The sequence below is a fragment of the Schistocerca americana genome, chromosome 5, assembly GCF_021461395.2.
Source record: "Schistocerca americana isolate TAMUIC-IGC-003095 chromosome 5, iqSchAmer2.1, whole genome shotgun sequence".
Taxonomy (NCBI): Eukaryota; Metazoa; Arthropoda; class Insecta; order Orthoptera; family Acrididae; genus Schistocerca; species Schistocerca americana.
In genome coordinates this window covers 404,382,717-405,536,149 of record NC_060123.1, presented here as the reverse complement: position 1 = coordinate 405,536,149, position 1,153,433 = coordinate 404,382,717, and the positions used below count along the sequence as shown (strand labels likewise).

The following is a 1,153,433-nucleotide window of genomic DNA, read 5'->3' as shown; positions in this document are numbered from 1 at the left end:
GTAGTTCTAAGTTCTAGGGGACGGATGACCTCTGTCCCATAGTGCTCAGAGCCATTTGAACCATTTTGAACCGTTGCAGCATATACACCACTTATCGACATGGTACCTTCACATCCCGACACCACGCTCACCATCATGATGGAGGCCAAACGACTCACAGCTGACGCAGTCCAACAATATGCCGCGCTTACAACCGATCAGGCATTATATCGAGTTGCAGTTGGATTACATGGGGCCTTACTTGATACATGCGACACGTTTCTTCTCCGGCTAGGAGGGATGCACACAACCATGAGTTTCGACGGTTGTGTTGGAACTCTTATGGCCAACCGTAGTCTTCAGGACTGTTCATTTGATGGCGTAGTTCATATGCGGGCAGGAAAGAAATTTCCTTAAAATATCTGTGCATTACTAATTGTAACCGAACAGCTGCTGAGGAATTTTTGAAGGATGAAACAATTAGTCGCCAGAGTGGCCGTGCGGTTCTAAGCGCTACAGTCTGGAGCCGAGCGACCGCTCCGGTCGCAGGTTCGAACCCTGCCTCGGGCATGGATGTGTGTGATGTCCTTAGGTTAGTTAGGTTTAATTAGTTCTAATTTCTATTACTGATGACCTCAGAAGTTAAGTCGCATAGTGCTCAGAGCCATTTGAACCATTTGATGAAACAATTAGCAGCTGGGCAGAACTATCATCGACGATGGGAAGAAAATGGCAGTCAGCAAAGCAACGAAGTAGTGGGTGGACTATCTTATCAAGCCCGTGTTCACAATTATGGACTTCACTAGAGCCGATTAGCACACTGGACTCGCATTCGGTAGGACGATGGTTCAACCCGCGTCAGACCATCTAGATTTAGGTTTTCCCTGATTTCCCTAATTGACTCCAGGCAAATCCCTGGATGGTTCCTTTGAAATGGCGTGGCCTATTTCCTTCCCCGTCCTTGATGCAATCCGAGCTTGTACTCAGTCTGTAATGACCTCGATGCCGACGGGACCAATCTTCTTTCCTTTCTTCCATCCTTCATTAGAGCCGAATAAGAAGGAGATCTTTCGCTAAGTGTCTAGAAAGCAGAGGAAGTGTTTCCCTACTTCTTTGCAGCTAACCACTTCAGCTATAAGAGGTATTGCTTATACTATTTCAAATCTGTGGAAAAACTGCCTGATAATTTCTTGCAGAAATTTCTGAAGATGGAGCATATGATGCGACACAAACCTGGATAATGGAATTCTATTTGGAGTCACAAGTTCTTTGAAGCTACATTTACGCGACACGGGAAGCGTCAAGGAGGCATTCAGGACAAAACTCTTAATCCTCAGAGGGTGAAGATATGGGCCACAGTTTCTGCATCTGCAATCAAAATCGTACTCGATAAGCGCGGTAATGATAACGCAAACAGGTACGTCAGACATCACCGGGAAGAGACTGCAGCTAAGAAGAAATCTGACCGTTCTGACTGGAAAAAGAGGTGTCAGGCATTATCTTGGTGCATCAATTCCCTAGGTCCTCATCAACGTCCTATTGGAATAATAAACAATATGAGCGGCAGTGTTGCATATTCTACAGTCAAAGTGGACCAAGCAGTTTTCATCGGAAGGCAGTAGATGCAGAGATTCGAAGAAAAATGCCGCAACTCCATCCTGAAAAAGGTTGTAACGATGTCTGTCATAAAAGAAAGTGATGGTTAGTACTGAGTTCGTATTCGTTACACTATTGATTTACTCAAGGGTGACTGGCTTGATATCTTCTAGACCAATTGATATTGCGGGCTTGTTGGCGCACGAAGTGACACCCTTCCCTACCTCCCTCCTCAGAGATTGTCAGATGAGATTCACTGTCAAATCAAAGTTGAACGAACTGCTAGACACTGAAGCATTCGGGAGACTTCATTCATCTCCGAAATCGGTCATCATTTATGGGTGCGCTGCATTCTGGACAGTCGCTTGGCCTACAAATGGGGCAGTCTTCGACTTTTTTCAAAAGCTTACTCATTTTGTGGAAAGCAAACTCTACGACTCAGATGTGTATATGATATTTCATCAATACAACCCTTACAGTATCAAAAGCCTAACTAGATTCGAGCACGGGTTCGCATGTGGCGAGGAAACATCAATTCACTCCTCATACAATTCTCCCACCACAGCAAGTAGTACTGAACTTAAGTGAAAACAAATTGCCAGTGACTGACATCCCTTTGCGAACATCTGATTTAGTGGCGCCTTTGTATCAAAGACGCCCACAAGCTTGTTCTCATTAGTAAACTAAACTAACGAACGAATAATCAAATCCAGGAACGGACTTGTACATGGAACAAGAGGAAGCAGATCATATAATCGTTCAGCAGGCATTACGGATGGTAAGGGAAAATGTCAGTGATAACATTAAGGTGATATGAGATGACACTGATGTGCTAGTTCCTCTGCTTCACTACTGAGCTGAGAGTGGAATATCAAGCAAGATAATCCTTGAACCAACCAGCCCGAGGACGACGTCTATTGATGTTGGAGCGACTGCATCGAGTTTGCTGATATTTGCACTAACTTCCTTGCAGCACACACTATCAGGGTGTCACACGGTTGCGAACTTTCATGGTATGGGGAAAGCGAAATAGTTTAGAAGTTGAAGCAGGGTTATATCATTTCATCTTTGGGCAATCTAAACCGGACCTATCGTACATTGTCGAAGAGACGATTGCTATAATTGCAGGATGTTACAGTCCCAAAGTAAAAGAGTCTTAAATGGCAAAACTGAGAATTTCATCCGCTCCCGAATTAAAATCGTTGTCCCCGACGAATGAATTCCTCCATGAGCACGAAAAACGAGCACACCTACCGTACCCAATTTAGAAGTCTGCAATGGATAAACGACCACTGCTACTGGACCCTCTGATATGTGGATGGAGTTGTGACGAAGCATCAGAAGTTCTATATCCAGTAGCACTAGCGGACAATGTACCTGTAGCTCCGGCAGATATTCTTCTGATGATTCGTTGCGGATACTCCAAGGAGTCTCTAAGCAGTTGTGCTGCGGAAAAGCGTACCTGTTCAAACTTTTGTGATTATGCTGGTGATAGAAACTGTGTAAATATGTTCACAAAAAAATGGTTCAAATGGCTCTAAGCACTAAGGGACTTAACATCTGAGGTCATCAGTCCCCTATACTTAGAACTACTTAAACCCAACTAACCTAAGGACAGCACACACATCCATGCCCGAGGCAGGATTCGAACCTGCAACCGTAGCGGTCGCGCGGTTGCGGACTGAAGCGCCTAGAACCGCTCGGCCACAACGGCCGGCTTAATATGTTCACAAAAATAAGCAACTCGACTGATACATCAAACGATAAAAGCGTTTACGATGAAGATGAAAGTGGTTAAACATTCACCAAACCACCATGAAATAACTACTGGACCAAAATACATTATGGAAATAGTTACCAGTAACACATTCTAAAAATAAATATACTATCAAATTCCTGACATTACGTTAATTTCATTACTTTCTTGTTTTGGTCCTGTTTTCAGCATTTTGCGGCTATAAAAAATTTTGCCCAGTAGAGCCAGAGTACCAACCGTCGAATATCGTTTTAAAATATTTGTTTTTTTTACCAAGTCGCCATGGTGTAGGTCATTTCCGTCACAAGAGCAAATTCTTAACTCAGCAACCGGACTATCTCCAATAATCCTACATGTCAAGTGTCCAGTTTTGACATCTAAAAGACGCTCAAGAAAGAGTGTTGTTAGCTACGTAGTCCGTGGGTAAACTACGTTTTCTTATTATGGTTCCACTGATTCTCAATGGGATACCTGTTCATAATACAAGTTTTTGTTAAGGGAGTCGAGAGTAAGTGGAGGCGGACACTTCCTCATCGCCAGACTATGAGCCACTTCTCTAGGAAAACTTCCCAAAGCGTGGTCTATAAAGTGATGGCGTGGTGACCCTTCGCATAGACGAGATAACCTCAGCGCTCTCCCTTGGCTTTTGTTGAGTGGAAAGAGCCACGCACCGGTTCCGGGTTTTACACCTGCCCAAGTACACGCTACGGAACTCCCGAAACATCATCCACAGTGATCCACACGACACAAGTACACGCCTATTACTCGTAAAGGATAATTGGGGCTCAACCAGAGTGGCAGTGCCGCTGTATTTACGCCTTTATTAGACAGCTGCGGCATTCGCGTAGTTAGAGAGCGGTTACATGATTCACAAGTAGGCGATCACTGCGATGAACGCTAATTTGCTGCAGGCCAGATTTCTTTTCTCGGCTCTTGACATTTAGCTGGCAGTAGACGCGCAGATATTTATAATGATGATTTAAGTCATCTACGACAGTAAACGAGTGTTCTACGCCGGAGGGGTAGGTCATAATGCCACTTCATGTCTTATAACATACATTTTACAATAAACATTTCACATATGTTTCAATATAATCTATTGATGTTCTCGTCAGCTAACATAACATGACAAAGAAAATCACTCGCTACTTTATTTTGCCGCTTCACTGATGGGCGTAACTTACCTCTTTGTCGGCTATAAACTGAATACTCTTAAAAGTAGACAGTGCAGCTGCTAGTGAAAAGATGTTCTACGACCGCCATCTTTGTTTGCACTCCGAAATTGTGAGAACCGCAACTTCGAACGTGAACACAGCTGTACTCTGTCACGCGATGAGACTCCTGCAGACTTAGTTCACCAATACACTCTAAGCCCAGGGAATGTGACGTACCCTGCGAAAGAATATTTGAATGTCCCACAAATAACAGAGAAATGGGTCATAAAGTGTGACGTCGGTCGTATGATTAGCCAGGTTGACAGGTATCAGAGCAAAGAGACTGAGTCTCCCTGGCCCAAGTACACACTTCCCTTTCTACATTGTCTCAGAGGGAAGAGAAGGAAGGAGAGGGGGAAGAGGGAGGGGAGGGGACTGCGAAAGAGCCGCATGCGACATGCGGCTTTGTTTCATATTTCATATTTCTCAACAACGTAGATCACAACAAAAAAACATTTTCAGTAATATTTAATTATGTTTGGCTCACTGAAGACAATAAAATTTTTATCTTGCACAAACTGTATGCGTACGGATAGACTCAAAGTTTTGCAGATTTTCGTCACTCAAGCTGCAACTTATTTAGTTTGAAATGGAAAAAACCGTTCACGTGCGTATGAAGATATGGAAACTCTTCCCAAAGAAAATAACGTAGACGCCCCGGACAGTTTTAACGTAAATGCGGAGGCATTGTCTGCAGGTGAACAGCGACAGCTATCAATTAAAATTCCAGAACAGCCACAAGTAGTGTGTAACATTACTTTATTTTGATGTGTTTCATTTGATCAACGCGACCATCTTCAGAAATTACGCAGCCTAGCGCCACACGTTACAGATACAGTGAGTAAGTAAAATAATCTGTCTTTCAAACGGGAATTACACTGCAGATCGACCAGTTCCATCTGCAGATGCAAGGGGGCGCTTTGAACTGAAATGGCAAATGGTCTCGGAAATAACTAAAAATCGGGTGAAAGATAGGCAGTGTTCTCAAACGTTTGGAAAGCTATTTGGGAATTCTTTCAACGCCACAAGTGATCGTTAAAAATCCTCGATTTCTTTGACGTCAGTCAGCTTAAGGAAAGGGACGGTGTTCCTTCTCAGAAGTAATTCCTTCCACAAGGCGATTTTCTCTTTAAATGCATGCACGTTCTCCATGATATCGGAAATAGATTGCTTAAGGTGAGGGCAGTGTGCAGCCAACTCTTATTAAAATGCAATGTCTACAATGCATTCCGGATCTTCTAATTTTCTTTCCTTCTTCCTTCAGTAATTTTACAATAGCAGGTATTAACTCTAAAACTCGTACCAGGCACGTCCTTTAACTTAACTAAAGCACTTGGCAGTAATGTCCAATTTCTCCATACTACATGTTCATTTCCATCAAACTGACGATGTAATATTGCGTTAGACTTCAGGAAGTTTAGTATTTCCATTACCAATTCCGTCAAGTGTTCCATGCGCGTATTTTTAACACAAAGCGCTTCTTTATATACAGAAAAATGAATTACATAAAAAATGTCTGTCGATCGTTATAATTGTTAGGTCTCTCATGGTCAACTAAATCTTTAAATTCTTTCTATATGGTGTTGTAATGTCTTTACAGAGCAAATTTGCAGTACTCATCGATGTGCCTAAATAACAGATATTGATACTTTTCATCCTTATCCTCTGTGATTCGTATTCATGTTTAAAAGATTGTGCCCACTGATCACTATACAGCCTATCACTATAAAGCCTCTTTTTGCGAAAAAAGCCACTGGACCTGTGTACTTCCTTTATGCCACGAAGAAACAGCGAAGGGTAAACAGTGCTTACACCAAGATCCCCCCGAACTGAAGAAATTCATGCCGATCAATATAAGCAGTAACAAATGCAGGATAAAAGCATCGCATCATATTGCTAAATGAAATGTCGCGCTATACCAAGAAGGTCCGAGCAAAGCCGAAAGGTGCCGAATAGTGCCGAGACAGGCTGATCCTCGGCCCACAAGCGGACAGCATATTGTGCACGCATAAAGTTTTGCATGCCGTGGACGATCCTGATTTATACCAACGGTATCCAGCGCTTAGACAGTTTCTCTGTTGTGAAGAATTGAGCAGGCTTCATGAAAAGAGAGTGGAGATCGTGATGTCTATGTCCTCATCTGTGAGTGAAATACAGTAGTATAAAAATTTAATTGTACATAGAAATCTTCTGAAATCAAGTCAAATAAAAAGTTTTTTAGCATAATATTTGGGTGGGGTGGGGTTCGGGATGGGGACTGCAGGTTTGTGTTCAGCTTAACAACTAAGTTAATTAACACAAAACTTCTTGACAGCAGAATAACAACAATTAATCGAAACTTAACTCACAGCCCCAACAAAAGCAGGGCTTGGACAAGAGAATGACAGCTATACTGCTGCCGATACAGTGAAACAGAATTAAAATCAAATGTTTGTTTGCAGTAAGCTTCAGGCGGAGAAACCAATAATAACTGGGAATTAAAATCAGCGCAAAGGATCAGGCAACAACAATAATAGTTACAAATACGGCACTTGGCCACAAAAAGGAAAGGACAGTAAATATAGCTTCTACAACTAAGCATAGGACAACTGCCAAACTCAATTAAGTCACCTACACAGTATACAGCTAAACATTGGTCTACAGCTACTCTCTTCACTATCAAATCACTAAAACAAGCTACTATCTACTTTCTACCGAGCTACCTGTTCTTATAACTCAGTGCAATCTTGTACAATAAAACATAAAATGAAACTCTCTCACAGAGGAAATATTAAGGTGACTTAGTTGGTACAAATGGAATAAACCAAATCAGTTGCGCTCACAGGGTAACAAAAATAGGATATTCTTTACGACAGAACATACACATCAATCACGTTCACTGCATGCAATTAAAAATAAATATAGTTGTCGCTTTTAGGTTCAAATGGATCTAGGCACTATGGGACTTAACATCTGAGGTTATCAGTCCCCTAGACTCAGTACTATTTAAAGCTAACTAACCTAAGGACATCACACACATCCATGCCCGAGGCAGGATTCGAACCTGCGACCGTAGCAGCCGCGTGGTTCCGGACTGTAGCGCCTAGAACCGCTCGACCACAGGGGCAGTCGCTGTCACTTTTGGAGGAAACATTCGCACACGCAGCTTTCTACCACTCAATAAAAATAACACGTCGCACTGTAACCACGGACTTTCCGTGAACAGTATTACTCAATGCAACGCTTGTACTTTGCGCACGACACTATACTGGATCACTTAACCACCAAGATACAGCCGCCCGCTACGAAAGCACGTAGTAGTGCTCCTCTTGAAATGTGGAAGCCCCTTTCTGCACCGTCGTTGGAACCACCGTCCTCTGGCCTGAGAAACGACAGCAACTGCACCACCCAGTTGTTGTGTCTACACAGAGGCCATACGCCAGGCTGAACATCAGTAATATCTTACAGACAGCTCCTTGGCGCTCTTAGAGAACGCCTCTCGTTTTTTGCCATGCACCAACTGAATTCCCCTCCATCTACCTCTTAAAGCTGCAGCTGCAATTGTATCCACAGCAACAGCTTCGGCCTGGTACGTTGATTTAGTGTCGGGCCAAAGCCTCAGTATTGGCCTGGCGTCTCGACAGGTCAGCCACAGGCACTACGGCTCTCGGCGGAAGTCCGTTTAGTTGTCGCGGCATCTGCTGCTCCATTGTTCACAACTCCAAGCGTGCCCAACCTCGGTCACGCCCCACGCAGACTCCCACCAACACTGCAGGCTTCCCGACCGCTGCTCCGCGGTTACGGGAATCGTTTCCGAAAGATGTGCCCACGCTGATAGCAGAACTAAATGTGGCTTCTATTGGCCGGGATATTCCCTTAGGGGTTCGGCCGCCGTATTGCAAGTCTTTTTAGTTGACGCCACTTCGGCGACTTGCGTGTCAATGATGATGAAAATGTTGCTGAAGGACACACTACACTCTGTCCCCTGCCGTGAATCGAACTCGGGCCCCCTTGCGTGGTAGGCGGTAACGCTACCGCTGCGCTACGGAGGCGGACGCTGGTAGTAAAGCAGACGACAGACACTCCACTGTCTCGTGCCGCCCGATCAAAGCTCCGAATACGACATTCCAGTGCCTGTGCTATTTCGAAGTAGGCAGTGCAGTATCCTATTTTTATCGGCCGACACTAGGAAAGTAACTTTCATTTCAAATGTCTCCCCTGTTCGGGAGTACACTCTGACGTAAAAATACCGTGACAGCAAAAAATAATTAATGTAGAGTAAGGAAATTTCGGATATAAATTGGTATAAGTAACGTATTAACACTGCAAGATCACAGGTTAGTGTAAGCAGGAGATAAGCCATTACAATTGTGTAACGCTGCTATTTTAATAACCTGTTTAACCGCCGGAATGTTCAATACAAGCATGCAAACGTGCATGCATTGTTTTGTACGGGTTCCGGATGTCAGTTTGTGGGATGGAGTTCCATGTCTGTTGCATTTGGTCGGTCAATACAGGGACGGTTAATGCTGCTTGTGGATGATGCTGAAGCCGTCGCCCGGTGATGTCCGGTATGTGGTCGATTGGAGACAGATCTGGTGAACGAGCAGGCCAAGACGCCATGTCGGCACTGTAGAGACTGTTGGGTTACAACAGCGGCGTGTGGGCAAGCGTTATACTGTTGGAAAACACTCCCTGGAATGCTGTTCATAAATGGCAGCACAACAGGTCGAATCACCAGACTAACGGAGAGATTTGCAGTCAGGTTGCGCGGGATAGCCACGAAAATGCTCCTGCTGTCATACAAAATCGCACCCCAGATCATAATTCCACGTGTAGGTCCAGTGTGTCTCGCACGCAGACAGGTTCATTGCAGGCCCTCAACTGGCCTCCTCCTAACCAACACACGACCATCACTGTCACCGAGGCAGAACCAGCTTTCATCATAAAAACACAACAGACCTCCACTCTTCCCTTCAATGATCTCTCACTCGACACTATTGAAGTCGCAGATGGCGGTGGTTTGGTGTCAGTCGAAGGATGCGCGCTACAGGGCGACAAATTGTGAAAGAAGTTACTATTCCCATGGCTGAGAATGCTGGACGCTGTGTGCGATCTTCAGGCAGTGCACGACAGATGAACGTTCCGTAGTCCACCGTTCGATAAGTGTTTCGAACAGTTGGTTCAAAATGGTTCAAAATGGTTCAAATGGGTCTGAGCACTATGAGGCTTAACATCTGAGGTCATCAGTCCCCTAGACTTAGAACTACTTAAACCGAACTAACCTAAGGACATCACACACATCCATGCCGAGGCAGGATTCGAACCTGCGATCGCAGCAGCAGTGCGGTTCCGGACTGAAGAGCCTCGAACCGCTCGGTCACAGCGGCAATTGTGAAATGGTGTCTCTAGTGTGGTTCCAGGCTCCCGTGGAGGCAGATGGTCGTCACAGAGACCTGGAAATTAACATGGTACACTGTTAACAAAATAATGTTACCCTCTCATGTGGAAATTAAAATTGTTTTTTTTTTTTATTCAATGATTATTTGTTACTTCGCTACCACATGTCGTTACAAGCTTTTCTACAAAATTTCATTATCCTAAGATCGCTCACTTTTCAGGAGGCCCCTCTCAAGTAGCCAAGGTTTAATATGACCACCATTTATTTCCTCCGCACCAGGAGCTATGTGAAAAATCCTGCACTACCATACATTATTTTGTCTTAAGCATTGGAGGCTGATCAACACTAGGTGTGTGTTCAAAAAATTAAGGGCATTTTTGTTTTTTGGAAAGAATTTTATTTGTTCGTCTGCATCAATGTTATTCCCTTGAAAACAATCCCCATTAGACATTCTAGGCGTATGCCAACGCTCTTTTACGAAATGCCGTAACAGGGTGGCGATGGGAACGGCTTCAGCCATACCTTAAATTAACCATGTCATATACGTTAATAACAATGCTGACTTTCCGGCAACTTACGAAATAGAACAAGTTGATAATTTATTTCACCACCAGGATTCGAAGTAACTCCATCCATACCGGCTTCACTACACTACGAGAGTGATTTGATAAGTCTGGTAAAAAAGAAAGCGAAAATGTGTTTCGTAAACAACTCACCTTACTTCTCGACATAATCTCCTTCGAGGGATGTAAATTTGGTTCAGCGATCCTCCAGTTTTTTCATTCCATCGGAAAAATGGGTTCCGTCAAGTTCTGGAAAATCCTCGTTAACTGCTACTATCACATTCTCACTTGATGAAAATTCCTTCACAGCAAGCAAAATTTTCAAGTTAGGGTACAAGGTGACGACATTGGGGCTAAGTCTGGTGAATAGGATGGATGAGGAACCAGTCCAGACCCCAAATCACTCAATTTCACCTTTGTTATCGCTGATGTGTGGTATGATGCATTATCCTGGTAAAAGAGGGTTTTAAGTGGCTGTCTTAGGGTTTTTTTTTTTTTTTTTTTAATGGACGTTGATATCTTCGGTGCTCTTTCACGTGCCTTTGTCCGTTGTCTTGATTGCTGTTTTCGGTGTGTAATGATGGATCCAGGTTTCTTTAACTGTCAAAAATCGGCGCTAAAAGTCTGCCGGTTTGCAGTCAAACATCGTGAGACGTTGTGTTGAAATGATGGGCCGGATACGCTTTTGGTCGACGGCACACACCTCGCGCACAGCTTCTTCATAGGCAATTCTTCGTGCAGGATATTACGCACTCGCTCAGTTGAGATGTCTACGATCTCAGCAATATCACGAATTTTTATTCGGCGATCTTGTATTATGATATGATGGCTTTTGTCAGTGGTCTCCCTGGTGGTGGTCTCTACTGGACGGTCGGAGCGCGCTTCGCCTTCGGTGCTTGTCCGACCACGTTTAAATTCAATAACCCAAAAGAGAATAGTCTTCAGTGATGGTTCAAAGTCCGCTTGAACTTCGTCAACTAAGATTTCGAATTTGGCTGCAGTCCAACAGTTCAAATGAAAATGTTTAATAACAGCACGAAACTCAGTTTTCAAATGGTTCAAATGGCTCTCAGCACTATGGGACTTAACTTCTAAGGTCATCAGTCCCCTAGAACTTAGAACTACTTAAACCTAACTAACCTAAGGACATCACACACATCCATGCCCGAGGCAGGATTCGAACCTGCAACCGTAGCGGTCGCGCGGTTCCAGACTGTAGCGCCTAGAACCGCTCGGCCACTTCGGCCGGCAAACTCAGTTTTCTTCATTTCATTATGTAGTGCTGGCAGAAGAGCCAACGCCGTGTTGCTAGAGGAGGCCGAAATGCACGCTTTTAAGCTCACGCAGATTGGCGTGAGGTCTGGAATAGTTAAAGGATTTGAGTCTAGCAAATAAAGTACGTAGCTGTTGGAATACTTAACTTTAATCCACAATTGGTGTACATCTCTCGTTACTGCACAAGCTTCACAATATTAATTATCAAATGCTATGGCGCCTTGCTAGGTCGTAGCAAATGACGTAGCTGAAGGCTATGCTAACTATCGTCTCGGCAAATGAGAGCGTAATTGTCAGTGAACCTTTCCTAGCAAAGTCGGCTGTACAACTGGGGCGAGTGCTAGTAAGTCTCTCTAGACCTGCCGTGTGGCGGCGCTCGGTCTGCAATCACTGACAGTGGAGACACGTGGGTCCGGCGTATACTAATGGACCGCGGCCGATTTAAAGGCTACCACCTAGCAAGTGTGGTGTCTGGCGGTGACACCACTCATTAAGTCGCAGCCGACACACTGACCAATTCAGACGGCTGTCAACAATGAGCTGTACGCTGTGCATTGACATTCTTTATAAAATCCTTGGAATAATCAAGCTTACCAAACATGAAGGCGCAACAAAAATGCTCCATCTTTTCATGGAAATTTAGCAGACTTATCAAACCACCCTCATATATAAGCGTGTACAGAACTATCTTTGTCCTCAAGAAATAATACAGTATATGGCGAAGAGTTCCACTATCATTTTCCATCCTCTGTGTTCCATTCACAACAGGTGCGTGGGAAAAAAAGTCCGTAAACTTCCACATGAGCTCTGCTTTCTGTGATTTTGTATTCGTGACCATTTCGCGAAGCACATGTGAGTAATACTAATATGTTGCGCAGCTCGTTCTAGAGTGTAAACTCTTGGAGTTTCAGATGTAACACTCTTCGTGATAAAGCTCTGCCGCGCGGGGTTAGCCGAGCCGTCTGAGGCGCTGCAGCCATGGACTGTGTGGCTGGTCCCGGCGGGGGTTCGAATCCTCCCTTGGGCATGGGTGTTTGTGTTTGTCCTTACGATAATTTAGGCTAAGTAGTATGTAAGCTTAGGGACTGATGACCTTAGCAGTTAAGTCTCATTAGATTTCACACACATTTGAACATTTTTTTTATAAATCTTTCTCTTTTATCTATTTCCACTGGAATTTTTTCAGCAACTCCGTAAGGCTCTCGGGCCAACTAAACGATTTCGATGACGAAACACGCTACTATTCCTCAGTTAATCGTACATGGTTCGGGTTCCAGACTGATGGACAAATGATTTGTAAGCCACTTATTTCGTGGATGAAGGTGCGTTTACACCTGTGCGGCCTGCGCCTAGTTGCCGTGCGTCTTCGCTTGCCCCATATGGAAATAGAGCCAAGTTTGTAGGTACTTGCTTCTTTCGCGAAGTGTACGCCGGAGTATCTCCATTCGCACCTAGACGGAAGAACGCACGTTACTCCAGCGATCAAGCTGCAGCTACAGGTTAACTCTACATCTATATCTACTTGACTACTCTGCGGTTCACACTTCGGCCCACCTTGAGACTACTCGTACTCCTCTACAGTTCCACTCTATAACAGCGCGTGGGAAAAATGAACCCTTCAATCTTTGTATACGAGTAGTTTCTCTTACGTTATTATGATGATCACTTCTCCCTACGAACGTTGGCGATACTAAAATATTTTCAGTCGGCCGGTGTGGCCGAGCGGTTCTAGGCGCTACAGTCTAGAACCGCGCGACCGCTACGGTCGCAGGTTCGAATCCTGCCTCGGGCATGGATGTGTGTGACGTCCTTAGGTTAGTTAGGTTTAAGTACCCACGCCCGGGTTCCCGGGTTCGATTCCCGGCGGGGTCAGGGATTTTCTCTGCCTCGTGATGGCTGGGTGTTGTGTGCTGTCCTTAGGTTAGTTAGGTTTAAGTAGTTCTAAGTTCTAGGGGACTGATGACCATAGATGTTAAGTCCCATAGTGCTCAGAGCCATTTGAAGGTTTAAGTAGTTCTGAGTTCTAGGGGACTGATGACTTCAGAAGTTAAGTCCCATAGTGCTCAGAGCCAGCCAAAATATTTTCACAGTCAAGGGAGACAGTTGATTAAGTGAAAAGTTCTCGCTGCAACCAAAGATACCTTTGTTTCAATGATTGCTTTCCCAATTCGCTTATCGTATCCGTGACACTCTCTCCCCTATTTCGCGATAATACAAATCGATTTGCCCTTCCTTAAACTTTGATTTCTTCCGTAAATCGTATTTGCTAAGTATCGCAAACAGTACACCAATACTCTAGCAGAGGGCGAACTGTTGTAGCGGAGGCAGTCTGTTTTGTAGATCTTCTAAGTGTTCAGCCGATAAAACGTAATTTTTGGTTTGCCTTCCCCACAATATTATCTGTGTGATCATTCTAACTTAAGCCGTTCGTAATTGTAGTCCCTAGGTATTTAGTCGAATTAAAGCCTTTAAATTTGTGTGGCTTATCGTGTAATCGAAATTTAATGGATTTATTTTTGTACTCATATAGATGTCCTCACATTTTTCCTTATTGAGAGACAATCGTCACTTTTCACAACATTGAGACATCATGTCTAAGTCATTTTTCAATTGATTTTGGTCTTCTGATGACTGTATTAGACGGTAAAGGGCAGCATCGTCTGCGAACAATCTAAGAGGGCTGCTCATATTGTCCCCTAAATCGTTTACCTCGATTACAAACAGCAGGGAGCTTATTACACTTCCTCGGGGAACGCCGGCTATCGTTTCTGTTTTACTCGATGACTTTCCTTCAGTTACTGTGAACTTCAGTAACTGTGGCCTTCCTCAGAGGAAATCTCGGATCCAGTCGTAGAGCAGTTCCATTAGAAGTCAAAAGCTTTCCGGAAATCGAGAAATATGAACTCAATCGGAGATTCCCTGTCGACAGACTCACTACTTCGTGAGGATAAATGAGCTAGTTGTGTTTCACAAGAACGATATTTTCTGAATGCGTGCTGACTCTGTGTCAATAAACCGTTACCTTCGAGATAATTCATAATGTCTGAATATAGCAAATGTTCCTGAATCCGCGTTAGTGATATGGGTCTGTAATTCAGCGGATTACTCCTACCTCCTTTCTTGAATTTCGGTATGACCTGTGCAACTTTCAAGTCTTTTGGTACGGATCTTTCGTCAAGTGAGCGGTTGCAAATGATTGCTAGGTATGGGGCATTGCATCAGAATACTCTGAAATGAACCTTAATGGTATTTTATCTGGACTGGAAGGCTTGTCTTTATTAAGTGCTTTAACCTGGTTCGTTACACCGAGGAAATACACTTCTAAGTTGCTCATGATGGCAGTGGTTCTCGAGTCGAATTCAGGAATATTTACTTCGTCTTCTTTGGTGAAGGAAATGCGGAAACCCTTGTCAGAGCCGCCAGCTATGCTCGAGACGTGCAACCAGCGATACTGTTGCATAAACGTGCTTTATTTACTGCAAGGAACAAAACTCAGTCGATAGATCCTTAACATTTATAATGAACATGTCAATAATATGCAAGAATGTGTATTTTATTTACCTAGCAAAACTGGTGATCCAAATGATGAATTATAAACACGACCGAACTGTATATTAAGAAAAAAAGTAGCATTACCAAATCAGCATGCTTGTAAATTCCTTCAGTTTACATCAGGAATATAAACTTTTATTTCACTTGATGAGCTAGTAGACTGATGCGTCGCAAACTGTCTGAAACGCTTGGACTTTTTGTTGTTTCTTTGATGAATTCAAGCCACTGTCTAAACCGGATGTGAAGGGGGTTAAGACTTGTGAAGCATAGACGGGACCAGTTTCGTCAGTGTATGAATCTGCAACGTACAGGGAGATAATGAAGACATTGCAGGCATTAGATGTCGCATATCCGATTTCATTTGCAAATCAAAAAGTACTTTATAGATGGCATTTCTGCTACAGACTTCTGTGTTTTTCTTCTTTTCTCTCGTCGACGCAAACTATTTATGAATGAAAGAAGGTAGCAGAGGAACCAGGACGACATAGGTCGATGAAGTGCCCCAGCATTACTCATCTCCTTCAACCCGTATTAATCGGAAGTTTTTTCCAGGCTGTACTTATTTGTGAGGAACTATAAACAGTATTTTACTTTCACTCTGTCTACACACTTGAGGTGACAGAAGTCATGGGATAGCGATATGCACATATACAGATGTGGGTAGTATCGCGAACACAAGGTATAAAAGGGCAGGACATTGGCGGAACCGTCATTTGTACTCAGGTGGCTCATGTGAAAAAGTTTCCGGCTTGATTAAGACCGCATGACGGCTATTAATAGACTTTGAAAGCAGAATGGTAGTTGGACCTAGACGCATGAGAAATTCCATTTCGTAAATTGTTAGTGAATTCAATATACCGAGATCCGCCGTGTGAAGAGTGTGCCGAGAATAGAAAATTTCACGCATTACCTTTCACTAAGTACAACGCAGTGGCCAATGCCCTCCACTTAACGACCGAAAGCAGCGGCGATTGCGTAGAGTTCTCAGCGCTAAGTGTGAAACAACAATGCGTGGAATAACCGCAGAAATCAGTGTGAACGTACGACGAATGTATCCGTTAGGACAGCTAGGCGAAGTTTGGCGTTAATGGTCTATGGCAGCAAAACATCACCTGCAGTGCCTCTTGACCGTATCGGTTGGACTCTAGAAGACTGGGAAACCGTGACCTGGTCAGACGAGTCCCGATATCAGTTGATAAGAGCTGAGGGTAGGGTTCGAGAGGGGCACAGACACCACGTAGCCATGGATCCAAGTTGTCAACAAGGCACTGTGCGAGCTGGTGGTGGCTCCACGATGGTGTGGGTTGCGTTTCCATGGAATGGCTGGGTCCTCTGGGCCAACAAAACCGATGATTGAGTGGAAATGATTGTATTCGGCTACTAGGAGACCATTTGCAACTATTCATAGACTCCATGGTCCCAAGTAAAGATGCGCCTCCCCCTTGGGCTGCAATCGTTCGTATTCAGTTTGAACAACTTTCTGGACGATTTGGGACAATGATTTGGCCACCCACACCCTCGGACATGAGTCTCATCGAACATTTAGGGGGGAATAATCGAGATATCAGTTCGTGCACAAAATCCTGCAGTGGTAACACTTTCGTAGCTATGGACGGCTATAGAGGCAGAATTGGTCAATATTTCTGCAGGGGACTTCCAGCGACTTGTCGAGTCTGTGGTGTCACCGCCAGACACCACACTTGCTAGGTGGTAGCCTTTAAATCGGCCGCGGTCCGTTAGTATACGTCGGACCCGCGTGTCGCCACTGTCAGTGATTGCAGACCGAGCGCCACCACACGGCAGGTCTAGAGAGACTTCCTAGCACTCGCCCCAGTTGTACAGCCGACTTTGCTAGCGATGCTACACTGACAATTACGCTCTCATTTGCCGAGACGATAGTTAGCATAGCCTTCAGCTACGTCATTTGCTACGACCTAGCAAGGCGCCATTACCAGTTAATATTGAAATTATAAAACATGTACCGTCAAGAGCGATGTTCTCCAATTATGGATTAAAGTTAAGTATTATATCAACTACGTACTTTATTTGCTACTATTAATTCCCGTAACTGTTCCAGACCTCGCGCCAGCCTGCGTGAGCTTAAGCGCGTGCCTTTCGGCTTCCTCTCATAGCGACTTGGCTGTCTTGCCAAGTCACAACAGAGTCCATACCACGTCGAGTTGCCTGGATAAAAGATTTGTTCGATTCGATATTAGGAGATACCCCAGACTTTTGTCACTTCAGTGCATAATCTACGGAATTAACCAGCCCGAAAAAAAGGAAACACCTGATAATACTGTTCAAACTCTGTGAGTTTCTCGTTGGACCACTCACCCAAAGTCTTAACGCAAAGAAAAATTTGAATGCATACAAAAAACTGAATCTTTGACAGTAAGACGGCCGGTCGGAGTGGCCGAACGGTTCTAGGCGCTACAGTCTGGAACTGCGCGACCGATACGGTTGCAGGTTCGAATCCTGCCTCGGGCATGGATGTGTGTGATGTCCTTAGGTTACTTAGGTTTAAGTAGTTCTAAATTCTAGGGGACTGATGACCTCAGAAGTTAAGTACCATAGTGCTCAGAGCCATTTGAACCATTTTTGAAAACGTTTCTAATAAATCTACTGCTGGCGGAAATCGTGCTAAACAGCAAATCGCACTTGCACTGCCATCATCCAGCATTGCAGCCACACTTACGGAAGGAGGGCCAACTGCTCATTCCTCCCTACAGCTACCACGGACAGGTGCACGGCTGTTGCACCTCTCTCTGCATCTCGGATGGGAAGACGCCTGCATCTGTGCACGGGGGCCCCTGTAACCAATATCAGAGCCATGAGTGACTTTGCAACGGTATATGCTCCCCCTTGCCTCTTTGTGCAACGGCCGCATGTGTCTATTGCGCACGAAATGTGGCACAGGTGTAAACGCATCTTAAGAATCTTCCTATCACTATCGGCCCGCTATTTGCTTTCCCGACAGTTAGGTTCACACAGTCGTTCTGTTTTATAGAGACCAATGTTTTGGAGAGTAGATAGTTTTGCCTTTTGTGACTGGCTCGTGTAATGCGTAATTTAATGCACCGTGGGATGCAGCTGTACTCGGAACTCGCTCTACCTGCGGCAATCAATGAAATGCATTGTGTGTGTGCCGGAGCGCACAATGGCTCCGAGGAGTCCCTCCGGGCGGCTATTGAGGACGTCGGCCACCTGATGCGGAGGAGGCGGCGACCCGGGGTCCTTGAGGACAGCCCACAGGCCGCGCAGCGTGGGCCGCCTCACCTTGCAGAGTGAGCGAGTCTGTGCCTCTAGCCTACCTGCTGCACGGACGGCCGACACCCGACACCCAGCGCCGCGCTGCTCCGCTCTTCGCCTGCTGCCTCGCATTTCGCGCGCCGGCCGCTCCATCACCGCCGTGAGAGCCTCCGGGCTCCCACGCGCGGCCGACACAGTCGCCAGCTCAGCTGAGCGCGACGCGCGTCCACTGCCCGCTGCTGCTCCCGGCAAATCCACTCCCCACCTGGCGCTAAGGCTTGGCTACTGCTTTACTTGCAACTTTACATTGTTGTTGTTGTGGTGCTCAGTCCGAAGACTGGTTTAATGTAGCTCTCTATTCTGCTCCAACCTGTAGAACCCGCTTCATCTCTGAGTAACTGCTGCAACCTACATCCTTTCGTCCCTGCTTACTCAAATGGTTCAAATGGCTCTGAGCACTATGGGACTTAACTTCTGAGGTCATTAGTTCCCTAAACCTAACTAACCTTAGGACATCACACACATCCATGTCCGAGGCGGTTTTCGAACCTGCGACCGTAGCAGCAGCGCGGTTCCAGACTGAAGCACCTAGAACCGCTCGGTCACCCCGGCCGGCTCCCTGCTTACTGTATTCATATGGTCTCTCTATACAATTTTCATCACCCGTTAACACTAAACCGGTGATTCTTCGATATCTCAGAACGTGTCCTATAAACCGATCTCTTCTTTCAGTCAAATTGTGCCACATACTCCTTTTCTCCCCAATTCCATTCATTACCTTCTTCTTAGTTACATAATCTACACATCTAATCTTCAGCATGCTTTTATGGCTCCACATTTCAAAATTGTCTGCTCTTATCTTCTCTGAGTTGTATATCGTCCACGTTTCATAGTACTTAACTCTACATCCGATGTTAGCAAATTCCGTCTCTGTTGGTCCTCATGGACAAGGGCCATCAGCTGGTTAAGTAATTGTCAATGTCAATCAAAATACACCAACAGCCTTGTAACTTAAGACGCTATTTTATTTATTTTGAAGGCAACCAGTTTCAGCATTTCTTTAGGTCCATGCATCTCTCCAAATAAACGAAAATGTCATATAGAGCCATGAACTTCTGGATATTGTGAATTCAATCGTTACATTAGTGCTTGATTCGGAGACCTGATAGTAACTCGTTGTTTTCAAGTCTTCGAATGAAGCATTAGTTTAACGATTGAATTAACGACATCTAGAAGTTCATGGCTCTATATGACATTTTCGTTTGTTTGGAGAGATCCACATGGGGCCTCAAGATGTCATAGTGAAATGCTGAAACTGGTACCCTTCAAAATAAAATAAAGTAACATCTTAAGTTAAACAGCTGTTTGTGTATTTTCATTGACATTGACAATTAACAAATTCCTGTTCTTCGGAAACGCTTGTGTTGTCGTTGCCTGTCTACACTTTACATCCTTTCAACTTCGGCCATCATCCGCTATTTTATCATCCAAATATGAAAACTCATCTGCTACTTTTGGTACCTAGTTTCCTAACCTAATTCCGTCATTATCGCCTGATTTTATTCCGCTACCTTCCATCCCCATTCTTTCATTTTTGTTGACGTTCAACTTATATCCTCCTTTCAAGATAGTCCTTTGTTGCCTTTGACTGAACTACACGGCAGGAAACATTTGATGCTATTGGAAGGACAACGTCGCTGCTGATCCGATGACGGCATAGCCACCTGGCCGATAACAGATGTACTGATAGTGGTTTCAACGTCGACCATCGACAGATAGCGTAGTCATAGCTACCAGAGAGACATTTAATACGAAACGATCACAACCAAGAGTATTAGTGCGGTGCAGACGTGTGAAGCAAGTAGGCAACCATGCCACGGAGACACACTCGCGCTTCGTACTGCCAGCTGAGCTAGTCTGAAAGGGGTCAAGTGGTTGTCTTGCGAGTGGCGGGGTTGTCCTGTCTCAGAACTGCCACACAAGTTGTACATGCTAACCCAGTTGTGCAATGATGCTGGTATCAGTGGTCACGTGGACATTCTCACACCTGTAGGCGAGATTCTGGACGTCTACGCAGCACAGAAGCGCACCAGGACCGTCGTATTGTGAGGACAGCACTACCACAGGACAGACGTGTCAACACGAACTGTTCCGAACCAGTCATTAGCGGTGGAACTACGGGGACGCACACCTCTGGCCCGTCTTCCACTCACGCCACGGCATTTTCCCGCACAGGTCGACTGGTGCCATCAGAGGATCATTTGGAATGTGGAATGACGTACTGTGGTCTTCGGCGAAGAAACCATATTCTCCCTGCATACAAGTGGTGGTCGTTTTATTATACGGCGTAGACCTGGTGAGCGCTGTCTCGTAGAGTGCTTTTGTCCTAGATACACTGCCCCCCCCCCTCCCCCTCCCACGCCGCTGCCGGCCTTATTGTCTGGGGTGCGAGAAGCTAAAACTCTCGTTCGTATTTGATGTTTCTAAAGGGGACGTTAACCAGCGCTCGGTACGTTCGGAATGTTGTTACACCCGTTCTTTTATCGTTCTTGCCAGAGGAAGGTGATCTATTATTTCCAACAGGATAATGCTCGCCCACAATTGCCCATTAAACTCAACGTGCTCTGCAAGACGTGCGGCAACTTCCTCGCCAGCACCATCTCCGGACTTATCTCGAATCGAGCACGTGATATGAGGAGACGAGAACTCTTACAGGACTAGATGAATAGTTCTAATTGGCGTGAATAGGGTATCCTAGGACAGTACTCGCCATCAGCACGATCGACTGGATGCCAGAGTGAGCGCCTGCATTGCCGCCCTTGGAGGCTACACCACGTACTAATACGGGTGTTTCAGCATGGGTCGATACCTGGTACTTCTGAACCGCTTGTGCTGTTGATCCGTAAGTGTAATCATTCCATGAACTGTTGGAAATCTCTAAAACGTGTACTATTTTTTCCAGCAGTGTACAATGTCATCGGCAAACCACAAAATTGTTGTACCTTCTCCCTCAACTTTAATTGCTTCTCCAATTTTTTCTTATTTTCCTTTACTGTTTGCTCATTGTACAGGTTGAAAACGTCGGGGATAGAATAGAACACTGTCTCACTCCATTCTCAACAACTGCTTCCCTTTCACGCCTCTCAACTCTTTTAACTGCCGTTCGGCTTCTCTAAAACTTATAAATAACCTTTCGCTTCTTGTATTTTACCCCTGCTACCTTCGGACTTTAAAAGAGTGTATTCGAGTCAACATTGTTAGAAGGTTTCTCTAAACTTATAAATGCAGTCAACGTGGGTCTGACTGTCCTTAATCTGTCTTCTAATAGAAGTTGTAGGGTCAGTACTGCTTTACGTGCAGGGTGTTACAAAAAAGGGTATATTGTTTTGAGAGGTGCTGAACTGGACATTGCTGATCGAATGACGCTATTATTACATATGTGCTAGCTCTGTTGGCGGCTGTTGTTATTTACTAACGTTGTTGGCAATTGGCAGTCGAGTCCCTCATTTACTTGCAAACATAGGAGTTTCATTTGAGAATATCAGCGTTTCTGGAATAGCACGGCAGAAAGTAAGGGATAATGGTTTCAACTAACTAATGTAATAGGCATCCAGAAATGTGAAGAACAGCACTGTTCTCTTATTCAATAAACGATGATATTTATATAGAAAAATGGAAATTTGTGGTAAGGTCTTATGGGACCAAACTGCTGAGGTCATCGGTCCCTAAGCTTCTTACGCTAAGGACAACACACACACCCATGCCTGAGGGAGGACTCGAACTTCCGACGGGGGGGGGGGGGGGGGGGGAAGGAGGGGGATGTTTATATAGAAAGGAGATCACAGACAAATAATATTCACTGCCTCAACACTGTAAAAAACTGGTCCTGCCTCTTCATGATTAATGGAATTCGTTAACAGGAATTTTGCTCAAAACAGTTTAAACTCAGGTGCAATGAAAAGAACATAGTTACAGACGGAAATATTATTAGTGAAATTCTTCGAAATTTCTTGCAAGATGTGTATACTGCTACTGTTGGCAGCTCACGCGAGGAAGAGCACGGGGCCCTCAGTTACACCCAGGAAGAGGCACTGCTGAAGTTCAGACTGCACTTAAACAACTAAAATAAAAATGTCCCTGGGGAGGAAATTATAACAAATGAAATGCTGAAACTATGTGGAAGCAATCTGCTGGTAGCTGAGAGGATCCTAATCAATAAATGCATCTACTCTGGAAGAATACCAGAAAAATGGAAAAATGTTGAAGTGGTACTACTCTTCAAAATGGGTGACAGGAAAAATTTGGAGAACTGTCGTCCGGTTTATTTGTTATCACGTCTTTAGAAACTCCTGACTAAAACTGTATCAAACCGCCTCACAAGGAAACTGAATTTTTATCAACCTGCTGAGCAAGCGAGATTTCGGAAAGGTTTTTCGGCTATTGAGCGCACTCAAACTATTTGCCTTCTTCTTGAGAAAATAAATGAGTATTACATCAGGATTCATCCGACTTTAACAGATTATCGAAAAGCTTGTAACTACGGGGAGACATGAACAATCACGAATGCCGTTGGAAATCTCAGAATAAATTCAAGGTGTATAAAAATTCCGAAACTTTTCAATGTGGCGTTGGAAGATGTATTCAGATCATAGACTGGAATAAAAGAGGAACTGAAAATCATTTTCTCATATCTGAACGATCTGCGCTTTGCGGATGATTTTGTGTTCTTAAGTAAAGATTTGGAAGAACTAAAGACTATCATTCAAGAACTAAATCTTGCCTCTACGAAGATTGGCTTGGAAATGAAGACCAACAAAGAACTAAACTCAGACAGACAACCAATTGAAATCGGAAACCAGTCCATATAAGCTGTTGATGAATACGTCTACCGTGGCCACTAAATTAAATTAGGGAAAAACCATCAAAATGCCGAAATTCCTCCTGAGATAGGCAGTATTCCAGAATCGAAGATTTATTCTAAGTCACAAGGATGTCCAAAATAACGTGAAGGCATAATACCAGTTACGGTCTGGCGACTATGACTACGGGAAGTGTTCGTAAGCTACAGCGCACGCAACGAGCAACGGAGCGACAGATGCTAGGAGTCGCCTCAGGGATATGATTCGATTGGAGAACAGTACAAAGAGAACAAAGGTAACAGACGTCCGAGAGAGAATTGCAAGAATGAATGTTTTCTAAAGGACATCACATTCGCCTTTGATGTCCTTTAAAATAATTCTACGTTGTTAACCCCAATCAAGAATGAATTGCCAATGGTTCCGACGTATCGCTCGACAAGACCACCGCAGGTGAACCCATACAACTGTTCACTTGAGACCATGGGACCACACGAGAGGCACTGGAAGACTCCAAAGGAGATGGCTTATGACGTGAAGCTGGTAGCTGAAACTTGATCGCCCCAACTGTCTCAAAATCGAAGACAATGTCGAAAATGCCTATATCGAGCACCTGACTGAGATAAGCTGAAGAAGAAGAATTTAAAATATGATTTTTCCATATCGCAAGCAACATAATGAGCACAATAATTAATGATTTTGACCCTAGCTTGCTACTGACTTGATGAACATATTGTGGGAGATACCTATCGCCGAAGCACTGATAAACGGTTGCAAAGAACAAGGAAGCGTGGTAAGGATGAGAACACTAGAGAAGTACAGGAATCGTGTGGAGAACTAAAATTCTGACATTGGCAGTGATGTCTGGAAAGCAAGCGGCGGAATTTGACGTTGCACAACTACAGTGGCTATGGAAATGCACAACAACTGCCGCCTTGCCACTGCTCTGTGAAGGGAATCCACAACAATTGTCGCCTTGCCACTGAGGTGCCCCAGACGTCGTCGTAGCCTTCATGTGCACACTTGTCTTGCTGCAAACAACTCCGTTTCCTGATTCAAGTTATGTGACGTGGTTGTATGATAACGCACATGTGACTGAACAAAATATCCCCCCTCTCAGGCTCTAGTTGCGTGAGGCCACTGAGACCCTGAATGCCGTGGCCCGACAGTCGTGGCATTCTAAACAACAGGAGCGTAATGTCGCGGATCGGTTAACCGTAGTTCCACTAGATCACAACCGTGCCGCTTTTCAATTCCGACAGGTGCTGATGGAAGTTTCTCTTCCTTGTACAGTTGACAACACAATCTTCTCACAAATAGCACAACACTCATATGCTATTTCTGAACGAGGAAACCACTGCGTAATTATTCCTTATAAACACACTTCGTAAGGCTGCACTGAAGTGATAATCATTTGCAGATCCAAGCATACTCGTATTATACTTCATTCCACTGTAACGTTTGTTGATTGCCGCCTTAACGATTGTGCAGTGCGTAGTCTAAATGGTTCAAATGGCTCTGAGCACTATGGAACTTAACATCTGAGGTCATCAGTCCCCTAGAACTTAGAATTACTTAAACCGTGGCCGAGCGGTTCTAGGCGCTACAGTCCGGAACCGCGCGACCGCTGCGGTCGCAGGTTCGAATCCTGCCTCGGGCATTGATGTGTGTGATGTCCTTAGGTTAGTTAGGTTTAAGCAGTTCTAAGTTCTAGGGGACTGAAGACCTCAGATGTTAAGTCCCATAGTTCTCAGAGCCATTTGAACCATTTTGACCTTAAACCGTACCAACATAAGGAAATCACACACATCCATGCCCGAGGCAGGATTCGAACCTGCGACCGTAGCCGACGCGCGATTCCAGACAAAAGCACCTAGAACCGCTCGCCCACACCGGCCGGCAGTGCATAGTCTCTCAGGTTTTCTGCCATGTTGTTGACCTGCATGCAGATGTGACTGTTTAGGTTTTAACTTCTTTTTTATCTTTTATTTAATGTTATATATTTTAATGTTTTATGAAAGTTTACACCTTTTTTGTAAGACTACTACAATTCAGAGGATTGCGGCAGTCACTTTACTTCTTGTGTCGTCAAATGTGAAAATATTCTAATGAGAAAATAGTACTTCTGCTAGGCAAGGATAAACACCCAAAGACGATTATACGTGGTTAACTACTTCACAGAAAATGACTGCTTAAAAATCTTTGCTGTTACTGCTTCTTTTGCTTACTCCTAACTTCCCCCAAATTATTTACCGCTCAGAAAATATCTTATCATCGTTACTAAGTAAGGTCCCAAAATATCTTTTGCTTAGGTGACTGTGTTCAGATGCCTCGAACCACACGGAACTGAGTGTCCATTTAAAGAACGAGATTAGTTCTCTCACTGAAATTTTGCCATTTTTTCAGAAAGAACTAGAGCTGGTTCCAGGTTTTTTTTACGTGATAAAGCTCTTTCTCTTGCTCTCCGATTTGACGTTCTTATGTTTCGTTACAGGACTCTGCAGGCCATCACCTTGTTCTGCCCGTAGTGGGTAAGTACTTTTTCTCTATAATGTTTTTTTTCTGTTACAATATTGCCGAATCATTTGGGCTCATCCAATCTGGACGTTTATCTAATACGGAGCTTTGACCGAAAGTGTTACTTTGTTAAGCATTTCTTGCCCTATATGACATACTGATGAAGCATTGTCACCGTATATTTCTTAGGGGATATCATATTAGTACGTCAGTGTTTTTGAGTAGCAGACGGACAATCAGTTAGTCATGGCAAAGCATTCGTAACAAAGTGCCAGAGCTTAAAGCGCTCATGAAAAGCAGTGAAGCTGACATAATACTATGTACATAAAATTCGTTGACACCTGAAACTAAAAGCAGCGAATTTTTTGTGGGGAAATTTAAATGTCCATCGAAAGGATAGGCAAATGGGAAATTGAGGTGGTGTATTAGTCGTAATAGACAAGAAGAAACTGAAGCTGCATATGAGATTGTTTGGGCAAGACTCAGTATCAGAGATGGGCAAAAATGATAACTGGACCCTTCTGTCGCCCGCCAGACTCATCTCCTGATGTAACCGAAAATTTTAGAGAAAACTTCATTTCGCTTGTACACAACTTCCCCAGTCATACTGTAATCATCGGTGGAGACTTCAATCATCCAGCAAATATTTGAGAAAATTACGGTTTTGTCAGTGCGGGAGCGATAAGACAGGCTGTGAAACTTTAGAACATGCCTCTCTGAAAACTACCTAGAATAGATAGTTTGAAACCACACTCATGTTGAAAATATATTGAATCTAATGACAACAAACAGACCTGAGGTTTGGGTCATAAGGACACACCGAAATCACAATAGTAATCCGTTGCAGTTGTCACACACTTTATTCCGCCATAAAACATTATCAAATCAAAATCACAATAATAAAGGCGATTGCCTTATAAAGCCAGATCACTTCGATAAATGACGAACAAATTTCTTTAACTAGAGCAAGACCTATAAAAACTTGAAAACTGAATATAACTAGCTAAACTAACTCAGATAAACTTCATTACTGAGATGGAAATAATATCGACATGATTCGTATCAGAATTCTAATTACTTCCAATGAGCTAGAGAATACATCATGTGACAGAACACAGATCTTGTAAGATTTGGCTAGCCAACTTTCCTAAATAAAATACTATTCCTAAAAGCTTTATTACAACAAAATCACTTCCACGATAAGAAGGTGCTTTAATTTGACCAAACAAATTTTCAACTTTACTTAATTCGGTAGATTAATCAACAATGTTGTTAAAATCATTAATACTAGAACATGACCATATGGCAACAGCCCTTAAAATGAGGCCGCTTCAATACTTCGTGTGAATTAGTGATAGACGCGAGCACACCAAAGGATTTTAATCAATTCAAGAGATCCACGGGGCAGAAATGAAATAGAAATGTACTCAACTTTGCCCTCCAATTGAACTTCCGACACCATAACTCTTCATGGGAAGGATGTAATCACAAGACAGTACAACATGACCCGAGATGTAAAAGGGGGCAGGGCCGTAAATATCACTCTGCCACCGTGGTACTCTGCTCCCAGTTTGCTCGCATCGACCACTGCCAATTATCTGCAACACAAAACACATCAGTGGCGGACAATATTCTGAGGCATGAGATACACAATCTTGTCTAGAGAACAGATGATCAATACTTTCAATGAAATCAATCTCCGTGAGTTACTTCGTCAGTCACGGCCCTTAAAATGTGATTGACCAATTCTCTAAAGGACCACTAAAATAATGTCCCAAATTTAAAATGACAAGAAATATCTCGGCACACATTTAAACGCCAAACAACAATAATGAACTAAAAGGTAGAATGGAAGGAATATCTCGGCATGGCTTGGAACGCCAGACACCGACTTATGCACTGCTCGTTGCACTTCTAGCTACGCATTTAGCCATGCCTTATGTCGGTTTGTTGGACGTAGCCACACTTCCTTAACTTCCGTCAAGTATCAAGTCACGACACCGAGTTGCGTGATAAACAACTGGAACAATTCCAAATAGTTTTTAGTACATTTGCATGTTCAGTTAAGATGCACGCAACCCACCGAAGCAACTCGACGACTCCAGTTCATTCGGCCTGTGTAGTTTGTAACAGAGTCGAAGGAACTTGTCCTTCCAACCTCTAGGAAAACCAGATCACCATGGGCAATGGATCGGCGTTGCACTATTCAACACGCCGCAGCGGTTGGCCACGCTCCTTCGTTGTGCGGACTCGGCCTCTCCGCGTGCTGCCTACGTACACAGTCCACGTCACTACACCTCACACCGCCGATACCCACACAAGAGGTGAGCAGAACGTACGAGCTGGCGTTAAATACCCGCCGCCAAAGATATGAAAAAGACCAATCAACATCGAAGTCGACTCAAAGATGAAAATGAGAATCGATGGCAACTGGCGCCAGAAACGCACCAGCTCAAGACCTCACCTCTTTGAGGATGTCAACATCGAAACTTGTATCACTGACCATGACGCAGCTGTGGCAACAATGATTACCAAAGTAGAAAGGACAGTTAAAACAAGCAGATAGGTAAAAAATCTGTAATGTCATACCTCAATGAGAAACTTGGAACTTTCAGCACAGGGCAGGAGCACGTACAGGAATTGGGGCTCAGTGCGCTGCGTAGATAGTAGAACTGTTCGTAATGGGAGGGAGCCTCTGTGGTATACAGTCACTGTAAGGAAACTTCTAAAGAAACAGAGATCACTGCATAATAAGGGTAAAACAAAGCGTAGGACTGTAGATAGAGAGATACTGAATGAAACACCTTTGGCTGTCAAGAGAGCAATGCGTGAGGCCTTCAATGACTACCGTAGCAGAATATTATCAAATGACATTTCACAAAATCCAAAGAAATTCTGGTCGTATGTAAAGGCTGTTAGTGACACCAAAGTTAATGTCCAGTCCCTTGCGAATAAGACAGGAATTGAAGCCTAGTATAATTCAGGGATGCATTAGTTATTATGTTTTTGACTATCGATTTCGGTGTGTTTCTGACCATCCGCGGATCGCAAAACATATTCCACCATGTATTCCACAACCGTAATTATTACTCATTCTGAAATGTCCTACTGTGTACTTCACAACTACAATGGCCAATCATAATGAAAATTCTGCCACGTGGAGTGACGCGCGGTTTGAGGCGCCATGTCACGGATTGCGCGGCCTCTCCCGCCGGAGGATCGAGTCCTCTCTCAGGCATGGATGTTTGTGTTGTTCTTAGCATAAGTTAGTTTAAGTAATGTGTAATCCTAGGGACCGATGACCTCAGCAGTTTGGTCCCTTAGGAATTCACACTCATTTGAACATTTTATGAAAATTCTGTTTTAGAGTAATTGCAATTGTGAAATACACAAATGCGTAGGTTTCATGATCCGTGGATGAACAAAATCGATAGCCAAATATAAAGTAACTGGTACAGCTGTGTATGGCATAAAGCAATGTAACATAAAGTTTTAAATTAGACACGAGCAGTTCAAATTGGGACGGTATCGGGCATTTCATTAAATTCTAATTGCGTCTGTTACGTGCCAAGCTCTACAGTAAATAGGCTAATGCAGAATGGAGGGTGATGGTTCCTAAGCTGCACGGAGAACGTCTTCACGTCTGAAAGTGTCTCTCCCCTGTTCTACCCCCAAGTCCTAACACTCTGCCCCTACCGACTCCAAAAGATAACATCTCGTTACTCGTTCACATCGCTTCCTGCGTCCCCTTCGGTTCAGACTTTTGGACAGGGGAGAATTCACCAATTGCAGTTTACTTGTCTTCAAAATTCTGTTTCTAGCTGGGGCTTGGCGAGCATCATTTCCGCTTACTGATTTGATTTTTGCAATACTTTTTTCTGCTCCTCGCATTAATAGAAATCTGTCCACACACGGAACTACACAAAGAGAAAGGAATCGGCAGGTGATCTAAATCCTTATCTGACAGTTTGTTGGGTAGCTGGAAACGTAGCTGTGTATACGGAGCTTCTCTGAAGGCAGGGAAACTTTAGTTGATGAGTGTGAGCTTGAAGGGCAGGAGGAACTATATTATACAAAGGGCGTTCAGTTAGTAATGCAACACCTTTTTCATGAAGGCAGGTTGATTTTATTCAAGATTCCAGTAAACATATTATTCCCACTCTTTTGCTACAAAAACCTGTTTTTAACATGAGCTCCGTTCAGTGCGATAACCTTACGTCACCTTACAGGTATTGCCTGTTTGCCGCATTGTACTACTCTACTGGTCGACATCCGAGCTGTCCCGCTGCATCAGTAACCTCCTTATCACCCACGTACTGTTTCCCGCGGAGTGCATCCTTCATTGGACAAACAGATGGAACTCGGAGGGAGCGAGATTCGGGCTGTAGGGCGGACGAGAAAGAACAGTCCAGTTAAGTTTTTGGAGCTCCTCTCGGATGGGCAGACTTGTGTGAGGCCTTCCGTTGCCGTCGAGAGGGAGAAGTTCCTTTGCCTTTTTGTGGCGACGCTGAAGTCGTTTCGTCAGCCTCCTGAGGGTAGCATATTACACTTCGGAGTTGATAATAAGGAGAACATGAAACAGAATAACGCTTGCAGAGTACCAGGATCGGTGGTGTGGCGCCGCTCCATTGACTGCCCTTTTGTTTCCGGTTCGAAGTGATGGACCTGTGTTTCATCGCCTCTGACGATGTTCGACAGAAATTTGTCGCGATCAGTCTCGTGGCGGGCAAGGAATTCTGCACAGATGGCCCTGCTTTGCTCTTTATGGTCTACTCAGCAGTCACACAACTTTGAGTACCCCAACTGGTGGACGGGCGTATCTGCACTACCAACAGAGACGTCCAGTTGTGCAGCGATGTCTCTGACTGTGATCCGTCGGTCACCTTGAATGAGAGTGTTCGCACGTTCCCACAATAATGCAGCTGTCACAGCTGGGTGCGACCTACCGGCACGCGGGAGTCTGGATAGGTTTGCACGACCTTGTTGCGATGATGGCAGACACCTCACGAACAACGCCCAGTGCTTTCGTTCACTGCCAGATCCCCGTAGACATTCTGCAAGCACCTATGAATATCTACATTGCTCTTTTCCACCAAAAGAAACTCAATGACAGTTATCTGCTTGAACGCAGCTCCGTTATTAAAGGCTATACAGGGTGTTACAAAAAGGTACGGCCAAACTTTCAGGAAACATTCCTCACACACAATTAAAGAAAAGATGTTATGTGGACATGTGTCCGGAAACGCTTAATTTTCATGTTAGAGCTCATTTTAGTTTCGTCCACCTACGCTCAATGGAGCACGTTATCATGATTTCATATGGGATACTCTACCTGTGCTGCTAGAACATGTGCCTTTACAAGTACGACACAACATGTGGTTCATGCACGATGGAGCTCCTGCACATTTCAGTCGAAGTGTTCGTACGCTTCTCAACAACAGATTCGGTGTTCGGGGGATTGGTAGAGACGGACCAATTCCATGGCCTCCACGCTCTCCTGACCTCAACCCTCTTGACTTTCATTTATGGGGGCATTTGAAAGCTCTTGTCTACGCAACCCCGGTACGAAATGTAGAGACTCTTCGTGCTCGTATTGTGGACGGCTGTGATACAATACGCCATTCTCCAGGGCTGCATCAGCGCATCAGGGATTCCGTGCGACGGAGGGTGGATGCATATATTCTCGCTAACGGAGGACATTTTGAACATTTCCTGTAACAAAGTGTTTGAAGTCACGCTGGTACGTTCTGTTGCTGTGTGTTTCCATTCCATGATTAATGTGATTTGAAGAGAAGTAATATAATGAGCTCCAACATGAAAAGTAAGCGTTTCCAGACACATGTCCACATAACATATTTTCTTTCCTTGTGTGTCAGGAATGTTTCCTGAAAGTTTGCCCATACCTTTTTGTAACACCCCGCATATAGCGCTGCCACCTATCGGAATTCATGAAATTATAGGGCCTGAAGCGAGAATATTGCACGATGTCCCACAACAACTCCATATTTTTTCTACCGATATTGACCGAGGAAAAAGAACTGTGTTATATTATTTATTGAACGCCTCTCCTACACTCACGCATGTTTTTGTTGCTCTCATTGTGTCGACTAGAGATTCTGGCTCAGTGGAAGACGTCGTATTTTGCTATTATTGTAGACGAACGAAATAAACGTAGAAGGTTTTATATTCGTTCGAATATCCCGAAGGACATAAACGGCGTCGTAGCAATCTTTGGACTGGTACCAACAGCAACATGACTGCACAACCATCTGTTTTTGGCAGGGATGTACTCCCGCTGCGGTGGATTATCCGGCTGCGTAGTACAACACCACGCGCCTGCAGCCTCCCAGAGGGGGTGATCCCCAGCGAATGCCGCACGGCACGCAGCCGGCCTAAAGCGTAGCGGGATGGGGCGGGGGTGGCGCAGCCACTGTGCACGCATCGATTCGCCATCGGCTGCCGCGCGTCGACCGGTCCGCTCATTTCGCTTAGTGCCCACCCAGCCGTCCAAGACGAGATTGCTGTTTTATGTGCGGCGCGAGAGCTCGCCAACTTACAGCTGGCTTGCTGAGTAGGGAGTAGGGAGAGGGGCAGGGGGGGGGGGGGAGAGAGATAAGACGCAGGCCACCAGTGACAGCAAGCGGGCGCCGTGGGCCGACATATTTTTGCTGAATTTCATTCCCTCCCTAACGCCTTGCCTTCAGAATTGGATTTGGTGGAAGTGCACCCCTGGGGATTAGCGCGAGGGGGACGAGAGGGGGACGGCGCCGGCTTGGAGGGTGGTTGTAGTGGGCGGGCAGCGTTGCTGGTCCTGGGGAGAAAGCTGAGATCGTCAGCCCGGAGGCGCGAATTGAATAGCGATGTGGCCGAGCACAAAACTCGCGCCGCGAAAGTGTAAACAACGTGGACTGACTGCCAAGAGCGAAGGCGTGGCGTTCGTCTGGGGCGTGAAACTCCATCGATGTAGTAAGCCACTGACATCTGAAAATGGTACATGGCCGCAATAAAGAAACGTTGCTGCCGTATGCGGTTGCCTGAAAACTCTATGGTTCCATAACAATCACTTGCCAGTTCCGATGCTTTCTTGTTTTGTTCATTTTCCTTCACTATTCACTCATCAATGCGCCTCGTTTTCCATTCTTCAGGCAGATTTGTATCGGTCTCTCACTCCTTCTTCTTGGAATCCTTTTATTTTAATACTTTTTGTGAATAACTCTGTTTCTGTTAACTTCCATCTTTTCCACTGTAAATTGCTAAAAAGGGAAGATCACATTTAACATAGCTTCGTCGACAAGTCCATTAGAGATGGAGCACAAGTTCCTATTGGAGAAGGATGCCAGCCTTATCCTTTTCAGAGGAACAGTCCCTATATTTCAACTTGAACAGTTTAGGGATATCATGGTCAACTTAAAATCTGACGAGGATTTGAAACACTACCATCTCGAATATTGGACCAGTACCTTATCACAGTTTGTTTCTTTTTAATGGTGCATCAGTTTTAATGAGCTTGTCACATGTGTGCCAGAGAAACCATAGTACTCTCTCCTGTGTGTTTCCAAAAAATACCATTTTTCCTTTTACTATTGACTGAACTTGTTTCTACATATTTCCAAAATATTTCATCATTTCATTTTACAGTGGTTGTCAGGAGAGCTAATTATTTTCTAACCATTGTTTTTTCGAAACCTCCAGCTGTTCCACTTTAGAAAATCTTAAGCTGCACGAGTTTATGAGTGTATTTCCTTGCGACCTAGTTTCAGTAAGCTACCTAGTTGCAATTCATTTCTTCCCTATTTTGTATACTCAGATTTTGGTTGTATATATTTACTTGCATCCGAAGGGGCAACTAGAAGTATGTGTCGAGGTCAGAAGTTGACCTCGGATTTCCTATTTTTCGGGACCTGTCACCTTTCCATTCGATTATACAAGGGTCACTCCAAAAGAAATACGCACTATTTTTGTAAAAATACAGTTTTAATTCTGCATGTGTGAATTTTTTACAGTGTGTAGATACATTCTTCCCGCTTGTTTTCAAACTTAGTTCAACCTGTTCCCGTGAGACGCGCCGTCACAGCATGTCTTCAAGATGACTGCTACGCTTGACGTTCGTCAGAAGCAACATGCTGTCATACAATTCCTGTGCTGTGAAAACGAGACAGTGGGAAACATCCAGAAGAGGTTGTAAAAGGTGTATGGAGATGCTGCTGTCGATCACAGGTTTGAAGATGATGACTGTCTTGTGCACGCTGCCAAACAGCGGCTCCAACAGGTTGGTCCAGAATTTTACCGTGCGAGTATACAGGCGCTGGTTCCAAGATGGCGTAAGGCAGTTGAGAGGGATGGAAATTATGTGGAGAAACGAAAATATTGTTCCTAAAGGATGTATCTACGCACTGTAAAACTTTCAAACGTGTAGAATAAAAGATGGGTTTAAAGAAAATAGTGTGCATTTCTTTTGGAGTGACCCTCGTACAACTGCACATTCTAGCCTAATCCAAATTTACAGTGTTACGTGATGTTATCTTCTATACACGTTTACCACTTGCTAATCAGCCGTCTCTGTATAAGATGACACATATTCGTAGAACTTACTGTCATAGGTCTTGCAAAACAGCCCCTAAGGTTTCAAGAAAAGATGACTGTGAGTCACTATAGACATCGCAAAAGTATGTCAGATTTAAGGTATCAGATTAATATAGAGAGGCAGAGCTGTTACCAGCTACACGTAATGCTTTGCTCTAGACAATATTAGTCCGTAAGAAGAGACCTGTACAGCGGACCGCCGTTACCAAACAAGGAGTCGCGATGGTTAAGGCACTGGACTCGCTTGCGGGAAGCGTAGTTTCAACTTTCCGTGCAGGAGTTCATACTTCCACAATTACTTAAGGCTATATCCGTTGATTTCGAAACGATTCTGTGTCTTTAATGCCCTCGTCGATAGAATATCTCAGTCTTTCTTCTTATAGAATGAAGTGGTTATTTATTGAACAAGTATGTAATTTCTACAGACTTACGCCGTCTCATGTTCACGAAGCAGAACATGAAGATCTCCGACCCCACCTACAATTCTGTCTCCCGACATACGGGCACTGTTTAGCAAGAGCGGCAGGTGGTATCCAAACGTTCGGTACCCTTGCTTACGTAAGGCTTCCTCGACAACATCACCCTTCCGGTGGATGCAGATATCACAGTAGTTGAGACGAGACCGTTGTATCATTCCTTCAGGTTCGCAACAGCAAATAGTGTTTATAGACGAATTTCGTTGCTCATTGTGGTCTTTGGTAGAACGTAATGGAAGCAGCTCCTGTGGGGCCCAGCGGTATGCTTTCACTCTCTGTAAACGAAATTATCTGCTATGTAGTTTTTGCAGCTGGTTCACATGCTGCTATGTTAATACCAGTCCTCGTAGCCGAAATCGCTAACGCTCGCATGCGCAACGGTGCTCGATTCAGAGGCAGCCGGTTCCAGAGCCGATGGTAAACTTTCATCGTTAGGTTTTGGCCAGGAAATGGCGAAGAGCTGATGACTCGCAGTCCTCATGGTGCTATTCGAGACGAGCAGGGTATGTGCCGGCACTGGGTTTAACCCTTGGAACCGCGAGACCGTTACGGTCGCAGGTTCGAATCCTGCCTCGGGCATGGATGTGTGTGATGTCCTTAGGTTAGTTAGGTTTAACTAGTTCTAAGTTCTAGGGGACTAATGACCTCAGAAGTTGAGTCCCATAGTGCTCAGAGCCATTTGAACCATTTGTTTAACCCTCCTCCTTCCACACATACGGAAGAACACGAACAGAACATTCAACTGTACAAGCAACCATCACAGTTACCCAAACGACACATACATTTGACACTTCGTAACAGGTTGAAAGAAGATAACTATATACCATATTCACAAGAAAAGAACGGTAGCGCATGATTCCTGCATTTTCTCCCTGTACTCAGTTTCTGAGTATGCGACTGGCTTCGCTTGTGGGTGCTTACAGGCTTCTTAGACAAGTGTTTCACATTTTGCGGATCTAGTGCAATTCTTGCAGATTTTTTCTCAGTTATGGAAACGAGTGCCACTCACAACTTACAGTGCAGCTATCATTACATCAGCACATCCCACCAGTTAAAAGAAAACATAAAGAGTGGGGTGAGATAAGAAAAGACTGCGCTCAATAACGTAAACTCATATACATCCATCTTAAACTTCGTTACAGTGAGCCGCTTCTTAGAAATACTGTGTATAACAATGCACTTAATCTGACAATCTCATTAAATACTTGTTGTTGTTGTTGTTGTGGTCTTCAGTCCTGAGACTGGTTTGATGGAGCTCTCCATGCTACTCTATCCTGTGCAAGCTTTTTCATCTCCCAGTACCTACTGCAACCTACATCCTTCTGAATCTGCTTAGTGTATTCATCTCTTGGCCTCCGTCTACGATTATTACCCTCCACGCTGCCCTCCAATACTAAATTGGTGATCCCTTGATGCCTCAGAACATGTCCTACCAACCGATCCCTTCTTCTGGTCAAGTTGTGCCACAAACTTCTCCTCTCCCCAATCCTATTCAATACTTCCTCATTAGTTATGTGATCTACCCATCTAATCTTCAGCATTCTTCTGTAGCACCACATTTCGAAAGCTTCTATTCTCTTCTTGTCCAAACTATTAATCATCCATGTTTCACTTCCATACATGGCTACACTCCATACGAATACTTTCAGAAATGACACTTAAATCAATACTGGATGTTAACAAATTTCTCTTCTTCAGAAACACTTTCCTTGCCATTGCCAGCCTACATTTTATATCCTCTCTACTTCGACCATCATCAGTTATTTTGCTCCCCAAATAGCAAAACTCCTTTACTACTTTAAGTGCCTCATTTCCTAATCTAATTCCCTCAGCATCACCCGACTTAATTAGACTACATTCCATTATCCTTGTTTTGCTTTTGTTGATGTTCATCTTATATCCTCCTCTCAAGACACAGTCCAATCCATTCAACTGCTCTTCCAAGTCCTTTGCTGTCTCTGACAGAATTACAATGTCATCGGCGAACCTCAAAGTTTTTATTTCTTCTCCATGTATTTTAATACCTACTCCGAATTTTTCTTTTGTTTCCTTTACTGCTTGCTCAATATACAGATTGAACAACATCGGGGAGAGGCTACAACCCTGTCTTACTCCCTTCCCAACCACTGGTTCCCTTTCATGTCCCTCGACTCTTATAACTGCCATCTGGTTTCTGTAAAAATTGTAAATAGCCTTTCGCTCCCTGTATTTTACCCCTGCCACCTTTAGAATTTGAAAGAGAGTATTCCAGTCAACATTGTCGAAAGCTTTCTCTAAGTCTACAAATGCTAGAAACGTAGGTTTGCCTTTCCTTAATCTTTCTTCAAAGATAAGTCGTAAGGTCAGTATTGCCTCACGTGTTCCAGTGTTTCTACGGAATCCAAACTGATCTTCCCCGAGGTTGGCTTCTACTAGTTTTTCCATTCGTCTGTAAAGAATTCGTATTAGTATTTTGCAGCTGTGACTTATTAAACTGACAGTTCGGTAATTTTCACATCTGTCAACACCTGCTTTCTTTGGGATTGGAATTATTATATTCTTCTTGAAGTCTGAGGGTATTTCGCCTGTTTGATACATCTTGCTCACCAGATGGTAGAGTTTTGTCACGACTGGCTCTCCCAAGGCCGTCAGTAGTTCCAATGGAATGTTGTCTACTCCGGGGGCCTTGTTTCGACTCAGGTCTTTCAGTGCTCTGTCAAACTCTTCACGCAGTGTCATATCTCCCATTTCATCTTCATCTACATCCTCTTCCATTTCCATAATATTGTCCTCAAGTACATCGCCCTTGTATAGACCCTCTATATACTCCTTCCACCTTTCTGCTTTCCCTTCTTTGCTTAGAACTGGGTTTCCATCTGAGCTCTTGGTATTCATACAAGTCGTTCTCTTATCTCCAAAGGTCTCTTTAATTTTCCTGTAGGCAGTATCTATCTTACCCCTAGTGAGATAGGCCTCTACATCCTTACATTTGTCCTCTAGCCATCCCTGCTTAGCCATTTTGCACTTCCTGTCGATGTCATTTTTGAGACGTTTGTATTCCTTTTTGCCTGCTTCATTTACTGCATTTTTATATTTTCTCCTTTCATCAATTAAATTCAATATTTCTTCTGTAACCAAAGGATTTCTACTAGCCCTCGTCTTTTTACCTACTTGATCCTCTGCTGCATTCGCTACTTCATCCCTCAAACCTACCCATTCTTCTTCTACTGTATTTCCTTCCCTCATTCCTGTCAATTGTTCCCTTATGCTCTCCCTGAAACTCTGTACAACCTCTGGTTCTTTCAGTTTATCCAGGTCCCATCCCCTTAAATTCCCACCTTTTTGCAGTTTCTTCAGTCTTAATCTACAGGTCATAACCAATAGATTGTGGTCAGAATCCACATCTGCCCCTGGAAATGTCTTACAATTTAAAACCTGGTTGCTAAATCTCTGTCTTACCATTATATAATCTATCTGATACCTTTTAGTATCTCCAGGGTTCTTCCATGTATACAACCTTCTTTCATGATTCTTAAACCAAGTGTTGGTTATGATTATGTTGTGCTCTGTGCAAAATTCTACCAGGCGGCTTCCTCTTTCATTTCTTAGCCCCACTCCATATTCACCTACTATGTTTCCTTCTCTCCCTTTTCCTACACTCGAATTCCAGTCACCCATGACTATTAAATTTTAGTCTCCCTTCACAACCTGAATAATTTCTTTTATTTCATCATACATTTCTTCAATTTCTTCGTCATCTGCAGAGCCAGTTGGCATATAAACTTGTACTACTGTAGTAGGTGTGGGCTTCGTATCTATCTTGGCCACAATAATGCGTTCACTATGCTGTTTGTAGTAGCTTACCCGCATTCCTATTTTCCTATTCATTATTAAACCTACTCCTGCTTTACCCCTATTTGATTTTGTGTTTATAACCCTGTAGTCACCTGACCAGAAGTCTTGTTCCTCCTGCCACCGAACTTCACTAATTCCCACTATATCTAACTTCAACCTATCCATTTCCCTTTTTAAATTTTCTAACCTACCTGCCCGATTAAGGGATCTGACATTCCACACTCCGATCCGTAGAACGCCAGTTTTCTTTCTCCTGATAACGACATTCTCTTGAGTAGTCCCCGCCCGGAGATCCGAATGGGGGACTATTTTACCTCCGGAATATTTTACCCAAGAGGACGTCATCATCATTTAATCATACAGTAAAGCTGCATGCCCTCGGGAAAAATTACGGCTGTAGTTTCCCCTTGCTTTCAGCCGTTCGCAGTACCAGCACAGCAAGGCCGTTTTGGTTATTGTTACAAGGCCAGATCAGTCAATCATCCAGACTGTTGCCCTTGCAACTACTGAAAAGGCTGCTGCCCCTCTTCAAGAACCACACGTTTGTCTGGCCTCTCAACAGATACCCCTCCGTTGTGGTTGCACCTACGGTACGGCTATCTGTATCGCTGAGGCACGCAAGCCTCCCCACCAACGGCAAGGTCCATGGTTCATGGGGATTTGTGAATCACTACTGCTACTAATCACACCTTGCAAGCCCCCTGTAGTACGACCACATCCCATTTCAGACATTAAGATCCATCGCTTGAGGTGCAGAAGAAGTAGCGGACAGTGAGATGTAGCAGCTCGTCCGTGAAGAATATTGAGTGCACTGAAATGAGCACTGAATAAGACAGAGTGGAAGAGAAACGTCCCGTCCACTACAAGGTCATTAGAGGTGGAGCCTAAGCTCGTATTTGGTATGGGTGAAGAAGAAAATCGGTCGTGTCGTTCTCAGGAAACTACAGGTATAGTATCGTTTGCCTTAGGTGAAAAGTGTAAACGTACATAATGAATTAATATGGAGGAGGAAGGTTTCTAGTTGTAATGAGAAGGGGAGCTGTGGCTGTCATTAGTGTGATTAGCAATCGCACATATATCACTGGTGCAGAGGGGAGATGGTATGGCCTCACTAATCTCAACATGCATAGGTATGTAGGAAATCTATCTCTCCAGTCTATGTTTATCAATGGAACACGAGTATTACGGAAAAATTTTCAGATAATAAGAATCCGCAGCCAGTCACTTTTCACTGAGTGTTCCTTTACATACGCCTATACATACAACGTCAGCTGCTAAGGTAAGGAATTAGGAGGTTCTTCGCAGAATGATAACCTCTTACGTGATTTAATGAGTTCGAGAGGCAGATGAAATAAGCACACATTTTAATGACAGAAATCTGAATAAAAAATTTGTTTATATCGTCCTGTCAGTTCGAATTGGTTTATCGGTGTGAGAAAACCTTAGGATCGCATTACACGTAAAGCAGTTTAAAGAATAGGACCACTCAAATGGAATAAAATAGCTGAGAAAGAGAGGGCGAGAACTTCTAATAAATAAGAAAGTAGGAACCTGACAGAATATGGTGAATCAAACAAAACCATCCTGAAACGTCTTAGAGACGATGTTGGAAGACAGAATGAAAAATTGTTGAGTAAAACATTTGATATCATTAATGGCATAAAGAAAAAAAAAGATAGATGCCACACTGGATTACTTAAGAAGGCAATCACAAGTAACAGTCAGAAACATTGGAAAATTATACAAAGGTTCCAAGATTTCTTTCTGTGTTTATATAGTTCCACAGATGAATCGGAAACTCAGATAATATTGAAAATAATGAGAGTCCTATAATAATTACAAATGAGGTGTATAAATAAAAGAATTAGATGTGTGGAGAATGGGAATGTCTCAGGAGGTGACGATGTTTCAGTAGAAATGGTTAAAGCTGGAGGAAAAGTTACACAAAAGAAAATTGCAAAATTACGTACAGAATGTTTGTGAAAGAAGTCAATTCCTCAAAACTATAACAGTGCCATAACAATTCTCTTTCACAAGAAGGTGGACAGACATGATGTGAAAGAATATAGACCTATCAGCCTCCTCTCCGTAATGTATAAGATATCCATCAAAAATATCTCCCGTCGTACAGAAAAAACACTAGGTTTTAATCAAGTTATGGAACAGTCTGGTTTTAGCTGCATATATCGCACAATGGACCATTTGTCAAATTGTGAACGTAATTGCAAACATGAACAGAGATTACGAATGACATCTTTCTATAGGATTCATAGGTTTCGAGAAAGGTTTTGACTCACGCTTAACAAAATCGGTGTTAACAGCTTCCGAGAAGCACGACGTAAATTCAACCTACACGACCAAACTGAAGAAAATATGGCAATCCAGTGGCTGCCACCAGATTTCATGATATAAACTGATAATTGACAGAGTAGCCACGCAAGGGGATTCCACGTCACCAAAACTATTCTCAACAGTCTTAGCAGAGAATTTCAGGTCCTTCAACTCGAAAAACGAACAAGGAGTACATTTTAATTGAACGTAGGTTAGCCGCCTTCGTTTTGTTGACAACATCTTCCTGTTTGTGTGTAATACAAATAAACTGTAACAGCGGATGGAAGAACATATTAGAGCAAGTTTGGAAGATGGTCTGACACTCAGCTACAGCGATATTGCAATCATGTGCAACAATATATCGAAAAGACATCAGTAAACTTCTGGATCTCTTAGTTGTCTCACCGTGGAAGAGCGTTAAGTCCCCAGCAACGCGATGGGCTGTCCTTTCATTAGAAAAGATATACTCTTCCTGTGGATAAATTTCTGATGTTAGTACGCTACGAGGAACATGCAATAATCACGCTAAATGCATTCTAGATGTAATTTAAAGTAGTTGATCACACAACCTAATACCTATATTTGACGCCATCTGACATTTTTGGTTCCCTAATCTCAAAAAGTTGTTTGGTGGGAAATAGATTCGTCGTACGTAGCCTTTGATATATTGGAGAGGAAGACCAAGGCATAAAGACATTAAGCAGGTCCAAATGGATGCAGGTTGCGTTAGTTACACTAAAGTGAAGAGGCTTCCACAGGAGAGTTGTAACAAAACAGACTTCGGACGGAATACCACAACAACAACAGCAACAACAACAACAACAACGACAACGTAGACGACGACGTAGCGTACATTTCTGATGTTCGCCGTTCAAGTCTGGAAACAAGACCTGTGGCACCCCATCTGCGGTCAGCCTAGATGACTTCGATCTACAATGCAGCAGCCAGCCCACCCTGAAGCACTTAACTGCCATGGGCTGTTGCCGTCTCGCCTTCGCCTTTGTTCAGGAGGAGACTTGGGTGTCTCCTACCATCAAGCCTAGTTGATGGTACCTGGTGAGCTGCCAAACTACCGCCATCCCGAAATAGGACAGTAGTTGCCATCTACAAGCAGATAACGGCGTGGCTGCTCGTTCTCTCGCTGAGAGGCTGTGACGTAACTCTTCACGAGTACGGCCACCTCGTGCAGGGATGTTAGGTGCCTTTCCGGGGCGCAACAGTAATGCTGCTCTTCGCGAATATCAGCGCATTAAATACGAAGAGGTCCTCTTGTTGCACCGGAGTTAAAGAACATGATTCATAAGTTCGAATTAACTGGTGATTGGGAATTTGCTCCTGGGAGAGGCCGACGGCCAATTTCGCCTCAACTTGCTGAAGTTACTGTTGTCTTGGCTGAGAATGCTGGACACTATGAGCGATTTTCAAACAGCACACGAGCTGTGTCACGGCAGTTGTACATTCCATGGTCCATTGTTGGAAAAGTGCTGCGAACAATTTTGAGATGGTACACGTACACAATTCCAGGCTGTTGTGGATGCAGATGATCTTCACACTGAGCCACGTTTGTAACGAAGAAAGGAAACAGGGCACGCAGTTAATAAATGATACCATGTTACGCTCAAATTAAAACGTGTTTCCTTCAGTGGTGTATTTCTCTTCCGCATGTCCTTACATGAGTTTCCAGAAAATTTCATTGCCCTAGGATAATTCGTTATTAAACTTCCGCTTCTTGAGAGGAGTTTTATAACTTCCGCTGTTTGAGAGAGCCGCGATGAATGTTTGTTCCAAAATGTTTAGGTGGGAGTTAATAAACTAAGAAAATCTGAAATGTGGTTGACACTTTCAGTATCGTCGTCCAGCATAAAGGGCTACTCCCCATGGAGAGTGGAGTTTCCTTTCATTAATAAACGTGGAGCACAATTCTAGTAGGTAATTTACTGACGTTAGTACGCTACAGGGACCACACACTGTTGACTGATAAATTGAACTGTGAAGCAACGGGCCACTACATTTGGACCCTTCTATCATTTTCCGTTCTCTAGCCTCAGAAAATTGCTTGATGGGTAATATTTGCATCTCTATGAAGCAGTTATTTCTGCTGGAAATGTGTACGAAGGCTTATATACTGGAGAGCCAAGGAAACTGGTACACCTGCCTAATATCGTGTAGGACCCTCCGAGCACGCAGAAGAGCCGCAGCACGACGAGGCATGGACTCGACTAAATGTCTGAAGTAGCGCTGGAGGGAATTGACACCATGAATTATGCACTGTCCATAAATAAACCCGTAGGAGTACGACGGGGTGGAGATCTCTTCTGAACAGCACGTTGCGAGACATCCCAGATATGCTTAATAGTGTTCATTTCTGGGGAGTTTAATGGCCGGCGTTTAAACTCAGATGAGTGTCCCTGGAGCCACTATGTAGCAATACTGGTCGTGGGGGGGGGGGGGGGGGAGGTCGCATTGTCCCGCAGGAGTTGCTGGAATGCACAGTGGACATGAATGGATGCAGCTGATCAGACAGGATGCTTACGCACATGTCACGTGTCAGAGTCGTATCTAGACTGCACACGCCCCACACCATTACAGAGCCTCCACCAGCTTGAACAGTCCCCTGCTGTCATGCAGGGTCCATGGATTCATGAGGTTATCACCATACTCGTACATGTCCGTCCGCTCGATAGAATTTGAAACGAGAATTGCCCGACCAGGCAACACGTTTTCAGTCGTCAACAGTCTTATGTCGGTGTTGACGGGCACAGGCGACGCGTAAAGCTTTGTGTCGTGCAGTCATCAAGGGTGTACGAGTGGGCCTTCAGCACCGAAAGCACATATCGATGATGTTTCGTTGAACTGTTGGCACTCTGACACTTGTTGATGGCCCAGCACTGAAATCTGCAGCAATTTGCGCAAGGGTTGCACTTCTGTCACCTTGACCGATTCCTTCAGTCGTCGTTGGTTCCGTTCTTGCAGGAGCTTTTTCCGGCCGCAGCCATGTCGGCGATTTGATGTTTTAGCAGATGTCTGATATTCACGATGCATTCGTGAAATGGTCGTACGGGAAAATTCCCTCTTCATCGCTACCTCGGACATGCTGGGTCCCATCACTCGCGCACCCATTATAACACCACGTGCAAACTCAATTAAACCTTGATAATCTGACATTGTAGTAGCAGTAACCAGCCTAATAACTGCGCCAGGCACTTGTTCTCTTATACAGGGTTGTCCATTGATCGTGACCTGGCCAAATATCTCACGAAATAAGCGTCAAACGAAAAAAACTACTATGAACGAAACTTGTCTACCTTGAAGGGGGAAACCAGATGGCGCTATGGTTGGCCAGCTAGATGGCGCTGCCATATGTGAAACGGATATCAACTGCGTTTTTTTTTAAATAGGAGACCCATTTTTATTACATATTCGTGTAATGCGAAAGAATGTTTTAGTTGGACCGCTTTTTTCGCTTTGTGATAGATGACGCTGTAATAATCACAAACATATGGCTCAAAATTTTAGACGAACAGTTGGTAACAGGTAGGATTTTTAAATTAAAATACAGAACGTAGGTGCGTTTGAACATTTTATTTCGGTTGTTCCAATGTGACACATGTACCTTTGTGAACTTATCATTTCTGAGAACGCATGCTATTACAGCGTGATTACCCGTAAATACCACATTAATGCAAGATGCTCAAAATGATATCCGTCAACCTCAATGCATTTGGCAATACGTGTAACGACATTCCTCTCAACAGCGAGTAGTTCGCCTTCCGTAATGTTTGCACATGCATTGACAATGCGCTGACGCATGTTGTCAGGCGTTGTCGGTTGATCACGATAGGAAATATCCTTCAACTTCCCTCACAGAAAGAAATCCGGGGACGTCAGATCTGGTGAACGTGCGGGCCTTGGTATGGTGCTTCGACGACCACTCCACCTGTCATGAAATATGCTATTCAATACCACTTCAACCGCACGCGAGCCATGTGCCGGACATCCATCATGTTGGAAGTACATCGCCATTCTGTCATGCAGTGAAAAGTCTACTAGTAACATCGGTAGACCATTACGTAGGAAATCAGTATACATTGCACCATTTAGATTGCCATCGATAAAAGGGGGGCCAATTATCCTTCCTCCCATAATGCCGCACCATACATTAACCCGCCAAGGTCGCTGATGTTCCACTTGTCGCAGCCATCGTGGATTTTCCGTTGCCCAATAGTGCATATTATGCCGGTTTAAGTTACCGCTGTTGGTGAATGACGCTTAGTCGCTAAATAGAACTCGTGCAAAAAATCTGTCATCGTCCCGTAATTTCTCTTGTGCCCAGTGGCAGAACTTTACACGACGTTCAAAGTCGTCGCCATGCAATTCGTGGTGCATAGAAATATGGTACGTGTGCAATCGATGTTGATGTAGCATTCTCAACACTGATATTTTTTAGATTCCCAATTCTTGCTCAATTTGTCTGCTACTGATGTGCGGATTAGCCACCACAGCAGCTAAAACACCCACTTGGGCATCATCATTTGTTGCAGGTCGTGGTTAATGTTTCACATGTGAGTGAACACTCCCTGTTTCCTTAAATAACGTAACTCTCCGGCGAACGGTCCAGAGACTTGGATGATATCGTCCAAGATACCGAGCAGCATACATAGCACACGCCCGTTGGACATTTTGATCACAATAGCCATACATCAACACGATATCGACCTTTTCCGCAATTGGTAAACGGTCCATTTCAACACGGGTAATGTATCACGAAGCGCTGGCGGAATGTTACGTGATACCATGTACATATACGTTTGTGACTATTACAGCGCCGTCTATCACAAAGCGAAAAAAGTGGTCCAACTAAAACATTCATATTTCTTTACGTACTACACGAAAATGTAATAAAAATGGGAGTTCCTATTTTAAAAAACGCAGTTGATATCCATTTGACCTACGGCAGCGCCATCTAGCGGGCCAACCATAGCGCCATCTGGTTTCCGCCTTCAAGCTAGACGAGTTTCATAGTTTGTAGTTTCTTCGTTTGATGCTTATGTCGTGAGATATTTGGCCCGGTCACTATCAATGGACCACCCTGTATATGCGTTGCCGGAGGCAGCGTCGTATTATGCTTGTTTACATATCTCTGTATTTGCATAAGCATGCCTATACCAGTTTCTTTGGCACCTCATTGTAGGAACACTTCTGACATAGTGTTAAAACTCAATTTTACTCTGTCGAAGATACGATGTTTAACGGAGGGTCTGCAGGCAAATAAGATATGTCTTATCTATCTAGTTCGCAGTCATGGAAAGATCCAGCTTCACAGTTACTTTTGAGCTCGATGCAACCATCCTCCTTGAAAGAAATTTCGCAGACTTTTCGGTCTGCCCATGACTAGAGCTGATGTATACGAAACTCAGGATCTGCGAGCCTGATTTATTAGGCAGCCGCAGCCGGACTTGGCGCCTGCCGCAGGGCTTAGCTGGACACGATCAGAGGTCGGCCCTGGCTGCAGTAGAGACATCATCCGGAGATTTATCGAGTCGCGCCCAGAAGCCGTTCGGGTAACGTAATTGGAGCACATTCGCTATCTGATGGCACGGTGTTTCACTGCCGATATAACGCGCAAGATACGCAAATATGAACGGCAGTTAAGGGAATCAGTGCCAGTTTAGCAGCAAAGTGCATAAAATACAGCGTGCCCCTCGGTGAATTTCAGCAGTAAACATGACTCCAGACTCGTGCCCACAAGCAAAATGCTAATTTATTTGCAGCATCGGACATTATTCATAACGCCGCGCAGCGCAGCAACTAATGTGATAAACATTTCTCTGCAGCGCACTGTCTCAAAGAATCTCGTTGCTTAATGTGTACTTAATCTTGTTCCTAGTCATAACTTACTCACTGGGCAGTGGTAAAACCGGGGTAAAATAAAAATTCGGCATTTAAAGAACAGAGCAAATTAACATTGTGAAAACAAGGGAAGCTGCCTTGTCTACATATCCAAGGCAACTTAGGCAAGACAACGTCTGTCTCGGATAAGTGAAATTAAAATCCTTATTGAGTATGTTAGAGCTAGTTGTTATTCATACTTACCTTAGATCTAAAATTCTGAGTTACTATTAATTATATTTGGTTCGTTGTAAAGCGCTGTTCAGTGCAGGACAGTATTGTGGGAAATTTGAAATATTATCATAACGAAATTCTTAAGTTAGATTCCCGTGCTTGGAAAAAATATTAATGATTTAAAGTGTGGCCGATGTCTGTTGGCAACAACAGAGCACACATAATGTGAAAAAGAGAAACTAAATATGTAGTCCAAAATACATGTGAACTTTATTATGCAGTAACATATAGCCGAGAAACAAGCACCAAATGCAATCGAATCTTTTGTCACCACAGAGATACACAAATCTTCCATTTTTGGGGATATCGTCGTATTAGTTAGCTAAGTTATTCAAAACGCTAGATGTGCGTGTACCTTTTTTCATCGCAAAATAAAATCCAGAACTCTTAAGTGTATAAGGAGCAGCCTACTAAAGATAGGTATGCTTCCTCTTGGGTCTGAAAATTAGAATGCAATGTCTGCCACAAATTCTATGTTGGTCAAACCGGAAGGCCGTTTACAATGAAATTTAGGGAGCGTTTATTAATCAAAAAAGGTCAATAACTGAAGACTACCAGGCAATAGCCACCCACGCTCGATGATCTTTGCATCTTACGTTGTGCGCGGTCGACGAACAATTGCCGAACAATCAGCTTACTTGTAGGAACCCAAGGTATTAGGATTCAACGATGCCAATTTTTAAAATTTTTGCATAATTTGGTTAAGCCCTTCTAATGGGTTTCCACTTAGGTTGTTAATTTCCTTCCCCTCTTCCCCTCCCCCTCCTCAATGATTCATTCTCAGACATTATACTTTTCAAGTGAATCTGTTTTATTGGATATCGGGATGACGCCATCTTCCGTAGTTATCTTAGGTTTTATTTAGTTACGGCTGGGAACACTAGTTTATGTTTGGAATAATGTAAACCTTCCCTTTATATGCGTCTGTATTTTGATTAATTGCAACCACTTAATTTCGTTACAGTGATTCAACAATTTTATTTTTTATTATTATTATTATTATTATTTATTTTTTTGTGTGTAAAATTTGCAGACTGTCATAACTGCTTTTTGTTCACCTATGTGCCCGCTTGACCCACTTGCCGTGAAGTTGCGGCAACATCTATGTGCATTCTGTTCAAATCTGTATAGTTCTTTGTAAGTGTGGTCCTACCAGTGCACAATTCTGGTCTGCTGGTACGACTTTATTAAAGTATGTTTAGTTCAGTTTAATTATTCATTTAACGGTCTATCCTGCCGTTACACTATATCATATTACTTATTTTTTGATTAGCCATCTGCGGGTTAATCTAGTTTGATGCGTGCTTCAGTCTACCAGCGAGCCACTTAGTATTTTTTTTAAATGTTGTAAAAGGAAAATTTTAAGGTTAGTAACAATTCCTTACTCACAATTAGAATCGTCATGCTAGAACCATACCCTAACTTTTGTTTATTTTGTTATCACTACAAATAATCTGAAGAAGTCCCATGAAGACGAAACGTGATGTTAATAAATAAAATGATTTGCAACCAAGATTGTTTTTAATAATAAATAATAATTCTAATAATAATACAAACAATAACCAATTGATCCTGCAGCCCAGGGGGGAGGTGCATTAGGTATTACAGGACCCCACAGCGACAGCAATCTATTAGTACGATTTCATTGCTAGCGCTGTCTCATGTTTTAGTCCTATTTTCTTCAGCTGTATAATCAGACTAAACTGTGACGATTAAACCACAAGCTATTTTTACTGTTTATTTGCGAGCGACTCACCCGCCTAGTATCGACGATAAAACATATAAAAATATAGATTTACTGGCTGAGTACCCAGCTTTGCTTGGGTACTCAGCTATATTCCAGTTCCTTAAGTCCATATCCTACTTCCCGTCTCCTTGTCTATCTCCTCCTTCCCCTATCTTTGTTTCCTCCTCTTTCTCCTCTCTGTCCATCTTATCCCCCCCCCCTCTATCTGCTCCTCCCCCTCTGTCCATCTTCTTCTTCTCCCTCTCTTTCTCAGTCTCCCCTGTTTCCCTGCTCTCTTCATCTCCTCCTCTCCCTCACTCTGCTCTATCCAGCCATCTCCTCTTCCCTTTCTCTGTCCATTTCGTGCTCCCCATCTCTCTGTCCATCTCCTCCTCCCCTGTATCTGCGCCCAACTGCTCCTTTCCCATTTGTCATTCTCTTCCTCCCAGGCCTTTAGAAGGAGATTTTGACCCACGTCTTTGCCAGCAGGTGCATATATTTCATATATTTTATTCCACGCATATGTACGCATGTATTTCACCTATATCTCTAGCTAATTTCGCCCTTCAGTTTCGATATCACAGGCCTCAATATTTACGGCGCCATATGTCCTGAAGTATGTGTCGCACAATGATATGCATTTTTGCAGGTACATTTAGTAGTAGATGCGAATATTGTGTCGTGAACAGAGTTATTAGTAAGGAAGTAATAAATTAAAAGGTAACGCCTGATGCGGCAGTTTTACTGCAAGAACAGCGAAAATGTAATGAACAAAAATGTGTCTGAATTTCTAAAGGACCAAACTGCTGAGGTCAACGCTCCCTAGACTTACACACTACTTAAACTAACTTATGCTAAGAACAACACATACACCCGTGCCCGAGAGAGAACTCGAACTTTTAAACCTGTTACTCCTATAGTTTCCTTTGGGGGTCTGATCAGCAGGGTGTTTCATATTGTTTCATTCCATATCCGGCCCTTCTCATCTAACCCAGGATGTCTCGTAGTAAGCACATATGTGTTGCTTGTATTCTGCTCAGATCTTTCTTCGCTGAAGTCCAACGTTCCGCTCCATAGGTCAAAACTGGTAAATAATGACTTGTGAATCAAGATTTTTGCGTTAGCTGGTATTTTCCAATCTCTAATTATGTCCAGTACACAATAATAACTTTTTGAACAATTATCTGTTCAATCCAATATTTCATCCTTGATTTTCCTTTCTTGGTTAATTTACTTCCGGGATATATTTACTTTAATAATTTTTCCATTGTATGTTATATTTTTCATTTTTTCACATTTGCTACTGATTCTCATTACCTCATTTTTGTTAAGCTTATTTACATGCCGGCTTCTTCAGTTAATCTCTGCCAGGCCTTTTTTTTTTAAATTTCTGCTCGATTTCTTCTCAAATCATCACATCATCTATTAATTAGATATCAGCTGCTTTTAAGCACAGGCGATCTTTCCTTATGACGTTGTCAACGCCTATATTAAAAAGCACTGATGCCAGCACACTTCCTTGCCAAAGTTCTCTGTCCGTTATATGCCTTCTGATTTTGTTCTGTCTATTGTAACACAATTTGGGCATTTTTGGTACATGTTTCTGATTCTCAGTTGCATTCCTTTTGACAGTTCCAGTCTATTCAGACCTTGCCACATCTGTTCCCTACTAACAGCGTCATCTATGATTGGAGCTATGATGTCTTTCCCAGATTCCCATTTCTTTTCTACAACTTCTATGGCTGTAAATATGGCGTATAGTTGACCTTCCAGGTCGAAATTCTTACCTTTCTTCTCTAAATTGCAGTTCTATGTTATTCTTGATTTTCAGTAAAATTACTTGTTCATGAATGTTCATGCAGTGGCACAGTAGCACTATTCCTTTGTAATTCTGATAGAGGGCCTTGTAACCCTTCTTAGATGTAGGTACAATAAATGCTTTTTCTTCGTATATCCATAACTGCAACGGACGACTTGAGACGTCAGCTAGAATAATATACGTCAAAAATAACGAAATTCTTCCAGCTGTATTAAGGTGTTGGTTTTATTGGCAACTAGTTTCGATGTTGTTACAACATCATCTTCAGGCCCTAAATACAACAGACCATACATAAACAACCAATGCAACAACAGTAATTTATGAGTTATTATGTAAAACAAATCTATTATAACCCTATTACATAATGGATAATTTTAATGAAACTAATTATATTTTTCGTCATTTCCGTTAAAATGCTATCACTCTGGACATTAGCCATTATCGTGGTATCACTAAATACAAATGAAGCTGTATATGCTCAATAGTTTTATTGTAGGTTAATATCAGGTATTAAAAAATGAGAGTATATAAAAGCTTAAGCGACAGGCAGTTATTTTAATGGATAATAATATGGGCGTGGAACATTGTAAATTTTTTTAAATAATGAACTATAAAAAGGAGAACATACGCATTGCCAATCAGACATACGTTAGGTAAACTTCATTGTTTACTAGTAGTGAACGGCGGGCGAGGTAGACTAGAGTTACGTTTGTAAAATTCTGTATTGTCGTCATACTAACGTAACAGTGGCGTAATTTACCTAGACAACTTCGTTCCTAACACCACGAAAGAAACGGTAAGGGACCGAAAAAATGGTGTGAAAATCCAGTTGGTAAAAGGTAGTCAATAGCATAAAATACACACTAATCAATTTTATGAACCATTCATTCCAATAAAAGTATAAGTTAATACGTTGCTGAAATAATTTCTATATCGGTGTCTCATCGAAGGCGATGATCAGTGTCTAAAACAGTCAATTCCAGTACGTTTACATGGTCAAAAGCACGATAAGGTACATGGCAATGCTCTAAAGAAAAGCGATCTAGGTAATGTCAGTTGAAATAAACGATCACATATGTAACCCATTTGTTGTTCCTCAAACAAATACACACAAACACAGCCACTCAGTAAAATACACGATGTGTAACTCTTGTATTAAGATCTCGTCGAGTGTCAATTCGAGTTAATTACGATCAATGATGCACTTAACCTCTATTTACTACGGGCAAATAGTCTACTGGACCAATCACTACTACAACAAGGGAACTCATTCATTTTACTTATCTTTATAATGCAGTTGTTGTATAGAATTGATAGTTAAAACATATCGGCTACCCACAAATGTACAAGAAACGAGCATGAAAATTGGAAGCACAATTATTTTGACTATAAGACCAATTTACTGATTACGATAAACTGACTCTAATAACAGAAGTTGATAATTTACCAAGTAAAAAATCTGTCTTGAGGAGGGCAATTTACTCATCGAAGTGACAACATATTGAACTCTATAGTAGGTATAAGCGGATATAAACACCTGAACTTCTATCTCATAATCAGTGTTAAACAGAAAAATCTCTACACGTGGGGGAAACAGTTCAAGTATCGTCAAGCGAGCTGACATTAAATCTACAGGGAAGCTAAGTCATTCTAAAAGTGATGTAACAGTAACACGCGGTAAGCGGACGGAGAAACGATCGTGCTTCGTTATTACGACGTGTAGGACGTCAAAGTAGATAACATTTTATAAGTAACTCACCATACTTGTTGACAATAACCGTGTGTGTCTAACACCAGTAGTCAGTGGTGAGCTAGGTGTGTTCCATGCGGAAGGCAGGTAGCAACTGATATGAAGTTAAAACTAGTGGTTCAAAGATCGTAACTAAGACAACTTCAGCACCAAAGATACAATATCGTGGAAGTAGTCCACTTATAGTATCGAAAATCAGAATATTCGAGGCATGCATACGAAATTGTTATAGATACGACGCAAACTACTCCGAATCAACTTCTAACATTTATCGTACATATATTCTGAAAGTAGCCTTGTCATTGGCTGACAAACGTAGGAAAACGTTTCATACGCATGAACTTGCAGTAAAAAGGGCATATATTACATATCGAAAGTGATGAAGGACGGGATAGAAGAGTTTTTTTTTCTACTTATTAAAATGTTGTCGTATAAAATACTTCGTCATATGTCTGATTGCAGAGAGCATAGGTTATGTATCGAAGTAGTCATAAATCTACATACAAGAAATATAATGGTCTTACATGTTTATATTTGAAAGATGTACCAACAGCTCACAACTTTCTTTTTCCATACATACAGACAAGTAACTCTACATGTAACAAAATTACAGCAATAGGTGTCAGACTTCCTGGTTGAAAGATGTAAAATAATAAGTCATAAAAGTAACATAAACCTAAAATGTGGGTTATGTAGGTTCTTAGTTACATAATTGATTACGAAAATTATCGAAAAATGCCTTATTCTTCGATTTATCCTGATCATTTATAAGGGTCAATGGTTCTTTCTGTGACGCAATATAAATTTCAAGGTCTTCCAACAGGTCCATAGTCCCTCCTTTGTCTACAAAATGCAGTATTTTAAAATTCTTGTCAATACTTGTGACATGGTGGTTCTCGGTTAGTAGATGTTGTTTAAATCTCTCAGTTTTATGATACTTATAATCCAGGTTCTCTCCTCCTTTTCAGAAATATTAGTTTGCCTCTGTTAAGTTACGCTCATTACCAGATGACCTCTGTGCCCTAGTTATGCAAGTCTTCCTTTCAAATTTTGTGTCGTATAATGAACTGATGTTCTTCATTACGTTTGTTTTTTTTTTTTTTTTTTTACTTTATTGTTATTTTAAAACCTGTAGAACAGGCAGGCTGTCAGCAGCACACTACGCTGCTCTTCAGCCATAGAAGACACAAGCAGCAAAAACAGGGAGAAGACACATAAGTCACAGAGCGGTGGGCAATAAAACAGGAGACACATAGAGACAATCACGGAGCCGTTCACACTCGTCGATAATCCACACTGCTAGCTGATGAGACGACGCACAACCACTGAAGATGATGATGGCACTGGTGAACGATGGAGGGGACGGTGAACACTAAACACTAAACACTAAACACACAAAACACTGATGGCGGCGACCTCCGGCGCGCGAATGTCCACGTAACGTGTGCGAGTCCGGGGACCTGCCAAGAGGGGTAGAAGGGGGAGGTGGGGGAGAGGGGAGAAAAAGGATGCCAATGGCGGAGGAGTCGGGGGCAGGAGGAGAGGAACAGGGGAGGGGAGGCCTGGGGGAGGAGGGGGGGAGAAAATGAGGAGGGAGGGAAAAGGGAGAGAAGGGAGGGAGGGTGCCCGGAGGAATAAGTACAGGAGGAGGGCGGGAGGATCAAAGTTGGTAGGAGGGGTAGATGGAAGGGAGGAGGGCATCATCAGGGAGGGGGAGCTGGCGGAAGCCACCTTGGGAGAGGGTAAGGAGGGTGGAGAGATGGAGACCGGGTGGGACGTGCGAATACAGGCGCGGCAGCGGGCGGGGGTGGGAGAGGATCGGGGAGACGAGCGGGTGAGGAGGATCGAGTTTGCGGGAGGTGTACAGGATCCGTATCCTTTCAAGGAAAAGGAGGAGGTGGGGGAAGGGGCATTACGTTTGTAATTCCAGTCGTATTTAACTCTGGTTCTACGTGTGCTACGTAAAACGTAGCGAACTTTGTACTATTTTATCCCGTTTGAAGCTCATTTATAAATGTTACTCAATAATTTGTAAAATTAATTTTTGTTAAAAGCTATATTGACTATACGTATGATTTACTTCAGAAAATTTGCAATATACAAAATTGTTTTGCTCACGTTACCCGCAGCCCGCTTGTGGCGCGCCCTACAATACGTTTACTTGGCAGCGTGACTAGTTGCCACGCAGTCAGTCTCCTCACACCACACCGGTGTTACTTATGCTTTAATGTTTGACCTTTTGAAGAACATTATGTTTTATATTTTAATGTATGACTTGAGCAACTTAGGTCTTAAATCACTGTACATCTTTGACGATATGTTCTTCATGTAAGTACTATTAGTTTTACACTCGTTTACATTAATGTCCCTTTTATTAGATAAGAATTTAATCTGACATATCCATTTTAGATAATTACCTTACCTTCTGATGAAGTCACCTTAGAGATGACGAAACCTGGTCGAAGTATATAGAAAACATATGCAAGCGGTTGGCTGATTTTTACATATTTTCAAATTAGACCATTCCATGAAAGTACGCCCCACACCACTAAACTGCCACGACTATGTCGGAAAGCTCGTTTATGAAAATTGTCATACATGACTCCGTCGGGCCTACAACAAATCCGTCCCTATTGCGTATCTACACCCCAAAATTTCAGCAATAAATATATTTAGGAGTTCTTAGTGCAGAAAAAATGGCTCTGAGCACTATGGGACTCAACTGCTGAGGTCATTAGTCCCCTAGAACTTAGGACTAGTTAAACCTAACTAACCTAAGGACATCACAAACATCCATGCACGAGGCAGGATTCGAACCTGCGACCGTAGCGGTCTTGCGGTTCCAGACTGCAGCGCCTTTAACCGCACGGCCACTTCGGCCGGCTCTTAGTGCAGAAATACGTTGTGTATGTGACAGGTACAGATGAAGATTCGCGCTTGAGGACCCAAGTACACTATTTTAACCGCTTAGTACTGTTGAGATACGCGTAGTTTAGTGGCTGGTTCTTCTAATACAAATCTGGTGAAAAATTTCAGTCCGTTGTTATCATTATTCAGCATATCGACTGTATTCCTTTTCCATGTGTGTAACCAGTCATAATGTACTAGAGGGTGCTACAGACGGTAGAAATGGTTGGTTGGTTGATGTGGGGGATGGGAGCAAACAGCGAGGTCATCGGTCCCACCATATTAGGGAAGGATCGTGAAGGAAGTCGACCATGCTCTTTCCAAGGAAGCATCCTGGAATTTGCCTGAAGCGATTTAGAGAAATCATGGGAAACGTAAATCAGGATGTCCGGACATGGGCTTGAACCATCGTCCTCCTGAATGTGAGTTCAGTGTATTAACCACTGCACCACCTCACTCACTACGTAATGTTTGTTTTATTATGAGTCTTGCATAACTCGCTATGAATTTCGTGTCACTGTTACTCATCGTCAGACATCAAAGATATATAAAAATAAATACTATTTATATTAACAGAAAATTATCAGCTATATTAATTCCAAGTTATTGCCTAATTATGAAGTACACTGGTTTTGGCTGGTACAGCTACCTGCATTGAAACTGAAATCATATGTAGCGCCTTATTTGTCAAGGTCATGTAGTAATGCATGAATATTTCACTGCAGTATTTCACATGCGACCAGTGGTGGCTGGTCAGGGGAGGCAAGGAAGGCCTCGCCTCCTTAGTTTTCTGTGGTAGAAGAAGTAATAGTGGTAGTAATAATTATTCATACAATAAATCCTTTGTGAACAAGCGAAAAACCATTAGCTTGTGTTTTAAACCACCACCATTAGAGAGAAAGTCAAACTGCAAAAGTTCGCAGAAGGCAGACAGAGGTGAGAAGCATATAGGTGAGGAGGCCAGACACATGCCAGGCCGCCTGTAAATGCTCGGTTGCCATGGTAACCATGACGCCACTACTAGGAACAGAAGAGGGGGTACACAGGCTGTTATAGCCGTGTTGTGCAGTTCCGCAGCATGGGAGGCCAGTACCTGTGGTGCCGCCTAAGTTTCCCTTACGTTAGCTGTCCCTTACACGGATGAAGCCCAGCCTTGAACGAATACTGCTGTACCGCTTTCGAGTAAGAATATCGTTACTTCCTTTCAGTGGCATCCGTATTGAAGGAGAAGTGAAACTGAAAAACCTTAAATTTTGAAGAAATGACGTACTGACGTTGCATTCAGAAAGGTAAGTTCAAAACATACGCATTTCAAAGTTCGTGGTATGAGTAGCAGCTACCCCCACGAAAGGAAAATTATTGTGCTGGCTATGTTAGCTGTTAGGCACAAGAGAAACTATATGGTCCACTGAGGGTTTCAACGATCTGAACAATCTGTTTAGAGGTTTAGCACAGCATGTTTTTTTTAAGATCATCTGAGTAGCTTTATTTCGCATAAAGAACTATCCAAACAAGTGTTTTCTATTTCGTTGCTACTTAATGAACATCAGAAACTGATGAAAATCACGGAAGCGGGAGCTATCTTTCAGAGAGAAAGAAGATTCCCTGAAACCTGGAAGTTTCATAGCAGTTTTTAAACCAGTGCTAAACACAAACAAAGATCTGGAAGCAGAAAATGGGATATTTCTGAGGATTTCCAAAAGCAATACAGAAAGAATTGATTGAATGAATAAATGAGTCTATTTTCATATACATTCGAGTTTGGATGGAATCTCATTTTATGCCTGCATTGTGGATGAAGTAACAAGTCAAAATACTTTATTATTGTGAAGCTTGTGAACTCCATCGGCGACATTCAAGAACATTTTTTGGTTTTCACGATGTTAGCCACGTTAGAACTGCTGCTGCTTTATTCACTATGCTGAGTGGCGTGTGTCAGAATTGTGATGTGAAGAACAAACCGGTGGCCCAGACCCATGTTCGTGCTTTCATTCTGGCAACAGGATTAAATGGCCTGCAAGCTAAGATCAGTGAAGGCTTACGAACTGAGACTCCAATGAAGACCCTCATATCTGAGAAACAACCTAGAGATTAATTCAAGTGACGGTTTTTTTTATCACAAATAGTATTAATGAGTATAGTGCACGACGATGAGAACCAGTGACTTGAAACGCATCGCAAATAAACTGACAAAGATAATAACACATTAGGATTGTGAATAGCTAAGCTAAATGTAAGTAGCTTCATATCGTAGATGATTTCTCTTTGGCACTAATATTGCCACTGATGAGGACCAAATTTCATTCTTCTACTACAAAGAAGTGACATATTTGATGAAAATGTCAAAACTTGAACCTTCCCGGCACCATGACGAGTCTTCGTATTGGACACGTACCTAGAAACGGGTAAAATTGTCCCCGCAGTTAGTTTATGTGGTGCACTAACACATCAACCATACTCTCTCGTTGATATGCAGTACAGGAGATAGTATTCGTTAATACAGTAGCACTGCTAAAATATTGACTGTTAAGGGTGTGGGTTCGGTTGTAGGAACTAAGATTTGATACTTGTCCACTAACGCACATGACAGGGTGAAACTTGGTTCAATAGCATACGGACGATGGAATCCTTCTACCTGAAGGGTATAAGAGAGAGTGATCTTGGTGGTGTTTTCGTTTAACATATACCTCGCGTCACGTGTTCACCAGCATTAGAAGTACAAACAGTATGGTGCTTATCCAGCATCTAACAATAAAAATGTCAAGAATGTGTGACCCCTAGCACTATGTATAGCACCACTTCCTCATTCGGTAAATATGGCGCGCTTATTTGGGATAGTCATACGGACTGTCTACGTTCAGTAATGTAAAATATTGACAAAAATAAACGTTTTTTTAAGAAACCTAATTAAATTCAGTGCCACGGGACGTTTACGGCGGAAGGACATTGTGTTTGCTGTATCAAGAAAGGGTGTTGAAGCTGTAGACCGACTCAGGGAGTCATTCCGTGAGTCACCTCGGATCCGTGACTCACTGGAGATCGGTTATCGACAGCGGGGCCGAGCACAGAATTTAGAGAAAGTTGACGCCCATTGCGTCCTACGCAAAGCTGCAGCGTGTGAAGCAACGTGCCACCCAACGTATAATTTTAAGAACACGAAGAGAGTTGATTCTCGTAGTTAGGCAGGAATGCGTTCCCCGTTACACTCATCAAGGAGTTTTTATAGTTTAAGTAGGTGAATACTGTTTGTAAGCAAATACTAGAGCAATATTGCGGCATTAGTCTCTGTTAATCCGTAGTAATATTATAAATGCGAAAGTAACTCTGTGTGTTACGTTTTCACGACTAAACCTCAGAACTGGTTTAGAAGAAATTTGGTACGGAGATAGCTCGAGCCATGAGGAAGAGCATAGGCTACTTTAGAAACAGAGTAACACAAGATATTGATCCATCTGAAGAATACCACGCGAATTAGGGGAAAGTATTTACTTTTTGAAAATACAGTTTGCTCTTTGACTGTTGAACTTAATCATATTTGGAAAAATGCTTTTATTGGTTGAGATATTCTCTCGGGAAACTGGAACAGAAGAGAATCGAATGTTTGACGTGCTGTGCTACAGAAGAACGTTGAAATTGTGATGGGCTGATAAGGTAAGAAATGAGGAGTTTCTCTGCAGAATCTTCGGAGAAAGGAAAATATTGGAACTACGACGAGAAGAAAGAGCAAGATAATACGACGTAATTGAAGACATCAGGGAATAACTTCCTTGGTACTAGAGGGAGGTGTAGAGGGTAAAAAGTGTAGTGGCTGGAATACGTACAACAAAAAATTGAGAACGTAGGTTATAAGAGGATGGGACAGGAGAGAAATTCGTGGCAGGCTGCATCAGATCAGTCAGAAGACTATTGACTATAAAAATAAATAAATGTTCTACGTAACACTACTCAACTTCATGAATACAATGCTTACACAATCCTCAGTTTTAGTAAGAGAAGGCATTGCTGTGGGGGTGGGGTGGGGGAGGGGGAACGACTGCTAAAACCATGTTTTCAAAAACATCCGCAAGTCGCCCTTAGATTGCACTTAATATTTCATATTTTCCGGTTTCGCTCTTCAAATGGACAAGAGCATCATCAGAACATACAGTGTAAATGATACAAATTGACGTCATCCGGGAAACCTACGCTGACGTTACGTAAATTGCATATTCTATTTCCAGTGTGTTGACTTACGTTTAAAGTTGACTGAAGACATTAAAGACTTCGTTTAAAGTTGACTGACAGCCGTTTAAAGAACAGTAGTGAATGATGACACTGACAGAGCCTAAGGTAAAATTAGCTGTACAACAGTACTAACAGCGTCTATGGCATAGTGTAGCCAAAGATAATTTACAAGTACAGAAAACGAAATTTACATTTTGATCCCATCTTTTATAGGTGTGTGTACAGACATCTCATATCTGTGCATATCTGCTAATTTTTGAAAAAATACGAGTATACCTGTAAAATTTTTCAAAATACATTATAAAATATTGATATTTAAAAATGTCTTTACAAATATGTATTCAAAACTATCATTTTTTGAAAACATTCCTTTTAGGATAATAGATAGGTTTTACATTTTAGTTGATTATCTACACCACTTAATCAGATGACTGGAAGAACCCATGTAAATTAAATTCGTGTTGTTCGTTTAATATTTTTTGCGGGTTTTTCTTCTTTTCTACGAAAATTTCCTATTCGATCGTTGGTACCGAGAAAGATGGCGCAGTGGTTACTACGCTGAAGTCGCATTCGGGAGGACGACGGTTCAACCCGCATCCGGCTATCCTGATTTAGGTTTTTCGTGATTTCCCTAAATCACTTTGCGTAAATGCTGGGATGGTTCCTTTGACAAAAGGCAAAGCCGATTTCCTTCTCCATACCTTCCTAATCCGAGCTTATGCTCCGTTTTTAATGACATCGTTGTCGACGGGACGTTAAACACTAATCTCCTTCCTCCTCAGTCTTTGGCGCTGTCAATGTCATTATTTACTACTGTACTTCAAACGTCATTTTAAGTACTATAGTACAGCCAGTTTAATCTTTGTGCTGTCAGCCAACTTCAAACTACGCCACCGTTACTGGAAATAGAATATGTGCTTCACGCAACGTAACGTAAGTTTCCCGTATGATCTCAAATTGTGTCTTTTACAGTGTATATACTGATGATGCTCTTGTTCATTTGAAGAGCGAAACTGCTAAATAAAATGTTAAGGGCGGCTTCTTACTGTTTTCAAAAACTTAATCTTCAAATTGTTTAATCCATGCTTCCACACTGACTAACTTCGATGCAGATGTTCTCAACTGTGAAGGAAGAACATAAGCCACTTCAGAAAGTAAGAATGTCGATCCCTAGGAGGGTGAAACAGGGAATGGAACATTTTTGTTTTACGTCAGTGAACGTAAGGCACGTTAAAAAATTATTAAATTTACTGCATAATATACATATTGTATAATGTATAGCTACCTTAGTAGCACGATGCATAGATGGGTCTCCCTGCAAATGCTCTTGTGTATTCCGGCAGTTCAGTTGGGTGAGGGGGTGGGGGGGGGGGAGCAGGGAGGAGCCACACATCGTGAGCTATCCTTAGTAGAACGAGGAGAGACCTGAGGGCAGCTGACGTTATTGCACATACAGTAGCTTACTCAGTCACCATTACCCATTCTACTGAGCCTACTGATACGTGAGGGCCGCAACAGGTAACAGCCAGTGATTCATTCGTTGCTATGGAAGCGTAAAGAACATTTTAAAAAATCTTAATGCTAATGTCGGCGATTGCTATCAGCTGGTGCCTTAACAGTCTTCTGCTTCTAATTCTTTATTTTCATGACTGACAGGCACTTTCGAAGATACGATCGGGTTTTACCAGAAGGAAACGATTTCTGATTATAGAAAACTCTTGTAATTTTGTAATTAAACTAATATTGCTATCAGGGAAGCCGTGATTTTACACTTTTTTCTCACACGATATACTCGTACGTTGAAAGTGAGTGAATTTTAATTTTGTCACTTTTCGTGTTATTAAGTTCCAGAACACAGGAACAAAAAACGTATCTGACATTAGCACAACCGCAGAATTAATCATGTTAATAGTCGGAGACGTTCCCTTATACAGAGTAAACACATAATATCTACAGAAAAGAGCTGGTTTGAATCAAATTATGCTGTGAAGGCTACAATAAACTGCTGTTCCTGTCAGCTAGTTAGTAAAATGATGAAAAACAATCATGAATTCACTTCAGAAAGCCTCGCAACGCTACTACATGTGCAGATTAGGAACAACAGATTCCCCATTTCGTCTTGAAGTGGCGGACGCGATCCCCGTTTGCTGCCGTAAGTGATTTATTGAGTCAAGACTCCAACCGATGCGGAGGTGCGTGGGAGAGCGTACTCTGAGACGGATGGCCCGTCACGCTGTCACATTACAATAACAAAGTGCCCGCTCGTCTCCCGCCTGGCGAACCATACCTGCCAGAGAGGAATTCAGTCAGGGAGCGGGCAACCTGGTAAGAGGAATGGGGCTTCAAGGGATGACTTAAAACTCAACTGCACCAACTGTCTGATCACTTTATTCACTTTTTTGTATCGTTGTACGGCTATTCTATTATTCATATGATACTGCAGATTATCATTTATTGCGAATAGTTGTTAAAACTGTTGATATTCCTAAGTCGCTAATTATGCATAAGTTCGTTCATTTGTTGTTCGGTTTTGTTAACTGTATGATGTATTACTCATAAAGTACGCACTTTATTAAAATTGGTTGTCTGTCTATAAAGAGGAAGAAAAGAATTCCTTAGTTTGCGTATCAGTGAGGATCATTTTAATGCGTACACACGGAGAGTAGTTGTTTACTTGCGATTCAATGATGGAAGCAGAGAGCGGGACAGAGAGCGGGACGTATTAAATATGATTTCTAATTCTTTTCTTCTTCCGTGTCCGGATGCACCAATTATATCTTCCCTTCCCAGTAATTATCAACGTAGATTGCTTTGTCATTGACTTTCAAAATATCATCTTTAGTGCATGTTATAGACATATCTGGGCAGATCAGTAGGTGGTCCAAGTCCTGTATTGCTCCACATTCACACCTATCGCTATCACTGTAACCCCATTTAAATAGGTTTGATTTGCACCCAGTTACTCCAGTGCGCAGCCAGTTTAATGACCTCCAAGTTGTAAAAGGTAGTTGAAATCCTGCAGATCCCTCCTCAAGTAGTTCCATTGTGGAGTGTGGCACCATTTCTTCCCAGAGAGATAGCCGCCTTGCGACGGGCTTGGTGGCGAGCTCTTCAGTAGTTTCCATGAAATTCCTGCGGGATTTCAGCCGGACACGTTGTTTTCGGTGCATATACATCGGGTGTCGAGGATCATTCTTTTGTTTTGATCTTTCGATCTCGGCGGCTACTTGTCTGCGGATAGTGGGTGGTGCTATGCCTATGATGGGGTAAATGATGTCTGTGGGAGTTGGTTTGAGGCATCCTGTGGCAATACGTACAGTTTCGTTTACGGCGACGTCAACTTGCTTAGCGTGGACAGAGTTCCTCCAAACTGGCGCCGCATATTCCGCAGCTGAGATACTCAGCACCAGACCTGTGGTGCGCAAAACATGTGGTTGAGCTCCCCACGATGAACGTGTTAGCTTCTGCAGTATGTTGTTCCTGGCACAGACCTTATTCTTAGTGTTGTGACAGTGCTGCTTAAAAGTAAGTGCTCTGTCCAATGTTACTCCCAGGTATTTTGGGCTGTTTGTATGTTTCAGCTCTTCCCCTTGCCGCATGACTCGGAGTTTCCGTTTGGCTTGTTTGCTCCTAAGATGGAAGGCGGATACTTGAGATTTACTGGGGTTTGGTTTGAGATTATTGCCGTCGTAATAGGTAGCAAGTTCTGTTAAGGCTCCTGTGAGATTCTCCTCCACTTGTTCAAAGGTTTTATCCTGTGTGGCCACTGCTGCATCATCAGCATATATGAACATTCGTGTCTGGTGGCTGATGGGAATCTCATTGGTATAGATGTTAAATAATATTGGAGCCAAGACACTGCCCTGTGCAAGTCCATTTTTCTGTGTCCTCCATCGGCTGTTTTTAGATTGTAAGGTTACATAGTAGCGTCTGTTCTGATACATTGCACGAACATAGAAAGGGTATAGTCCTTAGTGACATTATACACTTTCTGGGTAAGCAACTTATGGTTAACTGTGTCATATGCAGCACTGAGATCCAGGAATGCGACCCCAGTTACTTCTCCTCTCTGATAGCCGTCTTCGATGTACTGTGTGAGATTAAGGATTTGGCCACAGCATGATTTTCCTGGTCGGAATCCAGCTTGTTCGTTAATGAGGGCTTTGTCCACATAATAAGCTATGCGTTTGAGGATCATTCGCTCCAGCACTTTAAATAAATGACAAAGCAGTGAGACAGGCCGGAAATTTTTAGCTTCAGCTGGGTCTTTCCCTGGTTTTAGTAACGCAATAACCCGAGCTTTCCTCTACAGTTTAGGAATTTGCATTGTTGTAATACAGTTATTCATTAGCTCTAGGATCCATGCTTGTACTCCCGGTCCAAAATGTTTAATTTGCTCAGATCTCAGATCGTCGAGGCCAGCGGCCTTATTGTTTTTCAAATCTTTGATGGCATCTTGTAGTTCCCGAATGGAGAACGGGTGAGCTAGGAAGCTAATCTCCTCGTTCAATTTTCTATTAATTTTGCCATTCCTGATCTTCCTTTTAGTTTTTCCGTTCATGAGTAGTTGGTGAGCTATCTGATCAGGTGTAACTTCACTGTAATTTGGTTGTGGTTCTGTTGGGTCGTTGTTGAGACTTTTGACCAGTTTCCATGCCTTCCTACTGCTGTGCTTCATGTCCGTCTCTTGTAGGAGGTTACACCACTTTTCCTTTCTCGCTTCGGACATACCAGACATCAGTACCTCACCTGCCTGGATCGTTTCCTCTGAGGAGGGGTCCTTATTGTACAGTTCTTCATACTTTTTCAGAGCTTCCTTGCTGCTACCATTGAGTCCAGCGATATACTGGGTGCGGCACCCTCTAGGTATGCGCCGACGAGAGATTTTCTTGACAAGGTCTATAAAAGTTTCATATGTTTGTATCTCTGGTTTAATTTCCAGGATCTCCTTATCAAGGTCCACTGTGAAAAGTTCCCAATGAGCTTTTTTGAAATTGAAGCGTCTCTTGAAGGGCATTACATCTGATTTGATTACTGCAGTAATGCAGCAAGTTATTGCTCTGTGTTGCGATCTTGGAATTGGGTCCTCGATTTGCTTTACAGTTTGCAGGGATACCTTTTCGGAGACAAAGATGTTATCTGGATTATATCCTCGTTTCCATCTTCCGCTGTTAAATGATGCAGGCAACTTTGGGTCATGTATCAATTTCAGTTTAGTCTGGTCTGCCCAGGTCTCCAGCATTTCGCCATCGTCATTTGTCTCTTTATAACCCCATGCGAGACCGTGACAGTTAAAATCTCCTAGTACAACTTTCATGTTTTTTGAATGGAAATTTCCAGGCTCCGTAAATTTGAACCTCGCACCGGGTGGTTTGTACACGGATGTTACAGTACACGAATGTAGCTCAATAGTTAAAATTTCTATATTTTCTTCGCAGGTCAGAGCACAGGAGCGTACGTCTAATTGAAATGTCGTGACCTATTTCCGATGCCAAACTGAAGCACTGAGATGCGATCCCTCTTAGTTATTCGGCAGAGAGTGTTATCTGTAATCTGAATGTCGGTTAACAGACCGTGAATTCTTTAGTTGGTTTGTGTTCACGAAGTGAAAGGCGAATTCTATCGACGATTGATGATCTCATTCCTTAATAATTACGTCTCTGCCTCATGCATAATGGGTCAGGAATTGTATGTAGCCATGTTTCATATACTTTCTGCTCAAATATTGTTGACGGCGATTTTTCACCATTAGGATTCGAAGGGGCTACCTCTGAAATATCTAAAGAACGTCATTATTTATCTAGATTACTAACGAGTACGTCCACGGATACCCACCCATTTATTCGTCAGTACGAAAATGCCACGTTCTTTTTTTCCGCAGTATTATTCACTGTTGTGATAGGTTTTTAGAGGTAAGGAAAATTATATTTCATTCCCTTACCCAGAAGTTCCCTTTTTAAGTTTTACGGTGTCTTCGTACTACAAATGGAGAGGATCAGTTAAAACCAAGGAAACGGTAGGCAATTGAGGTAATTAAACTATACTGCTCCTTGCAGCACTTCTAAAAGAGTGGTTATTTCCTTTGACTATTTTACGTTACCCAACCGATGTGACACTAATGGAACGAATTCAGTCTACATCTGTTACAAATATGGGTTTCCGTCAGTCTATTCTCATTTTCGTGGCCGTCCTCAATAGGCAGATATCAGTTGTGATAATCTGTGCTCATTCTCTCATGCGCATCTTAATGATCCTTTCTTTTGAGAATATTTGCCAGATTTCTCACTGTTGCGTGAACGAAGATTTTAAAGCAATATCACAAAAAAGTGACTACGATTTCTAGCTATAAAAATCTATGTGATAGCTACAGATCTTCTGCCAGGAATAGTTATATTTTTGTTTCAGACAGTTTTAGAGTGAAATAGAAACAGACTGTGTAATGTGGGAACGAATGACGCACATTGAGGTGACAAAAGTCACGGGATAACGATACGCACATATATAGATGGCGACAGTATCGCGTACACAAAGTGTACAAAAGTGAACTGGAGGAGCTATCTTTTGTACTCCCGGCGTGATTATAGCCACACGATAATAATTAACATACTTTGAAGACAGAATGGTACTTGGAGCTAGACTCATGGAACATTCCATTTCTGAAATCGTTAGGGAATTCAGTATTCCGAGATCCACAACGTCAAGAGTCAGCTGAGAACACCAAAACTAGAGTCTCTCGCGTCAGATAACGCAGTGGCCGTCGGCCTTCACTTAACGAGCGAGCGCAGCGGCCTTAATTGTCAGTACTAAGATGAGAAGCAAAAAATGCGCGAAATAACCACAGAAATCAGTGTGGGACGTATGCCGAACGTATCTGGTAGAGTGGTGGGGCGAAATATGGCTTTAATGGGCTATGGCAGCAGACGATCGACGCGAGTGCCTTTGCTAACAGCACGATATCGCCTGAAGTGCCATTCCTGGGCTCGTGACCATATCGGTGTATCCGTGATGACTGGAAAATCGTGGTCTGATAAGATAAGTCCCGATTTCAGTTGGTAAGATCTGATGGCTGGGTTGGAGATGACGCAGGCATCACGAAGCCACGGACACAAGTTGCCAACGGGCAATATGCAAGCTGATGGTGGCTCCATAATGGTGTGCGCTGTGTTTACAAGAAATGGAATTGATCCTCTGGTCAAAGTGAACCATCATTGACTGGAAACGGTTATGCTCGGCTACTTGGAGGCCATTTGCAGTCATTCATCGACTTCGACTTCATGTTCCCAAACAGCGATGGACCTTTTATGTTAGTGATCGGTTTGAAGAACGTTCTGGACAGTTCGAACGGATGATTTGGCCATCCATCCAGATTGTCCCATCGAATATGGGGCGTAATCGAGCGGTCTCTTCTTGCACTAAATCCTTCATCGGCAACAGTTTGGCAATTATGGACGCCCACAGAGGCAGCATGGCTCAATATATCTGCAGGGGACTTCCAGCGATTTGTTGAGTCCACGTCACGTCGATATGGTGTACTGCACTGGGCAAAAGGAAGTTCGACACGATGTTAGGAAGTATCCAATGACTTTTGTCACCTCAATGTACATGATACAGTAGAAATTTCGAATTTAGGAGCAGTCGGGCATTCCTGCTTTACGCAGGCAGCCTTGTTAAGCGTTTAAGCTATCCGAGCACACTTCACGTCCAATCCAAATCCCCAACATGTGGCACACTACAGACGAAGCGTCACTGTGCATGACCCTTATTGACTTGTAAATAATAGATTTCAACTATCAGTCGTCCTTTTTAAATTTTATTGGCGGATCTAGATTTGAGCTAGAAACTAGCCGTTCTCAATGCACTATCATTTTTGATCAATACATGTAATGCCTGTTGGTTAGGCTTTATCCGCAGTTCATTGAGAACGGCTAGTTTCTAGCTGCATTCTCAATGCACTATCATTTTTCATCAATGCATGTAACGCCTGTTGCTCAGGCTTCATCCACAGTTCATTGAGAACGGCTAGTTTCTAGCTGAAATCTAGATCTGCCAATAAAATTTAAAAAGAACGACTGATAGCTGAAATCTATTATTTACGAGTCAATATAACAGTCGCTGAGTGCAACAGCCTTCTGAAAGGAAGGTAACCTGATAACGCTAATTGCTTGCAGCATCACGCTGGTACCGGCAAGTGGTCGGACGAAGAGACAATCTTCCTTGAGTTATTGCCGCCAAGCTGTATATACGAGGGTTATTCGGAAAGTAAGGAACGATCGGTCGCGAAGTGGAAAATACAGTGAAAAATGTGATGAAGCTTTGCACAGATGCGTTGGGCACTGTGTCTCGTACGCCCGCCGATCGCATCATATCGCTCTTATAGAGTTCTGAGCTCACAGTGAGAACGTAAAGATGGTTAGAAATTAGCGTCTCCCGCCAAGTATGAGGGCCTGGCGAAAGATTTCGCCTCAAGCTATGCAATCCACATAACAAACTGTCATGCGGTTCGTTCTACACGACAGTTCTCTGCCGCACTGTGCAGGGGCAATGAAGATGCTCCTGCAGCGTTTCCGATGAGAAGCGTTTGATCACCCACAATATAGCCCGTATTTGGCTACACCTGAGGTTCATCTCTGATCAAATGAACCGCTGCCTATGAAGACAATATTTTGACACAGACAACGAGCTGCAGAGCACAGTAGAAAATTGTCGAAAAGCACTGGCGGCTGTCTTCTATGACGAGGGAATGAAAAGTTGGTAGAACGCTACGACAGATGTCTAAGTCTGAGCGGCGACTGTGTAGAGAAGTAGCTGGAAGATGTAGCTAACGTTCCAAATAAAACACTTTTGATTTTCGTTGAGGTTTCCATTTTGCGACCTATCGTTTCTTACTTTCCGAATAGCCCTCGTATTTTTATTTGTGGGTCCGAAACAACAGACACCATTATTATGATCCAGCAGCCGTATATATATATATATATATATATATATATATATATATATATATATATATATATATATACTACTGGCCATTAAAATTGCTACACCAAGAAGAAATGCAGATGATAAGCGGGTGTTCATTGGACAAATATATTGTACTAGAACTGACAAGTGATTACATTTTCACGCAATTTGGGTGCATAGATCATGAAAAATCAGTACCCAGAACAACCACCTCTGGCCGTAATAACGGCCTTGATACGCCTGGGCATTGAGTCAAACACAGCTTGAGTGGCATGTACAAGTACAGCTGCCCATGCAGCTTCACGCGATACCGCAGTTCATCAAGAGTAGTGACTGGCGTATTGTGACGAGCCAGTTGCTCGGCCACCATTGACCAGACGTTTCCAGTTGGTGAGAGATCTGGAGAATGTGCTGGCCAGGGCAGCAGTCGAACATTTTCTGTATCCAGAAAGGCTCGTACAGGACCTGCAACATGCGGTCGTGCATTATTCTGCTGAAATGTAGGGTTTCGCAGGGATCGAATGAAGGGTAGAGCCACGGGTCGTAACATATCTGAAATATAACGACAACTGTTCAAAGTGCCGTCAATGCGAACGAGAGGTGACCGACACGTGTAAACAATGGCACCCCATACCATCGCGCCGGGTGATACGCCAGTATGGCGATGACGAATACACGCTTCCAATGTGCGTTCACCGCGATGTCGCCAAACACAGATGCGACCATCATGATGCTGTAAACAGAACCTGGATTCATCCGGAAAAATGATTTTTTGCCATTCGTGCACCCAGGTTCGTCGTTGAGTACACCATCGCAGGCGCTCCTGTCTGTGATGCAGCGTCAAGGGTAACCGCAGCCATGGTCTCCGAGCTGCTAGTCCATGCTGCTGCAAACGTCGTCGAGCTGTTCGTGCAGATGGTTGTTGTGTTGCAAAAGTCCCCATCTGTTGACTCAGGGGTCGAGACGTGGCTGCACGATCCGTTACAGCCATGCGGATAACATGCCTGTCATCTCGACTGCTAGTGATACGAGGCCGTTGGGATCCAGCGCGTCGTTCCGTATTACCGTCCTGAACCCACCAATTCCATATTCTGCTAACAGTCATTGCATCTCGACCAACGCGAGCAGCAATGTCGCGATACGATAAACCACAGTCGTAATAGGCTTCAATCCGACCTTTATCAAAGTCGGAAACGTGACAGTACGCATTTCTCCTCCTTACACGAGGCATCACAACAACGTTTCACCAGGCAACGCCAGTCGACTGCTGTTTGTGTATGAGAAATCGGTTGGAAACTTTCCTCATATCAGCACGTTGTAGGTGTCGCCACCGGCGCCAACCTTGTGTGAATGCTCTGAAAAGCTAATCATTTGCATATTACAGCATCTTCTTCCTGTCGGTTAAATTTCGCGTCTGTAGCACGTCAACTTCGTGGTGTAGCAATTTTAATGGCCTATATGTGTACATGAAGAGGTTGTAATTCCGACCTAAGGCACTCTATATGTGACGATGTTTCTGATTTTGATTTACCGCCTAGTCCGAGCGTCGATAGGGAGAACAAATCTCGGTCTCCGGACGACAGCCGCGGCGTGCGCCCGCTCGAGGCGCAGCAGCAGCGGCAAGCGCGTCAGGTGGTGAGCCCTGTAACCATTGTTTACCGCCAAGTACCGCAGCAGCAGCCCGGCGATTGTTAGCTCGTTTCTCACTAGACTCTAAAGCAGATGTGGGCAACCTTTGATGACCCGTAAGCCTGAATCAGATACTTAAGCATGCGGGCACCTTTGTGACGTGATGCGACAGCAGTGCTCCTAGAGCATAAAAGTCAAAACTATAGAAGATAGCGTCTTTCACGTTAATGTTTACGTGGTGACACACCGATATGACTGACACTCGTTTTCCGACACGACATGTCAAGAAATTATGCCTCAAAATATGCCTTTTTGAGAGTATATTCATTTTATGTACACCCAGAAAATAGTAAAATTGATACCAGTTAGAAGAAAGAGAAGAACTCTGAAATATGGTGACACTGTGTAAGTGTAATATGGTGGGCGCTATAAACTCGGCGAAGAGCCAACAGGAATATTCAGAACTTTACGCGTGAGCGGACAACATCCCGCTAGTTCCGTACGAGAACTTCTGTGAAGTTTGAAATGTAGGAAATGGGATACTGGCAGAGGTAAAGCTGTGGGAAAGTATCGTGAGTTGTTCTCGGGAAGCTCAGATGGTAGAGCACTTCCTATCAACGGCAAAGGTCCTCGGTTAGAGTCGCGATCCACTAAATACTTTTAATCTACCAGGATGTTTCAACAGATAACTAGTTTGTTCGTCAAGGTTTGGCCCCTGCTGCCGTTGCTCAAATCGGCTTATTTCGCCAGTAATCGGTTATTTTCGTGCCATTGTCGTCTACTACCAAAGCTTGTGATCCATCAATGTATAGGACAAACGTAAGCAGTAAACAGTAAATAATGTGGTTATGCTGTAGGCACTGATCCAGAGGCAAAAATACCTGTTACCGCAGCTCTTCAAGGTAGTGAGCTGTTTCCTCCACTCTCCGCACGAACGTGAGCACATGGGCCGTAACTTTGCGCTCAGACAGGAAACGTGTTTCTCTTTGATATTTAAATCTAGCGACGACGAAATGGCATTGTGCTTGTGCAGAGTAAGCAAAACTTTCACTGCTCTGCGTCATGAGCTGCAAACTCGAGACGAGCTGAGCGTAGGCGTAAATATCAGAACATGCGTCTCAGGCAGAGTACAATGTAAGCGCCTTACTCTCCCTATAACTAATTTCTTCCGAAGCCCGGACTGAAACCAGTCTTGTCCGCCCGTGCACTTAAGCCTTTAGTTACGTAACATTGGATAGTAGAGTTCCGACCTTCTCTGATTTACATTTGTGATTTTGATTGCTCTCTGGCTTGCCGTATATGCTTAAGACTACCTCGCTTCGCTCTGGACTAGCATTGATTATTCGTTCACTTGGTGGATTCTGTTGTCATTCACCTGCAGTCTCTGCGTTACCACCAGTTCGGCTTACCATAAACTGTGTTCCACCTACGTGTGGTATCACATATCGATACCACCCAATGACGGCCAGTGTGGCCGAGCGGTTCTAGGCGCTTCAGTCTGAAACCGCGCGACCGCTACGGTCGCAGGTTCGAATCCTGCCTCGGGCATGGATGTGTGTGATGTCCTTAGGTTAGTTAGGTTTAAGTAGTTCTAAGTTCTAGGGGACTGATGACCTCAGATGTTAAGTCCCATAGTGCTCAGAGCCATTTGAACCATTTGATACCACTCCATGACGTGCCAAGTAGTGAAACAGTAAGCTTCTGTTAGACGCCAGTAGCGATCGTGCGGGATGCGACGGACCCAATGGACCACACCTTCCAAACCGTGCCTCCAGCGGATCTGTCCAATGAGCGCCTTCTGCCGCCACAATATAGGACGGCCAGCAACAGCTGCTCGCCCCATTTGCGCTTGGAGCCTCTACGCTATGGCACCTTTATCCTGGTTTACACTGAGATAGCTGGACTCTGCTTACTGCTGCGTCATTTCTAATGAGTCTTCGTTTGCTTGGAGAAATACAAGTTAAGCAAGTCATCTATTGGTTCTGTTGCCTTGTTTGCTAATTATTTCTAAACCTTTCCAGCTTTCCTAAGACGACGGTTGCTGCACCACACTGTAGCCTACCTCTCCTTACTGTGGTGTACAAAGTCGTACACAACACTACGTAGAGTTCGACAGAAACATAAACAGGTCCACAGACAGTCTGGTGTTTTTCACAAAACGAAGGAAGTTATCACTGCCAGTATCGTGCACCGTAGAGAAACGTATCGCGGAAGTCTGAGAATGATATACTCAGACCACGCGAAGTTCGGAGCGAGGTGAGGGGAAGACGACGCCAAGCGCCGCAGACTCGCACAATGGGTAGCGGCGGCGCGGGGCCATTGTGGCGTCGAGTCCACGCTTGCGGCGCGTAATTTCCCACGGGGAGCCCGGAAGGTGGGGTCGCACCCCTCGACGTAAACACACGCGCGCGTAGCCAGGTGGCGCCCCTGTTGTCTGCTGGCGGTGTCTGCGACCGCTGATTCACTACCAACGCTCGGAGGCTGCCGACAGAGCCTCGACCCAGGCGACTAATCAGTGTGGGCTGTGCAGGTGGGGTACCTTCACGCCGCGGCCGCACTGTAATGAAATAGTCGGTCAGTAAATTAAGCAGCCAGCAGCGCTTGTGGTCAGGGATGTGGCCTTTCGCGGAAGAAAGCTACAACTGCTGTTCAGGATGACCAAGCATCAGTTTCCCATTTAACAGTGCAGCCTTTGGAGAAGATTCTGTTTCTGTACATGTCTGGCGTTACTTATACCAGTTACTAATTTTTTTATTTCGGTAATGTTAACGCATTAGGTGCGAACTATAGACTCCTCGGACGTGTCTGCTCACTGCGTTGCCACTGATGCAAACTGCGCGCTGCGTAGGGCAGGTATAAGGTTGTCGAAGACGTAATTGTGACGTAGCTCCTTAGGGAGAGTGAGAACCCACGTGCCTGCTCACTCTCCGGCTTGCAAACAGGCTACTAGAAAGTTATTCCTTTAAGACGGCGAGAGAGGTAGCATAGCTGAAGCGGTTTATTAATACCAAGATTTTCGTCTGACTTCCGCTTACATCTGTGTCATCATATGTCCATATTTTCCCCGCTTCTCTCCGTTTGACACTTTGACTTGCAAAGTCACTTTGACTTGTATAAAACACAACAAAGTATTGCACCACTAATGTTTAGCCGGGCGGGGTGGCCGAGCGGTTCTAGGCGCTTCAGTCTGGAACCGTGCGACCTCTACGGTCGCAGGTTCGAATCCTGCCTCGGGCATGGGTTTGTGTGATGTTCTTAGGTTGGTTAGGTTTAAGTAGTTCTATGGGACTGATGACCTCAGAAGTAAAGTCCCATAGTGCTCAGAGCCATTTTTGAACTAATGTTTCAAACGCCCGTCCGGTTGGCCGTGCGGTCTAACGCACAGCTTTCCGGGCGGGAAGGAGCACCTGGTCCCAGGCACGAATCCGCCCGGCGGATTAGTGTTGAGGTCCGATGAGCCGGCCAGTCTGTGGATGGGTTTTAGGCGGTTTTCCACCTGCCACGGCGAATGCAGCCTGGTTCCACTTATTCAGCGATTGCTGCGCAAACAAGTTCTCCACGTACGCGTACACCACCATTGCTCTACCACGCAAACATAGGGGTTACACTCGTCTGGTGTGAGACGTTCCCTGGGGGGGTTCACCGGGGGCCGAACCGCACAATAACTCTGGGTTCGGTGTGGGGCGGCGGAGGAGCGAAGTGGACTGCGGTAGTCGTCGTGGGGTTGTGGACCACTGCGGCTGCGGCGGGGACGGGGCCTCTCCGTCGTTTCTAGGCCCCCAGTTAACACACAATACAATACAATACAATGTTTAAAACACGAGCAAGTATTTCACTAATAATTGCAAACCTGAGCGACTCTGTCGTCCTGCTCTTACATAGAAAGTGTGTTTAATTACTCGGTTAATGATAATTCCAGTCACAGACTCATGCAGGAGGTAAACTTACAAATCTAATGATCACAATCACGGGTCAACTGCTTGAATATTTAAGAAGTCTGTAAAGTTAATACGCAAATTTGTGATGAAAAATCAGTTTTCCTCGTTATTCTGGACCTTCTGATGTGTTGCTGAGATACAGGATGATTATATGGCAAAGTGAAAGTAATTCTGTTATCCACCAATCATACTATTTAAAAAAGCCACAAAGTGCGTATGTTGTTGTTGTTGTGGTCTTCAGTCCTGAGACTGGTTTGATGCAGCTCTCCATGCAAGCTTTTTCATCTCCCCGTACCTACTGCAACCTACATCCTTCTGAATCTGCTTAGTGTATTCATCTCTTGGTCTCCCTCTACGATTTTTATCCTCCACGCTGCCCTCCATTACTAAATTGGTGAACCCTCGATGCCTCAGAACATGTCCTTCCAACCGATCCCTTCTTCTGGTCAAGTTGTGCCGCAAACTTCTCTCCTCCCCAATCCTATTCATTACTTCCTCATTAGTTATGTGATCTACCCATCTAATCTTCAGCATTCTTCTGTAGCACCACATTTCGGAAGCTTCTATTCTCTTCTTGCCCAAACTATTTATCGTCCATGTTTCATTTCCATACATGGCTACACTCCATACAAATACTTTCAGAAATGACTTCCTGACACTTCCATCTATACTCGATGTTAACAAATTTCTCTTCTTCAGAAACGCTTTACTTGCCATTGCCAGTCTACATTTTATATCCTCTCTACTTCGACCATCATCAGTTGCGTATATTGTTAAAGAAAGGAGCCGTTTCGTTTTATCTGGCGTTGCAGACTCACTACCACGGAGGACGAACTTTTTTTTGTGGGAGTAACAGACTGGTGCCACCGCAGATCAGCCAACCCAAAGGCCAGAAGCTTTCCCCAACAGTCTACCTAAAAAGCAGGAGGTCTGATTTGCTCTCCGGCCCCATTCTCATCAAAATTGTGACGGTGCTGTTTGGTCGTCAAATCGCAAGAAAGAATTGGCACGGAAGTTGTTGCCATCTTTGCTTAACACGAACTGGCCACTACTGCTTTGTAGTCACTCGTATGTAGAATGACACCGGCAAGAATGCGGTCGCGACTTCAGTATGCGCAGTCCTCCCACGATCGCCGTAATTACGTGCGCTCGCGGTTTTCTCTGCGAGCTCGCTGCACACTACTCACCGATGCTGCCTGCGTAAGAGATGCCGTACTCGACACACTTCGCTTTCGCGTCTCGTGTCTCTCTTGGTCGACAATATCTTCCACGTTCCCTTTAAGGTGGTGTACCACATATTATTAGTTAGGATTCTCTAGGATAGTGGTTCCCAACCTTTCTTAGATCGTTACCCCTGAGCACAATCAGACATTAGCTGGTACCTCCGCCCTCCCCTCCTCCCCACCCCTGCCTTCCCTTACCCCCCCCCCCCCCTCAAAAAAATGGTTCAAATGGCTCTGAGCACTATGGGATTTAACAGCTATGGTCATCAGTCCCCTAGAACTTAGAACTACTTAAACCTAACTAACCTAAGGACAGCACACAACACCCAGCCATCACGAGGCAGAGAAAATCCCTGACCCCGCCGGGAATCGAACCCGGGAACCCGGGCGTGGGAAGCGAGAACGCTACCGCACGACCACGAGATGCGCCCCCCCCCCCCCCTCCCCCGACGCCCAACATTACCACAACATTTGCACCTATGTAAGCTGTAGAATGAAAGCCTTTCGTTAAGCGCTTTTATTTTTGAAGTAATGAAAGATCAATGATGTTTACTTTGTGTGTGTGTGTGTGTGTGTGCATATATGTGTGTGTCTGATTTAGAATGAAAGACGAAGGAATCTGTAGTGCATCGCAAGTACTACTCACAACTGCTTCTCAGAAAAGAAAGCTAACTATCCACAGCGGGAGTACACACTTACTACAAAACATACTTCTCCTGCATTACTCCTCTCTATTGCAGCATTTACTTGACCTGCACATTTGCAACCTCATTTAAAATCAACCAAGTTCACATGTGTGCACTGTACTTACTGTTCGCAAATCACATCATTGCTGCACTCTTTACTTCTGATCTCGCAGAAACTGGACGACTTCGGGCTGTTAATGCTTTGTGTCTAACGTCTCTAATAACAGTAATAATAATAATAATAAAACTGTGATGTAGCTGCTTTGTAGTCACTGCCGTGTCGTGCTGTCAATTAATTCACGTATCCAGCTATCTGTTTCGAAGCGAGTTACGAACCAATTTCTGGACTACTGGAGGTACTATGTGCAACTTGGAGAAGACTGTTTTTTTGAGATATTCATCATTTGTTAAGTATAGGTCTCACTTTAATAATCAGCAATGTACGGAACGAAACACAACATGTGTCTGTGCTGGATGGACAATATGAGGAACCTGTAACTTCCTCCGCATTAACGCAACTAACTGAGAAAGAGTAATTATTGATTACATATAATGTATATTGGAGTCTTACAAAATTGTAATAATGGTGATGATCTTTAGAAAATAATTTAGTTTCTTGCCTGAAAAAGATTCGAGATGTTTAGTTTAAGCCTCTCAGAAAATTTCGTTTCACCCTTCAGGGGATAATTACCCGCAGGTTGGAAACAGTTGCTCTAGGGGTGGACGAATACTTATTTCACGCTTGAGAATTTCTCTACTGTATCTTGAAATTCCCGTGAAGGACTATGACTACAACGAGTAATCCAGAACCGTGGACTGATGTTACCTATTTGTGGCGTTCCCCTGTACCTTATTCTATAACTTCCTACGACTGAAACACCCGCTGTAGGTTCGATCTTCGCTAATACCACCGTTCAGATGACAGAAACACTTCGGGTAAGCTAGCTTTCATCTAGAGATAGAGAAGCAGTAACAGACAGGGCAGCCGGTTCAATTAATTCTTTATTGAACATTGTTATCTCTTTGAAAGCATACGGTGGAGTCTCACCACGCATCATTTAATATTCATTTACGTGTATGCAACACCACCACTGTACTGTCTTTACCTAAGGCATGGCAGAGTCTCAAATGTTTATGGCTGGTAGGCAGGCGCTCATGCTGCAGATATAGAGCAAAGAGTCGTCTGGGCAGAGCACGATTTTCGATACCTGGCATCTTTGGGAAGTCGATCGTAACCTTTGTATGTAGAAGTGGTCCAAGGACGCTGCCGTAGATCGTATACGGTCTTGCACAAGCAGAAGGACGTGCGCCTGCCGATGTTTAAGACTGGAGACCGCGCACGTGCGACACCGATACTCACTGCATGAGAAGTTTCTACGGCAGACAGTTGCGCCACACTGCGACGATCACCCGTGAGACGCCGAGGAAAACTATCCCAAAGTGTTTGCACGGTTTGATGGCGCCATCCGCAGACCCGCAGTCGTTTACGTAAGCCAACTCTCTTCCCACTACAACACCAAACGGACAGTTTAGTTTAAAACAAACCTTGCAGATGTGTGGACTCGTTATATCGGTGGGTAAATGACAGCTTCAACAGAATTTCAACGTGGTGCCTACAGATAGATCTTCTACCACATTACAGCAGAGTGCTCTTTAGGATCGCACTCTAGTTAGCGATCCGAGGCTCTCGCTGTGACCCAAGATGCAAGTGAACAAACAAAAATCAGTGTCTTCCTTTGTAATATACTTCCTTTTGTTTTTTTATATGTACTTTTATAGCTTGTGCTTGCACATTTGCATCTGGTGGCTACAACTTGAACTAATTTTTTTCCCAGCGTAAATCAGTTCCGCATTAACGCATCGGCATATCTACCACGTCTCCCTTCAGTACGATAATTACAGGCCATACTAAACCCTCGTGAATAGCTGAATTTCGTTATAACCGCCCAGTCAGTGGTAGTTACATACAATGTCGGGGGTAAATACAAAAGACCATGTCAGTCAAAGACCACGTTCAAAACCGAGATTAGCAAGAAACTTAAAAAGAAAAAATTGTCATTCGTGTAGGAGGAGACTACCTGAACACCATTTAGGGCATCGTGAGGGACCCTGTCCAGATGAACCCCTGAAGCCAACCACCGAAGAAAACCGAGCGGTCACTTCTACACGGGAAGTATGAGACAGGAGACTCATCGTGCGGCCGTCTCGCTGGAAGATGAGTCCCTGTTTCCGATGCAAGACCCGTCCGTTACTGAAGTCACTGTACCCTCACCGAACCACGTTGCGAAATGCGAGAAAACTCTATGTGCGTAGAAAAATCCTGTAAAAATTACTTCTCCGGATTCTCCCACGCTCAACGGAATTCGGAGGGTTCTTCTCATCATAGCTTGTACACTGTATGTCATTAGGAGTATATGCAGTTTTTACCATAATTTCCTGTATTGATAAGTTCTGTTCCATGACCAACGCACTATATAGATTGTTTGTTGCCACTGTAAGCCATTTTGCAGCTCTGGCATCAATCTATAGTCACAGTACTGCTGTTAAATTGTGCCACTAGCATCGATCCGATCCCCTTTGTCCAGAACATTTGTGTCAACACCATTTCGATTAATCGTTCAGTAATATTAATATGATGTATTTCATTTAGATACAGTTGGTCGTGGTACGTAATGAGCCACGAACAGTTTATCACATGTGGATATCAACAAGGCAAAATGCCATAAAACTATCTCTCTCTCTCGCTCTCTCACACATTTTTGGAGAGTGTCATCAGTCTTCTGATTGGTTTAATGCAGCCCGCTCAAATTCCTCTCCTGTGATAAACTTTTTATCTTAGAGTAGCACTTACAACCTACGTCCTCAGTTATTTCCTGGATGTATTCCAACATCTGTCTTTCTCCACAGTTTTTACCCTCTACAGCTCCCTCTAGTACCATGGAAGTCATTCCCAGACGTCTTAACAGATGTCCAATCATCCTGTCCCTTCTTTTTGTCAGTGTTTTCCATATATTCCTTTTCTCGCCGATTCTGCGGAGAACTTCCTCATCCCTTACCTTCAGAATGAGATTTTCACTCTTCAGCGGGGTGTGCGCTAATATGAAACTTCCTGGCAGATTGAAACTGTGTGCCGGGCCGAGACTCGAACTCGGGACCTTTGCCTTTCGCGGGCAAGTGCTCTACCGACTGAGCTACCCAAGCACGACTCACTCCCCGTCCTCACAGCTTTGCTTCTGCCAGTACCTCTTCTCCTACCTTCCAAACTTTACAGAAGCTCTCCTGCGAAACTAGCAGAACTAGCACTCCTGAAAGAAAGGATATTGCGCAGACGTGGCTTAGCCACAGCCTGGAGAATGTTTCCAGAATGAGATTATCACTCTGCAGCGGAGTGTGCGCTGAAATGAAACTTCCTGGCAGATTGAAACTGTGTGCCGGGCCGAGACTCGAACTCGGGACCTTTGCCTTTCGCGGGCAAGTGCTCTACCGACTGAGCTACCCAAGCACGACTCACGCCCCGTCCTCACAGCTTTACTTCTGCCAGTACCTCTTCTTCTACCTTCCAAACTTTACAGAAGCTCTCCTGCAAACCTTGCAGAACTCCGCTGTAGAGTGACAATTTCATTCTAGAAACATCCCCCAGGCTGTGGCTAAGCCATGTCACCGCAATATCCTTTCTTTCAGGAGTGCCAGTTCTGCAAGGTTTGCAGGAGAGCTTCTTTAAAGTTTGGAAGGTAGGGGACGAGGTACTGGCAGAAGTAAAGCTGTGAGGACGGAGCATGAGTCGTGCTTGGGTAGCTCAGTTGGTAGAGCACTTGCCCACGAAATGCAAAGGTCCCGAGTTTGAGTCTCGGCACGGCACACAGTTTTAATCTGCCAGGAAGTTTCATTCCTTACCTTATCAGTCTACCTGATTTTAAAAGTTGTTCTGTAGCACCGCGTCTCAAATGCTTCCATTATCTTCTCTTCTGGTATTGTCCATGTCTCACTGCCATACAATGCTGTGCTCCAGATATACGTTTTTTTGAAATTTCGTCCTCAAATTATGACGTATATGTAGAATTAGTACCGCCCGTGTGGCCGAGCGGGTCTAGGCGCTTCAGTCTGGAACCGCGCTGCTGCTACGGTCACAGGTTCGAATCCTGCCTCGGGCATGGATGTGTGTGATGTCCTTAGGTTAGTTAGGTTTAAGTAGTTCTAAATCCAGGGGACTGATGACCTCAGATGTTAAGTCCCATAGTGCTTAGAGCCATTTGAACCATTTTTTGTAGTATTAGTAGAGTTCCATTAGCCATTAATGCCCTTTTTACCTGTGCAAGTCTGCTTTTTATAGCCTCCTTTCTCCGTCCGCCATTGCTTATTTTGTGCCTAGATACTAGAATTCCTTAACTTCATGTAATTCGTAACCGTCAGTTCTGATGGTAAGTTTCTGCTGCTTCTCATTGCCTCCGTGTTCCTTACTGTCTTACTGAAGCGCCAAAGAAACTGATATAGACATACGTATTGAAAAACAACAAGCATCCGGCTCAGTTGTTATATCGGTCACTGCTGCTGTAATGGCAGGTTATCAAGATTTAAGTGAGTTTGAAGGTGGTGTTATAGTCGGCGCTCGAGCGATGGGACACAGCATCTCCGAGGTAGATATGAAGTGGGAATTTTCCCGTACGACCATTTCACGAGTGTACCGTGAATATCAGAAAGCCGGTAAAACATCAAATATCCGACATCGCTGTGGCAGGAAAAGGATCCTACAAGTACGGGACCAACAACGACTGAAGAGAATCGTTCAACGTGACAGAAGAGCAGCCCTTCCGCAAATTGCTGGAGACTTCAATGCTGGGCCATCAAGAAGTGCCAGCGTGCGAACCATTCACGCGAAACATCATCGATATGGACTTTCGGAGCCGAAGCTCCACTCGTGTACCCTTGATGACTGCACTACACAAAGCTTTACGCCTCACCTGGGTCCTTCAACACCGACATTTGGTTGTTGATGATTGGAGACATGTTGCCTGGTCAGACGAGTCTCGTTTAAAATTGTATCGATTGGATGGACGTGTACAACCTCACGAATCCATGGACTCTGCATGTCAGCAGGGGACTGTTAAAGCTAGTGGAGGCCCTGTAATGGTGTCGGGCGTGTGCAGTTGGAGTGATATGGGACCCCTAACAGTCTAGATGCGACTTTGACATGTGATACGTACATACGTATCCTGTCTGATCGCCTGCATCCTCTCTTGTCCATTTTGCATTCCGACGGACTTGGCCAATTCCAGCAGGACAACAGGACAATGGGACACCGCACACATCCATAGTTGCTACAGAGTGGCTCCAGGAACATTCTTCCGAGTTTAAACACTTCGAGTGGCCACCAAACTCTCCAGACATGAACATTATTGCCCATATCTGGGATGCCTTGCAACGTGCTGACGCTAGTACTCCTACGGATTTATGGACAGCCCTGCAGGATTTATGGTGTCAATTCCCTCCAGAACTACTTCAGACATTAGTCGAGTCCATGCCACGTCGCCTTGCTAACAGACACTGAAGGTGGCAATTAACAGTAATCTTGTTTATAATTTGTCGTATACTTTTCAGTCCCTGCTTGAACTCTTTCTGAAACAGAGATAATTTGGAGGTGGAGCCTTTAGTTATTTCAACTGCTAAACACTGCATTTGTGAGGAGCAAACTGTTTAAATTATGAGTGAAATAAAGAGGTTCTGTACACGATATAGTACGAGTACCTCACCTCCATAGCGTCATTTTTGTCTTCAGTGCTTCCTTCCCTTAAGAATCTGAGGACAGTAAAGACGTCTGCTTTCATTTTCGTCGTAGGAAACTTAATTACATTCTGCGTAAAAAGAATGCTTCGTAAAAGAACAAAGCCTTTAATTTCTTAACGGATCGACACACTCCGGAGACTTGTTTGGTTTCCACGAACGACTGCCGGAGGGGAGAGAGAAACACCGCGCTACCAGTCCCCAACTTGTTCGCGACATGTTTAAATTAATTAAGGCGTTGATTAACGTTTAACGAGCAGCGAGGCGCCACTAGGCTCGACAACTTCCGCAACAGTCGTACGTTCATCGGTTCGCGTCGCTAAGGAAAGTTTTTCTCTTGGCGAGGGCGACACAGACGGAAATGTGCGTAGCCAGTTTTTCTCAGGGGACCTCCCAGAACGACTTCGCTTCGCACTCTGTTTCTTCTTTCTCGGATCTTCTTGCACTAAACTCCTTGCACTTGAGAAACTTTTCTGCTATCGCTACAACACAAAATTAAAGAATCTATTGTAGCAGCCAGTTCCGCATCTTCTACAGTGTTCTTTGTAAAACAAAAATGTCTTAGTACAATTTTGTTAGAAAGACAGTGAGATACGCAGTGTAATATGATGACAGAAAAAAATAAACTTTTACATCTTCTAAACTATGAGAAATCAAAATTGTTCGTTATTATATACATACTATAAAAAAGTATACATATTCGTGTTTGTGTGTCTGTGTGTGTGTGTGTGTGTTCGACATCTCCTAAACCACTGAACCGATTCACTTGTACCTTACTGTCAGGCGACAATCGCTGTGGGGTATCAACGAACTATCTATCAAAATGGTGGAGCTGAAAAAGAAAAGCAGCGTGCGACGCGTGAATTCCTAGACTTTATTCATCCAGTATTTCGGAATAAGAGCACTTAGGGAGTTTCAAAGAACTTTAAAGATAATTCCAATCATTTACGTAGTTTTTATCTTGCTGACAATCCCTACAAAATGATGAAAGGAAAAATGTCGCTTCCTACTTTTCCGCCCTTCATACAATAAAAATACCGCATGAAGCATGACGCTCTAGTTTATTATTCCCTTACTATTCTATGTAATCGTGACACATTTTCAGACAGCATGCGTATGTGTCACTAAATGTAAGTGCAAAATTATATCATTGTATTACGCATGGTAAAGGAGATATGGCGTCAAAACCAGTAAGAAACGTGAAAAATATCGCATCATGCATGACGTTTAAATGTATTACTTCGTTGTTACCGAGTCCATTCGCAACAGATTTTGCAGACAGTATCCACATACTCCTCTGAATGAACTTACAACATTATACCACTGTAAGAAACATACATCAGAAGATAGGACGTCATAAACATTAAGCACAAGGCCAAACGTGGCGTGGTACGGGCATGAACACATAGCTGTAAATAAATACCGGGGAACACCAGGTTTCTCCGCTGTATATGTATACACTGATGGAAAAAAATCGTAATACTAAGAAGGAGTCGTGGTAGACGTGTTTCTACAGCTGAAATAATGATATCTATTGAAATTACACGTCAGTCGCATCAGAGTGGTGCTAATAGTGATAAGATTACGAGAAGTAAGATTTCCTTCCTTCGATATTGCAGAAAGACTTGGCAGGCAGCAGTTGACACCACAGTGACACAACGAATGATACAAAACCGTTGCTTCAAGGACAGCTCCGAGACACACGCCCTGAAGCGTGCATTCCATCGTCCCCAATTACCGTCATCTGATACTTCGCTGGTGTCGAGAGAGTTTATGTGAGGGAGGGTGAAGGTCTGTTGAGTTTTCTGATGACAGCTGGTTCGCCCGTGTGACGGCTAGAAAGAGGTCAGTTGAGGATCTGCACCCTCCCTGTCTGTGTGCTAGATGCTCTAGACCTACTTCAGGAGTTATGATCTGGGGTGCGATTTCGCATGACAGCAGGACCACTCTCGTGTGTATCCCATACACCCCGATTGCATATCTGTACTACAATATGATGTTTCGACCTGTTGTGCTGCTGTTTATGAATAAGGCGGCGTTTTCCAATAGGATAACGCTCGCCTACATACCGCTGTTGTAACCCAACATGCACTACAGAGTGACAAGTTGCCTTGGCCTGCTCCATCACCGGATCTGTCTCCAATCGAGCACATACGGAACGTCATCGGACAACAACTCCAGCGTCATTCACAAACAGTATTAACCATCCCTGTATTGACCGACCAAGTGCAAACTGATAACAGTCACCTGTACAACAGAATGCATGCTTGTATTCGACATTCTGACGGTTACGCAGGTTATTAATGTACCAGCATTTCACACTGCAATCGCGTATCTCGCACTTACATTAATCTGTGATCTTGCTATGTTAATCACTTAAATATGTTGCCTAGACTACTGAACTCCCAAAATTTCATCACTCTTCTTTGATTAATTTTTGGTAATGCGATTTTTTTCCGTCAGTGTACATACAGCATTTGGCATTTGGCGAAGAAAAATTATTGAGATTATCTCATTATTGCCTCATTACGTTTCGTATGCACCCGTTGTCGGAGGAAGAAATCTGTTATAGGAAGTAGTTTCACTGTGACTGCATCTACAATCACCTTCGTTCAATAATAATGTCATCTTTCTTGACAGCCGCTGTAGTGGAAATATCATCAGTTATTTAACAGTGTGACTGTCTTAGCTTCAAATAGAAAACTGCAATACCTGTCAAATTAAAAGTGAAACAATATCAAGTCCCGAGAGATTTTATCTCTACCCTCGAGTTTACCTCGTCTTGTCAGGTTAACCAGTTTTCATAGTTCGGCAAATTTTTCTTTTAACATTGTGACCAGATTGCCTTCCAGTCGCCAGAGTCTTCAGTTTACCTGAGGGAGGAAAGTTGTGTGCATCATTTGGCTGATTTGGCTGTGACGGTACGAACTATGTTCTCTCTATTATTATGTTTTAAGTGTTTGGGTATCGTATTTTCTGAGACGGAGGTGGGGTATCCGTGCAGCATTTACCTCAATGAAAGTGGAAAACTGCCCAAAAGCTGCACTCAGCCTAGCCTGTATAACATTAATCCCCAACGCGATTAGATCATGCTCTCGCCACCTCCCCACCTTGCCAAACTACTGTGATGCGCCGCAAGCTATAGGACCAGGTCATATTGTTCCATGGGATTACCTTTTTTTCTAATTTTATTACTTCCCATCAAAATACTACCATATCATCCTTCAGGAAAACGAAAGCCGCAACGTAAACGTCAAGCCACAACGTCCAGAAGATGCATACAACATGATGAGATATTAACTGTCAAATCGCCAGTAGTGGGGCAAATTGTGTTCTAGCACGTTTTGTAAGTGCAGGTTGAATACATTCAGGGTAGCAAACTCGATTGTTTGATGACCCCTCCCCCTCCCATTAACCTACTATTCTGTAAACTGATTTATGACCCCCTGGGGGTTGATTTATGACCCACTGTGGATAGTCTGCCCTTCTAAAAAATCAATCCTCCCTTCCCCTTCTCCTCTCCTACTCCTCTGAGAAAACTCCTCACCAATACAATCTCACCTTTGATATCAAATTAATTGACTAATTGATTAAATCAATAAAATAATTAACCTTTAAAAAATGTTCAAATGTGTGTGAAATCTTATGGGACTTAACTGCTAAGGTCATTAGTCCCTAAGCTTACACACTACTTAACCTAAATTACCTTAAGGACAAACACACACACCCATGCCCGAGGGAGGACTCGAACCTCCGCCGGTACCAGCCGCACAGTCTATGCAGCGCCCGAGACCGCTCGGCTAATCCCGCGCGGCACTTAACCTTTCCCTCATCACAAATCCCCCAGTTCCAATCCCCCCACCCACCTGGTATTGGTGAGAAAAAGACTTGGTCTGTGCTGGAGAGGAATGATTCCACCACAGGAAACTCAATTACTCTTACATAGCAAAGGATATACTGTTTATTTATAATGTTCAATTCACATGGATTAGATTTCTCTTTTCTTTGGTGTGAAAGGCTCCTCATTCTCTGCTGCATTGGAAGATACAGGTCTGGTAAAATACATCGAAAAGAAGTAATTAAATGTATCACCTTTTTCCGATCACGCCAGGAATATCATCACAAAATCGATGTCAACAAAACTCATCGCATGTGCGAAGGTCGTTCAATAAGTAATGCCCCACATTAAAAAAAAAAGCCATTAATATTAATAGACAAACGTCCTTGTTGGTGTGCTTCATATTTGTTCTGTGCGCTGGTGAAGTTTCGAACGGTTCTGGCAGATGGCAGAGCTATAGCACAGCGTCAAAATGGCGTCAACATACGACTCACCTTACAAGCAGGCTGCTGTTATTGAATTCTTGTGTGAAGAAAAAGAAACCGTGGTGAACATCAATAAACGTTTGTGTGCAGTGTATGGCGATGCTGCAGTTGGTAGGAGTACAGTTGGGCGATGGGTTAAGAAAGTTACAGGCTCAGGAAATGCGGAAACAGAGCTCCATGATCAGCCACGCTCAGGACGACCTATCACAGCCACTGCTCCAGACATGCTGAATTGTGCGGATGCCATTATTCGTGCCAACTGGCGCATCACAACTCTTCAGTTGGCTCTACAGTTGTCAGTCAGCATTGTAAGTGCATCTGCAATGAATAATACTCTCGGATATTCAAAGAGGTGCTCATGATGGGTTCCATGAATGCTCAAAGCGGATCACAATATTCAAAGAAAGGCCATTCATCTGAATTGTTGGAGCATTTTGAGACCAATGGAGAGGACTTTCTGTCATGGATCGTCACGGGGGACGAAAGCTGGGTGCACAACTTCGCGCCAGAAACAAAAAGACAGTCCATGGAGTGGCATCATCCTCATCCACCACAAAATAAGAAATTTTAAACAACTCCCCCTGCCAGAAACGTTATGGTGACGGTCTTCTGGAATTGTGATGGCGTCATTCTCGTGGATGTAATGCCAAGAGGGTCAACCATCAATACAGAGGCGTACATGAAGACTCTGAGTAAACTCAACATGTTCAATTGGACAAGAATCCAGCAGAAATCTTGCTCTAACACGATGATGCACGCCTACACGCAAGTCTGAGAACCCGGGAACACATCGCCAAATTGGGCTGGACATCGTTGCCTCATCCACCCTCATCTACCCCCAGACTTCCATTTCTTTGGGCAGCTTAAAGATTCTCTGTGGTGAAAACAGTTTGAAGATGATGAGAGTGTCAGTCAAGCAGTGAAAGCATGACTACGTCTACTGGACAAGAGTTTTTACCAACAGGGTATACATGCTCTTCCACAATGTTAGCGTACAGCCATAGAATGTGATAGACACTACATAAAAAGTAGGACGTAGAAAGACATGTTGATGTATATTATCATCAAATTCTGACTCTTAACAATAAATATGTTCTGAGAAAAAATGTGGGGCATTACTTATTGAACGGCCCTCATAATTACACTACTGGCATTAAAAGTGCTACACCAAGAAGAAATGCAGATGATAAACGGGTATTCATTGGACAAATGTATTATACTAGAACTGACATGTGATTACATTTTCACACAATTTGGGTGCATAGATCCAGAGAAATCAGTACCTAGAACAAATACCTCTGCCCGTGATTACATTTTCACGCAATTTGGGTGAATAGATCCAGAGAAATCAGTACCTAGAACAAATATCTCTGCCCGTAATAACGGCCTTGATACGCCTGGGCATTGAGTCAAACACAGCTTGAGTGGCATGTACAGGTACAGCTGCCCATGCAGCTTCAACGCGATACCGCAGTTCATCAAGAGTAGTGACTGGCGTATTGTGACGAGCCAGTTGCTCGGCCACCATTGACCAGACGTTTTCAATTGGGGAGAGATCTGGAGAATGTGATTCCCAGGGCAGCAGTCGAACATTTTCTGTATCCAAAAATGCCCGTACAGGACCTGCAACATGCAGTCATGCATTATTCTGCTGAAATGTAGGGTTTCGCAGGGATCGAATGAAGGATAGAGCCACGGGTGGTAACACATCTGAATTTTAACGTCCACTGTTGAAAGTGCCGTCAATGCGAACAAGAGGTAACCGAGACGTGTAACCAATGGCACCCCATACCATCGCGCCGGGTGATACGCCAGTATGGCGATGACGAATACACGCTTCCAATGTGCGTTCACCGCGATGTCGCCAAACACGAATGCGACCATCATGATGCTGTAAACAGAACCTGGATTCATCCGAAAAAATGACGTTTTGCCATTCGTGCACCGAGGTTCGTCTTTGAGTACATCATCGCAGGCGCTCCTGCCTGTGATGCAGCGCCAAGGGTAATCGCAGCCATGGTCTCCGAGCTGCTAGTCCATGCTGCTGCAAACGTCGTCGAGCTGTTGATGCAGATGGTTGTTGTTTTGCAAACGTCCCCATCTGTTGACTCAGGGGTCGAGACGTGGCTGCACGATCCGTTACAGCCATGCGGATAAGATGCCTATCATCTCGACTGCTAGTGATACGAGGCCGTTTGGATCCAGCACGGCGTTCCGTATTACCGTCCTGAACACACCGATTCCATATTCTGCTAACAGTCATTGGATCTCGACCAACGCGAGCAGCAATGTCGCGATACGATAAACTGCAATCACGATAGGCTACAATCCGACCTTTATCAAAGTCGGAAACGTGATGGTACGCATTTCTCCTACTAACACGGGGCATCACAACAACGTTTCACCAGGCAACGCCGGTCAACTGCTGTTTGTGTATGGGAAATCGGTTGGAAACTTTCCTCATGTCAGCACGTTGTAGGCGCCAACCTTGTGTGAATGCTCTGAAAAGCAAATAATTTGTGGTGTAGCAATTTTAATGGCCAGTAGTGTATGAAATTAAAAATCTTCTGATCACATCTTTGCACTGACAGCAGGACAGACGTGCCAGCAGGGACATTGTGTGACCATGCCCTGACCACTTCACTGAGATGTGTCGTGCACTGGCGTTTGAGAGGCTGCATTATGACTGCTGTCAGCTGCTGCACTTGGGGTATGTTCATACTGCCAACTGTCTCACAACTTCCAAAAGCGTGTCACTGCTTGGGAAAATTCTGACCAACCTGTCCTAAACCAGCACACCATAGTGTCTCAGAACACTGCACTCTTTTTTGTGATCATCCAGCAGCCAGGTCACCCCCACAACCGCGGTCCCCTTTGTTCACGGCGATGTCCTTTGCCACCTCAAGTGGCTAATTCTGGTTCAGCACCTGCAACAATCTGCTCCAAAATGCACATCGTCCATACCAGAACAGTGGAAGCAGCTGCTCTATGTGCTTTCTTGGATGTGCACATACTGAGTTAGTTCACTGTACCACCAGAAGAAGATGTTGAGAGAAGCAACCCATACCTCTCCTTCGATTAAACCCCTCCTATTGTCTCCCTCACCCCTCTGATTACTTCCAGTCAAACAAAGCATCAGCTGGCAGCAACTCTTTGATGTCTATACCTAGGAAATCCCTCTCAAAACATATGCACTTATCTTCTCTCTCTCTCTCTCTCTCTCTCTCTCTCTCTCTCTCTCTCTCTCTCTCTCTCTCTCTCTCATGTGGCTACTTCCTGCCCAGCAACTGCTCCTTTGTCCTGAACAAAGCAGTGGATACCTGATAAATTCCCAGCTGTTTATGTCTTGGAAATATTCCCTTACTCTATCAGACTGATTGACTAATTAATTAATTAAATTGGTACCCTTTGTGTGTGGGCAGTTAATTTTTCCTTGCATGCTGTTGGTGGATACTATGACTGGTATATGTGGTGGGATTCGATCCCACAACTGCCCAGTTTTCAAACCTGATTCGATCCCACAACTGCCCAGTTTTCAAACCTGATTCGATCCCACAACTGCCCAGTTTTCAAATCTTTCTGAAATTTCCCCCCCTTGCCTCCTGTTGATGGATAAGGGCACAGTTAGATCATTTAGCAGGAGGTCCATTACGTTGGCTGTAGCTGAGAATTTCAAATTTCATCTCAACTGCGTGCTATGTCCTTAAAAAACCTGTGGAGGGCTTGGATTGATGTGTGTGCTCTCAGTACCACTATTACTGAACAAGGGGGCACAGTGGTTAGCACTCTGGACACGCATTCCGGTGGATGATGGTTCAAACCCACGTCTGGCCATCCTGATTTAGGTTTCCGTTATTTCCCTAAATCGCTTCAGGCAAATGCCAGGATGGCTCCTTTGCAAGGGCACAGCCTACTTCCTTCCCCATTCTTTCCTAATCCAATGGGACCGATGACCTTGTCATTTGGTCCCATTCCCAAAATCAACAAATTAACCAACCACTATTGGAAACAATAAATTGACCAATCGGGGATTTGACGTCTCAAAAGCTGTATAAAACTATATTTGGAATTTTAAATTTCCTTGTGAATTTATACCGCCACAGTTGTGGAATTCCCAACTACTACAGGTCTGCTAAACTCATATACGCACGCACACATACAGAAAAATAGTGCAAAAGATGGTTCAAATGGCTCTGAGCACTATGGACGTAACATCTGTGGTCATCAGTCCCCTAGAACTTAGAACTACTTAAACCTAACTAACCTAAGAACATTACACACATCCATGCCCGAGGCAGGTTTCGAACCTGCGACCGTAGCGGTCACGCGGTTCCAGACTGAAGCGCCTAGAACCGCACGGCCACACCGGCTGGCAAAAATAGTGCATGTAGGCTACTTGTTTACAACTGTATTATATTTACAAGCAGTTTTTGAATACATGGCGAGAAGTGATATCATGATTGCATAGGCAGAAGTGACATAAGGTCGATAAAACTACGAAAATTGACGAAAAAGACCTGTAAATTGAGGGAAAATACCCCAAAATGTGGGGAATTGGGGGGAATAAGGGTGTACTTGCATATCTTCTCCTTGGTGGAGGAATATTCTGGTACATGGGAACGAGTATGTGACAGCAAGAGGCATACGAGAAAAAGCTGGCATTGAAGCACCAGTAACCAGGCAGACACTCATTTTTCGTCGGCGACGATAAGACAGCTGTAATAGAATGTTTAACGTGGATGATCACCAGATGCAGAGTAGTTGTGACGCCGAAGTTATAGGCAACCACCTTATGGATTTTGTATAAAGTTTCCTATGCTAAACAGCGTTGTACTACCAGCTGGGGGATTGCAGTATAAGACTACAGAATGTATGGCGTGTTTGAGCCTGTGCAAGTCTGTTTAGGCGTTTTAAATCCTGACAAACAGTATTTACAATGTGCTTTTCTGTACTCTCCACCAACCACAACCACATGGTGTCAGCTAACAAATATCTTGAAAATTTCTCGGGTATTCAGCCAAGTAGCGTCGTCCAAAAGGCGCGATATTTCGGCAAGCCGACTTCTTGCCATCTTCAAGTGTTCTTGGTGTCTGATTGATCTCTGATGGATGCAGACTTTATATAACCTCCACCCCTCGCCCGCAGCCTCCGTCTGTGCGCTTCCTAGCGGTCCGCGGCCGGTGGTGGGGGAAGGGCGGCGAGCTGCGACGTATCACGAGCCGCAGTCCTTCCCCGGCTACGGCTGCTTGCTGAACTCTGCCAGCGTGGTGACAATGTTTCTTCTTCTTCTTCTTCAGGTGTCCTGACAGGAGCGGATTTCCGTGTGGACTGTCATTGTGTTTTAATCATACTCAAAGCTGGATCCCAGGCTTTGCTTAACTGGAAACCGCTGTCTTTATTTATTAGTTCGTCATGCAGTCGAATCTCCACTGCCTCTTTGAGGAGACAATCCCAGAAGGTGTTCGATTGTTGTAACACCTTTGTGCCATCGTAGTTCATGTCATGTTCATGTGAGATGCGGTGTTTTGCCGCGGTGGACTTGGTGGGTCGTGCGTTGTCCGTGTGGCGTTTATGTTCACTACATCTCTCCTGTACCGTCCGGATGGTCTGGCCTATATACATTTTCCAGCACTGGCAAGGGATGCTGTAAACTTCTGGTTTCCGTAGTCCTAAGTCGTCCTTGACTGATCCTAATAATGTTTTCGTTTTGGATGGAGGGCGAAACACGCACTTGACATTATATTTTCTGAGTATTATGCCGATCTTTGCCGATGTGTTCCCGAAATATGGTATGATCGCTGTCGCAACAGGTTTTCCTTCGTCCTCGGAAGGCTGCGGTCTCGGCCTCTTCAGTCTTAAGGCGCGTTCTATCTGTCAGTTGTTGTAACCGTTCGTGCGGAACACGGCCTGCAAGTGCTGCAATTCAGCTGCTAGGCTAACACAGTCCGAGATTTCGTGTGCTCTCTGTACCAGTGTGCTAAGTATACCCTCTCGCTGTGAAGGAGCATGACTCCTGTATGTGTCGACTTGTGGTAGACGCTGTGTCCTAGTGTGCCATCTGGTCTTCGCTTGACGAGCACATGCAGAAATGGAAGCTGGCTGTTTTCTTCTACCTCCATCGTGAACTTGATATTCTGGTGCAGCGAGTTCAGATGCTGCAAAAAGTCTTGGAGGCGTTGTCGTCTGTGTGGTCAGATTACGAATGTGTCGTCCACATATCGAAAAAATCAAGAGGGCTTGTAGGCTGCCGACTCGAGAGTTTCTTCTTCAAAAGCCTACACAAACATATTGGCCACTACTGGTGATAGCGGACAGCCCATCGCTGCTCCATCTGTTTGTTCGTAGTAGTTCCCATGGAACAGAAAGTATGTTGATGTAAGTACGAATTCGAAAACTTTCGTTACTGTTGGACCGAATTTTTCTCCTATGAGGTTTAGGGAGTCTCTTAGAGGTACCCCGGTGAAGAGGGATACCACGTCAAAGCTCACAATGACGTCTTCTCGGCCCAGTCGGAAGTTCTGGAGCTGCTGGACGAAATGCGCGTAGTTTTTGATGTGGTGCTGACATTTGCCCACAAAGGGACTGAGCATCGACGTCAGATGTTCTGTTAATTCATACGCTGGTGCTCCAAAGTTGCTTACAATCGGGCGGAGAGGCAATCCATCCTTACGGACTTCAGGTAGTCCGTAAAGCTGCACCTCCTAGACTTTAGGGACTACCTAAAGTCGTGACCGGGCCAAATATCTCACGAATAAGCGTCAAACGAGAAAACTACAAAGAACGAAACTTATCTAGAATAAATGGGGAAACCAGATGGCGCTATGGTTGGCCCGCTAGATGGCGCTGCCATAGGTCAAAAGGATATCAACTGCCTTTTTTAAAACAGCAACCACCATTTTTATTACATATTCGTGTAATACGTAAAGAAATACGAATGTTTTAGTTGGACCACTTTTTTCGCTTTGTGATAGATGGCGCTGTAGTAGTCACAAACAAGTGGCTCACAATTTTAGACGAACAGTTCGTAACAGGTAGGTTTTTTTAAAATTAAAATATAGAACGTTGAACATTTTATTTCGGTTGTTCCAATGTGATACATGTACCTATGTGAACGTATCATTTCTGAGAATGCATGCTGTTACAGCGTGATTACCTGTAAATACCACATTAATGCAATAAATGCTCAAACTGATGTGCGCCAACCTCAATGCATTTGGCAATATGTGTAACGACATTCCTCTCAACAGCGAGTAGTTCCCTTCCGTAATGTTCGCACATGCACTGACAATGCGCTGTCGCATGTTGTCAGGCGTTGTCGGTGGAACACGATAGTAATGTTCCACTTGTCGCAGCCATCGTGGATTTTCCGTTGCCCAATAGCGCATATTATGCATGTTCACATTACAGCTGTTAGTGAATGACGCTTCGTCGCTAAATAGAACGCGTGCAAAATATCTGTCATTGTCCCGTAATTTGTCTTGTGCCCAGTGGCATAACTGTACACGATGTTCAAAGTCGTAATCATGCATAGAAATATCGTACGGGTGCAATCGATGTTGATGTATCATTCTCAACACCGACGTTTTTGAGATTCCCGATTCTCGCGCAATTTGTCTGCTAATGATGTGCGGATTAGCCGCGACAACAGCTAAAACACCTGCATCATAATTTGTTGCAGGTCGTGGTTGACGTTTCACATGTGGCTGAACACTTCCTGTTTCCTTAAATAGCGTAACTATCCAGCGAACGGTACGGACACTTGGATGATGTCGTCCAGGATACCGAGCAGCATACATAGCACACGCCCGTTGGGCATTTTGATCACAATAGTCATACATCAACACGGTATCGACCTTTCCGCAATTGGTAAACGGTCCATTTTAACACGGTTAATGTATCACGAAGCAAATACCGTCCGCACTGGCGGAATGTTACGTGATACCATGTACTTATACGTTTGTGACTATTACAGCGCCATTTACCAAAAAACGAAAAAAGTGGTCCAACTAAAACATTCATATTTATTTACGTGCTACACGAATATGTAATGAAAAATGGGGGTTACTATTTTTAAAAAAAACGCAGTTGATATCCGTTTGACCTATGGCAGCGCCATCTAGCGGGCCAACCATAGCGCCATCTGGTTTCCCCCTTAAAGCTAGACGAGTTTCGTTCTTTGTAGTTTTTTCGTTTGATGCTTATTTCGTGAGATATTTGGCCCGGTCACCATCAATGTACCACCCTGTATAACTGAGGTAATGAGTGCAGGTGACTCAAGAATGAGAACATTGTCTCTCAAGTGCTCATCGTAACGTCTTTTTCTTTTTGTGCAGATGTCTATATTGGTTGACGGTTACTGTTCACCAACGATAATGTTAATTGTTTTCTTGTAAGTTCTGTGACCAGGTACTGTGTCTGTTACCACCAATACCATCCCGATGTCGATCACCGAGCGAAGTGGAGCTATGGTTAGCTTCTGGACTCTCATTCGGGAGGACGATGGTTCAAACCCGCGTGCGGCTATCCAGATTTCGATTTTCCGTGCTCCAGGCAAATGCCGAGATGGTTCCTTTTAAAGGGCACGGCTTATTTCCTTCTCCTTCTTTGACACAGTCCGAGCTTGTGGTCAGGTTCTAACGACTTTGATGTCGAACGGGTGTTAAACCCAATCTTCCTTCCTTTCGACACCGATGCGTGTGCAAAACTTGTTCCGTGTGAATTCGTCTTTCAACTGTTGTGATGTCGTGTTTCTTAGGTGAAGATGGATCACAGTTCAGTATCTCTCCAGACTAGTGTATCAAACTGTTGTCGCGGTATTAAGCCCCAAGCACTCCATCCTAGTCTCTTCTGAGCGTGCCTATTAACTCTACATGACGATCGCAATCTACGAAACCGATGATTACTAGTTCCCTTAGGATACGTCATATTAACCGATACGTTCTTTTAGTCAAGTTATGCCACAAATTTATTTAATCCCCAGTTCGATTCAGTACCTCCTCATTAGTTACTCGATCTACTCATTTAATCTTCAGCATTCTTCTGTAGCGCCACATTTCCAAATCCCGTTTTCTCCGTGTATGAACTGCTTACCATCCACGTTTCACTACTGTGCAAGGCTACACTTCAGACAAATGTCTTCGTAAAAGACTTCCTACATTTAAATTTATACTTGATGTTTAAAGATTTCTCATTCTCAGAAACGATTTTCTCGCTATTCACAGAATGCAGTAATATGATCTTACTTCAGCCACCATCAATTATTTTGATGCCCAAACAGCGAAAGTCTGCTCCTTTTGCGTCTCATTTCCTAATCTGATTCCCTCATGAGCATGGCCGATTGAATTCGACTACATTCCATTTCTCTTGTTGCACTTTTGTTGATGTTCATCATGTAACCTCTTTACTAGATACTACGCATTCCTTTCAACTGCTCATCCAACTCCCTAGCTGTCTCTAACACAGCTGCAATGTCATAGGAAAACTTCAAAGATATTAATTATCCGCTATGAACTTTCCCTTTTGAAATTTCTCCATATACAGATTCAATAACATCGTTGATAGACCGCACTCCTGTCTCACTCACTTCTCAATCACTGCTTCTCTTTCAGTTCTTTCGACTCTTAACACTGCAGTCGGTTTCTATACGAGTTATAAATAAGCTTTTCACTCCCTGTATTTAATTGTTCCTACTTTCAGAATTTCAGAGAGTGTATTTCTGAGGCAGATTAACTACCCTTACACAGTGGTAACGAAAGTCATTGGATAGCGATATGCACATTTGGATGACGGTAGTATCACGTACAGAAGGTGTAAGAGGATGCATTGGCGGAGCTGTCATTTGTACTTCCGTGACTCATGTGAAAAGGTCTCCGCCGTGTACTGTGACCGCCCGACGGGAATTAACACATTCTCAATGCAGAATGGTGGTTAGGGCTGGATGCAGGGGACATTCCATTTCGGAAATCGTTAGGGAATTCAGTATTCCGACATCCACAGTATCAAGAGTGTGCCGAGATATCACATTTCAGGCCTTACGTATCAACATACAGTGGCCGACAGCCTGCAATTAACGACTGAGAACAGCGTCGTGAGCGTAGAGTTGTCATTGATAACAGACAAGCAACACTGCGTAAAATAACACCAGAAGTCAATGCGGGACTTCCGATGAACGCACCCCTTAGGACAATGCGGTGAAATTTGGCATTAATGGGCTATGCACTCCGTCTTCAGGCCACAAACGGCCCATCGGGACCATCCGACCGCCGTGTCATCCTCAGTGAGGATGCGGATAGGAGGGGCGTGTTGTCAGCACACCGCTCTCCCGGTCGTTTGATGGTTTTCATTGACCGGAGCCGCTACTATTCGGTCGAGTAGCTCCTCAGTTGGCATCATGAGGCTGAGTGCACCCCGAAAAATGGCAACAGCGCATGCCGATCTGGATGGCCACCCATCCAAGTGCCGGCCACGCCCGACAGCACTTAACTTCCGTGATCTCACGGGAACCGGTGTATCCACTGCAGCAAGGCCGTTGCCATTAATGGGCTATGGTAGCAGACAAATGATGCGAGTGCCTTTGCTAAGAGCACTACATCGCCTGCAGTGCTTCTCCTGGATCCGTGACCCTACACGATTGGAAAACCGTGGCCTGGTCAGATGAGTCCAGATTTCAGTTGGCAAGAGCTGATGGCAGCGATCGAGTGTGGCGCAGACCCCACGAAGCCATGGACCCAAGCTGTCAACAAGGCACCGTGCAAGCTGATGGTGGCTCCATAATGGTTTCGGCTGTGTTTACGTGGAATGGACTGGGTCCTCTGGTCCAACTGACTAGAAATGGTTACGTTCGGCGTCTAGGAGATCATTTACAGACATTCTTGGACTTCCCAAACAAGGATGGAATTTTTGAGAATCACAATGCGGCGTGTCACAACTGTTCAGGCGGCCGGGGTGGCCGAGCGGCTCTAGGCGCTACAGTCTGGAACCGCGCGACCGCTACGGTCGCAGGCTCGAATCCTGCCTTGGGCATGGATGTGTGTGATGTCCTTATGTTAGTTAGGTTTAAGTAGTTCTAAGTTCTAGGGGACTGATGACCTGAAAAGTTGAGTCCCATAGTGCTCAGAGCCATTTTTTGAACAACTGTTCACGATTGGGTTGAGGAACATTCCGAAGAATCAGAGGAAATGTTTCACCACCCAAATCACCCAACATGAATCCCATCGAAAATTTGTGGGATACAATCAACAGGCCAGTTCGTGCACAAAATATTGCAACGGCAAAACTCATTCAATTGTGGATGGCCTTAGAGGTAGCATGGGTCAATATTTCTGCAGGAGACTACAACCAACTCGTTGACTCCATGCCACTCAAGCTGCTGCACAAGGTAAGGAAAAAGCAGACCCGACATGATATTAGGAGGTATCCGATTACCTTCGTCACCTTGGTGTATTTGATACACGAATTAGATTCGAACTTGCTCCTTTCCGAGTCGCTCAAATCAGGGCTACTCTCCGAATTGTGCAAACTAGGGCTCTGTCCATTAAGCGAAGAATGTCAAAGAGCTAATGATGCAAATATATAACTGAGTCGTCTGTTATGTACATGGCAGTGGTGTGGTTAATACCCAGTGAAACACTTGTTGCGTTCCTCGCCTGTCGAGTCACAGGACACTGATTTGCTATGTGGGTAACGATGCGAGGCGCGTCTCTCGTTGAGACAGATAGCAGAGTCGGGCTGCACGCGGCGCCACTCAAGACCGAGAGAGCCTGTGTGTAGGAGGGCAGAGCAGAGTCCGGGCGGCGATATTAGCGTCACTCGAGGCCGGGGCACAAAGCGGTGCGGGAGAGGGCCTTTGTCCGCGACACGGGCGCAATCTGCTGCCGGCAGCCGCCTGCCGACCGCTCACCGGTGGTGCGTCCGCTCTCGACGCTCCAGCCTTATCCACTAGGATGTGGATGGCTACTCATACTACAAAAATACTTCTGGTTGGCTTGTGTTTGTCAAAGAGAACAAGGCGAAACTCATTACGGACTGTTGCTCGCCCCCCCCCCCCCCCTTTCATACGACGTTAACGTTACGACCAGTAGTACACACGAGTGTCGATTATCCGAACTAATTGGATGGGGCGGCGGGGAGGGAGGGCGGACGTGGGGCTTCGGAAAACTGGTTTATTCGGATAATCGAATTGTATACGTTTAGTTAGCAGTTCACCAAGAAAAAATTGGCCTCAAGCACTGAGGAACTTAACATCTGAGGCCATCATTTCCCTAGACTCAGAACTATTTAAACCTAACTATCCTAAGGACATTACACACATCCCTGCCCGACGCAGGATTCGAACCTCTGACCGTAGCAGCAGCGCGGTGCCGGACAGAAGCAACTAGAACCGCTCGGCCACAGTGGTCGGCTCACCAAGGAAAACTACAAAACTACGTGTGTCTACACTGAAGTGCCAAAGGAACTGACATAACCATCAACATTCAAATACCGAGATAGCTAAACAGGCAGAATATGGCGCTGCGGTCGGCAACGCCTATATAAGGCAACAAGTGTCTGGCGCAGTTGTTAGATACTGCTGCTACAATGACAGGTTATCAAGATTTAAGTGGTGCTATAGTCGGTGCACAGAGATGGGACACAGCATCTCCGAGGCAGCGATGAAGTGGGGATTTTCCCGTACGAACATTTCAGTGTGTACCATGAATATCATAAATCCGGTAATACATCAAAAGTCTGACATCACTGTAGCCGGAAAAAGATTCTGCGAGAACAGCACCAACGACGAATGAAGAGAATCGTTCAATGTGATGGAAATGCAACCCTTCTGCAAATTTCTGCAGATTTCAGTGCTAGCCCATCAACAAGTGTCAGCATGCGAGCCATTCAACGAAACGTCATCGACGTAGGCTTTGGAAGCCGAAGGCCCACTCATGTACCCTTGGTGACTACATCACACAAAGCTTTACGTCTCGCCTGGAACCTTCAACACCGACAATGGAGTATTGATGACTGGAATCATGTTGTCTCGTCGGACAAGTCTCGTTTCAGATTGTACCGAGAAGATGGTCGTCTACGGGTGTGGAGACAACCTGATGAATCCATGGACTCTGCACGTTAGCAGGGAACTGTTCAAGCTGGTGGAGGCTCTTTAATGGTGTGGGGCGTGTGCAGTTGGAGTGATTTAGGACCCCTGATACGTCTAAATACGAGTCTGACAGGTGATACGTACGTAAACATCCTGTCTGATCACCTGGATCAATTCAAATCCATTGTGAATTCTGACGGACTTGGGCAATTCCAGCAGGAAAATGCGACACCCACACGTCCAGAATTGCTACAGAGTGGCTCCAGGAATACTCTGCTGAGTTTAAACACTTCTGCTGGCCACCAAACTCCGCAGACATGAACAATTTTGGGCATATCTAGGATGCCTTGCAACGTGCTGTTCAGAAGAGATCTCCAACCCTCTCGTATTCTTACGGATTCATGGTGTCAACTCCCTCTAGCACTACTTCAGAGATTAGCCGAGTCCATGCCACATCGAGTTGTGGCACTTCCGCGTGCTCGCGGGGGCCTTACACACTATTCGGCAGATACACCAGTTTCTTTGGCTCTTCAGTGCATAATAAAATGAATCTCTTTTATTATTGCAAAGCCAAGAGTAGGGCGGTTCTTTCAAATCAAGATTTGTATGAGTTCTTAACAGACTTTCTTCTCCCTCATCTTGTCATAATAAAAATAACTTATGAAACAATTCCTTTCTGTTACATTACCTTGTTACGTAAGTTATTGTTAATCAACTTTCTAATAATAACTTACGCACGAATTCTTTACTCTTACGTTGCATTGTTACGTAAGTTATTGTTAGGAAAAGAAGAGGAGGGAGAAAGAAGCCGGTTACGAACTCGTGAAAATATTGCTTTGAAACATGCGTGCTACAACTTGCCTTTCCAATAATAAAAGTGATTCCTGTTGTTATAAATATATTTACTTTTTTCGGTTATTTGGTAAATTCTTTGAATAAACCGGTTTTCCGAACACTCAAGTCCCCCAAAAAATTCGAATAACCAATCCGCTAGTGCGCTACTGGACCTAACACTTACGAAAACATACGTTTAAAAAAAAACACATTTGTGAAATTTTTTTCAGTATTTCTCCCATATTCCTCATTCAACCCTGCATATGAAAATAATTTGAAAATAATTATTAGCGATAATTTATGAAAGTGCTGAATTAAGGGTTAAGACTAACTGACTGCACGCCACGTATTACAATATCTCTGTACAGGGAGGGAGGACTCAGAAGATAAGCAGGGCGCACTATAATAGCCCCGTTGTACTTAAGGCTAGACTGAAGTTTAAGAGAATAGTCTCAAAGAGTCAGTGTGGAAGAAAGTGGGATATTGAAGTATTAAGAAATGATGATAAGCGTTTGAAGTTCGATAAGTTAGTGGGTACTGCAATATGGAATACCAGAATAGGCAGTTCGGTTGAAGAAGAGTGGACATCACTAAAAAGGACAACCACAGATGTTGGACAAACATAGTAACAAGAAAGGTACTTCAAAGAAACCTTGAATAACAGAATGAATATTTCATTTGATCCACAAAGGAGGGAGTACAAAATGTTCAGGGAAAGACAGGACTACAGTAATATAACATCCTCAGAAATGAATTAAATAGGAAGTGCCGGACAGGCAAGATGAAAATGGCTTGATAATTTTAAGAGTAGCATGGGGACTTGATTATTACACACAGAAGACAGAGCAGCTAGGCGGAAACAGGACATTGAACTCGCGGGGGGGGGGGGGGGGGGGGGGGAGGACTTGTCTCATGACCTAATAGAAGAAGAAATTGGAGTCGATATGAAAGACATGGATCTAGTATTAGAGTTAGAATGTAAAAGAACTTGAGGTCAAATGTAGCAGAAGGGATAGATAATATACGCTAGAATTTCTAAAATCACTGGGATACTATTCAAGTTGGTGTGTCGAATCTATGAGTCTGGTGACGTGACATCAGACTTTCCACACAATTCTGAAGGTAGCAAGAGCGACAAGTGCGAATTATCGCACGATCAGCTCAACAGCTCATGCATCCAAGTTGCTAACAAGAATAATCTAGAGAAGAAAGGAAGAGAAAATGAAGGATCTGTTGAATGACGAACAGTCCAGGCACCAGAGAGGCAGTTCTACGGTGCAATTGATAACAAAAGCAAGATTGAGGAAAAATCAAAATACGTTTAAAGGATTTTTTGGTATTGAGAAGGCGTTAGACGGTGTAAAACGGAGCAAGGTATTTGACATTGTGAGAAAAACTGGAGTAAGCGACAAGGAAAGATGGGTATGTACAAGAATCAAGAGAGAACAATAAGACTCGAGGATCAAGAACGAAATGCTCGGATTAAGAAGGATGCAAGACGGGGATGAAGTATTTTATCTCTGTTGTTCGATCTATACTTCGAAGAAGCAATGACGAAATTAAAAGTAAGGTTCAATAACAGTATTGAAATTCAGGGTGTATGAATATCAGTGATAGGATTCGCTGATAACATTGAATCCTCAGTGAAAATGAAAAGGAATTACGGGATCTATTGATTAGAATGAACAGTATAATGGGTAAAGAAAATGGATTGAGAACAAGCAGGAAAAACACAACAGTAATAAGTAATAGCATAAGTGAGAGTAGCGAGAAACTTAAAGTCGAAATTGGTGATCACGGAGTAAATGAAGTTCTGTTACCCTGGAAACAAAATAACCCATGATGGACGAAGTAAGGAGGACATAAAAAGAAACTATCACAGGCAAAGAAGATGTTCCTGGCCAAGAGAAATATACTAGTGTCAAACATAGGTCTTAATTTGAGGAAGAAACGTCTGAGAACGTCCGTTTAGAGCACGGCATTGTATAGTAATCAATCACTGGGAGTGGAAAAACCGGAACATGAGAGAACTGAAGCGTTTGAGATATGCTGCTAACGAAGAATATTGAAAATTAAGTGGACTGATATGCTAAGGATGAAGTGGATCTCCGCAGAAGCGGCCAAGAATGGAACATATGGAGAACACTGACAAGAAGGGACAGAATGGTAGGACATATGTTAAGGAAACGAACATATGAGGACTGTGGTAGGGAAGGCGAATGGTCGACCTCGGTTTATTGGGAGACTTTTAGGAAAGAGTGGTTCACCTGCAAAGGAGAACGCATATAGGATGCTGGTGCGACCTATCCTGAGTACTGCTTACGTGTTTGGGATCCATACCAGATCGAATTGAAGAAGGACACAGAAGCAATTGAAATTTGGGCTGCTAGGTTTGTTACCGGTATGTCTGAACAACACTTAAGTGTTACGGAGATGCTTTGGGCATTCAAATGGGAATCGCTGGAGGGAAGGCGACTTTCTTTTTAAGAAATAGCATTCAGAAAATTTAGAGAAGCGCCATTTGAAGCAGACTGCCAAACGATTCTCCTGCCGCAAACATACTTTGCGCATAAGGAAAACGAAGATAAGATACGAGAAATTACGGCTCATATGGAGCCATATAGACAGTCGTTTTTCCCTCGCTCTACCTGCGAGTGAAACAGGAAAGGAAACGACCATTAGTGGTACAGGGCACCCTCCTGCAAGCACAGTACAGTGGCTTGATGAGTATTTATCTATGTAGATGTAGAAGATGTCAGGCAATAAACTCCATGGTACTACAGGCAGCCGTAGAGTGTAAGAACTGTAGGGGATAACAGACATTGGACTACATCCAGCAAATACAAGGTTATTATCAGAGACCGGATAATATGCATCACAAAAACCTTAAAATATGCATCCAAATATCCATGAAAAATGCTTAAAAAGTGCATGAAAAGCCTCGAAATATGCAAGATCAGATAGTAAAACAACATGGTGGTTACTGCGTGCATTATACCTCAAAGTCGAACCTGTGCATATCTCTTACGAGGAAGAGCGCCGGCCACGTGAAAAATCGGTACATTTAGAACGCTGATATCATTTTCTGAATACTTTCTGGTAGAGGTTACGAAGGGGACCTTTTTGGGATTATTTTCTAAAAATTTGCAAAATGGGGACGCATGCCGTGTTTCAGGAATTGTTCCTTCTTTGCTATTGTTGTCGGTAGCAAGCGGATGCGATGCGAGTGAGTCGCAGCGAAACAATCGATATGTACAGGATCAACTTCAAGATATATCGCACGCAGAGGGGCACACTCAAAAACTCTGTAATATTTTATTTAAAAAAACATACAGTCATGAAATTTTTTGAACAGTGTTACTATTGTAAAAATTTACTATTGTAAAAATAAACGACCAAGTACTGTTCCAAATGTTCGGTAGTAAGATTGTGTTTTCGATCACTCAAAACATTTTTATAAGGAGAAAAGTACCGCTCTACATCAACTGAGGTAACTGGGCAGTATTTGAATTTGGGTGCTATGTTGGCTCTTATTGTTTCTGGTAAAAGTTCATCCGTTCCATTTACAAAACTAGCAGTTTGGCACAAGGATTCAAAGCCTAGGTTATTTTTTAAAAAATGTTTTCAATCTGTTCTTTAATTTTTCTTGGGAATACCTCTTGGAATGAGAAGTTCACTAGAATAATTTGTTTCATTGACAGAATATTCAGTCAGTGCCAATTCTTGAGTTTCAAACTTTTTGATACTTGTAGGTGTATGGGACAAATGAGTGCTAATAACAGCAATGTCTTTGTTAACACCGGAATCATTAGAAGCTTCCTTGCTCTGACAAACTGCCAAAGCCTCTGTACTATCGAAGTCGTTTACTACCCCTCTAATGGCCCTGAAGTGTTCATTGTAAAACAACACAGCTTCGATGCACGTACCCCAACGAGATACCACTGGTGCGGGAAGTAAAGGCACATTGGTAGTTCTTCTTTTTAGGTCTTGATGCGAGCAGAAGCCTTTAGTTTCTTTGTGAATAAAATCAGTTTATTCACATTCACAAACGCGGGACGTACTTCTTCAGCAAGGCGATGTACTCCATGATCAAAGCACATCACATGAATCAAATTAGGATAAAATGCTTCGAGGGCTTTTCCTTCTTCGATCACATAGGGAGCAGCATCTGAAATAAACACAAGCACCTTTCATCCGCAGAAGATTCTGGAAGTATTTTTCTAATACCAAAATGGCCTTGCTGTTCTGGTACTGCGAACGGCTGAAAGCAAGGGGAAACTACAGCCGTAATTTTTCCCGAGGGCATGCAGCTTTACTGTATGATTAAATGATGATGACGTCCTCTTGGGTAAAATATTCCGGAGGTAAAATAGTCCCCCATTCGGGTCTCCGAGCGGGGACTACTCAAGAGGACGTCGTTATCAGGAGAAAGAAAACTGGTGTTCTACGGATCGGAGCGTGGAATGTCAGATCCCTTAATCGGGCAGGTAGGTTAGAAAATTTAAAAAGGGAAATGGATAGGTTAAAGTTAGATATAGTGGGAATTAGTGAAGTTCGGAGGCAGGAGGAACAAGACTTTTGGTCAGGTGAATACAGGGTTATAAATACAAAATCAAATAGGGGTAATGCAGGAGTATGTTTAATAATGAGTAAAAAAATTGTAGTACGGGTAAGCTACTACAAACAGCATAGTGAACGCATTATTGTGGCCAAGGTAGACACGAATCCCACGCCTACTACAGTAGTACAAGTTTATATGCCAACTAGCTCTGCAGATGATGAAGAAATTGATGAAATGTATGATGAGATAAAAGAAATTATTCAGGTAGTAAAGGGAAACGAAAATTTAATAGTCATGGGTGACTGGAATCCGAGAGTAGGAAAAGGGAGAGAAAGATACATAGTAGGAGAATATGGATTGGGGGAGAGAAATGAAAGAGGAAGCCGCCTGGTAGAAATTTGCGCAGAGCATAACTTAATCATAGCTAACACTTGGTTCAAGAATCATGAAAGAAGGTTGTATACATGGAAGAATCCTGGAGGTACTAAAAGGTATCAGATTGATTATATAATAGTAAGACAGAGATTTAGGAACCAGGTTTTAAATTGTAAGACATTTCCAGGGGCAGATGTGGACTCTGACCACAATCTATTGGTTATGAACTGTAGATTAAAACTGAAGAAACTGCAAAAACGTGGGAATTTAAGGAGATGGGACCTGGATAAACTGAAAGAGCCAGAGTTGTACAGAGTTTCAGGGAGAGCATAAGGGAACAATTGACAGGAATGGGGGGTAAGAAATACCGTAGAAGAGGAATGGGTAGCTTTGAGGGATGAAATAGTGAAGGCACCGGAGGATCAAATACGTAAAAAGCCAAGGGCTGGTAGAAACCCTTGGGTAACAGAAGAAATATTGAATTTAATTGATGAAAGGAGAAAATATAAAAATGCAGTAAATGAAGCAGGCAAAAAGGAATACAAACGTCTCAAAAATAATATCGACAGGAAGTGCAAAATGGCTAAGCAGACATGGCTAGAGGACAAATGTAAGGATGTAGAGGCACATATCACTAGAGGTAAGATAGATACTGCCTACAGGAAAATTAAAGAGACCTTTGGAGAAAGGAGAACCACTTGCATGAATATCAAGAGCTTTGATGGAAATCCAGTTCTAAGCAAAGAAGGGAAAGCAGAAAGGTGGAAGGAGTATATAGAGGGTCTATACAAGGGCGATGTACTTGAGGACAATATTATGGAAATGGAAGAGGATGTAGATGAAGATGAAATGGGAGATATGATACTGAATGAAGAGTTTGACAGAGCACTGAAGGACCTAAGTCGAAACAAGGCCCCGGGAGCAGACAACATTCCATTAGAACTACTGACAGCCTTGGGAGAGCCAGGCTTAACAAAACTCTACCATCCAGTGAGCAAGATGTATGAGACAGAGGAAATATCCTCAGACTTCAAGAAGAATATAATAATTTCAATCCCAAAGAAAGCAGGAGTTGACATGCGAAAATTACCGAACTATCTGTTTAATAAGTCACAGCTGCAAAACACTAACGCGAATTCGTTACAGACGAATGGAAAAACTGCTAGAAGCCGACCTCGGGGAAGATCAGTTTGGATTCCGTAGAAATGTTGGAACACGTGAGGCAATACTGACTCTACGACTTATCTTAGAAGAAAGATTAAGGAAAGACAAACCTACGTTTCTAGCATTTGTCGACTTAGAAAAAGCTTTTGACAATGTTGAATGGAATACTCTCTTTCAAATTCTGAGGGTGGCAGGGAAAAAATACAGGGAGCGAAAGGCTATTTACAATTTGTACAGAAAGCAGATGGCAGTTGTAAGAGTCGAGGGGTATGAAAGGGAAGCAGTCGTTGGGAAGGGAGTGAGACAGGGTTGCAGCCTATCCCCGATGTTATTCAATCTGTATATTCAGCAAGCAATAAAGGAAACAAAAGAAAAGTTCGGAGCAGGTATTAAAATTCATGGAGAAGAAATAGGTTCGCCGATGACATTGTGATTCTGTCAGAGACAGCAAAGGACTTGGAAGAGCAGTTGAACGGAATGGACAGTGTCTTGAAAGGAGGATATAAGATGAACATCAACAAAAGCAAAACGAGGACAATGGAAAGTAGTCGAATTAAGTCGGGTGATGCTGAGGGAATTAGATTAGGAAATGAGACACTTAAAGTAGTAAAGGAGTTTTGCTACTTGGGGAGCAAAATAACTGATTATGGTCGAAGTAGAGGGGATATAAAATGTAGACTGGCAATGGGAAGGAAAGCGTTTCTGAAGAAGAAAAATTTGTTAACTTCGAGTATAGATTTAAATGTCAGGAAGTAGTTTCTGAAGGTATTTGTATGGAGTGTTGCCATGTATGGAAGTGAAACGTGGACGATGAATAGTATAGACAAGAAGAGAATAGAAGCTTTCGAAATGTGGTGCTACAGAAGAATGCTGAAGATTAGATGGGTAGTTCACATAACTAATGAGGAGGTATTGAATAGAATTGGGGAGAAGAGGAATTTGTGGCACAACTTGACTAGAAGAAGGGATCGGTTGGTAGGACATGTTCTGAGACATCGAGGGATCACCAATTTAGTATTGGAGGGCAGCGTGGAGGGTAAAAATCGTAGAGGAAGACCAAGACATGAATACACTAAGCAGATTCAGAAGGATGTAGGCTGCAGTAGGTACTGGGAGATGAAGAAGCTTGCACAGGATAGAGTAGCATGGAGAGCCGCATCAAACCAGTCTCAGGACTGAAGACCACAACAACAACAACCCTCATTAACAAATCTGGCGATCGTAGAATGATTTACTGTTTCAAGTTCTTTGCAGAGTACTGAATAGGAAGAAGAAGACTCTTCTTTCAAAGCACCAGCAATTAAATTTGCAGTGTAACGACCACAAGTGTCTGTAGTTCCGTCAACTGAATTCCAGATAATGATGTGCTTGAGTTCACTGCAGATTTCTTCCAGAACATTTACGTAAATTGTCGGTACGTAACTTTTACGCAATGTTGACTCATCTGGTAAGTTTTTATTTATGCAATATTTGCGCAGGAAGCATTTGAGGATAGGGTTTGTAAGTTTGTGAAGAGGAATATTGCTTGCAATGAATGCTTCAGACAGATTCATGTTAAACCGTCTTTTTTGGTTACCTTTGGACAAATCGCTGCTACTACAACTTGCTGTTGTTGTCGTGGTCCTTTCTTGTCCATTCCTGCGGTATGAAGACTTGTCTTGATACGCTGGTCTATTTGAAACTTTGTTTTGCACGAAATGTTTTTCTCGCAAACTCGACAATAAAAAACAATTCCGTCACATGTAAATGTTCCATGGTGGTCAGCTACCCACGAGACGACGTTTCTTTTTCCGGGCGGCATGGCACACAACACGTTACACACTACACGTCGTAAACACGTTCAACTGTGTACAAGTAAACAGAATGCTAAACTGAAACAATTTACATGCGACTAAAAGCTTGCGTAGTTTAATTTAATTGTTGCCGACGCGTATGGTGTGACAGCGGACGGGATTAACTGGGGGCGCGGGTGCAGGAGCGTTGAGTCTGTCTGCCTGTAATGATTTCGCTTGGCAGTGTTCTCTCGATTAGCGATTGCACGCAGTTGTAAGTCGCGGGCAGTCTATGTGACATCAAAATTAGATCAAGCTGGAGACCGCCCGCCTAAACTTTTAAAATATTTTAAAGATCGAGCGAAAAGTACCTCTTCACTAGTTTTCTGTTAAAATACTCAATAACCGGTAAAAAGGAGCCAAATATGCAAATGCATATGCAACATGCAAATGCGTATAATCCGGTCTCTAGATATTATAAATTATTGAAGGGATTTCACATATTTGCTTTACTTACATTATTTGACATATTCTCACGGGGCTTCGCACAAACCCACTAAAACTCAAAAAGTTTTTTGACATATTACAAGTGCACCATATGTGCCACTACTGATTCTATAGATACCAAGTCGATAATCGAGTTCTTTCCATGCTCAACGATTGCATGCGGTAAGGCTTCAGCTTCAGTGGTTTCCCTAACATCTTCCAAATGGTGGGCTGTGGTAGGTTCAGCTCTGTGCCTGCTCTGTTCGTCGACCCCTGTGGCTACCTGCGAAACTCGTTTGCACGTGACCAACTGTTTCTTCCTTCTCTGCTGGTCGACCCATTGATGCTCCTGTCAGAGACATCCCGAACCCTCAAACTGCGCAAACCATCGCCGAATGGGTTTGGCAGTTGATCGATCTTCGATGAACTTCGTTGTGAAGTGTCGCTGCAATGTTACACCAAACTGATGTAAACTCATTTCAAGCATAACACAACGCTTTCTCGGCGCCTGTCGCCATCTCCCCTGCCGTGCTCTCGTGGCAGAAATCTGAAGTGTGGCAGCACCGATACAAAACTTTTTGAATTTTTGTATATGAGTGTTGAGTTTTGTGACAATATATCAACTAACGTAGCCGTATTGAATTTACAAAATAATCTGAATCAACTGCATTTATAATCACCTTGTAAGTGAGGATGTAGCCTGCAAGTGTTATTCTGAGAAGAAGAGGTTAGTGCAGTGGTGAAATTTGTGGCAGTCCATATCAGATCAGTCAGAAGACTGATGATAAAAACTTGAGGGAGAGGTCTCAGCAGCTGTCACTTAAGGAGGCAGGAAACCGAGCGCGATTGCCACTCCAAACTAGTTGTTCAATAGACCATATGCCTTCAATATATTCTTTATGACACCAAGCTTAAACCCATGCCGAAATCGGTTGACATTGACTTAATATAATGTTGCTGTAAGACATGTTTAGAAGGGAATGTTTTGCATAAAAACTATGTAATAGAAAGAAGGAACAGAAGGAAAAATGGAGTTTAACGTTCCATTTATGGTGAAGCAGTTAGAAACAGAGCATAACATGAACTTGGATAGGAAAAGAATAATGAAGGCATCTGTTCGTTACTATTTCAAAATGACCATTCCCAGTTTAGAGAATCCAAGGGGAAACTATTTCGGGGTGTGTGAATAAGAATTTGAATCCTCCTCCTGTCGAATGATAGTCAAATGAGCACTGCATCACGTACCTCGGTAGACGACGTCTAACTCGGTGGCGGTTTGTAATAAGTAATTCGATTCGTGGTACTGAAAACATAAACTGGCCCGTCGGATGCATTACACACACTGTGGGATCCAGAATGAGATTTTCACTCTGCAACGGAATGTGCGCTGATATGAAACATGCTGGCAGATTAAAACTGTGTGCTGGACCGCGACTCGAACTCGGGACCTATGCCTTTCGCGGGCAAGTGCTCTACCAACTGAGCTACCCAAGCACGACTCACGGCATGTCCTCACAGCTTTACTTCGGCCAGTACAGGTCCAGAGTTCGAGTCTCGGTCCGGCACACAGTTTTAATCCACCAGAACGTTTCACGCTGTTGGGTGTATGCTGGACCTACGAGAGTAGAAAGAAACACACTTCTGCATTAGACTTCACAGAACCCTCGTGTTCGAGATTAAATGAAACATCGCCTACTTGCTTGTGATGAACATTTGAAAGAAAGATTGGAATGCAAAAGAAGTTACAGATGAGAAGCTTCATGACAATTCACTGGAGACGGTGTACTGGAAGCATTACAATAGTTCTCTGCATACTTGAAGCTACTACAGACCGTGTTGCACAGTTATCATTCAATCCACAATATTTTAAGGATCTTTTTTTCTTATATTATTAATAATTTATTGTGCAGCTTGTAAGTAGGCTGTTTAGGTTTTTATGTTGGTAACGTCACCTAGCGCTCTGTATGAAAATCACTGGCTGTGCTGTGTGCAGTGTGTGGCTGGTTAGCATTGTTGGAATATTCGCCATTGTAGTGTTGGGCAGTTGGATGTGAACAGCGCGTAGCGTTGCACAGTTGGAGGTGAGCCGCCAGCGGTGGTGGATGTGGGGAGAGAAATGGCAGAATTTTGAGAGCGGACGATCTGGACGTGTGTCCATCAGAAACAGTAAATTTGTAATATTGGATATATATATATATATATATATATATATATATATATATATATATATATATATATATGATGACTTTCGAACATTATTAAGGTAAATACATTGTTTGTTCTCTATCAAAATCTTTCATTTGCTAACTATGCCTATCAGTAGTTAGTGCCTTCAGTAGTTAGAATCTGTTATTTAGATGGCAGTAGTGGCGCTCGCTGTATTGCAGTAATTCGAGTAACGAAGATTTTTTTGAGGTAAGTGATTCATGAAAGGTATAGGTTATTGTTAGTCAGGGCCATTCTTTTGTAGGGATTAGTGAAAGTCAGATTGCGTTGCGCTAAAAATATTGTGTGTTAGTTTAGTGTTGATCAGAATAAGTAAAGAGAGTAATGTCTGAGTACGTTCAGTTCTGCTCAGCTGTTTGAAAATCAAATAATGTAAGGGGTTTATCAGTACAATTATTCATAAATTTTTCTAAGGGGACATTTCAAGCTCAGAAATATACCACATTACAGTATTTAACTATTACAAAGGTAAAGCTGTCCTCAACCTGAAAGTTAGTTTGAACACCATAGTGCTTTTCACAACGCATGGTTCTCATGGAGGAATTATGCCCTTGCCTTCATTCGACCTTTGAATTGTCTACCCAGGAGGTCTATGGTTTAACGTGGACTGTGAACCACGGTGTAACTTGGCGTTTTTCATACACGAAAGTTGCTACCAGACGTGAAAGAAGTGATGACAAGAAAATCCTAAGACCGAATTAAGAGTGAAGCTTGGACCTTTTTTCATGTAGTGGTACTGTCCCAGATGCTTTGCAATTCGTCTGTCATCCAGCTTTTTAGCCCTTATATAGCAACACGTTCCGGTGTCCACCGACATGCCACCCTGCGGTAAAGAGCTCACACATCGGCGCACACAGTAAACTAATCTCGCCGAGGAGCCGAAAGTAAGACATCTGCTTTCTGTCGCGTCCGAAAATTGCCTGTTTATGGAAGTTGTCCGCAGTGCTGAGCTGTTATTATCTCATTTCAAGACTTCATTCCTGCTGCTGACTCCCACTCCATCTAGATGATGTGGCTTCCATTCTAAAATTTTCTTGATGTTATACTTGAAGGTTACGTCCATGAGCAGAGCCTGCAGAAAATATGGACCTAATAATGAATAGAGAAAAATTGCAGAAACAACCAAAAATTTTCCATGTAGAATATTTGAGCTGCAAATTCGCATGTCTTCTCACAAAATGATATAGCATTACAGACGATATGTACTAGTAAGCACACTGGACAATTAATTAGTTACTTCAACGAGACATCAAATTAATATCGTGTAACACTGACTCTACCCTTGATAACGGTCATAACTCGGCTCTTAAGAGTTTCCAAAACTTTCATCATGTATGACGTCAAGCTGAAGCTGCTCGTTGATGATTAGATGTAGAACAACCAGACTGGGAAATTTCGAATGCTACGTGTCAGCTCCTGTTCCCAAACAGTTCTAGAAATGTTCTGTAGGACTAAAGGACTAAGACCGAGCAGCTTAGCGGACCAGTTGAGATGTGATAGTGTGCCTGACTGCTTGTTGAGAGATGATGGTTGAACGGTTTAGCAAATGGTTCAAATGGCTCAAAGCACTATGGGACTTAACTTCTGAGGTCATCAGTCCCCTAGAACTTAGAACTACTTAAACCTAACTAACCTAAGGACAGCACACACATCCATGCCCGAGGCAGGATTCGAACCTGCGATCGTAGCGGCCGCGCAGTTCGAGACTGAAGCGCCTAGAACCGCTCGGTCACAGAGGCCGGCGAACTGCTTAGCATATCCTTAAGATGCTGTAAGTCTGATCCCTGGCGACCTACATAGAAGGAAGCTTCTCGTCCAACTGTTTGGGGTGGTTAAACAAGCATGAAAACACGGTACCACGCCACACGCTGACAGATTAATGAAGCTGTTCATCCTTCTACAACAGAAACAAGCAACCCGTCTCCGTGGCTGATGTCGCCAGCGCACGCTGGTGCTGCGGCGCTCGACCCGGAGTAAGATGCTCGAATCCTTGCGCTGGGAAAACTTTCCACTGCTATCATTTGGTCGGCAAGGGTAGGGAAGCTGGTAGCGTTAAGTTCCTGATCGTCAGACTTTGCGCCGATGTCCTGATTTAAATACCAAACCTCTCCACAGTGTCTCGTGAAGTGGGGGTATGTGGCTGTTGATGGCTATCCGGTTGTCAGATGTGAATGTTAACCTTGGTGGCTCCTTCGGCGCTGTTCGCGAGGAGTAGGCTATGTGCTGGCACCGTGTTTTACCCTCTTCCTTCTCCCATCGTCATCATCATCATCATCATCGTCATCGTCATCACACAACACAAACATTACACTCCACTCCACATACATACAATAAATACTTGTAGTATTACAAATACTGTAATGGAGCAAAAAAAAGAAAAAGAAAAAACAGATACAAACAGTCTCAATAACAATTTGGTTCATTAGCATAAGACATCAACATATGAGATGAGATGTGAACCTTTAACAGTTGAACAAGGGAGTGTATCTATGAAATCTAACCTCGACAGTGGTGGGTAGACACATTAAAAACATATTCGTGAAACTAAATCGCAGATATGGCCAATGACTGCAAGAACGGATACTGCTTTAATGAAATAACATGGGAAAACAACAGCAGAATTGATGTGATTCTTGAGTTTCTCCCAGCAGAATTGCCAACGAGTATGATGGAAGCAACTATCTGGTTGCACATTTGAAAATATGCCGGCCGGGGTGGCCAAGCGGTTCTAGGCGCTACAGTCTGGAACCGCGCGACCGCTACGGTCGCAGGTTCGAATCCTGCCTCGGGCATGGATGTGTGTGATGTCCTTAGGTTAGTTAGGTTAAGTAGTTCTAAGTTCTAGGGGACTGATGACCTCAGAAGTTAAGTCCCAAAGTGCTCAGAGCCATTTGAACCATTTTTTAAACTATGCAATTAAGCCCTGAAGAAAGTTAAATAGCCTTGCGTCCTTCGATTTGGTGATACCATTACTGGCTCATTCTCACCATGCTTATATGGTGTGAATGTGGAAGACAGTGGCGGTAATGGTTGGAAATTCTGAGTCCAGCTCGACCTCTGCACTAAATTCTAATATGGAGATATCCTTCTGTGCAGCCCCTTGGCAGTAAGCGTGTTTCTCAGTAATGTCTCGTCTCATCGATAGTCTAACTACAAGTCTGCTCTCTTCTGTTGCCTGGCAGCAAGTGTAATCTGACTTAAATTTCTGAAATTCGACTGTTTCTGCCAGTTTATGAATCTTGCCACCCAATCACAGCTGACCTTCGGAGTTCTGACCAATAATAATTTTGTAAATAGTTAAACTCTTACTCTCGCAGCCTCTTGAATGGCTTACATGTAGGCACACACGGGAAAGTACGCACTCTACAGAAATAATCAGTGTGCACGTTGCAAGGATTTGAACTGAACATTCTTTCACAGCTTGACCACAGAGAAACGTCAGGTCTCACGCTTCCCCCGTGCTGCCGGACACACCATGGTTTAAATGTTATCCTTTCAAAAGAATGTCTTCAGGAAACTCAGCCCTTGAGCTGCCCAATTGGCTGATTTGGGATGAAGTGAACTCTGTGTCACCTACCTGCTGTGGAGGGCAGATTTCAGCTCCTAACACGTTTCTGACTCTGTGGTCCTTTTAAGTAAGCTTCCATGTTGTATGAGCCAGCTAGAAAGAGCTTTCCAAGGATGAAGAAAATAACAGATCAATCACCATAACAAAAGGAAAGGAAGAGAAGAGGCCATTAGCTGAGCAATCACTGGTAGTACTGAAGACATGCGTGGAAAACCTCGCTAACCCACAGAATTTAGAAATGGAGAAAAAGGTGCTGTGTAAATGAGACCTGAAAAAATAAATCAAACTATTTTATTCTTACTTTTTAACGGAAAGCCACACAGTATGGACCAGTTATTCTTTCTGATCTGTCATATCGTTTATATTGGAACGTAACATGAAAAGTAATAATTAATAAAGAAGAACAACAGTATGTGAAGATGTCCTTTGCACATTATCAGACATTCACTGACCCAAATCACCATTATCTGTAGTAAAAAGTCCTGCAAAAGGGAAAACTGGACATGACACATCACGTATGGCTCAAGTAGCTCGAGCCAAAGGCCACTACCATAGTCTGATGCTGCAAAAAAAGACTTCCACTGATGAAAGCAATGACAGTAACAGAATTATAAGTTTTTAATATTGTCAGCACTTTTTCAGATTTTCATAGGCAGTACTAGTCGTTTAACATGGAAGTTCAGTCTTTCTTCTATTCTTTTTTTTCTGACCGTTTTTCTCAAATGAAATTTGCATCTTAACGTAATAATATACTTGACAGGCGCCACTATGTGGTTTTGCAAAGTCAGTATTGTAAAACTGGTAAAATAATTTGCAATACATGCCAACGCTAAGAGGTACCTTGTTGCTGTCTTGGGACTTATCTTTCTAAAGACTGTAATATAGCTAATGTTTCGATCTGCACACAGATACATCATGTCGGAATTCTTTTTCCTTGAGTAGTGACATAATTGCGTAGGAAAACTATTTACTCGTATAGGAAGCAGCCCATGCAAATTCCTGTCCTCTCGCTGCATTTATATTTGATCGATTGTTACATTTCACCAGCTTATCCTCCTTAAATAAAATATTTAGCTTTTAATGTCATGTTACACATAAATCTATAATTGTGAATGTACGTCGAGTGTTTTGTTGCCTAATGAAACACAGAAACTAACTTCAGGAGTTTCAGACGTTTTCTTTTGTTGAAACACATGAGATAAGAGACCATTGCTTACACCGAAGATTACTGGACAAGCTTTCTTACAGATCTCAACGTCTGCTTCACATACAGTAACCTTATAGATCTTTGTTGTCTGCCACCTAATCCTCTCTGGATCATCAGTATACCTATGCTTGAAAGGATTCATATTCACACATCCAAATATGTAAGAATTTTGAAGATCATTGTTACTTACATATCGGAAATAACGAAACTACTTCAGGTATAATGTCGAAGCATTTTATCGAGTAGGCTCAATCTGAACGGCGTGATATTGCCTTTTTCTCTACATCCGTATAATTACTGTACTCTTTACCATTGTTCGCTTCTTCTTATCAACTTCTTTGGGTCAGTTCTGCGGATCACGCTTCCTCTTTCGATAATTTCCTCTGATTTTTCACTCTTCCGGCAACATTTCCTATTTCTACATCTGCTTTTTCACTACCGGTATTTGTATTCTCTACTTAATGAGTCAACTGAACTCTTCAAACACTAGAAACTAGGTTTACAAAGTGATTAATATTACATATTACACAAGGATTGTATTTCGTGTTTACACTTTTATTAATTACAATATAGTCTACCTCAGCCCCCAAACATTTTCAAATTATACTTAACTTTCTGTTGTCTGTTTATCATAAGGCACAGTATTGGCTATCCTGCTAACCACCTATTCAGCTTCTTTCCGAAGGAGGGAAGTCGGAGTGTAGCGGAATGTTATCCCGTTTTTGACATTACATAGATCATATCTAGCGAAACACAAGAAATTATCTGCATTGTATTACACCCTAAAGTTTTATTTAGGGGTGACATCAATGTCAATTTTGATAGTTCCTGTACCCAGCAACAAATGGCAGCACGTATCTCTAAGTTTCTACATTTGAGGGTTAGCTCGTTTTTCCGCGCATGTCTTCTATTGAATATTATCTGCAGTTGTGATGGAGTGTTAAAAGATTGACTCCATTGACCTAGGCGATGTGCATAACATTATAAAAAATATTGTGTGACAGTTAGGGGATAAGCTGCCACGTGACATTGTCAGATACACAAACGTACGTGTGCAGCCCTGTTAACATGGTTCTTGTGATTTTGGAAGATGGTAATGACCACAGCATATTCGTAATGAAGAAGTAGAAAGGATGGTAAAACTTGGTAGCAGTGAATCCTGAAATAAACTTCCTGGTTCATGTCCACCATAGCGTGAATAAATGGTCCCAAATGATCGTACGAAAATCACTCCTAAAACATCAACCACGTTTAGCTTAAAGTACATACGCCACACACTACAGATCAAACGCCTCACTGGGCCATCAGTATCCTTGATGTATTACGTGATTTGATGTAGATGCAAAATTGCAACTTGTCAGGCTACATGACATGCTTCCAATCAGATACTGACCGGGTTCTGAGTTGTTTCCTCTACTGAAGACATGTAACTTCAGGAGCTATTGTAAACAATGGCCTTCTACGAAGCACCCAACTTCAAATGACCACTGTGTACTGTCCCCTTCGCAATGTTCAGTCAGAAAGAGGCTGAGATGGACTTACATTCCCTGCCATCATCAATGAAACCAATTCTCACTAACAATGTGTGACACTTGTCTCTATCTCCTATCAGTTGGCATCTTTTAACAGCCCTGTTCTTACTCTGTGTTACATGGCTGTGAGTGGTACACCATTCTTTGCAGAGATGTCGGATAGTCCATGGCGATAAAATGGCGCATCTTCATTCACACAACTAGGAGACTAGCAGTAGTAGTGTGTAACGGAACTGAAATGATGGTGGGCTGACAGTAATTTGGAGCCCGCGCGTCGGAAACGGGCGCGCTGGTGTGAGACTGCCAGGGAGTGCACCCTGATGCCATCTATTGGCGAAACTGGGAATTAGCGCTGCCTGTCAGACAATGCACTAAGCTCTCGGAGTCAAATGTATTCTTTTTCTTGGTAATTATAAGCTATTACTGTATGATTTAATGTTATAAGGCGCTAGTAGTAAATTATTATGACTGGTATGAACTCCAGGGTAATAAATATAAATATTCTTAAACACTAAATGATTTCGGTGAAAAGGTGGTAGGGGAACGCCCCCACTCTTGGTGATACGAGCGTAGCTAGAGGTAGCTGGAGATACAGGGATTGAACAATGGAATGGCCTGGGGAGTGTTGACGTGATCGGACGTGCGTAACTGTGCTCACGCAAAGCGATTCTGCAACAGCGAAGAGGCGAATATCGTCGCCGTTTGTGGAGTAGAACGCGAAGAATGGTAGTCGAAGCCGTCTCTATGCCACTGGGGCTGATTGTAAGAGTTCCTGCGCCCAGATTTTATGGCGGACGTGCAGTAGCTTATACGAGTGCTACAGCTCGTAGTTCCAGCCGCCATTAAGGGCATGAGGCGTGAAGAGCAGCGTTAGCCACATGCATCTCACCACCAGCACCGACACGTCTACCCAAGGCAAGACTGCTTGCAATTGTTAAGTCGAACTTTGTATACATGTAAAAGGAGAATACCAGTTTTCTTTTATGCAAGTGCAGAGGACAGAATATAGTAATGAGTAAAATTACGACGCATGTTGTTCATTGTAAAGTGTAGTAACCTCAAATATAGTGTAGTGAAATCAGACTGAGGCCACCATCGCCTCTTTCATTTACAATTCTTTTGGTTGTAGAATACTTTAGCGTATAAGAATGTTGAAAAGAGCAATGGTCACACCAGAATGAGTCGCCTATTTATAGTTACTTAAATTTTTCTGAGTAACCTTTCAAGTAAAGTCACTTAACTAATTCTATATCAATTCTCCAAAGAGTAATATCCAAAATCATTTAATAAGTTGAAGGATAGGATTTTGTTAACCTAAGTTGCATAAATTGCCTTGGTAGTAATTATCAAGCCAACTCAAAGAAATTGAGAGAGTATTTGCTTTGTAGAATCACCTAGAATGATCAGAAATAGTAATATTCAGAATTAAGTTTAAATTCAACTCAAGCCGTTTCACTTTGAAACGAGTCAAAAAATTGATTTATTCTTTTGCTCCTTCAGAGCTGGCGACCGTAGTTATAAGTATTTTCAGGAGGATTCGATGGTAAGTCTGCTGCTCTCGTCGTGCTGATAGGATTATCCACTGCTGCTAGCAGTGGTGATTGGATACATAAGCTCACTACCAAGTTAAGTGGGTCAGGTAGGCAGTGTTACCGTGTGAACTGTAGGGCACTGTAGGCCGTGGATCGAACCCGTTCAATCATCACAGCTCTTTCGGAAATAGTCCGGTTAGGAGTGTACTAATCATTAGGTAAATACTGGCGAGTAACGGTCAAAAATGTATACGCAAGTGAATTTAGCAAGGTCCACGTAGCAGTAAGCGCAAAGGCGTGACAGCTACAAGTCCATATTGGCTTTATACATACGGAAGTAGGAAGCGGGTCATTCCGTCAGTGGAGGGGGTTAAAACAACCGAGTCAGTTGAGAATGAACCCCATTTACTGATGGAAAGAGTCGGCGGTTCGGTCGCATGTGGCGACCGTGACAGGACTTACCAATTTTGTAGAATAATGGCTGCAATAAAAGTGTTTTATATAAACTTGTAGTTTCAAGAAAATTTTAAATTTAAAATTATGTTGTAGACAAATATACCACAATTGGTAAGTTCAAGACGACAACCTGCAAAGCAGCAAAGGAAAGTCCAATAGTAGGAGTTAAACAAGTAATACTTGGTTTAATAAACATTTCTATTAGGCACGAAATACAGCAGCATAAGATGGAGTCGAATAGTAACAAGCAAGACGAAAACATTACAAGGTCAGACCCAGAATTAGGGACCATAGATACTGTTGTAGGGTTGGAAAATCTTATAGATGAATCCACACCCACAAGACAGGAGGAACAGGAAGTGAAACCAAAGGTAGTGAAAAGTGAACCCAATGTATCTGTGGATGCAAGTCACAAGGGAAAGGATATGGAATTAACAAGTTTGTTAAATAGGATGATGGCGCAAATTCGAGAAGGGAATGCTAGTTTGAAAGCAGAAATGGCTAGTCATATATCCCAATTGAATGAAAACCTATCTGGTAAAATAAAAGCCAGTTTAGATATTTTGAATACGCAAAGCCAGCGTATCACAGAGGTAAACAAATCAGTAAATAGCATTAGGGCTGAAATAACAAATGTTCAGAGAAAAGTCACAGAAATAGAGAAAAGATTTGATACCGAAATTCAGAGAATAGAGAAATCAGTGGAACCTTTGGTTAGTGAAAAATTAGAACCGATAATTGAAAGTAAATTACAGGTGATAGTACCAGTTGTAAAAAAAAAGAGATTGTTAAAGAAACGGCAGCTGATATTGAAACACTGCGCAATACCATGTTGAGTTTTGATGCATGTGTGCAGGAGCAGGAAAATACACTGCGTAATGAGATAAAATTGTTAAGTCAGCAAGTTCAGAATCAGACGTTTCTTAACTGTAGTGGTATCCCATTGGTAATGCAAAAATCGGAAATACTGAGTAGGGAGGAAAAATACGATCCTCAAAAGAAACAAGGTGAATGGCATCCAATGGATTTTATAAAAAATTGTGAACGTGTCTTACCAACAGACATGTCGGATAAAGAAAAAATTAATTTAGTAATAGACGCTTTAGCAGGTCATGCTAAACGTTGGGGATTGAATTTGGATATCGACAATTTGAAGTTTACAGACTTCAAAGAAAGGTTCCTTGAGGAATTCTGGAGCACACAACAGAGAGATAGGTTGTGGAGAGAATTCGTTGTCGCCAGAATGCCAGAACATGGGCGTGGGCTCATGAAAGAATACTGTGAAGGATGGTTCAAGCGTTTGGAGTATCTTAAAGATCGTAGATCAGAATCGGAGATAGTGTGGGAGTTGTGGAAAAAGCTACCTGACGATTCAAAGCGTTATGTAGGAGGCACTCATCGAACATTCGATGAATTTTTAGAAAAAATCGAGAATGAAGATAGGTGGCGTGAAACTAGAGAGTTTCGAGGTTTCAGAAATCAGAATGGAATAGGAAAAAGTGGTAGGAATGAACCGCAAATTAACATGATGAGAGGAAGAGGTCGAGGAGGTAACTCTCAGCGAGGGAGAGGACACTATCAGGGAAACGGGATGCATTATCAAAATCAGGAAAACTAAATACCGCGCAGGTCAAGGGCCTAACGCGCGCGGAAAGAAAGAAATGGCTCAAATATAGGGAAGATCGGAGTAGTCGGTACTATAGTAGGATAGTGCGTCGTTCACCTGAAGAGCAGTTACATAAACGAAACTTTGCGAAGTATAATGCAGGGATACAAACAGAGGAGAGAGAGCAGGGAGGAATTATTAAGGAAAATGAAGTAGGAAAAGAATATCGGTCGGATGTGAAGGCTCACGTGAATGAAATAAGTACAATTCGAGGTCAGAGTGACGAATTGATGAAGGAAGAGTCAGAGAAGGCGTTGTTTGTCGGTACGGAGGGCAACTGTGCAGAGAGGCAGGGGCAAGGTAGAAGTGATGTGACTTATGGTAAAAGGTTCGTACGAATAGTCGACGAATCGCATCGAGAAGTAATTAAAGAGGGAAGGGTGGATAAGAAAAAGGGGCATAGTGCAGAGACGCATGCCGATTCAGAAATTACCTCGTATGCAGAATATGTACATCAGCTCAAAAGCCAGCCAGCACAATTAGAAAGATCTTCCACTCAAGTGATTAGTTTGGACCCGAATATGACAGTGTTAGAGAGCCATACCGATTATGATGTGTACCTAGTGACAGCAACAGTACATGACTGTGATGAAGATTCTTTTAAAGAAATTAGAGAAAGTGTATCTAACCAAGAGAAAGAGTGTTGCGATCCCTGTAGTACTGAAGCAAATGAGTTGAGTGAGACTGGAATTCCATTAGTAGGGGAAAATAATGAAAGTAAGAGTGGCGAATGCACTATCCAACAAAGGGAAAGTAGAAAAATGGATTATAATTTGCGAGAATTATTTGAATCCGAAGGAGGTCATATTTCTAAGAAGGAGGAATTATCGTCAGAATCATCAGAAAGCATCCAGGGAGGAAAAGAGGTAGAGGAAGTTTCCGATCCCGCAACCGAGAGTTCAGGCATGACAGATTCGAATGAGAACGAGATGGCATTAAAGAGCCTAGACGAAGGACTATTGGAAAAGGTGGTGAAAGAATTTAGGATGAAAAGGAGAAAGAAACCTCCAGATGGAATGGTCAGTATAAAAACCGGAAAAATAATATGGCAAGACTTGGCGGTGGAAAAGGATTTATTATGGGAAGATAAAGAAAGTATGAAAGAGGACAATAGGATGCAAACAATCCTGCCCATTAATGTATGTGGGTACGATTTATATGTATTGTTGGATACGGGTGCTCAAATAAGTGCTATATTGCACGCATTTTTTGAGATGATCAAAGAGCAACGAGGAGTAGTCATGATGCCAGTAACAGGTGTTAAAGTGATAGGGGCGACAGGGAAATGTAGTAAACCTGTTAAACATCAAGTGATGATGGAATTTAAGATAAAAAACAAGCAATTTTCGAATGCATTTTTAGTAGTTCCAGAGCTCAGTGCCGAGATCATTTTAGGCATTGACTGGTTAATAAAACAGAAAGTAATTATAGATTGTGACAAAGGGATAATAGTTTGTAAAGTTGATAGTGCGGTATTAGAAATACCATTTGAATCATCTAGAGTAATGGAAGAGAACCAGCTGAGATGGGTAGAATTTAGAGATGATCATGATTCAGGAATAGGTCAAAATTCGATTGGTTTCTGGTGAGGCAGATAATTGAAGATGGAAATAAGGAGACACTCCTTCGAAATGTTGTGGAAAAAACGGAAGGACTATCTGATGCCCAAAGGGAGGATCTATGGCAAATTCTGAAAGAAAATCAGGAGGTATTTTCGGACAAACCGGGACGAGTGATAAATTATGAGTACTGCATGGAGGTAGAGGAGCATGAACCTTTCTTTAAACCACCATATAATGTACCCTTGTCTAAGAAAGAAGCAGTTCAAAAAGAAATAGATAAAATGGTTTCATGTGGGGTCATTGAACGGAGTTCTAGCCCATATAATAACCCACTGGTGATAGTAGGTAAGAAGGATGGAAGTGTACGAATAGTGGTAGATGCTCGTACTCTGAATAAAGTAGTGAAGAGGGAGTTGGATCGTCCAGAGAACATAGATAATTTATTGCAGAAGTTTAATGGTGTAAAGTACATAACTAGTTTAGACCTAACTGCAGGATACTGGCAAATCCCATTAAGTGAGGAGTCTAGGAAGTACACGGCATTTTTATTCAATGGCAAATGCTACCATTTCACAGTGGTACCATTTGGCCTAAATACTGAAACGTCCCCTTTCAACAATTATACACGACTGTGCTTAACCTGACACACAATATTTTTAGCGCAACGCAATCTGACTTTCAAAATTTCCTACTAAAGAATGGCCCTGACAAACATTAAACTATACCTTTCACAAATCACTTACCTCACAAAAATCTTCGCTGCTCAAGCTACTGCAATACAGCGAGCGCCACTACTGCCAGCTAAATAAAAGATTCAAACTACTGAAGGCACTAACTACTGATAGGGATAGTTAGCAAATGAAAGATATTAATAGAGAACAAACAATGTATTTACCTTGATATCATCATATATAAATATATCAGTTCATGAAAAATTACAAAACTCCGCCATCTCTCTCCCCACATCCACCACTGCTGGCGGCTCACCTCCAACTGCCCAACGCTACGCGCTGTTCACAGCCAGCTGCCTAACACTACAATGGCGAGTATTACAACAATGCAAAGCAGCCACAGACTGCACACAGCACAGCCAGTGATTTTCATATTGAGCGCTACGTAACGTTGCCAATAAGAAAACATAAACAGCCTACTTACATAGAGAAAACATAAACAGCCTACTTACATAGCCCCCATGCTCCCCACAAAAATTTTTACAAATGGTGTTGGGCACTGGCCAATACAGATTTGACAAAAATTTTTCACAATTACAGTAACAAAGATATAAAATGCACACACTTATTAATATTATGTTGGTCAAAAGATCAAAATTTCTCACAGTCCATAAAGACAGTCCACATTGTTCATCACAGTAAAAATGCAGAGTTTTTCTCAAAGTCCAAGCAGTAAAAGAAAATGCACATAGAAGTAGTGGATTTCCATGCAGTCTTGAAGAAGTAGTGTTGACCTTCCAACGGAAAGACAGTGCTGACTCTCGACATGCAGACAGGTAATGGGCCACAACAGAGCAAACCCACAGCAGAGTCATTCGAAGTTTGGAAGAATATTGGTAGGTAGGTCATCACAGAGCAGACCCACTGGAGTCCTGGTAGAGATTGTGGTATTGGTGGGCCACCAGAGGTGCAGACCCACTGCAGTCCTTGTAGAAATAATGGCGTTGGTAGGTCATCATAGATGCAGACCCACTGTAGTCCTTGTAGAGATAATGGTATTGGTGGGCCACCAGAGGTGCAGACCCACTGTAGTCCTGGTAGAGACGGCCAGCAGCCATCCGTTGCGACTGTGCAGGTGCACAATCACCATCGAGGATTCTTGCAGAGAATATAGCAAGTCCATAAACCACCACTTGTGCACTCAGAAAGTTTTTCTTTTAATTGTCCTTAGAACCAGCAATGCTGTTATCCAGTCCCTTGCTGAATTACCAACACACGTGCAAACACTATCAGTCCCTACTTCTCACATATTGTCCACATACTATGACCAACAGAAACGTGTGCAGTGAAATGTAACTTAATTGGAAGAACTGGTAACAATTACAATTTGATAACATAAAAATACAATAACAAAGGTACAAAATACATCATTAAAAACATAATAATACAGATAACATTTGTAGTACAGGCTTTACAAAAGAATAGAAATAAACATATACATCAGTGTTACAAAAATAGTGACATAAGTACATACATAAAATAATGAGAATAGTTTTCGAAACATTAATTTCACACATGAACATTGAAACAGAACAGAATTGTAAACAACTTTACAAAGAAAATAACATATTATTAATGCCAATTATATTTGAGGATAACAGTATTCCTCATCATAGTGAATGTAGCTTAATATTAAAAGAAGAAAAAATTCTATGAAACTACACAGAGACAGGAAGAAAACAAATACACAAGGGTACACAAACACATAGTGGGATAACACAAAAGGGAAAGGACAGGGTTCATTTTCAGTGTAACATGTGGTACTGCAGTCCAACCCAAAACTTCATATATCTTTCCTCTTATTTCATCCTTTGTTTCCACCCAAAAAAATTCTATCTAAGCATGCTTTCTGTATTTATATGTTCATACATTTCTTACCTCAACATTTATTTCCAAGAAAATCCTACCTAAACCTGTTTTCTCAATGCATTTCTTTACCTATTCTCCATAGTCAGTTTCTTATATAGTCTACCCCCTCTTAAGCTAACTTAAATCTACTGAGCTCAGATGCTAAACTAAGGGACGAGGCAATGCAGCAGCACATAAAACAATTAATATAAGCAGCAATGACAAGAAATACAGATTGGCAAAGCTAGCAGCAGCAAATGTAATAACTTATATCAAAACATGACATAGCTCAAGCAAAAAAAATAGTACACTAAAGATAACAATGCAGATAAGGCAAATGTATAATCACATCTTAATGTCTAAGTAATTAAAGTGGTGCACCACAAGAAGTTATTCTACCAAAAAGTTACCAATTACTTGAAAAGAAAATTATGAATGCAGTTACTAGTTCCTTCTTATTGTTCTTTCCTTTCCAAGTGCTCCTTTTTTAAAGAATGTGGATCATAAAATAATTATTTAATAGATCTGTTGACAGAAAGTGTTCACATTAGCAAATGCATTTCATTTTATAAAAGCAATGCTGCAACACAGCTGGAAACCAGATATCAAATGAAATAAGCAACTATGAAAAGCAAAGCATAAAAATATCATTCAGTAGTCATGTGACATTTCATAAGTTAGTAGAAATTCTCTCAACTCTCATAGAAAGACGCTTGTCATAATCAGGTGTGCAGATGTACGAATATTTCCCATCAATTCATAAGCATTTCAGTAATTAGCACAAAGTGCGAGTAATCATATGTTTTCAAGTAACGAGGGTGTCGTATTAGCTATGAAAGGCACACCCTAATGGCTTGTTCTCCAGGTGTTTGACACGTCCCACGTCCCCTTTTTTTTTTCTACCTGTGCCGCTGAAAAGGGCTCGCAATAATGGCTTTTTCTCCAGGCGTCTGACACAGCTGGGTGCCCGCGACGCATTACGTGCAGGTGGTCACTTAACTTTCGTACGGAAATATTTACGACAGGAGATTCTGCTACCGTTGCAGTCTCATTTAAAAATATTTCACAGGTCAAGAATTAGCGTTGCAAATCTGTAGAAACAAAATCCTATAAATATAAGTGTCCAAAAAAAAAATATTCGTCAGCATTGTGATACAGTCACACATTTCATAACTCTTAAAGTACGTTTCTTGGTTTCCAACATCCTTTTCATAAATCAGAGTCCCTAAACACTACTCATTATTCCTTACCTCATTATACATATACATATTCGTCGACACTTCTTCAATATTTCATCGTGAGAAATACGTAGCATAATAAACATTCCTCAACAACATAATACACATCGTCGTCGTAATAATAACATCATAACACCTCAGTCAAATCTCAAAATCGTCGTAACTTCCTCCAATAATTTCTGAGCCTAAAAAAATTCTCTGCTCATTTCAATAGTGTCATCTACCTCAAACGTACTTTAAAATCATGCTCCCTTACGAAATACGTCATTCAAAGCTCTCATAGTATCACAATGATTCCGAAAAATATGAGCGTTTCTCAAAGTACAGACAAAATACAGTTTCATAAGTGTGAAGTTACCCAACTGTGTATTGCGTAAACATGTGTCACTGATGTAGTAAAAAAATGTTTATCTCTCAGTTACATGATCAGATAGCTGTGTAATTTGTGTGTTAGAGAAATATGGTACCGATGTGTAAAGTTGTATAAGCAAATACCATATTAGCTAGGGTTCCTTGTGGTTGCCACACACATGGTACACAAAGTAAGCGTGTACCCCCCTGAGGATTAATGTAATTATACTCCCAGGTGTTACAAATTACCACAATGGAATGAAATGTATCACGGAAAACTTTCTTTGTAATTAAAAAAAAATCTTTAAAAATAAGTGTTTTAAGTATAAGATTAATCACTCAAATGCGTGTACTGTAGCGCTAAACTGTGCATCTTGTCGCAACATAATCTCTGTGGAAGTGTCGTAGTTATCGTCCTCCGAAAGCTAAGTTCTGCAGAAGTCAATGTACTTACCTCATAATACACAAAAGTGAAATGCTTTGCGTATAGATGTCGTAGTTATTATGCTTATTGGCGTGATGAAGAAAGTACTGTACAGTAACGTAATGTTGTGCCACGAAAAAGGCTGTCTCATTGTTGCTATACCATAAAAGTTACTACTAAAACATGTTTTACTTTCCAGAATAATACAGAAAAACTGTGCAGATATAAAACAGAAACACCGCAAAATCAACATTGTACATTGTCACTCATTAGTAGCGTCGTGATAAAATCGTGTAGCTGTCACATAAACTAATTATTGTCTCATCTGGTATCTCACAGAAAGTACTTTAAATCCGGAATGTATTTTCAAGTACACCAAAATGTTGCATTAAAATCTCATTAGCAGTACTGGTAAATGTTCTAAGTATGTAAGCCTTATAGTCGTTCCATAATCGTGCAACAAACAAGCAAGAATGTACACACAATAACACTGTGACGTCTGTTCACTATAACAATGCATTCGTCATTTCTGTTTAAATAAGTTCTCTTGGTTCTTGACTGGATATTTCACTTCAAACATTGTTACATGTTAACAGATTCTAAATCTGACAAAGCATATTAGTAATGTGAAGCGAAAAATTTTATGACAAAGACAAAGTTAAAAGGCAGATTATCTGTCAATAAACGGTTTTACATGTGAAATGTGGTGTAAACCTTTACTCTTTCTAGTACGCAGAGTTTCAACTGAAAAGCAATTGTCATGTTTTATATGTCGGTAAGGAATGTTAAATCTTTTTTCAAGGTTAGCGTCTGTGTTATTTTTCTCTGAGCCAGCCGGCGCAGGTGGCTGCCTGCGGTGCGAGTCATTGTCTGTTCCTTTGTTGGCGCGCGTCGTTATTGGGATTTGGAGACCTAACTTCTACAAATTCACCGTGACGAGAGGGCCCTGCTCTGTTTGAATCCCGCCAGTTCTGATGCAATTCAGGTCTGTCGTTACGATCATATCGTCTGTCGTCATGTCGGTAGATTCCATAGTTTCTTTCTTGTCGGTCACATGGTGGAGAATTTCTCCCTGAATCGTAACTGCGCGCTGGTCCGTTGCGTCTAAAGTTATTCTGTCTCCCTTGATAGTATTTATTTTGGTTCCCGTATTGTCTGTTTATCTTATTGTCTCTGTGATAGTCATTACCACGGAGAGGTGATCTTTCCCTGTAGTTATTACTACTCTGCCAACGGTTGTCATACGGGTGGTGTCTGTTTTGGTCACGATTTGTGTTGTGAGAATAGCCTTGTCGTGTAAAGTTATTACTTCTTTCATCGCGGAATTGCGACGGATGTGACCTGTAATTGTTGTGTTCCTGGTTTCGCGTTCCGCGATTGTCAGTGTCAATTTCTAGTTCTTGTAACAGTCCCTGAAATGCTTCAATGTCGTCTTTGCAACGTCCTGCCAAAATAATATGTCGTAAATGTTCAGGCAATTTGAGTAAGCAAATGCGGATGAGTTCTGAGGGGCTGTATGGGTTTGAAAGATATTGATTCTTATGCAACATGTCTTCAAAATATTTGACAAGACTGGAGAATTCAGATTGTTCAAAGTGTTTCATCATCATGATGCTATGTTTTACACGGTCTTGTGTAGCTTGAGACCAATATGCTGAGAGGAAGGCATGGTAAAACTCTCCTTCACTGTGGCAATCGTGAATTACCGATCGCATTCTTACAGCTGGTTCATTCTCTAAGTAGCCACACATAAATTCTAATCTGTGTTGCAACGACCAGTTGGGAGGAAAACAATGAGAGAATTGATGGAGCCATGCTTGTGGATGAATGTCGTTCCCAGAATTCTTAAATGTTTTGAATTTACGTGTAGTAATGAACAGCTTATAGTCAAAGTCATCATGTCGGCGAGTCGCATATCGGTCATTGTTATGTCGTTTCGGCGGTTCCATTTCAAAATTCGGTGCACCTTGCCAATTTCTTTCATAACTTCCGAAGTATCCTGTGTTATTATTTTGTGGTTGTTCCGTATTTCTAAGTCCCTCTTCCCGTATTGGGGCGCGAGTATCCTCTGAAATACGTAATTCTTGTATTAACTGTGTCAGCTGATCGTGTACTTCCCGGATTTCTCTTTGGTGTTGCGTATTAATCTGATTCTGATTTTGTTTGAATTTCCTAATTTGTTCGCACTCTTCAGTTTCAGTGAAGGCTACAGGTCTTGTGTCATTCAGATCATCATCTACCTTTGTAGATACGTTAGTGACCTGATCCGAAAGTTCGGCTACTTTCTCCGATAGTGAACACATTTCCTCAGTGTGTTTTTCTGAACCAAGTTTCAGAGTGTCCATTTGTGTTGAAATCGTATCTACTGTGTCCTTTAAGTTTTCCTGAGTTATTGCAAGTTGCGTAACCGAATCGGTAGATGCAACTGAGTCAATTTTAGCCCACAAGGTCTCATGATTTTCATGAACAATGGCTTGCAGTTCTTTTATGGCTGCTTCGTGATTCTGTAATGCATTTTCATGCCGCGAAAAAATAGGTTGAAAATGCTCACAAATTTGTGTTTTTACGTCATTACAGACTTTTTGACATTTCGATTCAATGTTATGTAACTCAGTAGTTAAATTTTCACGTGTTTGTTCAAGCGTGGTGTGAAGATTTTGTTCCATTGCGTCTAACTGTTGCTGTGTTTGTCTCTGGTGTTGTTCCATTGTGTCTAACTTTTGAAGATTTTGTTCCACTGTGTCTAACTTTTGCTGTGTTTGTCCCATTTGTTGTATTAATTGTAATAACAATGCATTGGTGTCTGAAACATGTTCCTCAGTGCTTTTCGGCAGTGAATTTACACCGGAAACATTCACATTTTGACAAGCAGAAAATGTGTCTTGACTTATTTGAGAAAACGGTGAGGATCCAAAACCTGAATCTACAGTATTTGCGAGATCGTGTCGTGTCATTTCGGCTTCCTGAGGCGAGCTATTGCCGACCGATCGATCGATAATGCTTCCCTCTTCACTAATTGTTTCACTGTCCACGCCATTGTTTGACGCCCGCTCCATTTCCCTGTGCACAGTTACCAAATTACTACTTTGAACATTAGTAAATTCATTACTCGGCGGCGCTGATAAGCTACGCTCGTCATCACTATTATTTCTCAGTTTAGTTTGGAGCCTAGTGTTACGTTTTTCACACGCCATTATTGTCACAGTATTTCACACGATAACAAAGAAAAGCACAATTTGAAGATCAAAAATAAGAGAACACATTAAAATAGCACTGAAAATAATATCTAGTTAATTGCAGCTGCGAAATACTTGGTGCAAATCTACATGCATGCCAAAACTGTTTTACTGTACAACAATGAAAGACTGCAACTACAAAGGAGATTTTCTCTACAATTACGCGCTAGCAATAAACAATAGCTACACTAATTACACAAACTACAAGAAAAAAATCAGAAGATTCCAGTGAGGTATCCTAGGCTAAGGGTCGACATATGAAACGTCCCCTTTCAACAATTATACACGACTGTGCTTAACCTGACACACAATATTTTTAGCGCAACGCAATCTGACTTTCAAAATTTCCTACTAAAGAATGGCCCTGACAAACATTAAACTATACCTTTCACAAATCACTTACCTCACAAAAATCTTCGCTGCTCAAGCTACTGCAATACAGCGAGCGCCACTACTGCCAGCTAAATAAAAGATTCAAACTACTGAAGGCACTAACTACTGATAGGGATAGTTAGCAAATGAAAGATATTAATAGAGAACAAACAATGTATTTACCTTGATATCATCATATATAAATATATCAGTTCATGAAAAATTACAAAACTCCGCCATCTCTCTCCCCACATCCACCACTGCTGGCGGCTCACCTCCAACTGCCCAACGCTACGCGCTGTTCACAGCCAGCTGCCTAACACTACAATGGCGAGTATTACAACAATGCAAAGCAGCCACAGACTGCACACAGCACAGCCAGTGATTTTCATATTGAGCGCTACGTAACGTTGCCAATAAGAAAACATAAACAGCCTACTTACATAGAGAAAACATAAACAGCCTACTTACAATACTTCCGTTTCAGTGTTCATTCGGGCTTTAGACAAAATTTTAGGGAGTGAACTTAGTTCGCTAATTACGGTTTATGTAGATGATCTGTTAATTGCTACAAGGACATGGGAAGAGCACATGGAGTTATGTGACAGGGTGTTCAAAGCTTTAATTAAAGGAGGAATGACCCTGAACCTGAAAAAATGCGAGTTTGTGAAGAAAGAAATTAAGTTTTTAGGTCACAGAGTAACACCAGAGGGAATTGAAAAGGATCCCGATAAAGTCAAAGCAATAAGAAATTGTCCGGCTCCCAAGAATAAAAAACAACTAAAGTCGTTTATAGGACTTTGTTCCTTTTATCGTAAGTATGTGGATGATCAGGTGTTCAATAGCCCACATCTGAACAACCTACTTAAGAAGAACAGTGTGTATATATGGTCTGAGGAATGTGAAATAGCATTCAACCGGCTAAAAGACAATTTGGCTAAAAACATAAAGTTATGGCACACTGACCTGTGTGAACCATTCCACATGGCAACAGATAGTTCAGATTATGTATTGGGAGTATCCATATTTCAGGAGGTAATGATAGATGGGGAAAAAACTCATAGACAAATAGCATTCGCGAGTAGAACCATGTCTAAGTACGAAAGAAACTATACGGTTTCAGAGAAGGAGGCTTTAGCTATAGTGTGGGGTTTTAGGAAATTTCAACTTTTCTTATGGGGACATAAGACTGTGGTCCATACAGACCACAAAGCTTTAATATTTTTGAAGGACTGCAGATTGTTACATAACAGGTTGACCAGATGGGCGCCGTTTTTACAACAATTTGATATAGAGATCAAGTATGTTAAAGGGAAAGAACATGCAGTACCGGATGCTTTGTCGAGATTACTGGAAGGATGTGAGACACTAGAAAGTGTAAAGAATTGGGAAGATGTTTTTGAGGTGAATTACTTCAAAAAAGCGGAGGGAAGAGAAAAAATTAGGGAAATATGTCGGAATATGCGAAGATATCAAAGTGATGATGATGCACTCAAGTCGGTAAAGGTCAAGTTTGACAATCCGGACGCAACTAACATAAGGGCTTCATATAAAATACATAAAGGTGTACTGTATCTTCAAAGATTAAATAATCCAGGGAAGTGGAGAGTATGTTGGCCGGAACAATACACTGAAGTGCTGATAGATTATGTTCACTTGGCATATGGCCATTGTGGTGCACGGAAGTGTACCAATAAGTTAGATGAATGCATTACCTTTAACAACATGGCACGAAGGGTAGCACAGAGGATAAGATCTTGTGATCTATGCCAAAAGGCGAAAGTAACAAATGCAACTAATCAAGGGCCCATGCAATCAATAAAACCTGATGAAGTATTAGAAATAGTAGCAGTAGATATCTTTGGACCATTACCGAAAACCATGGGGGGTTTTGTGTACATATTTGTAGCAGTTGAACTTTTCTCAAAGTATATAAAGCTATATCCCTTAAGAAAAGCTACTGCCAGAGCTGTGTATGATAAAATGGTGTGTGATTATTTTGTGAAAGTAGAGAAGCCAAAGAGAATACTATCAGATATTGCTCAAAAATGTGGAAGGATGGGATAACTGAGAAACAGGTAGAAGTGGTACATATCTCAGCTTATCACCCATCAAGCAATCCGGCAGAAAGATATATGCGTGAGATAGGTCGGTTATTTAGGACGTACTGCCATAGTAACCACAAGAAGTGGGGCATGTATGTGAGTGAATTCGAAGAAATCATGAATTCATTAACAAACGAGAGCACTGGATTTACTCCAGAAGAAATCCTGAAAAAGACGAGAAGTAAAAGTCTAGTAGAAGACCTACTAGAAATTCCACATAGAGTTGAATTAGATTATGATAGTAAAAAGAACTTAGTAAAAGACAAGATGAGAAAACAAGCAGATGCGAGAATTCGTCGTCATGACGAAAAAGTAAGGAATCCTAAATTCTAAATAGGTGATCTCGTTCTTGTAAAAACACATGAAAAGTCATGTGAAATTAATAACGAGATCAGCAAATTTAAATATATATATAATGGACCATTTAAAATAGTGTCCATACCCAAAGTGAATGCTTATTATTTAGAGTACCCATTAACAGGCAAACGCCTGGGAGTAAGAAACATAGTGGATCTCAAAAGGTATGAACCACGAATTCTACCAGACTGAAAATAAATATATAAATAAATATTAAAGTAAACCAATATGTAAATAGTTTTGTTTCTTTTGTTCTATGTGAAAGGTAAATGTTCACTAAAATATGTTGCAGTATTCTAATGAAACTTCTACTTTAAGTAGAGACTAATCAGACTGGGAAAGACTGAGCTTCTAAGAAAGCCTTAATAGATGTGTAAATAAGTGTTGTGGAAGAGGTAGAAAAGTGAGGAGGTAAAGTGAAAAGGACGGGCTATAAAATAATAGGCGCATAACGTGTGTTTAACTTGCCTGAGATAAAAGAAGTGTATTTAAAATTTTTGTAAAAAGGATGTTTAAAGTGTACTGTTTTTAGAAGTAAGAAAATTGTAAAGAATATATGTAAATCATTTATGTAATGTTTAGCAGGAAAGATAGAAAGAATTGGTGTTTAATTTTAAATAAGTAATGTAAGTACCAAGGTGTATCAGTAAGAAAGGGAAAACCCTTGGTAAAAAGCTTAACGAAAATTTCATATTCATTATAGGAGAGACTTCTTATTGAATTATCACCGTTAGATACTTCAATAAGAAGTGGGGCATGTGTAACGGAACTGAAATGATGGTGGGCTGACAGTAATTTGGAGCCCGCGCGTCGGAAACGGGCGCGCTGGTGTGAGACTGCCAGGAAGTGCACCCTGATGCCATCTATTGGCGAAACTGGGAATTAGCGCTGCCTGTCAGACAATGCACTAAGCTCTCGGAGTCAAATGTATTCTTTTTCTTGGTAATTATAAGCTATTACTGTATGATTTAATGTTATAAGGCGCTAGTAGTAAATTATTATGACTGGTATGAACTCCAGGGTAATAAATATAAATATTCTTAAACACTAAATGATTTCGGTGAAAAGGTGGTAGGGGAACGCCCCCACTCTTGGTGATACGAGCGTAGCTAGAGGTAGCTGGAGATACAGGGATTGAACAATGGAATGGCCTGGGGAGTGTTGACGTGATCGGACGTGCGTAACTGTGCTCACGCAAAAGTGATTCTGCAACAGCGAAGAGGCGAATATCGTCGCCGTTTGTGGAGTAGAACGCGAAGAATGGTAGTCGAAGCCATCTCTATGCCACTGGGGCTGATTGTAAGAGTTCCTGCGCCCAGATTTTATGGCGGACGTGCAGTAGCTTATACGAGTGCTACAGCTCGTAGTTCCAGCCGCCATTAAGGGCATGAGGCGTGAAGAGCAGCGTTAGCCACATGCATCTCACCACCAGCACCGACACGTCTACCCAAGGCAAGACTGCTTGCAATTTTTAAGTCGAACTTTGTATACATGTAAAAGGAGAATACCAGTTTTCTTTTATGCAAGTGCAGAGGACAGAATATAGTAATGAGTAAAATTACGACGCATGTTGTTCATTGTAAAGTGTAGTAACCTCAAATATAGTGTAGTGAAATCAGACTGAGGCCACCATCGCCTCTTTCATTTACAATTCTTTTGGTTGTAGAATACTTTAGCGTATAAGAATGTTGAAAAGAGCAATGGTCACACCAGAATGAGTCGCCTATTTATAGTTACTTAAATTTTTCTGAGTAACCTTTCAAGTAAAGTCACTTAACTAATTCTATATCAATTCTCCAAAGAGTAATATCCAAAATCATTTAATAAGTTGAAGGATAGGATTTTGTTAACCTAAGTTGCATAAATTGCCTTGGTAGTAATTATCAAGCCAACTCAAAGAAATTGAGAGAGTATTTGCTTTGTAGAATCACCTAGAATGATCAGAAATAGTAATATTCAGAATTAAGTTTAAATTCAACTCAAGCCGTTTCACTTTGAAACGAGCCAAAAAATTGATTTATTCTTTTGCTCCTTCAGAGCTGGCGACCGTAGTTATAAGTATTTTCAGGAGGATTCGACGGTAAGTCTGCTGCTCTCGTCGTGCTGATAGGATTATCCACTGCTGCTAGCAGTGGTGATTGGATACATAAGCTCACTACCAAGTTAAGTGGGTCAGGTAGGCAGTGTTACCGTGTGAACTGTAGGGCACTGTAGGCCGTGGATCGAACCCGTTCAATCATCACAGCTCTTTCGGAAATAGTCCGGTTAGGAGTGTACTAATCATTAGGTAAATACTGGCGAGTAACGGTCAAAAATGTATACGCAAGTGAATTTAGCAAGGTCCACGTAGCAGTAAGCGCAAAGGCGTGACAGCTACAAGTCCATATTGGCTTTATACATACGGAAGTAGGAAGCGGGTCATTCCGTCAGTGGAGGGGGTTAAAACAACCGAGTCAGTTGAGAACATACCCCATTTCCTGATGGAAAGACTCGGCGGTTCGGTCGCAAGTGCATGGGCAATTTTCTGTACCTCAGAAGCAGAACTTACAGGGATAGTATGATTAGACAGAAGATTACCAAGAAAATGAAAAAGGTTCAGAATTTCAGCAAGAGAAAATCCTTGTATGGGACGTCATAATTCCAGATGAAGCAAAATAAGTGATGTTCAACAGCCACTTTGTACCAATACTAAGCTGTGGTATCGAAGTATGCACCCTCACGAAGAGGGTATCATTAGTGATCAGATCCGCTAAGCGTGTACCCTCCCAGATAGGGACTCATCAATGATCAGATCCGCTACAGTTGTAAATTATTTTAATTCCTAGAAGGAAAGCCCAGCCCTTTTTTGGGACCTATTCCGTAAAAGCCGAATGACAGAGGTTAAAGTAGACCATAGATCCAAAAACGAGGTTATGGTTTCCTGTTAGGAAATAAATAATTTTGCATCTGTAGCGTTTCTTATCATTGATGATGAATGTCAGTAGTTGTGGATGTCCCCTCAGAGAGGGTATCATCGAGATTCGAGGCATAATAAACGAAATTCCTTAGATCCACCATCTAGAAGACCAAGATGGAGATGTTACGGAGTGAGGTGAGGAAGAAAGCCGAAATCAAGATATTAGGACGTCCATATGCATCGGTACAGGCTTGTAATAAGAATAAAGCCTGCGAGTACAGTCAAACAAATATGGAAAGAGAGGTGGAAGGGAATCGTCCTGCAGAAAGACCCAAAACCCATTGGATGGAGATGATCAAGGACGACCTAGCTGCTAGAATGAGGACAATGTATGATGTTCTCCGCGAGAGATTATACCAGAACAGAAGGAAGAGGTGGAGGCTCATAAACAGTACCTGGGAAACTGTAGCTGATGGTGATGATGGAAAACACTGCTTTACCGCCATGAATTATATCAGCAGAAGAGGGCCACAAGACCGTCTGGTACCGGTCCTGCTCCATCAACAGCGCTACAAAGCGGCAAGTGTTCTCTCTTTAAAATCAGTACTGTGTTGTCACGTGTGCATATCTGCGTTAAGAGGTGAGAAAGTTGGACGTGGGTACTTCTCATCGAGTGTTCGTTCACCAGCCAGGGGCACAACAACTAGTTTTGGCTCGGCAGCACGAGGCGAGAACGGGAGCTAATGTAGACGAGCCGCAGGGAGCGGCGCTGAATCTATATTAGCCGGAAACCCCTGCCGACTGCCGACTGCCGGCTGCAGGCCCGCCACCCTCCCGCGCATTTACTGCGTAGGGGAGAGCTTCGCTGGCGAGCCCGCCACTGGCGCGCGGGCCCTCAGCGCGAACAATGCGTGACCCGCAGAACAAAACGCGCCCTGCCCGGAACGCGGCCGAGCCGCGCACTGCGCCCGCCCGCGCTAAGCGCTTTTATATTGTGCCACCCGAGTACGGCCCGGCTGCAGTTTCATTTTTAGCGCGAGAAATGGAGCCTCTGCTGCGTATCGGGAACGAGTCCGAGTCGTTGAAAGCCGCCCTGCGAATACCCGCCATAGCGGGGCTTTCCCTGTAATTGCTTGCACGTTTCACAAGTTTAGACTCAGATATACGTCTCCCGGCGAACGTTTTTATTCTGAAAAAGGAGAAATATGTCCTCAGAAACTATCTGATGCACTCTTCAGTTCCTATATACATGACTAGAATGACTATTTACGAGTGAAGTAATTAACAGAATCATTTTCTGAGTTTGCAGAAAGACTAAAAGTTAAGATTTTTTACATACAGCATGATTCAGCAACCCCTACGAATGCGTCTGATGCAACCCGCAACACCTTCAAATATCACGCGCGAGAATTTCATATTCTCTTGCTCAATACGCCAAAACTATTAGACCTACAGAAAAAATTAACGGAACAATCTGTAGGAAATGTATCGTCGTTAAATTTTGTACTGAGATACATTTTCGCCAAAGGTCGTAGCTATCAAGTTACTCAAGATAAACTTAGATTTGTAGTATGTCGTTCATGGCACTCTCTTCTACCATTGTACTGATTTTTGTGAGTGCGCGAATTATTTTTACTTGTTGACAACACTCTGGAGAGCAGTTATTGTTGTGGTGCGAGTCAGCTTGGATAACGCATTCGTCAGCACTGCTCGCTAGCCGTCTTAATGCTTTTACAGCGTGTCCGTGCCACGATAGGTTGTTGCTCAAGTTTCAGTGTATAAACGATCGGTAGCAAACTGTGGCATGTAGACTGAAGTGCTGAATCTTATCAAAAGTATTAATGTTTACTGAGTATTTGAATAAATCATAATTCGTGACCCCTTAAGAATCGATGTTCTCACTTGAAACAGTCGTCATAGTATCCTTGGAGCAACTATTTAATGAGATTAGCTGAACGGAAAAATTGTTGGACAAGTAAGGAGAGACTGCGACCTAATATAGCGGGTGTGGAGGAATACCGGCAGTGTCATTATAGCTGGTTGAAACACCGAAGTCACCCAGCAGACAGTTGTTGCAGACGTGGTATGCTCTTGCCTTCTTCCGACTACACAACAGACTTACCCACTTTAACGTGGTCTCTGTATGGTCTCTGTACGATTTTGAAATTTGGGCTTTTCTCTTACTGATCAATCACTGCTAAAGGTGAAACAAGCGGTAAACGAAAGAAAAAAAGGTATTTGTTCCAACTGGGGATCGAAATCAGATTTTTTGGTTTGATGTCTAGCTCTTTCACACCGAGCAACTGTACTTCTCCCTATACAAACACAATGCGGAGGATGTTTCACAGTTCTTCTGGAAGTTCTAGAGGGGGGCTAAGTTTTGATGGCTAACTCATGTACGGAAATGTAACTTTTGGTTGTAGTACATCTTTGAACACGGTATCGCATTCAAATATCCTGCTCCACGTTTCGCATACAACGGAGGCAATGAGTTCTGGACCTGTGTGCCCCACAGGAGGTGCCCTACGTGGCGACTCTGCTCTTCGTTGCACAAAGCATACCTGCGACGCATGCTTTCATACACACGGTCCACAAACCACAGTGCACCTCCCTCGAGCATCACAGTCAACCTTTCTATTTGCGAACTTGCCAGTCCCTCGCAGGCGTTCTTGTAGTCGGACGAATATGGTATGTGATGGACTGAAGGGATCTGGAAAATGTTCTCGATACATGAGCTGTGCAGCCCTACAAAAAGTATCGCACAATGGCGCGGATGATTTGAAAGCTGTCCGATCTTCAAACTTTCTTTATATCGAGACGGTATATTTCCAGACATGGGTTCCTTTGTCTACCCAAGTGCCCTCTACAGCTCCTAGAAGCCGGTCATAGAAACTGTAAAACACCCTCTACACCGAGATTACAAGCGCAGTTGTATTCTCAGAGAAGATGCTGCTCTACATTGAATCAAAAGTTAGCACAACACGCAGGTTCTTTCGCTAATTTTCGTCAAACGAGCGTGACAAATATTACTTTTATTCACGGATGTTCATTCAGAGTGCACAAATAGCTGACTCCGCATCCCAGTCCGTCTCTGAGTCTGCCAAATGACCGATATGTTGGTTGGTTGGTTGTTTTGGGGAAGGAGACCAGACAGCGTGGTCATCGGTCTCATCGGATTAGGGAAGGAAGTCGGCCGTGCCCTTTCAGAGGAACCATCCCGGCATTTGCCTGGAATGATTTAGGGAAATCACGGAAAACCTAAATCAGGATGGCCGGACGCGGGATTGAACCGTCGTCCTCCCGAATGCGAGTCCAGTGTCTAACCACTGCGCCACCTCGCTCGGTGACCGATATGTCTGCTACGGTCGGTCGCCGAGTTGCTCGCCACTTCCAATGCCCCGGCAGAACTGGAGATAACCAGAGGTAGCCAACTATTCGGAGGCTCTGACTTACCTGTTAAGCGGAACAGCCTGTCTGCGCTACACCCGAAACCCAATACAAAGACAATGAGCGAGGTTAGTACACTGGTTTCATATTGGGGAGGACGACGGTTCAAATCCGTCTCCTGCCATCCAGATTTAAGTTTTCTGTAATTTCCCTAAATCATTCCAGGCAAATGCAGGGAGGGTTCCTTTGAAAGGGCACGGCGGATTTCCTTCACCATCCTTGACACAATCCGAGCTTGTACTCCGTCTCTAGCGATCTCGATGTCGACGGGATGTTAAACTCAATCTTTCTTCCTTCTAGTATAAACAAAAAATAAAAAGTATAAGATTACTTTTGTACCAACTGATATTGGAACATACATCTCATTGTTAACAAAAGATTATGACAAGCACATATAGAGGCAGAAATCCAACTTATGCTGACTGCACATCATGGCGTGACATATCTCAGTCATCGCTCACGAGAAAGACAGGCCGTGGAGCGTACGTCTGAGCACGTGACACTGCAGGTCTTACGGGTGCCAGCGCTTTCTTCGGCGGGGAGCGAGTATCTGTTTCAGACGAGTATAGTAAGTCTTGACAGCGCGTTCAAATACAAGGAAACTCTCCACAGCAGACGACGATGTTACCACCTTTAGTGCGTATCTTTCCAATTGCATATTGATTTCCCGTAGGCCCTGCACGGAGCTGAGCGTTCGCGAAGTGTGGCGGACAAGCCAACTAGTGTGACGTCACAAGTTCAATGCGGCGCCAGTATTTCTCGCGGACCCGATCATCTCTGCAGAACGCTTTCTAATGTTCTTATTATTGTTTTCGTCTTCAGTCCCAAGACTAGCTTGATGTAAGTCCACGCTAGTCTGTACTGTTCAAGCCTGTCCATCGAATAACTACCGCAACCTACACCCATTTGAACCTGCATACTGTATTAATCTTTTATTCTCCCTATTAAGTTTTTATCCTCGACACCCCCCCCCCCCCCCCCCCCGTCGCACACACACACACACATTACTCTCCGGTACCAAACTGACAATTCCGTGATGCCACAGAATGCGCCCTATCAACCAATCCCTTCTTTTAGTCAAGTTGTGTCATAAACTTCTTTTCTCCACAATCTGAAACAGCACTTATTCGAAACAGCACTTCCTAGTTACGTGATCTGCCCATATAATTTTCAGCATTCTTCCACAGTACCAGTATTAAAAGCTTCTATCCACTTCTTGTCTCAACTGCCTATCGTCCACGTTTCCGTGCATTCCAGATAGATACCTTTAGAAAAGACTTCCTAATACGTCTACATTCAATGTTAACAAATCCCTTTTTTTCTAAAATTCTGTCCTGGTTTTAGCCAGTCTGTATTTTATATCCTCTCCACTTCGACCTTCGTCAATTATTTTGCTGCCCACGTAGCAAAACTAATCTACTGCCATTACTGTCTCATTCTGTAATCTAATTTGCTCAACATCACCTAATTTAATTAGACTACATACCATTACCCATTTACTGTTGTTGTTCATTTTATGACCTCTTTCCTAGAAATGATACTTTCCGTTCAACTGCTTTAAGTCCTTTGCTGTCTCTGACGGAATTACAGTGTCATCGGCAATTCATAAGCTTTTATTTTTTATTGCTGAAGTTTAATGCCCTTTCCATTCTTAATTTTATTTACTGCTTGCTCAGTGTACGGACTGAATAATATTGGGGATATCTTACAACCCAATCTCCCATCCTTCTCAACCCCTGCTTCCCTATTATGTCCTCCCGCTCCTGCAAGTGCAGTATGGTTTACGTGAATGCCGCATACAACTTTTCGTTCCCTGTGTTTTATCTGTCCTGTCTTCAGAATTTCAAAAAGTGTATTCCATTCAACATTGTTAGTAGCTTTCGCTAAGGAGAGAAGTGCTAACCAGTATTTTACAGTAAATGTTACGAGTGTATTACTTTTTCCAGTGTTGCAGGCCTTGAAATAATATTTGTTAAATGATTCGTCAGCACAAGGACTTAGAGAAGAAAAGTATTGACATACCAGTTGCATAGCTTTAGAGTAGACTTTAAAAGTATTTTGAGCATCGAGCCGCACACACACACACACACACACACACACAAACACACACACACACACACACACACACACACACACACACACACGCGCGCGCGCGCGCGCGCGCGCGGAAATATTACGATAAGATGACTGAGTGCCCGAGCTTTGAACTAAAATAAATATTTAAATGAATTGTAACTCGTTGCTAAATCAGGAGGAATAATAGTAGTTGGTAAGAGTTGCTCGGCTACCACAATTAAGCTTTCGTCTTTTGGCAAGGAATACTTCTTCAAGTCGAGAATGAACCTACAATGTTCTTTTTCTTGCATACCACGAGGAAAGGCATCCGTGCCAGAAGATACTTCACACAAGCGAGGAACTTCACGCTAAAGGTCAAGATAAGAGGTCAGAGATAGCGAAGTCTTTGAGTGGGACTGATTTTCTTGTATTAGGAGAAAAACAATGAAGTCATTCTAATTCCCTCGTAAAGAGAAAATCACAACTCGAAAACAAAGAGGTTATTGCCGCCAGGAAAGCACGACAATGGACGTTTAATATCTTTTCCTTCAAAATTGATTGATCTACTTAGTATAGGCTTTATTAATAATGTACAACGGATCTTCGGAAAGTAAGTTCAAATCGGTCGCAAAATGGAAACAAGGCCCGGATCTAGTAAGGGGGTGGGGGGTGGGGGGTGGGGTGGGGGGTGGGGGGTGGTGAGCAAATCGGGGTATGGGGGAAACCGGGTTATCTGCACCGGGAGGAAATTTCAGGGGGCGCTAAGTTCATATTCTTGAAGAAAAATGCGTTGTTTTAGAAAGCGCCTAGCATCGAGCGCACGTTGGTTTATCGATTATTCGTATGATTTTGAAACGCATACCTGTTGTTTTTGAACATTTTCGAACAAATTCTAAATTGATATCTGAACTAATCATAAGTTGATTTTTGAATGCGTGCATAGTGTACGTGATGTCTCTGACAGAGGAATCCTCATCGCATCAAGAAATAAAAAACTTTGCCGCAGACAAAAGGCGGCGGCGCTATACGAGCTGAGCCGAATAATCCTGAACGGGTGATGGTGTTTACCAACTGCTGCATGTTTATGTGGTTGATTGGCTATGTGAATGATAAGGGTTGTTATAATTATTACTGAATTCCAAAGATTCAGACTACCAGAGTAGAAATAAACGACTAAATGGAATAACAGGTAAGAAAGATTATATATTTTTTTTCGCAGTGTATCCAAGAAAATGAAATTTTGGTTGAATATTTTTGCCAGGACCAGTTGTACAGTCTCCGGTTAGCAGCTGCTTAAGTTTTATTCACGGAGTAGCGCGAAAAACGCATTGTAGGAAAACGTAATAACGCCTAACCGGAGAATGAACACGGGATAACTGAACTGGTGATTCTGGCAGGGCTAGTGAAGTTAACCGGAGAATAAGTTTTGACAATGGCAAGAATAGTTACATAATTAGTAATGACCAAAATTCTTCGTTACAACATGAAGAAGAACAGACGGGGACATCACACAAATTATATGGAAGAATATGACGATGCCAAATTTATATAAAAATTTCGTACTGATATTACTTTTAGACCTCATACTTGAGAAACTGAAGCATACGAATGAAATGTGAAACTATTCCCTAAAATAAAATTTTTTGCCTGTAATAAGCCTAATGGGTATTTGATATTGGTACTTCGTGTATTACTTATGTAAATCAGGTAGATAAAAATGATCATTTGTACCAAAACGGTCTCGCTTATGTGGCGTGTGTTACAATTGCTGCAATATTAGAAATACCTATTTCCTTTTATCTAGTAGACAGTGACAAACCAGACGCAATCAAATCGAGAAATCACAACAGTCTTCGTATGAACAGCTTTTTCAGTACTAGACAACGATATTTTGATTTTTTATGTAACAAAAGGCTTGATGAACTTCGATGATGTAACAGATTCTTTCGCACAGAGGAAAGCACGCCTGTAAATCTGTAGCAATATTAGAGAGAAAATAATACTGGGACCTAGGGATTGAAGAAATGCGTACTGTCTCACATGTCTCTTGTCTTTATTGGTTTTATATTTCCTATATTTAATTTTATATCACACAAAAGAGAAGGTTATTAACTAATAGGCAATAAAGAGTGCAAATTTTCTGAAGAGTACTTATTCTTCCGGCCACAAATAATCCCACCCAGTATTAATTGTGAGGTTTTTTAGGAGGGTAGGATGTTAAGCCGACCGACCGCGAATAGGAGGGCACCACAGGACCACAGGATATTTTAATTTCCACTATACTCAGTATAGCGTTGATGGCTTCCATTACAAAATTACGTGTTTTAATTCCACAGAGCAAACTAGAATGACGTGCTATAGAAGAATGGTGTGTGAAGAGGTGTGGCACTGCACTTTGGCACACATGCCTTATATTTCCTGAGCTAGATAAAAGGCAGACTGAAACTGTCCGTGGTCTGGCAAGGATTCGATCCCACAACCCCTCGATTTCCATCCACGCGCTTTATCGCTAGACCACCAAACTCAACGTTAATGCATCTCTCTCTCTCTCTCTCTCTCTCTCTCTCTCTTAGAATATGTCTGATTATTTTATTTTTTTACTATCAGGGACCTATCACGGAGCACTTGTAGCACCTTGTTCTACAAGGTGATCGGAATGTTAGGCATCTACACATCCCTGCCTAAAAAAAGTTAGTTCTCTAACGCATTAACGGCTTACCATTGCTAAAAAAGTCATCCACTGACTCGAGGCTGAGCATCGATGTTACAGACACGTCGTTTGTTAGTAATGTTTGCATAATTCAACTACATTCTGGGAAATATGTAGTGTACCAACATCCCAGTCTGTGCTCTGTCATCGTTCCCATGATTTATATCAAGTATCATCGTAGCCCTGTAACTAAAACTCTGTCTGTAGATGTCTCTCTTTTTTTCTTTTCTTAAGGGATGACTAAAGCTGTACTTCAGGCTTAGATTTAAGTTACAGATGTATGCTGCAGTGTTATAAAACTTCTATTGCGTATTTCTCGTAACGGTCATGACAAGAGAAGAGTCAGTCTCCGTGTAAAGACGTGTAGTCACTTTCCCTCATCGCAAACATGACAACGACAAATTCTAGCCAACATTGTTATGAAGTACCAGGTAAATCATTCGCAAAGGCCTCACGATCATATTTTTTCCTTTGTACTTCTAACAGAGTCTACCTGACATCTTCGCAGTTCTTTATCTTTCTTCATTTACCCACGATCATTTCGACAACACGTTTGAAAGGTACTTAAAGAAATCCATTAGTCCTTTGCCACTCACTTTAATTCCAGATGGCTTTGAAATTAAGACATCTCTCTTTCGGTGAGTTGTATGATTAGGTTTCTTGAGATCGTACTTATATCGACGATCAGCAGAATCTTCGGAAGTTGCCTTCTCAATCCACAGCCACTCTGTTTCAAGAATAATTTTCGTTATTATACCACTAGCTTTTGAGAAATATTACTTCAGCAATACATGCGAATTATCTGTTGAACTATTAAATAATGTATTAACTTCTCTCATTACTAGCCAATGTGTTTACAAATTAAATAGTCTTGTGTTTAACGAGAGGAATAAAGGCATAACGAATTTAAGTACAATCAGTAATTTTACCATTTAGGTGCTGCTACCATTAAATATAAAGGTCCTCTGACGATGAAGAGAATTATTTCATTGCTGATATTGGTGGTGAAGACTGAATGCCAGAAACAAACTGTGCATTTTGTGAATCAAACGAACCTTCGCTTCTCTACTCAGCTCTATAGATAGAATGAGTTATATCTTTGTCCCGAGATATGAGTTGTTTGTTTATGAAAGTAATCAGTCGGCTCGTCGTGTCGATTGTAACAGCCCGTTACTAATGAGAGTTGGCGAGATATTTTCCAGAGGTGATGGTTCGGTGTTATAGGTCACGATAAAGGAAAGCTCAAGGCACCGTTACTCAACTTGATCTCCCGATCAAAATCCGTCAGGGCGCCTAATGCCAAGGTTGTTTCACCCAAAGGCTCTTCCTACTTTCATTTCTCTAGTCCGCCATCACAAAAAACATAAATATTGAAATTGTAATTAAGTAATTCTTATTTATGGATTCTTCCGTCTCTTCTTCGTAGAACTACTCTATAATTAAGCTTGATAATAAGTATATCGTTTTTTACCGATTTTTGTTTATTTATAACCAGTTTTCGGCTAACTGGGCCATATTCAGGAAACAGTTGACTAGCTTCCGAAAGGAACTCTAGTTCATAGGTAACCAACATTATAAGCAAAGATACTATCCATTTGCACAGAAAGTTGTGCACCAAACTTGTTTTTTTAACGTAAATCACACTTTAAGCAATGAACAATATCAAATGCAATAAATAATTAAACTACACAACATACAGTATTACAAGTTATATGGTTCTAACGCTAAGATTCATGAAGTCGTGACGTTGGTTTAGAAAACGTCTCACTGAGCACTCTTCATTTATGTTGTACAGTATACATGCTTTTCGACACCTTCTGTGCAAGTGGATTTTATCTTTGCTTATAATGTTTTACTACCTAAGCAGTAGTGTTCCTTGAGAACGCTAATCAGTAGTTTCCTGAAGACGGTGCAATAAGCCGAAAACCTGTTACAAATACACAAAAATTCAGTAGAACAAAAACAGTTTACTCGTTATTCAACCTTAAATAATTCAGTTATGTTTCTCCGAACACTTGTGGACAGGCTTTGTGTTGATCGAATAACTGTGACTTAAGTTTTTCATTTACGGATGGAAGGATGAGCATAATTACAAGTCATCAACCATAATCTGCTGTTATCGAACTGCAAACAGTAATCTTTGGAGCACTTAATTTGCCACTCATTTATTCAGCTCTAAATTATTGTGACCATTTTGTTAATTCCTATGTTACTGATTTTGAAAGCCTGTCAAGGTGCAAGAAGCTCTCTTTACTCAGAACCCAGAGACATGAATAGCTGGATGAATGGAGGAGTAGTGGCAGACGGTTCTAGTAATTTACTTTCTCATTTTAATCTGGCGCAGGAATCTCAGAGAATGGCGCTGAGCTCGGTCTCATACAGGAATGTTGACGGCAGGATAAAACAGAAATCTTACACGATAGTACCTCGAATCCTCGAGACTGTGAAACTTTCGTCCGCTTTGAGCTAGTTATCCAGCTAACATTGTTCAAGAATGAAACTTAACACCAGGCGTAAAGCTTCTACAATAGGTTCCTATTCTAAGTATTTACACAGACAGCGATACGTTAGCTGAGTAATTGAGTAAAACGGACCTGTTGATAGACATATAATTTTCATTCCTTAGTACAAATGAACTAAGAACTTCAGACGCCAAATATCACCTAGAAATGTTGCCTGTACAAATGTGACGCCTTGCCCCATTTGTATGGGAGATTTCGACTACGAGGTGTTCTATCACCAGAAGAACATCTACCTCGTTTCCTTGACAAACCTTCTTTTAGCTGGAACCCTCAGGAAAGTCTACTTCTACGAACAGAGCAAATTACCCCTTCTAATGCAGATGTGTGAGGTCCATGTACGCCAATGCGTCACTAAGTAACGAAGCATGTGGAGTCACTTCCCAGAAATATGATGCCAAAAATAAAGGAATATATTTTATGCTTCCATCGAACGCCACTATTCCAGCTGCAAAGACGACAAGCGTCACACAGGGATATGGTTAGCTACGTGTGGAAGGAACAATTATCATGATGTCCATTTCCAGAACAGTACTTAAGTCCTCAGGCACTTATACAGGAAAAGAAATAATCAGCCATTGCGTACGACACGCACGAAATTCTAATAATATTTCACATCAGTCAATAAAAGTTCAAGTTTCTCTAGATACAGACGCATTCCCGCATGAAGACAGAACGTATACGTTTTAGACAAAGACACCATTGATGATGCAGAAAGTATTTTTGTGGAACCCCAGTTACTTATTTCGTGCGAAAACTTAGAGTAGCACTCAGAGAACAGTGGAACAAAGGATTTCGGGGGTTGTCAACGTACAGTGGAAAAGCGTTCGAATAAATACATATTTTGCTACTAATGCGTTGCTGGTAAGGCAGCTAACGATAATCATGGAATTTCAGAAGCTCTATTGCTTCATAAAGAAACATTTCCGGCGCATCGGTTTTACACCATCTGCGTTTTTAGTACGCGAAGAAAAGGACAACACAAACAATATCTTCTTAGGTTGCAGTAATCTGCATGAGTCCACAAACACTCTATAGTAAAATCTGGTCGACTGCACTATCATCATTATCGAAGAACTACGACATATGCGGACGGCTCATATTTGTGATCAAACATGGAATTCATCTTTTGTAATGACTCACATACGACACCAGAACTGATAAAAAGTTATAAATTTGTTATCTGATATCTGATTAGTATTATTTATAAGTATTACAGAGTCTAATGTAAAAAGAGTTTACTAACTGCCTGTGACAAAGCTGCTTTAAGGCTATCGTCCTATACATTGTGATGCATAATGTATCTAAGAATGACAGTTTTTGAGCAGAATATCCTCTGTAGACTGCTTTACGTGGTGGTTAATAGCAGCTTTTGAAACTCGAGCAGATACTTCTCTCACAAACAACTCACTACGTCGCCTCAGGAATATGATTGGATACCATTTCGGTCTTCCTACCCAAATAAATCCCTTGTTGGTAAAAGAGGTACAATTGTGTGGTAAGCAACTGGACACACTACTGATTTATGAACACATTTTTTGTAATGAGCTGCTATTAATTAAACTCATTCGTTTACCCAATAGCTTGCTCGATGCGCATGACAAATTTCTGTGAAATATGTAATGACTCTTCTTAATGTTAACAAAAGGCAGTAAAGAAACCTTAATTAATCAGCTCTCAAGAGTATGTGGCTAACAGGAAAGCAAAAATCCAATTACGAAATCAGCAGATATCAAATGCCAAATCACCTCCAGGATTGTCGAGAGATATTTAACTGCGCTATCGATAACATACTCCACGCCGATCTGTACGCGCCAGAGAGCTGATTCCAGCACAAACATCAGTACAATAAGGTGCATAACATTAACCATATTTGACAGCAACGTTATCCTGACAGGGTCCCGTCACTTCTGAACCCGCACAGTATCACAGGAAACAATTTTGACAACATTAGCCACCTTATAAGAGCTATTTTATTCTATTAATTTTCAACTATCCAAGGTTTGTTTGCAATAAAATCGTCCAGTACACTATGATTTCCTGTCAATGTTGTATACCAAAACTCGCTCTTGTCAGTTGTTGCAAAAATGGCGTGTCTAAGTGCAAATGACCTGTAAGGTGGGCAAGTCATTCTGATTTTTGTAAGTGAACGTTAGGGAGAGAGCAAGTCGTGTCACAGTGAAACGACCTTTGGTCTAGTTGTGTCACAGCTTTTGCCTCTGCACAGTCTGATGCATTCTTAGTTAAAAGTGTGGCAGGTGATGAACGTATTCGGTAGTGCCGTGTTGACTTGTAGTTGTATCTGTTACGTGAAGAAAGATTTATTTTAAAGAAGAGCAAAGGTGAATATGATGCCTATATTGAAAGGCGAAAGAAATAGAAATTTTTAATTATATTACTTCTTTCGAAGAGAAGAAGTTTGAGGTAAAACTGCAACACTATGCAGCTAGTTAACTTCGTGCACTTGCTCAGAGCTGAGAGGAAGACCATTCCAATTCCCTGAGCCATACATTAACATATCACCCGATTAAGTTGTTTGGTTTTTATAGAAATTCTGTTAACGTTGTACTCTTTTTAAATCATTGATCATATTGTTAGGCATAGTACTGTTCGCACCAATGTTATGTTTGAAGATCGCCTGAAGTTTTACTCCGTCTTTTTAAAGTCTGCTTCATTCTAAAATCGGCCTTGGAATATCATTTCATAGTTACTCTCCCATTCTATGTTTAAATAAGTTTTATCATTACACATTACCAAAATTCATGTGATATGCAACAGTTCGAATACTGTTTGAAACTTTTGTTTAAAAATAGAAAGCTATGTTATCTGTTGCCAGTTTGCTGTTGTGCTTTCGAGAATCTGCAACAATGTAAATGGAAATTTTGATTATGCCCTGAGAACTGTTTCATTTCAGTTGCGCATTTAATATACAGACAACAGTTTTGGTAATACGTAGACTTTTTATGGAGTGGGAGGTAAATTTTGGCTAAATTTCATAGAAACATTGGGGAACTTACGTATGTCGACCTTCTCTATCAGGATAGTTCATTGGTTCTTTTTGTAGTACGCAGTCAGATAGTGTTGGATTTCTGGAAAGCAAAAAATTATAGCTGCCGTAATTTTACTAACGTTCTACATCTAATTACTTTCTCCGCTCAGGGACTGGGTGTTGTCCTCATCATCATCATTTCATCCCCATCGACACGCAAGTGCCGAAGTGGCGTCAACTCGAAAGAGTTGCACCGGTCGAACGGTCTACCTGACGAGAGGCCCTAGTCACACGGCATTTCCATCTAATTACTAATGTTCTACATCTCGCCTCCTACCTTCAAAACTTCACAGAAGCTCTTCCGCGAACCTTGCAGATCTAGCACTCCTGGAAGAAAGGATATTGCGGAGACATGGCTTATCCACAGCATGGGGGATGTTTCCAGAATGAGATTTTCGCTCTGCAGCGGAGTGTGCGCTTATATGAAACTTCCTGGAGGCGAAGTACTGGCAGAACTGAAGCTGTGAGGACGGGTCATGAGTCGTGCTTGGATAACTCAGTTAGCGCAGCACTTGACCGCGGAAGGCAAAGGTCCCGAGTTCGAGTCTCGGTCCGACACACAGTTTTGGTTCAAATGGTTCAAATGATTCTTAGCACTGTGGGACTGAACATCTGATCTCATGAGTCCCCCAGAACTTAGAACTACTTAAACCTTACTAACCTAAGGACATCACACACATCCATGCCCGAGACAGGATTCGAACCTGCGGCCGTAGCGGTCGCGCATTTCCAGACTGAAGTGGCTAGAACCGCTCGGCGACACACAGTTTTAATCTACCAGGAACTTTCATATCAGCTCAAACTCCGTTACAGAGCGAAAATCTCATTCTGGAAACATCCTCCAGGCTCTGGCTAAGCCATATTCCCGCAATATCCTTTCTTCCAGGAGTGCTAGTTCTGCATGTTCGCAGAAGAGCTTCTGGGAAGTTTGTATGGTAGGAGACGACGTACTGGCGAAATTAAACCAGTGAGGAAGGATCGTGGGTTGTTGTTGGGTAGCTCAGTTGGTAGAGCACTTGCCCGCGAAAGGCAAAGTTCCCGAGTTCGAGTCTCGGTCTGTCACACAGTTTTAATCTGCCAGGAAGTTTCATATCAGCGCACACTCCACTGCAGAGCGAAATTCTCATTCTGGAAGAACAAATAATTTCTAATGAAACGAACAGTGAAAGTATTTTTAAACCAGTTCTGAGAGTATGCAAAGGTTAACAGTAAAGTGCTGCTCGCTGGAAGTACGAATTAAAAAACGCCTTCAGCCACAAATTTCCAATATCAGTTTTCAAGTTTGTAGATATGATTATTGTCAGCTAGTTAGCTTGCTCAGAGCTGAGAGAAAGACCGTCCCAATTCTCTCAGTCAGCATTAACATAGCAACTGATTAAACTGTTTGGTTTTTATAGAAATTCTCCATTAACTTTGTACTCTGTTTAAATCATTGTTCACTTTGCTAAGCGTAGTACTGCTCAGACCAATGTTATGGATAAAGATCAAGCGAAGTTTACTATGTCTTTTTGAATACATAAATCATTCCAAAATCGTTGTCTCGGAATAACATTTCATAGGAATAGTTACTCTCGCCATCTCACTGTTTAAAGAACGTTTATTATTACCCAGCACCATATTGCACCTTATGCTCTGAAACAATTCGAATAATGTTTGCAAATTTTACTTAAGTAGAGAAAACTAGGTTAGCTGTTTCTGCTTGGTGTTTGCTGTTGTGCTTTCTGTAAATCTGTAACAGTGTTGGCAGGAAGCGAGGTAAATGGAAATTTTGACTATGTGAAGATAATTGTTTTACTTCAGTTCCGCATTTAATACAAAGGCAAGTTGTATTCAGACCAGTTACAGTTCAGTTCAAATAGGTTTGTTTAGTCAAAGTTTACCATACGAGTTTAAGTTAGATAACAGTTTGTGGGTAGTAGTACGAAGACTTTTTATGTTGTTGTTATTGTGGTCTTCAGTCCTGAGACTGGTTTGATGCAGCTCTCCATGCTACTCTATCCTATGCTAGCTTCTTCATCTCCCAGTACTTACTGCAACCTACATCCTTCTGAATCTGTTTAGTGTATTCATCTGTTGGTCGCCCTCTACGATTTTTACCCTCCACGCTGCCCTCCAATGCTAAATTTGTGATCACTTGATGCCTCAGAACATGTCCTACCAACCGGTCCCTTCTTCTTGTCAAGCTGCGCCACAAACTCCTTTTCTCCCCAATTCTATTCAATACCTCCTCATTAGTTATGTGATCTACCTATCTAATCTTCAGCATTCTTCTGTAGCACCACATTTCGAAAGCTTCTCTTCTTGTCCAAACTATTTATCGTCCATGTTTCACTTCCATACTTGGCTACACTCCATACAAATACTTTCAGAAACGACTTCCTGACACTTAAATCTATAATCGATGTTAACAAATTTCTCTACTTCAGAAACGCTTTCCTTGCCATTGCCAGTCTACATTTTATATCCTCCCTATTTCGACCGTCATCAGTTATTTTGCTCCCCAAATAGCAAAACTCCTTTACTAATTTAAGTGTCTCATTTCCTAATCTAATTCCCTCAGTATCACTCGACTTAATTTGACCACATTCCATTAGCCTTGTTTTGCTTTTGTTGATGTTTATCTTATATCCTCCTTTCAAGACACTGTCATCGGCGAACCTCAAAGTTTTTTTTATGTGGTGGGAGGTAAATTTGGGCTACATTTCGTACAGAAACACATAGTGGGGAAGACGTAGCTCGGTTTTAGTGCGCAGCGCTCTAGCCTGCTGACTGCCCGCAGGAAGTGCGCCGGTACTCGCAGTTAGCTGCCGGTCGCTACTCAACTGAGCCACGCCTCGCCTCGCCGACCTACTTATGCAGCCGATCGAAAGGTCTCTAGTTCGACGCCCGCCTCACGTCCCGGATGTATGCGCCAGGGCGGCGATCTTCCCGCGATCGAATAACGGGGATGTGACTCAATTGGGGCCGTGCATATAAATGAAAGGGGGTGGGCGTCTCCTATCTAAACAACTGCGACATGCACTCGTCGCTGTCACTGACTCGCGTCACGTCAGCTTTGTCTGTAGCTAACACGTGTGTTCTTGTTATCGAGCGGCTGACGTACATCGTAGCACTTGCCTTGAAACGGCTCCAATGGGCGGTTGGTTGATCTTCCATTTCTTCCTGGTCTTACTCCGTCTCTTCCGGGGTCGGTATGTTAATCTGGACCTGTCAATGTTAGTGGCTGAGAGTGTCCGATGCCCATCCTGTCGCCCACCACTTCCCCCGGGGGCTGAATTTGTGTACCCTGTCAGATTGCGTCTAGTATTATCGCACGTCAAAGTATGAGAACGTTTCCCAGAGGCTTGCAACTCGTGTAACTAAGGGGAGGACATGTTTACCAGACCGGTAATCACCTAGCCGGATGTGGCAAACCGCCTACAAACCACATCCAGGCTGCCTGGCACACCGAACCTTGTCGTTTATCCGCCGGCCAGATTCGAGCCGGTCGCGGTGGTCTCGCGGTTCTAGGCGCGCAGTCCGGAACCGTGCGACTGCTACGGTCGCAGGTTCGAATCCTGCCTCGGGCATGGATGTGTGTGATGTCCTTAGGTTAGTTAGGTTGAAGTAGTTCTAAGTTCTAGGGGACTGATGACTACAGCTGTTAAGTCCCATAGTGCTCAGAGCCATTTGAACCAGGTTCGAACAGGGACCGGCACGCCTCCCCGAAGTCCGGAAAGAACATGCTAACGTGACCTGCTGCACTGAAGAGCCAAAGAAACTGGTACACATGCTTAATATCGTGTAGGGCCCCCGGCCGGCCGGTGTGGCCGTGCGGTTCTAGGCGCTTCAGTCTGGAACCGCGTGACCGCTACGGTCGCAGGTTCGAATCCTGCCTCGGGGATGGATGTGTGTGATGTCCTTAGGTTAGTTAGGTTTAAGTAGTTCTAAGTTCTAGGGGACTGATGACCTCAGATGTTAAGACCCATAGTGCTCAGAGCCATTTGAACCATTTGTGTAGGGCCCCCGCGAGCGTACAGAAGTGCCGCAACATGACGTGCCGTGGACTCGGCTAACGTTTGACGTTGTGCTGGATGGTATTGACACCATAAAACCTGCAGGGCTGTCCATAAATTCGTGACAGTAGGAGGTGGTGGAGATCTCTTCTCAACAGCAAGTTGCATGGCATCCCAGATATGCTCAAATATGTTCATGTCTCTGGAGTTTGGTGGCCATCGCAAATGTTTAAACTCAGAAGAGTGTTCCTGGAGTCACTCCGCAGCAATTCTGGACATGTGGGGTGGCGCACTGTCCTGTTGGAATTGCCCACGTCCGTCGAAATGCACAATGGACATGAATGAATGCAGGTGATCAGACAGGATGCTTGCTTAATGTCATCTGTCAGAGTCGTATCTAGACGTATCAGGGGTCCCATATCAACCTGACGCGCTCCACACCGTTACAGAGCTGTCATCAGCTTGAACAGTCCCCTGCTGACATGCAGAGTCCATGCGTTCATGAGGTTTTCTCCATAACCGTACACGTCCATCCTCTCGATACAATTTGATAAGCGCCTCGCCCGACCAGGCTAGTGGGCCTTCGGCACCGAAAGCCCATGTCGATGGTGTTTCGTTGAATGGTTCGCATACTGACACTTGTTGATGGCCCAGCATTGAAATCTGCTGCAGTTTGCGGAAGGGTTGCGCTTGCATCACGTGTAACGATTATCTTAAGTCCTCGTTGGTCCCATTGTTACAGGACCTTTCTCCGGCCGCAGCGATATCGGAGATTCGATGTTTTCCGCACTCTTGATATACATGGTACGCTTGTGAGATGGTCGCACGGGAAAACCCCCACTTCATCGCTACCTCGAAGATGCTGCGTCCCATCGTTCGCGCGCCGACTATAACACCACGTTTAAAATCACTTAAATCTAGATAACCTGCCATTGTAGCAGCAGTAACCTATCTCACAAGTGAGCCAGACACTAGTTGTCTTATATAGGCGTTGTCGACCGCAGCACCGTATTCTGCCTGTTTATATATCTCTGTATTTGAATATGCATGCCTTTACTAGTTTCTTTGGCGCTTCATTGTATCTAGACGACTCGGATGGGTGTTGTAGTTTAGGTTTCCAGTCTCTGCTTCATGCAAATCTCGTAATGATTCCTGCTATAAAGCCGCAGCCGACTACCAGTCCCATTGTAGGCAGTCAAACTAAATCCGTAAGGATGTAAATGTCTGTAAACACGTGTGAATTACCCAAAACAAGCGTCCCTTTTAAATGATGAAGAGTTCAAGAAATCGAAACAAAGCTTTCGGCAAGTAACAACAGATGCACGTTATTTTCTTGCATCAACCGAAGTATTGCAGCAAGTATGGATTTCTTAATAAAACGTATACCCTTTAGGGGGATTCGAAAGCTCTGGCGAAGACTAGTACAGTGATATAGCGCTCCTTAATGTTGACGTTAAAACATTACGCCAAAGTGTCCGAGAAACGCACTAAATATAAAATTTACTTACCGTGAACCCACGTTTAGAAAATGGTAACAGCTCTCAGTTCCTTAAATTGTAATCTTCAGACATAAAGCAGAGAGAAAAAATATTGTGTGTAGAAAATTGTATCTACTTGCTATATATAATACGTAAAAAGAAAAACAAATGGCAGAGAACATACCACTAAGCTTCGTTACAGTGAGTAGCTCGTCTCACGTAGTAGACACACATACTGTTCCATTAAGGCTAGTGTGTGTTCTATGATGCTACTGTTTAAAACAGACACAAACACACATCCGCTATAGGGCACAACGGTGCGCTCAGTTACATGATTAGATATATCGCGTAAAAACAAGCAAAACTGAACGAGAAATACACAGAAAAAGACTGATTTTAAATTAATAGTGCGATTTTAGTCTGATCGAGTAATTTAGTATTTCTCAGAAGCTGTTTAGCCGTCTAATACTCTCGCGTCGTGTGTAAAAATGAGGTAAATTAACAAACAGAAACATCAGTGATTCTGACGCCTACCACCTCGTGTTAAACCAAGGAGACAGCGAGACCTTTTGTGCATGGGCTTTCTGCTCTCTTTCAAAGCAATTCAGAGACTGAATACGAAAAGAAGTTATAGGGTACTTGAAGAAATCGACCTCTGCTGCTCGCAATAAACGCAAAAAAAGGTTCAAATGGCTCTGAGCACTATAGGACTTAACAGCTATAGTCATCAGTCCTCTAGAACTTAGAGCTACTTAAACCTAACTAACCTATGGACATCACACAACACCCAGTCATCACGAGGCAGAGAAAATCCCTGACCCCGCCGGGAATCGAACCCGGGAACCCCGGCGCGGGAAGCGAGCACGCTACCGCACGACCACGAGCTGCGGACGCAATAAACGCATCGGTGACGCAAAGTTTCCTCTCAGTCCTTGCATATCTTATGTTTCTATTTTTAAATTACCTCATATATTGTGATTGGAAGCTGTGGGATTATTTTAGCGCTGTCAGTTATATATGCAGCATTCTTCTTTTTTGCGTATTTTTTGTTGAATTTTGTTTGTCTTGACGCTGTAAATTTAATCATGAAACGTGCGCATTAATGCACTCCGTAGCAGATGTGCGTTTGTCTTTACGTTAAACAGTAGCACCATAAAACACACAGCATCTTTAATGTCTTTATAATACATGAAGCAAGTTGCTCTCTGTAGCCGGCCGGAGTGGCCGTGCGGTTCTAGGCGCTACAGTCTGGAGCCGAGCGACCGCTACGTTCGCAGGTTCGAATCCTGCCTTGGGCCTGGATGTGTGTGATGTCCTTAGGTTAGTTAGGTTTAATTAGTTCTAAGTTCTAGGCGACTGATGACCTCAGAAGTTAAGTCGCATAGTGCTCAGAGCCATTTGAACCATTTTGCTCACTGTAGCTGAATTTTTGTGGTATGTTATCCGACACTTCGTTTCCCTTTTATACAATACATACACTGGCGACCGCAGAAATTTGCCCAAGAAGGGGCAAGGTTCCAAAGGTGCCATTTTTGTTACAGCTTAGTAGTTGAATTTGAGAACGTTATGCCCAAAGAAACAGACCTGCCAGGAGGTACGTAAAGTTTACGGTATCTTTAAGTTTTGATATTCATCTAGCCAATATTTTTAAAGGCATATTACTTCTATACGCAAAAAGTAAGCATATTTAATTATTATAACCAAGGTATATCTTTTTATAGGTTGTATTAATATGTCTCGGTTGAGCAACTCATATAGTCTAGGACTGAACCAAAGTGGTGTTCGTCTCCTTGGTCTGGCACATTATTGTGTAGCCATGGCAACTGGATTATGGAACTTACTACTCTATGGCTGGATGACGTGTTAGGCTGCATCCCACAAAGTTCAAGAATACAGTTCAAGAACTTTATATAAGATCCAACATCTCACTGACTTTGATATTTCACAGGTGAAGTGTAGGTGAATACCGTATAGCATGATAGTGTTCCTCAGTGACTCTACCTTAGAAAACTAACAGAGGCTTCAGTAAGCCTTGACGGGTCAGGTGCAAACCTACCGTTAAAATTGAGGTGCGCAGCAACCGAAGGGGCTAGTCTTGTGAGATTTGGGGCGGGTGTCGCCCAGATGCGCTGCAGCTATGTTTCTCTTATGCTACGCGAGGTAACTGTTCCTTTCCGGAACTTGTTAATGATTGCAGAAGTAAGCACAGAGTAAAGATGGAGTACTGTATTTCGGCAGTCTTTTGTTAAATTTCACATCCGCCAAGAGTGAAACGCAACGCTGAACCCTTTACCGTCCCCCTTCGTCCACATACACGCACCGTTTAGAAAACGCCTATGGGTACCTTACGTATTGTAAATAGGTAGAACTTTTTACGAACAATACTTTTTCTTTCTATTTTAGATTTGAAGATAGTTGCTTTAGCAATAGAAACCAGTCATCATTTTATAAACGTGTGATCAAGATAAATAAATTTTAATTGAGAGTTAAAATCGTGTACTCCAAAAATTTATAAAATGGGCTTAAGTTGAAAGGTAACGCGGCCAGATCAGTGACGGCCGCGTAAACTCAGGCGGTTCCCATGAAGCACTCCGTTGTTTTATGCAGCATAAAGATAGCCCTGTACAACAAGATAAAGGGCATTTCCTCTTGGCCATACTTCATACGAAATAGATACAGAGTCGGCCATGAGTAATGTAAATGGAGGTATATGCTGTCATCTAGTGCATCGGAAGAAGCTTAGGAAAGTGAAGCCTCCGAATTTTTTATTCTATTCTCAATATCGGTTGAGATGTTACATGTCATTCATATTATTCAGTCGACTTTCCCGATTCTCTGGCGCAAGTTGCAACCTTCTGCCGTTAGATGGCTCAGAATTGTAGCGTGTAACGTGGCGGAGTGTAAGGTAACGATGTCGCTGTGTGAGAAACAGCTTGCTACAGTCGAGTAAGCACGAATTCGAAGAGTTCGTCCACAGATGAAGCATCCTCTTCTTCAGCGTGACAATGCCAGACATACACGAGCGCCATGACATATGCAACAATCCTACACCTTGGCTTCACCGTCATCGATCATTCTTCGTACAGTCCCTTCGTGACCCCATCCGATATTCATCTGTTTCCGGAACTTTAAGATCACCTTTGAGGACTTCAGTTTGATAGTGATGAAGCGGTGCAAGCAGAGGTGACACTATGTCTCCGTCAACAAAGTCAGTTTATGCTACAGTGACGGTATCAACAAAGTTGTCTCTCGTAGGGAGATATGTGTTCATCGCCAGGTTGACTATGTTGAGAAACAAATCTGTAGACATGAAAAATAAAACAACTGAAAGTTAATAACGTTTGTTTTATTTAAAAAGGTTTAAGAGTTTCCACATTAGAAATTCAGAGGCATTATTTTGAAGCATGCCCTAGTATTTCAGATGTACGAGTATGTATACATTCACGTATAAGTTGTACAAGTGAACAACTATTACGTAAACTAGTATAAAATCGAAACAACAGAGTCTGGCTCAAGGTTCCCGGCTGGCGGTGTTCACAAAGCAGTACCCGACCCTAGCCGCTTTACCTTTCTGTGTTATTTTTGCGAAAAGTTTCCACGGCAACATTAATGAGCGTAATATCAATGCACTCGGGTTTTCAATAGCTTTCGAATGCCGCTCAAAATTATATTGTTCCATTTACAAAGATACTGTCTTAAGTACCTCGGACTGCTATAAGAAAAAAACTAAACTCCGCCCGGACAAGCCATGAAGGCGCAACTGTACCGACCGGCCGCCGTGTCACTCTCAGCCCACCGGCGTCACTGGATGCGTATATGGAGGGGGATGTGGTCAGCAGACCGTTCTCCCGGTCGTATGTTAGTTTACGAGACCGGAGCCGCTACTTCTTAATCAAGTGATTGCTATAAGAATTAAGACTATTACCCCTCTGCCTACAACCATTTGCTGAAAACCACGTTTCGAAGTCCTGAACTATTCACGAAATTAAAGAGGACTAAGATTTGGGTGTTTCGCCTTGTATATGCAATACTTTTTTTTTCTTAAGCTGCTGGTATTCAAAGGACCTGAAATATACCGGACATCTCCATCGCTGCTTCGACTTTCAAGGTTTTACAATAAATCGCTTCTGTTGATTACTAACCTAGGGCCACCAAGCCCACAGCCTTTTACCTTTTTATCAATGTCCAATACAACTGCATGGCTGATTCATATCTGGTAACGATTGGCCAGTACTGTTTCCACGATATCGGCAATTGTCGTCAGGATACACATTTGTGTAACTCAGCATTTGTACAAGGAGACTTGCAGTTTATTGATAATGTGGCTTCTTACATAGAATGGTCTTTCTAGAAAGTGCGCCACTTCACGTTCTTCATACGAGTACAAACTTCCTGCTACGTCAGCAGTGATGAAGTAAAGTTACTCAGAAAACGTAAGGAATCACTTTCCTACCGTCGCTGTTGCCGTCTCATGGCAGCTGCTTCCAATGCGGTCGAACAATTTGCTACTGAAACCTTAGCAGAATTATACGCGGATATGACTCTTCAATTTACCCCGGTGCAGATGCCGAAAAAAAGTTCATGGATATTCCACCGGATCTTAGTGTTCAACGGACATGGGGAATGTTTATGTGTGTTAAGTTATCATTTACTTCATGAGTTCGCTAACTTAAAAGCCTTACTGATATCATTTGTTGAACCCTGTACATACTCTCTAAACACTATCAGATCAAAAGCATATTCATGACGCTATACTGATGTAAAGTTTACTTCTGATCGTGATAACGTACACTAATGTATAAGCTATATTGCAACGGCCTGTCGTCCGCGGCTCGTGGTCGTGCGGTAGCGTTCTCGCTTCCCGCGCCCGGGTTCCCGGGTTCGATTCCCGGCGGAGTCAGGGATTTTCTCTGCCTCGTGATGACTGATTGTTGTGTGATGTCCTTAGGTTAGGTAGGTTTAAGTAGTTCTAAGTTCTAGGGGACTGATGACCATAGATGTTAAGTCCTATAGTGCTCAGAGCAAAGGCCTATCAAGCTACATTCGCCGCGCTGGATTAGCCGAGCGGTCTAGGACGCTGCAGTCATGGACTGTGCGGCTGGTCCCGGCGGAGGTTCGAGTCCTCCCTCGGGCATGGTTGTGTGTGTCTGTCCTTAGGATAATTTAGGTTAAGTAGTATGTAAGCTTAGGGACTGATGACCTTAGCAGTTAAGTCCCATAAGATTTCACACACATTTGAACATTTTTGAAGATACATTCAAGTCAGCTGCATATTTGTGCACAATCATCGTCTGAACGGTTGCGTGGAACTGCATCAAAAGTCTTCAGAAGTACAGAATCCACTGGACGTGAAACGACTGTGACCTTTGACTTCTTGGATCTCATGACTGATGAAAGAAAGAATGATTCCACACAACTGCTGTCTTAAATTCACTTTCTTTTCGAAAAATAAAAAGCAAGGAATCGCTAGACTCAAGAGAACTGATCACGGTCAAACTCTAAATACATTCGATAGCAGACCGTCTCGCTGAAATTGTCAAGCAAAAATAATGTCATTATGGATGGAGTACCAGCGCAGTTAATGACGAGTGAAAGAAAAATTTATGAACGTTTAAGAAAGATCGTCCAGACCTTCTCCCGAATAGAATCAGGAAAGACAAACAACCCCGTTTGTCAGGGCTACACAGTGGTTTATTCCACCACATTTTAGGCACACATAAGACATAAAGACAGTTGCTTGCCGCCCCTGACGGCAGGTACTGATCGTTATTATGAACGCCAGAATCGGTTTTCCGGTTTTCGAGGTACGGGGACGTTACAGCAGCGTTAGCAAGAGCTAACCAGTTGAAGCGTTTAATTCTGCTCTGGAGGCTGATTGGAAGAAAGCCCATCAAGACCATCCGACCGCCGTATCCTGCTCAGCTAAGGATGCGGATAGGAGGGGCGTGCGGTCCGCACACCGCTCTCCTGGTCGTTATGATGGTTTTCTTTGACCGGAACCGCTACTAGTCGGTCGAGTAGCTCCTCAGTTGGTATCACGAGGCTTAGTTCACCCCTAAAAATTGCATCAGCACATGGCGGCAAGGATCGTCACCCATCCAAGTGCTGGCCACGGCAGAATGCCCTTTACTTCGGCTATCTGACGGGAACTGGTGCATCCAACCCGGCAAGGCCGTTGCTTGGAGCAGTTATGGAACTCGCGACATCAGGAATCAGCTGGCAGCTCTGGCGGAGATAGGGTGGGATTCGCGAACCCCGTTGAAAGGAGCTGAGGCTCGAAGAGTGTTGCGTATTCGAAATCGGGAGTGAATGATCCTCAGCGATCAATAAAGTTGTTTACCTGTTTTTGTGAAAAAAGAAGAGATTTAATGAGCGAGCATTTGCGAGATGTACGGACGTTTCATATCAGAACGTGGAGACACCACCTAGCTGAAGGTAGTGTTTGATAACAACGAAGCGGACCCCACGAATAATAAATCCCGCTTCTTCCAGTGGAAAGTTGTGGTGTTGTCCTTCTACCTTTCAATTTTGGACTGTTTTCCTGTTTTGTGTATGGAGGACATTGCTTTAGCCAGTTGGAGGCTGAGTAGTCACTGTTTTCAGTGCTATTATCCAACCCAGAGGTCGGACTTGAGAGTATTTCGAAAGTTGTTGCATTGATACAGGGTACTGATTAGCGGTTTAAACCAATCATGACACCGTCTGCTGAGTGAAGATACGCATTCTACAGCAAGGAGACTATGACAGAAGACCAAAAAAAGTGAGATAACCACGTTCGGTACTCGTAAGACATGCTGCAAGAAACTATATCTCTTCCACAAGAGCACTTGTAGAGGAACTGGCACAGCAGTTAACAGCCTGTTAATCTATATAACAGAATAAAGAGGACACATGCACTCATTACGAACCGAGCCTCGCATCATTTTTTTAGTCATCAGTCTTTAGACTGGTTGGACGCGGCTTGCCGCGAATTCCTCTCTTGTGCCAACCTCTTCATCCTGGAGTAGCTGTTGCAACCTACATCCTCAATTATTTGCCGGCCGAAGTGGCCGTGCGGTTAAAGGCGCTGCAGTCTGGAACCGCAAGACCGCTACGGTCGCAGGCTCGAATCCTGCCTCGGGCATGGATGTTTGTGATGTCCTTAGCTTAGTTCGGTTTAACTAGTTCTAAGTTCTAGAGGACTAATGACCTCAGAAGTTGAGTCCCATAGTGCTCAGAGCCATTTGAACCATTTGAACCTCAATTATTTGCTGGATGTATTCCAACCTCTGTCTTCCTCTAGTTTTTACCATCTACAGCTCCCTCTGGTACCATAAAGTCATTCCCTGATGTCTTAACAGATGTCGTATCATCCTGTCCCTTCTCCTTGTGTCGGCCGCGGTGGCCGTGCGGTTCTAGGCGCTCCAGTCCGGAGCCGCGCTGCTGCTACGGTCGCAGGTTCGAATCCTGCCTCGGGCATGGGTGTGTGTGATATCCTTAGGTTAGTTAGGTTTAAGTAGTTCTAAGTTCTAGGGGACTAATGACCACAGCAGTTGAGTCCCATAGCACTCAGGGCCATTTGAACCTTCTCCTTGCAGTGTTTCCAGGTATTCCTTTACTCTCCGATTCTGTGCAGAACCTCCTCATTCCTTACTTGTCAGTCCATCTAATTTTAAACATTCGTCTGTAGCACCACATCTCAAATGCTTCGATTCTCTTCTGCTCCCGTTCTCCCACAGTCCATATTTTACTACCATAAAACGCTGTGCCCCAAACGTACATTCTCAGAAATTTCTTCCGCAAATTAAGGCCAATGTTTGGTACTAATAGACTTCCCTTCGCCAGGAATGCCCTTTTTGTCATTGCTAGTCTGCTTATAATGTCCTCCTTACTCTGTCCTTTATTGGTTATTTTGACTTTTCGAGATGTACGAATCCTATGAGTGTGTCTTGATTTTTCTTTTGCATTGCTTTCATTATCAACCGCAACGTCAGAATTGCCGCTATGGTGCCTTTACCTTTCCTAAAGGCAACTGACTGTCATCTAACACATCCTCAATTTTCTTTTCAATTCTTCTGTGCATTATTCTTGTCAACAACTTGGATGCATGAGCTGTCAGGATGATTGTGCAATAATTCTAGCACTTGTCAGCTCTTGTAGTCTTCGGAATTGTGTGGATTATATTTTTGCGAAAGTCAGATGGTATGTGGCCAGACTCATACATTGTACACACTACTGTGAATAGTAGTTTCGTTGCCACTTCCCTCAATGATTTTATAATATCTGTCCCCTTTAAATATGCCAGCTCTCATCATGAATTGATCATTGGGATTTACGATATTCACACTCGATTCCGTAATTACGATACTGTAGTGAATCTATGTCCTAGATGCTCCAGCACAGTCTATGAACTAGCTGAAGACGTACTCGAGATAATAGCCTTTACCTGATGAACTTCAAGCTTTTCGCATATGGGTCATAAAGGTCATTGTACAAGGTGTCTGAAAAGTCTTCCCCTGATTACATAAATTGATAACTCAGGCTATAAGTAAGATACAAATATGAAACTGGTGTCTAATTGTTCACAAACTATCAAAGTTTTTTTCACACATTAGTAAACTTCCACATGAGCACCCTTGGTAGCACGTAGCACATCTAGGCGATATTCAATTTCCGACCACACATTAGTCAACATCACTGGAGGGATCGATTCAACGACTGTGGTTGTACGTTGCCGCAGGGTTTCAAGATCTGGTACACGTGTTCGGTAGACCTCGTCCTTGACATAACCCCATAAAATGATGTCTAATGGGGTTATGTCAGGAGAGCGTGGAGGACAAACCGTTGGCCCATCACGACCAATCCATCGCCCAGGAAAGGTCATATCGAGATAGGCACGGACGTCCAAATCCCAATGAGGCGGTGCACCATCTTGCTGAAACAAGACATCGGGGTGATACTGAAGCAGCTGAGGAGCAGCACACAGTTGCAACATGTCCAGATCACTGCAGATGTGATGGTAGCCTAAGCGAAGAAGAATGGCCCGATAATTCGATCGTGCAATAGCGCGCACCAAACATTCACCTTTGGACTGCCTCTGGTGCACTCCATGACCTCGCCAGGAGGTTGTGAACCTCAAATGCGCACATTATAGCGATTCACTACTCCACTGACAAAAAAGGTCACTTCGTCGGAAAAGGCAATTCGTCTGAGATAACCATCATCGTCCTCAATACGTGATAGCATTTCGACCGCAAAGTCATAGCGACGTGTACTGTCATTGGGCAACAAGGCCTGAACGATTTGCACTTTGTATGCACGAAACAATAAACGTTTGTATAAAATGTCATGGGCAGAGCTTTTTGGCTTCTGTAATTCACGTGAGGCCCTGCGCTCCTATTTCTTTGGACTTGGCAGAAAAGACTGCCTTACAGCTTCCACCCTGTCTGCTGAGGTTCTTGGTCGACCAGACCTCGGAAGGTCAGCAACCGATCCTGTGTTCTGAACTTCTCATACCAGGCTTTAATGCTCTTGACATCAGGTGGATTCCTTCCAAATGTTGTCTGAAAGTGTCTCTGCACTGTGGTTGGTAATCGTGTCTCATGGTACCAAAGGACACACTGTGCCTTCTTCTGGCTGGTTAACATGGCTTCTTGGGCACTGCACCTCATCCACTACTTACGTACTGCGAACCTAAAACAGAAAAAACTTTGATAGTTGTAAGCAATTCGACACACGTCTCATATTTTTATCTTACTTCGAGCCTGAGTCATCAATTTATGTAATCAGGGAAAGTCTTTTCGGACACCCTGTAGAATTCGGAGTGGGACCGAGGACATTCCAGCAGCCAGCCCGAGACCACTTCGTGGGTTGCAACAGCCATGACTGCTCACCAGCAACCCGCCACGGCTCCAGGTTCCTAAATCTCGCCTGGGCGTGCAGCCGCGGAGCTGAGTGGGCAAACATCAGCTAGAATCCAAAACGCAGCTGAACCAGCGATTGCCGAGGCTGGTGCGGAAGAAGGAGAACCCGTAAACACTGAGAATAAGTTATTGAACTCCAATAATGTTTTAATAGCGTCGTTGACGCTTCACAGTTCGCCTACACCTACTTTACACGGTGGATTCTCCGCTCGGCCCCCTGTAGTATCGTAATTTGTCACGCGCTCTGCTAGGCGCCAGGAGTGCGTGGATTCTGTCTGCGATCGCGAGTGGGTCTTTTTCGTCCGGCGCAATGAAAGCTCCGTGACGACAGAGGAATAGGAACGTTACAGCACTCTCAATGCAACAGACGACGTTGTAAGGAAAGTATCAACAGCTATGAAGGAAAGCCATAAACAAGTTCAGGGAGTACATTCGCAGCAAGGATAAATCTAATATACAACTACGTTTGTACTCTGTCCGGCAACTGACAATGTGTGGTGGAGGACACTTATGATACCACTATCTGATCCCCCTTCGTTGTTCCACTGGTTGGGAAGAATGATCGTTTGCAAATCTCCGTATGGTCATTTCGCGAGACGCATGTGGGAGTAAGTATACGTTGTCCGACTGCTCCAGCAGCGAAATCTTTCAGAATTTCAGAAACAAACCTCTATGTGATGCACAACACCTCTCTTGTAGCGTCTGCCACTGGAGTTTGTTGAGTATCTCTGTAAAGTTCTCGCGCTGGCTAAACTACCCTGTGACGAAACATGCAGCTCTTCATTGTATCTTGTCCATTTCTTCTATTAGTCCTCCATGGCAATAGTCAAGAATCGGTCGAAGCAGTGTTTTCCAAGCCACTATCTTCGTTGATGAATTATAATGTCTTAAGTTTCTTCCTATGAATCTCAGTTTGAAATCTGCTTTTTCTACTGTTTGTTTTATGTAGTCCACTAAGTGTCGCTCTGGATGATCACGCGTAGATATTTTACGATAGTTACTGTTTCCAGCAATTTGTTATCAGTAGTATAATTCTTCTACTATGTATGCACAATATATTATATTTTTTTACGTTCAGGGTCAACTGCCATACCCTGCACCATTCATCAACCCTCTGCAGGTCTTTTTGCAAAAGCGCAACGGTCTTATGACGTTGCTACCTTCTTGGAGACAACTGCAACATCTGCCAACAGCCTTCTGGAGCTTCCTACGTTATCTGTTCAATCACTTATATGTGTTGTAACGGTCCTATCAGACTTCCTTGGCACGTTCCTGAAATTATCTTTATATCTGTCGATTTTGTTCCGTTAAGAGCAACTTGCTGAGTTCTATCTGCAAGGAAGTCTTGAATCCAGACACAGATATGCTTCGATTTTGGTTATGTTTTTCACTAATAGAATGCGCCGAATGCTGTTTAAGACTGCTCGCAGATGATGTGGTTGTCTATAACTAAGCAGCAACACCAGAAGACAGTATGGATTCAGAGAATGGCCTGCAAAGGAATGGTGAATGATGCAAGCACTGGCTTGTTGACCCTGAACGTAAATGAATGTAACACGTTGTGCATACATAGGAAAAAAGAGTGACTGGTGTACACTTCACTATTGAGGACAAACTGATGGAAGAGTATCTAGCGTAAAATATCTAGGAGTTGTAACTGGACATCATCCTCAGCAGTAGTTGTCGATACCAGTATTATTTTTCGAATTTTGGATAGGTCAGTACTATCTCAGCTGTTTTTCTGAAAACTTTCATATAATTTTATACACAATATGTTATATTTCAAGCTAAAATTTATGAAAAGGAATTACTTTATTTACGATGCTACAATTGATAAGTACAAGCTCTGAATGTAAAGTTAAAAATACTTTTTTGAAACAATTGAAATTACGAATTATTATATTATTGACGGAATATAGTACTATTTTCGGATTAATTTATGAAATAATAATCGTAATTAATAGAAATTCATTTTTCAAAAAAATTGCACAATTTAGGAATATGGTTATTACCGCAGAGTGAAGCAGTAGTAATCAGGCCTTTGATGTGATCGGACATATTTTTGTATTTCAGCCGAAGAATGTAATTTAGGCTTTGGTAATGTGAAAATTCAAAAGACCGTATGATATACTAAAATGTGACAAAATATATTAACGTAACAACAAAAATTCTGCAACAACAATCTTCAAATTTATTTAGATGAATTCAACCATGAGGACCTAAAATGTCAGAATTTCAGCTTCAAGAATCAGACCCCCAGACAAGAAGAACTGGAGCCAAGTCTACACGAAAACTAAGTAAACTAGAAGGTTTATTGTAATCTACTCGCCTTCCAAATTTTACATTAAGTACTTTGCCTATTGGGGACAAGAGTTGGAATTAGGAATGGGGGGGTGGGAGGGGGGGAGATTACAGAGTAACCATCTAGAGCAACCTTAGGTGGAGTGACCACATAAAACAAAACAGTAGGAAATAGCAGATGTCAGACTGAGAGTCATAGTAAGAATCTTAAGGAAATGTAACTCATCCGCGAAGGAAGTGGCTTTTAAGGCGTTTGTTCGAGCGACCCTTGAGAACTCTTCATCAATATGGGATGCTTACAAGGTAGGACCGAGAGTAGAGATACAGAGGATCCAACGAAGAACGGCGCGTTTCGTCATGGAATTCTTTAGTCGGGGCGAGAATGTTACCGAGATGCTCAGGGAACTTCAGTGGCAGATGTTACAAGAGAAGAGCTTTGTGTCACGGAGAGGTCAGATCGGACAGCGTATCACTCCCTTCCACATACGTCTCGCGTAATGACCAAGACGAGAAAACGGAGAGAAATTGGAAGAGCTAATAGAGAGGCTTACCTGTTCCGGTGTAACGACAAGTGCCAGCACGAAGATTAAGAACGATATAGCAGAGAAGGCTGTGAGACGACGTCAGCCAATAGAACGAGAATAGGACGACAATAGATGTGGTTCATCTGTAAAGGAGACCGCTTATAAAACACTAATACGACCTATTCTTGAGTACTGGTCGAGCGTTTGGGATCCCTATCAGGTCGGATTGAGGGAGGACATAGAAGCAATTCAGAGGCGGGCTGCTAGATTTGTTACTGGTAGGTTTGATCATCACTCGAGTGTTACGGAAATGCTTCAGGAACTCGGGTGGGAGTCTCTAGAGGAAAGGAGGCGTTCTTTTCGTGAATCGCTACTGAGGAAATTTATAGAACCAGCATTTGAGTCTGACTGCAGTACAATTTTACTGCCGCCAACTTACATTTCGCGGAAAGACCACAAAGATAAGAGAGATTAGGGCTCGTACAGAGGCATATAGGCAGTCATTTTTCCCTCGTTCTGTTTGGGAGTGGAACAGGGAGAGAAGATGCTAGTTGTGGTACGAGGTACCCTCCGCCACGCACCGTATGGTGGATTGCAGAGTATGTATGTAGATGTAGATGTATACGAAGAGAATAAAAGCGCCGCTCCAGTTAGCCTCGGCCGCACTAGAAGTCTCGCACTAGAAGACGCACTAGAAGAGCCGCACTAGAAGACGAGCTGTGACATAAACTCTATAGCAGTGACTTATGAACTTGTGTGAATTGCTTGCATGGAAATTCTATGTATCGAAGGACATTGATATTTGCATGTCGCCAATTGCTTGCGACACCACATTGTAAAAAGGCGAAGTTATGTACTGTCAATTTACTTTACCGAAATAAAACCCAATAACATGATTGTTTCAACTGTTGCCTAGCTAGCCGAGAAACCAGCTTCCTGGGCAGGACACCACATTACCGACAATCACCCTTTCCACGTGCCATTAGCGACTGGTACAAGGAAGGGGGGGGGGGAGATCAGTTTTTGATACCAGAAATATTCTCCGCCACACACTATTAGGTGGCTTGCTGAGTATGATGTAGAAGTGCGGGGTCAAATGCCTGCTTAAAGTCAAATAATTAAATCGTAGCAGACACGAAGAACAACGTCCTTTCATTGACCCCATATCACTTTGGAGACAACTAGTAGAAGCCAACGAGCAGCAGGATGTGGCTGGGGCGACGAGGCAGTCCAGCACTGAGGCCCTGTCCTGGATCAGGAAATGGCTCACATGGCTGGGTGTCTGCTACCACCTGCACGGCGTTAATGTCAAGTTACACTTTCCGGCGTGCTATGCAGGCATGCTATCCGGATCACTATCAGGCGGGAATAAAAGAATAATCAAGGTGACCAAACTGGAACTTGAACTCTAGCCCTAGAGGGCAAGTTTCCGGTGCCGTAACCTCTGCGCCCTCCCGACACAGTTCTCTGGAATCGGCGACGTCGGTGGGTTTACAGTCGTATATTGGCGTCACGACAGGACTAGCGCGGCTGGACGCCCACACCAGGCAGGAAGTGAGTCGCAGGAGGTGACTGCCATGGTGCGTCTGGTCCCTCGCACTTCTCAGACAGAACTCGCTGACGGCGCGCGAACTCAGCGACCGACGACCGCAGCTTCCGCCGGAGGCGCGGCGCCACGGCGCCAAAGTCTCTCTCTCTCTCTCTCTCTCCCTCTCTCTCTCTCTCTCTCTCTCTCTCTCTCTCTCACACACACACACACAGACACACACACACACACACACACACACACACACACACACACACACACACACACACAGCCTCACGCACGCACCCACACTGTTGTTCTGTGTTGTTCAGCTACAATATAGTGTGTCCACAAATTACCTGAAGTGTTGGCAGAAGAACCAACACCGTGTTGCTAAAGGAGGCCGAAATGCACGCTTTTAAGCTCACGCAGATTGGCGTGAGGTCTGGAACAAGGTAAAGGAATTAATAGTAGCAAATAAAGTACGAAGATCTTGGAATACTTAACTTTAATCCATAATTGGAGAACATCTCTCTTGACTGTACATAATTTCCATTTCAATATACACTGGTAATGGCGCCTTGCTAGGTCGTAGCAAATGACGTAGCTGAAGGCTATGCTAACTATTGTCTCGGCAAATGAGAGCGTATTTGTCAGTGAACATTGCTATGAACGTCGGCTGTACAACTGGGGCGAGTGCTAGTAAGTCTCTCTAGACCTGCCGTGTGGTGGCGCTCGGTCTGCAATCACTGACAGTAGCGACACGCGGGTCCGACGTATACTACCGGACCGCGGCCGATTTAAAGGCTACCAACTAGCAAGTGTGGTGTCTGGCCGTGACACCACATTACCTTTACAGCTTAAGACTTAAGACTAACTTTAAGATTGATGATGATCAGTTTGGCTTTAGGAAAGCTAAAGGCACCAGACAGGCAATTCTGACGTTGCTGTTGATAATGGCAGCAAGACTAAAGAAAATTCAAGGCACGTTCATAGTATTTTTTGACCTGGAAAAAGCGTTCGACAATGCAAAATGGGGCAAGATGTTGGAAATTCTGAGAAAAATAGGGATACGCTACAGAGTGAGACGGGTAATACATAATTTGTACAAGAGCCAAGAGAGAATAATGAGAATGGACGACCAACAACGAAATCCTGGGATTACAAAGGGTGGAAGACAGGGATGTCGTCTTTCGCCCCTACTGTTCAATCTGTACATCGAAGATGCAATGTTGGAATTAAAAGAAAGGTTCAGGAAGGGAATTAAAATTCAAGGTGAAAGGATATCACTAATATGACTGGCTGATGACATTGCTATCCTGAGTGAAAGTGAAAAGAATTACACGATCTGCTGAATGGGATGATCGTTCTAACGAGTACAGAATATGGAATAAGAGTAAATCGAAGAAAGGCGAAAGTAATCAGAGGTAGCAGAAATGAGAACAGCGAGAAACTTAAGATCAGGTTTGATGGTTACGACGTAGATGAATAACCAGTGGCGGATGGAGCAAGGAGATCATCAAAAGCCATTAGCAGTGGCAAAAAGAGTATTCACTGCCAAGAGAAGTCTACTAGTATAAAACACAGGCCTTATTTTGAGGAAGACATTTCTGGGAAGGAACGTTTGGAGCACAGCATTTTATGGCAGTGAAATATGGACTGTGGGAAAACCGGAACAAAAGATAATTGACGCATTTGAGATGTGGTGCTATAGATGAATGTTGAAAATTACATGGTCTGATAAGATAAGGAATGAGGAGGTTCTGCGCAGAATCGTTGGGGAAAGGAATATGTGAAGGACATTGACGAGAAGGGACAGGGTGATAGAACATCTGTTAAGACATGAGAGAATGACTTCAAAGATGCTGAAAGGAGCTGTAGCGGGTAAAAACTGTAGAGAAAGACAGAGGTTGGAATACATGCAGCAAATAATTGAGGACGTAGGCTGTAAGTGCTACTCTGAGATGAAGAGGTTGGCACAGGAGAGGAATTCGGGGGCGGGTTGCATCAAACCAGTCAGAAGACTGATGACTCAAAAAAAAGTTAAGGGTGTAATAGATAATAATAACAAATTGTTTTCAACATGTGTTACCACAACTCATTAAGTTTTTCAGCCTTCCAGATGACGCGACTTTTATACATAATTGAACCTGAAAACCTGATAAAATGTGGACGTCTCAGGAGAAAGCACAGTGTGTGGCCTGGTTCATACACACGACGTCCGGTACGTAAATGCAACGAAAATTTCGAACACCCTATTCAGTCTGGCATATGCCATTTATGGAGAAAGGTAATTTTCTCCATAAGATGTGGGCGGATCGTTCATCTATTTCAAACGCTAACGTGAACAAGGTACGGCAGGCGTTTGCAAGGAGTCCGACAAAATCGGTGTGCACGGGGGCCAATGACGTGGAAATGAGACAGTCAACAGTGCATAATTTCTTGCATAAGCGATTACCGCTGAATCTATATAGTATTACAATTTTCAACTCTACCGTCAGCTGCAATTGCGTTATCAATTTATCGGCTGCAGCTGACGGTAGTGTTAAGAACTGTAATATTCCTATCGGCTGTAATCCTCTCGTATTACTTATCAAGGATGGATATGCCAAAACATCTCTGCAAGGTGCAGCTGCTTCAGGCCCTAAAGCCCAAGGACAAACATCAGATCGAACAGTTTGCAGTGGATATGCTAGGCAAGACTGATACAAGAAATGACTTTTTGGAAAGGATTTGCTTCTCCGAGGAGGCAATGTTTCATGTATCTTAATCGTCATAACGTTCGTGTATGTGGTTCACAGCATCTTCGTGTTACACACGAAATGGAAAGATACAGTGCTAAGGTCAATGTTTGGTGCAGACAGACGCACAGTTGCATCATTGCGCCTACCGTTTGCGGTACCGAGCGAAGTGGCGCAGTTGTTAGCACATTGGACTCGCATTCGGGAGCACGGCGGTTCAAACACGCGTCCGGCGAGACAGATTTAGGATTTCCGCGATTTCCCCAAATCGCTCCAGGCAAATGGACACGGTCGATTTCATTCCCAGTCCTTGACACAATAGGAGATCGTGCTCCGTCTCAAATGGCATCGATGTCAACGGGACGTTAAAACCAATCGCCCTTCCTTCCTTCCGTCAACGGCGATGTTTACTTGGACATGTTTCAAGAGTTGCTGTGCCAGAACTGGAACACGTGCAACATGATGTCATATTCTAGTAGAAAAAGGTACCACTACACTGCCCCCTGAACGTCCGTAAATTTCCAGATGAAAATATTCCGGGATACATGGATAGGATGAGACGGTCCAATTCGATGGCCGCCACGATGCCGTGACCTCCAACCACTAGACTACTTCCTGTGGGATTTTGAAAAGGATCTTGTATACTGAACTAATGTTAGAGACCTACAGGCCTTGAAGGCACGCATTCGCAATGCATTTGGACGTCACAGTGGAGATCTTGAGCCGGACATGGAGTGGAATGGAATTCCCACAAGACATTATCCGTGACACTAAGGGTCCACACATTGATGTGTACGAACGAGGAAACAAATCTTTGAGTTATCACATGTTGAAAACCATTGGTTAATATCTGGAATAGTTTTAAAGATATTACAGTCTTATGATATAGAGATAATTTATAGACACCTGTTGTTTTCTGCGCGGTTACTCGCGGCTCCAGGTGCTACGCCTCACATGCTGCCTCGTACGCAGGGACTTCAGAAAGTTAGTTACACCTGTCATCCCACGCTACAACCATTTTTGCAACAAGGTGGCGCATTGTCAGAAGAGAGTATATGTTCCGGGCTTCCTGCGGACTCAGTTCTGTTGCGATACCGGTAACACGTACATCGCAGTGTAGGAGTGAAGTGGCGCGCCAGTTTGAACTGTCACCGAAGTTGGAGTACTGGGGACTGTACGATTCTTGTGAGCTAAATCTCTAAATTGCAAACAGATTGATCGTGAAATCCTGACGGTATACCAGAAACTCAACGTCGAGTCCAGTCGTAGTGAATTGGTGCCAATAATTTGACGTAGGCCAAATAGATGTGGCCAATGCTGATCGAGAAGTCCAGGTCTTGTGCCATGCGATTTCTGTCTTTTCCGCAAGCTGATAGAATATCTGGTGCAAAGACATTTTCCAAGGATGAGGATGCTCAGCCGGCGGATCTCGAATGGCTCCCTGGCCGAGGAACGGATTTCTGGCGTCGAGGAACTGAATGTCTCTGACCGTTGTTTACAGAGACTAGGTGTCATGTAACAGTGTCACTTTGAAGTATAGTGCAGCACTAAGTAACAGTTAGCTTTCCAGTCATTATAATCTGCCCCTTCGTAGATCCGTCCTCTGTTTTGGCCCCTCTAACGCAACACACTGAATCAAACGCAAGTTCCTCAAAAACAGAACACAATTGTAGTTTACTCATCTAAGCTCGAAGGGGCGATCATCAGTAATTACTTAGGAGAAGAACTACTTAACCGAAATCGCTATAAAAACTTTATCGTAGATACCCGGTTTCGGTAAAACTGAGTTACTACCTTCAGATCTTCATAAAGGTTGTTGCAAACATCTTGTGCCAGCTACAAAAAAATCTTTCCATCGAATTTCCACGTACGTAAAGTACGAGAAGAGCAATGTGTTGGCACGCAAAATTAAATTTACTACGTACATCACAATTCGTCAAAACATTGTTCCCGTGACATAACAAGTCATGCATACCAAGACGCCACAACACTTGATCTAATGTTTGTATAGCGATCTCGACTTAGAAGTTCATCTTCTCCTCAGCAAACACACTATCACTTGGAGACTCTAAAGAATTACTACCAGATTCTGTCTCGACATAAAATCAACAAAACAGACAGTGCTCATCAGAGTAGTACATGGTAAATGTATGATTTTAATTACGAGTTTTTCTGTCTGCCTGAAAGGTCGACTTACATCACTGAAGCATACGACACACTGGACTGTAAAACAAGCGTGATTAGCCTAAGTCTACAGTGAATTAATACAGTCATTATTAATGAATTAATGAGGGTCAGACGTCTTACAAGAGCACAATTTTTATTTTGTTTAATCCCCAAACATGTTTCAACCCAATTGTGGCATCCTCCGTGGATGTTTTCTTTTATTCTTCTTTTGAAACACATACATACAAATTTGCTTCAATTTTTTCTCTAATCTGTGTCGTTTCTTACTTTCAGACAAGTCAAAACATTTGACCTTTTTCCAACTTTTTTATTTTTATGTTTTGTTCAGAAAGCATTAAATATATTTATTTAAGTATAGAATAGTATTCTATAATTATTAAGGTTATATAAATCAATAGAAAGGAAAGAAGTTTGAATTTATTCTGTAATTTGATATTTATATTTTTATTTCAACATGAGACAAAGAATTCAACAAATTCTACACTAATGTAACTTTTTATGTGCAAAATAGCAGGTGTTTCTGAGATATTTCTATTTTCCCTCACATCACTAATTAATATATTCTTATTTAACCTGATCACTTTCAAGCAATGAAACACTATTTTTTTTAAAAACTAGATATCACGTTGGTCAATTTGATACCCCATTTGTCCAACTCCTACTCTTCGTTTGTCTGTAAAAAATCGGACAAAAATCGATTGTGTAATTTCTAGGGAGTATTGTTTTCGATTCGCTTACCCATTGAACCAAAAATGCGAGGACAGCTATTTACATCACCTCAAGAGGCTGCTGATAGTTCCCAGAGCCACGCTTTTCAGGTACCAACATCAGAGTGGAAAAAATGTTTCCAGAACTGGTTCGAACAAATTGAAACATGTGTAAATTTTAAGGCGATTATTTTGAGAACCAATTACACTACTGGTACAAAAAATGTTTCTCTGTTCGAAAAATGGTTCAAATGGCTCTGAGCACTATGGGACTTAACATCTAAGTCATCAGTCCTCTAGAACTTAGAACTACTTAAACTTAACTAACCTAAGGAAAACACAGACATCCATGCCCGAGACAGGATTCGAACCTGCGACCGTAGCAATCGCGCGGTTCCGGACTGAAGCACCTAGAACCGCTCAGCCACAGCGGCCGGCTGTTTCTCTGTCACTGTTTAAAGACGGCAGGACTCAGCAGGACCAGCCATACCTCTGAAGATGTCCAACGTAGTATTGGACCAAAGGTTAGGAATAGAAGAATTCCATGGACCACGGCCAATTATCAACAACAGTACCATCCGGTCGTGAAAGCCTTCATTGTATGACTGTTTAAAAAACTTAAAAGGTGTCCCTCTTACCAAACACTAGCACCTCGCCTGGAAGCAGGTGGCTGACGTCATAGTTCACAAGGAAAGAGTGAGACAGCCAGACCTGTATTCGCGCTGCCATCACACGATGGAGTATGCTGGGCCAATTCTCAGAGTAAGCAGCAGTGGTGTGTGGCGTGTGCGTTTGCAGAAATTTATCAGTGGGAACGGGGGGGGGAGGGGGGAAGGACAATTGCAATTTTTAATTCAAATGAGTTCGTCAATTTCGACACGTGTCACGGGAAATCGTTTCTAGAAGCATATAAGAATTGTTTATGAATAAAAACTCTGGTATTCTAGATTCTGGAGGGGGGGGGGGGGGGGGGAGGGGCGGCAAAGTACGCCTCTGGAGCTAAGGAACATATAAGACTCCTGCAGTCCCTATAGAACAGAGCGCTTCCTCTTCAGCTGCGTATGGCACTGATAACCTTGCCACCTAGTGCCCAGATCCCCTAATGATCATCATCATCATGTTGAGCCGCGTCTTCCCCGAGACTTTCTCTCAGCCGGCCTCCAGCATGACTGTTGAAATGTGTGAGACGGTCCGACAAGTGGCGTGATTCGTCTACGGACAGCTGCACTGTGCAATAACCGCCATAACCCCATGCGGGGTCTCATTATAGCGCGATGGCCACAAATGAAAGGCGTTGTTCGTCTAAGGATGCGTGCGTTGTCTAATAACCACCACAATCCCATGCAGGGTCTCAGTACAACGCGATGGCCACAGATGAAGGGCGGCCAGCAACGTAGAGACTAAATATACACTCCTGGAAATGGAAAAAAGAACACATTGACACCGGTGTGTCAGACCCACCATACTTGCTCCGGACACTGCGAGAGGGCTGTACAAGCAATGATCACACGCACGGCACAGCGGACACACCAGGAACCGCGGTGTTGGCCGTCGAATGGCGCTAGCTGCGCAGCATTTGTGCACCGCCGCCGTCAGTGTCAGCCAGTTTGCCGTGGCATACGGAGCTCCATCGCAGTCTTTAACACTGGTAGCATGCCGCGACAGCGTGGACGTGAACCGTATGTGCAGTTGACGGACTTTGAGCGAGGGCGTATAGTGGGCATGCGGGAGGCCGGGTGGACGTACCGCCGAATTGCTCAACACGTGGGGCGTGAGGTCTCCACAGTACATCGATGTTGTCGCCAGTGGTCGGCGGAAGGTGCACGTGCCCGTCGACCTGGGACCGGACCGCAGCGACGCACGGATGCACGCCAAGACCGTAGGATCCTACGCAGTGCCGTAGGGGACCGCACCGCCACTTCCCAGCAAATTAGGGACACTGTTGCTCCTGGGGTATCGGCGAGGACCATTCGCAACCGTCTCCATGAAGCTGGGCTACGGTCCCGCACACCGTTAGGCCGTCTTCCGCTCACGCCCCAACATCGTGCAGCCCGCCTCCAGTGGTGTCGCGACAGGCGTGAATGGAGGGACGAATGGAGACGTGTCGTCTTCAGCGATGAGAGTCGCTTCTGCCTTGGTGCCAATGATGGTCCTATGCGTGTTTGGCGCCGTGCAGGTGAGCGCCACAATCAGGACTGCATACGACCGAGGCACACAGGGCCAACACCCGGCATCATGGTGTGGGGAGCGATCTCCTACACTGGCCGTACACCACTGGTGATCGTCGAGGGGACACTGAACAGTGCACGGTACATCCAAACCGTCATCGAACCCATCGTTCTACCATTCCTAGACCGGCAAGGGAACTTGCTGTTCCAACAGGACAATGCACGTCCGCATGTATCCCGTGCCACCCAACGTGCTCTAGAAGGTGTAAGTCAACTACCCTGGCCAGCAAGATCTCCGGATCTGTCCCCCATTGAGCATGTTTGGGACTGGATGAAACGTCGTCTCACGCGGTCTGCACGTCCAGCACGAACGCTGGTCCAACTGAGGCGCCAGGTGGAAATGGCATGGCAAGCCATTCCACAGGACTACATCCAGCATCTCTACGATCGTCTCCATGGGAGAATAGCAGCCTGCATTGCTGCGAAAGGTGGATATACACTGTACTAGTGCCGACATTGTGCATGCTCTGTTGCCTGTGTCTATGTGCCTGTGGTTCTGTCAGTGTGATCATGTGATGTATCTGACCCCAGGAATGTGTCAATAAAGTTTCCCCTTCCTGGGACAATGAATTCACGGTGTTCTTATTTCAATTTCCAGGAGTGTATGTGACAATGGAACTGAGTGGATCGGGAAGTATACTAAAGGTTCACTAGACGAGCGCAGTCATATGATGTATGGGTGGCGTTGTTATGACGACATGCACGGGACGCTTGTTGAATCCTCCCTTGACGTCAAATATCTGGGGTCTAGGAAGCCTGCCTTCTCGGATCGCTAGACAACATTCAAAAAATCGTATTAATGAGTTTTATTGCGAAATGAACAATGACAATACTTAACTTTGACAATAACACAGAAGTGTCGCAAGCAAGGGGAGACATGCAAATCATAAATCTCTTCAGCATCTACAATTCCTAATATAAGTGAAGTAACACAGCTGACTCTTCTATACAGGTCGCTAGCCGTGAAGCTTCTGTAAAACTAGGGCCGCGGCCAGCCGAGCGTGTGGCTTATGTTCTCTTCGCATAGAGGCCGCTGCTGTCGCGTTGTCGTCCTGGAGAGGGTCGGTCAGCGTGCGATTGGCTGACGCCTTCTTCACAGCCCTCTCTGGTCTCTCGTTCCCGTCTGGCGTGCCGACGCTTGACTTTACCCCGTAATAAAGCTTATAGCAGTAAAACTGTGAGTTTACAAGGCTTGGACCCTACAGTGTAATATTAACCACATTTTGTGGAATATCGCGCTACTGTACGTGCAAATACAACCGAACACTTCTCTCATAAGTAAAATATTGTTCTTTAATAAAAACGCAAAAAAGAATTAGAATTAATTTTGTTATTTCTCAGCCAATAGGAATAACTAACTGTTTTGTAATTTCTTATGTGTAACTGCTACTTTTGCATTTATTGTACTGAAATTCGGAATATATCTGAACCATCATAAACACGAAGTTAGTCAAAACATAAACAAAAGTTTATTTTGTAGAACAAAAAAAAAAAACCTGAAAATTAGTTGTTGTAGATTAAGAGAGCGATCAGAATAAAACTCTGTAAATTATAAAAACCAATACTATATTAAGTCATTATTTTGTATTAATTTCCCTTGTTTTTGTCCCCACCAGTGTCTGGATGTGTGTTTATGGCGTAATAGTTACATGTGAGAGCTGACGGCAAGGTGATCCAAAGTGGAGTTCGTTGTAAAAATTCTTGTGGACAGCAAATGGAGAGATGACAGAAAAATTCGTTTTAACCGAAAATGTAAAACCCTTCGAGTCGCAGACGTTGTAACGGTAAGCGATTGACGGAAAAGTGAAACTTTGACAAATCGAAGATTTACGCAGCTTGATGTTTTGTTTCCAACGCTATAATGAAAACACGAATTCTTGCAGTTTTTCAAGTTTCACATAAGTTTCTCTGATCGTGAAGATGACATTTCAACATGAACCACAAGGTTGCAGCTAAAATTATCACGTAAGTACTCAACTTAAAATTTATCGTGTTGTCCTATTTCCTACTTTACGAATAAATCTACAGACGCGTATGTAAGTGGAAATTAGTGGTTAGTTACGATGTGCAGGATAAAACGTCATTACACTCAAAAGAAAGAAATATAAATTCAGAAAACAATTTGGACGCAAACCTGTTCTCAGCTTCAACTCCGCCATATGCAGAAAAAAAAAAAACAGATACGTCTCCATTTAGATGCTATAGCACTGTCTGCAGTAGTATCAGCACCCAAAGATTACGAGTTAATCGCTCATAAAATTTTTGCACCTTCTACAAAAACATCTTATGTACTTTCGTGGACTGGTTAAGTGATCTTTAGTCATACGTAACTTATACTTTGTCCAACAAATTCCATTCTAACGGTCTTCATTTCACGATTTTTTTTATAGCAACACTACAAGGTAGCTGCCATCTACAGCACAAAACTTGTCCACAGGTAAAAGATTTCTGAGAGAATGAGTGAAACACCACGGGCAGATGGCATTAGAAATTTGGTAACACCAAGAACTTTTTCCCTCGAGTGAATAAGATGGGATTTAGCCGTTTAAAATCATTTTCATTTACTTAACACTCTAATTCGAGCATCAATGGAAATTCCACAAAGTGAGTCGAATAAAAGTGAAGTAACACTTTTTCCTCGGTGCCACGTGACGACGTCCCTCCACGCGGTCTGTTTGACGCAAGAGCTGCCCTAGAAACGACACCAGACTTGATAATCGCGGCTCTGGATACAACCGTCAATTAGGGATGTTGATAATTAAGTGGCCGAGAGGAAGCATTACACAACCGCAAAACTTGTTACGACCATGGTACTGCGGTCCAGACCAAATTAGGAGAAATTCAACGGAGCGAGCATCTGCTAATTGCAAGACCTGAAATGCGTCTACTGACAGAAGAATGTCGAGTCCTTGGGTAACGGCATCTATTTACGTCAGGGACAGCTTCGCCATTGTCTCCTCCTTTTCAATCCCCTGTGACATGCAGTTCGAAATTAAATCTAAAAAGGGAAGTGCCTCAGCTTGAATGGCTAAAACCAAATAAAAATTATTTTAAAATACGGAGATGTGTCTCTGCTACCACCCATCAAACACATTTACTCAGAATCTGTGTAAAATAGCTGTTTCATCGATGTTTCAAGTTTAACTAATATAAAGACCACAGAAGTAGAATCTGTTGAAGAAACGGTATCGTGTAAAAGACAGTTACAACCTGAAGATTCACGAAATTCGTAAATGAGATATTAATTGGCAACAGACTAACCATTCACTCCAAACTATACGTGTTAACACAACTCATAAGTTTTAATTACGGAGTCGTACTTCACAAAATGGAATGGAATAATACCTCATTAATGACTTCTGAATCTGTTGGCTGTAATTGTCAGTTACACGATATTATATTTTCTCTGACTTGTACTTCTGTAGTTTATATGGAAGAGATTTACACAAAACTTATGTTAACGGGTGTCAGAGCAGACACAGTAGATTAATTTGGTTTTAGCCATTCGACCTGGGATATTTTGCTTATCAGTTCCGAAAATGCCAGTCGATAAGATTTTAGCGCCATCCATCACTGCGTAGCGCGGAGATACAATCATGTTTCTCGCTTCTGAGATTCTCTCTTCAGTTTTACCTCAGTGTCTTGCCCCGTGGAAACAAGCAATTACGGAAAGATCACTGGTTAAATCTGAACAGCTATCGGATATCCAGTGAGTCTTTGTCACATCTGAAGTACCATCTGAACAATTTAGGGAAACAATAAAATACATAATTAGTGATAAATGGCCTGATTTTTGGCGCAGCGTGACATTCGTTTCTCAGTCATTTTCACCGAATACATTTACAGCACGTATCTTATGCAGGGTTGGATGAGCGTTTCAGATGTACCAATAATCGCACTGATATTTATTTTATTTTATTTATCGTTACTTCTTGGCACTGTAAGTGTCGACTGTATTTTTACCAAGATTTTCTGTGCCATAAAACCTGCGTAGTTACTAGGTACGATGATGTGCTTGCTTACAGTGTGCCTGTGTGTTACTCGAGTGCATTGCAACCTGCTAGTCAGTGTGTCACAGTCCAAGCATTAGGTAGTGAGTGGGTGATGGGATTTACCAAAGTAGAAAAAGTCGATATGATTATGGTATATGGAGAGTGTAGGAAGACTGCAATTCGCCCATTAAGTTTTGTCAGTTGCTCTATCCTGCACCATGATGTCTTTTGCGCATCTTACACGGTGTTTGTGCACTATAAACTAAGTGTACCGTTACATGGAGCAAGGTCTACAATTTTCTACAAAACTGTAAAAATAATTATATGAAAGAAATAAATCACTGGAAATTAAATAAAATACAAAACTCCTAATTCAGTTCCCTTCCCAGTTTCATGTGGAGATAATGAGCCCAAAGACAACCACACTTAATGCAGTACAGGGTAAATCACTTTGCAGTTGTATCGCAAACATTACGGAAATGAAAGGTGCTACTGATGTGCGGTTTTCACAGAACGAATTGGTATTCAGAGGCTCGTATTGTCAGCCAATCAACACACCGTAATAATACTTATAAAGCGCATTTTGGTGCTAAAATACACTTTTTTAAATTGAACAATGCCTGTTGACACTAACTAGCTAAACTTAGAATGTCAGTAATGTTTGTTGCAGGATTCTAGGGCGAGTCGTTTACGAGATATTTTATTTTAACAAGTTACCAGTTTTTGTGCCATGAAACCTTCGTAGTTAGTAGGTACGAAGTTGTAATGCTTGCTTACGGTGTGCTTGTGTTTTCCATGAGTGCATTGCAACTTGCTAGTCGGTGTGCCACAGTCCAAGCAGTAGGTCGTGGGTGGACGATGGGATTAACCAAAGCAGAAAGAGCCGATATGCTCATGGTATATGAAGAGTGTAGGAAGAATGCAATTCGTTCTTGTACGTTGTAAGCGGAAATATATCCCAATAGACGTCAACCATCTCGGCAATTATTTATCAGCCTCTTCAACCAGTTACGTGGAAGTGATGGTGTAACACCTAGACAACGTAACGGAAGGAAACAAGTATTGACAGAAGAGGATGAAATTCATGTTCTTGCTGCTGTTTCAAATGATCCGCGCGTTAGCTCCCGCGCAATCGCACGAAGAAGTGGCATGTGTCAGGCAGGTGTTCGACACATTCTCCATCGACATACGTTCCTTCCCCGTCTCATGTCTCCCATCAAGATCTACGTGGAAAAGATTTTGAGAATCGTGTTAACTTCTGTACATGGGTATTAAGACGGAATACTCCAAATGTATCATGTATCTTGTTTAGTGATGAAACCATATTTACCAGCTAGGGCCAGGTTTGGTTGACACTCTCCCTTGGTTTTGTCAGGTGTAATGTCAGTATCCATGGAGTGTAAACGTGTGTTGTGGGATATCTCATAAGCCTGTTTTTCGTAGACGGAACACTGAACACGTACTAGTGTCCCTGCCTCCTAACAGAGCATCTTCCTCAGTTGCTAGACGACGTTCCTCTGCAGACTAGGAGGAACCTTTGGTACCAACATGATGGCTGTCCAGCCCATAGTGCACGAAGTACTACAGCATGTTGAAGGAGTCTATTGGGGTGCACTTATCTGTGGCATCTGAATATTGTAATGATACTAATGTAAACTAAAATGAAACTATTGTATTATAAATTATGTATGTCCCTGATGGGCTCTATAAAGCGGATCGCTGACTGTGCACGACCCCAGACTCAAAGATACTGCTTCTGGTCTGAGGTAGTAGAGTGGGAGTAAGAGAGCGCCTGCCGCACAGCAGTGGGTAGCGGCCTGCGAGCGAAAGAGGATGCAGTAGGCAGTTTTTGTGGTGTGCTCTGTAAAGCCACCAAGTGTTAGATTATATGTAGGAATTACAAGAAAATGTATTATTGAAAAAATAAATATGGAAGCAGAAGTCTTCTCGTAGGTAAGGTAAAGAAGTTCAAATTTTTATGACTCCCATTCTGCCAGTGCGTTAGTGTAAATGAGTTTGCTGATAATTGCTAACTATTGAGTAAACTCAGAATGTATTTAAACAGATTTGACGTAAAGACTAGTTAGATATTTCCCCTTTTGTAAATGTTTCTCAAATTTGTTAACACACATATACATAACTTGATGAACTGTCTTAATGTTTTTCTAGTGAGGTTAGGTAATCCTTGATGTATAAATCTCATTGTTTGTGTCTCAGTTAGTAAAAAGGATGTAATTTTTCTGGGTAACGTAATTTCAGTTGTTAGATTAATAAAAAGGATGTAATTTTTCTGAGTAATGAAATTTCAACTGTCAGATATTTTGGAAAGCCCAAACTAACCTTCGAATGCAAATTTACTATTGAAAAAGTCAGTGTTCGTAATTCACCCAGATGAGTACCGCCTCCCTGTCCAGGTCATGTGTTTTTCAAAGACATTGAATTTGCTTAAATATTTTCATTTACCAGCCAAAAGAATTTCATGTACGTTTCAATGTATTACGGCCAGCACTGGGCACCGCCGAGCCTGTAGCTGGTATATTTTATTCTTCTTCATCAGAGACCAGAATATATCGCGAATCTCTGTTGCTGCTTTAGAGGTAAGACAATTTATTTATTACGTCTACAGGAACCAGAGTTATCAGTTTCGAACAGGGACAGAGGATTCAGTACCTAAAGGGCTGAATGTATTTTGCAGTGACTGTATTTCTTTATTGGTACTGGGAGAGTTGCACTGTCCAATCCGTTCGTATAAAGTTTTTGCTAGCAATAACATAGAGTAAGCACATCACTTGCATTTACAATACGATACTCGATAACTCCGGTTTTGTATGCATTCCCAGTTCAGGCATTCATCCAAGTATTCCAATGTAAATTGATTAAAGAACGTTACATTCATTCAGTGTATTAGAAAAGAAATTTTTAGTGAAAGTTTCAATGTCTTTACGAATTGTTTCCAAATAGTTGGACTGGACGCAGAGGACCTGTATCTTGGCCCGCCCATTCCCTGGATTTGACGCCTCTAGAGTTTCCTCTGTGGGGAAAGTTGAAACACGCTGCGTGCAAAGACATACCAACTGATGCTAAGCAACAAGATATTAGTGCAGCCTGCTCGGACATCGCTGAAATGCTAGCACATGTGCACCAGCCGTTCCGTATCAGATGAAGCGCGTATTGTCGGTGCCGGTTGTCATTTTGAACACAACCTGTGATGCTCAGTTATCTCGTTAATAGTCAGCATTCACATAACTAGTGTACGCACTTACATTGTTCTTCAGTGTGTGCTATCACAGGAACTGTAAAAGTGTCGGTCTTGAAGCTTTTCAAAACACGATATCTCGTAAACTACTCGCACTAGAATCCTGCAACAACAACCACTGACAGTATAATTTACCTTACTTCTAGTTTGTTAATGTCAATAGGCATTGTTCCATTTAAAAAAATATATGTTTCCATGAAGAATACACTTTCTAAGTATTATTACACTCTGTTGATTGGCTAACAATTCGAACCTCTGACTACAAACCCATTCTATGAAAACCGGACATCAATACCACTTTCCATTTCCGCAATATTTCTGGCGAAAACTTTAGGTGGTTCACCCTGTATATGTTCCGGTTCCATTCTTGATTCTGGAGGACGATGGTACAGGGAGTACAGTTTCCCGAAAGCGCCGCTTGTAACTTAGTCTATACTCACTTCTGTCTGCTATATGCGTCATTGTTAACAAAGCGTTATGTTCCGTTGCCAGGCGACGGCTCCGTATTGTTAACAGTTTATATTCTTTTTAGCCGACTCGACTGTAATTAGTGAACAATACGACGGAGTGCTAGACGCATGGCGAGGTTGTGGACGGCCATTCACTCCAGTCAAGAAATGACTCGCTAATTTCCGGAAAGTATTGTTTCCGCTCTGTGGTGCACAGTTGTGTAAGTAATTGTACCCTATGCTTTAGCGCTTCCGTCTCACCTACAACTATTAGAGTTTATAATTTTAATTATTAAGCGGCCGGGAAATACCATTCGATCTGCAACAGTTTAGCCCTTTAACAACAAGCCTGTCATTCTGGCCTCCATCTTATGTGTGTCGAAAAGAGTTTTACCAGGAACAGCGAAGAACCATATTCTCGTATATACCTACACGTATACACACATATAGCTTGACGCCCGTAAGCAGTGTCATAGCTGTGTCGAACTAACCATCCGCCCTGCGGTCGTGTATGAAAGTGTGTTGCTGAATATTTGTTGGCTTTAGAGCAGGGTATCTAAGAGAATGAAGTCTGATCGACAATGCAGGATATTTCACGTGGCATTTTTAGCTAACAATCATGAGATGCCGATACAAACTTTTTAATATATTTTTGCTTGTGTGGATTGTAACCGTTACTGTTTACGTGTTAACGTACCTAATGTTCAATCTGATAAACGTAAACGGTTCAATGTGATCAACGTAGTCGATGGTGGTGAGTCCATGCAGAATGGTGTATTGCGTTTGTGTTACTGATAATGGTGGTGAGAGAAGGAAGAGAGTAGAAGCAATTCCAAGTTTGAGTCGACTCCATCGAGTTGTCATCAAACTGATTTTACCTTGAAATCTCATGCCTCCTTACACGCTCGTTACGTAGATACCCTGAGGTGACAAATGTCATGGAATAGCGATATGCACATGAACAGATGGCTGCAGTATCGCGTACACTAGGCATAAAAGTGAAATACATTGACGGAGCTGGCATTTGTTCTCAGATAATTCTTGTGAAAAGGTTTCACGCGAGATTATGGCCGCACGACGGGAATTAACAGACTTTGAATGCGTGAGTGGTGGTTGGAGCTAGAAGCACGGGACATTCCATTCCGGAAATCGTTAGGGAATTCAATACTACGAGATCCACAGTGTCAAGAGTGTGCCGAGATTACCACATTCCACGCACTGCCTCTCAGCAAGAACAACACAGTGCCTGACAGCCTTCTCTTAACGACCTAGAGCAGCGGCGTTTTGCACAGAGTTGTCATTGCTAACAGACAAGCAACACTGCGTGAAATAATCGCAGAAATCAATTTGGTACGTACGACGAACGTTTCCGTCAGAACTGTGCGGCGAAATTTGCGTTAATGAGCTATGGCACCATACGACCGACGCGAGTGCCTTTGCTAACAGCACGGCATCACCCACAGCGCCTCTCCTCGGCTCCTCACCATATTGGCTGGACCCTAGACTACTATCAAACCGTGGCCTATGCAGATGAGACCCGATTTCAGTTCGTAAAAGTTGATGGTAGGGTTCGAATGTGCCGCAAACCCCACGAAGCTATGAACCCATGGTACTGTACGAGCTAGTGGCGGCTCCATAATAGTGGGGGCTGTGTTTATATGGAATAGACTGGGTCCTCCGGTTGCAACTGAACCCATCATTGGCTGTAAATAGCTATATTCCGCTACTTGGAGAAATGTCTCATGGACTTCATCTTCCAAAACAACGATGGAATTTTTGTGGATGACGATGCGCCATGTCTCTGAACCACAGTTGTTCGCTATTGGTTTGAAGAACGTTCTGGACATTTCAAGCGAATTATTTGGCCCCCCAGATCATCCGACATGAATTCCATCAAACATTTATGAGACATAAACGAGAGATCGGATCGTGCACACAAACCTGTTCCGGCAACACTATGGCAATTACGGACGGCTATAGAGGCAGCATGGGTCAGTATTTCTGCAGAGGACCTCTAACGACTTGTTAAGTCCATGGCACATCGAACTGCTGCACTACGCCGGGCAAAATGAGGTCCGACACGATATTTGGAGGTATTCCATGACTTTCTCACCTCAATGTATTCTGATGAAGCGAAACATTATGACCATATGCCTAATACAAAGCTATTCCACCTTTGCAACGCAATGCAGAAATGATTCTGCGTGGCATGGATTCAAATTTTCAGTGGTATATAGCACCAGATGTCTACCCAAAGGTCATACACTTCCTGTAGGTTACGATTTCGGTTTTCTGGCATGGACAGTTATCGTGCTGGAAGATTCCACCACCGTCGGAGATGACATCGAGGATGAAAAGAGACGCATTGTCTGCAATAACGTTCACGTAGTCCGCAGGTGACACGATGTCTTCGTTTACTTGCACAGTTCCCATTCAAGGCCATGTGAACGTCTCCTATAGCACAACACTACCACCAACGGCCTATGTCCATGGCGCTGTGCATCTGTCCTGCAGCTACTCTCCTCGGTGACAGCATACCCGGACATGGTCATCCACCTGCTGTAACAAAAGAAGTGATTCATACGACCAAGCGACACGTTTCCATTAATCCATAGTCCAATTTCGGTGACCCTGTGGCCACTGCAATCGAAACTGACGATGCCGTTGTGTCAGTAGGGAAACACGTAGAGGGCGTTTTTTGTAGATCCCTATATTCACGTGCGCTGTACAGCGTGCTCCGAAACACTTGCGCCCGCACTGGCATTGTGCTCTGTCGTCAGATCTGCCACAGATCGCTGCCTACCCTGCTTCACAGGGCGAGCAAGCCGCCGACCGCCGCGTACTGTGTCTTTCAATCACTTTCCAAAGATGCTCACCACAGTAACACGCGAACAGCCGACCCGCTTCGCCGTTTCCGAGATGCTCCTTCCTAGGCGCGTACTCATAATAATTTGCCCTTGTTCAAAGTCATTTTGTTGCTTACTTCATTGTTGGTCCATATCTTTTCTAGAATGATTACCCAATCGTCTCTGCTTCGATTGTATAAACAGACTGAAGAAAAATTCGCGCCTCGGTCTTCACAAAGCGTTTCCTCACATACTGGCAATACAAAAATGCCTGTCGCAAAATTTCATCCTGCCCTTATTTCCGGCAGTAAATGGATGTTAAAGACTGTCAATCTGGCAACAATGTAATCCCATGTATGGTAACTACCTCTATCACCACCACACACCCGCCCTGTGCAGTTGGTGCAGTGGATAGTGTTTTGGGTAAGCATGCAGAAGGCCGAAGGCTCTATTCTATATCGAGGCATATTTGTTTGTATTTTCCAGTTTAATACTGCCGTGCGATACGGTAGCATACGCCATTTCTTAATTAACACATATCCATCATTTACATAGTACAGTGTTGCGTAACGATGGACATAACAAAAATGATGAAATTAAAAGGAAATCCATACCATTAGCTGCTGACAGGCGTTGATAAATATCAACGGTGGCAGTTGAAAATGTGTGCCCCGCTCAGGAGTCGAGAGCGGGATCTTCTGCTTATATGGCAGACGCTCTATCCGACTGAGCCGTCGAGGACACAGACAACAGCGCGACTACAGGGTCTTATCTCTGGCACGCTCCCCGTGAGACCCACATTTCCAACTTACTGTCCACACACTACGTTTGCAAGGCCCCTGCCCACTATACTCATTACTCGCGGCAGTAAATCTACCGATTTCCTTAAGAGATTGACCAATGTGAGTGCGTCCGCACTGAAGAAGATCATTGACGGGTAAGCCTTATCTATATGATGATGGTAGCTGTTCGGACACGTCCCTGCAGTCGCACTATATCTGAGTTATCGATGGCTCACTCGGATAGACCGTCTGCCATGTAAGCAGAAGATCCCAGGTTCGAGTCCCGGTAGGGGCACGCATTTTCAACTGTCCCCGTTGATATTTATCAACGCCTGTAGGCAGCTAATGGTCTGGACTTCATTGTAATTTCATTCTTCAAGTACCATGTTCATATATTCGTGTAACAAAAATGGGGTCAGACAAGTTAGGCAATTGAAACAAATGAGTGTAATATGACAATAACTACAAAAAATATGATTTGCTGATGCTAAAAATGATTGCACAGTTAAATAACATCTACTAGTCATTTGTACTACTTGCAGTACTTCCGCGCAGATGTAACACATAGCAACCAGTGACACTAATAATTTCCATATTAATGACAGCATGACGTATACAAACGAATATGTTGTCCTCAGAGCAAATGCTCAAAGCGACACCCCGGCACGCCTGAACATTGCGCGGCCCAGTGGATCATACAGCTATGGACTCTTCACAACGTGGCTGCGTGCACAGATACAAGAGCAGCATGAACGGGCGCTATCATTCTTCCACATGTGTCGATGGAGTAGAAGACACGCGCTTCTTCAAGTGTCCCCGCAGGAAGAAATCCAGAAGGTTTAGGTCAGGTGAACACAGGAGCCATACAACTGGACCTCTCCATCAGCATCATTTCCCTGGATATGTTCTGTCTAAATACCGTCGCACATTAATTCCAAAATGTGGAAGTGAACCATCATGTTTGAACCATAACCTCTGCCGAGCACGAGGCGGAATGTCTTCCAGTGCATCAGGTAAATAGTTTGCGAGGAATACATAATGCCGGCGGTGTGGCCGAGCGGTTCTAAAGCGTTACAATCTGGAACCGAGCGACCGCTACGGTCGCAGGTTCGAATTCTGCCTCGGGCATGGATGTGTATGACGTTCTTAGGTTAGTTAGGTTTAAGTAGTTCTAAGTTCAAGGGGACTGATGACCACAGAAGTTAAGTCCCATAGTGCTCAGAGCCATTTGAACCATTTGAGGAATGCATGATACCGTGGTGCAATCAACTGGTCGGGCAACAGGTAGGGACCCAAACTCTTGTCTCCAAATATTCTGGCCCAGACATTAATGCCAAAGTGATCTTGATATTCACGGTCGCACGTGACGTGCAGTTTCGCGTCACACCAACCGTAGGTATTGTGCGTATTGAAGACACCCTCAAGAGTTAACGCTGCTTCATCCGAACACACTACAGTGTTTATGAAGTCGTCGTTGGCTTCCTGTTGTTGTTTGAACCATTCACAGAATTGCAACTGCAGGCGGTGTACTTCGCTGGGATTCCAAAATAGCTTCCTCACTAGCTGGAACACGGTGAATCCGTGGACGACCTCTGCCAATTAATGGTGGAAGGAGAGAACCTGTCTCCCAAAGACGAAGCTCCAGACGACGAAACACACTTTTATCTGGTTGATGTCGACCAGGATATCTAGCAGCATATCTTCGAGCGGCAGCACCAGCCTGGTTATCAAGGACCAGAAGCATGTCCGCACATTCATTGTTCCTGTATGCCATAAGTCTGCCACACTGTTTTAGAATAATGCATGAAGAAAATACGATATGTATACGCAATACGTAGGGCCCTAACGAAATGTAATGGGCCCGAACCTGGTATTAACCGATGGGACCATCGGGAGGGGGTACACAGAAAACAGGATTGGAATCTAGCATATGCAGTGGTGTGAAACAGTTCGCGTCCACGAGGTGCAAAAGGCCTCTTTAAAAGCTGACCATTGAAAACGATTTTACTTCCATTTCTGTGTTCGTAGTCCGTAAGTGCAAATGATTTTAGAAGATTTACAGTAATCACTGTACGACAATTAAGACGACAGACACCATACCACGCGGACTACATTTAGCAAATAAAAACAAATAAGCCGCGAGCCCGAATCGAACCCTCGACCTCCTGCATGCTAACACAAAATGCTATCCACCACACGAACTGCGCACCTCTGTTAGTCTGTGCTGACAGAGGGAGTCACCAAACATGTGATTACAGTGTTTTCAGACTTCCAAACTTTAACATCCTTTTATTGCCGGAAGTATGTGCGGGACGAAATTTTGTAAGAGACATTTTTGTATGTGAGGAATCGCGCTGCGAGGTCCGAGTGCGTGAATTTTTCTTCACCTTGTGTATTCCGCGCCGCGTCACGCGTCCACAACGACACCACGCGGTATTCAATCTCGCGGTTGGAAATGGTGGATAATATTTTGCCCCATCAATATAAATCGTGTCTTCATCCTGCTATGAAAAAAAAAAGCAAGTAAAAAATTTTGTAGCATGGAACCACACATTGAAAAAACATTTGTTATGAAGTGATGTTTGCCTACGTGTGAAGGCAATACAGTATAGGTTTCGAATATTATACTTTTTCTCTTTTGCAGCACACTCGGCATGTAACAAAGTTTCCGAGAACGAGTCAGTCGAGGCTAAAAATACAAAAGCTAAAGTTCTTGCGTACGTATGTCAGACTACGCTGACATAACAAAACACAACGAATAAATATTCGCGTACGGAAAATCGAGATGAGTAGCATGCGGGTTCTAAATATTCCCTCCTGTCAAAATAGACCCTCTAATGGAACTTGTGGAATAGTGTATCTCGCAGATTTACCATACTCAAGTGCATTTATGTAGTTCAAACGATAACACGGGATGCGAACGAGACCTCAAAACTAGACACACTACGTATTCTGCTACTATTTCCTGTGCTTGCCACTCACGATGGATGAAGCAACGACTTCCTTAAAGCGTACAACGAGTACGGCACCGAAAATAAGAAATATTCATTGTACTATGCCACAACGCTTACCAACTGAGCTACAAAAAGAATTATGGTAAGTATGCAGCAGAATCTGAGTAAACTGTTCTTACGACAGTAATAGTCCTCGCAAGCGATAATCAATGAGTATGTGCTTAATCCAGGAAAGGTACTGATCAGCATAAGTTCAAACAGACCTACAGGATCATCATCATGTATCGGCAAAATTATGGAAACCACGATTAAATATTATGTAAAAGTGACTGCAATTTCATGACATCCTCACGGCTTATCAATAGGTATTTCGTAGAGGTGAAAGTGCACTTGATAATCTGACTCTTCAGCATGTCAGACAGTTATTCAGTAGTTTGTGAAAAAAAATTTCTTTCTTTTAATTGCTTTCAGTTATATTCTGATTTACAAGTACTAACATATATTGAGGGAGTGTTATGTAAATTAATGTTGCTATTCTGAATTGTGATATTATTCGCTATGTACCTGTGCATATTGTCTATGTGTTTCTGGAAGTCTAGGCCCTACTGAAAAAGAAATTATGCCTGCGCATACATTTTACGGACGAAGAGGAGATAGTTGATGAGCGAGATGGTTGAAGGCGAGGCTGCGTTGAAGAAAACTGTTAGGTTGTAAAAAGAATAGTTACTATAGTAGCGTGGAAATAAGGAACAGTTTGGAGAATACAGTTTCATCGTGATTTGCACTGAGCAGCCAGCCAAGCTTCGTTTTCGTAATATAAAAAGGTGGCTAGAGACTCTGATCTTTGTTGTTTCGCTTTGATGACAAGCGGAAATTTTACTGATCTCGCTCTGAAAACCGGATTGTCACTTGCGTCGTAAAAAACTGTGTTTAGAAGTGTGATGGCCAAGCTTCCGCCCTTTGGTTTTGAGTGGAATAGTAATCCGATAGCTAGATGTATTAATATGCAATTAAGCTGCTGTTATTGTTAAAGTGGAATGTCTGTATATCAGTTCCTAACTCGATACGATCCAGTTCCATATAAAGTCAGGAAAACAGTTCAAGTTTATTTGTTTTTTGAGTTGTGCAGCTAATCAATGCGACGAGACAGTAGTAATTTTGCATTTCACGTGTGGTCATTTTTTCAGTAATTCTCAAGATTGCTGTCGCCGTCTTGCAGCAAGTCAGTGCTTTTCGAGCACAGCAGAGCGTCGGATTCATAGCATATCGAACACAGAGCGGAGACACGGGTTACACATATCAATATATTTCTGATTTCAAACCCAACTCCCATCTTTCAATAAGTTATGTAATAACAGAATCATTAGCCTAATGACAGATAAACCGAGACGAACTGTATAGACAGTGAAAGTGGTTATTTTAATAAATAAGTAGCAGTGTTAATCCGAATGTCAGTTACGTCACTAGCATATAATTTTCCCTCGCAGTGAGAACATACAGTCAGATGAAACAATCATTGTTTACCTCGGATTTAATACGTTGAGTAATAACTCCTTCGTTTTTTTCCAAACCTTGACATTGAGAGAATTATTTATTTAAATATATTTTCGAAGAGCTACATATAAGATGAAATACTATAGCAATTTATGCAGATAAAAAAACTGAAACTAGATCTTATTATGAAGCGTAACAGACGATTTCGTTCGGTTGACAGCTAGTTTGAGTTGAGACTACATTCCGAGGTGTCATTAACTTTCACTGCACTCAAGTACTAACCGAAATTACGATTAATCTAACTCCAGAAAACGTGTTCGAGAAACCCTCCCATACATCTACAGTAGAGTCCCCTTAATCCGAACTAATTGGCACCGAACCTTGTTCGGATTACCGATTTGTTCGGATTAGCCGGAATTACGGTGGTGAGTTTCTAGAATGAAGTATACCAAGAAGATAAGTGGGTACACCATGGGAGCAATGGCTCACTGACACTCCCTGCCCTTGTTGTTGGCCGGCCGGAGTGGCCGTGCGGTTCTAGCGCTTCAGTTTGGAACCGCGTGACCGCTACGGTCGCAGGTTCGAATCCTGCCTCGGGCATGGATGTGTGTGATGTCCTTAGGTTAGTTAGGTTTACGTAGTTCAAGTTCTAGGGGACTGATGACCTCAGAAGTTAAGTCCTATAGTGCTCAGAGCCATTTGAACCTTGTTGTTGTGCGTTGTTGAGACCTTTGTAGTGTCTGGGGTCAGTGCACTGCCAGTTGGCTCGCAAAGCGCTTGGTTATGTTAGTTATCGATCGCTGGCACGCGTAACTGTTGTATTGTATTCGTTCAGGTGTAGTGGTGTACGTATTTTCGTCATGAGAAAATGGAAACATATGGCTCTGAGCACTATGGGACTTAATATCTGAGGTCATCAGTCCCCTAGAACTTAGAACTACTTAAACCTAGCTAAGGGCATCACACACATCCATGCCAGAGGCAGGATTCGAACCTGCGACCGTAGCGGTCGCACGGTTCCAGAATGAAAGGCCCTAACCCGCTTGGCCACACCGGCCGGCAAACGGAAATAATACGACGTTAACTCTTAAATAAGCGGGTAGACAATGGTGATAATGTAACTAAACTGGCAACGGAACTGGGTGTTGGTAAAGCAACCATTTGTGATTGTAAGAAGAACCGAATGAAGCTTGAACAGTCCTGTGCAACGTCTTCGGGAGAATCACTTGAAATTCGGCAGGCCGGCCGCGGTGGTCTAGCGGTTCTGGCGCTGCAGTCCCGAAGCGCGGGACTGCTGCGGTCGCAGGTTCGAATCCTGCCTCGGGAATGGGTGTGTGTGATGTCCTTAGGTTAGTTAGGTTTAAGTAGTTCTAAGTTCTAGGGGACTTATGACCTAAGATGTTGAGTCCCATTGTGCTCAGAGCCATTTGAACCATTTTTGAAATTCGGCAGACTTTGGAACAGTCTCAGTATGATAAAGTGGATGAAGCTCTTTTCCTTTGGTTTACGCAGGAAAGAGAAAGGGAAACTCCTTTGAGTGGAGCACTGGTTCAGGAGAAGGCTGTTTACCTGAACAAGTTAATGCATGGTGATGAGTCTTTTAGTGCGAGTACGGGTTAGTTAGGCAGATTGAAGAAACGTCATGGAATCCGTCAATCCGTCAGCTAACAATTATTAGAGAGAAGCTTTCTTCTATTCGTGATGCAGCGAAGGAATACGTGGGTGAGTTTGAATGAATGATAAGAGAGGGAAAGTATTCTCCTCAACAAATTTATAACGCTGACGAGACTGACATTAATTTTAGGGAATTGCCAACAAAAAGCCTGGCATCAAAAGCAGAAGACCATGCTACTGGTTTTAAAATGTGCAAGGATCGTGTGACTTTATTAGTGTGAGGCAACGCTGCTGATAATCACAAGCTGCCTGTAATGTTGATCGGCAAATCTGCTGGGCCCAGAGCTTTTAAAAACTGCAACATAAAGTCCCTGCCCGTATATTATCGCAACCAGAAAAAAGCATGGATGGATGGTAAGCTGTTCAAAGAATGGTTTCACGGCCAGTTTGTTCTCTCTGTTCGACGGTTTTCTAAGGAAAATCATTTGTCTCCCTGTGCGATCCTTTTGATTAATAACGCGCCATCTCACCCCAGCACTGAGGAATTATGTGATGGAGAATTTGTGGCGAAGTTTTTGCCTCCGAATGTTACAACACTTCTACAGCCAATGGGCCAGGGCGTACTGTAAACATTAAAACTAATTTACAGAAAATAATTTTTAAGAAGGCTGATCCAAGATGATAGCATTCCTTTAGTGCACAAAATAAAAAAGACCAATGTGAAGGATGTTTTTTGGGCCGCTGAGGCATGGCAGAAATTTCAGAAAATACTCTGAGAAAATCGTGGAGAAAACTGTGGACACCTCTTGAATTTCAGGACAACCTAGTTCCAAATGAACTGGAAAATCTACTACAAATGATACAGACAATCCCTGGGTGTGAAGAAGCTAGTGAAGGAGACGAAGATGACTGGATGGCAGCGGATGGGGCATACGTGAAGAACCTTACTGACGCTGATGTAGTTGCTGCTGTGATTCAAGACCAGGAAGGAAGTGGACTGCTGTGACGGAAGTGACGATGGAGAGCTGGTGCCACACAGTGACGCAGCAGAAGCCCCTGACCTCGCGCTACGTTATTTGGTGGAACAGCCCACTGCTACACCGGCTGATTTGATGTTTATGAGACGATGGCGCAACTATGCGTCATATAACTGACTGTCTTCATTAAGCCAAAAAACAAGACTGAGTTTTTGTCATCTAAACAGTAGGGATAAAATGTCCCCTGTATTTTAATAAGTTTGGCAGCTTTTCTTTCATTGTTATGCATTGTTTAAACCTAATGTTTTCTTGCCAATTTTTCAAATACACGTTTACTGTACTGTGTAAACTAAAATAGTGTGTATATAGAGCGGTTTACAGCACAGTTTTCCATACTTAGACGAACATTTTTCATGTTCGGATTAACCGAACGTTCGGACTACCGGGGTTCGGATTAGCGGGACTCTGCTGTACTTTCGCATCTTATTGTTAACTGACTACCATTATTCCTACTGTAGCAACTACAATTCTTTGTGTATTGTATCTATTACCTGTTTTATTGTATTTTCTTGTTGTATATTTTGGGTATAACTGTGTACATGTGGACTATATCAGCCAATTGTAAAGAAATGAGCTAGCTGCCAGATATCTGAATGAATACATCTGCTCAGGTTGGAAGTTTTTCGAATTCAGTGGAATTTAACATGAGGGACGTGACAGCCCGAGCTATTTTCATTCAACGGGGTGTTGTGAAGCATGCATTCTGTGTTGAACTGTTACATTTAAGTGACAGTATATTGTATTCAGAGATTCTACTTTATGTCTAATGTGGGAAGAGCAAAGGCTACATACACATTTGTTGATTAGAGTGAGAACATATTATAAAGCACTCAAATTATCTGCAAGCTCTACAAAATTTCGTGAGTTAGTCATAACTTGAGTCGTGGTAGCGCACAAAGAAGACAGAAAGCAGTTATAGGGTCATTATAAGTCGTAAGTTCAAAAGTTTTACGTTCTATTCTTTTTAGTGTCTTTACGTCTGACTTATAACTGTCCATTTCTTAGTTCTGTGTAATCGGTATTTTATGGTATTTGTTTGGCCTTGCTGACAATAGATGTGTTTGTTATTTTGTATTGGCTCAAATGGTTCAAATGGCTCTGAGCACTATGGGACTTAACAGCTATGGTCATCAGTCCCCTAGAACTTAGAACTACTTAAACCTAACTAACCTAAGGACAGCACACAACACCCAGCCATCACGAGGCAGAGAAAATCCCTGACCCCGCCGGGAATCGAACCCGGGAACCCTTATTTTGTATTTGTACTAACAAGCACTAGTGCCAAAATTTTTCGTTTTTAAATAAACCTTCCTTAAAAAGGAGTAATCGTTATTCGTAAAATTTTTATTGGTTTGAAATATTGCGTTATTACACAAAATGGAAAAAGCGATCAGTGCTATTTTAGTAACAATGCTGACAGAAACGAGCAACAAACACATGGCATAAAAATTGGTACAGTATCACTGAGACAAGATTGTCCCTGTCGCCGCTGTGGCTTAGGGTACGCGAGTACGGGCAGAGTGCATGACTCTCTCTCGTCGCAAGACAGCCGTTGTGTTTCAAAATGGCAGCAGCCCTAGACTGCAGATATTCTTATGAAGTGACATAACAGCGTAGTCCTATGCACCATTTGCTTTACAAGATTAAAGAGTTGTTTGCCACGCCTGCGAAATAATAAAAGAGAAGGGAAATTATGGTAAAACTAATAAATTTAAAAAAATTAACTTTTCATTTATAGTATACAGCAAAAATAGAAAGTAGCTGATCAGTTGCCTGTGTCTGCATAGTATGTCTTTACCTGCTTGCAGCACTTGAAAACGGAAAAATTAACACGAAAAACAGTTATTTAATCTCAGTTTTCACCCTTTAGCACTGACCATTCGTAATGTCCGATTACAACACGATTTTTGAGCAGAGTTTCAATACATTGGAATCAGCAGGAGAATACTAATGATTTCTTTTTAGTACTGAACCACTTACCACATCTCAAGAGAAGAAGCGAATAGTAGACGTATGAAGTTTTATTTCCCTATTTAATTTAATATTTTGATTCTATGTATCTCGAAACAGAGAGAGTCAAAAATTTTTCAGTGTTTTTTCTATTTGTACGTTCATTATAGGAAGTAATGTGAATAAGTAACTGGGAATCAGTCATTTCTGAAACTAGTTATTTTGAGTGGTTTTAAAAGTCAGGTGAAACTGGCGTAAAAAAACGATATAACCGAAAATCAGTTGTTTCAGAAGTATTCGCCAACCCTAATGAAAGTTAATCTGACACATAAGTAACGTTAGTCGCTTTGGAACGCTGTAAATGGTGTAGGAGTGGAATCAAGCTATCATGTGATTCTTCACCGATGACGTGAGTCATGGCAGTGAAATAAACGTCAGTCGGTTGCACGAATCAGCGGGGAAACATCCGTCGACGTGAAGACGTGACAGAACGACAGAGAAGGGCGATCGTGTTTGGAGTTGACAATACTACACGATCACATCGCGAATCATCTAAAACAACTTGCTGGTGTATCACCGTGGTCTGTCCAACGTGTCTACAAGGAATGGTGTACCACTCGCATCCGAGCAAGAAGGTGTAAGAACAGTGGTTACACAAAAATAGTAAGCGGCAGGGACTGCAGACGAGTGTCTCGTCTTGTCAGTGACAATCGGTTTCAAACCCGATATTAATTGCTGCTGTTAGTGAATGAAGGCCCGTTTCGATCCAGTTTTCAAGAGAACACCGCATACGGAACTGCATGCTGTGAACATTTGAAGTTGGGTACCTCGCAAAAGATCATTACCCACAGTGCCACACAAAACTACATATCTTCAGAGCAAAACAGACACTGCACGGTGGGTGGCTGGTAGCGTGTAGTGCAGTCAGACGATTCGTTGTGTTTCCCTTTTTTCAAATTATGCGAAGCACTGACCGCCCAACTAGGCGTTGAATCCCAGTAGTGGAGGCTGTAGTTCAGTCAAAAGGCGCTTCTGTTTTGTTTCCATTGTTTTTCGTACCGTGTCTCGAATATATTCATCATGTTGCCATGGACATCAACCAGAACTCTTATTCCAACATTCTCGGTGACAATGTGCTGCACTTTCTATCTACTCTTTATGATGAGTATGTTGTGCATAATCCTGTGTTCCAAGATAACGACTATGTTCAGAGGGCTACACGCACACGTACCTGGTTTGATGAAACTCAGGCACACATTGGAACCTCAAGTGGACCGCTAAATCACCCAATGTTCGCCTTATAGAAAAGAATTTGGGACTATTCGTAACAACTAGTGAGATGCAGCAATCAACATCCCCGACATTTGGTAGCTCTGTGTCATCTAATGACCAATGAGAGGCTACAGCTGGCCGTGGCATACTTGAAGAAATTTTTCAACGCTCTTCCTCACCGAATTGCGGTTATTATGAAGGCAAGGGTGGTGTTATACGGTATTTGCTTATGTCTCCGTGAGGTGACATATTTTTTCTCCAGCCTGTTGATAAAGCAGTAAACGGTTCCCATTGATTGTGTTTAATTAACGGAATTCCAATAACCAGCAAAAAGAAACTGGAATGATATTTATTCATCGAGTCCTGGTGTGTGTGAATTCTAGATATTGCTCTAGCAACAAGCTAATGCCGCTTTCAAATGAAATCAGGAGTAAAGTTGAATACATACGTACGATACTGCAGTGCCTGTGCTGTTAAGAAGAACGATGCAACGCTCCTTCGGACCTATGGAAGTCTGGGACTGCCCACGAGTCGTGCACGGATAGCCAAAGCGGTTAAGGTGACCGCTCTCGTAAAGCGGAGAAAACCGGGTTCGACTCCCAGTCCGGCACAGATTTTCACTGTCGTCGTTCACTGCCGTTGATGATCGTCCATTTTCGCAGCTGCAAAACATTTCCTGTATTTATGCATATGGCCATAGATTCCAGTTTAAATTGGAGAGAAGTGAGATTAGAACTTAACGTCCCGTCGGCAGCTAGGATGTTAAGGGCGGGTCAATTGGACACTGATGGCGAAGGAAATCAAGTGTGTTCTTTTCAAAGGAAATATCCCAGAATTTGCCTCAATTGATTTAGTGAAACCATTGAAAACTAAAGCTGGATGTCCGAACAGGGAATTTAACCTCAATCATCTGGAACGCGAATACAGTGCCTTGTTCTTTGCGCCACACCGCTCAAACATTTGACACTGGATTCTCCATATTACCATACATATGAACAATTCGAAAAAGTTACTGATGTGTTACAGTTTTAAATATCCCTAGGAAGTATTCAAATGGACACAGAAGTCAGTCCGGTTGCGAGGGCGCTACGAACTCACAGCGCACGGTGGAGCTGCGATGGCCAACGACGTCCACCTTGTGGTCAAAAGTGCAGGCCACCAGGTGGCTTTAGACCACCGGACATCATGCAGAGTACACCGAAGCCCATTGTCAGCAAGACAACGATTTAAGATACAAGCCTTCACTTTTTTTCTGAGATATAGAAGGCATTTCAAAGTTTTCGCATCAAACATCCTGGGTTGATAGATCACATCATGGGTTATAACTTTTCGTAAAGACAAATTGTTCGCTGACACTTCCCGGCCACGCTACGCGTCTGTCCCCATTGAATTCGCCGGTCCTAGAACGATAAGCTGTCACCGAACTAACGAATTCTACTAACCAGGCGTGCTGCATTTGTATACTACCAACCTCTGTAAAGTGATGAACGATTTTCAACAATAAAATTTTACGAATGACTGTCTGTAAGCGGATAAAGATGTTTCAGTAGCGAATCAGGAGCTTCAGGAGGTAGAGCTGCGTGACGCTCGATTTTGGAACCAATATTCATGATTTCTTTTGTAATAAAATACCAAACAAATTATAATACTAACTTGAGACCTTTATCGTATACGATTAAAGTTGTAGTGCATATTTTTAAGTAGGAAAACTACAGGGCTATTCAATAAAGAATGATCATAATTTTTTTTGACAGCACACCTTTTCTCACCCTCATATTTTTGATGGCGCTTCTCAGAGTCGTCCCCCATGAATACGATGCACTTGTCCCAGCGTTTCTGCTAGTCTTCAGATACATGCTGGAAACCATCTTTTAAGAGGTCCTGCTAAATCGCCTCCGCAGCCTTCACCACTGCTTGTGATGGTTGATAATGCCTCCCACGAAGGCGTTTCTTCGTGTTAGGGGACAGAAAAAAGGCTAATGGGGCTAAATCCGGGATTTGTGATTTCCTGTAACAGATGTCACAGTTAGTAGTAACATACGGAAAATCATCGAGTAAAACAGAAGCGATTTCTGGCGTTCCCCAAGGTAGTGTTATAGACCCTTTGCTGTTCCTTATCTATATAAACGATTTGGGAGACAAACTGAGCAGCCGTCTTCGGTTGTTTGCAGATGACGCTGTTGTTTATCGACTAAAAAGTCATCAGAAGATCAAAACAAACGGAAAAACCATTTAGGTAAGATATCTGAATGGAGCGAAAAGTGGCAGTTGACCCTAAATAACGAAAAGTGTGAGGTCATCCACATGAGTGCTAAAAGGAATCCGTTAAACTTCGGTTACACAATAAATCAGTCTAATCTAAAAGCCGTAAATTCAACAAAATACCTAGGTATTACAATTACGAGCAACTTAAAGTGGAAGGAATACGTAGATAATGTTGTGGGGAAGGCTAACCAAAGACAGCGTTTTACTGGCAAGACACTTAGAAAATGCAACAGACCTACTAAGGAGGCTGCCTACACTACGCTTGTGCGTCCTCTTTTAGAATACTGCCGCGCGGTGTGAGATCCTTACCAGAAAGGACTGACGGAGCACATCGAAAAAGTTCAAAGAGGGCAGCACGTTTTGTATTATCGCGAAATATGGGAGAGAATGTCACAGAAATGATACAGGATTTGGGCTGGACATCATTAAAAGAAAGGCGTTTTTCGTTGCGACGAAATCTTCTCTCGAAATTCCAATCACCAACTTTCCCCTCCGAATGCGAAAATATTTTGTTGACACTGACCTACATAGGGAGGAACGATCACCACGATAAAAAAAAGGGAAATCAGAGTGTAATCTCCCCACGGAAAATTACCCTCTACCATGCAATAATTAATAATGGTCAATCAAATCATCCACATTTATTTACGTTTGAAAAGTATCTGATCAGATTTTCTAGTAATATATGCGCCGACAGCTCGTCGACGCCAAGGTATTTTTCTAATACGTTTATTCTTTGGAACAACAGAGGTACAGATATGTATGCTCCATGGTTATTATAGTGGGAGAAAGGAACAGCTTCGGAAGTATCGGTTGGAAGATTTTCGGATTGCTAAAAGAGATTTATTTACTCTTCTTCGCGCCAAAGCGAGCTAGGAAAGTTTGTGCCGCTAGCGTGATAGATAAAGAGAAAGAAAAACCTGTAAAAGAAAATTACATGAGACTTGGAACCAACAGAAAACGGAACATGTACGAAAATGGATTCAATATACAATTTTCCTCAGAAATAAGGTTTGTGACCATTTTATTCTAGAGTGAATGATGAATGAGTTCTCTGTCTGAATCACTGATGATTGTCTGGGCCCTGTAATTAATTGGGAAGTTTCAGCTGTGACGAAGAGAGCCTGCAATCTCTGAGTTTTTATAAATCGTCCAAAAAGGCTTCGTCCACATCTGAAATTTTAGATCTGTAGTAAACTGAACGAATTGTTCAAACGATCGATTTTCCCAACTGAATGCAGCGCTTAATAATAATAACAAATGTAAAGATCTTTTCCAGCAAGCCAGCCGCTGAACATTAAGACGAAGGGCTCCACCAGAGATTCTACTAGGCTGATTTCACGTAAATAATATAGTTAAACTGTACACAGATGAAGGACAGAGAGAGAGAGAGAGAGAGAGAGAGAGAGAGAGAGAGAGCGAATGAAATTCGAGAAATTACTCAGAATCCTCCATTAGCATAATTGTTTGTCTGTCTTTTCACGGATCAGCCTAATAAGAAAACACGAAGCCCTGACTTTATTGTACCGATTTATGTGTGAGGGTGAAAGAGCGATAAAGGCGACAGATACACTTCTGTACAGACAAAACATTACACCAAGTTAGCGGCAAGCTGCATTCATATAGACTTTCATCATTTACAGAGTAGAATTCATTATAAGAGCTCGTACGGAAAGATATAGGTGTTCATTCTTTCCGCGTGCTATACGAGATTGAAATAATAGAGAATAGTGAAGGTGGTTCGATTAACCCTCTTCCATGCACTTAAATGTGATTTGCAGAGTATCCATGTAAATGCAGATATAGATGTAGATGTATACGTGGAGGAAGTCGCCTTTCCCAGGAGAATGGTACAGCTGCAGTACAGCTTGACTAAGAATCAGTTTCCTCTCTAGCACTGTAGAAGAGTGTGCGGATATTTACACATTATCTGTCAACATGCCTTTCAGGTGTTTTTATAATTATCGACTCGTATCTGCACTGAATATTGTGTCAACACACATTGTGTTAACGTAAATATCACTCCCTCCTCCCCAGACGTGTCTGTGCACTGTGGCGCCAGCAGTTCATTAGGAGAGCTGAGGTAAGCCAGGTGTGACTTCGTGAAATACCCTTAGTTGCTTTTTGTGACTTAGTGTGACAGAGCGAATGGGTAATTTCCGCTCACTCTTTATTCTACAGATCAATGAAGGAGGGAAGTGCATGATTACAATCCGGCAACCTACCTTCCCTCGTGCCTATAATCTCTACCTCCGTGTTTCCATCTTGTTAGACTCCCAAAACACAGTTTACCCTTTAATACGATTGTACTGCGCTTACATGTGGTACAGACATTTAATATTTGTTTTTAACCCAGTTCATTTAACAATGATCACCAATTTTGTTACCATTAACCCCAGAGAAAAAATGAATTAGACAGTTCTTGTAGGAAATTAATTGGAATTTGATTTTGTACTGGAAAACACTTTCGCTAGAATCCGAGGCTCTCGTGATGTTTAAGACAACCCTAAAAAATATTTACCTTCGAACGCTGTCCTACCCTCACACTCACACCGCACCGGTAAGGATTTTTAGTATGTTATTTATGACACTCTGCCCTACCATTAGACAAAAATTGTCCGCAGTTCGTGGTCGCGCGGTAGCGTCCTCGCTTCTCGCGCCCGGGTTCCCGGGTTCGATTCCCGGAGGGGTCGGGGATTTTCTCTGCCTCGTGATGACTGGGTGTTGTGTGATGTCCTTAGGTTAGTTCGGTTTAAGTAGTTCTAAGTTCTAGAGGACTGATGACCACAGATGTGAAGTCCCATAGTGCTCAGAGCCATTTGAACCATTAGACAAAAATTTGTGACTACCCAAACTTTCCCGCAGTCGATATGTTTTGATCCTTCGTTGATTGGGCTAAGTATGACACACAACCTTACACACTTACTTTTGCTCCCAATCAATAAGAGGCAAAAGTAATGTAAATGGCCTAATTTATGCTCTAAAGTACATCAAAGAAATAAACTCTTGTGCGTTTACAGTATTTACTGCTAAACGGACAATACTATATCTCAGATTGTCCAGGAACTGTATCCAGGAAAAACTGAAGTTTGCAAGAAAATGAGCGAAACAGGGAAAAAGACACCCTAAATTTCAAAAGTTCAGCTTCTATAACAGGATGCAATCAGTCTCATTTGGGCAACCTCAGAGTTTTCCATACAACATGGGCCACGGAAGCACAGGTATACCAGGCGGTATCCTTGAGCTGGCTGCACGAAGCGAACTGACTTGCGCGTGCTCTGTGGCACTTTATACGGCCATTTTCGAGGTTCCCCATGGACGTGATTTGCGTGGCTCACAATAAACTATGGCGGAGCTAATACACCTACGATGCCTATGATTGCCACTATTGATACCTTCGTCCATGATTGACAAAGATTTAAGAGAGCTACTCCAGAGGAACACTCAAATAGCATGTAGACTGGCTGGCAAAAGATCAATACAGTCACCTTGAAACAGGTATATGTAATGAAAATTGTAAATTTTACCGTGTTATCCAAGAGCATAAGCGATATATCGATTACAAAGTTGTACGTGCGAAAGAACGCTGCGAGGCAGCTATCGCTATGTGTAACAAAGAGCGTATCTTAAGGTCGCGCAGTGGTGGTCAGTTGCTCAGGAGGAGCAGAAGTAGCGTGCCAGAGGCTGGCAGTGTCTTCCGGAGTCTTACGTGTAACAATTTCAGTGTTATGTATTAATGATTTATGGTTGAAATAAGATTTGAGATAAAATTAATTAAGCAAATGTTACAAATATTATTATGAAATCTTGATGAAGAGTCTACATAGCGTTCCATCGATCTACAGTAAGGTAATCAATATTCATGTATTTATGCGGTTTTGATATAGAGCGAATTTGAAAGAGACTAGCTTTGTATGAAACACCAAGTTTTTTATTGTATTTTTTGTAAAGACAATTTGTTTTCGTAAATGTTATTTTTATGATATGGTTTAATAATTGCAAGTCAGTTTCACAATATACAGACATCAAAAAAGTTTTGCATCACCCCAGCTCCCAGACCTCCTGAAGATAGACCGACGTTGACTGTGGATATTGTATCACGGACACAGTCCCTTTGATTGTTCATAGATGTCACTAAACCCGCCCAAAGATGTAAACAACCATACATGAGCAGCGCCTATTAGACGGAGGGTGTCCGATAGCCGAGCAGCTCCAGTCATTCCACCAGGAAGGAGGTACACGGCTCGTGTTGTCTGTAGTTCAACAATGCCTAGACGGTCAATACTGCAATTCGTTCGCGTCCGCATTGTTACTTTGTGCCAGGAACGGCTCTCAAAAAGGATGTGTCCAGGCGTCTCCGAGTGAACCAAAGCGATGTTGTTCGTACATCGAGGAGATACAGAGAGGCAGGAATTGTCGATGACATGCCTCGCTCAGGCAGTCCATGGGCTACTACTGCAGTGAACAACCCCTACCTACGGATTAAGGCTCGGAGGAACTATGTCAGCAACGCCACCATGTTGAATAATGCTTTTCGTGCAGCCACAGGACGTCGTCTTACAACTCAAACTGTGCGCAATATACTGCATGATGCGCAACTTCACTCCCGACGTCCATAGCGAGGTCCATTTATGCAACAACGACACCATGCAGAACGGTACAGATAGGTCCAACAACATGCCGAATGGACCTCTCAGGATTGGCATTACGTTCTCTTCACCGATGAGTGTCGCATATGCCTTCAACCAGACAATCGTCGGAGAGTGTTTGGAGGCAACCCGGTCTGGCTTAACGCTTTAGACACACTGTTCAGCGAGTGCAGCAAAGTGGAGGTTTCCTGCTGCTTTAGGATGGCATTGCGTGGGACCGACGTACGCCGCTGGTGGACATGGAAGAAGCCGTAACTGCTGTACGATACGTGAATTCCATCCTCCAACCGATAGTGCAACCATGTCGGCAGCATACTGGCGAGGCATTCGTCTTCATGGATGACAATTCGCGCCCCGATCGTGCACATCTTGTGAATGACTTCCTTCACGATAACGACATCGCTCGACTAGACTGGCTAGCATGTTCTCCAGACATGAACCCTATCTAACATACCTGGGATAGCATGAAGAGGGCTATTTATAGACGACGTGACCCACCAGCCACTCTGAGGGATCTACGCCGAACCGCCGTTGAGGAGTGGGACAATCTGGACCAACAGTGCCTTGTTGAACTTGTGGATAGAATGCCACGACGAATACAGGCATGCATCAATGCAAGAGGACGTGCTACTGTGTATTAGAGGTACCAGTGTGCACAGCAGTCTGGACCACCACATCTGAAGGTCTCGCTGTATGGTGGTACAACATGCAATGTGTGGATTTCATGAGCAATGAGAAGGGTGGATATCATGTTTATGTTGATCTCTGTTCAACTTTTCTGTACAGGTTCCGGAACTCTCGGAACCGAGGTGATGCAAAACTATTTTAGATGTGTTTAGTAAGATTTCCAAGTAAGATATTACAGTCATTCTCCTCAGCATGTTCTGCCTCGCAACATCAAGTCGTTTTTATTTAAAGAATTCTAAATTTCTCTCAGTCAAATATCTTGCATTTTGACTTTTGCAACTGTCGTTAGTTTAGTAGTGCCGAGAGCAGAACAACGCGTTATCCAAGGCGACACAAATACGATGTAAAAAGTTTATTTCGCACAGTTTTGGATTTTCGCACAGGGACGACTTTTGTACTTATTCAGATTTACAGGACCGTAGTAACATCGTGTAGATCTGAATGTACTTACCTCTCATTTGTCTTTATCGCGCACATGTTTTAATTACTCTGGGTTTAGTGGTATTGCTTTCTTGCTAATAGACAGATTGTTTGAAACACTATCACGTAAATATACAGGTACACGTAATCAGATACGCAGTCAGCACACCACTTGATATAACTGTTAGACATAAACATCACACCTCACTTAAGATTTATACGATACCACCTAAAAGGCCTGAAAAGTGCGAATAGAACTCGCCCTGTGAGGGTTCTGTACAAAATTTATTATGTATGCAGACAATTCACCTCTAGGTTTGCGAGTATCAAAGTAATTGGCATACGAGAGGCGTTCAGTAAGTAACGCAGCGCATTTTTTTTCTGTCTTATTTCGGTTGAATAAGTTCGGAATTTGTTTTTGGGCATCGTAGAATGCCCCTATAGAGCAAGAAGTTCCGATACGTGACGGCGTTATTCGTAGCGTCTAAATTAGCATCTGTAATTAAGGCGCGTTCCAAGCAGAGAATTGTTACTGAGTTTATTTTGGCGGAAAACCAGTACATCGCAGATATTCATAGGCGCTTGCAGAACGTCTACGGAGACACAGCAGTGAACAATATGGCGATGAGTCATTGCGCGAGCCGTCTGTCATCACCGCAAGGTCTCGCAAACCCGTCCGATCTCCCGCGTGCTGGCCGGCCGCAGACAGCTGTGATTGCTGCCATGTTGGAACGTGCGGACACACTCATTCGAGGTGACAACTAATCACAATCAAGCCCTTCGCTGCACAGCTGGACGTCTCTGATGGTAGTGCTGACACACTCATTCACCGGTTGGGTACTCAAAGGTGTGTGTGCCCACTGGTTTCCCTGCCCCCTAACAGTAGACCATAAAGAGCAACGAAGGACCACCTGTGCGGAATTGCTCACGTGCTACGAGCTGATGGTGGCAACGTTTTGTGGAGTATCGCCACCAGTCATTAATGGAGCAAGACGCTGACGCCGACGTCAGCCAGTAGAGCATGTGGGTATACAGGGCCTCCTAGTAAGGTGGCGTCAGGCCGTGGTACTGAATGGAGGTTTTGTTGAAATGTATGGGTTTGTAGCCAAAAGAGTGGGGAGTAATATGGTTCCGGCCGCGGTCGCCTAGCGGTTCTAGGCGCTTCAGTACGGAACCGCTCGACTGCTACGGTCGCAGGTTCGAATCCTCCCTCGGGCATGGATGTGTGTGATGTCCTTAGGTTAGTTAGGTTTAAGGAGTTCAAAGCTCTAGGGGACTGATGACCTCAGATGTTAAGTCCCATAGTCCCCAGAGCCAAGTAATATGGTGTATTGGAATCCAGAATAAAACCAAACTGAGCGAGGTGGTGCAGTGTTTAGCACACTGGCCTCGCATTCGGGAGGACGACGGTTCAGACCCGCGTCCGGCCATCCTGATTCAGGTTTTCCGCCATGTCCCTAAATCGCTTCAGGAAAATGCCGGGATGGTTCCTTTGGAAGGGCATGCCCGACTTTCTTCCCCATCCTTCCCTAATCCGATGGCACCGATGACCTCGCTGTTTCGTCCCTTCCCCCAAATCGATCAACCAACCAATAAAATCAATTTGATTAAAAAAATGTGTTGCATTACCTATTGAACGGCCTTCTTATATGGCTATATATTTTGATTCCATTGACTTAGAAGTTTACATTATTTACACTGCTAAGGGCTTGTAGACCTCAGTATTTACATAGATTTCAACTTAATACCTCTACCTGTTCGTGAAAAAAAGTGGTTTTAAACAGTTGGACAGAGAGACAGACAGACAGAAAGATGGGCAACAAAGTGATCCTGTAAAAATTCCGTTTTCACAGATAAAAACGAGCCGTTCATGAGGGAGGAAGCAGGTGAAATTAATTTAAAATTGTAAGAAGTAGAACTTTCGCAACAGTGCAGCTAACTATTCCCCAAAATTTTTGTTTACTTTATTCAAAGGAATCAGAAATAGTACAAAATTGTTAGCAAGATTTCCATTCATTCATTACTGTTCTTTTCGTAGACATCTGCATCGAATCAAGATTACTGGCTTCCTGTTTAGTAAGTGAGAGGAGACAATATAAGGTTTTTTTCTTCTTTAGATGTACAGAAACAACTACAGAATAGGTACTGACAGAAGTAAAGCTGTGAGGACGGGGCCTGAGTCATGCTTGGGTAGCTCAGATGGTAGAGCACTTGCCCGCGAAAGGCAAAGGTCCCGAGTTCGAGTCTCGGTCCGTTACACAGTTTTAATCTGCCAGGAAGTTTCATATCAGCGCACACTCCGCTGTAGAGTGAAAATTTCATTCTAGAAACATCCCCCAGGCTGTGGCTAAGCCATGTCTCTGCAATATCCTCTCTTTCAGGAATGCTAGTTCTGCAAGTTTCGCAGGAGAGCTTCTGTGAAGTTTGGAAGGTAGGTGACGAGGTACTAGCGGAATTAAAGCTGTGAGGACGGGACGTGAGTCGTGCTTGGATAGCTCAGTTGGTAGAGCACTTGTCCGCGAAAGGCAAAGGTCCCGAGTTCGAGTCTCGGCCCGGCACACAGTTTTAATCTGCCAGGAAGTTTCATATCAGCCCACACTCCGCTGTAGAGTGAAAATTTCATTCTAGATTGTTGTTGTTGTGGTCTTCAGTCCTGAGACTGGTTTGATGCAGCTCTCCATGCTACTCTATCATGTGCAAGCTGCTTCATCTCCCAGTACGTACTGCAGCCTACATCCTTCTGAATCTGCTTAGTGTATTCATCTCTTGGTCTCCCTCTACGATATTTACCCTCCACGGTGCCCTCCAATACTAAATTGTTGGGCCGGCCGCGGTGGCCGAACGGTTCTGGGCGCTTCAGCCTGGAACGGCGCGACCGCTACGGTCGCAGGTTCGAATCCTGCCTCGGGCACGGATGTAGGTGATGTCCTTAGGTTAGTTAGGTTTAAGAAGTTCTAAGTTCTAGGGGACTGATGACCTCAGATGTTAAGTCCCATAGTGCTCAGAGCCATTTGAACCATCTGCACTAAATTGTTGATCCCTTGATGCCTCAGAACATGTCCTAAACATATTCGCATTTTTTTGTGCCCCGATAGGAGCATTTTTCTGATGGTTCCCTTCTTTTCCCTGCTGCAGCATATCACGTAATTCATATGAAACGAAACGTATTGGTCAGTAAAATTCAATTAGTATACTTACTTAAAACTGAAATAACGCAAAACTAATTTTACTTCTCCAACCGGATTTTAAGTGCAAAAAAAAAAAAATTTCCATGTCTCCAGTACTACAACATGTGGTTCGCAGACGATAACGAACAAACGTTAAGGCATATTTCTCCGTGCTATGTCACGTTTCACCTCACCCTGTTTTTTATTTGCGTATTTTATGCGCACAAGTAGGGTAACTTTGAACCTCTCTTTCTCGATAACGGATAAAGATTTTTGAAAGCAGAGAGACGGCTCTTTTAGATAAATGCCTGGAGTATATACCGTTAAAATTTGAGCAATTTTCTGCGGTTATTGATTACTTAGATTTCGCCTCATATCGTATTTTTACGTGAAACGGGGTAACGATCTTCCTCTGTATGTAGGAAACCAATAAATATATCAAGAAAAATAAGAAGGTTGTTGGAGAACAAGATCGTAAAACATTAACGTAAAAATGTCAATCATTTGCTGTGCAGAGTTTTCTTGGAATCTTCAGCTGGGTTTTAGTCCGCTAGTGACGGCGAAAATATAATGAACCGCCCATGGTGCTTCTACATCGAAGAGCCAAAGAAACTGGTACACCTGCCTAATATCACCGAGCGAGGTGGCGCGGTGGTTAGACACTGGACTCGCATTCGGAAGGACGACGGTTCAATCCCGCGTCCGGCCATCCTGATTTAGGTTTTCCGTGATTTCCCTAAATCGCTCCAGGCAAATGCTGGGATGGTTCCTTTGAAAGGTCACGGCCGACTTCCTTCCCCATCCTTCCCTAATCCGATGAGACCGATGACCTCGCTGTCTGGTCTCCTTCCCCAAACAACCCAACCTGCCTAATATCGTGTAGGGCCCGCGAGCACGCAGAAGTGCCGCAATACGACGTGGCATGGACTCGACTAACTTCTGCACTACTGCTGGAGGGAAATGACACCATGATTACTGCAGGGTTATCCATAAATCCATAAGAGTACGAGGGGGTGGAGATCTCTTCTGAACAGTAAGTTGAAAGGCATCCCAGATATGCTCAATAATGCTCACGTCTGGGGAGTTTGGTGGCGACCAGCGGAAGTGTTTAAACTCATAAGAGTGTTCCCGGAGCCACTCTGTAGGAATTCTGGACGTGTGGGGTGTCGCATTGTCTGCTGGAATTGCTCAAGTCCGTCGGAATTCACAATCGACATGAATGGATGCAGATGATCAGACAGGATGCTTACGTACGTGTCACTTGTCAGTGTCGTATCTAGAGGTATCAGGGGTCCCATATCACTCAAAGTGCACGCGCCCCACACCATTACAGAGCCTTCACCAGCTTGAACAGTGTCCTGTTGACATGCAGGGTCCATTGATTCATGAGGTTGTGTCCATACCCGTTCACGACCATCCGTTCGATACAATTTGAAACGAGACTCGTCCGACCAGGCAACACGTTTCCAGTCATCAACAGGCCAATGTCGATGTCGACGGGCCCAGGCGAGGCGTAAAGCTTTGTGTCGTGCAGTCATCAAGGGTGCACGAATGGGCCTTCGGCTCCGAAAGCCCATATCGATGATGTCTTGTTGAATGATTTGCCCCTGACACTGGTTCTCTTCGGCCGTCTTTGGTCTCGTTCTCGCAGGATATTTTCGGGCCGACTTCGGCGATTTGATGTTTTACCAGATTCCTGATATTCACGGTACATTCGTGAAATGATCGTACTGGAAAATACCCACATCATCGCTACCTCGGAGATGTCCCATCGCTAGTGCGCCAACTATAACACCACGTTCAAACTCACTGCCATTGTAGCAACGGTAACAACTGCGCTAGACACTTGTTGCCTTATATAGGCGTTGCCGACCGCAGCGCCGTATTCTGTCTGTTTATACATTTCTGCATTTCAATACGCATGCCTATACCAGTTGACTTCGCGTTTCAGTGTATGAGTCCCATCAATCCCACCGTAGATTGTCCAATTCAAAAAGAAACAACTTATTTGCTCCATTTACCTAAGAAGGAGCAAGTGTGTAGTATTTATTCTTTGGCGCTGTACTGTGCGATAGTGACGCTAAGACGACCCGTTTGTGGCTACACAAATGATCCCTAGCCCAAGGGCCGTCCAGACACTTGACTTTGTCTTTTTATCATCAGTAGAACCGGAGGTACGAGCACTGGAGAAACCCTTTTTTATTATGCGCGGCGTTTTGGAACATAACGATAAGCATGCTGTCGCATGCATAACGTTACTGGTGGGATTTACTTATTTAAACAAAACTTGATGCACAACTTTGCGAAGTAGATCTATTAATACAGTTACGTAAAGAAACTGCTATGCGTAGATGGTTGCTTGGTCAGTACACGTGCAACCCATAAGAACAAGCAGAAAATGAGAAAATAACCAGATTCTTCTAGCGGTTCAGCGCGGCGAGTTGCCCGCGAAGTGGTGCTCAAGGGAAGACAACGGAGCAGTACCTAGCCGTAGGAAGCGCGGTCAAGGTCGACACCGTAACCCGGCGACCCGAATCCGTGGCGCACTGCACCGCTCAGCGTGTCGCACGGCTTTCCATTTTACTGTCCCGTTCCCTTCCGTTCCGTCCCGGGAAGCTCGCCGGCGTCCTACACGTTCGCTTGAGAGAGTCCTTTTCTCCTACTTTACGTCTTTTCAGGTCAGTGTGGAGCCGGGGTTACAGGGCTACGAGTTCTCTAGCAGGCGACAGACATGTTTGGTATTCGTTGACAGTGATGTGAGTTCCGTATTTTTCGGTGAGACTCAGTGGTGGCTAGTGAGTATACATTCCGGGTGTTCACAGATTTTCAGACGTGGATAAATCTGAGAATGTGAAATTAATAGCATCTGCTGCATAACAGTTATACTTATCACAAAATTTATGCAACTACAACTACTGCCAATAATAATAACAGTAATAATAATAATAATAATAATAATAATAAACCCCGTGGAGGCCCGGGAAACGAATAGGCCTCCGGTATGTTCTGCCAGTCGTAAAAGGCGACGAAAAGAACAAACCACTAATAGGGCTAACCCCCCTTTCAGTGTGATTGGTTGGTTCAGGACAGAACTAATGAAGCCTCGCACAAGCGCTGTCATGGTCGGGGACGACGCTTGAACCCTATGCCCATCCACAATGGTAACGACACTGCTAGCCACACAGAAAATGATTTAAATCCAAATAGCGGTGTTTTGCAACCACTCTAGAAGGAAAACAAAGACAGAGGATGAGATGATCAGATGAAGATAACCCACACCTCATGTTCTGTTATTACCAAGCAACAAACTTAGGAACCAACACAACTGGATACAGATCATAAGTATACACAACATTTATTACCAGATACCCAGAATTAAAATTTTTAACAGATCAGCGACTAGCTGATCATATCCGTGTAATAATCAAAAATAACAGGATACCCCAGTCACAATTAGAAAACATCAAACAACAATACAACAAATACTGGACCAAAATAATGTACAATCATAAGAAAAAGGAGAAAATACAGTAATGGACTCAAACATCCCAGAGCAAACAAAGAACAACATGCATCAATTAAACAATCAGAGGAAAACGAAATCTTAAGACAGCCACCAGAATAAGCACAAATGGAACACGGAGTGACACACATGTTAGATATAGAAGAAAAATTTCAGCTTACATACATAGAATACAAAGACACAAATACAGACATTAGACCATTCTTGCATAGACCACCAAATAACCCACACGACGAAACAACGATAACAACTATCAACACAATCATACACAACAAAATAAATGAAAATACAACTATGGAAGAGTTACAACTACTGGTTTATATAGGAGCACTCACTACACAAAATATACACACTAGGCAGAGATCAGACCCAACCAACACACAGAAGAAACCCACAAAACCAGCATAGCAACACAGGCTGCATATCAGAATAGAAAAAATGAGAAAAGGCATTGGACAGCTAACACAATTTATAAGAAATGAAATATCAGGCAAAAAACGGAGAAGGTTAGGTAAAATCTCACAACAAGAAGCGATAGAGCAATTAGATGAAAAGAATCAGAAATTACAAGCACTGGCCAAACGACTTAGAAGATACAAAAAAAGTGAAAATAGAAGGAAACATGGAACACTTCTGGAGCAACATATGGTCAAACCCAGTACAACATAACAGATATGCGCGGTGGATACAAGCAGAAACAGACACATGCAAGCTGATACCCCAAAAATGCCTGAAGTGATAATTTTGCAACATGAAGTCACCCGAGCAATTAATTCTATGCACAATTGGAAAGCCCCTGTAAAAGATAAAATAGCCAATTTCTGGCTAAAGAAGTTCATCTCCACACATTCACATCTAACTAAATTATTTAACGGTTACATTGCAGACCCATACACAGTCCCTGATACACTTACACAAGGAATAACTTATCTAAAACCTAAAGATCAAGCAGACACAGCAAACCCAGCAAAATATCGCCCCATAACATGCCTACCAACAATATACAAGATATTAACTTCAGTCATTACACAGAAATTAACGACACATACAACACAGAACAAAATTATAAATGAAGAACAAAACGGCTGCTGCAAAGGAGCATGAGGATGTAAAGAGCAACTGATAATAGATGCAGAGGTGACATATCAAGCTAAAACTAAACAAAGGTGGCTACACTATGCATACATTGATTACCAAAATGCTTTTGATAGTGTACCCCACTCATGGTTATTACAAATATTGGAAATATACAAAGTAGATCCTAAATTGATACAGTTCCTAAACATAGTAATGCAAAATTGGAAAACCACACTTAAATCCAAACAAATTCAAATAATATCACATCACAGCCAATACATATTAAGCGTGAAATATACCAAGGAGACTCATTAAGTCCTTTCTGGTTCTGCCTTGCTCTGAAACCAGTATCCAACATGCTAAATTATACATATTATGGATATAATATTACTGGAACATACCAACACAAAATCACACATTTGCTATACGTCGATGATCTAAAACTACTGGCAGCAACAAATCAACAACTCAACCTATTACTAAAGATAACATAAGTATTCAGCAATGATATAAATATGGCTTTTGGAAGAGACAAATGTAAAAAAATAGCATAGTCAGGGGAAAACACACTAAACAAGAAGATTACATATTGGATAACCACAGCAACTGCATAGAAGCGATGGAAAAAACAGATGCCTATAAATACCTAGGATACAGACAAAAAATAGGAATAGATAATACAAATATTAAAAAAGAACTAAAAGAAAAATATAGACAAAGACGAACAAAAATACTGAAAACAGAATTATGCTATACCAATATTGACCTACTCATTTGGAGTAGTGAAATAGAGCAACACAGACTTACAAGTACGCAATACACTTACATGATCACAATGCCACAAATATAAAATACATCACATACATTCAGCTACAGAAAGATTCACACTAAGCAGAAAGGAAGGAGGAAGGGGATTTATCGACATAAAAAACCTATATTATGGACAGGTAGACAATTTAAGAAAATTCTTTATAGAACGAGCAGAAACTAGCAAAATACACAAAGAAATCACTCATATAAATACATTGGATACACCATTGCAATTTCATAACCACTTCTACAACCCTTTAGATCACATAACATCAACAGACACAAAGAAAGTAAATTGGAAAAAGAAAACACTACATGGCAAGCACCTGTATCATCTAACATAGCCACAGATCGATCAAGACGCATTCAACACATGGCTAAGAAAAGGCAATATATACAGTGAGACGGAAGGTTTCATGATTGCAAATTATTCATTATTCATGATTGCATATTATTAAAGATCCCAATACCACAACAGATAAATCCAGACTTTTCAAACAACAAATAGAAACAGTACATCACATCACAAGCGGATGTACAATACTAGCAAATACAGAATACATCAGAAGACAAGACAATGTAGCAAAAATAATACATCAACAACTTGCCATACAACATAAACTAATAAAACAACATGTTCCCACATACAAGTATGCACCACAAAATGTACTGGACAATGATGAATAAAAATTGTACTGGAACAGAACCATTATAACAGATAAAACACCACCACATAACAAACCTGACACAACTAATCGAAATATCCATACCCAATACAACAAATATACAGAAGATAACAGGAGAAAAAATTGAAAAATACATCCAACTGGCCGAGGAAGTCAAGGATATTTGGCATGAGGATAAATTTGACATTATACCAATTATACTATCAACTAAAGGAGTCATACCACACAATATTAACCAGTACATCAACGCAATACAGCTACATCCAAACGTATATATACTACTATAGAAATCTGTAATTATTGATACATGTTCAATTACCCGAAAGTTCCTAAATGCAATGTGACATATACTGTACAGTTAAAAGGAAGTCACGCTTGATCAAGGTCCGCGTCACTTTCCATTTTTAACCAGACATAACGTCTGAGAAAGGAAAGAAATAATAATAATAATAATAATATGCATAACTTATCTGGCAAAAGAAAGAAATGTTTTTGTGGAATTTTTTTGTTTTGTACATAATTAGGTACACTTTAAGGTAATAACGAAATAATGTGTAAGCTTTCGCGACTCTCCATTTCGCGTTTCTGTGCTATTCCACTTTTTTTTTCTTCAAATGTACAAGAGCCTAACAGATCTATTAGTTCACGAATTTACTCCTGGTTGAAAATCATATATTCTTACGCTGCATCCACACAACAGCTTGTGCTAACTGTACACTCTCTTGTTAAATCCCTTGTTCCTTTGCAGCTAATTGTTCCTAGTAATTTACTTTTCTGTTCCCAGAATGAGATTTTCACTCTGCAGCGTAGTGTGAGCTGATATAAAACTTCATCGCAGATTAAAGCTGTGTGCCGACCGAGGCTCGAACTCTGGACCTTTACCTACTGCAGGTAAGTGCTCTGCCGACTTAGCTACCCAAGCACGATTCACGACCAGTCCTCACAGCTTTACTTTTCTGTTAGCATTTAAAATACGTTCAACATAGTTCTTATTCACGCTGAATACGAATGCCGATTCCGTACAGTTAACAACCAACTCAAAATACAAAGCGCAGATTGCCGAAATTATTAAATTCAGGTAGTAATGCCTATCAACATGGTCACTTGACTAGCATAGCATACAAATTAGCGCTCAGATCCATAAGAGCCTAAAGCATACCGCTGTCGATAACACATTTAAGTGAATTTCAGAGAAACCAGTGATACAGCTTTTCATGAATTTTTATTTATACGGTGTGGGTCGTCAGCACAGATAAAACTGACTCACCATGAGATAAACAGATTTCAGAAGCATGAATAAATGCTACAATATCACAATCGATGGTTTTGTGCTTTAGGCCCTTGTGATTCTCTGTTGTGCTTTAGGCCCTTGTGATTCTCAGGGGAACAAATGGATTACTACTGTATGATAAAATCCATAACTAATAACTCATTCAGAAATCCACAAAATCACTTTACTGTCAGTAAAACTTTAACACATACTGACGTCCGATCTAATTCTACTAGACAGTGAGTAATTTAACATATCTGAGGAGTGTGCTATCATCTACCAGGATTTATGCATGTCATACTTGTACACTGGACATTTTTCAAACATAAGTCTTTAGCAGTCGACATGTTACACCATAGAGGTTCTGAGTACGAGTAATGTGATCTTTGGTTGTCTACAGTATTGTCGTTGCCAGTCCAGCATTCAGGAATTTAAGTGAGAGAGTCTGGTCTCAGCCACACTGCTGTATGGTTTGGGGATTCTATCAGGACAGGAAGATGTAAACGCAGAGGATGTTGATATCTGGAAAAATGGTTTTGTAAAGATTGGTTTTAGAAATATGAAGATATTCAGATAACTTTGCTCGCCATTGCTTGCTTGCTTATAGTTTTTGTTGAGTTTGAGAAAAGCAAATTTTTGATATGACTTTTCGTTATTGATTCGGGTCGATTAGTTTGATTGTCAAGACGAGATTAAGCAAAATTATCTGCTCACACGGCTTGGACTCAGAGTCATAGATTCACCACTCCTTTCATTAACGAATTACATCGCAGAAACATATATTTTTCTTATAAGAAGTGAATTTTGTAAGGGTTTTCATAATCGTTAAAATTCAGTTTCATAATGCAGTTTTAAAAACATGTCGCTTTTATATAATTCCGTAGCTTCAGTTTCTTTCATCAACCCCTTAAAAATGTTTCATTTTATAATTGAATGCCACCTCACTGCACTTATCGGAACACAATTATTCACAGCTAAAACTATGATATGCTTAGCATAGTTGCTTTTCCTTGCATTGTACTTGGGCAAAGAATTCTTCATCTGATTTGCTGCTGCGCTGAATTCTGACGTTCATCACTTGCGAGCAGTACCGAGTTTTCGTTGCCACAACGAAAATTCGCTAGAGTCAGCTTAACATCGCTGTTGTTGTTGTAGTTGTTGTTGTGGTCTTCAGTCCAGAGACTGGTTTGATGCAGCTCTCCATACTACCCTATCCTGCGCAAACTTTTACATCTCCCAGTAACTACTGCAGCCTACATCCTTCTGAATTTGCTTAGTATATTCATCTCTTGGTCTCCCTCTACGATTTTTTACCCTCCACGCTGCCCTCAAATACCAAATTGGTGATCCCTTGATGCCTCAGAACATGTCCTACCAACCGATCTCTTCTTTAGTCAAGTTGAGCCACAAATTCCTCTTCTTCCCAATTCTATGCAGAACCTCCGCATTAGTTACGTGATATACCCATTCAATCTTCAGCAATCGTCTGCAGCACCACAATCCGAAAGCTTCTATTCACTTCGTGGCTAAACTACTTATCGTCCATGTTTCACTTCTATACATGGCTACACTCCATATAAATACTTTCAGAAAAGACTTCCTGACAAATCTATACTCGAAGTTAACAAATTTCTTTTCTTCAGAAACGCTTTCCTTGCCATAGCCAGTCTACATTTTATATCCTCCCTATATCGAACACCATCAGTTATTTTGCTTCCCAAATAGCAAAACTTATTTACTACTTTAAGTCTCTCATTTCCTAATCTAATTCTGTAAGCATCGCCTGATTTAATTCTACTACATTCCATTATCTTCGTTTTGCTTTTGTTGATGTTCATTATATATCCTCCTTTCAAGACACTGTCCACTCCGTTCAACTGCTCTTCCAGGTCCTTTGCTGTCTCTGACAGAATTACAATGTCATCGGCAAACCTCAAAATTTTCATTTCTTTTCCATGGATGTTAATTCCTACTCCGAATTTTTCTTTCGTTCCCTTTACTGCTTGCTCAGTATACTGGTTGAATAACATCGGGGATAGGCTACAACCCTGTTTCACTACTTTCTCAGTCACTGCTTCCCTTTCATACCCCTCGACTATTATGACTGCCATCTAGTTTCTGTACAAACTGGAAATAGCCTTTCGCTCCCTGTATTTTACCCCTGCCACCTTCAAAATTTGAAAGAGAGTATTCCAGTCAACATTGTCAAAAGCGTCCTCTAAGTCTACAAATGTTACAAACGTAGGTCTGCCTTTCCTTAATCTATCTTCTAAGATAATTCGTAGTGTTAGTATTGCCTCAGGTATTCCAACATTTCTACGGAATCCAAACTGATATTCCCCGAGTTCGGCTTCTACCAGTTTTTCCATTCGACTGTAAGGAATTCGTGTTAGAATTTTGCAGCCGTAACTTATTAAACTGATAGTTCGGTAATTTTCACATCTGCCGACACCTGGATTCTTTGGGGTTGGAATTATTATATTCTTCATGAAGTCTGAGGGTATTTCGCCTGTCTCACACATCTTGCTCACCAAATGCTAGAGTTTTGTCAGGGCTGCCTCTCCCAAGGCTATCAGTAGTTCTAATGGAATGTTGTCTACTCAAGGGGCCTTGTTGTGACTTAGGTCTTTCAGTAACCTGTCAAATTCTTCACGCAGTATCATATCTCCCATTTCATCATCATCTACTTCCTCTTCCATTTCCGTAATATTGCCCTCAAGTACATAGCCCTTGTAGAGACCCTGTATAGATTCCTTCCACCTTTCCGCTTTTCCTTCTTTGCTTAAAACTGGGTTTCCTTTAGCTCTTGATGTTCATACAGATGGTTCTCTTTTCTCCAAATGTCTCTTTAATTTTCCTGTAAGCAGTATCTCTCTTACCCCTAGTGATACATGCCTCTACATCCATACATTTGCCCTTTAGCGATCCATTCTTAGCCATTTTGCACTTGCTATCGATCTCATTTTGAGACGTTTGTATTCCTTTTTGCCTGCTCCATTTACTGCATTTTTATATTTTCTCCTTTCTTCAATTAAATTCAATATATCTTCTGTTACCCAAGGATTTCTACTAGCCCTCGTCTTTTTGCCTACTTGATCCTCTGCTGTCTACAATATTTCGTGTCTCAAAGCTACCCATTTTTCTTCTACTGTATTTCTTTCGACCGTTCTTGTCAATTGTTCCCTGATGCTCTCTCTGAAACTATCTACAACCTCTGGTTCTTTCAGATTATCCAAGTCCCATCTCCTCAAATTCCCACCTTTTTGCAGTTTCTTCGGTTTTAATCTACAGTTCATAACCAATAGATTGTGGTCAGAGGCCACATCTGCACCTGGAAATGTCTTACAGTTTAAAACCTGGTTCCTAAATCTCTGTATTACCATTAGGGCCTATATAACCTGTCTGAAATCTTCCAGTGTCTCCAGGCCTCTTCCATGTATACAAACTTCTTTCATGATTCTTGAACCATGTGTTAGCTATGATTAAGTTACGCTCTGTGCAAAATTCTACCAGGCGGCTTCCTCTTTCATTCCTCATCCCAATCCCATATTCGCCTACAACTTTTTGTTCATTCGCCTACAACTTTTCCTTCTCTTCCTTTTCCTACTATCGAATTCCGGTCCCCCATGACTATTAAATTTTCGCCTCCCTTCACTATCTCAATAATTTCTTTTGTCTCATCATACATTTCTTCAATCCCTTCTTCCTCTGCAGAGCTAGCTGGCATATAAACTTGTTCTACTGTGCTAGGCGTGGTCTGCGTGTCTATCTTTTCTACAATAATGCGTTCACTATGCTGTTCGTAGCACCTTACCCGCGCTCCTACTATTTTATTCTTTATTAAAGCCACTCCTGCGTTACCTCTATTTGATATTGTATTCATAACCCTGTATTCACCTGACAAGAAGTCTGGTTCCTCCTGCCATCGAACTTCAATCATTCCCACTATATCTAACTTTAACCTATCAATTTCCGTTTTTAAATTTTCTAACCTACCTCCCCAATTAAGGGATCTGACATGCCACTCTCCGATCCGTAGAATGCCATCTTCTTTCTCCTGATAACGACGCACTGTTAGGTTGCAATAAGATTATTTACAGTGTAGCATTCCGTTACAAATTATCATAAGGGTCAGTTCAGATAAAGTCTGGTTCAGTTCACATTTCTTTTGTCAGTCATTCTTACTGTTACACTGTTGTGTTACATATCCATGTTTCTGCCATTCAGTGTTCGGAAGTTTACTTAGTCAGTCTGGGTATGTGAATTTGCACGATATTTTAACAAAAGCACTTTGTGCATTTCTTCTTTCAAAGTTCAATTTATAACTCTATGCAGAATTTTTACTCCGTTAGTTTCGCGTGTTATAATTGCAAGATACGTACAGAAACGTCAGGCATTGTAGCATTGTCCACTGCAGTGCATAAAACAGAGTTTCGCATGATAGCTTCTTTAGTATATAGTTTTAGGTTTGCTAATTATTTTTAATAAAATTGAATTGCAATACAGTTACATAATTTCAGATGGATTTGGCGATTTCTTTCATTAAATAAGTTTTACGTAAGGATGCCATTTGCATAGTTCAACTGAAAGATCGTTCATAATACAATACATTCACACCAAAAAAAAATTAAGAATACGAAACATTTCTACAAAACAAACAAACAAAACAGTGATAAAACCACAAGCCACTGCAGCAATCAATGTGAGTGAATGAGTATAAAGAATGTTCCAGGAAGAATGCTCAGTATTCAGCGATAAGGCAGGGACTATCATATGAAACAAAGAACTTCATAAGGACATATGATCTATTCCGAGTGCTCTCCGAGATAGAATACATTTAACGTATGTTGTTCATTATTTTCTGTATTATTCAATACAAGTTTACACATGAGCAAGTATAGAACATTACAGCATGCATTTTACAAAGTATCAGTCGAAAAATTCATATTTTATCATACTCATCTACAATATATAGGGTAGACTGGTGCAATGTGGTCACCTTAAGGAAGAAAGCATTACAGTTGACACACCGTTCAGACTTATTGTCTCTAACTTCAACATTTAAGCTATTGTTCTATATGCATTCAAATAATTGTTTACCAGTTACATAAACATAAAACACATTTATGTTAATAACAATAATCTGAATGTCTGCACAGTGACCACTTCGCTGCAGGACCCTTGGTAATGTGGTTCCTTGCTGAAAAAATGTAAATAATATTAAATAAATGCTTCTACTCTTAAAGGAAACCATAACTGAGTGTAGTAATTAACTTTTATACAAATATAGGCTATATATGTCTATAAAACTTACTAAATGAAATGAAAACATGATCAAAAACAAATTTGAAATAACTCTTTGAAATTAAATTTCACATTTTCACCCAACAGTTACTTAGGGGAATGCAGTAATCGTTGCGAGAGTTTTCTTTCCACATTTGTTTGTGTAAAAATTGTAAGTCATCATCAACTTCAGCAAGCTCTTCATGAGACCATTGAAAACAAGATGAACAACACATCCATCCGTCTGCGCTTGTTGACCGTTTATCCTTGCCGATCATGCATTCAGCATCAATTACTTTAATTTAGTCCTCGCTGCTTGTATCCTCCAGCACAGAAGCTTTCCTCCTCTTTGTGTTGTTGCTCTCCCTTTGCTTTTCTGAAGCAGCACGTCTCTTCCGCGCTCTGTTTGTCGTGCTGTGCACATTCTTCTTCAATCCGTTTCCTTTTTATTTTCAAACTTTTTTCTTCAGTGAGCTATTGCTTATCTGGACTGCTTGTTAGCGTGGTAGCCGACTCCCTTTTCGTCTTCTGCGAACGAATTTTAACGTATTTGGGTAACGGGCTAATATCTCCGGGAGTAAAAACAAAAGAAGAACTAGGTTGTGGTTGAGATTGGAGGATGTAGATAGAAGTGGTTCAATTTGCAGGGTTTCTGAATTGGTAAACATAGGCCTACCTTCAGGATTGAGAGGTCTGTCAGTAGGTAAAGAGGCAGAAAAATCTGCTTCTTCAAAAACATAGTGGTTAAAAGGACAAATGACACATTTTTAAAATCCATTAATGGCTGTTATAGATGTTGTCGCCCTCAGGTATGCTTCTCACTTGTATTGGGTCACGGTTCGTCCAGGATTGTTGCGGATAAACTTGTCGATAGCAGACGCATAAAATGTGCTAGGTTGACACATGAATGATACAGCCCACGAATGCAACTTATAGCTCTACTGAGGCGGAATTGTAACTATTGTAATATTGTTTCCCCTTCCATGCATAATGACGTCCAGATTCTTTTTGCCTGTCACGTCACCATCTAATATTTAAAGTGCAGGTTCTTGTCTGATGGCTTAGTATTGCTCGGAAAATGGTCACACCATTAAGAAAAAGTTTCCAATTGCATCCAGCCTGAAGAAGTGCAAAAGAATAATACTGCTGGTGGATCACCATCAGCCAACTCGGCTTGCAACTGGCTGGGAGGGATATGATAATTGGGGAGATGAAATGTCCCCCAGTGGGCATGTAGATGGCTGCTGTGCACAGAACTCCACGTTCCTCAGATGTAATTACTCCTACTTGTTTCTTTTTTCGCAAGGCGACGACCTTACTCGATTTTTTTCGACAGTAGTTACATTTGTCTCATCGACGTTAAATATTCGATGGGGTGGAAACTGTTTTCATCCAAGAAGTGTTTTAGTGTGGAGAAAAGGTATCTGCATTAGGCTTGTTCAAGGCGTGAGCTCTAGCGGTTGATATCACTTCATGCGATTGCCGTGCCAATTCTGGGTGACGACTCTTGAATCCGTAAAACAAGTCTTCTCCAGCAAGATCTGATTGTTTGTTGAAAGGATGTTTAATTTTGTTTTTCTCAGCCAGCTGAAAAGCAATAACTGTGATATCTGTAACTGTAAAGCCATTTTCAAAATAGTCTTTTAGTTCCTTCTCTTGTTCAGGGCTGAAAACAGGTCGGTTTGAACCAAAGACTTTTTTGTCTTCAGGTGAATCTTGATTTAAGTTGTTTACTCGTCTCTTGAAAGTCATTCTGGGAATACTCAATATTTTACATGCTTTCTTGCAGCCTGTTTCGCCACTTCTCTCTACTTTAATCACATTTTTGTTGGACTCCAGCAGTGTTGTGAAGTCCTGCGAGGTATATTTATAACCATTTAAGAGTTATCAGCAAGAGAAAACTCGAGTCTTACGTTTGAATATTTTTGAGACAAAACGATCTCCTTGCAGAGAAGCGGGATCATCTTGCGGCAGACGCTCTCAGGCTAGAAAATGATGGATACAAGATGTCTAACGCATTTTAAAATCTTTACACATAGAGTTGATTTAAATTACAGCTGCAGATAACCAAAATACTAATTATAAATAACATTTCTCCCAAGTAAATCGCATTTAATGACGCAATAAAACTGATCTTACCTTGATTCAGTTCTCCACAAAATCGATTTTTTCTTTTATCTTCCAACAACAGAACATATCACTTCACCAGACATTCAACTGACGCTTAGAACATAAGCAGGACATAGTATAAAATTCCACCGAGAGATAGTACCTTTGGTTGGCAAGATATTACAGGTGTACCACACTACCCCAGGGGATCACTATACACGGACCTCCCCTACATTTTTGGTGGGACACTGACACATGCAGAAAGTTGCCATGTGCTGGTAGCTGGATTACAATGTTCTTGCGCAGGTTGTTGAAGTACATGTTCAACTGAAAAATGGAAACTTGGAGAAGTACCTGTTTCACGGAATGTCTCAAACTCTGGTAGGCACTCTGCAACCAGGGATTCGACGTAACGGAAAGCGCCGATGGTATTCTTCGACAGCAGCAGGAGCACTACCATGGCAGAAGCTGTAAACATACACCGTATCTGCACTTTCTTCATTAATACAGATGCGCGGCTGTTTAACCAGCGTGTGTACAGACACAGTTGACAACTCTGATGCATCCTCAATTCCTCACACTGCTTCATTCACAACTGCCTGTCGGGCGGGCTAATTTAATGGCAGAAATACACCCCTAGAAAAGAGGTTAAAAGCAATGGGGTAGATCGGGTTAAAATAAAATAAATAGATGGAGCCCTCAGGTGGTATCGTCCCTGTGCCTGCCGTGTTTTTTGGGAATCCCTGGGCCTTCTGAAGAATTTTACTATTTAACGCAATATTTATGGCGGCTCTGAAACGGACTATGTTCGGACACCAAAGCATTTCTCTTAGTTTAGCTGAGGCCGATGGTCGGACATGCTGTAACGTTCGTCCTGTCAGGATAATGGTCTCTGTGATAAGTATGTTCAGTTTAAGACGAAACTAAAACTCTCAAAACACGCTGCCTGAAGTGGCCGTTGGAAACACAATTCGGGAGCGTAACGTCTCTTCCTCTCTTCACAGAAATTTGCAAGTCAGGGATTGGCTGCTTCTCTAGCAGGTAAAAGAATACTATTCACTTTGGCTACAATTGCTCTGGAGGTTAAGTGGATGAGCTAGAATGGAGATGTGACGCTTGTGGAGCTCTGTGATTGGCACGAAACCGTGTGGGAGCAGTTGTGTTGGATCACTTTTCGAGTTTACCAAGCGAGATGGCGCAGTGGACTCACATTCGGGAGGACGATGGTTCAAACCCGCGTCCAGCCATCCTGATTTAGTTTTACGGTGATTTCCCTAAATCGCTTCGGACAGATTCCGAGATGGTTTCTTTGAAATGGTACGGCCAACTTCCTTACCCATCCTTCCCATATCCGACGGAACCGATGACCTCTCTGATTGGTCCCCTTCCCCAAAATCAACCAACCGAGTTTTGATGGTAAAGTGAGGACTGGAAAAAAATTTCTTCTGACTGAGACTCCGGTCTGGAGATAAAAATTCTGGTCTTGACTCTTGTTATGAGTGGGCTGCACTTGGAACGCTCGTCCTAAGTGTGACTTCGCACTGGCACTGGTCTTGACCTAGGAGTTTGTGGTGAAGTCTTAGCTGCACCAGCAGTTTGGATCTCAGTCATCTCGGACAACTCGCTGTGCCGAAGACAGTCTTGTTCATGCCTGGTCTGCCACCTTGACGTTTGATATCCTTGCATGTGCTGCCATATCAGAGAGTCAAACTGGAACGGGAGTGTTACATGCTGTAATCTGCCGAGATTTCAGGGTTCCGTTAGAGGGTAATTGCGATCAATCTGACAGATCGCCTGCCCGCGACTTTGCGTATTTCGTGCCCGCGGTAATGAACTGCAGGCGCCAGACATTGCCATTCTGCCGACGGTTACGTCACGACCATCACCTGAGACAGCGCTACGCATCGAGAAAGGGGTATAGTACTGCTGCTCCGGCTTCTCAGGGCGAACAGAATCATAGTCTAGCCATTCATTCACAGCTGCACCAACGTAGTGTAGTTTCTATGTAGAATAAATCCATCAAAGTCTATCCAGCATTACATAATTTCAAACCGCGTTATCCATGTTTTGAGCCAGGGCCAGTAAATTACTCAGATAAACCTTTGTCTTTGATAGCTGGCCGGGGTGGCCGAGCGGTTCTAGACGCTACAGTCTGGAACCGCGCGACTGCTACGCTCGCAGGTTCGAATCCTGCCTCGGGCATGGATGTGTGTGATGTCCTTACGTTAGTTAGGTTTAAGTAGTTCTAAAGGACTGATGACCTCAGAAGTTAAGTCCCATTGTGCTCAGAGCCATTTTTATGTCTTTGATAGCAAAACGTCATCCAGTGGACTGTTAAATTACTTTTTGCTTATATTTGTGTTGCCAACAGTTCGTGATTTATTTGTCCTCTCGCTTAACTTGTGTTGTTTGTCCTATTTTATGATTTATAAACTCTTGGTATTGTTATAAAAGATTGAACTCGTGTTGGTATACACTAATCACCCATCACTAAATGAGTACAATAATTACAGGGCCACCTTTTTATTAATTTTTCTTGGCATTCAATATTTTTTAATATTTTGATAAAAGTGATAACCTCCAAAGCAGGCTAGCAGTAGCGACCACTGTTAGAGGGCAGATTTGATTTAGCAGATGCATGGGCAGATAACCAAGTGGAATGTTTACAAGTAAGTCAGAACCGTTAGGGTGCAGACTTGCAGTCTTCTGTAGTCTTTCAAATCAGTCCACAAGACCAATGTAGTCTCGCAACGTTTCCCGATACCACTGTCATTCGTTTATCCCTTTTATTCGCCAATAAATTTAATGCCGTTAACAGCAAACAGTCGTTGCTTCCGGAGGAGCCATTTGCTGCGATCACTTTCCAAGTTTGCATGCCAGGTAACGACGCATGCTACTTTGATCTGAAACCTGGCTGTACCTAGTCATGAGACGAAGTTAGTTTCCTCTATAGTAAGATCTGTTGGTCGCTTTGTCCAGTAATATGGTTCAAATGGCTCTGAGCACTATGGGACTCGACTGCTGAGGTCATTAGTCCCCTAGAACTTAGAACTAGTTAAACGTAACTAACCTAAGGACATCACAAACATCCATGCCCGAGGCAGGATTCGAACCTGCGACCGTAGCGGTCTTGCGGTTCCAGACTGCAGCGCCTTTAACCGCACGGCCACTTCGGCCGGCAAGTCCAGTAATACACAACGTGCATGATATCCATAATATTTTTTTAACTGATGAGTACAAATGTAATTATTGTGTCCGTCACTATCTCCTTTCTAATTTTCGGGATGATTCGGTTGCTTTCGCGAGTACGTTCCCAAAATTAGGTGGCTGTGTAAATTATTTTTTATCTGTTGTGCCCAAATGAAAGGCGCAATTGTATTTATTGATCTCCGTGTTTTCTGCACGCCCAAATTCTGTTCGTCCTTACTCTGCATTTGTTCTTCCTTTCTTCAGTTCTACCCCAATTTTCTTCGGAGGCTTCTCAGCTATTTATTCTAGGTTTCCACTAATTTTGTCAGGCAACTGTTCCAACTTTTCGTTGCTAGGAAAAACTTTCTTATATGAGTCAGAACAAGGGAATTAGGATATTGCAGTGTCTGTGTTGGTACAAAGCACTCTGCAATGTCCTTCAGTCATGCACGCATGCATGCTGTAACCTCCACACAAAAATATTAATTATAAATGTATCAAGTGTAACCTCCCACGGGAATAACATTTAAATGAATTTTAAATATTGTAACCTCTGAACAAAATTGGTTCCCATTTATAATCTCTGTGCAGAAATGCATTCACATTTGATGTACCCACAAAATTCATTTCTCATTTTTGTTAAGCTCTAAACAGAAAAATTCCTAAACCAAAAAAAAATAAAAAATATTCAATAACCTGGTAGATTTTATGACGACAGCAGCGCTGCGCCTCGGCCCTGTATTCTGAATAAAAAAGCAAAAATTCTTACCTCAATAAAAACTGTGAATATATCTGCTCTTACCTAAAAAATTTTCGGCACAGCTCCGTGCAATACTGGCCTATGCTTTGTGATTCATGAAAGGAAAGATAATCCATTGAATAAAATCTTTAAAATGAAATGAATGCTTTTTTTTAAAAAAAAAAATTACTTTATATTATAAAAATTATTATTGGGGCATTTTTTGAAAGAAATTGAATAACAGTTAACATACATTACTAGATATGTGCAAGGCTGCTTCTTTACCTTCTACAATGATACTCATCGTCCAGAGTCCCGACCAGAGCAGACTGCCGACACGCGCAGACACGCGCCAACTACTCAAGACTACAGAAGACTAATGCCGACTAGCGACAAGCAACAACTAACTACATACTGCTCTCTGGTCAGAGACTCTCCTAAGTCTTGCCTGTTGGAGGCAGCGCATATAGCGCATACCTCTTACATAACCCTCCACTGGGGGGGCAAAAATTTGGCAGCGATGGTGAGTCGATTGGACTTGCCATGAGCAACAAATTTTTCTTACTTAACTAAGTTTACAATCACAGAATATATACATATATATAAGTGCAGAACATGAAATATAGTGCACATGCACTGAGTACAGAACATATCAAGCAATGACAAAATGTATACGCAATGAGTACAGATCATATTAACAAATGACATAAAGTGCACACGCACTGTAGTACAGAACATATCAGGACATCACAAAATGTATACACAATGAGTACAAATCATATTAACAAATGACATAAAGTGCACACGCACTGTAATAATTTTTTTTACTATTTTACAAGAACTAGGATAGGAAAGGGAAGGATTGCATCATGGTTGTAGCACATTAGGTTGCACGTAGCTGCACTGAAAGTCCATATCTTTCTACAGAAGCACAACACCAAGTGAGACAATCTGAAGTTCTTTTCCCTGAAGTATTAATCAGTGTAGCCAAGACACTGAAATGTCGTATTAATATTCCATGTTATCATTTTGGTAGTACATTAGGTACACCAAACAGTGGGACCATAATAACATCTCCATCGCTCAAGGTGGTGGACAGCATGTCGTGTCAACACCACGTTTTTGTAAGGTACACCAACGTAGAATTAGTACTAAAACCAAATATAGTGCTCCATGAGCATGAGGATAGACAGGACAAACGGATATTGCAGTAATTTCTGGTAATTGGGTCAGAAGGTGAAGGACATTAAGTCACATGCTAGTCTTCATTGAGAATTACACTAGTCTAACAACTGATTTGAGGAATTCGTGGCACTCATCGCCCAGTTACTGAACATTTCTGTACCATGTATGAAGTATTACAGAATAATGTTCATAAGTTATTTGTTTACAGATAACATTGGCACTCATTGACAAGTTACAAACCATCAGAAGTCATCATTCAAAACAGGAGCTAATGAGTGTAGCATCAAGCTACTAGTATTCATATATATAGCAAAAAAGTGACATAATACAAATTTAAAATATGAGAAACAGTGGCATTCGTTGGCCAGCAAGTATTGAGTATTACAAAACATTTTTCATCATTCAAGTGACATATGACATATTTAAAAATAATTATTGGCACTCAGTGGCCAGTTACAAACCATCAAAATCATCATTCAAAACAGGAGTTAAAGAGTGTAGCATCAAGCTACTGGTATTCATATATATGGCATGAAAGTGACATAATATAAATTTAAGATATAAGAAACAGTGGCATTCGTTGGTCAGCAAGTATTGAATATTACAAAACATTTTTCATCATTCAAGTGACATACGGCATATTTAAAAATAATTATTGGCATCAGTTACAAATCATCAAAAGTCATCAGTCAAAACAGGAGCTAATGAGTGTAGAGCATGCATGCATTATTACAAAATATCATTCACTATTACTCAGAACTCATCATTCAAGTGACATATGACATATTTACAAATGTAACACTCTGTAACTATTGCTCAAGTCTGTGGTTGGAAAAAATCATTCAGTATTATTCAGAACTGGTAGCATTATTTGGGACTGGTAATACATTTTTTTTGTGCTAGCAATGCATTGCGTTGGGATCGATAATTAATTGCTGGGGAATAAAAATATTTGCATTTGACTTGTTGCTGCAATTCAAGATGTGTAATGTCATTCGTCATGAGTCAGCTGTAGCAAGGTTATGAAACAAATAGAGTATATGTGATCACATTCATGAATGACACACACAAATGGGTACAAAATGGACTATTAAGCTGAAAGAAGAAACGCATAGTATGCTGAAAAGTAGTGAACTTCGAATTAACAGGCAATGAAATGTGTATTAAATATACATGTTCTCTAGCTGTCCTTTCCAAAACCTTCAGTCATCATACCATGCGACATAAGACATACTGTCAAAACGAACTGCAACAAATACTTAAATAACTACATATCATTTCTTAACTAACAGTAAATATATAAACTTCATCTGCAAAGAAAAACTTCATTATCATTTCTATCACCTGCAAAGAAAAACTTCCATAACTCCATTATTATCATCACCTGTAAAGAAAAACTTCATTATCCATATCACCATAATTCCATTATTATCATCACCTGTAAAGAAAAACTTCATTATCCATATTAGCATATTCTGTATCACTATTCATCATCATTCATTATCATCTGCAAAAAGACACTTCATCATACAATTATTCATAGTATAAAGTTCCTTATTTCTAGCATATTTCATCACCAAAACTAAGATGTGTAGTTCTGTCTGACAGCCTGCATCAATCGCCTCGTATTCTGAGAGAAAAAATTAGTTAAGACTGCTATCATACGATGTGTCTAGTATATTCTTGTTAATGCTTGTTAATTCTGATCCATTTACTCTTCGTGACGAGGTATTGCATCTTCTTTCGTTCATTCCTAAGGTGAAATTCTCATTTCACAGTAATCCACTGTGGTTTGTTTAATTTATTTCTTTGACACGTTATTTCTTTCTGAAAATGATGAACAATGATTAATGTCTTGCATTTAAATCATATACCCCTTAAATAAAAACTGGTTTATAGTGATATAATTGAACATACAGCATAGCATGACAGAAAACGTAATATGTCAAAAACATAGACAGTGTGCAGGTGCAAAAATGTACACAGAGTATCACAATGTAGCAGCAAAAAAATGTAAAATAGTCGCGATGTTGAGATATCATAACGCAAAATGTCAAAGTCAATTGGTGTTTGTTACATCTTAAATATTTCATAGTGGATACAAACAAAACAGTAAAACAATCATACACACATGAAGAATGGAAAATGTGCACGGTCTGATGTGTAACGACAAGAAAAGCGACCTGTTAACCTTACCTTGCCGGGCACTTGCCAAGAAAAAATACGATAATCATCAGTAAGTGTTCATGTGAATATAATTGCATAAGTGGTCATAAAAAAAATCAGGAAATGTCATTACAGTGTGATAAATCATCAAGTATGTTCATTCAATAAAGGGTTTGATGTTGGAGACGTGGTGATTCCCTTTGGTTTTTCTGGTTCTCAGAGTTTCGACGTGTACTACATTGGGGTGAGGAATGCTGCGAATTCGATATGGACCTGCATATAGAAGCTCAAATTTACTACATCTACTTTTTCCTCTATTAGATAAATAATGTGTACGTACTAATATCTTCTGTCCAATGTGAAAGTCACGGCGTGTACAAACCTGTTTTTGCTGTCTTCTCCGGCGCTCTGCGGCACGTTTGATGTTGTTCAGCGCAATGTCAATTATTTCATGGTGTCGTAGTCCACGAGATGTAGGAAAGGTTACTAATTCTTTAATTTTGTTAGGTGGTTCAACATTTTTCAGTATAACAGTCGGAGATAGCATAGTAGATTCATTTGGTATGGAATTAATTACATCCTGGAATGAGACTATGTGTGTGTCCCAATCAATATGTCTTTTATGGCAGTATATTCTACACAGTTTACCAATTTCTTTCATTAATCGTTCACAAGGGTTCGAAGAAGCATGGTACCTGGATATATAGCTCGGAGAAATGTTTCTAGCTCGTAACATACGTGCCCATATAGCAGATCGAAACTGTGATCCATTGTCGGAAATTACTTTCAATACATGCCCTACATGAAATAGAAAATGTTTTACAAATGCTTTCGAAACAGTTTTAGCAGTAGCTTTGCGTAACGGAGTGAACGTAACAAATTTCGAAGTGAGTTCACAGCGACAAAGATGTAGCAAAAACCTCTATTAGTTCTGGGAATCGGACCAAAAATGTCTACAGCGGCCATGTGTCTCAATTTAACAGGTACAATGGGATGTAATGGAGGAATATGTGAAGTCGTATCTGACTTAGCTTTCTGGCAGATTTTACATGACGCTAAAACTCGTCGAATACGTTTCTCCATGTTGGTAAAATAACAGTTCTGTCGCAGTATAAGAAAACTTTTTCTGGCTCCGTAATGTCAATAACTGAAATGAGTATACCAGATTAATTTGTTAACAAGTTCGTCAGGAATGCATAATAACCAATTGTTGCTGTCAGGGTGAGAGCGGCGAAACAGAATGTTATTGCGTACAGTGTAATGGTTTCTAATGGTAACATTATTCCTATCTTGCAAAAGGTGTTTAATTTTTTTCCACACGTGATCTTTACTCTGCTCTTGTGCTATGTCTTGGAATGACAACGAAATGAAATTTTCAAATGCAACTTGTTGAATGTACATGACGCTGAAATTTGCTTTGCAGAAGTTGGTTGCGATGTCTTGCTGATTGTTGCGGAGAGAACGGGATGGTGCATCTGCTACAATATTTTGTGTACCGGGAATGTGAACAATTGTAAAATTAAATTCCTGCAAATAAAGTTTCCATCTACTTAATCTGTCGTGTGTAAACTTAGCGGAAAGTAAAAACTGTATAGCTCTATGATCTGTGTAAAAGGTCGTATGTCTTCCATAAAGAAAATGCCGAAATCTCGTAAATGCCCATACAACACATAATGTTTCAAGTTTTGTAACAGAATAATTGCGTTCAGCAGTTGACAGAATGCGACTCGCAAAGGCTATGTTTTTAATTACTGTAGTGCCATCTTCTTCAATGTCCTGAAAAATGTGTACGCCTAAAGCGGTGTTAGAACTGTCGGTGGCAATGGAAAAATTTCTAGTAAGATCTGGATGTGATAAAAGTGGTGCATTCAACAAAGCTTATTTCAGGTTCACAAATTCAGAATGTCCTTGGCTGTCCCAGGACCAAATAGTGCTTTTACCTGTCAATTGACATAATCTACGGGTGTCTAAAGCAGAGTAATGAATAAATTTACGAAAAAAGTTAATTAAGCCAAAAAAATTGCGTAGTTGTTTCTTCGTCGTAGGAACAGTAATGTCACGTAAAGCTTGAAGTTTTTCCGGGTCAGGCGCAATGCCTTAGGCAGAAATTACAAGTCCAAGAAATTTTATAGAAGTTTTGCCAAAGTGCGATTTACTGAGATTAACTGTAAGTCCTTGTGCACGAAAAGTTCGTAACAGTTGTTCAAGAATCAGATTGTGTTCAGACCAGTTAGCTTCTGCAATAACGATGTCGTCTACATACGTTGTGATTCTGCCTTTAAGTTCTGTCGGAAGTATTGTATTCAAACCGCGAATAAATGCTGCTGAAGAAATAGTTAAACCGAACGGTAATTTACAAAATTGATAACAGTCACCAAAACAGAGAAAAGCCGTGTACTTTCTGCAGTCCGGATGGAGTTGAATTTGCCAAAATCCCGATTTCAAATCTAATGTGAAATAAATAGCAGTACCATGAAATTTCTGTAGAAGTTCTTCTAGTGTATGTGGGCGATCTGTTTCATTAATAATAATGTCATTGATGTGACGCGAATCAAGTACGAGGCGAAGTGAACCAACCTTTTTCTTAACACTATGGAGCTGGTTTATGTACGGACTAACTGCTGGTTCAATAATTCCTTGGTCAAGCATAGCTTGCAATTCTTTCTTAACTTGTTCTCTGTGAATATACGGAATGGGATAATGTTTGGCTTTAAATGTGTCGTGTTGTTTAACTTGAAATTCATACATAAAACCGGACATAGTACCAGGCACGTTGTCAAAAACTGGAGCTTGCTGTAAAAGAATTTTGCGTAGTTGCGTGCGTTCGTCGTCTGTATTTGCACTGCTCTGTTTAACTTTATCAGAAATCATCTGCATAACGTAATAGTCGGCTTCGTCTGGAGTATTATAGTTGTGTACGTACGTATCTGTTAACAATGTGGAATGACAGTCTATGTTACGTGATGCGGAAAAGACCTCTGCACGATTAATTGTTTGTTCTTCTGCAGATAAAGAGTGCTGAAATTCTAAAGCCAGTTGTACATTTTCATCCTTTATCATTAAATAGGAGATTTGAAAGTCAATAATTGCGTCGTGTTGTACCAGAAAATTCGTACCTAAAATAACGTCTGTCGTCAATAAGGGAACAATCCAAAAATTTGAGTGAAATGTATGACCTGCAATACAAAATGATAAACGTGTCTGTAATTTTACATCTACTCCTTTACTAGATACTGCTCCTTTTACTTTAGTTTTGCCTAATGGTAACGTAGGATAGGTATTCTCTTTATTACATGCGTTTAAAGTTTCCTCATTTATGACTGACATAGGAGATCCAGAATCGATTACTGCTGAAAATTTGGATGATCCAATTTCTACTTCGATGACAGGGTGTGAAATGGTTTTTTAAATGACTGGTCTTTCCTGCAAAAGAGTGTCTCGGATGTCGTCAAAAGCAATAACATTTTCGTGAACAAGATTCTCTGTGTCAAAAGTATTGCTTGCGTTACTGGAAGATGCAACCTGTACTGTATCTAGTCAAATTCTATCTGACGTGCTATTATTTTCGGTAGAATGCTGTGGCATTTCAACTATTTGTACTGTTCTGTTATTTCTTCCTGACGTATTAGGTTCGGGATGATATCTACTGTCTGGTTCATTCATGATAATATGCTGTTGCGGATGATTTTACTGCTGATAAGACCGTCTGTTATTAAATGTACGCTGAAAATTGTGCTCATTATTTTTACATCTGTCATGATAGTCATTTCTATACGGCGCATTGCGATAGGAAGTGAAATAGTGTGTTTTCTGTACGTACTGATTCCCTTGTTGCTGTGCATTACTATTTGTTGGGGCCGACGCTATACGCGTAGGCGGCGAAACATTAAAGCTTCGTTGACCTTACAGACTGCATTGTTGGTTAGGTATGCTAACCGGATGGCTTTCATGCTGTTGCGGTGAAAAACGTCTATTGTTACCAAAATGTGGTTCCTGTTGCTGATAATTTTCACAATACTGATAATTAAAATTTTGTCTGTTATTAAAGTTCTGGTGGTTGTCGTTCCTGAAGCATCTATTAGCTTTGCTATTGAAATTGCGTGGCTGATCGTAATTGCTGTATGTTTGTTGACCTTGGTTATTATATGAAAAATGTTTTTGTTTATAAAGGAATAATCCGATTGCTGCACTTCCAAAAGCTGTAACAGATCTCTGAATGCCGAAATATTTTCTTTCTGCTGACCCGTTAAAAGTGACACTCTTAATGATCGTGGTAGTTTAGAAATGCATAATTGAAAAAGTGCAGATTCACTGTATGGTTCACTTAAGTACTGGTTTTGTTGGACCATGTGTTCAAAAAATTGCGTGACAGTGGAAAAATTTGAGTTCCCATAATTCGGTAAACTAATTAATTGATCCTTGATTCCGCGCTGTGTCGTCTTCGACCAATACGCTGACAGAGAAGCATTCTGAAATTCTTTTACCGAGTAGCATTGTCTCGCGATCGGTCTCATACGAGTTGCCAGTTCGCCTTCCAAAAAACTGCAAATAAATTCAAGTTTGTGTGTTACGGGCCAAGTCGGTGGAAAAGCAAAGCTAAATTGTTGTATCCAATCCAAGGGGTGAATCTGTGTTCTGTCATTTTTAAATACTTTAAATTTTCTCATCGATAGAAAATGCTTGTAATCAAAATTATCGTCTCTGTAGGTCTGAACGGGTTCAGGATTGTATGAGAATCTATCTGTCTGTGATTGTTCGGAATCTAAGTCACGCACTCTCTGTAAATTACCTAAATTATACTGGCTGTGTGAGTGTGACAAATGTTCGGAATGTGCCGTATGCTGTGACGTGTTATTGACTGAAACATTTTTCATCTCTGTCACTTCTTGCTGTAAAGTTGACAATTTTCTACGTAATGTATTATTGGACGAATCTATCTCACTGATCGTCTGCTGTAAATTTTGGAATTCAGGTGTTTGATTAAACGAAATCGGTGAAGTATCGTCTGATTTGGTGTCATTATTACTTTCAATAACATCAATACGACTGGCCAATTCATCATATTTTTCAGTCAGTATGTTTACCTGATCATCGTTTTTAGTGTCACAAGCATTAATTTGTTTTTGTATTTTACGTGTGGTTTCGTTCAATTTTTTAACGTCTGCTTTGATGACATCGGAATCCTGTATAGTTTTAATTGTTCAAGTCTGTCGGTCACTGTCTGAAAGTCTACTGTGTGTGTATCTGTTTTTGATTTAAGATCGGAAATTTCATCACGCAATTCGGTGGTCAACTGTTTGATAGTAATAATTTCGTCTGATACTGTAGCAATATTGTTGTCGACGTATGTTTTTGCTTTCGTAAACATTTTACGTTTATCTTCCTGTCTCTGTGCGGTAATTGTTTCCATCACTTGTCGCTTTACTTTATTCTGTTCCTGTATAAATTCACGGTAATGCGTTTCACTGTTTTGTAGGTGGTGATTAAAACGTTCGTCAATTTGACTGTTCTGTTGGTCAAATTTCGCGTCTACTTTTGCATCCAGTGTGCGCGAAAGTTCTGCTGACATTAATTTAAACTCGTCGCTTAACTGTGCTGCGTTTTCAGAACATTGTTTAGCGACTGCACTAATTTCGTCTCTAAGTGATTCTGTTGTAGCTGCTTGCGTATTCCTTAATTATTGAGCAACAGATCTAATTTCTTCACTACTTTTCCTAGCACAAGCCTTAATTTCCTCACGTAATTGTTCTTTAGTGTCATGACATTGCGCGGCAACGGCTGTAATATGTTCGCTAAGCTGTCTGGAATTGTTATCTAGTTTTTCATTAATTTCATTAATTTGTTGTTTGAGATTTTCACTAAGTTGTTTGTGATTGTTGTCTTGTGTATCATTAGACTGTTTAAGACTTTCATGAATTTGTTTGTTCGATTCATTGAGTCGTTTGTAATTGTCGTCTTGTTTTTTATTAAGTTGTTTGTGATTTTCATCAAGTCGTAGCAATACTGCCATAATTTGATCCAAGCCAATATTACCTACTCTATTCTCTGTGCTGTTTGATGGCATACCTGCAATTATCACGTTTTGTGTAACCATTTGGTCATTCTGTGATTCTCGAAAAGGTTTCCCAATCGGAAGTGCACTGTTAGTCACTACCTCGGAATCAAATAAATCTGTAGTACTTTGAGTACACTGTTCATTTTCGTTAGAAAAATTTATCTGTTCACTATGCAAATTTTGCAAACCGGGTGTGTCGAACTGGGCAGTGTTCATTGTAATGGAACGTGCCGCGTCATCAATTCTCGTTAAATTGACAGACGACACAATTGAATTTGTTTGTTCATCATTAGGATCAAAATCATTACTAGTGGTCGGTACGCGCTGATTGTCTACAATTAGGGGATTATCATCATTACACTGAGTGTTGCAAGCTATTTGAGTCGGCTATTTCACTCATTGTACATCGCGATGTACTGTTAACAGTTTTTCGCGGCATTTTTCACTAATCAAAATTAAGCGCAAATGAAACAAGGACAATGCAAAAATGCAACAAACACAATTACAACAAAGAGCAACAAATTGCCGATGGTCTGTGAAAGAAAAAGTGACAAATTAGTAAATGCGTTGCGCCAGATGCAAACTACATTTAAGTAAATAAGAGCAGATATACGACTACTTATCAGAAGATTCACAAAGAAATACGATCCTGGCCGGATGTCGCCAAGTGTAACCTCCACACAAAAATAATAATTAAATGTGAACCAAGTGTAACCTCCCAACAAAATTATTAATTATATGAATTTGAAATATTGTAACCTCTGAACAAAATTGGTTCCCATTTATAATCTCTGTGCAGAAATGCATTCACATTTGATGTACCCACAAAATTCTTTTCTCATTTAATGTTAAGCTCGAAACAGAAAAATTCCTAAACCAAAAAAAATTAAAAAAAATTCAATAACCTGGTAGATTTTATGACGACAGCAGCGCTGCGCCTCGGCCCTGTATTCTGAATAAAAAAGCAAAAATTCTTACCTCAATAAAAACTGCGAATATATCTGCTCTTACCTAAAAAATTTTCGGCACAGCTCCGTGCAATGCTGGCCTATGCTTTGTGATTCATCAAAGGAAAGATAATCCATTGAATAAAATCTTTAAAATGAAATGTTTTTTTTTTAATTACTTTATATTATAAAATTATTATTGGGGCATTTTTTGAAAGAAATTGAATGACAGTTAACATACATTACTAGATATGCGCAAGGCTGCTTCTTTACCTTCTACAATAATACTCATCGTCCAGAGTCCCGACCAGAGCAGACTGCCGACACGCGCAGACACGCGCCGACTACTCAAGACTACAGAAGACTAATGCCGACTAGCGACAAGCAACAACTAACTACATACTGCTCTCTGGTCAGAGACTCTCCTAAGTCTTGCCTGTTGCAGGCAGCGCATATAGCGCATACCTCTTACAATGCATGTCTGGAAGAACACGCACTGTTGCGAATGCCACATGTATGAAATACGAGACTCATATTCACATTTACAAACGTGGTGAAGCTCCAGCTGCGTAATGAATTGGTGACCATGAAAATTTGTGCCGGATCGGGGCTCGAATCCGGATTTCCCACTTACGAGCGGTCGCCTTAACTGCTTCGGCTATCCGGGCGCGCTCCCCGAAAAGTTCCAAACTTTACAAACTCCCATATATGCAGTTTTTTTGTCTACATTCTACACTCGCACAGATACTGTGATTCTTGTAAAGGGAGAGACGTACCATTAAAGCTGCCACCTTGTTTTCATACATGAAACACAGTATTGGAGTGTCTGCTTTCTTTCGATGTATTCTGCATGAAATTTAATTATATACTCGTATATGACATTTGGGATGCGTAGCAGAATATTTATGGGTGTGAAGCTGGTTATCAGGCCGTACTCGCAAGGGATACTGAGCGTGTGCAGTATTGGCTGCACCGTTGCAATCACATTATTTCTTCGCTTAGCATCAGTCTGCAACGGAGATGTTGACAAAGTCCAGTCTTCGGCAAAGGCTGGCGAGTATCGTACGGAAAACCTACTCAAGAAATTCTAAGAAACTATTTTCACGGTAGACGGTGCGAATCACTCCGGAAGAGCCCGAGAATGTGAAATTAGCATGATAACAGCACACTCGGAGGATTATAAGCTATTCTTCCCACACTTCGCTTGTGAATGGAACGGGAAGAAAGTCTAATACACGAGGCAATAAAATTACAGGCTACCAAGCACCATATTGTGATTAGCTGAGAACAGATATATATCTATAACTCTTACTGTAGTTACTTAGTACATTTCTGATTTATCATCCACAACAGAGAAAGCAATATTAAATTTCGTTCCTTAAGAGGTCACAAAAAGCTCAACAAAAAGCTCCCAAAGATTGTTTGTGGCAAAAGGCTATTTCATTTCTTCGTTAAAATAGGTATATGTAAGCCGAAATAATCAGCAACCATTTGAATAAAAGAAATTTAATTTCTTAACCGGTTTCAAGCAATTACTGCCCTTCTTCAAAAGATTATAACTATCGCATTATTAGCGGTAGTTATAACCTTGTGAAGAAGGGCACTAAATGTCTGAAACAGGTTAAGAAGTTAAATTTCTCCTATGCAACTAGTTGCTGATTATTTCGATATATACAACTACAGTTGCTGAATTAGATGGATAAAATATTGTATGTAAACTTACATATGAATATTAATTCTTTCAAATATCGTTTTCTTACAGGAACTAATCTCCATAGCAACTTGTCTCAACGCTCGTATTGATCGACTCCGTAACTCTTCTCCAGGTAAGTGTCCAGCAATGAAGCCTTTAAATTACTCTTTGTCATTTCGTTGACACCACAACAGTAAGCAAAGTCAGAGGAAGGTGAGCCCTATGGCATTACCTTTTTACAAGGAAATTCGCATTGATTACGAATTTCAGCAAATTGTAATACTGCGATATTTAGTAGTACCGCATCTCCGCATCATTCGAAAAAGAGAGGTAGAGCAAGGTTTACAGTCCCGTTGATGGCAACGAAACAGATGTTTCCTCACCGTACACTACGCATCATCAACCGACCACAAGATCAATATGGATAAAGTGGCGCAATTGTCTCGCAGCGGCAATACTACGTTCGGTCTATTCATTATTTTAGCAATGTGGACTCAGGCTACAGTAGCATGTCGAGAACAGAGCATTATGGGACGATAAAGTAATTAATTTATCGTATGACGAAAACTGTTTAGCGTTTCTATTCTCTTTGTCTGTTTCTTTGAGAAAACAGTTTGTTGAGTCAATGAATACACACAAAATACTCAATTTAATTTAACAACTGTCAACCTGACTTCAGCTTAGATGGATAGTTATAGCACCGTACAGTGTTTGCTGTAGAGCAACATAACATGTCAGTTACAACTGATGTCTCGGAGTGGTGATGTTGCCTTGAGGAGCAAGATCATAAGTTGGAACACCATCTGGGACGTCAGTGTGGGTGTTAAGCGTGCAGTTATGATGTGTATATTTCAAATATATTTGAACAGAATTCACAGAGTACACTGGACCCGTATTTCATTAGCAGTATCCTTCGTATCTATTAAAATGCAATTTCTAAATGACACTGAATTCGAAGCTCAGATTTTGAAGACTATTTGAGTGGAAGATGTCCGGAAGGTTAAATTATTGTAGATGATTCTTCGTTGTATATCTTTATCGGTATCAACAGCGATCCACAAAGGTTCCATTGGATTCACATCAGGTGAGTTTGGTGGGCAAGACAACAACTTGATTTCACTATCGTGCTCTTCCAACCACTGCAGCACGATTCTGTCTTCGAGACACGAACAACTATACTACTGAAAATATAACATCGACATCAGCGAAGACATCAAGCACGAAGGGATACAAGTTATCCGCAGCTGAAATTATGCGTTCGATTACTACCACAGGTCCCATGCAAGCGCAGTAGAATGTTTTCCACAGCGTAATACAGCTCCCACCAACCTGCGTCCGAGGAGCGGTGCGTGTTTGGAGCCGTCGTTCGCCTCGATGACGGCGTTTGTGGAGACGACCGTTGACCTGGTTTAGTAAGAAATATGATTCATCCAAAAAGCCGATACATTTCCAATGATCCGCAGCCGAATCCCGATGGTCCCGTGCCCACGGCAGTCCTAACTGTCGATGTCGTTCGGTCAACATTGGAACACCTAGGTTCTCTGCTGCGGAGATCCATGTTCAACAGCGTACGATGAACAGGTACACCAAAACACTTGTGCTTGCACCAGCATTGTGCTCTTTCGGAAAAGATACCATAGATCACCATCGATCCCTCTTTATAGAGCAGACAAGCCTCCAAACCCGTAGAATCCTGGACGTCTAACGACTTAGTGCCGAGTGGTAATTCCGCTGTTCTTCTGCCGTTTTCTGTAGATGTTCACGACAATAGCATGTGAACATTCGACTAGCATTCTCTATTAAAAGGTAGACACAGGAGGCGCTCTGGTAGCTACGCCACTACTCTGTCTGTTGGCGGACGATGTTGGAACCATCTACTATCGCCCAGGTGGCGTATGCCCTCATCGGATTAAAATCTACATCGTCTTTCCAGGTGTACTAATTATTTTCTTTTTTCTCGCAGTGTACTTGGATGCGGTGACGTTTCTATTGTGCAGTCTGCAGGGATCATCGTGTATTTTATAAATTAATTGTTGGAACTATGGTTCTATTTCTACTCTTTTCCCTAATCAGTCGCTGCTAATATGACTGGTCTCTGCAACGCTTCAGTACTATGTTGTCTATTGGCGCACCACAGTTAGCTTGCCCCTCTCTAGTGACTGGTGAAGCGAAGGCGCAGCAGTGGCCGTCATGCTGACAGTCTGTGGTGTTGCAGACATCGTCGCAGTTGGCATGTCGATACTTTTCTTACGGCAAACTTGCCCATTTCCTGCCTCGATGTACGTGAGGTGACTGTACGATTCTGCACAGCCGAGCAAACAATAGGTCTGTCCTCTCATTCGCTAGTCACGTAGTGCTGTGTACAACTCCGTACAAAAAGGTAAGGTGATGTGTGCGACTGAGTGGTGCAGCAACTGTCGTCGTAGGAAAGTTGGACAGCAACGGAAATCATCAGAAAACAAGTTAACACAGTTCCCGTCTGTCTCGGTCTGGGTCTCGCTCGGCCGGTCTCGTCCTTCTTCGCGTATCCACTCGTCGCAGTTCCACTGCCGACTGCTCATAGTTAGTTCAGTATCGAGTTGTTGTTCGTTTCGTTCGCTTCGCACGCCCATTCTATATCTGTTTCAAACCTTTTTTGAACGCTGAACTTCTGGTTCTTTTCGTTTCCTATTCAGCGTCCACGACCGGTAGTTAAAATGTATTTTATAATTAAGTAAACTACATAAAAATTACGTGGCATGTAATACGTATATCTTTTCAGGTAACAAAACGGCGTATCAGCTTACTTCACTGTTTCGATAAACAGCATAAGAAATACTTGTAAAAAGTCAAAATTTTTTGTTATTACACAAACAAAGTAAGTCGGCACGGCACACACTAGTGGCCATTTTCCGTCTTTTTTTGATCCAATGTAAAAGAACATGTTCATTGTTATGGAAGGCAGACTGACTTACAACCGAATGAAGCCCACCCCTCGTAATCGAGTGTAGGGTGTCACATTTTGTAAAGAGAATATGATAACTCCTACAATATTATTTCAGTGGCACAGGGTGGCGCACGAAAAATCGGCCTCGAGTACTAGACTGTTCAGTGTCGCTTACCAATCGTCCTCTATTGTTTCGAAGTTGTTGTTTACATTAGCTTATTTGTTATTTCTTCACTGCCTATTTATTACATGTTTATCTATTCTGCTCGTAGAGGATATAACAAATCGCGCGTAATTGGCGAGCAATCTGTGCTCGGGGCCGGTTTTTCGTACACCACCTTATATTATTTCGCTGCGATCAGCCACATAACGCTACAGTTGACTAAATGAGACGTTTTGCAGAATCACGAAAATTACAAGTGTGTGAGGATCCTGTTATGAATAAACACTCTGTACTCCATCGTGGAGACAAGTCCCCATCTTCGTGCCTTCCATCTTCAGTCACCTATGCTACTAATTCCCAACTTTTCATAAGAACCATATACCAAGCACAATTAACGGTGAACGAGTAAAAATGAACGGTTCCCAAAAAAGAGCGATCACCAGTGAACCAGTTCCCAAGGAGCAACGACTTTGCCCATCTTTACTTTGTGCAGTTGCGCTGGAATGCTATTAATTTGCGTATCGTTACACGTCATTCACTTGATGTTAATCTGACGTTTGTTGCTTGGTGCCTTCATTGTACTGAAAATTTAATGGCCAGCAGTGTACTTGGAGAGTTTCACAGTTATCGCGTGCCTAATGCCTGTAAGACATATCGTTATTGAAAGCGATCCGAAAGGCAGAAGTATCTCAATAGCGCCGGTATTAATGGGGCGATGGGGCGTGGGGGGGGGGGGGGGGGGGGGGCACCGAGAGCCTTATACCTACTGCTACGTGCAAAGACCCAGAGGTGAATTCGCTTCCAGGAGGAATCTGCGTCGCAATCGATCCCTATAAGCAGAGATCGAGGAGCAGCAGCAGAGGAGCGCGACCGGGGTGCGATAATTGCGTGCGGCCCGTGGGGAAGGTCCGCGCCGCAATATCCACCCCCAACCCCGCGTGGCATCCGGACGTGAGGTGGGTGCCCGCACGCCCAGGAAATCGCCTTCCCTGAAATATTTCGCAGCATTAGTCCCCCGCGGTTTCGAGGTAATAAACTGAGTCACGCGCCGCAGCACCCCCATTTCATTTCTTGTTGTCAGGAGAATAGCACACAGGGATGTTCCCGGGGAAGACTAACGTGTGCCTCGTCCCCAAACAGATTTACTGTCGCGTGTGTCAATCACACCAGGTGTCGTCACAGGAGGGAGTGGGAAATACATATAAGTACGAGGGGCGTTCGATAACTAATGAAACATACTTTTTTTCTCTGGCAGTTTGGACTGAAGAAATGCGGAACTTGTTGTGGGACGTGAAAAGGAACTAAAAAAATGTTGTAATTTAATCTCAAAGATACAAGAAGAAAATTTGTTCGACTGTCATACCAGAGGAATACTCTAAAAAACTTTTTTTTATCATTGAGAGACAAAGGACTAATTTCGAGATTCTTTTATTACTTCTAGTATTAACTACCTTTTTGTTCTGATGTGCTGGCGTAAAGATGTACTGCATAGTTTCATGTCTATGATGAAAACTGTGTTTTATAATTTCGGTCAAGACCAAGCCTAAATCCCATACCAATGGAGTATAATTCTGTTAATTCGAGAAGGCGAATTTTAGATGGAGGCGACGATCTTAACGACGCCGCTGCTCAACAATAGAGGTACGTGATTGTGCTCACTACTTTCCTTTGGTGGCCGCTAAGATTAATTTCGGTGTGTTTTTGCCGAGACATTCAGAGCCTGCAATCTTCCTTTTCGTATAGAAATAGGAGTCCGATTGAAAAAGAAATATTTTTAAATTTAAATAATTGCAATTATTTTACACAGGCCACGGGGAATGATAGAAAGTACGTCCCTCTACCCTGATTGTACGTTCGCAATCTCCGAGTGTGTTACGACGTAATTATTTTACACAAAAAAATTTAAGATAGATCTTTCTCATCAGATCGCAACCACTCGTACGCGAATGTACGTACCCTCTGAATGTGTCTAGTCAGTCGTGCGCATTGTTCTAAAGCTTTTCTGTTAATATTCTGTGGATTGCATCTCCGCAATTAATTTTTGTTTATGCCGCAAATCGCACTTCACGCGAAGTATTTATTGCGCAAGTTTCAGGCTCCATTTAATGTCAAAAAATTCCGAAGTACGGCTGACTAAGCAAACCGCTACAATAATTTCATATCTCTACAATTACAATAACAAAAAAATAACAAAAAAACAAAAAACAATAACAGAGAGAGGGTACGTTATAGGCGTCATGTGATATCCCTGCTCCAGGAATAGGTGCCGGCTCCATATGTAGCCTTCAAAATGGCATCTGTAACGAGATGCGTTCCAAGCAGAGAGCTTTCGCTGAGTTTCTTCCAGCGGAAAACCAGGCGCTTGCAGAATTCCTACGGACACCTGGCAGTGACCAAAAGCACGATGAGTTTTGAGCGAGACGTCTGCCATCATCGCAAAAACGTCGCGCAAACCCGTCCGGCTTCCCGCGTGCCGGCCGCCCGCACACAGCTGTGACACCCGTCATCCTGGAACGTGCGGACACTCTCAATCGTGGTGATCGACGGATCACAATCAGACGCCTCGCTGCTCAACTGGACGTCTCTGTTGGTACTGCTGACACCCTCGTCCATCATTTGGGGTACTCAAAGGTGTGTGCCCGCTGTGTTCGTCGCCGCCTAACAGAAAACCATAAAGAGCAACGAAGAACCATCTGTGCGCAGTTACTTGCGCGTTACAGGACTCATCGTGACAATTTGTCGTCGAACATCGTCAGAGGCGTCGAAACGGATTTATAGGTTCGAACCGGAAACAAAACGGTAATCCATGCAGTGGTGCCACATCACCTCTCGTCCAAAGTTGAAGTTCAAAGCCGTACCGTCAGACCGAAAAGTCATGACGACTGTCTTCTGAGACCCTGAAGGGATTATTCTACTTCATATCCTCTCTCATAGTGCGAAGGTCAAATCGGAAGAGTGTCGTCCTACAATCAGGCAACTGAAGAAAAGACTTCAGCGTATTCGTCGCCACAAAAAATCAACCTAACTTCGCCTTCTCCATACGAATGCAAGGCCTCTTACAAGTCTGCGCACCCAAGAGGATCTAAGAAAACTTTATTAGACTGCTCTTCTTCATCTATCCTACAGTCTGTCATGTACTGTGGTCGTCATCCTCAGGCGAAAGAGAAAGAAAGCGTAATATGAAGGGTTATTCACTTCGTTCGTTGGTCTACTGTTCACATAACGAATTTTAAACAATCATATACATCTACATCCATACTGCGCAAGCCACCTGACGGTGTGTGGCGGAGGGTACTTTGAGTACCTCTATCGGTTCTCCCTTCTGTTCCAGTCTCGTATTGTTCGTGGAAAGAAAGATTGTCGGGCTCTAGTCTCTCTGATTTTATCCTCATGGCCTCTTCGCGAGATTACGTAGGAGGGGGCAATATACTGCTTGACTCCTCGGTGAAGGTATGTTCTCGAAACTTCAACAAAAGCCCGTACCGAGCTACTGCGCTTCTCCCCTGCAGAGTCTTCCACTGCAGTTTATCTATCATCTCCGTTAACGCTTTCGCGATTACTAAATGATCCTGTAACGAAGCGCGCTGCTCTCCGTTGGATCTTCTCTATCTCTTCTATCAGCCCTATCTGGTACGGATCCCACACTACTGAGCAGTATTCAAGCAGTGGGCGAGCAAGCGTACTGTAACCTGCTTCCTTTGTTTTCGGATTGCATTTCCTTAGGATTCTTCCAATGAATCTCAGTCTGGCATCTGCTTTACCGGCGATCAACTTTATAAGATCATTCCATTTTAAATCACTCCTAATGCCTACTCCCAGAAATTTATGGAATTAACTGATTCCAGTTGCTGACCTGCTATATTGTAGCTAATTGATAAAGGATCTTTCTTTCTGTGTATTCGCAGCACATTACTCTTGTCTACATGGAGATTCAGTTGCCATTCCCTGCACCATGCGTCAATTCGTTGCAGATCCTCCTGCATTTCAGTGCAATTTTCCATTGTTACAACCGCTCGATATACTACAGCATCATCCGCAAAAAGCCTCAGTGAACTTCCGATGTTATCCACAAGGTCATTTATGTATATTGTGGATCATTTCATTGTTCATATGAGATGGCTGTCTTCTTGTAACGTGTTCGGCTGCCTCGCACCTCCTGGGCCTAAAGAAGGACGCACTCCGCGGGATCAAGTACGTGGGTGATGGGGAAGTTACTGATGCGGCAAGTCTTTGCCTCCGGCGTCGACCAGCAGAGTGGCACCATGCGGATATACAGGCCTTCAGAGTAAGGTGGCTTAGGGACGCCGTGTTGAACGGAGACTATGTTAAAAAATTGGGTTTTGTAGCCAAAAAATGGGAAATAATATGGTGTATTGGAATAACGAATAAAACCAAAGTGATATGCTAAAAATCCGCCTCAGTTGCGAAATGTTACTGGTCTTTAGCAAGGTTTCAACTAGAGTAATCTAGCCTTCTTCAGAAGAATAAAATAAACCACGGTACTTTAGCTTTTTATGTTTGACCGTGCCTTATTCTGGCATGTATTAGTTTATTTTATACTTCTGTAGAAGACAAGATTACTCATATGAAACCTGGCTAAAGACCAGTAACATTTCGCAACTTAGGCGGATTTTTCTCATATTAATTTATTGCAGTTGCTGACAGGGCTGCAACATGTTAAAAATTCTAAAACTAAAGTACTTTCAGAAAAAGGTGAGTTGCTGTGCTTACTGAACGCGGGGAATAATTTTATGGAAAGGTTTTTCATAGACCGCTACCAGTCACGGACTCTGTTGACTTACTTAAATTATTTAATGAAGTAACATGTTACAAGGGATAACACTAGTACTCACGCTACAATGGCATTACAGTATTTAAGAAAAATGTACATAGATATTACAATTGCTCTGTACAGTCTGCCATGCGCTGTGCTCATCCTGCGCAAAAAGAGGAGGAAAGCGTAATATGAAGGGTTATTCACTTCGTTCGGTGGTCTGCCGTCCACAAATGGAATTTTAGAAATCCGTCTCTTTGTTCATATAAAATGGCTGTCTTCTTGTAATGTACTCCATAGCTATGTCTCTTCGACCTTTCAAGGCACTGTTCACAAACGTGCAACGATATTTAAAACGTAACATAACAGTCGACTCTACTGTGCAGTAGAAGCAAACTGCCGGTCCAAGCAAACCTTGTTTCGATTTAACCATCCATGTGGCGAAACTGATGCTATCTGTCACTTGCAATGTCTTCGACACATCTTGCTGTCTCACCTCCGATGTTGGTCGACGAAATATTGCAATAAGAGAGAGTGTGACAATTTAATGTTAACAATGATACTTTAAAAATTACTTTAAAAAAAGGATATTGCTGTTGCAACGCCGATATTAGCAGTATTGAATTGAAGCTAGTGAAGAAATGTGAGTTATTGAGATCTGTATATTCGTTTAACATCTCGAATTTCCACTTTTAGCCGTGGGTGAATATTTCGAGTCCCTCCAGCTCTTCTCTAAACCATACAGTACTTGTTGCAATACTGGGTCCTGTTTTGTCCATTTGCTTCGTTACAGCTGCCTTGTTAGCTACATGAAGTCTGAAACAGTCAATATAGCCTTCAATTATCGGGATTTGTGAATTATATAGGGATTTGTGAGTTATATAAAACTGGCTGCTGTCTGCAGATGTGCTCGCATATCAGTAAAGTGAAATGAATTGTGTGTGTGGCTCTGTTGGTCAAGAGACCCAAGTCAGGACGCTCGGGCAGTTGGTGCAAGTCTTTATTTGACGCCACTTCGGTAACTTGCTCATCGGTCGTGATAAAATGATAACAACACATACACCCAATTGCGAGCGAAAAAATTCGAGCTGGACAGGAATCGAACCCACGACCCGATGATCGATAGCCAGCAATACTAAACAAACGACCACGAGCGGTGCTGCAAATCTTAGGCCTCTGAAAAGGTATGAGGGACATGTGATGCTAAGTGGCTAAAATGCGATGGGCTTGTAACTGATATTTGTATGGAAGTACAGACTGAACACGTAGGGGACTGTATAAGAATTGTATTCACTATGTTCAATCGATTGTGTATAAGATACCAAAAGATGAAAGCGTTTCCACAGATCTGTTAAAGTTCAGAAGTGAAAGAGAAAGTAGCTCTCTCAAATAATTATTGATCCATATTTGGCGTTATATTCTTGAAATCAATAAATATGTTGTACTGCATACGTTACGCTCTTCTTCAGCGTTCAAAATATCTCCATACCAAATTTCATCAAAATCGGTTCAGCGGCTTTGTCGCGAAAGCATAACAAACAGAGCTACTTTCGTATTTATAAGACTCGTATTAGTCTGGATGATAGAAGCCTAGAATTATGATGAGAATAGGGATCCGTAGAGGGATACTAGAGGGACCTCAGATGACTACATTAACAGGAATACAAGATACCAACGACGGGGGAAAGTACAGTGGAAGAAGTTCAGGTTTCTAGGGAGCAGGACACCCAAAAGAGTGAGGGGAGGAAAGAAGGCGTTAAAAGCAGATTTCCAAAGACTATTAAAATGTTCTTCTAAAGAACACCTTGGTATCAGTCATAGAACTAGAATTGAAAATATTTCTGAAACCGTACGTCTGAGCAAAAAGAGAAGTTTTGAAAACAGAAAAAGCATAATTTTGAAAGAAATGTCGCAGAAGAATGTCAGAAATTAAATAAATATATATATTACGAATGGAATATGTGCTTGACAGAAAATTAGTGAAAGGAAAATTATTTTTCGTAACACCTGTCAGAAGCAGGCTTACGGAAGAACCAGGACCCTCGCGACAAGTTAAAACTACACTCCTGGAAATGGAAAAAAGAACACATTGACACCGGTGTGTCAGACCCACCATACTTGCTCCGGACACTGCGAGAGGGCTGTACAAGCAATGATCACACGCACGGCACAGCGGACACACCAGGAACCGCGGTGTTGGCCGTCGAATGGCGCTAGCTGCGCAGCATTTGTGCACCGCCGCCGTCAGTGTCAGCCAGTTTGCCGTGGCATACGGAGCTCCATCGCAGTCTTTAACACTGGTAGCATGCCGCGACAGCGTGGACGTGAACCGTATGTGCAGTTGACACACTTTGAGCGAGGGCGTATAGTGGGCATGCGGGAGGCCGGGTGGACGTACCGCCGAATTGCTCAACACGTGGGGCGTGAGGTCTCCACAGTACATCGATGTTGTCGCCAGTGGTCGGCGGAAGGTGCACGTGCCCGTCGACCTGGGACCGGACCGCAGCGACGCACGGATGCACGCCAAGACCGTAGGATCCTACGCAGTGCCGTAGGGGACCGCACCGCCACTTCCCAGCAAATTAGGGACACTGTTGCTCCTGGGGTATCGGCGAGGACCATTCGCAACCGTCTCCATGAAGCTGGGCTACGGTCCCGCACACCGTTAGGCCGTCTTCCGCTCACGCCCCAACATCGTGCAGCCCGCCTCCATTGGTGTTGCGACAGGCGTGAATGAAGGGACGAATGGAGACGTGTCGTCTTCAGCGATGAGAGTCGCTTCTGCCTTGGTGCCAATGATGGTCGTATGCATGCTTGGCGCCGGGCAGGTGAGCGCCACAATCAGGTCTGCGTACGACCGAGGCACACAGGGCCAACACCCGGCATCATGGTGTGGGGAGCGATCTCCTACACTGGCCGTACACCACTGGTGATCGTCGAGGGGACACTGAATAGTGCACGGTACATCCAAACCGTCATCGAACCCATCGTTCTACCATTCCTAGACCGGCAAGGGAACTTGCTGTTCCAACAGGACAATGCACGTCCGCATGTATCCCGTGCCACCCAACGTGCTCTAGAAGGTGTAAGTCAACTACCCTGGCCAGCATGATCTCCGGATCTGTCCCCCATTGAGCATGTTTGGGACTGGATGAAGCGTCGTCTCACGCGGTCTGCACGTCCAGCACGAACGCTGGTCCAACTGAGGCGCCAGGTGGAAATGGCATGGCAAGCCGTTCCACAGGACTACATCCAGCATCTCTACGATCGTCTCCATGGGAGAATAGCAGCCTGCATTGCTGCGAAAGGTGGATATACACTGTACTAGTGCCGACATTGTGCATGCTCTGTTGCCTGTGTCTATGTGCCTGTGGTTCTGTCAGTGTGATCATGTGATGTATCTGACCCCAGGAATGTGTCAATAAAGTTTCCCCTTCCTGGGACAATGAATTCACGGTGTTCTTATTTCAATTTCCAGGAGTGTATGTTCTATAAAACATGACATGGTCAAGTTTGTGGAGTATGCCATATTAATTATCGAGACACGGTTAGGCGCAGAGGATTAAATAAAAATTTGTTTGCAATGATCACTCATTTATAAAATGATATTCGGCTTCGATTTCTCAAACTATCGTCGTCAGATCTTTAAAAACTCCCTTACAGTGAGTAACTCGTGAGATGCAGTACCCATACACGTATAGTTACAATGGCTCAAAAATGGTTCAAATGGCTCTAAGCACTATGGGACTCAACATCTGAGGTCATCAGTCCCCTAGAACTTAAAACTACTGAAACCTAACTGGCCTCAGGACATCACACACATCCATGCCCGAGGCAGGATTTGAACCTGCGACCGTAGCGATCGCGCGGTTCCAGACTGAAGCGCCTAGAACCGCTCGGTCACACCGGCCGGCTGTTACAAAGGCACAATAAATGTTAATTCACGAAATCGCAATTAATTGAAAGTACAATAAGACCCGGCATGGACATATTACTTCTTACTGAGCTACAGAATTAGCATTTGTACCATACTGAATACCGTTGTCATTTAAAAATCTATCCAGCACGGATGAGTAAACGGGATCGCATCTGAGCAACGAGTCGATGCTTATATTCACCTTGTTCCTACTTCAGACTATGAATAATAGTTCGCACGTCAAGGTGTACGTTTGAGGGTGACTCATTTTACAGATTTCAGTTGCTTTCAATAGCAGTGATACGCCAATATTCTCATATTATTGTGAAATATCTGACAATCAAATGAGGTTCCCCTGGGAGCTTTGTGTGTGTAGCAGTTATTGTTTTTTGTCAATAATTAACATTAAGTATTGGTGGCGCGTACATATTTAGCCTGTTCCTGTTTTAGTGTAGTGAACGGTCATCCTCACCCACAAGGAACCCCTTCAGTGCGAGGTCGCAAAAGGCCAATGATGTTTACGGTATTCGACGACCCACATTTTGTCTAACACGCAACCGCGATATTGACCGCTAATGGTAACAGGGGGCAGGATTGGAGGTGTCCAGTGGTAAGCACAGCATGAGGCCAGGAGTGTAGTCGAACAGCTTAGTTGAGAGTGATTCACAACAGTGCTACAGTGCTAGTGGTGTTGATACAAAGCAGAGCAATGGCAGCGATAAACAAAGCAATCGTTGCATTGTACCTACGACAGCTGCCGATGTTGACATTTCGTCAGAAAGGCCCCAAGGAATTTCGCAGAGTGAGAAAGAAATGGCAGATGAAATATTAGTGTAACTGCGAGACGAATGAGTGGAATGTGTGGTGTCGTATACGCTCGACCTTATGGACAATGAACATGAGTAGTACAATGATTACGACACGTGCTTAACAAGTGAAAGTACTATTGAAACAGGTGCCGAACCATGTAGTTCATCATCATTGTCGGATATGGGGCCACAGACCCCTTCTCCAGTGGAATGTAGTGAAAGACAGTCGTTGTCCGAGGAGCGGGTACTAAACAAAATTACGTACATGTAAGATCATCCACAGCGTAGTAAAAACAAAAAAGAAAAGAACAGATTTCGAATATGTCCGCAGCGATATGACCGTGTAGTGCATAAGAAAAGCTACGGATATTCAAGGGAGAACAGAACTGAAAGATGTAACATAGCGAAATTTCAAACAAAGCGTCAACTTGATGATGCACAGCAAACTGCGGGATGGCCCGAAAATTTGCAGATGAGATAAACAAATTTATCCCATCGTTCAGTAAGGAATTTGTTTTCAACTGCGACCAACCGAAATTTAAAGAGTCAGTACATATGAAAGGAACCTCTGAAATTAGAGGTAGCAAGAGAATTGTATCAAGATCAACTTACATCAATGCGTTAACGCGTTCGTATACAATTATGCCGACTGTTAATCTAGATGTTGAAGCAGCTGGAAAGTTATTTTTTGTGTTACAAGAAGTTGAAAGTGCTCCCTACGATTCTTACTCGAGTGCGTGATCTTGCAAGGACAATAGGAAATATTTACGTAACAGCAAACAAGAGTGGGAAAATGGATGTAAGAGAACCACATATATGGTATGAGCACTGGCTTTGACCAATAGTTGGTCAAATACCTTGTTTTTGCTTTGTTCCTGGTCTGTGTATAAAAATCATACTCCTTTAGAGCAACTTATCCCTCCAGAAAAGTGTATTGCATTGTAGTTCGTACCACCTGGAACCACAGGACAAATTCAGCCTCTGGATATTTGTTTCCTCCGTGCCTACAAAGCATATTATCGCACTATCTGCAGCTACGCCGTAAAAGACAGCCAGTTTCACGGTAAGTTCCATGACAGACTGTTGCATGCCATCACAATCCATCAGTTCTCATCAACTCGTTACACCAATATGATTCTCTATGCATTCTTTAAGAGTGCATACCTAACTGAACGTCCTGCACGGTTTGAAACTCTCAAGGAGTTTGCCTTCGATTTTGTTGGTGCGTAACTTCGTGATCACCGAGGCACGCCATATTTCGTCCGGTGTTCCTGGTACAAGTTAATGGTTTGTTTTGAACACTTCTTGAATGTAGACGATGTCCATTTCTTGAAGTGTAATACACCGAAGAGCCAAAGAAATTGATACACCTACCTAACATCGTGTAGGGCCTCCGCGAGCATGCGGCAACACGACGTGGCATGGACTCGACTATTGTCTGAAGTACTGCTGGGGAGAATTAACACCATGAATCCTCCATGGCTCTACATAAATATTTCAGAGTACGAGGGGGTGGAGATCTCTACTGAACAGCAGACTGCAAAGCAACCGAGATACGCTCAATAATGTTGATGTCTGTGGAGTTTGGTGGCCAGCGGAAGTGTTTGAACTCAGAAGAGCCACTCTGTAGCAATTCTGGACGTTTCGGTTGTCGCATTGTCCTATTTGAATTGCCTAAGTCTGTTGGAATGGGCAATGGACACGAATGCATGCAGGTGATCAGACGATGCTTACATACGTGTCACCTGTCAGAGTCTTATCTAGACGAATCAGGAGTCCCATATCACTCAAACTGCACACGCCCCACACCATTACAGAGCCTCCACCAGCTTGAACAGTCCCCTGTTGACATGCAGGGTCCATTGATTCATGAGGTTGTCTCCATACTGTACACGTCTATCCGCCCGAAACAATTTGAAACGAGACTCTTCCGACCAGGCAACATGTTTCCAGTCACCAAGAGTCCAATGTCGATGTCGACGGGCCCAGGCGAGGCGCAAAGCTTTGTGTCGTGCAGTCATCAAGAGTACACGAGTGGAGCTTCGACTCCGAATGCCCATATCGATAATGTTTCGTAGAATGGTTCGCATGTTGACGCTTGTTGATGGCCCAGCATTGCAATCTGCAGCAATATGCAGAAAAGATGCATTTCTGTCACGTTGAACAATTCTCTTCAGTCGTCTTTGGACCCGTTCTTGCAAAAAAAAAATTCCGGCTGCAGTGGTACGGAGATTTGATGTTTTTCCGGATTCCTGATATTCACGGTACACTTGTGAAATAGTCGTATGGCAAAATCCCCACTTCATCGCTACCTTGTAGATGCTGTGTCCCATCGCTGTGCGCCGACTATAACTCCACGTTCAAACTCACTTAAGTCTTGATAACCTACCATTGTAGCAGCAGTAACCGATCCAATAACTGCGCCAGAACCTTGTTGTCTTATACAGGTGTATACTGCAGAGTGTATTCTGCCTGTTTACATATCTCTGTACTCGAATAAGCATGCCTATACCAGTTTCTTTGGCGCTTCAGTGTAGATGCATTCTTTAAGCGTATGATACCTAGCTGAACTCCAGCACGGTTTTCAACTCCAAAGGATCTTGTTGGTGCGGAACTCCGTGATCACTATGACACACCGTTTTTCGTCCGGTGTTCATGGTCAGGTTAACGGTTTCTCTGAACATTCCTTGAATGCCGACGATGTGAAGTGTAACATATACATTCCTAACACTGTCGTCCTCCTGAGACATATCGGAAGTCGTTGGCAGCTAACAGTTTACCTTTCATAATTGTTAACACAACACTTTTAAATGAGCCTTACTAAGGATTGAACTTGCGATCTCGCACTCAGGGAGTTCGTTGTCAGGCGTGTGAACACAGAGCGTCGTGCTGCTAACCAGGCATCTTTCTCGCTTTTTTTAAAAATAAAACTACGTCTGCTGTTCTTATGGCACCTCTTTATGACTTCTGATAGAATGTAATGAACGTAATAAATTTAAGTAAAGATTTTATTTGTATTATGGAGATGTCACAATGGTATCCCCGAAATTCAGAGCTCTTACGATCATGCTTCATTCGAAATTAATCATTTCTCTCCAGCGATATTTTGCTGACTGGGAACACATCTCTAATTTTAACGTCGGGTTGCCGCTGTTGCATAGCCTTGTGTGGGTAACTTCATGTCGCATAGGGAGTACAGTAATATGTCCAAGGTCGTCTTGGCTTTTGGTACCGAAACGCACAGCAGGCCAGGCGGCTAGCCTCGCATCGCTTAATGTCACCTCGCCTTACGCTTGTGTGCTAACAAATGGAAACATCATCATTATTACAAATAGACTATTGGAGAAGATCAATACACAAGATACCAGCTGACAAACCCAGCATTACCCGAGTGTTCGTTTTGCCAGTTTACTTTTAGAAACGAAAAGAAAAAATGAACTGTATTTATAGTGAGTATCGAAAAAATTTCATTTCCACGTAATCGTGAGAAAACCTTTGAAATTATAAAACAATCGTACAAAGAAATATGCTTCATGTAAAAATGCAGATGTGCAGCATCCAAATTAAGAAACATAACGCCGGACAGATAATGTACGCTGGGCGCAGCTGCTTCCCGTGTCATCAATGCTATTTTATAAACGTCTCTCTGGCAAATTCTCTTCGTAGCTCTACAGACGGTTACTGGTTTCTCTTACAACTGTTCACGCTTCGCAGTTGTAAGCTGCACTGCTAGATGTCAGGGATTTCGTTAATTTGACTCAACTGTACGAATGCCTTAGCAGTAAAGAAGAAATGCATTAAAATTTCATGCGTGATGTGGCAATTTTTCAAGCATCTAATTGTTTATGATGTCGTATCTCCTGAATTATATTAGGTAGGTGGTTCTTACCCCCACAGCAATTGCTCCCCGACAGTAAAGAATATGTCTTCCACGTCTGATTGAACTCGCTCCTTTGGCTTAGGAGGAAATGTGGAACATACACACACGTGCATACATTCGTTTCTTATAATATGTACAGATATCGAACGCTATAACGGGTCGCACTATAGAAAATTATTTTACATCCAACAAAGGATATTACTGATTGTGTGATGGACTGCCAACGGAATCAACAAATAGGGACTCTTAACCAGTTTATTGGAACGCGGCGCCTATAAGACGATGATATGTTGTCCGGTCAGCTAGTGAAGTTCCTATAAAGCCTAACCAACCAGAAGTTTCAGTAAAATAAGAACCCCTATATAATGTGTAAGTAGGCTGTTTAGGTTTTTATGTTGGTAACGCCATGTAGCGCTCTATATGAAAATCGCTGACTGTGCTATGTGCAGTCTGTGGCTGCTTCGCATTGTTGGAATTTGCTATTGTAGTGTTGGGCAGTTGGCTGTTAACAGCGCGTAGCCTTGCGCAGTTGGAGGTGAGCCGCCAGCAGTGGTGGATGTGGGGAGAGAGATGGCGGAGTTTTGAGAGCGGATGATCTGGACGTGTGTACATCAGAGACAATAAATTTGTAAGACTGGATGTCATGAACTGATATATATATTATGACTTTTGAACACTATTAAGGTAAATACATTGTTTGTTCTCCATCAAAATCTTTCATTTGCTAACTATGCCTGTCAGTAGCTAGTGCCTTCAGTAGTTTGAATCTTTTATTGAGCTGGCAGTAGTGGCGCTCGCTGTATTGCAATAGTTCGAGTAACGAAGATTTTTGTGAGGTAAGTGATTCACGAAAAGTATAGGTTATTGTTAGTCAGGGCCATTCTTTTGTAGGGATTTTTGAAAGTCAGATTGCGTTGCGCTAAAAATATTGTGTATCAGTTTAGTGTTGATCAGAATAGGTAAACAGCGAAATGTCTAAGTACGTCCAGTTCTGCTCGGCTGTTTGAAAATCGAATAATGTAAGAGGTTTATCAGCATAGTCATTCATTAATTTTTCTACGGGGACGTTTCATATGGTGCGCAACGCTACGCGCTGTTAACAGCCAACTGTCCAACACTACAATAGCAAATTCCAACAATGCAAACCAGCCAGACTGCACACAGCACAGTCAGGGATTTTCATATAGAGCGCTACATGGCGTTACCCACATAAAAACCTAAACAGCCCACTTACAAATGGTTCACATGTACTGAAACAATGTTAAGCAATTTTCGATGCGATAGGGTGCCCAGCTGCGATGAATTTTTTGAATGATTTCTCGAAGCTGAAGGCAAGTAAGAAAAATTATCATTTTACATAAACAGGTAGAATCCAGTTCTTTAACTTGTTCCGCGAGCACGACTGCTGTTAGGACACAAAAAAAAAAATACTTTAATACGTAGATAAAAAATTATGGGTGTTAGAAAATGGTGCTTTTTGTGTACTGCCCTTTGTCGAAACCTTGTTTCGATCTCCTCAACTTCCAGTGAAGCATTACATATGTGCACCTTTCCTGGAACTTCGGTCATACCCCGACAAGGCTGAAATGAACCTGGAGGCTACATCAATGTTCCTGAAAATAGTGAACGCAGGAAACGCTGTTGAGTCGTTGGCATTGCCTGTGATGGCGCAAGTGCAAGTGGTGTCACGGCCAGCTGCAGCTAAGGTCAGGAAACAAACACCAGAGACCTTGCTGCGAGGCTGTCCGTAAGCTAATGGATTCCTAATCTCAAGGAGTAAATTTCGTATCCCCGACTGAGTGTTTACATACATGTTTATATTTGTTTTCCTGTATGTCACGTCATTAAAGTGGCAATATGATACATCTGGCAATGGTATTTGCTTGCACCTCATCCTCTTTATTCATTGTCCCAGCCTCCCCACCCCCCCACCCCCACCCCCGTCCTCGACGGATCGACGATGAACTTAACTCCTCTTTTTCTATTTTTTCTTCTTCTTCTTCTTCTCCTTGTCGTCCTCCTCATCTTTCCTCCTCTCCTCCTCCCCATTATTCCCATTTAGACTTGCCAGTATCCAACAGGACAGCGATGGGCTTCATCGTTTATTGAATCGGACAGAGAGCCATAGTGCAAAGCTTCGTAACTAATTCTACATTTAGCATCTGTTAGTGAGGTTAACTTCCATTTATAGCCAATAAGAAAATCTTTTCAAACATATTATCATTTTATGTCGACACAATTAAACACTTTTTCCAAATAAAGTAAATGGTACACAAGAAACAAATCTGCCCTTACGTACACTAATTAATGGGAGGCTCAAGAGGACAGCTGATACGTTTTTAGCTGTTCTGGATGGAGGAAATTTTTAGCCATACAAAGTGGATGAATACTTTTTCCTATGTTTCGCAATAACTTATTTGTTTTCACACAAACCTTTTTCTCAGCTTCTCGCGCCATCATCAGTTAACCTAAGATAACCAAGAACATTGAGACTGTTTTCTGCTTTTGGCGGAATATGAATAAAACTGTTATTTTTCCATTTTCCGAAGTTTCTGTGCTTTTCCAAGGACAATTACCGAATTTAATTACTGTAAAATGAAATAAGATACTAGGAGCCCTAACGACAATAGAATGAAATAGATTATCACACAAATAAATCGACTATCTAGCAAGAAACATGTAAAACTGCGAATCTGTTTGTCATTGGAGTGACTGGACACTGTAATGGGACACCCTCCTCTAACACTGCCTTCTTTTTGTAGAATTAACCGATACCATGTATACTGTCGATTCTTGTGTAGGTGAACATTCTCGGCTGTTTCACAGAAAGAATTTCATTTGATTTTGTATACGATGTATTATATTTCAGGCTAAAATGTGTAAAAAGAAATTAATTTGTTAGTACTCTTTAAGTACAGTTAAAATTACTCTTCTTTTAGAAATGCTTCAAATTACGAAATTTCTGTAATTCTTAAAATTCATATTATTAATTGCACACTCTAAAGCTAATTATTAAATTTATTTTTGGATTCATTTAAAAATTAATGATATATTTTAGCGAAGATGCTTATTTTGTCAAGAAAGTGTGTAAACTCTTTAGCTTTGTAAACTCTTTGCAATATTGTGAGTACTGCAGAATGTAAGTAGTAGTGGTCATGCCTCCGATGGAGACAGACATAATTATATGATCGACACTAACAATGTAATTTGGAATATTAAGTGGAAATTGTAAGGACGGTGTGATATTTAATAATGTGACTAAGACTAAAATTCAAGAAGTAGACAGGCAAATCTTCATCAGTTATTTAGTCATCAGGAACCCAAAACGTTCAATCAAAATTTCAGCCGCAAGAACGTACTCCTAGATGCAAGACTTGGAGCCAACAACAACAAGAAGAGTAAATGAAGATAAGTAAAAAGTTTTTCTTTTGTATATCTTGCATCTTCGAAGCTTTTGAAACTAAGTAATACACTAAGAAAAATTAGTCTATGAATATCATTACCCTTCTAGCGGAAAGTAAACTAGCGATGGACCGTTTATAGAAGGATAAGACAGGATGAAGCCTTAAGTCAAAGGATGATGCGGTGTTTAGCTAAAGCAGCCGATAAGTCTGTTGCTCACTAAAATCCACGATACACCGTTGCTTCCACACACAGTGTCACTCTATCAGGAAATTACAGCTATTTGGCATTGAAAAGATTTATGTACTATTTTTGTATTGTAAATTTAAAATAACGAATGGTAGTATCAACACTCATGGTAAGGTGTAAAGAGTGAAATTACAAAAAAGACGAAAATAAAGAGATCTTCTAAAAGAAACCAAAAATACACGTGAATGAAGTAAGAACAAGTAAAAATGAATAACACTTTACCGTGGACGAAAAAATCTTCTTGGATCAATATAAATCTGCTAATCTCAAATATAATCGGACTTACCCAGAATGAATTTAATCAAACTGTACACAGTAGTTTGAACATAAATTGAGGAAAAGAAAAATAAAAAAATAAAAGAAAAGAAACTGTGAAATCTAGGGTAGTCATCGTCTTTACAAAGGAGAACGTTGAAAATTACTCGAACCATTTTAAGTGTGAAGCAGAATGTCGAGGGATGTAGTACGTTACAAATGCACTATTCCAGATGACTTCACATATTGTTGCGACATGGCCTGAAACCTACAAATAGGTAACCTGGCAACGCAAAGAGCAATAGAAACTCAAATACGACAGAAAGGATGGAGTCAGAAATATCTGTTACAATCACTGAATACCTTCTGTATAAGACGCATATAGAAATGTCGATGTTGACACAGAATAGGAAGACTCGATTGCAACAGCAAAACGACCTCAGAGCTGAAATCGAACAGACGAACAATTCATCTTAGGTGATTGAAGCAATGTTTGAGGAGATTACTTCCTCTTAAAGAGAAAAGGACTGCATCCGCTACTAAAGTTAATGAGACCTTGCAGGCTATGCAAGTAAATACTGTCCAACCGATGTAACAGTAACTACTGTTAGTGAAAAACTACTTAGTGTCTTTGTGAAGCGTTTTAGGGTAAATTTCAAGTGGAACACCAACGCTCACGTACACAGCAGCGTCAGTTAACTGTAACTATTCTTTCTGCTTTGTCCTAATTTCTCCTCAGTTGCCAAATTCACAGTTTTTGTGTGTAGAATTCACTATTTCTCACCAAAACATTCCTGATGATTTTAAATATGTAGAGGATGAATCACCTAAAACTTGCACCGCAAATATTGCGAAAATGGGAAGTGCTAATAACGTCCCGTGTTCATGGAATGCATTAATAGTCAGGGTCTCGTGCTGTTAGCCAATAAAAAGATTGTAATAATACTTAGAAAGGGAAATTTTTGTGTAAACGTGGCACTTGGTAATTGACATTAACAAACTGAAACAGGGTAAATTAGAATATCAGAGGTGTTTCTTGCAGGTTTCTAGTGCGAGTCGTTTACGAGATTTGCATTGTGAAAAGTTTCCATACCGACACTTGTTTGTGCCATTCAACCTACGCAGTTGCTAGGTACGACGTTGTTATGTTTGTTTGGAGTGTGCTACTGAGTTCCTTGAGTGCATTGCGATTTCCTAGTCAGTTAGTGTGCGATAGTCCAAGCGGCAGGTCGTGAGTGGAGGGTGGGATTTACCAATGCAGAAAAAGCCGACATGATCATGGTGTATGGGTAATGTAGGAAGCAAACAGTTCATTCTTGTACGATGTACGCGGCGAGATATCCCATAGACGTCAACCATATAGGCGATTATCTATCTACCTCTTCAATCAGTTACGTCAAAGTGATAATGTAACACCTAGACAACGTAACAGAAGGCAACAAATGACGACAGAAGAGGGAGAAATTAATGTTCTTGCTGCTCTTGCAGTCGAACCGCACGTTAGCTCCCGTGCAATCGCACGAGAAAGTGGCATTAGTCAGGCTGGTATCCTACGCGTTCTCCATCGACGTAGGTTCGATATCTGTGTAATATCCACGACACTATGTTCTAGCCACAAGATGTTAAAATCAACTATGTGTACAAACTTCAACAAATATTATCGATACTACGTATAAAAAAGACTGTATCGTGTAAAAATGACGATAATTATTTCATTATTTCTGTAATAATTTAGTTTCTTTGTGAATTAAAACTATTATCAGAGAACTGTATTCATACACGACGACAATTATACTCTTTTTTTGTTATCTGTGATAACTGTGGTTCAGTTGTTCTTCCTGTGCTAACCGATGAACTGTTCGGACGTGAGACGTGTGAGGTCTGTAAAGAGAAAACCTGTAACTATATATTGTTAATTATTATTTGAAAAATAGAGTCGCTATTGTGTAGACTTGGATTTGTATTTATTTCAATTGTAAACCAATCTAATTAATGTTTTTAAGTGTTAATTTTCAGCTCCGCGATTAGGAGCGCAGCCATTAGCGCTAGTATGTTGCAGCGGAGTTTACTAGTAGCTGGTATAAAAAATTTGAAACATCATTCATTGAGAATAATTTTAAATGCTAAAGAATACAGAAGAAAATGCTTAAAGACTTTTATCTGAATGTATTAACTTGATATAAAAGCAATCGACAGTAACTATAGACAAACTGACTATCGTCTGTCTGCCGCCATCTTAGCAAAAAGATCTCCGCGGCAGTTTTGAATCGAGAATTTTAGCAAACATAAATGTTGTTAGATATAAATGAATGGAACTAAATGTGCACCGGTGGTCCCGAATCTACTTTAAAAGACAGAATTCAGCACAGATTGAATCTTTAAAAATAGTGCTCACAGCACGTTACGTAATATCAATTTCTTATTTGCTGATGTATGAAGCTCAATTATTTCGGACGATTTACATGAAATATTTTAATAGGAGACATACGTCAGTGTTGTGCGTGGGTAGTATTTTGTGACTAAATGTTCCTTTTTCTAGAGAAAAGTGCTTTCATCTTAAGTAACAGTTGTGTAAAATCTGATAAATGATATGCAATTTAGTGCCACTCACACGACTTTACAGACAACATTTCTGCATAACGTCAAGTGGAGATTTCTTTACTAGAGTGACAAGTATTAGCCGGGATAATCATTTTTGAGATCAAACGAATTGTTACGCTGACAATAGGTAACTGGTTGAAATATCATTTATAACTAATTAAAGTCACGAATTACTATAAACCGGTTCCGCCACATCTGTCACATCTCTCTCCATCAAGTGCTGCATGGAAACGATTAATACAATCGTGTCAACTTCTGCACATGGGCATTAAGACAGGACGCTACATATGTGTCATTGATCTTGTTTAGTGTCGCAATTACCTATTATAGCCAGGTAAACTATTTTTCTGTTGACAAATACCGTTGGCTTCTCAGATGGAACATCAGCGTCAGTGGGGTGTAAACTTGTGGTGTGTCATAGTGAACAATCACCTCACAGGTCCGTTGTTCATACTCGTAGATGGAACGCTGAACGCGCAGAAGTAACGCAGCCTCGTAACAGACCATCCTCCACTGATGCTAGAAGACGTTCCTCTGCATTGTAGGAGGAACCTTTTGTACCAATATGATGGCTGTCCAGTCCATAATGCACGAAGTACTACAGAATGTGTGCACGAAGTATTTCAAAACCGTTGGGTTGGACAAAGAGGTTCTGTACTCGGCCAGCCCGGTCCCTCGATTTGACGCCTGTGCGCTTTTTTCTGTGGGGGAAAGCTGGAAGACGCTGTCTACAATGATATACCAGCTACACACGATGATATGCAACAACATACTACTGCAGGCTGCTCAGACATCTCCACTGAAATGCCAGCAGTTTTGCAGCAATCGATCCTTACCAGACTGGAAGCGTGTATTGCTGCTGCCAGTGGTTATTTTCGACACAACCTGTCACTGTTTGTTGTCTCGTTACTCTTCAGGATCCACGTAAATAGTGTATGAACTTGTGTTGTTCTTTAGTGTGTGCTACCACAGGTAGTGTGGTGTACAAGAGTCGGAGCGGGAACTTTTCAAAATACGATATCACGATGTGTCGTAAACGACTCGCACTAGAATCCTGCAACAAACATCACTGAGGTTCTAATTTATCTCACATTTAGTTTTTTTAATATTAATAGGTGTATTTCCATTTTAAAAAAGTACATGTTTGTAGAAAAAATACACTTTCTAAGTATTATAACAATCTTTTGGTCACCTAACAATACGAGCCCTTGACTACCAATCCATTCTGTGACAACAGCACATAAATAACGCTTTCCCTTTCCGCAATATTTGTTTTGCTATTTTAGGTGATTCACCCTGCATATCTGCTCTACATTAATATACATAGCCTGGCAATAAAAGCGAAACACCCAGAAGACACGGTCGGATGTTAGTGTAACTTCGACCACGTTTTCACCATTGGCGGATATGTAAATGATTAGAGTTGCAATTCTCTGCCACAGGTAGGACGTCCTCCATAGTGCGTTAGTGTTACTGGTGTTTAGTGTTGTTACCAGGCGTTGTAGGTTATATGAGGTGCGCCAACAGCGTCAGATAGTTGATAACTCTGAAGTTCACGGATATAACAAGAACTCGTATGAGCCCGATTTATCAGAACCTGACAAGAGTTGGAAGGGGCCTTATTGTGGGCCTTCATTCGGCCGACGGACAAAGCGTGAAATACGCAAAATAGTGGAGTGTTCAGATGTAACAGTGTCCCATTGTTGGACTGCATGGGGACGTGGGGGCAGGCATATTCATCATCAAGGCTCTGATAGAACACTGCAAGGGAGGCTCGCCGTATTGTTCATCAAGCATATTATGACCGCTTCACGGCTGCGCATGACTTTCGACAGCAAGTAATGCACTCCCTGCGACTTTCTGTGTAATCGCACACCATTGGCCGGAGGCCAGCGACACCTGGACTAGGAATTACCGCCCCCTGTCCTTAACACCTCAACACCAAGGGCTGTCTTTGGAGTGACGCTGCGACCGGGAAACATGCACTGCTGACTAATGGTGTTCCATTGTGTTCAACGATGATTCGCGGTTCAACACAGCCCCAGGTGACTCTCATGGGCGAGTATGACAGCGACCTGCGGACGGATCGCGATCTTCCACTGTTTTGAAGAGACACGGCCATTTTACTCCTGATTCATTAGGGACACGGCTAAAAGTCATTGAGAGAACTCTGACAGCACAGCGGTACGTCACGGACATCTTGCGTATGTTCCAAGGTATTCGCGGCACAGTTTCCATTCATCTTCGAGTCTGCCAATTCAGGCTTTTCAGAATTTCCTTGACGCTCTCCAGCAAGTGAAGCAAACCTGTGATGAGAACGAATTTTCACTTTGCAGAGGAGTGTGCGCTGCTTTGAAACATCCTGGCAGAATGAAGCTTTGTGTCCGGTCGGTAATCGAACATGGGACACTTGCCTCCCGCGGATGGGTGCTCTGCCGTCTGAGCCATCCAAGTATGACTCACGAGCCACACTCACAACCTTCGGGTGGCGAGTCGTACGTGGAGAGCTCAGTCGACAAAGCACTTACACGCGATAAGGCAGCGGTCTGGTACACAGTCTTAAGTTGAAAGGAAGTTTCAAACCTGTGGCCTCTCGTACCACCCTCTTTGTATACGTCCAACCTCCGCAGCTTGTCTTATCTGATATGGGTCCAATACATCTGAGCGATACTCTGAGATGGGACTCACATGAGACAAATAATTTGTAAGTCGTCTCCTTTATAGACTGAAAGTCTTCTACCTGTCTTACCTGAGATTGGGCCTATGTGATCGTTAAATTTGATAGCCTTACAAATAATTACACTCAGATATTTGTATGAGACGACTGATTATAACTGTGAATAACCGATTTTGGTCTGCAGCAAGTTATCAATATGAGCACCACTTTGAAGTCTTATATAGATCTGCAACTTTTTTCAGACTGTACTTAATTGCAAATAATTGCATCATCTCCGACAATTCTGGGGTTTCTAGTAGAACAGCCTGTTGAAAGTCTTTCACTTTTGAGGTGCCAATTATCGTTATTTCCTACCCTGTGTTTTATTTTTTTTTTAATATTCCTTTCCTACTGCATACTGTGTAATCTGTTGTGCATTAATCTTTGCGCAGTCCTACTTTTTCCTCTTTACTGCACCATCTTTAGCCTTCTTAATTATTCCCGGACGGTTTCACAAATATTCCACTACCCTATCGCAGCAGTTCTTCTATTCGCATACAAGCGATTTTAAACTTTTAATTGCTCTCTGGTAAGTTTAGAGGCATTCAAGGTGCGTAATAACGAGCTTTTCGTGCCATAACATACAAATCAGTCACTAAAGATGGAATGGTCACAAATGACATGGGCTCTCAGACCCCAGCCGAGAAGAGATTACGAAGCTGTAGAACAATGTCTTGTATAAGAAAACCATGTGGTTGTTAGTGACACAGACTGAATGTGCAAACTGTATAATATATACCTGCCAGAAGAACATGTAAAAATTTGAAGTTAAAATCTTCTGGGTTATTAGGCCGCGTCAGTCTTCTAGCAGTAGTGGTCACCAGAAGATCCTGAGGAAGATCCCAGTAGAGGGATCGAAACGTCGATCATTTTAGAAGAAACATGAGGCGACCTAATAACCCAGAAGATTTTAACTTCAGTGACAACGGCCAGGAAAGCCTCCAGACTTACATGTGAAAATTGAATTTTCTTGATCTTGAATAAATGTATAGGATATATTGTTTTTACAACGTAAACGACTGTGTCTGCCTTTCTCCTAAACTTCCTTCACAGAAATTATCCGTTAGACTCCTAATTTCTAGTTATTCTACGAGGGGCGTTTGAAAAAGTCAGTGCAAAGTCCGAGAGATGGCACCACCGGCGAGTATCGAGGTCATCTTTACTTAGTACCATCTTTGGAAAGAAGAAGTTTCGGCCATATTAGTCTATTTCTTTGTGTTTGGTATTCGTGTGAATCAAGAAAGTCGAGTGATTGTCAAAAAATGGACGAAAAAGAATTTCGTGTGTGATTAAACATTACTCTATGAAAGGCAAAACGCTTCAAGAGAATAAAGAGAAGCTTGATAGACATTACGGTGACTCTGCACCTTCCATTAGAACAGTTTATAAGTGGTTTCAAAATTTTCGGAGTGGCCATATGGGCACAAGTGATGCTGAACGTTCTGGACACCCTATGGAGGTTAAGACTCCAGAAATCATTGATAAAATTCATAATATGGTGATGGATGACAGAAGAGTTAAGGTGCGTGAGATTGTTAGTGCTGCAGGCATCTCGAATGAATGGGTACATAATATTTTGCATAAACATTAGGATATGAGAAAGCTATCCGCAAGATGGGTTCCGCGATTGCTCACGCTTGATTAAAAAAGGAATCGTGTGAAGTGTTGCAAGGATGGTTTGCAGCTGTTCAGGAAGAATCTGCAGGACTTTAAGCGTCGTTTCGTCACTGTGAATGAAACATGGATACATTACTATACTGCTGAGACCAAACAACAATCTAAATAATGGGTTACCAAGGGGGAATCTGCACCAAAAAAGGCGAAGGCCATTCCTTCGGCCGGAAAGTTTATGGCGACTGTCTTTTGAGATTCGCAAGGAGTAATCAAATGGTTCAAATGCTCTGAGCACTATGGGACTTAACTGATGTGGTCATCAGTCCCCTAGAACTTAGAGCTACTTAAGCCTAACTAACCTAAGGACATCACACACATCCATGTCCGAGGCAGCATTCGAACCTTCGACCGTAGCGGTCGCGCGGTTCCACACTATAGCGCCTAGAACCGATCGGCCACTCCGGCCAGCAAGGAGTAATCCTCATCGACTAACTGAAAAAGGGTAAAACTATTACAGGTGCATATTATTCATCGTTATTGGACCGTTTGAAAACCGAGCTGAAAGAAAAGCGCCGGCGATTGGACCGCAAAGTCCTTTTCCATCACGACAATGCACCAGCACACACCTCAACAGTTGTGGTCGCAAAATTAATGGAAACAGTATTCCAACTCGTTTCACATCCCCCCTAGTCTCCAGACTTGGCTTCCTCGGAATACTGTTTGTTCCCAAACTGAAGAAATGGCTGGTGGGACAAATATTTCATTCAAACGTGGGGATGATTGCAACAACTAATAGCTACTTTGCAGACTTGGACAATTCCTATTATGCGGAAGGGATCAACAAATTAGAACAGCGTTGGACTAAGTGTATAAGTCTAAAAGGAGACTATGTCCAAAAATAAAAAACGTTTACCCCAAACATGTAAGTAATTTTTATTTTTGCACGGACTTTTCAAACGCCCCTCGCCGTTGTCTACGAATATTTGTATTCGCATCTAAATTTAATAATGTGTGGGGAGGGATAGGGAACGTAAGGACTTTGTTTTCTAAGTCTTCATAAATGCCCAGGTAAGTAGTTCGAAAAATTCTTGATGTTATTATTTAGCCTCTCGAACACATATAAATTAGTAAAATATAAATTTATATCAGTAAAGCGTTTCGCAGTCTACATAATATCGGCGTAGTGTAAGCAGCGTCATTGTCAAGGCCATTGTGGATCATGCTTAGTTACTCCATTTTGTAGCCCTCCATTTTGTAGACCTCGTAAATGACCACATGCACCACTATTCATAATCTAACTATCGACTCAACCTGTACAAAAATGGTTCAAATGGCTCTGAGCACTATGGGACTCAACATCTGAGGTCATTAGTCCCCTAGAACTTAGAACTACTTCAACCTAACCAACCTAAGGACATCACACACATCCATGCCCGAGGCAGGATTCGAACCTCCGACCGTAGCGGTCACGTGGTTCCAAACTGAAGCGCCTAGAACCGCACGGCCACACCGGCCGACTACTCAACCTGTACCTTATATTTTTAAAAGACGGGTCTTTTTCTCGTTGCAATTAATTAGTTATTTAATCAATACATATGGTATGTGCAAAACTTTATAGAGGCCTAATTAATTAAGTTTACTTCTGTTTTCCTTTTTTCTTTTTAGAGAAATAATACTAAAATCTCCTGTGAGCAGAGTACCAAGCAAAGAAAATCCTCACCGTCAGCGTTTTACACACAGGAGAATTTCTGCATTGCTTGTTTGTGTGTGTGTGTGTGTGTGTGTGTGTGTGTGTGTGTGTGTGTGTGTGTGCGTGCGGGCGTGCGTGCTTGTTATGCGTGTCGTGTGTCAGTGTTGTACAGAGGTAACTTAAGGCTGGCTGTGAGGTGAGGCCGGCCAGCAGTTAGGAACGAGACAGTACGCTTTCTCACGGCGTCCCACGACCCCAACACGGGCGCAGGCAGGTATCACTTTCAGCTGCGTGCGCCGGAGCGGCCCGGTCCTGTCACGGTCGCCAACAACGGCCCGTGGCAGAGGACACGCGCGTAACGCTACACCCGCCGCGCTGTAGCACTGCGAGCGACCCGTCCACTCAACACGCTGCCTTCGCAACCTGCACACCGGAAGGGAGCTCCGCTTTCTCTGTCTTCCAACGGCTTCCACTTTACAGGCCGATACTCTTAACGCAATGTGTAACTTCAGTGGCGCACTGCACCAGTTAATTCAACTGGAGCACTTATTTTATTTTTATTAATTTTATATGTCATGTTCCGTAGTATAACGTTTCCTGGTAAAACATACTTTATAACTATGCAATTACAATTTTATTTATATATGTACGCACTGATTACGTCTGTGGACTCTCGATAATAACACAATGGAAACAAATGGTTGGTTCAAAAATGGTTCAAACGGCTCTGAGCACTATGGGACTTAACAGCGGAGGTCATCAGTCCCCTAGAACTTAGAACTACTTAAATCTAACTAACCTAAGGACATCACACACATCCATGCCCGAAGCAGGATTCGAACCTGCGACCGTAGCGGTCGCGCTGTTCCAGACTGAAGCGCCTAGAACCGCTCGGCCACTCCGGCCGGCCGACAAATGGTTCAAATGGCTCTCAGCACTATGGGACTTAACTTCTGAGGTCATCAGTCCCCTAGAACTTAGAACTACTTAAACCTAACTAACCTAAGGACATCACACACATCCATGCCTGAAGCAGGAATATACCTGCGACCGTAGCGGTCGCGCGGTTCCGGACTGTAGCGCCTAGAACCGCTCGGCCAGATTAGAGACAATTATGCTATATTTTGTATTTGTAAAGGATTAAGTACTGGATTTGTGAAATAATATCTGTGTCGGTCAGTTCTGAAACCGCCAGAAAAAAGAATTAGTAAAGAAAAACTCAGAGATTTCATGACAGTCAGCCACTGTATAAGTAGTAGCGTAAGAATAATAATGTCGTTGTCGTCTTCTTGTAGTCACGAAGAGAAGAGGAACCTGTGACGCTATGTTTAACGCACAGGTAGCTTTCATTTGTCAAGATTGTGAGCAGGACGCCATTAGTCGCTGATTATAAAGAAAGGTGTGTGAACTTGTTATTATTCTAGTTTTAAATATAGTTATTTAATGAGGACTCGCATGGTATTACTAGAAAGCTTGCCTGGTATTTCACCCATTTTCAGCTTTTTAAGTAATGTTCGTGGTGCAGAGCTACGACATAGCGGAACGAGCCGCCGCCGCGGCAGATTCAAATCTGATAACAAGGGCAATCACACCGCAATAAGCGGTTAGGTAAAAAGTGAATTCAAAATAGCTTCTTGCAGCAGTTCGAGATCGGAGTACAAAGCAGCAGATTTTACGTTATGTTTCACAGGCGGACGCGGACTAATAATATTGTAAGCTTTAACAGCGTCAAAGTTAAAATACTTTCATGTTTCAGAAGGAAATCTTGATAAGCAAAAATTATGGACTGGTAAATGTTATAGAAAAATCATTTTCTGGTTAATAATGATAGTCTCATGCTCTATTGTTAGCCGTGGCACTGATTATAATTAATGTTGACGAAAAATCCACTGCAAAGTTTGAGGTTCTTTAAGCATTGCGTACGGTAACTTCATTATTTTTTATAACATAAATAATTTCAGAACATTTTTACTATAGTTGTAGCAGAGATGGATATGTTGTGCATTCTACTGAGTTCCAGTAACAAAACTATTCATTTAATAAGAAGTCAGTTCCAGTATAATAACAATTAATCTCACTTGTTCGCAGCATACAATTAACCAAAGTAAACCAGTGTACAGAAAAAATTGTGGACTAAGTTGAGAAGCAAGTCTCCATGGTCATGGAACGAGTCAGTACATGAAATTATAACAGAAGATTAATAACAGATAAAGTGAAATGCAAATGAATCCTATGCAGACGACAAGCCATAGGTTTAAATAAACATAATCAACAACGTAAAGTGGGAATTAGCTTAATTTTTTAATTTTTCCAGGAGTTCCGTGACAAAATAGGAGGAGGGAGCCACGAAGAAACTCTTCAGTAGAGACCTAAAAGTGCATGGATTACTGCTAAGATTTTTGAATTCTTGTGGCAGCTTACTGAAAATGGCTGCAGCAGAATACTGCTCGCCTTTCTGCACAAGAGTCAAAAGGTGTGTTGGAAATGCAGATTGGATCTTACCTGGAATTAACTAAGCGAAAGCTGCTAACTCTTCGGAATCAACTGATGATGTAAACAACAAACGACATCAAAAAATATGTATTGGGAGGCCAGTGTCAGAATTCCCACACTACTGAACGGGGGTCGACAAGTGTCTCGCGAAATTACGCCAAATATTGCTCGAAAAGGCCTCTTTTGAGCCAAAAATACCCTTCTTGAATCAGAAGAGTTAGCTCAAAAAAAAAATAATACCATACGTCATATGCAAATGAAAATAAGCAAAGTTAATTATTTTTCGAGTTGAGCTATCACTTATTTCAGACATTGTTCTAATGGTAAATAAAGCAGCTTGTAGTTTTTGAACCTGAACATGAGCTTTCCAGGACAGCTTATTATGTATCTGAACGCCTAGGAATTTGAACCGTTCGGTCTCGCTAATCATACACCCATTATGTGTAATCAAAATGTTCGTTTTTGTTGAATCGCGTGCTAGAAACTGTAAAAACAGAGTCTTACTGTGATTTAGCTTTAATTTATTTTCTGCAAGCCATAACTTACGTCTTGCACTGCATTATTTGATACTGAGTCAGTGACGCACAAAGCTTCCTTCACTACCAAGCGGTGTCACTAGCAAATTGACACATTTTAGAATCATTTGTAACACTAGAAAGCATATCATTAATATAAATAAGAAACAGTAGCGGCCCCAACATTGATGCCTGGGGCACCTCCCACTTAACTGCGCCCCATTGGGACTGTACATCATAGCAGTTCTGAGAACTGTGGAGAATGACCTTCTGCTGTCTGTTCTTAAAGTAAGAGGTGAACCAATTGTGAGCTATTCCCCATACTCCATAATTGGCCAAATTCTGCAGCAATATTTTGTGATCAACACAATCAAGCGCCGTAGTTAAATCAAAGAAGACGCCAAATTATTAAACCACACTGGAATATTACAGGTTCTACGCAAAAACTTCATAAGATGCCGTCGTAACGTAACATTGAAAAATCAAATATGAAAAGCCATAAGAATGAGTAGCTTACGGGTACAAAAGAAGGACACGTGGTTTCGGGGTCCTGTCGCCGACGGAGTCATTAGAGGTGGAATGTGTGCTTTGAGTGGACAAGACTGAGGAAGCAAATCGACCGTGGCCTTTTCCTTTTCAAGAAAATTAAAAATTCACTCACTTTTCATAAATATAAGGAAAACGCGGAAAATCGAAATCTAGAAGGCTAGACACGGACCTGAACCCTGCTATTTCCAAATCTGAATCCCAGTGCCTCACCTCCAGTGCTTTAACTCATTCTGCGTGCAGGGTATGCGGAACTTGAAATGTGGTCTAAGCATGAGTCGTATTTCAGAAGTCGAAAGAATCAGGAGTTGTAATTGCTTTTATTATCTGCCCAGTTATTTGGAATTTTCGATTGCTTCGTTGACTTTCCTCAGTATAAGAGCTGACATGTAATGTATTACAGAAAATGAAGACAAATCAAGAACCTCACATACAAAAAGTACGCTGTTCTACGGGGTGTCTCTCCAAGAGTCTTCAGGTGCATTTTCTCTTGCAATTTCGTTTTTGCAGCGTGTAGCTGGCGCCAACTCAAACATTTACTGCTTATCATCTCTTGTAAGCGACGCCCAGTGTATAAAAAAAGCGTCACTTTGTTTCCCGTTAGAAACCAAGTTTTTTAAAGCGTAATTTTACGTGCCCAGTCGATAAATGGTCTAAGACTAGTCGAGTGGGATATGCGTTTTGTCGATATGTATTAAGAGGGACAGTAAAACTAGAAGAATAGCCGATACTCCAGCAGCAACAACATCTCCCTGACCAGCGCTGACTGCTAACGCCAAGCTTACAGAGTCACTGCTGGGCTACCAATCAATATGTAAACCGTTGCACTTGTCAAGGTTCACTACCGAAATAACCACGTTTGCGATACCTTTCACGCGAAAACAGGTGGGACGGTAGTTGTAACGTCCATGGCCGCTGCTGACAGTAGTAGGCAAGCACAAAGATATTCAAATGGTGGCAACTTATGTGCTTCTGAACTCCACAGGCTCGCTGCAACTAAGCACTGCAAGCAACTGAGGACGACAGAGACTCTCCCGTCGGTTTTGTTACCGAGAGTATCGCAAATCAGGAAGCAAGCGTCCTTAGGAGTCCGTAGTCAACCCACCCAGAGTGACGGCTCTGAGCACTATGGGACTTAACATCTATGGTCATCAGTCCCCTAGAACTTAGAACTACTTAAACCTAACTAACCTAAGGACATCACACAACACCCAGCCATCACGAGGCAGAGAAAATCCCTGACCCCGCCGGGAATCGAACCCGGGAACCCGGGCGTGGGAAGCGAGAACGCTACCGCACGACCACGAGCTGCGGGCCCAGAGTGACGGTTCAGTTTTGTTCCAAGCCGCAAAGTCTGGTCTCACGATTCCGATGTTGGGTTCCCTGGATTGTCGAAAGGGGATGGACAGACTGGTGTCCCTATGACACGAAGAATCCGTGGTCTTCAATTCAAAATAAAGGCTAGAACAGCCTTTGTGGCTGTTATAAAATGATAATTAAATCAAGACCCTATGCTGTCCACAGGCGTTGATATACATCAACGGGGACAGTTGAAAATGTGTGCCAAGACCAGGGGTCGAACCCAGGATCTGCTGCTTGCATGCTCTATCCACCTGAGCGACCGACGGCACAGAGGATAGTGCGACTGCAGCTACACACTGCAAAAACACTCCCCGTGAGAACCACACTCCCAACTTAATGGAAATGGAAATGCCGTGTGGCTAGGGCCTCCCGTCGGGTACACCGTTCGCCTGGTGCAAGTCTTTCGAGTTGACGCCACTTCGGCGGATTGCGTGGCGATGGGGATGAAATGATGATGATAAGGACAACACAAAACCCTGTCCCTGAGAGGAGAAAATCTCCGACCTAGCCGGGAATCGAACCCGATCCGTTAGGTATGACATTCCGCCGCGCTGACCACTCAGCTACCAGGGGCCGACCCCAACTTAATGTCCACACACTACATTCATAGTGCCCCTGCCCATTACACTCATTACTAGCGGCAGAGAATCTTACCGAGTCCCGTAAGAGTTCGGGCAATACGAGTGAATCCGCAGAAAAGAAGGAGGTCAATGGCTGGTTAGCCTTAACTATATCAAGATGGTATCTGTTTTTTCGGACATGTCCCAAAGAACAGACACCATCTTCATATTTGAAGCTGTTAGTCACATTGCAAATTATTAAGAATGTATAAATCAAGGCTCGGAAAATTACTGCGCTCCCACGAGACAACAGTCCTCTGGTTAGGCAAGTTCATGGTGACATCAGACTGCTAGGTAAAGTTAGTTTGATGAGGTTTAATTGATGATTAATTTCATCGACTTTCTGGATATTAATCGGATCGGTCTTTCTGATATGCCAAATGATTAGTAAATGTATGTATGGAACTGGGGACCTAGAAACGACGGAAAGGCGTCGTCCCCGCCGTAGCCCTCAATGGTACACAACCCAAAAACAGGCAACAGCAGTCCACTCACCCCACCGCCGCCACACACCAAACGTAGGGTTACTGTGCGGTTCGGCCCCAGTGCACCCCCCGGGAACGTCTCACACCAGACGAGTGTAGCCCCAGTGTTTGCGTGGTAGAGTAATTATGGCGTACGCGTACGTGAAGAAAGTATTTGCGCAGCAATCGTCGACATAGTGTAACTGAGGCGGAATAAGGGGAACCAGCCCGCATTCGCCGAGGCAGATGGAAAACCGCCTTAAAAACCATCTACAGATGGCCGGCGCAATGGACCTCGACACTAATCCGCCGGGCGGATTCGTGCCGGGGACCGGTACGCTTTCCCGCCCGGAAAGCAGTGCGATAGACCGCAAGGCAAATGTGCCTATAGTTTGAATCAACTGTCAAAAAAGTAAAACATTTTTTGTTATGAGACTCTCTCTTTGTCAGAAAGGCTGGACAGAATGGTAGTCATTCCTACTGCAAAACATGTGGTATCCTGGAGGAAAGTCTCTGCTCTGCATCATTACATATAGAAACATTTCTTTACGTCTTTCTCGCATTCACAGCGCCAGATTTGCACCTGGTGGCCAAAATTGGAAGTAATTTTTTTTCAGCGTAAATCGGTTCCACATTAACGCAGTAAAATGTCTACCGAGGCTGCCTGCCATACGATAATTACAGGCCACACTGGACCTCTGTAAGTAGCTGCTCTTTAGTTATAACCACACGGTATTTTCTGTTTTTGAATGAGTAATATCTGTGTACACCGCACGTCATTTTATCTATTCTTGCAACATTCAGTTTTCACCTGCCCATGTATTAACAATCCGAAAGTCGGTTTATAACCAAATAAGCGCCGGCGGGAAATTCAGTTAATGTACGAGCGGGAGTTGGAAAATAAGTTTCCCCTGTCGACTGTGGGCAGAGTTGTGTGGTATGGACCAAAGACGACACGCGCACGTGCAAGAAACCGATACGCCACTGGGTACAGGCCGAACGCGATCAAGCAGATGGCGCTGTCGCAGTACCTGCGCAAAGCGGAGGCCAGGCGCACAGTCTTTTCCCGGAGCTTTGGAGAGAAGGTGCGTTTTGGAGTCGTGGTCAAAGGCGGAAGTCAGAGGTGTTATCCGCTATGAATGGGCACGTGGAGTTTCAGGCACAGAAATTCATAAAAAATGACTCTGAGCACTATGGGACTTAACATCTATGGTCATTAGTCCCCTAGAACTTAGAATTACCTAAACCTAACTAACCTAAGGACAGAACACAACACCCAGTCATCACGAGGCAGAGACCCGGGCGCGGGAAGCGACAGAAATTCATAACCGCCATGTTGAGGTGTATGGGTCAGGTGTGAAGTCAAGGCGAATGGTGCGGAGATGGCGCCAGCGATTCAGTGATGGACGTTAGCAAGTGCAGGACTTACTGAGACCTGGACGGACGGGCACGGCCTCTACTGATGAAGCAGTCAGGAAGGTGGATGACATGATTAAAGCGAACCGGCGTATCACCATCGGTGGAGTAGTGGCAGAACTTGGACATGAGAGAGCTCACAAGATCATTCACGACATCCTTCGATACAGGAAGGTGTCAGCACAATGGGTGCCCCACCAACTGACCCCTACACACATGAAACAACGCATGGCGATCAGCCTGGAACAGCTCGTGCGTTACCGTGAATCTGACAGCGACCTTCTGTTTCGGATTGTGACGGGGGATGAAACGTGGGTCCACCATTAAACTCCCGAATCGAAGGCCGCATCCATGGAGTGCAAACATCTGTCCGAAAGAAGTTCAAAAGCACTCCGTCTGCAGGTAAAGTGCTACTCATCGTTTTCTGGGACGCCAAAGCAGTTTTGCTGCTGGACTTTCTGGAGGATTCAACCATCAATGCTGCGCGTTACTGTGCCACTCTGTCGAAATTGAAAGAGGTGATTCGGAAAAAGCGGCCTGTCCTTCTCAGATCTGGATTTCTATTGTTGGATGACAATGCGAGACCACATATGACGACGGCAACGCAAAACCATTTTGCAACTCTTTGTTGGGAGCGCCTACAGCCCTACACCATCCGCCTTACAGTCCGGATCTCGCACCAAGTGACTTGCATCTGTTTCCTTCTTTGAAGAAGACTTTCAGCGAAAGGCGCTTTGGCAGCAAACAAGCCGTTCAACGTTTGTTCCGTATTCAACGCCCTGATTTTTTGCTGGAAGGCTTTTTGGAGCCTATAAAGCGAAATGACAAATGTCTCAATGTGATTGGAAATTATGTAGAAATATAAAGATATGTCTTATCTTTAATGTCTCATTCTCTTTTTTTTTTTTTTTCCTTTCACACACAACTCTGACCACAGTCGATAGGGGTAACTTACATTACTGGCCATTAAAATTGCTACACCAAGAAGACATGCAGGTGATAAACAGGTATTCATTGGACAACTATAGTACACTAGAAATTATATGTGATTATATTTTCACGCAATTTGAGTGTATAGATCCTGAGAAATCAGTACCCAGAACAACCACCTCTGGCCGTAATAACGGCCTTGATACGCCTGGGCACTGAGCCAAACAGAGCCTCGATGGCGTGTACAGGTACAGCTGCCCATGCAGCTTCAACAGGATACCACAGTTCATCAAGAGTAGTGACTGGCGTATTGTGACGAGCCAGTTGCTCGGCCACCATTGACCAGACGTTTTCAATTGGTGAGAGATCTGGAGAATGTGCTGGCCAGGGCAGCAACCGAACATTTTCTATATCCAGAAAGGCGCGTACAGGACCTGAAACATGCGTTCGTGCATTATCCTGCTGAAATGTAGGGTTTCGCAGGGATCGAGTGAATGGTAAAGCCACGGTTCGTACACATCTGAAATGTAACGTCCACTGTTCAAAGTGCCGTCAATGCGAACAAGAGGTGACCGAGACGCGTAACCAATGGCATCCCATACCATCACGCCGGGTGATATGCCAGTATGGCGGTGACGAATACACGCTTCCCATGTGCGTTCACCGCGATGTCGCCAAACACGGATGCGACCATCACGATGCTGTAAACGGAACCTCGATTCATCCGAAAAAAATGACGTTTTGCCATTCGTGCACCCAGGTTCGTCGCTGAGTACACCATCGCAGGCGCTCCTGTCTGTGACGCAGCGTCAAGGGTAACTGCAGGCACGGTACCCGAGCTGATAGTCCATGCTGCTGCAAACGTCGTCGAACTGTTCGTGCAGATGGTTGTTGTCTTGCAAACGTCCCCATCTGTTGACTCAGGGATAGAGACGTGGTTGCACAATCCGTTACAGCCATGCGGATAAGATGCCTGTCATCTCGACTGCTGGTGATACGAGGCCGTTGGGATTCGGCACGGCGTTCCGTATTACCCTCCTGAACCCACCGATCCCATATTCTGCTAACAGTCATTGGATCTCAACCAACGCGAGCAGCAATGTCGCCATATGATAAACCGCAATTGCGACAGGCTACAATCCGAGCTTTATCAAAGTTGGAAACGTGATGGTACGCATTTCTCCTCCTCACACGAGGCATCACAACAACGTTTCAACAGCCAACACCGGTCAACTGCTGCTTGTGTATGAGAAATCGGTTGGAAACTTTCCTTATGTCAGCACGTTGTGGGTGTCGCCAACGGCGCCAACCTTCTGTGAATGCTCTGAAAAGCTAATCATTTGCCCCCTCGTTTTTGTGTACGACCTCGCATTTGAGAATGTCGATGGCAGAAGGGTTAAAGTACGGCTGCTGGGTGGCACGCCTGTGTACCTCTGAGGCAAACGTGTCGGCGACAAAAGGCGGCGGCAGCCTCTCCCTCTGTCGCCAGCCGCCGCCGTCACGGTGTGGCCGCTGCGACATTCCGGGAAGCACGGTGGAGCCGCGCTACAGCCAGCTCCGCTGCACGGTCCGCTTCCGCCCGCCACGCAGCCGCGCGGACCGGGCCGGCTCTATTCGTGGAGCCAAACAGATAACGCCGCAGGCCGGCCGGCAGCTCATTTCCCTGGAAACAAGAAGAAAAACACAGCCGTGCGACACCAGGCCACACAGCGTCCGCCGACGGACACAAATTTAGAACGACCCACCCAAGTGGGCCGGCCTCTCGAGCTGCCCCGCCGACGTCCTGCGTGTCTGTCTCTCCCACAGTAAAGCACAAAAGCTACAAGGTGGAGAAGAAGGGAACGCCTAAGATTCTGACTCTCCCACGTCCTGAAACGAAAGCATCACTCGCCGACAAGAATCCACCATAGATCCAAAAACACTGCTCGTGGGAAACTTAACGGCAACGCCCGCAGTCCAGAAGGTTATAGACCAGTGGTTCCCAACATGGGTGTGAATACCCCCTGAGGGGTAAAATGAAATTTTCTGAATGGTAAAAACTAAAAGATTCTATTCTGTTTCAGTCACGGAACTAAATTATTTCCAAAATATGATTATTATTATCATAATTTTGTAAGGATTTAATATTGATTAGGCAACGGCCTTGCCGCAGTGGATACACCGGTTTCCCTGAGATCACCGAAGTTAAGCGCTGTCGGGTGTGGTCGGCACTTGGATGGGTGACCATCCAGGCCGCCATGCGCTGTTGCCATTTTTCGGGGTGCACTCAGCCTCATGATGCCAATTGAGGAGCTACTCGACCGAATAGTAGCGGCTCCGGCCAAAGAAAACCATCATAACGACCGGGAGAGTGGTGTGTTGACCACACACCCTCCAAATGCGCATCCTCAACTGAGGATGACACGACGGTCGGATGGTCCCGATGGGCCACTTGTGGCCTGAAGACGGATTGCTTCCTTGCTTTAATATTGATTATATGCTAGCTCTACAACTTTGCTTCCGCCGTTTCTTCTCGAAGTTCGGTGATTTATTGTGAAAAACGTACAAAAAATTATGATTCACAGTATTACCCAACGCTGGCCACTACATTCTCCCATCTTTCGGATAGCATACGAACCCCGTGGCGGAAGAACTGGGCGTATTTTGTGGGGATCCATGAATCGATTCAATTTTGCACTTGTTCATGTGATCGGAAGTGCTGGTCAGCCAGACTGCATGCCCCTGATCGAAAAGGGTGGTAGTCAGAGAGAGCAACGTTTGGAGAATACGGCGGGAGGGATAGAACTTCTCAAGTCAGCGTTTTCATGCATATTTTGTCGGATTTTGCGACATGGAATCTAGCACTGATCTGCTGCAAAATTACCTTTACATGTCTGTCGCTGTATTGTGGCCTTCTGTGTTTCAGTGCTGGGCTCTTACGCATCAATTGCTTTCGATAATGATGTCCTGTGACTGTCTTCGCCTGTTTCAGTAGCTACGAAAACGTTCTGTCTTCCCCCGCCATGCCGGTCTTCGACATCAAAATCACCCTTCTGAAGGCGTTAAAAGCATTCTCTGCACGTTCTTCCACTAATAGTTCCCTCACCATTGCTCTTACCCAGCATTTTAACACCCACAGCCGCAGATTTCTTCAGGTTAAAGCAGAAAATTAAAACTTCCCGCAAATGGCGAGAAATGGGTACGTAAGTTGACGTACTTTATCGAGAATAACCTTACGATGCAATCACAAATCGACTAATACTTTTATGGCATTATCTTTACAGATGCCTAAGCTTATTGTATTACACTTACGACCAACCACCTGAACCCCACTTGCCGCTACTGTCGTCTATTGCAAAACGGCAGAAGCAAAGTTGTAGACCTTATAAGCTATCAATAATAATTACTTTTTCTCAGTTAGTAACATTAATACGGCGCAGGTTACAGGTTCCTCACATAATCGACCTACTACACACATATGTTGCGCTTTGTCCAATACATCACTAATGAAAATGTGAAACATACACGTAACAAATACTAAATACCTCAAAAGAAAGTCTTCTCCAAGTTGTAACTAGTATCTGCAGTAGTCCAGAAATTGTTTCATTAAGCTCTTCGAAAAACATAAATGAATTAAGTAACAGCACGACACAGCAGTAGATACATAAGGGTTACTACAGTACTATACACATTATTATTATTACTACTACTATTAGTATTAGATGCTGTGGTCAGATACAAAGCATTAGCACCCTGAAGTCTTCCAATTTCTGCTAGTTCAGAAGTAAGGAGTGCAGCCATCAAGTAATTTGCGAAGAGTAAGTATAGTGCACACATTCTAACCTGCTTCACTTTAAGTGGGGTTACAGTGAGTAGGTCAAGCAAGTGGCACAATAGAGAGGAGTAATGCAGGGGAAGTATGTTTTACAACAAGCATCTACCCCTTATCTGAGGAATTGTGGACAGCACTTGCGATGCACCACGAATTCCTTCGTCATTCATTCTAACTCCACGCCCCCTCGTCCCCTGTCCTCCACAAACACAAACTAAACATCATTCACTTTTCACCATTTTAAAAATAAAAGGGTTCCAAGGAAAGTCTTTCATTCCACAGTTTAGTTAGGTGCTAAAGTTGTTTAGTTAAGTGCTAAATATGGTGACAAAGTGGGGGTGGGGGGGGGGCAACAGATGGCAGGAGAGAGGGGGGGAGTTTAGTTTAGTTTAGTTTAGTTATGTCATGCTCCGTAGATCATTTTCAGTATTATTTTATCTATATGATGTGCAACAAGTCAGATACAAGATATATATGAATAGTGCTAATATTAATATTACTGAAATTTTTAGTTCTACACATGCAACTACATTCAGAGGTATATATATATATATATATATATATATATATATATATATATATATATACTATTTCCAGTATTCGTCAGTGGTGTAGCCACACAATCCCCTTCTTCTTCTCTTCGGCCTTTACTCAGTATCTATGCAGGATCGGCCTGTTAATCTGGATTGGGCATGTTAATGGTATAGTATGGCCGGATGCCCTTCCTATGGCCACCATTTTCCCCACTCCACAGATGGAAACTGCGTATCCCATCTGTTTGCGTCTAAAGTTAGCCGTGTGAAAGTTTTCGAAATGTTTGTGAATCGTGTGACTGAGGTGGGACTTGGGTACCAGTCCAGTGCTCACCTGTTTAAATGTGAGAAACCGCCTACAAAACCACATCGTGAGCACACCGGCTCTCGTCTTTAATCCGCCAAGCGGATTTGCTCTATGTCAGGTGCACTTCCACGTTCAAAAAGTGGTGTGCTGACGCAAGTAGTTTATTCGGGTGGATGTTCAATGACAAATTCCGAAATCTAGACGAAGAAGAGGAAGAAGAAAGCAAAGAATAGCTGATAATGTGACTTTCAACTTTTAACCATCAAAGGAGAACAAAAATACACAATGGCATTCCCAAGGGCAGGCGAAATACCACGACTCTGCACACTATTGATTGGCGACTCCATGGAGTGTTCTGTGCATCACGACCAGATAATGGATATAATCGGAAGGATGTATTTCAAAGAATTATTAAGTGATTCTCAGAAAATGGACACTCCCTTAATTTTGAAAAAACTCACTATACCCAGTTTTGTACACCAAATAGAGTCATACCGAAAATTGATGTAGCATATGAACAGGGCTCAGTTAACAGGGTAGATGTCTTCAAATTTTTTGGGTGCTCACATTGATGACAACTTGAACTGGAAGAAGCATATTACTGAGCTTCTCAAACAATTAAGTTCAGCTTCTTTCGCTCTTCGTATAATCGCTAGTCTTGGTAATAAACAGATCAGCCCCTAACGTACTTTGCATATTTCCACTCAGTAATATCTTATGGAATAGTTTTCTGGGGTAACACACCACTTATACATAAAGTATTGATTGCACGAAACAGAGCAGTGAGAATAATTAGTGGTGTTCCCCCAAGGACGTTGTGTAGGCATCTATTCAAGGAGTTAGGTATTTTAACTGCACCATCAGAGTACATATATTCGCTAATGAAATTCGTTACAAATAATTCATCTCAATTCGCGAAGAACAGTGATGTTCATACGCACAACACTAGAGGAAAAAAAGACCTTTCCTATTCGTTATTGAATTTATCAGTTGCTCAAAAAGGAGTACATTATTCAGCAACAAAAATCTTTGAACATTTTCCCAACAACGTAAAGTGTCTGGCAGGTAGCAGATCAAGTTTTAAATCTAGCCTAAAATCATTTCATTTGGACAACTCCTTCTATTCCATGGACGAGTTTCTGTTTCAGAACACGTGTATATATATATATATATATATATATATATATATATATATATATATATATATACTATTTCCAGTATTCGTCAGTGGTGTAGCCATACAATCCCCTAACTCTTTGAATAGATGCCTACATAACGTCCTTGGGTGAACACCACTAATTATTCTCACTGCTCTGTTTCGTGCAATCAATACTTCATGTCTAAGTGGTGTGTTACCCCAGAAAACTATTCCATAAGACATTACTGAGTGGAAATATGCAAAGTACGTTAGGGGCTGATCTGTTTATTACCAAGACTAGCGATTATACGAAAAGCGAAAGAAGCTGAACTTAATTGTTTGAGAAGCTCAGTAATATGCTTCTTCCAGTTCAAGTTGTCATCAATGTGAGCACCCAAAAAATTTGAAGATATCTACCCTGTTAACTGAGCCCTGTTCATATGCTACATCAATTTTCGGTATGACTCTATTTGGTGTACAAAACTGGATATAGTGAGTTTTTTCAAAATTAAGGGAGTGTCCATTTTCTGAGAATCACTTAATAATTCTTTGAAATACATCCTTCCGATTATATCCATTATCTGGTCGTGGTGCACAGAGCACTCCATGGAGTCGCCAATCAATAGTGTGCAGAGTCGTGGTATTTCGCCTGCCCTTGGGAATGCCATTGTGTATTTTTGTTCGCCTTTGATGGTTAAAAGTTGAAAGTCACATTATCAGCTATTCTTTGCTTTCTTCTTCCTCTTCTTCGTCTAGATTTCGGAATTTGTCATTGAACATCCACCCGAATAACCTACTTGCGTCAGCACACCACTTTTTGAACGTGGAAGTGCACCTGACATAGAGCAAATCCGCTTGGCGGATTAAAGACGAGAGCCGGTGTGCTCACGATGTGGTTTTGTAGGCGGTTTCTCACATTTAAACAGGTGAGCACTGGACTGGTACCCAAGTCCCACCTCAGTCACACGATTCACAAACATTTCGAAAACTTTCACACGGCTAACTTTAGACGCAAACAGATGGGATACGCAGTTTCCATCTGTGGAGTGGGGAAAATGGTGGCCATAGGAAGGGCATCCGGCCATCCTATACCATTAACATGCCCAATCCAGATTAACAGGCCGATCCTGCATAGATACTGGGTAAAGGCCGAAGAGAAGAAGAAGGGGATTGTATGGCTACACCACTGACGAATACTGGAAATAGTCAAATACATTAAGTGCCTTGTCAGTATGAATACAGAACGATTTAAAATGGAATGGCCACATAAAACTGATAGTACGAAAGGCAGATGTTAGACCGAGATTCATTCGAAGAATCCATAAGAAGTGTATGATGTGTATGTAGTCTATGGACTAAGGAGTTAGTTTACAAAACCGTCGTTTGACGGATACTTGAATACTGCTCGGCAGCTCTGGGACCGCTGCCAAAAAGATTGATAAAGTACACAGAAAAGATCCAAAGAAGAGCACCACGGTTCGCCACAGGATCGTCTATAACGCGGAAAAGCGTCACGAAGAACCTTATCTTAAACTTCCTGGGAGGCGCTACAAAACATGTGTTTTGTATCCTGGTTTGGTTTACTATTAAAATCCCGAGAGCGTCCGTTTCTGCAGGAGTCAGCCATTATATTGCTTCATTCTACGGATGTATCGCGGAAAGACCGCGAAGCTAAAACTATAGAGATTCCAGCTTACACGGAGACCTGCTAACAGTCGCGACTGGAACAGGAAGGAGAGGAGGGGGCGTGGGAGCTGGTGGAGTAAAGCCACTATTAGGTGGCTTGCTTAGCGAAGATGTAGGTGTAGATCACTTCCGTAGGTTTACACGTGTGTGTACAAAACGCTGATCGCTGCGGTGGATGCCTGATCGCACGTAGTTCCCAAGCAATCTGAGGATTTTCTGGTGTCGAATCACCAACCTGTGGAAATTTGTCTTACTGTTCGCAAATGTTTGTTTAACTATTAAGTGTGGTTATGTTACATTCATTTCGCTGTAACCACGTAGAGTAAGTATTTACATTAGAATTTACATTGCATAGTTATGCAGAGCGTGCAAACAACTCTAGAAAAGGATGTTGAAGGGGAAATAGCCACTTATTTGAAGAAAAGATAGACTTATAAAAGCAATGACAATCGTAAATTTTGATGTGATTAGCATTTTGAAGCTTGTGTTGAGGAAGTTGAAATCATGGGAAGTTCGTGGTTATTGTCACAATGCGCTGGACCTCAGCTGGTTATTCTAAGTTGCCCATCCAATAAGTTGACTCGTCACTAGATCATCTAAAAAGATGGTGAAAAGAATAGATAACATTAAGTACTGGTTTCAGTTCTTTTTAGATCATACCTACTCTAAACGTATACTTAAGTCTTCAGTGCATTTAGATAAACAGTTTACAACAAGAATGGGCGGAACCATCATAACTCTGCATGATAATATCCCTATAAATAGACTGAGACTGCAAACCCATTAAGTAAATAATTGTAGTTAAACTAGCAGACTATCAACTGTAAATGGAATTTAGCACTTAATGATGTACGTAATATTAACTGAACCACCAATGATGATGGTTTGTCAGTAAAAACTAAACGCATCTTGTCCAATACTCTCTTAAATTACAGAGTACTTAAGGCAGGAAAAATCCAGATAACAATGATGGTATCCTAAAACTCATATAAGTTCTAGAACACTATAATTAAGTCGCGGAAATGTGAGCCCTAGCAAGTATCGAGACAGAAAGATTCCCTTTATTTCGAAGTTGAATTGAAGGATGCATCAAAATAATGAAAGAGAAAATAAGCTGAAGTGTTAGTACGTCTGTTTCTAAAGGTGTTTGTCTGCACCATCGTCTTGTACGCAAGTGAAACGGCAGATAAGAAGAGAATAGAAGATACTGAAATGTGATGCTACAGATGAAATGGTGAAAACTGTGTGGGTAAATCAGGTAACTGGAGAGAAATGAAATTATGTCACAACTTGACTAAAGAAGGTATCGGATGATAGGGCACACTTTGAGGTATCGAGGAATAATCAGTTTGGTGGTGGAGGAGAGAAGTGTGTGTGTAGAGAGCGGGGAGGGGGGAGCTATAAATTGATGAATTGATGATACCAGGACATGAAACAGGCGCATCAAGCAGGCTAGATTACAGACATAGTGTGTTTTTCGGAAGGAAGATTTGAAGTTAGTGTGTAAGATCATTAGAGTACAGGAGCTCGGATAAGACACGGAAACATAAAGAATTTGGCCGCATCCATCGTCCTTAGAGACTTAACGGCAACTACGGATAATGTAAGCCTGAAAGGCTTGACACGGATTTGAAACCCACTCCTCCTGAATGCGAGTCGACTCCCCGCTGATTAATTTCGTGCCTGACACAATATCTATGGTAGAATGCAAGTGGGTTAAGAGCGGTGCAGTTATTTATAGTGCACACGACAATCAGAACCGGCGAGAGAAACGCTTTACGTAATCAGAGCTTTCAGGCCGTAGCAGGTCACAGTGAAGTGATACACAGCGGATATGAAGCTTCCTGTAACAGCCCACAGAAGCATAACGAGTACAAAGCAATTCAAGCCCTATTCTTCGACGTTTCATTGTAAGTGTCCCTGAGCTGTTTCTCATATGACTTTATTGCTTTCGTGCTGAATCACCGTCACTTCAACTTTGGTGCTATTCTTCCTGTTCGGTGGAATACTCCTTTGGAAAGAATATCTGTTAAGAAAATTAACTATCTGTCACGTTGTGAAACTAACACGCTCGACTGTTGTAAGTTCAGAGCCATTGGAAACGACCACACTTGACACTTGCTTCCAAGAAAGTGACATAAAGTCCAACTTTAGCTGTGGCTGTCATGTATCTCTAAGTGCTGCAACTCAACACATATACAGAGCAGTGCAGCCTAAACTCTTCGACTACAGGCTAGCGCTGGAAGAATTCTCTGATTTTACTTCTTACTGAGCTCAGCTATTGGATTGTTAAATAGCGTTTTTTATATAATCACATTCAATACATACTGGAAAAGACAGACAGAAAATCCTCATGTTCCACACTAATGCCACTCTTTAGAAACAACGACTGTCCGTAAATACTATTACATAGATTTACATAGGTCTTTCTCAATTAAATATCTTTTGTTACGTTAAAAGTACTAGTGAACTTTTTCACCCGGACGATTAGGCACATGCTACTCTTGAAACAGTTGTCAAGGTGACCTCATGACCTTACTGATCAGCACGATGAAGATATCACATTTTCTTATTTCTCTTCTGATTTTTTCCTCAAATATACCTATGTCACCGTTTCGGAATAACGCAATATTTAAACAGTTTTCCTGCGGAACAAGCATTATAAGCACTTCGGAATACGATTAAAACTGCATATCAACACGTTTCTATCTCTGCTATGCAGTATAAGAAAAGAAATCAGAGGTCTTGTCATTAGACTGGTTATCAACATGACTTTCCTGCATGATTCACTGATCATATCACTCATCCCATTTCACCTTTTTGTATTATTTTTGTTATTATATTCTATAACTTCTGAAGCCATCGTATATCGAAGCATTTGCCATGCAAATTTTTGAAAAATGATCATTTAACAGATTTGTTGTTTTTCTAAGTAAAAAGAAATAATATTCTATACCTAGTAGAATACTATTTCATGATAGCGGAAAAACCACCAAAAACATTATAGCGTAGTTGCTGCGGATATTTTGCCAGCAGATGCTGTGTAACGAAGCTTCAACTGTACTACACGTCTCAGACACGGCATAGACATATTTCGTTACTACCAAACAGAATTTTCCGATGATTAAGAAGATACCTACACTTGTCAGCTATTTGTTTCACTGGCGCAGCTTTCTTCTGAAACTGTCCCTGACATTCCTTTTGACTCTTAATGATGAACAATAAACCACAGTATTTTCTTCTCCTTGTGTCGACTCTGGCCATCCGTAAACCATGTAAAACTATTTAGAGGAAATATTCTCTCCAATAAGGTTCATCTTCCGATCTTCCCAGCACTTTTTTTTCATTATCTCCCCCGCGGTTGTTTTTGTTCCTGGGTGAAGATTCTTCCACATTTGTTCTCTTTTTCTTGATAACCTTTGAAATTTCTTCTTAATTTGGTTCTGAATTTTTGTCTGTTTTCAATGTGTTCTTAAGTTATGTTCATATTTCCCATGTCTTTTCTGAGTATCGTTGATCCATTTACCTTTGTTCTCTTAGTTATTGAAACGTTGGAACATTCTTTTAGTTAACCAATTTCTCTCCATTCTTTACACATGCCTAAAGAAAATTGTTTGCCTTCGCCAGATTGTGTCAGGGAATTTGGCAATTTTTGTGTAGAGTTCTTCGTTGCTTCTTAATTTAAAGTTGCCACTTTTGTCTATGGTGAGTCCAAGAATTTTTCGAAAGATTCCCCTATTTTTTCTCTCCACGTTTTCTATTTATGTTACTTTAAGTGTGGCAACATACTGTCCTTCCACGCTCGCAGTTTTGTAGCTGTTTCATTGCATTTTCATTCATCCATAAATATATAAAAAATCGGAACTTGAGGTGCTGTTTGCTTTACATTAAAATGCGCTACCCATCGGTTTAGAGGAAGACAGGAGGCAGTCAGACGGCGTTGTAATCGGGCCGTCTGCCCGTAGAGGAGTCCCTGCTGCAAGCTAGAAGCTCTGGAGGGTCGCACAGCAGGGTGGCGTTTGAAAGACTGTTAGATGCAACAAGAGGCAGCCGAAACTCGGTGGCACCTCCGTCACGGTACAGAGGGCAAGCAGCCACCACAAGATCACATATTAGTTCTGTAAGGTGTCAGGCCAATCCAACACCTTCCATGAAAACCCTGACATGATAAGCAAATCCGGCAGTATGGCACATAGCTCCGAATAAATCCTGACATTAAATTAACTAAAGTAATACGATCAACGAGTGAGCAAATGGAATACCACAGACTAACACAAGAACGTCTAAATGCATGTCATACCTTCCCACCGTGAAACAGATGCAGTTCCGAGGGAAGAAACGAGAACAGAAGCCGAGAGCAGAACCGTGTTAAGTTAGAAGGCCCTACGATAAGGGACGGACACCCACGTTGCCAGCCAACCATCAGGACCACCCCCCCAGCCCATGTTAAAAGATACAACCCTCCAGAAGAACAGTATAGATCTTACGATAACACTAAAAGGGTCACACCAGCTGCAAGTTTTAGCGTGAGACTTTATCGCGTCTCTGTTACGTTGCAAACGTTAAAAACATTGCCCCACCACGAAAAGTAACCGCCAGGACCACCCCCCAGCCCATGTTAAAAGATACAGCCCTCCAGAAGAACAGTATAGATCTTACGATAACACTAAAAGGGCCACACCAGCTGCAAGTTTTAGAATGAGACTTTTTCGCGTCTCTGTTACGTTGAAAACATTAAAAACATTGCCCCACCACGAAAAGTATAACGTTTCTCATTTGATAGACAGAACTTTTGTAGGCAGAGCTTAAGGTTAACATTGAGACCCACATTGGTCAGATGAAAACACAGCCAGATAGGTTTTTTTTTAACCAACTTCGGTAAATTGTAGTAAGGAGAAGTTAGGGGAGAGTTGCTTCCGAGACGGTGAGGTGCGTGGAGCTGTGCCGCCCCCGCCCCCTGACGAACACCGACAAGGTAATGAACGCACGGGATGCTGCGTTTTTGAGCGCATAAGGCTTCACTCAGAACTGCAGAAGTCTCATCTGTTACATCCCCTCTTTACGTAATACTAGTGTCGATCGTCAATTGAAGCTCATGGTATTCACATTTGCTACGTAAGTTAAAATCTGAAACGCGATGATTTTTCTGTTATATAATTATTGAGAAGCTACATCAGCCACTGTAATTTACGACAAGTTAGATAAGTAATTAAAGATAATTGAAGGTCACTGTAGACCATTTTGATAGTTTTCTCTTTTGTGAAACTTAATTTAAACGTAGATTATAGATGTGATATGGCATAGGTCATCCTTCGATCCATTGTAGAACTTGGAAACCCATTCAGGGAATATTCGTTCACATTTTTGTTGAACGCAGTTGGTTTTTATCATCCTGTATTAAATATTTCCTTTTATCGATAGTGCAATTTATAAACAATGTTTTGTGAGTAGAATAAAATTTCCAATGGTAAACTTAACTGCTTTTTCGACGTTATTTTACCAGCTAACTGAAAATAGGAAAGCTTTGAACCCCTTCCACTAAGTTTAGTTAGTATTAAGATTCTTTTACAGGGAGTGCAGTGGAGTTGACGTTGAAATCATTAAGTATTTGGTTATATCAGCGCTAGTCTCACTGAACTCTTCTAAACTCTACATGTCATGTGTGGTCTGGCGTCTCCTTACCAGCAACAGGTCCCAGATTCAAACTAGTCAATTCCCTAAAAAACACGCTCAGAGCGTCGTTGCGCGAAAGTGGTAGGGAGACACGACTTAGAACAAACAGGCACCACGCAGAATGTTAGAGTTCTGGCAATGAACTCGTATTCCGTCTGTCTGTCCGGATCGAGACAGATTTTTTTTTCATTATTTCCGGTAATTTCAACATGTTTCTCTAAGGTGCTCAGAACCGCATCCTCCGATACCAAGTCTATTTTCAAGTAAAGTCGTATCGCTTTGTTGGCTGGGAGACCCCAAAGGTAGGGTTCATCCACCTAACTGGAAAGATTTTCGTTTCCTCCTCGCATAATGGCACATTTCCTTCCCGAAGTGTGAGAGTTGTGTGTTTAAGTGGGTCTGAGATGCACAGATGACTGTAATGCTTATGTGTTGCTGTAATGTCATGTTTGCGGTGATGATGACGACAGAAGGGAGAGGGTGAAATCGAGTTCTAGCACATTGACAAAGCCTCTCGCAAAACACCATGAGGTCCGTCAGTCAACAGTTCCACCTGTGCTCATGTTACGAGACTTTGTGGAGAGGTTTGGAATTGAATCTACGACATTGGCACAAAGTTAGGTGATGACGAACTCTACGCCACCACCCATCCTCCTCTTTGCCGTAAAAGCAAAGGGAAAGCTGCCAACAGCGCGTGGTGTAGCCAGGTGTTTAACCATCCAAATACCGCTCACACGCTACGTTGCTTCACTTGGGTGATGTTCAAATCTATTTACATCAGTTCAACCATGAGGACCTAAAAAGTGAGAATTTCAGCTTCAAGAATCAGACCCCTAGACAAGAAAAACTGGGGCTAACTCTACACGAAAAGCTAAGTAAACTAGAAAGTTTATTGTTATCTTCACTCCTCTCAATTTTTTTCATTAAAGACTTTGCTTATTGTGGACAAGAACTGGAATTATGAAGGAGAGAGACAGATTACACGCTCTCCAGACTGTTGTCAGTTTTCATAACCTTGAACTGGTGTATCCACCGCGGCAACGCTATTGACCATCGTTCCGAATACCAAATAGTGGCAGACATTTTCAATGGGATTAAGTTCAGATGATGTAAGGGGTCTGTCGAGGTGTGACAGGGTACCTGAATGTTGTTCAAACCAGGAACGTATCCAGGTAGCCCTGCGAATATGGCTATTGTGACTTTGGAAGACTTAAGTGTCCCCATCATACGCACCATGAGATGAGGAATAACACTTGGTCACCGAGAATATAAAAGTAAACATTCAGGCTTATGTTCACAATTGACATGTGAAGCTGGGTACCTCACAAAAGACTGTTTCTTCATAGAAGCAGTTCTTCGATGGGCCAAACAACACAGAAACTGGCCAGTAGCTGGCTGGAGGAGTGTAGTGTGGTTTAACGAGTCGTGACTTCACCTCTTATCAAATGATACGAGGCGTCGATCCCACCAACTGCCTTGTGAGGCATTCAATCCGCAGTGTACGTGAAAGGTGCAGTTCAGAGGTGGTTCCTTGATGTTTTCTGTACTGTGATCTGGACATTCTCACTCAGGTTCTCCATTATGAGTATGCTGTGGCTACTCCCAAGATGATGGCACAGGTTTTCGCAGGGCTGGATTGACAAACACTCAGGCAGCATATATAGGGTGTCCCCAAGAAATCAAGAAACACCGACAACGCTTAGTATATTGTGCGAGAAGCCAAACTGATGGGTTTTCAACATGCAACCCATGTCTGGAAACGTACGGCTTGGGCTCTGGAGAGCGTCGAAGTCTGAGAACGAATGATAGTGGCTGTTTGTTCCGATTCGTTTTAGTATCAGAATACGAAGATATGCAACCCTTTAGCCACCTGTGTACTGTGGATGGACGACCTCAGCCTAATAATAGTTCTGTGCATGCGCTACATTCCTCCACACAGCCTTCGTACGCATCCTACTGCAGACCTTGTGTGCTCTGCCAGTGCAGTAACGTTGTTGCCATCAGTGCGGCATGTACCAGCACAAAACTGAAACGACCGACATGGTGCTTGCATACGTCAAAGAGGATTGCAGTGGTAGGGATGCTGCAAGATTGTGTGCGGAACTTTTTCCAAAATAACGGATTCCGCATCAATCCACCTTGGCGGCCATCTAGGAACACCTCAGAGAAGCCGGAAGTAGCACGTAGATGTTTTTGCCTGAGGAGTAGCCACTGAACAGTAAATTACTAGCACCCTTTGCTTGGTACCTGCGGATATTATCCCCAGTCTACTGTCTGTCCTGCGGTATGTGCCGAAACGTGATGGGGGTCGTCCACACTGGACTCGAATACTAGAGTTGGAGGGGGACGTGCAGACAACGAAGAGCACCCATCCATCAGCACCCGGCAGGTGACGCACGCACTGCTCGTGGTTAAAGGGCCGTGTGGCGTAATGTCCATGAACTCCGGCTCCATCTATACCATTTGCAGAAAGTCCAGACATTACGAGAGGACGGCTAACCACGAATGGTACAGTTAGTGCAGTGGTGTTTACAGGGTGTTCCACTCGAAAGAGGTCCCACAAACAAACATTTGCCTAAATTACATTTAAAGGCTTTTCATAAGCATCAGGAAATAAAATGAAATGAGCATGCCACATCTTGTTCATGGGGAAACAAAGGTGAATCACAAAAGGTGCTGGATGTGACCACCCTCGACATTTGAACACGACGCTGCACGTTCTCGAACGTTGCTGCCAGAACCTCTGGTGTCATTGCCTGGATTTCACGGAAGATGTTCTCTCGTAAATCTTCCAAGCTGTGTGGTGTGTTCCTGTAGACCTTGCTTTCTAGGCCACTCCTGAGAAAAAAGTCAGGTGGTGTTAAATCAGTTGACCTTGTGGGACACAATCCTTTCGAAATCAGTCATTCCAGACATGTGGCACGTGGCGCCAGCCGACGGTAAGTTCTTCATCGTCCAACTTGTTTACAAATTTCCGAAACATTTCGCTGCAGACTGCGCTTGTCACAATGGACTCGACCTGGTCCGATGAGGTGACGCAGTGATAATGCACAGAATACGCCAATCTTTTGTGAATGCAAGGGTTGTTCGACCAGTGTATGTGGATTTTCCTTACACCACAAACGTATATTCTGAGAGTTTAGGTAGCCAGAGAATCATATGTACTGCAATATTCCTGGCCTCTGAATAATAAATTTCTGAAACCAACGGCAAAATATAATGCGTTTGTCTTTGTCATTGACATTCAGTTCCTGAACAACCGTAAACCTATATGGATAGATGCCAGCTTTAATCGCAGCTCTGTGACATGTGCTCCGCGACATTCCACATTCCTGAGACAAACGTCGAACAGACTTTGCAGGAGAGGCCAACAACAGTTGTTTCACGTCAGTCACTTTCTCTTCCGATAATGACGGCCTTCCCCCGCCGTGAAGATCCAACACCGTTCCACTGCTCTCCAACTTGTTGACTACCTTTTGTAAGCAGCATTTAGACGGTATATGCTGGTCACCAAACCGTTCAACAAGCATTCGCTGATATGTCTCAATGGAAACAGTAATCCAATATTGTTTCGCCTGTAGCACGTCCTCTTCTACAGAATATCGATACATTGTCACTGAACACTGAACACTTGTCTCCAGCCATAGCGACTCGCGGAAACATACCAGGTGTAGAAGTATGGATCCGGAATATCCCTATACGTGGTGCTAGCCGTCAGTGCAGGTCCCGTGAGACCGCGTCTGCAGCGCCATCTGCTTCCTGTAACGGCTGACGACGAATGTCAATGCACAGTAACCCAAGTTGCATACATCGGTCTCTCTTTCAAACCCGTAAACATGTCGAGTTTTGTGCCTACGAACTACGATTTGCGGACAGCATTGGTTTTCTGTTATCATTTGAAAAAAACTGCTGCAGAATCGCATCGAATGCTTGTCGAAGCTTTCGGCGAAGATGCTGTCTGGAAACAGTGTTTCGAGTGGTTCAAAAAGTATAAAAATGGCGATTATGACGCGAGAAAAGACGAGCGCGGGAAACCACCGAAAAAGTTCGAAGACAAGGGATTGCAGGCCTTATTGCATGACGATGACGCTCAAACTCAACAGGAACACGCGGAACAATTGAATGTGACGCAGAAAGCCGTTTCTCTTCGGTTGAAAGCTTTGGGAAAGGTGCAGAAAGTGGGAAAATGGGTTCCGCACGAACTGAGTGAAATACAGCAAGCAAATCGGAAGACCGCTTGTGAAATGCTGCTCGCCAGATAAAAAAAAAAGTCGTCTCTTCATCGTATAGTGACAGTCGATGAAAAATGGATATATTTTGAGATTCCTATGCGTCTTCAGTCATGGGTGAATCCAGGCAAACCATCGACATCAACTGCAAGACCAAATCGCTTTGGAAAGAAGACAATGCTCTGTGCCTGGTGGGATCAGAAGGGTGTCATCTATTATGAGCCGCTAAAACCAAAGTCATATTGCTCCATGATAACGCCCCATCACACACACAGCAAAACGGGTCAGGGAAACGAACGAAGCGTTGGCTCTGAGCACTATGGGACTTAACTTCTGACGTCATCAGTCCCCTAGAACTTAGAACTACTTAAACCCAACTAACCTAAGGACATCACACACATCCATGCCCGAGGCAGGATTCGAACCTGCGACAGTAGCGGTCGCGCGATTCCAGACTGTAGCGCCTAGAACCGCACGGCCACATCGGCTGGCGATTGAAGCATTGTTCTGTTTGGAATTACTAGGGCACGCGGCTTATTCTCCAGACTTGTCTCCGTCCGATTATCATGTATTTTGCAACCTCGCTGACTGGTTCACTTCAAAAGAAGAGCTGGTTTTTTTTTTCGTGGCGTTCATAGCCTGCCGGAGAGGTGGAAGAAATGTGTAAACATCAACGGAGATTATTTTGAATGAAATATTGTTCATCATTTTCAGACAACAGACATGTAGTTATTGCAACCAAATTCCGGTTTCATATTTCCACATCTGGTAGTGCTGCGTCAAACGACGTTGCAGAGTGCAGTGTTGCCACGTCAAACGTCACAAATTACACGGTTCAATGTCAGCGGAATTGCTACACGTGTTTGTGGGCACTCTTTCGAGTGGAATACCCTGTACAACATTGCATACTCCAGCCACAGTCCCCGAGATTGATGCTATTCACGGATGAATGCATATTAAACTTGCATAACATCGCATGTCTGGGCAAGCAGGATCGGTATTAACATCTGAGCCGGGATAATTAGTGATCACATCATTGCGCCATATCTGTGGCCACACTTACTAGATATATTTTACCTACCCTGTTGGATTTAGTGCCACTAAATGTACGGATGGTCCATGGCGAAGCTCCAGCACACTTTCATGTCGATGTGTGGAATCAGCTCAACGTCGTATATCCCAATCGATGGACTGGTAGAGGTGGACCAGTTCCATGGCCAGCACTGTTTCCAGATCTAAAACCTCTCGACTGTTATCTGCGGGGTACTGTGAAGAGTACGGTATGTGGCACATCTGTCAGCAGAGGGCATTATTGCGCGAGTCCACGGAGCGATTGAAATACTTCAAAGGCAACCGCATGTATTGGCTCATGTGCGTGAGGCTCAGCACCGTCGATGCAGGCTCTGCATTGTCTTAGGAGATACAGAGTTCGAAGGATGTTTGTAACGTAAATAGCGCGTTGTTCTACTCGTGCTGGGTTTATTGACATAATGTGAAAGTACATCCATCTCAGACTTGTCGCTAGCCACAGACCAAGCCATGTATTTCGGGATACGAGTTCCTTGTCGTAACCCGATCAGTGTGCCTTCTCGCACAACATACTAAGAGCTGTCAGTTCTTTTTTTGGGACACCCCGTATATCACAACGACTGCCCTATCAAATCAGCCGACCTCAAAACCACAGGAAATGTCTTGGATTATGCGAAACAGCGAGTGAAACGTAACAATCACCATAGTCGAAATTTGAAAGCTCTGCGAGATCAAATCAACAAAGACTGCCTCCTGCTAGATGTGGAATACCTGAAGAAACTTGGACTCTCTTCCTCTCGGAAATAAGGTGAATGATGATTCTGTTCCTTGCCACACTTGACAATAATGAGAGGAATAAAGGGGTTCGTCTAACTACTGAAATCAAAAATAGTTCCACGTCGACCTACATTTACTGTTACAAAAAAAGGATGAAGGAAAAACAAAAGTATAATTTATGAATGAAACAGCCACTTCTCCAAACCAGTAGATAAGAGGAAATTGGATTACAAAATCTGTACAATATTCAATTAAAATGGGAACAATACAGTGTGATGAAGTCTGTGGGAAACGGAAGGGGAGAGCATCTGGAACTAAACTCCCATTTCACCGGTAAGGATTAAACATACGATTCTGACTCGGGCAAGTGATTGCATCGTTCATTGTGGGGTAAAGGAAAAAACACATGCCTGAACCAAACTACTCTAGTCATAAGCAAGACATCACGTACCGAAACAAGATCCCCTCAACTTTAGAACAACATACCTAACATTGGCTTGACAATACCAGCCCACAATCGCATTGGCCGCATGAACTTTATCGTCCTGCTGTAGTACAAGAAGATGGACTGCAACCCATGTAACTGTAGAGGCCTATGTTAAAGTCATCTGCAACTGAAGTGCTTCAGCAGAAATATCCTCAGAAGAGTCAGCCAAAAACTCTTGGGGAAGAGTTTGTCCTAAAGTCCGCCGAAGAGTCCCCTTGCAGAGTGACGTAGAAAGACGCTCCCAGAGCCGTTTGTGGAGAAACCGCCCAAAACTGTCTATTTGCCGTTCCGAACGGTTGTTATACGGGCTCCCAGTGGGATGTTGTGGAACGACCCATGCCCTCTCTCCTCCAAATCTCTGAATTTTGCAAGTTTCTATAAAATGTTAACAGTTCGGTATGGACACCCAAGCCCGGAAAATGTTGCAGCTCAGATCAATGCGACCAAACCCATGTATCGTTTTCTTGTAAAGTGGGTGCTCTGACACTAATCATTGTGTCTCCCAGTAGTACGACTGAGGCGATTCAACAACCTCAGAGTCCTGACAACGAGAACACTCGGCAGCACTTCGAACATTCCTCAAGTTCAACACTCTCACGGAGCTGGCGATGTTACCTCACGAGTCTGTTCTTTTATGACTAGCGTCCGAACTGTGGCCAGTAAACGCTACAGGGGGTCATTTGGAAGAATAGAATAGACCGTAAAGCAACGCACAGATTCCATGTAGTTCCAACGATTTCTTTATTCCATAATGCCGTGGTTTATTTTGTGTTCACCATCTGCCAGACACCTGCTCAGTTTTTCCAGAAAAATCTGCTTGCATCGCCAAATCGGCGTCCTGCACACGAAGCTCTGCAGACTGGTGACCGACTGCTGCTCCTAGACCACTGGCTGGGGGATCTTCCCTCCGCAACGACAGAACTAGTGCAATTTGGTCCCAAAGGGGGCGCTGTACCATCCAAAGAACGGGTCATCATACGCTGCGGACGCTCGCTGCGACCCGGCCGATTTACCAACCTAGTACAACGTGCAAACCCAATACAAAATTAATCGTAATGACGTAATTAGAGTTATTTATGACCTCTGCAATCATCTGTGTCCCATTCTGAATATAAAATCTTGCATCAGTTAATCAGGAAAAAGAAAAACGAATCTAATCACGGTATGACTGAGAAGGGAATAACAGCGTTAAAAATGAAAAGACGGAATGTGGCCCTAGACTGTCGCGCTTCAGGATACACCTAAACAAAGAGATGAATCGTATTTAGAAGGCAGTAGCTTTCGTCCTATCTTTCTGTCTTGTTTTCTTTCAAATCGTCAAATAAAGTCAAAATAAGAACTCTTATTTCTTCCCCAGTTTTGGAGACGGTTCCATTACTGAAGCACACTGTATTAAAAACGTTTTGCAAGGCGTTAATTTACGTTCTCGCATAGAACTCGAAATTTATGACCAGAACGAAGCAAGTAACAGAATAAAAGTTCATAAGACACTAAAACACAAAGTACACTATTGTAGTAAGAGTAAAAGCGGTGGAAGTAGATGAGCTTCCGTTGTTACCAGACGAAATTGCTATCGCCTCAACATCAACGTCTAATGACTGTTTGACACTGACATTCTTAGCCGTTTCCTTCCGTCAACGGTTGACATGAACCTCGCTGTTCGAAATACGCTGGGAGAAGTTGTGATGCAACGTCCTTTGATATAATCCTCTGATACCAAAAACAGTAAAGTCCGTTAACGTTAACCGGCCGCTGTGGCCGAGCGGTTCTAGGCGCGTCAGTCCGGAACCGCGCGACCACTACGGTCGCAGGTTCGAATCCTGCCTCGGGCATGGATGTGTGTGATGTCCTAAGGTTAGTTAGGTTTAAGTAGTTCTAAGTTCTAGGGGACTGATGACCTCAGATGTTAAGTCCCATAGTGCTCAGTGCCATTTGAACCATTTGCTAACGTTATCTATGCAGCCCAGCGGCAGTGACATGCAGCACTTTGGTAGTGAACTCTGTTGTTAAAACCGTTTCGGTAGAAAAACTCATGGAGAGCCAAGACTAAAGACCAAATCACTTTGCCGCATAAATGTAAGGGAAAAAAGGGTCGGTGTAGTGTTAATCTTACGACGCGTAGCGATGAGCGTCGTAGATTACCAGCAGCTGGCTTCTTACTGTATGTCCACCTTTATGGAGGAGGTGGCTTTATAGAGCGCTGTGAGAAACTATCGTGCCCGCGTACACGATAGCGGAAATGTTGACGGGCCGCCAAGGTATTACAACTGAGGTAACCTACAGTTCACATGACTTCGTACTCACGTTATGTCATTTTGACGTCACCCGTAGTTACTGAAGACCGTAGGAACTTCTATAGACTTTGATGATCGTACTATGCGAGCCTCTTTCGCACCTGGAATTCACTCTTGCTGTACTTTTCTATCGCTTATTTCCTGTCGCTTCGCTGTACCTTCATTTCGTTATGATTCAGTTTGAGAATATAATGAAAATGCGTGTTAGGAAAAAAGGCTACTTTTAAGCCATATTTTCAACTGTGAAAGAAATCGAGGCTCTTTTTCACCAGCTGCAGTTTGTCTGGGAGATGGAGTTTCTCTTTCTGACCATCTTGATTTAGATTTTCCGGGGCCTCTCTAAATAACTTCATGTAAATGATGCCATGATTCCTTCAAAAAAGTACAAAACAACCTGAAGTTAGCCGGCATTGAATCCAACAACATATATATTAAATAGTATTAATTAAGATGTCTCAACAAAGTAAGTTTACTTTTAGAAACTCTGAAAAATAGTTTCAGGAGTTGGTCTGCAATTAGCAAGGATGATTAGCAATTCCAGCAGACGATTTAACCCAGGAGCTCATGTAACTCATGACATATGAGTAAATGCTGTTCCAAAACACCATTACTTTGTGAAACTCCCGAAAACCAGTCGGTATTGCTACAAATTGTTGTAATGAAATGACGAAAAATGTTATATTGGCGGTTAAAAATGCATTCAAGTAAAGACGTTCTAGTTTAGAAAAGAAGTGCCTATTGTGGGTGGCTGAGACTAAGGTACCTGATACTAAGGTACATGATCGACGTATTATGAATATTTATTCATATTTGCATGTCTCATGCTTGATTTATAAATTATTCACAATGACAGCTCACACCTGAGAAATATACAGGGCGCATTCGGAAAGTGAGGTCCGATTATGCACGAAATGAAAACCACAGTGAAAATCCGATGGAACTTTGCTCAGATGTGTTAGTCAGTGTCTTTAGTGTGCCTGTCAATCGCTTCTCGTCGATCTTTCCAGTTCAGAGCGCAAAGTGATCACGCATAAATGCCTAAAACAACAGTCTCCCACCAAGAATGTGGATCCGGTGACAGTTTTCGCCTGAAACTAGGCAGCCCACATAACATTAATGTCATACTTTTCTTTCTTCAAGACAATTTTCAGCCGCGTTCTCCAGGGCCAATGAAGAAGCTCCTGCTGCGTTTGCCATGGGAAGTGTTTGACCACCCACAACACAGCCCTTAATTGGCTTCCTCCGTTCATCTTTTCTCACATGAACGGCTTGCTACAAAGACAATATTTTGGCACAAACAACGAAAGGCAGACTAGTGCAGAGAACTGGCGGAAAGCGCAGGCGGCTGCTTTCTGTGATGAGAGTACTGGAAAGTTTGTACAACCCCACGACAACTAAGTCGGAGCGGCGACTGTTTAGAAAGGTAGCTGGAAGGTGTGGCTAACTGTTGCGTATAAAAAGTTTTGTGATATTCACTGTACTTTTCATTTCGCGGTCGGTCGGACCTTACTTTCCGAACACCCCTCGTACATAATATCAAACATTACAGAACATACTTCTATTAAATTAAAAAGAAACGCAAACGCGTAGAAAATCGGAAATGGCAAGAATCGAACCATCTACATTATACTTCTTAACTCCACGCTTCCAACCACTACACCACGATGAACTTGAGAATTCTCTGACTTTTTGTTGTAACTTAAACCTCCAAAAATCGATATGTCACTATGTGACGTCTAATGATAACAAATCGTACTAAAAACGGTTTGTTTTTATAAATCTTCAGTGTCCCATTGCGTTGAAACATCTGACTTTTATAATACACGATTTACGATGAGAAACTACGAACTACAGAATTCAACATTCATCGAACGAAAGTCAATAGCAGTTTCTGCGGTATTCGATAACTGCGTGTACGTCAAAATGATGTCATGTCTGCAAGAAGTCTTGTAGCTTACCCCTACATCTGTTCCATAACAGGTTTGTCTTTTGCTTCGATATACTGCGATAGTACGAGGATGAGTCAAATGAAAACCTTAAATTTGTAAAAGCAAATCGAAATTTCGCGCCGTTATTCTGTAAGTTGGTAAGTGTGCTACAAACAGCGTGCAGATTGGTCTGTAGATGGCAGCATAGTGCAGATGCACTTGTACCGTCACAGTATCAGTATAAAGGTGACCGCCCCACTTGCTACTTGCACCAGGGAAGAACAGCGTTCTGTTATTCGGTTTTTGCGTAGTGAAGGTGTGAAACCTATTGAAATTCATCGACGAACTAAGGTTCAGCACGGTGATGCATGTTTGTCACAGTAGCAAGTCTACGAATGGAGTAGGAAGTTCGCAAATGGTGTGACTTCAGTGGAAGATGCTCCTCGTCCAGGTCAGGCACAACGAGTTGTGGCTCCACAGAACATTGCAGCAGTTGAAGCCATAGTGAAGGAAAACCGCCGAGTGACACTGGATGACATTGCAGCGTGTTTACAGATTAGTCAATGGTCAGCACACCACATTGTGCACGATGTGCTCCAGTTTCACAAAGTGTCTGCAAGATGGGTGCCACGGCAGCTGACTCCTGAGATGAGAGAACGACGTGTTGATGCTTGTGAAGAACTTCTTCGGCGTTTTGAACGAGAAGGTGATGGCTTCCTTGCAAGAATCGTTACTGGGGACGAAACCTGGGTTCACTTCCACCAACCGGAAACGAACGTAGCGAGCAAGGAATGGCGCCATTCCTCATCACCAATAGCGAAGAAGTTTCGAACAGAACCATTAGCAGGGAAGGTTATGCTGACTCTCTTTTGGGACGAAAAAGGCGTCCTTTTGGAGCATTACATGGCTGGAGGGACCACTGTCACCAGTGCATCATACACAGATATCCTAAAAAAATCATCTGCGGCTCTGCAATCAAATCAAAGTGACGTAGATTCCTGTCAGCAAGTGTCCTTTTGCAACATGATAATGCAAGGCCCCACACTGCCCGTACAACAGTTCAAATGTCTCTGAGCACTATGAGACTTAACATCTATGGTCATCAGTCCCCTAGAGCTTAGAACTACTTAAACCTAACTAACCTAAGGACAGCACACAACACCCAGTCATCACGAGGCAGAGAAAATCCCTGATCCTGCCGGGAATCGAACCCGGAAACCCGGGCGTGGGAAGCGAGAACGCTACCGCACAACCACGAGCTGCGGACGGTACAACAGTTGCAACAATCACAGACCTGCATTTTGAGTGTCTTCCTCATCCACCATACTCACCAGACCTTGACCCAAGTGATTTCCAAATGTCTGGACGACTCGAAGACGCAATGGCAGGAAAAGTTCCGTTCTGATGAACAGGTACGCCACGTGGTGCATGAGTGGTTGCGTGGACTACAAAAAGAATTTTTTTAAATGAATTTATGCACTTTGTAAGCGCTGGAGGACTTGCATTGAGCGTAGGGGAGATTATGATACAGCTTTGTACCACTTCTGCACAATAAATAATATTTTTAAAAATATTTAAGGTTTTCATTTGACTCATCCTCGTAATTGTTCCGTCACGTGACGTCCACTGTGCATCAAATCTTAAACTCATTAGTCCTTCCAAGGTCGTCTTTCTCACAAATGCCCGTCTTGTTAGTACCAGTACGCTTGATACGGTACTTCTACATGAGCAAAGCTACATCTTAAGGACGACACCGAGATGAAAACTTTCTGCGAAGGGGAAGTGAGCGGCGCAAGTGCGGTTCGAAGTTGATACGAGCGGTTGTTACAAACTCGTCGCTTTGAAGGGCGCTCGTAAAACGAGCAGCGATGCCCTGCTCGGCGCGTAATGAGAGGCGCGACGAACGAGGAGGCAAGCGGCCGCCGTTAGCCGGTGCGTACTTAGACACAGCGTAGAAATCTCCGGAATCTCTTTGTTACCGCCGCCGCTGCGGGAGTGACGGAAGGCCCAGCAATTTAACCTCCCCCTGCGCCGTATCTGAGCCTCCCCCGCCGGCTGCGTGATTGCAGTTGTTCCAGAGGCGAGGCGCCGGAGTCGGAGCCCCTTTACTGCAGCAGGGACCCAGGCAGGCAGGCAGGGTATCTGCTGCCCGCCATTACCTGCTCCCCCCAAAGCCAGCCGGGGGATTCCCCCACCGGCACCGTGCACACAGCCGGCAGGCGTCTCTCGACCTGGCCACACGTGCACGCGGACCTGCTTCTGCTGTGTTTGGCGCTGCCCCTATTAATCTCCGTGAATTCGGAGACAGCTATTCTGGAAGCAAAAGGATACACAGCTACACGGGAAGAGTGGTGATTCCCCTACCGTATCTCTCGTCGGCCATAAATAATCTTACGAGCGGTAGTCATAAAACCTTTAACTATCATCTCGAAAAATGAAGCTGCGAGCGTGAAACTTTGATGGCGATGGATCAGTCCTTTTCTACGTGTTCTCTCTTTCATGCGATACATTTTTCACAACAGTTTCATTACCCCCACTTTGCCTGTTCAGGAAACGTGCTACTTCCAAAATCATCTCGTCACCATTCTGGAAGTGCCTGCCACGAAATGGTTTCTTCATCCAAGGAAAGAGAATTGAAATACTTCCCTATTCTTGGCAGCATATTGTGGTAGTGTGCTCATGCGACGGTTCCCTCCTTACGAGCATAATCTGTTGGCACATCATGGCATCCAAAAAACACTCAGATTCACCTTGTCCGAATATGTTTGGGGCTTTGCCTTTTTAAACAAGGTGAATCCTGGTATATATAGTGCTTGCTTTTAAAGAAGGAAGATTAGGGATTAACGTCTCGTCGACATCGAGATCATTAGAGACGGGGCACAAGCTCGCAATGTTGCAAGGAACCATCCCAGCATTTGCCTGGAGCGATTTAGGCAAATCACGGGATTTGAACCGTCCTCCCGAACGGCAGTCCAGTGTGTTAACCTCAGCGGTACCTCACTTCTTCTGCGTGCTTTGCTTCTTTGTCTAGGGGTCATAGCACTGCCCACGGTGACTAGGAGGCTATAGAAGTGATCTGGCATATTAGTTGGCATGACACAGCCGGCCGCTGTGGCCGAGCGGTTCTAGGCGCTTCAGTCCGGAACCGCACTGCTGCTACGGTCGCAGGTTCGAATCCTGCCTCGGGCATGGATGTGTGCTATGCCCTTGGGCTAGTTAGGTTTAAGTAGTTCTGAGTCTAGGGGACTGATGACCTCAGATGTTACGTCCCATAGTGCTCAGAGCCATTTGAACCGTTTGGTATGACACAGTTTCAACATTTTCGCTGCTGCTTCGAATCAGTTCGCTCCTTAAATGGAACTGAGCGGGCACGAAGCCCAGATCACGGCAACGTGTCCCATGTCCAAAATTACTTAAATGTGTTGAAAAGTGATTCATTACTCATTTTCACTTTTTCCTCTGTGATGTGTATTTGTCTTCGAGCACCTGGGTCTGTATTTCTCTTAAGATTCCTGGTTCTTTAAAGAGGGAGGGTCTGCCACTGCGTGCTTCGTCCTTCAGACTTACTGAACCACGCTACCTGAGAACTGTCATATCGTGGTCGGCTGTTGGCACAGACTTCCATCAACTCTGCGTGGGTTGTTGCAACGCTGTTCGCTTCAAATGCGGAAAACAGATTACCGCACAGTACACCACTTTATCGGTGGGCTGCACCACTTTCATTTGGCTTCTCTAGCGGCGCAGGCATTTCAATGTGTGTACTAGGATTACATATGTGTACCTACAAACAAGCAGGAAATAATTATTCGACTATTTCTTTTGAGGTAAAGAAGAAAATTTTATGACTATCGTTCAAATGAGGTGCCTCCGTCATTAACACTTTCGCTGCTACAACCCTGATTTGCGGATTTTGTGCTGAGGGCGGCTTTTGTTACGGCTGAGGGACAGTGTTCTGGTCGATATGAAAAACTTAACATCCGTTTCTTCGAAACCTACTGCACATTTTAGTTTGTTATCTCCACTCGATAAAGAACTGGATTTCTTTTCGTTATCCATCATACTTACTGCGCTGCATCAAATTAAGTAAAACACTGAACGAAATTTTAAGGAGTTTTCAAACGTAAAAATTTATTGCATAAACTCTGGGTATGGTTGTTTCGACCTCATACATTGCAGAGAAAGAAACGTAGATTTAAAATTTCGAGCAGGACGATATCTCATTTCGTTAACGAGTTACTGGTTTTTACGTCCGATGGACGGTCGCAAACGACGCGCCCATTCACGTCCTTGCGCATCGTGTATCACAACAATTGTCATATCTCTTCAATAAACAATTCAGGATATCGAAATGACGTTTCCTGCAGATGATAACACACAATGAGGCGCATATGTTGTGTGATCAATACTAAAACGTTTTTAATCACCGAAATATGAAAGTCATTAGTCCGCAGCAGTGAAAGGTAGACGGCTTATTTCGTATACAGACGTCCATAGCACTGTAGAAAAATCAAAGCGACGTGCATATACAGATCCACAGCACTTGGGAAATGGCGTAGCTGGACGTGTATACACGTCCACAGCCTTGGATGGATGTCTTTGTGGGGAGTAGATAGGGGCTGGTGTTCCTTCCAACATCTACTGATGCCACATGCACCGTTTTTCAGTTTCACCGTTCCTGGTTGATTCCTATAGCCACCGCAGGCGGCCTCAGTCTGCACCTGCCAATGGTCTGTGTTAACGGCTGTCGGAAAATACTCCCTTAACACTTCATTGTCAGAATTATTGTACTCCGTTGTTCGCCATTTATGATCTTCCATTTTGTTCTCTTTTTACTTTCAGCAGCAGGACAAAAGTGGGAACTCTCGTGAAATGTGCACCCAGACATCACACCCCACTGTACGCTAGAAACAGACCAGTAAGTCCCACAACTGGAGATGTTTCAACTGAATAAAACTAAACGTGTTTCCTCACGAAAAATGTACTTCGGCAGTTGTGTGATAAATATTCTAAATGTTTGTATTCACCAAGATATGAAAGTAACTCGTCCGCAGCAGTGAAATCTCGTCGACTCAGGACACGTTCAAACGGCCATAGCACGGTGCGAAAATCAAAGCGACGTTCGTACACAGGTCCACAGCACTTGGGAAACGGCGTAGTACGACGTGTATGCACGATCAGATCCACTGAAGCGTGTCTTTGTGGGAGTAGAGGGGAGCGGTGTCCCTCTCTACGTCTACACTATTGATATAATACCTACAAATGAAAAATCTGTGGGATGTTATTCCACAGGCACCAGTCCACTGAAGATGCGAGGCGATGTAGCATATTTACGTCGCTCAGCCTCATGAAGGCAACCGCATTTGATTAGATTATGAAAACCTTTTGTCGGCCGGAGTGGCCGTGCGGTTCTAGGCGCTACAGTCTGGAACCGCGTGACCGCAGGCACGGATGTGTGTGATGTCCTTAGGTTGGTTAGGTTTAAGTAGTTTTAAGTTCTAGGGGACTGATGACCACAGAAGTTAAGTCCCATAGTGCTCAGAGCCATTTGAACCATTTTTGAAAATCTTTTAAGTACAAGGTGCATTCAAGTTCTAAGGCCTCCGATTTTTTTTCTCCGGACTGGAAAGAGATAGAAACATGCGTATTGTTTTAAAATGAGGCCGCGTTCATTGTCAATACGTCCCAGAGATGGCAGCACCGTACGACAGATGGAATTTTACCGACAGCGGCGAGAACGAGAACTGTTTTAAATACTTAAAATGGCGACGTTTTCCTTACTTGAACAGCATGCAATCATTCGTTTTCTGAATTTGCGTGGTGTGAAACCAATTGAAATTCATCGACAGTTGAAGGAGACATGTGGTGATGGAGTTATGGATGTGTCGAAAGTGCGGTCGTGAGTGCGACAGTTTAATGAAGGTAGAACATCGTGTGACAACAAACCAAAACAACCTCGGGCTCGCACAAGCCGGTCTGACGACATGATCGAGAAAGTGGAGAGAATTGTTTTGGGGGATCGCCGAATGACTGTTGAACAGATCGCCTCCAGAGTTGGCTTTTCTGTGGGTTCTGTGCACACAATCCTGCGTAACGACCTGAAAATGCGAAATGTGTCATCCAGGTGGGTGCCACGAATGCTGACGCACGACCACATGGCTGCCCGTGTGGCATGTTGCCAAGCAATGTTGATGCGCAACGACAGCACGAATGGGACTTCCTTTTCGTCGGTTGTGACAATGGATGAGACGTGGATGCCATTTTTCAATCCAGAAACAAAGCGCCAGTCAGCTTAATGGAAGCACACTGATTCACCGCCACCAAAAAAATTTCGGGTAACCGCCAGTGCTGAAAAAATGATGGTGTCCATGTTCTGGGACAGCGAGGGCGTAATCCTTACCCATTCCGTTCCAAAGGGCACTACGGTAACAGGTGCATCCTACGAAAATGTTTTGAAGAACAAATTCCTTCCTGCACTGCAACAAAAACGTCCGGGAAGGGCTGCGCGTGTGCTGTTTCACCAAGACAACGCACCCGCACATCGAGCTAACGTTACGCAACAGTTTCTTCGTGATAACAACTTTGAAGTGATTCCTCATGCTCCCTACTCACCTGACCTGGCTCCTAGTGACTTTTGGCTTTTTCCAACAATGAAAGACACTCTCCGTGGCCGCACATTCACCAGCCGTGCTGCTATTGCCTCAGCGATTTTCCAGTGTTCAAAACAGACTCCTAAAGAAGCCTTCACCGCTGCCATGGAATCATGGCGTCAGCGTTGTGATAAATGTGTACGTCTGCAGGGCGATTACGTCGAGAAGTAACGCCAGTTTCATCTATTTCGGGTGAGTAGTTAATTAGAAAAAAAATCGGAGGCCTTAGAACTTGAATGCACCTCGTACATACAACTCCGCTTTAACACTTATCGCAATGCACTCCCACCTCACTGCCACACCTCTGCTGTGCGCATTCATATCAGCAAAGGATAGTAGTCACATAGTAGTCCATATTTTACCTTCAACCAGCATCATTTTGCTATAACACTGATGTGAAGGAGGACTGGAGAACACTGTTAATTTCAGCTCATAAATGACACACATTTATTTTACTGGTGATAATTTCCTGGCAGATTAAAACTGACTTCTCTACTGCAACTCATAGGCAGAACCTCTGTGGCAAATTGTTGTAAATAAATAAATGAATGAATCACCTGTCTCCAAACTGAACACGACTGGAACTGTACTCGCCCGCTCCCTAGATAATGTCCGCTAGATAACCCAAGAGACTACACCAGAAATAAATACAATCGCAGTTCACAAGGGAAATGTAACCTCCTAACTACACCCTTATTAATACAACGATTAAACCGTACGCAAATGATTTATGTCACGAATTATGCTCAATTACATCATTTGGGATTTCTAGTCATATTACAAGTGATTCACACGTTCATAACTTATATGAAAAAACTGTTACCAGCCAACTGACTCACGTATCTGATAAGAACTCTGAATAAACTGGGATGACACAACAAGCTTCATAAAAGGTAGTTACACATGCTACATTTATGTTTTCCCATGTATTTGTCAACTTAGGACATCACCACAACTCATTCAACTGCTGTTCATTCGCACATGTCTGAAAGAACGGAGCTGCGCATATAATAATAATATCTATGCCTTAATGGCATGTTATGATATCTTCAGCATGGATGCACCATAGGTCCGATCTCTTGAGGCAATCATGTGAGATGCTGCAAGCAATGAGGAAAATGGACAGTGGGATGCTACGCAAGTAGTGTGCGAAAAGTTGGGAATTTCAGTTGGACACGAAGTATGCTCGGATAGCCGTACAGTTAAGGCGACCGCTCGCGTAAAGCGGGAAATCCAAGTTCGAGTTCCCGTCCGTTATAAATTTTCACTTGTGCCCACTGAATTTTTTCAATGCCCTCATGCGCCTGCCGTCAACATTTCTCGTTCATCACGTACATGCATGGCGGCGGAATCGTGACTGTTGTGATGTCCGTTCTTTCGGACAAGTCCGAAAGAACGGACACCACATGTATAATAGCAAGACTGTATTGCAATACATTACTGGCTGTGGCAAACGTTTCACAATTCCAGGAAGCTGGGGTAAAAGCTCAACAGCTGAGACAACTCTAGCGACTAACTCTATCCCAGTGTCGATAGGAATCTTGTAAACTGGACTCTTTAAACAAACAGTTCTGTACAGTAACAAAACAGACTTCATCCCATTCCATGTTTTACTGCAGTACCCATGTAATTTGTTGTTGTATGTTCCTCTACCTTTGCATGAGTAATCTTTTTTTTTTTTTTTTTAATATGAAGATAGTAACTGTTCCGAAAGAACAGATACCATTGATGACCATGCAGCTTCTTTAGAAAAAATGATAATTAATCGAAACCCTCAGCTGCCAACAGGTGTTGTTGATATACCTCAATAGGGACAGCTGAAAATGTGTGCCCCGACCGGGACTCGAAACCAGGATCTTCTGATTACATGGCAGACGCTCTATTCATCTGAGCCACCGAGGGCACAGATGAATAACGTGACTGCAGGGATTTATTCCCGTGAGACTCATATTCCCAACTGTCCACAAGCTACATTCGTAATGTTCCTAAAGAATATTTTCCCTTCACTCATTACTCGCGCCTATTAAGGTGACGATTCTCGTAAGAGTTCGGGCAAAGTGTGCGCATCCGCGCAGAAGAAGGTCAGTGACTGGGTAGCGTTTAACTATATGAAGAAAGTAACGGTTCCGAAAGAACAGATACCAATTATGACTATGCAACTTCTCTAGAAAGAAATGATAATTAATCGAAACCTTCAGCTGCCAACAGGTGTTGTTGATATACCTCAATGGGGACAGCTGAAAATGTGTGCCCCGACCGGGACTCGAAACCAGGATCCCCTGATTACATGGCAGACGCTCTATCCATCTGAGCCACCGAGGGCACAGAGAACAGCGCGAACATTACGCATGTAGGTTGTGGACAGTTGAGAATGTGGGTCCAACGGGTAGCGTGCAAGGGATAAGTCCCTGCAGTCGCGTTATCCTCTGTGCCCTCGGCGGCCTAGATGGGACGCCGGCACGGTAGCTCAGCGTGTTCGGTTAGAGTGTTAGTTACCCTCTGTAATAAAAAAAAAACTGAGTGAACAAATCAACGGAGAACCTAAATGGGTGTCTTTGGACGCCGCCTCGAACAAATTCAACGAACAATATAGGATCAACAATAACAAAAAAAGATGGATAGAGCGTCTGCGATGTAAGCAGGAGATCCTGGGTCGAGTCCCGGTCGGGGCACACATTTTCAGCTATCCGCATTGCGGTATATCAACAGCACCTGTTGGCAGCTAAGGATTTCGATTAATCATTATTTTTTTAATATTTAAATCTGTACATTCTGGCCTCAGACGCCTCAACACCAAATAGCTTACTAATAAATGGTGTTGGACAATCAGAAAACTGAGAGGTCCTTAATTCCAACGTATTCTCAGTGTTCTCGAGACCTGGCAATGATTATCTGAACACCACATCAGAGAACAATACAGCTCACTTCACGTCGTCTCGTAAAACTTCTTGATTCTCAGGTGTGTATTCGTTTCCATTTCTTTCCAGCTGCCTCTTACTACGGGAATTCGGCCAACGGCCTATAGTTGTTCACTAAAACGAACATTACATCTGAGAGGCCCAGCCTCTGTTCTTCCATCTGGTCATCCAGATTCGGGCTTTCAGTGATTTCCCTAGATCGCTTACGGTGAATCCGGGGATGACAACTTTGAAAGGAACACGGCCGATTCTTTCCTCAGTCCAAGCATTATCTACGCCTGTAGTGACAAGTGACATCGCCGTCAATGAAACGTTAAACCATAATCTCACTTCTGCACGTGAGACATGTGTTTGGAATTATGCTCAGCTTAGAAAGTCCTCTAAGTCTCGCCTAATTTGCAGGCATCATTCTTGCTGATGTAGTTTCCATGGAACGTGCGGTAGGCTATGACGTCACGGTCGACGAAGCTTTCCAGTCCCGATACATTGGGTACGCCTGTTCCACCTCGTACAATTGCGACGGTTAGCCAACCATTACCATGGGAGAATGTATCGTTCAGATCAATACTGAAGTTAAGTCTACATCCACAAAAGACAGCAAGTCCATCTAGTAAAGAGTGTGCAGCGACAGATTTTATGGTATTTTTCTTCTTGTCAGAGGCTGATGTTGTCATTTCGACGTCTTCAATTGTTTTATATATTGTCTGTCTTGCACGGCGACGATATCTTCTGTATGGCATCTTGGCAGCGTTCAATGCAGTTGCCTGTGCATTGAACGCTGCCAAGATGCCATACAGAAGATATCGTCGCCGTGCAAGACAGACAATATATAAAACAATTGAAGACGTCGAAATGACAACATCAGCCGCTGACAAGAAGAAAAATACCATAAAATCTGTCGCTGCACACTCTTTACTAGATGGACCTGCAGTCTTTTGTGGATGTAGACTTAACTTCAGTATTGATCTGAACGATACATTCTCCCATGGTAATGGTTGGCTAACCGTCGCAATTGTACGAGGTGGAACAGGCGTACCCAATGTATCGGGACTGGAAAGCTTCGTCGACCGTGACGTCATAGCCTACCGCGCATTCCATATATGTGAAAATGCAACTTACGTTGCAACTCAAAGTGTAACAGTGGCGATGGGACAGTGTTAATGCTACTTCTTCCGTATATGTGGGGCAAGCCACAACTCGTGCAAGCGTCACGACAGTATTATCTGTATTTGTTTCTTTTTTTTTTTTTTTAAGAATTTTATGAGCCATCGACGGCGGGGTCATTACCCTTGGAGCGCTCTCGCCGTTCCGATACGGACGTGGAAGATAGCGGCAGTGGCAGTGGCGTTACTCTGAGAAGCAGCGGTGGTTCACTTTGTCTGTTAGGATTTTGTGTTTAACACTGTGACCCAGTGGTCTCCTTCCCGCAGCTGACGCCTTTTAATTGAAGGGGGGAAAGTCATGTGCGTCACTCCTCTGTGAATCGTGTACACTTCGCGCATTGTGTTACCGTATTTTAACTGTACATCTTTCTATCACTTCTAAGGCCGACAGCGAGCATTAACGTGGCCTTTCCCTAAGGGAGTGATGTAAACCGCCTATAAAACCCAACTAACTTCCCGGTGTCCAAATCAACGGTTGCGCATCCAGTGCGCTGAGTCGATCCCAGTCTGGCTCACCATATTTATGAAGCTATACGATCAGGTCAGTTTACAATAAGTACAGAAAAAGAAGCTGTGCGCTTGTAACTCTGCCCTAAGGCAATTGTGTCAAACACTTTTAGCAGTGTATCCTTGTGTTCCTCTTGTCGGTATAAAATGTAACAGTTCATTATCCTACCTGTCAACCATACACTGATGAACCATTACAGTATAACCACATACTTAATAGTATGTTGGTCCATCTTTAGAACACAATACTACAGTGGTTGTGCGTGGCATGGAAACGGCAAGTCCTTACAGATTCCTGGATATATGTGTCACCAGACGCCTACGCGCAGGTTACGAAATCCCCGTAAATTACTAACCGATCCTTTGCGAGCAAGGAGCTAGCACCCGATAACGTCCATCAGCTTCAAATCAGACGAATTTTATGGTCAATGCATCAACGTGAATTCACTATCATGCTCTTCAAACCAGTATCGCCCTGCTGGAAGATGGCATCGCCGCCGGGGCAGACACTGAGCATTGAAGGAATTCCAGTGGTCCGTAATAATGTCCACAGCTGTCATGTCACCTACGGTTACTACCACGTGTCCTATGGAAGCCAAGGTGATTGTCCCCTGCATTATATACTGGCCTGTATCCACTGTGCGGTGCACTTTTTGAGCGGCTATTCGCCTTGATAACGGGGTATCCGGATGCGATCAGCGACCTGGTGTAACAAGGAACGTGATTCATCAGAACAGGCTACAAGTTTCCTTTGATCCACGGCGCAATCTCTATGATCACATGCCCACTGCAACCGTAATTTACGATAGCTTCGGATCTACGTTGGAACGCGTACTAGACGTCTGCTTCTGAGCTCCATATTCAACAATTAGCGCTGAACAGAGTGATCCGAAACACTTTTACCTGCACCAGCATCGTTCCTCTGTCTTCATATCTACCACAGATCGCCGTCTATAGTGCTTTACAGAGCAGCCGTGCGACTGACCTCCACGTTCTGGGACGAGACGTGAACGTTCAACACTTTATCGCCTACTGGCGATTGCACAGTCCTTCAACCACCTTCAGTACATGCTCACGAGAGTAATACGCAAACAGCTGATCAGCTTTGCCGTTTCCGAGCTAGTCGCTCCGAGGCGCCGAGCCATGACTGCCCTTTGCGTAAGTTCCTTATGACAGTGGATGCCTCCATCTGCGGACCCGTATCTTCGATGGAGTGATTCTTCACTCATCTCTGCTCTATTTACGTACAATCCTTAGAACTCCACGTGCCTACAGTCACACCAGGTGGCACTGGAATTCGCAGTGGGCAGTGGCCATAATGTTTTGGCTCATCATTACTAACAGTTATTCGTTGTTTCAGCTTTTTATATCTTCTTTATCCCTGTAGCTAGGTTACGAATATTGTAATCACAGTTTCAAAATTAACATTCTTTGTTACGTTATACCCCACTTTCTCCTACTTCTAACGTAAACAACACTAAAAATTACCATTAACTAAGCGTGCGAAACAGCAAATAAGCTAAATTAGCGTTACACAACTTTATATCCTCTCGAAGTTACTATCTCCCTCGTAAAGGCTAGTCCATTTGCTGTTAGGGAGTATTATGCTAGAGGAATGCAGTGGTATCACATCATTGAGTCATAAATAACCTCATAGTTCGCACCATGAAACTAATCGGTGTAAAAACATACGCTTTCACGTTGAGCAGCAAGCATTAAGAGAAAGCCAATGGGTACGTATAGTTTCTGAGTGGGCAGGTTCTCTCTCTCTTTCACGATCACCACGCTGGCGAGTGTTCTGCATTAGCATTCCCATTATTCCACGTCGCTAATTACCTACAACTGGGATTAATCGCTTCTCGTCGTTGCCACCAGTTCCTCGTCATTTATATATAACCTGTGACGTATACGGTGCCTCGGATAATAAAATGTGAGTTACGTACTGAAGAAGGCTCTTCAGGCAATTTGGTACCTCCGGTGGCATCTAATGGTCCCATTAAAAGCGGCTCTGATGACACAATTAGCCGCTGTAATGTACATTAAAAGACCGGTACCTAACGCATACAATTATAAGAAGAGACCGCCTTTCTCAACGAGGTGCTGGAGAGAAGGAAAGTGAAAAGTTCCCACAGCCTACATTACCTTCTTGTTCGGTGATAGCAAGAGAGTCTTAATTATTTAGTTAAAACTGGGACGTTCCTTTCGTCTCTCACACGAAGAGGGCGTAGCGTTGTGCGAAGACTCACTTGCAGCCGCGGATCGATGGCGCCAAATTTATTGTCAGCACTATTGCGCGGTAACCATCTTTTTGTACGTACTTACCTGTGCTGCTTGCTTGTTTGGTGCTCATTCACTAGTATGGCACTGTATTATTACCTATATTTCTCCCCTACTGGATGCTGTGGTTGAGTGTGCATGAAAATTTAGTCGTGTGATTACTAACAACGACCCTGATTTTTAATTATTGACAGAACATTAGTGCACGCAACGGATAAGGTGACACGTTCACAAAACCAAAGATCTCAGTAACGGGGGCGGTAATCGCTAACATTTTTTCAGGCCTAAGCCCATATTCCTACTGGCTTATCAAGAGGGGGGGAAGGCTTGCTGATTTGACATTATTTAGCAAAGTAATCAGAGGGTTCTTACTCTTTTATAATTGTGAATTTGAGCTTGATAATAACAACTGGGATAGAGAAGTCATTATCTGAAAACTCCAACACTGATTTCACGTGACTGAAATTTTATTCCAAAGTAAGGTGGCATAGTTGAACGTAATCTGGAGTCATTGGCCAACACTATTGTCGATGCTGAAAGTACTGAAATATATAATTGGTTTCGTACCGTTAACCTAATAATTGTCACACTGCAGTGAGGCTGATAACAAAACTAGTGGACATGATGAAATACCAGCAGAATTGTTTAAAGTCACTGGAAAGGATGCAGTGAAAGTGCTGCACTCAATATCTCAAAAAATATGGATCACGCAGCAGTGGCCAGAAGACTGGAAAAGATCAGTATTCATCCCCATTCCAAAGAAGAAAAGTTCTAAAGAATGCTCAGATTACCGAACAATCGCACTTATTTCACATGCTAGCAAAGTTATGTTGAAAATCTTACAAAATAGACTTCGCCAATATCTAGATAGAGAGCTGCCAGAAGAACAAGCTGGATTTAGGAAAGGAAGAGGAACTAGAGATCAAATTGCTAACATTCGGTGGATTATGGAAAAAGCGAGAGAATTCCAGAAAGATGTGTACCTCTGCTTTATTGACTACGCCAAAGCCTTTGACTGTGTCGATCACAACAAATTATGGAACGTACTGAAAAACATGGGTGTCCCAGATCACCTCATTCATCTGATACGGAGTTTATACCTTGACCAAGAAGCCACGGTGAGAACTATGTATGGAGCAACGAAATGGATAAAGATTCAGAAAGGGATCCGACAAGGCTGCATACTGTCACCGTACTTATTCAACCTGTATGCAGAACATGTCATGAGGAATGCGAGGCTAGATGAAGGAGAAACAGGAATTAAAATAGCTGGAATAATTGTAAACAACCTCAGGTACGCGGATGATACGATCCTGTTGGCAGAAAGTGAAGAAGAATTGAGAACACTCTTACTGAAGGTGAAAGACAAAAGTGAAAAGGCTGGTCTTATAATGAATGTGAAGAAAACGAAAATTATGGCAACTACACCTACCAATTCGTGGGATATAGCAGAAGAAACCATGGAGGTAGTGACCACATTCAGTTATCTCGGTTCCCAGATCCCTGCTGACGGTGACTGCAGCCATGAAATCCGGAGACGCCTGTTGCTCGGTAGACAGGCGATGTCAAACCTTGACAAGGTTATAAGGTCCAGAGATATAACACTAGCAACAAAGATCCGTATTGTGAGGGCTATGGTCTTTCCAGTTGTGATGTATGGATGTGAGACCTGGACCATTAGAAAGGCTGAACGGAGAAGAATTGACTCCTTCGAATTGTGGTGTTGGAGGAAACTTCTTAGAGTTCCATGGACTGCAAAGAGAACCAACAGATCAATGTTGGAGCAAATTAAACCAGATTTCTCCCTGGAAGGTCTAATCTTAAAACAAAAGCTGACCTACTTTGGACACACAATGCGAAGGCATGCCTCGCTGGAAAAAACATTAATGCTGGGGAAGATTGAAGGAACTAGAAGAAGAGGACGTCAGAGGATGAGATAGATCGATGGCATCACAGAAGCAATGTGTTCCAACCTGGAAGGTCTACGGGAGAAAGTGCAAAAGACAGGAAAAAGTGGCGTGATTTGGTTCATGGGGTCACGAAGAGTCGGAACCGACTAAACGAATAGAGAGAGAGAAAGAGAGAGTGAGGCTGAAGGGAATTCATTATAACACACTAGGGTAAACCATTCCATGCGTCAACACGCTGAAGTACACCGCGAACCACTACGCAAAATGTCGCTACTATATGAATTAATGCAAAAGCGCGATCGCACAGAGCTGGGAAGCACCCATAGAGATGCCTGAGCAAATAATTTTCAACTGCGCTTGTGAAACGAGCCAAAGCGGGGAAGTTGGTTCGCGAACAGTATATACAATGACACACTGCATTCCACATCCTACCACCTGCCAGACGAAGTATCTCCGCGCTGCGTCCTCTCCTCAGCACGTCCCGGCTACCGTCTACCTGCCACACCGGCCGTTGTTCGAATTTCCACATCCCTATTGGCTGAAGGCCAACCTCCACCCTTTACACTCCTCAGAATCGATCTTTCTGAAGTCCCTTAAGCAATCCCTGTGTTTAGCTTCCCGCCGGCCGAAGTGGCCGTGCGGTTAAAGGCGCTGCAGTCTGGAACCGCAAGACCGCTACGGTCGCAGGTTCGAATCCTGCCTCGGGCGTGGATGTTTATGATGTCCTTAGGTTAGTTAGGTTTAACTAGTTCTAAGTTCTAGGGGACTAATGACCTCAACAGTTGAGTCCCATAGTGCTCAGAGCCATTTGAACCATTTTTGTTTAGCTTCCCCAGTTCCTCTTTTGAGAAGCCTACTGCATCTACTGACAATTTTTTAAACAGCTCTTCACTTTCCTAGCCCCATCACATTCGTACAACATGCCATCACACATACTGGAAAGATACAGAAAAGATGAGGAAGTGTGACACATTGGAAAAAGTAATCTGAATAAAGCACTTACTGACTTAACAGATGAGGACCATAAGCTAAGGCTACAATCAGCTGATCAACTTATGATGTCCCTCAACTGGGATTTATTCAACTGAGGCACGATTCATGAAGCGTATTCACAGTACCGCTTCACTATTACTCCCCAGAAACCTGTCTGAATAAAGATGGTCAGCTTTGCTTTGCACGCGAGAGTGGTTTAAACTCGTTACAGCTCGCAAGCAAGTGGTTAGTGCCCGTAGCTAATTAACTGCATTCAGAAAGATGACAAGATCGGAACACTGTACTGGAAAACGTTGACCGCTAACAGTTCACACACCACATCCAGGTGACTCCTACCAATTTCTTCCGATAATACCACGCAGAGGAAAAGGGAATACATTTCAAAGTCGTTTCGCCAAAAAGCGTTAAAAAGCATTACGCTTCAAGTTTCCACGGAGGTGGATTTAATTTGTTTTCTTCAATTAGACATTGTTAAATCTCTTACGTTCATTAAACACAGCCTCTAGTTAGCAAATGGCTCTGCGATCTGATGGGAGACTTCCTTGCAGATTAAGAGTTAGTTGAACATTCCAGGCTGTAAGATAGTGGTCCATGAAACTTTTTCATTGCAAACTTTTCATCCACAGATGCGCTGGACCTCGTCAGAGGTACTTCTTGTTCACATGACTTTCGACGATTAATGCGTAGGACGTCGGACAGCTACATAAATACTGTGGAAATTGGCGTGGTCAAAGTTTACACATGATTGTCAGAGGTAATCCTTGTCAGAGATAAGTATTATTAATTGTCACCTGTCAAAGATAAAATCTTGTCGATTCTGTACACCTACTGTCCATATTTCACTAACGTAAATTTCTTACCTACTTCTTTGTCTGTTAAAGTTAAAATTGTCTGTTAAAATGTTTATTATTTCGGTGGCTTCTCTGTATAGCCGCCGATAATAGTTCGTCATTTAAGATAAAATTTTGGTTTTAGAAAATTTCCCTTCATTATTTCCCAACAGAAGGGATTTTCCCTGGTTATCAGTGTAATCACGCTTCTCTTGGTAGTTCCCGTGTAAACCTTACCACACATACACAGATTTTTATACAATCTGTATGCCGACAGAGGAATGCGTTTATTCTTTACAGATTAGAGTTTTTGAGGTATTCTCTTCGTTGGTCTGGAGTTACATTTCTGTAAAATCGGCCTAATATTATTTGGTCGTAAATCTCTACTTACTTGTTTCCTGAATAGCCATTTTTCTCGAAAGCCTGCTTCAGATGTTATAATTCAGCGTCCATGTCTCCCGTTGTAGGGACTAACTTTGTCCACAACACTTTTAATGACAATGTTATGTAAATAACTGTTCTACAAGACTCTGTTGCGAACTTCCACCTATCTGCCTTATAACCAAAACCTCCCAGAAGCTTAAAATTTTAAACATGGCTGTGGGACAGCATCCGTTACGAGAACATGGTTTTTATTACACAGCCAACCGGTTGCAACAAGATTTGTTACAACCGGTTCGGTGTATGACACAAATCACATCCAAGAAAGAAATTCCGTTGTCATACAACTCGTAAGATTCGCCAGGAGTTAAGACATCTGGTCGTGAAAGCGTTCATTGTACGAGTACCGGACAGGGAAAGGCGGAGGTCCCAATTCGAGTCCCAGTCTACCACACTGTTTCAATCTTGCAGGTAGTTTCTAGTCGGTGCACGGTCCTTTGCACTGTGAAAAATCATTCTGGCATGAGGCCCCATTTTGGTGTGTACGTACACTTTCAATAAACGGCAACACCGCCTATTTAATTTTTGGTAACATTTTTGGAAAACACAGCGATCTAAATCTAATTTCACTAAAAACGGTAACGAGTTTCAGTCTTCAAATACCATCCCCAGACAACAGTGAATCTCAATGGGTGACCCATGTAGACGCTGAGCGGAGCTGTAGTGGATCCCGAAGAGACACAGGAGCAGCTGACGACTTCGCCTTCCGGCGCACACTACAGCTCCGCTCAGCTCTATGCAGGTCACCCATGGTGATTTCCTACGCTCTGAGGATGGACTTTCACGACTGAAACCACTCACCATAAATAAAACATCTTTTTTGCAATCAAGACTAGGTACAAGCGTCTTTCAAAATGAATATGCGGGTTTTAAGGCTTTGTAGCACATATTACATTCACCTTACAGTTATAAATAATACACCAAATGAAAGAGAAACACAAACAGTTTTTCTTACAATTATTCAGTGTGAACACCGATCACACATCGAGTCGATAGGTGAGTTCTTCCGAAACATTGATCGATGTGTCAGAAGTAACTGTTGCAATAACACTGTTTCTAAAGTCGGATATATCAGCTGGTATCGGAGGCATATAACCATGATCGCGTCAGACCGTGTGTGAGCGTGGAGGACATGCATAAAATGCTGTGTCAATCGGTCCCTTGCGCCCACTCCACCGATCGGATGCAGCGTCGTTTAACCAGTCGCGTGTTGAGTTATGCCAGTGAGCCGGCGCACCATCTTTCTCCCAAATAAAGATGTGTAGTTCAGCTTCTTTCCATTGACGCACGGGCCATAGCTGTGGCACATCAAGATAAGAAACATCAGTTACAGTTGATTCATCGAAAAAGAAAGGCCGATAAACTTTCCGCGGGAAAATTTATTGGGGCTAAGCGCACTCGTTCAACACGTTTTTCAGTCTCTCTTTGTCATTCCATACTCTTCCCGTTGCGCACAGGTATACAAACAAAACTGTTTGAGTTGATCCCTCATTTTGTGTATTATTTACAATTGTAAGCTGAACGTAATAAATCTACAGTGCCTTAAAACCGCTATGTTCATTTTGAAACACACTGTATTTTACTGAAACTCGCCTATATACCTAGAAAAGAGTTAATTAGTATTCTGCGCCCGCGTGCTGAAACACGCTTTCTAATTTTTGGTAGTCTTTCCGTGGGAAAAGTAACTTCTTTGATGGCGAAGGATCATTAAGCGCCGGCCGGAGTGGCCGTGCGGTTCTAGGTGCTGCAGTCTGGAGCCGAGCGACCGCTACGGTCGCAGGTTCTAATCCTGCATCGGGCATGGATGTGTGTGATGTCCTTAGGTTAGTTAGGTTTAATTAGCTCTAAGTTCTAGGCGACTGATGACCTCAGAAGTTAAGTCGCGTAGTGCTCAGAGCCATTTGAACCATTTTTTTTTTTTTTTATCATTAAGCCCCGAGTTCAGCAACATGACTTTAAAACACCATTTCTCACGCAGAGCGCACACGAATTTCCTCCTACACACACGGACACCGTTGTCCGACTGCTCTATTTTGTAGGCTCCAAGCAGCTCCAGAGAAATGTTTTAACACTCAGACCTTACAGCGAATCAGTCTCTAGAATCGAATATAAGCGTTCTCACTTGTTATTTCCTGCAATCCCTGATAGCAATAAACCGTACAGTCAGAATAATATGTACTGAGATAACGCAAAATACACTCTCTCATCAAAGGTACCCGACACCCTTGTGTAATGCGGAACTGACCGCTTAAATATCGCGAGAGGCGGACCCGTTAGCACAACAGAAGGAGGCGGGGAGTACCGTGTTGTCAGTAGGAGAAGGAGGAACAGCAGAATGGGTCGATCATGAGAGTTCACTGACTTCGAAAGTGGGCTGATCATTGGATGTGACCTGAGAAAGAAACCACTCAGGAACATTTCTGCCCTTGTAAAGCTTTTCAAGTAGACTGTTGGTGATGTGATTGTGAAGTGGAAAGGCAAATGAACAACCTAAAGCAGTCCAAACACGGGCCATGCTTTTTAACGTCGACGTTGAACGTGCAGAATTCAACCTGCTGCTGAATGCTCAGTCGTACATACGTGGGCCCCAACGTGGTACGAGCGATCGCAACGCGCTCCAGCGGCAGTTGCAGGGTGTATCTGGCTCGTAAATCACACTATTTACAAAAGAGACGGGCGTAAAATCCCATATTAGCTCTATTAAAACGTGCATTTCCCCCCTTGTCCACATGCCAGACAAACTGTTCTGTCTATAGTACACGTATATGAAAACTTCAATTCCCGTGAAAACGTTGTAAAACAAAAAGTAAAGTACCATGTCCAGCCAATAAGGACATCTGCTTATACAAGTTCCATTACTAATAGTGCGATGCAGCTCCACAATAGTTCTCCTACGAGGTAAAAATTGTTTCATCATCCTCACTTTTTGGAACGTTTCTTTTCGTGTGTAAATAAATAAAGGCCTCAAAACTAAAATAATTTATGTAAACCTACGTAAGAAACGCTGTATTTTTGTATTAATTCCATGTATTGTCTTTAAATTGGCGTTTATCTGCTAATAAATATACAACCAGTCGCTTATTTACGATTTATTCACCTCTAGCTGTTTACCTTTTGTATGTAGCTAGCAACATTTACTGAAATGTAAAATCTGTTCTTGTAATATTTGTGTCATAATAGAATGAATCTCTTGCCAAAGACTACTATGTAGTAAAAAAAGCTTCAAATGACTCTGAGCACTATGGGACTTAACATCTGAGGTCATCAGTCCCCTAGACTTAGAACTACTTAAACCTAACTATCCTAAGGACATCACAGACATTCATGCCCGAGGCAGGATTCGAACCTGCGACCGTAGCAGCAGCGCGGTTCCGGACTGAAGAGCCTAGAACCGCTCGGCCACAACGTCCGGCTACGTAGTAAAGTGCATAATCTGTCATATCCATATTCTTTGTAAAAACACCGAATGTTTACATTCTGTGAGCCAGTGTGAAACCAAGTGTAGCTACATAATGTGTTTGCGTACATAGCTTAATAACGCCCGTAATAAGAAGCAGTCATATGAATACCATAAGGCAGTGCACTGTAAGTACCTAAAAGATAAAAAAAATACATTCGTATTCATAAATGTTTCGTCACCGATTACTAAATTCCCGTCATTTCCGCCGGCAGCACCAGCACTGCATCTAGCTACACTTGGACCACTACATAATGTTTCTGTAACACCTCCATCTGAAGGTGAGCCTACAGTGACTCAAAAACATGTTTATGGTTGAATAAATCGTAAGAACGCCTCTGGTTGCATATTTATTACCAGATAAATGGCAATTTAAATCGCAGTCGCAGTTCGTCATCCACAATAGATATACTAAAAATGTCTTTAAATTGTCTTAAATGTAAAACTGTAATTAATTCTTAAATGTGAGAGAGTAATTGTATATGTTATTGGCATCAAATGGTTCAAATGGCTCTAAGCCTTACGGGACGTAACATCTGAAGTCATCAGTTCCCTAGACTTAGGATACTTAAACCTAACTAACCTAAGGACATCACACACATCCAAGCCCCAGGCGGGATTTGAACCTACGACTATAACAGTAGCGTGGTTTCTGACTGAAGCGCCTAGAACCGCTCGGCCACAAAGACCAGCTAATGCATCAGACGCAGCGCTAACGGCGTCAGCAGTTAAACTTATGCGATCGTCCGCACCGAAAAGGAACGCAGTGAAGTCTCTCAAACATTTTTCCACTGAAGAGGCTTCCATAACATGAATGGACTGAGGAAAAATGACAGTAAAGTTGCCTGTAGTTGTCTAGGTTATATAAACACGAGCGGCGTCTGGCTCCTCTCTCTCTTAATAGTCGCTCTCTCGAATGATTTTGTAACAGGGAGTTGTACTTAAAAGAAATTTTCAAGGTGTGCAAAGTATTTATGTATGTAAAAGTATCGTCAGTATATGAATGTTATTGTTAACCAATGTTTCATTTCAACAACATTAACCTTGCCTTTTCTCTTTCAGCTAGAAGAACTGCAAGTCTGCCGACATATCGTTTGCTGGCCGTTGTCGAAGATCACTGATGTTCGAATTTGTAGCAGCTACTGGTGCGTCCCTGAGATCTGTTACGCCGATCTGTAAACGCAGTTTCCCGGCAGCACTTCCGTGCATAACGCGTAATATTAATGATCGACATACGACCAACAAACGATGCGCGCGGTCGGTCCATTTCACGGTATCAGAGCAGGTTGGACAAAATGTTGAATTATTAATTTTCCCGCTGTTAGTGGTAAATTTATCTGTGCCGTGTGATAATTTAAACCTATCATTTTTTACTTGGGTACTTCTTTTAATTAAAGCCACTCCAGTTAATTTCCTCTCATCAAAATTTATTTTTAAATTACCGCTAAAGGGCGACAGGCAAAATAAAGAAAACTTTCCTGTTTTGAAAATAATAAGTCAATGTCCAGTCATTAAGGATATGGGATTATAAAAGTTCCATTACTAACAATGCGATGCAGCTTCACAATAGTTCTCCAATGAGGTAAAAATTACTTCATCATTCTCTCTTTTTAGTAAAGCCCTAAGACCATTCTTAGTTGACCATTGCTCCTATCCAGTAGTAGAGCCTTAACAACATATGAAATACAAAACTTAAAAGAAAAAAAATGGCAAAATATCTTACTGCAAGTAGTGCAAGTTGTCCTGTAGATTAAACCAACTGAACGAACTCACTCCTCAAAAAAAAGCGCACTCATATTTACATAACATCGAATATTATAGTATAGTTAGTAAAAAAATTGTCTGCATGGAGTGGGACGCATACTACCAACAAATCACACTATCTCCACAAAACCTATGACGCTACTCACGGCGCAACGCCGACCACAGGTGGTTTCTCACTATCCTAGCATATTACACATCCTGAAAGCTTTATCGCAGCTATGTTCCTAACTAAAATGTAAACAAATTATACCAAGAAATATACTTTTTTCTGGATAATCAATGTCACGTTGCCTTCAAATAGCATTTTCTGATAATACGCAAGGAACAATCATTCGCCCGCATCTCGTGGTCGTGCGGTAGCGTTTTCGCTTCCCACGCCCGGGTTCCCGGGTTCGATTCCCGGCGGGGTCAGGGATTTTCTCTGCCTCATGATGGCTGGGTGTTGTGTGCTGTCCTTAGGTTAGTTAGGTTTAAGTAGTTCTAAGTTCTAGGGGACTGATGACCATAGATGTTAAGTCCCATAGTGCTCAGAGCCAACAATCATTCGTCAACCATGAATATGACGTTTCTCATCATTTTACGACGACGAATCGTAGAATTAAGAATGGGTGTTCAAGAGATCCTCAATTTGCTGGTGCTCAGAAACGGCGTGTATACATATGGGTTTCAGGTGAGAGCCAATATGGCGCCTCGCGACTGTATACTGAAGAGAGATGGCGTGCATGTGACGTAGGTGACGTTCTGTCGTCTCATTAGTCAACGCTTAAATGCTCGTTCAGAATATGTGACATGCTAGATATTGCTTTGCACGTTTAGAAAGACTCCCCAGCGTGATATTCTACGCTATGACCTCAGAAACTCGGCACGCTAAACTCTCAACGTTGGAATGCACGGTCGTCTACCGACAGCTTAAGCTAAGCCACATTCAGGCGGACCAAATGTACTGACGGACAAAGACTGTCGAGCATTGCGAAAGGAGGTTGTAAAAATCGCGACATCAGCAGAAGAAACCAGTGGTCAGCTCCAAAGCAATCCGCCAACAAACGTTGGGGAGGAAGTCTGTGAAGCAATACGTCGCGTGACTTATCTTGCGCACAGTTCGGCGCTAAAGAGTTCGTTGACTTTGGCTGAGGCCGCGTCAGGACTTAACCAGACGCTACAGAAGCTCCGAGATGACGGACGAGGAGGACCGTTTCAAGTGGATGACTGGAAACTAGTGGTCTGGAGCAATGGATCATTCTAAAGCCTGTGGAAATGTTTGGGTTTGGGAAATGTCGTCTGGAGAACTTCACCGGCCATCATGTGTAGCGCCAAGAGTGAAATGCATGGAAGGTACTATTACGCTATGGGGTTGTTCCTCGTGTTATGGTGTGGTCCCCTTATTCCACTCAAGAAAACGCTAAATGCGGACGGATATGAACACATTTTACAATATCGTGTACTGTAGGCCTATATAACAGACGAACAAATCGTAGACGATGATTGTCTCAACATGACAATGCGCTGTATCATAAACCAACATCTGTGAGATAATGGTCTGTGGATATAACATTACTGAAATGGACTTCCCCGCCCAGTGTCCCAACCTGAACCGAATCTAACACCTTTGGGATGAAATAGGTACAGAACGTCGTCTTCGTTTCAGAACTCAGCGTCCAACACCACTTCTTTGGTTTCTGTTTTTGAGGAAGAATGGGCACAGACGTTCAGAAACATCATTGAAAGTGTCATAAAGGCGAAAGGTGGACACACCTTATTTAATGTCCAGTAGTGGGTGTCCGGGTACTTTTGACCATATAGTGTAATACAAACACTTAGACATAAAAGCACAATGTTTTGAGCTTCTCTCCTGTATTAGCTATGATACACTGACTCCATGATGTAGTGCACTATCTCTGAAGGCGGTGAAACGTGTAGGACGGTGATTGGTAAACTTTCGGAGTCCAGTACGAATAGCATTTACATATTTTTGAAACAAATGTAACTCATATGATTCTGATGAGTTTTGACTTAACCCCAAATAATCAGTCAATTAACTACTTCCTTATGCTTATTTCTAGCCTTTTTTCAAAATATGCTTGTTTTGTTGTCATTCAATGCTCGTCGTACCTGATGCTCAAAGTTCATTCGGTACCTCGCCGTTGTATTTCTTGGTATCACAGTCTTGTATTTCTTGCTATCACAGTCCAACATCTACTTTTACATCTTCGAATAGTATTGGTATTCTTAAGCCTGTTTTCGATAACAGTAGATACATACCAAAATGTTGCCACATCTTTTTTCTGAAAATCTGTTTTCAGTGCGTTTGCATCGTGTAGTCTACAACAATGGCCTTCCAAAAGATATTTTCTTGTCGATTTTCCAAACTACGATCATAGTTACTAATAAAATTTATCAACGATAGCAAGTTTACACTACAAAGACGTCATGGAGTACAAACGAGGAACTCATAAGACTAAAATTGGCCTGAAGCACTTTTGATAAGTAAATCAAATTATAAAAAATTGTAAAACTGCAAGTTTAAATTTGGTGTGTACCTCCAGTTTTCGCTTACGGTGCGGATACATGAACTCTTAATGCGGAATCCTTTCAAAAACTGAGGGTTACATATCGAATAATGCAAAATTATGCAAATATACATGATGAGAATACTTAGGAGAGACAGAGAGTGTGGTGGAAGGTACACAGAAGAGCGAAAGAAACCCGCAAACACGCAGAAGTGCCGCAACACGACATGGCATGGGCTTAACTAATGAGTGAAGTAGGGCTGGAGGGAGTTGAATTGACATCATGAATCCCGCAGGAGTGCCCATTAATCCGTAAGAGTACGAGGGGGGGGGGGGGGGGGGGGGGAATAGAGATGTGAACAGCACACTGCAGATATGCTTAATAATGTTCATGTCTGGGGAAGTGTTTAAACTCCGAAGAGTGTTCCTCAATCCACTCTGTAGCACTTCTGGACGTGTGGGGTGTCGCAGTGTCCAGCTGGAATTGCCCAAGTCCGCCAGAATGCACAATGAACATGAATGGATGCAGGTGATGAGACAGGATGCCTACGTACGTGTCACCTGTCATAGGCGTATCTTGACGTATCAGGGGCCCCATAACACTCCAACTGCACACGCCCCGCACCATGACAGAGCCTCCACTAGCCTGAACAGTGTCCTGCTGACATGCAAGGTCCTTTGATACATGAGGTTGTCTCCATACTCGTTCATGACCATCCGCTCGATACAATTTGAAACAGAATTGTCCGACCAGGCAACACGTTTCCAGTCATCAACAGCCCAAAATCGGTGTTGACGAGCCCAGGCGAGGCGTAAAGCTTTGTGTCGTGCAGTCATAAAAGGTACACGAGCGGGCCTTCAGCTCCGAAAGCCCATATCGATGATATTTCGTTGGATGGTTCACACGCTGACACCTGTTGATGGCCCAGCATTGAAATCTGCAGCAATTTGCGGAAGTGTTACACTTCTGTCTCGTTGATGATTGTCTTCAGTCGTCGTTGGTCCCGTTGCTGCAGGTTCTTTTTCCGGTCTCAGCAATGTAGTATATTTTATGTTTTACCGGGTTCCTGATATTCACGGTACACTCGTGAAATGGCTGTACGGGAAAATCCCCACTTAATCGCTACCTCAGAGATGCTGTGTCCCATCACTCGTGCGCCGACTATAATACCACGTTCAAACTCACTTAAATCTTGTTAAACTGCCATTGCAGTAGCAGTAACCGATCTATCAACTGCGCCAGACATTTGTTGTGTTACATAGGCATCGCCGACCGCACGCTGTATTCTGGCTGTTTAGGTATCTATGTATTTGAATATGCATGCCTATACCAGTTTCTTTGGCACTTCAGTTGCCTACAACTAACTGTGTATCACTTACGTTAGGACTGATTAATAAATTGCTTTACAAAAGTAATAACAACAGAAAGGAGGAACTCAATGAAAATGGTCTCTATACCGTGTTATGGAAGAAGCTCGCGAAAGATGGCGAACATTCTTACACCTAGTGATATGTAAAAACGCACACGGTGCCGATCGACCGCAGTGTCATACTCCGCCAGTACCGTATGGAGAGGCGGAGATCATTGCACCGCTCTGCCGATCGTTTTCAGTTTTCGTGACTTGAGCGGCTACTAGGCCAAGTAGCTCTTCAGTTGACATCACGAGGGTGAGTTTAGCCCGTTCCGGTCCTCTCAACAAGAAAAAAATCCATGGAAATATCAGGAATCGAACGCGGGTCCTCTGCATGGCAGTCTCCACGCTGACATCAAAAAACGTAATGCTCGTCTTGTGGTGCAAAATAAATTGGAGAGACAGAAAGAAACATTCGATCAGATACAAGGAAAGGAAAGATGCTTTCGGATTAAGTAACTACGACAGTTCAACCGTTGCGAACCATGTGTGTGAAACAGGTCATCCCCTTAATGAAATAGAAGAAAACTTAGAAATTCTGCACATATAAAAGAAGGGACGAAAACTCGACTTGCGTAAGAACTGGATATTTATATTCATGAAGAGAAATATTACAATGCTCTCAACTCAAAAGTGAAAGACACCGGAGAGAAATTTCGTAACGGCCTTTTAGAATTACTGTATTTTGAAGCACATGCATAGTTACACATGTGCATTAATTCCTTGACGAAATATCTAGAGTCTGACGATCGTAGACGACAGTACGCAAGTAGCACCTGTGAATTGAGGAAAAGTGGGTAACCAATAGAATAGCAATATTGCCTAACAAACAGCTGCCTCTACACAGTAATACGTCTGACGCGTCAGCTCACAACTACGGACGCTTGGAGAAGCGTCAACTTGACGCTCCTGGAGACCACATCTGAGTTGAGTTGAGTTGAGTTGTTTGGGGGAGGAGACCAAACAGCGAGGTCATCGGTCTCATCGGATTAGGGAAGGGCAGGGAAGGAAACCGGCCGTGCCTTTTCAAAGGAACCATCCCGGCATTTGCCTGGAGCGATTTAGAGAAATCACGGAAAACCTAAATCAGGATGGCCGGACGCGGGATTGAACCGTCGTCCTCCCGAATGCGAGTCCAGTGTGCTGACCACTGCGCCATCTCGCTCGGAGAGCTCACAGCTGGACAGGAGGACGAGGCCAGGTGTGTGATGCAGTGTGAGATGGGACGACTGACAACTGAAGTCGGTGATTTTAATGTAAGACGAAGACACGCAGTGCAACGCATTCATTATTGTATTCCATTATGAACGCCGCAAATTTTTTGGTAGACTTTTTAGTGTTTTAATCTCGTGAGCTGAGTTTGAAAAACTAATGATGAGAGCATTCTCTCTGCGACATAGTTGTTGGGTTGTGTGAAGGACATTGCCCGCATCTCGTGGTCGTGCGGTAGCGTTCTCGCTTCTCACGCCCGGGTTCCCGGGTTCGATTCCCGGCGGGGTCAGGGATTTTCTCTGCCTCGTGATGGCTGGGTGTTGTGTGCTGTCCTTAGGTTAGTTAGGTTTACGTAGTTCTAAGTTCTAGGGGACTGATGACCATAGCTGTTAAGTCCCATAGTGCTCAGAGCCATTTGAACCATTTTTTTTGTGAAGGACATTAAACGGATGGATGCTACTAGTTGTTGTTGTTGTTGTTGTTGTGGTCTTCAGTCCTGAGACTGGTGTGATGCAGCCCTCCCTGCTACTCTATCCTGTGCAAGCTGCTTCATCTCCCAGTACCTACTTCAGCCTACATCCTTCTGAATCTGCTTAGTGTATTCATCTCTTGGTCTCCCTCTACGATTTTTACCCTCCGCACTGCCCTCCAATACTGAATTGGTGATCCCTTGATGCCTCAGAATATGTCCTACCAACCGATCTCTTCCTCTAGTTAAGTTTTGCCACAAACTCCTCTTCTCCCCTATTCTGTTCAGTACCTCCTCATTAGCTATGTGATCTACCCATCTAATCTTCAGCGTTCTTCTGTAGTACCACATTTCGAAAGCTTCTAATCTCTTCTTATCCGAACTATTTATCGTCAATGTTTCACTTCCATACATGGCTACACTCCATACAAATACTTTCAGAAACGACTTCCTGACACTTAAATCTATATTCGATGTTAACAAATTTCTCTTCTTCAGAAAGGCTTTCCTTGGCATTGCCAGCCTACATTATATATCCTCTCTACTTCAACCATCATCAGTTATTTTGTTCCCCAAATAGCAAAACTCCTTTACTACTTTAAGTGTCTCATTTCCTAATGTAATTCCTTCAGTATCACCCGAGTTAACCCGACTACATTCGATTATCCTCGTTTTGCTGTTGTTGATGTTCATCTTATATCCTCCTTTCAAGACATTGTCCAGCCCGTTCAACTGCTCTTCCAAGTCCTTTGCTGTCTCTGACAGAATTACAATGTCATCGGCGCACCTTAAAGTTTTTATTTCTTCTCCATGGATTTTAATACCTACTCCGAATGTTTCTTTTGTTTCCTTTACTGCTTGCTCAATATATACACTCCTGGAAATTGAAATAAGAACACCGTGAATTCATTGTCCCAGGAAGGGGAAACTTTATTGACACATTCCTGGGGTCAGATACATCACATGATCACACTGACAGAACCACAGGCACATAGACACAGGCAACAGAGCATGCACAATGTCGGCACTAGTACAGTGTATATCCACCTTTCGCAGCAATGCAGGCTGCTATTCTCCCATGGAGACGATCGTAGAGATGCTGGATGTAGTCCCGTGGAACGGCTTGCCATGCCATTTCCACCTGGCGCCTCAGTTGGACCAGCGTTCGTGCTGGACGTGCAGACCGCGTGAGACGACGCTTCATCCAGTCCCAAACATGCTCAATGGGGGACAGATCCGGAGATCTTGCTGGCCAGGGTAGTTGACTTATACCTTCTAGAGCACGTTGGGTGGCACGGGATACATGCGGACGTGCATTGTCCTGTTGGAACAGCAAGTTCCCTTGCCGGTCTAGGAATGGTAGAACGATGGGTTCGATGACGGTTTGGATGTACCGTGCACTATTCAGTGTCCCCTCGACGATCACCAGTGGTGTACGGCCAGTGTAGGAGATCGCTCCCCACACCATGATGCCGGGTGTTGGCCCTGTGTGCCTCGGTCGTATGCAGTCCTGATTGTGGCGCTCACCTGCACGGCGCCAAACACGCATACGACCATCATTGGCACCAAGGCAGAAGCGACTCTCATCGCTGAAGACGACACGTCTCAAATTCGTCCCTCCATTCACGCCTGTCGCGACACCACTGGAGGCGGGCTGCACGATGTTGGGGCGTGAGCGGAAGACGGCCTAACGGTGTGCGGGACCGTAGCCCAGCTTCATGGAGACGGTTGCGAATGGTCCTCGCCGATACCCCAGGAGCAACAGTGTCCCTAATTTGCTGGGAAGTGGCGGTGTGGTCCCCTACGGCACTGCGTAGGATCCTACGGTCTTGGCGTGCATCCGTGCGACGCTGCGGTCCGGTCCCAGGTCGACGGGCACGTGCACCTTCCGCCGACCACTGGCGACAACATCGATGTACTGTGGAGACCTCACGCCCCACGTGTTGAGCAATTCGGCGGTACGTCCACCCGGCCTGCCGCATGCCCACTATACGCCCTCGCTCAAAGTCCGTCAACTGCACATACGGTTCACGTCCACGCTGTCGCGGCATGCTACCAGTGTTAAAGACTGCGATGGAGCTCCGTATGCCACGGCAAACTGGCTGACACTGACGGCGGCGGTGCACAAATGCTGCGCAGCTAGCGCCATTCGACGGCCAACACCGCGGTTCCTGGTGTGTCCGCTGTGCCGTGCGTGTGATCATTGCTTGTACAGCCCTCTCGCAGTGTCCGGAGCAAGTATGGTGGGTCTGACACACCGGTGTCAATGTGTTCTTTTTTCCATTTCCAGGAGTGTAGATTGAATAACATCGGGGATAGGCTACAACCCTGTCTCACTCCCTTCCCAACCACTGCTTCTCTTTCATGCCCCTCGACTCTTATAACTGCCATCTGGTTTCTGTACAAATTGTAAATAGCCTTTCGCTCCCTGTATTTTACCCCTGCCACCTTCAGAATTTGAAAGAGAGTATTCCAGTCAACATTGTCAAAAGCTTTCTCTAAGTCTACAAATGCTAGAAACGTAAGTTTGTCTTTCCTTAATCTATTTTCTAAGATAAGTCGTAGGGTCAGTATTGCATCACGTGTTCCAACATTTCTACGGAATCCAACCTGATCTTCCCCGAGGTCGGCTTCTACCAGTTTTTCCATTCGTCTGTAAAGAATTCGCGTTAGTATTTTGCAGCCGTGACATATTAAATTGATAGTTCGCTAATTTTCACACCTACCATCTGCTTTCTTTGGGATTGAAATTATTATATTCTTCTTGAAATCTGAGGGTATTTCACCTGTCTCATACATTTTGCTCACCAGATGGTAGAGTTTTGTCAGGACTGGCTCTCCCAAGGCTCTCAGTAGCTCTAATGGAATGTTGTCTACTCACGGGGCCTTGTTTCGACTTGGGTCTTTCAGTACTCTGTCAAACTCTTCACTACTAGTTATTACTGCTAAAACGGGTCGTTGTAATTAAACTTTCGCTACTTGAGTCAGTGTACAGGGAAGACTATTTACCGCAAGGGGACCCAACTTTGTAGAAATGATGTTTCCTGAGTGTGCGCTGCAGGATTTCAGTTGTTAGTAGTGTTAGTGTCATGACTTTCCGGTAGTGGTAGGCGACGGATGGCTGAAACATTTGCATTACAGTGCACTACATTTGCAGACAGTCAACGTGGGTCTGGGCAACGTGGGCAAGGCATCACTCGTGAAACATTTGCAGTAATGCTGTTGCTCTTCGCGAGTATCGATACGTTAAAGGAATACGGAGAGATCCTGTTCCGCACGGGGGTTGAAGAACATGATTCAGAAGTTCGAATAAATTGGTGATTTGCGGATTGCTCCAAAGAGAGGCCGACGGTCACAAATTGTTGAAGAAGTTATTGTTGCCATGGCTGAGAACGCGGGACGCTATATGCGATCCTCAAGTAGCACACGAGCTGTGTGACGACAGCTGAACATTCCACGGTCCACTGTCCAAAAAATGCCGCGAACAGTCGCGAAATGGTATCTCTAATGCGGTTCCAGGCTGTCGTGGATGCAGATGGCCGTCACAATGTGAAACGTCCCCTTAGAAAAATTATTGAATTACTGTGCTGATAAACCTCTTACATTATTTGATTTTCAAACAGCTGAGCAGAACTGAACGCACTCAGACATTTCGCTCTTTACCTATTCTGATCAACACTAAACTGACACACAATATTTTTAGCGCAACGAAATCTGACTTTCAATAATCCCTACAAAAGAATGGCCCTGACTAACATGAACATATACCTTTCACAAATCACTTACCTCACAAAAATCTTCGTTACTCAAGCTACTGCAATACAGCGAGCGCCACTACTGCCAGCTAAATAAAAGATTCAAACTAGTGATAGGCATAGTTATCAAATGAAAGATTTTGATAGAGAACAAACAATGTATTTACCTTAATAGTGTTCAAAAGTCATTATATATATATATATATATATATATATATATATATATATATATATATATCAGTTCATGACATCCAGTCTTACAAATTTACTGTCTCTGTCCATATCATCCGCTCTCAAAACTCCGCCATCTCACTCCCCACATCCACCACTGCTGGCGGCTCACCTCCAACTGCGCAACGCTACGCGCTGTTAACAGCCAACTGCCCAACACTACAATAGCCAACAACAATGCAAACCAGTCACAGACTGCACACAGCACAGCCAGTGATTTTCATACAGAGCGCTACGTGGCGTTACCAATATAAAAACCTAAACAGCCTACTTACAAATGACCAATGTTTGTAACCTGGAACGTAAAAATGGTTCACATTTAACAAATGCTACCCTCTTATGTTGAAAATAAAAAGTGTTTCTTTCTGTGGTTTGTTCGTTATTTTTCTTCCGCACGTCCTTACAAATGTTTCCAAAAAGCTAGATTTTCTTACGATTACTCGATTTTCAAGGAGGCTCCCTCAAGTAGCGAAAGTTTAATTATAAGCGCCCTATATATCAGCAAGCACCTCATATCCTTAAACCGCATAAAATTAATATAAGACAAACTGCAGCGGGCGCTGAGGTGCTCAAGTAATCATTCTTCCCACGTATATACTTGACCTGGAAGAAGTTCTAATAACTATGGGTACAAAGGGCGCTCAGTAAGCGATGCAACTCTTCTTTTTTCTGAAAGAAGTTTGGTTTTAGTCAGGATTCCAAAACACCATATTATTCCCCACTCTTTTGGGTACAAATCCCTATTTTTCGTCATGATCTCCATTCAATGCGACTCCTTAGGTCACCTCACTTGGAGGGCCAGTATGCCCGCGTGGTACCAGTCTGCTAATCGGCGTTCGAGCCAACGTCTTGCTGTATCAGTAACTTCCGCATCATCCACATACTGCTCCCCGTGGAGTGCGTGCTTTATTGGACCGTACAGTTGGAAAATGGTTGAACTGGCTCTGAGCGCTATGGGACTTAATATCTGAGGTCATCAGTCCCCTAGAACTTAGAACTACCTCAACTTAACTGACCTCCATGCCCGAGGCAGAATTCGAACCTGCGACCGCAGCAGCAGCGCGGTTCCACGCTGAAGCGCGTAGAACTGCTCGGTCACAGCGGCCGGCAACAATTGGAAGTCGGAAGGTGCGAGATACGGGCTGTACGATGGGTGAGAAAGGACAGTCCAGTGAAGTCTTGTGAGCTCCTCTTGGTCGCGCAGACATGTGCAAAGAATTACGCTGTCGAACAGAAAGAGACGTTCGTTTGCATTTCTGCGACGACAGACACGCTGAAGGTGTTCCTTCAATTTCCTGAGGGTAGTACAATAGAGTTCAGAGTCGATCGTTGCACCATAAATTAAGAGATCAAACAGAATAACCCCTTCAAAGTCCCAGAAGACCGTCGTCATGCCTTTACTGGGTGAGAGAGCAACTTTGAACTTTTTCTTCGGAGGAGATGTGGTGTGGCGCCACTCCATGGCCTGCAGTTTTGTTTGGGATTCGAAGAGATGAACCCATGTTTCATTGCCTGTGTCGATGTTGGACAAAAAAATTCTCACGGTTAGCCTCGCAACACAAAGCAATTAGGGACAGACGGTCCTTCGTTGCTCTTTATGGGCTTCTGTTAGGCGGCGAGGAACACGGCGGATACACACCTTTGGGTACCCCAACTGGCGCACTAGCGTGTCAGCACTATCAACACAGATGTCCAGTTGTGCAGCGAGGTGTTTGACTGTGATCCGTCCATCACCTCGAATGAGAGTGTCCGTACGTTCCAACGTTGCTGGTAGCACATAGATCGGCGAGATCTGCGCATCTTTGTTGTGATCATGCCTGCCCCAACGACTCCTTTTGTTCACTGCCTGGTCTTCATAGACATTCTGTAAGCACCTACGAATATCTGTGATACTCCGGTTTTCCGCGAAAAGAAACTCAGTGACAGCCCTCTGCTTGGAACACACCTCTCTTACCGACCCCATTTTGAAGGCTACATATAGCTCCGCCACCTATTGCAACGCCATGAAACTATAGGCGCTGGAGCTGGAATATTTCACGATGTCCCACTATAATTTTAATTAATATTGTGTTTATACTGGTTGATGGTGAGGAGGAAAGTTAGTTATTAGTATTTTATTAATGATCTCATTCATAAGCAGCCATATCACAGTCATCACAGTCGCTCAAGAAAGTTATAATTAAGCTTTACTTGTTTAATCAGAATCGGACGATGACTCTCCTTGTTCGCAGTCTCGATGATTCGAAGCGATCTGCAATCCTGTGTGAATAAAATGTCTTGGTTTTCTTGCGTTGCGTGGTCAGTCGGGAAACCTCAGACCAAGCGCCACGTTTGCTTTGATAGAGTTTAATTGACTGATGAAATAATGGAGCTCTTGGATCTAATAATTGCAGGTTCGTTTTCAATTCATCGGAAGATCCCTTCTGATTAACAACAAAACGACACCTTCGTGCAAATTTCCAATTAGTGGATACATATATAATGAAATTCCTTACACACCTTTGACGTAAATGCTCAGTATATATTTTCTTGAGTAGCGTGCAATATATTTTCAATCTCTTTCTTCCAGTAAAATCGATAGCAAAATTACAATTATTCAATGTTGCTATTCGGCACGGAGAAGATCCTAGAAGTCCCTTCAACACATTCAGAAGTTCGAATAAATTGGTGATTTGCGGATTGCTCCAAAGAGAGGCCGACGGCCACAAATTGTTGAAGAAGTTATTGTTGCCATGGCTGAGAACGCGGGACGCTATATGCGATCTTCAAGTAGCACACGAGCTGTGTGACGACAGCTGAACATTCCACGGTCCACTGTCCAAAAAATGCCGCGAACAGTCGCGAAATGGTATCTCTAATGCGGTTCCAGGCTGTCGTGGATGCAGATGGCCGTCACAATGTGAAACGTCCCCTTAGAAAAATTACAAAGAGTAATTATGCGCTCATGGAATAGTTAATAGTACTGTACTACGTTGCGCATCGATTCTGCGAGTATATAGACGGTCAGTAGGAAACGTAATTCACTCATAGAATTGTCAGGGATAATTAGTAGAATATAAAGAGATATGACACTACAACAAATTCCGAATTTTTCCAGCCGGAAGTGGCCCAGAACAAATATATTGCTTTATTTGTTGAACGCCCCTCGTATTGCCATGGGAAGTACCATTTGCCATGCATTTCACTATATTTCACAGAGTACAGATAAAGATGTAGATTTCAGAGGAAATTAGTTCGGTTCCAAATCAATGCTCCGCCCCAGCAATTGAACATTAGCTGCTGCAGTGCGACAACCTCCGCCGGGTTAGGTTTACTCGACCTCAGGGATGTTTGTGATGGGCGCGAAGCGATAGCAGCAGACCGGCCGGCTTCCCAAACAGAGCGGCCGTTATCAGCGCCGAGCGCTCGCCTGCAGCAACACCACACTAGCTGGCTGTGCTGCTAACCCCGCCTGTGCCGCTGCTGCTGCTGCCGCTGGCGGCTCATTACGCGCGATTCGTCAGGCCGCGCCGCGGCGGCAGCGCCGCTAATTGCGAGCTGCGGCCGGCAAAAACGAGTAGCAAGTGCCGCCGAGCTGCGCCAAAGGAGGCGGAACCGCGGGCCTAAACTGCCCGCTGCAGCGTAACGCGGCACTTCCCGTACCGGGAACTCTCACTCACGTCGTTCGAGCCCATTGCGATACTTCATCGTAAGCGGTATAATGGCCGCTGCAAACAATCACACCGGCCGATCGAAAGGACTGCAGCCCGCGTCGCTGAACAACTGACGAATTCGCCTCAGTCTTTCAAAACTCCTACAAAACATTCAGAAACTCTAGGTGTGTCCTGAAAGAGGAATGTTTCTGACATCTTGGGTTGTCGGGTGCTCTGCCGGGTATCAGCGTCGTACTTGCACGATATTTCGGTAGCGTAACTCGTTACCTTCATCAGGTGCGACCTAAGAGTCTCAGATCGCACCTGATGAAGGTAACGGGTCACGCTACCGAAATATAGTGCAAGTACGACGCTGATATTCGGCAGAATACACGACAACCCAAGATGTCATTAGATCGCCGGGAAAGCCTGAAGAATAACAGGAATGTTTTTAATAAACAGATATGGCCGAATAAGTGAAAAGAGTTGCGATCATGTGTTCGAAGAAATTCTGTTGTACTCTCCGCTCCTTTTGCTTATCTAAGATCGGTTTCAATAAAATATCTAAAATAAGACTCCAGCAATATTTTCTGGCGTTAAAGCTCTTCTCCGGTATTACAGATTTCATTCGGAACAGAGTCCATGTGATATTCCTGACTGTGGCCAGTATTTTATTTTGCTAGAAGCCTGCCTTGATGCAGCTGGATACACTTGAAGTAACGTATGATACAAAAGCGAAGTGAGGTACAAGTGACAGATGGTAGAGTTTGTACTAGTCTCGTGGGAGAGTCTGTCAATTGTGCTGAACTTGCTTCTGATTGATCGGCATGTTTGGGTGCTAGGAGCCAAAACGCCTAACTTCTCTTATTAATTATTTATATACGTTTCATTGTATTTAAACCAGTTGGTAATATGACTCTCATGGTTACCCTGCGAGTCTATCGTTTTTGTTTATTAAATTTCACTAGTTTTGAGAAATATAAGAGTAACGATACTTCAGAAGACGACAGGTTGGTGAAAAGAACGGTCAGAGACCCTTCTTCAATCTCTCCATGTCTCTCCAGCTTCCAGATCTGACTTCGAAAGGGGCACATAATTTATACCCGTCTCGTGCAAGTTTGTCTCTAAGTTTCGCATTGCAGACTTTGCTGGCGTTTTTGTCAAGACACATCCATTCTTAAACAGTTACGATTAGATTTCCATGAACTGTGCTTCGCATAACACTCGCCAATAAACAAGCCCTGTTTTATCGTGACCACAATTTTTGTACATTCAACTAGTCACCGAATGTTTCTTGCTCCTCTTGTCTGCTCCTTTCAATCATTCAGAAACAGTGACACTGCGAAATAAGTTTTTCGGGACATAACAAGAGCACACATTTGACAGCAACCGATTGGAGCATCAAACACACATATTCCAGCATTTTCTGTGATGAACAGTCCTCCTTTTCATTAAGAAATATCAGTTCCACGACAGTCTTACAAATATCTTCCAGACTAGTTTTATTGTACCCACCCTGTACTTCTAATCGACTGCTCCACACAAAACGTTCTTAGTTTACCATATCGTAAATTTACACGCAGTGAAAGTTGGTTCTGATGTAAAACAACAGACACTTACACTATTGAGCGAAAAAACCATTACCCACAGCAAGACTGAATTCTACGTGATGGCGTTGCTGGCTCTTAATTTGGCAAGGACAGCATATAAGTGGAGCAAAGGCGAATCGAGATTCAGTATATTAATGATATGGGCTGCAAATGGGGAAATCCACCGACATAAGACACTCTGACAAAGAGCAGACTTTCTAGCACGGCGCGTGGAAATGAGCGTCTCGGAAACGGTAGAGCTGATCCACTGTTGGCGAGCTGCTGTAGTGAGCATGTATGGGAAGTGGTTAAGGACGGTGAAACCACTATGAGGCGACACGCTGTTGGACCTCCACGCATCGACACAGAAGTGGAAGTCAGCTTGCCCGCACTCTACAACAAGGTGATCGGCAATCTGTGGCAGATCAGATGACAGTAAAACGCTGGTGCAGACACTAGTGTTTCGGAAGACATCGTTCAGCGCACGTTACTGAGCATCGCAACAGACAACCCCTACAAATCCTCACGTTGACCCAACGATATCGACAGTTACAATCACAGCGGGCACGGGGTCATCGAAATATGACCGTGCATCAGTGGGAACATCTCGCGTGGTTAGATGAAACATGTTTCTTGTTACACCAGGTCGATGGCCCTGTCAGAATACCCCGTCTGGCGAAAGGTTGCTGTAAACATGGAGAAAAAAATGGTTCAAATGGCTCTGAGCACTATGGGACTTAACATCTATGCTCATCAGTCCCCTAGAACTTAGAACTACTTAAACCTAACTAACCTAAGGACAGCACACAACACCCAGCCATCACGAGGCAGAGAAAATCCCTGACCCCGCCGGGAATCGAACCCGGGATCCCGTGCGTGGGAAGCGAGAACGCTACCGCAGGACCACGAGATGCGGGCAAACATGGAGAGAGTCATGGATTCAGGATTGTGGCGACATCCACTAGTGTTTCCATGGCACCTGGAAGCAATGACTATATAACATCTGTATTGTTACGGAACAAAAGCGGCGAATCCACTCACTTCACCACGCCAAGTATACATGTGACGTTAGTGGAACTTCGCTGTTCTCTTGGAGGTATCTCGGTCATCGTCTGGTAACTGGCAGACGCTTGAAGAAAAGACATCAGCTATCTTGCGTTGTGTGTTTACGAAGTTACGCAAACCCGTATTAAGTGAAGGATACAGATATACACTATAACCCCCTAGGTAGCACCCCCGTACGGACTGTGAAGACAAGATAACACTAATTAAAGGACCCCAGAGGCATTTACATAGCCATTTTTCCGCCCACCACGCGCAGGTAAAACAGAGAGAAACCTTAAAATGTGATACAATGGAGCACCCCCTGCTGCGACCTTCACACAGGTTTGCAGAGTATGGATGCAGATGTTATAGCTTTCAAGCTATTACAGTCACAGACAATGTAGAGTGACTTTCGAGTTCTGAGGCATAGAGAGCCTCTCTCAGAACAAAACTAGCTAATCACAATGCCAGATACCTAGCTGAGTACCCAAAATGTAATTTTCCGACTGTGGCCTGACAAGTGAGTTACAAACAGAAGAATTCGTTCAAGATAAAATAGTCCACGATTAGCTTGAAGGAAACATAATCATTGCCTCCTACTTAGAAATCCGTCGGAAAACAGAAAAAATGTTATCAATCTTGCCTGAAATGTCAAAAAAATAAAATAAAATAAAAAGCTCGCAGAGGACTGCTCTAAACTAAGTGCTTTGGTATTTGCTATTGATCTGTTCGTCGGAAGATGTGCTCTTTTAACAACTTGGCACCGTAAATGTGTGGAGATATTGAGCACAGGAATATTATTAAAGCTAGAACATCCAATAAATCTGTGTTTTATTCTGTGACGACTCGCAATTTAGTGTTGGGAGTGAGTACTGACACGGTCCGTGCCAGTACTCACTTTTGCACTGTTTTGGCCTGTACAGTCTCACACTTCTGAGTGTAACGTATTACAAGGTTTATTTACTTATAGCTTCTTTATGTATTTCATTGTGCTTGTGTTTTTCGTGTAGATATATCGTCGTAATAGGACACATATCTCCGTAAAAACAATCTTTGTACAACTACGAACTGTTGCTAAAGTCGTATGGACTATCTGTTTAATTAAGTTGTTTGGGGGATGGCTTTAAAGACCGAAAGCCGGTTCACAACGAAGAATAAATTAATTATTGTTGTGGAACATCAGTGATGTGTGTTTCAGTTTTAATAAGTCTATGTTCCTCAAATTACCGACGCAATATTTTATAGATTATAAAATTATACTCTGTACAAAGTTCTATCGCGTGGCTTCCCGTTTCATTCATTTGCCACTGACCCGTCCCCACTCCCCCCTCCCTACAGTCTGTCTTCTCCAATTACTTTTGCTTGCCTTCCTTTTCCTAATATCGAACCTGAGTTCCCCAGCAAAATTAAATTTTGGTCTCCCTAAATTATCCGAACAGTTTCTTTTATCTCATCATACGTTTTTTCAGTCTCTCGATCATCTGCAGACCTAATCGGAATATAAACATGCGTTAGTGTATAAGAACGCAGTGTATAAGAACGCAGAGTCTTGCAGAGGTAACACTGAATAAAACGTTCTCTGTTTTGCACCCGCGTCAAGTGATTAAAATTACACGAGCTTTTGGTCAAGCACTCCGTGGCCATTGTCACGTGGTATGACTGCCAGTGGGCTACTGGTACAACCTCTATTTACACTAGTTGCCCGCTGTGACGTCACTGATGCTCGCGGCATCGCCAAATATGGCCATACATTGACTCGGCCTTTGATGTGTCCGATTCACCGATAACACCCTAAATACAGACGTTGGCCTGCAGCTCAGCACAGTGTGGGATCCAGCGATAACGCAAATGAAACGAGTACATCGAGTGCCGAGTCAAGGTATGCTCATATATGGCGATGTGCGAGCACCAGTGACCCCCAAGCCGGTAGTTACATATAAGGGCGTCGCAGCAGCCCACTGGCAGTCATATCACTTGACAATGTCCAAGGAGTGCTTGCCTGAAAGCTCATTTAATATTAATCACTTGATGCGGCTAGAAACCTGAGAACGTTTTGTATCTACAGTATACTGGTTGTGATAATACATTCTTATTGCTGTTAATAGCAGATAACACAAATTCTTGTTTTGATATTCATTATTAGACCTACACCAGCATTACCTTTATTTAACTTTGTGTTAATAACCCAGCACTCACTCAACGAAAGTCCTATTCATCTTGCCAGTTCAAAATGGTTCAAATGGCTCTGAGCACTATGGGACTCAACTGCTGAGGTCATTAGTCCCCTAGAACTTAGAACTAGTTAAACCTAACTAACCTAAGGACATCACAAACATCCATGCCCGAGGCAGGATTCGAACCTGCGACCGTAGCGGTCTTGCGGTTCCAGACTGCAGCGCCTTTAACCGCACGGCCACTTTGGCCGGCTTTGCCAGTTCCCTTCACTATTTCCCTCTGTATCGAACTTCAACCTATTCATCTCCCTTTTTATATTCTGTAACGTACCTACTGGATTAGCAGATCCAGTATCCCACGTTCCGATCTGTAAAACGGTAGTTTTGTTTCTTGCCATGGTGCTGTTGTTCCGCACCCTCTAGCTGAGCAGTCCCCGCCCAGAGACCCGAAAGGGAGACTATCTCACTTCCAGAATATTGTCTTGTATGCAGTTAATATGGACGATAAATAGTTTGGACAAGAAGAGAATAGAAGCTTTCGAAATGTGGTGCTACAGAAGAATGCTGAAAATTAGATGGGTAGATCACATAACTAATGAGGAAGTATTGAATAGGATTGGGGAGAAGAGAAGTTTGTGGCACAACTTGACCAGAAGAAGGGATCGGTTGGTAGGACATGTTCTGAGGCATCAAGGGATCACCAATTTAGTATTGGAGGGCAGCGTGGAGGGTAAAAATCGTAGAGGGAGACCAAGAGATGAATACACTAAGCAGATTCAGAAGGATGTAGGTTGCAGTAGGTACTGGGAGATGAAAAAGCTTGCACAGGATAGAGTGGCATGGAGAGCTGCATCAAACCAGTCTCAGGACTGAAGACCACAACAACAACAACAATGCAGTTAAGTCCAATGTCTGCCTTGACATTTGACGTGGCGGTATGAATAATATGTGTGTTCTCTCGTGCGCTAGTACAGGGGCCACTAATCTCTTGCATGGTGTTGAGTTTGGCCCTTTTGAACTCACTGATTCCACATTTGCACGTCAGTCGTGAGATCCTGACCAACGCTGGCAGCAATGTCGCGGTAGTCTTGATAAACCACGATCCTATCGCTGTCAAATGATAACACGTGCTGGTAGATGTTTCTCCTTCTTCACCAGGCATAACACGATTTCCTCACGAACAACCATCAATCAAATGCGATTTCTGGATGGAAGACATTAGCGTCATCTTCCCTTATACTCAGACCACAGATGACGTTACTCTTACTAAAAATGTTCAAATGTGTATAAGTTCTTAAGAGACCAAACTGCTGAGGTCATCGGTCCTTACACTTACACATTACTTAAACTAACTTAGCCTAACGTATCTTAAGCACAACACACTCACACCCATGGCCGAGGGAGGAATCGAACCTCGGGCGGGAGGTATTTCTACACATTCTCAGCGGTGCGCTGAAATGCTAATCATCCGCATATCCAATCACGCGGAACACTGCAGTGACTGACGTTTGTTCCATTGCCGTCTTCATCGTGCTGCAGTGTTAACGGTAAGCAGTGTACGGACTGGGACGTAGATACGTGTAATTCTGATGTAGGAAGTGTAATACAGTGGTTAAAGGCACTGGACTCAAATTAGAGAGTGCGTCTGCCGTCTAGATAATGACGAAGCCTTGGCGTTGAAATTTACGGTGGCATGGTAAAAACGCTGTCGAATAGATAATACAACGTTTATTATTAAGTTTTCAATATATACAGGGCGAAGAAAAATTCACACACTCGGATTTCGCAGCATGGTTCCTCACATAGTGGCAATACAAAAATATCTCTCACAAAATTTCGTCCTGTGCATATTTCTGACAATAAATGGACGTTAAAGATTGGCAATCTGGCAACACTGTAATCACACGTACGGTAACTACCTCTGTCTGCAGATAGTAGCAGCGGTGTGCAGTTGGTGCGGCAGATAGCGTTTAGGTTAGCAGCATGCAGGAGGGCGAGGGTTGTTTGTTTTTGTTTGCTAAAAGTGGTCTGTGTGATACGGTATCTGGCTTCTTAATCGTCACACAGTCTTTACAGTGGGTCTTCTGCAAAGCATTTCCAGTTACGTACTACTAACATAGAACTAGAAGAACAATCGTTTTCATCGCTCAGCTTTTAAAGAAGCCTTTTGCACTTCGTGGACGCGAATTGTTTCGCGCCATTGCACTTACTAGATCTGTGTGTACCCTCCCCCAATATTATTTACAAAGTACGTTGCTAGACTTACTGGTGGCGTAAGGTCGCAACCAATTGTAATGGGCCTAAACGCGGTAAGAACAATAGTTGGTATTAATCCATGGGACCACTGGGGGAGGGTGCACACAAAACGAGTTTGGAATCTAGTAGATGCAGTCGTGCGCAACAAATCGCTTCCACAAGATGCAAAAGGTTTCTTTAAAAGCTGACCAATGAAAACGTTTGTTTTTCCATTTCAGTGTTCGTAGTACGTAACTGCATATCTTTTGCAGAACACCCATTGAAATCGCTGTATGACGACTAAGATGACAAATAACGTATTACGCAGACTATTTTTAGCAAATAAAAACAAATAAGCCTCGATCCAGAATCAAATCCTCGACTTCCTGCGCACATACCCAAAAAACGGTAACCATTGCACTAATTGCACAGCACTACTGTTATATCCAAACAGAGGTAGTTACTGTACAGGTGATTACAGTGTTGCCACATTGAAAATTTTTAACGTCCATTTACTGCACGAAATATACCCAGGACGAAATTTTGTGAGCGACATTTTTGTATTGCTAGTATGTGAGGAATCGCGCTACGGAGTCTGAGTGCTTTATTTTTCTTCACCCTACTTACATTGAACCGCCATAGGCGTGCGTATTCGAGTACAGAGATATGTAAACAGACAGAATACGGCGTGCGGTCGGCAACGCCTATATAAGACAACAAATGCCTGGCGCAGCTGTTACATCAGTTACTGTTGCCACAATGGCAGGTCATCAAGATTTAAGTGAGTTTGAACGTCGTCTTAAAGTCGGTGCAGAGCGATGGGACGCAGCATCTCCGAGATAGCGACGAACTAGGGATTTTCCCGAACGACCATTTTACGAGTGTACCATGAATATGAGGAATCCGGTAAAACATAAAATGTCCGACATCGCTGTGGCCGGAAAAATATCCTGCAATAACGGGATCAACGACGACTGAAGAGAATTGGTCAACGTGACAGAAACGCAACTCTTGCGCAAATTGCTGCAGCTTTCAATGCTGGGCTATGAACAAGTGTCAGCGTGCGAACCATTGAACGAAACAAAATTTGATAATGGCTTTCAGAGCCGAAGGCTTACTCATGTACCCTTGAAGACTGCACGGTCCAAAACTTTACGCCGCGCCTGGGCCCATCAACACCGACATTGGACTGATGATGACTGTAAACATGTTGCCTGGCCGGACGAGTCTCGCTTCAAATTGTGTGAGCCAATGAACTTGTACAGGTATGGAGATGACCTCATGAATCCATGGACCCTGCACGTCAGCAGGGGACTGTTGAAGCTGGTGGAGGCTCTGTAATGGCGTGGGGCGTCTGCAGTTGGAGTGATATGAGACCCCTGATACGTCTAGATGCGACTCTGACAGGTGATACATACAGTGTGTTAACTGTAAGACGGCAGAGTTGTGAGGGGAGTGCGGGGAGAGGAGGAAGCAAGCATTGGCTGGCGAAGGGTGAGGAACCGTTTGGGGGGGGGGGGGGGGGAGGCAAGGCACGCCTACCAGTTGCAGTGCTGGCACTACAAATTGAGCGTCGTGCTTACACGAAAGCAGACGAAAGGCTTGGAAGTAAAACTCGCTTTAAATGTTGTTCGTAAACAAAGCTGAAATCGTCATGTACATTAAAATCTATATATATAAAAATGAATGTGTGTATGTTTGTCTCCTATGCGCTCACAAATCATTCATCCGATTGCAATGAAACTTTGGTGAGTTGTTCTCTGAACGCCCGAAAAGAGTAATGGACAATGTTTCAACGGTTAGGTTACTGTAGCATCCGTAGCGCAATAGATTAGGTAAAGGCTTGTCATGCAGCGGCCCCGGATTTGATTCCCACTGCTCGATTTTTTTCATTTTATTTCATTCCCCGCAATGTTAAACTATTAATTATAAAATTTAAATATACTTAAACAGGTCATATAGCATAACGTAACTGTCAATCTCTATATATAAAAATGAACGTATGTATGTCTGCCCTCTGTGCGTTCCCAAACCATTCATTCAATTGCGATGAAATTTTGGTGATTTGTTCTCCGTACGCCCACGAAGGTTCCTAGCCGAAAGAAAAGAAAAAAGACACATTCTTGAGGAGATATGACGTCATAAGCAATGAGATGCCACCGCAGGAAAATACCCAGATTTATTTATCCGCTATTTGAGAATGAGAGCACTTAGCGACTAGCAACGAACGTTACATACAATTTCAAACCTTTACGAAAATTTTTCTCGCTGACATCCCCCACAAAATAATGAAAGGAAAAAAGGTTGTCGCGTACTACATTTTCTCAGTACATACCGTAAATCTGTCGCAGTAGGCATGACGTTTTAATGTATTATTTCGTTACTATTAACTGTAATCACAACATATTTCGCATACAGTATCCACATATATCAGTAAATGCACCGGCAAATTTATGTCTCTTTACGACATATAATTTAGGAGATATGACAAAAGTAAACATCGAGATGCGTGAAAAAGTGCCGCGTCAGGCATGACGTTTTGTTCTATTATTTCTTCACTACTAACACTATTCGCAAAAGGTTTCGCTAACGTGTTAAAAAAAGCAACTGCCGCTTCACTCATTTTGATAATGTTTAGAACAACTGCACAATAAAAACACGCACAACAGTACAGCGCAAAACAATAACGAAGCAGACGAAAATGGCTACTATGTACAACACAGTCAGCTACGCAATGTTGGCAGCAGTCGAAACTGCGTGCCTACCGAAGCCTCCCGACGTTTACCGACTTCTACCGATTGAGGACTAGGGAGAGGTCTGCCATCTAAAAGTTTACACACTGTACGTAAGCATCCTGTCTGATCACTTGCATCCATTCATGTCTATTGTGCATTCCGACGGACTTGGACAATGCGACACCCGACACGTCCAGAATTGCTACAGAGTGACGCCAGAAACACTCTTCTGAGTTAAACACTTCTGCTGTCCACCAAACGCACCAGACATGAACGTCATAGAGAATATATGAGATGCCTTTCAGCGTGCTGTTCAGAAGACAACCCAACTTCCTCGTTACTCTTACGGTTTTATGAACAGCCCTGCAGGATTCATGATGTCAGTTCCCTCCAGCACTACACTACTTCAGACATTAGTCGAGTCCATGACACGTCGTGTTGCGGCACTTCTGCTTGCTCGCGGGGGCCCTACTCGATATTAGGCAAGTGTACTAGTTTCTTCTGTTCTTTAGTGTAGATGTAGTTGTATGAGTATTGTCAAACGATATTAGAAGCTTATCTTTACTAGACTGATAGTGTTTGTATTTCTGTATTTTCCCAGGACTAATAACTTGACATGTTCCTTATGGCTACTCGCAGTATAGCCTTTCAGACGTATTCTCGGTTCGTTTCACCTCGACTGTGGTCGATATTGTAAGTGTATCTGTATTCGTTATGCAAAATTCCTTTGATACACCTGCGCCAGTTCTATGTAATCTCGTGGCATTTGGCACGGTGAAAGGGCTCTGCTGTGCTTGCGGGGTCATGACACGCTTCACGCGAGCCGAGCTGACCCACAGAGGCTGTGGCCAGCCGGCCTGCAGATTACGGTCTAACACGGAATGCGGACGGCGGCGTGTTTCTCACGTGGCCGCCACGCCGGAGGAACTGCCGGCTTTCCTACCGCAGAGGTCGTGCCAGGCTCTTATTCTAGCAGCATACCTACTACTTTCTAGTCATTCAATGGAGCTACAACCGTGTGCTGCATACTACCTTCATTTTACGTTTCATGTAACAGGAAGACCGTTCCTGCCTCGCCCTTCTGAATAAGCAGAACTGTCGGCTTCGTACAGTTTCTCAGACTTCGTTTTACTCCCATTACAAATGCCTCCTTCAAACAGTTTATTTGAACCGTTTCCTTCGTCAATTCATTAATATATAAGCACACCAGATCAAAAATTATTCACCCGCCAGTAGGCATCTCGCGAATACCGTGCATCGATTAATTCAGCGAGGAAGAGAGTCCGCAAGCTTTTTTCCAGCTGACACCACTTATTAATAAATATAACTCGTAGACCTAGGAAACTTCGGGAATGTTGACTGCTACGTTTCACGCATTGTTCTAGACAGTCCCAGACATTTTGTCTGGAGTTAAGGTCGGGTGACTCAGGGTGCCAGTCAAGGTGAAACAGGGTCTCAGTATTCATCAAACAAGTAACAACGCATGTGTGTAGTGCTGTGTCGTCCGAACAAGACACAACCAAGACACACCAAAGATGTCAGATGGTGCCAGTGCCATAAAGACGCGCCACTTGCGCGAGTTCCACCAGCGCCACGGGCGGCGTTGAGGATGAAGATAACTACTTCGCCTCGGCCAATCGCCGGTCGAGTACAATCCGCCAGTGACTGGATGACAACGGACAGAAGTCTACTCGGAAGACAGAAGAGCAGCTCCCGCCCACTTGGTTGTAGATTATCGTCCAGGGCAGACTTAGACAGGGAACGTCGTTTAGTGATCTCTTAGAAGTGAACATACGGTTGTTGTAAATTGCGTTTACTATGTACTGTGAAGTTTACATACGATTATTTGCACTTAACCATTGACGGCCTTTTTTGTGTTATATTACAAGAAGTGTTACAGACTTAATCAGTCAATAAGTCACAAAGATAAATAAACCATTTTAACTCCGTTATTAATTTACGAGGTGCATTCAAGTTCTAAGGCCTCCGATTTTTTTTTCTAGTTAACTACTCACCCGAAATCGATGAAACTGGCGTTACTTCTCGACGTAATCGCCCTGCAGACGTACACATTTTTCACAACGCTGACGCCATGATTCCATGGCAGCGGCGAAGGCTTCTTTAGGAGTCTGTTTTGAACACTGGAAAATCGCTGAGGCAATAGCAGCACGGCTGGTGAATGTGCAGCCACGGAGAGTGTCTTTCATTGTTGGAAAAAGCCAAAAGTCACAAGGAGCCAGGTCAGGTGAGTAGGGAGCATGAGGAATCACTTCAAAGTTGTTATCACGAAAAAACTGTTGCGTAACGTTGGCTCGATGTGTGGGTGCGTTGTCTTGGTGAAACAGCACACGCGCAGCCCTTCCCGGACGTTTTTGTTGCAGTGCAGGAAGGAATTTGTTCTTCAAAACATTTTCGTAGGATGCACCTGTTACCGTAGTGCCCTTTGGAACGCAATGGGTAAGGATTACGCCCTCGCTGTCCCAGAACATGGACACCATCATTTTTTCAGCACTGGCGGTTACCGAAATTTTTTTGGTGGCAGTGAATCTGTGTGCTTCCATTGAGCTGACTGGCGCTTTGTTTCTGGATTGATAAATGGCATCCACGTCTCATCCATTGTCACAACCGACGAAAAGAAAGTCCCACTCATGCTGTCATTGTGCGTCAACATTGCTTGGCAAAATGGCACACGGGCAGCCATGTGGTCGTCCGTCAGCATTCGTGGCACCCACCTGGATGACACTTTTCGCATTTTCAGGTCGTCATGCAGGATTGTGTGCACAGAACTCACAGAAATGCCAACTCTGGAGGCGATCTGTTCAACAGTCATTCGGCGATCCCCCAAAACAATTCTCTCCACTTTCTCGATCATGTCGTCAGACCGGCTTGTGCGAGCCCGAGGTTGTTTCGGTTTGTTGTCACACGATATTCTGCCTTCATTAAACTGTCGCACCCACGAACGCACTTTCGACGCATCCATAACCCCATCACCACATGTCTCATTCAACTGTCGATGAATTTCAATTGGTTTCACACCACGCAAATTCAGAAAACAAATGATTGCACGCTGTTCAAGTAAGGAAAACGTCGCCATTTTAAGTATTTAAAACAGTTCTCATTCTCGCCGCTGGCGGTAAAATTGCTTCTGCCGTATGGTGCTGCCATCTCTGGGACGTATTGACAATGAACGCGGCCTCATTTTAAAATAATGCGCATGTTTCTATCTCTTTCCAGTCCAGAGAAAAAAAATCTGAAGCCTTAGAACTTGAATGCACCTCGTATTGGAAGGTTTTAGAACCTTCGTTCTCCGATCCTGTTACCTGACCCAGGGGCATAGCTGTGTAATAGAGGCAGGAAGAAATTGTCTTAGCGGTGTGCTGCACCAGAAGCCGTTTCAGGAACTCATAAACTCGGCCTACCGTAACAACAGTGACAACGCGATCTCCACAGCAGTAGCGACGAGGGCTTTACAAAACTGGCGACGAGGGTCTACAAAACGTAGCGTTGTGAATAAGGCTGTTGTCATTTGCGAAGGCAGGAATGGTCACAGCACTTACATTATGAAGAAGAAGATTTTGAAGAAAAGACAAGACTTAATCACTGAGAATGTGGCTGGGCCAAATTCGCGGTACGAATAAAGCCCTCAAAGCAACACAGAACCCCCTCCGGTCTCAACTATACAGTTCACACACTGCGTTCCCAATATTTCATTAGGTTGCCTGCATAGAATACCTTGCATAATGTGAAAAGGGGCAAAATCGAGACTTGGCGGACCACACTACGACTCTACGTTAGCTACTGCCCAGTTTCAGTGTAGTTTCGGCCGCAGAAGACGTTCGGCCTCATTTGCCTCTATGAACACTGGGCTCCTGCGAGATGCCCGACTACATTTCTCTTTCTAATATTCGTTGGAAAACTGGTTGAGAAGAAACTGCGAGCATTGACAGCAAAAATTCCTGTCGAGTTTGAAACAGATCGCTGTCAACAGGAGATGACACTGTTCTCCATTGCCTGCCGGTTACGATCTTTGTATGAGCACTGTTGTTATGCCGGGTTATATGGTTGCGAATGGTACACCATTGCTTTCAGATACGTTGGACAGTCTAAGCTGAGACAACTTCATCCATTCTCTTTTCTGTAATTTCGTCACGCCTCCGTGTCGACTCAAGTTAATGGGCTGCTTGTAAGCAGCCGACTACCACCCACCATTACTTCGTGCCACGGAATGCGGACGGCGGCCATGACTTCCGTCAGCTGTGGTGAGGCACATGACCTGCTGCTCCTACAGCAGCTACGGCGCTCCAAAGCATGCATTGTGCTCTGTTAAGGAAGTGACTAACGTATTGTCCGCTGAACCTATGTTGTGGTCGGCGTTACTTCTACATCTACATTTACTATCTCATCAAAAGTATCCGAATACTTATTAGTGGATGTTAATAGGGATGTATCCTCCCTTCGTCTTCATGACGGCTTGAACACTTCTGGAGACACTTTTCACAAGGTGTCTGAATGTCTGTGGAAGAATGGTAGCTTATCGGCCGCCGCCGCGACCGAACCCAGTTCCCTCTGAGCAGCCATAGCGTACGGATCTCCGTGCCGGCACGTTCACAGGAGCTCAGTCCGTCAGTTCACCTGATGATGGCGACATGTATGATCGCCGAAATATTGTGCCCGTTGGACAATATAGACAGGCAGCATACCCGTCTATATTTTGATCATCATAAAGATGTTCCATTGGTGCAGGGCAAAACTGGGTAGGTTAGCCCTCTTCAGGAATGCTAGTCAGACGTGGTAGGTACTTACTGGAATTAAGGAAAACGGGGAAGGGAGGACTCACCAATATAACTTACTTTTCACACAACTTGTTTATTTAACAATATACAAACATAACTTTTTTTTACAAAATGAACAACTTGGCAAAATTTACGAGACGGCCGGACCTGCAGCCTGTCCGACATCGGGTCTAACAAATGGTACAAATGGCTGCAAGCACTGTGGGACTTAACATCTGAGCCGACCGTTGTGGCCGAGCGGTTCTAGGCGCTTCAGTCAGGAACCGCGCTACCGCTACGGTCGTAGGTTCGAATCCTGCCTCGGGCATGGATGTGTGTGATGTCCTTAGGTTAGTTAGGTTTAAGTAGTTCTAAGTTCTAGGGGACTCATGACCTCAGATGTTACGTCCCATAGTGCTCAGAGCCATTTGAACCATTTTTTAACATCTGAGGTCATCAGTCCCCTAGACTTAGAACTACTTAAACCTAAATAACCTAAGGACATCACACACATCCATGCCCGAGGCAGGATTCGATTCGAACCTGCGACCGTAGCAGCAGCGCGGTTTCAGACTGAAGCGCCTAGAACCGCTCGACCACAGCGGCTGGCTCGGGTCTAACAGCGGTGTTTACTATCGCGCTGGACACAGTCTCTCTTATTAAATGCCCTTCTGCAAATGCATGAAAACGATATAACCACCTCTGATGAACGGAGTGACATACAGCTTTCAAATTAAAAGTTGTGTCATCTGTTTTGAGTAACTGAAACAGATGACACAACTTTTAATTTGAAAGGTGTATGTCGAAAGGAGGGCATTCAGGCCACGAGCGGTCGTCCGACACGAATGTCGCCAAGCAACCGACGAGATGTGGCCTGCTGCTTGTAGTCGACCTGTGCTTAAAGATTAAACAGTTTAGGAAACAATATGACAATGAGAAGGCTTACTTCAGAGAAACCAACTTCTTGATTTCAATCGACAACCAAGGTGCGACTGGATCCCAACCCGTCCGTCTTCGCTATCTTATTTTGACTGATGCCCTGGTGACAGTTGGCTGTTAATATTTTCAAAGTTAAACTGATTGTCAGTTATTAAAAAAGCTTTGAAGAAACGTCTTAAAACGTTACTTGTGAACACTTACTACAAGAGAATTCACTCGGTGGAACCACAAGATCCAGCAAAAATATACCAATAATAACCCGGTATTTCAAACACAGCAACGCACAGATTGGTACAACAGGTTGTTCAGATTATAACTAATGACTGAAAAATGTACTAATTACAATCGAAGAATTGAACCGGTTAACATCTAAATCCAACCAAAAGGCCCTGTTTTGTTTAATAGCAACCTGTGCCTTAGTACAATGGTTCCTGTTGTATTTACGACCAGGAGCTGATTTATTAGAATATTAATGGTCGGATACCAACCAGAAAGAAAAGGCAATATAATAGCGGGACAAATTTTCAAACGACAACTAGTGTCTTCGTACAATAGTACGGCCTATATTTACGATCAAAGACCGACCGAGTAAAAACTCTGAGGGTCTGTAAAAAAACTCAAAATAATTAGGAGGGCAGGTAGACAATGACACAAATGACCACGAGGATTACAGAATGTTACTCTCCTTTATCAGCAAGCAGTTCTAAGGATCCACGGTGCGTCATAGCGGTTCCTGACTGGTGCGGATAAAAGCCAGGTAGAGGAGGGCAGTCAGGCCACGAGCGGTCGTCCGACACGAATGTCGCCAAGCAACCGACGGGATGTCGGCCTGCTGCTTGTAGTCGACGCTGACCCCGGTGAAGTACTCCGGTATCTTCGCTACGCGCAGGCCCTCCTTACGCAGCTCGTGGCTTCGGCTGCTCGTACCTCGTGACTACCTCTTGTCGCGACGCTACCGTCAATCCCCAGACTTCGTGCCTCCCTCTCGGGCCAGCGAACCCCATATATATATCGGCAAGCAAAGACCTTCTAATGACACAGCACGCAGATACCAACTCTTTCTCATAGATATTGGCAGTGGGCCCGCAAGAGGGATAGTCGATACTACACCTGAGCGCCAGACAGAACAGTCTACTAATTCAATGGCGCCACGGCTCAGCTATTGTCCATTACCTCACAAATGCCGCTCTATGGCAGGGTACATTGTCATGCTGATGCACTCATAATCTCCGAAATGTTCCTCCACTGCACAGCACACAATTCTGCAAAATATATTCATAACCTACAGCATTTAATGTTTCCAGTGCAATAAGCAGGGCCGGCCGGAGTGGCCGAGCGGTTTAAGGCGCTACAGTCTCGAACCGCGCGACCGCTACGGTCGCAGGATCGAATTCTGCCTCGGGCATGAGGGTGTGTGATGTCCTTAGGTTAGTTAGGTTTAAGTAGTTCTAAGTTATAGGGGACTCATGACCTCAGCAGTTGAGTCCCATAGTGCTCAGAGTCATTTGAACCATTTTTTGCAATAAGGAGACCACATTATAACATGCATGTGCTAATATGCTGCAGTACATTATAAATATCGCACTACAATTACGCCAGTTTGCTTCGAATGCGAGCCAGTAATCGCACCAAAATCACGCCATTTCTCTTCGAATTCCTGCTGATATGCAAAGAAAATGGACGAAAACATGTTTTGCAGCGTTCTTGCCGGGATGTCTAGAAACCAGTGCCGAGTGCTGAAATGACTGTCAGCCACGGCATGATCAGTTCATAGGAACGACACAGTTATCTGTCCTCTACAGCGGATGCTCTCTCGTGACGTAATCTCTTCCAGCACTAAAAAGTGCTACCCCCATGAACCATGGACCTGGCCGTTGGTGGGGATGCTTGCGTGCCTTAGCGATACAGATGGCCGTACCGTAGGTGCAACCACAAGGGAGGGCTATCTGTTGAGAGGCCACACAAACGTGTGGTTCCTGAAGAGGGGCAGCAGCCTTTTCAGTAGTTGCAGGGGCAACAGTCTGGAAGATTGACTGATCTGGCCTTGCAACACTAACCAAAACGGCCTCGCTGTGCTGGTACTGCGAACGGCTGAAAGCAAGGGGAAACTACAGCCGTACTTTTCCCGAGGGCATGCAGCTTTACTGTGTGGTTAAATGATGATGGCGTCCTCTTGGGTAAAATATTCCGGAGGTAAAATAGTCCCCCATTCGGATCTCTACAGCAGTAATTTTTCCCGAGGGCATGCAGCTCTACTGTATGGTTAAATGATGATGGCGTCCTCTTGGGTAAAATATTCCGGAGGTAAAATAGACTCCCATTCGGATCTCCGGGCGGGGACTACTCAAAAGGACGTCGTTATCAGGAGAAAGAAAACTGGCATTCTACGGATCGGAGCGTGGAACGTCAGATCCCTTAATTGGGCAGGTAGGTTAGAAAATTTAGAAAGGGAAATGCACAGGTTGAAGTTAGATATAGTGGGAATTAGTGAAGTTCGGTGACAGGAGGAACAAGACTTTTGGTCAGGTGAATACAGGGTTATAAATACAAAATCAAATAGGCGTAATGCAGGAGAAGGTTTAATAATGAATAAAAAAATAGGAGTGCGGGTAAATTACTACCAACAGCATAGTGAACGCATTATTGTGGCCAAGATAGACACGAAGCCCATGCCCACTACAGGAGTACAAGTTTATATGCCAACTAGCTCTGCAGATGATGAAGAAATTGATGAAATGTACGATGAGATAAAAGAAATTATTCAGGTAGTGAAGGGAGATGAAAATTTAATAGCCATGGGTGACTGGAATTTGAGAGTAGGAAAAGGGAGAGAAGGAAACATAGTGGGTGAATATGGATTGGGGGAGAGAAATGAAAGAGGAAGCCGCCTGGTAGAATTTTGCACAGAGCATAACTTAATCATAGCTAACACTTGGTTCAAGAACCATAAAAGAAGGTTGTATACATGGAAGAATCCTGGAGATACTAGAAGGTATCAGAAAGATTATATAATGGTAACACAGAGGTTTAGAAACCAGGTTTTAAATTGTAGGACATTTCCAGGGGCAGATGTGGACTCTGACCACAATCTATTGGTTATGAACTGTAGATTAAAACTGAAGAAACTGCAAAAAGGTGGGAATTTAAGGAGATGGGACCTGGATAAACTGACTAAACCAGAGGTTGTACAGAGTTTCAGGGAGAGCATAAGGGAACAATTGACAGGAATGGGGTAAAGAAATACAGTAGAAAAAGAATGGGTAGCTCTGAGGGATGAAGTAGTGAAGGCAGCGGAGGATCAAGTAGGTAAAAAGACGAGGGCTAGTAGATATCCTTGGGTAACGGAAGAAATATTGAATTTAATTGATGGAAGGAGAAAATATAAACATGCAGTAAATGAAACAGGCAAAAAGGAATACAAACGTCTCAAAAATGAGATCGACAGGAGGTGTAAAATGGCTAAGCAGGGATGGCTAGAGGACAAATGTAAGGATGTAGAGGCTTATCTCACTAGGGGTAAGATAGATACTGCCTACAGGAAAATTAAAGAGACTTTTGGAGAAAAGAGAGCCACTTGTATGAATATCAAGAGCTCAGATGGAAACCCAGTTCTAAGCAAAGAAGGGAAAGCAGAAAAGTGGAAGGAGTATTAGAGGGTCTATACAAGGGCGATGTACTTGAGGACAATATTATGGAAATGGAAGAGGATGTAGATGAAGATGAAATGGGAGATACGATACTGCGTGAAGAGTTTGACAGAGCACGGAAAGACCTGAGTCGAAACAAGGCCCCGGGAATAGACAACATTCCATTAGAACTACAGACGGCCTTGGGAGAGCCAGTCCTGACAAAACTAGACCATCTGGTGAGCAAGATGTATGAGACTGGCGAAATACCCTCAGACTACAAGAAGAATATAATAATTCCAATCCCAAAGAAAGCAGGTGTTGACAGACGTGAAAATTATCGAACTATCAGTTTAATAAGTCACAGTTGCAAAATGCTAACGCGAATTCTTTACAGACGAATGGAAAAACTGGTAGAAGACGACCTCGGCGAAGATCAGTTTGGATTCCGCAGAAATGTTGGAACACGTGAGGCAATACTGACCCTACGACTTATCTTAGAAGCTAGATTAAGGAAAGGCAAACCTACATTTCTGGCATTTGTAGACTTAGAGAAAGCTTTTGACAATGTTGACTGGAATACTCTCTTTCAAATTCTGAAAGTGGCAGGGGTCAAATACAGGGAGCGAGAAGCTATTTACAATTTGTACAGAAACCAAATGGCAGTTATAAGAGTTGAGGGGCATGAAAGGGAAGCAGCGGTTGGGAAGGGAGTGAGACAGGGTTGTAGGCTGTCCCAGATGTTATTTAATCTTTATATTGAGCAAGAAGTAAAGGAAACAACAGAGAAATTTGGAGTAGGTATTAAAGTCCATGGAGAAGAAATAAAAACTTTGAGGTTCGCCGATGACATTGCAAAGGACTTGGAAGAGTTGTTGAACGGAATGAACAGTGTCTTGAAAGGAGGACATAAGATGAACATCAACAAAAGCAAAACAAGGATAATGGAATGTAGTCGAATTAAGTCGGGTGATACTGAGGGAATTAGATTAGGAAATGAGACACTTAAAGTAGTAAAGGAGTTTTGCTATTTGGGGAGCAAAATAACTGATGATGGTCGAAGTAGAGAGGATATAAAATGTAGACTGGCAATGGCAAGGAAAGCGTTTCTGAAGAAGAGAAATTTGTTAACATCGATATAGATTTAAGTGTGAGGAAGTCGTTTCTGAAAGTATTTGTATGGCGTGTAGCCATGTATGGTTCAAATGGTTCAAATGGCTCTGAGCACTATGGGACTTAACATCTGTGGTCATCAGTCCCCTAGAACTTAGAACTACTTAAACCTAACTAACCTAAGGACATCACACACATCCATGCCCGAGGCAGGATTCGAATCTGCGACCGTAGCAGTCGCGCGGTTCCGCACTGCGCGCCTGGAACCGCTAGACCACCGCGGCCGGCTCAGGATAAGGAAATCAGACACAAGTACATAACAATGATCTCAGAAAGGTACCAGTTAGTTGAATGTAGTCAATGGCAGTCATTGGAAATGGAATGGACAAGGTACAGGGACACAGTACTGGAAGTGGCCAAAGAATGTCTTGGAACAGTAGTGTGTAAAGGTAGGATGAAGCCACTGATCAGTTCACGTTCGAACTTACTGATCTCCCCTGGTGTTACTGCTTCTCTTCTAACAATACAATACTCCCCGCCATTTTCTGTTCTGTTCTAATAGTGCACTGTAAGATGGAAAATGACTGTCTTTGTAAAGACGTAAGTTATGTAATCTCCCGCATCTTCTCCTCATGATCCCGATGCGAAATTTATTCAAGAGCCAAAGAAGCTGTTACACCTACCTAATGTCGTGTAGGACCCACGCGAGCTCGCAGAAGTGCCGCAACACGACGTGGCTTGGACCCTGTAGGGCTGTCCATAAATCGTAAGAGTACGAGGCGGTGGAGATCTCTTCTGAACAGCACGTTGCAAGGATTCCTAGATATGCTCAATAATTTTCATGTCTGGCGGGTTTGGAGGCCAGCGTTTAAACTCAGAAGAGTGTTCCTGGATCCATTTATATCAATTCTGGGCCTGTGGGGTGTGGCACTGTCCTGCTGGAATTGGCCAAGCACGTCGGAATGCACAATGGATATGAATGGATGCAGGTGATCAGACACGATGCTTATGTACCTGTCATCTGTCAGAGTCGTATCTAGACGTATTAAGGGTCCCATATCAATCCAACTGCACACGCCCTACACCATCACAGAGCCTCCACCGGCTTGAACAGTTCCCTGATCACATGCAGGGTCCATGGCTTCTTGAGGTTCTCTCCATACTCATACAGGTCCATCCGCTCGATACAATTTGAAACGAGACTCGTCCGACCACGCAACATGTTTCCAGTGATCAACAGTCCAATGTCGGTGTTGACAGGACAGGGCAAGGCATAAGGCTTTGTGTCGTACAGTCATCAAGGGTACACGAGTGGGCCTTCGACTCCGAAGGACCTTATCGATGATGTTTCGTTGAATGGTTCACACGCTGACACTTGTTGATGGCCCAGCATCGAAATCTGCAGCAATCTGCGGGAGGGTTGCACTTCTGTCGCATTGAACGATTCTCTTCAGTCATCGTCCGTTCAGGTTCTTTTTCCGGCCGCAGGGATGTCGTAGATTTGGTATTTTACCTGATTCCTGATATTCGTGGTATACTCGTGAAATGGTCGTAAGGGAAAATTCCACTTCATCGGTACCTCTGAGATACTGTGTCGGCGGCCGGAGTGGCCGAGCGGTTCTAGGCGCTACAGTCTGGAACCGTGCGACCGCTAAGGTCGCAGTTTCGAATCCTGCCTCGGGCATGGATGTGTGTGATGTCCTTAGGATAGCTACGTTTAAGTAGTTCTAAGTTCTAGGGCACTGACGAACTCAGATGTTAAGTCCCATAGTGCTCAGAGCCATTTGAGCCTTCAGTGTATATGGTAATAGGATTGTTACGCTCTCTTCGTCGTATGGGGATTCACAGTTATTTTTCCCGTTCTTCTCTGTTACACTGCCATGTGGACTACATCGACTTTTTACTCTGTTAGGAGCGAGTCTGACTTGTTTCCATGTCTGCTGTGATACCTGGTTGGTGAGGGCTCCAAACGCCAGCGCAATACGCTTACAACTGGTCACCCTATTGTCTCTTCCGCGGTTTCCCTCACAGATTAACAACTGCTTCCCATTACCCTTACAATAAATCTAATTCTTTCATTCACCTTCTTCATTTCTGCCGCGCGGGATTAGCCGAGCACAGTCTGGAACCGAGCGACCGCTACGGTCGCAGGTTCGAATCCTGCCTCGGGCATGTATGTGTGTGATGTCCTTAGGTTAGTTAGGTTTAAGTAGTTCTAGGCGACTGATGACCTCAGAAGTTAAGTCGCATAGTGCTCAGAGCCATTTGAACTTTTTTTTTTTTTTTATCTAGCCGTGCGGTCTAAGGCGCTGCAGTCATGGACTGTGCGGCTGATCCCAGCGGAGGTTCGAGTCCTCCCTCAGGCATGGTTGTGTGTGTTTGTCCTTAGGATAATTTATGTTAATTTGTGTGTAAGCTTAAACTCTGAGCACTGTGGGACTTAACTTCTGAGGTCATCAGTCCCCTAGAACTTAGAACTACTTAAACGTAACTAACCTAAGGACATCACACACATCCACGCGCGAGGTAGGATTCGAACCTGCGGCCGTAGCGGTCGCGCGGTTCCAGACTGTAGTGCCTAGAACCGCTCGGCCACTCCGGCTGGTGTAACCTTAGGAACTGATGACCTTAACAGTTATGTCCCATAAAATTTCACACACATTTGAACAAGTTTTCTTCAATTCTAGTTTTATAGCTCCGGCCCAATTTCATATTGCGACTTAGTATTTCTTATCCACTTCAACCAAAGCCTTTCGAATACTACGAACATTACACGCTGTAACCTGTTGAAAATATCTTGGCCACCAGCGTGTGATAATACAGAGAATAACACTTTATTAATCTGCGGTTCCTGTCGCAGCACTGCAATTTCATACTGAAGTTGACGGCAGATGAAAATTACAGGGGGCCGAAACGCTTAGAAAGTGTTCCTTTGCGAAGGAAGTTACTAATAGCACGCACGACGCGAAACGACAAGGGGCGCTGCTTCTCAAGGACCAAAATTACAAGTATTACGCACACGAGCAGAGTGACCGGTAACTGTTAATTCAGTCAAGGACTTATACTGTTCGCAGTACCTCATTACAACACCTGTCCTTGGTAAATCAGCCGTGCTGTTCTTAGACTTCGTGGTGGCCACCTGTTTCGCCCTTTCGTCAAGTGTTTTGGAGTTTCTAATGTTAAATTGTGCTATAAGTGCGGTTATGAGCACGTGCGGTAGTGCTACCCAGTTGCGTGTATTTAAGGATGTATAATTGCACAGGAAAATTTGGATGTCACAAAGTCGTGCTGCTAAACTCAAGATCCGTAATGTTCTAGCGTTTCACCAAGAGGCAGCCGGTTCGATTCCTAATGGTGGAAACAGGTGACTGATAAAATACAAGAAAATTATTGGCTTCAAGATTCTGATCATCAGATTGTGGTACAATATCTTGGTTTAACTCCGAAACTTCTCTTCAATGTGTCAGCGATTGCGTCATGTGTTGCTGCTGATGGTGATGCGTCGTTGACGATGCCGTTAAGCCTGACGGTCCGTTTAGTACCATTAACGATATGGAATGTATCGATACGGAATTTTACCCTTTTCCTTCTCTCTCTCTCACCTCCAGCAAAACCATAAATGCGACATTACATTAAACCTGCACCCCATCACAGCTGTCATCACTAGACACGTACTTCAATACAACCTTCACATTTAAACGCAACTCTAATATTTTGCAAAGCACATCTATCACTGCGCGCGGAGAAAGAGTAATAATTTCAATTACGCAGTTCAAATGGCTCTGAGCACTATGGGACTTAACATCTGAGGTCATCAGTCCACTAGAACTTAGAACTAATTAAACCTAACCAACCTAAGGACATCACACACATCCATGCCCGTGGCAGGATTCGAACCTGCGACCGTAGCGGTCACACGGTTCCAGACTGAAGCGCCTAGAACCGCACGGCCACACCGGACGGCAATTACGCAGTTAATAATGACATTCTACTTTATTTATCATAACTGGTTACGACTCAGTCGTTACTGAACTCTAAGTTTCCAGTGCTTTCCAGTATTAGAAACATATATACCAGAGGGAGGAGAGGCCAGGTACATAGCAGGAAACAGAGACATAGAGGTCACCGCCAAAGGAGGAAGCATCTTCACAAATACAATACTAACAAAAACATTACGTTTATTAGTCAAGTTCATTTTCATTGTCGGAAAAATAAATCATAGAAAGAACGTAACTGGTGTGAGAGTAACAAGTACGAAACTCTACAAGCGCTGATCCCACTCTGACGCTATGTGTCCCAATTCTAATACAGCTCTGAAGCTATCTAAAGCAAAAAATACAAAGCCAAAAATACATTTTATGCTAGGAATACAGCTTCTGGTACCTTTTAGAACAGCAAATATTACAAATTAATATCAACATGACTATCTTAATTGAAATTGTTATTCAAATTAAATTTGTGTATTGTTTTCTGCAATAATTATTTGAGTGAAAATTCATAGCCGTAATGATGAATAACAAAGGTGGCAAATTTCGAAAATATGAAAAATGTAAGCTTCCTGCTATTTTATAAAATCGATTTATATTATCGACAGTAAAATCAGAAAACTTATAAATGAAGATAGAAAATTTGTTTACATGAAAACTGAAGCATAACAATATTATGTTTATGGAAAATTTACTTTTAGATCATATAGGATGACATTTCTAATTACAAATTTTCATCGAATAACATCGACATTTTAAAATATGTTGATATAAATAAAAAAAATATATTGACAGAAAAGTGGGTTTTTTTTTGCCTTTAGATTTGTGCAGAAATAGCTACAGATGAGAATAAAATAGTTTAACTAAGAAAATTAATCCAAGTCTTGCCAAAATTTGACGGCATCGAACATTTTGGTTGACATGTGGGTGAGGAGACTAGGTTCATTACAATGTGATCGGGCATTCTAATGGCAGGTGGTTTCAAATACGCTGTATAAGTTTCACTGGGAAGCCCTTACACATCTTTCAAGTAGTCCTATTCTCTCCCCATGCGATTTCCATATTTTTGGTGTCAAAGAAGCATATTCGTGGCCCTCGATTTGTTTCGGACGAAGAGGTGCACGCCTCAGAACAATGAGGGTTCCGTTGGCAGCCAGAAACATTTTTCCCTGAAGGCTGACCGTCTTGTCCCCCAGTGGGACAAATATATTAACAGTACGGCGACTACGTTTGAAATAATAAAAAGTTTACTTTTTCCATGTGATATGTTTTTATTTGACTGTCCCTTATACAAGGTCAAAGAGAATGTAAGAGAGGCACGTTTGTGACTGTAGGTTAGTTTTATTCAGGATTCCAGTACACCCAATTATTTCCCCTTTCTTTTGGCTACAAAACCCTATTTTTCAACATAATCTCCATTCAATGCGACGGCCTTACGCCACCTTCTGGGAGAGCCTGCATGACCGCGTGGTACCACTCTACTTCCCGACATCGCAGCCAGTGTCTTGCTGCATCGCTAACGTTCCCATTATTCACGTAGTGCTTCTCGCAGAGTGCGTCCTTCACTGAGCTAAACAGATGGTAGTCGGAAGGTACCAGATCCAAGCTGTAGGGAGGTTCGAGGTGATGTACCCATGTTTCATCGCTTGTGACGATGTTCGACAAAAACTGTTAATATCAGCCTCGCAACTCTTAAAAAGCTCTGCACAGATGGTCCTTCGTTACTCTTTACTGTCTTCTGATAGGAGGCGAGGAACCAGTGGGCACACACTTTTGAGTACCTCAACTGGTGGACGAGTGTGTCAGCACTACCAACAGAGACGTCCTGTTGAACAACGAGGTATCGACTACCTCGAATGAGAGTGTCCGCACGTTCCAACATTGCTGGACTCACAGCTGTGTGCGGCCGACCTGCACAGTACAGGTTTGCGGGACCTCGTTGGGATGATGACAGACGCCTCACCCAACGAGTTTCACTGCAATGTCTCCGTAGACATTCTGCAGGTGAATCTGAATATCTGCGACGCTCAGGTTTCCCACCAAAAGAAAGTCAATGACAGCTCCCTGCTACTTATAGCGCCACGTGTCGGATCCTCATGAGACTATAGCATCTGAAGTGGGATATCCGCGGTATCCCACAGCAAATTCTGCATTTTTTCAACCGAAATAGTCGAGAAAAAAATTTGTTTCAGTACTTACTGAACGGCCCTCGTAGTTGGAATCACCACATCCATTGACGGCAGCTACTTCCTGACATGCGTGTACTGTCCACCATGTTCTTCTTAACAAGAAGCACATTTCCTCTGGTTTCGCTATATCACGTCAGACAAATGGACTTTTCAGGGAGGCCACAGTCTGTTCCCTGTAACATTTTTAGCAACTGTTTCATCTGTAAAGATCTACGAATGGTTAACAGTCCCCTGAAAAAAGTCAAGCTGCCGGCAAGAAACTTGGTGATTCCCAACGATCATTGTAAAAGTTTGCATCTTTCCTGTTTACGTAACATTTCACCTAAATGATCAACTCTTCGTCACTCTGGAAACGCCTGCCGCGTAATGGTTTCTTCATCTGACCGGGCGCGTTTGGGCCACCCTCTCCCCAAGGGGAGTGGCGGGTTCAACGGCGTTCGCGTCGCATGAGGCGGAGGGTCAATGTGGAGGCTGGCCATGTGGTATCGCCCACTCTGCCTGTGAGTGGACATGTGGCAAGATCCGAGCAGGCACATGGGGAGAGGAGTTTATTAGTGATTGCGAGCTCCAATGTTAGGCGAGTGATGGAGCCCCTTAGGGAAATAGCGGAAAGGTCGGGGAAGAAGGCCAGTGTTCACTCTGTCTGCTTGCCGGGGGGTCTCATCCGAGATGTGGAGGAGGCCCTGCTGGCGGCGATAGAGAGCACTGGGTGCACCCGACTGCAAATTGTTGCTCATGTCGGCACCAATGACTCCTGCCGTCTGAGTTCAGTGGTCATCCTCAGTTCATATAGGCGGTTGGCGGAGTTGGTGAAGGCGGAAAGCCTCGCTCGCGGGCTGTAATCTGAGCTAACTATTTGTAATGTCGTTCCCAGAACCGATCGCGGTCCTCTGGTTTGGAGCCGAGTGGAAGGCTTAAACCAGAGGCTCAGACGATTATGCGGAGATCTCCGCTATCGACCTCCACTATCGACCTCCACTATCGGGTGGAGAAATGTAGGGTCCCCCTGAATAGATCAGGCAGGAAGCGGCTGCAACGGTAGCGGAGGACGTGTGGAGTGCACATGTTGGTTTTTTAGGTTAGAGAATTCCCTCCCTAGGCCCGACAAGACGCCTCCTGAGACGTGACAAGGTAGCAGTAGACAAAACGAAACAGAGAATGACAATATTAATGTGGTAATAGTAAACTGCAGGAGCGTCTATAGAAAGGTCTCAGAACTGCTCTCATTAATAAACGATCACAATGCCCACATAGTACTAGGGACGGAAAGTTGGTTGAAACCAGATGTAATGATATTCTAAACTCAGATTGGAATGTATACTGCAGAGACAGGCTGGGCAGTGAAGGGGGAAGAGTGTTTTATAGAGATAAAAAGTGCAATAGTATCGAAAGAAATTGACGGAGATCCGAAATGTGAAATAATTTGGGTGAAGGTCACAGTTAAAGCAGGCTCAAACTTGGTGATTGGATGTTTCTATAGGCCCCCTGGCCCAGCAGCTGTTGTGGCAGAACACCTGAAGGAAAATTTGGAAAATATTTCGAGTAGATTTCCCGACCATTTTATAGTTTTGGGAGGAGATTTTAATTTACCAGGTATAGACCGGGAGACTCAAACGTTTATAACGGGTATCAGGGACAGAGAATCCAGTGAAATTTTTTTAAGTGCATTATCTGAAAACTACCTTGAGCAGTTAAACAGCGAACCGACTCGTGGCGATAACATATTAGACTTTCTGGAGACAAACAGACCCGAACTATTTGAAACAGTTAACGCAGAACAGGGAATCAGCGATCATAAAGCGGTTACAGCATCGGTGATTTCAGCCGTAAATAGAAATATTAAAAAAGGTAGGAAGATTTTTCTATTTAGCAAAAGTGACAAAAAGCAGATTTCAGAGTACTTGACGACCCAACACAGAAGTTTTATCTCTATACGGATAGTGTTGAGGATCAGTGAACAAAGTTCAAAACCAACGTACAATATGCATTAGATAAGTATATGCCAAGCAAGATCGTAAGAGATGGAAAAGAGCCACCGTGGTACAACAACCGAGTTAGAAAACTGCTACGGAAGCAAAGAGAACTTCACAGCAAACATAAACATAGCCAAAGCCTTGCAGACAAACAAAAATTACACGAAGCGAAATGTAGTGTGAGGAGGGCTATGCAAGAGGCGTTAAACGAATTCGAAAGTAAAGTTCCATCTACTGACTTGGCAGAAGATCCTAAGAAATTTTGGTCTTACGTCAAAGCGGTAGGTGGATCAAAACAAAATGTCCAGACACTCTGTGACCAAAATGGTACTGAAACAGAGGGCGACAGACTAAAGGCCGAAATACTAAATGTCTTTTTCCAAAGCTGTTTCACAGAGGTAGACTGCACTGAAGTTCCTTCTCTAGATTGTCGCACAGATGACAAAATGGTAGAAATATAAATAGATGACAGAGGGATAGAAAAAAAATTAAAATCGCTCAAAGGAGCGCTGGACCTGATAGGATACCAGTTCGGTTTTACACAGAGTACACGAAGGAACTTACACCCCTTCTTGCTGCGGTGTACCGTAGGTCTCTAGAAGAGCGTAGCATTCCAAACGATTGGAAAAGGGCACAGGTCATCCCCGTTTTCAAGAAGGGACGTCGAACAGATTTGCAGATCTATAGACCTATATCTCTAACGTCGATCGGTTGTAGAATTTTGGAACACATATTATGTTCGAGAATAATGACTTTTCTGGAGACTAGAAATCTGCTCTGTAGGAATCAGCATGAGTTTCGGAAAAGATGATCGTGTGAAACCCAGATTGCGCTATTCGTCCAGGAGACTCAGAGGTCCATAGAAATGGGTTCCCAGGTAGATGCCGTGTTTCTTGACTTCCGCAAGGCGTTTGATACAGTTCCCCACAGTCGTTTAATGAACAAAGTAAGAGCATATGGACTATCAGACCAATTGTGTGATTGGATTGAAAAGCTCCTAGATAACAGAACGCAGCATGTCATTCTCAATGGAGAGAAGTCTTCCGAAGTAAGAGTGATTTCAGGTGTGCCGCAGGGAAGTGTCATAGGACCGTTGCTATTCACAATATACATAAATGACCTTGTGCATAACATCGGAAGTTCACTGAGGCTTTTTGTGGATTATGCTGTAGTATATCGAGAGTTTGTAACAATGGAAAATTGTACTGAAATGCCGGAGGATCTGCAATGAATTGACGCATGGTGCAGGGAATCGCAATTGAATCTCAATGTAGACAAGTGTAATGTGCTGAGAATACATAGAAAGAAAGATCTTTTATCATTTAGCAACAATATAGCAGGTCAGCAACTGGAAGCAGTTAATTCCATAAACTATCTGGGAGTAGGCATTAGAAGTGATTTAAAATGGAATGACCATATAAAATTAATCGTCGGTAAGGCAGATGTCAGACTGAGATTCATTGGAAGAATGCTAAGGAAATGCAGTCCGAAAACAAAGGAAATAGGTTACAGTACACTTGTTGACCCACTGCTTGAATACTGCTCACCGGTGTGGGATCCGTACCGGATAGAGTTGCTAGAAGAGATAGAGAAGAACCAACGGAGAGGAGCGCACTTCGTTACAGAATCATTTAGTAATCGCGAAAGCGTTACGGAGGTGATAGATAAACTCCAGTGGGAGACTCTTCAGGAGAGACGCTCAGCAGCTCGGTACGGGCTTTTGTTGAAGTTTCGAGAACATACCTTCACCGAGGAGTCAAGCAGTTTATTGCTCCCTCCTACGTATACCTCGCGAAGAGACCATGAGGATAAAATCAGAGAGATTAGAGCCCACACAGAGGCATACCGAAAATCTTTCCAGCAACAATACGAGACTGGAGTAGAAGGGAGAACCGATAGAGGTACTAAAGGTACTGTCCACCACACACCATGAGGTGGCATTCGGAGTATGAATGTAAATGTAGATGTAGAAACGAAGGACCAGTTACTTGGTGTCATGTAGGAGTATACGAGAGGTAAGATAATACTTGGTAGCCCAAAGAAGCAGAGTGTGTGATTGTGTCCTGCGCAGAACAAGCTGTATGGAGCGAAGATAGCAACCCAAAGAACGTTGGATCTCGTGGATCAAAAACAATCCCTTGGACTTTGCTCCTTTTTTCGGATAAACCCAGCACTCGTTCATGGTGAGCAGGCAGCTACGGAAGTCATTTGGACTGGCTCACACAGGTGCAGTATTTTCGCTGCTGTGTTGATTTTCTTGAATGGGTATGAGCCACCATGTAATCCAGCGGCCGGCGAATTTTCTCGTGTTAAAAATGTATTGTAAGTTGCTGAAAACTGGTCATGATTGACTTTCCCTCTTTCCACCATCACCTCGGTCTTCGAGCACCAGCGCCTCCAGTTCTTAGGCGCTTCCCGTTTGTTCACAGGGAGATGCTCCGCCTCTTCGTTCTTGGTCATTCAGATTTGTTTGACCAAACTGGAACCATACGTGCTACCTAATCACCGTGTCATGTGATGGTGCATTGTTGACAACTTGACGTGCGCATTCCCGAACTCTGCAAGGTTTTTTGCAATGTTCTTCCCTTTCAAATGCAGAAAACGCTCAATATATGTTATGGATGGTCTGCGCCATTAGTTTCGGTTTCTATGGCACGTGCTATGATACTATGATACGGCGATGTGTATCAGAACTGCAGACACGTAGTTGCAAACATACAAAAGAATAATTATACAATTTTATCTTTTCGAGGGCTGAATTAAAACTTAATGACTGCCGCTAGAATGTGTCGAAGGGACAGTGCATCTGACCTCTCTTCTTCTAACTCTCTTTACTAAATTTGGTAGGTTATAGGGGAAAGTGCCCGATTATCGGGTACCGTTTTTAAATCTAAGATTACCTCTAAACTAGCAGTCTTTAAACTGTGGAATGTGCTGTAATATTACTAACGAATATTTAAATACTACCCTTTCAAAAAATCTTCCGCATTTTTCTCATTCAGTAATAGCAGGAGAAAGAATTAAAACGTGTAATTTTTATCTCCGAAAAATATGATTTCCAAATTCCTGTTTCTGTGTTTCCTAATTACGGTTTGCAAATAAGGTAACATAGCCTTTATTCGTACCAAATGTTTGTTTCGAAAGTAAACAGTGCTGCATAATTGTTTGTTACTCTGCAGACGTTTCAGCCATAACTAGATAAATGTGCAGCCTTTGTGTTCTTAGATACAGAAGTCACATTTAAAATCTTTCCAAGTATGGTGGTCAACATCTGCACAAATCTCATGACACTAACGAAAGCAACCGATGCACTTAACCCAGGTCGCGCAGGTAGTTGCAGTAAACGCGCTCCTCATGCTCAGGAGATAAGTCTTCCAACATGATTTCATTAAGGCTTGGATCGGTGTCTTCTTCACCACGATCTTCCCGTTTCATCCCTGGCTCTTTCTTACGGCACTTTCGGTAGCCGAGATGTTGAAGGTCTTTCAGCTTTCAAACACCCCATTTCCTTCTTCTGGATAGTTTCCACCGCTTTCCACACAGCCTCCGGTTCCCAGAAACGCTGCTTCCTCAGAAGCATCTGGAATAAAATTCATTTGTACAAACTAACATCAAACTTCAGTCACCTGAAATAGAACAATCTATTACTACCCGCTGTTAGAGACCAACTTTTGCTTTTATTTAGGTACAGCGTAACCATCAAATGAACGGCGAACGACGCGTTTTACCATTCACGTAAGAAAGAGAACGCTCCAGACTACTTTCTCACATGAAATGCTTTGAAAGTACGTTTATCTAGTTTGACTTCCAGCTGAATTATGCAGAAAATGTTTATCTTGATCACAATGCGAAAATAGCCACGGAGTACAAAACAATGGAGCATCAGAATGACTTTCGCTGCTGGTTATCGGAGCGAGGGAGATATTCAGCTTCCCGGCATTCTGTTTTGTGTGGCAGCATTTCATTCAGCGATGACTATATGGCAGGGTCCCTGAGAGACGAAGTAATATGTTTCACGAAAAGTCCGCTCGCTCAGAAAAACTATGGTTGACGCACAATATATTTCTCGTAGTGTTACACGCTGGTGATTGTCGATCATCAGTGTGAGGTTCTCCGGTCGAATAATCAAACCGATGATGTTTCATGTTGCACATCTTTGAATTTTCTCTGCGTCTTAGGTTAATTCATTTCGGCAACGGTTCCAGGCTGCGAAACCATGCTGAATTATCGTTGGGACGTGTGTGTTTTAAGCGATCGCCTTCCTGGATGAACTGCACTTCGTCAGTATTCCATCACTGAACCTATTTCACGTTTTCCTTTACGACAATTCAGTTTACATGGTCGTTGCACTTGAAGTCACTTCTGTTGGATACTCCTAGGTACGACAAGTATCGAGTAATTGCAGTGATTTCTTAGTGATGGAAAATTAAAATAATATACAATTGCATTTATATTACATTTTTGATATAAAGGTTCAGGCTCCAATCTTTACATTAGTCATACACAAGTCCTCCAGCGTTTCATAACTACTTACAAATGGTGAGACCTCCCTTCAATAACTTCGCTGTTCGCCAACAGCATCAGAGACCATCTGAGTTATTTGTCATATTATTTGCAAATATTGTGAATTTGACGACCCTACGTCACTTCCATACGGTATTTTCTACACTTCTACGTCTCTCTATTCATTATGTACTGAGTTCCCTATAATATGAACTCTACCCTTGCTGTCCCAGAGGCTTTCATAAAGACAAGAAATGAGGATCCATTTAGGCTCTATCGTTAACAACGCCGTAGTTCTCGTGAACGAAATGAGTGTGAAGGGTTTCACACGATCGATGCTTAAGAATCTATATTGCTTATTAAAAACCACTCGTTTGCTTTCCAAATAAGCTATCTCACACAGTCATATTGCCCAGTGATAGGAAGGAAGACGAGGTTACTAACGTCTACAAGAAGAGCAACAGAAATTTTTTTTTTCTTTTTAAAGAAAACTCAGAGATATTTAACTGTTAATTGTTTATTTATTTCGCAAGTAATAATATCAGCTTTGTAGCCACTCTCAAGTGCATGTGAAAATGTTATAATATGTCTGACCTGTCTGTGAAATGTCATCGTCCAAAAAAACTTGGTAGTTTCTTTTAGATGTTTAGAAATGTAATAACGTCTACTTTACTAGTCGCAGTAGAGTCCTATGAGTCCTATGACTACAACATCAATGATTTACAACTGCAATCAGCCAACTAATGCTAATGTCTGGGTGAGGCAATTGTAGGGATATTATATGAATTACCACACAGGCTCAGTCATAGATAAGACAGGGTGCAAAATTCGGGTTATTGACTGGATATTGGCAAAAATGAGTCGGTCTGCAAAAAAGACTGCTTACAAATCACTAGTGTGTCCCATCTTAGAATATTGCTCAAGTATGTGAGACCCGTACCAGAGAGGACTAACAGCGGGTATTGTACGTATACGGAGAAGAGCGCAAAAATTGTAACAGTGTTGTGATAAGTGATAAATGTGTTTCTCCCGGCGTATACAGTGTTTAAATATCATCCAGGAATGCAAATGGGTGACGTCGGCAACCGCTGGTATTTACACAGGAGCACATCCTACCATTTTCAGTTTTGTCTTGGAAATGGCAGGGTGTTCTCCTGTCGAAATGTCGGATGACGACGACGTCACCCAGTTGCATTCTCGTAAGTTATTTGAACACTGTAACAGATTTGTTTGACTATCTGGAGAGCGTCAGGGAGATGTTCAAAAACTGCAATTGGTAGAGGCCTGAAGACAGACGCCAATTATCCCTCGAAAACCTACTTACAAAGTTACAAGAACCAGGACTAACTGGAGAGTCCAGGAATGTGCATTTCACAGTGGTTTGCAGAGTATGTGTAGGGACGTAAAACAAACTCCACAACTATACAGAGTGATAAGTCTGCACTCCTGCACATCTGGCTAGCGACCCTGTTTAAAGGACAGACAGAACTGTGTCAGTTTTTCAAATACATGGGACGCTCCATCATTCCAAAAACTACGATCCATTGTTGTTACAAGATTGGTCTGTTGTTAAATCCACTCACGACAGCGGACTTGCAGGAATGGTTGAAGTCGAGGGCTAATACGCATTTGTGTCGATAAAATAACTATTCGGCTAATTTCTTCACTCCCTGTAATAAGGAGACGCACATCAGATTTTGCGAGGCGCTATGGATTAATTGTTCAGTTTCCCCGGGATGAACCACACGTATCAGAGTTTCGCGTCTTTATTAGGGATAGGACCCATAGAAACCCGGCATGGCTTTTTGACAGATTTCGTTTGGCGTCGCGTGGTGGTCAAACCTCTGAAATGACTGTAAAAACGAATTTGCAACGAAGGTTAAAAACGTATGCTTTACTACAAAAAAAAACACAATTTAGGAATTAAACCACTAACACTATCTACATCTACATGGTTACTCTGCAATTCACACTTAAGTGCCTGGCAGAGGCTTCATCGAACCATTTTCATGCTACTTCTCTACCATTCCACTCTCGAATGGCGAGTGGGGCAAAGGAACACCTAAACCTTTGCGTTCAAGCTCTCATTTCTCTTATTTTATTAAGATGATCATTTCTCACTACGTACTTGGGTGTCAACAAAAATCTTCGCATTTCGTAAATAGATCTCGCCGCAAAGAAAACCGCCTTTGTTTCAGTGACTGCCACTCCAACTAGTGTATCATATCAGTGACAAAAGAAAACCGCCTTTGTTTCAGTAACTGCCACCCCAACTAGCGTATCATATCAGTGACACTCTCACCCCTATTGTGCGATAACACGAAACGAGCTGCCCTTCTTTGCACTTTTTCTGTGTCCTTCGTCAAAACTACCTGGTAAGAATCCCACACCGTGCAGCAATATTCCAGCAGAGAAAGGACAAGTGTAATGTAGGCTGTCTCTTTAGTGGGTTTGTAGCATCTTCTAAGTATTCTACCAACAAAGCGCAGTCTTTATTTCGCCTTCCCCACAATATTACCTATGTGGTCTTTCTAATTTAAGTTGCTCGTATTTGTAATTCCTAGGTATTTAGTCGAATTGACAGCCCTTAGATTTGTGCGATTTATCGCATACCTAAAACTTATCGGATTTCTTTTAGCACCCATCTGGATGACCTTGCACTTTTCTTTGTTTAGTGACAATTGCCACTTTTCGCACCATAGAGAAATTTTCTCTAGATCATTTTGTAATTTAAATTGATTGTCTGATGATTTTACTAGACGGTAAATTGCAGCGTGATCTGCAAAAAATCTAAGGGGGTTGCTCAGATTATCACCTAGATCATTTATGTAAATCAGGAACAGCAAAGGGCCTATGACACTACCTTGCGGAACGCCAGATATTACTTCTATTCTACTCGATGATTTACCGTGTATCACAACGAACTGTGACCTCTCTGAGGGGAAATCACGAATCCAGTCACATAACTGAGACGATACTCCATATGCACGCAATCTGATTAATAGTAGCTTGTGAGGAACGGTATCAAAAGCCCTCTGGAAATCTAGGAATACGGAATCGATCTGAGATCCCTTGTCGACAGCACTCATTACATCATGGGAATAAAAAAAATGGTTCAAATGGCTCTGAGCACTATGGGACTCAACTGCTGAGGTCATTAGTCCCCTAGAACGTAGAACTAGTTAAACCTAACTAACCTAAGGACGTCACAAACATCCATGCCCGAGGCAGGATTCGAACCTGCGACCGTAGCGGTCTTGCGGTTCCAAACTGCAGCGCCTTTAACCGCACGGCCACTTCGGCCGGCTCATGGAATAAAGAGCTATTATGTCAAGAAGTATAGTATTGGTTATCATAATTGTTTTACCAGATATAGATCTCTGTGTGCAAATTAGTGGTAAATTAGCGGCAAAAACTGAAAATTCATACCTTTTAGGGAGAAAATCTATTCGACGTTTCTAGCGTCGAAAGTTTAACGTCAGTCCTTTCGCTGGTCATATCTGCAGTACTCGCCCGTCACTGAGGTTCAGTTTCTGTGAGGGTCTTTTGTTTGCCCAGGTTTATTGCCCATCGTACTTGGACCGTATCATCGGCTTCTTTCTTTTTAACAGAAGAATTTATGCAATTTCAACATTTTGTTGGTGTGAGACCAGCGACTCACAAATAGTTTATTACAAATCTGTCACAAATGGAGGATGTATGCCGGTGGTTGTGGCCGAGCGGTTCTAGGCGCTTCAGTCCGGAACTGCGCTGCTGCTGCTGCGGTCGCAGATTCGAATGCTGGCTCGGGCATGGATGTGTGTGATGTCCTTAGGTTACTTAGGTTTAAGTAGCACTAAGTCTATGGGACTGATGACCTCAGATGTTAAGTCCCATAGTGCTTAGAGCCATTTGAACCATTTTTTGCAGTATGTATACTCTGAGGGAAAAGAATCGCAACACCAACAAGGAATTGTGAGACGTAAACGGAATTTGGTGGGCTGTTCCTGCATCTGAAAGATTATGTCTGTACCAGTTTCGCGCCAGTTGCATAAGGGTGCCGCTGGTAGCGTCAATATGAGGATACAAATCAGGTTTCCTTTAAATACACACTGTAACGGTTATGTGCGCTAGTTACCTTTGAGATTGGACATGGTGAGCTGGTGTTAGCCAAGAATGCCTTTATGCCGACAAAGACGCCATTATCAACACTTCACCGAGTTTGAACGAGGTCGTGCAATACGTCTAGAGAAGCTGGATGTTCCTTCTGCGATATTCCAGAAAGTCTCGCCAGGAATGTAGCCACTATACATGATTGCTTGTAGCGCTGGCGACGAGAATTTACGGTCACAACAAGACCGAGCTGGGTACAGAAAAGTGGCACTGTCGAGAGGGAAGATCATTGTGATCGATGTGTGGTTCTGTCGCATCGTATTGCATATGCAGCAGCAATTTGAGCAGCAGTTGGCACCTCAGTGACACAAAGAACTATTACAAATCGGCTACTTTAAGGTCAGCTCCGAGCAAGAAACACTGTAACATGCATTCAACTGACCGCAGACCACTGCCATTTGCGACTTCAGTGGTATCAAGCGAAAGCTCTTTCGAGGGCAGCGCGTCTAATCTTTTCCGATGAAACCTGGTTCTGCCTCGATGCCAGTGATGGCCGTGTGTTGGTTACAAGGAGGCTAGCTGAGGGCCTGCAAACATCCTGGAAACTACATCTAGAGTCAGGTCTGGAGTGCGATTTCGTACGACAGCAGGAGCACTCACTTGGTTATCACATGAATTCTGAGTGCAAATTTGTACATCAGTCTGTGATTGGCCCTGTTCAGCTGCCACTCACTAACAGCACTCTAGGGGGTATTTTCCAACAGGATAACGCTTGCCCACATAGCGTTGTTGTAACCCAACATGCTCTACAGAGTGTCAACATGTTGCCTTGACCTGCTCGATCACCAGATCTGTCTCCACTCAAGCTCATATGGGACATCTTCGGACGACAACTCCAGCGTAGTCCACGAACAGCCTTAACCATCCCTGTATTGACCGACCCAGTACAACGGGCATGGAACGGCATCCCACAAATTGATATCCGGCACCCATACAGCAAAATGCATTTAACTTTCTGGCGGTAATACCGGTTATTGATACACCAGCATTTCACATTTGCAGAGGCTTATCTCGCGCTTACATTAACCTGTGCTCTTGCAATGTTCACCAGTTAAACATGTTACCTAGAAACATGTTTTCTGAAACTCTCATTACTCTACATCAATAAATTTTTTGGTGTTGCGATTTTTTTCCGTCAGTGTATGATGGCGACTAGTTTCGAAGCGACTGGCTCATTCTGAGGCTAGACCTACCGAGGCTGCGCTGAGATTGCCTGATTTTAATCTCGCCTGATTTTAATTGCAACCATCTAAAGTTGGCAATACATCCATCTAGATACTATAAATACGTTCACTATACAAGCCAAAATCAAACTAAACGGCTTAGTTTGATTCTGACTTACAGAGTCTCCATATGTATAGTGCGAACTTATCTTCAGCCACTTTAGATGCACGTATTACCTACTTTAGATGATTGTCATTAAAATCGGGCACTTTCAGCGCAGAGTCAGTAAGTCTGGCTCGAGAATGAACCAGTCGGTTCTCAACTAGTCACAAAATACGTGCATTGCAACTGTGACAGATTTCTAATGATCTGTTCATGGAAACAATTTATACATTATCGTCTGATTGCGACGAAACATCATCAAACTGCCTGCTGCCTAAAAATTCATAGACTCACGAGTGAATGGAATAACAAGCGAGTGCATTTCATTTGGTCAGACACGTTGTAAGAAAGACAATCTCTTAATTTAAGATTCGTCCTTCACAAACTATAGCACCTCGGCTCTGTAATAGAAGTGCATTGCTGAAAGCGGTAAAAATATTGTTGGATAATGTGCTACCTTAAGATTAGTAATCCCTAATCACAGAGGACAGCGTTTCTACGTGTATAATCATCATAGCATTAACGTGTTTATTGCGGAACGCTAACAACCTCATTCGTGGGTAGTGGAACCTTGACGGTGAAACATTACAGAGTCTGACAAATAGAATATCAAGCTTTTACTGCCTGATTCTCAATTGCTACAGCTATTAATAATGTAATACGTGTTAATGTTTACTACAGAACTAATATTATGTTGTACTGAAGCTATGCAGTACTGCTTTAGAAAATTAATGAAATACAGTAACTCCATTTGTGGCAAGTAACGGGAAGTCTGAGAAATATGCTGGACCCGATCCTAATGTGTGATTAGGTCTCACTACCATCCTTTTCACATTGACTGATGTTTTCCTGGTCGTTTCCCAATCAGCTTACAATAAAACTGAAATCATATTCCTAATTTCCTACGGTCAACCTGATTTACTGTTTGCTATAGTTCCTCATATTGTTTCAGAATTGACTCTTCAACAAAGCTACACACAATTTCTCTTCCGTACCTTTCTCCATGTGAGTTGTTGTTCCGTCTCCAATAATGACCCTATAGACGGGACATAACCATACACCCAGAACAAAAACTACACATTGCGTATATGGTCTTACAAATGTGACGTAATTTCGATATGGAAGAGAAAGGACGCAAAAACCACATTTGTTCCAAAGCGCACAGTTTCGAGAATGAGTTTCAGTCGATCCACAATGATGTTGGAGAATGTTGGATTTCTCAAAAGCAAAACTTTCAACAAGTGCTTATTCATAAGTGTTACGTCGCTGATTAAGTATCCTACGTTATCTTTTCCAGTTAACCTCGCAAAAAGTTTTTTTAACGCCAAGATGGCATAAATATTTCTTTATTTACAAACAGCCAATTTCGACAGACTTCGTTGTCATCTTCAGGTCTGTAACATAGTGCATCAACATGGAATATATGTACATAATGAGTTATGACGTAATGTTTGAAATAAAAGGCGTAGTTAGTCATTACAAGAAAGGGAAATGGAATTGTACATTTACATACCTTCAAAAATTCGTGTTATGAAACGTGTTCATTTTGAGTTGAACTGCACGCCAAGTTGTCCTGTAAATAAAATGTTGTAAATAATATAAAGGTGTGTCACAAATAAAACATTTAAAATCAAGAAGCATCTTGTGCTCGTGGGCATGTCCATAAACGTAGTGCTCACAGATGATGGTTACGTCATAAAGAACACAGTGTTACACATCTCACCGCTCTTGACTAAGCAATTATTGTTTTTTTTTTTATAACAGGATAACAGTCCATCTTCATTAAATGTCAGTTTTATTGATTATTAATTTCTGCTCTCGCAGAGTGTCATCTTCCGATCTACAGAAAAACTGAAGCACCCGAAAGACATGGTCGGATATCAATGTAACTTTGAACACGTATTCACCATCGGCGGTTATGTAAATCACTCTAGTCGACGCAATCGTCTTGAGATATTCACCAACTGTATTCGAGCAGATACTTAAGGTAATTCTCATTTATTGTTCCATCTCAGTTGCAACTTTTCTAATTCGATTACATGTTTCGATCACCCTCGATCATCTGCAGATCCAAGTAACCCGTCTTTTTTTACTCAGAACAACATATCCGAGTACTCTTACATAAATTTCCTTTACCTTACGTATATGGTCACAAACATTTTGTCAACATATTACCGGTTTTGGTCTATAATGACCATCTTAAGATCTGTTATATGTAGTTTGTTGATAATTTCACCTAGTATAGAGTGCCTTACATATTTACTTCGTTTTCGTACGTTGTACGCATAACTCTAGTATTTTCTTGTTCCTTCTTTGTTTATTCATTATGTGATCAAAAGTATTCGGACACCCCCAAAAACACGTTTTTCATATTAGGTGCATTATGCTGCCACCTACCGCCAGGTACTCCATATCAGTCTCTTCAGTAGTCATTAGACATCGTGAGAGAGCAGAATGGGGCGCTCCGCAGAACTCACGGACTTCGAACGTGATCAGGTGATTGGGTGTCACTTGTGTCATACGTCTGTATGCGAGACTTCCACACTCCTAAACATCCCTAGGTCCACTGTTTCCAATGTGATAGTGAAGTGGAAACGTGAAGGGACACGGACAGCACAAAAGCGTACAGGCCGACTTCGTCTGTTGACTAATAGAGACCGCCGGCAGTTGAAGAGGTTCGTAATGTGTAATAGGCAGACAGCTAACCAGACAATGACACAGGAATTCCAAACTGCATCAGGATCCACTGCAAGCACTATGATAGTTAGGCGGGAGGAGAGAAAACTTGGATTTTATGGTCAAGCGGCTGCTCATAAGCCATACATCACGCCGGTAAATGCCAAACGACGCCTCGCTTGACGTAAGAGTGTAACTGGACGATTGAACAGTGGAAAAACGTTGTGTGGAGTGACGAATCACGGTACACAATTTGGAGATCCGATGGCATGGCGTGGGTATGGCGAATGCCCGCTGAACGTCATCTGCCAGCGTGTGTAGTGCCAACAGTAAAATTCGGAGGCGGTAGTGTTATGGTGTTGGCATGTTTTTCATGAAGGGGACTTTGCACCCCTTGTTTTTTTGCGTGGCACTATCTCAGCACTGGCCTATATTGATGTTTTAAGCACCTTCTTGCTTCCCACTGTTAGCAATTCGGGGCTGGAGATTGCATCTTTCAACAAGTTCGAACACCTGTTCATAATGCACGGCTTGTGGCGGAGTGGTTACATGGTAGTAACAGCCCTCTAATGGACTGGCCTGCACAGAGTCCTGACCTGAATCCATAGGACATATTTGGGATGTTTTGCAACGCCGACTTCGTGCCAGGCCTAACCGACCGACATCGATACCTCTCCTCAATGCAGCACTCCGTGAAGAATGGGCTGCCATTCCCCACGAAACCTTCCAGCACCACGTTGAACGTACGTCTGCGAGAGTGGAAGCTGTTATGAAGGCTAAGAGTGGGCGAACACCATGTTGAATTCCAGCAATACCGATGGAGGATGTCATGAAGTTTAAAGTCACTTTTCATCACAAAGTGTATAATATACTGCATTAACTAGATACTGTTCATGCAATGGTACGGAATTTTATCATTCTTTTCTTGCAGCGGCGCGGCATTGGGTACGAAGGGTCCTCTGGCGGTCACGTTCCTCTAACCACTTCTCACCTATGTGTAATTCTGGCGTTAGCGCTAACAGAGGGCGCTGATTATGTGCAGCAGTATGTTTTCTTTCATTGTGGTTTCTTTAGTGATTTGTTTTATAGTTTTTATACTGTTCTGTGCACTGTGATAGATGTTTGTTATTTATGTCATTATCTATGATATTGGCACTTGAGCATATGCCAATTACTGTCTATTAACTCTTCCTCTTTTTAACAATCTAACTTTTGTCGTGTTTTATTTCATCGTTTTTTATTACTGTAATGCCTCTTATACCTTATAAGCCCCTTACAGACTTCATCGATTGTACCCCCCTTTATTTTACGTTGTCCAATCAATCATTGAAGACTTGTGTATACCTTCAGTAACGACATCTGATGAACTTACAACACAAACATCTTGTGGCTACTGTACGGCAGTTTGTTTTGAACAATAGTGCTGCTGACAAGATGACTGTTTCATATGCTGTTAATTATAAATATTTGGCGATGCCACTATGGCTGCAGTACATTGGACATTGTTTTTATAAAACAGGTATGCCTCTTCATGTTTACAGCGTACCAATGTACATGTATGTCGGTAGTACTTTTCAGTATGGTCTATTTTATTGTTTTAAGCTTTAGACAATTTGCTGGTGTATTTATGTTTTCCCATACTTTGCTGCAGATCTGAAGATGGTCATTATAGACCGAAACCGGTAATCTGTTGACAAAACGTTTGTGACCGTAGACGTAAAGTAAAGTAAATTTATTCTATATTCGGGTCACTGTTTTATTCGCGACAATGTCGCAGCTTGTCGTGCACTTGTATGTTGTGCTGAGTAGACAAGACGGGTTGCTGATGTAATTACTTAGATCTAAAGATGATCCAGAGTGATACAAACATGTTTTCGAATTAAAAACGTCTGCAACTGAGACGGAAAATAAATGAGAATTATCTTCGATACGTAAATGATTAGATACAACTTCGATTCATCAGGGACCTTTCTGCAGAGCGGCAGTAGACTATAAGGAAGGAGAGGCACACAGCTGTCAGTCGCAAACGCGTTACTTTTTATTATTCTTACAAATCGGAATTTCGGCTGTAAATAGCCATCTTCAGTGCATTCAGTGCAGTGCAGAATTCAACGGACTTGTGGCAGTTCATGTCACCATATGTTCTTACAGGTGTATGGGCAGAAGGACACATATACCTGTAAGAACATATGGGGATATTAATTGCAGCAAGTCTTTAGAATTGTAATGCAAATACACTGAAGATGCCTATTTATAGCCCAAATCTAGATTTGCAAGAATAATAAAAAGTAATGGGGTTGTGACTGACAGCTGTATGCTTCTCCATCCTTAAATGGTTTGGAGTTGCGATTCTCTGTTATAGGTAGAAAGGCCAGCAGAGTGCATTAGTGTTGCTGGTGTTTAGTGTAGTTACCAAACGTGGTAGGGTATATAATGTCCGTCAACAGCGTCAGATGCTGAGTGACAACTGTGAAGTACATGGAGATGCCACGTAATCGTATGAGACAGTATTATCAGCACCTGACAGAGTCTGAAAGAGGCCTCATTGCGAGTTCCATTTGGCCGGCTGGTGCAGCCGTGCAACATCCAGATGTTTTGGGAATTCAGATGTGGCAGAGGCCCTATGTTGGACTGTATGGCACGCGAAGGCAGGCAGACACATCGCCAAGGAGTGATCGCCATGCTGTGCATCAAGCACGTCGTGGCTTCATCACATCTGCAGCCGCCGACCGAGACAAGTAGCTGACTCCCTGAAATATTCTGTGTCATTCCTCACCAGATAAGTATCCCTAATTTCAGCTTGCTGCAAAATCCTTGAATGTATTTTCAGTTCAAAAATAATAAACTGAGAAGCTTATGTGCACGAATCAGCATAGTTTTAGAAAGCATCATTCGTGCGAAACCCAGCTTGCCCTTTTCTCACATGACATACTGCGAACAATGGATGAAGGACATCAAACAGATTCCATATTTCTAGGTTTCCGGGAGGCATTTGACACGGTGCCCCGTTGCAGGTTGTTAACGAAAGTACGAGCATACGGAATAAGTTCACAGATATGTGAGTGGCTCGAAGACTTCTTAAGCAATAGAACCAGTATGTTGCCCTCCACTGCGAGTGTTCACAAGGGAATCGTCAGGATTGCTCCGTGGAAGTGTCATAGGACTTTTCTTTATGTACATAAATGATTTGGCGGCCAGGTTGGGCAGCAATCTGCGATTGTTTGCTGATTGTGCTGTGGTGTACGGTAAGGTGTCGAAGTGGAGTGACTGTAGGAAGATACAAGACGACTTAGACAAAATTTCTATTAGATGTTATCAATGAAACTTCCTGGTAGATTAAAACTGTGTGCGGGACCGAGACTCGAACTCGGGACCTTTGCCTTTCGCTGGCAAGTGCTGTATCAGCTGAGCTACCCAAGCACTAATCACGACCCGTCCTCACAGCTTCAGTTCTGCCAGTACCTCGTCTCCTACCTTCCAAACTTCACAGAAGCTCTCCTGTGAACCTTGCAGAACTAGCACTCCTGGAAAAAAGGATATTGCGGAGACATGATTTAGGCACAGCCTGGGGGATGTTTCCAGAATGAGATTTTCACTCTGCAGCGGAGTATACTCTAATATGAAACTCCTTGGCAGATTAAAACTGTGTGCGGGACCAAGACTCGAACTCGGGACCTTTGCCTTTCGCTGGCAAGCGCTCTACCAGCTGAGCTACCCAAGCAGGACTCACGACGCGTCCTCACAGTTTCAATTCTGGCAGTACCTCGTCTCCTACCTTCCAAACTTCACAGAAGGTCTCCTGCGAACCTTGCAGAACTAACACTCCTGGAAGAAAGGTGTGATCAATGGCAGCTAGCTCTAAATGTGGAAAAATGTAAGTTAATGCGGACGAGTAGGGCGAACAAACCCGTAATGTTCGGTTAGAGTATTACTAGTGACCTGCTTGACACAGTGAAGTTGTTTAAATATCCGGGCGTAACGTTGCAAAGCGATATGAAATGAAACGAGCGTGTGAAGATTGTGGTAGGGAAGGCGAATGGTTGACTCCGGTTTATTCGGAGTAAAGGAGACCGCATATAGGACGCTGTTGCAACCTCTTCTTGAATACTGCCTGAGTGTTTGGGATCCGTACCAGGTCGGATTGAAGGAATACATCGAAGCAATTCAGAGACGGACTGCTAGATTTGTTGCCAGTAGGCTGGAACAACACGTATGTGTTACGGAGATGCTTCGGGAACTCATATGGGAAGGCGACGTTCTTTTCGAGGAACACTGTTTAGAAAATTTATAGATCCGGCATTTGAAGCTGACTCTCAAACGATTCTCCCGCTGCAACATACAGGGGCACGAGGATAAGATACGACAAATTAGGGCACATACGGAGGCATATAAACAGTTCTTTTTCGCTCGACCTATTTGCGAGTGGAACAGGAAAGGACATGACTATAGTGGTACAGAGTACCCTCCGCCACTTGCGGAGTATCTATGCAGATGTAGATGTAGATTGGTTCGAGACTAGCGGAAGCCGGACTAGGGAACTACCGTCCCACGCGTATGCTGCCATTTGCACCACAAAACAAAAGGCTGTATTTGCAGTGCTGCCGTGACCGGAAAGCACTGCATGCTGATTAACGGTGTCACGCTGTGTTTAGCGATGAATCGCAGTTTTGCAGTACTCGATTTACCATTCTTGGCGAATACGGTAACGAGTTGGGAAGAGGATCCATTCTAACAGTATTTTGGGGAGGCACAACTGTGTGACCCCTGCAGCCACGGTGTGGAGAGCCATCGGGTATGACTTCAGGTCATGGTTGGTAGTGATTGAGGGAACTGTGACGGCACAACGGTAGGTCACGGACATCCTCCATTGTTACCGCTCGTGCAACAGTATGAGTGTCTGCGGCTCTGAGCACTATGGGACTTAACATCTATGGTCATCAGTACCCTAGAACTTAGAACTACTTAAACCTAACTAACCTAAGGACAGCACACAACACCCAGTCATCACAGGGCAGAGAAAATCCCTGACCCCGCAGTGAGTGTCTGTATGAACGGTCTGTGTGATGTCGAGGTACCCCGTGGCCAGCAGGACACCCACATCTGGCCGTTATAGAACATGTGTGTACTGTCAACTCCGTTCCAGAGCAAGTAGCCAGGGTATCAGGGAATGGTTGCAACAGATGAGGGCCAACTTGGCTCAGGAGTGGCTACAGTGGCTTTAAGAAAGTCTTCCCAGACAAATCAGAGCAGACATACAGGCCAGAGTGGGTGCAACATCAACTGATAAGTGGACTCATACTGCCAAACTATTTGTAAATCCGACACGATTTTGTAATCAGTGCGATAACATCACGTCCCCTCTCAATTCGTGAAGTTTAATTTCGTTTCTCCTTCCATTGTGTGTGCTTCAGATATTTTTTTTTATTTTTATTTTTTTGTCAAGTAGCATATCAACAAAAAAGCACAACCCTTTCTGACGTTATACGACATACCAGTATTTGGAAGTATAGAAATCGACTCGGTATATAGTTATTACATCCATCTTTGTCTATCATTTACGTGTATACTTATATATGAAGCAGTAGTATCTGTACCGTTGTATCACAAGTTAAATCACATGACCGAATTGTTGGTTATGTTACTTGTCTAGTTACAGCACTGGTACTTATGTCACATAGCAAAATTCTTCGAAACCATTTATTTTTGCATATCCACCAGCAGCAAACACCAGCTTGTATGTGCCGTTACGTATTTTTTTGTGTTTTATCCTTTGCATTATGTGACTGTGAAAGTCGAAACCGGTAATTACTAAAATTATTCTGTGAACAAGACACGGACTGGTACCCTGTAGTAGAACCCTGTTCGATCACTATTTGCCAGTCCCATCATGTCATACTTTTTAAACAATGTTCTTTTTATTACGATAGCTCGCCACTTGAGTTCCCGAGAATGACGCGAACATCTTCATATCGTTCCTCGAGAAAGTGCGAGATGACACTAGGAAATGAATCTAGGCCCTTATAATTATGAAAATCTATTGAAACTCACACATTATTCTCCTTCAAATTCAGATAATAAATTTATCGTGCCGAGAATTCTTACAGCCGCAGCGACGCTCACCTACTTTTGCACATATACCGAACAGGCCGTCTAATTAACATTATCATTTGCCTTCTTTCTGGGCCAGGACAAATTCTTTCCCAAGATGTGCTATACAGGGACGTGTGTAGGTAGTAAGATTACAGTTATTTCCCTAAGAAAGATTATAATGCAACTCTTCCTCTCAAAGATCGTACAGACACCAAAATGACAAACATACAAATAAATGACAGCAGAGTAGACAATTCACCAAAATCAGTGACTTGCTGGGATACTATACAACTCTAGAAGAGGTGGAGAAAAAATTTGAAAAGCCACAAAAACAACACATTACCATGCCTGATAAGGTGTAGAAAAACATGTGGTGTTTGAAACAGCTTCCAGTCGTCTCGAAATGGGTCACCACGGGTCCTGTATGGTTTTCAGGGGAATCTCGTACCATTCTTGCTGTCAGAATGTCTGTCAGGTTTTGTGCCATAGACACCACGTTTTCCCTTACGGGAATTTGCATCACTGTTCAGTGATTTTTGGATTCCAGCTCCCCTGCAGCTCCTTGCTTTTGGAGCTCCCTTCGTGTTGTTTCGGTGCTGACGAGTTTCGCGAGTGCGGCACTCAATTCGGCAGTGACTTTTCCAGCTCTCTTTCTCTTATTTTCAGTCACAAACTTCTTCAAATTACAGTCCATCATGACCACTCAACACACACCTTCATTCGCGTTTTGATTTAGCGGATGGTATTTTTCCGCTTTCCCTCCGCCGCACACCGTCAGGTGGCTTGCGGAGTATGGATGTAGATGTAGATGTATGCGGTATAAATCTTCGATATGGAGTCTCTTGAAACACCAAATATATCGTCTACCTTTGTTACGGAAGCATCCAACATTCGAGCACCAATTATGTGTCCAAGTTTTAATTCACTTAGCTCCGACGTCATGCACTCAAAACTACACAGAACTCTGTTCTGACCACAACTGACGCTTGCAGCGTATTGAGGATAGGTGCAGTACGTGGTCAAATGCAACAATCCATCCTTGGCTAGCATCTGAATTTATGTTCAAGCATACATTTCTCGCTGAGGTTCCATATTTTTCTCAAACCCCTGTACATGTAGTATGCAAAAGCAGTTTTTCCTTTCCTGTCAGCAGTATACAGGAACGATGGGTTCCTAATGATTGGAAAACTGCCCTCGTCATTCCCGTTTACAAGAAAAATCATCGAAAACATCCACACAGCCATAGGCCTATATCGTCGATTTCAGTATGTTGTAGAATTCCGAAACACGTTTTCTGCTCGCTTATTACGATCTTTCCGGAGACCAAAATATTTTCCGTAGGAATCGACAACGATTCTGCAAACAACGGTGCGTAAAATCGAGCTCGCTCTGTTTTTGCAGTATGTATACAAGGCTGTAGATACCGATACTCAGGTTGATGCCGTGTTCCTTGACTTTCAAAAGGCGTTCGATACAGTTCCACACTGTCGTCTAGTCAACAAAATGCGATCTGTCGGAATACCAGTTTTGTGATTGGACTGAAGAGTTCCTTGTAAACAGAACCCAGGATATGGTACTTACGGACAAAAATCTTGAGACGTAAAACTCGTTCAAATCCCCGTTCGGCCATAGATTCGGTTTGTTTAAATCGCTTGATGAAAACGACAGGACAGTTCCTGCAAAAAGAACTCGGCCAATTTCCTTCCCAAAATTTTTCAATCCGAGTTTGTGCTCTATCTCTAATAATATCGTCGTCGGCAGAACCCTAATCTTTCTACCGAAACAAAACTACAGTCCGCTACTTGATGCTACACAAGGACGACCAAATAAATTTGCATTTCTTGGAAGAAAGTAGTCCCCTGTTTCATCACGAAAATTAGGCAGCTGACTGCCACGGCATAAATCGTGATGATTTAGTACATCACCCTAGCTTTCTTCAGTTCTTTGCGTTTTGGACACTGCAGCGTCCAAAGGTAAAGAGAGTTCATTTCCCTCATTTCTGTATCGCCCCGAGTGGCCGAGCGGTTCTAGGCGCTACAGTCTGGAACCACGCGACCGCTACGGTCGCAGGTTCGAATCCTGCCTCGGGCATGGATGTGTGTGATCTCCTTAGGTTAGTTAGGTTTAAGTAGTTCTAAGTTCTAGAGGACTGATGAACTCAGAAGTTAAGTCCCATAGAGCTCAGAGCCATTTGAACCACTTTTGAACTCATTTCTGTACTGATACAGCGCATCGTTTCACTCATTAGTAAGATGTGTGTACGTATCTTTGGGGGAAGGAAAGGTCTGATGTCCGTGTTACGTCGCCGAACCTATTCTCCATTGACTTGTTCACCAAATGCAGTCAGGAGATTCGACGGAAGTGCTACTCCTCGGATATATTATCTGTACAAATCTAGTGTGCTGAACGGCATACTCCAAACTTGTAGGTTGCTACAAAGATCGAAGGAAATTGCGTACGAGAGGCTGACAGAAAGTTTTAATTAAAACCTCGAAAAAAATAAAGTGACTCTGTTAATTTTCTGTTTGTTTACAATTGCATGACTGCAGTCCTGGAACACAATGAAATACCCGTGCCACTGTAATACACGACGCTCCTGTAAGAACCAAAACAAAATGACGACCCCTAGTGATACAAGTAGAATGGGTTGTAGATCGTTTTCGCCCACAGTCGAAATGTTACAGCTGTTTCAGGCCAAACCAGATGACTCCGTTAGTCTCATCGATAGCTCTAATACAGCTGCAACATTTCGGCCGTTGACGAAAATGACCTACTGTACGAATTTCCACTGTGCCACTAAAATGTCAATGCCGTGTGACCAGGGCCGGGCCTCCCGTCGGGTAGACGGTTCGCCGGGTGCAAGTCTTTTGATTTGACGCCACTTCGGCGACTTGCGTGGCGATGGGTATGAAATGATGATGATTAGGAAAACACAACACCCAGTCCCGGAGCGGAGAAAATCTCCGACTCAACCGGGAATCGAACCCGGGCCCTTAGGATTGACATTCTGTCGCGCTGACCACTTTTTTTTTTTTTTTTCGTTGGGTTTGGTCGTTGCGGACGTCACATGGCATCCGTTAAAGTTCGTTTGTTGATTCTTCCACTCAGCTCTCTGACCGAACACGCTCATCTACCACGCCGGCACCACTCAGCTAGCGGGGGCGGACACTGTAGCACTGGGGCTCGTCGTTACGGGTTGGGTTGGGTTGTTTGGGGGAGGAGACCAGACAGCTAGGTCATAGGTCTCATCGGATTAGGGAAGGAAGTCAGCCATGCCCTTTCAAAGGAACCATTTGCCTGGAGCGATTTAGGGAAATCACGGAAAACCTAAATCAGGATGGCCGGACGCGGGATTGAACCGTCGTCCTCCCGAATGCGAGTCCAGTGTGCTAACCACTGCGCCACCTCGCTCTGTCGTCGTTACGTTTTGGCTCTTCTTTATATGTTACAGTGAAGCGGGAATTTCAATGCCTGCCGGAGCTGAAGACATTTACATACAAACAAACTACAAAATTAAGTACTTATCTTTACGTTTTAACCAAATAATTAAAACTTTATGACTACGTCTTATACATGTTGATGCGGATGACGGAGTAAAGCTTAAGGACCAGTTGGTGAATAAAACTCATTACATTTTATTCAGGAGATAACTTGGTGAATGGAGTACCTAGTTAACCACACGCCGGCTGGGCTATATACTCCACATTTAGAAAGAAACAGCTCCAACCCTTGCTTTCATCGACTCGAAATATTCGCTAGTGATTTGCTGATGGTGAAAAAGCTACCAAAAAGTCAGCGAGGGGCCGTCAAACGAAAACCGAACACCCGCCACAACGGGACCAAGGAATGGTTCCATTCAAGAGTAATAACCACACGTGATAAGACATTTATCCTACTGGGAGACGAGACAATGAATTTCTGTTCCTTAGACCGCTGTCGACCGCTAACGGATCCACAGTTGCACCCACTCTTGCACTTCCTCGTCAGACCGAAACCGACGTCCACGCATGTCTTTCGTCAGATCGCCAAAGATGTGAAAATCATAGGGTGAAAGATACGGGCTGTATCGAGGTTACTGCTGTGTTTCCCAACGAAATCGCTGAAGCGTAGCCTTCGTCCGGTTGTCAGTGCGGAGGAGTGCGTTATCGTGCAAACGGGATGATCCCGTCCGGCAGCACTTCAACAGCCCGAAAACAAACGGCAAAGCCAACAGTGGAAACATCCTACATCTCTCCTGCCAAAAAAATCCAAACCTAAATGAAATGTATTCGAAACTGCGAATATGGACAACCATAAGTCGCATAATGGAGCCACGACAGCGAAAATTTGTGCCGGACCAGGACTCGAACCCCGATTTCCCGCTTATCGCGAGCGGTCGCCTGACCATTAGGCTGTCCGAACACGACTCACGGCCAGACCCAAAGTTATATACGTCGTCTACAACCCGCACTCGTACATCCATTATGTACACTCCCGTCGGAAGGAACTTTGCATTGTGCTTCTGAACAACACAGGCACTGCAACATCGTATTTATCCACCGAAACCGCGCAAGCGACTTTCAAGTGAAACGTCTTCCCTGTACGGGAATATATATTATGGATGTACGAGAACAGGTTGAAGACACGTGGTTGATGACAAATGGAATTTTGGGTCTGGTCGTGAGTCGTGCTCAGATAGGCTAATGGCAGTCGGCTTTCAGCCGCGATACCGTGCGGACGGGCTCGGTGCGCCGAACAGAGCTCCGCAGTCGTTGTTATTTACTCGCTAGCGCGCGGTCGTGGGTCGTACCGACCCACCATGGCGTTATCATATCGACAAGCCACAGCCAAACTACCGTTCAAAGCATCGTACACGAGACCGAAGGCCCATGAAATAGAACGCTTTCTTCCAGACATGCACATAAAAACGTAAGAACTGACAGGCACCCATTCGTCTATTGTATACAGCCCAGTGTACCTCAAACTGATTGACGAAGCAGCCTGCGACAGACTACTCCAACGATCTAGAAGCGGCTTTCGCTTCTGCCACACTGGCGGTAATGTGAGTGTGGTAGCAGTTGACCATGCTGGACTTTGGGTGCGTACCGTGCGCATCTTTGAACTACCGTTCGAAGTTCCCGCAAACCTTGTCGTTGACGCGCTGCGGCCATATGGCACAGTTCTGAGCCACACAGAGGAGAAATGGAATACATTCGAAAGGTATCCTGTCCTTAACGGGGTACGCCAAGTGCGAATAGAACTTAAGAAGAGGGTTCCACCATATGTTTTCATTGGAGACTGCCGCGCAATTGTTATATGTGATGGCCAACTGAGGACCTACTCGGACTACGGCCTGGAAGGCCATGTTAGAAATGAGTGTCTGCAGCGCCGCCTCTTTCAGCTGCCCCGCAATGAACTATTCCAACGATCCACGATGATCTCCCTCCCGCTAAGATATGTGGAGGCGAAACAACATGATGTGATGGATGATCAAAACCTGATACCACCTTAAGCCGCGGCAAGCTGCGTTGGAGAGTCGGCCCGGAGGACGACGACGACGACGCCACTGCAGCAAAACGTGCAGAGGTTCCTGCAGCCTCTGCCCATAGCGACGTCGGGGACACCCAGCCACCGTCACTGTCGGGATCGAACACAGGGATTCCCAATTACCGAGACCGTGTCGAGCCCCGACCTCCAGTGCATGTCGAATCTCGAATCCGCAAGCAAAAACCACCCAAGCGACGCAAGAAGAGACGATTGTCAGCTGAAGAACTGGACAGGGATGTGAGACTGATGGAAGACATCGATTCCGTTGCCGTCTGCAGTTGCAACCGATTCCAGAGGCCTCGTTCAACAGAAGGTGCCTGACGTTAAGGAACACTCTCCTACACCTGGTGGCCCGGAAAACGAGGCGCATCGGGTCGACTCCCAAAATCTGGGCTCCTGTGTGAGGGGCCAGCCACCCCAGACCTTCCAATCCTCTATTCGTGATTGGGTAGATGACATGGAGGCAAATGATGCACCACAGCACACATCGTTAACTCCTCCGGAGCCCATGGCTGACACTGCGGCCAGAGGCCCCTGCCAGTCGGCGGCACAGTAATACACGTCATGTGGCCGGATGGCTGTGTGGTGTACGAGGTCACCATGGACTTGCACCCGTACATTGCCTCCATTACTTGATATGTCTCAGTCATACCCCGTGGGACCAGTCAATGTCAATGGTGTTCACTCCACTGTCAAGACCTGCATGTTACACGACATGATCAGAGCGGTAGACTTGAACATTGCCTTTCTCCAGAAGATCCGTCCCGAGCTGCACTTAGACCTATATGGCTACACCACCTAGAGCCTACCATCTCTGGATGGCGCAGGAGAAATGGCCATCCTTCTCCGAGATGGCGTGGAAACGACGGACGCGACGTGCCGAACGCGCGAGGCAGCGCTCTCAAGCTTGGCACAGTCCGCCTCATTAACATCAAAGCTCCCTCCGGTACTTCACACCGCAGTGACAGGCTCGTCTTCTATTCGAATGATGTGGCCCTACTTTTGCAATGAAATATGGACCATTACATAGTGGGCGGCGATTTTAACAGTGTTCCGTGGCCCGAGGACCAGATACCGCATTATGTCCCATGCCCGGCTCTACAAGCACTGGTGCGTGACCTCTCGCTCCACGACGCTTGGCACTTATATCGTGGCAACCAGCGCGGATATACACATTTTACCGGCCACCCTGCCAGTCGTCTGGATGGGATATACATCTCGCATGACCTCCTCACAGCGACCTGTGTTGCAGAACTCTGGCCGACCGCCTTCACGAATGATATCGCGGATATCTGTACTATCACCTTACCCCGACAACTCACCAGACGCAGGAGAGGCTCATGGACGCTCAACGCCACCCCCCTTCGCGAGGAGGCGCGTCGGCAAGCAGTTACTGTAACGTGGCGTCGTTGTTTCAGGCACCTGCCCATGTACGCTTCCACGTTGCTGTGGGGGCTAGGATGTGTCAAACCTGTACTTCGAAAGACCCTGATGGCATTCGGGCGTGATAGATCGTATTGGCAAAGGACGACATCGAAATTTTACTAAACAGCGTTACGTGAGTTGGCGACGCAGCCGCCGTCTCCCGAACGTCAGACGTCCGTACAATGCATCAAATCTCATCCACTTCACATCAGGGCAGATCAGCTGGAAGGTGTCCGCATCCGTGCGCGAGTGCAAGGGTGCATCCCCAACGAAATGGCATCAGTCTATCACAATGTACGCGGGAGGCACCAACGCGACGTCAGCTCATTACGGCGATAAACACGGAGGCAGGCGGCCGCGCAGTGACGCAGATATAGCGCACACGTTCGACCAACGCTATAGGACCTTGTACGTGGAAGATCCGCGAAACGTACGTAATTATGACGAGCTGCTGCACGATTTTCCCACGCCTAGGGACATGGCACCCGATGACACTCTGCTGTTGCCCATCACATCCGACGGGCTGACATCGGCCTTGGCACGTGGACCAGGGCCGAACGGTTTACCCCTGGAATTCTACCACACTTTTTTGACCTTATTGGCGATAAGTGGCTGCAAATGTTCCAAGAACTGGTCCACCCTGATTTCATTGACCCCACGGAATTCACAGACGGCGTCTTGATCCCAATACCGAAACCGAATGGTGGTTGTAGGTGACAGGATTTTCGCTTATTCATACTCCTCAACACCAACTACAATGTCTTCGTCCGCATCCCCCACGCGCGTCTCCTCACTGTTATCGGGAAAGCCATCCACACAGATCAGACATGTTTAGGTGGTGTCAGGAACATTCATACGGCATTGGGTGCATACCGCGACGTAACTGCTTTGATGGCGGCCTTCAAAATACGAGGCGCCCTTGTCGTCGTCGATTTTGACCACGCATTCGACCGCGTCGACCACGACGTCTTACGCGCAGTTTTGGAATGCATGAGGCTCTCTCCAGAGTCTGCGCAGGTGGTCCTTCGCCTGATCCACGGAGCGAGTTCGCGAATGATGGTAAGCGGTTACCAATCTGCTCACATTGTTGTTGGACGGTCAGTGCGAAAAGGATCCCCCTTGTCGGGTATACTATTTGCAGCAGCACTTGGACCAGCTTTTCATGGTCTACGGAGGCGATTAGCAGGAATTTGCATGTGGGACGTGACCTTTATGGACCGATGACCGTAGCAGTCTGGTCCCTTTAAACCAACCAACCAACGAACGTGACCTTTCGTTGTGGTGCTTTCGCCGATGATGTGGTGTTTCCGGCCAGATCAGAAAATGAAATGCACATAGCGCTCCAATGGCAACCCCAGTATGGGGTGGTCACTGGGAGCATCATCAAAGTGACGAAGAAAAAATACGTGGATGTCGTAGAGGGGCTTTCCCAAGCCACGGCGGTGCGCTTTGACAAGGTGCCCGTACTCAAACGTTTAGGCGTGCAGACCTACAGCAATGTTCGCAGCACCGTAGCGGCTACATACCGCCGGCTATTACACCAGACACGTGCTCTGATACAGGACAACAAATTGCGTCGAATGGGCATGCTCCTACGAACACGTTATGTTCAAATGGTTGAAATGGCTCTAAGCACTATGGGACTTAACATCTGAGATCATCAGTCCCATAGACTTAGAACTACTTAAACCCATCTAACCTAAGGACATCACACACATCCGTGCTCGAGGCAGGATCCGAACCTGCGACCGTAGCAGCAGCGCGGTTCCGGACTGAAGTGCCTAGAACCCCACGGCCTCATCGCCGGCACACGTTATGTCAACATCTATCTTGTCTCCAAACTGAACTATTCTGCGCTTGTCGGTTACGGTGGCCGACAGATTTCAGGCACCATATGGACATTTCGTGAGCGCAGGTCTTGTTCATAAGGTCAGATACGCCAACCTGACACTGCAGCAGCGGGCGGGCGTTATCGGTTCAGCTCATGTCTATAGACGTGCGTGATCGCTTTATCTCAGCTCTATGCGTCGCACGTGGACCTCCGCCCACGCCAGTCTGACGGGCACCCTGATAGCTAAAGTGGCACCACACCCTCTGCATCCCCCGGTTTCTGTAGAACACATTTCACCGGCACTCGCCCCCATCAGAGAATTCTTTATTGACCTCAGCTACTTAAGATCAGACCTTCCGATGACACAGATGACCAGCACGAAAGACTATTATTGCCTTTATCAACAACAGCAGCCTCTCAATACGGTCGCACACAGACGTCCAGAAGTTTGCTGGAACACGGTGTGGCGACAGTACACTTGCCTTTTCTAACAACAAAGTTGCATTCATTGTGGTACGTGGTTGTGAACGGGAAGTTCTCCACTCGTCAGACGCTACATTCCATTCATCTGACGGGCGACCCCTTGTGTGCGACATGCTCAGTCGTTGACTCGGATGCACACCGCCTGATCTGTGCCGCGACCAACGACCGCTGGCTACTGACGCAGCACATGCTGGCGTTACTCTTGTGGCGATCGCCGGGGTCTATCTCCCCTGATGTATATTGCGCCCCAACGGCGTATACTTTCCGTCGACCAGGAAGAACGCCGTTAACTAGCTAAAAGGCATGGCCCTTTACCACATATTTCGTGATGCTTACAAAGGCACACACTAGTTTTCGTCCCTACTGGTGTCGACACATGCAGGCTTCAGCCGCTGCCCGAAGTATAGGACCGGCTTCGCTAATTATTTAGGTTCATTATTTGCGGATCCTCCTGCTCACTGGGGCGTTCCGGGTATGAGATGCGGAAACTGAAGAATAATTCTGGAGCATATTGATCCACTAAGGACGGAATAGGGGGAAACCCTACCAACAGACGAGAAGACGACTCGGACGCTCGGCTACTGAAGTTGTAGGATTTCTTTTAATTAAACAACATTAGATTCATAAATACAAAATTAAAATAGAATTTAAAAATTAAAAAAATAAAATAACAGAAAATAAAAAGAAAAATAAATAAATAAATAAAACAACATAGACAAACCCGCTAAATCGTCTCCCTGATCCTTCGATCCTAGAACACGTTGCGTGGGTATGGCGGCGGGATGGCCAGGCCTCGAGTTTCGACTCCTGCCATACCCGTCGTCCTGCTCCTGTGGAGGTTTCTTAAAGATATGTGGTTGTCGTTGTAAAAACAAAAAGAAAAAATGGTATTGCACCGCTCGCGATAAGCGGGAAATCCGGGAGTGAATCCTGGTCCGGCATAAATTTTCATTTTCATCATTCCGTCATGCAACTTATGGTTGTCTATATTTCATGTATTTCATAACAACTGTAGTCGTCGCAGTGCCTGTTCCCTCAGATATGCATGCATGTCCGAAGGAACTTTGCATCGTACATCTGAACAACACAGCCAGTGCAACATCGTAAATCCAAAGCATTTCACACAAGTTCGATGAAGTCAGTATGACCTTCTTTTTCGACTGCGGGATCCACTTCTCGTCGAGTTGCTCGAGCCTGGAACTACAATCAATGCACTGCGCTATGAAGAAGCTTCGCACAAAGTGCGACGCTCCGTAAATTCAAATCGCCCAGGAACGCGTTCTCGTCTCCGTATGGGACAAATGTCTTAACGCGCGTAGTGACTGCTTTTGAATGTAACCATTCCGTGATCCCGTTGTGGCACTTGTTCGATTTTCATTTGACTGACCCTTATGCCTTCAAGTGCCTTGGCTCAAAAATTGTTGGCAATGTCTCACTCGCTCCCGGAATCACAAATCACGTTAACCTTACATGGTTTAAATGGTCGATTATGACTGGTATGCTTCTTAATTGGTAGGCCCCGCACTGATTCAGGTCGACAATATTCCACTCTGCAGTCCGTTCAGTTGCCTCGTACGGTGCAGAAAGTTGGTGCACAGCTAAAGAAGCAGAGCAACGACTTGCTGCATTGGAGACGAGAGTGTTTCGGTGGACATCTGGCCTGTTATTTCATCACCATGTGACCAATGACGAAATTTTCCAGCGGTGCGGAGTGACAATTGTTGTTGTTGTTGTGGTCTTCAGTCCAGAGACTGGTTTGATGCAGCTCTCCATGCTACTCTATCCTGTGCAAGTTTCTTCATCTCCCAGTACCTACTGCAACCTACATCCTTCTGAATCTGTTTAGTGTATTCATCTCCTGGTCTCCCTCTACGATTTTTACCCTCCACGCTGCTCCCCCCCCCCCCCCCCCAATACTATATTGGTGATCCCTTGATGCTTCAGAATATGCCCTACCAACTGATCCCTTCTTCTTGTCAAGTTGTGCCATAAATTTCTCTTCTCTCCAATTCTATTCAATACTTCCTCATTAGTTATGTGATCTACCCATCTAATCTTCGCCGGCCGCGGTGGTCTCGCCATTAAGGCGCTCAGTCCGGACCCGCGCGACTGCTACGGTCGCAGGTTCGAATCCTGCCTCGGGCATGGATGTGTGTGATGTCCTTAGGTTAGTTAGGTTTAAGTAGTTCTAAGTTCTAGGGGACTAATGACCACAGAAGTTAAGTCCCATAGTGCTCAGAGCCATTTGAACCATCTAATCTTCAGCATTCTTCTGTAGCACCACAGTTCGAAAGCTATTCCCTTCTCGTCTAAACTATTTCTCATCCATATTTCACTTCCATACATGGCTGCACTCCATACCAATACTTTCAGAAACGAGTTCCTGACACTTAAATCTATACTCGATGTTAACAAATTTCTCTTCTTCAGAAATGCTTTTCTTGCCATTGTCAGTCTACTATTTATATCTTCCCTACTTCGACCATCATCAGTTATTTTGCTCTCCAAATAGCAAAACTCATTTACTACTTTAAGCGTCTCATTTCCAAATCTAATTCCCGCAGCATCACCCGATTTAATTCGACTACATTCCATTATCCTAGTTTTGCTTTTGCTGATGTTCATCTTATATCCTATATATATAGTGACAATTATCGTTGAAAAATTCTGGGAAAGTCGCCAACGATGTTATGGATGAGTAAACAAAGAAACAACAGTGAAACGCGGGTTATCGTTGAAAAACATTGGTGCTCGACTTCCTGGGAGACCGAGGGAATACTGGCTAGATAACCCCCATATTCACTTCAAGAAAGCAGATCTGTATCCTAATCAAGCTCAAGATAGCGCCAACTGCAGACAGAAAGCCAGAAGAACACACCCCGCTACATCGCGCGACAGACGCTGAGAAAGATGATTTGTAGCGGGCGAAGGAAGCACTACCATTAGTTACTGCCTGACCGTTGATAGAGTAATGACTCGAAACGCATGTAGCGGAAAGAATAGGGAGGATCTTGACGAAGCGGAATATTACCGTAATTTACAAGCCCACCAGGAAGATACAGGAATACCTTAAGCCTGCCTAGGACGCTCGCAAACCATTGGAAAAAGCTGGAGTGTATAGGATCCCATGCAGCTGTGGAGATGTTTATGTGAGTACCACTAAAAGAACTGTTTCTAAACGTTTGGAAGAGCACAAGGGAAATTGTAGAAGAGGAGAAACGGAACGATCAGCTGTTGCGGAGCATGCTTTCCAGCCAGGGAACCACAATATTCGATTCGAGGAGACGCAAGTACTAGCGGCCACAAGCGGATGTTACGAAAGACTCTACAGGGAGGCAATCGAAATCGCTAAACACCCAAATAATTCCAACCGAAAGGAGGAGGGCGTGAAATTAAACGGTATATGGATGCCGGTGTTAAAGAAGATGTGTACCACCCGTCCACTACTGAGTGATGGCAACGGCGATCGACAGCGACGGACAGCGGCCAATTGCACTGACGTTTTCAAAACACGTGACGTCACGCCGCGGCGTGGGAGTGCGCGGACACGGAATTTAGCGGCAGTCAGTAGCGAGCCAGTGGGTGTGTTGGACCTTCCATCGAGCTACGGACCCCCTTGAAGATGTCTCCCGCAGTCGGAGACGAAACGTTGGGAATTGACACAGAATTCATCAATCGACCACGGCATAACAGCCCGGATAATTATAATGGACATGACTCGAAACGCAGTTATTTACGCAACCATCGCGTGATCTTGCGGAAAGGAATGCTGTAGTCGACATAGCTCGACTGTGGCATAATAAGCTAATGGAGGTGATGATTCGAGTCAGCGCCTTCACAGAAAGTAAAGCAGATGATTTCACGAGAACGCATTGCAAGAAATCTGATCGCCAGCGGCGTTCCTCGACAGCCCGTGTGAGTCAATTGTCCTTGAAAGCGTGCGGTCTGTCCTTGAGCCGACAGGTTGCGGTGAGTATGGTCACACGAGGTTCCGGTCCGCCGACCGAGCCAGCAATTCACAACCCGCGACAGCGCGCGCGTAGTCAGTGAGCGGGCGTCTTCGCTGAACTGAGAATCGCCGGGCAGGTGACTAACTGGGCGGAAATCCGCCCACGGCTGGGCGAGTAATCCTCCAGCTGTCACGTCTCATTGCCTGGCGGTTGATTCCGCTTCATCGAATTCGATGTAATGACTAGTGACTGTGCGCGAAGCTTTTTATCAACGGCCCATGGATTCGCCAGGAAACACGGTTATGTTTCCACGTTAAGCTGTAGGGCGCTCTTTGCGCGTTAGGATTTCTCGAGTGGGTTAGGGCTACGCAAGTCGCCGAAGTGACGTCCAATTGAAGGAATTGCACAGGTTTCTCACTGTTTTGTTGATGTATGTATAAGCAGTAAGTTAAGCGAGCTTTCTCGGCAAAACTCACCTCTTCGCTTGTGACAGACAGGAATGGCTATTATGGTGGGTATTGCTTAAATAACCAGTTTTCGGCTATGTCTCATTTTTCCATGTCAGTTTAAACTGATTGTTAAAACCGCTGAAAACAACCATTTTCTGAAATAACCGATTTTCGGTTTGTTATTCTTATCATTTTCTGTAATAAACGTAGAAGTCGAACAACGACTGAAAAATTTTGGCTCTCTCGGTTTCAAGATACAGAGAATCAAAATAATAAATTAAATAGGCAAATAAAAAAATACCTTAGACTGTCCACTATTCGCTGCTTCTGTCGAAAAGTGTTAAGTGGTTGAATACTGCAAAAACTCACCAGTATTCTCATAGCGATTTAAATTTTTTGAGACTCTGGCCAAAAATCATACCATTACTTGGGCATTACGAAAAGTCACTGGAAAAGGGTGAAAACTGAGGTCCAAGAAGTCTGTTTTTGGTGTTAATCAGTTCGTTTTCAAGCGCTACAAGCAGACGAAGGCACATTACGTAGACATAGGCAGCAGATCAGAGACTTCCTATTTTTATTCTACGCTGTTAATGAAGCGTTGCTAAGTTTTTAATTTATTACTGTTACCATAATTTCCTTGCACTTTTATCATTTTATAGAAATGACAGACAAATTTTTAATCCTTTAAAACAAATTAAGCCTTGTACTTGATCGCTACGTCACTTCGTAAAAATATTTCCAGACTAGGGTTGGTGCCATTCTGCAGTACAACGGATGTCCCGCGAATACAGCAAGAAACTTCCGTCTAGACCAGGTGTACTGTAGGTACGCGCGTACCATAAGCCACGACACACGATGACAGTGACGTTATTGTCTCAGCAATACTGTAACAATTCATGTGCCAAGTGTTTGTTGGTCTTTTCTGTCGGAATTTTTATTAAAATAGCACTGGTCGATTTTCCCATTTTCTATTATACCGCAATGTTTCAAACCAATGCAGATTTTTCGAATAAAAATTACTGCACCTTTTTTAAGAAAAAGGATTGTTTAAAAACGAAAAATTTAACACTGCCGCTATGGCTATTTAATATTTCGGATTTTTTTAAATTCCGTTATTAGTAAAATTATAAAACACCTGTTATAACCGAAACCAAACAAATACCGAAAAATATCCGTTATTCATAACATAACCGATTTTAAACGGTCGGTTTCTTCCATACCCAGTGACAGGTAGTGTCGTATTGCTAGCGTCTGTTCATTCCCACCTCTGCTTGATCACGCCACCGTTGACGCTTAAGGTAAAACCTTATGAAAAAGTGACAAGGGGAGCCATTGCACTCGCCGCAGGGTTTGGAGGCCACGCGAAATTCTGTGCCCGGGGCAAACGAACTCTCTCCGCGACTATGGCTGCGTGCCTCTGCCAACTTGTTCCGTAAGTTATTACCCGTCCGACCCGTCTCGAGCGCTTCAAACTCGCACAGTCGCGTGCCGGCGCTGCGGCCTCACTAAAATTCGAGCCATGAAAATTAAATGTGCGCGCTGCATTATTCAGCCCGTAGGCGGCTGCGGTGAGCCGTGGTGGGGGGCGGGACCCCGGGGCACCGTCGCGCTGAGAGTGCTTCATTAATCCGTAATCACAGGACAAGGCGGCCCGCCGGCGAGCCGGCAATTGAATCAGTGGCTACCATCAACCCGCAGCGCAGTGGCCGGACGCTCACATAGCAAATACTGACGGAGCACTTGTTGTTCCGTGTCCCTGGTAACGTCGTTAGGTCTCTATGAAACAGTGGTTACTCTGCGAAACACCTTTTTCAGGTGGTATGTTTAACGCGAGAGTATCCATCCTGATATTATGTGTGCCGGCAATGACTGTGTTTGTGTAAACATTTAATAATAAGCAATGCACCTCCAATACTTCCGTGGTTGAAGGGATACATTCAGAGGATAGGCAAAATAATGTGAACAGTGGTAGTAATGGCATGGTTGTGTTTGGTAGTAATGGCAAGGTTGTGTTTGACGGCCAACAATGCAGGTAAAACAGTGTCGCGCTGAACTCTGCCTGTTCAATATGGACTAGGCATCAGTGCAGGTTGTTTACGAGTAGTGCACACTCCGTATTTGCATTCAGAGGCCGAGGTCGACGTGCAATGAAAGACCTAACAGAGGTGTATGGAGGGCAGATTGTGGGGAAACAATTAGCTGGAGGGTCAGTAACCAAGACGGCCAACTTATTGAACGTTTTAAGAGCAACTGTTTCAACAGTCATGACGGCCTGTACAAAACATGGGAAGTCATCATCTTGTCAACGCAATAGTGGGCGCAAATCAAAACTAAATGACAGAGATCGTCGTAGGCTAACACGAATTGTGTCAAGACAACACAAAACTACGACGGCTAATGTGACTGAAGAGCTCAATAGCCATCTTTGAGACCCCGTATCTACCGATACTGTCCGCCGAAAACTCCATACAGCGAATATTCATGGACGAGCTGCTATACCGAAACCATTAACGAGGACAACCAAATCAAAGAAGAGTAAGACATGATTCCAGGAGCATAAATCCAGGATGGCTGATCAGTGGAAATACGTCATATGGTCCGACGAGTCAACGTTTTCGTTATTTCCATCATCAGGCCGGGTTTTCATCTGGAGAACGCCAAAAGAAGCCTACAATCCTGATCGCTTGATTCCAACGGCCAAGAATGGAGGTGGAAGTGTGGTTGTATGGGTAGCCGTATCATGGTATTCTGCTGGTTCCATCATTACTCTCAAAGACCATGTTACAGTCAATGATTATGTAAACATTTTAGGTGATCATGTGCACCCCAGATTCAAATGCTGTTCCCAACAATGATGCCATATTTCAGGACGATAATGCACCCATTCACACAGCCAGGAAAGTACAATCGTGGTATGAGGAGTACGCTACTGAACTGCAGCGTCTTCCCTGGGCAGCACAGACCCCAGTCTAGAACATTATCGGACCCTTGTAGGCGTTATTGGAACGCAGACCCCGGAGCAGATTTCCGCCTCCCTGGTCAGTACAGGAGTTAGAAAAGGTTCTGGTCGAAGAGTGACATAACATTCCACTAGAGACTATACAATCATTATATGCCAGTATTCCAAGAAGAATCGCAACTGTGTTACGTGCAAATGGTGGACAGCCCCTTATTAATAAACCATCCCCAAGTAAGTATAGGATTTCACATTATTTTGCGTATCCCCTGTATGTCCCATTAAAGTAATACACTGTTTTGAGAGTTGAGATGTCTGTCTAGTGTCAGCAAGCAGCGAGATTCTTTCGGAACTTGGAGAAAAATACTAAGGACCATACAGTGAATGTATACTGGGTGTTCGATAATTCTAGGACTTGTAGACGGGAGTACGTAGAAAATATTTGTATAGAAACCCGTGTCAGGGAACATACCGTTTCCGTTCTACGACGGTTTCAATTCCGTTGTGTAATGCGTCCACGTCTGCTGAGGGAAAGAGAAAAGCCTCAGAGTCGCTTGTCTTTGGTATGCAACAGGGTAGACAGGATGACGTGTACTACGTCAGACGGTCGCCTGATGTCAGTTGACGCCTGGCTTGTTGCGAGATTCCTGTAGACACAGAGGAAGATCTGCTGATGAACTGGAAATTGAAGAGACACCAAGTGAGAGGGAGTAAGTGTACCAGAACATGCTTCATAGATACAATGTCTGTAACAACGCTGGTGGTCGCCACATTGAGCCACTGTTGTAATGCACCAATACTGTTCTGTACGAACAGTACGATTGGTTATTTTTTGTTTTGGAATATTCAGACACGTAATGTTTAAGTTTAATACAAGCAAATGTCCTTAAGTGATATATGGATCTTTCATGCTTCCTTTCGACCTTTAACTAATAATTACACTGCGTCATGCCTAATTCTCTTCCTCAAGCGTAAGTGGATGACTTAAACATCCGAATCAAAACCGTCGTAGAACGGAATCGGTAAGTTTCTGGACATGGGTTCCTATTAATTTACGCCCAATAGTCAAAACATTACGACCAATGCCCACCGTGACTTTGAATGCCACCTGGTGGCGTTGCGGGTATTTGACACGATAACAAATGTAAGCGGAGCAGACACGGACGGGAGATGACCCTAGCGAAGAAATGTGTTGCAGATGGGAAAATCCACTGAGATAAGTAGCTTTGACAAAGGCTCACATACGGCTCTGAGCACTATGGGACTTAACTTCTGAGGTCATCAGTCCCCTAGAACTTAGAACTACTTAAACCTAAATAACCTAAGGACATCACACACATCCATGCCCGAGGCAGGATTCGAACCTGAGACCGTAGCAGTCGCGCAGTTCTAGACTGTAGCGTCCAGAACCGCTCGGCCACCTCGGCCGGATAACTTTGACAAAGGGCAGATAATTATTACGATTCGCCTCACTGCCCTTGACAAGTCCTACAGGTTTGTAACGGGAATTTCCCAACACCCTGTACAAGGCGGTGAGCGATCAAACGTGGCCGAGTGCGTTCATAGCCGCTCTTCTCCACGAAAATCGGTACAGATCATCATCTTCTCCATTCCAACAACTTTGCTGCCACTAACTATTTTGTTATACATCATAGACACTGTTTTGAAACATTAGCAAATCAGTAAATCGGCTGCTTTGTACGTAATTTGTCTCGTATTTCATGTTGTTGTTGTTGTGGTCTTCAGTCCTGAGACTGGTTTGATGCACCTCTCCATGCTACTCTATCCTGTGCAAGCTTCTTCTTCTCCCAGTACCTACTGCAACCTACATCCTTCTGAATCTGTTTAGCGTATTCATCTCCTGGTCTCCCTCTACGATTTTTACCCTCCACGCTGCTCCCCAATACTATATTGGTGATCCCTTGATGCTTCAGAATATGCCCTACCAACTGATCCCTTCTTCTTGTCAAGTTGTGCCATAAATTTCTCTTCTCTCCAATTCTGTTCAATACATCCTCATTAGTTATGTGATCTACTCATTTAATCTTCACCATTCTTCTGTAGCACCACATTTCAAAAGCTTCTATTCTCTTCTTGTCCAAATTATTTATCGTCCATGTTTCACTTCCATACACGGCAACACTCCATACAAATACTTTCAGAAACGAGTTCCTGACACTTAAATCTATACTCGATGTTAACAAATTTCTCTTCTTCAGAAACGCTTTCCTTGACATTGCCAGTCTACATTTTATATCCTCTCTACGTCGACCATCATCAGTTATTTTGCTCCCCAAATAGCAAAACTCCTTTACTACTTTAAGTGTCTCATTTCCTAATCTAATTCCCTCAGCATCACCCGACTTAATTCGACTACATTCCATTATCCTCGTTTTGCTTTTTTTGATGTTCATCTTATATCCTCCCTTCAAGACACTTCGTATTTCATAGAACGTAAGAAATATTGTTGTGCAGTATGCGAAAGCTTCGAATGTTATGTCGACAACTTGTGTCCGATAGTTCATGTTTTTCATTGTCAGGAGATTAAACGTGTTTTACTACGGATTTGTTATACTTCTTTTCGCAATTGATATCCCGATAAAATCATTATAAAACTAAAAATTTGTCTCTAGAAATGCTAGTTTCACATGAAAACATGGTTCTAGTTAGGTTCAAGGGACACATGTATCCCACTGTTTTCAAAATAAGTTAGCTTAAAAATTTTTTGGTAGTTTTAACCTTTTATTTTCAAATATACGCTAAATAAATTTTAACCATGAAAGGGTTAAGTTTCAGTAAGTTCTGCGTAAATGAAGTGAGCATCAGATCCAACTATGGAATAAACAATAAAATTGGTGTTCCCAGAATCCCATGATTACTATTCTCACTTAAATTGGAATTATTATTAGCATTCACAAAGAAAAGAAAAATAAGTTCTCACAATGGTTCTGCAATGACGAGTTTTGGGATGTAAACAAACTCTAGTCAGCTTGTACCTCCCTGATTTAAAGTTTCCACGCGTCACCAATGAAATTCCACCTATTCTTTCCTGATTGGCCAAAGCCAGCTGGCTTAACGGCAGACCATAAGCGACGCACGTATTAATTTACCTACGCTATTATAGATCCACCAAGTAATTCGACATAAAATTTGCACAAACAAAGGAGCAACACTCATATCATTGCTCTGTTATGAAAACTGCACTGATGTTAACTTGGCATTGTTGTAACTGCTGCTGGCTGTTTGGCGTTCGTCTTTTGCCGTTTTTATTTTACTTTAAGAATTTAGTTTGTACATCGAACTCTTTTTATTGTTCTACTGAGGTAATTATATGTATGTTAATATGGCAATTTTGTAACTGCTGTTGACTGTGTAATCTTTGCTGCTTAAAGCCAAAAACAAATAAATAAATAAACATGCATATGTCCAAAATGGAAAGAAAACTTAAAACGAAACATTTTGTATTGCTATAAAAGGTTTAAAAATCGTCAGCATGTAGACTTTATTTTACCATAAAAAACTATTTAAAGACAAAATTAATATCAGTTTCATGTTCTGAAATTATTTAAATGTCATTTAAAATATCTGCGAACTACACTACGGAGCAAAATTTTTTTCAAACAGATTTAAGAAATGTAGGCTTTCTAATCGTCAGAATTTTCGACACGGTCCGTAATAACATGATGGCAAATGTTGATAGACTTGCATCAACCATATTTTGTGAATGCACATGCTCTTTGTAGTAATGACGGCGGGAAATACGCCTCGTTAACATTCAACGTTCAAAACTAATTTTCGACGCACATCATGAATGTCTCAACGAATATACGAACAGCTGAGATGTCAACTGATGCAATACCAGAGAGTGAAGAGCAATTGCAGTCGTTACGAAATGATATTTTATCTGTCCTTGCTACAATGTAAAACAGTTGTATAATCGCTTTAGGGAAATCTTGTCCCTTTGCACTAAGCCTACTGTTCGACGACTGGTGCTCTCGTATGGTATTCAATGAGTTCATAAAAGTTAGTACTTCAGTTGCTGGAAAAGGTGGGGGAACGCTTTTTTCTAAATCAGCTTTTATTCGGTCTAAATACGTTCTACAATCGTTCGAAAGATGAGCAAACTTCGTGAGCCTGGGCCCTGTTGGCTGTAACCCGACAGTCCAAAAAGTCTCGAGACTGGATTTGTAAAAAATAGAGATACGTAAAGATGGTGGTTTTAACGCTTCAGATTTGTATATAGTCTCCTCCCACATGAGTACAACTATGTGTAAAAATCATAAAAGTCCTTCTTTGAGATGTTAACTGTCAGAGATTAATTCTGCGATAGGTTCGTACTGATGACACCAAGCCTTGTCGTCCGTGTCGAGCTTGTGAAGAAAAGAACTTTCCGCCTTCTGCATTTCAACCAAGTCGCGACAGGCGACGATATTTATTTATTTATTTATTGTGTGTGTGTATGGCACAAACTTTCCACAGACTTTTCTCGTCATCAAAACATTCTAGACATTGTCTAGAATATTTGATTTAAAGATGTTGACAATAACGGTGAAACTGTTGAAACCGTAAGGTCGCACGTCCACTTCTTAACACTGACCGCTCACAACACACTGATCGAATGCACGTTTGTCGTTTACACCTGTCAGTTCAAGATGCCACTGTAATTACTGTACTGGCTGGCTCTGAGCACTATGCGACTTAACTTCTGACGTCATTAGTCGCCTAGAACTTAGAACTAATTAAACCTAACTAACCTAAGGACATCACACACATCCATGACCGAGGCAGGATTCGAACCTGCGACCGTAGCGGTCACGCGGTTCCAGACTGAAGCGCCTAGAACCGCACGGCCACACCGGCCGCCCTGTACTGACGTAGCTTGTACGCCAGGAACAGACCTACTCTCGAAACTTTTTGGACGGTCGGTGTAAGATGTCTTCACGTTGAAGTTCTATTTATGAGAGAGCATTAGGTTATTTGCTTAAATTCTACACCCTAAACGAGGCAGCACAATTCTGCTGCTGGCAGAAGACGAGGACACGCTGCGAACAGTCTGGCTCACAGCAGGTATCACTTTGCTCACGGTCTTTCATTAAGCACCGCCCACCAGTGGGAGCAGAAGTAATGGCGGCGGCAGAACTTAGTCCCACGTTAATTAGCCATTTGCGACACTCGAGGGGACTCAAAACGCCACGAGGGCGGCGCGGTATATACTCAGCCGGCGCACGCGTAAAATTAATTTATCGCCCGCGGCAAAGTGTAAAATACCGCCTGGATTGTCTCGCAGACAGGCTTCCGTGCGTCTGCTTTTGTAATTACTGCTGATGTGTGTTGGTGCTGCGCTGTAGGGTTGCTTCCCCTCGGATTTCAGGGGTGTTCGTGGAGATGGCAGCATGGACAGAAACGTTAAGGCAGGATTGATGTGAACGGGGATGAAACTATCTCTCCGCTTTTTCTCACTCTTCATCCCACATGTCTTCGATGAGCATCTTCTGCGGTCAAGACTAGCACGACTCCTCTGTCCTGTCAGACGAGTCGATATGTTTAGTGAACCCGTTCATCACGTATGTTAGCGAACGCAGACCAAGTACTCTTGTAAATTGCTGACGAAAAAAATAATAATTAATGTAGAGTAATGAACTTTCGAGAATACATTTATCTAGGTAACAAATTTAAGTGACTGACATTGCAGGATCACAGGTTAACGTAAGCACGAGATAAGCCATTGCAAATGTGAAATCCTGGTCCATTAATAGTAGCTGAAACCGCCAGAATGTTGAGTGCAAGTATGTAAACGTGAATGTATTTTGTTGTACAGGTGCCAGGTGTCATTTTTTGGGATGAAGTTCCAGGCCTGTTGCTCTTGGTCGGCCAATACAGGGACGGTTAATGCTGTTTGTGGGTGACGCTAGAGTTGTCGTTCGATGCTGTCCCACATGTGGTCGATTGGAGCAGATCTGGTCATCCAGCAAGTCAAAGAAACATGTCGACACTCCGTAGAGCATGTTGGGTTACCATAGCGGTAGGTGCGTGAGCGTTATCCTGCTCGAAAATACCCCCCGGAATGTGTTCATTAAAACCGTCCGCTGTGGCCGAGCGGTTCTAGGCGCTTCAGTCAGAACCCGCGCTTCTGCTACGGTCGCAGGCTCGAATCCTGCCTCGGGCATGGATGTGTGTGATGTCCTTAGGTTAGTTAGGGGGACTGATGACCTCAGATGTTAAGTCCCATAGTGCTCAGAGCCATTTGAACCATTTGTGTTCATGAATGGCAGCGCAGCAGGTCGAATCACTAGACTGACGTACAGTTTTGGAGTCAGGATAGGTGCGATAACCACCAGAGTGATATTTATTGAGAGTCGTATGAAATACACCTCATACCGTAGCTCCAGGTGTAGGTTCAGTTGGTTCAAATGGCTCTAAGCACTATGGGGCTTAACATCTGAGGTCATCAGTCCCCTAGACTTAGAACTAGTTAAACCTAACTAACCTAAGGACATCACACACATCCATGCCTGAGGCAGGATTCGAACCTGCGACCATAGCAGCAACACGGTTCCGAACTGAAGCGCCTAGAACCGCTCAGCCACAGCGGCCGGCTCAGGTGTAGGTCCAGTGTGTCTAGAACGCAGGTAAGTTGGTTGCAGGTCTTGACCTAACCTCGTTCCAACCAACAGACGGCCATCACTGGCACCGTGGCAGAACCAGCTTTCATCAGAAAAAGACAACGGACCTCCACTCTACAAGAGGCAATGAGTTCCAGTTTGACATAACTGCAATCGCAAATGGCGGTGGTCTAGGCTCAAAGGAATGCTCGCTGCAAGGTATCTGGCTACGAGCTATCTATCCTTGAAGTAACCGATTTGTAACAGTTCGTTATGTCACTCTGGTGCCAACTGTTGGTCACATTGCTGTTGCGACACAGCCATATGCCGAATGCAGTGGTCTTTCCTCGCGCTAGCGCTAGTTGGCCGTCCTGAGCCCGATCTTCTTGTGATCTTAGATTCACATACTACCACTGCCAGTAATTATGTACAGTGGCTACATTCCTGTCAAGTCTTTCTGCAGTACCACAGAGGGAACATCTAGCTGCTCGTAGCCCTATTACACGACCTCGTCCAACCTCAGTGAGGTGTTAATAATGGCGCCTTTGTCGCCTTAAGAGTATTCTTAACTAACAACAACTCACCACGCCCAATCGCAAAGGTAACTAATGCTCACGGCGGTTACAGAGTGTATTTAAAGCAAACCTGATCCGCATCCTCATAGTGGCGCTACTAGCGTCACTCTTGTGCGACTGGCTTGAAATTTGAACAGACATCATCTTTCAGACGTAGAAACACACCTACCAGCTTTCACTTATGTCGCACAACTCCTTCCCGGTGTTGCGATTTGTTGTCTGTCGGTGTAATTCTTCTCATATTACTATGTAGAACGCAGTTTGTTTTGAACGACGCAAGCATTAAGACGTATCTGAAGACACGTGGAAATATGACTACGACCGGTTAAGGAGCGCTGGAAATGATTCATGGTTAAGTTAGGTAACACTGAACTGAACTATTCCGCGCCATATTTGATACTTACAGTAGAAACTATTATTACTATTATTAATGATATTAAGATATGATTACCATTGTGGCAGGTGATAGGAGGTCACTCAAATTATCTCATAACAAAACTGGATAAGGAAGACGTAAAATTCTAGGAAGCAAGGGAGACCTATAACTGTTGAATGGAATAGCGAGTGTTCTTAGCACCGAATTTGTTAAAAAGCCAAGATGAATTCGATTAATAGAGGTAATAATGAAAATAGGAAATTGCGAAGACATTGCTTTAGAGGAAGTGAAGGAGTTCTTCTGAGTAAGAAGCAAAATCTCGTAAAATGGCGTCAGGAAGGCAGACAGCTACAAGCAAAGAGCGTTTCTTTATGAAAAGAGATCAACAACAAAAAATGGTTCAAATGGCTCTGAGCACTATGGGGCTGAACATCTTAGGTCATCAGTCCCCTAGAACTGAGAACTACTTAAACCTAACTAACCTAAGGAAATCACACAGATCCGTGCCAGAGGCAGGATTCGAACCTGCGACCGTAGCAGTCCCGCGGTTCTCGACTGAAGCGCCTAGAACCGCATGGCCACCGCGGCCGGCCAGAGACAACAACTGATAGCGAATTCAGGAAGATATTTGTGAAAATACATGGCTGAAGCATGGCATATTACAGAAGTGACACTTAGATTAGGTGAAATTTGTATCGAAATGAAGCGGCAACATTTGGATTGAGCTATTATAGAAAATGTCAAAAATTCAATGGCCCTTCAAAGGAGGGAAGGAACTGGTACTATAAATAACAGGCTTAGAAATAAGGCTGCAAAAATTTTACCAGAAGGAACGTGATGTGGTATCCAATAATGAACTTCTTCCGAGAGGAAACGCTAAAAGCTGATAATACACACACATTAAAAAAAAGTTTTGTATCACCTCGCGTTCCGAGTGTTGCGGAACCTGTACAGAAAATTGGAACAGAGACCAACATAAACATCATTTCCGCTCATGAAACCCACACATTGCATGTTGTACCACCATACAGCGAGACCTTCAGTGTGGTGGTCCAGATTGCTGTACCTCTAATACCCAGTAGCACGTCCTCTTGCATTGATGCTTGCCTGTATTCATCGTGGCATACTATCCACAAGTTCATCAACGCACTGCTGGTCCAGATTGTCCCACACTTCAACGACGATTCAGCGTAGATCCGTCAGAGTGGGTGGTGGATCACGTCGTCCATAAACAGCCCTTTTCAGTCTATGCCAGGTATGTTCGATAGGGTTCATCTCTGGAGAACATGCTGAACACTCTAGTCGAGCTATGTCGTTATCCCGAAGGAAGTCATTCACAATATGTGCACGATGGGGGTACGAATTGTCGTCCATGAAGACGAATGCCTCACCAATATGCCGCCGGTACAGTTGCACTATGCGTCGGAGGATGGCATTCACGTATCGTACAGCCGTTAAAGCGCCTTTCATGACCACCAGCGGCGTACGTTGGCTCCACTTAATGCCACCCCAGAACAGCAGGTAACCTCCACCTTGCTCCACTCGCTGGACTGTCTATCTAAGGCGTTCAGCCTGACGGGTTATCTCCAAACACATCTCCGACGATTGTCTGGTTGAAGGCATATGCGACACTCATCAGTGAAGAGAAAATGATGTCTGAGCGGCCCATTCGGCATATTGTTGGGTCCATCTGTACCGCGCTGCATGGTGTCGTGGTTGCAAAGATGGACCTCACCATGGAGTGAAGTTGCCCATCATGCAGCCTATTGCGCACAGTTTGAATCGTAACACGACGTCCTGCGGCTGCACGAAAAGCATTATTCAACATGGTGGCTTTGCTGTCTGGGTTCCTCAGAGCAATAATCCGTAGGCATGTCATCCGCAGTTCCTGTCTCTCTGTATCTTCTCCATGTTCAAACAACATCGCTTTGGTTCACTCCAAGCCGGCCGCGGTGGCCGAACGATTCTAGGCGCTGCAGTCCGGAAACGCGCAGGTGCTACGGTCGCAGGTTCGAATCCTGCCGCGGGCATGGATGTGTGTGATGTCCTTATGTTAGTTAGGTTTAAGTAGTTCTAAGGGACTGATGACCTCAGATGTTAAGTCCCATAGTTCTCAGAGCCATTTGACTTCACTCCGACACGCCTGAACACTTAACTTGTTGAGAGCCCTTCCTGGCAAAAAGTAACAATGTGGACGCGATCGAAACGCGATATTGACCGTCTAGGCATGGTTGAACTACAGACAACACGAGTAGCGTACCTCCTTCCTGGTGGAATGACTGGAACTGATCAGCTGTCGGACCCCCTCCGTCTAATAGGCGCTGCTCATGCGTGGTTGTTTACATCTTTGTGCGGGTTTGGTGACATCTCTGAACAGTCAAAGAGACTGTGTCTGTGATACAATATTCACAGTCAACGTCTGTCTTCAGGAGTTCTGGGAATCGGGGTGATGCAAAACATTTTTGATGTATGTAGTTCCACATGCAGCCGGCCGGTGTGGCCGGGCGGTTCTAGGCGCTTCAGTATGGAACCGCGCGACCGCTACGGTCACAGGTTCAAATCCTACCTTCGGCATGGATGTGTGTGATGTCCTTAGTTTAGGTAGGATTAAGTAGCTGTAGTTCTAGGGGACTGATGACCTCAGATGTTAAGTCCCATAGTGCTCAGAGCCATTTGAAGCATTTGAAGTTCTACATGGGGATTAGGATACGTAAACAAGTAAGTTAATCCTCGATTAAGTATTGTACGCAAATCTCTTTACACCCTACCAAGTCACAGCCAATGGCACCTGCCACATTATTCATTCCTACTCGTATTTATATTAGAACAGAGGACCGAGGACCTGTCTATTTTCCAAAGTCCAACCTGTAGCATAAAGACGAAGTACAGACAGGTGTTACGTCGTGGACATATTGGAACGAACGTTACCCCGTGGAGATAATGGAACAAGCACCATCGGGTGTTGTACGACGTTGCAGGTTACGCGTTGCAGTGTTGTCGGCGCAGGCGGCAGAGGGAAGCAGCGACATCCCACCCGAGAACGGCCATTGTTTCGCAAGCGCACGCGTCATGCGAGCTGCCGCGCGCAAGGTCGCTACACAGAACGAACATAACAGCCAATGTTCGCTCTCCCGTCACGGGCGACAGCACAGCCGTACTCGGCTGCTCTTTGGCTACGGAAATGGATCCGCCACAGCTGTGCATGACAGCGAGGCAAAATCAGCGCGGCACAGGCTAATGGCTGACGCGAGCGCACGGCTTGTTCTGCTAGTCAGATGCAGCAGTATTTTCGGTAATGCGTTCCTTTCTCGCTCTGCCGCTCCAACACAGAAATACCAGTGCCTCACGTCAGTCCATTCTACCATTCACATTTCGTGTACTTTCCCGTCTCTGTTAGCTTTTCTCCAAATCTGTCCCCAACAAAATCAGTATGCTATTATCTTCCTTTAACTCAAGAGTGCAAACAAACTACAGTAAATGTCAGGAGGTCATGATACATTGTAGCAAGCGTACGGAAAGCTCTACGTGAATTTAGCCACACAGCTTTCTAACATTGTAAAACACTTTTTACTTGCTGTTTACCTATCACGTAACTTCACTGTGTAATGTTTCAATACGGAATTCTTATAAGCGAACGTACCGTGCCGGCAGCAAATGTATAAAAGATCATTTTGCCCAAACTTCTATTAATTTATATTTTAGCCCCCTTTTGTGTACCGCGACTGTAACTGCTAGACTAAATTATTTGTTAAGAACAAAAGTCCAGACACTGTAACGTTATCCAGATGCGACTCCTATCGAAATTAAAACTACTGTCTAAAATACAATTTGCTTTTTAGCAACACACTACCCCTCCAACAACTAGAGGGTAAACTACGCGAATATGTGTAAACACATGCAACCGTCAAGGGTAAGTAGAAAACATCTGACCGTGTTAACAGGCGGGAATTGCGACTAATCCTAAGACACACGGAATTAATACACACAATAAGACGTCTGTAAAGTTGCAATAAGATAAAAAAAACGTAACATAATATTTCAAAAAGAAAATACCCAGTGTCATCTACGACAGAGACATTATGTCCTGAAGATGGGGAAAATCCTGAAACGGTACAGGAAGAGTAAAAGAAGGGATTGGCTTAAGATAAAACTACTCTGTAAAATAATTTTAAATTGCAGACCGTCAAACTGTTTTACAAGAATGTGTAGTCGATCCTACATTTCAACTTTCAAAACTGTGGAACAGCACAGCAAAATCCCAGAAAGTAAAGCAACGATACGAAATATAAATACTACAAAAATCAGGTAACCTCAATGAGTGGAAGGCAAACACAAGTATTCGAACGGAGGAAACGAAGAAGAATACAGATCGCAGAAGTATTCTTCCTGACTTACGTAAAATGTTTCATAAGGTAGGTAGATGCCCAGTGAAAACATTTGTACAATACCATATAAAAATAATCGGTACTCCAACGTTTTAGGGAACATAAGGAAAAAAATGGAAGGACTGTTATGAATGGAAACCGACCAGCAGAATATCAGCCAGAGCTCCGAAACATAAACCGAAGGGAAGAAGGAGACGAAGATCGCCCATACGGTAATACGCAGTCTTCCGAAACGAAACACGAGATAAGGTGTACACCTTGGGATAATTACAATGATAGTGACAACGATGATTCAATGTTTCGCCTGGAAATCTTATTGCTTCAACTGCTAAGTCATAAAATTAAGCAGAATTACTTCTCGCGGGCAAGTGCTCTACCATCTGAGCCATGCTTGGATAGCTCAGATAGTAGAGCACTTGACCGCGAAAGGCAAAGATCCCGAGTTCGAGTCTCGGTCGTGCACACAGTTTTAATCTGCCAGGAAGTTTCATATCAGCGCACACTCCGCTGCAGAATGAAAATCTCATTCTACAATTACTTCTAATAATCCGTATGCAGTCGATGAGAATGATGTTTTAGCCCCAAAACCGAAACGGGATCAAATATTTAATTACTGGAGACAATTTGCTATTATTCAAATGTTAACTTCTCTTGCACATCATCTTACACTATTGCTCAGAAACATTATCAGATACATGTTGTAGCCGGCCGCTGTGGCCGAGCGATTCTAGGCGCTTCAGTCCGGAACCGCGCTGCTGCTACGGTCGCAGGTTCGAATCCTGCCTCGGGCATGGATGTGTGTGATGTCCTTAGGTTAGTTAGGTTTAAGTAGTTCTAAGTTCTAGGGGACTGATGACCGCAGATGTTAAGTCTCATAGTGCGCAGAGCCATCTGAACCATTTTTTTTTTTAACATGTTGTATGCTGATACACAGGATGTTAAGGGTATAAGTGTAGATATTTTTATTGGTGGCTGGCAACAATGTACTGAACAGTATTACATCAGTATTTACTTCATTTGCAAACTAATAATTACAGCTGTTAGGAGTAGTATGCTTTTAGGTTTGTTAGTACCTCCAAGTACAGGGTGACACAGAATAACGGCAGTGTTTGAAATGAGTAGTGGCAGTAATGGTCAGACGGCAGCACTGCGGGTTCGTGACAGCGAGTAAACAGCCCACCATTTCAGTAATCATGGATCAGTGGAACGGACAACAGCCCGCGTTATCCATAAAAATGTTTTATAAAAACAAAGATAGTTTTGTAGCGGCCCAGAGGGAGTTTCGACGTTTTTATATTTTAGGACGTCACTATCGCGTTCCGTTGAAACACACGATAAAATGTTGGATTAATAACTTTGAAAAGACTGGGTCTGCCCTCGAGAAGAAACCAACAGGACGACCAAGAAGTGTGTGTTCTCCAGCGAACATTGATGTTGTACGCGAGTCTGTCTTACGGAGCCCACGGCGTTCAAATCATAATCAAGCAGCAGTGGTTGTAACGTCCCGGGAGAATGTTCGCAGAATTATTCATCTTGATTTAAAATTTCATCTGTGCAAACTACAGATGGAGCAACAATTGAAGGACAACGATTACCGGTTACGATTAAGATTCTATCAAAAATGATAACAAAAGTAAACAATGACCATGAATTTCTAAACAAGTTGTGGATGTCAGATGAGGAACATTTTCATCTCACAGGTTATGTGAATAAACAGGACTACCGTTACTGGGCAAACAAAAATCCTAATGAGGTTCAAAATGGTTCAAATGGCTCTGAGCACTATGGGACTTAACATCTGCGGTCATCAGTCCCCTAGAACTTAGACTACTTAAACCTAACTAACCTAAGGACATCACACACATCCATGCCCGAGGCAGGATTCGAACCTGCGACCGTAGCAGTCGCGCGGTTCCGGACTGAGCGCCTGAACCGCTAGACCACCGCGGCCGGCTAATGAGGTTCATGGGCGCCCTTTACACGCTAGTGAAGTGACGTATGGTGTGGTGTTTCATCAAATAGGATTATTGGTCCGTATTTTCGCGCAAATGAACAGGGAAACACAATAACTGTCAATGCCGATCGTTACTTGGTGATATTACGAACTTTCGTTATACCTGCAATGAACAACTTTCCAAACATTCAAGAAGCCTGGTTTCACCAGGACGGAGCGACATCACACGCTGCACGGCAATCAATGATAAATGTGCGAGAGCTGTTTGGCAACCGTGTGATCTCACGATTCGGTAACATTCCCTGGCCCTAGATCGCCAGACTTATCCGTTTGTGGTTTTTGGCTAAATGGTTCAAATGGCTCTGAGCACTATGGGACTCAACTGCTGAGGTCATTAGTCCCCTAGAATTTAGAACTAGTTAAACCTAACTAACCTAAGGACGTCACAAACATCCATGCCCGAGGCAGGATTCGAACCTGCGACCGTAGCGGTTTTGTGGTTCCAGACTGCAGCGCCTTTAACCGCACGGCCACTTCGGCCGGCCTTGTGGTTTTTTTCTTGTTGGTCTGCCTCAAGAGCAAAGTCTACACGACTCGACAAAGATCTCTGTATGAGTTAAAACAGAAAATTCGGGATGCAATTCGCAGTATCCCAGGTGATATGTTGTAGCGGTCAACGAGGAAGCTCAATAGCAGATTTCACGAATGTATTCGTACATGAGGACGCCATCTAAACGACGTAATTTAAAAAAAATTGTAAATGCCACCAATGTTTCGTAAATGGCGAAGTTGTAAGGTTTCAATTACTATGAATGCAATTTCTTTCCTTCATCACTTCTAGTTTTATTGGATTGTGGAAATGTTCCCGTTTTTCTGTGTCATCTGGCACATGTATCAAGAGCACGCCATTAATCTTTAATTTTCCCTGGGCAGTAAGTCAGGAGTTGAAGTGTGGATGTATGGACGCAAAACGGTAAGTCAGGTAGTAAATTATGTGACGTGTTTGAGAGAAGACTGTTGGATGCAGAGGAAAAACAACAAGCAAACTCAAGTGGGTACATGTTAAGGTAGCAGTGATCACAGTATCCACACATATACCCCTCATACCCTGTATGGTACGTTTCCCTTTAAGCTATCACTGGACCGAGAATGGTCAAATGAACGGTCTTCTACAACGCAGCATTTTACCATGCATGATATAGCATTGGTTTCTAACATACAAATATAAAAGAAAATTTAGTTATTGATACCACTGTTTGAGTAAATTGCTCACTTACAGTACATTTCCACTAAGACATAGTAGTGTACGTTACAGTAATTGTCAGTTTCGTAATTTTCGTATGTAAAATTATTGTAGTGTCTTTATTCGGGTTTCTGGGCTTTTACATTTGGTGTAATATTATTCTGTATATTTCACATACCGTGACACGAATCATTAATTCTTGTTCATACACCGTGGTCCTTGCGTCAGAGAGTTTTTAAGGAGACGATAAAATGCTGAGCTAGGACCATTCTTCTTCCTTAGCAAAATGTATGAAGTGCATACCTTCCTTGTGTGGATGTCTCCTGAGTGTAGTATTGTGTTTGCGTTCTTATGGGCGAATATGTAGAAGAAAGGAAGGGTGTGGGTGAAATTCGGGCATATGTTCTACTCCGAATAGCACAAACTGACCCGCCGATCTTCGAAGGACGAGTCACTGTCAGTAGTGTCATAGGCCCTCACTCCATGAAACACTACGGAGAGATTTGGCTCTATGTTAGGAAATCCATGCATCGTCTGATGACACGCTCTTAGCAAACTTCTTCACCAGTAAAACTCGAACCAGTTATGATTGGGTCCAGAGCCACCGGATGAACTATGCGTCATTGACCATGGGTACAGAAAATAGTAATTAAATAATACGCCATCTATGGTTTGCAGTGTTTCATACAAATTCGAGTAAATCAATATGTGTAGACATCGTTCGGTTTACCAGCTTATAATCTAGCTTCCTGGTGTGGCGAATTTGGAGCTACATTGACTTCGTTGTTGTTGTTTCTGTGTGTGTGTGTAAGAAGGTAATGGAATGGGAAATTATTATACTGTCACACATGAATGCGTCAACAAAATCTCTTCTGCAGCACTTACCTGAACGTTAAAATGTATCTCCATCTGCTGCGTTTTATTGAACAGGGTAATTATCACATGGCGATCTTGACATTCATCCTATTTATTCTTGTTGGATTTTTGTGACCAAATACCACTCCCGTTGTCACTTTCGCCTACACTATGTGATCAAAAGTATCCGGACAGCTGGCTGTAAATCACTTACAAGTTCGTGGCGCCCTCCATTGGTAATGCTGGAATTCAGTATGGTGTTGGCCCACCCTTAGCCTTTATGACAGCTTCCACTCTCGCAGGCATACGTTAAATCTGGTGCTGGAAGGCTTCTTGGGGAATGGCAGCCCATTCTTCACGGAGTGCTGCACTCAGGAGAGGTGAGGCCTGCAAAAAGTCGGCGTTCCGAAACATCCCAAAGGTGTTTTATAGGATTCAGGTCAGGACTCTGTGCAGGTCAGTCCATTACAGTGGTGTTACTGTCGTATAACCACTCCGCCACAGTCCGTGAATTACGAACAGGTGCTCGACAGTGTTGAAAGATGCAATCGCCATCCCAAAATTGCTCTTCAACACTGGGAAGCAAGAAGGTGCTTAAAATATTAATGTAAGCCTCTGCTGAGATAGTGCAAGCTCTCTCCATAAAAAACACGACCACATTATAACACCACCGCCTCCGAATTTTATTGTTGGCATTACACACGCTGGCAGATGACGTTCACCGGGCATTCGCCATGCCCACACCCTGCCATCGGATCGCCACATTGTGTACAGTGATTCGTCACTCCACACAACGTTTTTCCACTGTTCAATCGTCCAATATTTAAGCTCCTTACACTAAGCGAGGTGTCGTTTGGCATTTACCGGCGAGATGTGTGGTTATGAGCAGCCGCTCATGAAATCCAAGTTTTCTCACCTCTCGCCGAACTGTCATCGTACTTGCAGTGGATACTGATGCAGTTTTGGATTCGTGTGTGATGGTCTGGATAGATGTCTGCCTATTACACATTACGACCCTCTTCAATTGTCGGCGGCCTCTGCCAGTCGACAGACGAGGTCGGCCTGTACGCTTCTGTGCTGTCCATGTCACTTCATGTTTTCACTTCACTATCACATCGGATACAGTGGACCTAGGGATGTTTAGGAGTGTGGAAATCTAGCGTACAGACGTATGACACAAGTGATATCAATTACCTGACCACGTTCGAAGTCCGACACAACTGATATCAATCACCTGACCACGTTCGAAGTCCGTGAATTCTGCGGAGCGCCCCATTCTGATCTCTCACGATGTCTAATGACTGCTGAGGTCGCTGATATGAAGTACCTGGCAGTAGGTAGCGGCCAGAACAATGCACCCAATATGAAAAACATATGTTTTTGGGTTTGTTCGGATATTTTTTATCACATAGTGTACATGCAGACAAATACATCACGATATAACTGGCAGGTGGAAAAAATCTACTCCTGATTATGTTTCTAATCAATAAAACGAATGCTGTGTAACGAAGAAGAATGGAATTTACTATTTAGATAAACAGTATCTGATTAATAAAATGTTTATAGACTAAGAACGGATACCAAAGTCACAAATTAACGCTCTTATGTGTCGTATGGAATGCATGTGAAAAGTCCCTGTGGTTTACCACAGGTATACAACACCATATTCTTCAATAAATTCACTAGAGAAGCAACCTCTGGTAGAGAAATGCTTCCTCAGTTTCAGCAGCACTGCAATTATAAAGAGTACAATCTTGCCACGGCAAAATAGCTCTTAACAATTTCTCTACTTGGCTTGATGTTCTCTTGTGAGAACTATCTCCCATCGCGTCAACCGATTTCTGTTTAGAAAGACTGGCGACTATGACTGTATCCATCCATGAAACTGCATGGAACTCTGGTGAATTTCATTCACAGTACAAAACTTTCGTTTCGAAACAGTGGTATCCCATGTCAAAGAAAAGACTTACCAGTACCTAATTTCGTTATCTTGGAATTAATAAGTGGCGTTTCTATTTTGAGGCTAAGTTCTCTATCATCTGAGTATTATGCCTTCCTTTTCGACTGGCTAAAAGTGCTCAACTTAACGTCGCTTCCTTTGAACTGCACATATACCGAGAATTCATTTAGGATTATGGTGGCCTGAATTAAAACTTGGAATTAGTAATTGCAAAACTCTTTTTGTCTCATTTTTTCAAATGGTAATTGGTTAAGCCCCTATTTCAAAGCTATTAGGCTGTTGCACAAATTCATAGTCTTTTTGTCTTGCGTGTTAGTTTTCCAATTGCTGTTATTTTATTTATTAACTGTTATTTTTTATTTGTACTTCACTGTTGCTATTTGAGTTTACACTTCGTCATTTGTAATTTGGAGATAGTGAGAGCAGCAGTGGATGCCAGAAAATGGAATGACAAGGGAGAGCTCGGAACATTTCCGACATATTCTTCTGTTTGAGTTCAGTAGAGGGGTGACAGGAGCTGAGGCAGCCAGAAACATTTGCGTCGCGTGTGGGGATGATGCCATTGTACAGGGCACGGCAAGAAAATGATATGTCGTTTTAAGAAGATCGTTTTGACGTTAATGACTTCTACGTTCACGTAGACCTTGGGGGTTTAAATGCATTAATCGACATTGATTCACGCCAGTGCACGCGAGAACCGGCAAATGTGATGAACTGTGTACATCTCCTCTTGCACCTCATCAACTGGCTCGTGAACAAAACCGGTGATTCCTAGCCAGTATCGTTACTGGTGATGACAAATGGTGTTTTTATGTAAACGTAAGGAAAAGATAGGAATGGCTGAGCCCAAACAAAGCAGCGGCTCCGGTACAAAGACCTGTGCGCATCCACAAAAGATGATGTTATGCATCTGACGAACATCGGCTGTGCGCTGCACTGCGAGTTCCGTCCCCGAGCTGTAAACATCACTGCTGACATTTATTGTCAACAGCTGAAATGCCTTTCAAGCGCAATAAAGAACAACGAACAGGAAGACTACGTGGAGAGATGCTACTCCACGATTCTGGATTCTGGATTCTGCTAGACTGACATAAAAACACTTTACAGGAGTTGGGCTGGGAAGTCATTCAGCATCCACCTTATTCACCTGATCTTGTGCCCTCAGATTTTCACCTTTTCTGCTCTTTAGCGAACAACCTTCAAGGAATTTCATTTCCGGATGAAAATTCGCCCCGAACATGGTTCGACGATTTCTTCGCCTCAAAACCATTTGATTTCTGTATTGGCGGAAACGAAAAGTTACCCCAGCGTTGGCAGACTGCTGTAAATAGTAGAGGAGAATATATTATCGATTACTAAAGTTTCTGTCATGTGTATCTCCTGTGTTTATTAAACTTATGGAAAAAATCTAAGAACTTATGCACCAACCTAATACAACTAAGACGGGTAAAGAAATTGGTATCTGGTCGCTAAGATACATTCACACCAATGAAGGAAATTAGTTGCAAATCACATACGGCATCTGTATGCGCTTATTACTTGGTTTAAACGTCTGTAATAGAAAATTATCTTTTTCTTCTTTGACTAACAAAATGTAAACCATGCTAGGTTTGTACGTTATGTAAGAAAAACTATCTTATTTTCTTCATTATTATAATACGGGAACAATGTACAAAATAGCTGTCTAACGATTGAGATCGGGCATTGTTAACATTTTTACAGATGTAGTAGTGAACATCTTACCTTAGTAGCTGACAAATCTCAACGTCTTGCGTGGTGCGCGTTTTATGTACAACGGTAGAACGTCCTTATGGAAGAATGAAATTTGAGTTAATTGTTCGTAGATAAGAAAAATAACAGACTTTGGCATTACATTTAAAAAGCAGTTGCATTTTCTGTAGAGTTTTCCTGCATCCGGGAGCTCAAGAGAAACATATCATTTGTTGTTGTGGTCTTGACTCCGAAGACTGGTTTGATGCAGCTTACCATGCTAGTTTGTTCTGTGAAAAGCCTTCACCAGTTCCTAACTGCTGCAACCTATATGCATGTGAACCTACATAGTGGTCTAAAGCCTTGGTCTTCCTGAACAGTTTTTATCTCTCCCCTCCCCCCATACCCCACACCTTCACACACACTCTTGCCTCCATTACCAAACAGATGATTCCTTTATGCCTCAGGATGCGTCCTATTAGCCAGCCCCTTCTTTTAACCTAGTTGTGCCATAGTTTTCTTTTCTCCCCAATTCGATCTAACACCTCTATATTTGTCATTCGATCTACGCATCTAATTTCTTCTGTAGCGCTACATTTCAAAAGCTTCTATTCTCTTCTCTCCTGCATTGGTTATCGTCCACATTCCACTTCCGCACAAGATTACACTCCATACACAGAAGGCTTCCTAACATTTATATTTAAATTTCTTGCTAACGAATTTCTTTCTTTCAGAAACGCTTTTCCTGTCATTTCCAGTCTGAACTCTATATTCTACCTACGACGGACGTTTCAGTAATTTTGCTGCCCAAATAGGAAATACATGTTACTGTCAATGTAAGTAAACTTCGCAGAGTTGACAATGTTGTGTAGCATGACGAGCCTGAGTTTTAAACTATCCTGCAATGGGCACGCGCGATGGAGGTTGGAGATGTCAGCGATATATGTGCTTGACTGTGAAAGGTCTGGAAATGGTGGCGTTTTCAGCAGTCAAATAATTTTTTGGAAATGTGTGGTAAGTTGCTATGGGATCAAACTGCTCAGGTCATCGGTCCCTAGGCTTACACACTACTTAATCCAACTTAAACTAACTTATGCTAAGGACAACACACACACCAATGCCTGAGGGAGGACTCGAACCTCCTACGGGGGTAGCAGCTCGAACCGTGGCCAGGCGCCCAAGACCTCGCGGCTACACCGCGTGGCAGTCAAATAATTCAGTGCGTCGTGACTGCTGCCGCCTCAGTTACTGCTTCATTTAAATAAACAACTTTTTTGTCGAAATGGATATATTTGCCTCTGGGAAATCCCTCAGGTACTCAGAAACACTTTCTGTCTGCTCCTAATGAAGTAAAAAACTGGTGGTTATGGAGTGCACGGTGTCGGGCCACCGACGTCCTGTTATTCCGTCAGGCATACGTCCTCTGTGCAACTCTCGGTAAATTTCTCCGTGACTGATTCCTCTCCCGCGTGGCTTCTATGTGAAACCTCCGTTGACCTGACACGAATCTATTAGTTCCCTGCGCATGAAGCTTCCTAATGCAGCTGTAATTACGTTTAGATTGAATGCTGCTTGAAACCAGTTTTAAGGCTGCTATTTCTTGTCTGAGGGCACCTCGAGATATAGGAAAACCTAGTTACTTGTCATGTGACAATGCTTGGTTCTTGATAACTAATGTTCTAAAAGAGAAGAACTTCTGGATATATTTTGCATGAGATTCCAGCAGCTGGCGTGATGAGACGGAGTGCCATTGGGTGCACATTACGATGACGATCACTTCTGGTTCACATAACTGTTCGCTATGCCCATTCTTCGAGGTCTTCGTGACACCGTGTTTCAGCAAGATGATACAACTCCACATATTGCTCGTATTAGCCTGCCCTACCTCTACACACCGCGTGTTCGACTTCTGACGTAGTCAGAATTTTCTCCAGATATGTATTTGTAAACATCTGGTCGTGATTGCCAAGGGACTGTCACGCCACTACTGACCAGCCATTACAGTTGATGAACTCTTCCACAGAGACGAAACAGCAACGCATATCTGTATGAGTCATCTAAGATCATTTAGATGCCGTGATCGTCTGTGTTAACGCCATTGAGGCAGCCATTTGGCAACTCCGTGTATTTCATTTTGTACCCTTTATACCCCACATCACCTCCAAATTTAATCATGTCTTCTTCCGATTATTTTGTGTACGTACGTTATATAAAATATTGTTATTTACTATCCTGCCAGGCGTTGAAATGTCAGTAGTCTCCGGTGTACTTGAGGTGGTACTTTTGCGTGATTCGCCTAGTGTAAATTAAATACAGTATCTGTTGAAAAGTATAGGACAATTATTAGTGAATATTAACCTTCTCCTTTATGACGTCTTGAACTCTGCTGGGGACATTTTCCTCAAGATCCGAAAGAACAGGAGGTTTTGATGTTGAGCACTGGCATCTGGAGTAAGATCAACATTCTTCGACGTTCTAGTTCACCCCCATTGGTGATCTAGTGGTTTAGGTCGCGACTCTAGGCAAGCCAGTCCATTTAAGGAGTGTTTTTGCAGACAAACCATTGCCTCAAAGATGCTGCTTTATAGCAGAGTGTATTGTCATGCTGACACAAGCATCTATATCTACATTTATACTCCGCAAGCCACCCAACGGTGTTTGGCGTAGGTCAGTTTACGTGCCACTGTCATTACCTCCCTTTCCTGTTCCAGTCGGGTATGGTTCGCGGGAAGAACGACTGCCGGCCTGTGTGGCCGTGTGGTTCTAGGCGCTTCAGTCTGGAACCGCGTGACCGCTACGGTCGCAGGTTCGAATCCTGCCTCGGGCATGGGTGTGTGTGATGTCCTTAGGTTAGTTAGGTTTAAGTAGTTGTAAGTTCTAGGGGACTGATGTCCACAGATGTTAAGTCCCATAGTGCTCAGAGCCATTTGAACCATTTGAAGAACGACTGCCGGAGAGCCTCCGTGCGCGCTCGAATCTCTCTAATTTTACATTCGTGATCTCCTCGGGAGGTATAAGTAGGGGGAAGCAATATATTCGATACCTCATCCAGAAACGCACTCTCTCGAAACCCGGACAGCTAGCTACACCGCGATGCAGAGCGACACTTGAGTTTGCTCAACATCTCCGTAACGCTATCACGCTTACCAAATAACCGTGTGACGAAACGCGCCGCTCTTCTTTGGATCTTCTCTACCTCCTCTGTCAACCCGTCTCCGAAATGTTTCTCTGCAATTTTCTGTAGACTATGCTGTTAAATGTGGTCATAATCCTCCGCATTCACCGTTTTCCTAATTGCAAAGAGGGACCACACTGCAACCGTGAAAAAAAAAACAAAAAAAACAATACCGTAACGCCACCTCCTGCCTACTTCACTGATGGATCTACACACGATGCCAAGTAACGTTCACCAGGAATTCGTCAAACCCAAACACAAACCCATCTGTTGGACTGCCACAGGGTATAGCGTGATTCATCATACTATGTCACTATTTTCCAGTCATGCACTGTGAAGTGCCACTGCGCTTAACACCACCTCAAGTATCGCTTAGCACTGGCTATAGCTATTTGTGGCTTATAATAAGCTGCTCTACCATTGTGCCCCATTCTTTTTCACTCACTGCACAAATTCATTGTGCAGTTGGCCCAGTGGTAGCACATTGGAGCTCACAAATGATTCCTTAGGCCGTTATATGGGATGCTTTACATCATCTTCATCTTCAGCTATGCTCGACAATCAGTGTCTGTCAGTACTTGAGGTCTGCTGGACTTCGTTCAGTTGCGGTTTCTACTCGGCATTTCCACTTCGCAATCAAATCCCTAACAGTCGGCTTATGCAGCTTTAGAACTGTTGATACGTCCCTGATGGATTTGTGACGTCCACTGACTAGTCAACGTTCGAAGTAACTGAGCTCTGCTCACCGATCCCCTCTAGTGTTAGTGATTCTCTATTAACAACACAACACTCTCCACCTCCTTTTATACTGGTGGGTCCACCTCCCATGACATCTAGTGGTCAGTACTGCATTACCTAAGGTGTCCGGAAGTTCTGGTCGGATGGTGTTTGCGTTGGTGAACAGGTCAGATAAAGAAGTGGACGTAATTTATTAGGCTACCGGTGTAAACAGCAGAAAAAATGCGCTGATCCACCGGGATAGCGACGTTTTAATTCTTGCTATAGACTTCCGCGTCACGCCGGCAGCTGACTGCTTGAGATGTATCGCGTGTGGCTTACAGGCGTGACGCGGGAAGCGTGCCGTAGGTGGCAGGCGTCACGTAGCCCGAGGATCGCAACATCCGGCGCGGCCCGGGGCGGCGGGCTGTAAGTGGAGTCGGACCAGGCACGTGCCGCTCCTGCACCAGGCACTCAGCCAGCAGCTGCCGTCACGTGACGCAGCTCACCACAATCGTCCTAGCGAGGCACTTCCTGTCTCGTCCACGGTGATCTCGCACGAAAGGTCGTCATAAAGTTTTAATTATTACCTCGAAAAATGAAGCTGCCGCCTTGATGACTACTGGCCATTAAAATCGCTACACCAAGAAGAAATGCAGATGATATACAGGTATTCATTGGACAAATATATTATGCTACAACTGACATGTGATTACATTCTAACGCAATTTGAGTGCATAGATTCTGAGAAATGAATACCCAGAATAACCACCTCTGGCCGTAATAACGGCCTTGATACGCCTGGGCATTGAGTCAAACAGAGCTTGGATGGCGTGTTCAGGTACAGCTGCCCATGCAGCTTCAACACGATACCACAGTTCATCAAGAGTAGTGACTGGCGTATCGTGACGAGCCAGTTGCTCGGCCACCATTGACTAGACGTTTTCAATTGGTGAGAGATCTGGAGAATGTGCTGGCCAGGGCAGCAGTCGAACATTTTTTGTATCCAGAAAGGCCCGTGCAGCACGTGCAACATGCGGACGTGCATTATCTTGCTGAAATGTAGGGTTTTGCAGGGATCGAATGAAGGGTAGAGCCACGGGTCGTAACACATCTGAAATGTAACGTCCACTGTTCAAAGTGCCGTCAATGCGAACAAGAGGTGACCGAGACGTGTAACCAATGGCACCCCATACCATCACGCTACGTGATACGCCAGTATGGCGATGACGAATACATGCTTCCAATGTGCGTTCACCGCGCTGTCGCCAAACACGGATGCGACCATCACGATGCTGTAAACAGAACCTGGATTCATCCGAAAAAATGACCTTTTGCCATTCGTGCACCCAGGCTCGCAGGCGCTCCTGTCTGTGATGCAGAGTCAAGGGAAACAGCTGTCATGGTCTCCGAGCTGATAGTCCATGCTACTTCAAACATCGTCGAACTGTTCGTGCAAACGTCCCCATCTGCTGACTCAGGGATCGAGACGTGGCTGCACGATCCGTTACAGCCATGCGGATAAGATACCTGTCATCTCGACTGCTAGTGACACGAGGCCGTTGGGATCAAGCACGGAGTTCCGTATTACCCTCCTGAACCGACCGATTCCATATTCTGCTAACGGTCATTGGATCTCGACCATCGCGAGCAGCAATGTCGCGATACGATAAACCGCAATAGCGATAGGCTACAATCCGACCTTTATCAAAGTCGGAAACGTGATGGTACGCATTTATCCTCCTTACACGAGACATCACGACAACGTTTCACCAGGCAACGCCGGTCAACTGCTGTTTGTGTATGAGAAATCGGTTGGAAACTTTCCTCGTGTCAGCACTTTGTAGGTGCCGCCACCGGCGCCCACTTCGTATGAATGCTCTGAAAAGCTAATCATTTACATATCACAGCATCTTCTTCCTGTCGGTTAAATTTCGCGTCTGTAGCATTTCATCGTCGTGGTGTAGTGATTTTAATGTCCAGTAGTGTAAACACCAACTCCGCCTGCAGGTCCTGGCTAGCCTCTCGGTACCGACAGACCGCCGTGTCATTCGATACCGCATGAAGAGGTGTGGAATCGGCACAGCGCTCTCCCGACCTTTATTAATTTCCGTAGCCTGGAGCGACTACATATAGACCAAGTAGCTCCTCAATTGGGACCGAGTGCAGCCCGTTCCCGTTCTCCCACCGAAGGAAAAATTGCTGGCAGTACCGGGAATCGAACCAGAGTCCTCGACACGGCAGTCAGCTGCGTTGGTCACTCAGCCTTGGCATTTTTAGTCATTTCACCCCTGAATGCAAGATATTGTTCATGAAGATCAATGCAAGGCGGAGACCTTCATTGTACAACTCTTCATTTTAGTTATTCAAGAAACATTGCATGCATCTCCGAAGGAACATTACATCGTTCTTCTTAACAACACAGACACATACGTATCGTATTTATTCGCTGATAACCACGCAACGGCTTTCTATTAAAATATCCCTTCCCATACGGGAAATACATAATGTGTGTATGAGTACAGGTTGTGACGCAGCACCTACAACAAATGGAATTTTGGGTCCGTCGTTCCCTTGTACAGCTGATGGTTGTTCATATTGCAACTGCGATTACTTTACATGCATATCATGTAGTCCCCGGTAGTGTTTGTCACGATTCCTTGCTACCCCAGGAGTCGCTGTGGAACCATAGCTTCCCTGGGAAATCTGGGGCTGTTTTGCAAATCTACAATGATGCTGTGTCGGCTGCTGCCAAGTGTTACTTACCTATAGACAGCGATAATTGTGGTTCCCAGGCCATCTTTATACGGAGAAATTCACCTGTGAGGAGCAACAGAGGTTGTCGGGTAGCAGGGAACTAAGTGACAAATGACAACTTGTCCTTGTGGTTGTTTATGAGACAGTGAAAGAAGGCAAAAGCCAAGACGAGTGTACCAGAGTACAAGACTGAAAAAGAGTAGTGAAGGCAGTGGTCGCTGGTCCGGAGTCGGGGCCGGTAGTGTAACTGTGAAGTGGTGACAGCGGCGTGAGGAGTTGGAAGCAGCGCGGAGGACGAGAATGACTGTTCGGTAAGGACCGGTGGACAACAGAGAGACGAAGCGCTCACTGTCAAAGGTAAAGCACCACAGTAAATGTTCTGTAGTTTCGTTTAATGGTGGCCGCAAGTAATTCTGGCCAGTCGAAAACTGGAGGACTGGTAGTTTGTGGGTTTTACTAGTCGTTAAGATGAACTGTAAGTGACTAACGGTGTAACAGAGGCTAGATTAATCTAAAGTTTACTACATATAATCCTGCTGGAAGAACACCCGCAATTGAGCTTTATAGCAGAGGTTGAAAATACCGCTTCAGTTGTAAATTTCTTTATTTTCACACGACCGGTTTCGGACTGTCATAAGCCCATCCTCAGGTGACGTAGCTGAGCTGTGGTCAACCAGCGACGCATGTACCAAGCGCGGGGTGCTGCTTTTGAGTTCAGAAATAAAGCAGTTTACAACTGAAGCGGTAGTTTTAACCTCTTATGAAGTTTACTAGGCAATATAAATTCAGAGATTAGACTTGTCAGATGGAAACGGCTGATGTGTATAAAATCCTTATCGCTTCCCTTTAACAGTCTCTCCACCTGTAAGTCATACGTTCTATGGACCATTATATCTTTTTCAGAGTCCGCTGTAATCTTTGTGTGATGTTAGGCTACGTTTATACACTGAAGCGCCAAAGAAACTAATATAGACGTCCGTATACAGAGATATATAAACAGGCAGAATAAGGCGCTGCGCTGTGGTCGGCAACGCCTATATAAGACGGTTGTTAGATCGGTTATTGCTGCTACAATGGCAGATTATCAAGATTTAAGTGAGTTTGAATTTGGTTTTATAGACTGCGCACGAGCGATGGGACACAGCATCTCCGAGGCAGCGACCAAATGGGGATTTTCCCGTACGACCAATTCACGAGTGTACTGTGAATATCAGGAATCCTGTAAAACATCAAATCTCTGACATCACTGCGGCTGGGAAAAGATCCTGCAAGAACGAGACCAACGATGAATGAAGAGAATCATTTAACGTGACGGAAGTGCATCCCTTCCGCAAATTGCTACAGATTTTAATTCTGGGCCAACGTGCGAATCATTCAAAAAAACATCATCGATATGAGATTTCGGAGCCGAAGGCTCATTTCTGTACCCTTGATGACCGCACCACACAAAACTTTACGCCTCGTCTGCGCCCGTCAACGCCGACAGTGGACTGTTGATGACTGTAAACATGTTGCCTGGTCGGACGAGTCTCGCTTCAAGTTGTATCGAGCATATGGACGAATATGGGTATGGAGACAACCTCATGAATCCATAGACCCTGCGTGTCAGCAGGGGACTGTTCAAGCTGGTGGAAGCTCTGTAATGGTGTGGGGCATGTGTAGTTGGAATGATAGGGCCCCCCTGACATGTCTAGATTCGACTCTGACAGGTGACACGTACGTAATCATGCTGTCTGATCACCTGCGTCCATTCATGTCCATTGTGCATTCCGATGGATTTGGGTAACTCCAGCAGGATAATGTGACACCCTACACTTCCAGAATTGCTACAGGGTGGCTCCAGCAACACTCTTCTGAGTTTAAACACTTCCTCTGGCCACCAAACTACCCAGACGTTAAAGTTATTGAGCACATCTGGGATGCCTTCCAACGTGCTGTTCAGAAGAGATCTCCACCCCTTGGTACTCTTATGGATTTATGGACAGCCCTGCAGGATTCATGGTGTCAGTTCCCTCCAGCGCTACTTCAGACATTAGTCTAGTCCATGCCACGTCGTGTTGCGGTACTTCTGAGTGCTCGCGGGGGCCCTACACGATATTAGGCAGGTGTACCAGTTTCTTCAGTGTATATAGTGTCTGTATTACTTAAATGGTTTCCCTACGTTCGATGATCCTTATGGGTGGGCGCTGGGTCTTTGCGACTGTCAGGTGATTCCGCTTATCTCGCAGGGTAAACCTTTTATAGTGAAGCAGGCGGCCCAAAAAAATTAGAGTTATCGGCCCTGGGAGAGTGGGTATTAAACGCTGCTCAAATGGATCCAGACGCTCAGGATAAATTACTCGGGAGGTAAGAATTATACAGCCAACCGGTTGCGAATAACTGTTTGGTACATTGACCTAAGGTTTGACGCCTCTAAGGACGTCTTCATCAAAATAAAATTAGGAAAAACTATAAAATTACATTGCGAGAAAGCAAGTCAAAAATAAAATGCCTTTGGAATGTATTCCTAGCTAGGAACAGCATATGATCATTGTTTTCTCGAAACGTAATTTTACGGTTTCTCCAATTTTCATTCTAATGAAGACATCCTTAGAGCTGTCGAAACCTAGGTCAGTGTACCAAACAGTTATTTGCAACCAGTTGGCTGTATAATTCCTACATTTGAAAATTATATACTGTTGCTGAGAAACAGCCATGTTTAAAACTGTTACTTGGAAGGGCTGGACCGGGGTTCGGGTAAAGATCATTCAGCATTTGTAAAACATTTATTATAAAATATTATTAAGTTCAAATGTCCAATTTCACAAACGGCTCACTTTCTAAACATGCCCAACGCTTTTTCAGCTTAATAAAGTTAAAATAGACTAAATCCAAACAAATTCTTTGATAGTTTAAGAACAAGCCCATAGGACACTTAAATAAAACTTGAAATCACAGAACTTACTTTAATTTTGAGCTTACACATATAGGAAAGAAGTGAAGAAACTATTAATGCTTATACGCGGAATAATTAACCTGATAAAAAGGATCAGCTGGCTTTCTAGAATCTTATACCTCAATTCAAATCCACACACAGAATCCCGACTAATATGAAACAATGAATATGACGGTAACATGGATAATTACGTACAAATGCATCCCATTAACATATTACCACTACATCCAAAAGCCCCTCTGATTAAGAAAACTTGTCCAGTGCCTGAAAATAAAATAGTAACAAACTGCCACCTCCCCCACTTTTTTTTTCTCGAATCACTCACTTTGAAATGTGGCAAATTACTGGTTGTAATGAATATGAAATTAAATTTTGCCTGTTGAACATTTACAATAACCGTTAAATTGCAGAGTTTGTCAGTGGCGAGAAGTGATACGATGCCTGTAAGTAGGTGTGATGTTAAGTTGAGCTTTGGCTTCCTACTTGTTTCTGGTACGCGACGGTACGCTTTGTGTTGACTGTCTTATGTTTACGACTGCTGTTAACTTCAGTGATCTAACAGCACTGCAGTAGCGCGGCGAAGTAGTGTTGTATGTGTCAACTGAAAAATGAATAGTGTAAAGAGCGTGTTTGAACATGAAAAACTGTATGATAATCTTTGACATAACCTTGTTACTTTCGTGTGTAATTTTCACCACAGCTGCTGATTATCAGCGCACATGCATACCTAAAGTGGCATCATAGTATAGCAGATACGTAACATTCCCCTTCTTACGTTATGGCGACAATGTCCTTACTGCTTTCTCCGCACCTCATACTTCGCTGAGGTCGAAGCTTAACTTACCACCAACAACTTATCTCGCCTTGTATAAATATCTAAGAAGTGGAAGTATGGCGTCTGTGAACATTAAAACTTGGCGTAAAAAGGCATGAGTTAACCAGTACAGTGATTACCAAAACCTTGAAAGATTTTAAGGCTTCAGACTTCGGAGTGTCTCAGAGTTTCTTTCGTAATGATGTAACAGCAGTATACCTAATACATAAGTTGAACCTATTTCCAGTAACGTAACAACACCCAGAGACGGTGTCCAAGGGACGCTGATCAATCACCGAGCATGTATTTGTTCACATGATGGTTAAAGATAATAAGATCGGAAGATCGTAACACTGTTCCTCTTTTCAATCGTCGTACGAACGTCAAAATGGTAGGTATTGAGATAACCGACCGAGGAACTGAAAAGCAGCTACAATCGCTTAGTAGTGGAAAGGCGTCAGGACCAGATGAGATACCTATAAGATTCTATAAATGTTATGCGAAAGAACTTGCTCCCCTTCTAGCAGTAATTTATCGTAGATCGCTTGAACAACTAAAGGTACCTAACGACTGGAAAAAAGCGCAGGTTATCCCCGTTTTTGAGAAAGACCGTAAGAAAGATCCACACAATTATAGACCTACATCGTTGACGTCAATATGTTGTAGAATCATGAACATATTTTACGCTCAAGAATTATGAGGTTTTTGGAAAATGAACATCTCCCCTATAAAAATGAACATGGATTTCGCAAACAGAGATCCTGCGAAACTCAGCTCTGTTCCTCCATGAGATCCACATTGCAGTGGACAACGGCGCTCAGATTGATGCCAAGTTCCTTGATTTCAGTAAGGCATTCGACACTGTCCCACACTGCCGTTTAATGAAAAAAAATGCGAGCTTCCGGAGGTTCGGAGCAGACTTGCGATTGGACGTAAGACTTTCTTGCACGTAGAACTCAACACGTCGCTATGAACGGAACAGAATCGACAGATGTAAAGGTAATATCCGGAGTACCACAGGGAAATGTGATAGGACCGTTGCTGTTGACAGTATATATGAATGATCTAGTACAAGGATTCGGATGCTCTTTAAGGATTTTAGCAGATGATGTAGTTGTCTATACCAAAGTAACAACGCCAGAAAATTGTAAGAATTTGCAGAACGACCAGCAGAGAAATGACGAATGGTGCTGGCTCTGGCAGTTGAGCCTGAACGTAAATAAATGTAACATATTACGCATACATAGTAAAAGAAATCCACTACTGTACAGCTACAAAAATGGCTCTAAATACAATCGGACTTAACATCAGAGGTCATCAGTCCCCTATAACTTAGAACTACTTAAACGTAACTAACCTAAGGACATCACACACATCCATGCCCGAGGCAGGATTCGAACCTGTGAGCGTAGCGGTCGCGCGGTTCTAGACTGGATGTACAGCTACACTATTGATGACAAACAGCTGGAGACAGCGTCTGGCGTAAAATAACTAGGCGTAGCTATCCAGAGCGAGTCAACATAAAAGTTTTCTAGATATGGTACCGCGTCATAATGTATAAAACTACTGCTGCTGGCGAAAAACCAACATTTCGGCCACGGCTGCAGCAACCTTCTTCTGGGCCTACTCAGAGTAGACCCAGAAGAAGGGCGCTGCAACCGTACCATGCCCAGAAAACTTTTATGTTGACCAACTCTGGCCGCGGAAGCCTAAGCAGTTATATCCAGAGCGTCCTTAAGTGGAATGACCACATAAAACAGACAGTGGGAAAGTCAGATATCAGGCTTAGGTTCATCGGAGAAATCTTAAGGAAATGTAACTCACCTACGAAAGAAGTGGCTTAAAACGCGCTTCTTGGCCCAATTCTTGAGTATTGTTCATCTACCTGGGATTCCTATCAGGTGGGACTGATAGAGGAGATAGAGAAGATCCAACGAAGAGCGGCGCGTTTCGCACGGGATCGCTTAGCTGGCGAGAGAGCGTTACGGAGATGCTACCAACTCCACTGGCAGATGTTACAAGAGAGGCATCACGGAGAGAATTACTATTGAAATTTTGGGACAGCACTTTTCAGGAGGAGTTGAACAACATATTGCTTCCTCCCACATACATCTCTCGTACTGACCACTAGGAGAAAATTCGAGAAATTAGAGCCAACACAGAAGCTTACCGACAATCGTTCTTCCCACGCACTATTCACGAGTGGAACAGGGTTGGAGGAATCAGATAGTGGTACCGAAAGTAGCCTCCGCCACACAACATTAGGTAGCTTGCGGAGTATGATGTAGATGGTGATGTAAACCAGGTATGGAGTTTGTGAAAGGTTTAAGAATTTTTCTCACACTGATAACAAGAAGGGAGTTGTAGTACTTAGCCTAATTGGGTCTGTGTTGATTGTCTAGTTCAACTGAACTGATGTTTCACGGCAAGTTTCTTGATTTATATTTTGGAAGAGTAATGTGTTATTAAACCAGCGGAAAAATGCTCCTGTCGGAGCGCGAAAATGGGGTACATGTTCCTCTTTAAAAGACTCTGACAGAAAAATGGGGAACCAGTTGCCTCAGTCCTCATTCCGTCTTCTTCATCACAAATTTTAGTATGGAAATATATTGGCCCAGTTGTAACGCAGAATATTGTACATCATTTTATAATACGGCAAGATTTTGCCACCACGCATTTAATATTCTGGTAGGTTTATATTTATATTACATCACTCTTTATGATAAAAAATCGGATTGTTAATCACTTACTACCGATTTCTGTGGTACTGCATGTCTGGGAGTTAATTAGGGCTGAGCACTGACAGAAAAAAGCGAACTGGACATGCATCCCTCAGAAGCCACTGTTGGCTAAAGATGGGCTGGGAAGACATTCGTCGAGTGCCGCAGGGGCGGACATTTACTGCCCTGAGAAAGAGTAGAGCGAGGAGATGGCGGTTTACAGCGGTGGAAAATGCAGAAGCCCTATAGCGTGGCACTGCAGACACGAGGCTGCACTCTGGTGGGACAAAAAGAATTAAGAATAGCGTCCCTGGAAAAAGAGCATGCGGAGGGTGGGAGGGGGGGAGGCAAAACAAGACGGAAAGACATTCTTTTAACGGGAAGGAATATGCATGGTCAAAAACGATGGTCGCGAGCTGATCTCTGAGAAATATTCCATGGGAAGCCCCGTGGCACGCTTCCTGCCGAAAGACACATACCTTTTTGATTGATGGAGTGGTAAGGATGTAGGAGGGAAAATGTATCCTTCCAGAAAATCTCTGAAACGAGTATGAGTTTCAGGCGACTGGCTGGCAGATTCGAGACTCTTGTAGTTGAAGGTAGTCCTTTGTAACGGCCACTGAGATTTATCGCCTGTATGCAAACGTAGAAGCTAGTGTCCAGGAGGGAGCAAGTATGAAATGTGCAAGGACTGCCGGGATCATTCAAAGACAGTTCTCTCTGAGGATCGAGCTACAGTACTCACTAACGGGAGCCACAGTGGGCAATCTGGAGGATAGACTTTGAGAAATGTTGCCTTCGGCACAGGGAGCGCGTGAGGCCGTTTCTCCATGACAGCTGTTGTTCTGTTTACTTGAGTGACGATTTTTTTAAAAAATGGTTCAAATTACTCTGAGCACTACGGGACTTAACATCTGAGGTTATCAGTCCCCTAGAACTTAGAACTACTTAAACCTAACTAACCTAAGGACATCACACACATCCATGCCCGAGACAGGATTCGAACCTACGACCGTAGCGATTTCGAGGTTCCAGACTGTAGCGCCTAGAACCGCTCGGCCACCCCGGGCGGCGACGATTCTTTAGCTCTCTGTGTAACCAGCTACACAATGAAGCGCTTCTTTACGGGAGAATACTTGAGTCAATTTTCTGTTCCCGGCTAGTGAGCAAATAAAAATCCAGACTTCTGTTCCGTCTTGTACTGACGTACTTTTAGCCCTAGGAGTTGGTGGATGGCGTTTTGCGTCCACTATGCAGGCAGAGAATCGCATGTACTCCACGTACATAATCTGCACAGCGGCCTACGCCCCACTGAACAGATCGTCAGTGCAGTACAGCTGCTGTCCTTACTTCAATTGGTGATATGCGCTCTCCGGTTCGGCAGATAGGAAGGCCTTCACAGTAAGTATGATACGTTCCATTTTCTTGTGCACTGAGCGCTTTCTGAAAGCGCCTGTCTTTGACCACTAAGGACAGTATAAACCAAGAGTGTGTCCGTCTAAAGAAAGTCATACAAGCATTGGATAGGCAAAATAATGTGAACAATGGTAGCAATGGGATGGTTATGTTTGACGGTCAACAATGCAGGTAGGCGCGTGTCGCGCTGGGCTGTGCGTCTTCAATATGGACTAGGCATCAGTGCAGGTTGTTTACGAGTAGTGCGCACTTCGTACTTGCGTTCGGAGGCCGAGATCGATGTGCAATGAAAGACCTAACAGAGTTCCAAAGAGGGCAGATTGTAGGGGCTCGATTAGCTGGCGCATCAGTAACCAAGACGGCCAACTTACTGAATGTTTCAAAAGCAACTGTTTCGACAGTTCAAATGGTTCAAATGGTTCTGAGCACTATGGGACTTAACATCTGAGGTCATCAGTCTCCTAGAACTTAGAACTACTTAAACCTAACTAACCTAAGGACATCACACAAACCCATGCCCGAGGCAGGATTCGAACCTGCGACCGTAGCAGTCTCGCGGTTCCGGACTGAAGCGCCTAGAACCTCACGGCCACCGCGGCCGGCTGTTTCAACAGTCATGACAGCCTACACAAAACATGGAAAGACATCATCGTGTAAACGTAATAGTGGGTGCAAATCAAAATCAAATGGTAGAGATCGCCGTATGCTAACACGAAGTGTGTCTAAACAACACAAAAGTATGCCAGCTAAAGTGACTCCAGAGCTCAATAGCCATCTTCGAGATCCCGTATCTATCGACAATGACCGCCTGGAACTCCACAAAGCGAATATTCATGGACCAGTTTCTATACCGAAACCATTAGTGCCAACACCCAATCCAAAGAAGTGTAAAACGTGATGTCAGGAGTATAAATCCTGGACGGCTGATCAGTGGAAACACGTCATATGGTCCGACGAGTCAACGTTTTCGTTATTTGCCATATCGGGCTGTATTTACGTGAGGAGAATGCCAAAAGAAGCCTACGATCCTGATTGCTTGAATCCAATGTTGAAGCGTAGAGGTGGACGTGTGATGGTGTGGGCGGCCATATCATGGTATTCTGCTGGTCCCGTCATTACTCCCAAAGGTCGCCTTACAGCCAACGATTATGTGACCCTTTGGGGTGATCAGGTGCGCCCCATGATTCAAATGTTGTTCCCCAATAATGATGCCATATTTCAGGACGATAATGCACCCATGCACACAGTCAGGACAGTACAATCGTGGTATGTGGAGCATGCAACTGAACTGCAGCGTCTTTCCTGGCCAGCACAGTCCCCGGACTTGAACATCATCGGACCCTTGTGGGCGGCATTGGAATGCAGACCCCGGAGCAGATTTCCGCCTCCCTCGTCACTACAGGAGTTACAAAAGGTTCTGATCGAAGAGTGGCATAACATTCCACTGGAGACTATACGATCATTATAAGCCAGTATTCCAAGAAGGATAGCAGCTGTATGACGGGCAAATGGGGGTCCAACCCCTTATTAATAAACCATTCCCAAATAAGTACTGGCGTTCACATTATTTTGCCTGTCCCCTGTATGTAGGGTAGGTTCGATATTGTGTACTATGTATTTACACCATTTTTGCACTCTTCGAGGATTTTGTATAATAAATAATTTACGGTTTCCACTTTGTGATTCATTCTAGTAGCAACCCGACAGGAATCACTGATTTGATGTCGTTAAACTGAAGTGAAGTAAAAACCACAACATGACACTTGGTTTTACGGAAATCCCTAGCTGTAGGTTGTCGGTGGCAGCGTGATCTCACTAATTTGTAAACAACATTAAGCAATCATTCATATATACGCCATGTGTTACGAACACCACGGGGGTTTACACTTTTAGCTAGGCTGACTTTGTAGTTCAGCCCTCATACCCACCATCTCCCTCTCGCTGCCACTGTCCATATATGTCTCTCTCTTCCGCTGTCTCGTTTTCCCCTTCTGGTTTACAGTATATACAACTGCCATTGTCACCTCTGTCGCTAATAATGTCTCATTTTGTCTTTCTTTGTCACTGCCACTGTCAGCACCACGCATCTGCAGCTCAAAAGCTCTGGGTGGTACAGCTTACTTTTCCCACTGAACCCCGGTGTTTAAAATTTCGGTCCAAAATGCTCTCTTCTTTATACTTACGGGTTGAAGCTTACCGTTCGGGAGGGTCCAGACTCTCAAAGCCTAAGTATGGTCTCTACTAATCTGTACGTTTTATTTCGACTGTCTCCTCTCTCTTTCGGTCCCACAGCTATTGCCTTCATCTGCCTTTATCTTTCATTACCACTTTTCTCCTACCCCCATGAACCATGGACCTTACCGTTGGTGGGGAGGCTTGCGTGCCTCAGCGATACAGATGGCCGTACCGTAGGTGCAACCACAACGGAGGGGTATCTGTTCAGAGGCCACACAAACGTGTGGTTCCTGAAGAGGGACAGCAGCCTTTTCAGTAGTTGCATGGGCAACAGTCTGGATGATTGACTGATCTGGCCTTGCAACACTAACCAAAACGGTCTTGCTGTGCTGGTACTGCGAACGGCTGAAAGCAAGGGGAAACTACAGCCGTACTTTTCCCGAGGGCATGCAGCTTTACTGTGTGGTTAAATGATGATGGCGTCCTCTTGGGTAAAATATTCCGGAGGTAAAATAGTCCCCCATTCGGATCTCCGGGCGGGGACTACTCAAGAGGTCGTCGTTCCCAGGAGAAAGAAAACTGGCGTTCTACGGATCGGAGCGTGGAATGTCAGATCCCTTAATCGGGCAGGTAGGTTAGAAAATTTAAAAAGGGAAATGAATAGGTTGAAGTTAGATATAGTGGGAATTAGTGAAGTTCGCTGGCAGGAGGAACAAGACTTTTGGTCAGGTGAATACAGGGTTATAAATACAAAATCAAATAGGGGTAATGCAGGGGTAGGTTTAATAATGAATAAAAAATTTGGAGTGCGGGTAAGCTACTACCAACAGCATAGTGAACTCATTATTGTGGCCAAGATAGACACGAAGCCCATGCCTACTACAGTAGTACAAGTTTACATGCCAACTAGCTCTGCAGATGATGAAGAAATTGATTAAATGTATGATGAGATCATCATCATCATCATTTAAGACTGATTATGCCTTTCAGCGTTCAGTCTGGAGCATTGTCCCCTTTATAAAATTCCTCCATGAGCCCCTATTCCGTGCTAACATTGGTGCCTCTTCTGATGTTAAGCCTGTTACTTCAAAATCATTCTTAACCGAATCCAGGTACCTTCTCCTTGGTCTGCCCCGACTCCTCCTACCCTCTACTGCTGAACCCATGAGTCTCTTGGGTAACCTTGCTTCTCCCATGCGTGTAACATGACCCCACCATCTAAGCCTGTTCGCCCTGACTGCTACATCTATAGAATTCATTCCCAGTTTTTCTGTGATTTCCTCATTGTGCACACCCTCTTGCCATTGTTCCCATCTACTAGTACCTGCAATCATCCTAGCTACTTTCATATCCGTAACCTCAACCTTATTGATAAGGTAACCTGAATTCACCCAGCTTTCACTCCCATACAACAAAGTTGGTCGAAAGATTGAACGGTGCACAGATAACTTAGTCTTGGCACTGACTTCCTTCTTGCAGAAGAGAGTAGATCGTAGCTGAGCGCTCACTGCGTTAGCTTTGCTACACCTCGCTTCCAGTTCTTTCACTATGTTGCCATCCTGTGAGAAAATGCATCCTAAGTACTTGAAACTGTCCACCTGTTCTAACTTTGTTCCTCCTATTTGGCACTCAATCAGTTTATATCTCTTTCCCACTGACATTACTTTCGTTTTGGAGATGCTAATCTTCATACCATTGTCCTTACATTTCTGGTCTAGCTCTGAAATATTACTTTGCAAACTTTCAATCGAATCTGTCATCACAACTAAGTCATCCGCATATGCAAGACTGTTTATTTTGTGTTCACACATCTTAATCTTACCCAGCCAGTCTATTGTTTTCAACATATGATCCATATATAATATGAACAACAGTGGAGACAGGTTGCAGCCTTGTCTTACCCCTGAAACTACTCTGAACCATGAACTCAATTTACTGTCAACTCTAACTGCTGCCTGACTATCCATGTAAAGACCTTTAATTGATTGCAAAAGTTTGCCTCCTATTCCATAATCTCGTAGAACAGACAATAACTTCCTCCTAGGAACCCGGTCATATGCCTTTTCTAGATCTATAAAGCATAGATACAATTCCCTGTTCCATTCACAACACTTCTCCATTATTTGCCGTAAGCTAAAGATCTGGTCCTGACAACCTCTAAGAGGCCTAAATCCACACTGATTTTCCTCCAATTGGTCCTCAACTAATACTCGTACTTTCCTTTCAACAATACCTGAGAAGATTTTACCCACAATGCTGATTAAAGAGATACCTCTGTAGTTGCTACAGTCTTTTCTGTTTCCATGTTTAAAGATTGGTGTGATTACTGCTTTTGTACAGTCTGATGGAACCTGTCCCGACTCCCACGCCATTTCAATTATCCTGTGTAGCCATTGAAGACCTGACATTCCACTGTATTTGATGAGTTCCGACTAAATTTCATCCACCCCAGCTGCCTTATTGCGCTGCAATCTATTGACCATTTTCACCACTTCCTCAAATGTGATCCTATTTCCATCCTCATTCCTATCCCATTGTACATCGAAATCCGAACCATTACTGATCGTATTTTCACCTACATTGAGGAACTCTTCAAAATATTCCCTCCATCTGCCCAAGGAATCCACAGGATTCGCAAGCAGTTTTCCTGACCTGTACAAATAATTGTCATTTCCTTCTTACCTTCCTTTTGAAGACTGCTAATTACACTCCAGAATGGTTTTCCGGCAGCTTGACCCAAAGTCTCCAACCTGTTTCCAAAGTCTTCCCAAGATTTCTTCTTGGATGCTGCAATTATCTGTTTGGCTTTGTTTCTTTCTTCAACATAACTTTCTCTGTCTACCTGAGTTCTAGTATGTAGCCAGTTTTGATACGCCTTCTTTTTCCTTTTAGAGGCTGCCTTGACTGTGTCATTCCACCATGCTTCATCCTACTTTTACACACTATTGTTCCAAGACATTCTTTAGCCACGTCTAGTACTGTGTCCCTGTACCTTGTCCATTCCTTTTCCAGTGACTGTAACTGACTACATTCAACTAACTGGTACCTTTCTGAGATCATTGTTATGTACTTGTGCCTGATTTCCTTATCCTGAAGTTTCTCCACTCTTATCCTCCTACATATGTACCTGACCTCCTGCACTTTCGGCCTCATAATACAAATTTCGCTGCAGATTAAATAATGATCAATGTCATCAAAGAATATACGTGTGTCCCTCACAGCCTTCCTGATTTGCTGATCTGTTATTATATAGTCAATGACAGATCTGGTTCCCCTGCCTTCCCAAGTATACCGGTGAATGTTCTTATGTTTAAAAAAGGAGTTTGTGATTACTAAGCCCATACTGGCACAGAAATCCAAGAGTTGTTTCCCGTTCCTGTTGGCCTCCATATCCTCTCCAAATTTACCCATAACCTTTTCATACCCTTCTGTTCGATTTCCAATCCTGGCATTAAAATCACCCATGAGCAGAACACTGTCCTTGTCCTTTACTCTAACAACTACATCACTGAGTGCATCATAAAAACTATCCATCTTATCTTGATCTGTCCCTTCACAATGCGAATATACTGACACAATCCTAATTTTCTTGCTAGACACTTTCAAATCTATCCACATCAGTCGTTCGTTTACATACCTTATTGCAACTACGCTGGGTTCCATTTCTTTCCTGATGTAAAGCCCTACACCCCATTGTGCTATTCCTGCTTTGACTCCTGACAGGTAGACTTTGTATTCTCCCACTTCCTCTTCTTTCTCACCCCTTACCCGAATGTCACTAACAGCTAAAACATCCAGCCCCATCATACTTGCAGCCTCTGCCAGCTCTACCTTCTTCCCAGAGTAGCCCCCATTGATATTAATAGCTCCCCATCTCATTACCATTTGTTTGCCGAGTCGTATCTTAGGAGTCCCTGGTTTGTCAGTTAGAGGTGGGACTCCGTCACCTCCAAAGGTCCGAGGCATTTTGCTCTGATTGTTGCCAGCATCATATTTAAAGTACCAGGGAAGCAGGTTGCTAGCCTTACTTGCCCCGAGTCCCATTGAGTTTTACCCCTAACGGGTGAGGGAATAACCGGTGGATTTGATAGCCTTTGTCGTATGAGCACAAAGGTCACCACAACTCAGAATATGTCCGAGATGCCCAGCCTTATTCCAAATTAACTGGTATCCCGACTGTCGGGACCACTTACTTGGCCACTCATACGTTGCCCGTGGTTCATGAGTACATGAGTACAGGAACCCACACCATGAACCACTGTATGATGAGATAAAAGAAATTATTCAGGTAGTCAAGGGAGACGAAAATTTAATAGTCATGGGTGACTGGAATTCGAGGGTAGGAAAAGGGAGAGAAGGAAACATAGTGGGTGAATATGGATTGGGGGAGAGAAATGAAAGATCAAGCCGTCTGGTAGAATTTTGCACAGAGCATAACTTAATTATTGGTAACACTTGGTTCAAGAATTATAAAAGAAGGTTGTATACATGGAAGAATCCTGGAGATACTAGCAAGTATCAGATTGATTATATAATGGTAAGACAGAGATTTAGGAACCAGGTTTTAAATTGTAAGACATTTCCAGGGGCAGATGTGGACTCTGACCACAATCTATTGTTTATGAACTGTAGATTAAAACTGAAGAAACTGCAAAAAGGTGGGAATTTAAAGAGATGGGACCTGGATAAACTGACTAAACCAGAGGTTGTACAGCGTTTCAGGGAGAGCATAAGGGAACAATTGACAGGAATGGGGGAAAGAAATACAGTAGAAGAAGAATGGGTATCTCTGAGGGATGAAGTAGTGAAGGCAGCAGAGGATCAAGTAGGTAAAAAGATGAGGGCTAGTAGAAATCCTTGGGTAACATAAGAAATATTGACTTTAATTGATGAAAGGAGAAAATATAAAATCGCAGTAAATGAAGCAGGTAAAAGGGAATATAAACGTCTCAAAAATGAGATCGACAGGAAGTGCAAAATGGCTAAGCAGGGATGGCTAGAGGACAAATGTAAGGATGTAGAAGCTTATCTCACTAGGGGTAGGATAGATACTGCCTACAGGAAAATTAAAGAGACCTTTGGAGAAAAGAGAGCCACTTGTATGAATATCAAGAGCTCAGATGGAAATCCAGTTCTAAGCAATGAAGCGAAAGCAGGAAGGTGAAAGGAGTATAGAGGATCTATACAAGAGCGATGTACTTGAGGACAATATTACGGAAATGAAAGAGGATGTAGAAGAAGATGAAATGGGAGATACGATACTGCGTGAAGAGTTTGACAGAGCACTGAAAGACCTGAGTCGAAACAAGGCCCCGGGAGTAGACAACATTCCATTGGAACTACTGACGGTCTTGGGAGAGCCAGTCCTGACAAAACTCTACCATCTGGCGAGCAAGATGTATCAGACAGGCGAAATACCCTCAGACTTCAAGAAGAATATAATAATTCCAATCCCAAAGAAAGTAGGTGTTGACAGATGTGAAAATTACCGAACTATCAGTTTAATAAGTCACAGCTGCAAAATACTAATGCTTATTCTTTACAGACGAATGGAAAAACTGGTAGAAGCCGACCTCGGGGAAGATTAGTTTGGATTCCGCAGAAATGTTGGAACGCGTGAGAAAATACTGACCCTACGACTTATCTTAGAAAATAGATTAAGGAAAGGGAAACCTACATTTCTAGCATTTGTAGACTTAGAGAAAGCTTTTGACAATGTTGACTGGAATACTCTCTTTCAAATTCTGAAGGTGGCAGGGGTAAAATACAGGGAGCGAAAGGCTATTTACAATTTGTACAGAGACCAGATGGCAGTTATAAAAGTCGAGGGGCATGGAAGGGAAGCAGCGGTTGGGAAAGGAGTGAGACAGGGTTGTAGCCTGTCCCCGGTGTTATTCAAATGGTTCAAATGGCTCTGAGCACTGTGGGACTTAACATCTATGGTCATCAGTCCCCTAGAACTTAGAACTACTTGAACCTAACTAACCTAAGGACATCACACAACACCCAGCCATGACGAGGCAGAGAAAATCCCTGACCCCACCGGGAATCGAACCCGGGAACCCGGGCGTGGGAAGCGAGAACGCTACCGCACGACCACGAGATGCGGGCCCGGTGTTATTCAATCTGTATATTGAGCAAGCCGTAAAAGAAACAAAAGAAAAATTCGGAGTAGGTATTAAAATCCATGGAGAAGAAATAAAAACTTTGAGGTTCGCCGATGACATTGTAATTCTGTCAGAGACAGCAAAGGACTTGGAAGAGCAGTTGAACGGAATGGACAGTGTCTTGAAAGGAGGATATAAGATGAACATCAACAAAAGAAAAACGAGGATAATGGAATGTAGTCAAATTAAGTCAGGTGATGCTGATGGAATCAGATTAGGAAATGAGACGCTTAAAGTAGTAAAGGAGTTTTGCTATTTGGGAAGCAAAATAACTGATGATGGTCGAAGTAGGGAGGATATAAAATGTAGACTGGCAATGGCAAGGAAAGCGTTTCTGAAGAAGAGAAATTTGTTAACATCGAGTATAGATTTAAGTGTCAGGAAGTCGTTTCTGAAAGTATTTGTATGGAGTGTACCCATGTATGGAAGTGAAACATGGACGATAAATAGTTTAGACAAGAAGAGAATAGAAGCTTTCGAAATGTGGTGCTACAGAAGAATGCTGAAGATTAGATGGGTAGATCACATAACTAATGAGGAGGTATTGAATAGAATTGGGGAGAAGAGGAGTTTGTGGCACAACTTGACAAAAAGAAGGGACTGGTTGGTAGGACATGTTCTGAGGCATCAAGGGATCACAAATTTAGCATTGGAGGGCAGCGTGGAGGGTAAAAATCGTAGAGGAAGACCAAGAGATGAATACACTAAGCAGATTCAGAAGGATGTAGGTTGCAGTAAGTACTGGGAGATGAAGAATCTTGCACAGGATAGAATAGCATGGAGAGCTGCATCAAACCAGTCTCAGGACTGAAGACAACAACAACAATAACCACTTTTCTCATCCACCATCAATGTCTCCTCTCTTTTTTTCTGCCACTGGTACTGTCTTCTCTCTCTTACATCGTCACTGTCCCTCTTCTACTCTCTTTCAGCACAAAAAAGCGCGAATATGTTCACATGCCCAAATTTTCGGTGCGGAAAGCGAAATGAGAAATCAGGCAGATAGTTCTCCAATTTTCCGTCAGATTATTTAAAGAGGAACATATTCACGGTTTTTGTGCTTTGACAGGAACATTTCTCCGCTGGTTCTCTTCTTTTCCTTGTTACAGCAGGTTGTGCTGCTTATATAAAATGAATTCTATAGGTCAGTAAAGTTCTGACAGTTTATTTAGATACTTCGACACATTTATATTTTTTGACACGTATAAACAAACAATAGGTTCGCATAATACTGTATAAGGTTAACATAAAATCGTTTGCTTTACATATGTTCTGGATACATTTGTCATCGAATGCAATTCATTGAAAACGCCTGACTTGTGATTTACACCTTGAAAGAGTAAAAATGTGGTCAGTAACATTTCACTGAATCTGCAGACCTTCCAGCTTTACATAATTTTTGGCAGTCATCTTAAGTTCTTTTTAGGCATGTAAAGAACCTTTTAGCCCATTTTTTGTCACTGCTTTACTACTTTGAGCATATTTGTATGGGCATGAAGTGCCCATTATATAGAGACAGCGTGTCATAAAGTTTTATTGATGAAAAAATGATAACTAAAAATATAGTTTCCTGATCTAATAACTCCTGCAGTGACCCTAGACCCCTTACCATTTGTTCATTAAGTCAGTTAAAACTACGTTTACGCATCATCCCGGTTATTACGTGGGTATTTTAATGCATAAGTATGGTAACTTTGAAGCTCTGGATCTCAGTAACAGACAATGATATCGAAAAATGTTCCTAAGTTCGTAAGAACTTATGGTAAAAGTTTCAACGATCTGCTATGAACGGAAGTCATAGAAGTGATCATCACCCCATTGGTACTTTTCGTACCCAAAAATCATTGTTTTACGGGGTTGTCTCATGAACCCCCCATGCTTTTATATGCCGTGTAAAGTCCACCGTAGATCCCTCGCAATCGAAGCAACCGATTCTCTCAATTTGCCTGGGCTGGATAAAGTTTTTCGTGTTTACATTTTGACCCTGTATTGTAGGATAGCTACAGCATACCCGTTCTTTCGATAGGTATACAAATGGTAGCTAGGACAAGGGCTGTCCAAAACATTTGACTCCTTATCTTAGTGATCTATCGCACCTGAGATACAACTGCATGAAAATCCCATTTTAGCGCTCTGCTTTTTGGAAAATATGTCGTGCACGGACAAATAATAGTGTTAATTTAATCACGCTGACAGTAAATGAAACTTTTTATCATGCATTCAATGTTAAGGATGGGATGGGGGGGGGATTACCAGTTTAAAAAAAACATAAATACCGGCAGCCTGTCACTTGTAGCCTTTTAAATGCATTAAAAAATAAGGGTAATATTCTACAAGAAAGACCTGTTGGGGTAAGAACACTTTAAGAACGGAAATATGGTTTTATATGCACTGTAAAGTGTAGAATAATGTTCGCAAACGAACGGAAAATATTTCATTACTCACCTCATCACATGGACGTAATTACTACGCCCACAGAGTCTGCTATGTGGGGAAAATCAGATGCATAATTTTGCTTTCGAGTCATATTTCATCGCGGTAATAGGTCTCATGTCCCGCCGCTCCTTTTCCTGATGCGTAGCACCTACAAATTGTGCCTTAAAGCATGCAGTTTTGAGATTATTTTCAATTTATTTTCATCTTTAAAACAGAAAAAATTGATAACATGATGAAAAATGTTGAACACGGCAAAATCGCACAAATCCAGTACGATGGACGTTAATTTTTCTGCCATAAGCCAGCAGTAGTATAGCTTATTCTACCTTTCGTCTTTCATCTCAGCCCGAGAGCGCAGAGGACGAAGTGGTAAGTACGAATACCAAGACCTGTTGCCAAAGTGAAATGTTGGGGGTCGAAATCTCCCACAGTGCTGAAAAAATTTGCACCTAGCACTACAATCTGATTGTGGTGGTAATGACGCAAGGAAGTAACAAGACCTCATGAAAGTACATTAAATGATGTCCGTGTTCACATGTGGTACTTATTTGTAACTATGATTGTGGAATGTAATTAAATAAATGCCATAGTAGAACGTCAAGCAGTTCATTGTGTAATCGCTAGTGCAGTGCTAATCAGTGTCATGTGGTATAGAGTGGCAAGCAACATCGCAAGTGTCAGGAAAATTTCCAAATAACACTGATGAATACCATGCATTACTAGGGACATTGCTTCAAGAGAAGTAGGACAAGTTGCATAACTCCTCCTCCCCCATCCTCCTTTTGCCCTTGCCCACTATCCAGCTACACCTTCCATCTTCCTCCTGCATCTCCCCCTCCTGCCTTTCTCTGTCCATCTTCTGCTCCCCTCTCTCTCTGTCCATCCACTCCTTCCCCCCTCTATTCCCCCACATCCTCCCTCTCTCCATCCTTCTACCTCCTCCCCCTTTCTCTAACCACCTTGTCCTCCCCCCTCTTTAAAAATCCACCTCATTCCCTCCCCCCCCCCCCCCTATCCCTTGTCACTGTTCAGCTGTGCTCATCCACACTGGTAGACACGTACCTCCTCACCTCTCTTTACATCCACCTCCTCCTCCCTACTCTCTCAAAATCTCAACTCCCAGTCTCTCTGCTCAGCCGAGCCGTGCAATGCATGCTGATATTACTCACATGACATGCCTGTTGTGGATTGCAGCATGAATGTCTCCTACAGGAATTAAGAGATTCTATCCCCCACAGTGCGATTCTCACATAGCAAATAGTATGTATACCAAACTTGGTTGATAATCGATCCAGTGGTTTAGGAGGACGTACAGACCTCATCAACACAGCTTCACAAGCATATGCCTTTGACAGATACATTGGACACACCTCCTCCTCCTGACTCTGTGTGTCTACCTCTTCCTCCCTCTGTCTCTCTGTCCACCTTATCCTACCTACTATATTTTTGCATCTTCTCCTCCTTACTCTCTCTCTTTTTATCTTATCCTGATCCCTTTACTTCTCCATCCCCTCTGCAGCTCTCCCTTACCATGACTTCCTCCCTCTCTCTCTGCCCATTCCCTCCTTGCCACTCTGTCCATCTCCTCACCTACCATTATACCCACCTCCTGTTCCTCCTCCACACCCTCTCTGTCGATCGTCTCTTATACCTCTCTCTATCCATCTTCTCCTCTCCCTCTCTCTGTCCCTCCCCTCCTTCTGTAGTAAATGTGTTAGGTTGTTTGAGCGAGGAGACCAGACAGTGAGGTCATCAGTCTCGTTGGATTAGGGAAGGATGGGGAAGAATGTCAGCTATGCCCTTTCAAAGGAACTATCCTGGCATTTGCCTGGAGTGATTTAGGAAAATCACAGAAAACCTAAATCAGGATGCCCAGACGTGGGATTGAACGGTTGTCCACCTCAATGTGAGTCCAGTGTGCTAGCCACTGCGCCACCTCGCTTGGTTAGTACATCTGTCAATACCCTCCTGCTCCCTTACTGTCTCCATTCTCCCCTGACCCATCTCTCCATCACCATCAACTCCTGCCCCTTCTCTGTCCTTCACCTACTCTATCCCTCTCAGCCTATGCCCATCCACTCGTGAAGCCCCTGCAAAACAGGTCAATAAAGCAGGCTGTTACTACTTCTACAACATGCCTGTTGTGCAGGGTAGCCTACATGTCAGAGCCTGAAACTTGTTTATTGCCCCTGACGTACTGGCCTCTCCACAAAGGAAACTGATAAAGCAGGCTGATACTATTGCACCACAACACATCTGTAGTGTAGGGCGGTCTACATGTCAGGGTCTGGAGAACCATTTCTTGCTTCTAACATATAGGCTGCCCTGTAAAGCAGGTTGATAAGGCAGGTTGATACTGTTCTCAAACAACTCGCCCATCATACAGGGCAGCCTATATGGCATGGAATGAAAAAACACATTTTCCCCTTATCTTCACTCCTAGTGGATCTAGGATGTCATTAACCTTACAGTGCTTATACTCAAGAAGTTTGCTGTTTGTGTACCAAGTTTGGTTGAAATAGATATGAGGGGCTTGGGAAGAGATCTCTGCCATACAAATTTATCTGTTAAACAATACAGTACATTTGGTATGGGTGTCATCAATACTTTGTACAGTGCTTCTTATACTTAGCCCTAAAACACTTCGCCAATTAATACTTTCCTGAACAGTAATCCCTGGCTGAGTACAATTAGCCCATTTATTTAGATGTCTGCTGTCTTCTGTAAAGTGCTTTCTTTCCAATCAACTTCACTGAAAAGGAAGCATCTGAAGCTGACTGTCCACTATCATCCAATTTATAGACACTAGATACTCCCAATGTACATAACATAAATATATCCCACAATTTTTCTACTACCGTACCTTCATTTACATTCACTTATATCAGAATGTTAGTAGATGCCACCTGTGTTCCAATTCTACATGTTGAAACAGTTGATGACAGTTTAGCTACTAATATCTTGGGACACTAACCTGATTGAAGATCTTGGACTTGAACAGAACTGAACACCCTAGAAGAAAAAATTATCTATGCTCCTGGTGATCTTGTGTTGTTTACAGAGGAGATGGTAGAAAGTGATTGGTGCCTGACTGCAGTGTTTGTCGCCCAGTCCAGTGGTCGGTTTTGGGAGTTTGTTGAAACCAGTCAGATTGGTACTTGGCACTGACTAGTGGTTTAGATGAAGTGATTATTTAAAACCCGTTTCGCGGGTACAAGCGACGCTTACGACCCTTAGTTAGCTTGACAGTATGTGTGTACACAGAAATTATCAAGTTACTGTCGACAAACGTTTTGGAAGAAATCGATGTACCAGTGCCCTATGTGATTTGTCTCATGCACTGCACAGCATTGAGACTGCTTGGACTCAGGCGAGTGGGACTCTACTAGACGCTACAGAATCTGTGAGACGACAGACAGGGAGGAACGTTGCATATCGTATTTGAGCCTTGGAATTTTTACTCCCACACTCTCTCCATTACGAAACTGACGATTCCTTGATGCCTCAGGATGTGTCCTACCAACTGGTCCCTTCTTACAGTCAAGTTGTGCCACAAATTTATTTTTCCTCAATTCGGTTCGTTATGTCCTCATTAATTACCCAATTCACCCATCTAAACTTCAATATTTTTCTCTAACATCATATTCCCAATGCTTCTATTCTCTTCTTGTCTGAACTGTATCTCGTCCACGCTTCGCTTTCATACAAGACTACACTCCAGATAAGTACCTTACAAAAAAGCTTCCTCATAGTCAAGTTTACATTCTGTAGCAATTTATTTCTTTTTTTAAGAAACGGTTTTCTAGCTATTGTATATTATATCTTCACTGTTTCTGCCTTCATCAGTTATTTTGGCACTCAGATAGTAGAACTTGTTTATTATTTTTAGTGTGTCAGTGCCGAAACTAATACCCTAAGCACCGCGTAATTTAATTCGCCTACATTCCATTACCCCTGTTTTACTTTTGTTGACATTAATGTTATAATCTCTTTTCCTGGTACTCTACGCGATTTTTAAACGCTCAACTTCACTCATTACGCAGCATTGTGTTCAGAAACATTTACTGACGTTCTGTTTCCATCGTTAACAAGACGTAGCTTCTTTCTTCATTATAGTACCCCTTGTCAAGCGCCCGCCACTGTGGCCGAGCGGTTCTAGCCGCTTCAGTCCGGAACCGCGCTGCTGCTACGGTCGCAGGTTCGAATCCTGCCTCGGGCATGGATGTGTGTAATGTCCTTAGGTTAGTTAGGTTTAAGTAGTTCTACTTCTAGGGGACTGATGACCTCAGATGTTAAGTCCCATAATGCTTGGAGCCATTTGAACCATATGAACCCTTGTCAAGGTATTCGGTTGCAACATCATTTTAATTGTCATGGTGTAAGACCACTCACCACAAAGAAACAGAAGCCGTAGCCTTCCGCAGTCTTGTAACTTTTTCTTGCTTTTAGATGCCTCCGAGCATCGCAGAAAGCCGCCGGGTGTTTCCAGTGAGCGCGTTACGCAGGTCCACCGCGGAGGGCAGGCACGCGGTAATTGTTCCAGGAAGGTCTCTCGCCGAGCATTCTGCGAAGCAACACGGCGCTCGCCGCTCGCCTAGCTGGTCTGACGTAACACTGCGGAGACCTGTTTCAGGAAGACAGCTCACTCGGCAAAACAAAAACACGTCGGAGGGCTGGCCGAAACACATGCTCCCAGAATCTCGGTTACCTCGCCTCAGCATTCTCACCAGATTCTTATTTCCTGTAGAGGTAGCATTCTTCCTAGTAAGTGGTCACTCCTTCAGTGGGTAACTTCCCAAAGAGGTCCTTTTCTTCCGAATGGTGCATGCATAAAATTCGCTCTGAGAACTATAATGCTGTGAGTTTAGCAACGAAAGGAAAAGGTAGGGAGGCTGTAGTTGAATAGCACGTCTACATCTGTGTCAATTGCGACAAAGCAGTTGGTCTAACTGGACAAAGATGGAGTGGGCAATCGACGGTGACTGTTTAAGGAAAGAGACTCATGTGGCTTGTTGGCTGGGAGACCCTATTGGTAGGATCAACCACCTAATCGGTAAAGTGTATTTCTCCTCCTCGCGGAATGTACGAGGGGCGTTTGAAAAGTCTGTGCAAAGTCCGAGAGATGGCACCACTGGCGCATATCAAGGTCATGTTTAGTTAGTAACATCTTTGGAAAGAACGCACACCACGTTTCAGCCAAATTTGTCTATTTCTTTGTGTTTGGCATTTGTGTGAATTAAAGAAGTTGAGTGATTGTCAAAAAATGGGCGAAAAAGAATTTCGTATGGTGATTAAACATTACTCTATGAAAGGCAAAACACCTCAGAAGACTAAAGAGAAGCTTGACTCTGCACCTTCGATAAGAACAGTTTATAAGTGGTTTCAAAATTTTCTGAGTGGCCATTTGGGCACAAGTGATGCTGAATCTTCTGGACGCCCTGTGGAGGTTACGACTCCAGAAATCATTGATAAAATCCATTATATGGTGCTGGATGACAGAAGAGTTAAGGTGTGTGAGATTGCTAGTGCTGTGGGCATCTCGAATGAACAGGTACGTAATAATTTGCATAAACATTTGGACATGAGAAAGCTATCCGCAAGATGGGTTCTGCGATTGCTCATGCTTGACCAAAAACGGAATCGTGTGAAGTGTTGCAAGGATGGTTTGCAGCTGTTCAGGAAGAATCCGCAGGACTTTAAGCGTCGTTTCTTCACTGTGGATGAAACATGTATACATTACTATACTCCTGAGACCAAACAACAATCTAAACAAAGGGTTACCAAAGGAGAATCTGCACCAAAAAAGGCGAAGATCATTCCTTCGGCCGGAAAGGTTATCGCAACTGTCTTTTGGGATTCGCAACGGATAATGCTCATCGACTATCTGTAAAAGGGTAAAACTATTACAGGTGAATATTATTCACCGTTACTGGACCGTTTCAAACCGAGCTGCAAGAAAAACGCCAGCGATTGGACCGCAAAAAAGTCCTTTTCCATCACAACAATGCACCAGCACACACATCAGCAGTTGTGGTCGCAAAATTAATGGAAATAGGATTCCAACTCGTTTCACATCCCCCCTATTCTCCAGACTTGGCTCCCTCGGACTACTGTTTGTTCCCCAATTTGAAGAAATGGCTGGGGGACAAAGATTTTATTCAAACGAGGAGGTGATTGAGGCAACTAATAGCTATTTTGCAGACTTGGACAATTCCTGTTATTCGGAAGGAATCAATAAATTAGAGCAGCGTTGGACGAAGTGTATAAGTCTAAAAGGAGACTATGTCGAAAAATAAAAAAGGTTTACCCCAAACACATAAGAAGTAGGAATGAATGTATGTACAACTTTCTGCAATGTTTCTATTGTATGATGATGGAGGAAGGGAAAAGTGAAACCTGTTGTCAGGACATAAGCCGCTTCTTTCGGATAGCACCAAGAGTGCTGGCACTCTTAAACGTTCCCGTGTGACGGACGTATCGGCATGAACAGTGTCTCTTGGCTACTCTTCATGAGACATTGTTGAGGCATGAAAGTACAGCGTGGCCATAATTAAAGTTCGGCTACTAAAGGAGATCCATTGTGGGTTGTAATTATCTTAAAACAGCGAAACTTGGGAAACTTGGTAGCTATGCTGATGCGTTAATACGGAACCGCTTTACGCTGCAAAACAAACTAGTTCCAGTTTTGGCCACCAGATGCAAATTTGGCGCTGTACACCATTTGTATGACGATATGACGTCCACGCTGTCATCTGACAAACCTTAACGCAAGTGAACAGTATGGCTGTCGAAAAGAGAGACCCTTTGTTATTTGTGAAACAGCTTTTCGTGAATAGCAGCAATTACAGTGTTGTATTAAGAGAGTGTAGCCAACTAAAAGGTCTGAGGAAAGGTCCGATCTTATTTAATGATTTAAAGATGATGATAATAAAATTCTAAAATACTGGTGAGATTGGTGTGGTAGGAAGAGGAAGGCGTCATATCCCGATGGAAGTTATTGATAGGTTGCTGTTGCTGTAACTGACCATGCAGCACAGCCCAGGTTAGTTCTAATGCGCGTGCAGTGTCACAAGAACTGATCATCCCACGGCCAACATTAAGGAAAGTTTTGCATTCTATTTTACGCTGCTACCCGTATAAGATCCAGACGGTGCAGCAGCTAAAACCTCATGATCCGCAGCAACGTTCTCAATTTGCTCTTCGGTTTCTGGCACGGATCGAAGTTAATGACGTGTTGCCGGACAACATTCTATGGATTGACGAAGCACATTTTACACTACAAGGTGAAGTGATAAGACAGAACGAACGAATTTGGTTTACTGTTAAAGCGGGGATGAAGAGCCATTGCACTCGCCGCATGTGACCTCATGCTGTGGATTCAGAAGTCCGTTCTTCTTTGAAGAGAATACTCCCAGAGGGCCCGTCAGATGTACCATGACGTCTGCACATTATCGAAGCTTCCTTCTACAGCATGTGTTTCCTGTTTTGTGTGGAAACTACTTTTTTCACGAAAGATGAGGCAACACCTCGTGTCGTTCGCCCAGTGAAAGATCTGTTTAATGCAACCTTCCTGAACATGTTATCTCCAGAAGTTTTCCAGGTGGATGGTCTTCAAGAACATCAGATCTAAATCTATGTGAATTTGTCTCCGGGATATCTAAAAGAACACTTTTACCAGTGACACACTCGGTCTCTACCTGATGTGCAATCAAGTATACAGGAACATGTTGCTCAGATGCCACCAGAGCTGCTGCGAGAAACTATTGATGACGTCGTTTTACGGATGCAGCATTTCGTCGACGTCTCTGGGGCTCATATTGAGCAAATTCTGTAAGCAGTGGTTAATAATAAAACAACATTATACCTTTGTCACGTGCTTGACCTTTTCTGTCCACGTCCCATTCTTAATCCATTACATATGGAAACATTTCTTTGCGTTTATGTTGTATTCACAGCAAAAGTTTTGCGCCTGGTGTCCAAAACAGAAGCTAGTTCTTTTACAGCGTAAATCGGTTAAAAATTAACGCATTAGACTACCTACCAAATTTAGCTGCCATACCATAATTACAGCACACGCTGTAAGTCTGTGAGCAGCTGCACTTTAATTACAACCATTCGGTGTTTGTTTGCAGTACCACCGTCTACGAAGTGAATCAGTAACATGCCCGTTCCATTAATAATTTTAAATTCAATTGTGTAGATGTTGGTTACTTATAACTTCACATGTTTATGTTAGTGTATTTTATTACCAGAGAGTGATCAGTTTGCCGACAGCATCGTGTGGCTTTTGACTTTTACGCTCTATGCTGATGGCAGGTTCTGCTGCCGCGGCAGTTGTGCTTTGGTGTGACCAGGTTGGACCGCACCATGCATCCGTTAGTAGTGACTGTAACTGATAGTCAGCACTTAATCCCACAACCAACGTTTTGCGTTACTTGTGCGGAAATGGAAGCATCTCACTTTTAGCACAGCAGGAAAATGTTCAACAAGATAAATATGTCGAACCCTCTTCGGTCCTATGGCGTTCTGTAAAAATTTGCTTGTCCGTACTGTTGACTGGTACGAGTTTTTTGTCCCACTTAACGAAGAATTTGTGTGCAGCATTCGTTGATCTTGAGTAATGTTCTCTTTTATTCATGCTAAGAAACACTCACTTACTTAAAATATTCCTTCTGGAAGCATTCCAGAGTAGTGCTTAATTTCACCAATACCTCTCAAGGAACCTTCGGTCTCAAAAAACTGCATGTTCCGTAGAGTGATGCGGTCTGATGGCCACTGAATAGAGCTCTAATTTATTGTGCATTATCAGTTAACTCCTGGTCAACTAGCCGCAGATGCCAACCATAACCACATAAGAACTCTTATGAAGGCCTAAGGTGTCAGTGGGTGGCACTATGCACCTTACCTTCTCTTCAAAGCTTCGTCTTCTATGAAGAAGTTTAACCCGTTTGCATACTGGCCAAATTCCCTTCAAGCATGTTTTCCTTCTCTAGCAGGAATAGCCCACTGTGCAACGTATTTTGACTAACTGGATTCAGTGAAAGATATTTTAAGTGACTATATTTTAATTTCAGGGAAAAGACATTAGATTAGGATTTGATTGTGCTGTTAGATAGCAACAGTGTGAGTGAAGAACCTACTTCCACCGTCCATTAGTTACCAAAGTGTCTCCCTACAATTGTAGTGAAGAGATTTCAGTACGTTAGAGATTGGCTGGTTGATATACGTGTCGTAGTAAACCATTCATATACACCAGGATATTTAAATTATATCTTTAGTCTTTCTGTAGGAAGCTTTGCATTACAGGGTATTGCCAAACTGGCCACTTACGTTTTAGGTGTTTTAAGGGGGTGGGTGGAACGAGTGAAACGGTGAGAGAAGCAAGTGTGCTTCGAAACTCTTTTTTATAGCTTAAAGAGTATTCATTTTAATTATTTAGACTACACCCTTCCAAAGAAGGTTGAGCATGGACGCTGAGATAGCGACGATCTGCACCTCAGAACACTACAACAAACACTGTTTTTTTTTAATTTCAATTTTAATAATCAACAGTTCCAGTACAGCACTCGTGGCTGCCGCATCGCGGTCGCGAAATGGGGCCGAGGCAGTTTCAGATACGTTTTTACAGTCTGACGATAATTTATGGATTTGTAGTCTTAGCTTGACGCTGCCCACTATGGACAAGCGGTAGTTACTGTTATTCTGAAGAATATTGAGTTATCCCGACTGAAACCTAGGTAAATTCTAGGTGAACGGTGTAACTGAGGCTGTTGATTATTAAAGTTAAAATTAATATTTATACAGTTGCTGACAGGGTCGCGGAATGTTGAAAACATTGTTTGACGTAGTGCACGTATGATTGTAAGCAATTTATTAACTGCACATCCGCCAGTTATATAAAACTTCGTATTCTCTCTCTGTCTTTCTCCTCTACCTCTCTCTCTCTCTCTCTCTCTCTCTCTCTCTCTCTTTCTCGCTCTCTCTCCCTCTCTGTCTATACCTTTCTCTCAAAAGAACGTTGTTATTCAGAGAGTAAAGGCATAAGGTTGGCTGTGACAATGGAGAGGACGTATTTGCACCAAATGTGACAATATTATTTTATTATGACCGATTTCCTAGGAGAGGTCGTTCATTAATGCCATTGTAGGGGCGAAGCAAGAATCACAGCACGTTGTTCGTTTTGTAATGTACATTATGGCGTCCGACAATACACTGAGTATACTCACTTGAATAGTGCTTTAAGCTACCTACAACCAATTTATGCCGATACAAAATAAGACTTCACTCTCATTTTCTGAAATTGGAAGCTATTCCTTGGCCAACCAGGCATATCCGAAAATTGACCACTGGTTTAAAACAGGGCAATCACGCGAGAGAAGGGGGTCCCATCGTACGGAATCACTCAGGCTTCCGTGAGCTTTGTAGCAGACGTTGTTTCGACGATGATAAATGAGATCTGGAAGCTTCCGCAGAGAAAACAGTCTCAACGCCGTAGGGGCCCTTTAGCGCAACAGCATTCCTCTGGCGTGTCGTCAGTACGTAATGCAGATGAGAGGCTGTAAAAGCTGATAGCACTGATCTACACGGTCAGGCTCTGCTACATTCCAGAGTCGCAACCGAAACGATTATCAGCGTTCAAAGAAAAGAGGGTGCTACTTAACACTGCACTCTTCCAACATTCGCTATACGCCTCACAGCTTTACTGCGACTACATTCCAAATGGCGACACTACTTCGCTGATTAGAGCAACCCTCGCATTCCTGCACTGGACAGCGCGCTCACCACCACGAGTTATCGCGACACCGCCGACGCTGTTATCAGAAAATGCTAAGCTGTTCGTTACGCCGCGAAAGATAGCACTTAGTCGTGAGCTGCGTACGTGACGTGCCTGAGCGTTAAACGTGATGGGTTGTGCGCTTTAATGATAGCTTCTGCGTTCATGACGCTACGTATTCTTCTTCTTCAGAACACTGTCTCTAAATACAGCGCATGAATTTGTATTTGTGTCTTAGGACCACGCAAGGATACGGTCTGTGAGACCGCGATGAACAATGAATGACCAACTGTTGCAGTTTAAGTGAGCTTGTTTGTTTTCCTGACTTGTTTATAGAGGAATACAGTATGATATCAGTTTATCGCCGGGTTTTCGAATCAGGGCGACCGAGCAAGATAGAACAATGTTAGAAAGGAGTGAAATTGAAACCGCCGACAAGCCATCCTTTGTTTTTTGTTACTTTGTAAAAGAAGAACGATAAATAGAAAAGTTCAATAAAAAACAACAATATTGTCATACAATTCCACTGCCGTTTAGTGAAAAAAATAAGAGCTTCTCGAGAATCTGGCCAGATTTTTGACTGGGTCTTTCTGGTAGACAGAACTCAATATGTTATTCTTAACCAGACTAAATTGACAGACGTAAACATGAATTCTGGAGTACCCCAAAGACGTTTTGTAGGGCCACAACTATTTACAATACATGTAAACGATCTAGTGCAGCGATCATCATGTTTTCTGTTCAAGAACCAACACTTACACTGTGGGGTGGCATCTCGGGCCGAATATGCACGTATCTTATTATTAATTGGTACGTAAATTAGTATGTTATGAGCCCACAGTGGAATAGTTATGATGTCATTCCATGTCAACTCACGTTGGTCTCCCTCCTCGACCATCTCAAATTTCGTTGAGATTTTGTGTGTGCATTCGCTCATATTCCCAATGAACATTGCTAAAGTTTAACGCTCGGTCGGTACAACACTGGCCGAGATGTAGTCACTTGTTTGGCGCGATGCTCGACTTTGCGCAGAGCGTGCGTGACTTTCTGGCGGCTTTGAGCTGTTATATCTCGGGCAATGTTTGAGGTAAATGAAGTTTAGCTGAGTTGTACAAATCTATGCGTTCTTTTAAGAGTCATAATGAACAGAATTGTACGACGGATATTCAGTCATTAAATGTTTGGCAAAATCGCCCGAAAAAATTTCAAAGTTTGACTCAGAGACTAAAGGTATGATGAAAGTGGAACTTGACATGTAGTAACCTAACAAAACAATATTTTGAGATAAATTTCATTTCTGTACCAGTTTCCAATACTGAATAAATTAAGTACGAAGTTGTAGATTTTGTGAAAGGTCAAAAATGCCATACTTTCCACCTGATTTTGCAAAAAACTGTGTTCTATAAAACTCTCCAAACTGATCTCATTAGAAAGATCATGGTTTTAGCCAAAAAACAACGTGTATTTAATTACGCAACACTGGCTCACAATGCTACATAATTTGAAACGACGTTGGGCGTGAAAATCGCGGCACGAAAAAACTGTAAATTTTGGATTCTAATGTCGCTTAGAGTAAAAGCAAGCTGAACATGATACTTAACACGCAATAGCTCGGTAGCACAATAATCTGGAATACAAAATTTCATTCACGTACTATTTTCCAATTATCTATAAATCCGTCGAATAGATGATGATTTTTGTGAAAAGGTGGAAATACGGTGTATTCGACACTTCTTTTCCAAACATCGTTTTCTATTAAAGCTTCCAAAGCAGTATCTTTCGAAACGTCGTGTTTTAAGCCCCCCTCCCGCGGAAAAGTGGGTTTACTTTCCATCATGGGCTAACAATGCTACATAAATTGAGGCAAAGAAGCCGGAAAAATCGTGCTGCGTATAAAAATGGTTCAAATGGCTCTGAGCACTATGGAACTTAACTTCTGAGGTCATCAGTCCCCTAGAACTTAGAACTACTTAAACCTAACTAACATAAGGACGTCACAAACATCCATGCCCGAGGCAGGATTCGAACCTGCGACAATAGCGGTCGTGCGGTTCCAGACTGTAGCGCCCAGAACCGCTCGGCCACCCGGGCCAGCTGCTGCGAATAAAGTTTTGCTTTTGGCTTCTTATGTCTCGTTGATTGAAGCCGTGATAAACATGAAACTTTGCTCACAACAACTTACCAACATAAAGTTTTCCGACATAAAGCATCATTAACACCATTGTTTTTCAAATTTCTATAAAATCACTTCAAAGTTGATTTTCGTTAAATTTACAAAAATAGATCATATCCAACTTGCTTCTAGAAAATTTGTTTTCCCTAACTGATTTCAAACTAAACGTAGTTGGAAAGAGCGTGTTTTCAAGCATCCAGAAATTCACGTTCCATTTTCAAATGTGCTCCAACAATAACTGAAACAGACGGATAAATTTGAGGGAATGCTCATGTTTTGTTGAATGTGGTTCCTTCTTCTTTTTTTTATTGACGAGCACTCAGTCCCTCAGATTCAGATAGAAAACATCTTTTTCTTTTTACTTCAGAGCATGAAACGTCGAACGCAGAAATTTGTGACCGCGACCTACCGAGTCAATTGGACAGAATAGCACCATATCCCTCAGGAGGACATGCAACAACTCTGTCAAGCAGTGCCAAACCGAACAACAGTTTTTATAAGGGTCAGAGCTGGAGCAACACGTTATTGACTTGCTCAATTTGTGAAGCTCTTTTTCTTGAATTGGTCAACCAGATTTTCTGAAATTGTTGTCATCTGTTTGTATAGGTACATCGCATCTGCTGATTCCCGTCCCATGTCTATAATTCCTTCATAGTGCGTAGTTTCCTTTTTCTCTTGTCTTAGAGCGTAGAAAAGGGATGTTAGAGACAATACGTGGAGAATCAATACTAACGCAAATCTTAAGTTCTGAATAAAGTCATCAGCCGCTGCCGTAACTGGTGCTTGAGAAGCTCCCTTAGTTTTCATCGCAGAATCAGTGAATGGCGGTGAACCGTTCTTGCAATGGACAGACCGGCTTGTCATTGATTGTGGCAGGGTCTTTGCCGGCGCAATGTAACATGGAGGCCTGCCGCGACCCTAACGTCAGCAGCAAATCCGATCGGTCACAGTGCCCTGCGGCTGCGGCGTTTGGGTTTCGCGTAATCACAGGCCCCGACGTAATTAATCCTTTCGCCGACTGGCGTCCACCCTGCTCCGCGGAAACAGACGCCCACCAACGGCTGCGAGGGATCTGCAAAAAAGGGTGCGGCATGTAATTAACAGCTCTACGTCTCGCTGTTTACGCCCTCCGCCAGGCAGCGCCCTCAACTCCCCTCCCACACGCGCCGCACTGACCGACGATCTGGTTTTTGTCGGCGCTCGGGTGTTTCGCAATTCAGTCCATCAACTGACAAGGCACTTAAACTGGATGTAAAAGGCGGAAACTTCACAACGACATAAATTCGTGAACATCCTACAGCATAAGTATTAACATGTTTTAGATCGTAGGAACCCCACAGGTCGCTCAAACAGGATATCAGAGAACTAGCAATCGCAACTGCCTGAACTGTCTGGCTTATATAAATGGGTTTCTCGTGCAAATATAAATACGTACTGAAACCGAGTTTCACTGACAACATTTCGGATGTTTTTCTAGGGTATTTTCTGAGTATTTTGGTATAAGGGACAAGTGATCTACGGCGCTTCGTTACAGAGTAATAACGTAATTATCATTCATCCGACCTGCTACGCCATTTACCACTATTCCTGTGGAAACAACAGTGAAAACAGTTGCAATACACAATCACCAAAACGCGCAAAACGAAACACACACTACCATACAAGTATTGCGATGTGGCTACACAGCAGGGATAGCCCAGTGTAGCGTAATTCTGCCGCTGTTGTATTGCATTCATTTTATTTGCACACGAGGTGCATATCGTCCAACTCTTCATTAGTAAACCTAGCCTTGCTGTTGGGTATCGCCGGCCGTTGTGACCGAGCGGTTCTAGGCGCTTCAGTCCGGAACCGCGCTGCTGCTACGGTCGCAGGTTCGAATCCTTCCTCGGGCATGGATGTGTGTGATGTCCTTAGGTTAGTTAGGTTTAAGTAGTTCTAAGTCTAGGGGACTGATGACCTCAGACGTTAAGTCCCATAGTGCTTAGAGCCATTTGAACCATTTTTGTTAGGTATCATAGTCGATGTACAACTACTACAGCCGGAATAGACCTGAGACAGAAGCGAGCAATGCTGAACACAAACTTGTGTGAAAGGAACAAGTTTGTTTCCGACCAAGTAACACAACACAAACTTGTGTGAAAGGAACAAGTTTGTTTCCGACCAAGTAACACAGCTCATACCATAGAATGTAGGCTTTATGTAGAATGAAGGCGTTATGTAGACGATACATTTGTTATATGGACCCTTGGGGAAGAGGAACTGAATACCTTCCTGTTACATCTGAATAGTATTAATCCAAGAATTCAATTCACTATGGAAAAGGAAATCGATGGTCACCTGAACTACGCAGATGTGACTGTAATCTAACGAGAGGACGGATCATTGGGTCATAAGGTTTTCAGAAACGACACACATACACTGATCGTTAACTGCAGAAAGATTCTAACCACCACCCAAGACATAAAAAAGGGATGATTAAAACATTAATAGACAGGGAGCACAAAATATGTGAACCAGCTCACTTAGATGATGGGATTGAACACCTTAGAACGACCTTCAAGGAGAATGGGTATTCCAACAGAGAGATAGATCGTGCACTACGCCCTAGACTGACAACCAGGACGGACGAGGATCGACACCAACCCAAGGAGAAAGTGTTCTAACCATTTATCAGTAAATGTACAGAGAGGCTATTGAGATTGCCAAACACTGCAGTAAATTTAATAGAGAAGATGAAGGCATTAAGCTGGATAAGATATGGATGTCAACACTGCAGCAACAGCGTGACAATCGATTAATTTCTACTGAGAAAGTTGGCAATATCAGAGATTATAGCACAGCCGATGTCACGTGATTGACAGCGGCGCCCTCTGGATGGCTTATATATACGGCGTTCACTCGCGCTCTCGTTGCAGTTCGCCGCTTGTCTTCGGAGGATGCCTTCCGCAGTCGAAGGCGAAACGTCATGGGAGAGTTTTATGTATGGACCACAGCACCTCAGCCCGGAACTGTTAAGTGATGACAGCTCATACCGTCGACATTTCAGTGCAACACAGACCAAAGATAAAAGCAGGTAACAAATAAAACGAAATCTAGTTTCTCTGTAACGAGCCACCGGAAACCGTAGTTACCTTATACGAAAATACTCAGAAAATATTCCTGAACAGCCACCGAAACTTTCTAGGGAGAGTACGAGTGCACCCTGTGTGAGGAATTAAGGTTTAACGTACCCCTTTTTTTGCAGATAAGACAGCATTTTACTTCATTTCCAGTTTTACTGTTTCGTATACGTGAAGTGAATGTATCAGCGCTGCAGTACGTACGGAGTGAGGAGCGAGTCATAGGTTATCACGTTGTCTAGCAGAGGCGGCTGGCCATCTAGTGCTTTCAGAATCACTGGGATGAGGTACCGATGCAGAAATTATTTGTGACATCAGTAAAGAGATACGTAGGGGAAGTTCGTTTATTCAGGCGCTAATCAAATACTTGTTATTAATAACAATAACTTTTTTTACAAAAGTTGCCTTATGCCACTCAGACATTAAGAGGAGTCTAGTGTCATAAATACTGTCTTCCAGTAATCTTACAGTGCCAGGAAAAGTTAATATTAATAAATAAATGAATAACTTTGGCATAAACTAAGATGTACGATCTTATACGAGCTATATCGATTGTACGCTCAAGTTACAAACTGTGAGCCATAGTCGGCAAGCGTCGATAGGATGCCTTTCGATCTCGTCATATGGTTTACCATTTTCCCGTACCGTTAATAGTTAGCTTATAATCAATGTGAACAAGATTACTTTAAGGTACGCACAATAATGGCGTCCCGTGTAAAAATTATTTGCACAAAAAAACTTCTTCCCGCTTCATTATGTAAAACATAGGCAGTAGTACTGCACTTTCAGAATCCGACGCCGCTCCTATGGCTCTGCAAGGGGACATAAAACGAGAGCATCTCTACATAACAGATAGGAAGAATTCCTACGCGGCTGCTCACTAAGTCAGTTCAACGCCGGACTGCCTTAATTACCGCAAAAATCGGGCGGGAAAATGGTGGCTAGTTATACTGTACGTCCCTTAAAAAAATGGTTCAAATGGCTCTGAGCACTATGGGACTTAACATCTGTGGTCATCAGTCCCCTAGACTTAGAACTACTTAAACCTAACTAACCTAAGGACATCACACACATCCATGCCCGAGGCAGGATTCGAACCTGCGACCGTAGCGGTCGTGCTGTACGCCCCTTATACCACCATCTACGGACTCAGCGGCTAAACTGAGACATTTCTGGAGGTTTAGTACGAGTGGGGGTTTTTGCAACGTGTCACTGAAGCCAGTCGAATTCGATCTCGTAGTCGTAATACAGATTTATAGCCTTCCGGATGACTCAGGGCTAATGGCCGAAAGTGAACTGACAGTGTGATCTGCGAGCACAGTCACGCGCCGAATGGATAAATTGTCTGTTCAACAGGTTCTGGTATGGCATATAAGAATTTTTCGTTACTACAGAACCGCTAGTTAGCCCAGAAATGTCATTCATTGCACAATTCAAGTTCTCAACAGTTTTCAATTTGAAGCTCCATTTTCAAGTAACAGACCTACATCTACATACGTTAACCTGAAACTTCCCTGCAGTGCATATGCACAGGGTATTTTGTACTAATGTTCGTTGCTTTCTGCTCTGATTGTCAACTCTCCTCGCTACGCTCTTTTATCTTTGTTATGATATTTTCAGCGCCGCTACGTTAGACAAACAACTGACACCCCAAAACTGTGGCATAGTCTTCCTCGAATGCTTCTTCTCCAATGTATCCAACTGGATTTAGTGGGATCATTGTCGAGTTTCTTCTACAGAGCCCCATTGATTTCTAAAAACCTATTACACATCCGTATGGTCTGCATCGGCACTGAGCTGTTACAATCCAAGCAGTGCACGAGTTCAATCTTAGTCTGCTGTCATTCCTAAATCATGAGGCAGGTAAGAATACCACTGGGTGACTCTCGACAGACTCGTCCTCAATCAGTGCGTCAACAGACGCTGATTAGGATGCTTTCTTTACCTCTGGTAATGTGGGTTGTTTTAACTGTTGTGTTCCCGCCAATTTCCTGTTGTCAGTGACATACTCGAAAGACCAACGGGTCTATGAAGATTTTGTAACAAGTTTGCAAAAATTCTTGTAGCAAGGCACGACATGTAAAAACAGATTTTTGTTGCCATCGCTGTAGCTGAATACAAATTTAAGTCTGGAAACTGATATTTCATATGGCGATGATGACGATTATTCTGAACTGCAACAGTCTGACATGCCGTAACCAAAAAGTATTCTTTTACAAAAAAAAAAAAAATATTTTTCTCAACTCGTGAATTATCAGATCTGAACACGATCATTAAATAACTGAAACAAATTATGATATATAAATTTAAAATGTGAAAAAGTGAAAGATCTGATACTAAGAGATCGGATACATGCAGTCCCATGCATTTAATGCTTTGGAATTCAGTTACATATCAACGAACCTTATCAGAAGAAATGAACATGACCGAACGCTACAGTTGAGTTCCTAGTGGCACTGCTGGGGACTGAATAGGAACGTCTGTTTGTAGTCTACAGTAGCTGATGGAGGGAACACTGATAGCGAAACTTGTTTGCACTTCCAGGCTGAGCTAAACGCCAGTTATTGTAATGGAAGAGCCCTCTCTATTCCGCGAAAACTAGAAAACAAATCTGATACATCTGACAGCTGAGACGACAGTGCCTCCAGAGCTGGAGCGCGTCCACAGACGAAGTTGTCCTTACGTTTGGCGTCGATACTCTGTCCAAATTGAACTCCCGAACTGCATCCTTTATATTGACGATATTTTACAGAAAGTATTTTGTCTCCACTTATCGAAAAGTCAAAAGAGTTTGATGACGATTTTCTGTGGTGTTTAAAGCACTATATCAGGAGAAAGTACTCAGAAGTAGTGCACGAAAAAGTGGTAACATCCCATGATAACGAACGCTTACATGTGACGTATTTTGTGCAATACTAAAAGCCTATATTTAACTTTTCTCCACCTAACGAACCCACCACAATTAGCTCAGACGTGATATTTAAGACAGAGAAGTGATAGTCTGATGCAATTTTTGATATTTCGTGGAAACACAGATCGTGCTAAACATCCAAGCGAATTACGTCCCGAACAGATTTCGAAAGCGCGGCAACGTCACGATCGCTTAGTGCACTACCAGGGAGACTGCTATGAATGTGATTGTTATTAACACGCTTCAAAGAATGGTTCAAATGGCTCTAAGCACTATGGGGCTTAACATCTGAGGTCGAGATGATCAGTCCCCTAGGCTTAGAACTAAGTAAACCTAACTGAATACATCTCACACATCCATGCTTGAGGCAGGATTCGAACCTGCGACCGTAGCAGCAGCGCGGTTCCGGACTGAAACACCTAGAACCGCTCGGACACAGCGGCCGACTAAGACGTTTCAGTTTGTAAGTACGGTCGGAGCATCAGAGAATGCGGCAAAACGACTGATTCGGTATTGCACCAAACACAAGTTTTATTAACCAAAGCGCATACTATTTCCAAGAGCGAATTTGTAGAAAGAGCTTAACTAGACAGCAAACCACATCTAACTGAGACGTTTTCAGTAAACAGCACAACGCCACACTGACGGCCCACAGAATGTGACGAGTATGTATCGGGCGATAGGACCAAAGGTACGGCTGCCGGCAATGATTGGTGCTGAGGAGGAGAGAGCGGTGGCAGGAGGGGGGGGGGGGGCATATCTCCAGGCTAGCCTACTGGGGCACCGCTTATTGGAGGCTCTCCGCTAAATGCTAGCCCAACAACATCGATGTGTCTAGTGTGTTGTTGTTGCGGTCTTCAGTCCAGAGACTGGTTTGATGCAGCTCTCCATGCTACTCTATCCTGTGCAAGCTTCTTCATCTCCCAGTACCTACTGCAACCTACATCCTTCTGAATCTGTTTAGTGTATTCATCTCTTTGAGTATTCACCTCTTTGAGATTCGCCTATGACATTGTAATTCTGTCAGAGACAGCAAAGGACTTGGAAGAGCAGTTGAACGGAATGGACAGTGTCTTGAAAGGAGGATATAAGATGAACATCAACAAAAGCAAAACAAGGATAATGGAATGTAGTCGAATTAAGTCGGGTGATGCTGAGGGAATTAGATTAGGAAATGACACACTTAAAGTAGTAAAGGAGTTTTGCTATTTGGGGAGCAAAATAACTGATGATTGTGGAAGTAGAGAGGATATAAAATGTACACTGGTAATGGCAAGGAAAGCGTTTCTGAAGAAGAGAAATTTGTTAACATCGAGTATAGATTTAAGTGTCAGGAAGTCGTTTCTGAAAGTATTTGTATGGAGCGTAGCCATGTATGGAAGTGAAACATGGACAATAAATAGTTTGGACAAGAAGAGAATAGCAGCTTTCGAAATGTGGTGCTACAGAAGAATGTTGAAGATTAGGTGGGTAGATCACGCAACTAATGAGGAGGTATTGAATAGGATTGGGGAGAAGAGAAGTTTGTGGCACAACTTGACTAGAAGAAGGGATCGGTTGGTAGGACATGTCCTGAGGCATCAAGGGATCACAAATTTAGCATTGGAGGGCAGCGTGGAGGATAAAAATCGTAGAGGGAGACCAATAGATGAATACACTAAGCAGATTCAGAAGGGTGTAGGTTGCAGTAGGTACTGGGAGATGAAGGAGCATGGAGAGCTGCATCAAACCAGACTCAGGACTGAAGACCACAACAACAACAACAACATCTCTTGGTCTCCGTAACGCTATCACGGTTACCAAATAACCCTGTGACGAAACGCGCCGCTCTTCTTTGGATCTTCTCTGTCTCCTCCGTCAACCCGATCTGGTACGGATCCCACACTGATGAGCAATACTCAAGTATAGGTCGAACGAGTGTTTTGTACGCCACCTCCTTTGTTGACGGACTACATTTTCTAAGGACTCTCCCAATGAATCACAACCTGGTAACAGCCGTACCAACAATTAATTTTATATGATCATTCCACTTGAAATCGTTCCGCACGCATACTCCCAGATATTTTACGGAAGTAACTGCTACCAGTGTTTGTTCCGCTATCATATAATCATACAATAAAGGATCCTTCTTTCTATGTATTCGCAATACATTACATTTGTCTATGTTAAGGGTCAGCTGCCACTCCCTGCACCAAGTGCCTATCCGCTGCAGATCTTCCTGCATTTCGCTACAATTTTCTAATGCTGCAACTTCTCTGTATACTACAGCATCATCCGCGAAAAGCCGCATGGAACTTCCGACAATATCTACTAGGTCATTTATATATATTGTGAAAAGCAATGGTCCCTTTAACGTCTGTAGACGTCTCTCCATTGATAACAACATGTTGTGTTCTGTTTGCTAAAACCTCTTCAATCCAGCCACACAGCTGGTCTGATATTCCGTAGGCTCTTACTTTGTTTATCAGGTGACAGTGCGGAACTGTATCGAACGCCTTCCGGAAGTCAAGGAAAATAGCATCTACGTGGGAGCCTGTATCTAATATTTTCTGGGTCTCATGAACAAATAAAGCGAGTTGGGTCTCACACGATCGCTGTTTCCGGAATCCATGTTGATTCCTACAGAGTAGATTCTGGGTTTCCAAAAACGACATGATACTCGAGCAAAATACATGTTCTAAAATTCTACAACAGATCGACGACAGAGATATAGGTCTATAGTTTTGCGCATCTGCTCGACGACCCTTCTTGAAGACTGGGACTACCTGTGCTCTTTTCCAATCAATTGGAACCTTCCGTTCCTCTAGAGACTTGCGGTACACGGCTGTTAGAAGGGGGGCAAGTTCTTTCGCGTACTCTGTGTAGAATCGAATTGGTATCCCGTCAGGTCCAGTGGACTTTCCTCTGTTGAGTGATTCCAGTTGCTTTTCTATTCCTTGGACACTTATTTCGATGTCAGCTATTTTTTCGTTTGTGCGAGGATTTAGAGAAGGAACTGCAGTGCGGTCTTCCTCTGTGAAACAGCTTTGGAAAAAGGTGTTTAGTATTTCAGCTTTACGCGTGTCATCCTCTGTTTCAATGCCATCATCATCCCGGAGTGTCTGGATATGCTGTTTCGAGCCACTTAACTGATTTAACGTAAGACCAGAACTTCCTAGGATTTTCTGTCAAGTCGGTACATAGAACTTTACTGAACGCTTCACGCATAGCCCTCCTTACGCTAACTTTGACATCGTTTAGCTTCTGTTTGTCTGAGAGGTTTTGGCTGCGTTTAAACTTGGAGTGAAGCTCTCTTTGCTTTCGCAGTAGTTTCCTAACGTTGTTGTTGAACCACTGTGGGTTTTTTCCCGTCCCTCACAGTTTTACTCGGCACGTACCTGTCTAAAATGCATTTTACGATTGCCTTGATCTTTTCCATAAACACTCAACATTGTCAGTGTCGGAACAGAAATTATCGTTTTGATCTGTTAGGTGGTCTGAAATCTGCCGTGTATTACTCTTGCTAAACAGATAAACCTTCCTGCCTTTTTTAATATTCCTATTAACTTCCACATTCAGTGATGCTGCAACGGCCTTATGATCACTGATTCCCTGTTCTGCACTTACAGAGTCGAAAAGTTCGGGTCTGTTTGTTATCAGTAGGTCCAAGATGTTATCTCCACGAGTCGGTTCTCTGTTTAATTGCTCGAGGTAATTTTCGGATAGTGCACTCAGTATAATGTCACTCGATGCTCTGTCCCTACCACCCGTCCTAAACATCTGAGTGTCCCAGTCTATATCTGGTAAATTGAAATCTCCACCTAAGACTATAACATGCTGAGAAAATTTATGTGAAATGTATTCCAAATTTTCTCTCAGTTGTTCTGCCACTAATGCTGCTGAGTCGGGAGGTCGGTAAAAGGAGCCAATTATTAACCTCGCTTGGTTGTTGAGTGTAACGTCCACCCATAATAATTCACAGGAACTATCCACTTCTACTTCACTACAGGATAAATTACTACTAACAGCGACAAACACGCCACCACCGGTTGCATGCAATCTATCCTTTCTAAACACCGTCTGTGCCTTTGCAAAAATTTCGGCAGAATTTATCTCTGGCTTCAAACGTGAAATATGTGTGTGGTTGCTGAAGAAGTTGTCATGGCATAAGCGTAGAATTATTGTGGATCGCTGCAGAGAACCACAACTAGTGTGACAAGACCGCCATTTATAGAAAGACTAGGAGGTTTGATGCGCTGTTGGTGGCAAGGTCATTAGCGAGAAAGCAGAGGTTCCGGCTGGAGAAGTATATCAGGTATATCCTTTTCAAAATAATCATTTCGGTATTCGGCTTAAGCGATTTAGAGAAGACACAAACATCTTAAATCCAGATACTGTGACCTGGATTTGAATCGCCGTGGTCTGGAATATGGGTCCAATGTTTTAACGTCTGTGCCATCTCGCTTTGCTCCGGTACTTGTACCGAGCTCTTCTTCAGTAAAGGTACTGTGTGTTGCAGGTATGCATCAAGCCACTGACGATGTAGTGGCTTCAGAGGTATGCCAGGCTGCCTCATGGTGACTATTCGCAGCTTTTGTCAGCCACAACTCTACCACCCCACCAGGCTTTCATCATGGGCTGACCATTGGCAGAGAGAGCACGGGAGAACTGCTTCGGAACGCTGGCAATAAACAAAAGCATGGGGAGAGCACGATATGGCACTGTGCGCTCCAGCAGCGCTGTGAATTTGCCCGCGGTAGCCCTCTCGCCGTCACTACTGCCGCTCGACATATCCTACCCTGTCCAATGGCCACCCGTCAATCGCTATGATTAAAACGGGAAAATGCGGAAAACTGGACGCGCTTGAGGGACAGAGGGAGAGATTTTCCAGAATCGAGCCTGCGGACAAAGCTTTATCGTCGATAGAACTGCGAGCCTTTTAAAGAGGAAAGTCCACGCAATCGGCAGTTTTCATGCAGCCACGTGATTCTCTCTGGAACATGCGACCATTCTGTAAAACAGAAAAGGCCTCTCGTTCGTGACCTATAAAAGCTATAAGAGTATTTCGCTAGTCTACTGTTATTGTAGTTTTCAGCCAGAAAACTAATTTGATGAGGCTATCCACGTTTGTCTGTCCTGCAACCTACATCAATTTGAACCTGCTTAATGCAGCTAAGCGCAAGTATTCCTCTACAGTCCCCCCCCCCTGCCCCAAATCCCTCCATTAGCAAATTAATTACGTCTTAATGCCTCAGAAAGTGTCATATCTACGCTTTCTTTTAGCTAAATTGCGTTACGAATTTCTTTACTCCTGTTTGATTCGCTACCTCTTCATTAGCTACCCGTTCTAACCCTAAATCTTAAGCATCCTTCATTAAAAACACATTTTTATAGCTTTTGTTATCTTCTTTTCTCCACTGCTTGTCTTTCACGTTTCACTTCTACATTAGGCAACATTCAAGATCAATATTGTCAGATCAAACTGTGTAACAATTATATTTGTATTCTGAGGTGTGGGGTTGATCTGTTATTCCGTTATTCTGCGCAACGGATTAATCTGAGATGTACCCTTTACCCTGTGGCCCCTGCAAATTGCAATTTCCACCCCCACACTACTACAGAAGTCAGACAGACGCTCGTAACGTTCTAAAGAGAAATGCCTGAAAAACTTTCAGCAATAAATATCTTCTGGAGTCATCCGCTGTAGGGAAATGACACAAAAATTCACAAAATTTCTTACGTAACTAGTGGGACACTTGGGTACTGGAGTAGTGCTAGTTAGTGTGAGAAAAACATGAAACTAACGAAAGTTATTATTTATTTTGCAAAAATTCTGAGAAATCACAATGGCACTTTTAGTTATGAACTGAACAAGTTATATCCTGGTTCTTTTCGGAATGTGAAGTTACCTCTCAAGGATAGGATTCGCTAATGAAATTTCTATACAAAGTTTAAGATGGTTGTTGACTTGGCAGAATGGCTGAGAGGCGCGCCTACTCAACTTGAATAATTACCTTTAGAATGTTGCTAGGTATGGTTGAGGCTCTCGCATGTGAAATGCAGTGAAGTGTACTGTTGTGGAGGAAATATGGGGCTTGCAATAGCTGTAGCGCACAATACCGTAAGCTGTGATGACTGCTGTCTGCGCCGCTCGCTGCTGACAGATAAGATAACTCTCGTTCTATCTGGATTGACCTTCGCCAATCAAACTCTCCCTATGCCTTGATGAAGTCAAGGATTCCTATTCGCCTCTAGTCTAACTGTTGGCGTGGTACACTGGTCAGATAACCAGTCCACTGCGATGCCACGCAAAATTCGCTCGCAGGCGTTTAACTATAACTCTGTCCGTTCACACTGCACAATAAGTGTGTCGGCCAACACTGTGAACAACGCTTAATCGCAAGGACTCAATATAGAGTAGCACTTCGATTCGCTCTCGACAGAGGTGCTCTCCCAGTGAAGTACTGAGGAGAGACTTGTTCCTCGCTCCAAGAGCGACAACGGAACGGCGCCTCTCCACCCCAGACGTGAAGGGGTATATCTTTTGGTCTCTTCCATTATTCCTTCAGCTCAAGGCGTCAGAAATATCGTCTGCCAATCAGCATTGCTCTTCTAAAACGGGAGAATGACGTTTCGTTTAAGGCAACCAATCCAGAAACCTGTAGCATTGGCGTTTGGCGTTTGCTGTCTCCCTGTGAAAATCTCTGAAACTGTGTGCTATGTGTAAAGAATGCGTAGGCTGGCCACTCCCACACAATGTGACCGTCGTGTCTGGAATGTATGTGTGTACGCCAACCTCGAGTATTTCAACCACGGTGCGCTTACTTGTTAATTGCATATCGTTTACATGAATTCATACAACATTGACTTTATCTTATCGAGTTTGGGTTCGAATGAAGCGTCTTGATGTGCGGAATATGATTGTGAGGGCGGAATATGCAAGCAGTGAAGGTCAGGAGACCACGACATCTTACAATATTTATTGTTAACGAAATTTTCTTTTTCAGTGAAACATTCCGTGTTATTGTCACACCATTTTATTATCATCTTTACTTCTGCTCTCGTCAGTTATTTTAGTGTCCAAACAGTGATACTCGTATACTACTTTGAGCGACTGATTTCCTAATCTAATCCAACCAGTATTACCTGTCGTAGTTCGGTTACGTTCCATACCTACAGGGGTTGGACAAAAACACATCCCTGAAAATAACTGAAGAAGCTAGCCAAACCCACAGATTGCGCTGTTGTATTTGACCAAGAGCAGCACCTGTGGTAAGTCCTCAACACACTACAAGTATCAGTCGTGTTCAAAACAGGGTTGTGTGTAATTGTGACTGCATTATTTCGGAGCTAAGTCAATTCGAACGTGGGAAAATTGTTGGTCCTCGTCTGGGAGGCTGCTTCTGTAACCAAGATAGCCGAAGTGCTTCGTGCTTCAAGAGGCGGCGTATCGAAGATTTATTCTGCATGGAGGGAACGCAGAAAAACATCATCCACTAAGTCACAACGCGGACGAAAGTGTGTGTTATCGTGGCAGACGGTTATTGAAGAGAACTATGACGAAAAAGAAGACGAGGAGATCTGTAAAAGTCACTGCAGAATTGAATGGGGTACTCGCGAACTCTGTCAGCACCAAAACACCAAGGAAGGGCTTGCTCAAGCAGCAAAACCTGGTGCTGAAGCCATAAAACCTGGGACTATGGAGCAATGGAAGAAAGTCATTTGGTAGTATCGGTCTTGTTTCACACTGTGTCCTAGTTCTGGCCCGGTTTCCGCCCTGGAGTGAAATATGGCGGGGATTCGGTGATGATTCGCAGCCATATCGTGGTAGTCCATGAGCCCCATGGGCGATCTCCGAGGTCGCATTACTGCAAAGTATTATGTGACCATTTTGGCTGAAGAGGACCACCCGATGGTACAGTGTTTCTTCTCCAATGGTGATGCTGTGTTCCCAAACGATAGGACCCCTTACCCCTGTTCACACAGCTCATATCGTTCAGGACTGGTTTTGTGAGCACGAGGTTGAATTGTTGCATCTCTCCTGGTCACCACTTTCACCCTCCGCCCCGATAGCTGCGTGGTCAGCGTGACGGACTGCCGTCCTAAACGGCCTGGGTTCGATTCCCGGCTGGGTCGGGGATTTTCTCCGCTCAGGGACTCGGTGTTGTGTTGTCTTCATCATCATTTCACCCTCATCCGAGCGCAGGTCGCCCAATGTTGCGTCGAATGTAATAAGACCTGTGCTAACGCAGCCGGACCTGCCCTGTAAGGGGCCTCCTCATTTCCATGACCACTTTCACCAAAACTCAATATTATTTCTTCTTTGTGGTCCACTTTGGAGAGAACGGCGCATGATCGCTTTCCACCTCCACCATCGTTACCTGAACTTGCACAACCTGGCACAATGATTCCCTTGAAAGTCATACTGGAGTCGTGTTTATCGATTCCGAGACGACTGGAAGCTGTTTTGAATACCAACGGGTTTCCTTCACCGTGTTAGACGTAATAATGTGTTGTTTCCGTTTGTTTCTCCAAACATTTATATTTTACATATATTTACATTGACCTCATAACTTCTCTTAAAGATGCTGTCCATTCCCTTCAACTGATGCCTCAAGTCCTTTTACAGAATTATAGTGTGCGGCAAAACTTAAAGTATTTATTTTTTCGCATTTAACGCCTTTTCCAAATTTCTCCTTAGTTTCGTTCACTGCTTGCTCTACATACAGGCAGTTAAAAGCGGGATACATAACAGACTTGCCTCAGTCCGTTCTCAACTAATGCCTCCCTTTCAATTGCTTGAATTCCATTGAAAGCAATGGTTTCCGTATAAACTGTAGGCGACATAGGCGTCCGCGAGAGAGGATAAAGTGGAGGAGAAATGGGCACTTGTCCACTCCTGCAATATGACGCAGAAACTTTTTAAACATTGCAGGATTATCATGCATTTCTAAAAGTAATAAACTTCATACTTAGCATTTCCGGCTTCATCGTGAAATTACCAGTAACTATAGAGCTCGTGTTTGCTTTGTCTGCCAGGTTGCACACGAGCAATTGTCATTTTCTTGATGCGACGGCACTTTCGACTCCGTCTTGTAGTCAAGGCTGATGAGAATTCTCACATAACAGTACCGAAAGAGCGTCACTATTTTCTTATTTGTCACATCATTGTAAGGCCTTTGTCGAGCTCCATAAAACGATCAGTATAGGCAGTAGTATGTCTGGCTACATCTGTTCCCGTGTTCCCACAAGGACACTAATTCTCACCCTGCAGCACAACTTAATCACAACAGTATCTCATCTTTTCTACGTTTGCGAACAGATCTGAGGTAGCTTGGGGAAGCTACATTCAGTTTTACATGGCAGAGCGATTTTAGTAGACCCTGAAAAATACCGCCATTTCATACTGTACATGAGGTCATGTATGCTTCATGGACCAAAATGCAACAGACGGAAGGGTAAAAAAAGTCAGGTTACCTTCCATTCAGAAGGCTGTTGCACGCAGCGACTGTTATATTGACTTGTAAATAATAGATTTCAGCTATCAGTCGTCCTTTTTAAATTTTATTGGCAGATCTAGATTTCAGCTAGAAACTAGTCATTCAAATGCACCATCAATTTTTATCAATGCATATAATGCCTGTTGGTCGGGCTTCATCCACAGTTCATTAAAAAAAAAAAGTAGCAATTTTCTGCTCTAGAAAAGACACGAAAAGTGATAAATTTGAAGGTCGAAACAGATCGCCTCTCCAGTAGTGGCAACATCTCGATTCTAAAATGTGCCACGTAGTGAAAGATGCAGTCTTCCAGTTACAAAGTCTGGAACCCTGTTGGCACGGCCGCATGACAACGTGTCAAACTGGTGAGACGAGGACCATCTTGGTTCAGTCCTAGGATGTTGTCGCTTCTGTCGGCCAATTCGAGGGTGGTCTGGAGTGTATCCCACATTCATCTAGTTGAATTGTGGTGCTGTGCTACAGTTTACATAAACGACCCAAAAACACATTTTCTTCAACGTTAATTGTACCAGTCAATGTTCACAAAAGGAGACCTGAAAGTAATACAGTAAACCCGTTAAGATGAGCCAGTATACAGTTATGTAAGTAGAGCAAGTTCTATGCATGGCATCAAATATGCATAAGCGATTTCTTGAAGTTTATTTCTCGTTTCTCGAATGTGAACAGTATTATCATTGGCAATTCTTGCTGGTTATTTTTGTTGCTGTCATCTGGACTCCATTTCCATTCTCGATTTTTAATTTCCATTGTCAACCCTGCCTTATTGTTAAATCAATGGCCATATATTTTGTGAATTATTTTCCTAGCTGTATTTGCTATCTCTTTGGATACGATTGATTTAACCATTCAAGATATATTTTCGGGTCATTAACTCATATAAGATGGCATACATGATCATGCCGGTACTAAAAATATTAAAAAAGTATCTTTCATGTTCCAAATTAAAAAATTTACCATTAAAATGGGATAAACTACCGATCATTTAAGATACAGTTACTACAGTGTACCTCTTGGGGCACTATACGTCCTCAAAATCGCCGAGTTAGTTACGTCAGAAGCAACAATTTTAGAAGCTTATCCTCTCTTGCAGAAATGTGCAGACGCCCATGGTCGGCAGCAAAATGTCTGAAACTGGTTAGATCGTTCATTTATTTTGGGGTACCTACGTGAACACCAGTCATTCTTGTTCCGGCACGCTGGCAATTGAACACAGCTCCTTTCACGGGATGGAGTAACGGCCACCTTCTACGCATAAGGGTGGGGGCATTTCAGCCAAACCAATTTAATTTTTAGTTCAAAAAATGCATTATTTTTGTTTACGTAAAAATATGAATAAAATAAAATTACGGAAAGAAGCATAATAATGTTCTTTTTTTCTTCGCCATTGCAGAAGGCGATCATTTTGTTGTCCGACGAAGATAATTGCTAGGGAAGACAGGAGCAGAGTGGACTACGGGGAGAACGGTCTCGGTGGTCTAATTTTGTCTAGTGACGATAGAGTGTGCTCAGACTGACAAGTGTTTACCAAACTAATGTCTCTTGTCGTTTAGTAATGTTGGAACAGTTGTTGCGCGCCACTTACGTAGTCTGACTATAAAAGTGAGCGAATTCGCTGTTCTATTATAACTTTCCAGACCTCTTCCTACTTAGGTAAATCTGTCGTGGTTCGCCGCTGTGGCCGAGCGGCTCTAGGCGCTTCAGTCCGGAACCGCGCTGCTGCTACGGTCGCAGGTTCGAATCATGCCTCGGGCATGGATGTGTATGGTATCCTTAGGTTAGTTAGGTTTAAGTAGTTCTAAGTCCATGGGACTGATGACCTCAGATGTTAAGTCCCATAGTACTTAGAGCAATTTCAACAATTTTGTCATGGTTCTTTCTCCACAATTAACGTCTAGTTCACCTACATCTGCATATTTTTAGCTATATCTGTGCACAAAACAGTTGGAAAAAAATTGTTTGCGGTGGTTACTGAATATTTTTTCAATAAATTTGCGTTTGGTGAGGAATGCTCTACTAGCATAGCCCGCTCCGTCCCGGTAGCCTTTCATTAGACGAATTCTACCGCATGTCTTTTCTTTTCCGTTTGCAGATGGTACATCACGATGTACGGAAAACGGAGAGACAAAATGGAACAAAATGTTAAATCGGTAAGTAATAAAATGATGACCCACGAAAAACCATCGAAACAATTTGTCTTGCATTTGGCAACTGTAAAACGATATGCAAAAAGAAAAAGGAAATTCCCTTTCAACAACTGACAAAACCTGCAGAAAATACCAATGTGTTTTCAATAAGGAGCAAGAGTTAGAACTTGTACGATATCTGAAGAATCTGCAAAAGCGACATTTTAGTATGACTGTGAAAGAATTGCACAGATTCGCGTATCAAATAGCACGGACGCCCGTATCCATTCAACAACGAAACGGAAACGGCTGGAGAAGACTGGGTCTTCAGATTTCTGGCTCACCACTCTGACTTAAGTTCCAGAAAACCAGAAGCCACATACGGGACGCACACTATGGGGTTCATTAAAGGTGCAGTATCACAGTTTTTTGACTTATTGACTAAAGTTATCGACGCAGAAAATAAACTGGAGAAAGAATTTATAATTATGACGAGACGGGTATAACTGTCGTAACGAAGCAGCACTCAAAATTATTCCAAACGAAGGACAGCTCCAAGTTGGTGTGCTCACATTTTCAGAACGCAGAAATACAGTGACCACTGAAACTTGCTGTTCAGTTGACGGAAGATTCACGTCTCCGATCTAGCCTAGGAAAAGAAAACAGCAAGAACTAGAATCTGTTTTGACACCAGAATATTGGGCTGAAGCTCGTGAATCTGGGTGGATGACAAGCGAAATATTCTTACGCTTGTTCCACAAATTATTCGACTTTTCTAATGCAAAGATAGAAAATCCTGTTCTGCTGCTCCTTGATTGGTATTCACTCATATGCGAAAAACTTGAACGTGATCGAACTAACTCGGAACAACGGTGTTATTTTACTGTCTTTGCACCTGGATGTAGCATTTACGAAAACCCTTTGAGCTTGTATTATGAAGTGAGAAGGTGGTTAAGATCGAGCCGAGGGAAAGTTGTCACTTTGTAGAAAATCTCACCTTTATTTTGGCAAGGTTTTGTGTATGCTGCGAACATGAGACGTGCAGTGAAGGGGTTCAAGGAAACTGGCATTTAACCAACGAATTTCATCATATTCATAGACGATGACTTTCTACCACCTGCGACGACTGATACTCTGAGTCAGCAGCCACTATTCTTGAAAATCCTTCAGTCAGTCCTTCATCAAATCTAGCTACTAATGCTCCTGTTGACTGCTCAAACCCACCTCCTGAACTTAAACAGACTAGCATCAGAGCCAGATTGTAAACCACTGATCTGGAACCTAGACTGCAGTGTCCTTTGATGACTGATACTGCAAATGCATCTGTCAAGCTTCCGTACTTTTACCCCGAAAAATATTATACCAACTACCAGTGCCACACAGTACAGAAAGGAGTACAGGAAAGGAGTAAAATCGCTATCCTTGCATCATCTCCCTATAAGAATAAGCTACAAGATGCGGTGAAAAAATCCCTGAAGCTAAAGAGGCTAACGAGAATAGCTGGAGAAGAGAAGATGAAAGTAAAAAGAAAAGGAAATGGTCTTCAGTCAAGGAAGAGCAAGAAACAACAAAACATCTGAAAAAGACGAAGATGCGACATATATATTTTGCAAGTAACTACACTGTACTTCAGCTGAGGGTAGGATCGCATGTCAGAAGTGCAAGCAGTGGGCTCGTAACTCTTGTTCTGACACGGAGTCAGGATGATAAAGCCCAGCTTATTAGTAAGACGAGTCACCCCCCCCCCCCCAAAAAAAAAAAAAAAAAAAAAAAAAAAATTATCGTCATTTTCAAACTGTAATACAAAAATGTTTTAATAAATACACACACACACACACACACCTTAAAATAGTAAGATATATCACAAACGCGCGCTCGTATGCGTGGCTCTGAGCACTATGGGACTTAACAGCTGCGGTCATCAGTCCCCTAGAATTTAGAACTACTTAAAACTAACTAACCTAAGGACATCACACACATCCATGCCCGAGGCAGGATTCGAACCTGCGACCGTTGCTCGTATGCATGAAAAAACCTAAATGCTGCGTTTCAGTATTTAAATCGTTACTGTCTTTATTATTGCTAATAGTTTAGATTTTTACTAATGATCCATCAGGCGTTTTGTTACAAATCTTTGTAAAATACCACGAGGAAGTCTTGTGCAATCTTATAATATCGATTATAGCACTTACAAGAAGTTTTTCAATTACAACATCTCTTTGGATATATACACAATGTTGTATTTCACTCTATATAACGAATTAACAATAGCACTCTACGCGTAGACTTGAAACATTGCTCCGACTGTTCAGTGTGTCATTAATATAATAGTACACTTTGTCAATCACCAGGAGACTTTGTAAAGTATTCGAATACCGTCACGTCTGAACCACGATAGAGAGCACAAATAGCTGTGCATGCTCATAATAGTAAGGCAAAAACGGTGTGTGTCAATATCGATATGCATCAAGAAACATACACTTTGTCAACAGAAATGAGCAAGCACAGACAGAAGTGCACGTGCTCTCGCTTGTGGTTCAGACGCCTACCATTGATGGTAATGAGAACAGTTTAAAAGTCTCCAGATGTTGTATGTAGGGTTCTGTTATGTTAATGACATTCTAAATCGTGAGACGCCCAAAACCAGTAACGTAGTCCTTAACCGTGTAGCTGTAGCTTCGAAAAATGGTTCACATGGCTCTGAGCACTATGGGACTTAACAGCTGAGGTCATCAGTCCCCTAGAACTTAGAACTACTTAAACCTAACTCACCTAAGGACATCACACACATCCATGCCGGGGGCAGGATTCGAACCTGCGACCGTAGCAGTCGCGCGGTTCCGGACTGAAGCGCCTAGAGCCGCTCGGTCACCGCGGCTGGCTTGTAGCTCCGAAACACGTTGCAGATAAACAGAAGAGAAGTACATGGACAGAAAGAATAAGGCTTTGAAATGTGGTGTTAGAGAAGAACGTTGAAAAGTAGATGAGCAATCGAATAACTCGTGAGAAGGTACCGAATCGAATTGGGGAAAAGAAATTTATGACACAGTTTGACTAAAAGAAGGGATCGGCTGAGAGGATGCATGTTGAGGAATCAACGAATCGTCGGTTTGATAGCGGTAGCAAATGTAGGTCAGAAATTTTAAGAGGGGAAACAAATACGTGAGTGCAGCAATCTGGTTCAAATGGATGTAGGTTGGAGAACTATTAAGAGGCGAACACGCTTTCACTGGATAGACTATCGTGAAGTTCTTCTTAAAACGAGTATTCGGATTGAACACCATAACAATAAGTAGGATTGAAACGGCTGGTAAACCTTCCGGGTTGTGTGGTCGTGGTCCATGTAAGTTTTCCGCTCTTAACATTTCAAACAGAGCTAAGCTGGATATCCTCAGAGGAGTTCCTGGTTCTGCTGAGACGTGGGGACTGAGCGACCTGATGTTGGAGAGCGACGAAAGTACTGTGAAAAATGCGGTGGTGTAGAAATTTACACATGATCGGTTGAAATAATCTTTGTCAGAGATGAAAATTGTCTATCGATGCTCTAGAGCTGCTGGCCGTATGTCATTTTTCATGGCTTCTGCTCTTCTGTTAAAGTTATCACCATGCTTATATATTTCGATGGCTTGTGTACATAGCAGTGTATAATAGTTTGTCAATGTGATTACAATTTGGTTTAGGTGATTTCTCTATCTTTTCTAGTAGGCAAAGTCTAGGGAAAATAGAAAAATCAGCTGAAACAGAGCATGCTCCTCAGTCAGCAAATCACGAAGTGAAAATTTCCGGAACCTAATATTATCTACAATGACGAACTATTACCCACGGTTGTATAGAGAAGGCGTCGAAGTATATAGGGTGATTTTATTCCACCGTGTACAAACTCTAGGGATTGATCGATCGATGAGATGATACGGAACAAAAAAGATTTAATTAACTTATGTCCGGAAATGCATGGTTACCATGCTACAAACTATTTATTCAATCGTACTTTGTTACAGAGACTGGGGCCTAATACGCACTGCACCAAGCAGCCAGTTACAGTAAGTACGGTTTCCTCCTAGAGGGTGGTATTGTTCCTCATAGGCCATGTCCTAGCGCCTTCTCCTGCCATAGTAACTGGTAATGTTATGTCCGATTTACATCTCTTGCTGACTCACCTCGTAGTGGATATGATACAGCGTTGTATGCATTGATTCCGTATTCGAACTGAGAGCTTGCCGCCGTTTGTCTGAGACAGGATTGCTCAGGAAGCAGGAAATTATAAACGGCTTAACCGAAATGTTCTGACACCAGAGCTGGAGGAAAATGTGATTAACATTGTGGGAGGGGACCGTCGTGACAGTACCAGGCGGTTGGTCCGCCAGTACAGGGTAAGCCAGAAACTGTGTGGAACGTTCTCCATGACAACTGTTACTAACCTTATCACTTACAGAGTGTGCAGGGCTTACTAGCTACAGACTTTCCATATGGGTAGCAGTTTTTTCACTGGTTTCTTCACCAGGCAACCACGACACCGGGATTTGTACCATTAATCCTATTCACAGATGAGGCCACCTTTTACGCGGAGTGGTATCTTCAGCTTTCATAACAGTCCTCTGTGGGAGAGTATTCGGAACCCCCATGGTATTGTGCCAGCGAATCATCAGCATCGGTGCAGCCGGAATGTGTGTGTCTGGATAATTCAAATGTCCAAGTGTGTGTGAATTCCTAAGGGACCAAACTGCTGAGGTCATCGGTCCCTAGACTTACACACTACTTTTCTAACTTAAACTGACTTATGCTAAGAACAATACACACACCCATGCCCGAGGGCGTGAGGGGCTTCTTAATCCGTGACATGGCGCCTTAAACAGCGCGGTCACTCCGCGCGGCTCGGGATAATTGGCGGCCGTATTTCGGGACAAGTCTTCCTTCCACGTCGCCTAACAGGCCGAACTATCAGCGTTCCTTGCGGGTCACTTTGCGTCTCCTGCTAGAAGAAGTGCCATTGATGGTTCGAAGGGTTATGTGGCTGCTACATAATGGCGCTCCAGCCCACTTCGCCGTTAGCGTCCGGACGCATCCCAGTCGTGTCTTCCCTGATTACTTGATCGGACGAGGGGGTCCAGTTGCATGGCCCGCTCGTTTACCAGACCTCTCAGCCCGTGCGATTTACGGTTATGGGGCCATTTCAGAAGTATCGTGTCTGCAGAGCCCATTCCAGATGTGGAGATACTGGAGCAGAGTATTCACGCTGCCATTGTCACTGTTCGGATATAGCCTAGCTGATTTGAACGTGCGAGACAGAACATGCCACGGCGCGTACACGTATGCGTCGAAGCACATGGAAACCATTTTCAAGACATGCTATAACTGTGGCTGCATGGCACAGCGCGTACTAGACCGCAGTTTCTGTAGCAATGTATGACTGAATAAAAAGTCTTTAGCATGAAAACCATGGATTTCCGGACGTAAGTTCATTAGTTCCTTATCCACGCATATATCAGTCCGTAGAGTTTGCACACAGTGGAAAAAATCAACCTGTATAAACAAGGAGACAATCATAACAGAAAATAATAACCATGTAACTTAGTTATAGACTGAAGCGCCAAAGAAACTAGTAAAGGCATGCGTGCTCAAATACAGAGATATTTAAACAGGCAGAACACGGCGCTGCGGTCAGCAACGCCTATATAAAACAACATGTGTCTGGCGCAGTTGTTAGATCGGTTATTGCTGCTGCAATGGCAGGTTATCGAGATTTAAGTGAGGTTGGACATGGTGTCATAGTTGGCGTACGAGAGATGGGACACAGCATCTCCGAGGTAGCGATGAAGTGAGGATTTTCCCGTACCACCATTTCACGAGTGTACCGCGAATATCAGTAATCCGGTAAAACGTCAAATCTCCGACATCGCTGCGGTCGGAAAAAGAGCCTGCAGGAACAGGATCAATGACAACTGACGAGAATCGTTCAACGTGACGGAAATGCAACCCTTCCGCAAATTGCTGCAGACTTCAGCGCTGGGTTGTCAACAAGTGTCAGTGTACGAACGATTCAACGACCCATCATCGATATGGATTTTCGGAGCCGAAAGTCCACTCGTGTACCCTTGATGACTGCACGACACAAAGTTTTATGCTTCATCTGGGACCGTCAACACCGACATTGGACTGTTGATGACTGGAGACATGTTGCCTGGCCGGACGAGTCTCGTTTCAAATTGTATCGAGCGGATGGACGTGTACGGGTATGGAGGCAACCTCTTGAAGCCATGGACCCTTCATATCAACAGGGTACTGTTCCAGCTGGTGGAGACTCTGTGGGGCGTGTGCAGTTGGAGTGATTTGGGACCCCTGATAGGTCTAGATACAACTCTGATAGTCGGCACGCACGTAAGCATCCATTCATGTCCATTGCACATTCCGACGACTTGAGCAATTCCAGCAGGACAATGCGACACACCACACGTCGAGGATTGCTACAGAGTGGCTCCAGGGACACTCTTCTAAGTTTAAACATTTCCGATGGCCACCAAACTCCCCAGACATGAACATTATTGAGCATATCTGGGATGCCTTGCAACAAACTGTTTGGAAGAGGTTTCCACCCCGTCGTAATTTTACGGATTTATGGGCAGCCATGCAGGATGCATGGTTCAAATGGTTCAAATGGCTCTGAGCACTATGGGACTAAACATCTGAGGTCATCAGTCCCCTAGAACTTAGAACTACGTAAACCTAACTAACCTAAGGACATGACACACATCCATGCCCGAGGCAGAATTCGAACCTGCGACTGTAGCGGTCGCGCGGTTCCAGACTGAAGCCTCTAGAACCGCTCGGCCACACTGGATGGCAGGATGCATGGTGTCAGTTCCCTGGAGCACAACTTCAGACTCTGGTCGAGTCGAGTGTCGTGTTTCGGCACTTCGGCGAGCGCGCGGGGCCCAGCACGATGTTAGGCAGGTGTATGTTTCTTTGCCTCTTTAGTGTACATGGACAGTAGATGTACAGAATTGATACGTATGTTTTACTTTTGACGGGAGGTAGTTCGACAGTTAAGTTTCACCTCTACCGATCACGAGTAAGATTCTGCCGCACTCATTTTTCGTCGTACTTATGTCGCTTCCAGCGTCCGACCCGTCAGTCGGCTGGATTCAGGGGAACCAGGAGCACCTCTGAGGATTTCCAGCGCAGCTCTGGAGGAAATGTCAGAAAAGGAAACGTTTCATGGACCTATACCATACAACACGGAAGATTCACCAGCAGCTACGATATCCTTGCGCGAAAGCCTTTACTGTACTAACAATTGAAACGTTGTTGTTATCTCTCGTATAGTAACTGAAGACGACGTCTCACTAACAAAAATACCGCTAACCCATAGTTAATCAGTTGATCAGTAAACTTGATCTGTCAGCGAAGGGAACTTCACAGCAAACATAAACGTAGCCAAAGCCTTGCAGACAAACAAAAATTACGCGAAGCGAAATATAGTGTGAGGAGGGCTACGCGATAGGCGTTCAATGAGTTCGAAAATAAAGTTCTATGTACTGACTTGGCAGAAAATCCTAAGAAATTTTGGTCTTATGTCAAAGCGGTAGGTGTATCAAAACAAAATGTCCAGACACTCTGTGACCAAAATGGTACTGAAATAGAGGATGACAGACTAAAGGCCGAAATACTAAATGTCTTTTTCCAAAGCTGTTTCACAGAGGAACACTGCACTGTACTTCCTGCTCTAGACTGCCGCACAGATAACAAAATGGTAGATATCGAAATAGATGACAGAGGGATAGAAAAACAAAATCGCTCAAAAGAGGAAAGGCCGCTGGACCTGATGGGATACCAGTTCGATTTTACACAGAGTACGCGAAGGAACTTGCCCCCCTTCTTGAAGCGGTGTACCGTAGGTCTCTAGAAGAGCGTATCATTCCAAGGGATTGGAAAAGGGCACAGGTCATCCCCGTTTTCAAGAAAGGACGTCGAACAGATGCGTAGAACTATAGACCTATATCTCTAACGTCGATCAGTTGTAGAATTTTGGAACACGTATTATGTTCGAGTATAATGACTTTTCTGGAGACTACAAATCTACTCTGTAGGAATCAACATGGGTTTCGAAAAAGACTATCGTGTGAAACCCAGCTCGCGCTATTCGTCCACGAGACTCAGAGGGCCACAGACACAGGGTCCCAGGTAGATGCTGTGTTTCTTGACTTCCGCAAGGCGTTCGATACAGTTCCCCACAGTCGTTTAATGATCAAAGTAAGTGCATATAGAGTATCAGACCAATTGTATTGGATTGAAGAGTTCCTAGATAACAGAACGCAGCATGTCTTCCGAAGTAAGAGTGACTTCAGGTGTGACGCAGGGGAGTGTCATAGGACCGTTGCTATTCACAATATACATAAATGACCTTGTGGATGACATCGGAAGTTCACTGGGGCTTTTTGCGGATGATGCTGTAGTATATCGAGAGGTTGTAACAATGGAAAATTGTACTGAAATGCAGGAGGATCTGCAAGGAATTGACCCATGGTCAATCTCAATGTAGACAAGCGTAACGTGTTGCGAATACATAGAAAGAAAAATCCTTTATCATTTAGCCATAATGTAGTGGGTCAGCAATTGGAAGCAGTTAATTCCATAAAATATGTGCGAGTAGGCATTAGGAGTGATTTAAAATGGAATGATCATAGCCGGCCGGTTTGGCCGTGCGGTTCTAGGCGGTTCAGTTTGGAACCGCGTGACCGCTACGGTCGCAGGTTCGAATCCTGCCTCGGGAATGGATGTGTGTGAAGTCCTTAGGTTAGTTAGGTTTAAGTAGTTCTAAGTTCTAGGGTAAAGCAGATGCCAGACTGAGATTCATCGGAAGAATCCTAAGGAAATGCAATCCGAAAACAAAGGAAGTGCTCCCACTGCTTGAATATTGCTCACCAGTGTGGGATCCGTACCAGATAGGGTTGATAGAAGAGATAGGGAAGATCCAACGGAGAGCAGCGCGCTTCGTTACAGGGTCATTTAGTAATCTCGAAAGCATTATGGAAATGATAAATAAACTCCAGTGGAAGACTCTGCAGGAGAGACGCTCAGTAGCTCGGTACGGGCTTTTGTTGAAGTTTCGAGAACATACCTCCACCGAGGAGTCAAGCAGTATATGCTCCCTCCTACGTGTATCTCGCGAAGAGACCATGAGGATAAAATCAGAGAGGTTAGATTCCACACAGAGGCATACCGACAATATTTCTTTCCGCGAACAATATGAGACTGGAATAGAAGGGAGAACCGATAGAGGTACTCAAGGTACCCTCCGCCACACACCGTCAGGTGGCTTGCGGAGTATGGATGTAGATGCAGATGTAGAAAGACGCCGTCCTGAGCAGGAGGTAAGTCGCCCAGAGACAACCCGAAAAAACGCGTCGTTAGTATGACGGGGTGCTGCATGTTGTGGCAGGCCGCGCTTCTTGTGGCGGCGAGTTTCGCAGCGGGGGCAGGGGGGGGGGGGGGGGCGCCCCTGCTCGCCAGCTCCCGTCAGCCGCCGCCCCTCGCCCACTGCGGCCTGTCGTGTTGCAGATCGCGGACGCTGAGGAGGCGGAGGAGGGAAGCTCCACGCAGGCCGCAGGAATGCTGCGCGGCTGAGTCAGCGCGCGCCCGCGGCGACGCGGCCTTGCCCCAGGAGCGATCGCCAGCCGACGACGGCGGCGGCGACGACGCCTGGCAGACGCGGGCCCCCCGCTGCGGTTTCTGCTACAGCGGGCGCGAGTCGCGAGGGCAGACGCTCGCCCGTTCAGTCGGCCGGCGGCAGCGGCGGCGGCAGCAGCAGCAGCAGCGGCAGCAGTGAGTGGTCTCCCGGCAGCGCCTGTGTCCACAGCTTGCGCGCTGGCCCGGCACGCGCCTCAGTCTGAGCGCCGAGACAACCTGCGCCGACCGCGAACGTTGCTTCACGTCACAAGTTGTGCGTTTTTCACGAGTGTAGCTCCTCGTTCCGGAAACGAGTCCGTTTCATTTATCAGTGATTTCTACGATTTTTAAATAACTTCTGTACAGTGCTCTCCACGCTCGTGGTGACTTGCCGTTAATCAACCTGCTTCTTATATCACTTACGAAAATCTGACACTGAAAGGTGCAGTAACGACATTGCGTGTGATCCTGGTCTCAAATATCCAGTGTGTGAAAGCTAGGAAGTGCAATTCCTGAGAGCTGGCTCGGTCTCATTCGCATTCGAATTAGTCAGGAGCCACAAGTTCTGTGTCTGCTATTATCGACGACTTTGTGCTGAAATTTTCTTTGCCGAAAATTCTACGTCAAATACACAGTCGTATATTGCATCGAGTCTGCTTGCAGTGGCATCTGAGACAGGTGATTTGTGCAGCCACATGGCAGAGAACACGTCTTACGTGCGACCCATACTTCTGTCATCGTTGTCCACTGCGTAGTATTTCAGAAACTGAGGAAGCAGCAGGGCGTTAAAAAAGACCTATCATCTTCAAGACCATGAGACCAGTTTATTGAAGAAGGTGTTTTATGGATACTCTCGTGAATGAGTAAGAATTCTGAATAACAGTCAAATGGTGGCATTTTAGCGAAGTGAAAAGTCAAGTGCTGATCTTAAAAACTAGTTAGTGCGATTCATAGCCACCTCCGCAGAAGGCTGCTTGGAATGAACTCTTACTCTGGTCGATACAATGCAAGTGTAGGCCCAAGGGAAAGACTGTAGTGAAATAATCCTCATCGATTACTGGCTACACAAGAAATCGGAGTCTCCTATATCCATTAAGTTCACAAACGAGACTTATACAGTGATAATAAGGCAGTAGTCTGTACATACTCTTGAAGCACAACAGCAGGAAAGCACTACGCTATAAGAACACACTTTCCACACTACGCCTATGCTTTGTAAGTGTAACAGTAGCCAGAAATTGCGTAGCAGCCACTTAGTAGTTCGCCATATTTAGTTTCTAAAACAGTGGTCCATCATTGTCTGCAAGCTAGACCTAACTGGTGTGTATGGTGTGTATAAGACGTATATACTCGTTCTGTAGCGGCAGTCAGAAATCTCTTAGAAATAACGAAGAAGCTTGTGATAGCCCTTTAATAGAAGCTTCTCACAGACTGCACATATCACTGGACGTAATTATTCCATACACAGTAAGTAACCGTTGAAGAGATACTAGAGTGCCAGAGAGAAGCTGTGTTATACATTAGGCAGTACTTTGATACGTACAGTGGGTGTGTAGCACAAATAAGACTGCAGTGACGTAACTTGCATCTGTTGTTGCATACAGATATAACTGGACCGTCCTGTATTCATTCACGTTGGAGGTATATCCAGTGATAAGAGAGCAGCAGTCGATAGACAGTTGGAGTACAACACTGGAAAAGCATATTTCGGTATTATGCCTACACGTTGATAGTGTAACACTATGTAGCAATGCTAGTAGTTCACGATCTTTAGCTTCAAAAAGACATCCATCTGTGATTCTGCGACTGTTTTGATCATCATTGTGCGCTAGTGCGAGTAGTGACATAATTTTTACCTACTGTTGGCTCCAGAAGAAACTGGAGGGTCCAGTCTCCATTAAATCCACGCACGAGGTATATCCAGTCATAACAGAGCAGCAGTCGGTAGACAGCTGGAGTACAACACTAAACAAATTCATATTTCCACACTACGCCTACGCTTTAATAGTATAACAGTAGTCATACGCTGTGTAGCAACATTAGTAGTTCACCATCTTTAGCTTAAAAAGTTTGGGTTTCTGCGACACTTGTGATGATCAGTGTGTGCTAGTGCGATTAAAGCTTATGCAATAACAGTGTAGCGCAGTCGCAAATGGATTAGCAAGAAGAAATAAGCTCGCGACAGCCCATTCATAGAAGCTTGTTACCAATTGATTCGAGACGTCTTTACGTGACAGTGATATTTCAGTATACAGCAAGGAGAGCGTGAAGTGGCAGTAGTGAGCCAGAGAGAGGGAGTAGAGCAGCAGCGTGCCTCGACAGTGGAGACGAACCGGGCTCCAAGAACGGCGCACCGTGATAGGCCCGCATAGGCGCCAACGCCGGCAGTACGCCACGGGCCGGAGTGCGTGGCGGCAAGGCCGTCCGTGTAAGGCAGGCGAGTAGGAGGCGCTCCCGGAAGGCGGCGGTGCGCGTAGTTGGGCGTCCTCGCCGCCGCGGCGCTAGCGTCGCCGGCCGGTGCAGACGACGCTGGTCTAGCGGCCAGTCGCGCGCCCGCCTCCCGCCGACGCCGCCGCCGCCGCGATGGTGCTGTTCGGCCACCACTCGGCGCCCGCCGTGGACGCCGACGACGCCGCGGCGCCGCGCCTGCTGCGCATGACGCCCCTGCGCCACAGCATCCGCGGGCCGCCCCCGACCGCCGCCTCCGTCGCCGCCGCCGCCTCCGCGGCCTCCCGACAGCAGCAGGACCACCACGACGACTCCTTCAGCGACGCCGCCTCCACGCTGTCGGCGCCCGGAGACGCTCGCCCGCCCAAAGGTCAGTGCGCGACTTTTGAACAGAAACATCCATGACGAGGAGAACACGGCAAGTGCCATAACCCGATTTGACAGAAACTTCGGCCTGGGGGAGAGGAGTCAAAAAAACACGTCTCTAGGCTTATCTGTACACTCGACCGTTTCTGAGACATCGACAGTCAGTGTTTGTGCTTTTTGCCGTGCGGTATCCCCACACAGAATGGTAGCACAGTCGCAACTTCTTAATTTGTGCGCCCCGAGCTCAAAACCCGATCATTCTTTTTATTTTATTTCCTTTTATTTTATTTTTATTATTTTCATTTATCTACCGAGGTCCGTAGAAGAGTTACGGATTACAAGGGCATTCCATTAATTGCAAAATTACAATTGGATTTCACAATAAATCTCATACCTTTACTATACACTGAGGTGACAAAAGTCATATACTTCCCAATATCGTGTCGCACTTAGTTTTGCCCAACGTAATGCAGCAACTCGACATGGCATGGACTCAGCAAGTCGTTGGAAGTCCCCTGCAGATATACTGAACAGTGCTGCGTCTATAGCCGTCCATAACTACGAAAGTGCTGACGGTGCAGGATTTTGTGCACGAACTGACCTCTCGATTGTGTCCCATAAATGTTCGATGTGTTGCCAACTGTGTTTCTCAAACTGTCAAGAACGTTCTTCAAAGCAATCGCAAACAACTATGACCTGGTGACATGCCACTTTGTTGTTGTTGTGGTCTTCAGTGCTGAGACTGGTTTGATGCAGCTCTCCATGCTACTCTATCCTATGCAAGCTTCTTCATCTCCCAGTACCTACTGCAACCCACATCCCTCTGAATCTGCTGACTGTATTCATCTCTTGGTCTCCCTCTACGATTTTTACCCTCCACGCTGCCCTCCGATACTAAATTGGTGATCCGTTGATGCCTCAGAATATGCCCTACCAACCGATCCCTTCTTCTAGTCAAGTTGTGCCACAAATTTCTCTTCCCTCCAATTCTGTTCAATACCTCCTCATTCGTTATGTGACCTATCCATCTAATCTTCAGCATTCTTCTGTAGCACCACATTTCGAAAGCTTCTATTCTCTTCTTGTCTAAACTATTTATCGTCCACGTTTCACATCCATACATGGCTACACTCCATACAAATACATTCGGAAACGACTTCCTGACACTTAAATCCATACTCGATGTTAACAAATTTCTCTTCTTCAGAAATGCTTTCCTTGCCATTGGCAGTCTACATTTTATATCCTCTCTATTTCGACCATCATCAGCTATTTTGCTCCCCAAAATAACAAAACTCCTTTACTACTTTAAGCGCCTCATTTCCTAATCTAATTCCCTCAGCATCACCCGATTTAATTCGACTACATTCCATTATTCTCGTTTTGCTTTTGTTGATGTTCATATTATATCCTCCTTTCAAGACCCTGTCCTTTCCGTTTAGCTGCTCTTCCAAGTCCTTTGGTGTCTCTGACAGAATTACAATATCATCGGCGAACCTCAAAGTTTTTATTTCTTCTCCGTGGATTTTAATTCCTACTCCAATTTTTTCTTTTGTTTCCTTTACTGCTTGCTGAATATACAGATTGAATAACATCAGGGAGAGGCTACAACCTTGTCTCAGTCCCTTCGCAACCACTGCTTCCCTTTCATGGCCCTCGTCTCTTATAACTGTCATCTGGTTTCTGTACAAATTGTAAATAGCCTTTCGCTCCCTGTATTTTACCCCTGCTACTTTCAGAATTTGAAAGAGAGTATTCCAGTCGACATTAACATTTATTCCATAAATAGCTGCAGTTTGACTTGGTTCAAATGGTTCTGAGCACTATGGGACGTGACATCTTAGGTCATCTGTCCCCTAGAACTTAGAACTACATAAACCTAACTAACCTAAGGACATCACACACATACATGCCCGAGGCAGGGTTCGAACCTGCGACCGTAGCGGTCGCGCGGTTTCAGACTGAAGCGCCTAGAACCCCTCGGCCACAACGGCCGGCGCAGCTTGTCTCCAAGAAACCCGACATAGCACTTCCAGTCAATGTTCGTTTCAATTGGACCAGTGGACTCAGTCTATTCCATGTAAACACAGCCCACATCATTATGGAGTCTCCACCAGCTTGCACAGTGCCTTGTTGACAGCCTGCATACCCGGATTCGTGTGGTCTGTGACAGACTCGAACGTTACCATCAGCTCTTACCAACTGAAATTGGGACTTCTCTGATCAGGCTTCTGTGCTCCAAACGATATGATCACAAGCCCAGGAGAAGGGCTGCAGGCGATGTCCTGCAATTAGCAAGGGCACTCGCGTCGGTCTCTGCTGCCACAGCCCGTTAACGCCAAATTTCGCCGCACTGTCCAGACGGATATGTTTGTCGTACGTCCCACATTGACTTCCTCGGTTATTTCACGCAGTGCTGCTTGTCTGTTAGCACTGACAACTCTGCGCAAACGCCACTGTTCTGGGACGTTAAGTGAAGGCTGTCGGCGACTGCGTTGTCCGTGGTGAGAGGCAATGCCTAAAATTTGGTACTCTCAGCACACTCTTGACATTGTGATTCTCGATGCACTGAATTCGCTGACGATTTTCGAAATGGAATGGTCCATGCGTCTAGCTCCTACTAAAAATCCGCGTTCAAAATCTGTTAATTCCCGTAGTGCGGTCTTAACCACGTCGGAAAACTTTTCACATCACTTTCAAAATAACAGCTCCGCCAGTGCCCTGCCCCTCTGTACCTTTAATACGCGGTGCTACCACCATCTTTATAAGTGCATATCGCTATCCCATTACTATGTCATCTCAGTGTATAATGTATATATGTCTGGTATATCGAAGGGCTACGGTCTTTTTATTTTAGTTTACTCGTACTGAGCAGCAAGAGGCGATCGGTGATAATACATTTGGGAAGATAAACTTCTTTGTTAAGATCACTGATAATAGTGTTTATTGTCGATAACCAGTTACAATAATCAGTGTTACCATCTTCAGATCTCGACAGACAGGTTACTGCATACTTGTTAAAATAGCAGTAAGAGTACTCTGCCTGCAATGATGTGCTCTGTTATGAGTGACATAGGACAGATGTATGTGACGAATAACTGTGTATGTATATGAAGATAGTAACTGTTCTAAAAATAACAGATACCATTGATGACCGTCCAGCTTCTCTAGAATAAATGATAATTGATCGGAACTCTCAGCTGCCGACAGGTGTTGTTGATATACCTCGATGGGGGCAGCTGAAAATGTGTGCTCCGCCCGGACTGGAACCCGGGATCTCCTGCTTACATGGCAGTCGCTCTATCCATCTGAGCCACCGAGGACACAGATGAATAGCGCGACTGCAGTTACGTATCCCTTACACGCTCCCCGTGGGATGTCTCCATCGAGGTATATCAACAACACCTGTCGGTAGCTGACGGTTTCAATTAATTATCATTTATTCTAGAGAAGCTGCACGGTCATCTATGGTACTTGTTCTGTCGAGAACAGTTACTATCTTCATATATATAGTTAAAGGCTACCCAGCCATTGACCTTCGTCTGTGCGAATGCGCACAAGTTGCCCGAACTCTTACGTGAATCGTCATCTTAGTGTGCGCGAGTAATAAGTGGATGAGCAAATATCTGTTAGGTACATTACGCATGTAGATTGTGGACAGTTGGGAATTTGGGTCTCACGGGGAGCGTGCAAGTCGCACTATTCATCTGTGTCCTCCGTGGCTCACATGGATAGACTGTTACATTGGGGGTCGTAAGTTCAAAACTCTCCTACACTGTAAAATTTTGCCGGCACGGTAGCTCAGCGTGTTCGATCAGAGTGTTGGTTGGCCTCTGTAATAAAAAGAACTGAGTGGAAGGATCAAGAAAATAAACTTTAACGGATGTCATGTGACGTCCGCAACGACCGAACGCAATGATCAACAACGAACAAATTAAAAAAAAAAAAAAAAAAGATGGATAGAGCGTCTGCCCCGTAGGCAGGAGATCCCGCGTTCGAGTCCCGGTCAGGGGACACATTTTCAGCTGTTCCCTTCGAGGTATATCAACAACACCTGTCGCCAGCTGAGGGTTTCAATTAATTATCATTTAACTGTGTATGTAGTAGTTTTAAACCCTAACATACCGTTGCATCCGTCTTCCGGCCTGTTAAGTACTCGCCAATTCATGAGAAAGAGTACTTTTGGTTCAAATGGCTCTGAGCACTGAGGTCATCAGTCCCCTAGACTTAGAACTACTTAAACCTAACTAAACTAAGGACATCACACACATCCATGCCCGAGGCAGGATTCGGACCTGCGACCATAGCGGTCGCGCAGTTCCAGACTGAAGCGCCTAGAACCGCTCGCCCACCACGGCCGGCAAAGAGTACTTTTACTGTTATTTTAACAAACATGCAGTAATCTGTCTGTCGAAAACCTGAAGAGCGTAGCATTCATTAGCGAAACCGGTTATCGAGAAGAAAGGTAATTACTAGCGATATTGGCAAAGAAGTTTATCTTCTCCAGTGCACAATCTTTTTAAATTCGAATATTTCATTCTCATATCAATTCTTATATTGATTCTTATATTTTATTCAAAATACGTTTATTCTTCAGGAAGATTTGGGGCATTCCGTTGTATGACACTTATCGTAGAAACATTCGATACATCGATATGGTGAACGCCCCCAGCATCTCGCTAAGGCAATAGTTTCGAGACAAACCATGCATAACGGATCATTTTTCTGTAAACAGGTGTTTGTAATTGATTATGAATGAAAATGCGCTGCAGGGAATTTCACCCAAAAAATTTTCAAATAACTTACTCATTGGCGAGGTCTTCGCCAGAAGATGATGAGTATGTCACTCGTCGAAACGTTGCAGTTTGAAGACACCGCCACCCGGCTGGAAGCCCGAGAACTCTTCGTCAGCTGTATACGCCGGGAAAGCATACATTCACATTAACTTACTCATTCTTTTTTTTAATTCATTCATTTGACATACAATTAGTAGACGAATAAGGACAACGTTATATCAGTATACACAAGAAAACGTCCGTGTAGTAATCTTCTACAGACATGGATAAATAAATGAAAAACAAAAATAAATAATAATCGTGTTTCGAACACTGGGCGAAAAAGTGTCTGACACGATGTTAGCCACTGCGCCACCGCTTTGGCTGAACTATTTGCACACTAAACTGCATATAACGTACATCGGAAACTTCGACCGTCGTGTTCTCAGAAATGGTCGAGTACCTACAGACAAGCCGTGACACGTGTTGCTTATTATGACCCCTCTTCCACTGAGCGAAGTTTCTGGGAAATCGTGATACGCACTTGCCGTGTTCTCCTCTTGAGTACTCTTTGTTTCCTGTACTTGAGGCACGTGCCAAATCACCGCTGTTGTAAACGCACCGGCGCCACCCACTTTGAGGTGTCGCTCTGTGTTCTGCAATGTATACATCGTCTTATTTTTTTCTTTCTTTATTGTGTTAATAACTGAGCGGAAGCAGGAATTGATTTTAATCTCTCCCTCGTTATTGTCGATAGCATCTCGAGGACACACAGCACATATGTATTTTATTATGTCAAAGTTTAAGACTTCCTCCTGTTACACTTAACTGACGCTGATGCATCTATCTTATATCTATATACGTAAAGAAGAGTGTTTGTAATTCAGACAAATTTACAGTTTTATTCCGATCTCGATGAAATTTTGAACGCTTTACCTTCAAGATAAGCAGATTAGCACTGTCTGCACAAGATTTCGTAACCTGACTTGAAAAGTATAGGTACACGAGACCTATTCAGAAAGTAAGTTCCGTTCCGTCGTGGAAAGGAAACCACTGTGAAAATCAAAAACGTTTTGTTTGTAATACTTAGCTACACCTTATAACAACATCTCTACATCGTTGCCCCTCTGACTTAGATATTTGTCCTAATGTTGTTGGTTGATTGGTTGGTTCGGAGTAGGGGACCGAAGAGCGAGGTCGTACATCCCATGGGATTAGGAAAGGCTGGGGAAGAAAGTCGGCTGTGCCCTTTCAAAGGAACCATCCTGGAATTTGCCTGAAGCGATTTAAGGAAACCACTGGAAACCTCAGTCAGAATGGCCGGACGCGGGTTTGAACCGTCGTCCTCCCGAATGCGAGTCCAGTGTGCTATCCACTACGCTAGCGCGCTCAAACGTAGCGTTGTACCAACTTACCCCCGTCAGAGAAGCCAGCCGCCTATGCTTCCCGTTACTTCTCTACGCTCGTCTATAGCTCGTTGTCTGTGCCAAAATATTGTCTTCATATCAGCAGTTATGTGAGTAGAGATGAAACACAGGACAAGTCAACTATGGGCTGTGTTGTGGGTGATCAAACACTTCCCCATCGAAAACGCTGTAGTAGCATCTTCATTGCCCTGTAGAGTGTGGCTGAGGATCGTTATCAAGAACGAAAAGCGTGACAGTTATGTTATGTGGGCTGCACGACATCAGGCGAAATCTCTCACCAGGCCCTCATACTTGGCGGGAGACACTATTTTCTAAGTATCTTTACGTGCTCACTGTGCGCTCGGAATTGAGAAGAGCGATGTGCTGCGATCGACAGGCATTCTAGAGACAGTACCCAATACATTTTTGCAAAATTTCATCGGATTTTTACAGTGCTTCCCATTTCGTGACCGATCGGAACTTACTTTCCGAATAGCCCTCGTATAAAGGGGAAAGGCTTTTACCAAAAATCTCTAAAAGTTCCTGGACAATTTACTTCCGATTTCTACACTATCCCCTAATAAACATTTGGGTGGGTATACGTTGTTGTCAAACATCTCGAAATGTACTTTACCGATTTTCTTCAAAGTTATTGACCCGTCTGTAATGACCTCGTTGTTTTCAGGATGGTAAACACTAATCTGCTCGTCTTCTTCAAAGTTGTTGGCCTATTTACTTCAAATTCCTACAGTGAGATGAAACAATGAAGAAAATTAATGAAAAATTAAATGTTTTAGCGTGGTACACTGGCAGCAGTTCTTACTGTCAGAATAAATTACAGCAGCGATACCCATCTTCGTTTCAAGGCAATTCTAGCTTCCCATGCGGCTTGCATTAGCTATGAGTGTCAACATGACACAGGGCCACTTACTTTACGTGATGGGTATGAAACATACCGTGCAACGTCGGGCACTGCAGCTTGTTATTCATACAACATATATGATCGATTCCTGAATAGACGATCCAACATCAGATGTATATGGGAAAGCACTCACTTCTTATACCGATTCCGTAAAATACGTCCATGTTTGGCAACCTCCTGTATCCTGCCACACCACGTAGTTAAAATTGGGTAAAGTTTACCAATAACTTAATTTTTAATTTCTTTTACGAAATTTTAGTTGCTACCGGTGACGGTCAGTTCGAATTTGGTATTGATCTTGGAATAAAACAAAGAATAAAAGGGCCTGCGTCAGTAGAGGAAGAGAAGGGCAAGAGACAGGTCACCCTCCTACAAGAGTCTAGTGTAGTTTAGTATTTCTTCCACAGTTCTCAAGTCTGCATAGGCTCCCAGATGATACTATGACACTAACACCTGTAGCTGAAAAGATTTGGATGAACAATGAGCTGTACCTGTACGAGTTCAAATATGCACGGTGCTCTCCGCGTGGAAAGCGTCACCAATCCGTGAAGCCTTGGCCGTTGCTCCTTGCTCCTTTAAGAATTTCAGAACTCAGCACATGGTTTTAATCCGGCAGGTGGTTCCGCAAATAGTCAAGTTCTCTCGCTTCCTCAAAAGCATTCATTTCCTGTAGCTCTTTAGAATGAACGATTTAACTGTCTACATTGTCAAAAAAACACTCGTGTTGCTTCACACGTGCAAAGGATGTTAGACAATGCTGGGGCAACATGTTTTATATACCTTATTATATAGCTTATCAACGAGTAACTTGATAACTATTTTTTAAAACGTATAGCTTGTCACTCGGTGACAGTTCAGTTACAATACAGTACATCCAAAAACCCTGCTGATTAATTACGTCGGTACTGTCTCTGCTCGAAACTGCACAGATCAGCGATACAACCAGGACGGTCGCACTCACTAACGTTTCCTGGGGAGTGACGCACTTATACAACAGTTGTATCAAACTTGGTCCTCTCATTGATCAACTACTGCAGCGAGAAAGTAATCAATTTATCGCCTATAATGTATTACTTTATGATACATACGAATCCATCTACCGCGAGCCAAATATCTCCATTAGCTTAGCTACATATAGCTACATAAGTAATAGATAATAACATAATCTATAGTATCCTTGCCGGCCGCGGTGGCCGAGCGGTTCTAGGCGCTTCAGTCCGGAACCGCGTTGCTACTACGGTCGCAGGTTCGAATCCTGCCTCGGGCATGGATGTGTGTGTTGTCCTTAGGTTGGTTAGGTTTAAGTAGTTCTAAGCCTAGGGGACTGGTGACCTCAGATGTTAAGTCCCATAGTGCTCAGAGACATTTTTATAGTATCCTTATACCATAACACACTAACATCACACAACTATCTCTCGAAGTCTCCCAGTACAACTTCCGGTACAATTTGTTATCGCGCTGCCTCCCCCCTCAGTATAAATCATCAAAAATTCACACGATATTTTGATATAATTAGTTAATAATAGAACCTTGGTACCTCTGCAATGATGATTACGAGCGCATGATGAAAAATAATGCCTCTGAATTTTTTTATGAGAAAGTTGTTAAAGGCTTTTAAACAAAACAAACGTCATTAACATCCTATATTCTTATTCCTCACGTCTACATATTTGCATCCGTCTGCCGTCACCGGGCTCCGTATAGTAGTGTGTAACATGGTAGTGTGTACTTTAACTACGTCGGTGCGTGAGAAACAGCGTGCTGAATCGAGTTTCGAATTCGAAGAGTTCGTCTGCACATGGATCACCCTCTCCTTCAGCATAACAATGCCACCACACCACACACGAGCGCTGCGACATCTGCAACAATTCGACCCCTTGGCTTCACTGTCATCGATCATCCTCTATGCTCTCCCGACTTTGCCACATTCGATTTTCTTTTGTTTCCAAAACTTACAGAACACCCTCGAGGACTTCAACTCGATAATGATGAAACAGTCCAAGCAGAGATGAGGTTGTGCTTCAGTCAAGAAAGTCAAACATTCTACAGTGACGGTATCAGCAGACTGTCTCTCTTTGGGAGAAATGTATTCGTTGCCAGGGTGACTATGTTCAGAAATAAATGTGTAGACAGGAAGAATAAAGATGTAGAATGTTAATAACGTTTGTTTTATTTAAACAGATGTAAGAGGTTTCACATGCAAGATTCGGAGGCATTACTTTCAGCACGCCCCCAAGTTTCACAAAAATAGGGAACATAATTATCTGCATCATTTTGTTTTCATATGGAAGTAGCTACAGCAGGGTAGCTCCGTGAAGGCTCAAGTAATTCAAGTGAAAATAAAGGCTATGGTTTCCAGCCGATTATTTCCCATGTTTTAAGTGTACAAATCCACTCGTGATTCGTGGCGACTGAGGAGCTAGTGGCTTAGCCTGTTGTGTACATAAGACGTACATGCAAACAATCTACTACATAAATTTGACGATTTCTGCATTTAGATTCCGAAAAAAGTCAATAAAAGGCTACACTCACTTACGTTTCGTAGTAACTTCCTAATAGACATTATGTGCAGAGCACCCTTTGCAATGGTCCCGATAATGATATTTGATTTCCACGTGAGCTGTAATTATTTAGCTCACCTTTATATTTATTTGTGAACGGGGATATTAAAAAGCTCGTACTTTTTCTTCCGTTTCTGCAGTAGATACTGGAAGTATAGAAATGGTTCAAATGGCTCTAAGCACTATGGGACTTAACATCTGAGGTCGTCAGTGCCCTAGACTTAGAACTACTTAAACCTAACTAACCTAAGCACATCACACACATCTATGCCCGAGGCAGGATTCGAACCTGCGACCGTAGCAGCAGCGCGGTTCTGGACTGAAGCGCCTAGAACCGCTGGGCCACAAAGGCCGGCGAAATATAGAACTTCGTAAAATATGCAACTGCGTATATCAGTACGGCACTTCTCTAATCGATGTGACGTGTATTCTTGCAATAGGAGTGTTATACAGTTCTCTTCATGATTAACAGTTCTTTCTCCGAGAGCATTTACAGTGTCTGTTATCCCTCAGAATATCGATATGAATATCAACTTGACAGATCGATATATCTGAAGAACGTGAAATAAACTTAAAATATATTCTTTTATTTGGGTGAATCACTTTCCACATTGTCGTCGGAGGCTCTCGCTAAGGCGCGATACGCTTCTCCGACCTCCGACCTGGGGTGACGACCAGTGGGGCACACATAAACGCTCTCATTGTTACCTTCAATTGCAAAATTAATGCGAGCGTCGTCCCTTCTCGAAGACACACATCGTCCCTCTGGATGGCTCACCAAATGAAAAATTCGTATCAAAGCGTACAACAGTTGCACTCTCCTGAATGTTAAATTATTATGTTGTTTTATAGTTTGCAAGTAGCATTCGTCGGCGAAGTAAATTTAGTCCTATACATCACTCTACTGGGATGATACGTAACACCACACCTTACAATCCACCTATCGTAATTACCGAAGACTACTTTATAGTACCGTCCGCAGCTCGTGGTCTTGTGCTAGCGTTCTCGCTTCCCGCGCGCGGGGACCCGAGTTCGATTCCCGGCGGGGTAAGGGATTTTTCCTGCCTCGCGATGACTGGGTGTTGTTGTGTCGTCTTCATCATAATCATCATTCATCCCCATTACGGTCGGAGGAAAGCAATGGCAAACTACCTCCAGTGGGACCTTGCCTAGTACAGCGGTGCGGGTCTCCCGCATCGTCCCCAATGGTCCTCCGAGTATGGGACCTCATCATCATCACTTTATAGTATCCATCACCAAATGATCTGTTTGGAAAAAAAGGAAAATGGTGAATATTAAAATGCAACAAAAGTCAGCTCCGTCCGAACAGGCCTCGGAACGCCCAACGGTACCGACCGACAGCCGCTTCATCCTCAGGCAACAGGCGTCAATGAATGCGGATATGGATGGGTATGTGACCAGCACACCGCTCTCCAAGCCTTTGTCAGCTTTGTCTGGCGCCGCTACTTCTCAGTCAAGAAGCTCCCCAATTGGCCTACAAGGGCTGAGTGCGTCCCGCTTCCCAACAGTGCTCGGCAGGCCTGGACGGTCACCCATCCAAGTCCTACCCAAGTCCGACAGCGCTCAACTTCGATGATCTGATGGGAACCAGTGTTACCGCTGGGGCCGTATTACTACACTAGAAAAAGAAATTACCTACCAAACTGGGAGTGTACTGAAGTTCCTGCCGTTGTGTATGGAAGGTAGTCTGATTTGTAATTTGGTACCCCAGTGTATTAACTACGGTACCGTTTCCTTTCTTTCTAAACACATCGCTTGATAATAGCGTGCTAAGAAGTCGAAACCGATAATGACGCCCTTGGTGTGACCCAAGGCTGACAAATAAATTAAAATTTTGGTTAGTTTTGCTAACACTGCAACTGTACACACGTTATTTTATGATGTGTGCTTTTTTTTTGGGGGGGGGGGGGGGGTAATTCTGCGACTCGTTCTTCACACGTACTTTCATCTTCGGCAAACACCGTTGTAAGTTTAAAACGTAATGCGATATAGAAATACTGAATCAGGAGCAAAACACTATTTTTCGGGAGCACTGAGAATTGAATAAAGCATAACTAAGTCCAGATTTAAAAGCGAGGTCATCGAAGATAATGACAGTGGCCAACTTTGCGAGAGTTGGTCGGACTGCAATGATGTTATGGCATTATTGGCTGCGAGACACCTTCTGGCGTTGTTCGCCCACCTGTTTGACGCCACTTCAGCGACTTGCGTATCTCTGTGATAAAGATGAGATGAAATGACTAGGACAACGCAAACACCCACTTCCCTAGTAGAGTAAATTTTCGATTCGGTCTCGAATCTAACTATGGACCCATGATGTAGAAGCAGCTATGCTAGCCGCCAGACTACGAACCCCTAGACAGTCCGTTAATGGGCCACGTAATGCCTTACAAGATCTCCCTGCAGTTCTACGTCTGCAGACGAAACAAATCACTAAAAGAAAAACGGTGCTCCACGTATTCCTAATGGAATATTTGTCGTTTTACGACCTTGAATCGTGTCCTATCGCCGTGATAAGTCTCATAAAAATCGATTAATTCAGGGCAGCTGAACCAGCAGTATTTTCTGCAGACGCACTCTTGCGCTTCAGTCAGATACAAAAACGGCGATCCTTCTGTAGAGACTCGGGGAAAACGATATGCAGAAATGTACTGAGAAGTGTAAGAAATGAATCCAGACGTGCGTGGACTCAAATGGCTCCTATTCTGATAGCGACCATCGTTAATTAAGCGTATCTGGTAAGTACGCAACTGTGCATCATCAGTCTTGATTCTTTTGAGTCAGAGGTCGTAAAAACCCTTTTCCAGCAGACCGTAGGAAAATGTCTACAGTTAACTGCTTCCCCATTGCCATTAAGTTTATTGATTACTTGTCACAGCGAAAGCACAAGGATCAAGGTCAAAAGACAGTTGCGCCTAAGACGCCACATCAAATAGTTCGTTCGCAAAAAATTGACATAATAAAAAAATAAAGGTTTCAAACATCTCCGAGGTCAGGATCTGAGGTTACAAAATTTTCATTCTGATTATTTTACATCATATGAGCCCGTCGTGTCGTTTACTTCAAACGCGCCTTGTTGAATAAGATATTTGTAAACATTAATCACTGGTTTTCATTTCAATTTATCGGCCTGTAGCTTACACCATGTAACTACATTATTCCTATATAGCTACATGCAGTACCGTTAAAAAATTTATTTGTCAGTTACCTCTCTCTCTCTCTCACACACACACACACACACACACACACACTGGGAGAGAGATCAGAGAGAGACGTTGTAGACGTAGACAGAACATACATAATTAGAGGTGTTGATTATAAATTCGAATGTTGTACAACGTTTTTGTACAATCAGTTCTCTGTTGACCTTAGATGAACATACCTGCGGTGAGGCAACAGTGAAGCTGTACATCGCTTTGAAAACTCTACGATCCTGTGTTGGCGTCACACAAGTTGGTAAGGGTTGACCAAGCTTCAAAAGGCCTTGTAAAAAAAATAAAAAAGACTGCAATACTTCAAGGTAGTCTGCGACACCTACATAAAAAATGATCTGCGTCCTTTTTCTTCTCCTCAGGAGCAGAAAGGTGTATAGGGAAGTGCAGCTTGCGAAGATGTTTACGGAAATATGCATGGTTAAATCTGAGTCCGGCTATTAGAGAAGCGAGGTGCCTAGATACGGGATTTCGCGGGATAGGGGAGCTACGAGTGAATTGTTGTTATTTCCTCTCTTTTCCATTGCCAGCCTTCTGTCTTGCCCATGTGTGGTGCCTATCGGTGATCTGTACTTGAGACTGCAGTCCAGGTGGTGTGTCCTGTCATAGCAGCTTCTTTGGCTAAGTGGTCAACAGCTTCATTGCCGGTGATCCCACAGTGTGATTTCACCCCTGCCAGATTAGCCATATGACCTTCTTCATGTGTCGATTCTAATACTTCGATGATCCTTTATACAATGGGATTTTCACTGAAACAAATATAGAGAGTGTCTCATCCGCAAGCAGAAATATCGATCACTTGATAAATGTCCATAGATGTATGAGGTGATCGTGGTAGATTAATAAATGCAGCCTAATTAAGGAATAAATGGAGCCTCTTAACACTGCTCTATGGATCATGCAACTTGGATAACTATTAAAGACTTCCTGATTCCATAACAGTTTAAGAGTGACACGTAGTTAGCAAGTCAGGTTACATTCCAAAAAACGTACTTTCATTTGAAGGATTTCCGCAGCATCGTCTTAGATCCCAAGTGTGTCTTCAGTTTTCCATTATAGCGATACCTTCCCTCTCCTTGGCTACTATTTTCCCTCTTTATCGTCCAAGGACTTTACCAGTTTCATAATTACACAGAAGGCTAGCTCGTGTAGTCGCTTGTGATGTATCGTCCTCGCCACAAATCATTAGAAGACCAGCTCTTTTGTTCAGATTTGGTGTGTTGTCCTTACCTCAGAAACACAGCCGTGAGCTACGAGGGTTGCCCAGAAAGTAATGCAGCGCATTTTTTTTCTCAGCGGAAAACAATGCTACGAGTGCGAAACGTTACGTTTGTATTATCTGAAGTCTCCTGAGTGAGCGCGCCAAGTTTCCTTGACTTCAGACAGATAGCGTAGTTGTAGGACAGTTTCAAAATGGCGTCTGTAGGTGATGTACGTTACAAGCGACGTCATTAAATTTCTCACTGCAGAGAAAGAAACTGTGGGAAATATTCACAAACACTTGTGCAAAGTCTATAGAGCATCTACCGCCGACAGAAGTACAGTTAACTGCTGGGCTTGGAGGATGAGGTCATCAGAAGGTATTCGGCGGAGCTCTACGATTTGCAGCGGTCGTGGAGATCATCCACAGCTGTCACGCCTGACACACCTAACCTAAATGGCTCTAAGCACTATGGGACTTAACATCTGAGGTCATCAGTCCCCTAGACTTAGAACTACTTAAACCTAACTGACCTAAGGTCATCACACACATCCATGCCCGAGCCAGGATTCGAACCTGCGACCGTAGCAGCAGCGCGATTCCGGACTGAAGCGCATAGAATCCTTCGGCCACAGCGGCCGGCACACCTAACCTAGCCCGCTCCGACTTCCACTTGTTTGGTCCATCAAAGGATGCCATTCGTGGAAGACATTTTGGGGACGATGAGGAGGTGATGCACACAGTGAAGCATTGGTTCCGCCCCCAGAACAAGGATTCGTACCGACTTGTTTCACGCTGGAGGAAGGCCATAGAGCGATGGAGATTACGTGGAAAAATAGGGTGTGTAAATAAAACATCATTCTTTCAAGTGCGTACTTCTCATTATGTTCAATAAAGAACTGTTGAAGAAAAAAATGCGATGCATTACTTTCTCCTCGTAGAATGAGAAATACAAGCACAAATAGGACACTAATTTATCAAAATTTAAGATTTTCTCAAATAGCCAGCAAGTTTGGACTCACTGTAGTACGGAACTTTCATCTAGCATCTATAATCCTCAGCAAGTATTTTTCTCATTGACACACACGTACTTCTGAGATTTTGCTTCAATCTTCTACTCATTTGTTCATATAGCGTGAACATTTTCAAATACGCAAAAACGAAAGTTCAGCCTAGTTATAGAACGAGCATATTTCTGAATACATTTTCTGTGGTTGGTGACGCCATAGCGCTTTACTCTTCGGTATCATCAGCCTCCATGTCCAAATGAACAACACCATAAAGGCAACGTCAAAGGACCCCAACTTCCTTATTCTGAGTTCTTCGTTGAACAAGGAGGTGGAAGTACTGTTCAGCATATATTGGTTTTTGCAATGAGAAGCGACTTACGACAACCATCAAGTCAAGGCGTTAAATCTCAGAAAAAAACGGGCTGGTACTGTGCTGTGTCTTGGCTCAGAGCGTCATCTGACAGATTTAGTGACGTAAAGCATTCGTGGAAATTTGTGACAAAGGATTAAAAATACACTGGTGTCCAAAACACAAGGTTAAAAGTAACTTTTACAAAACGTGTCACTGTCAATAGACATAGTTGTACGAAACTTGGATCACACGTAGAATGTATGCGTACAGTGTTCCCGGGTGCATTATGTGTTCCTACCTTTCGCCATATGAAAGTATGTCCAACATTGTCGAATATGGTCGTTTTGGTGCTCCAGGTTTTATGGCGTGGGGAGGCAGAAAAAAAATGTTCATATGTGTGTGAAATCTTATGGGACTTAACTACTAAGGTCATCAGTCCCTAAGCTTACACACTACTTAAATTATCCAAAGAACAAACACAGACACCCATGTCCAAGGAAGGACTCGAACCTCCGCCGGGGAGGCAGAATGTTGCACAGGCATACTGACCTCCAGGTCTTCGGCCAGTTGTCCGGTCAAAATTTTTGTGACACAATACTCCTTCCCCATGTGCGTATTTTCAGCGAGTGCATTGGGCACTGACTTGATCTTTATGTATGACTAAGCGCGACTTCATCGAACATTGCAGAAAGAGGAGCTCTTGGAACGAGAGGATGTTTCGCGAATGGAGTGGCTTGCCCTTTCCGCCTATTTAATCGTGGGATGCAGTGGGTAATTCAGCACGTCCTCAAGTACCAACTACCAACTTCTGAAAAGCTGACTATAACATTTATTCTATGCATTCCCCTACGCATGTACTGTAAAAAGGGCATTGTGTGCCACTTCCCACACAACACTTTTTGTTTGATGTGTTTGCATACATCCTTATAAAGTGGTGGCGTTATTCCGATGGCCTGTGTCCAGATGTCCCACAGTTCGCCTGTCGTAGTTCAAGCGAACCACGATAGACCTACAATAGTACTAGTACACTACTGCCAATTAAAATTGCTACACCAAGAAGATGACGTGCTACAGACACGCAATTCAACCGACAGGAAGAAGATGCTGTGATATGCAAATGATTAGCTTTTCAGAGCATTCACACAAGGTTGGCGCCGGTGGCGACACCTACAACCTGCTGACATGAGGAAAGTTTCCAACCGATTTCTCATACACAAACAGCAGTTGACCGGCGTTGCTGTCAAACGTTGTTGTGATGCCCCGTGTGAGGAGGAGCAATGCGTACCATCACGTTTCCGACTTTGATAAAGGTCGGATTGTAGCCTATCGCGATTGCGGTTTATCGTATCGCGACATTGCTGGTCGCGTTGGTCGAGATCCAATGACTGTTAGCAGAATATGGAATCGGTGGGTTCAGGAGGGTAATATGGAATGCCGTGCTGGATCCCAACGGCCTCGTATCACTAGCAGTCGAGATTACAGGCATCTTATCCGCATGGCTGTAACGGATCGTGCAGCCACGTCTCGATCCCTGAGTCAACAGATGGGGACGTTTGCAAGACAATAACCATCTGCACGAACACTTCGACGACGTTTGCAGCAGCATGGACTATCAGCTCGGAGACCATGGCTGCGGTTACCCTTGACGCTGCACCACAGACAGGAGCGCCTGCGATGGTGTACTCAACGACGAACCTGGGTGCACGAATGGCAAAACGTCATTTTTTCGGATGAATCCAGGTTCTGTTTACAGCATCATGATGGTCACATCCGTGTTTGGCGACATAGCGGTGAATGCACATTGGAAGCGTGTACTCGTCATCGCCATACTGGCGTATCACCCGGCGTGATGGTATGGGGTGCCATTGGTTACACGTCTCGGTCACATCTTGTTCGCATTGACGGCACTTTGAACAGTGGATGTTACATTTCAGATGTGTTACAACCCGTGGCTCTACCCTTCATTCGACCCCTGCGAAACGCTACATTTCAGCAGGATAATGCACGACCGCATGTTGCAGGTCCCGTACTGGCCTTTCTGGATACAAAAAATGTTCGACTGCTGCCCTGGCCAGCACATTCTCCAGATCTCTCACCAATTGACAACGTCTGGTCAATGGTGGCCGAGCAACTGGCTCGTCACAATACGCCAGTCACTACTCTTGATGAACTGTGGTATCGTGTTGAAGCTGCATGGGCAGCTGTACCAGTACACGCCATCCAAGCTCTGTTTTGACTCAATGCCCAGGCGTATCAAGGCCGTTATTACGGCCAGAGGTGGTTGTTCTGGGTACTGATTTCTCAGGATCTATGCACCCAAATTGCGCGAAAATGTAATCACATGTCAGGTCTAGTATAATATATTTGTCCAGTTGATACCCGTTCATCATCTGCATTTCTTCTTGGTGTAGCAATTTTAATGGCCAGTAGTGTAGATCAGAGCTCTCCCGTTGTTATCTTTATCAGCCATTTGGAAGTCTTTCCGCTGCACCGCTTGCCCGAGACAGCTTCTAATCAAAGCGTGAAATCCCAGGAAAAATCTTCCGGACGGTAGCAGTAGCGAGTCTTGCAGACGCGTCATGGCATTTGCTGCCCAGCAGCGCAGAACGCAATTTCTATCAAGTGGAGCGCACAGCGCCTCCGCAGATCGTGGCTTCGGCAGGTGGCGGCCGTGACGCGGTGGCGGCATCCACAAGGCAGGCACTCCGTCTCCGCACAGTGAAGGCTGTCCGTAAGGATAGCGTCGACTCTACACCTAAGCTCAAAATTTTTGTGTTCCTGGATGAATAGAAGCTTCTCTCACAACACCAGTAGGAAGTCAGAAAAAAAGCTACCTATGTGAAACACAGCTTGCTTAATTCATCTTCGACGTCTTGCTAACAATGGGTGAACAAGGATCTGACGTTCGACACGCTCCACACCGTCAAGATGCTATCATATGCGGTATGTGATCGTGCATAGTGTACGTGTTTAATGTTGTGAACTACACGGATCTGAACTGAACTAAACTCTTTTCCTATTCTTTAGCTATCTCGTGTGTCTGTGTTGTCGTCCTGAACAATGCAAGTGGCGTAATTACTAAAACGCCATCTGACAAAATGAGACGCAAAATCGGTCTAAAACTGCGAAACTGTATTTGAATCAACTTTTACCAAAATAGTCAGAAAACATAAGCCTGTAAGCTAAAGAAGCTGTGCATGTATTGTGCAGTGCAGTGGACAGTGCTACACTGCGTGACGTCACAGTTCGTGACTTGCAGTTCCAACGCGCAAAGTTAACAGAATAAAAATACTAGTTTTGAAAGAATAACTAAAAAAAATGGTTCAAATGGCTCTAAGCACTATGGGACTTAACGGCTGAGGTCATCAGTCCCCTAAACTTAGAACTACTTAAACCTAACTAACCTAAGGACATCACACACAACCATGCCCGAGGTAGGATTCGTACCTGCGACCGTAGCAGCAGCGCGGCTCCGGACTGGAGCGCCTAGAACCGCACGACCACCGCGGCCGGCGAAAGAATAACTGTCCAAAATACTTTTCTCATAACACCTTATACATTTACGTATGCAAATTGACTCAATAAATTTCCAAATGCTAAATGATACGCATGTGAATTAAAATGTCGGCATAAGAAGTGAAATCTGCACTTCAATTTACCAAATCTCAACCTGGTAGTAGTTTTAAAATGCAACGTCTAAATATGAATGATCTTGTTGTCCTGACTGTGATGTGAAACTGGCCCTAACAAATTTTCATGGCTTACTGGTGGCAGCGGAAACTCGATACTGCTCGAAAATTATGAACGTAAAAGTGAAGTACAGCAAAAAACAAACTGATTAAAATAAAACCGTTGCACAAGTGCGAGTGCGTGAATCTCGAGATGTCGACAGAACTTTAAACCGAATAAGGAACGCTTTGACTATTGGCTACTTGTTTCTTGATGCTTCTTTCTCTCAGAATAAGGGCGTGTGCTGCTCTAGGAGTAAAACTGATGCCCCTTATGTAGCGTATCTGCAGTTTAAAGGAAAATACTGCATTTAATCTAATCGATTCATTAATATTTCAAGAGCCTTAGCGAAGTTTCCAAGACTGAGATCTATTTACTCCTCCCCCCCCCCCCCACTTCCAGTCCCCCCCTCCCTCTCTAATGTTCGGAGAAGGTCTGGCAGCAGGAAAAGTTATCGTTTAAGGCCGCCGCTCCAAGTTGACATGGGTGCCAGGGTTCACAAAGTGCAACACTTGTACGCAATGCGTAATCAGTAGGCAAGGGCAAAGGGGATGCCAAATGATAAGTCTGTTTTGTGAAAAAGTGTCCTCGAACCGGCGCTGGTCGGACAGTGGATTGTATCGGACAAGATTTGGTTTCAAACTCTGTCTCTAGTAAACTATGAAGGAACAAGTCCACTCGTGGTTTCGTAATAAACCAACAGTGCGTTTAGGAGGGGCAACAAATTACACTATATGATCAAAAGTATCCGGACATCTGGCAGAAAATGACTAACGAGTTCGTGGCGCCCCCCCCCCCCCCGCCCCCTCCCATCGGTAGTGCTGGCATACAATATGGTGTTGGCCTACCCTTAGCCTTGATGACAGCTTCCATTCTCGCAGGCATATGTTCAATCAGGTGCTGGAAGGTTCTTGGGTAATAGCAGCCCATTCTTCACGTAGTGCTGCAATAACGAGAGGTATCGATGTCGGTCGGTGAGGCCTGGCACGAACTCGGCGTTCCAAAACATCCCAAAGGTGTTCTATAGGATTCAGGTCAGGATTCTGTACAGGCCAGTCCATTACAGGGATGTTATTGTCGTGTAACCACTCCACCACAGGCCGTGCATTATGAACAGGTGCTCGGTCGTGTTGAAAGATGCTTAAAACATCAATATAGGCCTGTGCTGTGATAGTGCAAAACAACAAGGGGTGTAAGCCTCCTCCTTGAAAAACACGACCACTCCATAACACCACAGCCTCCGAATTTTGCTGTTGGCACTACACACGCTGGCAGATGACGTTCACCGGGCATTCGCCATACCCACACCCTACCATCGGGTCGCCACATTGTGTACCGTTATTCGTCACTCCACAAAACGTTTTTCCATTGTTCATTCGCCAATGTTTAAGCTTCTTACACCAAGCGAGGCGTCTTTTTTTATTTACCGGCGTGATGTGTGGCTTATGAGCAGCCGCTCGACCACGAAATCCCAAGTTTTCTCACCTCCCATCTAACCGCCACAGTACTTGCAGTGGATACTGATGCAGTTTGGAATTCATGTGTGATGGTCTGGATAGATGTCTCCCTATTACACATTATGACCCTCTTCAACTGTCGGCAGTCTCTGTTAGTCAACAGACGAGGTCGACCTGTACGCTTTTGTGCAGTACGTGCCCCTTCACGTTTACGCTTCACTGTCACATCGGAAAAAGTGGACCTAGGGATGTTTATGAGTGAGGTAATCTCGCGCACAGACGTATGACACAAGTGACACCCAATCACCTGACCACGTTCGAAGTCCATGAGTTCCGCGGAGCACCCCATTATGCTCTCTCACGATGTTTAATAACTAATGAGGTCACTGATGTGGAGTGCCTGGCAGCAGGTGGCAGCAAAATGCACCTAATATGAAAAACGTATGTTTTGGGGGGTGTTTGGATACTTTTGAACACACAGTGTATCTCTTGATAGCGAGATTTTCAGTACTTGAAATTTAGAGTACTTTGTTCTGCTTGTAAGAAAGTATTATTACCTTCGACACAACTGGTATTATCCGTATATAGTAAGGGTCCACAGCTCGTGGTCTACTGGCTAACGTTGCTGCCTCTGGATCACGGGGTCCCGGGTTCGATGCCCGGATGGGTTGGGATTTTCTTCGCCTGGGGACTGGGTGTTTGTGTTTTCATCATATCATCATCATTCGTGAAAGTGACGAGACTGGACTGTGTCAAGAATGGGAATTTATACGGGGGCTGATTCCCGCGCAGTTAAGCGCCCCACAAACCGATCATCTATACTGTAGGGTCTGCCAATGTCCAGCCCAGGTACAGTAATAACAATGGATATGTTAAACTACCAGTAATAACAATGGATTCTAGGCGCGCAGTCCGGAACCGTGCGACTGCTACGGTCGCAGGTTCGAATCTTGCCTCGGGCATGGATGTGTGTGATGTCCTTGGGTTAGTTAGGTTTAAGTAGTTCTAAGTTCTAGGGGACTGATGACCACAGCTGTTAAGTCCCATAGTGCTCAGAGCCATTTGAACCATTTGAATAACAATGGAGATCTTAAACTACCAAGGTCTAAGCAATTCGGGGTGAAACAAACAAAATAAATCGCATAAAAACTTTAATTTGTGTTTCTTTAAGAGGCAAACATGGAGAAGTCAGAACATAAAAGCGACTAAAATAAAGGGAGCCGTAGAAAAAGTCAGGTGTCTTGAATGACGATTAAGGGAGAGAGTGGGTAATATTCAGTTTTAAGAAGTATACTAGATGATTGTCTTAAGTCTTCGGCGGAGGTTCGAATTCTCCCTCGGGCATGGGTGCGTGTGTTTGTCCTTAGGATAGTTTAGGTTAGGTAGTGTGTAAGATTAGGGACTGGTGACCTTAGCAGTTAAGTCCCATAAGATTTCACACACATTTGAACATTTTCTTACGTCTTTGCGGGAAAACAATGTGGCTACGTAACCTGGAAATATTAAGTTTTTTTTCCTATAACATTCAGTGATGAATAGGGAACAGTACAGTACAATCATGTTGAAAATTTAGATAGCCAGCTGATGCTTTTGACTAAAGATGAGTTGTTAAATCTAGTTTCAAAATAAACAGAGCACTGGTTTATCAAGAAAAATAGGAAAGCAGGTTAAGACTTCTACTATGATTTTACACGGTGACAATTATTGAACTATATGAAAAAGAACGTAAATTCGTTACAAATTACGGCGTGCACGCAATTCATTCAACATGTAAACGTCACTACAGATGTTCTGGTCTAGGTTATGACGCGTCCGATATGCCTGCCATCATTGACGATGATGTGGCGCAGACGAGTGACGAAATTCTGCATGACCCGCTTAAGTGTCGGAACATCAAAGCTGTCGATGACCTGAATGGCTGTTTTCAGCACAGCAATGGTTTGGGTGTTATTGCTGTACACGTTGTCTTTAAAATAGCCCCACAAAAAGGAGTGGCATGAGTTCAGATCCGGAAAACATGGCGACCAATCGATGCCCATGCCAGTGGCCTCTGGGTACCCAAGAGCCAGAATGCGGTCCCCAAAGTGCTCCTCCAGGACATTAAACTCTCTCCTGCTTCGATTTGGTCGAGCTCCATCTTGCACGAACAACATCTAGTCGAAATCAGGGCCACTTTGGATAATGGGGACGAAATCATTTTCCAAAACCTTCACGTACCGTTCGGTAGTCACCGTGTCAAGGAATATCGCACGGATTTTCCGTGACTGAACATCGCACACCACACAATCACCCGTTGAGGGTGAAGAGACTTCTCGATCGCGAAATGCTGATTCTCAGTCCCCCAGACGCGCCAATTTTGCTTGTTGACGAACCCATCCAAATTAAAGTGGGCTTCGTCGCTAAACTAAACCATACTAATTCTCATCATGCTCCGCGGCCAACCGTGCAGTTTGAACGTCCTAACCCAAACCGTTCAGAAGTTATGGCGATTTTATTTCATATAGTTCGAAAATTGTCGCCCTGTATAATAAGACATTCAAACAGCTGAATCTTCGAGTTTACAGCCAGCAGCAAGAAACAAGTTATTGATTCGTTGAGAAATTAGGAAAGCTGCATGGACAAGTTCACGTTTAGAACTGTATACGACTCGATGAAAACTGTTTTGTAATATTACAGTTTCATGTCCGATACGAGCCTCCGAAAGCCAAATGGTGAAGAAAATACTGAAAAGTCAGAAAAGGCACATTCTTATAACATCGAGTTACATAATTCTATTAAGTAACGTTGTTTAGTTTGAAGAATGTTCCAGAACAACGTTCAGGAAAAAATGATTTCGAAAAAATCTCCCCGTCCGTTACTACCCGACCTTCCTTTCGTTCTCCATAGAAGCTGCAGAGGAATTAGTGAGCAAGATAACAGAGCTGAGTAAACTCGTTTCATCAAAGTGCAATAACCAGTAGTGTCCGTTTATTGACTCTCGCACAGAATTTATGCTAGTATTAACTGCTTGGGATGAAATTAACGTTTGGATAACATCGAAAGTAAGAACTTGTTCGTGGAACGTTTTCCTACTCGAATGTGTGTTTGGTCGGGCAGTCGAGACAGCGCGACGAAAAGATTCGCATGAACTGTCAGTAATTCGGCATTAAAACTCTCGTCCACCACTCTGGAAATTTAGCGTCTGCCAATTTTACGAGCGCGCTGCAATTCCAGCTTCAATTGGCAGGAATACAGCTGACCTCAGAACATTAAAGCTGTCAAAGGGTGAGTTACGCATCGGCAATCCAGTGCAAAAAGGATCAGCACGACTGGACCAGCGAGAGCGATAGGGTGTCGGCTCTGGGAGGGGTGCCGTCGATCGAACTGCCTCCCTGCGGAAGATGAGGAACTATAGCGCTGTTCGCCGTCTGTTGGCTATTCTGGCGGCACGTGCGTCGCTAATGTGTAACGGCAGACAAAGGAGAGAATCTACGAAAGCGCGTCGAATGCGTTACGGCTTGCAAGAAACAGCTACCTAAACTCTGCTCGTATACTTTCATATAAGGCACACTCACTGGCGTCTGCGGAAGTCTCTGAGCTGAAAGCGACAACCAGGCTAAAAGGTAATGCGGAAAGTAGCAAAGCAAAACAAGCCACTGTATATACGCAGTGGAAGCTCGTACATACAGCACTGGTCACTACTCATATTTAATGCTCACTTCTCCGTACCTCCAGTTGCGGTCAACAACTGTTGACTAATGGCTCTGAGCACTATGGGACTCAACTGCTGAGGTCATTAGTCCCCTAGAACTTAGAACTAGTTAAACCTAACTAACCTAAGGACATCACAAACATCCATGCCCAAGGCAGGATTCGAACCTGCGACCGTAGCGGTCTCGCGGTTCCAACTGTTGACTAAAAAGCATAGTTAGCGCATGAATTGAATAAACTTGGATTAATACGATGGTAAACTGTGACAGTGAAAGAAATGATTTAGTTTCACGATTCGTTTTTTATAGAGGCCCTCCTTTTTATACACTGACGGAAACTGAAAAGTATTACGTCATGAACGATTTGACTGAACACTACGAAACAGATAGGCCTATTCCAGCGTTTCCATGGATGTATGACATGTTTATTAAAATATCATCCTTATACGAACTTATTTACGGTACACAATAATTATTTAAATAAAAATGATTTTTTTAATATATCTCGTCTTAAGTTGGATTGAAGGGCATTTCTCCTAGCCCATAGTGATTTCTAACTCTATAGCACTAGTCCTGAAAATTTGTGATCGTCGGTTTTTAATAGCTAAGGATATACCGGGTGATCAAAAAGTCAGTATAACTTTGAAAACTTAATAAACCACGGAATAATGTAGACAGAGAGGTAAAAATTGACACACATGCTTGGAATGACATGGGGTTTTATTAGAACCAAAAAAAAAAAAAAAAAGTTCACAAAATGTCCTACAGATGGCGCTGGACAGCAAAACGTAACTGCTACCGTGACGGGTGAGAGGTACGCCGATATGTTACAGAATCTCATCATCCTCAGCCTGGCTGACGAACACCTGCTGGAACGTACGATGTTTATGCAGGATGGCGCGCCACCCCATATTGCTAGACGCGTGAAAGATCTCTTGCGCGCGTCGTTTGGTGATGATCGTGTGCTCAGCCGCCACTTTCGTCATGCTTAGCCTCCCAGGTCCCCAGATCTCAGTCCGTGCGATTACTGGCTTTGGGGTTACCTGAAGTCGCATGATCGACCGACACCTCTAGGGATGCTGAAAGACAAAACCCGACGCCAATGCCTCACCATAACTCCGGACATGCTTTACAGTGCTGTTCACAACACTATTCCTCGACTACAGCTATTGTTGAGAAATGATGGTGGCTATATTGAGCATTTCCTGTAAAGAATATCATCTTTGCTTTGTCTTACTTTGGTATGCTAATTATTGCCATTCTGATCAGATGAAGCACCATCTGTCGGACATTTTTTGAACTTTTTTATTTTTTTTTTTTTTTTTGGTTCTAATAAAACCCCGTGTCAGTCCAAGCATGAGTGTCAATTTGTACCTCTCTATCTACATTATTCCGTGATTTATTCAGTTTTCAAATTTATACTGACTTTTTGATCACCCAGTACTTGTAAGATTTAAAACGAAAAACATAGGGTGCATGCAATAGACAACATAAGGAGGTGAACTGTTCGTGCATCAATTATGTATTGCATGAGGCCCATGTTTTTGATTTTAAGACTCGTAAGTATTTTCATAGCTGTTGAAAACCCACTATCTCAGATTTTCAGGATTAGCTGGCTGGGGCTTAGACCTGCAAGGGACTGGGAGAAATTACTTGAAAAGTCTTAGTCACATTTAAAATGTAAATTAAAATGAATTAAAAATTCATTTCTATCTAAATAATTATTGTCTGCTTTTGAGTCTAATGTCTGGGAAATTTTTCAATCGATTTCAAACATTCTCATGAGTTCACAACAGAGACAAGTGTTAAATTTCAGGGTTGCTTCAGTTTCTCTTCACCTGACTCAACTAATATATTGTTTCCTCCTACTTATAACTCGCGAAAAGATCTTGAAGATAAAAGTTAGACAGATTCGAGCTCACACGGAGATCTACCAGCAATCGTTCATTACGTGATCCATTCACAACTGGAACAGGGAAATGGGGAAATGGCAGTTCTACACAATGTACCCTCTAATACCAGACAAGAAAGCCAGTTAATATTGCACTGGCACCGAGTTCTGAGCTACAGTGAAAGTTTCAAGTCTCTAGCCCATAAGGAAAATGACATTGGAAAACAAAGTACCCTCTGCCACACAACAGACAAGAAAGCAAGTTAATATTGGATTGTGATTCAGTTCTGAGCTATGTCTCTAGAACACCGTACTCTTGAATTGTTGTAACTTATATTTCAGACGTTATTTAGTCAAATTTTCATTCCTCTATACTGAATATGTATTATTACTGTACTGCAGCGAGGAACATCCTGAAGATGGTCTGAGGAAAGGGCCTACACCGGTCGCTAACGAATAAACATCTGAAAACTGCTTTGTTCCAATTACAGAATGTTTTCTAAAATTTCAAATATCTCTGTCGAACTGGTATTGGAGCCGTATTATTGCAACAGCGCATGTAGTTACAAGATGGCAAGAAAAATCCCTCTTCAATTGAAGTACAGTTGCGTTTAATGTGATTCTGACTATAGATTTCAGGTCACTTTTTGCTCTCTCGGTGTGAAGGCGTACTCAGACATAAAAGTTCTTCACGCATAAATCGGTTTGGAACGGTAGCGCTGCTGGAGGAGAAAAACTTTTCTGCTAAGAAGCACTATAAGGTAAGCGGTATAAAAAGCTCCACAAGCAGCTGATAAACTTCACGAAATGGACTGCATGACTGTTGGTATTAATGAAGGAGCATAGTGTATATGACACAGTGGAAGCGTGAATCACTGCGTGTCAAAAGATAGAGCTTTACACAGAAATAAAACTGCAAACTCAATCATGTCAATACTGTCCCTCGAAACACATTTAATTTACGAGAAAAATAATTACAAAACAGGCGAGATGGAGAATGGGTCAAAGGATTGTTACAGGTTTTTAGATGCACTCACCATGATACTGAAATATGTTGCAATGTACAAGGTTTCCATAAAACCACATTCAAAGGACAGAAGTAAATTCCGCTTTCTCTCCAATGCTGTTAAACAAATGACTGGCGTGCAGCTGCTCTCCATTTGTGGACTGGAATTCATATGCAACAAAAGAAGTTTTTCTTATTTCCTGATTCACCATTGTAAAATTTCATAAAAAGGCAGCTAATGTCACATCTACAAAAGATAAACTGGTATATCTGCAGCGAAATTATAGTTTTCACAAACAGTCTCCGAGACAATTGAAGTAATTTTTTTCCCCATCTTACTGCTTACCGCTAAAGAAGCATACACGATCAGACAAGTTGATCAATAACGTTGGTGCAAATTTGCCGGAAACGAGAAGTTAATACTGTATAAAATTAATATCGAGTGAAATTCGTCACAAAAATTATACCCTTTCACACTGAAAAGCGTACAAAACAGAACAATCATCACACAAATCTTCAACCTTTCTCTTTAAATGTTATACGGAAATTGGCGACAACTGAAAATACTATGAAGTCCGGTAATAGCTTAATGTTACTTGAACAAAAACAGCTGCGAAAGCTATGTAGCTGACCGAGCTAATCCCTTCTTCCTGCTTGCATTCGGCAGTGCTTGAACAATTTAAACATGTGAAGTACAGGAATCTGAACAGCTGACAATCGTTTTATAATGGCGTACTTCTGGTGTACTTCCGAAAGTACAACTGGGTTTTGTTTCCTATTTTGGTTAGTATATTGACGACATTTTGAATGAAACGATCCGCACTGGTTGTAAAATACTTTTATTGAAAATCACGACCGATTTCGTGTCTGAATACGCATCCTCACGTGACAGAGATACTATTGAACAACTCACATAAAGTATTGACGACCGACTTAGCTGTCTTCTTCAAGTGTTGCGAGATGCTCTGTTGTAATATTCACTGCCCGGTTTCCAACAAGACTATGAACTACACTTTTTTTAGTCTCGCGCCAGACCAGCAAATATTCAGAGTTTGGTTGCAGTCCAGGCAGCGAGTACATGAAACAGCCAACTCGCAACACCTGAAGAAATTTTGGTCGGTCGTCGAAATGTTGTGCAAACATGCAAAAAAAAAACAATTCGCTGTAGATCCTGAAGCTCTGTACTGATCAGTCATGCTGGGAAAACTCGAGACAGCAAAATTTTCTTTTTTTTCTCCAATTATTCCCGATATGAAATATTGTCATCAACACAAACAAACCTCAACAGCCGATCGAAATAGTAAAATTTGAAGAAAAGTACAGAGCCATTACTGATGCGAAACTATACTGATTACCGTAAGAGTAAACTTGTACAGAGAAGGTTCAATCTGGAATCGGTCAGGCCGGCCGCGGTGGTCTCGCGGTTCTAGGCGCGCAGTCCGGAACCGCGCGACTGCTACGGTCGCAGGTTCGAATCCTGCCTCGGGCATGGATGTGTGTGATGTCCTTAGGTTAGTTAGATTTAAGTAGTTCTAAGTTCTAGCGGATGATGACCACGGAAGTTAAGTCCCATAGTGCTCAGAGCCATTTGAACCATTTTTTTGAATCGGTCAGCTGAAATAATCCTTGAATTCCTGCGTCTCAAAATATCGGGAATATATCACATACATTTTTTCTTTAGCGATTGCACAGACGGTCGATGTTATTGTCCGTGCAAGGTGGTTTAAGTCGCTCTGTGCCGTAAGCGCCAATGTTTCTAATGCAGTTTCCAGGTGAAACGCAACTCAACCACGCGTCTTACAAGAAGAAAGGATTATGTGTGTACACTATGTGATCAAAAGTATCCGGACACCTGGCTGAAAATTACTTACAGGTTCGTGGCGCCCTCCATCGGTAATACTGTAATTCAAAATGGTGTTGGCCCACCCTTAGCGTTGATGACAGCTTCCACTCAGGCATGTATACGTTCAGTCAGGTGCTGGAAGGTTTCTTGGGGAATGGCAGCCCATTCTTCAGGGCCTGCTGCGCTGAGGAGAGGTATCGATGTCGGTCGGTGAGGTCTGACATGAAGTCGGCGTTCCAAAACATCCCAAAGGTATTCTGTAGGATTCAGGTCAGGACTCTGTACAGGAGAGTCCATTACAAGGATATTACTGTCGTGTAATCATTCTGCCACAGGCCATGCATTATGAACAGGTGCTCGATCCTATTGAAAGATTCAATCGCCATCCCCGAATTTCTCTTTAAGAGTGGGAAGCAATAAGGTGCTTAAAACATCAATGTAGGCCTTTGCTGTGATAGTGCCAAGCAAAAAACAAGAAGGGGTGCAAGCCCCCTCCATGAAAAATACGACCACACCGTAACACCACCGCCTCCAAATTTTACTATTGGCACTACACATGCTGGCAGATGACGTTCACCGAGCATTCGCCGTACCCACACCGTACCATCGGATCGCCACATTGTGTCCCGCGATTCGTCACTCCACACAACGTTTTTCCACTGTTCAATCGTCCTATGTTTACACTCCTTACACCAAGCGAGGCGTTGTTTTGCATTTACCGGCGTGATGTTTGGCTTATGAGCAGCCGCTCGACGATGAAATCCAAGTTTTCTCACCTGCCGCCTAATTGTCAAGGGACCTGCAATGGATCCTGATGCAGTTTCGAATTCCTGTATGACGGTCTGGATAGATGTCTGCCTATTACACATTACGACCCTCTTCAACTGTCGGCGGTCTCTGTCAGTCAACAGGCGAGGTCGGCGTGTACGCTTTTGTCCTGTACGTGTCCCTTCACTTTACTACTTCACTATCACATCGGAAACAGTGGACCTAGGGACGTTTAGTAGTATAGAAATCTCGTACAGACGTATGACACAGGTGACACCCAGTCACCTGATCACGTTCGAAGTCCGTGATTCCCGCTGAGCGCCACATTCTGCTTTCTCACAATGTCTAATGACTAGTGAGGTCGCTGATGATGAGTACTTGGCAGTAGGTGGCAGCACAATGCACCTGATATGAAAAGCGTATGTTTTTGTGTGTGCCCGGATACTTTTGATCACATATTGTTTATATTAGGTTGGTGCATAAGTTGATAGCGTTTTGGTTTTTCACTTTGGTATTCCGGTTGCTGTGGGTTTATTTAGCGATTGTTATTCTGTATTTGTAGTTCACTGTTGCTATTTGAGTTTAGATTTTGTCTTTTGATATTTGTAGATAGTGAGTGGAGCTGCGGGCGCTAGAAAATGGAGTGCCAAGTAGAGAGGTTAGCTTGGGTTGTTTTGGGGGAGGAGACCAAACAGCGAGGTCATCGGTCTCATCGGATTAGGGGAGGACGGTAAAAGGAAGTCGGCCGTGCCCTTTCGAAGGAACCATCCCGGCATTTGCCTGGAGCGACTTAGGAAAATGACGGAGAAACTAAATCTGGATGGCCGGACGCGGGATTGAACCGTCGTCCTCCCGAATGCGAGTCCAGTGCCAAGTAGAGACATGGGAATGTTTTCGACATATTCTTCTATTTGAGTTCAGCAGAGAAGTGACAGCATCGAAGGCAGCCAGAGACCTTTGCACTGTGTGTGGGAGTAATGGCATTGGATCGAGCACGGCAAGAAAATGGTTTTCTCGTTTTAAGTTGATCGTTTTGAAGTTAGTGCGTCTCCACGTTTAGAAAGAACTTCGGGGTTTGATGAATTTCTTTTAAACGCATTAATACACAATTATCCGCGTCACTGTAGTCTAGAAGTGGTAAATGTGATGAACTGATGTAATTCAACCAATGTGCGACGTTCGCACACAATGTAGAGGGTTCAAAAATCGGGTTGCGCGTACCGCATGCTGTACGCCAAAATCACAAACACTAGCGTGTGGCAGTATGTTAATCTCTGCTTGCATGTCTATTGGCTTGTGAATAACACCGACCATTCCTATCTTGTAACATTATTGGTGACGAGAAACGGTGTCTTTATGCTAACATAATGGAAAGAAAGGAATGACTGAGCCCAAAAACAGCAGTAACTCCTCCCCACAGACACCTGTTCTCATCCATAGAGGATAATATTATCCTTCTGGTGGAACATCGACGGCGTGGTGTACTACGAATTGCTTCCCCGACTGTAACGATCACTGCTGACACTTATTGTCAAGCCGGCGGTGGTGGTCGAGCGGTTCTAGGCGCTCAGTCCGGAACCGCGCGACGGCTACGGTCGCAGGTTCGAATCCTGCCTCGGGCATGAATGTGTGTGATGTCCTTAGGTTAGTTAGGTTTAAGTTGTTCTAAGTTCTAGGGGACTAATGACCACAGATGTTAAGTCCCATAGTGCTGAGAGCCATTTTTGAACTTATTGTCAACAAGTGAGGTGTCTTGCAGACGCAGTCCAAGAGCAACGACCAGCAAGACTGCGTGAGGTGATGTGGCTCCACGATAACGCCCGTCCACTTTCAGCTAGACTGACACAAAACATCCTTCAGGAGTTGAGTTGGGAAGTCAATCCGCACCCATCTTATTCACCTGATCTTGCACCCTCCGATTTTCACCTTTTCCGCTCTCTATCGAACAACTCTCAAAGAGCTTCCTTTCCTGAAAATACGCTTCCATCATGTCTCGACGAGTTCTTCGCCTCAAAACCACGTGATTTCTACGGTCGCGGAATCGAAAAGTTACTCCAGCATTGGCCGACGATTTAAATAACGAAGGAGAGTATATTATTATAGGTAACTGTTGTGTTCACTAAACTTATGGAAAAACGCTACGAACTTACGCATCAACCACATAATATGTACAGCGTTTCCCTAAAGGTGGTACAAGCGTCGTACTAAAACGATATTAGGGAGGGCAGCGAAATTACTGGAGTGATATTCAGCAGCATTGAACATTGACAGTATAATGCACCAACCGCCCGTTTCTGTCCAACAACAAATCACCGAAGATGGGATAAAACGCAGAAAGAAACACGCCGACAGTGTTCTGGTATGAAAGAGTTTCCGCTGGAGGCACTTTGAATTCACTGCCCCTTAAATTGGTGAAGTGAAACAGTTTCGAGATATTAAGCATGGAGTGAGAGAGCGGAAAGAGCGCTTTTCACCGTCAGCGAGGGAGATTACTGCTTTCCCCGCGTCCTCTGCCGTAATAATCTGCAGCGGGAGGGCGACCGGGGAATGCCGTCGCCATGGTAACGCGAGACGCCGCCTGCCAGCTCCTTGCTCTCCCTAGCCATCGCCGGCAGCCGCTCGCAGCTGGATTTCTGAAGACAACTTCTCAAATGTAAGGCCATGCTCTTCCGGAATATGTTTCACATTAGAATTTTGCCGAGACACACACTACGACAACAATAACGACTTACGTTAGGTAATATTAGTCGAGTTGATAACATAGGAAACAAAGTTATTAGTCACTTGCATATTTCGAAAGCAACTGTAAAATGCGTCGTGGAAGATACTTTCTACAAGTAATGTAGATTACGTAGGGCCTTTCCTGTTTATTATTATGTGTGTGCCAAGATCGTAAATAGCTCTCATTTTTTAAAATTATTATGAAACAGTATTTAATTATTGTTATGACTTACTTTTTTTATTTCCTACGTTATTCCTAACACTGTTCAATTCGTAGGCGTAGACTGCGGAATAGTCACCTAAAACCAGAAAAAACAACCTAAAATTTGTGCCATTCCTGTTCCACTCGCGAGGGAACAGACGTCTGTCTGTATACTCTGTACCTGCCCTGATCTAATTGCGCGATTATAAATTTGGAGGCAGCAGACTCAATCACAATCTGTCCCGACTGCTGGTTTATTTTGATCTTCGTTTCGCGAAAAGATCGCCTTCTTACCTCCAAGCATTCCCATCAAAGCTGACGAACTGTTTTCGTAACACCTTCGTACTGATGGGACCAACAGACACCACACCTGCTTCGACGTTTTCCTTGAATCTGATCTACCTGAGAGTCCAAATCCACAAATATCGACTGGACTAAGTCAGGCAACATACCATTAACACTGTATTAGAACATTACAAAAATGTCTCTCCTGCCCATCCACATTATCTAATAGTTGCCCACATCTGAAGACAGCTGTAAATCATCGCACGATACAGAAATTCTACGGTCACTCCACAAGGACAGTTTTACGTATACAACAGCTTCATGAGCAAGCAGTATCAGGTTGCCGCCACGCTATCCGATAGGTTCCTCAGGTATCTAACAACACAGAAAACCGGAGCGGCCCGACCACGCTTGCCTGGCATACTCTTGACATTACCTGTTGGCGAGACAAAGGGGTGAACGTTATTGTAACAAGGAAGTGAAACTGAAAGAACGTGCGGTGATTAATAAAGGGAACGTAACTGCAACAATAAAGTAGATTGCCTATCGTTATTTCAGGTCACTTTTTGACCTGCGGCTGCTGTGTGTACATGGCACAGCGCAACGAGGGAGGAAACTGGTTTATGTTCAGTTGCTGCATATATGTTCTTACGATTTTGTCTTCTTAGACATTTACCCTTTCCTACCCAGTACGGAAAACAGAAAATAAATCCGCTGCCATCTTTCAGGCCACATTTTCAAGGGACCGTATAGTTCTATTTGAAGCGAGAAGTCATCAGTCCAACCACTTATTCACCTCCGAATGGCTTTGCAGATCCTGTAGAACACAGAGACATTCTTTCACCGCTATCGTTCTGCCGCGTGACTCTGCCCGATCGCGTGTTGGCGCGTCAGTTCAGCAGCTTGAGCGACTTAGATGGGAGATGATTTGGCACCAAATTTCTCCCAGACATGAAGAAGAAGTTGGCCTGACATAGTTCGACTTCAAAAGAGAAACACAGGCTTGGTATACAAGTGACAGATTTCCTTGCAAAGGGGCAGAGAAGCTGGTATACCATTGCGAGAAATTTGTTACTCGCTATGGTACTTAGATTGAAAAATAGACGGTACGTGTGTATAGCAACTTTCCGGTACTGACACTTGTTTTAATTTCCGGCCATATCGAGAAAACAGCCCTCGTATGTGTAATTTATTACACTTAGTTCGTTTTGTAAAGGAAAGTAAACAACCTACTGTACAACTACCTACTGTACTGTTAATAGACTGCTTGACAATTGCTTAGCAAAACAGAAATTGTTGGCCAGGAATAATCACAGGCAATGATGGATGACATGAAACACAATAGTCATGTAAAATAGGTGGAATGGTACATTTATAACAAAAAACGGGACAGACTTCACCACATGGGGAAGCAGGATAACAGACAAAAATAACCTTCATGTTTGACACAGGTCAGAATCCAAACTTAAAGATCGATGTTGGATCCTCAGCAAGGAATATGCCCTCCTCTCGAAGTAATGCTCATTCTGAGCCTCTTATGCACGCTGGGTACCAAACTGTTGAGGAATCCTTGGAGGGGTATTATCCCACTCTTTCTTAAAGACTGTTTTCAGTTCTTGCACGTCCATCAAGACCATCCCAGGCAAGCTCTATACGGCTTAGGTTCGTGGAGTAAGCAGGCCAACCATACGTTCAATGGTTCACTTTCCAGTCTGTCCGACACTTCAGGGGTTCTGTGTAGGTGGACCTTGTCGCCCATAAATAGAAAGTTAGGACCTACCACATCCCTAAACAGGCAGAAATGATCCAGAATAATCTCCTGGCAATACCGCCATGCTTTAACGGTTTTGGCGCAAAGATATGCAGCGGTGTTCGGCCGTTGTGCGTAATACCTGCCACATCATAACGTCTAGGCCACGTCGATGACGTTCCCCTCTCTCTCCACACTCGCTGGTGGGCTGAATTACTTTCCACAGTGAAGCGAGACTCGTCGGAGAACATCACTGTGAACCACTGTCGCTGACCCCAACCAACAGGCTCCCTACACCAACGAAATCTGTCTGGATGATGGCATGATTGAAGTGCGATGCATTTAATGGGCTTCCGAGCATACAAACCAGCCCGCAAAATGGTTCTGACACAGACACGTGTAAAGATAGAAGTTGCAAGGTCTGCACCGATCTGCCTAGGAGCGAGGTATCTGTTCCCTTTCTCCAGTAGGGCTATTTATCGATACTTTTGCGGTCTGGTGCTCCGTCTACAAACACCGAAATACTTTTGCATAGCATTTCCACCTTCAACGGCCTTTTTAACCGCGAAATGACACTTTTGGATACACCCATTACAGTGGCCACAGTAATGACATTTTGACCGCCTTCGAGCCTTGCAATGGCTAGTCCATGGTCGTGAGCGCTCAAACGATTTCTTGCAGACATGTTGCCGTACGACACGGAATGTCGCACTATTTGGTTCCATAACAACATTCGCCAAACACCGTACTGCATGAATTGTCGAATGCATACAGTGTGTTCGTGCACAGGTTTCACTGCAGTTAACACGTCTCGCCTTCTGCATTTCCTTTTAAAATCATTGGTCAGGTGTTCCGTAGCTATTGTTTGTTGTTCCGTAACACTTGGCAGTTGTTCCTTACCAGTGTCAGTTGTTCCTCAACAACTGTTAAGCAGTGTACAAGCAATACCATAGTTCACATCCGTGTACTTTTGAACTTCCATTAACTGAAAATTGGAGCGAGTCAATGTGCGAGACATTTTATAGGCACCCCTCATTGCTTCCACTGGCGCCATCCAACTGCCTTACTGAGGTATCACTGGGGAGGTGACGCCGTGATAGGACACGGAACTCTTATTCAGGAGAAATGCTGTTCAAACTCCGTCAGGTCATCGAGTTTTCGTAAATTGTGTAAGGCAAACGCCTGAATGTTTCCTATGGAAACGACATAGACGATTTTCTCCGACATCCTTGCCGTCTTTAATGCACTAATAGAGTCTACCATCCAGGTGCACTGCATACTACGTACCCCGGTAAATTGATAGAGTGATTTTCAACAACAAAACCTTAAGAATGAGCGTGTCTGAAAGGAAAAATACATTTTAGAAGCTATTCAGGATGTTTTGATTTCGTTGGGCCTACCCCCTTCCATACGGAGCAGATGACTAGATTATAGGTGACACACGAGGCATAAGGAAGCCAAAGAATACCTGTTTCCTGCCTCCTTTCAGGTGCATAACCAACACAAAAAGTTAAGGCCTAATCATCTTTCCATTTAAATAATGACAGCCAAAACCTCCTGAGGTGCACCTGCAGGATAATTATGCGCACTTTTATTTCAATTATTAAAGGACTGTCTTATTCTTTGCGTCTCTTTGAAAGCAGCATTCCGCTGGCTGACAGTTCTTTCCATATTACTGGTTTATTACCTGTCTTGCTACTTTGGGGTCATCTGGTGTCTGGATTCGGTTATACAGAACCAGCTGAGGTCAGCACAGATTCTTCGGTTACTCTCTGTTGATAAAATGGTTTTCTCGATATTACTCCTTCTCCCACGAAGCAACGGATTAACATACAATGAAAGGAATCAGACAAAGAAATGAAGTTACGAGAGATCAATGGGTCGCTCCTGTGGCAGTAGAGGGAAAATTAGAGCGAGACGAGTTCCGACATATAAGGTGTTTCAAATTGTTTACATCAAACGTCTAGGGGTGACAGACCACACCACTGTGAAGAACTTTTGTTACAGATAAAATCTTCGATCATGCTTCACGACAACGGTAGGTGTCTTTTTGTGTTGGTTATGCTCCTGGGAGGAGTCGTACTTATACCTCGTGTGTCGCCTATAATCCAGTCATCTGCTCCGTATGGAAGGGGGTAGGCCCAACGAAATTAAAACACCCTGAATCACTTCCAAAATATCTTTTTTCGATCAGACACACTCATTCTTAAGGTTTTCTTGCTGAAAATCACTCTATCAAGTTACTGGAGTAGGTAGTATGGAGTACACGTGGGTGGTAGGCCTGACTAGTTTAGTGAAATCTCGTGTTCCGCATGACATGAGTAATCACCCTTCAACGTTTAATTGAAAGTGTTTGAAACATCTTGTATTTTATTACATTCTTCATCAGCATACTCACCATGAATTTGGAAATAGTCGAAAGGGCGAAACACTAATTGGGATATTTACTTTACAGACAAAATGGTTCCTCTTTTTTTTTTTTTAAAAAAAAAAAACAGAAACGTTCAAATGGCTGTGGGCACTATGGGACTTAACATCTGAGGTCATCAGTCCCCTAGAACTTAGAACTACTTCAACCTAACTAACCTAAGAATGTCACACACATCCATGCCCGAGGCCGGATTCGAACCTGCGACCGTAGTAGCAGCGCGGTTCCGAACTGAAGCGCCTAGAACCGCTCGGCCACAGAGGACTCCTTTTCATCCGCTACGTAGTGGTTATGAGGAAGCGTGATTGTTGTTGTGGCATGGCAAGACAGCCAAGCCACTATGAGGAAGCCGAAAGGCATGCGTTTAAGCTCGCGCAGGCTGGCGTGAGGTCTGGAACAGGACAAGTAAATGAGACTAACAAAAATAGTACGTAGCTGCTGCAATACTTAACTTTAATCCATAATTGCTAAACATCGCTCTTGACGGTACTTGTTTTACAGCATCAATAGTGACTGGTAATGGCGCCTTGCTAGGTCGTGGCAAATGACGTAGCTGAAGGCAATGCTAACTATCGGCTCGGCAAATGAGAGCGTAATTTGTCAGTGAACCATCGCTAGCAAAGTCGGGTGTACAACTGGGGCGAGTGCTAGGAAGTCTTTCTAGACCTTCCGTGTGGCGGCGCTCGGTCTGCAATCACTGATAGTGGCGACACGCGGGTCCGACGTATACTATCGGACCGCGGCCGATTTAAAGGCTACCACCTAGCAAGTGTGGTGTCTGGTGGTGACACCACATTTGTATATATAAAAAGTTATTTCTCAGAAAGGAAATAAATTACTGCTACCAGTACCATTATCAGCGATGTTTCATTTCGATAAGCACGAAGCTGTTTGACAATTTATTCCGGTTTTCACCTGCGTGATCTTACATGTTTTTATGTACGATCAGTTAGTTGTATAGTACTCCCTAGCGAGGTACTGCTTTTACCTTTAGTTCCGTCTTTTCTATTACAAAACTAAAAACAGAATTAACATTTAGATAGTCTTTTAGCTTGTGTGCGATTAAACTGTGATACTATTTACCAAAAAATTGATTCCTCATTCGATTAAAAGCGAGGAATAACGCCAGAGAAGGGGGGACTAAAACAGGCAGATTCCGGATTACCCGCTACGGTGACGAGGAAACGAGCAGACAAACTCACATCCACCAAGTCGATGCACTGGCGCGAGGTTCGTGCGGGCCAACCAGGCAGTCGACAGGTGAATATAGGGTGCGCTGGAATTCTCAACATCTATTACGCTGCCATCACTTCAGCCCAGCCCCGGCTAATGCACGGCCCGGTAAATCGTGCTGCAGTTTGGAGCGCCCGCAAAACTTCAGTTCGCCTGAGTAAAGCGGCCATTAAGTTGGAGAAAAGTTAAGGGCAGTCCTCTACCATCAGAAATGCAGGACTTCTCTGCCGTCTCGGTGGTGAACTCTGAAACACTTAACGTTTTAAACAATGGCCGTTTCAAAGCTGGCGGTTTAAAATGCAGGGTGTTTCAAAAGGAATGACCTGATTTTGGACGGTAACAATTACGAGACATGGGACGTTCCAGCAAGAAAATGTGTGTTGTTTGAAGGTGCGTTGCAGAGAGTTTCAGAAAATCGCCATTACATGTCAGTCAATGCGTCTTCTCAGTTCGCAGTCAGTCAGGAATAAGAAGGCGTCCATTCAACAGAAGGCGTTCTGTGTGCTGCAGTTTGCAAGGAGTGAGTCAGTAATTTCGGCCCAGCGTGTTTTTCGCCGGCGTTTTGACACTGATCAGCCTGACCCTTAAACATTTAACGTTGGTATCACCAATTCGAGGAGACAGGATGGTTGTACAAAGTTAAGAGTCCACATCGACCTCGCACTTCTCATCACAAGGTGGAAATAATTCGACAAACGTTTGCGTGGAGTCCACGAATGCCTACTCGCCGCAAAAGCAGAGAATTGGCCAGAGTTAAGGCGTCGCTTGGTGTATAAACCATATTGACTACAGTTAGTGCTTCTGGTATGATTTCTTTTTTTTTTTTTCTTAGTAATTTAATTGAAAGCTTTGTTGCTTTGGTAAAAATAAAATTGGTTCTTTTTGTCGTGACAGAATAAATTACTATTAATCACACCAGATTTGTCGGAGAACAGCAGCAACATGTGTAATTGATCCAGCTTTAAGAAACTCTATTACCTTTTAGCGGAAAATTCGTGCGGTACTCTCCGACGTTAGAAAAGTCGTAGTGTTCCGTTCGGAGCAGGAGGCGGCTGTCTTTTCTCCTTCGCGATATCGAAAATTACTAAAGAAAATGAACAGAAATTTTTTTTCGGAGGAAGATCGCGCGGAGAAAACAGACGGAAGTTACATGAAAGAAACCTAAGGGACCAACTGATTGGATTTGTACGAACATATAAACGGAACTGAAAGAACTTGGAATAAATACTATAGCGATGTCGTCACGACAGCCTCCTGTTCCGACAGAACACACGCTGGATCATAAGCTGCATAAATCTTTTAAACAGGAAGGATTATCATAAGTATAATTAATGAAAATAAGGTTGAGAGATTTTCTTTGAAATTAAATAAACTTCAAGGCTTCAAGTATTATAATATGAAACGGAAACTTACATTAACATGGCCACCCATTGTGGCGGTGGAGCGAATTTTTCACGATATACATTCTCGCTTGTTTGTGGCTACATATATTTTTAATCACTTAAACTCTTAACTTTACAATAAAAATGATTATATCAGATGGAGCACAATACTTTTGCGTCCGACTCGCAACACATTCACAGAAGAGCTAGACAGCGACGCGGCTCCCTGCAGAAGTAAAAACTGGCAATTGTTATTTTGAAACATAGGTGCATCGTTTTTTTTTTTTTTTTTTTTTACTGATCGATAGCAGCGTATAACAGTTTATAGCTATCGTGATATTCTGCGCTTTTCAGGAGCGCGGCAAAGATATCTGGTTACAACATTCATTGGTATATGTTAGAAGTTCGCACATACTGACGCAAATACAGAAAAAAAAAACTTTTACATGTTAAAAATCGCAGTGATAAAGGCTGTAATGTCACAATGCCTCCCATGTGAGGCATGATGATTCCGGAAGGATCATCAGGACTCACATGTAGTTTCAAGACATTACTGTGTTTTATCATCTGTTTACTTTCGTTCTAACATAAAATTGGAATGAGTTTGTCATCTAGTTATTTTATGCTTCCAGTACAGTTATGAAAACAAATAGTCTTTCAGTGTCTTTTGTGCACTTTGGCACTTCTCTCAGTTCATTGTAAGGTGTCCTTGCACTGTCATCTTAATTGCTGTTACGGTGAAACAAAATATGAAAAAAAAACAATCTTAAGTCTAACACACACAAAGATAAATGAATAATACTCTATATAGAAAACAAAACATGTCAGTAGACAAACATACACAGATACATTGAAATAATTACTTAAACAGTCCTCTAAAATTGTCTGTGACCTGTTTGGTCTCGTAATGTTTTTTTTATCCGTTTCATTAGATTCTTTTAGAATGTCGTTGTTAATCAGGACGTTTCACTTGACACTACACTGTACACTTTTATTTGTCACGCGCTCACTTAACCGAAGTCTGCAACGTCTATTCTCGTTCGGTGAGCGGCGTCGTCCGAGAGGTCACGACCCTGGGTAGCGTCCTTTTTTTTTTTGTGTTCGCTCGTGTTGCCTCTCTAGTGTCTCGCATCAAGCGTCATGTCGTTTACATGCAAATAAACAGAAAGAAACCTGTGTTAGGTTCGTGCTATAATGTAGACTTACAGGTAAAGATTTTATAGGATTCTGGACAGGATTGATAACCTTCCCCTCCAGTTAACGTTTCAGTGCTCAGTAATGCCTTGTCTTTATTTAACTATCTATCGCCAAATATCCGACGTGACTGATTAAATGGAAATTAATTTGAAGCTAAGACTTCTCGTTTTACAGAATAAATAAAGTTCATAATTAAGTTTCACTGTGATAGCTTTAGCAATGTCTCTTGCGTAGTTGTGAGACGGAAAACATTCTAAGGTCAATGACACGCCTCCACAGCGCGCGCGTCGGTTGTGTTTCAAATGTTAATTGTTGAGTCCAATTGCAAGCAGCTCCGCGCTGTTGCCGGTTACTAGTCCAGTGCAACACGCGCTCGTGTATGCTCGTATGAAGTTTAACGTGTGTCACTCGCGCTCTGCTAAAATGAGAACACGCGGAAACACACGTCTAGTGTCCTTTCTCCATCGTCGATCGGCGTATCGAAAACTTGGGTAGAAAATACCACCGTCTGTTTCGAGGATTTCACACGACAGTCCCTGCGACCCGCCATGCTGCTTACACACAGGTAAGTGAAGTCAACGTTTTACATATAGTTTGCAAAATGCTTTGCTGTGATCGCTGTCACTACCTGCACTTGCGTGTACACATGTCACTGCACACGTATTTTGTACACTTTATCACTCGCATTTTGTTTAGAACGTCTTAGAGTGTCTGCAAATTCACATCTCCCATCTCACATTGCGATTTCAAAGTTCACAGTTCAAGTTACTCACAGGTAAATACATTACAAGATTAAACAATGTCCATAAATTGCATACATAGATACATACATTTCTTAAGTTTGCTTACAGTCACAAATTCTGTTAACCTTTTCAGTCACGCCACGCCGGATTAGCGTATTGAATACCACTACTTGTGCATCAAGGCACGATTATTTCGGTTATTCTCTCTCCCTTTTACAAAGGTAAAATTGTTCTTAAAACAAATCTTTTAAGCAGCTTGTTATTTCGTTTCTCTTCAAAATTTAGTGTCACTGTTTATGTAGAGCACAGATTGAACAAATTCTATCTCTACTGGTCGAGCATACTCATGCATTTCTCTCCGGAAGATTCATGCTTCATAAAGTTACTGGCTGCAAGTGCTACTCGCGGTATGTATTATAAGCTCTCAACATTGCTACTCGCGATACGCGATTAGAACAAAATTTTCGCTAACGGATCTCTCCCACAAATTTCGTTTCCACTTCAACCGTCTAAAGAGCACTCAGATGAGCCTGTCAAATTCTAATCCTCAATTTTTTTTTAATGGGATAGGATGGGGAAGTGGAAGAGGAGAGGATCAAATATGAACATAAATATACTATATACATATACAAATTCTAGCACAACTACACTAGGATATTTTTTTTTTTACCTTAGATGCATGACATGCGTCACGTGTGCCTTCAAGTGGCTATTCTTTAATCTAATATCAGATCTTAGTTTTATTATTATAATGTGAGTCATATCTGGTGACAGCTTTCTAGTTTATCACGCTTCCTTCTGGGCGATTGTCGGGCTTGGCTGTGAAATAGCTAATTACTTTAGTGCATCTTACATGTTTAAAGAAGAAACATTTACCATCAGGAATACTCCAGGCTTGTCAGTACGACGTATATGTTTCGATGTAGTGGCACTCTCGACTACATGACCTAACAGCTGTTGTAAAACACAATAAAGGAAATGCTTTGTTGCTTAGCTATTAAATCTGTATGAGGCTAACTGTTCGTAGATGATATTTTGAATCTGAGATTGAATCTCCTGAAAACTATCAAATACTACGTGATACTCTATCTGTTATTTACTGCTTTTGACAGTTCAAACACTTGGCTACACAAATCTGTTTAATTCTAAAGATCGCGCTAACAAAAGGTATAGTTCATGGCGGTGTTACAATAACTCACAGTTTACACGCAATAGGCTGTACTCTGTACACTTAAAGACTAACATTCCATCTTGAGGGCTGAAAAAGAAATTGCTTAACCTAATATTTCATCTATATATATATATATATATTCATTGGAGTTGGAAGGTGGCAATCTGCTACTTCCTTCCGTATCTCCTTTCACCAATAACGGCATTCCTCAATGCCAACAGCCAACTTGGACTGCTTACACCTATGACTAACTTAAAACTAACTGAGAATCTATCCTCTCAAATGGAATGTGCTTTCTTTTTCGTACGCCATAATAAATCAAATCTTCAATTACCTCCATAGTTTTTCGCCAAAGTGTGAGTACTCGTATTGGTGTGTTTGAATACCGAAGTGTTTCGCAGGTTAAACCTTAGGCTAATGTTCCTTTGCTCGTTACTTTGCCTCGTTATACTTCTTGAGATCCTGGTGGTGATACAATCCTTTAATTCTGCCAGATGCTGGATCCGCCATTAGATAACATCCTGTATGTGGTTTTCTAATTACTACAAATGGTCCGTCGTACAATAGCCTCCATTTCCGATTTCTTTTCAACAACTTCGATGGCTTAAAATGTGTCCGTAAAAGCACCTTTTCATTAATATCATATGTAAGGGCCTTAGATACTTTCTTGTCATAAGACTTCTTGCGTAGATTCGCCTGTACAGCTAAGGATACCAATGCTTGCCTAAGTTTTGCATCTAAATCTAATTCTGGTTCTACAATTTTAGGTATGGGATCTAACCATTCATTTCTTTCCCGATGACTCGTCATTAGTTCCGCAGGTGTAAATCCAGTTGAGAAGTGTGGAAGATTGTTGACAATCTGCTCGAATGAAGATACAAAGTCAATCCAACGGGTTTGTCTATTAGGTATGTAGGTTCGAATGAATCTATTGAACTCTTTGAAGATACGTTCGGTGGGATTAGATTGCGGTCTGAAACGAGATATAAGTATTTGTTTGATGCCATGTCTGGCAAGAAAATTGCGCCATTGTCTGCCAGTGAAATTCGATGCATTATCTGATAGAATGGCCTCCGGCTTGCCAAATCGAGGAAAATAGTCTTGTTCGATTCGACGGATGATCGGAAGTGCACTGGATGATTTCACTGCATAAAGTCTCACATGTTTTGTGAAAAGATCCAACAATGCGACTAGGTATTTCACCCCTCCCCTCCCTTGCGGCATGGGGCCGGCGAGATCAAGGGCCAGAACTTGATTTGGTCTCTCAGTAATAATTGGATTCAGAGGAATTAGGTTCGAATGGTTGAAGGGTTTTGCCTTCTGGCAGATAAGACATGTACTTAACAACTTATGGATTCGATGGTGCAAGTTTGGTACATAGCAATAGGCAGAAATCTTTCGTTTGCATTTTTCAGGTCCATAATGACCCCAGGAAAGATGTGTGTACCAGATAAGGTGTTCAACGTATGCGTGTGGTATACACACACACCATCTACCAGAGAGGAGAGAAGTTCGATGGAATAAAACATCGTTGTGTAGTTTATAAAATTTGGACAAGTGGTGATCGGGTTTTGTTAGAAGAAGTTGTTTGATCTTACGCCATTTGGGATCTGTTTCTTGGAGTATGCGCATCTGCTTGCAGAGCTGAAGGAAATACTTTCTATGTAGTGGGTCTTTCATTAGAAGAATTCGGTAGTTAGACATCTGCTCGATAAGTTCACTGGACTCGGGAAGTCTTTGCGGCATGCGTGACAAAGCATCCGCGATAATGTTGTTTTTACCCTTGATGTATACTATTTCGAAATCATACTCTTGCAAGAAGAGACTCCATCGTGTAAGACGAGGATGAAGAAGTTTACACGAGAGCAAGAAACTAAGAGCTTGGTGATCAGAAAAGACCTTAATTTTCCGACCATGGATGTAGTAATTGAACCTTTTAAAGGACCATACAACGGCCAGAGCCTCCAACTCTGTCACCGAGTATGACCTCTCACATTCTGTGAGAACCCTACTTGCAAAGCTGATAACTCTTATCTCTTCTTTTCCATCAATTACTTCTATTTGAAACAAACAAGAACCAAGCCCCTGAAATGAAGCATCTGACGAAATACAGAATTCTTTATCCATGTCTGGATGGAACAAAATATTGCTGTTAAGAAGTGCTTGTTTAATGCGATCAAAATCTGTCTGACACTCTGGCGTCCAATGCCAGTGAGTGTTTTTCTTTAGAAGATCATGCAATGCTTGACTGTTCATCGACTGGTCCGAAATAAACTTTCTGAAAAAGGAAGTCATTCCGAGGAAGCCTTTCAACTGGCGTTTAGAAGAGGGCACAGGAAAGTTTTTAATAGCTGCTAGTTTGTCTGGATCTGGGGTAATTCCCTGTGATGATACAAGATGTCCTAAAAATTTAATCTCGCTTTTACCAAATTTAGACTTATGTAGATTAGCTGTGACTCCATAGTCAACAAACCTCTGGAAAACTTTGCTTATTATGTCTAAATGTTCTTCCCAAGATTTCGTAGCAATCAGTAAGTCATCAACATACACTGTTACTCGATCCAACAGTTCAGGTCCTAATACATGATCAAGTGCAGCTATGAATACGCCTGAACTCACATTCAAACCAAATGGAACTACTTTGAATTGGTATGATCTACCTGCAAATATAAACGCTGTATATTTTCGAGACTGTGATGTCATCTTGACCTGCCAGTAGCTCGATCTCAAGTCTACGGATGTGAGGAATTTTACTCCATGAAACCTTTGTAATTGTTCATCCATAGCCTCAGGTCGAGTTCTTACTGGAATAATTATTTTATTTATGTTTCTTGCATCCAAAACTATACGTACACTACCATCCTGCTTCAAAACTGGCAATAACGGACTACTGTAAGGTGAGTCTGACGGTTCAATGATCTCCCACTTAAGCATTTTACGTATTTCATTTTTCACAGCCTCGCGCCTTGCATACGGGACAGAGTACGTTGTCTTGCAAAAAGTAGAATGGGGAGCGACCTTCATGTCATATTCGTAGTCACGTATTACTGCAGGTTTCGAAGAAAAGACATGAAGATACCTCATAAGTAAGTGCAGTAAATCTTGCCTTTGTATGTAATCAAGTTCACTTGATTCGCTTACTTTATTCAAAATCTCTTCTCTAGTCGGAAGTCCGTCATCAGTATCAAAATCCGTCCAACTGTTACCCTGTCTTGTCATGTGTGCTTGGTTCAAAAACATTCGCTGTACCAGTCTCCGTACCTTAACTTTGTGCTCAGTGTTGACTCTTTTGACCTTGCCGCGCAACAATTGCAGCGTTACCTCCTGTTCACCTACTCGGATTGTACAGATACCCTTTTCTATATCAATCACTGCCTTATTCTTCCTCAGGAACTCCATTCCTAATAAGCATGACACTGACAAATTCTTAACTACTAGAAATACACACATGAAAGAAGTAGAATTAATCCTTATCGGTACCTGAGCTTGCAAATTGACTCGCTGTGATAAAGATCCTACCGCTCCTGTTACTGAACAACCTTGTACTGGTAACGTTAAAATTTTCATCCCTGCAGAAACTTTCTTAAACATACATAGTGATAAAGCATTTACATTTGCACCAGTATCAATAATAGCATCTATTGGTGTATTGGCTATGTAAATTTTAGTCATTGCTTGTACTTCGTCTTCCCATACGTCATTCAAGTCTGTCTCAATATTTTCCTGCAACAAATCGTCTCTCAAGTCAGTGTCGCGATCATAACGTATTACGTTAAGTCGTTCAAGGTCGAGTTTGCCCCCATTATGTCCCGCAGCATCCCCAAGGAGGCGAAAAGGTGCTGCCTTTAGTTTTCCGCTTTCTTGTGATGCGACTGATTTGATTCTTCTGTCACATCACTTGACCATTCTCGCTGGTTTTTTACCCATTGTGTTTGTTGATTTGTATCAAACCCTTGTTGGTAATGCACTTGATTACCAGGCTGAAAAATCGGTACATTACTTGCCTGCGTAAAATATACCGGTGGATTGTATTGTTTTCTTGGTTTATTGTTATTGTATCTAAAGTCCTGTTGTGGTGCCGTGTACTGTTGTTGTCGCATGAATGGTTGTTGCTGAGGCGTGTATTGCTGTTGTTGCTGGTGTTGTGGCTGCCCATAGGGTTGTGGTGGAGGTAGCTGACCTCCGCAATTTTGATTGTTGCAACGTTTACCCTTGTATTTGTTCCCATTCTCGTAGAAGTTACTACCGTTATTGTTTGATTGGTATGGGGCATTCCCGTAATACTGTTGTTGCGTGTTGTATATTGGATTGTACCGTTGGTTGCCGTAATGCTTGTTTTTGTGTTTACCATTACGGTAACCATTGTTTCGGCCTCTATTGCGGTTATTGTACTGTTTGTTTCCGTATTGTGTTTCGTGTGAACCATTTCCATTACTACCGTTTCCATTCGAATACGTGCCTGCGTTGTTGTTCTTACGGTTAGCATTCGCACGCGCGTCTTCGTGTATAAGATCGAGCGAATCAAGGACGGATAAAAATGCGTCCTGATCTTCCTCTGACACGTTCACTAATTTCTCGCGTATGGAAATGGGTAGTTTTGACTTAAGGATCATAATAACATCTTTTGTTGTTATGGGAGTGTCCCAATATTGTATCTTTCTCAAGTACTTCTCAAAGTACCGGCGAAGTCCGCCACTGTTCGAATGGAAAGGTTCGGCGTTATAGACCTCTTTGCGTAGGCGTTGCTGAACACCTGCGCTCCAAAATTTGCTTAAAAAGTTTTTCTCAAACTCGCTAAATGTTTTGCACTTATCAACCATCTCGGTTCCCCATATAGCACTTTCTCCTTGTATGTATCCGGTAATGAATTGTATTCTCTGTTTGTCATTCCAGGCAGCTGGAAAGACTCCTGAAAAGTTCTTTAGGAAAACGACTGGATGAATATTTCGCTTTTCCGGTTGGAATGGTTGAAAAACTCTGTGTTTCAATACACTCTCCTCTTTCATGAGGGTTGTGAGTGTCAATTGTTCAGTGTTGTTGTTGTGTGAATCGTTAAATTCATTTTTCAGTCGCGGAATGTACTGTGGTGTGTTGTGTTGCTGTGTTGTCTGGTATTGATGTTCATCTGGCTCAGAAGGTAGTGAGTGTTTCCCGTCACTCTGGTTATCATACTGTAGTGTTTGAATTTGCTGTTTCAGGTCGGATATCTCATCTGTTACTTGCTTCCGCCATTCCGGCAAATCCCGGGTAAACACTCGTCTAATTTGGCCTAGTTCAGTACAAACAGTGTCTCCTGAACTGCCGGGTGCAGATAATATGTCTAAGGTTGCGGATTTAACAACATCTTTCAAGTCACGTGTAACCTTCTCCTCAACTAGCTTCTCTTGTACATCAATCCATTCTTTGTAATGTTCGGTAAGTGCTTTAGTGTGCGAAGCAACACTACTGTTAACTCTTTCGTCAATAGTTCGGTCCGAAATGTCATTCGCCATTGCACTTACTTTTGATTCTACAGTGGCTACCGCTGTCGCTAACTCGTCTACCTGTCGTGCAACTGTTTTATACGCAAGTTTTACCGAATCGGTTTCTTTGCGACACGCTTCGATTTGAGTTGTGAGATTCTGACCGATGTTCTCAATTTTGTTATTCAGAGTGCTTATCTGGGTTGTCAAAGTGGTTACTTGCTCGGTGACGTCACCCTTAACCGAATCTATCTGTGCCGTGACGTCACCCTTAACCGAATCTATCTGTGCCGTGACGTCACCCTTAACCGACTCTATCTGTGCCGCGACGTCACCCTTAACCGACTCTATCTGTGCCCTGACGTCACCCTTAACCGAATCTATCTGTGCCGTGACGTCACCCTTAACCGACTCTATCTGTGTTGTCATATCCGTTTTCAGCTCTGATAAAAACTTGTCTCTGTCTTTCTCACGTTGTTCGCGATCACGTTCGCGCTGTTCCCTCTCCTGTCTGTCTAATATCAATTCCTGTAACATTTTGACAATGTCAACTGATACCGTTATCGGGGAGGTGGGTGTTTCCTGCTGAGTGTCGTCCACGTTAGCTACCTCTTGTCTGTCGTCTGTCCTGGCCGTCGTTCCGCGTGAGCGGAGTCGGTAATGTTTGTTAACAGTGCCGTCGCTTTCGTCTGCAGAGTTCGCGCTCGATTGTCCGTCCGCCATAATGAAATTCAACTATTGCCAACTTAAAATGGGTACTGCCAACTGAAATTCTGATTGTCAATTATTCTTGCCGCGCAAGTTAAAGTCGCGGCGCGTTCGTCAAATGTCTAATGTTACGTGGGTAATAACTGACACACGTCTGTAGCAAAAAGACAAGATGGAGTCAACGCCGTTGAAACAATTGATTGCCAACGCTGTTACACAGAAAAGACTGAAATGGCATCCATCTTGAACTTACACGAGAATACTAACTACAGTATAAAACAAATAGGCCAAGCAAAAGGTTACAGAAAATGTTCAAATATTTACGTAGAAAAAAAAAATGGTTTTTTACGTTAAGCTACAGAAAGGATAGAGTGAGGTCGAATTTGAAGGTCAATGAGCTACTCTTTAGACAGAACTATGGCAAACGAAAATTTGGTACTCACTCGGCGTTGTCTTCAAAACTGCAAATCTGCGTCTTATTAAATCCCAAGATATTTGTGTAAATACCGCGTCCTTCAAGATTGCGTATATTTATTGCTCATCCGTAATTTTATGCAGCAGTGGGTTCCAAAGAGCGATACATGAAATAAGACAATCATATATTAGTACCGTGACACATTCAATATTTTAGTCAAGTCCCTGTTCGGGCGCCAGATCTGGTATGATTTCTTTTTTTTTTTCTTAGTAATTTAATTGAAAGCTTTGTTGCTTTGGTAAAAATAAAATTGGTTCTTTTTGTCGTGACAGAATAAATTACTATTAATCACACCAGATTTGTCGGAGAACAGCAGCAACATGTGTAATTGATCCAGCTTTAAGAAACTCTATTACCTTTTAGCGGAAAATTCGTGCGGTACTCTCCGACGTTAGAAAAGTCGTAGTGTTCCGTTCGGAGCAGGAGGCGGCTGTCTTTTCTCCTTCGCGATATCGAAAATTACTAAAGAAAATGAACAGAAATTTTTTTTCGGAGGAAGATCGCGCGGAGAAAACAGACGGAAGTTACATGAAAGAAACCTAAGGGACCAACTGATTGGATTTGTACGAACATATAAACGGAACTGAAAGAACTTGGAATAAATACTATAGCGATGTCGTCACGACAGCCTCCTGTTCCGACAGAACACACGCTGGATCATAAGCTGCATAAATCTTTTAAACAGGAAGGATTATCATAAGTATAATTAATGAAAATAAGGTTGAGAGATTTTCTTTGAAATTAAATAAACTTCAAGGCTTCAAGTATTATAATATGAAACGGAAACTTACATTAACATGGCCACCCATTGTGGCGGTGGAGCGAATTTTTCACGATATACATTCTCGCTTGTTTGTGGCTACATATATTTTTAATCACTTAAACTCTTAACTTTACAATAAAAATGATTATATCAGATGGAGCACAATACTTTTGCGTCCGACTCGCAACACATTCACAGAAGAGCTAGACAGCGACGCGGCTCCCTGCAGAAGTAAAAACTGGCAATTGTTATTTTGAAACATAGGTGCATCGTTTCTTTTTTTTTTTTTTTTTACTGATCGATAGCAGCGTATAACAGTTTATAGCTATCGTGATATTCTGCGCTTTTCAGGAGCGCGGCAAAGATATCTGGTTACAACATTCATTGGTATATGTTAGAAGTTCGCACATACTGACGCAAATACAGAAAAAAAAAAACTTTTACATGTTAAAAATCGCAGTGATAAAGGCTGTAATGTCACATGCTATCTCTTCGGACTGGTGATAAAAAGAAACGGGCTGACCTCAAACTATATATGGCAGACAATACATTTTTACCACGGTTAATTTTCGGTGATAAAACAGCATTTCCTGTTAGCGGTAAAATAAACCAACATAACGTGCGCATATGGATACTTCAAAACCACACGACATTAACGAGCGTAAGAGAGACTCACCTAAAGTGAACTTTTCTGCGCCATTTCTCATGAAATAGTGCACGGTCCCTTCCTTTTTGAGGAAAACACAGTGATTGGAATGAGCTATCTGTAGATGCTGCAGACCTGGCCGTTTCTACAACTTCAGGAGGACTTCGATGACTTCATTTTCCAGCAGTATTGAGCTACACCTCACTGGCACAACAAGGTACGCCTTTCTCTCAATGACACCCTGCCTCAATGCTTGATAGGACGCACGGGACCCCGAGACACTGCCGTGAATTCTTGGCCTCCAATATCTCCAGACATGACCCCAAGGGAAGTTTCCTTGTGACGATATGTGAAGGAAAATGTGTTCATCTCCCTTTTACCTCGTTACATAGAAGATGTGAAGAACAGAATAAAAATTACTAAAACTTCTGTAAAAGCACATACATTGTGTAAAGGTTATGACGAATTTAACTAATGTCTAGATGTTGTTGGTGCTGCTAATGGTTCTAATGGCTCTGAGCAGTATGGGAGTTAACATCTGTGGTCATCAGTCCCCTAGAACTTAGAACTACTTAAAGGTAACTAACCCAAGGACATCACACACATCCATGCCCGAGGCAGGATTCGAACCTGAGACCGTAGCGGTCACGCGGTTCCAGACTGAAGCGCCTAGAACCGCACGGCCACACGGCCGGCTGTTGGTGCTACTACTGATAGACGTTTATAATAGCACAGCTAAGACTTCAAGATTTTGTGAGTATTTTGCAATGCTCCCCATATTTGTAGCGTGTTTTTATCAATAAATATGGAGTTTTTAAATCAGATCATTCTTTTTGAAACACCTTCTAGTTGCTTATAAACTGCTGGCCATTAAAATTGCACCAGGATAGATAGTAAATAACAACAGTTCATTTGTTTTGCATATTCGTTATTGTAGGAAGAACACATGATTAAATTCGTGAATTATTTGGATGTGTAGAGGGTGCGAAGTTTAGTACGTAGAGCTGCCGCCTCTGGCAACAAGAATAGCTCTAACCCAGCTGGGAACCAATTCGATCTGAGTTCGGATGACAGATATGAGTACTTCATTCCATGCTGATTCAGCTTCGTGCCAGTATACGTTAATGGTTGTGCATGGCGAGTGGTGGCGTGCCAGTCTCTCAGTTCATCAAGCCATGACCAAATGTCGTCAGTGCGTGAGAGAGCTGAAGAATTTGCTGGCCAGGGCGACAGTCGAAGAGCTTCTGAATCGAAGTAAGTCAGGACAGCACGAGCAACATATGATTTTGCATTATCTTCTTGCCAGATATCGTGATGAAGACCTAGAAGACAGGGCACAACCACCGGCCCTGACACTTAAGAAATACCAGCCAGCTATGCAAACCAAATGATGGTGTTGTGTACACAATCGCACCCCACACAATCGAACCAGGTGCAGCGCCCATGTGAGTAAGACGAATCAGTTAGGGTAGCGTCCGCATTCGAGCCTAAAACAGGAGTCAAAATAAGCGAACAAATGTCTCACGAATCGTGTTATGGTACTTACCGCGTTCTCCTCGTTACGGTGCTGTTACGACCGTGCAGAAAACATCAGATAGTAAATTATACGACATGTATGCAGGAAGGCTGTTAGACGCCAAGAAAAAACAACCAACACACTAACGTCTGAACATATTAAGACACAATATATAAAAATATCCTCACCTATATCCATTGCGCCCTGTATTTCCCTCGTCTTGGGTACTGGTTGCTTGAGACTATTGATATCCTGTACCGCTTTGAGTATGGGCCTTCGAACCCTTTTGACTCCATATTTAAATGGCAATCGTGGGATCCCAATCAACATGAGCACCAGTATCAAGAAACGGGAAACTGCTGGCTTGACAGTCCATCGCTCTTCCACTGTCGAATTCCAACACATTCTGGTAGTCGTTTCACTTTCTTACACGAATCACAAACAAGTAACATTCAAATCCGACTTATGAATGAGAATCCTGCTGCGTAATCTTTTCTTATACACAGAATGTAGGTTAGGTTAGGTTAGTGTTGTTTTAACGTCCCGTCGACAACAAGGTCATTAGAGACGGAGCGCAAGCTCGGGTTAGGGAAGGATGGGGAAGGAAATCGGCCGTGCCCTTTCAAAGGAACCATCCCGGCATTTGCCTGAAACGATTTAGGGAAATCACGGAAAACCTAAATCAGGATGGCTGGAGACGGGATTGAACCGTCGTCCTCCCGAATGCGAGTCCAGTGTGCTAACCACTGCGCCACCTCGCTCGGTACACAGAATGTAGATGGCGTTACTCCTCCCTGCTTTGTGTGGTTGCGTTGAATGCTAATCTTTGCATATTCAAGCAGGCAGCACACTTCATGCAAATTTAACGATTGTTGCATGCCGCCTTCCTGATGCTGCAGTTTTAATGGCCAGCAGTCTATTACAGATAGCCGTCTGATAGCTTTCTTGCCTCCCACTATCCTGTTCCTTTAAATGATATTACTTTAAAGGTCAGATACATTTCCGTAGCAGGTGAGATTTGGGAACGATGTGTGGTATCCTGCACTGCCTTCTTGCACAAATTACTGTAAGAGATACTTCAAATTTACCTTCCCCCGACATATGATGACTGTCAGGTGCGCAGTTGTATCATGTGGATGATTGTTGTGAATTAATGTACACTCGAGCTTTCGATTGGTGTTGTTATGGGTTAGTATGGAGTCAATGGAAGCAAGCAGGTGGCATTCGCTATTCTGGAACATCGTTACCTGAGTTGTCTTCCTAAACGTTCTCATCCTACACATCGATCTCCATGAACAGTGTGCATAGCGCCGCTCCAAGAAAATGAGGCTAGGATTTAAGCAGTTACCTTGGCCCACAGTCTATTGATGAATGTCTGTTGTCTACCACGTCTCCACTCCTTGACAATGCAAAATTCTTCCACCACCCAAACCCGAATCGGCTTCCTCCTGGTGGATCTGATACATAATGTGACCATCAGTTAGAAGAGCTGCGCCATGGGTACGTAAAGTAGCAAGACTTTGACGGAACTGATTTAGTACGCTAGCGGAGCAAGATTCATGTATCTGAATTTGATATTTCTGTCGAAACCAGCTTTTACACAGGATGTAAAAAAAATGTACGGCACAAATTGCAGTACACATTCCTCAGGCGTAGACGAAGAAATTATGTTATACGAACTTGGATCCGGAAATGCTTTGTTTCCATTGAAACGTGGAACTTAGGGAAAGCAGGAAAAGGTGTGGACGCGGCCTAATCAGTTACCGTTGGTTGCACAGTAAACACATACACTTTATTTATGGAAATAATTTTTTTACAAACAATCATTTAAAAAAAAATTGACTGTAACACAAGCTACACTGACGGCTGAAGGCCTTATTAAGAAGAATTCAAATTATTTGTCGGCTGTAGGCCACAAGCAATAGGAATAATTTAAACAAAATATTATTTTTAAACAGTTGACACAATCAGACCAAATAAAGAAGGGAGTGGTCCACAGACAGTGCTCCAAGGATTGGCCTGAGAAAAGTCCCTACAGCTGCGTGAGCGGTGAGACAGGCAGCCAAGAGTTATGCTCACCTAACAGGATGGCAACTCAAACTAGGTACAGTTTAAGCGCCGATCAATCCTTTTAGCAAATGCACCTAACGTGTGATAACCAGTACAACGATGGAATAATTCAAGCGAGGGTGCAGTGACAGACAGCACTGCCTCTTTACAATCCAGTGTTTAAAACATCGCAGGGCAAAGGGAACCACTACAACCAAGGTAGACAAAAGAAACCACAATCCACACCGCGATCAAGGAGGCTGTCGAACTACACGTCATGCCAGACAGCATCGGCAAGACGAGGAAAAGTACACTGCCACAAAAATACGCTAACCTCCAGGGCAGGTAACTGGGACGTTAGTGGCCAGTAGGCGGTAAAACACCGCAGGTTGCACTTCACCAATAATAACACAAAATTCAAAAATTAATAATATTAATAATAGGCAGTAGAAGACAGATAATAGATTCCGCCAACTCGACACGCTCCCACGGCGACCCTGTGAGCAGCAAGGCATGAACAAACGGGTTCATCACCAAATAGTGCAGGTTTCACTACTGGATTAATGTTCACTCAACTCAACGTGATAGGTCTGGTGAACAACGAGGTTGTGGCCCTCGCAACTACAGCCCCTCGATCTGACAATGCCTGCGTGCCACCAGCAGTCCCGGCATGTCCTCGCGCTGCCGGATCTCTCTGCTGTTGCGTCCCAACCAAACTAACAACACACCCGACCCGGAAAAACACTTCACATCCTTCCAAAGTACAGGTACTAGATATCGATAAACACTGCTCCTGCCACTCGCGGACAGACAACGCTAGCAAACGTAGTGGCGCCAGTAAACAGAAGAAGAAAACGAGACTCCACTATCCCTTTTACACGATGTCAAACTACCAACGGCACCAACGCGAGCCGTACATGGCTCATCCATGTTAAAACTAATTTTCTCCAACTCATTAATCATGGGAGACACACAAGAACAGAACTTTAGAATCATGGAGGACATGCACTCTTGGTTACGTTCTACACCGCCGAGGTTTTATTTTTCCTTGTAGCTATGCCACGTACGTCATTGCTTGTTTACTGCTGCAATCAACTGCTCCAGCGATCAGTACAACCGTTACATGTGCACAGGTTATTACATAGAGTTAATCACATACTTGGCTCGTGCAATGGCAGTGTACATAAATGCAGAGATGGCAGATGATCATTTGATGTACAGATTAGGAGACAGCAATGACGCTCGCTCTCAACGTTTATACTGGAGAACGCCACAACGTGGCGACCATAGTGTTACTACAAGACATGTAACTGCAGCATTGAATGTCGACCACATTAATATCTGACGAGTGTTATACGAGGATCAGCTGTATCCACATCATTTACAGCGTTGTGCGTTGTAGGCACTACCAGCAGCTGGGTTTGCTGCACAGGTACTCTTCTGTGAATAGTTTACTCAGCGAAGTGTCAATCCTAATTTTAGTATAACGGTGCTATTCACAGATGAGGCGTCGTTTCATCGAGATTAGATTATAAGTTTTCACAATCGGCACGCATGTGCAGACGTCCGTCCTCACTCAACAGTTAAAGTAAGTCTTCAACAAAGGTTCGCTGTCAATGTAAGGGCCTTCATTGTTGGTTACTATTTGGTACGGCCTCACTTTCTTCCAACCAGGCTCAACAGACAAAGTTATCATAATTTCGTAGAGAATGTTCAAAAATGGTTCAAATTGCTCTAAGCACTATGGGACTTAACATCTGAGGTCATAAGTCCCCTAGACTTAGAACCACTTAAACCTAACTAAACTAAGGACATCACACATATCCATGCCCGAGGCAGGATTCGAACCTGCGACCGTAGCAGCAGCGCGGTTCCGGACTGAAGCGCCTAGAACAGCTCGGTCACAGCGGCCGGATAGAGATATCTACTTGATATGTTAGCAGATGTGCGTTTAGCTGTGGGACAAAACATATACTTCCTCATTTTGGTGTTAATTTCCATCGGCTTCTAAATAACTGACTCAGTGACAGGTGGGTAGGTAGAGATGGACCAGTTGCCTAGCCTCCACGCTCTCCGAGCATTCGAAACCTCTTGTTTATGGAACCCCAGTATAAGATGTTCAGAGTCTCCGTTCCCGTATTATGGAAGGCTGCGAAATCAGACGCAATACTCCAGGGATACATCAGCGCATCCAAGATGTATCAGCGCTTACGGAGGGCGTATTGTACATCTCCTGTGAGCAAGAGTTACATATGGTATGTTGGTGCGTTCTGTCCGTGTGTGTTTCCCATGAGTAATGAGTTGGAGAAAATGAGCTGGAACATTGAAACAAAAACTTTCCAGACTCATGTTCGTGCAACGTAATGTGTCCTGCAATTTGCGCGGTACATTTTTGTTACACCCTGTACTTCGTAAAGCAGAGAAGTTCTTGTGTATTAACTGAAACGTACTGTTGCTCTTTTACCTGAAGCATGCACCAGTTTAGTCTCTTGTAACGTTTCCGGTTACAGCCGTCATCGCCCATAATGCAAGAGGGTGCGCAGTGGTGTTGACACTTGACTCTTAGCTAGGAGATGCTCGGAACAAGCTATCCTCTCCTTATCTTGGACTGATTTTCGGCAGTTCCCTCAAATAGTTTCTAGTGAATGGCAGGCTGATTATTTAACCAAGTCCACCCCCGATTTCCTGACTTACCTTGTCCTATCCGAGAATGTGCCCCATCCCTAATGATTCCGCGTCGATGGGAGTTTGGATTCCAACTTCCTCCTTTCCTCTCCTTTCCTTTCTTTTCCTTTCCTTTCCTTTCCTTTCCTTTCCTTTCCTTTCATTTCCAGTCTTTTGCTGTTGTTTCTTGTCCTTCCCTGACCGCTGTTGCCAACTCCTGTCTTTACCTGTCCTGTTTTTTCCTTTCCTTTCCTTTCCTTGACTCCTTTTCCTTCTCTTGTCCTTTCGTATCCTTTCCACACTTACCCTGCATCGCACCACAGTCCAGAAGGCGAAAGCTACAAAACTTTTTAAAATCATGCCCAGATTCTCCAAGTGCGTTAGTTAGTAGTTCAGTAAAGGGCAAAGAAATTAACAGTTCCAGCTGTACCTGGACAGTAATATTATCTTTGTTTCTAGGTATACATATCAACATCACCTATCCATTTAGAAACTGATGACATTGAAAAGAAAAACTGAATTTGAGGCATACGCATATATTCATTTTAACAATACGTCCAGGCCACAAAAAAAATGTAACGACAGGCTCGTCTGTTTCCCACGGAAAGCTTTTCGCACACTCCTGAGCAACGTTAATACGTGGTGGGATGTTTCCTTGCTCTGGTGCAGACTTGGATCCGTCGTGTCGTACTATCGACGAGATCCCAAGCCAGACCTCGTCCAGATTGTCCCACTCTTCAATGGTGATTCTGAGTAGGTCGCGCAGAGTACTTGGTTGTTGTAGACGTCAATCGGTACCACATAAGATCGATTGGATTCATGTTCGGGGAACAGGGAGGTCATTCCGTTCTGGCGATACTAGGATGCTTCAGGAACGTGTTTACGAGAAGATCAGGACAAGCACGCGACTTATCACCCACCAAGATGAAACTATTACCAAAGTGTCGACGATTTGGTCCCGCTATTAATTGCCATATCTCGTCCCTGTAAGGTGGGGTAGTGAGATTTCCCTCAACAAGCGCGTGATATGTACGATGGCCGTATGTAATCCCACTGCTAAACATCACTAAAAAAAATGGCTCTGAGCACTATGGGACTCAACTGCTGAGGTCATTAGTCCCCTAGAACTTAGAACTAGTTAAACCTAACTAACCTAAGGACATCACACACATCCATGCCCGAGGCAGGATTCGAACCTGCGACCGTAGCGGTCTCGCGGTTCCAGACTGCAGCGCCAGAACCGCGCTGCCACTTCGGCCGGCCAAACATCACTCAACAACCACATTGTCGCATATACGGGTCAGAGTGTTGAGTCGTTCGATATTACAGACTTGTCTCCAGATACGTTGTTTGTGATTGTCAGGGTACAAACAGATCCGAGTTTCGTCCGGCGCTAATCCTGGGGTGGCCGTTCTACATGATTCCTTGTCCATCTCTGACGGAGTCCATGGTGCTATCGTATACGACGCAGCTCTCGCCATAGCCATCACGAATGCAGGATCGCATTTGTCAATCGTCTGTGAAAAGTTTGATGCGATATATGACGTCCGGCAGCCTGTCCTCTTCGAAAGCCGAATCCAGTTCTGAAGCCCTCATCCCACGGTTCCCATGACGCAAAAGCCATAGATACCGATCATCCTGTGCATCTGTCAAACGTGGACGGCCTGTGCTGTATATGTCCTCAACACTACCTGCAACTCGGAAGCGATTTCATGTTCGCACCACATCACTTCAAATCCAGTGGACAAGTCGAGACACTTACCCAGTTGAAAGCATACTGCGCCGGCCGCTGTGGCCGAGTGGTTCTAGACGCTTCAGTCCGGAACCGCGCTGCTGCTGCGGTCGCAGATTCGAATCCTGCCTCGGGCATAGCCGTGTGTGATGTCCTTAGGTTAGTTAGGTTTAAGTATTTCTAAGTAGAGGGGAATGATGACCTCAGATGTTTAGTCCCATAGTGCTCAGAGCCATTTGCACCATTTGAAAGCCTACTGCGCATAACGTGATGATGCGGACCCGATCACTGGTCACGACTCTCCTTCGTGCCGTGGTGGATGTTCACTCTAGTGCTCCACAGACATGTCTGATGCGTCCCTACTGCGTCTTTACTTTCAACTGAATTGCTGCAATGCATTCGAGTGCGGCGTTCTTCGCGTAGGTAGCGTCCATGGTAACTATCTGTATGTTTGTAAACAAATTAGGGGTGACCTTCCGATCGGTACAGGAGCATTACAATAGTAACACATCGGGGTGATGCAACACTTTTTTTGATTTGTGTGTATTCTAAAATACGAACAGGTATAGCATATCTTTGCAGCTACAATAATAGATTTTTCGCAAACGTTTCAGGGAAGTATGAGAACGGGTGAATTGAAAACAGGTTTTGTAGAGCACGTGATGCTTGCGTAAACACCGAGGAGGAGCTAGGTAGCGTGAGGGCCCCGAGTGGTCGAGTGCGCAAGCGTGGCAGACAGAGTGGCTTTGTCGGCAACCTGGCTGCGATAATTGTGGGGACAGGAAAGGCCGAAGGCCGCGGCGCGCCACGTGACCGCGGCCAGGCCTGCCCGAGGCTCCTTACGGCTCCCCCAGTGCTGTGTGTCTGCCTGCCTGCGTGCGGCCAGGATGCGTCGCGGAGCGCTGCGGGCCATCTTCGTGATCCCCGTGCGGGCGCGACTGGCGCGCCTTAGGCGATGGACCAGGGACCGCCGCGCCGCCAGCCCCTCAGCGGCCAGTGGCAGGAAGCGGCCCTTCGGTGAGTCCCAGCGGCTGGCGCCGAGTTCTGCCACTCAATAATGAGGGCAAGTTATGGGCACTACGTGGACACGGAATACATTCGGGCCGAGACAAATGGCACCCTTACTAAGATCACTCGCACGTACTTTTTTCTTAAAGAGTTGATGTCAGGTTTTTGTATCGATATTTACATTTCTGTACACAAAATATAGTTAAAAGAATACCGTTACACGTCGGAAAGATGATAAAAATTAATTTAAAGATCCATCCCCATTTTTTTCACAATTTACATCTTAAGTACTTATTATTGTCATTGTAATTGGTACCTGAAAAGAAGGTAACATAATACAACGGAAATTTTGGGAAGCCTATAGAAGGGGATATCTTTATTAATAATGAAAACTGGCACGGGTGAAAGTACAGGGTGGTCCATTGATCGTGACCGAGCCAAATATCTCACGAAATAAGCGTCAAACGAGAAAACTACACAGAACGAAACTTGTTTAGCTGGAAGGGGGAAACCACATGGCGCCATGGTTGGCCCTCTAGATGGCGTTGCCATAGGTCAAACGGATATCAACTGCGTTTTTTTTTTAAATATGAACCCCCATTTTTATTACATATTCGTGTAGTACGTAAAGAAATATGAATATTTTACTTGGACCGCTTTTTTCGCTTTGTGATAAATGGTGCTGTAATAGCCACAAACATATGGCTCACTATTTTAGACGAACAGTTGGTAACACGTAGGTTTTTTAAATTAAAATACAGAACGTAGGTACGTTTGAACATTTTATTTCGGTTCTTCCAATGTGATGCATATACCTCTGAGAACGCTTGCTGTTACAGCGTTATTACCTGTAAATACCACATTAATTCAATAAATGCTCAAAATGATGTCCGTCAACCTCAATGCGTTTGGCAACACGTGTAACGACATTCCTCTCACCAGCAGGTAGTTCGCCTTCCGTAATATTCGCACATGCATTGACAATGGGGCACGGCCGACTTCCTTCCCCGTCCTTCCCTTATCCGATGAGACCGATGACCTCGCTGTCTGGTCTCCTTCCTCAAACCAACCAACCAACCATTGACAATGCGCTGACGCATGTTGTCAAGCTAGACGAGTTTCGTTCTTTGTAGTTTTTTCGTTTGATGCTTATTTCGTGAGATCTTTGGCACGGTCACTATCAATGGACCACCCTGTATACGATAATACAAGCAAAAAAGTCCATGCTACATGACTGAAAATATGTGGTCACGAACCAGCGCTGATTTCAGTATATCATATTGCGCTAGATAATACCAGTGTATTCGACACGTAAACTTTCCGATTAAATCCAAATGCAGTTGGGCTCAAATTTCACCCCTGGCGCGTGACTGGAGTATATCTTACGTGCATGACAAAGCATCGACATATTTTTCTCCTAATGTAAGACAACATGTAACGCGGCAGTATGGTCCAAGATGGACAGATCGAGCAACACTTGTACCTTCGCCTCCAGGACAAGCTTACCCTTGATTTTTCTGTCTGGGCTCATAGCCTTTGTAGTCTGGTCCCTTCAACCCCTCCCCCCCCCCCCCCCCCTCAACCCAAAAGTGAACTGTGCAGCAATCCTGTATTGGCTCAACAATTGCAATAGCGAACTGTACAGTCTCATCAACCTTTACGAGATGGTACTGAAGTGTTCGAAAGAACTCATAAGACACTGGAGAGACAAATGCAGTGTTGTATACATATGAGAGGGCGACACGTTGAACGCCTCCTTTAACTGGTACGGGTGTACAGTAATCCGTGACATGTAACGTATTAAAGTAGTATTGCTTGTGGTGTAGTAGTCAGCGTTGCTACCTCCATTCCCGCCTTGGTCAGAGATTTCCTCGGCTCGGGAACTGGGTGTCTGTGTTATTCTTATCATTTCATCGCCATCCTCTAGACATCAGTCGCTGGAATGACGTCAACTAGAAAAATTTGCGCTAAGTGGATGAACTACCCAGATGGGGTCTGCCAGACAATAATGCCACACGATCATTTCATTTCAGTGCCGTATTTCGTTTTAAGGAAGGCCACAGGTGAAATTTGAGCCCTGCTGGATGGCAACTTAGCCGAAAAGTTTACATTTCAAATCCACTAGTACTAACTTGGAAAATATTTATTGCTAAATTCAGTGGCGGCTCATAACCACGCATTCACAAATATTTCTCAGTGCCGTTCTCCATCTTATACTCCGTTTCTTAGGCGCTGCATTGTGAACTACAAGTTAAACGTGCTTGTAGGTTGATGTTGTGAGTGGAAACATGAAATGCATTCCGATAGTTCAGTGGGTAGAGTAAAAGTGTGGATCGCAATCCTCGGCCGGCCTTCTGTCACGCCGGCCGCAGTGACCGAGCGGTTCTAGGCGCTTCAGTCCAGAACCGCGCTACTGCTACGGTCGCACGTTCGAATCCGGCCTTCGGCATGGATGTGTGTGGTGTCCTTAGGTTAGTTAGGTTTAAGTAGTTCTAGGTCTAGGGGACTGATGACCTCAGACGTTAAGTCCCATAGTGCTCAGAGCCATTCGAAACATTTGAACCTTCTGTCACGTAAATCAGGAACATACAACTATAAGTGTTTCATTAGCAGTGGCACACAATCGTGTAGTAACTCGGGTATAAAACATGTAACGATCCTCAGAAGGGTTTCTTCTGGTGACTGACTTGAAGAATTTTTGACATGTCGCCAGAATTCCAAGGAGCAAGGAAAATCTGAACCAGCATTACGTACGTTCAAGGAGGCCGCAGTTACGCGAATTTCCCCGAGGAACGTTTGAAACGTAAGTCATATCCCCAAGATACCCGACCTTGGAAGACTCGTAACCCTTACCATCTCTCCCAGCAGAATGCTGTGGTTAAGTGCAAACACAGCACTGGCCGCAGTGTCTGTTACGACACTCTGCGGTGGAACATGGCAGTCTCCGCCGCTCACACCACGGCATACTCACGTGGCCTTGGTTACCCACGGGTCTTAGCCATTGTGAAAATATGCGTCCAGCATTGTCGGTAGAAATATGCATTCTGCTTTTGCAGTGACGCTTCACTCACACAAAGGTTCTCTTGCAGAACCGATGCAAGTGTATTTTTCAAATCACATCCAGGCTGTACCTTACCATGTGTCTTACCACGCTTTGATCACTGCTGGAGATCAGTGACACGGGAAGATTTCAAGAGGGTAGATTCGGCAAGAAAACGAGAGGTTCGACAAAGGAATGTTGGTGCATGGGAACCATTTATTGCGCACTAGTTCATTTCGAAGTACGCTCGCCGAGAGAAAATCATGTTTGCAGATAGGATTTCATCGTCTTGCCCAATATCGTTTACTCTTAATGGAATGTCCCACTCTTGTGGTGAACCCTACTGAAATTTCGCTTCAGCCACCCAAGTTTCGAAGAACTTGTGAGTAACGAAGTTCAGAGTGTTGTATCCTTTCACAACCTGGTTGTGGAACCACAGCTCAAAGCCACTCATGCTATAAAAAACAATTGAGAAAAAATAAGTGCGTGAAAAAGGCAAGAGAAGTATAACCAGGCACTCTGGGCGAGACAACCACGTCGGCGGTCTTTCTCCTACCATCGGCTGCTGCGTGCTCTTGACGATGCTGTATCTGAAAACGAAAACGAAACGAAGTCGCCACCGGTAGATGTAGGTATTATTTCGTCAGCGTTGCCAGTACTGAAACCAGCTTATGAGGAAAATGACACTGAAACCCAGTGGAGGTAACGAAAGAACTTCGTCCTTATGATTGAAGAAAACTTCGAACATTTTGTATCAATAATCATTCTACAAATCGAAAAAATCGATACGAAACTGAGAGAGGCAGTAGGCCTAATTGTACGAGGTAGGCTGGCTGTGACACTGATATTTCTTGCGACTGCTGATTCATGCACATGTCTATAGTATGTGATTTCAAAGGGTATGATATCAGGGATTATGCCACCAGTTTGTTCAGGGTAACATTTGGGCTGTCTCTGTTCTTCAAAGTGTGGAAGTGTTTGTGAGGAACCCATTTCGAATCGTATACATTCACTTTTAAAGAAGGTTTGTTTTTATTAAATGCGTGCAGTAAATAAGTATGCTGTGAAATATTATAAAATAATGAATGTGCACACATACAATTCGTATTTTTCAAACCTAATCCAATGATCGTGCTTTTGTCTTTTCTCGTTCTTTCGATTCTATATGACCCCAAAAGAGTTATCATCCCCTATATCAGAGCTGAAGCTGGTTGGTGAGGGATCACGCTCATTTCCTCACACACATCCTCGTCTTTGCCCGACAGTGATGGGCTTTCTCTTAGGGATACCACACTGTTTCGTACTTCTATGAGGCGGACATCTTCCTTCGGTTCACTGTCCCGCGCGCAGCACGTAGCGACGCTTACATTACAAGAAAGGAGAGAAACGAGGCTCTTACAAGATGCGCGCCAGAAACCCCACTCGCGTCTGCTTCGCCACATGCAACATCTGACAATACGTTCCCTGGTTCGGACGACGTTCACCCCGTACGTACCGTGGTTTACTCTAAGCGAGGCGTATCTCGCGAAACTGTTGCGAGAGGCTGCTTCGCTGAGTCCACTCCATTTAGAGACGCTTAAAAATCTCAGTTGGAAAACACTAGAAAAAAGAGGCGAATACTTTGGTCCGAAACTGCCAATACTGTTCATCCCGCTCCGTACCTGTCGTGTGGAGATCGTCTAGATAAAAGTTAGACAACAACAACCCGTACAGAAGAGTACAATCAGTCATTCTTCCCGTAGTCCATCCGCAAATGGAGCAGGAAGAAATACTAACAATAAAGTAATCTCTGTCATGTGCTCTACAGTAATAGGGAGATTAATAATAGGGAAACTAACGAAGTAGATACAGATCAACGATATTTTCTCCATGAAATAATGTGGAGGAAACCATTCTTGAGAACTATGCTCACATGGCTCTATAATATGTTCGGGCTACATGTGTACAAAAACATTTGTTTATATGAGCTCAATCATTTTTATGCATGTTGGTACAGTTCAATGTGGACACCGTTGGTGGTTCGACAGCTATCAAAACGACACTCCACTACTCTCCACATGTCCATAAACATGACGGGTGTCATGGCACCTTGTGCGGCGTAGATTCCTTGTCGCAAACCTGCCAGGTATCGAACCTTTGTTCTGTAAACACTGTCCTTGAGAAATCAGATCGGCGCCCTGAAAAAGAAAAGAAAAGGCAAACCTACGTTTCTAGCATTTGTAGACTTAGAGAAAGCTTTTGACAACGTTAACTGGAATACTCTCTTTCAAATTCTGAAGGTGGCAGGGGTAAAATACAGGAAGCGAAAGGCTATTTACAATTTGTACAGAAACCAGATGGCAGTTATAAGAGTCGAGGGGCATGAAAGGGAAGCAGTGGTTGGGAAAGGAGTGAGACAGGGTTGTAGCCTCTCCCCGATGTTATTCAATCTGTATATTGAGCAAGCAGTAAAGGAAACAAAAGAAAAATTCGGAGTAGGTATTAAAATTCATGGAGAAGAAGTAAAAACTTTGAGGTTCGCCGATGACATTGTAATTCTGTCAGAGACAGCAAAGGACTTGGAAGAGCAGTTGAACGGAATGGACAGTGTCTTGAAAGGAGGATATAAGATGAACATCAACAAAAGCAAAACGAGGATAATGGAATGTAGTCAAATTAAATCGGGTGATGCTGAGGGGATTAGATTAGGAAATGAGACACTTAAAGTAGTAAAGGAGTTTTGCTATGTAGGGAGTAAAATAACTGATGATGGTCGAAGTAGAGAGGATATAAAATGTAGACTGGCAATGGCAAGGAAATCATTTCTGAAGAAGAGAAATTTGTTAACATCAAGTATAGATTTAAGTGTCAGGAAGTCGTTTCTGAAAGTATTTGTATGGAGTGTAGCCAAGTATGGAAGTGAAACATTGACGATAACCAGTTTGGACAAGAAGAGAATAGAAGCTTTTGAAATGTGGTGCTACAGAAGAATGCTGAAGATAAGGTGGGTAGATCACGTAACTAATGAGGAGGTACTGAATAGGATTGGGGAGAAGAGAAGTTTGTGGCACAACTTGACTAGAAGAAGGGATCGGTTGGTAGGACATGTTTTGAGGCATCAAGGGATCACAAATTTAGCATTGGAGGGCAGCGTGGAGGGTAAAAATCGTAGAGGGAGACCAAGAGATGAATACACTAAGCAGATTCAGAAGGATGTAGGTTGCAGTAGGTACTGGGAGATGAAGAGGCTTGCACAGGATAGAGTAGCATGGAGAGCTGCATCAAATCAGTCTCAGGACTGAAGACCACAACAACAACAACAACAGCCCTGACAGGGCCAAGCAACGAGAAACTCCTCCCTTCCGATTCAAGCTTAGGAAACGGTCTCGTGGAGAAACGTGGTAATATCTTCCTGATAGTCGGGTGGAGCACCTTCCTGCTGGAAAATGACGTCTGGAGGCATCTGTGGAACTGGATAGCTCTCCAATATGCCGAGATAGGTGTACACTGTCACTGGGGCGCATGCGCCATACAATTCAGGGCTGTTCATGAAATGATGAGGATCACATCTTGCAAAATATCTCTATCGATTTCGCATTTACCCAACACCGTAAAATGTCTAATTCATTCGTTAGAAGGACATGTATGTGCATTCCTCTAGCCCAGACCCCCTGTCCTATTACCACAACGTCGTTAGAGATGTTGTAGAAACTCAGTTGTAATCAAGGTGTCGTGCTTCGTGATAGGAACTTCCGTGTCATTTCTCCTGAGCGAGTTAAAAAGAGTATGGGAAACAATTCAGTACGGTCGGGTGAAGCTAGGGCTATTTCAGTTTTGACTTTGGGCCACAAGCAATACTGGTTGCCTTTCAGTCTTACATCCATCAGGAGAGAACGTTCCTTTGTAACAAACTAGGGGCTCCATCGGTGTGTCCTTGACTGTTACGATTGGCCGGTGCTCGACAGTTCAGTTAGCAGCGCCGACGAACTAGGGAGATAACGTTAACGTACACAAAGCAAGTGGAATGCAGCGAAACACCACGCGCCGCAGCACGCTGGACTGCGAGCGCAGCGGTCGAAACCCCCGACTGCCCCGTGAGTCACACAGCGGCGGAAATGCGCGACGCAGCGGTATCGCCTGCTGCCCTGGGCCCAGTCAGGTGATTAATGGCCGTAGTGGCCTTCTGCGTCACCGTCTTGTCCACTCCTGCGACAGCACAGAGCAAGTCCCGGCGAGTCACGTTCTAACGTACACTATCTGATAAAAGAATCCGGCCACACCAGTATAAGGCCGGATTGACTGCTAGACGTCACCAGATGTAGATCCACCAATATATGAGGTGCATCCAATAAGCAGTGCAACATATTTATTTTCTAGGCGAGATTCGTTTTAAAAATTCAGAATTTGCTGTGGAACATCGTCGAATATATCCATTTCAGCTCCTTTAGTTCTGATACGTGGTGGCACTATACATGGCCTTCAAATGGGGTCTGTAAAGAAGGAACCTTCCAACCAGAGAGCTGTCATTGAGTTTATTTTGGTCAAAAATCAGAGCATCGCAGGTATTCATAGCCGTTTGCAGCATGTCTGATGAGATCTGGCATTGAAAAAAAAGCACGATGAGTCGTCGGGCGAGGCGCCTTTCATCATCGCAGCATTGTCTCGCAAACCTGTAATATCTCCCGCATGGTGGCAGGCCGCACACAGCTGTGACTCCTGCCGTGTTGGAACGAGCGAACACTCCCATTCGAGGTGATCAACGGATCACCATCTGACATCTCGGTTCTCAACTGGACTTGTCTGTTGATAGTCCTCATACAGTCGCCCACCATTTCGGGTACCCAAAGGCATGTGCCCACTTGATCCCCCGCCACCTAACAGAAGATCACAAAGAGGAGAATTTCTTGATCGTTACACGGCTGAGCGGGACAACTTCTTGTCCTCGGCAATGAAACATGGGTTCATCACTTCGAACCAGAAAAGTGGATTGGCGCCACACCACCGCTCCACACCACTGATCCTCTGAAGAAAAAGATCAAAGTTGCATTCTCAGCCAGCAAAGTCATGACGACAATCTTCTGGAACTCTGAAAGGGTTACTGTGTTTGATGTCCTCCCTCATGATGCAATGGTAAATTCTGAAGCTGTGGTGTGTGTATTGTAAGACCTTCGGTATACACATCATCAGATTATTTGCCTTGTCGAACGAAGTAGGCGACTGTCAGCACTATGTATCGTGGTCTTATCGAGGCGTGTTTATCTTCTGCCGTTAAGTCAGATGATAGAAATGCCACTTTTACGCTTAGAGTAGCAGATTGACGGTGACCAACTTTAAATAGAACTTGATTAATTTTCACACACATTTATTAAAATAATAACAAGCATAAAAATTACTTAACTTGGTTCTGGATGCTATTTACAATTGACAGTCTGAAGTTCCTTTGGTATTGGTGCATTAATCTTATTCTCACATATATCTCTGATACTTGACAAAAGTGTCTATACATTTATCTTCATGGCTATGTACAGGAATATGGTAATCTTATTAGGTGCAGACTGAAACTTGACTATAGATTGGTACAGACAAATGCAGACTGACTAATTGGAGGTCTGTACACTCGTTATAATACCTCGCGCGTTCGTTTATCACTGCACGATTGTGATCCGCGAGGAGAAAAGGTTCTACATTAGCAGCAATCTCATTGGCTGCGTTACATATTAATACGCAGATCGCCGGAAGCAGAATTTGGTCCGTCTCTGTGGCAGCGCCATCTCATAGTGCGGAGACGGACGAGCGCTGCGCCTGCGCTGTTGTGCTTAGCGGGGCGCGCTCTAGTGGGAAAGTTGCGTACGCGCTGACTACGCGGAACTATGTACACAACAGAAGCATACTATGCTACTCTCAGGAAACGACTTCAGCGTGTTCGTAGCCAAAGGATAAACTTTGAGAAGACCGACTACATGCAATTCAGAACCTGTAAGAGATTTGCTTCCAGTATGAGTATAACGTATGGAGACATGCAGATCGAAGAAGTTGACAGTGTTAAATTTCTGGGATTACAATTCGATAATAAATTCATTTGGGAAGGCCATACCACAGAATTTCCGGCCGGTGAGGCCGAGCAGATTCGAATCCTGCCTCGGCCACAGTGGCCGAGCGGTTCTAGGCGCTTCAGTCTGGAACCGAGTGACCGCTACGGTCGCAGGTTCAAATCCTGCCTCGGGAATGGATGTGTGTGATGTCCTTAGGTTAGTTAGGTTTAAGTAGTTCTACGTTCTAGGGGACTGATGACCTCAGATGTTAAGTCATATAGTTCTCAAAGCCATTTGAACCACAGAATTGCTTAAGCGTCTAAACAAGTCTGTATACGCCGTGAGAATGATGTCAGATGTAGGAGATATAAAAAAATTGTTTACTTTCATTCTATTATGTCGTATGGGATCATATTATGGGGCAACTCATCAAACCGAGCAAAAGCTTTTAGGGTGCAAAAGCGTGTAGTAAAAATCATTTGTGGTGTAAATTCGAGAACATCTTGTAGAAACCTGTACAAGGAACTTTGTATTCTTACCACTGCTTCTCAGTATACTTATTCCTTAATGAAATTTGTTGCAAGTAATACATCTCTGTTTCCAACCAATAGCTCAGTACATAGTACCAATACTAGGGATAAGACCAATCTACAAAAGGCCTAAAATCACTTACCTTGGTCCAAAGAGCGGTTAAATATTCAGGAACACACGTTTTTAATAAACTGCCAGTAACCATTAAAAACTTGGTTTCAGATAAAGCACGGCTTAAACTGAGTTTGAAAGACTTTTTGATAGGCTCTCCGCACTATGAGATGGCGCTGCCACAGAGACGGACCAAATTCTGCTTCCGGCGATCCGCATATTAATATGTAGTGCAGCCAATGAGATTGCTGCTAATGTAGAACCTTTTCTCCTCGCGGATCACAATCGTGCAGTGATAAATGAACGCGCGAGGTATTATAACGAGTGCACAGACCTACGATTAGTCAGTCTGCATTTGTCTGTACCAATCTTTGAGACTGTTAAGTCAGCTTAAGTAAAAATATCTGTTAGATTTCAGTTCTGACAACACTTGGTCACAAAAGTCGAGATTAGGTATTTTGCATATGATAAATTTATTAATAGTGCAGAACAGTGTTTCACTCTGACAGTATGTTAATACAATACAGTAAACTGCGACAGCTAATATTTATAGAATTAACTTATTTTCGACTATCTCTTGACAAATGATCAAGGTAGTAAGTAGTATATTCAAATGTTTTATGTTTTTATGTCATACTTTCTGACAAGTTCCACACCCACGAGAATCATCTCATTTTTTGGGTCTATGGAACGGAAACTTAATCTAATCTAATGTAATCTAAAATGCGGACTGACTTCTCCTTCATGACAACGCAAGACCTCATCAAGACTGCGCACTCGGGAGAAGCTCACAAAACCTCGTTGGACTGTTCTTCCTCGTCAACCATACAGTCTGTATCTCCTGCCTCCTGACTTCCATCTGTTTGCCCTAATGAAGGATGCAGTCCGCGGGAAGCAGTACGTGGATGACAGGAGGTTACTGATGCAGCAAAGCGTTGGCTCCAACGTCGAACAGTGGAGTGGTACCATGAGGCATTCCAGTAAGGTGACGTAAGGTCGCCTCACTGAACATAGGTTATGTTGAAAACCAGGGGTTTCTAACCAAAGGAGGGAGGACAGTGGAATGGTACCATGAGGCATCCCAGTTAGGTGATGTAAGGTCGCCTGATTGAACAAAGGTTATGCTGAAACCAAAGGAGTGAGGAATAATATGGTTGATTGGGATTCTGAATGAAACCAACCTGCTTTCAGAAATGCCTTACTTATTGAACGCCCCTCGTAAAAGGGGGCGACGAGTAGTAACAGCGGAATGGGTCCGTAAGGAGAATTCAGGGTCATCAAACGTGGGCTGGTCACTGGATATCCCCTAGGTAACAATTCCAGCAGGGATATTTCAAACCTTTTAAAGCTGCCCATCTTGATTGTTGTGGATGTGACTGTGAAGTGGAGACGCGAAGGTACAACTACAACTAAACCAAGACCAGACCCACCTCATGTAAGGGGTGTGTTTCGTGGTTATGGTGTCATTCCGTTATTGCGCTTAAGGAAACGCTAAATGCGGAAGGATATGAACGTATTTTACAGAATTTTGTACTGAGTATAACAGAGGAACCGGTCCGAGACGATGACTGCTTATGGACAGTAACATTCTTGACCTTAAGCCAATGGACCGCTTTTTGAGTAAGAACGCAGATGCGCTCCAGATCCCAGGGACCAACTTCCTTCTGCCAGTGTCCTGTGGTTTCGGCTCTTCAGGAAGAATGGGATACTTACTCCATAGATATTTATACATCACTGAAAGTGTCCTCAGCAGAGTTCTAACTGTCATAAAGGTGAAGGTTGGGTTCTCACCTCATTGTCCACTATCAGTCGTCCGGATACTTTTCACTACATAGTGTTTATTAGAACATTCTTCACCAACGCAACCAAGGTGAATTTCGAAATTGTCGATCGGGTGAAATGCTAACAGGGGTCTGAAGTTCACACAAGAAACAACAAACTCGATAATGGCTGACGTATTTTCATGAGATATGTGCAGTTAATATTTATAGTAACAGTCTTACTTGCCGATTTTCACAAATGATAACTAGTTCCCATCACTTACTGATCGTCTTCAGATCTAAATAATCATGACTTGTGTAAAGCCAAAAACTCTTTGTGAAAAATTTCTATAAACAGCAAAAAATTTCATTTTATCAATTACACTGTGCTTGTGGGAAAGTTTTGACTGTATGAATGTAAAGTCATTTTGTATAATGTAAATCAATTTCTGCGTTGGAACTGTTCGAAATCTACATAAATGACGCAGCGGACGGCCTCTGAAGCTCCATGAAGCTGTTCACAGAAGATGCTGATGTATGTAAAGAAGTCGCAAGGCTATGTTTTGGATCTAACTGCAGGATAACCGGGAGAGGATTGACACTTGGTGCAAGGATAGGTAGTTGATGCTCAACATAAGCGTATGTAACATATTAAGTATTGCATTATTGTATGATTAACGGCCGGCCTGTGTGGCCGAGCGGTTCTAGGCGCTTCAGTCTGGAGCCGCGCGACCGCAACGGTCGCAGGTTCGAATCCTGCCTTGGGCATGGATGCGTGTGATGTCCTTAGGTTAGTTAGGTTTAAGTAGTTGTAAGTTCTAGGGGACTGATGACCTCAGATGTAAAGTCCCATAGTGCTCAGAGCCATTTTATGATTAACGACTGCCGAAAAGTCACTGGAAGCATTCATACCCATTAAATATCTGGGAGTTTATGCGTGGAACGATTGAAAGTAATTAACTAATCACAGAAAAGGCAAATGCAACAGATTCGCTGGAAAAATCATCAGGAAGTTTAGCCCATTCACACAGGAGATAGCATGGAAAGCCCTAGTTGCTCATCAAGTTGGGACTCTTACCGTAAAGGGTTGATGGAGAAAATGCAAAAGAAAGCACGAAAGGGTCGTAGAATGCTCATCAACGTCAAGTTCGCTGTTCTGTAACACTACATAGGAACAGAGGTCCTAAAGAGATCTTTACAGGAACTGGAGAACTGTGCAACAAGTCAAAACTGACAGGAAATTCTACTGTCGATGAAAGCAGATCCATCTCGTCCAGATTTCAAGCGAACATTACAAACAGAAATGCATGCAATGGGACATTTGGAAATGGGTACATCTCAAAAGGCCATTGCTCATAGAAGTGTATGGATCTGTATGGTTAACACACTGGACTCGCATTCGAGAGGACGATGGTTCAAACCCTCATCCGGCCATACTGATTTAGGTTTTCCGTGATTTCCCTAAATCCCTTCAAGCAAATGCCGGGATGGTTCCTCTGAAAGGGCACGACCAGTTTCGTTCCCCATTCTTCCCTAATCCGATGGGACTGATGACCTCGCCGTTTGGTCCCCTCCCCCCAAACCAACCAACCAACCATAGATCCGCAAGCCTTCAGAGGGCCGAACAACACAGAAACTGGGAGCCATTTAGTGTGATGGAATGCGCCGCATTTTTCGTCTCTCTTCACATGATGTAACTTGTCGAGTGCACCGACGGTCCAGTGTAACGTTCAACCCATAGTCTGAGTGTACAGAGCGCACAAAGTGCCTTGGTCACTAGATGCGCAGCCAGCTGGGGAAGCGTGGGGACAGTGGCAGTGATGGGAGGGTGGGGGGGTCGCTCAGAACGCTGTAGGCCGTAGGGTAAATGGCGAGCACCGGAGGGGAAGTGCCATCCTAATAAAGTGGGGCCCCTCCACGCCCACACTTGCATGGTGACCATTCGAAAAGACCTACTGTCAGCTCTGCTTTCCTTAGAATATGAAAGGAATTTCGCCGAAAATGCAGTGATTTATTTTCGCGTGGCTTGTTCACCATTTGTAACGCTCAGAGAAGCGTCATAAACAGCGAATTCTGAGTAAAACCTACACTTTTCTCTGGTTGCCATGTCAAAATTTGCTTCTTCTGCCATGACACATCACATTTTACACAGTTCCACCTGACTAAATGTTGTGCAGACACAACTTCGAGAGGATTCTGAAACAGAGGTTTATTAAGTGAGGAACTGAGGAAAAGTAAAGTCAGTAGCTTATGAAAAAGCACATCCTTGGTACAAAAAAACGTGTAATGTCTTCACATATGTTGTTCCAAAACCCATAGCTTTTCTAGTTTTCACCAGCTATCGATGGCCCTTAAAAATTACATTCTGTTACCGAAAAAGTCTGTATTTATTGGAATAACACGATAAAGAATGAAGTTTTGCATAACAGCGATACGCTAAAATACTCTCCTCTTTGCGTGCTATCATTTGCCAAAATCACATTTCGATACCTTACACGGTTTATGAAATATGAGGAATGTTGTGGATATTTCACTCTGGGTTTATAAATGGGGCAGCGCGATCGCAGATGAGTGTGCTACATCTGATCAATTTTCTCAAGGTTGGTGACAGATAGATACCTCTACCCAAGTCTAAAGAAAAATTCAATATGTTAACTAAATTTCATACGCAACAACATAACATGTAATGTGTACCAAACGCAAAATCATAGCGACCTCTATTTTTCATTGCACACTTTTCCTAATTTCGCGTAGTGTCTTACTTTCACGTAAATATCACAATAACTATGAACACTAACGAAATGATGGCCACATCATCATGAATCTGACATATAACGCTATAAGTAAAGAAAAAATGATTTTTTTTACTGAATAGTTTCTGCAGAATCGTTTGAGAAAGATTGCAGGGTGCGCCGCTCGATTCTATCATCGCCAAAGGCGGGAAAGACTTATCGGCCTCCCCTTCCAAACACGAATGAACTTGCCCTGCACTTTGGTTGAAAACTGGACACTGCCAATTGGCCACGGTATCCTGCACGAGCTATAGTTACGACCGAAGGTGGTGGTGTGAAGTTTAGGGGGAAGTGTTTCGTGTCGTAGCTTACACCTTAACCTCCAGGTGGCAAACGTTGTATGTCGATATAGTATCAACCAAAACTCCGATTTAGTTCTTACTATATGCTGTCGTCCATCAGAACGGGCGTAAACGTTAATTAAAAGGCATAACTGTAAGTTATCAGCTCATGTTGCTTCCGTGGAGAAGTTGGTAGAGTATTAGATTCTCGCACTAAGAGTCCTTTGTTCAAACCTCAATAACGACCATTTTCTTTACTGTATTACGCGTAAGAGTGTTATATGGGGCAGCGTTTTTATGACATGTAGAAGTTTACACCAATGTTCTCTTGACAGTCTGCTTTCGCTTCGTTTCTTTGACAGTTGTACGCCTACAGAGTACATTTGTAGTTTTAAAGAATATACAAACAGAACAGAAAAATAAAGAAACAATTGTATCACACGTGCGGAAGTGATAGTAATAATAATAATTAATACTAAAAAATAATGAGATCAATAATAAGTACATAACGATCAACTAACGAAGCGAAAGCAGACTGCCGAAAGAACATTGCTACAAACTCCGAAAAGTCATTTTATATGTCAGGAAAATGTTTTCCCAATGGCAGTTTCAAGTGTAAACAGTTAAGAAATCTGTCATAAGTGGGAACTCGACGCGCTACGTCCTCACCCACGCAAGATCTGCAACACAATCGCTCACATATATGCTTTTCTTCTGTTCCGTAGCTCTGGTGATGATTTTACTTTCCCCTTACTCATGTTCTACTGGACGATAGCACACAGTACGAACTAAATCGATGTTTTGCTTCATCCTCAATCGACAGACAACGTTTGATACCGATCTGAGCGTCTGACATCTGGAGGTTGTGTGTTAGACCCACTCATTCGTGTTACCATGAATATGTAACCGTTTTGTAGCCCGCCTGGAAGTCGGCGCGTGGGTCTGCTCCTGGATACTGAACGGTAGGCCGAATGTAGGAAATGAGTAGGAGCAGGAAAACGTGAAATGCTTCGGTATGCAATTAAAAGTTGTTTTACTTAACTATGGCTGAGATGAGCACATAGGTGCAAAGCTATACATCAAGTTACAAAGTTACAAGTAGTGGCTCCCCACTTGGTCGTCTGCTCGGCATCAAATGGGTAGAATGTGGAGCGGCGCTCGTAGAGGTGCACAGCGCCGGCTAGAGGGCGCTTTCGTCGGTGTCGGTGTCGTAGTGCCAACCTAGCAGAGCTCACCCACGCCGTGGCATCGTAGCTATCGATACCACAAACCGGGATGTTTATCTCAACATTGTCAGTAACTAAGTTATGCCATATGTTCTGTACCTCGTGATGAGCGTACTGTGCATACTCCCGCCTTCAAGATGGCGGCTGCATTGTTAGCAGAGCTTCTCAGTTTGACGAACTCTCAGGCACCCTTCGCATCTCGACTGGTGCAGTAAATCATTCGATCTTAATCCCATAGAAAATATATGAAACAATTTGGAACAGAATTTAAACGTCGCTGTCCTTATCATCATGCAGCTGGCAAGTTCTTTTTAGGCTGCAGGCCCATGCCGCTGGGATGGGAAAGATTGAAGAGACGCCCACTTTGCGCGAGACATCAGCCCGTAATGTAATAATAGGCCCGTTAAATGATCCAATCTTAATCCTACAGAAGATGTATGGCACTATTTGGAACATTTGTTGGAACATAGCAATCAGAACGCCAGAAATTTGGTTTTCCTAGAGGTTCAATCATCAATCAGTGGTTACATGCGGATGAGACACACATTAAGAAACTCTTGGACTCTCTGCGTTACCAAACTGAGTCCATCACGGAGCTTAGAGGCGGCGTTACACGATGTTAGCGTGATTTCTGCTGTGGACTAACTTTATTTTTGGTATGCTCTCAGGCTAAGGTAGACCGTCACAAGAAACTTCCGCAAGATTAATGTCATTTCTATGGTCTATCCAATAGCATGCGTTGAATTCGTAACATTGGAACACTTGCAACGAGGAGGCGTCAACTGTGGGTTTGAAGACCGGAGAGCGATGCCCTCATGGAACGTCACGCTTGTATTGCAGCCGCGTTTTTCAGCTACCAAGCGAGCAATCCCGCTGCAGCCAGCAAACCGCGGAAGTCGTCCGGGGACAAGGCGGCGACTTGTATCGAAGACTGGCCGCAGCGGCAGTGGTTCTTCCAGGCATCAGTACCGCTACATCGGCGGCGGGAACATCCGGGCGGCGGCCGCTGTGCACATCAGCATGCGGCGCGGCGTCACGTGACGGGAAACGGACGCGGAAGCACTGGCGACCCTCCGTGGAAGGCATTCAGCGAAGACCACCTGCTAGTGATAGATCAGTGCTTCTCCCAATACAGTTACCCGTCAGCTTTTGCCAGGCCTATTAATTGGTAGCCTCTTCTGAACGCTGAAGAACGTCTCTTTAACTGGCTACTGTACCGGTTGCCTAGAACACTTGATTGGTTCTTAACCAACTTAGTTCACATAAGTACACGTTATGAGGTGATTCTTTCTGAAAATTAATACAGAAGTATCATATTTGGGAATAGTGGAGTGAGGACTGTTGTAATAACTGTATTAACATGCGATACTTTCACACTTGTGAGCCTTCTTAGCACGCCAGTTATCTGCCTGAAAATTAAGAAACACAGAATTTGATTCCTAGCGGTTGTACTACGAGGGTTGAATGAAAAGTAATTCCTCCACCATCGTTAGTTGGATTTGGATGGGAGTACTTTAATAAACAAGCGCTGAAATAATCCTTAGAATGTAATCTTTAATTACCAATATTCAGTTTTCCACATAATCACCAGTCAATTGGATACATTTCTGCCAACGATGAATAAGTTTTCTGAAGCCGTATCGGAAGAAGTCAACACTCTGTTTCTGCAACCTCAGTCTTACTGTTCTCTCAACGTCATCATCAGAAGCATGATGACGTCCCCACCGATTGTCTCCCATTGTCGGGAACAGATGGAAGTCAGACGGTGCTAAATCTGGACTGTGTGGAGGATGCCGTATGGTGGTGAGGGTCAGTCTCTGGAGTTCTGCTGTGGTGGCACTTGAAGTGTGTGGTGTGGCACTGTCATACTGCAGGATACCAGTTCCCTTTTCCTTTCGCACCCTTGTTAACAGTCGTTTCAGAGTCCGCAGCGTCATGATGTAACGCTCTGAATTTATTGTTGTTCCACGATCTAGGAAATCAACATGGATAACACCAACTGCGTCCCAGAACACTGTGGCCATGATTTTCCAGCTGACTGCTACTTGAATTTGTTTTTCTGGGGCGAGTCTTTGTGTCGATATTCCATAGACTGATGTTGTAATGGTGTACCCAAGTTTCGTCTCCTGTCACAACTGAACGAAGAAAGGCGTCACCTTCATTCTCGTAACGCGAGAGGAGTTACTGGCAAATTTCAAGTCTGTGTGCTTTCATTTCAGGAGTCAGCATCCGGGATATCCATCGTGCACAGATCTTCCGATAGCCAAGCGAAGCAATAACGTGATACACACGTTCTTGTGAAAGGTCGACTGTGCATGCTATTTCTCTCTGAGTGATACGACGATCGTCCTGAATCAATCTGTCAACATTTTGCTTGTGAAACTCGATGGTTCCTGTCACAGGATGTCCAACTCTTTGTTCGTCACGCAAGTCAGATGTTCCCTTCTCAACATCGCCCCACGACGCACAGTACTCACATCAACACAATCACCATAAACTGCTTTCATTCTCTAATGAATCTGCTTTGGGGTCACACTTTCTTCTGTCAAGATCTGAATGACTGCACGTTGCTTAAATCGCATTGACCGACCGTCTGCGCAGGGTTCCATACTTTACTCTGTAACAACACAGCCGCCAACTGGAGCTGTAGAGAAGAGGCTACGGAACAAGCCAGTACCTGCCGCATACCAGTGCTGCCAACTGTTGAAGAGTTACGAAGGTGGAGGCATTGCTTTTCAGTCATCCGTCGTATTTTTTGCTTCACGGTCACGGACTTGTAGAGGGGAGTGAGAACATAATATTTTGGACAGTAAAGTACCGTTTCCGTTCTACAACGGTTTTAATTCAGATGTTTAACTAATCCACTTCTGCTTGAGGGACTGAGTTAGGCGTGACAAATTAGTTATTAGGTAAAAATTCGAAAGGAAACATAACGAAACATCCATTTACCATTTAAACACATTTTTTTCTATTAACACTAAAACTTTACGTGTTTACATTATTCCAAAACAAAAAGAACCTAGCATACAGCACGTAAGAACAGTACTGATGCATTATAACAGCGCCTCGATGTGGCAACCACCAACGTTGTTACAGACATCGTACCTACGAATCAGATTCTGGTACACATTCTCCATCCCGCTTGACGTCTCTTCAGTTTCTAGTGTCGTCTGTTGAGATGCCTCTGACCCGCGCCTGAGAAGTGACGTGATGCACCATTATGCTGAAACCACATTTCGTGACGGACATTCAGTGGTACAGCTTCCAAGAACGAGTCCAGTACGTTTTATACACGAGGATCATGTCTGTGTATTCCGAAAACGTGTACCGCACCGTGCTTACTCTGTCCAAGACGTACAGGCACTGAATAGGTCTCGCAGCAAGGCAGATGTTAGGTGGCAACAGGTGATCGTCTGACGTAGCTCACATCATCCTGTCTAACCTACTGCATACCAAGACAAAGAAGTCTGAGACTTTTCTCTTTCCCTCAGCAGACCTGGCCGCTTTATACATATGAATCGAGATCATCGTAGGACGGAAATGGTACATTTCTGGACCTGGGTTCCTATTCAAAATATTACGTAGCTACTTACTCCCCTCTACAATTATATTTATTTGTGGTAAGATCTTGTCAGACCAAACTGCTTAGGTCATCGGTCCCTAAGCTTACACACTACTGAATCTCACTTAATCTGACTCACGCTATGGACAACACACACTCCCATGCCCGAGGGAGGGCTCGAACCTCCGACGGGTGGGAGCCGCCCTCTACAGTTCCTCGAAGTTTTGTAACGGGAATTTCCGAACACCCTGTATAAAAAAGTACCATATTTCACCTCGGTTGATATTCCCCTTATCAGATGACTCAACCATTTCTCTCTTTAGTAGCTGACAGGGGCACAGTTTCACCAATAAGAACAAGATTAGCTAAGCACAGTAGCGTTTAGACCAACCTTCGTGCTGATGTGTCTTTTAATTTTTAGTTTCAAGGTTATAAATTTCCTTCCGTACATTGAATCGTTGAAAGTCTTGGGTCGGCTCATATTGTTTGCCGCCTAGAGGTTTACATTGTGAGAGCTGTGGGGACCCAAACAAAGATCGAATCCATGCACTAGGTTAATAATCATTGATTTTATACACTAAACAACTACTTTCTGATGTTTTAGGCAGTCTCCAACAGCTGCTCGGTTGAATTCCTGAATGGTTCCCCATCTCTTCCTCAGAAACACAGTAAACATGTAGTTAAGACAAGATAAAAAATGAATCTACAATCCCAAAAGAAGACATGAATTTCGCGTGTCGTCGAAAATGAGGTCTTAAGTCGTGGATCACAAGATGAGGCAGGGTAACGATGGGGAAGAAAATTTAGTTTGTCCTTTTCAAGAGAGTCGTCCTGGCATTCGTTTCAAACGATTTAGCGAAATTACGAGAAAGCTGAGTCTGTGTGCTGGACGAAGACTAGACCCCGTTCCTAACGAATAAGAATCCAGTTAATCCAATCATATTGATGCGGCACATGCACAGCGAAGACGTATGCAGCAGGTGCACACATGAGGTGCCTCACTGAAGAGGAATCTGAAACAAGGAGGAAAGAAGAGTTCCTGTCCGCGATAGAACCGGGGGCCTTCTGCGTGAGAAGCACATGTGATAACCGCTATCATTGGAAACGACGGGCTCGGAAACTTCGTTCTTGTGCACTCCTTGCAGTATCAGTTTCTCTCCCGTTCGCACACGCAATACTTGATGGACAACGCCTCTGACGTCCTCAAACCCATCACAAATGAAGGGAAGTCTTCGTAGCGCCCACGCACGTGTCATCCATAGCGTCACGTGCGGATACCACCGTTTAACGCAGTCCCATCGGTAGTTCGGTCCGAGGAAGACGTACTATGAATTCCCTTCCTCATATCTAGGTGAATGAGGACCCATCAACTGCGTCACCTGCTGGGATCAGTGATGATACGATAAAAACCGTATTACTGTTTCTGTAATCAATATTGCGAAGTGAGAGATCGAGTGTGATATTTAATTGTTGAGACACTCGGTTCACGCTCAAGAGGAGAACGCTTCGAACATCCAGTAACCGGACTTCTACTTTCCATTGTTATTGTAAAACCTTCACCGAATGGTGGGATGATTGATAGCCTTAAAGAAACAGTCGTACACCACATTCATCACCATCGTTCGACTGAGCTAATAATCTGTCTCTATCGACAACACTGTTTGCAAGATCCTTCTATTCAGTAGAGGCTGTAGATTGCGTCAAATGTAGGCTGTCTTCTATACAGAATCAAGTTTAGCCTGAGTTCAAAACTCGACAAGAGCTTCTAACAATAATGCTTGTATGTTGGCGCGGTGTATGTAAACAGGGACTGGAGATGGTTCCCAAACTTTTTCGTCGAAACTGTAGGTTTTAGAAGACATAGTTTTACTTTCGTCTCACGTGGTTTCTCCAGACGTACAGCTGGACACGACGACAATTAGGGCTGTTTGGTGATGACGCTGGAGCTATAATCCTAGGAGGTTCCATATGTGCTCGATTGGAGACAGATCTGATGACCGAATAGGCCAAAAGCGGTATGTGAGAGAGCGTTATCTTCTTGGAAAACAAGGTACCTTACAATGTACGTCACAGGGTACTTCCTGCATCACATTCTTCTCTCTTTCCAGTTCCGTTAAGGATAGTGCCCTGGAGAAAAACTGTCGGGAATCCTCCGAATAAATTTTCAAGATATGATCATTCTTTCTGTGGCTTATGAAGCCCATCTCGTCTTCCTTTCCCCAACAGCCTTTCCTTCTAAAGAAATTTTTTCGGACACAAAGGCATTTTAGCGGGCCTGACGTATTCGGGTTGGAATCATTTACGCAGACATTTGCATCTACAGTTTGATGTTCATTCTACTGTGGATTTTAGAGAGTACATTTTATTATAATATATGTTAAAGTTCCCGATGACTGTTTACAAATAAAACTCTGGAGTGACGACATATCGTACGCAGCAGTTTTAACTGTTATTAATCTAGTTTTCTGGCTGCTGTCGCCGAGCAGTTCTAGGCGCAGACTGGAACCGCACAACCTCTACGGTCGCAGGTCGCAAGTTCGAATCCTGCCTCGGACATGGATGTGTGTGATGTCGTTAGGTTAGTTATGTTCAAGTAGTTCTAAGTTCTAGGGAACTGATGACTTCAGATGTTAAGTCCCATAGTGCTCAGAGCCATTTGAATCATTTTTTTAAATCCATGAACCATGGACCTTGACGTTGGTGCGGAGGCTTGCGTGCCTCAGCGATACAGATAGCCGTACCGTAGGTGCAACCACAACGGAGGGGTATCTGTTGAGAGGCCAGACAAACGTGTGGTTCCTGAAGAGGGACAGCAGCCTTTTCAGTAGTTGCAGGGGCAACAGTCTGGATGATTGACTGATCTGGCCTTGTAACACAAACCAAAACGGCCTTGCTGTGCTGGTACTGCGAACGGCTGAAAGCAAGGGGAAACTACAGCCGTACTTTTTCCCGAGGGCATGCAGCTTTACTGTATGGTTAAATGATGATGGCGTCTTCTTGGGTAAAATATTCCGGAGGTAAAATAGTCCCCCATTCGGATCTCCGGGCGGGGACTACTCAAGAGGACGTTATTATCAGGAGAAAGAAAACTGGCGTTCTACGGATCGGAGAGTGGAATGTCAGGTCCCTTAATCGGGCAGGTAGGTTAGAAAATTAAGAAAGGGAAATGGATAGCTTTAAGTTAGATATAGTGGGAATTAGTGAAGTTCGGTGGCAGGAGGAACAAGACTTTCGGTCAGGTGAATACAGAGTTATAAATACAAAATCAAATAGGGGTAATGCAGGAGTAGGTTTAATAATGAATGAAAAATAGGAGTGCGGGTAAGCTACTACAAACAGCATAGTGAACGCATTATTGTGGCCAAGATAGACACGAAGCCCATGCCTACTACGGTAGTTGAAGTTTATATGCCAACTGGCTCTGCAGATGATGAAGAAATTGATGAAATGTATAATGAAATAAAAGAAATTATTCAGGTAGTGAAGGGAGACGAAAATTTAATAGTCATAGGTGACTGGAATTCTAGAGTAGGAAAAGGGAGGGAAGGAAACATAGTGGGTGAATATGGATTGGGGGAGAGAAATGAAAGAGGAAACCGTCTGGTAGAATTTTGCACAGAGCATAACTTAATCATAGCTAACACTTGGTTCAAGAATCATAAAAGAAGGTTGTATACATGGAAGAATCCTGGAGATACTAGAAGGTTTCAGATAGATTATATAATGGTAAGACAGACATTTAGGAACCAGATTTTAAATTGTAAGACTTTCCAGGGGCAGATGTGGACTCTGACCACAACCTATTGGTTATGAACTGTAGATTAAAACTGAAGAGACTCCAAAAAGGTGGGAATTTAAGGAAATGGGACCTGGATAGACTGACTAAACCAGAGGTTGTACAGAGTTTCAGGGAGAGCATAAGGGAACAATTGACAGGAATGGGGGAAAGAAATACAGTAGAAGAAGAATGGGTAGTCCTGAGGGATGAAGTATGAAGGCAGCAGAGGATCAAGTAGGTAAAAAGACAAGGACTAGTAGAAATCCTTGGATAACAGAAGAAATATTGAATTTAATCGATGAAAGGAGAAAATATAAAAATGCAATAAATGAAGAAGGCAAAAAGGAATACAAACGTCTAAAAAATGAGATCGATAGGAAGTGCAAAATGGCTAAGCAGGGATGGCTAGAGGACAAATGTAAGGATGTAGAGGCTTATCTCACTAGTGGTAAGATAGATACTGCCTACAGGAAAATTAAAGAGACCTTTGGAGAAAAGAGAACCACTTGTATGAACATCAAGAGCTCAGATGGAAACCCAGTTCTAAGCAAAGAAGGGAAAGCAGAAAGGTGGAAGGAGTATATAGAGGGTCTATACAAGGGCGATGTACTTGAGGACAATATTGTGGAAATGGAAGAGGATGTAGAAGAAGATGAAATGGGAGATACGATACCGCGTGAAGAGTTTGACAGAGCACTGAAAGACCTGAGTCGAAACAAGGCCCCGGGAGTAGACAACATTCCATTAGAACTACTGACGGCCTTGGGAGAGCCAGTACTGACAAAACTCTACCATCTGGTGAGCAAGATGTATGAGACAGGCGAAATACCCTCAGACTTCAAGAGGAACATAATAATTCCAATCCCAAAGAAAGCAGGTGTTGATAGATGTGAAAATTACCGAACTATCAGTTTAATAAGGCAAAGCTGCAAAATACAAACGCGAATTCCTTACAGACGAATGGAAAAACTGATAGAATCCGACCTCGGGGAGGATCAGTTTGGATTCCACAGAAATGTTGGAACACGTGAGGCAATACTGACCCTACGACTTATCTTACAAAATAGATTAAGGAAAGGCAAATCTACGTTTCTAGCATTTGTAGACTTAGAGAAAGCTTTCGACATTGTTGACTGGAATACTCTCTTTCAAATTCTAAAGATGGCAGGGGTAAATACAGGGAGCGAAAGGCTATTTACAATTTGTACAGAAAGCAGATGGCAGTTATAAGAGCCGAGGGGCATGAAAGGGAAGCAGCGGTTGGGAAGGGAGTGAGGCAGGGTTGTAGCCTGTCCCCGATGTTATTCAATCTATATATTGAGCAATCAGAAAAGGAAACAAAAGAAAAATTCGGAGTATGTATTAAAATCCATGGTGAAGAAATAAAAGCTTTGAGGTTCGCCGATGACATTGTAATTCTGTCAAAGACAGCAAAGGACTTGGAAGAGCAGTTGAACGGAATGGAGAGGGTCTTGAAAGGAGGGTATAAGATGAACATCAACAAAAGCAAAACAAGGATAATGGAATGTAGTCTAATTAACTCGGGTGATGCTGAGGGAATTAGATTAGGAAATGAGACACTTAAAGTAGTAAAGGATTTTTGTTATTTGGGGAGCAAAATAACTGATGATGGTCGAAGTAGAGAGGATATAAAATGTAGACTGGCAATGGCAAGGAAGTGAAACGTGGACGATAAATAGCTTGGACAAGAAGAATGTTGAAGATTAGATGGGTAGATCACATAAGTAATGAGGAGGTATTGAACAGATTTGGGAAGAACAGGACTTTGTGGCACAACTTGACTAGAAGAGAGGACCGGTTGGTAGGACATGTTCTGAGGCATCAAGGGATCACAAATTTAGCATTGGACGGCAGCGTGGAGGGTAAAAATCGTAGAGGGAGAGCAAGAGATGAATACACTAAGCAGATTCAGAAGGATGTAGGTTACAGTAAGTACTGGGAGATGAAGAAGCTTGCACAGGATAGAGTAGCATGGAGAGCTGCATCAAACCAGGCTCAGGACTGAAGACAACAACAACAACAGTTTTCAGAACTTCAACGAAAGTAGAGACACAAGAATGTTATTGGATTCCTCTCCGCAGATTAGTTTACGTAATTTTTCTAAGGCTTTTGGCTCAGCACTCACGTCCTAATAGCTATAGGCATCTGGCGAGTCAATGAAAAATGTGGTTTCCCTACATATACCCCTGTGATCTGAATGGCATCTTAGGATTTATGTCGGAGGATCTTTCCCCTATATAGTTCCGTTAAGAATGGTACCCGGGAGAAATGAATGTCGGTAATCCTCCAAGTGAGCTCGAATTTCTCCGGTTTTTACTTTCGCGGTCAGTTCACAAGGTAAGCGTGGGAGAAAGTTATCTGTTGCCTGACTACGCTCTCGCAATTTCAAGAGTAAACCTGTCCTTTCGTAGAGTCTGCCACCGGATTTCGAAGAGAAACTCCTTAACACTCTCGCGCCCACTACAACAATCCCGTCATAAAATACGGTGCCCTCCTTTTAATCTTCCCTATATGCTCCATTATATGCTCTATTAATCCTATCGGGTAAGGGTCCCAGAGGAACGTGACAAACTTAAGAATCGATCGAACGAAGGTTTCGTAAGCTGCATGTTTCGTGCGTGAATCACTTTATTTTGCCTAGAATTGCCTCCACGATCCTCAGTATGTAATTAATCTGATTTTCATACAACTAGTTTCCTGTGATCGTTTCACCATTTGCATTGGTCTTTTTTTTTTTTTTTTTTTTTTTGCTGGTTCACAGACATATATTTCACGGTTGTTACTATTTCCACACGATAAGGTTGGTAGCGGAACGTAGTTGTAGATTTAGATCGTGGAATTATAGTGTGTCTTTCCAGCTATCCACATGCAGATCTTTCTGCGTTGGACCCTATTTTTCGGCCGTTCTGACTTTCCACTATACGACAGCGTCGTCCTCAAACAGTCTCACGGAGCCTCTAACTTTATCCGTTAGATGGTTTACACAGATTAACCAAAACATTATGGCCACCAGCTTAACAGCGTGCTAGACCACTTTTGGAGCACAATACAGCAGCGACTCTGGATCGCATGGATTCAGCAAGTGATTGGTAGGTTGTCAGAGGTATGTGGCACCTAATGTCCACGTACAGCTCATACGGTTCCTGTATATTACACGCCGGTGAGACTTCCTGGTATATTAAAAATGTATGCCAAACCGAGATTCGAACTCGGGACCTTTGCCTTTCTCGGGCGAGTCCTCCACTGGCGGAAGTAAAGCTGTGAGGATGGGTCATGAGTCGTGGTTTGGTAGCTCAGTTCGTATAGCATTTGGCCGTGAAAGGGAATGGTCCCGTCCTAGCAAACAGTTTTAAACTACCAGGAAGTTCCTTGTCAGCGCACACTCCGCTGCAGAGTGGAAATCTCATTCTTGATGCGTGCCGGTGGTTTGTGGGAGCATAGCTGTCGCCGGATGGCGTCTCAGATGTGTTCCAACGGACTCAGATCAGATGAATTTGATGGCCAAGACATCAACGTGACTTCACTATCGTGCTTCTCGAACCATGGTAGCATGATTCTGGCCTTGTGACACGGGACATTATCCTGCTGGAAGGTGCCACAGCCGTGGGGGAATACATTAAGCAAGACGAAATGTAACTGGTCAGTAATAATATTCACTCAGTTCATAGCCGTCATAGTGCCTTAGATAGTGACCACAGAATCCTTGAAAACTCGGATGAATGTCATCATAGTCTATTATACTGAGGTAACCAGAGTCATGGGATACTTCGTAATATCGTGTCGGACCTTCTTTTGCCGGCGTAACGCAGCATATCAACGTGGAATGGACTCAACGAGTCGCTGAAAGTTCTCTGCAGAAATATTGAGCAATACTGCTTCTAAATCGGTCCAGGATTGCGAAAGTGTTGCTGGTGCAAGATTTTGTGCATGAACTGACCACTCTATTATGTCCCATAAATGGTCGATCGGATTCATGTCGGGTGACCAGGGTGCCAGATCACTCGCTTGAATTGTCCAGAACGTTCTTCAAACCAGTCTTGAACAATTGTGGCCCGGTGACATGGCGCATTGTCATCCGTAAAAATTCCATCGTAGTTTGGGAACGAAAGTCCACGAATGGTTGTAAATGGTCTCCAAGTAGCCGAACCATTTTCAGGAAATGATCTGTTCAGTTGGACCAGAGGACCCAGTCCATTCCATGTAAACGTAGCCCACATCATTATGGAGCCACCAGCAGCTTGCACTATGCATTGTCGCCAACTTGGGTGCATGTCTTCCTGGCGTTTACACCACATTCGAACACTAGCATCAGCTGTTACCGACTGAAATCGGAACTCATCTGACCAATCCACGGTTTTCCAGTCGTCTAGGGTCTAGCTGATATGGTCACGATTCCAGGATAGGCGCTGGAGGCGATTTCGTGTTGTTAGAAAAGGCAATCGCATCGGCCGTCTGCTGCCACAGCCCATTAACGCAAAATTTATGCCCACTGTCCTAACGGATACGTTTGTCGTACGCCCCATATTCATTCCTGCGGTTATTTCACGTTGTGTTGCTTATCTGTTATCACTAATAACTATGGAAACGCCGCTGCAGTCGGTCTTCAAGTGAAGATCGTCGTCTAGTGCGTTGGCCTTGGTGAGAGTTAATGCCTGAAAGGTGGTTTTCTCGGCACACCCTTGACGCTATAGATCTCGGAATATTGAATTCCCTATCAGTTTCCGAAATGGAATGTCCGAGGCGTCTAGCTCCATCTACGATTCTGCATTCAAAGTCTATTTATTGCCGTCGTGCGGCCGTAACCAAGTCGTAAACCTTTCCACATATTCGCAAATCGCCTGAGTACAAATGACAGCGCCTCCAATGCACTGCCCTTTCATACCTCATGTACACGATACTACCGCCATCTGTATAAGTGCATACCGCTATCCCACGACTTTTGCCACCTCAGTGTACTGCGCTTGGCCTCCCATGGCCGTTATCGGAAACACGCGGTGACGTTACAGTAAACAAGTACAGTTGTGACCAAGGAAAACGCATCGCACGGTGAACGCTCTCAGAACAGTTGTGCGTATTCTATCAAGTGGTTCTGAGTGACCTCGTAAAAGGTCACAACAAAAACTTGCGATATGTCGACCGAAGCGCCCTAACAAGGGGGGGTGCAATGATGTTGTGCACATACGTTGTTCGACATGTGAAAATGCGAAAACGTATCGACTATCTAGTTAAATTCAAGGAATAAGACAGCAGCCTGTATTTTCCCGAGGGCAGGCAGCTTTACTGTATGATTAAATGATGATGGCGTCCTCTTGGGTAAAATATTCCGGAGGTAAAATAGTCCCCCATTCGGATCTCCGGGCGGGGACTACTCAAGAGGATGTCGTTATCAGGAGAAAGAAAACTGGCGTTCTACGGATCGGAGCGTGGAATGTCAGACCCCTTAATCGGGCAGGTAGGTTAGAAAATTTAAAAACGGAAATGGATAGGTGAAAGTTAGATATAGTGGGAATTAGTGAAGTTAGGTGGCAGGAGGAACAAGACTTCTGGTCAGGTGACTACAGGGTTATAAACACAAAGTCAAATAGGGGTAACGCAGGAGTAGGTTTAATAATGAATAGGAAAATAGGAATGCGGGTAAGCTACTACAAACAGCATAGTGAACGCATTATTGTGGCCAAGATAGATACGAAGCCCACACCTACTACAGTAGTACAAGTTTATATGCCAGTTAGCTCTGCAGATGACGAAGAAATTGAAGAAATGTATGATGAAATAAAAGAAATTATTCAGACAGGGAAGGGAGACGAAAATTTAATAGTCATGGGTGACTGGAATTCGAGAGTAGGAAAAGAGAGAGAAGGAAACGTAGTAGGTGAATATGGATTGGGGGTAAGAAATGAAAGAGGAAGCCGGCTGGTAAAATTTTGCACAGAGCACAACTTAATCATAGCTAACACTTGGTTTAAGAATCATGATAGAAGGTTGTATACATGGAAGAACCCTGGAGATACTAAAAGGTATCAGATAGATTATATAATGGTAAGACAGAGATTTAGGAACCAGGTTTTAAATTGTAAGACATTTTCAGGGGCAGATGTGGACTCTGACCACAATCTATTGGTTATGACCTGTAGATTAAAACTGAAGAATCTGCAAAAAGGTGGGAATTTAAGGAGATGGGACCTGGATAAACTGACTAAACCAGAGGTTGTACAGAGTTTCAGGGAGAGCATAAGGGAACAATTGACAGGAATGGGGGAAAGAAATACAATAGAAGAAGAATGGGTAGCTCTGAGGGATGAAGTAGTGAAGGCAGCAGAGGATCAAGTAGGTAAAAAGACGAGGGCTGGTAGAAATCCTTGGGTATCAGAAGAAATATTGAATTTAATTGATGAAAGCAGAAAAGAGAAAAGAGAACCACTTATATGAATATCAAGAGCTCAGATGGAAACCCAGTTCTAAGCAAAGAAGGGAAAGCAGAAAGGTGGAAGGAGTATATAGAGGGTCTATACAAGGGCGATGTACTTGAGGACAATATTATGGAAATGGAAGAGGATGTAGATGAAGATGAAATGGGAGATACGATACTGCGTGAAGAGTTTGACAGAGCACTGAAAGACCTGAGTCGAAATAAGGCCCCCGGAGTAGACAACATTCCATTGGAACTACTGACGGCCTTGGGAGAGCCAGTCCTGACAAAACTCTACCATCTGGTGAGCAAGATGTATGAAACAGGCGAAATACCCTCAGACTTCAAGAAGAATATAATAATTCCAATCCCAAAGAAAGCAGGTGTTGACAGATGTGAAAATTACCGAACAATCAGTTTAATAAGCCAAAGCTGCAAAATAATAACACGAATTCTTTGCAGACGAATGGAAAAACTAGTAGAAGCCAACCTCGGGGAAGATCAGTTTGGATTCCGTACAAATACTGGAACACGTGAGGCAATACTGACCTTACGACTTATCTTAGAAGAAAGATTAAGTAAAGGCAAACCTACGTTTCTAGCATTTGTAGACTTAGAGAAAGCTTTTGACAATGTTGACTAGAATACTCTCTTTCAAATTCTAAAGCTGGCAGGGGTAAAATACAGGGAGCGAAAGGCTATTTACAATTTGTACAGAAACCAGATGGCAGTTATAAGAGTCGAGGGACATGAAAGGGAAGCAGTGGTTGGGAAGGGAGTAAGACAGGGTTGTAGCCTCTCCCCGATGTTATTCAATCTGTATATTGAGCAAGCAGTAAAGGAAACAAACGAAAAATTCGGAGTAGGTATTAAAATCCATGGAGAAGAAATAAAAACTTTGAGGTTCGCCGATAACATTGTAATTCTGTCAGAGACAGCAAAGGACTTGGAAGAGCAGTTGAACGGAATGGATGGTGTCTTGAAGGGAGGATATAAGATGAACATCAACAAAAGCAAAAGGAGGATAATGGAATGTAGTCGAATTAAGTCGGGCGATGTTGAGGGTATTAGATTAGGAAATGAGACACTTAAAGTAGTAAAGGAATTTTGCTATTTGGGGAGCAAAATAACTGATGATGGTCGAAGTAGAGAGGATATAAAATGTAGACTGGCAATGGCAAGGAAAGCGTTTCTGAAGAAGAGAAATTTTTTAACATCGAGTATAGATTTAAGTGTCAGGAAGTCGTTTCTGAAAGTATTTGTATGGAGTGTAGCCATGTATGGAAGTGAAACCTGGACGGTAAATAGTTTGGACAAGAAGAGAATAGAAGCTTTCGAAATGTGGTGCTACAGAAGAATGCTGAAGATTAGATGGGTAGATCACATAACTAATGAGGAAGTATTGAATAGAATTGGGGAGAAGAGAAGTTTGTGGCACAACTTGACCAGAAGAAGGGATCGGTTGATAGGACATGTTCTGAGGCATCAAGGGATCACCAATTTAGTATTGGAGGGCAGCGTGGAGGGTAAAAATTGTAGGGGGAGACCAAGAGATGAATACACTAAGCAGATTCAGAAGGATGTAGGTTGCAGTAGGTACTGGGAGATGAAGAAGCTTGCTCAGGATAGAGTAGCATGGAGAGCTGCATCAAACCAGTCTCAGGACTGAAGACCACAACAACAACAATTGTATTTACTGCATTCTAGGTTTCATGATGAGCGAGCTGAATTTCACAAATTCACTATGTTGATTCTTCCAGGAAAGATTACTTGTTTCCAGAAAGGTTGTAACATGCGAGTGTAAATATGGATTTCCGCTTTCATAGTTTCTTAGTTCAGTGCTGTACTCAACACCTAAATCTGCACTTATGTGCTACACAGCCAGCTTCATTATGTTAGATAAGAAACTACTCCTGATTATTGCAAGATGCGCAACGAAAACTGGAGAAAGAATACATTGACTCTGTTAGATCCCTGTATACTGAGAACAGCCTCAAGAAACTAATAGTGCTCAAATGAAAATGAGTTGGTGCCTCACTTGTTGTATCCGGATACACCGCAGTTGTAGTACGATAGAACTGTTGTAGGTTCATATCGGAGAGGCTGCGTCTCACCGTACTGAATTCAAGTCTTCCTCGCCGTAGGACACGCCGCTAGTTTTTCGTGGAGGGAGCAGGCATCGGCAGACATCTGCCCTTGGCATGTGGCATGTGGCATGAGCAGAGCTGCTGCCTCCCGCTCCGTCGCTCCCCCGACTCATTGCTTTTTATGAACGGCTGTCGCGCGACCGGTCTGTGTTTTATACGTCGTAACAGAGTGCGCCCTCGGGTGCGGAAGAGGACAATTTGTTTTCAGCTTTGGGTGCAAACAGCGTCCTGCTACGCGCCACTGCCTCCGTAGACGGCTGGTCTTTTGCCTCCGGCGTGTCGCTGCAGCAGACGAGCTTACATTCGACAAACCGACCGCCAGTGCACAGGTTCTCGCTTAACAAAGGCAATATCCGTAAGGACGGCAGTTAAGAAGCGGAAATGACGACGTCTGTTTAATCATCTACAGAGGAACTGAGACAGTGTAACGTCCCCTTAAAAAAATTTATGAATGACTGTGCTGATAAACCTCCTATGTTATTTGATTTTCAAACAGCTTAGCAAAACTGAACGTACTCAGACATTTCTCTCTCTACTTATTCTGATCATCACTAAACTGACACGCAATATTTTTAGCCCAACGCAATCTGACTTTCAATAATCCCTACAAAAGAATGGTCCTGACTGAAAACAACCTATACCTTTCATGAATCACTTACCTCACAAAAATCTTCGTTACTCGAACTAATGCAATACAGCGAGCGCCAATACTGCCAGCTAAATAAAAGATTCTAACTACTGAAGGCACTAACTACTGATAGGCATAGTCAGCAAATGAAAGATTTTGATAGAGAACAAACAGTGTATTTACCTTAATTGTGTTCAAAAGTCATCATATATATATCTATCAATTCATGACATCCATCTTTACAAATTTCCTTTTTCTGGCGGACACACGTCGAGATCGTCCGTTCTCAAAACTCTGGCATCTGTCTCTCCACGTCCACCACTGCTGGCGGCTCACCTCCAACTGCCCAACACTACGCGCTGTTCACATCCAACTGCCCAACGCTTCACTAGCAAATATTCCAGCAATGAGTCCAACCAGCCACAGACTGCACACAGCACAGTCAGTGATTTTCATACAGAGCGCTACGTGGCGTTACCAACATAAAAACCTAAACAGCCTACTACTACAGTTAAAATACTTGTAGTGAATCCTTAAGTTCGAATACGCTTCTAGATAATAAAATTGCAACATCAGTAAAGAGAGGAAGTAACTGTATTTCTCATGCTGTACGTATAATGTATACTAGGAAGGATACAGGTTGTAGCGCGGTAAATTGTTGATTTGGGCTTGAAATAAAAAGCTAATGAATACTTAGAAACTTACATTTTTATTTCTCTCATATTGGACAATAATGGAAGTTTCTAATTACATTGTTTAAACAGTATATCTGGCAAATGTCTACCTTCACAATACGCACACTGCCGCAGTTGTTTTCTGAGATTCTCATGCACTCTTTCAAGCATGTCTTCTGTTGTTCTTGCAGTTTCAGCCTCAATATTGTTCTGTAGGTCTCCCAGGTTATTGGAACGGTTGCAATACACCTTTAACTTCAGGTAACGCCAAAGAAAAATTTTATATCCCGCCTGGAAGGCGGCGCGTGAGACTATTCCTGTAAACTGAAGGGTAGGCCGAATGTTGGAAGTTGGTAGGACTAGGAAAAGGTGAAAAATCTCTCGGTACAACTTTTTACGTAAAAGTACAATTAATAGAGAATATTAACCAAGACATATACGTAACTTTTGTTAACGATGAGCACGTAGGTGCGAAGTCTTAGACCAGTCGTAAGTAGTACATACTCTCAGTAGCAAACTGAGGTTGAAGCGATGTTTCCAGGTCGTCTGCTCTTGATGAAATGGCCTGACTCTGCAGCGGAGCTCGTAGATCTGCTCAGCGCCTGCTAGAGGGCGCTATCGTCGATGTCGGTCGTAGTGCCAACTTAAGTACTTGCCCCTCGCCGTGGCATCTTAGCTATCGATACCACCAAAAAAAATCGCGTTGGGCTGAGTCAGGTGATCGTGCGGTGCGGGCCAGTTGAGATCCCCCATCCGAGAGATTAGCCTTCCACGAAATGTTTGCCTCTAAAAATGCATGGAAATGTCCACTGTGTGTGCAGTGGCATCGTCTTGTTGAAACCAGGTATCTTGTAATTGCACTGCCTCGAAAGCCGGCTGGAAAAACACTTGCAGCGTAATTAAGTAACGATCTGAATTCAAGTTTCAGGACTACGATTTTCGTGGGAAAAGTAAGGGCCAATGATGCCTACTCGTGATTTGGCCCACCACACAGTGACGCGGTCTGAGTGCAGGGGTCTCTGGTGAAATTGCCTCGGGTTCGTGTCGTTCAGTACCGCATATTCTGTTTGTTAACACACCCACTGAGGTGAAAATGTGCCTCATCAAAAAAAGATCACATTTGCGCTGCGGGGTACGGTTGCAAGCATGTCTTCACAAGATGTTCTTCGTTTTGCATAATCCCGTACTGATAATTCTCAACCATGGACATTTTATACGGGTGAAAATTCAGTTCATTATGAAGAATCCGGTGGAGAGAACGTCTTGAACTGCCAACAGCAAGTGCATATTTCCGAGCTGAGCGTTTCGGAGATTGCAGTACTACTGCTCTAACTCGATCGACATTTTGTGGTGTTGTAACGCTTCTCTCAGGTCCTCTTCGTACAGATGACACATCCCCTCTCGCTCTGAATTTAAAATTGATTGCCGTCCCGGGACACGTCCGCGTGGGGGTACTGCAAATCGCAAACGAAAAGCACGCTGCACTGCAGTGATCCAGTGGGAATTCGAGAAATACACTTCAGCACAAAATGAGCGCCCCTCACGTGTCCACTACATTATCGCAACTGAACGACAATTAAATACAAACCCCTCGTCAGTCACTATAAAACACGCCCTCTCTCCCCTCTACTCGACCAACAGTGCCGCCACAACGTGAATTCTAAAAAAGCAATTTACCACCCTCCATCCTCAACTTGAGTAAATTACATGAAACGTATTCGCACTTGCGATTATGGACAACCATCAGCTACATAATGGAATGACGACAACGAATTTTTTTTTTTTTTGCATTTTGTTCCTTATTGATCGTTGTGTTTGGTCATTGCGGACATCGCAAGACATCCTGTTAGAGTTCGGTGGTTGATCCTTCCATTCAGTTTTTTATTACAGAGGCCAACCGGCTCTCTGACCGAACACGCTGAGCTACCGTGCCGGCATCATTAGGCTATCCGAGCATCACTCACGACCAGACTCTAACTTACATACGTCGTAAGCCATGTGTCTGCAACTTGCACGAGTACATTCGTTATGTATATTCCCGTACAAAAAAAATGGATCAAATGGCTCTGAGCACTATGGGACTTAACACGTGAGGTCATCAGTCCCCTAGAACTTAGAACTACTTAAACCTAACTAACCTAAGGACATCACACACATCCATGCCAGAGGCAGGATTCGAACCTGCGACCGTAGCAGTCGCGCTGTTCCGGACTGAAGCGCTTAGAACCGCTCGGCCACCGCGGCCGGCATTCCCGCACAGGGGAGACATTTTAATTGAAAGTTGCTTGGCCAGTGTTGGCTGATAAATACGACATTGAAGTGCCTGCGATGTTCACAAGTACCATGCAATGTTCCTTCGATCATGCAAGCAGGCTTTCAATTAAAACGTGTCCCCTTGTCGGGGAATGAAGACTCCTATGCCATCTGTTGGCGTTCTGTTAAGCCCGTACAGATGTCGGGGAATGAAGACTCCTATGCCAGCTGTTGGTGTTCTGTTAAGTCTGTACATATGAGCAGACTAAGCAAATTTTGAAATCCAAATATGGGGATAAGAACAGAATTATCCAAACTCACCTGGATTTATTGGGGAATCTTGACACTTCGACTTCATGCAGTCCAGAGGCTGTCAATTCCATCTACATTGAGTTCCATAAGCGCATCCGAACACTAGGAGAAAATGTGGACTTATGGGAGACTGCTTGCACTCAAACTTCTTCGAGCATTTCCTACAGGAATTTCCAAAAGTTGGCTTGTGCATGCCTGAAGGCAAAAGACTGAAGAAGGGAACCTCACCCGTCTTATGGAGTTCTTAAATGAAGAGGTGGAAGGAGCTATCAACACACGCAAAATTCGTGGAGATACTGTTCCACGCGAAAATTATGTACCAACAGCATCTGCCTTCCATGTAAAGGTTAAGACGAAGAGGGACAAGAAGAAACAACATAACACCAACAGATGGCATAGGAGTCTTCATTCCCCGACACCCCTGTTCGGGAATATACATAATGGATGTACGAGTACAGGTTGTAGACACGTGGGAGACTACGAATCGAGGTTTGGGTCTTGCACTGAGTCGAACTCGGATAGTCAAATAGTAAGGCACCGATCGCAATAAGCGGGAAATCCGGGTTCGTGTAACGGTCTGGCACAAAGTTTCATAGTCGTCATTGCATTATACAGCTGATGTTTACCCATATTCGCAATTGCGTGTACATTTCACGTATTTTATAACGGCTGTAGTCGCCGCAGTGCGTGTTCCTTCGGACACGCATGCATGTCTGAAGGAACATCGTATCTAACTTGAGAACAACGCAGGCACTGCGATATCGAATGATTAAATTGGTAGCTGACCAGGGGGTTTACAAGGTGTGGAATTTAGTGTACAGGGCTGCCACCAGTGTTCGCACCAACGATGGTTCTAACCCGACTGGGCGCGGGGCAGGGGATGGCGGTTATGGATGAAACAACAGGTTCTCGGTTATATCGGTTTTTTTCTCTGTAGTTTAAACAGACTGTTAAAACCGCTCAAAATAACCGTTTTTGAAATAATCGATTTTTGGATTTTTATTGCTACTTTTTACAGTAATAAAAGTAGACTCTGAACAAAGGCTAAATAATTCTAATAAAGGTGAATGAGTATGTGATCTCGGTCGATTTGGCGTCGACGTTTTGGCAGAAATCGTTCTCCAGCAAAGAAGGCAATGGCGAACGAGACGTGCGCGGCGAAGGCAAGAGAGGAAGGTCACAAGCTGATGACTTTCCTGTATCATCCGCTTTTTGATGGTATCAGTGGTATCAATGGCTTGCCATGAAGGGCAACAAAAGGGGCACATATTATCGTCGAATTCAGAATGTGAATAATAGAACAAACGTAATACTTGTTGGGATTTTGAGTCGACATCCTTATTCTGAGTTTATTTTTCGATGACAACACAGTCGCTCCTGAAATCTGGCGACATGTAGCAATGCTGTCAGAGAAAAACAATGTGAGAAACGTCGATTAACTTACTTTTCGGATTAAGCTCGTACGCTAACCGATTTGCTTGGTTAAAGAATAAACTTACATAGGCCAATGCACGAAGACTAGACGTGAAGAGGTAGGTGGAAAGTAGCGATGACGCAATGTCTGTGCCAGCTCCTGAATCACAAATACTGGGTAGACTCTGCCGTCCTGCAGCAAAGAAAATCCTTCTGTTGTGTGTATCGCCTATTACTACGATTATTCAGAGACATCGGAGCTACCATACATAATCAAAGCAAATTTCACAGTTTAGCCGGCTCTATTATACGAATCCCAAACACTTCACGCTGCGGTAGCAGGTTCGAATCCTGCCTCGGGCATGGATGTGTGTGATGTCCTTAGGTTAGTTAGGTTTAAGTAGTTCTAAGTTCTAGGGAACTGATGACCTCAGATATTTAAGTCCCATAGTGCTCAGAGCCATTTGAACCATTTGAACTTCAGTATCAGAGGTGCCGACGACTTCCAAGATGCTACTCCAGGCGGGTGTAAAATGAATGTACGCAACGGAAATATTGAACGCGAAAATGAAGATTTGGCCCTGTTTGACTACCCCCTCAAGCAGATCATAGGGTCTGTTAATGGTGATTATCTCATTCTTCCTCTTTCAAATGGCTCTGAGCACTATGGGACTTAACATCTGAGGTCATCAGTCCCCTAGAACTTAGAACTACTTAAACCTAACTAACCTAAGGACATCACACACATCCATGCCCGAGGCAGGATTCGAACCTGCGACCGTAGCAGTCGCGCGGTTCCGGATTGAGCGCCTAGAACCGCTAGACCACCGCGGCCGGCATTCTTCCTCTTTAACATATAAATTACAACATAAACATAAATTAATTATTAAGGGAACTAGTAACTACCAAATGATAAATGCTGTTTCCGCTTATACATTTATTGCAGATTAAAATCCCTTTACATTACAAATATTTTTATATCAATGTCCAATGGACATAAAGAGATACAAATGAATTTCCTAACTAATACGATTGATCAGTTGCCCAAATCTGCCCCTTTTTATGGCTACGTGATCTAATATAAATAACGCGAGACGACTGACATCATCTACGTACCAAACACTAGAAGACACTACTTTCAAAGATCATCTAAAGTGGTGTGCAACCTCAGTGGAAATAAAATTTACGTGATCACAGCTGTTTAGCTTTATAGCCCTAATAAGCCGAAGCAATTAGCAATATCACCGTATGTACAGCGTCCTGTGCGTCGGAGTAATGGTTTTCGTACACGTATGCGACGATGGAAGGACCCCAGCCAAAAAATAAAACTCTTTCAAACACTAGGATGGCAGAAGGCGGTCCTCTGACTATTATAACCTAATACCGTCTTCTCCTCTCGGTGTTCTACAGACAAGAAACGCGAACTCCCAGCCACAAGCACAGAATTCAGATAACGTCTCTACGTGAGTATAGACAGAGGAAGTGCTCTCAATCACTGAACGCTGCGTACTCAACGAAGATTCCCTACCTGGAGGCGAAGTCCTGAATCGTATAAGTTCGCAACAGTACAGTGCCTAACCGTTCTAACTATAAAATCTCCTGAGAGCAAAGACAGCAAGTCCCTGTACCAACAAAAGCTGATACTGAGCGACCGTCAAACGTAGGCGCTCAAAACAGGAGACCCCTTCTCTCCACCGCTGACTTCCAGCAAAGCTCGGCTCCCCTCCCTCGTAACTCAGAAGGCGAATCATATTGTCGAAAGAACGGAATATCCTCCCTCTCTACAGATTCTTCCGAACGCCGACCAACCATATTTTAGTCTTTTGTCGTCCAGCGCGGAAAGTTTGCGAGAAAATACCTATACTCGTACAATGGTGCACTCCTCAGAGTAAAAATCCTCGAAAATAACCCAGCCTGCGATTTCCGAGGTAATGCTTCCTATTTCCTCTCTGCTGCGTCCAAGATTTTCAGAGTATCCGAATTATTATCCGGTTATCCTTCCGGCCCCACTACAACACAGGCTGGCCGCCGCTGTATTGTGCTTCCGCGCTCAGGTGTCCAGACCGTCTGTCTTGGCACTTCAGTGAAGCAGGACCAACACACTTGTGCGGGCTTTTCCACCCAGGACTTGAGCTACGCCTGCTGTTTCATTTCCACTGGAATTCCAACCTCTACTAGTATAGGCAATCATTTATTACGCCGTTTTGATAATAAAGACACTCCGTCACCTTTCATGCAATAAGCGTTAACAATTATTCACAAAGTGTGCGTGACAATGTCAGTCTTCTTTAAATATTCATATATACGATGTACAACCTACAAATGATACCTAATTTCGGTTGTAAATCACGGCAAAGTATGTAGATGAGTGCTTGTAAGGTGCGAAATTATAAACACCTTACAGAGTTAAAAGCATCTCCTGCGTCAGCTGCATAGTAATGTAAGCAGTTCCACAGACTTTTATAGACAAACAATAACGAAACTTCCACCACCTTCTTACGTTAAATAACAGTGGTCATTTACATTTCTACTTTTGTGCTGACTCTTGCAGTTTTCCTCTCCTTGGCAACATCACTGAGTGGAGCTGCCGCATCTCGTATGTATTAATTAATAAGTAACGAATATGCTACGAAACTCGATGTACCGTTTCGTTACGGTCTGAAACGTTTTACAACTTCCGTGTTTCCTTACTCTCACGCTGTTCGCGCACGGCTCGGGCCAAGTCTTTGGTTATTGTATTCCTCCATTTCGTTAACCTCACTGGACTCGGAGTAATGCGTACGTTTCGTTACTCGCCTTTCTCCTTTCCTGCACGTAGGTGCCGATTCGGGAGGTTTTGTATCCCTCCAATTTATTATTCTCAATGACGTAGAGTATCGAATACTTATTGTCCCTCGCTACGTGTTTTTGCTCCATGTAGTCCGTGTCAGACTCGGGCGGAATCGGCAGTATTCGTAGTTCTCTAACTGCTTCGTTCAACACGCTACGGATTCCCCGGTACGGAAAAACTTCCCTCCCTTACCGCTGCAGAGAGTGGTAGCTGTACAGCGGAACTGCAGGGTACGTGAGGAAGTGGCGTGGTGATTCAGTTTGTAATTATTTTGATAGGACAACAATTCTTACTACTTCAGCTGCTATCATTAATGTCAGTATAACGTTGGTGCCTTTTCATCATTATGTGGAAGAGAAGATCTGTTCAGGAAAGAACACACTCAAATGAGGCATTCAAGAGCTCACTTATACACACAACTTGCTAGCAGACAAAAGTATTGGCTACATGAGTAATGACGTTCAGTAATGAAAGAGTAACGAATATTTTGCAACGGTAGGTCTCTCGACAGTACCGAATCCATTCAGTACAGAATTTAGTCGCTTCTTCACAGCCTTACCACTGGGCGACTCCGCATTCGCATCTGGCCTTCTTGATTCAGTTTCCCTACAATCTGTATAAACCATTAAGATGAATGCTGAGTTAAAGAGATCGGCAACTTCTTGACATAACACGGAATCCGCTGAGAATTTTAACTACCACGCTGAGAAAACCTATATAAGATGTGGCTTAAACTGCCCGAACAGATTCTTTCATTCTTTTCTTCTTTCCTGACTAGAAGTATCTCTATAATCTCGCCAGTCGATAGACCACTTGACAGAAGCCATCAAACGTAAAGAACAACGCACTGAGACGAAAGAACTCTCCCTCTTTCCAATTTCCTCTTTTTTCCGAGCGATTTGACTCCCTCTCTTCAATCCTGTCATCCCTCCCCGAAAATTACACCGGCAGTAGTTTTCCATTTCTTGCGATTTCTCCCGTTCCCTTCAATTCCGAAATGATTTTCAGAAAAAGGTAGTTACGTTTCCTCACCTTACTCTGGACTCGCCTTGATTATAACATCGGTACCGCTTTACGCAGTGTTTTATGGTTGAAACTGATTCATTTTCTGTCACCTATCTAGCCGACACGGTGGTCACACGATGGTCGACTGGGTGGACTCTCATTCGGAGAGCAGTTCACATTCACGACCGGCGAAACGGCTTTAGATTTGTCTGTGTTTTCCTAATTAAGGCGAATCGTTAGATTACACTTCGAGAAAGAAAAAGCAGATATTCTGTCAATCCCTAGTGACCTCGTCGTCGGCGGGACTTACAGACCCACTCTCCTTTACTTTGCTTCTTTTTCTTCTTGAACCGAGTCCCGCGATGACGCAATGCTCACTCTTTATCGTGAATATAATTCCATTGGATTTTTGTGACCAAATACCACTCCCGTTGTCACTTTCACCTACACTATGTGATCAAAAGTATCCGGACAAATGGCTGAAAATGACTTACAAGTGCCGGCCCGAGTGGCTACAGTCTGGAACCGCGCGACCGCTACGGGCACAGGTTCGAATCCTACCTCGAGCATGGACGTGTGTGATGTCCTCAGGTTAATTAGGTTTAAGTAGTTCTAAGTTCTAGGGGACTGATGACCTCAGAAGTTAAGCCCCATAGTGCTCAGAGCCATTTCAACCATTTTTTTACTTACAAGTTCGTGGCGCCCTCCATCGGTAATGCTGGAATTCAGTATTGTGTTGTCCCACCCTTAGCCTTGATGACAGCTTCCAGTCTGTCAGGCAAACGTTCAATAAGGTGCTGGAAGGTTCCTTCGGGAATGACAGCCCATTCTTCACGGAGTGCTGCGCTGAGGAGAGGTATCGATGTCGGTCGGTGAGGCGTGGCACGAAGTCGGCGTTCCAAAACATCGCAAAGGTGTTCAGTAGGATTCAGGTCAGGACTCTGTGCAGGACAGTCCATTACAGGAATGTTATTGTCGCGTAACCCTCCTCCACAGGCATTATGAACAGGTGCTCGATCGTGTAGAACGATGCAATCGCCATCCCCGAATTGCTCTTCAACGGTGGGAAGCGAGAAGGTGCTTAAAACATCAATGTAGGCCTGTGCTGTGATAGTGCCACGCAAAACAACAAGGGGTGTAAGCCTCTTCTATGAAAACCACGACCGCACCATAACACCACTGCCTCCGAATTTTACCGTTGGCACTGCACACGCTGGCAGATGCCGTTCACCGGACATTCGCCATATCCACACACTGCCATCGGATCGCCACATTGTGTACCGTGATTCGTCACTCCACACAACGTTTTTCCTTTGTTCAATCGTCCAATGTTTACGCTCCTTATACCAAGCGATGCGTCGTTTAGCATTTACGGCGTGATGTTTGGCTTATGAAATACAAGTTTTCTCACCTGCCGCCTAACAGTCATAGTACTTGCAGTGGACCCTGATGCAGTTTGGAATTCCTGTGTGACGGTCTGCATTGGTGTCTACCTATTACACATTACGACCCTCTTCAATTGTCGGCGTCTCTGTCAGTCAACAGACGAGGTCGACGTGTACACTTTGGTACCGTGTGTGACCCTTCACGTTTCCACTTCACTGTGACATCGGAAACAGTGGACCTATGGATCGAATCCTGGTTGGATCAAGGAATTTTCGGTCTCTCAACGACATGAGGAGTGGCCAGAAACTACACTTGGAATGGATTCCACGTTAAACTACAGGTCCCTTTTCGCCGGTTAGATAATAGGGGTAATTTGGGGACAAGTAAGTCGCCGAATTGGTGTCCAGTTGAAAGACTTACATCAGGCCACTGATTCAAATGAAATTATTGTTATTATTATTATTATTTACAGGATGGGGAAAATAAAACTGGCCCGGAAAACACTTCATGATGTTAAGTTCGGGTCACAAAATATTTTCTGGACAGTTTAACTTTTTTAATGTAGAATACCCTACAGGTGAGGTCGATTGCTCCCTGAGACTATTCCTGAAAGACACAGTGGTATACTGAGAGGTACTGGCATTAGAAAACCATTGTGGAATTCAGGAAGACCAACTGTCGATCAGTACATGGTGCAAAGATTTAGATAAACCTCAACGCAAAAAGATATATTACATGTGACTAGGCGAATGGCTCACTCATGTTTGCAGGCCTCATCGCCTATAATGCACTGGAACGAGTCACGGCTGTAAAAAAGCTAAAGATGTCCATTCGGAGCGTTTTACAATGACCACATAACTCCAGCTGTGGGGGAAGCAGATGCCAGACTGATCTATTAAGATAATGGTAACTAAGTATATTTTACTGATGCTTACAGTACTCATAATCGGATGGTCATCAAGGTTTGCTCGTCAGTATTAACCTCGTAGCAAGTTAGATTAACGGAACCGATAGACGAGACCCACACAAGAAACGCGCGATTCGTCACTGGTTTTGTTTAGTCAGCGCGAGACCGTCACAGAACTTAACGAGCTCCAGTTGGACGTGCTGCAAGAAACTAAAATTTAAGCTTAGGGTTTAACGCCCTGTCGACGACAAGGCCATTAGGGATGTCGCACAAGCCCGGATAAGACCAAAATAGGATAGGAATTCGGCCGTGCCCTTGTCAAAGAAATCATCCCGCACCCATCTTATCGATTTAAAGTAAATAGAAAAATCATAAATCTGTATACATGTAGTTGAAGGGGCTTTAGAACTCTGAGCCTCTGAACGCGAGTCAAAGGCTTAGTTCTGAATAGTTACACACGCAGATCAGGTAGCTACAACAAGACAATTTTAACATGAATACGACGTGACAAATGAAAATGCGTTCAAAACAGGGAACCGAACGTAGATTTCTTGCTTTTCGCGAACAGTTAGGCCATAGGAATACACATTCAGGCCTCAATCACACGTTTGCTGTCTCTAATGTTTTGTCCTATGATTTCTGCTCAATTCAACCAGACATTCACCCACAGGATACGTGGAAATACCCGGTATAGCACAAATTTTCTTTAGTCACGATACATTCATTAAACTGTGAGTTATTTTTCAACGGTCCTTTCTGATATCACTTAACTTCATTGCATCTACACTGAAGAGCCAAAGAAACTGGTACACTTGCCTAATATCGTGAAGTGCGAGCACGCAGAAGTGCCGCAACACGACATTCCGTGGACTTGACTAATGTCTGAAGCAGTGCTTGAGGGAATTGACACCATGAATCCTGCAGGGCTGTCCATAAATCCGTAAGGGTACGAGGGGGTAGAGATCTCTCCTGAACAGCACGTTGCAAGGCATCCCAGATATGCTCAATAATCTTCATTTCTGAGGAGTTTGATGGTCAGCGGAAGTGTTTAAAATCAGAACAGTGTTCCTGGAGCCACTCTGTAGCAATTCTGGACATGTGGAGTGTGGCATTGTCCTGCTGGAATTGCCCAAGTTCGTCGGAATGGACAATGGGCATGAATGGATGCATGTGATCAGACAAGATGCTTACGTACGTGTCACCTGTCAGAGTCGTATCTAGACTTATCAGGGGTCCCATATCACTCCAACTGCACACGCCCCACACCATTGCAGAGCCTTCACCAGCATGAACAGTTCCCTGCTGACATGCAGGGTCCATGGATTTATGAGGTTGTCTCAATACCCGTACACGTCCATCGACTCGATACAGTTTGAAACGAGACGCGTCCGACAAGGCAACATGTTTTCAGTCATCAACAGTGCAATGTCGGTGTTGACGCGCCCGCGCTAGTTATAAAGCTTTGTGTCGTGCAGTCATCGAGGGTACACGAGTGGGCCTTCGGCTCCGAAAGCCCATATCGATAATGTTTCGTTGAATGGCTCGCACTCTGACACTTGTTGATGGCCCAGCTCTGAAATCTGCAGCAATTTGCGGAAGGGTTGCACTTCTGCCACGTTAAACGGTTCTCTTCAGTCGTCCTTGATCCCGTTCTTGCAGTATCTTTTTCCGGTCGCAGCGATGTCGGAGATTTGATGTTTTACCGGATTCCTGGTATTCACGGTACACTCGTCGAATGGTCGTACGAGAAACTCCCCACTTCATCGCTACCTCGGAGTTGCTGTGTACCATCGCTCGTGCGCCGACTATAAGACCACGTTGAAAATCACTTTAAATCTTGATAACCTGCCATTGCAGCAGCGGTAACCAATCTAATAACTGCGCCAGACAACCGTCGTCTTATATAGGCGTTGCCGGCCGCAGACTCGTATTCTGCCAGTTTATATATTTCTGTATTTGAATACCCATTTCTTTGGCGCTTCAGTGTATATTTTCTGTATCCCTACCAATCATTAATTTTATTTCAAAGGATCGAATTCAACTCTTACTTTTAATATTAGAAGAGTGAATGCTTGCAACCAAATCATTAGACATTCTACCAATTCGTCCCATATATACCTCACCAGTAAATACACTCCTGGAAATGGAAAAAAGAACACATTGACACCGGTGTGTCAGACCCACCATACTTGCTCCGGACACTGCGAGAGGGCTGTACAAGCAATGATCACACGCACGGCACAGCGGACACACCAGGAACCGCGGTGTTGGCCGTCGAATGGCGCTAGCTGCGCAGCATTTGTGCACCGCCGCCGTCAGTGTCAGCCAGTTTGGCGTGGCATACAGAGCTCCATCGCAGTCTTTAACACTGGTAGCATGCCGCGACAGCGTGGACGTGAACCGTATGTGCAGTTGACGGACTTTGAGCGAGGGCGTATAGTGGGCATGCGGGAGGCCGGGTGGACGTACCGCCGAATTGCTCAACACGTGGGGCGTGAGGTCTCCACAGTACATCGATGTTGTCGCCAGTGGTCGGCGGAAGGTGCACGTGCCCGTCGACTTGGGACCGGACCGAAGCGACGCACGGATGCACGCCAAGACCGTAGGATCCTACGCAGTGCCGTAGGGGACCGCACCGCCACTTCCCAGCAAATTAGGGACACTGTTGCTCCTGGGGTATCGGCGAGGACCATTCGCAACCGTCTCCATGAAGCTGGGCTACGGTCCCGCACACCGTTAGGCCGTCTTCCGCTCACGCCCCAACATCGTGCAGCCCGCCTCCAGTGGTGTCGCGACAGGCGTGAATGGAGGGACGAATGGAGACGTGTCGTCTTCAGCGATGAGAGTCGCTTCTGCCTTGGTGCCAATGATGGTCGTATGCGTGTTTGGCGCCGTGCAGGTGAGCGCCACAATCAGGACTGCGTACGACCGAGGCACACAGGGCCAACACCCGGCATTATGGTGTGGGGAGTGATCTCCTACACTGGCCGTACACCACTGGTGATCGTCGAGGGGACACTGAATAGTGCACGGTACATCCAAACCGTCATCGAACCCATCGTTCTACCATTCCTAGACCGGCAAGGGAACTTGCTGTTCCAACAGGACAATGTACGTCCGCATGTATCCCGTGCCACCCAACGTGCTCTAGAAGGTGTAAGTCAACTACCCTGGCCAGCAAGATCTCCGGATCTCTCCCCCATTGAGCATGTTTGGGACTGGATGAAGCGTCGTCTCACGCGGTCTGCACGTCCAGCACGAACGCTGGTCCAACTGAGGCGCCAGGTGGAAATGGCATGGCAAGCCGTTCCACAGGACTACATCCAGCATCTCTACGATCGTCTCCATGGGAGAATAGCAGCCTGCATTGCTGCGAAAGGTGGATATACACTGTACTAGTGCTGACATTGTGCATGCTCTGTTGCCTGTGTCTATGTGCCTGTGGTTCTGTCAGTGTGATCATGTGATGTATCTGACCCCAGGAATGTGTCAATAAAGTTTCCCCTTCCTGGGACAATGAATTCACGGTGTTCTTATTTCAATTTCCAGGAGTGTACAATGACAGGGAAGTTGGAGAGCTGCGCGGGATTAGCCGAGCGGTCAGGGGCGCTGCAGTCATGGACTGCGCGGCTGGTCCCGGCGGAGGTTCGAGTCCTTCCTTGGGCATGGGCGTGTGTGTTTGTCCTAATAAGTAATAATTTAGGTTAAGTAGTGTGTAAGCTTAGCGACTGATGAACTTAGCAGTTAAGTCCCATAAGATTTCACACACATTTGAAGAATTTTTTTGAAGTTGGAGAAACCCTGATTTACAAATAAGCGTACCGACAGACGTTGTTTTGTACACCATCAGAGAACGGAGCAGATAAATAGGGGGTGGAAAAGGGAGGGGGTGACACTTCTGGTCGGCTAACAAGGGAACCTCCCCATCGCACCCCCCTCGGATTTAGTTATAAGCTGGCACAGTGGATAGGCCTTGAAAAACTGAACACAGATCAAACGAGAAAACAGGAAGAAGTTATTTGGAACCATGGGAAAAAATAAGCAAAATATGCAAACTGAATAGTCCATGGGCAAGATACGCAACATCAAGGACAGCCTCAGCTTACGAGTGCTGTAGTCGCGTGAGCAGCTGCGGAGGTCCTTGGTTCAAGTCTTCCCTCGAGTGAAAAGTTTTCTTTTTTTATTTTCGCAAAGTTATGATCTGTCCGTTCGTTCATTGACTTCTCTGTTAACTGTAATAAGTTTAGTGTCTGTGTTTTGCGACCACACCGCAAAACCGTGCGATTAGTAGACGAAAGGACATGCCTCTCCAACGGGAACCGAAAACATTTGATCGCAAGGTCATAGGTCAACCGATCCCTCCACAGGAAAACACGTCTGATATATTCTATACGACACTGGTGACGGCATGTGCGTCACATGACAGGAATATGTTGTCGACCCACCTAACTTGTACACTTGGCGAATGGGTAAAAAGATTCTTGTACCTTGCCCGATTTAGGTTTTCTTGTGGATGTGATAATCACTCCCAAAAAAGTGATGAAAACATAAGAGTTTGTCACATAAACTGAAAATAAAGAATTAAACTTTACACTCGAGGGTAGACTTGAACTAAGGACCTCTCGTCCCGCAGTTGCTCACGCTAACCACGGGACCACGGCGCTCAGGCGTTCATAGTGTCCTTGATGTTGCCTATCTTACACGTCAACTACTCAGTTTGTATATTTTGCTTATTTTTTTCATAGTTCCACACAACTTCTTCCTGTTTTCTCGATTGATATGTGTTCAGTTTTTCAAGGCCTATCCACTGTGCCAACTTATAACTAAATCTGATGGGGGTGCGATGGGGAGGTTCCCTTGTAAGTACTGTCTGCCGCTGAGAAGAATGTGCACGCTAGAAATGCGGCAAAGAGTCAAATGATGTGCCCTACACACAATAGCACAAGCCACGCCAAACACACTTACTTGAATGCAGTTGAATCACTATTGTAACTGTGGCCGGCGTAAGGAGGATCGAGCTACGTAAATATTGTAAATCGACTTCACCACTATAACTGTGACAGGCGTAGTAAATCGACTCATTTCTTCAGTGTACTTATCATTTCATAATAATGCGGATCAAATTCTCCAGTTAGGTGCGTGTGGTACTAGTGGCTGCTGTATCAGTAATTTTATTAATACTGCTACTGTGTTATCAACAACATAAACATGTTTGGTTACGATACCTATTTCTAGTTTTTCAGTTAAAACATCGCCAATATTGGACGTGATACCTGCCTGCATATTAAACTAGCGTTTCTCTTTCTCAGTGGAGCTGCACATAAAAAATAGAAGTAACTGGGAGACCATGGACAGTTTATGAAACGGTAACAATTAAGTCTACTGGTAAGGCAATGGCACCACCGCCGCGTATCGAGGTCATGTTTAGTTAGTAGCATCTTTGGAAAGAACGCACACCAAGTTTCAGCCATATTGGTGTATTTCTTTGTGTTTGGCATTCGTGTGACTCAAGAAAGTCGAGTGATTGTCAAAAAATGGACGAAAAAGAATTTCGTGTGGTGATTAAACATTACTTTATGAAAGGCAAAATGCCTCAGAAGACTAAACATTACGGTGACTTTGCACCTTCGGTTAGAACAGTTTATAAGTGGTTTCAAAATTTTCGGAGTGGCCATATGGTCACAAGCTACGCTGAACGTTCTCGACACCCTGTTGAAGTTGCGACTTCAGAAATCATTGATAAAGTCCATGATATGGTGATGGTTTACAGAAGAGTTAAGGTGCGCGAGATTGCTAGTGCTGTGGGCATCTCGAATGAATGGGCACATAATATTTTGGACATGAGAAAGCTATCCGCAAGATGGGTTCCGCGATTGCTCACGCTTGACCAAAAACGGAATCGTGTGAAGTGTTCCAAGGATGGTTTGCAGCTATTCGGGAAGAATCCGCAGGACTTAAAGCGTCGTTTCTTCACTGTGGATGAAACATGGATACATTACTATACTCCTGAGACCAAAGAACAATCTAAACAATGGGTTACCAAGGGAGAAAATGTACCAAAAAAGGTTACGGCGACTGCCTTTTGGGATTCTCAGGGGATAATCCTCATCGACTATCTGGAAAAGGGTAAAACTATTACAGTTGCATATTATTCATCGTTGTTGGACCATTTTAAAACCGAGCTGCAAGAAAAACTCCGGCGATAGGACCGCAAAAATGTCCTTTTCCATCAAGACAATGCACCAGCATACACCTCAGCAGTTGCGGTCGCAAAATTAATGGAAGTAGGATTCCAACTCGTTTCACATCCCCGCTATTCTCCAGACATGGCTCCCTGGGACTATTATTTGTTCCCCAATATGAAGAAAGGGCTGGTGATTGCAGCAACTAATACACTCCTGGAAATGGAAAAAAGAACACATTGACACCGGTGTGTCAGACCCACCATACTTGCTCCGGACACTGCGAGAGGGCTGTACAAGCAATGATCACACGCACGGCACAGCGGACACACCAGGAACCGCGGTGTTGGCCGTCGAATGGCGCTAGCTGCGCAGCATTTGTGCACCGCCGCCGTCAGTGTCAGCCAGTTTGCCGTGGCATACGGAGCTCCATCGCAGTCTTTAACACTGGTAGCATGCCGCGACAGCGTGGACGTGAACCGTATGTGCAGTTGACGGACTTTGAGCGAGGGCGTATAGTGGGCATGCGGGAGGCCGGGTGGACGTACCGCCGAATTGCTCAACACGTGGGGCGTGAGGTCTCCACAGTACATCGATGTTGTCGCCAGTGGTCGGCGGAAGGTGCACGTGCCCGTCGACCTGGGACCGGACCGCAGCGACGCACGGATGCACGCCAAGACCGTAGGATCCTACGCAGTGCCGTAGGGGACCGCACCGCCACTTCCCAGCAAATTAGGGACACTGTTGCTCCTGGGGTATCGGCGAGGACCATTCGCAACCGTCTCCATGAAGCTGGGCTACGGTCCCGCACACCGTTAGGCCGTCTTCCGCTCACGCCCCAACATCGTGCAGCCCGCCTCCAGTGGTGTCGCGACAGGCGTGAATGGAGGGACGAATGGAGACGTGTCGTCTTCAGCGATGAGAGTCGCTTCTGCCTTGGTGCCAATGATGGTCGTATGCGTGTTTGGCGCCGTGCAGGTAAGCGCCACAATCAGGACTGCATACGACCGAGGTACACAGGGCCAACACCCGGCATCATGGTGTGGGGAGCGATCTCCTACACTGGCCGTACACCACTGGTGATCGTCGAGGGGACACTGAATAGTGCACGGTACATCCAAACCGTCATCGAACCCATCGTTCTACCATTCCTAGACCGGCAAGGGAACTTGCTGTTCCAACAGGACAATGCACGTCCGCATGTATCCCGTGCCACCCAACGTGCTCTAGAAGGTGTAAGTCAACTACCCTGGCCAGCAAGATCTCCGGATCTGTCCCCCATTGAGCATGTTTGGGACTGGATGAAGCGTCGTCTCACGCGGTCTGCACGTCCAGCACGAACGCTGGTCCAACTGAGGCGCCAGGTGGAAATGGCATGGCAAGCCGTTCCACAGGACTACATCCAGCATCTCTACGATCGTCTCCATGGGAGAATAGAAGCCTGCATTGCTGCGAAAGGTGGATATACACTGTACTAGTGCCGACATTGTGCATGCTCTGTTGCCTGTGTCTATGTGCCTGTGGTTCTGTCAGTGTGATCATGTGATGTATCTGACCCCAGGAATGTGTCAATAAAGTTTCCCCTTCCTGGGACAATGAATTCGCGGTGTTCTGATCTCAATTTCCAGGAGTGTAGCTGCTTTGCAGACTTGGACAATTCCTATTATTCGGAAGGGATCAACAAATTAGAACTGCGTTGGACGAAATGTGTAAGTCTAAAAGGAGACTATGTCGAAAAATAAAAAAGGTTTACACCAAACACGTAAGTAGTTTTTATTTTTGCACGGACTTCTCAAACTCCCCTCGTAGAACAGCTGCGTTACACAGGACAACGGAATATAGACTGTACCTTATGAGCACTCCACTTGGATGGATACTGAAGTGTGCACTGGTATCGGTTGTTTATAATTAAAGTGCAGCTACACACGGACGTCCAGTGTGGGCTGTAATTACCGTACGACAGCGAAACTTGTTAGATATTCTAAGTTAAAGCGGAACCGATTTGTGCTGGAAAAAACTACTTCCAATTTTGGCCACCAGATGCAAATCTGGCACTGTGAATGTAAGGAAGGCATAGAGAAATGTTTCCATATGTAATGGATTAGGAACAGAATGTGGGCAGAAAAGGTCAAACAAGTGAGAAATGCATAATGTTGATTCTATTATTAACCGCCAGTTACATAATTTTTTTCAAAATGAACACCAGAGACGTCGACAAGATGCCGTACAGAGCCAGATTTGCACTCCAGTCTCTGTCGATCCACTGTGGACGTGGGACAGCGGCTGGTCAAATATTTAACAAAGAAATTCGCCGAACAGTCGTGCACATTGAGAAGTTATTTTATTTTGTTTTTGCTAGCAGTTTCCGAAATTCAGTATGCCATCTTCAGGACCCAAATGCACCTCTCAAAAATTATCGATATTCGCATCCTGGGGCCATCTGTTTCTCTATGTCGTGAATTCTCAAGTCCTTCTTTCGAGGACTTCACTGTAAGATTTGCACCTGGTGGCCAAAATTGGAACTAATTTTTTCCGGAGTAAACCGGTTCCGCCATTAACACATTAGCATATCTACTAGGTTTCGCTTCGACACGATAATCACAGCTCACAGTGGACCTCCGTGAGCAGCTGCACTTGAATTACAACCACCCGGTACTTTCTACACTACTGGCCATTAAAATTGCTACACCAAGAAGAGATGCAGATGATAAACTGGTATTCATTGGACAAATATATTATACTAGAACTGACATGTGATAACATTTTCACGCAATTTGGGTGCATAGATCCTGAGAAATCAATACCCAGAACAACCACTTCTGGCCGTAATAACGGCCTTGATACCCCTGGGCATTGAGTCAAACAGAGCTTGGATGGCGTGTACAGGAACAACTGCCCATGCAGCTTCAACACGATACCACAGTTCATCAAGAGTAGTGACTGGCGTATTGTGACGAGCCCGTTGCTCGGCCACCATTGACCAGACGTTTTCAATTGGGGAGAGATCTGGAGAATGTGCTGGCCAGGGCAGCAGTCGAACATTTTTTGTATCCAGAAAAGCCCGTGCAGCACCTGCAACATGCGGACGTGCATTATCTTGCTGAAATGTAGGGTTTTGCAGGGATCGAATGAAGGGTAGAGCCACGGGTCGTAACACATCTGAAATGTAATGTCCACTGTTCAAAGTGCCGTCAATGCGAACAAGAGGTGACCGAGACGTGTAACCGATGGAACCCCATACCATCACGCCGGGTGATACGCCATTATGGCGATGACGAATACACGCTTCCAACGTGCGTTCACCGCGATGTCGCCAAACACGGATGCGACCATCATGATGCTGTAAACAGAACCTGGATTCATCCGAAAAAATGACGTTTTGCCATTCGTGCACCCAGGTTCGTCGTTGAGTACACCATCGCAGGCGCTCCTGTCTGTGATGCAGCGTCAAGGGTAACCGTAGTCATGGTCTCCGAGCTGATAGTCCATGCCGCTGCAAACGTCGTCTAGGTGTTCGTGCAGATGGTTGTTGTCTTGCAAACGTCCCCATCTGTTGAGTCAGGGATCTACATCTACATCTATACTCCGCGAGCCACCTTACGGTGTGTGGCGGAGGGTACTTATTGTACCACTATCTGATCCCCCCCTTCCCTGTTCCATTCACGAATTGTGCGTGGGAAGAACGACTGCTTGTAAGTCTCCGTATTTGCTCTAATTTCTCGGATCTTTTCGTTGTGGTCATTACGCGAGATATATGTGGGCGGTAGTAATATGTTGCCCATCTCTTCCCGGAATGTGCTCTCTCGTAATTTCGATAATAAACCTCTCCGTATTGCGTAACGCCTTTCTTGAAGTGTCCGCCACTGGAGCTTGTTCAGCATCTCCGTAACGCTCTCGCGCTGACTAAATGTCCCCATGACGAATCGCGCTGCTTTTCGCTGGATCATGTCTATCTCTTCTATTAATCCAACCTGGTAAGGGTCCCATACTGATGAGCAATACTCAAGAATCGGACGAACAAGCGTTTTGTAAGCTACTTCTTTCGTCGATGAGTCACATTTTCTTAGAATTCTTCCTATGAATCTCAACCTGGCGCCTGCTTTTCCCACTATTTGTTTTATGTGATCATTCCACTTCAGATCGCTCCGTATAGTAACTCCTAAATATTTTACGGTCGTTACCGCTTCCAATGATTTACCACCTATGGCATAATCGTACTGGAATGGATTTCTGCCCCTATGTATGCGCATTATATTACATTTATCTACGTTTAGGGAAAGCTGCCAGCTGTCGCACCATGCATTAATCCTCTGCAGGTCCTCCTGGAGTACATACGAGTCTTCTGATGTTGCTACTTTCTTGTAGACAACCGTGTCATCTGCAAATAGCCTCACGGAGCTACCGATGTTGTCAACTAAGTCATTTATGTATATTGTAAACAATAAAGGTCCTATCACGCTTCCCTGCGGTACTCCCGAAATTACCTCTACATCTGCAGATTACAGCCATGCGGATAAGATGCCTGTAATCTCGACTGCTAGTGATAAGAGGCCTTTAGAAGCCAGCACGGCGTTCCGCATTACCTTCCTGAACCCACCGATTCCATATTCTGCTAATAGTCATTGGATCTCGACCAATGCGAGCAGCAGTGTCGCGATACGATAAACCGCAATCGCGATAGTCTACAATCCGACCTCTATCAAAGTCGGAAACGTGATGGTACGCAATTCTCCTCCTTACACGAGGCATCACAACAACATTTCACCACGCAATGCCGGTCAACTGCTGTTTGTGTATGAGAAATCGGTTGGAAACTTTCCTCATATCAGCACGTTGTAGGTGTCGCCACCGGCGCCAACCTTGTGTGAATGCTCTGAAAAGCTAATCATTTGCATATCACAGCATCTTCTTCCTGTCGGTTAAATTTCGCGTCTGTAGCACGTCATCTAAATGGTGCAGCAATTTTAATGACCAGTAGTGTAGTTTCTCGGGCGTACAAGCGACGGTGCTGCCACCTGGCCAGGCCTTCAGTTGGCTTTGTTGGATAATACCTCGACACCACAGTAAGTAATCAGTATAGAGGAGTTCTTGATCCGCACAGTACACGACCGGAGGTGTGTCATCAGCAGGCAGTGGACGGCTGGCGCGTCCGGTGTCCGCCCCTCGCCGTGGAACGCGAGACGCGCGTGGCGTTCGTTTCGCTGAGAGTGGCGAGGGGCGAGCGTGGCTGCTGGTGCGGTGCGACACACGTGGTGCGCACGCAGCACGCAGCGCACAGCAAGCAGCCGTCACGCACGCCCGCAGCTGTTTACGCTCCGCGCCAAACAAACGCCGCGCCGCGCTACCCGACCTGCTCTGCTGGTGACACGTCACAACGCCCTGCTCGAACGGCACACCTTGCCTGCTGGCGCTTGTCGCTCCTCGCTGTTGTTTTTCTGGTCTTTCACGGCACCCTGAACTCCAAGCAGTAGAGCGGCCAGCGGCCTGTTTGCGATCCGGTCCTTTATAGAGTCGCAGTTCGTTTCAACCAATTACGACTTGAACTGGTGGTGGGGCACAAGGGTTCCCAGCAGGGTATAAATCTGGTGGGATGACTAGTTTCGGCAATTGCCTTATAACCGAAAGAAACCTCCAAACAACCTTGATCGGAACCAGTGGGTAAGAACAATTTTTTATTTATTTCTAGGATAATGTTCATAGTCATAGACAAAAAAGTAAAAAAATGTTTGTTTGTGTCGAATAGTAATGAATAAGTCAGTTAACGGGTGCATGTTGGAATCCTGATTTTTGCTCAATAACCAAACTGTATGTAGGGTATCTGGTTTGCTTTGCGCAAATCGTTAAGTAATGAAACATGTTGTTGTTATTGTCGACTTCAGTCCGGAGACTGGTTTGATGCTGCTCTCCATGTTACTCTATCCTGTGCAAGCTTCTTCATCTCCCAGTACCTACTGCAACCTACATCCTTCTGAATCTGCTTAGTGTATTCATCTCTTGGTCTCCCTCTACGACTTTTACCCTCCACGCTGCCCTCCAGTACTAAATTGGTGATCCCTTGATGCCTCAGAACATGTCCTACCAACCGATCCCTTCTTCTAGTCAAGTTGTGCCACAAACTTCTCTTCTCCCCAATTCTGATCAATACTTCATCATTCGTTATGTGATCTACCCATATAATCTTCAGTATTCTTCTGTAGCACCACATTTCGAAAGCTTCCATTCTCTTCTTGTCCAAACTATTTAACGTCCGTGTTACACTTCCATACATGGCTACACTCCATACAAATACTTTCAGAAACGACTTCCTGACACTTAAATCTATACTCGATGTTAACAAATTTCTCTTCTTCAGAAACGATTTCCTTGGCATTGTCAGTATACATTTTATATCCTCTCTGCTTCGACCATCATCAGTTATTTTGCTCTCCAAATAGCAAAACTCCTTTACTACTTTAAGTGTCTCATTGCCTAATCTAATTCCCTTAGCACCACCCAAGTTAACTCGACTTCATACCATTATCCTCGTTTTGCTTTTGTTGATGTTCATCTTATATCCTCCTTTCAAGATATTGTGCATTCCATTCAACTGCTCTTCCAGGACCTTTGCTGTCTCTGACAGAATTACAATGTCATCGGCGAACCTCAAAGTTTTTATTTCTTCTCCATGGATTTTAATTCCTACTCCAAATTTTTCTTTTGTTTTCTGTACTGGTTGCTCAATATACAGATTGAATAACATCGGGGATAGACTACAACCCTGTCTCACTCCCTTCCCAACCACTGTTTCCCTTTCATGTCCCTCGACTCTTATGGCTGCCATCTGGTTTCTGTAAAAATTGTAAAGAGCCTTTCGCTCCCTGTATTTTACCCCTACCACCTTCAGAATTTGAAAGAGAATATTCCACTCAACATTGTCAAAAGCTTTCTCTAAGTCTACAGATGCTAGAAACGTAGGTTTGCCTTTCCTCAATCCCTCTTTTCAGATAAGACTTAGGGTCAGTATTGCCTCACGTGTTCCAACATTTCTAAGGAATCCAGTCTGATCTTCCCCAAGGTCAGCTTCTACCAGTTTTTCCATTCGTCTGTAAAGAATTCGCGTTAGTATTTTGCAGCAGTGACTTATTAAACTGATAGTTCGGTAATTTTGACATCTGTCAACACCTGCTTCCTTTGGGATTGGAATTATTATATTTTTCTTGAAGTCTGGGGGTATTTCACCTGTCTCTACATCTTGCTCACCAGATGGTAAAGTTTTGTCAGGGCTGGCTCTCCCAAGGCTATCAGTAGTTCTAATGGAATGTTGTCTACCCCTGGGGCCTTGTTTCGACTTAGGTCTTTCAGTGCTTAATTAAATATACAGGTTGTAAATGATAACTGTTTACAGGAGACCACAGCAGTGGAGAGGGTTGAGACGAACAATGTGATACATGACACATGTGGTTTATCAGGCTGAGAACTGGCCCAAAAAAAATGGTTCAAATGGCTCTGAGCACTGTGGGACTTAACATATGAGGTCATCAGTCCCCTAGAACTTAGAACTGCTTAAACCTAACTAACCTAAGGACTTCACACACATCCATGCCGCGAGGCAGGATTCGAAGCGTCTAGAACCGCTCGGCCACACCGGCCGGTAACTGGCTCAAATTGGCCTATAAAAGCAATCTGTAATGATCAGCCAGAAGATTACCTACCTATTAGCAGGTATGTCCACCTTTGGCACGAATAACAGCAGCGACGCCTCGTGGCATGGAAGTAACGAGGCCTTCGTAGGTCGCCGAATGGAGTTGGCGCCATATCTGCACACACACAAGTCACCTAATTCCCGTAGATTCCGGGGAGGGGGCGATGAGCTCTGATGCCACGTGCAGTCACATCCCAGATGTGTCCGATAGGGCTAAGATCTGGTGAGTTAGGGGGCCAGCACATCAACTGTAGCTCGTTACCGTGTTCCTCGAACCACCTCATCGTACTCCTAGCCTTGTGACATGACGCATTATCTAATTGAAAGATGCCACTGCCGTTGATGAACACGATCGTCATTAAAGCGTGTTTGTGGACTGAAACCAGTGTACGACACTCCTTGGCCGTCATGGTACCTTGAAAGAGCTCGACTGGACCCATGGATGACCACGCGATTGTTCCTCAGAGCACAATGGAGCCGCCGCCAGCTTGTGTCCATTCGCAGTACAGGTATCAAGGAGCTGATCCTCTGGAAGACGAAGGATTCGCGCCCTCCCTTCGGCATGATGAAGACGGTGTAGGCATTCATCAGACCATGCAACGCTCTGCCACTGCGGCAACGCACCCATTTCAGTCGTAGCTGTCGATATCGTGGTGTTAAGATTGGCACTTGTATGGGTCCTGCAGAGGCCCATCGTTAGGAGTGTTTGATGCACTGTATGTTCAGACACACTTGAACTCTGCCCAACACTGAAGTCTGAAATTAGTTCCGCCACAGCTCGGCTCCCATCCTTTTTATCAGTCTGCCCAGCCTACAACGTCCAACATCTGTAAAGAGGAATGGCTGCCCAATCCCACAATGTCTGGACGTGGTTTCACCCTGGTTTCGCCACGTGTTGAAGATACTCACCACAGCACTCTTCGAATTACTGAAGTCCTCTTGCCGAGTCTCCGGACCATTACAAACTGCCCTCGGTAAAACTCAGATACATTGTGCGCCTTCCCCATTCTACGCAATCACAGCACGCTCACTGATACTACATGCACAGTGCGTGTGTCTGACCAGCAGTCAATCCTCGCCAGGTGACGGTGCTATCGCCTGGACGGGTTTATATCGATAGTATGTCGGTGGTTGGTTGGTTGTTTGGGGAAGGAGACCAGACAGCGTGGTCATCGGTCTCATCGAATTGGTGAAAGATGGGGAAGGAAGTCGGCCGAGCCCTTTCAGAGGAACCATCCCGGCATTTGCCTGTAGTGATTTAGGGAAATCACGGAAAACCTAAATCAGGATGGCCGGACGCGGGACTGAACCGTCGTCCTCCCGAATGCGAGTCCAGTGTCTAACCACTCCGCCACCTCGCTCGGTACAGTATGTCGGTGGTCATAGTGTTCTGTCTGATAAGTATAAGCGATAACACACGCGCGCTGCGCTAGATTTTCAGTATCCTGTCGCATTCTAACGCTACCGGTTCGCTCGTCTATTTCACTGACATTACTAATTTAAATTTAAGCTTGAGGGTAATGAAAGAAAAAATATTTTTGTAGCCGATGTGCAGAAACTAATTACGTTTGCAATTCGATTTAAACTTAACCCTTACAAGCACAGCAGTTTCGCTATAAGAAAGCCAAACAAAATGGTTTAATTGTAAATTCACAGTACTTTGAGATAAAACAGTTTAACAGCTGTATATGCAAGAACAAGTAGTTTTTAATATTCAACGACGATGCTAGTCTGGCGCGGCGCGCATGCGCTGTAGCTTAGATGGCTACTGTAGAACAATCTGATACTGTTTCCCTGCTCAATATACCGCAAGTGTCCTATATCAGTTTGTTCGTTTTGAGTTCATTTACTCCACTGTGTGACATTTTCTCGTTCTAAACAAGAAACATGGCTTACAGGGAAGATATTTTTATTGACTGAAGGAGTTACATGTGCTATAAACGATCATTATGCGGAACAAGAAAGAAATAACGTTTATCCTGAGCAAATGAAAATAAAGTTTGCCCATGTACAGCCCCAACCGGTCGTATTAAAATCGTGTTGTTGCATGACTGCGTTTAACACAAATCAAAAGATATGTGTGAAAAAAGTGAGTCTCGCTGCAAGATATACAGGGAATAGGCATTATAACATGAACAGTGGTAGTAATGGGATGCTTGTGTTTGACTATCAACAACGCAGATAAGGCACGTGTCGCGCTGGACTGTGCTTGTTCGGTACGGACTAGGCACCAGTGCAGGCTGTTTACGAGTAGTGCACATTTCGTATCTGCATTCAGAGCGCCGACGTCGACGTGCAATGAAAGACCCAACAGAGTTCCAGAGAAGGCAAATTGTGGGGGCCCGATTAGGTGGAGCATCAGCAAGCAAGACAGCCATATCATTGAAGGTTTCAAGAGCAACTGTTTCATCAGTTATGACGGCCTACACAAAACATGGAAAGACATCATCGTATGAACTTAATAGTGGGCACAAATCAAAACTAAATGACAGAGGTCGTCATACGCCAACACGAATTGTGTCAAAACAACACAAAACTACGGAGGCTAACGTGAGTGCAGAGCTCATAAAGCGACTATTCATGGACGAGCTGCTATAACGAAACCATTAGTGACGACAAGCAACGCAAAGAAGCGTAAGAAATGGTGTCAGGATCATAAATCTGGACGGCTGATCAGTGGAAACACATCATATGGTACGACGAGTCAACGTTTTCGTTATTTCCAACATCGGGCCGAGTTTACGTCTGGAGAACGCCAAAAGAAGCCTACAGTTGCTTGATTCCAACGGTTAAGCATGGAGGTGGAAGTGTGATGCTGTGGGTAGCCTTATCATGGTATTCTGCTGGTCCCATCATTACTCTCAAAGGCTGTGTTACAGCCAACGATTATGTGAATATTTTAGATGATCAGGTGCACCCCATGAATCAAATATTGTTCCCCAACAATGATGCCATATTTCAGCACGATAATGCACCCATTCACACAGCCAGGAAAATACAATCGTGGTATGAGGAGCACTCAACTGAACTGCAGCGTACTGCATTGCCAGCATAGTCCTCGGACTTGAACATTATCAACGGTATTGGAGCGCAGACTCGGGAGCAGATTTCCGCCTCCCTTGTCGCTACAGGAATTAGAAGAGGTTTTGATCGAAGAGTGCCATACCATTTCACTAGAGACTATACAATCATTATATGCCTGCAATCCAAGAAGACTCGCAGCTGTATTACTGGCAAATGGGGGTCCAACCCCTTATAAATAAACCATTCCGAAGTAACTACAGGTATTCACATTATTTTGCCCATCCCCTGTACATTGAAGCATACTGTTCTCGTGGGTATGTAGTTAACTTATTGTACATGATTGGTACAGCATTTATACATTGTAGATTTCTGTCGAAATACTGTGCAAAGAAAAAAAGACAATAATCCGGCAGCGTCCCTTGAGAACATTACGACAATCAACGCCAGCAAAACGTGAGATCTTGAGTATATTTATATCTGTTGACTTTATCTCGAGATATACATTTTTATTTGTCGAAAGACTATGTTGCTCTGTCTTACTTTCACCACACTAACCAAACTAACCTCAAACGTACTTCTATTGACCAACGAGCAGCGCTGCGTTTACCCGCCGGTAATCACGCGGCGTTATAATATTGTTTCCTGTCTGTACGCCTGAGGAACCAGCCTACCTTTACACGGTCTTGAGGCGTGTAGGCGCGTATTGTTATTGGTTACTTGGACTTCTTTTACGGCCGGCCGTATTTCCGCAGCGCACTTGACAACTGAATGCCAGAGAAATGAAGTGCAGACTGGATTTTACCGTTGTCATAAACCGTGGCATAGCCGGTAGCGATGCGGCGTTCAAGCGCAGCACATTTACTGGGTTATAAAAGGAGCAGATGTTCGACCGCATCACTCCTGTATGGTGCACATAGCTCTCCCTGTGTAGGCTGTGCCACATAAATAAGGGTACTAACTTCAGGAGGTTATTCTGGAACCAAGATGAGAAGTTAACACAAACCTACGACCAAAATTCCTATTTCGTGACAACATGCGGTTGGACATCTATCACAGGTCGCTGACACGCCTGACGAAAACCTTGCAGAGGGTTTACTTGCAGGTGTTACCACAGTGACAAAGACTCTCAGGTTGATGACGTGTTCCTTGATTTGAGGAAGGGATCTATTACACTCCTGCTGTGCCGTTTGGTGTAAAAAAGATACGAGTTTACAAAGTATGAGACAAAATTTGTCGCTGAATTGAAGACTTCGTTGTAAATATAACTCGACATGTCGCTCTTAACGGAACAAAAGAGACAGATGTAATGATAATCTCTGGAGTACCCTAAGGAAGTCTGATAAGAACGTTACTTTTACAATGTACGAGTATATAAATGATGTAGCAGGAAACGTCGAAAGCTCTTTAAGACTGTTCGCAGATGATGCGGTTGTCTGTAACAAAGCAGCAACGCCAGAAGGCACTATGGATTAGCAGAATGACCTATAGAGAATAGATGATTGGTACAGACTCTGGCAGTTGATCCTGAAGATCAATAAATGTAACATACTGCGCAAACATAGAAAAGTAATTCCCTAGTGTACATCTACACTATTGGTGATACACTGCTGAATACAGTAGCGTAAAATATGTAGGAGTAACTAAACAGAGCCACCCCTTAAGTGGAATCATCACATGAAACAAATAGTAAGAAAATCAGATGCCAGACTGAGATTCGTAGAAAGAATCTTAATGGAATGTAAATGCTTACTGAAGAAGTGGTTTACAAGGCACTCTTGACTATTGTTCATCAATTTGTGCCCTTAGCGGGCAGGACTGATAGAAGAGACAGAGACGAAGACCGGCGCGTTTCTCCACGGAATCGTTTGTTTGGCGCGAGATCGTGTAACTAACCTGTTTCTGCGTGTTATTATGTTAAGGTTAGGGTCGCCACCGATCTAACCATACAACTAACCAAAGGTTTGGCTGGGTCAGAAAATAAATTATTTTGATCACAGACCAAAAACTCATAAAAATGCATACGTTGTGCTATCGCTCATAGGGGATGAGATGTAATTAATAGTATTGCCCGTCCACTGTTCACGAGAATCAAACATTTAAAATAAAATAGAAAATGCACGAACACTGTGCATAAGATCAGCTCCCAGGAACACACCTGAAAATAAAACTTAATCTAAAGCATTTGTTTTAAAATAAAAGGGGAAACTAATCAGTGGACCCGTACGTAAGGATACGCGTTGGATATGCTAACGGGAAAGCTGCGAGGTGAGTGGCTTAGGTGCAAGAACGTAACCACGGAGTACAAGAGAAAATTGTGGATAAAATCATTTAGTCCTAAGATATGGATGTGAGGCATGTACTCAATTCCTGATAACATTAATTCCTAAAACATTAAAAAAAAGCATCGATACATTCACCGTTATAATCTACCCCTAAAATCATTGGTGTGAATCATTCATACAACTGCTGTTGCCTGATGACTGATCGCAATAACTCGTGAAACGGTTCACGTTTCACAGTACACCCACGTGCCCACGTGGTTTGTGGAGATGCAATTTCTAGGTATCGTGACCAAGTTGCAAGAACATCACATCTCGCAATCATGAACAGTTAACATTCTTTAAAACAAACACGAGATCGGACAGTTAGTGATGACGGTAGCGCAACAAACTCCAATGTTCAACCATGTGGTTGGCTCCCCAAGTACGAAAGATACATAAAGCAAGTAAAATTTACGAGAAGGCAAAGCTATTAATATTTAGAAAGATAAAAGCGTATACGGGCACAGGTGAAGGCAAGCAGGCATTCATACAGAAACGAGGACTCACTTATTAAAGTTGCGACACCTTTGTGTGGCGCTCTTCCTGCGGATCCAAGTCTGCTATAGAAATTTACTAAAAGAAAAATCTGCCAAAGTTTTGCATTCCTTGCTGCGACAAAGCAAAACAATCTTTCAGAGATGAAAAGCGAGACCAAAAGCTAACAGCTCTCCTCTCGCCAAGTAACAACGCGCCACGCGGTCAGTCTAACTCACCCTTCTTCGACTGGAGCACAGCTGTAGACGCTTCCCGTACCGGCGGCAGACTGCCTCCCTTTTTCTTCTCCAGCCTCTTCCACGCTCCGCGTGGCCCGGAAAACCCAAAGATGCCATTTCCGCCACCAACCTAACGCAGGTGGATTTCTCACAAGTACCACAAACCTCTGGGCCTACTTGACCACTACGAGAGTTGGCTATTCTGTACAACTACTGCTGAATCTGTATGACTATTGCAGACTTTCTGCAGCAGACTACGCCACCGTCTAGCAACGTGACACACAACCACATTCATTCAATCACACCACTATGGGAGTTATGAGAAAAGAGAAACAAGGAAAAGAAAGAGAAATGCTAGTGAAAATGGGCTACCGGACTAATGAAAGGTGGCTACAGGACTCTTTCAATCGTTACAGAGATGGTCAACAAACTCCAGTGGCAGACAAGAAAGGTATTGTGCATCACTGAGAGGTTTACTGCTGAAAATACCTTCCGGGAAGAGACCAACAACATATTACCTTCTCTCACATCTCGCGAAATGATCACGGTGAGAAAAGTCGAGAAATTAGGGGTAATACAGAGGCCTACCGAAAATCATTCTTACCATTACAGATATTCGCGAGCAGGACAAGGAAAGGGAGATCAGTTGGTGATACCAGACGTATCCTCCAGCACACAGCCAGGTGGTGTGGGGAGTACCGATGTAGTCAGCTGTAAGTAGGCAGTCTGTCATGTGTCATGTTCAGTACCATCCCATTGTTTTTGGGTCAAAAAAAGAAAATGATGGAAACTGCGGTCCAGTCAATATGATCCAGTAATAGTTCAAACAATGGAATCTCCAGGTTGGAACATCAACGACATTAGGGAAAAAAAACAGATTGCTACTCATCGCGAAGATGAGACGTGGAATCGCGGAGAGGCACAACGACAAGACATCTTTCCGTTGTGCCTCTCTGCCACTCAATGGGTCGTCTTTACGGTAAGTAGCAGTCTGTCCTTTTCCTAATATTCCAGTTTTGATCTTCTAACTCCTTACTCTTTGTGTCTACACTGAGCCAAAGAAAGTAGTAAACCTGCCTAATATCGTGTAGAGCCCCCGCCAGCAAGCAGCAGTGCCGCAACACGACGTGGCATGGACTCTGAAGTAGTGCTGGAGGGAATTCACACCATGATTCCTGTAGGGCTGTCCATAAATCCGTAAGAGTACGAGGGGGTGGAGATCTCTTCTGAATAGCACGTTGCAAGGCATCCCAGATATGCTCAATAATGCTCATGCCTGCCGAGTTTGATGGCCAGCGGAAGTGTTTAAACTCAGAACAGTGCTCCTGGAGCCACACTGTAGCGATTCTGGACGTATGGGGTATCGCATTGACCTGCTCGAATTGCCCAAGTCCGTCGGAATGCACAATGGACATGAATGGATACAGGTGATACGACAGGATGCTTATGTACGTGTCACCTGTCAGAGTCGTATCCAGATGTATCCGCAGTCCCATATAACTCAAACTGCACACGGCACCCACTATTACAGAGCCTTCACCAGCTTGAACAGTTCCCTGCTGACATGCAGAGACCATGGATTCATACAGTAAGTACCAGTACAAGTCCAGCCGCAATTTGAAACGAGACTCGTCCGACCAGGCAACATGTTTCCAGCCATCAACAGACCAATGCCGGTGTTGACGGGCCCAGGCGAGGCGTAAAGCTTTATGTCGAACTGCCATAAAGTGTGCACGAGTGAGCCTTCGACTCCGAAAGCCCACATCGATGATGTTTCGTTGACATTTGTTGATGGCACAGCATTGAAATCTGCAGCAATTTGCGGAAGGGTTACACTTCTGTCACGTTGAACGATTCTCGTCAGTCGTCGTTGGTCCCGTTCTTGCAGGATCTTTCACCGGCCTGAGCGACGTCGGAGATTTGATGCTTTACCGGATTCCTGATATTCATGGAACACTCGTACGGGAAATCCCCACTTCATCGCTACCTCGGAGATTCTGTGCCCATCGCTTGTGCGCCGACTATAACACCACATTCGAACTCATTTAAATCTTGATAACCTGCCATTTCAGCAGCGGTAACCAATCTAATAACTGCGCCAGACAACCTTTGTCTTATACAGGCTTTGCCGATCGCAACGCCCTATTCTCCATTTTTACATGTCTCTCTATTTAGATACGCATGCCTATGGCGTTTCAGCCTATGTGTACATGAGTCTGTGTTTCTTGTTTTCATTACTTTGTCGTTTGAGAGATGTGTGATTGCTTTCTTCACCTACTCAGATAGCACTGAATAAATTGGCACGCCAGACCCAGATGTCAAAAATACCGCATATTCATCGCTGTTGAGCGTCAGGAAGGGGCACTGGCTGCTCTAGTACAGAGCACGAGGCCGCAAGTAGCAGTAAGGGTCGCCGTGCGCAGTGGTGGTGAGTTTACGGGCAGACGATCGACAGGAATGCCGAAAGCAGAGCTCGCGCCCCGAGTCGCTTACCCTCGCGGCCGGCGGTCGTAAACGCCGCTCCGCTAAACATCCCGCGAGCAGCGTGCGGGGTGTCGACTGGCTGGCCGTAAACAAAGCAAAGCGGTGACGCAGCCGGCCGCCGCGCAGGCGGGTCGTCACTCAGCTGTCGCGCTAACAGCGGCCGCGGGAGGGGGAGGGAGGCTCCGAGGCCACGCACGGGTCGTTCGCTCCTCTCCTAGAGGTCCGCGTCCGTGCGCGCCGCGCAGCGCAGCAGACCACATGACCGGCATCGCTCTAGTTACGTCAAGGTGCGTACACAAGGCAAACAAAAGCAAACGGACGACCACCAACCGCTTGGTTCGCCGAGATTTACAGAAGTTGCATACACACTGGACTACGGCAGTTGATAAAATATCGATAAACCGTTAGTTTTCCCAAATAACATCGATATGTGTCAGTGATATGCGGGATTTCAAAAACATGAAATTGAAATGATGTGGCCCTAAACTACGTACCCTCAGACTCAAAATTGAAATATTGAAAGTTTTGGCTGGTTTCGTTGTCTAGGGGCTGGGATACGTAGTTGCCGCATTACAGGCCAAATACTGCTTAGTCTACAGTATACAATATGAATATACACATGAATCGAATGGTCGTAGGTTCCTATCACTCGGTAACTGTGAATTTTGAACGTAACATAAACATTTATCCATGACAGATTGCAATTAAATAAATTCTGCAGGTATTATTTCAACGACTTTAAATGATGAGTACAATAGCAGAAGTACCTGTAAGAATGCCCTTTATTACTGTAAAACACTTATTGGTGTCGATGGTCCAACAATTAAATAGAATGTAAGTTGAATAACACGGAAACCATAGATTCCTACTTCACGTAATTAGTTATGAGCAATAACATAGCTCGCGAGATATTCACTTGTAAACGCATACTACGTCTTCATTGCAGAAGCCACGGAAATCTCACAAGTGCACAGGTCGGCACTACGACCATGCGTCTGTCGCGCCACGCTGTCCAGCACTCTCTCGTGTCCTCTCCCGTACTGTCCCTCGCGCCGCACTGTTCAGAACTCCCCCTCCATTCACTTCGGTAGTCGCCTCCCTTAATAACGAGCGCTGTGATTGGCGATAGCGCTCCCGTCATGTCTCCAAGCCAACGCATACTCACAAACATTTTCAAATGGCTCTGAGCACTATGTAACTTAACTTCTGAGGTCATCAGTCGCCTAGAACTTAGAACTAATTAAACCTAACTAACCTAAGGACATCACACACATCCATGCCCGAGGCAGGATTCGAACCTACGACCGTAGCGGTCGCGCGATTCCAGACTGTAGTGACCAGTACCGCACGGTCACTACGGCCGGCCACAAACATTTTGAAACACATTCGAAATACTGGATTTACATTTAAATAACTTAAAATTAAATAAATATTCCTACTCCAGGACCATAAACAGCTCTAACACACATTATTAAATACGTAAACAAAGCAAACAAACATATATCAAAGGAATAGAAACAAAAGGTAGGCCAGTAGCCTAATGTCTCTGTGCTTTCTAAAACACAGTAAATAATTGGCCAAGATCTTCATGAATAGTATATAGCCGGCCGAAGTGGCCGTGCGGTTAAAGGCGCTGCAGCCTGGAACCGCAAGACCGCTACGGTCGCAGGTTCGAATCCTGCCTCGGGCATGGATGTTTGTGATGTCCTTAGGTTAGTTAGGTTTAACTAGTTCTAAGTTCTAGGGGACTAATGACCTCAGCAGTTGAGTCCCATAGTGCTCAGAGCCATTTGAACCAACACTATTCATTCAGACAAGTTGGGTAAAGTACCCACCATATTGTAAGAATTTGGTGGTCACAAAACGTTGGCGTCGTCGTCGAACGTCAAAGAGACTCAATGAAACCGAATGTGTTTTTTGCCGCTTCTTTTCACAAACTTTATGGACCATTCTTTTTTGCGGAGGAAGTTGTGGCAGGAATGTCATACCTGGAATACTGCAAAACGGGCTGCTTTCTCAACTTCACGAAGATTCCAGTGACTTCACGACGGGGCCGCGCCTCACTTTCACTTTGAGGTACGGTGTTACGTTACCAACACCATCCCATGTCGTTGGATGGGAAGACGTGATTTTGGCTTCCCAGGCCACGAGACCTCATACCTCGCGATTTTCATTTCTGTAGGAGTACAGAGACTTTGTCCCAACAATGGCAGCTACTCTTCAAGACTACAATCTGTCAGTCCCAAGAATATCGATACAAAACATCGATAATCGATACAGGGTCACATGCTATAGTCCGCCATCTTGTGTTGTGTGCATGTATGTGAAGCAATTTGTGCAGTGAATTACGTTGGCAATCAGTGACAAAATACAATGTGCAATAGTGTAATGTCAATCAAAAGCTTCGCCATTACACCAGTGATGCAAGTGAAGCAGCAAGATGATGAAATTGTAAGTGATCAACTGTCATATAAAAGCCTTTCACACTATTTTCATAACACATAACTGATGCAAATCTATCTGCATCCTATACAGGCTGTGATATCATACACAGTCAACCACAAGGAAGAAAACCAGCAGAAGACATCACTGATTTCGATTTCTGGCCATCCACTGCCCCCCTCCTCCCCACCAAATGCCACACCAGCCGCTACAGTAATAAACAATGGGCAAAGAGTTCTAGATCAATCTAGTTTATGACTTTATTTTTAAGTAACATTTCACTGTCTGTATGTATGTATAAATGCCTGAAGATGAACAGAACAAGTTCGAAACGCGTTGACTTATGTTAGATTAAACATAAAATAAAAAGGTGACTAATAGCAGAAATTAGAAATAAATAATTATCCCACACAGTCACGGTTCACAAACATAGCCTGAGAATAATTACTCTTCAAGAGCTGAGAAATCGAATTGGTGAAGCTGTCATTTCGATAAACAGGGACCTGTTGATCTTGTGTGAAATGAAATGAACTACCGTTTGGATGTTTCTCGAGCAACGCATGGTGCTCATGTTGAGTGTGTGGTATAGCGCCTGTGTGAGAATACCACTTTGAACCTCCGTCTACCGGGACATGCTCAATGTGTTTCTATATTTTACAGTTTGTTTGTAATAAAGTTGGAACCAGTTTTGTGTTTTTGAATAACCATGTTCAGGATGAACCAAAAGTCAACCGACAAACCTTCAGAGGTGGTAATATAGACCAAAACAAGAAAAAAATGCATAGTAAACATGGCTCTAAAATGCGTACCTTCAGAACTATGAGCACTTCTCCTCTACTCATATTTCTTCTACTGCAAGCTCTTTGCTTTCCATATTTTGCAAAAACGTAGTAGCCGCGCGGGATTAGCCGAGCGGTCTAGGCGCTGCAGTCATGGACTGTGCGGCTGGTCCCGGCGGGGGTTCGAGTCCACCCTCGGGCATGGGTGTGTGTGTTTGTCCGTAAGGTAATTTAGGTTAAGTAGTGTGTAAGCGTAGGGACTGATAACCTTAGCAGTTAAGTCCCATAAGATTTCACACACATTTGAACATATGAAAAACGTAGTACTGACCAAAACAAGAAAAAAATATCCGGTAGACATGGGATCTAAAATGCAGACCTTAAGAGTTACGAGCGCTTGTTCATCTTCCATACCGTGAAACACGTCTCTTATACTGAGCACGTGCTAGTAGCTCTTAAGGTATGCATTTTAGAGCCCCTGTTTCCTAGGCACCTAGGCACTTTTTTCGTATTTCGGTCCATGCTACCACCTCCGAAAGCTTATTGGTGGAAGTCTGGTTCACTCTTTATCCTACTTACATCTCGCGAAAACGACCATGGACATAAAATTAGAGAAATTCGAGCTCACATGGATGTTTATCAGCAATTGCTCTTCTAGTCAACCATTCATGACTGGCACAGGGAAAGGGGGAAGTGACAGTAGTATATAAAACGCGCTGTAAGGTGGCTTGCAGAGCGTAGATGTAGATGCAGAAGAGTGCCCGCGAATGAAGAGCGGTCCTCAGAGTAGCTGAGCTAGTTCACAGACGGTGGTGACGTCGCGAACCGAACGCCAGAGGCAACTTCTGTTGGCAGCGGCGTGGTGTACGCGGGGTCGGCACCGCCCACGCAGTGCTGGCGCCGGAGCAGCTGGCAGCAGCGCAACCCCTGGCCTGTGCTGGCAGGGAGATGCGGAGGGTAAGGGTGGCCTCCCCAACAGCCAGCGGCCTGCAGCCGCAGTGCGAGGGCGCGCAGCCAGACACGCCGATATTGATCTAGGCCTTCTCTAGCCCTCCACTACACAAACACCAGGCCCCTATCCCTGCCATGCCTCACTGTTGTGTTTCTGAAGATCTTGATTGTCGTTTCTGACGTTTGTGCCACGCTGGAAATTTTTTTCTTCTTCAGTTTCCTCCAAAAAATAGCAAACCAATCTACAAGCAGCTGCCTAGGGTGATTTTTCGACGGCACGGTTCTCAACCATATGGTGAAGAAGCACAGAGGGACTTTTCTACGACAAAACATTTGGTTCCCTGAAGTGTAGCTACGGTATTCAAACTCAAATGTGTGCCAAATCTTATGCGACTTAAGTGCTAAGGTCATCAGTCCCTAAGCTTACACAGTACACATCACTGAGGCTTTTTGCGGATGATGCTGTGCTATATCGAGAGGTTGTAAAAAAAATGGCTATGAGCACTATGGCACTTAACTGTTGAGGTCATCAGTCCCCTAGAACTTAGAACTACTTAAACCTGACTAACCTAAGCACATCACACACATCCATGCCCGAGGCAGGATTCGAACCTGCGACCGTAGCGGCAGCGCAGTTCCAGACTGTAGCTCCTAGAACCGCTCGACCACTCCGGCCGGCGAGAGGTTGTAACAATGGAAAATTGTACTGAAATGCAGGAGGATCTGCAGCGAATTGACGCATGGTGCAGAGAATGGCAATTTAATCTCAATGTACACAAGTGTAACGTGCTGCGAATACATAGAAAGAAAGATCCCCTATCATTTAGCTACAATATAGCAGGTCAGCAACTGGAAGCAGCTAATTCCATAAATTATCTGGGAATATGCATTAGGAGTGATTTAAAATGGAATGACCATATAAAATTAATCGTCGGTAAAGCAGATGCCAGACTGAGATTCATTGGAAGAATCCTAAGGAAATGCAATCCGAAAACAAAGGAAGTACGCTTGTTCGCCCACTGCTTGAATACTGCTCAGCAGTGTGGGATCCGTACCAGATAGGGTTGATAGAAGAGATAGAGAAGATCCAGCGGAGAGCAGCGCGCTTCGTTACAGGATCATTTAGTAATCGCGAAAGCGTTACGGAGATGATAGATAAACTCCAGTGGAAGACTCTGCAAGAGAGACGCTCAGTAGCTCGGTACGGGCTTTTGTTGAAGTTTCGATAACATACGTTCACCGAGGAGTCAAGCAGTATATTGCTCCCTCCTACGTATATGTCGCGAAGAGACCAAGAGTATAAAATCAGGAAGATTAGAGCCCACACAGAGGCATACCGACAGTCCTTCTTTCCACGAACAATACGAGACTGGAATAGAAGGGAGAACCGATAGAGGTACTCAAGGTACCCTCCGCCACACACAGTCAGGTGGCTTGCGGAGTATGGATGTAGATGTAGATGTACTTAACCTAAATTATCCTAAGGACAAACACACACACCCATGCCCGAGGGTGGACTCGAACCTCCGGCGGGACCAGCCGCACAGTTCATGACTGCAGCGCCTAGACCGCTCCGCTAATCCCGCGCGGCAGCAACAGTTTAACCATAGGTGTTGATAAAATGCACAATCCACACGTATTATAAAAATTGGTGTGTGTGTGTGTTCCACATCTCCTCTCACTGGACCGATTTCAGCCAAACTTGACAAGGCAAGGCAACAATCGCTGTGAGGGTAAGAAACATGTGCCTGTCATAGTTGAGGACAACCCCACGAGAAAGACAGGCCTCGCAACGAACTTGTGACGTCACACTAGTCGGCTTGTCCGCCACATTTCGCGAACACTCGATTCCGTGCTGGGCCCACGGGAAATCAATATGTGACTGGAAAGGTACCCACAAAGGTTTTATTTGACGTGAGCTATCGAGAACTTGCATGTATTTAAACGCGCAGTCAAGAATTATTAAAATTGTGTCAAACAGTTGCTCGCTACTCGCTGGAGACCTGCAGTATCACGTGCTGTCACGTACGCGCTACGGCCTGTCTTTCTCCTGGACCTCGGTTCAGGAAATATGACGTCATCAACAACGAGATGCGTGAGAAACTGCCGCATCATCCATCACTTTAAAATTTATTACTTCTTCTCTACTAATTCTATTCGCAACACATTTTGCAGGTAGTATCCATGTATTTATTCGGTAATTTGTGGTAAGCTACTATGGGACCAAAATGCTGTGGTCATCGGTCTTACATACAATTTAATTTAACTTAAAGTAACTTACGCTAAGGACAACACACACCCATGCCCGACGGAGAACTCAAACCTCCGATGGGAGAGCCACGCGAACCATGACAAGGCGCCCCAAGACGTCGCGGCTCCCCCGCGCGGCTATCCACGTAAGCCGCTAAATTTAGCTACAAAATTATATCATTGTTTGACACATAGATCAGGATAGATGACGTCATAACCACTGAAATGCGTGAAAAATTCCGCATCATTCATGACGTTTAAATTTGTTACTTCTTTGCTACTAACTCTATTTCGTTGACAGTACCCTCATATGCCACGTAATGTACCTACACAAATATATAATTGTACGACACTTAGTTCAGGGGTATGACACCATAAACACTGAGATATGCGAAGAAATGCCGCATCATGCATGAAGTTTTAATACATTTATTCTTTACTACTAAGACTCTCCTACAGTCGAGTTAACTTAAGGACATCTCTGACAGCTTTCAACTATGTAGCACAAACGACTTTAATGCAAAATAGTAGCTGTCTGTTGACCTATGAAGAGGCGTTGGCACAGAAGCGTTTACAAATTCACGTTGTATACATGCGAAGCAGTTCCGCCCAGCGTACAGAACCCATCCGGGATCATGTTTCTTAATCTGGATACTGTACTTATACAGTTGTACACTGTGTATATTTCTTTCTACGACTGTTTCATGATTTCAGAGGTATTTTTGCGAATACATGGAAATGAAATTTTTTTCGATGCTTCCCTATAAACACAGTTCATTTTTTTCGGTTGTAATAGGCAAACAGCGAAATTAATTACACGGGAAATATCAGGTTTGTCATCTTGTTTATCATGAATTATCGTTATCATTAAAATTTAATATACAAATATTTTATGCTGTAGTTGGATATGACTGCAAAACCTTCATGTACCATAGAGCACAATCCAACATACACGAGGTGAGGGAATATTGTCTTGTTAGTTGAGAGGCAGTAATAGCGGAATGGGTCGGTTACAAGAGCTCAGTGACTTAAAAATTCTTTCATATTATACTAATACACTAGTCTGAAGAATGTCAATGTAGCGTTCCAAGGCCAATAACAAAAGCGAGAAAAAAACGAATCGGCCTTTCTGCAAAGTTGATGTACCATCAGACTGTAATGCTCTATTATTTTAATATGAGTAGGCTTCTCAAGTTTATGCCTTATCAGAGCGAATATACCAAGAGATCCTAGTGTGTGGAAAGGCTGATTATAAATAACAGCAGTCTTAAATCGGAAAGAGAAAAATGAGCAACGAGTACGTACGCATTGTCTCAACTCAGATCTAGAACAATATGCTGTCAAGGAACTGTTTCACACGTTAATACTGAACAAAAAGACGTTACGTGAGCACGAAATAGCATTAGGCTCCACTGCTAGACAACGAAGTGCGAAAAAATAGAAATAATTCTTAAGAATAATTGAATTAACACTTGCGTTAGGAAACAACCCTCTCTATGCTGCCACATGCGGAGCCCCTCCATTGTCTAATGCACGTTTTTAATTAGTCGTCGCTTTTCTCTGTGAATTTCGGAATGAAGCTGTCTAGAGCACCGTTTCCAGTCTTGAAAAGCCCTTCATTTCTCGTTAGTCACAGAAGAGTGACGGAAAACAATCCTCAATACCTAATTGCAGATGTTATCTCCCTTCATAATTAGAGGGGCGCTGCTTCCTAATAGCCCGCCTGCTCTTTTCTTTATTGGTCATTGTGCCCCTACACATACAGCCATCTACGTACTGTATCTAATCCGTAATTCCTCAAATTTCTATATAGGTTCATTAACTGGTTAATGTTGGTCGGATGCAATAAATATTTTCCTTAAATATTCGGAGATATGCAAGAAGTTAGAAAAAAGCTACAGAATTACACATAATTTAGTAACACATTAGACGAGAGCGAAAAACTTCCTTGAGAAAACACAAATTCTTCTTTACTACAGGGCGGTACAGGTGAATATCATGTAAAACTGGCACAATGCATGTTACAAAGTACACTTTGCAAAGAAGCATGAAAGCCCAGAACCACGAAAAACTGAGATGAAAAACTGCAGCAAAATATTATGTGTACTGAAAATGACAGAACGCCATATAGTGTGTAAACATCAATACGTAATATTAAGAAAATGTAGTGAACCCACCGACCACTGACAATGGTGAAACTCCATGGAAACAGGTATGGGTGTTAAAGAAAAATCTGTGTTTGCTCAAGGCACAACCATTTTTCCGTAATTATAGGGCGTGATTCCGCTATGATGTTACAAATTTTCAGCGATGATGCAGAAGAATAAATGCACCAGTTTCAAGCAATGGACCCTCATTCAAGCGAGTCGAAAGTATAAAGCGAAAATCGTTCTGATATCTCTGACAGTGGGTTACATGTACCTGTACTGTTGTTGCTAGGATTCTAGGGTATTAAACTTTCAGAGGCGGTAGTGCGGACCAGAAAAAGAAAAAAATGTCTGGTAAACATGGGTTCTAAAAGGCATGCCTTAAGAGCTATGAGCACCGGTTCAACTTCGCTACTGTGAGACACACCTCTTCCACGGAACAAGTGCCCATGGCTTTTAAGGTATACATTTTAGAGCCCATATTTACTACAATTTTTTTTTCATGTTTATCCGGCCGCAGTGGCCGGACGGTTCTAGGCGCTTCAGTCTGGAACCGCGCGCCCGCTACGGTCGCAAGTTCGAATACTGCCTCGGGCATGGATGTGTGTGATGTCCTTAGGTTAGTTAGGTTTAAGTAGTTCTAAGGTCTAGGGGACGGATGACCTCAAATGTTAAGTCCCGTAGTGCTCAGAGCCATTTGAACCTTTTTCTTTTTTTTCATGTTTTGGTCCACACTATCATCTGTGAAAGTGTCCCACCCCACGATCTTCGCAGTATCAGTACCGGTACATGTATTCCAATGTCAGAGAGTCCGCAGCTGGTGGTATAGTGGCTAGCGTTGCTGCCTCTGGATCACGGGGCCCCGGGTTCGATTCCCGGCAGGGTTGGGGATTTTCGCTGCCAGGAGACGGGGTGTTTGTGTTGTCCTCCTCGTTTCATCATCATCATTCGTGACAATGGGTAGGTTGGAGTGCGTACAAAATTGGAGTGTGAAAAAATTGGGATTTTGTACGGTCGCTGATGTCCGCGCAGGTGAGCGCCCCACAAACCTAACATCAACATCATCCAGTGTCAGAAATATCAGAACGATTTTCGCTCATTACTTTTGACCCGATCATTACCGGACCAGTCTCTTACCTCACACTGATACACTTAGCCTTCTCTATAACCCTGAAAGTTTGTGATATCATCACGGAATCATCATGATTTGAAAGTAATGGTTCAAATGGCTCTGAGCACTATGAGACTTAACATCTGAGGTCATCAGTCCCCTAGAACTTAGAACTACTTAAACCTAACTAACCTAAGGATATCACACACATCCATGCCCGACGCAGGATTATAACCTGCGACCGTAGCAGTCGGGCGGTTCCGGACTGCAGCGCCTAGAACCGCGTGGCTACCACGGTCGGCTTTGAAAGTAAATACGGAAAAACATGAATTTCGATCACAAGAAAAAAGAGAAACTTTGTGTCAATTGTTGCTGAAATTTCCAAAACGTTCACTTTCCATGTACACACCCTCGAGCTTAGAAATAATCAGATTAAATGAAGACAACTGCGAAAATTAATGAGGCTGACAACAAGACTTACAAACTACCACGGTCATCACCGTTCCTTCCATCTTGGGTGACCTTGGGCAGAAGAACATCAGCTTTGGTTTCGCACTATGGACAGACTCGTTTCCTTATAAGAGACACCGACTGGACTACTGGCGAACGCCATCGGAGGCTTTTAAAACATTTCCGCCGCGAGATAGAATGCTGTTACTCAGGCGCTTTACAGCTCCCATTTCGGCCACTCGAAAAGAAATTTTATTAAGTACTGTCGCGCTACTTGGGAACGTAGCACGGTTACAGATATTTATGTATTTCCATTTCCTTCTCGCCGAAGATAACGCCGGACTATTTGTGGCAGCATCGACGTAGGAGAGTGCTTCGGCGGGATAGGGCTCGCCTATTTAAGGCATCTGCCTGGCGTAATGAGGTCGTAAAATGGAAGATCTTACCCCCTCGCCGGTAATGGAGATTAATGGAGCTTTCAAGCGGGGGGAAGGCGCACCTGACACTTGCCATTATAGGCGCTGGCTGCCCAGTTTCTGTCAGGACACTCAGTAAGGGTGGCACTTTCAGGGAGCCGCTACAGTAGAGGGTAGCGGACGCCATTCGTTCCTCTAAACTAACTCCCGCCGTCTGTGGATGGCGACGGTGGAGGGGCTCCAGCGATATGAACTCGACCGGTCCCATACCTCCTTACTTATTTGTCTTTATGTTAGAAACGTTTATGGCTGGGTACAGGCTCTGTTCCAAAGGTAAAGCGAATGATTTTTGGTAGATGGCCGCAGCGTTGCCTTACAAATGTTTCGGGTTCTGGGTGCTCTCTGAAACATTGTTAGCTTCATTACAGCGGTGTGCAAACAAGGTGGGTACGTTATGCGCTCTACGTAGATGGAGACGGAGAGACACTTGTTGGAATCGCCAGTGTGCTCACAGTTTCTGTGCTATGGCACAGTCTTCGACCGTTTCCAATCCTGGTAACTATTGACGCTGGGATAAGCGCCACAGCTAGCCGGGGTAGCCGAGTGGTTCTAGGCGCTACAGTCTGAAACCTCGCGACCGCTACGGTCGCAGGTTCGAATCCTGCCTCGGGCATGGATGTGTGTGATGTCCTTGGGTTAGTTAGGTTTAAGTAGTTCTAAGTTCTAGGGGACTGATGACCTCAGAAGGTAAGTCCCATAGTGCTCAGAGACATATTTTTAAGCGCCACACTGGGCCACTGTACCTGCTTCTAACTCTCCCGATATAAGTTTACACGCATTGAAAACTATCATGTCTTAATGTAATACTTGATGTTTTCGATTTATGACACCCATAATTAAAATTGCCGTGCCTAAGTGCCTTCACCAAGCCAAAACTAAAGTGAAAATGATACACTCAAAAAATAAAAAAAATTAAAAATTAAAAAAATTAAAAAAAAACGACGCACCACGAAGGAATCATCCGAATGGGACGGGAAACGATAGAGGTGACGAACATGTACAGACAAAGACATGATTACAATTTCAGAAAAATTGGATGATTTATTAAAAAATGGGCTTCACATCATGAGCAAGTCAATAACGCACTGGGTCACGTGTGGCCCTCATACAAGCAGTTATTTGGCTTGGCATCGATAGAGTTGTTGGATGTCTTTCCTAAGGGATACCGTACCAAATTCTATCCAATTGGCGTTAGTTCTTCAACATCCCGAGGTGGTTGCAGGACCCTGCCCGTAACGCTCCAAATGTTTTTAGTAGGTGAGATATCCGGCGACTTTGCTGGCCAAGGTAGGGTTTAGCAAACACGAAAACAATCAGTAGAAACTCTCACTGTGTGCAGGCGGACTTTATCTTACTCACTCGTAAGCCCAAGATGGTTTGCCATTAAGAGCAACAAAACGGGACGTAGAATACCGTCGATATGTCGCTGTGTTACAAGGGTGCCGCGGATGACAACCAAAGAGGTCCTCTCGGGCCGTATGACGGGTGACTGTCAGGTTGGTATCCCATCGCAGTCCAGGGCGTCTCACTAGAGTGATGGTCTGGAGTGCCGTTTCAAAATGGCTCTGAGCACTATGTGACTTAACTTCTGAGGTCATCAGTCCCCTAGAACTTAGAACTACTTAAACCTAACTAACCTAAGGATATGACACACATCCATGCCCGAGGCAGGATTCGAACCTGCGATCGTAGCGGTCGCGCGGTTCCAGACTGTAGCGCCTAGAATCGCTCGGCCACCCCGGCCGGCAGTGCCGTTTCATTTCACAGCTGGACCCCTTTGGTATCATCTGCGTCACCATTACAGGGGATCGATACGACGATATTCTATGCCTCATTTTGTTGCCCTTCATGACAAGTCATCCTGGGCTTACATTTCATCAAGATAACGCCCGTCCGCACAGCGCTACAGTTCCTACTGCTTGTCTTGGTGCTTCCCAAACCCTGCCTTGGCGCCAGCAAGGTACAGGGGAGCGATACGACGATATTCTATGCCTCATTTTGTTGCCCTTTCTGACAAGTCATCCTGGGCTTACATTTAAGCAAGATAACGCCCGTCCGCACAGCGCTACAGTTCCTGCTGCTTGTCTTAGTGCTTCCCAAACCCTGCCTTGGCCAGCAAGTTCGCCGGATCTCTCTTCAACTGAGAGCTTTTGGACCATTGTGGACACGGTCATCAAACCAGGTCAGGATTTTAGCGATCTGAAGGGCCAATTGGACATAATTTAGTACGATATCCTTCAGGAAAACATCCAAGAACTTTATCAATAATTGCCAAGCCGAATAACTTCTTGCATGAGGGCCAGAGGCAGACCAACGCGTTATTGACTTGCTCAGATTCTGAAGCTCTTTCAATTGAATAAAAATAATGAAATCTTCTGAAATTGTAATCATTCGTTTGGCTGTACATGTACACCGCTTCTACCGTCTCCCGTCACGTTCGGATATTTCCTTCGTGGTGCGTAGCTTTTTTTTTCCTTAGAGTGTATTTGCCGTTTTTACCAGGATTCCTGTTTTTAAAAATATTTTAGTTGACCACTCCAAATAACAGAGTCTTTGTAAGTACCTTCACTCATTTTGCGGCTCCGGAATCGATTTACACTAACAGTATTGCTCTCTAGCTCTGCAAGAGGATCGAACCGATGCGTTTTTATCCACCGCATTTCTGTTTCGAATAATGTGCGCGTTACTCTTTCTGAGGAAACGTAGAGTTACATTAATCTGGCGGCCGTATTTTATGCAGTTACAAGGGCATGCCAAAACGTAATGCCTCCGAATTTTTTGTGTGAAACTTCTTAAAGCTCTTTAAACAAAACAAATGTTTTTAACACTCTATATGTTGATTCTTCATGTCTACATATTTGCAACCCGCTGCCGCTAGAGGGCTCCGAATTGTAGCGTGTAACATGGCGGTGTGTACTTTTAACTCTGTCGGTACGTGAGAAACAGCGTGCAATAATAAAGTTTCGATTTACAGCGAAATGAATATCCCTAGCTGCATACAGCCGTTGATATAAGTCAACGGGGACAGTTGAAAATGTGTGCCCCAACCAGTAACCGAACCCAGGATCTCCTGCCTGCATGGCAGATGCTCTATCGATCTTTTTTTTTTCATTTTGTTCGATATAGTTCGTTGCGTTTGGTCTGGGCGGACGTCACAAGACATTTGTTGAAGGTGATCGTTGATTCCTTGACTCAGTATTTTTTTTTAAATTACAGAGAGCACGCAGCCCTCTGACCGAACACGCTGAGCTACCGTGCATGCTTCCATCTGACCCACGGAGGACACAGGATAGTGCGACTGCAGGGACTTATCTGTGTCACGCCACCCGTGAGACATTCCCTACTTATTGTCCCGCACTATATTCATAGTGCCCCTGCCCATTATACTCATTACTCGCGGCTATTCCCGCAAGAGTTCTGGCACTGTTTGTGCCTCCGCACAGAAGAAGAAGATGGTCAAGTTAAGGCTCACCAACATCGATTGTGTCAGAAACCGCCGAGGAAACTCAGAACGTTGCTGCGGATCATGAGATTTTAGTTTCTGCATCCTCTGGATCTTTTACAGGTACCAGTGTAAAACAGACCATAAAAACTCTCCGTTCTGTTGACCATGGGATGAACAATTCTTGTGACACTGCTCGAGAAGTAGCACTACCTGGGGCACAAGCTGCATGGTCAGTTACGGCAACAGCAACCTCATCAGGAACATCCACTAGGATAGGATGTCTTCGTCCTCCTGCTGCCACAAATCTCATCCGCATTTTCGAATTTCATTATCATCTTCTTTTTGCCATTTAAGGATATCGGGCCTCTCCTCAGACTTTTCAGTCGGCGATAGCCTCTCAATGCAGCACATTAATTGCTGCTGTTCCCATAAAACAGTTTCACTAACAGCGGACGGTATGTCTTCGCCTTAGCCATACTCTTCACTCACGATGTGGCTTCCCAAATAACAGCATGGATGTCATACCGTCATACAAACAGTGTACAGCGCCAGATTTCCACCTGGTGGCCAAAATTTGAACTAATTTTTTTCCAACGTAAACGCATTAGGATATCTACCAGGTATCGCATCCATACAATAATTATAACGCAGATTGAACTTCCATGGGTAGCTGCTCTTTGATTATGATCGCCGTTACCAGAATCGGTAAAACCGTTTGTTCAAAATATTATATAGGGTTGTAGACTGTTCAAGCACCTGAAGGTGAGCCAGCGAGATCCGAAATGCATCGTGTATTTAAAATAAAATCTCGATTTGTGATTGAAGGTGGTTCGTTTTCTTTTTTATAAAAGTTTGTACAAAGCATTTTTCCAAAATCTTAAAGTGTTATTAAAAGAACATTTGTGCAATAAACCAGAAGCGAGAAGAAGTCGAGCAAGGCCGAGGAACCGATACGTACTGCAACAGCAAATCAGTAATCCTTCAAGAGAAGAAGGAAAAGAAGAACAAGCCGGTGTAAGGATATGCGTGAGAGAGAGATAGAGAGGGAATTAACGAGATGGAGCTAGTTTGAATCTACGCTCTTCTAGCACGTGTTTATATCCCGGGTGTTCACAGGTTACTATGACAGCACGAATGGTTTAAGCACATGCAGCATTTGTTTACTGCCATTACCCAGGAAAAGGTTGTGTGTTTCACTTTAGTGCTGAATATGTTACACAACTCAGCTTGTGCGCGTGTCACCTCAACATGATTTCTATCGCCGCGCTGACGACGCGAACCCACACAGACGGTTTGCTGCGACCGAGTAAAACGACACTGCAATATCTGCCCTCCCGGCGGCTCTACATATTTGCATTTCATGTGCGGCGGTAAGATGAACGGCGGAGCGGCCGCGCTATTTTACATGCTTTCATCTCCACTTGCTACACAAAAAGTAAACAGCGCGGCGTGCATCTGCAATTATTTGAGCTGTGACAGGTCGTAAAGAGGACGCCGAGCCGCGTGCCGCAGCCGCCGCCACTCAGAAGTAAACAAGCGAGGGAGCGGCGCTCGCAGGAAATTCATTGCGGCTGCCCGCAGACGCAGGGAGCCGTGGCGTCGAGTCCTCCGCGCATGCGTAAACGAAAAGAAACGCGAGCGTCAGAGTAAGCTGCCACCGTCCTCGGCTGTAATTGACCATCATTCTCGCCACGCTCGCACGCCATACCGGGCGTTATAATTGCTGGTCTGCTCTAATTGGGTGATCAGCGCTATGCGGAGGTGAAGGTACACACACACACACACACACACACACACACACACACAGAGCCAATGCATGAACACAGAACGAAAGCAAGAAGGTGAAAGAAAGCGAAGAGAGCTTGTTACAGTGAGAGAAGACATACGAGGTTCACTCCAAAAGAAATGCACACTATTTTTTTAAAAATCCATCTTTTATTCTACATGTTTGAGAGTTTTATAGTGTGTACATACATCCTTTAGGAACGGTATTTTCATTTCTACACATAATTTCCATCCCTCTCAACTGCCTTACTCCATCTTGGAACCAGCACGGTAAAATTCTGGACCAACCTGTTGGAGCCACTGTTTGGCACCGTGCACAAGCGAGTCATCATCTTCAAACCTTGTTCCACGAAGAGAGTCTTTCAGTTTCCCAAAGAGATGATAAGCAAGAGTCCTTCGGAATCGAACAACACCGTAGCCATAACTTTTCCAGCAGAAGGTCTGGTTTTGAATTTTTTTCTTGGGTGAATTTGCATGATGCCACTCCATTGATTGGCTCTTCGTCTCTGGTGAAAAATGATGGAGCCATGTTTCATCACCTGTCACAGTTATTCCAAGAATTTCATCTCCACCATTCTCGTACTGTTCCAAAAGTTCGCGGCATACCGTTTTCTTGTTTCTTTGTGAGCTACTGTCAGCATCCTGGGAACCCACCTGGCACAAACCTTTTTTAACGTCAACACTTTCAGTATTCTGCAAACACTTCCTTCCCCTATCCCAACATAGTGCGACAATTCGTTCACTGTGATGCGTCTGTCAGCAGTCACCAATTCGTTAACTCTCTGCACATTGTCTGGAGAGTGTGCAGTACGAGGCCTGCCGCTGTGAGGACAATCCTCAATATTGCCGTGCCCGCTTTCGTCACGTAACCTGCTTGCCCACCGACTAACTGTACTGCGATCGACAGCAGCATCTCCATACACCTATTTCAACCTCTAGTGGATGTATCCCACTGTCTCGTTTTCACTGCACAGGAATTCTATGTCAGCACGTTGCTTCTGACGAACGTCAAGTGTAGCAGCCATCTTGAAGACATGCTGTGACGGCGCCACTCACGGGAACAGGTTGAACTAAGGTTGCAAACAAGCGGAAAGGATGTATCTACACATTGTAAAACTTACACACATGCAAAATGAAAACTGTATTTTTACAAAAATAGTGTGCATTTCTTTTGGAGTGACCCTCGTATCTTTTACGTTGAATGGTGGTTGTGTGTGCACAAAACTTTCATCACTCTAATGTTTTAAGTTCACAACATCTAAAGGAATACACTGTTGCTATTACTGCAGGGAATCCGAGAAGAACCTAATCATTTATGGTAAGCAGCGCTTTATTTCAAATTAATCGTTTATAGTAAGAAAGAATATGAATAGAACATGGAAGAAGACACCGTAAATCAATGAAATCACTACAGTTCGACAAGACCGCCCTCCGTATCCAAGCAGAGCTGCCATCTCTCCTCGTGTATCCCTATACACGCTGCAACATTGTTGGGCTAATTGTACGCACAGTAGCCGAAAAGCGTTCATGCAGCTCCTTCAAATCCCTAATCTTCCCCTTGTATACCTGACTCCTGATGCGACCCCATGCAGAGAAATCCAGGTGCGTTAGATCAGGCCAACGTGCTGCCGAGAACCGTGGTGTACTCCGTACAACGCAACGCCCTGGGAACGTCTCGTTGATGTAATTACGCACAATGTGTGCAAAGCTCCTTCTGCTGCCATCTCATTTGAAACCCCACCGACGTCAGAATATTGTCGACATCTGGGGCTGCAGAAACTGATGAAGCATGTCCAGGTACGATGTTGACACTTCAGTAAAAAAAGCAAGGACCGTAAATGCGCTGTTGAGTGAGGCGTAGCCACACATTTGCCTTTGGAGTGTTATGTTCCGATTCCACGGTGACGTGTAATTGTTCATCAGCCCATATCCTGCTGTTGTGGCGATTGACGAGACCACAGGCCTAAAAGATAGGCTCACCACAGAACAGGACGTGTGCCGACAAACGCTATTGTTTGGTGCCTCAGTCATACAGCGGTCCACAGCCATACGTGTCGCATAGTCCTCAGGTTCAAGACGATAGACACATGGCGGTGAGACGCTTTTCCCTAATTTTCAAGAGGCATTACATTCATAATCCGACAAGATCACTAATACTCGTTGTGTGTTGAGATGGTAAGCACGTTCTAGCACTTGTAATGAAATTTGTGTAGCGGTCGTTTGGTAACTCAATGAATGTGCAGACCACCGCTGCGGACATTTTAGCTTCTTCCTTCTTTTCCATGCTGTTTCATGCTTTTCTTTTTACACACGCATAGCCGGCCGCGATGGCCAAGCGGTTCTATGCGTTTCAGTCCGGAACCGCGTGACTGCTACGGTCGCAGGTTCGAATCCTGCCTCCGTCATGGGTGTGTGTGATAACCTTAGGTTAGTTAGGTTTAAGTAGTTCTGTTCTAGGGGACTGATGACCTCAGATGTTAAGTGCCATAGTGCTCAGAGGCATTTGAACCACTTTTTTTTTTTTTTTTTACACACACACACACACAGAGCGAGAGAGAGAGATACACACACAAATACCGCCAAACCTTTGAGAAAAGAGATTGTGGAAGTAAGAAAACGAAAGAAATAGAAGTAAGATTGTGACAGCGGAGGGAGACACATTTCAGTGAAGCACCAAATACTTGGGCTTACAAAAGTTTAGTTCGACCGATTTTGAATATTGCTAAAGAGCTTGGCCCCTTTACAGGTAGGATTACTAGAGAAAATAGCGGAGGGCAAAAGAAATCCAGCGTATTTCGCAACACGTTCGTTTAATGAGCGTGATAACGTTATGGAGATGCTAATCGAATGCCAGTGACGGACTGTGAGGGAGGCAATATAAACCACGGAGACGTTTATACGAAAGCGTATGTTCCAAGGAGTCAGGCAAGATATTATCTTCTCCCAGAGGATTTCGAGCATATTCGCAGGATTATCGAGAGTATTATTCTTTTAGCACCAGTCCTAATGGAATTGTTTGGTTGGTTGACTGGTTTGGAGGATGGGACCAAACAGCGAGGTCAACGGTCCAATTAGATTAGGGAAGGATGGGGAAGTAAGCCGACCGTGCCCTTTCAAAGGAACCATCCCGGCATTTGCCTGAAGCGATTTAGGGAAATCAAGGAAAACCTAAATCAGGATGGGCGGACGCACGTTTGAACCTCGTCCTCCCGAATGCGAATCCAGTGTGCTAACCTCTGCGCCACCTCGCTCGGTATGGCATTGGGAAGGAAAAGTTACTGTGATATAGGGCATACCCTCCGACACATATCGTAAGGTGCTTCGCGGAGAGTAGAGGTATATGCAGAGAAACCATGCACTACGAAAGAGAAAATACACCTTAAAAAACACTAACTAATTACGATAAAAAAGTTTGGAATTACCCACTCAGTGGCTGTTTACAAAAACTGTCAGAATCCAAGCATTATTGTTGAAAGCCATGAAGAGCTTAGTTCTATATTCAAGATACATTTGACGCAATCTATAGTTCTACGGAATCTAAAGGCGTGGTAAACAGTGTTGTTAGATACCTTTTGGTAGCTCACTGAACAACGGTGATGAATGTAAATCGGCTGGTAGAATTTCCTTGGTCAACCGGAAGTCTTCCATTAGTGTTCCATGACAACAAAATTTCAGAAGTGTTTTCCGTGGAATGAAACTAAATCGTTCCATCAAGTGATACAACTCTTCTGAACCTTTGCGTAAACCGATACCGTTAAGGATCTTGAGCCCGAATTTTGTTGTTGTTTTTGTGGTCCTCAGTCTGAAGACTGGTTGGGTCTCCATGTTAATCTTGAATTGAGGAAACATATATCCGTATATTTTCCATAATATCTGTCGCTCAGTTAACTCTATCACATTAGTATTCATGCTCACTGATGATGTCTCAGCCGCCTAGAGTGCGACGTAGTTTTGCTTTCATGGAAAACGATATCTTTATAAACATTCCAGATTAATGTGTAGGCTTCACGCAGTTTTTCTTCAGTAGTTTTATTGCTCACTTTATTGTGGTTTCATTTTTTAAGGACAACCATTATTATTTTAAAGGCGTTTGAAACCTTTTGGGAAGAGGACATGAGTCATATAATGTTCATTAAGGTTTTCGGGGAGTTTTTGTAAAAATAGCAGTATAATTTTCGAAATACAACTTCCAATGTAGGCAGCAAGACCTATCTCGTCATCGATGTCGGGGTCGGTCCCAGCACTGTTCAACAATTTTTATCATTGAGTTCAGGAGAGCAAGCGTCTATCCACCCGCCCTGGCGTTTACATTTAAAAAGTTACCTAGCTATTTTCTAAAAAAAATTCATAGCAAACCTTCAAAAACTTTATATCGCTGAACTCCTCTTTCCAGCAACTCATTCCCATGCCCTTTGAGGGAATCACATTATCCTGCAAGTTTTATTTCGTGATCGACCACTAAAGACTATGTAACCTCCCCACCAAATTCGTTTCTGTATGAAATTTAGCCCAATTTTAACTCCCGCTCCGTAAAAATCTATGTATTACCAAAACTGCGTACACACAAACTCTTATCCGACTTAAACTCTCACGCTAACCTTTGACTAAACAGAACCTAATTTGAATTAAACTGTAACTGATTTCAATGCAACTTTATATTAAACGCGCAACTGAAGTAAAACAATTACCTGGCCCCAATCAAAATTTCCACTCGCGTCTTGACAACATTGTTGCAGATTTCTCGAAAGCACGACAGCTAGATTTCTAATTCTAAATAAAATTAATTTCCAACTGGTGCACACTACATGGTGAAATGTGGTTATACGTAATGATAAATAGTAGGATGAGGAGAGTAACTATTCCTATGATATGACATTCCAAAACAACGATTTTAGTATGAAGTACAAAAAGACAGAGTACAAACTTCTCGTGAACTTTACACATAACATTGGTCTGAACAATATTATGCTTAACAAAGTGAACAATGACTTAAGTAGGGTACAAAGTAACAGAGAATTTCTATGAAAATCAAACAGCTTAATCACTTAATATGTTAATACTTGACTCACGGAAGTGGGGAGGACTTTCTCTCAGCCCTGAGCAACTGAATGAAGTTAACTAGCTCCCAATATTCATTTCTACAAATTAGGTGAACAGTGCTGCAGTCTTACCTCAGACTTCCTCTCTTCAAAAAATACTAAAATTATTCAAAATTTACACTCTCTTCACTCTCTCGTATACACATCTTTTTCATGCTTGCTGCTCTTTGCAATCAATCATTTTTCTTCTAACAGATACAATAACAAGTCAACGCAACACTACTAAATACATTCATACCCTACCACACTTCAACTCTGAATGTATCAGACTGCGCAGCGGGAACAACTGTGCCAGGACAAGACCAAAGATTGTTTAACACTAACGTAACTTGCTCTCTCTCTGACGTGCGCATCGATAACGTGCAAAAACCAAATTGACTTGACAGATTTACAACTATAATCACATAGACAATCGGTTTTCTGGAAGTGCTTGGCAATGAACGACTACGTCCTTCTTATGATATGGAGTTGGCCGGTGACGGCCGAAACCGGTATTTTTTTGTAGAAATTGTATGTGATTGTGCCGGTAAATGAGCTATGTTTAAAATTAGGTTAATAGCTTGAAATAATGCCGTTTAGGCTTTATTGTATCGTACAAATGTATAAAGGGAAAAAGGGAAACTCCACCGTTCTGGTCACAGACGTGCCAGTCGGTCCAGACCGACCGCCGCGTCACCAATCAGCTAATGGCGTCACAGGGATGCGGCATGGAAGGGCGTATGATCAGTGCATGGCTCTCGTGCCCTTTGTCGGGTTAGCGGATCTGGAGTCGCAACTACTCGGTCAAGTAGCTGCTCAGTTGACACCTCGAGGCACGCCGAGTGGAACCTTTACCAATACTCCCACCAAGGAAAAAATCCCTGGCGGTACCAGGAAATCGAACCCGAGTCCTCCACATGACAACTGTATACACGGACCATTCAGCTGCGTGGGCGAATATGTGGAAACTGAGTTTCGTTATGATAACACATAACGATTACATAAAATTAAGATTAGATGCTACTGACTTAGAATGTGATATTCTTTAATATCTACTATTTCTTTGCCGTTAATTTGATCATATAATTGCTCATTTTTAAATACTGAGTTTTTAAGAAGAAAATATATTATACACTAGACAAAATTTTGTTAGAATCGGCAGGCAGGCTTGAACCCGACCACACGAATCCGAATACGATTCGTTCAACATTCGCTCATTCTTTAATACGTCTGTTGAATGTGTTTCGTTTATATTTCTTCTTCTTATGCTTGTACGGTCTCATTGGAGCACTTCAGTCAGGCATTTTCTCGTCATCGTTGATAGGTTCTGTTTGCAAATTGCCCAGTATCTTTTCATTCGTTCTAATCTTTTACGTCGTTCCTCATCTGTAAATAGCATTTTTTATTGTTTGTCGTTTATCTATTTTTGGTTTAAAACTTCTTTTTATGTTTTTTTCACTTTCTTTAAGTATTCTGTTTTCTTTTCCAAATGGTCCAGAGTTAATTCTAGTTCCTTCATATCCTTCCTGTTTCCTTTCTCCATCCTACTTGTTGTTTTATGTTCCATGTCCTTGGTATTCTACTAGTTCCTGTCCAAATTGATCTTTACAAAGATTGTGTAGAATTCGTGACATGAATTGATATGTGACATCCAAAACGGAAATTCCTCTACAGTTGTCTGGATTTGATTTGTCACCGTTTTTGTGCATTGGATGGATTATAGCTCCAGTCCAATTTTCTGGTAGTTCTTCCTTTTTCCAGATTTTTACTATGCGTTGTACTAATGATGTCTTTACTGGTTCTGCTGCATACTTCCGAAGTTAGGTTAGTTTTATTAATTTTTATTTTACTATTTTTTCTGCTATTTATCTCTTTTTAATTTGGACTCCTTCGTTGTTTTTTAAGTTTTGTAAGTTCTAGTTCTACATTTACACTCTGCAACCAACTTACGGGCTGAGGCGAACGGTACTTCATGTTATGCTGTCACTTTCCCCTTTACCCGTTCCAGTTGCTATTAGTTTGCTCGTAAGCCTCCATGCGAACTCGAATCACCCTAATTTTACCGTCACCGTCTTTTCGCGAGATATAGCTAGGAGGAAGCAATGTACTGGTTGACTTTTCTAGGAGCATACGCTACAGTAAAAAGTAAACTACAACCTAATGCACAACGCTCTCTTCCAGCATCTGCCACTGGAGTTGGCTTAGTTTATGTGTAGATCTGAATGATCGCACGGGCATTTGAGCGCCGCCCTTCCCGAATATTAACCTTAGTGGCCTAACCCCTACATCACCAAGCTGTCCGTGGCAATGGAACTGCCTCGCAAAATGCCTATAGTCATCAGGACTTGGGCTATACGGAAATGTTTCATGATGGTTTTTTGAAACTACCGAGTATTGAACCAGAAGCTCCAGAAAAAAATATTTGAATAGTTTGCACAGTAGAATCCAGAAACACTCTGATGTCTCCATTTCCAATGACGTCATGACAATTAGTTAGTTAGATAGCTAGATGTTCTGTAGATCATAATTTCTATAGATCATATTTTCCATCGAAATGATGTGGAACAAGACGGTTTCAGGAATACGTATACATGTTAATTATTTCGTTAATGAGCATATTTGTCAATCCTACTCATTCAACTACACATAAAAACTAGGTTTCTTTTGCGGTAGGAGTTGTTGTCCAGAAGAATTGATTTTAGGTTGGATTTTAAAACTTGTTTCGCTACTTGTCATACATGTCTATGCTATTCAGCAAACGATCAAAAATTTTCGTTGATGCATGAACTTTGTGAGACACTGACTGCTTTAATAACAGGTAACAGAGCTCACTTTTACTTCTAATATTTTTTTTCATTTTTCTCAAATTGTAATGGTTTATTTATTACGAAATTCATTTCTGAATGTGAATGTTGTGCAGGTGCAGTTAAAATGCTCAGCTCCTTGAAGAGGTACCTACAAGATGACTGCGGGTGAACACTGCTCGCTTTTGTTGCAATTATTACTTCCTTGTTAAGGGATAAACTACCCCCAAAAACTATTCCATGAGATATTATTGACGGGAAATATTCAAAACTAGCAATTAATACGAAGAGCACAACGTAATGGTTTGAGTAGCTTGTAATATATTTCTTTCAGATTAAGTTTTCATCAATATACGCACACCCAAAAATCCGCAGCGTTCCACCCTGTTTACAGACTCATGTTCATGTGTTATATCAGTTATTGGTATTTATTTATTTGTTCTGTCGAACCGAACACAATGTGTTTTAAAATTTAGGGAGGCTCCTTTTTCAGAGAACCACTTAATAACTATTTGAAAAAACATCTTTTTACAGTTTTTACTGTTACTTTCTCTCTAACGGAGTTTATTTAGTACAGATATCGCTTGCAAAAAGCCTCATTTCTGCTAGATTAATGTTAATTGGAATATCATTCACATATATTAGACTAGTAAAGGTTAACAAAGACGCTTTCGAGATGTCATTTTTCTAGCGTTCTAATTGCAAATGAACCAAAAGTTACTTTAATGTATAGTACAGTAAAATGTACTCCTAGCGTCCCCACTCTAGTTACTTTTAAAATGTCGATGCCAGTATCTAAGTGAATGATTCCATCTCAATTATATTAGACGAGCTAAAATGCCACGGTTTTTTGAACACTTGTTTTCTTGACAAGAAAAAGCTGTTGAGGTAAGGAGGGTCACTTGTACTCCATAAGCCACAGAAAGGATTTTCATTTTCTAAAAGACAAAAATACGTATGTAATCAAAAGTGACTGAACAAGAAGTGTTGCTGCACAGTAAAGACTTTTCCTCTTGCAATACGAGTAACTCAAGAATACATTTCCATAAGTTACTGGTGGTAATTCATCACGAAAGACTGTACACCAGTGTGGCACTCCTTTTTAGTGTTCAAAAAGTCTTGGTGCACACACAGAGAATGGAACGAGGATCACCATGAGCCGTAATTGAAAATGTAAACGACCGATATGACAGGGAAACTGAATAACAAATGGGAAAATAAGTTGTCGGAGTACCTCTAACGAATATTTTATATCTGTAGAATCTTGTACCGTAGGAAGCAAGAGAGAGGATGCTATTAGGTGTGGCCAGTTTCCTCTTTCTACAATGCAAATGCACACGTGGACTGACACAGTTCTTTATTTACATGAACAGATAGCTGCTACTTAAATAGAGTTGTAAGTAGGCTGTTTAGGTTTTTAAGTTGGTAACGCCACGTACCGCTCTGTATGAAAATCACTGACTGTGCTGTGTGCAGTCTGTGGCTGGTTGGCATTGTTGGAATATTCGCTATTGTAGTGCTGGGCAGTTGGGTGTGAACAGCACGTAGCGTTGGGCAGTTGGAGGTGAGCCGCCTGCAGTGGTGGATGTGGAGAGAGAGATGCCGGAGTTTTGAGCGGTTGCTATAAGCGGACGATCTGGACATGTGTCCGCCAGAAAAAGGAAATTTTTAAAGATGGATGTCATGAATTGATAGATATATATATATATGATGACTTTTGAACATTACGTTCTCTATCAAAATCTTTCATTTGCTAACTGCACCTAACAGTAGTTAGTGCCTTTAGTAGTTCGAGTAACGAAGATTTTTATGAGGTAAGTGATTCATGAAAGGTATAGGTTATTGTTAGTCAGGGTCATTCTTTTGTAGGGATTATTGAAAGTCAGATTCCGTTGCGCTAAAAAAACTTTGTGTGTCAGTTTAGTGATGATCAGAATAAGTAAAGAAAGAAATGTCTGAGTACGTTCAGTTTTGCTCAGCTGTTTGAAAATCAAATAACGTAGAAGTTTTCCAGCACTGTCATTTTTAAAATTTTCTAAGGGGACGTTTCAGAGTCCAAGTGTTATGATAAAAGCTCATCCGCAATAGTCGTCTTACAGACACTACCAGAAATCTAGCTATTGTAGCAATTCTGGGCGCTATGTACTATCGTAGCGTGTAATGTGAACTGACAGTCGCCAACGGGAATAGTGAGTCAGTGACAGTGAGTTAGTGAAGCCCTCCGATCAGCGGCGGCGGCCTAAACACTTGCCGTCGAGAGGGCGTTGGCGGTCTGTTGCTTACGAGGCTGTCTCTGGCCTCTCTCGTGATAGGCGTGCTTGATCAAGCGCCTGCTATCGATCTTTGCGCTACGTCGTTGCCGACCAGTATGTTAGCGACAGCTTATGCCAGCACAATATAAGTTTTAATTCCATAGGGAAACAGCTGTGCCCAGCGACTGTATTATTTCAAGTAGTAACGGATACAGCAATCATTTACATATGATGTTTATTGCATATTTAGATTCCGGTCAACCTCTTACACGAATAGTCCAGCTGGAACTGTGTGCATATACAAGTGTATTAATGCTTTAACTTACGTTTATTGGTACGCATTTTAAGACTCACATTTAAAGCTTTTCCAATTGTACGTTTAATGAGGCATGCGTGTTGTCTCATTCTGATTCCACACATGTTCTTTAGCAGTGAGGATGGCCACACTGTGGCCGAAATCTAGATATGTATTAAACATCATTTGCGGCTGTTTGCTCCACCCTTCACTACCTTCAATATTTTATAGCTTGCACACAGCCGGTTCTAAGCTCTAATATGGAGTCATGAACTTTGAGTGCAAAGACCTTTCAGAAGTTGAGTTATGCACGCCAGAGAATTGAAATAAGAAGCATGACTACGATTAAGAATAAATGATTAAGAGAAATGTCAAGAGCTGAGGCTGTAATAGCACCTTTTATGAAATTACAGCTAGGTGAAGTTAAGGAAAGAGGTTTACCTAAAGAAATTTTGGCAGCGATGTAAGAAAACAGGCAAGGTATTCCTGGACACGTAAAGCTGCAAACGGTAAATCGTGGAGAAATACACTGAAGAATCCGTTTTACAAAAGTTATTCAAAATGGCTGTTGCTTATGATGAACTTGCTGACGCCTCTCCTCTTAAGCGTGAATGATGATATCGACTGCAGCAAAGTTGTACTCGCAGAGAAGTTGTAATCAGTGTAAACACAGACAGGACGGGGCAGATGCAAATCAGCGGTGTGCGAGCGCAGCTGGCGGCCAGAACCTGTTGTGTGAGTCAGACAGGACACTTCCTGTCGGCAGGTCCAGCTTTTTGCCAGCGCCGGAAGCCTCTGATGACCCCGTGGCGCTGCTGCCGAGTCGGCTCCCCGCACGCGATGAACCACTCTGCTTGAAAACATTGCAACCAAGCGCACAGGCGTCGGCGCAGATTGCCTTCACAAAGAGAAGCTGCGGCCGTTGCACTAGCATTAGTTAGCGCAGTCTAAGGACGTCGACTACGAAGCCACTTTATGTCAGATTATCGGATAAAAAAATGATGAGATAACACTAAGGTAATAGTGAGTCAGCAGCTAGTGGTCTTGTGGCCAGAGTTGCTGATCTCTTTCAAGGGGCCCCGGGTTCGATTCCATGCCAGATGGGGAATTTTTGTCCGCTCGTGACTGTCTGCGTATGTTGTCATCATCATTTCGTCACCGCAGACGTACAAATCAACGAAGTGGCGTAAAATAAAAAGACTTAGTCTAACTGATTCCACATATGTTTTTAGCAGTGAGGATGGCCACACAGTGACTGAAATCAAGATATGTAATAAATATCATTTGCAGCTGGTTGATTTACCCTTTACTAACGTGAATATTTTATAGCTTGCACGCTGCCGGAGGTCGAGCATCCCGGATGGGGTCTCCCAGCAAATAATGCCACACGCTAAGTCCGGGAGAGTTGGACCACTTTTTTTCTTCAGTATAAAATTTGTGTGTTTTTCAACTCGATTTTGCCACCATGTTCGTATAGAGTGTCATAGAAACTTATGTAAATGTATCATTGAGGCACTGTTAGTTAAAAAACAACAGATATGATAAAACGAAAACATACATAAGCGATCCACCTTACCCATAATTGTATAGGTGAGATGGACCACTGAAAGGGAGAGACGAACCATGTAAAAATGGCTGCAAATCGAGAAAAGAGTCAATTAAAAATACACATTTCTATTTGCAATATGTTGTAATGAACACAGAATTACACTGTTACATATTTTAGTCCTTTCTTTACTTGTCCCTCTCTTTCTTTACAGTTTCAATATTTTGTGCAGAGTTTAGCACTTTGGACACAGTTGCTGTCTTACTCTTAAAATTCGTGGTTTTATCAATAGAAGCAACAGGTGATATCTCTTCCAGAAGTTTTGAATGTGTTGGCTTAGTGGTAGTCAGTAGGTTTATTAGGAGTGGAGTCCCAAGTTATTTCAATGAAACAGTTTGACTTGTGCAGATAACTCTGCTCTTATGATGTGCTCGGAATCACTGGGCCTTTTGATGAGTTTTGAAGTGGTTGGTTGGCCTGTGTGTGAGATCCTGCTCTTACACTTGTTAGCACAGAAGTTTCTTCCGAGAAATAAGCATAGTCTGGGCCTGCATCCATATGCAGTCGGATTATTCGACATGCCTTGAAGCTAAATTTAATTATGGTCCGTCTCTCCCACATTAAAGCACTTGGTCCATCCCTCCCAAATAATACTGGTCAATGAACCATCCCGACTTCCATCTGCAGCTAGCGGATTCAGATAAGTTTCATGCCTGCACATTTGTCAAACTCACCTGGATTTACCCTACGGAATTTTATTTCATTTTCTTCAAATAAACAAACGTTTATTTATGGTTCCTTGGAGAGAAACTTCATTATATTTTGCATGTTCAACCAGCTGTTTCTTCGTTTGACGAGGAATCTAAAAGACATTCTTGATTAAGTGACCGGACAGTCTGTTCAGACGCTACTTTAAAGTGACCTGAAAGGAAGATAGAAGAACTGTTTAAGTTCTGAGCGTCGTCGACACAGAGGTTATTTACACGGAGCTCTTATTCAGTGTAAGGAAGACAACTAACGTTATTGGCATGGACGCTGATGTACTCCGTCAGTCTAAAAGGTTTAGAGACTGCACTAATAATGGAATAGAGAAACGTTAAGATGGCGGTTTCAATGCTCCAAGTGTTCTACGTAGTCTCTTCCCACTTGAGCCGGCCCACAGAACGTTAATGCAACCATGTGAAACTACGAGGAAAGTACTTCTTCGGGACTTTGTTCAACTCGCGAACCAGAAAATAATTTTTTATTTCAATCAAGTCGCGGTAGGCGAACACGCGTCTTTGTTTTTGTTCGGAAGTCAAGGTGTGCGTGAAAAACTTTACACACACTTTTCCCATCTTCTGGAGAATATAAGATCACATGACCAGAGAGGTTCGATTCGTTGCTGCAACTCGATTCGTGACACAAGAACGTTGATACTCCACGGCCACAAGTCCACTAAATACTGGCCGAACGCATATCTGTTGATTATAGTTGTTATGCGCGGGGAATAAAATTAATCTTGGACCGTTTTCGACTGAGGGTGAAATTAATCAAGCGTTAACATGAAGTGATTCAGATAAAACAAAGTAAAACCTAAAAGAGGTTTATAGCGTGAACACTTTATCTCGATTCTCCAACGATGAAACCAGTTTCCTGACCACTGTGCCACCTCATCAGATTCCGATTTTAATATTTCCTGTTGTAAGTGTCCTCTCACTGTGGCGAATCCACTGATAATACGAAGTTACACATTGTGTGAAAGCAGCTTCTCAAATAAGAACATACTGGTTTATTTTGGTAGCGTGTATCTAACGTCGTAATATTTTTCTTCGTCAGGAGGTAAGTGGTAGGAGATTCAAATGGTTCAAATGGGTCTGAGCACTATGGGATTTAACTTCTGAGGTCATCAGCCCCCTAGAACTTAGAACTACTTAAACCTAACTAGCCTAAGGACATCACACACATCCATGCCCCAGGCAGGATTCGAACCTGCGACCGCACTCCGCCGGCGGTAGAAGATTACAATGACTTCAAAGTGAGCTGATAGTAGGCACCATGCCTCACAGGAATATGAGGACGTGCTGAATTATGAGTAGCGGTTTGTCGTCTCTTGCTGTTTGTTTACTAGTTGGATGTTAAAAGTTCCGTTGACAGCAAGATCATCACGGAGGTACTGTAAGCAGTAATGTTGGGCGTTTAGGTCTATTCGCAGAGAACCGTGCTTGCAGAATTGTGTGTATATTGGGCATAATATGCCAATACATATGGCGAAAACAGCAAAAAGATGCTTTTAACGAACATGTTTAGAGCACACAGCAGTAGATGACGTTCAGATAGCGTCAGATATAGAGTCGCCACCAGTAGGAAATGAATGGTTTTGTAACTGAAAGTCCACAGCTCGTGGTCGTGCGGTAGCGTTCTCGCGTCCCGCGCCCGGGTTCCCGGGTTCGGTTCCCGGCGGGGTCAGGGATTTTCTCTGCCTCGTGATGACTGAGTGTTGTGTGATGTCCTTAGGTTAGTTAGGTGTAAGTAGTTCTAAGTTCTAGGGGACTGATGACCACAGATGTTAAGTCCCATAGTGCTCAGAGCCATTTTTTTGTAACTGAAACGTGGGAGTGGGACATATCACAGAGTAGGAAAAGTAATTTCGAAGGGTTTGTCGGCGAGACTAATAGGAGATGCACAAAGCACGTGTAAAAAGTGCAGTAAATGAATCAGTACCTAAATGAAAACATACCCTAAAATGCGCGCTTGCGTATATATACACTGCGGAACATGTGAAGAAGAACAAGAGCGTCCCGCCTCAGATGCATGCTACGCTAACATTTAGAATACTTTGTCCCACATCCATATAGAATTCACTCTGGAGTCTAGATGCAGGCGGATGGGGTACACTGATTCGGAGACTAATGACACTAGATGTTTAACCTCTTTAAACCCATAATCAGCAGCTCCAGCAGCAACAAGAGAGTGTCGTACACGCTCGGCTAAAACAGAATTCTCTGGCGCGGCCTTTGAACACAGTCAGTGCGAAATATTGTACCAATGTTGCAGTTACCGTTTACCTGGCAGCACAAAGAGGCACGCCGACAGTGGTTTCCCCAAAAACAACAATGGGCGCTCTAGTGACACAGTATCTTCTTTTCAGACGCCCCCTGTTTCTGTACACTCTATGTATCAGTGTATGGAGACTTCGAACAGAATGCACGTTACTATATTGCAATCGTCATCGTCACATGGGTCCATCACATGGTTTGTGCTATCAGGTACTCAACACGCTCGTTTGTGGCTCGTATACCTCCATATCGCCATTCCCTCTGCACTAAAATTCCCCTCCCTGGTATATTTTTCCAGATCGTAAATTGTGTCCGGCTATAATCGCTCTTTCTTTCCAGAGTTATGATTACATGTCACCGCTTTGCCAATTTCACAGAAAACAGATGTGCTGGGGTGCACACACACCACACACCCACACACATACAAAATTGGCGCATATCATAAAATTAATGCAGAACTGAATCCTATATTCGGAAGTCAGGAGACCTACTACTTTTCCTGTTTCACAAATGGGATACGAATTAATGCAATGTTGTAATCTCACAACACAATAGTTATTCCCTAATATCTTGTACACCGTGTCCCACACAGCCTTGCTACGCGAGCAAAGTTTCTCCTTCATCGCTGCTTACACTGATATTCAACTTTTCATTAAATTAACTTAATGTGTTTCAAGTTTAAATGAGACAAAATCGAAAAAGAAGAGACACAAAATGAAAAATAATGAAAATATGAAAGTTGTAAAGAATATTGGCAAACTTTATCACGTTCTTACAGTTTCTTTATCCACGTTCGGTACCTACACAATTCGATCGACAGCAAGTCAGGGGGCCGAGCAGACTTTAAATCCTCATACAGACAATTCCCACTAGAATTTCTGTTTCTGTGCTTCTCAACTATCCAAATAACGAAGAAATTCAGTCCGTAAATTTGTCTTTATTTTGGGTGAGGGAATACACAGAGTTCAAATTAACAGCCCGTAATTTTTACTAGTCATTCTTTCTCACAGTAGGTATCTCCTTATAATGAAGCTTTAAAGGCCTTGTAAAGGACTACTTATTAATGGTCTCAAGTGTGGAAACGGATTCCTGTCCAGTACTGCCTTCCAATGGTAGCTTAGGCAAAAGACGAAACGGTGATCGGTCGGCTGTAGGAAGACAGAACCACGAAACTCATTTTTATATTTCTAAGGTTGCGAAACCGAGAAACAGAAAACTCAGTTGGGTGAGATACAGGATGAAGTTCAGAAACCTCCTACTTCTGATTTAAGTCTTTCAACATTTTCTTAAAGGCAATTTACAGACGATTCTTCCAAGAACACAGCTGAATGCTTCTCCCCTTCATTTTTCCAGTGTTAAGTGATTCGCTTTCCCGCGACCTCTTTCTGTCCAGGACGTCAAAATTGGAGCTTTTCTTTCCTTTTTGTCAGTAGAAAGACAAAAATGGATTGTTTCAACAGTTGCTCTGCGCTAAATACGGTACACCCTTGCGGAGCATCGTTTGATCGCTGGCTTCCGGTTGCGTCTGGTGTTTAGCCAGCCCGGAGGGAGTAATAAAGTCGACGATGAACGCTTCGTGGAACTGTAGTAGACAGGACAGGTTCAGAGGCCGGGCAGGAAGCGGCGCAGCAAGGTTTATTGCCGATTCAGCGGGAGAACAGTCGCAGGTTAAAGCGTGGGAAAAGGCGTAGCAGAGCTATGTGGGGTAGGCAGACAGTCCTCCTTGTGAGCAGAGATCGAATCAGTCCTTGGACGTATATTAAAACGGTTTCTCACAAGGATCATCTGTTGCTCCATTACTTAATGCATGTACTTTGACAGTGAAAGTGTAGTATGACCATGAGTGCGAAGGATTAATTAGATAATTTCTTGAGTAAATCACAGTGCATTGAACATTCTAGTGCCTACAAGCTTAGTCATGAAGAAAATTATAGCAGCTGGTGGCCATATACGCAATACCATTTTCACACGTACCAGCATTATGACTAATGTCGACTTTACACTTAATCAAGACAATAGGAACTCAGATTTGCTGGAACTAATGGAAAAACACCAATATAAGATAGAAGAGGTTGAATTTATGATGATTTAATAGATATTCATAATCAGCCACGATTTGTGAATACTAGTAAGTATTAATCATTTATTCTACTAAAAATAAACCCTTTGTCTAATTTACTTTCGCTCACAACCGAATATCCAGAACGACCATTATTTAGTTACACCACCACAGTGAGAATGGTGTTGTAATGCTTCGAAATTGCCGATACTCAATGAGGCCCTATGGTCCGATAGAATCACCCTGATGTTGAATAAGAAATGCGTACTTCTTTTACCGTAGATTCGTGGAATAATTGTCTGTGATGACTGATCGGGAAGACCACAGGTCAGAATCCTCTGTAAGAGGAATAATGCAATTACTCCACCCAACGCCTTTCCTCTCCATAACTAGCTCGTATTAGCCTCGTACATGTCTAATATACGTCTGTCGCAGTGGCTCTAAAACGTATCCCGAACACATTCTGGAACGTATCCAAGCGCTACTAGTCATTTAGAAAGAAAACATGCTCAGTAGGACCGGTGTCATTTGTCTCATGGCCTACTGCGACTTATCACTGAATCAAATCGTGCAAGAATTTTTTCAGATCCATGGCACCTCCAGCTGACGCTCTTGTGAAGCGGAGGAAAGTACTACGGAGAAGTGAAACTGAGCTTCTTCTTACATAATTCTTCAAAAAAAAGTTTCCGTAACACGGAGAGCATTGGTCCATTTGGAAAACGCAGAATTGCAAAAAATCCGCTTTTGACACCAGAAAAATTGAAATGAGTGTTTGGCGTCATTGTCCGGGAGGCCCCTTACGGGGCAGGTCCGGCCGCCTTGGTGCAGGTCTTATTACAATCGACGCCACATTGGGCGACCTGTGAGCGGGCTGGGGATGAAATGATTATGAAGACAACATCACACCCAGTCCCTGAGCGGAGAAAATCCCCGACCCAGCCGGGAATCGAACCCGGGCCCGTAGGACGGCAATCCGTCACGCTGACCACTTTTTTCTTTTTTAATCTCATTTTGTTCGTTTACGTTCGTTGCCTTGTTCGGGGCGGACGTCCCATGACACCCGTTGAAGTTCGTTGTTGATCCATTCACTCAGTTTTTTATTACAGAGGGCTGGTAACCCTACCACTGAGCTATCGGGGCGGACTTTGACACCATAAATACTATACGAATGACCATACAACTTGGAGGGGTGCGATTTTATTTGGACTTGAAAACGACTCAGACTGCAGTACATCTTGTAATTTTCGTTGTGTTGAGTTCAGAAGCAACACGCATTCAGCTGCTAAGCTGAAATGGGCGATGATAATAGGAAACAACAAAATTTGTTCAATCATTGGGGGTTTAAAAACACAAGTACCAGATACATGAATGAACCACGGTTGAAACACCTGCAATTTCTGAAAGATTGACGAATGCTGATCAGTGGCTACATTTCAGAAAAGCGAATTTCTTGTATTCATCAATGCAACACTATAATTTCCCTCCTCTAGAACACTAACAAAAAGCATTACCAAAGTTGTTAATTACAGGTGAATGATCGTAACCTGACTTATTTCGATGCCTAGAGTAATATACATTGAAATGATTCTGTGTCCATCTGATTTTAAATTATACAACAAAAAATTCTTTATTGTTGACAGTCTACTAATAATTTTGGATTAAGAATCGTTGATGAGAAGCCTGTCAAAATCCTACATTTGCGTGATATGCAATTTTAATTGCTAAGGGAGATAATTTTGTTGTTGCTTTTACACGGTAAAATCTTGATGCTCTATCCTTTCAAGGTGTCATTCAAAGTAGGTTTGTCCCTGTTGCTACCCTAACTGCTAACAAAGAGCAGATATGTTTGTCAGATGGCCTTGTTAGCTGAGTTAGCCGGCACGACAGTTCAGCGTGTTCGGTCAGAGGGGTAGCTGCCCTCCGTAATTAAAAAAAAAAAAGAGTTAATCGATCAACAACAAACTTAAAAGGGTGTCTTATGACGTCCGCCCCGAGCAGATGCGACGAACAAAAGCGAACAAAATGAGATTTTAAAAAAAAGTGGTAACGTGCTTGTGTCCCATGCAGCGGGCCCGGGGTTCGAATCCCTTGCGGGCTGGAGATTTTCTCCGCCTGTGGACTGGATGTTGTGTTTTCCTCATTATCCTTTCATTATCATCACTGATACGCAGGTCGCCCAATGTGGCGTCGCCTGAAATAAGACTTGCAACCTGGCGACCAAACTTACCCGGATGGGGCTTCCAAGCCAACAATGCCACACGATAATTTCATTTCATTTGTCGTTCATCATTATTCCCTGCAGGATACGTATGGAAAGAATGATAAAAATGTTCTTTATTTATAGTTTCATTCGAAATTTTATGAATACACAAATTTGGAATTGGATTTTCTGCAATTATTTCCGTACTGGGCCCAAAGCTACCATTTTATTCCCAGAAGCAGACATTCAAAATCACCACTAGTTGCCCTGATTTGAGCGTAATAATATTTGCAGTAAACTGTGCGTTGAACTGAATACGTAGATATTAATCTGTTGCATACAACTTAATTGAAAGATACAATATTTCTATTTTCGTTGCCCCTTTTGGGTACCATTTTTGGAATTAACAATTGTATGAGTGTTGTGACCGAACTCAGCAAAGTGAAAGCCAAGAATTGAGTCTTACTGCGTTTCCAAACATTTCGTCCAAGCGAAAAGGTTTGCTTTGTAGGTGTAAACAATGGAGTGTTACCTTCGGTTCGAAGGAAAGAAAAAATTAGTGTTGAGTGCTACAATGGCTGGGCGTTTTCCGAACGCTATTAAGTACTCGATGACACATTACCAAACAAGGCGCATAACACTGGTTATCGTTCAGTACGAAATCAGAATTATATTTTCGGTATTTGTCGTTTAAAAAAAAAAAAAAAAAAAAAAAAAAAAAAAAAAAAAAAAACCTTTCACGATACGGACAAGTGGTAATATTCTGGCTGTAAATGCTGTAGAAAGAAATGCTGTAGAAAGAAATGGTCCAAATGGCTCTGAGCACTATGGGACTTAACTTCTGAGGTCATCAGTCCCCTTACCTAAACTAACCTAAGGACATCACACACATCCATGCCCGAGGCAGGATTCGAACCTGCGACCGTAGCGGACGCGCGGTTCCAGACTGTAGCGCCTAGAACTGCTCGGCCACTCCGGCCGGCTAAATGCTGTAGAGGTGTTACATAAACTGCCGATGATATTTGCCTCGCGGTCTTCGCAAAGCGGAAAAGAGAAAAGAAACAAACTCACTGTGTACCGCCTCCCGATCAGTCGTCTTCCCAATGCAAGTCACTACAGATCGATATGGGAACAATAACATAATGAACCGAACGCATGTATCTGACAGCAACATCTGTCAGTTGGGGGGCGTTGCCGTGAGCCGGTTGCGGACGTTGCGAGATGTGATTCGCGCTACTCATAAACATTAATGAGACCCTGCTGGGGGTAACACCGAACCGCCCCGCCAGCCGCGCGGTTTCTCCGTCCAGTTCCCGGTAGGAGGCGCACGTAACATCAGCTGGGTCGCTGGGCGTGCTTTCTCTCGGCTGCAGATGTTGGCTAGTGCAGGAGGAGGAGGTCGCGAGAGGTCGCACACCCAGCGGGCGTTTCGCGCTAACACTGCGGCCCACACAGTTCGCCGAACCGGAGCCAGTCCGCCGTCCGCAGCGGACAGCACACGCGCTGCGTGTCTGTATCGACGCCTCTGTGGGCTCTGACAGTGCTAAGGCCAAGGTGCGGCCGAACCGAGCAGCGTCAAGACCTACACGACTTTGCAGTTCACACTTAAGTGCCTGGTGCAGGGTTCTTCGAACCGCCCTCAGCCTATTTCTCTACAATCTCACTCTCGAAAAGTGCTTCGATAAAATGAACAATTAAATATTTCCGTACGAGCTCTGATTCCTCGTATTTTATTACAAATATCATCTCTCCCTGTGTAGCACGGTGTCAACAAAATACCGAGTGATCCAAAAGTCAGTATAAATTTGAAAACTGAATAAATCACGGAATAATGTAGATAGAGAGGTACAAATTGACACACATGCTCGGAATGACATGGGGTTTTATTAGAACCAAAAAAAGACAAACGTTCAAAAAATGTCCTACAGATGGCGCTTCATCTGATCAGAATAGCAATAATTAGCGTAACAAAGTAAGAGAAAGCAAAGATGATGTTCTTTACAGGAAATGCTCAATATGTCCACCAACAATAGCTGCAGTCGATGAATAATGTCGTGAACAGCACTGTAAAGCATGTCCGGAGTTATGGTGAGGCATTGACATCGGATGTTGCCTTTCAGCATCCCTAGAGATGTCGGTCGATCACGACACACTTGCGACTTCAGGTAACCCCAAAGCCAATAATCGCACGGACTGAGGTCTGGGGACCTGGGAGGCCAAGCATGACGGAAGTGGCGACTGAGCACACGATCGTCACCAAACGACGCGCGCAAGAGATCTTTCACGCATCTAGCAATATGGAGCGTTTTTTTTCTAATAAAACCCCAGGTCATTCCAAGTAAGTGTGTTAATTTTTACCTCTCTATCTGCATTATTCCGTGGTTTATTAAGTTTTCAATTTATACTGACTTTTTGATCACCCGGTATTTTCACATTCGGAGGAGAACGTTGGAGATTGTAAGTTCGTGAAAAGATCTCGCCGCAATTAGAAAGCCGTTATACACTGAAGCGCCAAAGAAACTGGTATAGGCATGCGTATTCAAGTACAAAGATATTTAAACAGGCAGAATACGGCGCTCCGGTCGGCAACGCCTATATAAGACACCAAATGTCTGGCGCAGTTGTTGGATCGGTTACTGCTGCTTCAGCGGCAGGTTATTAAAATTTAAGTGAGTCTGAAGGTGGTGTTATAGTCGGAAGAATGGGACCAACTTGGGAGAATCGTTCAACGTCATAGAAGTGCAACCCTTCCGCAAATTACTGTAGATTTCAATTCTCCGCCATCAAAAAATGTCAGGGTGCGAACCATTCAACGAAACATCATCGAAACGGGCTTTCGGAGCCGAATGCCCATTCGTGTACCCTTGCTGACTCGTGTACCCTTGCTGACTGTACGACCCAAAGTTTTACTCCTCGCCTGGGCCCGTCGACACGGACATTGGACTGTTATCACTGGAAACATGTTGCCTGGTCGGACGAGTCTCGTTTCAGATTGTATCGAATGGGTATGGAGAAAACCTCTTGAATCCATGGACCCTGCATGTCTGCAGGGGACTGTAATGTTGTGGAGCGTGTCCAGTTGGAGTGATATGGGATCACTGATACGTCTAGATACGACTCTGACAGCTGACACGAACGTAAGCATCCTTTCTGATCACCTGCATCCATTCTTGTCCATTGTGCATTCCAAGGACTTGGGCAATTCCAGCAGGACAATGCGACACCATATATGTCCAGAATTGCTACAGAGTGGCTCCAGAAACCCTTCTCTGTGTTTAAACACTTCAGCTGGCCACCAAACTCCTAAGGCATGAACATATCTGGGACGCCTTCCAACGTGCTGTTTAGAAGAGCTCTCCACCCCCTCGTCCTATTACGGATTTGTGGATAGCCCTGCAAGAGTCATGGTGTCAGTTCCCTCCAGCACTATTTTAGACTTTAGTCAAGTCCATGCCACATCGTGTTGCGGCACTTCTGTTCGCTCGCGGGGCCCCTACGCGATATTAGGCACGTGTACCAGTTTCTTTGTCTCTTCAGTGTGTTAATGATTGCCAATTGAGCTCTCCTATGATACCCGTGACACTCGCTCTCATATTTCTCAATAGTATAAAGGAGCTGCTCTTCTTTGGACGTCTTTGCTGTCCTCCGTTAATCCTATCTGGTAAAGATCCCACACCGCACAGGAGTAGTCTAGTAGCGGACGGAAAATCGTATTGTAGGCATTCTTTTTAGTATAACTGTTGCATCTTCCAAGTGTTCTGCCAGTAAAACAAGGTCTTTAGTTTGTCTTAAGCTGTTCATAATTGTAATTCTTACGTATTTAGTTGAACTGACAGCCTTTAGGTTTGTCTGATTCTTCGCGTAATCGAAATTTAATGAATTTCTTGAAGTACTGATGTGGATGACACCAAACTTTTTCTTATTCAGAGTCAACTGCCACTTTTCGCATCATACAGATGTAGTGTGTAGATCATTTTACAATGGGTTTCGGCATTCTGATGACTTAACCGGACAGTAAAGGACAGCGTCATTTGCAAACAATCAAAGAGGGCTGTTCAGAATGTCTCGTACATCATTTACATAGGTTAGAAACAGCAGAGGGTCTATTACACTTTCTCGGGGAACGCCAGTTATCACTTCTGTTTTAGCTGCTCAATTCCCTTCAGTTACTACGAACTGTGACCATTCTGGCATGAAATCACGAATCCAGTCGAACAACTGATACAATACTCCAAAGGCGGCAATTTGAGTAGAAGTCTCTTGTGAGGAATTGTGTCAAAAGCCTTCAGGAAATCTGGAAATGTGGAATCCATTTGAAATCTCCTGTCGACAGCCATCATTACTTCGTGCAAATAAAGACTTAGCTGTGATGCACAAGAACGATTTTCTCTGAATCCTTGCTGGCTATGTGTCAACAGACCGCTACCTCCCAGATGGTTCATAATCTTCGAACACAGTCCATGGGGAAAATCCTACTGCATATCGACCTCAGTGATTTGAATCTATCATTTAGCGGATTACTCGTTTTTCGTTTATTGAATATTGGAGTGACCTGTGCTAATTTCCAGTCTTTAGATACAGATTTTGGTTGATTGGTTGGTTGTTTGGGGAAGGAGACCAGACAGCGTGGTCATCGGTCTCATCGGTTTAGGGAAGGAAGTCGGCCGTGCCGTTTCAGAGGAACCATCCCGGCATTTGCCTGGAGTGATTTAGGAAAATCACGGAAAACCTAAATCAGGATGGCCGGACTCGGGATTGAACCGTCGTCCTCCCGAATGCGAGTCCAGTGTCTAACCACTGCGCCACCTCGCTCGGTAGATACAGATTTTCGTCGAGCTACTGGTACTATATGACAGCCAAGTATGGAGGTATTGTATCTGCACACTCTAAAAGGAACTCGGAAGGCACAACCGTACGTCATGGGTCTCCTGTGTTAACTCTCATATGACAGTATCATGGTGCCATTTTTCAACAGGACAATGCTCGTCCGCACATTGCACGCGTCTCTATGAACTGTCTGTATGATGTTGAGGTACTCCCGTGGCCAACTAGATCTGTAGGTCTGTCCCAGATATAACATGAGTGGGACAAGCTTGGACGTCAGCCCCGTCACGGTGCTATTATGCAGGATATTAAGGACCTGTTTGACCAGTTGGGACCGCGCTTGCCTCAGATGATTTAAGGGTTTTATGACACCTTTCCCCAACCCAGTACGTACATGGATCCAGGCCGGATGGATGCAACGTCATACTGACAAGTTCATTCATAATTTGTTCTTTGTACCTTTGACTCGATTTTGTAACCGCTGAAATAATCATAGTAATAATCATGTACCCTCTCAACAACCCGTGAAGTTTCGTTTCGTTCCCTCGTCCCCATTTACGTGCTTCACTTCTTTTGTTCGTCAGTGTAATTTTGCTTTGTCGCTCCACTTTGTCCTAAGACTTATTGCCAAAAGCATAGTCGAACTTTAATACGCCTTTCCACATTTACACACAGAATTCATTCAATTTTTTGTATCAACTGTTAGTCCTTACACAAATCGTCGATCATCTACAGGTATTCCTGTATTTTTCTACAGCTTTCTGGTGTTGCACCTTTCCCAAATGCAAGAGTATCATCCGCGAAGAGCCTCATGGGTTGGTTGGCTGGTTGATTTGGGGGAGGGAACCAAACAGCGAGGTCCAATGGCCCATCGGTTTAGGGAAGGATGGGGAAGGAAGTCGGCCGTGCCCTTTCAAGGGAATCATCCCGACATTTTCCAGAAGCAATTTAGGGAAATCAAGGAATAGCCGGACGCGGGTTTGAATCGTCATCCTCCCGAATGGGAGTCCAGTGTGCTAACCACTGCGCCATCTCGCTGGGTAGCCTCATGAGGCTTCGCATGTCATCCATCTGATCATTTACACGTATCGGTAAGAGTAAAAACCGTTTAATATTGCGATGGGGTACTCTCGAAGTTAATTTTACACACGAAGTTTTCACCCTGCTAAGAACAGCGAGTTGATACCTATCTGCTAGGAAGTCTTGATTCCAGCTCTGTTGGATACACATATTTGCAGTTTTATTAATTTATTGTCTACTTATTTTAGACATGGTTGTATACCAAATACTTCTGATTATGCTTCTCCTTAGTTCTGTTACACTTCCGATACTCTGTTGAAGAAATTATTTGTCGTGACTATTTTGTGGAATTTATGTAGACGACCAAAAATATCTGAGTTGTTTTGAAATACCATTTATTAGTGCTGATTGCTTTTTCTAATAGCTAATATAGAGAGAGAGATGGGAGATACTGGAAATTATAACTGTCGGCTGTGCCGGCTGCCTGACCGGGCGCCCTTCCTGCAGCCAGCGTCCTGGGTTCGAGACCCGATCACTGGGTACGTTCTCACAGTAGAAGCGGACGGGTGAATTTCCCACGCACAGAGTGACTCAGCTGGCCAACGATCGCCGTTATAAGCATGTATTAGTCGAGATAAGATGCGACACGCCGGAAGCAAAAAGCAGCATCCGGGCCCCGTAAGAAACCACGGCGCAAAACTAGTTTTGGCGTTATGAGACACTCCGTAACGTCCGCGTCTCTCGTAAATCATTAGCCGAGACCGGATGCAACTCAGGATCTGATTACCGGCTATCTGCAGAGACTCATTTCGTTAATGGCTCAGCTGCAGCGACTCCGCGGACTTACATCTCCTTCTTCTCATTACCTTTGGCAACTGCACAAGACTTGTTCTCTCTTTTTCATTGACACTCGTTGCCATTACAGACATTTTAGAGCATTATAAACACGTTCTTTCATATATCAGTGTAATCAAAGGCCTTAAATATCTGCATGCGTAGCTACGTAGCTACGTAATAGCTATCAAAAAGCAATGATGGTAAACGAAACTTTGGTTGCTAGCAGTTAACTGATGAAAGAAGGAGAGGTGGTCGCGTAAAGCTCCTTACAACCAGGTCGAGAGCGCCATCTTCCTCTGAAACCTCTCCATAGTGTCCCATAGCGTGAAAGGAAGGGAGATTACAGTTTAATGTGCCATCGATGCCGACATCATTAGAGATAGAATACAGATTCGGAATGGACATGGAGGGAAAAGTAAATTGGCCATGTCCATTCCGGAGAATACACCCCCGCTTTCGCCTTAGACTATTTGCTGCCTGAAGTGAGCAAATGTGATACCGCTGACAGCGATTAATCCATTGGATGGGGGGCGTGAAGTCGTGTACTTTGTGCTGAACGATAGATATAAGACGGGGAGCGATGTGCTGGTGCCGTGTTTCCCCTTCTCTCTAACCTTATCAGCAACAAAAACGAGAGACAATATATTTCACACGCACTCATCACTGTCGCCTAAACAATAGTCCTTAAGACAATTGACATTCAAGTCGCAAAATTGGTGTCAAACATTAAGGCTTGAACCAGTGTATCTGTCGTGCGAATAATAACAATAATGATGATAAAAGTTGAAGAAACTACTAATTTGTTCAAATGGCTCTGAGCACTATGGGACTTAACACTACTAATTTGTGATAAGCCTGAAAGCCAAATCGAACCCTATGAATTCATGCCCAGAGTTCACGCCATATGACAAATACGAAATCAAGCGCCACATTGCCCGACACAAAAACAACAATGTGGCTTGAGTAGACTCAGTAGTTTCAGAACTGAGGAATCACTTGAAACCTTGCACCAGAAAATAAAAGTAATTTAGACTGAGAAAAAACTATCCGAAGACTGGAAGAGAGCTCTAATCCGTCCATTGCACAAAACATGCGGTATGAAAAACATGGACAACTACAGAGCAGTATCCATGCTGTCAGTAACTTTTAAAATTCTCTCACTTGGCATCCTGGAGACTTTAGAAGCCCAAGTCGAGGGGAACACCAAGGGTGCTTCAGGGGTGGTTGCTCTACATCCAAACAGATCCGTCACGCCAAAAGCATCATCAGATATTACACACTAATCTCTAAATGGTAGGTATCAGGCTTTGTGTTCTTGAAGAAAGCCTACGAGTCAATTGACGGCGATATCCTGTTCAAAATCCTTAATGAATTCTGGGTTGACCTTAAACTGAGGGCATTAATTGGAGTTCCTAGGATGCCTCTCAGATTCCTTCCGGATCAGAACAGGACATACAAGACATTCAAGACATTGGGCTGCCTCCGATGTTTTTCAACGCTGTTCTTGAAGAGATCGTTGGCACCTGGCGAACGAAACTGTTGCGAACCGACTGTAGCGTGACGAAAATAGGAACTAATTCCAGGGGATTCATGGTAGACTGTCTAGGTTTTGCCGGTGATACAGCCATTCTCTCAAACGATGCAGAAACTGCTACGATACATATAGAACTGTTAAAGGCAACCGCAGAAGAAACTGGCTTGCAAATATCATGTGGAAAAAAAGAATATAATGACTAACATCAAAGATGTCCCCTAAAACTCCGAACGCAATGTGATGACATCATCAGAGCAGAAAAATTTAAGTACTTCGGTGAGACCATTATGAAAAATGGACTAGATAACGAAGATCCTAAGGAACTAATACTTAAACCTGAAATGGCCGACCGATCGTCGCACACTGTCTACAACTAAAAATTCCGTACAGAAAACACTAAGATACGTTACTATGAAACGGTTTTAAAGCCAGCACTTACTTATACAGGCGAAACCATATCCCTAAATCTAAATAACGGCCTTATCGAAGAAATGGAGAAGAAAATGTATAATATCAGTAGGCCAATCATTGCCTCCAATTACAATAATGGTATCCACAAAAAAGGATCCAAAAAGGAAGTCTGTGGCAAAAGAGAGAAAGTTACAGACACAATCTACAAAGGACATGTACGATTTTACAGGCACATCAGACGAGTGGAGAGGAACAGGCTGAGCAAGAAGCTCTTCCACTCTTTTGATTCAAACCCCAAAACCATAAAACCCTGGTTTATATATACCAAAGAAGACATCTGCGACAGTAATATCTTCCGAAGGACTTGACAAGAACTCAAGACGTAACGTTGTACGTGGCCCTAGCGAAATAATAATAATTAAAAGCAATAGTTATAATGTACCTAATTGCTTCCAACTGCGCAAAAATCGATTGTGATCCACAGCCAAATTCTAATACGTTTCTTCTTTATCTGCCCACTCTAAATTTTAGCGTCATAGTGAATTTTGTCAGTTTACCGATTGAGATAAAACAGCAATGACAGAAGTCGATAAATCTATTCGAATCATTTAACGAATAAATCCTTTTTGTTTCTTTCTTTTCAGTTTTCCATGTAGTCAAACAAAAATTTATTTGGTTAATTAGGTAATAAACTTAAATTATTCATGAGTTAGTAATAAAGAAGTAATTTACAGACAACGTGGAAAGGAATGATACAAAAGGAGTCTAAAAGTTCGTTAACAGTATTACAAAAAAGAAAAACCTCTACAAACAAAATCCCTTCATTCATATTTGAAGTAATCGTCATTAGATACAATACTCTTTTCGCAACATCTACAAGACACAGGCTTTTTGAATCTATCGGACAATCCTGTCTAATGTCTTTTATGTCCAACGAAATAAGATCCGGCCTGTTGTGCGCTAGGGTCCTGGCGGATGTCTAACCTGCTCTGACTCATACAAGTAGCATGATATTCTGGCCGCTGTGAAGACTGTCAGTAGAAAAAGCATATGTCATTGTAATCTCCAGCAGTTTCCGGCTACGCTATTTCTGCAGCATGGACAAAATAAAGTTGGCCCGGAAAATATTTTATGCACCTTATAACAGGCAACCCAACGTACACCATCCGCCTCAGTTCCATTAGCGAATGGTGCGCGGGCAGGACGACTGTTGCTAAGCCTCTGCCTGAGCTCTAATTTCTCTTACTTCACCGTCATGTTCGTGTCTGGGAGGTAATAAGTTACCTGTTCCTTTCTGAAACGTCTACTCTCGGAATTTTAACAGCAAACTTCTCTGTGGTGCATAGCGTCTCCTTTATAACGCCATCCTCGGGAGAAGCTTAGTGTACGAGCACACGGTGAAACGCCCCCATTGTCTTATGGTACGAGAGACGAACGATCTCCTCCTAAGCCATCGTATAAGCTCGAATTTCTCAGATTTGCCCGTTATGGTCGTTTCGCCTGATGTGCGAGGGACGAAATAATATGGTTTCTGACTGTTCTAGGAAGTGCGCTCTTGTAATTTTAACAGTAATTCTGTTCGTGGCTCTGAAATATTCAGAGTGTTAAGCGTCGTCCAAATGATGCGATACTTCGGAGAGCTTCCTTGTTTATATGTTCAGGCAGACATTTTCAAACTGACAAATTCCGGGGATGCCTAAAATCACACAATCCTCTCCGCGAAGCGTAACGACTTTATTGTAGCATCTGCTGATACAGTTTTATAAGCATCTCCGTAAGGCCCTCGCGCTTTGTGCATGAACCCATTAGAAAATGCGCTGCGCTTCTTGGGTCATTCTATCTCCTTTATTAATACTACCTGGTTTGTTATTGTTACCGTGTGGCTAAACAAAACATGCACAAGTACATACATTTACAGGTTAATTTTTGAATCAGACAGTCAGTTCGTAGTACTCGTGTCACCTCATGGAAGTCTTTCAGACTGCCATTAAAGGTTTGTGATGTACAGTTCTTCGCAGTATGGTCCATTTAATTAATTAAGACCGCTCCCATTACCGGTATGCCCTTTATTTAAGTCAACGAACGGTTTCAGCCTTCACATCCGGTACATTTTCGAGTGGATCTGAAATTGTGAGATGTGTCCACCCTCCATCTTTGTGGTGGTTTTAACTCTGCTAGGGGCACTACCAATGGCAGAAAGGGAGCCCATTCTTCCTCAGGAGGTGAAACTAGAGAACCTAATGATGTTGGACCCTGAGACCTGCAGCAAACTCGACGTTCTACCTCATCCCAAAGGTGTCAAAGATGTTCTATTGGAGTTCAGATCGGGACTGTGGACAAGCTAGTCCATTTCAGGAATCTTATTGTCGACAAACCATTGCCTCATAGGTTCCGTTTTATGACAGGGTGCATCGTAGTGCTGATACAAGCATTTGTCGTCTCTAAACTGTTCTTCCAGTATACGCTGTATACAGGGTTGTATTCACATTCCAAACACCTTTGCGCTTCACTGTTGGCACTGCACATGGCTTGCAATGTTCCTCACGAGTTCGCCAAACCGAAACCTTTCCATCGGGTTGCCTAAAGCTATAGTGTGACTCATTACTCCAAATCACTCTTTCACAGTCATCCATTGCCCAATGACGTCGCCCTTTACACCACTTGAAGCGTCGCTCTACGTAATTACAGAGATGTGTGGCTTGTAAGGAGCTACTTGACTGTTGCACCCATTTCTTTTCAACTCTCTGAACGCAGTCGTTCTTCCAGCTGGACTGCTAGTAGCACTTTAGAACTAACGTGTCAGACCTTCGACTGATTTCATGTGGTTTTTTACAAACACCTTCCGTAATGCTTGACTGTCCATTTCTCCAGTACATGAGGTTGCCCGGACTTGCTTTAGTTGTGATTGCTCCTTCGCGTTTCCAGTTCACTATGGGATTACCAACTACCATTTTGGCAGCTTTAGAAGGACTGAAACGTCCTCGATGACCCTATTACTCAGGTTACACTCAATGACGTTCGGAGTTACTGAGCTCTCCTAAACGACCCTTTCTGCTTTTACTGCTTCTCTACCCATAATACAATACTCTTAGCCTCCTTTTACACTGGCAGGATCGCCAGTCGTGACATCAAGTGGCCAATTCCTCATTAGATAGGGGTGTCCGGATACTTTTGATCACTTATTGTATTAGCAACTGGAGCAGCCTTTCTTAGTTGAGTATTCAGTTTCGGAGTAACAGCACTCTCGAAAAACATGGAGAAACTAATATTATGTCCTATGGTCCGTTCCCGCGCACCATAGTTACATGCAGCATTTTCACAAGAACCCCACCTCTTCAAGGTGTGGCCAAATTTCCCTTATCCCATATGGATGTGGTTGAGTATTGGCCATTCACGATGGGGAAGATCAATACCTGTTTCCTGCATCGTTGGGCGTTATGAGCTGGATGCTCATTCCAGCGGTCATTTCACTTCTCGGTGACACTGAAAACGTCTGTGACCCTAAGGTAGATCCAGATTGCCTTCTGAGACCTCAGACGCATAGCTATTACACTGTGGAGTCATACAAGCCACCCTCGGATCACCCACCGAGAAGTGGGCGGAACGCATTTCAGAACACCCATCTAAATCAAAACCCAAGGGTAAGGGTCCCAGACGACGAGAAGTACTCAAGAGTTGGTCAAATGAATGTTTTGTAAGCCAGTTATTTCTTGGATGAATTACATTTTCTTAGAATTCTTCCAATGAATCTCTGTCTGGTACTAGCTTTTCCTAAAAATCTGGACAAATATTTGTAGATATTTTACATTAGTTACTGTACTCAGTGATTTATCGCCACCATATACTTTAACAATAATTGCTCTAGCCACCTATTTATTCACAATATATTATGTTTATTTACACTGACTACCAGTCCCGGCACCAAATGTTGATCTTCTGCTGGTCTTCAAGTCTTTCTCTGAAATTTTGCAGCGCTGAAGAATTCCTGAATACTTCAGCGTAATCCACGAACAGCTGGGTGCCATATACAACGCTTATGCATTCTGCAAATCGTACCAGCCATATAACATTCCCCTTAGTTGTTCCAGAATTTTCTTTTATTTGTAGTGTGTCTCTCGGTTTACACGGCACAAATTAACATAAAGCCGGCCGGGGTGGCCGAGCGGTTCTAGGCGCTACAGTCTGGAACCGCGCGACCGCTACGGTCGCAGGTTCGAATCCTGCCTCGGGCATGTGTGTGTGTGATGTCCTTAGGTTACTTAGGTTTAAGTAGTTCTAAGTTCTAGGGGACTGATGACCTCAGAAGTTTAAGGCCCGTAGTTCTCAGAGCCATTTGAGTTAACATAAACACAATTAGCTTAACTACTTCCCAAGTCCTCCAGTGTCAGAGTTTAGGCGGTCGCTTGTTTTGTGCCACCATATGTCGCACTTGCATGATATTAGGTGTTGTTATGCTTTTGGACGGTGGCACCTAACATGATGCATCATCAACACTTTCCTTTGTGTCCTAAAAAGTTTACATCAATGATAAACTTTTTTTTCTCTTGGTTACGCTCCGTCCGCTTGTACCAACATAACATTCACCTCCGACGCCATTGTTTTTTTACAGTTCACGAGAAATCTCAGGGTTTATACGCTGCTGTGTTACACTACGAAGCACATCGAAGTAATTCAGAGGCGGGCTGCTATATTTCTTACTGGCAGATTCGAACAACGCGCAAGCTACGGAGATGCTTCGGGAACTCAAACGGAAATTCCTGGAGGGAAGGCGACATTCTTTTCGAAGGACACTACTGAGAAAATTTAGAGAATCAGCATTTGAAGCTGACTGCTGAACGGTTCTTTTGCCTGCAACATACATTACGTGTGAGGACCACGAGAATAAGATACGAGAAATTAGGGCATATAGACAGTCGTTTCTTCCTCGTTCTACTTGCGAGTGGAAGAGGAAAGGAAATGAGCATTAGTGGTCAGGCCCCATAAGGTGGATTGCGGATTATCGATGTAAATGTACGAGACGGATCTTTACATTTCGTTAGATTTGCAGCAGGGGAAAATTTGTTGTGTTTGACACAATGTGGCACTTCTCGACGTACTGTACCTTTCCATGCAGATGCACACACCATCGTTTTAACACTCTTTCCCACTGAAATGCTAATCAGTTTACTGAACTTTTTACACGTACTTCGTGTGTCATGCACTTATCATAGGTTACCGGTCACAGTTCTGTCCCGTGAAAGAAGTGTAGCACTGTTAGTCGTTGAATTTTATTAGCTTTAATGGAATAATAAGCAACCAGTTACATACAAGAAATTTAATTTCTTGACCGGTTTCGGGCACTTAGTGCCCTTCTTCAGAAGTTTATACTTAAAGCATCAGCTGTCGGTATTCGCAGGTAAATGCAATCAACATTTAAAAAATATGGTATCTATGCAGTTTGTGTCTGCCTGCACAGCAAAAATCAAAAATACGCTCTGGTAAAGGTGCGTGACAGCATTAAAAAGACCACTGATAATTGTCTCCCTGGTGCATCTGCAGCTGAAAAGGTTTTCAACCTCCAAAGCCCCCCCCCCCCCCCCCCCCCCCCCGGTGTAACAATATGTTTACCCCTTAGCTTCCTCTCTTCGTCCACTTCGATGTATTCATTAGATCATTTATTTCTTTAACCTGATCAAGCCTTCCGTTGACAGTAATGGTCGTTTTCTCATTCAGCAAGTGACCCGTTTAGTTCCTGCCGACTCGCTGCCTAAGACTGTGCAGCTCCAACTCATTGCGCTCCTAGTGACTGCCTAGAGTCGCCACGGGCTTCCGGAAGCCCCTCTGAGTGTCCGCCATACACATACGTTTCATTCTTTGCCCGAAGCCAGGGCAGACTCTTCCTTTGGCATCTGGCCCATTCCAGAGTTCTGTTCTTTTGAGCCAAATCCGAGCGAGGTGAGAGTAGAGATGAGGATTAAAAATAGGGAAGATAATCTTCGGCCATCTGTGACCCATATCCTTTATTTCCAATTCATAGGATGCTGCTGCTAGAGCGAATAGGATGTGGTATCCTATATGTCTTGTGGTTTCGGGAAGAAAGGCAGTTACTTCCAATGTACATGTTTAACAAACGCATTCCGCGCATTGCTCCTTGTAACAGCTAAGTCTTACCAGACAGGCCACTTTTTGAGGACATCTGTGAGCTGTAGTTAACAGATAGAGATCAGCCAAATTTCCATACACTCTCACAACGTGTACGCAACCGAAGACGAAACACTGAATCTCATTACGCGGTCAGTTATGTGTCTCGAAGGCAGTAAGGTTAGGGTTCAATATGCCGGCGGCGATGATATCACTACAGACTGAACACAAACTAGCATTGATTAGAACATGGGGGAAAAAACTACCGTAGCGTCTGCCCGAAGTGATTTGACGGACGATCCAGAAAACTAAAACCAAAATCGTGACGATTGGTCCAGGATTTGATGGCTTCTCTCAAATGCAATTCCAATACCTTAACCACTGGGCCTTCTCACTTACACATTACTGCACTATGATCGCTGTCAACATACTATGAGCTGTCTATGGAACTAAGCAGTATTCGTTTAAGGAGAACGCGGTCTCGGCTGTTCATCAAATGTAACTGAGTCATATATCACTGCATTAGGTTCAAATGGCTCTGAGCACTATGGGACTCAATTGCTGAGGTCATTAGTCCCCTAGAACTTAGAACTACTTAAACCTAACTAACCCAAGGACATCACACACATCCATGCCCGAGGCAGGATTCGAACCTGCGACCGTAGCGGTCTTGCGGTTCCAGACTGCAGCGCCTTTAACGGCACGGCCACTTCGGCCGGCTCACTGCATTAGTCCATCACTTTTTATATAATATTAAGGTCTACATAAATTTGCTTGCTTTCACAGCATCCGAAGTCCATTTTTTTAACGAGCTTGTTGTTATAGCCCCGGACTGGTAGCGAAAAGAAAAAAAGTAAAAAAAAAAAGCAAAGTACTTACTGAAAGATAAACCAGTGATATATTTTCCTTTTAATTACATTGCATTTAAACGTAACTTACAACGTCCAGAGAAAATTTTTTTGTGTGATTTGCTCAGTACTTTTAATGCTATTTCTGCGATTTAGTTTATGTAATGTTGTTAACATAATGTACTGTAATAAAACTGGGTCAGACATCACTTTTGATGTTTAGTAACTTCACTGAACGTGCAAAACCACTGAGATTATACATTCAGTTGTTTCTAGTTTCTTATTTTGAATCCCACACTGTTTTAGCCAAAGAAAAAATTTCGTTTATCACCGGAGCTGAGCTTAACAGAAGGGCGTAAACAGACTAAAACGTTAAATAAAATGTTTCGCAATCACACATATACCGGATCACTAAGTCTTGCGTGATACTGGTGAGACTTTTCATTTCTTATTAATAATTTAACAATAGTAGCTGCGAAAAGTGTGACTGATGGTGATAAATAATAACAGTAGTAGAACAACTTGGTGAATATGCATTTTTAATTTCAAATCTACTTTCATAAGGGATTCAAATAACGGTTGCCATATTACAATACAGCATTTCACCAAAGATTAAACATTCATGGCGGAACACTGGACCAGCGATGAAAGGAACACGAGGGAACAACTATCTTTGTTGCTTTGATGGTGTGGTGCATAGAAGTGCTACAAAAAATCGTGATTGTGACAACTGGTTTTACAAGCTTTAAAATGGAATGGATCTTAACTTAGTCAAAGTGTCGGCCTGAGTTTCAGCTTCTTATAAAATAAGACAGGATAAATATTTTCCTCTGTCACCAAACATTGTTGTTTTCAAAAACGAAGATTTGCGACTGAATGTATGTGTTTTTTCTTTCATATATCTTGATTAATGTAGACACTGTCACTTTAGTCGTGCGACAGTACTACAAAGTCATCTTCCTTAAGGGCATTATGCTTAATGCTACGATGACTTTTTCATGCCCTGCACAGTAAATACACCGGCGCTTAAGGTGAATTCTTTACATATTTTAATGCCAGTTCGTTTGGTCAGACTCGTCTAGTAAAAGTTGTTAAGCCAACTATAAAAGTCATTTCAAAGTTCGTCAGTAAAACTAGATGCAAGAGGAACTAAAGTTTTCGTCTGGCTTATGATTAAATATAATGAACTGGTCTGTTAGGCGGTATGGCACTTCACACGGTTCGCAGACAAGTGTTATAGAAAGAGCCGACACGAGGATCTTCCCTTAGCTGCTGTCAGCGAAACTCGGACTTGCAGAATTGCTGAAAATATTGGCAAACAGCGAGCGAACGGTATTACTAGAAATGTTAAAATGTTTTCAAAAGTGTGTTTATAGAAGTATCTTCCGAAGGTCACTAATTTTTGCTAATCATTTCCGTTTAAAGACACTGCCGACAGGTGGGGTAATTAGGTTCTCTGCAGCTGCAGATACACAACTGCACAGTGCATGACGCAGAGTACTTGGTACCAAAATTAGAGATTTTCTGCCCTAATTCGATCGCATATGGAGTGAAGGGAAACAGACTGCACAAATGTCTTCCTTATCTTATTCTTATGACACCTGTGTGATGTATGCAATAACGGTGTAAGATTTATCGCACAGCTTTCCTCCAACACCGGTTTCCTTAATTTACGCAACACTATTCTCATAATCAGTATAAAGTAGATTATTTCTAAGGATTTCCATTTAACTACATCACATTACGTCCAAAGAAAATCCTTTCGTTGCCTGCCGAAACATATCTTTCGCTGCCTGTGAAACTATAATCAGGTACTTTTAACATGTTTAAGACGTTGGAGTTCGTGAGCCGATGACATGGCGAACGTAAATGTCAACATATACGCTTTGTACTGCGCGATAACTCTAGCTGTCTTGTTCTGAATAACAGCTCATTAGAATAACTTATTTGAGCAAGAGCGCGTGTGAAATTACATTGGTATTTTGTGTCCTGTGATTTATTGGTCTCAACTGACACTGTTTTACGTTTATTACGTATCATTAATTTACGCCGACAGCACAGTACAGCAAAACAAAACAATGACGACGAACGTATTTGGCGTGCACAATTTGTCAGAAAAAGCACAGCGGGATTACACAGGAATACCCCATTCAACAAAACGGAGTAATACGTTATCAGATATTCCACTTGAAGGCGACCCATTATTTATTTCGTCTGATTTTGAAAGCTACGTGTATGTTGCTACAGTCATAGTAACGCTAATGAAGATCTATGTTAATGTGATTTAAAGAGGTTGTAGATGAGCTTATATAAAATTCTGCGAATAGCTAAATGTGAATGAATCTCTTGCGAGGACGTTGTGAGTACCTGCACGCTTGTTGAGTACTGCAACAATGGCCAGGAAATTTAAATGTATCCGAATCTGGTCTGTAAAATATTTTATTCTTTTTCGTATCAGACATTCTACATCCAGATGCTCTTCTTAAAACCTCATTTTCGCAGTTTGTATTCTTCGTTTATTTCCAGCTGTTATTGACTAAGTATCACTGCGATAAAGCATGGATGGCATTGGTTTTGTTTTGTAGAACAGTCTTTTGTTTAGGTTCTGTATATGGTAGAATGAATTGTAACTGCACCTGAATTGTAACTGCACCTTTCAATTGTTTCCGGAATGTCTTTATTGTTTGTGAAGGCACTAGTATGTTGCAAAAAAATAGATTCATTCACTCTTTCGATTTTCTGGTCGCTTGCTACATTTTTGCTTCGGATAAGGTCTTTCCCGTGCCTTTTTCGGGTCGTGGTTAAGTGATAGCTCTTGACAGTTTTCTTTAAATTTATAAATGGCTATTTAAATCGTGTCCTCAGCTGTGAGCTATATGAAGTAAGTCGTGCGCAAAGAGTGTTGTCTCTAGATTATGGCGGTCTGCCTAAAGGGAAATGTATATAAAAATACGTTCTTAGGCTATATTGATGGCCCAAACTAACACCTTCCCGATCCTGGCCGCACAAGAACTGTAAAGACCGAACAAGGTGCGGACCCCGGCGAAAGGGGACTAATATATAACCTGGAAATCGTATCTGGTTTCAAATCATGATGAATTTACGGCACTGTGCGTGATCAGAGAGATTATATAAATTTATAAGAATAATTTACTTCCACTTCTTCTGGCTATTTCTCCACTTCGAATTAAATAAACTGTTCAAAGTTAAACATTAAAAAGGATCACTGCAGAATGATATCACTACAATAAGCGCCAGACTTCACAAAAGACTGCTGCAACTCAAGTAATGTATATCGTTCGTAAACTAATTCAAGTATTTCGCCTCTTGGGTCGCTGGCTATTTTTAGTTCAATATAAACTACAATTCAGTGTAGTTCCAATAAGAGTTGACCTGGCACATTAGTCTATCCAGAATACAATGCAATGGTCAACAATAAGATGAAATGGTTGTAGTGTCCTTTTCATAGTCTTCATTATTCGTCTATGGCTTGTCGAAGCTCTTCGACAATCGGAACGTAGCTCTGCCGCCGCTACTGGCACAGCTAGTTACCTGGTAGTGTCAGCTCTAAGGGTACATCAGGATGCTGCGAGGCTCGTTCTAATAGACAACTTCTGGAATATTTTATGTGTGTATTAGAACACGGCTTTTCTCTCACTTGTAGTCTGCCGGGCTTCTCGATTGTCATACTCATCAAAAGCTCCTAATGTGACGACACAAGGAAATTGACGGCTGCCCAAGATGGACCGTCGCAAGATACTTTCGTTGGTTAAGGTTATGGACGTAAAACTCTGTTTCTAGAAAACTACTTCTAGCAAAATTCTCAGTTAGAAATGTCACCTTGTTTTATCATTAAGAATCTGGGTGGCCGTGTGCTGAGAAGCATAACTGTGATTTATTAAACGTACAGTTCGCTTTCCTTTTTTGCCTGCTCCATCAATACGTGAGTCGGGTGGCAGGTTTCCTGTACTTGGAGCCTGCAAAGTGTGTTCCCCGGTACCCACTAAGCGAAGCTGCGACTCAGGTGTAACGTGAGAGCAGGACGTGACGTAGCAGCTCAGTGGAGAGCGACACCTTCCTCGTGTCCGAGTTTCGCTGGCAGCAGCTAAGGGTAGATGCTCGTGTCGGCCCTTTGCGTAACACTTGTCCGCGAACCGTGTGAAGTGCCTAGCCGTGTACTTCTCACTCGCTTCCCTACGGGAGAAAATCTGATGAGTAAGGTACAACGCCTGCTTCTACATCGCCGTAACAGTTATGTAACTTCGATCGCCCTTTGTAGTCTGTGGGAGAGTAAGAATCACCCGTATCCGGTATCAGTACACCGTGATCCACTTCTGTGTGACAAGCATCGGTAACGGTAAGGGATGACAACCGAGTAAGGTGGCATGGTGGTTACACAATGGAATCGCATTCGGGAGGTAGGAAGTTCAAATCCCCGACTGGCCATCCGCATTTAGATATTCGCGGGTTTCCCTGCATTCCTTAAGGCAAAGGCAAATCTGTTCTTTTGAAAAAGACACGGCTGATGGTCTTCTCCAACTTTCCCAAAACCGAACTTGTGCTCCGTCTCTTATGTTCTAGAGGAGACGTTAAAATTTAAACTTTCTCCCTTGTGAGAAACACGTAGTCTTCTACGTCTCCTACATCACTGTGTTCCTGTTTCCAGATGTTGATTCTGTAGAAATCCGTAACTCCTCACTGCACTGTAACGCTTTTGTGAAGTTTACCGGTCTTTTACTTTCAGTTATAAGGCTAATCCCAATTTACAAAACTGCCCAGTATTGACGGAAGAAACCTGAACTTTTCAGAAAATACGTTCATATGTTTTTTCCCTACAAACTTGCAACACTTTTCGTCCAAATACAATTAGTTGTCGTCAACAACAACAAGTGTAAACAGGGTGTTTAACTATTACAGGTACAAAAGAAATGGGCGAGAAGATGACAATGAAAGAAGTCAATAATCCTAATAAACAAGGTTCAAGAAGCCATTTGTTTCCCTAATACAACGTATAACGATTGAGTACATGAACACCTTATAACACTGTCCCCGAAGATTCAAATTCCAGAGATACACTTGGGGACAAACATATTACAAGTGCTCCATATGGCCACGGTTTACGTGAAGGCAGACTCCAACATGTCTCCACATCGATGTTCGTACTCTTTCAAAAAGCCCAGGCGTCTTCCGAATGCACTGACAACCATCCAGAATACTTTCCCGGAGTTAATAGACACTATCAACAAGGCTGGAATACTCCAAAGCATTTCAATACCCCCACACAAAAAATCTAACACGTTCGAGTCGGGGGCCTCGGAGGCTAAGGTATTTGCGAGCCACGACGGGTACACATGTCGAAATGCTATTTACCACTACTTAGAAATCCCAGCACAGACTCCCTACTACACTTAATAAAAGAAATAGTAAGATAAAAAAATTCGTCCCTCTCACACAAAGAGAAAAAAAAGAAAATAAATAAATAAATAAAATAACTCTTCCCCTCTTCGCCTTCTGGATACACACACACACACACACACACACACACACACACACACACACACAGACCACAAAAAAATGATATCACACCTAAACACACACACACACACACACACACACCAATGCATACACAAACAGATCACATATACTTCAATAATTAAACTCGAAAGTTTGGCAATAACATTCGATCTTTGGTAATAACATCTGACAGTCGGCAACACAAACCAAAACACTGCAACGAAATAAGTGTTCAGTTCATAGTGCTGTGAAATGTGGGAAAGAAACCACAAATTGGCATTTAGGAGAAGAAGAACAACACCAAAAATGCAACAGGAGCGTAATACGTAGGAAATCGTCCACGCAATCTGTAACTACAGTTCAAAATATTACTACGTAATAGGAAATACCAACCACCAGAACTGTTTATAACCTATAGGTACAGCGACCAAAGTGTAAATTAAATAGCAAACATATTTACATGTTCCAGGCCACTGAAGATGCCTTGCCGAAAATAAAGGCGAAACGCGTATGGCATTAAAATTGTGTTTCATTCAGTTGCTGTCAGACGGTCCATAACGTAATAATTATCAACATACCGTAATACCACAGTAATTCTATCGGGGGAAAGGTGCCTACACTTTGATCTGGAATCCGAACATCGAGTCATTCTTACCGAATCTTCACATTGTTGAGAGGTTAAGGCTAGATTAAAAGCAGACTACCAAAATCCGTGGACCGATCGCTGTTCGATCCCGTGACCTTTGGTTTTCAGGCGTGCACTTTGGTTAACTTGAAGGAAGAAGGGATAAGTATTCAGTTTTGTTTTAAGCTCCGTAAAACTGCAGCTAAAACCCACCGTGTGGTTAGCGAGACTATTTGGAGCAAGCTTTGAGCCTGGCGACAATATTTTAATGGTTTACCCGATTTGAAGACGATCGATTGTGTCTGTGGAGCATGACAAGCACGCGCGCCGACCGTCATCAGGCACGGCTCCCCAAACAACGGCGAAAAAGCGCGAAGTGCTCCACAAGGACAGAAGGCAGACAACAACGTCTGTGAAATCATTGGAATTTCATATGGGACACGTCAACTTATTTTAGCGGATGAATTGAACGTGGGACGATTGCATTATAGTTCGTTCCTCGTCTTTTGAACGCCTACCAACGAGGCAATCTGGTTCAGGTGTGCAATGAATTGCAGGCAACACTTCTAGGTGATCCAGATTCCCTCTCCAGCGTCATAACTGCCGATGATATATGGTTGTACCATTATGAACCTGAAACAACTGAACAGTCTTTGCAATGGTTGACATCAAACCCCCCCCCCCCCCTCCCCACTCAGTGGCTGAATATTACGTTCGCAGCAACACGTTCGTGGTACTGTCCATAACGAATATCTTCCATGTAGTCAGAAAGCTAAAATGATTCAAATGGCTCTGAGCACTATGGACTTAACATCCGAGGTCATCAGTCCCCTCAGACTTAGAACTACTTAAACCTAACTGACCTAAGGACATCGCACACATCCATGCCCGAGGCAGGATTCGAACCTGCAACCGTAGCAGCAGCGCGATTCCGGACTGAAGCGCCTAGAGCCGCTCCACCACAACGGCCGGCCAGTCTGAAAGCCATAGAGAAGTTCTACTGCAGCGTTTTTAGGAGTGTGAAGGAATGTTTTACATACAAACTGCCTGGGGCGTGGGAGAAGAAAAACTGATAGCTGACTGAATCATGACAATGCACCTGAAAGCAACCCACTCATTGTGAAGGAGTGCCTGTCCTTCACCCATCCTACTCGCCCGATTTGGGACTTTGCGATTTTTCCCGAAAATAAAATTGAAGTTGAAAGAGGGACATTTTGGCTCCATAGAAGAAATTCAAGCGGAATCACTGTTAATTTTGGACACATTTCAGCCAGAAGACTTTCAGCACTGCTTCCGACAAAGGGAAAATCGTTGGAAGCGTCGCACACAAGCGTGAGAGGACTACAAACAATGCTGTTGGCAGAACATTCGCAACTGAGCATTGTAGCAGAGGTTGAAAATACCGCTTCAGTTGCAAATTACTTTATTTTCATATGACCGGTTTCGGACTGTTATAAGCCCATCCTCAGGTGTCGTAGCTGTGCTGTGGTCCCTGTTCTGCGCTCATAGGCCGCACACCGCGCATGGTACACGCGGCGCTCGGGGACCACAGCACAGCTACGACACCTGAGGATGGGCTTATAACAGTCCGAAACCGGTCGTATGAAAATAAAGTAATTTACCACTGAAGCGGTATTTTCAGCCTCTGCCGTGAGGGGAGTATTTGAAAGGTAACGCTGGGAATTAAGGTGTACGGCTTCTGATTTCTGGGTAGCGCCTCGTAGTTTCAGCACCCTTTGTTCAGGTGCAGCCCCTCCTGCAGTGGTGCGCTGAATTGGGCCATTCCTTGCGGTCGCCACACAGCTGCATGCCGCCGAGGCCACTCGGTCAGTCCTCGGAGGGCCGGCATACCAGCAAATAGTGAGAGGCAGTCCGCAGCGCGACCAGTCGATCACGGGTCGGCGATATGATCTGTCGGCATTTTACAAGCCGCCAGCCAGCCTTGGCGCCCGCCTGGCGTTGCTCACACGTCCGACAACTGCTGATTACACGGGTCTTACACGCCGGCTTATAATAGCAGCTAGCAACGGCTGTGCACGTTTCTCGGACACACACTCGGGCAGGGCGTATAATACCTGCACGCTGGTTTTCGGCGACCAGAGAGAAAGGTTACCGAGCGACAGGCACTTCGTGAACAAAGTCTTTGCTGCCAGCTGCAAGTCAATTCTCACTCAGCTGTTCCTTCGTGGAGTCCTGTTGCTTTTAGTTTTGCAGGATCGTTATAATTAAAGTACAGCTACTCAAGGAGGTACATTGTGGGCTGTAATTATCACATGGCAGCGAAACGTGGTAGATATTGTAATGCGTTAATGCCAAAGCGATTTCCACTGGAAAAGAATTAGTTCTAATTTTGGCGACCAGGTGCAAATCTGGAGCTGTGAATGGATGAAAGACGTCTAGAAGGGTCCCATATGTAATGTATTCGGAACAGGACATGGGCAGAAAAAAACAAGTGCAAAAGTATTATAATTTTTTTATCATTAACAGCTTCCCACACAATTTGTTCAATATGAACACCGGAGATGTCGACGACATGATTACAGCGCCATATTTGTACTTGGTGACCAAGATTGGAACTATTTTTTTCCAGTGTAAATCGGTTCCTCATCGATGCATTAGCATATTTACTACGTTTCGCTGACATACGATAATTGCAACCCGCACTGGACCTCAGTGAGTAACTGCAATTTAATTATCACGACCCGGTACGTGTGGAAGAAACGTAGACTTTAATGAATGGTTATAAATGGTCTCCGAGTAGACGAACATAACCATTTCTAGCCAATGACCGGTTCAGTTGGACCGTATTTAGGAGCCAGTCCATTCCATGTAATCACAGCCCACACCATTATGGAGCCACCACCGTCTTACACAGTGCCTTGTTGACATCTTGGTTCCATGGATTCATGGGATCTGCGCCACAAGCGAAACCTACCATCAGCTCGTACCGACTGAAATCGGGACTCATCTGACTAGGCTACCGTTTTCCGGTCGTCTAGGGTCCAACAGATCTTGTCACGAGCCCAGGAGAGGCGCTGCAGGCGATGTCGTGCTGTCAGCGAAGGCACTCGCGTCGGTCGTCAGCTGCCATAGCCCATTAACGCCATATTTTGCCACACTGTATCGGATACGATCGTAGTACCTCCCACATTGATTTCTCCGATTATTTCACACAGTGTTGCTTGCCTGTTAGCTCTGACGACTCAACGTAAACGCCGCTGCTCTCGGTCGTTAAGTGAAGGCCGTCGGGCACTGCTTTGTCTGTTGTGAGACGTAATGACTGAGCTTCGGTATTCTCGGCACACTCTTGGCGCTATGGATCTCGGAATACGTAATTTCCTAACGATTTCTGACATGGAATGTTCCATGCGTCTAGCTCCAACTACCATTCCGCGTTCAAAGCCTATCAATTCCTGTCGTGCGACCATAATCAACTAAGTGCAAACGACAGCTCCGCACTGCCCTTTTATACCTTGTGTGCGCAACACAGCGCCATCTGTATATGTGCATATCACTGCGTGTGTGTGTGTGTGTGTGTGTGTGTGTGTGTGTGTGTGTGTGTGTGTGTGTGTGGTGTGTTGTTGTTAGCATAGGTTAGTTTAAGTAGTGTTTAAGTCTTGGGACCGATGACCTCAGCAGTTTCGTCCCTTAGGAATTCACACACATTTGAACATTTTTTTTATCGCTATCCCATTACATTCGTCACCTCAGTGTGTGAACTCTGGCAATATCAGACAAAAAACTTGACCTTCGAATACGTTCTTTCCGCAATTAGCCACGGGTTCCATCAGTACGGTGAACATGTGTTGTAGTTTAATGTTATTTATGCAGAGGCCGCGCGGGGTAGCCGTGCGGTTTGAGGCGTCTTGTCACGGTTCGCGCAGCTCCCCTCGTCGGAGGTTCGAGTCCTCCCCCCGGCATGGGCGTGTGTGTTGTCCTTAGGATAAGTTAGTTTAAGTTAGATTAAGTAGTGCGTTAGCCTAGGGACTTATGACCTAAGCAGTTTGGTCCCATAGTCCTTGCCACAATTTCCCAATTTTTTTATTTATGCAGAAGATGACAACAACGTTGACAGCTACATAGACGACGACATTTTTACTATGTATGAAATCTGTTTCTTATTTAACGTAGACGCATTGTTTCACTTGAATATTCAGCCTATGAACGTGATTTTAATGTATAAAAGTCAGACATATATTAAAGATTTTGACATGTACTGAATGCGTGATTGTAGTATGTGATTGCCACATGTTTGGAGTAATGTAAACGCAGTTTTGTATGTATACTCTGATTTTTAACATTTTCGCAATAGACTGTTTCAAAATTGGAACGCTACATGTTATGAATAAATAGTTTTTATAATCAAAGAGACCTATAATTGGAAACCGTCACATCCATAAAATATCTAGGAGTACGCATACAGAGTGATTTAAAGTGGAACGACCACGTAAGACTAACTGCAAGTAAAGAAGATTCCAGACTTACATTCATTCGAAGACTTCTCCGGAAATATATTCCACCGGAGGTAACTTAGAAAACCCTAGTGCAAACAATACTTGAATATTGCTCGTCAGTCCAGGATCTGTACAAGATAGAATTCATAGAGGAAATAGAGACGATCCAAAGAAGAGTAGTGCGTTTCGTTACAGATTGATTTAGTAAGTGCGAAAGCGTCAAGAAGACGGTACAACGGTACCGTACGAACTTAACCTCACCGATTTCATTCATACTGACAGGCTGTGCAGGGCACGTCTAGTACTTTAACATATATAAACACAAAGAAGCCATTCTCAAACTGTTTTCAAAAAAAATCAAGTTTAAATGTTTTAGACCTGCAGATATACTTTCTATGGCCGCCAGTGTTGAATAAGTCCGCAGCCGAGTGAGTAAGCGGTTAATTACGTAAGTGGAAGGTCTCTGACCGAATCTCGCTTCTGGTACTTTATTATCATACCCACGTATTTCTAACTACAGATTTGTCATGATTGTGTACGCTATCAACATTTAATGATTCCTTTATTATTTTCATACTCTTTATCCTGAAAGCCTTTTGCAAGAGACTATTGGCTTATTTGAATCAAGGGTAAAAAAAAAAAAAAAAAAAACAGTTGGTGGGTACGCATGCAAATACAAAAACGTTACTATAAAGTTGTAACTAGGCTGTTTATGTTTTCTTATTGGCAATGTTACGTAGCGCTCTGTATGAAAATCACTGGCTGTGCTGTGTGCAGTCTGTGGCTAGTTTGCATTGTTGTCTGCCATTGTAGTGTTGGGCAGCGGCAGCTGGATGTGAACAGCGCGTAGCGTTGCGCAGTTGGAGGTGAGCCGCCAGCAGTGGTGGATGTGGGGAGAGAGATGGCGGAGTTTTGAAATTTTTAAAACTGGATGTCATGAACTGATATGTATATTATGAGTTTTCAACATTATTAAGGTAAATACATTGTTTGTTCTCTATTAAAATCTTTCATTTTGCTAACTATGCCTATCAGTAGTTAGTGCCTTCAGTAGTTTGAATCTTTTATTTAGCTGGCAGTAGTGGCGCTCGCTGTATTGCAGTAGTTCGAGTAACGAAGATTTTTGTGAGGTAAGTGATTTAGTGATTTGTGAAAGGTATAGTTTATTGTTAGTCAGGGCCATTCTTTTGTAGGGAATTCTGAAAGTCAGATTGCGTTGCGCTAAAAAATATTGTGTGTCAGTATAAGCACAGTCATTTGTAATTTTTCTAAGGGGACGTTTCGTTGAAAGGGGACGTTTCAAAGTCTTCAAAGTTCGGCAAATTCACTACAGCTATATACTAGGATTTCCTAAGTGACGTGTTAAAGTGCAGTATTAAAGTAATTCCTCCAAAATATACTCCGTTGGTGCAACCTATCGACTTTTATTTTTACAGGCATGTGAAAAACCTTATAAAATGAAACAAAATAACACGTTCGTCATCGAACAGAACAGAGAGATAGTTTCTAGAGAAGACTGCATAAAAATTCAATGAATCATAAGCTATTAGTTGTCTGCACCAGTATCGGTTATAAACTTCAATATGCTTGGTACGCCGCGAAACTGTGTGATGACCGAGAACCGTTTAGGAATATACACTAAATTTGTTTAGCAACAAACACGTTGAAAAAACCGTCCACATGTAAAAATTCGGCGTTCATTAGATGTGCAGTATATCGCAATAACTATCGTTTTCCATGTTTCTATGATCAGTATCATCATGATTAGTGCAGTGCTCCATAAGGTACGCATTATGCTTGTCATATATGTAGATAAAATAACATAAATAAAGTGACTATATTGATTAAGAGTTCTCGTGAATGCATTTTTTATTTCCAATCTCCTTACGAAAAAATTTTCTCATTTTACGCAGGATAAATAAAATGAAAATAATAAATGCATCATTAAATACTAACACTTCACAAAGTCATAATAAATATGTTATTATAATTACGAGGCAATGAAAAAAATACGTAGAGCAAGATTCGATGTAGAGCAATCGCGCATATGAAACGAAAAGTTTACCCGCTCGGCTGTGGACTTCTTCAGTACTAGCGACCGTACGAAGCACAGCGCTTAAATCCGGTCAAATGAAACTTTTTTTAAAAGCAAATTTATTAAAACAAAATATAAATGAAAATGAAAATCCCTTTACATATAAGTAGTAGTATCTTTCAAGAGTAACATTACTCGATGTAACCCGCTTTAGCCGCAATGACCTCCTCCAATCTTGTCCTGGAGCGACCGCACACACTCTTTAAATCAGCGCTGTCCACATTCTCGAATGCTGCTTCGATACCTGTGCGTAAAGGCGCGACATTAGGGTGCCTCGTCTTGTTGGTAACCCTTTCGACTACGCTCCAAACTTAGTAGTCGAGGAGGTTCAAATCCCGGCTATTCGGGTGCCTGAACTCCTTTGACCAGAACATGCCAAAGTTATCCGAGAGCCAGTTCTGGACTAAATGGCTCGTATGAAGTCCTCCTCTACCATCCGACGCATTGTTCGCTCGCTGACATTCAATACTGACGCAAGTTTCCTCAGCGACTGCCCAGGTCCTCCGAAATCAGCGCCTGAGCCTTTCCGATGACTGCTGCAGTTCATGACAAGCGTTTCTTCGAATGAGATTTCCTCGCAGGGTTAGCAGAACCTTCCCCAGACTTCTCCGAAGCATTACACTTGCTCACAATATCGAAAACAAGAATCGAAAATTTCAGTGGGCGAACGCCCAGCGCCAAGACTTTCGTTAGGAGTAATACACTAAGTTACAGGCCCATATAATTAACGTCGATATGCAGCAGGATTTTGGAACCTGTATTGTGTTCGAACATTATTAATTACCTCCAAGAAAACTGTATATTGACACACAGTCAAAATGGATCTAGAAATCATCGTTCTAGCTCAACTCGCATGATGTGTTGAGTGCTATTGACAAGGGATTTCAAATTGATTCCGTATATCTGGATTTTAAGGCTTTTGACACTGTACCACACAAGCGACTTGTAGTGAAATTGCGTGCTTATGGAATATCGTCTCAGTTATGTGACTGGATTCGAGATTTCCTCTCAGAGAGGTCACAGTTCGTAGTAACTGACGGAAAGCCATCACGTAAAACAGAAGTGATTTCTGGTGTTCCCCAAGGTAGTGCATGGGCCCTTTGCTATTCCTTATCTATACATACGACTTGGGAAACAATCTGAGCAGCCGTCTAAAGTTGTTTGCATATGATGCTGTCGTTTATCGACTAGTAAAGCCATCAGAAGCTCAAAAGAAACTGCAAAACGATTTAGAAAAGATACCTGTATGGTGCGAAAATTGGCAATTGACCCTAAATAATGAAAAGTGTGTGGTCATCAACATGAGTGCTAAAAGGAATCTGTTGAACTTCGGTCACACGATAAGTCAATCAAATACAAAGGCCGTAAGTTCATCTAAATATCTAGTAATTACAATTACGAATAACTTAAATTGGTAGGAACACACAGAAAATGTTGTGGGCAAGGCTAACCAAAGACTGAGTTTTATTGGCAGGAAATTAAGAAAATGTAACAGATCTACTAAGGAGACTGCCTGCACTACGCTTGTGCGTCCTCTTTTAGAATACTGCTGCACGATGTGAGATCCTTACCAGATAGGATTGACGGAGTGCACCGAAAAGTTGTATTATCGCGAAATAGGAGAGAGAGTGTCACTGAAATGATACAGGATTTGGGATGGACATCATTAAAACAAAGGCGTTTTTCGTTGCGGAGCAAGCTTCTCACGAAATTCCAATCACCAACTTTCTCCTCGGAATACAAAAATATTTTGTCGACGCCGACCTACAGAGGGAGAAACTATCACCATGATAAAATAAGGGAAATCAAAGCTCGTACGGAAAGATATAGGTGTTCGTTCTTTCCACGCACTATACGAGATTAGAATAGCAGAGAATTGTGAAGGTGGCTCGATTAACCCTCTGCCAGATACTTAAATGTGATTTGCAGAGTATCCATGTAGATGCAGATAATCGCAGCTCTACGGTTTTACTCTGCACTTGTTCGTAACATCTCGGCCATTTTGAGGTTCTGACTGTTTACTAGATGCCTATGGGTTTCAAGAACGCCAGTCGCAACCTGCGGCGGAACTACGATATGGCGGGAAATTCAAATTGAAATTTGTCAGGATTTAAGCACCGCACCCTGTATGTAAGCACACCCAAAATTTTCAAAACCAGTCATCTCGAAAACGATTGAGATCTGCGCCTTTCTGCTTACATATGTAGAAGTCCTAGTCCTGCCCTAACACCCTGACGATATGAATCCAGTCGGTGTGGGCAAGTTCGTACGATTCCCTCGTCAGCCAACTCCAAAGGCAGACGTTTTAAGAGAGCCGTCGACATCACGGTGTGGTTTACTGTTAAAGTTTCGTCAGCCTACGTTCCTAGAAGAATCGACCGATATATTGCTCCCTGCTACGTATATATCGCGAAATGAAGATGAATGTAAATCAAGAGAAATTTGGACTGACGCGGAGGCTTAAGAGCAATAATTCTTTCGGCGAACCATTCGCGGCTGGAACAGGAAAATGGGGAAGAGTCAGTGATATACAGATTACCCTTCACCATACACACCGTAATGTTGCTTGCCGACTATAGATGCAGAAGTGGATATAGATGCAAAAGGTGACCACTACAGTCTTTAAAAAATCTGGACGTTTTCACTGCAATGTCGTCCTAAGCAACGTGACAAAATAAACAGGAAGAGCAACCTAATATGGTGTAGAGTACCTCCTGTATCTCAAACAGCGAGAATCCTACTGTGAAACAATACTTGTAAATTCTGTAGGACGATCGGCCATAAAAGAAATTGACCCATTCCTTGAGACAGATACTTCAGATTTCAATACAGAGTACAATAGCCCGACAATATTCCAAGCTTACGAATTTAGATACCAGTGTATACCTAACATTTCATCCTCTAGCTCCTGAAACTAATTTTGGACATTTATTGCTTAATGCTTAAGGACATCATCTTCGGAAATACGTGGATGGTAATAAGAATGTCTGTGGTATCGAATGAATATTGTTTCCCGTAATGGCAGGATGACTGGTTCTCTGATGCGCTCTGGAGGTTTTGCTAAAGAGTGCCAGGGCAGACACAGGTAGAAGCAGATGACAGGTTCTCATCCAACAAAGTGTTCTTTCAGTGTGATGTCAGCACCTATTGAGAACTACTATAGGCACTCTGTGGAACAATTATCATTCTTTACTTCTAGAAGAGACAAAGTCTGACGTTTACGCATCCCTCGAGTTCACCATACGCAAACACTTGCTCTCATATAACGACATTTCGGCGTGTAATCAAAACAATCAAGGAGGCACTGTAATTACAAAGGAAATAGCTACAATTTAATGATAGAATAAATGTCTCGCCACAATAGGTATGGTGTCCCTAGCATGACAAGGATTCGGCTAACATTCTTCATCTACTGTCAATATTTGGAACAGCTACAGTTAACAGACAGAAATTAATTACTACAATAACTTCTAATTTTGATCTCTGTAACAAATCATTAGTGTTCTGTCACGGATTGGACGTCATAATAAATTTTAGAATATCACTACCACATTATTCGATAATGAACTACCATACATGAATATTTCTCTGTGTCAAAACACTACGTGAACTTCTCTGGATAAACACTGCAAAATTGTCGTTGATATTTCCACTCTCCCTGAACGTCTGATCACTTGGAGAATAACACGAGCGAGCCCTTTCCGTTCTTTCAGTATCATAAGCCTTAACTCATATAATAAAAGAAGCATGGTTGTGTGAAAGCTATTCATCAGGCGTTGACGTAGTTCGCTCTACTACGTCAGAAATCCAGTTCGCAGAATGAAGAGAATTACCGCCGTAATGGGATGAAAAAGTCACGCAGCGTGCATAATTGCAGCCCCGTAGCAGAACAAAGACCTGCAGCAACAGATATCGGTCTGCTAACTGCGGTCACGAGTCCCACACAAAGAAAAAGAGAGCAAACAGATACTCGATAAAGGCTTTCACAAACTGCCGGTACAAAGCACTGCGGGTAATTGCGAAACCATACACAAATACTACAGGGCACAACGCATTCAAACTTGTACTCTGTGTTGAAATTCGAACTTCTCCTCTTTCAAACCATCGCTGTTTGCAGCATTCATTTTCCGTTTCACCGCGCTATAGGTGATACTTGTATTGCACTCTAAGGCGTAAAAGCGCTTAGGTCTTTTAATACGACAGTTTCTCTTTCTCAGATTATAAGGGTTTGACACTGTGCATAGACACTTTTCATTGAATTAAATAAACATAAAATAACATCGTTCTGTTTTACACCCAGGTTTGAATTTATGGATGTGAAGCTCAACTGTTTTGTCAGCCAAAGATGCGTAACCGAAAGAAAACGCACTCGTCGGATGCTGCCTTACTGTGGTAATGGCACAAGTATTTGTCACATACATTGACGGAAAAGAAATCGCTACACCAAAAAATAATTAACGTAGAGTAATGAAATTTCGAGAATACTTTTGTCTAGGTGACATTTTTAAGTGATTAACATTGCTAGATCACAGGTTAATGTAAGCGTGAGACAAGCCATTGCAAGTATGAAGTGAGATAAGCCATTGCAAGTGTGAAATGCTTGTACATTAACAACCACTGTAGCCGCAAGAATGTTGAAATCAAGCATGCAAATAGCATGCAAATTTGCATAATTGTGTTGTGCAGATGCCGGATGTCAGTTTGTGGGATGAAGCTCCACGCCTGGTGCACTTGCTCGGTCAGTATCGGACAGTACAGGGACGGTTAATGCTGTCGGTGTATGATGGTGGAGTTAACATCCGATGATGTCCGATATGTGCTCGACAGAGGACTGATCCAGTGAGCTAGCAGGCCAAGCTAAGACGTCGACACTCTATAAACGTGTTGGGTTACAACAGCGGTATGTGGACGAAGATTATCGTGTTGGAAAACACCCTCTAGAATGCTGTACGTGAATGGCAGCGCAACAGATCGAATCAGCAGATGAACGTATAAATTTGCTCTCAGGGCGCACTGGATAACCACGAGAGTGTTCCTACTGTCATACGAAACCGTACCTCAAACCATAACTCCAGATGTATGTCCAGTTTGCGTAGCACATATACTTGGCTGCATGCCATAAATTGGCCTCCTCTAACCAGCACACGGCCATCATTGGAGCCGACGCAAGCCAATTTTCGTCAAAAAACAGACTTTCACTGTGCCCTCCAATGAGCTCACGCTTGACACCACTGAAGTCGCAAATGGCGGTGGTTTGGTGTCAGTGGAATGCCTGCTACAGGTCGTCTGGCTCGGAGCTGTCCTCGAAGTAAGCGATTTGTAACAATTCGCTTTGTCACTGTAGTGTGAACTGCTGCTGAAATAGCTGCTGCAGATACAGTACGAAGCGCCAGAGCCATACTCCGGGCACGATGGTCTTATAGTGACACGTGGCCGTCCGGAAACCGGTCTTCTTGCTACCGAACACTCTCGTGACCATCGCTTCCAGCACCCATGTGCAGTGTCTACACTTCTGCCTAATCTTTCTGCAGGATGACAGAAGGAACATCCAGCTTCTCGTAGCCTTATTACACGCTCTCGTTCAAACTCAATGGCGTTTGACAATGGCGTCTTTCTCGTCTTCGCTTTCTTGACTGACGTCGACTCACTACTTCCAATGTAAAAGGTAAGTCACGCTCAGAACCGTTACAGCGTGTATATAAAGCATGCCTGATTCGCACTCTTATGCGACTGGAACAATATCTGAACAGACATCTTTCAGATGCAGAAACATGCCTACCAAATTTCGTTTATATCCCACAATCCTTCTTGTTGTTACGATCTTTTGCCGTCGGTGAATCTGCCAATAACAGTACTGTGCCGGTCTTGTCGTTTACAGATATACAATAAAAACACGTATGAAAGTTTAGGTTAGCTTTTTTTGCACATGCCGTGCATCATATTCACGAAAATTTGCAGTGATCTGAAATATATCTGCAGGTTAACAAATAAGATACATTTACTCTGTGAAAGCATGGCCATTTACATACTGTTATTTTAATCCACAACAGAATTTGATAAATGCAGCCCAACCACATACAGCCAGATACTACTTTTTAAGAAATTTATCTGTGAATAAGTAGAACATTCCTACCAACTTTCGTTTACGTCGCACAATCCTTCTTGTTGTTGCGATCTTTTTGCCGTCGGTGTATTTGCCAATAACAGTATATTGCCGGTCTTGTCGTTTGCAAATATACGATAAAAACACATACGAAACTTTAGGTTAGCTTTTTGCATATTCCGTGCATCATATTCACGAAATCTGCCGTGATCTGAAATGTGTCAGTTGATGGAATGGAAATGTGTGACGAGGGCCTCCCGTCGGGTAGACCGTACGCCTGGTGCAAGTCTTTCGATTTGACGCCACTTCGGCGACTTGCGCGTCGATGGGAATGAAATGATGATGATTGGGACAACACAACACCCAGTCCCTGAGCGGAGAAAATCTCCGACCCAGCCGGGAATCGAACCCGGGCCCTTTGGATGACATTCCGTCACGCTGACCACTCAGCTACCAGAGGCCGTCAGCAGATTAACAAATAAGATACATTTACTCTGTGAAATCATGGCCATTTACCTACTGTTCTTTTAATCCACAACAGAATTTGGTAAACGCAGCCCAACCACACACAGCCAGATACTACTTATTAAGAAATTTATCTGTGAATAAATAGAAGTTCTCGAGTGAAAAGATTTCAGTTTGTTTTTAAAACTTTCGGTGTTTGTTAGCGCCTTTAATTCTTGGAAGACGTTGTCAAATATTTTTGTGGCTCCATATTTAGCTCTCTGTCTGTGCAATAGTAAGATTAAATTGTGGATAATGGAGGATTTTTCATTCCTAATGTTATAATTATGGATGCTACTACTAGTTTCAAATTGTGCCTCATTCTTCACAACAAAAGTAATAACAGAGTATATGTGTTGTAGCGCTGTTGTTACTTTGCTTAATTTTTTGTAGAGTTGGCTACGTGAAGCTTGAAGATTGCGACCGGGTATTATACACACAGCACATTCTGTTACAATGAAAACTTCTTGTCTATGTGTGGACTTTCCCCAGAAAATTATTCCATCTTCAACATAATAATGCCAGTTTTGTGATGTATGTATATATGTATTAAAGCGGGGACCTAGAAACGACGGAGAGGCTTCGTCCCGCCGAAGCCCTCAGTGGTTCACAACACCACAACAGCCCACAGCAGTCCACCCACCGCACCGCCACGCCACACCGAACCCAGGTTCGGTCCCCAGTGGACCCCCCGGGAACGCCTCATACCAGACGAGTGTAGCCCCAAATGTTTGCGTTGTAGAATTATTATGGTACGCGTACGGGGAAACGGTGTTTGCGCTGCAATTGCCGACACAGTGTAACTGAGGCGGAATAAGGGGAACCAGCCCGCATTCGCCGTGTCAGGTGGAAAACCGCCTTAAAAACCATCAACAGGCTGGCCGACACATCGGACCTCGACACTAATCCGCCAGGCGGATTCGTGCCGGGGACCCTCACGCCTTCCCGCTCGGGAAACAGTGCGTTAGGCCGCGCGGCTAACCAGGCGGGCCCGCTTCTCGTGGTCGTGCGGTAGCGTTCTCGCTTCCCACGCCCGGGTTCCCGGGTTCGATTCCCGGCGGGGTCAGGGATTTTCTCTGCCTCGTGATGGCTGGGTGTTGTGTGCTGTCCTTAGGTTAGTTAGGTTTAAGTAGTTCTAAGTTCTAGGGGACTGATGACCATAGATGTTGAGTCCCATAGTGCTCAGAGCCATTTGAACCATTAACCAGGCGGGGCTAATTTTGTGATAGATTTGTAAAGTGCAAGAAGTTACTGTATGCTTGAGTGTTTATGCTCGAGCGTAAGCTACCTCAGCCCTTCATGTGCTGCCAGTTACAAATCTGACTGTAACGTTCCCTTCATCATTAGCTGTAAAGTGCTTCAGAGACCAAAAACAATGCATCGGTCCAGTTTTTTATTTGCCATTTTAAAACACGTAGCACTGTAAAAAATCTAGGACTGGTGACATATACTACTAATCTGAGAATCGGCATCCACTTTGCTTTCAGCCCCTCTATTAAGTCGTATTAGAGGGTTGGGAGGCTGCGAACTTCAAGCAGACAGCGAATATTTTATGAGACGGAGCCTTCAGCTCTCCGTCGTCGTGCTTGATCACTTTTCCGAACTTGCAGCGGTCATGTCTTATCAGACAATTTGGCCTCCTGCCGACTCAATTTGGTCCCCCTCGTGTCGCCTAATGGCAGACGAGCGCCAAGTTCTCCAAGCTAAGCGGCGCTATCTCTGCTCTACTCCGCTGCTCCCTCTTCTGCGTAATATTCAGCTTTCTCTTACATCACGCACAATGCCCTCCTGCCCCCCCCCCCCCCCAACACTCCTTCCTACGTCTCATCTCCTCACACTCCCCTCTCCCTTCTAAACCACTTACGCATGCCTCACTCATCTTACTTCACATCACAACTCCAGAATACTCTTAAAAGATGGCTTCTAAGTAAGATTAAAGATATGCACCAATATTTCGCTTATTGCGTTCTTTTATTGTTGTATACGTGTCTCCAACGATACATTGATAATCATCAGAGTGTTGAAGTTCTGACCACCTAACCGAAATCGTTGCCTATTTTGAAATAATTAGCGCAAATACTATTGTTTAGCGGCGGAAAAATCTGACACAGGTGAAAGTATACGCAAATAGAAGAAAAATGGTTCCATTACACATGGGCCTGAAAATGAACCGCTCACGAATTAATGGTTATAATCCGCGACTGACATCAATATGAAATATTGTCCTCCTTATCGCAAATAAAGACGTAATGCAAATTTTTTGATTAAGTCTTCAACTAATTCGATGTGGATATCAGCCTTAGCCTATGGTTGGGCAACATGGTGCACGCATGATGGGACACCGGCACATTTTGCAGCTGATGTAAGGTGACATCTAATGCGAAATTGCAGTGCATGATGGATAGCTTTAACAGGCCTGTAATTTGACATCCAAGATGACAAACTGCTGTCCTACGGATTTTTCCGTCTGGGGTCATCCCAAACGGGAATTGTACAGCAATCCCGTTGATTTGGTTGAAGAACTTAAGCAATGAATTGTACAGCTTTGTTAAGACTAACAAGAGGATCCGTGAGTTTGCCCCTGCACTGTCCAGTCACGAAATGCGGCCACTTGTCAAAAGCCTAAATAACTACCTTTTGCAGCGTGGACAGTTGCGAGCCGTGCGCGAAATGACTCAACGGAGTTCTGGAAGGCACCGATGGGGCTGTGGAGCGCCGTGATCAGCTGCTCTAGATTTCACGGCTGAGGATCCGTGGCGCGTACAGCCCGATGGAGGTGGTCCCACAGATTCTCGATTCGGTTTAAAACCGGAGAATCTGGTAGTCAAGAGAATAAACTAAAGTCATCCTGGTGCTCTTCGAACCACGCACGTCCAATGCGAGCTGTGTGAGACGTTGCAATGTTCTGGTGGTAGATGCCATCGTGGTGAGGAAAAACAGCACGTAGGAGTGGACAAAGTCCCCAAGGATGATGCATACTCGTGTTGACTCATTATGCCTTCCAGAATAGCGAGTTCACCCAAAGAAAGCCACAAACACATTCGCCAGACCATAGCGCACCCTCCTCCGCCATGGACCTTTCCCACGATTGTTGTAGAGTGTTTGCTTTCAAACGTTTCACTCCTTACATGCCAACGGCCACCGGTGCGATGGAACATAAACGTGATTCACATGAAAAGTCTACCTGCTTCCACACAATGAACGTCTGGTTGCGGTACTGGGGTGCAAATTCCAGCCTTCGTCAGCGATGAACAGCGTCAGCGTGGGTGCACGAGCCACGCATCGGCTGCGGAGGCCCATATGCAGCAACGTCTGCAGAATGGTCATTGGGGAGACACTTGCTATCCCCTTGGTTCATCTGGGTGGTCAGGTGCTCAACAGTTGCATGTCTACTCGCCCGTACACATATCCACAGCCGTCGTTCACCCTGCCATGTACGACGAGAGGTTCACCGCATTTGGCTCAACAGCGATTTTGGATAGCACCATCTTGCCATGCACGGTATATTTTAACTACAGCTGCACGCGAACAGTTTACACATCTAGCCTTTTCGGAAATGCTTCCACCCTTTCCGGCGGGAGTGGCCGAGCGGTTCTAGGAGCTACAGTCTGGAACCGCACCACCGCTGCGGTCGCAGGGTCGAATCCTGCCTCGGGAATCGATGTGTGTGATGTTCTTATGTTAGTTAGGTTTAAGGAGTTCTAAGTTCTAGGGGACCGATGACCTCAGAAGTTAAGTCCCATAGTGCTCAGAGCCATCTGAACCATATGCTTCCACCCTTTGCCCGAATGCCAGTGATCGTGCCCTTTCGGACGTCAGGTAAATCGCCCCGTTTCAGCATTACGACAACGACTACAGTGTTTTTCCCCCGACACACTTTGTGTACCCTCCGCTGCTAGTACTGTAATCTGTCGTCTGTGAGTGGTTATTGCACGTTGACGTCGAACATGGTGGTGGTCACATAAATGTGACCGAATCTTGCGTTATCGTTTAGTTTCACCACGCTCAGTTTTCGGTGTTAATTGTGGCACATCCCATATAATTACAAGCTCTGCTGTGTCGTGTCAGCAAGCAACTCCCGACATTTCGTGAACACCCACTCATATTTTAAATATAATTCAAGCTAATGAATCAAGCTTTTCGACAAGTCAGCGTACGTAATATGGTCAATATTTGCAGTACTGTTAATTCTTGCACTATAATTATTTTCGCAAGTAATGAATTAATAACGTGGGAAGATGTACTGTTTTTAAAGGTATTCGGTATCCCCTCAAATCAGAAGTACATCGATGAAACGGTGTTCATGTTGGCAGCAAACGTTTCGCAAAATTATGCTGAAATTTGAGGCCATACGAGGTCGTCTCTGCGTAACTTCTTTCACAATATGCAATGTTTAACTGACAATGAAGGTACCTTCATTGTGCTTCGTGTTTAGCAAATAGTCCGGGGATTTCTAATAAAATTTCCGCTGAGGACACTGAGAAGCATTGCATCACTGTTCTCCTCTGTTCCGCAATCATCAAAGAACTAACAAAATTCTACTTAAGAGAAGAGGTGTGTCAGTTTCTTACTAGTCACATTGTCCGCCAGCGGCAGCTGAGTGGTCAGCACGACAGAATGTCAATCCTAAGGGTCCGGGTTCGATTCCCGGCTGGGTCGGGATTTTCTCCGCTCAGGGACTGGGAATTGTGATCTCCTAATCATCATCATTTCATCCCCATCGACGCGCAAATCGCCGAAGTGGCGTCAACTCGAAAGACTTGCACCCGGCGAACGGTCTACCCACCGGGAGGCCCTAGCCATATGACATTTACACTTATATTAGTCATATTCTGGTACAAAGAGAGAGAGAGAGAATAAACACTACTATTTCACAACTGTACTACCATGTAAAAACGAAATTATATGTAATTTACCCTTACATAAGAAAACAAATAGTCAAGGACGCTAATGCATGTGATACTCAGAGATGAAGAAATTGGCACAGGAGAGGGATTCGTGGCGGGCTGCATCAAACCAGTGCGATGACTGATAACCCCCAAAAAATTAGTGTTACTATGGAGGTAGATGTTACACACGTCCTGAATTCCCTTCTTCGCCTAGGTTTTTTTCCAGTTTTTATTCTAAGATAGTGCTGAGTCATCTTAAACACATTTTACGGTGTATATTAACGTCTCCCGCTGAAAAATAGGTTTTCTGCTCTATTCGTCACCTAAAATGGTGTGGTAAGAATTAAAGATTTCCCTTCGACTCGTTAAAAAAAGAAACTGTCGAGTCTCGTTCGTACATTACTCAACTATCAAGCGAGGATCCGTGTATCCACACTTGTTATAGCTAGGAGTTCCCCTTCACGCTCAAATAGAAAGTGCTCCGCGCAAATTCACAAGGACCTTCCGAATATAAAAATTACTTTACGTATGTTCAGTAAAATTTTTCGCTTAAAAATGTGGGAAAATCCTGCAGACTTATTATCTAGTTATAATTCATGTTCAACTTCTCCTTCGTTAACTTGTTTGTATAACAGTTTAATCAGAAAATTTACGGCTGCACATCCAGCATTCGTTTCGTTTCACATGCGTGAAAGAAATTTTCGCAGCCGTTCGAACGGCATCCTTTTTCCAATGTGTCTAACGACATTTTGATGACTTATCTGGATTGCAGCAACCAGTTCCACCGCTATTGTGAAAAAAGGTGCAAGATTCAGATTGCTTGGAAATGTAGGACGACCATTCAGAGTTAACAACCCGAATTTCAACGTTCTTGCTAACGTCGTAACTGGCTTAATATCGCTCTTAACCATATTCTACATACGAAAAAGTGTTCCATTTTCAGTGTAAAATCTGGCGACAGCGTATTCTGGTTTTAATACGTCGTTATAAATTACATCCATGTTGCAAATTTTAATAGAAGCTATGTCATTGCGTTGAAAGTCAAATGAAATACTCGTACTTTTGGTTCCGGCGTAACAAGTTCCTGATCTTCAAGATAGCCCCTTGCTGCCATTGGTTAGGCAACACACCCTGCCCTACTGCAGTACAGTGACGCGGGCACAGCAGGCGCCGGTAAATCTTAGTGCCATGCTACCTCGATTCAAAAGAGCTAAGTGGAGAGTGCAGTTTGAGGCTACAGAACAGTGTCATCATTAGAGTCCACACAGCCAGGTACAGTACAAATCAGAAATATAAACGAAAATAACATGACGTCATCCACTAGTAAATCATGCTTCGCGTGACAGACAGTTCTTACGCCTAAACGGAAGAGAACCTCCTTTTGTTCGCCAAAACCGCATTCGTTGTTCACGGAATCAGATATGTTCTCTGCATGACTTGCAATTAATGTATGATAATGTATGGCTTTCCACCACCTTGGGTCATCGTTAAAAAGCCGACAGGTTCATCGTGCGTCATCTTCGAGAACCAAGAACTGCTCGTACCTTAAACTCTCCTAGTACCCATCAACTCGTAAAAATGCAGCTTTCCCCTCCATGGAACATCACTTCATACTTATTCTGTTGTTTGAGTTATTCTTTCAAGTAAAATCGTGAGCGCTCGGTACTCATTGCTTTCAGGAATGGCTATAATTCTGAGTGTTAAAGCCATATACAAAAAGAGAATACAAGGAGGTCAAATTATGCCTCTTCTACATGACTGGTGAACACCGACCAGACTGTAGTGACAAAAATGGTGCACTACCAAATTTGTTGACAAAATTTAAGAGTACAGCTACAATCCCGCAAATACAAACTTTCATTTTATAATAGCATTCGCACATTGAGGATATTGTACAACACGAATGACACAAACATCCCTTTAGCACAAGCTGCCGTGTATACAATCATCTGTAGACGTTCTGGAAAATTATACGTGGACATACAGATAGGTGGCAACTCGGATATCGGAACGTTAGAGAAGTTGAAGACTCCAAAAGACTAATATGTTTTAACGAACATCACACAGTTGTTGCACAGTGGACGTTAGCTATACAGATAGATAATGTGTGAGGAAGGCAAATGAAAAACTGCGTTTTACTGGCAGAACATTTAGAACACTCTACACGTCTACTGAAAAGACCACCTACACTTCGCCTGGCCGACCTCTGTTAGAGGTCTTTGCCAGATATGATTGACGGAAGACATCGAAACATTTCAAAGGAAAGGCAGCTCGTTTTGTATTATCGCGAAATAGGGCAGTAAGTGTCACAGATATAATAAGTGAATTGGGGTTGCAATCATTAAAACAAAGGCGTTTTTCTTTGCAGTGAGATATTTCCTCGAAGATTCGATCTCCAATATTCTCCTCCGAATGCGAAAATATTTTGTCGACACCCGCCTGTGTATTGAGAAATGATCGTTGTAATAAAGTTAGAAAAATCAGAGCTCTCGTGGTAAGATTTAAATATTGGTTTTTACCGCGCAGCGTTAGAGAGTGGAACGGTAGAGAAAAGGAGTGAAAGTGGTTCAATGAACACTCTCCCAGGCACTACGAAGTAGTCCTGTAGGTGTGGATGTAAATGAACTGCTAAGAGGTGAAAAAACATAATATTACTGAAAATGTTAGAAACGAATAAATATATGACGCAGAGTGCCACTTAGGTATAAATAAAGGAACGAAGTTTTTTCCCCCCTCCTGTTAAATTAAATTTCAGTTATCCTTGGATGAATAAATTGGTTAAATACAACAGTAAATTCAGAGTTTTTTAGTATAACAATTTATTTTGCATTACAGCCGTATTTATGTGATCTTAACAGTTTTGTATACTGTAACTTTATGAATAACTGTGACATTGCTATTTTATCTGTGTATGTAAGTTAGTAGTCATTACATAATGACAAAAATAGTGAACAAATACAAATCGTAGTTTAACATCAAAAATGTTTTTCTCGTGTCTTATCGCAAATAACTATGACATTTAGCTGTTTCAAATTAATATAACAACTCAGTTATTGATTTATTTGCATATCGATTAATTTAAGAACGCCATAGTCGATTCTATGTCTAGATAGACAAAAAATATACTCGTTTTAACCATCCACCAATGGCTTCTTCCTTCTGATTGTAAGTAGGTGTAACGTTCATTGCTGTGTATTGGCCTAGGTTATGCCAAGTGCCATGTCACGTACGGTACTTGCACATTGTTGACAAAAAATAAATATGTAACATGTATATAACATCGACAAATTAGAGCCTACAAGTATTTGGAAATAAAATTTCCATCTACTAATAAATATGTAGATCTTGACGATGGGGTTTTCGCAATTATTATTGCTTAACATGTATGGCGAATGGATATACGTTCTATTCTCCTTCTCCCTCTCTCTCTCTGTCAATTTCCTACACTCTTTGTCCATCTGTTCATCCCCCCCCCCCCTCTCTCTGTCCATGATCTGCTCCTCCCTCTCTCTGTCCCATCTCCTCCTCCCTTCCCTCTCTCTGTTCATCTCCTCCTGCACCCTATCTCTCCAGTTCCTTCTCCACCTCTCACTACCCATTTTTTCCTCCCCCACCTCTATCTCCAATTCCTCTCCCCCCCCTCTCCTTCTCTCTGCATCTACTCCTCCTGTCTCTACTCTTGGGCCTTGCTTATCGTTATTGCAAATTCAGATTTCGTAGTAGTATTCTAGTCACAAGCTGATAGGCAATAAACACAACGTTTCTGTTTTGTCTTAAAATCGACTGCCAGAAAGGAAACAAAACATCACTGTATATGCAATTTTTCTTTAAAAGTATATATAATGAGAAAGGCTACATGTGGGAGAAACAATATGTTCATTGGTTTAAATGCCCTACTACTGTAATTTAAACTGATAGCAGGAAAGAAAACAAAGTCGCACACATTCACAGCAGAGCAGAGCACAGCATTTTCTTTCTCGCTCAGGTCTAACAGAAAGTGTGTACGTTGTTATTTAAAAAAATATGTAGCCTATGCCCGTATGAATATTTGTTAGAAAGTCCTGTAAAAACTTGAAGTATTTTGGTCAAGAGCTCTTCCAGATTTTTACTAACAACGTTTCCATATCATATGTTATATATACATTTATATGTTACGTATATTTAAAAAATACAGCCTTTGTCCATACGAACGTTTATTAGAGTAACGTGCATAAATTTGAAGTCAATCGGTCAAAAATTTTTGGATGATTTTGGTAAAAAATGTCGCTCTTTTCTGTATTAAACTGTATTTATGTATTATAAGATGACGCTGCATTAGGTATATAAAAACACGCGATAATTCGAACACAACGTTGTGTCAAACTTTCAACTCAATCGATGAAGAACTTCTGGAGATTTAAGACTTTGAACAAACAAACATTTACATTTTTATTATATATATTAATGTTTTTTTTCAAACCTGGCGTTATTAAATAACTGTCTATTCATAACGTAATACGTATTTGAATGTACCAAAATGTCAGACTCGTTAACTTCACGGAAGTTGCTTAAAATTTGGTGTTATTTGTTTTAATTTTTGTGCACTAGAACACAATTTGTCACGTAAAGATGTTTAAGCAGAAGTGATAAATGTCATTTGTATAATTTCACACCATACTGTTCCGCTAAAACTGGAAGAACACATCATAGCCGACCGGTGTGACCGAGCGGTTCTAGGCGCTACAGTCTAGCACCGCGCGACCGCTACGGTCGCAGGTTCGAATCCTGCCTCGGGCATGGATGTGTGTAATGTCCTTAGGTTAGTTAGGTTTAAGTAGTTCTAAGTTCTAGGGGACTGATGACCTCAGAAGTTAAGTCCCATAGTGCTCAGAGCCATTTGAACCATTTGAACCAACACATCATAGCGCATCATATGCCATATACAACTCAAGAGGACGGCGGGTAGCACGCCATTTCTGTCGAACTGATGTCGCATTTCGATGAGACAAAAAAATATTGCGAGAGAATACCCGAGACCCATATTTACATCTGTGCTTCGCAATCAACAAACGGTATATGTTGAAGCGTACTTGCCGCTGTAATATCTTTTTGACTCCTCGTTATTTCATTCTTGAATGGCCGATGTCTGAGTTTCCTATTGTTTATTTTTCTAAGTCTTCTCTAACTCCACCCATAACGGAACTTGGTCAGAGTCCCAGACTCGTAAACAGCTCTCCACAAATGAGAATTTAGGAAGCGGCCTCTTTCATGGAAAAGAGGCCCTCCTCCACATTTAGATGTATGTGACCACGGAGTTAAATTGATCCGAATGGATACCTCTAGATTCTGAACTGTTGTGACAGATTTGAGTGCAGTATCAACCAATCTCGAGCTTTTTCGTTTTTTCTCCCAGCCCATTAATGGCTAGTGCGCTTGTTGTCATCAGGGTTTTCGGCTAAAGGGTCAACAAGGTGTTCAGTTTCAGATTAGTCATATAAATGTCATTTTATTTATTAAGTAGAGAAACCTCCATGGTCTTCGAGAGAGGTCACACTAAAACAGAAAACGTGTAGTCAACAAGCATCTTTGTTTTGTGCGCAACAAAAAAATTGCAAAATTTACGGTTGAAAATGATATGCTACTGTATGCCACTTGTGCTGCATGAAAGAATCTTTACTCACTCGCTCTTTCTAGAGGATCTTTTTAGAGCTGCGTTGTGTAGTAGAAAGCTGGCACATCTGTCTCCGGTAAGAACAGGTAATTAGGATCCTACGCGTCATTACGAAACCAGCAGCTGCAAGCGAGCCGCCCTCTTTCATTACAGTCGGAAGCAACACATTGGGAACTTCAATGCCAGAGCAGAAGAGCAACACATCCTTACTTCTGGTGGCGCCTGCATTCTGAAATATCTGAAAGCAGTTATTCTAAAGAAATCATTAGTCTACAAATATGCGCACTTAATAGCTATCTTTAAAATACAACTCTAGTTAATGATGTATGATATGTAACAAAAAAAAAGAAAATTGGTAAGAAATTTTCTTCACTGTTCGATGTTAACATTTTGCTTCAGTGGCTGAAAAATATTATGAATATACCGCAAAACACCCATATATAATCAACGTGAGAATTCGAAAGAAAACATCAAGACGGCGTTAGTGCTCGATCTCAGAACGGTTCGAAACTGTATATCGGTTTGCTGTCGACATATAACGACCCACTAGGAGTACTGGCCTTAGACGCGTGTATTAGTTAAAATAGAAAATAAAACAGTAAAACACCAATGATACACTCAAGCATATCTCTGAGACCCACAAAACATTATAGCGTCGTCGTGACGCTCGGTTAACTAGACTGGGACTAAACAGCAGCGTATAACATAAACGACATACGCCAGGTTTTTTATTGTGAGACTTCAAGAACAAATGGAGACATGGCTTGAATATAGTACATCTGATTGTGTAATAAATGGAGTTACCTCCAGGATTCAAGAAGACGACTGCGCGATAACTGCAAGTTACAAAATAAAATGGTAGAAACAGTGGATAAAGCATCTCTCCAAGTTTCGATTCATAATACGTTTCGTGGAGTAGTTGTAGAGCGCGCCACTAGGGGGCAGGCGCGTCAGTACGTGCAGAGATAACATCTGCTCCGTATTGTCGCATTGAATTAGTTCGCACCTGCTGACAGGCAACTCAATGAAAATATTTCCAAAGCTGTTTGCTGTCGTTGCGCCTTAATGGGTAGTAACAACGTCTTCAATTAACTGCAAGCAAATACTAACATTTGCCGTCTCACAAATGGTGCCCACATTACGCACCTGTATGCGAATTAGAAACCTGGAAAGATCATCTATCCATTGACAAATGTCTATTTCCTTTAAGTGTTGTAGTTTTAGAGAGTCATCTTCAGTCAATGTATTGCCTTGCCTTTCGCAGGTAGACCTAGGGTAAGTCGATTAGTGAATCAATAACAGTGCTTCTCCGTTTAGTCTGGAGAGTGTACTCGGCATTTTCATCGTGGATGTCTCTGGGACAAGGTGTTACGAAAAGAGAGCGACGTGACACCACCAACAATCTTGTCTTGGACAATATCATTTTGAAAGCACATATTCCGTGGCATGTTTCTCTTGGGACTCTTGTAACTTCTGCAGCGTATAGCAATAATTTCATGCTAGAGTATCTGCTACTTTTTCCAGTTTTCCCATTCACATAATGGCCAACCACGCGGGGCTGGTCTGACGAACAAATACCTGTATCATGAAGACACTATGCACTTGGAGTGGCCGGCTAAATACTATTGACCGTACTTTCCAGCCATTCTTGGAGTTCGATTCTGTTATTATATAGTTATTTTTCTGAATCCTCCGGATTCAATGAAGTAATTTTGTAGCTGCAGTTGATATTCTTTAGGTCGACGAGGCAAATGAATCGTTCCGTTCCCCTCTTACGAGTCGAATGCGATAATGATGAGTGAAGACATGTTTTGTTATATGGTTCTGTAACTGCTGCACATTTTGTGCAGCAACGTCCGAATTATGGATACTTCGCTCCAAATCCGTTTCCTCCGTTGCCCTTTTAGAAAATTACGATAATTCGATAAAAACACCCATGTGTCTGTTCAAGTATAAATTATCTTCGCCCTGCTGGTAACTCTTTTTAGTGTATGAAAACCGGCGACCAATTTACGGTGTAGGATAAAATGAACTCGTTTTTCAAGTTATATGGAGGAAAATGCCCCTACAAAAAAAAAATGGCTCTGAGCACTATGGGACTCAACTGCTGAGCTCATTAGTCCCCTAGAACTTAGAACTAATTAAACCTAATTAACCTAAGGACATCACAAACATCCATGCCCGAGGCAGGATTCGAACCTGCGACCGTAGCGGTCTTGCGGTTCCAGACTGCAGCGCCTTTAACCGCACGGCCACTTCGGCCGGCAAAATGCCCCTATACATAGTAATTTTGTCTACGATATTATGAGTGACTAGGCCTACCGTAATAAGGAGGGAAATCGCTACGTATACAAATAACCGTCCGTTTGGTTTTCATAAGGTATGACTCTGTATCACCTCTCTTGTTATTCATGGAAGAAACGTAGGGACATGTTGATGAGCTTGTGAACCCTGATTTCTGAGCGTGACACAACGCACTTCCTCTTACAGTTTGTCGTACGAAAGCATCTGTATTGGTTGTGGTCAACAGAGCTCTCGAGGTTAGTCACGAAGAAAACAAACTTTGGGTGTCTCAAAGATAGGTATAGTGCTCCCAACTTTGTTTAAGATGTTAGTTTTCCTACTGTTTACACCATGTACTCAATGTATAGCACACAAAGCGTCTTTATCTGTTTGTAGATTTAATCCTGAAAATGTTGTGATCCTCAGTTCTGTGTTTAATAATTCGTTGAATATGTTAGTCTGTTCAATAACTGAAATTTGCGGTACAGATTTACGTGATAACACATTTCTTAGCTTATTTCAAGGCATGTTGTAAGTGATCCGGTATCACTTTACAATAATTGTGTTGATGTCTTCCTTTACTTTACATTGTCTATATATCAAACGCCCTTGCAATTTTTTTTAAGTTTAAAAGAGTAATGACGACTTGGTTGGTTATTAGATCTAATCATCAATTAGTGGCTGCAGCTGGATATCAATACCTGAAGACCTGAAGAACCTTCGTCGCCTGATTGAGGACATTATCAGAGCCACAGGCGGCTTTATAAGCTGTTAGCGTGAAGGCCCCTGGCGATAACTAATTTTTTGCTAAGAGTGCGTATGTTTTAAAGAACACCTGTTGCAGTTTTGCTATGGCTCTCAATTTCTGCGCCATTAACGTACGCTTGTGACTACCAGTCACAGGCCTAAAAAAAAAAGTAAATAAATAAATAAATAAATAAAAAAGCCTTCATCCACACTTTAGCGTATCAAAGATGCGTTTGACATAACTGAAGAATGAAAATGTCAAATGTTCTATGTGCCAAGCCAGGAGAATCCAAAAAACAGTACATCACTTACTTGTATCCAAAAAAAATTGAGAAGGCACTCTGATACTAGAATCTCATGCACCTCATTTCATCACGTCGGCAAACAATGAGACAATTTAGAACATAATTAATTTATTAACAATGTTATACGTACCATACCAGGGAAATGACTGGATCCAAGCGTAGATAAGAAAGTTTTTGTTTCAAGTCGCATTGGAAATCTGTGGTAAGTTCCTATGGGACCAAAGTGCTGAGGTCGTCGGTCCCTAGGCTTACACACTCTAACTTGAACTAACTCATGCTAAGGACAACACATGCACCCATGTCCGAGGAAGGACTCGAACCTCCAACGGCAGGGGGGACGGGGGGGGGGGGGGGGCGGGGCGGGAGGGAGGGGGGTTAGCAAGAGTGACGCAATTTTCCATACTCAAAACCTATAATCGTGACTGATTGATTGATTAACTGGAAGAAGATAAAACAATGGCTGAACCTTATTACGCATCGTTGGTAGACCTTAAGTTAAAACGGTAGCGATCAAAACTAGTTCGCAAAAAAGCGCTCTGATATCACATTTTAGCCTTAAAAATAGTTTCCTAGACCTCATGGCAGGGTCGCTTATCTGAAGGCGTGAGAATTCCATCGCGGAGACATTGGGCAACCACACATACACGCGTTATATGTTGCTAACACTATGGGGGTTTATAAGCTTTCCAGTCAACGCATAGGAAGTTAACATTCTGAATATTATGTTTCTTTTTCAATTATATTTCTCCCAAAATCTGACCCTGTACTATTACGCAGCTGAAAACCTATACATGCAGTACTCCTCATCTCGCATCGTTCGAGATTTTTATTGTAACTGATGTTCAGTTTGCCATTGATTATTTTCTTTTTCCTCTGCATCATCTTTATAGGCATTCTTGATGTTTCATATGACTATTTCTCGCAACAACGTGTAAATATTGTCACGGAGTTCATAAGTTCTACGTTTTAAAGTAACTCCGTCCAGAATTTCATGATCGCCTCTCTGATTATAGAGGTAGAAGTTATTATTTCTCGGTATAATATTTGGCACGGAACAATAAGCAAATAAGTTCAGTAAGGCAATTTCGTACGCGGGGTGAGACAAATTAACGCGGGGTTAAATACAGCAGATACAATCGAGTTTTCACCTGATAGGCTAAACGTCACACCATGTTCGATACCATCCATTGTGTTGGTGTCAGTATGTGACAACCAATTATCAGCTGCTGTCAGTTACCATGTGGTTGTAACTGAAAATGACAAGTAGTCGAAATTAGCTAATCGCACGATTAAATGAAATCTCGAATTCACTCTGGACAGTGACCACAGGGGAAGGGTGTGGGTGGCAGAGTCTGAAGCATAGTTTTTACTTGTAAATCATATCATTACATGTATGCTCGTGATTTTTACAAGAGAAATAAAAGCAATGCAGTAGTTGTGTTATGTGCAAGATCTGAATTTTTTGTAAAAGGACCCCCTTTCATTATGTCGTCCAGATCACGCCTATGCTTCTTCAAACATAGCTGTTAATGATTGTGTTTCTTTCTGTTGCAGGTAAGTTGCTGCACGACCCAGTTCGTACGCCATCATTGCAGTAGTTGAGAACAGTATGGGCTCACTCCTGAGCGGAATGTCAAGGCCTAACCAGATTAAGAAGACGAACTGGTGCCTGTTATAGCGTACGTAGAAACACAATGCTTTGCACAGTACATGAAACACATCTGCCGAAGGCTACAAGGATGGGTAGATAAACCTGGTTAACTTGTACAACTCACGAAGTAATAAGTGCTGTCGACAGGGAATGTCAAATTGATTCCAATTTTTTTTATTTCGAGAAGGCTTTTGACAGCGTTTCTCACAAGCGAATTCTAATAATTTCGTGCTTATGTACCATCATCTCAGATGTTCGGGTGGATTCGTGATTTCCTCTCAAGAGCTGCAAGTCGTAGTAATTGACGAAAGTCATCGCGTTAAACAGAAGTAATATCTGGCATTCCCCAAGGAAGCCCTCTGCTGTTCCTGATCTACGTAAACGATTTAGGAGACAACCTGAGCATCCCCTTTAGATTGTTTGCATATGTTGCTGTCATTTACGTCTTATTTAGTCAACAAATGATCAAAACAAATTGAAAACGATTCGGACAAGGTATCCGTTTGATGCGAATAGTGGCAATTGACTGTAAATGACGAAAGGTGTGAAGTCGACCTCATGAGTACTAAAACGAATCGAGGATAAAACACACAAACCTGAAGGTTGTAAATTCAACTAAATATTTAGGGATCACAATTACGAATAACTTAAATGGGAGCAATCACATAAGTAATGTTCCGAGGGAACAAACCAAAGACTACGATTTATTGGCAGAACACTTATAAAATGCACCAGGTCTACTAAAAAGACGGCTTCCACAACGCTTGTCCGCCCCCTTCTAGAGTATTGCTATACGATGTGCGATTTGCATCACAAGGACTGACGGAGGATATCGAAAAATTTAAGAGACGCGCAGCTCATTTTGTTTTGTTACGAAATAGGGGAGGGAGTGCCACGGTTATGATACGTGATTTCGGTACCAATCATTAAAGGAAAGACCATTTTCGTTGACGAAGGATCTTTTCTTAAAACTTCATTGCCCTCAACCTGTGAAAATATTTTGATGGAGCCCACCCACATAGGGAGGGAAGATCATCATAATAAAATAAGAGAAATCAGAGCTTGCATGGAAAGATATAAGTGTTCATTTTTTCCGCGAGCTGTTAGGGAGTGGAGCGGTAGAGAACTGCACTCTGTGATCAAAAGTATCCGGACACCCCCAAAAACATACGTTTTTCATATCAGGTGCATTGTGCTTCCACCTACTGCCAGGTATTCCATATGATACACCTCAGTAGTCATTAGACATCGTGAGAGAGCAGAATGGGATGCTCCACGGAACTCAAGGACTCCGAACGTGGTCAGGTGATTTGGTGCCACTTGTGTCTTACGTCTGTACGCGAGATTTCCACACCCCTAAACATCGCTAGGTCCACTGCTTCCATTGTGATAGTGAAGTGGAAACGTGAAGGGACACGTACAGCACAAAAGCGTACAGGCCGACCTCGTCTGTTGACTGGCAGACACCGCCAACAGTTGAAGAGGGTCATAATGTGTAGTAGGTAGACATCTATCGAGCCATCACACAGGAATTCTAAACTGCATCAGGATCTACTGCAAGTATTATGACAGCTAGACGGGCGGTGAGAAAACTTGGATTTCATGGTCGAGCGGCTGCTCATAAGCCACACATCAAGCCGGTGAATGCCAAACGACGCCTCGCTTGGTGTAAGGACCGTAAACATTGGACGATTGAACAGTGGAAAAATGTTGTGTGGAGTGAAGAATCACGGTACACAATGTGGCGACCCGATGTCAGGTTGTGGTTATGGCGAATTCCAGGTGAACGTCATCTGCCAACGTTTGTAGTGCCGACAGTAATATTCGGAGGCAGTGGTGTTATGGTGTGGTCGTGTGTTTAATGGAGGGGGCTTGCACCCCTTGGGTTGTTTTGCGTGGCACTATCACAGCACAGGCCTACATTGATGTTATAAGCACCTTCTTGCTTCCCACTGTTCAAGTGCCATTCGCGGATGGCGACTGCGTCTTTCAACACGATCGAGTACCTGTTCATAATGCACGGCCTGCGGCGAAGTGGTTACACGACAACATCCCTGTAATGGACTCGGCTGCACAGAGTCCTGACAATCCCACAGAAGACCTTCGGCATGGTTTGGAACGCCGACTTCTTGCCAGCCCTCACCGACCGACATCGATACCTCTCCTCAGTGCACCACTCCGTGAAGAATGGGCTGCCATTCTCCAAGAAACCTTCCAGCACCTGACTGAACGTATGCCTGCGAGAGTGGAAGCTGTCATCTAAGGCTAAGGGCGGGCCAACAGCATATTGAATTCCAGCGTTACCGATGGAGGTCGTCTCAAACTTATAAGTCATTTTCAGATAGGTGTCTGGATGCTTTTGATCGCATAGTGTACTAGGCCACCGCCAGCCAAGAAAGTGCGAAAAATTTAACCGTTTACTTTGTTTCACCAGAAGAGAAAGTAAAATAGTAGGAGAGATGTCTTTAAAAAAATGGTTCAAATGGCTCTGAGCACTATGGGATTTAACTTCTGAGGTCATCAGTCCCCTAGAACTTAGAACTACTTAAACCTAACTAACGTAAGGACATCACACACATCCATGCCCGAGGCAGGATTCGAACCTGCAACCGTAGCGGTCGCGCGGTTCCATACTGTAGCGCCTAGAACCGCTCGGCCACTCTGGCCGGCGATGTCTTTAAATTTTAACTGTTTTTTACCTTAGCTTGAACATAAACGCATTACGTTAGTAATAAATAATGTCTGCAAAAATCGAAGAGTAGTTGAAATCTTGGTGATCTAACTCGAAGTATTTTTGTATTCTGTTTTCGAATGCACAACATTTGTAAAAAAAAAAAAAAAGTAATAAATACTGTTTGCAGAAGTCGAAGAATATTTAAAAAGTTATCTTGGTGACACAGACTGCATCATTTTTGTATCCTGGTTTTGACTATTTTATTGTAAAATAGACAAGAGATTTCTGTAAATCGCGTTTGAAGTTCTGATCAAGTTTTTAATCTGTGCAAAGTCCTCTGATTTTAATTCACTGCCGGCCGGCCGGAGTGGCCGTGTGGTTCTGGGTGCCACAGTCTGGAACCGAGCGACCGCTACGGTCGCAGGTTCGAATCCTGCCTCGGGCATGTATGTGTGTGATGTCCTTAGGTTAGTTAGGTTTAATTACTTCCAAGTTCTAGGCGACTGATGACCTCAGAAGTTAAGTCGCATAGTGCTCAGAGCCATTTAAACCATTTACTTCACTCAGTATTGTTTCTTGATAGATATATACACCTCTCCATCCAATTTTTCACTGAAACACATATTTTCTTTTTCTGAAATTTTTATTTTCGTCAAGATTTTTCTTCAGTAATAAAAACACAACAACGGTGGCGGTTGCCCTGGTTTTTAGCTCGACACTGTAAACATCCACTTGCCGATCTCACGACGCATGTCTTGTGGAAACCCACCTGCAAGTACTTGGAGCAAGTTGCTGAAATCAACCTGCCCAGACGACGTGCAGAAATAAACTTGAGCAAGTTTTTGTTCTAATGTAAACAGATCAACAAAAAATGTTCAGATGTGTGTGAAATCTTATGGGAATTAACTGCTAAGGTCATCAGTCCCTAAGCTTACACACTACTTAGCCTAAATTATCCTAAGGACAAACACACACACCCATGCCCGAGGGATGACTCGAACCTCCGCCGGGACCAGCAGCACAGTCCACGACTGCAGCGCCCCAGACCGCTCAGCTAATCCCGCGCGGCAAACAGATCAACAAATGCTTGCAGAAGTTACTAGCGAAAGCTACTTGCTAGCTGACACGCGCCTTTAGTCCTCCGTGGCTCGTTGAATATTTTGGTTAAGAGATTAGTGACAACCAATTGCGACCCCGTCCCCACACTTCCAAACCCGAGATCTACATCTACATCTACATCTATACTCCGCGAGCCACCTTACGGTGTGTGGCGGAGGGTACTTATTGTACCACTATCTGATCCCCCCTCCCCTGTTCCATTCACGAATTGTGCGTGGGAAGAACGACTGCTTGTAAGTCTCCGTATTTGCTCTAATTTCTCGGATCTTTTCGTTGTGATCATTACGCGAGATATATGTGGGCGGTAGTAATATGTTGCCCATCTCTTCCCGGAATGTGCTCTCTCGTAATTTCGATAATAAAACTCTCCGTATTGCGTAACGCCTTTCTTGAAGTGTCCGCCACTGGAGCTTGTTCAGCATCTCCGTAACGCTCTCGCGCTGACTAAACGTCCCCATGACGAATCGCGCTGCTTTTCGCTGGATCATGTCTATCTCTTCTATTAATCCAACCTGGTAAGGGTCCCATACTGATGACCAATACTCAAGAATCGGACGAACAAGCGTTTTGTAAGCTACTTCTTTCGTCGAAGAGTCACATTTTCTTAGAATTCTTCCTATGAATCTCAACCTGGCGCCTGCTTTTCCCACTATTTGTTTTATGTGATCATTCCACTTCAGATCGCTCCGGATAGTAACTCCTAAGTATTTTACGGTCGTTACCGCTTCCAATGATTTACCACCTATGGCATAATCGTACTGGAATGGATTTCTGCCCCTATGTATGCGCATTATATTACATTTATCTACATTTAGGGAAAGCTGCCAGCTGTCGCACCATGCATTAATCCTCTGCAGGTCCTCCTGGAGTACGTACGAGTCTTCTGATGTTGCTACTTTCTTGTAGACAACCGTGTCATCTGCAAATAGCCTCACGGAGCTACCGATGTTGTCAACTAAGTCATTTATGTATATTGTAAACAATAAAGGTCCTATCACGCTTCCCTGCGGTACTCCCGAAATTACCTCTACATCTGCAGATTTTGAACCGTTAAGAATGACATGTTGTGTTCTTTCTTCTAGGAAATCCTGAATCCAATCACAAACCTGGTCCGATATTCCGTAAGCTCGTATTTTTTTCACTAAAGGTAAGTGCGGAACCGTATCAAATGCCTTCCTGAAGTCCAGGAATACGGCATCAATCTGCTCGCCAGTGTCTACGGCACTGTGAATTTCTTGGGCAAATAGGGCGAGCTGAGTTTCACATGATCTCTGTTTGCGGAATCCATGTTGGTTATGATGGAGATTTGTATTATCTAAGAACGTCATAATACGAGAACACAAAACATGTTCCATTATTCTACAACAGATTGACGTAAGCGAAATAGGCCTATAATTATTCGCATCTGATTTATGACCCTTCTTGAAAATGGGAACGACCTGCGCTTTCTTCCAGTCGCTAGGTACTTTACGTTCTTCCAGCGATCTACGATAAATTGCTGATAGAAAGGGGGCAAGTTCTTTAGCATAATCACTGTAGAATCTTAAGGGTATCTCGTCTGGTCCGGATGCTTTTCCGCTACTAAGTGATAGCAGTTGTTTTTGAACTTTGTGACGTGGTAAATGAGCCAGAACCAACAAGGCCGCGCCTGAGCCAAGGGAGGGAGGTGTGAACTCTGCAGGTATGAAGCACACAGACTCCCTGAGGCTGTGTGTTGTGGGGAGGCCAAACAGCGGCGTTTGGGGCCGTCGCCCTCGGCCGCAGTCTGCGCACGCCCAGCGCGTCCTTCCCCGTCCTTGCCCTCCCTCCCTGCCAGGCATCCTCCGGCCCCCTCCTCTGGAGGTTACGTCTTCCTGGGACCGCGGCGCAGCCTTTTGTGCGCCGCCGGGCGGGACCTGTGGGCGAGGAGCACCTAGTGCCCGCATTGAGGACCAGGTACCGCGCGCAACCCGTGAGAAAGCGAAGCGGGTCCGAGTGTCGCGTTGCGGGCGGCCCTCCCCAATACCCGCTGCACTCCTTTTTCTCGCTTTATCACGGCTGAATAAGCTTCTATTTTATACATTCATTCCTTTTCACTTCGACGACGGACTAAATGCACCGAGAGCTATTCACGGATCTTCTCGAGAGCGCCCACGTGTGCGACCAGAAGCGGAGCTGGTCATTTTAAAGATTAGTATAAATGTTAGTCATTATAAATGCACCCCCGAAAGCCGCGGTAGGAAAGGAAAAACATTAAGGAGGCTCTACGCTAGGCGTCTGACCGAGCTTCAGAGTCACGCCTTGCGCCCACACTACATTGATTCACCTATACCTACATACATGCTCCGCAAGCCACGACATCGTGCATGACGAAGGGTACCTTTTATCACTACTAGCCGTTTCCTTTCCCGTTCCGCTCTCAAATGGAGCGTGCGATAAACTACTGGCTACGCTCCTCCATGCGAGACCTAATTTCTCTTATCCTATACGTTGGCGGCTGCCGATTCTTTGTATTTTCTCAATAGTCTTTCGCGATAAGAACGTCGTCTTCCCTGCAGAGGTCCCCGTTTAAGTTCACAAAGCGTCTCTGTAATACACGCGTGTTGCTCGAACCTAATGGTAACAAATCTAACATCTGAACTGATTCGATGTCTTCCTTTAACCCGACCTGTTGGGGATCTCAAACACACTAGCTGTGCACCTGTACTCTGCAAGCCACCTTCTGGTGTATGGCGAAGGGTACTTCTGGTTCCACTGTTAATTCTCTCCCCTTCTCTATTGCATTAGCGAATGGTGAGTGGCAAGGACGACTATCGATAACCATCCATGTGAGCTCCAATTTACACAATTTTCTCGTCGTCGTCATTTCGCGAGACATTTGTGGGACGGAGTAAGATGTTGCCCGAATCTTCAAGCAACGTACGCTCTCCCAAATTTACCAGGATACCTCTCCGCTAGCCGGCCGGAGTGGCCGAGCGGTTCTAGGCGCTACAGTCTGGAACCGCGCGACCGCTACGGGCATGGATGTGTATGATGTTCTTAGGTTAGTTGGGTTTAAGTGGTTCTGAGTTCTATGGGACTGATGACCACGGCAGTTAACTCCCATAGTGCTCAGACCCGTCCCCTCGCGTCTGCGGTCATTGCCCACGAAATCTTAGCACGATGCGGTGCGCGAGACAGATGACTCTACTTATTCCGAAACGTTTGTTGGTGGACCTGAGTGATTCCGATGCATTGCTCCACACATGCTTTCAAGCGAAATTAGGATGCCAGCCTCGCTTAACCACGCGAGACGGGTAGAATATTCCCATACTCTATATCACTATTCAATGCTCTTTAGCCATCTGTCTATTTTCAGTAGCTTACCAAGTCCGACCACTGGGTAAGAAGGCGAACTAGGCAATCAGTCTCTGCACCGTTAACAACCGATTTCCACCATCTCCTCTGTAACCCATACAGGATTACAAGCTAAAGGGAATAAGAACATACACAAGAACGTGACAGTTCAAATTTCGATTAAAACAATACGCGGTATGTTCTCTTCTAATATCCCTCGCCAAGGTCGCTTCGTCCGTTAGACAACGTCTCCAACTAGCCAGATGCTCCACAGAGTGTTAGGCGGCCTCTTCCTAAACAGTTCCTGTGTGTTCGCTACACAGTGACATCCACATCATAAACAGGTAACAGACAAAGATGTTTCCCCCGTGCGTAAAAGGGAGCGGACTTGCGAAGACCTAAGCTTTCCGCGCGTAGAGAACAACCTTCCTAATCCTTGACTACCAACTTCCAAAGTACGCCTCCACATCATCTCCGTCCTAGAGGGCTCAAACTCGCCTCCTGCACCCTGTCAGGGCAACCGACCGACTCCTCGACACTCGTTAGCTGCTCCCAGCTCCAGGACAATCTTTCCACATACATACGTCTCGGCCCTTCATCCACAGCTGAAGGTACATACTTCGACTGGCAATGTCCTGCTAACGCTGGTACCACTACTGTGAAGTGCTGCCGCCTACCGACACTTTCAGTACTTTGTCCGCTAAGAGCGCCAGGAAATGCCAACCATTTGAAACTCTCGCCTTTGAGAACCTCCCGGTTCGGCCGGGCCACACCCACTACCCGGATTCGCCCCAGGCGTCAGAGCAGTTCCCGTCCACTAGAGGTAGGTATGGTGGTTATCGCTGAGACAACAGATTTTCGGTTACATCGCTTTTCTCCACGACAGTTTCACCTGACAATTAAAACTGCTCAAACTAACCGGTTTCTGAAATAATCGGTTTTCGGTTTTTTATTCCTGTTATTGCTACGCTTATTGAACGCCCCTCGTATTTCATCGGTACTTTTGGCGGTTTCGAAATAAGACTTTTTCAAATAATAAAACAGATTTGATAAAGTAAATAGTGACTGGTTGCTGCAAATCATTCCTGAGTAATACACGATGCAGTCACATGTCCTTTAAGAATTTATTTGAAGAATCGAGCATGCTGGTAGTTCCATGGTGTTACATTCCAGCACACTTCTGGCGTCCAAAAGACATGAGATGTTGCTCAGGCTTTCAGGCGTTGCGTCGGAATGTGTAGCTAAAATATCATAGTATTTCGACAGGGCATCTGCTTGTAATCTTCAGGCAACTAGAAGGGCTCTTACAGCTGTGGCCAAAGGCGCTAATGAGACACTAAGCAACCGTCTGTAGTTCTGGCACCTGGATCTGCACGCTCTGTGATGAAAATAGGTCGCCCGGTGGCTGCCAAATCAAAAGGCGCCAAACAGTGGTCATTTCACTTCCCTTCTTCCTCAATCCTCAGCAGTAGTCGACATGATTTTAATACGACCAGTGCAGAAGTCGTATAGCATGCCTGTCCCATCCAGACGGTCAACACCTGCCGCAAAAATTGGCAGTTGACTCTAAACATAAATAATTATATTGCAATTCGCGTAAATAGACGTAAAGATGTGATATTATTCGACTATGCAATGTGCGATCAATCATTAACGTCAGGAATCTAGGGAGAGATTGAAGATAGGACGGTAACATAAATCTAAACACGGGGAAGCCAGGTGCCGCATTCAGATTTAATCGAAGAATAGTACTTCATAATACAGAAGCGATCATAACAAGCAGTGGAGTCCAAACAATAATAAGTGCAGAAAGCTAATTAAAACCCGAAATAGAGAGCTAATAGTAAATGGAAATAGGGAATTTGTCGTAGTAGACAAGAAACTCCAGTAGCTGCTCAGTTGGCATCACGAGGCAGAGTGCAGCTCTTTAGACTCCTTCCACCAAGTGAAAATCTTTGGCTCTAAAGGGAAATGAACCAGAATTCTCCGCGTTCCAATTAGCCACGTCGACCACTCAGCTGCAGAGGCGAACGTATCTGTTCTAGCTGAATTTAAACCTAATGATTTTCGTCGTCGATTGTTACTGCTATTACTTCCAGAGTATTAAATACTGTACGGTTACTGTATTAAAAAAATAAAAAGAATAGTTTGGATGATTAGGAGATCCGGATTAATGAGGGCCGGTTAAACGAAATTCCACAGCACTCCGATGTACGACGCACTATTTTCAGTGAAGAGTACTGTTATTTCTGGAAGTGCTGTAACGCAAATAGACTTAACACATGAACAGATTCCCTCCTATTCCTCCAAGCATGCGCGATTAGCTCCCATTTCTGTCATTAGTAATTATTACTGACCAGACAAGCTAAGCCTCAATGACTAAGGCGCTAAGATGAGTTACAGATTTATTTATTTATTTTGCTATAAATGCGTGTGTAGTGTAAGAGAAGTGCTAACCATTGTGCGGCTGGATTTCCTGGATGAAAAGGTAAATTGGTGTTATTCTATTTATTTACTCATAAGAAGAACTGAGGGCCCTGGATCCATGAGCCCTTCCTTCTACACGTTTTTGCTGCTTACTGATAAGGGGGGGGCACGTCGTTTGGAACGCGGATTTACTGCAAACTTCGTACAATCGTAGTACTCCATGATGACAACAAAATGTGTAAGCAGTAGCGCGTACTTCTCAAGCGTTACTGAGAAAATCGCAAGATAATTTCGGTCGTCGAATATATGTGCGTGGCCATTTTAACCATGAAGCGGCTGCAGCTGAGTGGTGCCGGCACGGTAGCTCAGCGTGTTCGGTCAGAGAGCTGGTTGGCCTCTGTAATAAAAAACTGAGTGGAAGGATCAACAAACAAACTTGAACGGATGTCATGTGACGTCCGCAACGACCAAACACAACGATCAGCAACGAACAAAACAAAGAAAAAGAGCGTTAGCTATCCTTTATAATAAAAAAACTGAGCGAACGGATCATCGACAAACTGAATGGGTGTCATTGGACGTCCGCCCTGAACAAATTCAACAAACAATATAGAACACTCTTTTTTTTAAAAAAAAAAAAGTGTTTGGCGGTCAAGCCGCTGGATCGATCTGCGTTCGTCAGTTTTTTTTTTTTTTATTCTCAACAGTCATTTTCTTTATTATTTTTATTACAACTGATATAATGGGGAAAGTACGTATAATAGGATGAAATTTTATTAAATTTACAATGTTATTTGTCAGTCTAATAATTTTTATTATCACAAATAATGTAATATTCATAACTATCGACCAGTAAACGACCAAATGCATAAAGTCATACTAAAAATGTATGCATGTCCGTGATTTGAGAAATCCCTTATACCTTGTTACCTCCAAGTTTTGACCGGCACAGATGGCTTTCGAAAGATGTACAATTTAATCGTCGCTTTCTACATTACAAGTGCAAGTTGCAGGATGGTATTTTTCGTAAAAACACGGGAAACATAAAGTTAAACGGCACCAGCTCCATTGAATAAATACTATGTTTCCGCATACGCAAGGTCTTTTGACGTTTTCTGTGGAAAAACAAACCTTGTTAACATTTTCAAAAACCTCTCTTTCAGACGATAGTTTGGAATCAAACCATGCATAACGCAATATTTCCTTAAAAATCGGCGCTGATAATTGGTTATGCAGTATCGAGTGTATTTTAATAGCGTCGAAAAAAAAAGAAAAATTGTTTTACGTTGTTCGCTCAATTTGTTCAGGGCGGACGTCCGATGACACCCGTTCAGTTTGTTCGTTCATCTGTTCGCTCAGTCTTTTTATTAGAAAGGCAAGCTAACGCTCTGACCGAACACGCTCTTTTTTTTTTGTTCGTTTTCGTACGTTGCATCTGATCGGGGCGGACGTCGTAAGACACCATTTTAAGTTCGTTATTGATCTATTAACTCAGTTTTTTTGTTACAGAGGGCGGCTAACCCTCTCACCGAGCACGCTGAGCTACCGTGCCGTCATCACTCGGCTGCAGTCGCTTCATGGTTAAAATGGCCACGCACAGATATATATTCGACGACCGAAATTATCTTGCGATTTTCTCAGTAACGCTTGAGAAGTACGCGCCACTGCTTACACACTTTGTTGTCCTCATGGAGTACTACGGGTGTGCAAAGTTCGCAGTAAATCCGCGTTCCAAACGTCGTGGCCTCCCCTTGTGAGGAGCTTCGATGATGGCTCATGGCAACCAAATCCAGTGCCAACGCTATGGGGTAACATACCCGACGTATCCCACATGGCGGTCGGTCAGCTTGTGTCCAGGTTCTTCTTGATGGTGTCCTGGATGAGGCCCCTTCAAGTTCTTGATGAAAGTCCTTCATTCGAGCAGATCGAGGGGCTTTGAAAAATGGTTCAAATGGCTCTGAGCACTATGGGACTTAACTTCTGAGGTCATCAGTCCCCTAGAACTTAGACGTAGTTAAACCTAAATAACCTAAAGACAGCACACACATCCATGCCCGAGGCAGGATTTGAACCTGCGACCGTAGTGGTGGCGCAGTTCCAGACTGAAGCGCCTAGAACCGCTCGGCCACACCGGCCGGCGAGGGGCTTTGTGATTGAGCCAAAGACAACGATTTTTACAACACTTGTAGTTGTTTAATGTTTGCGTTGCTTGTGGTTTCGCAGGAGGGCAGCCATATAACATGGAGGGTAGGACTGTTGCTCGGTATAGCTTAAGCTTTTTGCTAACAGAAATCTGAGAGCTGGAGAGGAGGGGAGCTACGAGTAGTATATCAGGCGCAACGTTTAAGCCTTTTTAGCACTGGCGTGTTCCTAGAAGAGCAACTGTTTATCACTTATAGCTCCCAAATAACGAACGTGATCAGTCCCAAGGAACTGCATCGTTGTTTACAACAAGCCTTTCACGATGATCAGGTCGTTGTCTGGTGAACAGAATCACCCTCGTCTTCTCTGCATTAAGTTTTATACAGAGTAACGTTGTCCATTGTTCTGTGACGTTCAGCTGCCGCCTTAGCTGCCATATTACCGGTATGATACGTCGACTGCTTGTTAATAACGCGGTGTCGTCCGTGAGTTGCGAGAGGACAACCTGCGGAAACACCGGCATATCATTCACGTACAAAACAAAAAGCATTGGCGAGTGGACGTACCCTTGTGATAAGCCTTCTTGTAATTGTACCGTGTTGTAGCGTTGTCTGTTCATCTTGACATAGAAAATGGTTCAAATGGCTCTGAACACTATGGGACTTAACATCTGAGGTCATCAGTCCTCTAGAACTTAGAACTACTTAAACCTAACTAACCTAACGACATCACACACATGCATGCCCGAGGCAGGATTCGAACCTGCGACCGTAGCGGTCGCATAGATCCAGACTGAAGCGCCCAGAACCGCTCCATCTTGACATAGATGCACCGTTCCTGGAGGAAACTGTCAGCAAACGTGATACGGCAGTCCGGTATCGAACGTAAGGCGTGAAGCTTAACGAACAGTTTGTCCTTCCACGCTCGGTCGTAGGCTTTTTCGACGTCCAGGAAAGCAGCCGCAGTGTAGTTCGATCGATTCATGTTGTATGATATACAGGGTGGTCCACTGCTAGTGACCGGGCCAAATATCTCACGAAATAAGCATCAAACGAAAAAACTACAAAGAACGAAACTCGTCTAGCTTGAAGGGGGAAAGCAGATGGCGCTATGGTTGGCCTGCTAGATGGCACTGCCATAGGTCACACGGATATCAACTGCGTTTTTTTTTTTTTTTTAAATAGGAACCGCCATTTTTATTACGTATTCGCGTAGTATGTAAAGAAATATGAATGTTGTAGTTGGACCACTTTTTTCGCTTTGTCATAGATGGCGCTGTAATAGTCACAAACGTATAAGTATGTGGTATCAGGTAACATTCCGCCAGTGCGGACGGTATTTGCTTCGTGATACATTACCCGTGTTCAAATGGACCGTTTACCAGTTGCGGAAAAGGTCGATATCGTGTTGATGTGTGGCTATTGTGATCAAAATGCCCAACGGGCGTGTGCTACGTATGCTGCTCGGTATCCTGGGCGACATCATCCAAGTGTCCGGACCGTTCCCCGGGTAGTTATGTTATTTAAGGAGACAGGACGTGTTCAGCCACATGTGAAACGTCAACCACGACCTGCAACAAATGATGATGCCAAAGTAGGTGTTTTAGCTGCTGTCGCAGCTAATCCGCACATCAATAAAAGACAAATTGCGCGAGAATCGGGAATCGCAAAAACGTCGGTGTTGAGAATGCTACATCAACATCGATTGCACCCGTACCATATTTCTACGCACCAGGAATTGCATGGCGACGACTTTGAACGTTGTGTACAGTTCTGCCACTGGGCACAAGAGAAATTACGGGACGATCACAGATTTTTTGCACGCGTTCAATTTAGCGACGAAGCGTCATTCACCAACAGCGGTAACGTAAACCGGCGTAATATGCACTATTGGGCAACGGAAAATTCACGATGGCTGTGACAAGTGGAACATCAGCGACCTTGGCGGGTTAATGTATGGTGCGGCTTTATGGGAGGAAGGATAATTGGCCCCCATTTTATCGATGGCAATCTAAATGGTGCAATGTATGCTGATTTCCTACGTAATGTTCTACCGATGTTACTACAAGATGTTTCACTGCATGACAGAATGGCGATCTACTTCCAACATGATGGATGTCCGGCACATAGCTCGCGTGCGATTGAATCGGTATTGAATAGCATATTTCATGACAAAATGGTTCAAACGTTTCTGAGCGCTAGGGACCTAACTCCTGTGGTCATCAGTCCCCTAGAACTTAGAACTACTTAAAACTAACTAACCTAAGGACAACACACACATGCACGCCCGAGGCAGGATTCGAACCTGCGACCGTAGCGGTCGCGCGGTTCCAGACTGTAGTGGCTAGAACCGCTCGGGCACCCCGGCCGGCATTTCATGACAGGTGGATTGGTTATCGAATCGCCATACCATGGCCCGCACGTTCACCGGATCTGACGTGTCCGGATTTCTTTCTGTGGGGAAAGTTGAAGGATATTTGCTATCGTGATCCACCGACAACGCCTGACAACATGTGTCAGCGCATTGTCAATGCATGTGGGAACATTACGGAAGGCGAACTAATCGCTGTTGAGAGGAATGTCGTTGCACGTATTGCCAAATGCACTGAGGTTGACGCACATCATTTTCAGAATTTATTCCATTAATTTGGTATTTACAGGTAATCACGCTGTAACAGCATGCGTTCTCAGAAACGATAAGTTCAAAAAGGTACATGTATCACTCTGGAACAACCGAAATAAAATGTTCAAACGTAACTACGTTCTGTATTTTAATTTAAAAATCCCACCTGTTACCAACTGTTTGTCTAAAATTGTGAGCCATATGTTTGTGACTATTACAGCGCCACCTATCACAAAGCGAAAAGAGTGGTCCAACTAAAACGTTCACATTTCTTTGCGTACTACACGAATATGTAATAAAAATGGGAGTTCGTATTTAAAAAACGCAGTTGATATCCGTTTGACCTATGGCAGCGACATCTAGCGGGCCAACCATAGCGCCATCTGGTTTCCCCCTTCAAGCTAGACGAGTTTTGTTCTTTGTAGTTTTTTCGTTTAATGTTTATTTCGTGAGATATTTGGCGCGGTCCCTATCGATGGACCACCCTGTATATGCGCCGTCCTTGGAGGAAACTGTCAACAATCTTGATACGGTAGTCCGGTATCGAACCTAAGGCGTGAAACTTAACGAACAGTTTGTCCTTCCACGCTCGGTCGTAGGCTTTTTCGACGTCCAGGAAAGCAGCCGCAGTGTAGTTCGATCGATTCGTGTTCTATGATATACCGAGTGATCAAAAAGTCACTATAAATTTTAAAACTGAATAAATCACGGAATAATGCAGATAGAGAGTTAGAAATTGACACACATGCTTGGAATGACATGGGGTTTTATTAGAACCAAAAAAATACAAACGTTCAAGAAATGTTCGACAGATGGCGCTTCATCTGATCAGAATAGCAATAATTAGCATAACAACGTAAGACAAAGCAAAGATGATGTTCTTTACAGGAAATGCTTAATATGTCCACCATCATTCCTCAATAATAGCTGTAGTCGAGGAATAATGTTGTTTACAGCACTGCAAAGCATGTCCAGAGTTATGATGAGGCACTGGCGTCAGATGTTGTCTTTCAGCATCCCTAGAGATGTCGGTCGATCACGACACACTTGCGACTTCAGGTAACCCCAAAGCCAATAATCGCACGGACTGAGGACTGGGGACCTGGGAGGCCAAGCATGACGAAAGTGGCGGCTGAGCACACGATCATCACCAAACGACGCGCGCAAGAGATCTTTCACGCGTCTAGCAATATCGGTTGGAGCGCCATCCTGCATAAACATCGTACGCTCCAGCAGGTGTTTATCAGCCAGGCTGGGGATGATGCGATTCTATAACATATCGGCGTACCTCTCACCCGTCACGGTAGCAGTTTTGCTGTCCAGCGCCATCTGTTGGACATTTTGTGAACTTTGTTTTTTTTTTGTTCTAATAAAAGCCCATGTCATTCCAAGCATGTGTCAATTTTTACCTCTCTATCTACATTATTCTGTGGTTTATTAAGGTTTCAAATTTATACTGACTTTTTGATCACCCTGTATATTCCGTAAGGCGTAGTAGTAAAAGTTCCGCCGATAGCCTTGGTTGAAAGGCGAATTGGTCTGGTCTAGTTGCCGGCCGTGGTGGCCGTGCGGTTCTAGGCGCTGCAGTCCGGAACCGCGGGACTGCTAAGGTCGCAGGTTCGAATCCTGCCTCGGGCATGAATGTGTGTGATGTCCTTAGGTTAGTTAGGTTTAAGTAGTTCTAAGTTCTAGGGGACTGATGACCTAAGATGTTAAGTCCCATAGTGCTCAGAGCCATTTGAACCATAGTGCTCAGAGCCATCTGGTCTAGTTACGTCCTGCATGGCAACGGGTTGTAGAAGTCGTTTTAAGATTATTCTTTCGAGGACCTTTGACAAAGTAGGTAATAAAGTGATAGGCCGATGGTTTGCCGGAAGGCCCACAGTTATTTAGAGCACGTGATGCTTGTCTTTGCGCCGTGAAGGTCTCTGGAGAACGGTAAAACAGCTACTTCCTGTTGGGACAGCCCGGTTTTTTGGTGGAGGCACAGTAAGAGGACCATGTGGGGCCTCGGTTACCAACGGAACGGATCGTCGGCGGCCGCGGCGCGGTCGCACGTGAGGCGCGGCGAGGCGCTGCACGTGTTCCCGGCGCATGCGTACGACGCTTCCTGCGCCCCCTCCCCAGAGCTCGGCGGGCGCATGTGGTACAGTATTCATGGCGCTCCCCTTCGCTTCGCCACCATTGTGCGCTACCCCGGCAGACAGTGTCGAGGTTGGGCGACGCTGCAGTTTGCGCGAGGAAGCGTTGCGGGGACGAGCGCGCCATGCTGTGCCAGACGCCGCGCGCCAGCACCGGCGCCGACAACGGTGAGTGCGCGTGTGTGGTGTGTGGTGTGTGTGTGTGTGTGTGTGTGTGTGTGTGTGTGTGTGTGTACTCCGTGCTGCGACGTAAACAGTCCGTCGCCGGGCCTCGCTGCGCGGCTGGCGACCTCCGAAGTGACGTCACGACGCGTGACATCACTACTTCGCCGTCTGTTGCTTCCCACTTGGCATTATCGTGCAAAAGTTATCAAATAGTCCACTTCTCATTTCGTAATTCACGTACATCAGCAACAGATGGATAGTGAGGATTTACGTATTTCCGCAAACAATTCAGTACCTGTTTACGGCGAAATCACATACTTGATACTGGCTGTTCACCGCCTTTTACTTTTTTGTGCTGCAGTCCATCTTTGAGACAACTCATCGTCATCATGTACATCAGAGGTTGGGTCTTTCGATCTGTTCTGTCTCCTTCAAAACTGGTCAAGCCATCTCTTCATTGGTCTTCCTAAAGACCCTTTCCCTTAGTGATCCTTGCATCTGGCATATGGTGCACGTGTTTTTTAAATCGTAGCTGATACTGTCGTATTGTGCCAATTATGTTTTGCATATTCAGTTCACTTTTAAACGTTGAAATAGTCCTAAAATGGACTGTACAGAAAACATACGGAAGTCACTGGTTTTGTGCTGTTGACACATTTCGATGTAATCTTCCTCAGATAAATGTTCACAGGTCCTAAATATGAGAAACATGGTATCAGGTCGCTTATACTCATGCCAAGATGACACTCAAGTAGTGCCCGTATTAGTACCGTTTCAAAGTTCAAAAATACTGAAAATACTCGCAAATGTTTAACATGAGTTTGTCACAGTTAATGTATTAGTTCAGTTCGAATGTCATTTCTCCTTTGATCCAGTTAAGTATATCCTGCCACGTACGCATGGAAGTTCGTTTCACATGTTTCTATACTCTTCATCCCTCTTCTTAAGCGTCCGGTTTTCGCATCCATAGAGCAATACCTATACACTTATAATTTTGTAGAACCAATAGGTCTAAATTTTCTGTTATATTGTTTCTCCCCTACGTGATACTGCACCCTAAATATCTCATTGTGTCAACTGGCTCTATGACCTATTTATCGATTTCGATCTTGACTTGCATGAGATGGAATCCTACAAAATCACACTGATTTTGTCTTCGCAGTGGCGAAGTTCAGGTTGTATTCTCTGACTGTTTTACTTGAATTAGAAACACCTTGTATGTCATTTGCATTCTGATTAAAAAGTATTTGGTAGTCAGCAAAAAACAGTGTACTAAGACCACATTGATAATTTTAACAGCAGGCCGCGGTGGCCGTGCGGTTCTAGGCGCTCCAGTCCGGAGCCACGCTGCTGCTACGGTGGCAGGTTCGAATCCTGCCTCGGGCATGAATGTGTGTGATGTCCTTAGGTTCGTTAGGTTTAAGTAGTTCTAAGTTCTAGGGCACTGATGACCACAGAAGTTGAGTCCCATAGTGCTCAGAGCCATTTGAACCATTTTTTGATAATTTTAACATGTTTCATTCTCCGTTTCCAAGTTTTGTTTACATCGTTGGAATACACTGCTGTGACAAAAGTCGGATAACGACATGCACATCTACAGATGGTTGTGCTACCGCGTACACAAGATACAATTGGGCAGTGCGTATGCGGAGGCGTCATTTGTATGCGGAGGCGTCATTTGTACTCTGATGATTCACATGGCTATGGCCTCACGACGGGAATAAAACGCGGACTGGTAGTTGGAGCAAGACGCTTGCGACATTCCATTTCGGAAATCGTTAGGGAATTCAATATTTCGAGATCCATAGCGTCAAGAGTGCGCCCAGAATACCACATTTCGGGCATTACTTGTCACCACGGACAACTCAGTGGCCGACGGTCTTCACTTAACGACCGAGTGCAACGGCGTTGACGTACAGTTGCCAGTGCTAACAGACAAGCAACACTGCGTGGAATAACTGCAGAAATTAATGTGGGACGTACGACGAACATCCTTTAGGACAGTGCAGCGAAATTTGGCGTTAATGGACCATGGCCGCGACCGACGCGAGTGCTTTTGCTAACAGCACGACATCGCCTGCAGCTTGTTACCATATCATTTGGACCCTAGACGACTGAAAAACCTTGGCTTGGTCAGATAAGTTCCGATTTCAGTTGGCAAGAGTTGATGGTAGAGTTAGACTGTGGCGCAGACACCACGAACCCATCGGCCCAAGTGCCAACTAGGCACTGTGAAAGCTGGTGGTGGCCTCTGAATGATCTGAGGTGTGTTTACATGGAATGTATCCTATAATTGATTGTAAGTGCTTATGTTGGGCTACTTGGAGACCATTTGCAGCCACTCGCGGACTTCATGTTCCCAAACAACGATGGAATTTTTATGGATGACAATACGCCATGTCACCAGGCCACAATTGTTCGCGCTTCGTTTCCAGAGTATTCTGGACAATTTGAGCGAATGAGTTGGCTACCCAGATCCCATCAATATTTACGAAACATAGTCAAGAGGTCAGGTCGTGAACAAAACCCAGCACCGGCACCATTTTCGCAATTACGAATGGCCGTAGAGGGAGCTTGCCTTAGTATTTCTGCAGGGGACTACCAGAGACTTGATGAGTCGATGCCACGTCGCGCTTATGCACCACGCCGGGCAAAGGGAGGTCCGACATGATATTAGGAGAGATTCCATAACTTTTGTCACCTCAGATTGAGTGAAAGAGGACATCCTTCTCTAAAGGTTTATTTCAGCCATATTATGTCTGCTGCCAGCTATTTTTATTTATATTTTGTTATTCATATATATAAACCCTATACAGCTCTTAAAAGGTGAAACATCCCTCTGTTTCGTAAAATTTCCCATAGACAACTTTTGGTTGCAAATGGGATCCACATCTAAAACATGTTTTCTAAGTGATAGTGCGTTGCCTCTCTGGCTATCGTTACTTGGATTAAAATGTAGTTTAATTTTGCAATAATAAATATATAAAAGGATATTTTAATCCAGGTAACGACAGCCAAAGAGGCAGATTATTGTCATTCGGAAAACTTAAAACAACTTTTCATTAAACAGGGGGCCCAAATGTCACAGGAAGTGTTGCCCCATTTGAAGACGTGACTTTGCGTATGACGCGAGTGTAGATACGATATCTGAGCAGTTGGTTACAGGCAAGTTTGTAGTGAAAGTGACAGGGCGTCGCTAGTTAACCGACTTTGCACGTGGGATGATAATCGTTGCAAGACGCGTGTGTCACAATGTGTCAGAGATTTTGTAAGAATTCTGGCTTCCGACATCAACACCCAGTATGACGATTCTTCAGTGTGGCAGAGACAATGTTTTCTCACCCGTGAAGCGGTACGCAGGACCAGCATAAATGTTATGACGAACGGACGTAAAGTCGCGAGTGCAGGGCAATACGGGCCGATAGAAGGCCGGCTCGGAGTCAGATCGGTGCCGATTTGATTGTGGGGCTTCAGGAGCCCATTTCTACCAGGACTGCATCGAGACAAACACACTGCATAGGCTTCAGCAGTCAACGCCCGACTCGCGTCACTCTGCCTTCCCACAACTTTTGCTGGTCACAAGGGAACGTCCACCTCACCAATTTGTTTCATGTTGACAGGGCGTGTAGGGTACAACTAAGAATTCAACATATGTAAACAACAAGACGCAACTCACAATTGTTTTCGATAAAATCGAGTTTGAAAATTTTAGGTGTTCTTATCTTGTTTGTGTAGTTCCTAGTATTTAAGAAGTCAACAGCCAAGCAAGAAAAGTGCTAAGTTACATTATTGCGATTCTCCCTGTCAGTACTTTCTGCCGCGCGCGATTGGCCGAGCGGTCTAGGGCTCTGCAGTCATGGACTGTGTGGCTAGTCCCGGTGGAGGTTCGAGTCCTCCCTCGGGCATGGGTGTGTGTATTTGTCCTTAGGATAATTTAGGTTAAGTAGTGTGTAAGCTTAGGGACTGATGACCTTAGCAGTTAAGTCCCATAAAATGTCACACACATTTTAACATTTTTTGAACAGTACTTTCTGTATTCCTACTTAATTATTTACACTGTAAAAAGGGAGAACAAATTTTTTTCGTAGGGAGATTGGAAATAAAAAAAATATACATGAGAACTTTCAATCAAATCAGTATAGTCATTTTATTTATATTACTGTAGCTACATTTGTGACAAATTAAATGGCTAACCTGTTGAACAATACACGAATCAGGATTGTGCTCATCGTAGAAATAAAGAAAACAGTAATTATGGCGATATACAGCACGTCTAATGAACGGCGAATACGGCTATAATGGCAACCTACTTCCAAAAGTTTAGAGAAAATCCGATTTTTCAGGGTCCAGATAACGTAAATAATAAATGATCCATCAGACATTGACAATTTGCATAGTCATAATAAATTAGAATTACCTGGGAATAAAAGACAAAGAGTACCAGCAGCGAAATTCGGTCCAGAATCTCGCGCTTATGAAACTAAGCCCTAACTCACTCAGCTGAGTTGTTGAATACTAGGGATCGTACAAAGTATACAGGCACGCCTAAAATTTTCAAACTCGATTTTCTCGAAAACGATTGAGAGTTACGTCTTCCTGTTTATATATGTTGAATTCCTAGTCGTGCTCTGTACACCCAGGCAGTATGAATCAAATCAGTGAGGGGAAGTTATCACAGTCGCCTTGTCAATTAAATTGGCCCGTCACGTTTCGGCGGCAGGGTATTATCCTCTAGTGCTTTATTTTTATTTTTACGTTAGTCGTTCACTATTCCCCAACAGTATCCAACTTCTCTTCAGTCAATGTGTTTAGTCTGGACCTTATTAAGTATTTGAAAGCACACAGATCACTTAGGAAAAGGCATTTCATTCGAATGTTTTTAAACAATATGTTTGAACTGTATAGAAACTTTCGAATGACACGCTCTTGTGTAAGTATCCTACTTCTTCTCATATGCCTCATAGGAATCCAAAGCTTCTAGTACCAACAACTTAAGCGATAACACAAATAAAAAATAATACTCCTGAAATTGTTCTGAAATCCGTCGTCGCCGTTTAGTTAGTAAATAGTGACAGAAACACAAATTGAGTATAGTGTTTTTGTCAAGCGCACTTGTCGACGATCTTGGATTACCAATGTCGCAAAAAACTAGTATAGAACAAATAATCGCTGTTCGTGTTGCCGCTTGTAAATCGATAGTCGGTAGTTTAAAGATCATGTTTACCTCATCGAAAATCTATCCATTTTTTCGCTGTATGTGTAAATAGCGGTGTGATCTAGTGATGAACATCCGCCGGCGTCCAAGTTCGACTCCCAGTGATGACCTCCACACTTTTGTTCGGCGAAACTGTCTCTAAACGGCGTCCTCTCATTATCGTGAAACTAAGGATCTGCAAGGATAAATACGTGCGTTGATTACACACAATAAATTAAACTGTCGTCAAGTCGAAAACTTACATTATGCGACGGGCCACATGACAAGTTTTCTTCCAGCGTGTAGCCAATTGTATATTGTGTGTTACGGCCGCTTGACGAAGAATGTATTGCACGTGGATACAGCAAGCAAGAAGGGAATGAGGTGAAGGACATCAAAGAAAGAGTTCTAGCTCTATGGACGTAGTGAAGGCATGAATCGATTGTTTTACATTCGAGGAACCATCTAAGCATTTTCCAAAAGATAAAAAACTGATGCTTGAAATATGATGACGCAGAAGAATGTTAAAAGCTAAGCCAATAGACACATTTCGAAATTTGTAGAAAATTGTAACCAGTAGAAATGACATGTTCGTGGGACATGCCGAAAGCCATCCATGGCCATCCAGACTGTGGAAGTGAGGGCTGTAGAAGGAACCGCGGGTGTGAGAAATACGGAGAAGCTTATGGTAAGGGGCAGTGCAGCGTAGAGAAATGCAGAGACGAAGAATTTAGATAAGTAACTAAGGGAGTAAAACGTAGCATGAGATTAGCTGAGTGCTCAGTTCTTCTTCTAGTAAGTGCTTATTCCGGTTTATGCTGCTTGCGCCATGAGGGAGAACATCAAACAGAATAACTACTTTACCAGCTGAGGATGCGGCTTTGAACTTTTTCTTCGGAGGAAACATGGTGTGGCGCCATTGCCGTTTTGTTTCCGGTTCGATGTGATAAGCAAGCAATTCCGCATAGATGGCCCTCTTTGTCTCTTTATGGCAATCTGCTAGGGGGCGAGGAACCCAGGCGGCACGCAAGTTTTAAGTGTGTCTATGTGTCCCAATGGGTAGACGAGTGTGTCAGTACTACCGAAAGAGACGCCTAGTTATGCAGCAAGATGTTTGATTGTAATCCGTCGACCATTTCGAATGAGAGTGTCCGCACGTTCGGACATTGCAGGAGTGAAAGGTGTGTGCGGCCGGCCGGCACGCAAGAGATCGGACAGGTTTGCAAGATCTTGTTGCGATGATAATAGATGCTTCGCCCAAGGATTCAGCATACTTTTGTTCACATTCTGCAGGCGCCTAAGAATATATCTGCTTGAAAAGCACCTCTGTTACAGACGCCATTCTGAAGGCCACGTATAGAGCCGCCACCTATAGGAACTTCATCAAATTATAGGGGCTGAAGCGAGGATATTCCACGATGCCCCACAACTAATTCCGCATTTTTTTTTTTTTTTCAGCTGTAACTGGCCGAGGGAAAAATGCGTTGCATTGCTTATTGAATGCCTCTCGTGTTTGGAAATTTGCATTGCCTTATTTAAATACCGCAATGAACTATCAAAAATTTTAATAATTTTACAATTTTAGGGCATGTTTTTTTCTAATTTTGCGAAGATGGTCAATATGCGGCAGAAATCGCTAATTATTGTATCATATTCTGTGATCAAGTGTGAATAAAAAGAAATGTATGATACTTCAATCACTTTGTCCATAGACGCTGCTTTCCATTCCTAGAGAGTTTCACGTAGTGGTTCACAGTGCCTGTCTGCCACGTATAAACGACTCTAAATGGAGACCAGAAATGGCAACACGGGTGCCATAAGGAGGTCACATCGCCAAGTTGCCAGCGTGGAAGGAAGAGCAGGTGTGTGAGGCAGCTGTAAGCTGGCAGAAGGCTCCTTACTCGACAGCAGGTGCGAACCGCGCGTCTTACGGCGAGGCTGCAGAAGTGTGGCGCAGTGCAGCGTTCGGCGTGCGGCGGCGCCGGCGCTGCCCCGTGGCGTGTCTGCTCTGCTGGGAGCGGCAGCTGCCGGCGACGGCTCTTTCCCACAGCCGGCCCAGGCCGAGGCTCACCCTACCGGGTTATGCTAATCCAGGCCTGCGGTGCGTTACCAACGATCCCCACTCTGCCTGCAGGTGACGCTTGACGCCGCTTTCACACTATACGGTTTTGACCGTACGGCAAAAAGCCGTACGAGTTTTAGCCGTGCCTGTGTTGCTTTCACATTACACGGCTTTTTGACGTGACCAGTTGTTGGTGTCTATTCAGTTTGCTTAATGTGTGTATCAAGATGAACCGTAAACGAGTTGTTGCTTTGTGGTTGCTTCATCGTCGCCGCAAAAGAAAAGGTCGTCTTTTGTGGGTACACCCCATTAACCAGAGAAGAGACGAAGTGGGTTTATTTTATACACTCTTTGAAGATTTGAGGAACGACGGAAATAAATTCTTTAACTATTTCCGAATGTCTATTACCTCGTTTGACGAATTACATAGAAAACTAAAGGATGTGTTACAACGACAAAACACACAATTCCGCAATTGCATCCAACCTGTTCAAATGCTGGCTATCACGTTAAGGTAATTTAATACATAAAAACTAGTTCTGTTTATTTACTTATTTATTTGTGTTTTACATTTTTATTACGCTCAGATTATGAAGTAGAAAAGTCAATATCAATATCAGCAGTTGAAACCAAAGAGTTTGTAGCAGGACTGACTGTACTGTCACTTTGTGGCGACAGGCTCTCTGCAAAAACGTTGTAGAACTGCGTTGTTGATGGTGGGCCTTCATGGCTACTTGTGGAAGGCGAAGGGTATGGTGGTGGCACTTTATTAATTCGTTGATAAGAACTGCGACCTTGAGAAGTCTGTAATGGTTGTTCGAGAAAAGTAGTTGGGTTTGGTGCAGCTGGAGGAGGACGAATCTGATGCGTATGGTAAGAGGATATTGGAGCAGCATTTTCCATAGGTGAATAAGAATAAGCTTGAAATCTATTATTATAGGGCATGGGAGGTGTGTAATGGGTAAATGGAGGAGGTTGAGCTGTCAATATATTTCTCCTTTCATATATATTTTCTATAACTTTGAGGACTCCCATCTGAAACTGAAGATAATCCTGTTCATCAAATTTTTCCAGATGAGGCTTCAGACTAAGTAAAAATGACATTTTGCTGCAAGGTTTGTCTTCTTCCAGAGCTCGTAATATTTTCATTTCGATTGCATCAGGTTTTCTATGTTTTCTGTTTGTATGGCACTCGCTTTTGGATGTTTGTTGTGTGGGTGCTGTATCAAATGGCCCAGAAACATTCTCAGTATTTTCGACGGAGCCCTGCGTTTCTATATCTTCTTCCAGTCTGGCGGTGCGTTCCGATTGAAAACTGTCCTCCGTCTCTCGAGCATCATACAGCTTTTTTAGAAACTGCAGCTGATCAGAATATACATACTTTTTCATTTTCTTTGCTGCTGAGCCACTTTTTTTCGCAGCTTGAATTTTTATGTTTGACTTCACAAAGGAGTCTCGTAGATTGGTCCACCTCCGTATTACTTCTATACCTACATCAAAAGAAAACAAAACTGTATGAAAACATTTTAATTTTGTATAGAAAAAAGCAAAACTGTAACAAAAAATGTCCACTGCAAACTAAATGTCACTGATTTTTTTTCGTTTTGTTCAGGTATCTGGCAAGCGGTTGTTCCTTCACTGACTTACATTTCCAGTACAGAATTGGGATTTCTACAGCAAGTAAAGTGGTTAATGATGTATGCACAGCAATTTGGTCATCACTGCGGGAAGAATGTATACAAAGACCGACCAAAGAGGTATGGGAATCAATAGCGGCTGGATTTGAACGTACTGCTAATTTCCCCCACTGCTTAGGAGCGGTGGATGGAAAACATATCCGTCTTACTGCCCCATTTAATAGCGGATCAATGTACTTCAATTACAAAGAATACTTTTCTGTGGTTCTGATGGCTGTAGCGGATTCCAACTACAGGTTCATTTATGTCGACGTAGGAAGTTATGGCAAAGACTGTGACTCTTCAGTGTTCAGACGGTCCAGTTTATGGAAGTCAATAGAAAGTAATTCCCTGGAATTTCCAGACGTCCAATGTCTGCCTGGTACGGAAGGTCCAAAAGTACCCTACTTCTTCGTGGGAGACGCAGCATTTGGCCTACACACGCATTTGCTCCGGCCTTTTGGGGGAACAAACTTGACAGTTGAGAAACGTGTATTTAATTACCGTTTGTGCAGAGCAAGGAGGTATGTGGAATGTGCTTTTGGCATCCTCACCAATAAGTGGCGGTTGTTTCACCGACCTTTAAATGTTCATCCAGATTTTGCAGTAAAAATGGTTAAAGCTTGCATTGTTTTACACAATTTTGTACGTCAGAGAGATGGATTTATAATTGAAGACACCACATCCTTCACTGGTTTGGAAGACTTAGCCCAAGATGCCAACATAAGAGGAGGACTGACAGCCAACGCCATAAGGAACACTCTTTGTAAATATTTTATGACAAATGCTGGAAGCGTGTCATGGCAGATGTCAAAGATATAAATTAACAAGCCTTTTCCTTTTTGTAGATTGTTTGTGAAAGCCTGCGACTGTATAGTAAATAGTTTTCTTTATAAATAAATTACTGCTACCACTCACGTTTTTAATCGTTTTGTTTATATTTTGTACGACGCGTTTCGGGAAATAATTCCGATCTTCAAGTGCGTTTTTTTCTCTAAGTTTTCATTATGTGTAGTGTTTTTTTATTTGTGAGGTCTTGTGCGTGTTTCTCTTATAAATTACAGTAAAGAAAACAGAATGCAAGACCTGACACATAAAAAGACACCACACATGATGAAAACTTAGAGAAAAACGCACTTAAGGATGGGAATTATTTCCCGAAACGCGTCGTGCAAAATATAAACAAAACAAAAAAAACGTGACTGGTAGCAGTAATTTACTTATAAACAAACGATTTACTTTTAGAATAAAATTTATAACGTTAAATAAAAACTGTTTAAAACGTATTAAATGTAATATTAATATATTAAATAAATACTTACCAAACGCATTTTTATCTTTGTCTTCCATCTCATCAAAATCTTGCTTCAGTGCTACGCAAACTTCCCGCCAAGCATTCTTTGTAGCAATACGATCTCTATACGCATCTAGAGTTTTGTCCCACAGAACAGGTCTTACTTCCACCAAGGTTATCAAAAGTTCAGTATCAATTTCATCCATTCTTCTACACTTTTCAGTAAACAAGAATAAACACAAATGAATAAAACGACACTACAACGAACTAGTCGACGCCGTACGGCTCAAAACCGTCCAGTGTGAAAGCATGCACTTAGTCACGTAGGCCACTGTTGTCGAACTTGCCGTACGGCGACCGTCTGTTGTAGTGGCAAGACACGGCTGCAGCACGGCACGGCAGCGGCATTTTGCCGTCGCCGTATAATGTGAAAGGCGCCATACATTTCTTCACACCTACAGCCGTACGGCTTTTTGCCGTACGGTCAAAACCGTATAGTGTGAAAGCGGCGTGAGGCTTCTTGCTCCAGCGGCGCCCCTCCTATCGTCTGCGAAAACTGTTCCCTTGTGGTTGAAACTTACTCTGCAGGCGCGCACGAACGAAAGAACCACGTACATTATGAAACACACAGCTTTTTCCAAGAAAGTTCAGTTTCTCTCCTCTTACTGTGGTACGATGATATCATTTGTATACAAAATGGGAGATTCTCATTTGAAGTTTGAAAGTCTAGACATATAGACTAAGTAAACTGAAGTTGATATTCGGGACTTGGAAGTATTTACCTGACGGCACAAACGAGATATATGACTTCGAGCCACAGAACATTAAGAAATATCGTGCCACGGTCGCCAAATGTAGTCTTCCTGTTGAAGGGCCGCTCTTGAACAGTCTATTGCGACATCTTTGCGACATTGGTGGGTAGTGTGGGTAGCGGTTCTGCTTGGTTGAAGAGTGGTGTACTGAGCGGCTGAATGGTCTTGGAATATGGATTATGTTATTCAAAGATGCGCTATTAAGAGTAACATAATTACAGAGTGAGCTAGATGTATGAGACTCGCGAAATGCCCTCACACTTCAAGGAGAATACAATAATTCCAGTCCCAAAGAAAGCAGGTGTTGACAGGTGTGGGAATTACCGAAATTAAAAGGAAGGTCAGCGTTGGCCGTAATATTGATATTTTATTGATAGCAGAATCGATTTTCGACCACATAGTGCTCATCTTCAGTGCTGTACAAATTAAACTCATACACTGGTATCAAGTTATCACTAACTGTTAGTGATCGCTTCTCAGTTTTGGTTATTGATAACTTGATACCAGTGTCTGAGTTTAATTTGTACAGCACTGAAGATGATCACTATGTGGTCGAAAATCGATTCTGCTATCAATAAATCATCAATATTACGGCCAACGCTGACCTTCCTTTTAATTTAACATATATGCTCGTTGTGCACACAGCACTCCATGGAGTCGCCAATCAATTACCGAAATATCAGTTTAATAAATCACAGCTGCAAATTAGTAACTCGTATTCTTTACAGACGAATGCAAAAACTAGTAGAAGCCAACCTCGGGGAAGATCAATTTGGATTCCGTAGAAATGTTGGAACACGCGGGGCAATACTGACCCTGACCTGTCTTAGAAGATAGGTTACGGAAAGCCAAACCTACGTTTCTAGCATTTGTAGACTTACAGAAAGCTTTTGACAATGTTGGCTGGAATATTCTCTTTCAAATTCTGAAGGTGGCAGGGGTCAAATACAGGGAGCGAAAGCCTAGTTACAATTTGTACAGAACCCAGACGGCAGTTATAAGAGTCGAGGGGCATGAAATGGAAGCAGTGTTTGGGAAGGGAGTGAGATAGGGTTGTAGCCTATCCCCTAAGTTATTCAATCTGTATATTGCGCAAGCAGCAAAAGAAACAAAAGAAAAATTTGGAGTAGGAATTAAAATCCACGGAGAAGAAATAAAAACTTTGAGGTTTGCCGATGTCAGAGACAGCAAAGGGTCTGGAAAATCAGTTGAACGGAATGGACGGTGTCTTGAAAGGAGGATACAAGATGAACGTCAACAAAAGTAAAACGAGGATAATGGAATGTAGAAGAATTAAATCTGGTGATGCTGAGGGAATTACATTAGGAAATGAGACACTTAAAGTAGTATATGAGTTCTGTTATTTGGGGAGCAAAGTAACTGATGATGGTCTAGGGATCGGGTGGTAGGACACGTTCTGAGGCATCAAGGGAACACCAATTTTGTATTGGAGGCCAGCGTGGAGGGTAAAAATCGTAGAGGAAGACGAAGGCATGAATACACTAAGCACATTTAGAAGGATGTGGGTTACAGTAGTTACCTGGAGATAAAGAAGCTTGCACAGGATATAGTAGCAGGGAGAGCTGCATCTCACCAGTTTCTGGATTGAAGACCATACATCTACAACAACAACAACAATTACAGAATGGTTCTGTCACTCTTCCTTCTAGGATTTCTTGGCCAGTACAAGAGGCAGTAGAGCTGTGAAGTCTGGTCAGTAGGAGAGAGGTACCTGCAGAATCGAAGCTGTGACGACGTGACGTGAGTCATGTCCGAATAGGTCAATCGGTAAGAGCATTAGCCAAAAACTAGTCGTTCAACTTTCAGTCACGATAAGGCACATAGTTCTAATACATCACAAAGTTTGTGCACAGTGGCTATTGTCCGTTTACTTGTAGGATGTTTTTCCTGAAAACATGGTGAAATGGATTTTCTGTTGCCCGTATATTCAGAATCTGGGACGCTTGTAACACAAGGTAGTTATTAGTTACCTGACTAGGGGAAGGCCTCAGACACAGCCAACCAATGCGGCTCATATTTACAGATACTGTATCCCGTGTAGTACAATCTAAAATGGAAGACTCTAACATACATTGATTCTACACGCTCACACTACCCTCCGGTTTTGAGTAAACCACCTAAACTTCATGATGCGCCGTCGGCTCAAAGTTAACAAAACGACAGATAATTGAAAATCGTGGGTTTTTCATCGTCAGATATGGGTTCCACAAACACATATTTTCCTAGCAATCGAGGAAAGAAACTTTTACGATTGCGGCTTATGTAACCACAAGGTAAACGCTTGTCAACGAAAGACATGAAATGTATTCGCTGTTGGGAATGTGGAAACGGCTGCATAATGGAATGACGTCAACGAAAAATTGTGACGGACCGGGACTCGAACCATGATTTTCCCCTTATCGCGAACAGTCCCCTTATCGTTAAGATATCCGAGCACGCTCCATCGCCAGAAGCAAACGTCCATGTGTCGACAGCCATGTGTCTAGGACCTGCATTCGTACATTCGACATTTCTTTAAAGTCAGTATCGCCATTAGACTGTTGTTTATTTACAGTGTTACATTTACACTTGCCCAATCATGATTTCGGCTTCAAAGTGCCATTATGAAGTGTTTAAGTGCTATAAATTGCCTAAGATAGCATACTGTCGTATTAAAATAAACTGTTACATATTATATCGGTTCTAGGCGCTTCAGTCCGGAACCACGCGGCTGCTACGGTCGCAGATTCGAATCCTGCCTCAGCATGGATGTGTGTGATGTCCTTAGGTTAGTTAGGTTTAAGTAGTTCTAAGTCTAGGGGACTGATGACCTCAGATGTTAAGCCCCATAGTGCTTAAAGCCATTTTAACGAACATATTATATTTTAATACGACAGTGTGCCATCTTAGGCAATTTATAACACTTAAAACAGTTGATAATGGCACTTTGAAGCCGAAATCATGATCGTGTGAGTGTAAATGTAACACTGTAAATAAACAACAGTCTAATGGTGGGACTGACTTTAAAGAAATAGATCATGACTGTGGCCCCGCATTAAGAAAAAAATTATTCATTATGTTCATTCGTGTATGAAAGACATTTTAATTGAATCTCTGTTGATCCACTGTTCATTCGGGACAGAGGCCGATCAAATATTGAATTGAAAAGTCTTCGAAGTAAAGATTCCAAAAACGAATTCACGTAATCCGGATACTAATGGCTCCGGTATGCAAATATCGGTATATGGAGTGCATAAGGGCCTGAAGATGACATTACTGAGGGGCCGAAACTGGTTGTCTAAATAAAATAACTTCTCAAAACATATGACTGTTTGAAATTTTCCTTGGTAAAAATTTTAACTGAAATTCGAATGCTCGTTGTTGGCGTATAAATACTATATTGCAGTGACTCTATTGTTAAGAAGTATGATACAATTTTCCTTCTGAACAGCACAGGCTCTGCACTATCGTATCGGTCAACGAAAGCGCCAGTGACACAGCGACGAATCCATCTAACTTGGGAGCCGAGAACCAGTGATCGATACCCATTTTCTTTTCCATTTTTATATTTTTCTTGTTAGATTCCCATTTTTTTCTGTTTTCTTCGTGTCGAATTTGGGAGGACTAGGAGGGTTAATAAAGTAAGTAAAACAATAAGGAATAATAACAAGGTAGGCAAACAATTTTCTCGAACGACGTAGCTTTATAAAGAAGTAAAATTTTAATCCTGGTTGCATTAAAACAGCTCTTTCACTCATTCCGTTACATGTCCTCACTTTCCTTCAAATAAATACATGGATGGTGCTTGTCCCATAAACATCTGAAGCAAATATACTTCCGGCATCAACAACATTTAAAGGTGATTCAAATGGCTCTAAACACTATGGGACTTAACATCTGAGTTCATCAGTCCCCTAGACTTAGAACTACTTAAACCTAACTAACCTAGAGACATCACACACATCCATCCCCGAGGCAGGATTCGAACCTGCGACCGTAGCAGCAGCGCGGTTCCGGACTGAAGCGCCTAGAACAGCTCTTCCACGGCGGCCGGCAACATTTAATGAATACAATCTTAGCGCAACTACATCGTTCCTTCTGAAGATACGGCGGAAAACAGATTATATTTAAAATATTTGTTTTTCGCGAATTAATTATGCTGCGTGGCATTCATACGATAACATTGCATGACAATTCTGTGATGACAGCTGGTCATGAATTATGTTGTGAATCATTATTGCATACGCGCGGTTGGACAATTCCCGCTGGGTTTCCAGAAGCACAGTGCAATTTTGAAACCTTGAAATAAAATTCTGTCCCGCATCTGGCTGCAAAACGCCGTCGGCTGTCTGTTGTTTCTCGTGTCGAATCCACAGCAGGCTTATTCGGAACTGTTTTCATACAACGAAGTTTAAAATTTTACCTCTTTACTAATCAAATTCGATTGAGAAATTTATTTTCCTACCTTGTTGTTGTTACACATTGTTTTAAGTACGTTAGTAACCTTCTCATTCCTATCAGATTCGACGTGGAGAAAAATACAAATAAAAAACTGCAGAATGCGTTTCAGAACCGAAGACGGGTTCTCCTCACTGCAGCCAAATGCGTCGGTCTCTGCACCAACGACGGTATTGTTGACCAACATATATCTTATGGATACATAAGTGACATTCGTAACGATTTCTTTCCCCGATTTTTAGCAAAACGCGCGTTTGTAGTCCTCCTGAATCTTGATTAAAACTGCTCAATTTTCTATTATCTGTCGACCCCGTCAAGTCTGAGTCGATTGCGCGTCATGAAATTTAGGTGTGTTATCCTCAAAATCGGGGGATAGGGTAGGGGGAGGGGATTTTTGCGTCAAAATACACTGACGGCAAAATTCGCAACATCAAAAAATAACTAGAGTAATGAAATTTCGGGAATACATTTGTCTAGGTAGCACATTTAAGTGATTAACATTGGAAGATCACAGGTTAATGTAAGCACGAGATAAGCCATTGTAAATGTGAAATGGTGGTACGTTAATTACCCGTGAAGCAGCCAGAATGTTGAATGCAAACACGCAAACGTGAATCCATTGTCTTGTACGGGCGCTGGATGTCAGTTTGTGGGTTGTTGCACTTGGTCTATCAGTACCAGTTAATGCTGTTTGTGGATGATATTGGAGTTTTCGTTCGATAAAATCCTAGATGTGCGGGATTGGAGACAGATCTGGTGATCGAGCAGGCCAAGGCAACATGTCGACACTCTGTCGAGCGTGTTGGGTTACAACAGTGGTATGTGGGCTAGCGTTATAGTGTTGGAAAACACTCCCTGGAATGCTGTTCATGAATGGCATGTCGTGTACTGACGTAGGTGGGAGAGGGAAAAAAGGGGTTACTGGTCAGTCTGCGCTCCCGAGCGGTACAGACCAGAAGGCAGGACAATTTACAGTGAAGGCATTTGATTGTTTTCTTCTATCTGAGCCAACACTGGTACAGGTGTTTACTAGAAATGCAGGTGATGAGACTCGATAGGGAACTCGCTGTAGAGACTCTTGGACAAACAGGGTTTTGGAATAGTTGTTTATTCCAGACAGGACTAACTAATACACTAGAGGCTAGATCTGGGGTTAGTAAAAGCATGAATAACACTGTTACAACTGAAGCCAGTGCAGAAGTCCCAGGAGTGGATGCTAACCACAGCAGCAAACACTAGCAGCATCTTAAGGCAACAACTTAGTTGCAAAACAAAACATACTGAATGTGACACTGTTCACTGAGGCACTCCAAGAGAGAGAGCATACTTACGCGGAGCTGGACGGAGGCTGGAGTCGACGGACGCGGAGTCGGCGCCCAGATCGTCTGACTGAGAACTCTGCCAGAATGCGGAATCTAGGGGTTTTAAAGAGTCGCGTGGGGGCACTGTATTTCCCACTTAAAGCCACCCAGCCAACCCCGTAGGTCTCTTGCAGGTGCCTGCCAATCACGATTTAGTTAGGTCCCCTCTACTGCTCCTAAGGCGAGGATGTTAATGCAGGTGCACTAAGTCCGTATTTGGTATCAACATTGTTCAGCTGTAAGCTAAACGTAACTGCTCTGCCAATTAAGGCTTGCAACATTATTGTTATACGTCATTTAGCCCCGCCCATCGGGCTCCCCGGAGTAGGGGCTACTAGGTCAACAGTTTTTGGCGTTTTAGATCTCTTTCTAACCCTTGTGAGCCTATTGAGGTTGCTGTTCTCAGGGCTGGTATCAAGTTGGCTTTACACGCTGCTACGTGCCTGCTGGTTACAAAGTTCTACGGTGGCAACCTACCACAGCGTCTACACGACATATGAAGTTACATATTAATTCCTTGAAAATTAACTAACGCCCTGCGACTGCGTCTGGGGCGTCTGCATTTTCGCAATGCTCTCCCCTTACGGTTTACTTCATGTAACAATATATCTCCTAGTTTCGTCTCTGCTTCCGCGCTTTGGAACGCCTGTCCTCCGTTCTCACAGCTTCAAGATAACACGACAGTAGAAAGGAATAATCAATTATCACAAGCACAAAAGGTCGAATCACCAGACTGACGTACAGATTTGCAGTCAGGGTACATGGGATAACCACGAGAGTGCTTCTGCTATCATACGAAATGATATCCCACAGTCCGCAGCTCGTGGTCGTGCGGTAGCGTTCTCGCTTCCCGCGCCCGGGTTCCCGGGTTCGATTCCCGGCGGGGTCAGGGATTTTCTCTGCCTCGTGATGACTGGGTGTTGTGTGATGTCCTTAGGTTAGTTAGGTTTACGTAGTTCTAAGTTCTAGGGGACTGATGACCATGATGTTAAGTCCCATAGTGCTCAGAGCCATTTTTGACATCCCACACCATAGCTCCAGGCGGAGGTCCGGTATGTCTAGCACGCAGACAGGTTGTTTGCAGGCCCTCAACTGGCCTCCTCTTAACCAACTCCCGGCCATCTTTCATCAGAAAACACAACAGACCTCCAACCTACCCTCCAATGAGCTCTCGTTTGACACCACTGAAGTCGCAAATGGCGGTTGCTTAGGGCCAGTGGAATACACGCCTCAGGTCGTGTGGCTCGGAGTAGTCCTTGAAACAACCGATTTGTTAACAGGTCGCTGAGTCACTGCTGCTCAAATTGCTGCTGCAGATTCTGTCCGATGCACCAGTGCCAAACACCTATTACGACGGTCTTCTCTTGCGATAGTTGCACGTGGCCGTCCGGTTCCCGATCTTCTTGCAACCGTACATCCTCGTGAGCACCGCTGCCAGCAATAATGTACTCTGGCTACATTGCTGCTAAGTCCTTCTGCAGTATCGCAGAAACAACATCCAGCTTCTCGTAGCCCTATTACACGACGAAGTTCAAACTCAGCGAGGTACTGATAATGGCGCCATTGTTGCCTCAAAGGCATTCTTGACTAACATCACCTCAGCAGGTCCAATCTCAAAGGTAAGAAACGCCGCGCGGGATTATCCGAGCGGTTTGAGGCGCTATGGTCGTGAACTGTGCGGCTGATCCCGGCGGAGGCTCGAGTCCTCCCGCGGGCATGGGTGTGTGTGTTTGTCCTTAGGATAATTTAAGTAAGTAGTGTGTAAGCTTAGGGACTGATGTCCTTAGCAGTTAAGTCCCATAAGATTTCACACACAATTGAACATGTTTTGCAAGGTAAGAAACGCTCACGTCCGTTACAGCGCGTATTTAAAGCAAACCTGTCCATCTCCATAGTGGCATTACTAGCGCCACTATTATGCGACTGGCGCGAAATTTGACTGTAAATCACCTTTCAAATGTAGAAGCACGTCTACCAACTTTTTGTTTATGTCGCACAACTTCTTCTTCGTAAATTTGGAAATATGAGGTAATTCCTATGGGACCAAACTGCTGAGGTCATCGGCCCCTAGGCTTACAGACTACTTAATCTAACTTAAACTAATTTATGCTAAGGACAACACACACACACCCATGCCCGAGGGAGAACTCGTACCTCCGACTGGAGCAGCCGCGCGAACCTTGACAAAGGGCTTAAGATCGCGCGGCGCCGACCGGTGTGGCCGTGCGGTCCTAGGCGCTTCAGTTTGGAACCGCGTGACCGCTACGGTCGCAGGTTCAAATCCTGCCTCGGGCATGGATGTGTGTGATGTCCTTAGGTTAGTTAGGTTTAATTAGTTATAAGTTCTAGGCGACTGATGACCTCAGAAGTTAAGTCGCATAGTGCTCAGAGTCATTTCAACCATTTTTTGATCGCGCGGCTACCGGCGCGGCATCTTCTTGCGGTGTTGCGATTTTTTCCCGTCAGTGTACGAGCCGAATCGGCTGGCTGTGTCGAGGCCTTCTCCTTGTAAGTGCAAGTTCCATCTAACCTCGCGAATGTTCACTCCATACGCGATTCTACTTCGTGTACCTCTCTGTCACGAGAATCACGGTGAGTATGTGTACCTCTCCCGCTGGACAAATCTCTTTCAGACTACTACCTAAGAGCCTACCCTATCTGATATCTAACAAGGTTTACGACTTGAAGGAGAATTTCCTGAGAGACCGGAATAGCAGTTTATCCTGGACTGAGAGTCGTCTACAGTCACTGGTGTGATGTTACGGGTGCTCTAGAGCAACGTAACAAGAGCATTGCTGTTCATCTTGCACATTAATGACTCCAGCGGATAGTATTAGTCGCAGTCTCAGGCTTTTCAAAAACAGCACAGTTATCTACATAGGAAGACACACTGTTAGGGGCGTGTCTATAATTCAGCTGTTGATTAGTTTAGGTTAAAAGAAGAAGTGCATGGAGTGTCTCATTGTAACTTAAAGCAAATTTCCATATAATTATAATAATAATAATAATAATAATAATTAATAATAATTTGTATATTGTTGGTAGGCATGTTATGGGGCGATATTTAGCTGGGTTTGCTGTGTCTGCTTGATCTTTAGGTTTCAGATAAGTGATTCCATGTGTAAGTGTATCAGGGAATGTGTATGGGTCTGCAATGTAACTGTTAAATAATTTAGTTAACACATTCACATCTAACTAAATTATTTAACAGTTACATTGCAGACCCATACACATTCCCTGATACACTTACACATGGAATGTTGTTGTTGTCTTCAGTCCTGAGACTGGTTTGATGCAGCTCTCCGTGCTACTCTATCCTGTGCAAGCTTCTTCATCTCCCAGTACTTACTGCGACCTACATCCTTCTGAATCTGCTTAGGCACATGGAATAACTTACCTGAAACCTAAAGATCAAGCAGACACAGCAAACCCAGCTAAATATGGCCCCATAACATGCCTACCAACAATATACAAAATATTAACTTCAGTCATTACACAGAAATTAATGACACATACAACACAGAACAAAATTATAAATGAAGAACAAAAAGGCTGTTGCAAAGGAGCACGAGGATGTAAAGAGCAACTGATAATAGATGCTAACAAAGGTCTCTACACTATGCATACATTGATTACCAAAAAGCTTTTGATAGTGTACCCCACTCATGGTTACTACAAATATTGGAAATATACAAAGTAGATCCTAAATTGATACAGTTCCTAACCATAGTAATGAAAAATTGGAAAACCACACTTAATATCCAAACAAATTCAAATATCACATCACAGCCAATACAGATTAAGCGTGGAATATACCAAGGAGACTCATTAAGTCCTTTCTGGTTCTGCCTTGCTCTGAACCCACTATCCAACATGCTAAATAATACAAATTATGGATACAATATTACTGGAACATACCCACACAAAATCACACATTTGCTATACATGGATGATCTAAACCTACTCGCTGCAACAAATCAACAACTCAACCAATTACTAAAGATAACAGAAGTATTCAGCAATGATATAAATATGGCTTTTGGAATAGACAAATGTAAGAAAAAGTCAGGGGAAAACACACTAAACAAGAAGATTACATATTGGATAACCATTGCGACTGCATAGAAGCGATGGAAAAAACAGATGCCTATAAATATCTAGGATACAGACAAAAAATAGGAATAGATAATATAAATATTAAAGAAGAACTAAAAGAAAAATATAGACAAAGACTAACAAAAATACTGAAAACAGAATTGACAGCAAGAAACAAGACAAAAGCTATAAATACTTATGCTATACCAATATTGACCTACCCATTTGGAGTAGTGAAATGGAGTAACACAGATCTAGAAGCACTCAATACACTTACACGATCACAATGCCACAAATATAGAATACATCACATACATTCAGCAACAGAAAGATTCACATTAAGCAGGAAGGAAGGAGGAAGGGGATTCATCGACATAAAAAAACCTACATTATGGACAGGTAGACAATTTAAGAAAATTCTTTCTAGAACGAGCAGAAACTAACAAAATACACAAAGCAATCACTCATATAAATACATCGGCTACACCACTGCAATTTCATAACCACTTCTACAACCCTTTAGATTACATAACTTCAACAGATATGAAGAAAGTAAATTGGAAAAAGAAAACACTACATGGCAAGCACCCGTATCATCTAACACAGCCACACATCGATCAAGACGCATCCAACACATGGCTAAGAAAAGGCAATATATACAGTGAGACGGAAGGATTCATGATTGCAATACAGGATCAAACAATAAACACCAGATATTACAGCAAGCATATTATTAAAGATCCCGATACTACAACAGAAAAATGCAGACTTTGCAAACAACAAATAGAAACAGTGGATCACATCACAAGCGGATGTACAATACTAGCAAATACAGAATACCCCAGAAGACATGACAATGTAGCAAAAATAATACATCAACAACTTGCCATACAACATAAACTAATAAAACAACACGTTCCCACATACAAGTATGCACCACAAAATGTACTGGAGAATGATGAATACAAATTATACTGGAACAGAACCATTATAACAGATAAAACAACACCACATAACAAACCTGACATCATACTCACCAATAGAAAGAAGAAATTAACACAACTAATCGAAATATCCATACCCAATACAACAAATATACAGAAGAAAACAGGAGAAAAAATGGAAAATTACGTCCAACTGGCTGAGGAAATGAAGGACATGTGGCATCAGGATAAAGTTGACATTATACCAATTATACTATCAACTACAGGAGTCATACCACACAATATCCACCAGAACATCAACGCAATACAGCTACATCCAAACCTATATATACAACTACAGAAATCTGTAATTATTGATACATGTTCAATTACCCGAAAGTTCCTAAATGCAATGTAACATATACCGTACAGTTAAAAGGAAGTCACGCTTGATCAAGGTCCGCGTCACTTTCCATTTTTGACCAGACGTGGCGTCTGCGAGGGGAGAGAAATAATAATAATAATACAATGCGGTGAGAAAATAAAACGACAGAGTCATATAACAGAACACATCTCGCATACTGTATTTAGTTAACGGCAACAACCGCAGACCCTCCCGCCGGAGGTTCGAGTCCTCCCTCGGGCATGGGTGTGTGTGTTGTTCTAAGTATAAGTTAGTTTCAGTAGTGTGTAAGTCTAGGGATCGGTGACATGAGCAGGTTGGTCCCTTGGAAATTCACACACACACACATTTTAACGGAAACAAACGCAACATTGTCGAAATAAGGTGATGCACTGAAGATCCTGGTTTGTTTTTTACTTTCAGATGTTTCTGTGATATTTTCAGCTGCTTAAATTTCCAGAATGAATCTTTTACTCTGCAGCGGAGTCCGAGCTGTTTTAAAACTTCGTGGCAGCTTAACACTGTCTGCCAGACCAGGACTCGAACCCGGAACCTTGTTTTCCTCGGTCATTGTTCCAACCAAGTGAGTTCTCCAGGCTCGACTCACTACCCGCCTTCACAAGTTCACTTTGACCTGTGCTTCTTGCTTACCTTCCAAATTGCACAAGAGCTCTTTTGCATACCTCGACAGACTACCACTGTTGTCGCGTATCTTATTTCGGTTGTTGAGTACTCGTAGTGGGTGGCACCCTCCGCTTCTTCCCCACTCCTCCTCCCTGACATCCCCCCCCCCCCCCCCAACCACCCCCCTCTACCCTGCTTTCACTTAAGTGATGTTAAAGGTAATACTGAGAAGTTTTCGCACCCCTGAAGTGGCAAAAGAAGAAAACGTAATTAATTTACACATTGAATGAAAAGACAATCTGAAGTATCCGCCTGCAAATAAAGCGTATACCAAATCCCCAAATCCGTACTGGAGATTAGAGTATCTGTGTGACGCAGTTTGTGTGATTGTGTGTGTGTGTGTGTGTGTGTGTGTGTGTGTGTGTGTGTGTGTGTGTTGCTTGCTGGATAACGTGATACGAAAAAAAAAGAAAAAAAAAACTCAGCGGTGCGTAACAAGGTGAGTGTTCCCACGGTGATCATAAAAGTAAGTACCATGCGAACGAGTCACGCAATGAGAAATTCTGGCTCCCAGTAATTACATAATTCAAAACACTAGCTGGCTGGCAATAAATGAGGGAAGCCGAAAGTGCTCGAACTATATAGCACACTTCCGACGGATTATCAAAGCACGTTGGGTCAATGACAGGGCGAAGGAAAGTAGACCCTGCAGTAATATTATCACGCGCGTTAGCTTCCTTGAGATTGGTTTGCGCCTCTAATTTTGAATTAATGAATAAGTTCCTTAATAAACCATTATCTTTAATCATCTCAGAAGAGTCTTGCCAAGAATACGCTTTGGAGGTGCGTGCGGGCGCTACTAATATGGTAGGCTCTTAAGTGCTACAGGGATAGATTTATTTAATTATGCTTTATCGTACAGATAAGAAAAAAAGTGCGTCTTTGGCATCTGAATGTTTTATTTCTATCTACCAAACATGTTTCGCCTATTCATGTTACGCATCTTCAATGATTTATTACATGAATAAAATTATTGAACTATACATATTTTTGCAGCTGATGTGTAGTGATTCTTGGCAACTCATTTAAATTGTGTAACTATTTACAGATACATGGTTGTGGTTTTTTGCACATTTTTTTACATTTATATTCTTTTTTTTTCGCGTATCCATGCTTTCTTCTGTGTGCACTAGGTGCACGGTCTTCTTATAGAGGCCTCGTCCAAAACTCGCGCTTGACTTGCTTGTAGACGGATGAGAATGTTGTGTCTAGAGCTCTCTACAGCGAATGGAACTGTCACCTCCCGTGTGTCTCCTACGTCACGTCACCGTAGCCGGCCTCTGTGACCGAGCGGTTCTAGGCGCTTCAGTCCGGAACCAAGCGGCTGCTACGGCCGCAGGTTCGAATCCTGCCTCGGGAATGGATGTGTGTGATCTCCTTAGGTTAGTTAGGTTTAAGTAGTTTTAAGTTCTAGGGGACTGATGACCTCAGATGTTAAGTCTCATGGTGCTCAGAGGCATTTGAACCACTGTTAGCTGTCCAAATAATTTTGATCAGATAGTGCATAAGTAAATGTAGAATTGAACTACCAACTGGATGTCGGTCGTATTACACACGAAGCACACGTCTATTAGGAATTAATATTCGTGAAAAAACTTCAGTCTTGCCTTTTTAATGAGGTCGTAGCGTCCCATATTTATGATCGATATTTGTAACAATATAGCATTAAGCATTAAGGAAACATAACAGTAATTTATACTCCCTTAATATGTGCCCCAGTGACATTGATGTCGAGCTTGACCTAGAACTTAGGTAAGCCATGGTGCTCAGATGCGGCAGGTGAGCGGTTCAGTCCGTTTCAGCTACCCTCGACTGGATTTTACGTCAGTTTCATAAATCATTATAGGTCAACGCTGTGACAGTTTCTTTTACAACTCATGGTCTTGTCCTTCTCCCAAAAATAATACAATTGCAAAAGAGTCTGATCTCTGTTGACGCTAGAGATGAGTGATGGTACACTGACGGAAGCGAAAAGTGTTCGCCATGAGCACCATGATCGATTGCTCCCAAGCTGTTTCTCCAGTATTTCCATATATATGTTGATGAAAATATCACCATTATGTGATCTTATTTTCTGTTTATCCAGTATAGGAAATAGCCATTTCTATAGATGAATAGTCGGGCCATTGTATGTGTGAAGTTACTGGTTCTAAGCGCTTCAGTCCGGAACCGCGAGGCTGCTACGGTCGCAGGATCGAATCCTGCCTCGGGCATGGATGTGTGTGATGTCTCTAGGTTAGTTAGGTTTAAGTAGTTCTAAGTCTAGGGGACTGATGACGTTAGATGTTAAGTCCCATAGTGCTCAGAGCCATTTGAACCATTCGACGTTACTGGAACTTTTCAGGCGGAGATCGCAACACAACATGCCCAGAGGACGAGCACGTGTGGTTTATCGCCATCTGTCGCACTTTGAGAGAAGTTAAATTAGTTAAGTTGGTGCTCTCTGAAACGTGGCAGTACGGGTCATCAAGTTGGGCCCGTGTATGATGTCCCCTACCTCATTCCGTCAGCAAAGCCCTTGCAAGACGCGGTGAAATAAACCACAATGGCGTGAAGTAAGGCATCTGAGGGGCTCAGTACAATACTGCTATCGCAACTAATGTCCTGTCTAATTTAGCTACTTCCGGAAAAGTAAGTGGTATAAAAGCAGCAGAAGACGCACCTAATAGGGATCCCACACAAGTCGTCAATTAATTGGCCGAGGGCCGAGAAGCGACGGGCCCATTACGATGGAGTGAGCACCGGCCGACGAGAGCATTGTGGACGGAGGCCTCCCCCACGTGAGACAGGGAGGCATTGTTCGTGGCCGGAAGTGAGCAAAGACGGCCTCTTTATTGTGTCTGCCCCAACGGCGGCCGCTATTGCCTTCGCCGGCACGCGCAGTCGCACGCAGCCACCAATCGAGTGCGTAGCAAGCACTCCACAGGCTCTCTACGACCTGCCCTCGTGCTGTCGCCGTTAACCGCTTCGTGCCTCTTCTCCAGAGGCACGCGTGGCACTCAGTAGCGACATGACCGGAAGCAGATAACGTGTGGGCAATTCTTTAAAGAACTGGTTCAAATGCAGTGACGGAAATGGAAAGTATTAAATCGTGCAGGACCAGTACGATATTTATGAAAGTTTGTGGTTACATTTGTTATTACCAAACGAAACTACAATACGATTATGCAGTGCCTGTGTTGGCCGGACGTTATGGCCGAGCGGTTCTAGGCGCATCAGTCTGGAACCGCACTGTTGCTACGGTCGCAGGTTCGAATCCTGCTTCGGGCATGGATGTGTGTGCTGTCCTTAGGTTAGTTAGGTTTAAGCAGTTCTAAGTCTATGGGACTGATGACCTCAGATATTAAGTCCCATAGTGCTTAGAGCCATTGGAACCATTTGAAGTGCCTGTATTGTTCGGGAGTATGATGCGATGTTCCATTCCTGCATGCATGCAGTCCGGCACGAATTTTCACTGTCGTCATTTCATTACACATCTGATCGTTGTCCATATTCGCAACTGTGAATATATTTCATTTATAAGAAACTACAATCGTTCGGCGACAACTGTGAGTTCTTTGATTGCTCTGGAGGTGCCTGATCTGGAATACAACACATGAAATATTTGTTCAGTTTATTAGATGAATGATAAAAAGATTTACCTAACTTGATCCAGTCCTTTGCCACAGGCAAGCTTGACAATTTACAACTGTCATAGGCTATCAAAGCATCACTTGATGCATACAATTACAGCTCATCTATTGAAGCACGATGCTCAACATTTATAAAAGTACATTTCTGTCTGAGACTAGAATAACTCTTTAGTCTTAGTGATATTGACTGCATCAGCTGAGGTCACGAACTGTGGCAGAGCACTTCCATGCCTGGCTCTATACTGACCTCTTTTTGAAGGCGCAGCGGTGCTAGGAAAGAGGCGTGGTCTTCAAAAGTGTTTCCCATTCGTCGCTGCAGACTGCAGCGAAGCCTCACTAACGTTTGTGGTATCGATGTGCGTTGTCGACTTTGGTGTGGCACCGTGATCTCTGGACGATACCACAACGTTCGTCACATAATGGGAACTACATGATTAAACATGCACTGGTTTCAGCGCAGAAGCAAACAACCTCCGAATGACAACATGAGTAATTTCTTGCCATGCATGAAACACGTACTGTGTCAGATCGTTAAGATTGCAAGCTGGAGGCTGGTATAAAGGTATACGCCTTTCCTTTGAATTTCAGACATCCTCTTTGGTGGCAAACCAGCGGCTGGACAAGCGAGTCAAGGATCCATACGTTCCTCAAGTTTTCAGTGGTGTGAATTGCAGTGTGAATCTTGCATTATCCTGCTGGAATATGCCGTTTAGTACCCTGTTCGTGAAGGGTATGACAGCTGGGTTTAGACCTAATTCTTACCATGTAGTGGCGAACATTCAGCGTCCTTTCTATAGTTACCAAAGCAGTGTCATAATCACGTCATATAGCTACACTACATGAATCCAGGAATTGGGGAGTAAGGTTGTCGGCCGGCCGCTGTGGCCGAGCGGTTCTAGGTGCTTCAGTCTGGAACCGCGCGACCGCTACGGTCGCATGTTCGCATCCTGCCGCGGGCATGTATGTGTGTAATGTCCTTAGGTTAGTTAGGTTTAAGTAGTTCTAAGTTTAGGGGACTGATGACCTCAGATGTTAAGTCCCATAGTGCCTAGAGCCATTTGAGCCATTTTTTGAACTATTTTAGCACATACCTGAAGTTCCATAAGGGAGCCATGTAAATTTCTATCGCCTTAAGTTATGTAGGGCAATTATGTAAAACCTTATCATCTAAAGCAGGAGTGTACAGACTTGCTAGTACCGGGAGGCCGCCAAACCCCTCGCTGTGGCTAATGTAAAGGGTGAAAATTGAAACATAACGTACACTGAGGCAAGCTATTTTTCCGAATTGCGATCCCACTGCCCCAATGCCAATTAATCTGGACTTAATAGAATTAGTTTCAACAACGGCTCACTCAGTCCTTCTCCAAAGACAATGAAAGAATGAAAAATAAAAGAAATTACAAGAAAGAAAGTTGATGAGCGATCCGCAATAAATGGCCGGCTGCATGCGGCCGATTGGTGGGAGGTTGTGCATCGCTGATTTTAAGCGACACAGAGGAATCATACAACACCCATTCACCTAAAATACTATAGGCGGACTCTAAAGTACGAGGGAAAGCTGAAAAGTAATGCCTTAGAATATTTTATTTTGTTCTCAATATTACTTTGAAACGTCCCCTTTGAAAAATTATGAAATGTGAAACGTCCCCTTACAAAAATTAAGAATGACTGTGCTGGTAAACTTCTTACGTTGTTTGATACAGAGACAGCTGAGTAAAACTCAACGTACTCAAACAGTTTTCTCTTTACTTATTCTGATCATCACTAAAGAGACACACAATATTTTTAGCGCAACGCAGACTTTCAATAATCCCCACAAAAAAAAAAAAATAGCCCTGACTAACAATAACCTATATCTTTCATGAATCACTTACCTCACAAAAATCTTCGTTACTCGAACTACTGCAATACAGCGAGCGCCAATACTTCCAGCTAAATATAAGATTTTGAAGGCACTAACTACTGATAGGCATAGTTAGCAAATGAAAGATTTTGATAGAGAACAATCCAAGTATTTACCTTAATAATGTTCAAAAGTCATATATATATATATATATATATATATATATATATATATATATATATATATATATATATATATATACTACTGGCGATTAGAGAAATCGGTTGGAAACTTTGCTCATGTCAGCACGTTGTAGGCGTCGTCACCGGCGCCAACCTTGTGTGAATGCTCTGAAAAGCTAACTATTTGCATATCACAGCATCTTCTTCCTGTCGGCTAAATTTCGCCACGAAGATGACGTGCTACAGAGGCGAAATTTAGCCGACAGGAAGAAGATGCTGTGATATGCAAATAGTTAGCTTTTCAGAGCATTCATACAAAGTTGGCGCCGGTGACGACGCCTACAACGTGCTGACATGAGCAAAGTTTCCAACCGATTTCTCTTATACAAACAGCAGTTGACCGGCGTTGCCTGGTGAAAAGTTGGTGTGATGCCTCGTGTAAGGAGGAGAAATGCGTACCATAACGTTTCCGACTTCGGTAAAGGTCGGATTGTAGCCTATCGTGATTGCGGTTTATCGTATCGCGACGTTGTTGCTCGCGTTGATCGAGACCCAATGACTGTTAGCAGAATATGGAATCGGTGGGTTCAGGAGGGTAATACGGAACGCCGTGCTGGATCCCGACGGCCTCGTATCACTAGCAGTCGAGATGACATGCATCTTATCCGCATGGCTGTAACGGATCGTGCAGTGACGTCTCGATCCCTGAGTCAACAGATGGGGACGTTTGCAGGACAACAAACATCTGCACGAACAGTTCGACGACGTTTGCAGCAGCATGGACTATCAGCTCGGAGACCATGGCTGCGGTTACCCTTGACGGTGCATCACAGACAGGAGCGCCTGTGATGGTGTACTGAACGACGAACCTAGGTGCATGAATGGCAGAACCTCATTTTATCGGATGAATCCAGGTTCTGTTTACAGCATCATGATGGTCGCATCCGTGTTTGGCGACATCGCGGTGAACGCACATTGGAAGCGTGTGTTCGTCACCGCCGTATTGGCGTATCAACCGGCGTGATGGTAAGGGGCGCCATCGGTTACACGTCTCGGTCACCTCTTGTTCGCATTGACGGCACTTTGAACAATGGACGTTACATTTCAGATATGTTACGACCTGTGGCTCTACCCTTCATTCGATCCCTGCGAAACCCTACATTTCAGCAGGATAATGCACGACCGCATGTTGCAGGTCCTGTTCGGGCCTTTCTGGATACAGAAAATATTCGACTGCTGGAAAATGTTCGACTGCTGCCCTGGTCAGCACATTCTCCAGATCTCTCACCAATTGAAAACGTCTGGTCAATGGTGGCCGAGCAACTGGCTCGACAATACGCCAGTCACTACTGTTGATGAACTGTGGTATCGTGTTGAAGCTGCATGGGCAGCTGTACCTGTACACGCCATCCAAGCTCTGTTAATGCCCAGGCGTATCAAGGCCATTATTACGGCCAGAGGTGGTTGTTCTGGGTACTGATTTCTCAGGATCTATCCACCCAAATTGTGTGAAAATGTTATCACATGTCAGTTCAAGTATAATATATTTTTCCAATGAATGCCCGTTTATCATTTGCATTTATTCTTGGTGTAGTAATTTTAATGGCCAGTAATATATCAATTCATGACATCCATCTTTGCAAATTTTACTTTTTCTGGCGGACACACGTCCAGATCATCCGCTTATAGTGACCTCTCAAAATCTGCCATTTCTCTCTCCACATCCACCACTGCTGGCAGCCCACCTAAACTGCCCAACGCTACACGCTGTTCATATCCAACTTCCAAACAGTACACAAGCGAATATTCGAACAATGAGTCCAACCAGCCACAGACTGGACACAGCTGTCAGTGATTTTCATACAGAGCGCTACGTGGCGTTACCAACATAAAAACGTAAACAGCCTACTTACAAGTTGTAGCCCCCTACCACTAGAGAGCTCCGAATTGTAGCGTGTAACATGGCGGTGTGTCACGTAATTATGTCGGTGCGCGAGAAACAGCGTGCTATAATCGAGATTAAAATTCGAAGAGTTCTTCCACACATGGAGAACCCTCTGGGTTCACTGTTATCTATCACCCCCCATGCAGTCCCGACTTGACCTCATTCAATTTTCTTCTGTTTCCAAAACTTAAAGATCTCCTTCGATCACTTCAGCTTGATTCTGATGAAGTGGTGCAAGGGGAGGTGACGCTGTGGCTTCGTCAAAAAAGTCAAACATTCTACAGTGACGGTATCAAGGAACTGGTCTCTCGTTTAGAGAAATATGTTAGTCGCCAGATTAACTATGTTGAGAAATATGTAGACATGAAAAATAAAGATTTAGAATGTTAATAACGTTTGTATTATTTAAAAAGCCTTAAGAGTTTTCATATAAAACATTCGGTGACATTACTTTTGAGCATGCCCTCCTAATACTGGAGAATCATTGAAAACTTGGTCACGTACAGTAATGTTGGAACCACACAATCACGTTGCCATTTAACGTCTTCTTCATCACCCTTGTAGCTCAAATGGTTCAAATGGCTCTGAGCACTATGCGACTTAACTTCTGAGGTCATCAGTCGCCTAGAACTTAGAACTAATTAAACCTAACTAACCTAAGGACATCACACACATCCATGCCCGAGGCAGGATTCGAACCTGCGACCGTAGCGGTCGCGCGGTTCCAGATTGAAGCGCCTAGAACCGCTCGGCCACAACGGCCGGCCATCACCCTTGTCTTGTCCCGTTCGGCAACGAGGTCAGCATTGTTATATGGTGTGGAATAATGTTAGTGACAGCGTGTCACGAAGTGCCGTTCCTGACGCCATTTCTCCCCCCCCCCCCCCCCCCCCCCGCCCGCCACCATACTCCTCTCCGTCATGGAATTGGTGTACCCCATCTGTCTGTGTCTGTAGTAAGGCACATACTCAAGTGTGAAATAGTTTTCTAGACGTTTGCGCAACATGTATCTGAGGAGGGGCGTGGAATCTAGCTCGCTATTTACGTAGTTGGATGTGGGAAACCGCCTAAAAACCACATCCAGGCTGGCAGGCACACCGACCCTCGTCGGTTATCCACCGAGCGGATTCGAACCAGGGCCATGAACACCTCCGCGAATCCTGAAAGCAATCCGTTAACGCTCTCGGCTATCCGTGTGGGCCGCTTTACTGTCCAAAAAAATACGGGGGAATAGTGTGAAACTTTATCAGTTAATGCAATACTGGGGAACTGCTTAACGACACGTCAAGTGATACAGGGGACTCATATACAACTTAACACCTAGGGTAATACTGAGGCACAATCTAATATCTTACGCCTGATAGCTGTAGAGGTTTGAACACTGCTCCTCACGACTATGAGTCCAATCTCCCGGCCAGTACCCCGTTGGCGCGTTGAATGTTCAAGGATGTTAGTCGTTTGTTTTCGTATAATGCCCCCATTCTCTCTTCCATGGGACACTCAATGTTAATCTCGCTTCCACTGAAACCCTGTTAATGGCTGTTTTATGTTCATGTATCAGAGACTTAATATGTTCCTCGCTCCAAGCGATATGTATTTTGATAGGACACAATAAAAATTGATTTGTTACTAAAGTAAAATCTTGTTGCTTTTCTCCGTGGATTAGGTGACCTACTCCTCTTCTACAGCGCAGCAAAAATAGACTTCATTTGTTGGGTGACGACGCCCCAGTGTTCGTTATGTGAACGAGGAGGCAGGCTCTCTGAGCCAATGAAAGAATGTTGTTACTTATTTTTTATGTAGTCTCTTTTCAGTTTATCCAACGTTCCTACGGTGGGTAGTTTCCTCTTCTACAGAGCTGTGTAGCTTGTATAATACCTATATATGAATGTCATAACCTCTTCGTTGGACATAAAAATCTTGAAGCATCAGATTCCTTCAACTCTGAAAATAACGGGAAGCAAAGTGATGTCGATCTGGTGAATAAGTGAAGGTAACACAAATTCTTACATCAAATCTCTCAATTATACTAAGACCGCAGTACTTTTGTAGGCAGGTGCATTGTTATGATGAAGGATAATTCTGTATTTGGCAGTGAAATAGTCATATCGTATTTTTTCCACCCATTGGTCCAGAGGACTTGTGTTTTATTAAGTTTGGCGGTTATCTGTAAATGACTGGTTGACCAAATGCTTCATATGACAGTATTGTAAAAGTTTTGTGGTCACTTGCGCTAAACTAAAATGATCACAGACTTCCTTCAAGACTTTATGTCGAAGGTTGCCCTTAACACTGCCAGTCAATTCGTTATCACATTTTCTTTTGGCGTACATTCAACAACCCAAAGGCGTTGGCGCAGAGGTAACACCTGTTCCTGTCGGATCACTGAAGTTAAGCGCTGTTGGGCTTGGCTAGCGCTTGGATAGGTTACCAAAGAGGTCTGTCGAATGCTTTTGGCAAGAGGGGTGCACTCATCCCTTGTGAGGCCAATTAGGAGCTACTTGATTGGGAAGTAGAAATGGTTCAAATGGCTCTAAGCACTATGGGACTTGACATCTGAGGTCATCAGTCCCCTAAACTTAGAATTACTTAAACCTAACTAACCCAAGGACATCACACACATCCATGCCCGAGGCAGGATTCCAACCTGCGACCGTAACAGCAGCGAGGTTCTGGACTAAAGCTCCTAGAACCGCTCGGCCACAGCAGCCGGCGATTGGGAAGTAGGGTCACCGGTAACGAAACCTTACAACGGCCGGGAGAGCGGTGTGCTGACCACATGCCCCTCCGTCTCCGCATCCGGTGACGCCTGGGTCCGAGGGTGACACGGCGGCCGGTCGGTAACGTTGGGCCTTCAAGGCCTGTTCGGACGGTGTTTGTTTTGTTTTCGTTTGTTCTACGTTCAACAAATGCAGCACACACCTTGCACAGAGTTTTCTCGCAGCTGAGTCTTTACGGAATTTTGTTGATTCTGTTAATTCTTCTTCTGGTACCCAAATGTCCTCAGTAGTTTAATGCACCTTCATTCAATGATCGTCCGATACTGCGTTAAGCTGTTTCTTTAAGCTTTAATCCGTGGTTGAAGTTTTATGACTTTCGTCGCGCAGATGGTCGTAAATAGAAGCATTGGCGCCTATGATTCAACTTTCCAATCCCAGCTGTTTAAAATGGAGCAGCAGACTCATAAACCTTCGCACACTGGTTTTAATTCCGTTGCTGATAAAATGTTCAAAATAAAGGATTTTATGACCGCACAGCATTCTAGTTTATCTATTTGAACAAAACACACGCCAAGCGTGTACTTTAGAGTAATGTGTAAACAAAGCCATCCGCAGATAAAAGTGACTGTTTCGCAACGTGAACGAAAAAAAAAGGTAAAAATGCTATGACTCTATCAGTTCAAGAATGTTCTCCTTTACTTAATATTTAGTGGTCGCTATGAAAAGCAAACGTTTGAGATGTGATGCCGTAGAAGGATGTTGAAAATTAAGTGGACTGATAAGAAATGAGAAGTTTGTCCGCAGAATCGGAGAGGAAGGCGAATACATCAAAAACTCTGACGGAAGAAGGGACAAGATGACAGCGCATTTGGTAAGACCTTATAATCATGTTAATATCCAAAACACAGACCCCAACGCAATGTTATTGTGAAGTATTCACGTAAACAGTCGTTTTTAGAATGTGTGTTAAGGATGTTAAAGTTGCCAGAATACGACGATGACATGTGTATATGTCAGAGGATTAAGTCTGACGTGTTCTGAACCACAGTTGTTTGCAGTACACGACATGATAATGACCCTAATGCTGAAACTGCAGTTGTGAAAATAAATACTTTTTACAAACAATGGCGAATACGACGTCTTTTCAAAAAATCTTTATTCGATCTAGATTACAATTATCGGTTTATGTGCCTCGCCTGTACTAAAAATATGGTGATTGTTTTTCAGGTAAAATAATAAGAAATCTCCATGAGTTCTATCGTCACTGAAGTGTAATGTAATAGCACGAAGTGTAATATAATAGCACGATCAACAGAATAATATTGTAAAGCAAATAGCTAAAATAAAGAAAAACAACACATGAAAAATTCCGTACCCTTTGCACGAAAAAAGACTGTATTCAACACTGCTGTATTGTGAACTCCAATTCTTTCAAGCAGTTTCTCAAAGTGAGAACCTCAATTTTCGGAATATCTGATACAATGATTCGTCGTACTTGTTGTTCCACACACTTCCTATCGACATAGAAGATTTGGCGTAGATCTGATAAGCCAGAAAGAAGTCGCCAACCATGGGGGCTGGTCGCTGAAATATTGTAGACTTCCATTTTCATTCATAAATACGACGAGCCATCCTATAACCAGAACATAATCTCTCAATATCACTGCAGACCAAATAAGTGGATTTCTTCTGTTCTAAATTTTTTTCACCCAATAATCTAAAAGAATTGTTTATATGTGTGGTGTCTGGTCTTTCTCACGTGTCCAAAAGAACAGAAACCATTCTTGATTCTCCGGCCGAACATATAAATGGTGAAATGAAATAAACTCTGACATCGGCCGCAATTGGGCACTGAAATAAATTCAATGGTGACAAATGGAAATATGTGATGGACCGGGATACGATTCCGAATTTCCCGCTTTACACGAGCAGTCACCTTAAAAGGTTCGGCCATACGAGCACGCTTTTCATCCGACCCAACCTCCCATCTTGTCGCACACGTCTTACGTAGCATCGGCTGTTCATTGCTCGCCGCATCATGGCGGATTTCCCCAGGCCCAGGAAAGAGAGTGCATCCGCACTGAAATGATCTTACGGCCGTCACGCTGCATGTATTTTGATTTGTGGTGTCTCTTCTTTTCGGACATTTCACGGTATCTTCAGCAGGGATGCACCCTAAGTCCGATCTCTTGCGGGAATCATGCGACATGCTGCGAGCAGTGAGGAAAACGGACGCGGGGCATTACGTAATTAGTATACGACAACTTAAGAATTTGGGTCGGAAGGAAGGAGTGTTTGGATAGCCGAAGAGGTTAAAGCGACCTCTCGCATAATGCGGGCAATCCGTTTCGAGTCCCGGTCCGGTACAAATTTTCACTTTTCACCACTGAATTCATTTCAATGGCCAGTTGTGGGCAATGTTAGAATTTATTTAAGTTCATCATAAGAAAGAATTATATTTGTTGCCTGCTACCACGATGCATAATTATGATATATTATTAGCAACTAATTGCTCTGCATGTAGCTACACAGATGTGTTTTAACCACCAGATGCACTACTTACGCAATATGGTTATGGTGCACGTTATGTACATCAAACGTCTGCAAATAATTTCAAGAAAATATGAATTGTTATACAAATTACAATCATAAAGCTATTTTTAGCAAAAGAGACTAACGTAACATTACATATACACTGCTGGCCATGTAAACTGCAACACTACGAAGGCGACATGCAGCAGGCATCGAACTGGTATGAAGCGTATGCTTGGAGATGCCAATGGTAGCACTATGGCGAAACCGCTCAAAGCAGATAGCAGTACCGTCATCTGTATTCTGTATATAAGTAAAGACCATACAGCGACTTCTCTTTTAGAAATTGCACTTAAATGGTGGTTGTCTGTGACAAGCTCGTGTTATGACTCGTGGAAGAAGCAGACACGTCAACCAGCACGTCTCGGAATTCAGGAGATGTAGGACCCAGGCCTATCGAGACTGATCCCCTTGATCAGGATACCATGTACGTCGTACGAAGATGTATCCGGTGAGTTCATGGTGGCAATACACACCACCGTGTAGGAGAGCTCAACGCCCCCACGCAACTAACGCCCGAGAGGACGAATATGTTGTCCGCTCGGACGTGCAGGATCGTATACCACCACGATGCACTCAGAGTCACGATATCCCCTGTTTACTGCAGGAACGATGATAATTGTTGCAGCTTTCCTTAACGCAGCAGCAGGCAGGAAGATGGCAGTGATGCGCCTTTCAGTACTGGACACATTAGTGGTACCACGTCCTCTTTTTCACACGATTAAGGTATTATGATGGCTTTATCCGTGTGTCGATGCAAAGAGGAAAACGAACATTATCAAACTGCACTCGTCCTCGTCAAATGGGCTCAGCACCTGGTGGAATGGGATTTTGTAGGGTAACAGCACGCTCACTTCCAGTCTGCGTAGCCTGTAAACTGGTCAGAGAGGCGTTACACTTTTGCCGTGTTAAAGCTGGTGGGTGTGCCCTGCCTTAGAGGTCTCCGGGATGTTATCTTCCAACAAAATAACGCAAGACTGCCTGTTTCCCGTGCTATCCTAAACTACCTCGACACAGGGAGTATTCCACTGTTGCTCTGGACAGTACGTTCTCCAGATGTCTCACCTATCGAATACCATCTGCTCATGAGTTGCAGGGAGACAGGTACGCCATCGCTCGCCAGTCACTATGATTGAGAAATCTGGCAAAGATTCGAAGCGCATGGAATGACGTATCCATAAATGTCCTCCAAGCTCAGTTCGAATCGATGCCCGGCTGGATTAGAGCCATTCTTGCTGCCAGAGATGACAGATCTGCGTACTAAATTTCACACCCTGTATAAACGAAAATCATATACAGATTTAATCATATATTCTTCCTAGTAAGTGTGACGGTAAAGGGTGTGGCGGCATTGGCTTCCAGAGGTGTGCGTAACAGCATTCCACAATGAACCATTTTTTATTACATGACACAAAAAACCAAGCATTGAAGTGAATACTCAAACAAGAGGTGAGCCACGGAATTACAGTTTTACAATAATCATTTCAGAGGTCCACAAAATGTACAGTCATTTAAAACAATGCCAACACCATCCCTAAGAACTTTTATAATAACATAATGAGCTCCAAAATGTACACCAATTTAAACAATACAAAATACCATTACTTATGAGGTTGTGCAACACTTTCATAATTTATTAAATGAAGGCAAGATGCAAATTAAAGAAATAATCTGACGCCCACACTCCCGTAAAGCAATAACAGTACATAACACTCTCATAAAGTTTAAATATCAAGTTAACGATTATACCAGTCACTGCAAAAACGACTCCCATGTTAAGTTTGACTGAATCTCAGTTTCAATAAAACGGCCTAACAAAATGTATAAAGATCAAAATGAATCTTAGAAGCAACTGACATTTCTGAATTTTCTTGAATTAACGCACAGTGATGGCCATCCAAGAGGCAGGCGTTCGAATCTGGTCGCGTCCGTGAGTGAGTTGAACCGTCACTGTGACCACAAATGCACTGTAGGTAAATATTCGTAACTTGCTATCCTTCTTGGTGCAGTAGTTTTAATGGTTGGCTGTGTGCAGTAAAATAAAATGAAATTAACCTAATATTAACCCATGAATAACAGGACGAAAACTTCACTCTATATACACAATTTCAAGGTTTGAGGCCCTATGTCACGGATTGCACTGCCCCTCCCGCCGGAGGTTCGAATCCTCCCTCGGGCAAGGGAGTGTGTGTTGTCCTCAGCGTAAGTTAGTTTAAGTTAGTTTACGTAGTGTGTAAGTCTAGGAACCAATGATATCAGGCTGAGTAACTAGATCTAATTGAGTCAGTACCCTCTGGCTGTTACGTCTCACAGCACTTCGCGAATCTTCGTAATTCCACTAACGGCACTAAATTCTATATTAATACTCTGCTGGCGAAATAGTACATCTGAACAACATTTAAATATAAATGAACACTCGGCGCGGTTTGAGGCGCCATGTCATGGATTGCGTGGCTCCTCCCGCCGGAGGTTCGAATCCTTCCTCGGACATGGATGTGTGTGTTGCCCTTAGCGTACGTTAGTTTAAGTTAGTTTACGTAGTGTGTAAGTCTAGGGACCGATGATCTTAGCAGCTTGGTCCCTTAGGAGTTCACACATATTTGAACATTTTTTTACAAATGATCGTACAGTGCAATGAGCACACTGTAAGTGTGTCCGGACACACAGTGCACCGAACACTCCTAACAAAGGGCCTCCGCAGGCGACGAGCCATACATGTGTCAATGTTAACACTCCGTTAACTGCGACACTGTACATTGGCATAGTGGTAGAGCGTTGCATGGTCATCGTGCCGATGAGAAGGCGCGAATCCGCCGTCTTCCAGGAGAACAACTCCTTGACACCTGTACTGCGAAAAGGAGACAAGCTGGTGGCGGCTCCATTATGCTTGGGGACTATTCATGTGGGCATCCGTTGTCTCAGCGGACAACGTGCAAGGCACCTTGATGGCCAAGGACTATTGTACACTAGCTGCAGAGCGCGTGTACCCCTTCAACAAAATAATGCTTCGTGTCACAAGGCCAGGTGTGGGATTGGGTGTTTCCAGGAACACAGTTATGAGCTCCAATTGACGTGCTGGTCCCCCAGCTTACAAGATCTGAACACGATCGAACATATCTGGGATGTGATTGAACGTGGCGTCAGAGCTCATCGCCCCCCTGGCCGAAATTTATGGGAATTAGGTAACTGTGTATGCAGATGTGGTGCCAACTGTCTGTAGCGACCTACTAAGGTCTCAGTGCTTCCATGTCACGACTCTTCGCCGATGTTATCCGTGCCAAAGGTGGAAATACCAGCTATTAGTTAGGTGTCATAATGTTCTGGCTTATCAGTGTACATCCTCCACATTCACAGTAAGACCGACAAACAGTTACAGAGAGGACACTTGCTATTGTTTCCACGGTGGTTCTTATTTATTCTGGTACAGTAGTCACATTTACGTTACGTTCACTTACGTAAGAACTTTTGTGAAAGACATCCCTTTCGGCAAGGGGTAATTATAAATACAATGTTTCAAACTCTGTTACATTTCTGCAATACTCCATCGGTATTTGGAAGAACATATATTCAAAACTACGAGGGTGGTTTGAAAAGTTCTCGGAACGGAATAAAAAAAAAGCTCTTTCATCACTGAAACTTTTTTAATTCTTCAATGTATTCTCCTTGTACATTAATGCACTTGGTCCAACGATATTCCAGTGTCTCGATCCCATTTCGAAAATGAGTTTCCTCCAGGCCTGCAAAATAGTCGTCAATTCCGGCTATCAATTCTTCGTTTGAAGTGAATCTTCGTCCACAAAGAAAAATTTTCAGTTTTGGGAAGAGATGGAAGTCTGACGGAGCCATATCAGGTGATTAAGTCGGGTGTGGCAACAATTCAAACCTTAGTTCATGTAATTTTGCTATGGCGACGGCACATGTGTGCGGGAGCGCATTGTCTTGATGGAAGATGACTTCTTCCTTGCTAAACCTGCCCTTTTTTCGCGTATCTTTTGTTACAATTTGTCCAGGAGGTTAGCATAGTATTCCACAGTAATTGTTTGCCCAGTATGGAGATAATCTACAAACAGAATCCCCTTCACATCCCAAAATACTGATGCCATGACCTTTCCCGCAGAAGGAATTGTCTTTGCTTTCTTTGGTGTCGGAGAATTAGCATGTTTCCACTACTTTGACTGTTGTTTTATCTCTGGTGTGTAGTAGTGCACCCAGGTTTCATCTGTGGTCACAAACCGGCGCAAAAATTCTTTTCGTTTCTCCTAAAACGGGCCATACATTGTTCCGATATGTCAATTCTCGTGCGTTTTTGATCCACCGTCAAGAGTCGCGGCACCCATCTTGCAGATATTTTTTTCATTTCTAATTCTTCAATTAAAATGTGATATATCCTTTCAGACGACATCTGGAAAGCGTGAACAATTTCACGCCCTTGCAATCGGCTATCCTCTATGACAATTTTGTGCAGTTTTGCAATGATTTCTGGTCTTGTCCGACCACTGCGCGGATCATCATCTAAGTTCTCCCGACCAAATTTAAATTCATTTGTGCACTTGGCAACAGTTGAATATGAAGGAGCAGAGTCCCCCAGTGTATTCTGTAAATCGGTGTGAATGTCCCTTGCTTTCATACTTTTCTTTACGAAGTACTTAATCACTGCCCGAATCTCGATTTTTTCCATCTTCGCAAATCACTACGCGGGAATAATAACAGGACCACGTCACCGCCACAGCTCTCTTCCAAGAGCACTGACTTGGCATGTGTTTACATGCAACAGTCTAATGAACATCAAGTGAACAACTCGTTCTGCTAGCGCTGACCTCTGGCGGTGATTCCGAAAACTTTCAAAACCACCCTCGTAAAACAGACAGTATTGACGTTCCACAGTAATATTTATTTTATAGTTCGTTGTGAACCGGCTTTTGGCTTTCTAGGCTATAGTCAGAAAACTTAAGACTAAGCAGATAGTTCACGCAACATCAGCGAGACGCTATAGCTGCACAAATAACGATTTTCCAAAGATGTTTGTTTACTCTTGTTTCAGGATGGCCTAGAAATCAGAAATCTCGTTCACAACGAACTGTAAACTAAGTATCATTGTTCACAATGAACTATAAAATAATTATTACTGTGTAACATCAGTACTGTGTATTTCAGTTTTTAATTAGTCTGTAACGCTTTCGCCTAGCGGAAACATCTTAGTAATATGGAAAATCCGCGAATATTACGTCAGTTGCAGTGATATTTGTCGTAACAATATAGCTAGTTATTCAGCTGTTAAAATCAATGCTTAATTTCACCTACGAATGAGAAAAAACTGCCAGCTGCACTTCGCATAGCGAGTAATGGCAGCGGCTTTGCTTTGTCCCGCTCGTCGCATTACCTAGATGTTGGTTTCAAACGAAAACACGGCAGAGATGGAGGGGGGGCGCTGTCCATATATACCCCGTAGGCAAAGCCTGGGGACGTGTGCAATGGATGGATGCAGCCACTCTGTGGCCGCGTGTCGGACGCGCACCCAACTGGGCTGAGACTACTGGGCCACGTGTCAGCGGCTCGCTCTGTGACGTGGCGCATAGAGGGCGCTCTGTCCACGTGGAGACGCCACACGTGGCAGGTCACGCGACACCGAGTTCGCATCGACAGCCACATCCCAGTAAAGGAAGGGCACCCATACCCATGGGCTAGGAGGGGGAGGGGGCGGCCCCCTAGCTCTGAAGGAAAGGAAAAAATGCAAGATGTTTCAGAAATTAGTACCTGATTTCAAAACTCCATATTTATTGATAACAACATACTCCAAACATAGCATGAATTCCAAATAACTCACAAAATCTTACAGATGCTCCATGTGTCCACCACCAACAGCACGAACAACGTCTAGACGATAGCTAAATTAGTCATGAACTTAACACAATTTATCCGCTTTTACAGAAGTTATGGCGGCTGTTATTCTGTTCTTCACTTCTTTTATGTCACAAAGTACAGGTGAGATGAAAGCACTTTCCTTCACAAATCCCTGCAGCAAAACTCGCAAGGGCGATCTTGCACGCAAAGGGAGGGTAGTGCCTCGAAATCCTGTGCGGCGTATCAGGCGTTGAGCCAGAGTGTCATTGACAAACTGATGTACGTTGTTCTGCCAGGGTGGTGGAGCTTCATCCTATTGGAAAATGAAGTCATAGGATTTCTCCTGAAGCTGTGGAAAAGGCCAACTCTGCAGCATTTGAAGGTAGCTCATGCCAGTCACTGTGTTTTCCTCCCTTATCGGGACCGTGCGCTTTTTCACGAGAAGCGGCACAAAAAACGTTCGCTTTAAGTGAGTCGAGCTCAGTAATGTCATGAGGGTTCTGGAGTCCGCATATGCGACCATTTGTTGGTTTACTTTACCTCTAATCGTTGTTTCCTGACTGAAAATTAACGTGGTAAAAATGTATCGTCTTCCATGTCCTCTAGCAAAGCACTGCTGAAGTCAACCCGTTTTCTTTATCACTAACCAGAGGAACTTGCACTACTTGTAGCCTGTATGCTTTATAGACCAAACGACGCCTTAAAACTCCCCAGACAGTCGTATGAGGCATTGCCAGTTCTCTTCTTGCGCGGCGAGTAGACTTTCGTGGACTTCGCTCAAACGTTTGCCGACTTCTTTCCACCATGTCATCAGAAGTGCGAGGTCGATCTGGGCTCTTACTTTTGCACAAGCATCTGGTCTTTTCAATTTGGCGATACCAACAACGAATATTTTTGTGTACAGAAGGATCAACGGATAATGCTAACAGCTGGACAGGAATCACTGACCCACTCTTTGCAAACTGCAGCACACAAAACGCCTTCTGTTGGGCGGACGCCACCTTAATGACTGACTGCAAACTGAGAAGACACTCTGACATCTGGCGGCGATTTTGTGAAACTCTAGGCCACGCCCATTCAGACAACACATTTCCTTGCCAGCACGTTCCATGATTCGTAAATATTACCGGCCAAAATCGGGTCATTCTTTTTGAAACACACTGTGTACTTTTGTCAGCTGTTTTTCTTTCAATAACATGGGGTATTACACAGGTTTTTAGTATGGTCAGAACTGGAACTTTTTTATGGTTCCTTACAAGTCACCATTCTTCTTCCAAAATATTAAAAATACTCCATACCCCTAGGTCTAGCCCCATTCCCCCTACAAACTATTGTATGGGCGCCGTTGCAGTAAAGTGAAATGCCACAATTTTTATATGCGAAATATTTTTTAGAATGCTGTGATACTGATCGGCCAAACAACCACTCTCCACCAGCATCGTTTAGTTTTAAAGTTCTAACAGTTGCCATGTTTGGAAACTAATTTATTGGAACTCAGCTCCGCATATCACGCAAACAACTATTAATTTTTATGCCCAGACGTTTTTCGGCACATTCGAGCCTCTATTAGTTGATGGTTATCTCTTGCGAGGCTCAAAGTTGTAAATACAAGCGGGTTCATCAAAAGAATATATTGGTTTTCTGTCTATATTCCTACAATGGATGAGCTTGCAGATGAGGACATGTATCACAGTAACAACTGAAGAAAGCTATATAACAGAGCAAATATATTTCTACAGAACTTAACATTTAAAGAATAACTCCTGAATAAGACTACACAGTAATAAAGGCACAGAAGCGGTGAACCATGTTACGACATAAAAATGAGTAGTTGTTCCCATAACAGATGGCCTGAATTCCCACAAAAAAAATGTTCCTCGTATTGGCAGATGTTGATGCAGATATTCTGTTTGTACACGTCTTAAGGCTTCTGCCGATGAAGACAAAAGAGTCAAGAGTCAAATGAAAAGAAAACTCTAGAAGTAGTACACGATGTTACCCTGAAACTTATTTGCTCTGCTAATTGCTGCAGCGTAAAATCCAAATACTTGAGATACTTTTTTCTCGCTTCGAAGTTCTTCCTTCTTTAAAGGCCCCTTGACAGTCAGGTCTTTACTATATATTTATCAATGAAAAGCACGAATATTAAAATGTGGATGTTCTGCAATATTAATTTACTTAGTGAACCTAGCGCACTGGACTCACATTCAGAAGGACACCGGTTCAAACCCCGTCTGGCCATCCTGATTTAGGTTCTCTGTGATTTCCCTAAATCACTTCAGGCAAATATCGGGATGGTTCCTTTGAAAGGGCACGGCCAACTTCCTTCCCCATCCTCCCCTAACACGATGAGACCGAAAATCTCGCTGTTTGGTCCCCTCCCCCAAATCAAGCAACAAAGCAACTTAGTATACCGGTTTTCGACTTACAGGGCCATCATCCGATTGTAACTGCATATATTACAATGGCAGGTTTATCTATGTTAATTATAAAGAATAGCACCGAATAGAAGAGAAGATATACACATGCTAGAACAAAAGAGAAGGCTGTATAAAAGAGTGAAAAGTGTAAATGACATTGAGAGAAGGAATAAAATGAGCGTAAGACAAAAGCATTGGAGAATAACTTTCATTCTGATTATCAACGTATTACAGATTGTTACGTATTCTGCTACCGTATCACATACTGGTTCGTCAGAAACAATCCGAAAAGCTTGTAAGGGTGTTGCAAGGGTAAGTACCACTAAGAAATAATAATTAAGAAAAAAATTCGATACGTTACGCTGTTTCCGAATTAATTAGCATTGAAGTTAGCCAATCAGGTCGCTCCACACCAAATTCAAGCGGAGTATTTGTTGCTATTAGTGTCGGTTGTTCTCACTGCGTAGACGATAGTTCCTGAGAATGCCCAGCCTTTGGCACGGATTCAGTCCTTACTACCGTCCCATGTCCAGTTTTTGTATCGCTTTCTTGTTTGGTTTTACGAAACCAACTGAAGAACACGTTTGGCGACTCCATCACCGGCGGGCCGTTTGAATTTGCGCTCGCAACGACCTGATTGGCTAACTTCAGTGCTAATTAACCTGAAAACGGAGCAACTTATCAGATTCTTTTGATCAGTTATTTCTTAGTTCTGCTTACCCTGCAACACCCTTTCCAGTTTTTCAGGCTATTTATGGCCATCCTGTGTACGACTCCCCCGCAATAAAGTGTAATACTTCATTCTTACTTATGTACAGTTTAGCATACGTATCACCAACTTTGCTAACATACCAAATGCTACCTTTTACTCTATTTCCGCAACACCTTCTAAACATAATACATAACACATTCAAATTATTCCCCATTACTCCTAGCGTGTAATTATTATATTTTACTGTAATTTATGTTGCTGTATAGTTTATTTTGTTTTTCTGCCAAATGAATGTCTTCTCTTCTGTTGAGTGTAATTCTTTATACACGTACATATATAACCCTACGATTTATGTGATAATTATAGCAGTTCCAAATCTAAATTCATATTTATTCTTGGTCATATTGTTGTCGTCCCAACCCATTTTATGCTCACACACACACACACACACACACACACACACACACACACACACACACAGAGAGAGAGAGAGAGAGAGAGAGAGAGAGAGAGAGAGAGAGAGAGAGAGAGCTCTTTCAGAGTTTTAACTTAATGTTTTATATTACGTCTCCTTCACATTTATCATATTTATTTAATGTTTAGGCTAAATATTTTAATTATGTTAGTACCATCCTATCAGAAACGACATATGCTCTGTTTTGCACCTCAGACTCCACGTGTAATATTTTAATCAAAATTTGTTCACCAGTACTGTCTCTCCTTTGATGACAATACCCATTTATAGTCTGTTGACGGGCTTTATGTATCCTTCAGCATTCGCCTACCCTGGCTGATAAGATTTCACTGAGCTAGCAGGGTCTATTAACCAGGCATATCCACTAAGCAAGTATGCAGCATACAGCAAATTGTTAGAGTGATTCTGAACAAACAATAAAACCGTAAGCCCCAGAAACATATTTTGTAGGGAGCACATTGTGCTCATGTGGGAGCGATCTAGATGGTTGTAAAACAATAAACTGGTAGCCAAAATTGCAGGAATTCTTTTTATTCCATGATTACCGGTTTCGGCGAAACTAAAGCGGCCGTCATCGGATCTTAGGACACATGTATGTGGATCTAAGGGACACCACCTGTATGTGTCCTAAGATCCGATGATGGCGGCTTTAGTTTCAACGAAACCGGTAATCATGGAATAAAAAGAATTCCTGCGATCTAGGCTACCAGTTTATTGTTGTACGCAGAAACGTATCTCAGAAGCAAATCAGGAACTTTAATTTTTCCCAGCGTGTCGCCTTTCAAACGAAGCAGATTACTGGATGGTAGGCAACACACATTGCATACGAATTCCGCATACTGTGTATGGTCTGCCCCTTGCTCCTCTCAGGGGCATAACCAGTCTAACGTAGTGTCACCGGGAAGAGAAGGCGAACGGTTTGTCTATAAAAACGAACTTATCTGACTCTCATTAAAGAAGGAAGGTGGGGCTCCGTGGCTCAGTGACAAAGTGTCAGCCTATGAATCTAATGGCTCGGGCTCCAGCCTCGCTCACTCCCAGGATTTTTGTCTGTCACTTTTTACTTCCTCCACCTCTGGAAATTTTTATTAAAGCAAAATATGCTAAGCCGCATCGTGTCAGGGATTTCCCATTGTACGTCCCCTATAAATGGCTGGCTAAGTTAGTTCAATGGTCAGAGGAAGGCAACGACGTACCACCTTCGGCAAACCGTCCCTAGGGAAGCACTGTGGTGTTCAAACCAATCTTCGGATTAATGGCGCCTTTACCTGTGCAACAAGGCCAACACACCCCAGAGTGCCGCCACAGCAGTCCTGCGCTAGACGGGTCGCCCGCATAGCACAACGTAAGATGCGGCCGTGCCGCGTGTGGGTCAGCGGGACTCTGGGCAGTCGACGCGCCTACAGGGGCAAAGGTCGCGCCGTGTCAATTGGCGGCGCGGAGGTCAAGTCTCCTGGGAGTGGCCGGAGACCGGAATTGGGCGCCTGCAGCCGCGCACGTCTCGCCGTGCCCTTTACACGGCCTGCTGCTCAGAGAGTCATTGCCGTGTGAGATGCCCCGCTAAACCCGCACGACAGCACAGGTACTTTAAGTTGTGGAAAGGGGCCAAAATAAGCGGCTGTCAGTTACGTTCGAACATACGGCTTTATTTATTTGACCAAACATTACAAGAACCAAGAAAATTTTTAAAAAAACCACAGCGTTGATTTTTGGTACTTAAACTATCAGTTTAATAAGTCACAGCTGCAAAATACTAACGCGAATTCTTTGCAGACTAATGGAAAAACTGGTAGAAGCCGACCTCGGGGAAGATCAATTTGGATTCCGTAGAAATGTTGGAACACGTGAGGCAATACTGACCCTACGACTTATCTTAGAAGAAAGATTAAGGAAAGGCAAACCTACGTTTCTAGCATTTGTAGACTTAGATAAAGCTTTTGACAATGTTGACTGGAATGCTCTCTTTCAAATTTTGAAGGTGGCAGGGGTAAAATACAGGGAGCGAAAGGCTATTTACAATTTGTACAGAAAGCAGATGGCAGTTATAAGAGTCGAGGGGCATGAAAGGGAAGCAGTGGTTGGGAAGGGAGTGAAACAGGGTTGTAGCCTATCCCCGATGTTATTCAATCTGTATATTGAGCAAGCAATAAAGGAAACAAAAGAAAAGTTCGGAGTAGGTATTAAAATCCATGGAGAAGAAATAAAAACTTTGAGGTTAGCCGATGACGTTGTAATTCTCTCAGAGACAGCAAAGGACTTGGAAGAGCAGTCGAACGGAATGGACAGTGTCTTGAAAGGAGGGTATAAGACGAACATCAACAAAAGCAAAACGAAGATAATGGAATGTAGTCGAATTAAGTCGGGTGATGCTGAGGGAATTAGATTAGGAAATGAGACACTTAAAGTAGTAAAGGAGTTTTGCTATTTGGAGAGCAAAATAACTGATGCTGGTCGAAGTAGAGAGGATATAAAATGTATACTGACAATGCCAAGGAAAGCGTTTCTGAAGAAGAGAAATTTGTCAACATCCAGTATTGATTTAAGTGTCAGGAAGTCGTTTCTGAAAGTATTTGTATGGAGTGTAGCCATGTATGGAAGTGAAACATGGACGATAAATAGTTTGGTCAAGAAAAGAATAGAAGCTTTCGAAATGTGGTGCTACAGAAGAATTCTGAAGATTAGATGGGTAGATCACATAACTAATGAGGAGATATTGAATAGAATTGGGGAGAAGAGGAGTTTGTGGCACAACTTGACTAGAAGAATGGGTCGGTTGGTAGGACATGTTCTGAGGCATCAAGGGATCACCAGTTTAGTATTGGAGGGCAGCGTGGAGGGTAAAAATCGTGAGGAAGACAAAGACATGAATACACTAAGCAGATTCAGAAGGATGTAGGTTGCAGTAGGTACTGAGAGATGAAGAAGCTTGTACAGGATAGAGTAGCATGGAGAGCTGCGTCAAAACAGTCTCAGGACTGAAGACCAAGGGCAAGACCACTTTAATTTAAAATAGGCTAAAAGCCAATAAATTAAGACTCAAACCAAAATCAGAAATTTAAAAGGCAGAAGGCCTTATCTTAATTCAGTTCTTTCAATTAGGCTGAAGGCCCAAACAATCCCATCTCTTAAGACTCAAACCAAAATAAATTTTAAAATGTCAAAGGCCTTACCTTAAAACTGTTCTTTAAATTAGGCAGAAGACCCAAACAATCTTACGCCTTAAGGCCAAAACAACCTTAATTTAAAAATCGGCTAGATGCCATACAAACACAAACAACAAGAACAAATAAGAAAAGGCAGTACACCCAACGGCGCTCAGAAGTATCGGAGGGTCGGCCTGGAATTCATACACTAACGCTCGCTTAGGTGAGCCAGCCGGACGGTGTGGCCGAGCGGTTCTAGGCGCTTCAGTCTGGAACCGCGCGACCGCTACGTTAGCAGCTTCGAATCCTGCGTCGGGCATGGATGTGTGTGATGTCTTTAGGTTAGTTAGGTCTAAGTAGTTCTAAGTTCTAGGGGACTGATGACCTCAGATGTTAAGTCCCATAGTGCTCAGAGCCATTTGAACCATTTAGGTGAGACAGGCAGTCGGCCCAACTATCTCGATCCGACGACAACCCAACCGACAGTTAGCGGACCCACCGACGAGATAACTGCCGCTCCACCCGACCAGCACACAACAGGGAGTTCAATGGAACAACGTAGAAGGTATTGGCACCCATAACCAATTACACATAGACATGTCCAACCACACACCTTGCTGGACAGCGACAACACGATGAGAAAATACACTGCCTGAATTTACGTCAACGGCCAGGGTAGGTATTGTATGTATTGTATTGTATGTTAACCGGGGGCTTAGAAACGACGGAGAGGCTCCGTCCCAGCCGCAGCCGCAGTGGTCCACAACCCCACGACGACTACGGCAGTCCACTTCACCCCTCCGCCGCCCCACGCCGAACCCAGGGTTATTGTGCGGTTCGGTCCCCGGTGGAGCCCCCAGGGAATGCCTCACACCAGACGAATGTAACCCCTGTGTTTGCGTGGTAGAGTAATAGTGGTGTACGCGTACGTGGAGAACTTGTCTGCGCAGCAATCGCCGACATAGTGTAACTGAGGCAAAATAAGGGGAACCAGCCCGCATTCACCGAGGCAGAAGGAAAACCGCCTATAAACCATCCACAGACTGGCCGGTTCACCGGAACTCGACACAAATCCGCCGGGCGGATTCGTGCCGGGGACCAGGCGTTAGACCACACGGCCAACCGGGCGGGCGCCAGGGCAGGTAACCGGAACGTTAACGGTCACAAGGCAGAAGATTCCGCTGGTGCACTTCAATTCAAAATAACCAAGTACAGTTGAACTCCACCGGAGGGTGGCTAAAATTTGCCAACTTGAAAACACACGTTGTTACTCGCGGGAATCACCCAATAGCCCACAGCGAAATTCAAACGACACTGTGTGAACAGTTGGGGCTGGCTGGTAGATTAAGTAAAGACTCAACTTTCGTTTCCGGGATCGGTGAGCCACGGACCTCGTAGCAATGGGAACAGCCCCTCACACTCCGACCGCGCGTGGACACCGGCAGCTGCTCCTGCCAGACACGCGCCACGGAGACTTCCTCGCTGCTCCACGCCAACCGACCAACTGCCCACGCCCGGAAACAGTGAAAGGACCAAATATATGTCGGCCGATGAAACGACCAACCGAACGACCAACCAACGATCGTCCCGCTCCAATCTCCATCCGTCGGACAGATCATGTGTGTCGCCAGCGCTCGGCGAGCACTGGCTGTCCGCGCCTCACCGGCGCTCCGTCGCCGACTTCACTGCTGCTGTGTCCCGACTGCACTGCTGGTCCGTCTGCAACTGACTGCTAGACACACGACGAGCCGGAAATACTCTCGGTCGCTCCAAAGATGGTACGACAGGGCACTTATCGATACGCGCTGCTGCTGCCGCTCACGGGCAAGTAAGGCAGGAAGTTAGTGACGCCAGTAAATGGAATAAGAAAACGAGGCGGCAGTACCGTAATAGAAGACGACAAACAATAAATGGCATGAACACGACTCGTGCACGGCTCGCCGTGCTGCCATCGAGCTTAGCACATCACCCTTGGCGCTTGTAAATAATGAATGCAGGGTGCTCATTATTGAACTACACGAAACAAAACATAAATTAGTTACAAACTGCGGCGTGCACACACTTTATTCAATATGTAAACGTCACTACAAATGCTGGGATTTAGGTTATGACACTATCGATATGCTGCCATCATTGGCGATGTTGTGGCGCAGACGAATAGCGAAATTCTGCATGACCTGATGAAGTGTCGGAACATCGATGCTCTCGATGACCTCCTGAATGGCTGTTTTCAGCTCATAAATGGTTTTTGGTTATTGCTGTACACCTCTTTAATATAGCCACACAAGAAGGAGTCGATTTGTTCAGATCCGGAGAATATGGCGGCCAATCGAGGCCCAAGCCAAGTGGCCTCCGGGTACCCAAAGGTCCCCAAAGTGCTCCTCCAGGGCATCAAACATTCTCCTGCTTCGATGGGGTCGAGCTCCGTCTTGCATGTACCACATCTTATCGAAATCAGGGTCCCTTTGGATAATGGGGATGAAAATATCTTCCAAACTTCTCTTACCGTTCGGCAGTCGCCATGCCATCAAGGAATATTGCACCCATTATTCCGTGACTGGACATTGGAAACGAGACAGTCAACCGTTGAGGCTGAAGAGACTTCTCGATCGCGAAATGCGGATTCTCAGTCTCCAAATGCTCCAATTTTGCTTATTGGCGACATTTTTACGTGCAAATGGTCGAGAAAAAGGCGCGTGCGCAAGTGCATACTAATACCCATCATGCCCCGCGACCAACTGTGCATTTTGAACGTCCTAACGCGAACTGTTCAGAAGTTATGACGATTTTATTTCATATAGTTCAATAAATGTCATCCTGTATTTAACTAATGCGACGGAGATTTGGTTATGTCAACTGCACGTACTAGGAAACTCTTATTTTAGACTGACAGAGAAAAAGTAATGACAGCTAAGGTTCCATTTGTCCAAAATGCTTGCATTAATAATAACCTTAAACGTTAAGTATTTCTAACATCATATCCTTTAAACGTCCAGATCGGAATATTTTAACAGTCCTTGATAACTAGTTTCTGCTAAGCCAACTTGAGATCAATTTATAAGATAAGCGTAGTGTCTCATCACAAGACTGGGTGCAGACACATGCTTGTGCACCATACTACATCTATCCAACATCTACATCTACATGGATACTCTGCAAGTCACATTTAAGTGCCACCTTCACAATTCTCTATTATTCCAATCTCGTGTAGCACGCGGAAACATCTATATGTTTCCGAACGAGCTCTGATTTCCCTTATTTTATCGTGGTGATCGTTTCTTCCTATGTAGGTGGGCGTCAACCAAATGTTTTCTCATTCGCAGGAGAAATGGAATTTCGTGATAAGATTCCGTCGCAACGAAAAAAACGTCTTTCTTTTAATGATGGCCAGAGCAAATCCTGTATCATTTCAGTGACACCCTCTCTCATATTTCTCGATAATTATGACTCGGCCTCGGATGACTCAGAATAACCTCGTGGACCGGTACACCGAAAGGGGAAAGAGGCGCCATATGAGAGAAGCATTCGCTTATAAGAACCGGAACAATAAGAAGTTCGCTACAAGGAATAAGAAAGGCCAATTTTAGCACGAAAAGCGTTGGCCCAAACAATGGCGCTACAGCAGTTCAGTATCTGTCGCGGTGGTACCGCGAAATTACTAATATTTTGGAGGCGTTGCAGCGGTGTTTTGTGAGCGCGGGCGCTGGGAGTATCGGTAAACAATGGACAATGGTCGCTCGCCGGTGGACGCGCGGCTCGCTTAGTCACCCATTGTACGTGTCATTACCCCCGTGAGGGCTCGCCGAATGCAGCCAGACGCAGTCTACAGCCAGCTGCCCGACAAAGCCCTGTGCGCCTTCATCCTGCGGTCCTGGATGGTGATCTCTAAGAAACAAACACCTCTTATAACCAGGGCACTGTGGTTAAGTGCTCCCCTCTTCCTCCTCCTCTTCTTCTTCTTCTTCTTCTTCCTGACCTTACCCGTGTCTTCACTTGGTCGGCGTGTTATTGTGGGTGTGGAAATTTTAGTGGTAGTCTGTGGCTGGATGCTCTTTCTGTCACCACCCTCCGCCCGGGACGGAATTTGTGTATACTATCACTCTGTTTCTAGTGTTATCGGATGTGAATGTGTGAGAACGTGTTCCAAATGTTTGTAAACTGCAGCAGAGCTCGCCCCAATTCTGGAGGGTCTTAAATATACTGATGACTTAGATAAAGATCATTATTCTGTCGGACTCGCGATCAGTATTGCTGATCCCAAGCAAACGGTTCGTCAGTAATACAAACGACTACATGTTACCGGAGCACTACGTTGTTGTAACAAGAAACTCACCACGTAGTGGGTAAAGCGTGTCATGATATCAGGAGCAATTACAAACATGTTACTTACACAGATCTGATGCAAGCGTGCGGTAACTAGAAACTTTCTGTCATACACACCACAGGAATAGCACGGTTGTGCAGGAGTATGTGGTAAGATAACTGGATAAGGCCTTCCTCCCTGTTGGTGCAATAGGTGCCACTTATTGTTCCACAAGAGTCCAATAGCAGATCGAAACTTTGTCTGCTAGATTCCTTGGGCGTAGGGAAGCACGTCAGCAGCGTTTGCAATACAGCAAGCAAATCCCACCCAGCGCTGTTACGTCTTAAAGTCCACACTTCCATGATCACTTGCACCAACGTAATGTATATTCTTGGGACAGTATTTCATTCGGTGGTCGTCGATCTCCTTTATTTTCTCCCCATTTGCAGAGTATGTAGTCTAGCCTGGATGGCAGTATGCTTATGGTTGAAACCTTCCTTGCCCTTCCTGGATAATACGGCTGCAGTATCGTCCAAGATGCCCTAGATCGACTCGCTCCTTAGTTCTGCTTTGAATCAAACAACCTTAATACCTGACGTCCATTACCGCCGCATCTTCATAGAGCGCGCAGTCCCACAATGTATCCACACTGTCGCAGATGCAGCTGTTGTCATGTTAGGGAGAAATTCGCACGTTCTCCTCCCTGTGCGTGAAGTGTCCCATTCATTTTGCCACAGTTGTAATATACGACCTTTTATTGCCTTTCTCGAATTGGATTCAGTCCCAAGCACCCCTCGTACTTCAATTGGTTTCCCTTCTTTAATCAGTAAAAGACCCCCCTTTTCCTAATTTCCAAGTCAAGTGCGCATATTCCTAGAATTACTAACAAAGCATCATTCGGGGTAGTGCAGTGGGCTCCCGTTTATCTTAGTAGCACTCCTCCTTGGACTCTTCTCACTAATCAAGCTAGCTTCACTAGCTGCAACCTATGAGCCCAAACACTTGCACCATATCCTACAACTGATGCTAATATAGATTAGGGAAGCAGAAATTGCCTACCTGCAATGGTTATAATTTTATTCATCACGTTTGTACCTTTTCTACCTGCTTCCTCTATATGATGTGCGAAATTAGGACGTTCGTCCAGAAATACTGTTAGATATCGCGTTACAGTGCTTCTCCTAATCGTTACATCATTCAGTTTCATTTTAGGGTTTCTCACTGGATTCCCTTTCAATGGGTGGCTCGTTGTTTCGTGAAGTGCTAGTGATAATTTCACACTTCAACGCCAGCCCTCACGTTCGTGGAGCGCCGCGTTACATTTTTCTTCTATATTTCCTCTGGAACAACAAATGCAAATGTACGAGGTGTGGCTAGAGAAAAACCGGACTAGTACAGGTGAAACAATAAAACGAATGCAATAATGCTGAAAGTCGCGTGGCCTGTCACGTGACTCTCGCTCCGCCTACTGCTCGAGTTTCATCTGCCTCCTGCACTCAGTCTGCCCGTGGCGTCTGTTTTAAGTAGTTGACGTTTTGTCTGTGCGTCGGAAAATGTTGAGTGTACAGAAAGAACAGCGTGTTAACATCAAATTTTGTTTCATACTAGGAAAATCTTCAAATGAAACGTTTGTAATGTTACAACAAGTGTACGGCGATGATTGTTCATCGCGAACACAAGTGTTTGAGTGGTTTAAACGATTTAAAGATGGCCGCGAAGACACCAGTGATGACACTCGCACTGGCAGACCATTGTCAGCAAAAACTGATGCAAACATTGAAAAAATCGGTAAACTTGTTCGACAAGATCGCCGTTTAACAATCAGAGCAGTCGCAGTGGTTAGCACACTGGACTCGCATTCGGGAGGACGACGGTTCAATCCCGTCTCCGGCCATCCTGATTTAGGTTTTCCGTGATTTCCCTAAATCGTTTCAGGCAAATGCCGGGATGGTTCCTTTAAAAGGGCACGGCCGATTTCCTTCCCAATCCTTCCCTCACCCGAGCTTGCGCTCCGTCTCTAATGACCTCGTTGTCGACGGGACGTTATACACTAACCACCACCACCAATCAGAGCAGTGTCTGAGTTAACAGGAGTTGACAAGGAAAGTGTTAGGCAGATTCTTCATGAAAGTTTCAACATGAACAAAGTGTTTTCAAAAATGGTTCCAAAGTGTCTCACAATTGAACAGAAGGAACGCCGAAGAATGATTTGTTCTGACATCCTGGAAAACATTGAAAGTGATCCCACCTTCTTACAAAATGTTATTACTTGCGATGAATCGTGGTTTTTTACTTACGATCCCGAAACTAAACGCCAATCGATGCATTGGAAAACTCCTGGTTCTCCATGACAAAAGCACGAATGTCAAAATCGAAATTCAAGGCAATGATGATTGTTTTTTTTGACATCAAAGGGATTGTGCACATTGATTGGGTACCAGAGGGACAAACAGTGAATCAGCATTACTACATTAGCGTCCTGGCTACCCTACGTGAGCGAGTACGGAGAAAACGGAACGATTTGTGGAGAAAAAAGTCATGGATCCTTCACCAAGACAATGCCCCAGCTCACAGTGCGTTGTCAGTGAAGACGTTTTTGGCAAAACACAACATTCCCATCTTAGATCATCCACCCTACTCACCTGATTTGGCCCCCTGTGACTTTTTTCTTTTCCCTAAAGTCAAGACAGCTTTGAAAGGAACTAGATTTGAGACTGTTGAAGCAGTAAAAGAAAAAGCGACGGAAGTAATGTATGGACTTACCGAAAATGATCTGCAGCATTGCTATGAACAGTGGAAAATTCGTATGGAGCGGTGTAGAGACCGAGGAGGAGAGTACATTGAAGGAGATAACATGAAATTGTAAATAATTGTAAATAAATGTTTTTTCCAGCATCAGTCCGGTTTTTTTCTAGCCGCACCTCGTAGATGACGCGCAGAGATTGGAATACAAAAACTAATCGAGGACGTAGGTTGCAAGTACTGCTCTGAGATGAAGATGTTGGCACGGAGAAGAATTCGTGGCGGGCCGCTTCAAACCAATCAGGAAACAGTTGACTAAAAAAAATGTTTTATTGGCTTGGTTCAAATGGCTCTGAGCACTATGCGACTTAACTTCTGAGGTCATCAGTCGCTTAGAACTTAGAACTAATTAAACCTAACTAACCTAAGGACATCACACACATCCATGCCTGAGGCAGGATTCGAACCTGCGACCGTAGCGGTCGCGCGGTTCCAGACTGTAGCGCCTAGAACCGCTCGGCCACTCCGGCCGGCAAAATGTTTTATTCAGGATTCCAATACACCATATTATTCCCCACTCTTATGGTTACAAAACCCTATTTTCAACATAATCTCACCTGACTGGGAGAGCCTGCATGCCGGCATGGTACCACTCTAGTGGTCGACGTCGAAGCCAACGTCTTCTTTCATCAATAACCTCTCAATCACACACGTACTACTTCCCGTGGAGTGCGTTGTTCATTGGGCCAAACACGTGAGATTCGGAAGGTAGATGTGGATGAGGAAGAACTGACAGTGAAATTTCGTGAGCACCTCTCCTCTCGGGGGCACAAACTTGTGTGAGGCCTTGCGTTTTCATGGAGAAGAAGTTCACTCGCTTTTTTGTGGCGACGAATACATTGCAGGAGTCACAGCTGTGTACGGCCGGCCGGCACGCAACCTTGTTGCGATAATGACAGTCAGACGCCTTGCACACCGAATCACCGTGCTTTTGTTCACTGTCAGTTCTCCGTATATATTCTGTAAGCTCCTATGAATATCTGCAGTGCTCTGCTTTTCTGCCAGAAGGAACTCAATGACGGCTCTCTGCTTGGAACGCATCTCTGTTACAGACGCCAGTTTGAAAGTTACGTATAGTGCTGCCACCAGTCGGAACTTCTTGAAACTATGGCGGCGGAAGCTAGTGCATTCCACGATTTTCCACAGCATGTTCTGCAATTTTTTCAACTGAAACTGGCCGAGAAAAAAATGTGTTGCATTGCTTATTGAAGGCCCCTCGTATAGTTACAACGTTATTATTCTTGGTCGTTGTCACATGAAACTCTTAAGTTTTTTATTTGTGATAGTGGTGTTGTTCATACTGGAAGTAAGTGTATGTGTGGGAGGGGAAGGGGGGCGAGCTGTAAAAACGGTAGAGGGAAACTGATGTTTCACTATAGTAAGCAGCTCAAATGGACGTATATTGCAGTAGGTATGCAGAGAGATGAAGATCATGCACACGAATGTCCAGCGCGAAGCGCTGTAGCAAGCCACTTCTTAGACTGATAACTACAGTTGCCAACCAAATGCGATATGTCGCCCAGAATAAATTTATGGTGATAAATGCAAGTTTAATCACGCTAAGGTACACCAAGAATTGTGCAAGTTATTGTATGACGAAGAATCGACGCTAATACTGTATGAAAGATGGATGCTTAGACATGAGTCACGTAAGTTCCGGGAGATTTTCACAGCAGTTTCGTCATTCAGTAAATCGTAGGCCTACAGAGCGGAACGAAATCGTGGGACGAAAGCCCACCGGAGCAGAAGGCAGATAAGCTGGCTGGGCCCTCCTGGAGCTGGCTCCGTTATCGCTGCCGAGTGGCGTAATCAATGTAGAGGCGCGAGGCGCCGATGTGCCTTCCTGGAAGCCGAGCAAACGGGGGGCTACGTGTCTGCTGCCTAGGCCGAACACCTTATCTGCGTCTCCTAATCTTTGTATTCGCGAGTCGAAAATAAATAAAATAATAGGTGGGATGCTTCTTTGGTGCGTGGATACGGTTTATTGGAATCCCATTACACTTCGTCACCGCTTCTGCACCCTTCTCTTGCCCTAGACTAAAAGTCAAAACAACAAGAATTTTGTAATTTGGTTTGTTGTTTTGGTCCGATTTACGCGATTTCTTCGTTGTTGTGTTGCTGAACATGTTAGTCATACCGTGTAGTCGGCCGGGGTGGCCGAGCGTTTCTAGGTGCTACAGTCTGGAACCGCGCGACTGCTATGGTGGCAGGTTCGAATCCTGCTTCGGGTATGGATGTGTGTGATGTCCTTAGGTTATTTAGGTTTAAGTAGTTCTAAGTTCTAGGGGACTGATGACCTCAGAAGTTAAGTCCCATAGTGCTCAGAGCCCTTTGAACCATTTTTTCATACCGTGTACGTAGTCTGTTGTCAGCTGTCCAAAGTGCCTTGGAAAGAAGGTTTTTCGGAAAGTAAGGTCCGAATCGCTGCAGGTAGTCGAATGTCGCACAAAGATTAAAACGCACGTGCGCATCGACTCCCAGCATGCCTTGCTCGTCAAATGACGCCTTTTGCACTGGTACTGTCGCGGTGTGCTGTTTACAGTGTCAATTCGAAATGTTTAAAATAACTGATCGGCCCGTCGACTGTGAAATACGCTCATTGATTTTGTTTTTGACAGCAAGGAACATTGAAGCAGAGGAAATTCATCGACAGATAAGTGAGGTGTGTGGTAACAACGTGATGAGTGACGGCAAAGTGCGTAACTGTGACAGAGATTTCAAGGGTAGACGGGAAAATATCCATAATGAACCAGAGTCAGGTCGACCATCAGTGATTTCAGAATATTTGGTCAATGACATGGACGAGAAGATTTATGAAGACTGGTGATTCACAATTTCAGTTCAGTGTTGGGATTTCCGAATGCAGGTCGAACGACTTTGCCCAAAACTGTCTCTGAAAAGTTGCAATTTCGTAAATTGTGCGCACGTTGGGTTCCCAGATTGTTTACTGATAAACAGGAAAAGCAAAGAAAGGCTTGTGCTCTTGATTTTTTGGACCGATATCGTAAGGAAGGTGATCAGTTTCAGAGAATATTGTCACAGCGGACGAGACATTGGTGTCTAAACGTCAGTCAATGACTGGCCGGGCTGGAGATTTTCTCTGCCAGGGGACTCGTTGAGCGCCCCACAAACCAAACATCATCATCACTTCAGTCAATGAAGTGGCGTCATACATCACCAGTTAAAATCAAGCCCAAGGAGACAACTTCAGCACGCAACGTTATGGCAGCCATGTTTTGGGATAGACATGCAGTCTTGTTAGTCCATTTTATGCAGCAAGGGAGAACAATAAATGCAGACGCTTACTACGCTACCCTGACTAAACTTCGAGGAGCGAGACAAAATAAGCTACGTGGACATCTGAGTCTGGGGTTCTGTTGTTGTAGACAATGCCAGACCCCATTCGACCAATCACACCCAGGTCTTTCGGATGGTAACGGATTATCCACGCACAGTAAAGTCAGGACTTTTTTATTTGTTCTGCTACCTAAAGGAGCTTCTCGGTGGCAAGAGCTTCACAACATACGACGAGATGAAAGAAGCAGTTAAAGATTGGTTATCGACATGCGGTCTGTGTCTTAGGAATACAAAAGCCTGTAGAATATTGTGATAAATGTTTAAACAAACATGGAAACCATGTAGAAAACAGAAATACAATTAAGGAATAAAATAAAAAAGGTTTTTGAAAAAAAATTGTGATGATTATATTTTATAAGAAACAAGACCTTACTTTGTGAATAACGCTCGTGGTATCGGCGACTACTTATTTTGTATAAAAATGGATCAGATTTTTTGTATTAAATTTTGCTTTAAGGATGGAAGAAAGTGCAACAAATGCTCCAGATCTTTGGGTGTACATGTTGATGAAAACTTGAACTGGAAGAAATATATCACTGAGTTTCTCAAATGATTAAGTCCAGCAACTTTTGCTCTTCATGCAAGTACTAATCTTGGAAACAAATATATCAAACTCCTAGCATAATTTGCATATTTCCACTCAGTAATGACGTACGGAATAATTCTCTGTGGCTGTGCAGCATTCAGAAAGAAAGTATTGATTGCACAAAAGCGAGCAATAAAAATAATACGTTCTGTTCATCCACGGACGTCATGTAGGTACCTCTTCAAGCAGCTGGGTATTTTAACTGCGCCGTCACAATACATATATTCGCCAGTGAAAGTCGTCATAAATATGAGAAGAACGGTGACGTCCATACTTACAACATTAGAGGAAAAAATAATCTTTATTACCCATCGTTAAAGCTGTCACTGGCTGCGAAAGGAGTTCAATATGTAGTAACAAAAATTTTTGATCATGTCTGACGGGTAGCGAAGCAAGTTTCAAATCTAATGTAAAATCATTCTTATTGGACAACTCCTTCTATTCCAGTGATGAACTTCTACTTAAAAACTGATAATCAATATAGAAAAATTAAGCATAGTTTTATGAGTGGGACTAAAAATAATGTGTTCATTAATGTTAATACGAATCATGTTTACATACCCTATAAACTGGCTCGTCTCACACCATTTAGATAAAATAATCGTTCAAACGACCTATGGAAGATGTAACTAACTAATGAACTACTTTTTAATCTTTACCTTAGTACCGTTACCCCAATCTTCATGATCAGTGTTTGAAATTGATGTTGTTTTTTATGGTTGCTGATTTTAATTCCTTACGCACGTCTCCTTCTGACACCACAGAGTCTTTTTAATGCAAGAGAGGTCGTATACGCCAATGCTCTGCAAGTTCTATTGTCTACCCGATATGTTTGTGTTATCCGTTTCTGTTTTGTGTTGAGCTTCTAAACGGAGATAGTGACAGTTCCAGCATTCGTTTAACAGATATGAGAAGAGGCTTAAAATCATCATATGGCCTAGTTGGCGTACCACACCATCGGGCGTTAATCCGGCATGCGGCTTCTATCCGGGCTTACGAAACAGCTTACCTTACTAAGGCTTCGCGTGTTACACAATAGCAGTAGCTGTCGTAATGACTGGGCCGAAAGTCCATATAAGATGTCATAGATATACGGTGATGAGCCAAAATGTTATGACCACTGCCCATCGCGAGACTGAATGCACTTGACGCGGTAAATGGAAATGCCGTGTGGCTAGGGCCTCCCGTCGGGTAGACGGTTCGCCTGGTGCAAGCCTTTCGAGTTGACGCCACTTGCGTGTCCATGGGGATGAAATGATGATGATAAGGACAACACAACTCGTAGTCCCTGAGCGGAGAAAATCTCCGACCCAGCCGGGAATTGAACTGGGCCGTTAGGTATGACATTCCGTCGCGCTGACCAATTTTTTTTTTTCTTTTTTTCATTTTGTTCGGTATTGTTCGTTGCGTTTAGGTCCGGGCAGACGTCACAAGACAACCGTTCAAGTTGATCGATGATTCCTCTACTCAGTTTTTTTTTTATTACAGAGGGCGAGCAGCCCTCTGACCGAACACACTGAGCTACCGTGCCGGCGTCCACTCAGTTACCAAGGGGCGGACACTGGACGCGGCAATGAAAACGTATAAGCGAAAGAGAGACAAATGGGGAATCATTCATCCGACGATACGGGTTTCAAATGGAGAAATCCATTGACTTTTGTTTTGTGTTCAGTCTTCTGAATGGTGTGATGCGGCCCGCCACGAATTGCTCTCCTGCGGCATCCTTTTCATCTCAGAGTAGCACATGCAACTTACGTCCTCAATTATTTACTGGATGTTTCCCAGTCTCTGTCTTCGTCTACAGTTTTTGCGCTCTACAGTACCCTCTGTCAGCATGGGATTTATTTTTCCTGGTGTCTTAACAGATGACCTATCATTTTGTCCCTTCTACTTGTCAGTGTTTTACATATATTCCTTTCCTCGCCGATTCTGCCCAGAACCCCCACATTCCTTACCTAATCAGTCCACATTCTTCTGTAGCAGCACATCTCAAGTGCTTCAATTCTCCTTTTTCCGGTGTTTCCACAGTCCATGTTTCCCTGTCATACAATTCTGTGCTCGAAATGTACTTTTCAGAAATTTCTTCCGCAAATTAAGGAGTATGTTTGACTTGCCAAGAATAGGATATAGGATGGTGAAACCATGAGTAAGAGGTAAGGTGTCAAGCGTCACGCCCCATCACAGGACGTGATCGGAGCTTGCGAGTTCTGTAAAGCAAGATAGGCGGGCATCTGCGGCACGTCTGCCGACAGAGTACAGTGCCGCTGCAGACAAATGATTCGGAGCACACCCTTCAGCGCTCATTGCTGATTATGTGGCTGCGCAGTATACCCATATGGTTCCATGCTGAAGCAACGAAATCGTCAATTACGATCACAGTGAGCATGGGATCATCGAAATTGGACCGTGGATCAGTGAAAACGTGTCGCTTGGTCGGACGGTTGGTTTGTGTATTCGATGGGGATTGGGGGGGGGGGGGGGGGGGATAAAACAGCTAGGTCATCGGTCCCATCGGATTATGGAAGGATGTGTTCCCTTTCAATGGAACCATTCCGGCATTTCCCTGAAACGATTTAGGTTAATCGAGGGAAAGCTAAATCAGGGTGGCCGGACGCGGGTTTGAACCGTCATCCTCCAAAATTCGAGTCCAGTGTGCTAGCCACTGCGCCAACTCGCTCGGTTTGGTCGGATGAATCTCGTTTGTTGTTACACCACCAGGTCGATGGTCGTCTTTATACACGCCGTCATGCAGATGAACAGCTGTTCGGAACACGCACCGCGCCACGGACGCTGGCGGGATGTACATTTGGTACTTCATTTTCTTAAGCAGAGAAACGGGGAAGAAAAGGAAAGGGGTAGGTGGGAAATCATGGCTCCCATCCGCACGGGACACCGCAGTATCGCAATGACGTGAGTTGAAAATTTGTGTCGGTCTAGGACTCGAGCCTGCTTCCCTTGAATGATTGGCTTGACCGTCGCGGCTATCTGGTCACGCTTCCCCTCCGACACAAATTCTCAGCTTAACGCACGCTGCATTGCAACATCCCTCGTCGATTACACTTCCTGCTCGCACATTTACGACCCAACCCTTTCCCTTTCTTCCCCCTTTCGATATTTCAGAAAATGAAATACAGGCTGCATCATCCAGAGTGTTGTCCGACAGAACAGACAATAGTTATAGTAATATAATTGAGCAAGAGAGCTCTATGACATATGTTTTCGCTCAGATGCACAGATAACGTTCGAACTCCCGCGGGAATCAACGGTTTGCGAGTAGGAGATGTAATGGATGTGGAATGCTGCAATGCAGCGTGTGGTAAGTTTAGAATTTGGGTCGGACGGGAGGTATGTCCGGGTCCCAAGACGGTTAAGCCAGCCTTTCTAGGGAAGCGGTGCGCCGAGTCCCGATCCGGCACAAATTTTCAACTTTCACCTTTGTTAAGACCGTAATGCCCTATGCGGCTGGGAGTAATGATTTCCCCTCTACCTCTTTCCATTTTTTCCCCGTTCCAGAAAATGCTGAAAATTACTGCAGACCACCTTCATTCCTTCACGCTTGATGTCTTCCTAAAGGGCGATGACATCTTCAAACAGAATAAGTGCTCATGTGACAGGGCTAGAATCAAGCTACAGTGGTTTGAGGAGCACGATAGCGTATTCTCATTGATGTCTTGGTCACCAAATTCGCCTGATGTGAAACCAACGGAACCCACCTGTGACACTATCGGCCGTCAGATCCACCCCCATAGACCACCGGGCCGTAATTTGTGGGAACTGGGTGACCTATCGCCACATACCTGCTGAACCTTACCAAGGACTTCTCGAATTCACGCTACACAGAATCACTGATCTATACCTTCCAGATGTGGGCCAACACGATGGTCTGTTTCGGTTCTTCAATGTATATAGGGTGATAAAGCTGCCAATATGTATGGGCTCACAACACCTTCATAAACCATGTGCGAGATTTTCATATTCTCTAGCTCACTACGCGTTAACTATTAGCGTTTAGAAAAAGCTAACAGAAACTTTTTGCCCGGCCGCGGTGGCCAAGCGGTTAAAGGCGCTACAGTCTGGAACCGCGCGGCCGCTACATCTACATCTACATTGATACTCCTCAAGCCACCCAACGGTGTGTGGCGGAGGGCACTTTACGTGCCACTGTCATTACCTCCCTTTCCTGTTCCAGTCGCGTATGGTTCGCGGGAAGAACGACTGTCTGAAAGCCTCCGTGCGCGCTCTAATCTCTCTAATTTTACATTCGTGATCTCCTCGGGAGGTATAAGTAGGGGGAAGTAATGTATTCGATACCTCATCCAGAAACGCACCCTCTCGAAACCTGGCGAGCAAGCTACACCGCGATGCAGAGCGCCTCTCTTGCAGAGTCTGCCACTTGAGTTTATTAAACATCTCCGTAACGCTATCACGGTTACCAAATAACCCTGTGACGAAACGCGCCGCTCTTCTTTGGATCTTCTCTATCTCCTCCGTCAGACCGATCTGGTACGGATCCCACACTGATGAGCAATACTCAAGTATAGCTCGAACGAGTGTTTTGTAAGCCACCTCCTTTGTTGATGGACTACATTTTCTAAGCACTCTCCCAATGAATCTCAACCTGGTACCCGCCTTACCAACAATTAATTTTATGTGATCATTCCACTTCAAATCGTTCCGCACGCATACTCCCAGATATTTTACAGAAGTAACTGCTACCAGTGTTTGTTCCGCTATCATATAATCATACAATAAAGGATCCTTCTTTCTGTGTATTCGCAATACATTACATTTGTCGATGTTAAGGGTCAGTTGCCACTCCCTGCACCAAGTGCCTATCCGCTGCAGATCTTCCTGCATTTCGCTACAATTTTCTAATGCTGCAACTTCTCTGTATACTACAGCATCATCCGCGAAAAGCCGCATGGAATTTCCGACACTATCTACTAAGTCATTTATATATATTGTGAAAGGTCGCAGGTTCGAATCCTGCCTCGGGCATGGATGTGTGTGATGTCCTTAGGTTAGTTAGGTTGAAGTAGTTCTAATTTCTAGGGGACTGATGACCTTAGAAGTTAAGTCCCATAGTGCTCAGAGCCATTTATAGAACCTTTTTGTAGGAAACTCAAGGTAAATTTTGCTCTGGGATAAGTTTTCGCTAGAGACCAAGTGTTCCAAGTTATTCAAGAAAAACACGCCTGAACACTGCTTTACGTTTTTCTTGAATAATTCTAAAACCACTACCTCTAGCGAAAATGTGTCCCATTACAAAATTTGACTACATTAAACATCCTACAAAAGTAAGACTAATACACTGATGAAAAAAACCGCAACACGAAAAAATAAGTAATGTAGAGTAAAGGAATTTGTAATACATTTGTCTAGGTGTAATATTTAAGTTTCTAACATTGCAAAGATCACAGGATAATGTAAGCACGAGATAAGCCATCGCAAATGTGAAATGCTGGTACATTAATAACCGATGTAACTGCTACAATGTTGAATGCAAGCATGCAAATTTTCATGCATTGTGTTGTACAGGTGCCGAATGTCAGTTTGTGTCATGGAGTTCCATGCCTTTTGCACTTGGTCGCTCAGTTCAGGAACGGTTAATGCTGTTTGTGGATGATGCTGGTGTTGTCATCCGATGATATCCCATATGCGCTCGAATTGTGCGCAGATCTGGTGATCGAGCGAGTAGATCGAGGCAACATGTCGACATTCTTTAGGGCATGTTAGGTTACAACAGCGGTATGTGGGTGTTTCCCGTTGGAAAAACACCCTAGAATGCTGTTCAAGAATCGCAGCACAAGAGCTCGAATTGACGCACAAATTTCCAATCAGGATGCATGGGACAACCAAGAGAGTGCTCCTGCTTTCATACGAAATCGCACACCAGACCATAACTCCAGGTGTAGGTCAAGCACGCAGACAGGTTGACTGCAGGTCTTCAACTGCCCTGCTTCTAAACAACACACGGCCCTCACTGGCACAAAGGTAGAACCAGCTTTCAACAGAAAACACAACCGACCTCCACCCTGTACCAATGAGCTCCCGCTTACCACCACTTAAGTGACAAATGGCGGTGGTTTGGGGTCAGTGGAATGTACGCTACAGGGCGTCTGACTCGGAGTTGTGCTTGAAGTAACCGATTTGTAACACTTCTTTGTGTCACCACGGCGCCAACTGTTGCTCAAATTGCTGTCGCAGATCCAGTACGATGTGCGAGAGCTATAAGCCGAACACAGTGGTGGTGTTCATATTGCTGCTGCAGTTGTCGTTCGATACGCTAGAGCCATACGCCAAACACGATGCGCTTCTCTCTCGATAATGCCACGTGGCCGTCCGGAACTCGGTCTTCCTACGTCCGTACGTTATGCAGTCATGTACTGTGGCTACGTACCTGCCAAGTCTTTCTGCAGTATATCTCGCTCAAACTCAGTGGGTTGTTGATAATGACGTCTCTGTCGCCTTAAAAGCATTCTTGACTAACATCAATTGACCACGTCAAATCTTTAAGGTAAGTTACGCTCATAACCGTTACAGCGCGCATTTAAAGCAAACCTGTTTTGCATCCTCATAGTGGCATTACTAGCGCAACTCTTATATGACTGACGCGAAATCTGAATAGATATCGTCTTTGAGATCTATAAATACTTCTACTAACTTTCATTAATGCCACACAACTCCTTCTTGGTGTTGAGTTTCCTTGGGGTGGCCGAGCGGTTCTAGGCGCTTCAGTCTGGAACTCCTCGACCGCTGCAGTCGCAGGTTAGAATCCTGCCTCGGGCGTGGATGTATGTGATGTTCTTAGGTTAGTTACGTTTACGTAGTTCTAGGTTCTAGGGGACTGATGACCTCAGAAGTTAAGTCCCATAGTGCTCAGAGCCATTTGAACCATTTTTTGAGTTTTCTTTCCGTCAGGGTAGTTTGCGGGTAGTGAGCACGAGAAAATGGAAATATTGCACACGGTATTTGAAGGCATTGGCTCTGAGCACTATGGGACTCAACTGCTGAGGTCCAAAGTCCTCCTAGAACTTAGAACTAGTTAAACCTAACTAACCTAAGGACATCACAAACATCCATGCCCGAGGCAGGATTCGAACCTGCGACAGTAGCGGTCTTGCGGTTCCAGACTGCAGCGCCTTTAACCGCACGGCCACTTCGGCCGCCGGCTTTGAAGGCATTGCGGGTTGCATAAGAACCATAGGTAGGGGAAGCAGAATTACTCTGTACAGTAGCACTATATCACTCACTTGCGGCACTCCCAAAACTACCTTTACATCTGTCGATTTCGTCCCATTAAAAAAAACTTTTTGAGTTGTATATAATAGAATGTTCCAAATGCAGTGAAACCTTTGATCTGATACTCAGTGAGCCAATATTTTCATCACTAAAGGACAGTGAGGAATCTAGTCGAAAGCCGTCTGCTTTTCAAGGAAAACAGCACCAACCCGGGCTGACTTGTCTACGGCGTTCTGGAAGTCATAGACGAACAGAGCTATCTGATTTTCGCAAAATCTCTGTTTAAGGAATTGGGTGTAAACACATAGAGGCTTTCGCTACTGATAATTAAACGGTAAAAGCCCTCTGTGATCTGATGTATTTCACCAAGAAGTGCCTGCAGTTAAGTACTCCGCTGGCGAATAGTTCGTCCGACGAAAGTGACAATGTAGCTTGGGCGCTAGTCCTGTGGCCACAGTTAAAGTGCACACTGTAAAATGCTGAGGCGCAGGTCATTGCAACTCGCCTGAGAGGGCAACGTTGGAACAATGGACCGATGCGGGCGGCGATAGCTGCCACAGCACGGGTCGACGGCCCAGTTGTTGGGAAAGGAAAGGCTGTCTGTCACCGCGGCTATCACGCACACACAATTGTAGGCGCCGTTATCGCGCAAGCGTTGCCACCCACACGACACCACGCAACTGAAGTCCGAAGTCCCTGGAAATATTTAAACTGGTGCGCCACGCAACATTTGAGTTGGACCGCCGCCCGTCACGTAACCACCACCATCGTTATCGCTCGTAACATTCTGAAATGCTTTCATCAAAATTCGTGTGAACATACTTCCGCGTCATGTTATAAAATACTTTGTCTTCCTTTCCCCTTTGGCCATCATCAGTCCGGGATGGGACATTCATGGTACTTCTCCAATTTCCTCTATCTTTCTACCATTCTTCTTCTATAACTGTTTTGTTCCATCCAAAAGCTTTCTTCTTAATCTTGTCTTTATTGACTCAGTCCATCTTGCTGCAGATCTCCCTCTTGCTCTCAAAGTTGGTCTCCTCCATTCTTTTTGGAATCTCCCAGCTTCCATTCTCTTTAAATGTCCAGACCATTTTAGCCGTTGTTCTCAATTCTCTCATTCAGCTTTTCTACTCCATTTTCGTTCCTAACATCATCATTTCTCACTCTGACCCTCATCATTTTCCCTTACAATCTTCTCAGGAATTTCATTTCATTGGCCTGGATTCTACTCTACTCTCTTCTTGTCATTGTCCATGTCTCCGAGGCATATGTCAGTACGTGTGTACAGCACGACTTGTACAGCACTTTCTTATATTTCGTTGACACCTCACTTCCCCAGACTAAGCCCCTCAGATAATGGTAAAATGCATTCCTCTGTTGTACTCTTTTGCTGACTTCTGCTGCCATTCTTGCATTTTCAGTTATCACGCTTCCTAGGTATTTAAAATTGCCCACAATTTCAATATCCAGTACTTTAATGTTAATTTGTCCCTTGCTATCCCTGTCTCTTATAAATGTAATCTCTCTCTTACAAATAAAATACTTAAAACGCCAGAATATTCATACAAGCTACGATTCGCCCACGTTGCATCGCCTGTCCTCAGGGCATAGACTATTTTCAATATTTTGTGATATGAGGTGGGAATGTATCCAGGAGTATGTACCGAAACTGATACCTAGCTATGTATATTATGCAATACCAGTAAAGCTCCGCCATCGATTCGTTAGTGAATCGAATTGTCATGTACAAAACGTCATATCTCCCGAACTATGTGAAGTACAATGATGCAATATTTCAAGAACAACCAATGGTATATATGGATGCTGTCTGAAAAATGTGCTGCGAATAGAGTTAATAGCAAAGAAGTAATGGATTAAAAAGTAATGCCAGATGCTGCACTTATACTGCATAAACAGCAAAAATGTGGTAAGCGATGAACTTTTTATTCTTTCCTTATTTTGTGAGGCACGTCAACGAGAAAAGTTTCGTAAAAGTTTGATGTTATGTATAAAGTTTATTGGAAGTCACTAAGTGTTCTCACGCTCCAGTAATGTATGAATATGCATTGCGCAATAGAATTAAAGGAACCGCCGTAATTGCCTCCCATTGCGACGCTTACATTTGAAATTAGGCTCAAAGGTGCCTACAAGCGTCCTCTCTAACGATGCAAAACCGTAACGCCCTGCAACGTCACCCTCGGGCCTGGCGACACTTCAAATCACAGCTCGGAAGTTCGCGTGACCTGTAAGGTGGGTTAATGATGTCACATTGGCTCTAAATTTCATTACAATTCTGCCCGACGTCACCCTGAACGTGTCATACGATAGGAAAGTCGCTACAGCCCCCCTCACCCGCATTTCACCGCACCGCTGCCTTTGACGTCTCTACGATGGAGGTCAGAACCGCGACACCCGCCTCTGAAATCACGCCGTTTTCTTACGAGTGGCGAAAGAAAACAGTTGAGACACACCCCCGCTGAGAATCGACAGGAAAAGGCATCAGGGACACCGCCCCTTTGCCTGGGGCGTCGATCCCTACACACTTCGCGCTCAAAACGACAGATCTTAACAAACTTTGACACCGTTGACAACCTCGGACGTTTCAACCCTTGTCTAAGGACATTTTGCATTGGAAACACGTGCTTCGGTTTGGCTGCCGTTTTACAGTTCAGTTCTCGCCAACAGACGGGGTGATCTAATTTTGAGGTCCAAAGACAGACTATTTCATCAACTCAGTTTCATTGCTTGCGTGGCTATGAGACAATTAGAGAGATCGGATGCAAATGGAACTCGGTGGACTGTCTTCGTCCGCGTAGCAATACGCGTCCGTCACAGCCTCCTCTTCCGAGTAGTAGTTGGTGAAGTATCAGCGATAGGTAGGGCCGGTTATGGCCCAAGAGGCACAATCCATCGCTTGGGGCACCAAACTGAGAGGAGCGTCCAGTTTCGAGATTTGTATACAATGCGTACTACAATTAATAGCAAAAACTGACACGGCTGAAAGTGTCCGAGGGAAAAGAGAAGGAAACGGTGGGAAGGGGGGGATGGGGGAGGGCAGATGATAAGTCGCTTGCGTCGGAAAATATTCTCTAACTTGTCGTGGCGGTAGGGTTGTTATGCGGACTGTTCACGTGCAGTGCCAAAACAGTAGCTGAAATTTACTGAAAAACTTGTAAAATCATTACTGCTGTTAAGTCCCATTCAGCTTCGCGATGATTTTGTCGTGGCTGCGATTACGTTTTCTTGTTGACGATGTTGACTGGAAGACACTCTTTCGACTTCTGAAGATACCAGGGAAAATTCCAGGAGGAGACGTTATCTACAACTTGTACAAAAACCAGACTGCAGTTGTAAGAGTCGGACATGTGAGGGCAGCAGCAGTTGAGAAGGAACTGAGACATCTCCCATGTTCTTCAATCTATACAATGAATAAATATTAAAATAAACCAAGAAAGAGTCTGGAAATGAAAAGTTTAGTGAGAAGAGACATTAAGGTTTGTAAATGACTGTGTAATTTTGTCATGGACTGCAAAGGATTAGGAACAGCACTTGAACTCAGTAGGAAGCGTCTTGTATCAAGTTGTAAGTTGAGCGTCATCAAAAGTAAAACAAAGGCATCAGAATTTAGTCGAATTCAATCAGGTGGTGCTCAGGAAGTTAGATTAGGAAATGCGAAACTTATATTAACAGACGAGTTTTGCTATTTGGGTAGCAAAATACTCATAAATGTCTTTGGCAGAAGTACAGGGGATATTAAATGCTGAGTTAAAATAACAAGAAAAACTCTTGCGAAAAAGAGAGATATATATTATGATCTAACAGACAAGCGCGTCAGGAAGTGTTTTCTGAAAGTATGTGCCTGGAGTGTAGTCTCATAAGCGCGTTCATCCACGGACACTGGGTGTCCAACACATGGGACACCCTGTCTTCGAGGTTGTGCATACTGTGAGATAGTATCAACAGCGTACCGCAGGCGCGTTGTTTCCTGGAATCAGTCTCTGCCAGAGTGAAAAGCCATGGTCAGCAGTCTGTGAATAAGGGGTCAACACGACTATTGTGGACTGCAACAGCAAATGGACGAGATGTGACGGATCACTCGTCAATTCAATGATGGGCTACGACTACAGGTGACCAGCTGTAGCACCCAGAATCATTTTCTCCCCTTGGTGTGCAGAAGCCAGTCCTCTACACACAGACCTGTACTCCCCTCACGACACGAAGTATCGAGACTAGTCGAGCCGGCGTAAGAAGAATCCTGACAGCAACGCTGTGTCAGCTTTCGGCTGCGAAGCGCAAGTGCTATACGCAACAATACTGCGGCGTTGTCATAGAGACGTGTATAAAATCGCGCTGCATGATTGGTTAACGAAGAAGCCCACTGTCAGGTATCATCTTTCCGTGACTCTGCTACAGTCTGGGAACAGAAACACCACCATTTCATGTTCGAACCGTGGAAAACGGCCGCTGGAATGGAGGGCCTCTTTCACTTAGCTCTGACGGAAAGACACGAATATGTCAAAAATCGAGTGAGGTGATGCATTCCGTTTGCCAAAATGGTATCGTCCAAACAAGTGATGGAGATATTGTAGTGTGGGTTGATGTTTTCATGATATGAAACGAAGCCTCTGATACTCCTGTCACCGCCCTTCAAGAGCGAATAGTGTATGGACCAACTGTCCAGTCACACACACACTCAATAATTGGTACCGCAGAAGTAAACTAAAATCAAATTAAATTATATTACACGAAAGACCACGTACCGATCAGCACATTTCAGAACTAGCTGCAACTGTCAAAAAATCAACTCTTGAATGCCTCACAGATTGATTCTCCAGTGTACAACACTTCAGAAGTAATCATCTTGGGATTGAAGCTCTTTTTTCCGTGTTTGCTTCAACAATACATATGTTTTTGGATAGGGTCCGCCATTAGCAAAACACAGTTTTCTTTTTTAACCCAATCATGTTTCACTGCAGTTGCAGCGTCTTCAGTGGGCATTTATTTTATGGCTATTAAAGATAAAGAATGTCCTTTACTGTTTGTATACATCTAATTATTAGTTTTTAAATCGTAATTACCGATATTTGAAAAAACACATAAAATTATGAATTCTTACAATTTTACAACATGGTGTGCTTTTTCTGATGTATTGTGTTTCTACAGTGACTGTTTTGTTTCCCAGTTTGTCATCTGCAACCACTTACACCTTAAAGTAGATATATTGTTTAAGCGAAAATTACGGTTTGAAAATTGTTATTTCTATACCTGAAATTAATTAATTCTATATACATGTGTGCGCGCGCGCGCGCGCGCGCGCGTGTGTGTGTGTGTGTGTGTGTGTGTGTGTGTGTATGTGCGTCTATTTGCATTGTGTTTCACTTACATTTTATTTTTCCTCATCTTCATCACTATCAAACACTACATATTGAGCTCTAACTATCACTGTTTCACTGTTTACCAGCTGTAAAAACAAACTTTGTCGTATTGTGTGTGAAAAGGGAGAGAGAGAGAGAGAGTGTGTAAATACGTCAGAAGTATTTGTCGCTTGGCGTCTGTAAATGAGCGTTGTTAATTCTGCACTTTTATTTCGTCAGGTTGTTGATAATGAGATTGCCCTGAACCATTTTGAGGTGCTGATAAACAAAACTGTGAAAGCTGTTTGTCGTATGATGTCCACCAAGAATTGTACATTAACTCTTAGACATAGTGTTCATAAAAAGTCTATAATCTTGACTGATGTCCATACACAGGGTGAGTCAGGAGAAATGGTGGATATTCAGGGATGTGATAGGAACGATCATCGAAACAGAAAAGTGTATAAAACATAGACTCTAAAATTCTCACCTTAAGACCTATGAGCATTTCTTCTTCTTCGATACTGTGAAACAAATTTCTTCTACTGCAGGCTCTTTCCTCTCCATATTTTAAGAGGGAGTAGTATGGACCGAAACTAGAAAAAATTGTTTAGTAAACATGCGCTCTAAAATGCATACCCTAAGAGCTATGAGCACTTGTTCAGTAGAAGAGCTGTATTTCACAGTAGCAAAGATAAACAAGTGCATAGCTCTTGAGGTATGCAACTTGGAGCCAATGTTTACTAGACAATTTTTCTTGTTTTTGTCCGTACTACCACCTGTCAAAATGTGGAAAGCAAAGAGCTTGCAGCAGAAGAGGTTTGTTTCACAGTATCGAAAATGAAGAAGAGCTCATAATTTTTCAGGTGTGCATTTTAGAGCACTAGTTTAGCAGACGTTTTTGCTTTGAATGATCCTCCCTGTCATACCCCTGATTATTTACCACTCCTCCTGGGACGCCATGTATTTCTTGAGCCTGGTCAGGAACATCTATTCTAACATAGTAGAAGCGTGCAGGTTCTGTCATCCACTTGATTGCCACCTCTTGTCGCTCTTGATGGTAATAAAAACCTCGACCGACAGATTTTTCCATAAAGTTGATGATTTTCTTTCATGATGGATGCTTTTGGCTATGTTTCATACCTTCGAGTGTGCGCTTATTTAGCCAAGTCTCATTACTCTTGGCAGTTAGTTCATAAAACCAGTTTCTTGGTCCGCCAGAGCACTAATTGTGTACTTGGACATTGAACCGCTAGTCGTAGTCACCATATGTTAGATTTTAATTTTATGTTTTGACAAGAGGACGGTTGACGATGTAGATCGGAACCTATCGTCTGTTTTAGATGACGAAGAAACGAGTGTAGTAAACATTTTAAAATTTGTAAATCAAGTGTTAGGAATTATCTCATACTTTGGAGGTTTTAGTGCCTGCAAACGGCTGCCTCAACATATCTTTTAGTGCGATGATCAGCCGGTCACACGTATTTCCCGTAGTATTTTTATCTCTTATTCACTGAGCTCTGTCTTTATTTTGAGAATAATTTGTGATCTGACTTAGGGGAGGTTAAAACACTTTATGAACGTATTTTGTTTCCAATTCTAACGCAAAGATATTTTACGTTTTCTTTACAACCGCATTCGTTTCATCAGAGTTTACTGTGAGCACAGAAGACCTCCACGTGGTGAGCCCAAAGAATCCTATTTCACCATCATCATTGTCACCATCATTGCGCTTTGACGGATCTAATACTGAAATGGCCATTCTGAACTCAGTTTTCGAGAGCAGCAGTGGGTCTATACCCTAAATTGGAACGATCACATAAATAATGTAGTGGATAGAGCCAACCAAAGGCTGCGATTCATTGGCAAAACACTGAGAAGGTACAACAGGTCTACGAAAGAGACTGTTTACACGACGCATTATAGCGAAGTAGGGGAGATAGTGCCAAACGCATGATACATGAATTGGAGTGGCAATCATTAAAACAACGGCGTTTTTCGTTGCGACGGGATCTTCTCATGAAATTTCAATCACCAGTTTTCTCCTCCGATTGCGAAAACATTCTGTTGGCACCCACCTACATAGTGAGAAATGATCATCACTATAAAATAAGAGAAATCGGGGCTCGCACAGAAAAATTTAAGTGCTCGTTTTTCCCGCGCGCCGTTCGAGAGTGGAACGGTAGAGAGACAGCTTGAAGGTGGTTCATTGAACCCTCTGCCAGGCACTTTATAGTGAATAGCAGAGTAATCACGTAGTTGTAGATTTCTTATGAATTGTGGCTCGGTGTGTTGTCAACACAGGAAACGACACTTTCACCAACTGTGAGGAAACGACCCTTCCTCCATTTTTATCGCAGTTTTATCTTCACGTGCCGGTTAATACGCGTACTTCAGAGTTGTAGCCATATATCCGGAACCTCATCAACCTTTCCCTCCCTGTCCCACAAACGCAATACCACTCCACAATACATACCAACTCTGATCACGCAATAACCGTTTGCCTTGTTGCCGTGATAGACCAGTAAACAGTTCTGCCTCTGACAGTTCTCCTATGTTATCGAGCAGCACGGAACTATAAAGAGCCATATTTTTGCATTTCGTGCGGGAGAGCACCACCCCATCGGCGATGGCAGCGATGGGGGAGATGATCCCCGCTCACTCCGGGCAAAATGTAAATTGCAGACGCATCGAGTGAAATGGTAGCCATGTCCGGTGAATGGGATCCTGCGCCCATTTATCATCCCCCCCCCCCCCCCCCCCCAGACGAAGTTACATATTTAACTAGCTGAAAATGTCAGTCGGAACGTAATCACGAATATTTTCGACGAGGGGAAGAGAGACAAATGAGGAAGTCGTAATTAAACAGCGTTCAGCTCCACTCGTGTGTAATGTCGACGCGGTTCTGGTGCATGTAAATATTAACATTTGCATGAAGAAACCATAACACTGGTCAGTGGAGGGCAGAAGCATTCTGCACTTAACACTTGCCGATGTGAAACCACTTGCCCTTTCGGAATGTGTTTTTAATTTTTGTAAATATTAATTTAAACTATAGACATGCTGACACTAGCTAGAAAAATTATGCAATTTTGTCATATGAAGACACGGTCGGAGACCGTGGCTGCTATTATGACATAAACTGTAGATGATCTGGAACAACCAGTCACAAACTGGTTTTAGGTTACGTTATTCAAAAAGGACCGTTGACGGTTTCGAATTTATGCAGTCCATCATCAGACAACTTTCACGATTTCTCCGAAACATACAATGGACTACTTTACATATGAGATCTCCTAGGATACACAATAACTCACAGTTACAAGCGGGTAATGAAGATGGTCGCGCTGCAGACCTGTGCTAGAATACAACTTACTTGAATAGTTCAGCCGGAGCATTTGTTTTCACAGTTTTTCTCCGACAAATCATATTGCTAATGTTGTTCGTATTTTCGATATCACATTCACGAATTTCCACGATGCACCACATGTTTTGATTCACTTACAACATAGGAAAGCAAAAAAAATGGCTCTGAGCACTATGGGACTCAACTGCTGAGGTCATTAGTCCCCTAGAACTTAGAACTAGTTAAACCTAACTAACCTAAGGACATCACAAACATCCATGCCCGAGGCAGGATTCGAACCTGCGACCGTAGCGGTCTTGCGGTTCCAGACTGCAGCGCCTTTAACCGCACGGCCACTTCGGCCGGCATAGGAAAGCAAATACAAACTTAACAAACTACATGAATGTCGAGGATGCCGCGATAGAGTGGATATTGCGAAGGCATAGCATTTTGAGAAAGAAAGCGTAAATTATTGTTTTGCTAACTGAAAAAGTATTTTCTGTTAAATTTAAGGCATTAAAAATGAATATATAAATGGAATTTTCTAAATTAGTCCTATATAAATTTATTTTACAAAATGGTAGAAAATTAATAAGGATAAGGAATTGTGTGAAGTCCTCATGTGCTATATGACAGTACATTAAAATTTATTCATACTTAGTGCCATGATAATTATTAATTATTAGGTATACATAAATTTTATAAGCTTTGTTATCTGATCTGCAGGTAGATATAGAAATATCATTTGTACTGGAGAGTGGTCGGTGCTTTCTAGAAGTTTTCCACGACGGAAGTATTAGCCAACTCAGTCTGTTCATTATGAATATTATAACGGGAGCTGTTTTTGTGTGTATGTGTTTCTATTTCTTTTTACAGGTTCGCAGTGCCTTGATTTTCTGCTAAGTGTAATATTGTCATGTTGTTATCAGTGTTTCTCCCGAAATGATTTTCTTCAGCGGTGTGGGAGGCAAATGTAAAAAAGTCTTCAAGCATCAAAGTGTTCTATGTAACTAATCGAAATACTTCTGCCCCTACGACCAATGTAGAATTTTGGAATGAATCTCATTAAAGCCTTATTTTCTGTTTCAGGTACGTACAATATCGGAGATATTACCTGAAGACCTGGGAACCTCAGCTTTGGCTTCCACCTCCGAACAGCAGATAAGTAGAAACGCCTGGTTACTTACGTACGTAGCGCAAAAGCCAATGTTCAGTGCAATGTGTAGGGTATATGGTCTCTCTGTAATTGATCATGCTCCTACTGCGCTTTTACATTCTAAACGCAGTAATGCATTGCTTTTATGTCGTCTGTTGTACGTTTGGTGTTCTGCTGCTTGTAGAGACAGTAAATATGTCAAACCAGTAATTAACTGTTCGACAAAAGCTGCTTTTTGGTAGTATTTTATTTCACCGGACTAGTTTCGGTCGTTGTCCACCATCACGGCTTCTACATTACACAAAAGACACATATTTCTCATAATTAGTTACTTACTGTGTGTATTGTAGCGTTTTACATATCCGTTATTTTTCATTTCATTGTAATTCACTTGCCTTATATATGACGTTCTCGAGCGTATCCCAGTGACAATATCTCGTAATTTTTCATGTAATAATACGATTACATGATATGTGTATACTTTTACGTAATCAGCATAAGGACTTTCTTATGAAATATATTCACTTGTCATTGGACATTGGATATATTCCGTGAAAAGTTCCTTACGCTGATTACATATATGTATATATAAATCATGTAATCGTATTATTGCATGAACGTGACGAAATATTGTCAATGGAATACGCTTGAGAACGTCATATTTAAGGCAAGTCGAATTACAATGAAATGAAAAATAACCGATACATAAAACTCTACAAGACACACTGTAAGTAACTAATTGAAACAAATATGTGTGTTTTGTGTAACACAGATACCGCTGACGATGGACAACGTCCGAAACTAGTCCGGTGAAATAAAATAATACCATAAAGCAGCTTTTATCGAACAATTAAATAATAAGGTAACATATTTACAGCTTTTACATCTCATTGTGTTTCCTAATATCCTTAACATCCTCTTTACACACAGCGAACCGAGACTGTAATAAAAGACACGATTTCGTAAACTTAAAAGTTACGTGTTTTGCTGGAAAACAAAAGCACCTGTGTTATAGAACTAGCAGCCGTTATTATTTAAAAAACAGTTTCCAGAGCACTCAAATAGCAGGTGCTGCGAAAACACTGAAGGTAAGTTCAGGGAAGCACCGTGGAGTAGTTCGGTTTTTTTGTCGTATAACAACAGCTTCGTTCCTGTTCATATCATTCACATTGCGTTGCAACACTAGGAAGAACAGCAAAAAAACGAAGTACACATTATTAAATTTTTACATTTGGGGTCAAAGTGGGTTCGAAATCCAGTATACAGAGCTGCAATCCCTGGCAGCCACAGCTCTTCTAACGCGGCTGCTATCGTGTTGAGCTGACAAGTGGACCGTGACTACCCGTCATCACCGATTTCGTCCAGATTTATGGTGTATGCAGGACTTGGCCAGAAATGATAGTGACGGAAATGGGAGCTCCAGATGCCAAACGTTTAGAAAAAATAGAATTTTTTGGCGGGGTCGGCGCGAGGTACGAGTCATTTACCTTAGCGTAGTTTACAGGCAGCGGCTGGCGCGAAGGAAAGATCGCGGAACGGTAATCCTGGGATTGTGAGGTCAAGTCCTTACTTGTAATTTTTTTCTTTTTTGAATTTCCTATTTTTGTGTTACTTACACTGCAAATAAATCGAGTTCGTGATATTGCATTTATTAATATTTTCAAGGTGTGAAAGGAAAGACAAAGGAATATTTGGGATTGCAAATAATTTTCCACGAAGGGTTTGTCATGCGCATGCGAGAACTTCAAAAATGGTTCAAATGGCTCTGAGCATTATGGGACTTAATATCTGAGGTCATTAGTCCCCTAGACTTAGAACTAATTAAACCTAACTAACATAAGGACATCACACACATCCATGCCCGAGGCAGGATCCGAACCTGATACCGTAGCGGTCGCTCGGTTCCAGACTGTAGCTCCTAGAACCGCACAGCCACTCCGGCCTGCACGAAAGGATGTCTCTCATCTCACAGTTTGGCCACGCACAATGCAAAATTTCGCCAAATATTGGCGAGGTTTTCTGGTGATGCACAATGGAATGTATTTTGATGCAGCCTTCTCCAAGGTCGAAATGAAACTAACAGAATACGAAGTTCTATTCTCTCTAATCACTATCCATTCTTGACATGTTATTTGCAGAATCCTTGTGGACCCCGTAAACACAATCCTTTCTCGGAAATTTATTTGCAGTACAAAATTTACTTTGCCTTCCTTTTCATACCTCTTGTGAAAACATTTATAAATGGACTATATTGAGCTTCATTTCAGTTTATTTGCAGTGTAACTAATGTAAAAATTGAAAATATAAAAGTTTCCGCGTACGTACTTGGCCCCACGACCCTCGATTAGCGTTCTGTACTCTTTTCGCTGCGCCAACAGCTGCCTGGAAACTACGCTAAAATTAATGGCTGATGCCTCGCACTACCCGAGCCAAAAGTGCTGAGTGCTTGACCATCTGGAGCTCCCACTTAGGTTACTTTAATTTCTGGTCAGTCCTTGAATACACCATAAATTTGGGCGAAATCGGTGATGGCGAATAGGCGGCGTTCACTTGTGAGCTTGGATGACAGTTTCGTGTCCGTCATTCCATGGTGCTTTAACTCTATGCCAGTGTTCACCAGTTGCTGGTGAATGGTGATGTGTCAGCCTTTCGAGAAGCCTTGACCAGATGTTTCCAATAGATGAGAGTTGTTTCTGGATCACAAGGTGTCCAGGACAAGTCAAAAAATAAAAAATTAAAAAAAAGAGGCCGTATTGACGTAGGTGAGGACAGCATGGGCAGCATGCCCTCGGAATAGGACACAACAACCGTCATTAAAAAGTCACTAATCAGTGTACATACATGTCTTGTAGCAACCAAGACCATTTCCTGTCCTAAGGATCGTAACGTGAATGCCCTGTACTGAAAGGCCGAGCGAGTAACATGTCTGTCCCCTTTGGCTGTTGAGATCCTGCATGGCGTTGGCCGGTCGCTGTGACCGAGCGGTTCTAGGCGCTTCTGTCCGGAACCACGCAGCTGCTACGGTCGCAGGTTCGAATCCTGCCTCGGGCATGGATGTGTGTGATATCGTTAGGTTAGTTACGTTTAAGTAGTTCTAAGTCTAGAGGGACTGATGACCTCAGATGTTAAGTCCCATAGTGCTTAGAGCCATTTTTTTGCGTGGCGTTGAGTATTCCGCTCCTGAACCCTTCAATTCCACATTCGCGTAGCTGTCACGGGATCCCTACCAACGCGAGCAACGCGGTAAGAAAAACTGACGTCTCGACAACCACAATCCTGCCGCCGACAAATTCTGACACGTGCTGGTAGACATTTTTCCTTCGTACACGAGGCCTAACACGATCCTCTCACAAACTGGCAACACTTAGCTGTGATTTCTGAATGAGAAACCCTGTGTGCAATCTTTCCTTTTATGCAGAACTAGCTGAGAAACTCGGGGTTGCACGGGTATTTGTTTACAGTTGCGTCCGAGGCTTGGTACACATGGAAATTATTTTTGACTTGTAAAGCTTCTTTGTATACTACGTCTGAAGTAATATGACTGGGGATATGCAGGAAGATATTGTTGCACACTAACACGAGAGAGACCATGAAGGATCTGTGTTAACACGCAGAGAACTTCGGTGGTATTTTCTGTCAGTGGGAAGATTCTAAGGATCAAGATAATACACGACGCTCTCGATCACAGTTGTGTCACGGCTTGCTTTCCGAACGAGTTTCCAAAAATCGGATTACAGTAATGTTTTCGAGCTACTGGAAGTCTCGCCTTACGATGTTCGATGGATTATTAAGACCGCGAAATCCTCAGTTTTTTTAGCCATTCTGGTGTATTCATCAAGACTCGACCATTTTATGCGTATGTTTGTTCTTAAACAAGACGAAATCAGAATGTAATGAGGAAGCATCAAAACTGCAAAGGGAACTCTATAGTGTTACTTCATGGCCCCTGCCCCATTTGGGTAGGAGGAAGGGGGGGGGGGGGGAGGGTTGTCAGTGGACAAAATTTGCCCCTCTTTAGCCACGTGAGAGTAAAATTAAAAAAAAAGTATTATAAAAGCTGGTAAAAGCTAGACATGGCGGTTGACAAAAATAAACGTTTTGTACAATGAATAGACAGGTCGTCAGTTGCATAAGTTAAAATAAAAGAGGCTGATTCGGTGATTAATTAAAATATAGGAACATATGAATGGTATTAGAGTGTCGCACGCGAATATATAAAAACAGATAGACAGTTGCGCCGCGCGGGATTAGCCGAGCGGTCTGGGGCGCTGCAGTCATGGACTGTGTGGCAGGTCCCGGCGGAGGTTCGAGTCCTCCCTCGGGCATGGGTGTGTGTGTGTTTGTCCTTAGGATAATTTAGCTTAAATAGTGTGTACGCTTAGGGACTGATGATCTTAGCAGTTAAGTCCCATAAGATCTCACACACATTTGAACATTTTTTTTTAGACGGTTGCATAAACTAAAAGGGAAAGGACAATGTGTTGGATAATTAAAATAGATGCAAAGATAAGTGAAATGAGTGGATGTAGACTGCAGAGAGTAGGGTATCACGGGAAGGTAGCATTTAAATGTAGTGCGTAGGAGGGGTTTTTTGTGGGTGGATGTTTGTAGGATGGATGGGGGAAGAGTGGAGAGGGATGCGTTTCCGAACCAACACTTATGAAGTGGGCGGAGAGGACTGGAGAGGGAGCCCTGCCGAGGAGTGGATGGTAGGGATCTCCTAAATCTGATAGGATTCGTTTTTCTAGCAAATAATATAAATAAAACTTATAGAAAAGAACAAAGCAATGTCGTTAAGTTTTTAATACACATACCGAAATCAGTGAATCCCTGTGTCCTACCAAGTATATTCAGTATTAGTTTGCATTTGTTAAGGTAAGACTGTGACTCTTGAATCTGTCACTGACGTAACCTATCGAAATTACATCTGCCATTGAGTAAAAAGAAAAGAAAAGAAAAAAAAAACTGACAGCGCTAGCTATTGGTTCTGTGGTGTACTACGAAACAACCAGCGCCATCTATTGGTTCCTTGGCGTACTATGCCGTTATGATCGTATGACTGAGGTAATATTCGGTCTAGTGAGCTGAGCAGACGATTTTAGATAAAACTTTAAAGTTCAGTACCTTTCTTCCGGGTTCAGATTTTGATGAAATAAAGCCTATATACTCCCCAAGCTACGCTCAGTTTACCTGTGGAAACCTCATGAAAATTCATCCAATAGTTTTAGAGATCAGCGTGTTCAAACAGGGCAAACAGGCATACAAGACGGTTCTATAGTTTTAGTATTAGTATAGTTATGGATGCGTGCGGCGTTACTCCTTCTTATTCCGTGTGGTTGCGCTGAAATGATTATCATCTGCATCTCCAAGCGTGTAGTATACTTCATGCCATATGACGTTTGTTGCATGGGCGGCAGTGCGCTTTGTGATCGTTGCGGGGAATGGTTGATGTGCCCTAGATGTGCCTCTACTGGGAGGAGAGCGCCGTAAACAGCCGCGCCCGGAAAGAGGAAAACAAGGCACAGGAACTGGAGTGTGGCTGGCGTGTACACACGAGTGCGTGTTCTATTTTACGTGCGTGTCTCGGGCGACCGCTGCCCCGCAAGAAGTCCCACGGAGAGCACGTCTCAGAATAGCCGCGTGCAGCTGGCGGCACTGATTCACCGCCCTCCACCTCTGGATGGCCCCCTCTCCCCCCTCCCCCTCCGCCCCACCTCTCATCCAGGCACGTGCTCGCCGCTCTGTAGGACGTTCTGTACCTTCTCCTCTCTCCAGGGAGCATGCATCCAACGCGTCATTGATTTTGGTCGACTTCTGCCAGCGATATTCCAGTACGGCGGTTCCCAACCCATAGGCCACGGCCCAGTTGTGTTGAAAATCACCAATATCGTATGCCACCAGGTAGCTGGAAATCTACACCCCTACAGACTGCTACGAGCCTGACGCACAGCCTTGGCTGGCTGCTCATGGCGTAAACACAAAAAATGCTACAATCCGATAGTAACTGGTCGAGCTCGTAGTTTCCCGGACACAACTGTTCCAAGAATGACTAGCCTGAATTTTGCTCCTTTAACATTCCGGTACAAGAAGAAGGAAGGACAGCTGGTATTTCACGTCCCGTCCACGGCCAAGCTTGTGAGGGACGGAGCTTTGCTTGGATTCCTTACTACTGAAGGAGAAGAAAGCAACCATCCTGGCTATTGCATGAACTGACCTGGGCGACTGAAGAAAACCGATATCTGTACGGCCAAAGCGTTAACCCGGACCTCTCGAATGCGTGTTGAAGGCTTCACTCAGTCCTCGAAGATTTATTGCTGGATTACTATTCAATGAGGCAACTGACGGGCTTTTCAATAAACTGTTTACATGGATGAGCCTTTTGAAGTGTACTTTTGTTTGAAAGATAAGTAGGGGATTACATTGAAAGCAGATGATTTGAGGCTAAAATAAACCAGGTTTAATCGAGATATTGATTGTCTCGTGGATGACAAACAATGTCAAATATCCAACTGAGGTACTTTTAACATTGACCACTCGATTTTAAGTTTTCAGCTAGCTGTGACACCTATGTGAATATAACAAAAAACTCATCTTTATAAATCATATTGGTATTTTTCGAGCCTTTTTGTACAGATTGTTTTACTGATACACACACACACACACATATATATATATATATATATATATATATATATATATAAAAATTGGTACACCTGCGTAATATCGTGTAGGGCCCCCGCGAGCACGCAGAAATGCCGCAGCACGACCTGGCATGGACTCGACTAATGTCTGAAGTAGTGCTGGAGGGATTCGGCACCACCAATCCTGCAGGGCTGTCCGTAAATCCGTAAGAGTACGAGGGGAGTGCAGATCGCTTCTAACAGCACGTTGAAAGGCATCCCTGAATGGCTCAGTAACGTTCAAGTCTGGGGAGTTTGGTGGCCAGCGGTAGTGTTTAAACTCAGAATACTGTTCAAGAAGCAACTCTAGCAATTCTGGACGTGTGCGGTGTCGCATTGTCCTGCTGGAATTGCCCAAGTCCGTCGGAATGCACAATGGACATAAAGCGATGCAGGTGATCAGACAGGATGCTTACGTACGTGTCATCTGTCAGAGTCGTATCTAGACGTATCAAGCGTCCCACATCACTCCAACTGCACACGCCCCACGCCATTACAGAACCTCCACCCGCTTGAACAGTTCCCTGCTGACATGCAGGGTCCGTGGACTCATGAGGTTGTCTCCATACCTGTACACGTCCATCGGCTCGATACAATTTTAATCGAGACTGGTCTGACCAGGCAACATGTTTCCAGTCATCAACAGTCCAATGTAGGTGCTAACAGGCCCAGGCGAGGCATAAAACTTTGTGTCGCGCAGTCATCAAGGGAAAACGAGTGGGTCTTCGGCTCCAAAAGCCGGCGATGTGTCGTTGAATGATTCACATGCTGACATTTGTTGATGGCTCAGCATTGAAATCTGCAGCAATTTGCGGAAGGGTTGCACTTTTGTCACGTTGAACGAGTCTCTTAAGTCGTCGTTGGTCCCGTTCTTGCACGATCTTTTTCCAGCCACAGCGATGTCGGAGATGTTTTACCGGCTTCCTGATATTCACGGTACAGTCTTAAAATGGTCGTACGGCAAAATCTCCACTTCATCGCTACTCGGAGATGCTGTGTCCTATCGCTCGTGCGCCGACTATAACACAACGTTCAAACTCACTTAAATCTTAATATCCTGTCATTGTAGCAGCAGTAACCCGATCTAACAACCGCGCCAGGCACTTGTATTATGTAGTCGTTGGCGACCGCAGCGCCTTATTCGGCCTGTTTACAAATCTCTGTGTTTGAATACGCTTGCCTGTACCAGTTTCTTTGGCGCTTCAGTGTATATAGTGTAACGAGTATAAGTGCAGATATTTCTATTGATGAGTGAGGACGATGTCTCAACTACATTATATCAGTATTTACGTCACTTGGAGACTAATAATAAGTGCCATCACAAACCATATTTGTTTAGGTTGGTTAATACGTCCAAGCACATGGTGATAGAGCAAGCCATTAATGCTCATTCGCCCCTCGGCAGTAATTCAGGTGTTGAAGTGTGGACGTGTGAAAGCAGAAACGGTTAATCTATACTGTCAGTCGTAGTCCACTTAGTGTTGCAGTACGACTGTGCAAAAACATCACGTCGTAAAGCTTGTGACATGGGAAGACTATTTGACGTAGAAAAAGAACAGCCAACACAGTAATGTCCACGTACATTAAGGTACGACAATAAAAATAGCTGCAATTACAGCCCTTACACCCCGTATATACGTGACTATTTGTGTGAATTTATTTTTTTACTTGTATATTTAGCTAATGGGGGTCTAAGCATTTTTAAATATAAAATAGTTGGTCCACAAAGCTAAAAATGTTGGGAACCACTTTTCTAGTAACTAATGCAGCTCTAAACGATCTGACAGTCCGAGTCCATGATGGCCGCTTTCCTCAGGATATCCTTGCTAGCACGATCTCGACGGCGATTCCGCAGTGGCGGATGCTGTACACAGTAGTAAATCGATGTATTTCTGATTCCTGATTGAAGGTATGTCGTGCCTTCTGTATCAAGGGACGTCACTCTCCATCGCTGGCGTAGATTTAAGAATTTTCATCTAAGCCTATCGTATTTGGCTACGGAAAGGTTTTCAGTGCTTGCAGAATTCTGTAGCAAGGTGCTGTTTGCTTTCTAGCATGGTTCAAATGGCTCTAAGTACTATGGGACTTTACACTTGAGGTCATCAGTGCCCGAGACTTAAAACTACTTAAACCTAACTAACCTAAGGACATCACACACATCCATGCTCGAGGCAAGATTCGAACCTGCGACCGTAGCAGCAGTGCCCATCTGGATTGAAGCGCCTAGAACCTCTCGGCCACAGTGACCGGCTTTGTAGCATGTTTTCTAGCATTCTGTTGTGCACATTTACTGGAGCGACTTGCTCAGGAGTTAATGACATGGCACGTATGCCTGCTGTTTCAGGATTGACGTCAATTTATTTCAGGAAGTTCACGATGTAGCTTGAGGGATGTGTATGTACATCAGTTTGATGAGTCAAGCTCACGCTTAGGACCGACCAACAGCCGTGTCATCCTCTGCCAATGGCGTCGCTCGGATGAGCTATGGATGTGCAATGGGTCAGCACACCGCTCTCCCGGCCGCTGTCGGCTGTCTTGACCTTGGAGCCATTACTTCTCATTCAAGTAGCTCTTCAGTTGGTATCACGAGGCAGAGTGCACCCCGTCGCAGTCCTCCCACGACAGAAAAATCCCTGTCAGTTCTAGGAATGGAATCTGGGTGCTCCGGACTGCAACCATACACACTGACCACTGAAATACGGAGGCGCGGAGGCGGATGTGTTATGAATTTCTAATATAACTGTTTATTTTCGTAAGTATATATTGAGCGACAGGCCGAATAAACTATTTCTGTCCATCCTCAGTGAGGTTCTAGCTTACCAAAAATTATTTATATAAGTGAAACATACAGCGGTCATGTCACTCAGAGTTGAATAACAATCTCTGAGCTGTCACAGGCGAATCACGCTGTACTTCTTGTCCAGACATGCTTCGTGCGTACCGTGGCACCGTGTTTGATAAATCAATACTGAACTAGACGTAAAAGTGTATCCGCCGTGCACAGCTTTAAACGTAAACTCTGTCTATGTCTTGTTCTTACATTTTATGACGAGATATCTGGTTTGTATATACAGATATGGATTGTAATATTTTGACACCACAGGTAGCGACAGGGCTGAAATAATAATAAAGAAAATAAAATAATATTTTGACGTCGACATGTTACTTATACATGTCTGATATATACTGATATCCTAAATAATGCTCTATGCAATCTTTTTTTCACATGTCGTAACATTACGCCATACGGCTTATCATTTATAATTTTCATTGTTTAGCTTTCCCACTCGCACTTGACAATGGCTCAGAATCCGAAATCACGGTAGTGGAAACAATAAAAAAAAATTGAAACAAATGCTGAAAGTGTTATCATTTTATGAAAAAAACATCTCTAGCAAGAGTTCCTGGACTGGCGAACATGTCTGAGGATCTTCCCGTCAAGTTATGATTTAAACAAATACTAAGCAGGCCTCTTTCCGGGAGACAGCGCTGAACAGATGCGTTCAGTTGACGGGAGAAGAGGCAGAATCAGTGGCACGTGTTATGTGTTCTCGCGTACAAGTCACTGATCGACCACTTCATATCACAAATTAAACGACAGTCAGAAAAGTGTGTTTCGCACCAGAAAGAGCAAAGTCGGTTTAATTTGCCAGAGAGTCTTTGGTCTGTAATTTCAAAGATGCAAAAGGAGTTTTTCTTGGAGTTATTTGCAAATTATAGAGCAGTGACTGGTACTTACCATGCGAATCATCTTGGCAAAGTAAATGAAAATTTTTGAAATGGAGCTGCATTGTGAAAACAGAAACAATTCATACTTCATCAGTTTAACGCACTTGCCTACACAAACTTCTTCGACGCCGGCATAACAGAGAGACGTGAAGATCGAATTGTTGAAATATCCATCCTATTCATCAAATTTGTGCCCTCTGACACCCACTAGTTACCTCTTGCTTAAGACATTTGTGGATGGATAAGTTTTTGAACACAACTGTAGTAACTTTGTCAGGTATAGATAGTTATTTGACCAATCTCACAAAATCTCTATTCCTGAGTGGAATCTACTTGCAAGGACCATACTCTACATGAGTAACAGACCAGCGTGGCGCAGTTGCAAGACATTGGAGTCCTCTTCGGGAGGGTGGCCATCCAGATCTAGATTTTCCGCAATTTCCCGAAATTATTCCTTTGAGAGAGTATGGCTGACTTCCTTTCTCTTTCTTCCCCTGACCGAGCTTGCGATTCGTCTCTAATGATTTCACTGCAGACGATTTTCTTCCTTTTCTTCTGCGTGGTTAGACACTCCTGATGTATCTCAATTAGAATAATTAAAATGGGTCCAGTGAGTCGATGAAAAATCAAGATAATCACTAACATGAAAAGTAGGTGCAAGTTGATCGGTACAATGTGATACGTGTGTAAAAAAAGTGTGAGCGATGTAGATTTTTTTGCAGTTTAGTTACTGATAATACTGCTTTATCGAAAAAGTACTATGATGGAAGGAGGTAATATTGGCAGTAGTTTACAGTCAAACAAAAGAAATATATAGTTATGTGGAGTGTGCTGCTTGCCACTGTATGTTACATCTGGCTCCTCTCCTCCGCACCGGTCTTTTTTGTCTAGTTTGCTTGAGAAACTGAATTAGGTGTGACGTGGTACAACTGTTAGGTAACAATTCAAAAGGAAACATAACGAAACATCCATTTACTACTTAAACACATTTGTTTGTATTAACACTTGAACACTACATTGCACTCTCTAGGCAGGAGATTAGTACTACTCCAGTTGTTCACTGAAGAGGTCTCGCAGCAAGGCAGACGTCAAGTGAAGTCAGTTGCCCGTCTAACGTAGCGCACGTCATCCGGTCTACCCTCTTGCATACCAGGACAAGCAACTATGAGACTTTTGTCTTGGCGTCAGCAGAGGCGCCGGCCGCTGTGGACGAGCGGTTCTAGGCGCTACAATCTGGAACCGCGCGGCAGCTACGGTCGCAGGTTCGAATCCTGCCTCGGGCAGTTAGATTTAAGCAGTTCTAAGTTCTAGGGAACTGATGACCTCAGAAGTTAAGTCCCATAGTGCTCAGAGCCATTTGAACTATTTTTTTCAGCAGAGGCGTTATACGTCTGATTTGGAACCGTCGTAGAACGGAAACAGTACGTTTCCGGACATAGGTTCCTACCCAACATGGTACTCACTCCCCTCTACAAGTTCGAGAAGTCTGCAGCGGGAATTTCCAAACACCTTAATAATGCAGTGCTGTCTGAGAAAAAACTGCGCAAATAGTCAGGTCACAATGACATTTCAAATTTATGCTGTTACGGGCAACTGGTTTCAAATGCTCGGAAATTTGAAACTGTTCACTTGACGAAAGAAAAAAAGTAATACCTTATGACTGCCATATCAGTCTGTCACAAATCAGTCAACACATGGAGATACCTTGTCATAGCTATGAGTAGGAATATGAAATGCAACGATCACATAAGCTTACTTGTAGGTAAAGCAGATGGCAGACTCCTATCCAGTGGGTAGATACTGGGAAAACGTAATCAATCTACAAAGAAGATTGTTTACAATCCACTAGTGCGACCCACCCCACAATTTTGCTGTAGGGTTTGGGAGCCATACCAAATAGTACTTACAGTGGATATAACGTATACAGGGAAGGGCAGCGTCTGTGACCACAGGTTTCTTTGACGCATGAGAGAACGTCAAGAAGACGATGAAAAGCACGAATAGGCACAAGGCTGTATGTACAAAAACGCTATCCGGCGAAAGCCTACTTACAAAGTTTCAAGAACCAACACTGAGTGGGGTACGTGTCGCTCTCGTAGGGACGTGAGGACAAGGTTAGACTATGTATAAGATGCACATCATTCTTCTCGTGGTTCATATGCGAATTTAATGGGAGCAAGACGTAGTAAGTGATAAAATAGGAAGTACCCTCCGCCATGCGCTGCAGATGTTTGAAGAGCGTAGACGTGGATGTAAACACCACCCTGAGGATGGCAGGGGCTTTCTGAAACCAGTAATGTGAACACTTTTGAAATGACTAGCGACGATGATTAAATAAAAAAAATGTGTTAGTAGCGCCTAGACGGCACGCTGAGCGTAGCTTTCGGCCTGGGCAGAGGAATGCCCGCCGGCCGGTGCTCGGGACGACGTCCCCCACCCCTTCTCTCCGCGACCGCCGGCAGGCGGCAGCAGCAGAACAGAGGCACCTCTGTATTCGCCTCGCCGCTTATCTGCCGGCATCTGGCCGGACAGCGCGCTGCCCACGCCTGGGGCCACTCCCTTATCTGTACGGAAGCAGGCCCCACTGCCGCCCGGCTTGCTCTTTTCGCCTCTGCAAGCGGATCTCATAGATATCCGGCCGCGAAGGCTTTTTATTGAAGCAACTCTTATCATCCACGTGAAGGCCATGGCCCACCGGAATCAAAGCTGTTTCCTCCGGAATACGCGTTTCAGCGACTCTGACTGATTCTCAAAGACACTACTCATCTTTCTGTTATTACTGGCCATTAAAATTGCTACACCACGAAGATGACGTGCTACAGACGGGAAATTTAATCGACAGGAAGAAGATGCTGTGATATGCAAATGATTAGCTTTTCAGACCATTCACACAAGGTTGGCGCCGGTGGCGACACCTACAACGTGCCGACATGAGGAAAGTTTCCAAGTGATTTCTGATACACAAACAGCAGTTGACCGGCGTTGACTGGTGAAACGTTGTTGTGATGCCTCGTGTAAGGAGGAGAAATGCGTACCATCACGTTTCCAACTTTGATAAAGGTCGGATTGTAGCCTATGGCGATTGCGGTTTATCGTATCGCGACACTGCTGCTCGCGTTGGTCGAGATCCAATAACTGTTAGCAGAATACGGAATCGGTGGGTTCAGGAGGGTAATACGGAACGCCGTGCTGGATCCCAACGGCCTCGTATCACTAGCAGTCGAGACGAACAGTTCGACGACGTTTGCAGCAGCATGGACTATCAGCTCGGAGACCGTGGCTGCGGTTACCCTTGACGCTGCATCACAGACAGGAGCGCCTCCGATGGTGTACTCAACGACGAACCTGGATGCACGATGGCAAAACGTCAGTTTTTCGGATGAACCAGGTTCTGTTTACAGCATCATGTTGGTCGCGTCCGTGCTTGGCGACATCGCGGTGAACGCACATTGGAAGCGTGTATTTGTCATCGCCATACTGGCGTATCACCCGGCGTGATGGTATGGGGTGCCATTGGTTACACGTCTCGGTCACCTCTTGTTCGCATTGACGGCACTTCGAACAGTGGACACTACATTTAAGATGTGTTACGACCCGTGGCTCTACCCTTCATTCGATCCCTGCGAAACCCTACATTTCAGCAGGATAATGCACAACCGCATGTTGCAGGTCCTGTACGGGCCTTTCTGGATACAGAAAATGTTCGACTGCTGCCCTGGCCAGCACATTTTCCAAATCTCTCACCAATTGAAAATGTCTGGTCAATGGTGGCCGAGCAGCTGGCTCGTCACAATACGCCAGTCACTACTCTTGATGAATTGTGGTCTCGTGTTGAAGCTGCATGGGCTGCTGTACCTGTACACGCCATCCAAGCTCTGTTTGACTCAATGCCCAGGCGTATGAAGGCCGTTACTACGGCCAGAGGTGGTTGTTCTGGGTACTGATTTCTCAGGATCTATGCACCCAAATTGCGTGAAAATCTAACCACCTGTCCGGTCTAGAATAATATATTAGTCCAATGAACAATGATTACACTTTTGTCATCTGCATTTCTTCTCGGTGTAGCAATTTTAATGGCCAGTAATATATATATTAAATAACGCAGGAGGTTTGCTTGAAATAATTTAGTCTCAGTTCTGAATTCGGCAGAGCATCAAGCTTCTTTCTACTGAAGTTCCATCTGGCTTCCCTTTGTCACACAGCATATATCCCCATCAGAGCTCTGCCATCTGGTCTGCTAAGGTCTGCTACCTAAGGCCGACCTTGGTCCTCATCTAGCTGCGCCATACAACCTGTTTCCACAAACCGATCACAGCATGCTTTCATAGCCATTCCTGAAGCAGGGCTTTGTGATACTTTGTTCTGAAGCGTCTTCTTACAACTGCGTTTTGTGGTACCACAAGCAAGACTTAGCACGTTGGCACCACTATACTCCTCCACTGTCACTGCTGTTACACACTGTTTGCTACTGACTGCTTCCAGTTAATTACAGCAAATTCCGCTTCCGCGAGCTTCCGCGCAGTGGCGTGACGTCACATGTTATGAATACGCGAGCAGAATCGACTGTTGTCGACTGCCGTCGTCCGCTGGTGCTATCATCCCATGATGGAACACTGGTACACATATTCTTCAGCCACGGAACCGAAATGTCATTCAAATTTACGCCCTCCTCCTTCCTATTGAAAATCCTGGGTTGTTTTATAACCACGATGGCCTTTCCGTACAGCCTTTCATGAAATCCGCCTGTGAATGCCAGCACTTGGTTCCTATCGAAATGAATGTGGTGGTCTCCTGGTTGCAAAGCATGTTCCGCAACGTCAGCCACTGCGCGGAAGCGGAATTTTGCTGTGGTCAGTAGGAAGCCAGAGTGTGAATCGGACATTCAAAAAAGCAACAATCCCTCTTGAAAATGTACTCCACAATGGGGACAAAACGTCGGGTTTTAAGGTGAAATCTATTCGATCTCGGCACAATAGCTCGGCACATTTTATTAACTGTAAACATTTTTCTGTTATTAACCATGTTGCATTTTGCGCATCCCACACATTACCTCTGCTCTGTTTACATCCTCGGTCAATAGGAAATAAATGGTATCTTTGCTTAATGATAATCTTTGCACAGTAAACAAACACATCAAGTATACAGCACACGCGTAATGCTTAACACAGACATGAAGAATGTTACGAAGTGTTCCACAGTATTACACTTATAATATGTATCTTGTTTGCAATTCACCAACATATACACCGACCTGGAAAACCACATGCCCACAACTGAACAAAACGCCATCTACTGCAACTTATATAAGTGAATACAACTATTTCACATAATATATAAGAAATGTAAGCACTTAAGCGTATTTTATTGGCGAAATTACTTAGTTCAAAATGTTCAAATGTGTGTGAAATCCTAAGGGGCTTAACTGCGAAGGTCATCAGTCCCTAAGCTTACACACTACTTAACCTAAATTATCCTAAGGACAAACACACACACACCCATGCCCGAGGGAGGACTCGAACCTCCGCCGGGATCAGCCGCACAGTCCATGACTGCAGCGCCCCAGACCGCTCGGCTAATCCCACGCGGCGAAATTACTTAGAAAATGGCTCTGAGCACTATGGGACTTAACATCTGAGGTCATCAGTCCCCTAGAATTTAGAACTACTTAAATCTACCTAAAGTAAGGACATCACACACATCCATGCCCGAGGCAGGATTCGAACCTGCGACCGTAGCAGTCGCGCGGTTCCGAACTGAAGTGCCTAGAACCGCTCGGCCCCCGCGACCGGCGAAATAACTTAGAAAGTGGCACTAAATATTCAGATATTCTCATGCACTGTAGGAGCAGACGACGAGCTGTTGATCACAACATCTATGCAATTGAAAATACGTATTAGTCATCTGCAGACGGGGCGTGGTAGCCCGAAACCGATAATGGCACTAAAATAAAACATTTAAAACGTATTTGTGGCTGGCTGTGTCGTTGTCAAACTACGCTTACTTTAGATATTGCTACAACTGTAATAGCGGAATCAGTTGGTAAAGCTTTGATGGGCTGCGCCTTATTGTTTTGACTTGGCTTCTTGAGTGGCAGCACGGTGTTGCGGGGATGTCAGTGCGATGCGTGAAAGCCGAAATGTACGAAGAAACAACAGTAATCACGTAACTTTTTAAGGGACGATAATTATAACTTTATGACTAACGCTCGTATTGCTCTACATCTACATCTACATTTATACTCCGCAAGCCACCCAACGGTGTGTGGAGGAGGGCACTTTACGTGCCACTGTCATTACCTCCCTTTCCTGTTCCACTCGCGTATGGCTCGCGGGAAGAACGACTGCCGGAAAGCCTCCGTGCGCGCTCGAATCTCTCTAATTTTACATTCGTGATCTCCTCGGGAGGTATAAGTAAGGGGAAGCAATATATTCGATACCTCATCCAGAAACGCACCCTCTCGAAACCTGGGCAGCAAGCTTCACCGCGATGCAGAGCGCCTCTCCTGCAGAGTCCGCCACTTGAGTTTTCTAAACATCTCCGTAACGCTATCACGCTTACCAAATAACCCTCTGACGAAACGCGCCGCTCTTCTTTGGATCTTCTTTATCTCCTCCGTCAACTCGATCTGGTACGGATCCCACACTGATCAGCAATACTCAAGTATAGGTCGAACGAGTGTTTTGTAAGCCACCTCCTTTGTTGATGGACTACATTTTCTAAAGACTCTCCCAATGAATCTCAATCTGGCACCCACCTTACCAACAATTAATTTTATAGGATCATTCCACTTCAAAATCGTTTCGCACGCATACTCCCAGATATTTTACAGAAGTAACTGCTACCAGTGTTTGTTCCGCTATCATATAATCATGCAAGAAAGGATCCTTCTTTCTATGCATTCGCAATACATTACATTTGTCTATGTTAAGGGTCAGTTGCAACTCCTTGCACCAAGTGCCTATCCACTGCAGATCTTCCTGCATTTCGCTGCGATTTTCTAATGCTGCAACTTCTCTGTATACCACAGCATCATCCGCGAAAAGCCGCATGGAACTACCGACACTATCTACTAGGTCAAGATTTAGAGGCTGTTGAAACATTTGATATGTCACAGAGAGAGGACCGATGGCAAGTGGAGCCATGTAATTTATGGAAATCTTGGGAAATGAGGTCTGCTGCGAAACCGGGGTGATTCACGTTTAATGTTCTGTCGACGGCGTGGTCATGACGGGACGAATGCTGGGAACCTTGGTGCCGGCACTGCGTTCACACTTTCCGTTAGTGCTGCGGAACTGGGTCGGTGGCGATGTTAAGTACCGTGTTGAATTATGAAGACGCGTGGGCTAGTCTGGCAGCGCCGGCCGCGTCAGCTCGCCACCCGCGGCCCGTAACTAATCACGTGCAGGCGCAGGGGCAGGAAACCACGGCTCCAGACAACACGCCGCCCACCGCCAGATCAATTGTTCCTGCGCCGTTAGTCACCGCGGCACATAATTTGCTGAGACCAAGGATCACCAACAAATTACCGCCCGCTGAACACCGCAAATCTTTTTTACGGCGTCATGGCTGCCGGATAATTTACTAGATACTTTCACTGGCATGTTCAACACGATTAACGGTGGCACTAGCACGCAAGTGAGAATCGAGGAATGCGACGTGAACCAGACGTATCCGACTCGGTTGACAGAATAAAAATAGGAGTGATTCAGTAGGCTGATTATTTTCAGTATTGTGTCTGAGGAAAAAACTATTTTAACACGCCATCCAGAAAACAATATTGCACTGCAAATTACCAACACAACCTTCGCAAAGACCAATGAATTTACTTATCTTACCACCCTACTAATATGTGTCAGTTTCGTAATAGCCGAATTCGAATCTGTAAATGAAAAGACCAACTCGTGTTGTTATGGTCTTATGACAGTTTCCAAAAGCAAGTTACTTTGTGCAAAATTTAAATTGCACATATGTAAATCGTTAATTGTACCAGTTTTAAATTGTTGTTGTTGTTTTCAGTCCGAAATCTGGTCTGATGTACGAGGGCAGTTCAATAAGTAATGCAACACATTTTTTTTCTCGGCCAATTTTGGTTGAACAAACCGGAAATTTCTTGTGGAATATTCTCAAACATTCGCGCTTCGTCTCGTATAGTTTCATTGACTTCCGACAGGTGGCAGCGCTCTACGGAGCTGTTAAAATGGCGTCTGTAACGGATGTGCGTTGCAAACAACGGGCAGTGATCGAGTTTCTTTTGGCGGAAAACCAGGGCATCTCAGATATTCAGAGGCGCTTGCAGAATGTCTACGGTGATCTGGCAGTGGACAAAAGCACGGTGAGTCGTTGGGCAAAGCGTGTGTCATCATCGCCGCAAGGTCAAGCAAGAGTGTCTGATCTCCCGCGTGCGGGCCGGCCGTGCACAGCTGTGACTCCTGCAATGGCGGAGCGTGCGAACACATTCGTTCGAGATGATCGACGGATCACCATCAAACAACTCAGTGCTCAACTTGACATCTCTGTTGGTAGTGCTGTCACAATTGTTCACCAGTTGGGATATTCAAAGGTTTGTTCCCGCTGGGTCCCTCGTTGTCTAACCGAACACCATAAAGAGCAAAGGAGAACCATCTGTGCGGAATTGCTTGCTCGTCATGTGGCTGAGGGTGACAATTTCTTGTCAAAGATTGTTACAGGCGATGAAACATGGGTTCATCACTTCGAACCTGAAACAAAACGGCAATCAATGGAGTAGCGCCACACCCACTCCCCTACCAAGAAAAAGTTTAAAGCCATACCCTCAGCCGGTAAAGTCATGGTTACAGTCTTCTGGGACGCTGAAGGGGTTATTCTGTTCGATGTCCTTCCCCATGGTCAAACGATCAACTCTGAAGTGTATTGTGCTACTCTTCAGAAATTGAAGAAACGACTTCAGCGTGTTCGTAGGCACAAAAATCTGAACGAACTTCTCCTTCTTCATGACAACGCAAGACCTCACACAAGTCTTCGCACCCGAGAGGAGCTCACAAAACTTCAGTGGACTGTTCTTCCTCATGCACCCTACAGCCCCGATCTCGCACCGTCGGATTTCCATATGTTTGGCCCAATGAAGGACGCAATCCGTGGGAGGCACTAAGCGGATGATGAAGAAGTTATTGATGCAGTACGACGTTGGCTCCGACATCGACCAGTGGAATGGTACCGTGCAGGCATACAGGCCCTCATTTCCAGGTGGCGTAAGGCCGTAGCATTGAATGGAGATTACGTTGAAAAATAGTGTTGTGTAGCTAAAAGATTGGGGAATAACCTGGTGTATTTCAATGCTGAATAAAACAACCCCTGTTTCAGAAAAAAAATGTGTTGCATTACTTATTGAACTGCCCTCGTAGATCTAGTCTATTCCGTACAAGCGTAAGTTAGTTTAAGTTAGATGAAGTAGTGCGTCAGCTTAGGGACAGATGACCTCAGCAGTTTGGTCCCATAAGACCTTAACAAAAATTTCCATTCCAAATCAACACATTAAGGGAATACGGAGAGGTCCTCTTTCCGCACAGGGCTTGAAGAACATGGTTAGAATTAGCTGGCGATCTGGGAAATGCTCCTGGGAGAGGCCGACGGCCAAGTACGCCACAAATTTTTGAAGAAGTTACTGTTGCGACGGTTGAGAAAGCTGAATGCGATGTGCGATCTTGAAATAGAGCACGAGCTGCGCCGCGACAGCTAAACTTTCCATGGTCCACCGTTCGAAACGTGATGTTGCGGTGAGCAATAGCGTAATCTCTAGTGCGCCTCCAGGCAGTCGTGGATGCAGATGCTCGTCAAACTGAGCAAAGTTTGTAACGTGGAACGTAAGCAGAGTACGCAATTAATAAATGTTACCCTCTCGTGCGAAATCAAAATGTCTCTTTCAATGATTTATTCATTAGTTCCTTCCGCATCTCCTTACAAATGTTTCCACTAAGTTTCAATGTCTTATTATTACTAGTTTTTCATGGTCGCCCTCTCGAGTAGCGAAAGTTTAACTATAAGCATCCTGTAGTTAGATAGCGAAAGGGCTTTTAATTATTAACTTTGTCCGCCCCGATAGCTGAGTGGTCAGCTTGACGGATTGCCGTCCTACGGGCCCGGGTTCGATTCCCAGCTGGGTCGGGAATTTTCTCCGCGCAGGGACTGGGTATTGTGTTGCCTTCATAATCATTTCATCCTCATCCGGCGCGCAGGTCGCCCAAGGTGGCGTCGAATGTAATAAGACCTGCACCAAGGCGGCAGGACCTGCCTCGTAAGGGGCCTCCCGGTCAATGACGCCAAAAGCTCATTTCCATTTCCATTATTAACTTTGAAATTGTGAAGTTTAACACTGTCTCGCGGGTCAACGAGGGGTTGGCCACTCTTACTGAGAGTGATCTTGAAGTGTAGCAGAGCACAGGTTTATTCCGACTTAGCCCTAAACGTTTCCTGCTAAACCCACGCACCAGTTCGTTACGCAATTTGTCTCGATCGCCACACATCGCCAAAAGTACGTAAACTCAGGTCGCGGCCGCGAATGTGACCTCCGGCGAAGCTGCGGTATCACTGAGGTGCCGTCGGAAGGAATGTTTCAACGTCTGTGTTAATCAAATTTAACCAACGTCGGACTAACTTTTTCTGAATTTCCGAATTATCCAGATTTTAGATAATCTATATGACCTAATCCGGATAAACGAGGTTCCACTGTGTACAGAAAGGTTATCTTACGTATTTTCAGAATAAGTAAATAAATGTCAACTGAGGACGTCACAGCTGCGCTGAAACGTGTTTTGGTAAACATAAACGAATAGCTGTGTTTTGTTGTGAGGTGGACCCTGCTAACGGTGTAGTTTTCTTCTGATACACTTTCGAAATTCTATTCAGTAAATACATTCTCATTTCTTGGTTATGTTTAACTACCAAAATCTGTTTCTGCAATAACGTATTGCATTGCCGTATTGTTCATGTCTTCTCTGCAGTTCACTTGGAAGTTGAGATGGTCGGGAAAAGGGAAATCTTCTCAATAGGTAAGTGTGCGTACTCTTACTATGTGAACAGTAGAAATGGAAAACGCTCCAAGTACTATTTTTTTCACAAAACGTGTTTTCCGTGCTGTTGTGTTTCCGACACTCTGTTACACATCCATAGACTTATTTCACGTGCCGAACGATCGAAAAAATTGAAACTTCCTGGCAGATTAAAACTGTGTGCCGGACCGAGACTCGAACTCGGGACCTTGCCTTTCGCGGGCAAGTGCTCTACCAACTGAGCTACCCAAGCCCACTTGCCCGCGAAAGGCAAAGGTCCCGAGCTCGAGTCTCGGTCCGGCACACAGTTTTAATCTGCCAGGAAGTTTCACATCAGCGCACACTCCGCTGCAGAGTGAAAATCTCATTCTGGAATAGAAAAAAAATTATTCGAAGTCCTTAGCAGATGGCGCGTGTTCTTTGTGCCAAGCTGTGCTATCCTCTGGAGTTCCAAAATTCAAAATATATGAAAAATAGTTTTTCCTGACTGCAGTTCTAGCAGCTAAAAACGTAATGCTGTAGTTCTACTATCACAAAGAAAAAGTAGTGCCTCAGTATTAATGACGCTTGGCACAAACCGTTTCTTGGTACTGTTTTGTCGAAAACTGACGCTTTTGAGACCGTTGTTGTGTACAAAATACTAATTGATTCTTGCAGAGAAGAAAACAGCAACCAGACACAGTTAATAATGTTATTTATTTACACAAATAGCGCTGTTACTGGTTTCGAACCGTCTAAAGACGGCTGTTCTTGTTTATATTACTTTTTTTTGTTTGCATTAGTTGTTGGATGAAAAATAGCCAAGAACTAATGTAAACAACAACAAATGTAATATAACCATTTACAATCGTCTGAAGATGAATGTGTTGGTTCGAAACCGCAAAAGGTCCATTTGTGTAAGTATAAAGGGCAGCCCAATGAAAACGAGACGTGACTATGTAAAAAGCATGGCGCGGACGTTTGTAAGGGAGGTGCCCTCCCCTGGGAATTGAGAAGGAACAGCGCAAAGTTCGCCGCTGTGCCATTGTCTTCTAGAAGTGCTCGAAGTGAGGTCAGCGAGTCGCGTGTGCGGCCGACTTCATTACGGACGACGGAAAAGAGGAGCAGCGAGGTTTAGCGCCTTTTTTTACTGCGAAAGGAGCGAAATTCATGCCAGAATATCTGCTGTGTATGACGAACGCAATATGTCCCGTGCGCTCGTGTTTGCGTGGAATAAACAACTTGAAGAAGGTCGTGTGTCACTAAAAGACAGCAGTCGGCCAGGACCGGCTCGTCGTCTCATTACCCGTTCTGTCAATGCCTTAGTGGATGCTGCCTTCAGAAATGACCTATGGCGGACGGTGGAAAACTTTCGGCTCATTTTGGGCATCAGTGACGGCGCTGTTCACGCCATCATGACAGGGCATCAGAAGTTACGTAAAATCTGTGATTAGTGGGTTCCCCACATCCTGACGGAGGAGCCGCAGTTAAACAGAATGTTGACGTCAGTGCAGCATCTGGAACGGTACCACAGTGGGGAATATCGTTTCCTGTAGCATACTGTCACAATGTGGTGTCATCATTTTGTGCCGAGGGGGAGTAAGCGTTAGAGCCAGCAATGAAAGCACATGGATTCACCTGCACCGAAAAAAATCCAAAGAAGTGCACACCAGCTCCGGGAAAGTCATGGTGCCCTCCTTCTTTGACTGCAAGAGTCTGCCGCTCATTGGCATTCTGGAACATGGCGTTACAATTAACGCACAGCGATACGTGGGCACTTTGCAAAAATTGAAGCGCGTCATGAGGTCCAGTCACCCAGGAGTGTTGACGTACGGCATCATTCTGTTGCTGGATAATGCCCGCCCACATGTTGCAAAGACTGTTTCGTCTGTGCTGTAGAAGTTTCGCTGGAAAGCCCTTACATATCCTGCATACAGTCCCGATCTCTCCCCACGCGATTTCCATAGTTCTGGAGCCCTGACAAAAGACATTCGTTGTGTCGATTTACTTCGGACTAAGAGGGGTTCCGTACGCAACCGCAAATATTTTTCCATTAAGGCATTGACTGATCTCACAGTGGGATAAAAAAATGGCTCTGAGCACTATGGGACTTAACATCTTAGGTCAGCAGTCCCCTAGAGCTTAGAACTACTTAAACCTAACTAACTTAAGGATATCACACACATCCATGCCCGAGGCAGGATTCGAACCTGCGACCGTAGCAGTCCCGGACTGCAGCGCCTAGAACCGCACGGCCACCGCGGCCGGCTCACAGTGGGATAAATGCATTAAAAATTATGACGATTACTTTTGAAATGATAAACAGTTTACCTATTTTTCCCATCTGTCTCATTTCCATTTGACTGCCCCATACATTATTAACAGCTGCTGGCTGCTGTTTTCTTGTTTACAAAAATCACCTTGCACTTAGAAACAGTCAGTTTCCTGATGTGGCATTTAGAACTTTCTTAGGAAAGTATTTATTTTCTGATATGTCTCATTACTTTTTGCGGCGATGCGCAGAGCAGCATAATTCTGAGGTGTCAGAATATCAGTTTTTTTGTATAGAAATCAGTTAGGTACAAACAGATACATTGCTTTTTCACTTTCCTGACATCTACATCTACGTGATTACTCTGCTATTAACAATAAAGTGCTTGGCAGAGGGTTCAATGAACCACCTTCAAGCTGTCTCCCTACCGTTCCACTCTCGAACGGCGCGCGGGAAAAACGAGCAATTAAATTTTTCTGTGCGAGCCCTGATATCTCTTATTTTATCGTGATGATCATTTCTCCCTATGCAGGTGGGTGCCAACAGAATGTTTTCGCAATCAGAGGAGAAAACTGGTGACTGAAATTTCCCGTCGCAACGAGAAACGCCTCTGTTTTAATGATTGCCACTCCAATTCACGTATCATGTCTGTGGCACTATCTCCCCTATTTCGCGATAATACAGAACGAGCTGCCTTTCTTTGTACTTTTTCGATGTCATCCGTCAGTCCTACCTGATGCAGATCCCACACCGCACAGCAATACTCCAGAATATGGCGGACAAGCGTGGTATAAGCAGTTTCTTTAGTAGACCTGTTGCACCTTCTAACAAGGGAACCTCCCCATCGCACCCCCCTCAGATTTAGTTATAAGTTGGCACAGTGGATAGGGCTTGAAAAACTGAACAGAGACCAATCGAGAAAACAGGAAGAAGTTGTGTGGAACTATGAAAAAAATAAGCAAAATATACAAACTGAGTAGTCCATGCGTAAGATAGGCAACATCAAGGATAGTGCGAGCTCAGGACCGCCGTGGTCCTGTGGTTAGCGTCAGCAGTTGCCGAACGAGAAGTCCTGAGTTCAAGTCTTCCCTCGAATGTAAAGTTTTATTTTTATTTTCAGACAGTTATTATCTGTCCGTCCGTCCGATGCGATCACTTTTTTGGGAGTGATTATTACATCCACAAGAAAACCTAAATCGGGCAAGGTGGTAGAATCTTTTTACCCATTCGCCAAGTGTACAAGTTAGGTGGGTCGACAACATATTCCTGTCATGTGACGCACATGGTGTCATCAGTGTCGTATAGAATACATCAGACGTGTTTTCCTGTGGAGGAATGGGTTGACCTATGACCTTGCAATCAAATGTTTTCGGTTCCCATTGGAGAGGTACGTCCGTTCGTCTACTAATCGCACGGTTTTGCGGTGCGATCGCAAAACACAGACACTAAACTTATTGCAGTGAACAGAGACGTCAATGAACGAACGGACAGATAACTTTGCGAAAATAAAAAAATTAAACTTTCCACTCGAGGGAAGACTTGAACCAAGGACGTCTCGTTCCGAAGCTGCTCACGCTAACCACGGGACCACGGCGCTCCTGGGCTCACATTATCCTTGATGTTGCCTATCTTCCGCATGGACTACTCAGTTTGTATATTTTGCTTATTTTTTTCATAGTTCCACACAACTTCTTCCTGTTTTCTCGATTGATCTGTGTTCAGTTTTTCAAGGCCTGTCCACTGTGCCAACTTATAACTAAATCTGAGGGGGGTGCGATGGGGAGGTTCTCTTGTAAGTATTCTGCCAGTGAATCGCAGTCTTTGCTATGCTCTACCCATAACATTATCTGTGTGATCGTTCCAATTTAGGTTATTTGTAATTGTAATCCCTAAGTATTTAGTTGAATTTACAGCCTTAAGATTTGCGTGACTTACTGCGTAATCGAAATTTAGCGGGTTTCTTTTAGTACTCATGTGAATAACTTCACACTTTTCTTTATTAGGTTCAACTACCACTTTTCGCACCATGCAGATATCTTATCTAAATCATTTCGCAGTTCGTTTTGGTCGTTTGATGACGTAACAAGACAGTAAATGACAGCATCATCTGCAAACAATCTAAATGAGTCCTATGTCGTTAATATAGATCAAGAACAATAGAGGGCCTGTAACACTTTCTTGGCGAACGCCGGACATTACTTCTGTTTTACTCGATGACTTTCCGTCTATTACTACTGTGACCTTTCTGACAGGAAATCACGAATTCAGTCGCACAACTGAGGCGATACTCCGTAGGCACGCAGTTTGGTTAGAACACGCTTCTGAGAAACGGTGTTGAAAGCATTCTGGAAATCAAAAATATGGAATCAATTTGACATCCCCTGTCGATAGCATTCATTACTTCATGAGTATAAAGAGCTAGTTGTGTTTCGCAAGAATGATATTTTCTGAATCCGAGGTGACTATGTGTCAATAAATCGTGTTCTTCGAGGTACTTCATAATATTCGAATACAGTATATGTTCCAAAACCCTACTGCAAATCGACGTTAGTGATATAGGCCTGTAATTCTGCGGATTACTCCTACTTCCCTTTTTGGGTATTGGTGTGACTTGAGCAATTTCCAGTCCTTAGTTACGTATCTTTCTGTGAGCGAGTGGCTGTATATAATTGCTAAATATGGAGCTATTTTATCAGCATACTCTGAGAGGGACCTGACTGGACCGGACGCCTTGCCTTTATTAAGTGATTTAAGCTGCTTTGTTACATCGAGGATATCTACTTCTATGTTTTTCATCTTGGCTGTTGTTCTTGATTGGAATTCAGGAATATTTACTTCGTCTTCTTTGGTGAAGGTGTTTCGGAAAACCGTGTTTAATAACTCTGCTTTAGCGGCAGTGCCATCAGTGACCTCAACGTTGTTATCGCACAGTGAAGGTATTGATTGCGCCTTGCCACTGGTGTGCTTTATGTACTGGGTGATCAAAAAGTCAGTATAAATTTGAAAACTTCATAAACCAGGGAATAATGTAGATAGAAAGGTAAAAATTGACTTACATGCTTGGAATGACATGAGGTTTTATTAGACCCAAAAAAAAAACAACAACGAAGTATTGCTAGGCGCGTGAAAGATCTCTTGCGCCCGTCGTTTGGTGATGATCGTGTGCTCAGCTGCCACTTTCGTCATGCTTGGCCTCCCAAGTCCCCAGACCTCAGTCCGTGCGATTATTGGCTTTGGGGTTACCTGAAGTCGCAAGTGTATCGTGATCGACCAACATTTCTAGGAATGCTGAAAGACAACATCCGAAGCCAATGCCTCGCCATAACTCCGGACATGCTTTACAGTGCTGTTCACAACATTTTTCCTCGGCTACAGCTATTGTTGAGGAATGATGGTGGACATATTGAGCATTTCCTGTAAAGAACATCATATTTGCTTTGTCTTACTTTGTTATGCTAAATATTGCTATTGTGCTCAGATGAATGCTGTCGGACATTTTTTGAACGTTTGTATTTTTTTGGTTCTAATAAAACCCCGTGTCATTCCAAGCATGTGTGTCAATTTGTACCTCTCTATCTACATTATTCCGTGATTTATTCAGTTTTCAAATTTATACTGACTTTTTGATCAGCCGGTGTAACCAGAATCTTTTTGGGTTTTCTGCCAGGTTCCGGGACACAGTTTCGTTGTGGAAATTATTAAAAGCATCTCGCGTTGAAGTACGGGCTCTATTTCGAACTTCTGCAGATCTTTGCTAGTCTTGGGGATTTTGCGTCCTTTTAAATCTGGCAAATGTCAAAGTTGGTACTTTCCACTCTTCACATGTAGTCTCTAGCCATATTGTGTAACGTCGTAAGTAACGAAACTTGTCATTGTGTTGCACTGTTTGCTGGTGCTATTGTACGTGTGCTTCCGGCTCTCTGGAGGCCATCCTGGATTTGGCACAGTGCGAGCGATGCTGTCGGGCTGGAGCAGCGGGCGATGCACAGCGGAGTGCGCCGAGCCCGCAGCCAGGTGTCTGCCACAACAGCGCGCTAGCTGCTCTAATTAATGGCTGCGCACACAATGGCGGCCTTTAGCCTCGCGCCCTGCCCCACCGAGGCCTCACGCCAGCTTCGCACTTCCGGCAGGCTTCCATCTGCCAGCCACAACACTGTCGGACTGAGTTACTGTGCTAACTCTGCTACATCTGCGTTGCTTTTGTTCCGGTAGCTTATACAGAATGATTTCAGAATTGAGCCAGTCACTTAACAGCAGTTTTTGGGTTACGAACCTCCGGGTTGATATTATTTCCGTAGCCCCTAAATAATAGAATGTTGCACGGTTGCTGGTTGAAACATTCCGTGAAAATTGTAAGGTGGCTATAATTTCGCACCTTACAAGCACCCATCCACATACTTTGCTGTGACCTACAAACACAATTAGGTATCATGTAACAGGTTGTACATCGTATACACGAATATATAAAGGAGACTGACATTGTCACGTACGCCTTGTAAACAATTGTTAATGCTTATTGCATGAAAGGTGAAGGAGTGTCTTTATTATCACACTAGTAGAGGCTGGAGCGAGAGTGGAAATGAAACGGCAGGCGGAATTCAAGCCCTGGGTGGAAGGCCCACACAGGTGTTTCGGTCCTGCTAAAACACAGGAAGTAGCAACAAGGACGTTGGGACACCTGAGCGCTGGGGTACAATAGAGTCGCGACCGGCCGATTTGTAGTCAGACGGGAAAGGATTATACTTCGGAAACTACGAAAATCTTGGACGCAGCTGAGAGGAACGAGGAAGCGTCACCTCAGAAACCACACAGGCTCGGTTATTTCCAAGGATTTTTACTCAAAACTGTTCCATTGTGCGAGTATAGGTTTCTTCCTCGCAAACTTTCCGCGCTGGACAACAAAAGACTAAAATATGGTTGGTCGGTGTTCGGAAGAATCTGTAGAGAGGGAGAATATTCTGTGGTTTCGGGAATATGATTCGTTTTCGGAATTACGAGGGTAGGGAGCCGATCCTTGCTGGGAGGCCAGCGGTGGAGAGACAAGGTCTTCCATTGTGAGCGCCCGTGTGTGACGATCGCTCGATATCACCTTTGATGGTCCACACATACTTGCTGTCTTTGCTCTCAGGAGAGTTTATAGTTAGAACAGTTTGGCACTGTACTGTTGCGATCCTATACGATTCTGGACTTCAGGTTGGGAGCGTTTCCTCTGCCTATACTTATGTTGAGACGTTATCTGAAATCGATCCTTGTGGCAGGGAGTTCACACTTCTCGTCTTTAGAACACAGAGAGGAGAATATAGTATTAGAGTATATTAGTCAGGGGACCGCCTTCTGTCGTCCTAGTGTTTGAAAGAGTTTATTTGTAGCTGGATTTCTTCCATCGTCACAGATGAGTGCGAGAACCATCACTTCGACGCACTGGATGCAGTACATACGATGATATCGCAAATTGCTTCGGCTTATTAGAGCTATAAAAGCTAACCAGCTATGATCACGTTAGTTTATTTCCACTGAGGTTCTACACCTCCATAGATCATCTTTGAAAGTAGTGTATTCTAGTGTTTGGTACGTGGATGATGTCAGTCATTTCGCGTTATTGATATTAGACCGCGCACTCATAATATGGGGCAGAGTAGGCAATTGGTTAGTAATTTTACTTAGGAAATGTAAACTTTGTAATATAAAGGTTTTTTTAAATCTACAATAAATATATAAGCGGGAACAATGTTTATCATTTAGTAGGATTAGTTACCTTCATCATTCATCTATGTTTAAATTGTAATTTATAGAATTAAGAGATCCTAAGATCTACTTCAGGGGGTAGTCAGACTGGGCCAAATCTTCATTTTAGCGTTTATTATTTTCCGTTGCGCACATTCATTTTACACCCGTCTGGAGTAGCATCTTGGAAAAGATGCACTTCGCTTTTCTAGACCTCGAAAAGGCTTCTGACCGGGTGCCGCATGACCTAATCCGGTTCGTGTTTCAAGAACATGACAATCGAGAGCACCTTTTAAACTGGATACGGCTTTCATATGTAGAAGTGTTACGTCCATGCAGCTGCAGGAGCATCCAATGTCTTTCGCATCATAGTAGGAGTCCACCAACATTCGACCTTGTCACCACTGCTGATCATTCTTGTGATGGACACTTTCACTTCCGACCTGCACATGCCACTACTACGGACAGTCCTCTACTCTGATGATGTCTTGTTGGTTGCGGAGAAACTGCTTGATCTACAGCGCTAAACACAAGAGTAGAACGGCCGACTTAAGCGATATAGCCTGTGATTCAACAAAAATAAAACTTAGTACACCATGCCACATCAACGAGAAGTTGGGGCCATCTACCATGTTTAACAAAATTTAAGTATCTCTGTTCTACAACCTGTAGGAATTGGCAACTTATTGACGATATCAAGGCAAAGGCAGCCTGGATGAAGTGGCGAATGACAACAGGAGACACCTGTGACTATAGAATGAAGGATCTACAGAAGTCAAAGATCTACAGGATTGTCGTCCACCACTTCGCCCTCTACTGCACCGAGTGCTGGCCAGCTACAAAAGGGGCGGAATGTCGGTTGGGGGTCATCAGACGAAGATGCTTAGATGGACTGGTATCGTCACTCGATTGGATCACGTGTCGAATGGTATCATCAGGAAACGTTTGGGGTCGTCCACATGCAGAAGACAATGCAAGAAAGCCGTCTGTGGTGGTTTGAACATGTGCTACGCGCATTCGACGATACGATAGCAAAGGTAGCCTACACAGTGACACTGGACTCGCATTCGCTAGGACTACGATTCAACCTCGCATCCAGCCATTCTGATTTAGGTTTTCCGTGATTTCCCTAAATCGCTCAAGGCAAATGCTGGGATGGTTCCTTTGAAAGGGCGTGGCCGACTTCCTTCCCCATCCTTCCGTAATCCGATGAGACCAATTACCTCCCTGTTTGGTCTCCTCCCCCAAACCACCCAACCGAACGACCTGCACTGTGGAAGTAATGGGGAAGCGACCCAATGGACGACCAAGACAGCAATCGGCCGATCCTCTACACAACGATCTGAAGACTGTAAATCTTTATCCAGGCACGGTATGCGATCGAAAAAAGTGGAGACAGCGGATCAACTCAGCCGACCATACCTCCAGGTGGGACAAAGACTAAAAAAGAATAAGTCTATAAATAATAGAATATGATCATTTTACCAGATGCTCACCCCTGATTGTCGGACGTGCCCTCAACTTGTCAGTAGCAGCTCTTGCGGTAAGTAGTGGCTAAACATTGCTCTAAAATTCGCGAGTGTCTCCTACAGAAGCCCACCGCGAAACCACTAATTCTACATGTGGTAGTCTTCTGCAGAGTCGCAGAAGTGGTTCAGTTATTGGCCACCAACTTCAATCCCTATACTATTACAACTTGAGTTGACGTAGTAGATCCATCAAAATTAGTGGCCGATATTGAAAGTCCTGCGGTTCACTGAAGATATACAATACTGGACACAGTTAACAACTATAATTCAAGAACTCGACGTTGGCCCTACAGCGATTGGTTTAGGAACGAATATGGGAAAAATTAAAGTTTGAGTCCAGGCATTCGACCAGGTAGAACCAGCAATGGTTGTCTCCAAATACGAGGAATATTCGGAAAGTAAGTCCCGATCGGTCAAGAAATGGAAACCACTGTGAAAATCTAATAACGTTTTGCACATATGTGTTCGACAGTGTCTCTAGTACGCCTCTTGGTTGCATCACTTTGCTCTTTTCAGTTCTGAGCGCATGGTGAGCACATAAAGATGCGTAGAAAATAGTGTCTCCCGCCAAGTATGAGGTGCTGGTGAGAGATTTCGCCTGATGTTATGCAGCCCACATTACAGAACTGTCATACGGTTCCTACTTCGTGACAATTCTCGCTCGCAATCTGCAGGGGCCATGAAAATGCTCCTGCAGCGTTTTCGATGGGAAGTGTTTGATCATCCGCTCTACAGTCCGTAATTGGGTCGCTCTGTGTTTCAACTCACGTTAACTACTGGCTATGAAGACAACATTTTCACACAGACAACGAGCTATAGATGAGTGTAGAGAATTGGCGGGAAGCACAGACGGCTGCCTTCTATGACGAGGGTATTTTAAAGTTGGCACAATGCTACGACAAATGTCTAAGTCAGAGTGGTGACTATGTGGAGCAGCTGCTGGAAGCTGCAGCTAACTGTTGCAAATAAAATATTTCTGATTATCACAGTGGTTTCCATTTCGCGATTAATCGGAAGTTACTTTCCGAATAGCCCTAGAATAACAACCAAGGCTGAGAAATTCATAAGGGGAAAGTCGACAAAACAGCAATAATTCCATGCAGAATAAGGTTAAGTTGGATAAAACTGAGAAAAATTTAGTATATTCTGACCAACAAGATGTTCCAATAAATCAAAAAATTGAAGTTACCAATTTTGTTGCCAACTGGTAATGACTGATAATCTGTAAATAACGGTCCTCACAGAGGCGATTGCTCGTGAATTGTAGCAAGGACAAACAACAATGAAGAGGTGATAGAAATGCAACGCTAATCACAATGGAGTAGGAAAATTGACTTGTAGTCTTTGACTACTGCTTGTTGTACGGTTTTCTCTCTATAGGTATTCAGTCTGGATTGATCTTGTAAACTTACAATGACCTTGCTGTATTCTGGATTCTGGTTTCTAGCCAGCCATTCACTACGTAATTTTTGTCGTTACCGACCTTCGGAACTGCGTCTCTACATATTTCGTGGTACTGAAATTTTGCTATTTACGCTGAGTGGGATACTGACGATAACAATGTTATGTTGTTGCCTTAATTTGAGGTGTAAGCGGTGCTGATGTTCAAGACCATAAAAGTGGGTTAAAACCTGTGAGCTATCTGAGGAAGTTAACCTTGCATTACTGCGCAACTGTTTCACCAGGTATCCAGTCTAGCTTACCAAATTCCCAAACAGACTTACATTAATTATAATCTTTTAATAGTCATACGATAACCGGTGATATATATATACAAAAAAGAGAATTTAAATAAAAAGAAATAAATCAGTTTATATTTGGAAATTTATTTTAACATAGATCATTGAAATTTCAGCATATTAAACTTGATTCATAACTAAACTGGTGCCTTATTTAGGATTGTGAAAATGTGAGTTTGTAATCTTACGGAACACATCAAATATGGAGCCAAGGTTGGGAGACTGCATACAACACTGCATTCATAAAATAACACACGAAGAACGTTGAAACATATGCAAGAGGAAATTAACCACAACCAACCGATTCAATTTTCACCCAAAGAAGTTACGTTCGTAGCGCAATCCTGTCCGTCATGTAATTACCACACACTGGTATACTAAATTCATACTAACTGTGTGTGAAATCTTCCCGAAAAGAATAGCTGAGGGCTACTTGGTTTACACAAAGAGTGTAACTCCACAACAATTTTGATAATTAAAATAAATTAGATCGAAAAGCAATTTACAAAAGAAAAACCTCGAACTGGTTACTATCGTCTTACTTTTAACCTGATGGGTCAAACAATTGTATAAGCACGTGGTACTGGTCTCACAAAGTACACCCCACGTGGGTTGAACATAAAGAAAAGTTGCTATATTGAAAAATATTGTCAAGACGAGACGTTATAATCTCACGCACATTCGCATTTAAGATTGATGATCTTAGTTAGAGTTACTGATCAACAAGTGGTTCCACTTTACTCACAAAGTAGTGACAAAGCAACTACTGGAAGATATTCTGAACTTCACACTCGAAATACACTGCGTTGCAATTTAAGATAACATTAGATATTTTAGAGCTAAACCTGAAATAAAGGTGATTAAATTTTCAGTTAGGCTGAACTTAAGAAATCCATTGTCCTACGGACTTAGCAGACACGCGCTTAGCCGGAGATCTTACCACTTCAGACGCTCGCCGCGGACAGACTGACCTGCTGGGCTCCTACCGAGCGTGCTTCACAAATACAAACGAAAGTGACCAGAGAGGCAGCTCCCTATACCAACATGACAAGGGACGGACAGGACCATACTAAGAATAGAAACCTCTTTGCTTCTAGAAAGCGTAGCTACCTGTTCCGACGTTGGTCCTACTGTTCTCTAGCAGACAAGCTTGTCTGCTACCATCTGCAACTAGAAATACATTTGCTCATTCATTCTTTCACACATAAGGGAAGGGGGATGACAGTATCTTATCATATACAGTATATAAAAGAAAGCGGATGCAAGTTCCGTATGAGACTGTGTGACATGAATTACATATAAACTGTGTTTTAAAGTGTAGTAGTGTGACAGATCGTTCTTGTTTATGTGTAAAAGTAACACGTTTCACTGCTCAGTCTCCTCCCAGATAGTCAGAAACACCACAGTAAATTTAGAAGAGGAATTTATGCCGTAAATGACAACAGATTTAAGAAATTAACATGAAAGGAATCCAACAGAGAATTTTCAGCATATTCAGTTTTTGTGTCGCCGCTTAAGATTTGCGGAAGTATTGGTGTTGCTTCAGTTATCTATGGCACCAATGTATTGTCAGCTAGACAGTTAGGCGCGTAGCACTACGTCACTGGGAACAGCAGCTGTGGATGGTGCTGTCGTTGGTGACTTGGGCCCTCCGAGAGTCACGAGGGAGCTGCGAGAGAGATACCGTGGCCGCCTCCGCCTCCACCTCCACCTCCCAAGGTCGGAAGCGGCAGCGTAGCGTCTTCCGGCGCAGCGGCGCGCCTCAGGCATTACAAGCAGCCAGCGCAGCAGCCGACAGAAACTCCCGTCTTTCCCAGCCGCCTCTCTCCACACTGTGGCCCACCACCACTAAACGCTGCATCACGCAGGCCGGTTTTGTGAAGAGGAGCGAGTAATCGCTCCATGTGACAACCTACTCTCTGTTACTGACTCGACTAGCAGATATTAAAAACTAGTGACGACTGGAATTGTGTCCAGTTCTAGTAACTGCGTGTGGCGGTCATCGGCATAGTCGCCGCTATACAACGGTGTTCTCGCCTCGTCTGACAGCTCAATCGCTAGTCGCTCTCTTGCTATCACACGTGGCGTTCGACCTCTTTAGTTTGTTCATTGGTTTTATTTTGTTTTGGTTATTTGTCATCGTGATGTAGAATCAAGAGGGAAATGTGTGCAAGTGGTCCGGCAACAATGTGTTGAAATTTTAGGATGTTTATAGGAAATATGAAGGGCTGTGGGACACAAGTAACCATAATTATGTGAAGAAGAAACGTGGCAAAATAGTTGTAGAAGATTGTTGTTGTTGTTGTGGTCTTCAGTCCAGAGACTGGTTTTTTGCAGCTCTCCATGCTACTCTATCCATATATGCCCTCGGGAAAAATTACGGCTGTAGTTTCCCCTTGCTTTCAGCCGTTCGCAGTACCAGCACAGCAAGGCCGTTTTGGTTATTGTTAAAAGGCCAGATCAGTCAGTCATCCAGACTGTTGCCCCTGCAACTACTGAAAAGGCTGCTGCCCCTCTTCAGGAACCACACGTTTGTCTGGCCTCTCAACAGATACCCCTCCGTTGTGGTTGCACCTACGGTACGGCTATCAGTATCGCTGAGGCACGCAAGCCTCCCCACCAACGGCAAGGTCCACGTTTCATAGTGTAGAAGATTATTTGCAGAATTAAATGCAATCGGGTTGAACATTCCCTCTGAGGGACATCTGAGGGAAAAAAAGTAAGAACATTAAGCACGCATACATAAATGAACTAAACAGACTGAAGAAATCCTTGAAAGGTGGCAAGGGTGCTGAAAACGTGTATAACCACAAGTTAAATTGGTTTAACAAAGCTAATTCAGCACAAGCCGAATTAATCAGTTGTTTAAAAACTATATGAATTGGTTTTGTTCAATATTATAAACGAGGACTGATGTTTGTAAGACACTCCAGTACCTACTACCTACTTGTACATACCGACAGTTAAGTGTGACCACGTAGTTATGGCTACATGAAGTGGCGCTCGCTACGATAGTAGCAGCGACAAAAATCGCCCCATGTGGCACAGTCTTTTAACAACAAAAGTAGAACTTGTAACATTACAAACTTCTAACTGAAATATTTAACAAAAATGCATATCTTATTTTCATTAGTAATAGTTACTAGAACAACACGCGCGCTTGTTTAATTTTGACTCCACAACTCTCTTACATACTTTGCTCGTAAGATAAAAAGTAATCTGTTTTATTTCTAAACCTGTGTTGGTGTCAGGTTGGTGGTGGTATGTCCGTAAGGGACGAAACAGCTGAGGTCATCGGTCCCTAGGCTTACACACTACTTAATCTAACTTAAATTAACTTACGCTAAGGACAACAAACACACACACACACACATGTCCGAGGGAGCACTCGAACCTCTGGAGGGGGGGGGGGGGGGGGGGGAGAGCAGTGCGAGCCGTGGCAAGCAGCACCGACCACGCGGCTGCCAGTAATGTGTAAAACTTATTTTGATATCGAAATACGTGAATCTCAGCCCAGAGCAACAGAGCCATGTGAAATCTAATTTTGAACGAAAATAAGTAGAGCTCACGTTGCATGATGCGAAGTATAGGCAGGCAGGTACATCGAACAATTCGCCTGCGAGAAAGCAATCCGTTGTCATGGAAATTCACATATGCTACTTGCATACAAAACAAAAGACAATGATTAAAATGTTGACCCTGAATATAGCTAATCTTTATCTTATGTGTAACAATACAGCTGATGTAGTTTTCATTAATTATTAACGTTAGTGTCAGCTGTGGAGCTAAAAATGATCCAGATTAACTAGCCCCACCGCATCACCAAAGACGACAAACTTCAGAAATTATTGACAGTGAATATTAATTACCAAGCAGCATTAAAAATGGTTGAAATGGCTCTGAGCACTATGGGACTCAACATCTCAGGTCATCAGTCCCGTAGAACTTAGAACTACTTAAACCTAACGAACCTAAGGACATCACACATATCCATGCCCGAGGCAGGGTTCGAATCTGCGACCGTAGCGGTCGCGTGGTTCCAGACTATAGCGCCTAGAACCGCTGGGCAACACTGGCCGGCAAGCAGCATTAACATGGTCTTCCTAATGTTTGACCCGGAATAGAGGAAGAGTCAACAGAATGTAAGTGAAAAGCTCCGTTTATGTTGTTAGTCAGGAGGGAAGCTTGATTTTGCTTTGGGACGTGTCGTTGATGTGTATCTTCAAGCTGATATTTGCCATTATCGGGCTCAGGATGAAAGAGTACTGCGAACGTCTGTTCGGGGGTCCACTCCATCTCAGGCCCCGAAAGTATGTCAGCTGAGTTAGCCCATCTTGAAGTCACCTGTCGTCATAATGGTTATGGTGAATGACAGATCAGACGGGCGTTGCGCCGTACATCAGCGGTGAATCAGGTGTGTGCGTGCGTTTGTGTGTTTGTGTGTGTGTGTGTGTGTGTGTGTGTGTGTGTGTGTGTGGGCGTGTGTTCTTCAAATGCGGTAGTATGGTTCTTATACGATATACCCAGAATACCGAGGGTTTGCATTTGTGCCTTGAGAATGACTGGGTGTGCATCTGTAAAAAATATCGGCGGTTGATGAAAATGTCACCCGGCCGCATTCCGATAAGTTCTTTGAACATTTTATACGACGAGGAAACTCAAGTTTAACAATTAAAATCTGATCACATGAAAAATTGGTGCTTTTCGGAAGAAACACCATAACAAGAATCAGAGCATCTCAACGAATAAGCAGAAAATGAGTTATAAACAAAGGCCAAACTTTTAAAGATTAAATTTACTGCCTTTGCTTCCTTGGCAGATCTCTTGTCGGGCACCATCTCTGTTGTGAGGACACACCTGTCTCGGCTTCCAGCGTCTTGTTTTCCTGCTTTCCTGATATACAGGGCAAACACTTGCACCACACACGCGTATATCAACAGTTCAATTGACGCACCTCTAGTTTACATTAAACAGTTACCCACTAATCATAAGCTTACGGAACCATTGAAAGATTATAATATTGATGTGTGTAACCATCGTGGACTATCTGAGTGTCTTATTTAAGGACTGTTAATAATGGTGCAACTCTTGATTCGCACTGTAGCTGTCATTACGGTTTATTTCACACTCTGTGAACTGGATTTTATACGCACCTGATTTGTCGTAGTTGTTCCTCTGAATTTTCCGCCTTTGGGAAAGGCTGGCGTGGTACTGGATCAGTTATATATTGAAATTTTCTTTGAATTTCATATTGTCTCTATGCCGCCTCCGGATCTACACTCCTGGAAATTGAAATAAGAACACCGTGAATTCATTGTCCCAGGAAGGGGAAACTTTATTGACACATTCCTGGGGTCAGATACATCACATGATCACACTGACAGAACCACAGGCACATAGACACAGGCAACAGAGCATGCACAATGTCGGCACTAGTACAGTGTATATCCACCTTTCGCAGCAATGCAGGCTGCTATTCGCCCATGGAGACGATCGTAGAGATGCTGGATGTAGTACTGTGGAACGGCTTGCCATGCCATTTCCACCTGCCGCCTCAGTTGGACCAGCGTTCGTGCTGGACGTGCAGACCGCGTGAGACGACGTTTCATCCAGTCCCAAACATGCTCAATGGGGGACAGATCCGGAGATCTTGCTGGCCAGGGTAGTTGACTTACACCTTCTAGAGCACGTTGGGTGGCACGGGATACATGCGGACGTGCATTGTCCTGTTGGAACAGCAAGTTCTCTTGCCGGTCTAGGAATGGTAGAACGATGGGTTCGATGACGGTTTGGATGTACCGTGCACTATTCAGTGTCCCCTCGACGATCACCAGTGGTGTACGGCCAGTGTAGGAGATCGCTCCCCACACCATGATGCCGGGTGTTGGCCCTGTGTGCCTCGGTCGTATGCAGTCCTGATTGTGGCGCTCACCTGCACGGCGCCAAACACGCATACGACCATCATTGGCACCAAGGCAGAAGCGACTCTCATCGCTGAAGACGACACGTCTCCATTCGTCCCTCCATTCACGCCTGTCGCGACACCACTGGAGGCGGGCTGCACGATGTTGGGGCGTGAGCGGAAGACGGCCTAACGGTGTGCGGGACCGTAGCCCAGCTTCATGGAGACGGTTGCGAATGGTCCTCGCCGATACCCCAGGAGCAACAGTGTCCCTAATTTGCTGGGAAGTGGCGGTGCGGTCCCCTACGGCACTGCGTAGGATCCTACGGTCTTGGCGTGCATCCGTTCGTCGCTGCGGTCCGGTCCCAGGTCGATGGCCACGTGCACCTCCGCCGACCACTGGCGACAACATCGATGTACTGTGGAGACCTCACGCCCCACGTGTTGAGCAATTCGGCGGTACGTCCACCCGGCCTCCCGCATGCACACTATACGCCCTCGCTCAAAGTCCGTCAACTGCACATACGGTTCACGTCCACGCTGTCGCGGCATGCTACCAGTGTTAAAGACTGCGATGGAGCTCCGTATGCCACGGCAAACTGGCTGACACCGACGGCGGCGGTGCACAAATGCTGCGCAGCTAGCGCCATTCGACGGCCAACACCGCGTTTCCTGGTGTGTCCGCTGTGCCGTGCGTGTGATCATTGCTTGTACAGCCCTCTCACAGTGTCCGGAGCAAGTATGGTGGGTCTGACACACCGGTGTCAATGTGTTCTTTTTTCCATTTCCAGGAGTGTATTTACTACCAGGCTCTCTTCAAAACTCCTAACGCTGGCTACAGTGCGAATCAGGAGTTGCAGCGCCTTGATAGACACCGTCATTCATTCAGATTACGGGTTTTGGGGGCCGACTTTTATATTAATTGATATGGCAGATTACAAATAATCCTAAAGTAGTTGCTGAGTGAGTCTTTGAAGGGTAGCTGCTTGGCAGTTCACTGTGAGATGGCTCAGCAGAACTGCAGATGTGCGTGTGTAGCAAAAGCGTTCATCCCTGTATTTTCGGTAAACGGTGACAACAGTCGATTACAAGATGTGACAATAAGTACTACTGACCAAGGACGTTGCGCAGTTCAAAATGCTGTATGGTCAAACCATTTCTGGTGGCCGACAAGAATACTGCCAAGTGAAGCCGACGGAAAAACATCATCTGAAAAACGTTACTATTTTTTATTTATGAGGCGGTTATGCTTCTGTTCATTGAGGTATTCTGATTCTTTAGGTGGTGTTGAGTCTGCAGATGAAAGTTTGTTCTTACAAACCGCGTCTATTGGAACGTGGTTAATATTATAAATGTAGATGAGCCGAATTATTCTGTTAAGTTATTAAATTACAGTTACGACCTCGCTTCCATCGAGCTATGGATAAAATTAAAGATTGGTTGACTTGAAGGAGGGGAACAAACAGTGAGGTCATCGGTCCCATGAGATTAGGAAAGGATGGGGAAGGAAGTCGGCAGTGCCCTTTCAAAAGAACCATCCCGGCATTTGCCTAAATCGATTTATGGAAGTCACAGGAAACCTAAATCATCATGGCCGGATGCGGGTTTGGACCGTAGTCCGGAATGCGAGTCCAGTGTGCTAAACGCTTCGCCACCTCGCTCGGTCATAAAATTAAAGAGTAATACGGTGTTGGGTCACATTCAGTTGTACTATAAGCGCCCTTTAAAAGGACTGGGAGCAGTAGCCTGTGGGAGTAGATGGATAGATAGAAATGGAATAGTTTCGCTCCGACTTTGCTGCTTCTTTGTCGGTGCCATTTTTGTCTGGCTAGGAGTAACCTGTATGTTCAGTCCCTCAACTCCTCCGGCGGCCGCTGTGGCCGAGCGGTTCCAGGCGCTTCAGTCTGGAACCGCGCTGCTGCTATGGTCGCAGGTTCGAATCCTGACTCGGGCATGGATGTGTGTGATGTCCTTAGGTTAGTTAGATTTAACTAGTTCTAAGTCTAGGGGACTGATGACCTCAGATGTTAAGTCCCATAGTGTTTGGAGCCATTTGAACCTCCGGCAGCAGAACAGATACGCGGAATTAACTTTTGCTAGAATGTGTGTAATTTAGTTTGAAATCATCTCATTTACTTATAAGATAGACTCGTTAAAGACTGTAATATCTGCTAGCTAAAGTTGGTAGTGACTGGACATATTAGTCAACGGCATCTGCTCTGCATCGATTGTGCTATTCCTGCCAGTCATCTTGCCGACAATACCTTTATAGTAAATGTGCGGTAAAACGGCTGTGATTAGCATCAGATGTTCGCGGTGTAGGGGAAGCCCACTCAGTCACGCTAAAAATTCGTACGTTATTTTTCACTTGTGGTGTATTTGGATATACGCTACTCGAGACTGTCACAGCTCTTCTCTCGACTTATAGAGACCAGCAATCAGAGTTTATACCAATCAAGTAATGAGTAAATAATATTTTATTCGATTACCGTGGGTGGAGACCAGGAGGGGCGAGGCAAATATTACGCTAGTAACTTCTTAGTGATTACGAAGGAAGGAAGCTTGAGTTCAACGTCCCGTCAACGGCGAGACCGTTAGAGACCGCTCCGAAGCTCGTAACAGACGAGTATAGGAAATGAAATCCGTGGTTTTGTTTTAAGCAATCTTCCCCTCACTGGTCTTAACTGATTTAGGAAAACGGCAGAAATTAAGATCAGGATGGCGAGAAGGAAGTCTGAAGCGCGCTTCTCTCTCGTAACCACCGCACTACCTCTGTAGGTCTCTTAGTCATCAGAAGCACTTTGTCTCAGGAGTTGCTGAATGTTATCTCGTGGGACCCTGCTAGCCAGAGTTCACTGCAATTACTGCAGCAATCTTACACCACCAGCAGTTTTACGAGATGTGAGGAGGGTAGCCTCTGATACCGCGGAACACAGGCGGTACATAGCGACAGCTACGAAGCTATCGTTGCAGTTCATGGTCATCATAGACTCCGTCGGATGTCACACAGAAGTTCATTCGGATTCAAATTGGGAAGCGAGTTGGCTATTAGAGACGTGCGTAGTCTCCATGTTGCAGACAGTCGTTCACCGGGTGATATCATACACCAGATGGTACCCAAGCCTAGTACTACGGAAAACTCAGCAAACGTAATTACACCTCTGTTACAATGTCCATTATCAATAATTCTACAAGTCATTTGATAGAAGTCTCCAATTTTCACAGTCTGGAAAGTCGGCAAAACGGCCGGGAGAGTGGTGTGTGCATCTGATGAAGCCGCAAGGCAGAGGATGTAACGGCGGCCGATCGACATCCCTTGGGCCTTCAAGGCCTCTGCAAGGATTTGAAATACAAACAAATGGCCAATAACACGATGTTGTCTCAAATACGTAAGTCAGACAATATCACGGTACAGATGTGGCTGTCAGTAATAATGACACTTCCAATTTATGTGCATTCTTGATATTAATGTAAGACCGATAGTTAATTTACGATCGTAAGATGTCAATAAACTTGTTAGCACCGACGCGGTAGGTAATGTCAATGTATCTACACTCCTGGAAATGGAAAAAAGAACACATTGACACCGGTGCGTCAGACCCACCATACTTGCTCCGGACACTGCGAGAGGGCTGTACAACCAATGATCACACGCACGGCACAGCGGACACACCAGGAACCGCGGTGTTGGCCGTCGAATGGCGATAGCTGCGCAGCATTTGTGCACCGCCGCCGTCAGTGTCAGAGTGTCAGCCAGTTTGCCGTGGCATACGGAGCTTCATCGCAGTCTTTAACACTGGTAGCATGCCGCGACAGCGTGGACGTAAACCGCATGTGCAGTTGACGGACTTTGAGCGAGGGCGTATAGTGGGCATGCGGGAGGCCGGGTGGACGTACCGCCGAATTGCTCAACACGTGGGGCGTGAGGTCTCCACCGTACATCGATGTTGTCGCCAGTGGTCGGCGGATGGTGCACGTGCCCGTCGACCTGGGACCGGACCGCAGCGACGCACGGATGCACGCCAAGACCGTAGGATCCTAAGCAGTGCCGTAGGGGGCCGCACCGCCACTTCCCAGCAAATTAGGGACACTGTTGCTCCTGGGGTATCGGCGAGGACCATTCGCAACCGTCTCCATGAAGCTGGGCTACGGTCCCGCACACCGTTAGGCCGTCTTCCGCTCACGCCCCAACATCGTGCAGCCCGCCTTCAGTGGTGTCGCGACAGGCGTGAATGGAGGGACGAATGGAGACGTGTCGTCTTCAGCGATGAGAGCCGCTTCTGCCTTGGTGCCAATGATGGTCGTATGCGTGTTTGGCGCCGTGCAGGTGAGCGCCACAATCAGGACTGCATACGACCGAGGCACACAGGGCCAACACCCGGCATCATGGTGTGAGGAGCGATCTCCTACACTGGCCGAACACCACTGGTGATCGTCGAGGGGACACTGAATAGTGCACGGTACATCCAAACCGTCATCGAACCCATCGTTCTACCATTCCTAGACCGGCAAGGGAACTTGCTGTTCAAACAGGACAATGCACGTCCGCATGTATCCCGTGCCACCCAACGTGCTCTGGAAGGTGTAAGTCAACTACCCTGGCCAGCAAGATCTCCGGATCTGTCCCCCATTGAGCATGTTTGGGACTGGATGAAGCGTCGTCTCACGCGGTCTGCACGTCCAGCACGAACGCTGGTCCAACTGAGGCGCCAGGTGGAAATGGCATGGCAAGCCGTTCCACAGGACTACATCCAGCATCTCTACGATCGTCTCCATGGGAGAATAGCAGCCTGCATTGCTGCGAAAGGTGGATATACACTGTACTAGTGCCGACATTGTGCATGCTCTGTTGCCTGTGTCTATGTGCCTGTGGTTCTGTCAGTGTGATCATGTGATGTATCTGACCCCAGGAATGTGTCAATAAAGTTTCCCCTTCCTGGGACAATGAATTCACGGTGTTCTTATTTCAATTTCCAGGAGTGTATATAGAGTTCTGGGAAGCGAAACGGCATGTTGTGCTCCAAGCTCTGTATTGCACTTAAAATGACTGAAGATGGATTAATCCTCCGAAATTGGTAGCGTTATTGGAAAATGATGTTGTGACGAAGGGGGATTTTTATCTACCGCATTTAATGACAGTCGTGGACACGTCACAACTTGTACAAGCTTACCACGGAGAGGATCACTGACCAGCAGAGGATGTCATCCCCATATATCACAACCGTTACGGTACTCCAAACTTCACCGCTACATAGATCACTTTCTAAATCGTTGGTAGATTGTAATGAATTCCAGGTGCGTTTCAGGTGAACACCCGATATAGCCATTCTCTCGGTTTAACCACGATTCATCCGTGAACTGTATGCGAACGCACTTCTTCTGCATTCACTCATTTACCTTTCCCGGAGGCAATCTATCACACTGGTCGCTGAGCATATTGGTCTACTTTTAGAAGCATTCGGTACACTGGCTGACATGGCATTCAACACAGAATGCCCTTATGTGGTCTCTGTCTTACTGCTGAGCGCTCAGAAAAGATCAGGCCCGTCCAAACGGCGTGTGTATCGTGGCATGATAATACGCGACTGCAGCTGGCGGCTACAGCTGACACATGCGAACTGCATTCGAGTTCCGGAAATGAACAGGCGTAAACTATGTTTTCTCTTTGTCAGAGAAACGCTACCACGTGATTGTGTTTCTTATGGTAATATATACTTTTGAAGCTGTCCAGACACTGTTTCCTTTACATTCATCTATCAATAAATACACGTCTTTCCGCGCCCAGCAATCTTGATGCTCTCACTGTACTGGAACGAGATGCCGTCTGCTTGTAACGTAGGTGCCATTCATCCACTTCATTGGCTCCCTTTCGAATGCGCTTCCATAGTATCTGACATGCTCAATATCGCTCTGCACCCACAGGAAGGCTACGCAGTTGACGTTCGGATATACGTGCCGCGTGAGGTCGACTTGAAGGCAGGATAACGATCACGTTGCTTGGATGAAGGACTTTTTGGACCTTTCTTCTTGACCGTTTCCCTACTCGCTGAATCTTCTCCAGGGCAATGAAATGAGCCTATAGCCAACAGTCAGCATGTGCCTGGTCTCGCACTGTGGCGTGCCTCTAATGTACCACATGGTCGTGGCACGCGAAGTGTAGTCTAGACGTATTCACTATTTGATGCTGCTTCCTTTAACTGCCAGGGTAGCCGAGAGCGCTAACGCGCTGCTTCCTGAAGTCGGGTGAGCACGCTGGCCCCAGATCGAATCCACCAGGCGGATTAACGACGGGGGCCGGTTTGCCGCCCAGCCTGGATGTGGTTTTTAGGCAGTTTTCCACTTCCCACTAGGTGAATACCGGGCCGGTCACCACGTCCCGCATCAGTTACTCGACTCGCAGACATCTGAAAGACATTCGCACTATTTCATGACTTACATTAGATGTAGACAGCTGGGGTACTCATAAAATATTTACCATTCCTCCTAAAATACGGCCGGCCGATGTGCCCAAGCGGTTCTGGCCGCTTCAGTCTGGAACCGCGCGACCGCTACGGCCGCAGGTTTGAATCCTTCCTCGGGCATGGACGTGTGTTAGGTTTAAGTACATCTAAGTTCTAGGCGACTGATGACCTCAGATGTTAAGTCCCGTAGTGCTCAGAGCCATTTGAACCTGAAACGCTGTATTATATATCTTACACCTGGATCACGTTCTCGTATTCTCAGCCCATCTAGTGCTAGAAATTCTTTTATTATTCTTTAGATGTTAACGAAGACGTGACCAACCTCTCATGTTTAACAGGAATTTACTCAAATTACGTTGCTGTCACAACTCGGGATGTCGTCAGAGGAGTCCCGACTTCCCTGCGTCTGCCAGTGACGTTGCATAGCCTGGAGATATTGCAAGTTGGAATAACAGGCGTCACGGAGTGTGTGGCGGAATATCATCTCTCGCGCACACTTTGTCCTCGTTAACAGCAGGCGCACGGCTCCGAGTTTCGGCGAATACAAACACGCGGGTCCTCGCTTTGCTCGCGACGCTAATTGAAAATCTGTGTAGCAGCTGGGTCCTGTGCGCCCGGCACGTTTTTGCACTCGATTCCGTAGTGGAAACGCTACACCGACCAACGCAGCGGTGTCGCGAGGTTGCTGTGGTTCCACTTTCTCTATGGGAACCGTTAAAATTAACAGCTTTTACTGCGTACTGTACATAAATGAGTGACATTTTTAAATTTCAATAGAAACACTGAAAACTCAGAGACGCGCTTTTTTCTCTGTTTATAATGTGCAGAGTAATTTCAAAACAGAACATATTTCAATTGTTTATATTACAAACTATGAAAGATAAAAACACACTGCGCATGCCACTGGATCGAGGAAGGTTCGATGTTTTATGTTCACACAGACACTATACCAAACATTCAACATGAGCACCATGCGTTGCTCGAGAAACATCGATAATGATGATGATGATGGTTGGTTAGTGGGGCCCTCAACTGCGCGGTTATTAGCCCCCGTACAAAGTCCCAATCTTAACACAGTACAATCTCGCCATGTTCACGAATGATGACGAAATAATGAGGACAACACAAACACCCAGTTCCCGGGCAGAGAAAATCCCCAACCCGGCCGGGAATTGAATGAGGGACCCCGTGATCCAGAGGCAGCGACGCTAGCCCCTAGACACGAGCTGCGGTCGAGAAACATCGAAACGGTAGTCCATCTCATTTTACACACCAGTCAATAGGCCCCTGCTTACTGAGTCGATAGCTTCAACAACTTCACTCCTCAGTTCTTGAAGAGTGGCTGTCATAGACGGGACTTCGACACTGCCTTTCAGGTAACCCCACAGAAAAAAAAAAATCGGAATGTGTGAAGTCTGGAGACTCGGGACGTCAGAAGCAATGAACAAGATCATACGAACTTGCAGCATGCTGCAGATGAAAAATAGGTCTACAACTCTTTTTATAATTAAAAGATTGATTCTAGCTCCTGCATAAGTTGCGTCAAGATGTATCTTTTTTTAATCTTGTAGGTGTCTAGTTTGTCATGTATCTCCATTTTCATATCATCCGTATCGTAAATGTGACAATATAGACGGAATCATGTGTTCCAAAATTGCCCTGCAGTTATGAACGTGGTCCACCTCTTCCAGTCCAACGTTGTGGGATGGTGTTAAGATAACGCCGCACCTCAATGTAAAGTGAGGTGGGACGCCGGCCGGTGTGACCGAGCGGTTCTAGGCGCTTCAGCCTGGAACCGCGCGACCGCTACGGTCGCAGGTTCGAATCCTGCCTCGGGCATGGATGTGTGTGATGTCCTTAGGTTAGTTAGGTTTAACTAGTTCTAAGTTCTAGGGGACTAATGACCTCAGATGTTACGTCCCATAGTGCTCAGAGCCATTTGAACCATTTTTGAGGCGGGGCGCCGTCTTGCATAAAAATGAAATCACTGAAATCTTCGTGAAGTTGAGGAAACAACCAATTTTGCAGCATGTCCAGATATGACATTCCTGTCACAGTCTTCTCCGAATAAATAAATAAATAAATGAATAAAAAATCTACAAACTTTGTGAACAGAAACGGTACAAAACACTTTCAGTTTCGGGGAGTCTCTTTCATGTTCGACGACGACGCCAGGATTTCGAGATCACTAAATTCTTACTTTATGGCGGTTTACTTTACCCAACATGTGAAACGTCAATTCGATAGAGAAGATGAGTCGTTCGGAAAAAAAGTGTCGTCTGCCATATCCTGGACAACTGCAATACAAAATTTGTATCTCCTGTTATGACCTCCAGGACACAAATAATGCAGCAGCTGAAAACTGTAGGCATCATATGGAGGTGTCGTTTCAGAATACGCCACACTGTTGTTTGAGGAAGTTGAAGATCCCTTCCAGCCCATCTTGTGGACTTCCGAGGGCTCCGTGTGAACGCATCCCGGAAATGCTCGACATCTTCTCAGACGTGCCAGGCCGACCAAGGATGTTTCCTTTCCATACGTAAATAATTTAAAAGAATTTTGCATCGCAGCCATAAAATTTGCTTGTGCAGGGACGGGCTTGTTGCTAAACCAATGGACTTGAGCAGCGGACTGAATTCGCGCAAATTCCAGCACACAAAATGCTTTCTCTTGGGGTGTAGTCGCCATGTTGCTACAAATTAACGATAGCACCACTATGTCAAAACTTTTAACTTCCCGCTACCCAGTGACATGCGCAATGCTTCTGTATCTTTCATAGTCTGCGATAAACAGTTGAAATCTGTTATTTTTTTCCGAGTCACGCGGTATATCGGTACCTGAATATCGCACTATATCTACAGTTACCTATATAAACCGACCATCCGTTAGGCAGTACGAGGCAGAAGGCAATCCACTATACAGTAAGAGGCGGAAGGTACTTCGTGCCAACATTATACTGACAGAAAATGACTCGATGCCACTGTAAGCGTCCTTATTCAGTTTACGTCATTCTGATGATATCTCCGATATTCAGTGGTGGCATCATACTGTCGCACTGTCCTCGAATACCGGCTCTTTAAATATACCCAGCAGAACCTTCGTGAGAACAATGTCGCCTTTCTTCCAAAGATGATCATTCATGGTCCGCGAATATCTCTACTACACTATCGCACGGTCTGCACAGACCTGCTGTGTGCCTAGTAATATGTCTCTGAATTTATTTCTGCTGACAAGATTCGGGCCTTCAGACCCTCGTTTACAGCTAAAGAGACATCCTTACTAAATCAGTATTACAATTTGTGTAGCGCTTGAGTAATATAAACCATGATAATAATAATATTAGTGATAATGACATTATGTATAATAATACGTGGAATATTACAGAGGCCAGTCTTATTAGCGTTAAGCAGTTTCCTCATTTTGCTCTTGTCGAATGTGATTAATGACGTCTAACGGCGATGTGTGACAACAGTACAAAAGAATCAATGTGAAGAAGACGCTCTCTGGTCACAGGAAGGGTGAAAAATAATAGGGTAAGATTAGCAGATGAGATCGAAGGAAGAAAACAGAAATATTGCAAAATTTCCTATCCAACAACAGATACCGAGGCCTAGAAGAGTAATGTCAAACGAACAGATGCAAGACATCAGCCATCGCATGAAGGAGTGTTGAGAAGACAAGGAGAGAAAGACTGTACCTTAGTCTTGGATTCTAAGCGGTGCAGAAGTGGCCAAACTCTGGGTAAAGTGCACTTAACATTGTCGGAGATTTTCTATTGCTTGCTGATGTTGGTAACAATTCGCGCGATGAATGATGGCAGGGCAAGACGACGAATGATGTGTCAGATGCAGATAGCTAATGATATTCCCATTAGTAATTTCCGTTGCTTCGTAAATGAAGTTAATTGATATTTTATTAGACTCGCAGCAATTTAAGCTGTGCTCTTAAGTTGCTGCCTAACCACACTCGGAGTGCGCGACGTATTCGGAATAAATAATCACATATTTATGATAAGTAAGACTATAAATATGGTTGCCACCCGTTTCACTCACAAAAATTTAATCTGAGGTGGTGGGTCCCAGCATAACTGCAACCTCGGGCATCATGGCATATTCGGAAAAAAATGATCAAATATATGTTTTTGATACCAGTAAAACAAAACAAAATAAAAAGATTGAGAGCTTCCCGTTGGTCACCTCATACAATCACCTGACAGGCTACGGCCAACGACAATCAATTACTAACGGCAGCACGCAACGAAATTCCGCCGACACCGTTGGTGCACTTTATCCCGAAATAATGCAAAATTTCCTATCCAACAATGAAAATCACAGCCTAGGAGAATGATGTCAGAAGAACAGAGGTAAGCCATCAGCCAACGCATGAGGAAATTCTGGGAAGATGAGCAGGAAAAGATTGTACAAAAATCTTTGGTTCGAAGCGGTCTAGAAATGGCCAAATTATGTAGTAAAAAATAAATCCATAGTGCTTTAAAAACCTACATACTGCGAAAATCTGCTTCACTGGTGGCTCTGAGCACTATGGGACTCAACTTCTGAGGTCATCAGTCCTCTAGAACTTAGAACTACTTAAACCTAACTAACCTAAGGACATCACACACATCCATGCCCGAGGCAGGATTCGAACCTGCAACCGTAGCGGTCTCGCGGTTCCAGACTGCAGCGCCTAGAACCGCACGGCCACTCCGGCCGGCTGCTTCACTGATGGCCCATAACAAAACTCTTGCCGGCCTGATGATGTAACAACAAACGTTTTTCATCCGACCAAACTGAGCGAGGTGGCGCAGTGGTTAGCACACTGGATTCGCATTCAGGAGGATGACGGTTCAGACCCGCGTCGACCATCCTGATTTAGCTTTCCCGTGATTAACCTAAATCGGGATGGTTCCTTTGAAAGGGCCGGAGTGGCCGAGCGGTTCTAGGTGCTATAGTCTGGAACCAACCGATCGCTACGGTCGCAGTTTCGAATCCTGCCTCGGGCATGGATGTGTGTGATGTCCTTAGGTTAGTTAGGTTTAAGCCGTTCTAAGTTCTAGGAGACTGATGACCTCAGAAGTTAAGTCCCATAGTGCTCAGAGCCATTTGAACAAAACTCTTCTGATTTGTTTAGCTATAATTACATATGTACCATCAACAAACCGAAGTATAAAACCACTGAAACTAAACATCCTACGAGACCAAAGATACTCGTTTAAAGGAGTTCTTTTCGACAGATATGAGCTGTCGGGAAATATAATTCTCTTACTACTACTAGAAACATTGAAAAGGTCACGTAACAAAACAGCGAAAGTTTCTACATAGGTCAAATTGAAAGGATATTAGACTGGACGTCTTAGGATATTTGCAAATTTTACGTTATAAAATTACACAAGTAACTAACGTATTTGGCGAAAAGACAAACAGCACTTTCAAGACAGTTTGGCTTATAACGTCACACCCAAGCTCTTATTTCATAGAATCTGCTTTCATTCCTTCAAAAGTCAGCATATCACAAAAAACCGTAATAACTATTCTGTAACTATTTTCATTGTGATTTATCCAATTTCTCGAAGTAGTAAGAACATTATAGTCTTTGAATTTTGTAAATCTCGATGATGAAAGTTTCGCCCCGAAATACCTATCGATAATAAAAACCTAGACCCAGACAGTCGACGGACTTTTATTGCTGAAATATATTACACATACTGTGTTGAGGAACTTGATATGTCAACGACTGATGATGGAAGACGTTTCTGGATAGCCACACAAAATGTATTAAATTCTCGTCCCCACCTCTGTTCGCTTCAGTATCGGTCACTAATGGCTTGGACTCCGACGCAACAAAAGCCGTCCCGACGTGAGCAAGTTCGTGTTGCTCCCTCGTCCCATTCATCCCCAATAGAGCCTGTAGTGTCCCTTCCCACGTTCCACTTTGGTTTTCTGGTAGGCAGGGTCCACGACCTGTCCACCCCCTACCCTGTCTTGCTCATCGCTCACATAAAGGCCTCTACCTGGAAAGCGAAGGGACGAGGAACCTCGTCTTTTCGGCTCCCGTACATCGTCGCTGAGCCAATGATACTTTTCCAGCGACGCGCGACGGCCTTCCATATTTTATATCCTTGGGCTGCTGATAAACTCACTGTGCTGGTTACAATCTATGAAGATTAACTGGGAATCTTTGGAGAAAGACGTGGAATGTGAAACCAAGTGGAATAGCGATCGTAGCAGCGACTAATGACTGCAACAGGAACAGTAGTCATCGGTCACTTGTTGAACGTCAAGTGTATTAAGTGGCGCAGTGGTGACTATTTCTACGAAGGTTTGTTCCAAGGATTCTCTCAGACATGTAACATGGGTCTACCTTCTGACACTGTAGTATGTGTTGAAAACTACAAGCTGCGTTGTGGTTCGGTTTAGGATTTTTTTATAATTTAATCCTTGTTGAATTTTTATTATTCTATCACTTTTACCCACATTCGTCCCACTAAAAATTTTAGTATGGTCGCTAAAGACCTTGCTGTCACGCCCAACCCAAAACAGTAGCATCGTCATCGAATAGAGCCATGTCTAGTAAAGCGTGAGGTGTTAACAGTAGGCAACGGATTGGCGAATACTTTACTGTAAGAAAACAGTCTTTTTCGTTGTGGATACGTCACTAACTTTGTCACATCGCGAACGAAGTTGAACAACTTTAAGACGCTAACTGTATGTTATATACCATACAATCTGTATAAGCGCTTTCATTCTCGTCATTTAGTAATTACCACTGGTGCAAACCCACAAGTGAGTCTTTCCTTGTTAGACAACAGTAATATGAAACTGCTGGATTACACCTCATGTGACGGCCGCTGTGGCCGAGCGGTTCTAGGCGCTTTAGTCCGGAACCACCCTTTCGCTATGGTCGAAGGTTCTAATCCTGCCTCGGGAGTGGATGTGTGTGGTGTCCTTAGGTTAGTTAGGTTTAAGTAGTTCTAAGTCTAGGGGACTTGTGATATCAGATGTTAAGTCCAATAGTGCTTAGAGCCATTGAACCATTTTTAAACACCTCATGCCGTCTATTGTGCAATGCGGTCGCGATATCGCTAGTTACTCCTCTAATGTACAGGATGACTCAAAAGCCCATTATCATTTGAAAATTCAACACTTAACGAAATACTGTAGGTAGAGAGGTAAAAATTGACACACATGCTTGAAATGTCACGGGGTTTTATCGAAACCAAAAACAAAATGGCACAAAATAACGTACTGGGTGCGCATCATATGATACAAAAGCAATAATTAGCACAACGATTCATTTTAGCAAAGACGATGTTCTTTATAACAAATGGTCAGCATGTCGGTTGTCATTCATCAAAAATACCTGCAGGCGAGGGACAATGTTGTGAACAGCACGGTATAGCACGCCAGTCGGTATGGTGGGGATTGCCGTCGGATTTCGACTTCAGATAACTGCACAACCAATATTTATACGGACTGAGGTCTGGGGACTTGGGAGGCCAAGCATGGCGAAAGTGGAGGCTCAGCAGGCGCTCCTCACCAAACGATGTGCGCAAGATACCTTTCACAGGCGCAGCAATATGGGGTGGAGCGCCATCCTACATAAAATCCGTATCCTCCAGCAGGTGTTCATCAGCCAGGCTAGGATTGACGCGACTCTGTGACATATCGACTTACCACGCACCCGTCATGCTGACGGTTTGAAAACAGCACTACGCATTTCCTCGAAGAAAAAGGGTCCGATCACGACTGATGTCGTAACCCCACACCACACCGTGAGTTTCTTGTCATACAGTGGGGTTCCCACGATAGTTCTAGGATTTTCTGTAGCCCAAATTCTGCAGTTGTGGCAGTCTCTACCTACATTATTCCGTGAATTAGTGCACCTTCAAATGTTAACGTACTTTTGTGTCAGTCAGTATTGCAGCGGACGTCTCTTTTCGGAGCTATGTTTGTTTTTCACACACTGCTTTCCTGTGATTTTTATGGTCATGCTTTTGCACATACTATATCGTCTATGTTGCCTATTTTCTCATAAGTAAGCTATGCTATCTTGTAATAATATCTTTGATTGCAGGCTGTGTGGCTTCTAAAACGAATAAATAGCTAAACAAACTGGTGCAGACCACGAATATATCATTGATAAGACAAGTGAGGCACAGAATCCAATGTACACATAAAAATCATCCTTAAGGTCCTTGACATTGGGGGTTACCATTACGAAACGCAGACAGTGAAATCCGAATACCTGTTGTATCTTAAATATATCAGTAACGGTACACAAATCAGTAGGACGAAAGTGTTTGCCAATCACACGGTTCATTTGTGTGTGTGAACCTTAATACTATTACAGACTCTTGTAATAGCACAGATTTGAATGACTCTGGTTTTACATCTATATACTACGAATCACTGTGAAATGTGTCACAAACGATACTTGTTATTGTACTAATGCGCAAACTCAGAGAAACGGTAAATCCGGCAAAGAGAATTTTTTATCTGTCAAGCGACCTGAGACGTTGTTCGGATTCAACGTTTGTGGGGTACGTGTGCTCGAAACGTTTAGCTATTTAAGAGCAGCAACCAGCACACTAAGATTCTGTCTGTTTATGTGGATAGGTTATGTCGGTCGACATCAGGGAAGAACTGAGGACATAGAAATTTTCCCATTTTTGAACTAACTGAACACAATGTTCTGAAGAGTCCAACATTAACAGCTACGACGCTGTAATGAAAGTAACAAATGTCAAGGTAGACATTGCAAATAGTTTCTGTAAACCGCCCACAAGTACCCTTGAAGACGCAGTGTTTAATTCATTTTCTTGCGTTGTGTTACATAAAAACCAGGTTCTCCTTGATGCTGGGTGACCCGTGAAACGTAATATTAATGGGTGTATGTTGCCCTAGAAGAAAGTCCTTCGTTCAGTATTGTAAACGTACACATGACGGTCTTAACCATGCCCATCACTAGCATAAATGAACTTATCCTCCACTATACACTTCAAAGTGCATAACGTAGACGTAGTCCTTCACGGTCGGCGTAGCTTTCGGTAATAAAATATCTTGGTGTGTTTCACTGTGGATAATGACATTTTCCTGAAACAGTAGCCAAAATGCCTGCTGTGATTTTATATTGCGCTACGCCTAATGGAAGACTGATTTGTAGCAACCCTCCACGTTAGTCCATCCTGTGTTAGCCCCCTTCGACTACCACGTAACCTCTTGCAGCTTAATTCCATTTACACTGCTTAGTGTACTCATCTCTTAGTCTCCCTCCACAATTTCAACACCTCCCGCCCCCCTTCCCACACATACACATACATTCCCTCCCATTACCAAAACTGACGATCCTTGATGAGCCCGGACGTATCCTATCAACTACTCTTTTATTTTAGTCAAATTGTGCTGTAAATTTCTTTTCTTCTCTATTCAGTTCAGTACTTCCTATCACTTATTCGATCTATCCATTTACTGTCGAGCACCTTTCAATAGCATGACATTTAAAAAGCTTCTATTCCGTTCTCGTTCAGCGCTTCCATACAAGCATACGCTCGAGATAAATCCTTCCAGAAAATAATTTCTAACAGTTAAATTTGCAGACATGATAAAAAGTTTGTCTCTTTGAGAAGCGCTTTTCCTGCTATTGCTAGTCTACATTTTATATCCTCCCTATTCCGGCCATCGTCAGCTGTTTGCTGTTAGAAAAACTTATCTACTGCTTTTAGTGCCCCATTTTCTAATTGAATTCTACTTTTGTTGGAATTCATCTTGTAACTTATTTCCAGGACATTATCGATTCTACTCAGCGGCTGTTCCAAGTCATAGCTATATCATCGCCAAACCGTAAAGTTTTTACTTCTCCTCCCTGAACTTGAACTCCCTTTGTCGGTTGTCATTTTATTACAAATCTCGTCGCTGTTACACAAACAGGAAAATTTCACTGTTAAAGGTGCACGAAGTAGCAAGTGCTATCTATGGTTTTCGCGCCTAGTCCCAGGAGCGCATCCCCGCCGGAAGCTGAGGTCAAGTGTCCTGTGCCAGATGTAGCCTGATTTCACGTCGGCAGCCCTGGGGAGAGGCGCGCTTTCAAGGTCATTCCGCGACAGACGTGCAGGGGGTGCTCCGAGGGGTCTCCACACTGCTTCAGCTGCTGCCTGCCCACAGCCCACACGGCGGGGGAAGTCGCAGCACTCAGAGCATGCTCGAAGCTGGGCAATCCCTTCCTCCGCAGTGACTTACCGAGGGGACTGTGGATATAGTAATACTGTGCTAGGTCGCTGGGGAGGCAGTTTACTGTTGACTTTCTCCAGCTAATTACGAAATTATGAAGTGCGACTCCTGTCACGGGGTCTGGCTAGTAAAACCAACTTTGTCTAGAGCAGGCGCCGACAGCTCGTATGCAAAACGCTTTTGTTTGTATTATAGGCGTGGAATTTGTTTACGTAGTTCTTCCCGTTGGCTCACAGTACACAGCTCGTTTATTGAACACAATACGGTGATTACGTAGAGTTCAAATGCAGTACGCAAGATCAAGTCCAGGCATAGTCGACTGTAGGCTGTAGGTGTGAATCTGGGCAGCACAGTAAACCTCGCAGAGTCCAGTCCCGTTTCAGTGGTTGTCGTAATAATAGCAGTCGAATCACAGAGTCTGAATATTGTGGGCGATAACACGCAAGTGTGCCTCTTCACCTCGTTTTGGCAGCTTTATTCTGAGCCGTAAAAATCCGAGCGATGCCACGTTATCCTGCCAACGGCTTTGCTGCAGTGGTAACACTGGTCCCCGTCAGATCACCATAGTTAAGCGCTGTCGGGCTGGGCTAGCACTTGAATGGGTGACCATCCGGTCTGCCGAGCGCTGTTGGAAAGCGGGGTGAGCCAAACTGAGGAGCTACTTGATTGAGAAGTAGCGGCTCCGTTCTCGTAAACTGGCATACAGCCGAAAGAGCAATGTTCTCACCACATGTCCCTCCATATCCGCATCCAGTGACGCTTGTGCGCTGAGGACGACACGGCGACCGGTCGGTACCGTTGGGACTTACGAGGCCTGTTCGAATGGAGTTTATTTTTAGCCACGTTATCCTACGTGGTGACCCGTAGCGCCGCTCGTGGTGTAATCGTGGTGATTTGCGGCACTGCTAGTTGTGGAATTCCGCAAATCCGGTATCAGGCATCGACCTCCGAAAAGCCTTCAACTGTTTAATAACGTTTTGGCATTTCCACCCCGTTCTCTTCCAATTGTTTGCCTGCTATCTGAAGCCACTTTTGGCAGTTCGATTACAGACTGTTCAACCTTTATACTGTTACGCTTGCAGTGACTGACTTAACACTTGAGTATTTCCTTGAAGCGAACCTAAGCTGATTTTTCAACAGATAACGCTGAAAATGTTGAAGGTATCATCTCCTTACTGCACACTTGATAGTTCCAGCGCATAAAAAGTAAACCCGTAACAGTATGGGTCCAACGATCCAGTATATTGACTTTGAATAACACGGAACTAGAAAACAGCCATTCTCAAGGCACAAAAGCAAGGAAGAAAAAATGTGCAAGCAAATTTAATACCTCGGTTCATAGAGGATAAACAAGGAACACACCACACACAGAACAAGTGTCAACACAGCCAACTGTTCCTCTCTCTGATTCGTTGCAGCTAATTGAGGTTAAGTTTGGTGTCGAGTTAACAAATTTGTTTCGACATGTGCTGACTTTCACTTACTTTTTATTCAATGGTCAGTACTACGAACAGACTGATGGAGTTGCAATGGGAAGCCCGTTGTCACCTATTGTGTCCGATTTGTTTATGGAGGACTTTGAGGAACGTGCATTGGAGTCAGCTACCTTGAAACCTGCGCGCTTTTTTCAGATACGTAGACGATACCTTTGTTGTGTGGCCTCATGGTAGTGAGAATTTAAACCGGTTTTTGGAACATCTGAATTCAGTCCACCCGAATATTCAGTTCACTATGGAGGTGGAAAAGAATGGATGCCTTCCTTTCATTGATGTGTTGGTCAAAAGGAAGACTGATGGTACGTTGGGACATTCTGTTTAGAGGAAGCCCACCCACACTGACTTGTATCTGCGAGCTGATAGTTGTCACCATCCAGCTCAGCGTGAAGGAGTACTTCGCACATTGGTTCACAGGACCCACGTTATCTCAGACCCTGAAAGTTTGGCAGCTGAGCTAGCACATCTCGAAGTCATCTTTCGTCGGAATGGTTATAGTGAGAGGCAGATCAAACGTGCGTTGCTCCATCAGCCTTTTGTGCAACGGGTGAGTGACGATAGCAACGAAGTGGCACCTAAGTCTACGGCCTTTTTGCCTTACGCAGGAAGCATTTCCAACAGGATTGGCCGTATTTTGCGGAAATATGATGTGAAATGTGTTTTTCGACCACCTTCTAAGATTAAGGCCCTGTTGGCGTTCGTAAATGATGATCTTGGTTTGCGTAAGGCTGGGGTCTATCGTATTCCTTGCAGTTGTGGCATGTCATATATTGGTCAGACAACCAGGACTGTGGAAGACCGGTGTATTGAGCATAAGCGTCACACACGCTTACAACAGCCGATCAAATCCGCTATTGCAGAACATTGCCTTGACACCGGTCATCCTATGGAATACAACACAGAGATTTTGGCTTGCACGTCAAGCTATTGGGATAGTGTTATTAAGGAAGCTGTTGAAATCAGATTATCAAGCAACCTTATTAACAGAGATGGTGGATTTTGTTTAAATGCTGCTTGGAATCCGGCTCTGTCTCTCATCAGAAAACAGAGGAACAGAATTAGTGCTACCTCACCTGTTGGTTAATAAAATGGTTCAAATGGCTCTGAGCACTATGGGACTTAACATCTGTGGTCATCAGTCCCCTAGAACTTAGAACTACTTAAATCTAACTAACCTAAGGACATCACACACATCCATGCCCGAGGCAGGATTCGAACCTGCGACCGTAGCGGTCACGCGGATCCAGACTGAAGTGCCTAGAACCGCACGGCCACACCGGCCGGCCTGTTGATTAATAGTAACCATCGATATTTCTGATGTTGGTTATCTTTGGCTGTGTTGACACTTGTTCTGTGTGTGGTGCCTTACTTGTTTATCCTCTATGAACCGAGATATTAAATTTGCTTGTACATTTTTTCTTCCTTGCATTTGTGCCTTGAGAATGGCAGGGTGTGCTCCTGTCGAAATAACGGCGGTGTTCGACGACGTCACCCGGCAACAAACCCGTAAGTTATTTGAACATTCGATTCGCAGGGAAAAGTTAAGGTCTCAAACCGGGTTGTTTGCGGAATTAAAATCAGAGAGAGGCCGACAAGAAAAACAATCTACTTTCTGCGAAACAGTTATCTCCCTAAATAAATTCCCGGGCAAACGACAGCTGTAGTGAACAGTAGAGAAGCTGGTGTTAATGCTCGACTGCTCGCTGGAAGCCCCCGGACAGCCCCCGTAGCGCGGTCCAGCCGACCCTGCCCGCCGCCGCCGGACTGCGTCTGACAGCTCGCAGCAGCAGCAGCGGCGCTAGCTGGCCTATCCCTGCGCACAGCCACGGCGCAGCCCGGCCGCTCCTCTGTCACTTCAGTAGGCGTCCGAGCGCCGAACCGCTCGCGTCGCGGACTGTGCGTGCTCGCAGTCGGCCGACATGGCTTCGGACATCTCCAGCTCGCTGCTCGCCTGTGAGTACCCGCTGTCTGTTCCACAACAGGGGCCTTCTAGTGCGCCTTCGTGTCACGTTTGGTTTTACTGCCGCTCCGTGCGCTTTATCAAGCGCCAGTGTTGACACTCGCTGTCACTTGTTCTTTGTTATGACAGCGGTACGCGCTGTTGCTTCAGCGATGTTCTTGGCCGCCAACGAAAACGCAGCTGGATAACGGAAACAGTTGGATAGATACTTTTGGGAAATAAAAGTCTGTCGTGATTTTATTAATTTGGCTCTTTCGTATAAGGTGCGGTAGCATTTTTATTACCTATAGCTTCCTTTTACGGAACGCATATCGAAAACTGCAACAATAAACCATGTGATCATCGTATCAGCTCTGTTGCAGACCGTGATACATTTTGTGATAGATACTGGTAGATATTTCAAGCGTTCCATAAATTTAACTGAACGCTTCGTGCACTATCCTTCCAAATGCTTTGTTGAGAGTTTCTTTGTTTCCATATTTTTCGCCGTTTCGTGAAATGTCTTCTTTTTTCCTTTCAGTAAAATGAGTTTTGACATCGAGCGGCCTATGTCAGTTTTCTGTCTTTGTTGTTGAGACGATGTGGCCTTCCATTGTTACGCCAGCAACACAACTAGGTTTTTTAACTAATTTTGAGCTGAATTCAAAGGATATCGAAGTAGTGGAAATGGTAATACTCTAAAATTAGACCATTGTGAATCGACCGTGAAGTAACTGGACACCGCGAACCACTAAAACCTTCCATTGTTATACTAATTAGCCATTGTTTGCGAACATGAAAATGTTACTCTGCTGTGTGACGTGCAAAAATTTGGACTTTCTACATAGTACACTGTTGTCAGACACATTAAGAAGTAGGTGTTACGTGAAAACATTTCAGAAAAAAGCGGATTGGACAGGTTCCTTTCCGTATGAAAACGTTATTTTTGTAATAGTTTCTCTTTCTTTGTGATATCAATCTATATAACAAAGTAGTAACAGCATTGCACCTGTAGTCTATGTACAGAATAGACAGGCCTGTTTTTCTGGGAAACGTATAACATTTATTTAATATTAAAGTCATAGGAATACTGTCTGTTTGCACCTTACGTAGTTTAACAATGCAACTCCAAATGTAATTTCGCAGATAGTGCTCCAATTTCCGCTATAGAAATCCAATGTAATTCCTCTTACACAGTGTAAAGCAAGCTTATGACAGTAAACAACGAACATTTTTGTTGGGAGACGTCGCGGAGCGTCACATATTTTGTCCGTGATGTTCCATTAAGTTGTGTTATTGATTTTATTTTGTCATTAAGTCAACGCAGTTATCTTTAATTGAAACGCAAGATGATTTTTTTTCTGTTTTTATCTATGGTTTCCTGTCACCTCGATACACTTCAACAATGGTTCAAATGGCTCTGAGCACTATGGGACTTAACATCTATGGTCATCAGTCCCCTAGAACTTAGAACTAATTCAACCAAACTAACCTAAGGACAGCACACAGCACCCAGTCACACTTCAACAATGAGTGGTCAATAACTCTTAACTACGTTATTGTTTATTATTTTTGTAATGGTTCAGTTATTGCATCTGTTAACTTTGTTAAAACACACAGTATTGTTTGCTTTAAATAAGTTTGTAGACAGTTACAGGGGTAGCGCAGAGGACTGAGCAGTGTTGCCAGATGTCGCGCTTCACCCAAAATTGTAGTCGGTAGACTTATGACCGCTCCGCTCTAAGTCGTGGAAGTCGGACGTTTCCGAAGAGCTGATTTTCATTGTTTGTTAATTCCGTACGTCGGTATTCAGAAGCTTTGCAGTATCCATTAGTAAAAGCTACATTTTGTAGAGCACATTTGTAGCTTACGACGATTACTGAAGATAGCAAGATGCCTTCAGCACCTATTATAATAACCTTTCGCTGCTTATTTTCCCCTTTTTATAGATGTTCTGTTCGTAACATACAGAATAGTTAATAGTGGCTGGATTGCGTGAGGAACGAGAGGTTTCCTCTACCCCGCTCCTTTCCTGCAGCTATCCATTTGATGGGTAGAGTTTTTTTTCCCCTGTTCTCCACAAAACACCACTATTAACGCTCAAAATTTGTGTTGATAATATTGTTCTTTTTGTCCTGTGCATCTCAGTAAATAAGACAACTTCACTAAATGTTCTCGAACACAGACGTCCTAATCAGTGACATTTTTTCTCCACTATTCAACTCACTTAATCTTTGATCATAGAGGTGCATTGATTTTCCAAAATCACATATTGCGGACGATAAGATGGTAACTTCAGAGCTTAACCAACTGAGCTATAGTTCTGTATCTTTCATCAACTGGTGTAAACGTTGCGTTAAGCTCGTGGCGATACTCTTTGTGATTGGAAAATGTTTAATATTTGCCGATGAAGGCAAATTTGTGAAAATATGTTACGAAATGATCCTTTTAAAGTCGATCAACGATTGGTAATGTTCTGAGAGGTGAGGAATAACGTGAGAGGTGAGGAATACCGTGATCAGATTTCCTTTATTTGAATGGCTTTCGCCATGCACTTGTACATATTTAACCTCATTAGGCTTCGTCTGTTTGAGTGGCTTTCGCGATATACTTCTACACATTTAACATGACCAGACTTCCTTTATTTGAGTGGCTTTCGCGATGTACTTACATACATTTCTTTCTGTGTACGGGAGGTATGACTTTTGAGGAAGGTAAACAAACTAATAGTAAAGTACATTGTTTAGAATCGGTATTGTACGTTCAAAGATCTTGTCAAGAGACTAACTAGACTCGTTACTGGGCGAATCAGGAATCATATTTCCGTCCAGTCATTAAGATTTTGGTATACCTCGATGTCTGAAAATAACGTTAAGTGAATGACGAGATGATTACTTTCTTGATTTCTTGGCCCATTCTTGCGAAATCTGTGCTTGTGCTTGGATTCTAAGCACTTTGTTAACGACGGAGCGTTAAATCTTAAAACACCTTTCTCGCTGTTTAAATCCCCGTTTGCCACAATGTCAACTGGGATGATTCTTTAAAGAGGCTACGACCCACACTCGGCCCGCATGTCTAATGCGTCTCCTCCAATGACCTCGGTGCCAACGAGACGTTGAACTTTGACTTTGTGCCCCCATCTAGCTCTGGTTCTCATCATTCCGTTCCTTCGACAATGAGGCAGATAACCTAGAACTGCAATAAGAATTATGTGGTGCTAGTGATTAAAAAAATGCTGTATTTCCCGACAAAGAGAATCCACATCCATAGTATTCAATACAGTATCTTAGATGCATATCGCTTAAATATTAAGCGAGTTTACTGATTAGAAATACGCAGCGCTTGATTAAATACCTTGAGGAGTTACTGCCTAAACGAGGTAGACTTCGAAGGCACGTGAGAACGTTGGGTCATATAGACTGTGTTCGAAGGTTGCATAATCCATTAGCATTTGTCGAAGGCGATAGCTTCAAAATGTGTCCAGTATCTCGATTTTATAGATCGTTATTCATAAACAGCGCCAAGGACTTTAACGTGATCACAAAAAAGAACGTTTCCTCTACATCCAACTGGCGCAATATTTAAAATATCAGTAGGTTCTTATAATTTCCTTTAGGCGGTTAGCCACAATAATTTGACGTGTAGATCTTGTTAAGTTTCAGTACGGTACCTTAATGTTATCTTTCACCGCTAACAATATGAAGACGACGTTGCTGTTAAAGATGAATCTACGAGATTATGTTTTTGTTGCAATCCCTTTGAAGTCTGAAACTCCGCTTCTGAGTGGCGTCGTAAGTCAGACTTTTTGCCGGTACGTTTCTTACCCGCATAAAATTAGGTGATACCAGATGCTACAGGTACACCAACAAGTACGTTCCTCGGCAGACCTCGGCCACTCCTAGAAAGTCAAACAGTCACTTTCATAGTGCTGAAACGATTCCTAAAAGTCCAGAGTGGCGCAATCGATTTTGAGGGTGACTTACGCCCCGTGTTTTATCTGGAATATTGGCTGTCACCTCGTGTAACGAATACCGTGTTATGGCCGTTATCTTGAGCAAACTGCCGCGATAACCGTGTTTTCCGACCAACAGCATGGCGGACAGAAATAGCGACCCTCTCAACTGGCTGCATTCTCTCAGCAGGAGTGATGAATCAGTCAACAAGTCCCCACTATTGTCTGGAAATATTATGCAGTTCCTTTTCAGATATCGAATGAATAATTGGAATGAAAAGTGACATTGCACGTACAACCTTATTCAGCATAGTTAGACGAACTTGCCGCTCCGTATTTGCTAACGACTTTAGTTTCATAGCAATTGTGCAGAAAATTAGATCTGTTGGGTAACTGTTACGCCTGATTGTGAAATAGTTTTGTTACATGTTTCTAATCAAATTGTGTCATACGATAAATTATTATATTCATCCTTAACGACATAGCAGTAAATGTTGTATTACAAATTATTTTTTTCGAGGCTGATTACATGCCATTTATCAGTTAATAAATAGACGATCTGTCTTCCTGTACAGCTGTCTCGAGCTGTAACTTTGGCAACAGCACATGCCTCTTTTTTGTGGGGCTATGTTGAACGGAAAGTTTATAAGCAACGCCCAAACCAGTATCGAAGAGCTGAAAGATCGAATTCGTGAGTGCATTCGGGAGATTCCATGCCCACTTTTATTCGTTTCTCTCAGTTTACCCAGCAGTGTATCACAAGAACAACGTCGCCTTTCTTTCTAAGATTCCCATTTCAGTTTCCCAAGCAAAAATTGTTCAAATGGCTCTGAGCACTATGGGACTTAACATCTATGGTCATCAGTCCCCTAGAACTTAGAACTACTTAAACCTAACTAACCTAAGGACATCATACACCCATGCCCGAGGCAGGATTCGAACTGTTACACTTTGGTATAAGCATGTCGACCTGTTACAATCCCAGAAGCATTTCTCTGAACTCGTGTGATGTCTGCAATCATGCATATTTGATGAGGATTAAAAACGATGGTTCTGTACTGTAGAACTGGTCCCAGTAGCGACCTGTATGTGGCCTCGTTAATAGGTGCACTGCAGTTTAGCAGAGGCCTTTCCCAAAGGCTAAGTAATACATGCCCGTCCGTAATATCTGATTTTAAGCGTTCGCCCTACATTGAGGTGACAAAAGTCATGGGATACCTACTAATAACGCATCGGACCTCCTTAAAGTGGTTCAAATGGCTGAGGTGACAAAAGTCATGGGATACCTACTAATAACGCATCGGACCTCCTTAAAATGGTTCAAATGGCTCTAAGCACTTTGGGACTTTGCATCTTAGGTCATAAGTCCCCTAGACTTGTAACTACTTAAACCTACCTAACCTAAGGACATCACACAACCATGCCCGAGGCAGGATTCGAACCTGCTATCGTAGCAGCAGCGCGGTTCCGTACTGAAGCGCCTAGAACCGCTCGTCGACAGCGGCCGGCGGACCTCCTTCAGCCCGGTTAGTGCTGCAATTCCACGTGGCATGGGCTGAACAAGTCGATGGATGTCCCTGCGGAAATACTGGGCCATGCTGCCTGTACAACGAACGTGTTGCCGGTAGAGAATTTTGTGCGCGAAACAACTCCCGATTATGTTCCATATCCTCGATGGGACTCATGGCGAGCGATCAGCGTGACCGAATCATTCGCTCGAGTTGCCCGGAACTTTGTTCAAACCAGTTGTGAACAATTGTGGCCCGGTGACATGGCGCATTATCATCCATAAAAATTCCACCGTCACTTGGGAACGTGAAGTCCATGAATGGCTGCAAGTGGTCACCAAGTAGCCGAATGTAACACATTCCAAGTGAATGATGATGTGTTCAGTTGGACCAGAGGACCCAGTTCTTTCCATGTAAACACAACAAACGCCATTATGGAGGCACCACTAGCTCGCACAGTGCCTTGTTGACAACTTGAATCCATGGCTTCGTGGGATATGCGCCACACTCAAAGCTACAATCAGCTCTTACCAGCTGAACTTGGACTCATCTGTCTAAAGAGTCTAAACGATATGGTCACTAGCACAGGAGAGACACTGCAGGCGATGTAGTACTGTTGGGAGAAGCACTCGGCGCCGGTCTTCTGTTTCCATAGCCCATTCACCCCCAGATTTCTCCACACTGCCCTACCGAATGCGTTAGTCGTACGTCCCACATTGATTTCTGCTGTTATTTCAACGCAGTGTTGCTCGTTTGTTAGCACTGACAACTCTTCACCAAAGTCGCTGCTCTCTCAGTGAGTCATCACAAATTCATAATACACACTGTGTTTCGATCAAGGACCGTCTCACAGTGGAAAATATACGTCACAATGACGTATACTGTCCTGGTGACATAGCATGTATACCATATGAAGTTGTCACAATAGACGTTCTACCACGGTGAAGATGGCCCGTGTTCGAAACTGGTGGCGAATAAATGTATTAAGACAGCATAGTGTGTATCATGCATTTCTGCAAGTATGTCGATGCTGTTGTCAATTGCCTCAGAAAAAATATTTCTTTGGGATATCTTCTGTTCTATACTGTAGTAGTCCTTTTGGCGTATTGCCTAAGTATCATGAAACTGTGTTACTTAGAAATGACACATCATGCGAAAACTACTTTCATCCTCAAGTTTGCACACCAGATGTGTGAACTATTTGCGATGTTCGTCACTAACTGGACAATATCTTTTTCTTTCTCCTCGTTTTGAACAGTAACTTGCGTGTATCCACATTTACTGAGAACTGCAATTTTGTACACAAAGTGGATATTTTGCCTAAGCCTTTCTGCGTTTCCTTGCTACCGTCCAACAGCAGCCTCATCTAACAATTTGATAGTGCTGCTGACTCTATTTGAAAAATCGTTTAGCCCTTGAGAGGCCTTCTTAGACGTCTGCTCGACGTGAGAACATCTCAACCGTCCTAACTGCTGATAAAGAGGACATTAAACGCAGATTGTCTACAGCAAGAGAAGCGTTTCTGAGAAATACAAATTTGATGACAGAGAATATAAATTTGAGTAGTCTTTTATTTACATGGGTCTACAGCAGCTTCGAATTTCCTGGTGGAAGTCATTTTCTTGCGTACGCCGTTTAGATATTTAAACAATGTCTATTTTCATGCTTTAGCTATTAGCACACCGCTCTTCCGGCCGTTGTTGCTTTCTTGACCTTGGAGCCGGTACCTCTCACTGAAGTAGCTTCTCAGTTGCCATCACGAGGCTGAGTGCATCCAGTCCCAGTCCTCTCACTAAGATAAATTTCCTGGCAGTTCCGGTAATCGAACCTGGGTCCTCTGCATAGCCGCCAGATACAGCGACTACTGAGCTACGAAGGCGGACTATGCGTAGGAGGGCTGTAATATATTCCTAAATTCCATACGCAATGCTCGTTTTATGAAGCTAATACCGAACTGAAAGTGCTTCGCAATTGCTAAACATGCTTCCTAGCCTCCTTATCTCCTTCTCTCCCTCTTTCTCTGTCGATTTTCTCCCCCTCTCTCTTCCCCTCTCCTCATCCTCACCCTGTCTGTGTCCGTCGCTTCCTCCCCCCCTCTCTGTCCATCTTCTCATACCCCTCCCCCTATTCTCCACCGCCTCTTGCTGCCATTTCTTCGTGCCCCCCACCCTCACTCTGTATCTCCTCGTTCCACCTCTCTATGTCGGTTTCCTCCTGCCTCTTCTGTCCGCCTCTATTCCTCCCTCACTCTGATCTTAGGCCTTGTTTGTCGTTGGTGCAAATTAAAGATACGGTAATAGTATTCTAACCATATGCCGATAACCAATAAACAAAGGTTTACTGTTTTCTGTGAAAACTGATTCCAAGGAAGACAGCAAAACAGTACAATGTTGTGTATAAAATTCTTACTTAAAAATGCATGTAAAGAGAAAGAAACAATTTGCTTAATGTTTCAAATTTGCTGTTTCCGTAGTTACAACTGGCTGTGAGAAACAGAACAAAACCGCGCATTTCCAGAGCAGAGAGCAGCACACCATATTCTTTCTCGCGTCGGTACTAACAGAAAACCTGTGCATTGTTTTTTAAAACGATTTATAGTACAAGCCCATGTGAATGCTCATTACAGTGTCGTGTAAAAATCCGAAGTACAGCCCAAGACCTTCCCGAATCCTCATTACAGTATCGTGTAAAGATTTGAAGTAAATCGACCAACAACTTTTTGAGATTTTGTTATGTCCCTCTAAATGGTCATTGGAGTGCTGTATAAAAATTTGATGTTAATTAGTCAAGGACTTTCCGTAATTTTTTGGCAACAATGTTTCTCATTTCTATACTACATGTATATTTATTATATATGTATTTAAGAAATTTATAGCCTGTGTCCCTCCATACAGCCTCTGTTCGTAATTCGGCCTGGAACTTTTGGGAGTTCTACTAACAATGTTTCTCCCTTGTATACACACGCATATTTAAAAAAAAATGTATAGCAGAGTATCGTACAAAGTGTGAAGCAGATCGGTAACAACGTTTAACAACGACTTGTCTTTGTAGAGCAGTAACAACAACCACGAAACGACTGCTGCTTTCAAATAACGCTGGCTTATGCTGCAATCGGTAGCTGGGAATGCGCTCACTTTCAGTAACTGAAACAATGGAAAAGGAAGAAACTCCACTCGACGCGGCGGCGTTGCTGAGACCGCATAAAGGAGGCTTTGATCCCCAAATCGGCGTAGGCCACCGCCTGTTTTTGCTGGAGCGTGGCTCGTAAACAGGCGCCCGCATGGGCCGTCGGAATGCGCTGCCAGATCAGCTGCCAGCCGCGTCCCCACGTGTCGCACTCACGTGTCGCTTAGCATACAATGAACGTCCAGCTGTCCGCCGTCTGGAGCGCGAGCTGTCAGCGCGGGATCCCAGAAACGCCGCCCTGATACACGGCGTTATATTAAACCTGCCTTGTTGCACGCGTTACATTAGCCTCTCACGTGGCACTGTCTAATCGCGTTCTGTCAAACTCCCACGCCCCACGCACTTGGTCGAAAGATAGGCCCTACGTGCTTTTTGGACTTAACCCTAGCTAATCCTATCACATTTTCTTCACGTGTATTATCCATATTGTTCATCCCCATTGCCATAACGTAATTTCTTTCTCTTCGCCCACACTTTGAGGTGGAAAGACTTCATGTTACAAGTCGAGGATGCAGAGAGAAAATTAGCTCCCCAATACACACTGACGGAGAAAAAATTGCAACATGAAAAAAAAAAATTAATGCAGATTAGTGAAACGTCGAGAATACATTTGTCTAGGTAACATATTTAAGTGATGAGCGGTGCAAGATCACAGGTTAGATCTGGTGATCGAACAGGCCAAGGCAACATGTCGATACTCTGTAGAGCATGTTGCATTACAACAACGGTAGGAGGGCGAGCGTTATCCTGTTGGAAAAGACCCCCTGGAATGCTGTTCTTGATTGACGGCTCGACGTGTCTAATCACCAAATTAACCTACAAATTTGCAGTGGGAATAGCTACGAGAGTGATCCTGCGGTCATACGCAATCGCTCTCCAGACCATAACTCCAGGTGTAGGGTCAGTGTGTCTAGCACGGCGAAGACAGGTAGGTTTCAGGCCCTCAAGATGCCTCCTTATAACCAGCACATGGACATCACTTGCACCGAGGCAGAATCAGCTTTCATCAAACACAACAGGCCTTCACGTGCCCTCCAATAAGCTCTCCCTTGACGCAATTGAAGTCGCAAATGGCGGTGGTTTGGGGTCAGTGGAAAGCACGCTACAGGGCGTCTGTGCCGGAGCTGTCCATGAAGTAACCAATCTGCAACAGTTCTTTGTGTCACTGTGGTACCAACTGCTGCTCATATAGCTGCTGGAGGTACATTAAGATGCGCCAGGTCCATACGCCGAATACGATACGTACAGTGGCTATATTCCTGCCAAGCCTTTCTACAACATCGCAGAATTACCATCAAGGTTATGGTAGCGTATTACACGACGTCGTCCAAACTCAGCGAGGCGTTGATAACGGCATCATTGTTGCCTTATAGGCATTCTCGACCAACATTCAATTCAATTTTTAAAACATTATGTACAAAACTGTAACAGTTAAGCATTTTATTCTTATAAATATGCATTTCTGTATTTGTTTATTCAATTATGTGTACATTGTCACTATGTTGCCGATGGCTAAATTGAGTACACACTCAAAGGCCAAATAAACAAAAAAAAAAAGAAATTAACTCACCACGTCTACTCTCAAAGGTAAGTAACGTTCAGGAACGTTACAGCGTGTATTTAAAGCAAACCCTGATTTGCATCCTCATAGTGGCGCTACTGGTGGCTTTCCAATGCAACTGGTGCGAAGCTTGGCCGGGGTGGCCGAGCGGTTCTAGGCGCTTCAGTCGGGAACCGCGAGACCGCTACGGTCGCAGGTTCGAATCCTGCCTCGGGCATGGATGTGTGAGATGTCCTTAGGTTAGTTAGGTTTAAGTAGTTCTAAGTTCTAGGGGACTGATGACCTCAGATGTTAAGTCCCATAGTGCTCAGAGCCATTTTCAACTGGTGCGAAATTTAATTGACCATCATTTTTTAGATGTAGGAACACGCCTACCAGATTTCGTTTATGTTGCACAACTCCTTCTAGGTGTTGTGAATTTTTTTGTTGTCAGTATATTTTCGGCCACTATAGTGTGATTTAAATTACTCGGCAATTGACGTTTAAAGACCAGCCGCGAGTTGGCACGCCGCGTCCTTCATTCGGCAAGGCACGCGCCCGCCGTCGAATTCGCCCGGCGGATTAACGACGAGCGCCGGTGTGCTGGCCAGCCTGGATGCGGTTTTTAGGCGGTTTCCCATAGCTAGGTAAATGCCGGGCCTTTACCACGTTCTGCCTCATTTAAACGATTCGCAAATATTTGGAAAACATTCGAACCCTTTCACGCGGGGGAACAACGCAAACGCAGTTCGGAAACGGAGAAATTCCGCGGGGGCGGGGGGAGCACTGGCGACAGGAAGGGCATCTGGCCACCCTTTCCTACTACCAGCTCAAAAGCCAGAAATTAACGTGCCGATTTCGTGAAAACGCGGGATAAAGGTAAGGGAAGACAATAAGACATCTGACGTTTAAAGCCATAAGTACCCAAAATTACTGTTAGCAGGAAACCGCTGTAGCACTCCGCCCTCCTTGGCGTCAGGCAGCCGCATTTACAATCCAGACCCTCGTTAAAAATAACTGAAATTCACGTATAGATTCTCTGTAGTGTGTGTAACAATGTTAAAAATGTGTTCTTAATTTCAATTAGCACTAAAGCAATGACTCTTATTATACATTTTTGAATCGTGTGACACTTTCCCTTCCGAAAACAGCTTTAAACTTGAAGCTTCCTGGCAGATTGAAACTGTGTGCAGGACCGAGACTCTAACTCGAGACCTTTGCCTTTCGCGGGCAAGTGCTCTACCGTTTCATATCAGCGCACACTCCGCTGCAGAGTGAAAATCTCATACTGAGAAACATACCCCAGGCTGTGGCCAAGCCATCTCTCCGTAATATCCTTTCTTCCAGGAGTGCTAGTTCTGCAAGGTTCGCAGAAGATATTCTGTCAAGTTTGGAAGGCAGGAGCACAGTTTTAATCTGCCAGGAAGTTTCACATCAGCGCACACTCCGCTGCAGAGTGAAAATCTCATTCTGGCTTCAAACTTATCGCCTCTTATCACGAAATCTATTGAAATCACTGAAATACATATTTTCGTTCATCACCAAAATATCTCGCTCGTTAACGCTTCTGCATATAGCATTTCTTTTGCTATGTATAAAATTCAGAAAACTATTTCATCCCAATTCATAAAAAGTACGAAAATTAAAATCCATCTCCCACAAATACCACGTAAAAATTTTGAAATTCACTACATATGCCGTTGGCTGTTATCAGTAAGTCAACCTTTCTTGTGAGCGTAATGTAAGAAAAATAACTTACGAACACGTTATGCAAAAACTAATTAGGTTTCAAATTCGATCTAAACTTAATCCTTACAAGTATAATAGTCTGGTAGTAAGAGAACCAGAGAAACAAAACGATTTAAAGATTTAATTGCTAATTCTACGCTTTTAAAATAGACAAAATTTATACAAATGTGTATTTTACTATATGTAACCTCACAACAAAGCCGTTGGCTTAAGAAAGCGAGTGGATATTATAAATCTTGTGTGGCGCTCATGCGCTGTAGCTTAGGTCGGTTTTATAGGCCTAATTGAGGATGTTTCCCTGTTTGACAACTCACAAGTGTTTTATATCAAACAGTTTGTCTCGACTTCCCCACACCACAGCGGCACTTTGGAGACAGTTATCGTTTACACCCTGTGTGCTTCTGTTGTCCATAAGCACGTCGAAAGTCTGTTCTTAATTAGAGGCTGAGTTACGTGCTTTTTTCCCGTAGAAATGACTGAAATCTTTGCATCTGGTAAAGTTTCCTACGCGCAGCGTTAATTGGCAATGCAGTAGAAGTCCAGGATCCCATTGGTGTATTGTTGGCGGCACTTTGGAGACAGTTATCGTTTACACCCTGTGTGCTTCTGTTGTCCATAAGCACGTCGAAAGTCTGTTCTTAATTAGAGGCTGAGTTACGTGCTTTTTTCCCGTAGAAATGACTGAAATCTTTGCATCTGGTAAAGTTTCCTACGCGCAGCGTTAATTGGCAATGCAGTAGAAGTCCAGGATCCCATTGGTGTATTGTTGGCGTGAGCAGGCGCTGTCGGTTTATGTTCGAATAATACGTGCATGGATTGTACGACATACACTGAGTCTGGTCAAACTCTATTATTAATCGATGCATATGTGAAACTATTCATTATGAAGCACTTTGAAAATTAGTTTCTTCTTCCAGGCACTTTAGAACGTTGTTTTATTTTGACAAGCGCGAAGCCTTGTGAGAATTTAGCCTCGTTTTCTGGTGCTTCTCCTTTTTGTATACCGTCGTCTAGTTGTGCGGTATTCGCGAGCAAAAAGAAAAATTACTGTTTGGTAAGGATACCACTAAATTTTAATTTATGTTTCAAGAAGCAGTTTAAAAAAATTTTCAAATGTGTGTGAAATCTTATGGGACTTAACTGCTAAGGTCATCAGTCCCTTAGCTTACACAATATTTAATCTAAATTAACCTAAGGACAAACACACATACCCATGCCCGAGGGAGGACTCGAACCTCCGCCGGGAAGGGACGCGAAGATACGATTAGGTTAATTAAAGAGTGCAAAGAGTAATCGAAGCAGTCATTCATTCTCCCCGTGCTCCGCACGCAAGTGGGACGGGCAGAAAGCCTAACATTCTGTACAGCGCTAAGTACCATCTTGCATGTTCTGCACAGTGATTTGCCGAGTGTACATGTGAATGCAGCAGTATTTATTGCGCCAGTTAAATCACTGATTCACATAGATATAACTGCAGCCGAAGCAGATAGTTGCCTGAACTTTACCACTTTTGAGATTATATGTATTACAGGCTAAACAGTAAGTCACAAAACTGTTCAAACAGTGCCATCTTCAACTCTAGGGTGTTGTTCTTGACATCTGATTTAAAGAATGAAAAGTCGGAGAAAAATAAACGTACTACACCTAATTTTCGAAACGTATGCAACTGGTACAAATTTGAACTGTGGTTTCGTAAGGGTACCAGTGGATGCATAAATTGTAACCCGTATAAACTATGTCCCTTAGCTTGAACTAGACGTATGGTAAGGAAATGTTGCATATTTTAGTTCTAACAGCTCTACTTGAAGGTTGTTGTTGTGGTCTTCGGTCCAGAGACTGGTTTAATGCAGCTCTTCATGCTACTCTATCCTGTGCAAGCTTCTTCATCTCCCAGTACCTACTGCAACCTACATCCTTCTGAATCTGCTTAGTGTATTCATCTCTTGGTCTCCCTCTACGATTTTTACCCTCCACGCTGCCCTCCAATACTAAATTGATGATACCTTGATGACTCAGAACATGTCCTACCAACCGATCCCTTCTTCTAGTCAAGTTGTGCCACAAATTTCTCTCCTCCCCAATTCTATTCAGTACCTCCTCATTAGTTACGTGATCTACCCACCTAATCTTCAGTAGCACACCTGCTTTCTTTGGGATTGAAATTATTATATTCTTCTTGAAGTGTGAGCGTATTTCACCTGTCTCGTACATTTTGCTCGCCAGATGGTAGAGTTTTGTCATGGCTGGCTCTCTCAATCAGTAGCTCTATTCCCGAGGCCTTGTTTCGACTTAGGTTTTTCAGTACTCTGTCAAACTCTTCACGCAATATCATATCTTCCATTTCATCTTCAACTACCTGCCGCGTGGGGTAGCCGCGTGGTCTCGGGCGTCTTGTCACGGTCCGCGCAGCTCCCCCCCGCCGGACGTTCGAGTCCTGCCTCGGGCATGGTTCAAATGGTTAAGTTCAGTCCCCTAGAACTTAGAACTACTTAAACCTAACTAACCTAAGGACATCACACAACACCCAGTCATCACGAGGCAGAGAAAATCCCTGACCCCGCCGGGAATCGAACCCGGGCGCGGGAAGCGAGAACGCTACCGCACGACCACGAGCAGCGGACCCTCGCGCATGGATGTGTGTGATGTCCTTACGTTAGTTAGGATTAAATACTTCTAAGTCTCGGGGAGAGATGACCTCAGATGTTAAGTCCCATAGTGCTTAGAGCCATTTTTTATTCATACAGATGGTTCTCTTTTCTCCAAAGGTCTCTTTAATTTTCCTCTAGGCAGTATCTACCTTACCCATAGTGACACATGCCGCTACATCCTTACATTTGTCCTCTAGCCATTCCCGCTTAGCCATTTTTCAAGGGTCTACAATATAAAATCTTCACGCCTTTCCTTGCTCCTGCACTTTTTCCGTGAAACCACATTTTCACCTCATGCATCGTTTTCTTACATTCTGTCTGCCTCTACAATTCGCTATACCGTTCCTCCGTTTTGCGAATGAATTTCTATGGTGGTTTCCCAGCAGAGTCTTCATTCGATATTACCTTTTCACAGGTCAAGCTGTACTTACAGACTTCTTCTACTTCGCTTCGACGAACTTTTTTTTTCTCTCCAGTTCTGTGGTATTCCTTGTCTGGGCACCGTTAGCCGACATTTTACCTGCCATAACTTCTGCATTGAAATTATGCGGCAATCCATTATTTTCTGCAGTGTCGAACGCACGTTTCTTACCTCCGACACGCACAAACCGAACATTATCTCTTCAAATGTGGGAATATCCTCATCCAAATACATTTTTAACTTCGTTGAAAATCTCTTATTTTGCGGACAAAAATTTTTATGTCGCCGTTTGCATTTTTATTTTTGGCGTGCCTTTTAATTGTTGGCCTAGGCTCATTTTATATGCGTGCATATTCATCTAATCCAATTTCCCAATGTACATATGTTAAAGTTAAATGCTATTTGTTTGTGCTCCATTTTCCCAAAAGCATTTCCTTTGCCATACTGTAATACAAAATAATTATTTAATTAATAACTTAGGGTAAGGGACGCATTAGAAAACTCACCGCATCCTTTCTGAACATTACGTAGGACTAGTAACGTTAAACGCATTTTTTTAAAGCCGGTATATTATAGATAGCGTCCTCATTTTCTCTTTGTCAGTTTCCTACAAACGAATCAACAACGAATAGAATTCATGACTGTTAGGTAACTATTTGCATTTCATTTACATTCACCCATAAGTAAAACATTATGTTCCTATTTAGCTTTTAACACCAATTCTCTTCGCAAAGTACACAAAAAGTTAGATGAAAGCTACGACATCAACAACACTGTCTTCAGACGATCTGACGGAACTCATCGCTGTCGATAGGGGTCTAAAAAGAAAGTAGTTCACGCTAACGTCTCTAAATGTCGAATAGTGCAAGTGGTACGAATTTTATGACATTGGTACAAATTACGAGCCGATACAATGTAGACAACTCCCTCCTACATATTTTTAAACCGTAATTTTTTTTACAGTAAAAAAAGAGACCAAGGTGAGCGCAAAGTGCTTCATGTCACTCTGTAATTGCAGTCAACGAGACGATCTTGTATACAGAATGCAAAAACAGACACCTGGAAATGAGACTAAATTCTCGGATCACGTAGTGCTTTTAAAAATAAAACAATATTCATAAAGTGGCAAAAATTCTTTATCATAAATATATCCACTGCCACGCTGTTTTCTGCCCAAAGGAAAGAGAAGCTATGCAGGGTCAATGATGTTTCTTTATATTTCATATTCTATCGTTAATTCGTTAGAAGAGCGTATAAAGATTTGGAGCACCTACACAAACAAATCATCCATCAAAACTATATAAAAGAATATTATGTATTTACAATCATGGAAATACTGGTGCCACTGTGGGTTGCAATAGATAGTTGGTCCCAGTGTACGGCTACAGTTGCGTGTATTGTAACAGCGTGGACTTAAGTACTTGGAGGTATTAATCATTTTCGTATCCTTACCCGATTGTTCGAACAGCCACTACACACTTCTGCCGTACATAAGCAGAAGCACTTAAAGTAAATGTTGTGATCCGGTGATAGTTGTTTTACTGACTAACAAAATGAAGCGAAACTCAGCGAAATACTAATGTAACTGCACAACCAGAGGGAAAAGTTTAATGGTACTGTAGCAGTATCTGGTTCGCATGGGCAGTCACAAATAAGGACTATCAAACTGAGCGAAACTGTTACGTCACATTAAGACGGTGACCGTGTTAGGCGAGTAGTGACTACTGCAGTCTAATCGGTAATCATTTTGGACGCTGGCGATGATCTTGACCTTAAAAGTGTGGAACCTGTTTGCTACGCGGTGGCGGTTTCGCGGCCGCGCACACGTGATCCATCACCGGGGTGTAGTTATAATTTTCTGTTCCGGAATGAAAAGTGACGCAGGTAGAGGCCTGGAGTTTCTTTTTTGCGTCGTGCACACCTGCTCATTTACCGGGCTGCGCCACGGCGTCACCAGTGGCTTCGCTAGACCTCTGCCGCACATTGGGTTGCTCTGCGAACTGAGAGGCTGAAACGCTTTCCAGGTGTGGCAACTGTGGAGCGGAAAGCGCTGGGAACTGGGCGTGAGCTGAATAAACAGGCTTGGACGCCGCAGACAATAGGTAGGGACAAGTTACTTGCATTGCTGGCCACCTCAAATCAGTCTTTGAACAAAAATCCCATAGCGTAATATCTTTTGTAGCCATAGTACTTACAAACTTTACCCTCTAAACTGATTTAACGATTAATCAGGAATGAAAGTTGAGAAATTAGTAATCTGCCGAAATTCGTCCAACATGACTTTTGGAACTTATAATAGACAGAAACAGAGAATATTCGAGCAGGTTCACTGTCTTCTAGCTCCCCTTTTGGTGATGAAACTATCAACATCCGACGACTACATTCCTCTCCCTGTCCTTTCCCATTATTTCCGAAGTTCTGTTTTTCATTGCTCGTGGTCAAACTCACAATTTTTACGTGATTTGTGTTTTGTCTCATTGTCGCATGCTAGAATTGGCTGTACGCTAATGGCTGTAGCCCTCTCGATCCAGGCTCATAGAACTTTAATTTAATTTCCCAATTCAGTTTGCAGAAATAACTCCAAGTATATTTGTGTGGTCGTGTTTGTCAATATCTATCCACTCGAAGGATCTAGCTTCCTAATTACTTCAATGCTGCATTATACTACGTCATTAAATTGGATTTCAGTGGAATTTGAGCAGTTATATTTTAATGGCCTCTCCATTTTACTTCTGCCAAGAAAATATTAGTTTCTATCAGTCTTGGACATAACCATATCATTACATTGTAGCAGTAACATTACGACATAATGACGTTAATGCATAATGTAACGCAGCTAAATACTACCGTCATATTGTACAGCGGCCGTATAAAGAGCGAATACATCTGTTTTATTGTATTTCCGAAGATTGTTTCCTGTTCTTTTGTACTGAAGATCCGACTTATGTCCTAGCTTTAATGGTTGATATCGTATTTTTTCCACTAGCTGAATGTAGCGTTTTTCACTTCACTTTTGATCACCGGCTGTAAGATATCGGTTTTGAGAAATCGTCATTTGATTCTCTATACCGACCAGGGTTACTACATTTAACATTCTATTCTGTTGAGAATACTAAAATTCTTTCGTATTAGCCTACGTTCCTAAACAGACGCAGCATTCCATTGTCGGGACACTATGTGGCGTAGGGACACTAAACTCGCATCTCGAGTCGCATCTCGAGTATGGCTGTTCCAACCTCGTGTCCGCAGCTCGTAGTCTAGAGGCTAGCGTTGCTGGCTCAGCTTCACAGGGTCCGGGTTCGATTCCAGGCCGGGTTGGGGATTTTCTCTGCCCGGGGACTGGGTGTTCGCGTTGTCCTCATCATTTCATCATCATTCGTCAACGTGGCGAGATTGGACTGTGTAAAGATTGGGTCTTTGTACGGGCGCAGTTGAGCATCCCACAAACCAAACGTCATCGCATCAAACCTCGTCCGGCTATTTTGTTTTACGTATTTATTGGTTTTCTTGATTCGCCCAAGGAAACTGCTGGAATGTCTCTTTTCAAGAGGACGGAGTCGATTTTCTTCTTCAGACCAAACTTGTGCTGCGTCTCTAGTGAACTCGTTGTACTTGGGTCGTTAAACCCAAACCTTTCCTTTCTTTCCTCTTCTAACCCATAGTTTCCTGTCACACCCAAAGTGTTACTATACAGTCATCCATAAGTGGAAGTAACTGATTCAGTCAGGTTCTTTGGGTCTATTAAAATGAGCACTGTAGCAAGGAACCTACGTACCACAAATCTACAAAATTAAGAGTCGTAAAACCTTCCCACAGTTATGAGCAACAGCATATAACAAGTGATGATTCGTTTACTTTTTTGATGTTGAATTTCACTGTGCAGCGCAAGAATCTATAGTAGTGCAGAGTTGTAATATTTTACACACGTGTGACTGCTTCCGTATATTTAGCAATATCTCCCAAATTTATGTATGCGCTCTCTTTGAAACTGAATAACTATTTAAAGCAGATAAAACTGAAAAGTTTTTGGTGTTGTAAAAATTAAGGTGTTACTTAAAAGTGATATTTTTTCACTACGATCGCCAACGACTTAGGACAGAGCGAAATACCAGTTCTATTGCTTCTAATAGAATAGTATCACAGGCTTACAATTTGCTTTTTTAGAGCATCCTGTTCTCGTGGTTTTGCGGTATATTTGTATGGAGTGTAGCCATGTATGGAAGTGAAACATGGACGATAAATAGTTTGGACAAGAAGAGAATAGAAGCTTTTGAAATGTGGTGCTACAGAAGATCGCTGACGATTAGATGGGTAGATCACATAACTAATGAGGAAGTATTGAATAGGATTGGGGAGAAGAGAAGTTTGTGGCACAACTTGACCAGAAGAAGGGATCGGTTGGTAGGGCATGTTCTGAGGCATCAAGGGATCACCAATTTAGTATTGGAGGGCAGCGTGGAGGGTAAAAATCGTAGAGGGAGACCAAGAGATGAATACACTAAGCAGATTCAGAAGGATGTAGGTTGCAGTAGGTACTGGGAGATGAAGAAGCTTGCACAGGATAGAGTAGCATGGAGAGCTGCATCAAACCAGTCTCAGGACTGAAGACCACAACAACAACAGCAGTGTGTTGTTCACATTACCCCCAAGAATAGATGTCCAGAGGGCTTAAATCCGGTGACTGAACAGATACTCCACAACACTCTTCGTCCTGTGCATTTGTAAGGAAACGTATCAAGTTGAAAGTAATGATATTCATGATCAAAAATATCGTTGAGACATGGAGTTACCATGTGCAACATTTCTAGGTAAAAATTGATGCCCGATTTACCCTCAAGACCAAGGCTTCCCAAACTTTTCCTCGGACGGAACACTGAGAATCCTAGTATTTTCATGAAAGCTTAATCTAATTTTAAAAATGAGAAAATCTTGTTTTATTCAGTGATTACTTAAATTTTAAATCACCGCTAATAACACAGAAATCATAACAATTTTGTCACAAAATGGTTCAAATGGCTCTGAACACTATGGGACTCAACTGCTGAGGTCATTAGTCCCCTAGAACTTAGAACTAGTTAAACCTAACTAACCTAAGGGCATCACAAACATCCATGCCCGAGGCAGGATTCGAACCTGCGACCGTAGCGGTTTTGCCGTTCCAGACTGCAGCGCCTTTAACCGCACGGCCACTTCGGCCGGCTTTGTCACAAACTTTAAAAAATAATTAGTATTCTCGCCTGACACTCGTGGTTGGTTACCGTAACACAACTTTCTTCAGTTACGTTACGTGTGGATTTTTGCTAGCTCAGTACAAACAGTACAATTATCGTGGTTAATTGTTCTGGTGGATGTAAAGATCTCATCAAGAATTTGGTCTCGAAACGTTCGTCGTCTTCAGTTTGTTGAGAAACCACTCATAAAATTCACTTCGCCTACCGACGTCGTCCTCACTCGGAACAAGAAGAAGTATCGGAATATATCTCTGAATGTATCGAAATATATCTCTGAGTCTCCAAAATTCTGTGTATACTTGCTTTGCTGATCCTAGTCTCACGAGAGCATTGCATCAACACTTTATCGTTATCTGTTGAAAGTCCCTTTCCTCCGCTAGGTCCCTCCTTCAGATCACGTATTGCATCGGCTTCAAACTTGGCTCGGATTGATGTAATTTTTCACCATGAAAAGGTGGTGTTCCGTACTCATCGAAACCCACTCACATTCTCTGCTGTCCAGTAACGCTTTAGCACCCACTCCCGTTCTTCAAAAGATAAGATCTTGTTTATTTCAAATTCTGCGAAAAATAGAAACGGTGATAAATTTATCACTGTCATCTGAATTATTGTTGTTGTTGTTGTTGTTGTTGTTGTGGTCTTCAGTCCTGAGACTGGTTTGATGCAGCTCTCCATGCTACTCTATCCTGTGCAAGCTTCTTCATCTCCCAGTACCTACTGCAACCTACATCCTTCTGAATCTGCTTAGTGTATTCATCTCTTGGTCTCCCTCTACGATTTTTACCCTCCACGCTGCCCTCCAATACTAAATTGGTGATCCCTCGATGTCTCAGAACATGTCCTACCAACCGATCCCTTCTTCTGGTCAAGTTGTGCCACAAGCTCCTCTTCTCCCCAGTTCTATTCAATACCTCCTCATTAGTTATGTGATCTACCCATCTAATCTTCAGCATTCTTCTGTAGCACCACATTTCAAAAGCTTCTATTCTCTTCTTGTCTAAGCTATTTATTGTCCACGTCTCACTTCCATACATGGCTACACTCCATACAAATACTTTGAGTAACGACTTAAATCAATACTCGATGTTAACAATTTTCTCTTCTTAAGAAACGCTTTCCTTGCCATTGCCAGTCTACATTTTATATCCTCTCTACTTCGACCATCATTAGTTATTTTGCTCCCCAAATAGCAAAACTCCTTTATTACTTTATGTGTGTCATTTCCTAATCTAATTCCCTCAGCATCACCCGACTTAATTCGACTACATTCCATTATCCTCGTTTTGCTTTTGTTGATGTTCATCTTGTACCATCCTTTCAAGACACTGTCCATTCCATTCAACTGCTCTTCCAAGTCCTTTGCTGTCTCTGACAAAATTACAATGTCATCGGCGAACCTCAAAGTTTTTATTTCTTCTCCCTGGATTTTAATACCTACTCCGAACTTTTCTTTTGTTTCCTTTATTGCTTGCTCAATATACAGATTGAATAACATCGGGGATAGACTACAACCCTGTCTCACTCACTTCCCAACCACTGCTTCCCTTTCATACCCCTCGACTCTTATAACTGCCATCTGGTTTCTGTACAAATTGTAAGTAGCCTTTCGATCTCTGTATTTTACCCCTGCCACCTTCAGAATTTGAAAGAGAGCATTCCAATCAACATTGTCAAAAGCTTTCTCTAAGTCTACAAATGCTAGAAACGTAGGTTTGCCTTTCCTTAATCTTTCTTCTAAGATAAGTCGTAGGGTCAGTATTGCCTCACGTGTTCCAACATTTCTACGGAATCCAAACTGATCTTCCCCGAGGTCGGCTTCTATCAGTTTTTCCATTCGTCTGTAAAGAATTCGCGTTAGTATTTTGCAGCTGTGACTTATTAAACTGATAGTTCGGTAATTTTCACATCTGTCAGCACCTGCTTTCTTTGGGATTGGCATTATTATATTCTTCTTGAAGTCTGAATTATTACCCGTTAAAAATTATTTATATTCGGTTTTATTAAGGCGAGATTCAGTATCATAGAGTAATGAGGTGATTTTGACACTTACTCTTTACAAATACTTCTACTAGAGACGGGACGAGACAAAATATTTACTACTATGTACAAATTGTTATAGTTTATGTATAACTACGACAAAGCATTGTACAAAGAATTGTTCATTGAGGTAAAAGAAGGAAGCTCACATTGTTATACGCTCCTATATGAATTAAAACACAACGCAAAACAGAAAAAATAAAATGGATTTACCAAAAAAGTAATGTTCACTGTATGGCAGTAGTGTGTGCGTGTGTGTGAATGACGCTAAAGCAGTCATTATTCTTATTAAAATTTAATCATTTTGTAATCCTTGTTTTAAAGTTGACGGTAGAATACCACGCAGTTTTGGTTATTTATTTTAAAACATCATAATATATTTGGCACAATGATGATTGTGTTTCAGACTAATACGAAGTCAGGTATTCTTAAAAAAATGTAAAATAAAGTGACCATAAAAATAAAACTGTTCGTGTTTCGCTGCAGACCAATTTCGACACGTTGAAGTAATAAGGAGGTTGGTCACTACTAGATGATGCCTTTTCCAACGGGGAGGGGGGGGGGGGGGGATATTCTCTTACTGCAGATACGGAATGCTGCAACTTAACGTACACTTTCCGGGTGCAAAATGAATAGGCAATATTCCGTCCGTGAGGCAGAAAATAATGCCTGCATTCGCTATCAGAAGTCGGTTTCTAAAAGGTATTTGTAAATTCGCACGTGAGAGAGCACACTTTTCTATTTACGGTCACTTATTGGAGGAAAAGTGAGAAATGAAAGTGAGATGTCACTTTCGTCTCTTGACTGTTGGACAAGGAAGCGGACGACGACAGCGCAGTAAGAAACTCAGTTTAAACGAAGTTTTCATGGGCTTTAGGCTTGAGCGGCAGCGGACATCGTTCCCGAGACACACAGTATAAAGTACCGTGAATGGCTCTGAGGACTATGGGACTTAACATCTAAGGTCATCAGTCCCCTAGGACTTAGAACTACTTAAACCTAACTAACCTAAGGACATCACACAGCCGACCGGAGTGGCCGAGCGGTTCTAGGCGCTACAGTCTGGAACCGAGCTACCGGTACGATCGCAGGTTCGAATCCTGCCTCGGGCATGGATGTGTGTGGTGTCCTTAGGTTAGTTAGTTTTAAGTAGTTCTAAGTTCTAGTGGACTGATGACCTCAGAAGTTAAGTCCCATAGTGCTCATACCCATTTGAACCATTTTTTGAAACCACACACATCCATGCCCGAGGCAGGATTCGAACCTGCGACCGTAATAGTCGCGCGGTTCCAGACTGAAGCGCCTAGAACCGCTCGGCCACACCGACCGGCAAGGAATCGTTCATCGTCTACGTCTATTTGCTCCCCTTGTACAGTGGCTCCACTTGTACAATCGTCGATATTATAAGACTTGAACGTATACAGAATAAAAACTTTTCAAATTTCTGCATGGTAGTGTGCTGACAAACAGAATAGCATAGAAAGGAAGGTTAAGCTCCTTGAAGAGGTAAACTGAGTCGTAACATAAGGTTACCGAAACAGGCAGAGCGAGAAAATAGTGCCGGCCGCGGTGGCCGAGCGGCTCCGCTTCAGTCCGGAACCGCGCGACTATTACGGTCGCAGGTTCGAATCCTGTCTCGGGCATGAATGTGTGTGTTGTCCTTAGGTTAGTTAGGTTTACGTAGTTCTAAGTTCTAGGTGCCTGATGACCTCATATGTTAAGTCCCATAGTGTTCAGAGCCATTTGAACCATTTTGAGAAAATAGTCTGTTGCCGGTATATGAAGCCCACTCCTGCAGAATACAATCCTAACACGCTCGAGTCAGTTAGTACACAGACGAGTGTTCTCAGAATTTTGCTGCGCCACGTATCATCACTCCCATCATATTTTGCTACATCAGAAACTTCATGGCGACGGTTTTCGTAATAGCTCATATTTTGTCAGTCAGCTTGGGGCCCGATCAAAATAATTTACAAAGTTGGTCACATATTCAGCAAACAAAATGTTACCGCACAGTTTCTACATCAGACGTTTTACAAAACCAGCAATCCTCATTTTAGTTCTGCGATGATCACTCAAGATAGTACTAATGGCTGGCTAAGCGAGGGTTCGCTAATTTGTAAATTGATGCCGCTAGACGATGCGGCAGAATTGTCAGTCCGTTGCCGCCTGCCTGTCCATTCGCATTATGGATTTCGTGTTGGGTGGACGCCAAAGCTCTAAACTGGCAGCCGTCCAGCCAGAATCTAATCTCCAGCAGTCATTTCTTTTCGTCTGTAACTTCTTACGCAATTTTCAGGCTCGACTTCAGCGTCACCAGCGGCTTCTAATACGGAGCTTTCGAGGTCGGTCACGCTATTGATAATCTGTGAACTCTGCGTAGCACAATGTTTCCTGGAGCAAATAACAATATATCTTTGTGGAATAGACTAGCGATTGAGTTCCGCGATATAAAGTCGCCCACTAGTGCTTGTCAAGCTGCCGTCTGTCAGAGAATCACGCTTTACTGTTGCGGAAATGTCGACCCACGTGGGACGGTGGTGGAGTTAGTCACTGATTAGCAGACTCGTCTTTCCAGTTTCAAAGCGAAACGTGCGCCGGACGACTTCCTACTGCTGTAGGTGGTTTACTGACAAGATGCTCCCGTAAGCTACTGTTGAGCTGAACGGAAGACTGTGTGTAGCTATACTGAGGCAGTAGCCGGCCGTTGTGTCCGATTGGTTCTAGGCGCTTCATTCCCGGAACCGCGCTGCTGCTACGATCGCAGGTTCGAATCCTGCCTCGGGCACGGATGTGTGTGATGGTCAGGTTTAAGTAGTTCTAAGTTCTAGGGGACTGATGACCTCAGATGTCAAGTCCCATAGTGCTTAGAGCCATTTGAACCATTGAGGCAATAACTGCTGCATGCGGGTCGTGGAACACATTTCAGGAAGTTATTTGTTCTCATTCCCTTCTCATCTTTACATATAAAAATTCAGCCTGCGTATGTTTGTGCTCGCAAAACACGAAAAGCGGTCGGTCGAGTGACTTTAAATTTTGACATAACATTGCATGCCGAATACACACAAGTTTATTGTTGTTATTCATAGAAAATGCAAGTCGCACAGGAAACTGCAATTGCTTTAAGTCGAAGGGAATTTTTAATTCATTTCTGCAAGCAAATTTTCGCAAACGTGATGTTTTCCCTTTAATAAAAGGTGGTAAGTTGCGCCACGTATTGTTACATTTTGCGATAAGTATCTTATTGTGCTTTTGAGGACTTCCTCTCCTATGGTTTCAAGTAGGGCTATGTTTGAGCACAACTCTTAACTATTCGAACAGCTTACTTCACACTAGGGGAAATACCTGGTTCTGTTCGATCTTTTGATTTACTCGCGGTCTAGTGATGCTATATCCACAACTAGCCTCAGCGTTTGTATGTCGCTGTGGATTTTAATAATAAATGACTGTGAAACACGTTATAAAGTATCTTCTACGATGTAAGTCATATGTAACAACGGCAACAAATCAATAATGAAGAGTGCGCAACCATGGATGTATCAAATTCTCGAGCTGTCGCTCGTCCCGCGATCTAGCGACGTCTGATGGTACTATCTCCAATACGGGTATTGTCGCTGTAATCTATTCTCGCGATAGGAAGAACTGTTAGAGATTTGTGGAAACAACCTTTCCCCTTTATGTATTATGTTTACACTGAAAAACCAAAGAAACTGGTACACCTGCCCCATATCCTGTTGGGCCCCCGCGACCTCGCAGAAGTGCCGCAATATGACGTGGCAAAATAAATGGTTCAAATGGCTCTGAGCACTATGGGACTTAACATCTATGGTCATCAGTCCCCTAGAACTTAGAACTACTTAAACCTAACTAACCTAAGGACAGCACACAACACCCAGCCATCACGAGGCAGAGAAAATCCCTGACCCCGCCGGGAATAGAACCCGGGCGTGGGAAGCGAGAACGCTACCACACGACCACGAGATGCGGGCTATGACGTGGCATGTACTCGACTAATGTCTGAAGTAGTGCTGGAGCGAATTGACACCATGAATCTTGTAGGGCTTTCCATAAATCCCTAAGAGAATGAGGGGATGTAGATCTCTTGAACAGCACGTTGCAAGGTTCCTCAATAATGTTCACATCTGAGGAGTTTGGTGGCCAGCAGAAGTGATTAAACTCTGAAGACTGTTCATGGAACCACTCTGTAGCAATTGTGGATATGTGTGGTGTCGCGATGCCCTACTGGAATTGCCCAAGTCCATCGGAATGCACAAAGTGCATGAATGAATGCAGGTGATGAGACAGAACGCTTTTACTACGCGGCACCTGTCAGAGTCGTTTCTAGACGTATCAGGGATACCATATCACTCCTATTGCAAACGCCCCAGACCATTACAGAGCCTCCACCCGGTTGAACATTCCCTGCTGACTCCCACGGTCCATGGATTAATGAGGTTGTCTCCATACCCGTACACGTCCATCCGCTCGATGATACAATTTGAAACGAGACTCGTCCGACCGGGCAACATGTTTCCAGACATCAACGGTCCAATGTCTGTGTTGACGGGCCCAGGCGAGGCGTAAAACTTTGTGTCGTGCAGTCATCAAGGGTACACGATTGGGCCTTCGGCTCCGAAAGCCCGTATCGATGATATTTCGTTGAATCGTTCGCATGCTGATAGTTGTTGATGGCCCGTCATTGAAATCTGCAGCAGTTTGTGGAGAGGTTGCAGTTCTGTCACGTTGAACGATTCTCTTCAGTCGTCGTTGGTCCCGATCTTGTAGGATCTTTTTCCAGCCGCAACGATGTAGGAGATTTGATGTTTTGCCCGATTCCTGATATTCACGTTACACTCGCGAAATGGTCGTATAGGAAAACCTCCACATCATCGCTACCTCGGAGATGCTGTGTTCCATCGCTCGTGCGCCGACTATAGCACCGCATTCAAACTCCCTTAAATCTTAATTAGGCCTACCTGCCATTGTAATAGGAGTAACCGATATAACAACTGCGCCAGACACTTGTCTTTTCTGCATCTTCACATGTATCTGTATTTGAATAGGCATGCCTATACCAGTTTCTTTGGCGCCGCAGTGTATGTGTGTTTCAAGTCAGATTACAAAATCTTATGTAGACAGTGCTCTTCCTCTTCTCTTGAAGAAGAAACCTGTGCAAAATTTTATCAGATCGTAATAAAACTGTATGTTTGTATGAATTACATAGAAACAAAGTGACAGACAAATACTGTGCTTTAAGTAGATAGGTTGTGAAAGTTGCAAGCGAAAGTCTCGAAACGTTATTGACCAATTTACTTCGCAATTTAAATGGTACTCTCTTAAACATTCAGACTACAGAATCTCAATTTTCAGTAACGATACACAAGGCTCAAGGAGATGGACGGGGGGGGGGGGGATTTGGAGAGGGGGAAGGTACTTAAGAGAGGGAGAGGAGACGGACAGAGGCAGGAGAAGAAGGAGGTTAGGACTTTCTTTGTCTTTTCTTTCTTTGCATTTAACCGGGCCAAGCCACAGCAACACGTGTCGAGTACAGCTATTCATTAATTATTTGAACAGTATACAATCACAAAATAAGTTATAATTTGTGTTGTTGTTTTTCAGTCTCCGCCTTCGCTGCAGAGTTGGTCAGCGCATCTGACTGCCAGCTGTTTCAGTTCCCAGTACAGTCAGGGATTTCCTCCATGGTGAAACTAGGTCCAATCAGCCTCCTGAGACCAACTCATCTACATCTAAATATATACTCCGCTAGCCACCAAGCGGTGTGCGGCGGAGGGCACAATTTGCGCCAAAGTCATATTTATCCCCTCTGTTCCACTCGCGGATCGCGCGAGGGAAAAACGACTGTCTGAACGCCTCAGTACGAGCTCTAATCTCCCTTATCTTTGAATGGTGATCATTGCGCGATTTGAAAGTTTGAGGTAATAATATATGCTCTACATCCTCGGTGAAGATAGGATTCCGGAATTTAGTGGTTCAAAATGGCTCTGAGCACTAGGCGACTAAACTTCTGAGGTCATCAGTCGCCTAGAACTTAGAACTAATTAAACCTAACTAACCTAAGGACATCACACACATCCATGCCCGAGGCAGGATTCGAACCTGCGACCGTAGCGGTTGCTCGGCTCCAGACTGTAGCGCCTAGAACCGCACGGCCACTCCGGCCGGCCGGAAATTTAGTGAGCAGCCCCTTCCGTTTAGCGCGTCATCTATCTGCAAGTGTGCCCCATTTCAAACTTTCTATGAGATTTGTAACGCTCTCGCGATAGCTAAGTTTACTAGTCACGAATCTTGCCGCTCTTCTTTGGACCTTCTCAATCTCTTGAATCAGACCCAACTGGTAAGGGTCCCATACAGACGAACAATACTCGAAACTAACGTATTGTAAGCTATTTCCTTTGTTGAAGGACTGCATCGCTTTAGGATTCTACCAATAAACCGCAGTCTAAGAGTTTGCCTTACCCGTTACTTGTGTAATCTGATCATTCCATTTGAAATCACTTCGAGTAGTCACACCCAGATACTTGACGGATGTTTCCGTTTCCAAAGCCTGGGGAACTACTTTAATAAGTAGCGGCTCCCAGTTCTGGAAAACCGACAATGGCCGGGAAAGCGGTTTGCCGACCCTACACTGCTTCGTAATGACTATATGTCAGAGAATGAATGTTGCTCGCAAGCAAGTTAGTGAATCTTGAAATGAGGTAATGTTGTTGTATCGTCTATGATATCGGACGCATTTCTCACACACACTTTCGGTATTATGCTCTCGGTTTTCGAACCAAAATGATGATTACGTCTTTACGATGTCTGATTGTAGTCCAGACAGTGAGTACACTTAAGACCACACCTCGCGGCACCTAGAGAAACGAATGATGTTACTCTTCGAAATAATTTGTGCAATAATGGGATCATAATTTTGGCTGGAAACACGCGGCTACCCACTGAAATTCTGCATGTTTTTCGGTGCCAAAACAGAGAAGAGTGGACTTAGGGTGTTGATGAAACAGTACCTGTATGGAAAAGCCTTGAGGAAAGCACGCACCTACATGGTGATAAGAAAACTCAACTCCATTTCATGATAGCCAAGTTGTGTACTGAATTTAATTTTGTCGTAAGAACAATATCGTGTAGGGCGTCGGGGGTGCTGAGTGGTCGCATCTGTTTGGATGTTCTAAAATTATACTCATCACTGTACTTCGCGGACATCAAGCGAATAAACGCATGATTAGGTTGACTGTAAACATCTGAAGGAAACTAATGTTTGATATCCTATTCGAACAAGTGGTAAGGGGAATGTGTCGACAAAAACAGATGCTAAATCACTATTAACAAAAGATATATGTGTTACGTAGTTGGGATTGCTATTCATGGGGTGATGATTACACAATGACTGCAGTTCTTTTGAGAAGTGAATTGGTCTTTTTCTCCGGTAGGTTTAGTGTCTAAAGTGGGAAGGACGTTCTTGCTTGTGACTAGAACCATATGTGTGTTTTTCTTATCTGGGGGCCCGGTTTGCGTTGCTAAGGGCAGTTAATGGAAAATATTATTGTTCCCTTAGATAACAAACGTATGATAACTCAGGAAACACACATATATAGAGAGTAGCTTCTTGCGTCGAGTCCGTGGTACAAAGGTATACACTTAGGAGGGTAAATGTTTGTTTCTAGAGACTCGTACAGAGCCTCTGAAGAAAGCAGTAACAAAGTATGCATGAGTGAGAAATGTGGGATAGAACTTCTAGAAAATAAAGAGTAGAAATCTACGTGGGCTTCTGGGAGGAAGACTAACCCTCAAATGTGTTAGTCTTATTATTAAATAGTTACGTCTGGTACGACACATAAATGAAACTGTACTGACAATGAAAGGTGTAACACTGATTCGATTCCAGAATTATAGAGAAGTTTATGGTGTCTCTCTTTCATAAGCCCATATTGCAGTTGAAACTTTTTTTTTTTTTTTTTTTTGCGAGGCACTGCTGGATGAGAGTTTCTCATAATGAACTCCTCTCCGCTCTTCAGTTTTGTGTGATGTGGTTTTCAAGTCGAAAAATACTACTATTGTCTTATTCAGTAGCTACCCATACAAAATATGACTTTTTTAAATCGTTATTATTTTGTAAGATGATACCTGAAGTGGTACTTCATCAACCACTATATATCCCATCAAAACGAGAAAATGAGATTATAGCAACAACAACGCCACGGCAATAACTGCTGCTACAGGGAACAGTCTTCCCTTATGCAGGTTGATTCCGTAACGAGTTTACAAACTTTCAGGGATGTTAGAGAACGGTAAATATTCCAGTTTGAGGTAAGGAGCCGTGGTCTGGAAAGGACTGAGTTAAAATCCACCTTAGCCTCACACAGCGCTCGAACTAAGGGCCCGAACTTCCGAACCCTGGTCAAGACGTACAGAATTCCCGCTGAATACTCCCCAATACCCTCAGGTAACTCTCCTGTTGATGGACTAGTAACGGTACACGTTACTCGGTGTCAGAGAGACTGAGTATCCAAAGTCTACCGGACAGTAATAAACGTAATGAGTTCCATTTAACCGCACAAGTTTCACAAGCTGCCACAATTACAGCAGTGTTCAAAATAGCGTCCCCAGAGTTTGTGCAGGCATGGCGAAGTCGCACAAAGTTCTGTCGTACCCGTTCTGACGTTCCCGTTGTCGTTTGAACAGTGTCCAAGGCAGCGAGAATTCCTGTCAACAGATTCTCTATAGCAATGGTTACCAAACTGAAGGTTATTACCCCTGGGAGGTACAATGAAATTTTCTGCGGGGTGAAAACTAAACGATTCGATTCTGTTTCAGTCACGAAGCTAAATAATTTTCGTAAGATCATTACCATTATCACAGTTTTGTAAGACAATTATTGATTATATAAGTTATCAATAATTATTTTTTCTCGCTTAGTAGCATTAATGCTGTGGAGGTTCCGCACATAGTCCACCCACTACACACATATGTTGTGCTTTGTCCCGCACATTGCTGATGATAAAAGTGACACACATACATAACAAATGCGAAATACCTCAAGAAAATGTCTTCTCCAAGTGTAGGTAGTACCTGCAGTAGCCCAGAAATTCGGAAATTTCTTCATTACTCGATTCAGAACAGTTAAATGAATTAATTGACAGCACGACACAGCAGTAACTACATGAGAGTTACTAGAATGCTGTACACGGTTTTACTATTATATTATTAGAGTGGTTATGTACAAAGCATTACCAGCCTGAAGTCGTCCAATTTCTGCCAGTTCAGAAGTAAGAAGTGCAGCAGTGAACTGATTTACGAACGGTACGTATAGTGCACACGTTTGAACTTGTTTGATTTTAAATGGGGCTTCAGTGTGCAGGTCAAGCAAGTGCGGCAATGGAGAGGAGTAATGCAGGGGAAGCATGTTTTGTAACATGTGTAACGTCACTATGGATAGTTAGCTTTCTATTCCGAGGAGTTCTGGGTGGCACTTGCGGTGCACCACGAAATCCGTCGTCATTCATTCTTAAACACACACACACACACACACACACACACACACACACACACAAGAGCGCGCGAGCGTGCGCGCACTATATATACAGGGTTGTTACAAATGATTGAAGCGATTTCACAGCTCTACAATAACTTTGTTATTTGAGGTATTTTCACAATGCTTTGCACACACATACAAAAACTCAAAAAGTTTTTTTAGGCATTCAAAAATGTTCGATATGTGCCCCTTTAGTGATTCGGCAGACATCAAGCCGATAATCAAGTTCCTCCCACACTCGGCGCAGCATGTCCCCATCAATGAGTTCGAAAGCATCGTTGATGCGAGCTCGCAGTTCTGGCACGTTTCTTGGTAGAGGAGGTTTAAACACTGAATCTTTCACATAACCCCACAGAAAGAAATCGCATGGGGTTAAGTTGGGAGAACGTGGAGGCCATGACATGAATTGCTGATCATGATCTCCACCACGACCGATCCGTCGGTTTTCCAATCTCCTGTTTAAGAAATGCCAAACATCATGATGGAAGTGCGGTGGAGCACCATCCTGTTGAAAGATGAAGAAGTCGGCGCTGTCGGTCTCCAGTTGTGGCATGAGCCAATTTTCCAGCATGTCCAGGTACACGTGTCCTGTCACGTTTTTTTTTTTTTTTTTTTTTTTTTTTTTTTTTTTTTTTTTTTTGCAGAAGAAAAAGGGGCCGTAAACTGTAAACCGTGAGATTGCACAAAACGCATTAACTTTTGGTGAATTGCGAATTTTCTGCACGATTGCGTGAGGATTCTCTACCGCCCAGATCCGCACATTGTGTCTGTTCACTTCACCATGAAGAAAAAATCTTGCTTCATCACTCAAAGCAAGTTTCGCACTGAACGCATTCTCTTCCATGGGCTGTTGCAACCGCGCCGAAAATTCAAAGCGTTTGACTTTGTCATCGGGTGTCAGGGCTTGTAGCAATTGTAAACGGTAAGGCTTCTGCTTTAGCCTTTTCCGTAAGATTTTCCAAACCGTCGGCTGTGGTACGTTTAGCTCCCTGCTTGCTTTATTCGACGACTTCCGCGGGCTACGCGTGAAACTTGCCCGCACGCGTTCAACCGTTTCTTCGCTCACTGCAGGCCGACCCGTTGATTTCCCCTTACAGAGGCATCCAGAAGCTTTAAACTGCGCATACCATCGCCGAATGGAGTTACCAGTTGGTGGATCTTAGTTGAACTTGTCCTGAAGTGTCGTTGCACTGTTATGACTGACTGATGTGAGTGCATTTCAAGCACGACATACGCTTTCTCGGCTCCTGTCACCATTTTGTCTCACTGTGCTCTCGAGCGCTCTGGCGGCAGAAACCTGAAGTGCGGCTTCAGCCGAACAAAACTTTGAGTTTTTCTACGTATCTGTAGTGTGTCGTGACCATATGTCTATGAATGGAGCTACAGTGAATTTATGAAATCGCTTCAATCATTTGTAATAGCCCTGTATATACAGTGTAGTGAGGTGCTAAAGATGGCAGTAATGTACAGTGGCGGCACTAGCTAATGTCTGAATGCACTCAGGGGTAATAGCGTAAGAAAGTATGGGTACCACTGCTCCATAACCTCGAGAGGCGTCTCAAGACTTTTCACTTGGCCCCACAAGAAGAAATCAAGTGGCTTAAGAACTCGTGAACGTGCTGGCCACGGAAAAGGGATTGTATGATCCAGATGTTTTCAAGCCCTCTGTCCAAAGTGAGGGCGGCTCATCATGTTGAAGTGCTCGTTGCGATTGCCTGCCCTACGATCTTCGCACACAGCCAGGTGATAGTTGAAAGTGCTCACTGCAACAGATATCTAGTATTGCTGGCCCCTGTTTTGATCACAAGTGAGGTAGATTATTCCTAAACGTCGGTCAGGGGCCTAAAGATTGCGTAGTAAAACGCTGAAACTGGTTGCCCAATAAAGTAAGGTTGAAAATTGACGCCTGAAAGGCGTTTAGTTTGGCGCCCTCTACCGAAGAGCCGAGTCTCGCAGCCATCGTTAAAAAGATGGCCAAAGAGAGATAAACTCTTCACGTCCGGCTCCTACGCACATATACATAAGCCACATAATTAATAATTAATAGACGCGTAAAACCTCTCTTGCAATTTTTTCGGAATTTCAAGAGTAGTGCATCTTACCACTTGCACATTACGTTGCTTTAATGGCCTACTACTGGTGTGCGAAGTTTGAAGTAAATCTATGAACTCAGCGTCGTGGCCTATGCTTGTAAGTACATATTGATATAGTATGAAATGTAAGTGATTACGGTAGATACTGCATTTTCGTGGAGACTGCTTAGAGCAATTGTTTATAAACCGTGTTTTTACGCACTGTTACGTGGCTACGACTAGCAAAAGCATTCCTTGTGTACACATACCATCAAATTGGGCAACGTTATTCACGATGTAATCATTGGCACGTCAAAACACCGTAACTCCTTTCTGCCGCTGTGGCATGCTCACGTTGAAGATCCATTTTTACTGCTCTTATTCCGTACAATCGACTAGAAATATAGAATATATATATATATATATATATATATATATATATATATATATATATATGCCGCTTCACTGCGATGGATTACTTCAACGGTGTTGGGTCACATGTCTGTCTAGTACCAGTTCAACACAATGCTAGTTGTGCAACACACCCGTTGCAATGCATGTCGTTACACGTCTCATGCAGCCTTACACTTCGAAATATAGAAATGTAACACGTGACAATTTCTTCACAGCCAAACGTCTTGCACAGCAGCTGGAGCGGGAGAACACAACCATGGTGGGTACACTGAGGAAAGCCCGAAGAGAATTTCCTCCATCAGCCGAGTCTAGTACCAGATCTTTGTATGATACTATTTTATACAAATCTGGTGATAACAATTACTTCCTATCAGGGGAAGACAAAAAAAATGTCCTCCTATTGAGCACAGCGCATCAGTCAGTTGCAGTTGTTGAACAAACACGAAGAAACTCCCTGAAACTGTGAGCTTCTACAATTCCACTAAATTTGGAGTTAATATTCTGGGCTCGATGTCTCATCTGTACACTTGAGTTTGGCTACCGCAGATGACCTACGCACGTGTTTTTCAACGTCCTAGACCTTGCTGGAATCAACGACTGGATCCTTTACAGAGAGACAGCTAATGTTTCTTATCAAATCAGCAGAAGAGTTCTCCTCTGTGAACGTACAGTCAAGGAAAGGACCTGTCCATACATTTACTGTTACCACTGATATACGTAAGGTAATGGTACGGAAGACGTTGCAGATAGAAGGATGCATACGTTCGAACAAAACGAAAAATCTGCGTGCAGTGCAAGAAAATCTTATGACTGGAAGTGTTCAGTACGTATGTGCTGCAAAGTATTTTGACAAAACTGGTGGCTTTGATGGAAAGATATAGAGAGAGAAAATGTTGTTGCCGTGCGGGATTAGCCGAGCGGTCTCGGGCGCTGCAGTCATGGGCTGTGCAGCTGGTTCCGGCGAGGTTCGAGTCCTCCCTCGGGCATAGATGTGTGTGTTTGTCCTTAGGATAATTTAGGTTAAGTAGTGTGTAAGCTTAGGGACTGATGACCTTAGCAGTTAAGTCCCATATGATTTCACACACATTTTTTTGATAAAATGTTTTCTCATTATTGCTACAGCAGTTTGTGTCCATTGTTGTTTTTGGTACGAAATATAAGCTTGGGGCTTTGGCTGAGTACAAGTGTTACAGATAAAAATGTTATTGCATAATTATATGTTTATTTGCATTTGTAAGTTTAGTTTAAATTGAAACTTCCTGGCAGATTAAAACTGTGTGCCCGACCGAGACTCGAACTCGGGACCTTTGCCTTTCGCGGGCAAGTGCTCTACCACTTGCCCGCGAAAGGCAAATGTCCCGAGTTCGAGTCTCGGTCGGGCACACAGTTTTAATCTGCCAGGAAGTTTCATATCAGCGCACACTCCGCTGCAGAGTGAAAATCTCATTCTAGTTTAAATTGATTTTGCCTTCTTTGCTTCGACCTTTTCTGTTTAATTAAATATACTTTCTATAGAAATTTTTAAGCGTAACAGATTTGTGCGAGATCTGTACGATATGCGTAATGCACTACTGACCTATAAAGACCCCGTACTGAAGTAACTTAAGAAGTAAAACAGGACAAAGAAGAAAACTTAACCGGTCAAAGTGACCGGTAGCGTTCCTTCTAAGTAGTTCGCCAATGCTGGTCCTCCTAGTGTTAATGCTTGTTTTGTTTGTTTTTCGCTTTGTTATGGAAATTGACGCACTTCGGTTAAGTAGCAGAGTTTGGACGAGTGTGTGTGTGTGTGTGTGTGTGTGTGTGTGTGTGTGTGATATGGTCTGGAAATTGGGGTGGCGTCGCTCCCGACTCTGGCGACGCTGTGGATGGCGTACGAGCGGCGACAGAGAACGCTGTAATTGAATGAAACTGGAAAGCGGAGGCTGTGCGCAGACCGCAGCTCCGCCTGATGGATGGACCGGCCCGCTGTTATCCGGATCGCATTTCCATTGATTAAATAGCGCGGCGGCGCCTAGATGCCCGGGCGTCCGATCCGCGTTTCCCGATGCTAATGAATGCGTCGCTGCGTGACGCGCGTGCGCCGCCAAATGCTAAACATTTCCTGTCCGCCCGCGTGTTCCAGGCAGGTGTACCGGGACACCATTCTACACACCTCTCTCGTTGTGAACCTTTCAGTCCATTCCTAACAAATGATTTCCGGGCCACACCTACACTGATGAGTCGGAACATTATGGCCACCCGCTTAATAGCGTGTTGGTGCATCACTGGTATCCGACAACGCAGTGATTCTTAGTTTCTTGGACTCGACAAGTCCATGGTAGATGCCTGAAAGTGCTGTGGCACCGGAAGTGTACACACAGGGCACGCGATGACGGCGAATTATGGCCCTGTGGTTTGTGGCCGCCTATCTGGCACCTGATAGCGTGACAGATGTATTCCATCGGGCCGTTTCCGAGGTGTTGGTTCACAGGCGGTGCCATAAAAATCTGTCCTTCCCCATTTGCGGCCCATATTCTTCATTCATCTTTTCTCCGCTTATATATTTTCCTTACCATGTATTTACTTGTCCAATGACTCTTGCGTATACCTGAACTGATATTTCTCCAACCTCGTGGCGGTGGGCCGGTCCTTTCATAATCTTCCTAAATCGGTAGCGTGGACGATGTAAGGGATGGGCTCAAGGGCTAGTGATTTTCCTCAGCATCTATTGCAAATAAACTTTTGATATGTTGGGTCAGATGGTTCGGAGGGCGGAATTAGTGTTCACATGAGGTAATCCTTCATAATCAATAAAGTTTTTTTTTCTTTTTTCCTAAATGCGGGAAGACTACAAGAATCAGAAGAGAGAGTTCCCTTGGACGTGCGTTGAATTCTGTCTTCTCTTTTGTCCAGTTTTTTAGGCGACTGTTGCATTTTGGAAAGTGGTCAAGTTCAAAAATGGTTCAAATGGTTCTGAGCACTATGCGACTTAACTTCTGAGGTCATCAGTCGCCTAGAACTTAGAACTAATTAAACCTAACTAACCTAAGGACATCACACACATCCATGCCCGAGGCAGGATTCGAACCTGCGATCGTAGCGGTCGCTCGGCTCCAGACTGTAGCACCGAGAACCGCACGGCCACTCCGGCCGGCCTAAGTGGTTAAGTGCTCGATAGGAAGGGGCATCTTACATCAGAAGGTGGAGGCGTTTACTAACTGGATGTAGTAGTCACTGAACGAAGCGAACTTGCCGTTGCTTAACTGAAGGAAGTAAATCCACTCGTTTCTGGGGAAATACGAGTGTGGTGTTGTCTCTTGACCTACTGACTCTGAAGCGTATTCCTGTTGCGTTTTGATGACAAGAGTATTCGCTTAAGTAAGTAGCAGCAAGCTGAGACGGCGTGTCAACATTGAGCTTTATGCGTTATGCAGGCCACTAGTTGGATCCCGGAATATTTCTGACAGTATTAATGTTAACGTCTAAGTAGTGAGATGTTAAATCCTGCCTCGCGTGTTAGCACGAATGTGGTGATACTTCTTCGGAAAGAATTTATAAGCATAGCAGCGCATATGATTTTAATCCGGGTTCATCAATAAACGTTTCCAAATATGTTTACGGAGCAATACGTCACGTAATTCATACCGCACATCGACTAAGATTGTATGGATCATTGCTACGGCCGCGAATGGTATGTCCACAGAAGATCCGAGAAGGGCTGAAGGAAAGTTCCACATGTGTCTCAAAGTTAGCACGTCTTTGTGTGTCAGTCTTTCATTATCTATACTGCACATCTCAGAATTGTTACTGACGAATTTTTCTCTTCTCTTGGCTGAAGTAGGTGCGCAGTTTTTGATGCGAGCGGGATTCAAAGCTTGATTGGCCACAAAGATTCAGACTTTTCGTATTTTCGTTAAATCAGCACAGGCAACCACCTTTCATTCGACAAGGACCATTTTCATTCTCTTTAGTTGTCCAACGTTGACTAGATACAGTAACTTTTCAGTTTTGACGTCACTTGTATGTGGATACGTAATCACTCGTTAAAATACTGATATAGAAGTAATATGGGTAGATAGGTTCACTTATACAACATTGTAGTTTTAAGACGTTGTCGTGTCTACCACCACAAACCTGCTAAAGTCTTTATTATGTTGCAAGTAGTTTCGACAGCTTATGTTCAGATTGCTGTACATCAAATGTCAATTACACCAGTTGAAACTCTAAATTGGCATTGTTGACATAAAAATGACGACACTAGTGGCAATATAATTAATATTTTAGTAGCTTTGTAATGATATACTCTAAAATGACATTTATAACAGCCATGCAGTTCAGTCTTATAAAGAAGATGTTACTTTACTTTTATTGTTACCATTTTTACTGTTCCATTTGTTGTTGTGGTCTTCAGTGCAGAGGCTGGTTTGATGCAACTCTCCATGCTACTCTATTCTGTGCAAGCCTCTTCATCTCCGAATAACTACTGCCACCTACATTCTGAACCTGCTTAGCGTATTCATCTCGAGGCCTCCCTCTACGATTTCCCCCCCCCCCCCCCCCCCCCCGCCCCCCAAGCTTCCCTTTAGTACTAAATTGCTGATCGCTTGATGCCTCAGAACGTGTCCTATCAACCGGTCCCTTCTTCTAAAGTTGTGCCACAAATTCCTCTTCTCCCCAGTTCCGATCAGTACCTCCTCATTAGTTACGTGATCTACCCATCTAATCCTCAGCATTCTTCTGTAGCACCACATTTCGGAAGCTTCTATTCTCTTCCTATCTAAACCGTTTATGGGCCATGTTTCACATCCATACATGGCTACTATCCATATAAATACTTTCAGAAAAGACTTCCTGCCACTTAAATCTACACTCTATGTTAACTGATTTCTCTTCTTCTGAAACGCTTCCCTTGCCATAGCCAGTCTACATTTTATATACTCTCAACTTCAAAACGTTTGTTTTCTTAGTCCAATTTCCCATTCTTTCATTACTTTGTCTAAAATTGTTGTGTCTAGACAAGACAGCCTAGACACAATGAGAGGAAGCCGAAAGGCACGCGCTAAGTTAAAGCCGGATGGCGTGAGGTCTGAAACGGGATACGTAATGAATGCTATAAAGAAAAGTACGTAGCTTCTGGAATACTTAACTTTAATCCATCCTTTTGGTACATCTGGAGATTGTGGCGATACAAGTGAGACTCTTTAGATACATGCAATGTTACTAATGGCGCCTTGCTAGGTCGTAGCCATTGACTTAGCTGAAGGCTATTCTAACTATCGGCTCGGCAAAGGAGCGAGGCTTCGTCAGTATAGTCGCTAGCTACGTCGTCCGTACAACTGGGGCGAGTGCTAGTCCGTATCTCGAGACCTGCCTTGTGGTGGCGCTCGGTCTGCGATCACACAGTGGCGACACGCGGGTCCGACATGTACTAATGGACCGCGGCCGATTTAAAGCTACCACCTAGCAAGTGTGGTGTCTGGCGGTGACACCACAAAAACTACGTTGAATAATACTGGCGAGTTCCTTGCCTTACTCCCGTTTTAACTAAGAATGTTACCGAAATGAATTTAATTTTTGATTTGGTTTCTGACAGTATTTGTTCGATCAGCTTTCGAGTTTTCATGTTTAGTCCGCGTTCTTCTAGAATATTCCATAGACATTGTCTATCCATAGAATCGTATGCTTTTTTTAAATTAACAAATGGCAGACTATTGGTTTCGACCTGAATAATTTAATTTTTAAAATAGTTTTAAGATTCAAGATCTGTCCCGGCATGATCTAGGTCGAAAGCCTGCTCAGTAATCTGAAATTGTATGTTTTAGCTCTTCTTGTGTCTTTAGAAGACAAGCGGATAAAATTTTGTAAGTGACCGTCAAAAGTGGTATTTTAGTGTACTTCTAATGATTTACGCGCAAAATTCAAATTTCCACTCATTTTCGTTATCACCTCGTAGTACTCACGTTAGATGGCATCCAAGCGACAGTTCCGAAGAGGTAACTTGAAACGCAGCCGTCGCCTTTTGTAGGTGGACGGCGCCTTGGTGGCACGAGCGCAGTACTTGGGGAAGTGGCCGCAGTTATCGCCGGGCCGTAATGGCACCTGGAGTGGCGGCCGGCAAAGGAAGTGCGCGTGCTGCGCTTCGCCTTCGCTTCGCCAGGCGGCTATCTCGCGGCCCGGGCGATACCGCACCGGCTGGGCTTGGTGACCGACCGCCGGCTCCTTACCATACAATGGCGGCGTTGTGGGCCCGCCAAGGTTTAAAGAGCGCGCGCGCCGTCCTAATGACAGCGCCAACCGGCCGCCCCTCCCTCCTCCTCCCACGAATCAATTAGGCTAATGCCTCTCCCGGACCGCCTTCTTAAAAGGACACAGACACATGGGTGGCCGCTGACGCGCCGATCTCGGCGGCAGGCGACTTTGCTCTGGACGCACGGTTGTTTGCCCCCTTTGCTTATTATTGTTTGCTTCATCTTCGTTCCCTCGACAAAAAGGACTGTAATGTGTTGCACAAGTGCTTTTGTCTTCAGTCAGGTGTTGCACACTACCAAAACAACGGTGGGGTAAATAGCAAGTGGTTCAAATGGCTCTGAGCACTATGGGACTTAACATCTGAGGTCATCAGTCCCCTAGAACTTAGAACTACTTAAACCTAACTAACCTAAGGACATCACACATATCCATGCCCGAGGCAGGATTCGAACCTGCGACCGTAGCGGTCGCGCGGTTCCAGACCGAAGCGCCTAGAAGGCCGGCAAATAACAAATGATAGGGTTGCTTGTAGTATTGATAGCGTTGGTAGGGAAAGAAACACAAATGAATGTGTAAAAGAGAAACTGAGAGCCCATGACTTCAGAATGACATTTTCACTCAGAATGACATTTTCACTCTGCAGCGGAGTGTGCGCTGATATCAGACTTCCTGGCAGGTTAAAACTATGTGCCGGACCGAGACTCGAACTCGGGACCTTTGCCTTTGGCGGGCAAGTGCTCTACCAACTGAGCTACCCAAGCACGTCTCCGTGTTAGACTTCGAGTCTCGGTCCGGCACAGTTTTAATCTGCCAGGAAGTTTCAGCCCATGAATATATATATATATATATACACTCCTGGAAATTGAAATAAGAACACCGTGAATTCATTGTCCCAGGAAGGGGAAACTTTATTGACACATTCCTGGGGTCAGATACATCACATGATCACACTGACAGAACCACAGGCACATAGACACAGGCAACAGAGCATGCACAATGTCGGCACTAGTACAGTGTATATCCACCTTTCGCAGCAATGCAGGCTGCTATTCTCCCATGGAGACGATCGTAGAGATGCTGGATGTAGTCCTGTGGAACGGCTTGCCATGCCATTTCCACCTGGTACCTCAGTTGGACCAGCGATCGTGCTGGACGTGCAGACCGCGTGAGACGGCGCTTCATCCAGTCCCAAACATGCTCAATGGGGGACAGATCCGGATATCTTGCTGGCCAGGGTAGTTGACTTACACCTTCTAGAGCACGTTGGGTGGCACGGGATACATGCGGACGTGCATTGTCCTGTTGGAACAGCAAGTTCCCTTGCCGGTCTAGGAATGGTAGAACGATGGGTTCGATGACGGTTTGGATGTACCGTGCACTATTCAGTGTCCTCTCGACGATCACCAGTGGTGTACGGCCAGTGTAGGAGATCGCTCCCCACACCATGATGCCGGGTGTTGGCCCTGTGTGCCTCGGTCGTATGCAGTCCTGATTGTGGCGCTCACCTGCACGGCGCCAAACATGCATACGACCATCATTGGCACCAAGGCAGAAGCGACTCTCATCGCTGAAGACGACACGTCTCCATTCGTCCCTCCATTCACGCCTGTCGCGACACCACTGGAGGCGGGCTGCACGATGTTGGGGCGTGAGCGGAAGACGGCCTAACGGTGTGCGGGACCGTAGCCCAGCTTCATGGAGACGGTTGCGAATGGTCCTCGCCGATACCCCAGGAGCAACAGTGTCCCTAATTTGCTGGGAAGTGGCGGTGCGGTCCCCTACGGCACTGCGTAGGATCCTACGGTCTTGGCGTGCATCCGTGCGTCGCTGCGGTCCGGTCTCAGGTCGACGGGCACGTGCACCTTCCGCCGACCACTGGCGACAACATCGATGTACTGTGGAGACCTCACGCCCCACGTGTTGAGCAATTCGGCGGTACGTCCACCCGGCCTCCTGCATGCCCACTATACGCCCTCGCTCAAAGTCCGTCAACTGCACATACGGTTCACGTCCAAGCTGTCGCGGCATGCTACCAGTGTTAAAGACTGCGATGGAGCTCCGTATGCCACGGCAAACTGGCTGACACTGACGGCGGCGGTGCACAAATGCTGCGCAGCTAGCGCCATTCGACGGCCAACACCGCGGTTCCTGGTGTGTCCGCAGTGCCGTGCGTGTGATCATTGCTTGTACAGCCCTCTCGCAGTGTCCGGAGCAAGTATGGTGGGTCTGACACACCGGTGTCAATGTGTTCTTTTTTCCATTTCCAGGAGTGTATATATATTTTTGCACGTAGTTAAAACCGTACAACATTCTGTGTTAGTGCATCGTGTACCTATAGTCATACAGAATGCGTTTTGTAAGTAATAACATCCAGTTGATCGCGTAACATCTGCGCTTCTTGTAACCAAAGCAATTACATTCGATGTAAGTACAGTTTTCGTACCCAAACACACACACTTAAGACATACGTATTGTTATTATGTGTTCAGTAGAACGTTCTTCATCATGGTCAAAGGTCTTTGTTATTGTTGGTGGATGCGAAAGTTTTTTACGGAAGAACAGAATCGTTTTTTTCCTGTTATTGGTGAATGTGAAAGTTGTTTATGGGATAACAGAAACATGTTTTATGTAAGTTCGACCAATTACTGAAGCGATGTTTGATGTACTGTATATATCACTGAAGAGCCAAAGACAATGGTACACCTGCCTAATATAATGTAGGGCCTCCGCGAGAACGCAGAAGTACCGCAACACGACATGGCATGGACTCGACCAATGTCTGAAGTAGTGCTGAAGGGAGCTGACACCATGACTCTTACAGGGCTGTCCATAAATCCGTAAGAGTATGAGGGGGTTGAGATTTCTTCTGAAAAGCAAATTGCAAGGCAACCCAGATATCCTCAATAATGTTTATGTTTGGGGAGTTATGGAAGTGTTTAAACTCAGAATAGTGTTCCTGGAGCCACTCTGTAGCAATTCTAGTTGTGTGGGGTGTCGCGTTCGCCTGCTGGAATTGCCCAAGTCAGTCGGAATGCGCAATTAATATGAATCGATGCAGGTGATCAGACTGGATGCTTACGTTTGTGTCACCTGTCAGAGTCGTATCTAGACGTATCAGAGCTCCCGTATCACTCCAACTGCATACGCCCCACACCATTACAGACCCTCCACCAGCTTGAACATTCCCCTTCTGACATGCAGGGTCCATGGATTCATCTTTCCAGTCATCAACGGTCCAATGTCTGTGTTGAAAGACCCAGGTGAGGCGTAAAGCTTTGTGTCGTGCAGTCATAAAGAACACACGAGTGGACCTTCAGCTCCGAAAGCCCATATCGATGATGTTTCGTTGAATGATTCACATGCTGACACTTGTTGATAATCCAACACTGAAATCTGCAGTAATTTGTGGAAGGGTTGCACTTCTGTCATGTCGAACAATTCTCTTCAGCCTTCGTTGATCCCTTTCTTGCAGGATCTTTTTCCGGCCGCAGCAATGTCGGAGATTTGATGTATTACCGGATTCCTGATATTCACAGCACACATGTGAAATGGTCGTACAGGAAAAATCAGCACTTCATCGCTACGTCGGAGATGTTGTGTCCCATCGCTCGTGCGCCGACTATAACACCACTTTCAAACTCACTTAAATCTTGATGACCTGCCTTTGTAGCAGCAGTAACCGATCTAACAACTGCGTCAGACACTTGTTGTCTTGTATAGGTGTTGCAGACCACAGTGCAGCGCCGTATTCTGCCTGTTTACCTATCTCTGTATTCGAATACGCATGCCTATAGCTTTTTCTTTGGCGCTTCAGTGTTAGTTGTTGTGGCCTTCAGTCCTGAGACTGGTTTGATGCAGCTCTCCATGCTACTCTATCCTGTGCAAGCTTTTTCATCTCCCAGTACTTACTGCAACCTACATCCTTCTGAATCTGCTTAGTGTATTCATCTCTTGGTCTCCCCCTATGATTTTTACCCTCCACGCTGCCCTCCAATACTAAATTGGTGATCCCTTGATGCCTCAGAACACGTCCTACCAACCGATCCCTTCTTCTGGTCAAGTTGTGCCACAAACTTCTCTTCTCCCCAATCCTATTCAATACTTCCTCATTAGTTATGTGATCTACCCATCTAATCTTCAGCATTCTTCTGTAGCACCACATTTCGAAAGCTTCTATTCTCGTCGAAACTATTTATCGTCCATGTTTCACTTCCATTCATGGCTACACTCCATACGCATACTTTCAGAAATGACTTCCTGACACTTAAATCAATACTGGATGTTACCAAATTTCTCTTCTTCAGAAACGCTTTCCTTGCCATTGCCAGCCTACATTTTATATCCTGTCTACTTCGACCATCATCAGTTATTTTGCTCCCCAAATAGCAAAACTCCTTTACGACTTTAAGTGCCTCATTTCCTAATCTAATTCCCTCAGCATCACCCGACTTAATTAGACTACATTCCATTATCCTTGCTTTGCTTTTGTTGATGTTCATCTTATATCCTCCTTTCAGGATACTGTCCATTCCATTCAACTGCTCTTCCAAGTCCTTTGCTGTCTCTGACAGAATTACAATGTCATCGGCGAACCTCAAAGTTTTTATTTCTTCTCCATGAATTTTAATACCTACTCCGAATTTTTCTTTTGTTTCCTTTACTGCTTGCTCAATATACAGATTGAACAACATCGGGGAGAGGCTACAACCCTGTCTTACTCCCTTCCCAACCACTGCTTCCCTTTCATGTCCCTCGACTCTTATAACTCCCATCTGGTTTCTGTACAAATTGTAAATAGCCTTTTGCTACCTGTATTTTGCACCTGCCACCTTCAGAATTTGAAAGAGAGTATTCCAGTCAACATTGTCAAAAGCTTTCTCTAAGTCTACAAATGCTAGAAACGTAGGTTTGCCTTTCCTTAATCTTTCTTCTAAGATAAGTCGTAGGGTCAGTATTGCCTCACGTGTTCCAGTGTTTCTACGGAATCCAAACTGATCTTCCCCGAGGTTGGCTTCTACTAGTTTTTCCATTCGTCTGTAAAGAATTCGTGTTAGTATTTTGCAGCTGTGACTTATTAAACTGATAGTTCGGTAATTTTCACATCTGTCAACACCTGCTTTCTTTGGGATTGGAATTATTATATTCTTCTTGAAGTCTGAGGGTATTTCGCCTATTTCGTACATCTTGCTCACCAGATGGTAGAGTTTTGTCAGGACTGGCTCTCCCAAGGCCGTCAGTAGTTCCAATGGAATGTTGTCTACTCCGGGGGCCTTGTTTCGACTCAGGTCTTTCAGTGTTCTGTCAAACTCTTCACGCAGTATCATATCTCCCATTTCATCTTCATCTACATCCTCTTCCATTTCCATAATATTGTCCTCAAGTACATCGCCCTTGTATAGACCCTCTATATACTCCTTCCACCGTTCTGCTTTCCCTTCTTTTCTTAGAACTGGGTTTCCATCTGAGCTCTTGATATTCATACAAGTCGTTCTCTTATCTCCAAAGGTCTCTTTAATTTTCCTGTAGGCAGTATCTATCTTACCCCTAGTGAGATAGGCCTCTACATGGAGTATTGAACGTTTAATATTTGGTGACAATTTTCCAATAAAACCTGAACTGACAATTTCAGTTTTGCTATAAATATTGTTTACTCTTAAGTAACAGATAGGAGGGTAACTATGTAGAACAAAAACGTTTCGTAGGTTAAGTGGACCTTTATGCATTCGCACTAAGTTTCAATACGGTTCACTGGTTCCAGCTTCAATACGGTTCACTGGTTCCAGCTGCCAGAGGTAAGACATTGATCGCATACGTAAAGAAAGGGTGACCGTTACGAGGTTACACCCGATAGGTATGCAACATACAAAATGTACAGATAACACGTGTGCGACAGCAACTGACCAAAGCCACTAGGAAAACTACCGTATTCTACACTTACTTATGAGAGACTACGGTAGCGTACTGCAGTTTTGTATCTCGACTTAGGTCCGAAGACTGGTTAGAAAGAGTTCTCCCGGCTACGCGATCTTGGGCAATCTACATCTCTGTTTTCGACAGTTTGATTCAGTGGCTCTGAGCACTATGGGACTTAACAGCTATGGTCATCAGTCCCCTAGATTCAGTACCACCTCACCAGTTACTCGATCTACCCATTTATAGCCCGACTGAAATTAAGGCCTACTTGATAGTTGACACTTCACGCTGTGTATCTGTTTCCCTCCAATCAGAACGCTCTACGTCTCGCCCGAACCATTCGCGGTTACCAAATTGCCTCAACAATCAGTCAGTTCACTTCCAATTCGTTGTCCTGCTTTCTTTTTTGATATAGTTGTATCCCGAATCCTGGATCTGGCGCTTTTATTTCGTATTTCATAAAACACACACACACAAAAGACGATAATAAAGAAATGCACACGTTTTACACACACCACTAAGCAAACCCTACTGGATCCTTCCCCGCAAGACGCGCTGCAGCTTCACATACGTAGTTACAGTATTATGTTCACAGAGGTCCGCTTACGTTGGATAAGTTGTGTGGAGCCAAATTTTTGAACTTTGCATTTTGTCGTTGCGACTATGTCGCTAGAATCATAAATATAAATACATAATGCAGTTTAATGGACTAACACAGTGGTTAACGTTTAAACCTGGCGTGTAGAAGGTCGGAGGTTTGAATCTCACCAAATTGAGCGAATTTTTTTATTGCTAAGTCTAATCAAAAGACTTCGATTATTATTTTTATTTTTTTGTTTTAATGATTTGTTATTTATGATACTTTGCAGCATCATTTTTATCATCGTACGAACTTTTTTATTTGGTCTTATTTTTCTTCCTACCATTTTTTTTTTCATTTAGAATCTGCTTGTATCTCCTATAATCTGCAACCAAGTGCCAACCAGAAGTGTTCAGCCCAAGTAGCCATTGTGAGGATAGTTTTAGGTAACCAATAACAATGAAAAATTAGTTTGCTTTTAGCGCGGGAACTGAATTTTTTCTGTCTTGAATTTGCTGGTGGAGGCTAGACTTTAACGGCGTGAACATAGCAATCGTGACTTTAGTTCTGCCGCAGCTCCAAATCTCTTCTTGGCTTAACAGTTTATTGTCCACATTTCACTTTTGTACAAGTCTACACTTCAGAAAGACCTCCCAACATTTTAATTTGTGTTGGATGTAAGAAATTTTTTCTGTGAACTTCAACGTTCTGTTGGAAAAAAGCCCACCTGAGACGAGTATCGCAGCCGCACAGCGTTAGCTGAACGCGATTTACAGAAACCTCATCAGTGCTAAATCAGCTAGGTCGGCCAGTGTGTGAGGCCGTTATCTGGTGACACCATTGTGGGGTGTACAGGCAGCTCCGTGTTGTGCAGTTTGGCAGGCGTATTACGCAGTGCGCCCCAGTTCAAATGGCTCTTGAGCACTATGGGACTTAACTTCGGAGGTCATCAGTCCCCTAGAACTTAGAACTACTTAAACCTAACTAACCTAAGGACATCGCACACATCCATGCCCGAGGCAGGATTCGAATCTGCGACCGTAGCGGTCGCGCGGTTCCACACTGTAGCGCCTAGAACCGCTCGGCCACCCCGGCCGACTGCGACCCAGTATTTTGCTTCTAGTTACATGTACCATCTACCACGTTAACAATAATAACTACCATAATGTGAAGCTCTTGCTATGTACACACATCAGCAGAAGTTTTGCATCATCCCTTTATTTCGAAACTCATGGCAGACAAAACCAAGATTACCTCCGAGGCATGCATATACACGGTGAACATTAATAAAACGGAAAAACTCCAGGAACGGATTCCTGACTGAAAATGGAGGAAAAAAGGTCCTATGAACATGTCAGGAAATGCATAGTTGCCGCGGTAGATGACGCTGACGAATGAAAGTTCCTTTGACCATGCGTCGTGTGTTCCTTGTGTGTTGCAGGCTGTGTGATTGACGCAGGGTACTGTAAGCAGCAGAATGGTTCGGTATTCATGTCGCGAAAAGCCGAGATAGTATTTGTTTACGGCCAAGCAGACGGTCCAAAGACAGAACCCGATTCTCCAAATCTGGTGTACACACAATCCGCCTCGCCTCCCTGCACGTTAGTCTGTCTGAAAGGACCCATGATCATAGAAACGCCCAAAAAGGGCTAAAATATTGTGTAATGTGGTTGCCGTCTGTGAGAGTATTTGTTTTTGTATAGCCGTGCTGCCTCTCGACCGTTTCCATGTGCTTGGCCGTACGCAAATACCATCCCGTCTTGTTACCGACATGAATACCGGATCATTCTGCTGCTCACAGTACGCTGCGTCAATCACACAGCGTGCAACAAACAAGGAACACACGGCGCATGGTCAGAGGAACTTTCATTCGTCAGCGCCATCTACCGTGGCAATGATGCATTTTCGAACACATGTTCACAGACCTTTTCTTCTCCATTTCGAGTCAGGAATCCGTCCCTGCAGTTTGTCGGTTTTATTAATGTTCATCCTCTACATTTATTAGCAATGTTCACAGATCACATAAAAATGTATAACTACAAAATTGTATGTTTCCCACGAGGATTTTTTCACAGCACTTCTGAGCAACGTCAGCGCTTGATGGAAAGTCCCCTTGCTCAGATACAAACTTGAATCCGTCGTGGCCTACCATCGAGGAGATCAATTTGTCCCAGTCTTCATTGGCGATTTTGGGTAAGTCGCGCAGAGTTCGAGGTCGTTGCCGATGTCCAAAAACAACTCTGTTCAATCGGTCGTACGCATGTTGGATTAGATTTATGTCCAGGAAACAGGCAGGCCACTCCATCCTGGCTACTCTAGCACGGTGAAGGAACGTCTTCGCGAGAACAGCACTATGAGCACGCGAGTTGTCGTACGTCAGGATGAAACTGTAACGAAAATGTTGGTAATACGGCTCCACTATTGGTTGCAGAATCTCGTCCCTGCACCGTAGATCACTGATACTGGCCTGAACAACCATGACACGTGTACGGTTGCCCAGTGGAATGCCACCCCAGAACATTACACCACCACCGTCTTGTTGTACATGAGGGTCATAGTGTTGGAGGAGTTCAGTATTACCCGGTTGCCTCCATACACGTTGTCTGGGATTAACAGGGTACAAAACATATGCGAGCTCCGTCCATTAACAACACATGACGCCAACCATGGCCCGTCCATTCTGAAGATTTATTTCCCATACTTAATGGAGCCCGTGGTGTTGTGTGTGACGTAGTGCTCACCAAGGTCGTCGACTAATAGTTTGATGCGATTTATGTCGTGTAGTTCTAAGTCTAGGGGACTGCAGATGTTAAGTCCCACAGTGCTCAGAGCCGTTTGAACTATCGCCACACCGCACATGTCGAGCGACTTCCCTAATAACAAGACTTCTACGTGTTACGTGATGATGGCGGAGCCAGACATCGGTCGCAATTGTCCTTTATAACATGTTCACTCTACTGTTCCACAGACGTCCCTAATGCGTCCATACTGGTGCTTTACTGTCAGCTGAAATGTTGGCATTCCATTCGAGTGCAGCGTTCTACTCATACTAGGTAGCGTTTTCAAACGCCATAGGTGACATTCCTATCGCTACAGGAATAGTCAAAATAGCACGCACCTGCACGACGTGTCTTGATGATAGAAAAGTTTCGTCGATGTGTCTAATTCAGCTATTAATCTCCAACCGGGACAAAGACCGATACGTCGATGTAACTAGTGCGGACCACCATCGAAGTGAATTGAAATAACAATAGGCGTGTAACAGGACGATCTGACCACTAAACACGAAAGGTTGTATCCAATTTACGGTGATAAATGTGTGTCAATTTCTAAGGGACTAAACTGCTGAGGTCATCGGTCCCTAGACTTACACTACTTAATCTAACTTAAACTAACTTATGCTAAGAACAACACACACACCCATCCCCGAGGGAGGACTCGAACCTCCCGCGGGAGGGGCCGCGCAGTCCGTGACATGGCGCCTCAAACCGCTCGGCCACTCCACGCGGCTACGACGAATAAATTGCGGTAGTTGCCGTAAGAAGATGCCTTTTGGCGCCTGTCTCAGGTGTGGTCGTAGACTAGCACCCCGTAATAAGCACTTTTTCATTTTGAAAGCACGATATTTAAGAGAGCTTTCGTGTCAAACGGAGACCCGAAAGCGAATGTGGTTTCTGTGTCGGCGAGGCTTTTCGATCCGTAAGCGCGTAGCGCAGGTAACACCCCACACCGGTGTCATTAGCAAGCAGTTAATTAACTGCAACCGGCACGATGCTTCATTTGCTATCCCGCGGGACCCGTTAAGTGAAACCTACCGACTCACGAATGAAAACCCTGGGCCAATACACCGATTAAGTGACTGTCACGAGCCTTTCTACGATACACATGGGGCGTATTTCCATCACAGTACTCTAAATGACACACTTAGATAATAGCAGTATCAATATCCAGGATTTCGGTGATGCAAGTTCGGGAAAGGAAGACTCCCTTAACGCAAGTTAGGGATCATCGTCATTATATGATCTGACAAGTTTGCCAAGGTGAAGAATCCATTTTTGGCGGATACAACCACTCTTTAGCTCTCCATTAAGAGTTTGCATATTTCTTCGACGTTTTCTCATTGCTCATCTGCCTTCCAAACAAGCAAAAAGCCTCCGCAGCGCTGTGTGTATCTGAGCTGCGTCTCCTTCGCCTACAATTCGCGCATTCCTGCGAGATACTCTGCTGGGCTGTTGATTTGGGGGGGGGGGGGGGGGGCGGGGTTAGCTGAAAAGATACAAATCGAAGGCACTCGCCAAGACTCATTACATCGCTGCCAGCGCCGGCTGCGGTGGGCGAGCGGTTCTAGGCACTTCAGTCCGCAACCGCGCGACTGCAGCGGTCGCAGGTACGAATCCTGCCTCGGGCATGGATGTGTGTGATATCCTTAGGTTAGTTAGGTTTAAGTAGTTCTACGTTCTAGGGGACTGATGGCCTCAGATGTTAAGTCTTATATTGCTCAGAGCCATTTTCCATCGCTGCCAACCTACCCCGACTGCATTAGCAGACAGCACTGAATATTGCACTGTGGTCTGCCTTTGTATATGAAAGTGGACGTGACACGTGGAGTTAACGACACACGAAATAAAACTCATCACAACGAATACTACACAAACCTGCGACAACCATGCCAATGTACACTGCATTGTATGCAGAGGTAAGATTGGTTGCTACTTGAAACAAATGAACATCGGTCCTAAGTCGTACACCGTCTTGCGACTTTTGTTGATTCACGTACTACCATCAGCCACTGAACCGGAGTGAGCGTGTAGTCTTCTCCACGTCGGTTTTTTTTCTGTCTCCACGGGGTGTCTTTCTTTCATATCTACAGTGCACATTTAAAATGCTTGAGTGTTGCTTGCCTCGTTAAAATTCAGTGTCCAACACTCTGCCACAAAAGCCAGGATAATACTGTATTTTATGTCTAGGCTCAATGAGCTCTTCACCATCTCTTTAACCTTTTAAGAAAATTTCTTTTGATTTTCAAAGTCTTTCGTGACATCTCCACGCCTTTGCGCAGTTATGTCAGTACTTTGGCCAAAATATTTCAAAGATGATAAACTTGTTTTGGTGGTTAAACTTTGACGGAGATTTTTGTGTGTTCTCATACTTATTTTCCATCTGTTATTATCTGATCGATTTACTCTTAGTCTTCATATATATAGTCCGGAAACTTTATTCATTCCTTGCATCATCTTATTGAGTGTGTTAGGACCTAGTGGAACTGGGCAGTATTTGTTTGTTATTGCAGTACTTCAGCCAAGGGACGTAGAATCTCTTTCAGTGGCCAATTTACAGTTCTCTAATTGCATACTCCATACTTCCAAAACAAACAAAATTCTGTATCACACGTGTAATTGCCGTTCCCTGTATCAGTCAGACCTCCTGCTCCTTCATCTTCTAGCCTTCGCCGCCAACTGCTATTTATGATCGCTTTTTAAAGCAAGACATACCAGCCGCTTTCAGTTAACTTGTTGAGAGCTTGTATGTTTTAGACTACCACGATGTCGATTCTTCTAAGGCGAATTGTCTGTTTCGCGTGTTGTATCAACAAGAAGCTTATTTCGGTTAAAGTGTTCTAGTGCCATGTTATCTGCATGCGTACACTGTGTTGATGTGCAACGTAGGTGATGTATGTATCCATTAAGACACCAGCTCCGATCCTTTGTTAGAACTTAATTGATCAGGCGAATATATTCACCAAGTTATCAAGAAGTTATTTCGTGCCACATACGCTATTCTCTTCGCCTAAAATACGTTTTTGACATTGGTAGATTTAGCCAACATTTGTTCTCTGAATATATTACAGTATGTAAGTAGTTACTAGAGCTACTCTGCAAAAGAATTTTATGGCATAGTAACCGATCTCCATTAGGCTATATTTTCTTCTCCTTGTATATCTCTCGTGGTTATAACGAAGGCGCTAGTTTTTTAAAACGGCAGCAAAGATGATGATGTCAACTAAAATGAGGGTCATACGTTAGTGAACAAAAGCAGCTAGGCATTGCAGTGGTGTCCTATCGTTTTCGTTCTCCCTGCACTCCCTCCTCTGCGCGCATCTATTAGCTTAGCATACCATTCTTTGCCGACATCCACTGTTAAAAATAGTTGCCTCCATCCTGAATTAGCATTCCGTCTCTGATATTTCATCGTGCTGTTAAAGTAAAAGAGTGTGTAAGCTGGTGTTTGTTTCACGTACCTTTTCACTGGTCCCCTGCTTCCCGTCTCTCTCGCAAGGTTCCCACGAGGAAACTATTATGAAACAAACGTACGACGATTGCCAGTGTTTGAAGAGTCGACTCACTATGTATTCCCACTGGGAGGTTTTATTTATCTGGCAGGATTCTTAATATGTCCTCGCGTCATTGTTTTGAAGGTTTTTTTTCTCCGATATATAATAAACTGGGTAATACCTCACACAAACAAGACAAGGAAATAATCGCTCGAGTAGAGCGTACACATTGCATCACGTTCCTAAGAAGAGAGGAAAGTGCGTAGCATACAGGGTTTTGCGACCGTTCACAAATTACGCCGTTGGCTGAACTTTCAGAACTATTGCACTTAAAAGCAGCATAATACAACGCGTTTTTGTTAGGTAAAATGTTTGCAGATGCCTACTGTTTGAATCACATTCAGGTCGATCTCTTGAAGGTCTTTGCAAAGGAAAAGTAGGTGCCAAAAACTTTTTCGCAAATTCTTCGCTTCGGTTGGAAATGAGATCCATCACCACACTCCCGAATAAGTAACGATGGAAACCACGAACAAAGGCTTGCGAGAGTTAACCAATAAAGGCGAAGACAGTTTCACGAGATGAGAAGTTGATGACCGCTGCATTTTGTAATCGATATATGAAAAATTGTCATCTTGGTTAATGTGTTTTTTGTCATACTTGGTTTTCTATATGTTATTTTATGGGATTTAGCAACATTTCATTCTGACGAAGACACCCCTAGTAGATGGCGAAACCTAGGTCAATATATCGACCGTTTATGTGCAACCGGTTGGCTATTTAATCCTATGTTGAAAGCGATCTATATAGATTCATTACTTGGACAGACAAAACCATAATCGTCACTTATTGTGATTCATTAGTGGATCACTGGATCGCTTGATAACAGCATTGTGTTTCGCATTCGTAGACGTAGGGCAGTTTTGTTTTTTTTTTACTTTTTTAAAGATTCGTTATAATTTCATGCAGCACTGTACATGAGCTTTATATAGCTCATACGAAAGCGTAACAGGCATCTTTAGTTAACTTAAATGGTAACTACTGAAAGCCTGAAACCTTGTTCTACAAATTTATAGAACCACTATTCCGGGTAAACTGACGAACATTTCTGCTGCTTCAATCGTGCCGTGCGGCTCTAGGCGCTACAGTCTGGAGCCGAGCGACCGCTACGGTCGCAGGTTCGAATCCTGCCTCGGGCATGGATGTGTGTGATGTCCTTAGGTTAATTAGGTTTCATTAGTTCTAAGTTCTAGGCGACTGATGACCTCAGAAGTTAAGTCGCATAGCGCTCAGAGTCATTTGAACCAAGCTTCAATCATATTAACTTATTAAGATATTTACAGTAAATGCCTTAAAATACCTGGGAGCAACCATCAGACTGAGTTAAAGTGGAATGATCACATTAAACAAATCGAAGGAAAATCAGATGTTTGGCTGAGATTCATTCGGATAATCGTAAGGACATATGATTCATCCACGGAAGAAGTGGCATCCAAAACAACAGTTCGACCTTTTCTTTCATACTGCACATCAGTCTGGGACCCTTACCAACTTGTATCAGTTGAAGAGATAGAGAAGTTTCTTTACGGAATCGTTTAGTCGACGCCAGAGCGTTACGGAGATGTTCCATAAACTCCAGTGGCAGATGCTACTTGAGGAGCGTTGTCAACACGGTGACGTTTAAATTCCGAGAGCTGCGGTGTGCTGACCCCACGCCCCTCCTATCCACATCCTCCTCGGAGGGTGGCACGGCGGTCGGATGGTCCCGGTAGGCCACTCGTGGCCTGAGGACGGAGTGCTTATACGTTCCAAGAAGAGTTGGACAACATATTACTTCCTCTCTCCAAAGCCTCGCGAAATGACCTGACTAGATTATTATTTTTTTTCATTAGTTTTCTGCTTGGTTTAAAGCGGCCTGCCACAAATTCCTCTCCTGTGACAACCTTTTTATTTCAGGGTAGGACTTGTAACCTTCGTCTTCAGTTACTTGCTGGATGTATTCCAATCTCTGTCTACGTCTACAGTTTTTATCCTCGACAGCTCCCTGTAACATCACGGAAGTTACTACCTGATGACTTATTATTGTCAGTGTTTTCCAAGTATTCCTTTCCTCGCCGATTCTGCGGAGAGCCTTTTCATTCCTCACCTGTCAGTCCCCCTGGTTTTCAAATTCATCTGCAGCACCACGTCTCACATGCTTGTATTCTCTTCTGTTCCGGTTGCCCCGCAGCCTATGTCTCGCTATCGGGATGCTGTACGGCAAACGTACATTCTCAAAAATTTCTCCATCAAATTAAGTCCTACGTTTTGATATTAGTCGACTTCCGTTGGCTAGGAATGCCCTTTTTTCAGTGCTAGTCCGCCTTTTATGTCCTTGCTCCGACGGTCATGGGTATTTCGGTGCCTGGGTAGCAGTATTCCTTAACTTCATCTGTTTTGCAATCATCAGTTATAATGTTAAGTTTCTCGCTGTACGAACACCTTGTGCCAGGTGCACACAAAATATTCCCATTGAATTCCCGGTCACATAAAACATGAAATGAGCGATACGTCCGCGCGTCAATATTAAAATTTCTATACACATCACAATTCGCCAAAACATCGTTCCATAACTTAACCACATCCAACAGGGCGCCAAAAGACTGTTCATAGTATTGTTGCCCCCTGGTAGGCCTGACATCTTATGTTATGGAACATTGTTTTCGCGAATTGTGATGTATATAGTAATTTTAATTTTGATTTGTCAACGCATCGCTTTTGTTCTATGTACCTGGAAATTCAGTGGAAAGATTCGTGTGTATGTGGCACAAGACGTTTGTAATAACCTTTAAGAAGATCTGAAGATGGTAACTTAGTTTTACCGAAACCAGTTACCTACAATAAAGTTTTTTTTATAGCGATCTCGGCTAAGAATTTCTCCTTCTCCTAAGTAAAAAAACTTTCTTTTTTCCTCGAATTATTCTCAGTCCGTATTCTGTACTCAGATTACTCGTTCCATTAAACGGCTCCTGCAATTCTTCTTCAATTTTGCTGATGATTATAGTCATCAGCGAATCTTACAATTGATACCTGTTCACCTTGAAGTTTAATCCCACTGACTAGATAATCAGCGAGAACTCATACCGAGTTTAGCAGCAATCACTCTCCCCACACACCATTCGTAAATGGAACTGTAAGGGAGAAAAGATAGCGGACTGTCGCCATCGTAAGGTGACTTCCGTAGCACAGATGTACTGTGAGAATGACAGAAAGTGAGATCAGGTCATGTGCAGATACATGTATTCATTACAGGATGCAAACATATAAACATAGTCAGTTTTCCTCGTTCCTTATGCGTCCACACTGGACTCGCATTCGGGAGGACGACCGTTCAATCCCCGCGTCCGGCCATCCCGATTTAGGTTTTCCGTGATTTCCCTAAATCGCTCCATGCAAGTGCCGGGATGGTTCCTTTGAAAGGGCACGGCCGACTTCCTTCCCCGTCCTTCCCTAACCCCATGAGACCGATGACCTCGCAGTTTGGTCTCTTCCCCCAAACAACCCAACCCCCTTATGCGTCAGGGTAAGGTAAGGTAGGGAATGGCAAATATTGATAAAGAGTATTACTCTCTGACGTGAACTCCACGTTGGCTTTTATTAGATTATCGCAAAGGGTCAAGAGGCCACATTCATGAGAAACTGAAAGAGAATCAGACGAATGAGGTTAGGGTGCAGCAGGAACGACACGTGTTAGTTTGTCGCGGTCGGCTGTGACGTCAGACATCTCCAGCGCCGAACCGTGGAACGGCCATCAGCCACGCCCCCTTCCGCTGCTGCAATCAACAGCGGCCACCGCCCGTGGCGCCTCGCCGCACGTGTCTGGGTAGTCGCCAGCCTGTTGCTGGGATTACGCGGCTCTAACGCTAACAAGTGGCAGCCGTTTCTGAGACGTTCTACCCTCCCCATCGTAATCAACGTCGTCATTATTATGTTTTGGTTTTGTCGTGTTGCTGCGGCTTATTCCTAGGTCCTCAATCCCACTCTTGGACATGTTTGTATCACTGCATTCTATTCAAGTTTACAAAATTACCAATTATTTTTTGTTCTATTATTTTACAGCTCACGTACAAAAGTTTGACAAGTGCGAATTATTCTACAGCACATTCTTGGTGTGTCTGTTGGGGGCGGGAAGGGGGCAGGGGGACCGATGACGGTTCTCGAAAATACACTCTAAGAGAAAAAACTACCCGCCTCGAAGGAATGGGACAGAAATCGATAGACTTGATGTACGAGTGCTGACAAACATCGGGGCTCATTTCGAAGTGGAACTCGTTACTGAAGACGTTCAACTCTGGTCACTGAGGCTCCAGGCCGAAGATGTGTCTGGAGACGCCTCGGATAACGGTGGGATACCCATGTCCCTGTACACGGCCCGACATGAAGGGGTGGCAGTCTGAGCTGCCATTTCGTTTCATAGCAGGACTCCTTTGTTTTTCATCCGCGGTACGTCAGCGATATTATAGATACTGTATGTGAAACAATGAGAACATCAACAGTATTAGCTAACCGTGGTTCAGGATGCGTAATGAACATAATAAAAAAGTTTATTTTTCTCTACCCTGTATACTGCAGTACGAGATCCCTAGTTTTCTGTGGTTTAGCGTATTTATTTTTGTTTACCTTTGTGGCCGAAATCGTCAGGTAAGCTAAGGTTGAGAAGTCGTATTTGCTATGTGTGTTATCATATTTTCTGTGTCCTAGGTTGGGGATCTGCTCAGTATTTACCTAAAGGAGCGTGGAAAACCACCAAAAACCATCCCACTGTCGTTGATCCAAGGCGCGAAATCTGTCCAGGTGTGGCTCATATCAGTGTCTCGCTAGCATGCCTGCTGCGCGTTAAGCTATATGAGCACGCCGTGTTTGGTGAAAATATTATAATTATCAAGAGATTCAACCATGAAGTCCTGGCTGTATGGACCTTCGAAGCCCGAATAAAAGAAATAATGAAAGCAGTCTGGATATTAAATTTCTGCTGGGTAATTACGCTGCAACGAGATTTAATTCTCATGTAAATCATTGCATGCCAAGATGCATAAAATTTTAGATTACTAAGGTGCTCGTTGTTTGTCTAGAAACAAAACAGTAGCAGTCATCATACCACGCTAGTTTAACAGTGACAGACGATCGCGTTCAAATGTCCATGTTTGTCTAGTTTGCATCACATATTCTTGTGTGCTGCTCAAGATCTGTGACTTTTAGGAACTGGGACAATCACTGGCAATTTTAAGAAGGTGCGCATCTCGACTACAAGCTTAGCTACTGCAAGCGTACAGGAAAGAAAGACTATTCACACCAGTGCAGAAGTTCGTTTCTGTGGTAGCTCATACTGTGCTCAAGTACAAAGCAGCAATTTGAAAGTTACCAGTTCTATGCAGATGAAAGTGGCTTCATGAATAACTTATACCCGAGTTACAGGCACGGTATTTAGTCTTGGTGTAGACAACAGGTCTCCCTTTTCACACAAACAAATCATTTCTGAGGTTTATTTTGTTATGGATGTCTACAGCGTTTCCTTTGACATCTGTGAGAAATAGCTTTCGATCGGCTACGATGCGGAGATTCATCCTTCTTCCTTTGTCCTGCCCTAAAGAACACAAGCACTTTTTTACTTAATGCTATGGTTTTTCGTTGATTTCGCTGTAAATTGACAAGGCTCTCTGTTACTGCAGGGATCTGTGTGGACTAATGCTGTTACTCGTTGCTTCTATGAATTGACGTGGTCTTTCTTTTTTTCTTTGACAGGAACTAGCACACCAAGACGTTTAATTTTTTACCAACCTTACGTCGTAACGGTATTGCCGGATTAAGGTGACAACGAGGTAAAAGAAAACAGACGTTTGTTGCTGCAAAGGACTTGGCGCCGATGTAAACGATATGAAGTGAAAGTCACGCCCTTGGCCTCTTTTCCCTGAGTTGTTGCTCCTCTCTCTTTATGTAACACATGACATTAAGCTGGAGCTATTTCTAGTCCTGTAAGTCAGCATATTTAAAGCTACTTATCCAGAAGTAGCGCCATGTGGTGTTTGCTAAAGAAAAGCAAAGACGTATTCTGTCACTGACTTCTAGTCAGTCACTGATAGAAAATACAACTCCTTCCGAAGTATACGTCCATAGTTGTCAGTAACCAGCTCGTATTAAAATTAACTAATCGTTACGAGAGTCTTGTACAAAATGTTCAGGCCAAGCATTTCTGTTACATGCTAACTGGAAAGCAGGAAAGAATTTATTCATTCGTTACCCAAATGCCTTTTGATAGATTCAAAAGACCCCTCCTACGCTCCTTTGTTATTAAACGAGAATAACCTCTCTATCTTGTGGATATCTTAAAAAGCTTGTACCATATATCAGCAGAAATTTATACAGTGAGTACGTCAGAGCTGTAGCTTGTGCATTCACACCTTTTAATATGTGCTATATGTATAACAGAAAGTCGAAGCTCCGAGCAAGCCCGGGAATTAAATCCTACAGCTTTCACAGGCGAGAATCCAGTCCCAACAAAAATAACTGTGAATTGCAGATGTATTGCGCAGGTGTCTCACCTGAATTTCAATGTATGCATAATGCACCATGCTGGAACCTTTGGTTTGATGTGATTGCAGTTAAAATGATAAAGCATTGATATTTGTATCTGCTATTGTGGTTTCTGCTTCGAATGTATTTTTGTAAACGCATAAAGATGGAAGAACATTACGATACCTTTAACGTAATCTTTAATAATTGTGACAGGTATGTCAGTCATAAAAAATCACACGTAGTCATTTCTAGCCCATGGTGCCCGTCCGGACATATTGCATTTCTTTAGTGATGTTATCCACTAATGGCCAGTGGTCCACATGTCATCGTTACGTTCTATTGGATTTGTTGCATCAGTACCTGGTAGCACGAACTGAACCGCAAGAATGCTCATTAGTCTTATCAAGTATAAACAGTCGAAGATGTGTTGTAGTCGCCACGCATGAGAAATATAGCGATTTGAAAGTCACTTACCGTTTATTCTGATTTTAATAAAATTTGATGGTGACATTTAGATAAAAGTTCGTACGATGCATAATATTTAGCATATTATCTTCTGTGGCAGTGGATTACTTAATAGCGGGTTCCACATGGGCGCACCAGTGAAAGTGTATGTTTGTAAAATGAGATTACAGTGGGGCATGTATTCGTGAATTAGTTAACCTTACTTACAGATTTCCAGATTATTAGACAAAGAGATTCTGGAATATTTGCCGACTGTTGATGTGTCTGATGAGGGGCTGTTTTTGGAGTTTTCAAATTATGAAAACTCTCCTTACTGACAAAGGAAGAATACTTACCAGAATATTTTCGAGCTATCTGTGTCATTCATTATCCGAATTCCTTAGGTAGTTCTGATAAATATCTTGCTTATTTAGATGATGTTCCATTAATGCAAAGGGTTGGTATGACATGGAAAAGAGAAAAGCAATGATAGTGAAATAGAAAAGCAGTGATCATGATGTACCTAAACATGACGAAGAATGCAGTGTCATTTAGTCTATTTAATACTCGTTTAGTATGTTTTTTTCCCCTTAAGAGTACATCGAGACGAACCATGTGGACCCTTGTTAATACCCCATCCAATTTTTTTAAAGTAATGAAATTGATATTCTGTGTTATTGGGAGTATTTTACAGTGAAAGATATCGATTTTTTTAAGCGTACGTAATTTTGGTTGGAAAATGTTAATTACGTTTTTGTAGATGTAGATCTAAAATGTGACGATTCTGTGCTGATTATATGTTTTGACCATGCCATTATGGCCTTATCACTTTAGGACATGGTGTAAAAAAGGTACGTTTTACCGTATTTTATCTGTACATTTCCCTGGTTGTATGGCTCTGAGCACTATGGGACTTAACATCTGAGGTCATCAGTCCCCTAGAACTTAGAACTACTTAAACCTAACTAACCTAAGGACATCACACACATCTGTGCCCGAGGCAGAATTCGAACCTGCAACCGTAGCAGTCGCGCGGTTAAAGAATGAAGCGCCTAGAACCGCTCGGCCACACCAGCCGGCCCTGGTTGTATGATAGTGTACTGTGATCCGTATTGCTGCATTATGTTGAAAGACACACTGCTCACTAGGTGTATATATTTGTATATTATAGATCTGAGGATGGTCATTATGGACTGAAACCGGTCATCGTCTAAAGAATAAAAACATTTGACAGTATTGGATCACTCTTTTTATACGCGACCATGTCGCAGTTGGTGAAACCACGTTTGTCGTGTTTCATGTTCTGAAACACACCCCGTTTGAGGATGGCTTTAAAGTAGCTGCCCCATTGCCAGTGGTGAAGGCCGCCTGCCACTGGAGCCGCGACCGGAAGTTCTTGCGGCGAGCGGGCACACACGTGCTCTTGCGGGTGGTCTGTGGTGGACCCGGAGTTAGCGGCCGTCGGCTGTTTCGCGAGCCATACGTCAGAGCCGTCGCCCCGCCACGCCCACAGTGGCCCCAGGCGGGCGCTGTCCCCCGCCCGAGACGAATCCATTTCCCTTTGCCAAGTCTCCCGCGCCTTTGTTTGTTGCCCTTTGGCGGCCTGCTGCGTCAGGGGAGCGTCGCTGCTTTACTCGGCGGCCACACAATGGGGTCGTTGTTTGGAGAGGAATGCTTAAAAGTAGTCACAAGAGAGGGCGACACCGAGAGGAATTGGGAGTACCTGAGCAACGACCCAAACATCGCCGGATCAACAGCGCACCCCTTCCTGTTTATGGAAACACCCCTGGTGCAGTCTCCTTCAGGGCGGAAAACACTCGGAAGTACCTTTCTTCTCCCTTCGGAGATTTAATTTTTGAGGCGTCTGAAATGACATCAGTTCCCACTTGCTATCCAGTCTCTTGGCAAAATGATTATTTAACCGAGGAGGCTGATACCTAATAAAATCCTTGTCTTGTTCTCAGGAAGAACTGGGATAAGATAGTGATACAGCGTCTTTGATTAAAGCTCCACGTGATTCCTTTGGTATCGCGTTCTGATATGAAAATCCTGAGTCTGTTAAAGTGCTCTGTGCAGCCCATCTGTGGCGACACGTAGCACTTCGTTCGCTTGCGAGGGTGTTCGTGAATTTGACACATTTGCAAAGCGAAAGTTGTTTGAATAGTGAAAGTCATCGTGAGCAGTAAACACGCAAGCCCGAAACACTCTGCCAAAGAAATCCGCGGGCAAGTAGGGTCGTTATACTGATAGTGGTGCGGGGCGAGCGGAATACCTTTTGATACGAGCCATTGGCTTTTTGGCCGCTGGATTTATAGCGTGCTGTATCTACCGCGGCCGCATCACATGTTTGTGCGCTGTTTCTGCGCCGTTCAGAGTACTGCATCACATCTCTTAGACAGCGAGTTGGTCTTCGACACACAATCAGGGTCGATACACGGCCATACTAAAATTTCTTTAAAACAGTGGGGTCGTGTCGAGAAGAGGGGTACAAGGCCATAGGTGGGTTCAATAATACTGTGAACATCGGATGTGCAAAATGGGACGTCAACTCCTGTATTCTAGAACACAATAATAATATCTTGACGAGTATGGTACGTCGCTCGGAAAGAAAGTATACCATTTACTGTCTAAGGTATTGACATTTAATTCAAACATGCACAGTTGAATACACCATGAAATTAATAACAAAATTCGTAGATCATTTCGTGCACTGCAACGCAAGTGCGCACACTCTGCTTAATCCATAATTAACATCTATTTTTATTATATTTATTTCTTTTCGGGTGGAAGAGCAGTGCCATTCGCAGACATCACCGTGATATCAATGCACCTATCACATTTATTCCTATTACTACTTTTTTTCTATTTGAAATAGGTATAAGCGAAGCCGTGATCAAGCTGAAGGTTACTTTGAACACCATGGCGCTGTACTGCCATGCTTATGTTGCGGGGGGGGGGGGGGCATGCTGTTGTGCTTACGCTTTCTTCAGACTTGGGAACCAGCTAAGAGGCTCTAAACATCTAACAGCCGTCTGACATATTGTACAAAGTCAGAAGTTGACTCAGTATTCGGGAGGACAGCGGTTCAAGTCCCACCCGGCAGTCCAGATTTGGGTTTACACAAGACAGTTAAAAGCTAATGCCGGGAGGGTTCCTTGAAAAGCTTGTGCCGGATCTTCAATGACCTCGTCCTCTACGGGACAGTAAACCTTAACATTCTCGCCGGAGCTTAACGGTTAACAAATGACTATATTGCTGAGCATTTCAAATGTTTGCCGACGGCTCCAAAACCACAGATAATGGCAAAATCGGTACGTGTTCCTGTGTCCAAGCTGTGGTTGCAAAGAATGGCTTTTGATTCGCAGTGACTGCTCTAGTTTTTCTGCCGGAGGCATAGCTATACCAGCAGCGTTACATTACAGTCAGAACCTCACAATCAATATATATATATATATATATATATATATATATGTCTTTCTACTTTAACGGATTACACAAATTTGCTCCAACAAACGCAGACCCCACTTTTACAAGAAAACTAATACACTAGTAAAGTCATACTAGTAAGTCACGAAGGAAAATTAAATCCTTGGGAAGAAGGTGACAGTTATGTGGGTCAAGGGACTCGCTAACATGGAGTACGAAGGAATGCTGAAAAGTGATGCCTCCGAATTTCTAGTTTGGAAACTCTCAAAGCTTCTTAAATACAACAAGTGTTATTAACGTTCTACATAATTATTCTTCAAGTCTACGTTTCTGCAGGTCTGTGCCGCAAGAGGGCTCAGAGTTGTAGTGTGTAACATCGTGGTATATAACGTAATTATGTCAGTGCGCGAGAAACAGCTTGCTGTAATCGAAAGCACGAATTCGTAGAGTTGGCGACACATGGAGCACACGCTCTCCTTCAGCGTGTCAATGCCACCACAGACAACCTCTGCAACAATCACACGCATTGGGTTCACTATCATCGATCATCCTCCGTACACTCCCGATTTTGCTCCATCCGATTTTTATCCGTTGCCAAAAGTTAAAGAAGACCGTCGAGGACATCCAAGTCTGAGGCATTATTCCAGCAGGCCCGCGTGCAATGAGATATGACTTAGCGAAGACCGTAGCTCAAAGTAGCACAAATAAACATTTCAATCTAGCACCGTCAGACGTGAGAAGTACATTATATAAAAGGGCCATACTGAAAGTAATGAAAAATTTTTAAAAATTTTTAATCTTCATTTTTTGGACAAACGAAGTACATCATTTTGATCTGTCAATTTTCAACATAGCCTCCTGTTCTTTGCACACATTTTTCGCATCGTTCTGCAAGTTTGAAAGTACCCTTACTACAGAACTCCGTTTCAGCTTCCCGATGACAGTGAAGCACTGTTTGACTAACATCTTTGATAGTCTCGTAGCGGTGTCCTTGCATCTGTTCCTGAATGGAACCGAAAAGATGATAATCGGAGAGTGTCAACTGGGACTGTAGGGAGGACGTGGAAGAGTTTCCCACCCAAACATCCTGATGTTCTACAAAGTGATACAAGCAGTGTGAGGACTCACGTTATCCTGTTGTAAGATGACCATCTTCCCCTGGTGTTTGTTTCGAAATGAACGACGGAGCTTCGAAAGAGCCTCTGTACAGCGGGCAGCATTTATTTTATGGTTTGTCCATCGATCAGAATCCTTCCTTGTTGCGTTCCATTGATGAGGCAGTGCGAGGGCGATCGCTATGAGGTTTATGATGTATACTCACGTTTCCATCTTTGAAATGTTTCAGCCATCTCCTGACGCTGCTGGCGCACATACAGACGTCTCCATATTTACGCTGAAGTGAATTCCAGCTGCACATTTTCCCTCTTTAACAAGGAAAACGGCGACAGTGCGCTGTCGAAACGAAACACTCACATCGGGCCATATTTGAAGTACAGCCTGTGGTCACGTGGTAGACACTGATGACACCACAGTGTGGCAACATGCTGTGTAAAGCCTGCAAATCGTGCAGTCGTTTTTGTTTGTTGTAGGTATTGGCATTTTAACAGTGTGCTGCTCACGACTTGCGGTATGGCCCATAGACGACAATTACAAAACGAATGTCGGGTATTGAAAGGCGGTAGAGGGAAATATTATGGACAAACATGCATTTGCTCGAAGCCCTTGTTTCACACAATTAAGGCAAATAAAAGTTCAATAATCTTCAAAATGCGTTTGGAATTTAATCATGGATCTTAACCGTACACACGTGAGAAATAATCCTTGCTGTGAATATGACTTGCCGCAGTGGTAATACCTGTTGCCGTCAGATCGCCGAAGTTAAGCGCTGTCGGGCTGGGCTAGCATTTGGATGGGTGACCATCGTGCCTGCCGAGCGCTGTTGGCAAGCGGGGAGCCCTGAGCCATTGTGTGGCAATCTTTGAAGGTACTTGATTGGGAAGTAGCGACACCGGTTACGAAACCTTACAACGGGCGGGGGAGAGCGGTATGCTGACCAGATGCCCCTCCATATCCGCAGACAGTGACGCCTCTGGGCTGAGGATGACACGGCGGTCGGTCGGTACTGCTGGAACTTCGTGGCCTGCTCGAGCAGAGTTTTTTTAGTTTATATACAGACCATCTGACGGATTTTTTTGCAAAAGCTTCTCATCTGTCATCAAACATTACCCAATAATATACAGTAATTATTCTTCATCAAGATGATACGTTAATTTTAAAAATAATTACTAAATTTTTGAATATATGTAACCTTGCCCCGCGAAATTCTAAGAAAATGCTAAAACACTGGGAGTTTAGTGTTGGGCATTAAGACAAAAACATTTATAATTTTTGAGAACATTTATCCCTCCTTCCTTTCTTTTTTCAATTGTAAGTCGGTCTATGTGGAAAAAATATCCCAGAAACATTAAAGTACTGAAAATTGGCCCTTCGGGTTTGTTACCGGGTGGTCATCCGCTGAACGCCGAAGGGTCGGGCAAAAATTTCTTTTTCATTTGGTGGCTTTTTCACGGCTAGGTGTCGACAGTGTACATAGAATGCCAGTGCTCTGTAGGCGAGTGGGCAAGTCGCGACTGCGAGCGCGGCGCCTAGCTCCGCCTTCGCCGTGTTCCACGGCGCCAGCTGACACTCGTGTAATGGGAGTGTGCTGTATTAAAGCTGTGTGGGCGTTCCCGGCAGCTGCTACCGCTCGTGCAGTGATCAGGCCAGAGAGCAGCCGCGCACCGCCTCTCGTTGCACGCGAGCTACGCAGCACGTACGGCTTTATCCGTCGTACCAATACGGCGAAGGACATTTAAACTTCTGTTCGGCATGCCCGCTGTCCCAATGGCGAATACAGAGGGATCCAAAAAAATGTATCCACTGTTTAAAAGTTCATAACTTGCAAACTAATTGACGGAGTTGTCTCATTTTTGGTGAAATTGTAGATTAAAGTCCAACTTAAAGGTATCACAATGAAATGAACACCCTTAGCTGCTTACAGGCGTTGACATACGTCAACGGGGACAGATGAAAATGTGTGCCCCGTCCGGGACTCAAACCCGGGATCTCCTGCTTGCATAGCAGACGCTCTATCCATCTGAGCCACCGAGGACACAGAGGATAGCGCCTGTAAGCAGCCAGGGGTGTTCATTTCATTGTAATTTCATTCTAACGAGCTGCATGGTCACCGATGGTATCTGTTCTTTCGGACATGTCCGAAAGAAAAGACACCATCCTAGTAAATATTTAAAGCTATCACTGTAGGTGTTGGAAATGGTCACCATTAACATCCACACACAAACGATGCCGCCGAACTGCAGCACGAACTACTGACTGCAACGTGTTCAGTTGGATATATGCACATGAATGTACGATGGATTCTCGAAGTTCATCCAGTGTGCGTGGCTTTTGTCGATAAACGACGTCCTTTAGAGTTCCCCACAGGTAAAAGTCCAGAGGAGTTAGGTCTAACACGATTTTGGTAGTGAGCTGGGGCGCCATCTTGTTGAAAGTAAACTCTTCCGTCTCCTTACAAGTCTCAGATGACAGGTAAAATGGATGTCTGGATCTTCTGAAGGTACACCTCACCACCGGTGTAACTGTGCCGTCAAAGAAGAATGGCCCAGTCAAGCCCCGGTAAGATAACCCACACCACACATTTACTCCTGGCAAATTCACGGCTTTGTCTACATGGACGACTGGATTTCCGGCGGCTCAGTAGATGCAACTGTGGCGATTTACTGTACCATTGAGTTTGAACTGTGCTCATCAGACCACACAATCATTTCTGCAAACTCTTCATCGTTGCACACCATGTTAGTAAACCATTCGCAGTAGTCCATTCTACGATCTGGGTCGTCCTCGTTCATTGCGTGTGGCAATCGTGGGATGTAGCACTTCCACTTTGCTGTCTTCAAAATTCGCCGAGCACTTGAGCGACTCACTCCAGGATCACGGGCACACTGTCTCACAGACTTCTGTGGTGAGCGAGTGAATTGTTGAAACACACGACGGGAGTTACCTGGACTTGTCGTCCAGATCGTTGTTTGTGTACATCTTCATCACAGCCTTCGGCTTCAAATTTGTTTCGAAATCGACGAATCGTAAAACATGTCGGTGACTCTATTTGATACTCATTTCGCCATTGCCGTTGAACCTGATTAATGTTTTCGTAAAAAAAATACCACTTCAAAACTGACTTCCTTTCATCGAATGTAAGCCTTGCGCCAGCCATGTTTACTCGAGTAACTAGGTGCAACTAAGAACAAAACACTGACCATCTGGCGACTGTCTTCTGACAAAACAAAACAACGCAATATAACGCTTGTGTGGCGATTGCCCGAACTACAAACCATTACACTAGCAAAGATGAGACAACTCCGTCAATTAGTTTGCCAGTTATGGACTTTTAAACAGTGGATAAATTTTTTTGGACCCCTGTGTGTTGCGGACCTTTCTCCAAGGGGAAACCCTTGTTTTTTGTTCTCTTTACTTTTACCTCTTTTTTCCTCTCTTTACTTTTACCTCTTTTTTTCCTGATTTAATGCGGCCCTCCACAAACTCCTCTCCTTTTCATCTCACAGTAGCACTTGCAACCTACGTAGTCAGTTATTTAGTGGATGTATTCCAGAAAAAGGAATATTGGGTGTAGTGTCGAGTCGACATCGACGACCTTCGAGACGGAGCGGAAGCTCGAATCGTGTTAACGATGGGGAAGGAATTGGCCGTGTCCTTTCAAAGAAACCATCCCGGCCTTGGCCTGAAGCGATTTAGAGAAATCACGGAAAATCTAAATTGGATGGTCGGACATAGGTTTGAATCGTCGTCCTTCCGAATAGAATGCGAGTCCAGTGTGGATGTATTCCAATCTGTCTCTTTCTCTACAGATTTTACCCTCTACAGCTCTCTAGTCCCATGAAAGTAGTTCCCTGAGGTCTTAACAGACGTTCTACCATCCTGTCCCTTCTTCTTGTCAGTGTTTACCATATATTCGTTTACTCGCCGATTCTGCGGAAAACCTCTTCATACCTTACCTTATCAGTCCACTTAATTTTCAGTATTCTTCTGTAACAGCACATCTCAAATGCTTCGATTCTCTTCTGTCCTGGTTTTCCCACAGTCCATGTTTCGCAACCATAGAATGTTGTGGTCTAAACGTACATTCTCAGAAAGTTTCTTCCTCAAATTAAGGCCTATTTTTGATGCTAGTCAACTTCTGTTGGCCGGGAATGGCCTTTTTACCTGTGCTATTGTAATCTACTTCGTGACGACTAGTTCTGATGTTTCCACGTTGTTCTCATTTCTGCTACTTCTCATTACTTTCGTCTTTCTTCTATTTACTCTTAGTCCATATTCTGTACTCATTTGAATGTTAATATCATTCAACAGATCCTTTAATTCTTCTTCACTTTCACTGCGGATAGCAGTGTCATCCACGAATTGTATCATTGATATCCTTTCACCTTCAATTTTAATCCGACTCACACAGTTTCTAACTGTAGTGTTCCGTTTAGTGTGATAATTTTTTTACATAAGACTGTAGTTCTTAATGTGTAAATTGTGGCAGCATTTTAAATGTTTCAGTTTGTTCAATAACTGTATGAATAATTGAAAATCAAAATTTTGTTGCCCGTGGACACCATGAGATAGGCAACTTGTAACTGTAATTGTGCCCTGGTTTCGTCCTATAGTTATGTAAGTACCAGGTATCGTATCGATTCGTAGCTGAGTGATCAGAGTAGGTGACTAGGAGGCGGAGGATACTAGTTCGATTCCCGGTACTGCCAGGCAGTTCTCCTTGGTGGGTGGACTTCGACGCGATGCGCTCAGCCTCTTGATGTCGAATGAGGAGGTGCTTGACCTAGGAGGGTAGAATAAAGGGAGATGCCTTTACGCCGAAAAAGTGAAGCCGGCCACCGCCCCCATAGTAGTGTGTTTATAATATTTGGTGTCGATTGCGTAGTCATACTGCACTTTAGTGGTACTTTACACTGTATGAAAGCAGATACTCAGAAATGAATGCTAATTAGACGTATGAAAGCTAAGAGGGCAAGCATCACACAGTGCTTTAACTGAGGAAACTCACTCATCGTGTTCAGCAAGATGGTGCCCCTGGCTTCAGTCGAAGGCTAGGCATAAGTAGCGCCGTCTCCACTTACTCTAACCTCTTTTTACTTGACCGAATAGTAGCGGCTCCGGGTCACGAGAACTGACAGTGGTCGAGAGAGCGGTGTGCTGTCCCTACGTCTCTCCATACCGCATCCAGTGATGCCCCTAGCAGAAGATGACACGGCGGTCGGTCAGTACACTTTTTACGCTCCATGTACCGTTTCTCAGGTTAGAGAGTCCGCCTTCTCATGAGCTAACAACTTGCATTTCACCGAACTGAGATGCACTGTTTCGTGCATGCCACAAGTACTGCACGTTGGGCGGCAATTCGTACCCCAATCCGGAGATATGTTACTGGCACGTAACTTCGTTTTGATGCTGCTGTCGGGTTATTGGTTTCACTTCCAACGGATCGGTACCTGCTGCTCTTCCTTCCATTCACGTGTGTGCCTCAACGGCGAGTTGAAGGAGTGCTGGAGGACACCAAATGGTATTTCCGTGGCATCCTCAGCTGCCACGTCAGCTAACTCTCTTCCACGAGTTCGTTGTTGTGGTACCCTCAGCAGAATGCCTCATCTCTCCCCGCTTTCGTAAGCGGAGGAACGATTCCTCTATGTATGATCTCTCTCTCTCTCTGTACTTTGTTCTCTGTGATACCTGATCCATTGCTCACAAGGTCACATGGGACTCTGCCGGCCGGTGTGGCCGAGCGGTTCTAGGCGCTTCAGGCCGGAACCGCGCTGCTGCTACTGTCGCAGGTACGAATCCTGCCTCGGGCATGAATGTGTGTGGTGTCCTTAGGTTAGTTAGATTTAAGTAGTTCTAAGTCTAGGGGACTGATGACCTCAAATGTTAAGTCCCACAGTGCTTAGAGCCATTTGAACCATTTTTCACATGCGACTCTATTTATAGACGGTAAAAAATTGTAAGAGCGAAACCTGAGATAGTGTTGAAACTTTATATTTCCCCTGTTTGAAACCGTCCATGTTTGTGTGTGCATCGTTATGGTTCTAACAAAAATTCGTAGAAAATAGACATGGAAGAACGTACTGCGTGTAAGTAAAAATGTCTAAGCACGGTTCTTGGTTCCATTAGAATAATTGGTTTTTTTATATAATTAATGTACTACGTTTGAGTGGGTCCACCGTCCCATAGGCGATAAAGTTAGTAAAGGAGAATCCTAAATCTTCAGGCGATTTTAACCGCGGACATCCCGAATAAGAATGCAGTGTTTTAGCATTGCACCTAATCGATCCGTAAGATATTAGTAATCGTTGCGAAATTAGCTGAATTTTTCAAGCTAGTGCATGGTGCCATACCACCGAGGAAGGTGCCGCAGTGGTATTATCGCTACACACATTTTTGGAGAGAGCTGCGTGTAAATCCATCTTCATTTAGCATTTTATTTGTATTTCGTCAGGCAAGGAATGGAACCTCTATCTTTCGCTTCCTTTTTTATGTATTATAAACTTGATTTCGTTTACCTGTCCCACGAGTGTTCTTATGACATCATAATTTATTGTAAATACCCTATAATGTGTTGAAATGAACAAAAACGAAACTATGGATTGTTTCGCTGCTTCAGTGTTGTTATGATTTCATAGATGTGTTGTTAAAATAAGCTCTATATAACTTATTTGGTGTACAAGTCCTAAAATAATACATTTTAGTAATTTAAAGCTTGTCATGTGTGATGTATGTTTTTATGCCTGCGCATTCCGACAAATTAACAGAAGAAACTTTGGGTATCGGCAATAACTAACCGCACACAACGTATTAAAGTGGGACGCTCGATACATTGAAACATTTTCAGACGCACTGCGCAAGAATCTCTTATTACGCTCGTAAATCAGTATCAGGGCTAAACGAGAAATACAATTTTCAGGAGTTGGAATATTTCTCATGTCCGCTTACATATTCCCGGACGATTAATTACCGTAATTAATACGACTGTTAAAATAATTATGCCGGCAGTCGTATTAACAAGGACATTCATTAGTGTAATTTATTGGGCTATAATGGAACTTAATATGCAACATTCAACGAATCAAAACAGATTGCATTACTTTTCCATCCAGTTTAAGTGGATGCAAAGTAGAATTCACTCCCGCCATATGCAGTATAATCCAGCAAAGAACGTAACACAGGTATGCGGCTTTCGAATAACACTGAATTTTTTTGAAACCGTATTTAGACAGCCAGTACTTTTAACTTCGGTTATGTTATTTATGTGTGGTTGAGTTGAAAGGTGTCACAAAAATTGTAGGTTCTGGAGTTGATCTGCTGTCGGCCCTGAGAATTTATCCTGTCATTTATCTTTTTCTTCGGCTCCAGGAAGGCTTTGTGCACGTGAAAAATACTAATTTGCACTGCTATTCAGATATTGCGTTCAGCTATACGAGTTCCCTATAACTGGCTGGATGGAGCGGTTCTCAAGTCGAAGAAATCCAATGACATAACACCAGTAATAGTACTAGCTGGATTTTTAATTTAACTTAAGGCAGGTAATGTGAAATTTGAATAAAAGACTGATTTCTTAATTAACGTATAATGTGATTAGGAACTTACACGAAGTATCTCAAATAGCTGCCTGTTCCTCCAACTATTCCAATTCCGATGTGAAAATGTAAGTGTGTGCGGTTTTTCAGCTTCGTGACACATTAAATCTGAGACGCAGACTCGAACCCTTTCACGGTCAATGTGCTTACCGACTGAGCTATCCAGGCACAACTCAACGACCCGATTACGCAGCTATACTTCTTTCAGCACCTCTCCTCCTGCCTTCCAAAGTTCGCAGAAGTTCTTCGGCATGTCTTCCGGAAATACCACTCTGGGAAGAAACGATACTGGCGAGCGACTGCCGTAGAAAAATAATACAACGCCAAGTGAATAGCTGTGGACTGCAACCCACTAGCATTCTTTAAAATTCTATTTTACACCTACCTACAGGTATAGCGGGCGAATTCAGTATTCTCAGTAACTCAGATGGAAAAGCACCATCCAACAGGCAGATTTCTTGTGTTTGGTCGCAGCCTCGGGCATGGATGTGTGTGATGTCCTTAGGTTAGTTAGGTTTAAGTAGTTCTAAGTTCTAGAGGACTGATGACCTCCCATAGTGCTCAGAGCCATTTTTTTCCTGTGTTAAGAGGTTCACTCTACGATACATTTTAGTACAAACAAAATGATCTTCACAATATTTTTATGGTATAATGTTCACATGCATGATCTGGGACTTTGTGAACCCCGCTTAAGCATTAAAAACGTGCGCGGCAGCCGAAAGGTAAACGTGTGGTGTGGTTTGCTTCAGGGCCGTGTCGTGCGGCCGTTTTTCTTTTCAGGGTCGTCAGTAACCGCTACTGTTTATCTGGATATGTTGGAACGATTTGCATTTCCACAGATAGAAGAACTGCATTCTGACTGCATTCTGCAACAAGACGGTGCCCTTCCTCACTGTGTCTCGATCGCTAGGAACGCTTTGGGCAACACATTTCGAGGTCGAAGGAAGGACTTATTTCTAGATCTCCAGACATAACCCGATTTGGTTTTTTTTTTCTTTTCTTTGTGGCTTTGCGAAGGATGCTGTCCACCAAGAGACTAGTGCGGGACCCGCAGGAACAGCGAGCTCGCTTTTGAGCAGTAATTGAGCACGTTAATGAGGACATGCTATGCCGGACGTGGGAGGAAACGGAATATGTCTTAGATATCATGCGTGTTGCAGGTGGAACACAAATTGGACTGTGTTAAATAGCTAGTAATTCTTTAGGTGTGTGCGAACATTATGACGCAAAACGCATGTTTCTACCTACTTCAATTTCTGGATATAAAAAAGAAAAAAAAAATACGCACGCTCTTGTGTGTGTACGGGCGCGCGTGTAAGGGTCAAGAAACGACCGAGTCGAAAGTTACAAGCGGAAATCATTCTGATACCTGTGTCGGTGGAATACACGTCCAGGTACTGTTTTTGCTAAGATTGTAGAATAGGGACTTTGATTGTAGGATAGGCAACTTTCAGCGGTGATAGTACGGACTAAAACAAGAGAAAAAGTCCATTGTAAAACGTCTACCTTACGAGCTAAGGGCACTTGTTCAGTAGAAGAGATGTGTTTCTCAGTTGCGAAAGTTTGTAAGCATACGTGATTACGAGTGTAAAGATCGGTTTGAAACACTCAGTAAATCGGATCTTTCATTGGCTGTCGGATAAGCTCACAGTTTTTACAGAAGATCCAAAAAGGAACTGTAGGTAGCGATATGTTGATACAACACAGCCATTAAGCCCAACAAGCAATTCGTTGTCCTCAGAAATGAACGCCACCGATCGTGAAAACGTAAGTTCATCTATTACATAGTTCCATTACTCAGATATTTAGCGCCTGCCTCACTTGTTCACTAATGAGGAGCTGAGCATCTAATCACAGCGGTAGTCAGCATGGTCCCTACCTTCGACTGCTGGGCGTTCCAGCTTTCATAATGGGCGGGAGGCGTTAAACGTATTTTCGGTAGGTTTTCACAACATTTTCACATAATGTATTTGGTAAGTAATTATTATTGTAAACTTTAACTTGCTGCAACTCTGCTTTATAAATTTTATAAAGTTACTTCCTTACTTTGTAAATCACCAGTACTGTAGAACTGGTGTGCGGTTAGAAAATTTTGCTTACTAAACATAGATACAAAGTGAGATTAACTATCCCTGATCTAATGCATGGGCAGTGCAGCGCGCCATGTGTGTTTGGATGAAATAGGGTAGTAGTAGGCCGTAGATAATCTCAGCTTTGATTCTTAGTAACTCCAGTCTCCATATATCTTCTTGGATTGGGAGGGGTGGAACAAGTAAATCAGCTGCACATTGCTGTAAAGATCGCCAATAGGAAGCATGTGATATCACTTTGTCTGACAAAGAAGTAAAAACCAAATGCGTCTATTTACTACTAAATTGCTGTCCCTTACTCTTCAACCTATGGAACCGATTTGCTACATTTTCCCGGCGAGCCTGACAGAAATTATAGTTAGTGTGCCCATCAGGATTACGATTTCATTCTGGTGCTCATTATTCCCAGGACTGGGCTCAGACCTATTCGATGCCTGAATTGCAGACATTGCTTGATCTTTTTTTCATGATTACTTTCACGTCTTTCAACAACTAAAGGCTTGACGTACATTCACACAAATGCATTTTAAGTGGTGGAGCTCTACCACCACCCATTTGGCTCTGAAGAAGTGTAGTTCCTGTAGATACGTCGAAATTATCCGTTACAGATTTATATTAGTAATTATTATTTCGCTTAAACTTGGCTATTCTTTACGATCATGAGAACTAACGAGAAAATTTAAAATGACACGAAGGAAGAAGCGGTTAAGGAAGTGTTTAATGCAAAGGAGTTACCACATATAATTATATTGAAAGGACGTTGTGAACGTACAGAACGCCGCATTTGTTTATGAGTTTTTGTTAGACACATAAATGGATGTACTGTCCTTAGTAACACCAGGAATAGTAGAGTCGGCTCCCGGACGATCAAATTTATAAAATTTTGGCCACCCATTTTGCCAGGTGAATAGAAAAGAATTACTTTATGCGCAACGATATCCATTGTGACCGATGGATCTGCTACTTAGCACTTTTTCTCTACAAGTTTGTAATACTGACTGTTCTTCCTATTATTATTATTATTATTATTATTATTATTATTACTATTTTCTCTCTCCTGATCGTGGCTTTCATTTCCTACAAGCAAAGATGGCTTGTATATAGTTCGAAAACACCTAAGGAAAACGGTTTTCCAGTATTCACGTCAGCCAGTCATCCGAGAATACGCACGAGAAGTAAGAGAACAGCTACTTTGAGAGAGAGACGGAATATAGTGTTTCACTAATGACATCTGAAGTCACCTTGAGAGAGAAAGAAATGCAGGTGCTTTGGAGCTCCTTCTACGCTATCCTATGCCATATAGAACACCCATGAAATATAAGGGGCGATCAAAAAAAAATGTTCTGTTTGTGGGTGTTGCTGCAGATTGTATGTAACATACTGTGAATCCTATGCAGGTATTAAGCACCGACAAGTAGGCTTGGGATTATATGGAGTCTTTCTAACGTCCATACGGTGAATGCGGAACTTGAACAATGGCAACGTCATTACTAAATGCGTCCAAACAGGACAAATGCGTTTTCGTGGCTGCTAAAGCACAAACACCGGTAGCCATCCATCCGAGAATGAAGAATGTGTATAGGGCAGCATTCTCTCGAAAACCACCGTCGTGAGACGTTGCGCCAAGTTCGTGCTGGTAGATCTTGGAGGGCAGCCTCATCCATGTTCACCTGAAGCACATGATGAGTTCAATGTTGAAGGCAACACGTTCCTTGGGCGCGTTGTTGCTGGCGACGATAAGCTGCTGCGACAAGGGGTTCTGCTGCTTCGTAATAACCCACGTCCACGTATCGCGAATGTCGTTACGCAGAAGGTACGCCAGCTCAAATGGGAAACGCCTGAGCATCCGCCGCATAGTCCTGATCTTTCTGTACGCGATTATCACTCCTCTCCCTTGAAGGGGCGACAATTGCTGTTGGTCGAGGATCTGCAGCAGGCAGTTCCGACGTCTCACGGGGTACGACACGGTCTTTTTTTTTTCCAAGTGGGTAACTTCAATCTGGTGCGTCGATGGGACGATTGCCACAAAGGTCGCGACGATTTTGCGATTTTGCCTGATTGGCGTACTGGTTCTGAACTGTACGGCCTTCGAACGGAAACTTTTTGAGCACCTCTTATAATTGCCAGTTGCATCAGTGCTTCCCCAGTTTGTTTCCGTTAAGATAACTTGTCAGTTCCATTGATCAAGTGAACCGTCTTGTTAAACGCATTTTGTAGACGAGGCTGACGATCATCGTTCTCAGTACTTCCGGAAAGCATGTAGGTTTGTCTTCAAAGTACTTACTGTTCATAAAAATGGATTTGTCAACCGGTCTAACTATTGTTGCGTTCTGTCGTAACAACAACTGTGTTTGTAGTCCGTTTGTAGATGTGACGTAGTCACGGCAGGTAGGCTCGGTCGCTTGGGCCACAAAGGACGCAGTGCGGAGCTATCACTTTCTGGGAGGAGACCGTTATCGTCACAGCCTCACGTTTCCGGCGACTGGTATCGCCTGCTAGAGAAAGCTTAAGCCGCCATCCACTACACCTACACCTGGATCGGGCTCTTATCGCGGAAACGTTTCCGCCACAGTTTACTCGAAGAAAAAAGTGCCAAGTCGCAGGCTACGACCTAGATACGGACTTCGTGGAAGTTTCGCACAGCACAGCACCCTCTTGCAAACGAAGTGCTTCCTCCGCAGTTTAATAGTGGGAATAAATCATGATTTTATGCGACTGTGGAATATAGTACGTTGTACATCACGGGAAGACGTAACTTTTAAAATTTCCAGAACATGCGTTCTGAGACAACTCAAAAAAGACAGTAATTTCTCTCAGCTACTTTTCACTTGATGATCATTTGGTAAAATTATGGGCTTCCACGTTAAGTATACTGACGATCTTTCATTTTGGCCCACCAGCAACGGAGTAGGATGGGGAGCAAATGTTATTGGCGCACAATCTCTCTCTCTCTCTCTCTCTCTCTCTCTCTCTCTCTCTCTCTCTCTCTCTCTCTCTCCTTCCTGGATTTTAACCCGTCTTACACATTTTTCATGTTTTGGTATTTTTTAAAATTGCTTTATTCCCACGTTTTTGCCGTACGCCATTCCTGTCGCCACAGCAGCCAGTTAACCTAAGGCATGTAAGTCATGTGAGCCATCTATCTGTGAATCGAGTAAACTTTGTTCTGTGTTATCGTATTTTAACTGTTCGCGTATCGTATTTTCTGAGAAAGGGATTGGGGACCGAATGTCGCTTATACCACACGTTCTGGTTGACCAGTGTGACGCATCGAAGCTAACGGACGTTAATCCGCCGCGCGGTCCCGATCCGGATCTGATTTATCTATCTGTCTCGCAAGGTATCTCCCTGGGAGTATGCTATATGGGCAGGGTGGTCCACAACGAATTGTCCAGCACAAACTGTACACGAAGTAGACATGTAGGTACATCTGCTGATCCTGAACAAATGTTGTCATTTAGTGTTCGCATTCAAGGGAATGGTCGACTTTGGTTTTTTTCGGAGAATTTTAGGAAAGAGTGGTTCATCTGTAAAGGAGACTGCATAGGACGTTGGTGCGACCTCTCTGCTCGAGTGTTTGGGATTCGTACAAGCTCGGGTTAAAGGAAGACGCCGAAGCAATTCAGAGGCGGGCTGCTAGATTCATTACCGGTAGGTTCTGACAACACGTAAGTGTTACAGAGATGCTCCGGGAACACGGATGGAACCCCTGGAGGGAAGGCGTCGTTCTTTTCGAGAAACACAGTTGAGAAAATTCAGAGAACCGGCATTTGAAGCTGACTGCCGAACGATTCGACTGTCGCCAACATAGGCTCATACGGACAGTTGTTTTATCCTCGCTCTATTTGCGAGTGTAGCAGGAAAGGAAATGGCAAGGAGTGGTACAGGGTACCCTCCGCCACACGTCGTACGGTGGCGAGCGGAGCACCTGTGTAGATGTAATGAAGGACAAATTATTGTCCGCACTTTCACAAACTTCAGTTGTTATGCCTCTCCCCGGCGCTTTCGTTCAAATCCTGTTGATTGTCCAGGCTAAATTTCCGGCATCATGCAAGTGATTGGTAAGTAAATAAAATTAACAAAGAAATGAAATGTAATCCATTTGTAGAACTTAACCTTTCTTGGTTTGTCGTTGGAAAATGAAGTAGCTGGCTTGGGACTGTCCAGCCAGTGAGGCACCAAAGCCGCAGTATTTAACTCGGATGTACGATTCCCAGATGTTTGCACAGACCTGCGGCGTCTTCTTCCCGATGACATCGAAGTATCCTGAACTATTTGTTCCGGTGATCTGACAGCACCTCACCCATGTTATCTGAGCCCCGTCTCCCGACCTGAGTGACAATCTTACTTTTTTCTTCTCGAGGGGACGGGATTCAGCCATTGGCAGATATCTCACGCGTCTCTATGGTCACTATTTCATCGTTAGTTGCGGTTTTTATATATGGCAGCCAGGCTACAAATAACTTGGCTCAAATGGCTCTGAGCACTATGCGACTTAACTTCTGAGGTCATCAGTCGCCTAGAACTTAGAAATAATTAAACCTAACTAACCTAAGGACGTCACACACATCCATCCCCGAGGCAAGATTCGAACCTGCGACCGTAGCGGTCGCTCGGCTCCAGACTGTAGCGCCTAGAACCGCACGGCCACTACGGCCGGTTACAAATAACTGCAGGTCCTTTTTCGTAGTTGTTGTTATTGTTCTTCTTGTTGTTATTAAGATCCACAGTGCATTACTAACCGTCTTCTTGTTGCTTTCCTTGTTCCAAAAATTATTATACAACACAGAAACACAACAGCACATTACGCAACGGTTATTGCGAAAGTTTAATTTATAAAGTCATTACCATCATTTAACTGATAAAATAAAGAGAGTGGGGAAGAAGAAAAAACAAAAACAGTTTGGGGTATGGTGTAGAAAGAAAGGCAAAGGACAACCTAATTACAAAAGATGCTACCGGTAATACACTCCTGGAAATGGAAAAAAGAACACATTGACACCGGTGTGTCAGACCCACCATACTTGCTCCGGACACTGCGAGAGGGCTGTACAAGCAATGATCACACGCACGGCACAGCGGACACACCAGGAACCGCGGTGTTGGCCGCCGAATGGCGCTAGCTGCGCAGCATTTGTGCACCGCCGCCGTCAGTGTCAGCCAGTTTGCCGTGGCGTACGGAGCTCCATCGCAGTCTTTAACACTGGTAGCATGCCGCGACAGCGTGGACGTGAACCGTATGTGCAGTTGACGGACTTTGAGCGAGGGCGTATAGTGGGCATGCGGGAAGCCGGGTGGACGTACCGCCGAATTCCTCAACACGTGGGGCGTGAAGTCTCCACAGCACATAGATGTTGTCGCCAGTGGTCGGCGGAAGGTGCACGTGCCCGTCGACCTGGGACCGGACCGCAGCGACGCACGGATGCACGCCAAGACCGTAGGATCCTACGCAGTGCCGTAGGGGACCGCACCGCCACTTCCCAGCAAATTAGGGACACTGTTGCTCCTGGGGTATCGGCGAGGACCATTCGCAACCGTCTCCATGAAGCTGGGCTACGGTTCCGCACACCGTTAGGCCGTCTTCCGCTCACGCCCCAACATCGTGCAGCCCGTCTCCAGTGGTGTCGCGACAGGCGTGAATGGAGGGACGAATGGAGACGTGTCGTCTTCAGCGATGAGAGTCGCTTCTGCCTTGGTGCCAATGATGGTCGTATGCGTGTTTGGCGCCGTGCAGGTGAGCGCCACAACCAGGACTGCATACGACCGAGGCACACAGGGCCAACACCCGGCATCATGGTGTGGGGAGCGATCTCCTACACTGGCCGTACACCACTGGTGATCGTCGAGGGGACACTGAATAGTGCACGGTACATCCAGACCGTCATCGAACCCATCGTTCTACCATTCCTAGACCGGCAAGGGAACTTGCTGTTCCAACAGGACAATGCACGTCCCCATGTATCCCGTGCCACCCAACGTGCTCTAGAAGGTGTACGTCAACTACCCTGGCCAGCAAGATCTCCGGATCTGTCCCCCATTGAGCATGTTTGGGACTGGATGAAGCGTCGTCTCACGCGGTCTGTACGTCCAGCACGAACGCTGGTCCAACTGAGGCGCCAGGTGGAAATGGCATGGCAAGCCGTTCCACAGGACTACATCCAGCATCTCTACGATCGTCTCCATGGGAGAATAGCAGCCTGCATTGCTGCGAAAGGTGGATATACACTGTACTAGTGCCGACAGTGTGCATGCTCTGTTGCCTGTGTCTATGTGCCTGTGGTTCTGTCAGTGTGATCATGTGATGTATCTGACCCCAGGAATGTGTCAATAAAGTTTCCCCTTCCTGGGACAATGAATTCACGGTGTTCTTATTTCAATTTCCAGGAGTGTAGATAAAAACGTAAGGAAAATCAACGTGATAATGCTAGCACTAGTTGCTGATCAAGATACTATCGCTAGTGTCGCTCTATTGCAGCTGTAGACTATAGTAGTGAGAAAGCAGACGTTTCCTTGCACTCAACGAATTTCGTGACTGTTGACTGCAATAAAATTTATACAGGGTGTCTGAGTGTCTCTCATAAGAGGCGCGTTTTCTCCTGTGTTCCGGCAGACATTTGCAGTTTCGTTTGTGCGTTGTGTAGCTGGAGTCAACCCAAACAATTACTGCCCGCCACGTCTTTAATGCGACGCACAGTGTCAACAGAAAGCGTAAGTTTGTTTCCACTACAAACAATTATTTTTAAATCGGAACTTTACGTGCGCATTCGATAGAGCGTTCCAAACTTAGTCTATTCCGATATTCGTTTGATCGATATGTATTAACAGGGTCAGTGAAACACGAAGAATGACGAGTGCTCCAGCAGCGACTCAGCAGTCCTGCATGCTTGGTGGTAGCACTCAGCGCGGTCCAGGGCCGTGTTGTCGCTGCTGGGGTACTAGTAAATTTCAGAGTTTTACTGCCCCTGTTAATATCTATCGATAAAACGAATGATGGACTACACTAATCTGGGGCCGTTCTATGGAATGAGCAAGTAAAAATCCACTTTAAAAGTCATTTTGGTTCCAAGAGGAAACAAACCGACGCTTTCCGTCGACACTACTCCAGATACATAATGTAAAAATGAAATTGCAAATATCTGCTGAAACGCAAGAGAAAACGCACGTGACGACTCTTAAGAGAGAGAGACAGAGAGAGAGAGAGAGAGAGAGAGAGACCTTGTATAGACATGATTTGGATTCGGGAACAGCAAGTGTCCACAAGAACACACACTCTGTGTCACGAAATTTTAACCCTGGATAGCTGATGCAAGTAGGAACCAAAATTACTAATGTTGTGTAGGTCGACAACGCACAATTTTGAATCTACGGAAACTTGACGCCACGCACTCCGATTCGCCGCGGTATTGCCCGGTTGCCGGATGCTCTGGACAACACATGACTGCGAATGCTTTGCCTCCAAGGCCCGCCGCACGCTCGGTGGTAGCGCGCCAGCCTTCCACTCTGTGGGGCTGGGGGCGAATCCACCAGGGTCCCGACACATCCATTGAAGTTTCATGATAACAGGTGCTAGTTGCGTACATAAGGTTTTTTACAAATAGTGTCGGCCCTCAAAAGGGCCTTTTTTGTGACTAGGACATTGTTTAACTAAAGCAGGTGCCCCAACTGGCGACTCTGTGACGAGACACAAACTTAGTAATGTCGAACGGTATTTTGCCCAAGTCTTGCAAAGGTTCCTGGCATTGCCCTGATGTGATTGGCGGCGTGTTGAATGCGATCCATTAATTCCTCTTCGTTTCTAGGTGGTTCGCGTCCTGGTGGGTGAAATAAAAGAATCCCCACAGGAAAAAGTCCGGTGGCGTAAGGTCTGGTGATCGCGTGGGCCATGTCCTACGAGCACCTCTGTCAATTAACCGGCCGTCGAAGAGTTCATTTAAATATCTGCTCACAGCACGACTGCCCTCGTCCTCATCATACTGCAACCACGTGCGTAGCCATATGTCCATGGGAACATCTTCCAGCAGACCGAGCAGAGTTTCTTGCAAAAAGTGAAGTTAATTTGCCCCGGCAAGTCGAGGAGGTAGACGGATCGGCCCAATCAGATGGTCACCCACAATGCCTGCCCAAATGTTTAACAAAAATCGTTCCTGTTGTCCGTTGGCCAGCCGGAGTGGCCGAGCGGTTCTAGGCGCTACAGTCTGGAACCGCGCGACCGCTGCGGACGCAGGTTCGAATCCTGCCTCGGGCATAGATGAGTGTGATGTCCTTAGGTTAGTTAGGTTTAAGTAGTTCTAAGTTCTAGGGGAGTGATGACCTCAGAAGTTAAGTCCTATAGTGCTCAGGGCCAGTTGATTTTGTTGTCCGTGGACGTACGTGACGAGAGGATTTCCCTTCGCCGAGTAATGAACGTTTCGAGTGCTGTAAAGGCCATTCCTATGGAAGGTGCACTCGTCAGTAAACTACGCAATGGTTGGGAATTCAGGATCTCGTGCAACACGTAGAAACCACCGGCAAAATCGTAGCCTGTGTTTATAGTCCGCCACAGGATTTAGGTCTTGGATAGGGTGAAAACTAAATGGATGCTGGCCTTCATCCCTCAAAATCTCCCAGACTAGCTGATGAGTGACCCACATGTCGTGTCCAACCGCTAGAGTACTTGTCATAGGTGCTTCCTCGAAGTGCTCGAGGTCTCTTCCAATGCAGCATCCCGTCGTGTTGGAGGTATTCCAGAATTACAATGATATCCCGCTAACGAGCCTGTTTCGCCAAGTCACTGGTAAATTGCTGTAAACGTTTGCACGTGTGGGTGGCGTCTTGCTTGGGTACCGTTCCTCACACAATGCCGTCGAGATTCATGTGCATTACCGTCGGCTAGTCCATAAACAAAAACCATATCTCGTTGTTCTTCAAACGAATACTGTGCCGCCACGCTTATTGTATAACTAAATAGCAGCTGATGTGTATGTGCTACGAAGCGAAGCTTACGTGTGAATGCCCCCGACGTGAGGTGGTGACAAACAGCAAACCCTATTCGACGGTGTGCGTACCACGTTGGGCAGCGACGGGGCGAGAGACATTTTTTAAGTGTGGACCGACAACCATAGCGCTGCCTGTCAACCGACGAACACAGTAGTCAATCCCACAGCCAATCGGAGCGCGTGGCGCCAAGTTACCGTAGTTTAAAAATGGTGCGTTGTCGACCTACACATTAGTAATTTTGGTTCCTAGTGGCATCAGCTATCCTGGGTTAAAATTTCGTGACACAATTTTTCTTCACCCAGAGAGAGAGAGAGTCACGGTGTGCGGGACAAACCTTGCACACATTTTCCTCATCTTCAACACTCTTGATTTAAAGAAGTTCAGTTTGTTGCTTCATCGCGATTTGTGGCACAACGTTGACACTCTACGTCGGTACATCCACTATTTAACAATGCCTACTCACTACTGACAAGTCTAAAGAACACCTGCTTTTTACATTCTTATTTTAAGCTGCCACCGTAGTTACTGCGCTGGACGTCGGTTATTCGCCAGGAATAAAATCAATATCGGAACTTTTTGTACGGACAGCGTGCGCTTCCCTGTAAATGAAAGAACTTACAGGCCATCTCCAGTTTTCTGAGTGCTGAGGGGACTATTTTCTGCTTGGGTGAGACAAGTCACTTCACTCGATAGACGCAGCCAGTAGACCGTCCCCGTGGCCGCGAGATACGTGGAAGCACTTGCTTATGCCGCTGCAGGTGATTTAAAAAGCACAATGGCCGCGAGGAGGTAGATTTATTCCGGCTGGCAGCTGGCGGAAGTGTCGCCTAATAAATGCGAGCGAAGCGAGTGACGAGAAAGTTATTGCCGGAAGTGACGTGACCGGTGGGCGGAGCCCCCAGGCGGGTGTCTGTGCTTCACTGGGGACGGCGCTCCGCCCGCAGCGCCCGGCCCCCAGCCGGTGTCTGGTTTCTGCCGCCACGTGCACCGACCAGCCTCCGCTGTCTGCTGTAGGTCGCTACCACCCGGGGGTGGGTAATTCCGTAGACAATAACTCTGCACTCGGGAACTGCGAGGTTCGTCTGGTGGAAGTGTCATTGTCTTGACCGTGGCCACTGTGACTGAGTTAGGGATGGTGGATATATGTATCAAAATAACCGGTTTCTGAAATAACCGATTTTCGGTTTTTGTTATTCCTATTACTGGTATTTCCTAGGAAAATAACCGGAAAAATCAAACAAAGATCGCAAAATTTTCACTCTCTCATTTTCAAGATGCATAGAATCAAAATATTAAATTAAAATGTGCACATATGTGTGAAATGCTAAGGGACCAAACTGCTGAGATCATCGATCCCTAGACTTACATGCTACTTGAACTACCAGAGACTTATACACTTCGTCCAACGCTGTTCTAATTTGTTGTTACCTTCCGAATATTAGGAATTGACCAAGTCTCCAAAATAGCTATTACTTGCTGCAATCACCTCGTTTGAATAAAATTTTTGTCCCGCCAGCCATTTATTCGAATCGGGGAACAATTAGTAGTCCGAGGGAGCCAAGCCTGGAGAATAGGGGGGGTGTGAAACGCGTTGGAATCCTATTTCCAATAATTTTGCGACTACAACGGCTCAGTTGTGTGCTGGTGCATTGTCGTGATGGAAAAGAACTTTTTTGCCGTCCAATCGCCGGCTTTTTTTTTTCCAGCCCGTTTTTCAAACAGTACAATAAAAAAAATGGTTCCAACGGCTCTGAGCACTATGGGACTTAACTTCTGAGGTCATCAGTCCCCTATAACTTGGGACTACTTAACCCTAACTAACCTAAGGACATTCACACACATCCATGCCCGTGGCAGGATTCGAACCTACGACCGTAGCGGTCTCGCGGTTCCAGACTGTAGCGCCTAGAACTGCTCGGTCACTCCGGCCGGCTCAGACGGTACAATAACGATGAATAATATGCACCTGTAATAGTTTTACCCTTTTCCAGATAGTCGATGAGGATTACCACTTGCGAATCCCAAAAGACAGTCGCCATAACCTATCCGGCCGAAGGAATGGTCTTCGCCTTTTTTGTGCAGATTCTCTCTTGGTAACCCATTGTTTAGATTGTTGTTTGGTCTCAGGAGTATAGTAATGTATACATGTTTCATCCACAGTGATTGGATTTTTCCTAAACAGCTACAAACAATCCTTGCAACACTTCACACGATTCCGTTTTTGGTCAAGAGTGAGCAATCGCGAAACCCATCTTGCGGATAGCTTTTTCATGTCCAAATGTTAATGCAAAATATTGTGTACCCGTTCATTCTAGATGCCCACAACAATCCCACTCACCTTAACTCTTCTGTCATCCGTCGCCGTCCGCAGCTCGTGGTTGTGCGGTAGCGTTCTCGCTTCCCACGCCCGGGTTCGATTCCCGGCGGGGTCAGGGATTTTCTCTGCCTGGTGATGACTGGGTGTTGTGTGCTGTCCTTAGGTTTAAGTAGTTCTAAGTTCTAGGGGACTGATGACCATAGATGTTAAGTCCATAGTGCTCAGAGCCATTTGAACCATCCGTCGCCATATCATGGATTTTATCAATGATTTCTGGAACCGTAACCTCCACAGGGCGTCCAGAACGTTCAGCATCACTTGTGCCCATATGGCCACTCCGGAAATTTTGAAACCACTTATAAACTGTTCTGATCGAATCTGCAGAGTCACCGTAATCTTTATCAAGCTCCTCCTGAGGCGTTTTGCCTTTCATAAAGTAATGTTTAATCACCACACGAAATTCTTCTTCGTCCGTTTTTTTGACTATCACTCGACTTCCTTCACTCACACGAATGCCAAACCCAAAGAAATACACCAATATGGCTGAAACTTGGTGTGCGTTCTGTCCAAAGATGCTACTAACGAAATATGACATCGATACGCGCCGGTGGTGTCATCTCTCGGACTTTGCACGGACTTCTCAAACGCCCCTCGTAACTTACACGCTAAGAACAACACACACGCACACACATGCCCGAGGGAGGACTCGAACGTCCGGCGGGATCGCCCATGCAATTCGTGACACGGCACCTTAAACCGCACGGCTATTAAATTAAACAGGCAAATGAAAGCAAACTTTGTCTGTCCACCGTTCATTGCTTCCCTCGAAAAGTGATAAGTGGTTGAATGCTACAAAAAATAACCAGTTTTTTCCTTATTAAGAAATGGCTCTGAGCACTATGGGACTTCACTTCTGCGGTCATCAGTCCCCTAGAACTTAGAATTACTTTAACCTAACTAACCTAAAGACATCAAACACATCCATGCCCGAGGCAGGGTTCGAACCTGCGACCGTAGCGGTCGCTCGGTTCCAGACTGTAGCGCTGTCCTTATTAAATCGTGAGTTTTTTAAACTGTACTGAAGAATCATGTTGTAATCGGGAAGCGCACCAATATTTGGGCATTACGAATAATCATTGCTTAATAATGAAAACTGATGTTGAAGTACTCTTGTTTTTCGTATTTATTTTTCCTTTTCCTAGGGCTACACGCAGATAAAGGCATACAATGCAGACACAGACAGCAGATCGGTTACCTACTGTTCTTATTGTATACTATGAATGAATTGTTGTTATCTTTAATCATTTTAAGCAAATGAAGTATTCTACTTCATAGTTAACATCACTTCGTGAAGATATTTCCGGAGTAGGCTTGGTGCTATTCTACAGTACAACGGAGGTCCGGCGACGACAGCGAGAAACTGTCGTTTAGACCAGGTTGGGCCACGTCTTGTACATTACATGTACACGCGTACCTTAAGCCGCGACACATGACAACAGGGACATAATTGTCCCATCGATACTGTGCCAGTTCAAAATGGTTCAAATGGCTATAAGCACTACGGGACTTAACATCCGCAGTGGCCGAACGGTTCTAGGCGCTACAGTCTGGAACCGCGCGACCGCTACGGTCGCAGGTTGAATCCTGCCTCGGGCATGGATGTGTGTGCTGCCCTTAGTTTAGGTAGGTTTAAGTAGTTCTAAGTTCTAGGGGACTGATGACGGTCGCAGGTTCGAATCTTGCCTCGGACATGGATATGTGCGGTGTCCTTAGGTTAGTTAGGTTTAAGTAGTTCTAAGTTCTAGGGGACTCCCATAGTGCTCAGAGCCATTTGAACTTAACATCCCCTAGACTTAGAACTACTTAAACCTAACTAACCTAAGAACACCAAACACATCCATGCGCGAGGCAAGATTAGAACCTGCGACCGTAGCAGCAGCGCGGGTCCGGACTGAAGCGCCTAGACCCGCTCGGCCACAGCGGCCAGCTACTGTGCCAGTTCTTGTTCGTTTCTGTCAGCTTTCTAGTTAAAATAGCACTCGCTTTTCTCGTTTTCTATAATAACGCAATATTTCAAACCAATGCAAATGTTAAGAATAAAAATTATCCTTTTTTTTAAAAAAAAAAAAAAAAAAAAAAAGGCTACATTGGAAAATGAAAAATTTTGCTTTGCTGCTATGGCTGATTTAGATTTCGGTTTAGTTGTTCGGTTATTATTACAAAATAAGAAACACCTATAATAACCGAGACCAAATATATATATATATATTTCGTCCATATATATATAGTGCTGTGCGTTTCGAACATGTTCTGCTCAGGTGGCATTTCTTTTCTTCATTGTATTGCTATGATAATTGTGCTTTGAAAAGAGATTACACCAACAAAAGTAAAACAAAGGGAATGGCATGTAGTCGAATTGAATCAGACGACGCTGAAGAAGTTAGATTAGGAAGTGAGCCAAAAGTAGTCGGAGACTTTTGCTGTTCGAGCAGTAAAATAACTGACAATGTCCAAAGTAGGGTGAATACAAAACACTGACTGGCAACAAAAAGGAATGCGTTTCTGAAAGAGATAAATTTCTTAACGTGGAATTAAAATTTACTGTCAGGAAACATTGGCTGCACGTATTTCTCTCGAGTGCAGCCTTTTACAGAAGCGAAACTGTTCAAACGAGAGGAGAATAGAAACTTTTGAAATGTCGTGCTACAGAACAGTACTCAGTATTGCAAGGGCGGATCAAAGAATTAATAAGAAGGTAGTTCATCGAAATGGGATGAAAAGAAATTTACAGCATAATTTGACCTGAAAGAGGGATCAGTTGTTAGGTCGTGAGATACGAGGAAATCATCATTTTGGTAATGGAAGGAAGTGTGGGCGAGGTAGTAAAAATTAAAAAATGTTCAAATGTGTGTGAAATCTTATGGGACTTAACTGCTAAGGTCATCAGTCCCTAAGCTTACACACTACTTAGCCTGAATTATCCTAAAGTCAAACACACACACTCCCATGCCCGAGCCGGCCGAAGTGGCCGTGCGGTTAAAGGCGCTGCAGTCTGGAACCGCAAGACCGCTACGGTCGCAGGTTCGAATCCTGCCTCGGGCATGGGATGTCCTTAGGTTAGTTAGGTTTAACTAGTTCTAAGTTCTAGGGGACTAATGACCTCAGCAGTTGAGTCCCATAGTGCTCAGAGCCATTTGAGCCCATGCCCGAGGGAGGACTCGAACCTCCACCGGGACCAGCCGCACAGCCCAAGACTGCAGCGCGTAAGACCACTCGGCTAATCCCGCGAGGCTAGTAAAAATTGTTGAGGAAGACTAAGGCTTGTCTGCATTATAGGTTCAAATGGACGTAGCTTATAGGAATTATGCAGAGGTGGAGGCTAGGCTAGCGTAGAGAGATGCATCATTCTAGTGTCAGGACTGAAGAGCACAACAGCAAGATTGTTGCTGTGTACGTCTTCTTAACACAAGGGTGAGGAGAGATGGGCTGCAAAGTGGTGCTGCAAATGTCGTCGTAGGAAAGCTGGACAGGGGCAGAAATGATCAGCAAGCAAGCTACCACGGCAAACAAGATTTATTTGACTTGTATTTCGCGAAGTGTACGAAGACTCGTTAAAAATACATCCAGCTATCATAATGTGAACAACGATGAGGGTCTCTGTACTGAACACGAACGATGGCGTCGTATCAAAGAGGCTACGAGCACGAGTGGCGTGAACGGCTTCCGCCGGCCGTCCTGTATCGCAGTGGCAGAGGGCGCTTGTAGTCCAGAGCTACTGGATGCGTGGCGCAGCAGGCACGCACCATTGGGTCTGCCAGATCCTGCGCAGCTGCTATCGGCGTCGGACGGAACTTGCAGTTCCGTTATCAACTTTCTGGCGCCTGTGGGGTGACAATTAATACGAGGGCCACTCCAAAAGAAATACACACTATTTTTTAAAACCCATCTTTTATTCTACATGTTTGAAAGTTTTACACTGTGTAGATACATCCTTTAGGAACAATATTTTCATTTCTCCACATAATTTCCATCCCTCTCAACTGCCTTACGCCATCTTGGAACCAGAGCCTGTATACCCGCACGGTAAAATTCTGGACCAACCTGTTAGAGCCACCGTTTGGCAGCGTGCACAAGGGAGTCATCATCTTCCAACATTGTTCCACGAAGAGAGTCTTTCAGTTTCTCAAAGAGATGATAGTCACATGGAGCCAGGTCAGGACTGTAAGGCGGGTGTTTCAGTGTTGTCCATCCGAGTTTTGTGATCGCTTCCATGGTTTTTTGACAGACATGTGGCCGCGCATTGTCGTGCAACAGCAAAACATCCTGCTTTTGCCTATGTGGTCGAACATGACTCAGTCGAGCTTGAAGTTTCTTCAGTGTCGTCACATATGCATCAGAATTTATGGTGGTTCCACTTGGCATGATGTCCACAAGCAAGAGTCCTTCGGAATCGAAAAACACCGTAGCCATAACTTTTCCAGCAGAAGGTGTGGTTTTGAATTTTTTTCCTTGGCTGAGTTTGCATGATGCCACTCCATTGATTGCCTCTTCGTCTCTGGCGAAAAATGATGGAGCCATGTTTCATCACCTGTCACAATTCTTCCAAGAAATTCATCTCCACCATTCTCGTACTGTTCCAAAAGTTCGCTGCATACCGTTTTTCTTGTTTCTTTGTGAGCCACTGTCAACATCCTGGGAACCCACCTGGCACAACGCCAACATTTAATTCTGCAAACACTTCCTTCCCCTATACCAACGTAGCGTGACAATTCGTTCACTGTGATGGGTCTGTCAGCAGTCACCAATTCGTTAACTCTCTGCACATTGTCTGGAGTGTGTGCAGTACGAGGCCTGCCGCTGCGAGGACAATCCTCAATATTGCCGCTCCCGCTTTCATCACGTAACCTGCTTGCCCACCGACTAACTGTACTACGGTCGACAGCAGCATCTCCATACACCTATTTCAACCTCTTGTGGATGTTTGCCGCTGTCTCGTTTTCATAGCAAAGGAATTCTATGACAGCACGTTCCTTCTGACAAACGTCAATTGTAGCAGCCATGTCGAAGACATGCTGTGACGGCGCCACTCACGGGAGCAGGTTGAACTAAGTTTGAAAAAAAGCGGAAAGGATGGATCTACACACTGTAAAACTTTCACATTTCTTTTGGAGTGACCCTCGAGCATGAGACCACAGTGCTAATAGAAGTTATGGAAATAATCTAAAATTAACTATTTAATAATTTACAAAATATGTCTAATGTAACCTCGATGCAGTCGCTTCTTACAAGAAAATGGGCCGAGAGTGGAGGGCGCGAAAGTGACGTCGTCTGTTGCTTTTGTTGCAATATTGGGCTGTCATCATTAATAATGTTAAATAATTAATGCATTATAGCTGGTGCCAAAATATCGTCATTAGTCCTACAAGGGCAACTGCACACCCACCCATCCAACCCAGCATCATAACAGCTGATGTCACTTTCTCAGCCACACCACCTCCGCTCCTCTTTCTCACAAGAAGCTCCTGCTGCACCAACAGGTCAACTCAGACTCATGAGGTTAAATGTGAGGCTACTTCAACTTAAAAGAACAGTACAATTAACACGCAAGCTACCGAAGTAGCGTCAAAGCGGAAGGATTGCTCAAAGCTGGAAGCAACGTAATATTATTATTATTATTATTATTATTATTGTTGTGGTCTTCAGTCCTAAGACTGGTTTGATGCAGCTGTCCATGCTACTATATCCTGTGCAAGCTCCTTCATCTCCCAGTACCTACTGCAACCTACATCCTTCTGAATCTGCTTAGTGTATTCATCTCTTGGTCTCCCTCTACGATTTTTGCCCTCCACGCTGCCCTCCAATACTAAATTGATGATCCCTTGATACCTCAGAATATGCCCTAATTCTTCTTGTCAAGTTGTGCCACAAATTTCTCTTCTCTCCAATTCTATTCAATACCTCCTCATTAGTTACGTGATCTAACCATCTAATCTTCAGCATTCTTCTGTAGCACCACATTTCGAAAGCTTCTACTCCCTACTTGTCTAAACTATTTATCGTCCACGTTTCATTTCCATACATGCCTACATTCCATACAAACACTTAAATCTATACTCGATGTTAACAAATTTCTCTTCTTCAGAAATGTTTTACTTGCCATTGCCAGTCTACATTTTATATCCTCTCTACTTTGACCATCATCTGTTATTTTGCTCCCCAAATAGCAAAACTCATCTACTACTTTAAGTGTCTCATTTCCTAAACTAATTCCCTCACCATCAACCGACTTAATTCGACTACATTCCATTATCCTCGTTTTGCTTTTGTTGATGTTCATGTTATATCCTCCTTTCAAGACACTGTCCATTCCGTTCAACTGCTCCCCCAAGTCCTTTGCTGTCTCTGACAGAATTACAATGGCATCGGCGAACCTCAAAATTTTTATTTCTTCTCCATGGATTTTAATGCCTACTCCGAATTTTTCTTTTGTTTCCTTTACTGCTTGCTCAATATACAGATTGAATAACATCGGGGAGAGGTTTCAACCCTGTCTCACTCCTTTCATTAGTGATCGTAAACATCAAATTAGATTATTGACAGCTTGAGATGTACATACAAATGTCTTGCTTTATGCGGCCAGTTCGTGAACAGAACTGGTAGATACCTGAACAGAACATTAGCTTTAAGTACGCACATAGAATTACCTTCGAAAAATGAATGTAGATTTAGAAGATCATTATTACAGATTCAGCTTTGTCACGCTCTACACTGTTACGTTTGAATGGAACTGACCGCCTTCTTTGCATATCGTATTGCAGTCTCGCGGGGGAACAAAAGGAAGGCCGATACTCAACTGTTCGCCAAGAGATGGAAGGCGGCCCGTTTGTTTTGACGCGGACGAGGCACCACGAGCTGGCGGCGTTTGATACGCGCCGCTGGTCTGGCAGTAAATTAGCGCCGCGGCCGCGATTCTAATTCCCTGTGATTGCTATCGCGGGGAATCCAATCAGCGGACTCGCGCTGCGACCGTCACAGCCGTCACCGGCTATCAGCCACTTCTCTCACTGTCCCAGCGAGCGCCACCGAAACTCGCCTCTAACATGTGCGTAGCGCGTTTCTTGTGTCTAACAGCTACTCTCCCTCTTGTAGATGGCAATATGGCTCTGAGCACTATGGGACTTAACATCTGTGGTCATCAGTCCCCTAGAACTTAGAACTACTTAAATCTAACTAACCTAAGGACATCACACACATCCATGCCCGAGGCAGGATTCGAACCTGCGACCGTAGCGATCACGCGGTTGCAGACTGAAGCGCCTAGAACTGCTTGGCCACACCGGCCGGCCCTCTTGTAGAGTCAGAGTACATAGCACAGAAGCCGTTACGCCCATTACATTCTGAGCTAGCGATCTAACAGAAACGTAGGTTTATAGACCATTGTCTCAGCACAGAGTAACTCGTGTCTGCCCTAGACTTGACTTGAACGTTTGAAACCATGCGTCATTTTCATATCCGCCTGTACTCCGTAAGCAACCTTACGGTGAGTGGCGGAGGATACCTAGGGAACCACTGTCACGTACCCTTTCTCTTATTTCAGTCACAAATGCTGCGCTGGAACAGCGAGTGTTTGGTTGTATGCTTCTAGTTGTATGTCCATGGTCTTTTCGCGAGATATACGTAGGAAGAATGGCGTATACTAGTTGTGGTATCCCGCAGGTATCAGAGTTGGCAACAATATTGCACATTTCCGTCAGACGCCAACACCAGTCGTGTGGGTTCCGACGGACCCAATGGTGCACACCCACTTAGCCACTCCCCTAGCAGTTCCGTACCACGAGGACTCACCGCTGGTACAATATAGGTCGACCGGCGACAGCCACACACTTCAAGTCTCTTCGTTACGTGTTGCTAGACAGATGTCGCCTAGTCGCGACTACGACACCATCGTTTGTACTTTAGTTCAGACAGCCTCCCCTTATTGACATTGAGAGCTGGACTTTATTTCTTACTGCATTATTTGTAATGAGTCTTCGTACGCTTGGAGAATTACAAGTCAAATAAATCTTCTGTTTGCTATGTTAACTTATTCGCTAATCGTTTAACGACGTCGTACAAAATACTAGTTGACTTTTAAAGAAAAGTACGTTCTCTTGAATTTAAACAGTAAACCTCACCCTGATGTACAACACCTCAGTTGTAGCGACTGCCACTAGAGTTCGATGAGCATGTAGGTTACGCTGTCGCGCCTATTAAACGGACCAATGACAAAACGTGCTGCTCTTCTTTGGATATTCTCCATTTCATCTATCAACCCTATCTGGTTTGTCCCCTAATGATGAGCAGTAGTTACGTGTAAGTCAAACTAGGTTTTGTAAACTTCATACTTCTTCCTGAAGAATCTTTCAGTGAATCTCAGTCTGACATCTAACTTTCCTCTGAGTATTTTTTGTGGACGAAATTTGTGAGAGATTATACGAATAAATCGCATGCTATAGAGAATAAAAGCCGGCCTCTGTGGTCGAGCGGTTCTAGGCGCTTCAGTCCGGAACCACGCGGCTGCTACGGTTGCAGGTTCGAATCGTGCCTCGGGCGTTGATGTGTGTGATGTCGTTAGGTTTAAGTAGTTCTAAGTCTAGGGGACTGATGACCTCAGATGTTAAGTCCCATAGTGGTTAGAGCCATTTGAAGAGAATAAAAAATGGGGATAGAACTGTAATAAAGACAGGAATATCCTAGGAAGAGCAGCGCATCTTGCCATACGTTCGCTTCGTAAATGTGGAAGTAGAAAAGTTGGTGCTGAACGATGTGTACGACATGTTTCCAGTTTACGCTTACTACTTATTAACTGGCATCTCGATGTAGTTCACCACAGAATATTTGTACATTTCTTACTTGCCAATAAATTCCTAAAATTTGTTTGTATATTTCAGGAACAAAAACGTGTGTGTGCGCGTGAAAAGGGGCACATATGACAATTCTAACTTTTCGGTAATGAGAAAGCCTTGGAGGGACTGTTAAATGAAATGGACAAGCTGCTTGGTACAGAATTAGAAAAACAGATTAAGAAATAAAAGAACAAAGATAATCAAAGGCAGAGAAATAGTACTAACCACACGCCGCAGTTGGTTTGAATACGCCGCCCTTAACCCCACCTCAACCCAATAAATGATATAAAGTCAGGTCAGAGAACTCAAATACGAAATGTGTAACAGCATTTATCGAATAAGTTGGACGGAAAGTATACGGATACGAAAAGAATAGAAATACATGGAGAACATACTCTAATCAATCGAAAGTCTCTGAACTGCATTAGTGACATATGGTAGGATAATGGAGAGAAATTTAAGTGGAAGGAAAGCTATATTATACTACAGAATGCGAAGCCTGAATAATTTCCTCGTACCTCACGCATCAAGAACTCGCTGGCTCATGTCGGAAGAAAATTGAGTCAGCGCCATTTCAGTCAAGAGTTTGGACTCTGCATTGTTCGTTGGTTTATCGGATACGACATCCTTGATCGCCAGAACAAAGTAATGTGGGTGAGGTGGGAGGGACATCATGGCCAAAAAGAACACGCTGTTACCAGCCGTCTCAAAAAGGCGTTTCAGAAAATGAAGGTTTCCGTGGGCGTATTAATCTCGTTAGCGTAATGCACGGTAGGTTGGGTACACTGCGGAGGTGTCTAATTCCTGGATGTGCTTCGCCTCTCGCTCCATTTCTGTCGTGCGAAATAAATCATCCTGGTCTCTCACGGACGCAGGTCAGGCAGTGCTCCGCATTAATCACTGCGCCCAAGGAAAACAATTTGCAGTGTCATTTGCGTCTCCTGCTCAGTGTTTTTGTTACGATACAATTTCCAGCATACGATTCTCGTAATTGCAGTCGGTAAGTGAGTTGCACATATCTCTCTGATGAGTTGCTACGCGACAAGATATTAATGATCTCATTTAATATTGCTCTTTCTAATGGCTTAATGAAAGCGACAGCAATTAAAATGCAGAACGGACTTAAATCACTGTTGATATCACACTTATTTATCTGTCCAGAAAGCTGTTGTGAGTAGCATCGAGTACTCCCACCTCATATACTATTACTGGGGCGGAAGGCCACGTAGCACTCTATCTCGGTCTTAAGATTCGAATACACCATCGAGAGCGATTTTCAACTTCGCTGTTCAGTGCCGTTATTGCCTTGCACCGCAAGTCCGCAACTACCGGTGTGATGAATTCTATACGAAGTCGTTTACCATGCACCCTTTCCATGGTCCTCCGCCCCCCCCCCCCCCCCCAAAAAAAAAAAAAAAAAAAATAGATGCATCAGTCCTCTTCGGATCCTCCAGCAGTACCACAGCTCGAAGGCAGCCATTCGCCTCTTTACAGCCTTTCGCTGTTAGAATTTCTCGTCATGATAATAGTTTCTTCGTAATTGGGATACTAGGTTTCTAAAGGTACGTTTCGGTACTATATTGGAACTTAAAAGACAGTACGTGTTCCTCATCACGTCTCACCCCTGAATTTTTAACAGTGACGTCGATAGAAATGAAACATATGGTGGCTTTCGACAAGATTTTGGATCTATTACATCGACTGTCATTTCTAAATAGCAGTCACGCACATCCAGGACGCATCTAAATCCAAACCACAATTGGATTGAAATATCAGTTGCAAGAAAATTGCCAAGAAGTGGAGCTAAGATCAGCAGACCACACACCACTGTTCCAAGTCATGATAGCCAAGCATTCCTCAAGTTTTATGCGTGGAAGAGGCAATGATTCGTTCATATCGACTGGGATGAGAACATTGCATTTGGCGGCCTGTCGATGATTTTGGAGAACAGTGCGCTCTGTGTCAATATTTGGTTATCGGCGCGTGATATTGCGACACTTCCGTTGCCGCTAATATACCCAGACTGTCCCCAATTGGATATGGGTGGGACCAACTGGGACGTCAAGTGCCAGTTTCCAGGATATCCAGGAATTGTGGACTAGCTTGTCTCAGGAGAGAATAAGAGCACACCCCGTCGGCAGGTATGTCAGTGATTGGAGCTTCAGTTCTTTGTGACAGAACAGCCACCAGAGTGGCACCCAACAGTTTGAAATGGGCCTCATGCTGGTTTTCCATTTTGCCAGCTATTGGAAGTCGTGGAGTATACAAAATTGTGGGGCATTTGAATGTGACCACACACCACATGGGAACATCGGGGCAAGAATACTCATCGTCAAGGGTTTGCGTAGGTTTCCATTAGCACAACACAAGCGACTTCGTTCGGAATGGTGTTATCATCTTGTAATGTATTGGAGAGGCATAGCAGTGTGTCATGATGTGGGGATCCATCAGGTATGACTTCAGGTCACGGTTGGAAGTGACTGAGGGCACTTTGGCAGCTCAATGGGACACCTCGGGCGTCCTGCTTCCTCATATGTTCCCTCTCTTGCGACGTTATCGTGGTTCCATTTTTCAGGAGGACAACGCTCTTCCACACGTGTCACTTGCCTATATGAACTGTCTGCATGATGTTAAGGTACTTACGTGACCAGTCAAGATCCCCAGATCCGTCCCCAATTCCACATGTGTGGGACCAACTTGCACGTCAACTATGTCCAAGAGCCAGTATCTTGGATGTCAAGAGGATACAACGGTTTTAAGACACCCTTCCCAGCTATATCAGTGCATGCATCCAGGACAGAGGGGTATAATGTCGTGCTGATAAGTGGCTCATACTGCCAAGTTCTCCGTAATTATAACATCAAACATCATTTCAAACTTTGAAGTTTTGTTTAGTTTTCTCGTCCCCTTCCAACTGGTCCGCCTTTTTTGTCAGACCAACCTACATTTTTGATACACCTTTTTCGTTGAATGTGATACAATATTTCTGCCTTCCGGACGACAGCAACCATATCATACGTGATACAATATTTCTGCCTTCCGGACGACAGCAACCATATCATACGGCTTCTCCAGACGCCTTTTCATAGTTGCGTTGTTAGTGTCACTGTATCAATCAATCGCGCCCCGTTTGCCGCAAAGTATGTCCTCATGATAGCGACGATCACAACATTCACGTTACTACAAAGATTTCCTTCCCCTTACTCTCTCGCACTGTGGTGCTTGTAGAGCTTTATATCTGAGGCTATAGCTGGTGTGCGTGCGCCGGCTGGCATGATACGACAGTATTCCTTGTAGGGACGGGCAAGGGCGCCCCGTGATGACTCCTCCGATCGCCTTGAGCTGCGGCCTGTTTGTTAGGCCTGTTGCTTTTTTACTCGCTCGCCGCTACCGGCTTTCGCTGCGGCGGCAACCGTGCCTTTGTTTTCGTCGCGCATCTCAAGGTGATCCTCCGCCGCTGCCGTATCGGTAGCGAGGGTGGGCCACGTCCCGAATATTTCTGCCAGTAGGGGACCGAGGGCGCGGCACTGGCTGAGAGCGCGTGGGAGTCCAGGAACTCCGGTTCTTAGGCGAGAGGTGTCCAGCCGGCTTGGCGGATCAAAGGGCGCCGCATAGGGCGGCTAGCCTGCTGTAAAAATGTCTGGGTCTCTCTACACTGTCCAGAAGAAAGTAAAAGAAAGGAATGAAGACGCAACAAATGCTAGGTACAGAAAACCTGTGGGAGGTTGAAAAGATCGTACAACTTATCCAAGAAAGAAGGAACACAGAAGTGAGTACGAGGGGCGTTTGAAAAGTCCGTCCAAAGTCCGAGAGATAGCACCACCGACGCTTATCGAGGTCATGTTTAGTTAGTAGCATCTTTGAAAAGAACGCACACCAAGTTTCAGCCATATTGGTCTGTTTCTTTGTGTATGGCATTCGTGTGAATCAAGGAAGTCGAGTGACTGTCAAAAAATGGACGAAGAAGAATTTCGTGTGGTGATTAAACATTACTTTATGAAAGGCAAAACGCCTCAGAAGACTAAAGAGAAGCTTGATAAACATTACGGTGACTGCACTTTCGATTAGAACAGTTTATAAGTGGTTTCAAAATTTTCGGAGTGCTCATATGGGCACAAGTGATGCTGAACGTTCTGGACGCCCTATGGAGGTCACGACTCCAGAAATCATTGATGAAATCCGTGATATGGTGATGAATGACAGAAGAGTTAAGGTGAGTGAGATTGCTAGTTCTGTGGGCCTCTCTAATGAACGGGTACATAATATTTTGCATAAATATTTGGACATGAGAAAGCTATCCGCAAGATAGGTTCCGCGATTGCTCACACTTGACCAAAAACGGAATCGGGTGAAGTGTTGCAAGGATGGTTTCCAGCTGTTCACGAAGAATCCTCAGGACTTTAAGCGTCGTTTCGTCACTGTGGATGAAACATGGATACATTACTATACTCCTGAGACCAAACAGCAATCTAAACAATGGGTTGCCAAGGGAGAATCTCCACCAAAAAGGGCGAAGCGAATTCCTTCGGCCGGCCGCGGTGGCCGAGCGGTTCTAGGCGCTTCAGTCTGGAACCACGCGATCGCTACGGTCGAATCCTGCCTCGGGCATGGGTGTGTGACGTCCTTAGGTTAGTTAGGTTTAAGTAGTTCTGAGTTCTAGGGGACTGATGACCTCAGCAGTTAAGTCCCATAGTGCTCAGAGCCATTTGAACCATTTTTTTTAATTCCTTCGGCCGGAAAGGTTATGGCAACTGTCTTTTGGGACTCGCAAGGGATAATCCTCATCGACTATCTGGAAAAGGGTAAAACTATTACAGGTGCATATTATTCATCGTTATTGGATCGTTTGAAAACCGAGCTACATGAAAAACGTCGGCGATTGGACCGCAAAAAAGTCCTTTTCCATCACCACAATGCAAAAGCACACACCTCAGCAGTTGTGGTCGCAAAACTTCCAACTCGTTTCACATCCCCCCTGTTCTCCAGACTTGGCTCCCTCGGACTAGTATTTTTTCGCTAATTTGAAGAAATGGCTGGCGGGAAGAAGATTTTATTCAAACGAGGTGGTGACTGCAGTAACTAATAGCTATTTTGCAGACTTGGACAATTCCTATTTCGGAAGGGATCAGCAAATTAGAACAGCGTTGAACGAAGTGTATACGTCTAAAAGGAGACTATGTCGAAAAATAAAAAATGTTTACCCCAAACACGTAAGTAGTTTTTATTTTTGCACGGACTTTTTAAACGCCCTCGTGCTTCTGCATAGTCATCTAATGTTGGCTCGACACCGCTACAATTGTCCCGCTGCGGCGTCGATTCGGCGGTCTTTTTGAACTGCTGTGAGCAATCGCGGAACCCAACTGGCAGCAACATTTCTCTGTTGAAAATACTGTGCAAGATGTAGAAAACTGGTCCATGACTCTTTACACTATCACTTCGATTGAAATAGGCCGATATTCGACCACCAGGGCCTCCTGTTGAGGCTCCAGAGTCTTAACAGAGATACGGTCTGCCCCTTCCATTTTCTTATTCGACCGAACTGGGAACTCATTCGACCGAACTGGAACCTTTTCGTCACTAGTGACTGTGTCATATAAGACTGCATAGTTACCGCACACTTTCCCCGACTCAGCGCGCGTTGTTGCAACGTTGGAGACCGAGCGTGGCACAAAAACACACTAGACTCGCATTCTGGAGAACGACAGTTCAAACATGCGTGCAGTCTTCCTGATTTAGGTTTTCCGTGATTACCATAAATCGCTTCAGGCAAATGCCAGGATGTTTCCTTTGAAAGGGCACGGCCGGTTTTCTGCCCCATCCTCCTCCCCTAATAGGAGCTTGGGCTCCGTCTCGAATGACATCGTTGTCGGCAGGACGCTGAACACTAATTTCCTCTTCCTCCCTCCGGCAAGATTGGAATGCAGAGAAGTATACTGCCCTTTATCAACTGGCTGTGCCATTTTGTTTTGGCTCCCCTGCCAACGATCTATGATACTGAGGGACGGGAATTACAGTGTGCGCACTTCTGGTAAACAAACATCTGCATTTTTTCTTGGTGGCAATCCAAACTTTATGACAACTCCTAGCACACTGAGGTGACAGAAGTCAAGGGTATCTCCTAATATCGTGTCGGACGTCCTTTTGACCGTCGTAGTGCAGTAACTCGTGGCATGAACTCAACAAATCGCTGAAGTCCCCTGCTGAAATACTGAACCATGCTGCCTCTATAGCTCTCCATAATAGCGAAGCGTTGCCGGTGCAGGATTTTGTGCACGAACTGAACGCTCGATTATCTCCCATAAATGTTTGATGGGATTCACTTCAGTTTAAAGCGTTTGTGATCCCTGGTCAGTGGTAGTCGACACATAATCATGCGTACCAACTCCTTAACTCACAGTAAGTATGTTGAGAGGATCGAGCGACAATCCAACATCAATACTCATGCTGTACAGTCCGTTAAAGCCATTTGGATAAGGTTTTTGAAACCCTATAACGGTCTTGTACAATATGTACAAGAACCAAGAGGGAATAGTAAGAGTGTACGACCATGAATGGAATGTTTGGATTAAAAGGAGTGTGTGACAGGGATGTAGTTCCGCTACTGTTCTATCTGTGCATCGAAGAAGCAATGATGGAAGTAAAAGAAAGGTTCAGGAGTGGAATTAAAATTCAAGATGAAAGGGTATCAATGATACGATTCGCTGATGACATTGCTACCCTGAGTGAAAGTGAAGAAGAATTACATGATGTGCTGAATGTAATGACAGTGTAATGAGTAGAGGATGTGGATTGAGAGTAAATCGAAAAAGACGAAAGCAATGAGAAGTAGCAGAAATGAGAACAGCGAGAAACTTAACATCAGGATTGATGGTCACGAAGTAGTTGAAGTTATGGTATTTTGCTACCTAGGCAGTAGAATAACCAGTGACGGATGGAGTAAGGAGGACATCAAAAGCAGACTTGCACATTGGCAAAAAGGGTGTTCCTGGCCAAGAGAAGTTTACTAAATTCAAACATAGGTATTAATTTGAGGAAGAAATTTCTGCGCAGAATCTGAAAGGAAAATGTGGGAAACACTGACAAGGAAAAGGGACAGGATGATAGTACATCTGTTAAGACATCAGGGACAGACTTCCATGGTACTAGTTGGAGCTGTAGAGGGCAAAAACTGTAGAGGAAGACAGAGATTGGAATACATCCAGCAGATAATTGAGGACGTAGGTTGCAAGTGTTACTCTGAGATGATGAGGTTGGCACAGGAGATAAATTCGTGGCGGGCCGCATTAAATCAGTCAGAAGGCTGATGACTCAAGGAACTGTCACATGCTTGTTTCAGTTCCTTACAACGGAGCGAGGTGGCGCCGTAGTGAGACACTGAACTCCTACTTGGAAGAATCGCGGTTCAAGTCCTCGTCTGACTATTCGGATTTAGGTTTTCACTAAATCGCTTAAGGCAAATGCCGGAGTGGTTCCGTAAAAGTTCATGGCCGAGTTTCGTCCTCATCCTCCTACGATTCGTCTACGTCTGTAATCACCTTGCCGCGTACGGAACGTAAAACTTTATTCTCCCAGCCTTTCAATTCGTTACCATAGCTGCGCAAAGCGCGACGTGTAACTAGTTTCATACCGTGTCATATGACAAACACATTTTAGAGAGACAGAACAATCTGGCCCAGTTGTGCCACGTTTTAGAGTCGGAGCTATGTTCATTCCTGCAAAAGAGAGCTGTGTTATCATTCGCTTGCTTATTCTCACTTCATTTGTTACGGCACAGTCGTCCCCATGAGGTTTTGCAACATTGGAGCCGCCATCTGGCATTGGCTACAGCATGGCTGCCGTTTGCGTCCATGTCCTTGTTGAGTCTGACGTCATCTGACAACATTCTTGTTCCGATATAGGTCTTGACTAACCTGCCGGCGCCTCAAAGGAATACGTTCCCTTACGTTTTTCTTTGGCAAGCAGTAGCTAAATCGCCCACCGCCTTTCCTGTAGTGAGTCGAGAAACATTACTCTTTATTTTTATTTTGTTGTGCAGTGCAATTGTACCTGACGGGCGGCAGCATATGCTGCTAGGTTTCTACCATTGCTAGTTACAGTGCCCAACGTCTTACTGAAATACTGCAACTTGTAAATTCCCTAGTGGTACGATCTATGACAGAGATGTCTTGGTGCATTCAGTACTTGTAATATTAGTTGTTCCAGTCTTCCCACTATGCCCTATCGAAGGTGTTGCCTTAATGCGCGGCCGAAAAGGCCAACAGAGATACGCTAGACTCTCGCTAATCCGGGCATTCCTGGCACATATGGGTGCCGGATTAGCGAAAGTGCCGGATTATTGAGTGTTTGAAATTTATTTTATTCTTTTATTTTGTTTTGTTTTTTATTTTGAAAACCTAGGGCATGTATTGTACTGTACTTTATTAAACCGAAGGATACAATTTTAAAACATCGAGGATGTACTTTATTAAATCCAAAAATACATTAATTTTCAAAGAAACTTAGTCCTTGAGTGTATACTGTACGTAATTATATAGTCGTTGCGGTCTCCCGCATCGTCCCCTACGCTCTGTTACGGACGGAGTATGGGACTTCTGCTTCATCATCATCATCATCATCATCACCACTCACTCTGAAGCATGTCCCGCGACGGTGGCGTGCTTTATCACGCAACCGCTTTACAAGCATTACATCGGTACTGCTTGTATCTGGTGCTCTCTCCTGCTGTGTTCTCTTCTTATCACTTTCATCATTACTTTCTAGCACGCTTGTGATTATTTCTTCACCTGTTAAAGTTTGGTCTGCATCACAGTTTTCCTCATTCAGCCACTTAGTAATATCTTCATCATCAATTTCTTCTCCTCCTGGAAGGTTGTGGAACATGTCAGTGTGCAAAGTAATTGATAATTGTGAATCGACTGGCTCATCGCTGTCACTACTGGATCCAACTCGGCACAATTTTCTCCAGCTCTTCATTGTGGTAACGTCCAGTTCTTCATTCTCACTCATTCGCATAACCTTCCGTTTTCTCAACTCACTATCCATTTGTGTTGAGTACTATCGAATAACATCTTCTTTCTTTTTGATGTCATCAATAGTTGCTCGTCCAAACACAGTAGCAATGGCTTTCTGCGAAGAACCTCGATTTCATTTATCTAAAATTTCTAGTTTCTGTTTGAGGTCTAGCGTAACGTGTTTACTTTTAGAAGAAATGATTCCGAACTGTAAAGAAAACTACAATTTCAAATACAGTACATAAAGCATTGTTTAACTAAGCATTGTTGCGCACGGTAATTATTGTTTTGGATGTGCGCGGGGTTACGGGTGGCCGGATTAGCGAGAGTCTAGTGTAATACTTGTTCCTCATATAAAAGTTCCGGTTCTTCGATTCCTTTCGTTGTTTGATATGCAGTTTTAGTTTTTCTACGTTGGAGACGAACAAGGATGTCTTATTTGGCAGTCATGCTGGAACCAACCGATCACATCGTTTTGGGATTAATCATTGTTAGATTCGCTTTGTATGGTTTGGGAAAATGTCACAAAACTCATAATGATAGAAATTGGTATTGAATCCTTCGTTGTGGTCTACTTTGACACGCTACTTCCAGGTAATGAGAAAGTCATTGGTTTTAGAACCATCTCGGTTTAAATGTTCCGGTAGCGTGTGCATATTTACTCCATTGTTGTAGATTACGATCATATGTATGGTAATTAGTATAATATGGGCACAAAATATGATGAACTTTATAAACAAATAAGCGGTGTGTGTAACTTGGAACACAAATGTTAAAGTGATCTGGATATAATTTATAATGCATTAATGCACTTTATTATCACAGCCTTACGGTCAGATGCAAAATACAGTCTACAAAGTGCGTCATTAATAATCATTAAGTAAGAAGTCGTTTTACTACTCGTGATCTCTTTCTTACGAGTCATGTTTAAAATACGATGCAGTCTACGAAGTGCATCACTAGTTATCATTAAGTAAGAAGCCATTTTATTGCTCAGATTAAAAAATGTGCTTATGTGGTCTCTTTCTTACTATTCATGTGTAAAGTACGATACAAATTTTCCTCTAAGAAAAGCACGCTTTTCAGTCCGCGTGTTAAGGCATACATAAAAAGCCACGTAGTAAATTATTCAATAATGTTTGAAGAGGGACTGTGCCAACGGCTCCTCGTCAATCACACTGGAGAGATTGGCGTGCATGTTGTATCGTTAGGGAAAAGCGGTCCCCAAGGGCAATTTACATCTCATCGCACATACCCATATATCACGTTGCTAGCAGTGGGGTGCATTGCCACTGCATGTGATATCGTCGATACTGCAGGTCGCCCACTGCATCTGCGTACATTTACATCAATATTGCTAAAGTCACTGTACCGTGTGCAGCTAATGGGAGATAGTGTACCGTTCTTGGGACTATTGTACGTTGTGCAAAAAGAAAATTCGTCACAGCTCTCAGCCAGTAATCAGACTTCCTACAGCCTAGATAGGTGAACATTCTCTCTTTTTGCAAAAAAACATGACGTTCTACAACTTGACAGTCACTGATGCTACAGATGAACGATATATTTTTATTTATTTATTTATTGGCGGAAATGTTCTCAGCTAAATTTGGAAGCAACATTATTTAAATAATTGGTTATTCTTCTTTTTATACAAGGAGTCTTTACCTTTAGATTCAAAATCTTGCTGGTGGTAGACGATACTAACTGAGTACTTTCACTCAAGCGGTAAGGAACGATTGGTCGGATACTAAGATACTTGACAGAAGGAACTTACACGCTGTAGCAGCTACTTAAGCTCATAACCATGTCCTAAGTTCTTCGAAGGGTGCATTTCGCAGGCAATTTGACGGGTGCTAATTGGTGAATCTTCTCCCGCACTACCAAACACTGACCCCTCGAAGAAGTAAAGTGTGCTGACCCCTCGGAGTCTAGTGTACGAAATTTTTTTTTTGGAGAATCTTGACTAGAGCGGAACTGTGGAATTCTAACCCGGATCGTTGCTTCTTGGCGGGTGTGTGCCCCCGGCTGTGTAGATTTGGCTCACCAGCTCTCAAAAATAAGATTCAAGGTTCAAGCCATAGAGTAAATATCTCAGGAGTGAGCATTCACATGCGCAGAACAATTTTGTGTTGTCAACATACATTGCCGGCCTGGTCACGTGTTCTCGGGACGTCGTGTGTTTGTCCGTATAGCGCCCTGTATATTTAGAATGTCACTACATCCCTAGTACAGACGGATTCTTTTCGTACGTGTCGTGGATTATTTATATATGTTGCGCAGACATTTTAACAGTATCCATTTGATACCGGGAATAAACCAGCTACGTAACTTTTAAGAGGAAGTGATACTACGTTCTGCTTCTTTGCTATAGGTGTCGGTTCAGATGCACTCGATTTTTGGTAGTTTTCGGTATGATACGGCAGTTTATAGTATTACAGAGCCTGACGTACATTTTTGCAGTGACAGTCTTGCAAAACGACTTGAGAGTACGCTAGTACTTTTGCAAGTGTCCGAAAAACATATACTTATGCACACATTAGGATTATATCCCTGCTAATTCGTCCTTTTTTCTGCTATTTCTGCATATTTATTTTCTCGTTTTTGCGACCTAAAGCACAATTTTTCTTAGTGGTGACACTCTGAAGTATTTATTTAACGCATTTTACGTACTTGCTCCCAGTTTATTAAATAAATAGTAGACAGAGTAATCTTTATACATAATCGACAAGTCACTGATAAATGCATGGTGGATAGTATTTGCTGAAACAACGAACCATTCCCTTTCCTGTTCCACTAGCAAATTTACGAGAGGAAGTGATTGTTTGTAAGTTCTTGTACGAGCCGTAATATCTATTATATAGTCATAAAAACGTAGAAAAATAGGTCTACAGAATCAAGCCTTAATTATAATGCGTCTCGAAATTCTTAAACATATGCAGTTTCTCTTACTAATATGATAACTATAATTAGAGCTACATGGTATGTACCCATGAAAAGTTACTATCCCTCCTTTCACATATTTTTCTTTGCATCCGTAGCAACAACAGTAATTCACCATCGCTATCACACTATCAACAAACGGTGAAACACAACAAAAACTCTCGATATTGTAAACTTCAAACGCTGCAGAAAGCACACGCGCTCAGCGAAGTCCCGAAAACACGTGACAATCCTGGTTTAATGTTGACAACATGCGCAGAACGCAATGCTCACTCCAGAGTTATTTACTCTATGGTTGAAGTCTTGGTCTGATATGTAGTTGTAATGTGTCAATAAGTTTCTCCGGTCGGTAAGGCTTTCGTTCAGTAATGACTGGGTACTTGTTACTGTGCTCAGTTTGAGTTTTTGGCTTCTCGACGCCTCCGACTATCGAGACGAAGAGTTACACAATCGGTCTACGAGTCGCTTAAGCATACAGCTTCTGATAAAAGTAAAAGTGTCTGAGCACGCATATCTAATGCGGAATTGACCGCTCTATGTCACGAGGGGCATACGCGTCGGTATAAAAAGAGGTTGGGAGTTGGGAGTACTGTGTTGTCAACAAAGAAGCGGTAGCAGCGTACTGCCTTCGAACATCGACAAGTCATTGTGTGTCACCTTAGTAACAAATCGACAAGAGGAATTTCAACCTTTCTGAAGCTGTCCAAGTCGACTGCGGGTTATTTGATTTTCAAGTGGAAATGTGAAGGAACAACTACAGCTAAACCAAGACCAGGGGGCTTCATGTAGGCTACTAACGGACATAGGCCGTCGGACATTGCCTAGCATGGTTTTACTGAGTTCCGAAGTGTCACCAACAGTCCAGCTAGCAGAATGACTGTGCTTGGGGAGCTAAAATGAACGGTGTAAAGTGATGTATCATCCTCATACCCCATGCATTTCTGTAGCCAATGTGAAGTGACGCTTGAGGTGTCTATGGACAGTGGATATCTGGAAACGAGTGATACCCTGTGGCAATCGGTTGGAACTGTTTGGGTTTGGCGAATGCCTATATAACATTACCTGCCATCATACGGGGGTTGTCCGGAAAGTAAGTTCCAATCGGTCGCGAAAAGGGAACTTGGAAAATCCGGTAAAGCTTTGCACAGATGTACTGGACAGTGTCTCTAGTATGCCCGTCGATCGTGTCGCGTCGCTCTTTTCAGTTTTGAGTAAACAGTGAGCACGTAAAGATGCATAGGGCATAGCGTCTCCCGCCAAGTATGAGGACCTGGTTAGAGATTTCGCCTGTGTCATGCAGCCCACATAACACAACTGTCGAGCAGTTCCTTCTTCACGCCAATTCGCGGCCGCACACTGCAGGGGCAATGAAGACGCTCCTGCAGCGTTTCCGATGATAAGTGTTTGATCACCCACAATACAGTCCGTAATTGGTTCCCCCTGAGTCTCATCTCTGCTCACAAGAACCGCTAGCTATGAAGACAAAATTTTTCCACAGAAAACGAGCTGCAGACCAGTGCATGTAACTGGCCGAAAGCACAGGCAGCTGCTTTCTATGACCTGGATATTGGAAAGTTGATACAACACTACAACACTTGAAGTTGGAGCGGCGACTATGTAGAGAAGTAGATGGAAGGTGTACCTAACTGTTGCAAATAAAACGTTTCTGGTTTTCACTGTGGTTTCCATTTCGTGACCTATCGGAACTTAGACTTTCTGGACAACCCTCGTATGTAGTTGTAACAGTGAATTACAGAGGAGGTGGCGTTACGGTATGGGTGTGTTTTTTGGCATCAGAAAACGCTAAATGTGGCAGGATATGGGTATACAGTATTGTGTATTGCATACTGTACGGGAACAAGTGGGAGATGATGATTGTAGCAGTAGGACAATGCTATCTGTCGTAGACGCTGGGATGGTGGTTTGTGGACGATAATATTCGTGAAATGGCCTGCCCAGAGTCCCGACTTGAACCCAGTGGAACGCCTTTGGGATGAGTCAGAACGTCGACTTAGGTCCACATTCCAGTATCGAAGATCACCTTCTCTAGTTTGAGAGCTCTTGAAGAATAATAGGTCGTCGTTCCTCCACAGACATTCACACAGAGTTGAAGACTTTATAGAGGCAAAGGGTGGACGCACCCCACATTAATGTCCACTAACAGGTGTCCGGATACTTTTGAATACATAGTGTATATTCATATTCCATAACGGAGACAACGGAACCGTCCCCGCATTTGCCCGAACACAAATGTCAAATAGTGGTTCTTTAACCGTCAAGTGGACAGAAAATAAGTGAACGGATGTTTGCCTCTTTTTGGAAGAAGGAACAGCTGTCGCGACTAAAGGCCTTTGCACATGTATGGCAGCCAGTGGGAGAGTACAGGCAAGGAGCAGGTCGCAAGCGCCGCGGCCTTCCGCGTTCCTGCCAAGGTGTCGCGTTACAGGCTACAGAGGGCTTGCTTCGTCGCCGCAGCTGCCCTCGTAATTGGGCTGTGCACGGCCGCAGAGCGTCTTTATAGCCGCGGAACCGGCAGTCACAGAGCGGCTTTTGCGGCGCCTGGGCTCTGTCATCTGGGGCGGCATATGGCAGTACGCTCCTGTTCGTATTTGGTAGGGCGGGAGCAGTTCAGTCCGACGTTCTGCCGTCATTGTCTCATGTTTTACGTCCCTTGTGTTGCCCTCTGGAATAACGAGGCCACTTCTAATGCAACGTAGGCGTCACTGGAACACATGTCTGTTCATTACAATTTATATATGTTTTGACTATGTATATCTAACCATTTTTCTTTATCAGTTACGTATTATGTAACCATCTTTGTTACTGATCGGGCTCGTCAGCTCTGACGCTTTGCGCTGCTAGATGGCTTTACTTTCCCCGCAGTACGACGATCACTGGTTTTCGTGCGTGGCTGCCATCTACCGCCGCGTCACTGAATCCCGGCTTCATATGCGACTGTCACCAGCCCGCAGCCTCGTGTCCAGCGTACGGTGGCCACGCGCCTCATTGTTCAAGTTCTCTTACGGTGTCCGTTGATATTGTCTTAGTTTTTCTCCCTTTGACCGCCCATTTCTTAGGTAATTTTTTTTCATTATATGACGCGTAACCCGTCTTCAGTATATAAAGGTGGGCAGTGATTCCTATTGTTATAATTAGACAAGCGTTAAGTGGTGTACTAGCTCAGTTTCTCCATGGTCCTATTGCGGACTTAATTTCACCTGAATATGGGTTATAACCTCCGGAAACCGGTCATGATTGAACAACTCAATCTTTTGCAACTGAAACGGTTCATTATCTGATTCCACGATGTTCAGCTGTGGACGTTCTGTCAACTAAATCTTCTGCGTTTCGATTTAAGTTTCGCATGCATTTTTGTAAAACTTTACACGCCAATATAACGACAGTTCCAGAATCATATTTACACTCTGCAGCGAAGTGTGCGCTGATGTGAAACTTCCTGGCAGATTAAAAGTGTGTGCTGGATCGAGACTCGAACTCGGGACCTTTGCCAGTAGGAGACGAGATACTGGCGGAAGTAAAGCTGTGAGGAGGGGACGTGAGTCGTGCTTGGGTAGCTCAGTTGCTAGAGCACTTGCCTGCGAAAGGCAAAGGTCCCGAGTTCGAGTCTCGGTCCGGTACACAGTTTTAATCTGCCAGGAAGTTTCATATCAGCGCACACTCCGCTGCAGAGTGAAAATATCATTCTGGAAACACCCCCCAGGCTGTGGCTAAGCCATGTCTCCGCAATATCGTTTCTTTCAGTAGTGCTAGTTCTGCAAGTTTCCCAGGAGAGCTTCTGTAAAGTTTGGAAGGTAGGAGACGAGGTACTGGCAGAAGTAAAGCTGTGAGGTGGAGCCGTGAGTCATGCTTGGGTAGCTTAGGCGGTAGAGCACTTGCCCGCGAAAGGCAAAGGTCCCGAGTTCGAATCTCGGTCCGGTACACAGTTTTAATCTGCCAGGAAGTTTCATAACGACAGTTCTTACACAGGGTCACATTTTGTTGCATATAAATTCAGGTTTTGCACGAGTTTTGGTACATTGTTGTAAGTTAGCACGACAGAAATTTCTGGAAGGTGCCACGTTTTGTTATGAGGGTGAGGTTACAAAAACAGAGTACCTCAAATGTATCCAGAAGAAGTAAACACACTGCCTGACTAAAAAAGAGAAGAACCTAGAAGAGATGGTCGGGTGCCACTGTAGTGTTCTACACGTACATACTATCGGCGGGGACGTAATTGATTAGATTTGCAATTCTCTGTAATGGGCAGGACGGCTACCAGAATGCTTAAATAACGTTCGCGTTCATTGGCTGTTGTCAGACCTGTTAGAGCATATACGGGACGTGAACAGCGTCAGATGTTGGTTGCTCGCTTTGAACAACACGGAAATGCTGTGTACTCGTTTGAGACATCGTTTGAAAGAGGCCTAATGGCGCGTCTCCATTTGGTTGGCTGGTCGAATCGTGTATTACCCAGATTTGTGGAGCACTGACTTGTGACACTGGCCTGATGTTGGACTACGTGGGAACGTGAGAGCAAGCATACGCTTCACGGTTCCGGTCGTCCACGTCTTACCACCACAAGGGAGATAGCCACATTATGCACCGAGCTCATTGTAACCCCTACACACCTGCGCAGGCAAGGTGAGAACAAGTAATGTATTCCCTGCAACGTTATGTGTTATTCCGCACCATTGGTCAGAGACTAGTAATAGCTGGATTAGAAAATAACAGTCCAGTGGCCAACGGTCAACAAATACGTGTCTTACGTTTACGCTGAAAATACAGTTTACAGCAAGAACGAAGCATAGTAATTTGCAAGATCGAAGCAGAGAAATTTTCTGCTTATAGGGAGACTCACAAAAACACTTTACAATCAGCAAAATTTAAAATTAATCGGAAAGCGAATAATATGATTCCTTCATATATTTAGTATGCTGCTTTCTCTGCCATTTTGTTGTCGCTGTGTGACGTCGTGCAAGAAAATTAAAGAGTGCGGGAATTAAGGCTAATGTTGCATAATAGGTAAAAGGGACACTTATCGCACAAGAAGGTGACAGCTTAAAAAATTCGCAACTTACGGTAACATAAAACTAACGTTCATTAGTCGGAGGATCTTTGTCTTCAGTTTTTCGTGGTCACCAGTGCAAGTTCAGTTCATTTGACGAGAACTCTACGGCTTTAATATGGATTTCGTCACCCCAACAACCAGTCATTGTGCACCTGGCACGAGGATAAACCTATTCACGGTATCGTTTTGTGGGATGACAACTTGTACGAAGCAAAAGGCGACATCGGCGGAGCATTAGGAAGTAGGCACAAGGCAGTCGTTTCCAGAATTCTGTGTCGTTAGTATCTGCATAGATACGTAATTTTATCCGAAGTTGCGACATTTTGTGGACGCTTGCTGGTCTAAGATGTCGAAATAGATTTGTATCCCAATGAATAATATTAACCTTGCAGAATATCAAGAGTGTTGTTCCTTTTTTGTTATCTGCAACATCAGTTGAGGCATGAAGAGCAGAAGGAAGTACAAGATCAGAAGAAAGTACAAAATTGATACATTTGTGTAATGGCGTGTTCGTTGTCAACATGACATCCCCCTTTCTTTTCCCAGAGTTAAGTGAATGTAAGCCCCTATTTCTCTCTTATCCTTACACAGTGCAGCACTTTTCTTTTGCAGTTGCAAGTTGCTTCCTTTTATTCAGTGCAGTAATAAAACAAGTACGTGCTGTTGTGAAAGATGGATTTAACCAGTGAAGATATTGATACCGAATGTTCTAAAGTGGTAGAACGTGAACCACACAGTCAAAATTAGTCATCTGAAGTTGAATAGAGTGAAGGTAAAATGCTTGTATACAACGAGATAGTTGATTTTAGATAAATTAGGAAACAAAACTATAGTTAAGGATTATTTGTTTCAAAAACTCTCAGGGTGTGAATATAGTTTTGTGTGGAATTACATTTTAACTTCACATTCCAATGAAAAGTACTGTTAGAACAGTTTGATTTGATTCACATTTCACGTTCGTCTGTTATCTGTTAGTATTACACCACGAGGGTATAAAAGAACTGGGAACGAAATTGTATGGTCATCATTAGGCAGAAGTGTCGCAGTTCTGGAAGACCCGACATAAACGAGAAACGAAGCCATGATTGGATGAATATAGTAAAAGGAAGGAAGGAAGATTGGGTTTAACGTCCCGTCGACTTCGAGCTCATTAGAGACGGAGCACAAGCTCGGATCGTGTCAAGGGTGGGGAAGGAAATCGCCTGTGCGCTGTGAATGGAACCACCCCGGCATTCACTAAAAGCGATTTACGGAAATCACGTAAAACGTAAATCTAGATGCGGGTTTGAGCCGCCGCCCTCCTAAGTGTGAGTCCAGTGTGGTAACCACTGCGACACCTCGTTCGGTAATATAATAGAAACACGTAAAGGGGAGCCTTAACAGCTGGTGACAGTGATGCAGCGTGACGATTAGTATCTACTCGTCACCTGAAAAATCCGTAACGGATGGGAAAACGAAAGTAAGTGCTTACGGTTTGTGAAGAAATTTAGGGAAATACACAACTCCGATATCGATTTCTATTCGATGATTCTGAAAACGAGTCAGAATCGACAATTTAGTCCTCTTGCATTTGTAATAAGAGGAACTGTATGCAGTGAGAAGACCAGTAACTGAACAGAAGAAAAAGGATGTGATGTATCGGTTACATTTTATTTCTTTAAGTCGACATGCTTTCTTTAGAAACGTGCGCGTGATTTTACACACCAGATCGGGAAAAAGACGCCATACCAGCAACAACGAATAAGATGATAACAATGCTGAATCACTGTATGACAATCAGCAGTATATTCTCATTTCTAATTCTAGTAGGATTTCAGACTTGGCTGGATTGTAATGATTAGTTCAAGTAACTGTTAAGTCTATTCATTTGTAATAATTGCATTGTAATATTAAATAAAATTCAACATTTCCCTTATTTGAATCTGTTTGTTACTTCTGTAAGGAACTGTCTCACGAATAAATAGTTATTATTTTTCATTTTTTCAAATTCCGTTTTCCGCCAAACCATGTTTCTGGACATACACCACTTCAGCTCTGCACACTTCAATTATTCTTGCATTACCCAATCGATGACGTAATGTATACTCTGCACGAAATGTTCATGCGCGATGGCCAGAGAGAGAGAGAGAGAGACGTGATATCAGGGATTGGAGAACCACACAAATTCCAACTACGGCACGGCGCCTCCCTCATTCTGCTCGTGGGCTTCGCGTATGCAAATGACGGAAATTTATTAGACCGCACCGCACTGTGCGAGCTGTGTGTGTGTGTGTGTGTGTGTGTGTGTGTGTGTGTGGCGCCCTCTCGCGCGCCACGCGGGAGTGAGTTATTGCCCGACAACAAAGACTTACTCCCCCGTCGTAAAGAAACATTACCGGTATAGCGTCCACAGGCCGCCCCGGACTCCAAATCAGGCTTCCGCCGTCTACATGCCAGGCGTCACCTGGATGTTAACGAATTTCTTGACAACTGGACGCGAGATTTAGTTCGGCGCTGCTCACGACCCGTTACGACCAGTATGTAGCGTATACCGAAACCGGTAAGACCAAGTGCTGAAACAATAGTGTAGTGGCTTATACGTTCTCTGCGAGGCGAGAAACTTCTCTGCAAGGCGAGAAACTTAGGAGAAGGGTATTCGGGAATGTAAAGGGTAAGCGTAAACTCTATTAGCAAACTTCCAATAGCCTGTTACGGAAGTGATTTCAAGGTGTGCAGCTCGTTTAACAGTCGGGTAAAGAAGTGTAGAAACTGTATTGATATCTAAGTGCATTATTTATGTGGTACACGCTAATGATAACACAATTTCTATTTTTTGGCACCAGAAATTCGTCCAAAATTCGTGACATTATCATAAGAATTGAAATACATCATTTTCAACAGTTAAGAAATATGCGACTGAATTCAAACGTATCCATACTTCACTGTATTTCACTTAAAGATGATGCACGTGAAAAACGGCTTATAATAGTAACCACTGGTGAAAAGATCGATTTCACAGTATAGTATTGGACGATCAGGACTTCAGAGTGTTGGCACCAAGGGTATCTCAGAAGAGATGAATGATTTTCAGGTTCAAATAATGGCTCTAAGCAGTATGGGACTTAACATCTGAGGTCATCAGTCCCCTAAACTTAAAAACTACTTAAACCTAACTAACCTAAGGACAGCACACACATCCATGTCCGAGGCAGGATTCGAACCTGCGACCGTAGCAGCAGCGCGGTTACAGACTGAAGCGCCTAGAACCGCTCGGTCACATCAGCCGGCTGATTTTCAGGAAATCTTCATTCGGAATGGGTGCTGCATTTGTGGATTGCTGATCAAGGCAGATATGAACTACTCTAACCTAAAAAAATTTGAAAATGAAGTCCGTATGGTTCTCTGTACCGATCTGTTACTACAAATGTAATTTGGATGCATTTCACACCACAAACAAAAGGGTTACACTGATGAGCCAAAACATTCTGATCGCCTGGTATGTGACAGCAGATGTCTACGGAATGGTCACAAAACTCCTTTGCATTACTGGCGGGACGGTAGTGGACGCTTCACTCGCGCTCGTTAGCACCCCCAGATGGGTACCATCGAATTCAGATTAGGCGAATTCGTTGGGGGAAGTCATCAAGCATTCCAGATGGTTACCATCGAATTCAGATCAGGCGAATTCGTTGGGTAAGACATGAAGTGTGAAGGGTTTCGGCTGATAAGCAACAATGTCCGCAGTTGTCACGGTGCCTTAGATTACTGCCACATGTCCCATGCTAGTCCAGATGAATGTCCCTCATAGCGTGAAAGTGCCCCCACCGGCATATCTCTGGCGCGTTCCGTGTTTCGAGGAACTAGTCACGTGGCTGACGACTGTTTCGGACACGATCGTCGACCTGGCCAACAAGAGACCCGATTTGTCCGACCAGGCAACTCCTTTTCATTGATCCCCTGTCCATTCTTGATGATCCAGTGCCCACAGAAAAACTGAAGATGTTGGTTCAACATGGGAGCACACAGGGGCCCTGGCAATGAGGTTGGGTCAAGATGGGAGCATGTGTGGGTCGTCTGGTATAGAAACCCATGTTTAACAGTGTGCGCTGAAAAATATGCTTCGCGACACTAGTTCTTACCTCAACGTTACATTCTGTCGTCAGATCTGCTGCAGACCGCCGCTTATCCTGCTTTACAGAATGGGCAAGCCTCCAGTCCACGTTCTGGGATAAGGCTTCGACGTCCAACAAAATGGTTCAAATGGCTCTGAGCACTATGGGACTCAACTGCTGAGGTCATTAGTCCCCTAGAACTTAGAACTAGTTAAACCTAACTAACCTAAGGACACCACAAACATCCATGCCCGAGGCAGGATTCGAACCTGCGACCGTAGCGGTCTTGCGGTTCCAGACTGCAGCGCCTTTAACTATATAAAAAAGCTGCCCATAAACTGTAGCCCCCCTTTATTACGTTATCATAGACTGAAGCATGAGCAATAACGCTAATATTGTGCAAGAGTCATGTATGGAGTTATTGGTCCTTTCTGATCAGCTACGGCTATGACATTTGTTTCTATATCTCTGACTGGACGGAGCGGTTCGCGCGGCTGCCCCGTGGGAGGTTCGAGTCCTCCCTCGGAATTGGGTGTGTGTGTCGTCCTTAGCGTAAATTAGTTTAAGTTACATTAATTAGTGTGTAAGCTTATGGACCGATGACCTCAGCAGTTTGGTCCCATAGAACTTACCACAATTTTCCAAATTATTTGATAGAAACAGCAAAAAGTATCCGGATAAAATCTCACTTGTGCAGAAACAGGCAACTATGAGGGGTGTTCAAAAAGTAATGCAACACTTTTTTTTTCTGAGAGCATGTTGGTTTTATTCAGAATTCAAAGCGTATTATTCCCCACTCTTTTGGCTATAAAACCTTAATTTTCAGCATAACCCCCGTTCAGTGCGACGGCCTTAATTACACCACTTATTTATTATTTATTTATTTTATTTTTTTTCGCTGTATGCCAGCATGGTATCACTGAACTTGTCGACGTCGGAGCCAGCGTCGTGCTGTATAAATTACCTCCCCGTCATCCACGTACCGCTTCCCGCGGTGTGCATCCTTCTTTGGTTTTGGTGCTCCGGTGTTTGCAGGATTGGCCGACTAGGTCGTTTCCAGGGGACGCCCGATTGCCTGTTGTTCGTGTGGTGAATGCAACCTTCGTGGAGGCTCCTGCAGTGTCAGACGCTACTATGGAACCGTACAATCTAAAAACAGCCGATGGAGGACACAGAAAAATGGACTTGCACAGGGTAGTGTCTTGGCTGCAATATTATTTAACATGTACAGGAATGACCTTCCCATCAGCCACCAGACACGAATGTTCATTTATGCCGATGATGCTATGCCGATGATGCAGCAGTGGCCACACAGGATAAAACCTTTGAACAAGTGGAGGAGAATCTCACAGGAGCCTTAACAGAACTTGCTACCTATTACGAAGGCAATAATCTCAAACCAAATCGTAGTAAATCTCAAATAACCGCCTTCCATCTTAGGAACAAACAAGCCAAACGGAAACTCCGAGTCAATGTGGCAAGGGGAAGAGCTGAAGCATACAAACAGCCCAAAATACCTGGGAGTAACATTGGGCAGAGCGCTTACTTTTAAGCAGCACTGTCACAACACTAAAAAAAAGGGGGCTGTACCAGGAACAACGCACTGCGGGAGCTAACAGGTTCATCGTGGGGAGCTCAACCACACGTTTTGCGCACCACAGGTCTGGCGCTGAGTATCTCAGCAGCGGAATACGCGGCGCCAGTTTGGAGGAACTCTGCTCACACTGAGCAAGTTGACGTCGCCGTAAACGAAACTGTACGTATTGCCACAGGATGCCTCAAACCAACTCCCGAAGACAAAATTTATCCCATCATAGGCATAGCACCACCCACTATCCGCAGACAAGTAGCCGCCGAGACCCAAAGATCAAAACAAAAGAATGATCCTCGACACCCGATGCATATGCACCGAAAACAACGTGTCCGGCTGAAATTCCGCAGGAGGTTCATTGAAACTACTGAAGAGCTCACCACCAAGCCCGACGCAAGGCGGCTATCTCTTTGGAAAGAAATGGTGCCACACTCCACAATGGAACTACTTGAGGAGGGATCTGAAGGATTTCAGCTGCCTTTTACAACTTGGAGGTCACTAAACCGGCTGCGCACTGGAGTAACTGGGTGCAAATCAAACCTATTTAAATGGGGCTACAGTGATAGCGATAGGTGGGAATGCGGAGCAATACAGGACTTTGACCACCTATCGATTTGCCCAGATATGTCTATAACATGCACTAAAGACGATATTCTGAAAGTCAATGACAAAGTAACCTACGTTGCTAATTACTGGGAAGGGAAGATATAATTCGTGCATCCGGATACGGAAGAAGAAGAAATCCTTCTTTGGGCCAAACAGATGGAAGCGTTCTGTTAGGTAGCGAGGAAACCAGTGGGCACACACCGTTGAGTACCCCAAATGGTGGACGAGTGTGTCAGCATTATCAACTATGAATGCAATTGAGCAGCGAGATTGTTTGATTTAGATCCGTCGTTCATCTCGAATGAGGGTGTCCGCACGCTCCGCAACATGCAGGAGTCACAGCAGTGTACGGCCGGCCGGCACGCGGGAGAAGGGCGAATTTGCGTGACCTTGTTGCGGCCACGCCAGACGCCTCACCGACCATTCACCGTGGTTTACTTCACAGCCAGGTCTCCATAGACGTACTGCAAGCTCCTATGGATATCTGCGATGCTCTGGTTTTCCGCCAAGAGAATTGTGTGCCATGTAAAAGGGAATTCAAAAAGTTCTGAGAGCATCCGGCAGCCATGAGAAGACGTTAAACATCTTGCGCACATTCAAAAAACCTTTTTCAAGGTAGACAGCTCCTACACAGAAGACATTCTTGTACGAGGTGTGGCTAGAAAAAAACTGGACTAGTACTGGTGAAACAATAAAACGAATGCAATAAGGCTGAAAGTCGCGTGGCCTGTCACGTGACTCTCGCTCCGCCTACTGCTCGAGTTTCATCTGCCTCCTGCACTCAGTCTGCCCGTGGCGTCTGTTTTAAGTAGTTGACGTTTTGTCTGTGCGTCGGAAAATGTTGAGTGTACAGAAAGAACAGCGTGTTAACATCAAATTTTGTTTCAAACTAGGAAAATCTGCAAGTGAAACGTTTGTAATGTTACAACAAGTGTACGGCGATGATTGTTTATCGCGAACACAAGAGTTTGAGTGGTTTAAACGATTTAGAGATGGCCGCGAAGACACCAGTGATGACACTCGCACTGGCAGACCATTGTCAGTAAAAACTGATGCAAACATTGAAAAAATCGGTAAACTTGTTCGACAAGGTCGCCGTTTAACAATCAGAGCAGTGTCTGAGTTAACAGGAGTTGACAAGGAAAGTGTTAGGCAGATTCTTCATGAAAGTTTCAACATGAACAAAGTGTGTTCAAAAATGGTTCCAAAGTGTCTCACAATTGAACAGAAGGAACGCCGAAGAATGATTTGTTCTGACATCCTGGGAAACATTGAAAGTGATCCCACCTTCTTACAAAATGTTATTACTTGCGATGAATCGTGGTTTTTTACTTACGATCCCGAAACTAAACGCCAATCGATGCATTGGAAAACTCCTGGTTCTCCACGACAAAAAAAAAGCACGAATGTCAAAATCGAAATTCAAGGCAATGATGATTGTTTTTTTTTTTTTTTTTTTACATCAAAGGGATTGTGCACATTGATTGGGTACCAGAGGGACAAACAGTGAATCAGCATTACTACATTAGCGTTCTGGCTACTCTACGTGAGCGAGTACGGAGAAAACGGAACGATTTGTGGAGAAAAAAGTCATGGATCCTTCACCAAGACAATGCCCCAGCTCACAGTGCGTTGTCAGTGAAGACGTTTTTGGCAAAACACAACATTCCCATCTTAGATCATCCACCCTACTCACCTGATTTGGCCCCCTGTGACTTTTTTTATTTCCCTAAAGTCAAGTCAGCTTTGAAAGGAACTAGATTTGAGACTGTTGAAGCAGTAAAGGAAAAAGCGACGGAAGTAATGTATGGACTTACCGAAAATGATCTGCAGCATTGCTATGAACAGTGGAAAATTCGTATGGAGCGGTGTAGAGACCGAGGAGGAGAGTACACTGAAGGAGATAACATGAAATTGTAAATAATTGTAAATAAATGTTTTTTCCAGCATCAGTCCGGTTTTTTTCTTGCCGCACCTCGTATAACAGAAAACGATAGTATGCTGTTTTGTAAAAAAACAACCCTTTGCCATGAAATTAATAGTGTTTCGTAGAGCAAACGTGCAAATTCAATGCTTGCGACTATCCCAGAGCAACAGCGTATTTCTGCTCCCTGATAAATACTGTGCAGGGAAGTGTCACAAATCACCCAGGTTTATTGTTCAATATATTCGAGGCGGTTGGCTGGCGTTGGTGATTTTATTATTCCTCGAATTGGTCTACACCAGCAGTACAGATGTAATGAGGGGGAAGAGGGAGCCTGCTCAGTCGTCAACAATCAGGTCGCCGAGACTTTGTGCGTGCCTTTATTTTACAAATACCTTGTGTCGAAAACTTCGGAGGTTGCAATTCTGAGTGTTGCTACGGAATTCACCATAGGGAGTGCTTCATCAGTGCTTGTAACATCCCATCTTTTGGTTAACTCCCATTTACAGTAACTCATATTTGCATTCGATCGTGCCCACCGCGAGTTATCACTAATGCATTAATCATATAGTTTTAGAAGACAAGCAATCTTTTGTTCCAGGTCGTTGCAAAAGAAAGTATTAATGTAATAGTTAACTTCAGTTAGGATATAAGCACAGCGTTTTACTGTTTGGTTTTGCGTACAGTTTTGAGTATCCTGGATTATCTCTGCTGCAGGCAGCGACTTGCATGCTTCTCAGGTTCATTCTGGACAGTGGTCAGAGGGGACGAGTGAGTGTGAGAGAGTCTGAGGTATAGCTTTTACTCATAAATCGTATGTTTACATTCGTGAATGGAACAGGGAAGGGGGGATCAGATAGTGGTACAATAAGTACCCTCCGCCACACACCGTAAGGTGGCTCGCGGAGTATAGATGTAGATGTAGATGTTTTACAAGAGAAACAAAAGCAATGCAGTAGTTGTGTTATGTGCATGATTTGTAGTTTTGGCATAAGGTTCTCTTTACATTAAGCCTTTCAATTCATGCCAAGCTTCTTCAGACACGATGATTAATGATTGTATTTCTTTCTGTTGCAGGTAAGTTGCTGCACGCCCCCTATCGTACGCCATCATTGCAGTAGTTAAGAACCGGATGGGTGCACTCCTGAGCGGTATGTCAAGAGCTAACCAGATTAAGATGGCGTTCTGGTGTCCGTTACCGCCAACGTTGAAACACAGTGCTTTGTGCAGTACATGAATCATGTCTGTGGTTATGGATTGATAAATCTGGTTAACTTGTACGTCTCACGAACTAATGAGTGCTATCGACAGGGGATGTCAAATTGATTCCATATTTTCTTTATTTCCAGAAGCCTTTTTACACGGTTCCTCACAAGCTACTTCTAATCATATTTCATCCTTAAGGACTGTCGTCTCAGGTGTGCGATTGGATTCGTGATTTCCTCTCAGAAAAGTTACAGTTCGTAGTAACTGATGGAAAGTCATCGAGTAAAACAGAAGTAATATCTGGTGCTCCCGGAGGAATAGTTAGAGGCCATTTGGCTGTTCCTGATATACATAACTATTTAGTAGACAGCAACCCCCTTAGATTGTTTGCAGATGATGCTGCTGTCATTTACCGTCTTATAAAGTCAACAGATGATCAAAACAAATTGCAAAGCGATTTAGACAAGATATCTGTATAGTGCGAAAAGTGGCAATTGTCTAAATAACGAAAAGTTTGAAGTACTAAAACGAATCTGCTAAATTTCGGTTACAAGATAAAACACATAAATCTAAAGGCTGTAAATACGACTAAATAATTAAGAATTACAATTATGAATTGCTTACACTAGAACGATCACGTGGATAATGTTCTGGGGGAAGCAAACCAAAGACTGCGATTTCTTGACAGAACACCTGGAAAATGCAACAGGTCTACTAAAGAGACGGCTTTCCTACCCTTGTCCGCTCTCGTCTGGAATATTGCTGTACACTGTGGGAATTGCATCAGATGGGACTGCCGGAGCATATCGAAAAAGTCCAAAGGACAGCTCGTTTTGTATTATCGCGAAATAGGGGAGAGAGTGCCACGGAAATGATACGCGAATCGGGGTGCCAGTCATTAAACCAGGGACGACTTCCGTTGCGGCAGGAAATCATAGATTGCACGGAAAGATTTAAATGTTCGTTTTTCCCGCGCACCGTTCGAGAGTGGGACTGTAGAGAAATAGCTTGAAGGTGGTTCGAGGAAGCCTCTGCCAGGCAATTTACTGTGAATTGCAGAATAATCATGCAGATGTAGGTGCAGATGTACATAAAAACGGATATTTTGAAAATGGCATGATTGTTGATGAGCGTGATGAACTCTCAAACGTCTGCAGTGCGCAGTCGTTTGTTGGGATCTGTCCTAACTCATCAGTGTCACAGGTGTTGTAGAAATGTATGAAGGCGATTGTTGCGTCGTGGTAAGTCATTTTCATCCGGTCTTTGGTTAAACTTAACTAAAGGAATTTTGTTAAACTTAACTAAGGGAATTGCGTAAGATCTTGGCAACAGCATTCTAAATAGTTCCTTAGTGGATAAAAGAGAAACTTGGCATACGTGCAATGCAAGTTTGGGCTCTTCTCTATTCTGATTGAGGTTTCTTCTGAAAGAAGACCATCACCGTAAGATTCGTGAGACTTATGATTTTATACATCATAAGAATGCGTGACAACTACCTGAATGGAGACATCCATATGAAGAAGCTGAGCGCTCTATGGATATCGTTTTCCGTGATTCCAGAACAAAAACACTAGTGAACAAAGCGCTTCAAACTTATGTGGAGAAGATGAAGTATTTGTCCGCTGGACTTCCTTCATTGTTGAGTAATTGCAAACGAAACATAGAAAAGGATTCGTTACACCCCGAAAAACAAAACTAGTCATTCCCTAGATTTTGCGAAAGGGAAACTGCACTAAAAAAGCGGAACCCGTGCTGTTGGCAGCAAGAGTGATGAAATTTTCCACCCTCACAGCCTATAACCGTGACTGATTGATTGATTAACTGGAAGGAGATAAAACAATGAATCTTATTACGCAACATTGGCAGACCTGAAGTTGAATCAGCAGCGATTAAAATTAATTTGCAAAAAAGGACTCTGATATCACATGTTAGCGTTAAAAATATCTTCCTAGTCCCTACGGCAGGATAGTTTTAATTTTTTTAAGGCTTCAGAATTCCATTGAGGAGGCAATTAAGCAACCACACATGCATTCGCTGTATGCCGTAAACACCATGGGGGCTTACATTAGTCACAGTGAACGCATAGGACGATAACATTCTGAATATTTACTGGATATTCTGGTGTCTTTAACGTTACTTCTTCTAGTACATTTCTCCCAAAACCTTAAAACTGACCCTGTACTGTTACCCACTTGAAAATCTAAATGTACATTACTTCTCATCGCGCATCGTTTTAGAATTTTATTCTAATTGCTGTTCAGTGTGTCACAGATTTTTTTTTTTTTTTTTTTTTTTACTAGCATCATCTTCATAGTGATTCTTGATACTGCACGAATCTATTTCTCTTAAGAAGGCGTAAATACCGTCATTGAATCCGTAAGTTCTACGTTTTAAAGTAACTCCGTTCAGAATTTCATGATCGCCTATCTGATTATAGAAGTAGAAGTTATTGTTCCTCAGTGTAATATTTGGTATGGAATAATAGCTAAATAATTTGAATAAGACAGTTTCGTACGCGGGATGAGGCAAATTAACGTCTCTTGTAGGGTGGATCAGTCTTCTGTCTCACCATTGTTCTGTCCAACACAACGCCTATACAGCATTTCGGTAAATAATATTTACATTTTTCATCATATCATTCATGGATTCCATAGCGATCGAAAACCGGACACATGTTCATAGGGCTTTTTCGGTTTATTTTCACATGTAGAATCACCGTACAAAATATGTAACATTCCTCATGAATCAACCTGTATCTATAAGTCAAAACCGTATCAAAATCCTTACAGTAATTCCTGAGGTTAGCCCTCACATACAGACAGATAAAAGTGGCAGAGAGCATTAATTTGTAACGTGTATTTGTAATTTTACTTGAGACACAATCAGGGCAGTTAGGGCCAATAGTTCGGAGAGAAACAAGCGAGAATGCTTTCAATCGCAAATAAACACTTTGCAAGATCAGGCCTCTACAGAGAAACTTAGTAAGATTGACACTACTCCTCTCAGAGAGCACAAGAAAGTATCTGTTTCCCAAACTGGCAGATTTGAATACATATACCACGACATTCATACCTGCAGAGATTATTCTTGGATGTGGAGTGGATGGGAAGAGGATTCTGGTTCTAACACAAAGTGAAAGTCATTGCACCATGTGGATTCTCTTTCGAGCCGACTACAACATACGGAAAAATCGTCTGTGCAGCACAAAAACGATTTTTTTTACTTTATTGTTATTTTAAAACCTGTACAAGTCAGGTAGGCTGGCAGCGGCACACTACGCCGCTCTTCAGCCATAGCGTTTACAATAGTATAAGAACGGAGAATGATAGTGAACAAAGTGACGGGCAAAAGAGAGAGGTCACAGAGACACAAAAAACACGGAGTCGTTCACACGTGACGATAACAACACTGAAAACACGTTGGCACGGCGCACAGAATACTGATGAATCCGACGGCACAAGTGAACGTAGTAGTGGGACGGCGGACACCAAAAACACTAAACGACGTCACACACACGAGACACAGAAGGCGATGATCTCCGGCGCGCGAATGTTCACTACGCGTGTGCGAGTCCGGGGACCTGCCAAGAGAGGAGGAGGAGGAAGGGGAGTGGGAGAGCGAGAGGGGAGAGCAGAGATGCCACGGGCAGGGGAGAGAGGGGGGGAGGGAGGAAGGTGGAGAGGAAGTCCGGGGGAAGAGGGGGGAGGGAGGGGAGGGGGAAAAGGAAAAAGAAGGGAAGAGAAGGGAGGGAGGGTGCCGAAAGGAAAGGACACCGGAAGTGGGGGGCGGGGCAGGGCCAAAGTTGATAGGAGGGGTAGATGGAGGGGACGAGGACATCATCAGGGAGAGGGAGCTGGCGGAAGCCACCTTGGGAGAGGGTAAGGAGGGTGGAGAGATGGAGACCGGGCGGGACGTGGGAATACAGGCGCGGCTGCGGGCGGGGGTGGGAGAGGATTGGGGATACGAGCGGGTGAGGAGGATCAAGTTTACGGGAGGTGTACAGGATCCGTATCCTTTCAAGGAAAAGGAGGGGGTGGGGGAAGGGGATGAGATCATACAGGATCCGCGTGTGGGAGGGGAGACGGATGCGATAGGCGAGGCGGAGAGCATGGCATTCAAGGATTTGAAGGGATTTATAAAAGGTAGGGGGAGTGGAGATCCATGCTGGATGGGCGTAACAAAGGATAGGGCGGATGAGGGATTTATAGGTGTGGAGGATGGTGGAGGGGTCCAGACCCCATGTACGGCCGGAAAGGAGCTTGAGGAGACGGAGTCGGGAACGTGCCTTGGCTTGGATTGTCTGGAGATGGGGAGTCCAGGAGAGGCGACGGTCGAGGGTGACGCCAAGGTACGTAAGGGTGGGAGTGGGGGTGATGGGACGGCCATAGACGGTGAGATAAAAATCAAGGAGGCGGAAGGAAGGGGTGGTTTTGCCTACAATGATCGCCTGGGTTTTGGCACAAAAACGAATTTACCGGGCAATATTATACAAGAAAAATGAATATGCTCTAAGACAGCTCCCCCTCGGCGTCAATGCCGACTGTTAATGTTAAGTGAATGCGTGCGCTGTTAGTCACATTTTTTAAGATTGACGGTGTAATTTATATTACTATTTAGCAACTGGTTAACACTTTGTAAATGTAATATACTGCTGTTTTCCCTGACATGCAATGACAAAATCTATTACATTATTCTGTATGTCGTACTTTTATTACAACTGGTGTCTACAAGAGATGTGGAGGTTCTCCAACAGATGGCAGCACTGGACGCCGTAAGCGTACCCAGTGTGCAAACGTGGGTTGGATCAGTGAGCAGTCGTGTGCGTGTCGTGCTAGAGTGTTGTTTAATTGAGCAAGTCCATTGTGTCTGCTGGATACCAACACGCCCCATACGTTCACGTATGCGGAATACACAGACATGTTTTTGTGACAGGTGCTGTAATGACAGTGCCCGTGCGGTGTGACAGAATATCAGAGGCGTTTCTATTGATCGACGAACCTCCTGTACCAGGGGATTTCACTGGGTTTTACAGACATTACTTGAATCTACAACACTACCCAGTGCACACATAAAATCAGAACGTGAGGCCATCCAGTCAGCTGAGGAAAGGCAAGACGTTATGCAATGGTACAACGGAGTCCCACCAGCAGTACACGACGTGTTAGCCGGCAGCTCGATTTCACTAACGCGAACGTGGCCTTTGTTACTTTCCGAGGGCTTATACCCATTCCATGTGCATCCCGTGCAACATCTGCGTCCAGGTGACCCTATAAGCATACAACGATTTTGTGAGTGGTTGGCTATACACAGAGAAGTTGTGTAATACAGTTTATTTACAGATGAGGGCCTCTTCACACGCAGTGGTGTCATGAACACCCGCAGCTCTCATATATGAGAACTTTATGACACAAGGTAAACAAGATTCCAAGTTAAGTTCTCAGTGAATGTCTGGTGTGGTATGATTGATGACGTGATGATAGGGCCTTCGTTTCTGCCACGTCGCATGACAGCCGCAGCATACGCATGCACACTGCCTGATAGAAGACCTACCAGCACTTTTGAAAGACCTACCAGCACTTTTGAAAGACCTACCTGCACTTTTGGAAGACTTGCCGCTAGAGCAACGACAGCAAATGTACCTGCAGTATAAAGGACCACCGATTCACTGTACCTGGCAAATCCCGGTATCTGAATAACACATTTCGTAGTTGGAAATTTGTGGTAAGGTCTTACAGGACCATCCTGCTGAGGTCATCGGTCCCTAAGCTTACGCACTACTTAATCTAAGTTAAACTAACTTAAGCTAAGGAAAACACACACACACCCAAGCCCGAGGGAGGACTTCAACGTCCGTGGGGGATGCGACAAGACGCCTGAGACCGCGCGGCTACCCCGCGCGGCAACACATTGCGTCAGCAGTGCATTGGCCGGGGCGGACGCCTTAACTGGCCTGCTAGATCACCTGACATAACCCCATTTATGGGATTGATTACGAATTTTCAAATATGTGTGAATTCCGAAGGGACCAAACTGCTGAGGTCATCAGTCCTTAGGTTGGTTGCGCTACGCAGATGGATACACGTGCAGAACTTGTCGCACGCATCAGCAACGTTGTTGCCCGCATCAAAGCCCGCCGAGAGACTGTTCGATGTGCAAGACAACACACCCTCCAACGTGTGGTGGGTGGGGGACTTTTTGAACACCTTTTGTAGGATGGTTTAGTCACCTGTCCCACCAACCTACACAGCATTTCGGTAATAAATATTCACACTTGTCTGATCCGGTTTGGTGATTACGTGCGAAGCGAGGGCAGTTCACTACGTTTTCGTAGGGAGAAGGTGTTACCTTCGCTATATGTAAGGATAACGCAATGTGGGGATCAGAGATCTTTTCATAGGAAATAAAGAAACGTACTATGTTGTCTGGTTACTGTTTTTAATTTGTGTGAGAATCCAACTACATTTCACACAGCTATGCTCTCATTATATCATTTCTTGCAGAGTAGCGTATTTTCTGGAATCTCAGTGGCCCAAAATTTATTGAGTTCACTGGCCAGTAAAATGAAAAAGAACCTCCTTTTGCCAAAGAACATGTTAAAAAGTAAGAATTACTGTTATTAACTATACTATTTTTTACCAAACCTTTTTTTGTCATCATCTTATAGTCTGATTACGATTTTATTGTTGCATAAGAGCAATTATCATACGGGGTAAGGAATAGAAAACTGAAAATGAATCCAGTACCGATATCCGTTGGAGGACATTTCTGGATCACAAAATCAAAATGTTAATTCTTACAGTCAGTAGCTCAGGGAAACAGTATTAAATACGCGAATTACCGCTTCTGACAGGGACCGTTCTTTGTTTCCTGGACTGCAACTTGTTTGTGGACTGCGAGTCATTCGCACACATACTTACCAAACCGTAGCAGGGGATCTCATTGACATCCATCATACTACTGCTGCAAGATCTTTTAGCAATGTGATAAACAGAGAAATTGCCACAATGCCACCGTATGTGTCCATGCCCCTGAACCGAGAAAATATATCAAGGAACAAAAGGGAATTCTGTCGAACTGGTAGATTCCCGAATGCCATAGTAGGGGCCATGGATTGAGTACATACAGTGCGAACGTTATTAAAACCGATAAACTTCAGGGACGGATTCTCGATTGGAAATGGAGGTCCTATGAACACATGTCCGGAAACGGACTGTGTGCGTGCAACGGCTCCCGGAACAGAGTACAGAGTTGCATCCACGTTGACAATAGATGTTAAACATGACCTCCATGGAAAGCAGGTGATGGCGATAGTAGTCGTTGTCATGCAGGATATACATAATTGCACTTTCTCTTACACCTTGTTGGCGGGACACTTGCTGGAGCTTATACTAGGGTTCGTCTCAATATCCTGTAGAATCCGATACTCCAAACCTGATGTTTGCATAGTCCTTCGCCTCCCTGCACGTTCGTCTGTCTGTAAGGACCCATGATCACTCAAACGCCCAAAAAGAGCTTGAAATGTTGTGTGGTGTCGTGAGGTTGGTGTCTGTGAGTGTACTTGTTTTGGTATAACTGTGCTGCCTCTCGACCGTTTCCATCTGTTTGGTCGCACACAAACACTATGTCGGCTTGTTCCCGACATGAATACCGGGCCATTCTGGCCATTCTGATGTTTATAGCATGCTGCAACAATCACACAACCTGCAACACACAAGGAACATATGGCACGAGGCCAGAGGAACTAGGCATTCGTCATCGCAATCTACCGTGGCAACTATGCATTTCGGGACACATGTTCACAGGACCTTTTTTCCGCAATTTCCAGTCAGGAATCCGCCGGTTTTATTGTAACCATACTTTTTTCCTTCTGGAGCACAAGCAGAACTATACAGAAATCGCAAGAATTTCTTTTCTATCAATACACACATCATCTGTGATGACAGTATGAAGATTTTGAACGTGGTAAGCCGTTGGCCGGGTTCCGCGCATGGTGAGCGCATTTGGGACTACAGTACAGTTGCTGCAGGATTTGAAAATGGACGATATGATAGGTAGCTAATTGTAGGTAGTGGAGACGCTCTCTCCAAATATCCTTTGACTCCTGTGTTTCGACCTTCACAGGAACCGAAGGGCACTACAACAGAGGCACTGGTTAGCACACTGTACTCGCATTCGGGAGATCGATGGTTCAAACCAGCGTCCGGCCATCCTGGTGTAGGTTTTCTGTGTTTTCCCTAAATCGATTCTGTCAGATGTCGGGATGGTTCCTCTGAAAGGGCACGGTCGACTTCCATCCCTAATCCGACGGGACCGATAGCCTCGCTGTTTGGTTCCCTCCCCGAAATGAACCAACCAAGCAACCGAGGCCATATTGCTTCGACGTGTAATAGACCGTACATTCGGTATCTGAAAAACAGCGTCCAAATTCTGATTAAAACAATGCGATACAAACAAAATAACAGTGGGAACGTTGCTGCGGCCGCTGCAGTTCTGTACGACTTCGGTGTAGAAGTTGGAGATGTGTTTCATCCTAATGTTGTGGAGGTGAATGACATCGATCAATATGCATTTCAGCCAGAAGCAGACGCTCCAGGCTAAGCTGCCAGAAGGTCTATTATACTGAATTATGTGTATTAACATTGAACCTAATTTACTGGTAAATATGACCTATTTTATACATTCTCTGTAATTTTTTTCAATTAACATTCTCATTTTTATTCTTACTTCACTACACAGAGCTATACAGGAAAGATGTTTTTATTATTTCTAAGAAAAATAATACGCCTACTTTTATAATTTTAGTAATGCAAATAAATATTAAAACGTGATGATTAGAAAAATTAAACGTGCTGGTAAATAAATAATAAACACAAATATTATGTCATGCGAAATACACGAATATATTAACCACTGGCAAAAATTTCAAGCAAATAAAATGTTGCATACATATAAAACACATGTATATTCATTTACAAAAACCTTAATTTCTCGAGCATATTGGCTGAAGAACCGGAACCTGAAGTTTTGAACTTATTCATAACTTCCATTTTAAGGTTATGCTCTTCTTCCATGATTTCTCTATTTTTCTCAATCAACAAAATTTTTGCGTCACATTACTCAGGTATTAAACGCATTTTTAACGAATGAAGCTCATCTGCTTTTTCCAACAACAGTATTTCCCTCACTTCAACCGCATGTTGTCTGTCTTTTATCGTGAGCTTCTGATGAGCTCCTCACAGGCTCATGACAATGCGATAAGATTTCACTTTCACCAGTTTCATAACCACCTTCAGAGTAGTTATACATCGACGCTGCTTGAAAGGACCACATTATCTTCAGGTGTTTATTGGCATTCAATCCAGTTATGCCCTTGAAAAGTTGTGGGATCATATCAATAACCATGTCGCTTATATCGTCTATCTTCGTCTCAGCTACTCCATTGCCATTATGGAGTACTTCTCAATCACATTTAACTCATTTACTTTGCTTTCACTTTTATGCCCTGCCAAATTACTTTAAGCTGCTCTTGTGATGTTTGTGTAAGAGCTTCTGCGTTGTGTTCAGCGTGTGTATTTTCCGTTATAGCATATGCGCATTGTGCTTTTTAGATTCAATTGCAGTTACGTGCATTTTCATTATTGCAGCAAACCGCTCTTTTTCACTTTGTGCTATGTTTTGTGAACGGTTCTTAACACTTAAATTCTCTCGACGTTGCTTACTGTTTGCTCGTCTCTTAAGATGCAGGTCCCGCCCAAAACACGTCACCCACCAATAATGGAAAGTGGTAGCTGTAGGTTACACTAACATGATATTGTCAAAAATGATGCGATAATGTCTGTCGACAATAAATCTTTTCCGAGAGTAAATAAAATGCACATGCCAGCAGTATGCTGAAGTGTCCTACTTCTTTAGTAAAAACGAGTTACTACTTTAGTTAAACTAAAATAGTAAATAGAAATTGAGCTCTCAAAGAGTCAGTGGAAGAGTATAACACTGCGGAAATAATTGACAAAAGTAGTCAAGAGTAAAGAATGAGAGTTACTGCAAGAGTTGCTACTTTGGTGCTCACCACTCTGACTAGTGAGGTTTTTATGACGGTATAAATTTCATAGGAACGGGTAGTGACTACCTGAATGAAGCCATGCACGTGAAGAAGCTGAACGCTCTATGGGTATCGCTTTCGGTGACTCCAGAACAAAAAGACTAAGGGACAAAACAGTTACAAACTCTTCTTTGCAGATGAAGCATTATCGGATGGACTTCTCTCGTCGTTCTAAGATTTCAGACGAAACATGGATACATTGTACCCCGAAAACAAAACTAAAAGCGCAGAACGTATTTTGTCGGTGGCAAAACTGATGACATTTTCCACATACGCAGCCTATAGCCGAGATCGATCGATTGATTAGAACGAAGGGTACAGAAAACGTAATTTGTGCATAAGTAGGTCTCGCGCTAATCCAGATAGACAATGCCCAGTGATTACAAGTGAAAATGCACGACCCCTGAATATCACAATTAGATGGCCATAAAGCGGAGATGTTCCTTTGTTCTTGCTGTTGGCATTAAGGGGTGCTTGATGAACTATGACGATAAATGTCAAAGGGGACGAAATTGCCGACAGATGTCGGTAATTAGATTTCTCCCCACCCCGTATTATCATTACAAGAAGAAAATTGGCCCCTCTTTTATGTAAAAGCAGGCATCTCCATGATGGAAGAGTGAGTCTGCAAAGAAATTTACGGCCTCGTTATTACAAGAACATTGTATGATGAAATGAAAATTTCAGAAGAGAGGAGAATTTCGACAGTAACCCAGTCGACGACCTCACCAACAACGACGAATGTCCCTCCTTTTATCGTGTAGAGATTTTAAATACAAGAAAAAAGTAAGGTGCGGACAATCTACAGGTGAAGCAAGAGAAATTAGAAGGGACACAACACCCGAAAACAAACCTTAGTAATTAAGCTTCTAGTAACAGAAATCCGGATATGAAAAACTCATTAGACGAACACATTAACAACAATTATTCTCACTTTCTGATTTAATCCTAGATATGATTAAGATGTCTATATAAAAAGAGGTAGGGGTGCCCGATAGAAATCCAAAAAGGTTCTAGTTCTCCGTCCATAAAACTAAGAGTGACTAGAACAATCAGCGAACATCCATTTGACGAAGTAGACAGAGATGTATTTATCGTAACCGAAATTCTTTATGGGACGTCAGAAAACAGATATTTTAAAATACCTTGGCGTTGATCGTCAGCAGTTAATGGTAGTGGCGTTTCGCCATTTTGCGTTACGCAGCAGTAAAGGATTTGTCACAAACGTATGTCTAATGAGTTGTCCGTGGCTTGAGTTGAAACCTAGGTGCTGGAAACCACTGCGACGTTCACAGCTTGCTGGACTGGAAAACGCGTTATATAGACGGATTAGAAAACAGAATACGAACATTTTCACAAAAAAGGAAAAAACATACTCGTTTACAGACCTTCTAATGAGACTTGGCTGTTTCTTTATTTTCCGTTATCTTATGACGCCTCTGCTAGTTCTCTGAACTACCAGTACTATACACACACACACTTGTGTCTTCTACAAGGTATTTCAAAATTAATATAGCACTTACAAGAAATTAAAACTATTTAAGGGGACCACACCCTGCCTATCTAACCCATGTTAATTTAGGCAAGTATTTGACCCATTTCTAAAAAAACTATATGATGCAGGACCTTAATATTTTTATTGTATGTTACATGATGCTAATAGAGTCAACTGTACTAAAATATTTTTTAAATTTATTAACAAAAATATTAAGTTTTTTCTGCAGAAAATATTTTCTTGTGAACTTCCTAATGGGGGAATATTAATGAATGTAGTACCAGAGGTGGCTTTTTATGGCCGGCTGTGTGGCCGAACGGTTCTAGGCGCTTGTCTGGATCCGCGTGACCGCTACGGTCGCAGGTTCGAATCCTGCTTCGGGCATGGATGTGTGTGATGTCCTTAGGTTAGTTAAAGTAGTTCTAAGTTTTAGGGGACTGATGACCTTAGATGTTAAGTCCCATAGTGCTCAGAGCCATTTGAATTTTTTTTTTTATGTTATGCAGAGTCTCTGAAAATTTCATTCATTTATCTATGACAGTTTCTGATATAATGGGACATATGCACTGAAAATTTTAGTTTGCAGGACATTGACTTTAAAGAAAAAACTTTTTAAATTTTGTTACTTACAGTTAATTAAAACTGTCCTGTTGCATATGATGGCCCTTGTTTGGCCTGTAGCAGGTCTTCCAGCTTCCTTTTCACCTTCCTGGATGTTTTTCTTGCTTTCTTGGCCATATTAGAGGCAGACCTGTCTGCATCGGCTATCCTCATTTTATCGCAATATTGCAGCCCAGGGGATCATATTTTCACCAGGATGAATACCCAGTTTTTTCAGTACCCAACACTTTCCAATATTACCACAATTTAATGTAATAACAGCATCATGAACTCCTAGTTTCATTGTATGCATGCCTACAAATACAGTTTTAGGAAGGCAGTTCCAAATTATGCTGTTGAAACATTCATTTGGGTTCTATGTCTGCCCATGCTGACATTTCCTTAGAAGGTCAGGATGAGCGAAGTCTCTGAAAATAGGTTTAATTGCTGTAATAACAGCAGCAGGAAGAGAATGCTGGTGAGAATAAGATTCTCCAGTTGACTGAGCCGTATTGTATTTGCACCACGAATTTTCTGCTGGTGGACACAATCCATGACATGGCTTATCATCAGTAGAGGACTTATGGAAGAATATGTCCCAAACATCTCTCTTCATTGCCTCCAGATTTTGTTTGTTTCTCCTAATTGCCTGCCCATAGTATACCTGCAAGTTTCCTATTTCAGTTGTAGTCAACCGATCCTGTCTGGTCAACAATTTTCCATCTTCTAATTTTTTCCTCTCATATCAACAGTTAGTTTTCTCAGCCTTGTACCTAAACGTTTTTGAACATGGCCTACACATTCTATCTCGAAAATAATGGCATCTACATATGGCTTAGAGTTGACAGTAGGTGGGTTGACAGTGGGTGACAGAAAAGTGGCCGACCGAAGTGGCCGAGCGGTTCTAGGCGCTACAGTCTGGAACCGCGCGATCGCTACGGTCGCAGGTTCGAATCCTGCGTCGGGCATGGATGTGTGTGATGTCCTTAGGTTGGTTAGGTTTAAGTAGTTCTAAGTTCTAGGGGACTGATAACCTCAGAAAAACGTTCAAATGTGTGTGAAATCTTATGGGACTTAACTGCTAAGGTCATCAGTACCTAAGCTTACGCACATCTTAACCTAAATCATCCTAAGGACAAACACACACACACACTCACGCCCGAGGGAGGACTCGAACCTCCGCCAGGACCGGCCGAACAGCCCATGACTGCAGCGCCTAAGACCGCTCGCCTAATCCCGCGGCTAACCTCATAAGTTACGTCCGATAGTGCTCGAAAAGAAATTTTTTCAGCAAAATCCTTTTCAGTGTACTTAAATAAAACCTTAATCTATCGAAATATAAGCATAATTAGGAATCACCGACGCGAGCGTATTAGAAAAGCACATTTTGAATTCTGTGTACGTTTTACCCGAATGCATCTGAAATTCCATTTTCTGTGATCCGTACGCAGATACGGTAGCAGTGTTGCAATTTAGCCATCCCATTTTAACATGCATAGGGCTGCAGTAAATGAAGTTGTCTGTCTCTCTACTATTTTTTATATTCAGATACACGGTCCAATCACATTTATGTGAGCACCTGTCGAAAGCCTGAACAACCACCTCTTGCAGCGCGGACCGCTGTCACACGTGCAGGCAGAGTGTGTCAGTGAGGTTGTGGAAGGTACCGACAGCGCTGTGCAAACATCCGACTCCAGTTGCGTGGCCAGCTGCACTGGGTTTCTAGGTTGAGGTTCAATGACGCTTACAGCCCGATCGAGGTGGTCCCACCGATTCTCAACTAGGTTTAAATCGGAGAGCTTGGTGGCCTGAGGGGACTGATGACTTCAGATGTTAAGTCACATAGTGCTTAGAGCCATTTGAACCATTTTTGAGTATATGGCGTATCAGCTCATGGAGCCGTTACATGTACTGCGGTGAACAATACATTGACAGAAGTGAATTCAGGGCTCAAAATTTGTTGATCTCGCTGCTCGCCACCCCCCCCTTTTTTTTTTGGTGGTACTTATTATTCGGACATGTCCATAGCAAATGTTAACTACCCCCACCTCTCCTACATCTAAATCTACGTACATACTCCGCAAGCCACCTGACGGTGTGTGGCGGAGGGTACCTTGAGTACCTCTATCTGTTCTCCCTTCTATTCCAGTCTCGTATTGTTCGTGGAAAGAAAGATTGTTGGTATGTCTCTGTGTGGGCTTTAATCTCTCTGATTTTATCCTTATGGTCTCTTCGCGAGATATACGTAGGAGGGAGCAAAATACTGCTTGACTCCTCGGTGAAGGTATGTTCTCGAAACTTCAACAAAAGCCCGTACCGAGCTACTGAGCGTTTCTCTTGCAGAGTCTTCCACTGGAGTTTATCTATCATCTCCGTAACGCTTTCGCGATTACTAAATTATCCTGTAACGAAGCGCGCTGCTCTCCGTTGGATCTTCTCTATCTCTTCTATCAACCCTATATGGTACGGATCCCACACCGGTGAGCAGTATTAAAGCAGTGGGCGAACAAGTCTACTGTAACCTACTTCCTTTGTTTTAGGACTGCATTTCCTTAGGATTCTTCCAATGAATCACAATCTGGCATCTGCTTTACCGACTATTAATTTTGTGTGGTCATTCTGTTTTAGATCACTCATAATGCCTACTCCGAGATAATTTATGGAATTAACTGCTTCCAGTTGCTGACCTGCTATATTGTAGCTAAATGATAGAGGGTCTTTCTTTCTGTGTATTCGCAGCACATTACACTTGTCTAGATTGAGATTCAATTACCATTCCCTGCACCATGCGTTAATTCGTTGCAGATCCTCCTGCATTTCAGTACAATTTTCCATTGTTACAACCTCTCGATATGCTACAGCATCATCCGCAAAAAGCCTCAGTAGACTTCCGACGTTATCCACAAGGTCATTTATATATATTGTGAATAGCAACGGTCCTACAACACTCCCCTGCGGCACACCTGAAATCACTCTTACTTCGGAAGACTTCTCTCCATTGAGAATGACATGCTGCATTCTGTTATCTAGGAACTCTTCAATCCAATCACACAATAGGTCTGGTAGTCCATATGCTCTTACTTTGTTCATTAAACGACTGTGGGGAACTGTATCAAATACCTTGCAGAAGTCAAGAAATATGGCATCTACCTGGGAACCCCTGTCTATGGCCCTCTGAGTCTCGTGGACGAATAGCGCGAGCTGAGTTTCACACGATCGTCTTTTTCGAAACCCATGCTGATTTCTACAGAGTAGATTTCTAGCCTCCAGAAATGTCATTATACTCGAACATGATACGTGTTCTAAAATTCTACAACTGATCGACGTTAGAGATACAGGTCTATAGTTGTGCACATGTGTTCGACGTCCCTTCTTGAAAACGGGAATGACCTGTGCCCTTTTCCAATCTTTTGGAACGCTACGCTCTTCTAGAGAACTACGGTACACCGCTGAAAGAAGGGGGGCAAGTTCCTTCGCGTAATCTGTGTAAAATAGAACTGGTATCCCATCAGGTCCAGTGGCCTTTCCTCTTATGAGTGATTTTAATTGTTTTTCTATCCCTCTGTCATCTATTTCGACATCAACGATTTTGTCATGTGTGCGACAATCTATAGAAGGAACTACAGCGCAGTCTTCCTCTGTGAAACAGTTTTGGAAAAAGACATTCAGTATTTCGGCTTTTAGTCCTAAGTTGGTATCCGCGAAGTTAAACTTGTACCAGTTAGGATGACGCCAGTTGGAAATGTGTTCTCTTTACATTCGTGCTGCTGTACGGGCGTTACATCATGTTGCACCGTACATTAATTGCATGTCTGCTTACTCTCTTGACGAGTAATGTCCCATCTTTGACTACGCATTATGCACTGTACACAGTATCCCACCCCACCACGGACACATCACAAGCTGTTTGATGCAATGGACAACTGACATTAGACTTAGTAGTGTGTGTACGGCATAGGTTAACGCGTTGGTGTGATGCATGCGGTCGTCACGAAAGATACGTGCTCCGTGCTAAGTCGTCTACCGTATGTCTGGTGGCGACGGGTCGCGCTGTTTATCACCCGCTGCTTGTCACGTTGTACAACAAAGACACCCGTGAGCTTTGCGAGAGTGCGGCAGAACTGCACGCAAAGAGACTGGCAGTTGTCGCTTTGAACACTTGTTACTGTGAGCTACGTCGTTATTATGTGGTGTACGCCGTGTATGCCCATAACACAATAATTATGCATTTCCGCCCATTGTTTCCCCTATCTCAGTATAATCAGCCTTGGACGCACTATCACCTGTTTCAGTATGACCCAATAGATTTGAGAAACCCTGTAGCCACGGGAAATTACGCGAGGCTGCGATCCCAAGTCTGTTAGTGAACCTTCGCTGTTACAGTCTCTTAACCGGTTAGGGGCGAGGGTAGGAAAAAGATGTGCTGGGTATACCGAGTGGGGTGGCACCGAGATTAACACACTGGTCGTATTCGGGTGATCAAAGATCAATTTCCTGTGTGTCTAATGCTATTTAATTTCCCCACGGCGTCTAAAAAACGTTTCAAGCAAATAGCGTCAAGCAGCAGGGTCAATTCCTTCTTCTGTCAATTCCCTCCTGGGGTACTTTCAGTGTTTAATGGCCTCAATGTGGTTCTGTAGCCTCACGACTAACTACTAACCACGCAGTTAAATGAATACTGTCCCTTGTTCGTTTCACATGGCAGAGACAACACAGTTAATCTACATTCAGTCGCGCGTGCCTTTCCTCAATAGTTGCTGGAGTATGGTATGTGGAGGTACGTGAATTATTGTTGTGGTGATATGTATCGAAATGTACATCAGCTTGAATCAGAAGATGATCTACGCTGAAACATTGTATTAATGTGTGGTCTGAGATGGTCTGTAGAGATAACACGAGATACTGCGTATAGGGTTGAGGTGTACTGCTGCACACAGCAGTGTTGTATGTAATTAATTCATAAAACATTGCAGAGAAGTTTGTGAATCTGGCCATGTTCTGTGTCCATATCCATGAGGCTCTGCAGAGAGCATTGGGTTCGAACCTTGGACAGCAGTGAGGTAAGTCATAGGACACTGCAAAAAGTCTTAATCTATGGGACAATTGGGATCTAATATTGAACAAAACAGCACCTTAGGTCATTAATTCATGAGATACCTCTGAGAAATTGGAAATCATTGGTATCGTAAGTTAGTAATCCACGAGTCACTGCTAGGAAGTTTGGGAATCCAGAACATAGTCATGTTGTACGTCCTACTTCATGAGGCAGGGCGCCGAGGATTGGGATCGAACCCTGGAGACAACAGCACTGTAAGTCATTGTTCCATAAGAGCCTGTGAAGAAGTTTGAGATGTAACCGCAAACACAGCAGCACCGCAAGTCATTATTCCATAAGGCCCTGTGGAGAAGTTTGCGATGTAACCCATGACGCAGTCGTGTAATACTTCATTCATCCACGAGATACAAATGGGAGGTTTAAGACGTAACCTAGGACATGTACACACTCTGGTTACCAACAATTTCACACCGTAACATCTCGTATATTATCGGCCGTGAAAACATTATTCACTATTAGGAAGTGAACCAGCCACTCCTGGTGTCGAGGGCCTTTAAAATGCGTGCGTTAACTACGTCGGCGACAGGGACGGCTAATACCAGAGATGACTCCAGAATTCTTTGTTTTCAGTACAGCGTCCCAGCACAAGTGTCGATGGTGGTGGGGCATAACTGAGGCGGACGTGCACCCGTCCGGGACAGACGCGACGCGCGCAGCAAACAGGGCTGGCGGCCCAGTGAAGCGTGCGCCCTCCATCAGCCGGCGCACTCGTCTGTGAACGGCCCAGCCCTTTTCCCACGTTGTGCCCCACTGTCGTAGAATAAACAGCGGTTTCAAAAGCCGACAGTCGTGAACTATTATTTACACAAGAGACTTGACTTACCTGGAACGTAGCCATATACACGCGAGTTGTATATTTTCCTTGACGTGTTAACATGAATGTAAAGGTGTTGAGAAGTTGTCCCTTTATCCTTAATCGTTGACGGTTTTAGACAAATACTGTTTTTTGCTTCCCCCCTTATCGGCAGCCACTCAACCTCCTATTTGTTTATATATTAGTTTTTTACAGGTATTTTGCCGTATATTTTTTTTTTTTTTTTTTGTTTTTTTAATCTTTATTTCCAAATCTTAATACGAGGGCTATCCACAAAGTACATTACGTTTTGGAATTAAAAATAAATAAAGTATTGGAAATTTTTTTTTAATTATATGCAGATGAAAGCCACACTTAAATACTACTTTTCTACATAGTTGCCATTTAAATTAGGGCACTTATCGTAGCGATGGACGAGCTTGGAAATTTCTTCGTCGTAAAATTCGGCCGCCTGCGCCTTCAACCACGTGGTTACCTCTTCTTGAAGCTGTGCGTCGTCATCAAAACGCTGCATAGCCAACCACTTCTTCATTGCTGGGAATAAGTGGAAGTCGCTCGGTGCCAGGTCGGGACTGTACGGCGGATGAGGAAACAACTCCCACTTAAAAGATTCGAGAACTTCACGAGTGGCATTTGCCGTGTGGGCCCGGGCGTTGTCGTGAATCAGCAAGATCTTTGAGCCCAACTTTCCCCTGCGCTTGTTTTGTATTGCTCTTCTGAGGTTGTAAAGAGTTTGACAATACCTTTGAGAGTTTATTGTAGTGCCTCTTTCCAGGAAATCCACAAAAATCACACCTTTTCTGTCCCAAAAGAGGTAACCACGTGGTTGAAGGCGCAGGCGGCCGAATTTTACGACGAAGGAATTTCCAAGCTCGTCCATCGCTACGATAAGTGCCTTAATTTAAATGGCAACTATGTAAAAAAGTAGTATTTAAGTGTGGCTTTTATCTGTATAAAACAAATTCCAATACTTTATTTTTAATTCCAAAACGTAATGTACTTTGTGGATAGCCCTCGTAATTATAAAATTTTAACCCACTGCCTTATATGATTAGTGGGTCCAGATGATAATACAGTGGTTACAATTGCAGCTAAATCTTAAGTTATATTTAAGTAACTAGTTATTAAAGTGAGCTACAGGATAACTGCAATGGGCAAAGTTAGTTGATTTTGATTGTATGTGAATTACTTAATCAACCTAACTATTAACTAGTTACTAATGCCTACAGCGTTACATATGTGTCAGCTAAAAGCATGTATCTACTTATAGAGCCTTGCTCATTGAGCTAAACCCAATGAGCGTGCCCCTGACACTGGGCAGGCCAAGATGTTAGTCGCTGCAGGTTCCAAGAAATAGTACCTAAATCTAAGTCCTACAACTAATCCTATCCTAAAGTCAAGTTCGGTGCTTGTCCATGATCGGTAATGTTGCACCCCACTCCCCCTAAGTCCCGAACGCGGCGGATTTCCAGACTATAGAAGTCGGCCTGTCCGCGCTCAGGCGGTATGGGAATAGGGTACCAGACTCTATAGGTGTTTAAATATTTCTCACATTCTTGCTAATTCAAGTCTCTCAGATATTCCTGTAAAACTTTTTGCGATACCACGTTTGCCAATTTGTTGATGGTCTGAAAAGTGTCGTGTTGTCTAAGTAAGCTGTATGTGTTGTGATGTGGCAGTTGGTCACGTAACATTGAAGCTACATCATTGAAAAGGGGGCACTCGCAACCGACATGGTCAGGAGTACCCTCCGGAACACCACAGTCACACGCAGGTGTATATTTCTGTTACCCGTAATCAGGATGCTGTCTATCCTAGAGGATCAGCTGGATCAGCTAGTTCACTGCCCATCACTCCCTGTACCGCCGCGTGAAGTCGCATTCGCGACCGCAACCTCAGTCCACGCTCTCTTGGCGAAGTACGGCACGCGAGGCAGTTACGCGGCGTACTGCACCGCCGTTTTTACTGGTAACGTTATTGGCAGGTCCTGTTTGATTCTCTGCGTTTCTACGCATGTTAAATCCGTTTAATTTGAGGTCGTCAGCCTTGCTTTGACCCAAGAGGGGGGGGGGGGGGGAGAGAGATTAACCAACTCATTTCTTCAAAATCAGTAATTGAAAGCCCCACTCTCCTAAGAATCCCAAGATCTTACCAATGGAGTGGAACATATATTATACACAGCTGACTCCTCGCAAATTCGGCGATTCTCTTCTCAGTGATAAAACACGAACACAATTTAACGTCAGTAAATCAGAAACACGCAGTGTATTTAGTTGCTCCTATTGAAACGTGTCAAGTCCGTATCGCTCACTAAACACCACCGTACAGCCAGCTGCAGTACATGGCTTCACAAGGTCTCTGTTTATTTGACCGCCTTCACATTTCGGTAAACGACAACACTCACATCACTGAAATGACTGGAATCGAAATTCACGCTCGCTTACGGTAATGCTCTTTACAGACCTCGCAGTATTGCGAACTGCAAGAAATAACTCGGTTGATCACGAAGGATCACCTTCCGCCTTCTGCAATACAGTACGAAAACACATCCCCACAGAGGACACACAAAAACTGCACCACACTGACGGCTGACGGGACTCTCCACGAGCTCCAAACCACTCCGCGGAAGTATCATCATTTAGGCTTTTCAATCCAGTCAGAATCAGGAGCAGAATGTAGGCATTTTCACTGGCTTTTTCCTGCTCATTCTCGCAGCGCTGCCGTAAGGTGCCAGGACTTTTAAGTTTCTCTGCTATGGGTATTAAAAGTATGTTGCCGTCACGGATAAATCACTGGACGTTGAGCCGGCCTAGTATGCCCGGAACACTACACCTTAAGGGCGTTCAAGTTCTGTTTTCGTAGCTGCGGGAATGTATCGCATCGCAAAACCCTGCTTCAAACGCGTGCGAGACTTCGCTCCCCACTTGCACATGCAAACATACGAGCCGTTTTCCAAGGGTGGCGTTGCAGCTCTATCTGCGGGAAACGCTTGCGTGCTGCACGGTAAGTCTGTCCCGCACGTTGCAGCGATTTGCTTGGTTGGAGGAGTGGGGATGGTCGCGGCGCGCAAGTGCAGCGACACAGAAACTAATTCTTCCGATCTAATTATTGAAATATTCACCAGAAATGTCGGCTGACCGCTTTTCTGACTCCTAGAATGGGTAGCTTATCGAGTTGATGTCCGAACATCATATTTTGTAGGACATGACCAACGCCGAGTTGAAAGGCCAAATGAATTTTTCATTTAATTTGGGCAGAAATTTGAAGAAAAATGAATAAAACAAGTTAAGTAGAAATGTCTTTGATTATGTCCAGTGTAATAACAGTGTATTGAGCCTTTAACCACAGTTATAATGAGTTGGATGTTGTTGCTGTTGTAATCGATACTGTTAACAACGATTAAAAACCGGCCAGTTGAGGTAATCAGTAAATCCGCTCCTCACAGTGAATCCCTCAGTTTTGGCGTAACCGCCGACCTCTACCAAGGGAATCATGTATTTCTAAGGCAGACCATTAATTTCTGATACGTCTTGAGATATAAGGCAGTCGTAACTGGCATTCCTCGACATGGTCGAGCAAAGCTTCTTCTTCTTCTTCATGATGTAAACACTTGTCTGATTGCTTTGCACTTCCTGAGCACTCTTCGCAATAATACACCGTCTTCCTTCTCTTTCCTAACTTCCCTGTACTTTCGGAGTACCGAAGTAAGCAGTTTTCTAGATCGAGTACTGCGCTGTTACGTTTGGTCTTCGCCGTCTCCGCTACTACTGCTGTGCCGCACTGCTCCGCTCGTAGTTAAATGTTCCTCGCAGCACGCTGTAAAATGCATCGCGCCAGTGAATCACACAACTGCCCTCGTCTGGGAGGAACTGTAGCATCCAAATTTAGATGTTTCCGAAACATTTTTCTCGCTTTCCTTCCCGACAAAAAATGTAAAGGGGAAAAAGTTTGTCGCTTACTACATTTCTGATGTCGGTTTGGAAAATGTTTCGCGTCAGACTTGATATTTTAATTTATTGCTTCACTGTTACTGACACCATTGGCCAGAAAGTTTGCTGATGTTATTGACACATACTACTTGAAGGGAATTGATGCGCGACACATAGTTTAGGAAATCTGGTGTGACAAATACTGAGTAGCGCGTGAATATCAACTTTTTTAAAGTACTTAAATACAAGGTGTGGCACTTAAATTCGGACAAATTGAAACTTTTTTTTAAAGCAGATTTATTAAAACAAAATACAAATGAAAATTCTTTTACATATATGTAGAGGTACCTTTCAAGAGTAACATCACTCCATGTAAACCCCTTCAGTCACAATGACCGCCTCCATTCTTGTACTCAAGCGATCGCAAGCGCTGTCCATATTCGTGAATGCTGCTTCGATAGCCGGCTGGAGTGGCCGAGAGGTTCTAGGTGCTTCAGTCTGGAACCGCGCAACCGCTATGGTCGCAGGTTCGAATCCTGCCTCGGGCATGGATGTGTGTGATTTTCTCAGGTTAGTTAGGTTTAAGTAGTTCTAAGTTCTAGGGGACTGATGACCTCAGGTGCTACCCATAGTGCTCAGAGCCATTTTTTGAGCTGCTTCGATGGCGGTGCGTAGATATTCGGCATTATGGTGCCTCGACTTATGGGTAACTATCGACTACACTCCAGACACAGTAGTTGATGGGATTCAAATCCGGGTTATTCGGAGGCAAGAACTCCTCTGACGAGAACATGTAGGTATTATCCGAGAGCCAGTTTTGGACTAAATGGCTCGTAAGAGTCCCTCTTCTTCCATCCGATGCGCTGTTAGCTCGCTGGCATTCAATACTGACGCCAATTTCCTTAGCGACTGGGTCAGGTCCTCCGAAATAGGCGCCTCATCCTTTTCGATGACTGCTGCAGCTCCTGACACGCGTTTCCTCGAATGAGGTTTCCTCGCCGGTTAAGCAGGATCTTCCCCAGACTCCGAAGCATTATACTTGGCAACAACATCGTAAAAAGTTGAACTCGGGTACCCGAAGAACCGAACCGCTTCAGTGGGCGTTCGCCCAGCGCGATGACTTCGGATAATCGCGGCTCTTCGGTTGTTCATCACACTTGTCCCTAACATATCGGCTATTGTGACGTTCTGATTGTTTACTGGATAAGTAACGCTTTCAAGAACGCCAATCGCGACCTCTGGCAGAACCACGGTATGGCGCGAAAGTCGAATTGAAATTTGTCCGTATTTAAGCGCCGCACCCTGTACTTCCCTATTTCAGTGGCGTAATATTTTCGTGGAATTGCAAACAGAAGGTGTTAAAAGGTAGTTCTAGTGTCACTCGTATGGCGTACAGTTGCCAAATTATAAAAAACACCACTTCCATTTTTTACGTTCTTACGTGCACCGCCCCGCGCCTAGAACATTAAACGTCCTGCGGCCTGCATCGTACAGCGGAAGGTGCACGCGTATTCCGCAGCACGCTGCGATAAATATTCGCACCTAGGAAGGCGCGCCGGCCACGAATCGAATTTGCCCCGTGGATTAACGACGATAGTTGGTGTGCTGGCCATCCTGGGTTTGGTTTGCAGGCGATTTCCCCACATCCGACTAGGTGAGTACACATTTCCCACCACAGTTGCACGATTCGCAAACGTTCTCACATTTCTAGACTGGATAACACTAGATACAGACGGATGGGGTACCCCAATTCCGCCCTTGGTAGGACAGGAGGGGTATTCTGACAAGCTCTACCACTTGCCAAAAACAAGAATAACATGCAGACCCCCTGATTCAGGGATTACGGCGAGGAAAAAGAAGAAAAAAGATGGGCAGACGGGTCATTTACCTCCAGGCTGGAAACGTGCTTTACCTAGCGTACACAACAGCCACAGGAACGAGCAAACAGGCACGGTCCAAATATGATGCGACATGAAAAGCGAAACGCGCTTAAGGTAAAAGAGCGCCCTTGCTACCGCCCGGAATGGCTGGCTCTGAGCACTATGGGACTCAACTGCTGAGGTCATTAGTCCCCTAGAACTTAGAACTAGTTAAACCTAACTAACCTAAGGACATCACAAACATCCATGCCCGAGGCAGGATTCGAACCTGCGACCGTAGCGGTCTTGCGGTTCCAGACTGCAGCGCCTTTAACCGCACGGCCACTTCGGCCGCCCGGAATGAATAAGAATCAATTTCCCGTTTAGACGAGCAGTGTAGAGTGCGGTGATTTACGTAGCTACTATTGATGTGTGCTTCTTGCGTTAGTTATATTACGAATTTTTGTATTCCGCATCTTGGTAACATATTTCATGAAAAATAAACCCTCCCCGGCGTGTCTGAGCACTGCGTTGTTATCCATTTAGACCTCCTAGTACCACTGGCTCCAGGCCGGCCGGAGTGGCCGTGCGGTTCTAGGCGCTACAGTCTGGAACCGAGCGACCGCTACAGTCGCAGGTTCGAATCCTGCCTCGGGCATGGATGTGTGTGATGTCCTTAGGTTAGTTAGGTTTAATTAGTTCTAACTTCTAGGCGACTGATGACCTCAGAAGTTAAGTCGCATAGTGCTCAGAGCCATTTGAACCAGTGGCTCATGGTAGAGCACTTGCCCGCGAAAGGCGAAGGTCCCGAGTTCCAGTCTCGGTCCGGCACTCAGTTTTCATCTGCTAGGAAGTTTCGTATGAGCGCACACTCCGGTGTAGAGTGAAAATTTCGTTCTATAAGGGGCACTGTAATGAAACCCAGTCAGTAGCGTAAAGTAACGGAAACGATTTTAATAACTCAGAAATGTATCTATACACACTCCAAAGTTGTTGGCACATTTATGTCATTGCCACACTAGCCGGTCGATTCCATCCTTGAAGAAGCTAGTAGGCTGCTGTCGGATCCAGGCCAGGACAGTCACACATTTCGTCGTCCGCTTTGAATCGATGCCCGCGAACAGCTTGCTGAAACTGCTGCAATGTCGTTTTCACCAAATTGGCCGTGTGTGGGTGGGCATTACGATGCAGGAGGATAACGCCATTGGTCAACAAGCCTCGACTTGACGGCTCGTCTAAGGTTCTGTAAAGTGTCTTGATAACGCTGGGCACTGATGGTGGTTCCCCATTCCAGAAACTCGACAAGCAGTGGGTCCTAGTGGTCAAAACAAAAGGACATCAGGACCTTACCAGAACCGTTGTGCACGGCATTTGATTTATTTGGAGGTGGTGAAGTCGCATGTCTCCACTGCTTGCTCGGACGCTTGTTTTCCTCTAGAAAATGGTGACACCATATTTTGTCACCTGTGACAATACGCGACAGAAACCCGTATTCCTCCTCATGAAAGCCGGCCGCGGTGGTCTAGCGGTTCTAGGCGCTCAGTCCGGAACCTCGCGACTGCTACGGCCGCAGGTTCGAATCCTGCCTCGGGCATGGATGTGAGTGATGTCCTTAGGTTAGTTAGGTTTAAGTAGTTTTAAGTTCTAGGGGACTGATAACCACAGATGTTAAGTCCCTCCGGCCGGTGTGGCCGTGCGGTTCTAAGCGCTTCAGTTTGGAACCGCGTGACCGCTACGGTCGCAGGTTCGAATCGTGCCTCGGGCATGGATGTGTGTGATGTCCTTAGGTTAGTTGGTTTAATTAGTTCTAAGTTCTAGGGGACTGATGACCTCAGAAGTTAAGTCCCATAGTGCTCAGAGCCATTTGAACCTCCTCATGAAAACGTCGGATATGACTCAAAGACAGCGCCATTCGAGTATTGCTCTGTTCGGCGGTCAGTTGGAGGGGAACCCACTGCGCACAGATCTTTAGAAAGTTCAAGTGTTCATGCATTATGGTGTGGGTGGTGCCCACGCTAATACCCAGTAAGCCGGGCGCTGTGGCCAAGCGGTTCTAGGCGCTTCAGTTCGGAACCGCGCAACTATTACGGTCGCAGGTTCGAATCCTGCCTCGAGCATGGATATGTGTGACGTCCTTAGGTTAGTTACGTTTAAGTAGTTGTAAGTTCTAGGGGACTGATGACCTCAGATGTTAAGTTGGTTGGTTGGTTTTGGGGAAGGAGACCAGACAGCGTGGTCATCGGTCTCATCGGATTAGGGAAGGATGGGGAAGGAAGTCGGCCGTGCCCTTTCAGAGGAACCATCCCGGCATTTGCCTGGAGTGATTTAGGGAAATCACGGAAAACCTAAATCAGGATGGCCGGACGCGGGATTGAACCGTCGTCCTCCCGAATGCGAGTCCAGTGTCTTACCACTGCGCCACCTCGCTCGGTCAGATGTTAAGTCCCATAGTGCTTAGAGCAATTTGAACCATTTTTGAATACCCAGTAACCGATGGATCTCGTGTACGGTGATTCTGCGTTTGGCCAAGACTAAAGCATTCATTTCCGCAACCATTTCCGGTGTGATCACACCACAAACCTGTCCAGGACGAGCATCATCTTCCAGTCGTTAGCGCCATTCCACAACACTTGAACGACTTCGACTGTACTCACCGTACACAGCCTCCATCCGTCGATACATTTCACGACCTCCTCGTTGTTCCTGCGTGCTTGCCTCCATTTTCGGAAGTGGACGATAACTTGAGTGGCCACCTTACCTTCGGCGTGAAACCACACAGACGCTATGCAACGTCAAACAGTGCGCACGCGTCAGTCTCTCTACCAATAGATGGCGCCACCATACCCGCAGTGACGTGGTGCCACCTTGCTTGTAAGGCAAAGGTAGACGGGCTGGCCAGGCTTCATTTGACTGAACCTCATAGAATGACGCGTTGAAAAATACCTGCAGTACAAATGGTTCAAATGGCTCTGAGCACTATGGGACTTAACTTCTGAGGTCAACAGTCCCCGAGAACTTAGAACTACTTAAACCTACCTAACCTAAGGACATCACACACACCCATGCCCGAGTCAGGATTCGAACCTGCGACCGTAGCGGTCGCGCGGTTCCAGACTGTAGCGCCTAGAACCGCTTGGCGACCACGGCCGGCCCTGCAGTACATCCTGTGAGGTCTTTATGACCCATTGCCCTCAGTAAAACAAAATAATCTTATGGTTCAAATGGCTCTGAGAACTATGGGACTTAACATCTGAGGTCATTAGTTCCCTCGGAACTTAGAACTACTTAAACGTAATTAACCTAAGGACATCATACACGTCCATGGCCGAGGCAGGCAAAATAATCTTAGTAGTAGGGGATAGAAGACAAGCAGCAGAAGGTCAGTGTAACAGTGGGGGACAGCCTGTAGGTGCTCCTTGTGTATGTAGGTCACGCCACATGTCGGGTAACACAGCACACGCCGCAGTCGGGCCAGAGCAGTGCTGGCGGCGAGTGATAAGGAGGAGGCCGCGTGCCGGGGCAGTTAGGCGCGCCCCCGACACGGCAATTCGATTAGAGCGGCGTGTATGCAGCGTGCGGTGCTGCTGCGGCGGCCGCGTGGGCAACGGAGCGCGGGCGGCCAGCTGGCCACGACAAACGCCGCGGTCAGCGCTCCGGCCACCCGACCGTGCCAGCCGACGGCCACGGCGCCTGCACTCGGCTACCTGGCTACGCGGGACTTGCCGTAATCACTACACACTACAAAGGCGGTAGACATAAATGTAAACGTAGGCTTCCGCGGCCGTTGTTACACTCAATAAAAGTCTTCAGCACTTAGCAATGCACCCTGAGGAAGGCGCCTTGCAACAGTCGCCGAAACGTCGGAATTTTACAGATGACAATGCGGCCTCAAACCCAGAAGAATTTTCATGAAGGTGGACATAAACTTTTAATTACACAGCTCTACAAAATAAAATTTTTTTTCGTTGCCAGGGAAGTTTGAACGAAAATGGGATATTGTTATGATACTCATTCCGAGTATATTTGTACTTTTTCCAAATTGGCTCTGGTTTTTGACATATAGGTTATTTGTGGAAATGAGAGTTTCATGTGGATAATATCGACTGCAGGGTCCATATATGGTGTAATGTATTTGCTACCTGTTTTTTAATTAGTGATATTGTACTATCTTTATTAAACAATTGTGCTCAGGGAGTGCATCTGTGTGGTTGAGGATTACATCATGCAAACATCACACTGTCAGCATGTGTTCAGTCCTGTTGTGCGGTGCGTGAGTTGAAGATATTGAGGGTTGTGCAGATTTGAATTCGGCGGTACTCGACATTCATTTGTTGGCCGAGGTAATCCCCGCAACAGCCGATAGGTAGCGTTCAGTGTAAACAAGAAAAATGGCGATGGTCGAAAGTCACACACATGTGCAGTGCAGTTTCAAGGAGATCAAGACAAGGCGTGGGCACCCCATAAAGTTTGTAAATGCTGTGTGGAGTGCTTACGGCAGTGGACAAAACGAAAAAGGAAAAGCTTAAACTTCGGAGTGCCTATGGTATGGCGAGAGCAGAAGAACCATACAGATGATTGCTATTTTTGCATTGTTAATGTGAAAGGTTTTAATAGGTTCAAAAAACGAAAGTGGGAATATCCCGATTTGGAGTCAGCAAGAAGACCGGTGGTGCACAGCAACGATGTTCCTGTACCAACTTTCACAACATTACCCACGCTAACATCATCAGATGACGATGTGCACGGCGAGGAATGTACAAGTAGTGGTTCGGAATACGAAGGACGTGAGACACAACCCCAGCAGTTCGACCAGAAGGAGCTCAGTGACTTGATACGAGAACTCAATCTTTCAAAGCAAGCATCAGAACTCTTAGCATCCAGGCTTAAGGAAAAGAACTGTCTTCATCCAAGTGTTAAAATAACAGCTTACAGGACGAGAGAAGAAAACCTTCTTCCATACTTCAACCAAGAAGAGGTTATAGTGTATTGCAGCAATATACCTGGACTTTTACTTCAATTGGGGCTGCCGGAATATAGACCAGAGGACTGGCGTCGCTTCATAGACAGTTCCACTAGAAGTTTAAAATGTGTTCTCCTACACAATGGCAATCGTTACGCATCTATTCCAATTGCCCACTCAACAAAACTTTGTGAAGCATATGCTAACATCAAGATGGTTCTGCAGAAAATTCAGTATATGCAGCACCAGTGGTTGATTTGTGTTGATTTGAAAATGGTGAACTTCTTGCTTGGACAACAAAGTGGATACACAAAGCACCCATGTTTTATCTGCATGTGCGATAGTAGGGCAAAGCACGAACATTGGAAGCAGAAAACATGGCCTCCAAGGGAACATATGGCTGTTGGTGAAGCAAACATCATTAATGAACCTCTGGTTAGTAGGGACAAGATTGTTCTTCCACCATTACATCTTAAGTTAGGACTAATGAAGCAATTCACCAAAGCTTTAGACAGAAATGGTAATTGCTTCACATACATCTGCAATACGTTCCCTGGACTCAGTAGTGAAAAACTTAAGGCAGGAATTTTGATGGTCCTCAAATTCGCAGGCTCATCAACGATACCAATTTTACAAGTGTCATGACTGTCACTGAAGCATCGGCCTGGAACAGTTTTGTCGCTGTTGTAAAATGTTTTTTGGGCAATCATAAAGCTCCCAATTACGAGGAACTGGTCAAAAACATGCTCACTAACTTTCAAAACTTAGGAGCTAACATGAGCATAAAATTGCACTTCCTTCACAGCCACTTGGATCGATTTCCTCGTAATCTAGGTGATTTCAGTGAGGAACAAGAAGAGCGGTTCCATCAAGATATGAAAGGAATAGAGGAAAGATATAAAGGAAGATGGGACAAGCATATGATGGCAGATTATTGCTGGAATCTGCAACGTGACTGTTCTAAAGAGACCTATAAAAGGAAAGCGTGCAGGAAGCGGTTCGTCATGGACGGAAAATGATATACTTATAGAGAAACTTTTCAGTTATGTTTTATACGTGGACAAATGCCTATCAGGTTTTCATAGAAGCTATTTATAAAGATTATTTTCTTTTTTCATTGTACTTTGTAGCGCTCGAGTTCAGTATTAGCAATTTTTTCTAATTTTTTGAATAAATCATGCATTATATCAAAAACTAGAGCCGAACTGCATAAATGGTTGCTATATTCGTCCTCAGCACCACTAACCCATCCTAAAGCCACTCAAATATCCTTGGCAAGAAAATGAGTGTTGACCAGTGTTATGGGCGTAAGGAGATAAAACATACAAGATCAAGTCTCCTGTTGACACCCATAGGACGGAATCAGTATACCCCAGCTACCTGCGTCTAGAGTAAATTTGTGCGCATGCATGAGAAAGGTTTCTAAATGTTTGCGTAGCGTGTACCAGAGAGGAAAAAAAGAAAAAACAAAAATGGTTCAAATGGCTCTGAGAACTATGGTACTTAACATCTGAGGTCATCAGTCCCCTAGACTTAGAACTACTTAAGCCTAACTAACTCAAGGACATCACACACATCCATGACCGAGGCAGGATTCGAACCTGCGACCGGAGAAGCAGCGCGGTTCCGGACTGAGGCGCCTAATACCGCTCGGCCACAGCGGCCGGCAAGAAGAAACAATCTATAATTTTTACACCAAATTTTGATCTTCTTCATCGATCACAACGCACTTCCTCAAACGATCCTTCCATTGTTCAAAACAGTTTTTCAGTTGACTTACCGGGACGTTCTTTACCCCTTCCAGCGATTTTTGTTTTACCACCTTCACAGTGGCAAAACGCTTTCCTTTCGTGTCCGTTTTGAGTCTGAGGAACAAAAAGAAATCAAAGGGGCTAGATCAGGGGAGTGGGGTGGAGGTGGACGATCGGTGTGATAACGTTTTTGGTCAAAAACTGCTTTACAGAGAGAGCGGTGTGGGCCGGCGCGTTGTCATGATGGAAGAACCAGTCGCCTGTGCGCCAAAGATCTGCCCTTTTCTTTCGGATACTCAGTTTTTTCGAAACGTCCAAGTAGAGCTTCTGGTTGACTGTTTGACCCGGGATAACGAACTCTGCGCGCACAACACCTCTGCAATCGAAGAAATAAATGAGCATTGTCTTGATGTTTGACTTTACTCAGCGAGCGTTTTTTGGGCGAAGAGAGCCACTTGTCTTCCACTGGCTTTATTGCTGATTTGTTTCGGGGTCGCATCCGCAGCACCACGATTCATCACCAGTAATCAGCTTGGAAAAAAATTCAGGGTCCTCTTTAAGCTGATTTTGAAGCTCAAAACGTGCCTGAAGTCGACGCTTCCTTTGTTCGACTGTGAGAAGGCGAGGGACAAATTTGGCAGCAACCTTTCTCATGAGCAAATCTTCGAATAAAATCCTTCGAATTGAACTTCGTGATTTTCCAGACATCTCACAGAGTTGATCAAGGGCATTGATATTGTCGACGTTTTCGTATTTTCTTGACGTTGAGGAGCGTCCACGGGATTGGTTTTCTATTGAAATTTCTCCGTATTTAAGAAGTGAAAACCACTCGTAAAAACTTTGGTTTTACTTAGGGCACCATCCCCATAAGCAGTCTTCAGCATTACAAAAGTTTCCGCGGTCGATTTTCCCAACAGGAAACAAAATTTCACAGCCGCACCTTGTTCTCGACAATCTGCCATCACGTTTTCGCCGACATGGAAAAAGTTGTTTCACTAAAAAAAAAAAGAAAGAAAGAAAACTCTCATGGGCGAACCGACGCACTCACAGCGACACAACTGCACGCACTGACACAGGTGGCGTGACCATAACGGACACCTGATCGAACAATGCGTCCCCCCACTTTCCCTCCCCACCTTAGCCCAATTCCCGTTGCTTTTGGGACCCCCCTCGTATGTAAGGCGGGACGTGGGCACTAGCCCAGTATTCAGTTAGTGGGGTGTGAGAAACCGCCGAATAGCCACATGCAGACTGGCTGGTACACGGGCCCTCGTCATTAATCCCCCGGGCGGTTCGAACCGGAGATGACGCACGTCCCTGTCGTGGAAGCGGGTGCTTTAAAACGCACGGTTATTCAGGCGGGTGTTTTAATTAGCATCTCCGAAAAAGTCAAGCTACAGCAAGGCCAGCAGTCGAACGAGCAAAGTGCTTGCGAGTGTCAGAGTGAGTGCACATAAACATTTTTGACATTTTACCAACCTTGGCAACGTTTTGTTCGATGTTCGTTCACTTGAAATCCGATTATTTTCACGATTCGAAGTACTTGTTTGTTTTTTAATGTTGCTTAAAACGGTTTAAGTGCACGAACCGTCGCCCTCGGTTCTCAGCCGTATTTTATAATAATATCCATGTAGTAACTAGCAACCCAATCCAATACCGTCAACTCACGTTAAGAGCTCCTTAAGAGAGTAGTTTTCGTGGTCAGTGACGAACAAAAATATTTATAGACACACAAAAATTTGATGACAGTTATTAGGTTAGTTGGTAAAATAGGTTGTGAGCTAAGTTGGTCGCGTACCTCAGTAGCAGAGGAGACTTCCTCATCCGCTGCTTACAACTCACAGGCTTGCGCGACTCGTAACGGTTTGCTGCTACGGTAGGAAGCAACACGGATTCGTGAATGCACACGACAGAGACGGTCACTTTCAAATGCAGAACTTATTTGTAACACAGGGCATTGAATTAATTAAGGCTGTCGTAAAACAATGCAGTGGTTAGAAGAAAATTGGTATCTTAAGTTATTTATTAAACTTTTGTAATGGTGCATTAAAAGTACTTACAAATACTATTATTAATCACTGTCATTTGGACACATATTAAAACCAACAACGATCGCTGAGGCAGGCAGTAATATGGAACAGAGCAGTGCTGACTTTTAATAATCGGCATTTGGGGCCCGGTCGGCAACTTATCGCGCCCTTGTAGCTGGTCTGCTGGAGATTCGTAACATACTTCCTTATGTAGGTTACCAACTAATAACAAGATATGTACATGTGCGGCCCGAGATGCCTCCCCACAATGTCAGTACTGGCTCTAAAAAAACTGGTGGCCATCGGTCGCGTAGAGCATTCCACTACGGTCCTAAAGGGTCCTGGGTTTTAAACACGGACAGGGGGCGAAGATTTTTCTACGTGCCAGTTCCTCTAGAACGGTAAATGCTCCTCTCAGCCTGCTCTCAAAATTATTATCGGGGTTCTTTCCCCGGAATAAAAGGGCGGTGCAACGAACCCGCCATCATCACTCTCCTAGTGCCGTGGTGAAGACAGGCTGTACTCTGTCTTCAGTCAGGCGAGTAGTCCGTCACATGCTTGCACCACAGACTTTACTTTTTTAAGTGCAAGAATTAGTGAATCAGGGAGCGTAAGTTTGTTAGGAGGTTTGTAGAAAAAGTCTGGTGTCTATATTAAAGAAGTAGCATACAAGGCTATAGTGCGATCTATTAGTGAGCCAATGGCCAGATGTAACTTACGGGCCTGGCTTAAGATACCGAGGAATTTCTGAAGCGTGACATGGAAACGTAATATTGTTCTTGTGAAGCCACTTCATGATCATGGGAAGACATGAAAGGTTTATTCATCATATGTATAAGATGGCCAACGAGTAAGTGACAACTCCAGCGACTTCAGTGCCCTCTGAGTTTTCTATATTTCTCTAAAAGTGGGTAACACGTTCTCCAAGTTGTGAAAAGATTATCATCGAAACGGCTGGATTATATATTTGTTTTGAGTGATTGTATGGAAAAGAAATAGCAAGCTTAAGTAAAATTTATTTATTTTTATTGTTCAGATGTTTTTCTGATACTCTGTTCTGTAATTTCATATTTCAAGATCCAAAATTTTTAAAATTATGACGTATATGAAAATAAATTTTTTTCTTGATTTAACACTTGTATTACTCCGTTTAAAACAAGTGAAATTTGACTACCCGTCCCTTATACAACGTGTTAAAAACAACTCATAGAAATAAGAAAAATAAGTCCAATAAACATGGGTCCGGAAATGCATAATTTTTTCCGATAAACACATGTTTACAGGAGGTGTTCAACGGGGCGTCCATTCATGACAGTGCACGCCTTCGCCCTCCGGCGTAAGGAATGACGCATCTTTTGGGGTATACCCGGTTGTTGTTGCACCTGCTGGCACGACCCCATAATGTCCACACATCATTGATTCGCGTGGCGCAGACCAATTCCTTCAAGTGTCCCCACAACCAATAGTCTAGGGGACTGAGGCTGAGGAATGAGCAGACCAAGGTGTGACCCCACCTCAACCAATCCACCGGTCCTGAAATGTCTGCGTCAGCTGATCGCCCACATTGTGACGAAAGTGTGCTGCTGCGCCATCATGCATGAACCATATTTGTATTCGTTGCTGCAATGGCACAACCTCCAGCAAGATAGGCAATACATTAATGGAGAACGTCATATGCGCCCCAGCTAACCTTTGCAGTATCACGTATCACCCTATTAATCCATGCCAAGTACGCCTGGCCATACGTTGGCAGAGAATCGGTGTTGATGCCCTCTTTTCTGAATTTCTTAGGGATTTACATCTGCCCATACATGCTGGTTATGGAAATTCACAAAGCCATGTCTTGTGATCAGTCGATAAGCGGCACTTCTGTAGTTGATAATCGTCACACACTGGTCCGAAGCGTTTCTTCCACTGAACTTAGCACGCACTCCTCCATGTCAGGTGCACGGACTGTGCGGGGCCTTCCACTGTTAATCTTCCGAGATGAGAGGGTGCCTGTGTCCTTCAGATGCTGGAAAACCCTGCCGAAGAGCTTATCAGATGCCATTCTGCGCTGTGCATATTTTTCAGCGTAGAGGGCACGGGCAAGGAGGCTGCGTTCATTTGCTAAACCACAGAATACCACATGCACTATTTCACTTGCGTGTAGTAGACTTCCACAAGGGGTGGAAGAGAGAAAACAGAAAATGTAAACGTACTCCATTATTTGTACGTACAAAGAGCGCAACGACAGAACACACAAGTAAGAAGGTAAAAGATCATGCATGACACGTACCCAGGGTACTTGTACAATAGAGCACACAAACACGACGAAAACTAACGTAGCCTACAACACGACTCGAACCACACAACTGACGGCAGACCACCTAATGCCCAGTAGAGTACTGTGAGTAAGATACATTTGATACATTTGATGGCGCGCCAATGCAACGACTGTGCTAACATCTCCAACCAAGCGTCGTGCCGCTCTTCAAGCAGAAACAGAAATATTGGAACTGGTAGAAGGTATTTACTCTGAATCTTTTTATCAAAGACAGGTACCGATGCTTTGGTTTAGATACTATTAATGGGTGCGACACTTATCGATTGAAACTGTATCGCTAGAAATGCCTGCAACGCAATGCTTTCTTCGTCCGAGATAGAGGAGGAAGCCTTGTCAGAAAAGGAAGGGATGAAACAAAACTGCCCTGTACGCAGTGAGCTGGGGCATTCGTGTTCAACAAAATCACCACGTTGGTTATCTTCCCGCCACGCTTCATCTTAACAGCCTCCCATAACCTCGTCAGGAGATTTCGCTAGCATACTGCTGTGATGGTTTGCCTCTTACGAGCGTAACCTATTTGTGTCACAGCATGGCAATCACAGACAACAGCAGTATTTTGTAAGATGATTGGAGGAAATCTTTTCAGCATTGTTGAATCCACACATCTTTCGACTACTTGCTTTGCTCCTCTATCTCGGGGTCACACTGTAACACAGAGCACCTGTCCACAGTGACTAGGTAGCCACGGATTGGCCTTACACAGCTCAACATTTCCACTGCTGCCTCGATTCACCAGGCTTTTCGAATAGGCGTGAGCAGTTTCGGAACGTAGCGGGAGCTGGTCTTGCTCGTTTTAAAATTTTCATGAAACATATTGAAAACTGATCAGTGACTGATTTTCACTTTCTCCACTTCTCTTGCGATTCCCTGTTCTTCGCAGAGAGATGGCCTGCCTCTTCGTTCTTCCAAATTCAGCCTTGGTTCACATACTGCAAGCGTTTGCGCCACCTGACCATTTTATCAAATATTGGTCCATATTGCCCTGCATTTCCTCCAGCATGGAGTAGTTCCGGCAGCGGCCTCTCTCTGCCTTACATGTATACTCAGGCGTCTCATTGCGGTTCGCGCGGCAGTCTTTTGACCGGTCTTGCTGGGAGTCCACGACATGGTAGCGAGCTTTGCATGGTAAGCTACCTTTGAGGTTCACAAATTGGCATTCTACGGCTTGTAGGCCTTCATTTTAATTTCGTACGTCCACGTCACATGTCTAGTCGTTCGCAGTTGGTTCGTGGGTTATATTAGGCTGGGAATGTGTGCTTATTTGCTGTATTATTCTTAGGGTCTTTCTGTTAGACCACGTTTCCCCGGTGTAGTATTGGTCGACTCAAGAGAACCTTCTCATTCCTCAACCTCACCGCTACTTCACAAATTTTCTAAATTTTTTTTGCATGACTGGTACGACTCTCTCTCGTACGCAATCAAGGTACGACCTGATTTTCACACTTGTATGGACCCTTTTAATATTAATTAATTTTGTTTAGAATCTCTCTTAGTTTTTGTAGCACCTGAATACGGGATTTAGATCCTGAGACCCAGGTCGTGTGTGCGATTTTACCCAAACAAAGGTTTTGTCAAGTACAACTTGAGCGGATTTACTCATTAAGAAAAATTTCAGTATGGAGTGTTACAGCGTTGTTCCTCTTCAAATGCGGAACGGTACTTTTATCTTATTAGGCTGCGCCGTTTTGTTTTGGTTTCCGTAGCAACAAGCACGTTAGTAGGGGACGGTGTAATATTCGAATACTGCTGTGTTACTTGACACAGCACGCCGCTTAATATCGAGACATAGCGCTGCAAATCGCCACGTAAGTTCTGTTGCAGATGACGAGTGATCGACTTTGGGTTGTTGGCAGAATTCTGTGGAGACCACGTCACCCATTTTTGAGTACTGCTCGAGCGTTTGCAATTCCCACCAAGGAAGACACTTAGGATCCGCCCATCAGTTTGTAGGACAATGCCCGGTCTCGTGTGGCACCAAATTGCGACAGATTTGGTCGATCGATGGGGCTTCATTCCCGAGATGAAGGAACCAGTTTATCGCATTCGTTTCAGAACTGTTACTGAGATTCTTCAGGTAGTAGACCGCACCACTTGATGTGTCAACACATCTGGCGCTGCTTAATGTGTCCTACGACATGTGGACGTTGCTGGCAATGGGTTATATACAACGCTGGAGACTACTCTCAAGGACAGGAAAACTTTGTAACATGTGTCTGCTTTGTGTAAGTTGTAAATTAATATTTGCCACTATTAAAGTTCCAACCCTTGTAATCGTCGCAAGGAATATGAAATGTAATTAATGCTCAAATGCCACCCGTCGCTATATTAAGGCTGTTGTAAGGCAACACTAAGAAAAATTATACATGAGTATAATTATTAATCAGTCATCCACTGACACAGACAACACTAAACTTCGTCAGGCAGTTACAGTGACACAACTTTCGGGTAGGCGAGTGTGGCAGCAATCTGAAACAGAGAACAGTGGATTAGGGCTATTGATAAAATATTGATACATTCATTGTTTGGCGATATTTCCTCACCGATATGTCATACTGAAATGGCAATATAGAGTCCCGATATATATATATATATATATATATATATATATATATATATATATATATATATATATTGCAATTTTCGTAAATATATGACATTGTTCTTTTGAAATTGTAGTAGAACATAATTTGACTTTCACCGTGTGTAGGAGTCTTACTCTTTGTGACGTAAACGGCGCTGCCAACAGAAACTGCAACGTTTGACTTCACCACGCAACTGCTAGGTCGCTGGCGTTTACAGAAGTGCAAAAACAGGGAAGTAGGCATTAAGATCCGATATGTGACCAAAGCGAACGACGGATCCATCGGACACCTTTTATTGTGCCGCTTACATGCAGCTACCACTGTTAGCAAAGTGGTTATCGCAAAACGTGAACCTGCATTATTTTCCTTTCAATTCTTACTCTAAGGCTGACAAGCTGGCAGCTAGCTTGTTGACGTAGAGAATATCTAATAATGGTTCAAATGACTCTAAGGACTATGGGACTTAACATCTGAGGCCTTCAGTCCCGTAGACTTCTATCGCTTGAGCCTTGTCCCGCAGTTACACAGGGTCAGCCATCGTTAATCGGATTTGGCATGTTAATGGTTAAGGGGTGGCCGGATGCAGCCCGGTATTCACCTAGCGGGATGTGGAAAGCTGCCTAAAAACCACATCCAGGCTGGCCGGCACATCTGCCCTCGTCGTTAATCCGCCGGGCGGAGTCTATCCGGAGCCGACGCGCCTACCCGAGTCCAGGAAGCAGCGCGTTAGCGCTCTCGGCTACCCTGGCGGGTCCATCAGTCCCCTAGACTTAGAACTACTTAAACCTAACTAACCTAAGGACATTACACACATCCGTGCCCGAAGCAGGATTCGAACCTGCGACCAGAGCAGCAGCGCGGTTCCGGATTGAAGCGCCTAGAACCGCTAAGCCACAGCGGCCGGCTATCTAATAATAAATCAGTACTTAAATACATAGATCTAAAAGCGGTGGAATATTTACAACGTGCAGACGATATTTTTGTAGGCTGGTACGACATTTTTTTGTCGATATATCGATATTTTCTTTAAATATCGATATATGGAATTCCCTGTATTTTTTAAAGTATCAACAGTCGTAAAGTAAATAGGAAGTGTTCCGAATGCTGCCGACTTCTGACAGTAGTGTTCCCAAAGCTCCATTTCCAAATGCAACAGTAGATGGAGTGATTAGCAGTGTACTTTTTGTGGCAGCCTGTGCCACGCACCGTATGGTAGCTTGCAGCGTATTTATGCAGACGTTAATGCGGCCTTACGCAAACATATCGCCGCTTCCATGAATGGTCGGAGTCTCAAAATAACTGGTTCCGGGCGGGGAAAGGGAAACAGAGAGCCTCCGTTGCGTCACTGTGGCCGCGGTCGTCATCGAGGCAAGCAGGCGGTGCGGATATTACGCCGCCAGAAGTCGCTGACAGTAGCGCCATCGGTATTGGCCAGCGTGCCGCGAGGTAGGCCGCTGCGTCACGGACGAGCTGGCCGCTTCCGGCGATAACAGCGGCCGCCAGTCGCCGGCCCGACCTGGTGGCACCCAGTCGCTGCCGCCACAGCTACCAGCCGTCCGCTGCTCCTGGTCCGCCCACCGCCATCACCCCGAGCTAGCGCTGCGTCAGCCGCAAAAACCGCGCTCTTTGCATGCTTCACCCAAGTGTCGCCACGAGCAGCCAGCAACTATGTGGTGAGTCTACAGTATTGCACCCCACTACAGTAGCCTGCGTATCACCGAGCAGGCCAGTGCCTTAGTTACAGATGTCACTCTATAGTGTTTGGGATGCATTGCGCCGTGGGCAGCCCGCCATTAATTGTTCTCTGCGAGAAGGTCCTCGGTGCGGTGACGACGAGCTGTTCCGATGTAAGCTTCAGTTGTTTACAGTAGCTGCCATCGCTAACTCTGAATACTGTTAGGAAGTACACTTACGTCGTTATAGCCGTATCAGTTCCTGGCGTCCTGTGTGCTCATCTTGTGACTATTCTCTGCGACAGGATCGGTTCCGTGTGGGAGGCGGCTTTCTTCACTGTCCAGTTTTTCCCTGATCCTCCTAAATAGGTAGGGGTCTGGGCATACGAAGGCAGCTCAAGGTCGTCTGATTTCCCCATAATGACATGTCTACAGGGTGATCTACTATTACATCCCTATTTTTATTTCACTGCCATTCAAAAAATGGCTCTAAGCACTATGGGACTCAACATCTGAGGTCATCAGTCCCCTAGAACTTAGAACTACTTAAACCTAACTAACCTAAGGACATAAGACACCTCCATGCCCGAGGCAGGATTCGAACCTGCGACCGTAGCAGCACCGCAGTTCCGGACTGAAGCACCTAGAACCGCTCGGCCACAGAGGCCGGCAACTGTCATTCAATCATTAACAATGTTACATGGGTGGTCTCAGTATTGTTATGTACTATGATCCTTGCCATTTCGTACGTCCACATAGGCACCAGCATTAGTAGCACCGTTGCCGTCGGAGTCCAACGTTACTGACAAACTGTAGCAACATGTTGGTACCCGCGCTCTCTCTTCCCTGTTCAGTGCTTCTAAAGTAACCAAGTCACTCGGTCTTCTGAGACATATTTTCTCTTTCTGATATCCCCGGAGGAAAAAATCCAGTGTGGCGAAGTCTGGAAATCTCGGTGGCCACTCAAAATTTCCGCGACGCCCAGTAACGCCGGCCGGAGTGGCCGAGCGGTTCTAGGCGCTTCAGTCTGGAACCGCGCGACCGCTACGGTCGCAGGTTCGAATCCTGCCTCGGGCATGGGTGCGTGTGATGTCCTTAGGTCATTTAGGTTTAAGTAGTTCTAAATTCTAGGGGACTGATGACCTCGGAGCCATTTGAACCTTTTTTTTTTTTTTTTTTTTTTTTTTTTCAATTACGCGGCCTGGAAAAATATTGTCAAGCCATTCTCGCTGAGTCTACACACTATGGGGAGATGCCCAACGTGCGTAAAGCGCACACTGTACATATCGTCCCTGGTTTAAACTATGGGACGAACAAAAGTTTGTGGCAGATTCGTTACTAGGGCCCCAGTAATGGCAGATGTGGCGATTTATGGTCCGCCTACTTAGCTGAGTGGTAACGTGGTTGTCTCCCATGCAGTGGGCTCGAGTTCGATTCCCGGCCGGGTTGGAGAATTTCTCTACTGCTAATTGTATTCGCAACACAGTTTGCAGACACTGCCCACATACAGTGTACTTGCAGAATTATATCATTGTACGACACATGGTTCTGAAGATATGACGTCATAGACATTGAAATGCGGGAAAAACTTGCTGTTGCTTTAAACAGAGAGCAAATGAATCAGATTACACTTATCCGGTGTCTGATAACGACGGCACTTTGCCACTCCCAACAAACTTTAAACACAATTTCACACTTTTCTAAACTTTTACTCGCTTTTATATACAACGCCAAATACTTACCCCATTTGTAAAGTAATCAGTTTCAAGCTGTTTTATAAATGGGTGTTCGAGTCTTTAAAGGACCGGTGGTTTACTGGTTGCAGAAAAACTTGTTAAAGTTCTGGCAGGATGCAACACTTTACAGGATAGCTGTAAGAGGGAGGACGAAATGGCCACCGAAAATGCCTACATTCAGCTACAAATTCTTAATTGGCTGGATATCTTAAATGTTAATTAATTTCGTGGATCGTTTGGAGGAGGTAGCGCCGAGTCGGCCGACAACCTTCGCGCGTATAGATGGTGTTGTGTGTCCTCTGGGGCGGAGATGGTTTTATAATGTCTGTATCCGAAACTGGTAGTTGTTGATGTGACTGATTAACCAAGTTTTTTTTTTTTTTTTTTAAGTATTCAAACATTACAAGTATTTGAATGGGCGTTCCCGTGAGCTACATTGGAATTCTGTTCAGGCACTCTCCGGTTTTGTAATCGAATGCTGCTTTTAAGAGCACGCAGGCTCTCGGTAGGCAAATCTCGTATCAGCTCGCAGAGCAAGTAGTCGTGTTTTAGTGAACGAGAATTAGATTTGTTTCCTTGGAAATCTGATAGTGAAGCTTTCAGTGTGACTCTTTCCCTTATTGACGCTGAAGTATACTTTTTTTTTGTTAAGATTATCGGTGAGCGTTTCTAGGAGACAGATGCAGGCGACTGCCAGAGAAATGCGGACACGGAAATACGCCGACAGCACGGTTCACCGGCGATTCGTGGATACCACCTGTGCCGGGTAATTTGAGCACCTATCGCTTCCTCGAACTGGTGACGTTCGGAAGTCTGTTTTCAAACCGTCGTGTCGTCATCTTTCACGACGTCGCCAATACATGAGGCCTGCTCACGTTCGGTAGAGTCAGTCCTTCAGTACACTGAAGCTACCGTCACACCTACAATAGTTATCTCTGCATTTTCATTTTCATATGGAAACGCGATTTCAAGAAGGCACGTTGTCAAAGAACGATCACGCTCATTAAGCGTTTTATTGCTATTTTATTATTCATGACTGGTGTAATAAGAAAATAGAAAAAGATGGGTACGTGAATGATTGGAAAAAAAGACACCCACTGAAATCCGATGTCCAGTGACAAAACGGAGAAAGAAAACCTTGCAATTAGGAAGGAAAGTGCAGTCGAAAGAAAGATTAGGAATAACTGAAGTTGCTGGGGGCGGTAAGATCATTTGAATGATATTTTAATGTTTAGCAAAACGAGAAGTGTAATTGTCATGAAAAACTACAAGGCATTTATATTTGTCGTGCAATTAGGTTTATAATTAATTAAAGAACAGTAAAGAAACATTATTTTGTATGCCAAGAAAAAAATGATGCCACTACAGAGATACGTAAATATAAAATAATAAGGAAAAACACCTTATTTTGCACAAATACAGTTTTGATCAGTATATAACTAAGTATTGCTGGAGTGCATTTTACAGACTATCAGTTTTTCTATGAATGTACAAAGTACAAGCAGTTTTCCGTAGCTGCAGTGTGGAATAGTGCTGTGATGTAATTCGACAAGCTAAAACTATGATCTAATATTTAAAATGAGAGCAATGTTTAAGAGAGTCATTTGTAAACCATATTCCGAAACGTTAAATGTAATTATTATTGCATAAACTTACTGTACCTATGAATTTCGTATTGAAATACGAGGGTGGTCTGAACAGTTCTCGGAACGGCATAGGAAAAAAAATACCTAATCACTGAAACTTTATTTATTTTTCAACGTAGTATCCTTGTAGATTAATGCACTTGGCCCAGCGATATTCCAGTGCCTTGATCCCACCTAGAAAATAAGTTTTCTACAGGCCTGCAAAATAGTTGTCAACTCTATCAGTTTTTCGTTTGAAGTGAATCTTCGTCCACCAATAAAAATTTTCAATTTTGTGAAGAGGTGGAAGTCTGACGGAGTCATATCGGGCGAATAAGGCGGGAGTGGCAACAATTCATACCTTAGTTCGTGTAATTTTGCTATGGCGACGGCACATGTGTGCGGGCGCGCGTCGAAAGTCGCAGCACCCATCTTGCAGATCACATTTTCATTTCTAATTCTTCAGTTAAAATGTGATATACCCTTTCAGATGACATCTGGCAAGCGTGAGCAATTTCATGCACTTTCAATCGGCGATCCTCCGTGACCACTTTGTGCACTTTAGCAATGATTTCTGGAGTAGTGACGCATCTTGGCCGACCACTGCGCGGATCATCATCTAAGCTCTCCCGACCAAATTTAAATTCATTTGTCCAGTTGGCAACACTCGAATACGAAGGAGCAGAGTCCCCCAGTGTATTCTGGAAATCGACATAATCACCATTCTTTACGAAGTACTTAATCACTGCTCGAATCTCGATTTTTTCCATCTTCGCAAATCACTACGCGGGAACAACAGAGCCACGTCACCGCCACAGCTCTCTTCGAAGAGCACTGAGTGGCACATGTTTACAAGCAACAGTCTAGTAAATATCACATGAACAACTCGTTGCGCTAGTGCTGACCTGTCGTGGTGATTCCGAGAAGATTTCAAACTACCCTCGAACTTACTTCCTCAGTTTTTGCATTCTTTTAAATGTGTAGTACAAAGTCATGTGTGGAAGCATATACTGGTATTTTAGGTACATTGTGCCACTAAATAATGCTTTATACTTGTTCATATGCTAGAAAACACAGCCAGTTATTGAATAATTTTCCTTTTTCGTGTTACACACCACTGTCACCTGGCCTTGCTTCGGAAGCAAAGTGGGCTGGGGTTTCATGTTTACACTAGAGCGACGTTCATACAGCTTTTGAGAGAGGTCCAAAGTACGGTCGAGAGGCGGGGGAGGAGACAGTGTACCCATCCCTTTGGACCACTGAAATCCTTCACTCAACTGGTTGCGCCAGCCGGAATGGCCGAGCGGTTCTAGGCGCTACAGTCTGGAACCGCGCGACCGCTACGGTCGCAGGTTCGAATCCGGCCTCGGGCATGGATGTGTGTGATGTCCTTAGGTTAGTTAGATTTAAGTAGTTCTAAGTTCTAGGGGACTGATGACCTCAGATGTTAAGTCCCATAGTGCTCAGAGCCATTTGAACCATTTTTTTGAAACTGAGAGGAAACGTGTACGTGCAGATGTCATATGTGTACATTGGGATTTTTACTGAAGGACCAAAGATTGTGCCAAGACCTGACGAGTTCATTGCATAAAGAGTAGACTTAGGCTGTCTATGGTGCCTCTCCCTATTAAGATCCGGGCAGACGGGATTTCTTTCGAAACTACCATTTCAATCGGCGCTTCAACATCCTTTCTGGTTTTTTAAGCATGCAAGAAGAGAGAGCAATGGGACGGTATGAACTGACCAAACCAGGTTCTTCGCCAGGCTTAAATATGGGAACAATTACGTAAGCGCGCCAATCGTCCGGGAAGTTGCATGCTGTTCATAAATGGCTGAAGATATCGATCAAGATGTTCAAGGCTTCATCCGGCAAATTGGCTAGCATTCTGTAGTGGACGTTTGTCGTATCCAGGAGCAACATATCTAAAGACGTTTCCGCTGTTCTGAGAACTGGAATGAAGTCTGTAAGAATTGCGTCGATCCCAGGGATGAAAGAGAAGCGGCATTCGAAGTTCGTAGTAATTCGGGGATGACCGAAGGGGGAGCGACAATTTGTGCGAAGTCATCCACCCAGCCATGTAAATTTTTACAGAACGAGGACATGTACTGGAATTAGCTTATGCAGGACCAAAGCGATGACAACGGAGTTCCTCCCGTGATTGTCTCACTAAACAGTTTTTTTCCGCTTCTTAAAAAAATCAGGGTTGCGGACACCTGTGTTTATTTGATAAAATTCGTCCAGGCGCTGGAAGTTAGCTTGCATGTAGCATCTTGTCTTGGAAGCACCATGAATCTAAAGACCTTTCGGCTTCTGGATCGGTTTGACTTGGCATTTGGACAAGATGGCTTCCCCATCAATTAGCGAAATGAACCGATTGTAGTGTTCATCTAAGGGCACTTGAAATGAATCTACGTGGAGGTGTTCCTTGACAACATGTTTTATACGCCTCCCAGTCTGCTTCGCATATGTCCCCTCTTTGAAGACTGCGTGTGTGGTCCCTATCACTCTCATTTAGTATAGTTACTCGAGTGGCAAAATGATTCGACTCCAGCAGGTAGGGGCAGACCTAGCTCACAAATTCTTGGGAAATTTTCGGAGAACAGAAGGTGATATCTATCGCAGGCGAGCGTCGGATGAGAGTTGGGAAACCGGTGTTCGGAATAAATAAATTGAATTCGTTTATCATGTCCAAAATAGCTGATCCATATCTGTTGTCCATCTCGTATCCCCAAGTGGCATTGAAGTCTTCGCAGAACAGGAAAGGGGTGTCGAGGCGATTAACCGATGTATGGCACTCATCGGTTTCGATTTTGATTCTTGGAGGGCGGAATAGTGTCGCTATGGGAACGTCTAAAGTCTTTAGTGAGTGCGCACCCCTACTGCCTGGAAGAGTTTTACGTATGTGTGATCACAGTATCTAGCAGGAGCAAGAACTAAAGACCTAACGGACAGGCCTTTTCCGTCGTGTCTGTTTTCCCGAAGAATGTAAAGGCCAGTGGCGAGAACAATGAATATGGTTTTAACCAAGTTTCTGAGATAGATGCAATGTGTAATTCTTGGGTTTCTCTGTTGGAAATGACCGACATGACGCTCTATTAAAAAATTTTAATCACCATTTTATTGTGTAAGAGTTTCTAGTAATATATGGCGTATCTCTGTGGAATTGACTAGTTTTTGTGGTGCCGTTTGGTTCAAATGGCTCTGACCACTATGCGGCTCAACCTCTGAGGTCATCAGTCGCCTAGAACTTAGAGATCTAATTAAACCTAACTAACCTAAGGACCTCACACACATCCATGCCCGAGGCAGGATTCGAACCTGCGACCCTAGCGGTCACACGGTTCCAGAATGAAGCGCCTAGAACCGCACGGTCACATCGGCCGGCTGCACTGCTTCGGCATACGGCGTGTGTGAGGTAGCCGTCTCGGCTTCCATGAAAGTGATGCCTTGCCTAGTAGCGGCTTCTTTAATGTGCCTCTGGTGTGCGTACTCTGGGCACGCCCAGTTTACCGCCACGTGTGTCTGGTTGCAATGTACACACCGTGGCTGAGTGGAAGGGCAGTCGGCTGGAGCGTGATTTCCACCACAGCTACCTCATCTTATGGCAGGGCGGCACTGGCTGCTTACTAGATTAAATCAGAGACAGTTTTGACATTGCCACACAGAAGGGACATATCCATGGTGAGTTAAAAATGACTTAACAACTTTGTTGAGGTAACTTCAAAATCGGTGGATGTGTCATTTTCTAGCAAAAATGGTTCAAATGGCTCTAAGCACTATGGGACGTAACTGCTGAGGTCATCAGTCCCCTAACTAACCTAAGGCCTCTAGGCCACTCCGACCGGCTCATTTTGTAGCAAACAACCTCAAGTTTCCCATAGAAGTGTCAGGTGTCATTTTAGTTTGATGTGACTACGGTTTGTGGCGTAGCAAGCGTCCCATCGGAAGTCAATTGCCGGCCGTTGTGGCCGAGCGGTTGTAGGCGATTCAGTCTGGAACCGCGCGACCGCTACGGTCGCAGGTTCGAATCCTGCCTCGGGCATGGATGTGAGTGATGCCCTTAGGTTAGTTAGGTTTAAGTAGTTCTAAGTTCTACGGGGACTGATGACCTCAGCAATTAAGCCCCATAGTGCTCAGACCCATTTGAACCATTTTTTTGGTAGTCAATTTCTTCCCACACTTGTTGCAGCAAATGAGGCGTAACTTGTGCAGCGGCAGCGTAGATTCGATTTATGAACTCGGGTAAATTTTGTGGTAGGGGGGAACATACACAAGATCTTCAATGAAACCCCAGAGAAAGAAGTTCCATGCGATTGGCCCTTCACAGCGAATGCATTTACCTGGGAAGCGATTATCGAGAAAACCTCGAACTTCTGCAAGGAAACGAGGTGGTGCACCGTCTTGCTGGTAGTAACTCATTCCGTTTCGGTTATCTTTCCACCTTGGCCATTTTCATCGATACGCCGAACAGTTGCTGCAGAGCTCGTTTCACGAAACCAAAACACACAGCGAACACGTTCCGCTCCAGTGAAAGTAGCCATTTTACCAGCGCGCGTTTTTGTAACTTCACAGGTTCAAATGGGACCGCGCAAATTGCATCAGGTCGCGCGGCGTTGTGGTCGTGGCACAGTTTCTCGCGCCGCGCGTCGCGCGTGCCTCTCTAGCACCGTGGGAAATTTGAGGCGGGGAGCGGAAAAGTAGCTCGGTCATATGCTCACACCGGCACGGCGCATATGAGCAGTGGTAGTCTGTGTAGGGCTCGTGAGATGATGAAAATTTGTCAAATGTTGCTTCCAGAGCTGTAACTGTATAAAACATTTGGCACAATAAGTAAAGTCTGGGCAGAAACAATAATCTAACAATCTGTAGCACAAGCTTCTTAAGGAATATATCTGTCTGTAAAGCTAAAAAGCGTCTAAATTGTTAACTAACTTTTTTATGATCTGTAGAAGTTCCAAATATCACCTGAATCGAAAGTAGGAATTCACTGGCCCTCTGTCGATTGTACACCAAACTTACGGCCATTCTAAGCAACGGGGGAAGAGGTCTTAACAACAGACTGTAGAAAATAAGGTTGCTTCTTCTGGACCTATCTAACCAACTAACCGAGCGACGTGATGTAGTGGTTAATGTACTGGGCACTCATTCTGGAGGACGACGGTTTAGAAGCCACTAGATTTAAGTTTTCTGTGATTTCCCCAAATTGCTTAAGGCAAATGCCGGGTGGTTACTTTGAAAGGACTCGGCCGATTTCCTTCTCCCTACTTTCCCAGTCCGAGCTCCGTCTGTAATGAACCCGTTGTCGACGGACTTCTTTTCTTCAGCCATCAAGGGTGTTGGACACTTTGTGGGTAGTCTCGCAGTAGCCTGGCACTAGCCGGAACAAACTGTGCAAGAGTATGAGTATCGAAGCGCAAACATCACCTAGGCGGCTGTATGCAGGTCTTTGCTCCGCTATCCCGTTTACGGTGTGTGTCGGTTCAAAAAATGGTTCAAATACCTCTAAGCACTATGGGACTTAACATGTGAGGTCATCGGACCCCTAGACTTAGAACTACTTAAACGTAACTAGCCTAAGGACATCACACACATCCGTGCCCGAGGCAGGATTCGAACCTGCGACCGTACCAGCCGTGTGGTTCCAGACTAAAGCGCCTAGAACCTCTCGACCACAGCGGCCGGCGTATGTACCGGGAAGTGCAGTCCGTCACTTTGAATGGTTCATGGGAAGAACAATTAGTTGTACTCCACTGATGAGACCTATGACGATAATAACTGCGTCTGGCCCAATGGCCGAGTACAAGTCTTTAATTGGATGCCACTTCTGCAACATTTGTGTCCCCAATCTACTCGTTATCCAATCGGGAAAAGGAACCTAAAGTTTATTGTGGCATCAGAACTTCATATCGTTCGTGGCGACTCTTCACATCGCTGAAGCCGAAGACTAGATTAAAGGCGGGTTGAAAATTTTCGTGGTTCGGCCGGGATTCGATGCCGCCATCTCGACAAACGGCATCTCTGTTGCAAATAGAGGGTAAATCGGATGGAGACAGCAACCAGCAGCGATTTATTGTCTTGAAATACTTATTCTCCCAAGAGCTAGCTTTCAGGCCATTGCACGATGAAACGGTGCATTTCCTTCGTTCTGTCTTTTGACTTGCGAGAGTTCAAATGTTCAAATGTTAGTGAATTTCTAAGGCATCAAACTGCTGAGGTCATCGGTCCCTAGTCATTACACACTACTTAAACTAACTTATGCTAAGAACAACACAAACACACACCCATGCCCGAGGGAGGACTCGAACCTCCGGCGGGGGGGGGGGGGGGGGGGGGGGGGGGCTTCGCAGTCCGTGACATGCATGGCGCTCTTAGACAGCTCGGTCACTCCGCGCGGCCTTGCGAGAGTAATTTTGTATTTGTGTACAGTGTCACTCAGTGCACTAATCTCGCATTGCACTGAAACGTGTATGTCTTATTTTTCCATCGTTCAAAGTAATGACATACTGCAGTTCTTCGCAGTCTTTATTCAAGACACTATCCATTCAGTTCCGCTGCTCTTCCATTTCCGACGCTAATAAAAAGCCTTTATTTCTTCTCTCTTTCCAAATTCATCCGTAATTTTTCTCATGGCTTACTGAATGTACAGACTGCATAACTTCCGGCATATGCTACACTCTGCCTCATTCCCTTCTTAAATACTGCTTCCCGTCCATGTCTTTCGTCTTTTATATCTGCAATCTGCTTTCTTTGGAGATTTGTGGGTCTTACGGGACCAAGCTGCTGAGGTCATCGGTCCCTAAGTTTACGCACTACTTAATCTAACTTAAACTAACTTACGCTAAGGACAACACACACACACCCATGCCCGAGGGGAAGACTCTTAACCTCCGACGGGGGGAACCGCGCGGACCGTGACAAGACACCTGAGACGGCGCGGCCTCTGATTTCTGTGCAAATTATAGATAACAAAGTATCAAACATGGCTACTTGAGTCCGTTGCAACCTGTTGCTCTACAGGTATGAGCAGCCCTTAGAGGCTCGCCTTCACACATTCTTTTTTAATTTTGTGACTAAAGCCCTTCTGGCTTGTTATTTATCTTATACTTGACATGTGAGTACTGTCTCTGTCTGGTATGGTTAGTACTTCAACTTTTTTATATATAAAAAAATTCTCTTCCATAAAATTATAATTATGTTATAAACCACTTTGTATGTCTAAATTATGATGAAGGCACTCGTAGAAGTGTTGAAACCTGGTCAATAAGACTAAAAATTTGTGACCGAGGGCTCCTTTGTTTCATTTTCATGTTATAAATAACCTTCCCTTCCCTGTATTTTACCCCTGTTTCTTTCAGTATTTCAGTGAGTGACTTCCACTCATCATTGTCATATGCTTTCTCTACGTCTAGAATGCTATAAACGTAGATTTGCTTTTCTTCAGTCTTTCGTCTCAGATACTACATGTGAGTAGCACTGCCTTGCTCTCTCCTAGCTAGCGAAATACGGGGAAAGTTTCCTTCCATTACCCGGGGTCGAAACGATCGCCCCCGAATTGAACGCCAGCACATAAAGAGTACATTAAGACCACAGCTACTAAACATGTTGCAGAGGCAGTAAAGAGCGATACCATAAAAGGGTACCGTTACTCAGAATAAGAGTACGAGAAGAACTGGAACTGCTGACGTAGAATCGCGCAATCGGTAGTGATTGGTTGAGAGCTGTGTGGTCAGTAACCGTGACCCCGTCCATACCAGCACGTGGAGGCGTTGCCGTCCTTGGTGCGTGCGCGTGGCTATGACGTAGCGCCCTAGCACATGTTGCCTGCCGCCGGCGCTCATTAGCCAGGTTGAGTACTCCACGCTCGTCGCTCTGAACAGATGCGCAGCTGCTGGCGCGAGGCGCTCCAGATGTTGCTGTACCGTTTTATGAAGGACAGTTTTCAGCTGTTCAAGGTAGCAATTACTGAGTGCTTGGTGCCTTCAGGATTACCTCTTCTTCTACCTTCCAGGTCTCTTTCTCATAACCACAGCTGCACCGCCATCCACTGTACAACGCGCGGCTGAGGATGTTTTAAGAAGTCCTTTTCCTATTTGATTCACGTATTAAGAAAGAATTGTTGCACACTACACTTCTGTAATCGGTTCTCTAAGCTTACCGCAAGACAGCCATTCATACAACGATTTCCTCTAGTAGTGAGCTATGCTGATCCGTTGCAGTGCCATAACTAGCCCGCGGGCCCATGATTCCGATACTACACTACTGGCCGTTAAAATTGCTACACCAAGAACAAATGCAGATTATAAACGAGTATTAATTGGACAAATATATTATACTAGAAATGACATGTTATTAAATTTGCACGCTATTTGGGTGCATAGATCATGAGAAATCAGTACCAATAACAACCACCTCTGGCCGTAATAACGACCTTGGTACGCCTGGACATTGAGTCGAACAGAGCTTGGATGGCGTGTACAGGTACAGCTGTCCATGCAGCTTCAACACGATACCACAGTTCATCAAGAGAAGTGACCGGAGTATTGTGAGGAGCCAGTTGCCCGGCCTCCATTGACTCGACATTTTCAATTGGTGAGAGATCTGGAGAATGTGCTGGCCAGGGCAGCAGTCGAACATTTTCTATATCCAGAAAGGCCCGTACAGGACCTCCAACATGAGGTTGTGCATTGTCCTGCTGAAATGTAGGGTTTCGCAGAGATCGATTGAAGGGTAGAGCCACGGCTCGTAACACATCTGAAATGTAACGTCCACTGTTCAAAGTGCCGCCAATGCGAACAAGAAGTGACCGAGATGGGTAACCAATGGCACTCCATACCATCACGCAGGGTGATACGCCAGTATGGCGATGACGAATACACTCCTCCAATGTGCGTTCACTGCGATGTCGCCAAACACGGATGCGACCACCATGATGCTGTAAACAGAACCTGGATTCATCCGAAAAAATGACGTTTTGCCATTCGTGCACCCAGGACCTTCGTTGAGTACACCATCGCAGGCGCTCCTGTCTGTGATGCAGCGTCAAGGGTAACTGCAGCCATGGTCTCCGAGCTGATAGTCCATGCTGCTGCAAACGTCGCCGAACTGTTCGTGCAGATGGTTGTTGTCTTGCAAACGTCCCCAACTGTAGACTCAGCAATCGAGACGTGGCTGCACGATCCGTTACAGTCATGCAGATAAGATGCCTGTCATCTCGACCGCTAGTGATACGAGACCGTTGGGATTCAGCACGGCGTTCCGTATTACCCTCCTGAACCCACCGATTCCATATTCTGCTAACAGTCATTGGATCTCGACCAACGCGAGCAGCAATGTCGCGATACGATAAACCGCAATCGCGATAGGCTACAATCCGACCTTTATCAAAGTCGGAAACGTGATGGTACGCATTTCTCCTCCTTACACGAGGCATCACAACAACGTTTCACCAGGCTACGCCGGTCGACTGCTGTTTGTGTATGAGAAATCGGTTGGAAACTTTCCTCATGTCAGCACGTTGTAGGTGTCGCCACCGGCGCCAGGCTTGTGTGTAAGTTCTGAAAAGCTAATCATTTGCATATCACAGCATCTTGTTCCTGTCGGTTAAATTTCGCGTCTGTAGCACTTCATCTTCGTGGTGTAGCAATTTTAATGGCCAGTAGTGTATTACGGGATTAGATACATTAGAGCCTTGCTTGCAGTTCCCTTACCGGATACAGCCTTCTTTCCCACAATCCTCCCAGGAGTTCCGTATTTCCATCCGTTTCCTCTTTTACTGATTTTGCATGTTCGTTCTGTTTCACAACGCTTCGTAGTGGTAGTCCCTAGGTTTGTAAACGAGTGGTGTTTACCACTGATGTTAGAATCTGATTTTGGAAGTTTTTCCCTGTTATTTATTGCCGTGACTGAGATTCAGTGGTTGCACTACCGGTCCGCGTCTTCCCAACACGATATTTCGACCTCGTGACTCGGCGTCCTCATCAGGTGCGATGACGTCGAAAACTCGTGTTGGAAGTATGCGGACCACCGGCAGTACACCCTATTGTCGGGACGAGACCACCGAGTAATCCAGACAGAAAACCTTAGACGTAGCAGAAGTGGAGACAAGTGACCAATAGTGCTTTGGGATATTTAGATGACCGTGAAGCGAGTACACCATTGAGTCTTGTGTCACACTGTGCTGGAACTTGTAGGCGGCCATATCCTCTAATTGGCCGGCGGAATGGTGTGTGGCGCCGCGGCAGGCGAAGCTAGAGCTGGCGGGTGTCCTACTCTGTCTAGAGGCCAAGGTCTCCCATGTTCCCCGTACGACTTTCAAAGACCCCCAGCTCCGAAACAGAATTACCTTGCATTTGTCTCCATTATGAGAGATGTCAGTCATACCAAGTGAAGATACTATCTTAATTCCTTCAGTGTTTTCTTACATTCATCAAGCGACGAACCTTTGAGATGTTAATACACTGGGATGAAAAAAGCCGTGGGATCCCTCTTTAACATCGTGAGCTCACGAAAGTCATATGGAGTAGCCCCTAATATCGTGTCGGACCTCCTTTTGCCCGGCATAACGCGCCAACTCGATGTGATATGGACTCAAGTCTTTGGAAGTCCCCTGCAGAAATATTGAGCTATGTTGCTTCTATAGCCGTCCATAATTGCGAAAGTGTTGCCGATGAAGGACTTTTTGCACGAACCGACGTCTCGATTACGTCCCATAAATGTTCGATGGGGCCGGCCGGTGTGGCCGTGCGGTTCTAGGCGCTTCAGTCTGGAACCGCGTGACCGCTACAGTCGCAAGATCGAATCCTGCCTCGGGCATGGATGTGTGTGATGTCCTTAGGTTAGTTAGCTTTAAGTAGTTCTAAGTTCTAGGGGACTGATGACCACAGATGTTAAGTCCCAAAGTGCTCAGAGCCATTTGAGCCAATGTTCGATGGGATTCATGTCGCGCGATTTAGGCGGCCAAATCATACGCTAGAATTGTCCGAAATGCTCTTCATACCAATCGCGAATAATCGTGGCCCCGCGACATGGTGCATTGTTATCTGTAAAAATTCCATAGCTGTTTGGGTACATGAAGTGCATGAATGGCTGCAAATGGTCTCCAGGTAACCTAACATAACCATTTCCAGTCAATGATTAGTTTAGTTGGACCAGAGAACCCTGTCCTTTCCATGTAAACAGAGCCCACACCGTCATAGAGCCATCACCAGTATGCACAGTGCCTTGATGACAATTTGGTCGCCGCTCGGGGTAGCTGTGCAGTCTAGGGCATCTTGTCACGGTTCGCGCGGCTCCCCCCGTCGGAGGTTCGAGTCTTCCGTCGGGAACGGTTGTGTGTGTTGTCCTTAGCGTAAATTAGTTTAAGTTAGATTAAGTAGTGCGTAAGCCTAGGGACCGATGACCTCAGCAGTTTGGTCCCATAGTCTTTGCCACAAATGTCCAAAATTTTACAACTTGGGTTCATGGCTTCGTGGAGTCTGCGCTACAATTGAACCCTACCATCAGCTCTTAACAACTGAAATCAGACCTCATCTGACCAGGCTACGGTTTTCCAGTCGTCTAGGATCCAACGATATGGTCACGAGCCAAGGCGACGCGCTACAGATGATGTCGAGCTGTTAACGAAGGCACTCGCTTCGGTTTTGGGCTGCCATAACCCATTAACGCCTAATTCCGCCGCATTGTCATAACGGACAAGTTCGTTGCGCGTCCCACATTGATTTGCGCTGCTGTTTCATGCATTGTCGCTTGTCTGTTACGACAAACAACTCTATGCAAACGCTGCTGTTCGCGGTCGTTAAGTGAAGGCCGCGATTAAGAGATGTGATGCCTGGAATTTGGTATTCTCGGCACACTCGTGACACTGTCGATCTCGGAATATTGAGTTCCCTAACGATTTCCGAAATGGAATGTCTTATTCGTCTCGCTCCAGCTACCATTCCGCTTTCACAGTATGTTAATTGACATCGGAAATATTTTCACGTTAATCACCTGATACAAATGACAGCACCACCATTCCACTACCCTTTTATACCTAGTGTACCCACTGCTACCGCCACCTGTTTATGTGCATATTGCTGTCCCATGACTTTATCGTCATTCCCTATGTAGTGTAGTCCACCGACGGTAAAAGAGTGCTATTGAAACTAAACTCCGCCCGAACAGGCCATGAAGGCCCAAAGGTAGCGCCCGGCCGCCGTTTCATCCTCAGCCCATAGACATCAAAGGATGCGGATATGGAAGGGCATGTGATCAGCACACCGCCCTCCTGGCCGTTGTCAGTTTTCGTGACCGGAGCCGCTACTTCTCACTCAAGCAGCTCCTCAGTTTGCCTCACAAGGGCTGAGTGCACCGCGTTTGGCCGTGCGGTTAAAGGCGCTGCAGTCTGGAACCGCAAGACCGCTACGGTCGCAGGTTCGAATCCTGTTTCGGGCATGGATGTTTGTGATGTCCTTAGGTTAGTTAGGTTTAACTAGTTCTAAGTTCTAGGGGACTAATGACCGCAGCAGTTGAGTCCCATAGTGCTCAGAGCCATTTGAACCATTTTGAACCACCTCGTTTGCCGGCAGCGCTAGCCCAGCCCGACAGCGCCTAACTTCGGTGATCTGACGGGAATCGGCGTTACCACTGCGGCAAGGCCGTTGCAGAAGAGTGCCACTAACAGGTCCACTTATTATTTTATCTATATTGGAGAGCGTTAGTCGTTCTATTAAGCGTCGTTGGGGTAAACATGATGGTAGTTTAATTTCGTCCGCTAAAACTTACCTAATTTTGTCAGTAAAACTGTCTTTCAGGGCCAGTCACGTATTAGAGGAGATAATGCGTGTAATACTTTCCTCGTTATTAATCCGCTATGTTGTACAATGTAAAACGCTTTTTCAGATCTAGGAATTGGGAATTTATGTGTTCACGTGTGTCGTATCGTTTGCAACATATCACTTGTGTCAAACACAGCATCCCCTCCATACACATACGAGTGTAGTTCACTCTAAATCAGTTATTATTCTTTGAGATCGGCTCCTTTCTGATCAAGAAATATCGTAATCTTAGTGCATTGTACCCTAGGGTGAAGCATTAAATAAATTATATTGGTCTTATAGTCCGTGTTTGTTTTTCTACCCTTTACTATGAACCTGAGTTCTTTCATAGTCACTTAGGATTGTTCGCTCCACGTTATATATTCCATAAATATGACCTGAAAAAGTATTAAATTTCCCAGCCTATCCTGTGTAATATTTAACGATTTTTGTCATGATCTGAACATGTCTTTAGTATTGGTAGCTGACCTGTACATGACTGAGCCGACCGGGGTGGCCGAGCGGTTCTAGGCGCTACAGTCTGGAACCGCGCGACCGCTACGGTCGCAAGTTCGAATCCTGCCTCGGGCATGGATGTGTGTGATGTCATTAGGTTAGTTAGGTTTAATAGTTCGAAGTTCTAGGGGACTGATGACCTCAGAAGTTAAGTCCCATAGCGCTCAGAGCCATTTTTTTAGTACATGACAGACCGCCGATATTCTGTACGACCTGGAATTCGTAGGACTTTCTTTGCCGTGGTTTATTTGTAAATTATGCATGCTTCATTCAGATGAACTAGTTGCTACTGTTTTCCCTGTCATATATCTTTCATAATTTTGAAAGGTTTTTTTACCATCCGTATTTTCTGTTAATTTTGCCGTTAAAAAAAGTTGGATCTTCGCTCTATTTTATTACTTTTTTTGGAGCATATTTATCTGGAGCACAAGCTTCCAGAACGTCATCTAAACTAAAGATCTTAATCCGTCTTCTAAGTAGGGTGTCCAAAACAGTTTGATGTACTTTCACTTGGAGCTAAGCCGACATCTTACCAGATCCGGTCCGGTGTCTTGCAGACAGTAGGGTATTATTTAGCACCAATGTAATTGCTAGACTTTGCCCTCTAATATTTATCCCTCATAGTTACAGATTATACGCGGGGATCCCCTGTGTAACCCTGACTACACATCGACTTTTTTCAAGTTCGTAGTGGGGACCATGGGATCACTGTTGCCATAAACTGAGCTCAAGGCGCATGCCTCTCCGACAAGCTTTTGTATTTCTGGCGTCATTGTTCTTTATGAGAAGTCAGACTAACAACAGTCCATTGAGTACTGCAAGCCCACTGTCACCTTTTCTTGTTTCATCGCCCGTGCGTCTTGCCTGAGGTACATACACGTCGGTTTTCTACTCATATTTATCAAAATATGTGATCATTAGACTTGAAAAGTCACCAGCTTTATGACAGATTTGTAACTTCGACAGTGTACTACGCAGTACAGATGATTTAATGTTAGGGAGTCATAACTAAAGATTTGAAGTTGAAGAAGTTCGTGATTTTTGTCCTGTTGGTATTTGTGAAAGACGGTAGTATGAAATTACACCAGAGAAATTTCGAACTAATTTCTGAAATTGATATTACAAAATTTCCAAAATTATGACAAATAAATGAGAGCAGCAACGCTTTAGCGAATGTTACACCCTACTTTGCAGATGGATTGTTTGTTGTACTGATAAAGTTTTTCAGCGAGATGCAAAACGAAACACGTTCGTTAAAACAGTTTAGGAGAAATTTAACAGAAACTGTTTTTATTAAAAAGGGCTGCATTATTCTAAGCCTTCTAAAGTCAGTCGCTATAGTATATACATTTGCTTTTTTCTCAGCGTTTGAGTGTGGTTAATTGTTTACGGTTGTAGGGGGGAGGTTGCTGTCGATAGGCCACCTAGAGAAAATATATAATAAAGTCCTCGTATACTGTAAAAATGTTTTATTTTCAGTGCAACTTGAACATTATCTTTTGCGTTTCACTATAGTAGACACAGAAGTCATAAATATTGACTGTTGATGAAATATTTGAAAAATAAAAACACATGCCAACAGCCGAATCAAGGGGGCTTGTTTCCTTTACTGGGACAGGCTGTTTCTGTGAATGGATTGTAGTGTAACAGCTGTTGAATGTTCTACACATGTGTCAGTACATGTCACTTTTTTTTTTTATTTTGAGGAGCTTTTTGTTGGCATCTGGAACCGAATAACGTGTATTCGAAACCAAGTAGGCTGCAAAGGTAAATAAAAAAAAAGAAAAAAGGAAAAAAAACTGATCCGAACACTAAATACTAGTAAACATCTAATGAAAAGCCATTCCTTAAATTTTTTCATAGTGGCATACTTAGATCTAAGACTGGACAAAATTCGTGGCAACTCGCATTGCATCGCTATACACCACGTTGTCTGCTCCTACAGCACGCACCTTTATATTATTAATATACCAAAATGATGTGAACTGCTCGTACTTTTCCAATTGGGGCTGCAGAAATTTAATCTGTTGTACCATATCACTTCGACGTTTCAATCATTGATGCTAGCCAGTTCCAAGAACATAGTGCAGATATGACATTTTTTCACGGTTGCTTTATATCTCCATGGAACAACGTACCAGTGCAAATATGACATTTTTTCACGGTTGCTTTGTATCTCCATGGAACAACGTACCTCTGATGGCGAATCTTCGCCAACTCGGCGTACACGTAACGACCGCTAGCAATATCCACAGAGAAATCGAGCTGGAGTATCGATAACATTGGTCTCACGGTCTCATACTTGGAAGATCAGCTGTGAAGTTAGAGATGCAGAAGGCATACGATGGTTAACGCGTATAAACACTAAGACACATTTCGATAGAGGCGTTTCTGCACCGTGCACTGGAGTATCTTCTGGAGCACACCAATCGATGTACGCAAATGGCTCGAGAATCGCGTGTAGAATGATTAGAAATAAAATGCTTTTTGTACCGTGCTTTCTGTTAAACTTAAGCTAATCCCTATTAACTTGCGAATTATCGGATGCTGCAGCCCATTATCAGAGCACAAGCAGCTACGTTTTTCCGCAGATGCTAAAAACGTCACCAGCGCCACATCCTCGGCAGATGCTAAAAACGCCACCAGCGCCACATCCTTGCTGTCGTCATGCCGATAAAAATGGCCCATTTCACATGAATGCTGTGACAGAAGATACTTCCTTTGTAGCTGTGGAGGGAAGTCCGATTCGCTGATAAGTTACAATGTGACGATGTGACGGGGGAACTGTGACGTTTACGGAATCGTTTTCCGATACCCCGCAGAAGACTGGCTGGGTCCATAAATAAACTCTACAGCTTATCAGCTAGCTGAGACCACAGTGCTTTAGCTTGGGGGAAACACAGGATCATGGAAGAATCCCCCAATCCAATGAAACGGTACTTTATAGTCGACCAGATGCTGATCCCTGCTGAATCAACTGCTTAACATATGTTACAAACACCATCCCGTTCATCTCTTTCACTATACACTGGTTCCAAGATACCACCAAATTTTAGTCTAATTATCAAGAGAGCCAGTGTGAAACGTCAGAATTGTCTTCGAAAGACGAATAAGATGAACTGGGGCAGATAGCATCTGTCCCGAATTGTGAATAAAAATCACTTTCCTAAGAGACAGAAATTACTGTCGGTTGACTGCACCGTCTCATCGCGATTCCTTTACGAAGTCTTCAGAGAGAACTGCATTTGTTGTGCCGTAACACGAAACAGACCGTTGTCCACTGCAAACGAAAATTTTTCTCGATCACTGTGGCAACGTAACATCAGCTGTGAACCGCACGGTAGCGCAAATGTGTTAATCTATTTAGTCTAATGGAGTTTTCGCCTGAATACGCATCGCCAGTGGTGTCACATTTATTGTAAGCCTTTAGACAACGCCCCGATAGAGCTATGTATAAAGTGTACTACAAGGTGATGTTCCGGGGTGCTTTTATTGCATGGAAGTGGACCGTTTGGCTAAAGCGAGGGCACCCTGATTTGGAATAATTAGGAGCTGCTGGAAAGCTGCGAGAGTGTACGGAAAAGTAATGCCTCTGAATTTTTTTGTGAAAACTCGTAAACGTTTTTTTACAATGAAACAAACATTCTTTCATTCTACATGCTTACTGTTGATGTTTACTTATTTGCAGACCTCTGCTGCTAAAGGACTCCGGACTTTAGCGTGTAATATGGCGATGTCTAACAAATCCTATGTCGACGCGTGAGAAACAGTGTGCTGTAATTCAGTTTCGAGTTCGAAGAGTTCATTCACACAATGCTAGACCACGCGCTGCGACATCTGCAACAGTCCGATGCTTTGGGTTCACTGTCATCGATCATCCTGTATATAGTCCCGACTTGGCCCCATCCGATTTTCATCTGTTTCTAAAACTTGAAAGAACATCTTCGAGGACTCCAATGTGATAGTGATGAAGCTGTGGAAGCAAAGGTGGGGTTGTGTCTCTGTCAACAAACATTCTACGATGATGGTAGCAAAAAACTGATCTCTAGTTAGGAGAAATGTGTTCTTCGCCAGGGTGGATACGTTGAGATACAAAGAATAAATATATAGGATGTTATCGACGTTTATTTTATTTTAAAGGCTCAAGAGGTTTCACTTAAAAAGTCGGAGGCATTATACATTTTTCCCATCAATAACTTTTACATTATTCCCATCTACTTATCAATAACTGCAATTCACTTATCCTTTATTCCAAGGTGACTGTTCTCAATATCTTCCAAGGTGATTGTTCTTAGCATCTATAATTAAGTTATGTTTGGCATAAGACAGGTTTGGGAGCAATCAAATTGTTTTAACTGGCTGGAACATTCTTACTAATAGAAATGAAGCGGAACATAACAGAAGCTGTTAAGACGAAGACATCACAACAGTATGGCCATTCGGAACTAATGGATGATAATGTGCCAAAATCTTTATGGAGATAGATCCCAGAGGAAAAAATAAAATGAGGTGAACTGTCAAGACGACGAGGGACAGATGTCAAGGTAGCTATGGACATCAGGAATCTACGATTGGGAAGACCGTAAAGTATGGTAGTTCAGAAGCGAGAGGCGGCAGTAGCTGTAAACAACTCGCTAAATCTTTTCTATTGAACAGGTGCTTGCAGCTCTTAAAATGTGCATTTTAGAGACCGCATTTACTCTACTATTCATTTACTCTACTATTTTTTTCTCGTTTTTGCTGATAATATCTCCTCTCAAATCACGGAAAGCAAAGAGCTTGCATTAGAAGCGATTTACAGTATTTCACAGTATTGAAGATGAAGTAGTCATTGCTGTTAAGGTATGCAGAAAACAGCTCATGTTTACTGGGGATCTTTGCTTCGAATGAGCGTTGCTGTGACATCCCTAAATATTACCCACTCCTCCTGGAACACCCTGTAGACAGAATCCTCTACAATTTGTGGGATCAGCAAAAAAATTCTAACGTCGACCTGCTATTGTCGTTACATGGATATGGTGTCTGTTCCTTGCGGACAGAACAGACACCATGACCTGCAGCTGTCTAGAACGAAATTAGAATTATATTAATACCTTCAGCTGCCGACGGGCGTTGATATACAGGGTGAGTCACCTAACGTTACCGCTGGATATATTTCGTAAACCACATCAACTACTGATGAATCGATTCCAGAGACCGAACGTGAGGAGAGGGGCTAGTGTAATTGGTTAATACAAACCATAAAAAAATGCACGGAAGTATGTTTTTCAACACAAACCTACGTTTTTTTAAATGGAACCCCGTTAGTTTTGTTAGCACATCTGAACATATAAACAAATACGTGATCAGTGCCGTTTGTTGCATTGTAAAATGTTAATTACATCCGGAGATATTGTAACCTAAAGTTGACGCTTGAGTACCACTCCTCCGCTGTTCGATCGTGTGTATCGGAGAGCACCGAATTACGTAGGGATCCAAAGGGAACGGTGATGGACCTTAGGTACAGAAGAGACTGGAACAGCACATTACGTCCACATGCTAACACCTTTTTATTGGTCTTTTTCACTGACACACATGTACATTACCATGACGTGGAGGACGCATAAATTGGCCAGCCCGTTCTCCTGATCTTACACCTCTGGACTTCTTTCTGTGGGGTACGTTAAAGGAGAATGCGTATTGTGGCAGCCTGGGGCGACATTACACCAGATGTACTGCGGAGTGTACGACATTCATTACGCCAGAGATTGCAATTGTGTGCAGCAAATGATGGCCACCACATTAAACATCTATTGGCCTGACATGTCGGGACACACTCTATTCCACTCCGTAATTGAAAACGGAAACCACGTGTGTACGTGTACCTCACCCTTCATGGTAATGTACATGTGCGTCAGTGAAAAAGACCAATAGAAAGGTGTTAGCGTGTGGACGTAATGTGCTGTTCCAGTCTCTTCTGTACCTAAGGTCCATCACCGTTCCCTTTGGATCCCTACGTAATTCGGTGCTCTCCGATACACACGATCGAACAGCGGAGGAGTGGTACTCAAGCGTCAACTTTAGGTTACAGTATCTCCGGATGTAATTAACATTTTATAGTGCAACAAACGGCACTGATTACGTATTTGTTTATATGTTCAGATGTGCTAACAAAACTAACGGGGTTCCATTTAAAAAAACGTAGGTTTGTGTTAAAAAACATACTTCCGTGCATTTTTTTATGGTTTGTATTAACCAATTACATTAGCCCCTCTCCTCACGTTCGGTCTGTGGAATCGATTCGTCAGTATTTGATGTGATGTGGTTTACGAAATATATCCAGCGGTAACGTTAGGTGACTCACCCTGTATATCAACGGGAACAGGTGAAAATGTGTGTAATGAGTGTGTTGGGGTGGGACACTACGATTGTAGTGTGTGGACACACAAGGCGAGAATGTGGGTCTCGCGGGAGGCGTGCGCGAGTCCCTGCAGTTGCACTATCCTCTGTGCCTTCGGTGGCTCAGATGGATTGAGCGTCTACCATAGAAGCAGGAGATCCGGGTTCGAGTCGCTGTCGGGGCATACATTTTAACCTGTCACCGTTGAGATATATCAACGCCCGTCAGCAGCTGAAGATACTGAAGATATTAATATAATTATAATTTTATTAGACCGGCCGGAGTGGCCGAGCGGTTCTAGGCGCTTCAGTCTGGAGCCGCGCGACAGCTACGGTCGCAGGTTCGAATCCCGCCTCGGGCATGGATGTGTGTGATGTCCTTAGCTTAGTTTTAAGCAGCTCTAAGTTCCAGGAGACTGATGACCTCAGATGTTAAGTCCCATAGTGCTCAGAGCCATTTGAGCCATTTCTAATTTTGTTATTGTCGTCGTGGCAGGAGCGGTTGGACCCCAATGTCCCCTGCATGCAAAACCTAATCCATTCCACAGTTAATCACAGTTGCTATCTAGGTCATGCAGGTGACATTTCTCCTTTTCGTGTGGATTTATTGGCTGTCGAGCACACAGCCAACCATTCCGCGGGACAGCCGTACCCGAAATCCTTTTGTTCGTTTTATCTCGCATGCGTAACAGTAATTATTTTTGCAGTCAGAAGCGGAGCGGCGCAAAGAGATCTGCAGTTTCCGGCGAGCATTTAAATGATATCGGCCGGTGGCAGACCGCATTAACGGCCGCGCGCAGTATCGGGCTGGCGGCATTCCGCGAACCGGACACTCCTTGGCGCCAGCGCCGATTGGCTATCGCGCCGGCTGCGTCTGCGGCCGCGGCGGGGCCCGGAAGCGACGCGATAACGCAGCAGGATGCGACGGCGCGTTATTTGTGGAGTCGAGAGCGCGCGTTCAGTGCGAGTGGCCAGTGCGTACCGACAGCATCGTTCGCCCAGCCTCGCCATGTTGATCGAGACCAGGCCGCCGCCGGCGCCGCCGAAAGGTAACGCTGCTGCTCAACGGAGATCCGTGCAGTGTGCCAAGAAGCTCAGGACGCCTTGTCTCGCGTCGTGTGTGCCTCTGCGCTTTAGGTCGTGGATTTGTAGGACATCAAGCCGTGGAGGAACAGAACCCTGTGATGTTATGAATGGATCTCTCTCTCTCTCTCTTATGAGCCAGTAATCCACCGACAAATTTCGGATGTTGTTGAAAGACATTTTCAGTGTATTTTACTATAAGAGAGTTGTTGCTTCCAGTGCCTCGTCATAGATTAATAATCATATTTATTCGGTTTGTTCCCCAAATACTCCACCATTACCCAAGAATGGAAACTGGACTAATCCGATGAATTACAGACCCGTATTGCTAACGTCGTTTTACATTAAGAATGTGGAACATGTATTGTGCTCGAACACTATGAATTGCCTCGAAGGAAGCGATTTATTGACAAACCGGCAACACCTACTCAGAAAATATCTTTTTTTAATTTTTTTTTTTTTTTAAGTCTTCCACAAAGCTTTTGACACTTTTCCTCACAAGCGAACTCTAATCAAATTGCGTGACCATAGAATATTGTCTCAGTTGTGCGACTGGATTCGTAATTTTCTGTCAGAAAGATCACAGTTCTTAGTAAGTGACGGAAAGTAATCTAGCAGAACAGGAGTAATATCTTGCATTCCCCAATGGAGTGTTATAGGCCCTCCATGCAATCGCCTCAGCGTGAAGCACTATGGACAATGCCAGTGCCACTGTGTACAACAGCATCTTGCAGCCAGAGAGAGGAGCTTAAGATTGTTTTCGGATGATATTATCATTTACCGTATGGTAAAGTCATTAGATGATCGAAACGAATTGCACAATGATTTAGATAATATATCTGTATGGTGCAAAAAGTGTCATTGGCTCTAAATAGTGAAAAGTGTGAAGTCATCCACATGAGTACTGAAAGGAATCCGCCAAGTTTCGGTTACACGGTGAGTCACGGAAACTGGAAGGCTGTAAACTCAACTAAATACTTAGGGATAACTTTTACGAATAACTTAAATTGGAATGATCACATAAATAGTGTTGTTCGGGAAAACAAACCAGTAACCACGATTTATTGGCAGAACACTTAGAAAATGTAACAGGTCTACTATAGAGACGTCTTACACTACGCTCGTCCGCCCTCTTCTGGAGTACTGCTGTGCAGTATGGGATCCGCATCATATAGGATTGACGGAGGACATAAGTTGTAACAAGAGCAGCTCGTTTTGTACTATCGCGAAGTAGATGAGAGAGTGCCACATATATGACACACGTATTGAGGTGACATTCCTTAAAGCAGAGACCGAGCGAGGTGGCGCAGTGGTTAGACACTGGACTCGCATTCGGGAGGACGACGGTTCAATCCCGCGTCCGGCCATCCTGATTTAGGTTTTCCGTGATTTCCCTAAATCGCTCCAGGCAAATTCCGGGATGGTTCCTTTCAAAGGGCACGGCCAACTTCCTTCCCCGTCCTTCCCTAATTCGATGAGACCGATGTCCTCGCTGTCTGGTCTCCTTCCCCAAACCAACCAACCAACCTTAAAGCAGAGAGAGTTTTTCGCTGCGGCAGGACCTTGTCATGAAATTCCAGTCACCAATTTTCTCCCCAGAGTCTGAAAATATTTTGTTGGCGCCCACCTACTTGTGGAGGAATGATCATCATAGTAAAATAAGAGAAATGAGAGCTCGCACAGAAAGATTTAAGTGTTCGTGTTTTCCGCACGCTGTTTGAGGGTGGACGTTAGAGAAGTAGCGTGGAGGTGGTTCGATGAGCCCTCTGCCAGGCACCTAATTATGAATTGCAGATATACCTTTGTTTCTGTTAAAGTATGAAAATATCTTCCCAACATCGAAAAATCCTGCAATAAGCCAATACCAAAACTTAACAACGCTAAACACGGGAAAGTGCAACAACTCTTGAGGCAGATGTAAATGTACTGTAGCGTGGTTGCCGTCGCTACGACAACTTCTCAGAATTGTGTTGTACTGGTCTTCAGTTGCACTCGGTGAATCCATACTCGAAGTGTAATATCGGCCAACTCTATCGATCTGTTCTTATAGTGTTGTGAGTCATTGTTAACAAACAGCTGATACTGCTAAAAACATTATCAAGACAATGGAGCAGCTCAGAAAGCGATATTGAGAGCGCATTACTGTTTTCAACCGCCAGTTCCTAGTACCATTAGTCAATAGTTTATTTCCAAACATGATTCGCAGTGCGTGCCGTTGATATTTACACTTTTGAGCAGATATTTTAAGTGGAGCACAGGTGCAAACGTAAAGGGGGATAATAAGTCGAATGGAATGCAATTACTCTGTAACGAGCCAACGAAAACCATACATAGGTCGCTTATACAAAATATTGAAGAAACATTCCAGAACAGCATCCGAAATTTTGTCGTCTGCATTCGATTTGCTGTGATATGAGTGCGTCTTCCTAAGTTTCTACGACATGGAAAGTGCTAACAAGGGGTGTTTCCGACTATGATATCTACTTTGGAAGTGGAAAAGAAGATGACTGTGAAGGCGTATTTGCATAATTGATGGCGTAAACTACCAGCGGTTTGTTTACGAAATGGGTTTCATTGTTTGTATTTAAAGGAGAACATTGCGTCGCGCGTTGGTGTGAAAACTTTTTACTCTACAATTTACAGTGTATCTAATAAATTAAGTTGGTTTCGTCACTGAACTGTGTCACTGGCATTAACGTAGAGAGATACAGCGAGTGACGTGGACTGTAAAGCACAATGTGATGTAAAACGTAGGACAAGCTGATAGGATTTACCATTTGTGGTAGCTCATTAGAAAAGAAGGAAAATATTTTATACATATGTAGAATGACTACAGCAAGAAGCTGTTTAATGTAAAAATAAGGTGACCTATCGCGATGATTTGGTGTTGTCAGTAAGGTACCACAAATGCGAAACATAAACACACAGTTTAATTTAATAAAATATCGATGCTAGACTGAAATATTGTAACACTTTTTTTGTTCCTCGGTGTGATCTACGCATCCCTACGAAAACATTTAAATCTAAACAATAAAACGCGTGTGTAAACGAAAAGCTGTCGGGAAACGCTTACAGTTTGACAGACAACTTACATTCATGTGCCCTTTCATTTTGTTCGAAAGCCTGCGTTGCAGTCGCAGACTCCTATTGTTAGTGTGTTAACTTGATAGAGAGACTATTCCCAGTACTAGGGAGAGGACGTGAGAGTTGGCTGTAAACTCATGTAAAGTGTTCTTTTAACCAAAGTAAAGCAATACGGGTGCGATGAGGTGTTGCATTGCCTTAACTGAAGCTACAGTTTTACTGCGGGGTCCTGTATGCGAACGAACAAATGCTGTAGGTTCCGGTCTTTTTATCCGTGAGGAACGATGGCAGTCTAATCAACGGACCCAATGTAAAACCTGGTAAACATGTAACGTTGAATATCTTCTCCTTTCTCATGCATGGACTCCCGTTGTTTGCGAGCAGCATACACCGTCTAACACTGAGGTTTTTGGTGGACTCGGACTCTGTCATCAGCTTATACCAATATGTGCCTCGATTTATGTCAAGACGACTTTTCCTCTCGTTTTGGGCGTCCATTGGCGGTGTTTTTCCTGTGCTTACCATATTCTCAGTGGTCAGTACATATTGACGTGCGCTCAACACATCTTTGTGTGTGTGTGTGTGTGGGGGTGGGGGGGGGGGGGGCATTAGTTCTCGTACGCACAGCGAGTTGGTAGCTCTGAATGGCATGTAACTGCTCACTAGTCTCTGTTATACAACAATGAATCAGTGAGTGGTTTGCTGTACTGTGACCAGTATATCCGTAGTTGCAGCCCGGGATGAACGATGGCAATCGTCATCAGCATGTTGACGCACACGGTAACTGACTCAGAGAGTGGCGGTATTCTCTGAACGGTGTATCGTCGACACATTGGTTCGAGGAATGTCCAGTACCTGAGCGAACTCAGAGGTGGGAGGTGCAAAGTTCTCGCGGTCAAAAGCACTCATATCGCGCGTCTCGTCCTTGGCTGCCACACTGACGACATTTACATCTACATATATTCTCCGAAAGCCACTACACAGAGCATGGCGGAGGGCGTATCGTAACAATGTTAGCAACTTCCTTTCGTAATCGATTCGCGAACTGAACGAGGGAAAAACGACACTCCAAACGCCTACGCCCCCTAATCTCTCATCTTTCTATCATGATCCATACGCGAGGTACAAGGTCTGTTCGAAAAATTTTGGAACTTTGTCCACAACATTTTTCTTCACTTACCTTTTGCTTATCGTGCATAGTCTCCTTCGAAATACTCTCCTCGCACAGAGTATAAACCGTTCCAAAAGCCGTTTCCACTTCCGGAAGCACTCTGGTATGCCTATTGCTGGATCGTACGAAGCGCCGTTTGCGTCCTTTCAACGGGGTTTTCAACTTTGTAGATAAAAGAAAGTACGCAGGGGCCAGGTCTGGAGAGTACGGAGGATGAGGCAGCTCAGTGATTTCGTTTCTTGTGCTATAGTCACTCAACAATAAGGATGAATGTGCGGGTGCGTTACGTGACGCAATAGTCATGAATTGTCTCGCCACATTTCAGGTCGTTCCCTTCTCACATTTCCTCGCAGGCGTCGCAGCACGTCCCGATAGTACCATAGATTAAGAGTTTGCCCTTGTGGGACGAATTCACGATGATCAAATCCTTCGTAGTCAAAGAAAACTATCACACGGCTTTGACATTTGACCTGACCTGACGAGCTTATTTTGGTCTTGGAGAACATTTTCCTACCCATTGTGAAGATTGAATCTTTGTCTCAACATCATAACCGTAGACCCATCTCTCATCACCGGTTACGATTATCTTAAGGAACATCTCGTTCTCATTTGCATGATGCAAAACCTCTTCACAGATTGCGAGACGAAGGTCTTTCTGGTCTTGACTCATGAGCCATGAGAAGAACTTGGCGGCAACGTGGTGCATTCAAAGATGCTGTGTCAGGATCTCATGACATGATCCTACTGAAATGTTACAGTCTCCTACAATCGCCGGCCGAAGTGGCCGTGCGGTTAAAGGCGCTGCAGTCTGGAACCGCAAGACCGCTGCGGTCGCAGGTTCGAATCCTGCCTCGGGTATGGATGTTTGTGATGTCCTTAGGTTAGTTAGGTTTAACTAGTTCTAAGTTCTAGGGGACTAATGACCTCAGCAGTTGAGTCCCATAGTGCTCAGAGCCATTTGAACCATTTTTCTCCTACAATCTCTCGGGCAGTCACTTTTCGATTGGCACGCACAATTTTGTTGACGTTCCTGACATGAGCGTCGTCGATAGATGTCAAAGGGCGTCCCGATCGAGGGTCATCTGTAACTTCCGTCTGGCCATTTTTACACCGTGTGAGCCATTCATAACACCGAGTACGGCTGAAGCACTCAGCACCGTACGCTTTCCGCATCATTTGGTTTACCTCTGTAAAGTTTTTTTTTTTTTAGTTTCATGCAAAATTTTATGCAGAAGCATTGCTCCTCTAACTCTGCCATCTCGAAATTCACAAACTGTGCGACATATCGTTCTAACATACACAACAATGAATCTCCCGGCAGTTACACATTCAACACAGTCATGTGCAGTTATGCCAACAGCATTTCTCTCCAACTCACCATTGACGCGAAATTACGAATGTTCCGGAATTTTTTGAACAGGCCTCGTATACATTAGTGGCGGCATAATGGTCGCACAGATACCCTGGAATACAGTTTCAGTGAAGTTACACCGTCCTGTCACGATGCTAGTAGCTAGTCTTTGAATTAGTTCGATTTCTGTTGTCATGCACACTTGATTAGGACCGAAACACTGGAACAATATTCAAGACTTCGTCGCACTGTACTCTTGCATGCAGTCTCCTTTACAGACGCAACACACCTTCCCTTAACGCTACCAAGAAGTCTGAATCTTCCGTTCGCCGTCACTATTACTGATTTTACATCTTCTATTTCATATCGCTTCTTAGTATTATGCTGAAATATTTATACCAGGGTCGCCCACTTGGTGCGCGGTTGCGGCGTGTGGACCACATGTTTGCAGAGGCTCTAGCGTCCCATTTCATTTAGCATTGCCGTGCGGCATTTTTCGGTCGGCATGACTTCCTTCAGTTCGTCGTGCCGGCCGGGTGGCCGAGCGGTTCTAGGCGCTACAGTTTGGAACCGCGCGACCGCTACGGTCGCAGGTTCGAATCCTGCCTCGGGCATGGATGTGTGTGATGTTCTTAGGTTAGTTAGGTTTAAGTACTTCTAAGTTCTAGGGGACTGATGACCTCAGAAGTTAAGTCCCATAGTGCTCAGAGCCATTTTGAACCAGTTCGTCGTGTCAGTGCTGTTTGTCGTTCGTCAGGAGTTAATGATATAAGAAAGTTCATAGGTCCAGTGGATGTTTGCATAAATAGACAGTCTAGTGATCTAGGGCCACAGGCCTTTAAAAATGAATAGAAATGACATACGAGAAGAATAAAAATTGTCAATATATTTTACGTGATGCACGGTTGCGTAATCGACAGGTACCACAAATTTGTTATGGAATGACGTAACAAAACCATCCAGAATGAATTTAAAGATGTAGCTGATAATGCAAGAGCAAAAAATTACAACGATCAACAAATGGGAGCCATTGTTCAGATTGCATTCTATGCTACATTTGCAGGCATAGGGCACGTCATTAAATTTTCAGAAGTCCTACACACTCTATTCAAAAAAGGCACTGAGCACTATGGGACAAAAGCTGAGGTCACCAGTCCCCTAGAACTTAGAACTACTTAAGCCTAACTGACCTAAGGACATCACACACATCCATGCCCGAGGCAGGATTCGAACCTGCGAACGTAGCGGTCGCGCGCTTCCAGACTGAAGCGCCTGGAACCGCTCGGCTACTCCGGCCGGCACACTCTATTCCACTGTCAGTTGTGAGTATGGAGGCTTCGTGTATTACTGCAAATTACGTTGATTAAGCCGCCTGGAACGATTTTTCGATTTAAAATCCGCTGTTGTTGAAGTTATGAAGGAAACAGGAGAAGAACGAAAGTCAGAACATCCGGAATGGATTGCAGACCTCACACTTTAAATGGGCTTGACTGCACACTGTCCACAGTAAGACATTGCGAAGTGGGAAACAACTTATTCTCGACTACACAGGGATGCGTTCTAAAAGGAGAGCGTACGTTCTTGTAAGGAACAAATCCTGATAAAAACATCAATTTTCCTGAGTTTACTGACGTTAGTATGTGAGGTTTGAACAATTAATTATTGCCTCGAAAGAATTACAACGTTTTGATACTGCCATTCTTCCACCCGTTTTGGAAATGTCTTAGAGAGCATTTGCCGTTTCAGTTGAAAGGGCACCTGTGCATGTGCGGATGAAACTGACTAATCTGCATTGTAATTCCTGTTTAGAAGATAACTTTTCCCCGTTAAAATTGTCCAAGAGTTTCTACGTTGTTTTCCTCACGAAGAATTTCCACATCTTCATTAAGGGGTTGCATACGTGATAAAATATTTCGAAAAATAATATCTGTATAAAGGCTTTTTTCGATTACGAAACTAAATAAGGCATGATTACGTGGGAACCTGACCGCAAAAATCTGTGGAATTGTCATGTCTGTCCGTATGCCAACATTTTGTACCAGATTAAAATTATATCTTAGGCAAACCAAAAATAATTGTATAATTTTGTTTGCGATCTGTGTTGTTGAGAAATATGAAACTAAATAGTATGCAGTGCGACTGCATTGACATTTAAAAGTCGTACATTCGGTTTCCTTTCTTCTCCATCTGTAACTCAGATGGCGTGGCGTGGCTTGGTGAAGGGGCATGTGTGTTCAGTCAGGCGAGAGAGCAGCAGCACGCGAGCCAGAGACGCCCGCGTGTTTAATTCTGGGTCGTCCCTGCACCTCGAAACACACGATCTGACGTACTCAAGGTGTTCACCACGAATCTTGTAATCAGATACTGTACCATTATTTTCTTTGTTAAATGAATTATCTTTCACTCATCTTCATTTAAGAAAGGGCTCAAATGTCTCTGAGCAGTATGGGACTTAATATCTGAGGTCTTCAGTCCCCTAGACTTAGAACTACTTAAACCTAACTAACCTAAGGACATCACACACATCCATGCCCGAGGCAGGATTCGAACCTGCGACCGTAGCAGCAGCGCGGTTCCGGACTGAAGCGCCAGAACCGTTCGGTCACAACGGCCGGCTCGGTTAAAAAGAGCTGCCGCTCATTGCACCAAATGGTGATGTTCAGTTTTTCTTCAATTGCTTGCAATCGTCCCACGATGTTATTTTGCTGTACACAACTACGTCATCAACCAACAGTTTTATAGTATAGCCGATCCTATCAAGCAAGTTATAGATTGAACTGTTCCACACTCTCTCTCTCTCTCTCTCTCTCTCTCTCTCTCTCTCTGTGTGTGTGTGTGTGTGTGTGTGTGTGTGCGTGTGTGTGTGTCACATGCGATTCAATTTACTGTTGACAATAAAAGCATAAGAGGCGAGGGTTTTAACATGAAGAAGAATGAGATGTTGGAAGTGACTACATTGAAGGCAGAGCTTCGGCACTCTAACAGTACTCTTGGAACTGATACATGGATGTCCCCGACGGCATTTACTTATCGAAGTGACGCAGTCACGATCGATTTCCTTCCCCAGGTCCGAGAAAGTGCTCAGTGTGGAATGATCTGGTCATATTCGGAACTTTAAACCCCAATCTTTCTAAACCCCATACGTTAAAATTTTTCTTCCTAATGCGAGATGGACATGTTTTCGATCGTTATGGCTGTCAGTTTATCGGCCGCGTTTGGTTACGGGAATGTAGTGCTCTTTCCTTCGAGTGGTGAATTATTGTTTAAACGAATGTACACCACTCGTATCTCTCGCTTACACTGTTGAGGGCACCATTGGAGACTGTAAGTGTGGGATCTTCCCTGACACCGTCACTTAAGCGTTTCTGAACTACTGCGAGCCGGAGTACGGCGTGGGTGGTGGCCATGTCGCTGCTCGCCTGCGCAATATTCGTCTCACGGCGCCGGTGTGGGAGCGGGCATTCCTGCCCGCCAAACACCGGCTGACGTCACACTGCCGGCGCCTCAGCACGGCGTGCCACGCCTTAGCGGTCTCTCTCTCTCTCTCTCTCTCTCTCTCTCTCTCTCTCTCTCCCCCCCCCTCTCTCTCCTCGTATGTACGGCAGGGTGGGGGAGGGGGGGAGGGATAACTTACAGGTGCGCACCAATGAGTCAGGTGTACAATGTGAAGCGCATAATAGTGGGAATAGAGAACATCGTCGAAACACTTTGTCATGAAAGCCGTAACCTCACAGGCTATGAAGTTGGTGAGATTCCGGCGACGTAAATATATTACACTACTGGCCATTAAAAATCCTACGCCAAGAAGAAATGCAGATGATAAACGAGTATTCATTGGACAAATATATTATACTAGAACTGGCATGTGATTACATTTTCACGCAATTTGGATGCACATATCCTGAGAAATCAGTATCCAGAACAACCACCTCTGGCCGTAATAACGGCCTTGATACGCCTGGGCATTGAGTCGAACAGAGCTAGGATGGCGTGTACAGGTACAGCTGCCCATGCAGCTTCAACACGGTACCACAGTTCATCAAGAGTAGTGACTGGCGTATTGTGACGAGCCACTTGCTCGGCCACCATTGCCCAGACGTTTTCAATTGGTGAGAGATCTGGAGAATGTGCTGGTCAGGGCAGCAGTCGAACATTTTCTGTATCCAGAAATGCCCGTACAGGACCTACAACATGCGGTCGTGCATTATCCTGCTGAAATGTAAGGTTTCGCAGGGATCGAATGAAGGGTAGAGCCACGGCTCGTAACACATCTGAAATGTGACGTCCACTGTTCAAAGTGCCATCAATGCGAACAAGAGGCGACCGAGGCGTGTAACCAATGGCAGCCCATACCATCACGCCGGGTGACACGCCAGTATGGCGATGGCGAATACACGCTTCTAATGTGCGTTCACCGCGATGTCGCCAAACACGGATGCGACCATCATGATGCTGTAAACAGAACCTGGATTCATCCGAAAAAATGACATTTTGCCATTCGTGCACCCGGGTTCGTCGTGAGTACACCATCGGAGGCGCTCCTGTCTGTGATGCAGCGTCAAGGGTAACTGCAGCCATGATCTCCGAGCTGATACTACATGCTGCTGCAAACGTCGTCGAACTGATCGTGCAGATAGTTGTTGTCTTGCAAACGTCCCCATCTGTTGACTCAGGGGTCGAGACGTGGCTGCACGATCCGTTACAGCCATGCGGATAAGATGCCTGTCATCTCGACTGCTAGTGATACGAGGCCGTTGGATCCAGCACGGCGTGCCCTATTACCATCCTGAACCCACCGATTCCATATTCTGCTAACAGTCATTGGATCTCGACCAACGCGAGCAGCAATGTCGCGATACGATAAACCTCAATCGCGATAGGCTACAATCCGACCTTTATCAAAGTCGGAAACGTGATGGTACGCATTTCTCCTCCTTACACGAGGCATCACCACAACGTTTCACCAGGCTACGCCGGTCAACTGCTGTTTGTGTATGAGAAATCGGTTGGAAACTTTCCTCATGTCAGCACGTTGTAGGTGTCGCCACCGGCGCCAGGCTTGTGTGTATGTTCTGAAAAGCTAATCATTTGCATATCACAGCATCTTCTTCCTGTCGGTTAAATTTCGCGTCTGTAGCACGTCATCTTCGCGGTGTAGCAATTTTAATGGCCAGTAGTGTAGTTCTACGTTCTAAGGGACTGATGACCTCAGATGTTACGTCCCATAGTGCTCAGAGCCATTTGAACCAGTTGTCAGCGGCGATGGTGGAGGAATGCTACGCCGTACCGCAACTACTACGTACCACTACTCCGTACCAACCTTGTGGCCAGCATGAGAGTTCGCTGCAGAGCATAACTGCAATCCATGATGTCCACACGTCCCTCTACTAAGAACGATGTCTCGCTTTTTCTAATATCCAGGGGACCAACAAACGTCGCGATGTCTTGCAAAGTGTTATTTGTATTTGTCTCATTACGTATTCATTTAGATTAACTTATATACACCCACGAAGCAGTTCTTTCTATGTGTGGTCCAAGTTTCATAGAGCTATGTTACTTGGTAGTGCACATCTAGCAACATTTACTTTCACCTGAACAATACCGTAGCAATATTTCTATGTTTGGTCCTGTTTCATAGAAAACTCTTACGGTACTGGATACCGTTAAGTCGTAAAAGACAGGCCGAAGATGAGTGCACACTCGTCAGCACTTAGTGGCAAACTAAATATTACATTATCATTTTCAAACAGAATCTTCGGCCATGGTATGCTATAAAAATTTACTGAATTTTCTGTACTCCGTCGTCCACTTTCCCAATTTGGCTCCGTCGCCACTGCTCGTCGTTTCAGACGTCAAAGAAAAGAAAAATCCATTTTCTACTTCGCCTTTTTTTATGATGAGCTTCAGCGTGAAACTCTACATCCTGTCCCCACATGCGGGCTATTGGGAAGCACTGTCAACTTCACAGTACTCCATAGCTGGACTAATGTGCGGTTTGAACGCTCTCAGTCCCCGCATTTCAGATGCCGGACTCATCACTCAGCGCTCATTGGGCTCTGTCGGCAGGTTCCCTGGCTAAACAGTGTGCCTGGTCACGACAGGCGGCTGAACACAATAGGCCGCGAGCGCCGCCTATTGCCGTCTCCATGCGTAGCGCATTTGCGCGTGAGTCACGGGAAACCGGCACGCATAACAAGCACAACAGTCGGTCGCTAAGGGTGACGGGTTCTGTTCTCTACAATGTGAAGTCATTGTGAACGATAGAGCTCACCGATCTCCAGCGGGTTTGAAGCTATTTTTTAGGCTCCCAGGTAATCCCGGTTGTCTTCCCATGTGTTAGCTTTAACATACGTTTGTCCCTTTAATTTTTTGGTAAAGTCATTGCTTGTTAAAAACTTCAAATTTCAACGAACGCATAATTCTGATTTTACCATATCGATCTCAATTTCTTTCTAGTGTCAGACCACAAATGATTCATGTGACTGAAGACTTTCCGCATAGGAATTATCGTTCTGATAATTTTACAAATCAATAAATAAATTAGTTATTTGAGTGGATTTCTAAAAATACCGAACCATTCATACTATGGTTCCGAACACCAAACACGGGGCTGAAATATCGAACAGTTCGGTAAAAAATAGATCACCTGCAACCCAGGACGTGACCTATGCCCAGGGCAAACTGTAGCTTTGCTCACACATTTCCCCCCCCCCCCCCCCCTCTCTCTCTCTCTCTCTCTTTCCAGGCCGACATCCCTCATTTTTTTGTTTAGCTCTCGTCGCAGCATCCCTATTTATTCGTTTATTGAAATCAACGTGACTTTACAAGTATACGCATTGGAATAACTATTTTTCGTGTGATACATTTCAGAATTTGATAAGCACACAGTCCATAGTCGCGTTGTTCATTCCTGAAATGCGGATCAGTGAAAAGGCGTGAGAAACCAACCCTCAGACGAAAAATATACTTCTATTCAATTTCGTCATCGATATATTGAAAAAAAAAGTATCGGTATATCGACTTACTGGCCTATAAAAATATCGGCTGCACATTGTAAATATAATGCCGGTTTTCGAGTTGTACGTTTAAGTATTGATTTATTATTAGATATTCTGTACATCAACAAGCTAGCAGCCTGCCCATTCCCCTTAGAGCAAGAATTGGAAGGAAAACTGTGCACGTTCACGCTTGGCGATAATCACTTTGCTAAGAATGCTAACTGCATGTAAGTGGCACAACAAAAGATATCAGTCGTTCGGTTTCGTCACATATCGGATTTGTCAGGAACACTTCATGGCGAATTCCCTGGTTTTTTTTTTTCCTCATTTTTGCCAACGCGAGCGACCTAGCAGTTGTAGTGTCAAAATCGCGTGATTCAAGTGGAACGTTGCAGTTTCTGTTGGTAGCGCCGTGCGCCGATTACATTAGCATTTCCCCTCACACATGTCAATACCAATCACCCCCTCCCCCACAATTGCAATCGGACTACTACTTTTTGTCACCTATACTTGCTTCACGCAGTCAAAGAGAAAGACTGGACGTGATGAAAGCTTAAAAAGTAGTAAGAATCATTCATACGTAAAACTAAAATTATGTTCTGCTACAATTTCAAATATTTACCGAAAATTGTGAAAGAATATATTATAAAAATATCGGCTCTTGATATTGTCATTTTCGTATCGGTGTCTCTTGGAAGAGAATATCGCCGATATATATCGATACTTAAGAAGTATCGATATATATCTATATTTTATCAACAGTCCTAGTTTGGGGAACTGGATAGGGCTAGCAGAAATTATATTATACTTTTTCATCCGTTTTAAAAACATGTTACATTAAAAAGCTATTTATTTAAATAATTCGCTAATGTTCGGACGTTCCGTCTACTAGTGCCTATGAAATTCCGTGATTTTTGGAAGTATCATCTGTTCATCAAATGGCTCTGTGCACTATAGGACTTAACATCTGAGGTCATCAGCTCCCTAGAACTTAGAACTAATTAAACCTAAATAACCTAAGGACATCACACCCATCCATGCCAGAGGCAGGATTCGAACCCGCGACCGTACCGTAGCAGTCGCGCGGTTCCAGACTGAAGCGCCTAGAACCGCTCGGCCACACCGGCCGGCATCTGTTCATCATCAAGGCCTGATCGGGTTCGATTCGCGGTCGGGTTGGGGATTTTCTCTGCCTGGGAACTGGGTGTTTGTATTGTCTTCATAATTTCATCATCATCATCATCATCATCATCATTCATGACAGTGGCTATATAGGACAGGCCTGTTGACCAAAGCAGCAGTCTGTAGCCCAGCAGCCTCACGAGAGCCGGCCTCGCAGAAAGGTGGTGTTGGTTAGTCGTGGTGTGGACTGCCGAATCCGAAGGCGCGAAGTTTCTTAGTTCGATAGCTGCTTAGAGCTCTGCAGCACAATACGACCTTTTTATTCATTTTGTTAAGTGTCTGGGGGGTGAGAAGGACTTCTTTACTTGCATATCTGGATGAACGGACATTTTTGAAGAAAGACAGAATGCCAAAATTATTTCGAAATAAATTCGCTTAATGCGACTGACTTGACTTCAGCTGTGTTAGGTGTACATGTACTACCTATTGGTGACGTATGAAAATTTGTGCCGGACACGGACTCGAACCGCGGTCTCCCACTTGTCGCGAGCGCTCACCTTAACCAAACTTCCATATGTCACACTGTCTACATCCCTACTCCATAGTCTCCTATGTCCATCACTAAATGGTCGCAGCTATTATCTGTATGCATACCAGACACAGCTGAAGCCAAGTTATTCGCATTCGGGAATTTATTTCGTAGCTACTTTCGTGATTTTCATCTTGTTGGTGCTCCAGAACTCGATAGTTGAAAATGAGAAACTATTTGGAGGGAACTGACATGTGGCGCGCTCTTTGTTGCAGACTTGGCGCTGTGGAACAAGAGCATCTCGCAGCGGTGGCGGCGGCTGCGCAGGCGCTGCTCGTCGTTCACGACGCCGACGTCGACGTCGCCCGGGTCCGGGCAGCAGGAGCGGCTGCTGGAGGCGCCGGCGACGCCCGTCCAGGTGAAGGCGGCGTCGGCGCCGCGGCACGCGCACATGGCGTCGGCACTGAGCCGGTCCGCAGAGCGGCTGGACGCGCGCCAGCGCGCCGCTGAGCCCGAGGAGGCGGCCACTCCCGGGGGCGGCGGCTCCACGCCCGGCCGCGGCGGCGGCTCCGTGCCGCTGCTCCGCCGCCTCCACGCCGGACTGCGCAAGCGCAGGGCGCTCTCCGTTCACGAGCCGGTGAGTACTACGGATCACAAATGAGCTCGCGGCCCCTGTGACATCATCTCCGAACTTCGAGCTCCTGTAAACACTGAAGTGCCAAAGAAGCTGGTATAGGCATCCGTATTCAAATACAGAGATATATAAACAGGCAAAAATACTGCGCTGTTGTTAGATCGGTTACTGCTGCTACCGCGGCAGGTTATCAAGAATCAACTGAGTTTAAACGTGGTGCTATAGTCGGTGCACGAGCGATGGGACTCAGCATCTCCGTGACAGCGATGAAGTGGGGACTATCCCGTACGACCCTTTCACGAGCGTACTCCGAATATCAGGAATCCGGTAACACATTAAATCTCCGACATTGCTACGTCCGGAAAAAGATTCTGCAAGAACGGGACCAACGGCGACCGAACAGAATTATTCAACGTGACAGAAGTGCAACGCTGCCGCAAATTGCTGCAGATTTCAATGCTGGGTCATCAACAAGCGTCTGCGTGCGCAACTTTCAACGAAACGTCATCCATATGGGTTTCGGAGCCGAAGACACGCTCGTGTACCCTTGATGACTACACGACACAAAGCTTTACGCCTCGCCTACATCTACATCTACATTTATACTCCACAAGCCACCCAACGGTGTGTGGCGGAGGGCACTTTACGTGCCACTGTCATTACCTCCCTTTCCTGTTCCAGTCGCGTATGGTTCGCGGGAAGAACGACTGCCGGAAAGCCTCTGTGCGCGCTCGAATTTCTCTAATTTTATATTCGTGATCTGCTCGGGAGGTATAAGTAGGGGGAAGCAATATATTCGATACCTAATCCAGAAACGCACCTTCTCGAATCCTGGATAGCAAGCTACACCGCGATGCAGAGCGCCTCTCTTGCAGAGTCTGCCACTTGAGTTTGCTAAACATCTCCGTAACGCTGTCACGCTTATCAAATAACCCTGTGACGAAACGCGCCGCTCTTCTTTGGATCTTCTCTATCTCCTCTGTCAACCCGACCTGGTACGGATCACACACTGATGAGCAATACTCAAGTATAGGTCGAACGACTGTTTTGTAAGCCACCTCCTTTGTTCAAAAATGGTTCAAATGGCTCTGAGCACTATGCGACTTAACTTCTGAGGTCATCCTTCGCCTAGAACTTAGAACTAATTAAACCTAACTAACCTAAGGACATCACACACATCCATGCCCGAGACAGGATTCGAACCTGCGACCGCAGCGGTCGCTCGGCTCCAGACTGTAGCGCCTAGAACCGCACGGCCACTCCTGCCGGCCCACCTCCTTTGTTGATGGACTACATTTTCTAACGACTCTCCCAATGAATCTCAACCTGGCACCCGCCTTACCACCAATTAATTTTATATGATCATTCCACTTCAAATCGTTCCGTACGCATACTCCCAGATATTTTACAGAAGTAACTGCTACCAGTGTTTGTTCCGCTATCATATAATCATACAATAAAGGATCCTTCTTTCTATGTATTCGCAATACATTACATTTGTCTATCCGTCAACACCGACATTGGACTGTTGATGGCTGGAAAAATGGTGCCTAGTGGGATGAGTCTCGTTTCAAATTGTATCGAGCGGACGGACGTCTACGAGTATGGAGACAACCTCATGAATTCACGGACCCTGCATGTCAGCAGGGGACTGTTTGCAATGGTGTGGAGCGTGTGGTGTTGTATTGATGTGGGACACCTGATACGCCTAGATACGACTGTGACAGGTAACACGTACGTAGACATCCTGTCTGATCACGCATTCCGAAGGACTTGGGCAATTCCAGCAGGACAGTGCGATACCCCACACGTCCAGAATTGCTTCAGAGTGGCTCCAGGAACACTCATCTGAGTTTAAACACTTCTGCTGGCCCCCAAACTCCCCAGACATGAGCATTACTGAACACATCTGGGATGCCTTGCAACGTGCTGTTCTGAACATATCTCCATCCCCTCGTACTCTTCCGGATTTGTGGACAGCACTGCAGGATTCAAGGTGCCAATTCCCTCCAGCCCTGCTTCAGACAATAGTCGAGTCCATTCCACGTTGTTGTGCGGCACTTCTGTGAGCTCGCGGTTTTCCTACACGATATTAGGCAGGTGTACTAATTTCTTTGGCTCTTCAGTGTAATATGCGGAACCGTCCGCCATGTTTCCCCAACTGTGAGGATTCGGCAGTGTTCAGCATATGGGTCACTAATCTTTTCACGTAACGTCTTACAGTATTTCTGGTACTACATGTATGAAGTGTGCCAAGCAGTAATGTGTATAGACATACTTAGAATACCCTTTTCATTTAATAGGAGAATTAAAATGTAATATTACACGGCTAAAATATATAGGCTCGGAACTAGTGTGGTAGAATTTGATACCAATGTCTTCAAATAGGTGTGTTATGATTGTGCCTATCTATTAGTTTTTGTCCATGTATAGGCACTCCCAAAAGTGGTGTTTATTTTTTAATCTTAAGTAGGTTCTTTAAGAAATGCGGCAGTTCATTATACAGAGGGGAAATTGGACCATGCATGAACTCAAACCTAGAAGTATGTTCATTTAGGCCTATTACCCAAAACTAACTCTCAAGATTATGTTACTGTGCACTATGGGCACTCCACTATGAAAATATCTTAATTACCTGTAGTCCTGTAAGAAATGGGATTAAGTGTTATTCAGTTTGTGCATATATGTTTATGACAACCACGTATAAATAATCACAATAAATATTGCTTTCAAGTGTGCCAATTGCGAAAATATCTCAGGAATGGAAAAATTTTGAGACGAACTCCTTCAGTATAGTTTTTGACTGGGGGAAGAAACGCAATTCTATACAATTAGTTTCATGTTTATAGCATGTACCTACAGTAATACACAATGGAGCTCCGTGTCCTGGTTGCTAGTCGTCACTGCGGCAATGTATGAGTATGGGACATTTGTCTCTTCGTTGAGGATCACATGGAAACGTAAACATGCTAAAAACAAGCATTGGTTAGTGTACTTGACAGCTGAGGAGAACCCATATTTAAGAAGAATTCTTCAATGCATTTAATTTGCAAAAAATGGTTCAAATGGCTCTGAGCACTATGGGACTTAACATCTTAGGTCATCAGCCCCCTAGAAATTAGAACTACTTAAACCTAACTAACCTAAGCACATCACACACATCCATGCCCGAAGCAGGATTCGAACCTGCGACCGTAGCAGACACGCGGTTCCGGACTGAAGCGCCTAGAACCGCACGGTCACCACGGCCGGCGTTAATTTGCACTCGCATCTTGACACATATGTAAACAAGTATGAATATCGTATACTTCAGGGGAAACATGTCGGACAGTTCATCTTAGGTTGTATTGTATTGTATGGAACTGGGGACCTAGAAACGACTGAGGGGCTTCGTCCCCGCCGTAGCCTGCAATGGTACACAACCCCACAACAGGCTACCTAGAAAATGGCAGAGGTGTTTTCTACGCAGCTCGTGCGAAAAATACCTTACAGGAACGCAAATGACGCGTGAACATATAGGAAGTACTTTCTCGTGACACATTCCCAGGAGCAAAAAGACCGTGCGCTGTCGTTTATGGTGTCATCGAGCAGTAACACCATTCTCAGCTTGTATTATGAGAGTGGACTCGTGGCGTGACGGCTGTTGCAGTTTTCCTGTTTGTAGCTAGAGGCGACCGTTGTAAGTGTGATAAGGATCCTACGCAACTGCCTAGTTTTTGCCCACTGTGGTTCTGGCTGCGGACGAACACTGTCCGGGAAGTGTGTTATCAGCCAAGCCGTTCCGCGCAGGTCATTCCCCGTACTCTGCATCTACTAAAAATAAAACACAGGTTCCTGTTCTTTTTCCTGACGTACTGTACCCTCGATGTGACTACTTCTGTATAATGATACTACAACGGGAGTGCTCTTGTTCATCAAGGCACCGGAGTACAGCATGAGAAAATTACAAGTGATGTACAAGGCAACACACTGAGCCGGTCGCGGTGGCCGTGTGGTTCTGGCGCTGCAGTCCGGAACCGCGGGGCTGCTATGGTCGCAGGTTCGAATCCTGCCTCGGGCATGGGTGTGTGTGATGTCCTAAAGTTAGTTTGGTTTAAGTAGTTCTAAGTTCTAGGGGACTTATGACCTAAGATGTTGAGTCCCATAGTGCTCAGAGCCATTTGAACCTTTTTTTTCTTCCCAACACGCTGAGATGACAGAAGACATGGTATACCTCCTTTTGTCCGGCGAAGTGCACCAACTCGACGTGGCATGGATTCAGAAAGTCGCTGGAAGTCCAGCAGAAAGAGTAGCCATGCTCCTTCTATAGCAGTCCTTTATTGCGGAAGTGTTGCCTGCGAAGGACTTTGTGCACGAACTGAACCTTCTGTTATGTCTCATAAATGTATAAAATATTCTCGGTATTCTTGCCGCGTCAGTTCTAGATAAAATCTCGAGCTTTCGACGATTACCTCCATCGTCATCGTCAGGAGCTGACTGTCTCTACTGCTGCTATGGTAGCCTCTATATAGCCCGAAGACGGCTTCTGATTGGTCGGATTCTGATTGGTCGGCGATTACGTGCTGCTGTCTCAGACGGTGTCACTGTGTGCGCCGGTGGCGCCACCGCTTCCGTTTAAACGTACACCTTGGAAGGAACGTCTCTGCTGCTTCTCTGCATCAAGCGCTCGTTTCCACGCACAGCTCAGATGGTATCCGCTATCGCGGTTAAAGTTATTTTGGCTCATTCTGATTTCAACAGCCTCCTTAATAACAGAATCCCAGTACGTGGAGGCATGGGACAGAATTTTAGTTTCATCGAACAATATTTTGTGTTTGTTCGTGAGGCTGTGCTCCGCAATTGCCGATTTCTCAAGCTCTCTATTTTTAATGTGGCGTTGGTGTTCTGCACAGCGGTCGGAAACGGTACGAATAGTCTGACCTATATAATTGCTTCCACACTCACAGGGTATATTATAAACACCGGGGACCCTGAGGTCGAGATTGTCCTTAACAGGGCGCATCATCTCCTTAATTTTCTTAGGAGGACGAAAAATCGGTCTAATACCACGTCTACGCAGGACTCTTCCTATTTTGCTGGAAATTGCGCCACAAAAAGGAAGAACCGCAATCGGTGTTTCATCCTGTGAGGTTGCAGCATTATCACGTTTCCTTCTTTTGGAGAACGCTGCCTTTATATCGCGTGCACTATAGCCGTTCTTTCGGAACACGTTCTTTAGGTGATTAATCTCGAACCTTAAGTGGTCCTCGTCAGAAACAGTTTTGGCTCTATATACCAACGTGTCGAAAGCTCGAGATTTTATCTAGAACTGACGCGGCAAGAATACCGAGAATATTTTATACAGAAGTGCCGCCGCGAAAAACTTCGTTCTCGTGTCTCATAAATGTTCGACGGGATTCATGTCGGGCGACCTGAGTGGCCAGATAATTCGCTCGAATAATCTTGAATGTTCTTCAAACCGATTACGAACAATAGTGGCCAGGTGACGTTTGGAAATGTGAAATACATGAATGGCTGCAAATGATCTCAGAGTATCCGAATACAAAAATTTCCAGTCAGCGGTCGGTTTAGTTTGACCAGATGACCTATTCTATTCCGTGTAAACACAACCTACACCATTGCGGAACCACCACCAACTTTTACGATGCCCTGTTGACATATTGGGTCCATGGCTTGGTGGGATCTGCACCACTCTCGATCCCAACCATCAGTTCTTACCAACTGAATTCGGGACTCATCTGACCAGGCCATTGTTTTCCAGTCGTCTAGGGTCCAACCAATATGATTCAAGAGTCCGGGAGAGGCACTGCAGGCGATGTCGTGCTGTTAGCGAAGGTGGGAGGCAATGCCTGAAATTTGGTATTCTTGGCACACTCTTCACATTGTGAATCTCGGAATATTGAATTCCCTAACGATTTCCGAAATGGGATGTTCCGTTCGTCTAGCTCCAACTACCGATCCGCGTTCAGAGTCTTTTAGTTCCCGTCGTGCAGCCATAATCACGCTGGAAACCTTTTCACGTGAATCACCAGCGTACAAATGACAACTCCGCCAATGCGCTGCTCTTTTATACTTTGTGTACGCGATAATATCGCCTTCTGTATATGAGCATATCACTATTCCATGACTTTTTGTCATCTCAGTGCATGAACCTAACATAAAGGAGCTGCCACCTACTTAGCCGCAGAACTACACCCCCAAAAATAATACTGAAAGAAAAACTAAACTTCCTGGAAACTGTGTAATTGTACTCTACCTTTAATAAGCTCGATTATGAGAAAACGATCGCAGAGTTTAATAAGCATCCAAAATAGACAACGTTAACGAAAACAGTGTGGTAAAACAGCACAAAAAATTCACACAATAGCTGTCAGTGCCAAACCAAATGAGTGGCAGGAATGGGTTTCATTGATTCAGGCACCAACTTCTGTTTGTGCAACACCTGGAGAGTATATCATTCCCTGTTCATTATATACCAAGCTTCTAAGAAGAAGGGAATTTTTATTTAGTTTAACCTGTGTGCTTTTGTAGTTTACTATTAAATTTCTCTCTTGTTTGTAGAGTGTAGGTTTCCACTGTCTTCGGTTATGAGAAGGATTGAGAGAGTGTTGTGTTCGGATGCGGTGTTGGAGACCTTCCGCTGACATCTCCATGCTGTGCTGGCTGTCACCCAGCTGTTGCCAACGGACATCACTGTGGGGGTGTAGACTTGGGGATCCGAAGGGACGCCCAGCACGTTTCACGTGTCCCCCCATCGGCGCACTGCTGTGATCGGCTAGGTTATTGCCTACATTGAGGTTGACCTCTGCACTGTGGCCGAGTGGAAAGCCGTTTCAAAGTGTGAGAGACAGCGAAATGCTTTCTGGGGGACCAAGACCACCTAGATTTGTTTGACAAACTGGTTTCAGGCGCTCTCTGTGGCGTACAAAGATCCTGAGGCACTTGCAGTCGTTTGCTCTTTTTCAGTGGAAGCCTTTCGGTTTGCAAGGTGTGGGCATTCACAGAGGGTGAGATTATTGGTAGTTGTGAACTCCAATCTCAGGAGCCCCTTAGTGGTATGGCTGCCAAATAGGGAAAGAAATCCAGTATGTACTCTATTTGCATATCTGGGCAAGTCGACCCGCGTGTGGAACGGCTCCTTCCAGATACCATGAAGAACACAGAATGCAGCGAACTGCAGGTGGTGGCTCATGCCGGGACTCAGGATGTATCTCTCTTTGGATCGGAATAGATACTCTCTGGTTTCTGGCGGCTAGCTGAAGAGGTAAGGACTGCCAGTCTTGCTTGCGAGACGAAGGCAAAGCTCACAATCTTTGGCATAGCTGAGAGCATCGATTACGAACCTTTGAGACAGAGCCGAGGTCAGCGTCTGAATTAGGGGCTCAGACAGTTCTGCCGTTGTGTAAGCCTACACATATGATGGCGGAGTGTGGGGATCCGCTTAATAGATCAGAAGTCCATTACGTACCGGACGCGGCTTCCCGACTAGGAAGGGCAGTGTGGAGTGGACCGGACTGTTTCGGAAGGTACAGGTAAAACACAGGATAAATGTAGACCTGGGAAACATAGGTATTACTGTTGTAAATTGCCGTAGCTGTGTTGGCAAAGAGCCAGAGTTCCATGCACTAATAGCACTGAAGCAGATTTTGCTACATGTACTGAAAGCTGGCTAAAGCCGGAGATAAGCTCATCAGAAGTTTTTACTTAGGACATAACGGTCTCTGATTGTTGTTGTTGTGGTCTTCAGTCCTGAGACTGGTTTGATGCAGCTCTCCATGCTACTCTATCCTGTGCAAGCTTTTTCATCTCCCAGTACCTACTGCAACCTACATCCTTCTGAATCTGCTTAGTGTATTCATCTCTTGGTCTCCCTCTACGATTTTTACCCTCCGCGCTGCCCTCCAATACTAAATTGGTGATCCCTTGATGCCTCAGAACATGTCCTACCAACCGATCCCTTCTTCTGGTCAAGCTGTGCCACAAAGTTCTCTTCTCCCCAATCCTATTCAATACTTCCTCATTAGTTATGTGATCTACCCATCTAATCTTCAGCATTCTTCTGTAGCACCACATTTCGAAAGCTTCTATTCTCTTCTTGTCCAAACTATTTATCGTCCATGTTTCACTTCCATTGAATATCTTTAGTATCTCCATGCCTGGAGATACTAAAAGGTATCAGATAGATTATATAATGGTAAGACAGAGATTTAGGAACCAGGTTTTAAATTGTAAGACATTTCCAGGGGCAGATGTGGACTCTGACCACAATCTATTGGTTATGACCTGTAGATTAAAACTGAAGAAACTGCAAAAAGGTGGGAATTTAAGGAGATGGGACCTGGATAAACTAAAAGAACCAGAGGTTGTACAGAGATTCAGGGAGAGCATAAGGGAGCAATTGACAGGAATGGGGGAAATAAATACAGTAGAAGAAGAATGGGTAGCTTTGAGGGATGTAGTAGTGAAGGCAGCAGAGGATCAAGTAGGTAAAAAGACGAGGGCTAGTAGAAATCCTTGGGTAACGGTCTCTGATAAGGATAGATTAAATTCAGTGTAAGGTGGTGTGTTTATTGCTGTTAAAAGTAGTCGGCCTTGTAGTGAAATTGAATCAGATAGTTACTGTTAGTTAATGTGGGTAGAGGTTGTACTTCATAACAGAATAAATTAATAATTGGTTCCTTTTACCGATCCGCGGCTAAGGTTGAAGGAAAATGCCAGTCTAATTTTGAATAGGTAACCGATTCATATAGTAATAGTTGGTGACTTCAATCGTCCTCGATAAGTTGCAAAAATTTGTGTTTAAAGCCAGTGCTAGGCATCTAATATCATCCCACATTGTGCTAAATGCTTTCTCGGTAAATTATTTTAAGCAGTTAGTTTAGAAGCCCACAAACAATGTGATTGCTATAACGCATTAGACCTCTTACCAATAAACAATACTAAGCAGAATGACGGATTAGTGACAACAAGGTCTTTGTAATGAAACTGAATACTGTAAGATCCAAATCCACCAAAAATAAACTGATAACATGTCAAAAAAAATCAGATAAAAATTTCCGAGGCGCCTTTAAATTAAAAATGTAATCGTAGGCCAGAAGTGCCATACATTTAAAGAAATAGTATGTAGGGCAGTTGAGAGATTCATACCAAATAAGATGACAGGAGACGGAATTGATGCCTCATGGTACACAACACAGGCCACAACACAGTTGAAGGATGCAACATGCCAAATTTAAAACAAACAAAAAAAATCTCCAAGATTGCCTGTGTTTTACACAGACTCGAAATTTAACACAGACTTCAGTGCGAGGTACTTTTAATAGTTTTCACAGCCAAATTCTGTCTCAGAAATCTGGCAGAGAATCCAGAGTGTTTCTGGTTTTGTGTAAAGCATATCAACCGCCACGGGTATATTTTACGTACGATCTACACTCCTGGAAATGGAAAAAAGAACACATTGACACCGGTGTGTCAGACCCACCATACTTGCTCCGGACACTGCGAGAGGGCTGTACAAGCAATGATCACACGCACGGCACAGCGGACACACCAGGAACCGCGGTGTTGGCCGTCGAATGGCGCTAGCTGCGCAGCATTTATGCACCGCTGCCGTCAGTGTCAGCCAGTTTGCCGTGGCATACGGAGCTCCATCGCAGTCTTTAACACTGGTAGCATGCCGCGACAGCGTGGACGTGAGCCGTATGTGCAGTTGACGGACTTTGAGCGAGGGCGTATAGTGGGCATGCGGGAGGCCGGGTGGACGTACCGCCGAATTGCTCAACACGTGGGGCGTGAGGTCTCCACAGTACATCGATGTTGTCGCCAGTGGTCGGCGGAAGGTGCACGTGCCCGTCGACCTGGGACCGGACCGCAGCGACGCACGGATGCACGCCAAGACCGTAGGATCCTACGCAGTGCCGTAGGGGACCGCACCGCCACTTCCCAGCAAATTAGGGACACTGTTGCTCCTGGGGTATCGGCGAGGACCATTCGCAACCGTCTCCATGAAGCTGGGCTACGGTCCCGCACACCGTTAGGCCGTCTTCCGCTCACGCCCCAACATCGTGCAGCCCGCCTCCAGTGGTGTCGCGACAGGCGTGAATGGAGGGACGAATGGAGACGTGTCGTCTTCAGCGATGAGAGTCGCTTCTGCCTTGGTGCCAATGATGGTCGTATGCGTGTTTGGCGCCGTGCAGGTGAGCGCCACAATCAGGACTGCATACGACCGAGGCACACAGGGCCAACACCCGGCATCATGGTGTGGGGAGCGATCTCCTACACTGGCCGTACACCACTGGTGATCGTCGAGGGGACACTGAATAGTGGACGGTACATCCAAACCGTCATCGAACCCATCGTTCTACCATTCCTAGACCGGCAAGGGAACTTGCTGTTCCAACAGGACAATGCACGTCCGCATGTATCCCGTGCCACCCAACGTGCTCTAGAAGGTGTAAGTCAACTACCCTGGCCAGCAAGATCTCCGGATCTGTCCCCCATTGAGCATGTTTGGGACTGGATGAAGCGTCGTCTCACGCGGTCTGCACGTCCAGCACGAACGCTGGTCCAACTGAGGCGCCAGGTGGAAATGGCATGGCAAGCCGTTCCACAGGACTACATCCAGCATCTCTACGATCGTCTCCATGGGAGAATAGCAGCCTGCATTGCTGCGAAAGGTGGATATACACTGTACTAGTGCCGACATTGTGCATGCTCTGTTGCCTGTGTCTATGTGCCTGTGGTTCTGTCATTGTGATCATGTGATGTATCTGACCCCAGGAATGTGTCAATAAAGTTTCCCCTTCCTGGGACAATGAATTCACGGTGTTCTTATTTCAACTTCCAGGAGTGTATATATCATTCCATTATTCTAGATTTCCAGATGGCTTTCGTGACGGTTCATCACATGGGGCTTCCAATCGAATTGCGTGCTCTTGGATGTCAGTTACGATTGGATTTGCGTTTTCCTTTCGGAAAGGTGACAGTTCGTGGTACTTGTCGGTGTCATCGAATGAAACAGGAATGATATAGTCCTCCTGCCTTTTATAATCTTAAAGATTTAGAAGAAAATCTGAGTAGCTCACTGACATTGTTTGCAGGATATGCTGTCGTTCACTGTGTATTAAAGTCATCAGAAGATCAAAACGATTTGCAAAATGATTTAGACAAGCTATCCGTGTGGTGGCAATTGACTGTAACCAATAAAATGTGTGAAGTTCTCCACATTAGCACTAAAAGGAATTCTTTAAACTTCGGTTACGCGATAAATCGCACTAATTTAAAGATTGCTCGATTCAGTTAAATACCTATGGATTACAGTTACGAGCAACTTAATTTGGAACCATCACATACAAAATGTTGTGAGGAAGACGACCCAAAGACTGCGTTTTATTAGAAGAACAATTAGAAGATTCGACCAGTCAAGAGACACTCACACTACCATTTTCTTTCTTCTTCCGGGGCGCTTCTGCGCGATATGGGTCCTTATCAATCACCAACGTTCACCTCCGAATGCGCAAAGATAATTAGTTGACTCCCACTTACCTAGCGAGAAATAACAGTCGGAATAACATAAGAGAAATCAGAACTCGCCAAAAAGATTCAGAAATTCGTGTTCAAATGGCTCTGAACACTATGGGACTTAACTTCCAAGGTCATCAGTCCCCTAGAACTTAGAACTACTTAAACCTAACTAACCTAAGGACATCACACACATCCATGCCCGAGGCAGGATTCGAACCTGCGACCGTAGCGGTCGCGCGGTTCCAGACTGTTGCGCCTTTAACCGCTTGGCCACCACGGCCGACAGAGATTCGTGTCTCCTACGTGCTATTCAAGAATGAAACGGTCGATAAATAATCTGAAAGTGGTTCTATAAACCTTATCCAAGTCATTGAGTGTGAACTGCAGATCATCATATAGGTGTAGATGAAAGAACACAGCACATGGACTACCGTCTAGTAGGAGCATTTAATGTAGGTGAAAACATGAGGAGCGTGTTGGGGGCTATAATGGATTTACGGATCATGTTGTGGTTTACTATTGGTTCACTACGGATACATGGTAGGTTCTGTGAAACCAATATAGATGACCCTCTTCATTCAATAGCGTAGGCATTGATTCACGCCAGGGGATTTCATCTGCCGAAAATTCTCCCGCTCAACGGCGTTAGTGTCCGAGATTAGTTTGGCAAGCATTCAGTTGAGATACCAAATCTTGTGCGGCCTCCACAATAGCTAAATTTCAGTGTTACTGGCTGGTTGTGACCCATGGCGGTGGGGAGTGTTGTTACACAGCTATCTAGTTCTGTGGAGGAGCTATAGTAGACTGGGCGGCAGTCGAGCTTCAGCCCATGCGTTTCTTTTATAATCCGTCTTTTGAATGATTTGATGTGATCCTTCACGAATTGCTCCCCCTCCCCCTCCCCCCCCCCCCCAACCGCCCTCGTGAATGGTCAAATACAATCAGAGCAGAAGCCGCACACTTCTTTTTATTTCAATTACACGTAGTCACAGTATAAAACTGTTCTCTTATTGCGTCTTAAGGAAATAAAAATGTAATTTTCTCCCATAGACAATACATTTCTGTTTTTCCGTGAATAGGAACTGCTTGTTCATGACGAATAGCCTGCGAACCATCACCTGCACTCCCTTAAACTTTCGTCCTGTTAAACACTCCCCTCTCCCTCCACCCCCCCCTCTCTATCATCTATCTTTTCATAGCCCAGAGTTAACGAGTAATGTTGTAGATAACCGTCCGGCCTTACCACCAACACGAAAACAGGAAGCTTTCTAGTTCGGCCTTCCTGATAAATGCAGCGGAAGTTGCGCTACCCTGGTAGCGAAGCGAAGGTCGCCAAGAGAAGTTCCCGTGGGAAATTTCATTGGATGCTGCTGTGACCTCATTGTTGATAGAAAGGAAACCATCACGAGGTTTGAGAGCGTGGGCGACGTCTTTGTTGACAAGGATAATTATTGTTAGCCTCTGATTCAGAATACACAAAACAGCATTTAAATTTGCATATTTGTTCGCATAATTTGATCTCTCGCCGGCTAATATTTGATAATCCCTCCCCTCCATTGCTTTTTTTTAAAAATCGTCGATGTATAGTAGGAGACTAGTTGTCGGTCACTTACGAAACCTGTTCAGCGGTAAGTTACTTGTAGAACTTTCACTGGCTAATAATAAAGAATGTCTTTAGAATTTGACGTTTACTGTAGTTTGAAAGGCTTTGAATTGCACCTGACTTACGGATACACTGATTAGCCAAAACATTGTGACCACTACCCACGGCGACGCTGGTTCCCGCCTCGTGGCTTAGCGGCCACGTGACGCGGTAACAAATATGTAAGCGGAGCAGGCATGGACGAGGGATCATCTTAGCGAAAATATGGGCTGCAAATGGGAAAATCCATTGAGATACGCGAATATGAGAAAGGGCAGATTGTTATTACGTGCCGGCCGCGGTGGTCTAGCGGTTCTAGGCGCGCAGTCCGGAACCGCGCGACTGCTACGGTCGCAGGTTCGAATCCTGCCTCGGGCATGGATGTGTGTGATGTCATTAGGTTAGTTAGGTTTAAGTAGTTCTAAGTTCTAGGGGACTGATGACCACAGTAGTTAAGTCCCATAGTGCTCAGAGCAGTTTGAACCATTTTTAGTTATTACGTACAGCATGTGAAAGAGTACCTCGAAAATAGCGAAGCTGATCGAACGACCACGTCTACTGTCGTGAGCATCTATGGAAAGAAGTAGAAAGGCAGTGAAACTACCACTAGGCTCTAAATGGTTGGACGACCACGAGTCTTCACAGATCTTGGGATTCGGAAGAGTGTCTGCTCTGTTAAGGATATATGGTGGCCGGCCGGGGTGGCCGAGCGGTTCTAGGCGCTACAGTCTGTTCTAGTTCTAAGTTCTAGGGGACTGATAACCTCAGAAGTTAAGTCCTGTAGTGCTCAGAGCCATTTGAACCATTTGGGTGATCTGTGGCATCTCTGCCGAAAGAGTGCAATGCTGGGCTGGCACAGGTAGTCACAACTAGTATTACCTCATGCCTTTATGCTAGCCAAGTTAAAAGCCCCTTTTTTTCCTTTTTTCTTTGTTTTTTAAAAGGGATTCCGTACCTCAGTACATAAAAACCGAACCATTAAAATATCTCTTTGTTGTTCGTCAACCAGTCTCCGATTGGTAAGGCCCCATTTTCTCAGGAACGGATAGATGTATCAAGTTAAAATTTATGTAACATATTAACGTCGTCATTCCCGGGGGCGTACGAAATTTAATCTCAACAAAATCTGTAGGATACTTCCCGATGACCTGTAATATGAAATTTGGCAAGAAGCAGTACAAGTAAAGGGAAAAAATTCGAAAATTGGTTATTTCTTATAATAACACCATAAAATTTTTTTCCATTACACACTTTGATTGCGTTCTTAATCGTTCAAAAATCTCAAGACCTAGTGTAGGGATTTTGATCTGGTTTTCAGTAATAGGTTGACCGATTCACGAGGAAGGTTTGTTGTTAATAATTTACAAAATAATACTTATCTCTAATTGGCTATGCTGCGATGAAGTGCAATCCCCTGTCGATTTGAAGACTATTTCGACCTGTTCCTTCTACGTACAAACATTCCCTGACTGTCTATGCCTAAGCGTAATGCTTCAAAGTAAAGTAATACTGGTAACTGACACAAGATTCCACTTCTATTATTTGGGATGAGGTCCGATATCCCACAAAATATCCATTGAAACATTCCATTTTCTTCTCTGGAGACTCGCTCCTAATCTTTAACCAGTGATCCTAGCAGTGACTAGAGCAGACGGAGTCAACGCATCTGCAATTGTCACTCGGCATAGCATGTTAATATAACTCCAAAATTAATATAATAAACGAAAAATTGCAATAGGGAATGCAGAATTATCCAAAAATTTAAACTTGATATTAAACATCCTCGATAGTTTGGGAATTCCAACGACCAATATCGTGGCAGTATCGATATGTATAACAGGCAAAAATCGTCTATATTTTCTATTCTTGGTCTAGATGAACTATCTCGGTACTCTGAGGTAACAAGAGTCATTGGATAGCGATATGCTCATATACAGATGACGGTAGTATTGCGTACACTAGGTATAAAAGGCCAGTGAATTGGCGAAGCTGTCATTTGTGCACAGTGACCTATGTAAAAGGTTTCCGGTGTGACAGTGGCCGCACAGCGGGAATTAAAACGGACTGAAACCGGAACGGTAGTTGGAGCTAGACGCATGGGACATTCCAGTTCGGTAATCGTTAGGGGATTCAGTCTTCCGAGATCGACAGTGTCAATAGTGTGCCGAGAATACCGAATTTCAGATATTACCCCTCACCAAGTACAAAGCGGTGGCCAACGATCTGCGCGTGACGACCGAGAGCAGTGCCGTTGTTTGCGTAGAGTTGTCAGTGCTAACAGGCAAGCAACACTGCGTGAACTAAACGCAGAAATCCAATGTTGGACGTAGCTGTTAGGATAGTGCGGCGAAAACTCGCATTAGTGAAATATGGCAGCGAACGAAGCGAGTGCCTTTGCTAACAGCACGACATCGCCTGCAATGCTTCTGATGGCCACATGAACACATCGGTTGGTGACTAGACGACTGGAAAACCGTGGCCTGGTCAGGTGAGTCACGATTTCATTTGTTAAGAGCTGATAATAGGGTCCGAGTGTGATGCAGACCCCACGAACCCATGGATCCAAGTTGTCAAGACGGCACTGCGCGAGTTGATGATGGCTGCATAATACTATGGGCTGTGTTTTCATGATACGGACTGGCTCTACTGGTCTGTTCGGGTACTTGGGGAGCAGTTGCAGCAATTCATGGATGACACTACACCATGTCACCGGTCCACAAGCGTTCGCGATTGGTTTGGCGAACATTCTGTAGAGTTCCAGTGAGTGATTTGGCCACCCAGATCGCCCGACATGAATCCCATCGAACTTTTATGGACATAATCGAGTGGTCAGTCCGTGCACAAAATCTTGCACCTGCAACACTTTCGTAATCTTTCGTAATTATGGGCGGCTATAGAGACAGCGTGGATCAATATTTCTGCAGGGGACTTCCAACGACTTTGAGTCTATGCTACGTCGAGTTCCTGCACTACATCAGGCGAAAAGATGTCCGACACGCTGTTAGGAAGTATCCAATGACTTCTTGTCATCTCAGTGTATGTTAGCGAATTTGCCTTCCAACCATTATAGTGCTACCTACTACCATCATTATGTATCTTGTGCAGTGAAAATGTAGAAAACAGAAAAAGTGTGTACGTTTATCAGGCAATCGTAAATAAAACATTTGTGGTAAAATATATTGTCGTATTTCGTGTCAATAAATGCGTATTACTGCGCGCCAACGTGAAATTAGGCCAACGAAAACTGTACGGAAACGGAGGAATACTTGTTAAACCTGCAAGCAGGGTACACGCCCATATGTAAGCGGGAATCATACTAAAGTGCTACCACTGTAGATGTTTTATCTGAATAAAACGAGACGTGTATGATAAAACAAATACGCATTTTTGTAGCCAGGTTTTAAATATCAACAAAATTTCACGCATTGAACGCAGATTTCGTCCTACGGCGATAGTACGATTATTAATTCTCACAATTGTAGGAAAACTTTTGGAAAAGGATTTGGAAATGATAAGGGAAATAGTATTTAAAGGGTTAGATGATTTTTGAGACTATTCTGGAAAATGTTATCGGTCAAAAGGGGTTTTGTCTATCCGAATAGTCACCGTAGCTGATGAAGAAAAAATTGAACGATAATATTTCGTTATCAGTACATAAGATATAAAAATTAGAAAATGTTGTTACGTCCCTCCTTGAAATAATTTTTTTTTATACCTCTTCAACGCTGCGGCGACACGTTGGTGTTTCCCTGCATTGTTGCTGGTGCCTTGCTGGCCCTCACGATAGTCCAACATCGTTATGATGGATTTTCGTGGACTGATAAATATTCAAATAACTTTTTAAAGCTGTGCTGAATATATTTTAACACACAACGTTTACGTAATGCATTCGCAAGGTTAATAATACATGACGTGCGAACATTTTTTACACAAGCGTCTAGTCCCTTGCAGATCTCAACACAGACAGACAGGTATGAGTTAATTAGTCCACACTGGATTGCTTAGTAATAATCATCTGTGGCCTCGCTGTCTTTTATCGTTGTCACAGATGTTATCGCTATCTAGCGGTCAGAGAGCGCGGCTTTTAATCGACTTAAAAATTAACGCGATACAATATGACACGTTTGGTACATTCTGCTGTGATACAAAATACTGTCTCCGAATCGAATGCAGAATACGGGGTCTTTGTTGCTGACATTGGGCAGCGGCGCAGGAAGAGCAGAAGTTGCCGCAAGGGAAGATTTTTCCGCCTACCGGAAGCTGGCCGGAGGCAACGACCGGCCGCATTCATCGCAACAGCAGAGGCCGGAGGCTCCGCGGCGTGGGCGCCCGCTACGCCTACTCCTGTGTGCGCCAGCTGCTGTGGCGACCACTATCCAGTAACCACCGAGATATGTCACGCGACAGACGGACTGCTGTGGCGGACACTACCCGGGAACCACAGAGGTGCCACGCGACAGACGGACTAGTAATGACACGGGGACAAGTTATATATGAATGCGTGATGCCTGTTCTTTCGTACATAACCGAAAGCACGCAGAATCCGCATCCATGGTACATGTTATGTAAATTGAAGGTGGATAGGGGAGAAAGGGAAGGGAAGGAACAAATCATATTAGCTGCATTGGGGCCTTATGCGGAATCAGCGGACATGAAAAAAAAAGACACCTCGCATTCATGTACAATTAATTCGTCTCGATGGGCAATGAATCCACAGCCTTCAGTGCGGATGCGCATTTACATTCGACCTCCAGCGGGATTCTAAAATTATCAGCATGGAGGGCATGGATGGGGAGTGTGGGGTGCACTGTCCCAGAGTGAACAGTGGTTAACCAAATGTTCAAATGTGTGTACATCTTATGGGACTTAACTGCTAAGGTCATCAGTCCCTAAGCTTACACTCTACCTAACCTAAATTATACTTAGGACAAACACATACATCCATGCCCGAGAAATTATCCTAAGGACAAACACACACACCCATGCCCGAGGGAGGACTCGAACCTCCGCTGGGACCAGCCGCACAGTCCGTGACTGCAGCGCCTCAGACCGCTCGGCTAATCCCGCGCGGCAGTGGTTAACCCAACTGCCTGGTAAGGTGGAGATCTCGGGTTCGAGTCCCGGTCCAGTACATATTTTCACTCGTCGCTGCTGATTCCACATACAGTCCCGATGCAGCTGATATCATTAGTTCCTTTTCTTTCATTTCCCACCCCTCCACTTTTCCACTTCCATAATATGGCGACAAATGTCCAGAGGTGATGCCATACTGAATGCGTTAAGCTGCGACTACACAGGCGAAATTTTACAGCAATTTGTGGCCGCAATACTATTGTCGTCAACATAGCTGCGATTTTGCTACAGTACTTGGCAATATTTCCGTATGGCTCGGCAATATTGGGGATAGGTCATCCTGCTGCAGACGTATCGCCGACGTCTCAGGAGTGGAGAATATTTAGTATGGCTGGGCCATATTTGCCTATGCCGTCATCTGTAAACGGTTGCCTCTCACCCTCACCCTTGCTTCCTCTTTCTCCTGCCGACAACGCTGCAGTGCGAAGTCAAGTAAAGCTCTGAATAAAAAAAAAAGTAGCGACAACCTTTTATGATAGCAGACAACTGAACGCTACCATTGGCCAGTTGAACATCACATGGTACAAAGCAGCCATTTTGGACTAATGTAGTGAATGAGAGTAAGTGGTTGGTTGGTTGATTTGGGGGAGAGGACGGATTAGGGAAGGAAGTCGGCCGTGCACTTTGAAAGAAACCATCCCAACATTCCCTTCAAGCGATTTATGGAAAACCAAAATCAGGATGGCCTGATGCAGGTTTGAACGATCGTACTCCCGAATGCGAGTCCAATGCGCAAACCACTGCTCCACCTCACACGGCGATGGTAAGTGGGAGAACTGATCTAATTAGCGGTTATCTTAGACACAGGATCGTGTACAACACACATTCATTTTATGTTAAATTAAGAATCTAACGATACGTATCAACTTTCCCGCAGTGGAGAAAAGCGAATAAACTGCTGTTCGAGAGCAGAGGATCTACATCTACATCTACATGATTACTCTGCTATTCACAATAAAGTGCCTGGCAAAGTGTTCAATTAACCACCTTCAAGCTGTCTCTCTACCGTTCCACCCTCAAACGGCACGCGGGAAAAACGAGCACTTAAATTTTTCGTGCGAGCCCTGATTTCTCTTATTTTATCGTGATGATCATTTCTTCCTATGTAGGTGTTTTCGTAATCGGAGGAGAAAACTGGTGATTGAAATTTCATGAGAAAAATCCCGTCGCAATGAAAAACGCCTTTGTTTTAATGATTGCCACCCCTATTCACATATCATCTCCCCTATTTCGCTATAATACAAGACGAGCTGCCCTTCTTTGTACTTTTTCGATGTAATCCGTCAGTCCCACCTGGTACTAAGTTTCTCCGATTCCACAAGGCGAACACATTGCGGGAATGTGCAAAATAAGGCTGCATCGCATTAGAAGGAAAGATAAATTTCGATACGATTCCCGTGCACTATCTGAAATAAACATTCCTCTCATTGAAATATGTGAAGTTTACCGTGTGGCACTTTCAGCGAGTGAACAGTCTCAATGAGAAGGAGTTTGTCGATTAACCGAACTCAGAATTACACGATCGACGACAATTTAGCATGTATATCGAAAGCAACGGTAAACAGCATTCAGATAGCAGAAATAGTTTTCTGTGACAATGAAAAACAAATTTTAGGATCGAATTTGTCTCTTCAGGTATTGGAGGGAGATGCATGTAAAGTAGCGAAGGACTCCTCATTGCATTCCGTCTTGCCACAAGGTCACAGAGAAAATAGTTCGAATTTTTTTTGACAAAAGAGTGTATATTTTTTTGAGGAGGTGTAACAGGCAGGCGCAGATGGACGCCACTGCAAAACATGGCAGTAAAACCATAGGCATGATAAATGCCTTAAGGTTATTCATTGTCAAGTTGTATAATTTATTTCCTGTATTTTCTTGCGAATTACGTCGTGTAAATGTACAACGGGTTATAATCTGCAAAACTTATGGTAACATTAAAGATGTTAACATGTAAACAGAAGTGTGCGTGTGGATTTAAAGTATGGTCTGCAGTTTCCAAATATCTCCCTCAGACAGTTATCTTGGTAACTTCTTTCCTTGTGGGGTGCAATAAACAGTAGAGCCGCACTCATTTCCACGAGATCACTTTCGTCCATTCCGCAGCAATGCTATGACCCGTGTAAACAGTTCTGGCCCATAAATGTATTGTCATCAACATCGCCTGACAGCATTGGCCGACAATGTTTGCGGAGTATATTGTAGGCCACATCCAATTTCCGTGTGCGAACAGCATTAAAGCAGGGCGACGTGATCATTGGCTTGGAGACAATGACGTCTAAGAGAATAAAAATGTTTAATCAAGATGTATTAATAAGTATGATACGTCATATTTTTGCATTGCTGGTGCCTCCACAGAGGGAAACTTTAGAGTCAGTAACTTCAAGTTAGATTTTATTTATTAAGATCAGCACATTTAGAAGTCTGTGACTTCATTAGGTGCAAGCACGTTAGATAATGTTTTTGTTAATCTTCAGTGATAAAAATTTCTCCATCATGAAGGAATAGTACATTGTATCATTCAGAGTTAACGTACGTGTAATTTCACTGCTCTCTCAAATTGAGCGTGGTGTATATGAATAATTGGGCTACAGTTTCTGCGGGCTATTACATGCGTTGTCGATATTTGGTGGACAGTTGAATATTCGTGGTTTCTGCGCCGACAACCGATTCTTGGTTTTCGTATATCCATCCTCTGTTTCGTTGAGTTGCTAAACGGGTTCTCGCGCGCTGTGTACGTATGCCTGCCTGTTAAGTTCAAAATTTCTGTACCAGTCAGACAAGCCTATGACTTTTCGCATCGTTCTTTACATCGACCTAGTCTGAATCAGGCCAAGATCATCGTAGTACTCGATCACGTAAAAGAGAGATCGAAACTTCGTTCTTGAAACAGAATGATGCCTCCACATATTGTCAATAAGTGTAGTGCTTGCATTTAAAGAACGCAGTACCATAATTAAAGTTACTATACATCATGCTCAAAACTTGTTTTAAAACACGCAGACAATGTAAGCACTAACTACAGTTTTCCTTCTACGAATTAGTGGCGTTTAATCGTTTTTAGGTATTAGGCAATGCTAATATAAAAAAGGAAACCAATGTTAATATGAATACTACAGTTCAGTTTTGATTCAATTTAAGGAAGGCCTGCGAAACGGCTATAAATTGCTTTTTTCGTTACTTTTTTCTGTAATCACAACAACCGCTTTCGTGATATATTTTTCCTAAGTGATGCCCTGAGCAGAAGAAAGTGAGGTTGTGTAAGTGAGTGATATTTCACTCCGTATTCTTAACAACTGGAATGCACTTGCCTGTCTCTTCAGCATTCACATAGTCAAAGAAAATAATAGAACGTAACACAGGATATCTTAAAAGCTTGTTTCCAATAATCAAACCAACGAAACTTCAGTGGGTAATGCTGTATTATTTTTCGTTTTATGTCTTCCATATTCTCCATTCAATCAAAAAATTGCTCAGAAATGAAACGTTAATGTATAATGTTTACCCGTGACACTGGAAATGTTGCTTTATCCGTAAGTACTACCAGTTTAGGCCTATCCGATTATTAGTTACTTACATGACACAAAATTGATAACCACAAAACTATTTCTGTATACTTCTCGTTGTTCTTTCTGATCCTCGTTGCTAACAGTTTGCTTGTACAATGCACTGTATATTCTGTATATTTTCTTTTCTCTGTCCACTATACACCAAAGAGTCTCTTATTTCTGGAGCGCTAGAGAGTTTACATATAACGTAAATTTTATTCCGCTGTTATTACGAGTCGCAAAACCTCTAGATTACATATATGGTGTAAAGTTGACAGTATTAGCAGTAAAGAGTTGAAACATGAACTTTTTTCATATTTGAGAGTAGGGCCTTTCGTCGTAAGCCTGTTAAACAAGGAAGCAATAAACTAACCGTTGACCATTGCAGTTATCTCTCCTAGTGACAAAGTATAACAATCTGATAGGGTTCTCTCCGGATCAGTGTGCGTCTGGGTGTTTCTAAATTTCAGCAAGCAAGTTGGCAGCCACTGGCTCGTTCTATTGCGAACAGCGTGCTGCAGTACTTGTGGTATTAAGTTATCTGAAAGAAACTTTGTACTCCTAGCTGGCGCGTGAGCGGGGTATACATATTCTCCTGACGTACTTACAGTTTTTCTCTTGTTTCTGCCTTCTTCCTTTGCCGTCGATTTATTTTAGAAGCGCATTCTGCAAGCCAGCAAGGCCCGCAGTCGCAGGACGTGCCTTGCTTACAACCGGAGCCTCATTTTCATTTACGACTCTTCCATAACACCTATTTCCGCTCGCGCGAAAGCGATGGAGGACAGGCCATAGAATACTGGATGCCTTTGCTACTTCGCTTCTAGACTAACATTGCGAAACTACTTAATTTAAGCAAAAAAGAATACAGGTGATACATATTTTGAGTCTTCAGAATTTTTGCTTCTACAAATATCTTAGGTAAATTTAAGATGATCGTAAGCATTTAAACGTTTCAAGTGTCTGATAGATGTATTGCTTAAGGCGGTTAAAATTTGCACCTACGCTAGTTAACATCTACTGATTAATGTTGACTGTACATTAACTTTCCAGATAGCTAGAGGACATGCTATAAAGTACTTACTGGATGGTTTGTGAATTCAAGCAACCCCGCGCGCATGGTGTACAGATAACTTAAAAAGTAGAAGGAAAGAAAATCTCATAAATATAGCAGTCCTTAAGGCAGATAAGGTTGCTGCAGTCCCCGATTGTGTCGATGTCTCCCAATTGTGGTAATGTCTCCAGAACTTAGCTGAAATATTGAAAGTTTTTCGGAGGAAAGTGCAGTGGATTACAAATATGCTAAACTGAATGCAGCACGAGTAAATTTTTCAATTTTTAATAATGAATGTGTATGGAGGTGTTGGAATAATTTATAAAGAAGACTAACGCCAAACGAGCTGAATGACATATTCAATTTATTTGTTTAATTCTAAATATGGATGAGACGTTGTACCAACAAAGTATTATGCCCAGTGTTTGTGTCGAACTGTGTTTAACTACCAATAAGCCATAGTGGTTACTACTATGTTCTGATGCTCGGGTGGAGTGGGGATAGAATTGTCATGACGATGGGACACTACTAACTTCTTTCTTAAAATAATTCTTACTATTTCTAATCATGCGATGATGTTTGTGCTCCGTCTTAATGACCTCGTCATGGACTGGACACTAAACCCTAATCTTCCTTCCTTCTTTCCTCCCATTTTAATCTGACAGGAAATCTCATTACAGCGTAACTCCGTTGCTTACCGATTCATTCTGGAAGAGCGTCGCTGATCATTTGTCGGAAGACGACAGGTTTTCTTGTAGAGGAATGAAAAGCGCGCTCGTTTCAAAGGAATTCACTGTTAGTGTGACGTCAGTGGTATAACGTAGAAGGAAGAATCTGAATGAATATAGTTCTGCCAAAACGAAATTGAAATTCAAAACGCAACTAATACGTGTGCGATTATATGAAGCGCTTGCAGAAGAGTAATGATGAAGTAGTCAGGCGACTATTCTACACACGAAATGATTCTCTCTCTCTCTCTCTCTCTCTCTGTGTGTGTGTGTGTGTGTGTGTGTGTGTGTGTGTGGGTGGGTGGGTGGGTGGGGGTGGGGTGAGATGCGCGCGGGAGGTACGTAGACATTCAGCATAGCACCTCATAAGCTTCCACGCGCCTATCTATTACGCCACATACCAGAAATTCTGCCGGAGCATTAAGTCTCGTGCAACTCCTGTTCCATGTCGTGCGTTCCAGAGTGTTATCGGAAAGGAATTTGCCAACATCTGGCGTCCATAACTCGAACCATCCATAGTCGAATATTACCGGAATGGAATCTCATGCAATAGAACGGCCACGGTGCCAGCGGCTTCTGGCTTTTGACATGGAATGTTCGGAACTTCTAACCGTTATTTCACATCGGTTTTAAGTTAATGGATTCGAAAAAAGTTGATGTTATCCTTCCGATTATTACGTCCGGTTTTAAAAGTATTCACCGACGTCATAGTCATCTCGCAGTAAAGTCTCAACCATGATGGTTTGCCTTCATTTAATTTTACAGGGCAGTTCAAAATGAAAATAGCAGTTGCGAACGGCTGTAACTACTTACTGCATAGCAATACATCCATAAGATAAGCATGTTCGTTTTGTTTCACGTACTTCAGAGGTGTTCCACGACTCACACCCCTAGGTCACACAAGCAACATCTAAGCGTTAATCCAATTCACGTAATGTATTCGTAATCATGTGCGAAGTCATATGGAAGCGAACGCATCAGAAATACGCTTTTTGAGTTGTGGAATTGTTTTCGGTAAAGGAATCACAAAGCTGGATCTTTCACGTAACCAAATTAAAAGAAATCCATGGATGACAAGCGGACAAGAGCAGAAGGCAGCGTCGTTATGTCAAGTACGAGTGTTCCAACGGTTTAGAAACTGTTGATTTTAAAATTTTCGAATCCCGGACTGCTTTCGATTCACGGCACTTGCGAGATGACCGAAATCTTGAACTTTCCTCTACCTTGTCTGTAATTCTTATCTATATATCGCTATGCATGATATAATTATTACCGTCTGAAATCACTATATTAATTTGAATTACCCTATATTGTTTCACACGTCTCTACAGGGTTCTTTACCGCAATTGGTAATATAACGTACACTGTGATATTTAGATCAGATCACATTTAGGTAGCTATGAGCTGCTTTAACTGCTGTCTATGCCTGTGTTCATTACACAGTGGTTGTCAGTATTACGTTGTTCATTCTCAGTGTTCTGTCGTTCAGGTGACTTAGGGCGTATTAATTCTTTAAACATTGATACGAAAAACGTCAATCCTAAGAAATCATTAAAAAAAAATGGTTCAAATGGCTCTGAGCACTATGGGACTTAACATCTGTGGTCATCAGTGCCCTCGAACTTAGAACTACTTAAATCTAACCAACCTAAGGACAGCACACAACACCCAGTCATCACGAGGCAGAGAAAATCCCTGACCCCGCCGGGAATCGAATCCGGGCGCGGGAAGCGAGAACGCTACCGCACGACCACGAGCTGCGGACAAGAAATCATCTCCAGCGAGGAAAGTTCTAGGTACTTTGATTCCTTCACAGGAGTTATCAAGGTACTTTTACGATATATTGAATCTTTCGTAGCTTTAGCAGTCGAAAAACCAATGGATTGCTAGATCTTAATCACAATATTTAAATTCTCAGCCTGTCCTATAAAATCAGCTTCCTGAAGGATAGTGAGTTCCTCGTCGGCAAAACAAAATATTCGTTGCAGTGCGAATTGCACTTTTTGCGATTTTCGTAACTGCAACAAGATGTGAACAAAAATTTGTAAATCTTTTTTAAAGTTATTAAAGCAAACTGAAGGTTTTAGTAGAATTACTAGGCGCCTTTTTCGTTTCATATTGCATAACAGATTCAACAACTGATCACCTCCAGTCATTCCGATGGACCATGAGGAGTCATAACTGAACTTTTGAGTGTTTCGATTGAATGCAGCAAGGCAAAAATACAGTTCTTCGTTACATCTATTGCCTGTTAAAATCCCACTTTTGTGTTTCCACATCGCACAGTTTCGACTGTGAATGATAGCCATTAGATCAGTATTAGACTGATTACATAACACTTCAGTATGATACCATCGGCATATGACCAATTTTTAAGTAGTACTTGCAAAACATACGATGTGTGATTAAAAAAGTAATGGGAATTTTTTTAAATTTCGGTGCTTTATACGCCCGATTTTCATTTTTTTCATATTGTTAGTACACTTGTTCCTGATGTTTATTTATATTTCAGATGTTTTGAATATTTAGTTTATTGTTGACAGTCGAAGCCGTTATACGCGTTTTCGAGTGTTCGACGAATTTTTACGGAAAAGATAAGTCAAACAATTTGCATTAAATTTTGACTGGAAAATGGAATAAAATGCAGTACAGCCCTCGAAGTGTTGACTGTGGGTTTTCGTGAATTTGCTGTGAGCTTACGAGTGGTATAAATGTTTCAAAGACGGTCGAGAAGACGAAGACAACGGCCGCCCTGAACGCCATAGCACATCAATTACTGACGACATTGTGGAAGAAGTAAAGAAAATGGGTGTGGAAAATCACCGAATCACCATCAGAGAGATTGCTTATGATTGGCTCATTTAAAGCTTTTTTTTTTTTTTTTTTTTTTTTTTTTTTTTTTTTTTTTTTTTTTTTTTTTTTTTTTTTCCCTTCAGGAGTCTTGGGCATGAAACGCATAACAGTAAAGTTCGTTCCGAAACGGTGGAATTTCGTCTAAAAATTATGTCGCGTTAAGAGCCGCTCAGGAATTGCTGAATAATGTCGACAACGAACCAGAACTTTTCAATAAGGTTATAGCAGGTGACGAAACATGTGTATAAGGGTATGACATTGAAACCAAGTACCAGTCGTCTCAATGGAAACTCCTTAAGAGCCAATACCGAAAAAACTTCGACAATTTCGATCACATGTGAAGGTTCTTCACACCGTTCTCTTTGATTACAATGAGATAGCGCATCGTGAGTTCTTGGCTTATGGTCTTACGGTCAATAAGAAATACTACCTGGAAGTTAAGTGCCGTTTGCGTGAAGCAACCCGTCGGAAACTACCAGAACTGTGTGAAAACAACTCTTGGAAATTTTATCATGATAATGACCCCTCTCACACCTCAATGCTTGTTCTGATTTTTTGGCAAAAAGGAAAACCTTTATGTCGTCTCAGCCACCGTATTCCCCGGGCATGGCCCGCTGCGACTTCTTTCTATTCCAGAGGCTGAAGAGAATCACGAAAGGACTCGTTTTACCACCATTGTTAAGACAAAAGCAGAATCGCTGAAGGAGCTGGACATCATAACGAAACGTTTGAGTTCCAGAAGGGCCTCCAATTTTGGAAAAAGCGATGGCACAAGTGTATTTTATCTGAAGGGGATTGCTTTGAAGGGGACAAAGTTGATGTTCATGAAAAAATGAAGGTATTTTGAGAAAAACAAAAATTCCGTTACTTTTTGGTCATACCGTGTATTGGGTTTATTCGGACCCTACCAAAATTGACGTTTATATACATACCTGATGATGGTTATTCAGAGACGAAACAAGTACCGGAGAAATGTAAAACTAAAGTGTAGAACTGCAATCTAGACTGACAATAAGGTTCTTATTAAAGAGTAACGGGGTGCGCTCGGCCTCGTGGGAGCTCCGCGGACCGGAAGTTTCGGCTCCAGAGGTTGGAAAGCCGACACCAACTTGAAGACAGAGATGTGCTGGCCACATCCAAATGACGCCTTCCGGCAAAGGACAAAGGACGACATGGCGTGTGGTCAGCATTGTATAGTCTTCATAGAATCAGAGAAGCACACTCAGTTTTTAACTTACGATCGCTCGCATATCAAATGGATATTGTCAGACGTGTAGAAAAGAGAAAGTGAAAAAAAAACCTAGTACTCGTTTTAGCAGAGGTAACGCGTATAAGAGAGAATTAAAGAAGAAATGAATAAAAATATGGTGCTGCAGTGATTGTCTCAACAACAGTGCCCGTAAGAGCTTAGATTTCTATCGAGGCTGAAGGTGTTACATATGATGTAATATTCTTTGGAAATGTTGCACGATAATGGCAGACCCCGTAGCGTTTATGTTTTGATACATACTTTGTTCGTGTAGTAAGCGCAAAGGGAGCTTTTAGAAGGCATTTTTACATTATATGAATTTCAGACCCATCAAAATACTTTCCTGTATAGTTTCACCGTTACTCAAGCATTTGCCATAGCATGGAGTCAGTTTCTGTGATCATCATCGAAGCGTGTTGCCACAGAGGATAATAATCATGAAACTTGCTGGCAGATTAAGACCGTGCGCCATATTGGGACTCGGAGCCCTTGCCTTCGCGAGCAAAAGCTCCACCGCGTGGGCTTTTCCCACGCACGTGTCTCGACCAGACTTAACAGCTGTACTTCCTCCTGGCGGAGGTCTGATCGAGAGACGTGGCTGGGTAGCCCACACGGTAGAGCATTTGCTCGTGAAGGCAGAGGCCCCAGGTTCAAGCCCCCATCTCTTCTAGTTGCAGAGTGAAAATTCATTCTGGGAATTATCTCCATTCCCACTCCGCCCCCCTGGCGTTTCCACCTTGCTCGGGATGCTGAGCGGTTGGCTTGAGCCTGCCGCTACCGGACGTCGCCATTGAACCGTGATGTAATGATGTAGCGAGTGACGTCATACATAAGGGGGAGAGAGGCAGAACAGAATACTGAGAGTTTTTGTTTTCTTTGTATATTATTTTCTAGGATGTACGTTGTGTTGGGAGACTGATGCGTACTGCAACCCAAAGTTTCTGTTCGATTGTGGTGGTGGTGGTGGTGGTGGTGGTGGTTAGTGTTTAACGTCCCGTCGACAACGAGGTCATTAGAGACGGAGCGCAAGCTCGGGTTAGGGAAGGATTGGGAAGGAAATCGGCCGTGCCCTTTCAAAGGAACCATCCCGGCATTTGCCTGAAACGATTTAGGGAAATCACGGAAAACCTAAATCAGGATGGCCGGAGACGGGATTGAACCGTCGTCCTCCCGAAGTTGTTCGATTGTGAATTGGATTATACAATGAATTTGAAGACAAAATCTCAGTAGTTATGACTAACTGATTCAAAATGTAGATTAGGCAACAGTTTGGTTATGAGTTGGTGGACCCAATAAATGCGATGTCGGCGAGAATAGCTGTAATTCTTGTTATAGTTCCTATTTTACACCTGTTGCATATCCGCCAAATTGATGGTGTCATAGGTCAAAGCAGAGAAATCGTATTCGCAGGCTCAATCTTTCTCCATGAGCACCATGAAACTTCAAGTGAAAACTATCGCGCTTTGCTAAGAGACATATTTGGAAGACGTCGTTCAAATCTCATCTGGCAATCCAATTTCGTTTTCCGTGATCTCTCTAAATCTCGTAAGTCGAAAACTGAGATGGTTCCTTTGAAAGGGCCAATCTGAACTTGGGCTTCGTCCAGTTCGACCTCGTCGTCAGTGGGATGTGAAACTAGACTGCAGGCGTATGGCCAATCCGCGTGTACTTTACTCGGCTGCGTTGCGCGAGAGAGAAGACGAATAAACTTGGCATAGCTTGGCTGAAGTTGCCGATAGTACCTCGCTTAATGACACAGCCACGTGCTCGATCCCTTTGACGCAGTCGGCTGTGCCCACTTGCACATAGATAGCGAAGTCACAGAGAGCGCAGGGCCGATAAGTTTCGTTGAGTCACCATTGTGACTCAAAGCAACGTACAGCGTAAGACTGGAACGTCATCGCCCCTTATTATACCTCCACGATTTTAGCCTCGCTGTAGTAGTAACTGCAGCATCCTCGAGCGGCCGTCGGTTATACGCCTTTAGTGGCCAGGAATTCCATCCCTTGCACGTAAGTGACAGCGTTGCCCACAAGTATCCCACTCCTCTGTTAACGTACGATGTGTGATCAAAAAATAACAGAAATTTTTCTTTTTCTGGAATAATCTTTATTTATTCATCAACAACAACTTTCTCCCTTTCAAAAGAAATCCTCTTCAGAAATAACACTCCTGTGCCAGCACTTTTTCATTCTTGGAAGCGCTTGTGGAATTCACTTTTCATTATGGTGTTCTGCTCCTTCAGCGATTCTGTATTTATCTCATTAGTGGTGGCAAAACGACTTCCTTTCATGGTTCTCTTCAGCCTCGGGAATGGAAGTCGCAGGAGGCGATATCCGGCGGATACGGTGGCTGACGCAACTCAACAGTTAGTTTTTTTTCCCCCCTAAAATCACGAATAAATATTGAGGCGTGAGCGGGAGCATTATCGTGATACAATTTCCACGAGTTGTTGTTTTTGGTCGTTTTCATCGCGCTGCTTCACGCAGATAGCTTCCAGTTAGTATTCATTTTTGAGCATACAATCATAAGGCAGGACCTCACGCTGCCCTATTGGATTGTAATCGAAGAAAACAGTGAGACGAACCTTCTGATGTGATCGAACTTAAGAAATATTTTTGGCGGTCTCAGATGTGATCGAATTTGTCGAATTTTTTTGTCGGTCTTGGCTCCTCAGGCAAATTCCATTGGGACCGACTGAGCCTTGGTTTCGAAATCAACTCTGTAACCATGATTCGTCACCTAGAAGTTCTTGATCGTTGTCGACTTCATTCAGTAATTCATGAGCGATGTCTATGCGACGTGGTTTTCGGTCGAAATTCAACAATTTCGGAATTAACTTTGCTGTTACATGTTTCATGCCTAAAACGTCCGAAAAATTGCTCGGCGTGAGCGAGAGGATATGCCGACATCATAAGCAACTTCTGCGCTGTTTTGGAGATTTTAAAGAACCATTTTTCTGTACTACTTCTTCCTCATTGTTGTCAGTAAGTGATGTGCTAAGGCGTCGTCGTTGTCGTCTTCAACGTCTTCTCTACCGTCTTTGAAAGGTTTATACTACTCGTAAACTCTTGTATTACTCGTAGTAGATCTTTCAAAAGCCGCAGTCAACATCGAGAATGCGGTGCTGCACTTTATTCCATTTTTCAAGGAAAATTCAATGCAAATTCTTTGGTCTGTCTTTTACGAAACCAAAATTTCGGCTAGCACTCGAAAACACGTACATCTACATCTACATGGATACTCTGCAAAACACATTTAAGTGCCTGGCAGAGGGCTCATCAGATGACCTTCACAATAATTCTCTATTGTTCCAATCTCGCAGAAAAAACGACCGCCTACATCTTTCCGTGCGAGCTCTGATTTCCGTTATTTTATTACGACGATCGTTTCTCCCTTTGTAGTTCGGCGTTAACAAAATGTTTTGCATTTGGAGGAGAAAGTTGGTGATCGAAATTCGTGATGAATTCCACCGCAACGAAAAGCGCCTTTGTTTTAAAGATGTCACCCCAAATCCTGTGTCATTTCAGTGACACTCTCTCCCCTATTTCGCTGTAATACAAAACGTGCTGCTCTTCTCTGAACTTCCTCGATGTAATCAGTCAATCCTATCTGGTAAGTATCCCAAACCCCGCAGCAGTATTCCAAAAGAGGACGGACAAGTATAGTGTAGGCAGTCTCTTTTGTAGATCTGGTACTTTTTCTAAGTGTCCTGCCAATAAAACGCAACCTTTGGTTAGCCTTCCCCACAACATTTTCTGCGAGTTCCTTCCAATTTAAGCTGTTCGAAATTGTAATTCTTAGCTATATACTTGAATTTACAGCGTTTAGATTTGACTGATTTATCTTGTAATTGAAGTTTAACGGATTTCTTTTAGCACTCGTGTGGATGACCCCAGACTTTTCGTTATTTAGGGTCAATTGCCAATTTTTGCACCATTCAGATACCTTTTCTAAATCACTTGGCAGTTTGTTTTGATCTTCTGATGACGTATAAATTTAACTCTTCTATTAACTTTTCTCAAAAAATTTCACTAAATAAATGAAATAAATAAAATCTTTAAACGAACAAAGAAAATAAAAAAATTCAAAGATGAAGGTAAAAAAGTCTTTCAAGCGAAGTATATCAACTTACCATAACGAAATCGTGGTAAAGTACTTCGAACTCAATAAACCCAAAAGATATAATAGCAACTTAATAAAGATATAAACGGATGAGTCACTGCCTAAAAAAAATTAAAGCCAACAATATCCTCATAAAAACAATTCTAGTATATTCAGCCAAAAACATTAAAGTAAAACCAACCGCACTATATTCAATATTAAACCCTGAAACTAATTCGGACTCACCATTAGCAAAATCAAAAGGGTCCGATCAGTTTCAGCCAAACAAGAAGCAAAACAAGCCAAAGCTAAACGGAAATAAATAATGATAAATCAGCAATAAAGGTGGTAATTTATAAAATCAAAGATGTTAAAACTACCAATCAAAATAATTAAAGATAATAAAATCAAAGCCAATCTAACGTCATAAGAAATTGTTTGAGCAACAGAACGCAGGGAACCTAACAAAGAATAATTTGAATTAGAAGACCAACCAGCAATTATAACAGTATAAACATCTAAAGTAGTACAACATAAAAAAAGATAAGAGAAAGAACACATGTAAGTTAAGTAAGGAAAAATTACTCAAACACCCAAAGAAATTATTAAATTAAAAATAGGAGAAAAATAATAAAGTAAATAATTCGATGTAATAGGAATAGGCTGTGTAATCCCTACAAATCCTACTTTATTTGGACCTTTACGAAGCTGAATATAACCTAAAACCTTTCGCTCCAAAAAAGTTAAAAAAGCAATTTCGACAGTCAACAATAAACTGAAAGAGCAAACATACATCAGGAGCATGTGTAAATGAGATAAAAGAATTTTGAAAATCGGACGTGTAAAGCCCGCGAAATTAAAAAAATTCCCGTTACTTTTTGACCACACCTCCTATTCTAAAATGTTAAAAGAAGGAAATTCCCACCGAGCGAGGTGGCGCAGTGGCTAGCACACTGGACTCGCATTCGGGAGGACGGCGGTTCAATCCCGCGTCTGGCCATCCTGATATAGGTTTTCCGTGATTTCCCTAAATCGCTCCAGGCAAATGCTGGGATGGTTCCTTTGAAATGGCACGGCAGACTTCCTTCCCCATCCTTCCCAAATCCGATGAGACCGATGACCTCGCTGTTTGGTCTCTTCCCCCAAACAACCCAACCAACCCCAGCCCAAGCAAATTCCCCCTGTTGGACCATGACTGCATTCTCGGCTGCCCGTTTGTCGTACACACCATTCAATCCCTCCACTAGAACGGCACTTGAAACGCAGTAAACATTATGGCAATAGGCGGACCACTTTTCATCCCGAGTCTTCTTGAGCTGACGGCCTCCGGTGGCAGAGTTCTAATACCACGACTGCCTGTGCCCCGGCAGGCCGTGACGGCGCCGCTGCCGCCGCCGCCGGCGACGTCGGTGTCGACGACGTTCTACGTGCCGTCGCCGCTGGTGGAGGAGCCGACGTCGCTGCCGCCCACGCTGGGCGGCTGCAGCCGGCGGTCGTCGGGCCGAGGCACCAGCACGGGCACCGACAGCGACAGCACCGGCACCGCCTCCTCCTGCTCGGCCTCCGGCGCCGCCGACCACGGCTACCACAGCATCGAGCGGCCCCCGGCCTCGCAGCCGCCCCACGGCCGCCGCTGGTCGCTCGCCGCCGACGCCTACGACGCCGCCGCGCGCGCCGCCTCGGACACCGACAGCGGCTTCGCAGGTCAGTCTCTACTACGATGGTCAAACATCGAAACATGGATACTCACAAGGGAACCTCTCCATCGCCCCCCCCCCCCCTCAGATTTAGTTATAAGTTGGCACAGTGGATAGGCCTTGAAAAACGGAACACAGATCAATCGAGAAAACAGGAAGAAGTTGTGTGGAACTATGAAAAAAATAAGCAAAATATGCAAACTGAGTAGTCCATGCGCAAGATAGGCAACAACAAGGGTAGTGTGAGCTCGGGAGCGCCGTGGTCCTGTGGTTAGGGTGAGCAACTGCGGAACGAGAGGTCCTTGGTTCAAGTCTTCCCTCGAGTTTAATTTTTTATTTTCAGACAGCGCAAAAACGTTAAAAACATATGTTTTGACAGAGCACAGGGAAAACTGTGAAACTGTTCCATTCATTTGTTGCAGTTTATATGACAAACTCTTATGTTTTCATCACTATTTTGGGAGTGATTATCACATCCATAAGAAAACCTAAATCGGGCAAGGTGGAAGAATCTTTTTACCCATTCGCCAAATGTACAAGTTAGGTGGGTCGACAACATATTTCTGTCATGTGACGCACATGCTGTCATCAGTGTCGTATAGAATACATCAGACTTGTTTTCCTGTCGAAGAATCGGTTGACCTATGACCTTGCGATCAAATGTTTTCGGTTCCCATTGGAGAGGCACGTCCTTTCGTCTACTAATCGCACAGTTTTGCGGTGCGGTCGCAAAACACAGACACTAAACTTATTACAGTGAACAGAGACGTCAATGAACGAACAGACAGATCATGACTATGCGAAAATAAAATTTTCACTCGAAGAAAGACTTGAACCAAGGACCTCTCATTCCGCGATTGCTCACGCTAACCACGGGACCGTGGCATTCCTGGGCTCACATTCTCCTTAATGTTGCCTGTCTTGCGCATGGACCACTCAGTTTGTATATTTTGCTTATTTTTTTTCATAGTTCCACACAACTTCTTCCTGTTTTCTCGATTGATCTGTGTTCAGTTTTTCAAGGCCTGTCCACTGTGCCAACTTATAACTAAATCTGAGGGGGGTGCGATGGGGAGGTTCCCTTGTCAGCAAAAGTCCATGCCAAATCATCGATACGAAATGAAGAACCCAAAATTAGCGTAAAAAGAAACAAGCAAATTCAAAAATGGTTCAAATGGCTCTGAGCACTATGGGACTCAACTGCTGTGGTCATCAGTCCCCTAGAACTTAGAACTAGTTAAACCTAACTAACCTAAGGACATCACAAACATCCATGCCCGAGGCAGGATTCGAACCTGCGACCGTAGCGGTCCTGCGGTTCCAGACTGCAGCGCCTTTAACCGCACGGCCACTTCGGCCGGCACAAGCAAATTCACCATCTGCTCTACAAGATCTGGACACCTATCAGAGGACATTAATGTGGGGTGTGTTCACCCTTAACCTTTGTGACGTCTTGAACACTGTTGGAAGAATTTTTAATGAGTTGTCTGGATTTCTATGTTGGAACGGCAGCCCATTTTTCTTCAAGAGCTAAAACCACAGAAGTTAATGATGTTGGATACAGGAGTCTGGAGCGAAGTAGACGTTTCAGCTCTTCCCAAACGTGTTCCATTGGGCTCTGTCCAGTACTCTAGGCGAGCCAGTCATTTCATGAATATTATTGTCCACAAACCAGCTTCACGTGTCCTGCCTTATGACAAGGTGCATTGCGATACTGATAAGTCATCGTCTCCGAACTGTTACTCTACTGTGCGCGGTACTCAGTGCCGCAAAATGCTTCCATATCCTTTCGCAGTTAGCGTATTCTTAAGCGCAATGAGACAGCCACACCCCAACCACGATACACAGCTCCACCACCTGATCCAAACTTCGCTGTTGACACTACACACGATGGCTGGTAAAAGTTCCTCAGACATTCGCCTAACCCAAACCTTTCCATCGGATTGCCACAGGATGCAGCCTGATTCGTAACTCCAAATCATTCGTTTCAGTTACCCACTCCCATCTCTCTACATATTTGAAGCGTACTGTATGTGTTTTTGGTTGGGTCTTTTGATAATCGGTCCGCACCCTCTAGAAGTTGGTACAAATCTCCTCGTCGCAACCATCTGCATCGATGGCCAGAGTTCCCTCGAAGTTGCTGACGCCCCCACAGTGTAACGTGGACGTGACGCGGCCGGTGACGCAGAGGCTCCGTTGTTTTGCAGAGCACCCGCCCCCGCCGCGCGCGTTCGCCATCGGCGGCGTGGTGTCGCGCCAGGCCGCGGAGACGCCGCTGCCGCCGCCGGACTCTGGCCCGGCGTCGCTGCCGCCCGACGACGACCTCCAGCGGCGCCGCCGCGCACTAGTCGCCGAGCTGCAGCAGCAGATCCGCAGGGGGGCGCCGCACCGCGACGGCAGGCACCTCGTGAGTACCGCGGCTCTAAACTTCCAAGGCGTTGCGCGCTTCGTCTACAACTTATAGGCTCGGTCCACTAGACTATCGCTCGTTACTCATACGTGGGCGTAATCAGGGTAACAGTATAGTACGGAAACTTTAGATAAAATAAAAAGAAAAAAAAGCGGACAAGTGCGAATAGGACGCGCGCTCTGAGACTTCCGCACAGACTAATTATGTGTTTATAAAGCTCATCTCCAGGTTCTGATGAGTGAATTTGAGTGTGTCAAAAAATGTGACCAAAATGGCCGTATCTTTCGATTGATTTGACTTGGAATCTTAAATTTTTACACCACCAAGGGACCGTAGAGCCTAGTATTTGACATAAATTTAAACTTGAGACCCTGTCCGTTTCTAAGTAAGAATCGTTCAAATGGCTCTGAGCACTAAGGGACTTAAATGCTGAAGTCATAAGTCCCCTAGAACTTAGAACTGCTTAAACCTAACTAACCTAAGGACATTTCACACATCCATGCCCGAGGCAGAATTCGAACCTGTGAGCGTAGCGGTCGCGCGGTTCCAGACTGTAGCGCCTAGAACCGCCCGGACACTCCTCTAAGTAAGAGGTCTGAAGGTATGGACAGACAGACGGACAATCGGATCGGACAACAAAAAGATCCTATATAAGGATTCCCTTTGCGGTACGATCTAAAAAAAAAAGTTCCACGGACTGACATACTTCTCACTTGAAATTGAATGTTAGACAGCAACAGTAACCTTTATTATTTACTGTAATTGGGTCAGTCATTATTTCGTTATTGCTATAGTTACAGTCCAACTACAAAAAGGAAGTACCGTCACGGGAACCATATTCTAAGAGTACACACATTGAAGTCTGTCTGTGTTTGCTGCATATGGTGTGAAACTGACATACGCTAGCTGTTGTACCAGTGCGCACTGACCATGGATATATCATGAAGTGAAGTGGGTCCCACAGGGTTCAATTTTGGGTCCACAGCTGTTCTTTATTGTGTGAGTGAGCTTCAGCGTAACATTTGTCAAGTAATATTGGTACTTTCGCATACTAGTGGTTTAGAGAGAAAGCCGCAGAAGAAATTGTTAATGATGTTTTTGAAAGACCAACTAACTAATTCACTGAAAATGAACTCCCCCTAACTTTGCGAAATCACAATACAATCAGTTCTGTGCAACAAATGGAGTTACACCGACGACTTAGACAGCACAGGAACAGGTGTCAGTAAACAGAGTAGAATATTCCAAATTTACTTGCACCCATATTGATGAGAACTTGAACTGGAAGAACAATAAAATAAAGCTACTTTCTCTCTTCCTGACCTGGAAACAAACGAATTAGTCTTAAAATTATACATACAGATAATATATATAGAATGGTCGGAAACAGTCAGAAAAGGATGTGTGTTGCAAGGAAGGTCGTGCTGAGAAATAATTGTGGAAACAAAAATTTGGTCTGTTGCGCCGTTGTCGATTTAATTAGCATTGAAGTTACAAGCACACCGTTGTGCGTGCAAATTCTAGTGGCCCGTCGGAGACGGTGTCGCCAAATATGTTCTTAGTTTTGTTTCCCGAAACCGAACAGGGGAGCGATGCAAAAATTGGACAAGTGCCGGCAGTAAGGATCGAACCCGGGCCAGAAACTAACCTGTTTCGGGAGCTACCATCTACGCTATGAGAACGTTTTTGACACTAACGGTTTCTGGCGGTCGCTTGAATTTGAGCGCGCAACGGCCTGATTGGCTGTTCTAGGCAGGTTCTAGTGGAGCTGGTTTGCCGTTTTCTTCTTCTGACCTGTTAGTAAGTGTCAGATGTGTATCTGTATTGCATGGACTACTGTGATGATTGCTTTATGACGTTGTTTTGTTTGGATGAAGAGGAGGGACAGGTTGAAACCCGGGACTGTCACATAGCTACTCCCCTCGAATAGCACAGGTCACCATTATCAGTGTTGCATGGCCTAACTTCGTGAGATAATGCGCAGAGGTTTGGAATTTAAAGTAGGACACTGGCGCGCAGAATGATGATCAGCAACTTCATGCTTCGCACCCCTTCTCCTCTTGCCGTCTAAATACCGAGAGCAAAAATTTTCCCACCACCATGGTTCGAACTAGCTTACCATAGAGTCGACCGCCACTGTACAAACGTGTATTAGTGATCACAGATACGCAAGCGGATAATCTCTTGACATATTCTGCATATTTCCACTTCAAAATGGAATTCTTTTCTGAAGTATCTCAGCACTTAGAAAGGAAGTATTGATCCAGAAAAGTGAGCATTAAGAAAAATCTATGGTGTTCGACCGTAGTCATCTTCTAGATTGCTCTTCAAGGAGTTACATATTTAACTGCGTCTTGCAAAACGTAGTTTCGCTGATGAAATTCGTTATAAATAATGTATTACGATTTGAGAAGAATACCTTCGTCCACATATACGACATTAGAAGGAAAAAATATCTTCATTGCTCATTTTTAAAGCTATTAGTGGGTCTGAAAGGAGCTCTGAATGCACTAATGAAAGTTTTCCATCGTTTTCTCAATACCGATAATATAAACTATGTTATGGGTACTAAAGCAAGTCTGAAATTAATGTAAAATAAAATCTTCTGAAATCGTCCTGTTCCATAGACGAGTAGTTACTCCAAAACTGGAAGCTTATTTTAAAAATCCTGTGATTTTAAGTGTAGCTGCATGATTAGAACTGAAAAATACGTTCTTTTGTGTTGAATTTAGGTCATTGTACTATTTAGGAACTTGCAAGTGGCCAGCATGTGGTCATCCACTGAAACTAATCACGTATACATATTCTGTAAACTTGTTCACATCATTTCGTTAAAACAAGTCGTCCAGCTGATATGTTGATCCTGTAACTAACCGATATAACCATCAGCCGTTTGCTGTTGCATCTTCAGTTTTCTCATGGTATTCAAATAAGAAACCGTTTTTGTGAGGATCAGACAATGATTGCATATACTACGATGTGCACATGGTGTTGCGCCGTTGTCCACGCGGTAGCAGCTGAGCTGTATGTCTGTAATGTGATGAGATCTAACGTTGCATTTTGTCAGCTTGTGAACTTTCAGGCTTTGGTACTCCGCATTGCGACGGTTTATTTGGAAACCCCCCACTGCAGGACAGAAACAGATAAAAAGCATTTTACGTAATAGGAATGCGTCCATACACTTCTGATGTGTGTTCGACGGAGGATTTTCCTCCTTGTGTAACAAGAGACGAAACTACAGTTCATATCATCGAGCTCACTAACACGACTGGAGACAGTGGGGCAGCGACGGAAACCCGGCCAGTGGCTCGTCCGAGAGTGCTGGAATTCAGTGCCACAGATGTGCAAAAAAAGCACGCCCGTATCTGACATGCACTCGCCGAGAAGTGTTGTCGCTTGGCAGGAGGAAGTGGACACAAAATTGCGAAGTCATCTCCTCACCACCGGTGAGAACGTTGTCGAGTAGAAACAGAGCAATAAGGAGAAGAAAAACAGAAAGGAAGAGAGAAAATTGAAAGAGGATCTTCTAGAACCGGAAAAATGTCGTTCTGCGAAAAGGAAATCGCTCATAGATTCTTAGGAAACCGTTTAAAAAATTACGCAGCGTGCTTTTTTTTAATACCTTTTAACCAATGACCTAGTGCACGTTTAAAAGTTTTCACACTAAGCGTAATGGGGAAACATAAAAAACACAACAAACTGCTATAACGCAAAATATAGAAAGCCACAAAAATCACGGCATGTGCTAAATAAAATAATGAAAAGACACTTATGATGCTTTAATTTCAGCAAAGCATGTCTGGGTAGAAAGGAAGAAAAAGACATTGAAGAATGAATCTCATTCTTTAAACATCCCCCAGGCTGTGGCTAAGCCATGTCTCCGCAATATCTTTTCTTTCAGGATTGCTAGTTCTGCAAGGTTCCCAGGAGAGCTTCTGTAAAGTCTGGAAGGTAGGAGACGAGGCACTGGCAGAAGTAAAGCTGTGAGGACGGGGCGTGAGTCGTGCTTGGGTAGCTCGCGAAAGGCAAAGGTCCTGAGTTCGAGTCTCGGTCCGGCACACAGTTTTAATCTGCCAGGAAGTTTCAGAAAAAGACATTGTTTTCACCTAAGGCGGCACATATGCGAAAACAAATTTATAACATAAATACCTACGTTTGTGTATTTAAGTTGGTGTTATGGCAGCTATGTTTGACACATCAGAAAGCAAGCTCGTAGTGTATATACAATGCCGGAAAAAAATAAGTACATCCCTTAGAGATTTTCCAGTTCGCTCAAGATTTATTGTTGCAACTGCCCGTACGGAGTACATGAAATGTTTACATTTACGGATCAATAGCACAAGCGGTTCCGAGGTAGCAGTTATCGACCTACGCTGAAACGACCGCAGTAGTGCGTGGTGTAGCCTCTACGGGCGGCATTGCAGACGCTGATTGTGGCATTCAGTCGATCGTACAGGTGGCGAATACTGTCCTGGATACGTTAAGCCTCGCCTACTCGACCTCATCACGTAGTTCTGTAAGAGTTGTTGTTGACGAGCCACTTCTCGTCCCATCATAACCCACATGTGTTCGATTGGAGACAAGTCTGGAGGTCGTCCTGACCAGGGAAGTTATTGCACCTCTTGAAGAGCACGTTGAATTTCACGGGCAATGTGTGGTCAAGCGTTATCCTGTTGGAACAACACATCACCTTCCAGTTGCAAGAACGGCAAAAGAACAAGTCGAACGACATTATCTGCGCGTACCGAGCGCTGGTTACTGGCCCCTCCAGAAACACCTAAGGTGTACGAGAGTTGTATCTTATTGCATCCCGGACCATAAGGCCTGGGGTACGGCCAGTGTGTCTTGGACGAATACACTCCACGTGACAGCGCTCACCAGGTCTACGTCGTAGTCCTAAACGACCATCACTTAACGACGATCCTGGCCGGCGTCTGTTTTGCGTGCACGTCCAGAACCTCGTCTACGGGTTTGAGAATGTCCACGTGACCACTACCAGCATCGTTGCGCGACGGACGCAGCACGTCCAACTTGTGTGGAAATTCTGCCAAAGGATCATGCCCCCACTAGCAGGGCCACAATATGACCCGTTTGTAACTCGCTCAGTTGGCTGCAGAAAGCAGGAGCGCGTTTCCGTGGCGAGCTGGTCTGCTTGCTTCACACGTTTGCGCTACATTGAGACTCGTGATTGTCTGCATTCACTGTTAAAGGGTAGACACAGATTGCGCTCTGCTAGCTATGCCACTACACTATCTGTCGGTGGACGACGTTGAAACCATTATCAGTACATCTATTTTCCTCCAGATGGCATATGCTGCCATCGGACTACGAGGCGTGTTTTTTAAGTAAGTACCGTTTTGAAATTAAAAAAATACGTGCTAAGATATCCCAATAATTTTATTTTTACATGAAAGCCTGTACCTTAATTTACGTACTGACGCCATTACAGTCTGATTCTTCCTTGTTTACGTTGTGTACTGAGTGTTTAAGATGCCTCCGATAATCGTGAGTCCCATCGACTGTGAAGTACAGACTGTTATAAGATTTCTTAGTGCTAAAGGCCTAAAAGCGATCGATATTCATCGTGAGATCTGTGCAGTTTACGGAGAAAAAATTATGAGTGATGGAATGGTAAGAAGGTGGGTGAGAGCATTTAAAGATGGCCGCACAAATGTGCATGATGAACAACGGAGTGGGCGTCCTTCGGTCGTTAATAAAAGTTTGGTGCAGGAAGTGGACAATAAGGTGAGAGAAAACAGACGCTTTACGATTTCCTCCTTGCGGGATGACTTTCCTAATGTTTCTCCTAGTGTTTTGTATGGCATAGTGACCGAGCACTTGAATTACCGAAAATTGTGCGCACGTTGGGTACCGAAAATGTTGACGGATGTGCACAAAACCAAACGTTTAGACAGTGCATTGACTTTCCTTGAGTGGTACCTTAACGACGGTGATGATTTCTTAAGCCAAATTGTTACGGGCGATGAAACATGGGTGGCCTACGTCACACCAGAATCAAAGCAACAGTCCTTGGAAGTTGAGCAAGGGCATCGTTTTGCTTCAAGACAATGCCCGTCCGCATGTGGCGAATCAGACCAAAGATCTCATCACATCTTTTCGATGGAAAACTCTAGATCATCCTCCGTACAGTCCCGATCTTGCGCCCAGTGACTACCATCTGTTCCTGCAGTTGAAGAAACACCTGTGCGGTCAGCGTCTTCAAGACGATGACGAAGTCAAAACAGTGGTGATGCAGTGGTTAACAAGTCAGGCGGCAGACTTCTATGAGGAGGATATTCAAAAACTGGTACAACGTTATGACAAGTGCCTCAGTATTGACTGAAATTATGTAGAAAAGTAGATTAAAGTACAGGCTTTCATGCAAAAATTAAAATTATTGAGATATCTTAGCACGTCTTTTTTTAATTTCAAAACGGTACTTAAAAAAACACGCCTCGTAAAATCGACGTCGTCTTCCCAAGTGTGCATCTTAGCACGTCTTTTTTTAATTTCAAAACGGTACTTAAAAAAACACACCTCGTAAAATCGACGTCGTTTTCCCAAGTGTGCATATTATTTTCCGGCAGTGTAAATATGTCCTTTATGTCATTTCTCTACTGTAATAGCAAGCTTTCCCCATTTCGATAAAAGTAATCCTTCTCTTAAGTAAAACAGTTCCAAGCTTTGTACTCTGCCTTTTTTCTTCAAGGAGGATGCTCCCCGGCAAAGACGTCCATACTGACAGTTTTCCTTTTCCCCTCTTGATCGTTCTCACTCCCCCAGCTTAGCTCCAACAGATACCGGCTGCTTGTCAGTTTGACAAGACGGGCTGCCCTGCCTGGTCCACTTAGCTTATCTAGGCGAACGCGGTAATGCAGGGGTGAAGCTTTGACAGGCGTAATTACAGTCGCCCCGGAGGACGGAGCGAGCCACAGGCCGACCCATTACGTCTACCCCGGGACCTCTCCTCGGTAACGCCGTTACATAACGCCCCAGCCGGCGCGACCCGACCCTTTGTATGTAGGAACACCCACGCCGACAGCCGCCTGTGGCTCGCACCGCCCCCACCCCCACCCTTCCGCCTCTAGTGCTGTCTTACTCGACACCGCAGCTAAACAAAGGGGGAGAAGCCCAGTACCGCTGTTGTACCTCGTTCTGAACGGGAAATAGTGAATAATTTGTTCATTCTGGTAACGGGAGCCGCGGAGAGGAGGCTTCTTTTCGATCTAAATGTAAATTGCAGTCATTCACGGACACCCCTCACGCGGATATGCAAACGCCTGCGTAAAGAGCTGTAATGCATAACAGCCTCAAAGGGGACGAGGTAAAGCGATATTCATTTCTTCACGAATAAAGAGCGTACTCATTCGAAAATAGCATTTTTGAATGTGAGAAAAATACATTCATCACGGTCGTTGTCTGGGAAAGAATGATTTCACCAGCTCAATAAAATCTATGCATTTCGTATCAGATTCCTTGTGGTCTGGAACATTAAATCCTTATCTTCCTTCGTGTTACACGCTTATATTTGCGGAAGAAGGACCCGTTTTTGTTCGTAGTGGAAATTCTGCTACCTCCGCCATCAGTATGCTTTCAACGAGATGCTGATGAGCCAAAACATTATAACTACTCCCCATCGCGAGATTGAATGTCGCCCGCTCACGTGAAGTGGTAAGGAAAGAATGTAAGCGGAGTGGGGACGATACGGACCGCATATCGGGAAATCTACTGACATTCGCGACTCCGACAAAGAGCAGATTTACGGATTTCCAGCATACTGGGATGCAGAAGATTAGCAACTTGTGATACGATTTCAATGTGGTAGTCACCCAAAGTTGCAAAATAGCTCCTGTTTCTTACTAAATGATGACTAATTACGGGTTTTTAGTCACAGCCCATTCTTAATTTAACCATCCAGTCAGAAGAAATATTACTCCATATAGCAAAAAATCAGGACAACCGTTATCGAAAGGAATGTAAAGCAAGTGATTATGAAACCGGATACTAACAGAAACTTCACTTGCTTTATACTTTTTCGGGTAACGATTGTCACGATTTTTTGCTATGTGGAGTAATACGAGGGCTGTTCAGAAAGTAAGTTCCGATTGATCGGGAAAAGGAAACCACAGTGAAACTCAGAAATATTTTATTTGTAACAGTTAGCTACACCTTCCAGCTATTTCTCTACGTAGTCACTGTTCTGACTTAGAATTTGTCGTAGCGTTGTACCAACTTTCCAATACCCTCATCATAGAAGGCATCCGCCAGTGCTATCCGCCAATTCTCTACGCTGGCCTACAGCTCGTTGTCTGTGCCAGAATGTTGTCTTCATAGCCAGCGGTTCATGTGAGCAGAGATGAAACTCAATTACGGGCTGTATTGTGGGTAATGAAACATTTCCAATTGAAAACGATGCGGTAGCATCTTCATTGCCCGTGCAGAATGCGGCTGAGAATTGTCTTGAAGAAGAAACCGCACGATAGTTATGTATTGTTGGCTGCATAGCTTCAGGCGAAATTTCTCAGCCGGCACTCGTACTTGGCGGGAGACACTATTTTCTAGACATCTTTAAGGGCTCACTGTGAGCTCAGAAATGAGAAGAGCGACGTGTTGCTATCTAGAGTCATACTAGAGACACTACCCAACACATCTGTGCAAAGCTTTATCGGATTTTCGTAGTCGTTTCCATTTCGCGACCGATAGGAACTTACTTTCTGTACACCCCTCGTATTTATTCTGATTGGATGCATGATTCAAGAATGGTTTGTGAATAAAACCCTGAATCTAGTCATCGCCAAGTAATAAACAAGAATATTTTGCAACGTTGGCTGTCTGTCATAATGAAATTGGAAAAGACAGATTGGTGTTGTCTGGCACCTGGGAACGAGCATTTCAGAAACGCCGAAGCTAATCGGCGACGTGTTACTGGAAGCTCGTGCATCACTGATCGTGGAGGTCGGAGGGTTGTTCGCTCTGTAAAGCAGGGTAGGCGGAAACCTGTGGCGGATCTGACAACCAAGTAAAGTGCCGCTGCACATGCAGATGTTTCGGAGCACACTATTCATCGCAAATTGTTGAACAAGAAAGGGGAAAAAATTGGAAATATGTGGTACGCTTACACACTACTTAATGTAACTTACTCTAAGGACAACTCACACACTCATGCCCGAGGAAGGACTCGAACCTTCAACGGGGGGAGCCGCGCGAACCGTGACAAGACGCCCGAGACCATGCGGCACAAGAAAGGGGTTCCGCAGCAGACGGCCGTACGTGTCCCCATGGACATCGTTGGATAGATTGCAGGTGGCATGGGATCAGCTAGATTAGACCGTGAATATATGCAAATGTGTCGCCTGGTAGGATCAATCACGATTCACCAGGTCAGTGGTTGGGTCTGGACGCGCCATCATCCAGGTGAATGGCTACCCGTGTGCCGCAGTATAGGCGCCGTTGCCTGAGCCTCACACTTCCGAGAAAGCAGAAGTCACGCACGGAGGTAAAAATCGCTTAAATGTTGTTCGTTATCGAAACTGAAATTGTCTTTGTATTGACGTGTTTAATAAAGGTCCTAACCGAAAGAATTAAGTACACTTATCACAAGGAAAGGAACCAGTACGAAATAGAGTGAAGTAGAAACCAGTAATAGCAGCAGGCAAGAGTGCCTATCCTCTATTACAGATTCGGCCAAGTTTCCAGGTAACACACTGTTTTCCGCAGATAATATTGATGGTCAGTGCTGAGGTCGTTCTATAAACAGGACGCGGGCGATTTCCTTCTCAATCTGAGCCCGAACTTTGCCTCTAATGACATCGTCTAAGGGAACTTAAATACTAATCTTTTCTTATTCTTTTCATTCGTTCACGTCATTTCAGGATCTGACCCGAAAGGCTCTTCGTGTATCCGTATTCAAGCACATAACATTTACATTCCATTTCGATCCCGGAATAAGCTTTTACCATGGAGGTAGACATTTTATGTTGGAGGTACGCGTTGCTAAGCAGTCCTGAGAGAGCACTTGCTACCCACGCAACAGCGTGATGACGTAATCCTCCATTTTAGCGGGGCTGGCTCACATTGTGGTTCGCACTTCTACCATAAGCCCCCGTGGAGAACTTGGCAAAACTCGCCCGCTCGGGTGGAAACGGCACCTTCCTTTTTTTCCCTCCCTCGCCGGTTGGGAGACCACATTAGGGCGCTTAACTCCTAGCGGGGCGCAGAGCCCTTGCCGTAAAGATTATGGCGCCGCGCCAGCAACTGTTACTGTCCTCGTGGAGGGCGGTAGAAATATGTTTCACTTTCCTTGTTTTACGGCGCATCCTGTCTCCCGCAAATTCGCTCAGTTTTTGTTCCTTTGCCAAGTCTCTCAAGCGAAAGAGGTTATCCTAGTGTTTTACTTTGTGTATCGACCATCTCGTTTCGTTGTTTTATACTTCACCGCTGTTTTTCTTTATCTCCATGTTATGTTGATTGGTAGATTTGGCATACATAGCGAGGTCCTCACGTTGCCTCGGTACAGGTGTCTCCGTAGCGTAGAGACTTCTACTGAGCTTCGCTATAGGGAAGGCCCCCATCTGACGCATAGTGGTGTGCACTTTCTCTTAGGGAAGGAAGTCATGAGTAAGGGCTGCACCATCTAAATAAACGGCCGTGGAGCGTGGAGGTATGGCCAGTGGTTGACCCTGATGCCTAGCTTTGAACCACATTTTTGTTTTATTTTTATTTTTAGGACATTTCAGTTCTCCACCCTGAAGGAAGAAGAGCGCACAATTCCAGAGCGTGATTTTCTCTTTTTTAAATATTAGATTACATTTGTTTCATTTTTATTACGTTTCCTATTAGTATGGTACCATAGCAGTGCTTCTTAAATTACGTTGACGTGATATACACTACTGGCCATTAAAATTGCTACACCAAGAAGAAATGCAGATGATAAACAGGTATTCATTGGACAAATATATTATACTAGAACTGACATGTCATTACATTTTCACGCAATTTGGGTGCATAGATCCTGAGAAATCAGTACCCAGAACAACCACCTCTGGCCGTAATAACGGGCTTGATACGCCTGGGCATTGAGTCTGACAGAGCTTGGATGGCGTGTACAGGTACAGCTGCCTATGCAGCTTCAACACGATACCACATTTCATCAAGAGTAGCGACTGGTGTATTGTGACGAGCCAGTTGCTCGGCCACCATTGACCCATTGACCAGACGTTTTCAATTGGTGAGAGATCTGGAGAATGTGCTGGCCAGGGCAGCAGTCGAACATTTCCTGTATTCAGAAAGGCCCGTACAGGACCTGCAACGTGCGGTCGCGCATTATCCTGCTGAAATGTAAGGTTTCGCAGGGATCGAATGAAGGGTAGAGCCACGGGTCGTAACACATCTGAAATGTTACGTCCACTGTTCAAAGTGCCGTCAATGCGAACAAGAGGTGACCGAGACGTGTAACCAACGGCACCCCATACCATCACGCCGGGTGATACGCCAGTATGGCGATTACGAATTCACGCTTCCAATGTCCGTTTACTGCGATGTCGCCAAACACGGATGCGACCATCGTGATGCTGTAAACAGAACCTGGGCTCATCCGGAAAAATGATGTTTTGTCATTCGTGCACCCAGGTTCGTCGTTGAGTACACCATCGCAGGCGCTCCTGTCTCTGATACAGTGTCAAGGGTAACGGCAGCCATGGTCTCCGAGCTGATAGTCCATGCTGCTGCAAACGTCGTCGGACTGTTCGTGCGGATGGTTGTTGTCTTGCAAACGTCCCCATCTGTTGACTCAGGGGTCGAGACGTGGCTGCACGATCCGTTACAGCCGTGCGGATAGGATACCTGCCATCTCGACTGCTAGTGATACGAGGCTGTTGGGATCCAGCACGGCGTTCCGTATTACCCTCCTGAACCCACCGATTCCATATTCTGCTAACAGTAATTGGATCTCGACCAACGCGAGCAGCAATGTCGCGATACGATAAACCGCAATCGCGATAGGCTACTATCCGACCTTTATCAAAGTCGGAAACGTGATGGTACGCATTTCTCCTCCTTACACGAGGCATCACAACAACGTTTCACCAGGCAACGCCGGTCAAATGCTGTTTGTGCATGAGAAATCGGTTGGAAACTTTCCACATGTCAGCACGTTGTAGGTGTCGCCAGCGGCGCCAAACTTGTGTGAATGCTCTGAAAAACTAATCATTTGCATATCACAGCATCTTCTTCCTGTCGGTTAAATTTTGCGTCTGTAGCACGTCATCTTCGTTGTGTAGCAATTTTAATGGCCAGTAGAGTAATATAATCATTTTGCGTAATAAATTTAAGAGAAAATAAGGAATTAAAAAAAATGTTATTAGGAAGTTAAGCAGTTAAAAATCAGTATAACTTTTGTTATTGGTAAACAGGTAAACACGATAATATGAGAGCATGCTGAAAAGTAATGCGTTCGAATTTTTTATTCTGTCCTCACAATCGGTTTAGGTATGACACGTCGTGGATATAACTCGGTCGTCTTTCGTGCTTCACTGACGCAAGTTGCAATCCTCAGCCATTAGAAGGCGCCGGCGGCGGGTAACGTAACTACACTCCTGGAAATTGAAATAAGAACACCGTGAATTCATTGTCCCAGGAAGGGGAAACTTTATTGACACATTCCTGGGGTCAGATACATCACATGATCACACTGACAGAACCACAGGCACATAGACACAGGCAACAGAGCATGCACAATGTCGGCACTAGTACAGTGTATATCCACCTTTCGCAGCAATGCAGGCTGCTATTCTCCCATGGAGACGATCGTAGAGATGCTGGATGTAGTCCTGTGGAACGGCTTGCCATGCCATTTCCACCTGGCGCCTCAGTTGGACCAGCGTTCGTGCTGGACGTGCAGACCGCGTGAGACGACGCTTCATCCAGTCCCAAACATGCTCAATGCGGGACAGATTCGGAGATCTTGCTGGCCAGGGTAGTTGACTTACACCTTCTAGAGCACGTTGGGTGGCACGGGATACATGCGGACGTGCATTGTCCTGTTGAAACAGCAAGTTCCCTTGCCGGTCTAGGAATGGTAGAACGATGGGTTCGATGACGGTTTGGATGTACCGTGCACTATTCAGTGTCCCCTCGACGATCACCAGTGGTGTACGGCCAGTGTAGGTGATCGCTCCCCACACCATGATGCCGGGTGTTGGCCCTGTGTGCCTCGGTCGTATGCAGTCCTGATTGTGGCGCTCACCTGCACGGCGCCAAACACGCATACGACCATCATTGGCACCAAGGCAGAAGCGACGCTCATCGCTGAAGACGACACGTCTCCATTCGTCCCTCCATTCACGCCTGTCGCGACACCACTGGAGGCGGGCTGCACGATGTTGGGGCGTGAGCGGAAGACGGCCTAACGGTGTGCGGGACCGTAGCCCAGCTTCATGGAGACGGTTGCGAATGGTCCTCGCCGATACCCCAGGAGCAACAGTGTCCCTAATTTGCTGGGAAGTGGCAGTGCGGTCCCCTACGGCACTGCGTAGGATCCTACGGTCTTGGCGTGCATCCGTGCGTCGCTGCGGTCCGGTCCCAGGTCGACGGGCACGTGCACCTTCCGCCGACCACTGGCGACAACATCGATGTACTGTGGAGACCTCACGCCCCACGTGTTGAGCAATTCGGCGGTACGTCCACCCGGCCTCCCGCATGCCCACTATACGCCCTCGCTCAAAGTCCGTCAACTGCACATACGGTTCACGTCCACGCTGTCGCGGCATGCTACCAGTGTTAAAGACTGCGATGGAGCTCCGTATGCCTCGGCAAACTGGCTGACACTGACGGCGGCGGTGCACAAATGCTGCGCAGCTAGCGCCATTCGACGGCCAACACCTCGGTTCCTGGTGTGTCCGCTGTGCCGTGCGTGTGATCATTGCTTGTACAGCCCTCTCGCAGTGTCCGGAGCAAGTATGGTGGGTCTGATACACCGGTGTCAATGTGTTCCTTTTTCCATTTCCAGGAGTGTATATCGGTGTACTGGGAGAGCCTCAGAAACTGAAAGCACGAATTCGAAGAGTTCGTGCACGCGTGAAGCATCCTCTTCTTCAGCACGACAGTGCCAGGCCACAGACGAGCGCTGCGACATGTGCAACAGTCCGACGCCTTGGGTTCATTGTCATCGATTATCCTCCATACTGTCCCAACTTGACCTCATCCGATTTTCGTACGTTTCCAAAACTAGGGCAAATTCTTATTGCATCGATCCCATAACCCATCTGTTCCTCGGAAATATTGAGAATTTTTGATAATTGCTTGCATATTTGGCAGGAAATATCTCATCAAATTGATTGACTGTGTGGAATATTGCAATTTGTGGGACACACACTCAAGGTATCAACAAGCTGGTCTCTCGTTGAGAGAAATGTGTTCGTCAGCAGGGGGACTAGCTGAGAAAAAAAGATGTAGAATGTTAATGACGTTTGTTTTATTTCGAATGCTTTAAGAGTTTTCACATAAGAAATTTGGGGTCTTTACTTTTCAACACGGCCTCGTATTTTACACAGTTGCCGGCCGTTTTGGCCGAGAGGTTCTAGGCGCTTCAGACCGGAACCGCGCTGCTGCTACTGTCCCAAGTTCGAATCCTGCCTCGGGCATGGATGTGTGTGATGTTCTTAGGTTAGTTAGGTTTAAGTACTTCTAAGTCTAGGGGATTGATACCTCAGAGGTTAAGTCCCATAGTGCTTAGAGCCATTTGAACATTTTTTTTTAACACAGCTCTTTGCGCCACGTGTCCTGCGTCGCTCATAGAGAGCGACGTGGACGGTCACTTCCCCTGCCTTTACTTTTCGCTTATAGGCCTGAGTAGCTAGAGAGGAGGTCAGTAAGCTCTGAGACCGTAGAGGTATCTCATATCCCCGTCCTCTCTACACCCAGGAGATTGCCTCCGCCCTCTTCCTCTCACAACGTTTCGGTAGTACCTGGGTTAAATACACCAGCGGTCATGTCATAGCACGTCTTTCGTTTTGAGGACCAGATAGATAGAGTACCTGGCTAATCTGAACCCGAATATGAGTACTTCTGGCCGACTCTGAAACGGGATCCACATTCTGTGTACAGATACTTGTATAGCATCGCTTCCGTGTGCTGCCCTATGTGCATTCGTAAGGTGTTTCATTAGTGATTGTTTCCAGGTTAATTGTTAAAACCAACAGTCACAGTCAGTGCTTAGCTCGACACTTGAAATGACAGGTGTTAAGACCAGCCGACATAGTAAAGACTGCTACCTAATGGGGAACTTTTAGAAGGGTAGATGATAACAAAACATTATGACCAGCACCCCCTGCCAAATTAAATGCCTTCTGGTGGCGTTCCGGCCAAGTTAAGCGGTAAGGTTGATTTGGGGGAGGGGCCCAAACAGTGAGGTCATCGGTCTCGTCGGATTGGGGAAGGAAGTCAGCCGTGCCGTTTCAAAGGAACAATCCCGGCATTTGCCAGAAGCAGTTTAGGGAAAGCACGGGAAACCTGAATCAGGATGGCCGGACGCGGGTTTGAACCGTTATCCGCCCGAATGCGAGTGCACTACGCTAACCACTGTGCCGCCTCGCTCGGTAAGCGGTAAGGAAGGTGGAACAGATACGAATGGGGAATCATTCAAGCGACGATACGAGCGCCAAATGGCGAAATCCACTGACATAAACGACAGTGTGAAAAAGTGCAGATTGAGGTCGGAGGCTTGCCGTCTCTGTAAAGCAAGATAGGTGGCGATCTGTCGTAGGTCTGACGACAGAGTACAATGCTGGTGCAAGCTTTGGATTCCACGAAAACAATATTTTGACGCCAAAGAGAAGCCGCCTAAAATAATTTCAGATTTATTCAGTAGTCCGATCAGTGAAATTTAATTAATGCTTCTGCAGTCAAACTCGGCTCTGTTTGAAAGAAATATAAAAACACGTCGAAAAAGAATAAGTCTCTATAGTTGAAATAAGAAATACATTAATCGACACCCTAAGATGTCTGAATGAATGGAAGACTACCAATTTTATTGGCATACAAAGCAAGATTAAAGTGAACGAATTAAAGAATGAGAACCCTAACCAAGAAGTAATTACTTTGATTTCGATATGTGAGGAAGAGACAATGGCTTTCTATACCAAGCATTTGATTACTTAGAGAAACGGGCTATTTCTTTCAGTAAATATCAAATATTTGATTGGGTGTCACTCTCTGAAACCCCAGATTGGATGATAATTGAAAACACTATTACATGCCTGTTTAATAATGGTGACAATTGTTTTCAGGAGTATATGTATCTGAAGAGCTTTTAGAAACTAAGTGTGACTCGGAAGAATGGGAGTCTAAACACTCCGTGGAACAAAGCTGGATTTACTTTCGAAAGGAAACCGAAAATCCTGAACGCAAATGCCAACTGCTAAAATTATTCGAGTATTTGTTTTTTACTCCCCCACACAACGCCACAGTGGAAAGAGTAATTTCGCTGATGCCGGCCCGTTAGCCTGATGAAAGAAATCGGCTACTGTCAGGGACTGTGGACTCAGTTTAACTACAAGCTGACTTGCATGGAGCGTTATAAATACGTAAAAGGAAAAAAAAAAATACTCGCAGAAGAAGGTTAAATCTTCTGAAAAATATGATGTACCAGCTACTTTTGCGCAACAAGTTTCGTGTAATTGTGTAATACAAACTTTTTACTTCGTTTCTACACCCGCACACTTTAGTGTGTCCCGACGAGGCACCAGCAATCCTAAGCGAGCTCCATTAGTGCATGCTCCAATGCACCTATTCCACGATATCCCGTTTTGGTTAAAATAAAGTATTGATTATGTCAAAAAGGCTTTGGGCTGTTGCTGTTTTCAGTATCGGCTCAAAGAAAAGCAATTCCTCTCGAATGTTAAACTCGTCAACGAAACGAACGTAAGCAATCAAATAAGCATCTTTGAGAATACCAGTCGCTTCGCCACTTGAAGTGCAGAATAGTTGTTGAATAATTTATCGATTAACTGCTTCTGCGCGCTGTGTCATTAGATAAGGGATACTTTACTACTGTTAAGTAAATGAGTCAAAAATACTTTTGATACAATTTCAATCGCTGCTGGTGAAACCAGTTTCTGCTGCCGTGTTTGGTTTCTTGCATTTAGGAGTGCTGTACGTAGTCTGGTAAGGGTCTAAAAGGATCTTGGAAGTCACATTCGTCGTTTTAGCAAAGTTCTTCTGGGTACACAATAAAACATTTAGTTCCTAACAAAAAACTATTTCGGTTTTCTTGTTAATTCAGCGTGTTTGGTTTCTAGATGTCTCCTTGACTTATTAGGCTTCAAGCTACCAACAGCTAAAATGTTTATAAACAAATTACACACTACGGTCGTTCTTCAGCCTTGATTGTAGTTTTCATGAAGCCTAGCAATAAATAGTTCTCCTTATACCTTCTCGTTTTCGTCTTTGGAGTATCTCCTTCAGCTCCGCCAGTTGATGGACCACTGGGGTCTTCATATTTGGCACTACACGGAAGCGATTCATACTCCAGTCAAGTCTTCCTCGCGAAGTTTGAAAGTGTGTAAGAAGGTGTAGAGATACATTGCGCCCGATAGTTAAGGATACAGTCACAGTGCAGCCGCCCAGCTCGGCCGATCGTTTCAAACAGTGTGGAAAATATGACCGCCATTTCATTGTCGTCGACCGCGCCTGGCGTAATGACAGACTGGGGCGGAATTCAATGGAGATCTCAGAATCTGACCATAAAGTCTCTGCCTATATCCGTCTTGAAGGACATAGCGTTTCCATTTCATTTCAAGATCACGAAATGAGCTATCACAGTAGAAGAAATTAAATACTCTTCCTCCAAATGTTCAAATGTGTGTGAAATCTTTGGGACTTAACTGCTAAGGTCATCAGTCCCTACGCTTACACACTACTTAACCTAAATTATCCTAAGGACAAAAACACACACCCATGCCGAGGGAGGACTCGAACCTCCGCCGGGACCAGCCGCACAGTCCATGACTGTAGCACATAAACCGCTCGGCTAATCCCGCGCGGCCACTCTTCCTCCAACTTTCCATACTTTATAACAGATTATTGAAAGCAGTCTTTGACAACACACCTATAGAAAGCAAAACTTCTTTTCAAACTGAATGTTTTGAACTAGTCTTATACTAAAAAAAATCTGTACCTATTGCATGAAATATTCACACTTCACACACCTCCACCGCGCTATCACCTACTTAGTTAGAAGCAAGAGTTTCGGCTGATGAAATCTGAGTGTTTCTAGAGCTTAGAAGCGCTGTAACGAGTGTGGGTGTTACCATATCTCCTCGCAGCAAAAGCTGCCGAGTCGGCATTTCACAGAACTCTCTGTCAACCGCCCACCGAGCGGATGCGCGAGCACGTATCTGCCCCGCTCGAAAGGCAGGAAGTGCTTACAAGTTTGTTTTGTGCCCGCTTTGGCACTGTCTGCCGAGTACCATCTGCTCCGAAGCACAGCCAGAACTGTACAGCGTACACATGCCGATGACATCGATTCTGTACAGGACCCATTCCCTTTGTCTTGGGTCACAAGTCTTCTGATTGATACGAGGCGGTCCTCCGCGACTTTCTGTCATGCATGCATCAACGTCTTCATCTCAGGGAAGCAGTGTGTGACATCACCAAATTGCGTAGTTAATGTTGCCGATCGACACGAACAACAGTACAGTTCTAACAGTCGCTACATAGCTTGGGATTTCTTAGCTGTCATTCTGTTCACCCGAAACTATGCCATACATACAGCTACGAATTCAGCGTTCCAGTTGGCATGCTTCTGAACTTGAGAGACGGAGGATTACTTAATCCAGACCTATGCTGCTGAAAGTTGATGCTACTGATAAACTTGAGGATGATTTTATGGGATTTTTCACATACGTACGAGGTGCGGCTAGAAAAAAACCGGACTGATGCTGGAAAAAACATTTATTTACAATTATTTACAATTTCATGTTATCTCCTTCAATGTACTCTCCTCCTCGGTCTCTACACCGCTCCATACGAATTTTCCACTGTTCATAGCAATGCTGCAGATCATTTTCGGTAAGTCCATACATTACTTCCGTCGCTTTTTCTTTTACTGCTTCAACAGTCTCAAATCTAGTTCCTTTCAAAGCTGTCTTGACTTTAGGGAAAAGAATAAAGTCACAGGGGGCCAAATCAGGTGAGTAGGGTGGATGATCTAAGATGGGAATGTTGTGTTTTTCCAAAAACGTCTTCACTGACAACGCACTGTGAGCTGGGGCATTGTCTTGGTGAAGGGTCCATGACTTTTCTCCACAAATCGTTCCGTTTTCTCCGTACTCGCTCACGTAGGGTAGCCAGGACGCTAATGTAGTAATGCTGATTCACTGTTTGTCCCTCTGGTACCCAATCAATGTGCACAATCCCTTTGATGTCAAAAAAAACAATCATCATTGCCTTGAATTTAGATTTTGACATTCGTGCTTTTTTTTGTCGTGGAGAACCAGGAGTTTTCCAATGCATCGATTGGCGTTTAGTTTCGGGATCGTAAGTAAAAAACCACGATTCATCGCAAGTAATAACATTTTGTAAGAAGGTGGGATCACTCTCAATGTTTTCCAGGATATCAGAACAAATCATTCTTCGGCGTTCCTTCTGTTCAATTGTGAGACACTTTGGAATCATTTTTGAACACACTTTGTTCATGTTGAAACTTTCATGAAGAATCTGCCTAACACTTTCCTTGTCAACTCCTGTTAACTCAGACACTGCTCTGATTGTTAAACGGCGATCTTGTCGAACAAGTTTACCGATTTTTTTCAATGTTTGCATCAGTTTTTGCTGACAATGGTCTGCCAGTGCGAGTGTCATCACTGGTGTCTTCGCGGCCATCTTTAAATCGTTTAAACCACTCAAACACTTGTGTTCGCGATAAACAATCATCGCCGTACACTTGTTGTAACATTACAAACGTTTCACTTGCAGATTTTCCTAGTTTGAAACAAAATTTGATGTTAACACGCTGTTCTTTCTGTACACTCAACATTTTCCGACGCACAGACAAAACGTCAACTTCTTAAAACAGACGCCACGGGCAGACTGAGTGCAGGAGGCAGATGAAACTCGAGCAGTAGGCGGAGCGAGAGTCACGTGACAGGCCACGCGGCTTTCAGCCTTATTGCATTCGTTTTATTGTTTCACCAGTACTAGTCCGGTTTTTTTCTAGCCACACCTCGTATATATATTTTACGCCCTGGGATGCACTAACTAGCCCAAAAACTATAACATTTAGTACACATTTTGTTCAGCTTCATTTATTCCAGTCGACACTAAAAATAGAAGTCACGCAAGTAATGCAATGACCGTTAACTAGAACAGATGCCAAGTTTATAAGCAATGTGTTACAGATGGTATTTTATCGATCCTCAGCAACTGTAGTCGTATATCATGAAATAATAGGCAACAGGTTACATGGAAGAAACCTAATTACTTTATCCGTTTCGAGCATTTAATTCTTCAGAAGGTTGTACCCATCGCGTTATTTATTGTTGACATCAGCAAATAATGCTATAGGTATAATCGTATGAGGAAGGACACCAAGTGCCCGAAACCGGTATAGACATTAAATTTCTTTTATGCAACTGGCTGTTTATTATTTCATTATACGTTATAGATGGCATTAAAGACAAATAAGCCTTTTAAAAAGCTTATTCTCTGTACCTTCACTTCCAGGATTTTCTCAATTATTCCGGACTTTTTTTTACCTATTTCAGATTTTTAAAATTTCAGTTCCAACCTAACATGGTGGGAGACTAAGTTATTTTGAGGGCATTTCCTAGCATTGTTTGCCCACCTCCATAGCTGAGTGGTCAGCTCAGCTGACTGCCGTGCGGAGGACCCAGGTTCGCTTCCCGGCACTGCCAGGGATCTTTCCTTGATGGGAGGACTGTGCAGGATACACTCACCCTCGTATGGTCAACTGAAGAGCTACTCGACCGAGTAGTAGTAGCGATCCTGAGGTCGAGAAACACGAGGACAACAGGGAGAGCCGTTTGTTGACCTCTTGCCCTCCACACCACATCTGATGACGTCATTCGCAACGGCGGTCGGTGGGCCCGATTGGCCTGTGTAGAACCAGAACTTACTCTTATTTTTGGCTTTATTTCATAGCTCGTTGGATACCCTTAATGTACTCATATGTGGATGTAATTTCAGATCGTTGAATCAAAGAATTGAATTCACATTCGTTATAACATAAAATTATTTTCTTTGCACGTGCTACTGAAATCTTCCTCTGATGCCGTGGAAGTTATTTCCTGATGTCTTAACGCATGTCCTAGCACCCTGTAACTTTTAGTTTGTTTTTTCCATAAATTTCTCTCCTCCCATTTCTTCGGAGAACATATATATTTCCTGTAAGTCTACTCAGTTTTTAACACCTTTGCTAGTTTGCGTTTACTAGGCCTGTTGAAAAAATTTCGGAAGTTTGTCCACAAAAGTTTTCTACGCTTACCTTTCACTTATTAGGCATGACCTCTTTCGAAGTACTCTCCTCCACAATTGATACACCGCTCTCAACACCGTTTCCACTTCCGAAAGCAGTCTTGGTACGCCTCTTGCTGGATTGCACGAAGCGCCGTCTGCGAATTCTTGTTTTGATCCCGCCTGTGGTTGCAAATCTTCGTCCTTTCAGCGGGGATTTCAGATTTGAAAATAAAAAAAGAAGTCCGCAGGGGCCAGATCTGGAGTACACGGTGGATGATGCAGCACAGTGATTTCGTTTTTTGTGCAACAGTCACGCAGCAGCGGAAATGAATGTGCGGCACGGGTGCGTTATCGTGATGCAAAGGTTATGAATTATCAAATTTCAGGCCGTTTCCTTCTCACATTTTCTCGCATGCGTTGCTACACGTCCCGATGGGATTTGACATTTGACCTGACCTGACGAGCTGCTGCTGCTTCTCTGTCTCTCTCTCTCTCTCTCTCTCTCTCTCTCTCTTTTATTTTTTTAGAATATTTGTCTTTCCCGAACCATTGTGAAGATTGAACCTTGGTCTGAACATCATAACCGTAGAAGCAAGTCTCATCAGTAATTATGATTATCTTAAGGAACACCTCGTTCTCATTTGCACAATCCAAGAGCTCTTCTCAGATTGCTTTAACTTCCGTCCGGTCATATTTAAACCGTGTGAACTATTCATGACACCGTGTACGGCATAATTACTCATCACCGTAGGCTTTCTGCATCATTTGGTGTGTCTCTGTAGACATTTTCCTGAGTTTCACACAAATTTAATGCAAACTGTGCGGCACAACGTTATACTCAACACAGCTCTGAGCGATAACTAATAGACATACAACAATGATCTTCCGGCAGTTACACATTAAACATAGGCGTGTGCAGGACTGCCAGCTGCACTTCGTTCCAACAACCATTGTTCGATTGTTCCGGAATTTATTGTACGTACTCATCATATATCTTCCTTTCTTCATCCATGATGCGTAATTTTCCATGCAACGCAGAGAGAAATGCCTTACTTCGTAAATTGATCTTCAGGTAGACCGGACGACACCAGCTGTTACTGTGTTTTTATTTAGTTATGAAGGAATTCTTTCGGTATGAACAAATGCTTCAGGTATGAATGAATCCTTCATCTGTATTGAAAGGTTCTGCTTAATTTGCTATCGAATTCCGCCCTACAGTGCACTATCTTCAGGCCCCTCCGTGTTAAGCCGGGTCATCATGCGGAAAACTATGTAACCGTCACAACACATCTCGATAGTGAGCAAAGTCAAATCGATGTAGGTAAACGATGCCTAACAGAACGCTCTTGTTCTCACATGTAAAGTACCCTGAGAGGCGGATATGTAGCCCCTTAGTGCCTTCCCACAGAAGTTTTATACCGTTATATACCTTGCAGCCCACTGGACAGTCTATAATAGACAATAATTCATAGCAACGTCAGCCATATGGCTTAGCAGATAACGGAATGATGCCTCTGTATGGCCAGTAACCTCCTATGCACGTGAGCCCTTCGGGAGATGCATTGAAGGTCCAAAACATTATAACCACCTGCTTCATAAATTATTTGTCCGTCTTGAACGAAACACGTCACTGATTCTCCGACTGCTGAAAGATGACTCGCCGTCGGGGAAGACATCAGGCATAAAGGAAGGGATGCAGGTGGTCTGTTACTGTCAGCGTGCCTTCGATTACGCCACGGTTCCCACGTAAGCACAGGAGCATGTCTCCCATAGGATAATGCTACTCCCACCAGCTTGCGTCCTTGGTGCGCTGCACGTTTCGAGCCGCCGTTCAACCTTATGATGGCGTATGTGTAGCAGGAATGTGATTCACCCTAAGAGCCGACGCTTTTCCATTGATCGAGGGTCAAATCCCGATGGTTCCGCGTCCACTGCAGTCGTAACTGACGATGTCGTTGGGTCAACGTGTGAACACGTGGGTGTGGTCTGCTGTGGAGCTTCATGTTCAACGATGAACGGTGTGCTCCGAAACATTTGTTTGTTCACTACGTGCTTTCGGCAGAGATGCCACAGATCACTATCTATCCTACTGTACAGAGCAGTCTAGCCACCGCAGCCCACGTTCTTTGAAAAGTCGTGAACGTCCAACCATTTAGCACCTAGTGGTAGTCTCACAGCCCCACCTGTTTCCGTAGACGCTCACGATAGTAGTACGTGAACATTATACCAGCCTCGCCGTTTTCGAGATACTCGTTCACAGACTGTACGTAATAAATAATCTGCCCTTTGTCAACGTCGCTTATCTCAATGGATTTCCCCATGTGTATCCCATAATCTTCGCTAAGGTGATCCCCTGCCCGTGTCTGCCCCGCTTACATACTTGGGTTACCGCGTCACGTGCCCGCAAAGCCCCCAGGAGGCATGCAAATTCTCGGTGGGCGGTGGTCGTAATGTTTTGGCTGATCAGTGTAAGAATGCCGAAGCGGACATCGTTGTAATTGCGCCCTCTGTCTAGCTGTGTTATGAAGATTCATTCATATTACCCATTTTACATAAAGGACATGGTCTAGTGGTCTTGTGATAAAACTGTAGGTCCTCTTTCCACAGTTGCATAAATGGGATGGATTAGGGACAAACAGGTCACCGAAGTGGGTTGCAATGCAGAGACTTGAACCCGGCGATCGAGCCACACAAAATTTTCATCATCTTGGAGACGCCTGAAAATGGTGCACTCTTAAATACAGGTCAATGAAATTCCTTCACTTCATCTGTCCCCAATCTCGATGTTAAGTTGTCGCTAATTTCTTTTCTGCAATTGGTAATTACTTTAATCCTTCCATGATTTGCTGTCTGTGAATTTTAATCCCACTCCTGAACCTTTCCCGTATTTCGGTCGTTGCGTGTTCGGTGTACAGGGTGAATAGAATGGGAAAATACTTCATCTCTGCCTTACGCCCCTTTAATTCCGAGAGCTTATTTTTTGTCTTCCATTCTTATTATTACCTTTTTCGTTCTTGTACATACTCGTCTTTCCTAATAGTTAATAAGAATTTTTCAACAATGTTTGAACATATTGCACCTTTTCATGTTATCAAACTTTTTTTTCCTGTCGTCGATGCGATTAGTGACACTGGCTTGTGGCACATTAGGTATAAATGCTATGCGTGGCTTGCAACATCTTTTCTTTACCTGCCGTTACTGAAGTAGCTCATTGGGCCACGACGTTTAACTCACATGTCATAATACAAATACGTAAGAAGTCCGCAGCTCGTGGTCTAGTGAGCTTGCGTTGCTGCCTACGCATCACAGGGTCCCAGGTTCGAATCCCGGCTGGGTCAGGGATTTTCTCCTCTCGGGGAATGGGTTGTCCTCATCATCTCATTATCATTTCGGGAAGTGTCGAGATGGGAAATGGAAAGATTGGAAAGTTGTATGGGCGCTGATGTCCACGATGTTGAGTGCCCCACAAACCATCATCAAATACATAAGAAGTTAAATTGCTTGTAAGATAACGGAGGACAATTGCCATTGTGCAAGTTAAATTGCTTTTAAGATAACGGAGGACAATTGCCATTGTGCTGCTAATTTGAATGTGTCAGGCCCCTTCAAGAAACAAGCCATCCACTAAATTCTTTTACTAGAACAGCCACATATGGAGGGCAGTAGCGTCGTGTGTTAGGGTGAAGAGACGTTAAATACAAAAGTGAGGTACTGAACAACACCAGACATATCTGCTCCAAAATCCAGAAACTGAATACTTTCAGGAGGGTCTAATGGTGTGTGGTGTAGCAGTCTACAATATTCTGGGAACTTAATGAGTCAGACTCTATATAGGGTGTTTTTGTAAGAGCATGCAAAAATCTAACAGGACATAGAGACTGCTCCACTGAACAATTTGGGGTAGGGAACCTGGGGTCAGAAAAGCCAGCTTAAGGATATATGGAAGTAAACTTGTCTATTGCTTTGTCTAGCATTACCATTTCCCAGCTTATTTACAACTAACACGCATACAAGTTTACACCTACTGTGCTGTTTATTTACATTACATTCCTTATTTCCTGCAAGGAAACAAAGAGGACCAGCCTGATTACTAGGAAGTTTGGATGGCCCCATGTAGTTAAGGCCGTGCAAAGAATTCTATTTGAGATGTTGCAGAACATACCCCTGGCTCTTCATGAGAGGATGTGAATACAACATGACGATGCACCGCCTCACTTCAGTGTGGATGTCTGTAACCACCTCAACGCTGTATTTCCTGGTCGCTGGATTGGAAGGGGAGGTCCTATTCCATGGTCAGCGAGTTTAGCTGTCCTGAATCCCCTTGAGTATTTGTTATGGGGTTGTCCAAAGTCACTTATGTATGAGACCTCAGTGGATACGGAGGTGGAATTAGCTGTCTGAATTGTAGATGCCTATGATGTGATTCGAAACATACTAGGGATATTCGTTAGAGTGTGTCAGAATCTTGTCCACCAATGTCATTCTTGAATTGAACCTGATGCCTGTCAGTTTCAGCACATTTTGTAAGATGCAATACAAGTGGAACGTTAATTGTGTCAGTGATGGTATTGGCAGTTAACTGTAACCAATTTAAATAAAAAGGTACACAGTAATGTGATCTTATTCCTATTATCTCCTTAAGATGGGATCTCGCAGCCTAGGTTCACTATCTCAAATTGTTCTGTGGAGCATCCTCTATGTCCTGTTAAATTTTTGCACACACTTATGGAAACACCCCGTACAGCTATGATGGCTCTGTGGTGCAGTGTAATCTGAAAAAGACACAGTGTTAGTGCAGAAGTGGTCATCATCATTGTCACACTAGTAGCTGCAGCTAGAGTTAGTAGCAGACCAGTAGTACAGTATGGTCATCAAGAGGATTGCCCAGAAGCTGCCCAAATAGCTGCCCCAGCCTTAACACTTACCTTTCTAACTGCCAGGATACAGGTCTTGTTGCCATTTTTTGAGTGGTCCTTTTATAAGCAATTTCCAGCAACTAATTTCCCTCACTGAACTCTTTGGAATGGAAGACTCCCCCATTTAGCCACTAGCTGGAGGAACACAACTCAGTTTATCATATACATTTAGATAGCTACTCTTGAACAACGCCTATCAAAACTCCGTGATGTTGGTAGAGTCACGCTTTGAATTTTGTCCACAGGCGGCGTCAACTGGAGAGCGCATATCAGAAGTGGTGGAGGAGGAAGCGGAGGGTGAGGGTGCAGCAGATGGAGAGGAGGAGAGCCGTTTCTGCACGCTGCCACGCCACGGCCGTGGGGCTTCCTTCACCATCCTGACTGTTGCCTTCACCAAGGGGCCGGGCCACAAAGGGCTCGGGTTCAGCATCGTCGGTGGCCGCGATTCCCCACGCGGTTCTATGGGCATCTATGTCAAGACTGTGTTTCCTCATGGACAAGCTGCAGACTGTGGGAGGCTCAAGGAAGGTATGATTACATGTGAAACAGCAATGTTCATTCTGTACCTTAACATCAGCTGCCCCACATAATTTTTCTGGTATATGTCAGGATTACTTTATTGCATGGAAGGGAAAATGTGCCTCATGGCCTGCAACCACTGCTTCAGTCCATCGTTCATTGGTGATGGTCCAGTAATGTATGGCTTTCAGGAGCAACATCAGTGCAAAGCAACTGGTATTCCTTGTTTCTAGTTATGATAATGTGCACAACTAATTAAAACTGCAGTGCCTAGAGGACTTTGGACAGTACAAATAGTGATCAGTTGGATCAAAGTGTTAGTCTCAGCAGCACCTTTAATGGTCGCCCTAGCGATTTAGCTGCATTTCCTTGTTGCACGTCACTTCCTTCATTTTATTTCCAGTCTGATGTTCATCACTTGCCAACACTTATTAAAATCATTAACACTGCACATTTCATGGATACAAAGTTGAGAGCATCATGTCACCTCCACTATCACCCTGCAGTGAGTGAAATATTGAGGACCTCACTCTCCCATTGCACTCATCAGTGATTGCATGGACCCATTTCCATTGTTGTGGTATCATTATGTTACTGTAGGCACATGCTGAGATGGTTTTTTGAAGATGTCAGTGAGTAACACCATCTCACATTGCTGTTCAGTCTACGTTAAGCACATGTATCATCTCTAATGACCTGGTGTTCATGAGAACAGTGGACTCTAACCAACTTTACTTCATTTTCACTTTTTGAATGGCATATTGCAGGAACACAAAAGTCTAATTATAAACTAGAAATTTTTGTGAAAATGATGATATGCAGCAAAAATTATGAAGATTGTTGTTAACAGAACTGTAAGTCTTAAACAAGGGAAAATACTTTCAGGCTGTGGGCTGAAAACAGATTTACGCCGTTCTTGATCAGCATCTAGACTCGTGATCACATCTTACAGTGCAGAATGGTGAACATATTTCTATTTTTTGTTTAGCAACCATGTTACAATTATTCCTGAATAACTTCTGGAATATTCCAGTTAAGTAATTTAGCTTTGATAGTAATATTTCAACTTCTTCTTTTCAATGTGGACGCTTGCTTCAGTGAAGGAAACAGCTTTTCATTTCATTAATTGTTTAATACTTCTGTTCCCTTCATGCTTGGAATCATTTGTGACATTATGTATCGATTAAATGCCATCACTGAACATGGTTCAATGTTGTATTTTGGAAAGTCTTTGCAGGAAATAATAGTATTGTAATTGTTTCTCACCTACAGGTGATGAGATTCTAGCTGTCAATGGCAAGCCGTTACATGGTCTGAGCCATCAGGAAGCCATAGCTGTTTTCAAGGACTTTAAAAGTGGACAAATGCTGATTCATATTGGACGCAGAATACCAAAACGTCGACGAGAATCACTTCCGCGGCCTCTGGCGTAAAAGCATTTGTAGTGTTGCTATAATGCCACTCACAATGCAGTTTCCTGTGTCAGTTGACGCTGCAAATTGTGAACTGATATGAGGTGCTAGTCCTTATGCTGAATGAAACAGACAGTTTTATCTTTGACTGAAGAACTTACTCTCTTTGTTTTATGCTCGAAAAGTTGTATTTAACTTGTGTATTCTGAAGCAGAGAGAGAGAAAAGTGACTGTGTACAGGAAGACCTTTTTTGATAAATATTGAACAGAAATTTTGTAGAATATGTGCTTTACCTGTACAGTGATAATATACAAGTTAGTAAGTTCCATTTAATATATAATTTTTGTTGTATTGTAAGTTAGTTGCTGTTTTCTGAAGTTGTAATATTACATTTACATGTGGTAGCTTTAAATGAGTACTTGTATTTGCTCTGCCTGTGATACTGAGAATATTAAGATACAACACAGCGCTCTTCCAAAGTGTGTGATGTATCATTGAGTTAGTGGTTCTATCTTGAAAGAAATTGAACATTTTTGGAACACAGATTTTTATTGTAACAAGAAAGGATGCAAATATGCATTCCAAGGTATCAGACCTTTCCAGTCATCTTCAGACAATTGTAAACATTATTCTGTAATGATTCAAAGAGTATCTGTTCTGATCACATAGATGTTAAGTTACCACAACTGGTTTTAATTGTTTGTTTTCCCTTTAGCTGATGCAATAAGGACATCTTTGTACATAAGATTACTTCAGAATTTGCAACTGTTGTCAAAAAGCTCTTTTTTATGTACCAGTAATATGCTGCTGTATTTGTGACAGGTTAGAACTGTTATAGATATGTACATGAATCTAAAATACCTGTCTTTTTCAAACAGATTTATTCCACTATCAGCAAGACAATTTATTGCAATATACTGTTGTTAAACCCTGTTAGCATTACATTGAAAATTGTCAGCACAGATGTGTTGAGGTGCTGTTATCTCATGCATGGTTAATAGCTTTCAAATAACAGTATATATTACAAAAATTTAACCTGACTGAGAAGTTCAGCATTCAGTGGAGTGTTAAGACTCACGTTTATTTAAGGTGCTGTTTAAGGGGGGAAAAAAAGAAACTGCAATTTTTTTGCAGCCGTCTTTTTTCATGGCAGCTTAGGTATTGAAGTAATCTCTTATACTGATCTAAAATTAGAAACAATAGTATGTGTAGTGTGCAGTTACTAGTCACTTTTCTGAGAATACTGTTTCTCCGTGTACCTATAAAATAAAGTATTGTCACACATAAAAAAAATTGTCATTCTCATTGTGCTTGTAGTTCACAAGAGTTTCCTTTCACTATTTTATTCTTACTTAATGTGTGATCTGCACAGTTCTGTTATTTGAATGGCACTATGCATAAGTTTTCAGAAATGACAAGCCCTTTATAATATGGGGAAATAGAAAAATAAAATCGTTTAATTCAAGAAAGGTAAGAGAAATATGACACATTATACAGGACAATCAGAAACAGTCTGAAAAGTTTGTAAGGGTGATGCAGGGCTGCTTGTGCAGAGAAATAATTGTAAAGAAAAAAAAATATTGATGTGTTGTGCTGGTTAGGAGTTAATTAGCATTTAAGTTATTCAATTAAGCCATTTCACATACAAATTCAAGTCACCTGCCAGATAAAATTAGTGTCAGTTGTTCTCGTAGTGTAGATGATGGCGCATGAGACTGCTCAGTCTTTGGCTCGAGTTCAGTCCTTACTACCGTCCCTGTGCCCAATTGTTGTATCTCTGCCTTTTTTAGTTTTAGGGAACCAAGCGAAGAACTCATTTGGTGACACTGTCTCTGGCAAGCCACTTGAATTTACACACACAATGGACTGATTGGCAACTAGTCCTTATTAACTTGGAAATAGTGCAAAATATCATTTTTTACCATTATTTCTCAGTACCACCTACTCTGCAACACATTTACAAGCTTTTCAATGTGTTTCTGTATATATTACAACATTAAAAAACACCAGAAGTGTTGTGCATATGTCATACAATATCCATTAATAATTTCATCACATACACTGACTGCAAAAACCAAATACATATAATTGCTCAAAAGAAGTACACCTTAACAGTTGTTAAACATTATTTCAAAGTTAATCCACTCGAGGCTAGTGAATTATTGGTTTATAGAGGCTACCATAGGCTCTTGTTTAAAAATTCTGCTGCATCCACTGACACCTCTCTTGGTAACATAATAGTATACGAAATACAATAGACAATATATGTGTCTCTTAAAGTTAAGTATGTGACAGAGTCAACAGATGCAATTGGGGTTGGAATCAGAAACTACACTGTTACCAGAAAACTATGATGAGAGCAATTTCAGGCCCAAAAATTTTGGCCTATTTTTTCCAACCTATAACTGTCTTGTTTGAAATTTCTGGTGAATGTTTTCAACAAAGAGTAGTCCTTTGACTTCCTCTTCCATGGAATTTTTCCATTTTTATTCACTGTAGCAGGATGTGGTGAAAGGTAAAAATACTTCAACAAACCTGCTATCTACTGCCTCACTTGTGTGCCTGATATTTCATAGATATCAGCTGCTATGAAAAACTGAGGTTTAAGTAATTTGTCAGTTTTTCCATGTGCCAAAGGCCAACATACCAGTAATGTCAGTTAAAACAGTATTTAAAAACAAAAAGCTATAGTTGTCATTGAAGATTCCATATCATTTCCTCCAATCTCTCTTAAACATGGAATTTTGTTGGTGGGGTTAAAGTAATTAACACTTGTGACCGGTTAAAACTGTGTGGAACTGGAACTCAACACTGGACTCTGTTCTTGCTGGCACTGCACAACCTGTTGCACCATCATTTCATACCTCAAGTTTCACTTTTTCTATCAGTACCCTGTTAGGCTAGTACAGTTGCTGAGTTGACCCATAATGTATGCTTGCAAAGGGCAAGACATGTTGTGATACACAGTTTTAATTTGTCAATTTTCACCACAGCACATAATCCGCTGAGCATTTGTTACTGTAGCTGAGAACACAAATGCTTGCGAAGTGTGTTGGTATTTGGCCCAAAGGTACCATGAAGAAACTTTTGTCGTGACTGCAGGGGTCACAATATTTGATCACGAAACTACATTTCAGTATTGGAGAAAATCAAGAATCTTTTCGAGTGCCTCTTTTTTTGACTGGTTTGATGCAGCCCACCACGAATTTCTCTCCTGTGCCAACCATTTTATCTCAGAGAAGCACTTGCAACCTACGTCCTCAATTATCTGCTGGAGGTATTCCAATCTCTGTCTTCCTCTACAGTTTTTGCCCTCTAGAGCTCCCTCTAGTACCTTGGAAGTCAGCCTCTGATGTCTTAACAGATGTCCTATCAACCTGTCCATTCTCATTGTTGTTTTCCACATATTCCTTTCCTCTCCAATTCTATGCAGAACCTCCTCATTCCTTAGCTTATCAATTCACCTTATTTTCAACATTCGTCTGTAGCACCACATCTCAAATGCTTCGATTCTCTTCTGTTCTAGTTTTCCCCTCAATCCATGTTTCACTATCATACAATTTTGCGCTCCATATGTACATTCTCAGAAATTTCTTCCTCAAATGAAGGCCTATGTTTAATACTAGTAGACTTCTCTTGGTCAGGAATGCCCTTTTTGCCAGTGCTAATCTGCTTTTTATGCCCCTCTTGCTCCATCCATATTTGATTATTTTGCTGCCTAGGTAGCAGAATACCTCAACTTCATGTACTTTGTGACCATTAAATCCTGGTGTTAAGTTCCTCGCTGTTCTCATTTCTGCTACTTCTCATTACTTTTGTTTTTCTTTGATTTACTCTCAGTCCATATCAGAACTCATTAGACTGTCCATTCCACTCAGCAGATCATGTAATTCTTCTTCACTTTCATTCAGGATAGCAGTGTCATCAGCTTATCATATCATTGATACCCTTTCACCCTGAGATTTAATTCCATTCCTGAACCTTTGTTTTATTTCCACCATTGCTTTTTTGATGTACAGATTGAAAAGCAGGGGCAAAAGACTACATCCCTGTTTCACACCCTTTTCAATCTGAGCATTTCATTCTTGGTCATCCACTCTTATTATTCACTCTTGGTTCTAGTACATATTGTATATTACCTGTCTCTCCCTACAGCTTACCCCTATTTTTCTCAGAATTTCGAACATCTTGCACCATTTTAGACTATCAAACGCTTTTTCTAGGTTGACAAATCCTATGAACATTTCTTGATTTTCACGATAAAGGATGACAGCCAAAACAGTTGCAGGATAAAAATTTATTAAAATTCTTGACCAAGGTTTTGGTATATATAAATATACCTTCATCAGAAGTAAAAAATCCTGAACACGAAGACACTTTCATTAGAAAAACCTTAGCATCGGAAGTGAGAAACACAAAATCTTAAGTAACAGCGAAATTACCAGAGTAATACAGGCACAAAATCTTTTAGTTACTTACTAAAATTACATCATGCAATGGAGATTAATAAAACAATTGTGCCAAAGGCACATGTTTGCTGTTTGTGATTTTCGATGTGTATGTGTGGTTAATTGACTAGTATGTTTTTATTCACAACGACAGATGGTTTCATTTTATTGTAACATTTGGTTCTTTTCGCTAGTATGTATTTCACCACCTACGTTATGCGAGATTCTCGTGCGTTACACTAGTGTCCTCTCTCGTTAGATGTGCTCCATAGCGCAAGCTTCATCTGTTTGACACTAGGACACAGGTAAATTGGTTCCATATTTTCTATTTTACATAAATGTTTTCAAATGGTCTGATGTGTTTTATTTATTAATACAGAAAGTTTGAATTAACACAACTTTTAATAATTTTTGATGCGATTATGTAGGCATTCATGGATTTTAACACGCGCGAGTGTCTGGCACATACCACAAGTGCCCTCTCTCGGTGAAACCATCTGTCCTAGTGCTTTCACACTCTTGTCTCGATAGTTCATAGGCGAAGTACTGGTGCTAGACTGTTCGCATTGACCCTGTGCATGTAGTCATGTTGTACAAATGGAGAAGATGTCTTAATTATTGACGACGCCTTTGGCACAATTGTTTTATTAATCTCCATTGCATGATGTAATTTTAGTAAGTAACTAAAAGATTTTGTGCCTGTATTACTCTGGTAATTTCACTGTTACTTAAGATTTTGTGTTTCTCACTTCCGATGCTAAGGTTTTTCTAATGGAAAATGGAAATGTCATGTGGCTAGGGCCTCCTGTCGGGTAGACCGTTCGCCTGGTGCAGGTCTTTCGATTTGACGCCACTTCGGCGACCTGCGTGTCGATGGGGATGAAATGAAAGTGTCTTCCTGTTCAGGATTTTTTACTTCTGATGAAGGTATATTTATATATACCGAAACCTTGGTCAAGAATTTTAATAAATTTGTATCTTGCAACTGTTTTGGCTGTCATCCTTTATCGTGAAGAATTTCAACAGTTGCTGTTGCAGCCATGTTTAAAATCTTGAAATATCTTGATTTTTCTCTAGTCTTGCTTCCATATCATTTGCATCAGAATTGCCTCTCTGGTGCCTTTACCTTTCCTAAAGCCAAACTGATCATCATCTAACATATCCTCAGTTTTCTTTTCCATTCTTCTGTGTATTGTTCTTGTCAGCAACTTGGGTGTATGAGCCGTTAAGCTGATTGTACGATAATTCTCACGTTTGTCAACTCTTACAGTCTTTGGAATTGTGTGGATGATATTTTTCCGGAAGTCAGACCAAATATTCTAGAATGAAATTTTCACTTTACAGCAGAGTGTGCGCTGATGTGAAACTTCCTAGCAGATTAAAACTGTGTGCCGGACCGAGACTCGAACTCAGGATGCGAAAGGCAAAGGTCCCAAGTTCGAGTCTCGGTCCGGCACACAGTTTTAATCTGGCAGGAAGTTTCAGACCATATATTGCCAGACTCTACATTCTACACACCAACGTGAATAGTCATTTTGTTGCTACTTCCCCTAATGATTTCAGAAATTCTGATGGAATGTTATTGATCCCTTCCACACTATTTGGTCTTTAGTTCGCCAAAGCTCTCAATTATAATTCCAATACTGAATCCCCTATTTCTTCTAAATCAACTCCTGTTTTTCCTTCTATCACATCAGACAAATCTTCCCTCTCACAGAGGCATTGAATGTACTCTTTCCACCTATCCGCTCTCTCCTCTGCATTTAACAATGGAATTCTGGTTGCACTCTTCATGTTACCACAATTGCTTTCAGTTTCACTGAAGGTTGTTTTGACTCTCCTATATGCTGATCAGTCCTTCAGACTATCATTTCTTTTTCAATTTCTTCACATTTTTCATGCAGCCATTGGGTCTTAGCTTACCTACACCTCCTATTTATTTCATTCCTCAGTGACTTGTATTTCTGTACTCCTGAATTTCCCCGAACATTTTTGTACTTCCTTCTTTCATCTATCATTAGAAATATTTCTTCTGTTACCCATTGTTTCTTTACAGGTACCTTCTTTGTACCTATGTTTTCTTTCCAGCTTCTGTGATCCCTTTTTAGAGATGTCCATTCCTCTTTAACTGTACTGCATACTGGACTATTCTTTATTGCTGTATCTACAGGCTTAGAGAACTTCAAGCGTATCTCATCATTCCTTAGTACTTCAGTATCCCGCTTCTTTGCATATTGATTCTTCCTGACTACTCTCTTAAACTTCAGCATATTCATCACTACTATATTGTGATCTGAGTCTATGCCTGCTCCTGGGTATGCCTTACAATCCCGTATGTAATTTTGGAATCTCTGTCTGACCATGGTGTAATCTAACTGAAATCTTCCCATATCACTCTGCGTTTTCCAAGTATACCTCCTCCTCTTGTGATTCTTGAACAGGGTATTCAATACTACTAGCTGAAACTTGTTTCTGAACACAATTAGTCTTTCTCTTCTCTCATTCCTCGTCCCAAGGCCATGTTCTCCTGTAACATTTTATTTTACTCCTTCCCCTACAACTGCATTGCAGTCTCCCATGACTATTAGATTTTCATCTCCCTTTACATACTCCCTTTTCAATATCCTCATACACTTTCTCTTTCTTTTTATCTTCAGCTTGCGACGTCAGCATGTATACCTGAACTATATGAGTGTAAAATGATTTGTCCAGATCATTACGATCTATCATTCAAATGATCCATGGAGAACAAAACTGTCAAGGTAACGAATAAAGAAAGAAATATTGTTGTGCAAAATCTTTATTTAATTTCTTTCACAGAACACCATTACTATTTCTCTGACTATGCATATTGTAACACTGTTATGGCCCCAGTAGATGTATTGTGGAACACAACACAGCAGCTGTTCTATAGTTTATACTACTGCAGAAGCATCTGGCATGATGTGCATTGTGAATACTGTAAGTGCAGCGTCAAACACTGTAGTTATAAAATGTAGTTTAGTAATACCACGTTCTTTAAATCAGGAAGACATATATCAGAGCACTATATAAAACTGGTAAGATTGCTTCTGAATCACAGATAGAAGAGTCTGCACCGAGTGCCGAGGACAGCTGTATGTCAGGCCATGGGCACACCAACATGGGTATGCACTAGTTCTGCAGCACTAACATACTGAGAATGCTGATACAAGGTTATTAAACGCAACACCAGTTGAGCCCAAGTCTAATGACATAATGCCGTCAGACAACGGCTGTGCTTGGAGTGGAAGACGCATATCAGGGCACTTTATAAAATCTATAAGGTGTCTACAAAATTGTAAATAGTGTTGGAATTTACGTTAATGATTTCCAAGTAGTTTACAGGTAAGTTTGCCTCTTTAGCAAACGAATGGTCATCAAATGTAGTTATTTTAATAAACCTTTTATTTCCCTGCCTAGTAACATTGCTCTTCACTGTGTGATGACAACTCTGACCACATTCTAGTGGAATATGCAATATTTGTAGGAGTCTGGGTTAACATAGTTTACAGGTAAATGATTGGAACTATAAGTGGACAGAACTCACATCTTCTTGGGGATACATTAATAATTCTTCTCCCCATTTTCTTGCGGGATTTGCATATAGAACTAAGATTTGTATTAAGTTCAGGAAAGACATGACTATTAAATGTGGCACACTGTTAAACAGAACACAGCAACTCACCTGTAATTTAGGCCACATAAAAGCGCCATGGCATGTAGTGCATTGCAAACACTGGTTATTTGTCTAGCGTCAGTCAATGTAGTTACAAATTGTAGCTTCCAGTCTGGTAATATCACTTTCCTTAATCAGGACGACACATACACTATGTGATCAAAAGTATCCGGACCCCCTCAAAAACATACGTTTTTCATATTAGATGCATTGTGCTGGCACTTACTGCCAGGTACTCCGTCTGTACGCGAGATTTCCACACTCCTAGACATCCCTAGGTCCACTGTTTCCGATGTGATAGTGAAGTGGAAACGTGAAGCGACATGTACAACACAAAAGCGTACTGGCCGACCTCGTCTGTTGACTGACAGAGACCGCCAACAGTTGAAGAGGTTCGTAATGTGTAATATGCAGACACCTATATAGATCATCACAAAGGAATTCCAAAGTTCATCAGGATCCACTGCAAGTACTATGACAGTTAGGCAGGAGGTGAGAAAACTTGGATTTCATGGTCGAGCAACTGCTCATAAGCCACACATCACGCCGGTGAATGCCAAACGACGGATCGCTTGGTGTAAGGAGCACAAACCTTGGACGATTGAACAGTGGAAAAACGTTGTGTGGAGTGACGAATCACGGTACACAATGTGGCGATCCAATGCATGGTGTGGGTATGGCAAATGCCCAGCGAACGTCATCTGCCAGCGTGTGTAGTGCCAACAGTAAAATTCGGAGGCGGTGGTGTTATGGTGTGGTCGTGTTTTCCACGGTGAGGGCTTGCACCCCTTGTTGTTTTGCGTGGCACTATAAGAGCACAGGCCTATATTAAAGTTTTAAGCACCTCCTTGCTTCCCACTGTTGAAGAGCAACTCGGGGATGGCGATTACATCTTTCAACATGATCGTACACCTATTCATAATGCAAGGCCTGTGGCGGAGTGCTTACACGACAATAATATCCCTGTAATGGACTGGACTGCACAGAGTCCTGATGTGAATGCTATAGAACACCTTTGGGATGTTTTGGAACGAGACACATCGATACCTCTCTTCAGTGCAGCATTCCGTGAAAGTGGGCTGCCATTCCCCAAGAAACCTTCCAGCACCTGGTTGAACGTATGCCTGCGAGAGTGGAAGCCGTCATCAAGGATAAGGGCGGGTCAACACCGTACTGAATTTCATCACTACCGATGGAGGGCGCCACGAACTTGTAAGTCATTTTCAGCCAGGTGTCCGTATACTTTTGATCACATAGTGTATCAAGGCACTTTATACGAACGGTAAGACGGTTAAGTCGTAAATATTAGACTATTTTAGGATTTTTGATAGGGTAACAAATAAGAAAACCATTACTCTAAAGCAACTCTTTCATTATGTTTGGTTGGCCTTGCTTAATTTTTAACCAATAATTGAAATCTGCATCTGAACCATTAATTCCCTCTCCAGCCAGTAATTCGAAGAAACAAGCAAAATATATTCTCATATTCTAACACATTGTAACTTTTTCCCTATATACTGCATCTTGTACGGCCTTAACAGTTAGTTATGTTCCTTCTTGCAATTCTTGTAACTGAGAGCATGCATGAAATTTTAATTTTGCCTTTTATTTACTACATTACACTATTGTTAAAGCATTCCACATTTTCTTGGATGTATGTTATCCCACGTTCTTTTGGGATTTGCTTACAGAACTTCTATCTTACGCTTTAGCAAAAAGGTGGTCATTAAATATAGTCATTCTGCCTGTTTCAAACTACACAAACGGATTTTGAGTTGCGAGATGCAGTATGTCTAGTGCACTACATGCTGCGCTGATACAATATAACCGTCCTTCCCAAGAAGATCCAGATGGGAATGGAGGTTTAAAAACGGGTTTTTCGTATATCCTCTAATATAGTAAATGCACTCAAATCTGTCGCTTTCGGCATGTGCAGCAACATGAAACCACTTTCCAATGCCATTTACAGTAAATGCCAATATCTTCTATTTCCTTTCATCCCCAGATTTATCCATTTATTGTGTTTAAAGTAATGTGTAAGCCTTGTTTGCACATCAGCAATGGTTTATTTTCTTCAGTAGTGGTTTATAGTCGTCCTTCATGGCACTTGTTTTCGCCTTCTTTTGACTTTGACCCCTTCCATTCTCAGTTTCCTTTTTCGTGAGCATAACGGATCAGCTGCACTTAAAGGAGTAATTGTTTTAACAATGAATGTCTTAAGTCTGTTTGATATATTGATTCTTTTTCTTAAGACCTTGTTATGACTTTCCCTGTGCGCTGCGTGGCTCTGTAGTGGATACAGAAGCGAGAGCCGGCCAGTGTGGCCGAGTGGTTCTAGGCGCTTAAGTCTGGAACCCTGCGACCGCTACGGTCGCAGGTTCGAATCCTGCCTCGGGCGTGGATGTGTGTGTTGTCCTTAGGTAAGTTATGTTTAAGTAGTTCTAAGCTCTATGGGACTGATGACCTCAGATGTTAAGTCCCATAGCGCTCAGGGCCATTTGAACCAGGAGCGAGAAACAGATGCCGTTCATGAACAGAGAATTCAGATGTCAATTTGTTGTACATTTAATATCAAATAGTAATATCGTAACTTTGCTGCTGAAGTTGCAGCATCAGTTGCTAACAGCAGATCTGAATGTAGAAATACCCTGAAGGCCAAAGAAGCTGGTACACGTGCCTAATATCGTGTTGGACCCCGCGAGCACGCAGAAGTGCCGCAACATGACGTGGCATGGACTCGACTGATGTCTGAAGTAGTGATGCAGAGAACTGACGCCATGAATCCTGCAGGGCTGTCCATAACTCCGTAAGAGTACAAGAGGGTGGAAATCTCTTCTGAACAGCACGTTATAAGGCATCCCAGATATGCTCAGTAACATTCATGTCTAGGGAGTTTGGTAGCCAGCGGAAGTGTTAAAACTTAGAAGAGTGGTCCTGGAGCCACTCTGTAGCAATTCTGGACGTGTGTGGTGTCCCTGGAATTTCCCAAGTCTGTCAGAATGCACACTGGACAGGAACGGAAGCAGGTGATCAGACAGGATATTTACGTGCGTGTCACCTGTCAGAATCGTACCTAGACGAATCAGGCATCCCATATCACTCCAGCTGCACACGCTACACATCATTACATAGCCCCCACCAGCTTGAACAGTCCCCTGCTGACATGCATGGTCCATGGATTCATGAGGTTGTCTGCGTACCCACGGTCATCCGCTAGATACAATTTCAAACAAGACTCGACCGGCCAAGCAACATGTTTCCAGTCACCAACAGTTGAATGTCGGTATAGACGGGCCCAGGCGACGCGTGAAGCTTTGTGTCGTTCAGCCATCAAGGGTACACGAGTGGCCCTTCGTTTCCGAAAACACATATTGATGATGTAACGTTGAACGATTCGCACGCTGACACTTGTTGATGGCCCAACTTTGAAATCTGCAGCAATTTGAGGAAGGGTTGCACTTCTGTCACGTTGAACGACTCTCTTCAGTCGTCGTTGGTCCCGTTTCTGCAGGATCTTTTCCCGGACGCAGTGCCGGCCGGAGTGGCCGTGCGGTTCTAGGCGCTACAGTCTGGAACCGAGCGACCGTTACGGTTGCAGGTTCGAATCCTGCCTCGGGCATAGATGTGTGTGATGTCCGTAGGTTAGTTAGGTTTAATTAGTTCTAAGTTCTAGGCGAATGATGACCTCAGAAGTTAAGTCGCATTGTGCTCAGAGCCATTTGAACCCGGACGCAGTGATGTCGGAGACTTGATGTTTTATTGGATTCCTGATATTCACGACACACTCTTGAAATGGTCGTACGGGAAAATCGACACTTCATCGGTATCTCGGAGATCTACATCTACATCTACATTGATACTCCGCAAGCCACCCAACGGTGTGTGGCGGAGGGCACTTTACGTGCCACTGTCATTACATTCCAGTCGCGTATGGTTCGCGGGAAGAACGACTGTCTGAAAGCCTCCGTGCGCGCTCTAATCTCTCTAATTTTACATTCGTGATCTCCTCGGGAGGTATAAGTAGGGGGAAGCAATATATTCGATACCTCATCCAGAAACGCACCCTCTCGAAACCTGGCGAGCAAGCTACACCGCGATGCAGAGCGCCTCTCTTGCAGAGTCTGCCACTTGAGTTTATTAAACATCTCCGTAACGCTATCACGGTTACCAAATAACCCTGTGACGAAACGCGCCGCTCTTCTTTGGATCTTCTCTATCTCCTCCGTCAGACCGATCTGGTACGGATCCCACACTGATGAGCAATACTCAAGTATAGGTCGAACGAGTGTTTTGTAAGCCACCTCCTTTGTTGATGGACTACATTTTCTAAGCACTCTCCCAATGAATCTCAACCTGGTACCCGCCTTACCAACAATTAATTTTATATGATCATTCCACTTCAAATCGTTCCGCACGCATACTCCCAGATATTTTACAGAAGTAACTGCTACCAGTGTTTGTTCCGCTATCATATAATCATACAATAAAGGATCCTTCTTTCTATGTATTTCTAAGTACTCTCCCACTGAATCTCAACCTGGTACCCGCCTTACCAACAATTAATTTTATATGATCATTCCACTTCAAATCGTTCCGCACGCATACTCCCAGATATTTTACAGAAGTAACTGCTACCAGTGTTTGTTCCGCTATCATATAATCATACAATAAAGGATCCTTCTTTCTATGTATTCGCAATACATTACATTTGTCTATGTTAAGGGTCAGTTGCCACTCCCTGCACCAAGTGCCTATCCGCTGCAGATCTTCCTGCATTTCGCTACAATTTTCTAATGCTGCAACTTCTCTGTATACTACAGCATCATCCGCGAAAAGCCGCATGGAACTTCCGACACTATCTACTAGGTCATTTATATATATTGTGAAAAGCAATGGTCCCATAACACTCCCCTGTGGCACGCCAGAGGTTACTTTAACGTCTGTAGACGTCTCTCCATTGATAACAACATGCTGTGTTCTGTTTGCTAAAAACTCTTCAATCCAGCCACACAGCTGGTCTGATATTCCGTAGGCTCTTACTTTGTTTATCAGGCGACAGTGCGGAACTGTATCGAACGCCTTCCGGAAGTCAAGAAAAATAGCATCTACCTGGGAGCCTGTATCTAATATTTTCTGGGTCTCATGAACAAATAAGGCGAGTTGGGTCTCACACGATCGCTGTTTCCGGAATCCATGTTGATTCCTACATAGTAGATTCTGGGTTTCCAGAAATGACATGATACGCGAGCAAAAAACATGTTCTAAAATTCTACAAGAGATCGACGTCAGAGATATAGGTCTATAGTTTTGCGCATCTGCTCGACGACCCTTCTTGAAGACTGGGACTATCTGTGCTCTTTTCCAATCATTTGGAACCCTCCGTTCCTCTATAGACTTGCGGTACACGGCTGTTAGAAGGGGGGCAAGTTCTTTCGCGTACTCTGTGTAGAATCGAATTGGTATCCCGTCAGGTCCAGTGGACTTTCCTCTGTTGAGTGATTCCAGTTGCTTTTCTATTCCTTGGACACTTATTTCGATGTCAGCCATTTTTTCGTTTGTGCGAGGATTTAGAGAAGGAACTGCAGTGCGGTCTTCCTCTGTGAAACAGCTTTGGAAAAAGGTGTTTAGTATTTCAGCTTTTCCCATCGCTCGTGCGCCTACTATAACGCCACGTTCAAACTCTGACATTGTAGGAGCAGTAACCGATCTAACAACTGCGCCAGACACTTGTCTTATATAGGCGTTTCCGATCGCAGCACCGTATTCTGCCTGTTTACATATCTGTGTATTTGAAGAAGCATGACTATACTAGTTTCTTTGGTGCTTCAGTGTATATGCAGATACAAATGATTTATAAATTTGTCACTCTTCAGTACAATGTCTATACAGGTGACGTCAAGCCCTGGCCACTATGAAAACCTGTAAATGCTATTCAGCTGGCAAACGGACAAAATGGGGGTCAGTGCATGAATTTTTGAACTTAGGAAACCCGCTGCTGGAGCTCGAAAGAGGGGATGCCTACAGCTCAGTGGCAGCAGCGAAATCGTTCGTGACAGCACCCTAGTGCTGTGGTGGCGGCTGTACCAAATGCGGTAGCGGAACTGGCGGCGGACGTGTTTGAAGGGGCAGCCGACTGGTTAGCGGCCGATACTACAGCCCTCCCCGCCGCACTGTGAAGGTACGGGGCAGGCCTGGGCTGTGGATAGTGATGCCTGATGAGGCTGGTTGCTGCTCTGGGCCCAGAGCATACCAACCCGCATCCAAACACTGCGTCTTCCGAGCGCCAGGGAAACTGCCCCGGAAAACCAGGCACAGGTCGCATCAGACGGCACAGGTAGGAGCATGGAGGCTGCCGCAGAGGCCGCCGGCGATTCGCCGACGGTGACAGCGTCGGGGTCCATGGCAGAGGCACCTGCGGCGCACGTAGGGGTTGGGGTATTTCATGCAAAAACTTGGCCAGAAGTAGTGTTTGTTATTCTCTGTACTTCGCGAGCGTAGACAATATATTTGTAGGATAATAATGATTGTAAATACTTTGTAGGATGAAATAAAACAAAGTTACGTTGTATATACATTGATCGTCACCGGGACGAATATCTCACGAAATTAGCGTCAAACGCAAAAAACTAAAAACAACGAAACCTGTCTAGCTTGAAGGGGGAAACCAGATGCCGCTATGGTTGGCCCGCTAGATGACGCTGCCATAAGTCAAACGGATATCAAATGCGTTTTTTTAAAAATAGGAACCCCCATTTTTTTATTACATATTCGTGTAGTACGTAAAGAAATATGAATGTTTTAGTTGGACCACTTTATTCGCTTTGTGATAAATGGCGCTGTAATAGTCACAAACATATGGCTCACAATTTTAGACGAACAGTTGGTAACAGGTAGGTTTTTTAAATTAAAATACAGAACGTAGGTACGTTTGAACATTTTATTTCGGTTGTTCCAATGTGATACATGTACGTTTGTGAACTTATCATATCTGAGAACGCATGCTGTTACAGCGTGATTACCTGTAAATATCACATTAATGCAATAAATGCTCAAAATGATGTCCGTCAACCTCAATGCATTTGGCAATACGTGTAACGACATTCCTCTCAACAGCGAGTAATTCGCCTTCCGCAATGTTCGCACATGCATTGACAATGCGCTGACGCATGTTGTCAGACGTTGTCGGTGGATCACGATAGCAAATATCCTTCAATTTTTCCCACAGAAAGAAATCCGGGACGTCCGATCCGGTGAACGTGCTGGCCATGGTATGGTGCTTCGACAACCAATCCACCTGACATGAAATATGCTATTCAACACCGTTTCAACCGCACGCGAGCTATGTGCCGGACATCCATCACGTTGGAAGTACATCGCCATTCTGTCATGCAGTGAAACATCTTGTAGTAACATCGGTAGAACATTACGTAGGAAATCAGCATACATTGCACCATTTAGATTGCCATCGATAAAATGGGGGCCAATTATGCTTCCTCCCATAATGCTGCACCACACATTAACCCTCCAAGGTCGCTGATGTTCCACTTGTCGCAGCCACCGTGGATTTCCCCGTAATGCTGCACCACACATTAACCCGCCAAGGTCGCTGATGTTCCACTTGTCGCAGCCACCGTGGATTTTCCGTTGCCCAATAGTACATATTATGCCGGCTTACGTTACCGCTGTTGGTGAAAGACGCTTGGTCGCTAAATAGAACACGTGCAAAAAATCTGTCATCGTCCCGTAATTTCTCTTGTGCACAGTGGCAGAACTGTGCACGACGTTCAAAGTCGTTGCCATGCAATTCCTGGTGCATAGAAATATGGTACGGGTGCAGTCGATGTTGATGTAGCATTCTCAACACCGACGTTTTTGAGATTCTCGTTTCTCGCGCAATTTGCCTGCTACTGATGCGCGGATTAGCCGCGACAGCAGCTAAAACCTACTTGGGCATCATCATTTGTTGCAGGTCGTGGTTGACGCTTCACATGTAGCTGAACACTTCCTGTTTCCTTAAATAACGTAACTATCCGGCGAACGGTCCGGACACTTGGATGATATCGTCCAGGATACCGAGCAGCATACATAGCACAAGCCTGTTGGGCATTTTGATCACAATAGCCACACATAAACACGATATTGACCTTTTCCGCAATTGGTAAACGATCCATTTTAACACGGGTATTGTATCACGAAGCAAATACCGTCCACACTGGCGGAATGTTACGTGATACCACGTACTTATACGTTTGTGACTATTACAGCGCCATCTATCTCAAAGTAAAAAAAGTGGTCCAACTAATACATTCATATTTCTTTACATACTACACGAATATGTAATAAAAATGGGGGATCCTATTTTAAAAAAACGCAGTTGATATCCGTTTGACCTATGACAGAGCCATCTGGCGGGCCAACCAGAGCGCCATCTGGTTTCCCCCTTCAAGGTAGAGGAGTTTCGTTCTTTGTAGTTTTTTTGTTTGATGCTTATTTCGTGAGATATTTGGCCAGGTCATTATCAATGGACTACCCTGTATATCTTAGCTACAATGCTATGTATTATTCCGATGATGGCTCCAAGTCCAGTTCATCTGAGCAGTGTGTTTCTAACACGGACTCCTCTTCATCATTTTCAGCTTGAGGGACCTGGCTAATCCGTCTTTCGATTGAGAGCAGCACATGTGATTCTTTTAGGAAAGGCTTGATGGTTTTCTTTGTCCCTAGGCTCATACCTGTTATTAATGGACCCGATGTCAGTAGTAGCCCGTTTATTATGTCCAGACTGTATTCTTCCCATGAGAATTTCCTGGCAACATTTGTCTGTACAGACGAAAGTGCTTACTGTGAGCCTTGGCTGCTGCTTCCGATAAACTGCCTATGAGTAAGAAGGCATGTTCAATGACAGTTGTGCCATGCACGAAAATCTCGTGAGCATTGGGAGACATAGGATGCCATGGATATAAATCAATAAACCTTGCCGTTTCAGCATTACAAGCAGCAAATTTGCCTATGTCCACTTATGTCCTCTGGAAATAGTTTTTAGAATAACCCTGAATAGAAGAGTCGCGGATCTACACCTGTTATTTCTGCTGATGTTTCAGAGTTCGCAAAAAATCTTATACTGATATTTCTGTCATTTCTACTTCCATACCCTTACTTGGCAACATCTACAATTAATCCCAGACGATTTCTAAACAATTCTTGTGTGACATTTTTCCTCTCTTAAACAAATTCCTTTTCTTATTTTGAACGGATTTGCCATTTCTTGATGTTTATTCCCTAGAACAAATGCAACAAAAATTCGCAACATCTAATTCGGCCATGGAGTGTAGACAGGACGAACTGAGAAGCTTCTGTATTTACTGCTTTGGTTTTTGACAAGTAATTGAAGTCTTTTGAGGTAGCTTTGCAAATGTAGCATCCCACTGTCGATGCTGTCTGCTGCTGAATTGCAGACCTATGCATCTACATCAGTCATCAGCGATGTGTATTTTATGGATAAATCAATGTCTGTTCTTGCAGTTTTTGTTTCTAGTAAAGTTTCAGTTTTCCTGTTGATATGACGAATTTCTCCATTAGTAGCATCAGCTGTTCCATGAATAACTCTAATTCTTATTGGTTTGCAATAGCGAGTAGATAAAGCTTAGGATTATTCGAAACAATTAGGTCTTTATTCGTGCGACTGATAAGCTGGAGAGGCACTAAAGAAGATGAAATATGTTCGCATCAGAATTATAGTTGTTTACAGATTTTGGTTTAAACTGAATTTGCTGTGATCCGTCACAGCCCCTTTTCTAGATAAGTTTCAATTCATTTATGTCATCATTTGGGAGATCATTTAAAACCTCTTCTAAGTATAATACTAATCGCTTACATATGTGATTAAGCAAGTCTTCAAGTTTAATCTCCGCGCTTGTGGCAGTCACCTGATACGATTCGCTCACAGCGTAGCACTGCTTTTAACCTAGTGAAGGATACCATAACAGGGATGAAACTTCTTATCAACTGTTCGGATTATTTCGTATTGATTCCTTGACAGCGAGACTCCCACAACGATTGACAAAGCGTATATATATGAAAGTAGCTTTTGTGGCTTGTAAGTCTCTTCGACTCCGATGCAATCCTTGTCTGTATTTAGCTCCTCATGTAGGAGATGAAATAATACCTTTAAACATTTTGCAACCTGCAACATTTCCAGATTCTCGGAGCTTAATTTAACTAGCACACGTTAATTCTGTGATTCCAAAATTGTCTCTCAATAGCTGTGTCTTCCGCCTTTTGTTGCTTTGACTTAACTCTGCTAACGACTTTGATGGCCTGCCAGTTCGAGTTTCGTTCCTCATCAGGGAAGGTAGGATCCGATGATATATAGTTATCCATGAATTCAATGTTTTTACAAAGTCTTTTTCAGAACATTGTCATAATTTTGACTTTCGAAGGGCCTAGGTCGAAAACAAAATGCTTTCAGAATTAACTTCGAAGAAGACGTTATTTCTAGCTAACTACTCATTAACGTAAAACAATGGTACAACATCAAACTTCGGCATTCAGCGGCTACTTTTTTAAGTTTCGAGTAGAGGAATGATTTTTCTATCACTCTATATTAACAAATATGCAGGGAAACATCCTGACCTACAACACAAAGAATGATTACTAATAAAAGTGGTAAATAATATTAATGAAAATAATTATAAATAACGGCACACACCTGGATCTTCGGAATCCATATTGATTTTCACCAAACTCCAAGTAAAAACACTGTTTAACACATTCACAAACGCAGAGCGATTTCAAGCCAGCACAGAAGCTTCAGATGCACTGCTAGTATACTGCATCGTGAGTAAGCAGATAACACACTGCCTCAGCAGTGTTCCTTCTATCAGACTCCTGCAGGAAGTTTCTACATCTACATCTACATGGTTACTCTGCAATTCACGCTTAATTGCCTGGCAGAGGGTTCATCGAACCATTTTCATACTACATTTCTACCATTCCACTCTCGAATGGCGCGTGGGAAAAAAGGAACACCTAACTCTTTTCTTTCGAGCTCTAATTTCTCTTATTTTGTTATGATGATTATTTCTCCCTACGTAGGTGGGTGTCAACAAAATATTTTCACATTCGGAAGAGATTGGCGATTGAAATTTCGTAAATAGATCTCGCCGCAAAGAATACCGACATTGTTTCAGTGACTGCCACCCCAACTCGGGCATCATATCAGTGACACTCTCACCCCCGTTGCGCGATAACACGAGACGAGCTGCCCTTCTTTGCACTTTTTCGATGTCCTCCGTCAATCCTACCCGGTGAGGATCCCATACTGCGCAGCAGTACACCAGCAGAGGACGGACAAGTGTAATGTAGGCTGTCTCTTTAGTGGGTTTGTCGCATCTTCTAAGTGTTCTGCCAACAGTGTGCAGTCTTTGTTTCGCCTTCACCACAGTATTATCTATGTGGTCTTTCCAATTTAATTTTAGCTGCTTACAGGTGTTGACATACGTTGTAAGACGTCATGGTCTCCTGACCTTCACTGCTTACATATTCCGCTCTCACAATCACATTCCGCACATCAAGACGCTTCGTTCGAACCCAAACTCGATAAAATAAAGTCAATGTTTTATGAATTCATGTAAACGATATGCAGTTAACACGTAAGCGCACCTTGCTTGAAATACTCGAGGCTGGCGTACACACATACATTCCAGACACGACGGACACAGAAGATTCTAGTTCGGGAGAGAAACCGCACAACGGGACGCTGGTCCCTTCAGAGGACGATCCAGCCTATGTCGGCCGGCGACCGCCCGTGTAGCGGACAGCGTGGGCCCGAGTGAGAGGGGGGAACAACCCCGTGTTCGGCTTAAAAGCAAATTCCGCTACATTGTGTGGGAGTGGCCAGCCTAAGCATTCTTTACAAATAGCACGCAGTTTCAGAGATTTTCACAGGGAGACAGCAAACGCCAAACGCCAATGCTACAGGTTTCCGGATTGGTCGCCTTAAACGAAACATCATTCTCCCGTTTTAGAAGAGCAATGCTGATTGGCAGACGATATTTCTGACGCCTTGAGCTGAAGGAATAATGGAAGAGACAGAAAGATATAACCCTTCATGTCTGGCGTGGAGAGGCGCCGTTCCGCTGTCGCTCTTGGAGCGAGGAACAAGTCTCTCCTTAGTACTTCACTGGGAGAGCACCTCTGTCGAGAGCGAATCGAAGCGCTACTCTATATTGAGTCCTTGCAATTAAGCGTTCACTGTGTTGGCCGACACACTTATCGTGCGGTGTGAACGGGCAGAGTTATAGTTAAACGCCTGCGAGCAAATTTTGAGTGGTATCGTGGTGGACAAGTTATCTGACCTGTGTACCACACCAATAGTTAGACTAGGGGCGAATAGGAATCCTTGACTTCATCAAGGCATAGGGAGAGTTTGATTGGCGAAGGTCAATCCAGATAGAACTAGTTACCTTATTTGTCAGCAGCGAGCGGCGCAGACGGCAGTCATCGCAGCTTACAGTATTGTGCGCTACAGCTATTGCAAGCCCCATATTTCCTCCACAACAGTACACTTCACTGCACTTGACATGCGACAGCCTCGACCGTACCTAGCAGCATTCTAAAGGATAATTATTCAAGTTGAGTAGGCGCGCCTCTCAGCCATTCTGCCAAGTCAACAACCATCTTAAACTTTGTATAGAAATTTCATCAGCGAATCCTATCCTTGAGACGTAACTTCACATTCCGAAAAGAACCGGGATATAACTTTTTCAATTCATAACTAAAAGTTCCATTATGATTTCTCAGAATTTTTGCAAAATAAATAATAACTTTCATTAGTTTCATGTTTTTCTTACACTAACTAGAACTACTCCAGTACCCAAGTATCCCACTAGTTACGTAAGAAATTTTGTGAATTTTTGTGAATTTTTGTGTCATTTCCTTACAGCGGACGACTCCAGAAGATATTTATTGCTGAAAGTTTTTCAGGCATTTCTCTTTAGAACGTTAGGAGCGTCTGTCTGACCTCTGTAGTAGTGTGCGGGTGGAAATTGCATCTTGCAGGAGCCACAGGGTAAAGGGTACATCTCAGATTAATCCGTTGCGCAGAATGACAGAATAACAGATCAACCCCACACTTCAGAACGTCAACGACAGATGAAAATGTTTGCCCCGACCGGGACTCGAACCTGGGATCTCCTGCTTACATGGCAGACGCTCTATCCATCTGAGCCCCCGAGGACACAGAGGATAGCGCGACTGCAGGGATTTATCTCTGGCACGCCTCCCGCGAAACCGACATTCTCAACGTATTGTCCGGCACTACATTCGTAGTGCCCCCGCCCATTATACTCATTACTCGGGGCGCGTTGCCGATTCCGGTAAGAGTTCGGGCACTGTTTGTGCATTCACACAGAAGAAGAAGATGGTCAAGTGGCCGGTAGCCTTAACTATATACATACTAGGACGGTATCTTTTCTTTCGGACATGTCCCGGTCGGGGCACTCATATTCATCTGTCCTCGTTGACGTATGTCAACACCTGTAAGCAGCTAACGGTGTGCATTTCATTGTAATTTCATTCTAACGAGCTGCATGGTCTTAGTATATATATTTCCAATTTAAGTTGCTCGTAATTGTAATTCCTGGATATTTAATCGAACTGAGAGCCCTTAGATTTGTGCGATTTATCGTATACCCAAAATTTATCGGATTTCTTTTAGTACCCATGTGGGTGACCTCGCACTTTTGTTTGTTTAGTGCCAATTGCCACTTTTCGCACCATACAGAAATTCTCTCTAGATCATTCTGTAATTGGAATTGATCGTTTGATGATTTTACTAGACGGTAAATTACAGCGTCATCTGCAAACAATCTAAGGGGGTTGTTCAGATTATCATCTACATCATTTGTGTAAATCAGGAACAGCAGAGGGCCTATGACACTACCTTGCGGAACGCCAGATATCACTTCTGTTCTACTCGATGACTTACCGTCTATCATTACGAACTGTGACCTCTCTGAGAGGCAACCACGATCCAGTCACACAACTGAGACGATACTCCATGTGCACGCCATCTGATTAATAGTCGCTTGTGAGGAACGGTATGAAAAGCCTTCTGGAAATCTAGGAATCCCTGTATCCGTATCTAATCCCTGCATCCGTCATGACGCTCTCTATTAGATCAGGATTATTTGTGGCTAAGAGGTCATGTGTGTTTTCGCAACCGTTTACAATTCGTGTGGGCTCATGAACTAATTGTTCAAAGTAATTGTTCAAAAATGTTCAGATGTGTGTGATATCTTATGGGACTTAACTGCTAAGGTCATCAGTCCCTAAGCTTACACACTACTTAACCTAAATTATCCTAAGGACAAACACACACACCCATGCCGAGGGAGGACTCGAACCTCCGCCGGGACTAGCCTCACATCAAAGTAATTCTCATGAGAAACCATTAGGTACAATTTCGGAAGATGTTTTCTGTCTACCACCGGCTTTAAACACGTATTTTTCGCCGACAAATCCAGGGTAGACTGAAGTCTCCACCAATTATAACTGTATGAGTGGGGTACTTATTTGTAATGAAATACAAGTTTTCTTTGAACCGTTCAGGTATTGAGTCGGGGGGTCGGTAGAAGGAGCCAATTATTATTTTGGTACGGCTGTTGAGTATAACCTCTACCTATAGTAATTCGCAGGAACTATCTATTTCAACTTCACTACAAAATAAATTACTACCAGAAGACACAAACAAACCACCACCTACTTTATTTAGTCTATCCTTTCTGAACACGATTTGCGCCTCTGTAAAAATTTCGGCAGAATTTATCTCCGGCTTTAGCCAGCTTTCTGTTCATATAAAGATTTCAGCTTCACTGCTTTCTATCGGCGCTTGAAGCTCTGGTACTTTTCCTACACAGCTACGACAATTTACGACTACAATACTGACTGTTGCTTGGTCGATTCTCGCCGTTTATTTGTCCTGTACCCTTTGAGACTGGAGTCCTTTTTGATCTTTCCCGAGACTGTCTAACCTAAAAAAAAATGCCCCTTCTGCCCGTGCAGCCGCCTCCTGCGTGTAGTGGGCACCTGACCTATTTAGCGGAACCCGAAACCCCACCACCCTACGGCGCAAGTCGAGGAATCTGCAGCGTACACGGTCGCAGAACCGTCTGAGCCTCTGATTCAGACCCTCGACTCGGCTCTGTACCAAAGGTCCGCAATCGGTCCTGTCGACGACGCTGCGTTTTGGAAATCACTCACATTTGAAAAGTAGACTTTCAGCCAGCTTTTAGGGCAAAATACCTCTAAGTGCGGCGTTGTCGGCAACGGCGTAGCAGGTGGACAGACGGAGACTTCCATCGGTGCGACGGCCGTGGGTCGAAGTACTCGCTCGGTAAGCAGCGTAGGAGGCTGCGGTGAGGCGGACGCCGGGCGGGATTGGCCGAGCGGTATGAGGGCGCTGCAGTCATGGACTGTGCTGCTGGTTCCGGCGGGGGTTCGAGTCCTCCCTCGCATGGGTGTGTGTGTTTGTCCTTAGGATAATTTAGGTTAAGTAGTGTGTAAGATTAGGGACTGGTGACCTTAGCAGTTAAGCCCCGTGCAGCGGACGGATGTGGCTGCGTTACGACTGCCGGACGTCGTGCTGTGAAGAATTCTGAAACACTCTGATCTCCGGCAGGACCACTGAATTCACGGAGCTGTAGCTGATTTTGGTAGCGCTGATGCGTGCCTGCGCTGCCGCCAATGCAAAATTGTAAAAATTCCTTCAAAGAAATAGGACGTCCTTTGCCAGAAACATTTGTCCGTGGCAAGGTGTTGTGACCGTAGAAAATTTTAATTTTTATTCTTTTTGTGACCATAAAAGAGTCCATGCTCCATAGGCAAACAGCCAGCCGACATTAAGAACTAGTCCACCAGGACGTAGGGACAAGATAAGTGACGAAGGCTGCCAAGTATGGCTTTTTGATGAAATAACTGTCCGCCCCTGGTAGCTGAGTGGTCAGTGCGACAGAATGTCAATCCTCAGGGCCCGTGTTCGATTCCCGGCTGGATCGGAGATTTTCTCCGCTCAGGGACTGGGTGTGGTGTTGTTCTAATCATCACCATCTCATCCCCATCGACGCACAAGTCGCCGAAGTGACGTCAAATTGAGAGTCTTGCACGCGGCGAACGTCTACCCGACGGGAGGCCCTAGTCACACGACATTTACATTTACATCAAATAATTTAGTGTTTGACTTCCTGCCAGAGGAAGCAGCTTGAATCAAACTTGCGCAATGGAAGACGCAAACACCAGGGCGATAATACAGCAAGAGAGAGTGTCAGTCACATGCGTAAAAGACTCGTGTGGAACCAAATTAAGTTGTGTGCAGCTAGAAACGAAAGTGTCGTGTGGAATCGAAGGCATTCTTGTGCAAGCCGACCAATTAGAAACGAGTGTGTCGTGTGGAACCATAGGCATTCTCGTGCAATCCGATCACTTAGAAATGAAAGGGTTGTGTGAAACAAATTAACTCGTGTGCACCCAAGCACATGAGAAACGAAATAAAAGGCCAGGCAGCGGAATAGCTAGAAGCAGAGATTCAGATGCAGATTCAGAGCCAGTGCCGGCAGTTTGGAGATTCCGCAGCGAGACACCTGCGGGGCCGAGTAGACCCGTAGCAGCTGATACAGCTGATAAAGACTTCAACTACGAGAAGACGGTGATAGACTCTGCTGAACACTCAGGAACTGCCAGTCAAGTAGGACTTTTAGAGTTTCATTGAAATAGTGTTGAACAGAGGCTGTCAGTCTTTGTCTCAATTACTTAGAGATATTTCAGTGCTAACCAAGAACAAGTGATTGCTTTGTATATATACCGGCAGTTAGCTTTGAAGTAGCAAGTTCGAATAAATAGACTGAATCTTACTAAGGGGTTTATGGTCCAACACCTCCCATAAACTTGATAGAAACTAGCCAATCTTTTCTGCCTATTGCAATTCTGTAACCTATTTTCAGGAAACTTAGTTGCTTCAAACCAAGGAGATTCTCTCCCCCTCATCTCCGATATAAAGGTTGACAGCAATTTATAACTAACCCATTGTCGTTAACGTCCCGATTGCGCTACACAGTTCGCACTTACTTCATTCTGGTATAGTGAGGCTGTGCCAGGACGCGACAAAGTTTTCGAGAGAAAATATTGAAGCGAGCGCCATGATAGTGCTGGTGGCATTCGTCAAATGAACCGGGATAATAGAAGATCATTTTATGTAAATTGAAGGTGGCGGGCGAGGAGATGGGGGGGGGGGGGAGAGGGGGCATGTGTATCGGACTGGGATTCTACCCGGCATCTCCTGCTTACGAGGCTGCGTTAACCACTTTCTTTTTTTTACGATGCACGGAAGGAAGAATGTTTTTTAATTAAAAATCAACAATACAGTGACGCCATAAGGCAAAAATTATGACATCATGTGAACTAAAAGGAGCCATCTTACCTGCTGGGATCACCTTACTGAAGCGGGTCGCCAGTAAGAGGCGGTCGTTATTTCATTGGTCATCACCAGTCGACAACCGTCGGAGTGTCCGAGGTCGCTGCACACAGTCAGAGACTGGAATAAGATTTTCACTCTGCAGCGGAGTGTGTGTTGATATGAAACTTCCTGGCAGATTAAAACTGTGTGCCGGACCGAGACTCGAACTCGGGATCTTTGCCTTTCGCGGGCAAGTGCTCTACCATCTGAGCTACCCAAGCACAACTCTTGCACCGTCCTCTCAGCTTTACTTCTGCCAGTACCTCGTCTCCTACCTTCCAAACTTTACAGAAGCTCTCCTGCAAACCTTGCAGAACTAGCACTCCTGAAAGAAAGGATATTTGCGGAGACAAAGCTTAGCCACAGCCTGGGGGATGTTTCCAGAATGAGAAATAAAACTGTGAAGACGGGACGTGAGTCGTGCTTGGGTAGCTCAGATGGTAGAGCACTAGCCCGCGAAAGGCAAAGGTCCCGAGTTCGAGTCTCGGTCCACCATATAGTTTTAATCTGCCAGGAAGTTTCATATCAGCGCACACTCCGCTGCAGAGTGAAAATCTCATTCTGGAAACATCTCGCAGGCTGTGGCTAAGCCATTTCCCCGCAATATCCTTTCTTTCAGGAGTGCTAGTTCTGCAAGGTTTGCAGGAGAGCTTCTGTAACGTTTGGAAGGTAGGAGACGAGGTACCGGCAGACGTAAAGCTGTGAGGACGGGGCGTGGGTCGTGCTTGGGTATCTCAGATGGTAGAGCACTTGCACGCGAAAGGCAAAGGTCCCGGGTGCGAGTCTCGGTCGGGCACACAGTTTTAATCTGCCAGGAAGTTTCATATCAGCGCACACTCCGCTGCAGAGTGAAAATCTCATTCTGGAAACATCTCCCAGGCTGTGGCTAAGCCATATCTCCGCTGTATCCTTTCTTTCAGGAGTGCTAGTTCTGCAAGGTTCGCAGGAGAGCTTCTGTAACGTTTGGAAGGTAGGAGACGAGTTCGTGGCAGACGTAAAGCTGTGAGGACGGGGCGTGAGTCGTGCTGGGGTAGCTCAGATGGTACAGCACTTGCCCGCGAAAGCCAAAGGCCCCGAGTTCGAGTCTTAGTCCGGCACACAGTTTTAATCTGCCAGGAAGTTTCACAGTCAGAGAGTGCTTCTGTTGCCGTATGGGGACCATGGAAACATCGCGTCTGCTATTCAACTTCCCACATCTGGCTCATCATAGCTGGGCAGTGGCTCCATGAACAACGACTCAAAATAGTTAGCAAAAAAGTTCCCGTATTGCGTTCTGTTCGTGAAGACCATGAACTTGTCCATCATTTATTGCCACAAATCAAGGACCTACTTTTCATCAGCGTTGTACATGTAATGTATAGTCATTCCTTTTACCCAACTGACCACATTCATCCGGGTCATCGGACGGCGTCAGGATGAAAGAAGTTCATGGGCTCAGTCGAAACAAAGAGACAGCGTGGGAGGAAAGCCAGTATCTGGCGGATCAGTTTCCGGCACTCATGTGCAGGGTCACAGTTCAGTTTGTGTTCGTCCGTCTCTACCGTCGCGCAACGGGGGCACATAGGCCCATGGGATCATCAGTTAGGTGAATGGCATGGAGCCTTTGTCGGGTCGGATATTTCTCGTTAGTGACCACATACCGCGCGACCGCTCTAAAGTGGACAGGAAAGGGGAGGGGGGGGGGGTGGATGGGGTCCAGTCGGTCGTGGAGTATCGACATATAATGTCGTTAGCCTGATTCCAGCGTTGGAGGACACAATAATAAATCTTTGCTGTCGGCTTCCGTGTCTCCGGTGTAGCTCCCAACATATGCCTGTGTTCCACGAAAAACACCCAAAGATGAGATAGCGGGACGACAATTGTCCAACAGGTACCGGTAGACACAACACCTCTGCTATCAGGGTGCCAGTAAGACTGTCTGTTGTTGTAAGCAAGAGTCGCCGCATTGAGCCAAGCTACAGAGCCAGTACTTACTGCTTGACGTGAGTGAGTCCAACACTTCATTTGTGGAAGAGTAAAGTATATTCAAAAACGGATCTTAAAAACTGCAACAGCGTTCACCACCAGATTAAGGTAAGAAGCCATATACACCTTGACGTACCGAGCTCATTGCATAAGGTCCAACGATCTAAGTTTGTTGAGACGAACCTGCGCTCAGAGTCATTGTAAGACCTTATGAAACATAAATACCTATTGTATTACGTGAATACGTAAATACGTATTGTATTTGCCGATGGAGTGATATTCCTAAATATCTGAATGTTGGGACCTTTGTCAAGGGTACAGCCAGTTCCGCAGGCATGCCTCGTCCCACCTCCATGTAGCGTGATTTCCGTAAGTTGATCACAATGTCTGCCACCGCCCCATAATGTTGGAGTCAGGGAAGCGCCGTACATGTCTTGTCGCTGGTCCGTGCTGAGAACCTCACATTATCGGCGTACGTGCCACATCGAAAGATCACGAAACAGAGTTTAAAATTCTTCCATACGTCGCCACAGTCCGTGAAGAACTGGTTTGACGGCAATGGCGAATAACATGGCAGAAAGAGGACAGTCCTGTCTGACAGACCTGTTGACATTGACGGGGGTGGACCGAAAGCGGTTTACCATAATCCTAGTGACCGCACCATGGATCAAACGAAGCACAAAAAATGTTGTCACGCGCACGACACTGATGTGTTCCATAACTGCTCGCAGGAATCCATGATTGACACGACCGAAAGCACGGTCAAAATCCAGCGCAGCAAGAGCGCCAGTGAGACGGCATGTTTGCGTCAGCGCCACTACGTCTCTATAGGTGCTGAAAATCGTAAACACATTAGTGTTTTCTACGAGGCAGGTTTGATCAGTGGAATGACCGACATTACCGCAGGCTTGAGCCTCTCTTGGAAGATGCGTGTCAATAACTTGTACTCTATGTTTAGCATTGTCAGTGAGCAAAAATCAACCAGGCGACAGCCTCTGCCAGGTTTGGGCACTGGAATCAAGAGGCCCTCAGTGAATACAGACGGTACTTGAAAAGCTGGATTCAGAAGTATTCGGTACATCCTGACTGATGTTGGGACCATAAGATCAAAAACTGTTTGTAAAATTGAAGAGGGAGTCCGTCAGGATCGGGCGTTTTGTTGCGAGCACCGTGCAACAAACCTCTCGAAGTTCTTCGAAAGTCACGTCCGACAAGAGCTTAGCATCATCTTATGGAATTCGAGAGATGGGTAGGTCGGATAGGACTTCCCTGACCTCAACATCCATGTTGTAATTTTGCTCACAGAGAAGTGATATGACTCTGTGAACGCTCGGACGATACTCACTTGTGTTTCGGCTCGTCGTCCATCCTCTGCCTCTACCTCTGTACGTCTGTAATGAGCTGCCTCTTGCGTCGCATCCTGTCTTCAACGATATGGTGGAGGGAGGGTCGTTCTTCACTGATATCATCAGTTTTCCTCACCCACAACCGCACACTCGCAAGTTGTACCGCGGTGGTATGTACCAAGTGTGGTTTGACATGGTGTTCACTGAGCGCAGTGTAGTAGAAATCAGTGTTCGTGGTATTCCAGCGCGCTCTATCACGTCATAGATGGCTAATGTCCGGCACAAGGCGGCTTTGACACACCATAACCACCACTGAAGTGTGGAACCATAGGCAGGTAAACACTGTTGGCATCTGTTCCAAGCGGACTCAACTTCTCGTCTGCAATTTAACTCATCAAGAAGGGCCACTCTGAGGTGGCGTGGACCCCTACAGCATCGGACGCGGTGGCGGGGGAGGGCGAATGTATACACTTACGCTAGGTGGTCTGTGAATATTGCTGACATCATCTCACCATTGACAACTGCCGATCGCAGGCCGTGTGTGACGTAAACTCTATCAAAATGGGCAGACGGTAAATAGGACACATCAGCTACCATAATCACTTCCCTGAGCAGAATATCCGTACCTTCTCCACTCACATCTGAAGACAGGGCGTAGGCGTCATATCCGTAGGTATCGAAATAGAGTCCTGGTTGGACATCTTCAAGGAAAATGACATCCAGATCCGCAGTTCATAATGTATTCTGCAGCAAATGTGTTTTGAAGGCAGAAGTAATGCTGTTGACATTGATCGTGGCAAAGCGATATGACTGTTCCCTTAAGTCACGAGAGCTGTCCTTCGTATTGCAGACGGTTAGTATTTGCGTTGTGGAGCATTTTCAGGGCGAAGAGCTAGGGAGCGGCGGGTGTAGGTCATGCCGGCCTAGGCGTCTGTAGCCGTCAACGTGGACGCGGCCAACGGCTTCAGTATACCGTCAGGGTCGTGAAACGCATCTTGCATCTCCATCTCCTGCGCCCAGTCACCCAGGGAGGTCGATAACACTGGATATCGAGAAGTAGACCTAGTCGTTGGTGCATCCCTGCGGTCGGGGCTTCGGTGATCTCCCGCATCCCCACAATGTGCGGTCTCGCCGGCGGCGGGGGAAGACATCACACCATGTGGTGCCTTAGGATCGGCCATGTTGTGTCGGTGTATCGGCTGACGCATCTCATCAGCAGTCGTTGCTTACTGGGGCCGTTCTACTGCTTCTCTCACTATGCGCCGTTTCTTGTGTCGCTTCGGCGATTTCTGTTTATGCTGTCTGGCATCCGTTTCCGGCGCAGGGCACAGGTGAATGAGGCGTCCTGTCCTTCAACTTGAACCGCAACGTCGTTCTGATGTTGCAGCGATGCACGCGTGCGCCGGGGCTTGACGAGAGGGCAACAGATGCATCGGCGCGAGAAGACGCTGGGAGCTTCTCAGGAACTGGTGCAGGGGCTTCCAAGGCTTGTAACAAGATAGAAGGTTCGTCATGGACAGCTGGCGCCTCCCGTCTCGCCGCCTCAATGTACGTAATCGGCATAGGGGCCACTGTCGACGGTTGAATTCGATCGTCATAAGGAATCTGCATGAGACGGCATTGCAAGCATTCCGTATGTAGATGGCCTGTCTGTGCACATCTGGAGCAGGTCCTCGATTGACCACCATTTCATCATCGTCATCATCATCATTCGTCGCAGTGGCTAGATTGGATTGTGTAAAATATTGGGCTGTGTAAAAATTGGGACTTTGTACGGGCGCTGATGACCGCGCAGTTGAGCGCCCACGAGCCAAACATCATTATCATCATCACAATCATCATCATCGACTGACCATCGCCCCGACAACCAACGATGAAGGTACATGGCGGCACAACTCAATATGTACCTGTCGCACCCTGTCAAGGACGGGGTAAGTTTCGAAGATCTTCCATTTTTCTACCGTACGGCCGAGAATCGTGCCATAGGGTCGAAGACCAAGTGTGACTACATCCACTGGAACTTCGAATGGTAGCTCAAAAAGGCGCGCATTTTGTATTCCCACTCCAGCACGTTCAAGTATTACCACAACCACGTTTCCGTCAGAGTGGCTGAATCGCTTCCATCGAGCGACTGAGAACATTGTGACAGGCCTCATTGTCAGTGCACTTGAGATATACAGTGGAACCTCGCTAAGCGAGGCGCCTCCCATAATGCGCAATTCGCTTAACGAGCAAAACAAACTATAAAAAAAACGACTTGCTTGAAGAGCAATGCTTTCATCTACATCTACATCTACATTGATACTCCGCAAGCCACCCAACGGTGTGTGGCGGAGGGCACTTTACGTGCCACTGTCATTACCTCCCTTTCCTGTTCCAGTCGCGTATGGTTCGCGGGAAGAACGACTGTCTGAAAGCCTCCGTGCGCGCTCTAATCTCTCTAATTTTACATTCGTGATCTCCTCGGGAAGTATAAGTAGGGGGAAGCAATATATTCGATACCTCATCCAGAAACGCACCCTCTCGAAACCTGGCGAGCAAGCTACACCGCGATGCAGAACGCCTCTCTTGCAGAGTCTGCCACTTGAGTTTATTAAACATCTCCGTAACGCTATCACGGTTACCAAATAACCCAGTGACGAAACGCGCCGCTCTTCTTTGGATCTTCTCTATCTCCTCCGTCAACCCGACCTGGTACGGATCCCACACTGATGAGCAATACTCTAGTATAGGTCGAACGAGTGTTTTGTAAGCCACCTCCTTTGTTGATGGACTACATTTTCTAAGCACTCTCCCAATGAATCTCAACCTGGTACCCGCCTTACCAACAATTAGTTTTATATGATCATTCCACTTCAAATCGTTCCGTACGCATACTCCCAGATATTTTACAGAAGTAACTGCTACCAGTGTTTGTTCCGCTATCATATAATCATACAATAAAGGATCCTTCTTTCTATGTATTCGCAATACATTACATTTGTCTATGTTAAGGGTCAGTTGCCACTCCCTGCACCAAGTGCCTATCCGCTGCAGATCTTCCTGTATTTCGCTACAATTTTCTAATGCAGCAACTTCTCTGTATACTACAGCATCATCCGCGAAAAGCCGCATGGAACTTCCGACACTATCTACTAAGTCATTTATATATATTGTGAAAAGCAATGGTCCCATAACACTCCCCTGTGGCACGCCAGAGGTTACTTTAACGTCTGTAGACGTCTCTCCATTGCTTTGCATAACGGGTGACGACGATTTAATGTGATGTCACTGGACGTTCGCGCGCGGTGGGGGAAACGTTCAACAGTGTGAAGACCTTTAATTGTCGGCAGCGGCATATGAACAATGTCTTTAGTACATACTGCAGTCTCTTTCTGCTACCTCCTAGTGCAGCTTGTGATCACACATTTTTCTAAACTTCTGTTCACACAATTTTTTTGCGTACAAATTTTAATAACCTTCGCAGAAATGTCCCAGAAGTTAAAGCAGCAAGAAGACGACCTTAGAAATGAAATGTAAAATCATTGAAAAACGTGTACGTTGTATGAGCATTGCTGATTTAGCACGTACATTCAGTCGCTCTGCTTCCACTATTTGCACTATCCTCGTGAACAAGGACAATATTAAGGAGACAGATGCTTCAATGGGAGTGACAAGAGTATCTAAACATCGCTTTCGTATCCTGAACAATTTTGAAAGGTTGTTCCTTATATGGATAAATGAAAAGTGACTGCAAGGCAACGCTATTAACGAGAACATCGCCGACCTCGTTAAGAAGACGCCAGGAACATCAGCGCCGAAAGAGTGTTTAAGGGATGCCGTGGGTAGTTCGAGAAGTTCAAAAGAAGAACCAGTATTCACAGTGTTGTAAGGCACGGCGAAGCAGCCAGCTCCGACACAAAGGCAGTTGAGAACTTCATCATAAACTTCAGGATGCTCGTAGATTCTGAAGGTTATCTGTTGCAACAGACTTTTAATTGTGGTGAGACAGGTCTATTATGAAAAATGATGCCGAAGCGTATTTAACAGCAGAGGAGAATGCATTGCCTCATCACAAGTCAACGAAAGACCATCTCCCATTGCCATCCTGAGCCAATGCAAGTGTCGATTTGAAAATTAAATCGCTGCTCGTTTAGCAGTCAGAAACTCCATGAACCTTCAAGAAGTGTGAAGTCCAGAAGAGCAGGTTAAATATGATGTGGAAGTCCAACAACAAGGCTTGAGTGACACGTGAGCATTTTTGTGACTGGATCAACGAAGTGTTTGGTCCTTTGGTGAACAAATATTTGTTTGAGATAAATCTGCCACTCCATGTCTTGCTTATTATGGGCAACCCTCCTGCCCATTCTCCAGGCACACAAGACCACCTCCTTGAAGAATTTCAGTTCTTAAAGATCCAATTTCTGCCTCCCAACACCACTCTGCTGCTCCAGCGTATGTACCAGTATATTATTTATAACTTTAAGAAGCTCTACACTAAAGCACTCTTCGAGCATTGCTTTGAGTTGACTGAAACTACCGATCTCACTCACAGAGAGTTCGGGAAATATCGTTTCAACATCGTTGGCGTCAAGAAGATCGAAAAGGCGTCGAAAGGGGTTACCAAGAGAACTCTCACTTCTGCTTGGAAGAAGCTTTGGCTGGAGTGGATTGTCGAATGTGATTCTGAGGCATTTGAGCCTGTAGTCAATGAAATTGTGTCTTTGCCCAAGAGAATGGGACTAAAAGTGAATAACAATGGTATCAATGAGCTTGTGGAAGATCACAGCCAAGAAATGGCCACCGAAGATCTTACAGAGTTGCAGTGTGTTTCACAGCAGGAAGTTCTAGAGAGGAGTTCTTCAGAGGAGGAAGAGGAGGAGGCGATAACAGCAAAGCAGCGATCTTCTGGCACAACAAGAGAAATGCTGAAATCATGGAATCGGTTGTGTTGTGCATTGAAAATCATTACCCTAATGAGACAATGGCTACGTGCGCTACAAATTTATTTGACAATAATGCTACTCCGCATTTTCACCAAGAGAAGAAGTGCCGACAGAAACAAATGACTTCCTAGTAAAAAAGATTAGCTCTGTGCCGTGAATAATAAAGTACAGTGTAGTGTATGTATAATTTTCTATGAATAAATTTTATGAATAAGATAAGACTTTTAGTACTTTTTCTGCATGGGACGCATTATCGTATTTTACATTGGTTTATATGGGATAAATTGTTTCGCTTACCAGGTGTTTCACACTATGAGTAAGATTCTGGAACGAATTATGCTCGCTAAGCGACTTTTCACTGTACAGTACTGGAGACGATAGACAAGTGGATGCCCAGCTGCTCTTTAGGATCTATGTGTATCACGTCTCATAAAAATCACACTACTTTGTGGGCCTTGGATCTGGAGTATGCTGCGTCAAACTGCAGCTTGATCATGGATTTCCGATACGAAAGAGCCTTTGGATGTCAGAAACGTAGCTATGACTCTCGATATTAGCGCCGCGGCGCGGTACACAACAGACTCGGAAATGCGACACGAGCAGTAAGGACTTCCTCACTGCTCCACAGCCAAATGCCGACTGAACCACTGTGCAATGTGGGACACCGTTTTATCGCTGCTGCATGGACCATCGTGGCACGCTTCATGGCCAATCCACATCGAGGCATACCAGTGTTGAGTTTGTATCTGTTCTTGGGCGCCATGACCGACCTCATTTGAACTCTTCTGTCAAGAGAGTTAATTTGGAGCTGGAACGGCTGCTCATGTCGGGTGCGGGGTCACACATTGGTGTGGTTCATGTTGATTCTGTCAGTAGGTGGGATTATACTAGGCATGGCCTTCACCTCAACAGGAAGGGGAAGGGTAAATTGGCTGGGGAAATAGCAGGAAAGTTAAAGGGGGGAGGCACTGTCATGAGTGGTAAAATACCAGTGGTTATAGGATTCAGAAAAGACCCTTTTTTAGGGTAGGGAGGACAGAAAGAAAACAAATTTTAAGAGAGGTTAGAACTGAGACAAACCTTCAGTTTGAGAAAGAAATCAAAAAACATAATTCCAGCTTATTACATCAACATAAACAGCCATTGGTTAAGAATTTTCAACTGTCAGCAGATATTTTAACTCCATCCAATTTTAAGTCAGTCAATGTGAAGTGTCAGCTATCTTTATTGCATCAAAATATTCGAGGACTGAGAAATAAAATTAATGAATTAACTATCTGCATAGATGAATTAGAGTCTTCAAACCCAGCTGACATAATCTGCCTCTCTGAACATCATGTGACCACTGGTATAGAACTTTTAAGTGTTACAGGGTTTAGGTTAGCATCTCACTATTGTAGATCAGAAATGGAGAAAGGAGGAGTTGCCACATTCATCAGGAACTGTCATAAATTTAAGAACATAGACATTCATAAATTTTGCCTAGAACAGCATATGGAAGCATGTGCAACAGAATTAGATTTTCACAAAAAATCTTTCATAATATTAAGTGTATATCGAGCACCTGCAGGTAACTTTAATCTGTTTGTAAACCACCTTGAAGCTGTACTGGCCCATTTAACAACCAAAAACAAAGAAATAGTGGTTGCTGGTGATTTCAATGTAGATTTCCTTAAAGACTCTCCCAATAAGAACCTATTTGAGTTAGTAACACTATCATTCAACTTAATTCCCACAGTAAAGTTCCCCACTAGGATAACCACTTGCTCACAAACAGCCATTGATAATATCTTTATAGAAAAGTCAAATGAACAAAATTATATTACAAAACCAATAGTCAATGGCCTCTCAGACCATGACATGCAGTTCCTTCTGTTAAATGTTAATACTGAACAGGATATAAAATCTGTTAAATCTGAGCTCAAGAGGGTAATCAGTAAGCCAAAAATTGATTATTTTAGGACACTCCTCAGAGACATTCACTGGACTGATGTTTACAGTGCTCATGGCATGAATGAAAAATATAACATTTTTGCTAATAAAGTGCTTACCTTATTTGAACACTGCTTTCCCCCAAAACTTACCAAGGTTAGAGCAAAGTCTACAAAGAAGCCATGGATTACTCGAGGAATAGGGGTATCTTGTAAAACAAAAAGAAAACTGTATCTGTCAATCCGAAACATTTCCAATGTTGATGCTATAGCACATTATAAGAAATACTGCAAAATATTAAAGACTGTAATACGGATGTCAAAGCAAATATATTACAAGGAAAAGATAGTCATATCAGATAACAAAATAAAGACAATATGGGATATAGTGAAGGAGGAGACCGGTAGAACCAGACATGAAGAGGAACAAATAGCATTAAGAGTAAATGATGCATTGGTGACAGATGTGTATGGTGTTGCAGAACTTTTTAACAAACATTTTATAACTGTTACTGAAAAGATGGGGTTGTCAGGTTCGGTAGATGCTGCTATGGATTACCTTAGACCAGACATTTCAAGTAACTTCCATAATATGAATTTGACCCTCACTACCCCAACAGAAATAATGTCCATCATAAAATCTTTAAAATCAAAAACATCTAGTGGGTATGATGAAATATCAACAAAGTTAATTAAAGAATGTGATTCTGAGCTAAGTAACATATTAAGCTATCTGTGTAACCAGTCGTTTATCAGTGGAATATTTCCCGAATGGCTGAAATATGCTGAAGTTAAGCCACTGTTTAAGAAGGGAGATAAAGAAATAGCATCAAATTTCCGTCCAATTTCACTGTTGCCAGCATTCTCAAAAATTTTCGAAAAAGTAATGTACAGTCGTCTTTATAACCATCTTATCTCAAATAACATACTGTCAAAGTCACAGTTTGGATTTCTAAAAGGTTCTGATATTGAGAAGGCTATCTACACTTACAGTGAAAATGTACTTAATTCATTAGACAAAAAATTGCAGGCAACTGGTATATTTTGTGATCTGTCAAAGGCATTTGACTGTGTAAATCACAATATCCTTTTAAGTAAACTAGAATATTATAGTGTAACAGGAAATGCTGCAAAATGGTTCAAATCTTATATCTCTGGCAGGAAACAA

The 1,153,433-nt window shown here is 43.7% G+C and overlaps 1 protein-coding gene and 3 non-coding genes across 4 annotated transcripts; 1 reads left to right on the top strand and 3 right to left on the bottom strand.

The window, feature by feature from the left end:
* Positions 1-79,271: 79,271 nt before the first annotated feature.
* Trnas-cga lies at positions 79,272-79,346 on the bottom strand. The gene has a single exon. It is a non-coding gene; the product is annotated as a tRNA-Ser (tRNA).
* Positions 79,347-79,572: 226 nt separating this feature from the next.
* Trnas-cga lies at positions 79,573-79,647 on the bottom strand. The gene has a single exon. It is a non-coding gene; the product is annotated as a tRNA-Ser (tRNA).
* Positions 79,648-489,738: 410,091 nt separating this feature from the next.
* On the top strand, positions 489,739-1,117,719 carry LOC124616402. Its single transcript, XM_047144706.1, has 6 exons — positions 489,739-489,906; positions 1,051,832-1,052,193; positions 1,085,389-1,085,722; positions 1,087,923-1,088,122; positions 1,114,758-1,115,040; positions 1,116,304-1,117,719. Exons 1-6 carry the CDS (start codon positions 489,744-489,746, stop codon positions 1,116,462-1,116,464), a joined length of 1,503 nt encoding a protein of 500 aa, XP_047000662.1. The 5' UTR covers positions 489,739-489,743; the 3' UTR covers positions 1,116,465-1,117,719.
* Positions 894,026-894,100, bottom strand: Trnaw-cca. Its single transcript has one exon. It is a non-coding gene; the product is annotated as a tRNA-Trp (tRNA).
* Positions 1,117,720-1,153,433: the final 35,714 nt, after the last annotated feature.

Coding starts and splice junctions, on each gene's coding strand:
- LOC124616402 (XM_047144706.1), top strand. CDS start 489,744: ATGACGCCCCTGCGCCACAGCATCCGCGGGCCGCCCCCGACCGCCGCC. Junction 489,907..1,051,831: donor AGACGCTCGCCCGCCCAAAG/GTCAGTGCGCGA, acceptor TCTTTGTTGCAG/ACTTGGCGCTGTGGAACAAG. Junction 1,115,041..1,116,303: donor CTGTGGGAGGCTCAAGGAAG/GTATGATTACAT, acceptor TCTCACCTACAG/GTGATGAGATTCTAGCTGTC.